The following is a 1,111,094-nucleotide window of genomic DNA, read 5'->3' as shown; positions in this document are numbered from 1 at the left end:
CTGCTTTCAAATGCAGAAGCTAAATTGTCTGTGCAAAAAGATGTTTGATTTTTATTATTTTTTTGCCATACTAGCTAGTTAGGATTGACCCATGAGCTCCCTCTCATAGTTACTGGCAAGCTCCATCACTCAGGATGCTAAACAAAGTTCTGGAAGTAGTGAGGTACATGCATAAATCACTATAGAAGCTGATCCATTTGTTATCTGTAATTTCTTTGGTCTACCACTAATAATTTTTTCAACAGAAAAGGAAAGAATTATTTAGAAGGAATACAGAGGTAGATTTTACTCTTAGTTGCATGTCTTCATCTTGTGAAAACTTTGAGCATTTTGTGATGGGTCCATGTGCAAAATCACCCACATAAGTCATTGTGCCTAGAGCCAGCAGTCCCTGTCTCGGGATTTCTCAGGATTTCTATTATGATTTTCTGTGATAAATGAGCACTAATCATCACTGTCTGGTTACATATGATTTTAGTTCTTCTAACTCCCACTGATTTAACTGGAAACTCTCGCTGGATTGGACTCTGAGTCATATCACTGGGATCTCTCATTTCAACACCAGTTTGGCCCTCTGAACACCTCAGTTTATCTGTTCTATGTTTGTGCCTAGAGATTCAGATTTATCTTTATTTTTGTGAGACTGAATTGAAGCGTACTTTCATTTGTATCCTTCAGTGAGGCATTAAGATGCTTTTCAAATATCATTTGACCTGTCCTTAAAGAACAAGAAATGGTCTTTAAGAAAAGCCTAATAGAACTGGTTGAGTTACATTCCCAGAATACCAAGTAAAGGTATGTAAAAACCTGTTATGTGCTTGTGGCTTCCTCATACACACAGCCCACTGTACTGATTCATGCTCAAGTGATTTTTATTTTTAAATCTCCCAGTGTTGTGATAGGGCTTATAAAACTGATATGAAATGTTGAACGCAGAGGAGAGTAATTCAGAGTTACTAAATGTTGAGTTTGATCTCTTCTGTTAGGTCACAGAGGAGTGGTGTGACAAGCCAAAAGTGAGCTAAAAGTGACATTTGTGTCCCACATTTTCTACTGTGCTAAATCTGCCCAGCCTCTCTTCCCCATTGGCTCCATTCCTGGTTTTCCAGTGGCTGAGTAACATGTGGAAAATCAGTTGTTGGAAATCACATGTTGCAGGTACAGCCCACTCGTTCCTGTCTTCCTTTCTGTGGTGCAACTTGTAAATGCTGGTAATTATTTGAGCTTATGAGCGCTGTATCTAGTGCAGTAACTGCTAAATATTGCTACTGTTAAATCCTGAAATAATACAACTGCACAGGTTAATTTTGTCTTAATTGCTCACGCTAATGGCAGGTTAGATGCAATCAAAGCCGCACTGCCTGGCAAATGCACTGTGCACACCACAAGAGAACCTGGTGGAGGGTTTTTTTTTCTTTAAATTGAATCTAGTCTCTCACAATTACATGTTTTTTTCTTCAGATGTACAATTAGATGTTATTACTCTAATTCTGTAACTGCACAATAATCAACCAAAAAATTACTTTGTGAAATAAAACAAAACCAGGAAATTGACTCTGCTAGAGGAACAAAAAAGAGAATGTCAAAGGTTTCAAGGCAAGCCCACAGAATGGCTGTGTGAGTGATTGACCTCTGCTGAGTGAATTGCTGTGTGCCTGTGCTGCAGGAGTGGAGCAGGGAAGCTGTTCCAGTCATGGAGTCATCAAAGAACTGTACATGTCCTGCCACTGCAGTGGACACTTTGTCGTACATTGATGATTTTTGTATGTTTTAAGGTAAAGTTTTTTAAAGTGGTCTTAGTAAGAAAAGTGACACTGAAGGGATAATCTTTAAAAAGTCCAAGAGAGAAGACCACTTTCAGCCTTGGTAGCTCATGTACAACTAAAGAACAATAGATCACATTTCTAAAATTCATGAAAGAAAACTTGTAAAATCTTTAATTTTATCAAGGATGAAGGCAAATAGTAGAAGGTGAAAGATGTGGACTCAATATTTCTGTCAAACACAGTCTGTTTTGATGAAGTAATTTACTTCTTAAATTAATAACTTGTACAAAGCTATTTAAAAATGGAAAGTATGATGAAAACACTTGCCATGAAACAGCATAGACCCATGGAAAGTAACATTTTTCTGGACTGTGCATAACACCGTTTTTCCAAGAAACTCTCATCCAGCTTGTCATTCTGGGAAGTGACTCCTTAAATCTGTCAGGCACTGACACTAGCAGCTTGATCCATCCTTTCTTTGCATGCCAGTTGATATGGATTTTTATTCTTTCTTTTTTTCTGTACCCTCTCTCATGCCTGTAAATTTATTTTCCAGAGGAGTATTTTCAGTATTTGGAGCTATAGAAAAATGTCAGAATAGCATAAGGGCTAAGAATGAAATTTGAAGCAAAAGTAGTGCTCAGGTTATCCTGATGTGATGTTTTGCCTTCCTTTTTCCAGTAATGGATTTGTCCAGATGCTCAGATGATGAGCAGCCACAGCCTCTGCTGAAACTGTGGTAACACCAAAATCAAGGCTTCACATGGGAGACCAGTTTGGCCTTGAGAAACTGAGCAAGACAAAGAGTAGCAGAGAGAAATGTTACTTGTCCTCTTTTACAGGTGAATGATACACAAGGAACTTAAAACTTCTATTTTTGTGAAAACTTGTACCATAGCTTTAGAAAAATTGTGGAGGAAGTCACTAACAGGAGACAGCAGTGAGTGAAAAATGGGGCATACTCTGATATGGGCTTAGCAGAGGGAGTGTTGCTAGAATAGCCAGAGAGTTTTATGGGAATAAAAACTTGATTTTCTAGACTAGACTCTTCAGGTATTTGCTGTTTCATCATTTGGGACAATCTACATAAGATGGGAAGCAGGACTGGAAATGTAAAGCGAACAGGGCTACTAGTGAAAGATGAGTAATGGAGACTGGATGATACTTGGGTGTTGATTCTGAGCTAATCTAACTTCATACTGTCATCACTAACCTTCCCAGAAAGATCAGACATATGTCCACAAAATTTGCTGATGAAGTTTTCTTGGAAATTTTAGAGTTCAATGTGCATGGAGAACTAGGTCATTTCTTAGTATGTGTGGCAGAGGAGACAGTAAAAAAAAAGTGCAAAATCTTTGGGGACTTGCAAAAGGCAGCAAGCACTTTTTTATTTAATGTAGGACAAACTAAACACCTGCAAAACAGAAAATTATGAAGATAAGTATAATGATGGCATAAAAAGCAGTGTTAAAGCAGTCATGAGTTAAGTCTAAATGATATGTAAATAAAGTTACCCAGCCAAGAAATTCAGTGGTCATCAAAGCAGACCTAGCCTCTCATCTGGAGAACAGCAGCAAGGAAACTCAAGCTGGGCAGCAGGCTCAGTGCCTGGTCCAGCTCTGTTGTACCTCAAGCTGGGAGCGCTGAACAGTGAAAATATTGATTGGTGCTACAGAGCCAAAGCACAGCTCTGCAGAGTCATGTGCTCCATCTGCTGGTGTATCCTCTGGTATCCCACTTGTACCACACCCAGGAGGTCTTTTCCAACGAGCACTCCTGGACCTCTCACATGTGGCAGGGGAGGGAATGGAATTGAAGGATCTTGGGATTTTTTTCGCAAAAATGCATTGTCAGAAAATGTTGCTTTGATTTTGGCAGTCTCCTTTAAAAAAATTGAATTTCGATGGACTTTGGGGGAAAATATGCAGACCTGTGATTATTTGCCTTTATCCTGCCTAAGCAGTGACCAGAATGCCGTGTAATCCCTTATGACAGTGGTGTATTTCAGGCATCCAAGATTAACAAAGGAGAACTCATGGCAACATGAAAAATTAATTTCTGTGATTCTGAGCTACCCGGCCAAGCAGTAATTCCTTTCCCTTGCTTTTTATCAAGGTTAAAAAAAGGAGTTCAGGAGTGTATAAACCACTTTTAAGTTGTATGGCTTCAGAATGCTCAGTCTCCAGGCTTGCTTTTGTCATAGAAATGCTCAGTTACCAGGCTTGATTTTATCATAGAATAAGCTGAGTTGGAAGGGTCATTAGGATTATCAAGTCCAACTGCTGGACCTTCACAGGACACCCCAAGCGTCACACCATGTACCTGAGAGCATTGCCCAAACACTTCTTGCTCTCTGTCAGGCGTGGTGCTGTGACCACTTCCCTGGGGAGCCTGTTCCAGTGTCCAACCACCCTCTGGGTGAAAAACCTTTTCCTGACATCTGACCTAAACCTCTCCTGAGCCAGCTACATGCTGTTTTCTTGAGTTCCATCCACAGGTCATGAGAGTGAAGAGATCTGTAGCTGCCCTTCCCCTTTTCTTTTGAGGATGCTGAAGACCACAATGAGGCCTCTGCTCAGTCTCCTCTTCTCTAGTCTGAACAGACCAAGTCACTGGTCTGGTCAAGGACCTCAGCCACTCCTCACCAGGCTTCCCCTACAAACCCTTCACCATCCTTGTGGCTCTCCTTTGGACACTCTCTAATAGCTTAATGTTTTTATGTTGTGGTACCCAAAACTGCACCCATGACTCCAGGAGAGTCTGCACCAGTCCAGAGAAGTGCAGGACCTTTACTCTGAAGCAATCCAAATGTCAGGGGGTTTTTATGTTTTCCTTTCCGTGAGAAATATCAATGTTTTATAGGGAGTTGCAAAAGAGGATGTCCTGCCACCATGGTCCAGAATATTTTGCAATTTCCCACAGAACAAAATTTCCAGCTTCTTGGCCACTCTGAACTCAGATATTTGGAGGCATTGATTGAACACAGCCCTGGAACTTCTGTGGCAGAAAAAGATCTCAACATCTCATTGAGAAAATATGACCTCCATCCTGAAACAGGATCAGTGATATCAGAGAACTAGTGTCCAACCTTTTTCTAGTCTATAATTCATGACCAAAAATTCTGGAAAACCTGCAGCCCTCCCTTGAGGTTTTTGTAATGGATGTTTCAGATTTTTTCTTACGTCCTTGGTAACCGCCACGATTACGGCCAACAAGTATTTTCCCCCTTTGTGTTTTCTACATCTTCAAAGATTCTAATCTTATTAACCCTTAATTGTCTTCTTATCTAGTCCTGCATTGCAGTAATTGCTCTCATGTTTCCTTAGAGGCCATGTTTTAAAATCTTCTGATTATTCTGTCCAAAACAAGACAGAGGAGCCCTCTGGAACCTTACCAGGTTTTACAAGAGTGGCAGGATCACTCTGTACATCTCTCAGCCACTACTGCTGTTTATCCATCACAGTGGGATGTTCACCTTCTTTTGTAACAGCAAGACATGATTGATTCTTACCAGGTTTGTGATTCTCCCTGGGCATTAGAGCTTCTTTGCCCAACTGCTCTAAGTGGCTTTTCCCCATTAGATATCTGTACATTTAATTAGTCTTTAGTAAGTGTTTCCACTAAAGAGAATTTTTTTTTTCAAAATATTTATTTAATCTGCCAAGAACAATTTGAATTGTCAGTCAGTCTGTCCTGCAGCACAATTGCAGCCTCTCCCAGCATGATGCAGTTTGCAGATTTAATAAGCTGGTATTTTTGTCCATCACCTAGGCTATTACTAAAACAATGGATAGGAAATAGAGTCATGGTGGAACCATATTAAAATGCTGCCTAAATCCATGTTGTCTCCTATCCTTCTTTCATTGATTTCCAGTTGGCTATAAATAGTTTTATTCTTCCCACCCCTTGTAATTATCTGAGATACAAGGGACTGCATGGGTTCCCCAGCTCCTCTTGCACCCTTTCAAATGACAAGTGCCAGCTCTGTCCCTTGAACAAGATGGGGGCAAGACCTGCTGCTGCACATCTGGGGGCATGTTGCAGCTTGGAGAATTTGTTCCTGAAGTGGTTGAACCTCAGGCTGGATGTGGATGGAGCTGAGGCTGGCAGGTGCAGGAAGACCTATTGGGGCCATGTGCCTGGCTGCTGACTCCATGGAAAGCAAGAACATGGAAAGGGGAAGATAAGGGAACACGGGAATCTTGCCTTGGTACAGAGTCACAATGTGGTTGGGACATACATCTGGATTTGGAGCCAGACATGTACTCTCATTTTACTCAGGAAAGTCAGAGTACTCAAAGAGAAGAGTGGCTAGGTGTGAGATTGTGAGAATGCATTTCACCCAGATCAGTCAGGCTGAAACAATGAAATACATTAAGCATTCTTCACCTTCTTGTTATCCTGTGCTATTTTGAAAATTAATCTTTTGTTGTCTGATTGTAGGTAGAGAGGAGAATAATATAGCCAAACAAGTGCAAAACAGTTTGACCTTTCCAGACACTTTTCTCTTTTTCAGTTCTTTTGTGGGTTTTATTTTCTGTGGGGGTTTTTTTGTTTCTTTGTTTTGGTTTTTTTAAATGTTTCCTTCATAAAGCATACCCTCCACATTTAGTTTGCTATGTTTCTTTAGAACTGGAGGACAAAGATGTTGCTCTGAACCCAGAGTGTTGAATCTGATGAGACAATCATGTAGGAGATAGGGCATTAAAAAATAAAAAGCTATTCCCCTTCCCAATTAAGAGCTCTTTCCTCATAATTACTATCTTAATGAAAGCACAACATGAGGCTCACAATACCTATGATTTCATTTTAATTACTATTGGAAGACAATTAAAGCAGTCATTTAAAAATGCAATTCTGCACACCATGGATGGGATTCATGCTGGAGCAGTTTGTGAAGAGCTGCAGCCCATGGGAAGGACTCAGGTTGGAGCAGGGAAGGACTCCTCTCCCTGAGCAGTGGCAGGAACAACCTGTGGTGAACTGACTGCAACCCCCATTCCCTGTCTCCCTGAGCCACTGTGGGGGATGAGGTAAATCCTGTGAAGGAGGGAGGAGTAGCAGAAGGTGTCTTAAGATTTGGTTTACTTCTCATTATGCTGCTCTGATTTTTATTAGTAATAAATTAAGTTAATTTCCCCAATGTGAGTCTCTTTCACCTGTGATGATAATTGATGAATGGTCTCTCCTGGTCCTTATCTCAACTCATGAACCTTTCACTGTTTTTTCTGTCCCCTGTCCAGCTGACAAGGGGAGTGATTGAGCAGCTCTGGTGGGTGCCTGGCATCCAGCCAGCATCATCCAGGACAGTTTAATAGGGAAAGCGAAAGCTGTACATACAAACAAAGCAAAACAAGGAATTAATTCACTGCTTCCCATGGGCAGGCAGCTGTTCAGCCATCCCAAGGAGAGCAGGGCCCCATCACATGCAATAGTGACTTAAAAAGACAAACATCATCACTCCAAATGTCTCCTGCTTCCTCCTTCTCCCCCTATGTTATAAACTGAGCATGATGTCCTAAGGTCCGCAATATGCCTTTGGTCAGTCAGGGTCACCTGTCCCAGCTGTGTCTCCTCCCAACCTCCCAAACTGCATTCCCAATTTCCCAGCCAGTGTGGCACTATGGAAAGCAGAAGAGGCCTTGGCTCTGTGCAAGCCCTGCTCAGCAACAACAAACACATCTCCATATTATCAACCAACTCCAAAACACAGCTCCACACAGGCCACTGTGATGAAAATTTCCTCAGCCAAACCCAGCACATAACCTCAAGTTAATAATTTTATGATTGACAAGATAGGTGGCTCAAGCAGCAAGTGTGTTGCTGTGATGGTAAAGAGAAGGCATTCACTTCATAGCATTCATACATCCCTAATGCTAATGTGTTGGCTGTGCACATGGAAAAGGAGATGAAAAAGATGAACATCAGCATTTGACCTTTCTGACCCTGTAGCCAAAGTTTATTCCATGCATTTGTCCATGAAAAAAATTTCTATCTCTTCCAGAAACTAATATGATTCATTTTGAGCATCAGGACAAGTAGTGCAAAAATAGAGAGCTCCAGCATAGCCACCCCACATGGCAATCAGGTGTCAGCAAGCGCTGTCAAAATGCACATTGGAAAATTGAGAAACAAAAGTTTTTTGTAAAAACCCATTATATTTCTTGCTTGTATTTTTGAGCTATTTTCTATTCTTAGCACTAATGTGAAGGCCCCTAAAGGATAGAACAGCCAGTCTTTAAGCTATTTTGTGAGCACTCTCCACGTGTTGGTGGGCAAAGCAAGGTGTCAGTGCTGAAAACCTGCCTGCAACCCATGGACAGGAGAAGTCAAATTGCTGAAGTCCAATCTACTGACCTGAGCAGTGTTGGTGGAGCAACGGGATGGTCCCAAAACCCACCCATGAAAGCACAGAGAGCAGGCTCCTCCTCTCCAGGCTTCAGCTGTGGTCCCTTCCATTTGCTGCCCATGCTCAGGCTGCCCCTGGCTCCCTGCACAGCCCTGCTCCAACCTGGCCACAGGAGCCACATTTGGGCCAAGCTGTGGACGTGGCGGGGATGGTGACACTGAAGGTGACACTGCTGCATCGCCTGCTTGCTCTCAGGACATTTTGAGACTCTTTCACATTGAAAAGCAAACCTTACTCTGCCAAAATGTTTTCATCTAGACCTAATAAAAGCAAATTAGACTCTTCCCCAGATCAGGAATTAATTTTGTCTGGTTGTGTGTCATGGGTAGAGTAAACAGTTTATACTTGGGCAAAGGCTGTGTTTAAGTATGGCTGGATCCTGTTTGGTTTACTGTGATTAACCTAAACAATTGAGAAATGTTGAAACAAGTTAATTTAAATTCTTTCTTCCATTTCCTACAGCTTTCATAAGGTGAGGTTCTTAAAGCAACTGTTCCAAAAATTATTTCAAGGCAAGAAAATTAATGTTAACATTCTTACATTAAAATGAAATTAGGGCAGTTCCCCCCCTCACCCTCCTTATTTAATAAGGCTTACATGTCCTTTCCAGATGTACACAAGCTAAACAACCTGCTGCTTAATGGGAGATCTCCTTATGCTCAAAACACAGGAGCATTCCACTATGGCATTCTAAGCATTACAAGACATACTTGGAATCATAGAATCACAGAATAAGCTGAGTTGGAAGGGACCCATGAGGTTCATCAAGTCCAGCTCCTGGCCCTGCACAGAACAGCCCCAAGAGTCACACCATGTGCCTGCGAGCATTGCCCAAACACTTCTTGAACTCTGTCAGGCTTGGTGCTGTGACCACGTCCCTGGGGAGCCTTTTCCAGTGCCCAACCACCCTGTGGGTGAAGAACTTTTTCCTGTTCTCCAATCCCCTGCAAGTTGCTTTTGCAGACTCTTCCTCAGTGTTGGGGCTGCAGTGTCAGTGATGTCAGGTCACAGAAACACTGCTCCTGCTGCTCACATGGAGATTAGATGAGCAAAAGGGGTGGTAGCCAAAGTACATGAGTGAGTCTGTGTAGAATTGTACAGGACTTACCAACTGGAAAATTGAAAGTCTTAGTATGAGATTTCTGTCCTGTCTAGATTTTTTTAGCTAATTAAAGGTATAGCCTATTTTCTTCTGCCTACAGAAGCACCAGATGGCTTATGGAAGCAAGTATTTTTGTTGAAGAGAATCAGTAGCTTGACTTTAATTTGATGAAAGGAGGAAACCTCATCTTTCCAGAAATGTCTGAATTCAACTATCAGCAGTTATTATTTTTAACTTGCTTGCTTGTCTTATTGATGGTCTGCTCCCGAATACGCTGTCTGCTAACCCATGTGCTGCAAATTGTAATTCTCCTTGGTGGCAGCAGTTTTGAGCAGATGGGCTTTGTATTTGCTCTCACTGGATCCTTTCCCTGACAGCCTTTATTTCAGTTTTGTTGGATCAAAGATGAAACACTGGTTTTTGTCATTCTAGGCATATAAAAAGCCTTGCTCTTTCAAAAAATAGTACTTTACTTTAAATGGTCCTCAAAAAGTCACATGAGAATGCTCTGAGAGACCCCAGAACAGGCCTTGTATTTCCATCTCAATCACTGAAGTAACAACCTCAGCACTTCTGCTTCTAGGGAAGCATTTCTTACATGCTGCCAAACAATGCATTCCAATTTAATATGGATATCTTTCCAATCCTTTCTTACTGAGTAGTTATAGCATAGACAGCCTTGATCAGTGAGTGCAGAGAACTCACATGCATGTATAAGGAAGTCAGATAAAGCCCAGCCTTAAGAGCTGAACATTTGCAGCCACAGAGAGATAGATGTTTATCTGAGGAGAAGTTTATACTGGCTTCAGTTTGAGAACTAGAAAGACAATTTTTACCTTCAAGCAAAATCAGGAATTAGATGCAATCAATAGATTCTGTAAAAAAAATTATAACCTTGAATGGTGTCCTGAAAGGTTGAATCATGAAGACCCTGGTATATTTTTAACAGAAAGGAATCACGTTTTGGAGCTCTTTGTGTGGCACAGGCTTTATTGAGGTGGGGAGGGGGGGAAGCTCCATTTCTGTAGCTCAGCATACAGCTCTGATAACAGGTCCTGCATCTCAAGCTGGTTCAGTTCATCCAAATACCAAAATACCAAAATAAAGCACTTGCCTGTGCCCCACACACTGCCAGCTGGTGGCTGAAGCACTCTGTAAAAACTGGGACGTTTCAGAGAGCCTTATGTTACACTGGCAGGTGGCTGAGCTGTAAAATAAAGAAATCCCTGCTCCAGCAGGGCTGGAAGTGTTGTAGGACCGTTTTCATTCTGGCTCAGCACCTGGGATTCATGTGGAGGGGGCTGAGAGTCGAGGGTGAGGTTGGGGGGCCTAATGCAAGTTGCTCATGTGTGTTACAAACTGATGGAAGCTTCACCCCAGGGGTACCAGGAGCAGAGCAGATTATGTGGTTGTCTGCTCCTTCAGAAAGAGAAGAAGACAACTATGGTCCAGGGAGCCTCATGCAACCATTCATGGGAGCAGAAAGACAGCAAACCTGGCGAGAAACCTGATCACCATGTCTGTGCAAGCCCGTTAGATGCACATGTGATGTGTGGTTCTCTTGGGCTTTGCTTCCTCTGCATCATTTCTGCCCTAAGAGAGCCAAGGGGCGCTGTGTTAAACAGGTGTGTGCAGTGGGCTTGCTTGCTCAGGTGCTGTTTCTGCAGGACAGACCCTGGTGGTCAGGGCAGCCTCTGCTGGGGTAAAGATGAGGCTGGGAGGAGGAAGGGCACAGCTCCAGACCGATCAGAAACAATGGTGAGGGGCCCTTTGGGAGGTCGTGCAGTATCCGCTGCAGGTCTATTTTCTGAAACACAGACACAGACGAGAATTTTTGTGAGAGGAAGACCAGCACCTGATCCAAAACTGGGGGGGAGAGGGAGGTCACTGTGCAGCCCTTGCTGGGCATCTGAAGGTGCTGGGGAAGAGGAGTGCTTGGCAGGGGCTGCTGGCAGCCTGGCTTGAGGCCATGGATGAAAGAACAAAGAGCAAGGTGAATTGCTTTTTGTTTCTTCCACAGAAAATCCTTGCTGCAGCAGAGGAGAAAGAGAACAAGTGTTTTCAGCTGTGAGTGCTCCCCCCTGTGACACAGGACAGGGCCAGCCTGGGAAGAAATGCCAGGGATCTTTGCTCTCCCTGGTTTCACATGGCAACGTCTTTGCGAGAGAGACATTTTAGCAGTGAGGGTTTAATCATGCCAAACTTGATCAGGTGACTGTCTAATCTTTTTAAGAGTTTAGCTACCTAAATGAAACTATCTGAAGAGATAGTTTTATCACCATTACAGCTGAGCAAATAATTCACAACAGATAATTTATGAGCTGCCTTTTGCCTTTGCCTCTTCATGAAGTGATTAGATGGTGCTCAAAGCATTCATTAGTCAAGAATTTTAAATCTATTTCCTGGGCTTGGTCCCGTCAGGACACTCACAATTTGGCTGTATTTCAACAAACCACCGTCTCCAGCTTTCTGCCATGAGCAACACCATTCAGCATCCAGAGGTCAAAAGTAGGTGAGAGCAGCCAGTAGGTCAAGGCATGGAGAGGAAATGGGGTCCAGACAACCAGGCTGGGGCACCGTGGATTCAGGCCAACTGAGTCTTGTGGGTTGTGCTGGGAAATGTAACCCAGCAGGACACAGGTGTCTGAAAGAAAAAAAAAATAACCAAGCACCAAAATCCTGCAATGAGGTGCATCATTTATGTTGCACCTAGGCTGAGACTCGAATTTTTGCCACCCCCCCCCCCCAGCAAGAGCCTTCTCAACACCCACATGGTGTGCACCAACTTGCAGGAGTGTTTGCCAAGTAATAAGCAGCATGAAGGCAGCCAAGCTGCATTCAGGAACAGGCAGACAGTCATCTTCTTTGTGGCCAGAGGGAAAAATTGCCACGGGCAGAATTTTATTAAAAACATAATGCCAAAAAAAAAAAAAAAAAAGGCAAGCAGTAGAGAAAGAAAGAAATAAGGATTGGGAAATAAATTAATCAATGTTCCTCTGGGAGCAAAGGAAGCCCTTGGGCCACAGTACAGCTGGCTTGACAAGAGGACAATATTGCAGGTGCTCTACATGTGGCCCAGTTTGTTTCCAGGCGCATTCGGAATAATGATGTCTTAATGCTTTTCTATTTCTTGTTTTTCTCCTCAGAAGCTGGGTCATTATTTTTTCCTTCTTTTATCATTTGTGTCTATTCCAGTAGCAATTTGGAGTATCCTAGAAGGGGGTGAAATCCCCACTGTGCTGGAAATTATGTGAACTGGTGACACAGGCAGGCTGCACTGGGAATCTTCCTTATCCAGTAGAGACCACTGCAAGGTTCAGCAGAAAAGCCAAGGACTGCTTTCTGCACTGCACAGCTGGAGCCTCCTTGCTGTGCACCCTGGCGATAAAATGCTGACCAACACGCTAATTAGGAGCTGCTCACAGTAGGATGTACAATACAATATTTAGGATAAGACAGATGGGCAATACCTTAACTGAAAAAAAAATATTATAAGTATACAGAGTACTTTATTTCAAGGATATCATGTACTTCAAGACTAAAAGATCTGTGGAATTTGCCTGCTACATTTTTAAAATGCATTTGCAACACTTGCTTGCTGTGTTATGCCAAAAGGACTCAGACTTTGAGCCAGCATAAACAGGATGTGGGGCCTGAAGGTCTTTGCCAATATGTGGCCAGTGGTGGGGACTGCTGAGGGGTGGGCACTGAGTGCACTGGCACACGCTAGGGCCAGCCACAGGAGTGCTGGGCTTGCCAAGGCTCAGCAGGGCACTGCTTGGAACCACAGAGGTGTGGGCAGTGAGCCCTTGCATCCTGTCAGGAAGCTGAGAGCTGTTCTTGTGCTTGGCAGAGGGCAGCTGGTTTGGAGGAAGAGCTGCTCACCTGTGGCTGTCGGCTTGGGGGGCACCTAGGCAGGGCCTCCTTCACAAAGCCCTCCTTTTGCCAGCTTCAGACTAGATGTGGCCACTGTCCTTTGTGCACCTGACACCGCCTGTGTGTGCTGCTCTGTTCAGAGCATGGGGTGCCCAGAGAGACTGAAATCACCGACATGCTGTGAAACCACTGACATGTTCAAAACTCAACAAGACCTTCAGCAACCTGATTAAAGTGCCTGTTTTGAACATGACCAGATGACATGAACCCTGGACAGATGACAAACAAGCACAGAATGAGATGCCCCTGCCGGCCTCAGTTATTCTGTGATTTTGCTTGACTCATGAATGAAGACGTGGATTCCTCTTTGAGGTATCCCCACTTGAAGGTTCAAAAGAAGATAGTGCAGCCAAGTGTGAGGGTCAGTGGAGGTTTTAGCATGAAAATACAATCTATAAAAAAAATGGTGATGTCTGGAGCATCTCAGATGCCGGTATCAGATGCTGGTGGAAGGCACCCTGTGCAAAGGCTTAGATTCAACCCAAGTAACATTCAAGACAATTTGAAGAGGGCAGAGGGAGGTATCTTGCTCTATTTTTTTTTTTTTTAAATCTGTATTCTGCATGCCTTCCATGGGAGGGGTATCACCTTAAAAAGGTGAAAGCTCTTGGTGGAGAGCAGAAGCTGTAAGGCACAAGCACATTAATCATGCACTTCTCAGTGACACAGATTTAGTGCGCTGTCTTCTGGCTCACCTGCATATCAGAACCAAAATGACTGAGGTCTAGCTATGGTTCTAACTATAGAACCATAGAATGCATTAGGCTGGAAAGACCTTTAAGATCACAGAGTCCAACTGCTAACCCAAAACTGCCCATTCCCTGACTAAACCATGTCTGTAAGAGTCACATCCATCTGAGACCTGAGCAAGGCAGAAGCAGGAAAGCACCAGCTGTAAGCCCTTTCTCCCTCCCTTCCTTTGAGACTAGGGAAGATATAACAGGGCAGGGGCTAAGGGGCCAGCAAGATTGCCCATCTGCTGGTGCTGCTCTGCTGAAGGGCAGGCTGGAGACTAGGGGAAGGAGTCATTAGCAAAGCACACTGCACAGACTGAGAGTGACATTCAGGCCCCTGGTGGGAAGAAATGGACTTGAATCAATTTAGGATAGGGTTCCTTTTAGGAAGAGCCCTCTCCCTATCCTGGATGATCCAGAGACGAACTTGAATTGGTGTTATTTTATTTGCTTCAATAAACATTTGATTTATACAAAACAAAACAAGACAAAAACCCCCTCAAAACAGTTTACAAAGCAAGTTAAGTGTTTGAAACTTTTGATATACAAGAGTATATATTGCTCACATTCCTATTTCATACATGATGTACATGGTGAAGTATTCCTTAAAAGAATAAAAATTTTCCTTTACATGTAGTGTTAAAAAACCCCATAAAAATGTCAGTACTGTCAGGAACTACTGCTTGCCATTTCTTGACCTTCTGTGTGGATGGAGGAAGAGAAATGGGCTGAGACTGAGTCATTACCACTGTAATGACTTTCTACCTGCCTGGATGCACTCCCCACCCACATCTCCTACCTCTGCCTATGGCCTTGTGAATTTACAACATTCCATCCCTAAAAAAATGCCATAGTATCCTCGAAGTTCCACTGTAGGTGTGGAGGTTTTGCCCCACTCTGTTTTAACACCTCTGAGCAGTTTGGTTAAAAAAAAAAAAAAAAAAAAGGCAGTTACAAAACCATTTCAAATAAAGTATTTGCCATCATAAATCTTAACTCCTATTTGAATAAGCATGATTCCTATTGACTTGCATGGCAACATTTTTGAGAGGAATATTGATATTTATCTGTCAAAGGTGTTTAATAAGCAACACCAGATTCATGTGTCCAGGATTGGTTTGTGCTGGTTGAATTTCTAAATTGCAAGGCCTGCTGACATGCCATGAGGAAGAGAAAAGTGGATAAATCACTGAAAAACACCTAAAGACAAAATTTTTAGCACTTCTTAAACACACTGCTGTCATGTATATAGGCTAAATGTGATGTCAACTGTCTCAAGCATTTTGGGGAACTGAAAGAATGCAAGCAAAGTCTGAAAGATCCTGTTGAAAAAGTCTTTCTTTGTTTTTGGTTTGTTTTTTTTTTTGGTTTTTTTTTTAATTCTGTGAATTGCTGACTTGCTGAGGCAGCCCTAAATGCAAGCAATGCTGAGGGCAGGACATGCCATTAACCTATTGCTATGGAGCTTTCCCTCACCTCCAAGGTCTTTTTGCAAAAATAAAGGCAACAGCTGCTGCCTCTTACTTTAGAAAGTGTGGAACAGTCACACTGTGGTTTGCCCAGCAATTAGACACGCTGTACAGGGAAAAGGGGAAAAAAAAAGTTTGTTCTCATAGCAACAAAATCAAGGTAAAAAACAGGGGGGAAATAATAGGACTGCCCACACTCAGAATGCTCAGCAAATATAAAACATCTGCTTTGATTGTTGCTGGCCCTGTCCTGTTCTGTATGGTTTGGGGGTGGGGACAGGAGGAGGGGAAAACTGATCCTGCTGATATTTTGCAACCTGTTTGCAAGCAGCACAAATTCAAAGCCATAAACATATAACATTAATGAACTCACAAAACACACATGTGGGAAGGACCAACCCTCCTCACATGCCTGTTCTGGAACACTTTGAGGACTTTGGGGTTAAGGTGAGAGGGAAAAGGCAATCCTGAATTTTCCACAATGTGCTGCAGACAGGACCATGCAAGTAACTGCAAAGTCAACTTTGCCTGTCTGCTGTGAGACTGCTCCTGCTCCTGTGAACAGCAGGATGACAGCCAGGTGGTCACAGCACATGCTTGGAAAGTCATCTTCTTATTGCATATTATTCCTATTTTTTGGCAGAACGCTTAGTGCAGAATTGCTGGTGTGGTGCTATACCAGTCCCCCCAGGCTCCTCCCCTAAGGGGCGGGATTTCTAATGTACTGGTAATTTCCTGGAAGCACTTTCTTTTAATAACTTTTCTTTTCCCAGGACATGGCTGTTTATAGATATATAGATACATATATATATATATACATACACACACATTTTTTATATATATATATGTATATATATATATATATAAAAATAGCAATTTCATAGTTATATACAGGCATTAATAAAGTGCATAATGTTATTGGCTGTTTTCAAATCCTTTTCCAGAGGAAGTGCTACCATATATAGCTCCTCCTACGACATGATGCTGGCCGCCAGTGCTAGGGTATGACTGCTACTCCCCCAGCTTGTAATTCCCAGAATACATCTCCCTGTCCAGAGCTGGAGCCCAAAGGGAGTAGTGACAGCCTCAGTCCTCCAGGAAGCAAGTCAAGGCACCGATCAAGACCTCTTCCTTTGCCAAGGTGAACACGTCTAGGAGCGACTTCCCTCCGTCCCGGAGCTCCCGGGCGTGCGCTACTTGGCGGTGGTCACGGAGCCGTCCTCGGGGATCTTCTCCTCGGAGCAGCTCCTCCCCGAGAGCCTGTCGTGGTGCCGGAGCTCGCTGAAGCGCTCGGCCACGCACTGCGCCGTCAGCCGCGCCTCGGGGTCGTGGTCCCAGCACTCGATGAGCGTCTCACACACCATCTGGATGCCCTGCACGGAGCACAGACACAGCGCCCGTGACGGGGCAGCCAGCAACGCCTCGCGCACAGAGCTGCTTCAGGGCCCTCAGAAATTTGGGGGTTATTTCATGTGTGTCCTGGGGGTTCTTTATGGGATCTGCTGCTTCTGTCATGGGGCATTGTTTTCTTTTTGTTTTTTTTTTGTTTTTTTTTTTTTAAGAAACCCTACTACAATATTTTCAGCGCTTTAGTTGGAACTGTCATTTCTGGGCATGTGGTCTGACCTAACAAGAACAGCGATGCTTCAGACTAGTGATATAGAATCAAGCAGGGTTTTTTTGTTTAATAAATATGATCAAAATTCTTGGATAATATGACCTCCTGCTCAACCCATGCATCTGCATGCTGAATTCTGCTTGGGTTTTTCAAACAGAATTCTGATTGCCAGCAATATTGGGCTGTACATCAGCTCTTTATGAATTCCTTGTAGACTACCTAAATCTATGTGCAAATATGGGCCACAGTCCCACAAACACTTAAGCACATCACTCACAGTTGTAACTGTTTAACCCTCATTTCAATTCCAATGCAAATGTTTTCAGGAGCAAAAAAACAGTTGCATCTTTGTAATGATTTTTATAAACATGAAGTATTTGCCACAGGAAACTGTGTTTTGTTTTATGACACTAAAAGCCCATTAAGTAGGATTTATCTTAAACTTATTTAAAAAAATAACATTTCACAACACTGCATTAATTGTATAATTTACCTAACTGGTGATGTTGACTGATGTCAATGCTAATAGCAGAATGTTACTGTCTGTATACAAATAACATTAGTTTTCTGCTGGCATTGAAATTACAAGCAGTAAATTAAATTAAATATTAAACATTAACTTGAAATCAATAGTGCAACAAATCTCATTAAGGGGGGTGTGGGGTAATTGTAATATGTAAATCTATTCCAGAATTTTATCATGATGAATAATGAGTTCATTACAAAAACACAACTGCAGAGGAAGGAAATTAATATGGAAGAGCCATTACAGTAAGAACAACTTCTATGGAGTTCAAAGCAGATCCTCAGCTGCTGCAAACTGTCACAGCACTGCGGAAACTGATGCATCACTGCATCTTAAACAGCACAATGTGAAACACTGAAGGGATTCAGGCAAAGGGAATCAAAACCACCTTCATTAAATGTCCTCTAAGCATGTTATCAGGCATCTCCTTCCTTAGACTCTTAGCTGAACCCTGTTGGGGCCAGCTGTGCCCATTCTGGTGACACAAGCACAAGTGCATGGCCTCCCAGTTGGTGGGGTTCTCTGTGCTGGGGCAGTTTGAGATGTGGGTTTTATATAGGGAAGAAACCTCTGAAGTCAAATGCAGGACACCTAGGTCCAAATCACTATCATTTTACTTGCTTTATAAACCCAAAGGTGATGAAATCCACAGTGTATCCTACAGCTCTATGCCAGTACCTCAAGCTGCAACTCTCTGCACGCTCAACCTTGCTGTCAAGGGCTTTTAGTGCTGGTAGTATCAGATACCCAGGTAGTATCAGATATCCAGGTTTCCCTCAAAATTCAACTTTCTTCCCTTGTTGAAAGCCCCTCCTCAATAGCCTACTCCTCACCGCTGAGTACGTAAGGAGCAAGTTCCTGCAGTCCAGGAAGGGGCTGCATTCTGCCATAGTCATCAGGCGGCAGGTGTTCCTGGCTGGAAAGATGATTGATTTTAGCCACTCACTTGGTCTTTTTTATGCAGCTGTCAGACTGATTTTAACTTCCTAAATGGAATTAAAAAGGGAGTGTTACATTGCTCCTGATGGAAATAGTAGATAGATGATATTCTTGGTTGCCTGGGCTTTTATAAAAGTTTGTGATACTTTCCTTTTGTCACTAAAGACCACTCAGCATATTTCATTGAGAAGTGGAATGACCAAGCCTCACTTCTCTAATATGATTCACATTTTATCTCTACTGATAAAACTACTGAGAGCAAAGGTGAAGAAATGCATGGTTTGGCTTGTTTCCATTCAGTTTCCTCTACTAAAAAATCTACCATTGCCTAGGAAGTGCAACCATGGTGCTCGTGAATGGAGGAAGCTGACAAAGTGCTTTGTGATATGCAAGGGAAATGGACTGCTAATGCACAACCTGAATAAAACCACGCTGGCTTGCTGAAGACTAATTTCCTATTTCATTAAACCTGTCAACAGTTGGGATACAACTATGGCTGGTTTCCATGGTAAAGTACTCAGATTTGCTTTTTCTGCTGAAGATCCTCTGTAGTAGGATGGTCTCCCTGGAAATGGGGTAAAACAAATTTGAAGAGTGCCCTTTTTGCAAAGCTACCAGTGGTGAATGGAGAAGGGCATCATGCTGCTTTAGGTGTTGAATAATGCTGAAACCAGCCTGACTCAAAGTTAAACACCTTGATAGTGAGGTGAAGATGTGGCAGATCTGGTGAACTACACAACAAAGGAACAAACAAGTGATACTATTAATAACTTATCTAAAACTGCTGAGCTGACTGAGCTGGCCTGGAGACATCTGACTGACAGTCAATTGCTTTATATTATGAAAGCCCAGTCCCACTTTTCAACAACAGCATCTTCTAACATAACTCCCTTGAGGAGTTATGTTAGAATACCTCAAGGTTACTCCTCGATGCTGAACAGAAGAGATTTGCCTAAGGTTGTTGGCATGGGTGGCTGACATCAATCTTAATTTAATAATTGTTTTTGCTGCCTTTAGTACAGTTGCTTTAATATGATTGCTTCAATATTGCTTCATAGTGCACACTATATGAGTAGTTACAGCTCCTACACTGTGTAGTACATAACTCTAAGACCTTTTTGTCTAGCTATTATCATAATAAATAATTTATACTTTTGTATCTGGTTTGGCACCTTAATCATATGGGACAAAGTTGTATAATGGTTCAATTGCACCTATATAATCCTTAAAATGTAAACTGTTGACAAAATCTGGGGCTAAGACTGAACCCAGCCACACCTCTAATTCTCTGAGAAGGAATTTAGAAAGCAAGGGGATCCTTTCTGTACCTCATGACTCAACAGAAGGGCTTCTCTAATAAATTTTGTCTGAAGCTCTCACTCTGCCTGCAACAGAGGCCCATGTGTGAAGTTGTTTTCTTTGCCCTTTCAGAGCCTACACACAGTGTGCTTTAAGGGCCTAACTATTCTGCGGCTCTCTGGATGATTTTTGGATCTCAGGCTTCCAATGTTTCTGTTTTGACTGCTTTTAGATTACACTGGTGTGCAGCAGGAATACCAGGGCATTGGGGCAGGCATGGTGCAGAGAACTGTGGTGCCTGAACCACGTCAGCACCAGTGCCGCTCTGTGATGGAGTCTCTCCATGTGTGACAGACCTCTCTATGCAAAGAGAGGCGCAGCCTCTTGGGCAGGGCACTGAGGTAAGGCTCAGGCTTCAGGCAGCAGCTAAATGTACAGTGCAGCTCCCACTGCCCACTGTGGTGCTCTTACCTGATGGTTAAGCCAGGAGCTGGGGATCTCGGGCCGCCCTCTGTCTCTCAGGACATTGTCCTTCATGCTTTCCACACAAGGGTGCTCTCGCACTTTGGAGCCGAAGGGGGGCTCATACTCTTTCACTTCTGGGAAAGAAGCAAACACAGGGAATTTAGCTGGGCTGTGCTGGTACCAAGAGTGGAGGGAGCTGGTTGTTCTCTGAGGAGTAGGAGCTACTGATTAGCTGCTCACTGCCACTGTTCTGCTTGACCAGCTCCAAACAAAGCAAAGGCAGTTGGCATTTTCAAAAATGTTTCAAATGTGTTTCTCACACACACTCCCTCCCTCCCCTTTTGTTTCCGAGCCAACAAAACAATTCTCATTTAAACTCTTTAGTACATAATAATATTAGCAACAGTCCAAGAAGCAGAGTAATCTATACTGGTTTGTGAGCCTTTCAATCTCTGCTGAGGTAAAACGCACAGAAGGTTTAAGGTGAGTTTTGCATGAGCCAAGCTTTTGAACAGTTGGTCACCCTTAGCTCTCCTGGAGTCCACACACACTTATCAGGTGAAATATAAACTGAAATATATCTAGGTCATGGTAGATGTGAATGTGGGGATTGCTAGGAAAGGGCAAAGATACAGTTAAGGAACAATGCTGGAAGCTGCCATACCGCCCTTGCTTACTCCTAAGCTGCATTCTTTTGTAGATAGTAGTAGTCTGCTCTTATTTTAGATTTCCTTCCCAAAATGGATCAGTTTTGGCCTGTGATACAGGGGAACAGCTTTCTGAAGGGGTTGCTGCCACTCTAGTTTTTGTTTGCATGTTGCATATTTTCTTTGCTTTTCTTTGGAGAGAGAAAGGAAGAGGCAGACATATGGGACCCTTGGAGAAAACTCAAGAAATCTCTGAGAGCGGAAATATTATAGTAGATGCTGACACAGTGTAGAAAATGCTGTGGTTTCTTTGGGAACAGATGGAGACTTTACTCACAGGCCTAATGACTTGCTGCTATCAGATAAAGATTTATGAAGTTGGCCTGTTCTGCTGCCTCTTATTTCTTTCTAGGAATTAATTGGGGGCAAGAAAAACTAAAGTATAATCTACAAAGCAGTCTGGAGAATGCATGTGAATGCCCAGATGATGTGTGAACAGAGACAAATGAGCGGAGAAACAAACCACTGCTGCATGATGCTACAACCAAATTCAACTGCAGTGCCCAGTGTTGCTCAGTCCTCTAAAGGGCTAAAAATTGCTGAGAATGCATGAATAGGGATTAAAGGCCCAGAAGAAATGGGAAGAACATCTAACACTTGGGTTTGTTTACTTTGGGAGAGAAAGGTAAGGATGGGGTTATATAATATGCTACTGAAAATAACTAAGGATCAAGATGACACAGGTCAGATCCTTCTGCCATGTCTCATGATAAAAACAAGGTAGTATTGAAGACAACTATCTTTGGATTTTTCTCCAAAGCCTTGAAGTCAGGCTGTAGACCTCACTTGCATGTGATGGCCATGAGACAAAGACTTTATCAGGCTGATGCTTAAAAAGAATGGCCAAGTTATAATAACAAACATTTTGGAAGGGATATTAAACCTCATGCTTCGAATGCTCAGCATTTAGAGATTCAGCTGCAAACAACTGTGTGCAGTGCAGCAGATCACCCATAGATGCCTCCTGCAGAGCCCTTCTTCCTTCTCCCTAGCCATCTGCTGCTTTGTACTTTCCACAAGATGCTCTGGAGAATGGCTATAGCCCAGAAACAAAACTTCCATCTTCTAAGACCCAAAGGCCAAAGTCTGCCTCACTCTCTTTCCTGTGCAAGAATGCAAACCAGTTTCATCCACATTAATCTGAGTCTGAGATGATTCAGCCAAAATATATTTGTAAGACTTTAGCCCTAGAAATGAATAGGGAAGTTGCCATGTTGCTAGTCAGACATGGGTTAGCATGCAGTGGATGCACAATGATTATACTGCACACACCTATATGTTCAAAGCTAACAAAAATATTAAAGTTCACCAGGAGAATTTAAATCACATGACCTAGATGGCCATTTCCTGCACCATCTCCATCAGTCATGGTTCAGTTGTGGCAGTGGTCATGGACACCAGCCAAGGTTCTGAGATCTTGCAGGGTGAGGAGTTAGAAGAGTCTCAATGGCCAACAGAGGGAAGCTGGTGCTGTGATGCTGACTTGTTGTTCCCTCTCACTAATTAAATCTCAAGGTTGCTCAAGTTAATGAGATGGTTCAAGCAGGAGAAGGGAAAACTCTTCCTGGCAATTGATAGGTTCATAATACATTTTTTCTGTTTGAGAAATTGTTTGTAAGTTATGACCATTCTTCTTCCAAATATAAAGATTGAATAAATTTTTCAGATTTGGATTTTCTGTTGTTGCTTTGTTTTTGTTTATGGTAAAGAAAGAAAAATTTAGGCCAGATGCCAATTCACTGTAATGACTTTCTACCAATACAGTCATACCTTCCCTCAGGTTGAAAAGCATGTGGCATCTCCTTGCTATTTATTATCATGCTTCTCTTTCCCTTGGAAAGTAAAAAAAAGCCCACTAAATCCTCATGCAGTAAGTCATCCTAATGCTGTGGAATCTCAAGTGTCAGACATGTTTTGCAGTAGTAGCCGGTGTTATTCATGGATCATGTTTATGTGCTGCAGTAGATGTAACAGATGTCAATTTGAGGTAGTTTAAGATGTTTGTCGCTAGATGCCTGTGTGTGGCCATATACAGAGGCTGATTCTATTTCTCATGCCTTATATGTTTCTTTTCATAGGTTTTAGACCAGCTGGGCACCAAAAATGACAACTGGATGAAGGACCATAAATATATCAGGAACCATGAACTACAGAACCTTTAGCATTCAAAAATGGCAGACTTCCTTCAACTTTAACCTCCAGCATTTAATCTTTATGGTTGAGAGCTGACTTGCACTACTAACTGCTGAACCTCTAGTTTCTTTTGACATTGGCCTAGCTATAGTTTTCAGAAAGGCAGGGATAGGATTTTTAGCCCCAGAGAAATTACTGAAAGTCTATTTGTTCTGTGTGATGAAAGCTTTGAAAATTTGGCTCACTTGTGATCTTTTTCTACTCTAAGCTTTTTGCAGTGAAATTTTCTTTGGGTCAGAAGAGCATACCACAAACCCTGTTGACACTCCCTTATGTGATCTATCTTACTGATTTCCATGGGACAACTTCTCATGTTGGATGATGTTTTATATGCAGGATCAAAGCAGGAGTGAGGTGAAAGGCCAGCAGAAGTCAACTGTAAGGCAGAGTCTGCAGCAGTGAGCTTGTGTTTGGGAACTTCTAGGTTCCTTTGAAATGCCCCTTTATTTAAAGCTTATGAGGGGGAAGAAGGGATAAATCAATTGATGGTGGAGCTGCTGTGACAGCTCATGCAAACACAGGTAGTGTGTGCAGATAGTATAGATGGTGTCTTTCTTCATGTTAGAGGAATTTGGGTATTGAATCTGCTAACTTGCACTAGTTGCACAAAGGGAAAATAATGCCCAAAACAGAGGCCCAAAAGCTGTTTCAGGACAAGTTTAAGATGCTGTCAAATGCTTACTTCATAAATTTCCCTAGGTTTCCCTGCTGAGGTAAGGATGCATTGGGATGAGTGAACTCATTGTGCACACATACCTCCTAAGTGACTTCACATCTGATGATCTAAGACACAGTCCCCCTTCTAAAGATTTGGGAGTGCATGAACCCTGCCACCAGGCTTAGGGGCTGCTCAGTGAATCCTGAGGGGGAAAAGTGGCAAACACATCAGTTCTCAGCACAGGGTGTGGTGCAGTGACCTTATCTACTGCCACATGGGCTTGTTGAAGGACAGTACTTGCTGCCTTACATGTAGCACTGTGGTGACACTGGGAGAATTTCCAGGACAGGAGTGCCTGTCATGGGGTGACACTGCACTGTGTGGATCTACCAAGCAGGGCTGTATGCCACTACAAGCCAGTGCAGGGCAGACATGTCCTGATTTGGCTCTGCCTCACAGAAGGAGAAATTTAAATCAGCCCCCAGCTGCAGCCACCTCAGGGCCCACTGTGCAGGCCCAGCCCTGCTGCACAGGCCATCTGACTGCTCCCTGCTGCCAGGAACGTCACCGCTCCACGTCAGTGTGATGGAAGCTGAGCATTTCATGAGGTACAGGATGCACAAATGTTTAGTTGCCAAAATGTGACTCTTGGCTGACTTTCCAAGTAAGCATAAGATTACTCCTGATTTTATTCACATGAAACACAGCTCGGGTAAAGCAAGGCTGCCATTTTAAACAAAGCTCTGCTACCACAATGAAGCCAGCCACCACTCCAGGAGTACAATACTGCTCGACCAACACTGCCATTTTATGAGGGCTTTCTTTTCTCCCTCTTCACCAAACCTGTGTATCCAAAAGTTCCCTTTCCCCTCCTTCTCCCCTGCCTCCCCCAATAGTCCCTCACCCATAGCAGTTGCAATTCAAACCAGATGGTTTTCTTTTCTTTCTAGGAGGCTGTCAGAGAAATTACACTTGTCTCAGTCACCAAAGCTGTGTCACTCTGAAAGCAAGTGGTTGAGATGAAAATTGTATTTCTTGCAACGTGCAGCATCTGGTGCACAGCTGTTGTGCTGAATGAAATACCAAGTTAACAGCAGTGTGGAACAGTTGAAGTTCTCCCCAAAGTAGTATTGCTGAGTTTCTAAATATGCCTCTTAAATTATACTCTGCTGAAAAATCAGTCAACCTCGATCTTTGCCTCTGTCTCCCTTTCCCTTGTGCCCCATTTCTTCTTCTCCATATTTAGCACAACAAAGTAACAACGAACAGCGTGGCCTTTCACAAAAGCCAATCCCCACCTGCTTATTTACTACAGCAGCTTTACAGTATGGGTTGTGCTGCTGGGTATTTTTGTTTAAATGTCTGCTGACTGAAGAGGCCTGGCATAGCGTGGAGGCTGTGTTTGACAAAGCGTCTCTAGTGAAAGGACCTGCCTGCATCACCTCCCACACTCACCGAACACCTGCACGCTGACAAATGAATCCCAAGAGCTCCCTTTGAAAAAGAAACAAGCCCCTGTACCCCTGTACCTCTGTGTGGCTGAATGGCAATTAGTCCCCCTTCCTTGCATGCTTCCCTCCCTAAATAAAGTTGTTAATGCTGTTGTCATGGCTAAGACTCCCCAGTCTGTGCCTCAAAACTGCCCTGAGCTGACACCACAGCCAAGCCTGCCCTGCAAAGACAGAGCCTAGATCTTTTAGGCTCCTTTGAAAAGGCTGTCTGCAATCAGGTCAGCCTACTCTGCCTCACATGCAAAGACATTTTTCTCATTGCCAAACAATCTAGGAGTAAAAGGGGGGTTTGCGTGAGCAGAGGCAGCTCCTCAGGAAGACTGTGAGGAGAGGAGGGAGTCTCACAAGTGACAGATGGAGAAGGAAAGCAGAGGGGGAGCTGCAGTCATGAATCACTGTAAGGGTATTTCACCAGCTGGCTGCAAAGATAACCAGACTGCTCGAAACAGGGGAAAATCTGAGAAGGAAATGAGAGTAACGGTGCACTGCTGTTGCAGCTCAGTGCCAGTGACAAGTTAAGGGATCTACATCCTGGGAGTTGTGTTTAACTGCTTTAGCCAGAGATGCTAAGAGCAAGTTGCAACCCCTACAGATCTGCCCTAGTGCTCCTGGGGTTTTGCTGGGGACCTCATCTCAGGAAAGATGACTGAAATAGGGAAATAAAATTCAAGAAATGTGTTTCTGGAGATGAGAATGACTGAGGGATGAAATGAATAAGGAAAACTAGGATGTGGGTGGGGGTTAAGCATCACTTGAAAGGGGATGCCGGGCCAGGAAAATATTTCCCTTTACTGAAATAACTTCAGCTCTTCTTCTCAAGGTCATTATGGGTCAATCTCTTCTAGCTAAACATGCTGGTGATTTTCCTTCCTTATGAAACTCCCTTTATATCCTCTTTTAGCAGTTGCCTTCTGAGAACAGCAGCAATAAGGTTTGCTTTTGCTGCAATCTTCATTTTGCCCTACTCAGCAAATCTGAACAGGAAGGGACTCAGGCATCATCAAAGATGAAAGACTCCACAGTGAACAGCTCATATTCATACTAAACAGGTGTGTTCCTAAATGCAAGAAACAGAGACAGATCATGAGACAGGGCACAGTTCCTTTATTTCAGGTTTTAAATCTCCTCTGCCACATTTACAAAAGTGCTAATGAAAGGCTGAGGTTGTGCCAATGCACTTAGAAAACAGGCATGACCATGATCCATTAAATATGGATAGGTTTGCCTTGTAATATGTCAGACTGAGGTTCAGTTCCTGAACCACCAAATGTTTTACCCTTAAAATGTTTGACTAGAAAAGAATTTGGTGTTCTTTTCATGCTTTTATGCTAGCACATTCAGCACACATACTCACTTTGTAGCTTTCCTGGCAGGGTGCAAACAGGGGCAAATCTGTTGCCCATAATACAGCCCACCCAGCAAGACCAAATGCTGGTCAGACAGAGCAGGAGACTGAGATGGAGGCAATTCCTCCCTCCTGCACATGGACACTGTGGTGCAGCCACACAGTCACTGTGCAGAGTGGCTTCAGAGACCTCCCTTGTGGTATCCCACAGATGCTGCTAGAGAAACAAGGAGCAGCTATGCACATCTTCCCCTGGGACATTGGTTTCCCTCCTGTACACTATGTTCCTCATAGCACAGTGCTCTAGCCTGCAAGACTGCCCTGTCTCTGCGTCTATGGCAGCCCTTCAAGGTGGAACTGTGCCAAGTCCAGTGAAAAGGGAGCCTCTGTGGTTTTGGAAGAAGGATAGCAAATCAAATCACAGTTGCATATCTACTATAATATCCACATTAGTGTTACCTTTTACAGCCCTGCTCCTTAGACTGCCTGTGTGAGCCTCAAATTCTGCAGCAATATTTTTTAGAATGACTCTTAGACAATTGCAGAAGAATTTGACATGCAACTTTGCCTTATTTTAGTTCCTGAAGAAAGGCAAAAATCTTCAAACATGGCAATATGTATTGTAGATATCCCAACAGCAACTTTTCTGATTTCCAGCACATACCAGTGTGGCACACTGAGAATTTTGGGTCAACTTTCGGTAAAACAGAAATTGAGAGTTTTGTTTCAGAAGAAATTATGAATATGAACAAGCATAGCAGCTTTTCATGGAGCTGTTCTGATAGTTCAAATAATTTTTATTTTGTTACTACACTTTATACCGCAAACATCCCTTGATTTCTCATATGGATAATCTCTTGCAAAATCACCAAGCATGATGTGCAGCAGCTGGTGACTTTGGGAAAACAGGAAACTTTCCATCCCACTATGATGCCTCTTATGGAAATTACCAATTAGCAAATGTGACACTTAACTGGCCCTTACTAGGTTTGAGAATTGACATTCCATGAAAGTAAACGGGAAGCAGTTATCACTTCTTCAGTTTAATATTTCAAATAGACTTATGTTTCAAATTATTTTGGATGAGATCAACCAGACTGAGTCAATCCATGGCTACCCAAGATGTCATAGGGAAACCAGACTTTAATAATCTTTAGAAGTGACCTACCTAACAGCAAACTTATCCTTACGCCAACTGAGGATCAGTTTACTCAGTGTGCTCAGTGCTTGGTGTTCAAGCCTGCTCATGCACATGTGCATCTCACACTACTGAAGGACTGTTAATTTACAGAATCCAGATACACCAGAAAACCTTAAGATTTTGGTGTAAACCTTAAACCTTAAGATTTTCTGGTGTGTCTGGATGCTGTTCATTTACCTACCCAGACAACCATGAGAGCATGTCTGTCTCAACATACTCTTAGAGAGAAGAAAACAGATGGCAGTTACCTCCGACAGCGTTACAGCGAGATGTCATTTCCCAGAGGACCAAAGCCATGGAGTACACATCTGTTTGTTTGAAGGACTCCATGTTCTCCAGGTTCATCCTGGACTCCAAAACCTCAGGGGCCATATATCTTGCTGTGCCAACCTACAGGAGAAGAGATTGGGGAGAGCTCATGAGCTGAAACTGCAATTCATGTTTTGGATTCCACTGTGATTTACTTAACTCCAGCTTTCACAGAAACAGTGCCATTTGACATGTATCCAAAAATTCAGACTATACTTGGCACAGGCCATATTTTCTGCTGCCAGGGGAATCTGGCATTGTCCTGACTACCAACTTACTTGCACCTCTCCTGGTGAGGAAAAAAAAGGCCTTTTTTAGTTCCTTAAGGAAATAATTTTGACACTGATAAATTTTCTCACTCTTTGGCCATTCACAGATAAACTCCAACCTTTGGGCCTGAAGCAATTGCTGCTGACCAAGTGTCTTTCAGATGAGCAAGAAACACATTGTATTATATTGCACAGCATATTACAGTGTTAGCTGTTTCTTTTCATGGCAGGCTTAAAAGGAGAGTAAATGCAGGCCTGGGAGAAGAAAGCAAACACACAAATACTGAATGCAGAACCACACATTTGAATCAAAACCAAAAATCTGCCCCTTTGAAAAAAACATTCTCATAAACTTTATTCATACTGAGCAATTTTCAGCAATGACTTTAGCAGCTTTGCTGAGATCTGGATTATGATTTTGCATTACAGAAGGTGAAGTTTAAAAGTCTGTTTTTATCACAAGAAAAGATTTAAGGAAGAATTCTTGGATCACTCAACAGTTGCTCTCAAATGACAAACTCTTCACAGGGTATAAATAACATATCCTCCTTGAAAAACTGCAAACAGAACTCTTTCATCAGGCAAAGACAGCTTCAAGTTGAAGACTGGTTAATGGCAGAGATGAACAAACATAAGTGGGTGATGCAGTAGGACATATGATTTAAACGAGCTGTTTACACCACAGCAATCACTCCAGAGCCCAGAGGCAAGCAGGGCTGCAAAAGATCCTTTCAGTTACTGGGTCTGCACCTGCAGACAGCCACATAGTAAATGTACAGTCTTGACAGAGCCCTATGATACTCTTTTTATAAGCTTCTGTAAACATGTCTCATCACCTCAGGCTCAGGGCAAATGGGAAGATGTTCCACAAAAGTGGAAAGTATCATAAGAAGAAGGAAAGATCAAGAACATGGCTTTGTCATAGGACCTTGCAACAGCAGACAATCTCTGTGTCAAAAATATCTGAATGGTTGTAAGATCAAAGCCTTTATAAACAGAGGACAGAAAAAAAAATTCAGTGTGAGCAGTCCCAAATTTAAGTTCCCTGCTACATTGACACTGATGAATTTAAGGCCAAGCATGTGAATAGCAGCTATACACTGAAGAAGAACTTGGGACAGTCATGTCTCAGCACCACCAAGGTCAGCACTGACTCCCTTACCTACATAAAATGTACATACGGAAACACTGGAGCAGAGGTTGCTGCTACCCACCATTAACTCTCTAGCACAGGATTTCTTCTCCAAGCACATCCCATCCAAAACTGGAAAAGGTTACCTGTGCACATGGGCAAACATCTGCAAACCTTGCAGATTTTAACAAGATTAACGATGCCTCACCACAGGTCCCTCACATTGCCACAAAGTTCTGTCCTGGTCTAGCATTTAACATGCTCTTTGCAGCAATTAAAAGCATTCTGCACTTTTGCAGGACAGTGGAGGATGAAGGCCTACAACTAAAATGCACAGAAGAAAGCGCAGACAAAAATTGACTTGAAGAATGCTATCAAGCCAATCTTATATCCATCCTGCTTAGAACTTATCATATATTCCATTCTGCTTATGTCCCTTTATCTGCGTCTAGATTATTAGGTCTTTTGGCCAAAGACACTTTTTCTGTATCTTGAAAACAAGTGACTCCTGAGCCTCAAAGGCATTTTTAGGTATCTGAACTCTGGAAATTCCAGGCTGATTGTCCCTCTAGAGTCTGGATATGCTTCTTCTTTGCAAATACCAGTCGGCTGTTAGTTCTTGATTTTCCAAAACTTCTAGAGAGGGACCATCTCACTTCATTTTTGTGATGTTTGAATCTTTTTTTACTGGAGATCTTACATTTCTTTCAAGCTGTTGAGAGATGTTTCATGCCCTGAGGTGCATCAGTCAGAAAGGCAGTATGTATTTCTCTTTAGCTCTTATGGGAAACCATCTATTACAAGGGTCATGATGCTGCTGAGGTACAGAACTGCTGTCCTTGCAGTCACCTACCACTTCTCTGAACACAGTGGGAAGAAGGTCCAGATTTATATGGTCACATTAAGTAATGTGTGCAAATATTAATCATCATGGATGACCAAACTCAAAAGAGTGCAAAGGTTCTGTAGGGTAGAAAGGTGGTTTCCAGCCTGGTATTGTAGTCAATAATGGCTATATCTGCATGATATGGAAGGTTTTTGGATAGATTGGAAAGAAGATGGCTTTGTAATCCCAACAATTTGCCTTCAATTTGGTGTCTAAGGACGACCAGTAAAACAGTTAAATACTTACACTCTTATTTATTTCATCGAAAGCTCAAGTTTTTATTGAATTAAAAATTGGGTCAGCTCCATTATACAAGTTATAAAATTGAATCTCCTTGTGGCAAGGGTTTGAGTCAAAGGGGAAATTCTAGAAATTATGCAGGAAGCAAATCTTGGTGCAAGACTTCTTTAATAAAAGCTACAGCATTGAAGCTGACATGTTGGGGAATTAAAGTGGGTTGCTCGTGTGTGCCCAAAAAGAACAAGGCAGAGTTGGGAACCAAATCAATTGACTCATACCCCTTGTCACAGAGAAGAACAACAGCTGGGTGACCTCGAAACAGATTCACTGAAGCTAAACAAAATAAAACAGTCAGCCTCAACATCAGAGCCCAAGGACACCAACTCCAAAACCATAACCTGATCTGGGCAGCCCTGTACTTTGTCATCAGTGCTGGTGTGGACTGTGGAAGTGGCAGTATCCTCCTACTTCCAAGTGACTCTGAGCAATGAAATCAGCTTGCAATAAGGGTCTGCTTTAAGCAAAGTGTCTGTGGGTGATGACTTTCAGAGTCCTTGTCTTGCTTCAAATGCGACCAGTCTTATGACTGACAATCTGGTATGAATGACTTCATTGAACTCTAAAAAGATGTGGCATGCTGGAGAGAAATTACATGTAACAGAGTAGTGTTTGTAGCATTTTAAATATGACTCCACTAATTAACATTCACTCCTGGCTCTGGTTAATAGATCTTCTAAAAATGAGAGCAGGACAGTTGCTTTTCAATAAGGAGACTTCCAAAGGCATATCCACATTTGATAAAGCACAGTAAAACTCCTGTGAACTCAACAGCATGCCACAGACTGAAGATTTGTCCCTGAAAACATTCTAAGCTAAAATATTAGTTCCATGCGAGGTAAAACTCAGTTTAAATTGACAAGATTTGAGTGACTCATGTATAAAAAGATAAATATAAAACCACACAAATATGTGTATAATTAAACTATTAGGAATTAAGTTAATAAATTATCTAAATTTATACTATGGGAGTTTTCATTAAAAGAGACAATATGTAGATGTAGGTAATCTCCAACACTTTCATAAACATCCCTGTCAAGTAGATGAGTATTATCCATACTCCTTAGTTGAAAAATCACAACAGGGCAATTATTTTTATTTGACATCCTTGTATTTGAATGTACCATTCATTAAAGAGGTCTTTTTTGAATTTTAAAATTGTATCAGTAATTACGTGCTTACAGTTTTGAGGATGGAAGACTGACTTCATGTACACTGGAGCAGACCAGGATTGGGCCAAGTCACACAGAAGTGTAATGCCATCAGGCATGAAAACTGGATCAAAACCTCACAACATGAAGCAGATCCTTATTGTATTTGTGTGTGTGCATTGCAGCAGCATCATGAAGAGTTGCTAACAAGCTCATACATGCTTGGTATAAGTGAGAGGATGGTTGCACACACACACATGCAGGTCTCCAACCATAACAAAACCTACATTGCACTCCTCTCGTTTAGAGGCTTTAATGTTTAGAGCCTCTTTGTTTATAAACACATTCACATTAATTTTAAATTATTTTAAGTCAAAGCTGCCATAGAAGCTTTTTCCATCTTTTCAGCCCAGGAACTGACAAACTGGTACATTACCTGCTCCCCTTTCAACCTTCTAACTTACCTGCCCACTGTTAGCCAAGTCATCCACAGAAAGGGAAGGGTCCAGCCTCAGGGATAACCCAAAGTCACAGAGGCAGCAGGTTAAATCATTTTTCACCAGGATGTTGGAACTCTTTAGGTCCCTGTGTACGATAGGTGTTTTGGGACGACCACAGGGTGTGTGATCACTGTGCAGATGGGCAATCCCTCGGGCCAAGGACCCGCCAAGTTTCCAGAGGTCCTCCCAGCTGATAATGTGCCGTGTGAGATACTCCTGCAAGTTTCCTTTAGCATGGAAGGCAGTGATCAACCAATACTGTTTGCCAAGGTCTGTCTTACGTTCCTCTGCTGTCAAGAACTGGAGTATGTTCTCGTGCTTGAGGTTTACATCTGAAAATATGTCTTTCTCAGTTTTCCAGGAAGCATATTCTTCATAGGAGAAAATCTTGACTGCCACAGTTTCATACTGCTCTGATGTGTTTTGCTTCAATTTGGCTTTATACACTTCAGCAAACCTTCCTTTGCCAACAACAACGTCCAACTCAATGGGCAGCAGCTCTGTGTTGTGGTTGATGTTGTTGGCACACGTGGAGCTGATGTCTGAGCGGTCGTCGTCTAACATAATGGCACAGCCATCACTGCAGTCCTTATGCTTCTTGGGCTTAACATTCTTCTCCCATGCCTTGCTGAGCTTCCTCTTCTTGTGAGTGCGGTAGGCATAAAAGATAACAATCACAGCAACAGAAATCACCAGTAACGGGACAAGACTTATGATTGTGACTTTGGAAATTTCATCTTTCTCCTCTGGCTTATGGGGGTCATCTGTAAAGAACAGAAGGAGGACATGCATGAAGTGATATCATAGTTTGATATGTACAGAAGGCTGTCAATAATTATAATTTTTATCCAGAATGCAATACATTATCTTCTCCCCTAATAGCAAATAAAAATTGTCACTGCTTTTTTGCTTCAAAATGTTGTTTTGTATGTAGGCCTCTGCTTACCACGACTTCCCTGTCTGCTTACTTTATAAAAAGCCAAAACTGAACAAGTAAGAACCGAATGTAATTTATTAGCTTTGTTCTTCTCTCAGGCTTTTAATACATAATGGATGAAATCTTCACTTTCCTGAATACAATAGCCAAGGTCTCCTGTACTTACTCTGTCAATGTATTCTTGTCAGAACTGCTCCTTTAACCACTAATTACTAGAACATATTCATTTTTTATAAGTAAACAGACAATGAAGCCTGTGAACTCCCACTTGCCCAGTTATAACTCCAGATCCAGTATATTTTAGTACGATCCCTGCAAAGCCATCTTCAGGAAGTCTGTTCACACATTATACAAAAATATTTAGGCACAAATATGTATGCTTCCATATAGACCCAAAAAACAGAACTCATTCTCATGCTTTGATGTATGTGAGTGTTGCTAGAACTAATTCAAACACCTGCATGTAAACAGGCTCAGAACAAACACCACCACCACCCTCCAGGTACTTCTATATGGATTTATGTATTGGAAAACTTCCTCTGTGGGTTCCTTGCTGGCTGTACACTGGTTTTCTGCTGTAAAGAAGATGTTCACTCCAAACTCCATTGCTGGTGCACTGCACACACCAACATATTCTTAGGTGGAACATACAGGGAATAGAAGAACAACAGGGACCTATTCTAGAATAGGGATGTGTTCTGGGAAGAGTACAGACTATTATCCTACAGGTAAGAGCTGCCCTGTCACCTCTAAAAACTACCTTCTAGTTAGTTCAGAATTTCTTAGGGAAGACAACCAGTTTAAAAGAGAACAGTTTTGTTCCAAGAAGAGATTAAAGGAGGGCCAGAGTTTATATCTGAAACTGATTTGATTGAACAAATGGAAATTTACTCTCAGTCTCTTTCTTCCTTTGAGTCACATAAAATGTACTGTATCATTTTTGCATGAGGGAGGGAAGAAGCCCTGGGAGCCTAACCTGAATGGGCTGAAACAAATGAAGCTGCAGCTGCAGTTAAGCAAGTGGCTTGTGGTGGCAGCATGATGCTCTGGTGGATGCTCACAGCCACATCATTGACTCAGGTTCTGTGCACCAGGCCAAATAAGTCAATATGAAAAGGAAAAGTTTAATAAGCTCTGAAGGGAAGCTGTCACTAACTACATTAGCCACAAGTCTCTGTTTCCCCTACTCTGTGCCTTTCAAAACAAAGGTGAGCAATGCTAAAATGGATAAGGGTAAAAAGTCGACAATTAGAACAAGCAGTACCTCTGACCCTCCAATTTCACTTGTAATCACTATTCCAATGTAAACTCAGCTGGCAATTAGCAGGAGCCACCAGCTGTTCAAAAGCAGGTGATAGGACATCTGAAAAGTATATTCTTTTTATTTGGAAAAAGGCATGCATCCTGAAACAGGATGTGCTTCCTCTCTTTAAAAGGTTCATCAACCAGATGCAAGCGAGTAATTAAATCCTAGCCTTTTAGAGGGTTTCAAGGAAGAAGAAGTGCCTTTCTAGCCTGTCATTCCCAGCCTAGCACAGGTCAATGACATGCACTAGCAGTACCTACAAAAATATATTTCCTTCATTTATGCAAAAGAACTTGAGGTAATCCCTCCTTCCAAACCTATGTATACCACAAATCCTTGTTTTCCAGTAGTTTCTCTTGACAACAAAATGTTAGTAAATTTTAAAATTATTACATTTTCAATCAAAACAATACCTAAAAATTCATCACAGAATAAAGCCAACTCTTCTGCTTTTAAACATATTGAAGAGGAGAAAAAAACTGCTGTGTTTGTATGGCTTTTACGGGAGGAATATATTTAGAAAGTCAAATGTCACTGTCAGTAAATAGATTTGCATGGCTTATTCCCTTGTGCATTCTTTGCTTCTAGAAAATCTGCTTTATTACGAACTTGGGAAACACCCTGGTGGAGGAGAACTGACTGCATTGTGGGATGGCTGTTTTGGAGTTTTGACTGCTAGCAGGTCACAACTACGTGACACAACTATGACCTGTAACAATCAGAGAAAGTAATTTTGTTGAATATTTGGGGTTCGGTTTTGCTGGTTTTGTGTTTTTGGTGCTTTTTCTTGACCACAGAAAAGCATGCTTAAGTCTGGACTCTGCCCTTGGAAATGAGTAACATGTCATCCATATCATAGGGTATACTCTTTCACAATGATGAAAATGTTTCTTTAGGGCATTTTAAGTAATTTTTCTTTGCCACAGAGCTGCAGCATGTAGACCAGATATCTGAAATACAAATATCTTTCAAAATGAGTGACAAAAGCCCTAAGATGTATTAGTTGTCTTTCAAGCAGTCAGAGGCAGCTGGGTGCATGTTCAGCTCTAACTGAGGAGAAACACACCCTGTTCCCTTACTGTTATGGACTGAGTGAGGATCTCCAATCATTCCTACAATGTCCTAGAGCAGGCTGTATTATTTTGCTCTACAGCTGAGAACTCTCCAGCAGAGTTCTCAGCTCCTTCAGCTCTTCCTCTTTTTGCACAAGAGAAAGCTCTGCTTGCTGTGCAGGGGAATTTCTGGGTAGAAGGGAAAAAACTGTCAATGTTGCAAATGTTACTTGAAAAAGAATGTAAAAAAAAGTTAATCAAAGCAGAAGCTGAGCAGTTTGGCCACTTCCCCCTGAGCACTGTATCATCCTGCAGCCCTGCTGCAAAGTGACACATCCGCTTTGGCATGCTCGCTTGGAGGAAGCAGAGAAGCAGGGGGTGAAAAGCGTACAGCTGCACAACCCCACCTAAAGCAGCAGGGACAAAGGCTTGCTAATTTTCAGTATTTAAGACACTAGGCAAATCCCACTCAATGTTTGGGAAGTGCAAGAATGAGCACACATCAGGGAGAACTGACTGTCAGGACTGACAAGGCTGAACTCTAAGCTTAGGAGGGGACCAAGCTGCCTGACAGGACAATTAAAGGGGATAGCAAGAGCAAAGAGCTGGTGGCACTGAGGTGTGTCCCAAGCAAGTAATTTCTGGAACTGCCTTTGATTTTGCCTGATGATATGAGCAGAATCAAATCACCCATTCCAGCACAAATTAAGGACAGGGAACTTCTCTGCAAAATCTGTGTACAAAATCAAGACAGGATCAAAATTCAGAGCATAGCTGTATGTTTGCATAGTGGCTCGCCCACATTTTATGGCTTGACTACAGGAATCTAAGAATAAATATGTTCACTTATAAATAAATACCTATGACTGAAACCTCGTAATTTAAAAAATGGGAGTGCAGTTTCCTCTTTCTGAGCATTGGAATGAGCAAAATCTGGCTGTACAGGCAGGCAAGGAAATGGTTAAATGAAACAGCCTTTCATGTTTTGCAAACGTGCTCCTAAATAACTTTCCCCACCCACAACTATTATTTGGGTGGATCAGTCCTTTCTTAAGCTTCAAAAGAGCCTATTAATATAGCATAACAATGGAGAAGTTGAGCTAAAAGAAAGCTTCCTGTATGTGGTTTAAACTAAGCACAAACCATCTGCATAACCCTTAACACTGCCTAAGCCTTGAGGGAATAGGGCTCAGGTGCCAAGGAAAATGGAAACACTGTACAGCCCCTGTTCAGTCAGGGAGCTTCAAAGCCCTAGAGCTTGCAAATTCTTTAGGCTGGTTTTCATGCCTTTGATACAACTTTAGTGTCAGTGAACTTTGGAAGGAATAAGTAAAACAATGGCAGTGAAATGAGGACACACTTGAATGGCAGGGCAGCAGAATGCCCAGCCAGTAGTGACAGAACTACTTCCTTGCTGTCTGCGGCTCCTGTGAGCTCTAAAGCTGCTGCCTATTCAACTGCTAGTCAAAGCCACAGAGCACAGAAAGAATATATTTGATATTAGCAGAACTCAAGTTAAATATATCGACACCAATGCATTGCAAGCTTGTGCAGTGTCTTAAAAAATCCCAGAAACACAAAGCCACAAAACATGGTCTCAGACACAGAACTGAGATCAAGTTATTTTGCAAGATCCCAAGACACAAAGCAGCCCTTTGAGCTGACTGGAGGAAAACTCCATTTTGTAGAAATTCTGAGGTTTCAAAGTTTGATTTGAATTCCACACTGGAATGAAAACCAACACTTTTTGAATGCTTTTGCCTGAACAGAATTTCTGTTCAAATGTTGCAGTTTGGCAAGAGAAGTATGTGAGTGCTGAATCCCCAGCAGTGAGTGGACTGGTATGGGTGGGGTGCAGCAGCTTCGAGTTCAAGACCTGCTCTGAATCAAGGGAGAGCTTTTTACAAAATGGGAGTTTGAAACTTGCACGTGTAGTGATTTCTGAGCAAGGCACTAGGCAACAAAATATGGAAAAGCCTGCCCATCTCTTTAGTACTGTCTGGATGAAAACTAGCTCCATAAAATGTTTCACTTTCAGTGAAATGAAATTTACTCTGAACAGCTGTTTGGAGTAATTTAGTTTACCTCTGTTGAAGAAATCTAAAGTGGAAATGAAATTCTGTAGCTCAGTGTTTCATGTACATTCCTGATTTTGGCTTTTTTAGAATTAAAATGGCATGAAAATCTTCAGCAAAACATTTTTTTGGTGGGAAATATTGATTTTTCAAAACAAAAACTCTGCTTCTGACACTTCTATACTTTCCCTGAAACCCCTATCTTGAGGACAAACGTGGCCTGAAAGTGGATCCAATTTTTAAAAACTTCTGCTAGTTTACAGGCATTGTTTTGGGGAGTTTGAAGATGGGGGGTGGGGAGCTTTTTTACTCAGGGTGGAGGGTGTTTCCTTAGGAAAATGGTTGATTCTGACACAAAATACTTGCTAATAATCAAATTCAAATGCCACACTCCAAATTAACCTGCATTTTTTTTTTATCATGATAGCTTCTTGGAAACATTTTAAATTTTCATACTTGCTGGAGATGATTTTTTTTTTCAATTTAATAGTTTTGCTGTGCAGGAAATCAGTTTCACCCCTCCTTCAGCTCTATGTGGAGCCAACTCATGGCAGAAGAGAGAGATTACTAGATTTTAAAAACAGAGTGGGCTCTATCTTACCATCCAGTGGAAAATAAACCCTGGCATTTCTTGCAGATTTTCCTGAAGGTAGAATTCCTTCAACAAGTTCCTGTATTTGACAGGATCTTTTTTTGGACTAGGTAATCCAAGTCTGTCAAAGGCCAGCAAGTTGTGCTTGAGCTGTATGTCTTCATCTTTTAGTCTGAAAAGGATATTACCAGGGTATCCAAAAGAGGATCTCTCTCCTGGAGAGGCACTACCTCCGGTAGTTGGCAGGTCTGCCTGGCCTGCTATAGAATCATGGAATTGTTTAGGTTGGAAAAGACCTCTAAGATCATCCAGTCCAACTGTAAACCCAGTACTGCCAAGTCTACCACTAAACCATGTCTCTAAGTGCCACATTAACAGATCTTTTAAATACCTCCAGGGATGCTCATTCAACCACTTCCCTGGAGAACCTGTTCCAGTGCTTAACAACACTTTTGGTGAAGAAATTTCCCCAGCTATCCAATCTAAACATCCTTTGTACAACTTGAGGCCATTTCCTCTTGTTCCATTGCTTCTTATTTGGGGGAAGGTGTTGACTCCCATCTTGCTACAACCTCCTTTCAAATGGTAGTTGAAAGCCAAAAAAGGTTCCCCCTTAACCTCCTGTTCTCTTGGCTAGATAACCTCAACTCCCTCAGACACTCTTCACAGGATTTGTGCTCGAGATCCTTTCCCAGCTTTGCTGCCCTTCTCTGGACATGCTCCAGCATCTCAATGTCCTTCTTGTAGTGAGGGGCCCACAGGATTTGATGTGCCCTCAGGAGTGCTGAGCTCAGGGGGATCATCAATGCACTGGTTGTGCTGGCTCCACTCTTTCTGAAACAGGCCAGGATGCCACAGGCCCTCTTGGCCCCCAGCTCTCACTGCTGGCTCGTGCTCAGCCACTGCTGACCAGCACCCCCAGGTCCTTTCCCTCCAGGCAGCTCTGCTGCCACTCCTCCTTCAGCCTGCAGCATTGCATGCAGTTGCTGTGACCCAAGCACAGGTTCCAGCACTTTGCGCCCTAAGGGTTTACTTAAAGGAATGGGAATTCATTCATCTGCTCTTTTGGGTATTTGACTGCCTAAATGTTGTGCCAGTCAACAAATGTCTGGCAAACCAGGCCTAGCTCTCTTAACGCATGTCACTGCCCAGTGCCACTACTTATCTCTTTTCCTGAAAGGTAGTAGTTTTGGCAGTTCCTGCAGTTTTGGCCTTGGCACACAACCACCTAGGGGGATCAGGACTCATGACTTCTCTTTAACACCCAGGGAAAATCCCCAGTTACATGACCCAGTTACATGTGTTACATGTTGGAAGAGTTATGCATATGCATCTGTCACCTGATGGGAATGGGTGCATCTTAGTCACAAGGGTGGGAGGGAGGCAACTTCATTGCCTCTGGGTGGCTTACTTCAGCAAAAAGGCTGGGCAGCAATGACCTAATGGATATCTCATCTATTGTAAGCAGGATTTCATTTTTCAACTGATTGCCAAGTATGCTATTCAGCACCCAGGAGGTCTAAGAAACTCTTAAGCTCTAAGACAGAACACATAGTTTGTTGCTGCTTTTATTCCCCCACGGCTGGCTAGAAAGCATTTCCTTGGTTTGCTGGCACAGCACCCATTTGCTTAAAATCTTCCACCCCACTAAAGCATTCCCTTCTTATCTCTTCCATTCTAATAGGTCCCTTCACTGTGTGTACATGGCATCTCTCACACACTTCAACATTTTAGCTGAGCTTTCCTACTCAGCAATATGAAAGCCAACATATTTTAACTTTACATGATGTGCCTGAGTTTCTGGGATACATGGCTCAGTTATAGAGCTTGGGTGTCTGCTGCTGTTTGCTGGTGGATTTCTGGAACAAATCAATCTCTCCAGTTTCAATATGTTTCAACAGATGCCACACATTAACCACTATTTTTATTCTCAGCCTGAGTTTCACCCCTCCAACCTTTCCCAAAATATTATGTTGCCAGTGTTAGTTACAGTTTGTTTCTGTCTGTAATTATTAAAGTCTCTTCCATGACAACCTGATAAAAGGTTGGCCACATTCCCATACTTATTAAGCTCTCAAGTGATGCAAATTGTAACAAATATGCCAACCAGACTGGAAGAGCTCTGCCTAGTTTGTTTTTACACAAATCTGTAACTGAGCATGGTTATTTTCCTAAGAAGCAAACAATATAAATAATACAGAGCAAACCAAAATTTTGGCTCCTTTAGCCTCTTTTCATTCTATTTCCTTTCTATCCTATTAAGTGAATCAGATGTTCAGCATTACACAGCCTCTCCTTTGGTTACACACAGCTGCAGGCACTGGGTGGGACTCCAGCGCCTGCAAATACCTAAGAGGAAACATAGAGAACAAAGCCAATATAGAAGCAGTGAGAGGCTCTGTGCAATGTTATGTAATGTTACTGACCTCTTTTATGGGGCAGCTGGAATACAGTTACCTTCTGAACATGTTAGTTGGATAACAAAAAGAGAGATTAATGAAAGCCTTTGTTAAAATTCACTTGGAAGCAGTCCAGCTGTAATCATCTCCCTTCTGATGTTCCTTGAGCACCGGACAACTCATCACACAAGTATTTATGGACTGGTGACTGTTTGCACACAGATCTTAAGTCTGAGATCCTCCTATGTTGTCAAGTAAAATCACTAACACTTTGACTCTAGTAAGGAGAGGAAGAGGAGAGAAAGAAAGGAAAAGACAGGATCAACATGTTAGAGACAAATGAGAGGTACAAAGTTAAGGACATTCTGAAACATTATCCATATTTCCTGCAGTCTGGGCACAGGACAAAGCATCACACAGGCATGCTTGTGGTGATTCAGGCAGCAGGGCAGCACCAGCTCTCCCAGGTAACAACTGTACACAGTGAGCAATCACAACACTTGGAGCACTGCAAATCCACAGGCTGTAATTTGTTCAGGCAAATGACTCAGCCACAATTGATTAATCAAATAGGCATGTTTCTTACACCCTCAATTAGCCAACTCTGTAAAACCAGGATCAATATGAAGTCAAAAAAGCCTGCTAAAAAGTAGCCCAACACTCTCCCTCCCTCGACACACTTCCCCAATTAACTTCATTATTCTCATAAATTCTTTCGACCTGTCAATCATCTCTGTCACTGAGGTTTTGGTATTTCAAGGCAACTGTCTGGATGGTTCAGAGTTGCTGCTTAAGGTTTCTCCCATATCTGGGTGTGGTAGGAATGCCCAAAATAATGACTTCATTTAGGTGAGCACTAAACACAGTCAACCAAAACAATCTCACAGACACCTTGGTTGCAAGCTTCATGGAGATATGCATAGCATGGCAAGAGACAGGTGAGGATAAAAAATTACCACCATGTCAGTTATTAGGATGAAACAACTATAAACAAAACAGAACTGTGTTGAAATCCTGGTTCCAACTTTTGAGTTCTCTGCACCGTTGCTTGGATTTGAACGTGATGCCCAGGATAACAACTGCATATATATTGGTAACAGTATTTAAAGGATTTGTTTTCTTGTTTTCAGTCTCCACTGCTGGTTTGCATATCAATAAATGACTGTGCCTAAATGAACTGCACAAGAGGAAGGAGTTCCATTGCACAGCAGGTAGGCAGGTCATGCACCAAGTAACATTCAGGAATTCCATCTTCCTGTCTACAATGAGTACCTGGTCATTTCTGCCCATGGAGAACAGGTTAGATGTGGGGCTGGAAAGGGCACTTGGTACTGCTTGGTCCCTTAGGGTAAACCAGGCTTAACTTCAGTCAAAGAACTTGGGATGGTTAACAAAGCCCAGCTTTGTTAGGCAGCTGTCATGCTCGCACTGGCTGATGGCTGGGAGGTGTGGTGAAGGGAAAGCAGAGGAACAAAGCTGCCCAATCACCACAGGAGAACTGGGACTGTGCAAACAACTGCAGACAGACCTGATTCATCCCAGCAGATCAAAGCAGAAGAAGGTAAAGCAAGATTGACAAGATCCGCCACACACAACCAGACATCAGGGTGCAAAAAGCCCTCATAGTCTGGTCCTGCTCTCATTTTTTCCACAACAGAAAGACCAGGCCTCTGTCTGCTACCTAGCCAGCTTCTAGCCACCCAAGGCCTTTTACCCCAATTCTGGCTAATCTTTTCCAGTGGTTTTGCTCCCTAGCTTTGCCTTCTGGTAACACTAACATTAGACTTTTGAATAAATAATAATTACAAAACACTGGCATTGAGATTTGCTGTGAGAAGCATTTTTCCATGGCAGGGGTGAAAGCTGCTTGCCAGTCACCCACAATTTTGTTTGGCAAAAAAAAGAGCGCGATTAAAAAATTAACACAAAGTAGTCAGATTTACAATGGTTACCTGTCTCCTGCATGTTATTTCTCCAAGAAGAACAGAACATTATTTGGAGTGATTTTGCACTCAGTATTTTCCACCAGCTGCCTGTGGCCTGGAGTGCCAGGGATCTGAATCAGGGTCAGCCCCCTGACACAGCAGAACTACAGGCATATTTAGGCATATGTTTGACCGTGTCTTGCTTATCCTGCGGACTGGCAATTTGAATGAAAATCCATTAAAAAAACAAGCATTTGATTTTCATGTATCTACTTAAAACATTTCTAAAGTCACTCTTGAGTGAGTCACAACACCTCCAATAACCAAAACCTTTAGATGCTTGTGTCTAAAAATGGAGTCAGGAGGCTTGCCCTTCACAGTCAAGATTCATGCAAGCCAGTAGTGCTATAAACCAATTCTTCCATAAGCAATAACAGCTCAGCTGTGAATCACTGGAATTCAGTGACTAACCTTTGGTGGATATTAGAACTTGTTGCCTTAACCAGGGTTTTCTTTCTTACCTCAGAAACAGCAGAAACAAACTAAACCTGGTCTGTCTTAAGTGCATACAGGAAGAAGAGGTAAAATACTAGTCATTTATAACAATTGCTTGAAAGGAAATGCTGTGATCAACAGGTGAAAAATTGTAATCTTTTTTATCTCTATTTCTGCTAATAAATTATTAAAATCAGCGTTTGATCAGGCTTTTTTAGAGTAGCTCTCATCTTGCTCTCCAAAACTAGAATGTGCAAAACCATTGCAAAAAAGTTCTTGTTCTGCTCTTTAAGAAATGTAGAGAAAAAAAACCCTGCAAGAACAATGTACAGAATAGATCTGGATGACAGTCATTCCAAAGGCAAAATTATTACAGGCTATTATCTAGTTGTCTGGAGGAGCCATGGACCAGCTGGCTGTGATGTTCTGCTCAAAGTTAAACACAGACAGGAAACCGCATGTCTGATACTGTAAAAATCGTTTGTCTTCCTGCCATGGCTAACCAGGCAAGCAACCCAAAGGGGCTGTTTTCATTTAAAAGAAACACTAATCCACAACAATAAAAAAGGAATGATAAAGCCTCAATTCTCCCCCCTCCTGACTGGAGTTAATGCCTGTGTTTATGAATGAACTGGAAATGTTACGGAGTGAAGTTTTACATTGCTTTAATTTTTATCTGTAGTTATTCACTTAATACATATGAATGCAGCACATGGTTTTCATGAGTCACCTGAAGTGCTCACAGCACATGACCTAGAAGGAAAGGCTCCACTGGAAGAGTGAAAGGAATTTGGTAAAAAGACCAGGTTTAAACTTCTACTACTCCTTGTGGGTTGATCTGGAAGAGTGAGTGAGCTGCAGAGTTCATAGGAATCAAGGCACTTGGTGCTGAATTTTAGAAAGGTTTTCATAACTGTACATGCACACCAAAGACACATATTTATCAGTGATTTCATTCAGCTACATAGCTCCAGGAAAAACAGCTATAACGTGGCTAACATACAATTTAGCCAAAATCCACAAGGGTGTGGTACATATTGTACAAAAACACTAGGCAGCTGACACAGAGTAAGATCTCTTCTCTGGGGACACATTCTCTTTAATAAAACTACGCAATCTGTCTACCTGGGTCTACCACTTGTGCTCATATCAATACCAGTATATGCTCCAAATCCTTTAAAGATCACCCAAGTAAGGGTTGGTCACACAACCATAGATGAGCAGTCAGGTTGTCTGGTTTCAAATCAAGCTTGATGAGGGGATGAGATGAGGAAGATGGGGATGAGGGCTGGCACCAGAAAGGGATAGCCTGGGCCAAGGGAAGCAAAAACATGCTAGCTTGCTCTTGGCTAATTTGGTGTGGTTTTGAGACCTAAACTAGTTGGCCTTCTTGGAGGTTAGGAAGTGAGAGCTACAATTGCTCACACAGTCATTCACCTCAGTGCAGTCCCACACCATATTTCCCAGGAGTGGAAACAGCATCCCAAGCCTTCGTTATCTGAGGTAACAAGGACCTAATTATATCCTTTTCTGAGGAATTTATGGGTGATGGGGATGGGTGTGGTGTGCCACACCCTTTCAGAAGTGTGAATACATGAATTCCTCCATAGGAGACCTCACCCTTCCCTGTGAGAAACCTGACTTTGTCTCAGTAAAATAATCACAGCAGGTAGCACAAAATAAAGCAAAAGGGGTGTATGCACCCACGCACATCTGTGTGTGCAGCAGTAGGTCCAGCAGCACTGCACACACCTGCACTGCCTTCACTGTGTCTGCAGTGGCCCCATCAGAGCTCAGAAGTGGAATGCGGATGGGTTATGCACTTGTGGTTTGGTCTGCACTCACATTTCCCTGGTTTACCTGAACTCACATACAGTGCCTTGTGCCATGTAGGCGTGGGGGAATATATTCCCCAGAGAAGGAGCCTAGCTTCTTCACACCCACCACAAGGGAGGTGCAGATGGTCAGTTACACCAGAGAAGCTGACTTAAAACTCACATCCTATCAGGTTATCAGTAACATCTCTATATGCAGATAACACACTCAGGCAATACAGCCTTTTAGAAGAGGTAGGACCTTAAAAATAGCATTTGCCTTTAGTTTGGATTTTATAATGTAATTAGCATGTGTTGCATTTTGGTGTGCCCACAGAACAACTGTAAACATCTTGCTTTCATCTTCCATCAGCTTTTAAGTGCAATATCTTGAGCTGAATATGAGACTTACTTCAAAATGAGGACAGCCTGGCAGGAAGAAGTACCCTCAGAACACAGAAAAGAAAGATTGAGATTTTTCAAGATTCAAGAAAGACTAAAATAGCACCCGCCATTAGAAGTTCTCCCCCACAAAATGCAATTCCAAAGGACATCAGTATAACACAGTTAATATTAACACAGTTAATATTACTTGCAAGGAATGTAGGAATGTCAGGTAAATTATTAAACCTACCTGATGTAAAAATGAGCAGATCATTGCATTCTTCACCTTTGCAGGAACACATGAACATCAATCCCCCATCATCCTTCTTTTCCCTCATTAAACACTGCTCTGAGTTAGAGTCATCCAAAATGTGACCATACAGTTTTTCCTGGGGGTCGTGGCATATTGTTTCTAATGTCACATTTTCATCATTCTGTCTCCTAAAAATGAAAAGGAGAAAACTGAAATCAAAAAGGAAATATTTTATAAAGGGAGCAGACAGGACCACACCTGGCCAAAATTTACCTCTTTTGAGAACATAAACAGGATTTAAAGAGCATCCTATGTTTTTCTTTGTCTTTGTTGAATGGGGCAAATTTGGCACCATCTGGGCTCCTCACAGCTGTACAATGGCACAGCTATTCCTGTATCATATTCCTGCTAAGCTCACAAGAGTGCCTCTGAAAATCTCACTTAGAATTATTCAAGCTAATGCTTGATGAACTGCTGTGAACTTCAGAACATACTTTTGGTTTTTGTGGTCACTAAGCAGACAGTAAAAATCTGTGGGAAATTATGAGAAAAACTGAATTATTTCCTCAAAATCAGAGAATTTCTAGTGAGTTGGTCTTTTCATTTTGCTTTTGAAGCCTACAATCAGCACAGTTTGTGCACCGACAGAGTTATATACCAAAAAACCCCCTCAACCAACTAAAAACAACCCAGCAAAATATCAATCATAAAAACTGATGCAAGTTAGAGTTGCCTCACAGTCAGGGAAATATTTACAGCTGATAATCTGGACCATATTCCTGTGTTTTGTCCTGGTCCACAGATTTAATTTCATTTACAAAAGACTTGTTGGCAAAAAAGCACTTTACAGTTCTCAACTTACTTGCCTGTTGGATAAATGGTAATGAAAAATCCAACATGTATCTTAAATTGTACAACAGATCCTTTTTACGGCAATAATAGACACTGATGACTTACTGAAGAATCACAGGAGAAATATGGAAAAGCACACTGGACTGATCCTGAACTGAAATCCCTACTTCCAATTATGCTGAACATCTCAATTCAATGGACACAACTAATCCCTCAGTACATTAATTAGTTATGTCCCTCTGTAAGTGGTTCTAATTATTTTACTAAATCAGCAGCAATGCTGCAAACACTCTGTTGTGTTCCTTTAGTCCAGTTATTAACTCATTAAGAGTGGTTCTGGCTTTCCTTGGTAGGACTGGATTCCCATTTATGAAAGGGCAAGGGATGCCCCAGTTTTTAGACTGGAACACAAGATTAAAGCAAATAAATAAAAAAAATATTTACAATTCGTTTTCATAAACTCTTGATTTCTTTGAACTAAGACAGGGGCTACAAAAAAAGCATCATGCCTACATCAAAGTCTCCACCGACACAGGATTTTTTTCCCATTAAGAGGAAATATTTCTACCTATACATGGCAATAAGCCTCTTGTGATAAACCTACATAATCTAGTTCCCTTGAAACCTGAGAGAGAATTGTCTTTGTTCAGCAACTGTCACTACAATCCTCTCTTGAGCCTCAAATCTGTTTCTACTCTTGAGTGCTGTGGGTGGAAACAACTTAATGGCTTGCGCAAAACCATGCCTCTTTTCCAATAACAGTGTAAGCTGGAACAGAACTGTTTTAGAAAAAAACAAGTCTCCAGAACATTTCATATCAGAATTGTTAACCTCAAGCAACTCTTGGTATGCTGTGCAGAGATATGAGCTGGAAGCAGGAGAGCAAAGCCTGGTGAGGGAGCAGGGACATTCTGAATATCAGAGCAATCAAGGAAAGTACTAAGCAGCGATCAATGAGGGTGTGCTCCTGTCCCCACCTGTATGAAGAAATAACTTACCATATAGCAACACAGACTTCACTACTCTTCTCACAGATAGAGGTGATGTTGCAGTTACTCCTGCACTGATGTTGGTTTGAGCAGGTTGTTGCTTTAATGTCACAAAACTTGCATAAGTTTGACATTTTCAGTCCACTCTCCTTATTTCTTTCTACAGGTGATGTAAATTCAGCTTAAGAAAAAAAAAAAAAAGGAAACTCAATAATGGTAGGTGATCAGATTGCCTTATTGCTTATTATGAAGATAAGGTTTTCATCAGCAGCAAACATTTCCTCTTACCTTAAATTAGAAAATCTTTGATCTTTCACAGCTACCAATTTTCTTTACAACAAGGTAAGTGCCACAATGTCAAGACCAGGTTAATCAAAGTGAATTTGAAAAGCGAAATGAATTTCTGTTGACTTCAGAGGGGGCAAAAGTTGCTCCGTAATTTGCAGAATTATGCATTTTCCAAAACCAGTTTGCACTGAAATAGCTCCTCTGCACTCATCCATTTGCATTACTCACAGGCAGTGTGTCTGTGCCCCATGTGTAACACTGCATCATGGTCTATGTGCCACAGTAACTGTGGGTTCCACACTGAGAATGCACATTAGCTGTGTGATATCATTATACCATGGATCAGCATGAATTTTGCAATTTTGTCTTTACTAACCTGAGGCATAACCTAGGTGTCATCCCTAATCTGATTACTGTTTACACAAAAATCACAGAGCTGGAACAGACTTTGAGCTTAAGGTAGATGGCCTGCCAGAGGATGTGGGTAAAACTCAAGCCAGAAATGCAATAGGGCATCTGTGCAGCTCATGTGATCTACTGCAGGAATCTAACTGGGCCAACTGCAGGGGACTTGAACTCAAACTAACTTGCAATGACAGCCTGTCTTGTAGATGCCTGCTTTGACCCAACAGCTACTTTTCTGCACCAAGAAATTGAAGAATTGCATGCTTACTGGTTCTGAGTCTCAGTACTTGCCATCTGCTTCAGTGTGGCAGCAGTAAGGAAAGATATTTTTGTGCCAGTGTTTGAACTTCAGGAAAGATACTTTTAGCTCAAAAACTATTTTGAAAAGACAATGTAACTACAAGGAACAGAAAACGCTGACACAAAATTCTTCCTAAAGCTAAAACGAACATGCAACTATCTGAAGCGGAGCAGACCATCAACAACAGTTTCAGTCTGACTCACTTTGCAATGTAATTGGAAAAGTAGGGTGAACCACTTTGAGGAGATACTGGACCTACATGCAGCACAGCCCTTCTCTTGTAGCCACCTGCGTGTTAAAACTGTTTTCATATTGCTTTCTGTAGCCAAATGTTGCTAGTCAACCCGTAATAGGCAACCAGGGATTTATAATTTCCCCCTCTCTCTACTCAATTAGCTGAGAAATCAATTTTTTCCTTCTAGAACTTCACTTTTTACTACCATTAGACTATTTTACTACAGGAAATAAATACACATGATTTTTCCAGGAGGAAATAAAAGAGCCTCCTGCTAACATTTTCAATTGAGTTCTGAACCATTGTGAAAGATGGAGAGGAAGGTTTTCTTACACATCTTTCTCATCACTAGCATGCTCTGCTACTGACCTAAGGTCTCTGATCTAACAGCCACTATACTCAGTGGCAAAACTTCCAATGGTTTTATGGCATAGAAGAGGATGCTGCACAGAGGGGCGGTTAGGATGAGCTCACTGGGTGTGGCATTGTGCTCCTCCCTGCTTTTGGCTCAAGCAAGAGCTAGCAGTGGTGGCTGTGAGGGCTGCACCTGGCTTAAAGCTGGACTCTGGGAAGACAGATAACAGCACAATAGCTGAGGGCCATAAAACTTACTCAGCAGCTGAGGTCTAGTTGAGCATGCGCCAAGCAAAATACAGCTGGCATGCAAATACTACTATAAGTCAATCATCTTACTCCATAAATAGGGAACAGCCCAGGGTCTGCTGAGCTCTCCTGCACAGCTGTGGGCTGCATGCCAGGATCTCCCCTTGAACAGGGATGCCTCTTGAGGTTGTGAGAATACTCATTGCACTAAATACTCAGTAAGTGAAAGGGGAATAAGCAAGCTGAAACTTTGAAATCTTAGCTAAGTGAGATAAAGGACTGCTTGTGCACATATAATCCTTTAGACCAAAGTTCCTAGCCTGGAACTAGGAACTTAGGTCTAAAGGATCCTAGGTCTGGATCCAGCCACACATGGAAACCACCTGAGAAAGGGGTTTAGAATGCGAGGGGGTCCTTTCTGAACCTCCTCACTCAACATGAGGGTGTCTCTGACAGTTTGTCCCACCTTGTCCTCTATGCAGTAAATAACCAAGTGTATGTTGCCATCAAAGCTTGTTATAGCGCTGTCATGTTTACTATCAAGCTTTGTCAAAATAAACATTGTTACTTTTCCAAGGGAGGTGTGCCACCCCATTTGCAACACTGGGAGCTCTTACATGGGTGAAGAATGCTGGCAGGATTTTATGGGCTGGCAGAATTTTAAGCCCCAGGTAAACATTTCTTGTTCTGTTGTGTTGCAACAACTCCCAGTAGCCATGTGGAGGAACAAAGCCTCATTGAAGCAGGTGTAGTAGGAACTCAGAAGGTCTTGAATGTAGTATTCCATGAAATACATGTCAACACAATCCTCTCTATAGCAAATGGTACATCTCTTCTGGATGGTATACATCTCTTCTTCCTTACCACATGCTGAAGAGAAACTAATAGCTGTCACAACTTATCTAGGTTGCAGTAAGGATTGAAACAACCTGATAGTGAGGGACTGTCCCTCTACCCAGAAAAAACCCCAATCCATAGCGCTAAAAGCCTGGAACGAAAATAGAAATAAATACTGAGGGAGAGGTGAAGTGACTCACCCAAATGTACACAGGAAACCTGTGGCAGGGGTGCTTGCAACTGAGCATGGGGGAAAGGCATCAGCTGCATCTATGCTGCTTTCAGCTCTGAGCTCACATGGCAGCTGTGGCACGATGGTTGCCTGTGCCATGAACATGACTCAGTCCCCTCCAGTGGCCACAGCACTGGAGCCAAGAGCCACATGAAGGTGGGTACTTAGGTAAACTGTTTCAAGCACATTATATTTGTTGAGAGAAAGGGTTTGGTGCCTACGCCATCCCTGGCTGTGCCAGGTTCTACCAAGGCTCACCTACTGGAACAAATGGATGAAAATAATTATGTTTGGACCTCTTCCAAGGAGGGATATCCAACCCAAACTACTTGATTGAAAAAAAAAAAAAAAGAAAGAAAAAAAAAGCCATCTGGAAAGCAGCAATCCCCTCTAAAGTCACAAACCTTAAGTTTCTAAGGTAGGCATTAGTTTAATCACTAGCAACAGTAGCAAAAGGTTGGCCAGTTAGGACCAGGTAATTTCTGATCAGGTTTAATTACTATCAAAAGCTAATGGGGTTTTGGGACTTCCAGAACTGATTACACTTGCATTTTCTCCCCAAAATTCTTCTAACAGAGGCTGACAGATCAGTGACTCTTTCATGCCTCTGGCAGTTCAAATTGTCCAGGTGGACAAATTTTATTCCACATTTGGTTTAAAATGAGACTGCAGTTTACTTTCCCTAAGACTGTCACAATGCTCTAGCAGATGTTGGTCTGTTTGTTATTACTCCTCGGCCTTGTCTCCTGTGATAACCCATCTAGTTCCAAGCTAAAGGCACATTTGATTTTTTCTATCTGATGCTGAAACCACACCCTGCAGATGGCCTGAGAGGAAATCTGGAGTTAGATAGGAACTTTGATGTCACTCTTTGATTACAGACTGCTACTAGACTCTGAGAACTCAGAAATCCTCAAAATATGAGTCTTCTTCCAAGTCACATGAACTCACACCTATCTTTAATCAATAAAGTCCTGCCTGGAGAATGACAAATTGGTAGGATTGTTCCCTAGGAAAGTGTATTCACTCATTCCCTGAGGGACTCATAAGCAAGGAGTGGTTCAGGACCAGCAGACTGCTTCTCTTCTTTTAGTCACTTAAATTCTCACCTCTAAAAATATTTGACTATCCTGCTGCACACCTCATACCACATGAGCCATCACAAGATTTTCTTCTGTTAAGAAAAACAAAGTCACTTGACTACTGTGGACAGAACCAACCTTTCATTTTGCAAGAAAAAAACTGGATGTAATGAAAAAGTTAACAGAGAAATCACATATTTGCAAAGGTGAATGAAGCCCTCCTAAAGTGTGTGCTTGTCTCCTAAAATTTGAATTTGCCACCCACTGTCTAATGTTAAATTTCTTATTTTGATTTCTACAGGAAGCCTAATTCTAGCTTTCCTTGCTTCTTTGTCCATGGAAAGGGCTCCAAATAAAAGACTGTGCTGTCTTGGCTATGAAACTTTCAGCCAACCAGTTCAGCAGAGATCAGCCACTGCGGTTACAATGTATGGAACATGCAAGCCAGCATGTGGACTGGACATTATGGAAGAGACATTAGAGCAGTCCCATTAGAAATATCCACTCCATGGATTCCGGTGGAGCCAGGCTTGCAGAATATCACTACTCTTCTGTGGTTCACATATTTATTTATGATTTCCTAGGACATCATAAACAGGACACCTCAGCCAAAGTCTATTGACTTTGCTTGAAGTGGTTTGCATCTGTTGTCTGTAGATATGTAACTTCTACTGAGGGCTAACGTCGTACTTTACTTTTCTCCTATTTTTAAAATCATTACAGAATTCTCACAAGCTAATAACATTAAATAAAGCCCAAACTAACATGCTGTCTTTTTGGAAATATCTACACTGGAAAACTTTTTATGTCTTCAGATGCATTTCAGAAACAGCAGCCAATTTCTCTTACTCCTATCTTGTAAAATCTTGTCACAGCACTTCTGTTCTCTCATCCAGTGTCTTTGGCACATAAGCAGCAGGCAAATCCCATCCCCCCCCCCCCCCAAAAAAATGCTGAGAGAGACATTGGGATGGGAAGTCAACTACTCAGCTGCTGTGAGATAATTCCATCTGATGGGAGAGACTTGAAGATTTCACTCCACTACATCATGGAAATCTGCCAGGAGGACAATGTCTACATCAGAGAGCTTTGAAGCAGATTGTTCTCATTCTCCCAAAGAGCACAGCTCCATGACATCATATATCTGTGTTTGGAAAGCACAGTAGCAGCTACGAAGAGCATCCAAACTGTACTGTCTTCTCATCCAACAGAAAGACATCAAGTTTTGCCAGGAACTGTACTAAACACAGCATGAATTCTGTTTTGACTACTATCCCCAGCACATGATCTACAGCCCTAGCGGAACTTTGACAGTTATGGAGACACTGCCAGCTTCATTAAATTTGCCTTACACAAATTGATGAATTAATTGCAGGAGTGAGAGAGAGTCAAGGAAAACGCATGATCTGAGTTTTGCTTTCAAGACCTGGACGCATATCCTGATGGGTACTCTTAAATATACTGATTGTGTCCAGTGTGGTAATACAAGGAAGTGAAGATGGAAACATAATCAATCCTAAAGATAAAAAAAATCATGAGTTACAAAATCACAAGACTTGTCAGACAGATCATGGAAATAAAGGAAGGGAAAAAACACAACCAAAAAAAACCCTGAAAAACAAACAAACAAACCCCAAGCAACCAAAAAACACAACTGCTGGGTTCTTCCTTACTTGCCATTGCTGTCTGTGCTCTTAAGAGTGCTTTTTGAGACATGTTTTGAAACTTTGGCCATGAGCAGGAGGGTTGGAATTACCGTCTAACTAGAAAAAAAGACACGATAAAATGAAAATCAATCATTGGGATCCAGGAGGTGGATCTTCAAGAAAAATAGCTGTATTCCTATTACTCATCACAAAATCACAGGAGCTGGCAACACTGCAGATCACCTAGTAACTCCCATCACAACAGGGAGGGTTTCATAAGGTTACTTCAGGGTAACCCTATGAAATATGTATTTTCAGTTTTTCAGTTGCAGCTACCATTTCTAAGCTTAATGTCCTCTGAGCTGAAATGGAGTGTCACTGGTACATACTCCTATTTTCACTATGTGAGTATGAGCTCACAGTGCTCACACTATCTTAGACACAGCTTCAGGTGCAGTCCTTTATCTCAACCATGAGCTACCCCAGCAGGATTACCATGGGTACAGGACTTTCATGCTTTTGTGACTGTTTCTATTAAGATTAACAACAATGATTATCAAGAGTGCTGAGACAGCCTCTGTAAAGCCAAACATGTGCTATCTTTTACGTACAACTAAAATATGTCAGAGGAAAACAGGTTCCATGAATGTTTAACTACCCCTGTGGCAGGACTCCAGGAAACCACATTCCTATGGATTGGTCTGCAGAATCTCTCAGCCTCGATCTTTATCATACACAGTCACAGATCACTGACTACCACAGAGCACAACAGCTGCCTTAGTCAGTACTTAAAGTTGTGCCCTTGAGTGTACTGATTGCACTTTTGCAAATTTCAGAGGCTCAGCAATGGATAAAAGCCAAAATAATGTCCTGTTTTAACACAGTACTTTGTGAACTACTTGGAGGAGATGCACCTCATGGCCTCCCCCTGTCATGTAAAGGCTTTTGACCACTGTATGAAAAAAAATGCAAGTCTCACCTATCACACCAAAGAATGATTTGGTGGGACCCACAGGTTTTTTGAGGTTTGTGTGACTGGCTCTTCAGCCATGACTGAGAAGTATGCTAGGAAACAAGAGAGCAGACTGGGTAAGCCATGTTGACCAGCTAGACCTAGGCAAGAGTAGTTTGGCCACCCCCAGCTGAAGGAAGGCCAAGGCAGAAGAAAGGAAAGACAGAAAACCACTGATGACATGCACTGAATTTGGGAAACCACCATTTCTCACCTACCAGCAGGCAAGGTATAGGGGAAGGTACATGCAGAGGGAGAAGACAAAAGGAAAAGGAGCAGGAGTTGGAAAATTTCATTTAACTTGCCTCTGCAGTAGAAGTGCCTGGCTTTTAACAGCAAGTGGAACTGGCAAAACTTTGCTGCAGGGATTGCTGCAGGCATTGACACAGACACAGAATCAAATCTGACAGGAGCTGGGGGAAGGGACACAACCAGAGAAAAAAAGAGAAGGAACAGCACACTGGAGATCCTAAAGATTAAGATAATTTTTGTATTTAAAGTATTAAAATACCACTATTTTTATCCACTATTTCCAAAATGAGTGATCTTTAGCAGTTTTAATCATGGGCTAGGCTCTTCTCTCTGGTACAGGGCACAGCAGTGCCTCAAACATGCCTAAGAACAGAGCTCGCTGTCGTGACTCTGACTGACAGCAGTGCAGGTGAGAGGAGACTCCAGCTCAGCACTTAAAATAGAAGTGTGAAAGCATTCTGAAAACATTATTGTGATGCCTCCAATAATGAGATAGATTTTCACCTGCAGATCCTTAACTTGCAGTGCATTTTCTGGCCACTATTTAGCACTCCATGGCTGGTGGAACAAAAGAATACTGTCTCCAAGCAAAGAGGCTGAAAAAAATCTAAATGATGGCTTCCCATAGGGCACTTAAATTGACATTTCATCTTCTCCTGACTGTAACCCACAGCCTCCCTAACAAAGCCCACAGGAATGGGGAACCATACGTGATATAACAGCAATTTCAATTTATTCAATTATGACTACAGGGTCTAGGTTTTTTCCTGCATAATGCATTGAGTTTGGAATTTACTGGAAGTTGTCTTCAGTGGTTAACCCCTCCTGGGACTTCAAATACACAATGGACATCGAACACAGCAATGTTTATCTGGTTCTCAAGATTAGCAAAACCAGCTTTCCTGCTTTGTTGGAATAAGCATGATTCATGGTTTAGAACTGACATTTGCATAACTAACTCTGACCTGTGCACTAAGAAGCATATTCTGCATCTAAACCTCCTTTTGTATTCTTCTCTGCTCAGTGAAAGCTGTCATTACTTCACTTGAAACAGAGCTGAAAGAGTATAAACACTTCAGCTTTGTACAAATATTATTTTTCCAACTTCTATGTTCTGAAAATAGACAGCAGTCATTCAAGCATAATATAGTTATTTCTGTGATATTTTTTCATGACAGATGAGGCTCTGTGGAAGACCCCCTAACATTTCGAACATACATAATTAGGAACAATTCTGACTTAGAAAAACACAAATATGCCTCTAGTCTCTGCTACAGAAGAACCTTGCCCATGCAAGGTTCCAAAAACCCATGCAATTGTACCTTCTATGCAGGTTGAATGGAGTTTCTGAACCCATTGCATCTCTTCCCTCAGTCAGTCAAGAAAGCCTGTTTATAGTAACCTGCTTCTCTCCACTCCTGTTCCCTCAGTAGTCACACCACTGCCTGCCTGCTTCAAACTATGATAGAGCTCTTAATTCTTCATAATAGCAATGGGGAAGGTGAATCATTTGTCCTGATGGAGGCACATATTGCCTCCGAAAGCTTAATTTATATTTCTTCCCCTTATGTCTCTTATGACAAAAGTAATGAGGAACATCCATCTTAAAGAGCCATTTACCCTGTTTTCAAGGATCTATTTATTAAACTTCCAGTTTCCAACAGGGAAATTCAGAAGCCCACCCAGTACAGGTGGAACAGAATTTATTTGCTAAAAATGTTATGGCTAAGCTATTTCTATTAGCCATGAAGTATTCCACAGAGACACACCCTGGCACCTCAGTTTATCTGCAAGGCCACTGAATGTGCTCAATTTCACATATGAACTGAAAGGCCCATAAGACCATAAAAGAAACTGATCGTATTCTTAAGGTAACAGTGCTGCTTATTGGGAGGCATCACCTTCTTACTTACAAGCAGTTCTAAATGCCTGTCTTGGGATATCTGCTTAAGGCAAAGGCAATCTTGTCTGCCTTTTTAGGTGCATCCTCACTGGACAGGCTACAGGTGGGAGGAAAGCAGAGAAGTTTTGAAGTCTATGTCTCAGATCAAGGGACTGCATCTTCTGCTAAACTTCTGGGCACTGGAACACATTAGGATCCACGGTACAGGCAAAGAGGCAAATTTCAAAAGTGCTAGGAGCTTCCTGCTGTATGGCATTGCCAAACCCTATCATCCTTCCCATGGGGAATTGCAGCTGTGGTTCTTCTGATGGACAGAATTGGTGGGCACATTGGTACAGTTTCTATTTTTCCCTTACAATGACAACTGCTGCAGAGAGCTGCTGTGCAGAGGGAGCCCTGCCCTCAACTTCCATAGACCATGCACCACCAAAGACACATAGAAATCAAATATAGTAACATACTTGCCTGGCCAAACACTCACAAATGACACTCCTACAGGACTTTACTCTTATTTAGTGTAAGGCCTCATCCTGCCTAACTTTCTGAATAGCTACAAGTAACTAAGCACTGGCCTGGCAGACACACACCATCACATGAGTTCATCGCAATTAATTAAAAGGGTGGAGGTTTTAAGGTTTTTATCAAATCCTGCTAAAGCTGGATCCTGTTAAGTTTCCTCAGTACAGGCTGTATTAGGAACAAGTCTAGTCAGACTCAAAATTGAGACTTACCACACATAAAGTAGTTGTGGTTTATTCAATTCCTTTAAAATCAGCTATAAGCTCAAGAGGTCTGAATTCTGTGTGTGAAAAAAGCTTTTGTGTAACTTGATTATCTATTTGCAGCATTTTCAGCAGTAATAAGGAAGGCTGGATAGATAGCAGAAAATAATCTCTTCCAAATGCAAAATGGAAATTATTTGAAGACTGTTCTCTACACTGGCAGCATACAGAAACTCAGGTGGCAAAAAGCCAAATCTTTCTGCTGAAACTACAATTAACTCTCTCTAGTTAACCCTTGCTACAGCTAAACTCCTGCCAAATGTATATCCTCTACTGTATTCAAAAGAGCACACTAAGATTAAAAAATAGAGGAAGCTGTGAAAATACTAACTAGAAGCTGCCATGGCTTGCCAAGAGTTAATACAGGTGGGCAGATATTTATTAATACTGTTTGTTCACTCAGAAGACTGGCAGGCACTTCCAAACCCTCTCTGGTCTCAGAGACCTACCTCCAGGAAAGGTTATGAGAATATGTTACTTTGGGGGAAGACTTCTGCTTGCTTTTTAAAGTAGTGAAAATGAAGCACAGACATAAAGACTGTGACAAATCACACAAAACAGGAAATTCAAAGCTACGTCTGACTCCCACAGGTTCCCTTTGATACAGCCAGGTTGCTCTGTGAATCAGAAAAAGTATCACTCCTGTATTTGCTATTTTATACTTTTAATTCTCATTTTTATTAGCTTTACTAGTATGCCCTAAAAACTACTGACACACACTTTCCTGACAGGTTTAGAAGCCAGAAATACATACCCATCTTCCCTTTTGAAAGGCTCCTGCCACATGCAGCTTTACAGAGCCCTCATCAGATCCCTCCTTTGGGGATGCCACTGCAAAGGCCTGCTCACACACACATCTGACATCTTCATTTTAATGTTCCTTTCTGATGTACAGAAACAGCATATTTTGAGAACAACAATTGTCTGCCTCATGGAGAAATCCTCAGACCATTTTTCAGAAAAATGACAAATTTGTTTCTAAAGCATTGTGAACACAACAGATCTTCCCTTTTTCCCTTTTTTTCCTGCCTCTCTAGTGAGGCTATATAGGAATATCTGCACAAAGAATTTTGAAAAAAACATCAGTCACATTCCCCTGCTCGTTATTTGTTCACACCCCTCATTGCACTTTCTCCTGCCTCCCAGAGGAATCAGACCGCACCTTACCACACCTCCCTCCCCCTCCAAAGGCCAGCCTGACCTAGAAGAGCTCTCCAGTCTAGACATCTATCTGACAGCACAAACACAATGAAGAATGTGGTATGAGGAGTGGCAACCCACAGCTGGGGAAAGGCAAAACTGCATATTTCAGCTGCAGCAGCAAGAGCAAAGTCTCTGTGGATCTATGGCTGGAGCTACTTCTGGGGAAAGGTCAGGCTGCCCAGCATGCCAGGGACATGGGGGACCTGCCTTCTGCTGCTGTCTCCAACCCACAGTCTGCTTTCAAATGTTACATACTCTGAGACAGATGTCACAGTCCTTCCAGGAGAGGAAACAGGGGCTCTGCACTTAGTCTTTTCTGCCAGGCATCAGCACTGCAAGGGCAGATGGGATTTGCTTAGGACTCATCAGCATGGCTTATGATGCTTTGGGGAGCATTCCAAGGACTGATGTTTCTTCCCAGACACATCTGCAGAAGCACCTCAGGCTTCATAGTTGTTTAAATCCACTGTAAAAGTGGATTCAAGGTTATTTGGATTTTGAAGTATAGAAAAAGGACTTTTGGTGTCTCATGTTAACATTGCACAGGAGACATTTGAGAAGACAGGTACTACTCTCTGTGACTGTTTCTTCAGCAGTACAGAGACCTACCAGATGCCTCCTCTTCACAGGATGCTGGAAGAGTCAGAACAGTCTTGTCTTTAGAATACAATTTTTTTAAGAGGAAGGATATTAAAGGGACAGAGAGTATGTGAAACACATATATCCTCTGTCTGACGTGAAGTATTTGATTTTGCTGCAGTTCTGAAATGTGAACACAAAAAATAAAATTCAACCAGTCTCACCCCAATTCTGCTTTGTTTCAGGGGAAAAGTGTGATGAATATTTACCTGAAACTACCACAAGTCTGGGAAAACACTCTGTAAACCCAGACAAAAGTTTTACCTTCTTTCTGAAACTTCTGCTGAATTGCAACTTGTATCTCTGATTTCAAATATCCTGCTTCTGACTACAATTCCTTTCTCTAAACTGGAATCAAGAGCCTGTAGACCAACGAACAAAACTTTAGTCAAACAAAGCCAAACCCAAATAATGGATTTGGGATTTAAGAAAAAAAAAGTAAATCAAAAGCAATCTTAAAATATAATACAGTAATTGGAATGGGTTGCATCTGTTCAAATATCAGTTTAAGCATCACATTTACAAGCAGGAAATACTGCAGCATTATGAAGCACAAGGGGCAGAAACAGCATGAGTAAGACATAAAAGGATTTTATGTCCAATGGCATGGTTTGGAGCAGGTAAATCGCAGGCCTGCCATGCAGTGTTCTAATCTCACCTAGGCAGAGATTTGAACAGAAGTTTCTCACTCTTTTCCATGCCCAGCTCCATAGTGAGCCTCCGCACTGGCATTCACAAGTGCACCTTTTGTGCCAGCTGTGAGTCAGGGGGTGCTTTGTGCCTCCAACCAGAACCCACATTCTTCAGGCATGATCTCAGCAACCTGGACAGCCAGGATTGGAGCTGACAGAGCAATCTGGCTTTGGCCACAGCTCCTGAGGCCACCTTAAACAAGGATGAGGTCTGCACGGCAAGAATCTCTATCTGCACAACAGAAAACTCTGTGTGTGCACTGGTTGCTGCTGAAACAAACCAGAATTTCTGTGGTGTTTTGTAACACTCCAGTAAGTGTGGGGAGAAGCTGTGTGCACACAAAGGCTCACAGCTGACCAATCAAAATAAGCATTTAAATGGATTAACCAGACAACTGTTCTTTCAAACTTCCAATTGTTACACAGCTACATAAATCAGAGGGATTTATAAATATTTGTTTTTCCAGATAAAAGGAGGATATTAGTGGGATTTTTTTAAGTGAATTCACTGCCACTATCTGTCCCTCCAGCCATCAATGAACAAACAAGAAAACAAAACAAAAACAAGGATGTTATGCATGCAAAAATTGTAGTAACAATTATAAAATTGTTACCTGGGGATTTTGGTTTAAGCTTAATATAAAAAGACAACTTATTAATGTAAGCAGCATAAAAGACCTGATTTTATTTAGGTTTTTGAAGACCTCTGATCTTGAGGAATATTTGAGAGATCTGGAATTTAAGTTAAGGCACAGCCCATGCCTAGAGGATACCATTATGGTACTAGTTTACAATATAATCTACCGATTATGATAAGACAGAATTCTATGCAATTTCTTTCTCTAGAACTGAATATAATCCATCATTGCTAGTCTATTTGAAAAACTGTTTCCAAATAAGAAGACTCATTTAACAAGTCCACATCCTTAGCACACACACAGAGGCTCCTCTGTCAGCTACTGATGGGCAAACATGTTTATGCGGAAGCTCTGTTCAGAGCTCCTTTTTACTGTGAGAAGCCATTTTCCTTCAGGAAAATGGTGCTTATGAACCATTCTGTCCCCACACAGCAAGTTCTGAATGACAGATTCAGGAAAACAGTATTAAAAAGAAATTACTCTCCTTCATAATCCATCAGCTCAGCTAAAATAGTAAATCAGAGAAAAGTTAGACACAAATGTAATCCCCTAGGAGTAGAATCACTTTGAATAGATTTGAAGAAAAATACACATCCTTCTCAAATTCAGCAGCTTGGATGGTTATATTTGTCTCTGTCAAGTTACATGCAAAGAAGCAGAATAATAGAATTCAATACCCTGGGGACGTGCTATCTTGATAGAGGCATCTAACTTCCACAACTATTAATGGGAATTACGTACTGAGTATTGAGAAAAGGGCATATGCATAAAAGTACACACTTCTAATGACATTCAACCTTAGGAAAACTTTCTTTTTCAGGCTTCTGTTGCAAAGACCCTACTGCTGTGGCACACTGTTAGTGAGTTACCAGATTTCTTGGTAAAGAACTATCTCTCTCAACAAAGCAGCATCTCCTTTGTCTGCCAGAGGTAAATTTGCTAACACATCTCCCAGGTGTTAGCTGCTCCTTTTCATGCATTTGCAAATTACTCCCCCCAATTACCTCTGAGTCTGTGAATCACTAGCTGGCAATACCACCCTGCTGAAATAATGGCACAAAATAAGGACTCCTTCATTTCTATCTGAGGTTGAAATTTTACTGGGCTTAAAGAAAAATAAAGGCCATGACTATAACCTGCCCATTCTGAAATAAATAAGTGTTTCACCCATAAATACCTCTCTTTAATTTTCACTGAAAGGTCCTTATCTTTGCCATAATTTCTAAATCACATGCAAAGAGAATTCATTCAGTATATCATAAAACTGAGTATTTTAAGGACACCTGAATCTATATGAGTGCATGGTCCACCCACATTAAAAAAAATTAACTGTGGACGCTAAAAGACCTTCATGTAGGAACACAACACTCCTCATTCCATACAACAACACATTACTCACTGCTTGCAGCACCCAGCCCCTACCAGGGCTTGCATTACAATGTAAGGGGAGGACATTCCCACATTAGGTGCTGCTCAGCAGGAAGGGACTTGCCAATCTAAAATGTTTAATCTACCTGCCTGAAGATATGTGAGGGACTGCAGGTCCTTACACTTCATTTATTATGAGGTAGAATATAATTGTAAATTTGAAATGTACACATCAAGTTGGATTTCCAGGGTTTTCCCCTCCCAGTTGCTTTATGTAATAGTTGTTTACTCTAAATCCACTATTTCAGTCCTCCAGCTATCTCTTCAGTAATTCTTAAGACCATAATCTTCCACCAGGACTCCAAGACAGCATATACACTTGCAAGCTTGTTTAAAAGAAACATTGCAAAGAAAAGACTAATTTAAGTCTCTAAGAAACAATTCCTTCCATTGAAGAGGAAGCTGGGAAGAGATAAGACAGAATCACAAGAGCAAGTGTGCCAAGCAGCAGCTCAGAACCTACCACTACCTCTCAATTTTCATCTGAATACATCAAACTTCATCCAGTTACTTCAATCATTTTTTTTCCTAACAACTAAGAACTGTGAAAAGCAAGATATAATGACACTTGATAAATTTTTAACCAGTGCAGTTCATTTCTGGCATTATGTTCCTCTGCTACTACATAATGTTCCTGCCACTGCAGGACAGAAGTTGTTTATTGTCACATATTTGAGTAAATTTAATAGGATAAGATCTTCACCAGATGCTGTGATTTTTGAGTGTTGCTATGTCAACTTATACTCATTGATGTTTAATATTTTAGAGCCATCAAATGTTTCTGGATATTGGTCATCATCATCCTTAATCTGGAGGGCACTTATTCAACTGTACAAATCAGTAGGAGTCTGCAGGATGTCTAAGGGCTTCTATGAAATGCCTTGATCTTTTTAATCAAATGCCAAGTGGATTAATAATTACATCATGAAAATACTATTTCAACAACTGTCATTGAGGAAGCTGTGCATAACATGGTCATAGCAGCCGAGCCACTCAGCATCCCTCAAACACCACGAGCCAGTTACATGCTTTGTTATGGTTTCTGGCAAAACTGCTCAGTGACATGGGCAGCTCATTCTCTAAACCTGTCACTTTGGCATTTCTCACAAACACTGCACTCATGTACAACACAGTTTGTTTTTAAAAGTGCTCTCATAAGGCAAAACTATTCCAAGCTTTCCCAACACAGTAATAGCTTAGACTATACCAGAGGAAAGTGTTCCATAGCAATAGAGACATTTTTTAAATTCCTTGGATGTAAAATTTTATAACTCATGCATATTTGAAATATCCTCATACAACATTAGTTAGCAGAGCAGTTTAACTGTTTTGTTACTCCTGGAGATGCTAGTCTTAACTCTGAGAGGGATGTGAGTGATACCAGCCTGGAGGTGGAAACCTGCTGCATCAAAGATTCAAAGGTTACAAGAGCCCTGTGACTCTACGGATGGTATTCCCAGTCTGGCCTTCTGAAAGTGAAGCCATTCCACCCAGCTAATTTTGCAAAGCCCTAACTTACCTGGGTATGTGTTTAACAAGCCAAACACTGTCTTAATTTAGAGATTCACATTGGAAAGTCTATCACATGCCTTGGCCATACTCTGATAATGAAAGTATCCTGTCTGCTAAAAATGCACCCCTTGTGTCTGGGGTGGTTTCATTCACCTACAGCTTCCATTTTTCAGAACAGATGCTTTTTCACCTTTCAAAATATCGTCCCCCATGGAGTCTAAAACATCAAGTTAGCACAGCTTAAAACCCTATTTTCCACCAACTAACTGTGGCAAACTTCCACTTGAGCTCTGCTACCTACAGCTAAGCATTCTGGCAGAGCAGATTCAGCTAGGCTGCACTACCTTAACTGTGCCTTAAGGCAAATTATCCCAGTTAGTGGTGTTTATGTTATTTATGGTAACTTAACAAGGCATGGCAAAGTGCCTGCATATCTGACCAATCTAACCAACCATATCTCATATCCAGCCAGAGAACAGCAGCTGTGGGTACTATTCCTAATTCTTTAGCCCTTCCTTTATCCAAAACCACAACAATCCATCATGTTGAAAAAGCAGGAAATTATTAACATTAAACTCTCACCTGAAAATGCAAAAGAGACAGCATGATTCCAAACAAACAGTACCTCCTCCTTCCTTACCCACTGCAGGCTAAGGACAATAGAGTAGAAATTGATGCCCTGGTAAAAGCAAACTACATCTCATTTCCAAAAGCACAGTGGAAACTTAAATCAAAATCCACTTTTTAAAGGGAAAAGTGATGATTGTATGGGCAGTCTAAGTACTCATGCCAAGCAACAGCTTGGAAAAGCAGGTATCAGTGCTTTCTATTTCTAGGCATGTGGTTATGATAGTGGTAAATGTGCCTTGTCATTAGCTTTCAAGAGTAAGATACTTTAAATAATTAGTGGTTTGCTTCTAGCATTTGCTACCCACCTTCACCCATGAGAAGGCCAGCAAGTTTCTGCCTTCAAATCACCAGTAGGTACACGCCTGATAATCACACTATGAGCCACCAGAAGAAAAAAGCCTGGTTTCGGAATGTGCAAATTGGTTGAACCATGAATAATATATATGTGGACAACTGAGGGAAAAGTTAGGCCCTCAGCTGTCAAACAGAAGAAAGTTACCAAAGCTTCCATGTGCCTCACCAAGCTCCTGGCACACAGCCTCTTAGCCAGAGAAAAATAGGGGAGGAAAAAAGTGCTAATATATTATTGAACTTGACAGGGTGTTTGAGACTGTTGAGAATTTCTGGATGCTCTAAAGGCTTTAATCCAGAATTTCTGTAGAGAAAGAACAGAGGTTATGACTCTCTTTGAACCTCAGTTTCCCGATAACAATAGGCAAGTGTTGAAACAATCTCTGTTCATTTCCCACAACTTCTAGAATTGTCTACAGAAACTGTAATTAACACATCATTGCATTACTTTTTCTCATATATTAAGCAACACAAGTTGAAACTGTGGAAATACTAATATAAATGACTGTACTGAAGTTTAATGGTGGCCTCAAAAATACAATGGATGAGATCATGGGAAGCTGGAAATCTGTGTTTGAGTCTCTAAAGACTAAGAGGCTTCTCATTTCCTAGTTCACTGCTTTAACCATAGGCTTAGATGCAAAAGTTGTTCTTAGCTGTAAGTCACCAACAAATCTTGTCTCCTTCTCCCATATGAAATAAGGAGCCTCTAATCCTTTTCAGTCTGTACAGGATGAATTTTCATGTCTAATACAGGTACTTTGAAATTGTTGAGGGTCAAGTGCATATTTTTTTAAATAACAGGATATGCCTGATTCTTCATTCTGAACCCCAGATGCTGAATATTGGTGATTTAGCTGGAATCACATTTTTATTTTCCTTCACAAACATTAAAATCAGGGGACATATATGTACAAGAATCCCTAGGCTGCTCCTGCACTAATAAATATTCATCATGCCAGTGTGGTGTCAGAGAAAAGTGAGAACAGCAAAGCCCCCAGCCAGCCAGACCTTAAGGCAAAAGTATAAAATGTGAGAAGTAAGGAATGTGCAAGCAAGAAGCTGATGGAGAAAGAAAAACAAAAAAAAGGAAACGCATTTTAGTTGTATTTTCTTCTCCAGAAGAGTTACTCTTCCTGCTGAATGTCTTCCTGTATCTATTATCCAGAGCAAAGAGAGAGTAGATATGGCTTTAGTTACAACCAGACAGTGTGGTGTTCCTGCTTACAAGCAAACTTGGGTTATGATAGCTCTGAAAGCCTCATGGCCTGGCACTGTACTTACCAGATGAGAATACTACAAATGCAATAAAAGGATCAGCTTCCCAGATTTTTGACTTAAGGCATTCCCTTGTGGTAAAGCTGGGTGAGGAAATGGAAGAATAGACTGAGGGGAAGAAGGGAAATTCAATAGCCCAGAAGCATGTATTGCTGACCTAGTTACTTTGTGAAGGCTTAAATAAAGAAGCTTACGAAGTCATGACTATTACATGGTCCCCTCTGATCTTTTCATGAGGATGAGAAATGGTTGTTTTCAGTATGGAAAGGAAAAAAGATTCTGTATGTAGAGTGTCTCTTTGTTGTGCTGTGAACTCCCTGGAGAGAATATCAGTCACCCTGCAGGGGCTGGAATAATGAATGAATCCATCAGGGAACAGGCTTTCTTCTCCTGTGACATGCTTTGGGGGACCACCCACACACATGTCAACCCTTTTTCTGCAAAGTGCTGCCTCTAAAGCTTTCCCCTGTCTCAGCCAGCAAGGATCCTTCATCCTAGAGCCTTTCATTGATGGAGTTTAGATACTCTCAGGCTGAGGAATGATGTGACCATGGGTCTCCCACTTTCAGGGCAAAAGCTCTAACCACTGTAGGAAAAGGAGGCAAGGCAACCGTGAAAATTGGTAATAGGAGCTGTGGCGAGGTAGAAGGTACACAGCAGGGCAGCTGGCCTACTGCCACAGCATGGTCACTGCAGAATCACAGATCCCCTTGTATGCCAGAGACAAATGAGAAGGGTAATTGCTGCATGCTGGTGGGCAGAACCGATCAAAGGGAATAAAAGATCAACCAGCACCTGCAAATGACAGCTCTTCTCCATTGGTTCCTGACTGCAGATTGTTCAAAATTTTTAAAAATCTCATTAAATGTTTCCCGTTAGTGAAACACAAAGATTTACCCCTTACTTCCTGCACCCTTTCTGTAAGTTTCTCAAGAAGAATGGAACACTCTGAAATCACTACCCAGTCACGTTAAAGGAAAGCTTAAGATAGCTACAGAGCTGAGAGCAGAGCACCCCAAGTGCAGCCTGAATTTGCACAGTGGATACTAACTACATAAAGAAGGAATATTTTAAGAGACTAGACAGGTGGAGGAAAAAAGCTGAGAAAGGAAAACGATGTAGTTACATCTATCCTACTTCCCCAAGCATGGACTTCAGTGGCTAGAAGTTATTCACATATACTGCTGGCTGCAGTACTTCAAGGTACACTGAGTCCTGATGTAACCATGACTTCACATTTGCTCCAGCCACAGAGCTCCCAAAGCATATGGAAGTTGGTCAGGACAGCCTGGTAATGCTAAAATCAGGAGGGAAGCCAAAATGGTAAGAAATTTAATCTTCCTTTGAGAACTAAGACCTGACTTAAATTGTTGCTGAAGAGGTGCTATCCAAACCACAGATGTACTACAACTTCATGTAACAAGTTTTCAGCAGTATCTAAGCTGCTAATTAGGCTCAGGATCAGACCAGATCAGTATCTCAAGACACACAAGAATCCTGGATAGCTGCTTCTGCTTTCTTCTCTGAAAATAACCAGAAGAGATAACCCATTACTAATCACCTGTGGTCTGCTTCAAAGTTCGGCCCCTTGTACAGCAACATTAAAGATGTGCTTATATTAGTTAGTGAGATGAAATCTACAAAATTGCCACATTATCATCCAAAAAGCCCCAGGCACCATCGAACCATGCCAACAGGTGATGTATAGGCATGATGAACTTAATCCCATTCTGAGCTGCAGAATCCATAGCAGGATTAAAACTGGAGGGAGATGGCTCACCTGCATCTCACATCTAAAATATTTAGATCCAGGAGAATTACAGGTCAACACTTGATAAATCTAACTGAAACCCCTTTTCTTGCTAAGTCAATAAACTGAGTACCAGCTCACTTATGATCCTTCTGGGTAAAATGTTAAACAAAATTAAAAACCACATCCACATTCTGAGAAGGCATTTGTTCTTTAGTCCTCATTTCACATTCTCCACTCTTCTTCCTTATTAACTACACCAGCACAAGAAGCTTATCAGTGATGAGGGAGCTTCAGTTTTCATACATCTTAGGAAATGCACACAAGTGTTTTTAAAGAAAAGTCCTGGTCATGATGAGAAATCATCATTCTTATATATTTATCTTTTTGGGACTACCTATCCCACATCAATTCATCTGCATCCTCCCAAATTCCCTTACCATGACTCTTCCTGGGCAAAAATCCTTAATGATACCTTACAAGAAGTTTGGAAGCATTCTCCTTCTGAAATCTCCCATTCTTAGTGTTCTGAGGACTTCAAAAAACTGCAGTCAAATTACTCTCTAGCTCCAAGAAAGAGAACCAGATCACTCTGGCTCCTGTAAGACTGATATCACAAAAGCCTGCTCGAGGGAATTACAGCCTCATAACATACAGTTGCCTATTATTTATTCTGTGGCCAGATTCTGCCAGCTGGTATAAATCAGGGCAGGTTCCTCGGCTTGAACAGAGGAAGCTGATTTATGCCAGCTGACAGCCTGGCTGCACGCGCTCCACTTGCACAATGCTAGTTTTTTAAGGGACCTGTTAAAGTGCCCCAGGCACGTAAGAACCACGCTCGGGTCTTTACTTGGAAAATGTTGCTCCGAGGAATAGAACTGTGAGACCTTCCTGCTGCTCTCTGGGTGTACTGTTCAGATTCACAGAAAAAAGTCTCAAAGCCCTGACAGAACCACCATGACCTTGGGAACAAATCTGCATTTTCTAATGTCCCCTGCATAGACCAGTTTTTTTAACTGAGCTTTAATGCTGCACTAAACAAAGCCCATGGGAATACCAATGCAATGTTTTGGAAGAACTGATCCACTGCAGAGAGGGTAAAATTGATCTTCCCAACTTGTGTTACTGGTAACTATAAACACACTTTAAAGAATGTAGTGTGACTTGCAAATCACTTGCTAAACATATAGCTTTGGCTGCTTTATAAATCTTTCTTTTTTACCTTAAAATCTCAGGTATCTACTTAAGAGAACAGGGAAACAGCTCATTTGAGAGTGTGGGCTGAAGTGCTTGGGTACAAACAGAAGGGAGTAGGAATAGAAGACAGCTTTCTAAATACCTCTGGTTTCAAATTGCCATTGGAAAGGCACAGTGTTAATCCCAGGTGTCACTGTAGGGATGTAACTGCTGGGTTGTCAACTGAAGCATGCTTTAAGTGTGAGGAAGCAGACTCCTCTATCTGCTCCTGAAATCTATTAATTTCAGTCCAATTTTTGCCAAAACACTGCTCTGGGTGAGCAGAGAATTGGAATCCTAGAGTCAGACTAACAGGACTGTTAACAATAAAAATTGTGGTTCCTTTGCATGACACAGATTTCTGAATACAGCTTGTTATTACGATATGAAACAAAGACTAGAGGACTCGAGCCATTCAGAGCCCTTCCATTCCCACCCAACAAGGAGCAAATGAACACAAGGCTACAGGTCAACCTGAAAAACGCTGTCAGGGGAATATTTTTCCTGCCACACAAAGTGCTTCAACATTTCATACATTCTCATACACACAACAGAGTGAAACCAAAATCATTGAAGGTGTTAGATATGGGGATGTCTATATATTCATGCCCAGTGAGAGTGACAGCGCTCCAATATCCTGGGGACAGTGGACAGGGGGAGCTGCAGTTTCAAACGTGCATTTTGTGAGTCAGGCCATGCACTTAATCCCACCTTTCTTCCATTGACCAGTGTTTAGTCTAATTATTGATTAATGATTATTTTTTTATATTTTTATTTTTATATCTTTCTATATCAGAAATTCCACTGTGGACTAGGGAAGAAACAAAAAAAAAAAAAAGGAAACGTTTCCTGATGAAAGTTTAATGGAAACTGGTACATTTCCACAAATTGTCTCAGTTTTGACAAATCAGCATTTTCCCATGAAAAACAGTGTCAAAAACTCTCAACCAGCTGTAATTCCAACCAGATTAACTCAAGGATGAATGCCAGCAGGAAGTTCTTGCTAAATACCAGTTGTTTGAGCAAGGGAAAACTATTTCTTCCTGAGACAATCTTCCCAGAGGTGAAAAGGCTTTAAAACCCATATGAAAAAAAGGACAGGTAGTTCCAGCTGTAACAACTACAATGGCATTCACAACAAAAGAAAGAGCAAGGAAATGGCATATTAAAAAAAATACGCATGAATATGGACAAATCAGCAACTAGTACTTCCCCTGACACTGCTAATGTTATCATTTCTTAAAATCTAGAACAGTTGCTAAAGCTTTGCAGCAATGCAAACAAGCTGACATTAGCCTATATGAACTGCTGGGCAGGACCCTTAAAACATGCTTCAATTTCAATTCTGCTAAAATCTCTAGAAGCAAATGGACACATATAAATGATGAACATGCTGTCACCAGAAAAAAATGGAATTAAGCAATTCCTGGTGAGATTTGTTAGTTCTAACTATTCCTCTGGATGAGATTCCATCAGTGGATGGCATTTGAAGCAATTTGCTCTCTTTACATATCTTACCCTAAACATCTGTAGACCACTAAAACCATGCTCTTTCAGGCAGCAGGATATAAAATGTTGTACTCAACAAGTGCCAGTGCTGCTGCTCTGTTGCTATGCCAGAGTGCAGACATAATATGAAAAACAACTGTTGAAGATTTAGCTGGGTCACTGAGAACCCAATTCTGCAGATGTTTAGTGCCAACCCATTGCTTACAGTGACATTTGCCCTGTCTGAGTGTGTACCCCCACTCCTTGCTGTAAAAGCAATCTATCCCCTGTAGTAAGAAGCTTCTCTGCTGATTCTTAATACAACACCTGCCAGTGAAATTAAACATCCAAAGGACTTTGGCTGTCAAAGCCAAGACATACTCTTTCTGATTTATTTTAGTCTATTTTGACCTTCCAGAACAAGAGTTCATAGAAAAGCACAAGTAGTTTTTCATCGCTTTTCATTTTATTCTTGAAACCATTTTATAAGGGTTTAAAAATCACTTCCCATTATCCTATGGGAAGGGAAAAAAACCCCCACAAAACAAAAAAACCTCTCTAATACCAACAAAATTTAAGGCTAAAGATCAATTAAGTAACCCAGCACTCACTCTCTTAGACTAGGATTCAGCCAACTTTCTTTTTCATATCAGGACAGGCTCTCCACTGCTTCCACTGGGAACCCCTTGTACTCTGCAACATCTTTAGAGACTGGTTGATACCTCAGTCAATTTTACTGAGTTTGCAATGCTCTGGCCATACAACATATCTAATGTTCCTGGGATGTGCCTACCTAGGTATTTCCCCTGAGTCAAAAGGCTCCTCTGTGGCAAAGGAAACGAGGCTGCTGTCTCCCACCTGCCTCAGGGCACCCATTCATTCCTCTGCTTGTCAGGTGCCAGAAGGGCTGTGGGAACCATGAGCAAATCAGGGCTGTAGCAAATCAGCTGTTCCCCCTGCTAATCCTGGGACCACAGAGGTGGCTGGAAGCTCTGCCTTTCACTGCGGGCTGGACTGTGGCCATGCCAGCCAGGGTGGAGATTGCAGGATCACTTTCATCAGGATCTGTCACAGCACGAGTGAGCATGTTTCATATCTAGCTGATATAAATGCACCCTGTTATGCAAGATCCAAGAGTACCAGATTGGGCACAACCTGTTGGTTTTGCTCATTTTGGCAGTACTGGAAGCAAGGCACAGCTCTTCTGAGGTCAGAGGAGTGGCAGTGAATGTTAGCAAAGTGCATGTAGCACACACATACATTACTGAGAAAAGAGTTCCTGTGCCACAAATGCAAAAACCCAAAAACTCAAAAAACCAATTATGTAACACTTTAAAAATATCTTGCAGAGGAAATACAAGCATCGGAAACTCCAACAACTGGTGCTACAGTGATATTTGGCTCTTTTTTTTTCCTCCCCTCAAAAGAGCAAATGCTTCCTAAAAGCCTTTGAAAAAAAACTTGCAAAAACCCCCACAAACCAAACCACGAGGAATTTTCCTTCTGGTAAGAGCCTGACACCATATTTCCTCCCATGTTCAGAGTGAACCTTGTCACAATGACAACTTTTATAAGGCCCCATTATAGGATGCTGCATCTTTTCAACTGTAACAATTCATCCCAGAAAGGAGTATTTCATTTTGAAGCAATGTTGTTTGACTAAATATAGGTCATATAATAGTAAGTGTTTATAAAATATGAGTGAAAAAATACTATGTATATGAAAAACTCTGAATTACTCCATTGCCCTTTTTTTTGAAATTACTTTTGAAACTGTTTCAGGAAACCTGCTGTAACTCTGTATAACTCTACTAAGGCTAATGGAACTATATTCATTTACAGCAGCTTAAGATCTGGCTCATAATTTTTTACTAGAAACCATTCTGATATGGAATTCACCACCTGAGTATTAGAGAAGCTTGTTAATGCCAATGAACTAAAAAAGCAAGTAAACAAAAGTGTTTTTCAAAGTCTTAGGTATAAAAGTCTCACAATTCAAGGATACCCCATAAACAGAAGAAAATGCAATATCATCTCTGATACATCCCTACTTCCCTCCTGAAATACCTGGAAAAATGCCAGTTTTAATGGGGGGCAGGAATGCATTTTAGACTCAATCCTGTCACAAACATGTTCCATCCCGTTACAAGATGTTTGCTCTCCTACTTCCCTTTTGCAAACATCTGAAGCTCTAAATTTGATTTTCATACTATAAAATTAACTAACTCTGATATGGCTTTCAAAAAAATAGACAATAATGGAAATAGAGTTTGGCTGAATGGAGATGTTAAGTTCCTGATGTTCAGAGATGAACAATTATTACATGGATGATTCCAAGGAACAAATTTCTGGTTATGATCACCCAAAGACAAACTACAAATTCACATTCACTTGAACACACTAACAACAATTTCTTACGTGGGCAAATGCTCTTTTGCACTGCTATTAATTGATAAAATGCTCAATAAATCATTCAAAATCATTCAAAAAAAGTTACACCTTGCCCCTTTACTCTATGCAAAAAAGTCAATTACTTCTGTGTAGTACAGGACATGAGAGTATCTTTTTCAAAGGAGAAAATTCCTGTTGAACCTGTTCATGAATTTGTGGGTTCTCCCAAAATCCTGACGAGAATGTGTCATTCTTGTCTAATATTTTGCTGTGAAGAATGTTAAAAGGGTTTAAATATTAGCTGGTGCTTTGTTAACTAGCCATCTGGTTAGTTACTAGGCATACCTGGGAACTGAGCTCTTCTGAGACTGATATATCTCCTCTTTTTTCAGCCTCACTATAGTGATGAATTATTACAAAATAAGTAGCTTTTTGTTTTCTTTTTTCTGTTTTGTTTTCCCCCAAGCATTTGGCAGCTCTAATTTTCATTCTGGTGCCAAAAAACTACCAACATCCAAACCTCACACTTCCTGCTCCACAGAACTGTTGCTTTCTGATCAACTCTTCTGTCATAATAGAATTCTAGGGCACAATAGAATCCGATGGTGGTTATCAAAACAGCTTTTGAAGCTATGGGATAGATTATCTGACAACAGGCCTACTCAGTTTTGGTTATTGTAGGCTGTAGATGAAGATGAGTATGAAAAATGCTGGAATTGTAACTAGTTTATGTTCTTTTTCCTCACTGGACCTATGACAAGAAAGATTAACAAACTCTTGAGCCATGCCTGCCTTTAAAAATTGACCCATAGTTTGAGACTGTCTATAACTGACTGAGTGGGAAAAAACAAAGTATAATAATAAATAACACAAGATTAACAAAAGCTGAGCTTCTCCATTTAAAGTTTTTTGTGATGGGAATCTGCAAAAGTTTGAGGCTGGGGGTCAAAATAAAGGCCATCACTAGTTGATTATGATTTATGATAATGAAAAATTATAGAGAAAATATATATAATATTAACAAGAAGCTACACACCTCAAATTTAATATAACTTTGAGTTGTGGGACACCATAGTCTCTTATTCTTACACTGTTCTTTTCTTCTGCCCTAAGTTTTCATGAGTAACTTTGCAGGTATGCAAAACCTGTTGACTTTGACAGGGCGGTTAATGAAGCATGAAGTTAGTCAAAACTGCACATAGCTAAAGGCAGTAGCTATTCAAGAGTTATCGACTTTATATTATTATGTTTCTGCCAAAATTTGGGATCAACTGCTGACCATGAATGGACCAGACAGGAGAATCAGAGGGCCCAGGGCAAAGTTTGTAGAAGCCCAGGTGTGCACACCTTACCTGAAGACTAACTCCAGATGTGCCATTACAAGACATCTTAGAAAGCTTCTTAATTCTTCACCAGTGTTTCAGATGCAGTTTGCTGCAATCTCTTGGTTCTCCTTTTAGGTTCACCACTTGTTCTGCAATGTGATTTAGGGCCTAACCTTGATTTTACAGATGTTAATTCACAGACGTGGGTAACTACTGGTAGGGGGACAGAGACTGAAGGCTGCTCAGGGCAGGAATCTTGTTTTTGCAGCAAAACTTTTAAGCTCATAGTATATTATAAATTATGATATGAAGAAGACTGCAAGTTGCATACCCTAAAAACCTATCTAAGGATGTCTTGGTAGAAGCAGGGTAAGGATTATAAAGTGTCACTTTTAAAGTGAGCCAAACAACGTGCACAGTCAGTGCCGGAGAAATGAACGTTTTGAAGTCCAACTGCTCACAGCCACGGCTGGACTTCGCTCTCACCAGAAACTCTCACGAAACCCAAGTGTTGGTAACCAAGTGCAGACCCGCGCAGCAGCGGGCTCTGTGGCCACGCACAGGCCCTCCTCTGAGAGCACCCAAGGCACTCCGGCCGTGTGGCCGGGGCTGTGCAGCACACACACACCCGGTGCCCGGCCGAGCGGCGGTGCAGCACACACACACCCGGTGCCCGGCCGAGCGGCGGTGCAGCACACACACACCCGGTGCCCGGCCGAGCGGCGGTGCAGCACACACACCCGGTGCCCGGCCGAGCGGCGGTGCAGCACACACACACTCGGTGCCCGGCCGAGCGGCGGGGCCGGCCCGGAGGGCGCTGCCAAGGCGCCGCGGCTCCCCCGGCCCGCGCCCCGGCCCGGCCCTGCACACGGGGCCGCACCAGGTGCGGGAGCCGCCGCATCAGCTGCGGGCAGGCCCTGCAGCCCTTCCCCCGGCCACTGCAGGCAGCCCCTACATGCCCTCTCCGGGCTCCTCCGGCCCGAGCAGACTCGGCTGATTTCCTGCCAAATCCGCTCCTTTCTCCCCGCTATTCCCTCCACGGACGGACCTCAGCTTTGGCCGCGAAACCCCGAGACTCCCAGTCCTTTCTTCCCCGCTTACTCTCCCGCAGAGCCATCAACAAACACGGTCACCCTCTCCCGAAATGTTTCCAGCCTCAAAACTTTCTTAGCAACCGTGTCCCCCGCCTCCCGCCGCGGACGCCTGTCCCTCGCTGCCTGCCCCCGTCCCCTCCCGCCCCGGCCCCGGCAGCTGTCAAGCGGCAGCGCGGGCCGGCGCGCACTTACCCCGGAGCAGAGCGGGGAGCGAGCTGCCCATGAGTGCCCAGAGGGAAAGGAGCAGCAGCAGCCGCCGCAGGCTCCTCGGCAGCCGGGGAGTCATCGCGGAGCCGGATCGGCGCGGCCGGCGAGCCGCGGGCGGGGCGCGGGGGCGGCGGGGAGGCCGCGGCGGCGGTGGCGGGGAGCGGGACTGCGCCGCTCCGCTGCTCGGGACCGCGGGTGACTCACTGAAACTTCACTTCGGCGCTGCAGGGGAAACAGGAAATCTTAAACTTCGCAAACAGCTGGGCAGGACTTTCTTACTCTTACAGTAGTTCCTTCTCCCCCTTCCCACAGTCACCCCCTCCCCTGCTCTCGCCCTTTTTCTTTCCTTTTTCTCTTTTTTTTTTTTTTCCTTTTAACATGAAACCTCACCCAGTTTGGTGTCAATCATCTGCCAGAGGCCAGCCCCTCTCAGGTCTGGCTCTCCCACCACGAGCGCGCCGGGGCCAGCCCCGACGTGCAGCCCGGATGGCTGCGCCTGCCTCCCTCCGAGGCGGGGACCGGGCCCGGGCACCCGCCCGGAGCTGCGCCGTGCCGTGCGGGGAGCCTCAAGGTCGACAGGAAACCGCCAGCTCGGAGGGCTACTGCTCCCTCCCTGCGATTTGAAAAGGACCCAGTGGAGTCATTTGGGACATAGGGACTTTGCAGAGCTCCTCCCCGCATCCGTACCCCTGACCTTAGCGATGCTGCTGCAGCAGCCTGTTTCCTCCTCTGCAGAAGCGGTATCGGAAAGAAGGACGTAGCCTGCAGATGAACTAAAGCAGGGAGCAGGGAAGGTTGAAGTCGGGCTAACAGCAGGAAATATTCACACAGACTAACTGGGCACTCAGCTTGCAGGTGTTAAAGCTAACTGGAACAACTTGCCACCTGCTGCTTGTTTTGCTCCCAGATAGGCTGGTTGTGCACAACTTTACCTCAAATGCTGTGCATGTGACACAAATGTCTCCATCCCTCTCCAAAGGAACTTCTACCAGAGATTTTGTCTTCTCTACAAGGGGAAGTTGCACCCAGGATTCAGAGAGTAGGAGCACACTGGTGATGCCAGCTTTTCATGGCCCTGTTAGAGATTGTAAGAATCATTCAGTTTTGAACCTGAATAAGGCTTGAGCTCTTTGCCAGTATAAATCCAGTTACTACATAGCCACCAGTTGTATTGAGACCCATTTTCAGCTCACAGTCTTCCTTCCTCTCTGATTTAAATGGCTGGGCATTGATTGACAGGTAAACTGATGCACATGGGGATAATTTGAGGACGATTGTTCCAACGCTGTTGATTTGCTTTTGTCTCAGTTACAACATTAGTTAGAGATACAGATCTGGGTATTTCAGAAGGAGGGCTAAGCCCTCAGGGCAATATATGTAATTCATGCTCTGAATGTCCCAGATCACCTCTGTTTGAATTTGGAAATGTTTGCATAAAGAATTTAATTGGCCTATAACAGACATTAAAAAAAATAATTGTGCTTTTATGTAAATTTAGTTTTAAACACTCCCTAAATGCATATTTTCACCATGAAGTCTCAGTTTACTGTACAAACTCTCATAAACCTCTCTCCAAGAGCATTTTCCTCTCTCTCACCCTCTTTTAATATAGTCAAGATTCACTCAAACATGTGGTGGTCACCACCCTCCAGAGGTAAGAAAAGTTGCAGACTCTCCTTTGAGCATAGACTGGAGTGTTCTTATCAGTTCCTGTGCACCAGCTCTGTGCTAGAAGGTGGCTGTGTTTGCAGTATCCACTTAAACAAAAGCATTTCTCAACTCCCACAAGTATATACTGTGTGCTGTACACTGCTCTCTCCTCAGAGCTGTCAAGTTGCAGGTGCCAAAGAGTTGCTGTTTGCTTAGAAAGTTGGCTGTGTGTGCTGAACTCTCCTATTAGTTTCTGGTGATTACCTTCCAAGATGAAAAAGAAGTTTAAAAGCAAACAAGTACAGATTTAATATTACTGTTCAAACCTGTCACAATCCAGGCGTGACTTGGCAAGCCTGACACTGTCTCACTCGCATCTCTCTCCCTCACATGAGTGCTGTGGCTCTTTTCCAATATAGGCATATTCTGCCCAGTCTCTCTCATCCAGGGTCTGGCAGTAAGTGATGGAGACTGGCAGGAGATGTTGCCTTTGAGAAGGACTGTACTCAGGTTTCCAATAGTCTCAAATCCTCGAGTGCAGCCACACATCCTTGCCCCTTCTCTCACATGAGGTGATACAGCACCTGTTACCCAGCAAGTGAGGAGTCTACTACAAGTAGACTTCAGGAATTTGATATTTTCATGTAAGAACTGCCTTTATTTTTACAGATCATCATGCAGTGAGGATTGTGCTACAGCTGAGCTTTGAGTGTTCAGAGAACCCCAGTGAGAGATGTTACTAGAATGTTTTTGTGTGGAAGGAAATCTTACCTGGATATCCTCAGGGGAAGGGTAGTGTATCTTTGTCACCAATAGCCTGTGTGGAAGTCAAAGTAAAGCCAACTTTGGGTCACAGATTAATCCCAGACAGGCTCATTAGTGAAAACACATATTTTGCCTTTTTGAGTACTACAAGCCTCCCTTTTAGGGCCCAAATGCAGTTTAATCAGGATTCCCTGGACAACCAAAATATATGAAACAAGACCAAGCTGGTAATTTCTTTCCATTTCCCTGTTCATAGCTCCCAGTTCCCTGTTTTCAGATAGCAGTTTCTTCTAAATTGAAACTGTGAGTATTTGACCTCAGCCTGACTGAGGTAGAGGAAGAGTCCTCTTCAAAAGTGGGAGATTAATGGTGTAAATAATAATCTCCAGCCTGACAGGGTAAGGGAAGACAGCTATTTTCAGTTCCTCATTGGAAAAGGCAAAATATCAAAGCACTGAATATTGTGTTTTCTTTCTAAGCCTTGGAAATATATACTGAGAACGCAAACAATTTAGTACCTCTTCTATCTCAGGGTCTCCTAGTGAAAACATGCCAACTGCTCCTTGCTGCAGGTTTTAAGTACAGCTTTTAAAACAGTCCATAAAACTACCGAGTATAAATGATCTCTCTTTGTTATTCTAACTATTTTCTAGCTTTCAGTATCTTATTTCTGTCAAGATCCCACATGAACTACAGCATTATCCTTGTAGAAAAACACTTTCAAGCTTCTACAAAACATTCATTGTTACAAAAACGCTGTTGTTTCACTGTACTTAACATACACTCAAAACCATTCTGCTCAGAGCCACAAGCTGCTGATGTCCACAATAAAGCAATTATTTCGATTAGTTTATTAACTCCAGTGTTGCTTTATGTAACAATTCCAGAACAAGATAGTTCCCAGATGCAGAATTAAGTAAGCCCTATACAGTTGCACTAACACAATATAATACTCATGCCTGTGTAGAGCTGATATATGTGGTGTGGGGTGAGACATCTCAACTTACTTTAGCTGCCTAAAATTTAGCCTTGGTCTGAAGTTCCAGGAGATGGCTGAGAGAATCTATCGCCTTTCTCACCATCTGATGGAGCAGTCCTGTTTGTTTCACTGTGATGGGATAGTCCCAGATCAGGTTCAAGAACCAAAGGATGGAGGACAAATGCTGGATGAACAGAACTGCCGTTTTGGTGGCAGCAGGCTATTAGGTCACCCACATTCCCTTGATCATCCAAGGAGAGAAAGGAATCTAGATATTTTAAAAACCTTCTAAACACAAAGAGCTGATGATAGGGAGCATAATTAGCCCAGACATCTACTTGGTAGGTATCTGATGTTAGATGACATAAATCCTAAAGGAAATGCTCTTTGAATTGTATACATCACATAAAGTAAGCTACATGATGCTTTACCCATTGGCAGTCATTGGAGTTAATGCCTGTGATTTTTGTTTGGAATGACAAGAGGCAACCAGGTACACAGTATGCTGATATTGCCTAACTGAAACGATTTATGAAGTAACTAGAAGAAGTAGCTTGGCCCAAGTAAAAACATTGATGACTCTGGACAAATTTTGTTATAACTACTTTCAAAACAAAAATAGCAAGTCTGCTTGAAAAACTGGCATGCCCCATTTTGATGTTTTCATAGTGATATAGATTGGCTTTTGTTTTGAAGGAGGCTATTAGTTTTGATTTTTTTTTTTTGTTCTCTCCATGTTACATATGAAAAAAGAACATGGGAACAATATCTGACACTGATTTCACTACAGTTAGGCAAGAAGTTTATTTTTCAGAGAAATTTTGGCATTTCAGTTCAAATCAAAGTCAAATTTTGTAAGCCTGTATTATTTGAAACTCAAAACCTCCATTCACTGCAGCACTCTGTTCACAAAACTGACATTTGCCTGCTAATTTTCAAATTGAGGGTATTTGGCATGGAGCATTAGCCTTTCAGCATCCTTGTAAAAAAGCTTTGCCTGTCTTGTGTATCATTGGCTGAAGAATACATTGTCCTCTTTGGAGCAGTGTGAAACTGTTGTGCTCTGTATCACCATTTGAATAATATTTCTCTTTTAATTTAGGTTATCATAGAACACAGAATTACAGCTACTGTTAAACGCTGTTCTCTCATTTTGTATAATCACTGGTTTCAACTTGTTATTGATAATTTGCACCATTATGAGAACACACACACCCTCCAGCAAGGACATTTACAAAAGGTTACATTCATTGGAAAATGTTTTTCAAAACTTATAAAAAATGTTTGGACTTAACACAGCATTTATGCTTATCTCATAGATATAATCAAATTAAAACATCTGTTGTGTGTAATCATCCATCAGAAAAAGGAAATCAGCTTGTTATCAACTCCTGCATACATCAGAGGCAACAACAATAATGTTATCTTCAAGATTTATCTTAGTAAAGCTTTCTGCACAAATCTTCTGAATGACACTTATCAAAATGAGGTTTTGAAATATTTGAATTAGCACTCTATTCTCAGAGAACTGCTGTTCATATGATCTCTGACTTTTAGCTAGAATGCAAATCAACCATTTCTAAGCTTCACCGAATTGGCTTGCTCTGTGTTTACTGTGGCTGTGTAAATACCCTGCAACAGTGAAAGCAGAACTATGTTGGTGTCAGAAGAGATATCTTTCTGCAGTGCTTCTGGCAGGAAACACCATTAATGTCACCACACAACCTTTAAACTAAAATTTCCATCTTATTTTTCCAAAAACAAAGGACATTTGTACACTTTATACTGTTTTCTTCAGCTCCTACAATGAGTATCTGAGCTGGAGGGAAACTTGCACATTTCCGTAAGTGTGTTGTATTTTTGTGTGGAATCTTCTACATGTAAAAAGAACTTGTAAAATTAGGTCTAGATGATGTGGCACTCTTAAAAGCCATGAAAACAAATTATTACAGATGTACTCTGCATATAATTTAATTTGCTCAAAAATATGGTTACCCATGGAACCTGTCTTCATTACCGCATAATTTGTAGTATTTACTATCATCAAAGCTTGTTTTTATAAGCTCTTCATTAAAAAGAATCTGAACATTGGATGCCAAGCCTCAGAAAATATCTGAAACTATCAAAGAACCTCAGTAGTAAAACACAGAGGCCCTTCTGTTTCATTTTTCCCACAGGAACAAAAGGGAGTTGTGTATCTATCATAAAATATATCCCTAAATCTAATCAGAAAGAATCTCAGTACTTCAACCACAAAGCCCCAGAACTGAGGAAAGCCTCCTCCCACCCCACCGAGCAGAAGATCATGTCTGTGTTGTTCAGGAATGCAGCACACTGATGATGTTAAAGTGGCTCATTTGACCGCGATCTTTAAACAAATTTATTTGCGATAGCACAGCTGTTCCTCTCAGGAAGGAAATGCACGCTTCCATAATTCTTATCTGCAAGGCAACTTTATGATCTGTGGTCACAGGAGGTGGCTACTGTGCTTTAGAGGTCAAAAGCAAGCAGTTCAGGAGGATCCAGAATGCCTTGGGAGTTGGATGTTGTTCCAACAGAGCTGACCCCATAACAAATAAGCTAACTGTGGCTTGCAAATAACTTAGCTAATAAAATTCACTTTTGCTATTTTCCTCATCTGTGACTAAGAGCTTCATGAAAGTTGCCTGCAAGCTCCATTTTCAGGCTGTTCACACAGTCTCCCACATCTTCCAACTGGTGTGACATCTCCCCAGTTGTATTATTATCTCCATACAATCCTACCAGCCTTGAATGTTGGGCAAGCATTTCCAGTCACATCTCAGGCCAGAGTGGCCAGGCTGCCACCAGTGCTTTCAACTCCTGGCTGTAGCAGTCTAACACTGAGCAGTGAAAATTACATCATGCTCACCTCAAACTCTCAGATGTGAAGGATACCTACTCTGTCTCCTAAGCTGGGACAAACATTGGGGCATTAAAGGCCTCTGCAAGGATGAGGCAAAGATTGTTAAACCACAGCTTCAGTGATACTCAACATTCCCTGCATCACTAGAACAACACAGGGGGTATTAGAGAAAGCTTTAATGTAATTTGCACCCATTTTGTTACCTTTTTCAATATTAAAGTGTTATAGATAATCCTTAACTGAGAATTAAATGCTTTGAAGTTAATAAAAGATTCATATTGACTCCACTGTCTATGGAGAAATAACACAGTATTTTCTGTCAATTTGGCAATTCTGGAGTTTCAATTTCCCAAATTCTATGCCCAGATATTGACTTCAGTGAGGGAACAAATGCACATTGCTGGCTCAAAGTCAGTTTTCCCTTCCATAAAAACATGTACCACATTTCTAGCTCAACTTAGCCCTGTCTGTAAGGATATTTCTGTCTTTGGAGAAAGCAGTTTGGTAATTCTTCTGCCTACTACAAATGGAGGTGCAATTGACAACGATGAAGGATGAGAGTGTTAGTGAATATTTGATGTCTCTTCACATGCTTTGAAGCATAGATAAGGAGACATCTTGTCCAGTGCTGCCATAGTTTGATCTCTGAATCATGCAGCACTTGGAGCCTTCCTGTCCTGAGGGACCTCTGCTAATCTTCTATCAAAACAATGCTCAGAAATTGAGGAGTTTGTAGGCTTTATGGTGAGTAAAACAAGACAGCCAGGCAGCAGAGTGGGATGTTGTGCAGAGAAGTGTAGTGATGCTCCTTAGGGAGAGAGAATATCCCGTTGAAGTCAGACTGAATTTTCTGAAGAGCTTTTGTAGTTCTTGCTATTTATTTGATGCATGCATGTTCTTGCCATAAATACTAGCCTGGTTTTTATCTCTACCTTTATTTGATGATTTCTGAAACATACTAATGTTTCAGAAATAAGAAAAGATGGAAAAATCAACTTCAATATTCTCCATCACAAATGAAAAATAATTTACAGCTGCCTGCATGACATTGCTCTTATATGATTTCAGTGTTTTTCCTTTAAAGGGCATGCTGTTCTGAATTGGCATGTCTTTCTTTTCTTCATTTTGTTGCCTATTTTTGCCTCCATTCTTTTGGTTCCTTTCTCCCATTTCTCCTATTCTCTATTAAATCTTTCCTTTGTTTCTTTAAGTTGATTTGTTCTGAGTGTTATAATCCATCCCCACTGATGTTTCCTTTGGGTGTTAATGACAGACAACTACGTAAAATTAAATGTTTTAACATCTTTGTTATTTCTACTATGTCTGTCAAACAATGCTAATGTTAGACTTACAAACTGCTTTTTCAAAACTGTCTTTGCACATTTATATTTCATCTAAAAACATGACTATTAGTTTCACAATTAGCAACTACCACACTCTCTTAATTAAACAGTGGTAAAACCTCTGGGTCCCACATAGTGTTTTTTAGTGAAACCCTGAATAAAGGGCACAGGGAAATGAGAGTGGCATAGCAGACTTCACAGCTCATTTACTTGCCCTCTTAACCACAATAAAGTGTCCCAGCCCAGGCTGGTCTCCATTTCATTACCACCCTCAAAAATTTCTAGCTATTTTCAGATGTGCTGATAAGCTGATATGTAATGTCCTGTAAAAACACCCTGTCACGAGGTCCCACCTTTTCTAGCAGTGCAGTCCTATATGTGCGTGTGGTGCTGGCACCTCAGCTGGGGTTGGTTTAGCAGAATGAGCTTGGCCTCCTGTACAGGACCCGTTTCCACTCCTGTCTGATCTACTTATGGATCCTAGTGGCATGTTGGGAAGTACAGTTCCTATTTTCATTGTAAAGAAGTGTCTAATTTGCAGTGATCGCACGAACTGCATTCTCTCACCTGGTCCTTCCAGTTGCTGAGTCCCCTCTCACAGTCTCCCTGCAGCTATTTCTAGCCCCTCTGAGTTCCGGCCAGCTGCCATTTCCTGCTCAGCCCACTCAGCACACTGCATGGTTTGCTAGGCAGCAGCCCCCAGGGCTGGCACGGTTTGACATTGTTGCTTTGGGTTGTTGTGCCCTTCAAAGAAATGCTGCGGTACACGCCTTTGTCTGCCCTGTGTGGGTCACACTCCATGGCTCTTGTCAAAGATATTACATGATATTTCCTGTAAAGTTTCTTAAACCCAATAAAGATTAAAGGAAAATGCTATCTGAAACACCTACTAGGTCACTGCCTAATTTCTTTCCTTACTTAGCTGCAGTGGGCAAGAGAATTTAAAGGGCAAACAGGATTTTTAGCACTTCAATGGTGTGATTTGCTGGTGTCAGAGTCATACAGTCAATAATGATTGACAAGACGGTTTTCATCTCTGAATTTCTACCCATAAAAATGTGGAGTAAGTGCTATCTTAGGCTCTTTAAGAACTTAGATATCTAGCTGTTGCTTATTGATTAGTTTTGATGTTGCTCATCCTCTTGGGTGTTGATGAGAACAATAAGAATCTGTTAAGGACCAAATTTTACACAGGCATTTCAGGTATTGCTCCTTTCCTTGCCCACACTAAGCCAGACATGGCTGTCAGCCCAACCATTTAGAACACAGGCTCCAAAAGTCTCCAGTCCCACAGAACATCCCCTGAAAGTCACAATCCCTTCCATGTGCCATGACAAATCGTGCCAGTTCGTATTGCATGATGCTTGGAGCATAGAGCCAAGCCCCATGGCCTTCCTGTTTTCTGCTCATTGGACACCTATATCAGGGCAAAGGAAGCCACACCTTTGAAGGCAGGCGGGTCATGGAGGTGATGAAGGGAGCAAGGTACCATTTTGATTCTTCTACATGGAAATGTAAACCTCCTTCAAACTGCTGGTGAAGCAAATGTAAATATGACTTAGCCTTCCACTGGAGGTAATCACTAGAAGAACCTGAGTAATTTCTTTTAATGACTAATTTTTGTAAAAAGCATTTTTTTCCTTTTTTTTTTTGGCATTGGAATAAACCATTCAAGGTGCAAATTATCACAACTGCACCATTCATGACCACAGTCTCTTCCTCTCTTCAGGGAGCCATAAAAGTTTTCTAAGACTCAGAGGAAACACACTAATTTTTATACATGAGGATATACACTGCTTCCAACAAAGTGCTCAAGGATGCTCAGCTGGAATGCAGGGAGAAAGAGGCTCCTGGGAAGAATGAGCACGTTTCTTTTCTCATGAGTGCACATTATGACCTAAAAAAATAATTGCTTTGCCTACAGCACTGAATGGGTTTTTAAACAAAGTATATTTATTCTTATTTCTGTTGTTTACTTTTGTGTATGGGACATGAGCAGACAAATTTGGGATAACACATAACTCTGTGGACATGGGTTTTTTTTCTGTGCAACACTCAAGTAATAACTACTACCCCACAGTGTGGATAGGATTTATCTATTAGGATTTATAGGGCAGAATTCACTTTGCAGGTGTAAAACACCATAAATGATATATGTACTTCATAACTCTAATGTGGTTTCTTCTACATTTTTCAGGTGCAAGCATCCACCTCTTTCCAGTGTTCATGTTGATGACTCTTAACAAGACATCTGTAGTATCAAAAGGGATCCATCTAAGGCTTGCTAACATCACCACTTACTACTTATAGCTGAGTACCAATTATAGACTAGCAACATGAGTTCCAGGTGTGAAAAGAGTGGTGACAAGTGAGAACTGCAGGCGTTGATAGAGTGTGCAAGTCAATATGTGATAAGCAGCCACCAGTGCGAACTTTGGTTTCAAAGACTAACACACATTTTGCAAAGGCAGCATTTGCAGCCCTTGACAGGAATTAGAGGTTGTTTTGCAGCACCCACAGAATAACCTTCTGCTGTTGCTCTACAAAGGGTGCACACCACTTTCAGCTTTTGCAAAACAGTTTATCATAGACACTTTTTTGTGGGCTCACCCCTGCTGTGCTGGTGCTCTTGTACACAGGCAGCTATGCTGTTCAGAGTATGCAGATGCTGGGGGCTTCCTGCCTACCTCTGCAGCAGGCAGCCATTTCTGGCCTTCATCTGCACCATTTTGTAAAGTCTGAATCTGGATCCAAACACAATTTTCTTCAGCATTCACAGGAGATCTTATCCTAGGTTTGGGCTTGCTCCTTTCAGATCAGAGACCAGCTGCAAAACTTGTATTCCAACCAAAACTTCCTCCAAGTTTTGGGGTCTGGGGTTGCAGCTCTGGTTTAGCTCCAATTCTACCTAATTTAGAAAACTCTATATGTATAAAATTTAAAGCCAGACATTTGTCCCACTGAAGTCAGCAGAGTCTTGCTTTCTTGGAACAGATTGAAAAAGGGCACTTAGGTCATATACATAAGACTAATACTAACTAGAATGTTTAAAATTTTTTCTGACAGGCCTAATATTTGGTTGGGAATCAGCCACCCTAGGTGTGTAGAATTCTCCATTTTGTGATCTCATTTTATTACATTACATGCATAGACACGTCTATTTAATATTAACTCAAGAAGCATGTCCAAAAGACAGTCCTTGTTTAGTTTGACCTTATACCTTGCAATCATTGCTTCTGGAGGGGTGGGCTGTTTCCTCTAAGGGATTTGGTGCAGAGATAGGATAACAGATTGGAGTGGACTATCAAGCCATTCTAATGAAATGATTGTTATATTCCTGCCATTGTATAAAACCCAGGTTGGAGCCGGGTAGGTGAGAGCTGATGGTGTGCTGAGTGGTTCAGAAACACTCCTCAGGGACACCCATGAGTTTTTAGAACAGTTTTTGCTCTTAGCTCTTTGTTGCAAAGGGTTTTGGCAAACATCTTGCCCTAGGAAAAAGAGTCTTTCTAAAGCGTATGTTATTAGTTATCTTTGTTTGTTTGTTTGTAACAAAATTAAAATTGAATGGGCTGTGCTCACTGAGCAGCACAGAAACAGCAGTTGGCTTGAAACGAAATGAGCTTGAGTTGAAAACCTTCATCTTCTGATATGTTGGGCAATTTTCTCGTAAAAGTGTGATAAAGTTTATTCGTATAAACAATTGCTTCTCCAGCAGTGTACAAAGAAACAGTAGCAGGGGGTGGTTGTGGTCACAGCTAAGCAGTCTCAGTGACCTTAGATTACTAACCTAGCACTGCATCACTCCTGGGCTCTTGTCAGCCTCTCAAACACACCAGCTCAGTCTCTGTGTGAAACTGCATTTTGCTGGATGAAGGAAATCTTCGTCTATCTGAATTTCATTGCAGCTGATAATGGCAGCTGTTTTTAAAGTGCTTAGAAAACCAGCAAGAGCAAAAAGACTCTGTCAGACATTAGAGGTCAGAACAGAGCCCTGGGAAAATCTACAGTTGCAGCAGCACCTGTCATGTCAAGCTACTATTCATGTAGGTTAGGCTGTGTAAGGAAGGAAAGAGGGATAAATTCCTGTGGTCACTTATGGTCCCATCTCAGTTCTGTTACTGCTCTTACTGTATGAGTATAGGCCAGAGATTTAAGATTTTCCGTAAAGTAATTTTAGGCAAAACAATCCACAGTGGAATTATTTTAAGTAGTTGTTGAAGAGACTGTTGAAGGGAAATGAAAGGAAAAAGTGACACCCCTTTTTAACTGGGTGGAAAGTGTCTTGGCATTGTACAGTATTTTGTGCGATTGCTGTGACAGCAAACCTACCTACAAGGGTTTTGAGGAGAGATTAAAGCAAGGAAAGCAATTTTTACTGAGGAGATTTATAAAACAATGCCTCACAAGTGACAAGAAGCAGCTCTTCAAGGCCTATCAGTTTACACATAGGTTGACAGAGTGAGCAAGTATTTTTGCAACAGTGCCACCTGGCCTTCCTTTGAAGGAGAAGAGTGCAGCACACATACCCCTTGTTCAGGTGGAGCACTGCACAAATGCCTTGTTTAAAGCTGACTGATATTTGTAATGGGGTTAATGTTCAAGACCAAACACTTTTGCAAAATAGTTAGCACAGGTGTCTGGGTCTACCTCTGAGCTGTGGCCAAGAATAAAATATAGGCAGTCAAATTCAAAGGTGTCCAATCTTCTTCCTTAAACAAATGATGACATTCTCAGAAGTTCTTGATTTGCAATCAGAACCAATTAGATTAAATCAGTGAGAGAGATATCTGTGGATTTATTTACCTTCATTAATGTCAAACAACACTGGACAATCAGGATTCAGTGTGAATCATCTGGAAAGGATGAAGGCATTAGTATTCCTTTTGCTCACCTAACAAGGTCCTGTTTTTAAGATTAAGGCAAAATTCTAAACCCTTCCCCAGGGGCTATAATTATATTACTGCTATTTACTCTGAGTGCTTTTCTAATTTCTAATGTAACTGTTCCGAAACTACTGAAGTCTTATTGGGGAGTAAGAACTCTTCCCATGCTGAGCTTAAAGAATTCATATTGCTCAGCTGATCAGGAATGTTGTTTTTCTTCAGTGTGAGCTATAACCATTAGATCCATGTATTCATTTTTTGTGACACCCCTGAGAAATGACTCCACTGTGTTACTGCCCCACAAAGGAGGGAAAAGAGGGAAGCAGCAAATATAGCACCTTTCCCTGATCTGAGGAAATTGCACAAGAAACATTCTTTATGATATCCCTAAGAGGATCTGTTGGGTAAACCAGCTTAGTTCCATATTCCCCAGGAATTCTCCTTATTCATGACAGTAGAAAGGACTAAGATTTGATGAAGTCTTTTCAGAAAATCTAAAGAAATACATGTTTTGTAAGCTTTGAAAGGGAATGACATTTCATTCCCTAAGCCAATTCTGTTAAAATATTTCAAAAATATTTATAATTTTCACAAGTGTTTATCTTGCTGTTTTTACTGCCACTCCTCTTCCCCTGGTACACCCCAGTTTGCCACTAAAACGATCAAATGAAGGGATAATTAGAAAAACACTAAATTTTAATTTCAGACTGTTCTGATGAATCTTCTCCAGGTATGAACAATAATAATAAAAATATAATCTCCAAAATAATGCCAATTTATCATTAAAGGAAATATGCAATCTATTTTTTAATTACCTTTTGGGTCTTAGCACTGGCAATAATTATGGCGACTGCCTCAGGTCCCTAAAGAAGGGTAGTGGTGGTAGAGAGTCTCCTGCGCTTAGTAAAATGCAACACTAAAATGAATTATTTGAGTTAAAACAATGCTGTTTCTCCATGGACACTGTTAGACAGATTTATTCCTGGTTTATGTTGCCAGAGATTAATTCAGCTGGGAAGAATAAGACTGAGATGTCTCCATTAATTATGCTTATCTAGAGAAAATACCAGAAAAAAAATCATATGTAATAAATGACCAGAAGCTTAAGGGAGATGCTTGTGAAATGGCATACATTCCTTTGAAACTTGGGAGGATGACTGATCATTGGAAAAAGAACCCTGGTCCAGATGATGGTGGATTCTGCATTTCTTGACGTCTTCAGATTGGGGAAATGTGTTGCAACTAAAGACAAGTTACTGGACTAAGTCAGAATTAGAGAAAACATGGGTCACACTAAGTTAACTAATCTTATTTTCTAACCATAAATTACAGCAATCTCCAAAAAAGTATGAAAATCATAGGAAAAGTGTGGGCAGCAGCTCTCTCTGTCTAGTTCCAGCTGCTTCCTCTCACTGGCTATGGGCTCAGGACAGAAAACCTCTAATCCATGGCAACTAGGAAAGTGAGATCCTTTAGCTTTTTTGTTTTGAACTAATCTGTCTTTCTCTTTGAGCTTCTTTGCTGTTTCTACCAGGCTCTTTTTATATGAATAAATTTGGATTTCTTGTAGAAGTTCCTTCATGTATGGCAGAAGGGAAGAGCCATGGCTTCAGCTTCATAGGGTCTACTGGGGACAAGCATCCCTGCCTTCAGTCTGACAGGAATGTGGAAATTTATGCCGAAGTGTTTGTGTGAATTTATTAACTGCACATCTAATGCCTTGTCTACACACTCTGGGGTGCCCATTTTCCCCAGCAGTGGTCACTATGAATGGGAAAATGGCTCTTCCCATGAGTGGCTCCCACCAGTAACATCTGTGTTACATGTTTCTGCCTGCCTGACTTCCTCCCCAGTTTTGCTAAAAGAATGGCAGTTTGGAATGATAATTTCTCCCTTTTTTTCCTGTTGTTGCATACAGGAGATCGAATGAACAATTCATTTCATTATAGAATCACAGAACATCCTGAGCTAGAAGGGGCCTTGAAAGATCATCTAGCCCAACTCGCTGAATGCACATAGGCAAAAGGCAGCCTCTATTCCCAGTCATACATAAATACATATTTTCTATCAGCCTTTTTTCTTTGGTTCAGTGAACTAGTTGCATTCATCAGATGTGCAGTTTAGGCTGCAAGATTGTCTCAAAGCACAGCAAGGATTTGTTTGGCCAATGTATGTCTCTCAGTCAGCAATGCATGCAGCCAGAATGGTGGTGGAAAAGGAAATTGGGAAAGAACTTTATAGACACACAACTGCTCTCTTGGTCATATGAACAACCAAGAGAACAACCCATGATTGGTGCAAATGAACTTTCAATCTTCTTCTCCACAGAAATGTGTGCTAGCCACAGATTTACAGCTGTCTTTCTGTCATGAATTCCAGTCAGGTCTGCTGCTCTGTTTAATTCAAAGCAGCAGCCTGTTTCCCAGCTGGTGCTTCACAACTTAGGATCAAGCACATCTCTGAGACCTGAGTCTGGTCCTTACAGCTAGGTAAAACATATGGTCATTGGCCTCTTAGCTCTGTAAGATGTTCTAGAATGAAAAAGGTTGCAGGCAAGCCAATTTGCCCATGAATTCTCCTTGTGACACGTATACTAACTCAAGGGTGATTTATATTTTGAAGACTGAAAGCATTTTTCCTATGCAATTTACTTACTCTTCCAAGCCTTTTGGTCTCAGTGCAGTAACAGTCTGTGTATCCTCACTTTCACCTAAACTTTCTGCGTCAACCTTTATTATTCTGCTTTTCCAAAGAAAGACAGGCATTTTGATGGAGTATTCCTTTCAGTTTAATTTACTTTTATTCACATACTTTACTATCATATGAAAACCACATTTTCTACAGTGGTTTAACCTGTATTCCCTGTATTTATTCACTTGTCAAAATAAACCTAAACATTAAACTGTTTCACTGTTCTAAAAGCAGTTTCTAAATAAAACCTCCTTCCACCCTCCTGTGTTTTCATTCTGAATGAAACTGTTGATTTACTTGACTAATTCCAACATTTTTCTTGTTGCTTAAGAAATACACTGTCTTAACAACCTCAAATTGAGTATGAAGCAGCAGAGAATTTCTCAGTATTTAAGCAGAAACAAATTCTGTTCCATGAGAATAAATCACATGAACTGGCTTTTGCACTCAGAAGGTCTCACTCATGAACTTTGGAATTCAAATTTTTTTAAACCCCAGAGTATTTGAAAAGCTTTATGGCCTCCCTTGAAATAAATGTAACTGAAAGAGCCTGAAGGTAAAAAAAAATGAGCTTCTAAGCCTAAAATCCTAAACAGAACAAGGCACTATCTGAATTTCTTTCACAGAACAATCAAAAGCAATAGTAAAGTCCTGGGTTACCTCTGCATATGGTCTGTGGGATCAATATTTACTAAGTTATGGGTGCTTTTGGGAGGTTGGTTTTCTTTTGTTTTTTGGGAGCAAAAGGAAGAGGGGATTATGGAATAAAAACAGCTGTTGAATTATGTCATAGGTGGTAATAAGCTCCTTTTCTCACCCACCCAATCACATAGGGAAAACACCAAAATTTCATCAAGATGATCAGAATCCAGAAGAGCATTCCACAGCAGCATTGGCAAGAGGTATCACAAAAACAAACTAGGTTGATTTTGCAAATAGTTCTCCCACATTTTTTTCCTGAACCCCGTGATCTAAAGCACATCAGAAGTACCCGGTTTACTCTGACATTTCTTCAATTCCTTTGAAAATTATGGCCCAGGCTGTAAACAGGTACTGAGAGAAAGCGGAAACCAGCTGAGGGACTTGAGTTCAGACATTCAGTGCTAAATCACCTTACACTATGGAAAAAGTCAGCAGTTACTTTCTGCATCTATTCACAGTTTTCTGACTCCACTTCTGCTACAAGAGCTCAGGATGGAGGTGACAACTGCATGAATCACTGGGATGACATGTCCATCGACAAGGAAATGACGGAGTTTCCTAGTGAGCTCAAAGTGAGAGAAAGTATTTCTGGGAATTCCTGCAAATTTGATCACCCCTTTTAATGAGGATTCAGCCATAACTTTGATGAATAAAGGCTATGCATCTTTGAGGAAAGTGGTGACAATGTTTTGGCGAGCTCTTCAAAGTGTTCTTCCATTCAGCCAGACACACTTCAGTCTTGCTTGGGTTCAGCCTGAGCTGACTGTGCTTCATCTACACACTTCCCTGTAAGCATTTTGAGTTGGTACAAGTGGTGGTGGTTGTATTGTTCAACAGGGGGTGTGCAGGAGGGCAAAGAAGACAATTTAATTTTGGGTAGACATGGTAACTGTGAGATAACTTATATTAAGGCAGAATTCACTTCTAGATATTTCACTAACACCTTAGCAGCATCAACAACCTCGCCAAGCACTTAGGAAAAGGTGCCAACCCCTGTCCCCTGGTAGGAGCTCCAGACTGGACTGAGTTGTGCTAATTGGGATCAACTGGCAGAGCCTCCTACTGGAGCCCTTCTGGACAAGGCCTTGTCACACAAGGTACATCAGAAGGCTCCCTTTACTTCAGCATAGCTGTACCTACCCTGTGTTGTCAGTAGGTTATAAACTGTACTGGCCAAGAGAGATTCCCCCCACACACTTCTGTCCCCTTATAAACATGCATGCAAATCACTGCATGCAAGTACAGACTTGCCATTCAGAAGGGCTGAACATCTCAAATAAATGATCGTAGTTTCAAAAACACTCACACAGGAACCAGAAAGAAGTTTTCTAAACTGAATAAACCAAAACCCACTCTGATGCAAATGAGAGCAATAGGAACCTTGGACAGTCTGTGACTGAGATGGCCCAAAGGATCTGAGCTCCAGGACCAGGAGCTCTGCACAGGGCTGCCAAGTCCTTCAGAATACATCCTTCATTGTTGCAGCCTCATACTTTGGTATAGAAAAATCACCAATAAATGCCTTTAGCTATTTTTAGATTATATCAATGACTCTGAGATTGCAAATCTGAACCTGCCATCTGCTCAGTGTTCCTGCTTTCTGAGTGCTTGTGTGCTCTTTTTTGGTTCTGTCTAACACACATTCTTGGCGCCATTGAAGTCAAGAAGAGTTTTTTGTTAAAGGTGACCATGGAGAAACTACCTACAGAAGTTGGTAAATGAATACCCATAGTGCAAAGATGCTTCATAATGAATCAAAGAAGAAAATCAATCTTTAAAAACAGCTAAAAATATGCTGCAATATATTGAGAGGAAGAAATACAGGTGAAATACGAATTCTGTTACATGAAATACATATATCAACATTTAAGAATGCTAAATAAATTGATCTTTTGCTTTAGCTGAAGAATTGTAAACTGAAAATAATGTTCCTTTTGCATGAGGAAAAAAATAGAATTTTTCAAGAAAATCTGTGCAAACACAAACTATTCCCAAAGGCAGAGAGTAAGTCACTAAAAAACTTGCTCTAAAAATCACTATGCTGATTACACTTGCTTACTATGTAATTTTCTCTTCCTGCAATTCATCCATAGTCTTCAAACTTGCAATCTCAGGATAATAATTTTCACAGTGGTTGCAAGCAGTATAGTGAGTGAGACTCAGATAAATGCTGGAAAAAGCAAGCTGTCTGTTCAGTTGTCTGGTGGGCTGAAAGTTAGTCAATTACTGCTGTGAACTTACAGTTTTGGAGGTTTCCTTTCAGCCCTTCTTTCACAGCAGAGCCTTGAATTACTGGATTCAAATGGATGTCAACAATTCATTCATTCTTAAAGCACAATTTAATACTTAAAGCTGAGACATCCAACCCCTAAGACCCCTAAAAATCTCTATTTTTTTTTTTTAATATGGATATATTTTCTTTAAAATATCAGATAATATAAATTGGAAACCAGAACTATACTGTATCAGTAATTTCTTTTACTTATTATTTAATACATATGTAGGCAAGAAAGAGAAAGAGGTTGGGAGGGACTGGGCAGATGATGGGGACTTTTAAACATCTGTTACATTTCCAGAATTCCATTCCTGGTAAGACTTTGAAATGTCACAGCTGCTGCCCTTTTGCTTGTATGATTATTTCTCCAGCTGTGTGGAAATGCTGCAAAACCATTTTGTGACCTGTCACAGAAAATATTTTGACTCAACAATCAATAACATAGAAGTTCCTACTAAATTGTATTAGCTAACTTGGTGTCAGAGTGAATTAAAAAAAATATTGTTGGTTCTTAATCATTGTATTTGGAGCTGATGTGTTTGGAATGTATTTTCCCAGAAAAGTTGCATTCCTTACTCTTTTAAGAGTTTACAACTTGGTTCTTCATATCTCCTCTACTCACTTAAGCCCAAGTTAAGGAAAGGGTTAAAAGGCAATTAAGGGAGAGACTTTATCCGCCACTGGAGACTGATTTTTGACTCTGAACTATGTGCAGGGATAAACCCCCTGCAAATCAGAAAGAATTTTTTTGCACAATAGACTTTAGAAGTGGCTATCCGAGAAAATGAAAATGGATGGGGGGAAAAGTTATCTAAGAGAGCTGTGAGGCTGGAAAAGTCTGGGAAAGCACTACAGGGAAGTTATTCCAATTGCTTTATAAATACTTCCCCTGATGGTTCTGAGTACTATTGCAAAATGTCTCAGTTATCAAACCCCGCAGAGACACAATTCTGCCATTTCTCAGACAGGGCTGACTGACTGCTGGCCACCTCACAAAGTGAGGAGATGCTCCACAATAGTAAGTGTCACTGAGCTGCCAAGTAAAGCCAGTGATCTGCAGGAGGGTGAGGGATAGAGGGAGGGAGGCTCACCAACCTCACAATAAAGAATTTTTCCCTGATATCTGATCTAAGTCTTTGTAGATACTCTCTCTCCAGCCTTTCTTGTGAGCTCCCTTCAGGTACTAAAAGATCTCAGTTAGGTTCCCCTGGAACTTTCTCTTCTCCAGGCTGAATAAACCCAATTCTCTCAGCCTTTCCTCACAGGAGAGGCGTTCCATCCCTCTGATTGTCTTGGTGGCCTCTTCTGGACTTGCTCCAACAGGTCCATGTTTTCCCTGTGGTGGGACCCTAGAGCTGGATGCAGGGTTCCAGGTGGGGTCTCACCAGAGTGAAGAAGAGGGGCAGAATCCCCTCCCTTGCCCTGCTGCCCACGCTGCTTTGGACACAGCCCAGGAGCCATTTGGGTTTCTGTGCTGTGAGTGCCCATGGCTGGGTCATGTCCTGTCACCCACCAGCATCCCGAGTCCTTCTCTCCAGGGCTGCTCTCCATCTGCTCATTCCCAGCCTGTACTGATACAAGGGATTGTCCACAGCCAAGTGATTTGTACCATCTTATGATACTGCTCCTTGAGATCACACTGTGACCTCTAAATGTTACTTCAGTCAGTCTTCAGGAGGGATCGAGGGAATCCTGTCACACATGCGAGTACAAGGACAATGTTACATACCTGGCCAAGTGTACATAGCTGGCTAACAACATTAAATACCTGTCAGTCTTCATTATCTTAACTTGCATCAAATTGTTGACTGTGTCTGAAAGCAAGAAAGGCTAAAATGGACACAGGGGTGAGGTTTTTTTGGTTGGTGGTTTTTCTTTTTTTTTTGAGAGGAAATAAGGCAAAACTACTGCTGGTAACAACTGCCCACAGATTTCCCAGCCTGTCATTACAAAGATATTGAGGAGGAGATTCAAAATTTGGCGAAAGAACTGAGTTTCAGATAGATGCTTTCCCACCTCACTGAAGAATGTCTTTGGGAAAAATCATTCAGCCCTATCAGCAAACTGATGTTATCTGGCTTTTTTTTTTCCCCATAAAAAAAGTGTTCCCAAAGGGCCAGTTCTTTAGACTTCTTCCAGTAATACTTGCACATGTAATAAAATCCCAGGATGACAAGATTCTAGACTGATTAGACACATTCTATGATTGTATTTCATTAATTTCTTAGAAAAACATTGCATTTTCTGTAATTTGTTTCATAATCTGACACATAAGGTCAAATATTTAGCCAAATTCGTGGAAGAATTATGTTTAGTGGGGTTTTAAAAGATTAGTGGATGGAAAAGGAAGCCACTGCCACCATTTTAAAGGCTCTATTTGTCTGAAGTATTGCTGAGCTTCACAGTTACTCTTCAGGCTCTGCATGGAGCAATGGTTTGGGAAAATAAAACAGTATCAGACTCTGGGCCCATGTTACACTTGTTCAGTCTTCCAGATTTTCACCCAAAACACCTGACTGAGCTACATTTTCACAGGAACTCATGTGGGTGACATAAAAGGGAGGGTTATCAGAGACTAGCAAGGGAAAATCATAATTTGGGAAATAAGGATTTAGTGCTACAAGTAGGATAAAATCCTGAATGCATTTCCTTCTCTCAAACCTCCTATGATAATATATAGTGATATAAATCAGGATGCAGATTCAAGTATGGGTGATAATTTGTCTGTCTTTCTTCAATATCCTGCTGGCAAATGTGGTTTATCAAGGGATAAACCTTGACATGACTGAGTGACTTCCCCATTTTCTAGAACTCTTTCAGTATTGGAAGTTGATACTGTGAAAAATGTTTCAAGAGGAGCAACAGCTGGAGCTTCCCAGGAAATAGATATGCCAGAGAGGAGACGTTTGATGAGCTGTCTTGTGCCTACACACTGTGCATTTGTCATAGAGAACAAGTTGCTGTGCTAGAGAAGAGCAAGAGGATTTAAGAGAGAACAATTCAGTTACCTAAACATAGTTGTGACAGCCTCAAATGACACAGGCCCTATAATAGATTTCAAGACAGACAACTGAAAGCCTCAGGGAATACCCTAAGCATTGGAAGGTCTCTGGACACGGATGTTTACATGAGCGATTCCCACCCTGAAAATCAAATGAAGCAGCAGAAGGGTTCTGGTGAGCAGAGAGACATCTGAGGTGGAAGGACAAGGCCTTGAGAAGACAGTCAGAGTATACCCACAACATTCTCTTCTAGAAAACCTATGGGATTAGACAGCTCATTATAGGAAAGACAAGATAAGACAGGAGAAGATGCAAAAGGAACTAAAAGAAGAACTAAATTAAGAACTTTCAGAATATGGTCAGTCTAACAAGGGGCAAAAACAGGCATTAGAGAAACATGTCCTGCAAAGGGGGTGTGAAGGGTGAGGAGCAAAGAGGGAGGTAGAACTAATTTGGAGGAACGTGTACAATCCACCAAGTTCAAAATACATGAAGTAATAACCCTGTTTCATGGAAGTAGTTTCCAGTACTTTTTCAGCAGTTTTCCTTTAAGAAGAACAATCACTAATTTCTGCAGCAATGTGGATGATGATCTTTTTAAACTTTGCCCAATTTTTCCATAAGACTTCAGAAACACTCAGTTTTTCTTTGTCACTTCCATACCACAGCTAGCATGTTCCCAGGCAATGAAATTAAAAATACATGAACCTGACAGTTTATAGGATAAAGGAAGAAACCACACAAGAGAGAAAAAATTACAAGGTTTTGATTTTTTTTCTCTAAACAATCCAGTGGGCAAAATTCTCTCAGGAGTTTTCTCTCTGAAGTAAGGACAATTACAATGCCGTAATTAAGACAGAAAGATTACTAGTTAACTCTAATTACATTTTGATTTCTATTGTTTTTTATGGTTCATTTTTTTTGAAAGCTATTACTCACTGGAATGAGCCTGAACAGCTGTGAGCCTTTCTTGGTGATATGGGTTAGGAAATACTATCATTTGAACTGATTAAGTGTGCACGTTCCACTTGTCTTTATCTCATTAAATTGTAATACACAATGCACTGTACACACTGGAAAATGCACAGATCACACGCACAGGAGACAATCACTTGAGAACTGGAGACACCAGGCTTTCCTGGAGGCCACCTGGGATTAATTCCCACATAGCACAGTACATATCAGTTTAATAGACCTCATAAAACTGGGATTAAAATTTCAGCTCTACGTTAAGGCACATGACTAATTTTCAGCTGTTTTGAAAAGGAAAGAGAGAGAGAGTGAAGGAAATTTTTTAAAAGAAAATGTGGGACACAATTTACATTACAAAACTCCCCTTACCTAGGTAATATAGTCTTTTGCCCAGTGGCAGCAGCCTATCTGAAAGGGTTGCATCAGTATGTAATTTTCTTCCCCTGAAACAGAGATTAAAACCTGTCTAGTAAAAGATCACCAGAAACATGTCCAGGACATGTTGCACCTCCAAGACAGAATGTTTTACTGATGGTTATTTCAATTCTTTACGAGACAATGGTTTCCACTGCAGTTTAAATTTAAACAGAAGCAGAGAGATGTTACCTTTTACAGATCTCTCTTTCTTCTATGATGTTGCTTCTACCTCTAGACAACACAGCATGACAGAATACCTGTGTGCCAACTTTGGGTTTCCTACCCTTCTTCTTACCCTCTGTTATGGACTACTGCAGCTCTTAGATCTATTCTTGGGAAATACAATGACTCAGAATAATGTGTGTTTCCTACCTGAATAACAAAAAGACAAACTCCTGTCACACTCCCTTATGGCACTTGATGCTTGATTTGCTGAAGTTATAGGGGCTAGTCAAATATTAACAATCTTCAGAGCCTTTGCAAATGCCAAGGCTATTTTGCCTAAGGTCAGAAATTATCAAAAACTTATTCTAAATGAAAAAAATACTTCAAAATCCCAGTTGAGTGCCACATATATATATGGATTTCAGGTTATTCTCCCGTGAACTGCGCTGAAAATCTCAAAGCCCCATTTAGAAGTGCCCTGCCTGCCTCTCTTAGCCTGGGTCAGTTGCCATGGCATCTGCACAACTCTAAAAAGAACCCAAAGCCAGTGTAAGCTACATCTGAGTCAGATCAGTGCCTGACCTAACAAAAATACTGTTGCCTAAAAATGTGCACTCCTAGTAGATTTTACCTGAAGCAGACTAGTTTAATTCAGACAATAATACTACTAAGGCAAGACAGTGCATGCAACAGTTATGAGCAATAAAATGACTAATTTTGCCACTGCACTTGTCAAAGAATTAAAAGGTGTAATAACACCAGGTGTCAGAGAAGATAAAATAATACACAATGCACAGACAAGCACCTAATACCCAAGGTTCAGGACTTGAGTGCTTTTTTTTTTTTTTTTTTGGTTATTTGGCATGGGTTAAAACTTCAGTTTTGTCCTCACCTAGATATTTCCAAAAATACACAGATGAGAAACATAGGTTGGCTAGGAAGGAAGGGGGTGACAGAGATTGTGCTCACACAAGTAGTGCTGATATGGCCCATTTACCTCCAGTGATGGAAGTGATGGAGAGATGTCTGCTCAGGAGAGGACCATGCTCAACTCCAAAGGGACATCTGGGTTAATTTTTCAGCATGTGTGGAATCTCATTCAATGCCCAGGCTTATTATAGATTTTGTGACGGAAGGAAAAACAGCATGAGAAACAGAGGCCAACAATTTTGTTTCTCAAGTCTCTGATCAGCCCCTGTCAAACTCCTTTTCCTGCCAATAAAAGCAAAAGAGTGTAGTGCTTGAGTGTGTAATAGTGGGAGTCAGAATTCATAAACATTTAGAGAAATCCCTCCTAAGATTCTAGTAAATACTAATGATTTTGAACATCACATTTCATGCAAAATACTGGATGATCTATTTTTAGCACAGTGAACTCTCTCTTCCTAAAGCAGTCACTATTAAAACCTTTTTGCAGCATGTGAAAGAGAAGGGAAGTTTTGCCTGGCAAATTTTAATTTTTTAATAATATCATGAAGGGAGGATTTTAGGCTTTTTTTTGCTCTGTGTGAACAAATGCCTGTTTCTTCAGTCATTCCTGACTGACAAAATAATAAAAAGTGTACCTGTTACATGTTTAAATGAGAGTAGTAGCGAGTGTCTTGGGTCATTTGCCCATGCTCCAGACTCCAGTTTTAAAAAGCAGGGACTGAGCACGTCCTGCTGCTAATTCTGCTTTCCTAACCATTTGAGTCTGGAGAGCTAGAGGTGAATGACTGCATCTGGTAAGAAACTTTCTTTTGCTCCCCAACCCATTGAAACCTCAGAAAATTCTCCTAGTCTTACATGCGGGGCTGAAGTGGGAAAAGTCTCAGACACAATCTAACTAATCCCTTTGCCCTAATCCAGGACAAAAACACACTCACTATGTGAACACTGCCCATTTGACTCTGCCATACCCAAGCCTCCTGCACGCCTGCTAATGGAAAAAGCACACGTGCAGATGCATGCAGGTTCCTTTGGAACATTCTGCCCACTGGAAGAGAAGAAATCTGCCTTTCACATGAAGTCATTTTGCCAGTGTTTTGAATAGTATTTTCCGCATGTTTTTTCTATGAGATCAGCAGTCATGCCCTACTGTTCCACATTATCAGCCTTTTTTTTTTCCACCCTGTGTTTTACATTAGCGAATCAGCCAGCTCTGAGATCATATTACGTAAGTTTCTTGTTTTCTTTTTTTTCAATTTCTGTGTTTCTCTAATTAATAGGAAGTGGCTCTCCATTAAGGCCCACAGATGACAAATGGCTTCCTTTCCTCATTTGCGCACAGCTCAGCTGCGAGCCCATTGTTCCCTGAGCTGCTCTTTCCCAGCGCTGCCAGCCCCAGGGCTGCTGTGCTTCAGAGTGAGAACCACTCCAGGAGCAGGACAACAATGTCATGGATACATTTGTCCCTCACCAGCCAAAGGCCCTTGTGACAAAATACAAACGTGCACACAATAAACTTTGACCTGTAATTTTAGCCTTTCCCTGAGGAGGATTCATCTCACTTGACATTGACCTACTGAAAGGCAGGTGTCTGAGCTATTAGGTTACTGATGCTTCCTCTGTGATCACTGGGGAGGAGTACCCAACCCATTTGAGGTGCATGAGGATTTTCAGGAGGTGCCTACTTGCCGCTGGCTACAGAGCATACTGAGGCAGCTACTAAATTAAACATCTACTTTCCAGATGACTGAAGTGATATGACATGAATTCTATTGTACATGGTTTCCTGCACCAGTTGAAGCCTGCTCCGAAGGAGAAATGTCTTCTTTATCCTTCAGTTTAAGACAGTACATTTTCTATTTTGAAGCTGTTGTATGACTTTTTTCTCTCTCTCTCATTAATGGAACTGGTAAATAATTTGCAACAAATCATGTACTTCAATGAAATGAAAATTTTGGAAATAAATAGTGAACACCTCCCAGTTTTCTTTCAATGCATATGCTTTTCAAAATTTAGTGACTGCATCTTTTATAGACAGTTGGGTAAGAATATTCAATAATTAAAATTCTAAGGTTGAGAGTTAGTCTGGTTTGTATTCATTCACAGAGTATTTCTCCTGTTCTGTGGCAGAATACAACTAGAGGTTATTTGCAATAACTAATTTGACTCTGCTTGGTACTGGTTTAAAAGCATGGCAGTGGTCTGTTACAGTGACTCAGTTGCATGGCATTCATTTTGAGCTGAGATGGAATTATTTAAGGTGCTGAAATATGATGGAAATTATCTTGTCTAAAAATTAGGCTTTATGAGTTGAAAATATATTTTCTGCAGATGAATCCTAATAAGCATTTAAAATTCATAGCTTCTAGGAATACTATTAGTGAATTTATTTGCTGCAATATTCCTGAAAAAATTATGTAGAACAGAATGATGTATTGGAAATACAGTCACTACTTTTGTTCAGCAAGTTAGAAGCTGAGCATTGGCACAGAGCTAACAACAGGTTAAAAAAATAAAAAGAAAATGTTGAATTGCTATTCTCATTATATTTCTGCTCAAATAAAATGTTGAAAATTGTTTGGTTGTCTCTGGTATAAAAGATATTATAAGGGAATGGTCATTTTAAATACAGCCATTCTCACTTGCATATTGAAATCTGAAGATAATCTCAGATTTCTATTTGGGAAACAGATCCTTGAGTTCTGACAGTTACTTTTAAAACAGGTCTGGAATAGTTGGAACTGGGTGGTGTCACAGAACAGAACACATACACAATAGCTGTTTAAAGTGAGATGTCATATTGACAAAGCTCAGCAGAAAACACCCTGTAAGAAAACAGCCTGTGCTACATCCATGGTCTTCTCTGGGTGTCTCCACTGAGAATCCTTCCCCAAGAGTCCTGGTAACATCACCCTTACAAAGAATCTGGAATCTCTTTTGCCTTCCTTGCCCTGTCCTCATGTCTTGCTAGAAGGTGAGTTGCCTTCCAACAGGCAATTCTAATGTGCTACTTCTTTCTTGTTCTTCTATATTTAAATTTTGTTATTCCATATTCCTCTCCTGCATGGGCTGGGATTTCCTAAATTGTCTTTGCAATGGAACAAACTAATCAGCCAGCTAACATTCTCTATCCCCTTTATTAATTGGTCACAAAATCCAAAGAGTAGAGCATTGGACACATTTCAATTATTGAGGTGAGTAAAGGAAATGGGATGTGTCAGAACTGATACTCTGGTCTCTGGCAGCTAAATGCTATGGCAGCACACACTGCTGAGAGTTACTAGATGGAGGATCTGTTCCACAGAGGTGTGCTGGTAAGCTGATTTAGCAGCTGTGCCTAGATACAGGTCCAAACAAACAAGGATCTGAAAGCTGGCTCCAAATCAACAGCCTGGTAACCATTCAGCTAGTCTTAAAACACATTTTGTTCCAAGGCTTTAAGTGCTTACTATTTTCTGCAGGAAAATCTCCACTGAATTACAGTTATGCACCTTTCACCCAACAGAGGAAAATATGTGATTTGTTTGCATTCTGAAAGGTTGATTTAATACAGAATCCTAGTTGGTAATTTGGCATTGGTACAGACAAACTCTCAAAAATGTCAGAAGTGACTGTTCAAAGAGGGTGACAGGCATTAGGATGCTTTGCAAAAAAAACCCCCACACTGATAACTCAGCACATTCTTCTGTGTTTCATTTGTCAGGTTCTCTAGAAGAAGCATTTTGCAACCACACTCACAGAAATTCCATTTGGTTGCAAGACCTTTGCCCACACTATGAAAGCTATGCCAGCATTGGAGTAAAACTACAGCCAGAACTGTAAGGGAAGTAAAACATCCAGGAACATTCCTCTTTCAAAAGCTACTGGTGAGAATGACGGGCAATGTCCCTTGAGTTTTAGAAAAGCTCTGAAAATTTCTGTTTCTGTTTCCAAAGCTCAATTTCCAAGAGCCTGTTTGACAGATGCAGATCTCTGAGATCACATAGATTTAAATATTTTCCTTTAAAAAGCGATAGGCATACTGCACATTCCCCAAGAGGAGCATTTCCTAGCTAAGAGTAACAATTATCAGCAAACACCAGAAATTAAAGGCAAGTTGTTTGAAAATATATGCCCAGTCACAATTGTTAGGGAACTAAAATTTCTTTATTCCTGTGAACAGTCTGACAATCAGACGCAACAGATCCAACTTCTTGTTGGAGAATCCAGGGATTTATAGGATTTATAAAGTAAATCTGAGGTTTTTAGGTCACTAGACTTCATCTGTCCTACTTTGGTAATGCCTAAAAAGTGTTATCATCACTGCAAGTGGTGTTGTGTTCACATTGGTGTCTGTGGTGGTTTATGCAACTTGAATGGACTAAGGTTTTTTGGGGTTTTTTTTGGTTTTTTTTTTTTTTTTTTGTTAGAAAATGGTGATGGTCTTGCTCCATTATCTGGAGAAGGTAGACAGCTCCAACATAAAAGAATGAAGTCAAAAAAGAAATATGATCATAGATCAGAATGGAAAAGCCCAATCATCAGGAGCATACATAATCTGTGTCAGGACACATGAATATTCTCTAGGCTTGAGTCTAGTATCCTTCACAACATTAGAAAAAGTCAAAACAAAAAGGAAAAAGAGCCTGGGAAAATGTATATCCTTACCATTGTAAGCCATGCACAACACCTGGAAATGCTTAGGATTCCAATAACATCTCAGAATATAGCTTTTTTTTTTTTTTCTACAAACCATACTAGTATTATTCATTCTATTTTTTATCTGAGCAACGTAGACTGGCAAGTAATATAAACATTTCTGGAAATAGTCACTCAAATTTTGCTTCATCCAGACTTAAAGCATTGGCATTTATTTTCTTGGATTACTCTCTTCCCTGGGGACAGAGCCAACGTCAGAGTAAATGTCACCCCCTGAGAATATTAAATTATTGATAACTAAGTTATTCTAAAAAACAAGATAAAAGGAAACTTAGCTATTCTCACTGTAATGCCTCAGTATTACTCTAGTATCAATGTGTACCACTGAGAAGTAGTTTTGTAAGTCAGACACCAAAACTAGGAATAGAATAGCTGATTCCCCTGGATCCATTGCACATTTTCTTTGTTTCATGGTGTGATTAATTAAAACAGTTATTACCCAAAGTAATGGAAAACTATTTATTAAGAACTTATTAGGGAGAAGATACTGCAGGCTCTCCCCTACAATATAGTATTAAACTATCTTGCTGGGCTGGGCTTCCTTGAAGTAATCCCTTGTGCTTTTTTTTGGACAGTTTTTATCATGAATTCTGCTGAAAATTTCCATTTGCTGCAATGCTCATCATGTCACAGTGCAATAAGAGCAGGGCTGCTCAGATCTACCGTGTCACCATGCAGTGTTTAGTTGTGTCCTCATGTTCTCCTGTTCATCCACCCTCTACCTCTGGACAAGGAGGTGTCTGGTGCCAGGCTGCCTCTGTTTGTGCTGTATTTGCACAGGGCCCGATCCCACAGAGTCCCTGTACCTAAGCTCTCTAACTTATATAAGATACAATATTTAAAAAAAAATCTCCATTTTACTTACACATAAAAGACAAAGAAAAATTATGGAAGTAGTCACATAGAAAATATCAATAAGAGGAGAGCTTTGAAGTTAGTTTTGAAGACAGGAGGAGTCACAACGCACTGGAGAAGCCAAGTCCCTAGAGAAGATCCTGCTGCTAGCTCAGGCCAAAGTGAATTTTGAGTGGGAAACAGGCTCAGTGAAACAGGAAGGTTGACAGTTGCAGAGGACAAAGAAAGGTCCTTGCTAGTCCACATATTTTGTAGCCAGGCCAGCTGGATTTGATGCAGACTGCTCCAAACCTGAAAACTTTGTGCCAGACAATTTCAATCGGGAAATGAGGATTTTTACAAAATGAAACAGAAAAAAAGTTACCACTCACTCTGCTTGTCCTCCTGCAGACTTTAGCACACAGTATTGTCATTTGCAGCTTACAGAGTACTGCAGGTTTCTGTCCCTGTGGCAGCTTGCAGAGTTAGGAATGAGAGAGGTGAAGGTGTTATTAGCTCACTGTACAGCCCTGTGGGGGTGAGTGAGCATGGGGAAGAGTGAGGGAGTGGGCACAGAGTCAGAATGGAGTGGTGTCACATGCCCAGCAACAGCTCAAGTGAAATTACTGGTAGTATGGATGCTGACACAGTTGCCTCAATGGTGGAAGGTTCTCAAGTGATGGGAATAGGTCACATCTGAAATTTTTCATTAGGCTGTCTACATATCCAGGAAAACACAGGTGTTTTGATTTGACCCAGATTTTTCTTTTTTTTTTTTTTTCCTTTACAACTAAGAACTAGAATTGGATTTTAGATTTAAGCCTTTACATTGGAAAACAGATTTGTACTATAGAGCTCACTCCATAGCCTGTATCAAGGCTGCATGAGTGCAGGTCATCTGTAGCTGCAGCTCTGGTATTAGACTACTAAGAACTTGCTTAACAACCAAACATGCTGTGGCCATGCCTTTGAACAGGGCTTATTTCAGTACATTAAAGGTTAAATTTCAAACCAGCATATCCTCAGTTAATGTTTCCTTTAGCCTTTGATGTCTGTTTACTCTTCCCCATACCTGTTTCTATTTTAGGTCAGAGGGCATTTGTACGTGGGTAAGAGTACACATATCTAAGAGACTATTTCTGCAGGGATATTATAGAGGGTAATTTTAGGTCCAGGACACATACTGAGAAGTGGACAGGCTGCCAGAAGGATTATAAAACCACTCGTGTGTTTTTCAAATCCAAAGGACAGGTTTCAATTAAGCAAAGCTAGGTTTGGCTGTAACAGAAATCAATGCCAGGTAGAAAAGGTTTCTCTGATCCACCCTTCCCATTTTGTGCTTTTGGCCAGCTGTGAGATGAACATTTGCTCTGAACTTGCACAAACCCTTGCAGCATGATGCTCTATGAAAAGCAGTTCCAAGGTGAAAGGTTTCCATATAGCTGGACAGACTAGATTGGTGCAAGAGGCATGTCAGAGGCTGGCCCATTGCCAGGAAGATAACCCACCAGTCGATATTCTGGAAGTCACTTGCATTAAACAGGCAGGAAGATGCTGAGTATTTTGCCATTGTATAGGTTCTGACTCAGTGCCAAAATAAGCTCCTGAAATGGATGCACGGCGCAGCATCTAAAACACTGCACTGTCCCAACTGTGGTAAAAGGAAAACACTTCTTTCCCTGTTGCTATGTACTTTGGCAGATCTCCCATCCAAAGAATTGTGCTCAAAGTACTCTGGAAACACCTGCCAGGAGACTACTTGGGAATGTTGTTTAAACAAGCCTACCTGCCAACTTTCCAGCACTGTTGACTTTGCAGTACCAAAAACGCGTCCTATTTTAAAACACGCTTGATGGATAACAGGAACTGGGCCATAAGGATGAAGCACAGAATGTGCTTAAAATCTGCTTGCAGTTTCTGAAGCTGCTCAAAGTATGTAGCTGTCTAATGTACAGACATTTCAATATGCAGCTGTATACATGGTTGGACTCCTGACAGAAACACGTACGTAATAATGGTATGTGTTGATGCTGTGTGAGGAGAGGAAGGATATGTTTTTCCTACACTAATTTACTCTAAAAGGGCTTCCATGTAATTGTTTTCTGATAAGATGTCTTTTTAAGTGTGTGTACAATATTTTTAGAGGAGCTATAAAAATTTTCAGGGCAAAGCTTTAGTGTACAGCGTTTGTTCTCAGGGGAGGTCATGCAGAGGCAGAGGTAAAGAGAGTAGCCTCTTGCCAGATTTGTCTACTGAAGGGAAGAGGAGATGCAGACAAGCAGAAAAAATGTCCTTTTCCACACACACACAGACTTAGCATGCACACAAACACACTGGCACAACCAGAGTTATCAGGTAGTGATGAAAATACAGTCTACTTCATTAACATTAGTCAGTGCAAGACATATTGACAGAACTTATAATGGAGGAAAACTAATTTCCTTCCGTCCCCACTATGCACACACTTCTATTTCCCCATACAGTGTGTTTATTTGCAGATGTAGGTAGCTCAGTGTCCATTTAGTTAAATTCTCTTTGGTCTCTTTTAGGATTTCAGAGATTTGTTCACGTCTTTGTTCTTGGCCCACTCCTAACAAGTTCTTGTGATGGAGAACTTGAATCCCATAGCAACTTCCTGTATGTGAAGGTCTTTGAGGTTCTTCCATGCCCCCTTTCACTACCTCTAGTAATATTCTTAGTCCATAAATTTAATCTCTTCAGGGAACTTCAGCAAACATGGCAAATGGCTCTGTAAAGCATCATCTTAGGCACAAGGAGGAGGCTCAGCCTCTCTGACTCAATCATCCACACTATGCATGTTCAGTCCTGCAAATCAGAGCTTTTGCTGATCCATGGACGTGTCAAAATACTTACATATAAAGTTGCAATTAACCCCCAAGAATATGCAGCAAATCAATGAATGCCCATCAACATGGCAAACAGCGAGTTCTTTCAAGCTCTCTCAAAAAATTTCCCACTGTTAACCCACAGCAGTGAGGACTACATCTGCCACTTAAAATGCAATATTTTGTGAACTTTAAAACTGTTCTAACCAGCTAAAATCAAGAAGCTGTCTGAAGTGCTCTTTATGTCCAGATAAAAAGAAATTGTCTGCTGTGCCAGCAGAAGTATATAACTCTATCCTGAAATATTTACAGCCTTACTGGGCTGCATCTTTCTCCGTCTGAAGCCAAAGAAGCATTTCCCAAAGGCTACTGACTTTGTAGGACTATTTATATCCAGCTTCTCTTGAATATCAATGGAAAGATTCTTGTTGACTTCAGTAGGAGCTGGACCAATGATCATATCACTGAAGTCATAATTTATTAGACAAAAGGCTCACAAAATTTAGCTGCAGCTACTCTGTCAGTAATCAGTGGATAAAAATTTTGCTGACCTTTCACCTGCAAAAGCACCTGTGCTGTCAGAACAGTCCCAGCTGTTATTCAACAGTTTAGAAAACATCCACAAATATTATTATCCAACTTTTCATCACATAAAGTGCTCTGGCTCTATCACTCCATCTTAACCTGTGGAAAAGGCAGAGGTATCCCTAATGACTAGGGCAGGCTGAGTACTGCACAACCAGCTCCATGGAAAACTCTGAAATGCACAACTCTGAGCTTGGCTTGAGGACACTTAGCATTTGTTTTTGCAAGCTTCCATCTCTCATATGCAGTTTGCTGTCAAGGAGAGAGTCTATATCCTAAGCCAGTAGCAGACACATGAAATGTAAAAACCTCCCATATCCCTAATCAACAACTGAAATCCACAGATGTGTGGCAGGGACAAGGAAAGCCAATGCACATGCTTCAGTTATCTTTTTTATTTTCTGTAGTGAGATTGACTTGGCTTTCTATGTATTTTCCCTTTTCCAGTATGCTGTGCTTCCCTTCACTGCCATTACAATCTGATAGCTCAGTACATCTTTGCCTACAGTGTTTTTTGTTTGTTTGTTTACTTTTCTACAGGAATGCTGCAGCATTTGCTTTGTTTCCCGGTTTCCCCTACATCAGAATTAATTTTCTTCTTTTCAAAAATATAGCAACCAAAACCAAAATTGTGTTTGTTAAAAATATTTTTAGGAGGAATAGTGCTCTAAGGTGTTTATTTTTAAAAGCCTTATGGTATTTAAAAATGTTGAGTGCACAGAAAATAAATGCAGCACTTTGATATTCCTGCAAGGTCCAGATCTCCGACTTCATGGGAGGAAATTTTGTTTTAGCTATTATGAGCTCTTTTATCCATTGTCTAATTCTTGCTTCCTGTATTTTAAGTACAGGAGACTGAAGAATTAAGCTGATTAAAATCAGAAAAATGTTATTTTAAAAAGCTAAACATAATTTCTGAGGTGAACTGTCCTATACATAGCATTCTTAAACATGAGAATTTTTCAGCACTCTGAAACTGAAACACTTTCTATTACAAGGTATTGTGCTTGCATACTCTGAAAGATGCTTGAGATACTTGGCTCAGTTTTATCTTCTATGTGTAATGAAGCCTATAAAGCAACATGATAACAGATACTAAATTACAGCAGCAGATATGAGTGAGAGGTGGAGGTTATATTCAGGGCTGTTTGTGATGTCATATTGTGTTTATCAAGAACTCAGTTATTATATTTCCAATATTAAATTTTGCTTTTAGAAATCTCTTTTCTGTGCCTGAACCAACAGACTGCCATGCATATGCAAGCCCTTTCCCTAAAACTGAGGGTCTTTTTTTCCCCAGAGAAACAATAATTTGCAAGCAGTTGCTGAATGCAGCTGTAATCTTGACAATTTATTCAGGAAAACTTTAATACTTCACATAGCAGCACACTGAATTTTTGGAGTGAAGTCTTGAAGATACAGGAGGCTTGAGGACTAGGGACTTCTAACCAAAAAGCCTCTCTAATCTTACCACTGGTTTGGGGAGATCAGATTAAGAACTATGAAAAATTCCTTCATTTTATTTTGGTGTTGAAGGTTTTGCTTCATCAGAAATCCTTTCATTTTCCTTCCGTCTTCTTTCTCTCTCTAATTTTAATAGTTGCGATGGAGCTACAAAGACTCAGTCATTTCATTCAAGCAGCAACTAGACCCTAGCTGCTTTCAGAATTGACTGTATTTGCCTTTAGCCACAAAACCTAGGCCTTAGATGCCGGTTGTGCTTGGCAACTTTTAAACCCTAGTAATAGGAAAAAAGATTCAGCTAGGAATTACAGAGCAAGTTGCTGGAACTTCACCAAAAATAGTGTCAGACGTTGTGTGCTGGGCAACTGTCACTGCAAGAGACTGTGGAGTTCTTTGTGGTAAATGGGTCAGAGAAGGGTTGCTAGTGAGAACTGATAACTCTGTGACAACTTGGTCAGCATGGCAAAAAGCAGAGAGTATGGAGAGTAGCATGAAGTGTTGCGGGTACACAGGAATTCCTAATCCCAAAATGAAAATTTGTTGGAGTTTCTCCAAGGTATGCTATTGTTCAGTGCCTAATGTTGACCCTACAACATTTGATTTTTGAAGGATGGGAAAAATCTGCACTGGATTTCATGTCTCCAAAACAAAGAAGTAAAGTGGTTATAAGAACCATCTACCTTAGTCTTGTGAAATCTGAGGACTTCTGAATATTATATGCAATTTTGGCTGGACAGCTTGAGCCAATTCCAGCTCCCTCAGTAGTAAAAAATAAAAAAGAGCAGCAGAAAAGAACCTGCTAGTGTATTCCCTAGAAATAACAATAATAAAAAAGTGGTATGCAATGATGTGGTGGTATGCAAAAAGGAATGGTATGGCCGTAGAAATACAGTGATAAACAGCAGGGAATGATATATACCAGCAAAAGCAATTTTCTTCTGCTCTATTACTAACCTCTTGTTTTTCTATTGAGGCCAAGAAGCAAGGGAACAGCATCAGGCCCAAATCAGAGCAGACACGTAAGAAGCCTTCTGGGACAAGAGCAATATCCCCAACCAGCCAGATCAGGTGGGAAGACCACACATATTAAGGGACCGGCTCTCCCTGCTCCTCCAGGTACTGTGCTTCTCCCCATCCCCTGCCTGTGCTCCTGGTTGTGATCATGGCAGGGCAGCTGTGGTGCCACTAAATGGCAGGAGAAAAGAGAGGAGAGGCAGAGAGGAGAGTAAACATGCACCAGTACCAGCAGCAGGGGATCTGTGGGTTCAAGACTCCCCAGGAAGCATCCAGATGGGGCTGCCCCATCTCTCTGACTGTGGCATGTAGCCCAGGTGACATTCTGGTGACTCTTTATTTGTCTGATAGTGTTAAAGCCTTCTGTTGGAGCCACAACACCTTGTTCTTCTATTGAAAAGTGCTAATGAGGTTATTTTCCAGCAACTAACTCCAACTGCATTGACAATCCCCTTTTAATTTATGGCCACTACTCTGCTTTCTTAAAGTTCATTTTATTTATTAACTCGCTGTTTTGTAGTGGTCTCTGTTTCATTTTGATACAAGTGCAGATGCAAAATGTAACAGTTTTATTAATTCACAGATTTTATATCTCTAACAGTTTTGCTATTCACTACACTCTGTCAGGCAATGTTATCACAGTTTAGTGGGCACAAGATACAGTCTAGAAACAATTCTGCCCTTTCTTTTTAATGAAGATACTAATAAATGTGGAAAATGTCTCAAGTTAATTGGTTCCTCTCAGAGGGACTGGAATGGGAAAAGGAAATGACAAGGGAAATAGGTATAAAAATAAACCATTCTTGTGCTCTAAATTTCCTGATCCCCTGGAGTTTTTCATAAGCTGAAGTAAAGGAAAGACCACACAGCTGGTGCATTTTTGCATTTGAGATGCATATGAATAAGAATATTTATGCTTTAAAATACGAACATAATTTTAAACCACCATTTTCTAATTGAAGCTGATATATGCTTCACGTGTTTCTTGGAGGCTTCATTTGGAAAAGACACAGGAACCTCAAAAAGTGTAGGATTTCATTAGGAAAAAAAAGCAGCACAGGCTGTTGTATGCATTGAGCTTGCCAAGCCTATGGGAAATCAGAGGAGCAGATAGGCCAGCCTCCTTCTTCCAAGCTCCATCTCTATGAATTAAACTCAGGAACATTTTCTGCCTGGGACAGAAGAAAGTCTTATGTGCCTAGGTAAAAAAGAACAGTATGTGCTTAGGCTAAGCCAATGGCCCAAACTCATTTTCCATAAACAAGGCTCTGCTAGGGAGACATAACTGTGTTTAATCCTGTCTGGATGACTTCATTTGCTAAGCACTCCAGAGCTTGCCATAGACCATGTGATTCACCCAGCTCCATTCACTCCAGAAAGTGGCTCTCTCTTTGACTCTGAAGCAGCAAAAAAAGGTCATTTGTCAGAGCAGCAGAATTAACACTGGGTCATGAATACCCTAAAAGGTTGTGTTGATTTTGCAATTGAAACTTCCACGAAGGTGTGTCTCTCCTTCAGGAAAAATCTTTCCAAACTGTTGTATTACATTGATTTTCATCCTTTTCCCATTGTTTTTAAATAATCTCAACCAAAAATGGATTCACAGCAATTCCAGCTACTGGAGAGCAGTAAGTGTTTCATCCTGAACATAAAATAACTCTATGTCTAGATTTTTTATCCATATTATATTTTAGGACATTATATAACTGCAAATAATTTTTAATTAACCTTTATGCATTTCTGGTTTTTTCTCCCCCACTGCATGGAAGAGCTTTCATTACCCACGAAAGGCGGGTTGGAACCAGATGTTCTCTAAAGTCCTTTCCAGCTCGACCAGAAAAAGCTGGATTTTGAGTCCGATTATGCCTTATGTCATAACTCTCTTTGAAGTAACTCAAGCACGCAGACAACTGAGGAGTAAGAGCTGCCTCAAAGACAGTGCAGGTTTTGGCCCTGAAGGTGAAGCTTTCAGATCTGCCAGTGAACGTGAAGTGCCACAAAGGTTTCTCAGGCTGAATTTCTCTCCACCATACCCTCGAGCTAGAAATGCAGGCCAGGGAGCAACAATCCCTGGAGTCTAATTAAAAGATTCTGGCTTGTAGTGTGGGAAATGCCTCCATGATGAATAGCACTTTGCTGCACTGAACAATCTGTTCTTAAAACATAAAATGGATGTGCTGATTGTAAAGTGGGGATCTGTTTTATTTGTATATAACTAAGGAGCATTTGCCTACATGATATGAATAGGGACCGGGCAAACTGCTAGAACTCTTCAAGAGTTGGCTGCAGCACTAATCAGTGGGCAGTGGCTATTAGTGTGGAAATCTGATCCAGAAATCTGATCTGGATCATAATAGATGTGGACCTGGGAAAAATCTCAAAGCCTGAACTTGTCGTATGTCTGCTGCAGCAAAGAGGGCCCAGATCAGGAGCAGAACAAGGCAGTTCAGAAATATCCATCATGGTGCTGCACCAAATACTGCTTTAGATGACTTGACTGCATTTTGTTAATATGTAATTCATTCATGTTCACAGTTTACATAAAGAGGCCTAAAGTATATTCCCTGTTATTCCTATGCCATTGTCAGATTCTTTTAACAGATCAGGACAACAAAATTGATGCCATGCCTGAATTGTGGAAGACCAGGGATCTCTTTCTAGTGGGAGATACTGAAACCTAGCCTGAAACAATGTTATTCTCACACTTGGACCACAAGCTCCTGGAACTGAAAAATATTTTCCAATTCAAATTTTGTCATAAATGACAAATTGTCCTTAGAAGTTTTAATTTTACCAAAAAGAAAAAAATGTGGTGGAAGATTCCAAACTACCTTGCAAGAACAGAACTGAGTGTGTGGATTTGGAGGACAAATTACACAGGAAAGGATGAGGATGGTGAGCAGATACAGGCATTGACTAGTAGAAATAATCTAACAGAAACAAGGCACAGCATGTAAAGTACTTTGCAAAATACCAAGACATGGTCAACTAGTGCTTAGTAAATGCTATAATGTATATTCATGTTGGATCTTCAGGGGGATGCAAGGCAATTTTTTTAAGAGGTGTGCTGTAGCTCACTCAAGAGTTTTTCCTGTTGCTCCTGTTGGCTTAGTATTAATATGACTTTCAGAACGGTTTTAAGCTTTTTGTGATCCTAAATATTGTAAGCTCTTTTGGCTTTTGTTTGTTTGTTTATTGCTGCTCAGTTGAACTGACCTAAATTCTGGGACAGTGTTTCTTGCAAAGAGATCAGTATCTCATTTCTCCTTTTGTGGACTTGGCTTTTATTCCTTTTGCTAATCTCACCGAGATTGCCTGCAAATCATTCCCATCAGGGCTGGTTTTCTCATTTTCTGCTTTTGTTTCTAGTGTTATTTTACTGGCTGTCTTCCTCTAAGGAACAATTCCTGCAGCCAGGCCAAAGAGCCTCTTCAAAAGGCACTTATTTAAATGCCTCTAAAATTGCAAGGAAGATGAAAAAATATCCAAACTTGAAGCTGATGTACTCAACACAGAAAGAGGCGAAGGGAATGAGAGATGGGGATACCTGAGGAACTAAGCAGCACCACCACAGGGTCCTACCCAGCCTCACAGCACACCAGCCCTGCTGCCTTTATGCAGGTTGGCAGGCAAGAAAATAATGCATTTGTTACTCAGCTGCCCCCTCCGTGTCACAATGGCTAACTCACTTTCCTTTTAGATTTTACAAAGCAGACATCAGTACCTTTAAACAGTATAAAGCACCACACTCCCTAGCACAGCAGAATTACATACATGTATGCATACACTACTTTTGATGACAAATGCTGTCACCAAAATTATCAAAAGAAGCTGCAGTTTGGAAAGAAAAGTATATTCCCTACTAAAATGTGAATTATGTACTAAATCTATCTCCTGTCGCATCATGATTCAGAAGAGTTCCACACCCACAGTGTCAAAGGCTGAGTGCATTCTGTGCAAAAAGATATTTTTTAATCAGGTTTTGCAGGGAAAAAAAAAAAACCCAATAAAATCTGTTTGCCTTTTTCACACCTCAAAAAATGAAATCTCTTAAAAAAAATTAATAACAGATGGAAAAATAAAAGACCAGATTTTTGAAGCTAATAAAAATAGTTATGATTCCCAGTTAACCCTGCTCTGCAGTAGCAAGAAATATCAGACTTGCCTGGGCTGTTTGAAACTCCCAACTAAAAATGGTACAAGCAAAATTTGGGCTACAGTCAGGTCATCATCACACAAAGGGTATTAGAGAGAGCAAAGAAAAATTTAATTTTTTAAATTCAGATGAAGTGTTAAAGCAATGTGCATGAGCCAATTCCACTCCTCACTGGATACTGAGACTCTCTGGTTATGAGAAACTCTTCTTCAGAACAACCTGATTGGAGCTGCTGGATTGGACCTTAAAGGATTTGCAAGAAAAAACTCTTAACAGTTTGTCCCACAGTTAGCACTTCCAAATATATTTTCCAAAACCTAAATTTTAAGAACTTTACCTGTTCTATAGATAGATACTTTTCCACCTATCCAGCTTCTCTTACTGTTTGAAGAAGAAAAAGAAAGCAAAAGTCACTCTTTGGGCTAATGACGTGTCTCAAGGATAAAGAGGGAAAGAGAAAGACCTATATCTTGATTAAAATTTATCTGTCACTGGGGTTGTTTCTGTGCAACTCTTGTGAGTCAACCATAAATCAGCCCAGTTAAAGTATCATGCTATACATATCATTCCTTTCTACTCCCATGACATTTTGACTTTAGAAAGAATAATGTCAGCCCCTGTTATCTAGGTTTGCTTGGTAATACCTCTTTTTTTTTTGGCCTGTGTGTCTCTCACTTTCCCAGTGAGTGTCTTGCTGATGGAAATTCTTGTACTTTTGCCTTTTCCCCTAATGTTTCCCGTAAATGTCTTCTTTTAATCATAGTTGGTGTTGCAAAATAAATGAGAAAATGACATACCATAAACACCACATTTCAGTTAAAATCATGTTTCTGAGAAGAGATGGACCATTCCAAATGAAAAGTGAAACTGTCCCAGTCCCACAGCTGGACTGGATATTGATGAGACACAGAGATTTTAGCAATTGCTGGGATGGGATGAGATGTGGGTCCTAGGCATTTTCCTAGAAAACCAGAATGGACAGCTTTGTGAGTCTGGACACACACATCCCCATCCCCCTTAACCTTTCCAATTTGCTTCATCTAAAACTAATCTGGACTGCCCACAGCATGGGGCTTTTATCAAAAGGACTGAGCAGAGACAGGGTGGGGATCCTGTTATGGCAGGGTGTGTTTCTCTGTAGTTGTAAAGACTCATCCCTCCATTGTATTTACAGGAAAAGAAAATCAATCTTATGAGCATGTCCTCATCTTAACCCAGTTTCTGTGCACACAGATAAGAATGAAATCCAGACTCCCCACCTCCCCTGGGCTTCATCTTATTGACTGTAAACCTCTAGATCTGCCGTGTACTCTAACGCTGAGGTATTACTTGTAAATTGGTAACAGAATTCTCAAGGATGTAAAATATTTATAAAACCATGGATAAATGTGGATAAAAGTATTATCTCAGATTTTAAAACAGTCAACTGAGTTAGGTAATAGTAGAATTTTTTTTTTTAGCTGATAGACACTATTGCATGACGATAAGTTAAAAAACAAATCAAATCCCTACAGTAAATTTTAGTCTAAATCTGAATAATCCTTATTAGGAACATGGAAAGCCATATCATCTTCAAAGCTTCTCCACTTGCTCAGCTCTGACACTGGGGTTATGCCAGATCTTTTTGTTCCAGAGCTTTTCTGGCTTCTAGATGCAGTGGAAGAGTCTTGAGAGCTTTGTGGCAGAGAGGAGCAAGCAAGGAGCATATCGTGAGACTGAGCTGCAAGAGTGTATTGAAACTGCAGTCCAGGTTCATTCTCTGATTGGATGCCTAATGAATAAACTGGATGTATAAGAGCTCTGGTGGAGTGAAGCATTTCCCCAGCCCAACATCCCCAATAAAATGTTTCAATTTTTTACTGCTAAAAAAAATAAAAATTAACACACTTATCCCAGTTTGTCAATGGGCTACACTTCCGAAGTGCCTTACTGCAGCTCCACCAGATTTCTTTCCCCTCAGGTGTCACCCCAGATGACCCAATGGCAGCAATCACATTCTCTGTGTCAGCCAGGGCAAGGAGGACCAGAGGACAGGGACCTCTGACAGTGACAGGATTTCCTGCTGTGCCCCCCCAGCAGGAGCTGGGCTGAAGGGTGGGCACACACCAAGCGACCCGTGCAGCTCAGCAGCCACACAAGCAGGCTGTGTCCCTGCAGAGTGCTGCTCAGATTTGAAAAGGCAGCTTGATTTCTGCACCTCATGTGGCTTGCCCCACTGGAAACCTGTCATGAGGCTACAAATTGCACAGCCTTATGAAGAAACAGAAGCCAGATAAATATGGAAAGACTAGAATGATTCTTACAAAGAATACCGTTCTCCTGGACTGTCATACAGCCATTGCAGCACAGGATTAACAGAACTCCTAGATGACAAATTTTCCTGTCTTTAGGCTTGTTATTTTTGGATACTAAAAATTATTTTAATAATAAAAAAAAAGGTTTTAGATGTTTTTATCTTATCCTTAATAGTCAATCCTTAAAAATTTATTAGAGATTTTTTTTAACAGTCAGGGAAACTAAAGAGAGTGATACAGAGTGATTTTTCTTAAAATGGTTGGAGAATTATGGGGACATATCTGATATGAAACATGTAATGGTATGGGTATCATCAAGGCTATGGAATAACACAGATAGAGATGACCATTTTGGACAGGGTATTTTGGGGAATAAAAAGTTGTATAATAATTTTTCTAGTAATTTTTAAAATTATGCCTTTTTCATATGGTCCCTCTTCTCCTTTTCCAAAATGAGTGATCTATATCAAAATATGCTTTCCCAATGCTTTTGTTGAAAAAGGGTTTTGCAATCACCCACAGAACAGTTCCAGTCAAGAACAGAGTTTCACTCTTACAGCTGGTACTGTGGTGTCATTTCCATAGTGAGTACACTTAGTGAGCACAGCCTTTAACAGCGTGGTTATGGCATATGGCAGACACAGTTTCACACTGCCTCATAAAGCAGCATTCCTTACCAGAACACTACTACCCAGAATATTAGAGATAAAGCAAGACAAGGGAGAAGCAATCAGGTAACTGCTGTAGAGACAGGGAACAAAGCTGGGAGGACTTTTCCCAGATGCACAGAGCAGATGGAGGACAGGCAACGTGCTTGGCAGAAAAAAAGTGGCTACATTTTTTAAAGTGTGGGAGGAAGCTTACGTGAAGGTACACAGCCAAAAGGGGAATGAGAAGATGGAGGAAGTTTCCCAAGGAACAAATGTGCCTGAAAGCTTTTAGCAGCACTGCCTGACTAGCAAACTCAGCAGCACACTGTTCAGTCCATCTCTAGTGCATCTAATAGCTCTAGTGTGTGCATTAGGGGCAGCCTGTGGAACTCAACCCCTTTTCTGCTCCGCCATTATGTTCGGTTAACAGATGGACATGTTTGCATAAAAAGATTAAAATGTTGAAAACATTGCAAGCATGCAGTATTTACTAGTAACTCTCAGCTTTCTATCTCCTACAGCCATTTTGCTTCCTCACATATAGATGTATTTACATAATTTCTAAAATGCCTATTATCAAGCTGACTCTTATGGTACCTCTGGAGTGGTTACTGTCTATTATGTAAACATAGCACTGCTCCAATTTATAACAGTCCTTTTATTTACCTCATAGAATGTGTAACTGTTCCAAGTGAGCCATTACGGACTGTCACCTAAAGTAAATTCATCTTCAGCTGCTTTTGCAAGCATAAGTTGTAACAACACTTAACATTTCAATAGTGCCATGCATGTTGGAAGATCTCAGTGCACCTTATAAACACTAATGAATGAATTCAGAAGTAAAAGCAGTCCTGTGGGGAAAAAATTAGAACTAACCCAATAATTCATCACCATGTCCCAGTTCAGGAAGAAGTCTAATCGTGGGCACTGACTTCAATGTGGCTGCTTATGTGTCAGAAGCTTCACACATGCCCAAGTTCCCAGGTGACTGCAAATCTGCAGGGTCCATGACATTCATTTTTCATCTCTTTCTGTTGGCAGAACACACTCAGCTTACAATCTTAACACAGGAGGTCTCTCTGCAAACCAGTCTTAATTCCGTAAGACATTTGGTTTGAATTTCATGCACACACATTCCCCCAGCCACACAGTGAGTTCATTCTTTTCAGGTTCCTTGTATTTTGTGCTAACTCTTCCCAGAAGAGTGCTCCACCCCATGGAACAGTGCTCTCAGAAGCGCTGGGGGGAGGCAGATGGGAAAGTGAAGCAGAGCTTTTGCCAGCTGGGCAGCAAGGACACAGCTCTGCAGCCAGGCATTTCTGCTTGCTGAGGCTTTAGAGCCTTCAAAGTTGTTAACAGAGAAAATAGCTGCAGGTGTCCAGACTAGAATGTTAAAAACCCACATGTGTCCAGTGCAGAACAGCGACATACTGGGGAATAGTAAAAAAACCTCACCTCCAGTTACTATTTTTCACTTTAAAGCCAAGATTTTGAATTACTAAGATATGCCATGACCAAATGATATTCCTCTGAAGTGCATTTTCTTATGACAGCTTATTTGGGAATAAGGGAAATGGAAATGAAATTTTATATTAACTTCATTATGAGCTTATATATATAAAAAAGTCCAATTATCCTCTAAATTGTACTCCATCCTGAAGCACTAAAAACAATGGAGCTACAGCAGCACAAACAAGAAGAAAATTCTGTCTTCTTATTTAAATTAGTAAAAAGTAAAAAAATGCTCAACAAAATACTAATTGCAATGCCTATGAAAAATAGTAATAAATAAATTTAAAAGAGCACTTAAGAGACATCATCACCTATGCATGATAGCATTTCTCCACAAGAGAAGGCATAGTGAAGTAAGTCAACCCTTTTCACTTTAAGAAATAGAAAAAGTATTTAAGTTCTAAAAATTAGTCAGGTTGCTACTGCTGAGTTATACTGGATCGTATTTTGTGTTGCAAATCTGTTTTTAAACTACACCAAAAGCATGCAAATATTCTCTGGAGCATATGCACTGCACAACCTACGTCTGATCAGGCATAAATTTTAAAACTGAAATTCCAGCAACAAAAGTGTTCTCAGAAGCAAATTCCTACACAAGTGGTGCATGGACATCAGATGATTTACTGGGCTCCCAAGGGTGCCACACCACTGAAGGTCTCTATGAACAACATTCCAGGTTCATATGCAGTTGTGCCTTGTTAGACAGTACCTGGGAGCCAGGTTGCACATACACCATGGATCGAGCAAACACTGTTTGGAGAATTGTCAGAAGTGCCTGAAACAGCCTTGCAACAGCTTGACATTCTGGGGCTGGCAAACCAATGGGGTAAAGCAATGCATGGCAGGAAAACAACTCACAGGAAGGTTACCTTTAACCTTCCCTCTACTTTATCATATTCTTTTCTATTATTTACTGCTGCCTATAGATTTTCATTCACCCTGCAATGATATGGGAGAATGCAATGTCTGGAAAATTGGTGGAAGTGACTCCCTTAAGATTAATGAACCTGGTTCTTGTCTGGCAGCTGGTTGACCTTGCTGCACCTCCATTTAAATCCAGGGAGTTAAGTCATCCATTAAATCAAAATAGTTTTGATCAACATTTGTGTAACTAATGAAAGCATCATTTCCATACCTTCTCTCAAGTAATACTTAATCTTCCATGGTGACTGAGCAAAGATTTCCCGAAAAGTAGGACTCTGTTTTTTAAAAGCTGAATTCTGGGTTCCATGAAGTTGATGATAAAATGCTCACTGCTTCTGATCTTTTCTTCTTGCTTTTCAAGGATATGTAAGTAATTCAGAATGGACAAGACAAGTGCACAGTCTTACAGTACTGAGCAACATTGATGCAACAGATGAATGATACACTCAAAAAATAGAGAACTTTGAATACCCCTTCTTCTGCAGATTTAATATAAGTCAGATCCTTCAATACTGTATGGATGTGGATTATATTAAAGAGTTTGAGAACAATCCCTAAGTAGTGAATTGAACACTATCATCCAAAAATGTAATACAAAAGTTAGTTAGAAATCACAAGATATGAAAGACTTGAGAAAAAAATGATGTTCATGCTCTCATAGCTCCTAATGATAAATGTCTTGCATGCAGATAGAAAATCTCTTGCCTTTTGCTTATGATGAGTTTTTCCACTCTATATAAGTGATACAGAAAAAGAGGACTTGAAATATTCCTAATTACAGGTAAATTCTGATGTGGAGCATATATCTCACTTCTTTATGTTCCTCTTATTGCTTTTCTGAGAGATACATGAAGTGCCAATTTGAAATTCAGTAGAGGTGGGTATATTCCAACACTCCCCAAAGATCAGAGGTTTGTATGCAGCTGGGCCTGTGTATTAGCAAACACAGTTATTTGAAACCTAAACATATGGGTCCTTTGTATTGTCTCATGGAGTACAGCAAAAGACATGAAAAAAGTTTGCATTTTATCTTTCAGCATGAAAGGTACTGAGGGACCAGGTGAAGGAGCCTCCCCCATCAGCACGGGTTATGGGGACGACCCTATTACAGCTCTTTTCTCAGCTCCCTCTGAAATGTCAGTCCTCTAAAATGGGAACAAAAGGCACAGGCAGAGGAGGGAGTGCTAAATCTGTATTTTCTTTCTCATGGCCCATTAACAAAACACACTTTAGAGAGGTCTCAATTTACAGTGGGAGCCAGTCAGACCTAAGAACACAAAAAATACAGGAAAATCAAAGAGTTTTTTTAAAAATCTCTCTCTTTCTTCAGTTTCTACACTAACTACAGTGACCAAAATCAAAGAACGCAGTTTATACTACTGCCAACAAAGATTCTGAAGTTAGAAATTCTGAAATTTTTTCTCTAGCCTTTTAGGAGCAATAGTTTAATCAGAATACTTCCAAGGGAGTCTTCCCCATTTGATTTTTTTTCTCTGTTCCTATAGTGATTATATAACAATAGATCAGTGAAAAGACTCAAGTGACATGAGATTTTCAGAGCCTTTTTTCCCCATCTTTAATTTTGGAAACTATCTTCACTCATTTCAGGAAGCAAAGGGGAAGTAAAGTTCAAATAAGAATGAGTTTCAAATGACCATCTTCCAGAAAACTGACCTCCTCTTACATGTGTTTCCATCACAGCGGAGAGATTTACAGAGTCTATTTTCCTTCCTCTTACAATTGTAAAACTTCACACTTAACACTCAGGCATCCCCATTTCATTCTTTCCCAAATGCCTTTCAGTCAACACGACAGCTTAACTGCTCCTTTCAGCCATGTAGTTTTGCAGCCTTGCTGCCCAGCACGATTCCCCTCTTCAGAAACAGATCATGTTTCTGGATGAGAAATTTCAAGGGCATGTCACACACACTCATGAACTGTCACTGTGCTTTCTACACCTACTTTGGACACCATGAGATTTGCCTCTTGAAAAAAAAAAAAAAATATATATATATACATACAGTTGGCTTTTGATATCCTCCTGAAAAGGCTATAGCTGGTTTTATTTCCACTGAAATCCAAGCATTTAAGTGAAGATCAGAATTAGAAGCATATTCACCACCTGTATTAGGTGACTGGCCTTTTGGAAGACCTTGAGCATCTCCACAGGCTGACCCCTTAAGTAGGTGCAATGTCTCAGAAAAGAAACTGCAACTTTTGGTTTGATTATCCATTTGAAAGAAATGTAATGGTGGTAATTAATTCCATGTGACTACCCACAGACTTGGAACTAATTTTATTTCTCTATTTTGTGGGATCAGAGTGCTTGAAATTTAGCAGGACTAGTGCTGAACATATCAGGGGATAGCATTTTTCTTCCTTTTCCATTGCTATATAATCACAGAGTATAAAATTGGTGTCTACTTACCAGAATTTGAATTTCTTATTCCTACAAGTCATGCTTTGTCAGTATAAGGTGCAATTGTTTGTAATGAACCACACAGACTTCAGCCTACTAGTCTTGCTCATTTAAGCACACTACTTACTTTTGGAACAAAGATATTTGCTTTATCAGTATACATTAAATCAATGTGCTTTGGATTTGTTGCCTGCAGTCTTGGCTTGAAAGCCTAGGTTGAGTTTCTATCAATTCCATTTCTTTCCACATCAAAGTCATTAGAGTGAAGAGAGGGACATGGGGTAACCACTGAATATGAGATTTGGCCCAAAACTCATAAATGGATCAAGCACTCCATCCAGCTGCAGAACATGTCTATATGACAGTTTTGGGTTTGCCTGCCTGGAGATGACTGTAAGAAGTGGCTGTCTAGCAAAGTCTGAAGCAAAGACCACAGTTTAATTACTTCCTATTTGTAGAAATGGCTTTAGGTGAATTAATTCTTAAAAGCCTCAGTGTAATTGTTGAGGTTACAGACTTTTCTAATGAAAAGAGAAATGCAAAGGTGGAGTAGAATAACCAATTTTTTAAAATTTGGTTTAAATTTTTTTTTCCCCCCAGAAAAAAACCAAACTGTTTCAGCTGTTTCAAAACCTCTAGATTAAGGTTTACCCAGAAATCGTTTTGGTGGGTTCTGAGGCTCCTGGAAAGGGGTTAAATACCTGTGGGATGGCAGAGTAGGCTCCACTCAAGTACTGAAATGAGTCAGTCCCCAGTTTTGAGAAAGGAAAGAGCCTTCTGATGGAATCCAGAAAACTTCACCTGTCTCCAACAAGTGTTGTAATTGTGTATTGACTGGAAACATTTTTGTGGAGTCCCACGGATAGGTGGCAATGAAATCCACTTGAAAGAGATCACACAGGAGCCCTACATGGGGGATCCCCACACGCTTTGAAGGGCTGCTGCCACCCAGCTCACTTTGCAGTCAGGCCACGCTGTGGTAATTGCTTTTGGGAACTTAAAGATGTCCCTCCAAGTGGATTGTTCTGCTCATTTCCACTGGTATTGAAAATGAAGTTTCTCTCATAACATTTTCTTTACAAAGTAGAACAATAAACGAGTGTTCGATTCGGCAAAATACAAGCTTCCTTGTGTCCCACTAGTTCCATCAGCATGGGGAGCGCTCTCTAGACTTTAATACAAATCCAAATTTCTCCAACCATGTTGCATTTACCACTTGGATTCCAAGGATTAAGCTCTCCAAACCTCCTTGGGTAACAATGATCTCCACTTTTCCTTCTTTATCAAAGTCACCACAGACATGGGATAGCATGGCCACAGAGTCTGGCTCTGCTTTAGAGCACATCTCCTACACCACCACTTCAGCTGTTCAAATTGTGGATTGCTGCAGCTCCAGGGGCCTTTTCAATATAAGGATGAATGCTTTACATTTTATTTCTGCTAAATGTAGAGAATTCTTTATAGATTGTACAACATTAACTGAAACTTTTTTTTTAATATATATATGATAAGAAGAGAAGCATCACCCTGTGGGGATCCTGCCAGCTGACTCGATATCTACTCTTTTCCTTTAGTGCTTCTGAGAAAAACATATCAATTAGTAGGAGGAGGGGATGGGGAAAAATCTAGGGTTCCATTTTGGGAAATTGGGCTCATCTCAGCTAGCTTTAGCTATCTTGAAGACAGGCAATCCAAGCCAACACAGGACTACTCATTCTCTCTTAAGAGAGTTGGGTTGAATGAGTCTCAGGAGCTGCCTGTCTCTGTTCCTCCATCTCCAGAGAGGACTATGATAATTCACATAGATTAAAGGGTGATATTTAGGATAGACAAGTTTAAGATATAATTAGTATGATCCTTGTGCTGAAGCCCACTCCTTGCATGAGAGAAAAAAAGAAGAGTAGATTCTGTTCAGTAAATTACAGGGTCTATTTTCTTTTAAATGCAGGATACAGTTTCAAGCATCTTTTTGTACCCACTGTTTCTAATCCATTGTTTAAATGATGAATTCTTCCTTCCTTGTGTGCCTAATAGATTTTACTCTTATTTACAAACTGAAAAGTCTCATGCTTGGTCCTGATATTTTGAGACTATGACATTATGATGCATGTGAATAAATACCTGAGGATCATCCTTCAGGCTGGAAGGAAAATGAAGCACTGCAGGGCTGAGGGAGTGTCCTAATGACTGAAAGAAGGCAAAAGAGAGGAAGACAATCTTAAAGATGCCAGCCAATAAATGTTGTTGTGACTCTGTTAAGTGATTATATTCACTCAAGAGTCAGATTTGTACAAGTACAAACCTAGGAAAAATGCCAAACAAAATTATTTCAGTTTGGGGAACAGTTTCTCATGCAGAACACAAAAAAATTTAAAGGACCCCTCCCCAGCTTTCAGTTTTCTGTTTCTCTGGCATCTTTACAAACAACATTACAATATGAAAATATGGTGTTTCTGTAGCCATGAGCAATACTATTTAGTTTGAGTCTGTCTGATGCTTTTCCTTCAGGCTAGAGGAAACATTTGCATGTGTGAAGACTTGTCTCTGTTTTCCAAGTGTTTCAGCTGGTCTAATGCACACAATAGCCTCTCCCTTCAAGTTTGTGGTTGCTTTCAAAAAGAGCATGCAGACCCCTCTGGTGTCAGAAGTTACTGTAAGAGGCCTGGATCAATGTTTCCCTGCAACAAAGGCCAAGCAAGGAACTGAATGGATGTTTCAGTTAAACAAGCAAAGAGTGAAGGGCAGTGCTGGGGAGCACAACAGCAAGCATGGAATGTGAAGAGGACTTTGGGAGTAACACCCAGCACCTGCAGCCTCACTAGCAGACAAATATTCAATGCTCTCAGAAATGACTCATACTAATTTGGGAGTGTAGAGGACAAGCTTTGACAGCACAGGCTAAGAGGTGTCTTTCATTCCATGGAGCCAAAAGGCTGTTCTTCAGCAAACAGCATACTCAATGTAATTTTAATCTCTCCATGAACATTTTTCTAGCTCGAGGAAGGAAAGAAATCTCTGGGTGATTGGCTAATCAATGTCCCCCCGCTAATAATTGCTTTTGAAGGGCTCTAGCATCACTCACTGACAAAGAGATTTGTTTAAAAAGCTCTAATTATTCCAAGACTTTTATAGAAGGAAAAGGTGACAATGGGATGCTGGGGAGGGGGCAGCAGGCACCACTTTCTGCAATTTCTGAGAGCAATGCCATTTCTTAATAGAAGCAACAATAGAAAAATCCCAATGAGAGAACAGAACAACACGTGGGTAAGGTTTGGCAGTACAGATGACTGCATCCAAAACTCACACCTCTTATGATTTGCAGGCAAGCCTACAAAGCCTGCATCCCTACACTCATTAGAGCTATAGCTTATGGTGAATGTGTCAAAGCATTAGCACTCTGCTGTTCCTGGATAAATAAAAAATGACATCACACAAAATGGACACTTCAGATTGCCTCCAGCTAGTTTGCCCAGCTTCTATTGCTCCTAAATCTGCAATACTGTGGCCTCTAGCATGGATATTCCTGAAGAGAACATATTAAGAGCTGGAATTTCTTCTCTGTAGGAAATTCTAGACTTCTTTTTTCCCTCTTTGGAACAAAAATACAGACATTTGTCAAGAGTTTCCTACGGAAGTGAGAAATTCCCAACTATTTTGTTTCAAAATAGCTAAAATGACACTGAAACTGGAGACTGTGACAGACTCTTGCTTAATGCCCAGCTCCTTGTGTAGCAACAGGGAGTCAAGGCCCCAAGACTCCACAAATGAGGCAGCAGATGAGGAATACAGGAATCAACATTCCAGCTCATTGGCTAAGATGCCCAGAGCAGGATCCTCACACAGAGCGGGATTTTAAGTTGGCTTATTTAAGTCCTGCTTTCTACATGAACCACCACCAAAAACTAGAAAACAATGTCTCAGCCTCTCTTTCTTCCAAACACGAAAGCAAGACTGTTCTGGGCAGAATGAAATGCTGTAGTTTAAGGATTTGTGGTGGGTTTTGGTCTTCTAAACATTTAATTTTAGGTCATCTTAAGAAACAAATGTATTGACTCTCTTTTCCACCCAAATTATCTGTAAGTTTCTTGTATAGAAATAAACAGCTATTTTTTTCTTTAGGATAAAAAAAGGCAGTTTATTTCTGGGAAATTTCAGCAGTGCCTGCATGAAAGCGCTGAGAGGGTTTCCCAGCACGATCTCTCAGCTGCTGCTCAACAGTGGGCCAAACTCCAAGTGGGACCTTAGGTTCCTTGGGCTTCTAGCCTCCAAATGCCTGTGAGAGATCCTGACAGCCATAAAAACCCAGAGAAGCCCTGTGGGGCTGAAGAAGTGACTTGCTGGGCTCTATAACCTCCTGCCAGGAAACAGCATGCAATGATGAAAACCTCCTTACAGTTCTCTGTCAGTTTGCTAAACTGACAGATCTCCACAAATCATTCCAGATGTGATGAGTCACCATTTTCTGAACAAGAAGAAGAAAAAAAAAAAAAAAAAAAAGGGGAAAAGGGTGGTTTGACTGGAGAATATCCAGCCCATTCAATTCTTGGGATGGCTAGAAGTTGTCTCGTGCTAGACACCTGTTCTTTGACCTACAAGAAAACACAGCCCTTGAGCTAAGGAGACCAGAGCAGCATGCTCCAGTCAGTGAGGCCTCCAAGCACACTTTCCACAAATGTCTCCTGTCAAGGAATACCAGTAGTTTCAAGGTAAAAGCACCTTCAGCACTGCCACAAAAGCGTGCTATTCCTTTCACTGCGTCTGCTAAAAATCTTTGCTCTCAAAAACAGCACCAAAGAGCCCAGGTGCTGAAAGACCAGTTTATACTGAGAATTCTTCCAAATGCAGTTGACTTTTCAGAATGACTGGGTTTTCTTTGTTTTAAACGTCCCTAAATTTGTCCCACAAGTGAATTTTAGCAGCAGGAGAAGCGTGTATCAGAGTCTTATTGTAACCTGGAAGAAAGTTAACAATCCCCTGACAATCAGGTATGTCCCAAAATGTGAGTTTGACTAGCCTAGCTACAAGTTCTCCACCCAGTTTTCTGCACTTGTTAGTGAGGTACCTACCCTCCTGTGGCTTGTTAAGTGCTGTGCCTACCTGCCCATTCAGTCCCCAATAATATGCTCGAGCGAGCGCGGCAGAGCCACGGCATCTTCAGAGACATGGAGCTCCTACCAGTGCCATCAAGGCTGGGCAGAGCCAGGCTATCAGTGCCTCCCACGAGGGAAAAAAGTGCACTTTTTATAGGATAACAGGAAGTCTGCAACATAAAAAACCTCTCTTAATGACTCCACTGTTGGTAAGGCTTAAGCAAAACCTCCTAACTTAGACTGAAGTCAAGGACCAAAGAAATTCATAGTAAAGTAAGTTTTCTTCTTTTGATGCTTACAGTACAGACAGGTTTTTTTTCTAATGGAGGAAATAAAGATGATGCCATTAGGAGATGTATTTCTTTTCCTAACTTCAGCAAACCAGTCTTGGTCATTTACCTGGTCATTTACCTGGTCATTGTTCCTTTGTTAGTACAAGGGTTGATGCAATTAGGAGTTTGCCAGTTTTGGATAGTTACAGACTTGGAGTCAGACTGGCTGTGATAGTCTGTGTGAGACTATGTGAAAACAGCTTGTGCAGGCAAGAACTGGGACATCTTTTGACAATTCTAACAAGAATTGTCTAACAAGTCTAACAAGATACCTAACAAGATACCTAACACCTCCCTACAGGGAGTGCTCCATCAGTCATTACCTTGGTGTAGCTTCCAGTGAATTTGAAGGAAACTTTGTAAAAACAATAGATGGCAGAATAAGTGCAGGATTTTGTGCAAAAAGCAAAATTGTCAACCATGTTGACTCTGGTTTTGGGAAACTAGAAAATCATAATAAAAATTAATGTTTTGAAATTTTATGAAAGATCATTGTCATGAAGTCCCCTCTATACTTTAGATGAAGTGATGGACATACTCATACCTTGCACAAAGGAGAGGTAGGGAAATGTGGAACTTCTTGCTTCAAGCAAAAAGAGGCCCAGATCATATATTGAAAATACTATTATTTTTTAAATAATTTTATCTAATTTGGAGAGCAGAATGTTTGAGTTGCTGAATGTTAAGAAAGAATAAAAACCATACCAAGATCCTTAAGTGAATCATTGACACACAGTGTAAAATCTGCAAGGGTTCAGCAGCAGTGTAAATTTGCATTTCCATAGTCATCCCTGCTGAGATGATCTCAGATGAAACAGTGGGATCCACATATGTAATTTAGTGCAGGAACTATTCAAGCCTGTTCTACTGAAATGTATAGTGTATTCAATTAGTTTTATACATCCTTATTTGCCAAATGCTGATGCTCCTTAAAAAAAAAAAAAGGTCTAACAAATTTAGCCTTATTCCTGTCAGGAAATTAGCATGAAATGACAACCAGCTTTTCAGAAGTGTTTCTTGACTATTTTGATGTGTTTAGCAGGATGATGCAGTGCAGCAGATGCTGTTAGGTCTAAATCCAAGAGAAAAAAATAACAAAACACGGACTCTGACCTTGTGCTGTTGTTTAAATCCTTCCTGGTTTAGCAGAATGTATAAATGTTGCTAACTCAAGGGCCAATAGTTATCCACTGCGTATCTAGTTCTTGCTTACACAAATCTCATTAATAATGACCAAGCATCTCTGAAATATTCATTTCACAACACACATGTCAGTGAAATATTCATTCTGACCCTGGGGAACTGAAGTGTGTAAGTTTTTCATTTTGTCATTTCCACCCACGGGTGGGTGCTTTGCCTTAGCCAAGGTGTCCAGAGTCACCCATGTAGTCACTGCTTTACCTATCCACACCCAGCATCACCCAGTCAATTCCACAATGCACACCCCTTACTGCAAATCCTGGCTCCACAGCTGTCCCACACACCTCCATTTTTCCTCTGTCAAAGGCATTTCTAGCCCATGGCTCACTGCATGCAAAGCATTTGCCTGTCCTGTGCTCAGTATGTCAGCTTCCTGCCTTGAACCTTAGGATAGATCACTATACAGTTAGTTGATAATTTCAATGCTGGTTTTAAACCCCACCTGATGAATCCACTCCACACCCCTGTAGGTGATCAATATCATAGTTGTGAACTCTCCCAGCTCATGGGATATAGCTTTAGGAATATTGGTGTAAATATCCTGTCTTTCCTCCAGGTCCCTTGTGGTCCCACTTTTGGGCTGAGACATCTTAAATACATTTTAAAGCTTCTCTAAGTGTGAGTCTCTGCATGCTGTTGCAGGAGGTCATGTCCCCATCTGTTGTTTTCTGGAATGGCAGTGGGTGACTCACCAGACTGGTTGGAGGACCAGTACCAGAAAACCCTCCTGCCCAGTGGAATGATCTTTGTTCAAATTCTACATAGCTGCTAATTTTATCCAGACAGAGACCTAGTTATCCCATTCCAGCTAAAATCTCAGGACTGGTCTAGCAAGCAGACAGTACGGTACAGTAAAGAAGGTGAGATGCTGAAACATTCAGGAGTCAGTCCCACTAATGAGCATAGTGAAATGATAGAAGATCAGTCAGGTGCTGCAAAGGATCCTGTGCAAGTCATTTAATGTGTTTTAGCTCATTCTTGAGTTAGCCTGGTTCCCCAGACTGAGTGGTCCCACCTTTCAAGGTGGCTCTCTCCAGCCAAGGTGTCTCATCAACCCAACTAGGCCTGGTAAGTCTGCCAGAGAGCACCAGAAAAAAGCTAAAATTTACTGCCTTTTGTTTGCATATGGCAATAAGGGATTTGCAGCAGGTGACCAGATATGGGTTCATGGCAAGCTGCTCATCAAATTCAAATTTCAGTCTTACCACTGGATTATCCTTTCACCCGGAGAAGGGGGCTTAAAGCTTTATCACGGTGTAGGTAGCAAATGGAACAAGTGCTTATCAACACACACAGAGCAAAGGTATAAAATATGAGCAGCATTGACATTTTAAGCCTTTCTGTGAAATGATCCATTACTAAATATATCTTTTCTTTTATATACCATATCAGAAAGAAGGATTATGATCAAAATGTCATTTTTAATTGTGTTTTCTACCCTTGACTTGGTAACATTTAGAGAAAACTCTGAATCCTTTTCCCTAAAAAGGAGAGTCTACTCTTCCTAGGTGTATTACATAAAATGAATTATTTACAGCTCCATGAGAGGGATTTCTTTTTAATTAGAAGTATAATTAGTGAATCCTTAGAGTCTGCTTTTACAAATTGTTAGTATTTTGTAAATTCTTAGAAAATTGATTTTTACATGATGATTTTAATGGTAGCCATGTAAACCTGAGCAAAAATGAGCTGTTTTGTAACAGAGACAGTAAGGTAGGGGGAAAGTCTATACAGACTTTGCCATTACTTCATTTACAATTTGCTGCATATGGTCCCACATGGAGTTCAGTACACAAATAAAAAGCTATTTAAGATGCTCCTTTAACCAATGCACATGTAAACCACAGAAGTCATGAACAGGAAGAGATGTATATGCTGTGTGGCAGACTGTGTGAACAGAAGGTGAATTCCAGAAAAACCTTTTAAAGGAAAATGTGTCACTTTCTGCCATTCAAGTATGTTAATTTTGACCCTAGAAAAGTCATACTTGATGTAACTTTATCAGATTTTTTTTTTTAAATTTTTATTTTAAGTAACCTGAAAGCCAGAATTCCTAAATGTGGCACCAGTGTTACTGTAACTGAACAGAATTAGACATTTAGAGTGGAATATTTTTATCTTCTGACGTAAGGACAAACTGCAACTGTTTCAAAGGTGCTGAAGCTTTCACATCTCCAATTAAGTGCAGCGGTGTAAAAGATTAAGAACTCGGAAAGTGAAGCAACTATCAGCTGCATTTGCATTGCTTATATGAGCAAGGGATTCTGCTATTTTCATCTGCATTTTGGGCTACTTAATGAAGAAAATTTTTAGAGCAGATTCTGGTTAGTTCTTCAACCTCCTTGAAGTTACAGCACAGCTGCTTGTACCACTGTGGTAACAGAACTGCTGACACAGAACAGCCTGGTAGCACTAGATTATATTTTAGGGGATAAATGGATGGAGGGGAGCTATGGTCATGACTGATACAACTAAATACATCTGAAGTTAGGAACTTTTGCAAATATCCTTCCCAATAATTTATAATGCGCAAAGCAATCAAATAATTTACTATAACATCAGGCCTGTGAGGGAATTGGCAATAAAGCTTTTTATGTTGAGACCTGTGGGATCTCAGCCTCTCAGAACTGGGGTGCAGGGTGAACAAGACCACCCCTGGGGGGCTCGGGAGTCCTGGAATGTTGCCAGAAATGTCTGGTGGCTGGACTTTGATCCCACATGGGAGATGACATCAGTATGAGGATAGGAGGATTTCACTGGGGTGAATGGTGAAGGGATAAGTTAATTGGAGTGTGAGATACAGGGTTTAAGATTTCTGTACAGGGGGGTCTAGAGAAGTAAGATGGAGGAATTGGGGCGTGCCCTTCTCCTTCTTCTTCTTCCTCTAGGCCTCCATCTTCTGTGGTGATGTTGGCACTTTGGGATTGGACCTTACTAAAGTGTACTGGTTAATAAGGGTGAAAGGTATTGGAGAAAAATGATAAATATTGTATACGTAACTCCAAGTATAAAGATAGACGACCGCCCCAGGAGCTCTCAGTGTGTGCCCATGGCTGACTGCTGAGCAGAACTCTGTTAGGCCCAGAGAAAATCTTTTAGATAAGCATTTAATAAACACCGAGACCGAGAAAAGATCTGAAGTCCCTTCTCGTCCTTTGGAGCGCGGGCGGCCCAAGGCCACCTCGGGCCTTCCCAGACCATCTAAACAGCCGAAAATCCGACAGAGACCTATGTGATTTTGTTGGGATTTGCTCAAAAGTCTGACTGAAAACATCTTTAAGGTTACTGGCACAGTTTTCCCTCCTTTGCCAATAGCATAAAGTCTGGGGCAAGGAAGCATTTTACATTTCAATTTTTAACTTTTTTCATGAAAAGGGAATACATTAAGACATCAGGGAGAAAGCAACTCATAAACCAGCATCTTTGAGGCAGAGCAGTGACTATGATTCCATTCCTGGAGGTATTCAAGGTCAGGCTGGGTGGAGATTTGAGCAACCTGATCTAGTGGGAGGTGTTCCTGCCTGTAGCAGGGAGCTTGGAGCTAGATGATCTCTAAAGTCCTTTCCAACTCAAACCATTCTAGGATTCCATATATCTGAAGCCAGCCATTTTGAGGCACACAACTATCTACCCCAAGCACAGAGCAGCTGTCTCTGTTTATCCGGTCCAAAATGTCTAAAAGTACAGCAAAGCAAGCATGGCCTGTGACAAAGAACCATAAGGGTAAAGGTTTGCAGGAAAGAGAGGAAGCAGCAAATAGACAAGGGTATGATAGTTTAGACGCCTAAAGCTTGAAGGTGTGACAAATTATGATTTTTTTATAATTTACCAGGTATGGACAGATGTTTGAAGCACCTTCGAGTCAGCAGTACTTCTGACATCAAATTTCAGAAGATAAGGAACCCAGAACCTCATCACATTAATTCTGATTTGAATGCAAACTTCCTTTATGTTAAATTTCTTTTCAAATCCAGACACTATTTTCCAGGTAGTGAAAATATAGCTAAGGTTATAATTTTTCTGAAATTTCCATATGGAGCTAACAGTCTAAACATGGCACAAAATAAACTAGCTTTTTTTTGTATCATCACTGTTATCACTGGCTTTGGAATTTGAAGAGATGGGCAACTATTTACAATTTTATGTGGTGTCAAATTCTATTAAGGAAATACTAATGCTTACTGCTTTGCACCTGCAAAAGGCTCTTTTGAAAAAAGACTCTTTTTTTAATGGGTCCTTTTACCAGACAAAATGTTCATTGCTAAAATTTTCATTTATGTGACTATAAAACCAGAGTCAGGATCCAATCCATAAATTCCTTTGAGGTAGGTAAATATTTCTTCAGTTACACAGAAAAAGTAATTAGTTGTTTAAGTTAGGTGATTTTCCCTTACAGGCATGTATTTGGAACTAGAGAATTCTTGTACTTTGTTTCATTCATTTCTCTACCACATTGTACTTCAAACCAGTATTCACTGAGGATTTACACTAGGTCACATGTGGACAATAAGAAAATTTGAGGGAGAAGTTTTTTATTTTCTTTCTTGATTCTTTTCTGTCTCAACTCATAAACTTGAGTGGTTTTTTTATAGCTGTCAACTAAGGATGTCCAAGCAAATGCTTGATGGCCATGAAAAAATGCAAATCAAGACTTTGACATCTATTGCAACTTAATTTTCTCAAATCACCTTGTCTTCAATGTCTCAATTTTCTTTAAGTATGTGTGCTGTTGCATTCTTTCTTCCCCTTCCCATCTCAGTCTGTTCCTGGACTTCCAGAAATTTTTGATTTTATATGACAAGTAGGGAAAAGAACACGCAGTCATCTCCATGCTTTTGTACTTGGACAACATCTCCTTCCACTTTCTCCTTGTCTGCTCCACAGAACTGACCAAGAACAACTTGCTTGGTTATGACTGACATGAACAGAGGCTGAACTCATGTTCAGCTTAATAATAATTGCAGACTGCTCTTTCCTCTAAGGTGTCTTTGTATTCTCCCTTCCTGAAACAAAAAAACAGCTTTGGGTGTCTGACCATTAACTTGTCTTTTCCACCTGAAAAATTTGTGTTCCAACATCCGCTTTTAAAGATATTTCTTTCCCTTGCTGGCCATCTCAGTCCACTTGGAAATAGAGGGATGTGGCAAATTTATCTCATTAAGTTATGCTTTGGATATGTTATAACTGAATAAAAGTTTCAATTTTTCAATGCTTACAAAGCCTTATCTCTGGCAGCTAGAGCCTATTTGAACATGTTAAGCACTTGGTTATTTCCACTGACAAGATCAATTTGGTACCAAATTAGAAACAATCTAACCTTCAGTAGTTTGAACAAAATGAGTGTTGAAGAGCTAGAGCTTGCATTTGCTGAACCCAAAGTGAAAATATTCTACACCCTGAATAACATTCCTGACCTCATTCATACTCGAAATACCATCAAATATTATGGGTCAGATTTTGAGCTTGTTCAACAATGTGAGAGAAGTTTACTAGCCTCTTAGAGAATTTTCCATATTGCAAGATTGATGCTTAAATCAAATGTGAAACCACAAGCCACTCCCTCAGAAGACTAGCACAGGAGTGAGTCCAAAGAAGCTGCAAAACTTCAAACATTTTGGGTGTCAGTGTTGTTTCTAAATTCTGAGTGAAAACCAGCAGAAATTACTGTCCCCAGGGGGCTGCTCTAACTTCCAGTGTTGGTAATATTATCAAGGACTTGGTGTGTTCCAAGCCTGAGTATCAAAAAAATGGAAAAGAAAAATCAAAAAGTTAATTTCTAATTAATCAGAAATATTTGCAAAAAGGGCTGGAGTGGAGGAATTGGAAAAAAAAAATCTGAATTTTTTGAGCATGGTTCTTTCTTTTAAAGTTTTCTTAAAACAATTTTTTCTAGATAATGAACTCTCCCTTCTTTCAGGAATATTCTGGACAAGAAATTCAAATATTTTTGTGCTCAAGTCAACATTTATAAAGAAGGGAATTTTGACTGTCTGTACATACAAGTATATCTCTGTTCCCAAGAAGTCAAGTCAGATAAGGATCTCACAGTGATTTTTTAGCCAATGCACATCCTGTATCTTTGAGCACAATCAAACAAGTACAATTCATTTTTTATCTATATGATTTGGTTGAATGTTTCTGGAGCAATGCTGTCAGAATGTGCCTGCATCCTCAACAGCCTGAGTTTTACCAAATATATAGTAAAAGTATGGCTATGACTGATGCAAATGGCACCACTGTTCTTGCTGAGGAATTTCTGAAAAGTTTTTTTTCTCATGCATTCTGACTTCACCCTGAAATATTCTTTAGGAAGGGGCCTCTTTCAGAGGTGCTGATAATCCTCAGTTCCTCTGAAAATAAGTGAGTGAGTGAGCTTTTTGCACATTGCTACAGTGTTCTAACATTTTGAATGCTGCTTCAAGCCATACCTATTTCAGCTGACTGTTTTCTGCCCTAATTTGGGATTTGGCCAGAGCACAACATTCACATCAGCCCTATCTTGACATCAACAGTTACTTACATTTCTTCATTATTCCACTTTTACCAGCTGGCCTATTATATTATATTATAGCATGTCACAAGGGATTGTCTCAATTACATGAGGTTATGCTACATCTGTGAGCATAATGTAAAACTGCGGTTGGGACAATGGTGTTTTCTCACAGCTCTGGCTAAGCAAAACGGCAGTTTTACAAGAATGGATGCTCAACAGTAAATTAGAAACCTAGAGATTCCCTGATTTATAAATTACTTTTACACAAATGAGTTATGTTACCACAAATGTATACCAAGCAAATATGCACTTAAACTGCTTGAGCAAGTCAAGGACTCTTTTATCTGTCTAGAGGTGTTCTGGAAGTTTAGGCTTAATGTTGGAAGTTGAAAAAGAAAATCCTTAAAAGCACTTCAAATATTCTATTGTGCAAACTGCAGTGAAAAAAGGTCTACTTCTAAATGAAAGCATCCTGATAGAGTGGGCAAAAAGGTTCTCAACCTCTGTATTGACTTAATTTCACTGGAAGGGCTGTCAAATTCTCTAGGCAGACAAATCCTGAGCCAGGATAAAATGACTGTGACAAAATATTTCCCTTAAACTATATAGGAGCATTTGAAAAAAAAAAAAAATACTTCAACAACAAAGCTGATTTAATCGATACCATCTGCAACAGGCATGTTCAAAAAAATCTCTACTTTCATTCTATTTTACAAATCATGAAGCTGTATTCACATTTTGTGAAGGGGTGGTTCGTGCAGTAATACTTTTATGGCCATAGACATTATGAAACAATATAAAATATTTGGTGAGAGAAGCAAACACCTGCATCTTCTATGAGTGTGGGCACAGAAGAAAATGGTATAACACATAGGAGCATACTGCAGCATTTAGTCTGCTACTATTCAACTACTGCTGTGAAGGGAGCTTTTGAGAAACTAAAACAATAATGTTATTATTGTCACTAAACAATACTGCTCAAAGAGTCAGTGCTATATATAAACTCCTAAGAATGTTTTCATCAAGCTGGGAAGCCAAGTCTTTGTGAGGCTGAAAAGAAATTTTAGTAAGTGAACAAGTGTCCATTCTGCACTGCATTCCCCAAGGGTTAGAAAAATAGCAGAAGGCTACATAGTTTATAGCATATCAGCATTTTTTTTTTCATATACAGAACTAGAATAATGAAAATATATCTTTGTTTTTTATGGATTTTCTTTAGCCTTCAGACTACTGAGCTATTCTTCAAATGCCTCTTGCTAACAAAGACTTAACATTTACCAGAGGATCAGGCAAATTCCTCAGGCATTAGAAGCATGGTTGATTAAAAAAGCCTGTATTTAGTAATTAAAACAGTGCAGCTAATCCACAACTTGAAATATTTTGGAAGCAGATCATGGGGTGAACAATGCAGCTGTCAAATAAAGAAGAGCTTTTCTCACAAGGGATCACTTCACAGTACAAGCATCTCCAGATCCCCTCGAGCTATAGTGCACTTCTGCATAGTTGAAGACTTTTAATATTTCTTAATAGCTGATATAAATCACAAAATTTCATAACAGTGCAAGATTTCCTAGGGTTGGTTTAACACTTACAGAGAGCAGCAATTTGCTGTCTTATCCAGCTAATGCTTACATGCAAGTGGTTTTGATTCCAACAATGTAATTAAGATGGGTTTAACATATTGCTGGTCATCCTTTTGTAAGAGCTTTGCCATTCCATATCCTGAGTGGCTTAAAACTTTAAATTATGAGATTAGTCATGACAGACACATCAGGAGTGGAAACCCCAAAGCGATATGAAACAAGCCTCAAGGAACCAAATGCAGTGAACTTAATAGTGGGAAGGGCCCCTTTCTTTTTCTTTTGTCTTTCTGATGGACACAGTCTGCTTTCCTCACATCTGTACTGCTTGATCAGAACAAGCAAGTCTCACAAAACATTTGTGGCAGCCTCAGTAAGAGCATCTGCTATTTTACAAGTCTTAACAAAGTCAAGGTATATTCTTACACCAATTTTCAGTCAAGAAAGTAATAATTGACTCTTATTCACAACATTTCCCCCCTGCTCAAATTTTTGTTACTTCAGTCAATAATATGCTAATCTCTCTTAGTTATGTTCCTCTCTAGCAAGCATGGAGGAAAAATGTCTTGTTTGCTGTGGAGGAAAATAACAAGGATACTTGTGTCAGGTATTTCAGAACCCATGACTGGGATCATGTTCACCAGTGAAACCACTTCACCTGTGACTACCATCAGCCATAGCTTTGCTCTCTCCACACTCATTCACAGCAGGCCAGATGTGCCACACTGGAGCTACTGAACCCTGAGGAGCAGCCACTACTCCAACATTCCCCCAGCAAGAGGGGAATCACAAGAGAGGGAATCCCTGGGTGGGACACTGATGTCTGAGGCAGGGAGGTGCTCATCAGCACCCTACAAAGCTACCAGCAGGTACTCCTTTGTCAGCTCTGCTCCTGAAGTTGCATCAGCCTTCACAGACCCACAGACACAAGAGGAAAAAGAGAAGAGAGTCCTACTGCTCACATGGAATTCAGTTCAAGAGATAACAAATGACTAGGAAGCATGTCTAGGTCTGGAATGATAACAAATTATTCAGTTGTGAATTGGAAAAAGGGTACAGAGCAATTTTTTTATAGGTTTCACTTTCAATGTCTTTAGGCATAAAGACTAAAGAAAGAAATATATGGGAGATTTCCTTTCTATTATCTCTGTCCTATGAATATTTATGTAACAAACTACAACTGACATGTAGTATCTGGTAGGAGCTCCCTATTTAAACTAATCCATGTAAATTACATGGGCTCTTCACAAAGGTCTCATTGCTGCTTACCTTTACCTCCTGCAGAAGCACCTCTACAGGTGTTCTCAAAGCACACAAGAATACAAATGCACATAATCAAATTGGATCACACTAAGAAGATTGTGTCTGCATTGATTGAAAGGCACTACTAAATCTGTTCAACATTCCTACAACCCTTCAAAAGACATGAACACTCTTTTGCTGAGAATTTTTCCCTGCATTCCCAGTTATCTTCTTGGTAAGCGAGGTTACAAAAACAAAAGAAATGTAAAATATAAAGCTGATAAAATAGAGAAATATAAGACAATGGATATTTCTAAAGGAATAAAACATATGAAACACCAAACTCTTAATTTCCATTAAATTTAACCTGGTGCTTTAAGAAAAAAAAAGGCTATTAAATTTTTCCTCAAGATTACTTTTAATCAATCCAAAGCCTTAATTCTGTTAAAGTACCAGAAGAGAAACACAAATTGCTTTGCAATATGTCTGTAGAAATATAAGCATGGGATATCCTAGTATCAGACAATGGAAAACCTTAATTGGTGTTTATAACTCCAGTAGAAGACCATAATTAATCTTGGATGTTACAGAACACACACTGAACATTTCTTTCCTCAGCATATTTGTGTGCATGCATATTTCTGTGCATTATTTTGATGATGTTAAATAAGAAATCTCTGTTTCAGAAAAAATGAAGTACAAATACATAGACACATTTGTGAGAAAATGACAAGAGGCTGGTGATTGTGGGACATCACAGTTTGTAGAGGTCCTCCCACAGCCAAACAAACTGCATCATGATGTACCTGCTTTCACACCACTAAGGAGACTACTGAGCCAAACTCTGATATCCATATTTCCTTTTCCTCAGAAGTACTGGAAACCTGTTGGCCTTTAAGTACTTTAGAGCTGCTGGCTGGCCAGGGTCAGAGGTTGGCTGGCTGTTCTTAACTACTTGACTCAGTACTCAGCTACCACACAGCCCTTTTATTCTCTGCCTTGTCTTTCCACTGTTTCAGAAGCTGGGACCAAATCCTTCAACTGGATGAAGTCGCAGCAAGCTTTGCTTTTGGGTCCAGTGGTGGCAGTATCCTGTGTGATTACACTGTGGGCTCCATCTGCCTTCAACTTACAACATGTCAACCCTTCTTTGCAGCTCTATAGAAAGTACTGTAATCTTTAAACAGATGCTTGTTGTAGATAAGCAGGGAATGGTATACACTGTGCTGATTCTAAATCAAAACATTGCTATCTCTGTGAGCTACTGAAAACACTTTGGTCTTCTTCATCAGCCAAGATCAGTGCAAGGGATTCTCTGCTGCTAGCCTGAAAAACTGCCAGCCATTTGTTTCATAGAGCCAAAATTACCTATGGTTCTCTTGTAACAGTATTTGCAATACACAAAGAGGAGGAATGGAAAAGCTGAGACTTCTCCAAACATCTCCACTGTTTACTCATTTTAATCCCTGAGAGCCATCAAACAAAGGAGGTTTTTTTTTTTATCTGATTCCCAACTTGCTTTGTTTTTAAATCAAAAAGGTGTAACTACTTCTTCACTCTGTTCAAATCCAATGACAACTTTCAATGCATTATTTTAATTAGGCTTCCACATTTGTTCATAATCTGTCCAGGTCACAAGGAGAATTAAAAACAAACACTGGCAATGTATTTCTTCATTACTTCTACAGACCGCTATATTTGACTCGTATTCAGAAGCAAAGCTAGCAGGATGCACATGACTGGAAAGGGCATCAGTGAAGTCTGACACAGGTTAAGCTTCTGCTCTGAACTCTGCAGTGCCTCTGTTACTTTGGGATTTGTACAAAAGATACAGGCTTAGTAACTCTCAAGCAACTCACAGGTACTGGAGCTGAAAAGCTCACCACTAAACTGCATGAAATATTTATGCAAGGATAACAGTTGTGTTTTCAACACACATAATGGATTCCTCACTCCTGTATCCTCCACAACACCATACATTAATGATGTCTCATCTACAGATTTCATAGTTATCAGTAATTTTATCCTAATTCTAAAATCCTCCCCCCCCACAATTCCCTTACATCCACAAGTCAAGTTTCAAAGCAAGGACTGAAATATAATTTCCCCTCAGCTTGTTTTTTTATAGAAAAGAGAATTTAATAATCATTACAATGTTTGTAAACTTCCAGGAATTCAAAGGCTTTTCTTAGATTTAGATTTTTTTTTTGCAGATTTTTCATCATTTGTGAGACAAAACCAAAACCCAACACATCCTCACATGGCAAAAACATGACAAAAAAGCAAGATCCATCATGATTCAATGGATATATTAGTCAGAGTTAAGCTCACACATCCAGAATTGATTAGTGATTTCCTAGCTATCCATCCTGATATTCCAATATTAACTCATCAGCAACTCAGGGACAGCCAAAGCCAAAAACAAAACCATACACACACTTTTATCGCTTCCCCAATTTTCTGTGCAAGTAAAGTACAATATCTTCAAAGTACAATATCACAATATCAAGTACTAAAGTACAATACCTACAATATCTTTACTGACTTAAAATATTTTAAAAACCCTTGATCTACAAGAGAGATAAAAAGGAGTTTGGGAAGACAGCTATCATCCATGGGAGCAAGCCAAATAAATTTGTGGACCCTAACTATGAAATTTTAAACTTTCAGGTGTTTGATGGCTTGTGAATTTAATCTTAACTCTGAGTTCCCTAGGCTTTAAAAAAACCCATGTATAAATACCTTTCTGCTAACTATAACATTCTTGCAGGGTGTTGTGCTGTAATTTACACGTTGTTCACACTGAAGCCAAATTGCTTTCACTTAAAAAGCACCTCTGCTAAGGCATAGATCATTTCTAGTACCTTTGCTTCAGCACTTTACTCTCCTTTTACGCACACAGAAGGCTTTAACACAAGGGTGACTGTCAATACCTTTAATCCCAGCGGTGGTACAGGCAGAGAAATGAGATTCTTCCTCCTTCTCCCCCAGGCAGCTCTGCAGGTTGGTGCTTCTGAAGTGCAGAGAGCTCATATCAGCTGCTGTGCATGATCTGTGGAGCAATTAGCAGAGGAGTTCACTGTACAGAGCTGCCCACTGGGATCTGTTACAGATCCATAGAACCATTATGGCTGGAAAAGACCTCAAAGATAGACGAGTCCAAGCATTACTTTTCACAACTCTTACAACAAACCCCTGAACACTGCAATCCAAACTCAGCTACTCTAGTGCCAAGTACTGCATGAAGTCCTGAAAATGCTACTAGAGCAGGAGACTGTGTTTCAGTCATGGACTAGGGGTCTGAGGTAAGACTAAAGGAAAATTAGTTTTCTTCTCTCCCCATTTCTCAGATGCTATTGATCTAAATAAAGAAGAGACTGAACACACAACTTCACTGGAAAGTGCATCCATAATTTTTTTTTAAATTTACACTGAGTCTGAACCAGCAAAGAGGTTGTATGACATTTTTTACATTTACCTATTTCTTTGGAAGATACCTGAATTTTTTTTCATAGTTTTTTTTCCAAGTCTGAAAAGTGGTGAAAGTTTGCATTTTCAAATAATATACAGGTGCAGCCTGCACAATAATTTCTGTGGTATTGACTGTGAAACAGTAACCACAACATTCAATTAAATAAAAAAGGTAATATTTTAAAATGTATTCAGCCTCACAATCACATTACAGCAAAACTGCACTGACTTTATCATTTGTCTGCGTGGTTTCTCATTTCCTACTGTGGTATTTCCTTTTGTGATGAAATAATACTGCTATTATTTTCTCACTGTAACCCAGAGATCCATTTTACATATAAACCATAGAAATAATTCTGGTTTTTATGTTCGCTTGTTAGTGAACATTCAGGATCACCAAGTTCACCCAAGTCATTCTCTACATTTCTGTTGTATTAAACACAAAGAAGTCTTTGTAAAGAACTAAGAAACATCTTTTTTATCAAAGAATCATAGATTATCTTGAGTTGGAAGGGACCTACAAGAATCATCAAAGTCCAGCTTCTGGCCCTGCACAGGACAGTCCCAAGTATGACTTTTTTCTTTTCTTGTGAATAATTAATTTATCAAAGAAAAATAGCAATGACACTACAGAAACTATTCTACTAGTCACAAAGATTGGCAAAATTGGATTTTGATCAAATCCTTACAGAAGCATCAAAAATAGTTAAAAGTTCCATTTAAAAGACTTAGTTAAAAATTAGAGAACAAAGCAAAGTAGAGGGACTAAAAAGGGACTAAAAAACATTAAAAACATTTACAGACCTACCCTATAAGCATGGGAAATACTAATATAAGAATACATCCTGAGGAAATGTCCATAAAAGGAAGTAGAAGTCAGAGTGTTATTTAAATACAATTGTTAAGTATAAAATAAATACCATTGTTAATGATCATATTTTTAAAAATAAATTGTATATTTTAAAATAAAAATATGTATCTTATAGCTCACAGCTCTAAGAAATATACAATGCAATTTGGTCTGCATTAATACAGTGGTATTTAGTTATTCATCCTGTAAAAATGGTTTCTATTTTTTATTATTAGGAAATACTAAGCAGCACTGTAGATAAAGGAGTTACAGGATTTTCATATTTTACTAAGCAAAGATTCATAAGACATAACACAGATTTGGAAACCCAGAGAGGAGAATTGGAACACAAGGTTAATAATTTTTAACTTTAGTGCTATCAGGAAGAAATAAAAATCTAATTTTCATGAGGCTACACGTTGTCTTTCAATTTTGAGATCTCATTCATCTTTTAATCTTCCCAATCTCGAAAAAAGAAGTATAGTAGCAGGAATAAAACAGAGCATTTTAAGCAGCAGGGGGTTTGAGAATCATACCTTTTCATTAGATTCAATTGCAATCAGAGTGCCTAAAATGAAGATTAGCCCTTAGCAGTCAATACACCATCTGTTCCTGGGATACTCAGGGTCTGATGGCCTGATCATCTATTTTATTGTGTATTAACTTACAAGGGCCACTAAGGGTTTCACATCTGCAGTTAGAAATGCTTCTAAAAATAATTACTTTTGTCCTTTCTACTTTCATGTTAGATGGCATAACAATGAAAAGAATGAAATGGAAAAGATACTTTCTAGGGCAGAAATCTATTGGGAGACAGTTGCATGTATTATGCCTCAGCAGGAAGCTGAATCAGTGAGGCTTCGTAGAACTCTCTGCTGCTGGAAAGAAACTGGTGCAGAGAAATCTGTTTGCATTTCAGCTCACTTTAAGAAGTGAGTACATATGTGAAAGTAGTCAGAAGGTGCACCTTTGTCCTTGTTTCCCTCCAAGACAGCAAATCCTTCTGGATGAATGTGCTGTGGGTTGGCTTGGACAGGGGCTGTCCTTCAGTCAAGAGAGGTCTCAGTGTCAGAGCAGAGCCAAGCAAAGCAGCCTAAATAACCAGCACACTGGGCTAAAACCTGGTCTTTTAGATGCTCTGTGTTGTTGAGATAAAATGCACAACAACAGGAAGAAGGAAATGGTGTCTAGAAATGCAGGGATACAGAATTGCCTCAGCACCTGTAAGCAGCCATCCCAGCCATCACTGTGCCAGTACTGCAAGTCATGAGGCCTACATGGTCACAGGGCCTACAGCTGCCCCTGGAAGCTGCTGGGGAAGGCAAAGCAGAGCTTCTCTCTCTCTGTGGCTGCTGCACACCAGGGTTAGCAAAGCTCAATGCCAAGAACTCAATCAACTTTCCCACAGTGTCATTATCTGCAGGCCAGCTTGGAGGTGCAGCTTGATGGAATGCACAGAGGGAGAACCTCTAACAAGAAGAAAGTTTGGCTGCAGACATGCTTGACTCTAGGCTAAAGGCCTTCTACCCTTTCCCCCAGTAGTGGCAGAAAAAAGCAGCAGGCATAATTTTTGCTAAAGAATCTGAATTAAGTTCACTAAATTTCACTTCCTTGCACTCACTAGGGTGACAAATGTCAGCAGCAATATTTTAAGAGAAGGCAGATAAAGCAAGAGTGTCAGATTACATAAAAGCAGTTAATATTTCCTTAGAAGCAGAAAGTTTCCTTCCTTCACACCAAATTACCTCAATGAGAATGAAAATTAAAGTAAATTAATTTTCCTTATTTTAAACAAACAAATAAATCCTCACTGACCTTTGAAATACAAAGCATAACAGGCAAAGGGGTGATTTAAGCACTACTAGTAATTAAAAATGAAATCAGAAGTTTTCCATAGGCAACCACAGGAAACCTACTATCCTGGCTTTATAATGGGCCTGGCTATATGAACAGGGATTTAATTGTTAGCAATTATTTTCACATGCTGCTCATTAATTCCAATTGTTCTTAAAGGCAAAGGATGCACTGTGTGAATAGCGGAGTTCAGAAGTATTTTTCAGGAGAAAGCACTGACTATCTGTGTTACCTCAACTGTGCAGATATGTGTTTTCTACGGGTGCTTCACATAGGAATCAACAGGTGAACAATGAAAGCACTTAGCTAACCCTAAGGCTCAAGTGTTTGGGTCAAGAATCAAGTTCTGTTTTCAAAGTTCACTCATAAAAGTCCTGAGCTGCAACTTCATAGAGCTGTTGGTGACTCACAAACCACTTCTTCTGACTGACTGACTCTGTGCAATATCAAAGCAGAGGTTCTAAGAGTCTCAAGAATAAATCAGCTAGCATTTCACTTCTGTGAAAGTTGTAGTGCCTTTTGCCTGTTTTCAGAACTCCAGGTTGTATAGATAAGCCTGGTTGATATGATTCTTCCTGATTTCTGTCCATGTCACATAGCAGAATAGCATTATTTCAACAAAGAATAATTTTTTAAAAGAAAGTAAAAGGTAGGCATTCTCTGAACTATTTTTAATTTTGACCACTGTTATAATTCTTTTTTCTCTACAAAAACCTAGAATCTGTAGAACCAGCCATGAAAATCCTACTTTGAGAAATCACATTTCCTCTAGCTTCCCCTCACATCCTGCAGAGTGACTTGAGGATATTTTCTGTGTAAATACAGAAATGCTAACACATGTGAGGATTTTTGTCCTTATTTCCAGAAAAGATTCTAACACGTCTCTCCACAGATAAGCAAATCAACTGAGGAAAAATATAGTGCAGACCCACAGATCCCAAGGTTGTAGAAAACCTCACATGACTTTGTAGCTAACTTTGGAGTTGATTTATAGGCTGTCACCAAATCAGTGGTCAGAAGCTGACACAAAATGTCTTCTGCAAGCTTTGAATCCTTATTCAGAAAGTCTTCTTCATTTATATTCTATTGAACCAAACAACCCAGGATTTCCTCTCCCTTTGTTGGATGGCTTCCTGTTCCTGCAGCTGCCTTCTGTGATGTCAAAACATGAGAGTTAAGTGCTGCCTGAGGATTATGTTGCCCAAGTCCACCAAAATAAATCAGATTTGAGCATTTAATCCTTTTAACATCTCTAAATATGTGGGTTTAAACAGCAAAGCCTTCTGTAATGAGACAACTCCTCCCCTTCATCAGACAACTTCATGACAAGTAAAGATTCAGTATGACTTGACTTGAATCTTACACATTGCAATATACTGAAAGTTTCCTGTTATCTTTTCTCCTTTACTGTAGCAGAAAAAACACTTTTCCTGCATCAAAGTCTTATGGGATCAGATCTCACTCTATGTATAATTACATATTATTCTTCCCTTCCCATCTGACCTAAATCAATTCTTCTGGTGGCAGAGTCTGTACTCTGTATTTGAATAAAGCATCAGTTGTATTGAATGTGCTGGAATTGGCAGATGGTTGGTCAGTCATTCAGTTTGATATTAATTGCTTCTTTGAGATCTCATCCAGAGAACTGAGGACAAAATGCATAGTGTCTTATTACATTAAGAAAAAAAAATCACATCTGAAATTCTTTGATGAAAGATTCGTCTGCCTGGCAGACAATGTACTTTCTCCTAAAGAGTCAAAAATGACTAAAAAATTCCATTATTTAAAGATTATCTCATTTCCTTCCAGTGAGTTAAAAAAAAAAAAAACCAGACATATTGTTTGGAAGAAAAAATGAATTTTCTCTCTTACTATTTGAACAACACTTTTTACTGATTAAGAGAGGGGGTTCTTTTGCAGGAAGGTAATGTAATTTTTTCATTATGAATAATTTTTAAATTTCTCACCACTCATTTATGCTCAGCTGTGTCCATGTGTTGCTTAATGGCTCATTTTGACTATAGTAGCAAGCAGGGGCAAGATCAGTTTAAAAAAAGATTATTTAGCACTTGATATTAAACACTGGAGGTTTGGAAGATGACCTAAGCAGCTGGGGTGAGGTCTGTGGGTCTGTGTTTCATGTATTATGGTGGGTGTACTGCTAGAGCCAAATAACTTTCTACTGGTATAGAAAGTATTCCCACAAACTCTCCAACATACTTGTAATTATATTCATGCTTCACATCAAATAAATTTCCCCTTCAATATATTAAATGTTTCTGGCACCTAAAAATCATTATGTATGATTTAATCTCAGATTCATTACTTCACAGATATGTAAAATGTATGTTGCATCATTTATTCATTGGCCATTAGAAATACATAAAATAGCTGTGAGCTGTTAAAAAATGTGGCACCCATTCTTCTGATACTTATGTATTACTATTTCCATCACAGCAATTACAGCAGGTGCCAAATGGCACCTATTTCTTTTTGATAAATGGTATCTTATGCAGTATTTAAGGAAGTACTGTGTCTGCTCACCCTAAACATTTTTAAAGAAGTGACAATCAGTTAAAACTGGAGGCTGCCTCTGCCACTGCAGCCCTGTACTCGCTAAGTGAGCTAAATGCCTTGTTTCAAAGATGAGTCTCTCTCACCTCAAAGGTCACAAAATTCTTATGCCATTTCTATGTTTCACTTTTGCACTTTTCCCTCAGTCCTTTCCTTGGTAATATTTTCTTTTTCAATAAGCATGGTTCATGCCCCAGTTTTGTCTTCCTCCTATCCTACTTTTGACATCGTGGTTGTATCTGGACCTTAAGCTCAGACACTGCAAATCATGAATGTTTTAACTTCTGCACCTATTTGCAAGCAACTTTGAAATACATCAGTAACACAGATAGTGTTTTTAATTTTCAGTAAAATCTTTCCCTGAGTCTGGAGGCTTGATCCTGAGCTAGCAAGCATCACATTAGCTCCACTGATTTAAATGACTGATATAAATCTACACAAACCTTTGTCTTCAAAAAAATCTCAAGACTTCTTGGGACCTCACGTGCTTTATATGGAAAGATGGATAAACGTGGGAGCAAGATTTTGGTCTCAAAGCTGAGCCTCCTTAGGTAAACAATCAAAATGGCTTAGTTGTATATGGCTGTATTTTGCTCTACAACTGGAAAAATATGCATTAAACTGGAATTATTGACATTGGCTAAGGCTATTCACTCAATATTTTATGATAGCAAAATAAATATGGTTTTTTCCACATGGAAAACCCCTGGAACAGGACTGAGAGCAGCTTGGGTACTGTGAGCTCACGTGGCTGCTTTGGGAGATGGACCAGTTGTGCTCAGAGCAAGGGAGGCCTCTTGGACCCTGTCTGGGTGCTGTGAGCTGGAGTTGCCCTGGTGGATATCAAAATTCAATGACAGCCCTCAAAACACCAGAACAAAGGCTGCAATATGAGCCATCTTTTCAGGTGGATTTTAAAAGTTCTCTGGGCTCAGCCATCATTATTATGCCTGTAGACAGAGAGTAAAAACTGAAGAACTTGTGCTGATAGCATCTTCAGAGGCAGTTTTGCCATGCTGTGTCGTGCCTCTCTCCCTAAGAGTTGCTGTACTTTTCCCACTCAAGTCTACAGATTACAGAGCTGTTCCTGTTTTGCTTCTGAAAATGGCTTCAGTGTCTCTATCCTGCTGCCTAAGTACACTGACTCATTCAAGCCAAAAGGAAAATGGCTTTGGGAATGGGAAACTTTATTACAATGGTCATGAATTAATTCCCAGTTCTGTACAATTGGTGGGGGCACACTGGAGGGATGCTCAAGAATGCTGCTCAGACATCAAGCAGCCACACCATGTATTCAAGAGGAGGAAAAACAAGGCGTGACCTCAGATGCTGTAAAGTTTTAGGTGGTGTGCTGAGTTTTACAGGGAGGTTAACTAGCCTGGGTTTAGTGCTGGGTTGATGCAGCTCTGCTGCTTCCATTTCTGAAGCTAGTGTCTGCTGCAGTTTAAGCTGTGTTATGTGTACAAAGCATGTTACTCAGGGCAGCCAGGTATCTCTTACACAGCTCTTTATCTCATGGAATGCAAACCCAGAGAGCTGCATTGAAGATGACAGGCACTCAAGTGGGAATAGTTGGACAAAATCACAAAATTCTCACTGGATCCATTAAAAAACAAAATACTCTCATATCAGGTAACCTGTTAATCATGTATGCAAGATGGAAAATGCCTATGGAAGGGTTAAGAGGAAGAATTCCTTACTTTCTCAAGTGCACTGTCCCATCCTTTTAGCAAAATCAAGCCAACAAATGAACAAGAACATATTGCCAGAGAGAGGAGCTGCAAAAAATATTCTAAACCAGAAGAAAACACATTTGGCCACAGCAGCAAAGAGTCAGTTGACACACTCAGCAGAATTTCTGAGCTTATGAATAAAGATGACAACTGAGAACCGAGCCAAAACTCAGAGTAAAAACTACATAGCAATATTCACACCTCTAACGAAGCCAGGGAATTTCTGGCTCTGCATCTTTTGTGCTTTAAATATGACATTTTTGGCATTTTGCCTCTTCGTGTGTGTGTGTTTTAGTAGTGTAAAGAGATCTTAACTTTAAAGAACCTCTTATTCTGCTTTTTTTCCCAATTCAATACCCTGCTAACAACCTCTGAAGTCAGGGCCACAAGATCATCAGAGAGTTGGGATCAAACTTTAAAAAAAATACAATTAGACCAGAGTGATTTTTTTTCTCCCCAAACAATGTCCTGCCACTCACATATTGTCCTTTTTGCCTTCAATTCACTTTTGGGCATGCTGACACTCCTCCACATTTGTTTCTGGAGGTATACTTTAGAGCTAAGCCATAAGTGAAGTCTAAGTCACTTCTCACCAGCCCCATAAATTTGTCAGATAGGAAAATGCCAAAATAATGTGTAAAATTACTCCATCAATTCCTGTTGCCTTACAAAATGTCTTGGCAGGCTAATTTTATTTTCTTCAGACCATCTTGCAACAAGTTTGCTGGAAACATCATGTTTTGACAGATTTACTGTCCAAGGGGTTTTTTTTGTGCAATACTTGCAACAATTTTAGCTTGTAATTAAGAACGGATGGAAAAAAGTTACATGCAAGGGTTTGTAAATAGTAACAAGGGGCCTTGCTCAGCCCTAGGTTTGAGAAGGAGAACAGAATTATTCTCATCAAGTTTGTAACCACCTGTAGGAGAAAGGCACGTGGGGGGATGCAGCTGATATGCTCAAGGACAGGGCTGCATTTAGAATGAGCCAGATGGGAGAAATGAACTGTCAGTAAACTTCATGAAATTCAGTCAGGACACCTGCCCTGCCATCTCTGGAACAGGCTAGCATCCAAGAGGAAACAGGCTGGGATGCCTGGCTGGGGAGCAGCTCTGTGGAGCAGGGACCGAGGTCCTGGGGCACACACACCTGGCTGAACCTGAGCCAGCAGGATCCTGGCAGGGATGAAGTGAAGGCTGAGTGCCCTGGGCTGTGCCAGCAGGAACACACCCAGCAAATGGGGGAAGCAGTCATTCCTTCTTGCTAGGCATTGGTTTGGCTGTCTCTGGAACACTGGGTTCATCTCTGGGCCACTGAGTACGTGAAGGTTTCAGTGAACTGGAGCTCAGCAGAGTCCCTGAGATGGCTGAGGCCGAAGCCTCTTGTGAGGAGAGGCTGTGGGAGTGGGGCTGGCTCAACCTGGAGGTGGGATGCCTTCAGGAACCTGCAGCCCTCAGGACCTGCAGAGGCTCAGGCTCTTTGCTGAGGTGAATAGTGGCAGAATAAGAAAGAGCAATCATAAATCAGAATGAAGCAATTTTTCTTGGATATAAGAAAAGTGAATTTCCATGAGGATAATTCAGCAGTAGAGAAGGAGCATATCCGGTAGGCCAAAGCCCTGAGCAACCTGCCAATACCTTGCTGGTTGCGATGTATTCTCTTTGTTGAGTCCTACTTCTTGTTCTATTGCCTCAGTTGCTCCAACTGCACATTAATTCCTCTGGAAGGAAGGTACCTGATGAAATGTGTTTAAAACAATTTGCAAGTAGCAAGGAAAAGAAAAGAAAGTTGGGGAAGGATGCATAAAAAACTATACCATAGTGCTGAGGCAGTAGAAAGTAATCACACAACCACATGTGCCAATACAGTTAATAACTGAAATATTTTGTACACTGTGATTAGATTAATTGATATCAGCTTTGATGAATGTTGGGAATTTCATCTTAAAAATAAATTCTCATGAGAGAATGTGCTTGCATGGTCTATATTCACCAGTGCTGATGATTTTGCTCATTTCCTTCAAAGGGCTTTCTTCCTTATAGACATTCCTCACACTGACAAGTGAAAAAAAATTTGACCCAAGTAGTTTTGTTCCATACTGACATCTAAACCATTGGTGTGGATTGGTTTGTAGTAATTTCTGCTTTAGGAAGAGATCATGAAGTTACAGATATAGGTACCTCCCTATCACCACAGGTCACTACAGACTATTACCCTGACACTTTTGGATCACCTAAAGAGTGATAAAAGAAAAGAGGGCACAGAAAGCATTTAGAAGCTTAGGAGATTGCACAGTGGTGACAGTGGAAACATAGAGATGTGTTAATGAAGAAGCTTTCGTATAATCAGTTTAATAATTTTTTCTTCTGTAATCCACATCTGAAAAATACCAATATAAATGAGTGATACTCTAAAAAATATTGGTCTGCCATAGTATCACAAAACAGTCCATTTCATCTACTGATTTTACAGACACTTTCCCTGTGAAAGTTTAAGGATGAACTGCTGAACAGCCTCTGCCAGCTTGTGAGGATTTTCTCTATGAGCTGAGGAAGGACAGCTTTGGGACTTCCCCACCTTGCAGCAGAGTGGGTGTGGGCTCCTGGCTTGCAGGGCGATGTGTGGTGTCCACGGTGTACGTGCTGGATGCAGGGCCAGCATGGCAGCACACACTGCTGATTTCCTGCCTGAGTCAGCCAGAGCTCTCCCCGGGGCTTTTCCTGCACTACAACTCCTCAGCAAGCTCAGACCTCAGAGCCACACATGGGTCCTATCAGATGCTATTCTTATCAGTTGTGTGGGCCAGGAGATACAGCAGCAACATGCAAATGGAAAACCCTTATTGTAGCTACCAATACTTTCCAAACTGTAGTATGAACCCCTAACATTCAAAAACATAAAGGACCAATTTTAGTGTGGGAATAACTCAGTTAATCTCTAGGAAATTATACTGTCCTACCCAGAGATAAATTTTCCTCTAACCATGAATGCAGTTAACATAAACAGCCAGAGAGAAACTGGGTAGATCATTGATTTTTTAAAATTATTTTACATGTAAGCTAACTTCACCTTCTGGATTTAATGAGTGTTGATTCAATTTTATGGACTGTTATTTCTTCAGTGGCACTGATTCACATAAAAATCTCATAAGGAAAAAGTTCTGGGATTCCAGCTGGTAAAAATTAGCTCTATCTTCATTCTCCACCTGATTTTCCCTTTGTTAGGATCATGTATTTTATTGTGGTTTAATCAAAAAAGTGAAATACAATCTGATAGTTATGATTTAAATAACAAAGAACTTGTGAGTTTAGATGTAATAAACAGGATTGTCTGTAAAAGCAGAGGTTTGTGGAAATTGATTTGCTATATTCACTAAGGCTGAGCATTCTAGTTCTTACAGTTATTTAGATTAACTTGAAAAATTCAAGCCTTGTTTTCCTATTTGGAGCTTCACCTTTTTTTGGTCTAAAACATACATACTAAGTGGCCTGGGCTATTGGCAACTCTTAGTTACTGGTCTCTGCAATCTCCAGACTCTCAGATACCAAAATATTTTTCTTCTCAATTATGCTGAAGTTAAGCAACATTCTGAAACACTTGTACTTTTCCAAGTGTTGACTGTAAGGCAGAGAACAATTGAAAGCCAGGAAGAAGGACATGAGTATTCACTCTCAGACAAGAACTCAGCCTCTCTAGTTACCCTTCCCACTGAAAAAGACCTCTAGAAGACAAGGCAGGGATGCTGAGCTATGAAGTTTGCAACACTAAGAGTCAGGAATGTGGAGTGGAAGCTAGAGACTGAACATGGTATTATTTAGGTAAGCAAACGCTTCTTAAACAAACTAAACCACCTATGTGTAGTATAAAATTTCCTTTGTAACATTTGTAGAATGCTTATGTCAAATGGAAATCCATAAAATATGAACTCCAGCACAGAACCACTGAAAGGAGCCCTGCCACTGCTTAGTCAAAGCAATGCTGATGTTTGAGAAACTAAACACTCTTTCCTTCCCAGAGTATTTCGGACGTTCTATTGTTTGCTGCAAACAAGGCAGAGCAATATAGCTCTACAGGATGCTGCTTGCAAATTGAAGAACCTACAAATTTTTTGTGCTTTCTTTTTGTTTCTAAAAGTATTCCTATAGATAAAGCACTTGATCCTGCCTCTATGCTGCACTATCCATGAGGCATATTTTGCAAAAAGCTTAACAGAGAAGTTTAGTTTCAATTGTGGCCAAGTAATTAAGAAAAATAATATTATTTTGGACAGAAATGAAAACAAAATAACAAAGCTGTGCATTCCTGAGGTTATTTTAGAATGCATTTGTTCCTGTCTGTCACTGCCTGTGGTAAGGCAACAGAACCTGTGATTTTGGACTAACTTGGTGCTGCAGTCACTTGTGTCAGTCACTTTGCTAAAGAGCAGAGGTGGATATTCAGATGTGGTGGTGATCAACACACAGCACAGAACCAGCTTATCCACAACCAGGTCCTCCTAATCTGTGCCCAAGCACTGTCAGAGTCAACAAAGTATTACATAAAGGTATCAGCAAGAAAGATCCAGTCTGTAAGTACCATTCAAAGTAAGTTATGACCAGAGGTCTGATACTTTAGAAAAAGGAGCTCTTTCAATAAACTATTCCTTTTCTCTGGAGTTAGGTTATACCAGTCCTGCCTTTGTTGGAGCTATAGAAGGAATATACAGTATTTTCTCAATGACTGCAAAGTATTTGCAATAAATAACAATTTTAAGCTTTCTCCAAACACATGCTTTCAAAAAGTTTTGGCCTGTCCTTTTTTTCCTGAAATACTCTGAAGTCCACCAGATTTTACATCTACATTGCATTGCTAATGGAAATGATGCCTTTCTTTTCTGTGATCCATCCATTTCCTTTCTCTGTGGGCTGGTGTGTGTGCACAGTCCATAAACATAAATAGATAAATATAACAATATATATATATATATATATATATATATATATATATAGCGAGAGAGAGAGAGAGAGAGAGATAAATAGAGATATATAAATAACTCCTATCCGCAGTTAGGGACATGAGTAGCATAAAAGTGATTTATGTAGCCTATTTGTTTCTTTGTTAGGGTTTGCTAAGGAACATGGTAGGGTATAAAAAAACCCCTGGATCAGGTTTCAGATTTCCTTTGAATACAAATGAAAGTTATTATTTGCACAGCATTGCTAAAAAGCTGAGTCATCTACTTCAAGGCAAAATTCTGGTGAGGAAGATTAATTAGTTTTCAGTGAACTCCCCCATACTTAGTGGTAGCTGTGTTCATTGCAGATGGAGTTCTGGACTGTACAATCATTACCATTGACATCACTGAAACTACTTAGAATCCATGAGCCGAAGACTGACTAAAGAATTAGACTGGTATTTATTCCCATTCTCAGGATGGGTCTGATCCTGGTTTAGGAGACTTCTCTGATTGACCTGGGAAAGAGTGGGACTGAGCTCCAAATTGACAGTGTGATTAATAACAACAGCATGGTGATGCTCCAGTACGTTTCATTAAAATGGATCTTGAATTTTTTGCTATGTAGTGCTCCTTGATTTGTTTGTGTCCTAGTACAGGTCTCCAGGTCATTTAGTAGCTGAAGAAACAAGCAGAAGCTAAAGGCCACCAGGTCTTCTGCTGGAATACAGCATTGAAACTCCACTGAAGGGCAATGGAGTTTCAGCAGTTCAGACCAGCTGAAGCTCTTCTGCTGAGCTGCTTCTCTTAAACTGGAAGGAAAGGCAGAGCCCATATACCACAGAGCAGGCTCAGAATGTTTGAGATGTTTTTTCTTTGTACCCAGGGAATGTGCAGGTACTAAGGGGAAAGTGTGAAAAGGGAAGAGAAGCCAATAGTCACATGAATGATTGTGCTAAAGAAAGAAAGAGCTGTGAAAAATTGAAGAATAATAAAATAACACGGGGCAGTTGGGGTGGGAGGAAACCCATGATGTTTGGTCCCTCAGTACAGTCAATTAATAGCTGAAAAATGTGAAACAGGATGCAAAAAAACCACGTGGCAAATACCAATGAGGCAACCAAGGCCATTTAGAGCACTTCCTATCAAAATTCAAACACATGCAAAAATAGAGCTGCAGAAACTCATTTCAGAGCACATGATTGTTCTTCACAAATTTTGGTTTACTCCTACTGGAAATTACCAAAGTGCTTTTTTTGCACAGAAGAAACTTGAAAGGTCTGTGACTGAGAATATTTTACTCAGCTTGAAAACACTCTGAAACCTGTTAGCTGAAGGGAAGGTGCAAGTCTCACATTGCTCCAAACCTCACTCGCCTCACAGAGTTCTACAGCTGTAAGTTATTTTCTCACAGAGGCCAGTGCCGCTTCAGTGGAGGGACCCAGAGACTGTCACTGCCGTCCACTCTTTGTCAGGATCTACATAACATCATCTGGGGGGGCTGCCCAGGATTATTGAGTGCCCTGCTTGCCCAGCTATCCTTTCATATTTTCATGCAGCTATGCTGCTTGGGAACCCTCCACAAATGCATTGGCGTGAGGGCGTACTCGGGTGTGTTTGTGTGTTTGCCAATATATTTGGCACAGACAGAATGCATCTGTCTCAAAGAAACTACAGGATATCTACTCTGACAGCATTCCAGTAATGACATTGAACTGAGGCAGACATATCTATGGAACAATCATGCATTTGTCTGGTCTTTTGAATCTGAAATGCTAACTTGAATTGGAAAGGGCAAGGCCCTTTCAGAGCACTCATGAAGCAGTTGGGAGTAGGAGATCTAGAAGACTTTTTTTTTCTATCTTGTTCTTTGGAGCCTAAATATGCAAGAACAGAGCACAGCCCTGAGGGAGGCTTTGCTCATGCCTAAGCCCCTGACCTCAAAATGGAAAACTTGGAGTCAGCTAAGTCTCCCTGACAACAAAGGGGAGGGGAAATGGAATTGGCATTCCACATTATTAATTTATTTGCATTACAATTTCATTCTCAAATGGGGAATAAACTGAATCAACAAAGAGTGGTAAAGAAGTGATCTCTTGTCTACCACAAAAATCATATACGAATGTATACATGTGTGTGTGTTTACATGTATATCTATATCTATATCTATATATGGAATGGAGAGACAAAGTCTGCCCACCCTTGGGGGCATGGCAAGCAGCATTGGGTGTGCCAGGGCAGGAAACAGCACTTATCTTATCCTGTGACGTTTTGGGGTCCTCTTTGAGCCAGGAAATGCCATCATGACCTGCAGCAGATAAGATAAAGAGCTCTAAAGAGGGCTGCAGAGTCTTTATGAGTAATCAGAGCCTTTATGTGAAATCAGTTCGAACAACTGCTTATATTCTGTGTATTCAGAGAAACTAATATTGATTTCCCTACTTGTTTCTTGCCAGTGACACCACTGACATTTTCTCAGACATCTGTCAAGACCTGAAATCCACCCTGTGTTTTGAAAAAAACCCAGCAGAAATGCTTGGCAACTTGAAGAATCTGTAACCAAAACAATCCCTCTCTGCCTTCTCTAGTTCAGATTCCCCACCTGGTAAAAGGAAGAGTTAAAGTGAAAGGAAATGGAGTATGACATCAGACCTGAGGCCAAGTCCTTAATTTGTTTTTTTGCTGAGGCCGAACTCAAGGAAGTCAACTGGATCCTTGCCTGAGTAAGTAATGAGCAGAAATTAAGGAAGGGCTTGAAGCCTGGGTCTTTGATGATTAGGTCAATGCCTTCCGTGTAATCCCAAGTGACCAAAAAGACACAGAGAAAAAAAAGAAAACTACCCCTTAGCACTTCCCATTGCCAGCTCAAGCAGGAGGACTTCGGTGCTCATAGAATTGAGATTCTACAACAGAGCTGTTAAAACCCCATGGAAATGAGAAAAAAAACTGGGGCTGGGCAGTTGCAGCCATGTGGCTGCAAAGTTAAAATAGAGCCATTTATAAATTTGACAGACTCCTCTCTTCAAAATCACTGTGAAGCACAAGGCTGTACACATATATCTCCTCTGAGCACGCCACAGGATTCCAAATCAGACTAGAGATACATTCTGCAAAGCAATTGTCCAAGGATGTAATCCAAATGCCTACATCACCTACATCAGTGAACTCAATGCCTGATTCATTAAGTCCAAGGACTGGGTTTGCAAAGCTTTCATTGAAACTATTGTACACTATGCAATTACAATAAAACAGATGACTGCTTTTACTTACAGGTATAGGACACGTACAAAGCAGATTGGTTCTACTAACATATAATATCATGCCAAAAGTTCTCTCAGAAAGAGAATGATAGTGTTCCAGAAAGTAACCAATACGTGACCCTGCTTGGTCTCCGTAGAACTGCGGACACCGTTTTTCTTGGATCTAAATGTTATGGCCAAATTTTGTATTGAGTCATTACTCAGTCTTATGGACTCCCATGGAATTGTACCAATCCAAATCAACCCCAGCTGTCCAACATCCTTCCCTTGACTCCTAGCCCTTTGCAGTTCTATTCTTCCCACCTCACAAAGCTTGCCTTGAGCTAATTCAGTGGCAGGAGTACAAATGCAATACTGCAGAACTGACCAGTTTTATGTATTCATAGCCATAGCAGCCAGAGAGAGTCAGTAATCCTGGAATCATCTGATTAGACAGTACACAAAGCTAAATTTAATTCCATTGTTTTGCTGCCTGCAGCAGTAGTAGGGAAAGGAAAGCTATTAGTAATCCCCTTCTGTATTGCTCTCACTGTAAATAAGTGAGATTACCCAAGGATGTAGATTTCATATTATAAAATGTTCTTATTGTGGTATAAATTATGGGTGTAAATTAGGGTGTAAAAGGTAATGAATATATAACCAAGAGTGCTCAGGGTGTAAGTTCTTCAAAGGGCTTGCTTGGAGACTCAGATCACAGCACCAGTGAGGATTTATACTTATACTGTTGATCTGAAGCAAACAAGATCATTCTAAACAGGAGATAACTTAAACAGATTAAATAAGCATTGTACAAATATGTATACAGTTCTGCTTCACCCCATTTCCTCCCATGCACATCACTTATTTGCATTTATTATATTACGGGTAGGAAAGAAATGTTCAGTTGCTTAGGATTAAGCTCACAAGGAACAGAAATTGCTGAGGTAAGTGCTCAGTGGTTTGGCTGGCTCCAGCACCAGGGAGGCAGCTGGAGGGATCCTCACTGCAGATTGTGTCAGGAGCTGTGTGTGCCGGGCACAGTGTGAAGGGGAATCTCAGGCTCGCACCCCCTGGTGCTGAGAGGCTCTGAGTGCTGAGTGTCTGTCACAGAGCTACTCTCACCTTGAGGAAAATGGGAGCCAAGTCCTCTGGGATGCCTTCACACACCACTGGCTGAGGTAAGCAAACAAATTCATAGGAGACAGCCCTGTCTGGGAACTCTGCCAGCAGGAGAAGGCAGAGAAGAGTCTGTCTCTGACATCTGTAACTAAAGATGGTGTTCCTGCAGTGCTCATAGAGGATGGCTGGCAACACCACAGAGATCTTCTAAGAGAAAGTAAGACTTCAGCTTTACGAGGTTTAAAAGAAGTGCTACTTACTATGCAACTCTTTGCATTTGAAAAAGAGAGCCCTCTGCAGATATTAATGCTTTCTTTTGCTCCTCTCACAAGCATTTGACGTATTTTTGCTCACATAAAACTTGCCCACCAATTCCTTTGTGCCATGCTTTTAGGAGATGTCATAATAAATAATTTTTTGACTTATACTTTGCCTCTACCTCATGTAGCACATACATGTTAAACATGTACCTGGAAGAGGACAAGCATCCAAAATGTATGACCTCCCTCGCTGGCTGTCTGACTAAATATGAGGTCTACACCACATACAGCCGACAGACAGAAAGGATTTGGGAACAGCAAAACCAGAGGGGCAAAGTAAAAGGTATCCATTTGGCTTGTTGTTTCTGGGTTGCCAGCAATGAAGTGCTGGTGTTCATACACTAATCCTTCATGTACCCAGTCATGTCATTGTTACCCAGCTTTCAAACCTGGGCCGTGCTGGGACTTGCTGCAGAAACCAGTGTCTCTTTACAGGAAAGCAGTGTGTGCATATGTCTGTGTACAGTGTAGGATTCTGCACTGAAGGACACAATGCTCCTGACACATTCAAGAACCCCACAAGCTGCAAGTAGTGCATTTTGCCTTAGCACAACTGCATTCAGCTGAGGACATATTCCAGGCTAGGTTAAAATAAGAAAAAGTATCTGCTATAAACACTTTGGGTTTCAAAGTTTGAAAGTCACTTTCTGAGATTACTCCCCCTGGCAGTATGCAGTTTAATGGCAGATAGATTTGCTGTTTTCACCTACATGTTCATTACCAAAGTCAGAAGAGCAAGCTGAAAAACATACTAAAATGAAAGCACAAGGGTATTTCTTACAAGAGAAGTGGTCTTAGGTAAAGGGAAGAGATGGATATTTCTCTGCTCAAGCCAGGAACACAGATACAGACGTCATTGTAAATGCAGATTCTGTTACCAGATTCATTATAAACTGGACATTTATTTTGTACAAGAGAACATAAATCTGAGAACCTCTCCAAGAGACAGCTCTGTAAAATCCAAATTTTAAGGGCAAACAGAAATAAAAGGTTGGAAATAGGATCTTCCATGTTCTGCTACATACCAAATGAGTTGTTTTTAATTACAGAATCTAAAGTGTTAAAATTACTGCATACTGGGTGGAATCTGGCAGCCTCACACAAAGAAAGCAAACAATAGACAAAATACAGTGAAATAGTGTGTTAAAAATCCTCCAAAATAGTCTGCTATTATAAGTCAATATTTTCTGAAGCTGTCAGATAAAAAATTTTAGGTATCTGCAGAGTCTGCCAGGATGGTATGGCAGATCTGTCCAACCATGAAACTCCTCAACTGGGGCTCAGCAGTTTGTCCAGCTGCAAAGCCCAGAGCAGGCTGAAGTAGACCAGGGATAAGGATCTGGCACACCCTGTCTTAACCCACTTGGCAGATCACAGATAAGGAAGCCACCATTTGTAAGCTACAGTAGCTGAGGTGCCAACTTCCGAAAATCCTTGGGTGGTACTGCAGGCTCTAAGAGATGCAGGCAGAAGTCAAAGTACACAGGGAAATACTGCAGTGGGATTGTGAGAGATTAACTGGGAAGTCTGAAGCCTTAGATTTTATCCCCAGACCATATAAAAGTCTCACCCAGGAGCAGAGCACAGCACAGTCTGAAGTTGCATTAAGAAACCAACCAACTAGACAAAAAATAAATCCCAGTTTATACTGAAAGTAGCAATTTTGTTTTAAAAAGCCTCCTTCAGCTATTTCACCCTTCCCTTTGGTTTCAAGTATTGTTCAAATCTTTAAAATTCTGCATCAGTTCTTTAATCTTATGGAACCAAATTTTTATTTTGCAAGGAAAGGGGAATGTAGGTTCAACAAAAAAGCAGAAATTCAGTGAAGAGCAAAAGTAGTTTAAGTATTTCAAAAGGACATGCCCCTTCCAAAAATTCAATTGAAAGTGTGGTGCAACTGATAAAGAAATCCTATAGTACTTTAACTTGGAAGCATTCAAACTGTTGAAAAATAACATTGCAAGGCTGAAGAAATAAATCAAAGTTCATTGGCCAAATTCTGCACTCAGAAAAGAACAGCTAAGATCAGAATCTCTCCCAATTGCTATCTGTTTTCCTATTTTATAATTAAATCTTGCAATCTTTCCTCAGACAAAATCATCCTCTGGGATTGCTGGCATTTTTTAGGACTTCAGAAACTTGGTAATCGGTGTTCTAAGGAGGAAAATCTTTAAAAGTATACAGCTGAACTGCAAAGAACTGTCCAGAAGTGGCACGACCTCATCCCCTAGCAACAGAAATCAATAACAACAAAGATAATATAATTACACCACAGAAAGGATCCAGAGGGCAGATTATGTCAAGTATTATGTTGTTAAGAAAGAATGACATGTGAAACAGACAGTTTTAAACACAGATGAAAATACAGAAAATGTGCAAGGTTGATAGAGAAAAGTGAAATACGAACACAGAATAAATTAGCCTGCAAACTCTTAAAAGGGAAAGAAAATTATTCCTGTTCCTGCTTTCACTGTTTTATTTATTCAGTACACAGAATCAGATTCCCAGGGGAGGAGAGAAAGGGCATTTTATTTCACAAGAAGCATAGTGGCACAGGGAAAATAGATGACCCTATGATGACAGCCTTGTTCTGGAGCTCTGAAGGCCCAGTTCATTTCCTGTTTTGGTACAGATGGTCCATACTACTCAGACAAATCATGGGCTTCCTGTTCCTCTGTCTCCCATTTGGAAAAGAGTGCCAAGTATTAGGATTCAGAGCTGAGATGGAACAGATACTGCTGTAGTCTGGGGATGACATGGAATTACCTGCAACAGAAGGATTCCTGTCTGCATTGGCATGGAACACACATTTGTCTCTTGAACAATGCACTTCACTTTTGCTGTTCAGGTTGCTCAGATGCCTAGAGGAGGCAGGGCAGTGCCTGGGCAGCCTCCACTCCTCTGAAATACTTGGAGCTCCAGCATCACCCGCCTGCCAGCACAGAGGGTATTTGGAAATGCGTTCCCTGGTACAGCTCCCTGCCAGTGCTTTCATACAGCTTTGAAACATAAAGTAACACGGGACAATCCCATTTCCAAGGACAATCCCATTTCAGGCAAAACTGACAGGTACCAATAAAAGCCCATATGCCTATTGCAGTAATGTCCTATCACTGATGCCTGATGCCCCTCCCACAGTTTTGGCTATTTCTTCCCTATATCACTGCCATGTGAACGTAGCTTTCTACTCAGAGTCCTAAGCAGGCTCTGGCTTGTTGTGACCCTGCCTTTTTCAGCCATGTCCAAGTCATTTGCTGAAATTAAACTACTTAAACCAACAGAAAACCCAACAACTGCAAAAGGAACATCAGAGGTTAATAGTGCCGTCATGATTTCTACATATTGATATCATACATACTTATTTCATGCATACTGATATGTGGACTAAGCTACAGCTTGGTGAACTCAGTTTCTAAGTACTCAGGGATCTCAAAGGCAGAAACAAGGTGAGATGTTTATGGTAACAAATTTTGTAGGGGGTGAAATGTGCACTAAGAGTGAGATTTTCACTTATTGCATTTTTGGCATAAGTGAAAGAACCTTCAGAATGACAAATATGTGCTCATGAACACTCTTAGCAGTACAGCCAATAATAATGAAAAAGCCCAAAGTAGAGAGACAGAGAGAGAAAGAGTACTAGAATGTGTGTGAGGTGTAACTTACATTATGGGTTTGTCTGTTAAAGAATCTTTATTTTACCTGTTCGTTGCCATCCTTGTGGTACCTGGTGTGGTCAATCTTTCTACCTCTGCATCAAATTCTAAATTGATGGGATTCATATGTCACACACAGAGGACACATAAGCAGGGTGGCACCAAAGCACAGAGATTACATATACAGTAATAAATGCAGCAGGGTCAGGAACAGTCCTGGACACTCTGTCTCAATCATCCATGCTGCTAACTTGACATGTTTCCAGGCACAGTTTTGGCCCAAGGCTGATAGCCCATCCTGAAAAAGTCCTGAGCCTGTTCAGAAGTTGACACTGGCCAGGGAAAATTCCCAATGGCAGTTTGGATGCAGACACCTGATTTGGAGAATCAGAGAATTTAATAATATGGACAGGTTCTTCCATGCTATTTGGTCTTAAAGCCAATCCTGGGGACATTTAATTGACTCATACGTACATTATCTGCTTGTTTGTGCCTTCTTACCATGAGAAACAAGTGCTACTATTCTAAAGTATTTCTAATTTTTTTTAATTAGAAAGGTTTGAAGTAATTATTAGAGACAATTGCTTCTTTCCTCCAATCTGTGCAGAGTCCTATGGCATTTTTTGAACCTTTACAGGCAAGACCCAAAACTGGGCACTTATCCAGGACTGCTTTGCTGTTATACCCATCTTTATATCTCTTTTATGAGTAGAAGTAGCTGATATCAGACCAATTATGGTCATTATTCCTGTCATAAGATGTAAAACTCAGCACAGATGGTATCTTATTCAACCTTAACATCATGCAAACAAAAGAACTATTTTAACACACTGTGTAAAATCAGGGGACTTTCCACACTCTTTCCCAGGAGTGCCTGAGAACTGATGATTTAGCTGCCTTGGCACCTACCCTAGACCCATCAGCCAAAGTAGACTATTTTTCCTTCAGAACAATATGTTTTGCAGATATTACTAAATCCTGTTTTTTATCCCCCAGCTTCATATGGAACTGTGTTAATCACAGCTCAGTGGATGGGAGAATCAGCACAGTGGATGCAGGTTTGTAAGCCTTTTTCACAGCCTGCACAGTCAGATTCCTCTAATACTGTCTGTGACAGTTCTCCCATCTGAGCTGCTGCTTAACTCATCTGCTTCTCCTTTGTATCACCCAGCTCACCTTTTCTAAATCCTAAAAAGTTTTATCGAGGACCAATCTAGTCACTGATACCCCATGTGACAAAAATGAGCCAGAGTTTTCAACCAGGACTCCCTGTAAAGTAATTTGAAGCAAGGACATTACCTGCATTTATTAGCAGTTTTTGAAGAGAGAAATACTTCTGAAGGTTGAGGTCAAAAAAATGAAGCTGAAATGATTTAATACTTTTTTGGTTTTTTTCTGTCTGGTAATCTTACAATCTGCAGGGACACAGATTATTTCTATAGTTCAATTTACTGGTGTGTATTCATGTGAAGTAAGAAGATTTTCCACATGAAGTAAGAATACTTTGATTTTTTTTCCCGGCAAGTACTGTGTTAAAAAAATTCTGATGTTATGTCAATTTAACAGAGAACAACATAAAAGTAAATTGTAAGCAGGTAGAAAACATAGTCAGTACTGAAAAAAATGCACAGATTGTGTCCCAGTAGTAAAGAATGTACATAGAGAATCCTGTTGTGGTGACAGGATTCATGATTATTCTGTTGTCTAAGATATTGCCATTCCTCAAGGACACTGCAGTTGGTTGTTAAATAGTACATGACATCATGGTGAAAAAGCTGATTGATCTATTTGGAGCTGTGGAGAAAAACATAAAATCTTTGCTACTTTACAATTCAAACTTATATTTAAGCAAAGTTTTAGCTCTTTGTCAATGCTAATGTCTCTGAGTATCTGAATGTCAGCTGCCAAAAATAACTGGTCTGATATCTTTGTTTATCTTTGTTTATCACTGTAAACAAAATAAATAAATTAATTTTTAGTCCACTCTTTTGAAAGGACTGCATTATTTAGACAAGCCATGTATTTTCTTGCCTCTAAAAGCTCCTGGTTTGACTCAGAACCATTTAAAAATGACACTGAACAATGCTGAGTATATGTTTATATAAATGAGCATATTATTAGCCTCAATCCAATCAATCTTGCATTTCAATTGCTACAGGAAATGGCACTGGCATGGATCAAATAACACACACAAATCATTACAGTTAAACAGAATGTAAGTTATTGAAAAAATTCTCCCTAATTGATGGAAACATTTGTCTACTTCCCTGCCCTCAGCTTCTTTCATATCTAGTACACAAGAAGGCATGTTGCTGCTATTCTTGGTTCTGAATTGCAGCAACATGTCCAGGATCACATACATTTATAAAGAAGTTAAGTAACCTATGATCTATCTGGATATGGTCAACAACACTTTTGTGATAATGTGTGAGGCAGAAGCACTATAGCTTTGAGAGGTACGACTGAAAAAATGCTAATAAATGTTCACTGATTTGGTGTACAGTAAAGAGTGAAAGGGTTCATGTCTTGAGTTGACTGGAGAAGTCTTTGAGAAGAACAAACCCCTGTCAAATTTAGCAATTATAATGTTAACTTCCAAGTATTTCCAGATTTGCTTAATAAAATCCCAGGTTTCATGTTTGTAGGTTTTTTCCCTTCCCCTCCAAGTTAAAAAAAAAAAAAAAAACCCATGGAACTATAAGAAGAATAAAATAATATAAAACTAAAAATTATACTAATTTATCCAGGAGTTTCTGAGGAATGAAGGTGACACACTGTTTCCCAAATTGTGTTATAAAAAAAGGCAACAAAACCAAACACCCTTGCAATTGTTCAGCACATCTTCCTGCTGTGAACGCATGACTGGATTCTCCTAAAATGTGGCTGGACAATTCTACAGGAGAAAGTTAAAAGATGTTTGTACACAAGCAGAGGAAGAGGGGAGAAACTACAAAAGAAGAATCACAAAGGGCTTAAAAGAAAAAATACCTTAGCCTGGTGTGGAAGATAAAAAGCGAAATCTTACTAGGAGACTGAAGTTAATAGAAATACGATCTTGGAAAAAAAAATACTGTAAGTTTATTTCGAATAAGGCCTTGATTGCTATAACTGATAATGCTGCAAGTGTTGCCAAGGGGTAATCTCTTCCTGAGTATGGGTCCTAAAGAATTCTCCAAGAGAGCATGGAGCCGTGAAGGAGAGCAGCCTGCCATGCCCTTCATTTCTGCTGCTCAATGCCCTGAAGAAAGCAAGAGTCAAATGGAAGTGTACCTAAATTTGCCCTCAGCAGCTGCTTCTAGCAGTCTGTTCCTATGCCTAAGGTAATGCAGAGGAGTGAAGGTATTGCTATGCAAAATGAAGTAATTCAAGAAGTGCATTAATTTCTAAACTAAACAGGAATAGGTTTGAAATATGTGTATATTTTGTTACAGCTGTTTCTTCCTCACCGGGAAACCAAATAGAAAAGGCTTGTCCATTTTTTATCCACTGACAGAATGGGCCTGTTGGAAGAACAGCTCTTCTTTGCCCCTTAAAATACAAAGGATGTGATTTTGTCTGCAAATGAATAGCAGAAATAACTGCTGAAGTTAGTGAAGCTCAACAGTAATGAAAATGAGAACCACATCCTAAATGTCAGCACAGTCCCTCCAGATTTTCTGTACTGCTTGGCACTTAGACAACACTTTTTATCTGAGGAACTCAAAAGGCCAGTTCTTAGTTCAATTTTGTAATACCCTTCTGAGGCTGGTAAAATGCCCAGCTAAGGGAACTTGAGTACAGAAAGGTTAAATAATTTACTGACAGTCATACACAGTCAGCAGCAGAAACCAAAGGCCCAAATGCCCAGACCTGTGCTGTAAATGTAACAAGCAATAAACAAATTCTGGTCATTGTCAGTAGATTTGTGTATCTGTTCTTTAATGGAATGCATTGACTATGCATCCTTTGGGGCTTAAATGCTCAGTAAATCAAACTGAGCTAAGGCTTGTTTTAAATAGATGTAGATTTCTAAAACAAATAGCAGCATTCACTCAGAGAAGTGGATCATAACTCATGGGTAGGCTGTTGTTTTGGAAAGAATAATCAGCAAAATGCAGGAAGAAGTTTTAGAGTGTTTTTCAGTAACAGTTATTACTCCTGCACCATACTACATTTAATAGCAAAGTCCCTGCTGAAACTGCAATACTGCAAATGCCTAAAATGGTTCTTTGTGGAGGATAGGAATTATTACATTTCGTTTCCATGCAAAGAAACTGATGTCCATTTGGAACAGGATGTCCTGTCTGAACAGGAAGAAGATTCAGCTAAAACCAATTTCAATTTTGAATACCTCAGGTAATGACAGTTGAAAGAAAATGGAACTAAAATGCTACTCCATTTAAGAATCTGTTATACAGTACTTTTCACAAAAACTTGATGTAAAATATGAACTTGTATTTCAGGACTTCTGGAATTCTAGACCAACATGCCACCCACAAGAAATCCTGTTTAGCATTTTTTTAATTAGTGAAAATCCAGCAATTATAGAAAAAAAACCAGCAATATCCATATGAATAGGTACGTCATGAATAATTTACAACTATGGAAAATCTTATTTTTTTCTTTTATAGCCAATATATATTACAGGAACATGCTTATTAAATTTCCAAGTGGCATGGAGCTAGGACAAATTGTGAGTTTTTTGGAGGACAGGATTAGGATCCAGTGATCCTGCCAGTCGGAAAAATTACCTAAAAATCATAGGATGTAAGTCTAAGAGGATATACAGTTAAGTAAGACTGATTAACTGCACAACTATATAATAGTCATAGGAAGAGTAGCTAATTAGATGGGGCTTCTTTAGGGTTTGGGGTTTTTAGTCCCTCAAAAACTGTGTTAACAGTGTCATGTTGTTTGGAAGAAAAATTATAAATATGAAACCAGGGGACATATGTAAAGCAATTTTCAAGACATAGGAAGCCATCCCTCAGTTTCTGTCAGCTGCTGATATAGGAGTGCTGAGTGAAGTGGTAGACCTGTGCCCAAATCTCAACTCAGGAGCCATGAAAAATAAGAGAGGGAAAAAGGAAAAGAGATTCTCAGAACACAACCTTAAAGGAAAGATTCAATAAATAGTGAAGGGGGGTGGGGTAGGGAAGAAGGCAGAGTTGATCATCTGTCAAACACAGAGAGGGCTACTAAAAAAGAAGGAAAATGCATTCCCCGTGCCTAATACAGCCTAAAGTTCCATAGGAAGGACTCAGGATGGGCATTGGGAGGAGCTTTCTAACAGCAGGAAAGGAAAACCCTGCAGTAAGTTGCAGGAAGCTCTACAATCTTCTCACCAGTTGTGAAATATGTAACTACCAGGAATGACACTGACACGAGATGTGTAGATGATTTCCCTGGGACTCTGATCCTGTTCTGCTAAGTTCCATTTCTTCAATATTTCAGAGAAATGTCAGCATTAATATCTTTTTCCTGATCAAGCATGCTTGATTTCATCACTTGATCTAAGCTTCCACTCAGACAAAGATGGAGAGGATCTAAGAGCACCAAATGGCTCTAACCATCAGAGCCCAGTCCACAAATCACTTCTCAATTAACATAGAGCCAGTAGGCAAATGGGAAATCTGAAGCAGACACTACTCTCAGAAGGGCTCTAAGTTTCAGTTGTTGCAATCAAAACCAGTAAGAATGAGTTTGAAGTTGATAAAATTTGACACTTAGTTTTGCTCAAAGCTAACTAGGGTGGCAAAGAGAAAATCATGGTCTGGAGCCATCTCATGCACAAAGAAGACCAAACATTGTAAGCTGTGTTGACTGAAACACTGAAATGCAGTTAAAGAGTGTTTTAACAGATAAATCATACCTGGCTTTGATCATGCATGTGATGTATCAGAAACATTTTGATTGGTGCACCCAAGCCTATACTGCTTCAAAATTATTTTTGCTTTTCTGTTTCTTGCAACTTTGCCTGAAAAATGTTTTACCCCAAAGTTTAAACTAAGTTGAGATATTTAAATAATCTTACAACTATTGTTCTCCCTCTTCATAGCTAAAAAATATATATATTTGCCGTGAAGAGATAGGCATATGGTAGTTGATCTTGACATTCATTATATAAAATTATAAAAGCTTACTGCAAATACATCCTCAACTGCCAAAATCGATCTTTTTTAAAAATAATCAAAGTGTATTTATTACTTCAGACTTGCTTTTTATTTTTGTAAGCCTTCACCCATACGGACCAGAGACAGAGTAACAGTGAGGGAAGATGAGGAGAGGAAGAGGGGGAGGAAGAGATCAGGGAAGAGTGAGAAGAGAGGAGAAGAGGGTGAAGAGCAATCCTAACCCCAGTACCTCATCTTTATTTTTAGGAGACTTTGTGTCACAGACCTAAGATGCATAAATAAATTCAAATCATGCTGAAAATTGCTGCTACTCTTACATTCAATGAGTTCATATAATTGCTAATAATGGGAGAATTTGGCCTCTGAGTTTCAGATGCTTATTTAAATTTTCTCTGATTAAAACACTTGAAACAAACCTCTCTCTTCATTAGACTTTATGACATTCAGCAACTTAAAGAACAAAATGTTTCCCCCTTCATTCTTCACAGATTTCCTGGGTAAATTACTGGATAAATGATATTTAATGTGGCCTAAGGGTTTCTAGAATTAAGAACCTTGTAGCTGCTTATAAGTAAAACACAGAGAAGCTTGGGTTTTGTGTGTATACTGAATGAACCAAGGCCAGAGCATATATGTCTTCCATTGTGCAAAACTGAATGTGTAGTTAAATTAAGAACAATAGGTATTCATAAATCAGCACAAGTGCCCATGAGAAACAAGTCTTCTAATTAAATAAGAGAATCTATGTTCCTTGTTCCGAGAATTGTTATTTGGTATTAGGTAGGATATATTGATAGTAGAGAGACTTTTTTTTGTGAGAAGAATTATTTGGTTTATTTATCAAAAACAGCTCCCTTCCTACACATTATTAAAGTTAATTTACACAACTGGTTTGGAGGGAAATACTATTTGTGATTTTTGAAAAGGAGCTATAAAATGCTCCTACAGAAAAATAAATCTTTGTTATCAGAATAAAACAAAACTAAAAGTAGTACTTGCGTGGAAATCATTATGATATTTCATTCTGTTTTGATTTTATAATAAAAAATAAAACCAAAGAAACCCAAACCCATCAAAAAAACCAAGACAGGCATTAGTATCCTTACTAAGGGAGAAAATTCTGCTGTGATATGAAAAAAAGAGTTGATTTATTTTCTTGACAATACTTCAGAATTTGAGTGGAAATAATTCAAAGTTCTAAATATTCCCTATTTGGTGAGCAAATGTGGCTTGAGGAATGGCTTTGTAATTTTCTGATCCTGATGCTTCCCAAGAACCTGTTTTTCCATCATCTCATTAAGAGAAGACAGAAAGCAGAGAACTAATATTTTCTAACTTTGGTCCTGCAACCCCAAATTTCATCCACCCATTATGATGCCTTACAGATTTCAAGTAGAAAGAAGAACCTGAGTAGGTTATACTTGGTAATATAGTCAAGAACATGTACATTTCAAATAATGGGGACATGAAATATCTCACTTTAACCTCCTCAAAAATAAGACATTCTAAACTTTCAGAAATTTGTCTTCAAATCAGCGGTTAAAAGAAAAAAAAGTTCAGCCTTTATATGAACAATTTTTATTAAGCCAGGTTAATAAATCCCATTCATCACAGACTAAGGGAAGTAACATGGCCATGTTTCCCGCACAAAGAGTAAGTACTTAGATCACCAGTTTAGGAATCAGATTCTGTTCTCACAGTTAATCTCAATTCCTTTTCAAGGCACAATAATCTCTTGTATAGACACACTTTTAGAGATTTGATCTGGCTTTGAAATTCCATCTTCAGTTTTACTCAAACTGCCCAGAGAATAGTTAATACATGTAAATTCCTTTATTTTCCTTTATGTCCCTTGATGCACAAGTTCAAAGCAGGGAAATCCCATCAATGCCTTACTTTGGACGAGGCTAAAACTCAACTTTGAGATTGTCCTCTACAGTATTTTCATATTAATGTACATTAACTACCAGGGCACTTTGCTTGCATAACCAAGAATGTGCACTGCACAACCTGAAATATACAGGGTATTTTGCACATTTGAAACTTTTATCTTCACAAGAGATGATTTGAGCCCAGAACTCATTGTGTCATGGTGATTTGAATATATTTCATCATGAGTAATGTTTCAAGGTATAAAGGCAACTATTGCTATAGATGTTTTTTAACAGATTCAATGGGTTTTGGGTTAGTATTTTTCCACCCAAAGAAAACCAAATTCTATGAAGACATTTTGGTCCTGTGAGTTATACTCCAAAATATGTAAATTTTTAATATTTTCCTCACTGAAAGAAAGAGTTACTACTTGAATATTCTGGTTTGAAAGTGAAAGAAAAAACAGGTTTTGAACATTCTGGGTTCAATATCTTCTCTTCTGCTGAAGCTTTACATGACATATTAGACATACTGCATCTCTGGTTCTGTATGTTAATAGTGTAGTAGCAGAAACTTAGAAATGAAGTATTGCACTAACTCTCTCTTATTTAACTTATTTAACTCTGGGTGAAATAGAAATATGATGTGATTTCAAAAGGAGACCCTTTTCTGCTGCCATCACAAGACATTGGTCTAAGACTCTTTTGAAAGTCTTACCCTAGGACTTTGGGTCATGAGTCTTACTGGAGTCCAGTTGGTGAAACAGTGGAGTGAAGGCTTTTAAAAGTATTATCCTGCTCCAGTCATGGCTCTCAGAGCTGAAAATTTGTGGCATCATTCTGTGGCAGCTTCTAGAAGATTCGGTAATTTTAGTCACTCAAAGCACAAAGTTGTGTTGTTACTGGCATTTTGACATGAGGTAGATTTTTCCCTCCAAGTTTGTTTAAAGTGACCACTGTAGAAAAATTACTACCTCTCCAAGTATTTACATAGATCTACCATCAAACTTGTGGGTCTATTCCGTGCAGATGAAGCAACTAAGAAAGTGTTTCTGACACTTTTTTATGCCCAGTTGGGTGATTTTGGTGACATATCAAAAAGACAGAACCCAGAGGCACAAGGAGATAAAAGCACACTATTTTAAGGCCCAGTTCTGTGGTGTTAGAAAATGTTTGTGAAGGCTGCTTGCCCAGGGCGTTGTGCTCCCCTTGAGCTTCCAGAACTCAGAACAGGAATAGACCACACAGCAGTGACCATCAAGAGCAGCTCTGCCTTTCAAAATCTTTGATTTCCAGCCCTATAGACTACGTTATTTTCGTGGCCATTGTAGGACTGTTTTTTTCTCTGCCTGCAGAATTTTCTACAGAGTAAATTCACAGGCCATGTGTGAGAATATATGAAACAATTCACATAGAAATTTGCCATAATTTCACAGAGGACACACATTGTCACTGCCATTGTACCCAATTCCAAACACAGGATGCTGATCCCCTGATAATGCAGCACCAATGAACAACATTTTATGAGGGAGAGGAAAGTAGTCTAAAGAAGCAGAATTTAACTGGAGAAGAACCCCACTGAACAACAAAAAATCCACCCAAGCAAGCATAGCAAAACTGAAGCCCATTACAAAGAAAAGATTAGGATGACATGACTATTTTTTCCCCCCATTGTTAAATGTAAACTAAATTAAAGGCAAAAAAGCCATGGAGGATGAGGGAGGGAAGTTGTGGATGATTGCTGCATTCTTTATTACGTCCCTTCTCCATCCTGGTGAGCTGGAACATCAGTGCAATTCTCATGCCAGCTTCCAAGTAAACAACACGCACTTCCTGGCTATCTCTAATCTGGGCAGCAATGTGTGTGAAAGGAGAGTGCTGAGTGATCTGTGGCTGTGACCAGGTATCCTGTTTTGACAAGGGTGTTTGTCCTTTACCCAACATGTTGCAGAAGTTATTCTTGACATTTTTATACTGTGTTCTATTGGAAAAGACCTAATTAGGTCTTTTGGGAATGATTTAATTTGGATTACTGGGAAGGTTAGAGGGCCAGAGGTAACGATTAAAAACAACAACAACAGAAAAGCTTCACTTACAAAATGTCTATTGCTTTCAACATTTTAATTACAGTTAATTCAAAGATATTCTCTTTCCTCTAATTAATATTTACACTATATATTATCTGTGGTTCAAAACCAAGTTTTAAATTTGATTCTAAAATGTTTTGAGGAGCTAAAGGAATTGTTTTTGTAGCTGGCTCACACTTCCATTCTATAAGTAATGCCGTTCACAAGTTATTTTCAGCAAAAGACTTCTATTTTGGAAAATGTCAGTTAGGCAAACCCCCTGGCCAATAGAATGTAATGGTTCTAGTGAAGCTCTGCTGGCAACAGCAGAAATCAGAAACAAATTTCAAGATAAACGAAGATTGGTGTAATTAATTATTTGGTACTTGGATGAGATGTCAATCAAGATCCATGTTTTAAAGACAGATATGCTGTCTCCTGAGTGAGTGGTCTATTTTGTGGGCTGAAGAGAACTCTGTAATTTTACCCAATGAGTCCTTAGATTCACCCAGATGAAAAGTGCCATCCACAAGAGAGGTTTAAAAGAGGCTGAACACTACTGATAAAACTTTGGCTGGGGTTTTTCTTCACAGTATCTAGTACAGGCTTATGTTTTGGGTTTGTGCGGAACAAACCAAAAGAGCTGGCAATCCAGAGATGTTTTTGTTATACCTGGGCTGGGTTCATGCTGAGGCAAGGCCTTTTCTGCTTTTTGTACTGCCACACTGACGAGGAGGCTGGGGGTGGATGGGAAACTGGGAGGAGACAAAGCTGGGACAGGTGACCCAGGCTGACCAAAGGGATATTCCAGACCTTAGGACATCATGATCAGTGCAGAAAATGGGGGGAAGAAGGGGGAAGTGTGGAACATTTGGAGTGATGTCGTTTGTCTACATGAGTAACTGTAATGGGGCCCTGTTCTCCTGGAGACGGCTGAACACCTCCCTGACCATGGGAAGCAGTGAATTAATTCCTTGTTTTTCTTTGCTTCCATGCACAGCTTTTGGTTTCCCTATTGAACTGCCTTTGTCTCATCCCAGAAGTTTCTAGTTCTACACCTCCAGTTCTCACTGCAATCTCATTGTAAGGGGAGAGATGGAGCAGCTGCATGGGGCTTGGGTGCTGGCTGGGGTTAAACCACAAGAGCCACACAGCTGACACAGAAAGTGTATGTGGCTGCTCCTCTCCCAACTCGTGTAGAGAAAATGCTTTAATGGGCAGTTCCCATATTCCACCTAGTTGCCAGAGCCATCTAGATACTGGCATTTTTCATGGGGAAAAATCCTCAAACCCTATGGTTTTATGGAGAAATACTCATAACATGGTACTTTTGTTTCCAAGTCAGCTTGAGTAAAATACTCCATAATATGGATGAGGAAAAGAAAATAATAAAATTTACATAATAAAAATTGTTTACATGCTAGTCCTTTGCACACTGAAGACTTGTATTTTTTCACCTCTATGATTCCTTTGCACTTTGGACCAATCCATAAGCTGATTTCATTGGAACCTGGTTCACTGAATAAGATGGATATAACCATCCCATTTGTGGGCCCAGTCCTAAACCAAAGAATGCTAAGGTAGGCTTGTCACTGACTTCCATAGGAGATCACTGCCCCTTCCATAGGAGGGGAATGGATACCCCCCCAAACCAAAAAACCTGTCATTTATGAAATTAAATAGCTTAATTAGACCTAACTCAGCTACAGATTTTACTCTGATAAGTAGTGCTGGCATCAAGTAAGGGAAAGGTGAGACCAAACAAAGGCAGGTTACTTGTGTTAGAGGATTTAGGCAAACTCTGAGCTGAGAGGACATTTAGGAAGGCGACAATTTATCTGCTGTGTCCAGCAGGCACAGAATTTGCCCTTTCTCTAACTAGCTTTCTCAATTTCCTACATTTGATGACAAGAAACATTAACTAAAAACGGCTCTCAGCTACAGAACCTGCTTAAAATGTTGAATATTCAGAAAAACTTAATACCTCAAAACAAATCCCCATGATGTTACCTTAAAGAAAAAAACAAGTTATATTTTCCTTTTTTTCTTTTGAAGATGAAGTTCATCTCTGAATATCTTGGAAATGTCCAACCAGGGAAGGAAAACTAGAGCCATACATTCTCCCTGAATTCATTCCAATTGCACAGGTGTGACCTTGGGATGACTTTGATCTGTAATTTTATCATTCTAGAGTTTTGCTGGATAACTCCCCCTGCATCCCAAATTGCACAAATCCAATCATATATGAATATTTTGGAAATGTTAAGAACCTACTGTTGAGTCCTACATTTATAACTTACTTTTTTTTTTTTTAGAATCAAATATTCATCATCAATTTTCTATCACTTCATTGTAATATTTGAATAAAGGCAATCCAGAGGCACAAATTCCCATTATATAAAAAACAGCAGGACATTTAATGGCATAATATGCAGTTAATATAGGGAATGACAGGGATGTTATATATTGTTGAGAACTCAGTGTCAATGAACTTAGAGCAGACCTCATTAAACAGCAATAATTTGCTTTTTCTTTTTAAGGCAAAATCCCAGTTCCACAAGACATTGTAATGGATTGTGATTCCAGAAGTCCTTCTGAGCACCATGCTCACATAAGGACCACTGGAGGGAACTAGTTAAAAGGATTTACTTTTAAATTATCTGGTATGAACTGAATATATTAGAAATAATGAATCATTACAAGCTGATGCCTTAGAATGCTAAATCCTCATTTTAGTTAAATATACTGGAGCTGCACAGGAATGATCTTGGAGGGTAATGAAAAGCAAAATAATGACAGATTAGCCAGTTCACTAACTTCTCTGATTAAAATCTTTCTCCATAATGAGCAAGCCAAATTAAATGGAGGCGTGAGGTAAAAATATAAAACATACTTTTTTTGTTGAAGTTTCAAGTACTTTAGCAAATTTTGTGGACAGATTTCAGATTCAAAGACCAGAAATGTAACTTGAGGTCTCTCCCTACATTTTTCCTGGAATATGATGCTGGGCCAGTGGTAAAGCCTAAATGAATTAGACAAGTAAGACTTATAACACAGAAATTCACAAACTGGGACTTGAAATCAAGACTTAGAGTTAATCCCATGGCTGAAGAAAATCAATACAGAGATGGATTTTAATCAGGTACAGTTTCCCCAAGACAACTTAGCAGTATTCTGGAAGCAGCAACTTCCAAACATAGAAATCAACAAGTCCAGCCTTGGTACTACCTTAGATTGATTTTTGTTTTAAATTTGTTGAACACATACTAATGTAACTAATTAGTTCATTTGGGAAGCATCATTAAGAATCCAGTTCCCACTAGAGAAAGACATGGTTTCCAAGGAAAAATAAAGTAACCCAAGAACTACTTGAAAAAGTCTGAGGCTCTAAGCTGTCATGTTCTCTTGCAGCTCATATGGTTTACCTTCCTGCACAATCCACCTTGTAAAATTTGTAAAACTAGTGACTCCAGTGCATTCTTTATTATTCCACAGTCTAAAACTAGCCATATTTTAATTTCATTTACTCTGCTGTCAGTCCAAATAAATTCGCTGGGTAGCATCCTGAGGCTTTTTAAGTCAAGGACAAATTGTCCATTTACATCACTGAGAAGAGTTCTCTCTAAATTTGGTGGAGTTACTCCAACTCATCTCTGTGCTATCAGCTCCATGTCTCATCTTTTATATCCTGGGGTTACAGCATAAATAAGGGAGCAATTAGAGATGCAAACCAAGTTTCAGTATCAGTGTTGGAAGTGGAATGTGTCACACTAGGAAAATAGAAATGTGAATCCCAAATTATTTAGGCAGAGCTGCCAAAGGGAATATCTAGCATTTCCCTAATGGAAAAAGTGACTGTTAGGTGGAAAGCATAATTGGAAAAGTACAGCAAAACTTGAAGCCATATGACTGATTTATATAGAGCATAGCTTAAAGTATGTTCCCCTGTTACTCCCTTTCTAAGGTCTTCAGAAAGAAAGTGTTGGTCACTTTCCCAGGGGTCTCTCAAATACCAACAGATGTGGGGAGAGCCTTATATAGATGCTCTGGTTTTGAAAATTGTTTTGCCACCATCTTTTGTTAAGCATGAAACTCTGGGAAAATTTCACACATTTCTAATTTCCTTTACTTGTTTGCATTGCACTCATTGTCTGTGGCTATTCTAAGACTCAGAGTCAATACTGAACAAGTTATTTTAGAAAGGGAACTCAAGAAACCCAAGACATCTTTTAGCAAAACTGAAAAGTCTGCCTATATCGAGTCTAGCCAAAAAGAATACTGGTTTTCAGCTTCTTAGGAGAGTTCCAGATTTCCATGAGTGGCAAAAAGGTAGCATCTCCAAAAATTTTAATGTCTGGGCAGATTTACAGTTGGACTCGATGATCTTTAAGGTCTATTCCAGCCTAAATGGTTCTGTGGTAGGTGAATCACTGGATGATGACTTTGACTGGCTGCATGCAGGCTGGAGTAAAATTTCTTCCAACCCTCAGCTTTGTGTGCTGTGCACAGGCAGTGTGGTTGTGTTTCTCTCTTATACCCTGCATTATGAGAGGTAGGAAGCCCCACTAGCTGACTCTCATATTTGATGTGGTCTGGAGCCCTCATTATGCTTAACTGCTATTACAGACCATTCTGGAACACACCTGAACCAAGAAACATGGACAGGAGTGGGTATTTCTCAGACAGTGCGCTCCAGATCCCCTCTTGCTCAGAACTGACCTCAAAGGCCACAATCTGATCTTGTTTTTCAGTTTGTTGAAGAAATCCCTAAACTCAAAGATGTTAGAAGGTTTATTTTCCTGCATTCTGGCAAACTAAAATAAATGAGAAACCTAAACCCTATTTCTAATAAAGAAAAAAAAAATTAGAGGTGAGTGAACCATGACTTTGACTGGGTCTTTTGGCATATAGGTATGTGACTGAAATAGCTCTGAAAGGGACTAGTAATTATTAGGTAAAAAAAAAAGAAGTAAATATGTCTTTTAACTTAAACCAAAGTATACATCACCTTCAAGAGCTTAATTAAATTTCTCAGCAGGAATTAGCTCAAAAAGAAAAAAAAATCTTCAATCAACTTAAGAAGGCTTCCATAATACAAAACTTTGTGCTATTAAAGGCATTTCAGAGAGGAAACACAGTATGAGCTTTACAGGCAGACTGACAAGAAACTAAAAATCCTCAGGTGAAGACATTACAAAACATAACTCTACTTCCTTCTCACAGCAGATAAATCTGACTCATCTTTTTAATTTAAAAAAATTAATGTCACTCCATCATTTTTAGCAAGGAAATCAGTGCCTTCCTGACACATTCTCAAAGATTTTACTTTCTACTAACTTCTCTTCACTTGTGTTTTCCTTTTCACATGAAGCTTGGTGCATCACAGGCTACAGTTATGTGCCCAGTCTGCACCCTCCACAGACAGCTTGGTCTGCACTTTTGTCATTTGCAAGATGGTTTGTGTGAAAACCATTCAAGTGCCCTCTGGTGACTGAAACTCGCAGTAAATTTACAGCTCAGTACAGCAAGCATGAGTATTTGATGGACCCAGTAATAGCAGTAAAGTGGATGTGGATGTGTTGTTGGCATTTCCCTGTTGGCATTGGAACATCTCGCAAACAACATGCCTGCAAGCCAGAGAACAGAAACCACCTAATGAAGGGAAGATGGATGCTATGATGAAAGGAAACCACATATGTTTATTAGTTTGTCAATCTTAGGTCTAAGACCCAAAAGAAATAAAAAATAATGATAATCTATAAACAGTTTATTGCATTATTCGTGAAGCAATTTCTGCTACTTTTATTACTGTATTTAACAAAATAATGGTAGAAAAGCAATGTACTAGTAATGGTAGGCAAAGTTTCCATTTTACCACAGGCTGGAAAATGGATTGTAAAATTTATGCTGTTTCAATTAACTCAGATTTTGAACACTGGGATGTAACTGAGTGACAGAATAACACCTTATTCCAGAAGTGCACTATTTATTTATCAATTTATCAATTCATCTAGAAGCTTAGCCTTTGGCAATGGAGAATCATATAATACCATACATGTAAATATTAAAGCCAAAATAGCTTGATAAAAGGAATTCAAATTCTAAGCAGTAAAGTATGAAGGAGAAAAGCATAAGATTTTAATTTCAACCATTTACGACAATAAAAAATGGCAAAAATACATGGAAATAAATTTATCATTTCTATTTTTAATAGTAAGTTAAATAAGGGCAGCAAGCCACATCACAGAGGCATTTTGGCTCACTAGAAGACATCCTGGTTGTGTGGGTAAGTATAATAAAAGTAATCTGGTTCAGAAATGAAGTACTTACTGAATATACAGTTCTTAGGAAAATAGCAAGAGATAGTCAACCTGCCCATGCCGTCATGGGCAAACTGTTTTTTCCTCTCATACCTAAAGGAGATCTACAATTCCTTTCCATGCTCACATTCAAAGCAAAAGGGGTATTGCACTGAATTAGCCAAGGAAACCACAGTTATTTATCGTTCTCTGGCAGTTCCTTTATACCAGGATAAGTTTGATTATGTTTAAAGATATGTTTAGACATTAAAGCCAGCTCAAATTCTGTGAAGCATGAAGAATGGAGAAAGTAATGAAAATTCAACAAAGGGCAGTTCTGGGGTTTTGTACTGGTAAGGTATTCCTCTGCATACGCTTGGAGGCCCTGGTATTATCACAAATTGAACACTTTGGATAAATGCATAGCAGTTTAGTCAGAGTATGCCACTCTGCAAATTCTTGTTGAAGTGGGATAGTCAGCAAATAATATGCAAGCCAGAATGATCACTTTTACAAGGTGTTTTGCACAATACCTCCTTTCTTCTTGTGGTTCAGTTTTCCTGAGTTATAGCAATAAATACTGATCCATGTGTGGGCTTCCTTGAAAGTTTTTTTTACTGTGTGCTTCAGTAAACCCAGAAAGCTCAGCAAAAAAACCCACTGGCAGACACAGCCCCATGCTTAAAACCAGAAACAAAAAGTTTCAGTGTGTGTTAGGAGAAAAGGATCTGTTAAAATCCACTACACAACATGACAACAAATCCTCTACAAGGGTGGCTGCTCTCCAGCTTATCACTACTGTTCTGAATTGCTGTTACTTCCCCTCCTTTTACCTCAAACTTTCTCAACCTGCAAACCATTCATCTTGTAACATTTTAATCCTTATTGTCTTTTTTGTTGTCTGCTCTATTTCTCCTTTTTCAGTGTCTCCCTTAAAACATTACCTGCAATATCCCTTAAAACATTACCTGCAATATTATTTTTTTGTATTCTCATTTTCCTTTTTTTGTCCTCCCCTCTCACAAAATGACAAAAATGTTATATTGCAGTTCTCATAGAATGAACGTTCCTGAAAATAAATCAAACCCAAATTTAAGGTTGAAGAATAAACCCTAAAACCATCCAAAATTTCCACTGGTGTTCAAAGGTCTCCACCTTTCTAAAAACTCCTGCAAGAGGGTTTTAATAGGGATGTTTATAGTTTTATTTATTGGAGCAGGCTTCTTTATTGTGGTTTTAGTTTTCAAGTTTGCCTTAGAGAAAATCTCTTAAATCATTTCTAGACCTCTTGAAGGTCTCAAAAACAATCTCTCTGCACTACCAATTTTCTTTTAGCAGCAGGACAAGTTTGCCTGCCAGCAAGCCAGTTCTTTGTCAGAATGAAGAGCTTCTCATCAGTAAATGGAACATCTTCAACACTGTATTTCACTCTCTGCAGTAATAACACAGCCCTACCAATGACTTGAAAATAATTAGCCAGCAGCAGCATTGATGTTTTCTTCATTGCCAGCACTGCTCTTCAAAGCAGTAATTCGTCTCTCTTCAGGAGCATCAAGCCCTTCAATTGAATAATGATGGACTTGAACAAATACCAACATCAGCAACAGAATTCCTACTGTGGAAACTTGTAATCCAGTTTTCTTGTGTAGTAATCTAGTGTTTTTAGAACTACCATCAAACCCTCCATGAGAGTGATATACTTGTGTGCAATTAAAGTGAAGTAGATGAGATCTAAGCTTCTGAGGGCAGTGTTTTCCTTTCAACACACATTTCAAATAAGTCTGCAATTCCCAAAATTCTCCCATGTCACTACCACGTTCACACATCCCAAACAAATTTGGTGAATGCAGTGACCAGTTTGCTTTTTCAGTCCTGAGACTACAGCTAGCAACACTGTCCCTTTTCTATCAGCATGTAAATCCTCCTACTGAGCCTCTCTGACCAAAATTTCAGTCTTTTGGACAATCTGTCTAATCCTGTACAGACACAAAGAAGTCCTGAAACACGTCTTGTGTCCCCAGTCCAGCACTTTGATTTACAGTCTCAGAAATGCACGAAAAAGAGCAGCTAGTTCAAATGCAGGCTCTAGAAACATTTAACCTTCATTCTCACCAATGTTTTTCCTTTCCCTGTGCACACACTACTTTTGCACATGGGAAAAGTAATGATGCTCTGTATTTGTACTCTACTGGGACTAAAAAAAGTGCTGTCCACATTCATCCAAGCCTGCAGCCATACTCCAACAATTTAGGAATGAGGTAACCCCCTTTGATTGAAGCAAGTCTGATTGATAGACAAATGGTAGTAAAAACAACCTCTGGAAGGGAACACATGGTCAGATTGCTCAGCTGGATGGGTGGCTTTGTCTGAGTAGCCATAAATTCAGGGAAGAAGCAGATGAGGGCTCTAGAGGCTTTGCACAAGCCTAAGAACACTAGCAGTTAGTCAGTGAAAAAACTGTTTAGGTGAACTATGAAAATGTAAGTTCTTCCTATGTTTGTCAATCCTATACCCCAAAGTAATTTTCTTTAATGGGTTAATCCAACTTCACTTTTTGTTTGGCAAAGGTTATCTTCTTTTTGTAGAGTTAATCCAAACCACCAGACAAAATGGCTGGGTACTTTTCTGACATCTTTTTTAAAAAAATCACTCGAGGTTGTGTGTTTATTTATGCAAGTGTGTTAGGAATATCAGCTGTGTAAATCAACAGTTGATTTCCCAATTAAACTGACTGGTAGCAGCAATTAAGGCAGCAATAGGTGGCCTGTAACAGTATAGTCAGGAGGCTATCTCCATTTTCAAATTGAATAGATTTGTGTATGCCTTCTTAGTAAATAAGCAAATTGTGGTTTCTTTTGCTTATTTGAAATAAAGAGGTTTATTTTCAAATCAAACCAAAATGTTTTGGTTTGATTTGAAAATAAACCTCTTTTTCCTCTGTGCCAAGAAGAATGTCCTTTGAAGCTAGAAGTGAAAACTCCAGACAGGGTCTGCACCATTTCTACTAATCAAAGAGCTCTTAACTGAGTACCAACACACATTCTTCTAAACAGGGCAGTTTCTCAGATCTATCTGGCTGGCTGCACAGCCCTCCTACCTCATTATTTGCATTACTAAAAGCTGCTTGTCCTCTCCATCCCTGCTGCTGAACAGCTCACTTCTATTGATGTCTAAGACATCTAATATCCTTTTCATTCCTCTTGAGATTCCACTTCATTCTTCTATCCCTGCTCCAGTTCCTCACTGTTCTTCTCTGATGATCTGACAACTCAGCAGAACTACCTAAAATTTGTCACATTTAAATACCTGTGTTTTCGGCAAAAAATTCCAAAAACCTGAATGTTCTGTCTACACGTCTACGTGGCCTTTTCCTCCCTTTCTGAACCCTTGATGTATTGCCTCAGTGCACATTATAGGGAAAAGAAATTATTAGGATGGTATTCATATAAATTCCATCCATCTTCAACACTTCCTATTCTACACTTTGCTCCCTGATAAGTAGAGTTGGTCAGAAGATTTTCCAAGGAGGCTTAATCACCAACAGGAATGCTGTCTGAGAAGATCTGTCCCAGTCATTTAATCCCTTGTTTCTCTGATACATTTCCAGAATAACAGTGCTTCTAGCAGCTCTGATTCATGCACAGCATTGTTTCAGTTCAAGGCAGCTACCGAGGCTCCCACACTCTGCTCACTCCTTTTTGGGCTGCTGAGTCAAAACAGAAACTTGTACACTGGTTTGCTTAAAAATGCTCTGTGGAGAACTGCTGCTGCCTCGGGAGTGAATTCCTGATCAACACTGCCATCCATTTAGGACTGGTAACTCTGTTAGCTGTTCCCAGGTATGTCCCCATGAAGAATACCTAGGTTAGAAATTCACTGTGCCACAGCATCTAAGTAGTTGGTCTTGTACTTTTGCAGTTTGCTTTCTACACTGGCCCTTATGGGCCTTATGAAAAGGAAAAGTCTGCACTCTAAGAAATGTTAACAGCAACTGTAAATCAGTTCTTCCTGCACTTTGTCTTTAATTTCTGTCCAAGCACTCAACTCCTGAAACGTAATTAAAACCTAAAAAAGATCTAAATGATTCCTAAATGTACTAAAAATGGAACATCTGCTTAATTTTCAAATAACTCAGAAGTTTAGGACTATTCACATTTGCTTCAAGCAAAACAAACAAACAAACAAAAAGCGCAAGCATCATAAAACTAGGAAAATATTATGAAAATGCCTCCAATCACCACAAGCTACACATTTTGATACCATTCATTCCACCCACAACTCAGCAAACCAATGTTAAATAAATAGAGAAATGGCAGATTCACTTGTGCTGAAGTAATTTGAGAGTTCTGAAGTAAGCAAAGAGAGTTGTGCAGGAAAGTGCATGGAACTACAAATTCACAAAATGCAAGTTGCCATTGCTTTTCTTGCAGTTTTGACTAATGAGGATGTAGGCAGGGGAGAGTCTGGGAAACATTACCAGAAAGAAAAAATAAGGCACTGCTAATATCTCAGGCTCCTCTTCCAAGTTTATTATTTTATGGGGAATTACATGGCTAACACTATTAATATTTGGCCTAAGTGAAAAAAGGCAGACAAATTACAGGCTAAGCCCAGCTGCACAGAACACATACCCCATCTTTCTCATGTGCTTGTTAAAGACAGCTTAAGCTTGAGTAAGCTGCTGTTTGTTCCCTTACATGCTCACCTTCTTCCATTAACGCTTTATACTAATTGCTGTTAAATTGAGGTTTTCCTTTTAAAAAATCTGAAGCAGGAACTAAGGTTTGGAAAATAAATTTGTGTCAGCTTAACTGCAGAACACATCATTCTTTGGCAGTAAAGCCATAAGATACCATTCTTTTATAGGACAAAAGAAGCAGGTTTAATACTTTTGTCTTTAACTAAGGCTTCCATTTAAAAATTTTTATCAAAATGATCTTGCTCATAAGTTCTTGTAACTTTTTTTACAGGCTTCAGAAAATACACATGGGTAATGAGAAATAATTGCCTGCCAACAGGCACTCTTGGATGAGAGTAAGGGGTTTTTTTAGGCCTCTAAAATTTGCACAACAGACACATGACTTTCATGTCTTTAAATATCTGTCCAATTCAAATCTTAGCAGCCTTGTAGTCTTTCTTATGTTATTTTAAATACTTTTTCAGTTTGTTTGCACTATATGACACTGTTTTGTTTTTCTGCTCAACTCTTCAGTTTTGCCAAAACTGGCATTTAATTGCACTGTATTATTATATAAGACCAATCAAGAATATGTTGAAACCTTACATGACAGCTACAGGTCAGTTTACATGACACTGGTGCAGATTAGGCACAATGTAGGGTTTTAGTCTATCATTCCTTACCTAAACAAAATTTGTGTTCAAGGAAGTGGAAACATTGCCAAAAGATTTACACTCATATTCTGCTTCAACTCTGTGCCTCAAATTCTATTCAGAGAAAACCACATTTTCACAGCATTGACAGTAGAAATTAGAGAAAGAACAAAGAGATCAGTGGAAAAGAGATTCATTAGCCTGAAAACATGGGAGTATTCAGGAAAAATTAGAGTATTTGAGAAGCACGAAGAATTAATCCCCCAGCACACTTCATAAATGTATTGGGAACACAGTGGGAAAATAAAGCAAAGCTGCAGTAAGATGTTAAGTCTGGAAAGCACTGGAGAATAGGAAAAACTAAACAGTTAATATCTTTACCATAAAGACAGCACAGTAGGCCATTTATATTATTCAATTCCAGATGGCTATTCTGTTTTTTTTTTCTTTTTGTAAAACAGGGTGAACAGAAAAAAGAGTAGTAAAATTTTATCACTTCAAAATGCCACAAACTATGTACTGCAGATATTCATTTTGCACAGACAAACCAAAACCAATCCTCTACTCAAAGAATAAGGCGATAATTTCTCAGATAAGGTGACTAGCTGCACTGCACCTGTGCTTTTCTGACTAACACTAAGGCAGACCCAGGAAAAACCTATTGAGCGGCTGCACTGATGAATGACTCACTGTGAACCCTGATGCTAATCAGGAAAATAAACAGGGAAGTTCTGTAAAATGCCCTGAAGTTGCAGTTAGTCAGAAGAAGGTGAAAACAAGATCTTGACAGCTCTTCCCTGGAATGGTGCTGAGGTTATCACAGGTGATGCATCAACAGCTCCTTAAGATAAGACTGCAGAGAAAGTGAATTAGCCAGGCTGACTTGCTACAGAAAATGACAAGCCATCAAGGAAAGGCACTGGAACTGCAGAGTGCTCTGCTGGATTTACATGTGCTAACCAGAACCAGCAGCTTAGTATGACTGCTGGCAACATGAAATTCCAACTATTTATCCTCTGGCACATATTTTTTAACAGTGATTCTAGAAAGTGAATTTGTTCCTCCAGAAGGTAGAGTGCTTTCTGTTACCATTAAAGAAAATTTCACAGGCAAATGAGCTGAAACTCAGTGGCATTTATGTCCTCAGGATATGCCTGTGGACAATTAGTACTGCTACTAGTTAAGATCTGAGAATAGACAGTCACTGTGTATCAAGTGTAAAACAGAGAAAAGATGGTCTCTTTCTAAAAACCTTTCAATTCAGACTGAAAAATTCGAAATGGAAGCTAGGTGTGATAGCAGCAGGGCATCCAAGAAAGCAGATGACAGACTGATGTATTGAAAGGATTTATGTCATATGTTCTGAGAGTCACATGTGAAATCATTTGGCAAAAGTTCTGCCTCTTATCTACCTGCTCTAAACAGATATATTGAGGATGGTAGATCAACTAAGGGATGTAGTAGCATGCAAGTAAAACATCTCATGCTTAGATGCCTGCTCCTTCCAAAATATCCACCAGGCTCCTGCTTGAGCACTGGGACCCTTGTAAGTGATGTACAGTCAGAATGGTAACCCCGGGCATCGAGATGCACATGGAGCTTTCTGGACAGAGTCAGCAAAAAACACCAGACCCAGGATCTGTCTGAAATCCTGAATCTCTTAGGAGCTTTAAGGCTTGAGCTAGAGTTTGGGCAGATGTCTGGATTTCCTCAGGATTAAATCTCCTGTGAGTAGGTGCTTATAAAGCTGTGTTTTTCTCAAGCAAGTGAGCAAGGTTCACTTTTGAAGATTCAGCTTCTGAAGTAAATAAATAGTATGAGCTGTCAGATTTTAAACAGATTTTATAGAAATTATAGAACTCAAAGAAAACTTCTGGGCTTCTAGAAAAGCACCTAGCCCAACAAAGTGTGGGAGAGAGAGGAATGCTTACTTCCCCCTTTCAGGGGTACCATGTCCCTGTGCAGGTTTTAATAATGATCCCAGGGCCAAGAGAGAAGCACAGGGCTTTGTTAAGCTGCTGCCCTGCCTCTCAAGTATGTTAAAACTGTAGGAAAAAGGCAGTCTTTGAAGAAGGGTCTGGAACTGCCCACAATCAGCCAAATCCCTTAGCCATGGATGCATAGGCTCACCCCCTCTTTGTGCAATTCAGTGACTGCTTTGCAGATACTCATGTTTCAAATTGATCTACAAGCACTATCATCCCTTCCCTTTCCTTTGGCAACAGCTTATAGATTGCTCTGCTACAGAAAATCCCCATGACCATAAAAAAATGCACCAGAAAAAAACTTCAAAGCAGGCATCAAAACCAACAAAGAGTAGCATTTTGCTGAACTGTTTCACAGCTGCTTTGTCCCTAGCCCTGATTAATGTTAATGGGACCTTCTGCAAATGCACAAAGGGGAACCAAGGCCACTGCTTTGTGCCTGGAATTGTAGGGTTCCCATTTCCTGCTGCAGGTTCTTTCCTGCACAGGAAATAGCCCAACTGTCTCAGTAGAAAGGTCTGAGTCAGTGCTGAGTCACTGGATGAGAGAGGCCACGGGCAGTTTTTGTTGTTTTCTTGTGGTGTCTTTTGAATATAAGCATAAATTTAGGACCAAAACAGTTTTAAAGATGGGACAGCCCACTATGCTTTTCACACAAGTATCTATGATGTTTGCACCCCTAAAGCAAACAGATACAATATCCTGCCGCCTGTTTAACGTTGCCCTAATAGCTAAAAATCTGCAAATCCTACTGGGGAAGTAACATTTCAACAGTGAATAGGAACAGCAGGAGAGGAAGGGTGAGCTCATGCTTCAGTATTGGTCAGAGGCTTGAAACACCTAGGTTTGAGTTCTGAAGTGAGAAGATCAAACTTCTTTTGCTTAGGTATACATACAAATGAGATGTTTCATGCCTAAACATTGATCATGTCAAAACCGTAGTCCTTAAATCCATGATCTCCACCAGGCCCATCTGCCTGGAAAGACTAATTCTCAGAAGACCCTCAAATACATAACACACTGCAGAGAACACCAATTTTAAAGCTGCCTGTGGAGAAAAACTAGAATTTTGTTTCTCTAGGTAATGATGACTATAAATTAGGCAAGACAATCTTCCAAGTTCCAGGTCTTGCTCCAAAGTCAGCACATACTTCATAGCTGGTTTATGTCAAATGCAAACCCTCTGCAAAGCAGTAACTTAAACCCAGTCCTTTCCTTTTCCCTCATAAGTATCCAAAAATTGTGCCGAGTATCACGTTTCCCCTCACTGGCCCAGTGAACGTGCAACATATTCCCCTTAAGTGGAACAGCTTCAGGAAAAAGAAAGCACCAGCCATATGGAGGTCTCACTAGTCAGCGGCCATATGGAATGCTCACTTTTGCAAGATGTCTTCACCAGTCAGGCGAAGACAAGAATCAGCTGCTGTCTCCTCTGTCCCAGATCAGTGTTCCAGCCACTGACATTGCCCTACTGCAACACATACCGAGCTGCACTTGAGAGGAAACATTGGCTCTCTCTTTATTGCCTGACAGGCTGCAGGCAAGCTGCCTTGAAAAGAAGATACTGTGGGCTGCAATTCCCAGGAGTGAGTCTTTTGTCTTTGTGGAGTTATTTGGATGGCGGGGGTAGGTTTTAAGTTGTAACACGGCAGTACATTGCATAGTCCTGTTAGACCAAGCAGGTGACTCTCTGTTGACCATTCTGGTTCCTAAATCTCTCAAGGCATCCAGTCTTTCCCAGGCAGTGTTTGTTGGGTGCTAGGAGGAACCGAAGCACCAGTTTGTAACTCTCAGCTTGAGTTGTGTTGGAGTCAATGAACACAATGGGCTGTGCTTTGCCCAAGGCTTGTGGCAAAACTGTGACTGCATTCATAGTTTGTGAAATCCTCAAGGGCATTTTCAGGACAAAGCACTATACAAAACTCAAAATACTGTTGGACTGATTTCCACACCAGAAAGGAAGCAAACTGTCTCCTACCAATGCCACTGGCAAAATTCCCTCTTGTCAGTGACAGCAGAAGGAGGTTCCAGATAGCCAGAAAGAGATAGTGAGGAATACCACCGAGCAGGATTGCATTTTTATTTATTATATCGTTTGTACTTTACATGGAAGCTCTTTCCTGTTTTATAGGCCCTGGTCTAGAGAGCTGAGGTTGTGCACTCACTGCCCTGAGCCAGGAATTGCCTCCATGTCTTGGAGGTGGTTTTTAGTTTGGTGCACCACCCTGCTGAATCCACTGGCACAGGCAGGCAAAGGGCAAACAACTGAAAACCTAGGAGGGGTAGGGAGTGAAACAGAAGATAGCTACACCGCATTTTGCAGCAACCAAATGCCAGCTTTTTTCAAAGTGGGGAAGATAGCTCATCTATCAGTCTCCTCTCTTTCTGACTTGTATGTCACACCCTTTTAAAAATTAGTTTCTCCTACTGCTTTTACACTGACCAAATTAGCAGTGGTTAGTAGGAGGCTCTGGACATCACCTTGCACACCAGAATATAAACCATGGTAACTTTTGTATATAAAGAATCTTCAGGGCTGTAATTTCAACAGTGGCCTGTGCATTGAACTAGAAATGGCTTGGGAAAGCTGCCTTACTATAAAAATAGATAATTCCTCTTTCCCCCCAGCAGTGGGATAGAAAATATAAGAAGCAACATTGCCAAGACAGAAATTTCCTTCTGAATCCCCTAAAATTCCTGTTTAGTCCCTGGCACAAATACTAGGTGCTATTAAAAAGCTGGAACGTACACGAAATTGGGAACTAAAGAAATGGCAGTGATGGTTTAATTCTGAATGTGTGAAATTCCTGAGAGATTCCTCAATGATATCCTCAAACATTAATGACTTCATCCATGAATGTAGATAATAAAAGTTACTGTAAACTACAAATATGCAGATATCTACAGTAAATTGTTCTTGTTCTATTGTACTATTCTATAAAATTACTTAAACTTTTCAGAAAAGCAGACAGATTTCAGCACTTCAGAGAAATAAGAAAGCCCTAAATAAAATTATCACAGAATGAAAATTCATGCTAATTCACTAATTTTAAAAGGGCACGCATCTAGCAAAGCATTAAAGCTGCTTATTAAAACAAACATGTATTTTTGACAAAATTCATTTTTCTAACCAGGCTGAATGTGGAGCTTAACTCCTTGATGCCAACAGAACCTAGGAGGCTCCAAGAAAAAATGTTGACATCAGCAGCAGGGCAGTGCAAAGCCAAAGGCTCAACTGTATTGAGTCACATTTTGTACTGATATGAGTTTTCACACAAATGAACTACAAAGCCCTGCAAAAATTTATAAAGTCCATGCTGACAGAGCAATAACAATTGAGGAGATGCTAGTCTAAAAAATAATCTACAGGAAAGAGAATCACAACAGATTTAAAAGAGGTCTGGGTGAGGTCTTGCCCATCTATCAGAAATTAGATGAAATATTTAGATTTTGTGTAGGCTCTCTAGTTCAGGATAATTTCCTAAATGCTTAATAGAAGACACTTCCCTGTTAACACACAGCAGTAGGTGTTTCTGCATAGGATTGATTGAGCTGTGTTTTCTAAAAGCTGAATGTATTCATTCTGCATTTGCCATCATACGTTGAGAATGAAATGATGGGGGCAGGAAGCAATTAAAAGTCAGAAGGATAAATTTTGTCTCCCTCCAGTCCAAAGTTTTAAACTATGAGATTCAAACTATGCTTTATTAGTTGGTTTGTTTTTTTTTTTAATCCTAGTACTTTTGAATTACAACATTTTATTCATGAATTCAGATATGCAGAAGAGTTCAAACACATGATTTGTAGGTGTTACTTATGAGAAGTCTGACCCTTCTCATGGCATTTTATTTATTTAGTCATTTTTTACTCCCACTATCATTTTATTGTTTAAAGATAAAGACAGTATTTCCCACTCACTCTTGTCTCCATTTGCTTGTCCCTTTAAGTTGCAGTTTTCTCTCTTAATAAGCTCTGAAACCATTTGTTGTTGAAGCAGTTTTGCCCACTCTGCAAAATGCAAGTTGTTGGTTTATTTTTTCCACCTAATTCACAAAATGCTTTGGGCATTATTAAGCGCCTACAGCTATAAATCACAAGTCCTGTAGCAAATTTACCTCAACGCTCTTACTTCATGCATCTCAGGACAGCCAGCACCATCTGCACTTTGTGCAGTATCTGTTGCTTTGAGAGGCAGCAGATTTGGATGCAATGGCCCAGAACTGTGAGGCCTGGCCAGAGAGGCAGCAAGGCAAAAGTGCCAAGGAGTTGTAGCACTGAATGTTTCCTTTCATAACCATTGACCATCACCATCTCCACTATTCAAAGCAGCTTCCTGAAGAGTCACTCAAAGTATCCCTCCAAGGTCTGACCAGCCCAGCCACCAATACTGTGCCATGCAAATAGACCACTTTGATACTCTGGGTTAAAAACAGCGGAATTCCTCTTGAGGAAAAAAGCATTAAGAAAGCCTTATTTCCAGAGTATCCCCATACCTTCTTTCCCCTTCCACCTTGAAGTGAGCTACAACAGTGGTCTTGGGGTTGCATTAGTATGTGATATTATCTGGGATTGTTTTCAAGGGCTCAATTAAAACATTTAACAGTTTTAAGTCAACAATCACAATAAGTGTGATGTGGAAGTATGGAATTTACCTGGAATTCAAGACTTTAAAAAATTTGGAGTCTGTTTCTGGGAAGCATATAGTTCCTTGTGAATTATCAGAAATCTTACATTTAAAGAGAGTTGAGATTTTTTTTCCCTGAAGCAGGTACTACAATTCCAATCATCACAGGTCACTGTGCCATCTGTGAACAATTAGCTTTCACCTTCTTTTAAAAACCTTGTCAACATGCTAAGCTAAGTCAGGCCTCAGTTTTTTCTGAGGTTTTGGTGCATGACCAAAGATATTTACAGTAAGATCAAGTTCAGCCCAAGCCTTCTCCTCCAAGTCGTTTATATCATGAGTTGCTGCTTCAAAATTTCCCCTTTCTGAATTCTGAATTCTGGTTTTCTGTCTCTGCTTCAGAAACCCCTTAAAACTCCATAAGACCAGTAACACTCTTTGGAGGGTACTGCTCTCTTTTTATGACCCATATAAAAGATTGTTCTTCTAGGGGCATGGATGCTTCAAAGCCTGAGTTATTTCTCTCCTTTTGTCCAGAACAGACTATCAACTTCTCCATCCTTGTATGTTACCAAATTTGTTATTCTCACCCTATTAGCAAGAATAGTAACCCTGGGGATCGGAGTGACATTGCCAATTTGAGTGGAAAAATTTAAAAAAAAGGAGAAGAAAAATATTTTACTTTTCTGTAGCAGTTGAACTGCATTGTAGACAAGAATGAAGATGGCTGCCAGTACATGGTCAATGCTGTCCAGGTTCTGTTTTATGTAGTGGAACAAAAACCCACCATATCCTTAGATAAAATGGGCCCCTTTTAAAAGTTTTTTAACTGTTTTTTCAGGGCAACAATTAATTTCTTACCATATTTTTAATTTTCAGAGTACTGATTATTGATTAAAGCAAAGACCAGCAGAGCTGGAAGTAACTATAGTCCATGCTTTTTACTTTTAATTCTGCAGTACATCATCTAAATGGAAGTCCTCAAAAGATAATAAAATTTATCCAATCTGAATGTAAGCATTTGAAAGACACGTTTTTGATTGACATCAAAAGTTCACACCCAAATATACATTTTCTAAAATTTTTCAGCTCCATGACCTCTGGGAGCACACCTTTGTAAGCACATATATCTTTTTAACCATCAACAGCACTATTAACAATAGCAGGATCAGTAGACACTGCTGCCAACTGGAAGCATTCTCCATAGAGGTGTTGGAATCCTGAATGGGATTAGAAAACCTCAAAATGGAGCTGATTTATACTTTTAGAGAACTGAGAGTTAACTGATGTTCACCCCTGTTCTTGCTGCTTTGTGGCAAAATTTTACCCTTTGTAGTCTTCATCACCATCGCTTAAGAGCAATGGTGAAACGTACAGAAACTGGCTGACACTATTGTACCACTGCTGCTGTGGTCTTTGCAATGACCCTGTTACTTCTAGAATGATCTCTCAAAGTCTCCAGAAGGTTTTCAAATAAGCTATTAGAAACACTTTTCTTTCACCCGTTAGTTATCCTTTCAGTACCTAAAGGAGACCTAAAAGAGAGCTGGAGAGGGACTTTTTACAATGGTCTGTAGTGACAGGACACATGGGAATGGCTTCAAATGGAAAAAGGGTAGGTTTAGACTAGATATTAGGAAGAAATTCCTTACTATGAAGGTGGAGAAACAATGGCACAGGTTGACCAGAAAAGCTGTGGTTCTCCCATTCTTGTAAGTGTTGAAGTCCAAGTTGGATGGGACTCTGAGCAACGTGGTCTAGTGGAAGTGGGGAGTTACAATTAAATGATCCCTGAAGTCCTTTCCAACCCAAGCCATTCAATAAATACCACCACTGTTTTTCATTCCTCTTCTAAACCCATACCATAATTCTATGACTAATGCCTACTTGGGATTTAACCTAAAGAGAATGGTGAATGATTCAGGCCTCATGAGTCAAAGACAGACAATGTCCACAGTCAAGGAGAAACAGTTACAAAAACTACAGTCGGTAGATGGTCTGCTTACAGTCCCACAAGCTTGTTTAATTCTAATACACATAAGATACCCCTTCGGCTGTTCACAGTAATTGTAAAAATAAAATCTATTCATTGTTCAGCTATAAAGACAGACAAAATCTCTCCTCAAGACAAATAAAGGCTAATTCTTATTGATTCAATAACACTCTAATTGATAGACTACAAACTCCCTCAGAAAAATACTGCTACTTCAACTGTGATGATGAAAGTCTCCCATAGCTGGGAGACTTCCAATGTTGGAAGTTTCACTTTTTAGAGCACCTTTCCAGATAAATTAGGGCGATTTTAGCCACAAAATGATGGCTAGAGGTGTCCTAGTATTATTTCTCGTAGCAGCACTCTTCTCAATCCCTCATTGTGTTGCATAGTCTCTATTTAATTTTGCTTACACTGCCAGCACAAACCACTCTTTGATTCTCCGAAACATCAGAAAAAAGATAAGCTGGGAGTGGGACCTTGTTAATAGGTAGTGAAACTAAACCCCACTGAAAAGATTTGACTGGCTGAAAGACATAGCAGACTGGTATTAAAAAGCCCCAAACAACCATCACTGCTTCTTTACACTCTTCCACCCTCAAGTATTCATAAAATGAATGAATGCGTTCAGTGAAAATTGGAAGGTATATTTCTTGCAAAACACTTACAGTTTCCCACACACACTTATGAATTGCCCCTTCAAACCCACATTCATTGTTCCAGCATCCTCTGCCTACGTTTCAAGTACTTGAACTCTCACTTCTCAACTTTTACACAGGACAGGTCCAGCTTGGTATGAAAATTATCTTCAAATTTCCTTACAGTTCATAATTTATATTTCTTCCAGTTGTCTCATGAAAAAGAGATTTTGAACAACATAAACAAAACTATTTAAATATTAAAAATATGTTAAAAAAACAGCCATTGATTAATTTATGCCAATTCCATCAAACTAGACTCACAAATTTCACAGACTGCTGAGTTTCTAACATGACTCTTTGATTAAAGAAGCTGACAAACTTCGCTCTGTTTATTAAATAAACTTTTTTTCCCCCCCTGATATTTATAATTCCTATAGTCTTATAATTTCTGTAACACCAGCTTATTTTTTCAAAGGTTTCATATTTAGGCTTAGGCAACAATCATGGTGAATACCACAATAATCTTGCCAATGTTTTTTTCTTGGCAATTCCCAGTGGGGAATTGGTATTTGGGTTTGCACAGCTCCCTTTTAATCTGGGCATGACATTTTTCAGTCTGCCTTTAGTGCTTCTTCAGAAACTTACATGCTGCATTTTCACTTAAGAATTTATAACAACTCCTGCCAAGACTAACTTCAGACACCACAATGGCAGGAGGCTGCTCTGCCAGTCAGCATCAGCACTAAGGGACGAGAAAGCTGAATTCATGGGCCGGGGGTTTGAAGAACTCTGAAGTGCTCCTTCACAAAAACTGGTATTTGGGACATTCAAAATAATAATAATAATAATGAGGCAAACAAACAAAACCATAGCTTGGCTATGAAATCAGGCTGCTCTGATGTCAGGGAAGGTGAAAGCAAGCAGGGCTTCTGAGCTTTTTCTATGTGCAGAGAGCTGCTTCACTCTGGGGCAGGCTGTTTGCACACCGAGTGCACACGTTGTGTTGGAAGCAGGACACAGCTGTGGGAGCATTTTGCCAGAAGTGGTGCTCACATTTGTCATGGGAACTGCTCCCCTGTGCTGCTGTCACTGAGAAAAGCTCTTGCACAAGTGAAGAACCCCTCCCCTGTCTCTTCCAAGGCCCCTGATAGCCAAGTGTACGTCTTCAGCAACGAGGTGGAAAGAGCTGAGCAATGTGCAGCCCGTGACCAGCACTGAGAAAGTAATTCTGCCACTTAAGAGCAGCCAAAATGTCAGAACAGTCAAATCTTTTGCAATATCTCATTGAAATGGTAAAAAGAGCCTTAAATCAACAAATTTTCCTGGCAGTTTTTATTCCTCTCATTCTTTTGTACTTTTTATTCTTACCATCACCAATGCTTTTACTAATTTCCTCCAGCATGAAGCAATTTTAAATAAGTTCACACTTTTGTTTGTTCACAAAAAGTGGGGGGCTTTTTTGCTGTATGTGTATGTAACTCATTTTAAAAAGCTGTGCAATGAGAATAAAGCTTTCAAATAAGCTCATGTGGAACATTACTCTACTGGAAGCATAATGTCACAGAAACAATTTCCAATTTTACTTTTTTTTGTATTTGCAGCAATTTTCCACATTTAGTTTTATCACCTATGTCTTACAGTACTGCCAATATCTGTAAAAGAATCCCCTATACCTGCAAACAAAAAAAAAAAACCCAAAACCCAAACCAAAGCAAAACACAGGCAGAATGTTTCTTTGGACTTCTATTTATTTCAATTTATTTTTGCCCATTCAACTAATAAACTATAGGTACGAGTAAATAAAATTTCAAGCTCAACTTTTGACATGGACCAAGAAAGCTATTTTATTACCAGAGTAAAAGTCTTGGACTAAATACATGAGTATTTTTATAATCTCATGTCAACTTTGGATTGTGCTAGAGGGAGATTTTTATTTTCTTGCTACTTTATGTTTGATTTTATAACACTTTCTCAAAGGAAGTCAGATTTTTTTTGTTTAGCTCTATATATACTTATTCAGACAAATCTTTTTGTTTAGCTTTGTACACTGGCTTAGCCATATGAGGAGGCCTATGGAGAGAGTGTAGAGGGTCTGATCTTCTGATTTCTTTGAAAGGAAGAGATGCATGAAATACCACAGTTCAAGATTTTTATCTGTGGTTAAATCCCACTTTCCCCCCCCTCAGGTAAAAATACATTTATACCCTTCATATTGTTATCTGCTGCAGACTCCTCATGATTTCTATCATAGAGAACATAAGACACAGCAGTTCAGATATTTTGCCTTGTAATCTCTCCAAAGGTACTTTTAGGTCCAGTTATGTAACAGTAATTGTTGCCTTGCAAGACAACTTCTTTGAAGAGTTGAGAAAAATTAATAACAATTTTCTTAAAACTGATGTTTTGTAAGGCTTTGGGAGTAATCAAATTTCCTTTGTAATCAAATAATAGCATTAAAAGAATCAAAGAAAACTATTTGGCAGTGTCTTGAAAATGGTCATTAGAGACAAGATAATCAGTCTTGTTTTGAACAGCTTGGTTGGATAACAAGCAAAATTTACAGTTCAGGAAGGGGAGGATTTTCTAAGTAGAGAGAAAGCCACACCAATGCATGCAACCACTAAAATTATAAAAAGGCTAAGTATTACGAGCAAACAGTGATCAATGAAATCTCTCAGATGACTGGAAGCCAAGTAGTATGAGAGAGCGAACAAAGAAATGAACTTTTACTGTATAAATTGAACACTTTGGGGGCATAGAGTTGACACACACAACTTTTTAAGAGGGATTTGATAACTGATCCACATGACATAAGGAAAACTTTGTAGACTTTTATGAAACTATTTTTAAAAAGCCAGTTATTACTCTTTCTTAATCAAAAAAACTAAAATTATCATCAGGTAAGCACAACTTTGTGGCTGTCCTGTGTGTGTGCAGAAGCCTACAATTCTTTGAACTACTTAAAGTCAATTCTTTCTGTCAAATGTTATCAAATATTCTTGGGCCTACTACAGAGTGGTTTTTTCCTCTATTGTTACTAAATGGGCAAATATTTCTCCACCACTCCTGTTTCTGTAGTATCAGTATAGAAGTAAGATGATGGTTAGCTGTGCATTGCAGCAATGATTTTGGCATCTCTGGTTTATGAGTCAGTTACATCTTCTGCGGAGGGGGACCAGACCATCTCTGTGGAAAGGGAACAGTTTTGCAGGTGAGATGTCATAGCTGCTGAGATGTGTGACTGTGTCTTAAAAAAGAAACTGATGTCCTCCCTCCGTGAGGTAAAGAAAAATTTGAACTTTCACATAGAATACCTACTAGCTAGGATAAAACATTAGAGCTAGCATGTAAAGTTATGCAATCTTATTTTATGTCACTCCTGAATAATAATTAGATTCAAAAGATAATATTCAGGCCCAATATTTCTTGGCTGGCTTCCCTCACTCCTTTCTCCTGTGTGTTTTTTAATGCAATAGATTAGCATGGAATAGACTCACATGGAATTCAAATAGGAGGAATTTAAAATAAAGTAACACTGTGGGCATAGCAATTACTTTGCTAATGGTTAATAATCTAATCGTGCTCCTTCCAAATAAAATTAAATAAGAGGATTTGGTGTACTCTTTGAATCACAGACAAATTTACAAATCTGTCCAGTAGGACAAAATAATGAAGGATGCAGAAGCCCAAAATCTCCAATTTATTTTAAAGGGGTCAAAATTGTCACTATGTTTCTTATGCTTGCTAAAAATGACAACAAAAAAGTGCTATTGTTATGAAAGGAAATGTTACAAATGCAACTGTACTTAGTGTAAAAAAAGCCATGCAGCTATTTAAATTTCCTCCCCACCATTTTGGCCCTACTGTTTATTGTGAACACAGTTAAAGTTCTCAGCAGTAGCAGACTCATCTAAATAGTAATAGATTCCCAGAAAGGAGCACTTCTCAACTCCATCTTCCTGTCAGAAAATCTGTGAGGAAGCCGGTGCTTTACTAATTAGCATATCATCTTTCTTTGTGCTGGTTGGCTAAACTGGGAAAAAGAATGTTTTAAGTTTGCCCTAAATGTCCTGAACTGGGAAAAATAGCACCATAAACTTACTGTCAGATATAATTCTGTACAGCCTGCTAGAAGGAATAGAGGGAAGAAAGAGAGTTTGGTCTCAGTGGAGAAATGCCAGAGATAAATCTGGCCAACTATTTTCACAACAATGTAAGGAAAAAATAGTCTCTCCAACCAGAAAAAAAGAAACTCCAAACCAAACATCAAATAACTTTTTCAATAGCTTTTAAGTTTCTAAGAAAAATGACTGTATTCCTGAAAGAGAGACCCCTGGTTTCTGCCAAATACCAACCAATAAAGAAATCTCTATTCATATCAGAAGATCAAAAGTTCTCAGAACAAAGCCATTTTATTTCCAATTTTGCCAAATATTAGCGTAAGTTTATTTTCCAGGGAAACCTATCTAAGGCAAAGTACTTTTCCTAGAAAAAAAAAAATTCTACTAACTTACATCAAACAACAAAGAAAAAATAACAAGCAAATTCCTGAACCTTGACTACCAGCTCATAAAACTCAGAGGAGGAGAAGAGTTTCCTCAAAACCAGAGAAAACTGTGGCAGACTTTCTAAAGTCTTTCTGCAGTGGGAGCTTGTGCGTTCAAGACATGTTTGTACAATATGGGAAAGAAGCAAGAATAAGCAAAAAAAAGTGGCTACTCTAGGAAAACTATTGTAGAAAATGTCTGTCTTCATAGTTCAGCAGGTGACCCTGTGCTTTAAGAAAGGCTGTGACAGAGAGGGAACTGCGACAGCACTGTGTCTTATGAGAAAATTTTGCATACCTGAGCATTCACTCTACCTGCTCCCCCTGCATACTAATTCCTTACAGTTTACAGTTCAGAACTGAAGAAACTTCAGAATCTCATCCCAGGATGTTTCAGTGCAGTGTGTAAACACAAGAGGTGTGTTTTAATTGGCAGACTCCAGTGACCTGTGCTCTGACAGTGCAGGATGCAGCTGAACGTGTCTCGAATACAGAGCAACAAGTTCAACACTCACATCATTGTGCAGAGACCACATGCCTAAACACAGAAATTTAAAATAGCTCTTGAGTGTTTTGAAACGAGGCAGAAGAAAATCTGCTCTTCACTTACATGAGTGAACTCAGTTAGCAGAGGATGCTTCCCATCCTTACTCCCATCCCAGGGAATCATCAAAAGTCATTCCAGTTTGAGACTCCCCAAGTGTCAGGAAGGGGTTCTGACCTGGAAGTTAGCTTTGGAGGTTTTTCAGGCTCTTAATTCTGTCTCCAATGCTGTGAATTAGTATTAGCAAATACCTGCTAGCCTACTGTTTGTTATGGAAGACAGAGGTTATTTTATTTTCCACGCTTCCTTTAACAAGAATGTATTCCACCACAATCCACCACTCCCACACCTTCAAGCAGCAGAGAATGGCAAGATTATAAAAATGCTTCTGAGAGTTTGTTTTCTATCACCATATCCATCTCCTGTGATTAATATCAGTCAGGATAATTTTCCTATGTGTACATTATTTTCTATACTAAAATAAAAACCAACACTACAAAGCACAGACTGTGCTGGCTAGGACTGCTCAAGATAAGAGTTATGAATCTATGCTCAAAAACCATACTCATGCTACTGAAAACTGTTTACCATTCAATATACATAATTTACCATTCTTTACAAATGGAAGCAAAGGAGGAATATATGATATATAAAGTACAGTGTTTACAGTGTTTACTGCTGCTTTTGAGATATAAATTTTCTTCATTTTTTGGTTTTATTTGGCAAATCTCAAGATGGCAGAAAAACTAACTGGAAAAGAAGAAATGTAGTTCTGTTTAAATTAAGATGGCAAAATACAAGCGATTTTTTAATGCAAAATATCAGAGTTTTACTGAGGTATTTATTTTTCAATTTTTGCATAAAAATATAAAGAAAATTTCTTTGACAAAAAAAATTGTAATTTTTTTTGTCAAAGAAACCAGACAATTTCAGAAGGAATAACAAACATGACCTAATAAAGTTATGTACATTAAAATACTTTTATTTTCTTTCTCAAATAATATTATGACTCTCAAAAACTTTGACTGAACAAGTCCATGAGCAACCTGAAGTTTGACCTTCTTTGAGCAAGGTTTTAAGCTCTCTGCCCTTCAGAGGTCACTTACAATCCACATGAGTCTCAATAACAAGGCTATTTATGTTTAATCCTCTATCTAAATTAATTGGTTAAAAATATCCAACCAGGTTCAGAGTAAGGTTGAAACATGTGCTTACTCCCAGTGTCAGTGCAACTGTAATAACCTCCATATGATTCTGTGTCTCATGCTGGGGTCACATCCTTGGTTTTTTTTCCTGCCTCACCTTCACATTTTAAATTAATATCTATTTAATTCAAATTGCTAGAGAGACTGGAAAGAAAAGCTTGATTTGTGAAATATTAATTATTTGTATCTTCTTAACTAAGGACTGAAAAATGATAAATGCAAGCATTTTGGTTCTTTCAACAATTTATCACTACCAGCTACATTAACAACCGCTATTAGTCATTAAATTTATAAGATTAATATTTATTTCCACATTCTGTATTGATTTATTGGGCTGAGACATAGCTTCAAAATCGTGAAGAAAAATAATCTAAGCTGTAGAAAATACTTGCATTCTCAAACTAGGAACACAAAGCTAATTAAGATCTGGTGACTAGCACATGTTTATGCTTTTACTGACATGCAGTGGATATATGCCAGCACAGCTAGTTTTGTTTTGCTGGGTTTTTTCCTTCACAAACACAGCTGTTTGCAATGAATCAATTCTTATAATTTCCCAATTGACCCATAATGAAAGAGAGCAGCCTGCTTTAAAGTACAGTTGTTAATATCCTTTCTCAATCCATGTTTGTGGGGCTACCTTTGTAGTGTGCTTTGTGAAGGTGAAACTGGAAATGCATGTGTGCAGAGACACGTGTGTGTGTATTCTTTCTACAAAGAAGAAATTCAGAATGGCATCAATGACAAATACATGAAAATTATATGAGAAACCATCTCTAAGAGTGAGGTCCTGCCTTGGTCACACAGAAGTCAAATCAATGGCATGATGAACAAATCATTATATCATGCTGCCCACAACATATTCTGGATATAAGTCAGATTCTATGAATTTAAAAGCTTTCTAAAAGTAGCATTCATTAATTATACTTCACAAAAGGTTTCAATTTGTATCCCAGTGAGGACAACCAGGTCCTGATATCCCAATGCCACCAGAATAGATAAGAGTGAGATTATTTTGTTGTTTGGAAGAAAAAGTGCTTGGATATTTCAAAATATTTCATGCTATTTGACATCATATCTATTTGGATCTTCCTTAGACCATGATAACTATCAGGAGAACTGAATATCTGAGTATACAAAAAGAGGCATACACAAGATTAGTCTCATTTCTACCTTTTCTCAGCTGGTTTAGTACAGACAGCTGATACATGATTAGCAGTTTTCAGCTTCAGGTCACTACTCTAACAGGTTTTTCTACCTAGAGAAGTGAAGCTACTTCTGCTGTATTTAACAGATAAAGCCAGAGATTCACCTCCTGATTAGATGAAGCAACAATAACAATACATTATTTTCTGAAGAATGTCAGTGCTTTTCCTGTGATTAAAATAAAGCTTTTCTAAAGTCATCTATAGGCAAAGGCCATTAGTACATGCCACAAACTCTAACAACTTAAACAGACACCTGAGTTAATGAAATAGATACACAGATGCTATTTTGTGTTTGAAGTACTAAGAAAGGAACATCAGCCAATGGTACATCAGCCAAAAGACTCATGTATGTGGTATGACCTTCATGGCCAAGCTAGAATACAAAGAAGTTGTTCAGCCTTTGCCTGAGCTTTTGATGATCATGGACAGACCATATTTCCTAAAGAACTTTCCCACAGCAGCTTATTTAAAAGAACATCATTAATTATTTTGCAGCAAGCTGTAATGTTGTTCCTTTGAAGCAGCCAGAATTCCTTTGAGAATCTCTCTTCTGACAAACTCTGGATAACTGTCAATCACTTGCCCTGGTGTTTAATGATATGGAGGCCAAAGAAAGAAAAACATACCTAGAAAAGAATTATGCAGGGAAAAACTATCAGGCCTAATCCATGCTGCAGGTCCAGAACACAATATGTAATCAATCTGTCTTACAGATAGTTAATAATGTTCTTGGGTCCATTCTACTGTGGTGGAAGCAAGGAAATTCACCTTTTAACTGAGCATCCAAAGACATCTTTTGGAAGTCTGAGTAAGAAAAGTTGATTATACCAAGAATTAAATGGAATACATTCTATGAGAAAAGTCATATATTTTTAACTGCCCAAATACTGGAAATTGATTGTTAGCATTAGAAGTGCTATAAAAAGAATGATACTGTGAGTGTCTAAAACATATTTGGCTAATAACCATTTTTTAATATATAACACATAAAATGTTTTTATTTAGCTCTGTGGTAATGTGTTTTCTATGAAAGAGCAATATACCTCAATAGAGAAGCAGTGCTTTATAAAGGAAAGAGTTCCTTGACTGCATCAGTTTTACTTCTATCTGCATGTTTTGGGACATAATACTGAAACAGAACCCTGCAAGAAAACCTACAAGCCTAGGCCCTACATTCCTATGACATGGCCTTAAAGGTGGCAAAAATATCCATGAGACTTCATACATGGAAACCAATCCATGCTGGGTTGTTGAAATTACTGTGTGGAAATCCTGTATAGGGTTTCCCAAGTGTAGGGTTTCCCAAGTAAATGAAGGTGGAAGATCCTTTATTTTGTACCACTTTAATAGATGGATTGGAACAGAAAGAAAAATGTAAGAGGCACAAAGAGGTCCCTTCTCTCCAAATAATTTTGACGAAATTCAGTGGTAAGAAATTACTTTAATTACTTCACATATTTTAAGTCAGAGCCGACATTTGCAACAGCCTATTAACAGGCAACCTGAGTTGTAACTCAGTAAAAATAGAAAAGAAAAAAGAAAATAGCTACTTTCCAATGTTTCTTCTCTGTCAGTGTAAGCCATGTGAGATATGAAAAATTTCTTTCTACAACTTCAGCTATTTTCCAGGGGATCAAGAAAATGAAAAGTAGCCTATAAGTAAAAAGTGATTTTTAGCAGGCAATAACATCTCATTATCTCAATGCTACAATAAGGTAAAGTGCAATGGGAAATAATCCTCCTTCATGTGAAAATGCAACCATGTACACTTCATGAAGACTTCATGTAGTCTTCAATCAAGGAGTTGGGGAAAGGCAGGTGGTGGGAGTCACAGTCATAAAACAGTTATACAAAACCATAGATATCAATAGATATTTGTTTACATTAGATTTGCTTTCTGATATTTCAACATGCATTAAAAGAAAGACTGGAGTTGGAGAGGGACAGTAAAGACAGATAGAAAATGATGAGTGAAACGTATCCTTTATCCCAAAGAAGAATTCTATATGAAAGGCATAACATATTCAGAAAAGCCATTATTTCATATCAACAGGGATGAATTAGCTGTGGATTATATGGTTGGTTTGGTCATTAGCTGCTGTATCTGCACTATTATAGATCTTTTTTCACAGTATGGGTTTCGTAAAAAAGTCATGAACGAAGGTAGCTGGAGTTTTATGATTTTGGAAGTAAAACAGTGAGACCTAAATTTCAAGGGGACCACCTTTCTATGAGCTTCTGGAAAAACAAACTCGGAACACTGACATGAACCAGAGAGAGCATAAACTGCTCATTTCAATCCTGCAAGAGTCCACTTAACTCTCCCTTCTGAACAGATAAATGAGTGACTGCAGGGATGATAAATTAGTTCAGCTCTCAGCAGTCACAGTGACAAAAGCAGTAGAATTCACATTTAGGATTATTTTATATAAGCAATATCATGGACATTTAAAGAGAATGAGTCTCTTTCATGATGATTTGATCTGCTTGGCACGCAGGGTGCCTTGAGAAGCCGCAGGCTGCTGCTGGCAGCTGTGCTCCCAGACACTCCTGCTGGACTCATGGTAGGTGCTGACAAAGAGTTTTGCTACCCACAAAGTTATACCACCTGCTATATGACAAACTAAGCCACCAAAAATACCTCATCTGTAACAATGATTTTTCCTGCCACTGGAGATACTGGATTTTCCCCTCGCCCTGGCTAAGGACACAAGGTCAGAATAACTTTCCTTTATGTCCACCCTTCTCTTCCTGTCTTCTCCACAAGCTAGTACAACTGTTGAAAGATAGAGAGCTGTGAAAACAGACTTCTATCTTCTCTGACCCTTTTAGAGGACTTGGTCTTGCTGTGAGCTTTCAATAGGCTTTTATATATGACCAATACTTACAAAGTAACTCCCTTACTTTTCTGACAGGAAGAGATGGATGCAAACACATTCTGAAAAATTGGATGCAGCTGAATCAGAATAAAACGTTTTAAGACCCAGCTTCACCTGCAGTATCCTGAGTCTGTGTTATCCCAATAATGATCTGAAGGCTTACTTTTCACATTTAGTGTTGGTGAGACATTTTATTGAGCTGGATATTACAATACTGACATACTAGACAAGGACAGAGTTGTGAAACATTCTCTTGCATTTATTTTACTGCAGTGGAGAAAAGAAGTAGCAGGCTTTTTTATAGAATTAATTCAAAGGTACTATGCTATGGATCACATGCAGTGAGACAAACCCACATATTAAAAGCTACAACTCTACTATAAAAGTATTTTTTCAAAGTCTAGTAATAATTCAAACCATATAACCAAATGTTACAGTCCATTTTGATCTAGTTCCATCACACATTCCTAAGCCATACTGTAAATCCCACCCAAAACAACTAAAACCACAAAACAAAAAGCTCAAAAAACCCCACCAAGAAATCTGAGGGGAATCACTTTGCAAGCTTTTTTATTTTGTCATAAAGTTAAGCTTTTGGAAAGCTTTCAAGACAATGCTAATTCTTGAATAAATGCCACTACAAACTGCAAATGTATAGGATAGGCAGACCAGTTTCTGGAGAGAGAACGAGCAAGCATCCAGCTGAACAAACCACACTGCCCCCTTGTCCCACTCATATCCTTTTTCTCCACACAAAAGCCAGAAAACAAATTTCATCTGGATAAAGTGAATGCTGACTGACTGCAGGTTGGTTTTGTTTTTTTAAATAAACTTGCCACCTTGACAAAGCCTGCTTATTTGCTCTATCTCTATCTGCAACCAAGACTGCTTTTCTGAAACACTTTCAAATTATCCTTACTGCCAGGATTACTGAATGTTTTACCTTTTAGGCTTGAATCTCCATGACCATGGCATTATTCAAATACTGCTGATACAATGGTCTCTGCATACAGCCGCCCCTGCTAACACATACCATAAGGATTTTTATTGTGACAGCTTGTGAAAAAAATTACATAATCAAAGGAAATGTGCTAACACCTTAAGTGTCCAGTATCGAGTACTTCATCACAGCACAACATCTACAGGAAATGCCTCTGACATCCACAAGTACTAAATGAATCCATTAGGATTAGTGGTGTTAAAATGAATACCAGATGCATTAACAAGGGACTGCATAAAACAAAATGCTGCACAAATGTTTGCATCCCAATCCCAGCTTTCAAATAACATCAGCATATTACCCTAAAATCATTACTTTGCTATTCTAGTTCCTTTCCTAGGGAGCTCTAATGATAGTTCTTGCCCTACAGTGAATTCATGTTGCATCTGGCACAGGAAATTTGGCATTTCAATTTACATAACTGTTTTCAATTGCACAAATTTGCTGTTCCCTAATTCTCAGTGTACTTTGAACAACAGTTTTCAGTGCTTGACTGAGAAAGAGAAAAACTGAGCCAAACAAGTTTCTTTCCCTCTCTTCCCTTCTGTCAGTAGGTTCTTGTGCTTTTTCAAACGAAGATAAAAGAAGGTTGAATGTCAGATTTCAAAGAAGACAATTTGTCCACCATTTTGCCTAGTTTAATTTGGATAGTTGGGGCTGACTGATAGAGACTGGATCATGTGTTACAAGGGAGAATTGCAGCCTGGGTGAAAATCCAGACAACAAAAACTATGACATTTCCCAAGAAATAGTGTTCTTGTTTATGTCAGATCAAAAGAGACAGAGATAAATTATAGTATTTCTGTGAGACCAAGAAAAATCAGTACAGATTTATCACTGACTGAGTTTGAGCTGAAGCTGTGGAAGGCAGATGTGCTTCTCTAGGGTATGTCCAGTTCCAAGGTACACATTGCTGCATGTTGAAGGAGTAGGCAATGAGTGAGCAGTGATAATGCACTACACACCATCCATATTAAATAGTAGTGTGGAATTTAGGAGAAGACAACAAAGGTGGACTAGAGAGGAGGAGATGTGACACATAAAAATAAATCAAATCAAGCTTTAAGGAGCTGCAGATCCTCTCACCTGATCTAGTGGTACCTGAAGCCCTCTGAGTGCTTGTAAATCAAGGGAAATACCATTATAGTGAGACCCAGGGTTTCAGCTCACACACTGAAGCTATTTACATTTATTGAGAGAGAAACAAAAAAGCTGATATGGTGAAATTGCAGAAAAGTACAGCTGTGGAAAAGAAGAGGCAGGCTAATCCCAGTTTTGTTGCCAGTGTCTGGGTTATTAGAAGCAGCAGTGATAACATTATCTCTTCCAGTTGTCTGACATCCCTAGTTTATGACCATGTTTCTCAATTTCCCAACATTGGCTGCTGAGATATATTCCATTTTTGTCATTACCTTGCCTGTGGCAAGGCACCTAGTGTTTGTAGAAGTGTATTCTTCACGTGGGATTCTGGTGTCTGAGACAAAAAGAAACAATTTGGCTTCTCAACAGGATGTGTCCTCAGTAAAGTAGGACAGCACCATCTTCATCCACTCAGAAGACTCTATTAATAGAAAAGAAAAAGCCACAGAGTGTGGTCTCTCCCAGCAGCTCCCGATGAGATATGCTGTTCTTCTTGCTGAGGCGAGAACACAGAATTGACAAGCAACAGAGCTCAAGGGAATAAAGTTTGCCAGAGCTACACTCTCTCTATGTGCAGCCATGTCCAGTGTCTCCTGGCCTTTTTGAGGATGGAAACAGCAGCCACAGGGTGGGCTGGGGACACAGAGACAGCAGGAATTTCCACACAGAGGAGAGAGGAGGAGCTGAGCTCAGTCAAACAAAACACAGTCCAAATTTCTAAGGTACGTCTAAGCCACAGAAAAGACAGGAACCACTGGTCTATGCAAATCCCTTCTGTCATCCTGAAACCTTCTTGGCAGCCTGGCCCTTCCTGTTCTTTCTGCTTTCATTAACTGCTGCCACCATTCCACCCACTACAGCTGTTTTGCCATCTCCTGTTGCCCACTCACTAGTTTGTCCCTGTCCCTTCCTTCTCCTGGCCTTTGCTGCTGCTTCACACTGCCCAGAAGGAAAACATGCCAATCACCTGCGCAACAGGTTTGGGGAAGGGATTAGAAGGGCAGATTTGACTTTTCAGCTGTTATGTGGCTGAGAGAGAGAGAAATTAGAGAGAAAGCCACAGACCAGTGATATGTAGGATAATTATAGCTTTTACAGATTTTACTACTTGTTTTTTCCCAGCTTGTTTACAAATTCACTACACAGAGTATTCCAATTCCATCCTAAAGGTCAGTCAAAGTAAACAGTTTTAAGAGCTCTTGAGATAATAATTTTGAAGAAAAAAAATATCTTGCTTTACTTAGGCACCCTGCAGAAGGTGGTAGAGTAAAAACACATAGAGATTTCTCAAGTTCCCAATAACTGAATGTAGAGAGTGCACTCTGGAATATGTACACAAATGCTTATGCGTGCAGTGTGGTGGACTTACTCTGCTCTTTTAAAATAGGTACATGTTCTAGTTTACATCAGAGAGGTCTGATGGCAAGAGCAAAATATTCCACCATGAAAGCAAAATACCACAAAGGATTGAAGCTGTATTAGTTGTTTTATCCCTGTAGTTAAAAACAAGAAAAATATATCTAAACCCCAGAGTCTGTGTTGAGTCTACTAATGTCACTGCCAATAAGAGTTAAAATTTCAGTTCCTATGTTTGTCTTTTTTGGATACATTTCAGACTACATTTGCAATATGTGGTCCGACAGGGAGGTCTAAGAGAGCTGCCAAATTCCTCTTCCCCCATACTTACAAAATGAATAATCACCTCTCCCTTAACCCTCCCAATTTTTTGATATTATGGAAGCAAAAATAAATTAAGGAATTATTAAAAAAAATTTGAATAGAATTGAATGGAATGGAATAGAAAAACTGAAGCAGTTGTCCAATGTTACCATTTTCAGAACCACTAACAAAAAATTGAAAGTTATGACCATTTAAAATGGCTGTGGCACTTTGAGGTGTGGTTCTATAGCTGAAAATAATTTCCAAAACCTTCTGTAACTCCAGTGAAGTCAATAGGATTTGAATGAGTTTGTTGCACTACATTTATAAAACATATGAACAATTACAGTACTGTCTACCATTCATAAGATTTTTTTACAACTCTAGCTTAAAGAAGCATGGGGCTTGTAAAATTGGAAAAATACGATTTACAAGATTTCATTTGTTTATGGATGCTTTAGCTTTTTGGGATTACGCATCTCCATGTCATTTCATATTCAGGAAATACAATTCTATACTTGACCAAATGGTGATTCAGAAATGGCACAGAGAGAATCCACTTTAAAATACTTAAAATCCCCCCAAAATGATAATTTCAAAGAGAGCTTGATGAAATAATCTGTGTTCATACTAACTTTTTTGTGTAGAAAGAGAGAAGATTAAGCAATCAATATTTTCCTAAGTTTAAAAGCCTGATATATGAATCAGTTACATAAATGTTGTCATAAAAGGCATAGTCTGCTTTTAGGAATGGATTTAAATGGCTCACATCAGCTTGAATGTAAGCTGTGCCAGGCACTCACAGGCAGAATTGTATGGGGAATGGTCCTCTTTTATTTTTATGCCTTGTGAACAACAGCTACAATCACACAAAAAAACCCCCTCCTTTGAGTCTTTACACATGTCTCATACTCAGATCTAAAAGCCGAATGTCAAAGAGAGTATATCACAAATCTCCACTGCATTGTTTATTGTGCTTTCTGTAGAAAACAGCTGCTAATAATTAATCCATTTTGGTGTTACCAAAGCTGTCATTTCTGCAGCTCTCAGAAGAGCAGCATTTACAGGATGCTTAAATAAGGTTTTTGTTTAGGATGAAGAAGAGGGTATAGTTTGAAGGGCACTAGACAAGTCCTAAGCCAGTGAAAGACTGTGCCCTAGACCAGAGCCTCAAGCAGACACTATCAAATATTGTTGGTTTCTGGATTTGTAATACTGAATAATTATGGCTTGAATTCTTCCAAATGGAAACAACAGCAAACACCTAATCTTGTTTTCAGAAGGTTTCTATACTGCCTAGCAAAACCATTGCATTGTGTACACTTCACTGGAGTCTCATTAAAAAAAAAAGTTGAAGAAACAGAAAGAAATTCCACACTGCTCTCTATGTTTATTCGCTTTTGTTCACATTGATTTCATCACTATAGTTATTATCACTTCTATGTCAGCATTGTCTTCTCCACCTCCCACCTCAGGTTACTGTAACAAAGTGTTGACTGACAGCTGGAGACTTCCAAAATTAACCCCAATAAGCTGAACAACTCCAAGAGCATGACTCTTGTAAAGATTTTCAGCAGGCACTCAGATTATCTTGGTGAAACAAAGGGCAACTTTTGACTAATCTTACCCAGAATGAAGCGCTTCAATGAAAGTAAAAAAATTATTTGTACTGAAGAAGAATAGAACTCTGAATATTTATTTAAGTTAATTCTGATTATAAACTACACTATTTTCAGGTGAATATTTTGTCAAAGGAACACTGAAATAGAAGATGTCATTCTAAACATGAGCTAAACAGCCGCCCACCTGGGGTACTGCTTGTTGTGACTGCTGTCGCTCATACCAGTACTGCCATTTTGGGAGGTATAATGCATGAGGAGACTGAAGACAGGTGAAGATCAGTTCATAAAAACCCGAAACAATCAACAACACAGCAATAAGAGGCAGAGGCTTGTGAGACTGCACACTGCAGAGATTCAAAGACTAAAACTAAACATGCAAAAGAAAGTAGCTGGTCAAGAGAGCCCATCAACATATTTGAGGAATTTCTGCCCTTGCATTCCATATGGGCAGTCAAAAATGCCCAATCTAAGATATAGATTTTATGTATATGACAATCTGAAGTTAAGGAGAGTTCCTTGAAGAACATGACTAAAGAAGGACCTGATGACCAATCCCACATTTCAATTTGGAGAGAACTGCATCAACAGAGATGATTACATCAGTAGTAGAGTATCAAATCTAACATATTTAACACTAGCAAATTTCATTAACTTTGTATATTAACCAGGCTAAATTGCTACAACTGTTCTTCCTGACATACTGCCAGTGGCTCAGCCCAGTGCTAGAACAAAAAGCAGCAAACAATGCAAAACTAAGTCCCAACAACTGCTTTGCAGAAGAAAGATGAAAAAATCTTTAGAAATTTTACTTCCCATAATCCCTCCCAATCCCAGTAGAGAATAAACCTCTTTTCCACACAAGGCTATATTCACATGCCAAAATAATTCAAAAGAAAAGTTTTGCACAATCCCTTCAATTGTAAAAATGACATAGCTGCCAGCAGATGAAAGAATTAAAGCAGAAAGAACAAATTACTAGCAGCAGACAGACAGTCATGGAGTAGCAGAACACACCCTCATGGTAAATAGGGCAGCTGTCCTAGTGCTAAACACTTTGGGCACAAGGATCTCTTGCTTTTTCAGTCTAGACCTGCTTCAGATTTCTCTTCCTCAGAAATTTTGAGTGCATGGAAAAAGAGATGCATTAGGGCAGCTCCATTAGCCATCAGATATCCAACAATCAAAGTGGTTTTCATCCACAAATCAAAGTGATTTTGGCTCAATGTCCTTAGATACCTTCTTGATTACAAAGAGGCCTTGACTTCTCAATCTGTGCTCTTTAAAGCTCCTTCTAGGGGCTCTTACTTGCCAACAAATAACAACAAGATCTGTTTATTAGCATTAACGTTAAAATTACCTCTTGGGTGATTTTATCCTGGACAAGGAGAAGCAATGATCCACTGTGGAGAACTGTCTTAAAATTTGCCTGTAGTTCTTATTAAATGCTACATTTTAAAAGATTATCTATGTTTTTCCCAACAGTAAACTTGTAAAAAAAATGTACTAAAGTAAAATTGCCTCATGCCTTGCACCTTGATACTTCTTTATTTATATTAATCCCCAAATGCTCCTCTTAACCGAAAATCCACAGAAACTCTTTCAGTGTTTTACATATTTCAGTTATTTTTTAAATGTTAAAAAGCTTCTTGCCATTTTCTAATTCTTTTTACCATAAACAGTCATGTTTAAATATTGAATACTCTTTTGAGATTTTTTTTTGCCACTTGTGTTTTCTATTCCAGCTTGTGAACAGTTTTGCAGATGGTATTCATTTTTAAGCTTAAGTGAGGTGATCTTTTATATTAATAGTGTTCACACTTATTCATAACTGGCTTTCTTTCAACGAAATAGAGTATCTGTGTGCTCTGTTCCACTAGTACATAATGTACAAGAATTTTTCTTTCTAAGAGTCAGGAATTCCAGCCAAACTAAGTCTCTATATAAACATTTGTCTGCACTGTTCTGTTGTTTATCCCACTCAAAGAGAGATGAGGTGCAACTGGTGAGAGGATGAAATTAGACCATTGCATATGAATTAATTTATCAAAACAGACAGGAGCGTTCAACAGACAACAGACAATCGTGTTCAAGTGAAAGATGATGTTGAAGTGAACATTTCCCCTACAGATTTTGAAAAACCTATCCATGGCAAATAGCTTAGACTACCAAATGACATAGGTGCTGCTGTTTTAAGCAAAACAGCAATTAAAAACTCAGAGAATCTATTGGTGAACACCAAGTCAGCCTTAGGAATTCAATTCTATCCAAATTCAGAACAAATCCAGAAAATAAACAACACGAAGTACAGGTGTGGTCAACCTTTAACCACAATACTCTGACTTAAATTCCTTAGACTTGGGATTTGTTTTTTTACCAATATGAAATACATGTGCTAGGGAATTCAATGCCTTAAATTATTTGACTTTCCTACAGTGCACCAACCACTAGATATGAGAACAGTAAGGAAAATGGCTTTTTGTTAATTTCTGTAAGCAGTCACACAACTCTTTGAAATCCAGAATTTTCTAAGTGTGATATCTCTGCATTAAACAGCTCACAGGCCAAGAAGATTGAGTGAGAAACACTTGTCTTGCCTGAGTAAGGTGTGCTCTGGAACCAATAGAGAAGATAAGAGTCTAAAGATACCTGATTTCTGTGGAGATCTGGATGTGACCTGGAAACTTTATGGAGTACAGAATCTTCAGTTGTACTTCATCATTACAGGGTTATTCAATGGGGCCCCTACTTTCCATGAATTTTCCCCATAAATACAGTGCAAAATGAGCTGAGCACTGAGTGCTTGAGTGTGAGCTGGAGAGGGACACTAAATGCACAAAGATATGATAAATATTTTAGGTTTCCACTTTTTCTGGGTTCAATCTCAGAATGTTAGTAAAGTCTGCATTCCTTGGGATGGTTACATCCCACAATTTATTTTCTTTTCTTTTTTTTTTTTTTTCCCCTGAGGTTTAGGTTTCAATTGTCAAAAAATTCTGCGCAGGTGGAAATGTAAAACCTCTCTGCAGATCTGAAATCCAACCAATTTTTTTCTAGAGCCATTTGTCCACTTAGCATTTATCCATTCTTAGAGGAGATATTTTTAAAACATCACTCTGCTTCACCTTGAAAATAGAAAGGCAGCAAGCCATACTGGAAGTCCCTGAGTGAAAGGTAAAATGTTAAATACATTATTAAGTACTATTATTCAATAGGAAAAATCAACATATCAAGAAGTACAGTGTACTGAATTCACCCATTAGTCTGAGTTACAGAAGCAATTGGAAAAGTAATCTCCTGGGGAAACCATTCCATTAACCTCACATAACATGGCACAACCTTTTTCAATTTTTAATCCCTAACTTTCAGGAAATGTGGCTCCATGATAGCAGTAAATGTTTGTGTCAGAGCTAAAACTAAACAAACCTCAGTGGAGCTGAATATGTTGCAATTTCCACTTCCTATTAGCCTGGCTGCTGAGGGGTATGTGCCTGCCTGCAGTACACAAGCCTGTTGCTATGGTTTAAATTAACTCTTTTTTTCCCCCTATATTTAACAGACTAGCAGCACGCCTATGGTTCCATGTTGTATTTGAAATAAAGTAGGGAATTTCCAACCCTTTCAGCTTTTTGCATCTCACACAAATTCTAAGTCAATTAAATTTGTTCATGCTCCTGAGCATCTGTGGGTTTTCTTATGTAGACTTGCTTATGTCACTGCGCTGTCATCAAAACATAATTACACAGCATCTGCACACATTGACCTTGTTTTGTCCTGTGGCTGCTCTAGGATATTACAAGCATGAAAATAAAGCTCCATTTGCTTGGTTGGTAGGTTACATCAACACAGACTCCTTTAGATATCTTTGAAATAGGTGAAATTGGTTCTAGGAAACATGGTGAAGTACGACACTGTGCCCCACTCATGCATCAGTTCAGTACTTTCAGAGATGGCAGAGAGTGCAAGGGCATGCTTTGTTAGCTTAAATTTTTTAGAAGAAGAAGCAGGAGCTTTTGCTTTGAATTTTTACTTTTCAAGGTCATACACTTCATGTCTTGTCTGATACTTGATATTTTCCATTTCATCTTCTTGACCACGGCTCTGCTATAGCCTGCCTCCTCCCAGAACCATGCTGAGAAGGGAACTGTCCAACTTGATTGCACCCAGGAGACAGGATGCAATTCATGATATTAGAAACATCACTGTTGATGTCAACAGAAAGTCAGTGCTAAGACAAAGCTGGCAGATGGAAGCCAGACAAATCCAAAATTGGAAATTACTACAGTTGGCTGCCAGTGTGAATTACTTTCAGGTGGTCAGGTTCATTCCTAATTAAGATGGCACCCTCAGCAAGCAATCCTAATGAGCCCTCAGCAAAGGCATAATGAGTCCTAATTCTCAGCTTGCATAGTTGCATTTCTCAGAGTGGGCTGGTTACTATGCAACAAGTGAGGCATAACAAAGATCTTGCTTTTGCTAAGTGAAGTGGGAGTCAGATGAGATTAAAAATTTGATTAGTTCATTTATGGGCCTGTTTTAAAATAGTCTTTGAGAATGAATAAAGGTAAAGTTCACAATTTATCCTATCATTATGCTGGGGAAGTTGTGTGGTTTACATGGAATTTATAACATTTGAAAAGACATAGAGGATGCACAAAGCTTCCTGTATGCCCTTGAGTGTTTTAATATCAGAACTCAAACTAGAAAAAAATGGACCCCCAGCACAGTTGTCTTGTAGTTAAATGAGGTTTATAATAAAGCTTTATTAGGGAATTTGGCAAAGTAGTATAACAGTCAGGTCTCTTGTAGGGATGTCTGGCTAAGGGGTCATAGGACTATCAAGAAGAAGATCTGGCCATTCCTGGCTGAGCCACAAAATTGTATCATTGACTTTAGGAAAGTTATTTTTCCTACTGCAAATAGAACCAACTAAGTAAAAGTACCTATGCAGCCTCATTTCTGTTTACTGTCTATAACACCAGAATAGATTCCATGTCTCATGGGCATTTGATGACAGCTGCTGTTCATGACATCCTAGAGCAAAGCAGCCTTCAAAGGTGCTGATTAACATGATATGGTTAATCACAGTCAATTCTAAGACTCAAGAGTTTGTCCATAAATTAACCCACTACTTTCAAAACAAAGAGCTATTTCAACTTCAAGTCCCATTTAAGAATCATAGATGCTACTGTATTTAAATAAAGAATTAAACTCTGTGGGTAAGAGTAGAATGGTTACCTTCTCTGAAAGTATAACAATAATTCACATAATGATAAACACACCTGATTTACCTTATCACATAACAAGTGCCTAAAGTAGCACCAAACAATTAGGGATTTAAGTGTGGTGTCCTCCAAAATCCTTGTTCATAGGGCCATAATGAATTTTAACAGGCATTCAGATTACTATTTACTCAAATTACTGGGAGTATTTGGATCATAGGTACAGTAAAACCTTAGAATGGTCTTCATGCTACAAAAAAAACTTCGTTACATTTCTTGCTGTGACTATAAGATTGCTGACATTGCACTGTGTCAAACATGTTGGGCTGGTTCTGGTTATCACTCATTAATATTTTCTTATAGGTACATAGTTTAAGCATTTGGGGAAACAACTCAGTTTGGTGAAAAATATGAAGTGCCAGGTATTCAGCTAATGTGAATCAAGGTTGAAGAAAATGAGTCTGGCCAGGCTGGCGTGTGTAAAGATACAGAACTCTGCATAATAGGGCATCATATTATCATATGTAGGCTGAAAAGAAATCTGATTGATTTACAAGAAAAGATTCCTCCTTTTCTTGTCTCACCCTTCCCCAGTGCCTCAAGAAGTTGCCAATGCAAGATATAAATGCCACAAAGAGTTTCTGGCTTTTACAGTACCCTGACCTCTCACAGATATGCTGAATTTCATAAATTGCTGGATGGCAATTTAGGAAACCATCAGGTAATATTTTGGCATAGACTGATCTGACTCAGCTGTTTCATCCTTCTCTCCCCCTACTCAACTGCACATGAATCTTCCTTGACATCCTTTTTCCTGGGTGCTAGACATTGCTAGATACTAGCACACACTCTTTCAGAAATTCACATCACTGTTAGACTTGGTTGGGAATTTTATGTGATTTTTTTTTTTTTTTTACTTGGGAAATATTGAGAAAAAACGAAACAAGTCATGGGAAAGTCAGTTTGTAATGAAAGATCAAGTTTAACCTATGTTATACAGTTGCAAAATTATCTTACTTTTTGACGGTTTCAAAAGCAGTTCATTTTCTTGGTGAAAATGACTCCTAGTTTTGAAATTAGTGTCTCTCTCACTTAAAGGGTTAGTAAAACCTGCAGGGGGAGGTTGGTGTGACAGGAGTGGGGTTAAGTGTTACACCACAGGAAAAAAACCTTCCTGTGATTATCAGAAAGACTTGTGACTGTGCCACATAGACATAGTTCTGCTTACAATAAAAGCATCAGATGGGAAAAATACTGCCAAAATGGTAAGAAAAGTTTTGTATGGACAGAGCACCAAGAACTCAGATTCTTGTGATACTCCAGCTAGAACTGGATGGTTTCTTAGAGGCATTTTATGCTATCCCAAAGATTAGACTAAGTGTGCTTGCCTAAGCCTGAGATTCGTTTCCCACCTGCTCTTAAGAGCTGTCAGTGGATGGCAGCTCTCCAGGGTCCCTAGTGATTCCCATCCAGTCTTCAGACATCTCCAACTCTACAAACACAGATTCTAACAGAACATTTCAGCTATGCCAGACCTTGACCTTAAAAATTAGCCTCAGAACTGCTAAGAAAGCCTGAAAATTCATTGCAGATGTCTTCTGAGCCTATACTCAAACTGCACAGTCTGGAGGGTTCTAGAGGCATAATAGCTGCTAGGACAGTACATTGTTTGAGGATAATTTCTAAAATTAACTAGTCCAAGTGTTTGTTTGGGTTTTTTGTTTTTGTTTTTTGTTTTGTTTTTTTTGCTGTTGCTAGGGGCAGCCTTCCTCCTGGTGAATGACACTAACAGAAAACTTTGGTGTGATAAGACAGCACAAGACCATATTTTCTGTTACAGCTACCTTTTGGTAAGTTCTCTTAACCAAGTTGTAAAGACTGCTTCTTGTACTGCTGTTTTTCCCTTGATGAAAGCCTCGGTTTGTGTTGTATTCGTATTGTTGTTATCATATTTCTAGAGTCCCATACCTTCTGGGTGGTTTTCTCACACACAACTCTTCATAGCAGTATTGCTCCTGCTTCTTCATCAGGGCTGCTCCAAGGCTCTCCCTGACCAGCCAACCCACCCCCTTTTATTCCAGTTATCTTCATTAGCCACAGCTGCTGCCCAATTAAGGACATCACAGCTGCAGCCCATTTAGAACAACTAGGATTAGGGCAAGGCCACTTATGCAGTACATATATTTTACTAGGACTCCTACTATATTTCCCCCTTTTTGTTTACTTACAGGAACAGGTTTTACATAGACATATTTACATATTCTACAATACATATCTTTCACTGTGACTCAAAGGCCACCTATATTTCCCCAGCACAATACATAAATTTCCCCATGACTCAAAGGCCATGTACAACACACACAGCTCCTGGCTGTCACAGCTCCTCGACTCAAAGTCCATATTTCCTCCACAACTCTCAGCTGTCCTATCTTCTATCACATCAGGGTCACCACTTGTTGTATTCATATTGTTGTTATCATATTTCTAGAGTCCCATACTTCTGGGTGGTTTTCTCACAAGCAGCTCTTCACAGCAGTGCTGCTCCTGCTTCTTTGCCAGGGCTCCTCCAAGGCTCTCCCCGACCAGCCAACCCACCCTCTTATATCCCAGTTATCTTCATTAGCTACAGCTGCCACCCAATTAAGAACATCACAGCTGCAGCCCATTTAGAACAACTAGGATTGGGGCAAGGCCACTTATACAATGCATACATTTTACCACGATTCCTACTATAGCGTTGCCTGCTCTTGGCGAAGATAGTTCTGCATTTTGCCTCTGCCTGTTACTATCTAAGCAATAGGGAAACCATCTAGCTGTGGATGCACAGCTAGAGAAGGATTGAAAGGATGGCTTGGGCACAGAGGCAGCACTACAGGAAAAGCCTTGTCCTCTGCCTCACCTAGACAGGATCACAAAAAGCAGAACTAAGGCTGTTCCTTCTGTCAAAGAATTTAGAATAAGTGATGTAGCAGCTACTGCAGGGAGTTAATATCCCACCCCAGCAGCAGCAACTGTCTCCTGTGAATCCATTACACTTTATCAACAGCTGGAAAAATAAACTTATTTTCCTATTTGTTTCTCCAGTTCATCTTATCACATGTCCTTGGCTATGACTGGAAAGTGTGCCTGTCATCTTTAGAACAATAAAATTTAGTTTTGCCTGTACCACTGAGCGTATCTGAGTAAGATCTGCTTTGGGAGTGAAGGGGAAGAAATGCCAGGGTGAATGCCAGGGTAAATAAACACCAGGGTAAATAAAATTAGCCAATTTCAGTTTTCTATAAATTTCAGACAAACCTAAAAACAACCTGCAATAACACCACTCTTCAAAAGCAAGTAAGTTTCTGACTCTGATCTCCTAAAATTAAAATTATGTAATTATTTAGAAATATCTATCTAAGGAAGCCATTTAGTTTTTATTGCTGGAGATGTGGATGAACTTTATCATGTAGGTTTCAAAAATTAATATGTTTCTCCATGGGTGTGCTTCTAATTCAAAGTAGACCTGAATTCCACTGAATGACTAAGGATGGTGAAGAAAACTCTCCAGTATTCTTGGAATTCCAAAAGTTTGTAATAGAGACATTTCATTAGCCTCCCCAAAACTGCTTTCTCCCAGCTGGGTGTTATAAAACCAACGTGGAACCCACATAATTGCAACCTCAATTATTCACACAGATTAACTACGCTGTTAAAAGGTTATTTACTGTTGGAATGATTTATTAACAGCTGATAATATATTTATTTATAAGTAGAGAGGGGAAAGCCATAGGAGGTTTCAGTTTCAGAAACTACACACTCAAACTTATCTTGGTTTTGCCACCTGAGACACCAAGCTACTCAGATAAAAACATGAGGAGTTCGACTGGTTCCAGGTTTTCTTTATTGACCTAGAAGTATTGCTTCCCTTTTAATTTTTGTTTTACCTTTAGAAACTATGACAAAACCTAAAATTTTAGTGATTGCCTCATGATAATGTGAGTTTAGAGGTTTCAAAGCATCAGTGTTGCAACAATATATATAATGAAGAACAGTGTGAAGTTTGGTAGTGTGTATGCCAAATGCTGTCATCAATATTTCATTAGTTCCAGATTAGGAAAAATCAAGCAGGAAATTGCTCCCATACATGATAGAAATATTAATTGCACACAGGATCTAGTGTCCCACTACAACTCTTCCATTTATATCAGGGTAATTGGGCCAAGTATTCACCCCATGAGGCTCAAGAAAATCAAAGCAGCTGTTAAAATTCTGTGCTGGGGATCATACCTCTCTTTCTCATATTTCCATGGAAGTGGTTGTTTAAGTGAAAATAAATGCAAGCTCAGAGAGCACACAGCATCCCTTAAACAGCACCATACATTGTCTAAAGCAAAATTAACAATCCAATCCCTCCTTAGCAGCAACATGGAGAGCAACAACCCTCTGTGTGTCCACATTGCTGACCCTGTGATAAGCACAGTTTAACTATGGGGAAGAGCAAAACAATCATCCAATGGTGTCCTTAGAGCAAAGCAGCCTGGGAGAGTGTATTATAACCAGAATAGGACAATTACCTTCTACTCCACATTTTGCTACAGGAAAACATTCAGGGATATTTACTTCCACATAATCATAAACAGTTTGAAAGTCAATTTATGCACCCACATATAAGAATCACCTTTTTGTATCACCAATCTAGCATGTACACCCTTGCAGCAGCTCTGACAGCAGTGGCATTTAAACTGTATCTTCTTCTCCAGATGAGCAAACTTTCAAAGGCTCAAAAGTTATTGTTGTAATCGGAGAGATCAAAGGCCTTGTAGCAGGTGTTTAAGCAGCTGTTCCTGTCCAATTTCTGCCCAAACAATTCACAGCTGGCTACAAAGAGACCTGCAGAAGTGGTGCAGAGAGCTACTCAAAGTTAGGGGAAGCCTTATTTTCTCTGACCTGGTTTGTTATGGAAGAAGTAGATTATTATTAGATTATATTTTCCATGTAATAGCAGGAGGAAGACCTTTTCTGTCAAACACCTGGCTAGCTAAGGACTTAGACTCAACAGCTGTGTTGAATACTTCTGAAAAGCATCTTTCTGTCTGCTCAAAATGCTACAAACACCTTGCAAGGAATGGAGCTAGGTGCAGAAGTAGGAAAGATGGAAAGGCCAAATCCCTTACGTGGTGTGGGACATCACAGCTCAGTTGTAATCAAAAGAGACTCACAGACAGCCTGATGTTAATGTAATGGGGTATTGATGTTATTGTAATGGGGCATTGTATTGTATGGTAATCGTAGCAATAAGCAAACATATGCTGAGTACCACAATTTTCCCACTGCTTGTTAATGCCTATTAAAAAATTGACAATGGTCCAGAAAACAGCATTACAGAATGGAAAATAAACCATACAATGAAAGAATGTATGTCCCTTTTCAGAGGAAAGGGACTTAGTGGTCTGTGGTTTATAATATACAGAAAAAATATTTCATTACAAAGATGCACAAAATACAGTGTGTGAAAATTGAAGCTAGACATTTTGTGTTGGAAAAAAACAATCAAATCCCTATTTAACAATGAGGTGACTTTTCCATTGTCTGTCTGACATCTTTAAATGAAGTAGAGAAGTGGTTTAAGTTACGTGCTCCTGCTGCTCCAGAAGGTTTGGGATGCAGTAAAACATTGGGCTGAACTGCCTTGGGATGTGCAAATGGAAGTACTGATCACTTTACATTTGGAAAACTGTTTATACTCCCATAAGAAAAGCAGGCAACTGGAGGACATGCACAGTGCACACCTGCTGCCACAACCATCCTCAGGAGACCAAAAAGAGTGTTCCCACTCACTGTGGCTGGAATGCCATCACATTGAGGTAACTGAGTGTCACCCCAATGCACACCAGACCCCATTGTGAATTCATACCAATGTGATAAACGTCAAAATTTGTGCTAAAGCTATAAACATCCCCAAATTTTCTATTTTGGAAACAATTTTAGTTGTTAAATATTTGCTCATATTTCCATATAAATAAAAAACAAGCAAAAAAACTGAGCTAACACAAAACCAGAGGTTTTCTCCTAACAGGATAGAATTTTCCTGAGAAAATTAGGTTCTGATCCAACATGTCTTTCCTATTTAAAAAGTTTCATTTTGCATAACCTTTGAAATATTTGTATTAAAAATTGAAATACTGATCTGAAAAGAAAAATTATTTCACTCCCGGCAATGCCAGCACCATTGAAAGTGCGAGGTAGAAATTTTCCAAAATGAAGTGTCATTGAAAACTTTGACAGAAGGTTCTGATTCAACAAAGTTGCTTTTTCCAAACAGAAGAGAAAAAAAGTGTCAGAAAAATGATTAACCCAGCTTTGAGACCTCTGGAGGCAAGTTGTGGTGTAAAGTCTGACTGCAACTGAGGAAATTAAATACAGTCTACACTCTTTAAAAGGCAACACTTTTAAAAGCGCATTTTTCCCCCCCTTTAACTTTTATTCAAGCACATTTAGCACACCTGCAAAGAGTCAGGGGGACTGTCCTGGCAGCTGACCTCCTTTCACTAGAGAACAGTTTGAAAGCAAGAAAAAGCAGAGTTTGCTTCCTTTTTCTTTCCTTTTCTTCTCTTTTCATTTTTCTCCACAAATTTCAAGCAATCCAACCCTCATCTGGGTAGACCATCTGCACTTATGAGAAGACAGCTCAGCGTCCATCCCCTTTCAAATTCTTGGTCTAATTCGAGACACACAGAGAATTTTTCATCTCCTTCCAATGTAGAATGTTAAGAGGGTACTGGAGTTCAGTAATTTTAAAGCAAACGAGAGGAGCTGGCAATAGAGTAATGGAACCAAGAGTGAAGATAAGCCTGCTGACCTGAGCAATCCTAAACTGAGAAATGACTGTAAGGGAGCTACCAAAATCCTGCCAGTGAATGCTACAGTCAAGGATAGGGATTCTATCCCAAACAACACGATTTCCTAACCATGGAAAATCATGTAACCACTTTTAGAATACTTAGTCTTTCAGGTTAAGGTAACTTCACGTGCTATAATGCACTGCTATTGTAAAATATCAGATACTAGCCTGAGGTTTGCATGAGTTAATGTAAAAGATTTATTTTTTGATTTCAGGGCACCCACACTGCAACTAAACAGCTGACTCTGGGCAAACAATTTCAGGGAATTTACTCTTTGTCAAAGTCTTTTAGTATGTCACTTTTTTAGTTCTTAAATAAGAAACTGTAACAAATATAAGGATAGCAAAGATATCTGCCTTATGCAATGTAGAAAATTTACTTCTGGATTTAATACATACATGCATGCATATGGGTAAACAGTAATATATATATTTTTTATTATTATTCATTACAATTGTTATTATAATATATATTATATATAATATAAATTATATATTATATATTATTATTATACATATATTATATATATATATATATTTTATATATATATATATATTTTCCTGGCAAATTTAGAAGAGCTCAGAGGGTTTTATAGTTTTATACATATACACCACAGACTGTTTGAGAGTTTTTTTGGTGCTCTGTAAACAAAGTAAACAACCAACATTGAATTGCTTTTTAAGCCAAAACCAAAGACAGAATTTTAATATTTAAAAAGCTAAAATACAAGCATTAAATAGGGCATGGAATACAAGCATGCTCTGATTTTACAGTGAAATAAAGGGGAACTTTAACCTCTGCTCCCACTCTTCTAGTTACCATTGCTATGTGTGTTGCATGAAGTTTGTGGCAAATAACTGTGTTTAAAGAAAGATTAAAAAAAAAATAACAAACAGAAAATAAGCACACTCCTGCACTGTTTTCTTCTTCCAGCTTCATCATTATAACCAGCCCTGCTTATAAAGTAGCACAGTTTCCTCCTTTTTAGACACAGAGACATATGACTGAAATAGGTCTATACTATTAACCATACTCTCATATTGAAGGTAAGACCAGAATGTTGAGTGTAAAAGCTGAACTCTCCATCTTCTTCCTTCAGTAGCCAGCGAAAATGAGTTTGACTCTTTCATTCTCTTTTTCCTCCAACTGTTTCACCATCTTATCCCATAAAAACTACCCAATAAATATTTCAAAACTTTCTCTCCCACCCTCTCCCTCAAATCAATTTACTTTGTGCATTAAATTAATTCTGCTGAACGGGCTTCACTGCTGAACAGTAATGTCAGGAGTAAACATGGCTAAGCTATGAGTACTGAAGCTGTTCAGCCTGTGGTTCTGATCTTGGCCAACAAGTAATTACACACCAGTACCATTTCCCATTGGACTGAAAAGAGCACAAATCCACATAGTTTTCTATCAGTTACATGTGCCCAAGCACCTTTAGCATCCTGGACCTTTAAATGCACGGCTGATCTGGTCAGGAAACTTGTGACAAATTAATAAAGCCCTGTGAGATACTTGGAGCAACAATCAATAGCTATGCCAATGACATCATTATTATTATGAACCCATTGCAGTTTGGCAGCGTTGTGCCCAGCAGAAGTAAGGGAGAAGAGAATTATCTGATATACAACTATATTATGACCTGAGGCATTACATGTGCTACCCAGCTGTCAAATTTTAGCAAGTGCTAGTTACCTGCAACTCACATTGAAGTCATCTCTTGTGACTTGGCTTAATTTGTAAGGAATGTGGAGCTTGCAGGGTTGAGCAATGAGAACAGGGTTGAATGAGACAAACAGCAAGATTAGAGCAGTGTGCAGAGAAATGAAAAGCCCAGTGCATCTGCAGAGACAGCTCTAACAACAATTTTTCTTCTACAAATCAAGCTTAGGGTTTGCTTTGTTACAGCTCCCAAGGAGTATGTATTACACAGCTACTATAGCAAGCCCTAGCTGCTACAAAGTCAAAAGGGATTTGGTTTTATTTTGGTTTATTTTTAACCAAGAATGATGATGATGATGATAGATTGATGATGCACAAAACTGATACATTAGGCACATCAAATCCAAAGATGAAATATTTTCAGATTCAAAGCTCAAACTTATAACTGGTCAGAAAGGCTCCTGGCAGTATCCAACTGTAGCATCAGAGATTTCCTCTGAAATCAAGCCTTGCTCACCCACTTCTCCCCTCCACAAGGCAGCTGCTATCAATATTAGGAAACATAGCTTCATAACAGTCTGTCTCATTCACATGAATTTCCCTACATGAAAGCAGATATCTGTGGCCAGGCATTTAGCTCTCAAGTGCAATTCCCCTGGGGGTTTATCCTAAGGGAATGAATCCCAACCAAATCAGCCTTGCTAACCTTTCCCACTAAGATAATGGGGTTCAACTGACTTCATTACTCAAAGAAAATAACAGGAGGAGGAAGGAAGGCAGAGCAATAGCTTAAGCTTCCCTAAAATTATTGCCAGTGTTCTCTGTGAGTAAATTATATAGATTCATCCTGACAAGGTCATCAAGCATGAGACTGAGGGGGAAAAGATGTGATGAGGTCAGTGATGCCTTGCCTCTTTCTGCAGAGATCTTGGTGCAGGAGAAGGCTTCACTGAATCCCTTGCTTCCACTCAAGCTAAAACAGGAGTGTGTGTTGGGTGCAGTCCTACAATCAATTCTTAACAACATTCATGTCCAGTATGACAAAGGGAATCCATCTCAACTGCTTGATATCCTCGTTCTTTACTTAATAAACAGGCCTTTTATTTGAACCCTCCCTTGCCTGTGTGTTCAGTTCTGAGTGTCAGGATTAAGCTGTTTTCACAGGATACCTCTAAGTGCCTAGAAAATCTCATCATTTTAACAGGTCTACATTACTGTTCTTGTCCTAAACTATGGCATCAGGTCACTTGCTAGAAGAAAATCCTCCCTAGGCATTTTTTTTTTGCCTTATACTCAATACTTCAAAGTCATCCAAAGTCAGCATCTGCTTCTTCTATAACTGCAGCAGTAAGAATGGGGGAAGAATTACAAACTTCCACTTTACTGCATCTGGATTTAAAATATCATGCACAATTATTAACTGCCTCCCCTGGAAATTTCCTTCCTTTATTTTGCTCAGGCAAGCAGGTTTTGGAAACTTGAGGTTGGGTAACCTCACCAGCATGAAATGGTCAGTGATTTATTAAGACAAGCTGTAGGTGCAGAAATGCTCACCAGGTGGCTAATAAACAGGCTTTGTGAAATAAAACTGAGGGGGAAAAAAATCAGTGGCCTTTTCTTGGGATAGTTTCAAACATTTTAAATATGCACTGGGGAAGGCGCACTTTTTTATATTATTATTTTTTCAAACAGTTTGACATGCTCTTTGAATGTTAAATAGACTTGGCATTTTCAAAGTCAGTACAATTCTGCAGTGAAGAAGGGGGAATATATTAATATACAAATAGTCTCCCTTCTGTTTGGAACAGCATTTAAATCTCATAGTGAAATGGTCTTTCATAATGAATTACTGGTATGATCCAAAAGCCTAAGAGGGCTTTGATCACACTTCAGTGTGCTTCCCAATCTGTGGTGACACAAGGTAACTGAGGCTGAGGAATGTTGCAGACAAAACTCTTGGAGAAGTTGAAAGATAAGCCTTCTTTTGTTTTTTGTTTGGTTTTTTTTCTTTGCTAAACTGTGGAACAAGAACATGTTCCAAACCACGAGATAGGAGTGAAGATAAGAAAATAAGCTCTGGGGTGATCAAAATAGATATTTCAACAATAAGAAAATAGTCTTTTCAAGCAAGTTATGTATCTTGCATATATAAAAAGGTTAGATAGGGTAGCCTTGATAGTTTGGCAAGACAAAGGTGGATCCCAATTGTTTAAATATTGATAGTCAAAAAAATTTTGTACAGTACTTAATTTTTTTTCTAGAATAATAAAACATGAAATCTTGTAAACCTCTTGTTTGTGGTTTTCATCAGCTTGAGGAGAAAAAGGGTCTTGAACTAAAAAGTACATTGATTATAGGAAATATAATTTTTTTTAATGTAATAAAGAGAACATACTGAAAAAAGACAAAAATAGGCATTGAAATCTGATGCAAACTTTGATTCCAGAAATTTAACTGATTACATACAATAAATTGTAATTCTATTACAATAAAGGAATAAGAGGATATGATTTTACAAGCATCACTTTTTCCTTTCTTTCACATTTCTTGTATTAGTAGTACCTTGCATTGCCACTGGATATTAGCTGGTAACCAGATTGGCACAGATCAGCCCTTGATGAGTCATTTGAGAATAGACAGCACCCTTTTTAGCTGGCATCCAGTTTTACAGCCCTCTCTTTGTCCATGGGCCAGAACCTTTGGCAGAATGTGACCTCGAGAGATCAGTTGTATAAATAACAGAGAGCGTGTATTCAGCCACGGAGTATTTCCATTACCAACCATCCGCCCATGTTTTATGTTCTTTCCTTAACACCACTGAGAGAAAATGTAAAGACTGCCCTGTGACCATCTCTATATTACACCTTAAATGAACTGCACAGAGGCATTTCCCACAGATTGGGACCCAATTGCAGCATTCCAAAGGAGTATATGCAGAAAGCATGGCTGGTTACAAAAGGAGAAAGATCTCTTACTGCATCTATGAATAGGCCACTGAATTTGCCAAGCTATGAAATAGCCAAGCTTTCCAAAAACTGAGACACTTGGGATCCATAGTCTTTCTATGCCACACATACATCAGCCCTCTCCAACATACTTTTATTCACTCTTGAGCAAAAAGATCCTGCTTTCCTTTTCCTGCCACTTGTACTAATTCAGAGAACTTCCTCAAACTGCATAATTACTTAATAAGAACAAAACCTGAGCTCAAAGATAAGCAAAATATTTGGTTTATTGTTTAGAGCTTCAGTCCAGAAGCACATGGTTGCAACTATCCAAATTCAAGTTAATACTTAAACATTTACTGAGGTCAGACCAATCTCAAGTACATTTAAAAAAAACTTAAAATGCCATCCTAAATGTAGGAGGAAGAACTTCAGGCAGGAAGAACTCCTGGTAAGAGCATCTCTCAAACTAGTGGGAGACCTCCACATTTCTGAGAGGATTTCCAGCTGTACTGGGATTAACCCACCTGCTGATCCTTTTGAGAAAAACTCTTGCTTTAAGTTGTGTTAAAACAATATTTTAAATTTTGCCCTCAGGTTCCTATCCTTGATGGCCATGTAAGTCACCATAAAGATATCACTTATGAAAGGAGACAGATTCACACATTTGCAGTAGAAACTGTTCTTCATCAAGGATTTGTAGAAATAATAGTGAATCTGTGGTACACCCAGGCTATAAATGCCAATGTAAAGAGTTTAATAATGTGGAATGCCTATAAGTAAAAGAACTCCTCACATCAGAATTGCCTTCCTTTTGGCCTCCACGATCAGCTGTCAAAGGAATAACATTTCCCACTGATGTGCCAAGCAATGATCCCATCCCCCATGCCAATTTCAAATAAGGAATATTATCAAGTAAATTGTCTAACTTTTCAAATGTATGATGCATGGTAAAACAGTGCTACCTTCTGCCCTTAACAGTAAAATTTCAAAGAAATGGGTTGTCATAGCTGACAAAATTTCTTTTGAGAAATGGCCTCCTTTCTACTGAGGAACCCAAATTACCGGTCCCAGTGGAGACCATAGCAGCACCCTGGAGATGCAAGATCATCAGGATAAATAACCAGACAGAAGGACACTCATCTTAATTTTCATGTAATGCTCTGTCATCTTCTGAAACTTGCTAGTCCTGAGAGACTTAGAGTACTAACCAGATAAACTATAAAATATGGCAAGAAATGATCTACAGTGACTTGTGCATCTTTCTCAATCCATAAATAACTTTATATTTTATTTCTGGCAGCATGACAAAGCAAGGAGGTAATGAGCCATTATGGAAAACCCATCTGTTGCTCATAAGGGGAAAGGCTTTGTGCTGGTAGATTTATAGAGGAAAATTTTCACTGCAAGTCCTGTTATTCTTAATGAGAATTGCCCATCTAATTGCCCATGCTGAAAGTGTACCCCATTATGTTCCTTCACTATTTAGATGGCTATCGTGTGCTCCAGCAACAAGGGAAAGTTATTATCAAAGGAAACCCCATTGTGAAGTGACAGTGACACTCAGGTGGTGGGGGAAAGGAACATAGAACAGGGGAGGCTGTACAAATGTACCAGTCAAAATTTCTGATACTATAGCAAAAACCACTAAAGAAATTGTTTTTGCATACACACAGAGAAGTGTAGTTCACTTGGTCTACTCGCAAGCTCATGTGTTTTTTAATTCTCTCATTAAGTTTCTTGACTTAACCTTCAGATTTCTGGTTAGAATTTTAACCAGGTATTATTTTACTTGAACATTCTCCCAACTGCTCTAGAGAGGGTGTTCTAGGCAAAAATATCCTGCCTACTCAGCAGGGTTTTCAGGCTTCTCCAGAGCACTGGAGACTGTCTCTGCGTCTTGAACATCCTTGAAGATCAGGAAAGATAAGGCCTTCATCATTCCTTTTGCCTATGATTTGTTTAGCTCAGGCACACACACTGGACCCCATCTAGCAGTTCTGCAGCAGAATGTGTAGCCCCTGCATCCCACAGCAAGTGCAGCAGGACAAAAGGCCAGGGGAGAAGCCACTTGGGCCAGAGGTTTCCCTTAGACCTTTGGCCTGTAAGCATTCCCAACCCTTCTTCCATGTCTGTCTGCCTAAACTTGCCAGTGCCACAGGACAAGACAGCAAGTGCTCAACCACAGGGGCTTGACCGCATCAACACCTGAAGAAGCAACTCCTCTTCCCAGCTCCAAGACTCAGCCTTGTAGCCACAGACACACAGCCTGTGGTTTCCTGCTCCCATTTCTTTGGTATGGGATCCAGGGCCTGAAGAAACAGTCAAGAAGCCTCATAGAATATTATGAATTCACCAACACCACAAACCATACAACACATGGAAAGAGAGCTTTAAGGAAGCAACAATTAACAGGTTTCTTCTAGTCCTAGCAACACAAAGTTACTGTTGGGCAAAATGACTTTACCCTTTCCATTTAGAGAACAGGAGCAGGCTCTGAAGCCAGCCTGAAGCAACAACATGTTAACTTAGCAATATCCAGATATGCAAAAGAATTCAGTATTAGGAGAATCTTCTCTGGCTGCAGACCCCCAAAAATGCCTCTACTCCAAACGAAGTCTGTGTCAAAAGCAGTGGGCCTTAAACAACAAGGAGCTCCTACTTTATCTTTCTCAAACATAGCTACAAAGTTAATCCACCACTTAAAGGAAGACAGAATCTTGCAACCATTGCCAAAGTTTTCTCCATTAATAAAGTAAAACTGATGAGTCCCCAGATATGTTCTGGATATTCTTCTGATGGCTTGATGACCAGGGAAAATTTTATCCTGCTGCAACTTCCCTGCATGCATACAATTGAAGTTACTTCTGAACTAAGCAAAGCAGATGTCTGAGCATCAAAAGCAACATGACAAATTATACAATGCTCATATTTGAAGAACTGGTATTCAACAGCCCTTCCTATTGGGAGGCCTCAAGTCCTGTACAAACATGCCTCTCCTTTGCATCAACTCAGTGAGGCTGAGATGACATTCCACATGTTATTTCTGAATCACTCACATCTGGAATACACAAATTAGATTGTGAAGAATCACAACAGAATCCGCAGAGTGTTGCTGAAATTGTAGGAGGAGTGTAAGTAATCAGAATAAAGTCAAGATTTTGGACAGATAACTATGACATGAAGTACCCTGTGGATCTTCAGTAGCTATCAGCAGCAATATTAGCTGTACTAATTTTCTCAACAGAAACAGTTAAAGAAAAAAAAATTTCTAAAATAATTACTTATTGATTTAGCACTACTTTTGGGGGGTAATTACAACATTATTTTTAAATATCCTCTGTCCAAGTACTCATTCAGACTACTCCTTTGGGGGCTGGTGTTTAGTACATCACGCTATGACCAGCTCCTTTTAGGGATCTTAGTTAAACAAGGAGCTTCTGGAATCACCACAAGAGGAGGACGGTGTTGCTTTAAGGATTCTCCAGTTGAAGAATCATACTCTTTTTCAGCCTGTGAAGACTAACACGAAATTTCATAAGACCACATGTGCCCGCTGCAGCTTTGTGAGACAGTTTTGATAGAAATGCTACAAGGAATGAAGAGACAGTTATTTTAGTTTTATGTCTCAGCCTGTATCTATGTACACATGCAAGCATGCACACGCCCTGAATTTATGGAAGCTGGATCTTGTCTCAGAGATCTTTTGTTGGGATATGTTTTAAAAATGAGGATGAGGGCTCAAGGAAAGTCAGGAGAGCATCAAGGGTAACTAAAGAAAAGGTGAACCATCAAAACCAACACATTAACATTTAACAGAAACCACCTTACAACACTAAAAGCAGAAAAGAATGATGCTGTGTCCCCATAGCACATGTATAATATAACTTTAAAGAATGAAATTCCTTGGGGAGAAAAGGAGAGGCATAAAAAGCCCAGGTTGGGCTGCAATGTCTAACATCTCCATGTCAGCAAGTTTCAAATAGCACCACGAGATCTGGCACACACTTTATATAACATCCTGCAGAACTACTGTGGACAGAGGAGTACACCTTTTCCTGAGGGCATAAAACGTGCCCTTGCTGCTTGGACAAAACAGGATGGGGAAAATGTATGTTTAGGTGACAATCTAGCTGCAGGGTAAGACCATGACTGCAAAGGGCAGTCCTTGCACTTCGGCTGGTCATGGTACAAAGCTCTGTAAAATTTCCCTTTCCTTCCTGAGTCTGTATATCTGTCCAATGTCTCCATGCTGCCTAGCTCTACAAAAGGCAACAGGAAGAGGCATTCTGCCTGGAAAATCCTGTATTTACAGATAGCACATCCAAAGCACATTCATTTCCCTACTCATTAATGCTTATGTGGCATCTAAATTTATGTGCTAGAACATCTATAGAGATCAGCAAGTTCTTTTGAAGAAATACAGTTATAGGAACATAAAAGGACAGATCACACTGCTTTAAGATTGTTTCTAGCATAGGCCACAATGCCCACAGCAGAACTCGCTGCTGCAGTTGTACCAGTGTAACTATACCAGCAACCCCCTTCAAATCAGACAAGACCTTATTTCACCAGCAGATGGCCTGAAATTGTTTTTCTCAGAAGACCTTTTCTCTTCTGCTGCCTGTCTCTGTGATGAGGTTCAACTGCTGTTTCCCTGGGGACAGTGGCGTGTACAGGGCTGTTTTCTGATCTCCACAGGCCTTGAAAGCAGCATGATCAAATGCATGGCTGAAGAGACCTGACAGGCGCACAGCTGAGTGCTGCAGCTCCACTGCCCCCTGACCTCCCAACTCATCTGTCTCTCTTGTCTCACAGCATACAGACAGGACAGAGCAGGGGATTAAAGCCACGCTACACGTTACTGAATTACACCGGAAGGAAGGCAGATATCAGCAGAGGACAGAGATAATGCTCCCAAGTAATAAAACAGACAACAAATTCTCTGAGTCCCTATTCTCTAATTGAAATGAAGCCTCCATTTCATTCTCCCCTGGATCTTCTCGGGTATTCTTGAGGTTTTAACAATTTTAAGCTCTTAAAGGCTAAAGAGTTTAGTTCTCCATAAAAAAAAGTAACAGCAGAACTGACATGATTATCTGTTTTATAAACATTATAAACAACCTTCTGAAACACTTTTTTTTTTCCCCTGAAGAGCTCCTTAGTGTAGATCTGAGCTGAAGAAAACTGTGAGCTAATGACATTTCTTTTTTATTTAAACTGACTTACTCAATACCACAAAAAACTATACTGTTTTAACTTAACCTACAGCAGAGCATCCATACAGGCCTATTATAACTGCAGAATGTTCAAACACTGTTTCCTTGGAAAGTTTTGGAAAGATACCATAGCTCTTTGGCTGCTTTAGAGAAGGGAAAAGATAATTGCACATACCTCACAAGGAAAATCATATGAAGTTAATACTAAGGGAGTTTAAAGCCTATGTCTAGGGGTTCCAGTGTTGTTCTGTATGTCATATTTCAGCTTCCATATCTGAAGGCTGTCCCTACAGAATTTAAGACTGCCCCGGATTTAAGACAGCTAGGCTATATTTGAATGCACAAGAGAAAAGATGAGGAAGTACCTTGACAGCGAATCTTAAAAACTTCCTGAAAAATCAGAAGAATTTACAAGACAAATTATTTCATTGATGTCTTTGAGTGCAGTGTACCTGCTCTTGATTGTACAGCTGTACCTGCACAGGCAGCTGAAGGACACACAAGACTTCCACACACACCCCAAAAGTTGTAATGCTCAAGTGTTTCATACTTTTTATACCTAGAGAAAATACACTCACATTTGGTAGGCCAGCTCATAAAATACATATCTCCTTTTATATTCACAGCAAAACCTTAAGCAGGTTGCACTTGTCTCTTCTCAAAAACTAAACAAAAACTGACAAATAGTGTATGTCTCCTTTGCAAAATGCATAAAAAATGGCCCATAATTTTATTTTCATTTTGTAGATGGCATGGGTGTGATCATAAACTGGCAGTATAACATGCATAGTGGCTTGTATAGTATGCAAAAAACCAGCATTCCTGGTGGAAATGTGTAAACATAATTTATTTATAAGTACTTTATCTCATTTAACTCAATGAAAATGAGGGAGAAAAGGGTATCTTTACATAACAAAATTTGAATTTATCTAAAATCTGTCTACACATTAGAAAATGCTTCATAATTGAGTATCATTTGATATCATAAAGCTCAGATTCATCAGGTCCATAGAAAAACAGATTCATAGGAAAAAAGCACAAAACAATTTGGACCCGCCTGCCGAAGTCTGGTTACAGCCCTGCACAGTTCAGCAAGGGTGGGTGCAGCCCTGGACTGGGCTCCTTTCCTATTCACAGACTCAGCTGAGCCTTCTGCAGGCCAGGACCAGGCAGCACACATTCTGCTGGTTAATATGTCATACCACTGTATTTACCAGCTTGAAAGAAACTTCTTCATTAGCGCTCTCTGCCTTTGATATCCTAAGATTTTAATTAAGCACTGTCACAACAGGGTGTGCATTAACAGAGCATTGGCACATGCCTTTGGAGCATTGTGAAGCACTGGACCAGAGACCAATTACCTTCTACCACCCAAGCAGTACAACAGCAGCCCATTAATGCACACCCTGGTGTGGCCTGTTTCAATTAAAGTGTGTTTGTGAAAGGACAGGCAGTGTTGGACCACTGAGAAAATCAGATGGTTTTAGGCTAGGATCCCACTGATTATTCAAACTTTTACAAATGTACACACTGAAATTCAGTAAACAGATTTCCCAGCTTACTTGGTTACACTGCATAGTAAGAAACAGGGCTATTAAGGGAACAGAATGTAATTTCCATCTGAACGTAGAGAAGGCAAGGAGGAAGCTGTGGTGTCAGCACTACTGCTCTCTCCATTCCCCCAAAGGAGGCTCAGTTTCAAGGCTCTGGCAGAGAAAACATTGAGGAGAAATAGGCTCTGCTCACTCCATGACAGGGTTTATCCATGGATAGAGTTCATCCAATTATGTAGCACAGTGCAATTCACTAGGAACTTAATATTCTCTTTGTGTCTTGGTTTGTGGTTTGTTGGGCTTTTTTGCATTTACTACAAAGCTAATTTTCTCCTTGCATAAAAATTTCATGCATGGTTTCAGTAAAAGACATAGGCACACTTGGCAAAATATATTTTAACTACACATCCCATGCACATCAGGCAAATTTTGCTTCCTCACAGCTTTTTGTTTCCCTTTTCTCTCTCCACTCCTTTTCCACCTATGTATTTATGTCAGACTCTTTAGGGTAAGCAGGAGCCCTTCTCAGATGCTCATACAGCCCCAAATATAATGCCTTACACTTTATTGGCTTTCAGCAACTTTAACAAAAGTCACAAATAAAAATAAAGCAGTGACTTGTGGCCAACTGGCAGACTATAATTGCATGTTACAGGAGGGGAGCATAAAGCTGTGGGTTTGATCACCACACTCTAATTCAAGTGCATACCACCAAAGGCCACAACAATACAAGTTGCAGAAAGCACAAAATTGGCAGCAAAAATTCTTCTGTATGAATCTCACTCAGTGTCCATAGAAATCAACTCGCCCTAGTAGGTTAGTATAAAACTGCACTGTAACCATTGCCAAAATACAGGACAGAATAAATCTGGCAGGAGCATCTAATCTGTAAGGAGCCATATCCTACCTCACTACCTACCAGGGTAGGCTGAGAGATGATGGACTAGATGATAGAATATGTGGTAACTGGAAGAACCAGAAAGAGAACTAGTTAAGCAGCAGAACTGTGTCATTACTGGTAAGCAACTAGGAATGAAGTTAAAGTCATGTTCTGGATGAGATTTTAAAATTAGTTCCCTGTAGGAAATTAAGATGGGTTCAACTAGCCAGAGCATTGAAACTGTTCAAAACTCCAAGTAGTCTTCTATTAAGGGGAAGCTGGCATTCATAGGAGGATGAAGTGGATCGCACAGAACTACTTTTCCTTCTTAATTTTCCTGTTTTTAAATGAGTCATAAGCCTGAGCATGTAATGAAGTGAAGTCATATACATCAGCTGCCTTCTCCCAAGTCTCACAGGTGAAGCCTGATACCTCTGCAGTACAGATAGTTAGTCACACAGGCAGCATTAGAGCCTCCAGAGATTTCAACTGCAGAACTGCATGCAGCAGTTGGACTTGCTTCTGTGTTTCAGGACATACCTGAGCCAAGTTTTAAATGAAAAACAAGCCATATGATGAAGATACATTGCAAAATGATGAGATATTGTTCCTCCTATTTTGTTTTCTTTCTTCAGGGTGTAGTCTAATAACTCTAAAAAGCAGATGTCATCTCATGTCAACTACTCTTCTTTCTCTCTTGCTGTAATAATGAAATTTGCCAGTTCTAATTTCAAAAATGCTATGTCTTCTAATCTTTAGTCACTATCTAAGTATTAGGAGAACAAAAGCTTTTGTTCTGCAGTTACCCAGTGAGCTGAATGCTGGGCCTATTCTCTATTTTGTGTTAACAAACTCCCAGTGCAGACAATAGGCTGCCAGAGTGATGGATATGGTTGAAATATTGACAATTAGATACTGACTTCTAAGCAAAATTGCAAACATCAAATGCATTTCCAGCACATTTGAACTGATGTCACTGTTTCTCCAGCTACCAATTCTTCTGGCCTCTTATCTGTTTTTATGGAAATTTATTCTGGGGTTGACAGAAAATCTCTCTCCCATCTTTGAAAGGAAAGATCAATCTTTGAATCTCAATCAAAAGGTAGTCAGACAAGATTGGTAAAGAAAAAAAAATTAAAGCAGTAAGATATATTTCTTCTATTTTTTTCCTCTACCATATTAAACAGGATGCCTTGCAGGACTTTCAGGGTAACTTAAGAATCAAGTTTATTCTTTCTCCTGTTTTCCAGAGGAGATGATCTTATCATTGGCAATTGCTCTTTAGATTAGTATCTTAAGAAATTATTAATCAATTAAAGTGTGTATATATATAAAAAGTATAAAGGCAATATATAAATACATTGAATACACATAAATATATAAAGAGATATAAAGCAGGTATCAACATAGATATGTATATCAAATATGTGTAATATTAGAAATTTTAAATGTCATTCTTAATTTAATTTCTTTTTAAGAAAGAACTCAAAACCAGCACATCCCAGATATGGCATATATCTTTTCTGATGAAATACTATAATTCAATTCATTCTAGGTTTTCTAGAAGCCCTGTACAGTGGTACCTACAGAAAAAACATTAGTGCAAGTCTGACTGAGACTAATATCTAGATAAAACAAGGTATAAAGCATTAAAATTTAACCCAGAATATTATATTGTTGATTTTAATATTGATGTTTTATATTTTTCTATTTTATTTATAATACATGGTTGCTATGGATAAGATGTAAAAGTGTACAATCCTTATCAAAGGTTAGTAATATCTTGCCTTTTTCTACCTTTGAAAGAAACTTTGAGTAAATTTTTTGGTCTCTCAACAGGTTTCTATTCAGAATTGCAGTAAACATATCTGATTGAATCCTGCATGTACATCTTGCCATGGAGATCCAGTTGAACATTTATGGATAACTACTTCATTCACAGTGTCCTGCCTGCTTTCTGCAAAGTTTTGCACAACTGTGAGATGTTACCAACAGGGATAGCAAGTAAAATAGAACTTATCTCCCAAAAGAGAACTAAGGGTGCTTTCCATAAGCACTCACTTATGTGCACCATATATGTGTGTGTATAAATATATGTATATTTAATTTGCATTGTTATATCACATTTAAAATATCGCAGTTATTTTTAGAGATGTCTAGACTCTTGAAGTGATTCCATTTATCATTTTTCCTAAAAGTTCCAAAATAAGACAAGAGAAATAAGGCATAAATTAATCTCCTAAATGAGCCTTTCCTAGGTTAACCCTTTATATTTCTCTTAACAAAAGTCAATTGCTAACATTCAAAATGAATGGTTGTTAGTCTTTGTTGAAAATAATCTTTTCTCAAAACTGTGAAATATAGAAGTTGAATTAGTTCTTCATGGTTCAAAGACTACCTGGTAGAAGTTAATATCACATAAAGTGATATAATGGCCTTCCCCGACAGAAAGGGGGCATAAGGACATTATTGGTGTAGGGGTACTACTTTACAGGCCTAGAGGAGAAAATTGTTCTTCCATAAGGAATATCTTTTCTCAGTTGCTAATAATTGATTTCTTGCTTTAAGCCACCAATTTATTGCTGCACTGCAACTGTAAAAGTTGAAGACATTATTCCAACAAATATGAAAAGTTTTTAGGTTCAAATATTGCCTATTGTAATAGTTTAAATAAAATATAAGGAAAAACAGAGTTCCTCTATTATTTTCTATGTATTTTGTTGACAACACTCTTATAGCTCATGAAAGATTTGTAGGTTTCATGAAAGATTTTATTTTGTCCTGTCACTTCACTTATTTTTTTGCACATCCTGCTAAGAAGGCAGGGAGCGCTAGATTTCCATGTGTGTTTTTAAACAGCAGCTCATGAGCCTGATCACTAGTTGGATTGATTTATGTTTTAATTTTATGGATGATATCACACAATTATCTCCAGATGGAATAATCGGGATGAAGCCCTGCCAAAGAACATTAGACACTAAAGAAGTCAGCCAATGCAATCCATTCAGTGCTGTAATTATTTTTGTTTTGGCTTCAGATATTTCTACAGAGGCACAAACTCACTCTAGTAGGGCCTTGTTCAGTATCTGCATAAGTCAATGGAAAGACTTTCACAGATGAAAGGAGGCTCTGGCTCAGCACTCCATAACCCTATATTCCCTCCACACATTTCCCTGGGTTATATCTCAGAGATTCCTTTGCTGTATTTCCTTTCTCTTGCCTTCCTCTCTTCTGGAGTCAGCTCTTGCCTTCCCACCTTGTGCCCACTGGTTGTTTTTTTGTTCCCTTCCCAGAAATCCGCAGCTGATATTCAGACTCATTTGTTTTGGTTTATTAAACATAGACAAATGAAATCAAAACTTGTTCAGCCTAGGTAAACCAGGAAAGTTTTATTTCCTATAGAAATCTATATATAGTTCTTATTTGTATGCATTTATTGGATGAGCAAGATTGATGACTTTGGATTTCTTGGTGTTGAACTCGACCAAATATTTCTTCCTAGATTAAATCAAGCAATCTAAGAGATAGACAAGTTTCTCTTTTTCGTTTTCTTCCTGGGAAAACAGACACTGTCTTGCTTAACAGGTCCCATTTTACTCAGCATCCAAAATTTCAACGCATACAATTAATTTTCTAGGAGTGAATTTTCAGAAGGACCTGCCTCAGCTAGCAGCACAGATCCCACTAGAAACACTCAAACTATATATAGAAACTTCAATAAAACTGAAAAATTGATTCTGAAATAAAAGTGTAGACTTAAGGCTGTGACTATTTTGGCTGTGCTTCCTACTGCAGAACCCAACCAAGCACCACAGGGGAACACAGCAGAACAAGGGAACATGGCCCTCTTAGGACACATCTGCATTGGTGAAAGCACTCCCAGAGAGATATCAGCTACCTCAGGAACTGGAAGCAGTTCATGACACCACTGCAGCTTGCTCAAAGACAAGGATAATTACTGTGTATTCAAAGTTCTACCAGTGTCTTCATGATGCTGTCAGGACACATGCCTTCCATCATGGATTCTTTCTATAGATCCACATAGAAGTAAATCACATTTCTACCAATAAGTCTGACCTGCCCATAGACCTGAATGAGTTACTTTGTCTTCATGATTCACTCATGCTACCTTAAGTATGTTTGTTTATTATCATGTGCTTGTGTCTGGCTGGATGAGGCACGACAATATATATGGTGTCATAATATGTAGAGTTCTACTTGCTTATGTTCCCAAGGCAATGAGTGAAGCTTTCAGGCTTAAGGGTCTGAGCCAAACTTTCTGAGTTACACAGCTTTCTGCAAGGTTTTGGATCAGCTGCATAGCTTGTGACTGACACTTGATAGTAGTTGAACAGTATGTTCTTTTTATTCCTAGAAATATAAACATACAAAGGTTTTAGTGTAGGGTATCATGTCCGGTTATTTCAACTAATTCCTGAGAATGCAAAGGGGAGTATTATTTGGTGGGTTTGTGTCACACCTGGGAATCTTTAACATCATTTTATTAACCTCCACTACAGACTTTCCCCTTAGCTTTTTCTGAGACATTCTTTATAGAATATCACTGACTTAGATATCATTAGGAAGTATTGGAAAAATAGAAAAAAATTGCCCTTTCTCTTTGCACTGGTTCAAAAATAATCAGATAGCTGTAATGACCATTTCCTTACAAAATTCCTAAGACTTTTGGTCAACAGCCATACAAAAGAAGGGTTACTTGCCTCTCATTTCATAGAAAAGAAATGTATATTTAAGTTTTTAGCCTTAACCTAAGAATCCAGGATATGAGTTTACAGTTTATGAGCTACTCCACAAAAAGTGCCCCTCTGTATGGTCTGTGGTGGCTTATCCTTTCACAGAGCAGCAGAAAGCTGTCTCAGAGGGTAGAACCCCTACAGCAGCCGTCACAGATCCGCTAATGCTGTGTGAATTCCCTGAGCTTGCACCAAAAAAGCAAGAGGTAATGCAGCCACGTGGTTATTTCTTCTACTTCATCCCACAACTCAGGTGATTTTTATCTTCCTAGAAGTACCTTGGCAGGATAAATCTCATTGAAAAAGCTACTGTGTCCTATTGTAGTGCATGCATGAAGCATGAGAAAAGTCAACAAAGCTGGGATCTGAAGCACGCAGACACCACAGGCTAAACTGCAATACCTTTCACCAGAAATCTAAGGCTGAGTTCAAAAGGTTCTTGCTGAATAAGGTGCTAGCTCCAGCCACAGTACAAGCAGGCATGCTGACAAGATGACAAGTGAACTTATTAGGCTGGCATTGAACCTGAGCAAATAAATCTTCTTGGAACCTCCAGAGTTGTACAGATGTTCAGGTGGCACTCAATAAGCCTGGCTGGCTCTGAACTGCCTCTGTGCAGCCCCATTCCTTGAGGGAAATAGGAACACAGCACTGAAGTCTTCCTGATGACTCCACAAAATGAGACTGAGTCTTTGGGGCTATTAGTTTGTGTTCTGAGACACAGTGTGGCTGAACTGCTCACAGACCCAGGCTGGCTGAGAAGGCAGCACAGCTGCCTCTCTCTGGCATTGGGCCGGAACTATTAAATATGGGCAGCCCAGTGCTGGCTGGGTAAGGGGAGAGCTCAAGTATTTCTGCTTCCATGGTATGATTAACCTCAAACTGGTTAAAGCATCCACAGACAACTGAGCGTTGATTACAAATAAGTTCAGAATCACACAGAAAGCATGTGGCAGAGCCCAGGGCTCATTCTGATCGACACCTCCTGCATCTCAATCCTGTGCCTAGGAACTAGTGTTCAGGACTGTTTCCCCTTACCAGAATGTTTTCAGTCATGTGCCAGTAAGTAAAAGGCAGCTTCTGTTAGTGCCTGAGCAAAATCATAACTAGCAGAAGACACCTACAGCAGTGCATAGGTTGTTAAACAAAAAGAGCACTGGAACAATAGTTTAAGAAAAAGGAAATAAAAAGAGCCAAATGACCATTCCCTATTCTTGATAAGTGAGTCACAGCCACTCTGACCCCTGTGTCCCCCTGTGGCAAACTGCTTATGTGAAAAATACAAATCATTTCTTACTGAGTGCCCTGTAGTCCCTACACGGCACCAAGACAAAATTACCAGTGAGTGGTTTTATTTCAGTCTCTGGATTCAGACTGACCAATGTGATTACTGACACTGCTGTAATCTATCACAGTTTGCAGCTTTAAGCTGAAGCTGGGTGTTGCCTGAGCACATTATGAGGATGCTTGAGGGGTAGATTCTGCTGGCTTTGCCTTGACAAATCATAAGAGAAAACACCACCAGACACGTGGCAGCTTTAGACACTCATCTTTCTGGGGAAAGCCTGTTGAATGTGCTCTTTGACACAGCTGTACCCATAGCTTGAAAGCTGTGGTACACTGAAAGCTGTGGTTGCCTAGAAAGCCAAGCTGTATGACCCAAAGCAGAGCTGGGATGGGAAGGAGTGCAGACTGGGCACTAATACTGACAATCCAGGATCCAGCATGAGTGCTGTCTGGGCTCCTTTTCTTGAAGCATGCACATTTACCTTGATGTTTACAAACTCAACTGTATAGTTTCAAAATAGATAGAATTACATTTAGAAGGTATTTCTGTATCCCAGGAGTGATGGTGGACAGAACATGTGAATATTGGCACTACTCAGTATACATTTCTTAGAAATAAAAATAAAATAGCCTTCAGTTGAAAAGCTTGCTAAAGTTAATTTCATTTCCATCCTAGCAGTGTCCTTAGTGCTAAGAGAACTGTCCTAGGAAGAGGCTATAAATATCTCTTTCTCCCTGTGCCCTCCCCAGTTACTAAAAGAAAACACATTTGATGGTGAGGAACATAACTTGAGAGAAAAAAAATAAATCAGAACTTCACAGAAAAAAGGAAATGCATCCACCATTGTATTGAGACAGATCTCCTTGTATTTGTTTGTCAAACACATTGAGTTTGTACAATACAACAGCTGAGAATGGGAGAAGTCACCTTTGCCTCCCCCTAATTATTATCAAAGATTGTGCAATGGGTTTGAAAAATTCCATTACTGGCTTGTGACTTCATTATTTGCAATAAAAAGAAACTGTGCTAATAGAGATAAGAAAGGTAAAGGAAATGGAAAAGCATTCTGCATGGATAGCAGGATAGAAATCAAAATTCAGCATACAACATACAACATCCCTCCTAACCTCTCAGTGAGGATCAGTGGCACTCTGCATTCACAGACTCCTGTTTCAGAGGAACACAGAAGAAAGAATGCAGAGGTAGTAGAAATAAGATTACAATAAACTCAGCTAGCCCCCTTTGATTCCCAGATGAAGGCAGAAAAAGCCACATTGATGCAATCTAAAAAATTTGATCTCCATCTTGCACTGCACTTGAGGGGGCATATTCATGAGCACTAATGAAATACAAAAAACCAGCAGCAGAAACAACTGTGGCAAAAAGGTATGGCAGACGTGTTTGGGAGGTGGCAGAGGGTATTGGTAATGCCTGAAACTGTAGGAACATGTCACTTTCCCTACTCTATGGAGTGACAAAGCCAACAACAGCTTGCAGATTATGCTAATTCATCAATACCAGGATGAATCTTTTGTCTTCTAACACATCCTCTGAAGATAATCTGAATCATGGCAAATAGTCACCAAAAACAAAAAAAAACCAAAAAAAAAAACCACAAAAAAACCTCCAAAAAACAAAAAAAACCAATTGCTTGTTCTTGAGATTGTGGCATTATCTTTATTATAAAAACATGCTCTTAAATTATACATAACTATTTAGAGATCCTAAAATTGTCCAGTTAAAATACGTCCTGCCATCTACATTTCCTTCTATGCTACAGTGACTGCCTTGTGGCTGGAATGGGGGGTGAGGGTTAAAAACTCACTAGAAAAAGTATATCTTGATTTTGACATAGAATTTCTATCAGCAGTCTATGAAACTAAGTAAGACTCCATTACAATACAGTGGGTGAAAAAAAAATAGCTTTGGCTTCCAAATGGGTTTTAAAGGATGCACTCTGGGCCTGACTCCACTCAATGCTTTCTTAATGACCAGAATGAGGTATGAGAGTATATGTTTATACTCTCATAATTCAGTAATGATAATAATTGGGACTGCAAAGGGGAGGGTTCATCACAGTGTTGAAAACTGAATATGGTTAAAATAACAAAAGTCAAAAACTTCAAAACAAATGTAAAGTACTACAAGCTGAAAGGACAGATCAAATATAAGACATGGGATAAAATATGTAAGCTGTTTTACTGCAAAAGAGAAGCTAGGGAACTGAAGTAAGTAATAAATAAATTTTGAAGCCAGAGCATGGCATCACTTTTCCTCAGTGTACTGTATTTAGTGCTGGTGAAATTTGCCTGGTGCACCTTTCAATTTAGGACATGAAAAATTGAAGAAGGGAAGAAAATATCAACAAGAATGGTGTGAGGGCTAACACACTCATCAATTAAGAAAAGCAGATTGATTTGATGAATTAGTCTTCTCTGAAAAGAAGAGAATGAGTAAAAGCAGAGTTGAAGATACACAGTGCAACACTTTTCCAGTATATATAAGGGAGAAAAATCAAAAGCTACTATAGGAAGCCTAAGAAAAATTCTGAGCTTCTGAGTGTAATCAAGAATTACAACTAGAAAATAACTAGAAAAAAGTAATTATTTAGAAATATTTTCTATTCGAATTAATTTTTTTTTAGGTTGCTCCAAGAGAGGCTGCTAGCTCATTAGTCCTCCATCACAGTAGGGGAAGTTCTCATCCACAGTCTCTGAAGTCCCTCCTACCCATACACTCCTAAAATTACACCTAAATTTATTCTTTATGACAACGAAGTTTTGGTACAGTGCTCATGTATAAATGTGCTCAGAGCTGAACAGCTCCACAATAACTCTCTTCTGTGCCTTTTAGACGTTTGTGCTAGGACTCCACAGGAGTTTAAGCAGACAAACACTTCTGTGCTTCAAATGATATGTTTACCAGAAACTGGGAATCTTGATCTAACTATAGTGTTTACAAAAATTGTGTTTCTGGTCTGCATTTCTGTTTTGCTTTTCTTGGTAGCAAGACATAAGGTACAGGATTACACTTTTGGCAGGTGGTGGGACTTCAGTGCTCTAATGAGTGCTTTGACCCTCTAGGGTAAACAACAGCAAAAGTCAAAAACTGGTTTAATAAAACGTATAGTTTAAGGAATCAATGCCTCATGTTAAAATGAAAAGAAGGTAGTGGAAGTCATTTAAAGAAAATTCCTACACATTAGAGTTACTCCTAAACAAATCTGCTACTGACATATCTGTGTGTCATGAAGCCCATTCACAAACCTGTCCGGACCTCTGAAGTGTTATTGGTCAATTCATTACTTGCTCTAATTCTAGGAAATCTCCCATTGAATACTGAAATGAAAGGTAATCAAAAGGAGTTTGAGAAAATGGTATTTGTGATGAAGTCTTGGACTTCATGGAAAATAAGCAATTCTTTGATGTGTAGTATGAACTGCTTACCAAAAATATGATCTCCTAGGAAATAATCTTCAACATGTAACTTTTGTGAAGCTCTGTTACAGATCCCCTTTTCACCTAGGACTAAACTAAATTTGCATAATCTGCACTGACTTTCTCCCTGTCACTCTGTCATAAATGGCAGTTTTTTGTCTAGTCAGTTAAAGGAATGAAGAATATCTTCTATCCATGGCCCTAAAAGTATGGCTGGGTATAGAAGGCAAAGGCAGGCCAAGATTTCTGGCATGGGGTTTTAAATTGATTTACTTCCCCTCCTTAAATCAAACAATTTCATCATGAATGCCAGTTTCAATATTGCAATAAAATAATTTATATGGCCCAAAGTAGATAAATATTTAAAAGAAAAAAAGCCCTAAGAATCTTGCAGAACAATATAAACTATTGTCAACTGCAGTATGGCAAGACCTGTGCAGCTGTCTGCTGGAAGGAGAAGATGTTTCATCTAAGAAATTATCTCTCCTTAAAGGTAAGCTTTACTCTCAGTGGAAATAGAGGCAAAATGTGAAAAAAATCACCACAGATATAATTTTACACCCGCCTGTTGGGAACATAAAGTCTGTCTAGCTCTGCCCTGGCACTGCCCCAGTTCCTGTAGCAGTACAAAATATACAGCTCTCTACTCTAGCTCACTCTGACGATGCACACAGAATAGGAAATGCTTACAGGGGTAATTTAGTTTATCTGGCCTGTGTAAGGCTCTCCTGACAATCCTGGACGCTGTGCCATGTCTTTGAAGAAATGAGAAGCATGCCTCTCTTTTTTTTTTTAATTGAAAATTATTTCAGAGCACAGACTTCCATTACCACGCCATTCCCCCGAGATTCTGCTGAATCCAGGTGATGACAGTATTGCCAGTATCAAAGTTTATTTCTCTGCAATCTTGCCTAACATTGCCCTGTTGGGAAAGAGTCCCCAAAAGGGCTTGAAAAAGGAGCTGGTCTAGGTAAAGAAAGCAAGCAGGCTTCAAAATCAGAATTCTGACTGCCTACTGCCAGCCGGTCTGAAACACTGCCCGATTGTCCAGGCTAGCCTGCAATCATGTGAGGATACAAAGCTACACTTGTAATCTAGACAAGCAAATTGGCTGCTGTTTCCTGCACAAAGATACAGATTTAACTGGAACACTCTCCACTGCAAACACAACTGAGGTAGAATCCCTTAGCAGTATCAACCAACAGCCTGGATTTTGTTCTTTCTTCTTTACAGGGACAAGTACCAAAAGACTAAACTGAAAATGAAGACTTGAAAATTGGACACATGCCTATTAATATTCGAAGTTCATCTGTTTGAACCTCATTTTAAAAGGGTGACCAATAATTAGGTCTTCTCTCTGCAGAACCTAGGATGTGATAGTCCCTGTTTTGGTCCCTAACTTAAAATGCTAGCCAAGGTTCTCCTCACCACATTCTCTGCAACCTAGGCAAATACAAACATGCCCTGCACTTAGCCATTCAAACATAATTTTCTTATCTCACCTTCCTGTTCATCTTATGGTCCATACCTTTTCTAATGCCCTCTCTGATTTTCTTACTTTATTCAATCTAATCTAAGTTGCTTCTCTTCCCTTTTTACATGGACCACAGCCTAACTTCAATGTACCTGTTATTCACAGTGGAAAAGCTGACTTTTACCTCACCATCCATGCTGGCCATCCTTGCCCTAATTTGCATTTACAACTGGCTATCTAAGATGCAACACTAAATAAATTGGTGTAGAAGTCACCTTCTAGCATCTATAAACATGAAATTTCATTCAGTATAAAAAAATCTCATACTACAGAGATGTAAATTATAGAAAAGAGGATTAGTCTAACACCCTAGAAATCTCCAGTAATCTTCTACTGACTTACTGGGCTTCATCTTACAGTTACTAAAGCTATAGGACTGAGCTTACTAACCTCAATAATATACTTAATAATTGTCAACCACTTCAGCTCCTCTCAGTTAACCTAAATGTCAGTGTGTCTATAGTCATTATCAGTGTGTCTATAATCAGTGTGTCTATAGTCATAATCAATGTAGCCCACAGACCTGACAACATGTTCCTGGAAAAGCAGTTTGCCATTTCATCACAGGTGTGGTCAAAACCCACACCTCTGAAAGCAATAGGCATCAGTTGTAGATTGTACTTCAGACTCAACTTTCATCTTCAGCATTAAAGACCATCATATTTTCTAATTATTTAAACTTTTGAAGGGTGAAAGCTTTTAGCTAAAATTCTTACTTTGTCACTGGGAAGAGTGGTGAAATGAATTGCAATTTTTCTTTATTTCTTTTAGAAGGAATACGCAGAAAATGTGGGCCCTTGGAATCTCTCCCTCTCCCCTATGTATATAAACATTTCTATCCTTACATATATATATTTGTCGCCACAATCTGAATCTGGATTTTTGCGAATGGAATGGGTCTGAATTGTTGTTTTGTGGAAGTTTTCTGGGAGATACAACAGAGAAGATTTAGTATGCTGTTATCAATCAAATTACACTTAATAGATATAAATATTCTTCTTTAGATAGTTATTTAAAATTTCTGCAGTTGCAGAGATCACAGACTACTAAGTTAACAGAAAACCTAATATTTAGTCGAAATCATTCCCACAAAATGCTTCTTTAACCTGTACTCAGAAACAAACTTTCCTTTGCCTGACTAGGTACTCACCAGCTGTTAAAGTCAGCATTCTCCTGAGTTGGAAAAGAAATCTCACAGAAAAGAAGAAATCTCACAGATCTCGCAAATCTCTCTAGGCGCACTTCTTGTCTCATCTATCACTGACAGGGAAAGCAAAGAAGACTCCTTCCTTCCTTTACACAGCACCCTTTTTTATTTTTGAAGGTCTCTACATTGTGTCCTCCCACTCATCTGATGGAAAACCTTCCCAGATCAAATTTCCCAGGTGTCCAATCGCTTTCTCAAGACTGATGACTTCTCCACAGCCCTTTGCAACTTGTGTTTGCCTCTGTAACATAGTAGCTGCTGTGGGGGCTTGACATGCATTCACCTGAGTCTGACAGGCATTTAGAGCCCTATTTGTCTTGTTTTGAAGTTTTTGGGACTCCTCACATTGCCTTCAACGGGGGCAGCGTCAGATCCCATTCACAGCAGCTCAAGCATTCAGCTTGATTACTACAGGTATTCTGAAAGATATGAGAAAGCCAAGGTTCTTTTCTGAAAAAGGATCACACACATTCTGTAATTCCCCTTAGAGCTGAGATAACCCGTGAGAACAAAGCAGTAATCCTGGCTCAGACACATTCTGGCTTTGCTCTTTGTGCTGCACTTCAATGTTCCTTTTCTCTCTGAGCTGTGTTTCAGCAGCGCTGCTGCCTCTCTATCAGCAAGGCTCAGACAAGTCAGCAACTCACAAATCAAACTGCTTGGAGATCTGATTTGCAGTTTGTCCAGCAGTATATATAAGAGTTCTTTAGCTGATAAAAACCTACTTTACACAATCCATGAAGTCAAAAAAATTACTTACTATCATTGTAGCCTTCTGATAAGGCTTAACATCTATCAGTACAGTATATTTAGGGTTGAAGATGAAAAATAGGAAAAGCTCAATCAACCTACTTTAAAGACTTTGTACTAATCAAAATATCAGTGTTTTTCTCCCTATTTCTTCATAAATATATGTGAAAGCCAGAAAGAAAACCAAAGATAAGATATGGACAGGATAGCAGAGGGAAAAAAAAGTGGAACAGAGCTAAAAGCTTTAACTTTGATAATGCACATGAAAATGAAACTCATCCCTTTACCTGCATACAAAGGTTAATTAAACAAACACCAAAATAACAAACAAACAAAAGCAGTAGCATGAAATCCTAAAATACCAAACTGAATGAAAAAAAAAATCATTTAGTAGTGACCATGAATGAACACTGAAGCTAAACAATTTTCAGATGCCATTTGGTAAGCTACATGAATGAACAATCTAGAATATCATCCTCATGGCTTTATATGGTTTTATACAAATCTGTAGTGGAAGAATTTAACAAACATAGAAAGCAGCAAATAACTGCAATAATCAAGGAAGCCAACAGAGTCTAATGAGACCCTTTTCTTAGCTTGAAAGGTGTTTATAAACACTTTCCCTGTTCATTTATTATGTACTTTCTATATGTATTTTTATGCCTCAATGTTGTTTTTCACCTGCAGCATTCATCACATACTGCATGCTGCAAAATAAGATACCCATACTGCACCTGAGACAGGAAAATTGTCTCATTTCAGCTGGAGTGACAGATGAAAATAGGTGAAAAGTCTTTAAATTACTTGGAAAAAGAGTTCTGACTTCACTGGTCAAGATCCTCCATCTGTGTATTCTCTTTTGAACCATTTTTATGCAGCTTTTTGCTACATGGGACAGGACAATTTGTTAGAAACTGGTTCTAGCCAATAGTGAGCACAGTCCAGGATCAAACTTAAATGTATTTTCATGACTCATGGTGGAATGTGCTGCAGTCCTGAATGCAGCTTAAGAGGACAATTGGCCAAAGTTATTTCCTGCAGAATTCAACACAAACTGCAATATTAGGTTTCTATAACTAAATAGGTATAAAAAATATGGGTTACAAGCATATAGAACATCTAAACCACTCCTTCCTCTGAAGCAGAATATGCTGGCAAGAAACTCATTCCTTAAGGTGGACAGCATGTCCAGGATAGGATCAGGATGGACAGGAAAGGAACAGATTTATCAGGTTTTCACACTGGCTTTGAATGAAGAAGAATTCTGTCAGTCCTCATGACAGAAACTGCTGCTGCCCAGAGATGTGTTCCAGGAATTTTAGTGTTAGAAACTGTCTTTAGTGGGAATATATGCTGCCTAAAAATGGGAATATGCTGTCAACACAGACATTTGAAATTCCTTCATAATTAGAAAAAGGGAGGTCTCCATAGTACAGAAAAAATAGTTTTAGTAGGATCAGGACAACAGGGCAGGTTGGGGGAATTATTAGCATATTTGCATGAAATTCAGCACATACTTAAAGGAAAGAATGCTGCAGTGATCCCTTTTGGCAAATACAAACCAAACCAATTATTATTCCTTCAAGATATCATTTGCAATAGGATGTAGTGCTACCACCTCCCTTCTAACCCATGTATTCATATTAAGACCCTGCTTTAAAAGACAAGAGAATGAGGGTCAATTTCCACCCATAGCAGCTTGGCGTAGGGCCTCAGTGAGAGACCTCTTCTGACTGAACTGTGCCAAAATGAATATCTTTCAAACTTCCAAAATGGATGTCTTTCAATACTCCCGGCTAAGAACTTAAACTTCACCTATGTGTTCAGGTGTGTTGGAACAATGGCTCCCAATGGCTCTAAAATGGGAGGTTGCCATCACAAGCTGTCTGTACACTGTTTTTCTTTCTATCCTAATGAAGATGTGACAGGTGATTTAGCTCTAAGAGAAGAGGCCCACTCTCTCTGTAAAATATTTTTGCAGTGGCAGCACAACTCCTTCCTCCAGTAACACAAGTATCAGAAGGAATGATGATCAAAATTCCAGTTCAGAAGACTATACAAGGCTGCCTGTGATATACTTGCTTTTACCTTTAAGAACTGATTTTACACCATATTTTCTTAAAATCTATTCTAGCAAGATTTCTGCTAGCCACTCTCCACTCTTCATTGCTATTCTACCTTCTGAAGTACTGTAGGAAAGAAGAGACCTTTCTGCTTCAAAATATCTATGGAATTTAGGTCAGAATAGCATAATACAACAAATGCTATTAAATTACAGAAGGCTTGCTTTCTCCACCTAGTGGCTAAAATACAAAGCTAATATCCTGTGCAATACTAGCACCCTAAGGAAAAAAGGCAAAATAAAAAATAAAATAATAGTACAAAGGATAAAAGATAAATCCACTGATTCACTAATACCTAGTGGGTTACTTGTATTGAAAAAACTGACAAATTTTTCCTCTTCCCTCATCCTCAATAACAGCAAATTTGCCTTTTCAGGCAAATCAAAGTACATGGGTTTTGCCCTCAATAAAAGCTGTTAGAATAAGGTCCCTAGAGGTTCAAAACACCTGTTTTTTCCACGGAAAAGGCATAGTGCAAACAGAGGAGACAGCTATTGTGACACTGAGAGCTGTCCAGATGCTGAGCAACGTGACAAGAAGAAATGCAAAGGAACTGTTTTTCTTACATTTGTGCTTCTAAGCTCACTGTGGGCAAGTTTTCCTGACTGCCATAAATAGAGCAGCCCAAAAAGGGAGGAAAACAGTTTTTTCTCTGATTACTTTAAAGTAGGACCCAAGCCTGGGCACCTCAAGGTAGACTTGTACATGCACTGTGGTTTCCCAGGGCTTTCTTCACAACCACAGGAGATGAGCAGGTGCCTGCCAAGAGTGAATCCTCTGGCCTCTCTCAGAGCTTGGCTCAGTGGGAGCTGCACTGGCTCCTGCAATGCTCATGTCTTTACAAGAGACCTGGGAAAACTAGCTCAGAATCAAACCATTTCTAATAGGAGGTGCTAAAGTAGAGTAGAAGATTGGTACCTAGCATAGTAGGATGGGAAATTTTAACAGTTACATGCTTTACTTTTCAACCTGAAGAGGCACTGGCCTCTCAGGCCTCTCTCTGAGTGATCAAGGCTCCCAGTGAGCACTTTGTTTTCAAGATCATACGTCCAGTCAGCATATTTTTCACTATTTCAAAATAGGATGGGGACAGAAGAAAGTTTTCTGTTCATAGTTACCTCCCTTATCAGCTAACCATGTAAGCTAACTGGCTCTAAGTTTCAGAAAATTAAGAAACAAGAAACAGAGGAAATGCTGAGCTACATTTTACCACTTTCTAAAGGCTCATTTCAGAGAATTCTGAGGTATTGCACAAATAATCAGGCTCAGCAACCACCACTGCTTATTGACATACTCAGATTTGTTCAGAGATGACAGACCCTTGCCTACTGTGTCATAATAGGCATAGTTCAGAAAAAAGCATCTCAATCATCTTTCTGGTAATGAGAAACAACAGAAAAACCTTCCTTCATTCTTGATGTCCAATACATCCAGGCCCATCCAAAAGTATGTTTGCACATGTTCCAAAAAGCTAAGGGATTCAATGTGATTGTGTCTACAAAGAAGAGAGCCAGACTAGAGTAAAATTCTCCAAGCAGAATGAACTTTGTAAAATAATTGCAATTAATAAACCCCTGGTTTTTGTTATGGAGAACATACAGGGTTGGTTTGAGTTAAATAATATTTTTGCTTGCCCTTTCATTTAAGCTCGTGCTTTCCTGATTAGACATTGATTTAAATCTGCATTTAAGTGTTTTTGCAGATCTTTTTACATCAATGACAGTCATAAACAGAACCATTTTGATTTCAGGATTTTCAACATCACAAGAAAATTACAAAAGTCAATGTGCAAAAAAATCCCTAAACCTGCAAAACCCCAGTAACAACTCCCTATATCCCCAACACATAAGGAGGAAAAGAGGCTTTATTTTTATGGTTTCTAATGCTACAGGAGGTGGTGGGAAATTTTTTTTTGTATTTGTTTGGGGATTGTCGTAACATTTACACTGAGAATATTCAGTTTATATATAACTATCTCCATCAATGACTCATCAGCATAAAAAGCTGGACTATACCATACTTAGGAAAATATTATCATTTATGTTATCTAAGATTAATCTGAAATAGTTGTTTAATAACTCTAAATGTCCTTTCAGAGTTACAATACCAGAGATTTCTCAGAGGAAGGGTTTCCTGAACAATATATTTTAAGAATTACTGACTTACTTTCACTCTTCTGTTCAAACAGTGCAAAGTATTGAACAGATACTTGCACAGCCATGAAACATTGCAAGTTTAAAGCAACTTAGGAAGAACTGACACCCAGCAGCTTAGCACATAATTTTAAATCAATAGACTTTTCTCTTTTTCTAATTATCATAATGTACACCACTATAGTAGTGTATGATATAGTAGTACACATTAGTAATATGATTTTTGTATTGTACATCTTCAAAAACAAATTCTTCAACCTACCTCTGATAGGTTGAAAAAAGCCCATGACTTCTACATCTTTCACTCTGCTTCTCTGAACAAGCTTATTACTTAGAGATATCTACTGCATGATTCATTCACCACCTTTTAGATTTCGTTTGGTATACTTTTCTGTGACAAATTGAAGGGAAAGCAGCATATTCTGCTTGTTTTCACAAACCAGTAGAGGGTCAGAACACCCTTTTCAGCCAAAATAGGATGTGGTATTATTTCAGCACTGCATTACTGACAGTATTTTTCTACAGTGTGGCAAGATTACTGTAACATGCTAACATGATAAAATTGCTAGTCACACTACTTTTCTCTCCTCAATCTATCTTAGCATCTCCCTTTTCAGTGAAGGATAACAGCAACCCAATGATGTATAATAGCTGACCTTGCTAAATCTCCTTTTCTATGCTGTGAAGACCCATGGTGGAAATCTTGAAGCAGCTCCTTTGTTAAATCCCTCACTAGCAGTCTCCAATTTAAGTTCTCTCTATCTGACCAAAGGGATAGAGACACAGATCAATAGTACTGAGAGATAGAATAGGATGTCTCTTTCAAGAAATTCACAGCCTTTCAGGAAGAATTTGCAATTGCATTTCAAACAGAGTCTAGAAATACCTGCGCACTGTGAGCTTTGTGAATTGTTTTAATGGCATTATCTGAGCACAAAATGGATTCTTTGACCTGTCACTCAGAAAACTTGTGCTTTGGAGGAAATCTACTTTGTTAAATGTTGAACTTCTGCCCCCAGAAGAAGACACCCCAAATATAAGCAAGGACATTCACACTTTCAGCTAAGAAATTACCCAAATATTTGGAATCTGGTACAGGTTGACAGAAGTCCCACAGACAGACTGAAAAAACTAGAGCTGTTTGCATTTCCCACTCAGACACAGGCTATTTTTAGACCATACTGGTTCACCAGCCAAGCAAGATTTGCTGCTATCCTAAAGGTGAGATGGAAGGGCAGTACAGCTCTTCACTGGCTCTGTAAAAATTATTGTTACTTTTGCAAGCATGAGAGTATTTTGCCTTTACTTTTTGAAGATGATTTTAATATTCTCTGAGTTAATTAAGGCAAAGGCATTTTGTTTCCTTTTGCTTTTCTGCAAGGACTGCTTCATATTGCTTAGATACACAAGTTACATGTTGCAGCCAGCAGTCAAGGGCAATCATGCATTTGTGTAACACATTTCCACTTGGAAAGACAATATGTTGGTGGTATAAATGACAGCTATTTGCACTGCTGGTCTTCAGACCTGGCAAAGGTCATTAATAGTCAGTATGTACCAGAAGATTTTTTGCCTGTGCTCTTCTATAGTGCTCAGGGGACTGAAATAATGAAGCTGTCAGTGAAATCTCTTTAAAAGGTAATTTCAGGCAAAAATACAAGCAGAAATGAGAAATAAGTAAAAAAAAAAAAAAAATCCCTGGTTACAGTTAGTGAATTACTTGGGTGGTAGGGGAGAAAAAAGGGGAGAAAATGCTCACCAGCACAAAGCCTGATTCCCGCTGGCTCTGCTCCTGCCCACTCTGTCCTAAGCTATTTCACTCTGCTGAAGCAATTTCACATTGTAGTGATTGGGACTTTCAGAGGCTGATTCCTCATCACCACACACCTTGTATTTCTGGTGCAGTGTAATTTCATTGTTCAATGTTTTACTTCAACTCTCTGCTTGAGCAGACAATTAAATACAGTACCACATTAAGCTTATACTCCACCACTTATTAGAAGGAAATTCATATGAGACATAGATTTCAAAGTAAGTTTCTGCAAATAAGGAGCAGTTTGCAAAAGTAGGAACTTCTAAAAAATTACTGTTTATACAAACCTGTTTTTTAAACCCCATAGTCTGTATTTCAGCTCCCTGAATCTCCAAGAGATTCTGATTTAGACTGGTACTTAGGGGTGGGGCCCCTAAGCTTCAGTTTGGATATAATCGAACTAAGCCATACTTTCATTTAGATATGGTCTTAAAACATCCATTTCAGACTGCCTAACTATACATATGACTTTATATTAGACACATTTTAAGTGTCTTAATGCAGTCCACGTAGATGACCTCCACCACACCACGTTTTTTGTTGCAACTGGGGTGGTTTGAATGAGTCATTTTTCACTTGTGGGAACTATTTATCCTTCAGCTCCCGCCTAGCACAAAGCCAGTTGTAATTTCCAGATAAATCTCAGGAGACAGACTGACAGCTGAAAGAAAGAGAGAAACCTGCAGCTATGCAGTGCACAGTACATGACTGGCTCTCATCTACACACCGCTCCTAAGCGTGGCTTAGAGTCATAATAGACACTGATCTGATGGAAGGCCTTGCTGTTTGTTTGTGGGTAGGTATTATTATTTGTTTTTTAATCATAAGCCCCACAGAGTTAGTGGGGTGTTGTAATCAACACTGTAACATGACTTTTTTAATTAGTATCTCTCATTTATCACACTTCACTCTGACTGATGCTGATGATTTCCAGCTTGTTTCAGTGTTCACACTTGTACAGCACTGAAGCATCTCTCAAGATTTGCTCTCATGACCTCTGAAACACTTCAAAGTTACTTCAAATCCCATTGTTGTCTCCTTCCTCCCCAAGCAGACACCTAATACCTAAAGTTTAAGTATGCACAGGTCATGCATAAGTATATTATGTGTGCCCACCAGTCCTGCTCAACAGGAATCCTTGGAGGGAGCAAAGGAGCATCTATTCAATACATACACTCAAGAATGTCCAGGACATGCTTCTCTGTCTTGCACTACAGACAGAATGTGTTACCTAAATTTAAAAGGATGTGCCAGGTTCATGGCAGGTTTTCCTTCTCTGGTGTAATTGCGTTGCTGAAACAAAGGCAGTAGCTGTAAGTTAAAATTTCAAAGGTGCAGAGTCCTGCTTCCTCCCTTAACCAGAGAGCAGAGCCACAACTGCTGGTTCCCCAACTGGTCCCCTGATGCTCCATCTTCCTACAATCCTGCTGCAGTATCAATATCAGTGAGCACAATATGAGCTTGGCCTCAGAGTTATGCCTTGTCCTCTGCCCTCAGCAGCTTTCTTATATCACCGTGTTGAAGGTCTCACTTTTTTACTGAGACACTACGAATACACCATGCACTCACATGAGCTGCTTCCTTACAATCTGCTGCAAGTAAATATTTTCAGTTTGAAAAAAAACCTCCAAAAAACAAACCTAATCCAACAACAACAATGCCAACCAACCCTTTCAAAGCAAAAACCTCCTCAAGCACAAAATACCAAAGAAAAAAAAAAACAAGATCCACATAACTAATCCACCACCCCATACCTCAAGCCACAAGGGTGAGTGAACATAAATAATACATGTGGTTTGGTGGGGGGATTTTTTTGGGGGGGTTTGTTTTAACTATGGAGATTTTTATATTTTCCTGTTGTTTTCTACCTGTTTGGTTCCTTTTTTTTTTTTAGAGGAACAAGGTATTCCTGTTGTTTAATTCGGTACAGCCCATAATTTCTGAACCTATTGGTTAACTTGGCCAAATCTGAGAGTGAGACAGATCTCAAAGTAACAATGTATTTTTTTTAATACATGTTTTTTCCATAAAAGGGGCAGAAGGGAAGTTCTAACAGGAGACAGATGAAGCACTGAAGGGCTGGTTAGCCTAGACAGGCTTGCCTTTTGGCACTCATCAACCAGGCAGCCAGTCAGGCCACATTTAGCTGTGACCCAGTTATGGTATGATGGACTTCCAGATTTGGAAGCCTTGACAGGGGATAGATTAGAGGTTTTACAATGAGAATAAGAGCACAATGGGGAAAACAAGAAGACACGCAACAGGAAACTCATAGGGAGGTAGGGAAGTGAAGAGGCAATATCTACATTTGTAGCAATTCAACTGCAACCAATTTATTTTTCTCAGTATTCCTGTTTGGAATTACAAAAGACAGCTTCATTTGTTCTTCCTGCTTTGCTCATTATTTCTGCAGGAAAGACTCCAATAAAAACAAGTACAACAGCAATGAATTAGGCTTTTTACAATTGCACTCACACAGACCCAAAATCCTTCTTCCACCTTCTCCCACACCCTCAGAAGTACACAATTGAAGAAGGGCTGAGAGAGCTAAAACCTGTTACTTCACACGGGTCTGTGGAAGTGTGATACCTGTGCAGTTGCTCTCAAATTCTGGCACAACACTCTGACATGCTTGCACTCATAAGAAGAATAAAAGATGGCTTAAAATTAATCTTAGTGGGAGAGATACTAGATTTCAGTTAAGAGGGCATATTTCTCAATATCTTCATCTTCCTTAATAGCTCCAAAGTAGGCAGGCAATTGTGATGCATCTATTTTGTATAAAACTGATTTTATTTTAAAATTACAGCCCTATAAAAATGCAGCAACCTCAAGATTCAAAAGCAGTCATATATCATAATTTCATCTTAGAATGCGTACCGACTGTGTTTTATCATGTGTTTTATTTCTAGGAAACACACCCTGGAAATAACACCACAATACAGTACACACATATTAAGTAAGCTCAGGGAATTATTTCTCCTCTGACATGGGTGTACAGCTTCCACTCACTTCACAGACTACACAAGGCAGGCCTGGACCTCTGTTTTCAGTGCAAATTCAAATGAAACATTGAAAGTCTACGAGCAGTGAAGCAGAGAGGAAATAAGGCTGCTCTGCCAGAAATAAAAGGATAGGCTATAATTTCACTGTATGTGCTTAGTTTTCAGTTCATTCATTAAGAGATAGTAAAATATAACCATGCAACCACTAGTTTAGGTAATTACAGGCCAAGAATCTCAGTGGATGATCTGGCACACTTCTGCTATTGTTAATGAAGCAACAGTGGTTGATACCAGCTGAACACATGGTTTCTGTTATCACGGAGAAATAACTGGCCTTGCCCCTGTACACTTATGGAAGGAGAAGGAATGTAGAATAAGGAGGCAGAGATCCTGAATGCCTTCTTTGCATCAGGCTTCACTGACAGGACCGGCCCTCAGGAGTCTCAGGCCTATGTCCAGGGAAAGCCAGAGGTGGAGGGAAGAGTTTCCCATGGTCAAGGAGGATAGGGTTAGAGATCATCTCATCAAACCTGGCATCTGCAGCTCCACGGAGCCTGAAAGGATGTGTCCACAAGCGCTGAGGGAGCTGGCAGACAAGAGTGTGCTCAGGAGCAACAAGCATGGGTTCACTGAGGATAAATCCTGCTTGCCAACCTGATTGCCTCCTACAATGGCAAAACTACCTGGATGAATGAGAGAAGAGCAGTCCATACTGTCTGCCTGGACTTCAGCAAGGCTTTTGGCTATGCCTCCCACAGCATCCTCATAGGCAAACACAGGAAGAGCAAAGGGTGAAGTGGACTGAGAACTGGCAGAATGACACATCCCAGAGGGTCATCATCTGTGGCACAGGGTTTAGCTGGAACCTGTCACCTGTTGGTGTCTCCAACAAGAAGCAAGCAGAAACTTGTTCCTTGTTGCAGGAAGTTCCACCTGCATGGGAGGAAGATCTTTATACTGTTCAGGTGACCATGCACTGGAACAGGCTGACCAGAGAGGGTGTGGAGCCTGGACATGTTCACTGGAAATACTCAAGATTTGTCTGGGCAAAATCCTGTGCCGTCTGGGCAAAATCCTGTGCCGTGTGCTCTAGGAAAACCCTGCATGAGTAGGGAGATTGGACCAGAACACCCATTGGTGGTTCCTTCCAACCTTGGTGTTTTGTGACTTGGTAATTAAATACAGAGTCTATTTATTATTATTTATTTATCATTAATTTCTTAATTAATTTGTTTTTTTCTGAGAAAGTTATATTTCAGGTTGTAACCTCTAGCTTCCTAGAGAAAATTCTTTAGAATAGGTTAAAAAAAAGCTTTCATTTGGTTTTATGGTTTTGGTTAAAAATGGGGTTCACCTTTCTGCCAGGTTTCTTAATGCATCAGGGATTCATTCATATGAAGAGTTGAAATACACTGCTTTAATATTTATTCAATACATACACTCAAGAATGCCCAGGACATGTCTCTCTGTCTTGCACAACAGACAGAATCTGTTACCTAAAATTAAAAGGATGTGCCAGATTTCGTTCTATGATTGGAGAAAATACCATGAAAGAAAAGGGCTAAATCACACCTTATTCTAGCTCCAGAAATGCTTCTCTCAGGTACAAAAAAAATGTAAATGCAAATTCAGTAATAATATATTTTATGGTTAATTAACCCACTATCTTCATTTTGACTTCACTTGAAATCAAATCCTGTGCTGCATACTCATTTGTTAACATGTTCACCTGCCAAAACAAGCTTTCTGGTCATTAAGTCCTCAGCCTCAAAACAACCTATGAATAAACTCTGAGAAAACAAAACAAAGCAAACAAAAAAACAACCAACCAAAATAACCGAAAAGGCAAAATCTGGTAGCATTCACTGTCGGTGTTGAATTACTTATCAAGGAAAAGAGTTTTATTTCCATAGGTTTGTTTGCTTTGGTAATTGATGTCTCTTCCTCTTGTGTTTTAAAGCTGTCTTTAAGAAAATGACAGCTTAAAAGCCCTCCTTATTCACAGCTTGAGGTTGAAATGGAATCAAGCCAGAGCTAGAATGGCTTCCCAAATTAGCAAGGGAACCTACTGTTGAAGTAGACTATTACTCTGCGTGTGTTTGTGCATACAGCCTTGTTTCTCTACCCACAACTGGGCTAGCTATCATTTACTCACCTCACAAAGCTGCCTCCTTCTTGTTCTTCTCAAAGAATTTAGTTAAAACAAAAGAAAAATCAACATAAAGTCTTTTGTGCTTGAAAGCACTTTTCAGTTCAAATGGCTGAGCAGCATCAAATCATTTAGGAAATAAAGAGTCTTGAAAGTGCTCAAGGCAAACACAGTGGGCTGCAGTTTCAAAGGGGCTGTGCAGAGGCTCTGAAGGGCTCATGTCTCATGAGTAGCTACACAGTGTAAGTGGTACACAAAAAGCCAGGGCTATAGTCCTACCAAAGAAATATGCAGTGCAAATTGTGTAGATCACCTGGCTTGCAGGTCTGCTGAAGAACCTCAATGCACGTGCAAAGATAAGGCTTTTTTTTGTTGAATTCAGCCTGTGCCATACGTTTTGAGGAGACCAACAGATGCAAGGCACTTTAGAAATGGGAAATCTAAGCCACATAAATGCACCAAAACATAAAAAGAAGACCCTCAAAGAGTTAACCACAAAGATGGAAGATGTCCTTCCTGATCTAAGTCTCCTACCCTTGCAAAGAAGAATCCTGAATTTTAATGGAGATTAACAGAAATTACCTAGCTATTGGGCTGGCTTGCTTACAGGTATTAGCACTCACAAAGCAGCCTAGCATGCTAAGATGATGGGCAATGATTTCCCAGATGTCTCTTGATCATTTTCCCCTTGATTTCAGTTTGCACTGAAATCCATACAAATCGCCAGTAAATGTGCTCCTTACAGAGACACTCCAGAGCTCAGGAGCAATGAAAAAGGGCAAGATGAACAGCAAAACCACTCCACAGCTTTTGGGAGATAAAGGGAAAATGTCACATGCAATCAGCTGTGTATGTCTATGGGCTGCAGTCAGAGCACTACTGCGCACTGCAACCCAAGAGCCCTGTGCTAACAAAGTTTAATTTAAAGGAACTAAAAGTAAGAATTTCATAAGTAAGTAAAGGGCACATGCAGAGCCTAAAACCACCAGCAAAATTGCAGCAACAGCAAAATGAGACCACATGTCAAGAAAACTGAAGAAACTGCTGACTATGATAATGAACTACCTTGGAAAAATCACAACCTTATTCCACCTTGCCAAGAGAGTTGGATCACACATTAGTCCTCAAAGCAACTTAATTATTACTCACAGTTCACTTTCTCAGCTGCGTTGCTGCACTCCTTGGACTCAAACAATAACCATGGGAGAGAGCATCATACAGTCAGCTCTGCTGGGTCAGCATCAAGGGCTAGGTAAAAGAAATCACACATGATTTCAACTGCCTGGTTGCTTTCCTCATCAGCTGCAAGCACTTCTATTTAGCTCTCTGAAAGAGCTAATTAGGAAAATATTTGAAAGGGGATTGTAGCCAGGTGTGGGCCAGTTCCTTCTTCCAAGTAACAAGTGATAGGATGAGGAAATGGCTTCAAGTTGCATCAAGAGAGTTTTAGATCAGATATTACAAAAATATTCTTTATTGAAAGACTAGTCAAGCATTGGAACAGGTTGCTAAAGGAAGTGGTTGAGTCACCGTCCCTGGAGGCATTTAGAAGGTCTGCAGATGTGGCTCTTGGGGACACAGTCTGAAGTGGGCTTGGCAGCGCTGCATTGATGGTTGGGGTCAATCTTGTAGGTCTTTCCAACGATTCCATGATTCCCTGGAAAAAGTGGATGCAGCTAGGGTTGACTCAATTTTCCTGGTTTAGGCACTCATCCCCAAAACCCAGGTGAAACTCAGTCTATCTCTATTATCTGCTTCCAGTGAGAGGTGGTCAGAAGGGACAGCATGGGATGGCTGCCCCTTTCTGCACGGTCCTGAAGGTAGAGGTGTGTGCCCTTCCTCATCTCCCTGCCCACAGCATAGCCTAGCTGGCAGGGCATTCAGGTGTTAGTTTTGGTAATAAATCCCAAAGCCAGGCATATGTTATTGTGCCTCTGGTATTTCACTGGACATTTTTTCATAATTTTTAAGTGGGTTTTTTTCAGAGGCTAACCTTTCTTCCTAACCACAGACCTTTCCTTTACTTAGATTATTGGAAATGACACTGTTTCAAAAGACACAGAGCAGACAGGGCCTTGGAGGTTTTTTCACCCTACATCAAAAGATAAGTTCCCAAATAGCTTCATAAAATCTCAGTTTTTAAAGCAGTTTCCTACTTGAGTTTGATTATCTCAGCAAAGAGTCTACCCTGGGATCAGAGATTAGTGGTTTGAGACAAAGGAGCTGTAGATGAATTCAGAAGCAGCAAGGGTAAAACCTGGTCCTGCCCAAGCTCACTAACCCTTGTGAGAAGACAATGGTATTTATGTTGTGAAAGGCCAAGGTTTCTGAAGAGATGATGGAAAAGAGATGTACCCATGGCCAGCCATGGCCACTCAGGGTGCTGGTCCCTCACACAGCTCATGGGCACCATGGGCTGCCTCTGCTGGCCCTTGCACTCAGACATGGACTCTTCAGTCACTCTGATGTGAAAAGGATGACTCATAACAGCATCAAGCTTTTCTTCCAGTCTCTCCAGACTCTCTGTCCCATGTTCTATTCAACATTCCCATGGCCTGCCCAACCACAGTCCATGCCTCACTGTGGGATTGATACAATTTGACTCTCAAAAATATTCTCCTGATGGGACTTAATGGAGTCAGAAAGATGAGTTGGCAAAGGGGTTTTCAACATTAATTTTAGTGGCCAGGAAAACCTGGTATTTATATTTTAAGATAGGAGAAAGTCTTAATGTTAATATGTTTTAATATTATGTAAAATGAAAATAAAAGAATTTTGTGGGAAAAAACTTCAGATTTGAAACACATTGAAAAAGGAAACTTCCTGTTTTTCTAGCTTTTTATTTCAGGTATTCTATCACGCAATAGAACCAATCTTCACTTAAAATATATGTGCCAGAGCGATGTATTACTGTTCTCAGGGGACCTATTTTCACAGCAGAGTGCTACCTGGCATGAGTGAGCCCACGTGGCATATTCTGTCAGCCTGAAAAAATCTGCTTTGTTTTGGGTGTTTCATCATTATACCAACAATTTTAATATTCATGGCTCTCTAGCCTTTGTTCCCTAAGCTAGGGCTCTCCCACCTTTCTTCTGTTTACCTCCTCCTCCTCTCTTCCAGTGCCTCCTTCCTTTTGTTCGTTTCTGTGTATGGCAGCCCTTGAATCGCACTCCTGTTGCCAGTTTGTCCTCGGCGGTGCTGAGTGGGGCCCTTGAGAAGGCAGCGTGTCTCCTTCCCAGGGAGCCAGTGCTTGTTTCACTCCCAGAGAGGAGCAGCCATCCAGCACAGCCGGGAAATTACGGAACGCAGCCTGGATGGGAGGCCGATGGGACAGAACATTTTTCTGGAGCTTTCTGGCTCCATTTAACCTCTCAATAAAAGTAGGTTAGAGCATCCTGATATTAAGGGCTATGTGAAAGGGAAAAATGAAAAAAAAAAAAAAAAGCATAGAGAGGGGAAGGAGGAGGAGAAAGGAGCCTTTGAATAGGAAAAATGTCCTTGCAGGTAATGCACATAGAATTCCTTCCTGATGCATAGTATAAAGGAGGGGATTATCATGCTTGGCTCAAGAGTTTCCAAGTGTGACTTTTTTATTTACCAGAGTCAGATCTGAGCTGTCACAAGTCTAACCACACTTACTTCTGCATCTGGGCTTGGTGGGGGAGAGACTGAAGAAGAGAGGGTAGAAAAAAATATTGTCACTTACAGTTCATACAGGCAAATCTAGAAAATAATCTGTGGTGTATTCTTAAAAAAATGTGTCTGAAGGTCCCAGATTCTTTGCAAACACAATCATTTATGCTTTCAAATAGATGCTGAAGTGCTGAGCAAAGACTTTTACTCTCATTTCTGTGCATGGGGGAACTGAGGAACCTTTCCCAAAAGGTATCATGAGACAACTCTGGACTGACCAGCCACAGCTGAAGGGGTGGGGACATTGCCATTAAAATGAAATGTAAAATTGCTTGTTAATAGAAAACACCCAGAGGACCATGAGGAGGCTACTTCTTTAACTTCATTGCAATTACTAATGTAGAGTCATAATGAGGGGGTAAAAATAGATCAGCAAGCCAAGGCAGTTTTTTACCCCTGAGTTATGATGGATAAAGATGTTTGAGTGAGGATTTTATAATACATTATTTCTGTTTTAATCAGGCACTATAAAGCAGCAACAGGGCTAATATACTTCGCAGCCACTTTGGATTATTAAATGCTCACAGGAGGCTAAAAGAACGCTTACAGTTGTTCATCAAATTAAGCAAAAATGTATAAATTAGGTGCCATCAAGGACACAAGCCAATGCATTTATGAGGAGTGAAGAAGGGGAAATAGAAGAGATTCAAAGGATGAGGCATTAAAATGTACTCTACAGTATGCTTTTAAGAAATGACATTCATGACTGAAGAAAACAATTAACAAGCATCTCAGTCTGTTTCTATCCATCGTGTGAAGCTAAGACCTATTTCTGCATGTCTCCAATGTCAACTATCCATCTTCCCTGGCCAGCTATCTATCTTCCCTGGTCATTGATTATTGCAGTATCTCCAAAGAGCATGATTTATTGTCTCCCACACATGTTGCAACTTATATAGCACGCCTGTCATGCGAGGCAAGCTCAGCCTGGAGCTTAACATCTGCAGCATGGATACAAAGCTCAGGGTCTCACACACAGAACCTGTTTTGCAGGATACCATGTGGAGCAAAGGCTCTGGTATGCTGTGAGATGAAATTGCAGCCTTCTGCATGCAGAGCAGCTTTCCTGTCTCATAAAAGCCTCATCCAGGTTTAATGATCCTCGTAATTTCAATACTCCTCCCTGTCTCTGGGCTGTCAGAGAGGGTACCTGAGTGGGGAATCTCAACTTGCTTTTTGGTGCTATGAGTTTGCTGGTCAGTCACTGCTCCTCTTTGCTGCTGGTTCCTGGGCACCCATCATAAATCAGTGATGCATTTTTTCCCCTGGTGGTTCCCATGCAAGTTCCCAATACATTCAGGATTGCTTAGGCTCCTAGCTAAGACTGGAGGCTAAGACAGGCTGAACATTCTTCTGCAGGAACAGGAGGCAGCAGATGCCAGCCCATTTCAGAAAGGGCTGCAAATTAATGTCTTAGAGGCACAGGGTGAGAAAAAGGCACTTTCACCTTTGTGACACCTAATCAGGAGGGAGGGAAGGAACAGCTGGATATGAACAGATGGAGGAAAAATGCAACAAACTTTTTTTCTTCCATAGGCACTAAAATGATATAGCTTCTGTTGTGTCTTTTACTGTTGTGATAGATTATGACAATTGCCACAAAGTAAAGATAACAGCACAAGTGAAGATAGCTCTTTAAAAGCATGGAGGGAAAGCCATCAGGATTATGAAAATGTCAGAAATTAAAAAAACTTGGAAATTAATCACAAACCAAAAACCTTTATGCATCTGATAAGCTCTTTGTAAACAATAACCATATATCTTTAGTCTACATTGCAGAATGAAACACCACCTTTTCAGCAAGCACTTTACACTAGCAATTAAATATAATTGTCCTCAAAATAATTACTATTATTTCTCATCTCTACAAAAGCAAGACCTCAGACATTTAAGTAGTCAGCTGAAAATCCCCATTGAAGACTTTTCAGATAAAAGGAGAGGTTTTGTTTCTAAAATAAACTGAAACAACTGAGGATTAATTAAGAAAAAAAAAAAAAAAGGGAATACTAATTAACAACCAAATTTGCCACCTGTGTTTTAAATACTAACCTGCTAGATAAGGAAAATTTTCTGAGTATTATTTTCCAGTTTCTTCTAAAACTGTTTTTCTGTGTCCATTATCAAATTCTGTTCATCTTTCCGATTTCTACAGTATTCTTACAGGGAACATGTTAGATGAAACTGCTGAAGAGTCAAACTAAGAAAAGGGAGGTAACCAGTTAAGATAGACAGCATTCCCTTCCCATTTCCTACAGAAACATTGGATAGGCAGCCCACATTGGATATGGAACAGTTGGATTGAAAAGATTTCACATTTGGATTCCATAAAATAATCCTTCTAAAACTGAACTGTATATGAGAATGACCATGCAGTAGGCCTTTCAGTTTAAAAGAAAGTGCCTGCTTTAAATTGTGCTAGAAAGTAAAATTCATAAAATGCACTACCTCTTTAATAACTTTTATTTTAAATAGTCTGGGGTGCCTGTACCCTGAAAGTGTCAAATACAGAGGCATTATTTCCAGCATGGTCTCAACGCATGGTGTTGGTTGGTGTTGCTCCTCCTTCTGCCTTGTGAGGTAGGATAAGAGGCAAGGAAAATGAGTTTTTTAGGTGTCTAGTACTCGTGTGTTTTCACCAGCAAATACATGTCTGCGGCTGCGCTCATGTGCACATCCACTTATACAAATATGTACACACACACACACACACACACACACACACACACACACAGACACACACGTATAGATCGCGGCTATGGCTCGCAGTCTGTGGTGCCATCTGGTGGAATGAAGTCAGCAGCGGCCCTACCGCCGGGAAAACAAACGTGCCAGTGGCCTTAAAACAAGGAAGGAAGGAAGGAATGAAACGCCAAAAGAAGGAAGGCCTGATCACATGATTAATGGAAGCTACAGCGCTCATCAAAACACAATCAGTTCCAGTGTGTCTCAACACCGAAAGCTTCTTACCTTGACTGTCTCAGACTGTCACACTCATTGATGTGGAGCAGCAATCATTGATGAGCATTTAAAACCACAAAAAGCTTGAATAGGTAATGGAAAAAGAGAAATACTCCCTCACATTTCTAGCTGTCTCCTCTCCCGATTCTGTCTGAGTTAGAAGGGTTGGAGTCCTGCAGACTTCATGGAACAGAAGGCATTTTCAATGTCTTCAACCTCTGCATCTCATAGAGAACATTTAACAGTGAGCAAATATTTACATGAATACAAGGTTTGGGGTTTTTTTCCCCTGATGCCCTGTCAACTTTACCTGGCATGAGTTGTCTCAATTTCTGTCAGTAGAGGCAATTCTTGGGAACAAATTACATGCCATAACTTCTAGACAATAAGAACAGTCATTTGTTTTAAGTACTTCTTGGAGTAATGCTTGCCATATAGTCAGAGAAAGGCAGTCATGTTTTATATGAAGGATCTGGGTTTGTTTTCTCAAAATTCCTTTTTTTTTGTTTTGTTTTGAACAAAAAAAAAAAAGGATTGGTTACTTTTTTAGAGAAATATATTATCTTCAAAGACAGCACTCACATCAGAACAGATCAAGGCCTGAGGGAGCTTGCCCAATATGAGTAAGGTCTAATTCTTCACTAGGTTATGCAAAATTTGGTAATTTGGGAATGTTCTTTTATACAGAGTTATGATATACTTCTAACTGTGTACTCACAATTACACTGAGGACTAGAGGTAGGCATAACATTGTCAAAGCTTCCATGGCAGAAATACATGCAGTAAAACCAATACTGTAGAAAAACAAAAAAGAGTTGAAGTGTTCATTGGTAAGGGTGGTGACATTACATCGTGTTCATATTCTTATAAAGTAGCTTTAAATAATAAAATTTAGCTGACAAATATCAGCTTTCCTTTTTTCAGATTAAGATCCTTAAATGAATCAGTGAATTAAAAAAATGATCAGGGTTGTTTCTTAAAAGGCTGGAAAGTTTGTCAAATGTACTGTGTCTCATAAAGAAAATACTCTGGAAAGCAGAGACTTTAGGTACATAGCTGAGCAACCACAAATGCATGTCTATATACCAACTCTAATCAGTTTCTGCAGCTGAGGCAAATGAGCCCCCTCCACTTCTTCCTTCAGTTTCTTTCCCCAGGCTCCCTTTTTCCTTTGCCCATTCAGTGGTTGTATGTCACTTCTCCACTTGGTTCTCAGGCTCTCTTAAGGCTCCGTTCACCTCTCTGACAGCCATCAAACCCTCTCAAAAAAGTAGATGGAAATGCAGTGGGGAAGAGAGGTGATATGACTAAATAAAAATCCCATCCCTGCTGAGATAGCATCCTAATCCATTGGCAGTCTTTCTCGATAAAGAAGGAGAAAAATCTTGGATAAGATTTCCGAACTTGAGTTGTGGTTGAACCATCTTTATAGCTGCCAAATTAAATATATTCCATGACCTTCAAAACTCAGCATTGTCAAAATGTGTTCTTAAAGCTCACTCAAAAAAGAAGAGTTAAAATGTATGACTCCTCTTTCAGCTGTTGCCTTATTTCTGCAATTCCTGCTTTTTGGTCTTATGTTCTTTTGTTTCTCACTGCTTATATTATGGTGACTGAATCACAGGCTGCTTCTTGTATCCAGTGAACTCAGCAGAATAATTTGTATTGACTTTTCTTGGTATAGAATTGGATTTACTGTCCATTGCTCTAATCTGCTAGATTACTTTTCTCCTGCTATTTCTTTCCTGTATGTAAATAAACAATTAATATAGAGAAGTTGTACTTATTGGCTAATGTGGTTGTTGGAAGATTGGAAACTAAACTAAAGAAATGGCTAGTTTTGGGAACAATTTTCACACAATTTTTTAAACAAAATATTTGTCCACAAGTTTTGATTGTGAGTTGTTTAAAAACAATCTTCCATTTACTACAGAAATGAAGCATTTCCTAATATCTATAAACCCCCTTCCTTCCTTCCTGTAGTTGAGATTTTTCCTCACCACCATCATTCAACAAATCCATTGGGAAAAAATTATATCTTTTTTTCTCACAGTTTTTCTAACAAAATTTCTTGGCTTCTGTGTGAGCTCGTAAATAATTACTGGGAAGGGGAAGGTTTCATTTGTAGAACAGTGCAACAAGTTCAGTGGTGAATGCCTGGAAGACCCTGTGATGTGCATTGTTACTATGATTAATGACTCTTATTATTGATGCAGAACCATAAATTTATACAGGGTCTGTCTAGAATAAGTAGGAGAGCAATGTGTTCTGCTATAAAGAGTTACACCAGGAAAACAGCTAAGATTCATAGAAAGCAAATCTTAACAGATAAACATAACCAAACTGTGAACATGATATGCTCCCTTTGTCATTCTTGGAATGTTTTCTTTTCTCTGAGATGGGAGGCAGACTGGGCTCTTAGTGGATATAAGAAAAGAAGAACACAAAAAAGAATTTGAATTTAATGAGGGATCTGATTCATTCCCTCATAAAACCTTGAAAAAGTTACTTGAAGACAATTTGTTTACAGACACACACCCAAACTGATGTCTGAGTGAAGAAACTGACGGTAAATGGGATGGTGCCACAATTTTGAGGAGCAGGAAAGAGACCCCCTTTTCAGCCCCAGTGATTTCTTCAAAATGCAGGTTCAAAATGGGCATTATCCCCTGTGGTCTCAAGGTGCTCTTTTCTCTGGGGTGCTGCTGCACATCCTCACTCAACAATAAACTCTCTGCGCAGGTAGTGACACAAAATTGTGTGGAAAGTAGGGGCTGATAGTGTCTGGTAATCTGAAAATTATTTAGGTAATCAACAGCCAAAAATTTACACCCTGGGATTTGGTGCTATCTGCCTTGTTTAGATATCCACCTCTGCCTTGGGCCAACACAGGGAAGCCAAAGTAATTTCACCTGAGGCCTCAAGAGCTATCAGAGAGATACAGCAAAAAAACCCATCAGGGAATTGTGGGTTCCATGTTAAAAGAAAGTATTCTCATGCTGCAGGTCAAGCTCACTTTCAGTGGTTTTTGGTCCTAAAATGGTAGGAATATCACTTATTTTTGTGCATAATAGAATGTATCTCTGAAGTGATTCTGATTTAAAGAAGAAATAATATGGAAACAGTAAGACCTAAGCACTTGTAAAAACCTCCAAAGTTTGTATTTGGATGTAGAGGTGAAATCTAGTATAATGAAAGAGCACAAAAATGGGAAACCAAGTGACATATGGATGTTGTATTGGCAACTTGTAGGGAAGGAATGGGTTCATATGTGTTTCAAAGTTGAGGAAAGAGGGCATAGACAGGATTGGTTTTTCCTCCTTACCTCAATGTCACAAGAATTCCTTACATAAACACATGCATCACAGTTCTGAAATCTCCTCTGTCTTTCTTGTTCTCATACTGTATTCAAAAGCACAATTTAGGCTCCTTCCATGCTTGATTCTTCTGCGCTGCTCTTGTTCTCTCCGTGGTCATATTCCATGAGGTTTCCCATTTCATGTCATGTTCAGCACAGGGGCTCCTTCAGCTGGCACCTCTCACACGCTGCCTCTGGCTTCATTTTTAGAACACCTCATAGGTATTTCCACTGCTTTTTCTGAGCTGTTATTACTGAAAATGTGTCTGGGCAGTATCAACTGACACTAAAATGATTTCCTCTTTAATGTCAATTGAAAAATGAGTTCCGTTTCTTGCCCCAAACGCTACTTTCATGTCAGTAATTTCACGAGGCCCCCGAGAGTTCCACTGGAGCAGCCAGCTGCCACGGTGGAATCGCGCCGTGTCGGACCAAGCCCCGCCAGCACGCACTCAGCTCTCACTGGCATTCTGCATTTAGAGTGCTCAGTACTTACAGGAACACCAAGTATTTTGAATAGATCTGCACTGGGTGGGAAGTGGGGACAGAAGCAGCAATGAATTCATTGCAAGAAAAGAAGGATTGAAGGCTTCTTAAGTAAAGCTACGGAAGAGGACTGAGAGGGGTTTTTTGTTGCTCATTATGGTTGAAAAGATTCCGCTGCTTAGGTCTTTCTCTGACCTCTGCACGGAGATAATTTTCCCTGTCTAGAGTCATGCACTTTCCTGCTTTTTATTCTCTACAGACTACATCTCTGCTCTGTCTGTGGCACCTAATGGCATCTGCAGCCACTAAAGGGAGGGTGGCAAAAGCCCAAGTTGGCACTGGCACGCAGTGGTGTGGATCAAATGGACAGGCACGTTTTGCTACCAAGTAGATTTTCTGCTGAAACTCTTGTAGGAAGAAAGAAACAGGTTGTCAGCTCTGTAGCTTGCTCTTTCATTTGAGATCTGAGGATGGGTTTTGGGTTAAAGAAGACTGAGTATAATGCACCATGTAATTTTATCATATAAAACTATCCCAGATCTGTTCATGCACAGGTACATACATTCATATCCACAGCACAACTTTCCTAAATGGCACTTCATAAAGGGGCAGAGGAAAGCACGACTTTGCAAAGGATGGAAAGCAGACATCTTTCTTGACTCTGGTCAGCACTTTAGCCTGCAAACAAAGTTATCACACAGATGTGAATCTTCTGCAACTCTTTTTGAAACAAGTCTGAAATACTCAGTGTCTCTTCCTGCACTTTTGATAAGGTCTGTTGGCAGGTGTAGCTGTGCTGATTAAATGTCTCTGTGTGCTGGGGTTGAGGGCAGGCAACAGGGCACTGAAAAAGCAAAGTGACTGGGGCCTTTTTTTTTTTGGTAAATAATTTATTTTGGATGATTGTAGATATCAGTACTGGAAAAAGTAATCCTGCTATAAAACTTTTCATCCTGTGTTTCTGAGCCCTTTTTACCAATAAAGTGAAAGCTTGCTTGTGTCACAGTGAGGAGGAGACAATTTTCTGAGCCAGATGCTGATGTCTTGCTATTTAACATTCAAGTGTCCTTGTTCCCTCACAGCCTGTGTGCACCTCAGCCATCCATGCTTCCCTTTAATCTGTGCACAGAATTAATCAGAATTATTTGTTAATTCACTCACCAGGGTAGCTCGTGGTCACATATTTAAACCTTTGTAGCAGCCTCCAAAGGAGAGGAAAAATAGGATAGAGACTTACTAGGAAGATTCTTTCCTATCTCTTCTCTTTGGGAAGTTTGTTTAGTTTTTCACATTTTTGTCCAATTATCTAGAACATCTAATACTCCTACACAACAGACAAATTGCTTCTCTCAGGTAAACAGTCCACACTACCACAGTGAGCTTTGATGCTCAAGTCTCTTACTTTTTAATTAGAATTCTTTCCAAGCTTAACAAAAATTATATGCTTTGGGAAAAAATAATTGAAGAATTCTCAGCAGAGAATCCAGTGTGGTTTAGCTTGTTGAAGCTATACTTTTTGAAGGCGTCTCTTCAGTGCTGTGTAGGCAAGTAATAGAATTCACTTCAGAAAGTTAAACTCTGCATGTCAGACAGGATGTGTCATAGGGAAGGGAGAGATAAATCAGCTTGAAGTGGATTGGGAGGAGCAGGAAGTTCTAATAAAACCAACTATAATTTAGCCAAAGAGCAGAGGTTGTTGCTGTTGCAACTCCCTGATCCCGGGTCTCCACAGCTGGAGGAAGTTTCTGACACTTTTTTTTTTTGTGGAGAGGAGACACGAAGGACTTGTTCTCAGGACTTCCTGTCAAGAAGAGCTGGCTGCAAGAGCTGAAACATGTTTCAGTAATAAACATAATTCACACAGGCAGGACTGGCAAATGGTCTATTAGCTGCAGTCCAGGGAAGGCCTTGATGTGAAAGAAAACCTTCATTGTCCAGGGGCCTCTCATGTCTCTCTGCAGGGGCAGAGTCTTTGATGCCTCGGGTTTTAGCTTTTACCTTTTTCGAATTCTGAACTGCTTTAGTGTGTAGTTTTGAGCTTCATATTAAGGGACAGTGAGCTCTCTTCACAGAGCAGCTAGACAAAACAATTCCTTCTCTAGCTTGGGACCAGGGACAAATGATCCAAATTTCAGGCCCAAGAGAATAAACCATGGCGGACTGAAGAGAGAAAAACAAGAAGGATGGGACTTCATAACCTAAAACTATGATTGGACAATTAAGTTCAATATGCAAATGGACCAGAACTTATAAAAGTGAGAGGTCTTGTGACCGGTCATCCATTTTGTGACCATTTTGGGTTCATCTTGGGTGTAGCCCTGGCTGGGCTCTTGTACTGCCCAAGGTGTATCCACTGAGGCCTTTTAATAAATACCTACTTTATTGTTTAACTTTGTCCAGCCTCTGTTCTAGGTCAGCCTTGACAAGGCATCATCCCCCCTAGAAGTACAGACACAGTTCCCAGCACGCTGTGAGCATGGAAAGGGTCATTTTCAAAGGGAAAGCAAGGAAAAAGTGTCATTTTCAGAAAACACTTCTGATGCAAGCCCTGTCCCCAGTGCAAAGGACAAAAGAAGGGCCAATTTTATGGCCAGCTCACTGTATAAGACATTAAAGTTATGTTCAGGTGAGGTGCTCTTCTACAAAGACAAACCAGTTCCCTTGTGTGGTAGAAACAGCCCTGCTGTGAGCATCCTGTCTCAGTCATTGCTACAGACAACTCTCATCACTACCCAGAGCACGCTCAAAGCTTTAGTACCTTGTAAAGGTCAGTCTGGCCGTCTTTTTGGATTGAAGAAATATTTCATCCTTGCCATACAGGTCTGCACAGGGGTGAATCATGCACCTTGAGATGATTTTGGTGGCCCTGAAACTACTGGGTAACTCTATGGTTTTAAGCAGTAGTAGATGTTTCTTATGAAAATTTTTTCTTCTGGAAAAAAAGAAAGAATTGGATATTCTCCAAAAATCAGCATCTGCAAACAGCTGTTTATATCCCAAAGCCCTCACAGCACAATCAGTATGTGAAAAGGATAACAGATTTTGGAAAGCAGTCCTTGAACTCTGTGTTATAGCCAGCTATTGCTGTGAAAAGTAATACACAAAATATCAAATCCCACTAAACTCAGGTGTGTCAGAGGGTTTAGCAGAAATCTGAATCACTGAATAGATTAGTGATAAGCCTAGCAGAACATGTCTTTTCTTCTGTGTTTACATGGCATCCAATGGAGACTGAGGCCACTGTGTGTTACTGCAATAAATATTTAAATATTTACTTTCATTTGGAAGCATGCATGGGACATAGTACTGAAGGGTCACAGCTGAGAAACAGGGGTGAAACATTGCAAAACTGATTTTTTTTTTTTTTTTTTTTTTTTTTTTTTTGTGGTAACTTTCTGTGCCTCTCAAAGACTCACCTTTAGAGCAAGAAAGCCAGGCTGTCAGACTGCTTGCTGAAAAAACTTGCAGCACAAATAGAGAAAGGAAGCACTGGGTCAGCTCTCCACTTCTCCTGATGGCTTACTCAGCTTGTTGTGCAATGGTTGTTCTTTTCTTCAACTAAGGATTGCTGGGTCTTTGTATCAGCTGAGGAGATGTGTCTACTTCCCTGCTTCTGCCTCGTCCTCTGTACTAAAGAGACTCAATGGTGGCAGTGCAACTTTGCATGTCACCAAGACTAGAAAAAAGCAAGATGATGTGTGGAAAGCTCAGAGGAGCCTGAACTCCACTAAAGAGTATTTCATACAAGATTAACACCAGGCAGAAGTTGCTCTACCTGAGGAAGAGACCATCCTAGTCAGGTGCCGTGTGATGTAGCACAACTGCTAATAAGGAGGAAATGATTTCTGAGTGAAAAATATGGAACTCAATCCCACAGGAATTATGCTCAAGGAGCTTACACAATTTTCAGTTGGTTGCGTGTCAATGGCTGAATTCCACAAAAGATAGAGAATGTACTGACTGGTAAAAAATGGTGAAATAAATCAAATAATAAGTGTAAATAAAGGTTTCTATCTTTTTCTCACACAGTTCTATTTTTCAGCAGCATTTCCATGCAGCAGAACCTAGGGCCTCACTATAAACATAAGCCCATTCAACTTTTAAAAATACCTGCATCATTTTAACTGCATCGACTTTCAGCTCCTCCATTTAAAGCAGTGCACATATCTAGTAGATTATTTAGCATTAATTTATGCTCCTTCAAGTAAGTTCAGTGAGGTACCTGTGCAAAGCATCTGCTAAAAGTGAGCACACTTTTGCTAGAGGTCTATACACAAATTTTGAAAAGGAAAGAAGTGGTTTGGTCACAGGACCTTGCCAAAAAGTGGATTTTTTTCAGGAACATTGTAACATTGGTAAACAAACCTCGATGACCCTGCATGTGTTTCCCCAAACTGACAGGCCCTGGGAGGGCTTCTGTGGAGGGGTGTGCTGTGTCCTGCCTGTCTCCCATCTGCGGAGATGGGAGTCATCCCACGCCTGCCCTGCATTCAGCAGTGGGCAGCTGCAGCCTCCTGGATGTGCTGGGCAGCACGTTCCCCTCCAGGCAGGCTTGTTATCTGCCTGGCAGAAATCCTCCCATTGCCTGCAGCCTCAGGAGCACTTCTGTTAGCCATTAATTAGCACCATGCTAATGCTGGTGCTGGCCTAAGTCAGCTGGAGACCTTTGCCCAGTGCATGGTGCTCTGCTGAAGATCAGATTGACACGAATGGGGAAAGGAGCTGAGGCACAGACAAAGGCCACAGCAAGTTTGCCAACAGTCAGATGGACACTTTGGTTTGAATCATGGCTTGCTCGGTGCTTTCAGTAACTTCTGCTGCAGTCCTGTTTGCTCCTGGCCCTTTGCTTATCATTATTGGCACTCTGAGACCTTGGTCTTAATGAGCAAACTCTGGTCATCCAAAATATTAAAATTTTTATAAACCTGCTAATTGTGGAGTTGTCCTAAAATTATGCTATACCAGCTATCAATTTGTTTTGTCTCTTCCCCTCTACTTGAATTCTCAAGGATTGACAATCAAAGGACATTGCTTTCTCCACATGGAAGTCATGGACATGCATTCCAGATGCAGACTACTGATAAAAACAGCTTTTGCCCTCTGGAACAAACACACTTCACATGTTACAAAGCCCTATTTATCCTTATTCTTTAATTCTAAGGCTAAGACAGATACAATGATATAATTTGCCAATTAACTTTTTTTTTTTTTGGACACTGACAGTGGGGCCAGGAGGATGGGAAGATAAAGCCTTCTTACCTGAACTTCTGTGGAAGCTCATGCAAACTCCCCTTAGAATTTGCATGAGCTCCATATGCACACAGAAATGGAGACAGACAATAAAATCAAACCCACAAATGCCACAGTTGTTAGCAATTTCATTTAGTAGAGCTTTCAGTGGAATGATCTTGGAAATGGAGCAGTCCTGGCAGTGACAAACCTGACCCCAGAACATCAGCTATAAACCACCTTTGCACCATCTGTGTTAGTGGAATACAGTGTCCCACTTTCTGCTGATCTCCCCAGCCTCCTCAGCCACAACTCAGAGTTCCAGGCAGGCTGCAGCTTCAGCCTCCTGCCTTCCTCCTTTTCTCATCATCATCATGACCACCACTAATGCACATTTCAGTACAGGTGCACTTGCAAAATCCCCTCTCACCTGCTTCCTCACCTTATTCCTCTAAGGATTTCTTTGTTCTTTCCTGATTAAGCGGAAGGGAATTAGAAGATCGCCAATGCGTATTTCATTGGGCAAAATAAAGAGAAAAGAAAGTGTGCAGGTGATCCCACAAAACATGTATAGGGCTGAAGGAGACAGGCACATTCCTGGTAGGTAAAAAGGAGCACTCAGTTATTCCCAACCTGTGAACAAAGCCACTTTGTTTAGTTGGGGAGGAGACCGGAGCTAGATCCCTCCACCCCATCCTCACTTTTCCCACAGAAGCTGCCTGGTGGGAAGAAGTGCCCTGGCAACAAGAGAGCTGCTGAGTGAAGCAGCCACAGGGAATGCACCAAATACCTTGTTCCCTGTGAGATATGGCTGAGGAGGCAGTTTACTTTCCACTTTCCTTTCAAAATGAAGTATGGCTCACTCTACCACTGCTTAGGCTGTACTTATTCCACAAATAAAGATTTTCTGTCTTCCATGTGGCAACTCTTGCCCTGAAGTCACTCTTTAAAATAAACCTCAGAAGCAGAGGCAATGCTCCTCTAGCAGGTGCACAGCTGAGAGCCTGGACAGCAGATCCCCACCAGCAGTGTACATTCAGTCCTGGTGGGAGAAGCACTTCCTCCTGGATTTCACCTCCTGGCACGGGGGTGGCTGTGCAGCAGAGCTGTCCTGTCTCTCTGATTCCTCCCTTCCATTTGGTGAAGGTGCAGAGGAGGCAGACTTTGCTGCAAAGCTTTCTGCTCCCTCTGTGCTCAGCCACAAGAGTCAGAGCCTTGGGAAGCCTCTCCAGAAAGGTGCCACAAGAACACAGAGTCACCCAGCTCTTTTCTTTCTTTATTTTTTTATTGAAAGCTTCATCAAAGAAAACAGAAGTTTAAACCTAACATCCACTGATCTACAGAAAGCCCCAGAAGTGGGAAAATGGCAGCTATTTAGGACTGTGTTACAAATGGAAAACATAAAAAAAAAAAATCATAGCAGTACAGATCTTTCAGAGACATTCTGAGACATCAGCACACAGATGCCCATATAAATAAGATTCATAGTTTAAATGTATCACAGAGGTTCTGTATTCTACATTTTGGCTGCAGTGAAGTCTGTAAGGGCTGTAAAGAACCTCTGACCCATTTTTGTGATGCATGTTTTCTTGATAGGAAGTTCATCTGCTTTCAAAGCTGCTTTGATTTTTCTTACAGATAGAATCTATTCATTCTCCTTTAAAAAGGAAAACAATTAAAAATTCCTAAATGAATTCTGTACACTTCCTGGTTTTACATAAAATTGTTTTGCCTCAAAAAGATAGTAGAATTTTCTTCTACTCTGAAATACATCATATTTAATAATACTTCAATTACATAAACATCATGTTCTCTTCTTTAGGCTGTATTTTTGGGCTTTTAAAAATATAACTGACTGTAAATTTCACCAAATTCATAAAATTATTATCCAAGAGAAAGACACTTAAAGGCAGAAAATTAATGTTGGGCAGGTACTCTTTTAAGGACAACAGATCCAGATCTTGGAAGGTGCTTACACCTTGCAGGCTTTGGACCTACAAGGAAAAATGGATTTGTGAACCTGTCAAGGGCTGACATTTTCCACTTCATTACACATTTTTATTAAGGTGAAAGAACTCAGCTGTCACTGTTGGGGAATTAACAGTTGAACTGAACAACTTCAATAAACACAAGAATTTTTTCTTATCATGGAAACCTGAACCAGTGCTGGGATTAATTTCTTTTACAGCTTTACTCTCATAATTTTTTTGTTCAATTTTAACAAAGAGCATGTTAATAAAGGGGAGAAGAAAGGGTCTCTTCTGCCTGCTTTGAGGCACAAAGGTGAATAAATCTCTGGGGTAAATACAGAGCTCTAGCCTATTTGGGTGACAGGAGCAAGATAGAAAAAGTTGGTGCTCTTTTTGAGAGGAAAATAACTCTCCTTACTCTGCATCTTTGCTGCTTGCTGAGATTCTAGAAATCTGCTCCACTGAAGGGGAGGAGAAGTCTGCTGCTCACTCAGCCCTCCTTCTGAGAACGTGTGCGTGCATGACTGTGGGTATGGGTATTAGAAATGAAAGGAGTCCTCGTTACTAGAGTCAATTGTCATTAAACAGAAAAGACCAATGCACCAAATGTCAGCAGTTTTGTTGTTTTCTGTTTATCATTTCCATCACACCGTGACTGTTTTCTTGGTTCATGTGGGCTACCGGGAAAGACCAGGAAAATCCCCTACCCTAGGGCACTTCTTTTATATCCAGACCAATTTCATGTTAAATAAAGTTTTGAAAGGAAATGTTGACCACGCGTGTATCAAACATTACTATCTTCAACTACCACATTTGGTCTCATCACTAAAAATGGATTGATTCATTACTTTAAGCACATTATCACTCTTTAGCATGACTCTTGCTACAGGTGGAGTTAAGTGAGTCTGCCTAAACCTGTTTTGCTCATGTCAACCTCAGCATTAAAATGAAGTGGCATGAGGAGCACCATCAAGCTTAAAACCATGAAGCATGGCAATTTTTTAAACACTTAGGATCAGTCTCAATCTTCAGTACCATAAACAACATAATATAGATCCAAATACTATGACATATTAAAAATAAACTTTATTACAATGCAGGCTTCCTCAAATTTGCTGAGTTTTGGTACACATACATACATAAATAATACCCTTCATTTGATTTTTACTGGAGTAAAAATCCATTCGAATGCCACAGTCCAATTGCCCGTTGAAAGTTTAAGCCCTCACTTCTCTAATGACCAGCCTTTATCTTCCAGGTTTGGGCATGCATCCATAGCAGAAGATGATACAATGTGATGCAATTGCTCTCAGATATGCCTCATTCTGCATTACGGTGGATTTCTTGACCAACACAACCAAGGCAGTCTCTTAGTAAACAGAACTACACAAGTAAGCACAGGCTAAGGACATTTCAAGAGTCTGTTTCACCAGAAGGCAAAAAGAGGACATTCACAACTCGAGGCCTGACTGTCACAGGTGAAAAGTGCTTACAAAACCAGCAGTAGAGCCAGATAGGAAGAAGAGTCCCTCTGCAATCTCAGCGGGAACAGTGAGATTTTTTCAGTGCCCTGATCTACACTCGGGTCAGCACCTGCAAATATAACACTCTCTTCAGTTCCACTGTGTCTTTTTTTTTTTTTTTTTCCCTCAATGATAAGTGACAAGTCCAGGTATTCAGAATTTTCTAGCCATAATTAATAGTTTTCTGACACCCCTTTTGTATTTCTCTTTTAAGGTAAAAAAAAATTACCAAACCTGAACATCCAGATTTGATTATTTATAAGAATTCAGGTGTGATGGAAAGTACGTACGCAGTTCAGTTTATGGATTTGATATTACTTCTAGACCTCTGGGCCAGGCACCATTGCCTTAGACGTCTAGAGTTGCTTCTGCAATCTTTCAGGAACTCTCCTGATATTTAAAGCTAATTTGGCAAGACAGACAAAGATATTGACTTTACAAATTCAGGTCTTAAAAAAAAAAAAAATGGAAACCAGAAACTAAACAGAGCATAACTATAAACCTTCAAAAAACCATATTAGCCAGAACAGACATAAAGAAAACCAGTTTAAGGTTTCAGAGGCCACCAAGTGACAACACCCATGCAGCAAGTGTGCTGCTATTTCACTGTTCACTTTTATCTCATTTTTAACTTTTAGAAACGAGTTACAACGTTCTGAGCATTTTGTAAGTTCCAAATAGCTTTTTTCTTACCTTATGATCTATGACTGTTTATAATCAAGGCTCACAGTGTTTACAATTCATAGATTTCAAGTACCAGTTCACTTTTTTTTTTTGGATCAGTAAAATGATGAATTATATTTAAGGGGTCCATTTTCTTTCCTCTTCTTCTTCCTCTACTTCTTTGCTTTGTTTCTTTTGATTTCAAACACTATTGAACATTATAGCATGGAAAAGAAAGGAAACAATTCTAATACAGAATGCACTTGAAACACTTTAAAGTGACAGGCACTGTGATATCATGTTGCCTGCCTAGCTTAATAAAAAACATTGAGATTGTTTAACTTTGCTGAAAAAAATAAGAAAAATGTTTCTGAATGTATAAATAAAGCAGCAGAGTTCTGAATAGAAACAAGAAGGTACCTCAGCATATTCATCAGCCACATGGTAGCTACCTTGTAGCCTCATTGTTGATAGTAAATGAGACTTTTTGTGTGTCACATTAGAACTAACACAGAAACAAATGTCTTTATTTCATATTTAACTGACTTGTGCCTGGGGTTATCTCCATTTGTACAAATAATTCAGAGAGAGACAGAAAGAGAGTATGTGTAGAAAGGAAGAAAATAAGGCTAGATTGATTTTTTTCCCTCATATGCCCTCTAAAGAAAGAGGGAACCTTTATCCAAGGACAAAATTCAAGTGCCCCTCTCAAAAAGCAACAAGTAATGAGACAGCACATGAAACAGAAAGAGAGGTTTGGGGTTTGTTTCTGAATTAAAAACATGTTGTGGATGATGGTGTTCTTTTACTTTGGCATCATCTGGTTTTCAGAAGCGTTGAACACCAACTACTACTTTGGAGGAAGCAGAAGTTTTATCACTTCTGAAAATCAGGCCCTCTTCCTATGGTGAAGAACCATGTGAACTCCCATTTCTCTCTTTTCTATGTTGCATACCTAGCAGCATTTACTTGGGAAACCCCCTCCCCCCTCCCATTATGTTAAAAAATACGATCTTGTTTTATCAATTTAAAAAAATAATTGTGTTCTTTTCCCCAGAAAAGTCAGGTTAGGGAAACACAGACCTCTTTTTAAGATTGGGCAGCTGAATCAGATTGATCCAAAACATATGTTTTCATTTTCCTTATTTTTAATGGATACCCTGTGTCTAATCCACCACAGTAAATGTGATGAGCCTTCCCCTCTCTTCTGGATGGAGGAAAGTTTAAAAATGTTTGGTTTAATATTTACACATAGATATGTGTGTATGTATGTATATATGGAAATGCTGCTTTACTTCTGCCTCCTTAAAGGAAAAAAATCATCTTTTGACTTCCTTCTCACCTTTTTCATTTATCTGTTTAGAAGAAGTAAGGGCCATAATAAAGATTTATATATGGAAAGTAACTGTTATTCCTAAAACAGGTTTTGGTGGATTAAATTTAATTTTTTTTTTTTTTTTTGCCTGATCATACTAATTAGTGATTGTCAGCCAACATATTAAGACAACAGAAATCATAGCAGAGAAGAACAATTTTTAACTTCCTGCCTGCATGACAATACGACATAATTTTCAAAATTTTTGCTTGTATGGGAAAGCTAAAATGAGAACAGATATCAAGTTTGCTTTCTCTTATATTTACCTGGCAACTCAAATGCAACACTGAGAAATAAATGCACAATTAAGGTGGCTATGCATGCTGGACGATGACAAAGACTGAGGTGAAGAAATGAATTGGTATGTTAGAATTCAGAAGGAAGACTGTTGTTTCAGTAGAAGTACCAAAGATCAGGTTATTAAAGAGAAAAACTCCCCAAAATTAAAGCCTGCCTGGACAGATTAGTTGGTAGCCCAATCCCCCTTGCTTTGGAATGTTCTCCAAAGCACATAATCAAAAACTTGGACAGCTTCTGATACCAACTATTCTGAAATTTCCACTACAAACATATGCAGTATGTAAAACACCAGTGGAAGATAGTTTAAACAAACAAGAAAGTAAGAACTGGTCCGGCCATGTAGGTCAAATAAAGATAAAAAAAAAAGAAAAAAACCCTCTATCTTCTGGACTGCGTTAGGGTGTCACTTCATCTTTGGTATAAAATAGGCCATCCATAGGCTGCATTTGTTCACAACTAGGAAAGACTACAGAAATTGTCAACAATTTCTTCTATCTATTGCTTTTTTTGCACTTTTTTTGACCATAAGCTCCTATCTACTTAAGTTTTTTTAATGCTCTTAAGCTAGGTTTTTGCAATGTGACAAGCAAAGCGGACTAAAAACTTCTTAAAGCTCATAAAAAAGACTGCAGATAAAAAGCACTAATGCTTTTGCTAGCGATCACGCTTCGTAAATAAAAAAATCTGCATTCTGCAAGAAAAAACCCCTGCATTCTCTATAATGCAGCAAGTTTTTTTCTCAATTCAATAACTTTACTGTAAAATGCTTTAGCCTTCTAGATTTTTTTTCTGTCAACACTTAAGACAAAGTTCATAAAAGTCCCAGCATTTTTCCAATCCTTTCAGTTGCCACAGTTCCTTTTATCATCAACTTTTCTTCAAAAGAAGAAAATCATTTTCTTTTAAACTGTACAGTTTATTTTTTGTTCACCCCAAAAACTCAGTCTATTAAACTTCTGCACCAGCACCGGTGTGAGCAGTTTCAATTCATTCTCGCGTTTTCTAACAAGACGTTGACAGCTTGCCTTGAGAGCCTTTGACGTCCTTAAAATTAAGGCAATTAAGATTCAAGATAAACCTTACCTAAACATTTCTTTTAAAAAAAACCAAAAAACAAAAAACCAAAAAATACTCTAGATTAAAACAAGAAGAAAAAGAAAATGAGAGAAAAAGAGTAGCTTAATTTTTGAGGAAGACAATTGGTTTTCATCGCAACTTGCTCCCTCTTGACATCATCAGTTTTTCTGCTTAAAAAAAAAAATCTAGCTACACCTCCAGATAAATTCTGAATTCAAATGTTCGTCCAGATGAAATGTCAACCCAGCATTTTTCCTCTGGGTTTTTCCTTTAGTTGAAAAAAAAATAGCAAAAATAAAATTGTCAGACTACATGACGGAACCATTTGCACAGCACATAAAAACACTGTTTTGTTTTCGTTGGGAAAGGTAGAAAAAAAAAAAGCATTCATTTGACGCCTGTGCAAACTGGAAGCCAACTTCTTGTTCAGTGAAGTTTCTCCATTCAAGGCAAAGATTTCAGACCGACATTCTTCAGTCCTGTTTATTGTCTGTAAAAACAATTGAATTAAAGTGGTCATTAAGTCAAAACAACTTTGAAATAGCCTCCTCTCCTTTTTTTCCACCCAATTCCCTTTAAAAGTTATCCAAGCTAAACTGACTTTGCAGCTGTTTAAATATGATACCACCACTAAGCTGAAAATAGTGGGGCAAAAATAGGGAACTCCTACTTTGGGGACATTAACACATCTTAAGCAGATGAATTTACTCTTTGAATGCTAGGCATTAATAGGCAGTCTAACTGCACCAAAATGAGATGAATACATGGCTTAACACTGTGTAAATCTTTCACAGGTAATTCAATAGGAGGGTGAATATTTTCATAATAATAAGTGCCACTATTTATTTTGGGTATTAATAATAAAATGAAAGATAAAATTACAATAAAAGAATACAACCAGTTTGCTAGAAAGAGCACATTTTCTGATGGCAAGAACAATTACACTGTGGAGCAGTCTGCTTAATGAGCCAGTTAAGGCTAACTTAACAGAAACCTTCAAAGCAATATTAATTAGAAATATATATTTTTTTATCATATAGTGCAATATCTTTCTTACTTTAGCACAGAGAATAAGGAAAATTATCAATCTTCTTTCTACAGAAGATTCCTCTCATTTTGTGTTTTTGATGTTTCATGTCACTTAAAGATATGTCACATCTAGCTTATTTGAAAAAGACTGTAGGAGATCTTTAAGAGAGACCCAGAACCTACATAAAAATTATATTCTGTGTCTAGGGCTATTTGTAAGGGTCAGCTGTTACTTTTCCCAGACTCTTTAAAGCTTACATGGAAAAAATCCTTTCCTGACCAAAGTTCAACACAAGAAAGTCCAGCACCTTTCCTTTTGCAAACATTAATGCATTTGCCTTGCCTAGTTTAAAATAAATTTTAAAATTAGGAGTTAAATTTGAAGAAAGTTGACGACCTAACATTTGCCACAGAACTTTTTGTCTGGGAGTGTAAATACAGAACTACAATTTTAAATATTAAATTTGCCAAAGGGCTTTTTCATTGCATTCATTAATATTTTGAAATTTAAGAACAGATTTATGTGGAATGCAACAATTAACTATTTTCTTCTGATTTTCTATGCATAATTTCTGGTAGTACTACTCAAGTTGGAAGCTCACCTCCTGAGATTTTACTGCCCCCATGGGTCGAGTGGCTGCCATAGGTGTGAAAGTCCAATATCACCAACACAGCACAAGCCCTGTAATCTAACCTGGCATTGAGTTTGCCTACAAAAGGCTCTAGAAAAACATATTTCTTTCCTCATTTAAAATCAGAGTATGTTGTCCAGCAGAGTTTTGCTTGGAGGTAAGAGAATATACTTTTTGGTTGCAAGGATATCCATTGATCTCCACTTCATAGTCTTCATGCTTTAATGCGCAAAATTAAATATTTACAAGGAAAAAGGGGAGTAGGGTCTAAAATAATTAAGGTGATTTCCTCATAAAGTAGATTCCTCTGCTCAGAATCAAGGGCTTTTTTTATCTACACAATATGTATCCAGGTTTTTGCCATGAATTTACCATTTCTGAACTCTGTGGGTGGGATCCTCAAGTACAGCATTCAGCATATTAAATAAAAGAACACGTATGCTGATTAGAAAGTGGAACTTAAATTCCAAGTTTCATGGTTTATTTTTACTTACAAAGAGAGTACAGAGTCCTTATACCACCCAGTTCATTCTTAGTACATTTTCTCTCCTTCGTTGCCTGCAATTTCATGATTGTTGCAAAGAAAATAAATGTAAGGAAATATACCATTATAACTTTTCTCCTGACTGATCAGCTCTTGAGAAATAATTTTATATAGTCTGCCTGTTCTTTTGCCTATATCTGCCAAAATCGTTATCCAGTCATGTTAATTACTTTCTTATATCTCACGCTGACAATCACCATTTTGTATCTGGCATTATGTTTGTTATTAATAAATGTGCCCTTTGAAAAGCAGAGTAATAAAATAATATTTTAATTATAAAACAAATTCACTTGGTTTTATATTAAGAGTTTCTGGAATATTTCATCAGAAGTTAATTTTTAAAGACAGAGATTGTGTGTATTTTCGTTTGTTTCTACAGCTTCCCACACTGCATTTCTGCCTGCAACTGGCAGTTATAAATAGAGGGCCAATTTCAGACTAAAAAAAATACTGAAATAAGCACAATAAAAAAAAAAATATGTGGTGGATCTGCCTGTCTGATTAAAAAAGAAAGAAAGTCCTCTGAATATAAATGCCAGTGCCATTACAAGTATATTCATCGCTGCAGAAAGGCTGTAGCTGACAAGGAAAGATGAGGGATCTCATTTTCAGGGAATTCACCACATGAACAAGAAACACAGCATCCATTTCAATAAAGAATTGCAATGTAGTTTTCTCCTGTGTTGGAAAAATGCCAGAATCTGCAGCTCACAGCCACGTTATGAGGGCTTCTAGACCTAAGTCCTTTTTCTTTGAGATGTAAGAGAAACATAACTGAGACACAAAACTCATCAGATCCAAGTGCTACAGAACACACTCATTAAAACAAGTCAACAGGATGGTACAGACACATATTTCTCTCTTTGCCTTTTATATGCTGTAAGTATTTTGCAATCATTTATTTATAGGTGCTAGAGAGACTGGCAGCTAGAAAGGATAAGCATGCATAGTCTGTGTCTCCAATTGGGTAGCTTGTGATTGATTGTTTTTGCAATATGTACATACAGATATAGGCATGACAATAAATAGTCTACTGTTTTATTGTGGTCAAAACCACATAAATCTGAAACCATTTGATACTCATATGGTAGAAAAACAAATGCATCTTTCACTTCCAGAGGTCAAAAATGAACTAAAGCAATTGACAAATTGTTATAATTCTAATCTTTTCTATACCAGCTCGTATCTGATGCCTCTGTAAGTACAGAGTCATGATGCATTGACTGACATATCTATCGTATTTCTTGTCTGGCTATTTCTCTACTTTCTTCCCCAAGTTAAAACATGTACAATTCTATTTTCAAAGTGATGCTGGTGTTCAATATACATGTATTAATGAAAGACTGGATTTGTGCTTCTTCCTAGAATCTGACCAGCATTTATCAGTCCCAGTGAGCATCCTGTCAATATGAAACCTTCCCTTTGTGAAGATTTTTATTGCAGCAAAGAGAAGTTCCGTTTGAAGAGATTATTCTGGAGATGAAGGGACTCTTTAGAAGTTCTAAATACAGCTGTCAGTTTATAAAGTTTGAACTTTCCAAGGTATTCTGTGGGAAGTAAACAAAGGGAGCAGAAGAATGGAGACAGATTGAACAGTGCTTCTACCCACCTCCTTCTTATCCCTCTTCTTCCATTTCCAGGTTCTGCCTACTCCGTATCTGCATGGCAGTTTTGCACAATCACAAATACCAACTTGGAGTAATTTATACTGCTTCATTAACTACACTTTCAGAAAGAAACCTTTACATGTGCCAATGTGCGCTGTGCCAATATTTTCACCACTGCAAAATTTAAGCCCTTTTTAACCTCTGATGCCAGATGCTGCTTTAGCCCAGCATGATGATTGTTAACACAGTTGTTGAGATAGTTCTGAGTCCAGAAAAGCAGCAGACAGTTAAAGAGCATATCACTGTGGGCAGGAGCTCAAGGACATTTTGCCAAATTGAGGACGTCAGCCAAAACCTTTTGCTAATTACAGTGCTATATATCCAGAATTCATCAGAACTTAACAAAGCTATTCAGAATTTATATTTCTGAAAGAGGGAATCAAATTTGGCCTGCTATAATCAAGAAGCAAACCCTTCTGACTCCAAAGCCTATGCCTACTTACTTAGACTGTTGGTAAGAATATGCAGGCGCATGTTCACTGGATGTTTCCACTGTCATCTGTTGCTGTTGACCACTGGCTTCCTGTGATGAAGATGCTACTGTCTGTGGAGAAGTATCAGCAACAACACCCTAGGGAATCAAATGAGAACATGAAAAACTTACTAATTTTGCTCATGGCAGTGAATTACGTACAAGAGCTCAGCACCAGCTCACCTGTCACACATTTCTCTAGAAATCGAGAGAGTTTGAGGTAGCAGAACCACATGCTAACACAACAAACTCCATTAGCTTTTAAAAAGCTAATTCAGCAACAAGACGATTTCTTGGCCTACCAGCAGAACTTTGCTCTCACAGGTTGTAGCAAAAAACACCCTCCTCAAGGGCAGTTCCCTGCCCATTCAAAGCTAGAGGCAAATCTTCTGATTTTGGTGGATTCTGGGTTTTACTTGGCTTTTTCACAATGTATACATACCTCTTCTAATTCTTGCTTACCTAGCCCAACCTCACAGTGAGTTCACATTTATTTTGTTTGATTTAAAATGCAATAAAGGCAGAATCTAGACCCACTGCTTTCCACTTTACTACACATCCAGAAGAATTTGAGTCGCCTTAGAAGAATGCCCTCTTCTACATACTGTCTCTATGCATGTTCCCTTCAAAAATAAATTTGCCTTACCCTAAAGACTTTTATCTGTTAAGTCAAAGCTCCAATGAAGTTTTGTTTTGTTTATATATTTGCAAAAAGTAGATAAGTAAACACATAAAAGATTATATTCATGAATGTAACATTATGCACAATTTCTTATCCTATTTAGACAGTCTGAACTTGGTTTAAGTTTTTTGTATGCTTTCAAAGCAAGATACATTTTCTTTCCTCTACTCTCATGCTTGGTGTGTTGGTCTCATGAATAGCAAGTATCTTCAGGGAACATGCTTTATTACTCTATTGCACACAACAGAGCCAGAAGAGGGAGCACAAAGCACTTGCTTTGTTTTTATTTGAGCCTCGTGTAAACAACAGGTAGTTTATTTTAAAGCATCTGTTAAATATCAGTTTCATTTTTCAGAAATTCTTTTTCTCTATTGCTTAGCAGACTGCCAGTATTATTTTTTTCTGTCTACTTCCTTGTCTTTATCCTTCTCCTTTTGTCCACCTCATCTTGAGATTGTAAGCTCTCTGGGGCAGAGACTGTATTTTTTGGTCTCTGCTTGTGGAGCATCCAGCATGGTAGGGTCCTGGTTCATGATGCTACATGAATACAGATAAACATTAACAATAATCATCATCACTGGATAAGAGCAAAACAGGCTATAGATTCAGATAACATTTTGATTATTATAGTAGATAATTATGACATTGAGTTACTTTAGAAGGCATGACTGCACTAGCAAGGGATAGGGAAGAGGGCTTGACAAGTAATTTAAATTAACCTTAATTCTCATTTGGACAGGTCAGCATGGTGTGCAGACAACCCCATGATATGAACCACTCTCTATCCCACCATCTCTTTTTAATTCAGATTTGTATCTGCCTGATTTAGACTTAAGAATGGCAATTGAAAAGAGGCACTCACAGTGCATTTGCAAGCAAATGAGGTTTAAGGCAAAATCATACCGAGGCAAAAAAGACTGAAACATAACCAGCTCAGTACAACAGAACAGCAGTAGCCTTTCCTGTGGGACCTTATCTGGGAATAATTGCAAAGAACCAGGAGGAAACAGGATAAACCCACTTGACTGCTGGTGAAGCCACGCCAGCAGTACCACTAACTCACATCCTCAAAGCACAGAGTAGTGATAGCACAAAATCCAAAGGTCACACAGATGAAGACAGAAGTACAGAGACCCTGGCACTCCTTGCCTTACCCCAGAGTAGGGCAGAAGTTGTTAATAAGAGAGGGTAGTGCCAAAGAGAAACACACAGGGAAGAGGATGCCAAGGCTCCCTCCTCTTGCTGTGCTCAGCTGCCCTTATGAAGCTTCACAGAAGTGGAGGCCAAGCTGACGCTCTCCCAGCAGCTTGTGGTCTACAGGGTTGAGTAAATACTTACTCATTAGACTGTCATCAGCATGACTCAGCCCCAAGGAGGGAGGGAGCGAATCCTTCCTCAAGGATGAAAAGCACTCAGTCAGTGCAGCATCCTCCACGTCTGTATATACAAGAGGAAGGTTTCCATTGCTCAATCACTTTTTCTGGTGGCTAAATATTTCAGCAATTACCTATGCTTGCTAAGGACCGCATCAAACCCTCTTGCAATCTTCTCTTCTTGAAATCTCTTTTGGTTTCGTGGTCTGCCTGCTGGGTTTGTTTTTCTGTCTCTTCCCATCTCCCTCCCAAGTACATGGGGAAAAAATAGTCATAATCACTGATGTTTTTATTCCATGTCCTGCTGTACAACAAAACAAATGCAAAACAAGAGCCCTTGCAAATAATTTAAAAAATAAAAAAAAGAGGGGTTAGAAAAAAGAAGGAAAAGGAAAGAAAGAAAACAAAAAGAGAAAGAGAAGTGCAGTCCTCATTTAATAAGCTGGAAGCTTCCAGCCACCACTCCATAAAGAACCTTTAGGCCCCTTTCAAACAACAGGTGCACAAAGACATAATAAGTAAGAGTTCTGTTCCCCCTTCACTCTGCTTTAATGGATGGAGATAAACTTACTTCAATAGGGACAGCTGTTGGAGGCACAGGAGTGTACTGGGGAATGTAGGTCCCTTGCATAGGTGCAGCAGCAGTCATATACTAGAACAAATCAAAAGCAAATGAACAGTAGAAAACCACAATTAAGATGCATAAAACCATGTTAGAAGAATGACATTCTTTCAATTTCCCATAGAGAGCTTTTAATAACACTGTAGCATATTATTTCTTTTAAGTAAGGACTTTGGGTACAACTTAACCAGCTATAAAAAATCATAATCTTGAACTTCAAACTCAGGTCATATCTAAATATAGGCAAGTAAACATCTCACTGACAAAAGCAGATTGTTCTCTAAAATTGATAGACTCCTATTTGCACTTACAAAAAAATCAGTGGAGACATGATAGCAGTATACATACATACATATATATCTATATATATCTATATATATCTATATATATCTATATCTCTCTCTCTCTCTATATATATATATCTTATCTAATGACATCTACAACATCTACAAAACATGATGCATGAAATTTGAGAGGTTTATTCCAATCTATATTTACCCCATCAACAGCAGAAGTTGGGTTTACAGGGATACAAAGCTGCAGATAGGTGCAATCCAAGACAGGAGAAATAAAGCAGGAGCAAGATCCATCTGGAGTTTCTCCTTTTGTACACAGGTACCTTAGCTAAATTCTTATAACTTATTCTTACTATCCAGGGATCTCTCTTATTTTGAAACTTGTGCAAATTATTATAGCAACAATTTGTATTAGCTTCTCTGAAAGACGGTCTCTCCCAAGTACTACAAGACAATCTTTTTTAAAATTCATGTATGCATGTGAATTTTGTCATTGCTATGGCACTGATTTCTTTATATACAGCACTTCGCAAAAACCTCTTGAACTGAATGCAGCAGTCATTGTTGAAATTTTCAAATAAAGTATTGATATTAAGTCCTTAGATCTATATGTACTTTTCTTTCTAAAATCCAGTCCTAACTACATATCTTCACTGACAAGAATCTCAGAATGTGCCCAATCCCCCAACTGACTGTATGACACTTCCACTATGTGTTATCTTCAAAGACACACCAAAGATCTGAATCAGACCACAATGTATTTGATGAATTTTAAAATGAGTTAAATATAGCTTTGCTTCCTGGCAGAGCTAGGAAGTGCCTGCAAGATTTTATTCCACTGTTTATAGTAAAATTTACATTTAAAGCACTCTCCCACCTCAATTCTAAACTAACTGGATGGTTTGATATGCCTGTCACAAACATGCATTGTGAAATTGCAAAGTGGGGTGAAGACTGCAGCAATGCTGAAGAAACGCCTAAGGGAATGACAACAGCATATGTAAGAATCTCACAGCTAAACTCTGAAATATTCCTTCAAGTAGAAGAAAATAAAAAGTATTTAAGTGAAATTGTTTTCTATTAAAAAAACTAAGTGAGGATCATATGTGACATAGAAGGCATGCTTGCAATATGAGCAGCATATGGTGTTGAGAACCACCACAGTATTTTTTCCCAAACTCACAGTGTTTTCCTGAACTTGAGCAAAGAGACATGAGTGCCCTCAGTGTCTGTATGCTTATATCAGGCCATGTCTTTCTGAAGCTCTTTTTCCTTGTTCTTCAGGAAGAGAACTGAATTCAATAGTGTTTTATACGAAGGTTAACCCCCCAAAAGCATTAGGCCAACTCTCCCTATTGTACTCAGTGCAGTTGGGCTGTTCTCCTGCCTTACAGATCAACAGCTAATGAGAGTGCTACAGTGGAGTGTTGCAGAGCTCCTTCTGCTCCATTCATCCTGTCTTGTAACATGCCCTTACATGTTGGGAAGACATCTGTTGTGTAGCATTGTTCTAAATGTGTCAATATTTAACATTAACCTACAGCACACATTCTTAGTGCTCTGCAAAGACCTGCAAGGGTTATAACATCCATGCAGTCTAACTTCACTTGTACAAATATATAGAGAGTTTATTTGAAAGTGTTAATTTAAATAATACAGTGGTATCATTCAACTTGAACTTCCTCTGTTGTCTTCCTTGAACCTGGCGGAAGAACAACATTCAGACTCCTATAAGATGCAGTTTTCTGCCATTCCCTTCCTTACACACAAACCCATCTGACTTAATATACAAACAATAAACTACTCAACTGCCTTTTAATTCAGATCACTCAATTTTTGCAAAATCCTTTGGCACTGTGTTCTGTATCACAGCAATGGAAACTGTCTAGGAATTACTGATGTCTTTGCTGTCTCTAAAAGCACTGCTCTCAGTAGGTGTGCAGTTTCTCACTCTATTATTTTTTATCTCTTGAGGCAGATCCTGATCTTACTTTTCAGCCTCCTTCATGTTGCTTCTTTCACAACCAGACAATCTCTAGGGAAAACTGTACTGTTAACTTGAGTGTCACTGGTGGCCCTGGCCAAAGCCTGCTTGCCCTGGTCTTTTCAGATACTCACACCTCCTGGTTTAATTTTTTTTTTTTGCAGAAGTTTTAACTGCATTCAGCCAAACAGCAATGATTTAAAGCACTGGAGACCAAAACTATGGAGTTACTTGCCAGACTCCCTGGAGAACTGTAGGAGAGTGACTACTGCCCTGTATATAACACTCTGCATGCCTAAATATCTGTACTAATAGTGGATCAGTTTTTCTGAAAAATCCTTAGAGTTCTATAATTAAAAAGAAAAATGTTGTTGGCCAAATTAGTTCCACCAATGGCATGAACAAAGCCGAAGTACTTGTGGCAAAGATTTTGGTCACAGGAAAATTTAGCCAAGGTTCAGTGCTACAGAATACTGGTGTTTTATAAATGGCCCTGGATCACACAGCAGCAGTGGTTTGTATCACTGGTACACACATGGTGCCCTTCAGTGGAATGTCCAAACATATTTAATGCCTTCCTTTTTACAAATGTAAATATACACTCAACATTTCAGGCAAGAATTATCGGGTCAGCAATTAAACATGTTATGGGGCTGGAACTGGTTCTCTGTCTCCAGGGTCTCACTGAAGGGTTCACTGAGGTTCTGTAAAAATCTTTACCAACATATAAAGGACAAGTATGACTTTGTTCTCAGAGATACATATTTGGTGTCTAGTATCTGAAGTCCCTTTACATGCAGCACAAGGGAGTCCCAGCTGAGACCACATGAATTTGGAGGTGTCTGCCCTGCTGGATCAGTTTCTACCATGGGAAGTAGTGCTGGGAAGCTGCTTTAGCTTAGTTTGTTTACGAACAGTGTACTGAAAAAGGAGACAGATTAATTTTTTTCATAACTGACACTGGCTCAAGCAAGTTTACATGTATTTCTTTCCTTTGTGAACTACATAATCCTAATTCTCTGATCTCACAGGATAAATAAAGATTACACAGTGCTAAGGCGCAATGTCAGTGTTGATATTTACAACAATGGGTTTGGATAATGCAAGAGTTGAATTCCTTGTCATGAATATTCATGGTTGGTTGTTTAGCAAAAGGCTTCCTGAACACTGCTGCTCAGCAGCTTCCATATTCAGCACACAATGAGCCCACTGGAATCTGTGTCTCTTCCTGGGTCCCCCAGACACTTTGTCTAGCTATTCTATTAAAAAAATGTGCTCTGAACCTGTTAAAGTAAGTGGAGTCCAGGCTAGGAGGTGGAAAAGGTATTCAGAAATTATTCTGAGATTTAAAGAAAAGCTAAATATTTTATATGTACTCAGTTTAAGACCACCCAGGATGAAAATTCTAGTCTAAGGATATCCTTGAGCTGAGGGACTCTGTTGTAATGCAGCTCAATTTGGATTACAGCTCCTGTAAATATACATACTCTGCACATGGCTTCCCATCTACCTCAAGAACATCATGTAACTTGGAAGTAGGCAGATGGCAAACACAGAAGACATCTATGTCAGAAGGCCACCACTGACATTTATTTTCTCTGTGAACCACACTCAGTACTTGGATAATTCTCTATCCACACATATGTGTGAGACAGAGACAGCATGACTCACATGCTCAGCTCAGCAGCACCCAGCACCCAGCACCCAGCACCCAGCTACATCCACTAAATATCAATATTATGAGCATTTAAATGAGAGAATCTGAAAAACCCAAATGCATCCTTTCATTGTCATGTGTTTCCATCAGGATTAAAGATTCTTGTGCTGTGATGTGATCAGTCATTCAACAAGCTATGTACAAGGCAGAGGAAACCACTGTTCACTCTTCCACAGCTGTACAGGCTTTGTGGGTCTAAAAGTAGAAGCTGCTCATTTCTGACAGTAAAATGAATAGTGACTCTACAGGCAGAGATGATGGATCTGGAGGTTATAAGGGAGCTTTTCTCAGCAGTCTGATCCTTTAAAAGCCAGTAATTTCTACTACAGAAAATGACTACATTGCTGGTGGCAACAGGCTCCTAATTTGCTTGTAAACTATTGTTTTCTTCATACAGCACAGAGAATGAATGTTCTCAGCACTGAAGATGTGCAGTATTGTAATATGATTCATGCTTTATGATGCCCAACTGCTTAATTCAGACTGCACTGATCAGGTACCAATTTAGTCTATATGCTACATTAAGAATTCTACTCATGTCTTTTCCGATGGGGTTTTTGTTTTTTACCACTTTGAAACAACTTAAATGTGTGGAAAAAATACGCAGCTAGAAAACAAGAGTGTTGATGGACACTTACACCTCTGTTCTTTCAGATACTGCCCTCTGTGACTAACAAAGAGTTAAATGCCAGGAGGTAACAAATGAGGAGGTGGGTTGAGGGGACAAAATGAGATCCCTCAAGAAGGATCATGTTTAATTAAGAGAGCAACATCACTTCTTCCAGATCTGCAAACAGCAGGGTGTCCCAGCCTGGCTCCAGCAAGGATCCTGTTAAGCCTGCAGCAAACACCAAACCCATAAAGGTGACAGGCACTGGGAAATAAAAAAACAGGAGGAAGACAGCTGTCTGTACCCAACAGAGTGAGGGAGCATGCTGCAGTAGGATAATAGGATTTGCCCATCAAAGGTGGAGCTGAGTCACCTGCAGAGAATTTGCAGGAGCTTACATTGAGACTGTGGCACAGGTAATGTCCATTTATTCATCTGCCCTAATAAGCTCTTAGCCTGCTTTTCTCAGGCCCAGGTTAACGCAGAGTCAGGCATCTGCCTAACAGCTGAGGTACATAGCAAACACCCCTTACACCAGCCATTAGTTACTGAATTTGAGTTGAGACACTGCCTGAAAGAGTGCCTCTTGCAAGACCAAACTATTTCATTTACATCACCAGAAGAGTTTGGCTGCACATTCTGTTTAAATTCTGAAGGCCATCATTAACAGAATGTATAAGAAACCACCCTAAAGTTCAGTTCTATTTATAGGCCTAGTTGCCTATAAAATAACACAGCTGTGATTAGACAGAGGCTGCTGCAGATGCATGAGCTCTCTTGGTCACTATGAGTACTGTGGGATTTTAGAGACTGACAACAGTTAATAATCTGATCAATGTTGAATAAATTTCCTGGCATAAAGAAAACAAAAAAAGAACTAACAAAATGAGATAGTAACAGATATGTTGCAGTAAATCTGGAGACCTCAAACAACACTTGGAATCAATAGACTTGCTAAGGACAAATGGCAATGAGCAAGGAAAAAATGTTTAAGAAGCCTTTTAGACATTCCATGTGCAAATGCTTTTTTCTGGTGTTTTGCTTTGTTTTATGCCAATGTATATCTGTTGCAAGAATCAAAGATCTCTTTCCTTCCATCATCAGCCTCGATGTTCCTGAGAAGACAGGGATCCTTTTCACTCACGGTGAAAGCCAAAATGCAGAAGCCTTGTACCAGACTATGCTGGTAAGCCCTTACACCAACCAACACAGCCTGCTAAAGGGAGATTAAACAGGATGTCTAACGTGAGCAAATGCTAAATCATGTATCTGAAATAAGCAAGGATTCCAGAATCTGGTCTTCAATGACTATTTGTGGCTTCCTATCACCACATGAGCTATAGTACAGTGATAATGACTTAGCTTTTCAGGATTCCCAGAATTAATGCCAGGGTTTGTTTCTGCCTTTTCTTTTTCTTTTTTTTTTTTTTTTTTTTAATCTTTTAAACCATCTGAGAAGTCTAGACACTGCATCACTAACAGAATTATGTGAAAACATTTGCATTGCTGGAAAACTGAAGGAAATTAGTCTGTTGGCTGAATTTATTTTTACCTTTTTTTTTAATAATTTTTTTTTAACCCCATGAAGGAAACGTGCCCTTCCACTTTCAAATCTCTTTCCCTGCAAAGAACAAAAACTGCGTCTCTCTTTGACCATTGTCAGGTGGTTATAACTTTAATGAAATATGGAATAAAACCACTGCTTTTTTCTCTCTGGTTCCACCTTCTCATTTGAAAATACTCTGTTCTCCAATAGAAAAGAACATTGTCTTGCTGTGCCCTCTTATCCCATAGTCTGGCATGGAGATACAGGAACTCAGGAAGAGAAAAGGACCATCTAGTTCATCAGTGCCAGTGGCAGTTCAATGAAACACAATATCCAGCTGCCACAGTTTTCATTTTAAACTTAAAATATCTTTTGCCACCCAGAAGCATTCTCATTTTCCAGCTCAATCCCGTACTTATTCAATGGCTGTTATTAATTTCACTTTCTCCCAATTAAAGAATGGGAGAATAAATGATACGAAGTTTTTGCATATATTACAATAATTTTGCTAATAATTATCAGCCAGGCCTAAAATATAATAATATAATTCCATTTTACCACACAATTACCATAGTGCTATCAAGAGCAGCTCTGTCATTCAACAGAATCCCATCGCTGGGCCACTGCACTCATTGTTCAGGCAGAGAATAGAAATCTTCACCGGATTTAACATTCCTTCCCTGCTGCTCAGTAATACAAATGTATTTAGGAATGCTGGCTATCAATTCCCTTTCAACCTTCCTAATGAGATGTTACCTAATTCTCTGAGCAAGTTAAATGAAGGCAGAGAGAATAATAACTTCAAGAACTATATTTGCAAGCTAATCTCCTTTTCTCTTCAGGAGTTCTAAACATCCTTCACAAATCCCTATCTGTGGAAATCAGAGTAATACAAAGGTATAGAAGAAAAAGTGCAGATGAGCTAACCCCCCTATAGCTAACAGGTCTTTTCTTCTGTCTGAAATTCAGTCCTGCTACTATAGCACAGTGATCAGGACTAATCAGATAAAGACTATTTAGGGTAAGTAAATATAAGAACAGTCAGATACCCACATACAGCTGTGCACCAGCTCTCACTAGCATGTACTTTGTAACAACTGTAGTGAATGCAAGCAGTATAAACAGATAAATAAAAAACCTGGCTCATTCACTTTAACCACTTTTTAGTCTATAGGCTGACACTAGAAAAGGACTCAGTAACTCTCAAACCACCTCCAGATATCTCATCAATATGTGAAAAAGGTGAAAACAGAGGAAAACTCATCAGGATGTGAAAATAAATTCTCAGTCTGATTGCATCTTTCATTAATTGGAAACTTCCTTTAGGAACTTGACCTGAGGGTGCCAAAGATCTTTGCAGTCCCTGTGGGTGTACCAAGGCCCATGATAGTTTCACTCTTCCTTGTGACATTGTAGGTGGGGACCCATGGAGACTGTACTGAAATGTAAACTGATCCCCCATGTATGACTGCATATATGAACAGCCCCAAGATGTGAAAAATGCTTTTTTGTATCATTTGAATAATGCCATATGTCTGATGGATGCATTTACAAGAGAGGAAGACTTCTGCGCTTAAAACAAAGAACAAGACTCTGGCAATTTGCTGTATTTTCGTAATTGTTCAGTTCTTACATGTTTCGCTTCAAGAGAGGTTTGTTTTTTTTAATACCCTCTATGTACCTGTCCTATGAATGCACATTATGAGCTCTCTGGGGCAAGTTTCTGAGCATGGGTTAGTGCCTGATTTATTACAGTCCTGTCTGCAGTGCCCCATATAAAATCAGGGTACAGTGACTGTATCATAATCATACTGCATCATTTTTGGTCAACCAGAGGTGGCAATCACTGAGATTCTATGTGAAATTCACACATTTATATTCTTCTTTCAGATCCTGTATACTGAAGAATAAAAGGGTGGTGCAGCAGAATTATAACTGTGGCTTCTGATACTTAAAAATTCCCTATGCACCCCTTTAGTTGGAAACTCTTAGACATTTCCATTTAACTGCAATTCTGCCAATTAGTCCCTGATGAATGGCTGCTAGTAAGATGAAGGAAAACTGATCTGTACATTTTCATATTTTCAACATAAGTAAAAAAAAAAAAAATGTGTTGGTGAATCTCTCAACATATAAGCACGCTGAGCTATTATTAATAACACATCCATTTATATGAAGAAATAATTGTTTTCTAGAGGTAAACATGTCTTCTAGATGCTATTAAATCTCCATGAATTTGAAGAGTCTAAAGAGAAGCAGACTGCTGTGTGCAAATGTGCTGTATGGTTAAAACAAAAGGAGAACTGCTTGGACTCTTTAAATAACAGTTGCTCATCAATCATCACATGCACTTTCCACTGCTCTTTCAGACCAGGGATAAAAGTGGACAGCTCATGGGCCAGCTGTCCAACAATGAAGCAGATGAAAGCCAGGACAATTAGCTGGAAGCTAAACCAAACCAAAAAGAACAGTAAAAACAGACAAAAGGGCACATGAATGTTAGTATTTCCAGTTTTCCTAGAAAGAGGAAGAATTTCAACATCTCCTCCATGAAAAGGCAGTCATGCCTGGCAGAGGAAAGGTAGTAAGATAATGGAATTATACCACCAGTGTACACCTTGGACATTGTTAAGAGCGGCTAAAGCATGAGATTCTTCAGTCCTTTATCTCTAAAAGATCCTTAGAATCCAAAATATTTGGTCAAGTATGAAAGATATCACTGTGGGAAGGGAGGGCAGGGACCATTTCAATACTTCACAAAAAACACTGCTGTTCACCAGGACCCTTCATGCAGAGATGGAGGAGAAGTTGTCAGTTCAGGGAGCCTGAAACACCTTGCAGACACCTGAAACACCACTTCCAGGGCAAGTCACCTTCTGGGGCTTACCCTGGAAGCCAGCAGTGGCATTAGGGATGCCTTGCAAGCTGCCCTTCCTGAATGGATGGTGAACATGCCAGTCCAGGCTTAGGCAGGGGGAGACACATTCCCTCTGGGAAATGATGGGCCCTATGCCTAAGGATACAAGGAAAATCATCCTGCTCATGGGTATGTGTGGATAAACATCCCCCAAATCATGCACTCAGGCCTTCCAGGCAGCCCAACACAGAGATGAGATGGTTGAGTAGGGAGTTTACAAGACCCAAGAGCCCTGCTTCATCTCAGCCCTCATATGAAGCTCTGGGATGCCCTTACCTCTTCCCACACATCTGGAAACTGGCAGTACCTCTTCAGTCTTCAAGCCAGTGCTCTGCTTTTTTTTCCAGGACAATCCCACCAAGTTGCCTCACCAAAGTAACATTCCTGGGGTTTTCTCACTTGGCTGCCAGATAATCTGGCACTCAGAAAGCAGACCTGTAAGCTGACCCAATAGGAAGTCTGGAAGCCTGCCCACAGCACAGGACATGCTGGGGCTGCTCTGGAACATGAAATCCTGGGAGTGTTTTGCAGCTGCTGCCTGAAAACTGACAGAAACCAAGATGGACATTTAAGCCAGTTGGCAGCTGCCAAGGTCTTGCAGACTAGATTTTGTGTTGGGAACAACATGAGGCATTGTTTCTGAAAATTAAATTCTGTTTGGAATTTCTGGCTCAAGGGAGAATCTTTCTGGTTTGTTCTGAGTTTTTAGAAGATGAATCAGAATGAAACCAAATTTCATAAGACTGATTTCCCACAAACTGGAAACCATGAGTGTTGCTTGGCCAACTCTTCATCTATCTGCAACTTCAGCAAAAGGATATACAAATAATATTTGTATTTGGATAGGGTGGGGGTACTAGAGAATACCAACCTTTAATGGCTGATGCCAACTTCAGTACACTTAAAGTGTTTTCAAGTGATGCAGTACAAAATATTGCTTCTCATTGGCAAATTGTTGTGTCAAAACCTTTAAATGTATTTACATGATCACTATTTTTGTTTACATGGCAGGGCTGTGGAAGGTGGCAATAGTGAGCATTTCTGGGGAAATCCTATTTTTCCACTTTCAACAAAATCTTGAAATTCTTGTGGAAGAAGGATCGCCTTAAAATTAAAGTCAATGCCCTAATGATAGCGTGACTGTGTAAGAATATTACAGTCTGCCCCTCGGTATGTTAACTATCAGCTGTGGGAGGAACTCTGAGACACAGAGTTGGATCATATCAGCAATAGGGCTACAAAAACAAAGGAGAAACCTTGACTTTTAGCAGAGTGGACTGAACTATACTGCTGTGTCATCAGCTTATGTACCATGTAATGATTTGCTAACAATGTTGAATTCCTAAACTTGCGTGATAAAAATTACACAGAATCTCTCCTAATTTGTCATTGTTTCATCCAAAAGATAAGGGGAAGAGGTAAAGAAGATACCAAAAATTTTTTAAAATATTGAAACAAACAATGAAACAGGTAAAACAACGAAAACCAGCAGAACAAAACAGAAAATGCAAGAAGGAAAAAAAAAATCCCAATACTTCAAAAAATAGCCATCCCTCCTTGCCATAAGCCCTCCTGTCTTATAATCTACTTAGTAATTCATCTCCTAGAGAGAGGTCCCTTTAGAATGCCTCCCATTTTTGACTCTTGAAGGTCTTTCATACTATTTCCCTATAGTATAGTATTTTTTCTTAACCTATTACATTTTTTTCTTAACCTATCACTATTACCTATTATTTTTCTAAACCTATACTGTTTTGTTGGGGAAGTGTGATCAACACAGCTGTTGATGATGAACCATAAGCAAAGTAGCCAAAATCACAAGCCTGATGCTTCAGCTTTAACTCTCACTTTGTACAGGTGAGCAACTTAACACATAGAAAACATGAGGTTTGTTTGAAAAATAAAAAAGTACAAGTACTCATTTTTCATAAGACGCTATTAAATAGAGCTTTATGAGTATGCTTAGTAGTTATTTTACCAGGAATAACGTGAGCAATGCTTGAAGGGGCCAGTAAAACAGATGTGTCTTAGTGCTGGCAGAATAGCAACATTCCAAGCCTGTTCTTTGGGTTCTTTCACTGCTAGCTTTCCAAAGGAGATAGAATCACCTCATATGCATTCAAATTATACACAATTATCATTTGGTATGGATTTGTCCTTTAATACCTTCTTACAGTTCTGGAAAATACAAGCACTGAAAGTTTTCAGTGCTGATGTATGAATTTTAATAATTTCTATGGCTAATAGAGACCTGGTCAAATATAAAGCAATTCCCATCACTGGAGAAAAAAAAAAAACTCTTAATCAGTCTTGTCCTTGCTCTCACTGTACTGATTGTAAATAGTTTTAGACAGGGCTAAAAAAAGTGTAGCAGCAGTCTCAGCTTGATAGACGAGTATGCTGAAATGGTTGCTCTGATACATTTTTTCAGTTAGCACATTCTGTGAAAAATGAGAAGCAAAGCTAAATAACAAAATCTTCACAATTTCCTCCCCTCTCTCTAATTCTGATAGAGATTATGAGGACAATAATCCAGGAAGGGAATCAAGATTAGGGAAAATATAAATACATGTTCAAACACCCATATTTCCTCCTTAACAATGCCCTTTCTATGACAGAGATGTCCAAACAGCACTTAAGGAGCAACAGCAAAATGCCTGACAGACAGGCATGATAAGTAATGGCTCAAAATGTTTGCAAGCCAGACAGAAAGGGTGACTTTTTCTTTCTTTTTTTTTTTTTTTCCCCTGAAAATCCTTTAAGGTAAACTCACTCCCTGTCTGCTGGCATGCAGCCATTTTCCTATAAATTCATATTACAGTGCTGTATTTCTAATGGATTGGGTATGGTGCTTTTCCATTTTGCTAATGAGAAAAGCTAAAGGCCATTACTTGTTCTGATTAAGATCCCAAGGGAAGAAATGTGATGTGTATATCACCAGGCCATACCTAAAGGAAGTATTTGGCATTTCCAATCAATCAGATGAAGGGTAGACAGAAAAAGTCTTATCCTGTGACGGCAGAGGAAGAAGATATAGGGGGAAAAGAAACCATAGAAAGTGTCTTTAAAAGGTGACTTACAGGAATCAGTTATAATGATATTAGCATGATCAATGACTAGGGCTACTATCTGGGAAGGATGTAATTACCAAAATGAAAACTTTCAAATGGGAAGCCTGATCAAGGGCAGAGGTACTGTCATATTTCTCAGGGCACTGTCAGCTCTCATCCAGGCAATGTATTACGGTGTCACTCACAAGCACTGCGAGGTTGTGCCTCCCTGGGGTGGGAGCAGACCTGGGAGTGAGGGATTGAGAAACTTTGCATCCAGCTCAGAAATGTGGCTAAGTCTGGCCCCAAAGGCAAATTCAAGATAAAGAAAGATAAGGCAGGGCAGAGGGGAAAATAGAAAATTCCCAGTCATGACTGGCTCTAAGGAAGGTTTTTCAGCAGTGCACATTTAAAAACCATTTCCAGAGAGAGAGAAAGGAAATGCTGTAGACTGATGAGCTACTTGTCATAAAGAAGAGGAAACAAAAAAATGTATTAAGAGATGCACTGCTCCATTTACAGAAGGATGGTCTGGAATATCCTCTAAGATGTTTCAATACGCAATTCCTACATGTTTAAACCCATTGTCATAGAATTTTTCAAATTTATATCTGAATGAAATACAAAGTTTAGAAACAGTTTTTCATCCCTTTTTCAGTGGCTGCATAGTAACAGCTTGAAAATGGTACAAGATAGATGCTCCAGATGGCAAATAAATGAATAGAGCTTGGAGATGGATGTTCTAAGAGAGAACAAGATTCCTTGACTGTGTCACAATGCACAGTCAGAGGTGTAGATATACTGTAAATAATATATTAATTTCACATAATAAATCACTGTGGAACATTAAAACTGACAAAAAATCTACCGCACTACATCGCCTCAAATGGAATTCCAGATTCATGGAACATTAATGCTGTCAATGACAGCAAAACTACAATAACTGATAAGGTCAGCAGGAGAGAGCGTCCTGTACTCTCCCAAATCTGTATTAGGGCAGATTTAGCTTTCCTCTATAGGACACCACTGATTCTTTACAGACACTTGGGAATGCTTCAGACACTGCCACTTGGAAATAGAAAGAAAGGCTGTAACACTTTCCCCTCCATGTGCTTTTAAAGAACATTTTCAACCCCTCTCTTCATCATGAGATCAGGAGGCAAAGGTAAGAGATGTTATTTCTCTTAAATATTATTGGTGACAAGGCATGGATGAAACAGTGCCAGAAAAAAAACTAAGAACCACAGCTGAGAAAGCCCATCTACATTTATCAAACTGAAATTCAATCATCTTCAGCTTTCCTTAAAGGCATGTATTTAAAATATTCCACACAGGCCCTAACAGGAGTTCTCAGTGAGCTCTTCTGATCCCTCTGCTCCAATCAAGCGAAAAGGAACAAATGCTGCACAAATGCACCCCAGCCTGTACAGGCAAGCATTTCTGGCCTCTTCTAAATGCCAGCCTAGTCAGGGAATTGTTCTTCTCAGGAGGATCTTGCAGAGTATCTATTTCTAGGCTAGGTTATCCATTCTGGTTCTTTGATGCACTTCTGGCTCTGGCACATGGACTGACTGGAAAGCTCAGACATCTTCATTCTGCACTGGCATGCACTGATCAGCATAATGTTCCCTTTCTCCTTTCCTTTTATACACAATATATGTGAAAAAAAAAAAAATATTAAGTGCTGTGCAAATATTTGTGCAAAGTCCTAACTGCACCACAGATTTCCTTGTCCAAGAATATGACAGAGATGACAAAGTGGCCATTTTTCTGTCAAATAAATTTATATCAACACTTTAAAGCCACAGGACTTTGCATGATTCACCTTACAAAGAAGGATCGCTGCTGACATACAAGTGTTACACCGAACTCACAGGCCACACTGCTGAAATACAAATTAGCAGCATTAACACTTAGAAAGTATAAAACTGGCTATTCCTGAAGCTGAATAAGGGCATTTGCAGATTCCTCACACTTAGTGACTGAAGTCAGGGACAACGAATTTAATCTTAAGATGGGAGGGTGTGTGTGGGAGATGGCTTGCCAGCCTGCCCAGCTGTAATCTCCCCTAACAGCCTGGAAGGAATGGTAATTGTGAACTGAAACAGCATCTGCTTAACTGTCATCCTTGCCTCAGGACTGGGACTTTTTTTATTTGTTGTGAAGATCATGAGAAACACTACATGGAGCATGAAGATGAAAACAGAGCAAGATTAAAAACATTAAATACAACCACCAAGACACAGCTGTCCATACTGCTAGTGAACTCAGGGAAATACAAATCCCAAAATTTGACATTCATGATATAATTTGATATGGGAATTTAGAACACTGAGTTAACTGCAAAATTCTATTTTAAAATATTTTTCATTATTATTAATATAGAGGACACATTATTACACACTATTCAGCAAGAAGCAATTAAGATTCACTGCTAGGCAGTAAAGCCAAATCTAACTTCAACTGGTAAAATCTTCTCTTTTCTTACTGAGAAGAATGGGCCAATTAGTTCAGCTGCCTTGACCAGAACAGCTTATGGCAGTCCATCACACTGAGATTTTGGGCTTTGCCTCAAATGTACAGCTGAGCATCCCTGGGTTTGGAACAGGAGCTGCTGTTCATACTCTAAGAAAGGCTACACTGTACAGAGGTAATTTACCTCAAAGGGAATTGAAGAACTTGCATTAATATGATTATTTATTCAAGTGATGCTATAAGGTTTAATTAGTATTTTTAAAACACCTTGATGATATAAAATGCTTTATAGGTGCTGCTGTTGCTATTTGTCAGTTGTTCTCTGCCTCAGGATGTCTCTGAAAAGAGTGTCCTGTTGTGTTTGGGAGGAAAAGCAAATGCTACAGATTTCCTCCTGTATAATTTGCACCTTAGGGGAAAAAAAAAGAAAAAGAAAAAGAAGAAATGTTTACCATAAATCTGCAGGTTGTGTGCAGATGGAGTTAAAATACTTCCATAGAAATGCCATGGCTTCATAAACTGAACTAACTGAACTGCCTAAAAAATAAGTGCTTCAAACTATCAGTAAGTACTGAAATTTCTTAGCTTACAATAGGATCAACTCTGCCTGCAAAGATCTCTGTATAACAATTATAGACAAGAGACATTAATACTTTACACTTCTGTGCCAAACTTGTAATTGCAATCAAATAATTAAGAGTCCTTGGAACACATATCCAATAGTGTATGCAATAAAGTAAAAATCTAATATCAAAAATAAGCTCAAGATGATGCCATGGTACTTAAGCCATATTTTTCTGTTTTGAAATGCAAAAAAATATAAGAATGCTCATGACATTTGTATGAAAACTAATGAAAGACAAAAGTGGATTTATAAGCCTTGAAATGTATTATTTTCTTTGCCTTCTGTTGCAGATTAATTACTGTAAATTGTTCCATCAATCATTTTCGGATTTCTAATTCTGTTACACTCAGTTTTAAACAAAGGATAAAGATTTCAGCAAGGTCAGTGGTCTTCTGCTCTCAATACTGTTAGGTGCAAATAAATTAAGGAAACCTACTTCTTCAACCAATGGCCACACACTGAGTGGAATTTTTTTGCTACTATTTCCTTATGTCCCCTAAGACATCAAGGAAATCTGAAATTGTTGCTACTTGCATTTTTTAGTTATGGATAAATTTCATGTAATACAATAATCTTATAGAGTGTGTGTAGGAAAATAATATCAATCAATCAAATTATGGCCATTTTGTGGGAACAGCCATTTATTTTCAGAAAACTAAAGGCTCTGAGGTAAGTCCATTGTCTTCAAAGGAAATCAATTGTACTAAAGCTAGTTAGGAGCATTTGTATGTTGAAAGAAAGTTAGCAAAATAGCTTTTGTTAAAAAGTTATCTTTGAACACTATAATTTTGAGCACTAATTTTGATTCTGTGGATAAACTAGGCAAGGTTATCTGTGGGAATATCATCATAGCCCAATTCACATCCCCTTGTTACTGTATTTTTGTCGCTCTGGTTTGCACTATCAAAAATAGCAATTGAGAAAAGAACAAGTACAACTCATTTTTCACTTAAATGCAGGTGATTCAGGTGGAAAAGGCTGGCAGCAGAGCAAAATTACAGTAAACAGGAGGAAGGGAGAAGTCAGGTGCCTGAGCAGTTGGAAAAAAAAATCACATTGGAAATCATAGCACCTTTGGTCTATTCTGCAAACACTGCACACAGCTGCGCTTCACAAGCCAGAGAACACAAACAGCATGAAGCTCTTGCATCAGTGAAATCAGTTTGTGTCATATAAATATTATATTGATTTAAGAGGAACCCCCGAGGGAAACACAGCAAAGGAAAACCGGGAGTTGAGGTTGGCAAATGCGCCATAATTTGGACACTTAGATACTAAAGTCTTAAGTTTTCTGTTGCTGTATAACGACTACTAATATTAAAAAGGCAAAATTAGAAGCATACAGGTGAGTATATCACATTCAAAAGTCATAAAATGTCACAAAGGATAGAGGAGTCCCTCATGGCACCAGAAAAGGATGTGCCTCTGGATACGAGCGCCCCCCGGACCCATCCCGATGAGGTGTTGCTCACCTCTGCCACACAGTAGAAATCTGCTGAGTTCAACAGTTCATCACCTTGCTAGAAAAACAATTCAATTCAGCAAACTCCCAAATTCACTCAACACAGCTGCTCTCAAACCCCTTGCTACAGCTCAATGAAAAGTGCTGACTGAGATGTTTCATAGTAAATATTAGGTATAGCAGAAATCTCCTCCCAAATTGAGTCTTTCAGGAGCAAGAGGATTCTACAGCCTCCGAGCTCTGACACAGAAACACCTATAACTCACAGATAATAAAATACCATCAGAGGGCATAGAGGTTATTGCCATCAGCAGCTCCCTATAGATTTGTAAATAATTTGAACCAAGCTTATCCTTTTCTGAGAACTTCAGGCTGAAATCATTGTACATACAGAATACCAGTGTCTTGCACAATGTATGAAGCGTGTACCTTTAGCTCCTTCATTTAACCTTGCTTCACAAATGAGCGAACCCTGAACAGGCAGCTCTTTCCAGAAGAAAATAAGAAAGATACCGCAAAAGCACTGGTAATTTGTCTTACAGGAAGTTTAAACCTTTGGGGTACCAGTTTGCCAACCATCTGATAAGCCATGCGGATTAACTGTGAAATGCACTGTGAGCTGAGATTCAGTGGGATATGATATAGGAAAAGGCAGTGAAATTCAATGGAATTTTATTTTTGTGAGCAGCTGTAGGCCCAGGACTTTGTCCAATACACAGGTTATGTTATCTCTTCCACTGTGATTAAAATATGTAAAATACTGAACATCTTTCAGATTAAATTCACTTTCAACTCCATTCTATGTGTTTTCAGTAACATGGCAACAGGTCACCTTCCAAAACACTGCAACACCGGCAATCTAGTGCTTCTGTGAAGTCCCAATACCTCTTGAATTAAAAAAATTCCCTTATGAAAGAATATGGGAAATATAATTCAAAGGTTGCTGCTCAGAGTAGAAACATTTTGCTTAACAAAATTTACCCATCTTATTGGAAAGAAAAAAAAATAATCTAAAGAGTTCAGTATACTTACTAATCACACAAAACATGTTGAAATTAATCAATCTTACCTCTTGGTTCCAAATGATTTTTAGTAAGACAATACTGTGAATGTTCAGTTTCAACATATGTTTACTCTTTGACTGTAAACCTCAGACATTGCAAATAAAATGTTATTTTGATGCACAGCTCTTTTTTGAATCTTGGTACATCATGCTCAGTAAACATTTTTGAAAGTTTTTATAATATCCTGAAGTCTCGGCACTTAAATGAGTGTTACTTGCTTTGAACTGAAATAACAATGTCTCTTTGTAATGAAAAACAAAGGTTGGAGATGAAAAAAGGCTATTAGCACTGCTCTGGATTTGTGTCAACACCTGAAAATTCCTCTTGTGGATTTTAAAGTCCAGTTGAGTTCTAGACGTCCCAAACATTGAACTTTCTATGCTTCATTCCAAACACTAGTCTAGCTCTCAATGTCTTCTGCAACATATTAAAGTTATGCTTTCCCTATTCTACCTTCATAACCTTTTGGTTAGCACCACTAAAATTTCTTTTCCTTTCCAGGGATACCCTTCATGCACCTAAGTTGTGTTGTAAACCACTTCTGTCTGTCACCTTCACACCCTTTTCTTTCAGCTAAAGTTTAGCTCTCCCTCTGAGAGAGTTGATACAGTTCAAGTGCTTCACCTTAGACCTAAAAGATATTGTGGGAAGGACTGCACCAGTTCTTAGGATAAACTAGCTGCTTTCCCATATAATTTATCCTGTTGTTCTTTTCTTCAAGGATTTCAAGACTTCTTGATGTGTTTGTGTGCACTTGCATATGAAGAGAAATGACCACAGATCTGCTTCCCAGCTCTTGGCAGAGAGGAGCTGTGGAAGCAGCATCTCTGGGAGACACTTGCTTTTCACATGGCCACAGTTTTGAAAAACACCCTTCACCTCTCTAAGATCCTCAAACTTGTCCTGTATTGCAGATCCCACACAGAGCTTGTCTTCACCTCTTATATTTGGATTTATTATTCTCTGGAAAGCATATTCCTCATTTCAGTCAGAATTACCCAAGCCTTGTTTAAACACAGGCAGGACAATAAAAAACAAGTTCCATTCTAATAAGGCAAAGAGTTCTCTTCTTGATTGAAAAATGGAACACATTTACAAAAGAGAATCATATCAAGAAAATAGAGATGACAGACCTGACATTCACAGTACTCTTATTTTCCACCTCTTATTGAGTTTGTCAGCTGTAGGTGTGGTGGGGATGTTTCAAACCTAGAATAACGTCCAGGATTTTTTTAAACTTATTATTTGTTCCTCTCTTCTACCTCCCTATCTGCTAAACAAAGAGATTCTTTCTCTCCCCAAAACTTGCCCTGTCATTTACAGCATCAGCACAATTTCACGAGAAAATGTGTGAACATTTTATTTTTCCTCTTGAAATTCCAAGTATTTAGGTAAATGACTTACTAGCAGTTAAAAAATGAGTTTGCAATCTTGGTTCATCTGTAGGAGAGATATCAACAAAAATTTCTGGGAGTATGACTACAGATGAGCCTTTTTGGGGGGGATATTCTGCAGACCACTAAATTTATGTCAGATACTACTAGTTTTGTGGCTTTTAGCTCCTATTCATTGCTCCAAAATAAAAAAGTTCATTTTATATACACAGCATGGCTATCACTAAACAAAAATACAACATGCTTGGAAGAGGTGGCTTTGAACTGCACTCTCATTCACCAGGTGGCACTTCTAGAAATCCCAAAAAGAACTGCAGCAGTCATATTTAAGGAAATATATGAGAAACAAGCCTCTAAATGTTCTAGTTTACAGTTATGTAAAGTCATCTGGAAATCAATTATATGAATGAGGTTAGTTTTATGATGAAAATGAAGTTATATTAGTTAGGGCTTTTCTGGCTGATACTTTTTGCTTTGCTGATCCATCACTGCTGCTTTGTGTTGATGTGTATTTCTATCACCACAATCAGGGAGTTGATTCCTTCCCTGAAAGGGAATCTGGGCTAATGTCACTTTGAGTCAGTAGCTGATACCTCAAAGAGAGGCAACAAAAGCTCTTTGTTCATTTGTGGAAGTGTTGTGTGAAGGTAAAATTTAACACAGAATAAAAGCTACTGACCTGCTGGGCTCAGATGAAGTGGTGCATGGGCCAAAAATGGAATTCCCTCCATCTATGTTTATTCACCTTTTACATTTTCCCTCCCTGCCTATGAGAGGTAGTGGCTTTGAAGATTGGAATACTCACCCATAATGGCAAACAGAAAGCCACTACTAACAAATGGCAGGAAGGTAGAGCTGAATTCTGAAGAGAAGGGGGAACACTACAGAGATATGATTTTATAAACTCTATTCATTCAAAAATACCATCTAGCCACAGCTATGATCATACATAGAGTGTGGAACCCCTGTTGAAACAGATGAGCAGAAAGAGTCTCATCTACACAAGAGCTGACTGCTGTTGACTGCTTAGAATCTGGTGCTTTTCACTGGGTGCTCCATTTTATCTCAAATTACACGAGGTAAATTGGAACTGCCTTTCAAGAGAATGTTTGGGAAAAAAAGGTGCAGGAGGAGTTAATTGTTTTTTATAAATCTCACAAGAATTTATGCTGATCTTCTCCCTTCTAACCAGAATCAATTGTCCTTAAATGGATGTCCTGCCCCAGACAGCTCCATGTTGTTAATCACCTACATTTGCCCTGGACTTTGGCTGAGTAAAAGTATAAGGAAGATCTTAGTTTCAGCCTGAACTAGGCTACTTCATTTGAAATGGGTTCAATCCTATGTTTTCCACACAAACAGTAACTGAAACTGTCAGTCAATAAATAAAACAAAAGAGCTCTAAGATTAACACCTGATAACGTGAAAGGCACAAGACTGCAAAGAAACTTTGCTCCTGTAGCTCTCCAAGGACCTTGTGACATACAATTAGAATAACAGAGAGTATTCTTGAACAAGAATCTGAACATGAGGGGAATGTGATGGTGTTTCAGCTCCATGTAGCTGTAGTATCTGCAAATAGAATGGGAGATTAAACAGGGGAAAAAAGCAACCCTATCTAACAAAGCAGTTATTCTGCTGAGGCCTTCAGGTGACATTTTAAACCACCAGTGACCATGGAGTATCCAAAGGAAATAAAAGATAAAAAACCTATAACAAGCTTGTTGTTCCATTGAAGGGTTCTGGAGATATCATCAAGCCTTGCTGGCAACAAAAAGAACTAACAAAGTGAAAGATAAGACTGATGTACCTGCATAACAAGCCTGCTATTCCACTGAGAAATTCTGGTGATACTATAAACCAGGAAAGCTGAGTTAAGGTAGTTTGCAGTTTCAACAGGATCCCACATTATGTCACTGCAATTCTTTCACCTAACTGCATTTCTAATACAGAGTATCTGGAACAATTAAACATTTTTTCTTGTTTGTTCTTGTTACTGTTTAAAAAGTGCAATGGATGGTTTATTTTGTAAGTTGCCTATCAAGTTTTTAAATTAGAAACTGAAAGTAGAGTGAACATCAAGTGTGAAGAAGAATTAAGGAGCCCAGTTGAACTACCAGCTTGAGTAAAAAACCTGGCTTCTACTCACTCTTCCATTGGCCTCAAAGGTTTAAAATGAAACAAGGCTACACTAAGGCAGTTCCAAAGGAGAGGGAAAAAAAGCTGGAGTTACCCCTCTGCCTATGAGGACTAACAAAGGCTGCCTCAAACTATTGAATGAAACTGGAACCCAAGCAGTGTCTGAAATGGATGCTAACACCAGGGAGGGGAGTGAAACCCCAACCAAGAAAGTGCAGAACAGTAAACTTCCTTCAGGAACGACAAGCAGAGGAAAAAGAATAAAGCAAATCTTCTTCCCACCAAAAAGGCAGATTATTGCTGCTGATGGCCAAACTTGGAAATGCCAAGGAGCAATAACTGAAAGCAGTGATCAAACTGCTCAGTTTTTACATTTCTAAAGGTTTTTGTATTATATCCACTCAGGCATCAATCACAATGCTATTAAACCACGAAAGAGATGTCAGATCAATGGCTGTATTGGAAACATTTTGAGTGATAGGCTGATGATGGAACAATTCCAGCCTCTATACATTATTAAACACATACTAATGCTGCTCTTTCAGTGTTGCCCTTACAGACACACACTCTATTCTCCCTCTACAGTACCTTTTTTAATAGCAGACCTAATTGTAGGTGAATATCACATAGGAAAAACAAGACTTACTATAATAAATAATAATAAACTAGGAAAAAAAAAATCAAGCCATAAAACTCTTGTCTATCTTCACATTATGCCTTCTGGCATTAAAATTTCATTTTAGTACAATTGTAGGAGCTGAGACTGGGTTGTCAGCCTTAATCAGAATATTCAGAGCTATTGCTTTCTTGCTGTAATCTTGACATAATTTAAGCTTGGGTTTTCTTTATGTATTTGCCCACAGCTAGCACACCCATGTAAATGCTTTTTGCTCTTTTTGAGTGAAGAGGTATCTATGAAAAATACATATAAATATGACAGAAATCACCCCTCTGGCAGATTGTCTGCTTAACTCCAGATTTCAAGCAGAATGGGGAAGTGATCAGAGCAGCACATGTGCCTCTCAATTCATCAGCAACAAAAACTGTATTTTCACCGGCAGAAATCAATTTGATTTTCATAAAGGCAAAAAAGAATTATGTTCTTGGTGGATAAAGCACAAAGCACAGTAACTGGGACATGCAAATGCTGTACCAGTTTCTCTCACAACACAGGAACATAGGGTTGAGATGCCATAAATGGCACACCTTCACCTCCTCTGTCCCTCCAGTGCCCTGTATCATCTTTTGGCATTGGAATCAAGCAAAGATGGATTTGCAGCTTTTCCAAGCATCTTGATAGCCTGCTTAGGCATCCTCCTGATTGGGGAGTGCTTGGTATAGCAGAGATGTCTAATTTTATGTGGACAATTCAATAATAGATAAGAATTGAGAATGTTAAAAATATAATTAAATGAAATTAAATAAGCATTTTTTGGGAACTTGGATAGAAAGAAAACTTGTTGCCCCTATTAATGGCAAATAGTTTCCTAAACAAAATTATTTGGGTTTTGGGGGGAAGGCTTTACCCAGCACAAGGGAAATGCAGCTGACCATGAGTGACTCTATAGGAAAACTGCTTTGTTTTGACTGCTGAATTGGAAGCTCCCAGATGGAAGTGAACACCCCAGCAGCTGGTGACCAAATAAAAAAGCAGATGGAGGCAGCTGCCCCCTGGATTCCCAAGGGCTTTAATGTGTGCTTCAGGGCTGAGAGATCAAAACTCAAATCCAGTTTTTGGAGTCAAGGCACAAAATGGCAGAGGCTGCTGTTACTCAGGTCACTTGCCTCACCACAGAGCTAAAGAGTGAAGGGAGATGGAATGGCTCCCTCTGTGAAGGGAGATGGAATGGCTCCAGCCTGGACAGAGTACTTCAATGTTTTAAGGAACATCAAAAGGCTGAGTAATTCCCATAAGATACGAAGATGCATAGACCTTTATGCTATTTCTCTAGCTCACTCAGTAGAGAATAGATTTTCTGTTGAAGCAATGTTTTAGGAACCCAGTGTTCATCCTGAATCAGGCAAGTGTGGAGGTGGTTTTGAAGTCAACTCTCACTTAAGTGACCACAGGGGTCTGTTTCGGCTGAAAAATGTTATGTTAATTAGCAAAATGCTTTGTCTAAGGAAATGAACATATGAAACCCTTCCAATAAAAACTGCTTTGCATACTGCAAGCTTTTAAATTAAATTGGGACAGAGTTACTGCCAAGAGTGAGTAGAATTATTTGACTAGAATTATTTGTGACTTTTTGTCTTGTTTTCCTAAAAAAATCTGGCTGGTTTCTTGAAAGGTAGCTGGTGGCTCTTTATCGCACTCTGTTGCACAGTTTTAAGGATAAAATTGAAAAATATATTCATAACAGAAATGTATCATTTATATCTTTTATCTCCCATAAAACCTAGTCCTGCTGAGGTACTCACAGTAGTATGACTTGGACTTGGCACAATTCTTCATGCTTTATGCTCTCAATGCTCCTCTCTCTGGACCAAAACTCAGAATTCCAAATAAATGAAGTAAAAATATCTCTAAATAAATCAAATTTCTAAATAGCTCATGTTCCCCATTTTTTTCTTTTTTTTTTTTTTCTATAACAGAATACATGCTGAAGAATGAATTTCACATCTGGATGGATACATCCAGCAAAACTGCTACTGGCAGCCCAAATTTTAATTTCTGATAGGAGGAATTCCCAACAGAAGAAACTCTCTATGACATCCATGATTATACTGCTTGCATGAGCATTTAAACTGAATGTGGTGCTGATGCTGTTTTTATCTAAGAGAAATCTTGTATGTGATAAAATAGGGTGTCATTTGAGATATTTAGAAAGCCTATGGATATTGTAGCACTCATCAATTTTTTACTCTTTCTTTAAGTTTTCTGCAAATGACTTAGGAGTTTTACAGATAGCAAACATAAACTTTTATGGTATACCTCTGAATGAATTTTAACAAATTATCACAGGGAAATACTGCGACCTTGAAAGATAAAACTGTGTAAAGAGCTTGGAAAAGAAAGGAAAGACTTTCATTTGGTTGCAGTACCATGAGTTCAGGATCTCATTGTCACCCACTAGATGACCCACTGCCTCTCAGAGTCCTTTGCCCGACTCCCCAGATGGATTTGTTACTGTAAGCACTGTAACAGTGGTCTCAAGCAAGAAGAGAACATTAACTGGGAATTTTCTAGTCTGCATTAAGATTGTGAGACAATGAGTGCAGAAGACACTGTCTGTTAAATGTTATGGAATTGAAAATGACAGGCAGAGGAAGAAATTCATAGGAGTTGCCCAACAGCATAATCAGAATTCATTTTCCATTTCCTTGCCTTAACTTTTAAACAAGCTTTGGAACCACAATAATTACACATGCAGAAATTCTCACTAGACCAAGTATTTCCTTCAATTTCATGAAGGGGAAAATGCTGAGATTAACTTTGCCATGCAATTCCTACTTCTTTTGATCATTGAATGCAACATTTAAAATGCCAGGAATAAACAATGAACCATCATATTTAAGTTTTGTCAGGAAAAAAATACAGAACTCTTAGATCTTAACTGAGATTTTTTAAAGAAGTGGGGAGAGACACTGGAGTTAGAATCAAATTCAACAGATAAGGACGAAGCAGCAGAAGATAAGAGATCAGGAAGAGAGCCAACAAAGTGAGTTAAATTACTTTGTACAGATGCAACTACATTAAATATCTTATTCAACTAAAAAAAAAAGTTGGGAAAATGTGTTCCTATAGATTAGTATCAAGTAGAACAGTGGTGAAAAAAAGGGTAAGTGCATAACAGAGCATGTTCTGTAATTACATGTTTCATGTAATTATTACATAAATGGCATGTGTGCTAAAGTAACAGAAGTGTAATATGTATGCCTGACTTTTGCAAAAATTTACTTTACATGCAATGTGCCCACATTCACATATCAAACCACCATTTATGGTCTGCAGTTGCTGTATTTTAGGAACTTTTCAGAGAGCTTAAAGAATTTTAATTAAGAATGGTTTTTTGCCTTTCTCCGACTCTGGGGGAGTTAACTGAGTATGACTGACACAGTTGAAAAAGAAAATTTGAAAACAGTTGTTGAAATAAGCATATTTAAATATGATATACTAGAAACACAGCTGGCCTTGACCAAAAATCCCATTTCTAAGTCTGGAACAAAATACATATGGTTGGCTGCTATGGTTTGAAGTGAGCAGTGGATCCTACCACAAAGGCAGAAGTCCTGATCCCAGTGGTATGAAACTTTCTCGACCGACAAGCAAACAATTTAAAAATAAATTGATAGAGCAGTACTTCCATAACTACATGAGAACTAGTACAGATAATTCTTTTTAAATATAGGTTTTGTTGGCCTACCATTTTACTACTCATGCTACTTTGTCATTTCTGTTCTGTAATAGCTAATGCTTACTGTATGATGATGAAGCCCTCATTTCACCACCAAAAGCACTGAAGAGAGTAGCCAATTACCTTAGGAAAATCAGTAAGCAAGAGATGCTGTGCAATAGAGAAAAAAAGAGCGACCTTACCGTTCCTGTTGTGCCCAAGGAAAGGTGGTTCATCTGTTGGGTCAGAGGGCCCATCATGCTTGCTGGCTGCATTGACATAGTGTGGTCCATTGTTGGTGTTATCACAGCACCCTGGAAACACACATTATTTACAGTTCAACCTCTCATATTCCAAAAAAAAAAAAATAAAGAAGGAAAAAAAGGCGTTCTTTAAATGAGTGAACCTGACTGAAAACTTGACATGAATCTTAAAAGACACTAATACATCTGTCAGAAAAAATGTGTTTTGCTCCTATTGACAACCAAGCTACACACATATATTATTTGTACTGCTAATGAGGCCATTTTATGTCAGCTCCAATTAAGTGTCATTTTTTACTTCATTGCTTCTGACAAACAAATGCATATGTTCTTTCTATGATGAATGCTACTGTACATTGCGAAATGCCTGTCATTTCCGTTTCTCCATATCCTATATAGAACAATCTTACAGACAGAACACATATGTCCCCAATTTTCTCTGCCTTCTAAAGCCTTCAGTCTCAGAGATCTTCAGCCTATTATGGTAATTATCTTGGATTTTTCCAGTCTCAATTAAGAACCCTTACTCATGGTATTTTATAGCTGGTTAAGTAAGACCAGCTATTGACAGTGAGTTTGGTAGTGACACCCATTTAAAACACATACACTGTGTTTAAAAGCATTTTTCTTCTCTGCATGAAAAACAAATACAATAATAACAAAGACCATGTGTACTAAAGCAAGACTCAGACTTTGACCAAAAAATGAAACAAAAGACATGCCAAAGGAGCTTGCGAGAGAGAGCTCCTTTGCCATTCATATTGCTTGGTTTTTGCTCTCCCACTCCCCACGGTCCCATGCTGGCAACATCATGACTTAGTGAAGTGTTGATTCTCTTCAGTTCTATGTTGCAAAATGCTATTTCCTGTGTTGGTCAGAGAAAGTCAGTCAGAAAGTGTGGTGTGCTCTTTTTCTTGCAGATAGTGACATAAGGCAGTATTTCCAGTCATTTCTTCATAAGAAATAATACTTTTACTCTGTATGCCTCTTTGTGTACACACATCACAAACTTGCACAATCACATCTGCTACAATATGTGAAAAATATAGATGAATATATCTGTTAAAAAAATTTGACTTTTTTCTCCCCTTTGAGAATACTGGAAAAATCCACCTATAAACAAACTTGTTTAACCAACTTGTGAAACAAACTTGTTTCAAAACTCATAGCATATCTGTTCTTACATGTTTATCTCACATTTACATAGAACTGTTTTGCCCAGGATCTCATTAGAAGCTAAGAATTTCAAATTTTCAGTTGCAAATAGAAATAAATAAAAATACAAAATTCTGGAGAAATATCAGTTCAATTTTGCCTCACTTTCCAGCAATATTTTTTCTATGCTCATCCTATCTGAGAAGTATAGAGTCTGCAGCCCCTGCATCTCATTCCTTGCATGAAGTGGGGTAAGAAGAAGGTAGGCTCATTTTGGTCAGTAATTTTTGCAATATCCTCAGCATATGAAATACATACACAGTTGTTTTATGTCACAGTGTGGATTTACATTGCATTGACAAGAGTCCCTAAAGAAATCTGACAAATTACAGAAGTTAGCCTCTGTGGAGTATCTGTCATGATTCCAAATAAATGCTTAGGAAACAAGCCGATCAAACCTGCAACACTTCCCACTTTTTGCCACTTTATTGGCTATTATTAATTTGCACTGGTTTACATTGATTAATTTATGGATTAACTCATTTAATGAACCACCACACAGTGAAGTCTTCCCTTCGGGTACAAGGGTCTAAAAGCAAGTCTGCAGGGCACACACTCATTCAGCCCATTAAGCAGTTCCTGCATAGCAGAATCAATGCAAGAGTCTGAAGAAGAGCCATGCACAACAAAAATAATCTTGTTTTGCCTTTGAAATCAGTGGCCTCAGACACCATGCAGCCAGATGAGGTTCTAGGGTTTGGGCTTCAACTGCACTTCTTGGTTATGATAGGACATTGTAAGCTCTGCTCAGCATTTTTACTCTATCAAACCATATGTGCTCAAAGTAAATCTGTCAACTGATAAACAGTTCTCAGTTCCCTCTACAAGCAGTGTTCTCCTTTGTCTCAAAGGTGGAGAATTGCCTCAGGCCTTTCCATGAAAGACAAGTTGGGCTCCCACTTGTGATGTCAAGGAAGGTGATTCTCCCTCTCTTCTCCATGTTCATGGTATCCCACCTTGAGAGATGCACCCAGCTCTGGGTGCCCCAGCATAAAGTGAATGTGGACCTGTTTGAGAGGGTCCAGAGGGGGGCCATGAGGATGATCAGAGGGCATCAAGGTATGTAAGCATCTGAAGGGAAGGTGTTAAGAGCACAGACCAGGCTCTTCTCAGTGTTGCCAAGCAATGAGGCAAGAGGCAACAGGCAGAGATTGATGCGAAGGAAGTTCCTGGGGAAGAGCTTCTTTACTGTGCTGGTGATCCTGCATTGGAACAGGCTGTCTAGAGAGGCTGTGGAGTCTCCCTCACTGGCCATACTCAAGAACCCTCTGGATGCAATCCTGTGTGAAGATGCTTACTGCAAAAATACAGCTGGAGGAACTTGCTGTGATTACATATGTGACAGACTGATAACTATTTCTGGGTTTAATTCAGGAACCTGGAAATAAAGAAGGGGCAGTGGTGAAGGAAGTCTTATGGTTTAGTGTAACAAATGTAACTGCCAGACATAGAATGGAAAAATATGAGAGCAAATGTCTTTCAGCAAATAAGTAAACACAACAGGTATTGCAAACAAACTATTAAAAATATATGGATGAGAGAGAAAATATATCAAGGACAAAAAAATTGCTCAGATACAGAAAACATCTAATTTTCAAATTGAAAATATATATATTCCTGTCCTTAAATATACATCATTTAATACACTAGAAAAAGAAGCTGGAAAAACAAATCAAATATTTGCAGCTTTCCTAAGACAGCTTAATATGTTTTAAGCTGACAGTTACCTAGAGCAGAGAATTACATGCATTTCCCAGATCATTAATTCACCAGTTCAGAATCTTCTTGTGATCACGTAGGAAAGAAATTATACTTAATTAAGGAAATATTGTCTGGTTGTTAGGGCGACCCTCAGTCTCCAGACCATAATGCATTTCATATTACATGCTGTCAAGTCCATTCATATTCAATTTATTTAGCTGTAGAAGACAAAAAAATGTCTTGCCTCAGATGTTGCCATCATATTAAAAGTAATTTGATTCTTTTCAGCCTATTATATGTAATTGCTGATAAACATCCAGTTGGCTACTGGCAAATGTTATATCAAACGTATTGTTTCGTCTTCATCTGTTTGGATGTCTCATTTTACTGAGGTTGTAAATATATAGAAAGGCATCTTAGCATTGCAAACTATTACTTAAAGCCCTTTTTAATGGCAAAAAACCTGTAGAAGAAATTATAATGAGATTTTTGCCACTGTCTTTGCCAAAAATGTAGTTGTCCTGTCAAGTATTTAGATCTGTCCTGTTGCCCTGTTGCCTCAGTAGGATGACATTTATTTAATTTTTTTTTTTAGTTCCCACAAGAAACTGATTATAATGACTTTTAAATTTGGCAAGATATTCTTAGCATATGATTTTTCATACAATTTTGTTGATGCTAGAGTGGCTTTAAAAGAAATTAACAGGGCAAATGGTAAGGAATAATGATACAGACAAGTATGGTTTTTGTAACATTTTGATAAACCTGAGATAAGCTGACATACACATTTGATTTCCTCTTCACTTTATTTGAAAGATCTTGCTGTTTTAGAATGCTTTAAGCTTTATGAACATATTTTTCCTATAAGAAAGTAAATGTATATATTTCAGAATATAGTCTATCACTTACAAAGAGAGAAGCTGGAATTTATGAACACTGCACATCCCCTCTATAGCAAAAAAACTCAAATTACAGGAAGGACACCAAATACAGTTTGGTGTATGAGGTAAAATATCTTTAAATATTTGTCAATATCAAAAGGCATCAGCAGAACAATTCCATGTTGGTGCAAAGACAAATGCCACCTTTTGTCTGTTGTAGGGTGGGAAAGTGACATCAGAAATAAAAAGTGTATTAGGAGGCTTTAGGAATGGAGAGTTCACTAGTTGAGAGATGCACTTAGGGGCCAGTGGGAGGATGGATTAGCTGGCCACAGATTTCTACAATAATGAACTGCATTAAAGGCTTCTATTTTATTTCAGTGTTCTAATACTGATACTGGACTTAAGGGGAAAGTACCAGCTGAATAAATATTTTTTAAAGCTTACAGTAAGCATCTGTTTATTTTAGAATTTACTTTTCCTTTATTTAGGAAAGTTTAAATAATTTAACCATACTCACAAATTCTGCTTTGTAAATACTGGTCAATGTAAAGCCAATAAACTTTACAGCAGAAAACTTACTTTTCAAATTTGTTTACAGATATCTTGTGCAGACATATAAGCACCAGGCCATTCCATCTGAAAATTTATTACCTTACTACCAAGTGAATGCCTTTATGTTATCGAGAACATGTTGTTCCTTGAGGTTTTATTAAATTGAGTGAAAGGATGACTTTCCTTGTACTTATCAGACAGACACATCTATCAAGAATTAATATGAAAAAAAATCAACATGCAAGCTTTTTTGCAGAGAAATACACTCTCTCTGCACACTGAACAAATGATGGCCATATTTGTATTGATTTACTATTCTGTCTAGTCTGACTTGTCTGATCTCCTTGGGCTGCCTCTCACAGGCAGCAGAAAAACCAGGTCCCCTTGTCAGAACTGAGTCTACTGAACTACTCCAAACTGGTTGGTAAGGGTCAAACTCCTGTGACTGTTGCAGGAAGAGTAAAGGTAGCTTTGAAATCCTCTCTGTCCTTGTCATCACCTCTGCTGGGAATATTTGTTGATATTTCAAAACAAAGCAAAACTTATTTTCCCTTTCTCAGTGAAAAGATAGCAGTTGCTGTGGCATTTGCCAGTTTATCAGAAGTTAAATCATGATTTGAGTATAGTGAAGAAGATCAGCAAAAATCAGCTAAAAATGTATATTCTGCAAATCTTAGGATTTCATTTCATTTCATTACATTGTTGATTTCAAAAGCTTGCTAAAAATGTGGTAAAGCGAGCAAGAAGCCCAAACAGTCCTCTAAGTTAAAGTAGCTTTAACTTTGGAATAGGCAAACCTGATACAGACCATCAATGCTGAGTCCTGCTTCTGCACTGAGTACTAAACCTGAGTTCACACTACCATGTGAACATACCCCCCCTATTCTGAATATTGGACATTAAATGAAAGTCTTATCTGACATCGCCTTCATAACTTAGTTGAACCTCCGAGGAGCAATGGGCACATTTGCTTTCCCTTTCTTTGTTTTTGCTCTATGTTTGGGAACTTCTTTCTTTGGCTGAAAGCATACATCATAGGTCCAAGAGAGTTACTGCCCAGAAATACCTGGTTTTAAAGGATTAAGAATCCAAATATAGAGTGGTAAATAAAGAACAAAGGTGACCCTTGTGTAGGCTTCACCTTTCTTACAACAATAGCCACGTTTTTTTTGATGGTTTCTTTCCCATTGCCTTGTATTTCCTGTCTCCTAGTCTGAAATACAGCTTTTGATAATGTACAGATACTAGCCTACATGTACAAATGCAGATTAAAAGGATGTAGAAATGGGAACATCAAGATATAAGGAGAAGACAACTGATGCAATAGGAAGAGTTTTATATTGGTAACTACGTGTACAAATAAAGCAATACCTGAAATGATATTGTATCAGTTAATAAATGTATTATACCAGGCAGTACCATATGTCAGTAGTTTATGCTTCTAACAGATCATAAAAAATCAGTAAATATCAGAGCATATCTCTGTCTGTTAATCTAAAAGGACCTAACAAAAACAAATAGCATTTACTCTGCACACAAAAAGCTGCCCATGTCACTCAGTGCCTAAGCTGACTTTTGCATGGTGACTTGTATCTTTCCACCCAAAGTAAGATCTAAAAAGAAAGTCTATTCAAGAAAGTGACAATATTACAAATATTTATGAATGGAAAATACATCTGAGTTCCAAGAGGGACTCTGAAGCACATTTTGTGAGCCCTGTGTTAGACCTTTGCCCTTACTGTCTGCCCATGCATGTTGGACCATAAACCCATGTGCTTCTCAATAGACTCAAAATCTGATGTTTTCATACCTTTCTTCAACTTTATTCAGTAAGAAATAAAATAAAATTACTGGTATTATATGCAGGAATAAATGTTAGTATTTTAGCTGGGATCTGCCATCAGGAAGGAGCCCACAGCAATTAGGAAATGACCTGTTGCAGTGGGGTATTCATTCCAACAATTTCTGGAGAAGGCAGAGAGGCCATAGGCAGCTCTTGATCTCTCATGTGACCTATTCTGGAAGGGAATGGGAAATCTCATTTGCTTTTTTCCCTACTCTTCAGCTTATGAGTATGCATTTGGCTGTATGATGGCTTTCTGTAGCCACTCCACATATCAGTGCTTTTGTTAAGTCAAGAACAGTCACCACAAACAAAGAATCCTCACAACTCAAAGAGGGTTTAGCATCCCTGGAAGACAAAAAAAGAAACACAAAGGTGGTAATTTGCCTGGGACATAACTACTGTAATGCACAGATCAAATATTCTCCTGCCCTTTCCACTATCAGATTTCACAAAAGAAAGATTTCAATCCATGTCAAAACAAGCAATTCCATTCTGTTTATATTTTTATATATATTCTGACGTGGATGAAATTCTTCCTTCCTTCACTGTCTCCCAGCAGCTGATGTGCCATCCTAGTAAATGGGAATCAGGAGTCTCTTTCCTGCAGACTAGTTTTTCTTAATATCAGAATGGAATTTCATCTATTAAAGTTAAATCCAAATAATACTTCCCTTCAAACAGCTCTGTTCTATTCCCTCCCTTCTTGCCTATAACCAGGTGTGAAAATTCACTTAATGGCTCATCCTAGGTGATAAATGGATATTATCAAACTGTACATTAAAATACAAGCCAGAACCAGTTTCTAGCTAACGTTTTCACTTCTTTGTCTTAGTGAGTTCAAATGAAACTTTCAAAAAGGATGTCATATTTGTATCCTCAATAGTTTGATTTTACATATACATATATACACACACAAAATTACACATGGGAAGACAAATTGTATTGCCAATTCTATTACACCCACTCAGGCCACAATGTTTTTTCAGTATGTGGATAGGTTTTTTTTAACATTTGAAACTCTCAGTGCAGGATTTATTATGGCAAATATAACTAAGAGTAACAGTGACTGGTTTTTAAACTTCCTGTTCACGAGGAACATTTAATGAGCAATAAGTACAAACTTCTGTTATAAGCTGAAAATGGTTACTAATTTTATTTTACTCAGGCAAACATGTTTCTAAAACAAGAAAAATGCTTGACAGAAAATTTTGCCTCCAGAGGCTTGTGCTTTTAAGTGGAGGTACAGAGAAGATTGGTGACATGAGAGCATGTAAGATGTTTAATGTAGTGGGGCCCTTCCTCTCCCTGGGCCTCCAGTTTTCCATGCAAGGTGAGGCAGTCCCTCCTGTCTGTGTGCTCCCCAAAGGCATGGCAACAGATGTGACCCAGTGTCTGACACACAGGGCTGCTGATCTCTGCTTTTCCGGCAAGATTCAGTGCATAGGGCATTTGCCAGGAAGAGAGAGTGCTTAACTGGGTTTGGGGAGAAAAGTCCAGTGACACTTCTGTGTGCACTTCTAGCCTTGACACTGCCACGGCCAGTGACAGGGCAGAAGCTGTGACAGTAACAGATGTGCTGTGTTTTGTCTCCTGCCCAAAACCTGGAGGGACTTGCACTGTGTAAGCTGTAATCTAACAGCTGAGCTGGATGAAAATATTCACTGATTAGAAGGACAAACACTGACACTGAGAGACATCAGAGATTATTAGGAACTGGCTATCAACAAGAGAAAAAAAAAACAAACCCAAAACCAAGCAGAAAAGTGGGCTGGTAATATAATTCTATTAAAGTCATATTAGAGGTAAGATGACAAAAATGACACTCTACACAGTGAAGAAAATGGTATGGCTGTGGGTGGTGTTAACTCCACAACACTAAAAGGACTTAACACAACCAGACTTAGACAGAAATATCTGAAACACCTTCAGCATTCAAAACAGTGAGGTGGTATCTCTGAATGAACTTCCAAGGAGACATACTGAGGCGCTAGGGTGGGAGACAGCAGAGTGCTCCTCTGTGAGATCCCAAGTACTTGAGAGGACAGTGGGAACAACAGTTAAGGAATGGCTCATATCAGGATGTTTCCCTGCAATTCTGAGATCAGAAAGGCTCTTGTAAACCAGAATTTATTAGTGCTGGACACTACAAATAAGGCAGCCTCACACAGTTGCTCCTGGACTTCAGATCAGCCCTTCCAATGTCAAGCCAAAGGGAACTCTACAACATCAGAGCTAATTCCTAGGTGAGGCTCAAATCTAGGCTGCACTCTCAAAGCCACATTGATGTAAGGGCTACCATGGAGTCCAGGTACACAGCTGCATGGGGTGGGTAGGAAGCCACCTTGAAATGCTGAGATTAATGTTGCTGTGTCATTCCTGAACTCAGCTACAAACACAATGTCCATCCTCCATGACGATGCACTATGGTGCACTGCCATCTACTGCCTATGTCTCAACTCCTTGTTGGCAGCTCCTGCACAAAGGAAGACTAAAGGTATGAAGAGTCTGAAAATTATGTCCTTTCCCTCCTCATACCATTTTTCAAATTTAAAAATTCTGGAAAGCTGATGAGGACCAGTAATTTGCACATAATCTTCACAGGAATCCTTCTTATCCTACCTATTAGGAAAGACAGGTAGGAGAAGATGCTATGAATGAAACTCTGGGTGAGTAAGGATGCTTTTCTAACGATGTGCTTCTGTTCAATAATAGATTTTAGACTTGAAGATGATAGACTGGGAAATCTTGTACTAAGCCACTGTTCATGTTTTGTATCAATTCAATTCTAGATCACAGTGATTCATACCTATCTTTAAAACTAAAAATGCACCTTATTAGAGAGGTCAAATACAGAAATCTGTCTCTCTGTCATGTTCTGTTAGATTCGTAACCTGTAATGTTAAACAAAGCCCTTTCCCACACAGTAATGGAAAGACAACCATTCTAGCCTGCCTTTCCTTTCACTTAAACCCCAAAATTTTCACAGCCTGTGTGTCCTGGTCCAGATCCCAAATGGCATTTCATTTTCTGGACTTGTAACTCCTTAGGGGAGGCTATGGATGGAATACACTCCATTCTGTATTGAGATTTATCCTTTGACAGGTTAAAACTATCTACTGGCACTGCCAGCTCTGTGACAGTCCTCAAATCCAAGACTGAGGCACGTATTTCCAAGAGTGCCTTCTTACCTTCTATTCCATCATTAAAAGTAACCCAAGACTATGCCTCACTCACGCCTTTACAAATTTTAAGCGTGATTTTTCTGACTTTAAAAACTCCAGACCAGTTCCTCCTTGGACTCTCTGCAAGCAAAATGTCACCAACACCTGGATTTTGCTGCTCCTGGACAATCCACCCTGCTCTGGATGAGACACCATTCCAGTTTGTACACTGTTTTGAACAACTGAGACTATTGGCACAATCTGGGCAAACTGTGGCTGCAGAAGTCCCAACCTAAAACTTCTCTCCCAGACGCATGAGACCTCAAGAGGCCAGTAAAGCTGATGGCAGCCAAGTACACCGAGCATGTCCTTCAAAGGTAACTACATCTAAATCCGGGAAGGTACAAATCGTATAGATAAAATCAAATTCAAGTCCTCAGCTATGTGTCACCAGTCAGAAAAAAATGGAGCCTAGACAGGGTAAACAGATTTTTTCAACTAAAAATTGGATATTTTAAGTTCTCCTTTACTTTAAGGTACTTCCAGTGAAACCAGTCTGTGTGTTAGAATAAACAATTAACATTTGTAAGTCTCCCTTCTACAAAAGATCTCAAAGTGTTTAAATACTGTGTGATATAAAGAGAACTCAGGAGCTGATCTATTATCAGGGTTCTGGGATGAGTCTGGATCTACATCTGACCTTTCCCGAGCCCATGAGTGTTCAGACTGGGGGGTACATCTTGGGTCGTCACCATTGCAGGACCAAAGAGAACAGGTGGTTCCATTTACACCCACTAGTCCAAATTGATCAAGAAAATGATACATTTTAACTCTTGATTCATGCTGAGCAGATTTGAAATAAATAAGAGAAAATGGCTTCTGAGTCTACTTTGCTCTACACTCCATTGTCTCTTAAAAGCAAATGAAAATATTGAGGAAAAGCAATTTAAAAGAAACCCATATGAGTAAATATTCACTCCAAAAATGGTTCAAATAGTCTAAGAAGGAGATATGAAAAGTTCAGAAAGATGCAGATTTTGGCTATTATTAAGACTAGAAAGAAGAGAAAGTAAGTGATCCAGCAAGGATTATTCTACTTTTTAAAAATATATCTTTACTGATTAAGAATGACTAAATTGATATATTTTCCCTTTTGTTTTCTGTCCGGATAAAGTCACTCTTGGGCAGAAATCTTCCTTATAAAGTTTCAGCCTAGAGCACATTTTTACAGCTGAGTTATTATCCTTAAAATAAGAGTTCATACTGGAAATGCTGGCAGCCCTCTTAACTATTGTACAGCAGTGAGCACAGCTGGAACATGTTAAATATGCTGAAAGTACATGGGGGGAACAGAGAGGCTCAGGGGCCTGGTAACAGAACAGAGAGTCTCACCAGGTTTGGTCATTGCTGGGACTGAAACTTTTATCAAGCGACAGTTGCTCAGTTCTGCTCAGGTATCAGCTACCCACAGAGAAACTCTCCACCACAGAGATACACCACTGTGACTGGGGATGTCCAACAGCCTTCCCAAGGGCTGGGAAAGGTAGGGAGCTGCATCTCCACAGGTTACTGATCGGGGAGAGGCCTGCATGGTCCTTGGCCAGCATGCTGTTCTGCCTACAGAGGGTGTTTGCCACTGGCCTATGGCTACTGGGTCTTCTCAGGGCACTCAGTTTTATCAGAAGGATGGTAACCACTAAAGACTGTTCCTTTTTCCAGATTAGTGAATGGACCACATCCATGCTATCACACTGCCAGTTTCAGAGGAATTGCCAAAGCAACATGGGCAAATGAAGTCAAAGTCTGCTGCTTCAGTTTTCTTTAAATAAATTTACCAGAGTAAATCAGGTAAGTTGCTCCAATTTACACTTATCTGTACATGCTGCAGTAATCTCTACAAAAAGATTTTACTTATTACAGCTTTTATTTTGTACACCACCATTTCCCACCACCCACTGTGTACTAGTCCATGGGAATGTACAGCAAGCAGTCAGATCCTGACATACCTCAAAGATGTTTTTACTTCTTTGCGACTTTGTGGTTTCCACACACTGTCTGATTTGCAGAAGTTTAGGCTGAAATAATTTTTTTTTTTTTGGGCAGCTTTCCTGAATTTCTTTCAGCTATTTTAGTATTGTAGAGGTGTTCAGTTTTCTCTGGAAAAAAATATGTTTATTTTCTCTGGCACCTAAAAATTAACTACCATTGTGGTCAACAGTAATTTCAGAGGTTCCACGAACGAGCCATGAAAGAGCAGTTCAAGTTTTTTTCAAAGTGATTTTCTAAATCCTACCTGAAGTAAATTCTCCAGGTTACAAGGCAGCTGATGGGAGCTGCCTACTACCAAATACTGCTCTGAAAATGCCTCAGACAACAGAGAGCACCTTGCTCTGGAGCCAGAGAGGAATGAGCTGGTGAGTCACTGTTGTGGTAAATGTACCAGAGTGAGTCTTTGACCCAAAGTGGATGGCCAGCCTTCCATGAAGCACTGATCAGACAGCTGAGTCTGCCATGAGTTCAGTAAGATGTCTTTCACATGATGGTAAGAAGATGCTTTGGAGGAACAAATCATAGAGGAAGCTAGAGAAAAGAAGGGCAGCTGGATAGTATATACACATATTGCTGAGATGAACAGTAAGTTATTTGGAAAAACAAAAAAAAAAACAACAAACAACTCTGAAGGAGAATAAAACATCCTATGAATCCAGGTCACATTTGGCACATGGTTGTGACCAAAAGAATAAAAAATTTGAGCTGTCAAAAGGAATGTTTCCACCATATTTCAAAATGACATATCATTTCAGAATTTATCTAAATTTGAAGGGAGAAAAAAAGCTTAAAATTAGTTCAACAACCCAGAAATGAAAACAGGGAGATTATAGATATTTGGTCTTTGTTCTTCTCACCCTTTCCTCACTCCCTAAGTTCTCTCTGGGAGTGGAGTCAAAACAACATTTTCACAACTTTTTCCATGTCACTACTCTCTCCGTCTGCACATTTTCACTTGAAGACAAGTTTTAGAGCTATTATTTGATTCTGCCCACAAAGCCAAATTTTATTATCCACAGAGTATTATATATGTAATAATCCTGTCAGTCATAGCCAGAGGCAAAGGGTAGCCTCAGAGGTAAAGGAAACAAGAAACATCCAAAGGAAGATAAATAGGAATGAGATGATAGGCAAATGGCCAATACTCCCATCTTTTGTTGAGAGCTTTGTGGATAGAAAAAAATAGTCCTCTAATTAATTCCAGAGTGACAGGGACTCGGGAGCCAGGTTCTGTGCACTGCATGCTTGTGAATCTTCATTATATGTGAAACCCCTTCCTCCAAAAACCAAACAAACTCTTGTTTTGTCTTTGACATCAAAAGATGCATAGTAACTAACAACAGATGTTCTGATAAACTCCAGTAGAGACCAACCTCTTGGCAGCCACATTTCTGTTCTGCAGTGACTTTTCCAGTCACACAGAAAATCCACTTGTGGGACTGAAAAATACATGAAATGGTTTTCTGGTAGTATTTCCTGTGGTATTTTCTGTTACTATCAAGGAACTGCAGCATCATGAAGAACCATCTTCTGGTGTTTCAGTTCAGGGTCACTGCAGATGATTATGGATTCAGGGAAGTAATGCAGAAGTGCACAGCTTGAAGAGGGAACTAGATGAGGCAAAAATTTTAGCAGAAGCTGATTGCAATTTCTGTGGTTCAAACTTCTGTAATCCAACAATCACAGTAACATACAGATCTTAGTGAATTCGAAAAATTTGGCTTGAAATCCTGAACCTTCTGAAATTAATTACAGTTTGTCATCAACTACCTGTATTTCACATTGTTTTAATCCTCTGAGACAGATGCCAAGCTGTACATCACTATGCAGGTATACAAAAGATTTTTATAGCACAGACAGATTTTCATTAATTAGTTATGTCTAGCAGGGATGATTCTGCTCTTGTTTTCAGATTCAGATTGCAATTCAGTGATTTTTGGGTTTTTTTTCAGTAATCCAATTGTAAATTTTGTGGCCCTATGCTTCCTGCAAACTTGTTTAACCAAGAAACAAAATTTTGTTTTCTGGCAAAACAGCCATCTTTTCAAGAAGCTGAAGTAATTAATAAAGATAAGGACAACCAGCCTTGGAACAGGAAAGAATCAAGTCTAATAAAAATTTCCAGTAAGAAACCATCTAATAAATACTTGTTATGCACACTGAGAAGGATCCTTAGGCTGAAATGTTGCCATAAATTATTCATATGGAAGTTTTGGACTGTAAACAAATTTATGAAGATAATGATCTCTTTGCAATTCATGAACAAAAGTGGAGGGAGGGGTCAATCCCAGAATAAACTGCGATGTATAAATCCACCAGCTGGAGGCATAAAGTACTGATGCAGAGATTCACTGCAGAAATTGTAAAATAATCCCTGTGTGTTTTCTCCTTCCAGAAAATCTGCTTTGAAGAGCAACTGCAGAGCCAAATAATTTAGTGTATCCTCATTTGCTGTTCTTGACCAGAGCAGTAATCACAAGTTAGAAATCAAAGTCTTTGGACTATAATGGGTGAATCAAATGAGAACTGTGCACAGCATTAGCCTGTGCCTGCTTAAAACTAGCAGCAAGCAAGCGTGAAACCTTCGTCAGTACAGACCGCAAGGGGTTGTTGCAACTTTGGGAAACACTGATGTTCATTTTTGTTTGATGTACCAAACAGCTTTTCCTCAATTGAGGATTCATACTGACTGACTAGGTGGTTTAATAAGCTGAATGAATTTCACAATGGCAAAGTTTACTTCCAGTACATTTATTTAATGGCTGAGGGAACTGATGAAAGGGAAATAAAAATCTGATGAGGAGGAAAAAAAAATTAGTCTAGAATCTAGACTCCCCCAGGACAATTTCTTGTGCTTTGTATCCTCTGTACTGACAGACAACATATTTGCTTTCTAGCTAATTATCAACAAGACTAAAATTTTACATCTTTGATGTGTATGAGATCAAAGAATATTAGGAAATAAAAGTAAGATTAACATAATTGTCTTGTACAGCTATAATAAATTATGACTACATATACAATCAGACACCCCGCTCCTCGGGAAGGCATAAACTAGAATCAATTGAACTATACAAGAACCTTGTTTAATTTTGTTTCCTCTGCAGTTTCTCACCTCTTTTGACACCCACCACTGGATCCCAGATGGAAAGCCACAAAAGAGGCCCCCATCCCAGCGACCTATCTGAAACTCATGAGATTCACAGAAGCTCCTGTTTCAGTTGTTGAGCCTTAAAAAAACAGCAGCCTTGTGCAGACATGGCAGGTCACCAGCAGGGGATGAACTAAAAGATTTCCAGGTCCAAAATCACATATCCCTACCACATGCTTGATCTAAAGGATTCATTTATATTTAGGTTTTTTACTTTTTTACTAGCATTGTCTACCTAGTGTGCTTACACAGACTGGGCATCCAAACCTCTTTGGGAGCATTTTGTAGTAGTGCAAACTTTTTCTATTATGTATCTAGGACACGATTCTCATCCATCAAATCCGTGTGACAGCACGCTCAATTTAGGAAAAAAGAAAAAAAAAAGAGGGGAAGCAATGCTTTGATGTATACCTGCATCTAATTCATCATTACCATGGCTTAAATAATGAACACATTATTTTACGAGTGTTACATTTTCTTTAAACTGTCCATGAGAACAATGCTGCCCTATAATAATTGATAAACACCTAGCTTTGATTGATTTCTCTTCAGTCTTAATACACACAGCATGTTTGTTTACTCCATAAATATCTTAGTATTCCTACTTCCTCATCCTCTCGACTATGAGAAAAAAAAAATCAAAGGCAGCCAAAAGCAACTGCCTTGTAAGAGTAAAATGGGGTGGGAATGTTTGGATGGCCCTGGCTCATTAAGGTGACGTGAAAGGTCTACTTCTGGCTAGGAGCTGTGAGTTATTCCTTCAAGCAAAAGCATTTTGAAGGTTTTATTTGTCATCAGGTGGCAGTGACAATGAAAAACGTCTATTGCACTTCAAGACAGCTGGTAATAAAGCGGCACGGAGAATGACTGACAGAATAACTATACCACTGTAGCTTCTAAGTTTTTACAGCCACTCAGCTGGAGTTATATCATTGCATTAAAAGTGGTTTAGGGTATAAAAAACATTTGATACAGAGGGGTTCTCTCCCTCCCCATCGCTGTATGAGGAATCAGTGCAACAAAATTTGGGTAAAACGGTCTTTTGCTTAATTTAATTAATTGTTTCTACTATGTAGTTTTGCTTTAGTTCACACAAGGGCAAGCCTAAAAATGTTTCTGACTTTCTGACAACTGCCTCATTCAGCACCCTTGCAAGCAGCTCCCAACAAATCCCAGTCTTCAAAGGCACATTGTTTTTGTTTGTTCTCATTGTAACAGATGTTTTGTATCATGTACTTCAATGAACTAATTCATCTGCAGAGGACCGCCTACTCTGGCTGGTGTGCATCCAGCTGTGGAAATAGCTCAAGTGTCATCTGTGACCACTTTCATTCCATTCTTCTGACCTCACAGGATCTCAGTGACCGCATCCAAACCCATTAAAAATAAACAGACCTGAGAACATCCTTTTAAAAATTTTCCAGCGGAGGAGTAATGCTACTCTAGGCAGGAAGCCTTTCTGGAAAGAATGTAACTGAAGCCGAAGGAAGATTCACTCAGCTCTGGAAATCTCCAAAACATGTTGCTTTTATCATATGAACTACCCAGTCAATATTAAGAGGCACAAGACCAATGTCAGGTGTGATTTTGATGGAGCTGAGAGCTTCTGACTAACTCAGTGCCATATCAATTAGCCTGAGCACCAGACAATCAATCACCACTTCTGCTCTAAATGTACTGAGCTCCCATTAGAAGCTGCAAATACCATGAGGCTACTTCATCTCAACACACTGAGCCCTTTTATATACTGTGGTTCTACTGTAATATATTTCTGAAGTAGAAACAAAATCAATCTGAATTGCTCTGGAGTGGAAGCATATCCCATTAACAGCTGTGCACCAAGATTAAAATGTATTAGTGGATAAAAAATAGTCTGCGTCTGTAAGAAGACAATTACTGCTTTCTTAAAAGTGACCAAATAAAACATCCAATAGCAATAAAGAACAGACTTTCTGAAAATGCTTTTAGAATCAGTTGGGATCACTTCATCACAAGTCAAAACATGCCTGGGATGGTGCAACCATTCCTTGATTAGCTTCCTTAGAAGCAGGAGCAACAAGTTGCTTTCTGAATTTCTTGAGAAGCTGACTGCAGTTTTCCACAGGAAATAAGTAGTTCCTGATAAGATGCTGATCATACACTTCAATACTGGGTCCACTGTATTTGCTAATTACTTTCAAACCACTTAGTCAAGTCACCCATTAAGAGGAAATTATTCAATTGCAGATCCACTGAACTGAGAAACTCGGTGACCAAAACTCCTTGTGGAGCTAGAATTATCCACCTTTGTAAGGGGGCTCACAATACGTCAAACCAAGTAGTTAATTTTGGTTTTGAGAAGCAACTATGGCTGTAGTTAATGAGACAGCTTGGAAGGATTTTTAATATTGTACAACACCAATTACTAGAATATTTCAGAAACATTTCAGAAGCCTTTGAAAACCTTCAGGAAAATTAGAACCTTATATCAATCATCAGAACCGATTCATCACTTTCAGGAAGTTGCATTCCCAAGCCCCGTATTCTGCAGAGAAAATTTTAAAACTTTCTGGCAACTGTCCTATATTTCAAAGATGGTAATTCATCTTCTCACTTCATCTCAGGTGTCTTTATTATAAACTTGCTATTTGGGTATATCTAGGGGTCAGCTGCTTTAAGGTCTAAGCAAATCATGCAGAAGGCATGAACAGCTGGCCGCAGCTCGTGACATTTTCTGTAGTTCCTAACTCAGAGGTAAACAAAATGGGCTCACTCACAGCAACACTAAAGAATTTCACAATAATTTTCACTCACTTCACAGTAACTCATTAAATGGAAATACCTAGGGTACAAATGGGTGCCTGACAGAAGACTCTTTTGGGATTTTAGTCTTTGTCACATATTCTAGCCTTCAGCTGATTTTGATGTTGCTTGGTTTGTTTGGCCTGGGCTTCCACTTTGGAGCATGTCAGAATGATAGATAGCATTCTTTGAAATAGAGAAAATACTTCTCAGAGGGAAACCACCGCATTTGAGTAAAACTATTGTCCTTCAGCACATATAACATACAAAAGTAGTGCCTGTGATGCTCTTATGACTTATACTGGATATTGGAATTGTTAGTGTCAAAGAGTTCTGTCCCTTGTATTTATCCACAAGAGTTTAACCAGCACAAAAGAGTTAACATAGCTTTTTATGCTGTGAGAAGCAGAACAAATATTGCATAATGCCTGGTTACATATTGTCCCAGCTTGGCCAAGCAGATGAAAGGAAACAGCAAAGCACAGTCTCATACTTCACTCGATACAACAGCACTCATGGCATGTTTCTACTTACTCCTTCACTTGTCTGTTGAACAAAATAATGAAAAGAAGCTCAGAGAGGATTCAAATACATTGCATATTGTGGAAGCAGGCAAATATCACCACAAACAGATCATTGCTAATGACCACAGCCCACACCCTCAGAGCCATGACCTGTATCACTGATTTTTATCTGGAAGACAGATTTGAATGGCATGTAAAACTCTAGGGAGAATAAAAAATGTACACATTTTGAATATTGCGAGGAAGTTCTCTTCAATGGTGGTACTTGAAACGTCCTAAGCTCTATTACAAGATGTTTATAATGAGTTCACCTGGCTTACACACATGTCCAATTTTTTCTTTTTTCCTGAATGGATGCAGTTACACACATTGGTATATTTCTATTATCCCAGTGAAAACATCCACGGTTACTACCCACTGAAGTGTGAAGTCCAGAATCTCAAAGACATGCACATCATCTCTGTGGGCCAAGTGAAATGTTTCTCAGGGTTGTAGCCAAACCTGAATGGTGCCATCCAAGGATAAATTATCTTGCTTTTCTATCCTGGACAGTGGAGGCAAAGCAAAGGAATGAGTCAAACTAGTATGGAGTTCCCAGGACCTACTCCAGGTCCATGCTTTTAACACTGGCATGGATTGAAGGCATGTTTGCTGTGTGAGTCCAAATCTGAGCTCTGAGCCATAACTCTTCTCTGGGCAGCAGCAGCAGTATCAGGACTCCCTTCCAAAGACCAGTTTCTCCCACCATTACCATGCTCTAACCAGCTGCCTAAAATTTGCTTTATAGTCATCTCCTGGTAGAACCAATAGCCCAAGGTGTTGAACGCCTGTGAAGACTTAGGTTGAAATGTTATAAAATTGGGTATCAAGCGAAAGCTGATGATGTGAATAGGGTGTTACTGTCTGCAGAAAGCAGCATGAAACCAGGGGAATTGCACAGGTCTTTCACTTCAAATTTTTCTTATTCCTGTGCTGTTCCTGAGGCAAGATGTGGCCTGTCACAGCTTTAGCTGTCACGATGAGTGTCTTTGCTTGCTGCACTTGGAGGGGAGTTAGCAAGGGAGCTAATACAGCTTAGCTATTTCCACAGACACAAATCAGTGAGATGGGGTTCTGCATCTGCTTGTCTATCAGAAACACTCAAACTGCTCCTGACAAATGTCCACCCCTTTCTCTCCCTAAAGAAAGAACTGTGACAAGCACCAGGAAACAATCATTGCATCAAACACTTCATCCTCATTTAAAATAAGTACATCTAGAGCAATCCTCCCCTTTCCACAAAAATGACGTGGCCTGCCAGCAGGAAGAAATGTCAGCGGTGGAATGCATACAACCATGCTTTTCCTGGAACACTGCTTGTCCTCCTGGACCACTGAACTCTGGGTTAGCCAGGAGCAGCTGTGGCAGTGCGGATGAACCAGATTTACAGTGGTGGGTCTCTTCCCCTACCTGCCTACGGAAAATACACTTCTAGCCACAGCCCTGTCAGATGTGGGACATCTGTGGATGTGACACCCACCCCCACCTTCCTGGCTAGAGGCAGGCAGTAGCCCAGTAATTTCCAAAGATGCAAAAAGGAGTTTTTTATTGATAGTGCTAAAGAGGAAGGCTACCAAGCTGGGAGCTGACACAGACTCATATCCTGTGTGGATTGGGCAAAGAGGGGGTGCATAATGATTTGCAGATTGCCGTACTGTAAAAGTACAAAGGCTGTTTGAAAGCAGGCTCTGTGCTGTGTGAATCATATGCAGCCCTCTTGTCCCACCACAGGGATCAGTAGCAGGGTGTCAATCCTGTGATCCTAAGCTTGAAGTTGAAGTAATCATCCAAGTTATCCCAGACTGAACCCCCCATGAGGACTCCACACTCTGTGAGTTTACAGCATTTTAGGAGGCAGAAGCAGACAACTGATAATGAGGAACCCAATTGTGTTCCTGCTTTGGGATGTGCATGTATGGTTTGCCATGCATAGAGAAAAGATAACTTCCACTCAATTGCTCACTCAGAAAAGCACAGTGGTGAAAGGCTACACCTGGGCTTTGGGGTGGATGTTACAGACAGGGTCCCTCCTCAGCAACAAGACCTGCAGTGACATTACAAAACATCCCAGGTAGCTTATGTAAAAGGCACAGATTGGGAAAGGCTGTCCAGCAGACATCCTTTAACAAGAGCCTGTAGTCAGTAACAAGAAATAAAAAATTGCATTTAAACCATAATAATAAGAAGTGAGATTTCAGCCCCTAATTTCCAATTTCTTGTTAACAATAGGTCATTTGATAAGAGAACCTACTCTGCTGGAAGTGCATCTCTTTGACAGGTAGTCCAAAGTTAGTGATTTCACTAAACAACAACTTGGCACTCCTTCAGAATTCTTCAGATTCTGTTGATCACTGTGTTACACAACTCATTCTTCATCAATCCACTATGAAACAGCCAAAGAATGTTCAGTGTCTATGCTATTACATTTCACTATTTGTTTTCTCAGTCATGTAAGAAAGAGGTTGAAACCGTTCTCTCAACAGCACTGCAGATACCACTGACTCACAAGAGGCTTCGTGGCAAACATTGCTGCATGCATGGACTTAATCCTAATGCACACCGCCTTGAGAGGAAAACAAGGCCACAAGGTTACAACCTGAAAACTGTAATTAAGCAATTACTCCACTTCAATGGGACTAAAATCAGTTTAGGAAAGATACACATGATTTGCCTCTGTACTGCAAAGTTTAGGTCAATATTATGTTCTTTCTAAGGACGTTTGAAATTAAAAGAAACCATTTTACCGGTGACAGTTAGAAATGAATGTCAAATACTGTTAGACCTGACAACATTCAATAGTTTCAACAATAAGCTACTACTTTGGTATCTTGGATGTTTTTAACTTCCAGGTTGTCAGACCACAGCCTACATTTATACACTGAGATAAAAAAATTAAATTGTTAGCACTGCCTCTGCAAAAATAATTTAAAAATAATTATGTTATTAAGATGCTTTAGCAGTTACAGTTGAGAAGGTGCGAACTAATCAGCCACTTACTCAGACCCTTCAACAAGTATATCAGAAATGAACACAGAAGGGAGGAAAAAAAGGGCAAGAAAATGCTACATTTGGAGGGCAGAAATAAAATTCACTAAAAGTCTACCTGAGACTTTGCAAATGATATTCAGACACATAAGAAAAGGTTTCTTACAAAGATAAGTGAAAACCAAGGAGAGAACCCAGAGGTTGGCTCCCCATGCAGGGCAGATAGGGGACACATTTCAGAATGAGCCCCAGCTGAATAAGGACACTCTCTCAATTTCCTACATGAACCAGCAGACAGCAGAGGCAGCACTCAGAGAATGAGTGTTAGGGCAGAAAAATGAATACAGACAAAGGAGATGAAAAACCCAGAGAAGTCACTGAACTCAAGGTGAATTGAGGAAGCAGGACTGGATCATCTCTATTGCAGAGCTGGAACATATGAGCACAAGTCCAGTGGCCAGGACTAAAGGATATTAATGAAGATAGAACATAGATAAATCAAAGATAGATCTAGCTAACCTCATTTTTTAAAATAAAATAACCTATTTTCTCAACAAAGGACATGCAGCAGATCTAAACTCTCTGAAGGTCAATAAAGTATTTCAGGCAGTGCTACAGCCAGAAATTACTAAACTTTGGGGATGATAAAGGATTAACTAAAGCAGAAATGATAACAGGTTGTGCTAAAAGACAAGCTATATTACTTCAGTGGGAGGGTCACTAACATCTCCCTCAGGATTGCTCTCATCCAATGTTTTTAATAATTTCCTTGAATAATATTTGGGGAAATTTCAAAGTTGTAAGGCACATTAAGTAAAGTGGCAAATTAGAATACCATACAAGAAGGACTGAACTAAACAGAGCAAGGCACAAATTCATCAAGTCAATCAGGCTAACATGTGGTTTCCTTTATCATGTAGTAGCATCTGCTGGAAATGTGGAAGAAGGAGAAAACCTGGGTATATCAGTGAATTTAGGATGACAGCATTACCAGTCATGAGCACAAGGGAAGAAAGATATTTTACAATGCAGCAAAGTCGTCCCAGAGAAGAGAAGGAAGTATTAAAGCTATTTGCACAAAAGACTTGAATCCTGTGAGCATTGGCTGCCCCAGAAAAATGAATTCAAAGTGGAATAGATCCAAAGAAGGGTCATTGTTGCAGCCAGAGGTATAAAATCCTTACATTACGGCAAATGAAGCAATGTTAACATAATTAGCCTAAAATTAAAACACAGGTGACATTTTTGTCTATAAATTAATGTGGTGAACATTGAGAAAGGACAACAGTTACTGAACACAGGAAGAAGGTTTGACCAAGAACAGATGGAGGCAAAATGAATTAGGAGTACCTTTAATTTGGAAATTAAAAACTGAGTGCTAAGCCTCAGAGCAAAGGTGTTTTGAAACAAACCTCCTGATAGGATTATCAAGAGGCATAAAATCAAAGTATTTAATCAGGTTTTGCAAGGGATTATGTAACATGCCACTGAGATTAGCTCAGTTGGTTAGAGCATGGTGTTAATAATGCCAAGGTTTTGGTTTCAATTCCTGTTTGGGCCATTCACTGAAGAGTTGGACTTGATGATCCTTGTGGGTCTCTTCCAACTCAGAATATTCTGTGACTCTCTATGGTTCCTGGATACAGGAATTTTGAATCTTATAAACCGGTCACTAAGTCCTTAGAGTACATTATTATAATTTTTTACACAAGTCCTGCACTAGAAAAAATCATGATGCAGTTGCAAGTAATACATAGATTAGCTAGTTTTCCCTACCTATGTAAATTGGTCCTTGAATACACTTGGCTGTAACATAATGGTAATTTATGGAAGTGCTGTTGTTCCAAGGATTAAGAAGGTGCCAGAGTCTCCTTCATCAGCTTATTGCTGCAGGCATGATTCTCTTCTAATTCTTGCTGTTTCACACCTATGCAATTCAATTTTCTTAAGTGAAGTTAACTCTTGATTTATACTGGTAAAAATTAGATCCAATATTTCCTTTTGTAGCTTTTTCAAAATGAACATGAAAACCTTGAACCCTAATAATATCACTGTGAGGATGTGTTTAGAGGCATCAGTCAATATAGGCCCTTGTTCCACCAGACTTTTCATAAACTTCTACTAAAAACTATTTAGCACTATGACAGTTTTATGATTCAAATAGATTGGGATTTGAAAAAAGAAAAATCTGAAACTGAGCCTAAGAGAAAGATGTTTTCTCCAAGGTCAAAAAGCTGATCAGTGGCAGATGAAAAAGTGTCTGTCACTAAGTGCTCTAAGCCTACATGTATTCTTTGAAGCCAGTGTGAGGAAAGGCAGGCTCAGGTAAAAAAAGGTACTACAGCAAGGAAAAATACAGCTATAAAATACATCTGTAGCTAAACAAGTATGCATGATTTCCATTTGGAATTTTCTTTCAAAACCAGTTGAAGCCTCTGGGACAAAACCTCAAATGAATACCATATTTAAAAAAAATAGTAAATTAATTAACCTTGAAGATTACACCTTGATTCATACATAATTTTCTTCCTATTCAATTGTTTCTAAAAGGACATCTTGTCAACAGCCTAAAACTTGACTTGATCCTTCACTAACAAGAATTCACCTTTACAGCTTTTACAGGTTGTGCCAGTCTTTATAAATCCTATTTTGGAGTTATCACAGTTAAGGTGCTGCCCTGGCATTACTCTACTTGTAAATCACAGGCTTTCCTCAAAAATCCTCTTCTGATTTTGCAGAAGCCCAGAACCTGTTTCCTTCTCCAAAGCTGCCCAATGCTTATTCTGTAAATGGAAATGCAGATTTCCTGCAGTTGTAGGGATGGAGTTTGAGAGGCAGAAAGGAGATCCAGGTCCCCTTCTACTGGTGAACAGTCCTCTGGTAACATCTTGTATTCTTAACTGCACTATGGAAATGAGAACCACATCTCCATCATGGGAAAGGCACCCAGAGATTATTCCCAGCCTTGCCACCAACTAGTGTGAAACCTCTGTGCTCTCAGACCACAGAGCACATTCAAAGCCCTTTGCTGTCTGTGGCAGATGAAAATTGTTGCCTTTCCCTTCCACCATCACAGAACTTGCATGTTTGGCAATTGCACCACATGACCACCTTTGTTACAAGCAGGCTGGGGTCCAGCTTACAACACACACATCGTCTGATTTGTTGTAAGCCAGCAGAGCAGAGCACTCTCTGTGGAAGGTGGGTAACATCAGCACCAACTGCAAGACAGCAGACAATGCTAGGCACAAAATAAGAGAAAGGTTCATGATGGAGGGTAAATTTGAGAGGACTGTAACACACACATGTCACACACCTCAGCCTGTTCACTGCACACATATCCAGAATGCATCATATGGGGCAAAATACCTGATGGTGAGCTAAATTCAGCACTCTGCTGAGCCTGTTACTCTCTGCAAACTGATTCATCTAATTCTTGGCCTATCATTAATAGCATACATTTACATGGTCCACCACTCTCTCCTGATCCTATCACAATCTGCCTACTTACTAATCCACCACCTGGTAAATAAGTAACTTGACCAGTGCTCACCAAATTAGGAACTTTTGCTCAAAATGGCAAACAAAACATATGAATCTTACAGATTTGTGCTCAGGATTTTCACATTGTGTAAATCTAAAACTTGATGAAAATGCAAATCTCCATGAAAACAGAGTTGTTACATATATTAATAGGAGATAAATTAAGTATTGCTGATATTCTTAGATGATGTACACAGACTGGGAAAAGTGAAAGCAGAATGCAGGCTTTGTACAAAATTAGGCATTGATTTTTTTAAAAATGCACTACATTCTTCCACAGAAGGTACTCTAATGTCTATTGATTAATAACTATCTTTTAAAAAAATAGTCCCCTTTGATAAAACTGCTTTTAAACAGCTGTTGTATTAAGGTTTTTCATGACAATGAAGGTTGACGGGTAAGGTTGCATCTTTTCTGTTAAAAAGAAATCAATATTCCATAACCTCAACCAGAATTTCCTGGCTTCAAGAAACTCTGGGGAACCTTTCAAATTTAGTGTCAGCTGCCTTCTTTTCCAAATATCTTTTTCACTTATGTTTATAGATTTATATGAACACAGACATTATGTTTTTTTCCACTAATGTAAATGTCTTTAAACAAACTGATAGTTTATACATTTAGTGTTCATGCTATCTGTAGAATATTTGAAAGAAAAGAAAATTTTACTAGAGCTCTGAAGTCTTTTTAGGATAAAACAGCACACCACAAGTTCCTCAAATGCAAGGGCTTGTCTACTGGAAACATTTGTGGTTCTCCTGTCCATGTTTTCTAAGTGAATCCATATGTGGTGTGTCTTGCTGCCATCACAAAAAAATGCTCCATTTCACTAGGGGGCTCTAACAGAGTGTCAAAAAATGTTGGCAATCAAACTTAAATGTATCTTTTTCTGGCATTCATATTAATTTCTATTACAGCAGAACAAAGGACTGGAGCAATACTTTGATATGATTCCAGAAGCATTGTATAATCGGACTTAAAAACTGCTACACTTGAGTAGGAGATGTAACTTGGCTGAATCTCTTACACCTGTTTTCTTTTAGAGGTCTAAGTTAGTTGAACTCAGACACTGCTTTTCTGTCCCGGGTACTCTCCCCAGAACAACAACACCTGGCACTAAAGGAGGTCAGCAAGCACATGCTCACCAGCCTCTGAAAAACCTGTTTAGGTAGCACTGAGACAACATCTGTGTACACTGGGTGCTGGGTGAGGGGGAGGCAGAACTGACCTCCTGTGAGCCTGCCTGCCCCAAAGGAACATTGCCAATTACTGCCTTGATTATCAGAGTTATAGAATTTGCAGTCCTCGATTTTCTGCCTCGGGAAACACCGGAATTAAAATTGCTCAGCAGAACTTTGTCATTGGTATTTGGTTAGTTATTTCAACCTCTAAACACTTTAGCCTTAAGAGTTCAAGTAAGTTCATGTTCAAAGGATCTCTTAAAAACACACAGCTAAAAGTTGAAAGACTTGCTAAAGATTCCAATTTCTAAGGATTATTTCCTGTTTACTTTTAATACCAGCTAGCTGAATTCTCACATTTCATCTTGGAGGCAGGACTCAACTGTCTGCAGAGGATATATTTTGTTTTCTTACACTCAACCAGGCAAACTCAAGATAGATTCCTGGCTCTGTTTACTAAAAAGGTAGAGCAATAAACGTGAGGTAGAGAAAGCTGTCTTGGGAGAGGGATGTGGATTGGAGCACAAGGAACTTCTTTGTTCCAGAGTGTAGGAATCAAAACACTGAAACTGCTGTGGTATTTTGGGTATTATCCAAAGCAGCAGAGTCACTAGTGAGAAAATGAAAACTGATCCATTCCAGTTGAACAATTTGTACCTTTTATGCTACTACACTCATGCACAACAATCAAGAGGCAAGAATCTGGAGCCCTTATTCAGCCTCACTTCTCACCAAGCTGGGGTTTTACACTGCTTATGAAAAAAGACATGTTTTTGTTGGTGCTTTTAAAGACAGACGGATTCCATTCAGCCATGGGCCATGGGAAGGATGACAGAAAAAAATAATAAGGGTGTTTGTTAAGACACTGACCTCTCTAGAAGGACTGTAAGGGCTTGAGAAACTTCCAGAACAGAGGTTCTCCCAAACATACTTTATCATTATAATTTATCTATATCTTTATAGTGGTACATTTTTCCATATGCTGCTCTGCTTACAGCCTTCCTGCTGGCACTGGCATACTCCTTCTCCAGCTATTATGTAGAAACTATTCCAGACTGACAAGAACATCTATCTGCGCATACCCAGTGATTGCACACACAGTTTTACTTGGAAATAAAAGAGGATAAGTGTAAAACCAGTGTGTACATTGAGAATTAAGGTAGCACATTTCTGTTGGTTCACTTAAAAAATTGCCTTTAAAGAAGAAGAATACATGTATTTTTTGTAATAAAGATTTGAATCAAAATGTTTTTTAAAAATGCCCCTATCAGTAAAAAATGAGACTGTCTACATGTGAATTGACGTGTAAACATGTTTTTCAAAGTATCCCCATAACTTTCAAACAGCCTTCAGGGACTACAGGAAACACACAGTAATATGGCAAATGTAATAAGCCTCAGAATAACTCTTATCCCATTTATGTTTTCATTCTGTCATCACTATCTGTCTATCCTTATCCTGAGGCAGTAATGAAAAATATGACTTTTGTTTCAAACACAGAAGAGTAAGCACTGTACTTTGAAAGATATAGTTAACTAAACTGAGCCTGGACTATCATCAGTGCATTAAATGTTTTGCCAATTTTAATCCAAACTCACACTGCTGTAACTCTTTTGGAGCTTGTCTTCCATTAAAACTGTGGAGACCAACCAGGGCCCGTGGCAAAGCAATGAAACTGCCAAATTTTAGGTATTCTTACTTTGACACAGTGAAAGCAAAATGGGAAAAAGTGGTGAAGGTTCAATTCACAAAAGATGCATATTTCAAAAGTGTCTGAATAACACATGAACCTCCAGGTAGATTTTCATCATGTCGACATGATTCAGGAATACTGCTTTCCAAAACCCTGAAGGTTGTGTAAGCATTAAGATGTGAGAAATTTTCATGCATGACCCTACTATGCCAGCAGAAGTTTATTTTCAATAATACTTATTGAGGGATAGCAATGCTACCTCAATCTATTTTATACTATTTTTCCATGGCTCTTGGAATAGGACCAGCAAAAAATCACTGATAACCAAAAATAAAACCCCTCTAAAAATTGTATCTGCAGTTGTTTATTAGCAACATTCTACAATATCAGTTCTATACCTGCAGTGTCCTTGACTGTTCATCTGTCTTTCTCCTTTTAGGACAAAAATGTTCTGATTATTGTTTTCTTACAAAATGTAACTTTGGTTGTTTTCTGTTTTTAAGGGTATCACAGAAGTAAGAAGACAAATAAGGCTAAGAAGGGAGACCAGTATACTCAAACATTTTGAGTTAATATATATGTCATTTTTGTTTGTTAGGGTCAGAGGTTTATCTGGTTGTAGTTTAAAAGCTACAGAGGAAGTGGAGATACAATCTTTTACTCTAGTGGGCTTTTTAATCCACCAAGTAAATGGATACAGAATGCACACATGCACGTATCAGCAAAATGTGGCAGAAATTTATATACAAAGGGAAATAAAGGACAAAAATGTCTGACAGGCCAAGCTACTGCAGGGGATATCTCTGAAGAAAGAGCTTTGTATTTGCTGCACAGGGAGGCAGGTGGGAAGGGAGATGAGATGGGCAGGCAGAGGAGGGACAGACAGACAGACAGACACAGGATGGTAGTGCTATGCAGCACAGCTCTTCCCTCCTGTCAGCAAGGCTGCCAGTCTGGGAGAACGCTGCCCTGCCTGTGCTCAGCACGCTGAGTGAAAAACCCCCTTTGTCTCCTCCACAGCATGGCTCTGCCCGTCTTTTTGTCAGGAGGGACACTACGTGCTGTTAAATTATACATAAATATCAAGCAGGACTTTCTGTTGGAAATGAAAAGCTAATCATCCAGTAACATGATTTAGTGGATACTTATAATCAAAACAAAGAATTAACCACCACTGTTTGAGCAATTCAAACTGTGCTTTCTGTATGAGTTCATCTCTACTGACAAAGAATAATAGAGGCTTAACAAAATGTTCTCCTTCCTGGGGCAAGGGGAATGTAACATTTTTCTGCAGTGGTGTCCAGGGGGACATCACATGCCACAATCAATCATCTCATGAAATATTATGAAGTAAAGTGGTGGCAATTTACATAGTAGCATGGAAAACTGGCTTATAAGAAGAAACAGAAAGCTAACCAAATTGGAAAGTTCCCAGTTTCATCAGCTCACAGGATTACCAAAACTCACACCCTTAATTCTGCCAACTTTATTGTAATCTTTTCTTTTTTTTTTTTTTTGGTTTTTTTTTGTTTTGTTTTTTTTTTTTTTTTGTTTTTTTTTGGTTTTTTTTGGCTATGGAGGTGCCTAGAATAGAGTCTATATATAGTTAGGCATGGAACAACAGAAACTTAAAAGGAACACAGATTCTTTATTTTCTTTCAAAACAGACCATTAATTCTGAAGTCTCCTGAATTCTCTGTGTGGCAATACTCTGACAAGTGTTCAGACATTTCTAATAAAGAATTCATCTCTGAATGAAACCTGGGGAATGGTAGTTCTGCCTTTTTGGTTTTTATGCTTCCTCAGTGCTAAATGCCTCATGTCCTCTTAAGAACATAATCTTTGGAAACATATGGGAAAAATCTGTCAGTGAAGAGTCTAGGATTGCTACAGAAAACACATGGAAGTAACCCACAACAGCAATGAGACTGGAACAGAAATGGTACACCACTTATCCACAGTCCCTCTGCTTTTCCAGCTAGAATCAGACTTCCATTTTTTGACATGAACCTCTGGTTCACAGTGAACACCAATTTAACTCAGCATTTTGAGGGTGCTACTCACTATAAAAGACAATTTTTTCTTCAAGTCCTTACTAAGGGGTAAATACATCTAATTGCTTCATAATAATACCTCTACTATCACTGCAAAAAAATGCTTTGCTCAATATTGTAAAATAAAACTCAAACACACAAATCACAAAATCTGGATTGGTAGAGTGCTTAGGTTTTTCTTTTACAAAGGGAGTCTTTCTGCAAGGATTGGAACTTCTCTGGCTTCCACAAGTTTCATAACTCATCAAATACACACATCTAAGACTTCTTGTGGTATGCTATTAAATCCAAATATTTGAATACAGGACTGTTGTTAACTGTGAATTTCAACACATTGCATCTCCCCACAAGGAATACAGCAACAGCTTTACTCCACTGAGATGGAAAGTTCTCCCAGAGTCTGCAGAGAGGGGCAGCAGCAGGAATTGGGTCCCCAGTCAGTCCCACACTATGCTCCCTGCCTTGTAAGAGAACTGAAGAACTTGCCTCCAAAGAACTGAGGGGTGTGGAAAGGGGGCTTCAAATTGGGATGAGAGACTAGAAAGATATGTAGATATATCCATTTTGCTGTACAGCTAACTCACCAGAAGTTACACCACTATGACAACAAAATATTTGAACAAAAATATAAATAACAAACACTCCTAAACTACAGACCCTCATTTTAATATTACTCCTCTTCTAAAAATCAATGTATTGATGATTATGTGGAGCATGCATTTAAATTTTGATTAATGGCACTGTCAAGTGGATCTATACCTGAAAAACTCAAAAAAGGTAGAAATGTAACTAAAGTGATCTGTCTATAGTGGAATTCAGTATAGTGTTTTCTCCTGATATACCACTAATATTTAGGTAAAGAGCACCAAAACTCTTCTGTGAGCTAAACAAAAATCAGCTGTACTAGTTCTAAAGAATGTTGATTAGAAACATAATGCAGCTTTAAGTAGTTGTAAATTGATAAATATGACAATTTCTTGGGGCAAAGGGAGAAAGAGTTGACTGGCCAAATTATGAAGCAGATTCAGATTTGGTAGAGACTCTCTAAGGCAGTTGTGCTTCACCCTGTTCCACCACGTTGAAATGCATTACTGAGGCACTGAGGGTCCTTGATCTAAAGCTGCACAGGACTTTTTTGATGGATAAGCATGTAAGGGAAAGGTCACGTGTTGATCCTGGCAATTCAAAGTACACAGATATGTGGTTATCTTGCAGTCCCTGAAGCACAGCTTCAGAGGCAACACTTCAGAACTTGTTACTCTCTTACAATCAGTGCAATTAGATAACACATCACCCATCCTCCCCCTTCCACTAAATCAAATTGTGCTCCTTAACGAAAGAGAATCTTTACGGCAGAGGGCTCTTGTCTCAGGGAGCAGCTGGCTGCTCTTACACGACCCAAGACTTCAGTGTGGCTGGAAAAGCAGAGCAAGGCTACAATGGAAGCACTTTTAGCCAGATAGAACCAAGTATCCACTTACTGTTGGTTGCATAACATATGGCGGATGAGGCATCCATGAAGTACTCTGGACCTGCACATCAAATACTTTTAATTAGCATAGAAAAGTTTAAAACCTAAAGATTTACTTAAAAATATTCTCTCTATTATAACTAAGGTGCTAATTTTGACAAAAGACTTAAGTCTTATAACTCAACACAAAATTAATTTATGCTTCGTAAAGTTATTGACAAAGGAAAAAGCTTTCAAATTTCATTTGATAATGTTTTCCACCAAAGTCAGAAGTCTGAGTGATTGCACCACTTCTATGAATCACAACATTTTATCTCGTAAAGTAGCCTTCAATATTCCATGTTGTCCTATTTTTTCACTTGCATTGTTTGCTTTCATCCATCAATATAATCATGAACATGTCATCCAACCGACAGTGCAGGAGACAGAATATGTTCAAAGTTTATTTTCAAAAGTATCTGTATGAACTTTTAAAGGTATAACATTTTTAGAAATCCCAGGATGACTTATTCTGCTCCCAGTAAAAACTGCAGATCTAATTCGGAATTTTTGAAAATTATTCTAATTGAAAGCTTTCATGGCAAAGCTGGCTTAAGAAGTCTGCCCCTCCAGGATCATTCTTAGCTTGAGCATCCTGGAGTCTGTTCCCACCAGAACTCCATATGAATCATCAAAGACTTTCTTTGTTGTTCTGTCTTATGACTGCCATGTGATATATTTCAAGGATATAACAATTTTACTAAGAATTAGACACATTATAGGGTGTTTGTATATATGTGTGGCATCTCTGAGCCACATCTACCTTTTGTGCTATGTGTAAATGTCCCACATACTATAGAATTTTGTATTTTAGGTTCCTTTTGCATCAGTCTGGACACCACAACACACAAGTACACAAAAGATGCAGCAGTGCTAGAGCCATCAGAGGACACCTCACTTGCTGTCCCAGAGATGGGTGTGCAGCACCTCAGACTGAGCATGACCAGGAATAACAAGGAGAAAGCTACAAGGTCCCACTTCTCCAGATGCCCTGTGATTTTGTTAATGAATAAAGTGTCAAGAATTAATTCTACAACAGTGTGCTCCAACATTTGTATATGTTTATCCAAGTCTATTTTTTGTTGAAAAGCAAGTTCAGCAAAACATATTGAGAACCAAAAACAGCACACTCACATGTGAACACACCTCTACTACAACATTTTCTGCTGAGAATCCCCATGAGCTAAAACACTCTAGAGCTGCCACAGCTTGCTGCTGTTCATTGCAAACTATCCAAGGAAAATGATACAAGTTAAAAAAAAAAAAAAAAAAAAAAAGTGGTTTTCGTGCAAATGCATGAAACCACAAACTGATGCAATGGTTCAAACCAGAATGGGAAAAGGGGAGCAACTGTGAACTGTGGAGCAGTGATGAAAGTAAGTGGCTGGGGTGCCTGGGGGCCTGAACTCAGTGGCCTGAATGGGAAGTAGAATGGCTCTTAAGTCAGCTTTGTTAACAAGAAAATTAGAAAATTGAGTATGAGCTGCACGCAATGCAGCGTGTATCTCTGGCACTGACTCTTCTTTGGTGCTGCCATTACTGAAATTTATTGAATTTACCTCATCAAAACAAATTTTGTTTGGCAAGTGCTACATAGCCATCTCAAATAAAATAACACAAAAGAGAATTACAAGAATCATTTATCTTTGAAGATCAAGTTTAAAGCAGAGTAACATCTCAGTACTACCTGTAAGCAGTACCGTACCAACTACAATCCCCTAGCCCCAACCAACCAACCCTAACATTAGGAACAGCCCACCATGCAGCTTTGAAAGTTTGGGTAGCTTATTTCAGGTATGACTCAGGGTTGGAAGAGCACTGATGGCACAGGAGAGAAATAACTAAAATTAGAAAATGTATAGTAAATGACCAGCTTCTGTGAAGTGATAAGTTCCCAGACAATGGCTAATAATAAAAATATCCAATCTGGTTTTGACTTCCATCTCAGAAAGCCAAAACAAGACAATATTTCCCAGTGGAAATCTGAGAGGGATATGCTGAAAAGAGAAACTCTGAACGACTTGGCATGTAGCAGGCTAAAGAACGATTTGAGGATACCTATCCTCAAGTAATTTGTTTTGTCAGGGATTATTGGACAAAAATGAGTACTTTTAAAGGATGTTGTTATTGGAAAAAATATAGCTGGGGTCAAAAGGTCAAAGTATAATGAAGTCAACATAAATTATGAAAAACAAACACTTAAAAAACTTTTGGCTAATGAAGGGGAGCCAAAATGAGGAAACAGTTCAATAAGAATGATAAGCTTCTGGTGTTGTCAATTGGAAATTAAGCAAAATGTTTTTTATCAGAGAAGCTGATTGAAATTAAGAACTACAGTGGCTTTCATTACTTCTGTAAATAATGCAGAAAACACTTAAAACTACCCAATGATACCTGAATATTCCTAGAGAGCCCTTTGTTTCAAGAGTGACTCAAGAGTGCAAGCACTCACAGTTTTCTCTGGTATACACTCTGCCTTCATCCACATCCAAAACATCATTAACTGGGAAACACAGTAGACAAGAGCATATCTGACGTACCTGATATGTAGAGACAGGGGAAGCAGCAATGAATGGCGTGATTGATGTCTGTGGAATCATGCGGTTTGTTGGAATACTGTACGGTGAGGAATAAAATCTGCAAACAAAGAACAAAGGCAAGAGGTTTTCAAACCTTTTGACTACTTAGGCTCTGACTAAATAATTCACTGCCTCCTGGCCAAAGAAAAAAAGAGTCTATCCAGGTAATTATGTCCATCTATTTCCAAAACCACAATAAAAAAAGATGTGATGGCTCCATTGAGCAGATCTTGAAAATGGAAAGGAGGAGGAATATTTACACAAAGCATATTTTTTTTCAGTTCAACTAGCACAAATATAGAACTTCACAATACAAGAAGCAATTATCTGAGATGCAAAGACAGCTGATTTTCCAGGGCGCTACCTAGTGAAAGGAAATTTTTTACACTATATCAAAGACAACATTACTGATTTCATTTTTACACAGGGTACTGTTTTCTTTTCATATCCTAGTGCTTCAGTGCTGAGAATAACACGTTCTATACACATGCCTGAATTATTTTATTAAGGGGTGGCTACAAAAACTCTTGCTGAAATTTTTGTATTCATCTATGCAGAGAGCAAAACCCCCTTTTTCTGATGAAATGTATCAGGAATTATGAGGCTAAATGCCCCAGGCAGCACTAAAAATCTCAGCACTAAAATCTTAGTCGGTTTTATTTCCACTGTTGCATGCTATGAACAGAACCTGCACCATTTCTTGCTTGATGGTAATAAATGTTATATTCTTTCTCCTTCCCCATGTGTTAATGCTTATTGATAAAATTATCACTTGGAAAATATCATCACTACTGCTGGATTGTGTTAGTACTTAATATGTGTATGCTTGTATAGATTTTTGCATTTGACCTTTTCGCAGTTTTAACTGTAAGCCAGAACAATAAAATTGCTTAAAAAAGAATGTTTGTGGTGTTACTGATGTCTAAATGCCTGTATTTTAGACTCTGAGAGAAACACTCACGTGCAGTGCTCTTTTGAACAATTTAAACCTCATGTAAGTTTTCTTTTCCCTTTCTCATAGAGGATGCACCAGTAAGTAACAGAAGATTCTGCACAGTGAAGCGAATTGCATTCCTTCTCTTTTTTTATTTTTTCCCCTCCCTACTCTGAGGCAATCAACAGTAGCTTTCCATGAGAGCTATGCAACAACAACAACAAAAAAAATCATTACTGGTGTTTAAACAAGTGCTCTATTTCCTGATCGCGCTGGCATCACAGATTTAGTACTAATCAGTCTAGTTCAGACTGGATGCATTCATTCTGGTTGCAGGCTCAAATAACTACTGACTTCAACCAATAGCCTTGGAAAAACAGGCTGCTCTCTTTGAACGCTGGGCGGAAACATTCAAAGTTAGGAGGGGAGAGGGACACAGAGAAGCAATCATTTGTTCTTTCTATTCCAAATCAGATTTTAAAATGCCAAAAGCAGCAGGTGGCATCTGAGTGATTTTTTGTTTAATAGAAATATAATGCTATTTTAGGACCATTTATCAGCCCTCACAATGCTCACACAGAGACTATTTTAAAATTGTGCCTTTGCCCAATTTTATATATATCCCATTATGAGAACTTAGAGGCAATTGTATCCCCACGCTTATACCAAATATTAGCTTCACACAACATCGAGGGAGAAGGGATTTTTATACCACTAGGCAGAGTCATCTCTGACACTAGCATGTTGCATATTATCTAACCCCTTTCACAGGGGTCTCCCTGATCAATGCTAACCAGAAATCACTTGGGCTATGCTCTTGCTAAGTGGGTCAACTGAGAAATTTTGTGTGCAGCAAATGAAAATACTCAATGGCAGACTGACAAAATTTAGTAGTCTATGGGTAAAATGTATATTGTATAGAAATATATATAAATCTTTTAAACTAAAAAAAATATAAAACCAAAAGTCTTTTGAGAAAACCACACATTTTTGTTTATTCTTTTCTCATTCTGTTCATAAACCTGGAATTGATGCTGGGTTCATACCCTTAAGCACGTATGAACCACTTGGACAAAGACAAGTACAGGGAAGAAACAACTTTCCATTTGGAAATAGTGCTGACTCTTTGGAATAAACTCTCCAATAAATCCCAGCAAATACTAACAAATTTACAGAAAATGTTTGCTAAGCCAAGAATTTGACAGACAGCTTGCCATTTCAGTTTCAGCTTAGAGATGCATTTATCTGAATAGTACACAAGCCTGTAGAATATATATACTACAATAATGTGGAAAATACAGCCCTTCCCACAGCCCTGCCAATACCATTTATCTATCACCATTTGGAATGCTCTCAAATAAGGATCAAATAAAACATACCACCATGACATTCAGCTGTATTGGGAAAATTCCTGCACAAGGGCATTAAGGAAGAGAAAGGAAGAAACTCTGATGCTGCAAATGACAATGCAGGAAAGTCCAGTTCATATATTTCAATTTTAATAATAATAATAATAAAAAATCAAGTGTTACAATCTCAGCCACTGCAACGGGCTGCAAAGAAATTTTGCAGTCAGGGATTTCTTACATCAAGAGACAAAGGCTTGTCTTCTTTCCTCAGGGCCATATGTGAAGAACAGTGGTGTGGTGAGGATGGAGGTGTCCTTGCTGGGGATGGACTCAAGAAGAGCCACCCTGAGGTATGGGATGCTCAACCTACCACACTGCTGGAGTCATTTGCTGCCAGGGCAGGGCTCATTGACAAAGAGGGCTCAACATGCCCTCACCCATGGGACACTGAGGCTTCTCTCTAAATTCCTCTACATACAAATGGGCTAAAATCCTCATATGTAACTGGCACAAGTGGAATGCTGGGGATCTAATAAGGGGATAAGGGGAACAAAAACACAAGAGTGGCCTGCTCTGGCACAAACCCTACAGCAAGACGAGATTTGCAGCTGAGGACCTTCCTATATTCAGTCTTAGGCTTTGCCTTCTTTTTTTTCTTTAGGCTTAGGGAGAGGTGAAATGAGGTGGAAGATGTATGTTATAAGTTAATTCAAGGGAATACAGGATTCTCAGTCATCAGAATATCTACATCAAAAAGAGGAGTGGAAAGAGATATGAATTATACTGGCTTTGATTTGTCTTAAATATATTAAAGTATGCCTCCAAGTTTCCTGGCATTAAAATGCACACAGTGTATCTAGTACAGTGCACTAGGCATTATGAGAGCTGTAGGCTTTGTGGTGTAGTTGACCTGTGAGCTCTAAGGAGAGCTTTCCAGAAGGCTCAGCTGCATTTTCTGCAGATGCAGTTTGCATCCTTATATTGATCTGAGCAGTTTTTTGTGGGTGCAAGAAAAATGTCCCTGCTCCTCAGCTGCAGTTGCAAAGCTAGGAGCACAAGCATGCAGGTGGCAAGGGCAAGGCAAAATGGACGTCACCCTTGTGTTAAAAATAGACTTTTCCAGCATGCCTAGATTCCATAAGCTAAGGGGAAACTCATCACTAGTAGGCAAAAAGATGCTCCTGGAAGTTCCTGAATGGGGGTTTATAAGGGGCTCAAAAGAACACATTTCTGAGCGATGTTAAAAAGGAGCAAATTTCCAGTACCTCAGCAGGCACACAGAGGCAGCACTTTAACAACAGTTTCTATTGCTTAACAGACAAAGCACATACTCCTCTGCTACACCAACCCTCCCTTTGCATTTGGGGACTGCATTATCTGCAGTGTCTGGTCACTATTTCCCTGCCAAAAAGTGGAAAAAAAAATCCATATGGTTCCCATTCTATTGGGGAACGTGCAAGCTTCCAGACAGAATCTGCACAAGAGCAAGATCCTATTTGCACTGCAATAAACACCATTTGCTCATGCCTCGTGCCTGCGGGCAGTACTGAAAAAGTTAGATTCATAAATAGCATCCTGGGGCTCACATAATGTAAGAGTATTACCAAGCATTATCAAGGCAGCAATTTTCCGTTGCAACAAGGCACACAGTCAGATGTTGGAGTTGGAAAAGACCTATCTGAATATTGAGCCCATTGGCCAGCAAATGCACAAAATTGTCGCCCAGATATGAGGCACTAAACTGATAAAGCACATTGCAATCTAGTCAAATGGCCAGGAGGACTCTAGCCTTAGGAACATTTTAAATGAGCTTCCTTACAGTGCAAGTACAAGAGCTCTATCCTGCTGCTTGTATGACTGCATAAAACTACTAAAGCAATGTTAATGCCACAAATTGAAAAATCAATAGCATATTACAACAGGCACACTGCTCCCCAAAATAAAACCCGAGTACCTTTATAAACACAATTCAGAAAAGGCTTATTATAAAAAAAAAAAAGGCCAAGTGGTTGCCAAGTGAAAAGATCTTATCTACTGAAGTGTGTGCTTACCATATCCTCAGTACCTCATACTGCAATGCTATGGTACACTATGGGCTGGATTCTCCACTCCATTATACTAGTTTTATGCTTATGTAACTCCACTGGATGCTTAAACAGAGCTACACGGGCATAAAAACAATATAATGAAATGGAGAATCGAGCTTTATAATGTAATAGACTCAGAAGAAAATCATCTATTTCTTAGCAGAGCAAAAAATCATAGTCATTTTTAGTGAGAGCCTTTCTCACACTCTGTTTTATTTCTGCTGTAGATTTTCAAGGCAAATATGCAGTTATATGGCAATAAAAGTGATAGTACGACACCATGAACAATAAGAACCTACCTTTTCATCTGGAAACAAGAGTCCAGATTCTTCCCTGAGGTTTGGTTATGGCCCAACTTAAAACCTAATATAATCCATGCCTTTTAAGGAACTGTGAATTTTAAATACCACCCCATGACACCTGCTGCAGAGACATGGTTGCCTAGTAGGCTTCCATCCTCCACATAATCCTGTGTGGATTTAGCAACTTAGATGCATCCAAATGCATCTATCAACCCTATAAAGAACTCTAGTAAACATCAGCATGTGCAGTTAATCTTTCTTTTCAATTTTTTTTGGTGATTTATAACTCTTCTGAATCATCACCTTGACTTGGTATCTTTACATTTCTCATCCTCAGACTCAGTTCAGTACGTTCTGCGCTGGTGACCCCAGCTGAATGCCACAAGAAAAAGACCTTTGTTTTACAGATCTTTGGGTGACATTGCTCCATGCAAACCTTGGTGGCTCGGCCCACATTACAGCCAAAGAAATCTGCAGCCTTCTAAGCACAGGGTGGGTGTGCCACACTGCCTTCCCATGAGGAAGATGCCCCTTTGCTGAGTTAACCTGTTACTTCACAGAGCTTAAAGAGCCTTAAAGTTTCTTTCTCCATGGCCACACACCGATGCCTGTGTCGTGTGTCAGCAAGCAACAGATCAAATGTACACATTTCACAAGCAAAGCATCAGGGTGCTCCCAGACTTTATTAAAATAAAACTCCTGAGCTAGATTTCCACTGTACTTGCAAGTAAAGAGGCTTATAGAGAAAAAGAGAAAAAACTTGAAACTACAGGATACGTAGAGATTACTGAGTGAAGGTCTGGGGAGATAAAAAAATCCTGTTGGACCAAAAGGGTCCTGGTGATCCTCATGATCCTGCACACAGTCAAGATCTCACCACAAGAGCATTTTGAATGATGGTTTAGTCCTGATAAAACTGAAAATATTTTGACACTTTACAAAAAAGACGTATGCCAAAGCAGTAATTAATTTTCCCTCTTAGAGAGATATCTGGTACTCTAATGTAATTTATTTCCTGCCTTAAAAATAAAAGAATGTTTAAAAAACGGCAGAACTGAAATTCTCCATTGGGTACAATTTCTTTACCCGTGATCAGTGACAGCATGTTCAAGCAATCAAATGACCAAACCACCTGAGCAGCCTGAATACCATAGCTGTTCTTTGATATAAATAATGTCTGATTCTGAGATAACTTTCATAACTTCAAAAGAATTCTTCTTGAATTAAAATCATATTAGTCTCAATGGGTCATTCAAACTACGGTTTCCAAAACACTCACACAACTGACATGCAGGAACTTATATGAAAAAACAAAAGCCAGTTAGTCCACATGCAACACTGATGTACTATGAACCAGTGATGTTTTTATTTATAGATTATAATGTTTTATATGCTGAAAAGTATGACAATAGAGAAGAATGACTCATGTGGAGGTCAGAACAGGAAAACAGAAGCAGAGAATTCTGAAATCACAATTACAAACAAGCTCTTTATTCTTCTGAGTTTGGCCTCTTCCTCCACAACATAGGAATATCACAAGTCCTACAAAATTACTCCTTATTAAAGGAAAATTAAGTAAAATAAACTATTACTATTGATTTTTTAAACTACTGGGAATGTTAGGGTTTTTTTCCTTCAACTAGCAGTACCCTGACAAATATTTAACAAATAAACCCATTCTTATCTATAGCAATAATTTCTCCCATTCAGCTGGAGAACACAGGTGAGAGTATGCGTGGAATTTGACAATCATGTCATGCATCTCTCTGATCAGAGAGTGACTGTCAAAGAGTTCAGGGATGAACTTCCTGCCTCTTTTCAAATTGTTGTTAACCTAGCTGAAAAGAGAGCTAAATAAAGAGAATATGTTTTTCTAGTTTATGAAATAATTGGAAAAGTAATCATGCAGGTAAATAACATGGTGATGTAATTTCACTGCTTGGTTTGAGAAAAAATTGCAATTCCTCGTGTCAACAAATGGTAGCTGAGAAGTAAAGAAGAGTGTTGCTCAGAATATTACCCTTAAATCCCATCTGCTTGCACACTAATTTAAGGCTTTCTCCCTATCTGGCATTTTTATTCAGACAATGACATGGAAGGAAGCCAGCCTGCAGAAAGAACCTCAGATGAAGTAACAGCTCTATTATTCAAAATACGTTGGAATCTTCAATGATTATTTTAACAAAAGCCAAGTCAGTAAAGGGAAACTTTACTGGTTTCCACTTCATGACAGAGAGAGATTAAAAAGACATCTACTAACATTTGCCAAATAGAGATGGAAACTATTAGAAAAAAAAAACAACTTCCCATTCAAATGGATATTACAAACAAGAAGGCATAAAAAGAAAAGGAAAACTAAAGAAGAACTTGACAATATAGCATTATATGTCTCAGAAAAAATATGACTGAGTGGATTTGCTTTTCAAAAAGTTTCACTGCAGAAAGAGAAAACAGAAGATGACATTCAAAATAATTTTAAAAAAGACATAAGAAAACATGCATTTCTTACCCATTCTGTATAGCAGCTGTTGGATCGTAAGTCAAAGCCATGCCAGCCTGCACATAGTTAGGGAAGAAAAACAGATTTTTACTATTACTGAAGGAAAAGGGGAAAAAGAAAAAAAAAAAAAAGACATGAAGCATATTCAAAGCCAATATGAATAAAAACTGTATGCAACTTAAATAGAACTCTAAATTCTCAAGGGAAGCTCAGATGGCCAAATGCAGCATGGACAGATTGGGTACCTCCCCAGCCTGAGAGATCACTGAGAAACAGATCTGTTCAGTCTGTTGGTTGCCATCTTTCCACAACATTTAGGGAAAATGGTGGGGGGGTTTTTGCACCAGTATCAATTAATAACTCCACTGAAATTAATGACTTTACAGCTGATTATTCACTATAACAAGACAGGCCCAATTCCTGCTGCTGCCTGTAGATGGGTGGTTGGGAAATATTCCAAAGCCAACTTCATCAGAGCTTCACAGGAAGGAGTCTCATCTTTCCTACAAAGGTCACACCCTGTATGACCCCTGCCTACAGTTTCTGTGAGGTGCAACTCGGAGTTAAGAGTTAATTCATTACCATGACACAAGAAACAAAAAATGGGCTGTGAAGCAGAAAAGCTTGAGCTTTCAAACAAAGCTTTTAAAATACTTAGAGGTCTGGACAGCAAAAGAATTTTTTAATGTGCTACACAGAGCTTTTCACCTGCCATTTGCCACCAGGCAGACCGTGACCGGTGCAAAAGGATTTGGCAGCGTCAAAACATTGTCCAGCTAACAACTGTCATCCCTGCCACCCTTAGCAGACATATCCACAGGTACCACAGGAAAGGCAGAGAGAGAGCAGGGCTGCAGACAGTATTAAGCACTCTACCTTATGCTTAACATAGCAGTCAAGGTCATGCAGGAAAGACCTTTTTTCCCCCCAGCATTTACTTAAAGACATGGAACTGACAATCTCTCCTCCCATATACTGCATTTGCTTTGACTTCTTGCCTTCCTTATTGATTTTTGTCTCTCTGTGAAATGTTTTCCAGCGTAAGACTACCAAGAGATGAGAAGTTGTCCTTTGTGCAGGGTAAGAAGCACAATGGAGAGAAACTCAATTGCTCAAGGTGCTGCTCTGTCCTTGTGGGAGCAGCTGAAAAACCACCACAGCACCCTCCCACCCCAAGACACTGTATTCCTCTTCATTTTTCATACATTTCCTATGCCTGTTGCCTGAGACAGGCAGCATTTTCTTCAAGGACAGATGCTTTACCAACCACGTGGCATGGTCTGTGCTCCTGCTGGGAGCTTCTCATGCCCCTAAAGCCATCTCCCAAAGCACTTCTGAATAATGGCACCTGCCCCCTTCCAGATGGCTGCACAGACAGGTCAGGAAAGCGCCGGGGCTTGGCTGGTTCCCAGGCAGGCAGGTGAGCAGCCAGGGTAAAGGCACTGGTGATGAGCAGGCAGAGGGTGGGCAGCACTCCTGGAAGAGCTGGGTTACCCCAGCAGCTGCAAACTGGTCTGAGAGGAGGTGGTCCAAATTTCCAGGGGCCAAAAATAATTTCTGATGTGAAAGATCAGGTTTCATGCTACTTTGTGCTGCCAAAAAAAGGCTTGTGTCCTTATTAAATTTGTATATTTCTCTCATCATTCTTTTAAGCAGATGCTAGGGCAAATGTTTTGCTTTATGAAAATGCCACTGTTTTAATAGAACATGTAGTCTCTCCCAAGCAAAGGATAATTCAGGAGACTAAGTCCAAGTACATGGGGCTATTTTTGAAGGGAGTATTGATTTAATACAAAGAGAAATAAAATGGCTATTTCTGCAAGTTTTAAATGTCAGAGAACTGAATTTAGGGAGACTCAAACCACTAATGATTTTGATGTAAAAAAAAATTAGCTTTGAAAATCATAATCCCTTACTTGGCTTTATATTCTTATGTCTTATGCATGCTCAGCACATTACACTGTTTAGTAAGGTTGCATTAATTACTAAAGGAAATGTAGAAATTTCCAAACAAAAGAGAAAAAAAAACTTTTTGACTGAAATACATTTTTGAGGAAACACATTGTCTTGGTTTCCTTTCTCTTTTCAACATGTATAAAATTTGTTATTGCTCTCTTTTTCTATTCCTGCACCAGTGAAGACAACTTAAATATTACGTACAAGCCCTAGAGGAACAGAAAAATTACCTCTAGCATTTTTTTAAAATACTTTTTAAAATAACTTAAGATGTTCCCTTTAAATTGAGGTGTTTACATTTTACCTCCCATCTCACTACTCAGACTAACAAAAAAACATTATAATTTCTTGGGAAAGGACAAATCCAAGTTTTCTAAATTAAGGAATTTCTTGATCTAGTTGTCCTTAGAGTTGCCGGATCAGGGCTCACTATATCCTGCAGCTTGCATTAGTGACGGGAGGAAAAAATACAACAAAGTATGTGGATCTAGGAGGAAAAGTGAAAATAAAATACTGGTCTTATTTTAGTGTCTTTGACATAAATAAGAATGAAGGTGCAGGAATGAAAACCTACAGCAGCTCTTTCACTTGCTGTCCATGTGAGACCTGCAAACATGTTTGTGCCATTTTTATTTACTTTTCTCATGGATATTTGAGCACATGGTCATGGCATGGACACTCAGCTCGCCCTCCAATCCCATCACACCCAGACCTGTGTGTGGGTCCATGCAGACAAACTGCACAAACTCAGTTCTCTATATTGGCATTAAGAACAGGGGACAGAGCTGTGATCCTGAAAAGTACAAAATATGATAGGCTAGACATTCCTCTCCTCTTTATCCACGTCCCATATCTCTCCTGTGTGGAGACAGATTCTGAGAATCTGTTCAAGTACTTCAGCAGTGACCACTATAAATATCACCATCACATTTACCAGTAAATGAAAAGCCTCTCATTGGACAAATAGGACACAGCGTGTGGCCATGTGTGCATATGGTAACCACCTACAGCTGGCCCAGTAACATTGCTAATATCCCCCGTTGCTGCATAGCCTTTAACTGCTGCTATTTCAAATAGCTGCTAACACAGGACTATTTACTTCTTTCTCATCAAGTTGTATAATTTCTCCCCACAAAATTATGCTGGCTGGGAGCCCAGGAGTGGCAACACTTGGCCTGGATCGGTCAAAGATTTATGGTCTGAAGCATCCTCATTCATTGGGAATAAAAACTGATGAGCAATAATAACTTACTGGAAAATTGTCTGAACTTTCCTCCATAGCAGACAAACAGAAATTCCAAAAATACCAAATGCAGAATATTAGAATTGGCCTCAGACTTCTGTGTGAGAGCTATATTCAATTCTATTAAAATCAGAATTTAATATAGCCATTCTAGTGCTAATACAGGCTGAACTACACCAAGCACTGGCTGATGCCCCTATAGCAGCTCTCTGCTGTGCTGAGATTGTTTTCTTCTGGGCCTTTTCACCCACTGGTTTGCTCATGTCTCAGCAGAAGGAGAGGGTCTTATTCTTTCTTCTCATAGTGACACTTAATGATAAAATGGCACCAGAATTAGTGGCACTGATGATGGAATGCTACTTAAGGAAAGTATTTGTCAGATAAATCTTCTATTAAGGAACAACTGAACCACATAATTTTCATGCCACTCAGCCAGATAATGGCCCTAGACTCAGCTACTGAATGAAAACACACTAATAGAAATAAAGGTCATTCTTAATGACTACTGGTCTGTTCAGAAAGTCAGGTGACAAAGAAATTAACTCAGCTTGTTAAAAATAGTGATTTAAAAAAAAAACATTACTTAAACCATATGAGTCTATTTATCTCTTATTTTTAACAAAATGTCTGAACTTAAAGGACATGTGAAAAGAATGAAAACTTTTGTTATTTTTTGCTGCAGTTTTCTAACTGTTGACATCAGTGAAAGAGATTCTAAGAACAAGAGATTCAGTCTGCACCTGTCTTTAAATTTAAGCTCTTTCATTCAATAGAGAGCAGGAAATATCAAAAAGCATCTGGAAAACAAGGGTTTCCCCAGGAAGTTTGAAGGCCTTTTGTTCAACACTTTACTGTGAAAATTTTTCCATAGGCAAAGACAAGCTGTTCTGTTTCTGATTTGATTTTTTTCCCCTCTTTTTATGACTTGAAAATAAGATATCTGATCTCCAATATCATGTGAAATGAAGTGGGTTTATTATTTCTCTACCCAATCCCTGTGATGTCTCACAAGAAAAACCTTAGCAGCGCAGTTTCTGTCTTCCAGCAAATATAAATACCTATAAATGACCAATTTCTTTTGTGCATCTTCAGTGCAGCCCAGCATCTTCTCTGTTGCTGGGAAGCTGCTTCCATGCACAACTTCACCATCATATCCCCATATCTACTCTCAGTGTACATGTCTTCCCAACACTGTGCAAAAATTCACCACAATATTGACCTGCAACAGATGTGCTACACTTCCTCCTCAGAGGTGAGACTTCCACATCCTCTCCTCAAACCTGCCCTGGTCAGCTTCTGCCTTGAGCTGGAGCACCTCTGCCAGGGCAGGCTGCTGCCATGCAGGATCTCGGGCTGTGCAGGAGGCCACAGGCCATTGGAAAAAATGGAGAGGCCTGGAAATTAAAAAGGGGTGAAATCCATGGATGTGGTGGGCTTTCCAAGCAGAAATCTCCATGGATTTGTCCTCCTTAAGGTGAGATTTGGAAAGGTAAGGTTGTACACTTGCACTTAAGGGATTTCAGTCGTGAACTGATGTGGGAGTGGACTAAAAGATAAGTCTGTCCTCTGAATCTCCACTGACTCAGAGCTTCCCCCTTTCCCACTGCAGGACTGCCATCCCAAGGCATGCTCTTGGCTACTGCAGTGGAATCAATTGAAATTTCAACACTCAGATTCCTGTTCTTGCTTCTTTTCCATCACTAACATCTGCCAGGCATCACAACACAAGGATCTCTTGTGCCCTGACAGAAGATACCCTTATTGAAATGCTTTGAAGAAAGAAGAGAGTAGGGAAAAGAAATCATCAACCCAGATGAGATTAATGCAAAATACTGATTTCATAAAATAAGTTCAGTCACCAGTGAAGTTAACTTGGCAGAATTCCTTTCTTTGATTATTTAAACAGTTCTGACAGAAATATTCAACGTTATTAGAAAGACTTCTGAATTTAATTGTGAATAACTGCCCACACCTTTCCTTTTTAGAGAAGGAGAAATCTAGAATATAAAAGTGACACCTCTTAGTCTAGATGCATATGAAAGGAATGGAGCATTTCCCAGTGATGTGTGCTCCTTAAGAAGCTGCAGATTCTGAGGGGAAAAGTGCTGTGGAAAGGAAAGTATACACTATTGTTGTCAAACTTGGGAAGTGATTCATGAACCTCAGAACATCAGAGACTGTGCTGACAAACACAATAACAAGTTCAGATACCCAAATGAATGACAAGAAACCCTTTTGTCCTACAGTACTGGAATGGAAGTCTGACATACACAACTTCTGTTCTTGGGATTGAGTCACCTTCCTCCCACTTCAACTCATCTTATTAGTTAAAATACAAGTGCCAAAGACTACAAAATAGAAAAGAAAAAAAAAAAAAAAACAAACCAAAAGAGAACATATATAATATAACACAATTATTCTGTTTCCACAGCCACTCAATACATTCCACCATGTCATCTTCAGGTCTATGAATGATCTGCTTTTGGGGGTCTGGTATCCCCATTCTGCCATGAGTGTGATCCAGTACCAGCTGTCTATTACACTCACATCTGCACACTCGATGTGTGTGCTGCAGTGAGTTGGGAAGAATTCTAGCGGTGGCTGGCAGCACTCCTGATATCTGTTGGGGATACAACAGAAAAAGGTATGTCCTTTCCCCATTTCCAACATTTGTTTATTCTGCCTAAGAAAACACTGTTATAGCAGCAGAATTTGCCGGAAAACCCAACTGCAGAAAAATCTCCAGGGCAATTGGCATGACATTTTTCACCAGAGAAGGAAATTCAAAGCTAAAATGAAAAAAAAGAAAACTGATCTCTAAGGACAGGTACATTGCTGATTCTATTTTAACCAAATCATGGCCCTTTTAAAATCCTGATTGCATTGACAGTGATTTCATGTAGGCAATTGGTTTAAAATATTTCCATGTACTTTTAAAATATTTCTATCTACTTTATAAGCTCAAAATCCAAACTGACCTTTGGTATTTGAGCACTGAGGCATCTTTTCAAAATGCTGCCCACAGCAACAGCATCTTGTGTCACTATTCTAGATCTTTTCACCTACTGGTCAGTTATCTTTTGCCCTTCTCTTCCTCCCTCTGGAGAAAGGGCTTCTTCTCAGGTTCAATGTCTCTCTCTGTTAAACTGAGTTTTTGTTGAAAATAAGCATGCAAAGTGCCAATGCTTAACTAACAGGCATATATATACATATATATATGCTAAATATATATAGTAAATGTCCTTGTGAGTGGTTTACATGTAAGGGTACTAGTGCTTATCTCAACAGAATTGGGAATTGATTCTCACAGCAAAGAAAAGTTGCTTGTCTAGGTATAAGAAAAGTTACTTGTCTAGACACTCAGGATTACAGAATACAACTAAATAGTACCTATCTCTTTGGAAGCATAAAAAAAAGAATCCATGCCTGAGTTATAAATAGGCCTGGAATAGAACTACTAATCATTTCTAAATGCATCTGCTGGTAAAGAAGAGACCATTGGCACCAGGATCAATTGCTTCAGCCCTTCACTGGCACTGACTTCACAAAAAATTTGGGAAGTGTCTTACCTATTGTATGTTTTTCTCTCTAAACTGCTGTTTGCACTAGGCAAAGTTGTAATGAACAGTGGATAAAAAGAGAAACTGTTACAAAAGCAACATTCCCAAACTACCAGGTCATTTTATATTTTAAAGAAAGAATTAAAAGCATGCTCAATTCTTTGGATATTCCATGAACTGAGCTTGAAGGAAAATAAAGTAGAAAAGACTAAGAAGGAAGAGAAGAAAGGGAAGGAAAGGAAGGTAACCTATTGGCTCTTTAGAAATAAAAAATGCAACTCAGATTATGGAAGCAAAAAAGCAATCAATGGAAGAATTATTAGTGACAATTATTGAATATCATTACAGACATCAGACCAAATTCAATGGCAATTATTGAATATCATTATAGACATCAGACCAAATTCAATGCATTAAATGCTGCATCTCACTGTTGTGATACACGCAACAACACTGTAAGGGTGGTACTCTCTTACAAGACAATGCAACTATTTAAATAGAACAAATTTTACAGAAACTTGCAAATGAAATATCAAAGAGTCCAAGATACTGTGACCATTAAAAAACCTTAATCATACTGGGCTGACCAGATGTAGAAAAGCTAAAATTTCTAGAAAACAGTAATAAATTTTAGGCAGAATTCTCCCTGTCTACCACGTAATTTTCAAAGAAACCTGCTCTTAAATAAATGTATCAAAAGACTTTATTTCTGAATAACCAAAACAAGGTTTCATTAAATCTGCAACAGAAGATTATGTTGCAAAATTTATGTTGCACTTTTTAATCCAATCTGATCTCAATTTGTGACTACAGTTGATTCCCTGGGTGCATTTTTGACTAAAACATTTTTGGAGATTTATGTCACCCACCTCTAGACTTGTCAATTACAATTTAAAGGTAGATTGAATCAAATATTTTACAGACAGAGTTTGAATATGATTATCCTCTATCACGATCTCAATATAATCTTGTCAGGTTAAGTTTCAAAACAGAGTGTTTAATTAAACCAGTGTGAGGAGAAGCTAGCCCAAAAAAGAAATGACCGAACTTTGTGCAGAAATTATGTCAGTTGCTGGGTCAGAATTTCACTGCAAATATTTCCAACACTTGCAGGTTTCACTGTACATTTATTGCACCTGTCTATTAGATGCCTAATTTGACAGCCTTATATAAAGCCATCACTAATATAACCTCTCAGCTCTGTAGTCCAAAACTGGTCAACCATCACAAACACTCAGTTAAATGTCTCAGTAAATCTGCTGAACATTTCCTGAGACTCCAAACAAGAGTGTAAGGGCAAGGACTAGAAAGCACTACTCAAGATCTGCCATTCTTCCCTGGTTACAATTGGCCAAATAACCGAGCACCAAACCCACCCCCACCCAGACCTCCCAAAAATCCCAAGAGATATTCAATGTATTCCTACATATTTGACTTTAAAAGGGCAGGCAATTCAACAGCCAATTATGTATGGTTATGAAGCAATCTACAAAGATGTAAGATAGGAATTTCTACTGCGTTCTGCAGCATGACCTGACAACTTCAAAAAAAAAACCAGGAGAAATTCTGTCTTATAAAATTCCATAGAAACTCTTCATAAAAGAGAGCAAAACCTCTGAGAACAGCATGATCAGAGACAGACCACTACAGCAAACCTGCTCCTCCCCACTAAATGTCCTGCCATTCCCTCCCTGCAGCAGAGTACTGGCAGAGCTCAAGTCTGAGGCCAGTGACAGAACTGTTGCCATCGTTTCTCTGGATCTTCCCTTCTGAGAAATAATCCTTGTGCACGCTCAGTGCTAAGGCTGGTTAAACCTCAGCTGTTTTAGAAATGCCCTTCACTAAAGTGTTCAAGAATGCAAAGGCTTATCTGAACAATAGCCAAAATACATCTTGGTCTAGATAATACAGGATTTGGCCACGGTGGGAACACTAAGGGAGTAATCTCTTGGATGCAGTTTCAATACTTTTCTTTGGGGAAGAAACCAAGAAAGTGCAGAGGTGAAGGGAATATCCAGATCCCATTTGTCATCAGAACTATGACACTTGTCCTAGATCAGTTGTTTTTCACTACTCACTGCCTGTTCTTTTAAAAAGAAATTAAAAGAAATAAAAACCTACAGAAATAACTGTAGGAGGGTTACTCAAGTGCTGCTACCGAAAGAACAACTGAATTCTAAAAACAACTGTTTTTAGAATAAAATTGTTAAAGGACAAAGAGTTTGAAAAACCTTATTGCATATGAAATTTAAGAGTAATTATACAGAAAGATTTTACATTGGAAATAAGAAAATAAAAAGTGGGGACGAAATTCAATGAGGGACCTTAAAAGACAACATGCATTCTTGTCTTTGATGGTCTGGGTAGTAAATGTCCAATGTGCAGCAAGGTATTAACCAGATGTTAGTAAACAGAGAAAATCTGAGAAAATCTAGCCTGAAATATTTCTGAGTTTGTGTCTTTACCATCTTTTCATGTTTGTACATTATACCATGACAACAGCTCTGTACTCGACTGTGATCAACAACAAGCAATGATGTCTTCCAGCACTGAAAATCAGTTTTTAAGTGTTGATACTACAAACACAGCCACACCCTGCCTCCAGGTCACCAGGATATCACTGTGCTTAATAGGCACCACTCCACCAGCAACAAATTAATTACACAAGATGCAATAAGCTGATGCCCTGAGGCCACAGGCATAAGGGTGACTTGCTGGCTTTAACTTTATATTCTCTTTTATTATTGATTTGAACTGAAGGAAGTATAAAACAGCGGAGATAATAGCTGTGATGGCATTCACTTTTTAAACAAGGATTTAGAGGTCTTTAAAATATGGATTGTTGAATTTATTGGTGTCTTCTATACATAAATCTTTGTTTTTCAAGCTATGTATAGGCTGACCTGAGTCCACTGCTTGAAGCACTTCTTGGGCACTTGTTCCTCAGTAGATCCCTGACATGACAAACCATATTGGCTCCTGAGAAAATAACTCAATTTTTTGAGACACACGGTGTAAAATGAGCCTTTGGAGACTTCTGCAATGTCCTCGTGTCTGCCACACTGGGATTTTCATCCCACAGAGCTAAAAAGGGACCCTTTGCTGTCAGAAGAGTGTAGAACAACCATGGGATAGTGGGAGAAATTTCTACACTTTCAAAAGGCCTTTCTGTTTGTTTTGCGAGCTCACCAATAGTGCTAGAGTATATATGTCATAACCTAACGGTCTGAAAAGTATCAGCTAGAAAAATCAAGTAGTGACAAAAAAGCAGAAATACTCTAGAAACATGTAACTAGAAACAGCAAACGATTTTCTTTTTTTTTTTTTTTTTTAGTTTGCCTTGTAAAATGGAAGTAAACATAGCAACACTCACCCTCCACCCAAAAAGAGACACCTTGCCCCCACTCCCCCTATAACTTATATTCTAGTGGAGCACAACTCAGACCAATACTTTTTTTCCTTGAAGGCTCAATCATAAACACAAAGAATAGTTACTTAGGACAGAAATACTTGCAAGTCCTTCAGCCTTCGTACCTAACACCTTGTATAAGCAGTCACTGTGAGCAAATCTACCATATTTGTATTTGTCCAAGCCTTTTCTTGGTAATAAAATTCAAAAACAGTAAAAAACCTCTTGAAGAATCAAAAAAATGCATTTCTTATTTCACCTTCATTTGGAGTCACTTCACACAGAAAAGAAACTCCAGTAACAGACTCCTTGCAGCAGGGCAGAGAGAAAGCATTAGATTATTTTAAAATGTTGTATACATGATGCAGCTGAGGCTACTGTAAATTGCTTTGTCTTGAACAGAATGAAGAGCTCAGCTCAGATAAGCTTTCAGAAAACTTTTACATGGACCCTACATCTGGATGCACATCTCTCTTTTGAAACAGCTCTCATATTCCCTAAGGATATTTTACCATCAGAAACTAGACAGAGGAAATAACATTGTTGAGTTGCTTCAGTGCAAATTGATTTGGTTTGTAAAAGGCACACCTTGGTTGCTGATGGCTCACCAGTAAGAGAATCCTCAGCTCAGGTCTGCCTGCAGAGCACTCACAGTGGGACCAGGCTGTGCACAGTTCCGCACCAAGCTCGGAAATTCTCCTTTCCTGTAACTTTACACTCTGCACATTATCATAAACCTCCATCTCCCCACTGCTTACATAGCTTTTTCTGTATGAAACGATTGCATTTTGTGTGCAATCTGATTTCTTCACAGTCTGAAAGGTAGACTTCCAGGTCTGTCGCTGACTTCTGCCAAACCCCAGGAAAATAATTGCTACGTGGCACTTACCTCTCCTTCTCTGGGCCACGGCCTTCCATTCTGTGTGTATTTGCTTTGATTCTGGCGCTTCTTTTGCCCTCCATCAGCAAATTTGCACAGCAAAGGCTCAGTGGGGGCTGTGAAGACAAGAAACCCAGTCTATATTAGCATCCCCCCCAAAGAAAGTGATTATACCAGCAACAGTAGTGCTTTGTAATACTGATCTTTTGAAGTAAAATCTTGCCTTCTGCAGATATTTTTTGCCTCTTTTAGCCTTGACTCCACTGGCAGCTGTTCTTATTAACTAAGCTTCAAAAAATATATACTGGCAGCCCTTAAAAGAATTTAGCAAATATTGTTGAAAAAATAATCAGCCTACGCAGAATGTTGAGTTGCTGTAGTGGAACAGTATAGTCAGGCATTAGTTCCAGCTAAGTTAGACACGTATTCATGACCAGCATTAGTGCAAGGATAAACACTGCTTTACTAAAGCAGATTTCTGTTTTTAATTGTAAAACCTTTGCAAGAACCTGCTTAAAGAATAAGTGTTCTCACTATTTTGGTGTTCCTCAACATCCAGTCCTTTAAAAATCTGACTAAACAGAATAAAATGGAGACTTTTGCCAAGCCCAGTCCAATCAGCTTCATTTTTCCTCTTAAGTCCTTCTTTTAAGCAAGTTGGCAGCTGAGAAAACCCTTTTCCTCTCCAAGTGAGATCTGGAGTGTGTGAATACAATAGTCAGGAGGGGCCAGAGTCACAGGAAGAAAGGATAATCAGAGCACTGCACACCCCAAAAGGCAGCCCATTATAAGGACCCCTAGAGAAGAAATTAACACACATCAAACGGGCACAGCAGGAAAGGAACTTGGTGTCTTGGGATCCCTTCCCATCTACCCAGCTTTTCACAGACTCCTAAAATATTTTTTTAGCCAAAACTTTAATTACTCTGCTGGTGGGAGCTTGTCTCTCTTGCTTAATGCTTAAAAGGAGGGCCAAATTCTACCCACTCACATACACTAGGTGTATGTTAGGGTTGTGCTTTGTTGCCTACATCAGCAGAAAAGTAAACCAATATTTGCCTGTTTGAAAGAAACCCAAAAATCATGTGTCACATCAGAGTCTCTTCAGGAATCTTTGAGTTCCCAGACATGATAAGTCTGTAATTAATTAACCAAGAGTTTTCATGGGAAAACTAAGAAATCTGTTTTTTTCCTTCCCATTTCCTGTTTCTGGGAGGCTAGAAATGTTGAAAGAACACAACTGCAGAGACATGAAGAAAATTTTTGGGTAGGGGGGCTAATCAAGTTGTTGACTTATTTATTTGTAATAAACATTATGATTTGGTTGAGGGACAAGTTCATGTGCTATTGAAACAAGTTAACCTCTACCAACCTCCCGATTATAACCAATTCAAAATGGGTCAGAAAGTATAAATTAAAGCTGTGATCACCTAAAAACTGCAACCAAGAAACAATGCACAGAGAGAATCTCATATCAAAACCACAATTTCACATTGGGACAGCATCACTTTGGCTACTTCTGAAGCTACAACAGCTTTGTTTTTTCATTACCATTTTATACAGGCTAGTAATTTTCAAGGTCACTAGAAACTGAACTGCAGGAAACAATCCATTATTGGCAGAAAGCTCGACTATGTGACCCCAGCGGTCCTTCCCCACCTCCAACTTGGATTACTGATTCAGATTTTTCTAGAAGCAATGCTCAGCCAACCACTTTAAATTTAAAATAATGAAGGTTTAAAAGCATCCAGGTGGCTATGGAGATTCTTTCTGCAGATGGAGAGACTTTACAGGGCTGATTGCCCTGTGCTTTCACTGGTTTTACGCCATGGCCTGATGCTGCATGATTTCAGAGTGGTTACTTAGATTTCACTTTGATGTGATGGTGAGGGAGGAGCAGGTGCTAAGCCAGCATTAGAGAAAGGCCTATTAAACATCACATCTTAAGCTTCAAAAGCTTTTTGTTTTAAGCACTGAACAACTACTAAGCAACATATGATACCGTCAGGAGGACCATGCAAAAATCATCTGCACAGTGGATATTTACACACGCCCCGATCATCTGCTAATGAACACATCTGGTATCAGCCCATGTACTGTGATGTGGTTTAACAAGCTAGGAAATCTACACATCCTCTCTCTCTATTTGGCCAACCACAAATAGGAAGCTGTTACCATTTCCAGAATTCCCCTCTCCAGCATTACCATCCAACAACCTCATATTTGTTAATTAGTGGCTTCCTAAGGTTGATTGAGATCGAACAGAGCTACCAAACAACTTTACTAACCCCATCTAGAAAAAAATATGAAAAAAATATTGCATAGACTTTTCAGGAGGTTGGAAAGAAGGTGGAAAAGGACAATGCTCTATACAGGCAAATTTCTGCATGGGAAATTATATTCCTCTAGGATAAACTGAGGCTAATTCTGTGGATAAAGTCAGTCTGTATTGACCACCTTTAAAAGAAGTAAAAACTTCAAAACAAAATGTTCTGACAAGAAGACAGAGACCATATAGGATGGTTTGGGTTGAGGATTTTCAGGGTTTTGTTGGTTTTTTTTCCCCCCTAAACACAGGGATGCAGCATCAAACAAGACAGAAGATTATCCTAAATCTGAAGCGGTGTAGGTCCTAATGGTGGTTTACTCCTGGAAACAATTATGGTAATATATATATATATATATATATATATATATATATATATGTATATAACCAAATTAAAATTTAATAATCTTTCTTTTTTCAGGACATAAAGTAGTATGTAACAGTCTTGGGAACTCAAAGATGTTGCCCTAAGTGCACAGAAGAACTCAAACCTTGGCTTACTTCAGCCCTTTAGAAATTCTTTGTAAGAAAGGTCCTCTAGGCTTTCTAACATCAGATACACACAGATACTAGTACCATCATTCTTACTGGTCAAATACAGAGCAACAGAAGATACTAGAAAGACAACATCCCATTCCACCATGTGAACATAATTTTTTTCTAGGTAGAATTCTTTTTTAATGGTTTCATTAAAATTCCAACATGTTTTAAAAATAATAAATTTACTTTAGCCAAGAAAAGGATCACAATTAGGTACCATGGTTATCAATTCATAAAACAAAATATTTAGCAACTAGACAAACAACATCAACATTAGATAAATAATATCCATGGGTTGCAGTAGAAGTGGTATATTTCACCCCAAATTCTTCAGAAGGGGAGGAAAGAAAAAAGGGAATATTTAAAACTTTTCAGCTTCTTTTCTTTTTCATTCCACGTAGACAGTCTTCAATTTATGGCCTGCATTTTTTCTTTTCTCTTTTTCCTCTGCATGAACACATGGACTGAAAATAAATGCCTGTCTCTCTGCCTCTTCTCTCACCTTTTGTACTTCTGACTTAATAGAAAATGTAATTTGGATATCTGTAGATGTTCACATTTTGAAGTGATAAGCAGATCTTTTTATATAGTTCTTGACATCCTTTAAGTTTTAAGCATATGTGGTATTTTGAAGCATATCTGGAAAATCTACTGTTGCTATTTTCCTGTTAAAAAAGTGAGAATTGATTCACTTGAAACAAATTTCAGGCTATTCCATCCTGATAAACTCTTCAAGATAGAAGGCACTGCTCTTTCATTGACTTCTACCTGACAGCAACAAACACAAATATCAAGAATAAATAACTGCTTTAACCTGAACAAGGTTCATTAAGCCATAACCCATTTTTCAAGGCAAAGATTTAAATGCTTGCTGCAGTTCCCATCCAAAGCCTTCTCTAGTTAATAAGATATAAATAGTCCTGAACTTGGCTTTCAGTCTTGAGAAGGAAGTGGGATCAAATTGATAGTGCTTCTAAACAGCATTTGCCAAGAAATTCAGGGCTGCCTTAGGAGAGGGCAGTAGCTGCTAGTGTTCAAATTCAGTTCCCATGGAAGTCAATGGCTAAAACCCTATCTCACTTCAGTCAGGCCCTGAATTTACTCAGAGAGTTCAGTGGAGGTGAAAGAGAGAGACTGGTTTTATGTCAATCAAGCCTGTCGATATTGTTGGAGTTCCCTGAGGAGATCAGCTTCTCATGCTCTGCTACTTTAGATGGACAGATTGTGCAGACAAACAGCACGGAACTGCCAAAAGGCTGTTAGCATCACCAAAAGCAACACTGCTACTTAAATAGCACAAAAACTTCTGAAGGAAGGAGAAGGGGTAACAGTGCCCCCTTCTCAAATCTGGCAGTCTCTAAGAAATGTTCCAGCTCAGGAAGGGAATTTCAATTAAATTGGAGAATTCAACAAAATAAAGCAAACTCCGAACTAATTCTGAATACATAATTTCCGTATTCTTTCATTCATCGGAAGGCAGATACACTCGAGCTCCTACATGTGCAAAAATGTATATATTCATGAGCATGTGCTTCATAAAGGAAGATGAAAGCTGTCATTTGCATTTGGTGAGACTTTTTCATTATTTCAGGTGCTCTGAAACTTCTACTGTCTTAAGAGTTACTGAGAAAAGCTTGTTCCCCACCGTCATTTAGCATCATCTGTCCAGCAATAGCAAGAATTACATATACAAAAAGCAGTAACAGGACATTTTTATGCATTTTAGTTGCTTTTACTGTGAATATTTTTGAAGATAGAGTATTTTTCAGCATGTGAGGAAGAGTTTAGTCTCTTCTCATTTTTTGCAACAATGAAAGTAACATTTTCAGTAAAAACAGCTATGTGCATTGTGAACATTCATGTAGGTCTTTAGCCAGCTGTATTTTGTAAATGTGAAGAAAAATAATTAAAAAGTCATTGGTATGACAATGAATGGTCAGTGCATAATTAATGATCTTTTTCAAAGAAGGTTTAATGAGAAAGTTGGATTAATTTCTTTTTCAGCCTTGGCAAATCCTCTTCCACAATAAAAAACTGTGCACAGTAATAATTGGGTTCACAATTAGATCAAGCAGTCATACCGACCAAGCTCTGATGACTATTTTAATTCCTAACTGCCTTCCAAATTTTAAGTAGTTTGGTAACATTCTCATGTGCAAATAACACAGAACATCTGATTGAAACACCCATGTAAGAACCAAACTCTTTGTCTGTTATAGATCAAACATTTGTAGTCTTTAGGAAAAACTTCACCTTATGGTAACATCAAATCCATTTTGTAAGGAGGCAGTATTTCACAGGGAGACATGAGAGACACAAAAGCTGTACAGCAAGGCAGGACAGAGCAAGTTTAAGTTTCGATATAATATCTGGGCTCAGATGGATGTACCCAGGAGGACTATGGTATTTATGGAGCCTGCAGAGTTTATTTACAAAATGAATGTTGCTGTTGTAAGCTTTGAAAATCTAGAAGTTTCAGGACGCCATCAATAGAGTCACTCTCTGCTCTAGTGAGTCTACTGGCTTCTAGGAAAGTCCTGCCACGCATTACTTTTTCATCTCAAAGTCATACAGAAACAAAACTTGAACTTCAAGGAAGATCATAAAACAAAACCATAGCTATTCTGCTCTTGGGAAATGAAGATGAGGAATTACAAAAGATGGTACGTGACAGAATAGGATGTGTAAGGACAAAGTGTTACCTGGGTAAGGAAAACCATAAATAATATGGCAAATAACCACTTCATTCTATCCTGCATGGAGCTGTTAAAGGACAGAGTAATAGATTTTGTCCCAGAAGTCCATGATACAAGATGTGATGGCACAGGAGAGACTCTTAATGTTTACAAGAGTTAGCTTTTAACAGAGGTTGAGCCATATACAGCATATATCATGGAGTCATAGAATATCCTGATTTGGAATCACAGAATATCACGATCCACTAAGATCATCAAATTCCATCTCCAGGCTGGTCCTGCATGGAACAGCCTCAAGAGTCACACCATGGACCTGAGAGTGTTCAAATGCTCCTTGAGCTCAGTCAAGCTTGGTACTGCTATCACTTCCCTGGGGAGCCTGCTGCAGTGCCCAAACATCTTTGGGGTGAAAAATCTTTTCCTGACACCCAGCCTAGACCTCCCCTGACACAACTTCAGGCCATTCCCTTGGTCTTGTCACTGGTCACCACAGAGGAGAGCTCAGTGACTGCCCCTCCACATTCCTTCATGGGGAAGTTGTGGACTGTGATGAGGTCTCCCCTCAGTGTCCTCCTCTCCAGGCTGAACAGACCAAGTGACCTCAGCCACTCCTCATCCAGCTTCCCCTCAAGGCCCTTCTCTATCTTTGCAGATTTACCAGTATTTTAGTTAAACTTAACTACATGATATTAATTGGATTTGTACAGATGATTATGAAAGCAAAACAATGAGTTAGTTATCACTGCATTTTAGTTTCTATAAAACTTCACTTTCACAACATAATTATAGAAATTCGGGGAACAGTTAATAGAAAAGGACACCAAAGTGAAAAAATATAGAGCAACATCTATTTGGGTAAACAAGAAAAAGGAACTGATCTACTTTTGATAAATTGTATCAGAGCTTAAGTAATTATCTCTTGTTCTCCTCTTTGTCTTAAGAAACGGGAAGCAATCCTTTCATCTTTTTGTATAATAATTGTGTCTAAAGAGCAAGAACATCTTAGAGAAGAAAAATAAATTTCAGAAAGAAATAATGTATCAAGCAGAAAGTTAGGACTCCTACCCTGTGAAACAGAAATTACTTAGAGCAGGTGGACCAGGTAACCATATGTGTGGAGAAACAACAGGCCAACATGGAAGCGTGGAGCAGATCTTGTTGCAATCAATCTCAACACTCAAGCAACTACATGGAAAACTTCTGCTTAGTCTTATTTTTGCTGAAATGTCCCTAAATATTTGTTAGAGCAGACCAGAAACCTTTCTATAAGAAACTACAACATTCATTTTACAGTCTGTTTGGTTTTTTTAAAACTATTTTCCTTTTTAAATTTTGAATGGAACAGCAAACTGGGAGTGCCTGATTCAGGCCTCTTAAAGTGCTCAACTCCAATCTGCTGATAAGGAGGAACTGTTGTAAAGGTTATAGAAACAGATGCTTCAATATGGTATGAAAAGTTAAATCAATCAAAATAGAAAAACTGAGATACAGTATTAAAATCTTGATGAAACGTTGTAATATGATGGTCTATTTTTATTTCACCAAACTCCATTTCTCATCCAACTCTAGTGCTGGTCTCTGTTGGAGAGAATGAATGCATGGTGAGCAAATACAGAATAGAATTTGGAATTTGATTACTTAATTTTATTAACTATTAAATCATTATACAATACTCAGCATTTTAACATTGGATTCTGCCTTTTTTTTTAACAAAAGGCTGAGCTCACAGAAATTAGGCATTCGCACTGATCCCAAAGCCTCTCTACTGAACCCAAATTTAAATTTGAGGTAAGCAAAAGCAACAGCAGACTCAGGCCCATGGGTTTTGCCACAGAAATCAGCTTCGTCAAACTTGATGATACGGCAAAGTTCTGCCCTATTAGAGGTCCCTAGCATAATGCTGAAAAATTCCAGCTGTGGCTCATCCTTTGTAACCAGTGCTGTGACAGCTTCTCACAATCTTTAACCACTGGATGAGAAGGAAGTGGAAGGAGTGATTTATTTTGCAGTATTAAAATTTCTCCAAGAGCCTTTCCAGCAAAACACTAGATCCTCTCACTGAATGACTGTGCAACCAAACCAACTAAACATGTGCATCAGTTTGCACAAATAATTTCACACACCTATGCTTAAACACAGGGTTTTTTTTCCTATGACTTTCAAACAGGATCTGTCACAAACTAAAATTTAGGGCACATGCTTTTAATGTGCCAATTCTAATTGCAAAACATGTAATTCAGCTGGGTAAATATCTCCTCCAAAAAACACTTTGATAGACTCCCTGGGATTTGTTCCTCACTGGAAAAGCCATGTACAAAAGGAGTGAGATGGTATCATGTTTTGAAAGGAGCATTTGTTACAAGTCATTGGAATCACTTCGCATATTATCTGTGAGATAGACAACAAATAAGTATTGAACTGTTAATTTATGTTAAATAAGAAAAGCCTCTGTCTCGCTCAGTCATCACTGTTAAAAGCTGAATGCTTAAGAAACCCACTCACCCTATCTGAAGAATTTTTGTGTGAAACTTGGGTGCTCTAACTTCCCTGGTTTCCTATCATGCCAGAGTAACTAAGCAAGACACTGAAGAAAGAAGAGTCTATGTTACTACTCTGGAAATGATGTAAATAATCAGTGGAATAAAGATTTATGGTAATACAATGGTCCCCTGTCAAGAGTTTCTTCCCATTGACAAGAGCTGACAGCTGAGAACATTTCTTCAAAACAAACCAAACAAAACAACGAAAATTATATTTCAATGTTTTTTATAGATTTTTGCAAATACTAATTATTCTCTGGGATTCTGACTTATATAGTTAAAAGGAAAAAAGAGGAAAAAAACTAGAAATTGCCTGTACCACTTTAATGCTATTGACTTACTGCATCAGATGCTCATTGGACTACAAGATGGGCAGGAGCTGAGTCCTCCAAATAAAATTTTTAAAATGCCAAATTAAAATAGATTCCTGTATTAAAAAATAATTTAAAAATATTTTTGTGTTTTTCACTGTAAATTTCTAGACCATACATGATTTGCCACACAGACACACACTTCTGCTGAGCGTGACAAAGAACTAACTGAGATCAGGCAAACAATGTCCAACCCAAAAACCCAGGATCCAGTGAAGTTGATAAGAACACTTTCACTGAAAGCAAGTATGACAGCAGTTACGCTGGAATATACTTAAAAACTTTGGTTTTGTGTGTTATTTGGTCTTTAAACTTAAAGCTGCAATCCCTTCACATTGGCAACATGCCAAGAGAGTGAAGACAATGGCTAACCTGTCATCAGAACCAGTTTTCAGGGGAAAAAAAAAGTTACACAGTGAGGTTCTGCTGTCTTACTGTGTTGCTCATCATCCCAGAGAAGAATTAAATCTGAAAATTCATACACTGAGGCAGTGAACTGGAGGAGAGGCCTGAGTTGTATCACATTTTTAAACCAGTAGCACCCTGATTTTCATGCATGTACTCCATACTGGTGCTCCTGAACCGACTGTGGTTGATGCATCAGCTGTGTGGGGCCCCAGGACTCCAATCTGCAGGCAGAAGCTCACTGAGGAAACCTGACCCTCTAAATGTGAATCCAAAACCACTCTTTAAATTCCCCTCTGAGGCTGCCCTGTGAGCTTTTAGGAAGATTGTACTTCATATACCTTTTTCTCTTCTCCCATCTCAAGAGTTACTTTAGTTGGATGAAAATGGAGATCTTGTATTTCTTACTGTTCAATTATTAAGGAATGGCAACAGAGGTGGCTTCATCTGAAAGGCTGAGCGATTTTTAAATGATCTAATGTACCATAATTTATAATGGAAAATCAGGTACAAATAGTGTGATATGCTTTCTAGTTCCTCTCTAATGGAAATAAAATGAATCCCTGGTAATGGGTGACCCTACTTGCTTCTGTGGTCACCCCTTTTACTTTTTCAGTGTTCTCTTTAGTAGTCTCAGGAGAAAAGAACAAATGCAAACCTTTTATCCAAAGCTGCTTTGCAAAACAATAGCTCTATGCTTCTGCTATAAAATCTATTTTTACTATTCTCAGAAACAAATATTATTGATCACAGAGACTTTGCTATTCCCACTGAGAAAAACTTACTTGCACTGACAGTCCAGAGATAAAATTATTAGAATTTATGCTGTACAAATAATTAATTCTGGTTCTGTTCATAAAAGGTTATTTCATGTAGCTGTTTAAGTGTTACTCTAATATCTAATGTGGAATCTATTTATTTTAAATTTAATTTTATTATGTTCTTTATTAGTTTTTACTTTGTATTTATTTAGATAAGCCAGAACATTACCATCATATATTCCTCTGTATGACACTGCTAGAACTAACACTAGAGAGACAAAAAAACCTCTTCAAACATGTTTTCAGTATAAACAAGGAAACCAGAACAAATGTCTCATGTCAATGAAATTATTTCTTTCCACCAGCATAATGACAATTCCTGCACATGCACATTTATTGTTTAATAATTGAAGTTGACTTTTGGGATTCCCTGCTTACACTCCAACACATGTATACTATTAATGTCCAGAGGAGCTTATACAACCCAGGGTTATACTACATGAGAAAAAAACCCCCTTCAGTTATGACCATTAGCTTATTTAATTCACATGTATGTGTTCTAATAATAATTTTTTTTCTTTTTCCCAGTTAGGGAAAGACACATTTGTTGTGTCTTTGTGAATCGCCACTCAAATTTTAAAAAGTGGCTACATGTGTGTGTATATATATATATATATATATTACTAACACTATTTGCAGCTATGCTACAGCCTGTTAAAAAGTAGCATTAGAAATTATATACAATCAATAAATATTTGGTTTGGGTAGAGATGCCCTGTGTGTTGTCAAAGTAGTAACATGACCTTCTTGACATCCGAGCTGAAAAATTCTATCTCTAAAAGCACTGATTACTGCAGATGCATGAAATATTCCAGTGTAAATGTAAAATAAAGTTAATTTTTAACTGGCTATCAATCTGTTAAAAAGTTTTAAAATATTCAGAAATATTCAGACCTTTTTTCTCAGACCTCCTAGTGAAAATCCTTTTATTTAAATCAGTTCTAATTAACACACATTCTAATAACAACTGCTGGGTGCAGCAGCAAAAATTCCAAGCACTGATAATCTAAAATATAGCTCAGCCATATCATTTTGCTATTAGTCTGAGAAAGAAGGAAAATCTGAAGGGAATCTTTTTTTTAATTTATTGCCCTTCTTTCATTTTATTTTTCTGCATTCACTGGAAGTCATATTATGTATGCCCTAAAATGAAGGAGTTTACTAGGAGCTAACAGATAGTATTACCATCTTTCTCACTTCAATGCAGGAATAATTTTAAAAAGTGAATTTGACCCTGACTGTGACAAAACCAGGGCTGAGTATAGGTTCCAAAGCAGGAAGCATTTAAAAAACAGTGACTGACTGATTCTTAAAGGCAGGAGTTCATTTTGCTGGGTAGAGAATAACCAAGTCACACTAAAAGCCTTGGACAGCATAATTTGTGCACCACAAAACCTCACTGTGTGCTCTCACCATCTTCTTCTGTAAATGAGCCCAAAGGGAGGAAGGGAATACTTTGGAAACAATACATAAGTAAGGATGCTGATACCTTTTACCTTTTTCTCCCCAGAAGAAGGGGCAAGAAGCAGCTCAGAACAAGCTCTGCAAACTATACAGCACCCATGGGACACATCAACACCCCTTGCAGCTCCAGCCTGATGTACTAACTGCTCCTCCTGGCAACTTCCAAGCCCTGAGTCTGAAAGACAGACTTTTTTTGGGTAGCAACTGTGCTGAATGGCTCCTGCCCCCCTCACCAAGTACCTGAAGGTAGGGAGCAGATGTGGCACAGGCATTTATGTGCTAGAAAAGGAAGATAAGACCTTGAAAAAAAAATTCGCATTAACTCCGAATTCCTTGAAGGGCAAGAAGGCAGAAAGGCCCTGTAGCACACGACCACCTGGAGCTCCTGTCAGGACATCAGGCTTTGCACCAGCTTGAAGTAAGCTCTGCCTTCAAGGCACAACTGTACCTGTGGTTTCCATGACAGAGAACTGCACAGTGGAGTCACTGGGAATTTTCCACTAAGTCACCTATTTATGATGACACTTTATCCAAGGAAAAGACAAAAAAAGTGAAATTATAATCTTCTCCCAAGACAATGGAAGACCTTACTCATACTTCTTAGCTCTTCTCAAAATGTGTTGATGATACCAACACTAAATCTTATGTGCTACAACATACGGAAAATTCGATCCCTTGCAGCTTAAAAAGCTTTTATTATCATCTGAGACAATATCCTAGAATATTAAACAGATAATACTAAAGCCTTCTGAAATTTTCAACTGCAGAGCTCTCAGTTGAGAGTAGACAAGGAAGCAAACTTACATATTAGAGACTGAGTGATAGACTAATCTTTAATGTTGTAATAGAGATTTTATGAAGGTCATACTAGATTCTAGTGTTTGCCATGCACCCAAAAATTACGAAAAGAGTAGGATTTCAACGCTAAGATTGGCAAAATAAAAAAAATCAGCCCTCTACCCCTTCAGTTAAAAATACTGGAATAATCAGAACATGAGAGAGCCAAGCACAAGGAAGAATACGTGAAAAGGAAAGAAAGGTATAGAAATATGCAAAGAAAAACACTTTAACAGAATGAATGGAAAAATTGGAAAAGGAGGGAAAGAAATGCTTCTGAATTGCCCTTGAAAATGTCCTAGCTTTACAGAAAAGCAAATGCAACTCATGTCCTCCATTTCTGAATGACAACAGGGGCCTTCACAAACACTTCACAGAGACTGCAGAAAAAGAAAATTCTAGCAGAAATGGCTGCTTAAATGTCACTGCCTATAGCAAACAGAATGACAGAAGTTTATAAAAGATGTAGTTTTACCTGAAAAGAGGAAAGGAACACCTATTCTACTGCATTGTGAGGCTGTGGATGGTCTCAGGGGCAATTGTTTGGCATCAAATCACTAAAGAAACTATGGGAGACTATTGAGTCTCCTCTATACAAAAATACCAAGGTTCTGTTATTAAAGTAAATTCAAAGCTTATCTCAAAATTCTAAAGATGAGCCAACACATGCCACAGAAAATAAAATTAGAGATAACTATGTGAAGAATGAAAAAGCAAGGACCTCTCTTCCAGATAAATTGCATTATGAGAAATACTAATAGTTGCCTGCACCAAAACACATTATTTTTTAACGTTTTGTCCCCATTTGAGTGGGATCCTTTGGTTTACAGGCACATGGATGCAGCCATGCTGGCATGATGAGTCTGTGTGCAACTCTGTTAAAAGCATGACTGTAACTCAACAGCAATATCAAAGTCTGGCAAAAGCCTTTTCCAGCTGATGTGAAACAGCAATTTTCTTCACAGCAAATTATTTCATGAATCAGCCAGCAGGGAGTGACAACATTCTGCTGCCAGTGACTAAGTGTATGACCTCTGGGTTGTAATTTCCACAATCTTAAGAAGAGTTCATTGCAAACATGAGCTTATTTTTCACGCTACTGTTAAGAGAGATGCTAATCTGGCTCTTGGTTTCCTTTCTTTCTTTTTCTTTTCTTTTTCTTTTTTCCTTTTTACCAGCTTTATTGCTTACAATGTAGTATTTCCCTGGAGACAGAAAACAAAGTCTAGAACAGGTTGCTAATAAAACTTAAAGACAACACAGGAAAGTAAGAATTAAAGGGCAACAACTTTTCTACTTCAAGGAATGTGGCAGGCCTAGCAGACACCTCATGGCTTTCTCCTGTCATGAAAAGGCAGGTGAGTACTGAACCTTGCAACCTGGTGAGAGACAAGCAAAGTGAAGTGAGAGGGAAAAAACCTTTTTGAGAATGCCTTCTAATACAGAACTAGAAACCGAGGAAAAATCCTAGTCCTGAGTATGGCAAGAAGATGAACAAGGAGTTTTAAATGAAGGGTGAGGTAAAGACTGAGTAATGAAAATATTAATATTACCTGAATTATCAAATGTCCTCCAAATACTTCAGCTAGGATCTGCACACAAAGAAAATTTCCAGCTAATGAACCACAACAGACTGATGTCAGTATTAATTCCACTGAATTACCACAATACTAGAATACTGTACAGCTCTATGTGACTCGGTTGTAACAATAAACCATGGCAGAAAGTGCTTTTATACCCTTAACAGAAGTGTTGAGGAGAGGAAAAATGGAACCCTAGATTTTATTTAGCATTGGGATTCTGTTTGATTGTTGATCTTAACAGGAGTGACAACCAACGGTTAAAATAGCTGCCATTAAGCCACATTTGTTATTTCAATTCAGTGCAGTTCTGCTCCTTGGGTTGTTACCAGTGGGGAGAACAAAGTCTCAGGCTCTAAAGCTCAGCTCTGAACTGAGAAGGATAAACTGATAACCAGTGACTCCTAAACTCTATGGCAAGGGTGGAAGCAGCTGTACTGAAAAGGCCAGCATGGACTTGGTGGTGGAGCAGGAGATGAAAAATGTAAGATTTCTGTGTCTCCACCTCTGTCTGAGGTGCCCTAAGAACTGGATTTCTGGGACATGTGCCATATTATTAACGTGGATCTGTCAAACTGTGAATTCAGAGGGACAGAATCATATGAGATCTCTGGAAACTTACTGGTTGGCTACATGGTATATGCATGGGATTTTTAACTGGCCTGGACAGAATGCAGTACCTAGATTGAAATACAAGCACATCTGACATGAGATGAAATCATGGTGACCCAGACCTCAGCACAGCCTGTTTGTAACAGACTGCTCTTGCTAGTGGATAAACAAAGATGAAAGTACATTTAGGCAAAGGCTTTTGCTTTAAGGGTGCTTTTGTGCCAAACCAGACTAAACACTGCAAGAAGACCTGCTTTATAGTACCAGAAGAAAAATCTATTTTTTTGAAATGGTCAACCTAGACCAAACTAGCTTACTTTTATTATCAGTTTTTACTGTGTTTACATAGTATATAAAGTGAGCACAGAATTAATCCAGGTTTAATCCTGTATCTCTTATTCCTTCTTTGTAATACCCTTGTAGGAGAGTCTTCTCATACAAAATGAACTATTAATATTTACATTATGCAACATGTTCTAGTGTTGCAGGATTAGGGTATGAGCATGCCTATGCAGTTCTCAAGCTATGTCAGGCCAGGCTCCTCCAAGGTAACTTCTGCTGCCACTTTTTGCATTCTAAATAGGGTGGGAGTTTTTACAGTGCTTATCACTGACTTTGTTTGCAAACACCTTACAAGCACTAATGATTTCATTTTCCCAGTAGGCAGTGAAGTATTTCCTTCGTTTCACAAAGGGATGAGATGCAGCACAGGGATAATGAGAGTTGTCCAGTGTCACACAGACACTGAGCACAGATCTCCTGACTTGCTGTGTAGTATTTATTCACAAGTTAACCCTTCTCAAACAGCTCTGCCTAGCTGCTCCATTTTCTCAGCCCCATTTCCCACTTCAAGCTATATCAGGAAAAATCTCATTCACCAATACAAGTTTGCAATGCTATCATCAACTCACTAAGTTCTTTATCAGAAGGCAGCCTGATCTACAATGCTCATTCAAACTGAGCTTGTAATAAGGACTGGATGCAATTACAGACACATACATATCTCTATATATGCTGTATATAACATATGTACACATACACACTTATATGATCTGGTATCTGTAGAAAGTTATCCAATACAGAACATGAGAACAGTAAATGTGCAGTTACCCAAAGTTTCAAACAAGCCTGTTTATTCACTGCAATATTTAGCTCTTCCAGGCTCACACTCATATCTATATCCCTAGAGGGCAATGTCACCTAGGAGGTTGTGCTCATGTCCCTGTCATCTTCATGTGAAGAAGTCAAAGATGATGCTATTGCAAAGACAGACAGAAGTAAGTCTGTGCTAAATAAAATTTGCTGTAATTAACTTGTCCCTGTTTATAATCAAGAAGTTTTGAAGCCTGATTTCAAGAATGGCAAAGTATAGTTGATTATCCGAAATTCACCTACCTTCACAAACCTCTGGGATTTTCCTACTCTATCCCAATGTCAAAAAATGTAAGGCACAAGTAAAGAGAAAATTCACTGGGGTCTTAGAGACCAGCACACAGAAAACCAAACCACTAGAGAAACTTGAAGGGGAAACAAAACATTCATTTCCTTCCCTGAATTTACTGTCTTGCTGCTTCTCAACTAACATACTTTCTGCAAAGCCAATTTTCCTGCTGGCAAGGCCTGTGTCTATCCCCAGGTCTCAATCCACGTTTACTCTCAACATTGTTCAACTTTCATTGTTCAGCTGTGCTGCCAACCCTGGTGGGCACCATTTCAATGCTCTCTTATTCATGTGTGAAACAAAACCCCTCACTTCAGCAACAATGTTCTACCTCTGAACAGAAAATGATGTTTGGGTGCGGAAGTTTTCCAGCAAACCTTCTGACAGTGCAACTGTCTTTTAAAATCAGAATAATGCCATATAATTGCTTTATTGATGGATTTAGCAGCCTGGATTTACCCTCTGAGATATAAAAAAAGAAGGCTTCTGCCTTTTGCTTCCTTTTGGTTTTAAATTATTGATAATTATTTCACAAATGTCTTCCCCTGACATTTGATTTGCTAGATAATACACAAACATACAGTTTCTAATGGGTTTTCTGGCCTTTTAACCTAATTTCTTTTTTCATTACTTTTCATTTTATTTCATATTCTGATATAAAATCTGTTTTCCAGAAGATTGTTGCATGATCTGAAGCTTCCTCACTTTAATAATATAAAGAATGATACTTTAAAACAAAGACAAAGCCAAGATAAATGACAGCAGAGAAGCAAAATCAACCCATATTTCAAACTTTTCTTTGTCATGGTGAACTCCTTCACATGCATTCTCTCCAAGAAGGTTCCAAAATGATGATGGCAATTAATAAAATTTTTGTGCATGTTAACCTTTAAAAAAAATCTGCTACATAAAAACATTAAGTGAAGACCATATGAGAGAGTTCAGCATAAGAACAGATGTTTTGCTGTTAAGCTACTAGCTAGCATTGTTACAGTATTGCAAAAATGTATGAGCTAATTATTGATTAGGGAGATCACAGAGATAATCATTATGAAAGGAAGATGATGTATTTTGCATTTTTATAACACAGAAGAGGAAACAACAGCTAAAACTTCAGGTATATATCTGAGTGTGCACAAACCAGTGAAAAATTCTCAGAGTTAAGGGAGGAGAAGTAGTGAGTAAGAATTCCAGCACACTCACTAATTGAAGTGGCAGTGACTAACAAAGTCCAGTAATTTATTTCCTATAACAGCATTTACAATCTTTGGAACAAAGCAGGTTGTGGTAGCAATTGTTCTGAGTGTATCTAAGGGATTCTACTAATTTACTCAAATTTTATCTGTATGAAGAATTACACTGGGTTTTTTTAGTTTTCCTCAGCCAATATAATTTGAAGTCAGCGGGACCGTGTGATTATTGGTCTTACAGCACTGCAGGTCCACCCACCACTCCATTCATAAATGCATGAAAATGCAGGTCATATTTCTAAAGAAAACTACTTAAAAGTTTAAAGGACAATAGTCTTTTGTGTCCTTTGCTGGAATCCTACATGACTAGGAAGGAGACATAAATTTTTTTTCCAGTGAAGATTCTCAATATGCCATCTGTATATCATCATTCTTTACAAAGACCCACTGAGATTTCCTAGCACTGCATTAAACAAATTAAATGCATTTTTGTATTGCTGTCCTATTCAAAAGATTGCTCCTCTGCACTAAGACTCAGAATAGAAGAAGCCTTCAGAAAGAGAAGTCTAAAGAGAACACATCCGATCTGCTATTTAACCTATTTTTCCCATTCTAAGGACTTTTTTTTTTTTTTCCAAGGTGTGGCTCTGGTTAGAAAGGATAACACAATAATGATCTCCAAGCAACAATACCTGTATTGTAAAATGGCAATTTATTCAGATGTCCTTTCCAGTGTAGCCAAAAGAAATAACCTGACATGCTAACGGACAGGTTTCTATTTAAACAAAAAAGAAAAAACAGAAGTCCTTAAGAAATAGCCTCTAAAAAACATGTTTTTGACTCTTCTCCTTGAATTCCACTGACAAAAGTAATAAGTGAGGTGACAGGAAACCTGATATTAATTCTGCAAGTTCTAACTAGATGTGCAGGAGATCTAAGCTCAAGGAATAGGGCTCGAATGCAGAGCAAATAGGCAATTATTCTGAGCAGGAGAATTCTGTGCCTGATGATGACTTGCCTGTCTCCATTCTCTGGGAGAATCTTCTATGTTGATGCCTATATTCAATCTTAATGCCTGATACTGAGTGATGGGAAGCTGTAGGGATTCTTTGGAGATTCACTGTTAATAGGTTTAACTCAGTTGCTGTGTCTGCTAGGATATTTCAAAAATACATAACCCATGCCATGTGATCAGAATAATTAACTAGAATCACAGAGCACACAACTTTAAAACTTTTACCATCTTCTGCTTTATCCTCTCATCTTCTTAAAATAACAAATGCTGGCAAAGGGGCATGGAGTGATTTCTCCTCCTTTGCATGCATTCATGGTGCACTCACATAGCTCCTGCCCCTGGATTCCTTCAGAACCTCCTGCCTGAGGTTCTAAAGGAATCCAGATTTCCAAAAACATTTATTTTCCACACGCTGGGATGGCTACAGTTCTTCTCTAGTGTCTGTATAGACCATTATACAGAATATATGCAAGTTATACCCAGAACCGGAATATTCCTGTCAGAAAGAAATCTTCAGGATTTGAGTGAAAATATTGTGAGAAAGAAAATCCTGCTGCAAATGTGCTTTTCAAACAGCTTAAAATTTATCTAGCTGCTTTTTTTCCAGTATTAATCTTCTGCTTCTTGGTCCTCCCTTTCCCAAATGCAACATCAGCTCTTTTTGTTAGCATACAACATGCAGGAGGTTTGTTTGTCTGCAAGGCTTCTCCATAAATAATGCAATTGTTATGGCTTCTGGCCTATCTGAACTCCAGCATTTGAAGTGGACAGCATTCATTTATATGAATGGACTTCCATGACATCAATCTCAATGAACCACCCGTAGCAACATTCTCAGTATTTGCCATTATTGCATTAAAGAAAATGAGGAAAATTACATAGGGCCAACCCCAAGGGAGGGTGCTTCAATTTACTGTGCCAGGTGTCTGACACATGATTCAGGCATAGTGACCCCTTCCTCTTAACCTACCTTCTTTTATTCTACAGTCTTCCCCATTCCTTCAAATCTAAGGAGTCATCCTGAATAAAATATATGTTCAGAGGTACAGCACTATCACATTATGTGAAGTGCTCCCACTCAGTCCATAGGAGAGAACCCCTGCTGAAAACAAACTTGCTGTAGTATCATTACAACGCAATCTTCATTTTCAATCCCATCAAAACATATGGCTAAAATTTTTTTTCTGAATGCTGGATATCATCAGATCTCATAAGAGTTAATGTGGCTTTCCTGATATCAACATGAACATGAGAACATTGGCCCCAGAAACTCCATAAGGTAAGGGTGACAAGCATGAAGCCAGCAAAATTTTAAAAAGGAAAAATTTTACAATTTAAGCTTTAAGATCAAATTGACAATGGGTTTTGTTTGTTTTTAATAGTCATGCCTAGTTAATTCCCTTCAATTAGTAGTTGTTGAAACTTTAGTTTGAATTAGAAAAAATGATATCACTAAGTAATTTAACAATGGTTATTACCACTTAAGACTTTCAGATGTGTAATTATGCAAATCCACCAAGCACCATTCTGACTATATTTTCATTACTTGGCAAAAATTGCTGATAGAGGAATGAATTTACATAATGTCATCTGCTATTTCATTTACAATTTGTATTTCAAAAATAAGGTGTGTGTAAGGCAACTTGTACAACAGTTCCACTGTTCCTCACCTCCAATTGTTGACATTTTAATTTTTTCCTACTTATTTAGTAAGGATGCAAACACAGGACTGAGAATAAGCAAGGAATTAAGAATATAGCTTAGGATATTTGCCAGTACTGGTCTCATTTCCAAAGTACATGCTCTCTGACTTATGAATACTTCATTTTAGATATAGCCAGAACATAAATGCAGATCTAGATACAATAAAACTTCCCATTTTTGGTGTGCCATGAAAATGTATATATTTTACAAAACAAAGCATAAAACAAAAAATTGAGATATTCATCTCAATGCTCTATTCTGACTCCCTCCTTCATTTCACCTGAGTTAAGTATTTGAAGATTCTGGGCTCTTCAACACTCTTCCACATGGCAAATTAACAAAATTATCCTTTATCCTTACAACCTTGTTCTACTGCATTTCATATCAGTTCTCACTGTGTATTCCTCTGATCAAATTCCTTACCAGTCCAGTTTTCTGTATTGCACTGAATGACTCCATACTTGGTCACACTGTATTTTCCATTACACTTCTTGACTACCTAATACTTGAGTATTACAACACTCAATGAGTCAAAAGTAAAAAAAAAAACTTGAGCAAAAATTTCTTCATGTTTCAATAACATCAATTACACTCACAGAATAATGCAAAGGAAAAACAAGGAAAAGAAGAAAACCACCCTAAAGGCCAAAATGGACCATTTAATTCCTATAAATCTATGAACATCCTGTCATCATCCTCACCATTATTATAGGCTTGAATTACCAGAACACAAGGTAGTTTATGGTATTAACTTGCCTACAAGGAACAAACAAAGCATTTAATGCTGAAGTACAAAACTAGAAACAGAGGCCACATAAGACAATATTTGACATTGCTCTTAATGCACAAATAATGTAACCGATCACTTTTCTGGTAATAGGTAGGGACTTTGGAAACAGAATTTTTAGAATGGATCACCAGGAGAAGAACTGTAACAGGGACTTTCAGATGCTCCTACATTCTAGATATATATATATATATATATATATATATATATAAGACAAACTAAAAGAAAAAGAAAAACAATGCACATTTTACAGGAGAAATAGATCAAGGAAAAGATGTTAAAACCCTAATGAAAGTTAGTTCAAACTCACTTTCAGGACCATTGAAATACATGAGGTTTCATTGCTTGATCCTTGAGGGAGGAAATTTTTGTGATTTTCATTCAAGAGAGAAATGCTACAAAATCCCATCACCTTGGACAGAAAAACAAATACTTTGGAATAAAATAAAATACTGTACTTTTTTCTTGTTCCAAGTTTTCTATTTGTTTTCAAATTTTCTGTCCTTGTTTTAAGTTCTCTTTGTTATTTCAATATAAAAGTTTTCTTCTCATTTTTAAAGGGGGAAAAAAATCAGCACTTCTTTTAGAGGCTGGCAACTCTTCCTGAGTTCTGCAACTTGTGCCCTTGTCTAGAGATATTAAACTTTGACTTCAACTTCTCCTGCTTTGAGTGACAAAATAAAAATTAGATCAATGTAGCTGGAGTTCAGAATTGTTGTTGTTGACACTTTCTTTGTGAATTCTTTCTCTTCCCATTTTCACCCAAGATAGTTTTTTTACTTATTTCCTTTTTTTTTTTTTAATCAAAACATTTCACTTTTATGTATCTGTGATACATTGGGCTGTACAGCTTTTGGATATGAAAACACTGAATCTGTGTTTTAACTTTTTAACTGACCATATGAAGTAAAAGTAGGTTATGAAACATTTTACAAAATGGTTTTTTCCATTCTTTTAGCACTTTGGGACTAACTTTAATTTTAAAGTTGAACAAAGAACTAATTGCTATTTCCCTCTGGAGACAACAAATGCAAAGTTAGTACACACATTCATTGCACATATTTAAATACATTTATACCAAAATTCAGAATGATTCAACAGTCAACTATTACTTGTGTCACCTCTGTATAAAAAGAATCACAGGAATAAGAAAAGACTCAGTAGGTGATTATTCAATTATCACTAAAAGTGGTGGTAGCAGTGTCTGCATACTGCCTTGGAAAACACCAATATAATATCCATGCCACACAGAGTACACTCTAAATTAGGGAGACAATATAATGAGAAATGCCTAGAACCTTTGAATAGCACATTTGCACATAAATGAATTGAAAATTACACATATCCCATATAAACACTTCCTGGTTTTCTTTTTTTAACTCCTTTAAATTGACATGTCTTATCACACTGCAGCATGACTGCTATGTTTGCAAAGATATTGACACCAAAAAAGTCCGTGTAGAGGTGTTTATTTCTGCTTGTAGCATGTGTTTAAGAGCAGCAAAAGAACAATGAGGCTAGATCCAAAATTCATTGAAGCCTATACATCCAATGTTATTATTAGAAACTGTTTAAGAACGAGGCTGATATCTACTAGTGTCCTTTCCATTTTAAGCCGAGCTGCTAAATACTGTTTTGGTTTTCTACTTAAATGATGAAAACTTGCATATGTTATAATAACCCTGACTATTCCTTTACTTCACCTTCTGTAAGAGGGGTAACCCTGCATGTATTGACTTGCCACTGGTAACTGGCACTACCTAGAGTACAGCATCTGAATCAACCACTACCACCACAGTGGCACACTGCAACTCAGTCCAGGGGTTTTGTGTTCACAGCACAAAGTAAAGAAAGTTTATTACAGATAAACTACCAACTTCCAGCCAAGTATGCTATGTTATCACATGTTTTATTATAACTTGTGATACCAGACTGCGCTCAATGTGCTGATCTGCAAACTGGCTTTCTGAGGGAGGAGATGGGGGAGTCTCATTTCTCCGCCAAAATGAACTGTAAGAGAGAGTCATTACATCCAAGTCCATAATAAAAGATTGTGCAGTGCCATCCACAGTCCATGTAATTTTTTATATTTTGCTGCATTCAGTATTTAGCTTTAACCTTGAGCAAGTTACTGTTCTCTCTTGCTGACAGGTTAAGACCTTTACAAATCTCTTTTTAAGAGACCTGGCAAAACCTGCACTGCTCTTCCTCTTGCTCACATTGAAGAGAAACACAGTTAAGCCTCCAGCCCAATACTTCCTGTAGACAGAATCAGAGCTCATTGTCTATGAAGTAGAATTCATGGGGGTGGCTTCTCAGGATGATTTCCCAAAGCATCACCTAGCACATCAGAGATGGTGGCTATCTGCTTCTGCAGCAGCCTGCCTGAATAAAACAAACTCAGCAGGTTTTACTGGGGACAACTGCTCTAATTTTCTCCTAGTAATGTCACATTTCATGTGAAGTTTATATACTCACTGGCTGGGCAAAAACCATGCTCAGGGTACGTATCCTCTCTCCTGAGGTTGGGAAATGCAGCACAAGGATCAGAGCATACACATAGCAAATGATGGAGCCACACCACAAATAAAGAAACAATTTGACATCAACCCTATGGTTTCTAAGCAAGATCTCCTCATGTTATTGAACTTTTCAGAAGGAATTGTTTCTCCTTAAAACAGATTGGGGCATTACAGATCTCTACATGTGAGCTGCCCCTCTTGAGATTCCTCTACAAGCAATTAGGAGATGAAAAAGCAGAGTTGGGACTTGGGATATATAGCCAATTTCAGAACAAAATGAAACATGAATTGAAAATGTCTATTTCCTTCTGTTAGATGTGAGAAGAGACCAAGTGATGTAGTGAGATGCAAGCTTCTATATCCAGCTTCCAGTGGGTAAATTTAGGCTCTTAAGCCTGAAGATTAGAATTCCTACTCATAGAAGTGCTTACCTAAATTGAGTGAGATCTGATCTTTTCTAATCTGACTAGCAATACTATAAAAACAACAATACACTTAATATACTGATCATGGTAAAAATATGCAGAAAGGATTTCAAAAAGGGACAGTTAAATCATAAAATTGGCTAAAAAAGTGGGCAACAGCTCTTTACATATGGAAGTTAGTGAGTCTAATTTAAAAAAAGGCAAAATTTCTTGGCTGCTTGTTGATGACATGGCAAAAGTTGAAGTCATTGATTTATATCAATGCAAAGGGTAACTTCTGCTGCAGTATTATGTCACTGCTCTACACTAAACAGAATTCCTTCTCCAAAGCCAAAAGGAAAATGAACTTGAACTTATACGTTAAATTCAAATGTGCATATGTGTTGGTGAGAGTATTTGTATCAGCTCTCTTTAATATCAACTGAAGCTGCCTATGCACAGGGACATTTTCTTCTTTGTTTGTGTTATGTTACTGTTAGATTAATTTATCCTTTAGCTTAACAGGTCTTATTTCTGACACAGTGATGCACAAATGTGAATGAGAGGTCAGGGAGAAGGATTCCTTTCAGCCTTCTTTCTTGTGCGAAAAAAAAAAAAAAAAGGAACCTAATTATGAAGAGTTGGATTAAGAATCCAGTCTCTTTCTCTTTTTGTCTTGTCTGTGAAAACTGTCCTCACCATATGCATGGGTGAAAGACAAAAATAATGACAGAAATTACCATCACCCCATTTCCTCTACCTACAGAAGACACTGTAGACACTACAGAGCACTCATATTTGATCCAAATCCTGGGCTCAGTTATTGTCTCCAGCTCCTTGTTTCACTTAGCTATTCACTTACTTACATATAACACCAGTCCAGCATAGCAGATGCTTTCATTAAGTATGCTGAGAAATGCTGGTCTGGCCTGGAATTCAGAAAGAAACTCAATTTAAAATCAAAATGAATTTAAATGTCTCTGGATATGACACTGCTGAGAGAAACATTACTGAATCTCTCAATTTATTCCACCAAGAACTTTCAGTTTAATATATATTAATGTATTTTTGGTAGGTCTGCAATGCAAGTTTGATTTGTTTCTGGTAGAAGTAATTTAAATTTTAATTCCAAATCTGTAGACATCTGAAGAATGCTTAGGTTCTCTTAATCATGGTAAAGCACCACATACAGGGATTAAAAGAAGCCAACAGCCTATAGAGAGTCTGTTTTGAGAAGTAGCCACTTGATACCAGTAAGGTGAGAGTAAAAAGGAAAACAAAATAAAATCCCTCTTAAAACTTCCAAATAGATTTTTAGAGCCAGGCTTGAATCTGGTGTTTAACCAACACAACTAATTACCTTCAGCATAAGAATTGAGAGAGGAAAAAAAGGGAAGCAACCTCTTTCAGGCAGCATCTGAAGCTGTGTCCAGTTCTGGGCTCCTCAGGACAAGAGACACATGGAGCTCCTGGAGCAAGTCCAGTGTGGGTAACAAAGGGACAGGAGCATCTCCCTCACAAGGAAAGGCTGAGGGAGCTGGGCCTGTTCAGCCTCCAGAGGAGATGGCTGAGAGGGGACCTCAATGTCTGCCAGTATCCAAAGGGAGGGTGCCAAGAGGATGGAGCCAGGTTCTTCTTGGTGGTGCCCAGCAAAAGGACAAGAGGCAACAGCCAGAGAGTGATGCACAGAAGCTCTGCTGGAATGTGAGGAAGAGCAGCTTTACTGTGCAGGTGACTATGCACTGGAACAGGTTGCCCTGAGACACTATGGAGTCTCCCTCACTGGAGATACTCAAGAACTCTCTGGACACAATCCTGTGCCATGTGCTCTGGGATGGCCCTGCTTGAGCAGGGAGGTTGGACCAGGTGACCCCACTGTGGTCCCTCCCAACCTGACCCATTCTGTGATTCTGTAAAAGCTGTCTTTACATTCACAAGCCTACTCTAACTCTTTGAATAAAGAAGATGCTGGAGAGGAAGCTGCAGCAAACATTCCAGCTGTGGTGGGCAAAGGTTGTGAGTCAAGAGCTCTGCTCCATGGAGGACAGGGGTTTTTTTCCTATTTTCACAAAATCTCAACTAGGAAGGACAACTGTGCCCATTGGGACTCTTCTGTCATGTAAGGGGTCTCTGGACTTCAGCTGTCAGAGGAGGCAATGGGAAAATTAATTGTGAGAGTGGAAGGAGATGCTTAACCCTTACAGCCCCCAGTAACAATCACCATATGCAGAGCACCCAGCCAAGGAGCACTCCTTGGGCAGAGGGATAAACTGGATTTTTTGAGGTTTGACTTGGGACACTTTTTTACAATGACGTTAGAGTAGTAGCCCACCTTCTCTGTCAACAAGGGAATGTCAGATCTATTTATGTTATCCTGGGTTTTCTTATCTTCATGCAACTGCCTTTCCCAACACTGGCCTTTCATGTCATGACAGTTTACAAATTTATGCACAACAGGCTGTTGTCAGTAAAAAAAAAGTGGAAGGTGGTCTATTTTTGTTTCTGCAATTTTTTTCCTGGAAAAGTTAAAAATTCTATTAAAATAACTTGGCTGTCTTCCATTTTCTTTACTAATCAGACTGACTAGCAAGTGACTTCTTGGTAGCTGAGAAATTCCTATCTTGCAGGCTTTACTAGTAACACCAATTAACACAGCAGGAAATATAAACATTTCTACCACAAAAGTGATTATTTCAAGGCAATTACACTCTGTTGGTCAGGGTGAATAACTCCCAATACCTGACCAAGTTTCTACTCTCCAGGACTGGGGGGAAAAAAAAAGAAAGAAGAATTGGAGAAAAGGTTTTTTGCCTTTCTCAAGAAAGAAAAGCTAAATTCTCAGTAAAAAAGAAAAATTCCCAAGCTGTATTTTTCAGAATGTGAAAATGTATGTGAGATGTAATGTCTATTAGCTTCTATTTAGCGTCTTACTCACACCAGGGAACTTTATAATAAGAAGCAGCTGAGGAGAAATCAATGTTGGCCTCCATGGATGTTCTGTATTCATAGGGATGGCTCCTCTGATTGATTCGTTGGCAACATGAGATAAAAACAATTTAAATTAAAAAAAAAAAAGTGCTTAATCAGAGCTAAAGCTTATTTGAGAGAAGAGTGAGACAGTAACACTAAAACAAGGAAAAGATTTTTCACAGTTCCTCTAACCTTGCTTTATTAAAATTTTCAGTGCATGGACAAGGACAATGGAAAGAGAATGGCTTCTTCCCTAAATTTGACCTGCTGAGATAAAATAATCAGGTCAAAACACTTGAGGCCTTGCACAGTATGAGAGGACACATTTGGCTGAAATAATAATAGAGAGCCATTCATTCTTTTCCAGTTTGCAAACTAGACAGCTGTATACTTATTTTAATTTTTCTTATGCCTTTCTGTGGCAAAGCTAATCCTCCAAAACTGCACAAAGCACTAGTGGGACAATGCAAGAGTATGCAGAAGATTGTGGGTCAATTCAGCACCTCACACTACCTTTGAAAAATAGTTCTACCTCAAAAAACTACTTCTCATAACTACTAAAACATTCATAGGATGCCCCTTTCCTCTTCCACACAAAATTCCAGACTGCACTATATACATGTATGCTTCATAGCCACAGGATACCCATTTTAGCAAATGTTTAAACAGGGAGCCTCCACCTGAAGGCATCGGGGTGGGGGGACCTGGAGCATTCACAGAGGTATTAGATGAATGAAGCTTGAAAATGGTGTGAAACATAAATTACACTGCACATACATTCAGCTCAGTGCCACTCTCCATATGAAAAGCTAACTACATGTTCTGGTAGAACTACATGTTCTGATGCATATTTTCATTCCAATCAGTATTGTGCATTTCTTATCTGCACCACAGGTCTCTGCTGCATATCCTGTAAGTGCCTAGTGCACAGGAATCCTGTTGAGATCAATGAAACTTCTATGCATAGAAGGGACAGGGAATGAGCAACAGAGATCCCCGAGGTAGATAAGCCTTTAAAATCAAGTTCATGGAAGGTGAATTTGCCCTGTGTGACTGGTAGCAGATTTATTTCAGGTTTTATACAATTCACAGAAAGCCAAAGATAGGTCTGGGGTTTTACCTGTCATTGCTTTTAAAGGAACACTGAATTCATTTTATTTGGAGGCAGATCATGCAGGTCTGTACACTGACCAACAAAGAGAAGTGACTATGACATCCAGCACAGACACAGAGAACAGATGCACTGAGGAGAAAAAAATTCCAAATTTAGAAAAAAAAATTCCAAATCAAGTGGGATTCTCAAACCTAATGTATAGCTGTGCACTTAGTCTGAAGTGCTTTGGGCAGAAAAGAATCAAGATATAACACTTAGGCTTAACAGCAGAGCACTTACTCTTGTCTTTTGTCTCCTGGTGGTGGTTAAGTGGCAGAACAGAGCTGGTTACAATGCAAAGTGCTTTCATCCATGCAGGATTATGCCCCTCTCTCTTCCTCACAATTTCCATTTTTGTGCTTTCCAGGTCACATATATTTTCCCAACACAAGACAGAATTATGGGGGAAACTGAGCTCTCATAGGGATTCATACCTTACCACAAATGGGCCCATCCTAGTATTTCATACAGACTTCCTGGGATCACAGCTGCTGTAAAACACAGCAAACTCTGAAGGACACCAAGATTTCAGGACAACAGCAGACAACACAACCACAACACAGAGCAGAAAGTTTGCTTAAAGATCATCTGTTTATGTGATTCATTTTGTCTTAAAGTTTTGCAGTTTGAAAAAAGTCTTTTTTTTTCATCTGAGTTAGTACATTCCAATGCAACATCACAGTCTGCAGCTCATCCCTTGTAACTCATCACTATAATCAAAATGTTAACATGAATGACCCAGAAAGCATGTAATCACTCAGCATTGACACAAAACTACCTCTGTCGGGCCACATTGGCTTACAAGGCACAAAAGAGCTGTTGGCTGTGAAGGACAGATATTTCAGCAAACACACTCTGCTAAACATCTACCTACAAAAGTTAAAGCTCTTCATCACACAGTTCTGATCATACAAGTGTTCTCTAAGTAAAAAAGTAATATGCTCTTGCATTTTAATCTCTGCAGCATGTTTTCATAAATTGTTAGTCCACTCCAATGCAGAGTACATCCACTCAGCTCAATATTTTTCCCTAATGTTATGATTTAGCATGTTCCTTACATTTTTTTTTTCCTTATTTTAATAAAGAAATCTTCTCCCTCCAGAATTCAGGAACCATTGTCTGTTCTGTGCATGGTGAAGTACACAAGCTGCCATCCACTACAGGGCCTCCTCTGTTACTAGTTCAACTTCATCATAGTGAAACCAGTCTGCAACTGTTCCAGCAGTCCACTAAATTCCAAGAGTAATCACATGCTACTGACAAACTGCTGAAACTTAGAACAAATGCCAACCAATCAGTGCAAATAAATGCATTGGTTTGTGCTACATTTCTATCCCATCCAGGTTAGTGGCAGAGAAGCCAGCATTTCATCATTTGTCCATAAAATGTGTGAAAAGTGGAAACCTGGAACCCGAGCACAGTATGGCAGGGGGCCTTTCCTTGTGTCAAACTCTGGAGTATTAGGAGATATTTCAAGAAACATTTCAAGACTCAAATCCTTTGTGCAGAAAAATGAATCATTGTATTCAGAGCAAAGGCTTTCCTCACTTAGGGATGCCCACCTCAGCTGATGCATGGCCATGAGCAGCTGTGGAGGATACAAAAGGGAGTTGTACCTCCCATAAACTCCCACCCTGCATGGAGAGTGAGGAGTCATTAGTCCTAAGAACACAAACACAGAACCATAGAACAGCCTGGGTTGGAAGGGACCTTAAAGGTCATCCAGATCCAGCTCCCCTGCCATGGCCAGGGGCACCTTTCAGTAGATCAGGCTGCTCAAAGCCCCATCCAACCTAAACCTTAAAAACTCAATGCTTCACCTGAGGATACCTCTGGTTATGACTGCTATGCAAACTTTGTTCACTTCCCGACTTTGGCAGCACAATTTATTTACATACAGATGATAAAAAATCAGCTCAAAAATGTAACAGAAAACAATAAATCATGTATTCAGATATACCTGTCTGCCACAAATGAAAACACACCAATAGAAATCAGTGAATATATATTCAGCAGAAATGCTCCAAAAACATAGGGCCCAACCATTTACACCAAAATCACCTCTCACTAATTCCAAGATCTATACTCTGTTTTGAGGGCAGTCAGTAAAGATTTAGGAGGATTACAAACATATGTTCTGGTCTCAAAATTAAGACCCAGGTATAGAAAGCAGGAGATCTAGGCTCTGTTTCTTCCTAGGCATCAGAGACTCACTGACTGCACAGGAAAAGCAAGAGTCCTTGGAAAGTGAAGTCAACTCATCTGAGCAGGATACTTTTAAGTAAAAAAGGTATCAAGAACTCCAAAAGATCATCTTACCGCCTCTTTACTGGGAAAACTGGGATGTTTTCCTCATATACAGGAATGGAATCAAGCTAAAATAAGAGGTATTTGGAAAACATTACTTTGAATACTGCTGACAGACACCAGATTTCTTAATCTGTTGATTAAGAATACTGCTTACAGAAGAAAGAAGATAGTATCCCTGTGCTGGCCCTAAATATGAACAACATTGTATCCTGAGGCATGATGAAAGAAAGGGGCAGGTGTAGTCATTCTTTCCCACTCTGTGGTGGCACCATCAACCAGTGAATCTATCACCAGTAATGGACAGATTTTCATAGTTTCACCCTGCAAAACCACTTAAATGAAGCTTAGCTTTTTAAAAAGTACCCTGTCCCTTCTAACATCCGTTTTGGCATTTAAGACTGAACACTTTAAGGATCTGAAACACTGGATGTTTTATCTTTAATGAGCATCAGAGAAGCTCAAACCATTAAAATCCACTCAGCATTGATCACCTAGAAGAAGAGAATATCCTTCAAAGTCATGTAAAATTTTCAACATAAAGCATTGACTTCTTTTGCACCAGCTTTGAAGATATCTAAAATGCAATTTCTTTACATTGTATCAACAAGATCATCATCAATTTAGTGAGAGAAGCATGTGTGCATTTTGTTTTACTCTCTTTACTAACCTTCCCCTCCAAACACATAACCAGGTCCAAAGGATGATTAAATAAGTAATGGGACGAAGCATAATGTGACATCTTACTGAAAGACAAGAGGGCAAGCAAAGTATTTAAACTTTTCTTCCAGCTTGTGACAGATAAAGCAAGCACCATTATGTAGCATAGGCTTCATGTTACTTTAAATATCCCATACAATTCCTATAAAGCTCTTGTGTAAAATTCTTCTCTGCATATATAGAAATGAATCATATCACATTATAGCTTGCTATGCATTCTTCCCAGAGCACACTATGTTTTAAATTGCAAAATCCATTTTTATTTTCTTTTTCATTTGTCACCTCACCGCTGGAAGGAAGGTTTCCTGGCGTGTATTCCATTGCATGCCTGACAATATCAAGTTTGCCTTCAATATATTAGTATAAAAATCGAGGATAAATGATTACATGAGGTCAATGAGCAAGTACAGGAGACAAGAAGCCTACATGATTCATCGTATCTTCTGCTACAAAACTCTGAGACTTTTTGATGAGAATACAGATACAATAAGCAAGCACATAGCAGAGAAATAACTCATTTTTTTAGTACTCTGATACTTTTCAGATAATTTGGATGAATTAACCTGATATGAATATGTGTTCTTTGTTATCTGTCTTCCCACAATACAGTAATGTGCTGCACAGTGTAAGCCTCTCAGTCCTTAATGTAACTCAGCTACTTGTAGATGAGGCACCGATAGATTTTCTCTCTGAGGCATTCTCCTTTTTAATTCTGAATTAGTACACCATCCCAATCAATGTATACATTCACAACATGCTTATGTAATAAACCTGAAAAACTGGTGCAAGCATCTTATAATCCTTTGTCATGCATGTGTTCTTGGAAAAGAAGAAAAGTAAAAAGAGTAACACGTAAAACGTGTATAAAGCAGAAGGGCTGAGCGTGCTCTGCAGGGCTGAAACACTTTTCAGAGGACTGAGGGAGAATCCCTAAATATTTAACGTTGCTACAAGCAGAGGGATTAACAGAGTAGAGCTCTTTGATCAATACTTGCAGCATCATGTATTATTTCCAGCGGGCATGAACAGCAAAATGCTATTTATTGACCAAAGTATGCTACACATCATTGAAGTTTAATAAAAGGGGACATGAAATTCTCTCTTGATCGGGAGTAAGCCCCTGACCTGACCATAGCCTAATCAACCATTTCTTGCAGTGCAGTAGCACTTGATAGTTCCCAGACTCATTTTTCTGGGAGCTTTCCACGGCATAGACAAATCCAGTCACTGACATCAAGAGATTAAAGTATTAGATAGTTTAAGATGAAATTAAATAAAGCTGGTGCAGCAGAACAAATAGAAGTATGAGTAGTGAGAGGGCAAAAAGCATAAAATCACTTGGGTTCATAGACTAATTAGGACTTTAATTAGGAGTTCAGAATAAGAAACATTTTTGGTTTAGTTTTCTAGCTTATAAAAATAGTAAGAAAGAGTTTTGGCAGCTTTTGTCCCACTTTCCTTGTATGCAGTGCTATGCAAGCCAAAATGGAACAGCAAAATGAACACAGCTGCCAGACAGGAGAGTTCTTGTTGGGGCAAACCAGAAATGTCCTGATCAGACCAATGCCCCATCTGCCACAGACAGTGCTCCATATCAAACACATATAAGGAGAATTCCAGGAAGCAAATTGTAAACATCTGTGAAACGAATGGATGGTAAGAAAACATTATTTGCTCTGTCATCCTGAGTCTCTTAAAATATATTGCAGGATTCTCACTCATTAATCTCAGTGAGATACATATGAAATTACCTAGCACTACTTGGGAAAAATCAACCTGCGAACTTAACTCCAGTCTTTTAAATTTCTTATGCTTCCAGTAGCTGAAATATCTTGAAACAAATGGCATGGTCCCCATCCCTAATACAAAACTCTGCTGCACATACAACTGCCAAGGAAAAGCACAACTGAGGAAATTTGCATCAGTCATTCCTAACACTTAGATCTTTTGAAGATAAATTATTGTAGTCCACTGTTCTCCCAGCCTGTTCTAAAATCTCCACCTTTTCTGTTCTGCAGCATGTACTGTTTGTTGTCTTTATGATAAAGCTTGGAGTAGATAATTGACCAGATAAAATCCCATCATAACAGAAGTGCATTAGCCCAAAGTCCAGGAACGTATACCCCTGTATACATAGGGGCAACCCAGACAACAGAGTCCACATGAAACTTTTTTCCTCTTGATGTTGAACACAGATGAATTAATGTCCCAAGAGTCAGCCCCTGAAAATTGTGGTTGCGTGCTACTAAAGAGTTCAAATGCTCACTCAGGTGCAAGGAGAGACTTTCCAGGAGCTCAGCTGCCTCCAGACCCATCACCTCGCAGGGCTGAGCTCATCTCCCTTTGTTCGTAACCTATATTTGACACTGCCGAATCTAAACCTGGGCTGCTTATTTGGAACTAGGTAATTGCGATAAAATGAAATAACTTTTCCTCAGAAGGGAACCCTCTCAATTTTCCCTTCACAGCTGCACCTTCTGTTACTCAATTTCAAGGAAACCAAAGTGACTGAATGCACCTGACCTAATCTTTTTAAAGGGCTCAAATATGGCTTTCAATCTCTCTTCCTCGCTGACTGACGCATCACATCCAGGAAGCAAAGAGATGCTTCCCTTGTAAACTCTGAATAAACTTTTCCAGTCAGTGTATTTTAACTCTTATTTCTAAGAAGGACAAAGGTTATTAAATAGACAATTGCTACTTCTGAATTTCATTTAGCATACACCTCTCATGAGGTTTCTAAGTGATACATGTCAAAAGCTTAATGTGAAAATCCAAAGAAACTTTCAACCGCTTACCTAAAATGTCATTTATTGCCAAATAATGGTTCTGGAAGCTAAATCCTTAAATGACCATTTTATACTTTCTTCTTTTCAAATATGGTCCTCCTTTCCCTGACAAAGCATTTTGAGTCCTCTTATGCAGTTATAAGCTTTTCTTAACGTTTTTCAAGTGTTATGATAACATTTTATGATTGCTTTTAACCATGACACATAATCCAAAACACCTATGAGGGATTTCAGGGAACAAATATCAGCAGCGACTGAAATAACAAATCACCAACTTCAAAAGGTTACCACCTCAAGCTACCAGACTGACTTGTTTGCTACACCTGGTTTAAAAGATACAATAACTCCACAATGCTAAATGAAATGAAATGAAATGAAATGAAATAGTGCGATGGGTGAAAATATTGACAACTAAATGATGAATGAAAAAGAAAGGATGAATAGAATAAAAATAAAAATCCTTTCCAGCACTCCAATGTGCCCACAAGAACTCCTTAGGACATCTGATGGGTATTCTCTTGGCTGATAGCAGGGCTGATGCAGAATTCATTGTATATATAAATTATATGAAGCGATGACAAGAGGACGAAGAGGAGCACATATGCACTTAAAGAGGAACAAAGACTTTAGGAGTAGAGTGAAAATGTCCTGTAGGAGATTTCTAAAGGCACTAAAGAGGCGAGTCAGAGAGACTCAGAGAGGCAAATGACAGTGTCTGCTGAGGTAGGTGGTTAAAGGCAGTTCATTGGCATACATTCAATTGACAAAAGACTAAGGGAGAGTCATGTTGATGAACCTCCTTGCCATGAAACTTTCCCACCTTTTTTCCTTTTTAAATATGAATTGTGTACATAAATGTGTGTAAGGAATTTTAATGAGATGTACACTTTAAATGTATTAAAATAAATTATGCAGAAAAGCAGTAGAAGAGCAACAGATGTACAGATCCAAGGGTGACATGCTTAGTTTCACTTGATGAATGTTTGTTTTGTTGCTTTGAAAAATTAATGTAATGAAATATTTAAAGTGAACAAGAAACTTTCAAATTAACTTGGGGGATGGATTGCTTCCTTACAAGGACAGGGTTTTATTAAGGAAAATATGCTGCTAGCATTTGAATCAGGACTCTATGAACAACCATTAAATAAACCAGATATTTTAGGAATGCCTTACAGACAGTATACTTTCAAACCATGGTATAACACCCCTTATGGACCATAAGACTAGAGAACAAAGTCTTCGCAGCAAACTTACAGGTGGTGTTTTCAATTTAAGAGGTGGTGACATGATAACCTTTAAAAACTTTCACAAGCTGATAGAAGATCAAGGCTGTCCACCGGTACAAAAAAATCTGGAACACTGCTTTTACCTATACCAAATAGTTACAGTAATAATTCTAAACACTTCATTAACATCTAATTGCCTTCTTTTCACATACTTTACCAAATGAGGGAATTAGAAAATGAGAACTCCCTCCATCCCGTATTTCTGTTATTACAGTGTTTGTTTTCTTGTCTAGAGTGGGATTTCCCAAAGTTTATGTTAAGCAGTGAAAATTTCAGTGGTTTTTAAATTTGAAAACCATGTTCAGGTATTTAAATTTAGGCATCTACACCAAAAGGACGTCCAAAAACCAGACAATGGGTTCTCTGCCTCAGCTCTACAGCTTTCATTGGCAACAGCTGAGAGGGGCTCACATATGTCTGCCTGATTCCTCAGTGCAGTCTGTACAGCACATAGAGAAGCAGCAAGTACCAAGCTTTTGATTTCTGAGTCCAAAGTCAAATTCCAGAATTTTAAATAAGAGTTGGGCTGTAATGCCCAATGGAAAGTGACTGTGAATGAAGCAACCAACTGGAATTGTTAATTTTGCCAACAGCACCTCAGGAAATTAGAAAACTTTTAGTTTTTTTCAAAAAGAAGGCATGTTGTTGAGAATATCCAGCCTCTCCTCCATAAGAAAATTGTTCTTGAGGCAAGTAAAGGAGAACAGAGAAGGTTATGATGACATAACTTGCAATGCCAAACCTTTGAAATGATAGCCTCATGAGAAATAACATGAATCAAAAGGATTCTTTGATTTTTCCTTTTTAAAATAAGACCCCAAAACCTCCTATTGCCCAGTACTATGCTCTTTACCATTTAGAATGGCTGGTAGCCAAGAAATGCAAACTAACCACGTATGAATGATACATGTCAAGGTTGTTCTGCAAAACAAAAGAACTTTTTGTGGCCTAATAATGCTCCTTGACTCTAATCCATCTGTCAAGAGATTGCTACCGATAACAGCACCAGCAGCAATGGAAAACCCTCTGTGTAAAAACATAAATTGCATGAGATGTGGAAATTGTATTAACAATTTAACCTCAAGCCTTATCTGTGTATCTAATAGACACCCTCCCTCTCTCCATGTATCTTGATCTCCTATATAGAGGATCAACATGTAGAACACATTTTCATGGTGGACTTTACCAAAATCTATTTTACTTTCATGAAAATTCAATTAAACAAGAAAGTGCAATTATCTGTTTACTGGCAAACAGGCAGTCCACATTAGTTCAGCTCTGCTCTGCTGAACTGTGTTCAACTGCTCAAAGCATTCACATGTTTCATTATGAGATTTCATCAGACACCCCTGGCTCCAACACAATGGCACAGAAAATGGAATGTACAATGCTTACTGCTCTCCACATTTTGGCTGCAGCTTAAAAGCTGACCATGAAACTAGTCAGCTTAAAAGCTGACTACAGAAACTGTTCACAAGTACAGCAAAGGTTAGGATAGCTTCATGCAGATACGGTTTGTATTTCCCACATCTTATCCAGGTTACTTCCCCTCTCTCCTTTTCTAGCATGGCAAATTGAAAATTAACTTTCATGGCTTTGCTTTTGCCTCACTTCAATCATGATGCCTAAGAAATCAACAGTGCATATGGTATTTTATATTCTATTAACCAAATGCAGCCTTACATAGCGGTGTAACTTCGCACCAGAGCACACAAAGCCACCCTGTCCCTGCATGGCTGAGCTGGCATCCACATGCTGATGGCACAAAATACATCTGACTGAATTGCCATTTAAAATTGAAACTCCTGATGGAGCCAGAAAAAGCTTTGATCCCGGGAAATGCTTCAAGTGAGCTGTCCCCCTTCCCGAAGCAGACAGATCTCAGATCTGAAATGTCACGCACAATTACCCTCGAGTCTTTGACTCTGAATTTGCAAATAACTCCGGGCATTATGCAGGCTCTCCTCTTCCCCCAACAACTTCAGGACTTGATTTTAGTGAAATTTAAAGAATTTTCTTTCAGAAGTAGTGGCTGAAATGAGACCTATGTCTTTGTAGAGGAAAAAAAAAACATTGCAACACTGATTCTTACAAAGAAGCAGAAGAATGCAAACTGTTAGGAAACAAATAGTAAGACTGCCTCAAGTCTTACTATTAACTGCAGACTGCAGGCCGTCTGAAGATTTCCAGGCTTCTTTTTTATTCTGTGTTTGGGACTTCTTTAATGAAGACAAAACGATCCTCTTTGTGATGGTGGAGCAAAAAACCATGGGCACTTGGAATCAGGTTTGTATTGTAGTTCAATATTGCATATTGCAGCATTACTGTCTATTGCTGTATCATGCTTGTGTTTTGATTTCCACATATTGCAACATGAATCTTACAAATCAAAATCCAATGTAACATTAAATGTTTTCAAAACCCTACATTTGGCATTAGAACATTGAACACTCCTGCTGCCTCAGACCCGTTGAAGAGATTTAACAGTTTGTTTGGCCACAGTTTGTAGGCCAGGACTGGCACTCACCAAGTTTTCTTAGTGCTACAAGGATGAGGAGCTTGGTGAGTTCTGTGCCAGCAAGAGGGTTCTGTGGTTCTATGTATACCTGAGATGGGAGCAGAAAATCATTGACCAAGAGCTCATCATCCTTGGGCTAGTAGATGGGCACAGGTGAGGAATGTCCTCATGAAGTTGGGTGAAGAATATACAGGCAAGCACAGTCTTGTTAAGAAAGCTAAACTGAACACAACACAAATGACACCCACAAGGTAAAGAGCCCTTTGCTTTAGACAAAGAGCATTATCAGTTGAGTAGATCACCTGTTTGTGTAAATGGAATTCCCTGACTCAATCCAAAGGGTGTAAATGTCTTTCTGAACCACGCAGCAAATGTCTACAAATTTCAGGCCCATGTAAAGTCTAAGATACAGGCAGCTAATAAGAGAAATTTGGGGAAAAAAAAAAAAGCAATAGGTTTGAGTTGGCTTTGAGCCACATGCTCCTCTGCATGGGAATGATTGGGAATGTTTGGCATCATGACAGTGCAGCATAAGACTGGCCTTGGGAATCATGCTTCTATTCTGATTCTGTTGTGTAAAACGATTGCTATATCATGCTTGTGTTGTAGTTTTAGTGTATTACTCTTCTAAATCACAACCCCACATAATGTCAAGTATCTTTAAACAAATCTCATGTGAACTCTTCTTATGTGAAAAGTCTGAAGGAACTAGATCAGAGAGTACTGGACTCTGACAAGCAGGGTCTCAGGAGGAAAACTTTTTTTTTGTGGGCTGTTAAAATGATACTACTTAGAATCTAGGGGTCAGAGATTCCAAATTTACCCCTTTTTATTTTTATACAGTGAAAAAAACCAATAATTATAATGAAGAATATATATAGAGTAGATAAGAATCTTTCCTCTGAACCAAGCAGTAAGAGCCATGGGAAAGCAGTGATGATGCCACAAAGTGCTTATTCCCCAGCATCCTCTTCCTGTGAACTCACAAGCCCAAAGACATTCTCTGAACTGCCATCTCACTGCACAGGAAAAGAAGCAAACTATTTAAAGGCAAATAAAGGTAAAAAATAAAAAAATTTGGAAAAAAAGGAAGGTGAAGTCCTTTAACCAGGAAATTAAATCCAGGATCTGGCAAAAGTCTTAAGCATGTTTCTAATTTTGGCAAACGAGGAGACTGAGCATCCTAAAGATGGTCTTTTTGTCTGGAATAGAGCTTTGTGATTTCCAAATAGGCAACAAGGAGTGAAAAAATTTCAATGCACGGCAAAAACTATGAAGCTAAAGACTGAATATTAAAAGAAAAATCTGTCCGGATGTCAAAGTCAAGGGGACTTTCTGAAAACTGGATGTTTCTAAGACTGACACAACTTTTAAAAGCTAGCACGGAAGAGAAGGAACTGTTTTAAGTTGATAGATGCTTTTGAGCTCTTAATACGAGAAAACAGGAAATACCTTAGGAATTGTTATTTTGGTTTTGGCAGATACTAGGGACAGACCTTTAAAGTGCCACAAGAGCAAAAGGATATCCTCTTGAAAGGAACACAAGGCCTTTGCTAAGAGCTAAGCTCAATTGCAGAAGCCTGTAAAAAGGAACTAAGACAAGTGAATGCTAACATTCATGGCTCAATTCTCTATCCAGCTCAGCTGAGATCTAATTCTAAAAGACAGGTATTTCAGCACAAAAGCATATGCCAACAAATTAAAAGCAGTATGCAGAATGAAGATGCAGGCAGCAGTTCTCTCAAAAATCAGAACACAATAGTAAAATATCAGGAAAATTAATTCCTTAAAATGGATTACCTAGGAAAACAGATTTATAATCACTAAAACCAAAATAAAATCCATCAAAACCATCAAAATGAACACAATCTGACTTTAAGAAGAGTTAATGAGCTTGAACTAAGACATAGGATTAAAAACCAGATTTCTTTTGAGCTCCATTAGTGAAAAAGTATACGAAAAAGCTATGCATTAATTATTATTCTTAGCACTCCAAACTTCCTGCATAATATCTTCTCTTGTTTGGTCTCACCTTTGCTGCCAAAGAATGGCCAAAGATTTTCTGTATTTTATTCTGTGAGCTAATTAATTTTTAAGATGGTAAAATATTAGAGACATTGAACAGAATGGAAATAGAGATGCATATTGAACAAACAAAAATGTCCAAAGCATTCTGAGTATAAAAAGAACAGAACTGTTTTTACTGTAAGTGAATGCCAATAGGCATCTAAAGATTTGGCGACTCAGAGGAGTTCTTGGCTTGCTCAACCAATTCAGACAAATTGATTTTGATCTATCCAAATTTTTTTAATTTTCATTTGTCTTTAAGAGAAAGATAAAAACCGTCATTCAAAATCTTGGCAGATGTTAGAGAATGAACTTTGCTCTTACCCAAATACTCTTTTAATCTATATACAGAAGGTTCAGACTCAGGAGACCACTGCTATTCAGATAAAAAAAATCAAGCATTTCTTTAAAATTTGAATAGGGGTTATTTAAGTATGTGCTAAGAAACCTTTCTCAATCAAGGTCATCAATGAGATTTCAGGGGGAAAATAAACTCCATATATATATTTATACATACACACAACCCTGAGAGAATCAGCTTTAATGGAAAAAGGAGCTTGCCAACAATTCTGGCATGACAGGTGGGAGCACAACTCAGATTTTCCTAGGCTGTTGGACTGTATCTTCATCTACAAAAAGCAACAATGCAAGGCATATTCAAGTCAGCATATTTCACATGCATCAGAACTTGAAAAGCCCAAGCAAAAGGGATATACCAACACAGGTAACTGTCACACAGATTTAGCTCCAATGACAAAAACTTGTTATCAAAAGAGGTTATCAGAAAACAGAAGGTTTCTGCTGTCTAACCTGTCACAGGCTAAAACATTAAGCAGTGCTGACTCTGCATTGAGAAAAGGACACAACAGACAGGCTGTATGTTAAAGTCATTGGTGCCCAGTCTGCCTACCAAGAGTGGAGGAATCTGTGCTGTGTCATCATCCAGCAAAACTCTTCCTTCAGGAGAGGATAAGTGACAAGATGCAGACAGGGTCTGATCTAGTGCTGCAGGCACAGCACATGGAGATGCAGGATTGTATTTACAAGAAGTTCTGTGCAGCTGAGGCTGCTCAAAACCCATGGAGGAAATTTTTGAAATGCTGGCATAAGAGAGATGGTGACAGCAAGGCAATGCTAGCTGCAGGGAAGACACACTGCACTAAGCCTGCTGGGAACAGGGAAGAGTGATGGACAACCTTTTGATTACTCGAGATATTCTCTGCAAGGTGCAAAGAAAGTGAGATGCAGGCAGCTGTTTCCCGTGTAGTTGCTTGCACAGGTTAAACCAGTTCTTACCAATAAATCTGCAGTTTAAGTAACACTAAAAAAAATTTAAAATGCAGATTAAAGCAAAGACCAAACATACTATATTCCTAACAGCTGAACTCCCTCACAGAAAGCATGATGTCTGGTTTCCAAAGGTCTCTGCTCATAGTTGTAGTAGGACTGACATCCCAATGAACTTAGCACTGTGTCTTCCCCTGCCTAATCTTCCCCTGCCACATCCCTCTTAGATGCTGCACACAAACCACCCCAGTCTGGAATCCATCAGCTGTGTTAGATAACAGAGTTACTTTGATTTCTTAACTAGTGTTTGTAAGTTCTGACAGCCACACTTGGTTTTATTAAGTGTACTTGTGCTGGCTAAAGCCTTTCCCGATACCTCCTTAGGGCACTATTACAGGTTTCAGATTGAGACTGGACTGCTTGGGAATCATTGTGTTCCCGGGAAATGGGCTAATTACAATGGCAATCTTGCACAGCACTTACCACTAGTCTCTGCCTATATTGCTTTCCCCCTGCGAAAGGTTAGAAGCATGAAAATAAATAGAATCTGTGTTTGTTATTGGAAGATATGCAGCAATCAGGCAAAAATGTTTTCATGATCACTGCGAGGTACAGGATCTGATGCATGAGAAGTGGTAATGAGATAACAAATTAGCCATTGATTCAGACACATCAGTGATGACTGAAAGCCATTATGTGGTAACTGCTCTTTTCTGGGGGTCTGTTTGAAGTATGTTGGTGGTCTCAATGTATTTCCTAGGAGAAGAACATCTGTTGAACAAAAAACACTATCAAAATCAATATAATTAGCATCTTTTTGAAACTCTTGAGTTAAAGGAAGGGTGGATCTTTTTCCTGACCCTGAGCTGATCTTTCTTGTGTGACAAATAGAAGCTTTCAGCTTCCAAGTTGTTTTTGCTGGATGAAGAAACAGTTTTATTTCCTAGGTCTGACAGTCTGGCTCTATCTATTAATTTTCATAAACTTGGTTACATTAATGTTGATTAATAGTCAATAGTTTCAATCAAGCCTAAAAGACTTCAATACCAAAGTATCCCTGAAAATTATTGGGACTGACATAGCTCTCACTCAAACTAATTCAAAAAATGCCCAAAATGTTAAATTAGTAACAGATATCAGAGGAGTAATATGCAACACACTTACAGAATAAACCTCCTTTATGTCACTACTCTGGCATTCAGAAAAACCTTCTGGAGTCAATGATCACACAAAATGATCAGAACAGCAGAATCTTGATTCAGACCACCCCTTACGTATATTCTTAGCAGTGCTGAATATTTTTTACTCTTCCAAAGCCAGCAAACAAGCAATGTCTTGGGAAAAAAAACCCTTTAAATTCAAGGCATACCCCAATCCCAATATCTTCCATATTTCCCACCTTCAACTACAATTTCCTATCTACAGCTCTTATTTTATTAGCACTGAAACTAAATCCCACTTTGGATGCAGCTCCTAATGCTGTATCAGTAACCTGGGTCATGTTATATACAAAAGGACTATTTGGTTGAATTACAGGCAGGCAAAACACATAAAAATTTAAAATTGCCTACCAAGCCATTAACCACACAAAAATTTGTATTTTTTAATAATTAATAATTTTTAATTATTATTTCCTCTTACATTGCATGCACTATGCTAAAGTAAAGATAACTCATATGGAAAATGAACTGCTTAACCTAAACTTGTATCCACCACACACCTTCAGGAATTAAAGCCTCCTAAGGCAAAGGTAAATTTCTTGGTGCTACTGCTCACATTCAAGAATGCTTTTAAAGAATCCAGCTCAGTTTCCCCTGCTTTCTATTAGAGCCACCCTTGAGGCTAGTCTGAAATAAGATAAATTAGAGATGAAAATAACCAATGACATCAACTCCTACATTAGTGAAATGCAGGTTCTTGCAATATATTTATTCCTGTGCTACCAAGCTTTTTTTGAAATTCCAAATGCTGAGGTTTTCATTACACTGTAATGTAAAATTCAGTTGATGAAGAATTTCTTTGTAGGACAGGTGCTCATTCATGTTGCTGTTACCATGGGTGAGGTTGGAAAGGGAAATCCAGACAAGAATACAGCTAGGAAGCTGCTGGGTCATATTTTCTTAATTTGAATGAATGTTTCATATTTAAATAGTAAAAGCTCTGAACTAAAAAGCTTCACATATGATCACAAAGTTACAGTATTTACTGAAAGTGAGATAGAGGGAGAAGGAGGGTAAGATGGGAGAGAGGGAAGAGTGAGGGAAAAAATGGAAAAAAGAAAATGAAGAGGGAAAGGGAAGGAAAAATAGGAAAAAAGGCTCAGAATCAGAAGAAGGCTCAGAATTCATTGTGCAATCAGTAACCTAATTGAGAAGGATGCTGACTATATTCAGTAATGTAATACTGTAACTGAAGAGACACCCATGACAACTGGGATATATACCTTTTTAGTTGTTTTGAGGGGATTTCTTTTGTCATTAAAATTTGCATTTTTTCAAATGTAAAAGTCCTAATTGAAGTAAGGATTGTTAAACTTGGTGTTTGACAGTTATTTTTCCTACCATATCTGTGCAATCTAAAAGTTAAATTACTCCTTTGCCCTTTTTCTCTCTATCTCTCTTTTTTTTTTTATTTTTCTTTTTTTTTTTTTTTGCTGAACAGCAGCAGTTCCAAAAATACTATATACAGAAAGATTATATACTGGGTGGTAGGGTAAAGGCTACATATAAAATGCTGCTTTAATGAGCTTTAACAAAAAGGACAAATGTAAAATCAGATATCCATCACCTTTCCCCTCCCTCTTGATGTTTCTTACATTGTAGAAGATAAATTGCAGACACATCATAGACACGGAGGCAGCCCAAGTAAAATGTAGGCTGCTTTGCCCTTCTTTCAAGTTCCTGTGATTGAACCTGGGAAAGACCTTTCTATGATCTTGTGATCAAATGCTGCCATTCAAAAAAGAAAGGCTCAGAGAAATGGCTAAGAAATGGGGCTTTTACAGCTCCTCAGGACTGCTGACCAGCACAATGACATCGTTGTTGGGACAAACAAATAAAAAATCAAATAGAATCTTAGCCTTCTGCTCTTCCAGTGCTTTCAAGGCTGGATTGCTTTTCTCTGTGTTTTGCAGCACCATTCAAGGAGAAGGGTGAAAGGAGACTTAAAGAGGCTCCTTGCATACTTATTTGAATACCTTGAGGTATTCAAAACATATGGGGAAGGGAGAGAGAAGGTTCTGGTATTCAAAACATATGGAAACTGCCATTGTGGTACCCCTGATCTTTGTCAGGATGAATCTCAAAGGGAAATATCTTCACTCGCTACTTTAGACACTTCATGTCACTTCATGCTTGGGGGAAAGGCCTGCAGAAGAGTCCTCAATGCTCCTCTGGTGCCAGGGACAGTTTTACTTTTGGAGGGAGGGAGGGAGGGACACAGTGTGGCAGAAAGACAAGACTACAAAGGGAGGACAGGCCCTGTGTAATTTTTCCCCTTATATGTGTCTTCCCCTTCCAGTGACACCCCCTTTCCCACTACCAAGAACTTCCTAAAGGCATGAGGGCCAAATTTTTTCCCAAAATGCTTAAGGACACACCAAACACCTTCAGGATGACTTCTGTTCGGACAAGTACTCAGAAGCTTGGATAAGAATCCTCTCTTTCCAGCTACCAAGTTTTTCACATGCTCTGCCAATGAAAATGTCTTTGCAGAAAACTCTCTATACCAGCCCTGATGGGACAAACCCAGCTGAAAGCCTCCATAAGACTGTCTGCCACCCAAGGGCACTTCAAGGCACCTCTCCTGGATGTTTGTTGAGTTACAGTGGTATTCCAAAACATGAAAATTCAATACTCCAATTTTATTGGGACACCTGAAAAGTCCATTCCCAGAGGCTTCCACTTCTGGTTGAAATACAGGTGCACAAAGGAGTGTGTCAAAAAATATCTATTTGCACATTGTTAAGCTTCAATAAAACTTTTTTTGTACAGCTTAATTGGAATTTACAGGGTAAAGGTAAAGAAGATTGAAGCTTCTGACATAAATTTCTCTACACTTTGAATTTAAAAGTGTTCAATGTGTAAGCAAGTGGAAAAGTGTGAGGGAGGGAGGAGGAAAGGAAGATTTCTTCTATGAAAGGCCTGAAAGAGAAATAATTTTCCTCAGTTAAAAAAAAACCCCATCAGATCATGCAAACCACTTGCTGGGTATTATTATTATTGAGCATAACACACTATGAGCTCAAGTGGTTAGTCTGTGCTCAGCCTTGCTCAAGTTGGCTTTTTAAATGACTTTTAAACTAGTTGGCTCAGGTGTGACAACACCATACTGCAGCAGTAAGGTCTGCAAAGCAGATGTACTCCATCATTTCAAGTGTCCTGAAGGGACTAATAAAGTAATGCAGGAGAGGAAGAAACAGGAGGAGTTGTGCCACTGCTGGCCACAGCTGATGCAAAAGCTGAATTGCTCCCTGAAATCTGAATCATGCACAAATAACTTTGCAATGTTTCACATTGTTTCATGCTCTGATTTGCATGTTTTTTATTTATTTGCTTTGTTTGTTTTAAATTGCCAGCCCTTTAGACCTAAACAATCTGAAATTCAAGCTGTGAATCTTTCTGGCTCATAAATTCTGCCTGCCATAACACCTGCGCAACTCGTCTGTCTTGTCTCGGATTTTACAGGCGCATCCGAGGAGCAGCACTGTCCCTGCACCAGAAACTTGTCGACACTTCTCCTGCTGATGTATGAGGCAAGACAGAATTCAGTGCACACACTCTCAGCTGTGCTGGGTATGCAGCAGTAGCATACAGAAGGGACTTCTTTATGCTTAAGCAAATATATCTACCATTTCCCATAAAGGGAATGGATTTTCTGAATTAGAAGATTTACATAGTCACTCTTAACAGCAAATAATGCCCATGTGTTAAAAGAAGAAAGAAAAGTATATGTTGAAATTAGTTTAGATAAACTGTGGCAGACTTCATTGTCACCAGATATTATGAATGAGAAAGGAACGCAGTTCTGCTTATGCTGCAGACTTTTAGAAATCTTAGGAAAGATATGACAGGTTCTACTGTGGCAGGAAGAAAAAAAAAGGAATAATCTTTTCTCATTTATATGCCATATTGTTCTCCAACTTTCATTCTTATAAACCATGTGGAAGATTTTAATCCAAACTGCAGTAATGCTATTTTATAGATCATGACCTGAATTACTGTGGTATCACAAACAAACTGATCTTATGCATTTCTTGTTACAAAGTAATACAAAAACCCCAACCCTGTAAAATACTTTCTCCCTAATTATACAGCTAGATTACAAAACTCAGCATTTGATCATATAGCTTTTTGAAACACAAAAAGATACCTTCTTTTCCTAGGAACTTACAGACCAGTACAAGATCAAATGAAACCCAACATAAATATAAAGCACTTCAGATCTTGACACTGTCCCCATCATCAACAACTTTATGTATTTCTGGAAAAGCAGGCTTTAGATGATGGTAACATTCTGTCTTCTCTCACACAGCTTTCCTCATGAGCTCAAATTACATGGTTTAGCACTGATACATAGACACATACTTAATATCTAAAATACAAATTGGCTCAGCCCTCATTCCTCCAGGACATTAGTGTGTACCAACTACTGGGGTTTACTGAGTAAATAAATATGTCCATATCCTCCTCCCCTCCCTAAGGGGATTCTTTTTTGAACTAAATGTAAATGACATAAAATTTTGGATAGGAATTTTTCTTTTTTTGCTTTTTAGAAAAATAACCCTTGACTTTAAAGAATCTAAAGTATATACAATCTTTAAGATCCAAGAGACCTAGGAAATTGGAAAGTATCTTTGCATCATGACATGGAAATATGTGATATGGATCCAGAAGCACCTACAGAAATGTTAGCACAGTAAGGACAACAGAAGGTTGCATAAACTTGATTGAAGAAATAAAAAAAAAAAAAACAACAAGGAAGCTAAAGAGAGAGAACTCCATCTTGTTCAGTGGCACAAAATGACACACTTCACATTTGAAATTCTTAAGAATGCCATGAAGCAAAACAAGTATCATCAGATTTTTAAGGCTGTCTTTAAAAGGAAGGGAACTTTGGAAGTCCAAGAAACACTTGATTTCAGGTGAAGTGAAAAGCTATTGGAAGTCTATTCCTGACACCTGGGATTAACAACAAATGATGTTTGACCAAGTAGTGGAAGGAGGGTAAGGCCAGGAGCCTGTGCTGGTGGTGTCTGACAGCTGTGAGTCTAAAAGGGAGGGCAAACATGGAGCAGTGATGAGGTTTTGGCAACATCATAGAAGCCTGCACGAGCCAAAAACCAAAGTCACTGACATCTAAACAGGGAACTGCTTTCTAAGTAAAAGGTTTTTTTATATTTTCCAATAACTCAGTACCCATTCTGCAGATTTTTTGTTAGGAAGTCCATCATTATGATCGTCATCTGCAAAGTCTATGTGATCTTAAACATCATGTGCTATCTGAAAAAATGAAACTATTTCCTCAGGGACCCTCTCTTCCGAGAGCTGTACACATCACCCAGGCACCTTTTAACACCCAACACAACCCCAGCAAAAGGTCCAGAGACCCATTCTGCACAGAACTGTTTGTCAGAGAGAGCTGAGCTTGGGACAGCAGCTGCACATTGCTGAGGGCATGGGAAGCACGTGGGGCCCAAAGCAGGACAGGCGTTACACAGTCCTCATTGTCACCACCAAGACTCAAACAGGAGTTTAAAATCTTTAACTGTTTGTCAAAGATAAAGACTTGCAAAGAAGATTAAACCAACAAAAGTTAAAAGAATATTCAGAGGGTTTGCGATGTAAAAGAAATTTCTGCTAACAATGAGCTGAGTTTGTGTATTTATGGAGCACAGAAAGTGAAAGATAACAGCAATTCCATAAAAAATGATAGCCAGAAATTGGAAATGGGAAAAATAAATAGAAAATTTGTTAAACTGTTACTTTTTATGAAGGTCTTTACAAGGATCATATTTTCTGATACAATGAGGAATAATTTATATAGTGCAGTCAGCAGATAACAAAGGAAGTATTTACAAACCTGAATTCTTAGAATTCAGTTAGACAAGATAAAAGATTCAGATAACATGAATATCATATACATGAAAAGAACTGAGAATACAAGTGAGAAAATCTGGAAAATAAAATTTTTGAGGATAACAATATGTAAAAGATAACCCTCTTTTTAAACTAGTTACACTGAGTATTACCAGTAGAAAATCTAGTAGAATCCTCTTTATTTTGAATTCTCTGTAGCATTCAACAAATGCTTTAAGATATCTACAAACCAATAGCTGGTTTATAGTTTTGGCTGCTGTCTTACCTAATTTAAAATGTCAAAAACATACATATATACAGACAGCTATGCAACTGCCCCAAGAAGAAATATTTGGAAGAGTTTGTCAGTGTTTTATCTATATAAATGAACAGAGAATTAAATAAAAAAAAGATTTTTAAAAAACACCAGGAGACAGGGTCTAAAAAGCCATCAAATAAAACACTTTAAGTTCATTCACTCAGAAAAACAATTTAGAGCATCACTAATGACAAACACGATAGTATTTGTTCATATACTAACAGAAAAACAGTGGAATATGTTGTTAATATCCAGTACACAGTTAACCCTCAACTGGAATATTGTTCCTTCATCACCATTTAAGGCACAATATCCTAGAAAACACGTTGCTCTCAAGAGAGTATTCCAAGTTCTAAGTCTACTTCTCTGAAGCAAAGGTTAACTATTTGAATTTACTCTCTGTGGTGCAAGAACCTGAGAGATGTCTTAACAGAAATATTTAAACTAAGTAGAGAGGCAGAAAATACCAACTGATTTTGGTGAAATGAGTCCATAAAAATGCAGTGCTTGGACCACTTTCAAAAATAAAAAAAAAAGAAGCATGCCCAGTAATGATTAAAGCAAGATATGAGATATTTGCAAATACATCTGTAGTGTTGCAGATAATTTCTTTCTATTTAAGAATTTTTACTCAAGTAAAAGTCAGCATAAAAATGATAGTCACTTGTTACTTGTGGGGTTCTTAATGTACACAAGGATCATAGTTCCCTCTTCTTTTTTTTTGTTAGATATATGTAATTAAATTAGCAATAAGATAAGGAGGATTCTTGACCATGTAATGTAGCATCCATGTGTCTCACTTTCTTTAAGTCTTCTCTGAGAAAGTAACTGGCCCAATGACCTCTGCAACGCAAAGAAAATTAAATCTAGGAAGTACTGTAACAACTAGAAAAGGTTGTGAGGGAGTATAATGGACATATCAGCAGAGGACAGTTACCACAATTGAGACATGTTCCTGTGAAATTCCAGAGAAAAGTAAGGAATGTTTACATTTTTGCAGTCATTCAGAAAGAGAAAATTAATTACTTAAAAACATCCAAGGATACTGAACAAAAACTGTGTAAATATCATTCCCTAAACTTGCCCATTGAAACTGAAGCCAACTTGTTACTGAGAGACGAATTAGGAAATTTTAATTTAATTCAGTGATTGCAAAATGTCATAAATGAGCAGGATTTGATATGAAGTCTCCTATTCATCATCAAAAACAGATGCAGTACAGAAAGACTGGGAGAGAGCTACCTGCATTATTAGTAGTGCTCTTCACAATTCGATGGAGATTTAGAGCAATACAGAATTCATTTGCTGACTTTCAGCATGGCCATACAGGGCCTATAGCATTAGTTTCACATGAGGCTGAATTCTCTATAGGATGAAAATACACCCACTGGGCTGTGCAGGTCTATTTATATCAGAGAAGCAATGCTAATAAAGGGAAAACAAAAAAACCCTCTCACAAATAAAACCCACTAAAATAATAATCACTCAAAGCTACTCAGAATATTTATGAAGTTGACATGAAATCTGCCAAGAATTGAGATTTTGCAGATTTCTGCAGATGACTGTGCTTTCTCAGTCTGAAAGAAATGCTAAGACATTAACTAATTATTTATGGAACAACCAATTATTTTGTACTGTAAATCTAAGACTGAACATCATGAAATGCTTATTAGTTGAACAAGCAAGAGAGTGGAGAAATTCCTTCTGGAGTGGAATGAAGCCAAGGAGATGAATGGAGAAGGCCCCTTAATGAGAATGATTCACTAACACAGACACAGTGATGCTCAATTTACCTAGGCACTGCACAACTGACCATCAAAATGTTTCAAGAGACAGAAAATAACCTTTACATTGTCACTGGGTTGAAGCAGAAGGGTCTGGAGGTACAAGTGCTCAGTTCAACAATTTTTAAGAAACACCAGTGATTGAAGTTAAAAAGCCAAGGAGGATGGATGTGTTTTTGCTTTCAGAAGGTACAAAGGACAGAGCCTCCAAGGTGTCCTGTGCGCCCTCCTTCCTTTCCAGTTGTAACACTGCTTTCCTGCTGCATTGTTGGCCTGGGCTAGCTTTGATGTGTGACTCTTGGCTAGGCTCAAACATCCAGGTACCCAGGACTTACTCTCTTGCAATTTTTTTCTGACTTACAAGAACAATAATAAAACCCCAAACCTGACAACAAGAAAAACCAAATTAAAAAAAATTTACCTGCGTTTACATCTCATTTGCCAAGAAAAAAAAAAAAAACCTAGTTGAAAAAGAGCTTTCTATTCAAAATTAATGTTTGAGATAACTCTTTGGGAATGTATAACTAAGTCAGGTAAGGTATAACTTTATTCTGGCATGAAAGCCAGAGCTATGGTGCCCAGTCTTTCTAATGGGCTGTTCAACATCATGTGAAAGCTACCTACTCCAGATCTTCCATCATGACTGGGTGACCAGACAAAACTACCCCTGCAGCATACGAGCATTTTATCCTCTAAATATGCTGATCTCACAAACATATGTCCCACAGAATGTATGGTGACACATCACCAGGATCACATCTCAGGGAACTCAGCAGGGGAAGACAGCAGGGATGGAGGAGAGCTGCCAAAATGATTTGTCTGGTCCATAATCCCATTGCCTCAGGCCAGTAGCACATGGCCAGCAGCCAGGTTGATTTCTTTCTTGATGGGCCTCATGCAACCTTCTATTAGCTGGTAAAGCTGAGCCAGAACATTAGAGCTTGGATGAGAGATGTGGACATAAATGCAAAAAACCCTTTCAGTTCACTGCCACACCTGAAAGAAATCCATTTGAAAATCCAAAATCAATGTAATTTAACCCTAAAAGTATTGATCCATTTTTGCTCTCATTAAGACCAGGCCTTTGAGCAGCAGAGTTAGTAACAGACAGTGTTGCATATTTCCACTAATGCTCTCTTTGTTTTTTAACTGATATCCATAAAGAGGTCACATAAATAAACTGAAGATGATTCTCCTTCCATGCCAATTACTGAGATGCTGGGAGAATCCTTTTCAGACAATAATTGTGATTTTCCAAGTACATTAGGAGACTTGATTTTCCTTCCTGCTTCATGCAAGACACTTCTGTCTTTGCTGAGAGGCTTAAGTACAGGTTCATAGCACAGATGTAGAAACTGAGTACAAGCCTTAACAGGAATCTACAACAAGAAGAAACTAGGAGTGAATAATTTTTTACACTGGATAAAATGTAAATGATCCCTTGAATCCATCCCACTGCTAATGTGATCATGTTTATGCCCTGGTTCCTTAAGAAGAGGAATGAATACAACAAATCTTTTAATTAAGGATTTAAAGAGTGACCTACTCTAATAACAAGGCACAAACAGCCTCTTTTATGTGGACCAAATACCCTGTGACAAGTTCTAAGTACCTGTGTTCAGAGATACAAAATCTGCCTCCCAAAACTCAAGGACAAAATGGGATCTTAGAGATACCTCCTGCATAGCTGAGTGAGTTCAGTTAATGGTTCAGTGATTTGTTTTCCCAAGCTGCATTATGCTATATCTGCATCTGAACAGCGCGCAGGTAAATTAAAACCTTTAATATAGTCACTTCCCAAATAATCCTTGCAACTAAATTCCATCTGACAACAACAATCATGAGAGAAACAGAGTAGACAATCTTTTCACACGGGCATCTTTTCTTCCTCAAGAAACTAAGAACTGATTCATGTCCTTGAAGAAAGCATCAAAAGTTACAGCCATTAAAATCCAATTTCAGTGTATCTCTTGAAATGAGATAATGAGAAGTAAATAATCAAGTAGTAAAATAAGCTGTCTTATCAAAATCCCTGTTTCGATGTACGACATTGTTCATGTTGAATACCCAGTACATTTCTGATTATTTAAAAATTAAAAAAAGAAAATTATTTTCGTTTTATAGCTGTCATTCTTTACCATGTAGCTTTCTGTCTCTAGCAGGCTCTCTAAGAATATTCTGCTTTAATACTGGATTTAATGATGTGTCCTCTCTGAGACAACTGGGAATGTGACCATGGAGCACACAGACTTACACTGACAAAGCCAGCCTTTACTGACTCCTTGCTATTCACACTCTTTCCATTGGGTGTTGCTATGATATTAAACAGATTACTGCTGGGACTCCAAGTGTGCATACAGAAAGGCAAGGCAAAGGTTAAAGTTCCCTGCCTATGCTGCTCAGCCCATTGTTCTACGCAGCCCAAGTTTGTTGTACTTGACAAAGTTGGTGGTGTAATTCACTAGCTAGTGCTGAGAAGAACAGACACTGACTACTTTTGAAAAAGCAGTCTTAATATGGAGTCTTGCAGCTTGTACTAAAAGCTTTATCTTCTTTCATGAAGGTGATCTGACTAAAATTTATATGTACATTGCAGCACTCAATTACTGTACACTGTAGCTGTGCAGATGGCTTTCTTTTAATTAGAGTATTCAGTACATCTTCTGCATAAAGAACCAGGCAATGAATAAGAAGAAATTTAATGAAAGTAACTAAAAAAGGAAATAGTTTAAAGGAAGCTAGGGGGAAAAAAAAGGCGGAGATAACTTAGGACACAATTCTTGCAAGCATTTCCTGCTCATTTAGTGCAGCCCTTCAGGAGAAATCCTTAAAAATTTGTGGCCTTAGAGAGGTCTTAGCAAGCAGTAAGTGTCGAGCAACTGATCACTAAACTTTGCACAGCTGATGAATGCATGGATGATAGCTAAAGATTTGAAAAGCAAAATAATAGCTGGAACTTGACTTTCAATGTGGCACAGACACACCAGTGAATGTGTTCTGAGGGTATTGTGAGAAAGTGTCAGAACTTCATTAAGTTATGGCAAGAAAAAATAACTTAATATTTGAAATATCCTCAGTATTAACAGCTACTGCTGTTAATACAGATACACATAGCAAGCAATACTAAGTGGTAACTGTGATGAATATACAGCTGCTACAATCTGAAATCCTGGATATTTAATAATCAATAAAGAATTGATAATCAAGCTTTTATATAAGTTATATTCCTAGTTTGTTAGAAAAACATTGGCATTTAGTTATGTGGCCGCTATACTAACTGGGGAAAACAACAAAAAAAAACCCAACCAACCAACCAAACAAAACCCAAAAAAAACCGTCAAGAAAACCACATTCAAAAGGAAAAAAACACAGCAAGACAACATGAATTTAATGTTCTTAAATTTGCTGCTGTCAGGCACAAATGCTTAAAACATACAAACCAGGGTAAGAAAAAGTTGCTATGGGTCATAAAAGATAGGATTCAGCCAGGGAGGTTATATGCCCTCTTAGCAGGGGCAGCAATTTAAGCCACTCTCAAGATAAATTCCAGTATTTCTGTATTCTAAACTCTTCAGTGAATTTTAAATTTCACAATGATGGCTAGACTTACCTGGTAGACCGGGTGGGGTTTTCAGATATTTGCCATTAAAATGTTGAATTACTACTTCACATTTTTCTGTAGACTCCATTCTGGAAAAGAGAAGAGAGTGCGATATGGGTAGAGGCAATATGTGTTACTAGACTGCTATAGGAGCACTCAGTCAGCAAAAAAAACCCAAAACGCGGGAGAAAAAAAGGATAAGCACAGATGCTGAGAGAAACCTTCAAAGCTGTTGTTGCTGATTTTTGCAGAGAAACTGGTTGAGCCCATTAGAGTGTGGCTCCTGAGGAGGACTTGTCACCCTCCCTGCCTGCAGCTGCGCTCCCAGCTGTGTTTGAGCACAGCCCTGTCAATGAACAGACCCCTTCTGGCTCCAGGGCATCACCCAGAACAAGGACATGCTTTATGCTCTCATGTGCTGCTTGGAAAAGCAATGGACACGTTTCTAGACTCCTACTGCTCCCAAAATAACTTCAAATGGCTTAAAGAAATGAATTGCAGGATTTGGAGAAGAACACGGAGGATTAAACAACAATTATTAAGGATTACAATGTTAAGAAAACAACCTGGAAAGACAGGCTTTATAGTAAAACCAAAGACAATGCATATATGACTATTACAACATAAAGCCAAGTTCTGGGTGAAGAAAGTAATTTATGTGCAACACCAGCTGAGGAAATGCCTAACTGTTCATCTTCTGTAAGTTCAGGATAACTTTCAGCATTGAGATATTAAAATATTAACAGTGAATTGGTAAATGTATTTTTGAACAATTGTAAAAATACAGAGTTACTAGTCAAACCTCAAACGATGGTTATACCACATCTGGAAACTCACTATTGCTTCAGATCTTCTAAATTAACTGCATACAAGCCCAGAAAAAGCATTAACTTTGCTACAGAGGGGGTTTAGAAACTTTGAAAAGAGGAAAGAGAGAAATGGAAAGCTGGTAATTTCCTAGAAAAGTTGTGTTTATAAACCATGTTCAATGCTCCTTCATTGCACCAGTATGTACCTCCAGGTATTCTCCACAAAATAACTCTGCTGACATATATATTGCTTACTTCTCACAAGTCTAGATCATTTTAAAATGAATTTATCCACTACTCTTTCTGTCACACAGTTTGGGGAAAGAGTGGTTCACATACAGCAGCAGTTTGTCTCCCAGGATACAATTCTTCTCGAGTCCGAAAAACCACACCACACCATACCACAAAGAAAACAAAAAAAAAGCCCTAAAAATCCTGCCTTTCCATTTAATTTTTTGAGGAAGTCAGTCTATTGTGCAATTGTTTCAGATGAAATTAAAACTTTCCCCTTCCAGGTGTATCACTGTGTATCATGTGGGCTGGGCCATTTCTACAAGCACAAAGACAGTGACTTAGATTGTTCGCTTTGGCTTCATTCAGGCTTAACTAAGCGAATGTCTGCGCTGAGCCTTTAGAGACTCTTGTCTCTGAAAGAATAAATGCAATAAAAGTCTGTTTTCTGTAGCTGCAGGCACTTGGTGTCAAACCATGTTATGTTGCACCACACAGCAGTGACAATTTCATTTTAATACATGGGGTACATTTTAACAAGCCAAAGCAATCCCTGCAAAGAATGCAATATATAAGCTGCCAAATGAAAGAGACTCAGCGCACTTCATGCGTTTTATGTGGGAAGAGAATAAAAGTGAAACCCACAGTGTTCTGGGATAAAAAGCCCATAATTCGAATAGCACTCTGAAAAAGAATGTGCACATTTTCCTCTCAAGTTTCACAATTAACGGCTCTCAAATGCCATTGCTGGCTATCTGTAATCTGGCACACGCTTCGCTTGAAACCGACACTGGCATTATCGACTCAGCCTGAAAAGGCAGCACAATAGACAAAGCCCTCTATACATGCTCCCCTCAGATGTGTTGCTGAGTAACAACTGCATCCATCCTTTGCCCGCCCCACCTGAGCCCGCGTGTGCTTTCTGCAATTCTGCCCATGGGGTGGCCTTTCCCCCCGGCCGGGCAGAGGCTGGCCAGGCAGCCACGCACTCATCAGGAGGGCGTCCACCCCAGGGCCACCAAAACATGAATTGCAATTGTCCACAACATCCCTCTGCTTAGAAAGGAACCTTTAAAAGTGAGTTCTTCAGGATGATTAGCTCATTGATTGACTGGGAAAAATTAGGGGTACAGAGCAACGAGATGTATCAGCAAAATTCTGATTCTTGCCTTAACAAGACCCTGGGTGTAGTTTAGTTAAAATTCTGACCAATATTAGCCATTTATGTGGCTTTTTATGTGTCAATGTCTATGGCAGGCACCTACACACGAGTTTAATCTATCCACACGCACAGATTCACACATTACTCCTCTTCTTGTTTTATCCATAAAGATGAGCTGTATCTGGGCAGAGATCCCAAAAATACACTTTCTTTAGGTCCACATTAATAAATTCCTCCTACTTTTCCTTCAGAAAGCTGCAGCACTCCTCTATTGTAGAATGTGCTTTGAATTATTCTTCTTATATGAGCTAGCAATGTTTCAAAATGTTGCTTGAGACTGGTATTTAATAAAAATATCACTAATGGAATCGTTATATGCTAAAAGGTTTTCAGTAAAAGAATGTCAGCTGAACACGGGAAAACTTGGGAAAAGAACACACTTAAATATATTTTTTAATTTAATACATTTTTTAATATTGGCATTCCTTTCATAATGATAGAACAAAAATATGACAAAATATAATATTCTGGATAAAAGATAAAGATCCTCGATGCTTCAAAACTTTCTACTGAAAGAGACAGATATTCAGTACTTGCTGGAAAGGAAAGGAAAACAACTTCACGTGATAATAGAAATTTGGTCTCATTAGATAATTTGTGAAGTGTCACTTTCAAATTCCTGTCAATTGTATATTTTTGGTGTTTATCCTAAGAGGATATAAAACAATAATTCCTCTTTAAATGAAATTTGGAGGTAATCATAATGCAACTAAATATTATTTTGAACCAGGAGTGCACCCCAGAAAAAAAATAATTATCAAAGTCATAGGTTTTTATAATTTTTAAAAGGTACAGATAATTATATAAACTCAGAAGAACTAATAAAACTATGATAATTTATTTTTACCTGTGTCTGTATATCTCCCAATTCTGGAAACTAAGTTGTAGGGATCCCAAATACAAAATAAGTAATGAGACTGTCCATATTCTGTCCAATTTGAAAAGAAGTAATTTTTTTTTACATCTGAAGAATGTTTTTATGATTCTTTCTAGCTATACTTTGTAAACTAAAGATAATTCAATATGAAAAGTAAAAGAAAAGAAAATCCAAACAAACTTAAACAGTGGATGCTTAAACAAATATCAAAACCAAATAATTTGATGTTCAGATCTTGCTATTAAATACTTATTATATTTATATTCTATTATTATATTATAGAAATAAAATTAAAATAATTTATTTTATAATATTAAAATTCTATTATATATCTCTCTACAGACAACAATGGCACCAAAGTAGTCATTATGTGTTGTTAGAACTAATAGGGAACATCTAACATGAAAATAAAATGAGAAGAGAAGAGAAGAGAAGAGAAGAGAAGAGAAGAGAAGAGAAGAGGAAATAAAAATTATTTTAACTGCCTACCTAAAGCTCTTATACATGCTTATTATAAAGATTGATGCAGTGTCAAGAAACAACTTAATACAATTTTTATATACGGAATACCATGGTAATTACATAATTATTACCTGAGAAATATTCAGTACCATGTAATTACCACTTAGTGGAAAAGTGTGGGTTTGGTTTACATATATCCTATAGTCACTTTGCTTAATAATAATAATATAAATGAGAATCAGGCCTATTTTTTTTAATATCCAAAATAAATATTTAAAGATTAAATTGTTACTCCCACGTTTATGTTATGATCAACACAATAATATTGTTTACATTTAGAAGAGGGGAATAATAAATCTTCAAGAATAATGTTTCCTTACTATTTAAGGCATTTTGCAAAGACGGAAGCAGGTAGGTAATAACAGTATTCTACAGTGAGGGGAGCCCAAAGAATGGAGACCATAGTAAGAATACATACCAGAGAACTGAATTTCTTTAGCACATCAAGAAGATGACTAGAGGGGCAGTCTGATAGCACATAAATACCTTTGTGGGGAGAATCAACCAGGGAGTAAGGACGTCTTTACTCTTCCTGAGAAAGTTGTAGCAAGAACCAGATAAATTCAAAAGAGAAATTAGGCAGAAACACTTAACTGCAAGGAAGATGATCCACTGGCAAACATTAGAAAGAAAATTGGTGGTCCTTTTTTTCTGGTTGATGTCTCCGAATAATTTCTGAAAGTCTTATTTTAGTAAGACATGAGCATTATCTCAATATTAGGTAACAGGTAGTATTTCAACTGCTAGGATATAAAAGATGTGAGGCAAAATTGTCTACAGGTCTCAAATACTCTAAAGAGTATCTCTAAACAAGATAGCTTTGATTAGCATGAGGTTTCCTGTGTTTTTCATCCTTCCATGGAAATACATTCACTAGTTTATAAATTTATTTTGCTAATTTAATTCCAGGCATTCTAAGACCCTGATGTGGCTGCAACCTGATTTCCTCCTTCCCTGTAACAGATTTAGGTATCTTATCTCCCCAACTTTTCAGTCAGTAAGAGATTGCTTCAAGATGTTGGTGCTTTTTGGTTTGGATCCATTTTATGTTGGAAAAAAGCTATTCCCTTTGCCACTCACAGCCTAAGAAGACATTTATTTTGACAAGTTCTCCTCATGGCTCACAAATTATATCTTTTCCCAACATGTCTTGCCTGTATATTCTTCAACTGTCTGCTTGAACAACAGGAGGTTGTTTACTGTCTCAGATAAATATAAAAAATCTACAGAAATCACTCTTTTCCTCTGGAGATGTGGTTCATTCTGTACCTTGCAGCATCACCCATTATGCCAAGGTGAGCTGCCTGAGCATCTCTGCACTACAGTATCTTTTTTTAGAGATAAAAAAACTCCAGAGACCCAAAACCTCTTTGGGTCTGCTCTCCATAGAGAAACCTGTTTGGGTCAGAAGAAATAATTTCATTACATATACATTATCCTGAAAACCTCTGAAAGATGCACAGTCTCCTTTAAGGAAAAAAAAACCAACAAAACCATAGAAATTAAAGGTTCATCTCTCTAGTTTTACTTCAGTGGAAACTGGAGCATAACCATTTCTACTGAAATCCATGCAGAGCTTCTATAAATAGAATAATGATCCTGTGATGGCTCAAAATCTCATTTCCTAGTTTTTGTTGCTCCCTCTTAGTTGCCGAGTTGAATATTGTTTCCAAAGACTAAATTTAAGACATGTAAAATGGGGACAAGTAGGAGATAAGTTTAGTAAAAAAGATAGAAAAAGCAAAGAAAAGCAACCCATTAGAAGCTTTCCCAGAATAATAAGGTAGGGAAAAGATGAGGATGAAGCCCAAACTCCCAAGAGCAGAGTGTTTAAATGCCTCACTACAGACCCTCAGCTAGGTCACAAAGGGATGGAAGCATCTCCCTGATGTGTACCTTTGCTCTGAGGTGACAGCTAATTGAGAATCTCTTGACTTTGGTCATTTTCTGGGAACAGCATCATAACATTTTTTTATGACCATTTGTGTTGTACACATTTTCTCGTGTTACTGGAGAAGAACAGCACGAGCACACAGCCATTTCCACCTAGACCTAGGCTGATTTATGCTACTGTCTTCACAGTCTCAGGTTAAGTATTATACTGGTGCCTGCCAGCAGTGCAATACTTGACTGTCTGACTGTCAGCATTTCCATCATAAATTCCTGTTTTCAGAAGCTTATGACTTCGTTGTAAAATGTCGCTTGTGGGAGGAATCTTGCAAGGTCGTTTTAAGTTACAAGACAGCAAACAAAATAAAAAAGTTAGTGGTTTCTAACTCTTTCTTTGCACTTTATCATTTAAAAAGACCTATAAAATGCTTGTTCTGCTGTTCAGCTGAGTGTGACAAACCTGTGTACGGTATTATTAACAATACTATCTCTTTAGGGAAGATACTTAAATAATACTTGAATGGTATTTTATTGTGGGGTTATAAAAAGCAATTTTTATTTCATTGATTCAGTGGTACCAGTAAAGTCCCTCTCCAAGGTATACACCAATATCTCCTTACTCCCTTTTCCAAAGTCCTAAAAGTTCTTCAATTAAACTCACAGTACCTCAGGCTTGGATTATGCAAATTACTCAGCCAAATTATCTAATGGCTCCCAATTTTCCAGCTTCCTCCCTCATCAACTTTCAGAGCTGCATATTCATTTTCATCTTATGGAGTCCCATTGATTTTTGTCTAGGGATCCGTATGTATGATCCATACGTCCTTCCCTGGAGTTTGCTTCTCCCTGCTTCTTCCTGAAAGTGCAGCTTCACGCCTGTCAATTTTCTTAGGGATGTATGAAGTCCACCAAAAATTTTTCAGGTGCCACAGCAGATGGAAATCTGAGGGTCTCAGAGATACAACCCTACCACCCTGCAGTGTTGCTCTGAGGCTTTTCCAGGGAGGCCTTTCAGTGGAAAAATATCACCACAGACATTTTTTACATATATCACACAAAGTCTTTGGAGCATGTTTAGGATTTCCAAATTAGTTTGGAAATCAGTTTAATATCTCAGTTTCACCTGAGATATTAAATTATAAAGCAATTTCCTGTGTAAGATGCAGGATATGACAGATCATTCTTCTGACTGAAAGTAGGAATGATCCTTATAATATCTAAGCCTGAACTACCATCCCAGATGATGGATTTATTCAAGCTAAATTATAGCACCTTTTCAACCACCTTCAATTAAACCCTTGAATAAGGAAGAACAAAGCAGTTTTTTTCCTCTTCACAAATACATCCCTAAACTGCCTGAATGTTCTTTATCCCCTGGTGCTGCTGACACTTCTGTCTCCAAAGTAGCAACATTGCTGATCCTCAGAAATCTCTCTCTCTAAATATTCCTCCTAGCAAACAGCACCACTGCTTTGCCTGCACTGTGATTTTGTCATTCCTTTATCTTCTGTCACCTTAACATCTGGAATTTATCCTCTGTGGGCCTGTGGAAATCCAAGTCTTCCAGCACATACAGTTGCTCTTTTTAAGTGGCAACACTTCTTTGGGATGAAGATAAATATTTCCCTCCATGCTCTCAATACCTTCTCCTATCCAGTAATTCCAGCCTCCCTCAAAGACCTTCTTACTATCTCTGATCTGCTTTTTACTCATACCATCAACATCACTACAAATGTTGTCTGCCAAACTCATAAAATATCAACTTTAAAATTATATCTTGAAATTTCAAATCCAGTTCCTGTGGATTTCTTTCCTTTTTTTTTTGTTTGTTTGCTTTTTGTTTGCTATTGTTTTGCTCTCTTTCATCTTGCTGATTATTTTTTTCTGGGTGAAGGACCATGTTTTTGTTCTAAGCTCTGAAGAATACACTTACACTTTTGAAATGAAAGATCAGCTGCGGAAATTATTAGACAACTCCCAGCAACAGGTATTTAAGAGAACCACCTACAAATTTAAGCATTGTGACAGCATTCTGTGCAATGGCACCACAGTGTCATTCCCTCTTTTAACAGGCAATCTTACAAAAGACTGAACTCAAAGCTTCACATCCAAAGAAGTGCCTCCTTTTTTCCAATATCCTACTTCTAGTAAGCATTTCTGTCCCCTCCTATTTCTCATTTCTCTCTCTGCTCTAGGATAGGCTGTGTTTAGTCTCAGCTTCTCCTTGCAGGTGTCAACAGAAACAGCCCTGCCAAAGACCACAGCAGTGTGAGCCCTGTGGAATGCCAGCTCCCAAGGAGAGTCTGAAGGCAGGTAAAATGGCCTGGAAATAAAAATCATGGGCCAGGGGTGAGGCAGAGGCAGATGTGTAGAGTTTATAGCATGGATTGGCTTTTATGAAGCCACAGTCGAAATCTAAAGTTTCCTTTCTCCGGCCCCTTGCTCATAACTCTCCTCCCAAAAATCTCCCCTGGGGTGTACCCAGGCATAGTTGGCTCAGGCTACAGTGAAATGCTCTGGAAAGATTCAGGAAAATCTGTTCAGTTGCTTTTGAAGGATGCAAAAGAGAGGAAATTGTTTCATGGCTTGACTTTCACTCAGAGTTAGTTTTGTACACACATACTCTAAGGGAGGCTGTTAATGTCACCAGACATAACTAAGATAATTTTGATCCAAGAACATTTGAAGTTCTCCAGGTTATAAATGATTGAGTAGCCACCTGCAGTACTATAAAACTGCTAGTCATACCCATTTAGAAGAAAAATCTGACAATAGCTGCCTACCTTCAGTCTTTACTTCTCACTGTTTTTGAATGAATACGCTTATTTTGAGATTGACTATTTCCATGATTGGGCAGACTCAGAAAATGACTTTTAATCATCATAAAATGTAATTAATAACTTTGAAACATCATATTTCAAAATTGCTGGATGCTGCATCATTTCAGCATATGCAAATTTAATTTTTTTCTCCGGTGCTTCTGTGGCTCTGTTTAGAGCTATGCTAAGCATCATGGTATATTCCACAGGCAGGCAAGATATACTGTGATAAAAGGTCCCAATCAGAATAGCCAGGATTCTCACCTGGGGTGCTGATTTGAACTTCTAAAATCTTATTTGGACTGGAAATCCAGCTTCCACCCCCTACCTATACTGCCTTGGTGCCCACGCCATAGGCACACTAGAATGAAGCCTTCATGACTACAAGCACAGCTAAACAAATTAACAACCTGTTTGCTCTGACATACAGGAAAAAGATACCAGGTAGCACTTCTTTACATACCATATAGCACTTCTTTACAAAAAGAAAGTCAGCTGGTTATGTAATTAAATATTGTATTGATAATTCTGCAAAGCCAGGAGTCAGCATTCAACTATGGTTCTAAATTCCTGGATTAACTTTAGCCTCACTCAAATCAGTGGGAGATCTCCTGCACTTTGATGGAGTGAAGGTTTTACCCCACTGTCATTGACATGGTGAATTACACAACCTACAAGTTAGATCATTAAAGATCCCTGAAATATGTTCCATAATTAAATACATTTTCAAAAAGTAAGTCAATTTTCAAAAAACGCGAGTTTATCCATGACTTAAACTAATCTATATTTAGTGAGCTAAAAAAAATCATGTCATAATTTGCAAGAATTCAGTGTGCCATCTTTCAGCATAAATGTTTTGCCTTTTCTCATTGAATTCAGACAATATTATCTAAACATTTTTTGTGCATAATGACCTTTCACATCAAGGGCTGAGGTAACACTACAATGTCACTTTTCTAGAAAGGTAATGTTTCATCACACAGTGCCTCATTTCACTCAGTGGTATTATGGTCCTAACAGAAGTGCCATGATATACCAAGATATGATGGATTTCAAAGAAATTTTATGGATGAAGAAAATCCCTTACAAAGCACAGTGTTATGAATATTCTGTAGAAACAATGATCTGGGATTCTTTTTTTCCCCTTTTCTTTTGAAGCAGAAGACCGATTTGCAACAGAATTGCAAATTTCTCTTCTTATTTGTTTTTTCAATACCTTTCTATATATAGCACTCTATTTCTTGGCTTTTGAAAAGAAAACTATTTGATTTGAGAATGTTTCAAGCTGAAGAGAATCTATGTAAATATTCCCTGAGAGTAAACATGAAGCCTTGTCTATCTGTACTAACAATGAAATACATGGTAATAATATGTTGCCCATTCTGTCTAAAATGTCTGACTATTCCATCAGGGCTTTTTCTATGCAAATATTTCTCCTTAAGCTCTTTTCATAACTGCAGTTCAAGGAAGCTTGAAGGAAGCTTCAAGGAAGACACGTTTCTTCAGTCACAGTTCCTACCCTTTGCTCTTCCAGCTGCTAAGTTTACTTTCTCCTGTTGCAAAAATATTGTCAAATATTTAAACAGTTTCATAGAATGGTTTGGGTTGGAAGGGACCCTAAAGACTGTCTCATCTCTCTCCAGATTTCTTACACGACCCCTTCAGGTACTGAACGGCTGCAATAAATTCAGTCCAGGATCTCCTAAGCACAGGCCTTGGTTTCTTTACCAAGTGTGTGCTTTTTGCTGTAGGACATTTATTATTACCCAAGCTTTATCCTGAATGGATAGCTTACTATTCCCAGCCATTTTTATTTACATCTACTAAAACTGAATTAACCAGTTTTTAGAGCAATGAAATGAACATCCTTCTACACTGGCATTTTCTGGTGGAAAGAATGGATACAACCTGATAAAGGTGCCACTCTGCATCTTGCATAGCTGTGAGATTTCAAAGCTACAGAACAGACAGCAACTGCAAAGGACCAAAGGCGAAAAAATGTGCATGAAAAGTAAGAGCAAAGGTTTCACCTGGCAAAGCCGACTCCTCTGCTGACTCCATTTGCATCTCTTAATATTCTGGTGGAAATGACATGTCCAAAGGGTTTCAGCATATTCTCCAGTTCCTGCTCATCCATGGACACGGGTAAATTTGAGATGTATAGATTTGTGGGATCTTGCTCTTGTTGCTGCGACAAAATAAGAGAAATATCCTCAGTTAGGCTTAACACAGTAGAATAGCTTATGACTTGTACAAGAAGGGCTGCTCAAAATAGGACTAAGCCAAGAATTCATAGCTGCATTAGAAGAAAAGCTGGGTAATCTTTTCATAAAGGCAACATATTTGCCAAATTTCTGCAAACTCTCATGCATGTGCTTAATTCTGTGCGTGATTGCTCTTATTGAACTCAGTGACACTACTCATTTATAGAAAATTACTCTCATGAACAAGTGTTCTTGGATTTGTGTCCTAATTTAGCAAAGAGATCGTGAAGAAAACGTGATTTCTCCAAATGTGCAAATGTTAACATAAATAAAGGGAAAAAAAACCCAACATATATTTTAAGCAGATGTGCTTTCCAGCCTGAACACTTCCCATTCAGCCTGTTCATCATGAAAAAGGTTGGTTGAAAACACAGAATACTTTTCATAGTATCTTCTCCTGTTCTTTCCCCATCTAAAATGCCTTCCTTAATAATAAGCAACAAGATCTAACTGGGCTGGGGGAGGAGGGGGGAGTTCTGCAGTTCAACCTGTGGTCCTGGGTGACACAGGTCACGTGCTTATTCTGAGACTAAATGAAAACATCTTATAAAACAAAGCCTGTAGCGTGAATAATTGAAAAAACAAATTTGAAAGCAGTTTCTTGTTCTATTTCAGCTCTTTAGGCTAAACTTTCCATTTTGGTAACCGCTCCAACTCCTATTCTTGCTCGCTGAACTCTTGCATGGAAACATGAAAGAGACATAGATGCCATATGTAAAATAACTGTATTGAAGTAATAAAAAACCCCTTGTCTACAGACAACCAGGTCTTGATTGCATTAAATCAATTTAGTTATGCCCTTGCAAATTTTCATGGCTCTGTCCATTTTTATTGATATAAGCTTTACATATTATCTGATCACCTGCCAGCACAAGCCTGACTAGGATCAGGCATTACTACATAATCACAGCTAATGTTAAATAACCAAAAATATAAGATGCAATCATTATATTGTGCAGTAATCCAGACAACACCTTCTCTGAGAAAGTTCTCTGAGACAGAGTTTTTAATTCTTTTTATTACACATTTTAATAGGCAGAATTAATTTGTACCTGTTCAACATTGAGTTGACAACAGCAATACCTTTTTTTGCTGAGTTGTCCTAAAATCAGATTAATAACCTTGCAGCAGCACTGCAACCTTGCACTGTTATGAAATTACACACAGTCCTGCAGCCATCTGCCCTGGTTTAACTAAACTAGTTTCAAATTTCACTCCATTAAAATCAGTGAGGATGTGCCTTGTCAAACACAATCATGCATTCTGTTTCAAGATGATGTATGAAGACAGGACAGAACCAAGATATCTGCTTCATCACTGCCTTTTACATTCAAGGCCTCAATATTGGAAATTGCTTCAAGCTGTGATTCACACACACCATCTTTGCAGTGGCAAGAATGACTAAGGCAAATCTAAGGTAGCTAAGTACCAGCATCAGAAGCTGAAGTTTTTAGCTTCTCTTACCTCAGGCTCTAGGGAAATTTTAACCCTTTTGGATAAGACAAAAAAACCTGTAAATAGAGACCCTAGAAGGTCCAAAATCAGGAGGCATGTAATACTGTTATGCTGTTTAATGTGGATTCTGTTCTCAGGGTTATGGATGTTTGTCTTTGGATGGACTGGCTAATGACCACTGCATTCTAGCTTTGCATATCCTGACTCACTACCTCACGAAACAACACATTACTGTGCATGATGAATTCTTTTGTTTTACAAAACAGAAATAAAAGACTAAAGCAGGCATGTTTTCAAGCTGCTCTCCATAAAAATATACCCAGTTATTACCATGTCTTTAAGTAAGGGGCAGAAGAGAGGAGAGGAGCACCATACACGTGAACACTAAACTTACTGCAAATTCAACTGAAGTGACAAACCTCAAATATAGAAAAACCTTATTTCCCTTTCCAGTTATCTTTCCCTGCAGTTATCTTCCTTGCTCTCACATCAATTTACATTTATACACATCCAAAAGCTAGTTCCTCTCCAGTAACCAAAAGATGCTAGTGAGGGGTCAGAACTGCTACAGTACCAACAATGGAAGGAAAATTATGCAAACAGTCCTGGTGGGAAGGTAGACAAGAAAAGAAAAGGAATATGAGCTTCAGATCACACTTTTAGCTTTGGGAACAGCAAGGAGACAAGAATGCAAATAATTTTCTTTCTCTGTCTCTTTTTTTCCTTTTCTTTACGCTTTCCCCCTTATCTGTATGCAAGCTATGTAAGTTTTATTGGTAGTTCCCCCCTTATCCACCCTCCACACCCCAAAACCATATAAAAAATGAAACATGTAGGAATTTGGAAGCATCTTCATTGTTACTAAGTACTTTATAAGGGTGAGCAATAGAGGCAGGTAAAGCAGAGGCATTCAAAAGCAAATTGAAGCAGAAAGTTTTGCAATTCCAATTGGCTCAGTTCTTCAGAAATAATTCCATTATTATGCAAACCTCTACCTATTGATTGGTTAAGGGCTTTCATTAATCCACCAATCAATGCTCAAGGACTAACATCTCTTGCTAATATTTAGAAAAAAATATGCTGATGAAATCCCTGTAGCCAAAGACCAGACTAATGTGGAAAAGTGGAGTTATGCATCAGTAACTTCACGACAGCCTCTCCTTTCACTGAAGCAACTCAGTCCCACAGCACATTAAAATGAGAACTCCTCCTTTGACTACTCGGTTTTCAAGCTGGGTCATACAAACAAAATAAATAAGAACCGTTGCCAATGTGTTTCAGTTCTGAACCAGGAACACATAAGCCTTTTAACTGTGCTAGAGATTAAATGTCGTTGTTTTAAATATCCATGGAAAGTTAGCTACACTCTGAGGATGAATGAAAAACTAGCAGACCATAGTCACTCTTTCACAGGGATTTGCCAAGTCTATCTTTTATCAATGTGATAAATAAATGCTGCAAACAGAGAGAGACAGATGAGGCCACTCATGCTACCTCTGCAATACAACAGTGTTTTCTAAGAAATGAAAAAATTCACATTATTTTTCCTTACTATACAAATATAGCATTTAGAGAAATACCCCTTTCCTTTAGAGAGAATTATCAGCCCACAGAAGCCATATATCACACAACCAACTGAAACAAGATGAAATGCCTCAGAGTAATGCAGCCAGGAGCTGAGGAGGCTTTACAGGGGTGATGTGGAACCCAGCTGCCCTGTCAGTGCACAGCCAGACCCCACTGCCACCTACCCTCATGAGTCCCTATTTCTCAGGCTTGGTCCCACTCCCAGCCTCTGGCACTGAGGCTCCTTGTGCTCTTTTTTTCAGTTGTGCAGAGATCTCTGATGTTCAGTGTGGAGGTCCAAACAAACATCTCTCATTTTGCCCAAGCCTTTCCATCCCAGATTCCCCAAGCTTCTGTGTGAGATATTCTCTTCCCTATCCCTGTGACACTGCTGAGCTTTTCACAGTCAAAGGTGAGTGTCCTGCTGTTCAAAATGTGCCTATTTGTTGACAAGATAAGCCTAACCAGAACCACAAGTCCAAGCACCCCATGAACTACTTGTCTTTCATAATCCTAACAGCTGACAGCTCAGTTTCTGCCTTCAGTGGAGGAACAGCTCCCGGGGTTGCAGGACTGATGGTGCTGTTAGTATCTGGATCAGGCTCCCTGTGGTTCATTCAATGCTCTCTAAGACTTTTCATTAGACTTTAAAATGCTACTTTCCATCTTGGGCCACTAAAATCTCATTTATTATTGTCTCCAGTCCCAAAATGCACTGACTGACCAGTCATCAGTGAGAGAGCTGAAACTCTTCTGTTTGATACTGAAGGTCACTTCAGAACTGCATCTTCATCCTGCGACCCCAATAGTCTGGGCAGGAACCAAAAGGGTGGGTGGCAGAAAGCCACACGCTCACCACAAACAACTCCAACAGCACTGTGACTTGGATGCCCCACAGCTGGAGACTGGGAGCCAGCGCTGTGGGGCCACCAGCCAAGCAGAGTCTGGGCTTTGCTAGGGAGTTCACAGAATCCTAGAATCACCAAGGTTGGAAGAGATCTCCATGATCAAGTCCAACCAGTAACCTAACACTGCCAGGTCTACCACTAAACCATGTCTCTAAGCACCACTTAAAAACTTCCAGGGACAGTGATTCTACCACCTCCCTGGGCAGCCTGTTCCAATCCTTGACTACTCTTGCAGTGAAGAAATTTACCCTTACGGACCACACAAGGGACACCATGCTGGCCCTGCACTGTGGGGGAGGGACGCACCTGTGGATGCAGCCTTCCCAAAGCACACCTGTCCCTTGGATCTAATCCCCCACGAGTGAGAAGGGCCTCCCAGGGGGACCAGGGCCAGCCACTGCAGGACCACTGTCCTGGAGGCTCACAGGAGCAGGGGTCTCTGCAGGCTCTCTGCAGTGTGGCAGCACATTTCCCCTGCCTTTCCCAGGCTCTATGCCAAACACAGATAAATAATGAGTACAACACCAGGCCAAGTTGCTGCTTCATGAAGAGAGTGGTGAAGCAACTGTGCAGCCTGCTATGTGTTCCGACTGCAGAAGAACCATGCTCAAGACATGCAAGCTTGCAGGTGCAGTCTCAAGGCAAGATCAAAAGCCTGCTCCTGGCTCTCCTCACAGATGTTCATTTTAGCCAAAATCTCCCATTTGACAGCCCAAGGATTTTCCACATACAGTTTGCACTTGCACTGCAGCCCCAACGAAGCAGGGATAAACTCATCCAGTCAGTCCCAACCCTAGAAAATCCTGGCACAGCCTCCCACCTTAGGCTAAGCTCATTCTGGGGCCCTGGTGTGTGCCAGTCTGTGTGGGTACACTGAGTGCCAGAGAATGAGCCAACAACAACAAGAAAAAAGAAATTAAGTCGATTTAAGCTCCTCTCCAGAGAAGTGCATGGCTTTTTGCAACTCCCTTTGCTCCCACTGCAGCCTGTTTCACCATCATTGTATGAGCATAATACCTCAGCTCCTCTGGCCCTTGTATTCCAACGGCTTTAGCTGCATGCATATTCTGGCTTGGGATGTGTATGATAGACACTCTCAAAGTGGTCAAAACCACACCTAGAAAGGCTTAAAATTGTGAAGATTTTTTTTTTTAATTATAATTTGAAAAAAAATCCAATCTTAAAATTGGAAGGTTTAAAATTGTGAATACTACAAACCAGCAGAAGGTCAAGCCCATGTTTTGGATTGGCTCAGACCTACTCCAGTGGTCAGCAGAGCAGGCATCCTGCTGCAAGGCTCTGGAGTTCAGCAGTCAGGAGCATTTGTACCGGGAAACAGCCAGAAATTTTGTTACTGCCTTTAAGCAAGAACTGGGCCAGTCACTCAGCTCCCAAGGCCTGTGCCAAGGAAGCAAAAGAAGTTTATAATGCAGACGGTTTGAAGTACACTACACCAACAGCATTTCAAACAAAAAAAAGAACAAAACCAAACCCAGCCTAGTGGGGCGTGTGCTACAACTCCAAGTTTGCTGTTTGCCTTGCTGGGCCCTCCCAGACACTTTTGAAAGGAAAGACAACGTTCAGATGGGATTTTCCCTCCCATCTTGAGATAATCTTTGGAAGCAACGCGTGAAAAGCTGAAAGAACAATTCCTTCTTGTGTGAGCTGAGGCTAAAGCTCCTTACGCAGTACATTTAGTAATGCATTCCTGAAAGACACGTGTAGGGAGGGGCAGACAGCTTTTGGCAATGTTATTTTTTTCCCAAAAGGAACTCAAAACTCTTCTAATCTGTGATCTCAGTAGGACTGGAAACTGAGTATGTTTGGTTTATCTGGAAACCTTATGTACCAATTCCTTTTACTGAACCTAATTTATTTCTCCTTAGAGCAGCTTGATCTAGGAAACCAAGCACTGATTATGAGTTCAAACGATTTCTTTTTCCATCTTCCAAACTTATTCTGGGTATTTAACTTTGCATGTGGATCAATATGAGATTCTGAACTCCTCCTTTAAAAGATGTAATCAATATTTATACTATTGATCAACAGTACTATCAATATATCAATATTTATTTATTTGCTTGTCTTTAATAAATTGAATCTTTGTTATCCTCATTTTGACGCAGGTCAATATTACAGCTCACCTTTAGAAAAACAGTTCTGTCTGTTTAGATGCAGGTTCAAAACACTCTTTAAGCAGTTTTTTCTTCAAATTAGTTCATCTCTGCCTTATGGCTACTGCCCAGATCTTCAGCCTATGCATTGAACTCCTTGTCTCCTTTAAAGATCTAGGTTGAACTTCTGTATCCCCTCAAGATAAAAATTGTCATGTTTTTTATAGAAAAAGCCGTTTATGTGGATCCATATAATTGAAACATGATAATCTATATGGAAACATTTATGTTGTATTTCACACGTTTTCCAGCGTTTGCTCTCCATTTTGAAAACTGCAGTTGTATGGCAGCATCAGTCTCATCTTCAGTTTATTAAATTATTTCTAAACTGGAGCCTTTATAGCCACTAAGCTTAAATTAAATTTAGAGGAAGCATGTAATATTTACCCTCAGAAGATTCACATTCAATAATTCTTCTTGTTTTATTTTTTATATTTTTAATATTCACATTTTTAGTACTGCAGATCATGAGAACTTTCAGGACATCTGAAACAGACATTAATTTAAAAGCTGATTTTATGCACATTTGGTTGGATTCACAGAACAAAATTCAGAATGAAAAGACTTTCCCCCCAGTTTTCTATTGTTACTCCATTTAGTCCAGCTGCTTTTTCATATTAATATAGCATATTTTTTCACATGTGCAAAAGATGCCTGGTTTCAGACAGAGTAAGGTATTGAATTTATAATCCTGGTGTTTAACTACCACTGGTAGTTAATCCTGGTGTTTAAATACCTAATGTCTTCAAGGAACATTTAGAGATGTTCTCTCTTCACTGACCTATTCAGGCAAGGCAGGATGCTCCTAACTTACTTAATCACTGCGAGATAGGATGAATATGGGCTAGTAATGTGAAAGTTAAAAGAAAGTCATCCCAAACTCCACCACCTCCTGGTATCAGAGAAGTGACAGCAGGAAATCCTTTTCCTCCTCAGTGAGGATGGGAAGGAAGGGTGTGGTGTAGGGGTTGGGAATGGGATCTTGCCTGTGTACCTGCATGTGGTGCCTTCCCAATCAATGAAGATACACTGATATGAATTAAGTGACAGTAGTCCTGCTTTCAAAGATTTTTTACATTACAGATTTGTTTTATAAAAAGAAAGAACAAACTAAAAAACTCTCATGAAACCTTTGCTATAGCAATGGTCCAGACAATGCAGCCTTCCAGATTTGCCAATGACATATTTTAAACCATCATTGCAGTGAGCAAAATGAATGAAGGGCAGCTGCCAGGGTTCCCTATGACTTTTTCCTTGCTTATTTGCTTTCTTTTGTGTGGGCACATTTTTAACAATATAGAAAGCTAAATCAATGGCCAGTTAACTATTGATCCCTGGCTAGTTTCACTCTCTTGTTGAGGACCACACCAAAAGGTTTACAATGCTGTACAGAAAGCCTAAACTTCACATGGATTTTATAAATGCACCATGTATTAATAATATAACAAATATAGTTGAAGTTGAACTGCTAAAAGTAATGCAGGTCTCCTTGTCAAGAATATTTCTGAAGTTCTTTTACAGAATCTTGAAATTGTTTAAGTTGGAAAAGACCTTTATGATCACTGAGTCCATCCCTTAACCCAGCACTGCCAAGTCTGTCCTTAAACCATGTCCCTACCTACACATGTACTTGTCTTTCAAATCCCTCCAGAGATGACAGCTCCACCACTTCCCTGGGCAGCTTGTTCCAATGTTTGACAATCCTAATGGTGAAAATTTTTTAACTAATACTCAATCTGAACCTCCCCTGGTGCAACTGACCTGGCTACAACCTCCTTGCAGGCAGTTGTGGAGAATGACAAGGTCTCAGCTGAGCCTCCCTTTCTCCAGGCTGAATAATCCCTGCTCCTTCAGATGATTTTCACAGGACTTGTGTTCCAGAACCTTCATCAGCTTCATGGCCATTCACTGAACCCACTTCAAGCCCTTGTCTTTCTTGCAGTGAGGGGCCCAAAACTGAACACAGGATTTGAGGCACGGCCTCACCAGTGCTGAGCACGGGGTGACAATCACTGCCCTGGTCCTGCTGGCCACATTATTGCTGATACAGGCCAGGATGCCATTGGCCTTCTTGGCCACCTGGGCACAGACTGGCTTATGTTCAGCTGGATGTCAACCAGCACCCCCAGGTCCTTTTTCACCATCCAGCTTTCCAGCCACTCCTCAACAAGCCTGCAGTGTTCAGTGGTCTTATTGTGACCCAAGTGCAGCACCAGGAACTTCGCCTTGTTGAATCTCACACAACTGGCCTTTTCCCATCATTCCAGCCTGTTCAGATCCCTCCGTAGAGCCTCCCTACCCTATTGCAGATCAACACTCCTGCCCCACTTAGTGTCATCTGCAAACTGACTGAGGGTGTAGTCGATCCCCTCATACAGATCATTGATAAAGAAATTGAACTGGCCTGGCCCCAACGCTGATCCCTGGGGAGCACCACTTGCGACCAGCTGCCAACTGGATGCAACTCCATCCACCACCTTGCCCTGGTCCTGGCCATCCAGACAGTTTTTATGGAGTGAAAATGCATCCAAACCATGAGCAGCCAGTTTCTGACAGAGGCTGTGGGAAACAGTGTCAAAGGCTTCAGTAGAGTCTAGGTAAACAGCATCCACAGTCTTTTCCTCGTCCACTAAGTGTGTCACTTTGTCATAAAGGAGACCAGGTTGGTCAACCAGGACCTGCCTTTCACAAACCCATCCTGACCGGGCCTGATGCCCTGGCTATCCTGGATGTGCTGTGTGATTGTGCTCAGGATGATCTGCTCCATAACCTTCCCTGGCACCAAGGTCAGGCTGACAGACCTGTTCCCCAGATATTCCTGTCCCTATAGATGGGTGTCACATTTGCTAACTTCCAGTCAACCACATCCTTTCTGCTGGGAAATGATTGAAAGTGGCTCAATGAGCACTATGTCAGCTCCCTCAGTATCCTCGGGTGGATCCCATCTGGCACCATGAATTTGTATAACAGAACACTAACTTATTTCCCCCGGGAATATATAGGCCTCATTCTGATCCCATTCCCATCTTTCAACTCACCTGAACAACTGCTGGTCTTACTATTAAGGACTGAGACAAAGAAGGCATTAAGTACATCATCCTTTTCCTTATTCTTTGCCACTGTTTCCCTCTACATCCAATAATACATGGAAATTTTCCTTAGCTCTCTTTTTATTGCTGATGATTTATAGAAGCAATTTTTATTTTCTTTCATGGCAGTAGTCAGATTACCTTCTAGTTTGGTTGTCAATCCCAACATGTTTTTTGGGAAGAAGCCCTACTTATTACACTCCCAGGTGCTTCTGGGGTTTCCAACACATCAATAACCCTTGTATTCTTGCTCCCGCATGGATGTCCATCCCCTATCTCCACTGAGACAGCAGATCTCACTAGCACACTATCCCTCACACATTGGCATGATGCCCCCAAGCTTATCTCTACTGAGCCTGGTTTCATCCCTTTTCCACTTTAAATTTTTTTGCATTAGACACTGTTGGAACCATGAGCTATCTCCTCAACCAAGACCATCTAAACATGGATGGTTTCACAGGGAAAATACTGAAGAACAGAGGACATTTGGTTATCCAAAGCAGCTTATTTTGTCTTAGATACCTTCAAAAGAATCTCTGTGTTGTTTGATGGTCTTCCAAAGGCTCCAATACACAAAGGTTTAACATCCTGAGATGTTAAATCTCACACACTGACATATCGACTTCACAGGAGTTGCTGTGTCTTTTTAGACTTAGTGCTGACTACATGTTTCATAAATTATCCTTCTTCTGTGCCCAGCCCTAACTGATGGTAACACTATGATGGTTCAAAATTTATTAAGTGTGGTGTTTCCAAAGAGTCACAGGAGATTTGGCCCCAGTATAATTATGCAACCACTATTTAGCAATAATTAGGTGGAATCCATTAAACGTTATAAATACAGCTAGAACTAAACCTGCAGCATCCATTTTCTGTATAAGCTTGATTGTCATTAAGTCATGTCAAAAGTCTGTTAACAAGGTGACTTTCTAAAAAGACACAGTGGTTCTGCACATGGACACAGAAAACACTCATAAGTGCTATTCTGAAGAAAAGCATTTTCCCAATGCTTTTGAAAAATATTTTTTTGTTATTCATATACATAAATTTAAGCACAACTGAACTTTATAATGACCCAAGAAAAGAACTTCTGCCGTTTGAAATCCTTTTCCTGGAGTCATGTAATCAGAAAAGATGTGACTTAGGTACTCAGCATTACTGGGCCATCACTGAAACACTCGTTGCAGTTACTCCTTAAACAAGGCATAGACTAAAGATTGCTCTACCAAATTTTGTCCAAAAATTGCAAACAAGCAAATTCCTAAATCCCAAACCTATGAAGAGCAAAACCAATGCCAAACCTATGAAGAGCAAAACCAAAAAAGTTTGTAGGAAATTGTTTGTCACAAATGCCTGTATTAGCTCCACAGTGGACTATTATTTATAACTAGTGTTTTAATTAAAACCATGAACTTTAAAAGAGTTGACAGTTTATATATGCCCAGGATTTCTTCTCTCTGTGCAAACTATCAGAGTGCTTTGTCTGCTGTGTAAGCTGGACTCAGCTTTCTTTTAATTAAGTTTGTTCATGGACAGCACAGCATTTGCTAAAGCTAAATATTGCTGGAACTGAATTGTTATTGGTCAGTCCAGCACAGAGCTGCTGCAGAACCTTCCATCATGCAATTCACCTGCCAGTGGTGATTTGATTTGCCTTTCGTCTTCTGTGGGAAATATGGGCCTGAGTCACTATGGTTGCTGCCTTCAGATTCTACAAGATACATGGTACCTCCCTTCACTTCCACAGAATACAGTTGTAACCAGAACTATCAAATACTGATGTAAACACCTCTTATTCGTACTTTTGCTATTACAAAGTGAAATTTTCAAAACACGTTATTTCTTAGTCTTCCTAGAAACAAATATCTAGCTTCCATCTTTCACAATACAGTGCAGCCAAAAAGGCAGATCAACTCAGAAAAATCATTGTCTCATTCTAACTTTGAGTATGTTCAGGTGTCTCCACATTCAATTTCACACTGTTTCAGTGACTGGTTTGCTGTTTCTATTGCTGTTAAGTAAGAATCAATTAATTACCTCAGATGATCTGATAACTGTTATAGCAATTTCTGAAAATGCTACACTAAACCCTACCTAGTAGCCTGAAATCAGAAATTCAGATTTCAGAACTTATAACCTCTGGAAGCAAAAGGCTTTTTTGCCAGATGAGCAGCAACCTAAGTTGAACACTTTATCTCTTTATTTTGATTTTTCATCAATATTATGCTGGTGAATGTCTGACAGTTTTCTATTGCCCACTGGACAAAATTGCCTCAAGTATGTTTGCTTCCTTTATGCTATACTGAGCTAATGACATGCTGATTGATGTATATTTTTCAGGATTCTCTTGCTGATATTTAGACAAGAATCAAGTCCTTTTCCCCCACAGAGAGTCAATGAATCTTGTAATTTAATTCTGCTAGTCACTTTCTCCCAGAACTGTGTTTTACATGATGCTGTCCAACAGAAAGGGTGAGTTTGTGATGTGCAACAAAGAGCAAAGAGGTTATGGAAGAGATTACTTGCTTTGAAGAGGAAACAGCATGAAATCAGACCACAGGATAAACTTTCTGCTATCAATAAGGGAGGAAAGAAAACGAATTTGACCTGAATTTCCATATGCACTAAATCAATAACATTAAATTAACAGCTTAATTTAAAGTGCTCTTAAAAAAACCCTCAGAAGTATGCACTGAAACATTTCATTTTAATTGATTCTTGTGATTATTATTTGTAATTTCGAAAAACATGATACAGCAAATAATAAGTATTTAGTAGCACTGCTTACTTCAGTTCTTCAAAAAATATCTGCAGTGCCAGTGACACTAATTAGCTGAAATGCTTTTTTGTATGTATGTAAAATTCTCAGTGAAAAAAAAAAAATCTGATTGCGATAATATATGAAAAAGAAATTCACAATTATTTTTGCTCTAATTAAAATCATACTTCCAAACACCTGACATAAACACCAAGCATTTCCAGACAAAACTCTTGTTATGTTGAGGCAATATAACTCTTCTAAGAATTCTACAGTTCTATTCCACTTAAGCTGAAATATCAAGAGTTACGATAACCAATACTCAGAAGCCAGATTTGTGCACACAGCAATGCAGATTCCAGAGTAAATAGTTCAAATTATTACAGAATTTCTAGATCTTGTTTTTCAGTCTACATTGGTCAAGATGGCAACTCTGAAGAGTGGTGAGTCCTGGAGCTGACCGGGCTGTTCCATGTCCTTACCTCAAAGCTTAAAGCAGAATGTCTGTGCTCTCATGAGAGTAACATTAGACCAAAAGGGTTGCAGATGACAGTGGAAACAAATGGTTTTCTCCCTAATCTGTCTCAGGATACAGTACCACTTGCTCAGTGCAGAGGTTAGAGTGCAGTGTCATTGCAGAGGACAAAACTGGGCTCCTCAAACCGCAGATAAAAAGTGTTTAGGTCAAGCTAAACAGGAGCATTGGCCCCTCCTGTGCAGCAGGTGTTAGAGCAGAGGTTGGATGCTCCTTCCTTGGCAAAGAAAGCAATGGGACTTCTTAAACAACAGGAGCATGGCAAAGGTGAGGGCTTTGCTGTCTGCTCTTCCAGAGGCTATAGGATGGCACAATGGAGCAGCAGAGCCACAAGTTACAAATGTGGTTGTGCACACATAACCTGTACTTGGCCACGGTGGCTTTAGGAGTTTCTGTCCATTATTTTCAGCAGCTGTTCTTTCCAAGGACAGAGTATTTGCCCTGTCATGGCCTGATCCTTCTCTAACTGAATGCCACAGAAAAATTCACTTTGGTTTAGTTGGCAGCATCAGGATCTGTGCTTGGAAAATATTTTCAGAACTGCATTCAGTTTAATAAATATGCAAATAGCTCGGTGAATACATTTCTTCTGATGATTATCATGCATTTACTGTTTTCTTTTAATATTTCATTTCAAAGCTGCCAGAAATATAAAGACAAAACAGATTTGCACACAGGGTTAAATTATTGTCAATGTTGCATCCACCTGTAGAGCAGTAGGAACTGGTGTTTCTCTTGAGAAACTTCTCTAGATTTGAGGCTAAGTCTGAGGAATCTAAGGAAACTCAGATTTCTTCATTTAAAATTCAAAGACTTAACATTTAACTGTCTACACTTGGACTGGAAAAAGACCATAGCTATTAACAATAGTAAATTATCAGCAGTGGGACAGCATTAAAAGCTTTAAGAGGACTTTTTGGGACAGTAAAAGGCTTTTTAATATTTGACCTACTGACCCAAAGGTGAATTCAAGCAGTGCACAGGTCCCATGTGATTGCCTGTGAGGAAAACGGAAGGCTTTCTTTTGTCATGTTTTGTGTTACTTCCTATAAACCATAAATGAAGTCAGAATTTTCTAGTCTGGGAATTCCTGTTGGGATAAAGGCTGGGATAAAGGTTGAGGCCTACTTAGCCTGAGTCCATGCAAACTGCTAGAGAATAGTTATTCATCTTGATGCACATGCCAGAAATAGAAACCTACTAGTCCTTGAGGATGCATCAATTTTCAGGGAGTCTGGATACTTTTAACTACTACAGAAACCCAAGGAAAAAAAAAATCTACATAGACACTGCTTAGGGAATCCAAAATCCATCGTAAAACATTGCCTTGACAGCTTTATTTTGAGAAATCTGTATTTAACACAGACAAAAATACCATTTCCATTTAAGTTCAGGCTCACTTCACAAAATACACACTGCAGAAATACTTCTACTATATCTAAATGCATCAGATATAAAAAGGCAACCAAGTCATGTTTCAAATGTGACAAGGGATGGTTATCACTCAGAAGCATGACAGATGCAACACTACCACATTTCCCCTATTTGTGGAATTTCCAAAGCTGAGTCAGCATGTCCCAGCAGAGGGTTAGCAAGAAGGCCTTGAAATAATCAGTTTCCACTCCCACAGATGAAAATGAGGAAATATTATAAGGGAGGAAAATGAAACTTTCCTTTATTTAAAGCATAACATACTAAAAATAGAACAAAAAAGCAGGGTTGAATTGCTGTGATTAACACTGCTGAATCCCATTGCATGACACAGTCCTGAACTGCTGAGCTGTTTGTGCTTTCCTCAGCACCCATCAGAGCAGCTCTTGCTCTATGTGATGAGATTGCCTTGGTAAATGAAGTTGAGATTGGCCAACATCAGGACAGAAACATGCAAGGGTTAATTATGAGGTTAACATCCTGCCTCTTTGCCAAATGGAGCAGGCATGGATGGTCCCATGGTGTCCAGGCTGGAGTCTCAGCACTGCTGGGACTGCCTGTCTGGATTTTTCCTGCCAGGGAAGTCCCCTGCTCCACAGCTGCAGTCAATGTCATGCCCATGCACAGCAATGACAGGAAACAAATTGATAACCCATGGTGGTCAATTATACACTGTTCAAACACATGAAATTTCACTAGAAGAGTGGTAAAGAAAGTAATCTTTCTATATCCCTTCACAATCCTTCAGAAATACCATGTACTTAGTCAATCATGGGCACAGATGTGTAGGGAAGTTAACTCACAAAAGAATCACATAGTGATCCTGATGCTGCAGATGAGCTAAGTGTCACATCTTACCTTCCCTGACACAGAAACCAAGTGCCACTGGGGAAAGGAGCATTATTTAAGGGCATATTATGCTTTGTGTAGGCAGAAAATAGGGATCTGAGTGGTTCTGTGCATTGCTAGAGGTTTGGGGAAAGTCAGGAGAGAGTAGTAAGCACTCCTATATATCTACTATACTGGGGGAGAAAGGAAGGATAGAAAGAGCAGTATGAGAAACAAGGTTCTCCTCTTGCCATGCAATGAAAATGGAGAAAAAAGGGGATTTTATTGTACTTTTCAATCTACAAAGAACACAGTGCAAGATGGTGGTGGGGAGAAGCAGTGAACCAAAAAGTAGTCTATGAACTCTCATACATCCAAAAAACCAAGGTAAGCACAAGTTCTTAATGAGTTTTCCTGCAAACCTTTCATTAGTTCCCTCCACATTTCATATCAGCTAGAAGAATCCTGTTTTCTCAGCAATAAACACTGACTCGAGTTTTCCAAGCCAATGAATGTTTCCAGTTGCATATTCACAGAGTAAAAACACAAAGTCAACAATTATCTGCAGAAGTAAGCAGAAAACCACTCTGAAATTAAAACAGGTATAGCAAGGTGGACAATGTGGCCAGTTCTATCCTGCTATCAAAGGTCAAGACAGAATTATAAAGCAGATTTTGTGGAGCCATGAAGGGCCATAACCTGGTCCTATTGTGGAGAGGAAAAAGAATTTCCCTCTGCTCAAGAAACTCATGTGAAAGGGCACATGTGCTGTTCTTGTGGCAGAAACAGAGTTTTGAGAAAGCCATTAAGCAAAAATATCTGGCAAACTACATGAAATAAGATTCAGCTGTCAGCAGGACAGATGCATCAGGACTGGGGTGGCTGGACAGGGGCTGTGCAGCACAGGGCTGTGCAGGGTGGGAAGGACAAGCTCAGAGGTGCTGCTGCATGAAGCTCATGCAGTTCATTGCCTTTATAACCCAGAGACCAGGAGGCAAACTGTACAAGGATGGCACAAGATGATACAAGAGAACAGCACAGAAGAGATTGCAAGATACTGCAAGTTGAATTCAAACAGAGCACTATACTTGAGCCTGAGTACGCATGACCAGTCCCTACAAGAAACAGAAATGGAAGAAGGAAATGGTCCAAGCCCTATAAGCCCATCCTTCCTTTTGTTTCCAGAAATCTGGACTTGGCTGGCTGTGACTTCACGTGTCAACGACTTGCTGTGCTGTACTAAAGTGGCCTGTGAGAAAATGCACTAGCATTCCAATATTCAGCTCTCTGAGATCCATGCATATCTGCTCTTATGTCTATAAAGTATTTCAGCTGTGGGTAAGGTGTGTATGCATGTGTGTGAGCCTGTATGTGTGTGTACATTCATGGGAATCATAGAATGGCCTGGGTTGGAAGGGATCTTAGAGGTCTTCTAGTTACAACCTCCCTGCCCATGGGCAGGGATGCCTTCCACTAGATCAGGTTCCTCAGAGCTCCATCCAGCCTGGCCTTGAACACTTCCAGGGATGGGGTATCAACTTCTCTGAGTAACCTGTTCCTGTGCCTTGCCACCCCATGGTGAAAAATTTCTTCCTAATACCTAATCTAAATCTACTCTCTCTCAAATGTAAGTAATTTCCTTTTGTCCTGTCACTGAATGCTCCTGTAAAAAGCCTCTCTCCATCAATAATGGAATAATGTGTTTGAGTACATAAGTATAGTGCTGTATCATATATATTACAACAAAATATACACATAAAAGTGCATTCCAGTTTACATATGCTTTCAGTTTTGAAGATCTGGCTAAACAGATGCCTATGTGTAAAAACATACAAAACTATATCCAGACTTCCAAAAAAAAGGATGCACATTTGCAATTATGCATTATATGTGTAAAAGACTGTGTATGAAAAGTAGGTATTCCCATGCATAGCCATTTAATGTGCTTAGCTGGTGGTCTGCTTGTGTATGATTAAATATATCTGCATGTAATCATATTTTACATTTACTTGTATATGTGTATAAACTGTTCATATAAAAAGTGATGGCTGCATCAATCCAACAAATGAAGGATGTTATTATTCTCTTTCTCACTTGTAAATCATAACCAGCTCTAAGTATTTCTGTAGTAATAAAACTGTAAGACAAGATGTATAGGCAGTCCATGAGTCCCAGACTGGAAAGGAATTACAGTTGGGCATTCTGGATGTAGTGGATGGCTGGGAATTAAAGACAAAGGAAAATCTTCTGCAGGGTATAGACAGAGTGGTGGGGTGTCCTCCTAGGATGCTGAAAGCTGGATCTGGTTCTTGTGCTGCTCCTTAAATTATCTGAGTCATCAGGACAAAGGGAATGGGTTCAAACTGAAAAAGGGTAGGTTTAGATTAGATACCAGGAAGAAATTCTTTACTGTGAGGGTGGTGAGGCACTGGAACAGGTTGCCCAGAGAAGTTCTGGATGCCCCATCCCTGGCAGTGCTCAAGGCCAGGTTGGGGCCGTGAGGGGGAGTTCCGAGCAACCCAGTCTAGTGGGAGGTGTTCCTGCACACAGGCAGGAGGGTTGGGACTAGATGATCTTTAAGGTCCCTTACAACCCCAACCATTCTATGATTCTATGACTTTATTCCAGATTCAGAATCCTTTTCTTTTTTAATAATGAAAAAGACACCATTAAAGAAGAGAACTTGAACTACTGAAGAATTTAGGCTTCTGGATTACCTCTCTCAGGTGCTGTATTCATAACTTGTTTTCAAAACAGTTTTAGTGGAAAGAAAAGCTGAAGGCTTAGAAGTGGAACATAAACTCTCAGCTCTCTAATGTTACACCACTAGAGCGAACAAGTAGAATGAGAGAGAGCCATTTTATCATGCAAATTAGGAATGCTTTATCTGAGGTGCACTTGTTATGCCAGTGCTTATCCTTGCTGAATATCATCAGTTGATGACATAAATAAATAAAAAACCCCAAAACCAAAAAACCAAAACAATTTTTGCTGAAGGTAAAATGAGTTGTTTCTAAAGGAGGCAAGACGGAAAAGATACCTGTGAAATTCCAGAGTTTGTTTGTGAGGTTCCTGTCATGACTGTAACAATTCCTGGTGGCACATGGTAAAACATACTGCTGTGGATGTGTGAGCTTTCTTTACTAGCTGAGTAAACACTTTAAACCTAAGGGAGCAAACCTGATATTATGCAGTCCTGAGAAATCCGTGTTCAGCTCAACTTTGTCAACAGATCAAGCTAATGTTACTGGTATTCAGTGCACCATTTAAAAAGGAAAAAAACCCCAAATCACAAAAACACCCCACATCTATGTGCTAAATATGAAATTGGTCACAAAACCCCAAATCTAGCAAAAAAACCCTTAAAAATGCTCAGGTTCTCCAAGAGAAAAATAAATATCCATTGAATCCCACTGAGTAATGTCTCAGTCTGATGTTGACTCAGTTGTGGACCTGCAGATTGGTGACTGCCACAGATGGATTGCACATCCAGCAGCCTCAGGATGGGATCTGACACTCAGAGGTTTCCCAGCCTTTCCACGCCAGGGAGCGGATGAGGCTGGCTCTGCTGGGAAAAGCATCAACAACCTCTGCAGCTTGTTTGTTTTTTATGGGAAATAGTTTTGAGTTACATTACCCTATTTTTAAAGATCGATAAACTTAACTTGCTAGGCTGCCTTTCACCAGTTCTTGAGATATTACATTGCTTCAAAAGATTCAAGCAATTCCTTGGAAAGTGAATAGCTAAGGAGTAGAGCTATTTGCATTTACCATGCTATTAATTTTAAGACCTTCAATGACAAAGTCAAGTATGAGAAAAAAAATATTTTGAGGTACTCAACCAAATCACAGGTTATGCAGTGAAACAAGAAGAAAAAACAAAATACACAACCAGCTTCTACCACTTGTGATACACCTAAAAAATTGTGCTGTACTGTCCCAGTGTTGCTAATCCCCATGTAAGTAACAAATTTCCCCACTTTTCAAATCTGCTAAACCTTCTGTCCTATATTCTATAAGCTCCAAAATTAACATGAAGAAAGAGAAATACTATTCAGAGACAAAGCCCACTTGAAACCAAGGCCCTGAGTACTCTGGGACAATTAAAGTGCAGCCTGGGTATATTAATCACAGTCTTCTGGCCCATTTCCAAATTGGGCAATTACAATCTGCCTACCTCAAATTCTCCCCAGAGTTTCAAATGCAAGAGTTATTTGTGATTTCCTTCCTATAAAAAGTGTTGTTTAGCGCAGCCAGTAAAGACTGGTTTCATTCAAGTGTTCGGTGAATAACCCACATTGACTATAGAAAATGTGTAAAAGCACTTTAGGATCCTTCAGGAAGAAGGACACTTATTGCATGGTCATTTTACAATGCTTTTATTATTCTAAGAGGAAGTACTCCTATCTAGATATTTCTTCACAGGCCTCTTAGTAACCAAGTAGTTCAGAGTTTAGACTTGTTTTTCTAAAAATTACATTATGGTAGATTATTTTTTTTGTTAATTGAAGATGATAGATTTGAAATGCAAGCACCGTATCACAAAGACAGTTTAGGAACACATACACAACTTCTACTTTGAAAACTATTCAGACAATTGCTGAGCCAAAATAGATTAATGATTTATTATGGGGCTCATTAATCAAAAATTGTGTGTGCATGTTTTTTAAAGGACCAATTCCACTGTTCAAGTCAATTAGGTCCTCTAAAGCTATTACATCGGGAAGGAGCCACAATATTACCAAGACTTCCTGCAATATTGTTGAGACTTCCCCAAGTGTATTTAGAGTATAAAATAAATGCTATTATTCAGGAGATACTGAATTGCTAAGCTTCTTAAATTTGTACAATTGGGAACTTGAAGTACATTAAAATGCTGAAACTCATTAAGAGTCCTTTTCACAGCTGCAAAATCGTTGGCATTCACAGCACCGTGCAGAACAATAAAACACTCCCCACACCTTTGAACAGGGCGACTTCCGTTCCTTCAGCTCCGCTTTAATGAATCACTGAGGCAGAACTGGTATCTAACCTCTCCGTCAACCTCTCCCATTGAAAGTAAGAAACAAAAGCCACAATAACACTAATATTCTGAACAGAAAAGAAAAATGTACAAGCATACTGTACTAACCCTCCCCCAGCACAAAACCCTCAGCTATCGCTGAGTCTGTATTAGAATGTAATTCAATTTTCTCCATCAAAAAGAAACAAACCATCTTCAGAGGCAGAAAACAATCCATGTTTTTCTCTCAAGTCACCCACCAAACCATGCCAAGTAGACTTTGTTTGTTTGGGTGTCACTTATCTGAACCCAAAGCTCAGGACTCAGCATTTGGGTGGGTGTTTTCACTAACACTAGCTGGAAAAGGTCACTCTGCATGCAAAAATGTCCTCCTGCCCTGATCACTGAAGGGCTGGATTTTGTGCCTCCAAAGCGGTACCAGAACAAACAGCCCAAGTCCTCAGGAAACTTGTGGTCACCCCATAAATATTTCTGACACATTCTCCAGCAGATGCACAGTGCTGGTCCTGATGACCAGAAGACATTTCTGAGATTCAACACAATTCCATCTTTCTCCAACTGCATCAAAGTAAACAGTGCCCAACCCTTCCCAGCCAGCCACTCTGTACACCAAGTGACTGCAAACAGCACTTAAAACCAATCCCTCCCTTTGGCCTGGGAATGGTATGTTCTGCCTTCTCCTCATCAGGAGGGTCACAACTGCACCTCTCATACCTACAGGTCTCACCAACACCAGGGCAAAGAAATCCAAGTCTTATCAACACTAGTGAGCACCAGTCTGATTTCTTCAGCTGAAGGATTTGTTTCAAAGTAAATTTCCATTGGGCCACCTACCGCGCTTCCTTTGGTGTTTGGAAAACAGAAGGGAAAAAAGTCAGTAACTAACCAAAAATTAAGTGAGAGTAACAACTATGGAAATAGTGACTATTCTAGACATTTCACAAGATTCATCATAATCTTGGTGCAGGACAAAACTGAAAGAAACAGTCTTGGGACTATTATTTAGGTCATTAAATTCTATGTGCAAACTCTGTTTATTTCAAACTATTCCCCAAAGCAACAAATGGATTGTCTCCCTGAGAGGGGGAAGTTTCTCCCTTTTATCCTCTAAACATTTTTGAAAGGAAAGTACAATGCCAAACTGGTGAAAAGATTATCTATTTCAGAAGTGGGTTTGAAAGATTCAACAAGAGATATTCACAAAAAAGATCACAGAATTAATTACAGAAGAAGAGGGGGTAGGGTTCTGCGTGGGAGTTCCAGTCTACATCAAACAGACTCAGAGAAAGCAACATTATGAGGGAAGATTACAGTATGACAAAAACAAGGCATGTGGTTAAAGCAAAAGATGCTTTGATAGTGTACAAGCTGAGATGGTTTTGTTACCGGAAACAAAAAAATTTAGCTTTGAAAGCTCAGCTAAAGAGTACTACCCCAGCCCTACAGTTCTTGACAAAGCACACCACCACTGGCACATGGCTCTGGCTCCATATGTTCAGCTGGGGATACCTAATGCATGCCAAGTGAGGAGAGCAAGAAAACTTGCCTGCTGACTGCCACAGGAACACACACAGGTGTATCCCCTGCCTACCCCCTCCAGGATCACGTTCCTCAACAGCTTCCCAGCCATGGAGACTTGGGACCAGGCACTGTGGGCAGGGCCACCAGCACTGTGGGCAAAGGAGGTGTCTGCCTCCATGCCAAATGCTGCAAGAGGCACAGCAGTGGCAAATCCCACCTTCTTCCTGAAAAAACCCAGTAAGAAAAGGGCTGTACCAGTTTCCTCTGGCCAGTTGTTCGGGGTCTGATTGATTTTGCATGGGGTCAATAAAAAGAAGGAAAGGAGACCTCTAAGCTTTTCAAGCTGATAGTCTTTTTTTTTTTTTTTCCCCATCTGAACAGGAAAACAGTATCCAGCAGAAAAAGAAGCTTTTTCAACAGTTTTTTATCCTTGAAGTGTTTTGGCTTTCCCTCCTGAATCCATCTTACACTTTCTATTGGATCATTTCATTACAACAAAAGGGAAAGGGCCACTGTGGAATCCATTCCCTTTGCTGAGTCAAACAGAACTCAAGCTTACACCTTGAAATCACACTGTAAAAGTTGTCCTATGCTGACAGCTCAGGGCTTTCCCTGTCCTATAATTTAGAGGAATTGAACTTTGCAATCTTGTATTTTGCAAACTAATAGGATGCCAACCTTCTATCACAGTCTTATCAACTACCTTAAAAATTTATTTAGCCAAAGCTTTTGTTCTCTTGGAAAATAACATAACTATGCTTGCATCCAAGCAGTACAATTATGCGTCTCTCCTTATGCAGTGTGACCAAGTACACCTTAAGAGCTATGTAATCTTATTAATTTCAGAGTATGGGCCAGTATTTTTACACAGTAAGTTCCCATCAGGAGAGAAGATCTTGGCCAGAATTATTTTAAAAACCACAAATCAAAACTTTCTATTCTGCATCTCAAATCATTGCACTTGAATAATACTGGGCATTTGGAGCTGAAAGCACATGGTTGCTAATAGTGACTGAACTGCTCACCAAGGCAGAAGTAAGAGCTCAAACATCTCCACGCCCATCATGGAGACTTGGATGTGCATTATGCACCTGGCTTTCTGTATCCTACTCCGGCTCTGGGAAAAAGACTTGCTTGATTTCAAACACAGTGCCTCCAAGCATGAAATATTTTCTATTTTTTCAAACCAACTTTTGAGAACAGTTTGAATTATTTGCTTTCTTCATTAATAATACTTTGACCCTCAACGTGGGAAGTTCTTTCCAGAAAAATAATCTGAATAGCTTCCAGGCATTGTCCAGATTGCATATTGTGGAAAGAAAAGCATTTACTAAAGTTTTAGGCTCTGAATGAAATACTAATATTTATCTGCAGTATTTAGAGTATCTAGCTTTGCAGTTGGGACTAGGTACCTCATCAAAGAAAGTTTCCCTCTGACCTATGTGAGAGACATTTAAGAGATGTTTTAGTTTGGGCTGTTGTCATAAGGGATCTCAACTGCAGTAATCCAAAACTGCCCTGCTTTAGCAAGAATCTGGTGCCAAGATTCACATCCAGGCAAAGCCTGTGTGAATTGCAGACCCCAGCCCAAGGACTATGTCTGATTTTAAAAGCTTTTTCTACACACTGCCTACGATTACCGGTTTAGAGAAGGAAATGAGAGGAACAAGCCATTCTAAATGACTAAATTTAACTTTGGTATCTAAGATGAGACCAAGAATTTTTGGTTAAGAGTTTGGGTTGTGTTTCCTTTCACTCCTAAGTGAGTTCCAGTTTGATTCCAGAAGCTGCCTGTGGCAGATGAAAATGGTGCCATCCTTTCAGGTCTATCCTCATACAGATCTCAGTACTCTCCCCTGCAATCCCCTGTGGTTTTGAGCATCTGGCCTTTCATTGCCAGGTAACATTAAGAGGATGAGTGTAAAGGCTCAGAGTGGGGCAAATGAGCAGCTCATTTTCCTCAGCAACACCTAATGTGCAAATATGGCCTAGAAAGACATGGAACATCAGAACCTGTATTTCTAAAACAAACAACGCTAAACAGAAATAAAATCCAAAAGCATCAAACCACAAAAAAAAAAAAAAAGAAATCCAACCAAAATCAAACCAACAATAAAAATCCTCACCAAAGAAGCAAAACCAAACAAACAAAAAAGGATTTATCTTTCAGCTGTTTCTAGTATATGAGTCAATGATGCCTTATTCTGCCAAGAATTTTGCTGATCTAACTGACACTAGTTAACTAGTTATTATAAAATCTCTAGCAGCTACAGAACCACAGAACCAAAATTAAGTTATCAGGGAATATCTTTCCTCGTCTTTTTCTCTAAATACGATATGCATAAGAAAATCTGGAGGTGAAAGACTTCCTGTATTTTTGATATAAAGTAGCTAAGCTTTCGTTCAACTTCAGTGAAGCAGTTTCTCAATTGCCCAAGTAACCAAAAATAAAAAAACAGAGACTAAATATTAATTTGGCCAAGCAGGCTCAACACAAATTATGCTGAATGGCAAGGGCTGTGCACAAGCAAAAGCACAATACTTGTTTGTAAATCCCAAGATCAAAGGCTAGAGAAACAATAAAAGAGTGCATATCAGTAAACTCATGAGGTAAAAATACCTAAACATAAGGAAGATTGTTAACCAGCATCAGCATATACCAAGTGTTCTTCTGAATTACTTTTGAAAATGCTATCCTCTGGCTTTAAGTTTGCATTTTGACTCTTCTACACTTGTGCCCACTTTATTAAAAAGAAATAATAATTTAATTTTTTTTTTCATTTTTTTAACATGTCAAACTTGTAGCTATACTAGGACTACTAAACTTTCATGTTCATATGGTTTTAAACAAATTCTTTAGTTTGCCAACACAAAGAGGACAAAAATTAGTTGAAATCTTATGGAAATGTGCTCAAAGCTGGGAACAGATTTGTGTACCTAGCAAGCTGAATAGAGTTCACAAGTTAAAAGTTAAGCATAGTTCAAATCCCCTGAGAACTGCTACCAGAGCACTTTCTTTCTGAAAATACCTAAATAGTTAATAGAGGAGTTAACAGTTAATGATGCTTAAAATGTGGACGTCAATTCATGAACTTTATGGGAATAATAAAATATAGCGATGGGCTTTTCTAATGGTTTCCACAGTTCAGCCATTCTCTCTTAAGGGGTAGGACCTCAGGCTTTATGGTAAGCATAAAAAGGCAGCATTTGCCATCTTGGTGAAGTTGCTGGCCTACCTAACCTGGAGATTACATCCCTTTACACCAGTTTTCCCATAACAATGCAAAACTAACAGCAGCTTTTACTAATATAACAGTGAAGCTTAGTCATATATATGGGAAAATAAAAAGAGAAGTCACTACTGCTTTATGCAGTACATAGAAAATAGCCTAAATCAAGATAGATTTCAGATATAAAGTTTTTTCACGACTTGTCTTTGTTTGCCATTAAAATGAAAGGCCAGGTTAGAAAATTGCAAGACTACATGATCCTGCCTGGACCTTCTAATGCCTGTCATGGCAGTGGCAATGGTTTAGGAAATCCACTGTCCCTGTCTTTGGAGACCCCAGAACAACACCACAGTTTTTGCCGCATGGAGAAACAACAACATATTTCCAGCAAAGCACATCTTTAAAGTTGACATCATCCTTCCAGAACATGTCAAATACAGCCACTAAAACTCCAACCTACATATGGTTTAGATTAAAACTAACAAACAAACAAACCAGCCCTTAAATTATGAGGCCTTCCAGGAGCAAGAAGCCAAAAGCACAGTAATTGCTTTATAGAGAGAGCACGGCAGGGACTGCCAGCAGAGCAGCACATCCGGCGCCACTCAGCAGAGAGTGCTCCCCGTTCCCAGTGAGCAGGATGGAGACACAGCCTCTCCCAAGGCAAAAGGGCTGCTGGGATGCTCTCATCCCTGCTGCACCCCGGCTGGCACATACCCCCCAAGGGCACCTGCACTGACAAAGGAGTGAAAAACCTAACACAAAGCACAGAAAATCCCTCCGCGTAGCCTATGCAACAGGTTTTGGACCTCTGCCTCGAGGAGAAAAGAGCTCCAGGATGGTTTGGTATTAATGACAAAAATGAAGAAATTACATTTGTGCTGCTTCCTACACTTAGTAAAGGAAATTATGCATTTCCCACAAAGCCTAATGCCAGCTCCACAGGGATTATATTACTATTTATTGTTTTGTTTGCTCAAATAAAACACCTGTTGAGGTCAGCTATTCAAAGAATTTTTAATATACAAGCCTTATGCTATGGAGAGTAAGAAATGTTTATAGAGGCACTCCTGGTAAGATTGTTGGCTTTTTTCCCCCCAGGTAGGTGCATAATGATTTAATAACAGAAACAGCATGCCCACAAACCTCTGAACCTCAGATTTAAATAAAAACTAATATATCTGAAATCTGGATATCAGTCTCCTTCAGCTTTCCCTGCTATGGAAGGAGGCGTAACCCTAGGATACGGCATCCTTCTTTTATAAAGTCCCATCTTGAAGTGTCAGGAGTCAAGGAATTAAAAACAAAAGCAGCATAAATCGCTGTCAATCATTAAAGTCTTTGATCTGCTTGTTTCTTCAGAAGGCATTATGCCTCCTAAATGGAGGGATCAATCACCCTGTGCCAGACCTGCTGCTAGGCACTCCTGCGCTGCGCCGCCAGCACGGAGGGCTGAACATCACAGCACATTCCAACTCCCCTTCCAGGCAAACCAAGGGGCAAAACCACACCAGCAGGGAAACAAAACAACACAACACAAACCCCTTTGTGCAGCTACACAACGTGACTGCCTTCCCTTTTGGCGTATTTTTTGGCTTTTCTGTTAAACAGCAGCTCACTTCGGTCTGCCTTTCCCAATACGTTCTCAGTGTGTGTTCCACCACCACCATGCCTCACTAGCAAACAGGATTATTGGGAATGTTTTGAAAATCAAGGAGAAAATGTTTATATTTTCGCTCATCCGTGGCCGTATGAAATTATATGTTGGCCTGCATTAGCTTGTCTCCTCCTCTCTTACAGTAAACAAACAAGCTGCATAAGTAAAGGGAGAAAAATTTATTCACCTCTTTCTCAAATGCCAAACCTCCCCAAACGCAGCGCATTTATCTCACATGGAAGACTGAGCAGTTAAAAGAAAAGGGAAAAAAAAAAAAAAATTAACTTTCTCATCTATGCACAGGGATACATATGCTGACTTAGCCATGGTTCAACCCAGACAGGCCCTGCTGTCCTGTGAGGATGGATCCTGCAAGAAGGCTCAACGGGAGTGCAACCTCAATGTCCTGTACCAATGCAGGAGATGCAATGAGCTCCAAACAAATTCAACAGGATTAGGCCCTTGATTAGCATCCTGGCTTCTGATAGAATTGCACAGATTTGGTGAAAAAGAGAGGATTTTAATAATAGCAAATGGTATCAATCAACTGCTGGCCAAGAGAGAGTATGGACAGAATACCTGTTTAAAATGGGTGTGCTTGGCCTGTGGCAAGAGTTAAATAGGTTTTCATCCCAACTCAAACATGTTTGTCACTTAAAGGTTTCTATTCCTCACATGTCTCCCAGGCCTTAATTCTGTTGCCCTCCCTCAGTTTGTGAACCCTTTTCCATAAACATTCCTTTTAATTTCAGATTATGGCAATCACGAGCACAATCTGGTCCTTATAAACAGGGAGTTGAAGAGAAAACAAACATCAAAGAGATAAAAGTAGTATTGTACTCTTAATTATCAAAGTATTTTATTTCTTTTAAAGGAACAGATTCACTGGTCTTTTCCAGCTGCCTTGCATCATCACAGCGATGCAAAGCATTGTAAATCCAGTTCAGGGGAATGGTTACAGTGAGTTAGCAGCTGCTTGATATCAGTGGAGCAGCATAAAGCAGCAAGCACTTCAGTCTAACCCCTAATCTTTCAAGGCACTTTACAAAACAAGAGAAAAAGTTTTTCTCTCCATCAGTGACTACTGCTTAACTGAGAGCACAGAGCAATCTAGTTAAGAGGAATAAAAGGTACTAGAGAAAATCTTTGAAAACAATTTTGAGGGAGAATTCGTACACTTTTCTCTCCTTTGACTAGCAAGAACATTTAGGTCTCCTCAGTGTAAATGGTGGGAGAAAACTGTTTGAAACAGCTCATTTTCAAACCTGATTTTAGACAGGTTGCAAGATAATGCTTCAACACAAGTTAGAAGGGCAGACTCACTGTTAGTCAGGGCTTGGAGAATGGAGATATCAATGCTCAGATTTAAGACAATAAAGACAGATAAGCACTTTGGGTGAATATGAAATAGAAAGAAAAATATCACTCTCAAACCTCTCCTGCTAACCTAATCCAAGGTAAGAGGAAGTGTGGTACCTTCCACAAGGTGACTGCAATGCTTTTCCCACTTGCTTTCAGTTTCATGTCTGTTCAAGGCTTCCTCTGTTCATGAGCTGCACTGCAGCCTGATTAGCTGAGCAATTAACTATGCCCTACATTGTTCTTTTTTCACCTGGCTATTGCTTCGTTTCTCAAGTGGATGGAGCAATTGCTTCTGTTTGGCTAAGCTCTTAACAATCACAACTACTAATTTGCCATATATTTTCAGGCAACCTGCAGTTAGGAGCAAGCATTTTTTCTTACCTGAATGCCATAGAGAATGGGGGAATAATGCCATGGGAATGGCATCCCCTGTCAACATGTGCTCCGCTCCACATATGCATGGACACGCACACACACTAATTTGCTTACTGTTGTCTTCTTTTACTTTGCCATGTTTGAAAAATGACTAGAAAAATAAAAGTAGATTTTATTCCCATCTCCTATCAGTAAACAGTGGCTGTTTTATCCAAGTTCCTAGGGAAATGAGGCAAACATAGGATTACAGAATATCCTGAGTTGGAAGGGACCCACAAGAACCATGAACCCGAGCTCCCGGTCCCAAACAGGACAACCCCAAAAAACCACACCACTTGTCTGAGAGCATTGTCCAAACACCTGAACTCTGGTAGACTTGGTGCCATGACCAAACATGCTGCTTGTGTTCATAATTTTTAACCTAATAGCTGCTAAACCCAAGAGAAAGATAAGGTTTTCAAAGACAAACTGTGGTTCTTCGTGTCTTTTGTCATAAAGGAAGATAAGAGATCAAGCAAGTCCCTCCAGCTGTAAGGAAAAAATGAAGTGTAAAGACTGTGTAAAAGGGAATGATGTGTTAAGAATGCTGTTGCAGATAACTGCAGCATCCTCTGTTGGCTCAACTCTGTGACAGGCCTGCACTGTGGGTGGCTGCATTGCAGGAACATTCAGGTGGCCTGAGTTGCCTCTGTATTTGCACCCCCATTGACCTGCACCCATGCAGCCAAATGCTTCACTTCATTTGCACACAGCATGTGAAACTGCTCCTCCTCACATCCCTCCCTCCCATGGACTGTGGCATGTCCTAGGTGGGGCTGGGAACTGCAGCCTGGCTGCTGCATCACTCCTGATGGACATCCCGGAGGCACTTGGCTGGCTTCCCCATTCAGAAAGTGGGAGGCTTGAGCACAGACAACACTGTATTCAAATGACAATTACTGGAGTGCTTTCTTGCAAGCCATTTCAACTCAATTACTTCAGTGAGCAGTAACATTTAATTTTACAGCCTGGGAGCACAGTGATTCTGTAATTTAAATGTTCCTGACAATTTCAATCATACTATGGTCTTCATGCAATTTGGTTCTTGACATTGAGTGGCAGAAACTGCAGAACTGATGCCACTTGCCACATAATCATGCTGTCACAACAACCTGGCAGCCTGGCAGCCATGCTACGAGGCCATGGGCACATCTATAGCTCACTAGCACTGACCAGCCAGATAAAAAGGACAACAGACGATGGGGAAGAAGGCAGAGTCCACACTAACAAACCTGCTGCTCCTTTGGGAAGCCAAGGGCACTAAAACCAGCAATTCACCCTCAATATCCTGTTTTCTGGATTCCTTGTAACACAGGAACACCACATAAAACCTCAGAGATTTCAGGTACAGTCTATCACACCAGTCTGCCAGTCTCATTTTCTACTATGGGCATTACACCTGTAATTTGCTGCAGGAACAAGCATCCTGCCTTCCCCTCCCTGAACTGCAAGCAGGGACTCAGTGTGGTGGGGGAAACTGGCAACTCACTAGGTGACAATATGGCTGTGCAGATCCCACCTGCTCTGCATGGCTGAAGCCTACATCTCAGAAAAATTAGGACCTGGTTTTTGGAGACAAGCAGAGAGGCTGTTACACATTCTTTAGAAATCACAGTGTATGTGCACATCTTCTTCCCAGGAAAAGCTAATAATTAAAAAAAAAAAAAAAGAAAAGAAAATACATGCCCATTTAGGTTTGAACACATAGAAAGAGCAAAGCTTTTAGACCTGTCTTTCTACAATTAAAAAAACAAAGAAAAGCAAAAAGGTCAATTTACTTTAAAATTTAATTATGAATACTAGTCACAAACATTTCTGATGACTACATGGTATCCAGTTTGGACTGTTTGGCCTCTTGGTTTACTACTATGGGCACCCTCACTTTCTGTTTTCATGCTTGAGAAAGGCAGGGATGGGTGGCAGACATGGACAGTAACCAGACATGGACTGTGACCAGACTTCACTTTCCTCCTTTACCAGTCAAAATGAAAAGGAAAGAGAAAACTACACTATGATGAAACAGGAGGCAGCTGAATGCAATACCAATAGCACCATTACCATTTTGCAAAGGCACTCTTTCATTCCTTTTTAGGCAGCTCTCCTTGCCACCTCACCAGCCTGAAGCCAGGCAAGGTGAAGGACAAGCAAAGGACATCTGTCTGACCGCCAAGCAAGGAAAAGTGCAGGGATGGCTCAGCACCAAGCACAATCCTCCTCCTTGCTTCTAAACTAGACATGGAGGAACATTTCCCAGTCTTCTGTGCTTTCCCTCCTTCCTCCACCCAGTTCTTTTCTCCCAGAGGACAAGAATTGTCATTAGGAAGGTCACTTTATAGCTGCTGCATTTCTCTCTGGCTGTATTTCAGCTGGAGCTGAAGTTAGCAGGCTGCTGGGTGTGAGGCAGAGCCCTGCAGACCAGCTTCTCTCCAAATCCCCAGCGCTATAATTAAAGTAATTGCTATGTCCAATGAAAGAGGTTTAATTTCACAGGGATTCAGGCAAAGCCAGAGTGTGTCTTCCCTTCCTGAGGGCTACATAACAAACTCCAGTGGCATGGAATTTTATTTTGTCATATTCAATTGCTATTAATTTTGAGGAAAACACCTGAAATGTTTCCACAAGTATAATGAAATATGTTAGGCTGTGGAAAAATGTGCTATCTGCAACTGAAAGTAATTTTTGAAAATGTATAAGAATGCATGACAGCAAGTGACTTCTTTCTCAGAAAAAAAAAAGTTTACTCCAAATGAATATGCTTCCCATGAAGCACAGTTTTACCTACAGGAAATTTTTGGTGCTAGGGCAAGTATTTAGCCTTGAAAGACAACCATTTTCTGAGTTATTGATGAAAAGATTAATAAAACAAATGAAACATTTCTTTTTTTTAAAAAAAGTATGCAGTATACAATATCAACATCCACACTAATTTTTCTACCCACGCCTTAGGAAACTATTCTCCTGTGTGAACTCCAACATTTTTACTCAGAATTTTTTTTTTGAGAGAAATCTATGCCTACAAGTATTGCACATATTTGGTAAACTCAACATCATACTCTATATGTTTTTTTACAAACAGTCAAAACGTCCACATGTAAATCCCAACACAACAAACGCTGGAATTACTGTTTCTCACAAATCACCGGGTGACACATTCATGGCTCAATGCTCTGGATTCGCTGTGCATTGCGACACAGCACAGCGTGCATGAGCAGTGACTTCAGCCACACTGCAGAACATCTGCACACTGTGGACATGGCCACAGAGCACCAGGCTGCCCCAGGGATCCCTAAGATAGTTGGCAGTGAAAGTGGAGTTGAATTGAGTTAAACAAAGATCTCATATACTGCTCAAATAAAAAGCCTTGAAAATCCCCCCCGACAATTCTGTTTGTAAAAGAAAGATATTAATGGAAAAAAGTGGGTGCTGATCCTTTTATGAAACTCCCCTCTGTACCTTGGTTATCAAGAGATGATCACTGCACAAGCAGGAGAACTGCTTGGGCAGGTACTTGTTTCCCAGGGAGGCACAGGAGCTGTCTGCAATGCACTCATTTCAGAAAAGAAAACTCAAAACATCTGGAGCTTTACTTTTCTTTCTTCCCAAAGTAAAAAATGAGCTAAATGCTTCAGAGCCCTGGGAGACTTGATGTGCAACTACACATAAAGCATCCACTCCCCTCTGTGTGAATTGGCTGCTTGATGCAGTTATGTGGAAACTGGGGGGCTGGGGGAGCTGTTGGGCAAAAAAGATGAGAGTACATTTTCCCTGAGGCTGCAGTTTCAGTCCAGCTCCAGAGTGCCAGAGTTGTTGCTGCCAGGAACCATTTCAGTTATTCCTGTGAAATGATGGATGGCCTCAACCCATTCCCTAATGAAGATTTCATCAGGAAGGCTGCCATTGCCATCAGCTTCTTTTTAAGGGCAGGCTTTAAAGGATAGGCTAAAGAAAAAAAAACCCAACCAAAAAAAACCAAACCAAAACACTCACTGCCCTGTGCAGCTCTCTTCTGAAAAGTGAGGTGCTAAATGGCAGCAAGAAAGTCTTTGAGAGATTGCTTTATTGTATTTATTTGCATCTCCTTTGCGTAAAGCAGAGAGGAAAGGGGGAGAAAAGGCCTCTCCTACAGGCTGAGACCTCAATGAACAGTAGTAAAAGATGGTGTGGAAGTAACCAAAATGTGCATGCCAATTCATGCTGTGAATTCAGGACATCAGCTAGTTGACAAGGAGTTTCTGTTAAATTCTATACCATCATAGTGGTCAAATTCATTGGATATTTCTGCTGCTGAATGTTCCACCAAAACCCCTCTCAGGTCCCTCTTACTTTCTTGAGTGTTTATCCATCACATATGTATAATACAGCCTAATGCAACACAATATTATTTTAGCTAAAGAGCAATTCTTACTTTAATAGTGTCTAAGCTTTCCTAAATAGTCCTTTAATAGTCCCTAAACTTTCCACAAAATCAACAGCTGAGTGAGAGTAGTGCCAGGCTGGTCCCACTATCCTCTGAGAAGCCACAGAAACTTCTTGAATTCGGAGCTTTAGCATTGTTGCTTTTAATGTACTACCAAGAAAGAAAATGCACCCTGCCTTAAATGTGCCCATTCTTACGTGGGCACAAACAGGTCATCCCACCAGCAGAAGACTAGGTGAAAAAATTATTTGTAACACTCCTCCAAAGATGAAGTTGAAAGATGAGCAACATCACAGGTGAGCAAGGTGTGATTTTAAGAGTGCTGAGACCTGGGAAGTTCAATGCACTCTTTACCCAGCTCCCACTGTTGTTGGCAGGGGGAAACAGTCCAAAAAATATTGACAGTCACTATTTCCACAGGTCAAAACCTAAGGAAACATTACTGCTTCACTTAAATTCCCACAGCTACTGCTTATAAAGAAGCATTGTTTCAACGGCAGTGATAATACTGGACTTTATAACGGTGGTGCCTGCATGAAAACCTCAGGGCACTGCATCTGAAAGTGCCCGATGCACCATGGATATTACATCAACAATCACAGCTTTGAGTTCAACATCAAAACTCGGGAGAAAACAAATTTTTTCTTTCTGTAAGCACACTCAACATGCAAACCATGACTTTGTGCCCATTTTGGAACATACTGATGGTCTACAGACTGTACTTGCTGGTATTAGCAGCCCTTCTTTGCACATTGGTGATACACTCTCTCCCTGCTTCCATCACTTGCCATGAGGTGAGCCAAACCCTACACTCAGCTGGATGTTTCAAGGTTAATGCAGACTAATTAGTTGAGTTTCTAAGGTCAGTTTTGTGCAGAAAATCCTGTTGGACCAGTGTCTATGAATGACATGAAAGACCAACTGTGAAAAGAGGTAGCTGTCCACAGACATTGACATCTTTCCACATAGCCTTTGTACTTATTAATAGGTTTCTTCTTCCTTAGTGCTTGCCTCACATCTGGAGCAAATGCAAGGATGCAGACTTTAGCATCACAAATAGGGGTGACTCTTTTAGGAATGTGTTAGCATAGTTTCCAACAATCATATTGTATGTCTTTGTTATTGCTCACTGTTTTCCTGTGTGGATAAGCTTTCCTTGTTAAAAAGTGTCCAGTAAAAGAAGTGCACAGAATAAGAACAATTGAAGATGTTGTCAAGTCTTACAGAAAATTGGTATTTCCCTGGCAATAATATTAGGATTTAAAAGTTTAAAGTCATTCAGGGATAAAAACAAATATTAGATCACTGAGATATTGGGTGTTTCTAGTTTCATTTTACAAAAGTGAGTTCCCCTCTTAACTATCAAAAAAATGTATTATTGTACCGTTTGGAGAAATATCCTGCTATACTTTCACAATGCTTCAGCCTGTTACTTCTGCTGAGAGCCACACTGCATTTGGCCAGGTTCAGCACAACTGCTTTTACCTTGTCTGGTCCAAAGCTGCAACTTCCACTTTAAAGTGAAAATAACATCACAGCAGAAAGATTACCCTCACCTTTTCAGACAATCAGTGATGTGTGCTTTAAGCTGTTCAAAACTTTCAAATATGAAAATAAATTTCAAGAAAGATGAACTAGAGGAGTATGCAGGTCAAAATATCCAAATTTCATCTTGTACAAGCTGGTATACTCAATACTTTTTTTTTTTTTTGTTACATTTATACACCTTATAAATGCAACTTCATAAGTAGCTGTCATATTCTGCCATTTCTGCTATCATATGTATAGAGAGAAATGTAGACATTATTTTCCCTTCTGGTAACTGGTATACTCTAAGGGATACTTGCACAAATTATACCTCTTTAAATATTTATGGTTGCTGTTCTTTTGTTTATTTGAATCCAAATTTTTACCTAAATGCTATTTTATTCTTACTTGTCAAATCCCTTTATCAATCAATAAACAGGAAACGTCTCTCTTTACTAGCTCCATAATATTATAAATGCAATGCAACTAAGCCCTAAAAAAAGAATAAGAAAAAACTGTAATAGATGGCAAACTGGGATTTCTTTGTAGCTCACTTGAGCGTTGTGAGGAGTGGGTCCAACCTCAGCAAGCACTGCTCAGTTTCAGCACGTTGTAAAGTTATCTCATGTTGGGACTAAGAGAGAAATTGAAGCTTCCATTCAATACAATAGGCCACAATAGAAATATATCCTGCCTGGTCCTCATTAAACTTGTAAAACATGACTGCAGGAGCGCAGTGCATAACACCCTCTAATAGCACCATTTAAATACCAGTCAATGCTGTACAAGAGGTAGAGAAACGTGACAGAAGTATTAAAGCTAAGTCAGCCCTGAAATGTCTGGAGTTTAAACGTCTCTCCAAATCTCCTTGGACTTGGAATCAAGAAGAGAAGTCTTGTGTGAACACAGAAATGTTTTTTCTCCAATACCTGTTTGCAGTCAGGCTTCAAATACCAAGAAAAAAAAGACTAGGAATATCAAGGAAAAAAATGTAATGTTGGAATAAAAACAACCGTATCTTTTCCTTTTCACCTCTCACCAGCTGAAATCATTCTTTCACCCCACAGAATACTTAATTCCAATGAAATTCTTCACTTCAAAGAATTCCTCCATTATCTTAAAAAGGAAATATGAAGCAAGCATTCTCCAGGGGAGAGTAAACACTAATCTAACTTGCTGCTGAATTTTAAGAGTGAGGGCTGGGGGACAAAGAATTCAGTAAACATTAAAAGCAGCTCCAAACAAAATGAAAACAAAATTAAAAAAAAAAAAAGGAAAGTATAAATGACAAATCAGGGACAGTGCAAATTGATTTTGAAAGGAAAAGCACTTTTCTCTTTACTGTTTTCAGCACTATGACAATTTTCTTTTAAATACACTTTATCTGTTATTTGTCTTAAAGCATGTTAAGCATGTATGTGTGAGCTGTTCCTCTAGCTAATTACTATTACAGCATTATAAACAGAAAGCTAAGTAATACTGAGAGGGTTTCGTTTCAGAGAGGCATGTCTAGTCAAACTTTCAAGCTTTGCAGGAAAGACTGTGCTTGCCTCCAACATTTTTAAGCTTGGAAGAATTCTCTCCTTTGAGGTTGAGATCTACTAAAATTTTAGTGCTGTTGACTTCATGGAATTTATTTAACTTCAAACTTCAATATCAATAAAAATTCAATGCAGTTATCTGCAAATAGCCTTATTGAACTTACCTAAAACTCTACTGATGGATGGGAAAATAATGTTCAACACAAATAAATGCATAAAACATTTCTAAGGGTCTGAAAGACTCCCATCTAAAAGTAATTGTTTCAGCAAGTCTTTTTCTACCTTTCTTGCTTAAGTGCTGCATGCAATAAAATTATTTCCAAAATGTTTCTTCATAAAGTAAGTGTTCAAGTGAATCAGTACGTGTAAACAAGCTCTACTGAGGATTCATGCTGCCAATTTAGGATAAACTATTTTGTGTATTCAACTCCATTTCTCTGGTAAAATTTCCCTAATGAAATGTAGTAAAACTCACAAACCATCAGATCAACACACACCAGCAAAATTAAACCCCTGAGAATATTCACTGCTTTATTTTTATTAGTACTTCTTTAAATATTCAAAATGTATGGGTCATAAAATTATGCTTAGGGCAACATTTTCTCATAAGTTCATTTGTGCATGTTTTAAAATAGATTTAAAAACTAAATAATTTTAATCTCAACCTTAATGCAGACACAACCAGCAGCAGTAGTGATGGGGGTAGATCTTGATAGCCCCTCCTCAGATTGTTAATTTTAGGTTGGTTTAGGGCAGGAAAAAGAATGTATTTAAAAGCCTGAAGCAGTTTATATAATGCTTCAAATTTCTAGAGCAGCCCCCACATTCCCTTCCTTACAAATACAAGATAAAATTACTTGGAATTTCCTTATATTATTACTGAATATATGACAAACAATAACACAGTCAAGAGTCAGACATGGTGACCTGTGATTATTTTTCATGGAAAGATCACAGGACAATATAAAATCTGAGCAGTCGACTAGAAAAATGGGCTTCCATGTGGTTTAGACACATACATCTCAGGCTACAATTTATCATGTTATTACCCTGGTCACAAAATGCAAAAGGAAAAGTTCATGTCTACTTTCTTGCAGACGTAGGGTATCACTGCAGCCCTATGCACAGGAAAGTAACAATGTCATTTGAATAGGAAGGGTATTTTTTGTGGTTGCTACTTTTTTATTTTATTTTGGGTTTTTTGGTTGTTGTTTTTGATTAGTTTTGTTTCGGTGTTTTGTGGGTTTGTTTGGTTGGTTTGGTTTGTTTTTTTAAAATGTTTTTTCCCTCTCAAGGAAGCCAAGACAGCTTGTGATATGACACAGATAACTAGATAATTTCAGGAGATAAAGGATGCATTATCTGCAGTAATTGGGAGAAGGGTGCCTTCGTGCTAAATCACAGAGGACAGCCTTGCAACTCCTCCCAAGTTTTTTGCTAGGTCTGAATGTAAAAACAAGGCTGAAAAAGAGGTAGAGGAAGGTGGGAGGTTGTGCAGGGAACCTGGCAGCACTGGGAAAAGAGAAGCTGCTAGCTGCTGCTAGCAGGATCAGCAGGGGATATGACACCTCAGATTTATCCTCAAGAGCCTGCAAGCATCAGGGACAATATTGAGCACAAGCCAGGCAGCTCCACAGAATGCACTCTGATTTGAACTGCACTCTGCCCAGCTTGTATTGCTGCAGGTCTGTGTGTTCCACCAGGAGAGTGGAAGTCACTCTGAACAGCCACCTCAAACACATAAAAAGGCTTCCTTTCCCTCTTTCCTCCTTTCTTTCCCCTTTCCTTTCCTTTCCTTTCCTTTCCTTTCCTTTTCCCTTTTCCCTTTTCCCTTTCTCTTCTCCCCCTGTCCGTCTCATCAATGTGTCTCCTAAAAACAGACATTAGTTTTCATTTTCTTTTACTTCTGCTTGAAGGCAGGAGCAGAAGCTTCCACAAACAGAAAGTTCCAATGCCAGTGACTTCTGTGTGCAGGCAGTACAACTGCCCAGTACTATCAGGAATTCTCTGTATGAAGAAGTCAGTGGTGAATATCTGTCTCCTGACTTCATAAAAACTATTGACACAGTGCAAACTGGCTGGAGACAGAAAACTGCCTGGCTGGAACCCTGGTGTTTAGGCAGCCACAGCTGGCAGCGTGGCCCAAGAATACTGGGAAGGCACAGCAGGTTGGGGGCTTGGTTCCAGCAGTTGCCACCAGGAGAAGTTTTGGAGCAAACCCCAGACTGCTCCTTTGCTCTTGAGTCAGATCTACGTGTTGAGTTTTATCCTTCCATGGTACAAAATTCTGCATCCGAGAAAAGGCTGCCTTGGCTATTACTCAGAACTGGCCTAAATGTAATTTCACAGAGAATGATTATTGAGAATAATCTGAAAGTATACAACTGGTCATCCCTACAGAGAAGATCACTTTTGTAAGGAAAAGGAATGAAATCAGATGCACATATCGTAGTACAGGATCTTTGAGAGAGACAAATTGACCCAAAATGCACATCTAATGTTGCTTTTCATTAGGAAAAAGCAGACATTTTTTTCAGACATTTCATGCCAGAAAATAAGGTACCTGGATAAGAATCCAAACTTTTGGATTCAGCATAGAAAACCCACTTTATTTGACTATGCAATGAAGCAAGAAGAAATTTTTGTCTAAGAGTTAAAAAAAAAAAAAAAACCAAACCAAACCAAACAACTTTCTTGGGGAATATAGTGAAATCACCAGACAGCAAGAAGAAATGACACTGGTAAGGTGCAGACCATTATTACATTTCTCTAGAAAGTTGTCAGTGCTCAAAAGTGACAGGACACAAACCTACAAGTGAACATTAACAATGACCACTCCAAAAACACCGTGTGATGTTATAAGTGGTTGAAAACCCTTTCTAATGAAATAAACCTTTCAAATGCACAGGGAAATATAACAGCCAAGAAATCACCTAAATGCTTTTCACAACAGATTCTCGGTAGAACATTATTTAAATATTAAGACTTATAATTGATGAAATTACTATTATAAAATATTATGTTAGCAATAATATTTCCCAAAACCTCTTCCTTGCATTATACTGCTCCTTATTCTATTTTCAGGCAGCCTCTCTAACATGAAATGCCAACATTGTACACATCAATGGCCTCGAGGGTATAATTAAAACTTGTTATTTACATTTATTTTTTAAAATAATTAACTGGGAGCATGTCTAATGAATGGTAATGGGGCTTAAATTGAGACACAATATGTCAACTACCTTGCCATTTGGAAGCGAACTCCCGTGCAGCTCCGTGTGATCGGGAGCACAGGGCTGGCACAGGGGCCCTGCGGATGGCACTGCCAGTATAAAGTCAATGGCACACACTGGCTGCCTCTTGGTTACTTTGAAGAACCTGATTTTCACAGACTTCTTCATTTTACACCCAGCATTGATGAGTTAAGGCACTGGCTTGGTTTTCATACACGTCAGACGTTAAGCAGAGGCTTATCCATACCCTAAGCTTAACCTGCTGCAGTCCTTTGTTACTATACTCTCTCTGTTTTCCACTACTCATAGGTATGTCCTCAGTTGACACAGTTTATAGGACATGGCATAAGCAGCTACTCATGCCAGAATAAGCTTCTGACTCAGAAAGAAGCTATGCATAAAGAAAATCCTCACACAGTGATGTACTTTCAAAACGCATGACTTCATTCTTCCCCAGTCAGGCTCTCAAAGGAAAACAGACCCAAACAAAACATTTACTGGAGTGAAATATGAAACCAGTGTCGGCTAGGTCACTTTCAAGAGTGAAAGGCAAATTGCAGATGTGTAATCAATGTAACAGTGCTTTTGTCCACTTACTACAGGTATAAATCCATTTTCCCAGCATCCTGAAAGATTTTGCCACCATGGTGCACTTGGGTCAAAAGCAAACAATTGACCTATAAAGGTGTACTCATTCAAACCTGATCACTGGTTTGCAGTGCTAGAACTAATCTTGTCCATGAGTTAAAAAAAAACATTAACTGTATTTGCAATGTTTTCTCTAATGTTTTCCCTAAAAGACTCTTGTAATCAGTTCAATTCATGTAAGACAAACTCCCTAGTTTTCATATATGGCTTCAAACGTATTTTCATAAAAGATTGGCAGCTGTTCATGTGTAATACACATGTTCCACAGGGTGAACAAAAAAAATCTCACTAGGAAAAAAGCCTGAAGGTATTTGTGTCAACAGTAAAATACCGACTACATGTCACACAATCATATGAATGAAGTTCCAGGTTGTAAATACAATAAGAAAAGTAGAAAAAACATGACATTTTTTAAACACATCATTCATATGCTGAAGAATATTTAGATGTGTGTTATCACCTTTTATCTTTTCCCCCTGTCTTTAACTTCCCCTAGGTCTGTCCAGTTGCCGGCTACTTTTTCCTTTCAAAATCCTTCTTGTTCTTCCTCCTCCAGGTAATTTTTTGGCCTATTGTTGTGGGCTGTACTGCTAATATTTGATGCCACCTAATTTAGGCAAGTCTTGCACACAGCAATACCAATGAGTTTGTAGTAAAGGCTGCAATACCTAACAAAGCTCATTTGACATCAGCATAACTACCTTAGCTCTGTGAGAATGAGTTTAAGAAAATGCAGGATGTGGATACAGAAACACAGGGATTTATTTATCTAGATCTGTTTTATAATGCGTGCTATATACAGGGATACAGTGGAAACCACCTTAAGTAATAGGCCAAAAATCCATTAATTCCTTACCTCAGCTAAAGCAAAACTGTGGCCCATAGAATTATCACTTCAGACTATAGCAAATCTACTCTTTTGGTCTAAGGATCTATTCATCTTTCTTTAGACATAAATGTGCATATACGTGCATCAGCTTAAGGTAAAAACAGAAGAGAAACAATGCTTCTGTTTCAACACTAAATATTTAAATTTTCAAAACAGCTAAAAATATGTGAATAATTGTACAAGTAAGGGCAGTTGCTCTAACTAGATAATGATTTCTTTGTATGATATACAAGAAGAAAGTGCATCACAATCACACATATACAGCTGGGCGCACTTCTACAGAGCAGGTAGGAAAACAGCAATCATAATGCATATGCTAAGAGAAAGTAGAAGGTGGTATTCTAGACAGAAAATGTACTCTACCTGTAATATCTGTCAGTGTGAATAATTTCTTGGCTGCTGGCTAGAATATATTCTGCAGTTCATTTTGTTTTATCACATTATTCACACTTTTTTCTGGAACAAGCCGTTCTCTTCTTATAAGACTACACTCTAGTGGAACAAATGAGCTCAAGCCTATGATTGATTCTCCAACATAGCTGAGATGCTATAGCTTTATTCACTTTTTTTTAAACAGCTTTATTCATTTACTACCTCCAGCATGACTCCAGAGTATCAGCAGCTCAGAGAAACAGTATTTTGAAAGGTTCTTTCCGTGCTCAAGGAGGTGGTGGTAGCTTTTTTTTCATAGTAAATTCCATGATAAGGAGAAGGAGAAGTGCCTGACACAGACAGGCTGTCTCTGCTCACCAGTTCAAAAAGTGCACTCCCAGAAATATTTTCTAAAAGCTTATCAGTCTAAACATTCCTCTTCAGCTCTGTTTCCCTGTTGAAATGCTGTGTGAGTCTCTTTGGATCAAGGCAGCAACTCCCTGTTTTATTTCCTGCTGAGGAACTGGCAAGGATGGGAAATCAACAGCAATCTGAGCAGGGTCCCTGGAGAAGCTAAAGCCATGCTGTAGCTGAGAAGTTTTGTACAATGCTCTTCTGTCACAGTATCACCAGAAAAAAAAACAAAAACAGAACCAAAATGAAGCAAATCCAAATTTCAATACTAAAAAACCCCAAAGCAAACAACCACAATTCTTTTTTCAAAGCTATATACACATTTTTTTACCTCTGTAATAACCAATTAAAATACACATATTTTGGAGGATACAAAATTCACACGGAAGTCACAATATTTTCTTGAAAGACTCTCACGTTAAGAGCAGAATTAAAAGGACTACCAACTACCATGGATTACACTTTCTCAGGACTTGCTTGCTTTGTTCAGTGAATTTTTTTTTCTGGGAAAAAAGAAAAAAGACCCTCTTTTCAAGATTTTCCTTGATGTCTTAGACGTGCAACACATCAGCTAAACAGCTCACACACAGTTACTTCTGCTCAGGAAATCCCGTGAAGAAGTATGGGACACATTTATTCATTCTCATTTTCAAATCCAGAGATTCAGAATAATCCTGGAAAAATAACTGCATTTCTTAAACATCCCAGTAAAGGATTGATTTCCAACAATACACCAGGAAGGAAAAAAAAAAAATTAATTGCTAGTTTTACAACTCAAAAAAAGATGTCAAAATATCAAAGGAAAACATGGGTTAACATACAATTTAAAAAGTACACATTTAGTCACAATCTAAAAGTGACCTAAGTCGTTTTTCTTTATGACCAAGGAAAGCACCTAAACTGAGTTGGGCCCCATCAGCTGGAAACAGTATGAACACACAGCCAGTTCTGCAGTGTGGATGTTAAGATCTGTGATAGGTGAAATTCAATGGCAAATAAAACTGGGTTTAGAATAAATTGTGAAAATAATGTTGCATGTGTGGAATGAGAATAGCCACTGATATCTCCTACTATAATGCTTTTGCTCATTCTTTTCAGAAGTATTTAGTTGCTGTTTTAAAGGCAAGAACTTTGGCAAAAACATGGTGTAGCCACCATGGTTTATAAAAATGTAAGTCTCCAAAAGGGAGACAAGAAGTAAAAACATGCATGAATTTAACTCGGATCTCATGAAACAAAATGACCTTTTAAAGTTCTGCTTAGAAGCAGCTGCATAATTTACTCTGCCACAATCTTTAGAATACTCAGAAGGCTGGATAAGGAACAAAATTCAAATATTTGGAACTCAACCACTGAATTTTGGACTCCTTCCTTTTCTAATGTCTTAACTTTGTTTATCAGAAACTCTTCTGCTGTGCAAATAAAATTATAACCACTTAACTGAGCAGCAAGAGATGCCTTAAATTAAAAATGCTCTGTGAAGAGAGCAACTGTGTAAAGTCATCATGCAAACCAAAAATGACTAAGAGCAGAAGCAAGCTAAGCAAGTCCATGAGCCCAAGGATCTCAAGAGGAGAAAGTTGTCATTTTCCAAAAGCTCTACCTCCCTCGTTTTCCAACATACAGGACAGGAGAAATGTGAAGGGAGCAGGACTTCCCAGGGATTGCAGGGGCAGGGAAACAGGGAAAGCCACAGCTGGTTCTTGTGTCTGCTCACAGAAAGGCTCCTCACCTTTAGAAATACCTTATTGTGTCCAACACTAACTCTTGCTGGGAGACACATAGGCTGCCTCTCTGCTATAAAGCTAATACTCACCAGGGGCTACAGCAGTAAAATAAAGAAGAAATAGTAAACATCATCTTTGTCTCTCTGACACACAGAGGGGTGGGAATCACTGATTGTACACCATTTCCTTTAAACTTGCAAACAAACACCAAAATCCTTCCTCCTGCAGTAGGGGAACAGCCTTACTGCACTGCACCCTGTGCCAGTGCTACACACTGCTCTGCCATTCTCTGCTATTACAGTCGGTATGATTCACCTCAGGTATGTGCTAAATGTGAAGCTTTTTTATTTCTTCTCATTTTAAAAATAATTAATGTAATTTTAGGCTTTGGAGAGGACCTGTAAACTCTTCCGGGCTACCTAGAAGCCATTCACCATTTGTGGTTTGCATGTTTTCCTCGTTTGGCTTCTTTAGACATCCTTGTCAGCAGTTTTGGAAGAAAGGGACTTCAGAGCTCCAGAATGACCCAGAACCCTTTCAGCCCATCCTGCCAGCTGCCTCAGGCTCTGCAAGGCAATGCAGCACTGCAGCACCAGTTCTGCCTGAGCAAGAGGCTGAGCCTTCAGCACTCGGCTGAATGTTTATTTCAAACACAACAAATGGGAAAGAAATGCACACTTGATCTCGGCCTCCTCCTCACAAGCAGGGGCTTCTTATCTCTCCTCCTACCTCTTCAGAGCTGTAATTTAGAGCACAGTTCTGGGCCTGTTATATGCTACTTGGAAGTTATCATTGCTCCAGCTATTCATGGCTCATAAAGTATTGTTCTCTCAATTGCACTGTATGGCTCTTTGTGTGGAAATGATGGATGAAATGGGATACATATTACTTAATGATTAGACTTCTGCAAAACATGTTCAAACAGATATGCCAGGCTTGATGATACCTTATTATCATCAATGAAACAGAGACAGCATAATGGTGCCATGTATGTATTTCTCAGCAGTAAATGCAAGGGAAATGTTTCTGTTTCAAACCCCGACAGCTCTTTAGTCTCAGTTATTTCAGTTCAGCTAAAGATGACATGCTAAAATGAGGGCATTTATTACTAAGTGGCATTAAGAAGGGGGATATTTAACCTACCATTGCTTACAGCAATGCATGGAGAAATCATCTAATGTGTGCTGGCAGTAATTTATGACATTGGAAAAAATGCTATCATCTTTTTTCCCCAGTCTGTGGTCTGGCTTTGCAAACTACAAGCCCTCAGGAGCAAGTTTGATATAATGCAGCTAATGAGAATAAGTGAGCATACTGCAATATTCTTAAAGGGTTACACTGCTGAGTCTTTGACTCTTTATACTTTTTAATTTCCTTGTACAAACAGCGCAGTGAAAAACAGCAAAATCCATTTGGCTGGTCTGTGCTACAAATTAAATCCTTGATTAAATTTTGGCAATTACTTCTCCGGGTCTTTTTCATTTAAACATTTTTAATTCATTTGAATAAGCTTCTTAATCATGATTCTGGCAATCCATTGTATAGCAAGACAAACTCTAATAAATACTATAATGCAGCAACAGACAAACAGAAAGATGGATGGATGCTGAAAAGGAAGGCATTTTTTTTTTCTCTTGGTAAGTGTTGCCTATATCCATCTTTCATGAAAGTTGTATTCCAGTCTTCTGTGATGTTGAAATTTATCTCATTATGTGTTGACATTTCCCTTTGTGATGTCAAAAGCTAATAAAGACTCCAGGTAGGGTTTCAAACCCTCTTAATAAGAGGGTGGAAGAAAGATTAAATCATCCTTAATGCACAAATCAATACTATAGTCAACCAAAGGGTACAAATTAAGAGGAAAATGTGAAGGGCTGTCACTCTTACAGCAGGAAAGATGCTCGATGGACATTTTCAGCAAAGTTGCTTTAATTTAGCTGCTTAGCCTTTACTGCACAGGATTGTATTACCTACTGAAAAAGTATCACAGAACCTGAGCTCTTCTCTGGAGGTTTTGGGCGGATTTTTTTCATCTGAGAAGACAGACATGAGACAGCAGGAGGTAAAGTACCTCCTTAGTCAGAGAGGAACTGTCTGAGCATGGAGAGCAGCACCGTGTCCTTTTCTGTGCAAAAACAGTGTGAGGAAAAGCAATGGCAACTTGATGAGCACAGAGTCAGGAGAGAACAGAAATTAAAAGAAGCCCTACAGGAAAAACAAAACTGAGTGGAAGTAACAAAATGTTAACCATTTATTGTTAATTATTGTAGTACTAGTTTACTGCTACAAAAATGTGTAGAAAATATTGATAAATATAGAAGTTCAAAATTCATACAGTGCTTATCAGCGACCCTATAAAAGAAAGAGTTAAAGTCTTACAGCAAGGCCAACTTGATGTCAGACAGGCAATATGCTAACATCTAACCCAGAGTATCCCTATTCCTGGAACCTCTGCAAACGCTTAATCTCACCAAACCAGAAAAGATAACCTCTGTGATCCTGGGAGGATAAACAAAGAGAATGCACATGCCCTGTTTTTTCTCCTTTCCTTTAAGCCAGAAGTCACCTGTAGATAGATATTGCTGCTTTTCCCCACTACATTCCAGAGGCCTGGCTTTATGCAGTTCATAAAGGAGAAGAATTTAAAAGCTGTACATTGATTTAGGTGCACTCAATTGCAATTTCACCATCACATTACATTGTGGGCTCAGTGGGAGGTAAAGGCACAAAGAAAACAGATAATAGAAGACCAAGAGAGAATACCTAGATTATATCAAGAATTAAAAGAGGGGAGACACTAACTCTGGGGAAGCTGTATTAATGTTGTAGCTGCCTCTTCCTGTCCCTAAAGGCAAGGGACCGGACTCTTGGGGATTTAAGCTGAAAGGGGAAAGCTCTGCACACACATTTGCTAGCATACATGGGTACAGAGTGGGTGAGCTCACGTGTTCAGTACAAACCAGCAGTGGATAAAGATGTAGTGCCCAAACAATAAGCCTGTCAATGCCATGTCATTATGCTTAGGCTCAGTTTCACCAATAGCACATTAAGCCTTTTTGAACTTTGAATATTGGGCCACACAATTTAGTGTACCAGTTCATAAAATTGGGGTATTCTTTTTAAAGTCTCTTCTCATGACAGAATTTTATTCTCTGGAGTGTTCTTACCAAACTTCTGTTATGAAGTTTGTTATGTTACTGAATAAAAACCTAGTGCCTGAAAAATACTACAGTGAAGAGGGGGAAAAAAAATCCCAAAAGAAGCCAAAGAGAGAAAAATCCTTACCAAGATAAAAACCTTCAATATATCACAACAAATCATATTAGAGCACAGGTGACAAACACTCCAAATCCATCACCAGGAAAGAAAAATAAACTATGATCTATTTATACAAGTATAGTGATATGAAAGGAACAAGAAAAGAATAATTCATGGGGAAATTACAAGATCTGAGCTCCTAATTTTGTAGATTATTGTCATTTTCTCTACAGATGTTGGCACAGAGAGACAACTTTAACTCTGAATTCTCTTCTTGCATAAATGAGGGACTATAAGCCTCCTGATACTAGATTCAATATAATATGAAAATTAAATTTGGCAGAAGTAAAAGTAAAATGTCATGTATAAATCTATTGAAAGGGTAAAACATAGAAGTCATATAATATCTTCAGGATCAGCATTCTATTAGCAAGTGGATGTTTGTCTGTAGAATGCCTTAATTTAGTAAAGGCTGCTACAAGATGCAAAGACTTTCTCACTGTGATTAGAAATAAAGGCCTGAATTATACGTGTGGATGCCCAGGGATTTCTCTAAATGAAGCATGGGAGTGTAAGGGAGACATGCAGCTCACTGCCCTTGATAAGGAACCATATGAAGCCAACAATACAAGAACTCAAATTCTGTTCTAAGCTGGGCTCTTCACAGGTGCCTATCATCTGCTGGTAAGACTTTTCTATTTTCTGCACCTTCAGAATATTACCTCAGTTTTGGTGTGAAGGATAAAACCCTCTGCTTTGAAAGCAATAAAAATATAGCTACTGCCTGATTAGTTGGTGCATCAATGCATTTTTATATCAATTATTATGAATTAGAAGCTTGGCCAAGGACTTCCATAACCAAAGGTCTGTCAAGGATGACACCACATCCAGAAAATTCCCTCTCTCAAGTAGCTATCCATCAAGAGGATAGCTCTTTTTTTTTATAATGATTTTAAAAAAAATTTTTAAATAAAATCTTTTTATGAGCTTCAACTCCAGCACATCACAGCCTGCCAAATTCATCTGCTTATAGCCCTAGGCAGAAACATCTTTTAATGCTCAGTTTCTACAAAGCCTGAGAAGGACAATTCCAAAGTCTGTGTTGTATCCACTCTTTCCCTTCCCTACTCTGCCCAGCTGGCACCTCCTGCCCAGCCCGAGGGGCACCTTCAGGACCTGGCACTGGCAGAGACACCTTTTGTTAATCAGAGTGGGGGGCAGGCTGCAGCCCAGAGCTCATCAGGACATTACCATGCAAGCCAGCATGTTACTCTTCCCTATTCAGTCCCTAAAGGAATCGTGTTTGACAGAAGTGAACAGCTGCTGTGTATTTAGAGATGTGAATGTATTGCATTATTTAATGAATGGTGTCATTTTAATATAATTATTACTAAAAGTCCAAACGTAAGCCTATTTTTATTTATGCTTAAAATTTTTTACCCACTAAGCATTTTCAACTCTGTTTGCAGCCAGAAGTGCTTTCACAAGGTTAGACCACCATAGTGCTTCCAATTCTGTTTGTGGATCCTTATTCAACCACTTTTTTTCAACAGGAATGATATCCTCCTTTCCAGATAGTACCAGGACTGTAGCTGCACTGCTTGAGCCAGCTCCCCTGCATGCCACTATATTGCTATCTCACATACACCATTTCTGGGTTCTTAACAAATAAAATCCATGCAAGGATTCCTGTTTCTCCTCATTATTTTGGTAAAACTATTTTATTACTCCAGTGCCTCCACCTACATGTTCACTCTTACTCAATATCATGACAGTAATACCTATGTCAAAAAAAGTCTTGAGCATGAATTATTCCTTCATGTGCTAAGAGAGTACCTCATGTGGAGCAAAGGATGAATTTCAACAAGGCACTTGGTGCTACCAATTTCTTAACACACAAGCAGCCTAAGAGGCACCAGTGCAGCTCAGCAGGTCTTGCTGTCAAGCCCACAGCACAGCTTGGCTCCCACCACGTACAAGGACACGACAAGGCAGTTTTGATCCCAGTGTTCACTTTTACCTTCAAAACAGCACCACTAATAAACTCACGGGGCTTTCAGAACAAGAGGGAATAAAAAGGGAACATGGGTTGTGACACTTTGCTTCCTTATTACTGGAATCCAGAGCGTGACTTGACTCTGCCTACCTACTGCTTAAAATTACAGCGAGGGAAAAGGATTTTAGAAGCATTGCTCTGCCTCAAGCAGCAGACAGATTCAAAATGACTGGCCACACAGCTCTGGTGATCACAGGCATTCACAGGCATCTCATTTTATGCACTTATGCAATAACCTCATTTCTGAAAGTCATCTGGAATCACTCTCTGGGGCTGGGACCCTGGGCCTGACACATGTTCTTTTTGGAAGGTGTTTCTGGTTTCCCAACTGTTGTTCTGCATTGCTCTAGGGCTTACAGACACTCTAGTGACGGCCACAGCCTCATGCCTTATTCACATACCTCTATATTGCTACATTACTGGGTGGATACTGAATTAGTCATCACCAAGGGTCACCGAAATATTCACCTATTACTTCATTTGCAGTAGATATTCGTGTGGATGCTAGCCAAGTTAATGCTGAATACGTTTTTCACTTGCAGCCTTAGACAGATTATGTCCTTCTTTTTTTCTAAAATACCTGTTGCTATCAGAAGGAAAAAATGTCTATGAATCTTTCCATATATGTCACACCCATCTGTATGAAATCAGTTAAAGACAGGAATGTTGCTACATTCCACACCACCTCTAAAAATGCTTAGGTAAAATGTGTGTACACCAAACTACCCCATGCTGCGTTTTTTAAAGATATTGTTTATCTAAAGTAGTCATACCAAATGGCCTCTAGGATAAAATTCAATTCAATCTTAAACAGCACAGTGAGAGTGATTACAGAAGGGTAGTGCTCTGTTTCTTTCTAAAGAAGTAGAGAACAGCGTGTGAAACTGTCAGAGGTCTAAAACAGATACACAGATTTAATAAAACTATAGAACTCACTGGCACAGGATGTTTTAGGTGACTATGCATCCACAAAGTGGTAAGTATGGAAAAAAGACCCCATCTGTGTGAAGCAACCCAGCCCAGGGATGTCAGGGTACACCCAAATATGTCTGTATTTGCATACTATGGCCCTGCATGCTGCAGAAGCAGGACACAAGCCCATTGAAAGCCTCTCTCAGCAGTGCACCCAGGCATGATGCTGTTTAATCTGTCCCTTATTACTAGTTTTCATTTGCAAATTGAAAGGGGGAGCTGTGGGCAGGAGGGATGTAGCTTGTTCCTCCCAAAGGGGTGCTTAAAATCCAACCCCTCCTCTGAGCAGCCATGAGTGCAAAAGGCAGCAAAAAAATCCTGACAGGCACTCTAATGAAAATGCAGCCTGTTGTAGTCCCTGTGATGGAGAAAAATTCAAAGAAAAGGAAGGAGCAGCCAGTGGGGTTCACAAGGGACTGCTCTGAGGGTTTAGAGAAAAAAAGCAGGCATACTGGAAATAGAGAGGATCCACACAAGACTACAGAGGATCAGTAAAGACTTGCAGGGAAAGTAACAGTAACAGAATAGCAAGGGGAGTTCACGCTAGCCAAAGGGATTAAGGGGAGTAAGAGAGGCTTTTGCAAATACTTCATGTCAGGCAAGGAAAAGATGGAAGAGGCTCACTAATAAATGAACGCCAGGACAAAGAAAAGACAGGGACTCTAAAATGAATAAATCGACTTTTAACAAGGGACATAAATAAGAGAAAGCCGGATAATAAAAGGAAAAGTGGATAATAAAGAGGCAGGTAAAGGGAAGCCTGAGTTGGGCGTTGCAGCACCGAGGCACAGGGAACACAGGGCAGCCTGTGCAACAGGCACTGCTCCCTCTGCATGGGGCAAAGGGGACAACATGGGCCAGCAAAGGCTCCCCAGTAGTGTTATAGGCACAGCATGTTCCTGCAGCTCTGCTGTGTCCCTCTGCCAGAAAGCAAAGAGGGAGTGAAACAGTTCTCCTCCTCCTCACCCACCTCAGAGACGGATGGGGAGCTTCTCCCAGGATCTTGGAGACATAATTGACTGCCCAAAGCTCAAAGGCATGTGAACTCAAAAGCTCATATTTTGGATCCAGAACCATGTTGTGAGGCCATTGGGCAGAGAATTTAGGGAGAATCTTCTGCCTGTCATGTAAATTCTGTCTCTCTTTGACGATACACTGGTCCCCATGCCCTGGTTTACAGATCAGACCTGCTTTGACATCCCTTATGGCACCTCCATCAAGAGTTTAAAATTTAACCTGCTGATCAAGTTTAGGCTTTTTCACAAAGAAGGAGAAAACCTCAGCGGATGGGGTAGCAAATTTCCACCAGAAGACCTGGCCTGTCCATGACACCCACGGAGGTGGGTGATATAAAAGGCCAGGAGCTCAGGTAAAGGCTTGCAGAACAAACCTAATGTCACTGCAGAACAAACCTAATGTCACTGCAGAACATCTATAATACAGGTAGCGATAGATCAAAATCACCCATCAGTTCTGAACTACCCTTCAAACCTGACCTTGAAAAATGCCTCCCTGGAAAGGAACAGACTTGCCTCAATCTTATATTTTTGGATTCCACTTATCAACAAGAATACTACCAATGTGATGGAAATGTATGGGCCACTTGATTGCTATGTGCCTTTTACCATTCTAAAACTAGACCAAAATGATGGCAATATAGTCAGATGCCAATGCCTTGAGAGCCACACAGCAATTTCTGAGAAACCTTGAGAAACTCTCTTTCACAGCTTAAGATAATTAATAATTTAAATATGTTTATGGAAGTTTTCCTGATAATCATCTTACCCAACAAAATATACATGTGTCAAATGTAACTCTGTATTTTTGGACTCTCCACCTTGGCTATATTAATATTTATACTGCAGCAAGTTCTTGAGTGCAAAACCAGACCCAAGCAGGGAATGAGGCTCCAATGCTGAGCCCCCTTACCCTCCCACAGACCCCATCTGTGAGAAAGTTTATACAGCTCTGAGAGCCCAGTGCTCCACAGAGAGCAGCTCCCATCAAACCTACTGCTGCTGACTCCAAAGCACCCAAAGGCTGCAAACCTGAGCCATGTGCTCCAGCTTTGCTTGCAGAGGGGGTGGGATGATGCCTGCCACCTTTGACCCCTCTCACACAGCCTCCCTCTCTCTGCATGGCCATTTCCTGCCTCTCCCTTGCCCCAGAAGAGAGCCTTGTAACACTTTAGGTCCTGCTCTGCAGGGAGACCCTGGAGATGCAGGAAGGAGGGCTGCTGAGCCCTGTGGGGAGGCATGGCTCACCCCTGCTCTCAGCAGGTATTGTCCCCCACACTCCAAGCCCACCTACTCCACTGCTGCACTAACAGCTTCCTCCTAATGGTCTTCGGCTCCACACCAGCACACAGAATAAAAAAATTTATGCTGCCAAATGGAGATGCATAGAACCAATGTACCAAACAGCAGAGATATTCAGCTTGTTCTCTGCCTATTCTTCTCTGAAATGCACCCAGTCTCATTAAATTGCTGATCAGAGATTATTAACTCTGAGTACTTCCTTCCATTTTGTCCAGTGGTCTCTAGGTTTTCCTATTACCTGCCAGAGGAGCCCACTAAATTTCTACAAGAGTTTTAGCCAGTTTAATAAATTAAAAAAGAAGCAAGAATGAATGGAGTCTTAGTACAATTTGTACCAAGTGGAAAGTAGTCAGAGCTACTATGTTGGAAAATAAGCAAACACAGCTATTTACACTGAATCTTTCTCCATATATCAGCCTCTAGACAAAAGCACCTGAAACCACTTCTGTTTCAGACAGGGCATACATTAAACTTACTTTGGACAAGGGTGGATAATTAAGCTCAGGATCTATTAAAATCTTGACATCTGATTTAAAGTACAGGAACACATGAAACAAATGTGTCAAAGACTCCAGAAATTTCCAGGCATTAGGATACAGGAGAAGCAAAATGCTGCAGTGCAATGACCCAAATTAATTATTCCACTGGAAACCCAGTAGCTGTTAACATTAAGCAGGGACACACCAAACTACATTAGAGAAATAAAAAGTTACTTCAAAAGGTATCCATTATTCTTTGCTAATACCCCTAACCTTTCCTCAGTTTTTTGATAAGCTAATGACATAAGCTGCTGGGGGAAAAAAACCCTGCCGTGAAGGAAGGATTGGGTAAAGCCAGAAATCACTTCCTATGCAGGAGGCAAAAAATCAAAACGTTTTTTAGATACAGGATAATTTATGCACTAACTTTGCTTTTCAGAATAAATTTGCTGCTGAGGCCCCAAGGATGCCTCTCACTGAAGCAGAATATTATCAAACAGGAATGAGTGCTTTGCTTTCTCAAAATCCCAAACAACTCAAAGAAGAAAACCTGAAGCTTATTTACAAGCATCACTTGTGCACTCTCAGCCGTGAGTAACAGATTTCCATTAACACTCTGAAAGAGTATTTGATTTTACAGACAAGCTACAGGCTATGCTTAACTTTGGATACAGCCAGTGACCGAGCTTCAGTGATTAATTTTTATGTGAATCACAATTATTATGAGAATGTCTGTGCTGTTTTCTTCATTTTCTGATTTTTCACTTTCATGTACTTATGTCAGAGACTTCAACAAAACAGATTTATAAACAGGGACTTGCATTATTACCCTTTACTCTTTCATCTTCTGAAATAATGTAGCATCTAGTGTAAACTTGAACAAAACCAATGAGATATACACAGTTTATCTGTTCACAATAAAATTACACAGAATAAAAATGACTTAAAGAATATTTCATCTTTCCTCATCTTTCATGCAAATTGAATTTTGCTACTGTGAGCTCTTTCTGTACACACAGGGGTGGAAAACCAACTAGTTTTTATGGCATAATGAACACTTAGCTGCAGAGAGAAGCATTCAATTGCATTTACATTTCGCAATTATTTAATGCCACCTATTAATATCCAGCTACTGTCTCCGGCAGTCCTACCTTGCAAGGTGGCTGAGCATGCAAAATGTGCTAAAAAGGAATTTCCTCCTCATTTCCATCTTTGTTCTACTAATCCATGGCTCCCATTGTCCCTGCACACCATTCCCACCAGGAAGGCAACTCGCATTAAGCACAGCCCCAGCACACCAAGCCTGCCGCCAGCACACTCTCAGCTCTGCTCCTCTTTTCTGCTCACATGTCACAGTGCCTTAGTCTTTCGGGGTTTTGTTTTCTGCAGTCACTACCCTATTGTTGCTTGGGAGGTTGAGCTCCTTGTCTACCTTGGAAAAAACCCCAACAACAGAGTTTTGAATGCCCCAGGCTGTGATTTTGTCTTATCTTTCCATCTATTGGGAAGATTCAAGTGCAACATTGAGACCAGTGGAGCCAAGTTTATACTGTGCCACTGATATTCCAAAGATAATTTTCTGAGAAGCAGGCATCTATCCAAACTGATCTCATGGCTAAATTTCAGTTTTCCTAGTTTGGATCCCTGCACACCTTACATCTGAGTACTGTTTTCCAACCTGCTGAAAGCACTGAGTGGTGCTGCTGTGCCATGAAAACTGTGTGGTGCACCTGTACAGAGACAGATGCACGTCACCCAGACAGAGACCCATGTCAAACCAGACACAAAGTGATCTGAGGTCTGAAGCATTAAAGGAAGTTTGCAATAAGTATATTTTCAGAGCTTTACCACATTATTGACCCTTTTCTTGCATCTAAGCAGCCTGCCCGCTTTTAGTTTCCTTACACGCCCTCCTTCACCAATTCTCAAGTTGACCAGCATCTCCCTCAGAAGCCCTCCTCTCCCCTCAAAATGAATACACATGAAGTCAGATCAGCTGATGATTAATCCCACTATGCCTCTAAAGGGTGAAAATATTGGCAATAGAAATCAATGGTCAATCAGGTAATGACCTCAGCAGGACTCTGATTACATGAGAGCTTACACAGAGAGCTGGCTACCATGTGAATCTGCTTTGGAGCCCCAGGGTATTACAGAGGCTGGCAGCCAGAGCACCAGACTGGCAGCAATTCTCTCAGCCACACGTGCAGACGGATTTTTAGGTATGCTGCAAATAAGTTCAAAAGGCAAGAAAAAAAGCCCAATTTTCTTCCTAGTGCTGTTTCATTGCTGGTGACTGGTAACACCTTTCAACTCTTCAATCTTTTCCTCTGCTCTATAAAGATTCTGCTAGCAGAATAGATCCCACTACAGGAATCCATGAAGACCAGTGGGCCAAACATATTTGACCCTTGTGGTGAAACTTCCCTTGGCTTCAGTGTGGGAGAAATTCATCCTCTAAGTTCCAATCAAAGAGCCTGAGGTTTACCTCTGAAAACTCATACAGGAATTTGGGTCAAAACGTGCAGAATTTCTACAAATCTGCTATAACCAGCTCAGAAAACACATTTATTTTACCTTGGGATATGAAAACAAAATTCCTGAGAAAAGTCTGCTGAAGACCAACTGCTATTCTCTCCAAATCTTAAGAAAGACTCTCAAATGTTTACACAGCATTCTTTTAGCTATAAATAACTATTCCAATTGCTATCTACTGCAGCTACATCTGGTTTAGACAAATATTTTAAAACCATTCTGCCCAGGTAGAAATTTATTTAGATACACAAGCCTGAAAAGGGAATTTAAAGTCCAACAACAATTGCAAACTTTTTGGAAGTGGATGGGAGAAATGCTGAGAAGAGACTACTTTGCAAAAGTTTTCTGACACTGTGCTTTGGATTGGGTGGGTCACCAGCCAGCCCAGGTGCAATTCTGAAGTGCTGCAGATGGGAAGATCATACAAAACATGTGAAACAATCTCACCACAAAGCTGAAGGGCTGAAGAAGTCAATGTGCCAGTGCAAGGACTCTGTACTGAGCCAGTTCTTCCTGAATGACATTGATTCATATCCATGGAAAGACAGTAAGGTTTCCAAGGATTTAAGGAAAATGCAAGATGTAGTTTGAGGTAGAAAGCTTTTGAGAGAGGTATGGCCACCAAGTCTCTGTACTTTTTTTTTTTTTTTTGGAGGGGGGGGGGCGGTTAGTGGAATTCTGCTCCTTTTGTTTCCAGTCCCAGACAAAACAAGGAAGGAAGAAAAGTTCTCAGAGATTCAAATCTGGCTTTTAAATAAATGTCCCACTGTCTTGTGAGAACCAATCTTTTGTGGAACAAGTGTCCCTCCCTCATATGGGGAGAGAAAAGGGAAGGTTTTAGATCTTGACCAATAAAATGAATCTATGAAATACTGACCAGAGCTGCTACTCCTCACAAAACTGGTGCACAAAGACATCATTTTGTGTTGCTGATATCTGACCAAAGGCAAAGAAGCTGAGCAATGTGCCTTCATGTCAGGAAAAATAATGCAATGCTTAGATTGTGCCAAGTGTGGAAGCCCACTGGGGCTGAAAGGGAGGAAATGCAAACAATAAGCCTTTAGTTTTGCACTCCACAGCGCTACTCTGAGGCTGAGCATCCCAGATATTTTCCAAGTGCTGCCTTCAAAGCCTTACAATATTCTTTCTGCATGACTGAAGCATAAAGTAAAATAAAATTAGTATTAAAATAAAATTGTAAATCATAGGCTACCCTTCTTTCTCTGAAACACTAGGCAATTTTCTTAAATCCACCAGAGGGGGTTTTGCCCAAGCATCTTAGACTCCAAATGTCATCTGTGCCGGAAGTTAAATTGTGAAATGCCCCCACAGATATTAAGAAAGCTTTGAAAACTGTTAGCCTGATATTCCCCTTCTAAAACTCAGTACCACTGAGGTGCTACTGATTAAAAAAAAAAACAACACCCAAAGGCTCCAAAAAGAACAAGACCCAAAACCACTGCTCTGCCACCATGTTTCTGAGCCTTCTTGCAAACCTAGCTTTGAAAAAATTAAACTCCTATTTTAACTTTTTTAATTAAGAAATGAACTAAAATGAACTAAAACTATTTTTAGATTTAACCTGCTAACCTCATAAGCAAACAACTAACTTGAGACAAAGTGTCTGAAACACACGTAGAAATTAATATTAAACTCTTAGTATAAAAATACCTCCTGTGGATTTCAATTTTGCTTTTAGACTCCTCTTGAGAAAATTATTTTAAACACAGGTGCAGATAAGAGCAGACTTAGATAAAAACTGGTTTTCAATAGTTTGGGGCTGGACTACAGACTAGTAATTCATTCCTCTGTGAAGCCACAACAGCAAAGACAGCCTGGACAGATGCTGAAAACATACATATGTACATTATAAATCTTACACAAGATTAGATACTGCTCTTAAGGGTGTTAAGAACCTAACAAAACACCCACAGCTCTCATGAACAGAGCCAAGAAAGACAACTAAAACTTGTAGTTTTGGACACCTTTTCTTCCCACGAGAGGCTGAATTGTCTGAGAAAGCTATTCAAAGCATACAATTAGCCTAAGACTTTCCAAAAAAGCACTCTGGGTTAGTTTTTTATGGAATTTCCATGTTTAGGAGTTAAGTATCCATCTGCTTTTAAAAATCTGCCTTCAAGCATAAGTGCATCTTTAGATATCTAAAATAAATTTTAAATTCTGGCCAATAGTGGCCCATTTTCTCCCATCCAGCCTCCATAAGGTAATCAGCCAACTCATCACTTTGAAAGCAAGAGCAATTAAATCCTTGTATTAGAACTGGGTCCCATTAGATCTCCTCCAGCAGAACATCTTCTTAAATGAGATCTGCAAGAAAAAGACATCTGCTGGAAGAACTGGGCTGTAAATTACAATTTGAATGCTGATGGCACTGAAAAAAGGAGAAAGAACTGAAGGCATTTAAATTCCTATACCTAGAGAGGTGTGCTTTTTAATTAGATGGGAGAGTTCACAAGGCTTGGATAAGAATATTTTTATGTGCTCTGCCTGAAAATACAGATCTCTCTCTTCAGTCCTAAGAAAACTGTCAGTTGGATGTGACTGTGTGCTATAACTCTGTTTATGGTATAGTCTAACACATTGCACTAATGTGTTCCAAGAGGTGCCTCCATAGGCAAAGCTAGCATCCATGCAAGTAATGAAAAAATTTGCCTGTGGAAGGCATGGCCTGCCTTGCCGTGCAGGGGGGCACAGGACCTGTGTGTGGGTACTGATCCATTGTGCCTGTTTCCAGGTAGCCCCGTGCTCTCTGAAGGCAGATAAATAGCTCCAAAATGAGAACAACCCCACTGCTCCACATATTAAATCAATTTGTCCTGTAGGAGGCTGTGCTAATGACAGCAGAAAAAAAATTTTAAAAGTCTCTCTCTTTTCCTAGTCTGACGTGGGATATAAATCTGTGGCAAAAGAAACATTTGTACTTGGTCCAAATAAGTTGTTACTGAGTGAGTTTGACAGATTGATAACACTTTCTTTGATGCAGTAATAAACATTTTCAAACAGAAATCAAGATTGCTCTTTTCTGTTTAAAACAAAGATCTGGAGAGGTCCAGTATATTCAGTTCAATATTCCAGGCATATATTGGATTAAAACCAGCTTGGTAATGAATATTTATACATTTTTTTGTCAAGGGCTATAACTAAAGAAGGCTGTGGAAGGACAGCTTTTACCCCCTTACCCTGCAGCTAGCACAGAGATGCCCAGTAATGAGCCAGCATGTGAAAACAGTGGCAGGAAGGCTAAAAGAGGCACAGCAAAGTCTTCCAGAGGTCCCCCAGCTACCAACCCAACACAAGGCTAAGTACATTCACTCACTGTCCTTTATAGGGCACAGGATTGATTTCAAGTGCTGGATAAGCAACATGGATGAGCTGGAGGAGAAACCAAGGTTAAGGAGATGGTTTGAGGGAGCATTACTATGCAAACTGGATCTCTCCCCATTTGGCAGGCCTCTGAACAGAGATGAAGAGAACCACTTGCCATAAATATATGTAGGGCTGCAGTGCACCAGCTCTCTTGTGATGAGCAATAAGGGATCAAAGCTGATCCCTGAGGCTGCCATGTGCAAGATGCCAAATAAGTCTCTTATGGACTTCCAAACCCATGACATTTCTTTCTTCCTTCCTTTTATTTTTCCCCCATAATTCAGAGATGCCCAAAGATCTCTGATATTTCAGCAATCTACTGGGGATTGCCAGATGAATAAATGGCTGAAAAGCCACAATAACAGCCCACACCCTCCCCTCTTGCCTGGATTCACTGAGTAATGCCAGGAGTTTCATACGCCCCAGGAGCTCAAAGAGCAGCACGGGCGACTGACTGTCTAGTAAAATAAGGGTGATTAAGTCAGATCAGAGTCATTGTTTGCCTTTATGACCCACGTCTAGTCTTTCATCACATTTACAACACTTAATCCTTAATAGGAAATGCTCCATTTATTTTGACCACTGATGTATTCAGGACAGTCTCAAGGGTCAACACAGTTTCCATCTTTCTTCTTCCCAAGCTACATTATAAGTACTGTCCCATGGGAAAATCAGGCTTCAGCTTATCACATCAGTTTCTTGCAATTTTCTGAAGAAGCTCATTGAGAGGAAAGTGAGGGAGAGCCAGGGCAAAACTCTTTCCCCCCAGAAGCATCTCTACCGAATGCATGTTACATGAGCTTTGGTTAAGTGATCACTGGAAGATTCCAGCAAAGCTTGGCTGACAGCATTTCCCCTAAAATACAGGACTGCAGGGTATTGTTCCTCCACCTTGAAAATGGTATTTACATAATTTGGCTAACTTGGGGTGATAATCACTGGGATTACTAATTGTGTTCATATTAAATCTTTAACATATTTGAGTAATTCACATTAGGATAATAATGAATGTAATACATTTAAGGAAAATAAATAGTTAGTTCTCCTTTATAAATAAGTTATTCTATTTATTATTCATAGAAGACCATGTATTTTTACATCATTGCATTCTTACTCTGGTTTGTTCATTTATAAAGTTTTGAAGTAATGGATATCATATCACTGAGAGATCCAGTTTCTTTAAACTTCCAACTTCTTTTACTGAGTTTTTGACCAGGATAAAATATTTTCCCTCACAAACACAATGTGACAGCTCTGCACTCCACATATTTGTCCTGCTTAAAATAATGGTAGACAACCAATGGAAACCTGACAAACTAAAATATGTAGGTTTATAAAGGAGGACTGCACAGATGGGTACATTTAGCAAAGTCATTTTCCACCAGCCTATGAGTATCGAATCTCTAAATTCTTAGGTCTATTCATTCACTCTTGGAAGGTTTAGAGGCCAATTCATTTTCTCAATCTCTCAACTTCATAAATTTTCATTATTTGCATTTTAATTCAAGCACGACCTTCATTCTAGATTCAGAATGAGTTAAGATAGGACAAGAACAAAAGAAAAAAAGCATTTTTATGGATGGTAGAAGTAGAGTGAAATGAAGAAAAGGATATAAGTTGATTACAGATTTGAAAACTTAGAAACATAGGGGGAGAAAGCTATTTATTAAAATTGGAAAAGAAGAAAGGAGAAAACCCCCAAATAAATGAAGCACTCCATTAAAATATCCATAAATTAAACAGGGTGGAAATGAATGTAATGCACTTTTAGAAGAATGAAAAATAATGTAAATATCAGAGGAAACCATAGGCAGGGGACAGCCTCAATATGAAAAGACATCAAAATGAAGAACATGGAACACAGAGGAAAGGTACCCTTAAAAGGTCATTCTTTCTATTCAATGCATAAGTTTGACTTTGCCACACATTTCCAACACTCACAGCATTTTCTGTGGTATGTGCTGACCTTTTAGGTTTGTCTACTGTAGTCTTTTCTTTTACTTCAATATTTTTTCTTTAAACATTTTGAATCAATGATTTAATGTCTTGTTAGGTAGAGCACTAGTAAAAATAAACCCCTACACACAGAACAAAAAAAAATCCCATGGAAAATAACCCCCCAGAACATTTCCAGCTTTTTCTCTGGACATGGGTGTAAGACCTCCTCCTCAGGGCTAACCTGAGAGCTTTACTGGGGTCTCTTCAGTGTTGTGTGGAAAAGCTGCCTGGTACAAACACTTTTATATGCAGCATCTCTTAGGACACTAAAAGCTTAAGGATTGATGTGGCAAAGTGTGAGCCTGTGACTGATGTGGCACCTGAGTATTATGCTGGGAGCAAAACGATGGGTTATAATGCCAAGCTCTGACATAATGGCCTCAACCAAGTGATTTAAGCTCTTCAGACCTCTTTCTCCTACTATGGTCTTATAAATACTACACAGACCACAAAGGCTTTTGTCTCTCAACATTGCCTGCTCACGCTGCTCCACTTTAGGGACACAGGCTGCCAAACAGTGGTCCAATGCTGGTGTTGAAGAAGAAGGGAAAATGAATTTTTTACACATAGCAATGGTATCAGTAGCATGATACCATTTTTCACATATCAGCAATGGTATTTGTGGTCTGGCAGTAGGATTAAGCAAGACTGACAAAACCTAAACTCAAATAAGGTTGAAATTCATGGTCTGGTTAAATACAAATGGTGTACTTCCAGTCCAGAGTATTTCATTTGATGGCATAAAGAGATTGAAAGAATAGCAGCAACATGGATAAAATCAGTCAGAAACCTGACCACAGTTTATTAACACAAAAAAAGTGAAGAGAAACAAACAAGGGGAAAATGGGATAAAAATTGAAGGCCCTATATATTACATGAAGATTTGAAATGATAACTCCGTCATCATTATCCAGACTTCAAAGTCCACAGTTATTTCCTTGTACAGAAAGGCAGACTGATAATTCCCTTATGTCAGTTAAGGTCTTTTCCCCCCTCACTCCTTACACAAAGCCCTTCTTGTCACTGGGAAATTCCTTAGACAGCAGCAGGCTCTCTTGCTAAGAATGAACAAGACACAAAGCTCAACTTCTGCAAAGCACTGCTCATTCAGCAGATATTAATTTGAATACTGAAATCAAAGTGTCTGCTGACAGCCCAACATCACTGGAGAAATGCAAGACCCATGATGTAAAGCTGTGAGAGGGCCTTCAGATTTGTGCATACCTATTGCCACTGCCCTGCCCAGCAGGAGTTGTTGAACTGCTGGTCTGAGTCTCAACATCTCAATCATTAATCACAATTTAAATAATTAATTAAAATGGACCTCAAAAGACAAGGAAGCCTTTCAGCTATCCTATGTCTTTTGGAGCAGAAGTTTGATGATGGTTTTTTTTCTGCTTAATAAAGTTGATTCCACAGGCCCCTATCTGCAGATTGAGGTAATTTCACTTAAAAAAATTCTTTTAAGAAAAAGGCCAAGCAAAGCATGTATCTCTTATTTAGCCACATAGGGAGTATTTAAAACATAAATCTCTAAACACATTAACAAGTCCTGCTTGTTTCAAGACACTGGTTTCATAGTCTCAAAAGTCAATCACATAAGTAAATTCTGCACATAGGCAGCACATCCAAGAGTACAAATTTAATTATTTGTACTTTTTTAAGGAATAATAATCAAAGAGGATGCCTGAAGAACTTCAGGAGAATCTCACTAATATTTCCAAAAGTTATGGCCAAGAAAAAAAACCAAAACTACTAGAAAAGGAGGATCTGAAGTTCCTGAATACAAAACAGTGTTTAGAAGAACTATACTTATATATGAAATACATTGCTGTTCCTTGCTACTTGATACAAAAAATGAAACTACATTGGGCATAGTAACAATTGCTTACATGACTCTACTGGACCCTGGTATGGAATGCAGCACCTTCAGTTCTTAGAAGTGTTCTGGAACTGCTTTTCCCACTAAGTCAAAATTAAAAAAAGGAGCCATGCTTTTGCAAAGCTGGCTCTTACAGACTTTTTCTGTCAAACTTTACAAATGCATTTTTGGAGATCAGCTCAGATATGGTACTCATTTGCAAGTGAAATGCTGAACTTGGCATGAAGTTTAGCTCAATTCTTTTCACAGGGTCACTTCTTCCCATTCTCCCTTCTGGTGCATAATGCCTCCTTGGTGAGTTCTGTTTAGTCACTAGGGTCTCACAGGAGACATTGGTATATCTTCTTAAGGAATTATTGTTATTTTTAATTGGAGCCATTTGCCCTTCTGAGAAATCCACAGCACTAATGGCAGCTCTTCTGTTTCTGACCTCCACCACCTCCCTGTCAAATTGGAATGGAAAACAACCAGCTCTTCCATTTAAATCAGCTCCTGCTGTCAGCGACAACACCCAGAGTTACACAAGTAAAGTTAAAGCTGAAAAAAATGCACAACCAATCTCTACTGCTGCTGCAGAAGCTGTCTTCACTCAGTTCAACTCCCTTAATCTGAGCAAGGTGAGAAAGATGAAAAGAATTTAGATATAGCAAAAATCAAATTGAACTGCAACATCTGGATCCAAAGTGTTATTCTTATGTGACTGCTGGAGGGAGAGACAAGGAGTGCCAGTATGGAGCAAAGATGCAATTTAAAGCACACTGAATAGGAAGACCACCAAATTTCAAATATTTTATTAATCAGTAGTTTTCTAGAGATAGGAGAAAACTCCATACCCATCTTTCCAGGCAGACTTGATGTTCTGGCCTGATGTAAGAGCAAGCAGTCTTTCAGGCAGGCCAGCTAATTTAGCACTCCTTCAATTAAGCAAAGGCTTAGAGAGGGGAACTGAATGGGATTTTTTTTTCTATTTTTAAATTATTCTATTTGAAATTTATTTCTGCTTTATGTAGGGGTAACGTTTTCATGTAAAAGGATGCTGTCCAGAGACAAAATTGCAGCCCCATTGCAGGGAGTTAACCAAGCCAAAAGGTACCTGATGATATCTAAACCTTCAGCGAGTTCAAGCCCTCTGCTTTCACGGGAAAACTTGAGAAGCAAGCATTTAAATATCATCTGGCTGCCCATAAGAGTTCTCTTTTAAATGCAAGTGTAGGAAAGGCCCACATTTAGAACATATCTTTCTTTTTCTCCTGAAGTAAGAGCAAGACATATCTTGCCCACTTACAAGAACAGTGGGCTGGACAGCAGAAATAAATATATGACAGCACGAGGTCTGCTGCCCTTGCAAAAAATGATGAAACATTCAGGGATCAGCATTTTTCGCCTCAACCACTTACAATCCAAAGTAGATATTTCAGGCTGGCAAGTTATACCTCTGAGGACAGAGTTATGAAATAATTTCTCCCCTGGCTTGACAATAAAATGGGGGGGAAGAAATGACAGGCAGGATAAATGTGCCTGTCACACAACTAGCAAATAGGAGAATCAAGCCTTAAGCACTGTTAAATAAAAAAAGAACAACAAAAGCAGAAAACCCAAACATCTGAACTTTTGCCACAAACTGAATTAATTTTTCTCCATGAAAAATCCCCCCCAACCCACCTTCTATACCACATATATGTCACGTTGTTTGACACCTGGCCTGAAGATAACTTGACAATTGTTGGCTAAGCACGAAGGTTTTGTTTGGTTTTGATTTGTTGTTATGTTCCTCAGTTTACCATAGGACATTAGAAAAAAGGAAAAAAAGGAAGGGGAATGATGATTTTTGACAATGTTATCAATGTCACCTTTAGGGTGACACCCCTTTTCCTACATCTTGGGACATCCAAAATTAGTAAGTATTTTTTATATTTAATGATGGATGGTGAACTGAGAAAGTATCAAAAGAAGCTATCTCAAAGAGTGAAAGCAAGTCTGAACAGAAATGCTTTATCATAATTCAGAAAAAACAACCTGACAACAAACAAAGACAATGACATGATGCCTCTCTTGTGTCTTCCATGGGCTACACTGGGCTAAGAGCTCATCCCTAAAAGCTCTGCATGTGCAGCTGCTAATGCATGGGAAATGTGATTAACTGACTTGAGAAAGGCCCAGAATTACTCCCATTCTGACTAGATTACTGGATAATTAGATTGGTGGCACTCTTCCCTTACTGGGCTGTCAGATTAAATCCTGCTGGTTTTCTTCAGATAACTGTCATGTTTCACAATAATAAACAGAGACTGACACCAAGTCTCTTCGTGTTCAAAGGAAGCAAATGCCTCCTCTACCCCCACACATCCAAACAGAAAAATGCTCAATGCACTTACTATTTCATTGAAAATGTCATTAAATTTGATTAAAACATACCTAGTTGATGAACCTGGTCAGAAACATTTAATTTGACTTGATAAATGGGAATCACAGGGCTTTGAATACTCATCTGGCAGATTACTTAATGGGGGGGCAAAATCAAATTATACTTTAATGGGGGATAAAGAAGGAACATTTCAAAGTTCTGCTTACAGAGAAACAAGTCTCTCATTCACATGCTCCTTATGGGGATTTGTTCAGTCCAAGAAAGGAGCCAGCAGGTATATTTGGATCTTCCACATCTGCTTAATGTGGGAAGTAAAAGTTTTTGTATTCCTCAAGTCCCATACTGGTACTGCACCACATGATGTTAAAACAATAATCAGTATATTTATGGTATTTGGCTCCTCTCTTCCTTCCATGAAGACCTTGACAGAGCTTGATATGAAGTCTGTGATTTTACCAGAACATAACGTTCAGTTACCAGTTCCCAAAATACACAAATTACCATTTTCAAACCCACACATTTGAATCTTATGAGGATCAATAAGTTTGATGTTTCTTCCTGAAGTAATCAGCAGGTTGGGAAAGCCTTGTAAAAGATAAGAACAGACACATGTCAAACCTGAGCCAGTATCTTAACTCAGCTGAAAACAGTGCTGAGCATCCCATCATCCTGAAGAGCACAGACTAACAGCCCTTGGAAAAAAGGGTTCCTAACACGGGGAGCTTTGCTGCCTCATTGTAACCCTACCCCAAAACCAAACCAACTCTCCCCACCGAGGCACCCATGAGCTATCACAGCATCACTGCAGTCTTGCTCCTGCAGATTTTGAGAAGGCTGCTATTTGGAACAAGGCATGAAGCTTGATATTCCAGTCTTTTCAATTCTTGTTTTAAATTACATAATAGTGTCTTATTTGAAGTATTGCCACTGCTAATTAATAAAGGCAAAGTTTTCTGTTCACCTGGTTGCACTGGTAAATTTATGCAATGTGATGAAAATTTTATCTTTTGAAGTTTGCACAAGAAAGAGAGTATCGAAGCCAAAGAAAAGGTGAAACATCTCTGATAAAGTACACCAGAATATCAAAAACATGAAAAGTGTAAATCTATACCTGCATTTCTTTTTTTTTCCTGCCTTCTAAAGGCTTTTGGGTTTATTTGTTTATTTTTAACTGAAAAAGTTGATTACACTTTTGTACAAGATTATCTGGAATGAAATGGGGAAGGGGCAGAATTATAAACAACAATGGCAATAAAGTAAGGGTAGATCAGCAACTAAAACAGTAAACTATAAATGTAAAGAGCACAAGCTAACATTAAAAAATATATCACTGTTATATGGCTTGCATTTACAACTCTAATATATGTTTATCATATTCAATATGAATAATAGTTCCAAGGACTCACAGCAAGAGTTAGAATAACAAAACTAATCACGTTAACTATATGGAGATACTTATCTAGAGAACCTTTTTTTTTTCCACCCACAGGTTCTGTTTTTTATAAAACTAGATTAGAATCATTTGTCTTTTTCACTTATGGCTGAAACAGAACCATCTTGTGGGGAAAATGAACTGGCTGATCTACAGTGCCCAGCAACATCAAATAGCAAGTTTGGATAAGAAGTGACCGACACTTTACCTAAGGAAAACAGAAAAGGGATTACAATGAGCTTCTTGAACTAGAATTTGATGAAAACATTCAAATTAACTCTTTCCACTCTCACAGACTGAGATGAACAGTAAAAATTGACAGATTGTCTCCATCAAAGTACAATAAAAAGGGAATGCTTAGATATTTGTATTAACAAACTCTATTTGTGAATACATGTGAAATTATTATCTTGAGAAATGAAATTAGCAACACAGTGCCTTGAAGAAATCTTGACATTTGCATATGTCTTCTGAATGCTATAAAAAACTAAGTTCCCACAGAAAACTGACATTCCCAACAATTAGGGCCTTTGTGTGCCTTACAGAGAACTGGTGTAAAACTTCAAAAGTCCATTGGCTTCAATGGAGCTAGGCTGATTTGTATCCATGATTTATCACATACCCTCACCCATTTTCAAACCCAAATTGGTGGCATTTCTTAAAAAACTATGCATAAGAAAATTGCTGATGAGTCAGAGCCTTGGGTGGATGATTTTGGGCTTCTGGGTATAAATGTGTTCTGATCAGTACTCAGGGGGCTGGAATTAAAATCAATACAGAAAGGGGTTTGGAGTAAATTTTTAATAAAGAATTCTTTGTCTGAGCAAGGGAAAGAAAAATGTCTTTGACTACTTGACAGAAGTAAAATGGCACTTGTTTAGGGTTGCTCGGGGACTTGGAACAGCAGAAAATGACCTGTGAGAGATGGATGAATATAAAGTTAATCCTGCCACAAGTACAAATACATTATTCACCTGTCTGTTCTGTTTATGAGATTGATAGATACATGTCCATGCAGTCATGCACTCATAAAACCTTGCCTAATATTTGGAATACTTTGCTTTTGCTTAATTTCACTCTAGCTCTTCATGCATTGAGGCTGCTTTGATAATGCAGGAAACCTTCCCATGCAGTTGTGAGAGAGGAACTCCATTTTCCTGGGTTTTCACCCTCAGGCTTGCTCAGGAGCAGGTGTGTTTATGCTCACTATGATGGAGGTCTTCCCTGGACACCTGTCCAGCATGAGCTGAACAGAAACCCCTGACACCCTTCACGGTGTCTAACAACTCTCAGATGTTAACACATCTTGGCTATTAAGGAGTGGGACTATGATTAAAGCCAGCATGGTAGGAGTAGGAGGGTTTTAATCACATTCTTACATGCACTGGGGAGGGAGTGCTCTCCATTTTGAAAGGCTATCATCCAGCCCTTTGTGAGAACTCAACACAGCAAACCAATAATGTGAATAGTATCCACCACTTCACATACTTTGGGTGGCCTTTCTTAACAAAAGGTTATTCATGCTGTTACATTATGAGAACCCCTAAAATCTCATTAGCAGCAATGAAGCAGATCCAGTGGCAGTAATAAACTCTAGTTTAAATTAGAAACAGCTACATTTTGCACATTCACATGTGTATACATGATCTGTTTGTTGATAACTCAAAATTACCAATTTATTAAAGTTTAAGTAACTTAGAGATGAAAAATAATAATCAGCAACCTCTGCATTTACAGTAATAAATCCTTTATTCATCCTACAGCTGAGCTGCTCCTCTGATCATTAAGGAAAAATTAATTAAAACACCTTTGCAGAAATTGCATCCCAGGGTGAAATGTGGTAGAGTCAAAGTAGGCTCACATTTACTTGCAGTGTGTGGTCCCTGCTGTGAAAAAACACACAACTTACAAGAGTCACTCACATTTTAAATATTTCCAGCTTGAATATTCACTGCAAAACATCATTGCTAAGTTTGTATTCAAAAGACACAGCATAGTAAGAGTTCTATTTAAACGCAAAAGGAATGCTTTTTGTTTTACAGCTGAACACTCCTCTCCCTCTATTCCACTGAGAAAAACACTACATACAGCAATTCAAATCAAGTCAAGTTTGCTTTCCTGTATGAAAATTCCTATTTCAACATCACGACTGCTATTAAGTTCAAAGGAAGCTGACAGTTCTGCAGTTATTAAGTTAAAAGATGGCCAACTTTCAGCTGGAATCATTGCAAATTAATTCTGCCTTACAAGGCCACATTAGGTCATTTCCTGAGCTGGTGGTAATAAATAGCCCTTTCCATAATGTAAGAACAAATGAGTGCAGTGAGGCTGTCCTGATGTGAGAACAGGAGGACCAGGCTAGGCTGGGCTCAGGGAAGTGCTGTAGGGCAGCCTGAGCCACCCACACTCAGACCCACCTCCAACTGGAACCTGAATCTTGCTGTACACTGAACTTGGGTGCATGTCCAAGCTAGAGTGTTGCAGTAGGTATGATCTCACAGTGCCTCTTTTACAGCCCCTTTGCTTTCTCATTTTACCTTTTGGGTTGTAACTTCACTTGCCAGCTACAGGGCAGAGAAGGCAGAGTGGAATTGAAGCGGGCTGAGATCAGCAGGTTTTGTCTTACAGGTTTGATCTCTATTTTGTCCTCAGCTTTGAGAGGCATTTATTTATTAATGGATGTATAGGAAGGAATAGATTTGGCAGGGACATGCTGTGTAAACAAGCATCAAACTACTGACATTTTCCCTTCGTGCCTTTGTGCTGAGTAATTTGCCACAGCCATGTGAAAGCACTAGTTAACAAAGCCTAAAACCCAGGGTTTTCTCTTCCTACTTAACTATTCATTAGCTTCATTTCTTAGAATGCAATGACCTCCAGGCAAAACATTTCCTCACGTGGGGAAAAAAAATCCTGCCTAAACCTTGCATGGCCTCAGATTTGTGTAACCCTATCTCTCTACAGATACAGAGATGCCACAACATCCAGGTACATGGCCACCCTCGAATACACACTATTATCCTGCATCTTTCATCACCTGCTGCCTTCCACGTGGATCTCTTCCACTCATGAGGCAAGGACTGCTCTTCTCTTGATTTGTAGAGTGATGGGCCCAATCCATGACAGCTCTAACACAAAGTCTCATGGTGTCCATGTAATGATCAGGATCAAATGACACAAACTAGTGAAGGGAGCTTTTCTGAAAAGGGCAACAAAACTTAGGGGAGTTTTGCCATTATCTTTAGTGAAGCTATCACTTAACCCAGAAAGTCCACAACTCATGTTGCAAGGTGAGTAGCAAGAAGTCTGCACTGGGCCTCTGGCACCTGCCTTTCATTTTGGGGGCACAGATTCCCCCTTTCTAGCATTTCTGATTTGTATCATTGAAACCTCCATGGCTGCATTCTACAATGGTTAAGTGAATTTCAGGGAGGAAGGCACAGATTAATTCTCATTATTGCTATTACTATTATTATCACTAAGTTAGTACAAAAAAAAAAAAAAAAGGAAAAGAAACCCAAAACCTCAGACTCCCTGGCCAACAAATGAGCTTAGGTTTAATTGTAAACAAAATGGGCCTGATGGTAGGCTTTTGCACAAGTCTTAGACAATCAAAGCTACTGATAAACAACAAATATCATTTTCCACGGGAATACATTGTTTTTTGCTTTGCACGAAACAATGAAACCTGAGAGCTGGGAGAGCAACAGGGTATCTCCATGGATTAAGTAGTGTATCTTACAGCACACAAAATATTAGTAGGAAAACCTACACTGAGATGGCCACAAGTCCATTGCTGGGCTTTGAGGGACTGAGGAGAATGCAGGTCAGGAAGAATAACTGGCGGATTATCCTGCCTTTTCCCAAATCAGAAAAGAACATTAAAGCGCTGCACACAATCTGACAGCACAAGGCCCCACAGGGACTCCAGGCTTCTCCAGCAGGATGTGAGAGCTCTGAGTTCAAGGCCCTACATCCCTGATACGTAGCAGGCTACAGCTTTAGTCTCTTGCCCTGCCCCAATGATTATTCAATTATTCATGCAATGTGAGAAAGGTCTGGGTGAGAGAGAATGAGAATGTCTTCTTTCAAGACAGCCAGTAGTGTGATGGAGGGGAAATCACCTGGCATGTAAGAGCCCCTCCTTAGAGCCGTACGAGATCCTCCCTAGAGCCCCTGCTGCAAATTAGACTGACTCAGGACTGAGGCCAACCACCAAAACCTAAGCGAGTTCCCTGAGCTCTGAATTATTAACTGTTCTGAAAAAGGAGATTCTTTCACCATTAAACTTCTGCAGCTCTTTTCTTTTTTCTTCTTTTGGGGGGTAAGGTCAAAAAAGATCTTGCCTTTGTCACCATCGTATTTATCTACTGTTGTAAGTGGCAAAGCAAAGTGAGGTTAAGTGGTCCACTGAGACTCATGATGAAAGGCACTACACAAAAATAAGAGATGTACAAGTATTTAAGTCAAGAAGGAAGAAGGTAGAAATATTGAAAACTGATAAACAACCTACATAAATTGAAGTTTCATTGCATTCAGAAAATTGCACTTGGAAGGACTTTAGGACTGCATCAAAGAATTAGAATCTTTGAGGTCTTGATAAATAGAATTTCTTCATGAAAAATAAAGTCACTTAACCTAGTTCAACCAAGAATACAGCAAATAGTCAGGTGACACCATAGATATTTACCATATGCAATCAGGATAATTTGTTCACACAACACACTGCAAAATAAATCAAGCAGGCTTATTATCTTCAGTTGAACTGAAGTCAGACATAATTGCTAACACAGCAGCACATGCTATTCATCATAACACTCCTATTTTTCACCTCAGAAAGTAGTCACTCATTGTCCTCTGTAACCATTTAGTCTTTTCCATTGCTTTGAGACCTTAGTACTCTCATCATATAAATTGCATTATGGCTACTACACAAATCCTTTGCAATCAAAATTTTCTGATAATGGAAAGAAACCCAGCAATATAACCAAGTGAACCTCATGGAGCTCAAAATCCCAGGAGAGCTGTGCAGTTCAGACAATTAGTTTCTGCTTACCGACAATGTTTTGCAGGCAAACACAAGACAATCAAAAACAAAACAAAACAAAAAAAATCCCCTCTTAAACAAGGAGAATGGATAAGAACTCTGAAAGGGGAGAATTGCAAAACACAGGAGGAAAACAAATCAGAAACAAAACGTAAGACTATCAAAGCTTGCCTGTGTTTCACCTCTGTAAGGTCTCTGCATGTACTTCTACCTATTAATGCATATCCACTGACATTTTGAAAACAACATGAAATAAAGCAGGTCTGTTTGGAATAGCATCTTTCATTATTTATTTACTATTAACCACCAACTGCTATGCAATGCATTTGCTGTGATTGGGAAAAAAATAATTTTTATTACAGTCTGAGTCACTTCCTATTTTCTTCCATTACCAAATAATAATTTAACACAGTAAACAAATATCCACTCATTAAAGATTTTTAGCAGACTAAAGCTTTGAGTCATTGTTCTGGCAAAATTTACTTCTCTGAAAGCTCTGTGAAGTGTTTTGTGATCAGTATTACACAGGTAATGAACACAGCACATGAAAATAAACAAAAAATGTTCCGTGTTTCAGCACACTGAAAATCCAGCCATGCAAAAGAGCTGTACATTCATTATGTCATGCTCATTTTACAAACCTCCTTTAGCAGCTCTCAGGATGGCAGTCACCAACCTCATCACTGGTTTAGCCCAAAAAAAACTCCGTGGATCTCATCGGAAAAAAAATCTGCTAATTGGTACACAGCTCTGGGAGGCAAAGCCTTGGGTCCATGATGGGCACAGAGACATGGGAGGAAAAGGCTGAGAACAGCATACATAATATGGGCAGTGACAACCATAAAATCAGAGTAAATGGTTGGAAATTACCTCCTGACTGCCTTGATTAAGCTTAACACAAGGCAGGGTTCAAACCAGCCATCTTCAGATACATGGTGGAGTGTGACCAGCTCTGTGGGACTGCATCTCATCTCCGGGGCAAGCACAAGTTCACAAAAGTGACTACTGAAAGTTCAGGGACCAAAGAAAGAATAGCATTTTAAAAGTTTTGTAGAATGGAGAGAGGAAGCAGGAAGCCATTTTTCAGGTGTTGTTCAAGACCATGCATGGCAGAGACTACAGAAAGTCTGAAGGAAGCTGGCCTTCTCCTAAAACATAAAGGTGAAGACATGCGCATGCACTTTTTGTTTAGATCTCTGCTTTCTCTGGTGTTTTTTGGTAGTCAGAGAATACTACCTGGATGTAAGCAAGGGGTTTGCCATTGATGGTGGTTACAGAGGTCAGGGAGCTGCACATTCTGAATTAAAACTAGACCTGCTGAGATAATCACCAACACGTGTTCCTACTCAGGGTATTGAAATAAAATATAGAAAACTTGCACAACCCCGTCCCAAGCCTTGTAGTAACCAGGATGCTGAAGGCTGGAAAGGACTCTAGGAAAAATCAGGAAGTGACAAAAGTCAACCTGTAGCACAGACTATTAAAATCCTGATTTTAAAATTAGGGAACAAATCCTCTTGTCCTAAATAACCTCTATCAACTTTCAAGTAGCAATAGTAAGATAGTGCCTATTTATCCATGAAACCAAAGCTTCAGCAATCTTTTAGTGAGAGGTAAGAACACAGGCCCACCCTGGGCAAGTTCAAGTCAGCATCCCATCCCAGGAGGATAGGCTGTGCAGCTACACAGTTAAAAATAGCTGGAGTTGCACCTAAAAATCCCTCAGGAATAGGGTGGGAAAGCCAGGAGGTCTCTGCAGCATCTTCCACATCCATGCACCTGTGCCCTTTACTGGCAAGCTCTCATAGGAGAGCTGCTGAAGATTTCTCAAATTTGCAGAAATAGCATTAGAAAAAGAAATTTCAACAAACAAATCAGACCAATAAGTCAGACACAATCCTATTTTTCCATGTGGTACCAGTGAAGGATTTTGCAGCTGCCATGAAGCAGAGCTGCTGGCCTATGGGCAGGTCCACAGGAGCCACATCTCCTGTGCAGTGATGTAGGAGAAGGAGATTCAGCTGTCCCAGTCCCAGGGGAAGCCAGAGACAAGAAGCCACAGCAACACCATGGACTTCATCAACAGCACCAGAGGGTAGGACCTGCACCCAGCATCCCTCCCATGACACCTCTGTCCCTCACCTCCCAACATGTTCTGTACAAAGAGGATTCCAGAGCTTCCCTCTGAGGGATCTACTGCAAATAAATAAGCTATTACTGTTAAGGCCAATAGGGATCTTCTTACAACTCTGATTTCTTTTAGGTTTCTTGCTGCAGGTTAAGACATCCAGAGGACTGAAAATGCACACAACACCAGCACTGTCCTGTATAGTGAAACCAGTGGCTCTGAGGACATTTGGAAGCTCTCAGGTTTTTCTTCATTAAGTATCTGGGACTTGCCACAAAACATCCAGAAATTCCTCAAAGCATCCAGAAATTTACCAAAGGGCACCCCTTCTCCCCTCCTTCAACTCTTCGCAAAATATTTATTTTTCCAAACCATAATCAACATTTATTCAGCAGGTATTTTAGCATCTGGCATTCAAAGAGGCTGCAGAGGAAGGAACAAGCTGAGAGAGATAAGGAGGTAGAGCAGAAATAACCGGAGTTGAGAGGGAGGACGTTCAGATTGGTTTTGCACATTTCAAAATATTTTACATTTAAAGATAGGACTGTGAAGCTCCAGATGACACAGAGCTCTACAGAGATATTCTCCTCTACAGTAATCTACAGCACTGATATAAAATATCAGGGGAAGAATAGATGTAACAGCCAAACATTATAAAACAAACAAATAGCCAGTCTTTTTTTTTTTTCTTTTCGTCCTCATTTTTAGATCCTGAAAATTCAAGAATTGCAAATCTTTTGTCAGGAGTGGCTCCAGAGACTTCTGAGCACAGTTTTTAACGCTTCCTTTTTATTCTATCATCTCTTTTCCACTTCTTCAGCCTCTTGTCTCTCCATTTAATTATAGAGGTGTCAATGAGGTTGATTAGAGCAAGGTTTTTAGGAGCCAGGGGATTGCCATTATAAAAGTCTAAGGAGAGACAGTTCTGATGAAAATCTTTTATAAATAGCTACAACTTGCAACTTAGTCTATTTAAGAAAAGAGGCCGGAGCAAAAGGGCATCTTAACTCAGGTCACGTCACTGCACTTCATGATCCAGCCTTTGAGTACCTGGAAATACCCATCTTTATAAAACTCCCCAAATGCTTAAAACCTAAGGTACAAAACCCTTAGAGCAATCCTCTGGTAAATGTGTACTAAATCCCCTGCATGCCTGAGTCCCCCAGCCTGCAATCCTCTTCAGTGTGAGCACTCAGTGCCTTAGCTCAGGCTGTACCACAATATGCTTTTTGAACTCTGGCTCCTCAGCACAGACTCTATTTGAAGAAACATGATAGCAGGCATTGCATTTTTTTTTCTCCATGCTTTTTCAGATAACTGTTATTCTTGACAGTACATGTTGCAATATTCTATACTGAGCAGAAATTTTGTTACAAAGGCTCAAGAGACTAAACTGGTAGCTGAAAAACACAGTCTGCACTGTTATGAACAGATAACAATATGGGCAAAAGACAGTCCAGTATATCTTTTGAACCTTATAAAGCAATCTACTTGCTCTATTAGGCTCTTTTTCCAATAATGGCTGTATGAAGCTATTTACAACATAAATTAAGACAATTACTAGCCTTGATTCCCACTTACCCAGTCTATAATTATTCCCATATCCTCATCTGCTCTCACTTATTTCCTTCACATTTTCCAAGAGGTACAAAGTACCTAGAATATAAACAGGCACAAAGCTCATCGAGGTTGCATCCACATTTGCATTTCAGTGTGACTCAGGCATGTATCTTTTATGCAAATTTCCTAATTATTCCCATTTGACATGTGCTGGTTTATATCACAGAGCCATTGTGGAGCACAGGGAACTCAGGTACTTTCAGATCAAATTTACCCAGAAGTTCAGTTCAGGACTCCACTCGATGTATTTCCACCACGAACAAGCCTGGTGCCTCCAGGGCCTGAGGAGAACTCGTGTGAGATAAAACCTCAGTTTTATTTCAGAGATGAAATGCACAGTGTGGATGCCAGCTCTGCAGCACTTTTTGCCTCCCCAGATCTGCTCCCTTTAGTCCAAACTGCTCCTTACAGTAGGCACAACCTGAATGCTGGACTTGGGCTACAGCTCTCAGCTTAGCTCAGCAAACTGCCCAGCTGGAAACCACAAACCCACTTTGCTCTCCGTTAAGTAGTATACCCCAATTATGCAGATCTAAAGATAAAACAAGTGAGTGAGGAGTTCAGAATCAGACATCATTTTGGTCCCCTTGTGTCACTCCAGCATTGTCCTCAGCAGCAATGCCCAAAAACATAACATACAGTAACACCTGTCAGTCTTCACTGACTCTAGTTAAGGACAGGAAGGTTGACTGCCCACTGCTGTCCCCAGGTCTGGACAGCAATGATGAATTCTTAGCAGCATCGATTTAAGAAAACACCTAAAATCTCCTTCATGATTTCTGTGGGAGTAATAGTGCTACTTCCATATAAATATTACTCAAGCATATATATATTCTTCTGGTAGTGTGAAACTGAAATTGTTAGTAATTTTTATATATGCATATATACACACACAAACATATATATATATATGGATATACATAGATATATGGAATGACCAAATTTGGTCTTAATAATGAGAACATAATTTTCACAATGAACACACCACGAAAAGTGTCAAAACATGTGGGGGAAAAAAAGAATATCCCACTTTGAAACTGAACTTACAGCAATTTAGCCTTAGTCTAAGATCTCTTTTCATGGTCGTGGTAAATGTGTATGCTGTCTAGGACAAGGAAAAACATATTCCCCAGATAAAAAGTAGATTTAGTATGTCCTGAAGAGGTTTGTGGCATATTTACTAGCACTTGAATTTTAAAAGTCAGCTTAAATTGGTAAGTTAAATAACATATCTAACTTTCTATAAAGATAATAAGAAAATACCTGTAAAGTTTACTCACATATTTGCTGTCTACAAGACAAAAAGCATCATCATATTCTCCTGGGGAAACACCTACTTTTTTTGACAGGACTTTTTCTTGTCAAGGACAGCACAAAGACAACATAATACATAGATCACAGAATGAAATTAAATACTTAGAAGAAACCTTAACCTATCAAATAATCATTCTGTCTGTATAAGAAGTGTCTTGTTTAAAAATGGCAGGAGTATATCTCCTCTAATTTGCCAGTTCAACACCATAATTATATTAATGTTGTGTGTTTCCTGGCAGGTTTACTATAAAGATTTGCAGGTATTCAAACATTCCATTCTGATGAATATGGATTTTTCTCCCCCAACTCCTCCATATCTTTATTTGCCTTCACAGAATGGAATGAAGGGTTTTCGAAAGTATATCCAAGAAAACATTTTTATTGTAGTAAATTACAGAAAAAAAATACTAGTAAAACACTGTTCCAGAAAAAAAAAAAAAATTAGGCTTTTTTTTTCCCTCTGGAAAGGCTGAGCAACAAAGCAGGTGCACTGGGGAAAAAACAAATCTGCTGGCTTTGCACAATGGAATGGAAAGTCCACTTTGTTTTATTACCATTTCAAGCTGCTTACAGACTTCAGTGTGGAATGAAAAAAAAAGATTTAACAAAATCCAGATTTTTCTTGCATATGGTTCAGGAAATTCCCTTGCTAAAGCAGAGCAGTAGAGGTTTTCTCTTGTTTCCCTTTTCTCTCCTCCCTTTTGAAAGGACTGTTGTGATCTTGAAAACGTAATCTGGGAAGAAACATCTGGTCTTCACTTTTTAATTACATTTCAGTCATCTCAAAGGCTTTCCTGGAGGTAGACCTACCTACAAGGGCTTACTGTCAAAACTATAGGAGTTACAGGGCTGCTGCATAAATGGATCAGCTGTAACGGTGGATTTGGGACCAGTCTAAATAAATAAGATCATACCACGTAAAACTTCAGAAGCAGGGACTGCGTACAAGCAGTTTGAGAGTTTTTGATGCTGACAGAAGCACGGCTTGGGGAAGGGCAGGGAAACCTTCAGGGAGAAGATAAGGCCAGGGACAGAAGAAGCATCCAAACTGAATGGTGGGAATAACCCAGCAGCCTGCCTCTGGCCACTGCCCAAACTTTTTAACATAGGTAGCTAGAGAGTGCCTTGTCAAGGTGAGAAGCAGTGCCCTCCCTCAGCACTGTCTCCAAATGAAGGTGGCAGGGAGGGCAGTGCCACAGCAGTGGCAGGGAGGGCAGTGCCACAGCAGTGGCAGGGAGGGTAGTGCCATGATGGTGGCAGGGAGGGCAGTGCCATAGCGGTGGCAGGGAGGGCAGTGCCACGGCGGTGGCAGGGAGGGCAGTGCCACGGCGGTGGCAGGGAGGGCAGTGCCACAGTGGTGGCAGGGAGGGCAGTGTCACAGCAGGGGCAGGGAGGGCAGTGCCACAGCAGTGGCAGGGAGGACAGTGTCACAGCGGTGGCAGGGAGGGCAGTGCCACGGCGGTGGCAGGGAGGACAGTGTCACAGTGGTGGCAGGGAGGGCAGTGTCACAGCAGTGGCAGGGAGGGCAGTGCCACGGCGGTGGCAGGGAGGGCAGTGCCACAGCAGTGGCAGGGAGGGCAGTGTCACAGCAGTGGCAGGGAGGGCAGTGTCACAGCAGTGGCAGGGAGGGCAGTGTCACAGCAGTGGCAGGGAGGGCAGTGCCACAGCAGTGGCAGGGAGGGCAGTGCCACAGCAGTGGCAGGGAGGACAGTGCCACAGCAGTGGCAGGGAGGACAGTGCCACGGCGGTGGCAGGGAGGGCAGTGCCATGATGGTGGCAGGGAGGGCAGTGCCATAGCGGTGGCAGGGAGGGCACTGCCATGGGCAGGGAGGGCAGTGCCATGATGGTGGCAGCGGGGCTGGTCACCAGGTGGACTGCAGCGGCTGGGACTCACTTCCTGAGCCTCCCCTAGCCCAGGTGCTGACACTCAGGAGACCACGTGGGGGGAGCAGGAGAGCTGCCAAGTCCAAGGTGTTACCCTGGACACTAAAATGCCTTGCTACAGCTCCGAAGCATGCAGTAATGGAGATAGGAGAGGATAAGGAATTCACAATTTGTTCAGGCTGCGATCCAGCCAAAACCACTTAAGCAGGTGTATTACCAGCAGAGCCACCAGCTCCATCACACACAGGAAGCAGACATCCAGTTTCCCAACAACAGGATCCACACCATCCTGAGGGAGTGGAAGGATCACTTTGAGAAGAGCCCTTTTTTCTACTATCCATTTCCAAATTTTATGTCAACCTGGCCACAGTATTCCCCAGAGTGCAATGGAAACATTGAACAACAACGGAGAAAAATGCTTCTCTCCCTCTTTCCTCTTATATTTATGCTACAGTGACAAGAACAGGGCTGCTCTGTGCTATGTTCTGCACAGATAGAAAGTAAGAATGTGTCCAAGAGCAACAAGTAGCAAAAAGAAAAAAGCTAGAGAGAGTACCAAGATGGTGAGAAGAAATGAGTCGACCAGTGTCACACAGCAAACCACCAGCAGAGGATGGAAGAGTATCCACACTGCCCTGAATTTGTTGCCTCTTAATCTTGAGGGTTGGTACTATCTATTGTGTCATCCATGCTCTGGCAGCCCAGAATGAAGGACCAAATTCTGAAGTAGCAGATGTAGATTTTTTTTTATAATCAGTACTACGTGCCATGCTTAGAGTACTTTGGGGACAACATATCCTGTGCCAAAGCCCTGAATCCTACCAAGTATTTTGCCATTTTAAATTATCTAATAAAAATGGTTAAATAGTTCACTCTCTTTTTAGAGCTCTGTGTGCGTATATATGCACACATATGTACATATTAAATCTAATATGCACTGACAAGACAAAGTAGTTTTCCCCTATTCTTTCCTTTCAATGAACCTAATGAGGCTCTGCAAGGCTGTTATGTCTCAAAGCACCATCAGTGACAGAGAGGTAAATAAATAAATGTGTCATCCAGACCCCCTTTTAAGATCTTTGCTCACAGTGTCCATTGCTGGTAAGGTCAACCTGACATAAACCAGTTCTCAGCAGGCATCTCCCCAGCTTTCAAATAACCACTGAACTTAAACTCTGCAGATGATAAAGCACCTTGTGTCAAAACCAGTGCCTTGTGACTTTGACCTTGCAGTTAAACCTCAAAGGTTTGTTCTGAAATGATGTCATACACAAATTATTTTTCTTCATTACTGTTTTTAAACTTCATAGTGGTGAATAGATTAACAGAAAACTGTGACAGGCTGGAAAAACACTTGGAGGTAACAAAGTGAGAGCAGAAACTATTCCTAAATTTTCATTAGCCTTCCTAACTACAGATAATTAGCAAGATGGAAATTGTTGATGCTATTTGAAGTAGCCTAAGTCATGACAAACAAAAAGGTCCCACTTTGATTAGCAAACAAACTCCCAGTAAGCTCAGTTGTTTGGTGTTCCCAGGTGGCAAGGATTGGGTTTGACTTTTCTTGTCCAGAATAGAAGTGTGCTGACCCTGAACTTGACTCAGCCACATTCAGGGCACAGAGTTTTCCCAGCTTTTACACCCTGTCTTGGCTGCTGTTAGTTTATACAGCCTTTCAGTTCGACACAAGACCTTTCCATCCTGAGCTAGCTCCACAGTCCATTTAAAAACCCATTTTGTAAGAAGGAACAGCTCTATTAAATAACACTCTCAATGTGATCCTGCCAATATTCATATTCAATTGCTTGACCTGTAGTGGCAAAAATATTTCACGAACCTACTGCTGCACATCCAGTAGACTTGCATTTGGCAGTGATGGATACTGCTGGCAGGCAGTGCTGTTGGCCTAGTCCAGCCACACAAGAAGGCCAGTTGGGGTGTGGATGTGGTTTCTTCACTACACTTATTAATTTCAGCAGCTTACATGATATGTGATATTAATGGATTAGAGGCAAAGTTAGCAAACACTTACTTACATTTTAAAACCACCAATCCTTAAATCTGGGATGAGAAAACACAGAAGGAATCCCAGCTCAGAGGGCAACTTGCTTTTAAAACCACTGCAGCTACAGAAAGGCTTATGTTTGGACAAGATTTATTTTTATGTACTTGGGGACTGACCAAGAGCAAAGCCCTGTCACACCCCTTCCAAACAGCTCATGGAGAAGTAGTCAAAAAAGCCAAATTGCTTCATTTCCTCTCCTGTTCCCCCTTCTGAAACCCTGCCACACACAGGTGATGCACTTGATAGAGAGATGCCAGGAAAGTTAGTTAGGCCCCCAAATTAGGTTAATACACATATTATCCATCTGACCAACCACCTAGTAAAAGAGAGGAACCCAAATAAACAAAAAATCACAAGAGAGGCCTGGAGCTGAGGTACCCTGAACATTTTGGGGAATAAACTATCCTGGACTACAGGGTCTTGTTCAGAGTGAAGAACTATTAAGAAAGATGAGGAAAGAACCCTGAATATTCTGGATATTTCAGAGGTGCAGGGTACTTGAAGCCAGGTTTTACAGCAGAGGAAGTTTGGTGTATCGGTTCTGTAATGCCCTTTGGATTTCCATGAAGGAATATCCTGTGACTAGAAATACAAGCATTCACAAAGGTGAGATTGAGATAAAAAGAAGCTAGCAGTGCTGTAGTTAGAGCAGCACCAGTGTCAGTGGCACATGCCTTTTTGTTACCATAACATGAAAACATACGTACAATACTTCTATCCTGTGCCAGCGAGCCTAAGCCCTGCAACCTTCTCTTGGGGTGGGAAAAACAGCCCAGAATTTCTGATCTGAATGTAGCCTGGACAGTCCTTGGGATGAACAGCAATGAGGGCTAGTTGTCTCCCTGCTGCAGAACATTTTGGAGGGGATGTTAAGCTCCAGCACAAATGAGGGCAGCGCCTCAGAGCTACTAAAGCTCCTTGCCATGACAAGATCCAGACACAGCGGCTCGTTTCCATGCTGCGCTTGTGGGCCTCCAATCCCTCTTCCAGCAATCAACAGTGGCCCAGATGGAAACACAGTTATAGGAATTTGTTTCATTAGCCTTCTGCACCAACATTACATTTTTCCTTCACACTCCTTTAATCTTTAAAAAAAGAGCTACTGATTTTAAAGATCTTGGCATCTCTTCCTTCTTGTGCACTAATCCATCCAGCACAAGACAAAGTGACCAGTACCTTTATATTTCTTTCCAAAAGAGTGTCTGGTTTCTAAAAGAAAAAGAAAATGAAAGATGTGATTCTTCCCTAAAGTCTCCATAGATATTTGTTTTCTCTGGATGACTGTTTTCCTACATTTCAGCAAATGGCCTGGCTGTGTGACCCTCCCCCTCAGCACCTGGGAAGCACATTGTCAACTCTGGAAGTGTTTATTCTCTGTAGATTAAACAGCATTTGCTGGACAGTGATCACAGAAAGTTGTAAAAACAGATGGACAATGATCTGTCCAGACTTTCAGAGCTCACCACGAAAAGGCTACTTACATAAAAACATTTTGCTGAAGGATCAAAGGATTTTCTTCCCCCCTCTCTATACTCAGTTATGAGGTCTTTTATATAAACATGGGAATGCAAAACGACCATCTTAAATAGTGCCTAAATTCTAACTTTTGAAACTAAGATACTAAATTAGGCTAATAGAATTACTGGATCAGTTTAAAAAACCCCACACAAAACCAAACCAATCCTATGCATGATCCTTTTCATGTTTCATCTGCATTTTGAAGCCTTTTTTCTTTTTTTTTTTCCAGATATACAATCATTCATCTTACAATCATGCTATTTTCAAAGGAAATAGCAAAACTATTTATTCTCACTACAGCCCCAGATCACACTGATTCAAAAGGTGACATCAGTGTGCCCTCTCATGCATCAACATAACCAAACAATGCACTGTTTAAAAGCATACAGGCTTTCATCTAGGAATAAGAAATAGCATTTTTCTAGGTGGTGAGTTCAGCCCTCAGCTGTACCTCTGACAAAGTCTTGAGGTCAGGCTAAATGAGAAGATGAACATGAATTCTTAAAGTAGCACTGCTACTCTAAGGTTATGATGTGATGAAAGGGGGGTGCAGGATGAGTAAGTAAAACACCTTGGCTCTAGTGCTTGCCATCCAGGAACTGAAAGCAAGGTCCAAGTTTTCATTTTCACAGTAAGGACTTAGAAAAACTAGAGCAGTTGCAGGGGAAAAAAACAAGAAGAATGATGAAAGGATCAAAGCATTTGCTTCACAGTGTGAGATGCAAGATGATCAATTTATTTAACTCATCAAAGAGATGGTTTAGAGGTGGCTTGGTCTCAGTCTATGAGTGTCCTTATGGGAAACAGAAATGTAATAGATGGGTTTCCAACCTAGGAAGAAATTACTGAGATCAAACAGCTAGAACCTGGCTTGTTCATATTATAAAATCAATTGCTACCTCTCTGCCACCAATCCTGACTGTATAACCATCTGGTCCTTCTTCATACACTTCGAACTGAAATTTAAACAGAAAACTAGCCAAAGAGCTGAACAGTATAAAACAGGAAAGAGAATTTACATGAACAAGAAAAACCCCAGGGATCTGAGCAGTATGCAAATACTGTTCTTCAAGCTCTGACTTCTCCTCCATTCCATGTTCATGTTTTTCTGCTTTTTATGTTTCTAATTATCTCATTTACTAACTGTTTGTTGGCAGAGAATTAACTTCTCTGACAACAAACACTGTCTTTGCATTTACCTTCATGCAATCAAGTTTCTATATTGCCTAAGAATTCAATATTAACAGTACCTTTCCTTTGTGTACTGGGAAGCTTGAGTTAATCCCTCGCCTGGAGAGCAGCAGCTTTCAAACTGCAGATAGAGCATGGCCATTTTAGTGGCCCTTGAGAGGTTATCAAGGGGACAGGATTATTAGCGTTTCTGCTCCTATACAAAACGTGGCCTCCCAAGCTTTTAGGCATTTTGTGATACTGTTTTGCAGTCCCCCTGGGGCATGCAACTTTGTACTCCCAGTTGGGAGGTTGGCAAAATCTGCTGTACAGGAATGTCACAGTGCTACTGCCCAGAAGGCAGAGGTACTTTTTGCTTTTTTTTGCTAAAGAAGAATTTTGTACAATGTTTTAAAAAGTCTGAGTAATACTATGAATTTGCACGTGCAACTTTCAGTACAATGTCCACTATTTTTAGAGAGTAATTGATGTTGTTTATTTTCTTCTGTGATGATAGTTAAGCATTGGAATTTGACAGACAGTTTAAAAATAAAACATAAGGAAACTCCCAGAATAGGTTTCAATCTAAACAAGGCAGAAAAATGTTGGGAAAGGGAAACACCCCGTGTCATGAGCACCATATTGCCTGGCATGCAAGGCACCAGTGTGATTGTTTGGAGCTGCATGCTTTCTTGGTCACATCCTCAATACCATTATGCTGTATCCAGAAACTTATAAGGAAGTGGGAAATATGCCAACCTTTATCAGAGGAGGCTGAATGGTTCAGTACTAAGAGCTGCTAGTGCAGTATAGCTGCATGCTGTACATATTTAATCCACAAGCACGGGACTGTGCAAGCTCTCCCAGACAAGCATTTTGCCTCGTGTGGGATTTTTTTTAATGCATTTAAAGCACTTGGTAAGAGTCGTAGTCTTGAGATACATACAAAGAAAAGTGTTTGCCATGCCAGTGTGTGAAATCACTGAGCTACAAGCTCTGTTAGAACACAGAACAGAAGAACACCCCGCACTTGACTTACCTAAAGAGCTCTTCACGAGCAGCTGAGTTGGACTCAGAGTTTGACTAAGAAAAGGCTAATTAAGAGCTTTCTCTTGTGAAAAGTTAGGAGGAAATGACAGAAGTACAAAAAGGGAAGACAGAGGGACATGAAAAGTCCAGCCCCCCACCTGCATGATCTTTGTAGGGCAGCAGGGTGTGGGGATCCCACAATCTCTCTGTACCTGCTCTGATCCCATGAGCAAGCAGCTTGCCCTCAGAACACAGTGAGAGCCTACTCCTTCCCTGCCTAGACAGTCACACTGGGAAAACTCAGACACTCCCCTGAAAGAATAAAATAGCAGACATAGGGAGAAATGAGAAGAATCCTCTCTCAAAAGGTCCCTCAGCTTTCACCCCATAACATAAACTGCACCTTGGTGATGCAACCATGCCCCTGAAAAAATAATAATTAGGTGAACATCATCAAGGAGGAGGAGCAGTTCAACTCTTTTCAGGGGAGGTGTTTATAGATCATCTCCTCTGGATATGGCAACTGTTGTTCCTCATGGTCCTTGTCCTGCCAGCCCCCAGTGTGAATGTCCCCTCTGGGGTGTGACACCAGGGCCCCTCCTCAACTGACACACATGTGCAAACACACTCACAAGAAACAAAACATGAGGCAAACAGGGGCAGTTATGTCATTTACTCATGAGCAAAAGGAAAGCCATTTAAACAATGGAAGCCAAGGATAAGTTAAGACTGTCTTCCACTTTTCTAATGATGTAAACAAAGTTAATTCTTCTTTTCCCTATCTTTGTCTTCCCTCCCTTCTCCCCTCCTGAATGGTATAGCACATTAATATGAGTTTCAAATGGAGTCCTTGCCCCTGACAATCAGCTCTTCTTGCTCCCTGCCTCAGGAAACACAAGATGTTTGGCTAACCCTCCTCTTTTAATTTATGGAAAAGAGCTACACTGCTGACTAGCAATTATAAGCAAGATTAATGATTTGCCAAGAGACCTCTTTGTACTTTCAACTACCTATACAAAAGCTGCTCTTTGTCTATAGAAAACAAATAGTGTTTTGAGAAAAAATATGACACAGCTACCAGACTGGAAATTTTTCCCTGAATAGTACAGGTTGAATATTTTAAGCCAGTGCTACTGTAAGGCCTGCTTTGCTTTGCACAGTGTCTGTTTGTATCAAGTATACCCTACCAGACAGAAACTCCTCTAGCTTACTCAAACCCTTACACAGCAATGTTTTAGACAGGGAAACCTCCATCAGAAAGCAGCAAGCACAGTGCAGACACACCATGTAGCCAGTTAGATTTTTTTTCAAAATACTGCTACTTCAGAAATACTTATTGGAACAATTAATTGCAAAATCAAGCAAAAAAAACTTTTTACATACCTTCTCTCTGTCACTGAGAATATTTTTTTTTTTAATTTGGCAATTTTTTCTAGGAGATGACAAAGGGATCATGGCTCACTATTAAAATGAATTAAAATGTCTTTGCCCCAAGTCTCTAGAAAGCACTAGTATTGTTTCTAGGCATCACTGTGTTTGCTATGAGGACTCCTAAATGTATATTCTCTGTGTTGAATTCTTCATCTTTGTGTAGCTTAAAATTTAAACAAATCATTTATGTATCTGTCCTGGGTTGAAGTCAACCCAGGACAATATCACTGCATGAAAAACAGACAAAGGCCTACAAAAATGCACCTAGCTATTATATTTTCTTAACGTGCCTTTCCTGCTGCCTGCCTTTTTGCTTAATTGCAGGAAAAAAATTATGTGCAATGCTGAGAAAAAGAAAAAATAGTTATTCAAAATAGAAACTGTAGTGCAGAAAACAAATTGATATTCAACAGATTGTACATAATATGCTCAATAGTGGTTACTATCTAATACAGCTCCAGCCTCCCATATACACATACATATACAGAGTATAGATATTTCCACGCTGCAATCTGGAAAAGAACTGATAGCTTGCAAATCCCACCAAAATTGGTGAGAATTGCTGGAAATTAATTGTATCCTGGAATTCTATGACTTGGAAGAATAAAGACTAGGTCAAAAGAAATAATTGCAGTTACTAACAAAAATATGAGTGATTTGTTAAAAAAACCCAAATGGTTTAACAGGGGGTCATGCTTACTGCCTACATCTATCTTTTGAGGGGGGAAATTATGACAAACAAGGAATCACTGTAGTGTTCTCCATGTGACTATTGAATAAATTTATGCATAATTTCATTTTGCTACTGATAGATTCAGATTACCAGGAAAATGGTGTATATACCAAACAGCTGCATCTTTTCCAATACAAACACTTTTCAAGAAGACAAACAGGTCTGACTCTTGTGCCTTCAAACATTGCTACCATATTCCATTTCCATTTCCATATGGAAAAATGTTCCAATAATTATGACGAGTGCTACTTTATGTTGGGTACTAAAAGCCCTGGATAAATGTGATTTTCTGATCATCTTTGTAAAAATAGATCTTTTCCTTTTCTGGTCATCTTTGTAAAAATAGATCTTTTCCTTTTACTTCAGGTAGTTAAATACAGGCCAACATATTTTCCCTCACCTGAGTTGTGGAGGAACCACAGTCAACCTAAACATATGTGAGGCTGTGACCATCTCCTGCTTACACAGAGTGACATCAAAGTCACCAGGCAAAACTACAATTCAAGCTAAGACAGTTTATTGGAAACCTCTGACTAAGCTCATTGCAAATGACCCTGTGCTCCAAGGGCAGTGTCAGTTCTTTTCCTCAGCAAGGAGGCTGTGTTTGTAGGGAAATTCTGTAGGGACTTCCCCAGGAACTCGTTCTGCCCATGTTCTGAGCAAAATGAAAATCAGAGAGATGACATTAGAGCTGACATCTGAGCCACAGACAGGAAAAAATGCCTGAGCAGTTAATATATTTATTTTTAAACATAGTTATGCTCACTTTCTGAACAAAAACTAATATGATCAATTACAATGCTAGAATTGCACCATATTTTAAAATATTTTTCTGAACTAAGGCCAGGTTGCATTTTCTCATAGAATTTGGTAAAAAGAGGGAAGGTATCTACATTAACACATTTGCTAAGGCTGTGCAGATGTGTTAATGTAAATTATTTGTAATTCAGTTGCTACCTATAATAAAGCACTTAAAAAGATGATGACACTAAAGAGAGCACATGCAAAATAATGCAAATGGAGGAAAAAAGGCCAAAAAATTGAAATGTAAACACAGCATTGCAAAAGCTGAGAAAATAGTCACAAGATACATGAATGGAGATTTAGGTTTATTAATCATTCACAATTCTATTTGCAAAATCCAATATTTTCTTATTTTTTCCCTTTCTCATCAACATTTCACCTGCATTTCAAGTAGAGGACTATGGAGGGAGGGAGTGATTGCTGCATTATCTGTTATATTCAAAGAAGAATAATTTGCCTTAAAATCTAAAATTTCAGAAATAAAGGGAAAGTACTGCTGGTTGAAAATGTTTGACTAAGGCAAGGCAACTCGTGATTATTTCTATGAGCCCCAGAGTGGATGACATGAACAACTCTAAAAAATGAAGGCAAGCAAACAAACTCTTTCACCATCAAATTAAATTACTTCAGTGAATGTGAACCTTCCTTCCAGAAATGCAAACCTTCAAAACTGCCTCCTACCTCAACAACAGGTACAGATTACCCAGCTATGGATGGCAAACACACTGTGTTGTATTAAAGTATGTTTTTTTAAATGCTGGACATAGCAACTAGGCATTAAAAAGGTATTGTGCCAGTGTCATTACAGCACACAGTCTGCAGGCTGATTAGTAGGACAGAGCATGGTCCCAACTATCCCTATTTCTGTTTTCTACAAAGGACAGTATTTATGAAAGAAAGCCATAGAGCATGCCACATATACCAACAATCAAGAGCTCATCTGCATTCCTGTTCCTCAGGATGGTAGATCATTTACATTCTAACACCTCCTGAAACGTTAATGTTTTTTCTATAATTGCTCCCCTTTTGATGATTGAAACACAAGGCAGTGCCACACACTGGAAAAGGGAATTTAAACAGGGAAGAAGAAATGCTACCAATGAAGAACAATAATGGAATAAATTCCACTTGTTGGAAAGCAAGGGGCATTTCTTTTCTGCATGAGTAAAGGCCAAATGTTTTAAGAGGCATCATCCTAAGCTTTACATCTAGCTTAGCACCAAGTTCCCCTTGATGTAAAACAATTTATACACAAAGACCAGTACTTCTCTGTGGTAAAAAACCACAGCTACTGCAGAGTTCCATTACCTATATCATCTCACATAATTTCTTTATGCGGGCAAACTTTTTGTGCATTACATACACAAGGAGGAGTCTTACCAGGAGTGCTATGAATTTACACAGCTTTTTATCTGTCATCTATGGACCTGACTATTCTCACTGCATGTAGGACTCAGTACCATTCATGCATTTGCAAATCCTTCTGCCCATAGAAAATAAAAAAGAAAAAATATTTTTCTTTGTTTCATACCAATTTTTGCAAAAAACCCTCCCTTTTTAGTTTCTATTCCCCACTCTCAATCCTTTCTAAATGTTCTTTTATTTTCACTTATGTATTTTACCAACCATCTTTAAAGGTGTTCAGAAAACCTCTAGGTAAGATGGGAACAGATCCAGTATGGAAGAAAAAAAATTGCATATCACCAATGGCAAAAAAAAATACGTGAAACCACGTGAAAATTGCAAAGAAGGATAACACTTTCTCTTTTCAAAGTTTTCCACAATCAGCTCTAACATGCCCCCCATAACTTCACAAACAACACAGATAAGGCAAAACCCTCATTATTAATTAGGCAAAATCTTTTAATTCCACAGCGTGCACCAAATGTCTACCTGACACCGAATAAATATATGGGAGGCTTTCCATTTACTTCAAAGGTTACTGGACTAAACTCTGTGTGGGCTCACTAATGAGCAACCTGACTTGCGCTCATGAGCCTGGCAAAGGATAGCTCCAAGAAAATGCAATCTCTACAGCTCATAATTGTTTAGATGCTGGAAAATGAAAATAATGAACTGGTAGAGACACAGCCCATGACACATTTGGATTTCATGTAGGCCACTAATCAAAATTTGTGGTGCACCATTGGAAGAATAAACTATTTAAAAAAAATAGAAAGAGAAAGAGAGCCTAAATTTGTTATCTAGGGTGGGTTGACAGCTCATTCATAACTTTGGCAGGAAAAGCCTGTCATCTATTTGGAGACATGCACGGAGACAGTGCAGAGAGAGGCATACTTAGGGGCATGTTTACACTGCAGTGCAGGAGGAACCCAGCCATGGTCTTAGAGAGTTCTCAAGAAACTAATTTATTTTGCTATGAAAATTAGATACAGACCTAGCAGGAATTATTTTCTCCAGAGCATCTTTAACCCTCACACACCCACCACCTAGTATCAATCTAAAGCTTCTTTAAAGCATCAGCTCTTGATAAGATTAGGTTGAATTACAAACATGAGATTGGTACTTTGATTTACTTTGTGCTAAAATACAGCCAGCACACAACATTGGTTTTTTACTGCTTTATGGAGTATACAATTACATGAAATACACATCAAACTCATCTAAATAGCTGGCCATTTAAGTGTCTGTTTGGAGCAGTTGCACACTTTGTCATCCTGTGTGATCTAAAGCACAGAGTCAAGTCTGGCTGCTGTTTGTAATTTAAGATAGGTAGCTCTGAACAACAGGGCCTTTTCCCCTCCTCCCTCTCAAGCAAGGGAAAGCTCTTAAAAGGTCAGGCACCAATGCAGTTTACTGAATAAAGCTCAAGTTTGAAGAATGTGCCTTCTAAAGTGATTTTACTACCTGGGATGTAATGAGTTTTACAGACTCGCTTTGTTAAATTGCCCTGACAATTTCCATTTCCACTTGCTTCAATCATATTAACAGAAGCTAAAGTTCACAAGTAGTAAAATATTTCAGTGTACTGAGTTGGGTCTCTAAAAAATAGATCACACACTTGACAAACATATAGGACATAGGGTTTGGCATTCCATTTCATGTTTGGCTTGGCATGTCTCGTTTAGGGCAGGACAAGATGCCCTATCACAATGTCTCATTACTCATGGAAATAAAACATGGTTACACCATGGGCTTGACAAATCCCATTTAGTATGTCAGAAGGACAGGACTGCCCCAGTGACTTGGAGTGGGAATGAAAAGGGAAATGTTGGAGATATTCCACTGAAAGGGAAATGTACTTAACATCATAAGTCATGAACATAAAGAACCTGGGCAAATAGGTAAGAAACCAGAAATCTCTCTCTGAAATGAGAAAAGAGACAGAAAAAGTGAAGACAGTGAGGATAAGTCTTGTTAACGAGGGGATAATTCTCTCATTAGAAGAGTACACACTACTCTGTCACTACCTTGTGTAATTGTCTTTGCCTTTTTAAATCACACAGTCCTTGGGGCATGAGATGGACCTTCCTCTGCCTTTGGTAAGTGTCCATTGCTCCCTGTAAGGTACCACAATCCAAACAAAAACGACCAACAAGTGATAGTTTCCCCTTTTCCAATGCTGAAAGAGTTCTGAAATCTTCTTAGATTTTGCAGAATATAGGAAAGAAAACTTCAGTGAATGATTATGCCGTGCAAAGGAGGAATTGAAATCTTGCATTAATTCAAAGCAAAAGTTTATAATGTGCAATACAAGAAGCTCACTCATGTATGCTGATTTACAAATTTTACTTCCCAAGTGTTTTTCTATATTATTACTCTTAAGTGTCATAGCTATGGCTACATGCAGCACTATAGCAAGATTTAAATTGATTTACTATGACTTCGATTTAAAACACAACTTGATACAACCAAGAGAAGAGGTGGGCCAAGAAATGCTTTTGCTAAGCTAACCCATGCTAAGTGACACATAGAACAAATGGAGCATATTGACATATCCAACAGCAATCTACAAACTCACTGAGTGGGGGAGTCAGACAAAAACCTTTAGGATGCTGGTTAATGAGCTACTGGAGGCTCTTCAGAGACCAAAATAAATAAAAAAGGAAAATTGATTTCTAAACAATTTTAAAACAAAAAATTTGGAACTATGCATTATCATCCAGCTATTCTCAGAAAAATTAATCATGCTGAAGCATTTTGAGATACAGTCAATACTAAACATAAAAACAAGAGGGGGTGGGAAAAAAACAGTAGTTAAATAAATGCTGTACTCATCACTCATTGCTCCTCCTGAGTCCCAGACTCCAGTAACTGGCCTGACAGCATGGTAACCAGATCTGATGTAAAAGATCTTTATTATATATACTTATCTGGCGGCACTGACTGAAGGTGGCAGACAGTATGCGAAGGGAAGATGAGCACATAATGGGAATATGGTTCCCCAAATCCCAGAAGGAATAAAAATCTGTAGCGATCAAGGTAAATCAAAGGCGAATGAAAAGAAACGTTCATCTCATTTAGATGCAAATATATCCGGATGCCACTGCACGCCACCTCTAAACAGTATCTCACAGACAGTATTACTTTCATTGTACCAACAAATGCCTGTCTCCGCTCTAATAATGTTCTCTTTGATGCACATGCTGTGGAAGAGTTGAGGCATATTTACATTCAATCAACAAAACTTCATCAGCACAGCGAGATGAACAGAGATCATATCCATAGCCCCCATCTGACCTTTCCATCGCTCCCTCCCTGAATGCACGCGTGAGGCAGGCAGGCGTGCACAGGCACACCAGCAGAAACCAGAGATAATGCCTGAAATCAACTCCTGCCCAAGGCATCCTGATAGTTTCTCCCACAGTAAGTATTTTATTCACTTCAAGCACTGGATTTTAATTTGTAACATCCACAGAGCTATGCACAGTGTTGGTGCTCAGGTAATGAGCATTTAACGAAATGAGAAGAAGGCAATAAATAAAAAAACCCTCACATTTCTTAAATAAGTGTATTACCTTTAACTGAAACCATATTTAGTAAATTGCTTATTTACTAACTCATAATATTAAGCCAGATTCATGACCTACTCATCACAGGCCTGTGCATATTGCAGGACTTTCATCCAAAACCAAGTTATTACGCATCAACCACTTTTCAGAATCCATCCACATGAATATTTTTCTCTGAAAATATATGTAACAATTTCAGGTCAGTTTATCTCTCACTAAAGGAAGGATAAATCAGCAATGCATTACTGACGTAACTTGTTTATGTGTCTTGACCTTGCAAGCTTTACACAGTTGGACCTTGATCCAATCTGTCATTCAGCATCTAGAAATAAAATCTTTACACATACAGTGAACAGCAGGAGTTAATAACACTTTTGATGCTACAGTTTCATCTTAACAAACACAGGACATAGCAAACCGCATTGGTGTAACAGGGCAAAATGTAATGGTATGTAATAATGGCACTGGATGGAAAGCTTCAGAAACAATGGCTTCTTTCTTACATTCTGCATAATGTAAAAAGCTATTGACTTCTAATTTTAAGAAAGCCCATAAATTGTGCCTTTTTACTTTGTTAAGACTGGTTTTGAAAATTCTAACCTGTCTTGAAAAAGCTAGAATAGTTGCCTTAATGTATACTGTTTATCCAAGTCAGTTGCAGTCCTCTTTTGGAAGGAGCTTTTGAATAAACTGCGGGAACCTCAGCTATGATTTAGGTCCCAACATGCCTCAGTTGCACCTCCTTTCAGCTCTTTAGATTTGTGAGGGAGGAGAGGGTTCATGGATTCAGCAGGTCAAAGTGCACATTACTGACTGTGGCTGATAAAGAGTGAGTTGCCCAGAAGGCCAGATGCTTAGATTTTGGTTTCAGCTTGATGGGCCAAGCTGACATCTGGGGAAAATTCTGTTATCTCAGCTTTGCCTTCAGGCTTCAAACTATCCACAGCAGGCACAGAGGACCCACACTGAGACACAGCACAGAGGACCCACACTGAGACACAAAAGTTTTGTGGAATCATTTAATATGGATATTTTCCTCTATTTGGGACTTGAGTTTGAAAGGCAAACCTGACCCCATTCCTAAATTCTTCCAGAATAAAATCTTGCACCACATCACTAAAGTTGAAAAACAAAGTTTGTTGCTTATTCTCAAAGAAACAAGTTATTGGTTGTTTTTGTTCTTACTAATATGTTAAGGGAGGGCAGTTACATTATTGTTGACCAAGAAGAACAAAATCAAATATTTGAGAGTTTTTTTTGCAAAATACATACTACCTTGAATAATTTTTTCTAAAAAAAAACTAAGAAAAAGTGTGAATGGAATTAAAATTAAAAGATCAACAAAGATCATTTGTTGAACAAAACCCTTCAATAGATTCAATTTCTGCTGCAAGATAAAATAAGAAGCAGAGAAAACACAGTGAAGTATTTAACATCGGTGGAATATTAGCTAGGGACCCAGACAGTCCAAATCTTGAAAAAATCCAGCAAATCTTTCTAACAAAAGACTTTATACTCATTATTGCCAGCTGAATATTCGTGTTAACTTTGCGTCCAAAATATAGGTCTATATTTTAAATCAACTAACTTCAGAACCACAAATGACTGCATCATGACTCTGAGCAATCTTGTTTTTAAACATGATTAGAAGTGGCAGTACAACAAGGCTGAGGGTCATCTGAGTCATCCAAACTTCCAGATTGGAGCTCCTACTCACAAAAATCAAGTTCCGCCTTGAAACAACCAAACGTGATTCCCTGAAAAATATCTGTACATGTATCTGTCATCTGGATATTTATATTGGGACAGCAAGATTTCAAAGTTGTCTAAAACAAAGATTAGAGACATATATCTCAAGAGTGCATCTCTCAAGAGTAGCAATTTGAACAGAGTAGATCATTCTCTTAGCAAACATTTTGTACATCTCAAGGTTTTCCTCTACATAATATTTATGTGGACAGTAATTCTGACCAAAAAGAAGGACCACAACACAACCAAAAGCATGAAAGGAGAACTAGAACTCATTTACTTCTTATAGCTCTCTAACTTACCCCTATATTTTTCACCATTCTATCTTCATGTTAAACCTTTTACCAGTAAAGTATCTGCATAGATAATAGAGTTTGTGGTGGTTGTTTGTTTTTTTTTTTTTTAAAGGCAATCTTGAAGGTAATAAAAACCTGCCAATATCATGGAACCTAATCCTCATTTCTTAAAATGTGAGATTTTATCATAACTGAAGCAAATATTCCCATGGGGCAAAAATTCCAGGATTTAATATGTTAGAAACCCATCTATTCCCTATTGCTAATTTCTCACATTCACTTTCCTTTGTGAAATGCAGCATTTCAAGTTTAGAAACACATAAATATAACTTACTTTCTATATCTCCTATTTGGCTTACTGTAGTTTTGGAAATACACACAGCTAGAAATTAAGCTCTGGGACACTTAGCCTCTCTTAGCACAACTCAAGATACTTGGGGCGTCAAATTTATGGTGTTAAACAGCCAACCAGTTGGTGCACTCACTAAAGACAAGCCAAAGAACAGACCTTTAGTTGTGAAGGCTTGCAAACGCTTCTGGCATAATTTTAAAACTCGTGTTTATAAAAAATAAAATCTGCATTTGAATCTAGAGATGGTAAGGCATTCAGAGATTTAACTGAGCAAATGAAATTTTACAATTGAACATGCAAAATAATGTAGTTATACATCTGCTAAAAATTAGAATCTCTAATGCAAACTCTACAGTGCCCATCAATTGACTAAAAGGCAATAAAATATACATATTACAGCACTGCTGACTCTCTGAAAATAGCATACAGCTCCACTCAACAAGATTTAAGAAAGATGGATTTTAAATAGAAAAGGTATAGAAAAACACTATCAGTCAGTGGAATAACACAAGAGCTACTGTGAATATCCCAGAAGAGAGACTTTGTCTGCCTGTTGCAACAGCACCACCCAGTTCAGATCCAAAACTGCAACAAGATTGTGATAAGTGTGTACGAATACCTTAAAAAGAATGTATTACATTCACAATAGCAAAATGAAGGATGCAAATGTGGTACCATTCTGCTTTCCCAATGCTTTGTGTGGATTGACTAGAGTAGAAAAACTAAAGTGAAAGGACTCCACTAACATGGGAACAAAGGGAGACATTAAAGAAGTAAAAACATTTGTCAAGTCAAATACCATATTAAAATATTAAAAACTTCTAAAATATTAAGTTAAAGACCAACACAATGGGTTATCAAAAAAACCCCCAACAAACAGGCAATAAATAGTATTTATAGCTATTATTCAATGCCTGATCTGATGTATGGATCACTAAGACCAGGTGACTGAGAGTGCTGTGGTTTGTGAGAGGTTTCCATCAATGATTCAAAGTGTTTCAGGTCTCAGCTGCTACAGTGATTCAAAGGACCTCTCAACAAAGAAATGGAGAAACCTTTAGCAAAACCCACAATAACAGATAAAGTACTAGATGATCCTCCCAGGAGGAAAGTGCCTAAGTTGCTACAATTTTTACACCACGTCCTTTAGATAAGTCTGCACCAGGCTTCCCAGATGTCTTAGGATCAAAGAGAACCAGCACAAGAGTCACTTAGAAGAGTGCAGAGAGACACCCCTGTAACCAATCTAATTGCTCACTGACATAAAATGTTGAGCTTCTTCAAGGTACCTCTGTAAGTCAATCTTGAAATTTCTTATATACTCAAGAGAAGTAAATAGCATGCAACAATGTAATCATGCAAGATGAAACTAGTTATTTGAAATTCAAGGAAAGCAAAGCAAAGTCTGCATCCAACATGCCTTTTTAACATAGAAAGCCCGAGTTCAAGCAGACTCAGAAGATTGATCATACAAAAGACAGCTATTATGTATTTCAGCTAATTAAATTTTATTCTGAAAGGGAAGCATTTCCATTACTCTAGGCTCAGCAGTCCCAGGAGAGAGGGCAGGACAGCGAGACCACTGCGACCCCATTACAGCCAGACTTCAACCTGCTTTGGATCAGTTCTGGCTCCTTTACCAAACCCACAACTTTACCATGTGCAATGTGCTGTGCAGTGGGGAGGCAGGCTGAAGTGAGTTAGGTCATGCTATTAGGAGTGGTGACCTTTCACTGATGAACAGTTTTTAAGCAAGGGAAAAGATTTTTTGGAAGCTAAGACTCTGCAAAAAGCCTCCCTTCACTCACTCCACATGCTGCTTTATGCTGCATCCCTATAATATAGCAACACAGACATATAAATGATAGTCCTGGCTTTCCATAACAAGCTATAATTGGAGTAGGTGACTAGGAAAATGTTTAGATAAATGGTGGGATCATAACCTTTTATGCAAAATGGACAAATAAGTTATGGAAATATCTGGGAAACCCTGAGGCTGTGTAGCTCTACTGCAAGCTATAGGCACAGTTAAAGCAGACAGTAAATCACTAAATCTCGTCTCAGAGTTTACAGTTTTGTTGTTGTTTTGGAGTTTTTTGCCAGGTTTTGCTGACAGATGGAAAAATACTGGCTGATTATGACCAAGATTTAATTTACCTCCAATTCCCTTCCTATTTCTACAGCACATGCCTAAAAAACCCACATACTATTTTATTTTCAGGGCTTAGAGCTATTACTAGCAAATAGTCATACTCCAACAGTACATATTATGAAAATACCACTGCAATACTTTTCGCTACTCATGAGAATCTCATTATAAAATTTTCTCATGAATATTTCTAAATTATCCTCTCTAAATGTGGGCATACATTGATATAAATATAGTTGCTTGCATACTTATCAACTAGGCATGCACAGAGTAAAACCCCGTATGTCCATACACAGAGAGACAGAACCGTGATACTGCACAGGAACAGCATCATCTATCACCCAAGTGGGGTAGTAAATTGCCAAAGATACCTTTGAAGATGGGGAAGCCTTTATTCAAGGTGTCTTCTCTTTCTTTACCTGTCTACCAACTGAATTTAAAGACCAAAAATGATTCAATTGCATGAAGTGACATCTGAGACACAGACTTCAGTTTCAACTACTAGAAAGGTATGTTCACTTATTCTGAGGAATTCAAAGCCAAGCTTTCTAGAACCAAGCCTTAATTATCTCAACTCCAAAGTTTTTTGCTAGAAACTAACATCTTTTTTCACTATCTGTTTTCCTTTTTGAATTGTGGTAAGAATATCAGGATAGAAGATGACTGACAAGTGGTAATCATTGAACACTTCCCACTTTGCTACTTACTGGCACCCAGATAAACAAAGCTATATCCATTTTAACAAGGCAAAAATATACCTCCAACCAAATACCATATTCATATTCTAATCATGTGTTCACACTGGGAAGGACAATTTTTCCATTACAAAAAATGCCTTTACAGCTGCTTTCATCAAAATTTTCATTGTTCTCTGTGGTTTTGGACAGCACAAAGTTGTGAGGAGCAGTAGAGGAAATAGCCATTGCACCTCCATTAAGGCAGTGTAAGGGGTGTCTTTGGTAGGTTTATATCTCCCAGATGTACTCAGTACATTCCTTTGGGAATCACAGAAAGACTCCATCTGTTCCTCCAGTGGAGGAGTTGGCAATTTAGAGCCCCTAGGTTCTTCCACATGTCCACCATTTTGAGCTATGATTAATAAGATGACTAACATTTTCTGCCACGAGCTCTGGAGAAAGAAGAATATGAATATAAATCTCTCCTAAATAAGGATTCATTGCACAGCATGACATCTGCTGCAGCCCTTTCCTGGGTTTAGAGATGAAGGCACGTGCTGCAGCATTGCTGGTCACATCATGCCCAAGCAGTGGGTGCAAGACAAAACGCACAGGGGTGCTTCAGTAGCCCCTGGCAAAGACAAAGTCCTCAAGCCTGCTGACAGAATGGGCCAGGTATTGATCCATTGGTGGCATCAGTTTCAGGTATTGTTCATCAACATGACGGATATTAATTTGATCTAACATTTAAGGAAAGCTGTGACCAAACAATTCCAGACTTTAAGGCAATTATTTATAATGCCTTATTTATACAGATATGGGGGGAGTTTGGTATATTTCCTTTTGACACACTGAACACATGTCCTTGTACTTGGGGTTATACTTCTCTTCACCTGCTGCTTTAAAGGAATAGCTCTGTTACATTTTTTTAACACTTCAATTATTTCTGGGGTACATTTTTCTTAAGCTGACAGTTCTTATTTTAAAAATTGATCTTCCTAGGCTTAATCATGTATGTGCATTTATCCTTGTGCAAAATGAGGACTGCCTTACAAAGTACCTGATACCAGCCAAATGTACTGTTCCTCTCTGTGTCCATTTTCCCATTTCCCAGGCTGCAGCCCTACACAGCATTAGCAATACTTGCCTCATGTCCAACATATTGATATAAAATGACCCTTTAAGCTTCCTGTCAGCTCTGCTCTCATATTACAAAGCCACTTTAACAGGCTTCACGTTCATTACTTAGCATCTGCTTCTAAGAACCACATCCTTATTGACGCACGCACATCCTGGCACATCTTTCTTAAAACTGAAAACAGAACAGGGATTAAAGGAAGTTATGACTGCATTTTATAAAATCATAAGTGCAGTGAAAAGGATTCATAGGGAACAAGAGCCTTCTGTCTCTCCTGATACAAGAATTAGCAAGCAATCAATGAAATCTACTTTGCAGGTCTCCTTTGCAGGAGCAAGCAAAGGAGATGGATCTTTGAAGAGCATGAAGTTAAACTGAAGAATTTCTTAAAGCTGGATGTTGTGCTGCCAAAATTTTAAATGCAAAACAGGCAGCATAAATTGTTTATTTGGGGATGGGGAGGCAGTTCTACAAATGACTATTCAATGCAAGCTGAAGAAATCCCAAACTGCAAATTGCTAGAGGCTAAGAGACTACTCTGGGGAAGTATCCTCAGATGCTTGTCTGGTTCTTGTACTCCTCTGTTGGCACATGCTATAGTGCATTATCTGAAAGAGAATCTGATATCAGAAGGAACTTTATTCTGGTCTGATATGGCCAGAATGGATTTTACAACCTTATATCTCTTACATTTATTTTGATCACATCAAAGCTAATTTATCATGACTACAAATAGAATTCAACTATTCATGTTATCATTATCTCCCTTCCTGAGCACAAATATGTAAAGGGAAAGGACTAAAAAATTCAGTGAGCTTCCATTATGACTCAGTGTGTTGCATATAACACGAGCACAGCCTAATTTCATATTTTTATACAAAGGAAAAATAGAGTTTTCTAATATAGTGGCAAAAATTATCATTCATTAGTGAACAAAACTGCATCTAAACTAAAATTTATTTAGATTACAGCCAGACTACTCAATCATGTCGGTTGAATGGGAGACAGTCATTAATAAAGAAATAACAAGCAGAGTATTCACTAATACAGTAACATTTAGATATTCAGAGGGGGATGCATAGCTGCACAGGGAATATCTATGCATATTACTGGTAGATTTGTGTTTACTGTTAGAGTGTGCACCTGTGCATTTCCAGGCTGATGAGCTGCTATACAGGCACTCACATCAACTCAGAAGAAATGCCACTGAAGTTTGCACACCTGCTTTCCAAATCAAACCAAATAATCTGAAAGTGGTCTGGTTTTCACACAAATTGCATTGCTTTTGAAGCTGTGTCTCAGTCCAGACTAAGCGGTACCCCAAAAAGCATGCACGTATCCTCCTGCTGGTGGTCACATGAATCATCATGTTAGATACAATGAATTTTTGTTTCTCACCTTACAAAAGCATTGTCCTCAGGCTGAACTACAGAAGAACATAATTAAATGATATGTCACTGAAAGAAAGGCTATGTCCATTTTCTACCACAGTAATATTTTTTAAAACCACAGTTTTTTGATCATTTCAGCATGTGCTGGCTTTTTCCTGGTGAGTAAAACTGTGCTTACTGAATTTAGAACATAGTTCTGCTCAGTCTGAGCTGCAGATTCCCAAGCTGCATAGTTGTGGTTGGATAACTCCTCTGTGGGGCGTTTGGAGTTTCCTGAGTATGGAGGCAAAAAAAGAATTAATCTGACTCCAGTGTTTAACTCATTTGCAGGACTCAGATTTCCTGTTCTGCAAACATAAAGGGTTTGCAAAGAGTGTGTAAGAGCTTCCAAGATGTATAGCTATGTGAGTGCTAAAGATAGGGAGCCCCATTCTTCTCCCCAGCTTAGATTGCCAAAGCTCTGTGGATTTCAGCTGTATTATTACCAATTCAAATGTGTTCCAAGTCAGAGGAAAGTCAAGAACAATATGTATTTATGAAAAAAGGCCAACTCTTGTTTGGCTGAAGTTCATAACCCGAAAAGAACCCAGTAATTCCACTATTCTTCAGCCTAGAAGTTGGCTACATTTTTCACTTTCAGCATCTGTTCTGTGGTGCAAGGCACTAATAGCATGGAGGTGGATATATTTACTGATTGTTTGTATTTAAATTTTCAAAGGCAGAGGAATGTTTTAATGTTAGATGAAGTTACAGTATGAAAAAAAAAATCGAGTAAATCTAGAAACTAAAGCAGCACTTGAAAAGGGAAGGAAAATACCACGGCCAGGTCTATCTGAGGTGATAGCTAGAGAACAAACATGATTGTGTGTGCTGTAAGATTTTCTAAGCTAACTTAGTGGTTAAGAAAGATGCTGAGCTACAGTTTTTGGGAACAAAGGAACATAGTACTGACCTAATTCCTCTCAACTGGCCAACAGTAAAGTACCATGCACTTTCAGAGAGTAGAATTATGTCAAGCTAAGCACATCTGAAAACCCCCAAAGAAATCATTGTTTATAAATTTGGCAGGTGTGGTTCAAACACTGTTGATGTGCATACCCTCCTTCATGCTGATCTACATGTTTTTAGGAGCTACACATGCAAATGTGAAAGGACTGCTGGATTTTAGTACCCCCAGGATAACTTAATGTTCTTTCAAGAATGGCTCAAGCTAATGCATTCTATATAGGCTTGTGAATGCAATCTAAAAGCAGGAAAAGGATTGTAAGATCATTTCAGACCAGCTACCATACAGTTCTCAGATACAAGCATAAAATTTACAAGGCTGGATAAGACTAGAAAGTCCTTCCATTAATGTCAGGTATCTTTGCTATCACCCCAATCTGTCACTGTTTGTGCAAAGACACTCAATCCTGATTGTCTAGAATGCTCTTAGGACACTGTCATCTGCTACTGTAGATTTTCTGAAATTTAAAGTTAGCCCTTTGCTAGAACATCTATGATTTGAATCCTGAATTTAGACAGTGTTTCATCTGGAGGAAAAAAAACTCCCACATACACACAAAAAAGCCCACAAAAAAAAAAAAAAAAAAAAAAGCCCCACTAAAAAACCCCCAAAAATTGACCAGGAAAACCTTCCAGGTATATCACCCTAAGAAATTTTGATATAAAATCTAATACCAACAACTAATTTAGCATCTTCCTAATGCTCTTGCTTTGTCAATTATTTTCCTTTAAGAAATGGAAAAATATCCTATATTTGCAAAACCTGCACTTAAAGGCCAGCTCCATCTGGGAAACTATGATTCCTTATCCCAAGAGTAAAAGATAATTTATGAAAACCAGAGGTAAGCAGGCAAGAGAGGATGAGGACAGCATGACTTTGATAAGCAGCAGTACATGAAACTTGGAACTTCCAGTTAGGGCTTCTGCAGGACACCTTTGGTATGGCTGACTTGGCAAAAGAAATCAAAGGAGAGAGAAACACCTGCATGTGTAATTTCCAAATCTAAACTGAACTACCTCTCATTTCTTTCCAGCTGTAGCCTTCCATTTTCATTGAACCCAGGAGTGTTATCAATTCAGCTCAGTATTGGTCAGCCAGTATGGGCTGTGTGAAAGCACAGGGAGAGAGGGTGCACATTTTTGGAAGATGAGAGGAGAGCTCACTGGAGAGTGCTCCACACACGTACAAGAGTTGTGCCAAACGTCTCTGACAAGTGTTGCAGCAGCAGCAGCAGCCCACGCCTGGCTGTGCAATTCATTCAGAAACCATGTGGAAGGTGGCCAGCACAGCCATGTTCTCAGCTTCTCTTACACTGCTGAGCATGGTGAGGCTTCCAGAGGCACCAGCTCCTGCCCCAGCAGCAAATGAAAACAGCGTTTAATAAATCACCAATACAAATATTAGATTGCATAGAACAGTTTGGTTTGGGGGATGGGATGTCTGATAATTAAAGCACAGGTGTAAAGCAAAGCCGGAAAGTTTCAATATTGAGCCCTAAAACTCCTAGAATCCCACTTTGGTTTCAAAAGGAAGGCTAGCTTCTCCTCCTGGCATCTTCCACAGTTGAAGCAGGAGTTGGTCCAGGCTGAACAGTGTACCCCCCCACTAGCTGGCAACCTAGCCCATGCTGGAGTTGATCTTGCAATCTTCCCCCTACACCTAGCTGGTGTCTCTTCGATCCTAGGAGCAATCAACTTCATTACAACAGTCAGTAGGACTGTTAACCAAAAATATTATCAAAAAACTCAATATCCTGAGGTTTTGTTAGCTACAATTTGCATACATTTCTATCATGAGTTAGGAAAGCAGTGTATCATGTGTACAGGCACTATTTCATATTTTGTATGGACAGCATTCTAATTATTTACATGAATTTTTAAATGGTAAAAACAAACAAAACTTTTCATTAAAATAGGTTAAAAAAATATTGGAAAGAAGGGTTTTCTTTAGAGTTTTTCCATTTTAAGGACCAGCCCTTTAGAGAATTAATGTCTGACAGAGAAATAAAAGGTAAGTAATTTAAAAATAAGAGAATAGGAAGCTGAAAAATAAGCAGACAGAAAGAACTTATTTGGTCAGCTGACTCATAGCAGAGCAATGCTTAAAACCTACACAAAAGTCTGGAAAATAAATAAAATTTTCTTCTGTGGGATTTCCTTTTCCTTGGTTCCTGGAGAAAATCTGTCCATTTAACTATACAGCAACCAGCACTCTGTTCCTCTTTAGCAGCTCTTGGGCTTGGCTCTGGTCTGTGGGAAATAGCTCCCTTTTATCTTTCACCTAGATGGTGACTACTCCCTGTATTTAAGCTTCTGCATGATGGAAAGATGAGAAAAATATCACACAAGAAGCAAAATCACTTACTGCAATTCCCTTGTGGAGGAAAACACATCAGAGCCTACTGGCACAGCCCTTTCTCAGAATCAGTTCCTGCAGTGTACTCTCTGGATGGCAATTACTGCAGCAGAGTAGTCCAGAAATGATTCCTTGGACTTAGATAACTGCCAGTGCTAATTAAATATTCCTTCAATATCCGCATTTTTCACGCAGGTCTTGAGGATGTCTAAATGCATTATATGTACAAAAGGAAAACCCAGAGAAGATACACAAGATCAAATACATTTTTAATCCTTATAAAAGCAGGATTGAAAACCCTTCCTTTGTGAATGCATTTGTTTTAACACTCTTGATGGGCTAATAAGTATTAAAGAAGCTATTAGATACTCTGCAAGAACCTGCCTTCACCTGAACTTTCACATTATGCAATCTTACAGCAGACTAGAACTGGAAATAAAAAATGGTAGAGAGGACCCCAAATGTCTGTGAAGGGATAAACTGATTGCACAGTTCAACTGCAGGCTGACACAAGCTCAGAAGCTCAAATTTATTTAGACAGCAGACTTCTATTGATTTTTCAGGTGATTTAGACTCCTTGGCATCATTAAAACTTACATATAAAGTAGATTAAGAAGCGTCTTCATGAATGTGCAATTCTGGGTGAAGGACTATTGCAAATCCCAAGAATAGATGTGTCTACAGATTTTATTAGAACACTGATGCATTTTTCATGTGTACTAGGCTTCTTTGCCTACTTGTCTGAGCCAACTCCCATATTACTAAGATTCTCCTTATTAGTTTTCCATATTCTGTCTATAATATTTTTCCAGGAAATGCAGGAAAGGAGCATCTGGAAAAAACCTAAACTGATATATAAATCATGCACATAAGCAATGGTTTTTTTTCTGTCACATTTCTGTAGTCCCTAGCATAAAGAAACAACCAAATCAATAATTCCTGTGAGATTACCCAGAGGCATATCAGTTGTGCCATTTTTAGTAGGAAGACAAATCCAAAAATCCACCTGGACTCTACGAGCCTGACCAAGCAGGCGCTACATATACACAAATGAATCTGCATGTCCAGAGGCACACAGGAAGCACACAGCAAAACAAGCCAGGCCAGCTAGGAAAACATCCCTCGGCAGCTGCATAGCCGAGGGATCAATAAATGAAATGCTTGATAAGCACTTTCGAAAAAGATGGACAAACCTAGATGGACAAAAGTCAGCAGAAGTGGTCAGAACTCCTGGTTCATGTACCTCTGAGAGAGAAATGCAAAAGAAGCCAGGTGAGAACACCTGAGTGCAAGAGCCTCACACAGCTCTCCTGTGGGTGGGAGCTTGTGTGGGTCCTCATCTGGGTTCTTGTCCCACCAAGTGGGCCACATGAGATCTCATCTCCTCAGCTGCCTCCACTACCTCTCTAGGTATATTACTGCTGTTCCTCTCCCTCAGCCGAATCCTCACCCGCCTGCTTCAAACCAGAGCAAATAAAGAAATTCAGACGTGTTTAACAGTTCAGGTTTTTTCCCTTTGTGGGTTTATGGGGTGTATTAGCCTCAACAGAACAAGTCTTCCAATACTGATGGGACTTGGAGCATCAATCCACCAGAGTTTAACCTTCTTCCAGAGGCAGCACTCTGAAACAAAATCAGCCAAAATGCTGTCCAAATTCTATAAAAATAGAGGGAAGCGGCTGTATTTTAGCATCGATAAAATGAGTATATTTTACTCAAGTATCCACAAGATACTTCTGCTAGCCAACACGGACAGGGGTTCAGTTCTGCTTTTTGTTTTTCAAAGAAGATTCCTGGATTTCTATGAGAAAAATTATATTGTGTTAAAACTGAGAAAGAACCACTCTTTCCGAGCAAGAGTTCTCTCCAGGAAAACATCACAGACAATACCGACACTTCAGCATATTTTCTCTCACTACTGAAGAAGGCCAGCTCATAGAAAGAGTTGGCCAATGCCTCTTTCACCTTTACTCAAAAGCATCCACAGCTGGACTGAGATTTTTTGACACCTGCTGAACACAGGTTACAGTCTGTCTCTTCTATGGCCTTTACACAGGGCAGTTTCACTGCTTTGCAATGCAGAGTAAAAGAGGACACGGATACTATGAAAGCATGGCACACAAAAGGTTTAGGGAATTTCTTCAGACTTAACTTTTCCTTTTTGGTTTGAGAGCCAGCATTCACCACTAATTAAAGCAGCTCTTGAAATAAAGCTGCTCTGGCTAAACTTCCAGAAATGCAGGTTAGATTATTATTCTGCCCCTTTCCTCAAACCTCTTTGAGCCCTCACTGTTAATTCCGACACTGGCAGGTAATGCTGTCTTTCAGTCCTGTTATGCAACTTGGCTTCCAACATATGCAAGAACTAACATGTTTCTCCAATGGATTTGCTTTCCCAGGCTCCTGCCTTCTCGGCAATGTGAGGTACTTTGTGTGGAGTCATCTCAATTTCCTTTGAAACCTCATTTTTCTAAATACTTAGATTTTTTTCAGAGATAAGAAAAGTCAGTTGTATATTTATCTTGAGCTATCAAACACACTAAAAGGAATCTATCTGAGATTCCAGGCACCATGGCTAAATAATAAAAATACAGTCAATCTTATGCAAACAAATCTGTACACACCAGCCGCCTCAAAATCTCACAGGGCAAAAAGCTGCTCCTGCCACAGGTTCCCCAAAAAACAAACCCACCAAGGGCTGGTACAGCTCTTCCCACTCTGAAAACATCAGACTTTGCTTTTAGTCCCTAAATATTGGACAATCCAAACCACAGTGTTTTAAGCCACCATCTTTTCTGGTGTTTCCATGAACATAAGTACTGCAATTGTTCATTGTTCTGAATCCTGACAAACCCAAGCATAGATTTATCTTTCAATCCTATCTTTAAATCTGTAATTTTAAATCCATAACTGTATAGTTTTATATGGATTTAGATTTTTTACAGATTTATATAGATTTACTCCTTTCTGGAAAGGGCTATTTGATATCAATCATTAGGACAAAAGATATCTCCTGTCTTTGGTTTCTTTTCCACAGCTTGACTAATGCATCAAATTGCCTATATTTTAACAAGGAGCTGCTGTATGTCTGAGAAATAAAATAGCACAATCCTTAGCAGAAGTTCACATTCTTCTGCTTGACATCTTTTACCCATTTGAAGCAAATATTTTTTATCACCATGTGTCAATAAAAACTAAGAACCAATAAAACAGCCTAGCTTGCATTGTGGGATGCTTTTAAAAAGAAATACATCATTGACATCCAGCTTCTTTCAGGCACAGTGAGTGTAATTCAGTAGAAGGCTAACCTCATTTACCAGCAATTACTTTTCTCCCTAAAATAAAATAATAATAAAAAACTCATAAGCCAAAACAAAACTATGTTTTTACTAAGACATCATTGAAAAACAAAGGTTTAAACAACCAACATTACTTTAAGTGGAAATCTTCAAATCTGATGGTTGTTTATCAGTTGATTTCCCTCTTTCTTTGTAGTTACCTGTTTGCTTTCACTGTTTTAGATTCTAGGACAGCATCATTTCTAGAGAGACTAAATCAGGCATTATTAAGTGCTTTTTGTGATTCTCAGGCAAGGCATTTTTAAAGTAGAAAGCAACAGCTATTTTTGCTGGCTGACACAGCCTAGAGCCCAAAGACAGATTATTCCACCTTCAGAAAGGCAACAGCTGGACCACACGATGGTCATGACTATAACACCTGTGTTACCATCAGCCCCTTTGCCTGGGGACAAGGGACAATTCCAAGACCAGAGTAACTGAGCTCACTGTTCTTGCTATGGCTCCTGCAGCCTCTGTGAGCAGATGCCAATCATCTCCAGACAGCCTTTAGCAACTTTTCTTTCAGCAACTTTCTACACTCTCATTTATGTCCTCAAAAAAAAAAAAAAAAAAAACCTCAACAAGCAGGAGAAGCCAAACCTAGGCATATCAACCAGACTTTCCTTATGCTCAGTCAATCACTCCTTTGTAGAAGCCCACCAGCCACATCAGAAAATAGTAACTTTCCAAAGAAAAGGAACCAAATGAAGACAACTTCATTTCTTCAAAGTGAAGAAAAGGCAACTCTTTAACCCAGTACTTAGCAAAAGGCATTTCCAATGCTCTTCCACTTCAGTGCTCTGTCTTACAGCCCTCTCCAAACAGGGGGACAGAGAGAGAATCAGAACAGAGCCCATTACACGAGACACAGCTCTCAAGAACACAGACAAACCATGAACAAGGCACTGGAGCCAAACGATGAAAGAATCTTTGGAATAAGCAATCCAAAACCTTAAGAAAAACAGCAGCAAAACAAACCTTTGTAAATGTAACCCAACAGCTGAAATAAACCTGCAATGACAGAGTTCTTCTTACCTTTGCCATCTGCGCCTGAACGCCATTTGCTTTGAGAGATGCTACTGCTTTCTGTGCTGCTGCAGGGCTGTCAAAATCTACAAAACCATAACCTGGAAAATAAACAGATAAATACAGCTTTTCAGTATTATCCATGTGTATGAGCACAGATAAAGATTTTATTTTCATAAAGGAAGAAAATCTTTCCATTCTCTCACACAGTCTCATAATCTTGCAGTAGCACTGCCACCACACCTCTATTTGTCACATCTTTTCTCCTGAACCTAGTGGGGTTTAAGGGGATGCAGTGACCTGAAGCTTCAAAGTACCAGAAGATGTGAAGCAGAGGGGGAGTGTGGGTAGGTATTTGTCTGTCCTAACAGATTAAAGGTGCCTGGCAGCAGGAGGGCACACATACTCAGTGCTCTGGAGTCCTGCCCCATCTCTTCCATAAGAGCAGGTAACATTATGGACCTTCCTGGGATACAAAGCTTGCAGAGGGTTTCACAAGAAAACCCTCCTTCTCCTGTCCTTTAAAGCCATACAAAGATTAAGCTTCAGAAGAGGAGGGCAACAAGTCTGTGTGGCAGGCTGGGGCCATGTGTGCAGGGGCAGGGACAGCAGCCTTCCAGCAGGTGGGACCAATTCAGGGAGAAATCCCAATGTGTGCTCTACAGGCAACTGCCAGATAGCCCTAGAAGACGGTGAGATAGCAAAGTCTCAGCTTTGGTTAAACCACATCCCTTTCATCTCCCTGCTGTCTCTGCTGGAACAAGGGACAGATCTCCGCCAGGAATTGCTTTGGGGTATCATCTGAACAACAGCTTAGAGGTTAGATCTTAGGGATTGGCAAGGCATAATCATCCGCTTTTAAGTGGCTTTCTTACTCCCAGTATTTGCATTAGTTTAGTATATTAATCAGACTGTCACTTCCTATCTTCTCTTCCTCCCTCTCCATTTTTTTCTTCCTTTAGCAAGCAACACTGGTATGCTCAAGCAAGCCCAGTGCTGTTATGCCCCAATGGATAGCAAAAACTCTGAAAGTATTTTTATTTTCCTAAAGACATAAAGCAGGGGTAAGAAGGCAAGGAATTGACTTTTCACAACTTTTAAAGCACTGAGCTCTCTCTGACCTTCAACAGCATTCAAATGTCTTGCTCATAAAGATTTCAACTGAATTAGGAAGATCCAAAAATCTCACCAAGCACCTATTTAGGCAGCTGCATATATTTCACAATCCATCCAGGGAAACCCCCTACATCTTATTAAGCAATTGCAGTGCAGGTAGGCATGTGCTGCTCAGACAAGCTGTGGCCAAGGGCCACATCTTTGGCTTCTCCCTGGAAAGCCATATGGATGAAACTGAACTGCCTGAAAGCTTTAATAATATTAGCACAAGCATATTTATAGCTTCTTTGCAGACATCTCCATTTACTAGGTCAATACACATCGTACAGGAGGCAATCACAGATATGATTTCCTACTGTATCCATTTGTATTTCTTTTCCCAGCCTTTCTTCCTACTCCTGGGAGACTTCATTGCCATCCTCTCTGCACCAAATCTAGGTTTAAGACTATGTGCTTCTTATCACCTTGCCCCCCAAATTACAAACATCTCTATTATTATTTTGGTATGCATACATTGCTCAATGTCCAGCCATGAAAGAATTGTGTGCACATGGATGTTTTTGTTTCTTGGCTTAAATCTCATCCACAAAGTTTTAAGAAAACTAAAAGAAATAAAAAAAAGAAATAAACAAAATTATTAAAGACACTGCTGACTTAAGGAGCACGAAAAACGCTATTCTGTAGCAAAGTCAAGATCTGAACCTTTCTTTTCTTTGCTCAGTTTTCTATTTTGGTTTGTTTGGTGGAAGGTTTCTTGTCGTGGGGAGGACTGGGGAGGTTTTTTTGATACGGCGTCACTACAGATTGAGGGACACTGCGATACAGACACTGACAGATTGAGGAACACTCAATTTGTTTGTGATAACAAATCTAATAAACACTAGAGTTTGATCAACTTGGGGATGTGAGGAGTGTTTGACCTTCTCTGATTCCCTCATTTGATTTTCCTTTTTTACTGCAAGCCATTTTTAAATCAGCTTGTCCTACATCGCATTTTCCTTTGCAGTGCTATGCAAGCTCTCTTCTCACTGCAGAGCAGCAGTAAAGGTGATGCTGCTTTGAACTACAAAACATGCTATAAGAGAGCAAGAGTCCTCCCTGGAAGCCCTTGCCCTCTGGAAGAGAAACTTCTGGGAGGAAGAAGGAGATACAATTAGATGCAACTTCCAGTTTCCTATATGAGAGATCCTGACAAGAAGCCAGAGCTGTCAAATGGGAAATCTGAAACATCTTGGGAAGTGATGAGATGGCTTGGATCAAACAATGAGAAAATTGCTTTTTGGGACAGTGAGGTGGTCTTCTCAGGAAACAAAATTGTTTTTTATTTCTCACCATTTCCATGCCCAACAATTAGGAGGTAAAAGTGCAAAAGTAATTTTAACATTGTCATTAAAAACAGATAATGAAGTTAGATTTTTATATTTAGCATCACTGTACAGTGCAGGTTTCATGCATGAAGGAATAGAAAAGAATTTCTTTTTAATCTGACTTTCTAGACAGCACAGTAATTATTCACAGCTATGTCAGTTTTGTTTATAAATAAAAACCAGAATGTGTAAGAATATTCCAGTGTTGTATCATAGATATCAGGTATATCTAGCATAATAAATCATTGAGGAGTAACATTAGTCCACAATATCTAAAACCATTAATATCTTCTAAGAATTTTTTCAATGGACACACAAGGCTCTATGACCATTTCAGAGACCCAGTGGAGTCTCGAGACAAAAAACTCCACATCTTTAGCTGCCCATTATGCATTCTAGTATTACTACTCCCAGTCTCACTGCAAAGCTGTTCTTTTTCCTTCCCTCAAACTCATTTCCATTCCAAGTATCTTTTTCTAGCCCTCCCCCCTCCTGACACATCTCTGCACCACACACAGAACATCAGGACAAAATCACTCCATGGCTGAAAACCCGTCCAAAGAACATCAATCTGCCGCAAGGGAAGCCAAGTTCCCAGGCTGTTTCAGCATTCAAGTATCCTTACAAGAACCCTGCAATGCTATATAACAGAAAACCAGGCATGATGCCTTCTCGTACAGTTCCCATTCTTCCACGTAGATGTTTATAGTCTATGTTAGTGACCTACACTAAAATATTTCATTTGTTTATAATCTCACTTCATTTTTTGTGTCTCAGGCACTAACTAATAGTGTTGGTTTTTCTGTTTGGGTTTCGGGATTTTGTGTGTTGGGTTTTCCAGTTTGTTTTTTTTTAATATATACTTGTCTGGGCGGATGAAGTTTAGCCCCTACAAAAGCTAAAACTGGGTCTTGGAACAACCTCTCCAGCGTTCTCCAAAGTGTAAAAGAAGCCCCATATTCCCTGTGCTGAGAGCCCTTCCCTCTTGGCCAGGCTGGGGCTGAAGTGGGTTTTGCTCCCTGCCAGCAGAACTGGGCTGCTGTGGCTGCCCCTGGCAGGTGCACCATGGCTGGGTTTGGCTGCTCCAGCATCTATCCCTGCTCTGTTCCCTGGTTCCTCCTGGGAAAACGTAGGAAAATGGGTTGAATCATCCCCTGGGATGAAATTCAGATCAGGGTCTGCCAATCAGGCACTGCTCTAAGAAAACACATTTTTTTTTCCTCCTCTAAAAACAAGTGCAAGCCCCACCAGACTGTCCCTCTGCTAGACTCAAATTCCACAGCTTTTTTTTTTCTTCTCTTTCCCCTGCATTTTTATTGTGTGTTCACTGCCTTGTAAACATTCTGGTCAATTGATTATACTTTTTTCCTCCCAGTTTTTATGCAGAACATAATGAAAAATGAACTCAGATTCTAAACCAGGACCTTCAGACTATGTTCACAAGAATCCATCACCACCACAGGAAAAACCAAAACCAAAACTATTTCCCCCTTTTCCTGAAGCATCTGACATTTTCTTTTAAGAACTCTAAACACAAATAAGGAAAGCTGTGTTGTCCCCTCCTGCTTTGAGAGATGAGAATTGAACTTATCACTAACATGAACCTCCTCACCACAAGTGTACTTAGACTGAGGGTGACTTTGATACTCCAGTGCTACAAGTCCTCCAGGACCCTGAGGTTTTTTTGTGGAATGACATATTACAAGTTCCTACCTGCAAGCAAACACACAAAGAAACCCAGGACAAGACTATCTAGAATAATTGTTAAACCATTCCTTTAAGAAATACAGTGCCTGTAATTTTGTACTGGCCTGGTGCCATTAGGGCTAAATAATTAAATTTTAAAAATAAAACTAGTATAAGGGTTTTTTTTACCTGTGGGGGAAAGAAAACAGCTAAGCATCAGCAAACTCAAGTTTATAGCTAGCTGCAATAAGTGCTACCCAAATACACTGGCAGACACTAAACATCTCCGTCTCCTATAACCTAAATGGCTGGGGGCCTCCCGGTCTCAGTTTCTCAGTTCCATAATTAAGCTTGGCAGCAGGTTCAAATGAATTAAAACTGAATGTCACTATTTCCTCAACAAATCCCTCATCGTTGTTTTTTCTTACTTGTCAGGAGAAGACCAGCAGCACAGCAATTAGTGGTAAGCAGTGCAGTGAAAAAGAACCAAGCATACACTAATTAGGTCACTCGCCAAACACGTTCATTTCATTGGCAGATTTAATCAATGTTTTCCTGAAATGTCTTAAATCTCCTATGCTAATTTAAAGTTTTGTTATTGTTGTTACTTTAAACACAGATGGGATGCCTGGAGATTTTCAATTGCTTTCCACAAATCCATTTCAAAATAACAACCCCTCATACAATATATCATCAAAATTTCGGCACAGGTTTTAGGAAATGGCCTCTAATTTGATGCCAACATTTTTGTGCCTGCAAATACCTACGGGTGAAATTTTGTGGATTTAAGTAATTACAGGTGTGTAGGGCTCTTAGACATCAAACTCTGAATTGCCCTGATGGATTGGGTACTTAGGGGCAATGCCAAATAATTTAAGGGCCCGCCTGCCACTTGAGGTTCCCGTAATTCTTGTGAAGTGCTGGACGGTGGCACAGAGCAAAGGTGATCTTCCCCTGGCACACATGGGCTTTGCACTTTACCTCCAGGGAGCTCCTTTGGTGTAGCGACAGGAATGAGAGCCTTGCTGCCTTTTTGGAGCATTGAGGCAGTCCCTCATTCACTGCAGCATTCGTTACTCACAGTGTGTGTCAACAGCAGTTTTGGGGTATCCTAGCAGCTTGGTCCCTCAGTCAGTGCTTACAGCCAGCACACCAAGGTGCTTTTTTGCATGGAGGATGCTCTGTTGACAGTCGTCATTGCTGTTGCTGTGGGAAAGGGAGCTGCCACGGCTGCTGAACCAATCTGCACCACACCAGGCTGCCCTGCACCACACCAGCCTGCCCTGCCCTCCTTCCTGCCCTGCTCCACAGCCTCAGGTCCCTGCAGAGGCTCCATCCTTCCTGCTGGCACTGCCCCCAGAACCAGCCCACCCACGGCCCCACAGCCACCAATGGGTTTGAAAGGGCAACATGCAGCCAAGCCACAGCTCAGCAGCCACCTGCTCACCCAGGGTCAAAATAAATTGAAAAAGAGGCCCAAGAGCAGGAGAAATGTGGTTTCCTAGAAGTGAGGAGTGGAGCTCGCTGGTACGCTGCTGAGCTGGAGCTGTGCAGACAGGAACCTCTGGCAGAGGGCTGAGAAAGGAGAAGCCATGACAAATGAGGGAAGATAAGTCAGGGATGGTGAGCTCTGAGCCTGACCCTGACACAAGGACAAACACCACATCTCACCTCTGACCAGGTGCTGCTTTGAATCACTTGAATTCAAGTCAACCTGTACTCTCTGTTTTCTGCCTCCCACACATCCACACAAGCAGAGGCAAGACATGGAGACCTGCCCCATCCAGCCAGGAGACTGGCATGGAGTCTGGGCACTAATTCAGCCAGTGTTCCTGGCTCACTAACCTTGAAAGCACCTAAATACATTGATGGGGAGCTCACACATCCCGAGGAGCTCTTCTGGTTCCACTGATGCCAACAAACTCACTTCATCAAAAGAGTTAATGGTTGGCTTCTGTAAGTGAATATCTTTGCTTCCTTCCTGACAGATGGAAAAGGCCAAATATCCCAGGCAGCCCCTACTCCTGCCAGGCTCTGTGTACTAGGGGCTGATGTGGGCGTTTAAGGGAAGTTGTGGCAAAGCAGGAACTCCAGCTCTGACATTTTCCCACATTGGAGAGCTTGACTTGGTCACATCAACTCCTTTTGGCAACATAAGACATGTAAATTTTGCATAATATTACATAATAGTGCAGAAACTTTTAAAAGATGAACACAGATTTGGTCATGTGTAATTACAATTCCATTATACCTAAACTTTTTTCCTAGGTCTGATGTATCAGAACATTTGGAACTATGCTTGCCACAAGCATACAAAGTTTTTTAATGTAAAAAAAGTTCCCAGTCCTTGTTTCTGACCATCTAGAATTCAATATATCAGATCTGAAATCCAGAACAGAGAAGACTGAATATATCACACAGGTTGGGTCTTCAAGGAGCATAAATATTTGGACAAAAAGGAGGATAAAGTAATTTCAAGAGAGTGCTTGCTTTTTTCATCAATTTCTGCTAACGTTACTTAGAGACTGGAAATTAAGAACCACCCCCAAAAGGAAATGTGATGAGGGAGAGGAATACCAGCCTAGAGAAGAGGCAGCACTCAAAATTGCTTGATGAATTAAGAAGCCATTAAATAGAATATATTTACCACAAATACCTTAATTTAACTTAATGATATCACTTCCACATAGCTATACATATATATGCATACATTTGAAGCCACAAGCATGAAGTTTTGACCCAAACACAAGTATAAGTACACATCTAAGCAAATAATATAATCAAAGATAATATAATTATCACAGATGTTTCTCCTTCACACTTAGAAGAAACCTCTAGGATTTCATAAAAGCCTAAGTTAATTTGAGTTTTCAAGTTCACTTTTGCCCAGCACTTATTTAGAGTGCCTCTTAAAAGGCAGTATTTGTTCTGACAATCAGTCTGTAAAAGAAGTGATTATCTAGTAATTTACTATGCAATTTTCAGACATTGTTTTATTCTCAGATAAAGAATCAAATAAAAGTTTTATAAGCCTTGGAAAATTAGAGTTAGCAAGCAGAGAGGTTGAATCACCCTTGAATACAAAATTACCAAAAACAGCTTTTTCTTTCATTGTTCAAATTGTGCTAAAATATTCCTACAGCTCCAAATGCTCAGAGTAATAGTAAAATAGTCTACATCATTACTATTTTTAAATCTCTACTTTATAAAAATCTTCTCAATGGCTAGAAAATGGTGAATCATCACCTTTAAATTAAAACAGCTAATATATAGTTAGAAAAATAATTGGAAGTGAAGACTCTTAAATACAAGAAAGAAAAGACAGTCCCTTCATTTCAGATCACTCCCCAGAGATGCACCTACATTGTTAAGTATGCATATATAGCTGATTTGTTTTGTTTGCTTTAGCTTGATATGGAAATACAGCACAAAACTGTCACTTTGATTATGTTTCTGCCGTGATTTCTTTTGCTTCTTGCATTATTTGAATCCCCTTTATAACAAGAGAACTGCAGAAAAGCAGCACTAACTAACAGAATTTTTAGAGATCTCTTTGCAAACACATTCTTAATTTGAACATTCAATTACTTTGAATTAAGCAGAGCGCATACGAATACAGGTTATTATTAATTGCACTGAGTAACTAATGATAATATTTTAATGCAAAACTGAAGTACGAAACTCATGATAATCTTTAAATGTATTTTAAACCGCTTCTAAATTATTTTTGTCAATCTCTGATAAGTAAAGGAAACGGTACAAAGACACCTACAAAATTTTGCTATGCAGGAAAGAAGTACTTATACAACAAGTAACTAACTATATGTATATGCATATTCATGTCTGTTTTTCTGGAACTTCATGCTTCCAAAATCTTAGTCTCTGAAGGAACAGAAGCAGATCTCAAAATGACAAAAACTCTTTGTGAAAGATGGTTACAATAATAACTGTGAGGGAGAGAGGCATAAGAAGTTATGAATTTAGCAAATACACCTATCAAGAAAACAGTATTGCACTTGAGTACCCTCTCAATTTCCACTGCATTCCTGGCAATTCAGAACCCCAAAGACTGGCAAACTGCAAACATAGCCATAAAAATCCAGATTTTGCAAATGGCAGGACACAATTTGTTTATCCCTAACAATATGACAAATGTTTGGGGCCTTAAAACCTACACGGGCGTGAATACTTATGGATAACCCTAACTGCAGCACATCACCAATAGAAAGAGAGAGACCTAAGACTTTGTGAGGACGTGTCAAAGAACAAAAATCTTGGTGAAAATAAACAGAGGGAAGTTGAGAACTGTTTCCTAGTATTTGCTAACAGCATGAACTTTGATTAATCACACAAAACCAATCATGGAAAATTCATTGCTCAAGTTACTAAATATGGACTGACTAAAGAAAAAATATTGTAAATCTCACAGTGTCAGAAGAACAAGACATAAACAGACTTTTCAGTCTTTAACTTTCAAAGTAAATTTCTCTGCAAGTCCCATTGATTCACAATCAAAATTCAAAATGAAGAGTAACTATTTTTAAATACAGGGATATCTTACATCTACAATTGCCACATAAACCTATGTATGATTCAACATTACAGTTATTTACCACCATACCATTTTTATCAATACATTAGTTGCATAATGTAATCATTAAGATTATTTTCACTAGACTTCTGTAGCATGAGACAGTCATTGTGGTTCTGCAGCTGAGCTAAATTTCACACTTGAAGCCGTGATTGAAGAAGGCAGAATGTTCTCCCAGCAAGAGGAGTGCTTAGTTACATATTTATATAAAAGGGAGGGAAGGATACAATAGCTGTTTCTTTCCTTGACTGGAGAAACACTCAGTGCCTCACAATATTTTGCAATACCCAGAACAAAATAACTTGAATTTGCAGTTTCAGATTTACATCACCTGCTTTGAGATCCAGAGTTACAGTATCAATTAATAGTTTCCCCAAAAAACTTGAAAGGAACACTTACACCCAAGACTGGAAAAAGGTTTGCTTTTTAAACCACTATTTTTCATATTCACTTTCCTCTGATTACAGTGACGTCCAGATGCCGAAGTTTCAAAATACCACAAGAAAGACTATTTTCTCGGTATTTCCAGACAGCAGGAAACACTGACACTCTCATGAGAAAGTCTGCTCTTCTGAGGTTTCATGCTCAGTTATGCAGACTCCAGAGCTTTACTTAGCTTGGATAATGTTTGGGTAAGATATGAAACCAAATCTCCTGAGATTTGTCCATCACTTATTTTAGACCTGAGCGACTTGAGTAAAAAACCTGGTGTAGAGAAATAGTTTAGGAAAAAATCATTCAGTCATTACTTCTGAAAGCTCCCAGTGCCTGTGTAAAACAACTGATTTTCTCTTCTAAATTTTGGACCTGAGTTTACCCAAAGCTAAGCAAGTTGTCCACCAGCTGTTCACCAAAAAGACACATAACCTAAGAAATTATGAGACTAATTCCAGCTCCTGAGGGCTAGTGAGAAACGGACATTAATATTGTCCTGCATCTCTCAGGGTTGGAATCTGGCATGGCATTCCAGCAGGAATTTATGGACCAACAGAACAGAATCTATGGGTGCTTTACTTCTAGTGCACCACACCCATGGAAGACAGCAATGAAATCCTGGGAGGAGGGAAATGAAATCTCTCAGCAGCCAACTCTACCAGCACTCATTTTAAACAGTGATACTATTCTAGGAGGCAAAGGAGGATGTTTTGTATCACCCAGGGATCTTTGTCAGAAATGAAATATTCCATTCTCTTTTTCCCAACACTGGATTGCTCAGCAACCTTAACATTAAGTAACTGCAAATCCTTGCAAGCAGGAAGAAACAATCTGACAAGAGAAGATGCACTTGGTGATCACACTGTGATTACTGTACTTTATTAAAAATAATTTTCTTTTCAGTATGTTTTGACAAGAAAATAGAAAGCATCTTGTGCAGGCTTCAGGAAATATTAAAATAACCCAAGGTGATGAACGTGCTATTATCCAGTCTGTTCCAGAGGGAGGATGCTCAAGTACTGAAATGGTTTTCATTTCAAATACACATTCATTTTCAAGACACCACACTTGAAAAATTGGACTGTATATTTGTCACACAGTAAGCAGTGATAAAGAGCACAGCAATTTATGTTCTTTATGCAAACCACTTGTAATTCAGAAAACAACTATAGTTTCTAAAAGGCAGCAAAATGATAACACTTTCCCAAGAAAGTGAAATGTTTTTTTCGTGCCAGTTGCCCAATTCTAGCATGCCAACCTTTGCTGTGATAAACATTTTGGATAAAATGCAAAGAGCTCCCATTCCAACCCATCAACACTCATGATTTCTTGGAGCTTTAGGCAGAGATGAGCAATACCTTCTGAATATTTCATATTTCTAAGAAAAGGATCATGATACCACCACCATCACCATCATGCTAAAATACTGCTGACCTTTGAGCAAGAGGTCAGTGTCCCTTCAAGAAATGACTGGTGGTAACAGCCACCATTCCACCTGTGCTATGGAGCAGCACAGCAGAGCTGGACAGTGAAGAGCAGGATAAGCAACAATACAAAGGTGAGAACAAAATCCATTTTGAAAACACAGTGTACATTTTTGCCCAATGATTTTGGACTTAGACAGTATTTCAGACAGTCAGAATGCAAGCATCCTTAAAGCTTTATAGTTATATTGCCCAGGGTGTTCTTTTTTCTTTTGTGGTTAAGTACCAGTTGTACCTTCTTTTTTCATGTATCTACCACATTTATCTGTAGCCTGAAGTTCCAAAATGCTATTATTATGGTAGCCAAAAATGGCTATTAGTTTTCCAGGCTGAGACAAAATGAAAAAAGAAAGGAAAAAAAAAAAAAAAGGAAAGAAAAAAAAGAAAGAAAGAAAAAAAAAGGAATGGAGAAGAGAAGAAATAACCATATCAGAAAATCTCTTTTCAAGATCTCTAATCCATTTTCTTCAAATCTGAGAAAGTTCTGCAATGCAGGTAAGTGGAAGACACAGATAAAGCGGGTAAAATACAGGCTTTTCATCAAATCTGAATTTTGAAGTAGTAGGCGTTTCCTATCACTAGAAATCCTGTATCTCTAATACATGAAAAATAATCAAGGGGATAATATAACATTTGAATCCAAAGCAAACACCTTCCTTCCTATCTTGAATTTAAGGTAGCTCTTCAGTGTCCACTTGCATGTAACATTCTCTGCTGGTACAGAACGTGGGGGTCCCACCACACCACAAAGGTCTGATGAAGGTGCTCACTGAAGCCCATGATGAAGCCACCTGGATGATGACTGTGAGGCATCAGGAGGTCAAGCCACCAGGAGGGCAATCTCCTGTGTGCAAATGCCAATATGTAGGAAGCCGCTTGCACACTGAAATTCATGGTTACAACCAACCTTCACAGAGCTTGTAGAGAAAAAAAGGCACAACTATGGGGTTGGAAGAGACATTCTGGGTCTTTCTGGAATGTGGATGATGAAAACTCAACATAAAATGACCACATGGGGTTACATCAGTGACTTACATAGTTCTTTTTCTATTTCCCTTTACTTACTGGAAGGATCCCACCTGATACATCTTTGTACCAGATATATTGCCCTCACAACTGTGGCCATTTATGGCTTGGGCACTTACAAAATCATCTGATACCTTCCCTAAAAATAATTTTCCAACTTTCCATTCAGGATTTCTTCTATTACTGGCTAAGTAAAGGGCTTTACTATTGGATTTTTTCTCTTTCTATCAAAATCCAGTCCTCAGGATCATCTAATTACCTCTCCATGTAATTGCCTTGTGTAACAAGCAGGTATTGAGGGACCTCTGGCAGCAATATCATTGAAGAGTAAATGAGAAATCTGATACATGCCTTAGAAAGAGGGTGTGGGTGGGCATTGCTGATGGTGGTAACTGCTGTGTTCCATCCTGAATTCAGATCATAAGAATATCAGCAAGGACTATGGTTCAGTAGCTTTTCCTAAATGCCCAGGCATCCTCTGAACATAAAGCTGATAAGTTTTGGGTCCCCAGAGTCCCTTAAGGATTTAACTAAGAAGCAAATTCATTGATATATATTGCCAGTGAAAGGCCAAATATACAATGGAAAACAACTTTCATCACATTAAGCCAGTTAGAGGTATGAATTTCAAAGCTTAAAAAAAAAAAGGTAAATGTGAGGAAGGTAGATATGCAAAAATATTCTTTTTAAAAATGAAAGCGAGGACAAGTCAGATATAATTGTATGCTGTTATTAATGAGGGATACTTTATTATTAAAATAATCCCCATTTTTATAAATTATACAGAGAATTACTGGGATGTCCAGGTCTGCAGTAGTTTGCAGAGAGTGGTTGTGCATCACTGTAGTACAATAAATAAACAAAAACGAAAAAGGAAGCAGCAAGGAGTTTACCTGGGATGCACAAACCCAGCAAAAATATTTTGCCTAGGAAGCCAAAATGCACAAAAAGAGAAAAAGACATTTGAAATGCCCAGCAGGATCCTCATATACCACATCAAAGAAATAAAGAAACAATAATCAAAAATTATTTTTTGGGCTTTCACAAAAGAGAGCGAAATCTGCCACAGTTTTGTGTGTGTGCTCTTGGTCAGTCCCTGAGCCTTCGCTTGCTGCAGCAGGCGAGACAGGGAATAGACACAGGCACTGCCGCGCATCCCTCGCGCAGACGCCAAACTCATGTTGGTGTTGTCAATGCAGAGATATGTAAATGTTTTGAGCCTGAATGTCTGCTTCCTGTCAACAGCAAGAATTAGCCAGACAAATATCCGGCAGGCACGGCTGTGCTTTCGTAAGAGTGTAAATGCTGTGCTACAAAATGTGCTGCTTGCTTCATTGCTGGCCTGTAGCTCTCAAAGCTGTTTCTGTGACCAAATGCAAAGGGAAGCACCTTCCCACACCACCACCAGACCCTGAAAGCAGTGAGGGGGGTCTGTGGAGGAAGATGATGAGGTAGTAGCTGGTTGAAAAAATGAACACAGAGTTACTCAAGTCCCGTGACCAAAAGGGTGCCCACAAAAGGAAACCCATCTCATTTCCATTACACAGAAATGGCAGCAACTTGCTACTCTACCTCTACACCTTCCTAGGCACCACTTTGTATTTCTGGGGTAGACCTGGACTCTTTCTTCCAGAGGTGACACAGGCAGATGGTGCATCAATCAGAAGATGGCATGTCCACATATTTCTGTATATAATGCAACCAAAAGATCCTGCACTGGCGATTTCTATTACATTGAGTGATATTGTGCTATATGACCCTGAGAGCAGGTTTATATTTCACTGCTTAAGGGCAAGAGTAGGGGGTAACATGGAGCTGAGGTGCAAATTCCTTCATGTGCCAGGCTTGGAACCTTTGCCAGAAATGGGGATTGCCATTTATTCTCATCTGTTCATGAGGTGGAAAATTCAGCCTCCCTAGTGCTCTCTCCTGCACTAGAAGACAATATGAGGTTCCAGCAACAGACAGGGAAAATATTTGGAAAGAGAAAACCTCCCTCATCTTCCAGAAATCATACCATTCTGTCATGTCATTTTATGACTTATTTTTTCTTTTTTCTTCCCAGATGGTTGGGACAAACATTACACATGAAGAAGAAGAGTAGCCTTTCCTTGCCTGTATCTAGAAACAAGCAGATGGAGCAGATGAAGGATCTCATGCAAAGCATGATGGCGTGACACAATGTGAGACAGACTACAGTATTAGACATTTCCCTCCCTAAGTCTACACTACATCTAATTAGGATGCCCATTTCACCTTCCTATCATGGATTTTATCACTTAGGAAGTCTGCATTTATTGCATCAAGGCATTGTTGTCCTGGATAATAAAACCTAAGATCTTTTAAAAAAAGAAATTTAAAAAAAAAGTCCAGCAAATTACATAATTCCAATCCTAATTCACATATGTGGCACAAGTGCACTGCACTTGTTTAATGAGCAACCAACAGACTCAAGCTTCTCTCAGGAAAGTCAACATTTTAGTGCACGCTAGGAAAATTAAGAAAAAGCCATCTTCCAACCCAAAAACAAACTCCACATTTAATAGCTTAAAATGAAGCCACTGAAGACCAAACATCTGGGCTTTTTGGATATTATCCCAGACGCTGTGTGTAGCACCAAAACTCTTCATCACAGTATCCTCTTAAGAATTTCACTAAGATCATTCCCCCAGTATATGTCGCTTCTCTGCAGAGCATCACAAAAAACATACACATTGGAATAAGATCTCTTTGCTATTTGTGTGGAGATCACACAGAACCACAGCATTTTAGATTTGTTTGGGTTCTCCAGGATTTCACAAAATACTAATCACCTCTCTGCAGCAGTAGCAACAGCAACCACCCATGTGGATCACAAAAGCCAGTTAGAGAGGGATTATCAGAAACACTGTAAAAAATCAGCAGTGCTTCTAGAATTTCCACTGGAGGCCAGTGGGATTATTTGTCCCTGAAATGCAACAGGCACATCCACAGTGCATCTCACCAGCATCCTTCAGAGACCTTCCCACCAGCACTGAACAAAGAACTATTGCCTACATGGCAAAGAGCAGTGCCTGAACAGCGTGGTCCTCACAGAATATTTAGGACTGTCTCTCATCAAGTATAAAAAGAACTAGCAGGGCACCACTGTGTCACTGGTTTCAGTACTAATTTGGACAGGCCTACTCAGTACAGCACTGCACTTTTGAAAACCCCAGTTCCTTAACAACTTGTTTTGAGATCTCCACTGGTCCCATCTTCCAGGCCATACCAGCTGTGCTAAGATGCAGCCTGGATTTACTGGGACTGCTGCAAAAAGTTCTGGACCTGGTTCTGTGCAGAAGGTCAGACTGATCGGTGGATACATTTAAGCTCTGCAAATTTCTGAGAAAGAGTGTGTGGAACATAGCCACTGGAAAGCAACTGAACCAGCACAACATTTCATAGGCCAGAGGCACACAGATTATAACTATAGCCAAACTACACAGTGTGAGAGAGCCACACAAAAGACAAAAGTATTGGATAAGGCTGAAACAGAATTAGCCTTAATAGACAGTGCCTCCCTAGAGCTTTTATGCTCACAGCCAAGCAAAACGGTTCTGCACAGGAAGACAAGAACTGCAGACTTCTGGCATGGGTCTTGAGACATAAACAGTGTGAGAGACTTGTTCCCATAGTAGAACAAAGAGGTGAAGCAGACCCCCTTGAAACAAACAATTCCTGGCCATCATACCATCCAAACAAGCACAAATAAAATTAAGTGTTTCATTTAAGCTTTCACTTTTTTTTTCCAAATATATAAAGTAGAAAATAATATTTTTAAAGTTGCTGGCTTTTTTATTTTATTGACCTTCCTCTACTTCCTCTAGCAAATCACTCACAACCACATTCTCCTTTTTTTTCTTTTTTTTTTAGAGATACATTGGTAGTAGAAAGCTCTGTTGTAGACTTTTTGTTTCTTTTTTTCCAGACAGCCCAGTCCATTTTTTCCAGTCCTGAGACAATCACTCCTGTTCTTCATTTTCCTCCTCTCCCTGTTCCTCTAAGGTGACTTTAAAAGAGAAAGAATCACAGAATAGGCTAGGAAGATGACTTGATTAATGACTTTTCCACTCCTGTAAGTAATTTCAAAGGAATCATTCTATCCAGGGATGACAACAGGGAAGATGTTTCCATAAACCCCAGTATGCTTCCTGCAAACACATAAGCATTCCAGTGCAGGCAAGGAGAGAGTGAAGATCTCATTCTCTAGCAACACAGTTCTTTTCCTTTTCTATTTGCTTTTTCTCACTGTACTTTCTGGTTTTCCCACACTTCCCATGTTTTTATCTTTCCTTTACTGTGTTTTATATATTTCTGTCCTTTTCTTCCATCATCTCCTCTTTCCTGGTGTTTTTCTAGCTTCTTCAGCTTCTGATTTCCTTTGTCTGCTAATTTCAGCAATTAAGATGGAAACAGTAGTTCTCAAAAAAAAAAAAAAAAGGAAAAGAAAAAACCCACCTCAGCTTTTTAAGTTGAAACAAGAAAACTGGACTTTGAAAAAAGGTGAAAAGTAAGGACAAAGGTCTGCTTTGAAATGATAGTGCAACAAAGGAAGCAATTAGGGAAAAAATAAAGTGAAAAATGAATCCAAGTTTTCTTTTCTTGCAGTTAACAAAAAAAGTTCTTGTCCAATATGTTTCTGTACTTACTGATTTTATCCATAATGAGGAGTAGACTTGCCAAAATATCATGAGAGTCTTACTAGTAATGAGACTTTTAGACAGAGAAAATGCCAGAGTTTCTAGATAAATCAGAAACAGAAAGTACTAAGTACTTAATGGAAAATTTCTCTCATGAAGGAGAGCAGCCCTGTATCTCAAACAAAACCAGGTCCACAAAATGCTGCACTTACATTTTTAATAGTCTGCCATGTTAATCAACTTTCTAAGACTCCGTCTAGCTGCCTCAGGAGGGGGTTTGTTATCCACACTCTGCAATAGGCAGGACAGTTTGGTCCTGGCTGAAAGGCAAAGGACAGAGAACAGAGAACCCAAAACCTTCTCTTGATGGATGCTGCAGCCTGAGGTTGCAGCACATTTCTAGTGCAGTTTGAGAAAGGCAGTATTCTGCTGCTGTCACAGGTTTTGGATGCCTGCTGCAGGGATTCTCTGCTGCAATTTGCTTCACAGACACTTGCTTCTGTCCTATAAACACACCTAGAAAACATTCAAGATGAACTTGGGGCCTTGGAAAGTTTCTGAACACACTTAATAGAACTATCTTTTTATCGACGATTACATGTATTAGAAGATTATTATTTTACTTCTCCAAGTATGGTTGAGAAGTAGACGAAAAACTTGTTCACCAAGGACAATTCAGAAGACAGCTCAGCTTGTGAACCTCAGTTTTGCCCAGCTTCAGGTAATGTTGACTAATATAGGAGACAGGAGCACCACATTATTTATGTGTCAGAGGAAATGGAGAGCAGCTCCTTTGTAGGGCACTTCAGAGCCCCAAAAGTAAACTCATTTTCTGAACCACCTCTGAAGGAGCTTCTCTGTGCAGAGTTATACAGATTCTAAGAAAACCAGTTTAAAACTGAGAGTTTTGTGTTTGTTTCTAAAACTGGACAGGGCAGACATTTCCCTCTGCGAGTGTCACTACTCAGCCTTTATCAAGCTTACAGCATGGGGTGGGATCTTGCCAGCTCATGGCATGTGCCAAAAGGAGAAGAAAGGAAGGGAAAGGAGGGTGAGACTCTCACGCTGGGATTGCACACAGAGGAAGGGATAGGGTAGCGAGGCACTCATGCAAGGCACTGCATAGGTGGATAAGGAAACCAAAAAAAAAAATCAGGGATACGTGCATGCTGGATTTTAGTTCTAATAAATAAAAACTAGGGCAATGCACCCATTTTTATCACAAGGCTTCACTAATGAGAACACTGCTAATGAGAACACAACATGGACAAAAGCTTCTCTCAAAGCTTTTTCATTCAACACCAAACACTTCCTAGTCAAAATCCAGAAAGACTTCCTAATAGGGATTAGCTCATTTTCATTGTGAGCCAGAGGCCTTTGGAACAGAAATACCAAGTGTTTGGTCAGGAAAAGTAATTTGGGCCAAATATTGTTCTCATTTTGTTGTGGTCTCCCTTTCCCGCCCCTCTCTGTTCTCTCCCAGTGATGATGAAGGGTATGACTGTCACCACTACTTCTTCCTGTTAGCACATAGCAAAGGCTCCAGCAAAAGGCTCTTGCTCAATTCCATTCATTGCAGCTGGGTCATGCAGACAAACCACAGCGAGCTGATACAATGAAAAGCAAGTTTTAGCTGGAAAGCAGGATTTTTTTTTTTTTTTTTTTGCCTCGAATTGTTCTGCTCACTTATATAATTTTAAAGCAATGTGCTACTATGTGTATTTTTAAGGAGCTGAATCAATTAAGCCAACAAATCCTTTCTTCTTGAATTCTTTTTTCCTTACAAAGTAAACAGAGCATACAAGCTACATAATATTATTATATGTATGCATAACTTCTACATAAAAATAAGAGGTCAACTTTGGTGTGATTTACTGGACTGACAGCATACCCCCACCAAGTATACAGCACCCTAATAAATCCTGAAGTGCTCCCTTAAATTTGCATAATATGTGTGCACTATCACTCAAATCCAAATGTGGATTGATACAGACATCTCAAGGAACAAACAACTCACTGCATAGGCACAGACTACAATAATAATCATTCTCAGATTATGGCTGATGCCCAAAAGATTAGCCAGCTAGTGGAGACAACTATCTACCACGCTGGCTCAATTTAATGAGCATTTCATTCGCCCTGAGTAAGATTCTCTTTGAAATAAAAATGAAAAAAGAAACAAACAAGACTATGGTGGGTTTTTGCTTAACTGAAAGTGGAAAAACACATTACAGACTTCAGGTACATCTGCTGAAGTTCATCATTACCATGGGAGATCAAAGCATTTTTCTTAATCTCTTCTTAACTAAAACAATTTAAGCCCATTTTCATTGTTACTTCCCCAGGCTGTACCTTTCAAGGACAGTTCCACTGTTTTTAATCTAAGATACAATAACCTGCTTCATACACAACACACATAAATTTCCAAATCTCCCCGTGCCAGGCAAGGGCAGTAAATTGAGAGAAGGACGAGGACAGTAACTTCAGCTGTGCAAAGCCTGTTTCCTAGCAGGGGATCAATAACAGCTGACTGCATTACAGGCAGAGAAAGCAGCAGCAGCTTTGCTCTTCTGCTGCTGGAGGTCACCACCACCCTCAGTGCAACTGAGCCTGATGAGGCCCATGCCCAGGGCAGAAAGGTGCAGAGGTCCCTGAAGGAGCTCCCAACAAGGCAGCCTGCTGGCTGGAAGCAACAGAGCTGCAGGACCCAGGGAAAATGGTCAGTGCAGACCCAGGTTAGCACAGCAATTGCCTCACAAACATCTTCACATCTTCCACAGCTTAAGTAGGACTGTTTTTACTTCTTTTGGCCTCACACATCACAGCTTTACTGGCTACCTCCATTTCCCTAACAAAAACAATAATTCTAAAAAAAATGTAAAGCACAAGTCTTATGAGGAGCAGCTGGGGAATTTGGGGTTGTTTAGCTTGGAGAATAGGGGGAGGCTCAGGGAAGATCTTATCACTCTCTACAACTAGCTGAAAGGAGGTTATAGGGAGGTGAATGTTGGTGTCTTAGCCCAAATAACAAGAGATAGAACAAGAGGAAATGGCCTCAAGTTGCACCAGGGGAAGTTTGGATTGGATATTAGGAAAATTTTCTTCACTGAAAGGGTTGTCAGGGATTGCAACAGGCGTCCAAGGGAAGTGGTTGAGTCTCCACTCCTGGAGGGATTTAAAAGATGTGTAGATGTGGCTTGGGGATACAGCTTAGTGATGGCCTTGAAAGTGCTGGGTTAATGGTTGGATCCAATGATCTTAAAGGTCTTTTCCAAACTAAATGATTCTATGGTTCTATCTCAGTTTCATCTTTGCAGGGGTTACTCTTTCCTCTCAGAAAGGAAGGATGAGTTGGTCCAGCTCACAGAGCTACAACTAAAAGGGTAACATGAAATACAGAGTTCTCATTTATTCTCCTAGATCACCAAAGGGGGAATGTTACTTTGCTTTATCTCCCTTTCTGTTTATCTGTTGAACTTGTCCTTCTTATAGTCATTACTACACCAAGGCTAAGGTCTGCAGACCTTCCTGTAACTTAACCTCTTGCTGCTTCAATTTCTTCTTCTGTAAAATGGGAGTAATACATCTATATTCACCTTTTGGCAACTAGATCTACTAATCCAATTAACCAGTTATCATGCATTTGTAAAGAACTCAAGCTCCTCAAAAGCAATGCATTACAGTAACACTAAGTTTTATTGTTATTGTTGTAAAAATAATCAAAATTCAGAGGGAAAGGGAAGATGCCAGCTGGCAAATTGAATATCCAGTCTCACTTATTGGCAGCAGGACCATTGCTGATTATGCAAACTTGTACTTCCAGTCTTCAACTGGTTAAGGAGCTGTTGTCAGCTTATTTCACACAAAGCTCCTTGTGGCTCAAAATACTGTCTGATCAGCTTCTTTTCATGGATCCAGGATTCCCAAAAGCAGAAGTCCTTAAGCACATGCTTAGTGTAAAAACAGCATTTAGGTGCTCTAGTTAATCAGACTCACAATAAAAAACCTCCTCGATGAAAGAAAATAAGAAGGTTTTTTTCCTCACAAATATACACACATATTAGAGTATCCATTGCCAAAATTTATCTTAATAAAACTCATCTCCAAACCTTGCCTTGCATTTGCATAGAGTATATGCATATATATGTATATATATATATATACACACACAAACATGTATAACACATATCATACATATTTCATTTAAATAAACCTTTTTTTGGGGGGCTTGGGTCTTGTGTGGCAGAAAGATTGTAAGACTCTGCTAGGCTTTCACTCACTCCTGTTTCAGATATCTGAATTACCCAGCTCTAAGGGATATATTCCAATTTAAAAGGTCCTTTCTGGCTGTCTAAGAAAAGTGGTGTGGTCAGGGACACAGGAAGATGGATGTGTGGCACAGAACACACCAAGGTAACAGTGTCTATACTAGCAAACATGGACTCTTGTTGAAAGCTGAAAAATAACAGAATCTGTGAGGATGTACTTTTGAAATAGAAGTTTGGAACATTTGGAGCATGGCTGCATCAGCAAAAAAGGTAAAAAAAGAGGTTATGAGAAGAATCAACAAATAGAATCTCCTCCTGGAGTAATTACTCTTCCTGGAATAAGCAATAGTTAATAATGAGAAGCAGACAACCACTGAAAAATTAAAATAAAAACACAATTTAGTCGAAGAGAGAAGATAGTTACCACACACAGTAAGCATCATTAATTAGGACTTCTAAAAGAAGATTTCTCATCTTGAAGGAACTTATTAGCAACTGATTGCTCCAAGGCAGGTTTCAAAACATGCGAAAACAACAATTATAGAATGTTACTAGCTAGAAGATGACTAAGATGATGAGATCAAAGATTAAATATTCAGGTTTTTTATTGGTACATTCCCACGAAAGAGAATGGGAAAATGGGAAACTTCAGCATAACAGAGATATCGACAACTGAGTAGAGAAAACTACAGGCAAGTCAGACACTGATAGCCATTGCCTACTCAGTAGAAAACCAAGGTGATCACCAGAGAGCAGATCACCAGTTTCCCCAAATCAGTGCCACCATATGTCCTGAAACCTATCCATGTATTAGACCATCTCACCAGGATATTAGAGAAACTAACATCATGTGCAATGTCATTCCTGATAGGTAAAACTGTAAATCCAGCTTGGAAAAAACTGATGCTCTCACTATTTTAGGAAAAGCAACAGCTAGCAGACAGCTGGAGGATCCAAGAGAAGATTTGATATCCCACTGGAGAAATCCAGGCTGACCAGAAGAGCAGGGCTCAGAGATCTCAGATCAGATCTCAGGAACTGACACACCTCAGTTCTGTCTATATGACAGCTGAAAGGCAATGCAGCAGCTACAGCTGCAAACAGCTCCAGGGAGGCTCATCTCAAAGCCTGCAGAGGTGGGGTACCAGCATGAGAAAGAAATCAAGTCAAAACAAATGTTAATTTCTCCAAAATATGGCCTCAAAGGAAAAGGCAGGAAAACACAGTGTGCAAATCAAAGGTGATCTAAATGAGTCTGATTATTGGTGACAGGGAAAATAGATGACCCATATTAGCATATTTAAGAGAAGAGCAGACTGGATTTCAGAATCCAGAAGATATTGTGTGCCTACCACATTTTCACCTTCAGAACAGTTACTGAGAAGCACATCAAGTGGCAAAACAAGCTCATTAACCTAATCAGTTTTTGATGGCATCTGACAGCCTCCATCACTGCTCACTTAAACACTAACAGAGGCATCTGAAGGTTGATCAGAAGCAAAACAGACCTTTGTTGTTGCAGACACAGGGGGCCATGGCTGGATTGTTCTTTCCACCAGAGAAGAATAGAATAAACAATTTGTTTTTCAGGTCTTGAAAGACAATGTGAAAAGAGTCCCCTTACACTTTGCCCTACCCCAGTAGTAGCTGCCTTCCAGCCCATCCCAACACCTTGTTGGTCACAGCACCAAAAAATGTAGGTTCCTAGGACTCTGCCATGGGTGGCATAGATATTGTGGCCAGCACTATTATCATCCAGTCTGTTGTTAAATTTGCTCACTTGTAGTATCTCTGCATCTTTATATGCCATGGATTCCTTTAAAAATAACGACAAGCCACAACATGAGCTATCAAAGTGAAACAATAAAGGCATGGGAGCAAAATATGTTGTTTGTCTTCTGCAGGACACTGCCACAGATTTTGACATGAGGAATTGACAAATGAATACTGTCTAAAATCAGTGTACCCTTTTAGCATGAGGCCAAAGTTTGGCATTCAGTGCCAAAATAGCAAAGTCACAGTTCAACTATCACATACATGCCTCAAAACTTCATACCCAGTAACAATACCACAAACAAGATGCTGCAAATGATAAGTTAACAAAAACACAGATCACAAATGAATTTCTAAAGCAGAAAACACAGCAGAATTCATATATACTGGCACTGGCAGGCACATTAAGAGGGATATTCACAAAGACCTATCAGCAAGGTGTTGAGCACTTACTCATTCAAACGAACTCAAAATCTGGCTGTCAAATCCAACACTTAAGACTGCAATATATGTCCTCTTCCCCTTAACAAATTAGCATAGAACAATACCCTTGAAAGATAGATTTATGGTAATAGTCTCTGTAATTTATCTTGAAAACAGGAAGAAAATACCTAATTCATTTGCTAAGAACAAAGTCTTACCATCAACCACCAGGCAGCTGGGGAACATATAAGGGTATCTCTCCTTAGGCATTTCTTTTCTTCAGGAAGGGATAATCTATGGGTCCTGATAGAGAAAATGTACTGAGACCAGGCCAGAGGTGCCCAAGAGTGAGTTATTATTTGAGATCACAGGATGTATTCCAGTTAAAGTACATCATCTACATACATTTATTGCCCTTACTCCATTATTTTCTGTACTCCACAGGATATATCACTGGACCTACAAGCCTTTCTGGGGCTTTCTTGCTATAAAAACAAACCCTAGGTTTCTACTGTTGGTAGTTCTTTGATCTGAGATTTCTCGGTGACTCATCTCAAAGTCAAACTCAAGAGTTTATTTTCCTAATAATTTTTGATTTGTTGGTAGTTTTCTTTTTCAATGTTTGGGTTTAGCAAAAGATGAGGCTTGAGGAACAGGAATAAACAAACCTGACTAAGCACATAATGCTACCTCTTTGAGTGCCATTTTAAAAGATGACAAAAATTATGATGCTGTGATAATCATTGATTATTTGCATTATATTGTAGAAGAAAGGCTTGCACTACCCTTGGGATGCACATTGCAAAGCCCTGTAGAGCAAAACAGGAGATATATTTCATGTCTCAATCAACTATGGATAAAATATGCATGACAATTTCAGCTTGGGAGGCCCAGAAAGATTATTTATTTTTCCTGTCTGGGAAAGAGTTATTTGTTTGTTTAATTGTACTGTGCCTTTTAATAAGGAATGTTAAGGAATCTTCTGTTGACAGGAAAAACAATACAGTCCAAACCATTTCAGCAAGAATGCCTATTATTCACTGGATAGCATTATGCATATGACATGCATTGTATTTGCTGCAAACAGGAAAAACATTTGCTGTTTTGCTCAGCTGAACAGAGAACAGCTTCTCACCCATGTTTTATCTATTTTTTTCCAAACACTAAATATTACATCACTGTGAAATAAATTAATTGACCTGTGCTGCGAATAAATAAATTAAAAAATTCAATATGCTGCTTTGAATTTGCAGCTCATTTCTGCAAGACGGTTTTGCAGCAGCTCTAACATATGAGTTAAGTAAGCCTTTCTGACAGGTGTAAAAGCCTTTCATACCGCTTGCAAGGTTATGCTAGCGAAATATGACAGAAAACATGGACTAGTCACAATATCATATGTTCCATATCAGCAAGTATCATAACAGAAAGGCTCACTACACCAAATAAAATGTACTATGTGGTAAAACAATGGGTGTGTAGAAATAATGACACCACAGAACAGGCAGGAGCTGGGGCTATAATTTGGCATGTTGCTTTGCCATAGGATTAACCCAAATGAGACTCATTATCTGGGAAAAATAAAATAATGAACTTATTCATCAGGACCATTACCCTATGCTTGGCTAAGGAGAGAGGAAGAAACCTTTATTTATTTGTTTGCTTTTTTAGAGCTGAAATTAACTCAAACAAGATTATGGCAGTTTTCATAGGTACTGCCTTTCTCTGCCACCCTGTTGCATGCACTTTCTCGAAGGGATTTTATTGATCCCTCTTCCCAGATGTTTCATATTTGAGGAAGCATCATAAATCACTGCTGGAGCAGGAGACATTGCTGGCTTTCCCCCATACAGTGCTCCAAATCTGAATTTGATTTTGTTTTGCCTGGTTAGTCGCTCACGCCCAGCCCTTGGCTCAAGTGCCCGTACTCGGCTCATCCCAGCGATACCCTGTGTACTGCACAAAGAACATTTTCATGGCCTTGGCCAAGGAATGCTTTTGGTTGCTATCAAAGCTGGGTGACTCTGCTGAGCCACTCCATTCAGAAGAACAACTAATGCTGGAAAGGAACTATTTTTCTATCATAAGACTGAACAGCTGATGAGCTAAACATCATCTAACTACTCAGTTGTGATTTTGGAAAGAGCTCTATCCTGGAAAAAAAAAGGAGCCTGTGTGGAACTGCAAGCTGGACTTCAATCAGGGTCTCTGTGCTACAAGGCCAATACTTCACTTGGTATGTGATCCAGAAACTTCTGCAGAAGGCTTATGTGAATTACACATTGCCTCATGTTGAGAGTCAGGCAGTTAAGACATACTGTTCTAAACATCCTTGTTCACATGAACTTCAACCACTATTTACTAGCGTTCAAGAGAAAAAAATAAATAAAAATGACATCAACACTGATCTAATGCTTCGATTTTTCACTAGGAGGACAGCTGTTTATACCAGTCTGCCTCACATCTGTGAAAGAGCAAAACTTATCAGACAGCTGAGGGATGTAGGGAGCAGTACTGAAAACCAGCTTTTAAACTCTCCAAACTTGAACTGACACCAAAAAAGTAGATTTTTTTACTGCCTTCCTTAAAAAAATGCCAAACAAACAAAACAACAAAACAAACCCACAACACCATAACCAGTCTTCAGAGAAAGAAATTCCAACTAGCTAGGTGTCAACAAACAAAGAACCAACCCAGCAGGATATATAAACTAGGGATTAATTGTTTTGCTCTGTGACCATCAACAAAGTCTATCCGCTAGCATCTATTTCTAGAACTTCCAAATTCAAATTACATCTAATGAGTTTACAGTACAATTTTTAAAGGGTCTCGCCTGAGTCATAAAGACTGAAGTAACCATTAAGGCCCATTTGTTAACAGCTATGATAACTACACTGTCATTACGCTCGCTGTAGGACATTGTGCTACACAAAGGACTAATGTTATTGCACCAGACTAGAAGCACTTTAAAGTCATCTTGTGCAACTAGTAAGACAGGCAAAACACATTTTCTGATCGTAAAATGCATTCTGGAAATTGCCAAAATTCATGCATTAGCATCAACTATAGGTGTAAAATATGACGTTATTTTACCATTTAAGTAGACTGCATTAACCTGCCACGTTTAGCTTTGAAATTTCATAACTAAGGTTATCTAAACACCACTGTTACGGTTATCTATGCATTTAGCTTTGATGACAGTTTTGTCCTCTTATGCCCTTTAAATTATTTTCATTTGAGGCAGCAAATTTGTCATCTCTTCTTTTTTTTAACAGTTTTAATGAACATGTTATTTGTATAAAACTGTTCACTAAGTCTAGACAATGACACAGAGTGCCAGCAGATATCTTAGCAAAAGTGATGAAAACTATGGATCTCTGCTTGAAGCTTGATGGGTAATCAGAGCTTATCTACTTGCAATTAAATTGTCACTACGCTAAAGATTGCAAATTGAAATCTACTGACCAGATTCTGGTCTTAATATATACCTGGAGAACAATGACGATATGAGATATTCTAATTTAGAGTGATGAAGCTAAAATTGGCTTCTGAGGGTTTGTGTCTTCTACCTCTAGAAACCAGGGCTTTTAGAAATGTACATCTAAGATATTGTTAGAAAAAGTAGCTTTATCTCAATCTTAAGGATACCTTTATGTTCCCACTTATTTATAGAAAATTTAAATGGAGAAATAGCTCCTCACAGAACCTTATGGCTATGTCCTGTCAGGCTAGAAGTCAGACAGGAGACTTTTGATGGCTCTTTTGTCTCAGAAAGGAGGTGTCTCTGACAGCATTGACACAAGGTACTGCAAAAGGACTGAATCAGTTTTGAGGGGACTGCTGGACAGATAACAACTGCTACCATACCTTCCCCCCAGGGACACATGCAGCACTCCTATAGGCTGTGTGAATGTTTCACTTCAACATTTCATCCAAGGTATTCTCAGAAAGCCTAATGACTTAAAACCAAAGAAAGCAGAGGTATTGCACAATATGCAGTGGTTTATAGAGACAGATCAATCACAACATGGCATTCTGCTTTGCACAGAAGGGTGTGAAAGACAACTTAGAATAAAATTTTTAAAAGCCAGTCTCTAGAAACCCCAGTTAATGATCCATTTATATACAGCTTTAACTATGATCTTGTGATGATTTTTCTAGATAACCAGGAAGAATTCACAGGCTTTTTATATAGAGCAAAAATAGAAAGAAAGAAAATCTTGGTCAAATCTGTAAGTTGAAGGTAGAATCTGCCTGTTGTAGTTGATATGCCAGAGAATTAATTATAATAACATTTGTTTATACGCTTCAGAATAAATAAGGCATCACAACAGGGAATGAGTCCTTGTCCTCTCTTCCTTACAAGTCACTTTATCATTATAATTTTCTGAAAGAATTATTTATAAAAGATTCTCTATAGATATTCATTTGGGGGCACACGCCTAAAGAGATAATCACTTAAATATACAAACATCTTAATTTAGAGTTAACATTTGGCAGCATGTTCCTCTTAATGTTCAGCTGGTAACCACCAAAATGTCTCAGTTTAGAGAGGGACTTTCATCTGAGGGAGAAGGATGGGAGGTGCATAACATCTAATGTCAGAGCAATGTTTTAATCCTCTCATCAGTCATAAACCTTATGTCTTACAGTGTTTATACTACTGACTGCAGCTATTTAATTTCTAAATCAAAGGCTGTTCCACATTTTACCATGATGTCTTCCTACATGCTCCTGCCGGCAAGGTTTTCAATTCTACTTCCCACATACAAGTCAATATCTTGACACACAGTTACAGCTGTGTGCTAGTGGTCAATTCATGTCCAAAAGTCGGGTGCTTACTTCCTCTGATTAAATTTAACTTCTAGGATTCTAGGCCAGACTAGTGAACTCCTCACTGCTCTGATTACTCCTAGTCTTACAGCTTAGTGGCCGTACAAACTATGCCAAACTGCTTCAGGCTTTTCTGTGACCAAGCACAGTCTGCAAGCAGTCCTGGACACAGGCGTGTTCACTCTCCTGGGCTACATAACCCAACACTCTGACTCTCCAAGCCATTAATGCTTTTCTGTGCAACTTGTTCCTAAGGCAGACACAAATAGTGCAGCTCAACAGCGAATGAGCTGGGGTGTTGCCAAAGAAATAGTTCTCCTCTGGAAAATGCCCCAATCTGTTCAAATTAACACAAAACAATGTCGTGGTTTCCATAGACCTTTCACCTCCACGTCATAATTTCTACTAAAAGTTGTGACAGAGCTAAGGGAGGCAGAGCAGCCTGAAGGTCAGGACACCCTCAGTGGGGGTGGAAGGGATCAGGCTGGGTGCTGATTCAGACCCAGAGCTCCAGCCTGAGCTTTTCACCCCTCAGCCAGCTGTCTGGATAGGGTGTTCCTTTCCATGGTTACTATTAACAGTGCCAAGCTAAGAACAGGACAAACACAGGTACAGAAAAAATACATTTTGCTAGACCAACAGATAGCTGGGAAACATACTTGTGCACATAAAATCTTTCCTTCCGATTCGAAAAACCTTCTGTTTCTTCCCCCAGTCTCTTTTCCCATGCCTCCATTTTTTTAAAATCTTGCGTTCATCCCAATCCAGAGTAGGTGAAGAAATCCTCAAAAAGACTTAACAGATGGGAACCCCTGTTTCATCCAAGAGTATTAATTCACAGCTGACTGCAGCTGACAGAAAAGTTGGATCTCGAAGGGGAAAAAACCTACTGAAACAGCACTCCAAAAGCACATAGGAAAGTACTAGGCAAAAAGCTTATTTCTAACTTGAAAAAAATCATGGAAGTGTTGTTCCAGTTGACACTGCCTGCTAATACAGTAACTGGCAATAAAAGTGATTATTTCAATTTAAAAAAATGTTGCAGAGATTTGGGGGTTAAGTCTAAGAGTCTTATCTTTGTGATGGCTATCTGTAACTACACCTACTTGTAAATAAAATATTTACAGACAATTACATTTATGCTTGGGGATGGGTCCACATTCTTGGCTTTTTCATGATAGCCAAGAAAATAGTCCTTTCATTAGTTCAAACTCTGTATTGACACATGGGCTTTGGCATCCAAACAGTAAAAAACACAACTCAGCTGAGCTGCACAGATGTTTTGAACTGGCCCAAAAGGCCAAGCAATGTGATCAACATCCTATCACCTAAAGTTGTCTCCCTGAGCACTCAAGTACACATCTGTACTTCATATTTCTTCTTTCACTGATGACATCCAATAAAAAACAACTAATTTAACACAATTGCCAGTGGATTTTTCAATATTTTACTTAAGTCAAAAAGAAAACAGATTGTTTTTAGAAAAACACAGCTATTTAATGTATCATTATTGCTGCTTGGACTTGGAAGCCAGGCAGCAGACAAGCAGCTTACAGAAGTCACTGAAAGTGGGGAATAAAAATGTATTTTGAAACACTATATTGATTTTTATTTCTTTTCTAAGGGCATGTGGAATTTTCCCTGGGTGTAATTCAGCTTGCCTTGTCAAGGAAGCGTTCTCTTAGTGTGTGCAAATTGAGTGTTTATCCTTTCAGCCACTTGGGAGCCGGTGGCTTTGTGCTCCTGGTGCCCCTGATGCCAGCAGCGTGAGCATGCTTTGCTCATCCATTTCCTACCAGCCTTTCAGTGCTGTGACACTGGGGCTGAGCTGAAGGCTGCCTCTTAGCTGCATGCACTTATGATATCATTGTGCTTCCTTTGTAGTCCTTCAAACAAGGACAAATGTCAAAGAAGCCCTCTAATGCTCAAACTCTGAACAGCCTCTCCACGTTCTCCGTTTGCAGCCATCACTGGTGCCCACTGGTCTTTTCCAGCAAACACATACATTGTCGTCTTTTGTCTCCTATTTCACATCCAATCCCCTCTTTTTTTCTTTTTTTTTTAACCTCTGTGTATTTCTAGGGCAATTTGGTCCTTTTTACTATATGCGATCCATTAGCTGCATAACTTCACAGACCAAAATGTGGGTTTCAAAAGGATTCTCAGGCACCTAAAGCCTTGGAAGCTGAGGGAAAAAAATGAATTAAAGGAGGCTAATTTGTCTGGTTTCCTATGCCAAAACCATAAAGATGACATGAAAATCAGAGACATAAATGCATGGATAGGTGGTCGGGCTCCAAAAATTGATGGTTCTTGAGTTCTAACATATGGGAGTGGGATAATTTTACACGTGTAATAAGCTCAGCTATTTATTAACATAAAAGCACTTTACAAAGGGGAAAAGTTTTTTTGGAACAAACACAAAGTAAAAAAGAACAAAAGAAAAAAAAATAAGAAATTTTAGTTTCCCATATTTAACAATGTTTGTTCCCATAAGTATAAAGCAATACTTCTCTTCCTTTATGATAATTTAAAGGGTATGCTATTAAGAGTACCACAATACCAGGAATGCATAGAAGGGAAAAATGCCAGCAATAAATTAAATGTACTGATAAATGATAGGAACAAATAATGGCATTCTACAATTAGAAATATGCCCAGATTTTTTTCCCCTTAATTTTCTAAAATGTTTAGTATTAGGTTTTTTGGGTTTTTTTTTTTTTTTTGCAATTTTTTTGGAAATGTTTAATTAGCCTCCCAATTTTCCCCTGTCCTTCAGCCATTGGAAGCAGCATGTTGACACTAAAAAATTATCTGCAAGTACTGAAATGTTTCAAATTGGAAAACAATGTGGAAGCTAGGTTGGTTGTGGGACATTGCCCTAGCCTTTCACCTCTGTTGAGCTGGGAAATGAAATCTGTCTTAGGTCATAAGTCAAATGGGCTTCGTGATATGAAGGAGTCCCTCAGGAACGCAGACACAGAAATGAGGAATGAGAGAGAGACACACACTAGGACTCATAACCTACTTCTGTATTGCTCTGAGCCAGCTTCCTATTAAAACCTCATACAAGCAAGCTCCTTCCTATCAAATTTAACCTGGATGTATCCTCAAAAATCACAGAAAAAGCTAAGCTTTCAATCTTCAAAATCACACATGCACAGATACACAAAAAGCTCTTCAACATTTTTTGGACCTAGATTGATCCTTATTCAGCACACTGAGCTCTTGGCATGGAAAATGCAGGCTTAATTCTTCCTACCCCTGCCTGTATAAACAGGCATTTGTGTCCCATGCCCTGTCGTGTTCAGTGAGGTGACTCACAGCAATGCCCAGCCACTGCTCTCGCAAGCCTGTGACACAAGGCTGCTCTCTGAAAATGGGGTTTGGATGTTCAGCCTCATCTTTCTTTATTTAATTCTGTAAACCTTTATCTTATGCTCTTGAATCACCCTTCAGGCCAGGTAGTTAAGGAATCTCCTATTTATATCAATCCCCTGTAGCTCAGGACAGCAGTAGAATGCTGGTGTGCCAGGAGGATTACCTGAGCAGAGAGGGTTTCACTGCAACACTTTTCCTACCTCCCTGCCACTAACACTAAAAAGGCAAGGCAAATCCTATAATGCTCTCAGGGAGTAGCAGTGACTTTCTGCAGTCCAGCTCAGACAGCTAAAAAGCTCTGGGGCACCAATGACTTTTTCAGGGCTCCCAGTTTGATCACTGCACTGCTGCAGCTACAGCTATATATTTATTCCTGTGATAAACAATGAAGTTTTTATATGTATTTATATGTGCACATAAGCATATATTGATACATGGATGTAGCAGAGGAAAAGAGCCAGACAATGAGACATTGCAGGTAATATGACAAACACATCCTACTACAGGCTTTGCATTAAAGGACATGTCCAAATACAGCTCTTTCCTCCAGCTCCTGAAGGCTGTGCTTAGGCTGGACGTACTGCAACAGAGCTGTAGCAACTGTATTAAAATTGTTTTCTGACAAGTAATAGCACATTTTCACGAGGCTTTACACATGGTCAGAGATTCAACACTGCCATTAAGGAGAACAGTCAGCCAGTAAATATCTTGCGCTGTTCTTCCCTAGCAGGAGTGTAATTACACCCCAGCATACCAAAGCTCTCTATCTCGTCCTTGTGACCTTTGTCCTTTAGCAAACCCACGAAGGGAAAAGCTGGTATTCCTGTCCAAGAGCATCACATACGAGTTTTAATCTGCTTCAAGATTTCACTGCCCTTAGAAACACTGAACTCTCTTCTGTGTGAACAACCTGACAAGGAGCCAGGCGAAGGGCCACTCGCCGGTCAACAGGAAGTAAGCTGGGACAAAAGGTCCAAGTTGAGGAACGCTTCTCTGGGCTCTCTGTCGATGTGCAGCCTCGCAGCCTGCACTTGGGGCAGAGCCAGCATAAAAATGTACTCTGGGTAACTGTGGGCTTTGATTAAAAAGCCACAATGCTTAATAACAAAACCTGACTGGAGAGAAAAGAGGACTGAAAAAGAAAGAGCTAAACTTATGAAAAATAGCTCGTGCCTTCAGGCTCATTTAAATTGTGTTTTATTGACTTTTTACTCGATTAAAGGATATTCTTATTGTCTCCTTAGATACTGTCCACTGCTTCATACTGCACATCAATAGATGATGAACCAATGCAAAAAGCTCAGGTAAAGCAATCCAGAGCCACTGTGTGAACTAGTTCATGTTTCTCTCAGCATCTTGGAAAAATGAGTTCTTGAACTATTCGGAAATCCCATTAAACCCACACATGGATAGAAAATAATGGCATTTCCAGAATGCCTGTTTGTGCACGGACACTATGAAATACTAAGTACGAGTAGAACTGATGAGATCCATGAGCTCTTCTGAGTTAACTATTGTGAGAAGGAGAAGCTTGCAGGCCGCTGAACATGGTGGCATTGCAAGTACCAGAAGATGTTTTTCACTGAAAAATCTCCAAAGTAGGACTCTGAGCAGAGATATGAAGGCTCTTTAGAGATCACATCAAGTGCTCAAAATCAAATCCCTTTTCTCACTTGAAATAGCCTTTTGTGTATACAAAGAACATGTGTCTTGTGTGGGAATATCTATGGTCCATAGCCATCCCTGCAATTTTACTGTATGCAGCTTTGGGGAGTCAAGTGGATGTCTCTTCTTCCTCTCCCCTCTCACCCTTTTTAAAAAAAGCTTATGAATTTCTTTTGCACATAAGGAAAAAATATCCTTAAAATGAGATTTAGCTCAAATATGACTTTCTAGAACAGGACTGTGTATTCCTCTCCAAGTAATTTTAACTGGATGACTAAAAATTTCATTTGAATTATTAAAAATAGAAAGATTCTATTTCCTTACTGCCAGAAAATTTCTGAGTGCTCTGAAGTCAGTTGGCTCAAAAAGTATCACTAATAAATAGAAAGAATAAAAATAATTCACAATTTTAAATTCAGCAATACAATTTCTAGTTTCAATTAGGAGACTTTTCTACTACATTTTAAGTTATGCTTATAAAGCCCTTCATATTTAAAATGTCGTTAATTATTTTTTCTTATAGTTCAGGACGAAACCAAAGTAGCAATACAGGAACAAGTTACTATCCATCATCTGTTTTGCTACCCCCTTTGCAAGTTCTCACTCCATAAAAAATGCAAAGCAGCTTGTTGCTCCTTTGCTGAAAGTAATCTCCCTGGTAAATAATGTGCTTTTACCCCAATGTCCTGAGCTGTGTGTGGACCTGAACAGTCCCTGAGGAGCATGCAAGAACTTGCTGCTTCACAGTAACCTGCACATATGAGTCTTCAATCACTCCCTCTCTCCTTCCTTTGTTGACTTCACCATATAAATGGCAAGAACAAAAAAAAGTGGTAAGAAGAGATTTTGTAACAAAAGTAATCTAATATGATGCTTAGGTCATACCAGGGACATACTTTTAACTAAGAAGGGGAATGACTGCCTGACAATAGCTTTGAAAAATATGTGCTGGAGTTAATAGTGCTGACAAAGTGACCAATGCCATCAGAGCACTGAAAAGCTAATTTTACCACAATGAAAGAACAGGAAGGTGGTGCTAACACCAACTACAATAATCTTTCCACTGTTTAGTTTGGAGGTTTGAGCCCTTTTCTGAAAGCCACATTTCATGACCTACTGGTAAAGTCCAGAGTAGAACAAAAAAATAATTACAAGGTTAGATAATATGAACTAAGAGGAAAGACTGAAAAACTCAGGGTCCAGTTGCTGGACAAGGCAGAGCAGAGACAGGATGACTGTAATCTGGTAAATTAACAGTTGCTGCAGTGTATAAAGGTAAAAATATGTTTCCTTGTTAATTTGAGACAGTAGCCTAAAACACAGCAAGGAAAACAGATAAGGGTCAAAAAAAACCTCCAAACTCTATGGGTAAGCATAGTATGCATTGCCTAGTAATATTTAGGAATCCCAATCATGGAACTTTCTGGAGACAGGATGTAAGAATAACTAGAAAACAGCTCAGCCTCCCTTAAGACCAGGTGGAGGTACTAGATAAATACTCCCCAGCCCTATCTTCTACAAGTATTATTTTTATCTAGCCTCATTTTAATCTCACTTGGAACTGCAGAATTTATGCTAATATTACAAGGAGTATGTCTCACAACAGGTTTATACTACCAAGCAGTCATTGATAATTTGAAGCCTGTAATAAATATGTTTTGTATCTAATGAAAAGTTATACATATTAAACTACCAACTGAAGAAAGATTGTATATTTCACTGTAGTATTTTTTCACTTCTAAGGATACCAACATTTTTCTCATGTTAACCTCTGTGAATTAAAAGATAGACTATGTATGATGTGGATATACAAATCTCAGTTTTAAAAAGGAAAAAAATTGCATAGGTATAAATTTTAGGCTATCCAGACAGTCAATTACTACACAGCTGGCATTTCTGTTGTTGTCTGCTACAATCTGTTTGAAATTACAACCACCTCTCACTGTAAAGCTTGCAGAAAACTTGACAATGGTTTCTGATACCTTTTTATATTTTCACTGCTGAGTAACAAAACCTGTGGAGGACACCTGCTTCTACCTTTTGGACATAATTTTCTGCAATCTTGACTGGTAGGAAATAATAAACCTCAAAACTTCATTATAGCGGTGGCCAGCTCTGTCATAGGGATTTTCCATAGTTGTCCCCTCCAGAATTCAGAGCTTCAGACTGATTTATTAGGAAAATCTGAAAGATATTCTGGAATACAGTATCTGAAACACAAGGAACACTGATTCGTTATTTCCTTCTTTTTTGCATTCTCTGTTGTTTTCCTCATTTGTTCGTGGGTTACACTGTCAGGCACATTGGAATTAACTAGAAGATATGACCCAGATGTAGGGCATTTGTAGTGGAAAAAGGCAATTTCAGAGTCTAGTGCTTAATAAAATTTTTGCATGATTTCCTACAGCTGTTATCCATGTGTTATTTCAGGATAGCTGAAACACTGCACTGTTAAATAACTGAAACAAACACTCAAAACATGCTGAAAATGCAAATCCACAAGTGACTTTAATGTGGGATGTAAGTCTAACAGAGTATTTGGGGCTAGTGCTGATAAATAACCACTATATTATCCTTGCCACCAGATTCTGGATCCCAAAACCAAAAACCTACTAAACATATGTACTTGCCATATGTAATTATGGCATCCTGATTTAGTCACTGGAGTCTCTTCTTTCACTGAGGTTTAATCCTGTTTATTTTTGACACAATGTGGGTTCTTATTGCACTCTAGAATCTAGAGACAAAATACTAAGTCTGTGGATTAAAGCAAAATAAAAATCCTTCCATATGGACTCCATGTCTGATGATTCTAAAGGCCACAAGTATGTTTAAGTTCTGAAGCTTTAAGAAAACAACTGACTTTCTCTTTAAATGCTAAAGAAAGCAGGAATTGGTTTGCCCTATGCTATGAACCAGGATGGGATCCTTCCTCATTTCCTACACCACCTTTGAACACAGAGCTTTTGGCCTGTCTGTCACACAATAGATATGTGAGTTCAACAAGTGTTAAGCTTACCCTAAAAAACAGACAAAAACAAACATCCATGTTTATGAATACACTGCTACTGCACTTGGGTGGCCATCTGCAAGAGAAGAGATGCTGGGACCAAAGTCTTCCCTGGTATATTTCCAGTGACCTCAAGGTTACATCAAGACCTACTTGCCCATTGCACTTACTGATACACATCAGGATTTTTAAATAAAAACATATCTTGGGTGAGAGAGTTCCAGAAACAGATGCACAAAGCCTTAGAAGAGTTTTATGCTCAGCATGGTGTAACTGAGTGATCCTGTCCAGCAAAACACCAGAAAAGCACATTAATCAAGAGCCAAAAGCCCACATTCTGGATTTTTTTGTTTATCTTAACATAATTTGTTTACATAAACTTTGCACAATATTTTTCAACCCACTGTTCCTTTGGTATTTACTTATCTTCCTAGAAAAAGCTTCCTGCCAAATAAATAATTAGAAAATAGATTTTCCCCTTCCTAATTATTAATTATTTCTGCTTGTAAGAGAAGATATTTAAAGAGACTTGATAGTCAAGAACAGCCTCCTATAACATGTTCATCAGTGGTCCCACAATTTCAGCCCTTTGCACTGTTTCAGATAAAAATAGGACATAAAATGATTAGAAAATATAAGGCTTTTACAAAGGCAGATGACTGAAAAGATCATTCCAGGTACAAAAAAAAGGCCCAACTCTAGGCTATGATTTAAGAAGGCCTTTTATGAAGGAAAGGAGATTTTGCAGAATTTCATTTCACAAGGGCAGATGTTAGAAAGACGGGAACCAGCTGCAGATACCTAGAAGGTGGCAGAGTATTTGTTTCAGGAGAGTAAGGGGTAGGGCCCAGATCAACAGAGAAACACTCTGGTATCTGAGAATGATCCTTCCATGCCCAGAACTCTGGCCATAATCCCAGGTAAATACTGACAAGTGTGCTGTCATGCTTCAGAGCAGAACACTGGATACCTGACCTTCAAATGCTCTACTGCTGCCGAGAAAATGTTTTTATAAAACTACTGGAAGTGCATGTATCAAATCTCCTTCTAATACCTCCATGAGAAGTAATTAATGATGGGAATGTATGGGTTTGCAGAGAACTAGTCACTTGCAGGACAAGTCACTATGGGTGTTCATGATGGAACTTGCTTTTCTTTTTTAAACACCTTAAATAACCGCTGAACAGACACCTTTGAAACAGGTTTCATTGTTTAAAAAGTGTTGGTCTATCAATATCAAAATAACACACCCTCAAAACCAGCTGTTTCACATTCTATTCATCAATCTTTTGGTTGCTTATGTCAAGCATTGACAGGTTTAATGTATTGAGAGACAGGAGCTTGTCCTTGGCGCTAGCAGGAGGGAGGAAATGACGGCTGAGCACCAGTTCACAGCACACATACTGAAAAGCCTACAAACCAAACTGGGGCCTTGAAAAAAACTCATCCTTCCATGCCCTGGGATCACCCCACACAGACACCACAGGAGGCACAGATGTGTGTGCATGTCACCCTGAGCAAGGACAAAAATAGCAATCCCTGAACTGTTTTCTGGATGCGCTTTGAGCGGTGCAACAGTAATGGACATAAACCTCAGGTAGATGTGGAATAGCCCATACATGCTGGGCAATTCCACATCTCCACTAGGCTTTAAAAAAAAAACCAAAAGAAGTTTGTTTATGCAAACACATATTCCAGAATGCTCTGCACTAACACAAATCAAATAGCCCCGGCAAATGTAGGCATACCCTAAGCAGCCAAATGGTGTGCCCAGTTTCAGTTTTGTGGGTAAAGCTGAACCATGGAAAGAAAGTACAGGTATCTTCAAAAAATACACGTGTCCTAAAAAGAGCAAGTGATAGAACCTGTTGCCTGATGAGACAGCTGGCAGAGGAGAGAGCTGGAGAAAACAGGAACAAATGTGGAGAGCTGTTGTTCTGAAATATTCCCATGATTTAAGGAAAGAAAAGCCATTGGTGATACTGAATTGAGATGTCTGCTTCCCAGTGACAGTTTTGTACATAGTGTTTGGGAAGCCATTTTATCACAGCTAGCACTGGAATTTTTTCCTGTGTCCCTGAAACAAATTGTTTGCCCTGGTAATCTGCTGATTAAAGGAAAAAAAATAGCACTGCAAGGCTGAGCTTGAGTTGGATCCTGTTTCCCCACAAAACTGGGAGCATCTCCAACAGTTCTCAGGACAATCCTTGCTTTCCTTGGGGGTCCTTCCCCCCAGCTGCTTCACAGCTTGCTATGAGAATTAGGGCAAGATTATTCTTATGTACACATACCCAAGATAATTTGTTTGGGAAAGAAAGGCATCAGCTTCAACCACAAAGACAGCAATCTTTCCTGTAAGTTTGTAACACCCTCTGGTACAGCAGAACATGTCAGTATTGCTTAAGAAATTCAAGACACTTATTTTATTCTATTTGTGGTATATGTTGTTATTAAATTCATGTTGAACACAAGACTATGTTTTAAATTTTACCAAAAACCTGGTCATATTCCCATCCTCACACTGGGCAGTATTTCCCAGATAGAAAGAAATGTCATGTTCATACCCTGGTCTTGTTCTACTTTAGCCCAGGAAATACAGCGACTACATTACTGGAGCTACTTGGGACTGCAGCATCTGTCTAATAAAACTAGTCTGAGGGAGCTGGGCCTGTTGAGTTTTGAGAGCAGATGACTGAGAGAGGATCTCACCAATGTATATAAATATCTAAAGGATATGTGCCAAGAGGGTGGAGCCAGGCTCTCCTCAGTGGTGCCAAGCAATAGGACAAGAGGTAATGAGCAGAATCTGATGCACAGGAAGTTCCACCTGAACATGAGGAAAAATTTCTCTACCATGCAAGTAAAGAACAGATTGTCCGGCGAGGTTGTGGAGTCTCCCTCACTGGAGATATTCAAGAACTGCCTGGACACAATCCTGAGCCATGTGCTCTGGGATGGCCCTGCTTGAGCAGGGAGGTTGGACAAGGTGACCCCACTGTGCTCCCAACCTGACCCATATACTGTTAGAGGGAAAAACATCTCGTAACAACCACTGACCTGCAAAATCTGCTCTACCACACACTTTCTTTAAAATTCTCTAAAAGGGTATTAACAGTACATCTCCCACATCCTGGGGTGCTGGGAGATCAAATGCATCCAAGACTGGGAGGCACTCAGATACTTCAGTGATGCAAGCTATGGAAGAATCCAAGACAGACAGATAATCCTCATTTATACCATATGGGGAAACACTGAAGCAGAGAGAAGTTAAGCAACCTGTCACTCAAAAAAAAACACGTGGAGAGTGCCGCAAGAGAATTTCATCCCCTTTCCCCAGTACTTCAGACATTTGGAACAAGCTTCAAGATGAAGAATATTACTGGGAATAACAGCACAGGAGACAAGTGACTAGCAGATTCATAACTACATAGCCCAGTGCATATGAAACACCCTCTCCTCCATCCCATCACTGGTATTAGCATATAGAGCACAAAATGACTGAATGCAGCATGGCTATAATCATTTTGATAGTGATTGCTTAAGTCAGTCAAGACAAGAGCTGGCTGTCACTTCTAATCCTTTTGTTTGAAAGGTGGCAGCACCAGCTCTGCCTCAATCCTTCTGCAGGATCTTACAGCTCTGAGCATCCAGGGCTTGCCATTACCAAACAAGTTTCATGGCAATGTTTTAACTAATGACACTGGAAGAATGACTCTTGATTTCCACTGGCATTACCTCTGCCTGGGTGGTTTAGAGAAAAGAGTTATCAGTTAAGGAGCAGTGATTTAGAAGCCATAAATGTGGGGACAGAGACGCCCATGGGATCTGTGTGTTAGCTTTGCTTGTAACAATAGATTAGAAAATCAGATTGAGAGTTACCAAAAAAAAAAAAAAAAAAAAGGCAAGAAACTAAAGATGGACTGATAAGAATTACTGCAAACTCTGCACTTTTGAAATATAGGTCTAATAAGAAGATATTAATGGTAAAGAGAGTTTATACTTCCCATGTGTTCATTCACAACAGTTACACACCTGCTGTATTTTCCATGTGCAGAACAGTCACATGTAGTGATTTAAACTACACATGAAATCAGCACTTTAAAGAATTATTGTTTTGCTAACAAATGTACACATGAAAATTTCATGTTTTTCAAAAGTGTTTACAAATCAGATAAATGTACTGCCATGTCTCTGAAAGAATAAGCACCAATATTTCACCAGATATTTTAGTACAAATTTTGTCAAGCTCAGACCTCCAGAAATGTCCAGTTTAAAACAATGTATCTTTTTAGAATGATTAGAGTTATAAAAAACATATAATTATAATATTAGCAAAGAATGTATAGCAATTTGCTACAGAAACACTACTTCAGAATTCAATTATACAATTACACAAGAAAGCAGATTACTTAAATATGACATTTTATGTCTGTCCTTAAGCTTTTCCAGGAACAACATCAACATTCCAGTTAATCATTTAAAAGGAAATACAAGTGTCTGTTTTTTATTTAGCTATCAAAAGCCTTTCATTGTGCAACACTGCATTCAGCAGTTCTCTCGATTCTCTCTAGAAATAAAACAAAATGCTGAGCTCATCAGGTTTAAACTTAAAACAGCAAAGTACCATGACACACCATGACATTGCTTTCTGATGGCAAATGCTGTTCGAATACTGTCCTCCCCCCAAGACTACAATGTGTCTCACACTAATCTAAACAGTACTTCCATAATCAATGACAACTGTGAAACTCACTGCATTCAGATAGTAATGGAGAAGGTCCACAAGGAGGTATGGCCACAATAAACTCATTATCAATTCAAGAGCATATGTGTGGGAACATATCTGCAACTGTTTATCCATCTCTACTGCTGTATTTTTGTTTTCATCAGTCACTGTAGCTGTAATTTGCATGAGGTGTACTGCTACATGTTTTTAGTGGATAAACTTGGAATTTTCATAGCACTTCTCGTAGTTTGCATGGCCAGAAATCATTGTTTCCCTCAACTGAGCAACATGAAAAAGGGGGAATCTCCTTTTTGAAACTCAGGTTTACTACACAGCATTTTAAAATGCAGACTTAATCTTTATCATTCAATAATTTTATTTCACTTGCCAGGACTCTCTGTTTTAGTTTTCTTAACTACACCAATTATTGCAGATTTTTTCTGGTCTAAATGGGTTTTACGAATTCTTTGCCTCCTGGAGCCAGTTGTAAGGAGTTTTGTGAGATGCATGCAAGATAGCAAAGAAAAGTCAGAAGGTTTCATCCTAGCTTTGCCAACACTTCCCCCTGAGACTGTAGATAAAAGACAACCTCACCCTCCCTCCATCAGTAGCTTCAGTTTCCTTGAAAGGATCTCAAAATAGACCACCTGTGAGGAGATCTTAAATTCATTAAACTCTTACACAGAATACAATTTCTCACTATAATGTAGTCCTATTGCTGATCCATTTAAACAGAAACACTGCAAAAACCACTTCACATGTCTATTAACTCTGAAGTGACCAGTAGCCCATTATTTGCGATAGTTCTCCAGTTTGAGCTTAGTCAATCTTCCTGTTACATCCATTAGGACTCTTTCATAATCTCTAAGGTAAAGACTTAAAATACCTGAATTCAGAGCATTCTTTCAGAGTATTCCTTATTCTTACTTCTCCTGCTTAGCATTTCTTAGCGGCCTACAGCAATTTTCCTCAGGCCAAGTACTATCACCAGTGCTTTTACACAGCTTGGCCTTTCTTCCTAATCAATCATAGAAATATGGTCTAGAGAGGGTCTCCTCATTGTCAGGCGACAGAAAAACAGATTATTTTTCTGTTTTTCATTCTACTAAAATATTAAGTCTTGGAGAACTTTCAGATGATAATTTACAGGACTTCTAGCATAAGAGCATAAGATGTTGGCCAATATTTCCTAACAGACACCATCTCTAATAAAGGATTTATTCTTTTCAGGGAAAGCTCATACTGTTCCTTCTTTTTGAAGTGGAGTGTACCATATTTGCCAAGTGACAAGGACATGCTCTTTCCAGCCTTTATTTGCTTATCAGTTGGGACATGGGCTTGGTTTTGTTTGGCTTTTTTTTTCCTACTTAGGTTTGGTTGGGTCTTTTTTTCTTATTTTTAAGGTGATTGGTAATATGTGATGGTACTGTGCTCCCTTTGAAACAGGAGAGCAGACTATTAAATGAAAAAATTATTCGAAGTGCCCTTTTTCACAGAATCATAAAGATTGAAAAAAATCCTCTGAGATCATCATTAGCCCAGCACCATAATATTCATCACTAGATCATGTCCCCAAGTGCCACATCCACTCAGTTTTTTTAACAACTCAAGAGATGGTGATTCAACCACTGCCCTGGGCAGCCTTTTCCAATACCTGAAAACTCTTTCAGTGAAAAATTTTTCTCCAAACATTCAATCTAAACCTCCTCTGTCACAACTTGAGGCAGTTTCTCTCATCATGTTGCTTGTTACTTGGGAGGAAACACTTGACTTCACCTTGCTACAACCTCCTTTCAGGTAGTTTTTGAGAGTTATAAAGCCTCCTCTGAGCCTCAAAAGCTCTCTGCTACAGCCAAAATCCTAATTTTTAGAGCCCAAAGCTTTGCTCCTCGCCTTAAAAGCCTCCTGTGAATGGACAAAGCCTCATTTCAGGGTAAAATCTCCTCACTTAACAGTTCAAAGCCTCATGTTCTTCATTTTTAATACCTCATTTGGCGCATTCAAAGACATATTATTAGGGTGTAAAGTCCTGTTTTTAAGGCCAAAAGATTAATTTGTAGGGTCCAAGCCTGTCTATTAATACCCATGGAAGAAAGAGAAGAAATGATGGTTTTGTCAAGGTTCAGATGACTAATGGCAGAATAAGCATTTGTTTCATTACTGAGTTGTTAAAGTTTACCTAAAACTGACATGGAATATCTAGGATGCAGATGATAATAGCAGGGGAAAAAAATGAGGGAGGGCAGATGTGATAGCTGTGTACAAATATAAGCTAGAATGTCATTAAAGAACAGAGAGTCTAATTACTTATTTACCCAACAAAGGGCAGAATAGTAAAGAAGGGGCCTCAAAATGTTAAGAAATCATTCTAGAAATAGCACTGATGGAAAAGGAGAGACATGCAAGCTGAGACTTTTGAAAGGTTCATGCCAGGACACCCACATATATATCAAATGGCAAAAATCATCAAATTATTAAAATCACCTATGCCCTAAATACTTCTTAAATAGGACTTCCTAAGGTACATCTAAGAACTGTCAAACTGGTTTGATTTCATATCAGATCATAAAAACTACAATCAATCTGCCTTTAAATAATAAAGAAAAAAAAAAGTCAACAAAAAAAAAAAAAAAAAACAAGAAAAAGCAAACAAAACTGATTTAAAGGCACTGATATATAAAATCCCAGTTTACAAGGTCACTCACATGCTTACCTGGGGTAATGCATCTTATTCTGATCAGTTTCATACCAGCAATTTGTAAACAAACCAGAGGGTTTATTCACTGATTAACAATAACATTGAATAGAGGTCAGCAGAAAGTTTTACAAGGAAGCGTTGCTGGAGCTCAAATATATCAGTTGAGCTGAGTAAATACAAGAAGAGAAGAGTGCATTTTAACATTGAACTAAAATATTGAAGGGTAAGAAGCAAAAACCAAAGAGGGAGATGAATTAATTAGTGTGGTGCCCAGAGGTAGGGGAGGAAGGATAATGAAGAGTAGTGGGATTAAATTAGGAAAAGCAAAATTTAGGCTGAGTATAGAGAAAAAAAACTTACTAATAATGAGTTTTATTATTTCGGGAATTAGTCTCTCAGGTGAAATGATGGAAACACCTGTCTAAGATTTAGGACTTTTAAATTTGGGTTGCACAAAGGTGTTAATGCATGAACCACAAAGTGTGCACAAAGACAGACACCCTTTGGGGAACAGAATAGTGCTGGTAGGGACAGAAGGAGAGGATGCAACCACATCCTGTTTCAGCTCCATGGCCACAGTGCAATTACCAACATCCTCTCCTAGAACTGCCCAAAACACAGCCTACACACACGTGGCACAAGCTCTGCATGGAAGCACTGCCCACGTGGAAAAGAGATGGGCATGGGCACAAGTAGGTGGTTGGCAGGAGCTGCTGGCCCAGTGTAGCTCCAGGCACAGTGGGGTAAGGACACACCAGCACACCTGGTCTTTGCTCCCAATTCCAGTATCAGCTCTATTTTCCACCCTTGCAGGCCTTCCTTGCTGTTACCTTGATGGTAGCAGCAAAAGACATCCATAACCAAAACTGTAGCACTTTGTTTCTGTACATCAGGTAATTTTGTTTGGCCATTAGTGAGCCCATGCCACAGCATTCAGAGGCCAGGCTTGGTGCTCCAGGCACAGCACTCTGCCTTTGAGCACTCTCTGGAGTCAATAGTGCAGTTCAGAGGAACAGCTGCTATTCCTCCTGCCTCTTCATTTAGTTCATGAAGGCCAAGCAAGCCAGCTAACACCATCACAAAACAAAATAAAACATCCCTTTCAGAAAGGGCTGCAAGACAAAAATGCCATACACTGCAGCTGGCAATCTGATGTCTTGTTTATAGCACTTTTCCTGCTATCTTAAGTGGAAAGCATCACCCAAAACTGTTCTAACATTTTTTTTCTGGGGTTTTCTTTGTCTACCTCACATAAAAGTAAAAAACAGCAAAACCCTGGCAGGCAATTCTGAGAGCACTGCCGGGACCACAACTGGATAAACAGTTTGTGCCTAATAACAGGCAGGCTGTTCACCCAAGTGAAAAAGAAGGGTTAAACACTGCAGCTTTATCAGGAAATTTGAGGCTTTACACTGGAAGCAATTTGTTCAATGGCTATTTTGACCATAGAACTTCCTAATCTCAGTTCCCATAAAGTTTGGCTTGGAGCCAGCCAGAATGGTTCGTTTCAGCTGCACAGATATCTTCCACAGAGGAAATAAAAGGATTTCAAACCCCGGAGTCATTTCCTTTGGTTCTCGGCTCATTCAGAAAAAATGTCCTTTCGGTCAGTGATATCTCCAACTTAATTCCTGCAGCATGACTTGAAAAAAAAAGAAGAAAAGTCTTTGTGGGAAACTTTTTCTGAAGGTCTGGAAGTGTGCCCTATAAGCTCTTTGCCAGTTGGTGTAAAATACCTTCTTTGCTCCCAGAAGTTTGCAAAGAAAAATGTCCTCTTCACTTCTACATTAACTCTGAGCTTTCCAGAAGTTTTTACTCATCTAGCAGTCCCCATTTAATAATTAAAGGAGTTATTCACACTCATACACACAAATATATGAGTTTACAGATCTGTGCATCAAAATAATCCACTAAATGTATTTTAATCACAGAGATTGATGCACGTGCATCTTCAGAGGTAGTAGCGCAAGCATAACAAACAAGCACTTATCAAGCGCAGCAATGTATTTCCCACAAGTATCATAGACTTTGAGACATTGTAAGCCTCGGTATCTCGCTTTTGAGAGTAGCTGACAAACATTTGAAGATTCAGCCCCAAATCTGAAAAGTGATCCAAATGGTCCAAATGGTCCAGTATCTATTTAAAACAAGCATGCAGGCCAGCCAACTTAAATACCAGGAGTATAATGTGCCCTCCAAGTGAGTGGGATACATACTCCTTGAGGCTGCCACCATCTTATGCAGGTAGTCAGGGCTTCACTGAAATAATGGAGATAAATTTTTTGTCACACAATCTAGTTGTAATGATCAAATTCATTCCAAGCGCGTCAGACCCGTGAATGCTACCTTTACATCATCGTGAAAGGGACAGGAAGATTTTCAAATATATCCTCAGGCCTGTGATATTTCTAAGAGTCCTATAAAACAAAATACTGAGGTGCAGGGCTCAGTATAAATGGCAGCATTTGTGGGTTCTGTAGTAGCGAGCTTACGCATCCTTTGTCCTAAAATGAACTTTGAAGCACCAGGATGCCTAGGAGCTGACACGTGTTTCATCAAGAAGATTGATTTTAGTGAAACTCAAAGCCTTCTTCAGTACTGTGCTTCAGCATGCATCTAATATTAAGCATACACATCCTGAGGTGGCCCCATCTTATGTTCAGAAAATTCAGAAAGCAGAGTAAATGACACATGCAAAATGGAAACATTAATGAGTTGAACCCTACTGTCAACTTCAAATGTCAGTGCCAATCTTGATAATTAAACTACTCTTTCTAGGAAAGTTTATCACCCGATTAAAATTACAGTTTTAGTTAGGATTTATTGATTGAGCCTCATATAACTTATACTTAAATGCTCAGAATTGTTTCTTCCTGCATTATAATGATTCAAGGCGTTATATGAGATACATTGAGACATCAACTCCTCATAAAATAGTTCAACACATATCCACTCATATTTACATGTATCTCCATATATATCATGAGGTCCTTGATAGCACTGCTCTGCAAAAGGAACTAAGGCCTTAGAACTGAAGGCTTTCTTTAGTCTGAGATGTTTTTTTACAATGTCTTCAACAGCACAGACTAGACCTTCAATCTGTGGATCTCTACCAGGGAGGAGATAATCTACAATATTAGATCTTATTTCTGTTTTCTGAAGGAACTGGGCCGGGGGGGGGGGGGTGGGATGTCTATTCAATTTATAAAATAAATTTTAAAAGTAAAATAAACAATGAAGCACAATTTTCTATATGCCAATCCAAATATTTCTGTATTGCAAAGTTCCCTCTATTTAAATCATTATTTACTAGGATAAAATAACAGTGCCAAGATACTGATGAAGTATATAGAAAGAAAGTCATAGTGGAGATTTACAGAACAGATAATTTTTCTAAGAATACAGTAGACCTAGACTGTAATTGTAACGGTACCTTTTTCCTTTTTCCCATTCTTTTCTAAAGCTGTATGTAAATTCAAACCAAATGTTGACTGGAAAATTTTTCCCCTTTACATTCCACTCTTCTTCTCCCTTTCAGGAATGCCAAACACAGGAGCTGAGTGTCAGTAAAGACTGTCCAAATTAAAACAAAATTTCTGGTTTCACTTAGTCCTATAGGCAATGTACTTCTACTCTTCCCTAAAACACAGTGGGAACATGAGGCTTTAAAACTGTAATCTGAAAATCTAATTTTCTTACAAGCCTTATTAATATGAAATGACTTGGTGACAGTCAAAACTTCCATTTAAATTAACAGAAGAACATTTCATAGCCAGTCCTCTGCTTTTCCCTCCCTTCCAAAGCACTGAAAGCTCACCTTGCTGGGCTTTTGAAGGTTAATTTGACAAAGTCCATTTTGGAGCTGGGTTTTTTTTCTTTAATGTGCAAACCTGCAGACATTTCCTAGGCCTCACACTGGCAAACACACACAGGCAATTTGCAAGGAGATGATTGTAACACAGCCACACTTCACTCCTCCAGCTCCTGCTCCCAAGCATTTCAGCCAACCATCACAGCTTCCCCCACACACTCCCATGCACCCCAATATAGCCAGTCTGGCTGGCTCAGGATGAGTGAGACAGTTGCCCTCTATTTTAACTTCTAAGAGCTGCCCTAGCAGCTGTCTTCCAGGTAAAGATTTGCTCAGAAGGGCTGTAGACAGTGTGGTGTCACAATCCCAAGAACCCTGAGCCAGCACCCAGCCACCATGGCCCCAAGGAGAGAGGTCCTACAGGGAATGTGTCTCCCAGCTCCCTCCCCACTGCTCCTGGGCAGGGGTGCAGCTACTGAGACTATTAAAGCAGTTGTATGGAAATATATCTCACAACATTTGCCTGACTCCAGACTCAGAATATTGGGGGAACTCTTTGAAATAATTGCATGCACTGGGGCAAGAATCCTGACCCCACTCTCAAGCAGGCTCATGACACAACTCCTGCTGTCATAAAAACTGAGTTTGCTCCACCCTCTGGACCAAAACTTGGCTGCTCTGGTGGTCAGAAGCCCTCACCCATATTTAATCATGGCCAGTTTACTCTCACTTATTCTTGCTGCCAGCATTGTGCACACATTTTTTTCCCTTGCCTAATACCAGACACTGATTTCTTCATAGACATTCCTATTTTGTTCTGGTTTTTTGAATGTTCTTTTAAATGCTATGTCTTCCATTCCTCACCGATCCTTCTCCTTACTCTTTCGAGTAAGAAGAGCCTCAGCATTTCCTAGAACAAACTGAGACCATGGGAGCGTGAGTTTGACTGCGTGGAAGAATAGGAACAAACTCTGGCTTTTGTCTTTAGGGCAGCAAGAGGAGGGGAAGGTCAATTAGATTACCTGGATAGAAAGAAGTGGTAAGAACAACCCTATCAAATAGTTGAGGAGAAGAAATTAAAGTAGGAATTAACCAATTTAATATGCCAATCATCATTTCCATGTTTTGCCCGTGGGAGAGCTGCACACAAGGGCAGCAGGTCCAGGTCTATTAGGGCAGCTGCCAGTTCAAGGCAGGACTCAGATGGTAAAGCAGGATTTAATCCAGTGCTGCATCTCTCCCACTGAGAGCTGCTGACATTGCATCTTCTTGCATTGAAAGTGTCCCTCTAGAACTTGGAGCTGATCAGAAGGAAGGAGCAGGTTAGAGTGATGACAATTTCTCTCTCCAGGCAAGCAGATGGGGGAATTGAGAAAAATTAGAAAATTGAGAAAACCATAAGGTGATCTAGATCTATCCCTTTTGCAAATAAAACACCAGGCCCAAGAAGATAAATGGACATACTGTAATGCAAGGCAACCATGGAGTCACTCAAATGCAGTGCTGACAACACAGCTGAAACATCAGGGGATCCCTAAGTGTCTTAAGCCTTAAGAAATAGGATGGGTAAACTTAACTACAGACTACAGTCAGAACACAGTCACAGAAAAATTGTGAAAACAAGGCAATGAGTGGATCATCTCAACACCAAGATCTAACAAAGACAGAGCAGGGGTGCTGGAGGGGTAGAAATGATCAAACAAAGCATGGCAGAGAGCAACACATAACCTGCAAGAGCTGAAATGCAGAACTATAGAGAAAAGCAGTAAGTGGAGTGCTCATAGAGGACTTTTATCATCCCTACACAGATTGGACAAAATGAGATGTAATGCAAATATCACATTTTTAGGTGCTGTTTCAGAGAGCAGCTGCTTAGGAAGCCCAGAACAGATGCAACTCTTAATTTTAAATGACCACAGAGAAGGTTATAGGACAAATTGACAAAAGTGAACACTAACAAATTGCAACAACAGATGGTATTCACCCTCCCAGTTTGAAAAGAGCTCCAGGACACAATAACTGACTACACACACTAAGAAGTGGTGTGCAGGTTTGTTTTTTTTTCCCTAAAACTGACTTTGTACCTGAGGACTGGGAGGTGGCACACATGGTCCCAACATTCTAAAAACACCCCAGGTAATATCCAGGTACATAAAGATCTGTAAACTTGATGTCATATCACCAGAAATTACGGAAACAGAGTAAAATCAATGGAAATAAAATATGTTGAAAGAGTTAACCTGACTTTTGTAGGTTTGTCTCACAGACCTATTGGAGTACTTTGAAAAGGTCAACAAGCCTGTGGATAAGGCTGATCTGGCTAATACAGTCTGCTCGGATCTACAAAAGACATTTGACAAGACCCTCACAAAAGACTTCTTAGGAAACTAAGCAGCCAGAGCTTAAGAGGGAAAGTTCTTGGGTAAACAATTGGTTAAGAGACAAAAACAGAGGGTAGAGGGCATGATCTTTCCTACAAGGGGGGAATAGCACCAGTGGACTTCCACAAGAAGCTTTGCCAGGGCCCTTACTGCAGATTTCATTTCTAAATGACGGGAAGAAGCTAAGCAGTGAGGTGACAAGATAATTTAGGAGACAAAACAGGAGATGCATCTGTGAAGAGCTGCAGAAGAACCTTATTAAATTAAGCAACTGGGTAATAAACCAGAAGAAGAAATTAAATGGAGATAAATGCAGTGATGCACATGGGAGAAAATTCTGGCTTTACATTATGACGCCCTTTGAAATGTCCATAAAAGTGTCAGCTTCCTATTTGCTCAGAAAGGCAAATTGAATTCCAGGAATTATTACAAAAGAAGCAGAAAGCAAGGCAAAGAACATTCAGCAGAAATATCTACATATATTTCCCTGTCAGCCGCTCCTTTCCCATAATTTTGGAACTGACTGACCCCATTCAAGTAAATTTGATAGTGGTAGCAATCTCAAACACTTTTAAGTTCCAAAACCTCAATCTCATTACTAGACACTGGTGAAAACACAGCAGAAGTTTATTAATCCCAGCAGTCTCAGAAGGATTTGTTGCACAGCATACACCCCACCTCCCTTTAAGTATAACAATCTTACCACTTCTGCAGTAAAAACCCAAGATAATAAAGCATGGCAGGCAGAATTGTGCAATTCTTTCTGATGTAAGAACTCAAATTCTCCCAACTTGATAAATATGTATGTGTCTCCAAAACTTGAAGCATATTTAATGTCTGTTCCATGAATTTCTTCTCTAATAACTGTCTATAATAGCAATAAAACTTGTTTCTATTTAAAAAGGAAATTACTAAAACAATGTCCAATAAATGGACAAAAAAATTAAACACTAAAATATTGAGCACAGATGTCTGGGGGTTTTTTTCCCCTTAGTTTTGGGGCTCTTTCTAAAGATACCTTCCATCGATAATGTGGAATTTACCCTGCAATTTACTGTGAGCTGAAGTGACTGACAAGAGCAACCAAGATACCTCAGGCAAACCAGGTCACTCAGACTTTTTCTTGCTGTTTTGTGATTAAAGGCTGACCACAAAACCCTTTAGTTCTGCAGAATGACATGCTTGGTTGGTTAAATATGCAGGCAATTAACACAGAGATAACATGCATTTAAATGGAGGTCCCATTGACCCCCATCTCCTGACTGCAACCTTTGCTCTGAAAGCAGACAGCTTAGCAAAAATATTCAATTAATAAAAAGCCATGAAGGGCAACAACTCCATTTCAATTAATTTAAAAATAAATAGTGTTTACTGCTCCATATTTAATAAGTTAATAAAAAACAACAGCAGAACTAATATCACAAGCAGCAAAGGAATGTGCCTGAAAGATCTTTATAAAGATAATATAAAAATATCCAACCCTTTTTCCCCTTTGTTTAGAATAAAACAGAACATTCTATACAATGAAATAAAGCAAGCCTGTTGTTTAATCCATTCGAGTCCCTTCTTTCTTGCCTCTGCCCACGTTCTATCCCATGTGTGATGCTACAACTTGCTGCAGTGACTCCCATCCCTCTCTCCAAACATTCCTTACTGTCTCCACCCTCTATTCTCATACCTCTACCTCTCTCCCAAACACCTTGTTGGCCAAAACTAGTACAAGCTCTGGTTCCACCATAGAGGAACAACTAGTGAATTACTGTAGTTACTGCAGGCGGACCAAAACTAAATCTATCCCACATTTCTTGTAGCAGGACAACTGAGTGTCGGTCCATTCTACATTAACAGGCCATTTTCTGAAAATATTTAACTTGGTTCTGGTTGAAAGTCCCAGCCCTCTTTGGCTTTAAACTGGACAATAAGTTGTAAACTTCTATGTGAATAAAAAATTGACAGTTTGGAGACTTTGAAACTGGAAACCAAACTAAGAAAAATTTAACCATTTGTAATTTTTTATTAAAACTTGTAGTTTGGGGGTCCAGAGAAGCCACGTATCACACCACTGCCATCTAATGGAAGAAAATATCAGCCAATTATTGGCCCTGGGGAAGACCCAGTCAGACAAAAACTATTTTATCAAGTAGGAGAGTCATTTCTAGCACCTCCTTTTCTCATCTATAAATTTAGCTCTTCTCAAAACATTCTGGGTTGAAAAAACGCACTAAATGTTATCCAAATGTATGATGATTCTCAGGAGAGCTGAAAGATTGGTTTGGTTAGGGCTTTTTTGGGTTTTGGGTTTGTTTTTTTTTATGGAGAATTCAGTAATTTAAAGAAATGCCATTTAACTGCATTCAAAATCCTAATACTACTTACAGTACCTAAATTGATTGTGGACTCTGCTCTTTTTCAAAGACCTGGGCTGCAAAGTCCATAGGACAAGGCTGCCTTTTAGTTATTTTTTTGTAGAGTACAATTGTTTTCTGTACTATTGATTAGCACCTAGAGCTTTAGTGCTCACATACCTGTATATGGCTACCATAGCCTAAATAGATGGAGCAATATCATTAATGCCTTTCCCAGAAGGGGTGTGGGTGGGTATTTCGATCAGCATTGAGGGAACTACATCTTTATTGCCAGCAGTTATGATTTTTCTCCAGTGTTGCACATCTATTCCTGCTCAAGCAATCCTGCACCATCTCCAGACAGGCAGCCCTGACTGACAGACACCCGGAAAGACAGATTAAATAAAAAGGATGGCCCAGCCTCTTAGTGTTTCACAGCTTCATACCCTCTACCAAGAAAGAGAACATCTACTTAATTCACTTGGGTAAGTGAACACAACTCTTTGACACAAAAGCAGGGGGTGTGCAGTAATAGGAAGAAGCAAGCAGTGACCTCTCTGCTGGCAAACCACAGAAATGAAGTCACGTTGTAATTCACAGATCTGATTCAGAATGGTTCCTGTTGAGTACCCACGCTCAATAAGAGCCTGTCAGTTGGATTCATTAGCAAATTGTCACTATATCAAGGCAGCATATGTTTTGCATATGCTGTATACTCAGAGAGCTCAACAGAGTAGGCTCTAGCAAAACTAAGGAGCTGAGCACTGGCCTCCTCCTGCCTCTGCCCCAGCTTTCTACAGGGCAGCTGCTGTGCTGAACGTCTTGAGACTTTTGAGAAAGTAACTTCTGAACAGAGAACCATCACTTTTGGAAGAGATGACTTGCCTTCAAGCAACCAGAGACTGAAAAGATTTACTGGTGTATAGGATGCTGTATCATGACATCAGGAAAAAAAAAAAATTAAGTAAAGTGATTCTTCAAGACATTTGAAAAAGTCAAGGCATTGTAAGGAAGCTTTCAGCAAAGCTGATTATGAGCTGCTGTTCAGATAAAAAAAAAAAAAATCTGTTCATTTCTGTGCTATGAAATAGATATTTCCAAGTCTGCTGAGACCACTAAGAGCCTACTAGCATTACCCAGTCCCAAAATGCACTTCAAGTGCATGCCAAGCTATTGGCAAAGTTTTATACAGACCAATGAATCAAAACATTAATCACTGTGTACAAATGGAAATTCTACTTTTTTATTTGTCTGGAAGGAAACAAAGTTAAACCAATTATTTGTCAGCGATATGGGCCTGCAGATTTTGGAAGCAGTAAATTAAGAATAATCACAGATTAGACATGTCACAGAATACTTGAGCATCTTGGGTCTCCCTACATAAAATATTTGCTAGGCCATGAGTTCATTTATGAAAAGATAATGACCCAGGAAATTTTTTCCTTAATTGCAAAGAAGCCATTTAAGAAAGTGTCTGGGGAACTAATTAGGAAGGAGTTTTCTCTGTAGAGGACCTGACTTTAAACTCACTAAACAACTTTTAGAGGTCTTGCTAGAGACAGAGCACTGTTTCGAGGCGGACAACAATGTTTGCTGAGGTGCATTTTGCAGGCATTGGCGTGGGGATGTCTCAGTGCTCACCATGGTGATGCCCTGCCCAGTGCTGGTATGCTCCAGCTATGATGACTTGTTGGGCACAACTCATTGAATCCTTTCCTATTTCACTTCAGCAGATGCGTGTGAAAAGCATTCAAAAATATACAGACAGGAGAATCTCTACCTCCAAGCTAAAATGAGATTTTGCAAAACACTTGTACATTTGCCAAGGCATAATAATGCCTGTTGGCCAACCCAACAGGTGCCAGGAAAATAGCTTTGGTATGATACCTGAACACCTATGAACACATAATGTGTAAATTAAAGGAGACAACTATGTAGTTATTTTTAATATATATATGCAGCTTTCCCACCCCCCCATATAGTTCCTGGTAACTTCTTAAAGTGGTCAGATTTACAGGGCATCATAGCTCTTGAGGCCAGAGATCAAACAAGCTTTTATTTGCTAAGCTAGGGTGTGAATTTAGACTTCATTTGTGAGAGAACAACCTTGTGGTTTTTTTACTGCCAATTCCTTTCACTTCATTTTGATGTATGCCTGTCATCATGGTGTCCAGATGCCTCCTTTAGGCATTTTTTTCTTGAGACTTGACTCTTAGTCTCATGTGGTTCCATAGTAATATCACTTTTTAATTTAAACAAAAGAAAATTATCTCAACCTTTACTTGTAAAAACCACAGGAGTGAAAGTAAAAAAAAACCCTGAAGTTTAAAAAAAAACATACAAAACAGACAAAAAAACCTTTAAATATTCACAAATTTTAAACAGCTAGCCTCATGTTGTTTAATGTATCTTATCAAAACATACAGCACTGCAAGTTTGCTTTTCTCCTTTCAAGTGTTTCAAAATGGGGACTCAGTGACACTGTTGAAGACTTTGTCCTTTTATCTCTGGAGATTTGGTTTTATCAGCTGGCTTGCTAGCCAAAAGTGGTACAACTCAGCATAGTTTGTGCACTCTGTTCAGGATACCCAGGAACAGAAGGAGCAGATGAGCTGGGGCTGCTGCAGGTCAGAGGTGAGAGCCACAGACAGAACTCACTGAACGCGTGCCCCACACTCGGACACTCGGCACTGTGAATCTTTCACAAGCCCCTCACTGTCAGAAATCCTGAATTAAAATATTCCATACTGATACACCCCTCATAACTTGAGAATTATTATGCCACTGATTACATAATGCTTCGGAGTGGATCAAAAAGAAAAGAAAAAGGGAACAGACAAAATTAATGTACAAAAAGCCAGCACATCTATTGCTATTCTGGCATCGAAAACAGGACTGATTTATTAGCTACACAAGTCTAGGGTTTCAAAATTAAATAAGTCTGTTTTACAAATTGTTTACTTTCTACAAGATCCATTTCCCCTTGAAGCACACTGTACATGCCCTCCTAGTGTGAACAGTTTACAGTCTGTGATCAGGCACAGACCTACTTGTCTGGATTTTTTTCCCTTTCAAAATGGCAATTCTGAGAATCGTAAATTACGCAGCACAGTTATTGTAATTTGAGCTTATTCCCAATAAATAAAATTTATTAACTAAATAGCTTTCTATGTAGCTTAGCTCTTTCCCACCAGCTTATTATTTTACATAGACTTGCTTCACATTCCTAGTCACAACCAAATTGTGCCATCTTAAAAATATGAATTTAAAAATATAAAGTAAAAATGCATAATTTCATATAATCACAAATAACCTTCACTCCTTATAGAATATGTCCAGAGAATACTTTGTAGAATTGGAAGCTTTGAAAGTATTTTATCTAACACACATACCAAGGTATATCTACTATACAAATATAAGCTTTGTTTATCAGAACACCAGAGCAGAAGCCTCCAGCTCATTAAGCTCCAATGCATTAGAGTATTTAGGGATGCTGGTGAGCTTAAGCATATGAGTAGCAACACTGACACAAGGCAGGACAGACTCCTTTTGGGAGATATGAAACATCACTTTATCATGCCATTCCAATTATCTCCAGCGCTTATAGTAAGCCTCCAGTTATTCCATTTTTGTTACACAAATAAACTCTCAAGTTATAAAATAGGTCATGGTAAATTTTACGTCCTGGTCTAAAAACAGCAAGGTAAGTGGAGAAATAAAATTGTATGTGATATATGGTGGGTTAACACAGATGACCTCATGGCAATTTTTTTTTTACCATAAACCTACCCCAATCCTAATGAGTGCATATCTGCATCCACAGTTTTAATATTTTAAACAGAAATAGATCATTGCTAACATTTCTCAACCAGGAAAATGTCATCATGAAATACTAAAATTATAAACAGAGTCACTGCAGTTCCCCTCATCACGTTAGGCACATTTCCCTCCTAAGACAAACACTGTTATTTAACATATCAAGTCACCCATGGTTTGTAAAAACATACATAAAATGAAGAATATACCACTGAAGTGTTTGTCTCCTACAAATTACAAATTTAATAGGTTTTATTTCTTAAAAAAAAAAAAGAAAAAAATCCCACAGGTGGAATTTCAGACTTCTAGTCATTCTCCTGTGCTCATCTTCTAAGGTACTAGCAAAATACTCAAAATCATGCAAGCCCCTGATTAAACCAGGAAGCAAATCTGCATGCATGCAATTACAGTGTCTGCAAGGGCAGACGCAGATGACAGTAATTCATACTCTAAGAAATGGGCTTGTGTATTTGGCAGATTAACTGTTCTGTATTCCATTGCTGTGAGGTATGGAAACTGTACTGTGAAACAACCATTACTCATTCCCTCAGCTCTGAGCACGTAGGTCCACCAAAGGCAAGCCAGGCTGAAGAGGGTGGGGGGAGAGGGCTGGAAAGAGAAGAGTCTACACATTTCAGATTAATGCTTCTCTTCAATGGCTCCTTTTATTTCATTTCCCCCACTTTTTAAATTAGCAAATACAGTAGGCCCAGAAGGGGAAATGTGCAAGTAAAGAGGGACAGAGGGGAGGGAAAGGGAAAAAGCAAAAGCAGCCAAAATTCTCCAACTTGTTCATTAGGGGTTTTGTGTTTGAACATCTGAATGAATCATGTGTCTGTTTTTCATTATTCTCCATATGTATTTGTTCTTTGCTTTGTTCAGAGATTTCTGGCCATGTTGTCATGACTGTGCTTATTTGGTTTTATATATTGTTCTATTACAGGGTGATGGTTACTTCTCCTCTGCCTCACTTAGCAGCTAAGCCACCAACAAAGAGCAATCTGAAAATGAGAGGTTGTGTGTCAAAAGGGGTCCTTAGCAAACTCCCTTGCAGCCTGTATGATTACTTTAGATCTGACTGCTTAATTCAGACCAGGGAGAAATCCTTAGATAACACTGCTTCTTATCATGACAGGAATGCTGTGGGTCTCTTTTTAACAATCTGAGAAATAATGGAGAATGACTTAAAGTACATCACTGAATGTCCTTTTCATTTCTCCAAAAGGAAAGCTAACACTTGTTGCTAAACAGTAACCTGTTTTAACAGATCTGCTGTTACATGGAGGTTTGAAATCATTTCTTTGTCAAATTAAATCTTTCTACTTTCAGCTTTACTCTATACCTTCATCACCACACAAATGACACTGCAATAAATTCTGAAATCACTAATCATGTGATAACTTTTATCATTGAATTTAATCCATCCTACTTCATTGGATACCCATCACAGGATGATGTGCTTATTTAACAAGATAATCTCTTACTTGGCAGAAAGTGAGCGAGACCCAAAAGACTGGGAAGGAGCAGACAAGTAGTGTGGTTTTTCTCCTTTTTTGATGTTTGAATACTGGGTTTTATTTGGGGTTTTTTTTGGGTTTGGGGGGAAAGGCGGATTGGGTTGTGGGGTGGGGGGGGGCAGTTGGTGGTTGTTGCTGTCTGTTGATTTTTGCTGGGTTTGTCTAGGGAATAGATGTTGACTCCAATGTTTTAGAGACAGTTTAAACTTCAAATTTCAGCAGATAGGAGAAAAAAGGTCCAGCTGAAAATGCTGTGAAGTAGGTGTCAAACTGATTAGCAGATCCAATTTAAAAAATAAGTTTTCAATGGCTCAGTATTGCACTACCTAGTGTACTGAGAGGGTTTCCTCAAAAGTCTCCCCCAGGTCTGTCATTATTCACTCTTTTCCACATTATCTTGTCCAGTGGATTAGAGAAACCATTTATTAATTGTGAAGAGGATACTAAAGATGTAAGTGCTGCAAGCACTCTGGAGGCTTAAGATTATACTCAAATCTTAGTAAATTAAGGAGACCACAGGAAAAAAATAGGATGAAATTCAATACAGACAAATGAAAAGTTCTAGCTCTAGGAGGGAATAATCAACAGCCCAGACCACAGTATGCAATAAGGAACACCTGGCTGGCAGCAGCACTGGAAGAGAGTAACAAAACCAGGGGCTGCACAGAATCTCTCAGCATAAACCAGCATAATTTCTCTCATGCAACACCCTGTGCCTCAGAGATGCATCTATATTTTAAATACAAATAAAATTATTTATATGTATACATCAATAAAGAGGAGAAACATGATCACAGAGAAGACAAATGAAACCCATCTATACTATAAAAAATGATCAAATTTAGGCCATCTAAAATCCTATGCCCAGCTCCAAGTTCTTCAGGTAAGGAATGAGCTAATTACAGAGACCAGCAAAGAGCAATATATTGAGAAATTTAAAACAAATTGCCCTAAAGGAAAAAGTTAAAGGACTAGTGTTTAGTCTAAGGAAAAGATAAGGCAGATGCAGATCAGTCTTCAAATATGTATGTTTGATGCAAAAAGGAAAGGAATAAACTGTTCTACGTGTCCACTGGGGATAAGAAAAGAAGCAATAGACTTAAATTACATCAAGAGAGATTTGGGTTAGACATTAGGAAATGCTTCATTATAGTGAGGAGAGGGAGCATTATCACAGATTGCCTGAGGAGCTCGAGGAATCTCCACCACTGGAGGCCTTTGAGTGAAGGTTACAGAAATACTCCTCAGCAGTGGGTTAGAGCTGATCCTGCCACAAGGCAGGCCCTGACCTCTTCAGGTCCCTTCCACTTCTGATTCCTGGGAAGGTTTTTGGCTTTTTTTGGCAGCCTTACTGAAGAGAAAGAAAATTGTACCCAGCATTTAAAGCAGTAAAACATCTATTATTTGTTTGCCATAAAGCATACTGTTAATAAATCCAATTATGTTTATGGTCTTTTAATGGCACTGCTTATGTCATAAAGATCCATCTTTGAAAACAGAAATAGATATCTCTGCCCTACAGTGTAATACAACAGTATGAAAGCAAACTAACAGAAAATACAAACTCATTGTTATATGGATCCTATTAAAATAATCTTAAAGCTAACTGTAACATAAAAAACACTAAACCCAGACATTTTTCTTTCTCAAAATTTTAGCATTCATATTCTCTACAATATTTTCACTTCACATTTTGCGCATTACAAACAGATCCACTCCTTTCCCTGTTTACCACTGGCAATGGGAGCAAAGGAAGTTCTGCTCGCAAGGGTATTCCTTTATAATGTCATCCCAAAAAAAGAAAAAACAACACCAAACCCCAAACACAATGAGGTGTTGTTCCTGGTGTGATATTCAAAGAAATACTGAGTGATGGTATCAGAATTCTGCCAGAAGAGAGTGCCCCAAGGAAATCAAACACACGTTCAGGCAAAAGCAAATGCACAGCAGTGCAAGCTTATGACAATGGCCCATGACCAACTGGGTTGGTAGAGTTTTCTGAACTGCAGCCTTCCAACTTGCTTTTCTCCTGAGTAGCTAATAAATGCTGTCTCTGGCAAGCAATAGGTAAGGTCACACAGTTCTACAAATCTCAAAAACATCTTTGGCACAGGTGGCAGGATTTTTCTCCCATCTCAATCTCCCCAGAATGCTTCTCTGCTGCTTCTCTTCACCCCATGTCCGGCCACTCACAAGACAGTCCTAAACTGCAATGCCTTTTCTTTTTACTAACACATACCAAAATGCTCTCCAGGATGTGTTTCTTTTCAGGAGAACCCACTCTAGCAGATCCTATTACTCCAAAAGCACTCTGTATGCCACTAGTGGGAAGCCACAGAATCATTTAAAGGCACAGTTTCTCCGCCACAGACTCAGTGACACTGCAGACTCATAAATGAGTAACAATTCTAGTCCTGAGATAGTGCTACACAGGTTAGTCAATATTTTCCTCAGCAAATATAGCTACACACACACACACAACATGCTATATTTCATTTGAAAATATTTTCATACATTAGCAAAAGAATTAGGAACATAAAACTGGAAGAGGAATTACTTCTATATCTCGGTATTGCAACTTGTATATCTAATTATGTCATAAAAAATATTTTCTTCTTCTATTAGCATATGCCAAGACTTCACAAAAATATAAAAATTAGACCAGGTTTTCCTTGGGAAACTTTTCCCAAAGGTTTCTCAGTTTTATATAGGAAATCAATTTGCATCACTGATGATATCATTCAAATCAGACAGCACTATGTGGTTAGAAGGCAATTTACTCTTCTGCCGAAGCAATTTGATACTTGTTCTGATTTGTGATTTTCATTTTGTTTGTTAATGAAAAAAATTAATGAGCAATGTTACTGGAAGCACAACTCAAAGCTTTGGCATTATTAAATATGTTTGTAATATACTGTGCATTATGTTGATTGCACAGTTGGAGCCAGAGCTTTGGCAGTCAAGCCACCAGTCAATCATTCAAACTGATAATGAACTCACAGGGTGGACACTTTGCACATACCTTTGCACTGATTTGTGTTTTTGTCAAGAATTGCCTTTGTGGATACAATTTTCCCATACCTACGGAGAAAAAAAAAATCAGAGGTACAAGTTACTACATTTCAGTAAAGTACGTAGTGATTTTTGCATGCAAATATAACACATAACCTAGGAAGAAGTCTAGAGCTCTTGAAAAATGTTCATCTGATATCCTGGAGAGATCCCTTATGCCACTAGCTCAAACACCTTTAGAGTTCCCCAAGAGCACTTGCCACAACCTGTCCATCTCTGTTCCATGCACTGCCAACGTAAATACCAATCATAGGAAGGAATTTAGGACACTAGTAAAGAGGCTTCTTTGAGTAAATTATTTTAAGTTTGTTTAGGTTAAATACAGATGGACCACATTTCTTCAGGATTAATGAAAATGCAGGAATTATGGTCACTTTTTATACACAGGAACCAACAGCTGTGCTCATGTGTGCATCCATGTCTATGTGTATACACTCTATCTAGTTTGGATAAACAGAACCTTTGAGGTTTGTGTGCAGCTCCCAGCTCTTGCCAAGATGAATGTTAACACTCATTTGAATTTATATCCCCTCCCATAGATAGCATGGCACTGCATTGCAATTTGATAGACTAAGCACAGTGAAGAGGGAATTTGGGCAGCTACAACTTGTTATATAAAGAAATTAGGCCATAAAATAGGTATCTGTGTTTACCTTCCAGAGGTTAAGACTAAAAATGCAGACTTAATAGTAAAACAAAATCCAGGTAAAAGATCACAGAAGATGACATTTATGGATGAGCATAAGACATCAGAAGAATAAGTAAAATAATTTTATTTCTCAAATCGCTGATACATTTTGGTCTTTGCTGAAGAGAACTTCCCTTAAAATGCCCTTTCCTACATTTTTTTAAATTGTATTACTGATACTCTGTTATATTGGGCTTTCATTTGGAGGGCTTTTCCATGAAACAAAAGTTTCTACATCCACAAAGGACATATTACTAAGAAAGATTTAAGAAAATTATGTCTTCTAATGGCAAAGCAACACCCATGGAAAATAACCAACATCAATTATAAACCATTGAAACGTATGGCAGATAAATGCTTATTTGGTTAATCTCCATTAACAGCAATATAAATTTGGTGTTAGTGACTTCTACTTGCAATCCAGAAACCAGAATGTGGAAAACCTTGCTGCTACTCCCTTCTCTGCCTCAGGATGAAATCCAAGTCTACCACTACACAGAAAAGAACCCAAGAATTCTAAGGGCAGCTAGAGCACTGTACCACATATTCAACAACACATTCTTCTTTGTCCTATGGGTCTGTAAACATCCGGAGAAAACCAGTCAAAAAACCCAAAAAACCCCAGGGAGATAAAGAGGGAACGGTACCATAACTCAGAGTATAAAAGAGACCCTTGGATTTCAGTCTGGAATCAAGAAAACACTTGAATACCTCATGAAGGGGAGTAGCACCTACAGGAAAGACTGGGAATGGCCTAACTAAACATACTCTTTGATACCAGGAAAATCTGAGACAAAGTTCTCCACTGAAGTTTCCATACTGCAAGTGACCTGTAGCCATTCAGCTTAAGATAAAGGGCACTGTCCCTGCATCACTCATGAAAGCAGAGTAAAGAAAGATGGAAAGTGAGACTTCCCATTTCACTGTCTTTCCTTTGCCTAAGAATACACAAAAGCATTTGTTTCTATTTGACTTTCGTTTGAGGAGGAAAAGCATTCTTTGCTTCATTTTGTTTCACTCTGAAACTAGTCAGGAGAAGGAGGAAAATCTGACTTAAGAGTATTAATAATTTGTGTAAACTAAGTCAAGCCCCAATTCAGATACCTTTTAGGAACCAAAAAAGTCAAACAAGCCTTTCCTTCCCTTCACCTCTGTCCCCCCTTTTTTTTGCTGACTCTGTAGACCAGAAGGACTTTGGGCTCTGGAGGCAGGTGCAATCCACTGTTCACTGCACTATGATGGGTAGGTAGTTGAGAATCTATTTTGCCATAGCTAGCTCCACTCTGACCAAATTTATAAGAAATTTAATGTCAACCATGAGATCACACGCTTTTCTAACCTCAGGTGTTTCAAGAATTGGGGCCTTAATACTCACTCATGTTCCACCTAATTTTATAATTCTTCATGGTAGTACCTGAAGTTGACTTTGGCCTCTAAGATATTAGAGCACGTCTTTAGAAGGCAAAGAAAAATTCAGTTCAGTGATTTATGGCTGTTCAGTGGGTCAACCTACCCAGCAGGAAATTTGGCCTTTGCAGTGCATCTTCATTTATTTGATTTACTTAGATTTAATATCAAGTATATGAAAAACATGCAAAAACACGCCTATCTTGTACAGTAATGCACCTCTGACAGATATATGGGAAAAGAATCCAACAAAAATCAGTGGCTAACCCACAGCAACCTCAAATAAAACACAACTCCTACCTAAACTTCCGCCAATAAAAACCAACACCCAGCCTCCATTTCAGTCCAGCCACCCCTAATGAATTGATATGTTGTTCCATCCAAGTCATGTGAGAGCAAGAACTTTACATTTCTTGCCAGCAGAGACAGGCATTTGTGGTTCCACTGCATTTATTACAAATTTCACAGAGTTATTTGCTGCATACTGCGATCCTGCAAACATTTCATTGCACTAGAGATTTTACTCACAGAATTCTGTTTTGGTCAGGAAATGCTTTCTCCCCACATTCAAAGTTATGTGCACACCTTCAGGTTTGCAAAAACAGACATCAGAGTGGTAAGAGGCACCACAATAACAAACACTGTTATAGGCAATTAGCCATATGTCGGCGATTTAATCCACTGCTATAGACCCTGAGTGTTACCACAAGAAAGTAATTGGAATTAATTTGGACACTGTTTTACTAAATATTTCAAGTAATTATTCTACAGTAATCAGAACATCAGTTCTGATGAAGAATGTTAGTTTGTGTGCTGCATGAAATGAGGAAGGTATTTTGTTCCTACAAATGCAGTCATATTTCTTTCTCTCGTGTGAAGTGTGGTACTAAGCTATAGCTCATCTCCAAAGTTGTTTGGCTTTCTGCTTGTTTTGTCTTTAATTGTAATTTGATTCACCCAGAAGTAAAAAAAAAAAATGTATTCAATGGGAATGTTCACAAAAATAAGGATAAAATACATCATAAGAGTTTACCCCTTGTTCTCTTATATTTAAATAGAAATTATTACGAAATTCACAAGCCTGCACACCTGTGTTCTACAAATTACCGATATCATTAATGTAAAGAAATAACAGGTATGGTCTCCTTTTTGTGAGAAAGTGTGGGCACTATTTTATTTTCTCTTGAGTACAGTTCATGGAAGTACTCTTTCAAAGATATTGAATCAAAAATTCTGGTAATAAAAGGATGACTGAATTGTATCCACCTCCATGCCTCAACCCTTCAAAACAATGGCTGTATCATTAATGATAGCCTACTGTATCACACTATCCAAGGAAATAGATATAATGAATCTGAGCTGGCTACCTCAAAGAATGTGTCTGTGGAGCATCTGAATTGAAATTGCTGTTCAAAAGGTTTCCAGGCACTCCTCCTGAAGTGTTATCTAAATGTACAGTAACCACTAACAAGATTGTTCAAGTGCTTTTAAAAGTCATTGCAATTATTTATATTCAATTATGCTTTTATTTCTTTTTTATGTAATAATTTTCCTGGAAAACCAGGTGGTCAGATTTTGAAAGAGCTTCAGGAGCAACTGCACAGACTACGACGTCACCACATTAATGAAGAGCCCATGCAGTGAAATAGTGACTTCGTTGTCTTTGGTGTTTCTCATAATATATGACTGCCCAGAAAATTATAAAGTTTAAAATCTGCAGGTTACAGAATAGAGAGCTAGATTGGGGAAATACTGCCACAGCCCACACTGATGCCCCAACAGAGAGATCACTACAAAATGTTATTGGACAGCTTCTAGGAGGGAAAATCTGGCATGAAATTAAAAGCAAAGCCACATTTGTGTACTGGAAGTCACATACCACCAGAATTCTGTGAGAGGATACCAGAGTAGCATCATCACATGTTGTCCCTGTTTTAACATCAGGGAGCTCCCCAGCTGCTGAAACAAATTCCTGTCTGGCCCAGCCCAGCCACTCTTACATTCCAAGAAAACATTCAGTTGGGGGTGGAAATACCTTCTTAGAAACATAACCAATTCTACTTTATCTTGTATATATCAGTGAAACTGTTGAAGTCATCTCACATACACTATTAAAATTACAAAAGTCACTTAAAAACTCTTCACTTACCAACAGCAGTAATTGACACCATGTCACACAAAAGGCAGGACAAAGGGAAGAGCTCTGCACAAAGAAACAATCTCCCTGTTCAGTCCTGGCTATAGAGCTATGTCAAAAATCTCTCTGGAGAGCCCCATCCCATTGCACCCCACGTTTCCAGACTACTCAGCAGACTCAGGAAAGATGCAAGCACTGCAAAATAAGCCCTTAATGTATGTACATCAAAGCAGATCACTTTAAGAGCTTTCAGGCAGGCGGTCGATCAGCACTTACACTGCAGACAAATCTCAGCCTGCTCATTTCCAGGAAGTTATTTGATAACTGCTGTTAAAATGGAGATAGTTCCTGAAGGAAACCATTCAGCTGTGAGTGATACCCCTTGTAAGATGCGTGAACCTTAACCACAGCCAGCCCCAAACAGAAGAGAATCTGCTGTCTCAAAGCACACAAAGAATTTGAGCCATTTCTCCTCCTGCCTGTGGGAAGCTAGGGTGCAGGGAAGGGAAGTGGACAGCTAGGGTTAGGGGACAAGTGACATTCAGCTAAGGACTAGCTCAAGGCAGAGGAGCCAGGTGCCACCCACCCCACTGCTGGCAGGCAACATGCCAAGGGAAGAAGCTGGCTGAGCAACAGCTGTGACCAGGAGTTGCTGCATCAAAAAAGGGATTTCCTAGGAGGCCAAGCTGGTGGGGGCCATGCAAACTTTTCAATTTTTCCATGTTATTTTGGGAAACAAAACCTCTGGGACAGGCACAGCATATTCCACCTTTCAAGCCAACCTTGAGGCTGGCCATAGCTAGTCCTGTAACACAAGATATCTGTAGGAGCAGATAGGATAAATCTCTCACCACTCACCCCACTCTGTGCTGCACTTGTGCTGCCATCCTCCTCTACAAGGCACTGGGTGCACAGGCATGTACAAAACACAACTTTTACCCAATTCCAACCACTGCTTGCATGCTTCAAAAAACAGGAAGCTTGGAATTGAAACTCAAGTTACCAGCATACAGAACTCTCCTTTGCTTAGTAAAAACCAATGGAGTTATTGAGTAATTTCTGAGTTCAGAGCTTAATAATTACATGCCCAGCATTTGAGTTCACTCAAGCCCTCAAGCATTGCTCCAAGCACAATCCACCCAACTGAAAACTGTCAGCGTTTCTGGGCATTTAGGTAATGTACACTTTTATCTTGGGAACTTTTGTACTGGGATGATTTGACTAGCAGTAATTGGATTTAGATAAGCAACTCTGAGGCTCTTTCATTCTTGTGAATTAATATCTAAATAGCATAACCAGGTTTATTTTGTTTAAAGCAGACTCTATTAGGCAATTCATGGGTTTTGGGAGAAAATAAAGCCCACATTATGAAGACCTAAAGTATGGAAAGAATTGCTGTTGAATTTCTTGGAGAGACATTTTTCCTATAATACACTGTGACATGAACTTACAATGTCCAAACACATACAAAGGGGAAATTTACTTAAAAAAAAAATAATATATTTGCATTATAATTTCTGGGTATTTCATGTACTACATGGCATTTTAAATGCTTACATTTTTTCCCCAAAATATAAGACATTCTGTCCCTTAAAGACTGAGTTGCTTTGTTGCCCTTTCTGTGCATATTATTTTTAATAAAAATTTAAAAAAAAAAAAAACCTGAAAATTCAACATAAAATTCTCATATTCACACAAAAATACAACAACAAAATACATGCCACTCACACCACCTCACACAGAACAGTGCATGGTTTGGGGAACAAACAAAAGGAGCTACTTGCAGGAAACTGATGGTGGACTGGACTGACAAGACCATGCTTCTGTAAGAATTTAACATTTAGAAGCTCTGTCTTCTCTAATTACTTTGGTCTGGCTGTCATGTTTACAAAAAATCATTCCTTCACTCAGTAAAATACAAGCTCTTCACACTGTCTCTCACAGTATCCCACTGGACAAAACGTCCCGCACACAGCTGGATAAACACATCTTGCAATGGGTGAGCAACTGGCTCATGGGTTGGGCACAAAGGGTCACAGTGAATGAGGGGACACATACTGGGGTTCCACTATATGGGACTGAAAAACCCCACTAGTGGGGTTCCACAGGGTTCCATCCTCAGCCCAGGGCTCAGAATCTTCATAAATGGCTTGGGCACAGGACTGGAAGGGATGCTAAGTTTGCAGAGAATACAGAAGTGGGAGGAGCTGCTGTTTCTCTCAAGGGCAGAGAGACCTTGACAAATCCCTGGACTGTGAATCACCAACAGTATGAAATCTAACAAGGGAAAATGACAAATTCTGTGCTTGGGACAGGGCAACTCTGGGTGTACAGACAGACTGGGGAAAGAGAGGCTGGAGAGCAGCACTGCAGAAAGGGACCTGGGGGTCCTGGTTGATGGCAAGTGGAATGAGAGTCACCAGTGCCCTGGCTGCCAGGAGGGCCAGCCCTGTCCTGGGGGCATCAGGCACAGCATCACCAGCCAGGCAAGGGAGGGGACTGTCCTGCTCTGCTCTGAGCTGGGGCAGCCTCACCTCGAGTCCTGCATGGACTTTTGGGAGCCACAATCTAAGAAAAGTATAAAGCTAACAGAGAGTATCCAAAGGAGGGTCTGTGAAGATGGTGAGGGGTCTGGAAAGGAAGCCATATGAGGAGCAGCTGAGGTCTCTTGGTCTGTTCAGCCTGGAGGAGATTGAGGGGAGACCTCATTGCAGCCTGCAACTTCCTCATGAGGAAGAGGAGGGGCAGGCACTGATCTCTTCCCTGTGGTGACCAGTGACAGGACCCAAGGGAATGGCCTGAAGTTGTGTCAGGGGTGGTTTAAATAAAGGTTCTTCACACGGAAGGTGATTTTGATGATCCTAGTGAGTCTCTCCCAATTCTGCACAGAATATTCTGTGAAGTCAGTAAACAATCTAGACTGACAACTTGCCCAAGAGTTTCAGGAATGTCACCAAAAAAGGGAGAGGGGCCTCTTAAATCTTTTGTTTGTACATCTAAACCAGCCCTGAGTCGTTAGCACCAAATTCTGAAAGGGCAGCTCAGCAATTTTGAAACTGAGACTTTCTATTTCTGATTCTACCAGCACAATGAGAAGCCTAGCTTTAAGCAGACAGTAATGAACATTATAGTATGTGGGAAGAGTGAATTTTCAAGAGAATGCAAGCTGATGAATCACTAAAACAACATATACATATTCAATAGTATCTTCTGGTACAGACATTTACTACTAAGGGTGTAGTGATTTCACACATACATGGGCCAATTAGGCACCATTGTCCCACATCCACTGAAAATATATTTTTTGGAACTAGGAGAGAGAAAAAGCTATGAAATCCATAAAATAGCTACATTATATAATATGTCTATAAACACTATTATTGCTTTAGACAAATGAAATCCAAGATCTTACCATTCTATTGAAGAATGGTTCCATGTTAAGAAGAAAGAACCTAAAAAGCTATTTTAGATTATGGATCCTGCAATTTACAGATCATATTCAGAAATTCCACTTTTCAGAAGATACAAGCACCATTTATGTCAAATCACAGGGCTCTAATAGAGCCCTGGAAGGCTGTGATAGGTCCTTTGGTGCTCTTTTATTGAAGAATAGGGAAAACTTAGAAGTTTTAGTGAAGTTTGCTTCTTGTAAAATTTCAACAACTTCAGAAAGATAATCCTGTAAATAAACAGGCATGTAAAGAAACACTTATAACTAAAAAATTCCTTTGCTGTTAAAATTCTAGCTTCCCTTTCCAAAAGACAATCTACTGCTATTAAAGCCCAGGAATGTGTCTTGCCTTCACCCTCATTAATTGAAAGGCTTGTCTCACATTAAAGTTAGAAATGTATTTACAAGACAACACATATTTACCAGGAAAGAGAAGGTCATACTTCATATTCAAACTAATCTGCATTTATATATCTATATATGAACCTTCACCTCTGGAAAAACAATTTCATACAAGAGTGTACAGGCTTGAAGGCTTATTGCAATTCTTTTAAGTATTTGGTAAATTAAACCAAGTAAAACAGAAACTGACGTAAATGAAATTTAAACAGACACAACATTTGTTGAAACAATAAGACCTTGAATTTTCAGACCTGCAAGATGTATATAATTTTAGTAGTTCACAGGTAGCTTTTCCTGTAACCTTTCCCTTTCTTTGCCAAAATCAGAATAAGAATTTTTTCAGCATATAAATTAAATTAAGTGGCTTAATCTAACACTTTCAGACATCAAAGATAGTTTTTTCATTGCCTTCAGTAGGTTCAACCTCAAATGCTATAGACAGAGTTTATAATAAGGCTATCACACCCTTGTCACCCTGGACAGAATAAAACCACTTAGTAATGTGGCACTCCCCACAATAGCCTGACATTTTACAGAGTTTTTCCCTAGCTTGTTGGAAATAAGACACTTGGCTATTAGCTGCAGTTTCTAGTCTAAATGCTGTTTATTCTTAATTAGTGCTATGCATTATATTCATATTAAATCTGTATATTTAAATATTGAAGCTATTTAAGACTATTTAAAAATTAATTACATTATTGTATTTCATATCAAAATTATTACATTTATGTTTTGACTTTGACAGAAAACTATGTTTTTCCCTCACAGTTCTGCCATGACAAATAACCACTGTTAATAATTAATTAGCAAAATATTCTACAGTTGCTAAATTAAGTATGGAAAACTAAATTCATGCACAAATTACTAACTATGATTTCATGTAGTACAGTTCAGTTCTTTTTCTGGGCCATCATTAAATCTTCAATTACTAATTATTCCACATTTTCAAGAATTCAGATGTCTTAAAAAATAAAATGCAACTTTTGTTTGCAGACACTTAGCAGTGCCTCTAAATTTTCTGTATGATAGCAGGCACTATTGGGAAGACAGTTTAGGGAACTGAAACCATTAAGAGAAAGAGATGTGGTTTACTGTAGCCTGTCACAAATGATAATGCCAGGCATACCCTAATTTTCAAAAGGCAGTGAATTTATTAAAAGTCTAAATCTTTTCTAGGATAAAGACATTGCTCATCAGCACTGGAAATAAAAAAATTAATCAGTTCTTCAAACTTAAAGAATTTCCTCTATCCAACAACTCAATTATTTTAGATATTTGTGGAAATACCTCCCCTCTCCCTAACGTATCATTCCAAAATGTAGAATTTGTTTGCTTTGTATGTTCTAGCATGCTGTGCTGTCTTGAATCCAATTTCTCATTCACAGTCTTGCTTACTTACGGAAGATTCATTGTTAAATTACAGTTGGTATGAAGCAGCATGCCAGCATACCATGATATTAATCTCTGAAGTGTTCAATCATTTAACAATAGCCTCATTATTCAAGGGAACTCTGAGAATTCAGTTTGCGAAGATTTTCTGACATTTCACTAAAACAATTTACTCTTAAAAGAATTCAATGACTGCAATACATTGTAATATATATATGTATATATACATGCCTCAATCAGATGGTTCCTCTCTAATAATAGACAAGAAAAAGAAGAGGAATTGAAAAGAAAAGGAATTACAGATAAAAGCAAGAACTCCAGCTACCACCAGGGACCATGAACTCAAACTGATAATTTAAAGCTAAAGCATTTTATAGGGTTCACACAGAGGCCACTTGAGTCAAATGTGTGAGTGAGACTTGAGTTCACACAGCTCCCATTTCATTATTTACAAGTAAGAAAAATCCAGGTACCTGGGTTGTCTTTAGAAATAATATCGTTTTGAGAGGAACTGTTTCTTCAGTATTTTACATTGCAAAATACATCATTTGGGAACTACATCATAGAAAAATATTCTTTTTCTTCAATATATTTAGTTTAATCCTTTTATTTCCAGAGCCGGAATGTCACAGTTGTATTCACTTTCCAAAGGCTGAACTTTGAAAAAAGTGGCACAGAGGCACGTATTTTTTTTCTGTCTGAAATTTTCAAGAAGAAACAGCAAGAGCTTGGATTTGGATTTTTACAATTATGCGGGCAAAAGTTCATACTGCTCACTCAGAACTGGGACAGAATACCTCTGGGTTTGAGTTCCTTTGAATTTTAATTCCATCTAGTATATTTATAAAAGCAAAGATTTTTTAGTCCATTTATTTGTACAACTCTAGCACAATGACAGGCTCAGGAGAGTGTGTGAAAGCAGATTTGATAAGCTATTTCTCCGTGATACTTTTGAATACTCATGCACATGTACAATTTCAGGCATGTTGAACTTAAACAGGATGAACGACATTTCTCAAGGTTAAATTATGTTTGTAGGCTCATAAATTATTGTGCTTCTTTGGTGTGGAAAGTCCTCCCTACAGCCTCGACATAGCAAACAGATGTACATGGGACATAAAAGTGCATGTTCCCAGTCAGCCAGGGCTTTGCTCTCCCCAGTGCCAGGCCTATAACCACCACAGTAATTAGCTTGAAGGAGACAAATCTGCTGTGGCTGGTAACTCACCACAACTCCCAGGTATTCAGCAAAACCTTCTCTTGAGTGATAGTTATGTCAACAATTAAATTCAAACTAGGTGAAGCTGCCCCACACACAATATAGATACACAATTATGAATAATGTAATAATATTTTTTATGTTTTCAAACCCACTAAAAACTTGCAAGTGAATGCAGCATTAAATGAAGTCACCTGCTTTGAAAACACATTTATGGGTTTAAAAAGATAATTCATTTAGAGTCTTTGTCTACTGTATAAATAATTATTTACTCTTTATTGTCCAAAGACAGATGGACATATTTAAATATATGAGCCTCACTATGTCAGATGGATAAATATCTTTGGAGGGGGAAAGCTTATTGAAAACTTCCCTTTGGATCAGACTCTTGCTTTCCAGAAATGTGGTACCCTTCTGCTGGCTCCAAGGACTGCCCTAATTTACACTGATAGAGCAATTGCCCTTGTCTTGAAGTGTTGAAGATCTACTTTGAGAAAACATCAAGGGGTGGGTTGTGCAGCTTAACTGGCACACCCTGTAGCACTCTGCTCATCAGTAAACACTTCTGAGCCTAAGAAAAACAAAATTTTAGTTAACTAAAATGTTGTGCACTGGGCACCTTGGCCCTGAGTCTTCTACAGAAGAAAAGCCAACATTGGCAATTGCTGTGCTCTGCTGTGGTTCAGTTTGTGCCCAAAAACACCAACAGGAACCAGGAAGGGATGAGACAAGCCATGGGATTCACCAAAGAAATAAACTCTTTATAGCCATAGAGTCTTCTGTCCTTAAAAGGACACATGGTTGGTCCTGCTAGGCAAAACCCTAGAAGGAAAGCAATAAAGAGATGCATTGTAGCCCATCCTTTCTGAAATATCCATAGGCAGATCTACAGAAAGGCACAAGAACTTAAATACTTTATATTTCTGCTGAAGATTTTTACCCCAGGAACATAAGACTCACTGCAAAAACACAGTGAGCCCATTTTGAAATCCGACCAGTAATGCTGAATTTGGAAGCAATTTAGCTTCAATTGCTTGGGAGCCCTCAAGAAAAGACTTTTGTATATTACTGGCTTCAGGCATCTTCAAATAAACTAATTAAATAAGATACAATCCTCAAACCATATAAAGATACACATGGAAAATCTGAGACCTCATTCTGAGTATTGGGCATACTTTGAGAGAGAGAGAACTGTGATTCACTGGGATAAATCCATGTCTTCCCAAAGCTCATCAAGGAGCTCACTGTCGATTGCTCTTTAATGCACAAGAAAAGGTTATGAAGTTAATTTTGATATTTAAAAAATTACAAATAAATAAATATGAGATATCCTTTTCTTTTTCTTATATATTTCAAGCCCCTGTTATAGACTCAGGCTGTATTTTCATGTTTCTCTTTAGAGTCATGAGGGAAAGAAACCTACATTTTTATAAGAATTGAAAGCTGAGTTTTCTACTTTATCACATGCCTAAGGAACTAAGGGTTTAAGAAACAAATACTGTGAACCTAGCAATAAAATTTTGAGTCATGGCAACACCAAGGGCTACGTCTTCATCAAATATTAGTGAACAACTTCAGCTAGGGTAAGAACACTGCTTGACAGTTGCATGGTTTGGGTCCCAGAAAACAATCCCAAGGAAAAAAAAATTATAGCAAGGAACAAATCCAGCTTGTGATCTATTCCCTACTTTATAAAAAGAGCTGGATTTAAAGACAGATCAAAACTGCAGTGCCGACACTCCTCACTTAATGCTATCTCACACATAAATAACAAGTCTATATCCTATACAGATAAATTATATTCCAGCATAGCTATTCTGCCAAATATAATCTCCCAAAGGTGCTGGGTTTGAAAATTAGTAACACAATGATCACCTTTAGCAGCAAGCTGTCTGCTTTTTGAACATCCCATCAGAAGCAGTGCAAGCACAAAACCTATGTAAAAGGGTCACAGTCATTCTTCATGGAGTCAAACACACATGCTACAAGAAACAGGCAAATATTCTGCAAATATTTACAACTGTGAATGACTAAATTAATATCCTGGACAGTCTTGAATGGCCAGCTTTCATCAACCTAGCACTTGCAGTATCCAACCATGTATTTATGCATTCCTGAAACATCTTATTCATCAACAGCATTTGCACTCTTTCCTCCCACTGACTCAGACTTTGGGAGTTTCTGACCCTTTCCATTACTGCTGTTCAAGAAAGGAAGTTCTCAAAAGACCAACATCTTGAGTAAGAAGGCAAGGCAAAAGAAAAGGTCTGCTCTAGCTACTCATTTCCCATATGCCTTTGCCCTTCTCTTTACTTGGGCTTGTTCCAGAGACCACAGAGATCAAGAGGAAAAACCTGTGGATTTGCCTTGTTTTGCAATTTCTGAGAGCCATTAAATGTTCCTCTACATGCAACATTCCATTTTTTAAGACAATTTCCTATGTTCAGACTTCAGTTTCTTTGTGTTTCCCACATTTTCAGGACAACAGTTTCTTTGTTCAAGCTTCCATGTTTATAGTATGTTATCTTATCTCTAGTTTAGCCTTTAATATTGAGCAGAGTCAGAAAAGAATCATCCTCTTGTTTGAGATGCAAAGGTTTATGTCTGCTTACATTTTTAAGATACACAAACATACTTTAAAAAGTCTAAGAAAATATACTCTTATTAATGCTGTTATCTGAACAATGATATTTAACCCCAGTTGCAGCTTAGTTCCCTTATCTCCCCTGTGAAATAGCTTTTGTTTCGCTAGGATGTTGTCATGGAAGTCTCATATCAGAGTCTGGAAAAACTTTCCCCAGCTCTGCAAAGGGTACAGCAAAGTTGAATTAGAAGGAAATTCACAGAAGTGAGTGTCAAGCAAACTGTTACAGCGGTGGGAGAGGGCGGGAGAATTTTCATAGCCTGGAGGCCACCCAAAGTTGAGAGAGACACTCAATGTCCCAGTGAAACTGATTCAGAGAAGAGACACAAAAGCATAAGAGTGGAGAATGGCAGAAAAATCCAGGCCCTAGTCTGAATTCCCAAACTGCACCTGCCCATGGTGAGGCACACAAGGACCTGCCCACACCACAGCCGTGCCAGTTTTGCAGGAGAGCACGGCTGTGTTCTCAGCTGGCTTTTACCCAGGTTTCACTGCAGGGCTCTAAAACCCAGAAGCATCTTCAATAGAGGCTCCTTCAGGAACTGCATGCTGTGAATGTGAAATGCACGGTACTGACTCAGTTCTGCATGCTTTTCCCTATCTAAAAGAAAGCACCTAAAAAGAGAAAAAAGAGTCATCATTTGTTTAAACCCCAGGCAGGGTTCTCACCAACCTCTCCATGTCCCACATCCCCAACCTTCTCCCAGAGGCTGATTTCTTGCCCACCTCTAAGATTAGTATGTGCAAGACTAGCTCAATTTTGACAGGGGAAGAAAAAAACACCTGGAACAGAAAGCCTTTTGAGTCTTCCCTTACTTTTGAAGCCTTTGTATTTTTTAATCCCTGCTCTACCAATTTTGTCCCCTATTCCCCTCCTCCCCTTCAGTGGAAATTTTCTACTCTTTACAAGCCTGTCTCTCTGCAGAAAATTGATTTCCCCTAGGATACAGCCATCCTACTGTTCTATGCATGGTCATTAATGACCATCCTGTTCACCACAGAGACAGACAGACACGGTGGCACTCCTCCCCTGCTCCTTAGCACAGAAAGCACACGGGGAAAAATTGTAACAGCCTCAGAGCTCAACCATACCAAGAGTTCATCGTCCCCAGAAAACACCATACAAAATCCCCAAATGAGCTATTACAAGAATAAAATGATTCTTGCTGGTTTCTGTCACTCTTTACTTCCACTGCATTAGATTGAATTTTTTTTAATCTCTCCCAGGTAACAACCATTATGTAGTTTCCTCTCTCCCAGGGGAGCTAGTTCCCTTCTTCCCCCACATGGAAACAAACTCTAATCAGATGTTACTTGGACTCATACAGGTTTTTACTTGGGGGCTGGCATCAGGCTATCCAAGGGCAGAATGCATTTCAGCACAGACTGCACAACCTGCCTGAAGATGTGAGAAAATACCTGGGTGCTGCACTTCTTGCCATTTCAGCTGCTTTGCAAGTAGTGTACCTGCTGGCTTCACCATCTTACATGTAAGGTGGAGATCTGCCATTTTACATCTGACTGCAGCAACATCCCATCCTTGGAGTGACAGGCAATTCTCCCCTTGACTCTTGGTGTCTCTGATGCCAATGGGTAGCACAAAATGACTGTACTCACAAAGCTGCTTAAGCCTTCTCTAGAAACATCTTGTGGATGGACTCTAAATTGACTCATCTCCTTCTTGACCCATGAGGTTCTTGTAAGAACTTCCTTTTGTCCCTGCTGCTACAGGGAGGTACAATGGAGGACTCAAAGTCACAAGCTACGTTACTAGTTTCAGCAGGACCAAATATAAGGAAAATTATTCATAAAGCTTAAAGATGGATATGGAGCTGGCTTTTGTGCTTTCTGTTTAATATTCAGCTTGGTTCCAATGAATTTACATTAAATAAAAAGGAGCAATGTCTTTAAATCAAAAGGCAAATTTTAAACAAAAGAAAACCTTTTTAGTGACTGTGATCAGAAAAAAACCCAGCTCTAAAAATTAGCTCTGAAACTGGAAGAGGGCCTTAGCTACTGAACTGTAACTTGATCTGAACAATGTCAACACAGTGAATGCCTGATGCAGCACCTCAGAAAAGCTGGGGTGGGGAAGTGCCCAGACCAAGATGTTCATATTTAAATCTCACATTGTCCAGCTACACTTTGTATATTGTGCCGCAATTTCTTTATATAACTCTCAATAATGCTGGCTGATGTTAACTAAGGAAATCCTCTGCATGCAAACAGGACAATCCACCCCACTGTAGGTCTCATAAAATCACACGCTCTCTGGAAATTTCCAAATGCCTCGACAAAATATGGGTGAGTTAAGGATAAAGTTTCAAGCCTGAACTCCATAATTTCCTGTCTTTTGCTGGTCTACACAGCCCTTTAATGCTACATTAATATCATTTCTGGAGGTGTGATTGAATTACTCACCACTCCTGATGCCAGCATTATGGATTTCTGTGTAACAGGAGAGCACACTTTACTGCTCATACTGTTACTAAATACCATTAAGCAGAGCAGCTGCAACCCTCCTGATAGCAGGACTGGAGGGCTACCTCGTTAGGAGGGGACAAGCACTTTACTGCTGGCACACAGCCTGAATCCCAAGAGCCCTCAGCACGTCCAATTTGCCCTGATGTCCCCACCAGGCAGCCTGCCACAGCATATCCCTCAGCCAGAAAAGGTCCCCAGGCCTGTAAGTCTGCTGAGATGCAGAGATCTCTCTCACATGCAGAGATCTCTCTCACAGGCTCAACATCCCGAGTACCACGTGATGCTGCCATGACTTGGCAGCTTGAAAAGATAGAGATGTATTTACTTGGAGACCTTTTCGCTCCAGGTGCAACAGAGGGCTGCTAAACTGTCCACTGAGATCATGCCTCACACACTGGTTGGCGACAGCTACTAACTAGTGGCACAGTGCTTTAAAAATCCCTTTCCCAAGTCTTTGTGGAGAGATTAAAACGCCATACATATGTGAATTGCAAAAACCCCACAGCAGCCTCCAAAGGGAGATTCAACACCAGTTTCTCATCAATACCCTTGCCCTGCTAACCAGCACCTCCTAAGCAAATATGAGCTGACTACTCTGCAGACACATCCCTCTTTAGAGGAGGATTGCATCAGAGAAGAGAGGGAGAGATGAGGAGCAATGGAAAAAAGAATTAGGGAGAATGAGGAGTTTACACATGGTTGGCTCACTACACACTGACAGACGAAATCATCCAAGCAGTTGCAATGAGCTGTAGTTACACTTCCTGCCTCTCTAATCCACCTCTTCCTCATCAAAAAAATGTCTCTCTGCTGCCTGTGCAGCTATACTTGAACAGAAGCAGTGGGATTGCTAGCAGCTCCTAGCAATGAAGTAACAGCAGCCCTATGTCCTCAATGGACTATGGGAACAGCATGGCAGGGACACAGGAGGGACAAGAAATGTGGTCCTGTTATTCAGAGCAATTCTTGTTTCTCTATAGGTAAGTTCAGTAAGAACCAACAAACAAACACAGGAATCTAATAAGAATTACCACTTGCAAATCCCATATTACAAAAAAGAGAGTTTTTTCTTACCACTCCATGAAAAAAGAGATAGAACAACTACAATTCTGGAAAGTGCTGATAGCATTTACCAGCTGTATCATTACAACCTGCCTCCCATGTCTGTAAGACCTGCTAACAGTTACGTCTGTAGTTCAAGTCTTATGTTAGGCAATGACTAAAATCACAGCATGAGTATAGTGCCCTGCCTTCATTTAAACCCCACCAAGGACTTGGTCACTTTCCATTTTTCCCACCATAGGCATCATTTTTTCTTTCCATCTAGAAGCACTTGCCTTGACTTTATTTTATTCTGAGCCAAGAGATTATTCTATATGAATCCTTCAGGTCCTTGAAATGGCTGTATGTTCATATGTGATAGGAATTATTTGTTATAAGGCACTTCATTTGTTCCTAGGTCACTTAATAAACTTTATATTGAAATACTTGTGTTAAATTGTTATCATTAAAAAAACTTCCTAGCCACACTCCATTTAATTGACTATTCTAAATTTGGTGTTGATTAAAGTAAAGCAGAGGAGACCCAATACATTAAAGATGAGTAGAAAAATTGTTAGGTATAGCCTAGATGCAAATTCCTTACTTTTAAAAGTAAAGCTCCAAGGGTGCTGCAGTTTTCTCATTCTATGGGGTTTTGTTGCTCACAGCCAAGGATGAACAGACACATGACTAAACATTAAAGGTAATCAAAATCTCAGAGGTTTAGAGATGAGCTTCTGCTTCTGACATAATGCCAGTACCAGTGTTCTGTGATCTCACAGAGTACATGTGGCACCTCCTGACACTCCTACTAAGACACTACAGCAGCTTTTGAGTATCATTTCTTCTGCTTAAAACCACAGATGTTCCAGTAACACATTTCATCCACTTAAGGACATATGCAAACATACATAAGCTAAATATAATAACAAATGTCCATAAACATGAAATAATTAGTTTTAAAAACATTTAAATGATGCCTGCACTCCTTGATGAAGTTATCTGAAGGCTGGAAAAAACTGTCTTAAAATCAGATACTTAAACTGCTCCATCTTTTTGGATTCTTAAAGAAAAACAATCTGAGATGTGACTGCATAAGTGCATCTGGGAGAAGATGGAGCAAGAAAATTCAGAGAGATCCTTAATCTCATTACATTGAGAAGAAACAGTGAAAAATTAAGACCAGAAACTTGATTTGCAAGTGGGTTAGAAATTCTGACCAGGGAACATGGTTAACAGGAACAAATTCTTAGTGACAGTGGTAGGCTTGCTGTTGTTTTCATATCTTCAGTTCCAGAGTGGGTGCTGTTCTGGAACACATTCTTTACATCAAAATAAATTTCTATGCTTATTCCAGGAACAAAGAAGGGAAATTTGAAGATCTTAATCAACCAGAAAATTATGGTAGACTGTCCCTTGGTCTCTTCTGGATCTTAAATTCTATGACTTTGTGAATAATTTTATCCCTTTTAATTATTAGTTCCCTACTATAAAAAAGCTTAAAAAGTTAATGTTCTTCTTGAATCAATGAATTACAGAAAATAATTGAAATTTTATAATTGGATTATAACCCCAGGAGAATGTGGAAATGCTCAACTGGGAAGCTGAAGTAAGGAAAGCATGTCTGTTTTCTTTTTTTTTATGTGATCACCAGGCAGTAATAGCCATAAATGCTTCCCTTATTACCTGCATCACACTGAAACAATAACATGCCTGTGATCCTGCAATAACTGCTATTTGAACAGACCGCTGTGCTTCCATGAAGCTTCCATGGACTTGGGGGTCTGTTGGCAGAAATCTTATTTCAGACTAGGTTCTATAATTCCACGTTGCTATCCCCTTCCTTGTTTTATCCAGGGTTGCCCCGAGAGTGTGACTAGATACCTTCCAAGAGAACCAGAATCTAGTTGTCTCCACATTCCCTAGAGCTCCTGATGGGGACACAGAAAATACATGCCCAAGACAAAGAAAACCTTTTTAGATCTCTGTCAGTTCAACATCTTTTAAAAATTAGGCTGAAAACATTCTGCTGTTCCTGTCTCTGTTTATAACGAGGCAAATAGAAAAACCTCTGACATAGTTGCAACAATTCTAAGAAATTCCTCCTCTGGTGAACATCTTTAAAACAAATTAAAGCCTTTGCAGTTTTAAACACAAATCTAGTAGTAACACTTGTCACACAAATAATTCTGGGAAGTTACCAAATACTTGGAATGGAGGACATTGCTTGCTACATAGCACAGAGCTCTTGTCGATGCTTGTTTGGAATGGTATGAGAAAGTCTAGCCGTTGAACACAATGACATTTTTGTTCTCGTGCTGATAATATTCAATAGCTTTGCCACCAAAGTTGGCCTGCCACTTCCCCTCACATAGAAATTGCAGGCATGCGCTAAGGTTTTTGCCATTAGCTGGAAGCAGTGCCCAGGTTATTCTTGGTTTGGGGAGGGGGGTTGTTAAGCATAGCTGGTATTGTTTTCCTTCAGCAAAGCTTTAGGACAATGTAGTTCTCAAACAGAACAGAACATTATCTGCGTCATACCTTCAAGGAAAAGGTTAAAGAAACATTTCTGCTACACAAATGTCAGAGTGTGAACAGCATGTCTCCATCTCCTCTCAAAAGCTGGTGGCTCCTAAGGAGTATAAACCACATGCCAGTCACAGAATTTCTGTCTCGACTCTCTGCGCATGCAAGACAGCAACTGGCTCTGCTCTCCCACTGCTGCCATCAGCTCTCAAAGGATATGAGATCAGAAAGACACACTGAACATGACACCATGGAATTTAGGAGAACAAACACCAAAAATGCAGACAAATCTAAAACACATGGATAAGCTTCAAAACAGAAGAAATAAAGATAACCAGAACTTGCACTTAAAAAAAAAAAAAAAAAAAAAAAAAAAACCAAAAAAACCCAAAAAACCCAAAACACTGCTATGACTTAAAGGACAGCAATGAAGCAACCTTTATCAAACCAACAGCATTTCAGCCAGCCCCCTCATTGGAAAACAGAAACCAAACATCAGAGTTTTACAACACACCTTAAGGGGCTAAAAAATTCAGACTGTCGAGAGATCCATGGCTATGAAAGCCCTTTCACAGAGAACATCCACATTACAAAAACAGACATGTCCCACATGGTGGAGAACCTGTCTGTCTGTCCTTTAGACAGTTTCTGGCCATGAGCACTTTTAGACTCAAATGGAGACATGAATAGCCTTATGAATGGATGGTGATGCCACAGCTGACTGGCTGCACAAAAAATATACTGGAGAAGTGGAGAAAGAAGGAGGACAAGGAAAGACTGGAAACATATTTCAGCACAGGTTAGAAGCAGCTCATTAACTGTGTTGCCCTCCTATCTCAACATCCCTCCTGCACAGTCAGCAGAACAAGTGACTGTTATGGTCATGCCCTTCACATTGCTACAGAAAACTCAATATTTCTGAGTTCTCTTTTTAGTTGTGGGGTGGTTTTTTGTTGGGTTGGTTTTTTTTTTTTTTTTTTTACTTTTTCTTTCTTTTTTATTCCACAAGGACTTTAATTAAAATTCATCAAAAGAAATATTTTCAGCAGCAGTGTCTGAAAATGCTCTCCTCCTCCCATATCTTCCATTAAATCAGGTTCATCCAACTTGAAAGGAGATGAGAAACTCTCACTGACACTCTGTCACACACCAGTGAAAAGACAGGCACATTCAAAACAGAGGAGAGTGCAGGTGCTCATTTATTACTTTACGCAGACTATTTTTCTGCCTTTCTTCCTGACAATGGGAACGTTCACATCCCAGATGGAGCTCTCTGTATGCTGTGGGCATTTGCTGACCTAAAGTTTTGTTTTCCCTGATGAAAGAGCAAGGTAAGAAGAGGATTTGTTCATTGCCTGCTGAGACAGCTTTAATGTTTGTTTCTAACAATGGAAGACATTTGGGGATTATTTCAATGGCAATGAGTGTACAAATAATTTTTCAGCTATATCAGGTAAAGGAGAAAAAATCTGTACACATCCATGTCCATATTTACACACTGCAAAAATATAATATTAATATAACTGACTGCAAAATTGCAAAACAACTGATTTTGGAAACTAAGATGTCATTCAAAGGAAATACAAGGTCACTGCCTTGCATCACTTCAGACCTAAAGAGTCCCACAATGTTTCTCACAGCACTGATAAGCATCATCACTGTAAAGATGTCTTCAGTGCAAGAATTAACAAAACATGTCCACAGTATTAGTTTTCTCTGCTTTTATGCCTACATTATGCACTGTTAGCATTCACCATTTGGCTCCTGATCAAAAGCATTTTCACTTAAAAAAATTACTCTTCCTTCCCCTTCCTGCCTCTCTCAATAAACTTTTAGGAAAAGTCCATGATATAAAGAACTTGAGAAGAATGCATATTTCTTCAATGTAATGCATCAGGGTGTTTTTCTCTGGTCTGCAAACACAAACATTTACAAATGAGAGGAATATGCTCATGTAGTTCCCTCCTTGCTTTCTTGCACATTAGTCCAGCAGGCTGCTTGGTCCAGCAGTGCACCATTCTTAGGACTGACTTTGCTTTCCTGATTTTACTTGGAATTACAAAGAAAATCCAGGGGAGGGGAAAGGGGGAGGTTTGGGGTTTTTTTTCTTTTTTTCCCCTTAGATGTGGGCATTTCTTTAGCCCCCATGAAGACTGATCTCTTCAGCAGATTTCATAGCCATTCCCAGCTCTCATATTACCAGGATATACTGAACCAAAATATCCACCAAGACTTTAAGCAGGAACTATTCCCTGTGATGCCACATGGCTCCTATATGAGCTAATCCCACTGAATGAGTGCTCTCACCTTCATGCCCTCTCAGTCTCTGCTATATCACAGAGCAATGGTGTCAGCTGATATTAATTACAGGAGAGACGGAGGTTGTGGTTCTGTTTGAATTAATATGGAAGACAGAGTGCACATTGCTTTAACATACAGAATGTTAGAGAATGTAGTAAATTCCTTTGCCGCTCCAAAGGTTACTTCTTAAAAATTGAGGAGCAGACACAGCCTAATGCTCTGTAAGTCTGTAAGTCTCAAATAGTTTGGGTTTTGTTTTCACAAGGGTCGGGATGAGAACATCAGTTTACACTGGGTACAAATTTGTCTGACTTCATTGTGGAACAGATTTACTGCCGAGATTCTTTTGGTATTTTGGTCCTGAGCTCACTATGGAAATTGTATTTTGGTTAGCCTTTATTTTATCTATAGTTCAGAGTATTTTCAATTCTTTTTATTTAACTTGTTAATGCGGTAAGAAAATGGAAAGAAAGAGAATTTACTTTCCCCACACCTTCACTCCATCAGTTTTCATATAATATAATAAATATAATAATAATAATATAATATAGTCTTGTTATTTAAACAAAATAAAAAGAAAAAAAATAGTCAGGAATGTATAACTCTGGCTGCCTTAACACATGGCAGGAATGACCATTATGAATTTGCTATAAGGCTTGGTCTAATGGAAATGTTGCATTTGTTGCAGCTATTAACAAGACAACCTATCCTGAAAGGCACCTTGAACCCCTCTGAAACCTCAATGAACTCAACCTTTTTCTGTGAGGGCAAAAGGAATTTCACAGTTCATTTCAAAAATAGTCTAGAATTTAAGTAAATTAATGTGTGAGTTTTCAATTGATAACCTCAGTCACATTAGCCTTGGGGCTAACCCTTCAGTAGAACGTAAACAGTGACAGCCTGAATATTTATTTAGGCATTCCACGAGACAAAACCAAGGACATTCAAAATTAACCGAGAGGCTAAAATCTCACACTTAATGAATTGTCAAGGAGTCAATCAGGATACCTTCAGACAAAAGAGAAATTTAAAAAAACCCAAAATCATTAAAATAACGAACCCCACTAACCCAAAAAAACCTACAAAACATTGAATAATCTGCTCAACAGTATCAATCTAGAAGTTATTTAAAGAAAGCAATACTCATGGAAATCATGCAGCAGGGATTTCCCATACCTGGAAAACCTCAGAGAATTCTGTCCTATCTTCCTCAAGAGTTAGTCTGAGCAGCATACAGACTTACCCTCTTTAGATATTTCTAGACAGACTTACTCTTTCTAGTTATTTCTATTATTGCTGTTGCTTTAATTAATTAAATAGGCCCTTTAATTTTACCCTGGAACACAAAGAACTCAAGTTGACTGAATCAAGATGGACAGAGGTCATCTTTTGAATACATGCCAATGTCTTAACTGTACAATGAGGAAGGCTTAGGTTTTAGCCAAATGCTGGAGCTTTAAGCCAACTTTTCAAAATTACTTGAGGGGAAAGAAGAGATATAAAACAACTCTTTTCCCAAATTTTCTTTCCCTTCTGCAAAGCTTATTTTATCTTTTAAAAAATTTTGGCCCTAAATCTTCTTCAGTGCAAAAATGTAAGAACAAACAGAAAAATTAAAATCTTGAGAAGCAGACTGATTTCTTTAAGTTAAATATATTTTTAAATAATAAACCTCAGATATTTAGTCTGTGTGTCAGATTTCTTTCAACTTATCTTCACCAGGATGCAGTTAGGAAGAACAGGATGAGTCTAGTATAATAATAAGGCACTAATTCATCTGTGTATGTTTTTAAGAAGATCTTAGAATTCTTCTGGGTGAAATATAAGGCAAGGCATGAAAATTAAAGTGGCAGATTATGACTATTTCAAAGATAATAATTTATATTTTGCTTATAAAATGACACACCCTGCGAATTTTCCTGTCTATAATGTTACATTTTAAGGCTGATTATCTTCCCTTTTGATGAAAAGTGTATTTTTACTGGACACATGTTCAATGCTAGATACACATACAATGGTGTATACCACTGCACCAACAGAGAGTATGTACCTCTGAGAAATAACTGAGAACTATGTGATACTTACTATTAACATTATGAAGTAAGTATTTAAGTTTTAGACTGATAAGTTCTAATATCAATGTAATCACAGATAAGTATAAAGCTTCTTTTTTTAAGAACCTCAGAAAAGCTTAGGAGAGGCCAAGGTCCATTTTTGGCAGTTCCTTTACTCAGTGTTTATGAAAATCCAGAAGATTATGCATACAAAAGAACAACAGATTCTTGCTTGCTTTAACACTTTTACTCTTTTTTGAAGTAACCTTTGAAAGAGTTATTGTATAGAGTCCCAAAAGATACAGTGCAACCTAACAGCTCCCTGCTGCAAAAGCGAATTTGATGAAATTCTGCTGGACACATGTTAAACCAACTATTGAGGATCAGAACCACACAAAAAGAAAAATCTTCCAGTAGCAATTTTTTTTTCATTTACTCAGCTACTGTACAGCCTATGATGACTTGTTTTTCTTTAGTTATATGAACAGTTTGACAGATTACTGTGACAAGGTTACTCTCAAATTGATAAAAGGTTTGATAGTGTCGGAACATTTGTCAGAAATGTCTCACATCACGTGTAATGGACTCTGCACTTCAAGCATCAATGATACTCCAGTCTGCTGTTTTCTGTTTAGTGTGCAATGCACACCAACAAAAACACACAGCAGAAAGACAGAAAAGAAGGCAGGATTCATCAAAACAGCCACATACTTTATCAAACAATTCTGATTAAAGGGGTTTCGCTTTTTAATGCGCCTCACAAAATGAAATTAAATTAAAAACTTTACACATGACTTGAAGGGTGGCCTCCATATGGGACTAAACCTGAAAATGGGATGAGTTCTGATAATGTACATGAACATTAGTGTTTACAGCATTTCCTGTACTTCTGACAGGGATATATTGTGGGTTTAGAACATTATTCTTCAGCCTGCCAATTGTGAGACATTAGAAATGATAGTTGTACTGCTAGCAGCCTTGTCCCATGCTAGAGCAGAGGAAATGGGTTCAGAAGGGCTCATTTTAGGCACTGGCAGCTAGCCTGTGGGAACCAGTGGGCTGGACATGAGCCAGCTTTGGTGAACACTTCCCTTAAATACAGCTCTTCAAAAATATTGTACTACAAAATAATAACATGGCTCATAGATTGGAATTAAGGTTTCTACTTCACATCTTGCCGCAAATGATGCTAATATTAGGCTATGCAGGAAGCCTAGGAGCCAGCACCTTCTGCTCATTTGTAAATACCTGTTCACATGAAGACTTTAATGCCTGGTGAAGCCCCAGCCATGTAAGCTACAAAAGAGCTCTACAGAGGACAACATTTCTGAGCAGAAAAATCCTTTTTGTTCATATAGCAGCAGACTGGCTTGGTTTCAGTGGGGTTTTTGGGGAGAAGGGTTGGGTTTGAGGGTTTTTTTTGGGAGTGGGGAGAGGTGAAGAGATAGGAGCTTTGGACCTTTATCTACTTCTACTGTGTAACCACCTGCAAAGGTAAAGAAAATATCTTGCAATGTATTACTTAAAATCTACATATTGCTGTCGTGAGCAAGAGTGTCTGGGATTGCTTAAAACATCACTGGCAAGAGTATGAGCAAAAGTCAGATTTAAGCATTTCTCAGATCACACTACAGCCTGAAGAGCAGTGGGGGGTAAGGCACCACCACAGTGGCCAGTACAAATTCTTGTATTTTCATATGTTTAAGTTTCCCTACATTGTCTTTCTCTTCTGCCTCAATCAATTCTTTTAATTTTCGGGAAAAAAGAGTCAGAAGAACTATCTGGTTTCTCCTCACTGACATTCAGCCAAAGGACAGAAAAATCAGCAAAATGAGTGTCAGCATTTTCCTAAAGAGCATCTGTTCACACAGGAACCTCCTGACAGCAAGACAAAGCCCTCTAATCTTGTATCAGATTAAGTTTAGTGGAGCACATTACAAAAGTTGCCACAGCGCTAAAAGGAAGCTCTGAGATACTGGATTTGCACTTCCCATACGCAGACAAGGGTTAGGGACACACTGCCTGAACTTCATGGTTCAAGCATCACTGCTCACACCACAGCCCCACACCACGACTGCAGCACTTAAGCCCCAAAGCTGTGAGACTCCTTTAGGAATAGTTAGTTCAGTCCTGATCAGCTGAAAGGATTTATGTGAACTGGAGAAGGGTCAGACTGCAAGAAGATGTATCGCAAAACAGCTTTTTGAAAGCAAACCAGCCTTTTGAACATCAGTAGACTACAGTCAGTTTATACCTACTGAGGATCTGGCCCTTGAACTGGGATTATCTGTGACTGTCACGTGTGGAAAGTGTCAGTGAATGTAGTTTGTACAAATGTTGGACAGGTACATTCACATTTCAGCTTGCATGAAATACAAAACATCACCAGCAGGCTATTCTCCTGTGAGCAGTGAGTCAGTTCTACCCACAGAAGCTTTAATGGCAGAAAGTCACAGGGAAGAGTTTCAAGCTCACTCAAGTTCAGGTATCACTTCAGTGAGGCTGCTAGCTCCAGTCCTGGCCACTCATGCCCTCATAAAGAGTACTCAGGGAAGTCTTTCAGGATTTTAAATCAAAATCAGGAAAGGCAGAACGTCAAAATTGTAGAAGCCCACTGAATTGCTACTCCTATTGCAAGCTTCAAAACAACAGTCATTTGGATTCAGGTCTGTAGATCAGTCCCAGACTGTTCCTTACTTTACCAGATTTCATTTATTGGTATCTCTTTGAAAGGCTGATTTTCGATTACAAAATACAGAGATGATCTTGTCTTTTGGAATAGATGACTCTATGGCAAAACCACTGCAGTTCTGCATCATAACAAGAGTGGACTTTTATTTTTCAAATTTCTCCTTGTGCTTATTCCAATGCAAAAAAAAAGTGTTATGCTAAGTTCCACCATGGTGATCTCTGGCTGGAATCTCAAATTGGATTATTCCCCTTCCACATGTCAACAATAATAATCAAGACTTTGGAATTCCAATCAGGTTGTCATTCCATATTGTCCACTACATTTAGTCAAGAGAAGAAGGGTAGAAGAGTGCAACGTTTTAGGAAGTAGTTCTTTTGATGATACATGAAGAGCAAAAAGCTCCTTTATGCCATCTCTTTGGTTTCAACAGAAATAAAACACAATAAAACCAATCTTTATCAGTACAGTCTGCAAATATGACTCTCAAGATAATCAGGGAGGTAGAAGGTGCCACTTTCTACAGCATCATTTTTCAGTGGCACTGCAGTTAATTAGATGTTAATTGCATGGCTACAAGGCCACCTTCAGTGGGTTTCATACTTCTCAGTCTTTGAGCCCAGCAATGTGACACAGCAATCATAAAATGTGATAAATGATTGAGGGAGGAACACCCATGTTGTGTTGTGCACTGGGTTGTGATTCACAGATCATTATAACTATAAAATCTGTCATTAGGGAGGTTTTCCTGCCATGCAAATTCTCCTTTTAACACAAGAAATCAACCACATTAGAGCAAACAAAAGTCAATGTGAAGGCCCTCAGCTCTCTTCCCCTAAACTCTTTACCTGAAGGTTTTTAGCAGGCATTAATTAGCCATTCAAACTAAAGGAAAAACAGTCAACCTTCAAGTACAGAAGGCTTCTGATGCCTTTTTAGGGGCCACACAAGTGTAAGCAGGAATGCCAGCTCTGACATCATCCTACAAAAGACACCGAGTATGGGAAGGGCACTTACGGCTGGCACAGCTTGATAAGGTCCTGGTCGGTGGTGCCGGGTGGAAGGCCTCGAATGTACAGGTTGGTTTTACTCAACTGCTCTCCGCTGCTGTTGTTGCTGCTGTTGTTGCTGCTGTTTGTGCTGGGGCTGGGAGGAGCCATGGGGTGGGGAGCTGGTGCATAGGACTGCTGCAAACAGAGCAAAACAGAAAGGCTGTTACTGGAAAAGGCAAAATAGCGCGGCAGAATCGTGTGCGTTACCTGGGTAAATGCAGAACTGTGCTATGCTTGTCCTGCCCGCCCTGACCACTTCCAGCTGCCCTCTCCTATGGCACCTGCACCCACTCCAAGCCAGCAATGCCTTGCTAATGCAAAACAGGACCAACCAACATTTTGGGTTCAGCCAGAGCTATGAAATGCAATACTTTTTAAATTGGAATTAAAGTAGCTAGATCACGAAACAAAGCTCTGAAATGACAGATACACAAGGAGTGACTAGCACTACAGAAAGAAATTAAACACAATCTGCTCTAAGAGTATGCTAAAACACAAATAAGAGTATCTAGCCAAAGGTGCAGAAGCTGGTGCCAGAAGCTGAGTTAGTCTTTTCTAAACATGAGGAGCGCCCAGTACACGCACAGTCAGGTGGCAGAGGGCTGGCTAGGCTGGGAGAGGAGGAAAATTCCAAAGCAGCCTGAAAACACTCTGTTGTTACGGATGTCTTTCGCAATAGAGAAACAGGGTTTGGAAAAGACGATCAGGCCAAGACCTTCTGCTCTCAAAATCATACCCACTTCTGAACAACCACAAACCACACACAGCAACTGGGAAATATTGCTTAAGAAGGGAGGCATTCTCACAGGGAAAAACAGTATTCTCCCCTAACTCACTGGTAAATACATGCTGTGAAAAAAGACACCCACATGCTAGAAAAATTACCTAAACATCTCTGTTCTGAGGCAACAACAGAGAATTTCAATTGCTGCAACCATCCCTGGCTCTCTGACCACTGGAGTATTTACTCACAGCACAGGGTGCTTGTCAGGAGAACAAAGGAGTGATTGGAAAGAGGAGACCATCCTGTCACCATTGTGACCTATGCAGAAAAGCTGAAATCTAGGGAAGAACTTGCAGGAGCTGGAGTATCCTGAGGACCAAGCTCCAGATGGGCAGCCAGGGGAACTGGAGTCAGAGCTCCTGGAATGCAACTGCCTGCTGAGAGGGAGAAAATGCCATTTCCACAACGCAACCAGCACACTCTGCTAGCTGTATGTCTAGTGACAACAGCAGGTAAATGTTGGACCAATGCTAAGTTAACCATGCTATGCTAATGGACTAATAAAAGCAAAACACCTGCAATTTTCATTACAGCAGCAATGACACTTTAGTGACTTCTAATATGCTTGTTCTACTTTTAGGCCTTGGACAGAGAAAATATTTAAGTCTGTGAGTAATTCTGATCACGCTAATCAACTGCCCCTTTAATGTCAGTGGCTCTACTTTAGTGCATATAATGATGCATACACTAAATCACAGTCTTGGTAGATGAATGTTTCTAAATTAGCAGCTCTAAACTGTTTCAAACAAGTCTCTTTGTTTAGTCCCTTATTTAGCAGGAAAAAAAGTTGGAGACTATAAGGGAGGCACCAATGACAGGTGATGATCAGATGTTTCAATGAAATGAAACACCACACTTGCACTGATGCCTTTCCTCCTGGTCTCCTCCTTCCATCTTCCCAGTTTCTCACATTTGAACCAGGAGAGAGGGAACATAGCTCCAAGTGTCAAGACATCAGAATTCCTCAGCAATCTCACCTGGTTGCAATGTGACTCAAGTAGGAGCCATTAAAAGAAAAAATACTGGTTTTTAGTGTGATCACCATGCTATCAAGTAATGACATTGACTCTCATCTCGAGTAAAAGAGAAAGGGCAATGAGCTCCCTTCCCCAAGTCTCTGCACAGATACTTTTGCTGACAATCAAAAGCACTTAATGCATACGGATCATATTTCTCTGCACACACATTTTATCACTGGGTAATCCCCACCCACTCAGGCTTCAATGTCATTCCCAGAAATAGAGAGCTGAAGCAGCAGCCTTGAGTACCAGCACAGGCTCCACCTCAACTGAGCTCCAACACCGGGGACACATCTTGGAAATCAGCTCTATGCCATGGCTGTGGCCCAGCTGGATAACACTACAGGCAACACTAACCTATATTAAATACGTAGGCACCTATTCAGATATATTATCAAATCCTATTTGAAAGCATATTTTAATCTCTGTGCACTGCATGGCCACGGAAGAAACAGGAATGACTGTGTATAACACATTGGTCTTTAATATATCAAAAGCTCAGGAAATATCCCATGGTAATCTTGCACATTTTGAGCATTGCTAAGGTTAAATAAAAAGACAACAGAAGTCGAGGTTACATTCTTTCTGCTTTGCCGTACACCTCCCAGATTACCATGCACACTGAATGCACGTAAATGACGTAAAGCAGTGAAATATCTTCCCATACGCCAATGAAGTGCTATGTACTTTAATAATTAATTGTTACTATTATATATGTCTTAGCAGGAGATAATGAGTAAATGTCCTATCCTCACACCAACCTAATAAGCAAGAAAAAAAAAAAGTGGAAATTTACCTTTGAAATACAAAAAGCAATTTTCATTCTATTATAAGATCTTTATCCTCACACAGAGGAAAACACTGGGGGCCTAATTCTAATTTAAGCTTAAAACATTTTATCCCTCTCAGCCAGCTGAAAGGGGATGTGGAAGCAAACACAAAATACATTTATACCAATTTTGAGGCCACAGCTATTAAAAAAAAAAAAAAGAATAAAGTCCTCAGTATACAAAGAATGAGGGCATATGACAGGCTGTTCCTCAAGTAAGAACTGCTCAGACAACAGGCACACATGGATACATGGGTTCCCAGCAGTATCCTCAGAGATGCTTTAAGGATGGGCAGAGAGGCATCCACACTGCACTTTAGGGGACTCTGATCTTCTCAGCCCAGCAAACACTGCTACACTCCAAACCCTCTTCACTAATAAATCTCAGCCACAGCAGCCCACAGTAATTTCCATGCATATCCAATACCCCAGAATACCATCTGCAGAAAGATTACAAAATTGCCTGTACTGAGGCTGATGACATCTTCTGGCTGGTTGCCAGACAAAAAGCCTCAGGTCAGAAGAAAGCTTCCCGTTCTTGTTTCCTGGGCTGCTGAGTGTATGACTGATGGCAGAAGTATGCACTGTGCCTCTAAATGAGCAAAGGATCTGGTTTGGTAATCTCCAAGTAATAACTGGAGTGAAAGAAATGACTGGCAACCTAATGATGATCCCAGATATTGACCACTAGGTACAGGATCCTGGATGACGCCAAAGTGGGCACTGTCTGGGGAACCACCTGCACACCTGGCAGCAGGAAATCTGTGCCTTGTTCTGATGTCAGACCCCTCATGGCTGGGGGAAAAGCACTTAACTTCTCTGCCTCAAGAGCCAGGAGGTGCACCACTGTCAAGACTGGTTCGAAACACCCTGACACCAGCTGCAGAAACCTGCAAAAGAGGTTTTGCCACAACAACCAAGTACAGGACCTACACCTCTAGAAAACAAAAAAAAAGGCAAAATCTAAATGCTTCACTTCAGGAGAGAGCTGGAATTCAGAGCTGGTTTTGCCATTAATTTTTCATATAACCAATGCAACCAACTCATTTTTCAATTCTCATGCTTCATTATTCAGTAAAGAGTGTGTGGGGAATGAACTGGTTTGTAGATCATTCCAAGCAGCTTATTAATTTAGCATGGATGGCTAATAGGATTTGTTTTCATCTTTGAAAAATGAATAAAATTTCTTCTTTTTCATTATTTAAAAGTGAAAAAATTAATGTGCTAATTCTTATCCATTCTCAGGAATGCACCCTTTTGCTTAAACCCTAAAGTTCAATTCTTTGAGACAGTGTCCCGTGAAACTACACACAACTAAGCATGAATAATGAGATACACCTTGGTCTTTCTAAGTAAATAACCCAGAAATGTTGAACCAGAAGCCCCTCACATATTAAATGAACCATGCTCCTCCTTCTAACATCCAACCTCCTTACACAAGAACAGTATTTATCTTTCCATGGCAACCAAGTACTCTTAGGTAGCTTTTCACTAGTTGCAAGCTTAGACTAAAGTATTTTCTTTCCAAAGCAAAACACTACTTAAAAAGACAAATTTCAAATATTTTTCACATACATTCATTTTTCCCATCCTTTTGGATGGGAATCACAGGCCCCAGATGCCAAGTTGTAGAGTCTGCTTTATTAGCAGCAGCTGGCTCCTTGGCAGGCTTCTGAGGCGGTCGGGCTTGTGGTTTTGGAGTGGCCTCACAGCCTAGGATGCAGCTGGACAGCTATGCTAATGGGCTGGCCAATTTGTTTGTAGTCACCTTTGGCTATCCCAGATTTGTACTCTTTTATCCACTTGAAAGGGAGGTCTTGGAAAGATTCCCTATTAACACCGATATGTTGACTTTTCCTATCATAGTCCATATTTTATATGAAAAAATGAGTACAACACACAGTCCTACATTAAAACATGTGTTATTTAAGCAATTGTGAACATACACTATCCATTTCACTCTGAATGGAGTGTTTTCCAGCTGCTAGATTCATCTAAGTGCCCAATTACAACACAATTCCCTTCTCTCCCAATTGAGAAAAATAAAATAAGACAAAGTAAATACAAATAAATTGTGCAAATACCACTTTACAGCTCACATTAGGAAAACACAGTTCTCTCTGTTCCCTACTGTACGAAGGAGTAATTTTCGTGTGCTGGAGAGTTCTTACTAGTCAATTATAGAGAAGATGAGAGGATGCCACCAACTTTTAGTCCGTTGATGTGATTTTGGAGCTGAGTGAACAGAAAATCTCCTATTAAGCAAAAGACGATCATCACAGTTGAAGAGAAAGCAGAGCAGTAAGGGAAATACAGGGGAAAAGAAACATAGGTCAAAGTAACAGCAGCTCTCCCGCCTTTGGTTTGCTTCCTCAGTGAGGAACAGCACCAGAAGTTAAAGCTGTATTTCCCATCCATAGAAAGGTAGAACAGAAAAGTGAATAAAAAATGAACATCTAAGCGGGCTGTACAGACACCTCATGCATTTTAGAAAGGCTGCAGCCAAGGGAATTCCAGCTATAATTTTCTTCCCAAGTCTGTGGGGTATTCAGTGCTCTTGCAGAATCCAGCCATGACTATTGCCTATCTCCTGTCTGGCCAATGAAGGCCTGGAAGACAGAGCTTCTTTTGGATTCTTCTCTACATTTATAAGAGAAAATAAACAGATGTAAAAGGGTCTGAGTTTTCTAAGCCCTCTGCACAGTAGAAAAGCTTCCTAGACTGTTTCTGTAGAAGCACCAGCTCACCTCTTGGCAGCATTTTCAATTTGTAAAGGAATGGCATGTGAAAACGTGAGTAAACTCAGAAGATGAACACTGACAATAAAGTTCAAAGTCTATTCCCTCACAGTTCTTTCAATCAAGAAAACCAGAACACACCTCAAGAGGATTTTGATTTCTCTGAATTCCTTCCAAGGCCTTTAAAAGTGATTTGCTGGATACAAGAAGCCCAGTGAGCAATAGCTGCCGGGTTATACTCTCTGTACCACAAAATCACTGCACTACTCCAAGCAAGTAATTTAAGTTCCTTACATCTCAGTTTACTAATCTGTAATGATTCTTCATTATACCTTCCTAAGGCATATATAATGCTCTGTGATTACTGGATGAAAGACATACTAGGATTGCAATATTACTTAAAGATGGGGAAAATGTTATTAAAGTCTAACCTAATAACTAAACCTAATTCTTTTGATGATAAAAATGATTTCTGCATACAATGATTTTGCTATTCTGTATCTAAACTGAATGAATGAAATAATTTAACATAATAAAATACCAATAAGATTCATTTTCTCATTAATAATATTTTTTCTAATTTAAAAACAAACTTAGAATTATGTGTTCACAGGACTATTGTGATTGTAAAATATGTACTGAACTCACTTTTTCCAAGTGATATCTTTATTACGGGAAAAAGGTGTAATTGTGTTTTGCTTACCCTTTCACTTCACACAGGGGAAAAAAAAAAGTCACTTGGGGAAAACAGAAATTAAGAAAAATCCCCAACTTAGTCCTCCAACAGACACAGTAGTCATTCAACAGTCAGATTGAAAGTGGGATTTGATGGATCAATAAAATACTTTGAGATCTCTGCTTCACTGACAAAGCTGTAGAAATCAGTAGGCTAAATACCCTTGAACCTAGCACAAAGCATTCAAGATCTATAGAATGAAAGCACGGGCAAAATTTGGCTCAATTTTCTCTATTCCTAAATAATTCTCTTCCAAGTCATGACTGTGCAGATTTTAGAATTTTGTAAATATTTTACAGCTAGACAATACAGAGAATATGAGGCATCCACAGGAAGAGGAAGTTCTTTATTGAACATTACCCACAAAGTAGGTCTTATTTTATAGTTTTCTGAATTAAAACCAACCAATAAAGCAAAGAAAAAGCTCCAGGAATTCACTGTTCTGACTGTCTTCAAGAGCACTGAGAGTTTAGCAGTCATTAGCCAGGGTGACATACACTAGAAGCCTGAAAATCTTCTCACTAATCACAGTATCTCCTATTTCCAATAAGACCGACTGAAATAGTCTGCACACCACCATCATCAACAGGAAATTTGAAAAGCTAATTGGTCAGGTGTAAAGTAGCTTATTTTGAAGTATGACAAAGTCGAAATAATAAAGTGGATTAGAGAGCATTTCATTTGGAGAGTCTGAAGATGATCTCACCTGAGGACGAATGGGCTCCAGCAAAAACCAGCCCAAGACAGGAGAATGGCACAGAAATCAGAAACATTGTTTTCAGATGCAGAATACCCTGGCCATCACTGCCTGCCTGGGTTTTGGACATTGAATACATGTAATAGATGCTGCAGAGCTGCCAGCTCCAGCTCTTCACCTTCTCCTGCCCACATATTGTTATACCACAGATGGAGCTACTCATCCCTCATAAGCAATTTTCTGCTTATCCACAGACTACCTGTAGTTTGGGTCTAAAACATGGTGACTTCTCTGAACTTGGGGCTTCTTATGTCCAGCCAGGAGGGCAAAATTGATTTCCTAGCATTAAAAAGCCAAAAATTAGCAATAAGAGCTGTGTCATCAAATAAATATTTTCCAGAGTGGAAAATAACCTTCACAGCCTTGTCTCCTCCCATTTATTTCGTGGCAGGAAGCTCCCATGACAGAATATTCCTGAGGCATTATTTATTTCCTCACAAGGGAGAAGAAGAATTCTTTCTATAGATAAAGTATTTTGGCACTTCGGCAAACTCGTAAACAATAGCCTATATCCTTTGACATAAATTACTGTTATTGCTTCATTATCCAATCCATTCATATTTTATTGATGCACTGAGACTAAATGTGAACAGACTTTGGATCTTGGAATTACTAAATCTGGGCAATCTGGACAATAAAACATTGCAATTCCTCTAATAAGAATATTTTAGAGCACAGATCAAACTTTGATGGCAATTACTGTTTGTGATGCAACAACTCCGTGGTTTAAAAAAAAAAAGGGAGGGGGGGAAATAAATTCAAGAAGTTATTGTTTGTGTTTACATTTCCACAAATCCAGTTTTGGGGCTTCAATGAGCTGTTAGTCCATTTGAAGGTTAAGAACAAAAATGCAGACCAAAAGGCTGATACTTCACTTTCCAAATGTTTGCAAGAACAAACACATATTTGGTTCTGAGAAACTAAATTTACTCTCTGGATATTTGTTTACATGTGGCAGCCTAAAAGCATCTTGGAAATGAGATGCAGCAGGCACATGCTGCACTGCATTGCTTTTCTGCACACAGTCCACACATACCCTGGCATCAACACTGCTGTGAGAACCTGGCTACAAAAAAAGCCCCCACATAAACCTGAATTTAGAGCACAGAACAAAACTAAATGTTGATATCATCTCTTTCCTCTCCAGTGGAGAATCTGGCGAGCAGAGATCAGAAGCAGATGTGTTTTCATTCTGCAGAAAAAAAGCCCAACCAAAAAGGTTTTTCAAGATCCAACCAAGCTTCCTAAGTTTATCTTTCTTATGGAAGAATAAAGCAGGAAATCTGCCACTGTTGACATAAGCACTGTTGGGATGGAGGATTCAGGGATGGCCGAGCTCCCCAGGAATGTTGCTCATCATCTCCCCATGCTACCACAATGATCTTTTCTGGATGTGCATGGGGAAGCTCTGCCCCCTCCACCCAGTATATATAAAGATGAGTTGTGCCTTCCGTCCTGTGGCCAAAAGAATCCACGGAACGCAGAGTTTGGGAAAGGCTTTTCCTTTCCACAGCAGCGTGGCATCATCACCACAGAATTTGAGGCATTTCACAATAGCCAGAGTTCATGTTTTCTTTGAGACCCTTGAGCTACAGTAACACACTGGTCCTAGGCAGGATGCCAGAGGATGCCCACAGAAGATATGAGCCGTCACAAACCTCACCACATTTTTGCTTCCAGTGCAAACTCATCCAGCATATTCATCACAGAAAATAGCTTTTAAAAAATTGCCCACACAAGTCATTATAGTTCATACATAATTCCTCACTTAGGAAGAAGAATACACAACCAACCTCGTGAGACCAGTGTAAGTAATGTCATTTATAGGAGAGCTAGAAAACCTTCCTAGGAGTAAGCTGATATAGTGGGGGTAAGAATTTAGGTCTAGGTTAAAATTAAGGTGTCAGCCGATGGACATAGCTGGCAAAGGTGGTGCCAGTCACCTTCATGCTTCTTACAGCCCTGAATACTGTACCAAAAAAAGGCTAAGGGAGACAGGGAAGCTGGGGTAGGGCTCACTGCAGGTGTGAAACCCCATGTTAAGAACCTCTCTGTCCCATTCCAGATACTCCTCTACATTCTTAAAACCAGTCCACTGTGTAAGAGAGAGAACTTCATAATGAAGTCACCATTACACATGACCTGACATACTGTTTGGGACCATGGAAAGACTGAAGGAATGGTACTCTACAAGCCTTTATTTGGTGGGGAGGTGAATTCCAGACCTTTTTCACCTTGAAATGCGCTTGAGCATGATATGACTGGCATCCCAGGAGAGCACAAAACATTATGAACCTGGCAAAGTGAGCACGATATGACAGGAACATTCTGGGATGTCAACTATGAGCTTTAAATTATTTGCTACAGAAGATGAATAAGATCTCTCAACTTTGTTACTGCAGATTCTGATACCATATCAAATCTCAATTTTCTTTAGATTTCATGTGGCAGACTTGGGAGGTAGTATGGGAAAAGCTGTTTAATTTTATTTGATTTAACAAGTATCTAATATAACTTACAATTAAAACATCTTCCAGACATCAATCAAATCCACTTGAGGCAAAATCTACTAAATAAACTGAATAATTAATGCAAAAATTAGAGAACTTCTTTATTCTATCTTTGGAATTTTCAGAATTAAATACAATTTATTGACAGACATTTTTTTCCCTTAAAACTCAGTTTTCTGTAGATTTTATTGATTTTGAGAATTAACTTAAGCATGCTGAGAGTGAGTACAAAACCCCAACTCTAGTGTCTTTTGGGATCTATGAAACAAAATATTGCCATACTTTTGTTTCCACTCATACTCTTACAAAGAAGTCATATGTACCTTAGGTTGAATTGGAGCCTGAGCACTAAACTCTCAAGATACACCCTATATTCAAGGGGTGAATATTTACACCCTATATTCACACCAAATGCAGACTGAGGCAAAGGTGCTAACTGATTAGCCTGCTCACAGGGGTATTTGGCCACCTGTCTGGGTAGATGCCACAGCAGTTAATGCCCAGCATGCTCTTTGTTGCCATGACTTGAGGTCCTGGAACCACAGGATTGCTGAATGATGGACATTTTGTAATACTCAGAGTCACTGAAAAATGTCAACTAAGTTTTTTGCAGCTAGTGAGATTCTGGCATGTTTTTCCTATACGGCAAATAAAAACTGCAAAGCTTTTTTTGAAAAGTGAAATTAATTCCAGAATGCCCATTCGGCTTCAAAAACAGTGAATCTGAATATAGATACTCCTGACCAGCTGCTCAGATGTGCAAAGGACCCATCACCTTTAAAACTGCTATCCAATATTATTCAGTAAGTCCTTTCCCATCTAATTCCTACTTTTTTCTTCAATGTTTCCCCTACCTCTGATTTTAAGCAGTTTTCAGAGCAGGGGGGAAGAAATTTAAAAGCTCTACATTTACTATGGGGCAACTTCCCACCCCTTTCCCATTTCTTCAACAACAGATTGTGCCACTGTGCTTGTCCAAAGTTTCAAATGTCATTTGACTCATGCACTCAGAAATGTTGACTCAATTAAAATATCCACACAAAACTAACTTTCAGCTAGCTAAAGGCAACCTGCTCGCTTTTTTCCGATGTGCTTAGGATGTCTCATAGTGCAGAAATTTTACTTCAACGCAACAACTTGCTTTTTCTCATTTCCCCAAAATCATCACTATTTTCTGCTAAATGTTGTGGCACAATGAGCCAAGTGTCTTGCTAACAGACACAGACTCAGCTGAAGATGGTCTGCCTAAACCATTTTGGGCTCTGTGCCATGTGCTTTTTCCATACCACGCGAAGTGACAATACGAAGATGCTGAACTCCTGTGCTCAGAGGTGAGGGGCTTTGCAATGTGGGGACGCAGCTGCTTTGTTACGCATCCGTGTAAAACCAACGCACCACTAATTGGGATCATGAGCTACTCCTGTTGCAAGCAATAGGAATTCAGAGTAACAGGGTACATATGTTAAATTCCTGAAACAAGTCACCATTTCTATTTACTGTTTTTCATCCAAATAATATATTTCCTGATAAACAAAAGCTTAAATTTCCTTCTGCACTGCAGCATTGCCTCCAATCTCTTCTGTTAGCTTTCTGGCTTTTTGACCTTTTAATATTCTTCATTCACGCATGATTTATTTTTTAAGTCGGCATTTCTTTCCTCTGGAAAGAATATGTATTTGAAGTAATTTCAAATGTTAAATCAGGATAAGCAAAGGAAGAAAGAAAATCTCCTTAATACATTTTCTTAATAAATATTGTACCATGCTTTAGAATAGAAGCTTGAAGAATTATGGGGTGTAATAATAAGGTTTATATTTCAAATCAGATACATATAAATAGTCTAAGTCTTAATACCACTTAATGCCTCTGTCATAGGCTCATATGCACAAAATGTTGTGGAAAAAAAAAAAGGTTCAAGTCTAAAATGAAAAATTATTTACATTAGAAAAACCAAACCAGAATGGGGAAGAGTGGCAACGACAATACTTTTAGCAAGTATTACAATTTTTGAATTAATAATGACACACAGTGTTACCAGCTGGAGCAGAAAGATAAATTCGTTAAGAATACCAGCTTGTCTACAGGAGTGTTGGCAGCAAAAGGGAAACGGAAGAAAAGATGTGCCACTGCTCAAAAGGACAGGGGACAAGTGACAAAGGACAGAAGAAAGTACTTGGTGCTTTCTTTGCCTCAGTCTCCACTGGCAAGGTCTGCTGCCAGTCCTCTTGGCTGTCTTCCCCTAGCAGTAGGGCCTGGGGCGAGAAGTGCTGCTGAGGAAGAGGAGCATTACGTTAGAAACTACTCCAGGAAGCCAGAGAGGGGTTACTGAACACAAACTGTAAGGGAGCCAGCCGGGGTCACCCAGAGGCTGCTCTCTCTTCTCTCTGAAAGGCCATAGCAACTCTTCAGAAGAGGGAGGATTGGGGGATAATCAGGCTGGCCACAATCTAGCCTAACTAAAGAGAAAAACCTCATAGGTGCTGTGTCAAAGCATGTGAGGGACTAGAGCATCCGCAGGGATGAGCAAGGAAAAGCTACACTTGGCCACCTGGCTCAACTTCTGTGCTGGGACAAGCAGCTCCACAGATCAGGGGATGTTGCTCACCTTGACTTTAGCAAGGCTTCCAATGTGGCACTGTAACAACAAGCTGGAGGACAGGAGGGACTGCACCCTCACCCAGCACTGCAAGTAACACCAAGGTGGGGGGAGTGGTTGGACAACTACAGATAAGAGCTGTCTGATAATATTATTGTATCCAATATCCAGTATTCTTATATCCAATGCTATAAGAAAGAACTACTCAGTACAAAACTCCTTCACCTCATGCATTATGTATGCTAAAAGCTCTCCAAGTTTACTTACAGAACAAATGACTACTAAGTGATTTGTGCAGGTACATCCTATAATCAAATTCTACTGCACAAAAAGGATTTACTAAAACTGAGACATCTGAACTTTATTCCTTTGCTATGCTTTGACCTCAAATTTAGTTCATTTGCTAAAGTCATTATTAAACAACAATGTTCCTCACAGATTTCAACAGCAGTAGTATTTACATTAATGCAATATCCCTGGATTAAAGGAATTAGAAATACTGAATATCCTATTCCTCAGCTTCTTTGAAGATCTACAGTGTAGACTAAGGAAAGACTCTCTAAGAAAAAGCAGCACTAATTTAAGGGCAGCCTGGTTCTCAATCATTTGAAATTAAATAAACTGAAAAGTCTTTAAAAATCTCTGAGACTAAAAGTTACACAATTAATGCCACTACCAGTTGCCATCAGATAATCAAAGTTCAGTGTGGGTAAGGTTTTAAATTACATGTATCCATAGTTATAACAAATTGGGGTTTTTTCTTTTTTTTTCTTTTTTTTTTTCTTTTTTTAATCATCTTAAAATGGTGAAAGGAATCTGACTCAGTCATATCAAGGCCTAGATCCTAATGGGCAGCATGGTTGATCCAGGCACAGAGTATCTAGGCTCCATGTCAGATACAAAGTGTCACACATAGTCGATCTAAAGGGCTAACTTCAATTTAAGCCTCAGGTTTGGGGAATTTGATCCAAGAAAACTTGAAAAACATCTGCAATGGGACACTGAAAGACAGCAGCAAAATACTGCAGATCTTCCAGGCGGGTCTGAGGACAGCTGCAGGATTGAGTCCTAGTTACAATGAACCAAACTATCCCTAAAAACAGCAAAGCCTGGGCTCTTGTGGAAAGCACAACATATCCAATCAAGTGTTTAAATGACCACATGCCAATGACTGCTCACACAGGATCCAAATTCAGGCTCATGAAGAATTCCAGCATTTCCCAAGTTCTGACTCTTTGGCTATAAAATCTTAACTTCCCCTGACAGAATTAGCAGAGCATGATAAAAGGAGCTGAGACTTAGTTTCTGTAAGAAACAACCCATTTGGGAAAACAAAAGACCTACCCAGCAAAAGGACTTACATTTGGGTGTTCCTAATAACAGGTGGGAACATCTTGGGAAATGGCATGAGAAATGCAAGCAGAGAGTAAATATCCCCAGAACGCTTTTCACTTTGCTACCAGATATTGTACACAGATCATCATCCTACATCTTCTGTGATTTGACCCATCAGACTTTAGTCCTCTAAAAACCTCCTAGTGGGAATCAGTTTTAGAATTAGATTTCATATTAAAGAAAAAACAATCTGTGTCTTAAATCTGCCACCAAAAAAGTGTAATTGATGCTGCTTGTCTGCACTCTTGTTTTACAGTGGGTTCTTTTTTCACCCTTCTTCCTTCCATTCAGAACATTTTATGTGAAACATTTTATCCCATGTCTTACATGGACAATCCTCAAAAACACGAGGAGGTGGCAGCCACACAGTCAGTGGGATTGCTATCACATCTTTTGCAAGTAAATAACTTGCATTGTTAACATGATGATGCATTTGACACAATACAGAGACAGGCTATTAAAAGTACTGGATGTTTTTAACACTTTTAAAAACAAATGTCTATATTTAGAAATACTTTTTCACAAGGATTTCTCTTAGAAGAAAATAACAGGGAATCCTAGACAAAAAATATATTGATACTCTTAATTCTGCTGGTGTTAAATATTTGTGTTATCCCTCATATGCCTAATATTTTTTTTGCAATGGCTTGCCACTAAATTTCCTTTTGTGAACCCTGGGCTATTGAGTTCTTGCCAGGCAAGAAGTCCTTCAAGGATAGAAACAACCTTTTATCAGGCTATTATATGTTTCACTGAGGTCCACTTACCATTACAATTCCCCCATCCTACCATACCCAACAGATGAAATGCTGCTGCAGAAAAAGAAATAGATACAGCATCGTGGCACCTCTGGCAGGGACCAGCCACAGCTTTTGGCTGCCAAACAGAGCCCAGGTTTCCATGTTCCCATCTCAGATCTTGAGACCTTACCCTGCTCCGAACACATCTGGAACAGCCCCTATAGCCAGCAAACCTTTGATGATCCACTGGTCTGACAAGGAGGACACAATTTAAAAGTTCCTTTGCAGGTTGTATAGTGAGGGTTTCTGAGCCACAAGTGGTCTCCTGACATCTTCTATCCTTTCTTTCCATTTCCCCTTCTAAACATAAAGATGCTGCATAAAGATGACTCAGAATATCTGGAAAGACAGGGTTTGTTCAGACTCTGATGGCAAAATGAGTGAGTATAGGTGAGAGTCAATCTGCAGAGTGATTCCTGCAATTCAGTACCAAAGCTCTGAAAAAATACAGCAATGGCTGTGAAGTTGCATAAATGCCTTCCCTGCATTTCTCAGTGCTCATATCTTATATTTATTCACCGAAGTAACAGCTCTTCTTTCCTCATTAATGCTTTTTACAGTCTGCAGTAACTCTTCTGCAGGAAGCTGTTGGTACATTCACACCAGTCAGGAAAGCAGGACTTTGCACTACTCCCCCCGTGGCCCCCTGTGAGGGATGCCATGGAGAACGATGGCACAGCACAGCCCGGTTTCCCTCAAAGCACTGCCACCCTCTCGGGGCCTGAACTGCCAGGTTTCTGCAGCCACAGTCTGCAGGGCTAAACTTAGCAAGCAGCACCTTCCCTTGCACCTCATCACATGATAGGAAACAAACAGAAATAGGGAAATACAATATGTTCCTAAAGGTGGAGTCGGAATACTTTCATCTCTTTAACAGTTTGGTAAAGGACACTTATACAAGCAGCTACTCATAATGTGTCATCTCTTACTTGCACTGTCATTTGCTTTCTGCATAGTGCTAAACACAGCCACCTCTAAATGTGCTCTTTCAGAACCATTTCTGGCCTGAATCAAACTACTTAATATCTATGTTACAGACAAATTGTTTTATTGGAGCACCACTATGTTACCAGATGCCTACTTATTCTTGCACCCTTCTACATGGATAAACACCAACCTTGCAGTGGATTCATCTCCTTGGCAGCTGTTGCACATTTCACCCTGGACCATCCCAAACTCCTCTGCAGGCCACATTCCCTCCCTCCTGCACTACTGAGGTGCAGCTAATTGAAGGCTGCATGACAGACTTGAAAGATAAAGGACCAGGTCATATTTATCTTTTTTCTCCTTTTTCCTAAACAGTGCCATGCAGGTCATAACAGCCGTGCAAAGAAGCTACAGTTCTTTTATTTCAAAACCTTGTCCAGAGGACTCACAAAAAATTAGGTGTATTGAAGTCGATTTGCAGATTCAAACGTAACATAGGGCAGAATTAAATCTTCTGAAGTTGCATCACAGTCTGCACACATAAAGAAAGTGTAGCCAATCTATTAACTCATTTAGGAGCTTTATATCTCCTGCATAAGGGAAGCATAAATAGTCCTTTGTATATATACAAAACCCAGACATATATCACAGTGTTACATAACATGACACAGCATACAACAGGAGGGCATAGAGCTAATATGATTCAACTTACACAGAGCTCTGACCACCTGTTTCTAAAGCTTATCATCACCTCAGCTCTAGCACAGCTCAGTCAACTGCCCCATGTACTCCTCTTCTTGTGCAGGGTGCCTGTGGCAGAGGAAAAGTGGCTTCTCCCTGAAGCAAGGTTCTGGCTTGGCCACAAATTCCCAAGGCAGCACCCAGGATGTGCTGGAGCCACAGCCATGTCAGCAGACCTGAGGTAGGGAGAGACTGAGATGTTTGAGGGGTTTTTTGTTTTAAATCCTCAGGGGTCTGACTGCTTCTGTTTTAGTATCTCTAATTACAAACACAGTTATTTTGGGCATAAAATGTTTTGAGCTTTTATAAAATTAGCTGCAGCATCTTCATTTTACTTGAAGATACCCTGGCAGAGGGCAGTTCCACAGACTAGCAGCCTACTTGCTAAAATAGCATTTATCAGCCACTCACTCGATCACAATCATATTTCTGTCAGTTTACACTTGAGTCCAAATTTAAAGACACCTTTCTAAAAAACAGAAATCTCAATTAGCAGTTCTCACTCAACATCCCAAGTTTGTGAACTGACCTTGATGTTTAATAAAATCATTTATGTCAACAAAAGGGAATTAAAAACAAACAAGCACAAAATCCCCTCCGCTGACACAATTGCTAAGGAGCAAACAAGGCCATCACCATCGATTCCTCTCAAGCCATTTATCAAACTATTGGAAAGAAAAAATAAGGTCCAGCTTCATTACAAACAGAATAATAAAGAAAAAAATGCTGAATATAGAGGAAGAAATACTCATAGACAATAGAAAAGTTAAAGAATATTTTTTTACTTAAAATATTTTATTTAAAGAATATTATTATTTTTTTTAATATATTTTTTTTTCAACAGTCCAAGCACCAGGTTTTTTTCACTGCACTTAAGAATTAGCAACAAAAGTACTAACAAAATTATGTGGCTGTTTCTGGTTATGTTTCATAGCTTCAAATTTCAATTGGTTCTTGAAATATTTCATTATTGAACAGAACTTTTTAAAATATACTTACAACATTAATTAATGACATCAGGACAGGACAAATCTGTTTATGAAGATGAAGGACTTTCATCTTCATAAGTAGTAGCTGGTCTTAAACAAACATCCAAATTAGCTTATTTTTGCTGCCTGTGTTCCCAGACTATCATTCATATTTACAGGTTTTTAAAGTGAGCTCAGCGGTTTTTTTTGAAGAACAAAAGAAAAATAAAGTCCTACCAAAAAGAAAAACCACCACCTAGGAAGAATTCTCAACACTTTGTCCACTATAAGCCTGCAATTTTTGTATTCTGCATCCACAGGCTTAAAAGTGCCTCAGCTGCATTTATTAGCTACGGGGCAGCATCAGGAGATCAGCTCCCTTTGCCATCCCATGTAGGCAGAGACTGACACCTCTCCCACAAGGTTATGGTCCAAGGGCTTGGCCATGCTCTTGTCATCACCAGGGAGAGACAATATTGACACTCAAGGACCACCACAGTCCCCAGGTTTCTTAGGCAGGGGGAGATGCTGGGCAGAAGAGCACAGAAGTCCCCCCAGGAAGAGGATGCAAACCCTCAGGATCTCAGGCAGCACCACTCAGCACAAGGCCACTGCCTTGCAGCAGCACTTGACCCTTCTTCATATTCATCACTCTGCTATGGAGCAGAAGCTCTCAGAAATGGATGTAGACAGTGCTGCTGGCACTTTGTATCAATTAATAAATTTTAAAATAAATAATACCGATTGTGCGACAAGGCTGGGAAGTGATTAGCAAGATGCCTCATAAATTAGTATCAACTTGCATATTTTGAATTTAAAGCAATCAAAGCTGTGAAAGGAGAGCCTTTTTTTAGGGAAGGTAAAATTGGCAGGATAGGAGGTCTCTTGACATCTAGTACCAATATTAACACTTGCACACTACGTGAGGTATAGGACAATTACCCTTTCTGAAGATCTGGAGTATTGGTTATATTAGCAGGTTAATTTTGTCAATTTTCTAAGCTCCCTTGCAGTGATCCACTGCTGGCCAGCCTCCCTCTGACAGTTTATCCAAATAACTGACACTATTGCTGTTATCATTAGAATAGCTTTTCTTCAGGCTGCCATTGTTTAGCAGCCATGGCCTGTGTATATGAAAAGAAAACCCATTAAAACTCATTTCGGAGATTTCTGTTAGCCCAGGAAATATTTAACAGCAGCAGTAGCTATGCAACAAGAAGGTTAAGCCAGTTAGTGTTTGTGACAATTGCACTTAGCCATTCTGTCCAATGGCAAGAACATCTTTGCATTTATCAAGGGAACAGATTTAGCAAGAAACTACACACAGCAAGAAATAAATGAGAGATGAGGGGAAAACTCGCATTATTGTGGCATCTGCTAGAGCTATTTTAGAGCGGTGTCCCCCTGTGCTGCTCCACTGATGGGCTTGTGAGTATCGACTAAAATTAAAATCTGTTTCTCAGACACTTGTAAATAGGCCACAAAAACTTAACACGTCACAGGTTTTGTTTTGCTTTTTATGCAGTCCCATAATTTTTTACATTCATTGAGAAAGCGTTTCAGCTTATGCTTTGCAATGGCCCTTGTGCCCTGGACCTGCTGAGAGAAAGTCTCTGCCCTTCCCTCCTCCTCTGCCAAAGAAGATATTCCTTATGGCACACTCTCATCCCTCTTGCACATAGGGCCAGTTGCAGCAAGAGTTTGCCCTAAGGAGTATTCATTTCTCAAACAGGACTTCAGTATTAAATCCAAAATTTTTGTGACGACAAAAAATTTTTGTGGGGTTCTTTGCTCGCAACAGCTTTGGGCATCCAATTTCTTAAAACGTGGGTAAAAATTCTGCTTCATCTTCTACTTTGCCTATGCACAGGAACCCCTTGCAAAAGGAAGGCCAAACACTTATGCCTTTTCACAACTCACCAATGTTTAATTGCATTTTGGCTCCCATTAGGATGTGGCAGTCTGACCAGACAGCCAGAAAAACATAAATGCAGAAATGGCTTTGAGCAAGATTGCAAGCCCTCTGCTCCCCTTGGCAAATCTGAGCTACTCACACAGGCACTGAAACAATTGGGGCAGTATGAAAATATGCTCAACTGTGAGAACAAAGGTTGTGTAAAGCCAGCCACAACTAACTTCTAGAAAAATGCATATACCATCACTCTTACCACAATATTTAATTATTTTTTTTAGTGGGAGTTACATGCAAGGTCTATGTTACCCCCAGAGACAAAAAAAGAAAAAAAGAAGCCTTGAGAGCCTAAGAGAGAGAACCAAAATGGCATGTCTAAAATCTAAACTAATATGCTAATCTAAAAACTTCCTTACAACGTGACTGGGTTTGGAACACAGAAAGCAGAATATGACATGATTTGAATAAGTTGCACTTGGCAATATGAAGGAGAACTACTGAATCACTGACTTCTATTTCTGGAAAGATGAAGTTTATACTGATTCTGGCTATACCAACACATTAACTCTTTGTGTCATCAGCGTCCACAAAGTGCTTTTCTTCTTCCTCAACAGGATAATAAAGGGAAATCCCATTCTTGTAGCTATACAAGTGTTTCCATGAAAACCACACTGCTTACTTTTAGGTGGAAAAAACTGTATCTGCATGATCAAAATGGTCATCAGCTTAGGTAGAGAAAATTTTTTGCATGCTGAAGAAAGAAAATGCCAAACTGAAGAACAGAACATCTGTTATAGAGAAGGCTATAATTATCTCATACATCTGAACACCACTGGGCATTGAAGTTACTCAAGCTATTTTGCCAGACACTCTGTGTTCAGGGCTCTTACTTGACACCAGCTGGAAATAATCAAGAGCTTGAGAGGCCTGTCTATATAGACCTTACACACTTCGAAGGGCACTACTTTTGATGTATGCTGAGTCTTCTTGCTCTAAGGGGATGAAAATCTGAAGTACTTTCTGCCACTGTCTCATATTACAAAACACTGTAACATTGCTAACTGTAGCACTCACAGGTTAACAACTCCTTGTGTACCCTCCATCGTGGTGTGCTTCACTGGTTAGGCATTTTAATGGAGTCCTCAGCAGAAGGAAAGCAAAAAACCAGCAAAATTGCCACTCTGCCACCTTACCAACACCCAGCAGAAAAAGCAAGTGGTTTCCCTCAACAGATGTACAGTAAGTGCCGTTGCAGGAGCTTTTCCCTGGGGATGCCAAGCAGAAAAGACTCGAGCCTGCTCCCAAACCGATGTGCAGGAGCTGGGCTGTTCTGTCTCTGCAGAGACAACTCCCAGTAGCAGGCTACACATTCAAATTCTCTCAATCAAACTATTTCATGGGTGCATTCTTTGGTATTTTGTCAGCTTATCATGCACTTCTGGTCCACTCACAGAGAACATATCAACTGCAGCTGAGCCCTAGCAAGACTTTTTAAAATATCCACCCCATGTGTTCCATCAGCAGATCACACAGGAAAATACAGAAAAGGATTATAAAGCTGTTCTTCTTTCAGGACAACAAATAGCTACTGTTCTATTTTTCCACAAGTAATATGCATAATTGTTCGCTTATGGCAAAGCAAGTGAAAAAAGGAGTAAAACACATCTTTCCCTCTTAATTCTCAGTCTGTGCCTGTGCTTTTCTGAAAAGGGGATCAAGGTACAAAAGGAATGATAAAAAGCACAAACAGCAAGAAGGAGAGCGTCCAACAATCTCCTTTGATTGTGGGAACACTAGAGGCTAAAAGAAACTCAGCTGCCTGGGTATCTCAAGGACAGATTCCCACGTGAGACTCCAGCCCGGCTGTGTCACAGACACTGACAGATGGGTTTCCCCAGCCTTGAACAACCTAATGGAGCTTTTAGCCAATTTGCATAGTGCCTGTCCCTGGGTGAAATGGGTACGTGTCAAGGACATTAAGCAGGCCAAGACAAAAGTGTAATAGCCTTGTATACAATATCACTTCTTACTGCTTGCTATTTTTAACCCCCAGGGGGAGGAAAGAAGAAAAGAAGAGAAAAAGAAGCTGAAAGCCAGTTGTGAGGCACCAAGTTCCTGCTTTGGGGAATGGGCTGAAGCAACAAGACACTTTTCTTGCAAAATGGAAAAACAAAAGCACTGTACAGACAATTACTAGCTATTTTCTTTTTTTAAAGCAAGGCTTTTTTGGGGTCTCCCAAAGCCTGTCTATATTGGTGATCTATTTTGATCCCAAACCCTCAAAGAAAGCATGTGAAGCTGATTCCTGCACCTGAAACAATCTAAAATATCCCCTCTAGAGCCCCATGCAGGTACAAGAGCCCGGCTGCTGCAGTTCTGTTCAAGAGCTAAACCTAAGGCTAAGTTTTCTCAGGCCTAAGTCCAGATCTTTCATTTCTCCTAGCACTACACATGGCTGCTTCCTAACAAACTAGGAAGAAGAATGAAAAAATTCAAATTGGACTCGTAACAAAAATTTATATCTTTATGTAAAATATAAGGTCACGCCCTGAAGGTGGCTGAATTACCTGCTGAGTTGCTGCAGCCCTCGTGCACTCCAGGGAAAAGCACATGTACTCCATACTTGCTCGGCAATCACCACAACCTCCTGGCCAGATTCTGCTCCCAGCCACATTAGAATAACTCAGCCACCAGACAATAAGCTGTGATTGAAAAGTGGGGCTGAGCTGCAACTTGTGCAAAAAGAACCCCTGCACAGAATCACTGAATTTTGTTGTCTTGCCTTCTTCTTCAGACTTGTTCCTTACAGCTTGTTCTAATGCACAATGGAGGGTCTGCCAGTGCTTAAACTAATTCTTTGCCATTTAGCAAAGATCAGATTAAAAATTAAGCACGCAAACAGAGGCTTCCCTGAGGAAAGATTCAGCTCTAGCAACTAAACTCTGCACATAGCATAAAACATACCACAGCAAGTGGCAAACAGTATTTTTGACAGAAACAAAACCCACACCAAAAAGGCTTAGGATTTAACCCAGTTGAGCCATAATACATCAACAATGAGTGAATACACCCCTGTGTGATGCTACGAAAAACTAGAGACCTTCAGCAAACAAGAGCTGTGTACAGATTTGAGATTTGTTTACGAACCTCCTGCTTGTGATGAGTGATTATCTATCTTGAGAACATAGAAGGGACCAAGAAGGTCGGTCCTGGTTTTGGGTGTATAGCTACCTCAGTGCTATTTTTGATTTTGTCATTAGCTGGCTGCGTGATTTTGACTAAGCTGTCACTAGGGACTCCCATTGCTTCTAAGTGAAATGGGAACACTGACTTTATTTTAGGCACTTCTGAGGTCATAGGATAGAAAAGCTCTATAAATGAACATTATTACTGTCAGCAATACTGTTCTACCATTTCCATAGTTATTCAAAACCAAAACCAACAGTAGTGCACAAAAGAGCTTTCTAACAGCTATCTGCAAATCTAGGTTATGACATAGGTCACCACTTTATGTGTTAAAAAGCTGCAGGATTTCCAGATGAGCATCTTCAGTCATCATAATATCTCGAGCCTGGTTCTCAAGTCCATTTAATTAGGGTGGATGGAGAGGGATAAAGCCCAGAGGGTGTTTCTGTTTGGGTAATGTGTTTGTTTAGCATTACAAAAAATGCTACGAGCTTAAGTGTAAATTATTTGAGCCTTTGGCACTATTCAATTATATATGCTAATTTTAGATGGAGTAGATTGTACTTGAAATAACAGGATTTCATGGAAGCAAAGCCTTCTGTGAGGAAATTGTGTTGATACTCTCTCAAATTTTCTCTCTTGCAGAGACCAACCCTTTCTCACTGCTGGACTTTTATTGTGAAGAGAGGATTCACTCTTGGTGTGACAAATAAGCATTGCAATTTAAGCTCCTCATTCAGTTCAATTACATAGGAGCATGCATGTATCTACCCAGTAGCTAATGATAGGGAGTTGTAAATACTGTCACATCACTTGATTTTAGGACTTTCAATTTTATTAAAATATGTTATCTACTGAAGCTGTAAATAATTTGATTTCTACAAATTAGGTGAAAATTTTGTGGTCATTTGAAATAAATAAGTTCAGTTTTTTTAACATGTTAACCAATACAATATAGCATTACATCCCTTTGTCTTTTCACCTTTTGTAGACAGAAACTGGATGACCAGCAGCAAAAAGGTCAGTATAACAGAACCAAAAATAGTAAGGCTAAGGCTTAGTCAAAGTAAGGCTAACAGTAGAGATAAACTGCTTTTTGCACCTGAGTTGGTTGCTCTGGAGTGGCAAGCATAAGACCCAGCAGCTCGTTCACAGTGAGCTGAATTAATTTAAGGTTGCATTATGTCAGGTAGACAGTTCCTTACACAATGTAAAAAATAATAGAATGTAAAAAATGAAATATGCAGAAACAATATGCAGTCCCACAATATCCAATGTCTAAAAATCTAGAGCCTATGTGGAAACCTGTCTTCCTAATGGAAACATCAGAATAACACTCAAAAATATCAGTATCATAAGGGACAATTAAACAAGGGAGATTTTTTGTTTCTTCTATACCTGTCCTGGAACTAGGAAAAATTAAAGTCATATCAGAAAAAAATTATTTGGAGCTCAATTTTGATGGCCTTTTCTTGGTTTCAGGTTGGGGGGGATGGGGTTGGGTAGCTTGGTCTTGGGGGGGTTTGTTCATTTTTAATTCAATTGCATTTAATCAGTAAGACAGATATCCATCAAATAATTTTGAAATAGCAGAGAATGTAAAATTGAAAGAAATATATCATTATTATTAACAGTACTTCCTTCACTAAAGAAGGTTGCAGACTTTTATATACACAGAAGCAATCTGAAATGCTGACCTCCTCTGGATCTTGGGTTCACACCTCAACCCAGCAAGGCAGATTCAAAATTTACAGCTTAGTGACAAGTCTGCCAATTCATCACCACTAAACCATCTTGAGCCCTCTTTGGAAGTGGCGCAGGTCAAAAGAGGAAACCACCAGCTGCTGAAGAAATCCCTTCTCAAATAAATTCATTCCACAAGTAGGCAGCCTGGCACTAGCTCTCTCACACACCTTCCCCCACCCTCCACCAAAATCTGTGCTGCAGTGGGGCCATACTCATCCTGACTTTTCCACTTATCTTCCAAAACCATAGGCATAAATTTTAAAGTGTTACCAAACTTTAGGATGAGTTAATAGAAAGAGTCAAGAAGAGAGTAAAACACAACCACATGAAGCTCCAGTGCTTCTGATGGTTGAGTTTCCTTTAAGACAAGAGTGGCTGTCCTTTCATTTTCCAGTCTGTAGAGACACAGTGGTTGGACATCTTAAGTTGAAGAGTAGATGAAAGAGAAAATTTACTTCTATCAATCTTTAAAGGAAACCACTAAATAATTTAACAGCTTATGCAAACACCCAAAGACAGATTTTTGTGGAACTATTGTTCTGGCAAAGAAAAATGAGGCAATTTAGGTTAGTTTGACTAGGAAATGCATATCCATATCTATACAGCTTCAGTATGCCCACCTGCAAAGCTATTTTATCAAATATACTCACAGTTCAGTTTAAGAGTGACGTACTCTACCTCAGTTTAAGTCTTTGTCCTAATTTACTTAAACCAAACTGTTATAAAGCCAACAGAATGTGGACTTAGGCTTATGCATACAGTCTTTAGCATCAGTTTAATTACATCAGTTTGAAATTACACCATACATTGGACTAGTGTCATTCTGCATAAGCTTAGCCCTTGCAGCATCAGACACCTAAACCCCCTTGAAATGCTGTGACAGTCTTGTGCTTAATTCCCAGAATTCCTTAGGAAATCCTAGCCTAAACTGTGAGCAGGAAGCAATCATACCAAAACTCTTCTGAGATTAAGCAGGCAGCTCCCATCTCCACCAGAGCTGTTTTCTTACCACTCTTTGCATAACAGAATACTGTAACCATATGCTTAATGTTTTGCAGAGGTGCAGGAGAGTTACTCAGGTGTTTATGGACAGGTTGTGCTCAATTCTTTGCTTGGACCTCAAAAATTAGTTTTGGTCACTTCTGAATCAGGTACAGTATCTCTGCTCCTCAAAATCTGCCATTGAAGAGCACTCAGGCTTTGGTGAGGATCCATGGGTTGGAGACCAGCCTGCTAGGTCATCTTCCCATCATCCAGTGCCCTCTAAAAATGCAGTGGGGAGGGCTGGAGTGCTGCCTGACCCATCTCCCCCCAGCAAACTGCCCCCAAGAGCTACAGAACAGCCTGACCAGAGAGACACTCTCAGATTTCCTCTCCATCACCGCAGTTACTCTAATGCAGATGCAAAGAAAAGAGAAAAAAAAAAGTGTCTGAAGGCTGTTAGCATGTAATTTTGCATACCTCATGGCTGCTATTTCAGAAACAGTTTTCAGATGAGTAATTTGGCGAGATTCACTGTTTGCAAACTGCATACTTGGTCTAAAGAGCACTTTCAGTGATGTCTGCAGCACCAATGTTCAGGCCACAGATCTCTGTTTACCCTGCTTTTCAGACCACCCAATCTGCCAGCTCCCTCACAGTGCTGATTATTACTTTGTCTTGTAAAACTTCCACTAATGGCTCTTCTGACACAACGACTTTTTTGGGTTTGGTTTTGGGGTTTTTTTTGGGAGGGTTTAGTTTTGTTTCTTTTTTCTTTTTTAGAAATAAAGAGGGGGAAAATAATAATGTTAAAAGAAGTAAAGCCTAAACTAGAAAAGTTCATGTCCTCTCATTCACCATCTAGGAGAGCTGTGAGGAGCAGTGCCATGCAAAAAGACAAGTTCTCTAACTGGCAGGTCTCCACCAGCCTTTACAATTAACAAGCTAGCTCATTGTCTGGGTTGTTATCTAAATTACAGTCTAGGCATTTTCTGCTAATATATTTTCTGACTTTTAAAACACTATACTGTACAGTACCTAGTACAAAGGCGTCTTTCTCTAATTCTTTTTAAATCTCTATTTTCCTGTTTTAAAAATTAATTACTGTAACCATAGCTCTAAGCAAAGAAAAGGAGAAGGGGGAAAAGGAAGAGAATGTACTTTTAGCAAGGAGGGAAGAGAGTTCAGGTGTTGGAGTTTTGTTTGAAGCAGAGGCAATAAAATCCCACTACTTTTAAAAAGACTTAAAATCTATTTTTGGTCCCATCACATTTGTTTTATCAGCATTCATCAACAGCAACAGGCAACTGACAGAAAGAACCAGATCAGTCCTTTCTTATGACTTATCTGAACCATTGAGGTTTTGTCTTTTTTTAATATCTAATTCCAGTATATATATATTAATATCTTCACTTTCTTGTCTTCTTTTTTTAAATAACTAATTACAGTAGAAAGAAAAGTACTATGAAACTTTTTTTAAGAAGGCGTCATATAGCAGGGGATACAAAATAATAAACATTAAGCGTCATCACAAAAATATATTCTGTTTGTTCCAGTTATAGCACATAAAAGATAAAATGCACAAAACTTGAGAAACATATACTAGGCATTTTACTAAAACTCATAAACAGGTGTCTTTGGATCAGTTCTCCCAAAAACAAGCACTTTTTCTGCTTTACTTAACTTTTGTTCCTTGAGATTCCCCTCCCAAGTCATCTTTTGTATGTGTAAATCTTGCACATATAGGCAGGTAAGCTTTTAAGCTTTTCAATCATTATTTTTTATTTCAAATACTGGAACTGCTTTTAAAATACATTAACAACAATTACACATATCCCATACTCTTCTTTTGGACAACACGAAAAAGGATTAGGGAAAAAAGGAACCTGCTTCATTAGTTGATTGTTTATTTTGCATTTGTGGAGCTTGTAAAAATAGCGTTTCACTCTAAGTTAAGGAAAACATAGTTTTCTTCCATTCCAGAAAACAGAAAAGCAGCAAGGCTTTTCTCACCATGTATGTCATCATAAGCAATATACCTTCTGTGACTGAAGGCAATGTAAAAGAAAAAAAGAGTTTGCCATAGCTTTTAATGGTGAAGTTATAGGACAGCCCATCAATTAAATCTATTAAAAAATCAGTAATAATTACAAACCATTGAAGAACTATAAATAAGATTTCCATAATATCTTTGATGTTTGCTTTTCCACACAGTTTTACTGGTGCCACTTGTCAAATCTGGATGACATTATTAAAATTGGGAAGCAACAAAAATAAAGCTTCTTTTTCTTCTTTTAAGAAAGATTACAGGTAAAGGAGAAATTTCTTAAAATTTACTTCACCCTTCTACTGAATGTTGGTCCTGACACACTAAATCATTACATTATGGGAAAACACAGTGAAGGCTGAAAACCTCCTTTAGAAGATATCTACCAGCAAGTTGGTGTTTACCAAGGAATTAATTTTCAATTAAAATCTGTATTACATGAAATTCTAGAGATTAATTCAGATGATTCAGAACCCGCCAGTAAAGAACATGGATTTGGTTTTGCTGAATGCTTTACATTTCTCATGGGATGGGGTGCTGTAACAATAATCTTCCCTCTATAGGTGCAGGCACACCTAATTTAACACGATTGTGGGTTGGGCTGCTTTCCTCAAGCAGACTTCACTGAGACATTTGTAATGTAAGGAAATTAAGAAAAACCCTCTCACTACTGAATGTATTCAGGTAGCTCCTTATTATTTTTGAAAATTGTTCCATCCTCACTTTTCCCAAGCAGTATTTATTGCTAAGCCACCTTACCATCCCCTCGCTTATGTTGCCCACAGCCAGACAGTATAGGTGCCTCACAGCAAAGCCTGAGCAGCAGCAGCAGGCTGAGCGTCAGCAGCAGGCTGTGAGGTATAAATTGCAGCAACTTTTGGTCTGCTCCATCTGGCACCTGGAACAAAACCAGTCCTCTGATGGAAAGCTGTCATTGGTGTCAAGCTAAATCTGACCCATCCTTTCAGCTCAATACCAGCAAAAGCACAGAGCCGCTTTAGGATCAATAACTTAAAAAGCTGTTTGCTCTGATTTGTAATCCAAACAAGAATGTGGGAGACAAAGAACTGGAGGATTGAGCCCAAAGTCATTACTTCTGATTTTATACTTCCAGAAATATGTCTTAGCTGTGCATTTTAACGATTAGCCTTTAAAATATCCACATTTTGAAGGTTAAACATATATAAATTGTAAACAGAGCACAGCATAGACTCAACATGGGGTTTTGAACATGAAGCATTAATATTTATTCAAAGTGCAAGGCTTTTATGCGAAAAAAATAGTACCTTTTCCTAGCAAAGGTTCTTTTCTCTGAGGAAAGCATCAAAATGCAGTGTGACAGATAAAAATCCAGCACATACCATGTCCATATTCATATATAAAAAGATATTTTCAACCTTTCAATTCAAAGACCAGCAATAAAAAAAAATCCCTCTCATATCCTTAGGATGCTAAATAATCATTTCATCCCTGTCTCAGTTATTGACTTACAAAGACATGACTTGCCTTTGCTCTGTAGTTTTTATACACAAACAAACTGAGGACAACTCATTGTTACGGAAGTCAGTGGGATTGTCAGCTTCTTTACCAAAAAAAAAAAAAAAAAGCAAGCTAGATGCAGCTGGCTCACAACTCTGGAAAAATATTGAAGATGACAGAAAGAGTATGATGTTTTGGCTCTTCTGCAGCCATTATGATATTGAGCAATATGCTGCAAAGAGCTATTGCAGTAAAGTGCTGCAAGACCACCTCCATGCTGAATAAAGGTCATGCAAGGACTCTGTTGAATACTCTGAGCTGTATTGCTATGTCTGCATCTTCCAAGTTATAATTTTTATGCATCTTTCCACTATGAATTTTGGACTCTTCACATACTGACAGAAATTCTGTGTAGGTGAATAAGATCTTCCAATTCCAAACATCACCAAAAAACTACATTATTTGTTTCATTTTTACCATCGAAATCTTATTAGCTGTTTGGCTCAGAATAGCTTGAAGAGCTTTTCATGATCCCTGCCACACAGTGGAGACACAGAGGTGTCATTCTTGCCCTGGAACAAGAGCAAACTGCTCTTTTTCAGGGAGTGTGCTGGTTATCAGTAGCATCTCTACCCACCTGTCCCCACCACAGCAGTTGGTGGTGGAGGCCAGATGTGTAGAAAGAGCCCTGTAAGGACAGATGTACAGAAAGAGCCCTGCCCATCTGACAGGTCCTGACAGCCACCCAGCACTTGCCTGGCCCAGTACCCAACACCCATCACTAGCCTGGGACACAAGGAGGTTTCCCTCTAATCTGTTTTATTTCCATTATGTTATCTCATGGTGCTTTACATATAAATATAATGTATACATTATATAGGTCATGCATATTTGTGCCTACATAATCTATACAATATATATACATACACATTGCAGGGAACATACATCAGCAAAAGGCCTCTTTTATTGGAGGGATTGCTTCAGTTAATCTAATAGCTGACACAGTAAAACAATTTTACAATTTGTACTCTCTCCCATATTTTATATTTTCAGAAGGGGAAAGGAGAGAAGAGACTGAAATTTCTCCCTCTAGTTACTCAGACCACGGAATCAATGTAATTCTGCTGTCTTCATTACATTATTTTTCCCCCAGAAACCATAATACTACAAAAAGATTAAATTAAATAATACTCTAAAAGAAAAAAAAATCAAGCAGTTCTTTAATTTCATTTCAATACCATCTTGTTCTTCCAACAGCCTCTCAGATGTGCAGGAAATGGTTTAATGATGTGCCTTTATTAAAGGGAAGTGCTGAGGTATCTCTGCAGGTTGCTCCCATCCCCCAAAAGTTTGCACAGCAACAACTCTGAGAATACATATCTGCCAGCAAAAAATGTCTTCATCAGAGCCTCCTTTTATCACAGAAGCTGCAACAAAAACAGCACTTAAAGGACATAATCATCTCTACTCACAGTACCTCCTGAACTGTGAACACAGTTTAAAAACTGCACGCCATGGAGCTCAGGCGTGTTATCTAATCCTTCAGAAACTCTATCCTACTGCAAACACAGGGAGCAGCAATGCCAGCCACACCATGTGCTTCCACTTACTGACCCACTCCCTTTCCACAGGCACACAGACACCATCCCTCACCAGCCTGCACAGAAATGCTAACACAGCTCTCATGGCCAAAACACTTGGGGCCTCACCTGGGAAGCAAATCCAGCCCTGCCTGTCACCCTCCCAAAGCCCCCAGATGTAACAAAAAGTGCAACTGTGCATTATATGTGCTGTTGTTTAGAGTTATATTCCCTCACCCTTGCCTGCACCCCTCCAGCACTACAGCTGACACACAGAATGAAAGGAGTGGGGTTTTTAGTGTAATATCTGGGGCTGCTGAGCTTACTCTGGCTGGTGGTGTGTTTGAAACACTGCTCACCTGAGCGAGTGTTGCAACACTCTGGCCACACTTATTTTGTTAGCAAAGCAGCCAAACAGCTCAGGTGACTTTGCAACTGCCTTGCAGGGCAGCACTGCAACAGTACAGGCTTTGACAGCCAGACCTGTCATAACAAGGAGGAAACATGTATTTTTTCTTTTTTTTTTTTTTAATCTTCATTTAGTCTGAACAAGGTAATTTGATCTAACTAGAAAGCCATTCTTTTATTTTCTTGTTAATAGTGCTGAAGACTCCTGGCAGCACATGTGAGCACAAGCCTCATTCAAAGTGGCCTTTGGAACAGCAAGAAATGCTTGGTACCTGTTTCAGAGCTTTGTGTGGCTGGGCAGGAGCAGCCCTCCACACATCATCCTTCCAGTGGCCACAATGGAGCCAGAGCCTCAGTCATCGCACCAACATTACCTAACTTGTAATGGAATACAGCTTCTCCACAACAAAAACAAACAGCAACTGGTAGTGAATAATTCTGGGCAAGACAAGAACTGAAGGTTTGTGGGCTTTACCCCGTGCCCCAAATCATACCAGATCAAACTGTGGCTGAATAAGCTCTTGCTTTTGTAAATCCTAGTGCTGTGAAAAGCTGATGGTTTTTCTGAAGGGTAAGCAGAGCTGGGTTTTTCCTGTCCCCATACTTTCAATACAACTTAGATGCAGTAGTTTCACTGAGGACCATATGACATTTTGTAAATGCTGTTACCCATTTCTGCCTCTGTTAGTCTCTGTCCCAACACACTACATCGCATTTGAAGTGCTGAACCGGAGAGCTTTAAGTTCTAGCTTGCACTGATTTTTAAAATCTGCCCACAAAGAGGAATCCTCCTCTACAGATCAATTTACATGACCATCATGGCACTAAGGTCACAGACACAGGAACAACCTTCTGCCATGCAGCTACCCTGTAGGACCTGAAGGAGCTCTTCCAGTGAAATCAGCTTTGCCATTGGAAACACACAGGACCTTGCTCTGGATGATCTGAGACTCAAAAATTAGATTTCAAAATCGCACATGGAACAGATAAACATCCAAAGGTTTATCATTTACCCCTTCTATTTCTTGGGCAACCCTTGTTTAAAAAAAAATTACATGCATCTTTGTTAAGGGTCAGCCATACTGTAGATGACAATTTAGGTCAAACAGCTTCATCCAGCTGCTCTCTAGCATCACAGATCGTGTACTCACCAAGCACAGCTTCAATACCAAATCCACACAACTACTCCAACCATCCCTATAAAGTTTACAAGATCTCAGAGACAAAAATGAACATCTATACAGGTATGAAAACTAGAGTAGAAGGCAATGTATCCCTGTGCCTAAATTATACATTGTAAGAGAATTCCTATATTGTGCCTGGATTAATTACTTGCTCCAGTACAAGACGATTTTTACAGGATTAGCATACATTGGTCTAACAAAGGGCTATGAAAATTTTTGCTCGCTTCAAGCCAAACATGATTTCTAAATAGCCCTGAAAGCCACACACAAAGCTAGACCTCAGCAGCACCCACACAGAGACGTAAGTCATGTTGCATTAGACCCTAGGAAGTGAAATTACAGCCCACATCCAACACACAGATTGTGTCCTAGCAGGCCAGATGTTGCATGCATGATTAACTACCAGCCTTCTAGGGGAAGGTGACAAGCATACTTGCACATGTCCTCTACTCAGACTGTCCCTGAAAACCTTTCTTTCTTTTATTTTCTGCCTTGTGAAGCAGAGTTTAGCTGCGTTTCACACAGATTTTAGGCGTTGTTTGATTCCCATTCTCATCACTGGTGGGTAGACTGATCCACAGAAAGGAAAGGCAGTCCCAGCTCACAGGAAGCAGCAGCTGCCCCACAAGTATCCCCTCTGGAGCTTTGCTGGGAACTATTCACTGCTGGGCACCCAACATGCACTCTTAGGATCAGTCAAAAATACATCATGACCGTAAGCACAACAACAGGGAAAAGACACCTATCCAAAGGCACTGCTGCATTCACTACCTACAGAAACACATCACAATTTATTCTCATGTAAGAGATGAGGATGGAAAGCCAAGGGAACAAAAAAGGGGAAGATTTTCCACCAAAAAAATGTGTTGGGGATCTGGACTATGAAACACACTGAGCAAGGAAGGAAGAGTGAATCTTCACCGGCCTTCACTCTTGAGGCACTTAAAAATGCAAAGATGCTAATTTGACATTTCAAGTGGGTTTTTTTTTATTATTTCTTCTTGTTTTATTCTTTTTGTGTAGAAAAAAAGTTTAGACAGCACATGTTTAAAAATGAAGCACGGAGCTCTTAAAAGGTTTCGATGACACAGGGTATTAGCAAGGACCTTACAAATGACACCTGGCTGAAAAGACTAACAAAAACCTTAGAGAAAACAAATTCACATTTTGTAAGACAGTCTGAAGACATTCTATCTGTATTTATCTTATTAGCATGAAGCAGCTGACACTACCATGAACACTGCAATGCAAAGGTATCCTGAATCTGTGCCATTCATAAGTGTTTCCATTGTACAGCTGAGGACTCAGTAGAGCATCAGGGGGAGGAGGAGATTTTTCTGCTTCCTAATTAGCTGTCAAGTGACACAGTTCTTTTTATTGTCTGCAACAGCATTTTGGGAAATGGTTCCTCAGTACATTACGTCACACAACCCATGCAAAGCTAAATGCACAGTTACTACCACGGGATGTGAAGGCGCTTTAGCTTTCACCCAGACTACTTATTCTGCTCTTGTTTGCCAGCTACCCTGAATCTCCTCCACATCTCACTCCTTGTTGGTATCTTCCCCACTTTACCCCCAGTAAAAATAACATTGATTTTTTTTTTGAACTCTTAATCTAGATTGGCAAAAGCATTTGTTCAACTGTTTGTCCAACAGTTCTCCACTGTCATTTAGCAGATGTTCCGCTGAATTTATTGAAATTTTAAAGTCTGCCACTAGCACAGGAAAAAAATTTTATCAACATATACTTCAAATGTTAGGCAGGACACCTAAGAAGCTACTAGATTCACATTAAATTTTGTTTCCTTGAGGGGAAAAAAATTTAAAACTGTGTTTCTGCTTCCCTCCAGACTTCAGGGTAATACCCATGTCTTTTTTGGTTACTTTACTTAGTTCTAAGCTATTGTTTGAAACTGATGCTTCAACTTCTTTAAAAAGCATTCAACCCATTCTGCTCACATTTGTGCCAATTTCTTGGACTAAATTTATCAAAACTTAGCCACACCAGTAGGTCGCTGAAAAATAAGCCTCTGTCTAGGAGCTTTCTACATTACCCAGTAAAGGAATATCTCAAACAAGACTGCAACTCAGAAACTCACCACTAGCTGAGCTGCATCGTGAACCCTTTCAGCTCCTCCCTTGCATTTTGTGATGATTTATACTTCTGGATGAGTTTTGATTATAGCTCAGCCAATGTTAGACAAAAAAGTAATTAACCAGAAGTGTATTCATTACAGGCACACGCCCATAAGCTGCAATATGAACATCAACTGTGATTCCCTAAGTGACGGAGTCCCTCAAGGCTCAATTATTTGCCACTTTTTGCTCCATTTCAGATGTTAGCAGCCATACTCTTCTAAATGGGTAATAACTACTGATAACCATTTACAAGCAGCAATTAAGAGTTTTAAACCAATACCAACGACTTCTCTCAAAACTGGGACCAAGCTTTACTTATTTTTTCCAATTTCCTAGATAATTATCTCAGTATTATCTATTTCCCACATATTTTACTGAATCACTATTTTTTACAACATACATCTAGATGTTTATTGAAAATCCCTGTCCTGTAACAATCAGTATCAATAACTGATATTGACAGTATTGATACAGATGAATTTTTCTCCATAGCATAGATCCAAGAATGGTGATTGACTTTGGATGAGACCATGTTAGCTCAGAATATCTGCTTATATCCAAGTACAGCAGACAAACCAGGCTGAATAAGTTCTCAGAGCCCCACCTTTTCTGAAACAAACTTCTACTCCTCCTCTATAATTGAGCTTAGCATGCCAACATAATTCTAGGAGATAGTGGAAGAAATCAGTATCACATAATGATCTATCATGGGTTAATTAACTGTCTCTTTCACATTCCTGTGACCACTCGTGCAGCTTCCCCGCTCCTACACTCAGCTATTAGCTGCACACACACCCATGTGAGACTGGAAACAACACAAAACACCCCAAAGGAAACAGGACCTGTCCCAGCACACTCAGAAACTGATTGGCCAAACCAGAGCCTGATAACACACTCTGGATGTTGACACAACATCCAAATGTCTGACAGCCTGCAAAAAGGAAAACTCAGAAAACTTCCAGCAGAGGTGTCTGAGCTGATCATGGCAGCGAGACTCTCATTTCACATCACAGCAAGAGCGAGCAGAAGCCACAGAGCTCTCAGCACCAGAGACCAGCTGAATTACCCTGAGTGATAAAATACAATGTCAGGAGTTTCAAAGTCTTTATCAACACACTTTTAAAATATTTCCTTTGTTATCTAGATTTTTTCCCTCTATCCTTTTACCCTGAAGAGCATGGCACTTTGCATTCTACTTAATTCATTAATTAATGATGGTTTGACTCTCATAATTTCTGTTAACCAGTTCTATATACCAAGTAGATATTTCCACGAATCCATGGAAAGATTGTAAAAAAAGTAGTGGATAGGTACTCCAAGGAGTAATTTAAAGACAGTGCAAACATTCCATGTGTTAAGAGTGAATAATGAACCCTGTTTACATTCCTTTTCTTTAGGATTCATTCTAGAAGGAAAACCCTACTCTTCAAACTTTTTAAACTGACTTTTTTTTTAAACCCTTTTGTACCACCTGCATCTCTCCTTCCCAAGGTTACACAGCTTGTGGCAAAGCATACATATGGAAGCAGAGTAAGAGCAGTCCTTTCACAATTATTATCCTGAAACCTAGTCAAGTGCCAGACCCAAGAAAAACTAAAATTAAATAATCTATACTTTTAATTGCATGTTCAACTCCCTTTTTTTCGTTGTTTTAAAATTGTTTTTTTTTTTCTTTTTAAAACAAGTCGTCTTTTTGAAAAGAACAAATAAAAAAAAGAAAAAAAGAAAAAAGCCCAAACAAAACAAAAGAACCCACAATATAAAACAATACAGAGCTTAGACACAGTGCCTGGTGGGTTCTTTGTTGGTTTTTTTTATCCCTACAGTACTTATATACTCTAGTCAGAGCAGGAGACAGAAAAATAGGAGAATATAATACATTCATCTTTCCTCAGAGTCACATGAAGATGTACTTGGATAAGGCTAAGGGAAAAAAGGAATAGAAGTGATGTCTTTTTTACAGTGCGAACTTTCAATCGCATACTACATTAAAATCAAATATCTAAATGTAGCATCTGTAGCAGTAAAACAAAAAAGCACAGATCCAGCTAAAAAGGTTGTTATTATTGCTGTGATCTCTGATGCTGAGCTTGTGCTGCCTGAAACAATGAAAATTAAGACTCATAAGCAGCAGCAGTCAGACCTCTCAAGCATGTTGATACCTCTCTCTCAGAGTGTCATCAGCTCCTGACAGCCAGATGCAGACAGGCAAGGTAAAACGGTTCAATCTGTGCATCCCTCTGGTCTGGCTGCAGTGCAATGGACGACTTCAAACAGCCCTCAGTAAACAGTCTTCTCATCACTCCAGCCTGGGCTGAATTTTAATCAGGGTCCTTTAAATGCCATTGAGCAAATCCATACACTATGGATTGCTTCTTGCATGCCTCCGGCCAACCACTATTTGGAGGGTCATTTATTATTTTTAGAAAACCAAAACAATCCAAAGTTACAGTACATATCACAGCACATCTCAAAGCAGAGTGTAGTTATTTCTGGACATTTCATATTGCATGTAAATGAAGCTTTTAATTATTCCTTTAATGTGACATAGTGGATGCATCCATCTGTTAGCCACAAGAGAAGAGGAGCTAGGTTTATCTCACGATACAACAGCAGTTAAGTTTTCAGGCCACTCAGATGTAAAACTTGGATTTAAAAATTCACATATTGTGCACTAAAGGCAAGCAAAACACAGAACTATGAGAAGAGCTCTCTACTGTAATAGCAGCAATAAAGAGTCTACAATTCAGAAGGGATGCTACATATGGTGAAAACACTAAGCCAGCCTGCTCCTACTCATAAACTACTGGTTTTTGTTTGTTTTTTTTTTTTTTTTGCAAACCTGTCCCAAGGAAGGTTAGGCTCTGTGCATCAATTATCAAACCAGAAGTACATCCCTAGCAGAACTACAAGCTCAGCAAAAACTCATTAGAAAGTGTGTGTGTGCGGGCGGGGGCGGGGGGAAATGTGGTCATTATTTGACTGCTCTGTTCTGCAAAGAACTGTATTAGGGAGGTGTAAACCAGCAGAGTGCTGACTGCTACAGTTCTTTCTATCTCCCATAGATAAGTCAATTAATCAAACTTTGCTTACTACCTGTCAAAAGCCTGTGCCTGTCCTCTTGCTGAAATACAGAAGGAATGCAGGGGCACTTCCTCTGCCTGCAGGTTCTCTCTTGCTTAAGGAGTGGTTCCAGTCATTTAGAGAAAACATTATTTCGTCCTGTTAAACAGCTTTAGGAAAATCTCTTCTCTGTCTTTCCTGCAAACAGAGCAGCTGACAAGCAGGGAGGGAAGACTTTTACCCAAAGAGAGGAGTGGCACTTAGCACAGCATCTGAGTGCAGCCCTTAAAACCACTGTAGTGCTGCTGACACCTTCCTCCTGTCCAGGGCTTGGTTTGGGCCAGGCACCAACATGGGCATCATCTCTTGGCCTCACAGCTGTCCATTTGAGTTTGAATTTCAGACTGGATGGGCAGTCTCAGGACTGGCAATCCACGTAGCTCTGCTGGCTCAGAGGAGCATAGCAAAGCAGGTCTTTCAAGAAATGTATGTCTGGGAAAAATACTTCCTTTGCCTTTATGTCAGGCCACCATGATACAATCAGGGCAGCAATGTGAGATGAGATGATGTTTCTCTTCTGCCATAACAATTACAGGCATTACTTCCATTATGGGAAACGTTTGAGAATATTCTTAATTGGAGACTCAATAAACATTCTTTAAGAAATGATGTCATGTCCTCTTGACAGGAACAGGGGAAAAAAAGGAGGAAGAATTTTCTCTTACACCTTGAAAGCCTGAGGAGCTGGATTTGTACACATCTGGAATTCAGACAATGTATAAGTGGTCTCTATAGTTCTTGGAAATTATCTTAAAAGAGGGATGTTTCCCTAGGAGTTTGTAGAAGAAAAATAGAATGCCACAGAGGCTGGTTTTCATCCAGATTTGAGGAAGATGTGAAAAAAGGCTACATATATAAATCCTAAAAGACTTATGTCAGGGAAAACAAATGCAGGATAAGGTCATTATTGGTGTTGCTCACCCAGGCCAAAATGAGTCCAGCAATCTGGGCAAACAGTCACCACATGATGAATTGAGAGTCCACCAAAGTAGATGGAAACACTACCACTTGTTACCATTTGTTCTGTCCAGTTCTGGCCTGTGATTGACTAGGATTTTCAGTACTTTTAAAGTAGCTATTTCTTTCACACTATTGCCTGATGAAATGCTAAAAATGATCAGTTGTTGAATACAGCCAATTCCCAGAATACAATCATTTTGGATTAGTTTCTGAACTAGGTTCAGACTAAGCATTTTTAGGTCTATTTTTATTTGTATTGAAATACATGCTTCAGTGTTTTTAGCTGTTTGAGCAGCAGTTGTTGCCACAGACTACTTTGTGGCAGCATGAACAAGAGTTGGATTCAATGTTATTATTTGGAAAGTATTTGAACCTTTTTTTTCCCCTCTAAAAACTGCCCTGCACATGCATTTGTTTCTAATGGTTTCTGCAGTTTCTATAAGAGGAAAAAAAATGCTCTTGATTAAGTTCCCCAACCCAAGCATAGTGAGAGACCACACTTATAATGCGAAAACATCATTCTGGCTATGGTTGAAGCCAATAAGACAAATTTAATTCCTGTTAAAAATGTATCCCTTCCTAATTTTTGTTTCTTAGACTTTCCGACTAAACTACTTTATTAGGCAATCACAGCCTAAGGTATCAACTAAGAACTAAAATTTCAATTAGAGAATCCAGCATCCTCCACAATCATAACCTCCAGACATTTAAAAAAAGCCCCACACAATCAACTAAGACTCTGGTGTTTCCACTCCCTAGCATTTAGGCAGCAGCTTTCAACTCACAACAATCCATTTCATTAATTGAATTCTCCAACTCTGAAAAAATTCGGAATTTTGCAAATAGAAGAAATTGCAACTTTTGCCTAAATACAAGTATCTTTTTTCTCTCTAGTGAAACTTACGAAGGAGTATTCCATATCAATTAATCAAGATAGACACCAAATTCTTAATTGGAAGATAAAGATTACAGCCCCCTTGCCAATCTGTCTCCAACTCTACTATTTTCCTCATGTATTTGTCTTCCTTGACACATACTGTGCTCCTCCCCCTTACTCACATGCATGGCATGGGTGAGTACTCTGCCATGCATTTAAGTAGTGCAAAATAGCTAAAGGTAAAATGTTCCAGGTCAAGTAGGCAATTCTAGTGGTTCAAGAGACAGTTTTTGACAGAACATGAAGTACACTCTTTGGTTCTGGCCCACTTCACTAACTGGCTGATAAGTACCTTGAAACATCCAAGCAAACACACTCATCAAATGAAGCAATTTAACACAAGCAAGACGCTTTGGAAACAAAAAATTGATTCTTCCAGAGTTGACTCTGCAGATTTGTACAGACACTATTCTTACAGACTGTTCCATGAAAGAATGTTTCCATTGGCCCCTTGACTTTTGCATTCTTAGAGTTATTCTTCTAAGCTATGTTGTTCCAGTTGCAAAACCTGATGAAGTTAATTTGTCATCCTGATTACACAATGTATTCAATGAGTCCATTTTACAATATAATATTGACTAAAATATTAATAGGAAGTGTTGACAGGAACCAATCCAAAATAGCAACATGCACTCTGTTATTAGCAGCGTAGTTTCTACCATTAAAGAGTCTAAAAAAGCTTAATTAGATTTTAGCAGTCCTAGAAGTCAAGAAAGGAAAAGAACCTTTCAAAGCAATAACATCTCAAGCTCTGCAGCACATTTCAGGGGCCAGCACAGCCCAGTGACTTGTTATGCTTGTGAAATATTGCAGAAGATCACCAATCCTTTCCAAAGTCCTGTTTCTTTAGCCCTTGAGTTGAAAATTAGAACATGGCATATAAGGAATTTTCACCTGAAGTTTAAAATGCCTGTATACATAGAAGTTTAATTTATTATTCTAATGACTTTCACAGCTTGAGATTCTCACTGGGAGACATGCCTGTATGCATTTAATAAGGCTGCAGAGATTGGGACTATTCCTGAAGGACTTTCCGAATCATTTCCAAAGCATCTTTTTATAGCTGGCAAAGTATAAATTATGTAAAAAGGCAATTAGATAGATACCATCAAATCTATTTGACTGTTAACCCCTCTTTGTTAGATTAATCTATAAACCTGAAAAGAATCCACTTTTAGCATTCCAAGACCATGCTCACATATTTAGATGTGAAGATGTAATCATTCAAATAACTGCAGCAGGGGGGCAAGGAAGGGAGGGAGGCAGGGAGGGAGGGAGAGGCAGGAAGTCTTCACGTTCTTCTCCTTTTCTCTTGAGACCTAAACAGCACGTTCATGACAAATATGCTGTCCTATTACTATGATGTTGGTAGCTCACAAACATAACTAATGAGCCCAGCACTAGATTTTTGGAAATCTGGCAGAGATCTGATACACAAATGCATTTAAAAAAAGATTGTTATATCTCCTTTCCTTACTGATGAAATCCTAGTTCTTTGGGGATGTGAGAATTGAGAAGAAACATTCCCACACTTCCCATAAATCTTCCAGTAGCAGAGAACGAAGAGAGCCAATGGCACAAAACAGAGTTCCAATTAAGCCACATAATTTTTTTCCCACAAGAACATCCCACAGGTAACAAAACATCAGGGTTGGTGCCACAGCTCTCTGCTCCTTTTCATAAAGGGCACTTCATTGCCTTCTTGGAATTCATGTATCATGGCACTGAATATTAAATACAAGTTTCACAGGGAGGGCAAGAACATGAAATTCTCAAGCATTTCTACCAGGGCCAAACTCTAAGTCAAAAATTTCTCTTCTCCTCATAAAGAAGTTGTAAAAAACACACGGTGTGTTTCTGCTATTTGAGGGAAAGATCCAAGGCCTGAAAATTGCCCATCTCCAGTGTCAGTGCCCTTGAAGCCGGACAAGATCATTCAGCCTCAAACACGAACTGCAGCCTGCCTGTAATCCAGACTCAGATCTGAACACCCTCTTCTTCAACCATCTCTAATTATGGGTAACCTTGATTTGCTTTTTAGCTGGATAAACAGACAGGCTGGCTCAAGCCTTTCTCACCCCATGGCAGAAGAGTGGATAATACATACATCAAAAGTGCTCTCTTCCCCTTCACCGCATGACTTCTGTTTTACGAGGCATGCCCAGAGGTAGAGATCATGTTAAACCATTTGACAAGAACATTCACTATTTCCTCCCCCCTCCCAGAAACTGACTGTGAGATTCTAGTTATAAAGACATTTTGTCAGTTCACTGCTGTAAGTGGCCACTTTTCATACGCGCCAGCTAAGCAGAAACTACCTGAGAGTTATGAATACTTATCAGATTGTGTGAAAGTCACAGGCATCACACTGCTGTCTGACTCTCAATAGCAGGGGACTTCTGGGTGTCATTTGGGAATGAAAAGATGCTGTCATTACTCCAAGAGGAGAAAGAGAGCCAAATGAGACTACTTGTGAAAGCAGCCCAATGATAGAACATTTTGATTAGAATAAATGACACCAAGAAATTGTCTGCTGGCAACCACACTTTTTCCTATTACAAGAAGATGATATAATAAAAGGGAATTTCTTTGCCAACTCTCATTCTACTGGGAGGTTTCTGAAACCTCAGATTTCATGAGACAACAGCCTCTAGAGATGAAGAAACAAAGGAAAGTATTTTCAGCTAGTGCTTTTCTGGGGAACAAAAAGAAAAATTTCCTTACTTATATACACATGCACTTCCCTTCCTACAATTGATCTTGTTTCTTTACAGGGTGAAAATCTTGCATTTCAAAAAAACTCAGACTATTAGGAACACTCTTCAGTAAAACTATGTTGTCTGGCCTGAAAGTCCATCAATAATAGTACCAATGGGTGATGCTCAGTCACAGCCAGCAGAATTGGCCTTCACAAGGAGCAGATAAGCACTGGATGGAGAGCATTTGAGAGCTGCTTGTACCCAACAGCATTAAAAACTGAAGCCCAGCCCAGTTCAGAGCTCTCTGCATGCACTGCCAGCCCTGCACCTCAGTCACTGACCCATCACAGGGCAGTGGGTCAGAGGCATCCGTGCTCAGCTCTTGGCCTCTCTGTCTCCAGCTCTTCTCTCTTCCCTCACCAGATATTTCTTCTATTCACATTTGAAGAAAAGAGGCATTGCTAGTACACAGCTGTACTTTGGGGGCTTTTAGTATGAAAACATAATTCATATCTTTCCTCCACCAGATCCTTTCCCTCTCAGTCACCAACTTGACATTCCACCCGGGAATAAAGCTCTTTTCCAGACACCTGAAACAGATGGAAGGATTCAAAAGAAGTTGTTCTGATGTGTGTGCCATAGTAAGTGCCTGATCCATGCAGCTAGAGAGCCAGCCCTTCTTGAATGAATTTATATTTAATTCTACAAAACTGAACCAATCTGGGAGAAGGGAAACATTGTTTTGGGTGTGGGAAACCCAGAAACCAGGGCTCACATACAACTCAGAAAGCAGCTGGAAACTGCACTGTGATCATGTTCTTTGCGTGGGACTATCCCAAGAAAAGGCCTCAGTGACTGCACTGGACACTCTTCCTCTCTCTCAACTGAAAACTCACCATACACCTCAGAAATGTTTACCTAGAGTCTTGCTGAAGTTGGTAGATACTTGAGCAATGAATAAGTCTGGAAGAAGTGGTATTCTGTAACTTCCTGCCCAGCTTTGCCTGCAAATCTCTCCAAGTGGTCAGTCACAGTGAAAATTGGTTTAAATGTTTACTGAGAGCCCCAGCAAGCCTGAAAACTGAACTGACCTTGGACTGAGCCACAGTTTGTAGAAAGCTAATCAGGTACCTGCAAGTCCAAATAAAAATAAGCACATAACACTTTCAGCTAGATCAGGGGAAAGGGAAGAAATCAATACTAAATACACTGCAAATTTTATTTTGTGTTTTAAAATATGAACAGAACCTATCCATGGTTAAAACTTAGATAATAGTTTCAGAGAAAGGAAGGTTTCAGCTCCTATATTAACTGAGAAATTTGATTTATAAAAATAGTAAGGTTTTTCTCCACATTTTTTCACTAAATCACTTGAAGCTGACATTGTTTAAATATTAAAACCCCAAACAAACCCAGAAGTGAGCAATGCACAGGATGTTCCAAGCAGAAAAAGATGAGCTGTTTTGATCTAAACACTCTTACCCTAAAGGACAAAGTATCATTAACTAAGATGGAAAATTTTAGATTTCTTTGGTTTGATGCAAATCAACACTTCAGCCAACTTTCCAATTAATTGTCAGACTTGAAAGCCCTTTATACATTACTTGTGGAGCTGGATGTATTTCCCACCTTGCTCTGGTCCCCCTGCTCTCTTTTGGGTCACTTCCTACATGGCATGAGATGAATGTCCCCAAAAAGTGGTAGCACTCAAGTACAAATGAGCTGCTGAAAAGCCAGTGGGTAATTATGGCAATCCTACATCTCTCTTACTTCTTGGAATTTAACTGCTCAAGTTTCTGGAGGGTAACTTGCAATGGGTGAGTGCCCAGGACAGAGTGCCCCAACCAGGAGGAACCTAAGTACCACACATCTAAAAATAAAAGTAGTTTTGTCAGGTCAACACTTCAGTGCTCTTGGGAAGTCATCCAGATGGAAATTGCAGTCTTCCCCCAAGAGCCACATCCAGTCTGAAATCAAGGTGCTCTAAGATCAAGTTACAGCTGAGATGTTTTTCATGTTTTAGACCAAGACCCCAATCTCCACATCAGCTCCTTTCTGCCACATCCCTGAGCTGTGGCAGCATGAAAGCCTTGCAGCTGACCTGCAGAAGATGCACCAAAGATGCCTGAACTGAGAACAGTTTTAAGGCTACTCTAAGTACCACACTTATCCCCAGCATTTATCCCATGGAAAGCTGCAATACTCTCACAACACCGCTCATGCAGTGACTACAGACCACTTACCCAGGTTCCAACCACGTGGTCGATGCTAAAAGCCTTTTCTGGAGCTCTGCACATGGGTAAACCTGACAGCAAATGTGTGACAGCTTTGCATGAGCACAGCCACCCTACACTCCAAGGAATAGGGGCTCCATCTCGCTGCTTTACGAAGCATCACACACATCCTTGGGACTAAGGAATGCGCACTAACAGCAAGAAGGACTTAAAATGAAGAAATAGTATTCATCCTACAGGTTTCTGATCACAGTGAGGCACTCTCCTAGGCACAGGGGCCTTTCAGAGAGAATTGACCTTTGGCAAGCACCATCATTTGCAAGCTAATGCTCTTAGTAGAAAATACCTATTTATACATTTGAGGATACACAAACAATGAAGTTCTGTGACCAAATCAGACCTCACAAAAGCTCATCTAAAAAAGTCACCTACTTGTAATTTAAAGGTTGAGTTTTGGTTGTTTTATTTTTAACTAATTCTCCCAAAGTTGTGCTAAATTCCAGATAGATAACACCACTTTTCAGTACCATTCTTTCATGCTTCTTTTAATGCATTTTATTAACACACACTACAAATAAATTCTATTGTAGAGTGAATGAAAGAGGGATTGTAGAGAGAATGAAAACATTTAGAGGCACAATGCAGATTTTAGGTCTCAGACCTCCCAATGTAAATGTGAAGAGAGCAAAAAAGATGAGAAAGAAATTGGAAGGAAAATCTTCCTTTTGAATTGAAAAGTTACTTTTGTTATGAAAAAGACTAAATCAAATAGTAAAAATTCTTGTGATTCAAACTATATTATATGAATGTGGCTCCACAACATAGTATGCTGCTACACTGTATAAATTAACTTTAGTTTTCTGGAGACAGTAAGTAGGGAGTGTTTTGTCTAGCTATATGGGCTCATGAACAGTGTAACAATTTCAAAGCATTCCCTTCACGCATAAAAACCCCTGCATAGTGTTAATATATCCTGACTAGATTAAAAGTCTTGCAAATGATTTTGCCTGAAAAGCCCTAGTATGCGATCTCCTTTAGGGAAATATCTTCAGCAGCAATTATTTTAATTGACAAGGAAGCCAAGAGAATAGCAGCGAAGAGACAGAGACAGAGTAGACCAGGAAAGGCTCTGTTTCCCCATTTGCTCTCACATCCTGGAGTCTATTTGCTATTAGTACTTGCAGCCTTCCCCACCCTAACTATTTATATTACTACCACTTCATGGATATGTTGAAACTTTAAATCATGGGAGACCATGTAAGAGTAAAACTTAATAGGTTATCAGCATCACAGCCTTGCCTCACACACCTTTTTTTTTTTCCTTTAAAAGCCCCACTTTCATCACTTGCTGTCCCCAAATAGCTGGTATGCTTTTGAACAGTTTTAGCACACCACAATTATTTCCCTCCACCCTCCAGGGAGGAAACAAAGGAGAGCAAATGTAACCTACTCGGTGTGATAACAACTGTGAAATCTTCTGCTTTCCGCTCCTCACTCCCCCCACAGTGCCCTCCAGAAGTAACCCGAGCCTACCATCCCATCAAATCAGTGACATTTTAAGGCCCCTGTGCAAGGGGGGAAGAAAAAAAAAAGTCATCTCAACCTTGGGAATCATGTGGAATCCACATAATTTACTATTTCCTGTGATTCATCAAACTTCCTTCTTCCCAAGAGTAATTGGTCACCACTTATTTATACACCACAGAGCGGCCTAACTCCAAAGGTCAGTCCAAGATTAAAAAAAAAAGGAGACCATTTATTCAAAAAATCTGGGTGGTTTGGGGTTGTTGGTTGTTTCTTGACTTTTTAAATTTTGGTTGGGGTTTGGGTTTTGGAAGTGGGGGGAGGTATTAAATGTGTAAAGAAAAAAACCTTACATGTCTCAAGCAGGCACTCAGGCTTCCAGAAAACACATTACCATTGCTAAAGCAGTATCACTGCCTAGATTTAGGATGCAGAATCTTTAGCAGAGAACTGCTTGTTTGTGTGGTAAATCAGGCCTCAGTTTCAAGCAGAATAACTAGGAAAAGTGGGAGCATGCCCCACAGCATGGCACACTCACTTTGGCAACTCCTTTGCCCGCTGCAAAAGAAAAGGATGTCACATATTTGATGCAGACCTGCCTTGATGCCCAGGCAGATGGGGTGAGCGCCGGTAACAAAAATACTTCTGCGGGAAGAGTGTGTGTGTGGCTTTGTGTTTACAAAGCAAACCATTTGGTTCCCCTACATTAAAAATGTTTAATCTTTACTATAATAAGAAATAAGGAAAAGCAATTATGAGTCTAGAAGCCCAGAGGAGAGAAATAAAGTAGCCCTTAAGCTCCACATTTCAGACAAAACTGTCATTCTAACATTAAACATCTATTTTAACATACATGCACTTTTAATAAACAAACACTAAGACACTATGTAATTGAATACTTTCTCTAGCTAAAACTTCTACCCAGTTTTCATGTTCTCTCTGCACCTCACAGCCCTGTAGACCCATCTACACAAATGAGTCAAGTAGTATGAAAAGAGATGCTTGAACAAGTTAATATCACATAAACTGCAAACTCCAGTTTGAGGGAGCAATTCATATTACTCATGTTAAAGACCTCAGTTATTAAATACTGAGATATAAGATGTCCAATCAAAAGGAAAGCTTACATATATATGCTTAAATGCACACATATTACAATACTCATGAAAATACCGCATGTGACATAGCTGACATTAAGAAAGGGACATTCTAATTCAGCCTGTTAAAAAAACTACAAAACACAACCCAGCTCTTCTTTTAGTGTATAACTGAAGCATATCAAGCATATTTATTTATTATATCAAGAAAACAGGAGAAACCTGCAGAAGTTAAGCCAATTGTTACAGAAAAGCCATGTATTTTCTAACCCTCTTACAGATTCCAAAGATCTCCTTTACGGGGAGCAAAGGAATTCCAAGCATCCTTGCAGGGCACTTTGCCCCAGGCATTAACTGAAATTCCCACCATGATCAAGACAGAGAAAGAGGAAAAGAAACCATGTATTTTTTAAAGTATATATGTATATATATTTTTACTTTAAAAAAAAAATATATATATATAAAGGTAAAATTACATACATATGCAAACAATATGTAACAATATGTTGTCAGTTGTATTTCAGATGAGGAAATAGATAGAATTAGTCATTTGGAATATTTATACTCCTAATTATGATGTTAAATATGATTCTCTGTGACAAAGTGGCACATGCAGAAATCCCAAGACATTTAGGAAAGAAATCACATGTTACTGCTTTTATTCATGTGTTTAGGTCAGGTTTTGTTTCACTTTTTTACCTTCATTTTTTCATTAGGAAACAACTGATGTCTGAAAAAACAGGGATCTGAGACAAAGCTTTCTCTCCTTCAGCTAAAACACTTCAAGATTTTTTTTTCCCCCCTTAAGCATTTCTATGTACCTGCCTAACACTGGTCAGATGTATGGTCAAGATCATAACCATTTTTTCAAATTAGTTCAAAGTAATTCTTCTACTCCAAATTAATCATTTTAATTATGCTGTCAACAGCTGCATCAGGGCTTCAAATCAAATCTGTTTTGTTAATGAGATCCTGTTGCCCTATGCTTTTTACCCAATACTCTTTTAAATTGCTAAACTACATGTTAGGATATTCCATTATGGGCAGGTCTTCATATAGACAATCAGTTTAAATAATTTAAAGAACACAATCCTGTGAATTTTGATATGCACATAGAAAAAAACCCAACCTCCTGAAAGTCTTGTCTCAGGAATTCAGGAATTTTTGTCCCTCATTCGAATTCTCATAAAACTAATAGGGGGAAAATCGGTTTAAATGGAAGTGTAGCAGAGAAGGAAGATAATAATCCTTTCCTTTTTGCTTTGTGATGAGCTGTGATCCTTCCTGTTTCTGTATTTGCTTCAGTGAAGCCTTCCTAAATTGGCAGAATTTTAATGCAACAAAAATATGAACTGGCAAGGTCGAGATTTTGCTTAGCTTTTTTCCTCCCCTCCCTGGTGTTCCTTTAAACCTTACAAAAGAGCCTGTAGACAGGACTGTCAGGTAAAATTCACAGAACAAAAGAATGCAAATTGCCACCTATTACCTCTCAGGCACATTTCAAATAACCAAAAGAAGTCTAGATAAATGATAAGATTCCAGTCAATAGCTCATTTCTGCTATAACCACACAGTTCTGAAAGGAAATGCGCTGCTGTTAAACCAGTAGTGATTACTGGACAAGAAAAATATAGTTACCTTTTAACCATGGCACAGTAGCATTTACAGATCAAAAACATGTTTTTAAACTCACAGACTGGCCACTCTCCACGTCTTCTCAGAATATTTCTCAAAGGCTAACATTTCTAACAGCACAGCACCTGAAAGTATGCATACCTTGCATTTTCTTTCCTGGCTACAGCTTCCATAAATCCCATCTGCCCCTCTCGGAGGCGGAATACCTATCCTTTAAAGAAAAGTATTAGCTTTTGTAAAGTCACACGCTTAAAGCTGCCACTGAAGCAAGGTGCTTATAAGCACTTTGTGTTGGCCTAACCCACACTCTTTTGAAAATACCACCCTCGGGCAACTAAATCCTTGGCCTAATTTTCAAAATTGCTGAAGATTCAGCAGTTTCTAATCATTGCACGGGAACTAATGGGGTGTTAGCAGTTTGAAAAACAGGCCACTTATTTGAGTCCCTTAGGACCAGAGCTTGGGATGCCTAATTTTACACAGCCATTTTTAAACAAAGCAGCCTTAAGCCAAAGGTTTTTGCCTAAACTTTGGTCCAGCAGCCTGCCCCTTACATTGAGGGGCTAAAAAAGGCTGGCACATTTGAATATGGAGAGGAGGATGGGCACTAATAAGAGCAAAGCTTACAAAAACTGCATGGGCAGTGGAAGAGGTGAATGCAGAGCTGCTACTCCACAGAACTGCTGCTGCATGGCAGGTGCCAGGGAAAAAAGAAACCAAGTAGAACCATCATGAATTAGCTGTGTGGAAATGAAAAATATGCATTCATCTTACAGGAAGACATAAATTAGGGCTAGACCACTATTGCTTAGGCTCTATGCTGGATCACAAGAAAGTTGTGTTACAAAAACGTTGCTACCCAAAGGTCTTAACTAAAATCCTAGCCCCAGTATACAATAAAGCATTCCTCAGTGTAATTCCTGCTGTTTGGCCATCAGTAACAACTGGAACCCTGTGATAGCACTCCTGACAGATCACGGTGCTGCTGTGCCCTGCCTGAGCTGCCACTGAACAGGTGAGCTCAGAGGGTCTCAAGGCACTGGAAAATTCCTCCATACCGAGCAAGGCATTTGCAGGCACACGAGAAACCCCACCTGGAGCTTCAAAAGCAGCTTCCAGTTGCCCTTGTACATTGTGTTGCTCTGTGTGTATTACAGCTGCTTCAGAACTGAAAATAACACGCACAGGAAAGGACAGCCTGACACTCAGAAAGCAGCTCTCTCATGAAAATATCAAGAATTTGGCATTTGCAAAGCAAGAGGTAGCTCATATTTGTCACCAAATTTCTGATGACTTATATAAATAGCTATATCTGATGCTTGAAAACGCTGATATGTAAAATAAGACAGTGCCTGAATGGTATTGGGCAATTAAAAGGGGGAAACAATTATACAAATTCTAGGAATTTCTACAACTTTTACACACATTTTCAATAACTATTCTCATTCATAGGACAAACAATGAAAACAATTATCAAGGCTGCATCTAAGTTTTTTAAATATCAGGAAGGCATTTTATAATGCACTGAATCTATTTAGCAGTTTGAGAACACCAGTATCATCAGCCAGCTAATAATGAAGTCAAAACATTACCCAGGCAAAATATAACACACAGACAGATTCTATCTCCTAAAAGTCTGAGCTGTATTGGAACATATTTTCTACATAAACATTACTGGTGTAATCCAACAGATTTATAAGATGTATTCTTAAAAGCTTATTATCAAACAAAACGTTTTATGAAGGATGGTATGTTGTGCTTTATAGCAAGGTTCTGAGGTAAACTTCCATTTAAATGCAAACTGTAAAATGGTCTAAGCATTATTTTGGCAACTTGATGTGTACGGAATTCATCCCTGCTCCAATTTCATCATATCTTTAATAAATTCTTGTAGACTGAAATTGTGCCTAGCAATTATTTAAGAAATATGACTCAAGAATCTAAATATAGTTTACAAACATTGCTAAAATATTTGCCAGCAAAATATTGAAGTCTTTTCACTTTTCCCATAATGTAGTTAATTTTTCTTTTGGGGATTTTTCAGTGAGGGAAAATAATTTTTCTCTTAATATCAGAGATACAAGCTCAAAGGACAGGTCCTGTCCTGGTTTAAATCAGGCAGCTCTGAGTAAATCTATTTTACTCAACTGACAATCTCCCTGAAAGAAAACAACTCTTGCTTTTTATGTCATCAAACCACTTTTCCCGCCATGAATTTCCATTGCAACTGTCTTTAATGGAAGATGAATTACAGCAACAGCTTACATACCCCTTCTATTTAAATTTTGACATATCAAGGTTTCACTAGCCTCTATTTCCTCCTTCTTTTCCCCTACAGTAATTGTCAGGATTGCTTTGTGCTTTGAAATATCCTTCACATGCAAATGCTGGAGTTAGCCAGGCTGGGCAGCTCTCCCCTCTCCACAACAGGGGGAAAAAAGCTACCTGCTATGATGAATCAGAAGACTTCCATGCTGTTTCTAATTTTACCATTTCATGTTCAAGTAATGCTGATCACAGACTTTTCTCTCCTAATTACTGTTTTGGATGAACTATATGATTTTTCGAGCTGGTGGAAGAACATCAAAAAAGTACAATAAGCAAACAGGGCTGCTGAGAACATAACACAGGCTAGCAAAGGAAAGGCAATAAATAAGAGATTGAAACAGGGAACTAAATGTATGTATCAATGAACAGTTTTTTCAGTGCAATGTAGTTTAAATAAATCAGGATTTGAACAAAAAAAGTTTGTCTTTGATGATGATGTAAGTCCTGTTAATATCATTTCACTCCCCCATAAATCACCTCTTCATGTCTTAGGAAGAATTAAATATCTGCCCACTGAAAAAAACCCTGAAATACTTGGCTATTTTACAAGGCTATAATAATAGGAAAAAAAATTTCTAGTTAAAATTTGGGTCTCAACAAGGAAATGTAGATAACAAAGATCTAGATACTTAAATGAAGGTGCTTCCCTTCCAGCTCTAGTAGTACCAGATAAAGAGGACTAATTCAAAAATTCATATTTCTAAGCAAAGAAATTAATAGAGCCAGTTTTGCAAATAGAGCAAATTTTATTAGTAATGAATTTTCACCTCAAAAACCTTTCTCCAAGTATCTCTGCATGCCACAATCTTTACGTAAATATAATAAAAAAAAACCCAACCAAACAAAAAAAACCACCCCAGAAACAAAACCAATATGTGCAAAACCCAAGCAGCCTCATACTACCACCTGGAAAGTAGCTTTTAGCTAAAAATTGGACCTGAGAAATCAGATCCTAAAAACCAATTCAGTTCATTCAAAAACAAAAAAGTTTCTGAAATTGGTTTCTGCCCAGTTATGCTTGTCATATCCTGAGCCTGCACATGTGCAGTTCACACTGTAGATTCCTGCACTTCATGCTCCCCATCACATGCACACCTCTGTGTACAGGTAAGAGTTTAATTGAATGAGTTTCAGTTACTGGCTTTGAACAAGGCAATTCTATTCCCATGGTGGAAACTTTTACTGAGACAGATTACTTCCCAATTATCAAGCACACTTTGCTTGCTGCTTTATCTCCACTGTTTGGGGCTCCCCTCACCTCCCAGTTTCCAGTTACTTTGACCTTAATGATTTTTTTTTGCTCGGATAATTTAACATTATGAAACTTTTGGATTTATGCCATGCAAGTCACAAATTATAAATTATATATATGTATTTATATACACATACATAAATGCAGAAATCTCTGCAGTACATACCTAGGTTATTCCATTTATTTATGGTATGCACTGTTAGAAGCAAGTCTTGTTACAACTATTAAATTACCAACAAGGAGGGTGAGTATGAATCCTATGGTCATATCTATCTTAATTTTCAGCAATCTTAAGCAAACTGTTCCTTATGTATTTAATACAGAAATTCCTATACAGACACTCACAAGCTTTTATTGTTATCTCTAGTCTATGTCCACTGTTATTTTGAGAATATTTTGATGTGTGTATACACATCAAAATGATGTTGGTTGACCTGTTTTGTTATCAGGAAAACTACTATTACCTAGGGTAACTTCCTCCAAAAACTGAAGAGCAGTGAAACACTTCTTACAGTTCAGCAGGTCTAATTAAAACAAGGATATGGCATTCAACTCCTCTTTAAGCATCAAGAACTGAAGACTTGCCTGCAAATTCTGCAAAATACTTTATATTTGCCTCATTCATTCACTAACATTTTAGGCTGACTCAAAAGCCAGACTACATAACCAAGCACTGTATGATCATCCATAAAGTTTAGGTGGTCTTTTTTGCCCTATTTCAATAAACCAAGTTTAAGGCAGAGAGGTGATCCAGATCAGAAAAGCTTTTTTTCTCTGCAATGTTTGGTTTAAGTTATTTCTAAGAGGCACTTAGTAACTGTGAACCCACATACACTGCAGTCCTAGTGTTTTACCTTGACCCTGACCAAAGGTGGGGTTTTTTTCCCCCCTACCTACTATCACTAGAAAGGATTTTCAAGAATTGCATCTCATCATGTCAGCTTCTCCTTGCAGAGCTGACCTCTTTGCAAGTCAGAGCCTGGAAGCATCAGGAGAAAAAAATGCAGAGCAGCTTCAGCAGAAGCCATTCATCACTTACAGAGGCCAAACAGACTCAAAATCACATTCACGTCAGTGATGCTGCAGTTACAATACAAAATCAAGTCCAGGAGTTCTATCCCTGTTTCCTGGCACTTTTTTCCCCAGTCATCCCTACTTAACTGTAAAAGTTGCACATTCCTGAAAGTGAAGCACACTTCTTTTGGGGGCTTTCCCAATATTTTGGTGTATTTCCCAGAGGAATTATTTGAGATACCCTTTTTTAATGAGACTAGATCAAGATACAGACAAATCACAAGGAAGCACTAAGCTACTGCAAAAACAGTCACAGAAGAGAAGGCAGGACCACTGGGTGAGCCCCTGGGCTCCTGTGCCACAGAGCCATGATCTGAAGAGCTGAAGCAGCTACTGCTGCCCCTTTTCCTGACAGCACTGGGGCTGGAAATGTAAGTCTGGATACCAGTCCTGCTGTCTATACAGAAAGGGTTCTTTAAACTCCACCCACATCTGTAGTATCATCACAACTCAGGTGCATTCCAACAGGCATTGCATCTGCTGAAAGCACATTTCTCAAAACCTGCAATCCTGGATTATTCTCTTGTCTTGTCTTTCCTTTATGAAAGCCCTAAATTTTGGGTGTCTCTGTTTTCAACACTGGACACAATGCAGCAGTACTCCAGGATCCAGGGAGCATTCAGGAGTCAGGCCACAGATTACACACCAGGAATTGGTATTTCCTGAGAGCACCTGACCCCTAGTTAGACCAAATAGTCTGAAATGTGCTATATAAGAGATAGGTATTATTACTATAATTTGTCTCTTCTGTGCCAGACAAAGCATTCTGAATTGCAGCTTTCCTTGTTTACATGAAAACAAGGAAATTAGCTTTCTATTTCCCTAGTGCTATACAAGGAATGCAAAAAGGATGCCCTAGAAGAAAGGCTTTCAGAGTTTGCCACAATAAAGATACTTTAGGGCAGGAACCTATAAAAACATGCTTGAAGTGGGAACTGCCACTCAAGGACATTCTGAATATTAAACATATTATTGTACCAATCCAACTATTAGTCTATTTACAAAATGCTATCTATATATTAGTACTCAAGCACACATGATTACATATTATTATAGTTGTTATAAATACTGATTATATTTAATGAAATATTTATATTTGTATAAGTTACATATACAATTATATTATATACAAAACCACATTTCCAATTCAATACCCACATATGCATAATGTGATGGTAATTATTTCCTTAAGAATTGAGGTGCTGGTTTATCAATATAATTCCTGCACTCCTGATGTCAGATACATAATATAAAGAAACAGAGAATATCTCAACTGGCTCTTTTTTGGTTGGTTTTATGGGGGTTTGTTGGTATTTTTAACATTGTTGGTATTTTTAACAAGTACACAGTAAGATAAAGGAAACACTGTATTTTAATTGTATTCAGTGATACTTTGTAGTTAATTGCACTTGTGTTTCCTCAAGCAGCTCAAACACTGCAAAGTCACAATCCTAATGAAGTAGGAAAATATTATCTTTTCAAATGTGAAGACAGAAATCAAGATGAAGTGACTTTTCCAAGGCCAGTGACAGACAGGAGAACAGAAAGAAGCAGAATCAGCCTTTCAAACATTTGATCTTTTACTAGAGAGAGGTCTCCTCCTCAGCTGAAACAGGTCTATTTTGGGGACAGTTACAAAAAATAGCTTCAGTTGAAAAATCAGGGGCTTTTTCTATTTGGCTTTCTGAGTTAGTTGGAATGGGTAAGTAATGGAGAGACTCATTAACTCCTGTGCTTTTCACCACTGCTTTCAAAGCAATCACGGAATTAGCTGAAAATTGTTCTCTGGCCTGTCCGTGTTTTCTATTGAACGATTCTCATGATAGAAGAGCCAAGATCTGTGACCTAAACTTGGCTCCAATAATGCAGAGAGCAGCCTCTCCTCTGTGGTGAACTGAGCCTTGAACAATTTCATTAAAAGGAATCATTGGAAAAGATGAAATCGATGCTGTCATAACACAATAGCCTAAATCATTAATACAGATCCTAATTTAAAGCAGGCAAAAATGTAAATTTTCCCTATCTTCTTTCACAGAAAGACATGTGCCAAACTATCATGGAAGGCATAAACTCACCTGCAATACCGATGGCCAAGTCCGACAATTATTAATTCCAACGACATAAAAAATAACGAAGGTGACAGCTCCATTTTGTAACATGGAGCTGGTCAGACCTAAGCACACAGCAGCAGTAGGTGATCTACCATGTGAATGAGATAGATGGATGTAATGAAATCAGCATGTTTGTCACCAAATGATCCTACTGCTGTCAAGTAATTCCAGTCCATGCACAAAGATCGCAAGCACAGGTCATGGTAAAGCATTCAATTCAATACCAAGAACCTTATCATATTATTTCACATGAAGAAAGATTGTATAGTCAAGCAGTCTGACAATTTTGCCTGTGAAGGACAATTTCTCCAAAACAAATGCCAACAGCTTATTAAGTTATCAATACATTGCTAAGCTATAGTGACTTAATGCCACCAGGCCGAAATACTTTCTGATTTTTAAAGGGCAGTGCTGGGAAGCTTGCAAATCACACATTCACATTTTAATGAAAGGTGCAATTACTGAACATTTACCTTGTATTTAATTGGAATGAAACACCAATAAGGTTCATTTAGCATCCCTCTAATATGTCAGCAACTTTTTTTAAAGGCGGTAGCAAACATTTGGTTTTGATTTATAGTTTTGCAGTTTTGCATTTGCCGGTTGCTATTAAATGACTGAATGACAAACAGTACAGTTTTGTCAATTCCAAAGCAAAGATAACTCTGCTGTGCTTCTTGCACAGAACTCGAATCAAAGACTAATTTAAAATCAGTATAATTTCCTCTAAAATAACAACAATGGTTAGGATTATCATATGCAATTATGACAAAGGAATGCCTCTGTTTTTCTGATCTAGCTGTCACTGTTTTGACTGCTTCCTAATGCTTCAAAATTACAAACAGCTGACATATCTTTTCTGAAATAAAAAAAAAAATAAAAATAACAAGGCAATAACACAAGAATACCTTTGCTGAAGACATCACATGCAACATAACTGATTCCACTTTGCCAGTCTGGTTTCAGCATAAGCTGTTCCTTACGCTACATACCTCAAACTCCCTTTCAGCTGGTGGCACAGTGACAAGCCAGACACAAGGTGTAATAATACATTTCCTTCTAGCTCCATAGCATTTTGCTGTTTCAAGCATACTTGGAGTCACAAACCCCAGATCTAGATCTAAGTTTCTATGAAGATCTGCTGATCAAGAAGCAATGCAATGATTCCAGTTTCCCTGGACCAACTTCTTCAGGGCTAAACTATAACAACCACTTGCAGCTTTTTTCCCAGAGACTAGAAAATGATGAGAGGAATAATGGAATATAAACAGAGGAAAAACCAACATATTGGAACATTAGAAGGCTTACCCAAGCAAAATTTACTTCCAGACTGGAGCTGAACCTACACCTGACACCCAAGTACTCATGTACTTATGTGTTATATAAGCTTGCCATGTGGCAGCTGGGATGCACAAATACTCATGGAAAGGACCATGGCAGGTTTGGACAAAGAGAGCTCAAACACCCACAAAAAACAACACCACCACACAGACACACACACAAAAAAAAAAAAAAAAAAAAATTCCAGTATGGGAGAAGTCCCATGAAAGCCAACAGAAAAATTTCCATACCTTTACCCTACACTACCAGCTACAGGTGCTGGTTGCCACTGACAAGATGACAAGACTCTTCTGGCCCAGGCTGCAATGATATCCTTTGGAAATAAAAGCCTTAATGCCTGGAGTAGGCACTTAAGCACAAAATCACTACAGAAAAATCTTACTTTCAATCGACTTATAGTTCAATGCTTGTGCACCTAAACAAGAAAACAACTTAAGAGAAACTTGTCCTTCTAATTCAATATTGAGCAGCAGCCTACCAAGTAGGAACATATATCTGTTACAGGAAAATTTAAATAGTTAACATCTTATGTGATAAATATCTAATATTTACTCAAGCTCATAATGAATGCTTGTCTAGGAGGAGGACATGAAACTGCACTACAAGTATGTCATTAGAATTTTTTGAAAAGGAAAATTTAATTAAATAATTGGCCAGCCAGCTTGCTAATGATTTCATGACCATGCTACGTAAACATTGTTTCCCTGATTTGCTTTAGATGTTTTCAAGCAGATATTGAAAGGACATTACATTTGCCAATGGTCTCTCTGCTCTAACTCATGGGAACTCATGACAAATATCTGCCACAGAGGGCTTAGAAATCAGAGGAAACTGTCAGACACGTTCAGAAGGTATCCTGCACAGGGCAAGGCTTTGAAATAAAGCATAACTGAGCATCTCACAGCATTCTGGTTATTGACTGCTCCTTACAGGTCATCCGTACACGGTCAAGACATTTAAACAGGAACGTCTTTGAAAAAAAATAACTGCAAGAGACAAAAAAGGACTATTCTGTGATAGGAGCTCCAGACTGCATCTCACGAGTTTTGAGTTCAAATTCAGGATTCTGCCAGGCTGACTGTGGGATTTGAGACATTTCACCTTCTTTGCCTGTCACTTCCAAAGGGGATTATTTGTATGGCTTACACTTCCGTGAGGCCTTCACCTACAAAAGGAGTGGAGTTTAGGAGCACATATATCCCTGAGCACATCCCACAATTAAAACCAGAAATCAGTAAGTTTTGAACAGATTGCAAATATTCTTGTGCTGCAAGGAAAGGAACAATCTGTGAGAGCATGTGTGTGGTAACACTGACCCCAGCTGCCCTCAGAAGTGGGTGCCAGGTCTCCATACACTTACGGAGGAATTAAAAGCTCTTCTGTCAAGTCACTCTCAGGCAAGTGCTAGACACCCTTCTGCCAAAGCACATGTCAAAGCTTCTTTGCACTCACACTGGCAGGTCAAACTTGTGTTTTACAATCAAGGCACACACACATACAAAAAATGAAAAATAAAGAAAAAGCTGGAATTACATTTTCTGATTGAACTGATGTAACAAAATGAAAGGGGAATGAAGCCTCAGAAGGAAACCCCAGCAAAACCATACTTAAATGTGTTTTTAATTTATAACAATGCTAGAATCCAGGACAGTTATGAACTTGGTTTGTTCTCAGTTCATGCAGACTCTTTTCTCCCCAGAGTAATTGCTCAGTATTTCTTGCCCTCCCAATTAGCATGGTCTCCCAGCCCTCACTGCAGATGAAGTTAATGTGAGGAATGGAAGTGCAGCTCTGCCCATCTTTCTGCAGGTTGTAATTTTGTTACATCAACCTAATACACACCTGTCTCTGGGCAAACTGCTCTGTGTCACAGACCATCTTGTAACCATCAGATGACAACTTTTCAGCACTGCTGATCTGAACTGCATTTGGGTAACGACAACATTGACAGTTCTTCTGATTTTCTCATATTTGATGTTTTATTTAAAACCCCAGCTGCTCCAAACAAATGATCCTCTAGGAATGTCAGCTTTCATTTCCCAAAGCATACTTTCAGCCCTCATGTTGTACATAAAAGCCTGAGAACAGGAACCAAATGTACCTTGATGTCTCAAAAATTCAAAGCAAAACGAAAAAACACAATGTGCACTTACATATCATCATTTTAGGGTATCAGACTCCTTTCCACTAAGATTAGGATTTTTTTTTCCTAAAATTCAATGTGACTAGCTAGAAAATGTACCTTGAATTTCAATGAAAAATTTGCTTACAGTAAGAACTGTTTAAAAGGCACAGGTGTACTAAACAAGTTTGAACAAAGAGTAGTTTGGGCTTTTTTCTTCTCTCTCTTCCCACCCTTTCCCCTGGTCTTGGTGGCTGCTCATTAATCCCAAGAGATGGAGGACTTCATATTGACTCTGGCTTACCATTTATGAGGTGTCTGAATACTTCAGTGTAAAGTGGATTTGTTTGGAGTTTTTACTTGAACCTGTACAGGGTCAGGGATGGACTGATTGGTTGGAAGGGATGTCCTGAGGATTTTAACAGAAATCTTTAAGGCAAGAAAATACTTAAAGTTATCAGAGAAAGAATGGAGGGCACCCCATTGCTTAGCCAAAACAAGGACCACAAGGAGTTAATTTCTGACTGACCTGCACTCTTTCCTCATATTTCACTCAAATGCAGAAGAATGAATTTATAATGCCAAGATTCAACTTTGCAAAAGGCCACTCTCCCAGGATTTTGCATTTAAAAAACTGGTTAATAATACACATTCACACATAAACCAATGCTATAATTGAAGATTCCTTAGAATAATGAAAGACTAAACAAATCCTAAATTTACAAGGCTCCGTGGTCCTATTTAAGGACATCCCTGAGTTACTGTAGAATTCCAAGCCCAACTCTCACACTCACTCCTAGGGAGGACCCAGCTAATCCTATGCAGCAGGGGGGTTTAGTAACTCTTCTGCAATTAGCCTGAGGCCTGAGATGAAGAAACAGCTCCCTCCACCTACCTCCATCCCATTTACTGTGGGCTGTAACATGCTCAGACTCCCTAAGGGTTAGAAAGCCCTCATCCTCCCAGAAGAGACCCCAGAGAGACAAGGAGAATTTCTAGCTGGGCTGGATGTGGGGGAAGGTCAGTCACCAGTTATTCGTGTGGCACTGGCTGAACACATCACCACCCTGGTGCTGACAGCTCCCATCCAGCTGCCATTTGATGCTGCAAGACCAGCAACCTGCACACAGATTGACTCTGCTTAAATCTTTGGTAACAGACCAGCCAGGAGGGAAAACATCCCCAAGAGAAACTGGAGATTCAGTTCATCATTCAGTATATTCACCATCATGGGATTTTAAGAAGAACAGCAGCTCAAAGAAGAGTTTGCCAGGAAAGAGAGAAATCACCATACACAAAGCGACTTCAACTCAGAAATACCAGTCAGGGACACTTTTGGCTTTGTTCTCCTCCCCTCTGCCCTGGTGCAGTCCCAGTAACACACCTAAATTCAAAGGAATTTTACAAGAGAGGATACAGTATGAAAAAGAAAAATCAAATCTGATGGGACATACATGATAAATGTGTAAAAGGAGCAATTATAAGAAAGTAACAGATATTGTGGCACTTCACATTTCCAATCAAAAGGTGTCAAAGGAAAAAAAAAGAAAGAAGAAAAAAGGCTTTAAGTCTCTCTACCTTTTGCATTACCCAGAACTGCAAAACAAATTTGAATTTGGAGGACTAAGGCTCCTATCCCTTCCAGTGAGTCACGACATGTACATTTTCCATGCCTATTTCACTGCAAATCTAAAGAGTTTCACAATTAGTATAACAGTGCTGATTTTGGTGCTGACTTTTCAAGACTCACAAATGAAAAAGCAACATGCCATACTGAATTAGTTTCTCATTCAAGTTCTATAATCCTGCAAACAGGATTTGCACACTCACTATCCATACACTATCTTGAAACTTTTCCCCAAAGTGATTACAGTGGCAAATTTAAGGCTCCTGTCCAATAAAACTGCTTTTATATTAAGGCTGAAAACAGAGTTCCCTGCATTTGTATAGTCTCACGTTTCAAAAACACCCTAGAATTTTTAAACTAATTTTTTTTTAGTTTGTTAGAAAAAACAAACTGAAAAAATATCCTATTCACAAGACATGCAAATTGACTGATATTTGGAAGAAGAGATGATTTTCTTTTCTGGAGTTATTAATATTTCAATCAACTGTGCTGTAGACCCATCACCAGTAGGATGTTTGCAACACCGATTAGACAAATTCAGCAATTACAAGAGACCACAAAAGCCTTCATTAATCCATGGTAAAATCTCATTATAACTTCAGTTATGTGATGCATAACCCCAAACACATGTGTCACAGCATTTCTGAACAGCACCAACCTGTGTTTTAAGGCAGCCCTCACAAAATGTTCTCAAAGCATCAATGCTTTGAGACATCATCACTGATGGTTAGAAATAAAAGTATCAGTGATGAAGTATCAGTGGAAGAGAAGAGTTAAAGAAAGAGCCCTATTGTAATGTAAGGAAAATCTTTCCCACTGTGGTATAGATACAAAAAGAATAATTTAAGGTAGTAAGAGGAGAAGCATTACAGGAGACAAAAGTACCACTCCACCCCACCAATTCTCATTGAGTATTCACTCCAAACAAAATCTCTCCAAAATAGGGCTAGAGAGGTGGAAGATGAGCAGTCATCTTTAAAATCTTTGACAATATTTCCCTTAAATTTTATTAAAAACACATGGCTATTTCTTTCATTCAGCAGCCAACTTTGAGTTAGTTTTTAAGTACTAGCTCCATTCTCTCTTTAGCTCCCCTTTACAAGGACAGCAGAACACTTCCTACAGGAGAATTAAAGCCAGATGCTGACAACTGGACCATGAACCAATATATTTCTTAAATTCTATATTTATACACCTCCAACTTCCTTGGTATCTGGCCAACTGTACCAAAACACCTGTTGCTCAGGGTATCACTTGTGATCAGGTACTGGCCAGTGGGAGGAGAAGCAGTCAGGCACCTCCAATTTTGAAAACCCAGATCTTCATTAAAGACAGTACATTACATGGAGTCAGCAATATACTTTTAAAATTGAGAAATGTTTTTACTGAGCCATTCCAAACCTAAGCATAGGATGGCAATGACATCCTTCTCTCTCACTTGCATTGAAAAAGGATGTATCAGCAAAAAGAACAAAGTACCCGGCATGAATACTCAGACTCCTTTGTTTTCAGACCACAACTTCTCTATCATCAGGAAAACACATGAAGGAAAAACAAGGTACCATTAAGGAAAGAACTTCCAAAATAGGTAAAAAGAACTCTATTAACATGCTTGGTAATCCTGCCCTTTGTTTAGATGAGCTTAGTCATGCCTAATATGGAGCTGGAAGCTTTTGCAGAAGCAAAGCTTCAAGGATGCAGCAGTGATGGAGAGAAACATTCCTGCCTTTCACAGGCCTGAAGGATCCTGCTTTGGGACAGAGTGTCTGGAATTGACACCAGCCCCCACAGCCACAGCAAAGGTGTAAACAGATTTGCTCTGAGTACCACCACTGGCACTCACAACTTCCCCTCCCCTGTTCTCTCTAATTAGGAGAAGCAGAACCCAACCCCCTCATGAGTGATTTTGCCAGAAGGTATCCCTGAACATTTTCCTCAGTCAAATACCGTGAATCATGTGAATAGAACAGGAATGGAAGAAACCTGACTCTATAGAAATGCCTTCAAATAGCCTACGGACTTGAGCTGAGATTTATGGGTCTGATCTAAATCCCTTTGAGGGCAGCGTAAAGACCGCAACAGGGTAAGGCAGGAATTCTGCTCCTGCTGTGAGAAAGCACAGAAGACATGCCATCCTCTGGTAATTATTTTATTTCTACAAGGAATTCTCAGGAAAGGAAAACCTGGCCCTAAAACATGAGAAACAATATATATTACTGAACATCAAAGCTTACTTCAGCAAATCAATAGGATTTTATCTCTTTTTTCCCCAATAAAAATAACACGACTCTCTGCCTAAATTACAAGCACTTTGATATTACATACAACTTTATTAATCAAATGAGTACGTTCACTAAGAAACTCTTGATCAAATCACACTGATAGGCAGTTAAGAATGATACTAACAATTGTCTAATAAAAGCCATGGAGTAAATCCCATTTGATATTTTCTTACAAACATATGTGAAATCATGTTATCTTATTTTGTATTCAATGTATTTGTGCATTTGTAATGCACTTCAGAAAAGTAAATTAAAGTTCTTCTTAGCTGTTATTCACTAGTTTCTACCTACCATTTGATATGTATACAACAAAGCCCAAACAGAATTGAAACGTGGTATGTGCAAGTTTACACTTCTACATTGCATTACTTCTCACACTTTTAGATATTTTCCCTCCCTCCAGAAACATATTTTTAAGGTTTTTTTCCTAGCAGCACTGACAAGTCCAAGCCAAAACCCTGCTCCCTGCACAACCTAAAGTCAGATGTTTCTGCTCCAAAAGGTTTACAAACTAAAACACTATGAATGCAAAACAAATGGATAGAACAATGTCTACTTGGATAAATTAACAGACTGACAGTGAAATGATTTTTCTTGCACATATACCTCATTTGTAGAGCTGCATCATTCATATGCCCTGAATTTAGAACCACTAACTTATCAAGTCCTTGGGGACAAGAAGGATAAAGATACAGAGATGTCTTAATTAAAAAAAAAAAATCTATTGCAATACTAAAAGTTATTTTTTTAATGAAGACTGGATTCTACTGACAGCTGTCTACATTGCAGTATTGAGGTTTTAGGGCCACTATAATTTTATTTCTTTTACTTTTTTAAACGCAGAATATGTAATACTGCATTAAGACTGATGCAACTAAACAGTTCTTACAGTGAACTGTAATTCTTCTTTATTATCTTTATTCAAATACTGCTTGCAAATTGTACTCTGGCTGCACAACTATTTATTTCAGGTTTGCTTTCAGAAAGCTAAATAGGAAAAACATTGTTTGCATCATAAAACCACTTTTTTTTTAGCTTTGCTCTACATTCTGAGGAAATGGATATAAAAGCAGAGATTTCACATGGAAGACATACAGATTTCCATGACTACATTTGTGTTTACTAATAGAAGATGATGCATGTAGAAAACTAAAAATTGAACATTTGTTTCTGGTTCCATTCTTTGCAATGAAGACCAGAACTTGCTGGGTCAACTTGTGTGGCATCCCACTCCACAGGCGGCTCTGCAGAAACTGCTGGGCTTCTATGTTTGGCTCAAATGCAATTTACCACCCAAACTGAGCACACAGGCCCTTAGCAAATGTCTGGATATTTGTAACCACTCTGCCTTTGCTCAAAAAGGAATCAAGACTTTTTCTAACTGTTGCACCCAGTTCTGCAGAGCAGTATGAAATTCCTGCCCAAACATCTCCTCTTGTGCAAGTCTGAATGATGCTCCCAGTGCCAGCATCACAACCCAGTACCAGCATCCCCATCAGCAATACCAAGCTGCTGAACCCTTGTCCCCACCTGTTCCTGATACCTGCACTGTGAAACATCTCCTAAGGAAGAAAGCATTTTGTTTAGAGCTCAGCAAATTACTGCTTTGCTTTTGCAAGGGTTGTAGTACTTGCAGAAATGCACACACAGCTGCATATTTTAGCAGTTTTAATATTCATGATATACTATGCTGGAATGAAAATCAGACCACCAATCTCTGTTGAGGTTCCAACATTAGTTGGACACCATACTCCTTTAGGATCCCATAGGGAAAAGAAAAAAACAGAAACCCCACAGTCCAGCCCTGTATCATTTCATAAGGATCACAGCCAATGGGTGAGGGGAAGGAAGAGAAAACTGTTCAGGAGATGGCTTGTGATATGAAGGCTTTCCTCACCAGCACAATGAGACGTTTGTAACAAGATGCCAGGTCAATGATGTCTCATCATTTTTAGCAAGCCTACAAACATTGCCTTCTGAGCCTCAAGCTTTTACTCTCGTGACAATTCTTACCCATCATAATGAGATTCAACCATGCTGGGGACAGCAACACAAGCTTCCTCACACTGCTCAGCTGTGCCTATTGATACAGATCTTTGCACCAAAGACAGGTTAAAGATTTCAGATCAGTTCAGGCTAAGCTAAAATTGGAATACTACCCTAGCATAGCAAGAAGCAGTTGTGCTTGTGCGCTACTCTGCTTACACAACAGCATCACGCACTTGAGAGGAAAACTGAGGTTCACACCGGGCACTTCTTCAGTATCAAGTATCTCAAATGCAACTAAACCTTGAAATAGTGCATTAAGCCCACTCTTCTCAGGCAGACACAATGCACCAAATACCTATCACTTCCTGAGCAGCAAAAGCAGACATTGAAAATAAACACTTTTGAATAAAGCAAAGCAGTCCATTATTACACTGGACCCCTTCAGAGAAACACTCATGCCAAAAATCACTTCTACACATAAGAAAGCCTCCAAATCAGAACTAGTGCATAGACTTGCTCACATATTGAGAAGCAACATGGATAAGAGGAAATCTGATACTTTATTTATAACTACATCTTGGTAATAAAGAGGTTAAAGGCACATCATAGACTGCAAACCCAGCTTTCGTTTCTACAAATGGATAACCTGACAAGCAATGCATATGTGTGTGCCTGTCTGTGCATGTGCAAATGAGTGAAATATTCAGCATCTTGTATGAAACCAGAATTAAAAGATGTTAATTATTTGCTTACTAAAAATTTAGACATGCTACTTTATCTCTTGGTCATTTCCTATACACAGAAATACACACTGGTTCCCAAGTACAAGCTAGAGAAAAAAGCTAATAAACAACTTCTGAAATTATTACAATCTATATTCTAAATATATGAACTGCAGAGCACGCTCTCAGTAACAGCAACCAAGTGACTTTCTGACTCTTTCCTCCCTGATCTGTTTATTTCTAGCAAAGTTGTGCTTGTGGATCATCTTGTTCAAAGAAAGGATTTTAAAGTAAATACAGACACATCTCTTCCCATCAATCATGATCCTAGGGATCAAAGATCCTTTGTAAAAAGAATTTCCACCTCTTCCTCCCAGATGCATTCCTTAGAATATAAATATAGAGAATGAGACAAGTTGTATAAATTTTTTTTTCTCAATACACACCAATGCATAGAACAGACCTGGGGACACACACTTTAAGGACTGGTGACAAAGAGGCACAATGGGTGAATTTCTATATCACTAACCCTGAGGCCACTTGGCCTGTGTCACTCCAGGAAAAGTGATTTCCCTGCCTTGAAATCCGAAAAGTTTCTCAAGACTACATTTTGAAGTTCAACAGAAGAAAGAAAATCTCTTACATTTACTTTGGAAAAACATGTGAATCAGTGGAGAAGACTACTGTTCTGATTTCAGAGTATAATACTAGGCTTCAAAAATTGTCTGATTAGAAACAGGGCCTCTAAACATGTCTATCTTGATGGAAAAAGTAGTAGAATGTTTATTTTTGCAGGTATTTGGCCTGGAGAGAAATATATGAAGCAGACTGAAGTTTCCAAATCATTTTCAATTACTCTGCTGGGCTAAGGAAGAACAGATCCTTCTTGCTTGGACAGCATTCTCCATAAAAACACAAGCCCTCCTGAAGGAATCCATTTAACATGGTCTTTAAACAATACATTTTGTCTAAGCCATTACTGTATGTCTACTTTTCTGCATCTGTGAGAGTAATAATGATTTCATTCAAGTATCCATTTCCTCATCTGGTCCCAGACTGCATTGCAGACCAGCTCTGCAAGCTCAGTATGCCACATCCAGGGATACATTATCCAGATAGGAACTTCAGCTCAAAACCAGTACCAATGGCACAATGCTGTTCTCCAGAGTCTGAAAGAAAAAATAGATTGAGAGACACAGCCCAGTTGCATGAATCATGCTGCGCCAAATGGAGATAGCTCAAGGTACAGGGCTTGTCTTTCAAGATGCAAAGTGGTCAACTACCAAACTGTCTTGGAGTGAAAATAAGGAAAAAGAGAAAGAAAGGGAGGAAAAATAGTTGCATAGGGGTAAATTCTTAATTCTATTGAATTTTTCCTCTATTAGGCAATGGTGAGAGATACAATAAGCTCTGTATCATGCAAGAGAGGTTTTTCAGTAAATCAGCATCAGTTTGAGTAAGTTAGCGGCTCACAGAAAAAGCATTGCTCCAAGATCTAGTGTATCACCAAGTTCAGCTGGATGGTTGTTTTTGCTTTTTCATTTTGGACATAAATAAGCACCTCTCCTCTCAGCATCTGAAATGAGGATTAAACTCACCACAGAGTCATATTCTGTATTCAGTCAAGACAGTAGAGAAAGAATAAAAGATGATGATCATCATAGCCAAGGCATCTTCTAATGTGAAACAGGGAAGAGATAACAGGAATTAATCGATATCCTTTTGATTCACAGAAGATCTTTTGTGGAAGAAGGGCTTTCCCAGAGGGTTCAAAAAGGATGTACTGTTTTGATTTAGCAGCAACAGCTCTATTTTTTTCATAGTGATTTTCATCTTCAGTTAACATTCATCTGAGCTGAAAGTCATTCTTGACAGCATTCATCCCCTTGTGTTTGTGGTTACAGCAAATCCAGGGTAATCCAGGAACTAAATTATCATGTATGCTTCCCTCTGCTCTGTCTCTGGACAGAACTCAGATCAGGTAGAAGAAAAATTCTCAGAAGTAAAAATGAATACGCTTCTACTTTACAGATAGGTCGGCCTTATCTGGGAAAGCATTTGAACAGCAGCAACCAAAGGCTGAAAACAAAGGCTGCCATTCATTTTCAAACTAAAGAGAGAATATGAAGATGCACCTAATTTTGGAATCTACCTAGATACCAGGTGTCAGATACACCAGACAGAGCTTTGCTCAATCTGAAGTTAGAGGAGGATGTCAAATGGGTTGCACTGTTCCAACCTCAGGAAGCTGAAATAGACAACTTCATTCATGTCTGCGCAAGTCCATTGATAACAACAAGAAAGCACATTTGCACTTCTGATTCTTGCTTATTTCCAGAGCACAGCCTTGCTGGACAAAAATATCATTATGATAAAATGTAGCTGGTATCCTCAAAATTAAGAGCTAGACAGCAAAGGCAGGGGGGCAAAAAAAAAGCTCAACTCCATAGAAGAGTTCTTACTTCTCACACACCTTCATACCTTCATTTACTTCCATGGAAAAGAGAATTTGTAGGCTCTTTCTCTCTAAGAATAATTTATGTTTTGCTCCAAAGCTCTCACTTTTCAGAACAGAAAACCTCATACTACATGCAGAACCTGCCATGCTCCATAGCAAAGAGATTAGGAAAGAGAGTAAAGAGGAGGGCAAGGACACTTGCTTTCATCTTTGACATAGCTCAGGTCTCCTTCCTAGAGATCTCTAAGAGCAAATGGGGCCACAAACTCCAAGAAGCAGCAGAACTAAGATAAGTCTCCTTATGAGACAAAACCTGTCCTGTGATATAACTGGAAATGAGACACAGACGGAGTACTGCTAGTCCAAAACTCAAGTGTCTCTAATAATAATTCAGAAGCACGAAGGCTGTTTTGAGCCAGACAGAAGCTCAGTACAGAGCATTCATGATTACTGCTGTCTAAAGTTCCCCCTTACCTAAACTGATCAGGCTGAAGCATCATTTTAGGCAGAGGACATTGACAGGATTCAGAAAGAAACACATGGCTCACAGAATGCTAATTATTCACTGTAAGTGAGCTTACAAAATAGGATATTAGATAATATATTTCAACCAACATTCTGTGGGTTTTATTCCCAAATAAGTGCTAGTACTACAGCACTAGCCATGTCAAGACAAATGCACACTAGCACTGTCTAGAAGCAGCAGCACTAATGAAGTAGATATCTTTGGGAAAAAAGTCACTGATGGTAGGAAACTTACTGAGTATTAAAAGAATAGCCTATATAAAACTAAATTGGTTCCCTATCTTATTTCTGTTGGGGGAAAAAAAGTCAAAAGCTGGATTCATTTTTCATTAGATCATTATTATGCTCTTCTGGATATTGTCTGCAGTGACTTTCATTCCAGGAAATAATATAAATCCAGTATTACAGCTGAACTCAGAAGTCACATGCACTTTAAAACTACAAGTTTAATTGGGTTCTGGGATCAAAAAGTTATATCCAGGTTGCATTTGCCATTCTTTCAGCCTCCAATTGTCCTTTCTAATTCAGAATTGCTAATAGAAACTTTTACAAGTCTGCAATAGTGAAAATTCTCACATGGAGATAATGGCCTGGATTGTGCCTGGCTCTGTGAAGGTGTGCAAGGGGGAAAAGATCTCAAAGAGCCTACAATACACAATATATTTTCTGCAGGACAAGCCAGGATTCACAGCCTTCCAATTTATGGAGCAGAGGCCAGTGCTAGACTCTCAAAAGCACTCGAGGAGGGTTCTGCCTGCAGCAATTGACTTGTCTTGCACAAGAAAAAAAGGACAGTCATGGTGCACCTTTTTAAAAGGGGCAATAACAGCCAGGCTTTTAGAGAACAGCTGCAAGTTTTCCTTCTGCTCAAGCCATAATGGTCTTCAGGTCTTTCAAACTGTACTAATCTCACCCCTACTTTAAAGAACCCTGAAAATTCTTTGAGTTCTGGCCAAACCAGAGATGCTCATGTAGGTTTTGAAGAGAAAGCAGATTAAAACTCAATACTTATTGTGTGCTGCTCCTGGAGAACAGCACTTCTCAGCTCTGATTGCACCCCACAGAGCTCAAAACCACATCCCTTTCTGCACCAGGAGGATGATAAGCTAAGCCTTGCTTCAGAGAGGCTAAGCCTAGCTCTCAGGGGGGATGCTGGAATGTGGTATTGGACTTGCAGGAGCTGGCTGACAGTAACAGTTTTAGAAGAAACACGTTAGAGTGACAGTAGCAAGTTTAAGCTCTGGGTCATATTAGTGACACTGTGGAGTGCTGATAAAATCATAATGCCAAACTGTAGCTAGAAGACCAATATTTAAGGTAATAAATGTTCTTTCTCTACTCTAGAATAGGCACTTAACTTTTATTCCCTCAGAAAAAAAAAATTGAGAAAAATATCTATCTTTGCTATCAGAAAGAGTCACCAGTCTTTCAAAAAGACCAGAAAATCAAATCACCAAGGGAGTTTGCTGGTGTTTGTTTTGAGAGTTTTATATTTGCAATTCAAATTATCTAACACAGTAAAATATTATTTTATATGTTGCATGTTATTTGCAAACATCATTCTAAAATAATTGCTGACATTAAATACAATCACTCAAGAAGGAAGGGAATGAACATAAAGTAACAAAAATTAAAAAGAAAAACAAACAAAAAGAAAGAAATCCTGCCACTAAGGTGTCCTAACATCAAGAAGTTACTCAGATGGAGCTTAAGGTTTTGCATCAATCTCAGCAAAAATGTGGGAAAAACTATCATTTACCTTGTTTATGGAACAATACCTCAATATTTTTGTTTTGTGTTAACATGTACTGATAATACGAGCTCAGAACAAATCCATCAGCTGCAGGGAGTGCCTATACTTTCAACATCCTTTACTAACAAAGAACGTTTTCCATTCTGCTGAGGAAGTGCACCCCTCTATAAACATGTGAATCAAAGGCCCTCTATTCTTTAACAAAACATGTCTCAAATTAAAGCATTAAATCTTTCCTTAATCAAAGGAGCAGCAGAGGTTGAATAGCAAAACGATTCTGGCTCAGATGTTCAGATTTATCATTATTATTATTATTATTACTAGAGTAGTGAGTAGCAACAAAAAACAGACTGAGAGCTCCTTTGGGCAAAGCACCAAGCAGAACATGGGGACCCCACTGGCACAAGGGGAAGCTGGTGACATAGGACACCGTGGGACACTACCTCATCTCACTTGACACATGTGCGCTCCTCAACTATGACAATGTCAAAGTTAGCGTCATCTATTTCAATGGCAATGATTCAGAATAGTTTAACCTGCTTTTATGTGCGGCCACAATGAAATTCTGCTGAGAGGCAGAACTTCCAGCACTGCAGAGCCAAGTCTTTGGAAGGCTTTGCCTCACTTGTGACTCTGCAAGCACAGCCTAAGAAAGTCCTCAGCTGACAGAGATGACAACTGAAATGGCAACACAGAAAAAGGGTGTGTGTCAGGAGGAGAGTTGAGCCAAACAGCTGAAATCTCTGGTCCTGAGCTGAACAGCACACTAATAGCACAGCTGAGAAGACAATGAGCTCCCTTACAGACTACCAACCCTATCAGGGAAGCTTTCAAACCTGCTCACCATGACCTTGGGAGCTTCTGTGACCAGTTCACAAACACCCTCTGAGGGCAGCATCCCCAGACTGGGTTACCAGAACAGCAGTCTGAACTAAACTCTTGTGCCTATGGTTACAATACTCTACTTACTATGTCAGTCCTTTTCCATCTAGCCCCAAATCTTGTCTAATCTACAATAACCAAAAGTACCTGGCAAAGGGAGAGGACAGGAGCACAGGAAACATACAAATAACTACCTTTGACCATACTCCCAGCCTTTAACAGTTTGTATGTTTTGCATTGCATGCACAGTCTTTTGGAAGCAATTCCTATTGCTTCCAAATTTCTATGCAATGAAATTATCAATTCTCATTTGGAACCCAGGTGAACTTTTAGCATGCCATTACTCTATGGCAAAATATGCTCTTTTTCTTGTAAACTGTGACCAAATCCCCTGTCCTGAGATTCAAATTCTGGTGCTCATGCAACTACCCAAGGCGATTCCTCACAATGGCTCCAAACAATTTCAAACATTTTACCCCCATTCACCCAGTCAAAAGTTATCCTTGTCTACAATCACCACATTACCCTATTTTTCAATTATCCCTGTCCTTCTTTTCCACAAAATATCCAGCCAGTACCATCAACAATGATGCCACAAGAGCAAAACCAGCAGGGAAGAAAATGCTCTTTGAAAATAGGATATTGCTCAGGGTGGGAAGCAGGCTGTCCCCCTCTACACCTGTTGTCACCCTGTACCAAGTCTCTGTTGGATAAGCAAATAGGCACCATCCCCACAACACAAGAGATGAGTGCTGGCATTGCACCTATATCATTTCAGGCAAGGAGATAAATTTATTCTACTTCTAAAGCTGAATCACTAATCTCATTTTTGATACCCATGTAGTATTGCCATCACAACACCAACAAAAACATGCAATTGTTATCCAGGCTACCAGTTTGTCTTACCATAACTTTGAAACAACTTCTGTGACCAGTACACATCAAACATTCCTATGAGGGCAGGATTCCCAGATCAGTTCATCAGAACAGCTGTCTACACTAAACTGTCGTGCCTATGGTTACAAGAATGTGCCATGGCTAATCTGGATCTGGGTGGGATTAACTCCCTACAGCTGCTGGTGCTGAGATTTCTGGCTCTGTTTAATTTGGCAAAGAACCACACAGGAAGCTGAAAGACTCAGTCACTACAGTGAAGCTTCTGACATTTTTGTGCCTGGACCCTGGAGAACCAAACACAACTCGAGCCAGAAGTCAGTAAACTATTCAATTTACACAAACAGGCATGTAAACTCAGGTTGCAGGTTTGTAACCAATTAAGTTGCCCAAAATGCAAGTTGTCTCTGCCCTCTCTACCTCCCTTGGCTGGGTATTTGTACTTCCTCTTGGAGGCTTGTTCTAGTGCTTGTTTGGCCATGTGCTCAGCTGGCTCTGAGAGCCCAAGGACAAAGGAGAGAGAAAAAAAAAGAAAAAAAAAAGAAAAAAAGTGACAGAAACAGAAACCAGAATGCCTCAGCTTTCAGACACATCTGCTCCCTAGCCTGATTCACCTGGTAGCCACACAAATGCAAATGTCTGCACCAGGGAAGGAGCAGCTTCCAGCAAGGACAGAATTACCTCCTACAACTAGAAGTGAATTTAATAACCATGAAACAGCAGTGTAGCAGGGCTGTGCTTGTCCTCTATGGAGCTCAGTGGTGTTGCAGCAAAGGGAGGGAACAGGTCTGCTTGTCTGCAGCACTGCATAGATCACAATCCTGCCATGGCTCTGGACAGCCACTTCTTAAGATTATTTAAGTATCTATAAACACTGCCTGTTCAAAATTAAACAAATTAGTTGGTCTGACAGTGCACATTTGCTAATTACTTCACCAACTCTTGGATAGTTTATCTAAGCCAGTAAGCCTGGCTCAGCTTTTGTAATAGAGAACACATTTTAGCAACAAAGTGCTGTACAGAGCCCAGCCTAATTTCACAAGAACTTCACAACCTGCCATCTTCATATCTGCTGAGCCAAAAAAGAACTACCCCTTGTTCTCAGCCCTTGGAGAAACACAAAGGTCTATGTAAACCTAGGGCAGAGTACTCAATTCTCCACAAGATGTGATTTTTCCCTGTTAACATTAAATAGGATTATCAGGGAGAGATTGGAGACTTTCACTGACCCTGGCTGTTCTGTGTTTGGGAAGCTTAGGTGGCTGGGAATGCCTACATGGTGTGCATCCACAGCTAATTAGTGGCCAAGACCCCTCCTGTGGAGTCCATCAAAGCCACCCCACCCCTAACAGGGCTGCTGCACAGAGATCTGAAGCTCTGCTTCCCTTCTAGAGGCAGGCAGGGATTCCCCTCACCATACAAGAGTGAAAAATCAAATCCAGGAATCAGACTCAGGTACCTCACTCACGAGATCGCTCAGGCTGGCAGAAACATCGATTTTAATCAAAATCAAATAAAAAGTGAGCCACTGAACCTTCAGAGAGATGCCACAAGCAAAGTATGTACAGCTTCACTTTAAAAGACAATAACAACAAAAATATCATAGCCTCATCTGTGCTAAAATACCTTTGACATTGGCCACATGAACCATCCCAGTAGTCTTATTCCCACTGGCATGTGGCTTCAAATTACATCCCTTTATACAGAAATGCCTAAGAGGATTTGCCTCAAGAGAGAGCTGTCATGACTGCATAAACCTTCACCCAAGGATTCTTCCCTATGGAAAAAAAACCCTTTAATTTGCAGCTAATGCTTTGCACTACTTTCTCCATTTGAGGCTGCAGAGAAAGAAGGCTGGATCTCTGCATCTCTGTGCAACCAGGACCAACTACACCTGCTCAGCCCTTCAGAGAGAAGGAATCTTGTCCTTTTTCTACTGATAAGGGTCAGTCCTCTGACCAGGCTCTTGGATCCAAGAGGTCAAGTCTATAGACTTATGCATTCTCAAACATTTAGTACATCTAGTATGCCTCCATTTATACCTTTGATTTCTCAGTGATTTCTTCACCAGGAAACGTAACAAAGGACTGTTTTGAGATACAGCCAAAAATAGATTTCCCCACACATCCCCTTAAAAACTTCCTTTATAAAAGTCATATATGATGCCTTCTATTAACAAAGGACTTTAGGAAACTAAAATCAGAAACAATCTGTATGATACTGCAAGTGAAGCCACTGAAGTATGTTTTGTGAAGCCACTGAAGTATGTTTTAGGAATAAAACAGAGGTTTAAGAGTCTTTAGATAACAAAGAAAGAGCCATTATGTCCACAGTTAAATATTGCACTCTACTTTTTTAGGACTGCCAAGCAGCATTTCTTTCCCCCCCTTCCCCCCTCCTTTTCATCTAAAGAATCCTTCTGTACATTAAATTTTTTTTAAAAAATTCTGCTTCCCATGTAGCCAATGGATTCCACTAAGCAAAAATAACAGAAAAAGTAGAAGAATAAAAGAACCTCAAAAAGATGTAGGCAACACAAACTCACCTTCCAAACTGGCCTTTTCATTTTAGTTAGGGAGTTTCATTCTTGTTATAGAAACAGGGACAATTATGTTCTCTAATCTTTAAGGAGGGTGGCTGAAAATCATTAGCAACACCTGCATCTGCAAATCATTTTGTAATGCTCTGAATGAAGGATGATAATAAATTGCACTGACATTCATGGAACATTTGCAATTTCATCATTCAAGAGAACACAGGGATTGTGGAGGAGAAGCACGATTGAAAATCTTATATGATAGGAAATAATATGGGTAGTTTGCATTTATATAGCTCCCACCACATGAGAATATTAAAAAAAAAAGATACCAACTGTATCTCTGAACATCTTTCATAAGATCCTATAGGCCTTCTTGCCAACTTTAGATCAGAAAAGGAAGACAAAACAGTGAGTTTTTCTTCAGTTCATACAGCAGGGTAAAAGGCCAAAGAAGAAATCAGTCAGGAATTCCTTGCTCTACCTACCCCATGGCTTCCTAAATGCTTAAGTGCTGACATCAGAAAAAGAAAAAATTCTCTAAAACATAATGAAGTGGCACAGAAACATTTATCAATGCTGCAATCTGGAATAGAGTTTAGCCTTTTAGCAATATACTCTGAACTGAGAGATGAAATAAGTTGCATAGCATGTAACTTATTCCTAAAGCAAATTCTACTGTAACTTAATTAACATACAAATACAATTTTTCTTCTATTCAATAATGGAAGGAAAAATCCATTCTATTCCCTAATGAAGTACAGTTAAAATTTCCTTCGTTTCAGCTCTCCAGGATGGAAATGTTACTAGTTCATTTCTTGACTTTTTCTTTTAACCTTGTTTGTTACAGGAATTTTGGGGAGTACAAACAGCCATAAATTGAGGAAACTTCCTAAAACCACTTGGACTTAATTGTTTTCAATACAGCAGGTTATATTTCAGCATTATTGTGCTGCCTAGTCCCCTTCTAATTTTCCCCTAGCCTGAGAACATGGTTAGCTGGGGAGCAAAGAGGAAACCAGGTGGCTTATGAATAATTAGCACTTTTTATAGCATTTCTTCACATGCATTTCTACTAGCACACTGTTCCAAATTTAATGGGATTCTGAATACTCTGAACATAAAGAGAAGTATTTACACAGAGCAGCATTGTCTGTCTTGGTTGATTTATTGTTTGTAGAAAGAACTCATTAGCTGTCAGGCCAGTTGTTGAAAAGACTATAATGCCAATGCACAAAGTTGACATAATGAAAATAAAGGAAAGAACCTGGGCCAAATTCAGAGGCAATCTGTAAGGTAATGTAATTTATACCCACTTATGCTCACTCAGATTCCCTTAGAACTTGTTCTACCCACTCTATTGGTGCATGAGGGAATCTAAATTGATGTAATTTATATATCAAAGAGTCAGAAATGCTGTAAGGCCCCTAAGTCTGGGGCACTTAAACTCATGCTTTCCTACGTATCGTTCTCTTCAATCATCTGTCCTGAACCCTCCCTCTCTTCACTGTCTCACCCTGTGATTTATGCCATCAACAACCCCTGAAATGCAATGGGACAAGTGAGAGGCAGAGTATAGGTAAATGAGCATGACTCAAAGGAAATCTAAATAGATGTAACACAGAAGTTAGGGAAGCCAGGTGTCTCTCACATGCACATCCACTCTTCCCAGTGCTTGGATTCAATTTGAGATTTGGCTCTGCATATCCTCCATTACCACTGGCAATTGAATTTGTTACTCAAATGATACAAGCAGTCACAGCTCATAGACCCTCAATTTAGGGTCAGGAGAAACATTACAAGGGTCTAGTTTGACCTTCTGCCCAACAGAAGCTAGAAATAAATACAACCCAGAAACCCCTGGACTGAAGACAGCAAAGATGAATGAGAAAGACCCAATGTCAGTTTAAAGACTTAAGGTGATAGGGGAATCTGCTACATCCCTCAGCAATACATCCCTCAGCAATGGTGGTAAACTACCATTGACGTTCAAAACATGCACTGGGTCATCTGCTGAATTTTATGGCTTCAGCTTTCAACCATTGGCTCTTTCTTTGTTCTACTGAATTTCTCTGTATATTTCTTATAGAGTATATATTCAATTGCCTCTCACCCTTCAGTTCACTGTCTCACATTTTCTACATCCGGACGCAAAAGAACATAAACTTTGTACTCAAAATAGTTTTACAATGAGTTGAGCTTGCAATGAAAAGTATTTATATATGTTATCCTGATAAAAGCTTTTTCATTTGGGAGAGGAAACGGGACAGCTGGAATCTGGTCACCACAGTCTCTTCCTTCAGTATCTGAGCACTCCAGGATATTATGAATTGCAGTATTTACTCTCTCTACTCTATCTCAACATACTGGGAAGAACAGAATGAGAGCCAGGGTTGCAAGAGCCTTGATTGTTAAACCACTGCTCTTCAGTTCCTTCCACAGCTCTCTGACTGACACTTATTCTGCTATCCCACTCTAAGTGAACACTCCATCCCACAAAAAAATTCTGATTTTATCACTATCTGCTAATATACAGAGATATGTGGTCAGCAGTAGCTCTAGTGGCAATGATATATGGTCATATTTTCTGGTTTCCTGCTGAACTACAAAATAGTGTGTAACAAAAAATCCTCCCATCTTAAGGGAAACCTTATTATAAATTACATTACAATATAAGGAGTTGCAGGAACACATGAGAAACACATAAAGGGGTGCTCTGGAGCGGCATTCTCGTTTTCTATTAACCCACAAATGGGATTGGCCAGAACAGGATGTTTTCACATTGTTTGCATTTTTGTTTCCAAGCCCTCCAAGAAGATTTCTCAGACAGTTCAATATATGCCACTGTGGGTTCTGATTTCAGAGGCTGGCACACTAGTCTGCTCTGCACAGGCATGGTTGATGCTACCTGTCCCACTCAGAGAAATGTTAAAGGTCTATGCTCTGACTAGCTCATGGAACTAGCTCATGACTTCATGGAACATTTGCAATTCCATCATTCAAGAGAACACAGGGATTGTGGAGGAGAAGCATGATTGAAAATCTTATATGATGGGAAATAATATGGGTAGTTTGCATTTATACAGCTCCCACCACCTGAGAATATTAAAAAAAAAATATACCAACTGTATCTCTGAACATGTTTCATAAGATTCCATAGGCCTTCTTGCCAACCTTAGATGGCTGAAGTGGATGAAGCACAGTGCAAAGCAGGTCAGTTTCTCTTCTGGTAAATAATCTAACTCTTGGATGGAAACTAACTGGCTCTCGGCAAAGTTAACATTGCTTTATTATCTGTCAGGATTCTCTGCTGCTCATTTGGAACATCTGCTCCCCAAGAGGGGGACAGACTTTGCACAGGAGCATCAAGCAGAGCCAGGAGGAAGCACATGGCTGCAGCGAACCGCCGAGAGCAGCCAGCATCAAACACCGGTTCAGCGCTTCCTATCAGCTAATGCCTTTCATCCTGTGGCCTCCCTCACCTCCAGCCTTGGCCTCTGTCTGCATTTGCACCTTCCCAGAATAAAATCCTTGCTTCCCCCACCCACTTGGTAACCATCATTCAGCTAGTTTGTCTGTGACTCATCCACTTCAAAACCCTGCTGACTCACAGGCCTCAAAAAGGAAACTTGCTCAAAGAACGTACTGAGACGTGGGTACGGCGTCCATGCCAGCGAGGAACTCATCCAAGCTGACCCAGGGTTTTTACTAGGGAAAGGGAAGGAAGATGCGTCTCATTTGTGAATCTTTAGAGTTTTAAAGCCTAATTAGCTTATAGATATTTATAACTAAAGTATACCTCAATGGCCTGATTTCCAAAAATATTATGTAGTAATAGTAGCTCCCACCAAACCTAATGGGCACTCGACTGTGAAAAATATGATAAGGCTACACAGCTTTTCAAACAAGAATATACAGGCTGACTTCTTGAACCCATGGGTAAAAACTGATTTAACTCATGTGATAACGCATGTTTGACACCTTTGAAGAGCATGTTAAGTTAAAATAGAAGCTGTAGAAAAAGGTAATAAAAGTATTTTAAAAAAGACATTTCAGATGGACCTGTCACAACTGAGTTGACTGTGCTCCTTCACCTTCACATGTTTAAAATTAGGTGTCATATGGGGGAGGGACAGCAGGCTCACCTTGATGGAAAAAACTAAAGAACCAGACAAAATTGCCTTTTTTTTCCACTTCACCATATAATTACTAACACACCTACACCTCTCTCACTAGGAACCCTCTCTAACCAAGGGTAAGGAATTCAGCAGCTTCCTCAGCCACATCTCTCACCATGAGGTAGGAATTCCTTGCACCTCCTTATAATACGAGCCACTGAGAAATGTCTGGTAGAGGTACTGTAAATCCATTTGATTTAACTTCTGAAGAAGAGAGCATGGTCTGGGTGAGGTCTCCTCTAATACTGCACACCTTCTAACAAAATGCTATCAGCATATTGAGGAAATGAAATTTCACACTGCAAGATTATCCTCCCTGCTCTCCTCATTTCTCCTGAACTCTATCAGAATTTCTCGTTCTCCAAAAACTGCCTACTCAATGCACAGCCTAGTTCAAATCCATGCCTTAATGATGAGTGGTTTACCTTCGATTTTCTCTAGCTATGAAATCACCACCAGTAATTTTTCAGTCAAAAGTTACCACAGACTTCCATCTTCACTAGGACACCTCTGGAAGCACTCATAAATGTTGGCATTAGGGCAGGTCTATATTGCTCTAGAAAAACAACAACTAACTAATGATGACAGGATCACTCATCTTCTGAATTAACCACAGGAGTCATTACTACAATTTGAGTTTCTTCAGAAATTTCTTACTATTCACATCCAAGGAAGACACCCACTATATAAACTAAATATAAACTAATCAAGGTGTTTCTCTGACAGACTAGAAAGAAAGAAAGAAAACAATGTTATTTTTATTTCTCTTTGAAATTGTTTGGGAAGAGCCAAGTACCTTGTTTAAACAGACTACATAGCTAGATAGACAGAGTAGCCACATAAGACTAATATTGAAATGGTTCAGAACTGAATATCTAAACCAGTAAGTAAATCCTCTCACTGTAATCTTTCTAGCTTTAAGAACTTAGTTCTATATACTAATTTAAATATTTACTCTAAGTAGAATAATTTTAAAAGCTAGAAGATTGCATCTAACAATTTACATTAGCTGATATAGATCTGGTATGCATCACCTGTAAAAGTGCAAATATTATTTGAATGTTTTTCAAACAATTTAAATAACATTGAACAACAAAGAAAATCTCTGTAACACTGGATGTTTGATAACTTATCCCTTATCTGCTTGATGTGACATTTAGGAAAACACATTTTTAAAAGTCAGTAATGTATTCTGAATGTAACACTGACACTTATTGTACCCATAACCTCAGTCAAATCATGAAAAGGATTTAAAAAAAAACCACTTAACATCTTCCAAAACAACAATCTAAAAAAATACTATTAGAATGTAAAATTACAAAATACAATTTTTTTTTAAAAAAAGATCCCACCTGGTGTATTTTCTCACCCCCTAAAGAAAGATGTGTCAAAGATTGCACAGTTCACTGGGGACTTCAAAGTTGCTATCAATCTCTACATGGAAAGCATTCAGATACCGCCGTGATGGGCAGCAGTATAAAACCCAAAGAGAGAGAGAGAAATAGATAAAATGCCCTCAGGAACAAGTTTCTTTCCAAGAAAGCTTACTAAACCAAGGCTTAAATTGAAACAGTATTATTTTTCTATGTAGAAGCAGTTTTTCATCTTTTAACTCTCTCTTGTTTGTAATACACTCACAAAATGAAATTTCTATCCTAAAGGCCAAATTCTGACAGTCCTTTTCCCACTGAATAATTCCTTATCCTGTATGCAGTGCTGCAGTTTCAGCAGAGTTGCTGACAAGGCAGTGTTCAGCTGGGAGCACACCTGGACCACAGGATGGGGCCCAAAGGGAAAACACCTCACAGGTTACCAGGCTCCCAACACCAGCACTCCATCTGTCCCAATAAATCACTTCTACCAACCTCAGTGGGAAGAAAATTAATACAATTAAATCAGGCATGGGGTTTTTTTCCCCTCTAGTTGTCTGCTTTGGATATTCCCACTGTAAATGCTGATTAAGCAACAGATACAGCAGCACTTGGCATCAACATGAAACAAAACCCCAGAATTTCAAAATATATGTCTAATTAAAAAAAATTCAATCATCAGCTGAGTGTTAAAACTACTACTTAAAACTACTTGAGTCTGTAAACTCAAGAAATACTCAGCACTGCAACCTACACCTGAACACAGGGGGCCCTGGTGAGGCTGGATGTTACATCCCAAGCTTTTTAGAAGACCTCCTTCTGCTTTTCATTGTGTGACTTTTGAGCCTTTTAGGTATATCTGGATTAGGCATTCAAGCTTTTCCCTGCAATCTAGATGGAGACTAGAACTGATACATAAACAAACACACATTTTGACAATTTGGATCCTTTTGAACTAAAGTACCTTAGGAAAAATAAATTCCTGCCAACTAGTATAACTGAAAGAGCTGGTAACAGACCAAAGCAGTGAGTATTTCTCAAAATGCATCTTTCATAAAAATAAACTTCACATAACTGCTAGAAAAGCTTCTGTTGCATTTTTTCTATCTAAGCAATCATTTTGTGGCAGTCCATGCATCCCAAACAGAACAACATTTTTAAAAATTAAAATGAAATAAGGGAAGAAATCACATCCTTCTTCATTATCCAATCTAAGTTGTGGAAGCTAAATAAACAGTAAAGTTATTTAAATCATTAACATCACACCACTAACAAAATGAAGAGTTACCTGCTAAGAGAGATACCTGCTTTTGGAAGTATGTTCTATTCATGGCTGTAAAAAAAGAATACAAACAAACAAAACTACCCCAAAAGACCCAAACTTCTTCCTTTTGTCTCTGAACACTCTTTTCTTCCCCTACAAAGAATACAGTAAGAGGTTTCCCTGTCAGTTTGCAAGGACTATTAAAAAAAAAAAAAGGTAACATTTAAGCCCTAAGGAGCTCTTGGTCTTCAAAAGTGCAAAGTACATACGATTCTAGTTGAAATTAAAAGGAGCTGCAAGTGACCAGCACTTCTGGCTCTGAGGCCTCAAGCTACTGTACAGAGCACTGTCCCTTTGAAATTTCAGCATTTACCAGCAGCCAGCTTGCTGAAGTGCAAGACACATGCACCCCTTTCCCCCACAGTATTTACTTTTCAAAAGCACAGAACAGTTGTGGGCAGCATGGCTCTCCTGCAGCATTACAGCCGTGGTGGAACAGGAAGCAAGCATGAAAACATACCAGCTCTAATCCTCACCGAGCACGAGCCGCCAGCCACCGCACACCAGGATATTTCCAGAGCTCTCATCTGCTGGGAATAGACTTCTTGTCTCACACTGACCTCAACTGCTTTGCTCTTTTGTCCAGTTCCATTATGTTCTCCATGAAGTCAGCCAGCAACATCAGCTCAGACCGTGCTTGTTCAGTGCCAGTTTACCGGCACAGGCAACTCCAGAAATCCACACCGTGGCTTCCTTCACTTTGCAACACCAAAATCTGCCAGACTATGCATGGGAGACTGGCCACCAAACAACAAAGAAGGAGAAATTAAAGCCCAGGTAAGCACAAAGGTAGTGCACAAATTAGAAAAGGAGGAATGATTCTGTGCAACTAGACCCCTAAGTATTAGGGAAGAAAATTATAAAGAAAATCAGCAATGCAAGAACTGGGAAGACAGAGTGGCTCATTCCCAAGGTAGTGTACAGTATATGGGTAAGCAGTAAACACTGCTTGCCATCTACCATCCAGGTCCTGGCACTGCTTTGCAGTGAAATCTACCAGGCATTTAACTTCCCTCCTTTGCTGCTCCTGCCCACCTTTGTCAGGCTGCCTTATTTACATTGCTTGTAAACTCTTGCAGGCAGGGACTGTCTCTTACCCTGGCTTTGTATGCAGCTCAGCACAACCTAACTGCACAGTCAGAAGCAGTCTGCAAACAGTAAAATACCATTTAAAAAAAGAAAAGGGAAAAAAAACAAGAAGAGGGGAAGAATATGACTGGCTTAGGTAATACAACAGCAATATCTATATATAACAAAAAAGTTTTGATGGTCAAATGGTAGAACAAACACTACAGCATACACATTAGAATTAGGTGAAAGAAAAAAATGAAAACCAGCAGAGCTCTTATAAGGCTAAGAAGAACATCAAAACAGGGGGAGGGGGGAAATCAAAACAAAGACATTGGTAAAGAAGTAGATTTGCTAAATCACAAATGATGGACAAATTGTAGAATAGAAATAAGGCTTCTGGCTTTCCTTACATTCATGTCATGGTAATGACACCCTTATGCCTCAGCTTTTTCAAGGTCTGTCCTTGTCACCTAAGCTTCAGATCACCTCTTTGACCCTCAGGCTGGTAAAAAAGAAGGCATGAACTTACCTGACAATCTGTCCTGAGAGCAAATGAGAATGTGGGAACGAGGAGGAGGGAAATAAAATCCACCTATCTCTACCTCAAAATAGCTGACTAGTGCAGAAAGGAAGTCACCCACTGAATGTTAAGAAATAATAAACAACTAATAATTTACTCCTGTGCTAAAAGACCAGGAGAGATGAAGCATAAACGCCTACTTCATCGGCTGTTGCTGGAGCATGGCAGTCCTACTTCATTCCTCAACACACATTGTAAAATCACAATCTACATCTGTGTGGCCATTGGCACAGTTCCTTGTTCAGTTTTAAAACACCAATAATCAACGCTTGTTTGTAGTGTTTTCACACATTTAAAACAAAACCCTTGGGACACAAGAAGTTATCAGCACCAAGAATATCATCATTTCTCTCCCATCCATGAAGTACCTTTGAGCTAAACAAGCTGTGATTTTTAAAAATGCAACTACTTCCAACAAAACAGAGAGGGAAGCAAATATGATACTGTTACAACAGTACAGCCAAGGTGAGAGGAATAAAAAGAGTAATGACAACAGAAAATCTAAAATAAGTCCTTGCAAGGCCACAACATCAGGCATGAAAAAACCAAAGCCAGTTGGCTGAGACAGTTCTGTATCTATCAACTACTACTTAGCTAACACCCACCCATAAATAACTTCTTTGCTAATGCCTTGGTGACTAGCAGGGTGCTGTAGATTTGAAATATTAACCTGAAGGACTCAAACACAGACCAATTTCCTTACACAATGTTGGTGGAATTGTGACAGTTGTTTTTCTATAACCTTTCCATCAGTGCCTGACAAAGCTGGCAAGGGCCAGTGGGACTTGCACTGTTTGAAAGTGCAAGTGCACATGCACTGTTTGAAAGTGTTTTTCTCTTCTCCTTGGAAGAATGAGGAAGTCCTTTCCATTCTTGTCCAGGTGTCTGCTAAGTTTTTGTCTCCTGGAAACTTCTGGGCGAAGCACTGTTCAAATTTCTAAAACACGGCAAGCAGGGCCTTGATCTGCCCCTCACAGCACTGCCCAAACACCACAAAGATCTTTTTCAGCCACCTTAGCAGGACTGCAGTCAACCTCCTTCCCCAACACAGGGGACACAACAGGGATTTCCTCTCCTCCAGAAAGTCCATCCTCTCACCCTGCTCCATTTGTCCACTTGCCTGCCAGAAGGAAGGCTCAAGAGGAAGGTGAAATGTTGAACCAGCAGGCAGGTTCAGCCACTTGCCTCAGGTAAGTGGTTTTGCAAAGTGCCCTGCAAATCCGTGAGTCACATTGGGTTTAGTGTCAAATGTCTTTGAGAACTCCATCAGCTAAAGCTGTGGGCACTCAGCACTTCCGGATGACTATAGATGAACATGTCCCTCCTAAAAATTCTTTCCCATTATTTTTTCTAGCTTTTTCTTCACTCTTAGACCACTCATGCACCATATTTTCTCATAAAGCAGTAACAGCATTCCCCACCTCCAGATTCTGCCCAAAGAGAGAAGGTGTGGATGCTACACAAGTCTATTCCCCAACTCTTGATAATCCAGTACAGGCTTCTGAGGTCATTATTTGCATGCAGCCATTGCATGAGCAAATAAGGTGTTTAAGGCACCTCTCAGAATGGGCTCTGAAGATTAGTTAATGTTTATACAGCCCACTGAAAATTGAAATGACTGCTACATGCTAAATATTACCATCACCAGGGATCCATTTAAGTCAAAGCAGGGCAGACAGTGAAGGAAACAAAACTTATTTTTTCTGTCCAGCACAATTACAGCCAGACTTATGCATGCTAAAAACACCCAATAACCCATCTAACACAGTAAATTAATGTTTATGCTATTAAGTTTAGACAATCTTAAGCTGAAAGCTTTTCAAACTAGAGGAAATTGCATGTTGCACAGGGACAACTGTATACAATTACAGTGATTTCATAAAATGGCAGAGATATAAAGCAGAAACTGAGTGGCCGGCAAGGCTTCTAAATCACACAGATAACAAGTATTTCCTGGTGGGCCAGGAGTCTGCATCTTTCTCACAGCTGTTCCTAGAGACAGGAATTATATCCATAATCTCAAAATTCAAGACAACTCAGTGCATTGCACACCTGTATCTGTGAGGCAATGGCAGTCACATCATTGATCAGCATATACTATTACTGTCATCATGGAGTCACCATACATCAGCCAGCTTTATTATTATCCCATCTTGCACCACCAGCTGACACTCACAGTAAAAGTAACATTAAGAAGGACATGGAAATATTTGGACCAACCCATGTGTTTCTTTAGGAGGCAAAAGCTCCAAAGAGACACAAAGAGCACAAACATGAAACGCAACGAGTGCGATGCTCCCCCAGGCAGAAAGTTCCCAGCTGCTTTGCTAAAGGCCACAGCAATATGTCTGCTTTGTGCTTGTTTTCATGAAGGATTGTTTAACAGTACACTTAGTGCAGCTCCACATTGACACAGTAAACGTCATCTTAATACAGCCTAGGTAAAGCTTTCAACTTACCAAGTCCTGCTGCACGCTTTGTCAAACATCTGAAGGACTGCAGTGCCTCTGACTTTTTTCTGATGTCTTGCAGGTACAGAGTGGTATTAAAGGTAGTTTTCATGAATGCAAAACCAGGCAGAGGCTTTTCTAAGAGCTATCAGTCCTATTTTTTACCTTATCCATTGTACTGTTCACAGCACATTTTTATCACCAGTCTCCCTTTCACTAAACAATTCCAGAAGTGTCATTTGCACACCAAACGAGTGTATATTGCACAGTTCAGTTACATGTGGCAGATTATCAGGTTGTGCATAGCAGCTAAGCAGAACATCGACAGCTGTGTAGACACATCTCAGCTGATACTAAAAGAAATCTTGTCGGCAGTTCTGATCTTAAAGTAAATACACTGAAAAACTTAGCTCCAATTAGGCTGAGGCTGATACGATTTTCTGGAATGAACACTAAATGAATGTGGCCGATAACACCATCTTTGCAAAATATCTTGTTTGGTTTGTCTTCACAGGATTACATTTTCAAGATAAAAATGACCTGACTTAAAAGCGATATGTCCCTGCTGTCTGTGTTCACAAAAATTTGAATTTTGTATTTTAAGCTGTGTGTTACGCCTCGTTAATATGAAATCGCCACCCTGCATCACTGACATATTAGCTGAGCTCCAAGTGACCTAATTCATTTTTAATATTTCATAGTTTGTTAAAAGCTGTAACAAGAGATCACTAACACGGCTCTGACACTCCCAGTCGTGAATCAAAAGATGTAGGGAAAAGGTCATGTACTTACTAACTGGCACCAAACCAAATTCATCACTACAAAATGAGAGAACAGAAATGAAGACTGCATTTCCCATTATGCTTCTCTCTTTGTAAGAGTATCCATCAACTTGCACGACTCCAAAAGCAGAATTTATTTACATGCATGTCCCCAATAAAAGGTCAGAGAGAAGTGAGAAAGAGAAGAAATAAGGATTGTGCCTTTGTCTAAGCAAGTAGTTCCTTCCCTTTAAAGCATACTCAGCAGCAACAGCCTTTGAAGACCAAAAGAAGAAACAATTCCCAACCACATAAAGAAACTAACAAGTCCCTTATATGGCTAAGAATTGCAATGCCATTTTTTTCCACAGAAAAATTAGAGCAAGAGGGGAAAATAGAGCAAACTTTTAACAGGCAGCTCTCTGAGCATCGGGGAATTCACACAGGCACATCATTCCAGCTTTAAGAACTGCCAAACACTTTCTTCTTTAAAGGGAAGGAGGACATTACACCAGGTGAGTCCCTGAAATCCAGATTTTAACTCTCCTGTTGTAACTATGGATACCTAGCTTTAAAAACCTTTTGCGATGTAGCGGTACACCAGGCTCCCTTATTTCATCCTCTGGTGAAAAGCCTCCATTTGAAGTTCCCTAATGTCCCTTCATCTCACAAGTCACCAATGCAGCACTGCAAGGTTTTGCCAGCTCTGGGACTGCACATCCAAACCAGGACTCTCTGCCCTATCCACTGCATCTTCGGTCTGCCTTTCACCCTCCCATAACCCTGGCACAAATGTGGCCAGATTCTCAACAGGGAAGGCAACCAGACTGCATCAGATGTTGTTCCAAATAACCAGAGTCTCTCACAGGCAAGACACACGAGCGAGACTTGATGGCAGATCCAGCTCTGCCGTCTCCCACCGGCAGGAGGAAAGGTCAGGCTCCTGCACAGCATCCAGGCTGAACTCTGAATGGCTCAGCCTGGCTGCTCTCTAAGTATAGCTGGGCAGAGGAAGGGCTGTCAAAGTGGGTGGGGAAGGGAGTGGAACAGAAGCCAAATGAGAAACCAGTTAAATCAACAATACCATGTTGGTCCACCAGTAAGACTTGCCCTCTCTACTATGCCACGTTCTCCAGCAGAGTATTTAAGCACAGCTTCAGGATTAAGTCTATGAATGCAAACTCACAGAATAAAAAAAAACCTGCTGGTTGATTTATACTTGGGGAGGGGGGAACACAAATCTGTTCAACAACTTATCTTCTTGAATGAATTTGAATCACACAGGAGTGACATCACTTCCACAACATGACAGCACATAAATCATCATCAACCACATGGTACTAACCATAAAACATGTGTCAGGAAGACACCAACAAGGAACAAAATATCAGAGTGCTTTACATTGTAAACATGCAATCTTATGTGTCTTCTGGCTTCTACTATGATCTATATATGTCAGGTGGTTTATTTTATTCATTTGCATCTGAATGAAGTCAATACAAATAACAGAGGAACCCTCATAGAAAATCTGTCCAAACAATTTCATCTGCATAAATATACCACAAATGAAGCACTTAAAAATGTAAATATTTACTTTTTAATAAACTATCACATTTGATACTGAAGTTAACTTTACAACAAATAAGCAATTTATTTTCACCATGGTTGCAAGCAAGCCCAAAAACAAACAAGACAAATAAGAAAGAAAGAAGGAAGGAAGGGGCAAAAAAAAAAAAAAAAGTCGTTCCATCCAAAAAAGCAGGAAAAATAATCTCAAATAATCTCTTTCTCTTATTTGACAATGTCAGACCTGAAGTTTTTCAGCTAATAAAAAACTTCCAGATTGGACTTTGCTATAAACAAACAAAATATAAAAAAACAGTATGAGGAATTCAACAGGAACTTCCAATCTGCAACTACAGATAGGACAAGCAACCTCTGCTTATATTCTCCATTTAGAAACACTGTATCTTCAGAAAAGACCAACACAGAAAACTGACTTGTTTCAAATTTCAAAGAGGCTACAGTATTTTTATCTTAAGAATTACACAACTAAAAGCAAAAACAGTTCTCTGATACTTTTTTGTGGATTAAGTGCACTTAGCCTCTTACTGAAATTGTTAATCTTCATTATAGGCACTGGGCTCCATGTGAGACATCTCCTATGGCAATTAGACTTCCCCTCTGTATAAATCGTATCTGAACTGGCAGAGAGAGAAACCGACAGAAAGACAAAGCATCTGGTTTATGCTCATTCTCTAAAATTATAAATCACGAGAAATAATGTTAAATAGAAATAATAGCCACAGCAAATACAAAATGATGTTAAGTATCAGATGAGCTATGTCCTCAGCCCCTTGCACAAAGTAGGATCATTTTGATTTACCGTTTTTATTTCTTTTGTGACTGTTGTTTGGTTGTTTGTTTTTTTTTTAAACCTGCATATTGTTCAGCTGTCCTGGTTTTGCCATGGTGATAGGTATGTGCTTTGTGGGCCTGATTCTGTCTTGCTGAAGACAACTGAATCTTTTTCATTGATTTTTCAAAGGTAGCAGAACAGATCTCTCTCACTATAACTTCTATTCAATAATATTATTGTTACTCCTCTACTTAAAATATTGGTACATCATTCTGCATCAGTAGACACCATCCTTGGGCTGATACCTGCTTGTTTAGACTAGCTCTCTTTGTAAAACTCTTTACTTCTAACCTTCCCTTTGTTACTCAGTCTTGCCCATATGAGTGGGAAAGCAATTGCAAACAGGAATACTCAGAGTATAGGCTCTGACAATATCTGAGTAAATCACTGTTCTCTGTCTCCCTTCTCTGCCCATCTGCAGTCTTTGGTATGGAACAACTATATCATAAAAGCTCTTATTCACACATGCTTTTGATATTACACTATTTAATCACATACAGCTGTAGCTGATGAGACTGTTACAAAACACAATTTTAATGCAGCACTAGAAGCAAATTCTTGAGCCATATTAACTATTTTCCTCTACATAAAATTTCTAGCACTAAAATTCTTTTCTTCAAGGAAAAAAATACAATTAGACTATTTGTGTTTTTAAAAAGTCTAGTCCTCTTCCTGGACAGTCCAGAATGTCATTGTTTGCAAGCAAACTCAGTCCCTGCCTGGAGTACAGATATTGGAAAATTTACTTCCCACCCCTAAATAAATAAATAAATAAATGAAAATTAAATTTAATTTGAAAACACTGCTTACAATTACATGCAAAGGGAATACTTTACAGACTACTCACAGCAAGACCTGAAATGAACTCAGACATCCTACTTGAAATGCAGCCTTTCTTATCTGTTTTTTAATTCATGGAAATTTAAGAACTGACAGTCTGATGATTTTTACCAAGATACTTGAATTAAAGTGCAAGCATACCATCATGCTTTCTTAGAAAGGACTTCATGCATTAAAAACCAAACCAGTTCATTTCTGAACCACTGCACTTTATTTTGAAAGGGCACCTTGTAAAAGGCATTCTAAATTATAACTATTAACACACTCGCCACAGCAAGATCTTTGTAGCCTCATCTGGCAAATACTTGCAGCTTCCATCTTTTATTACAGAAATAAAATATCTGGTTGCAAAATAAATAGTCATAGAATATCATAATATGTAAATGAAGTAGTAAAAATCTGAATGTTCTTTTTCCACAGGTTTGGTCTAGGGTTTTTTGTTTGTTGGTTTGTTTTTTTTCCTCTTTTTTATTTGGTGCTTTCCTTTGTGGGTATTTGTGAATTGGTTAGTTTTTAGTTTAAACAGACTTCCATTGCGGCAACATATGAAAGGAAGATCAATCAAGAAATTTAACACCATTTTAACAATACATATCATCGTGTCCCTTAAAACAACAAAAGTATTTTTATCCAGGAATGCAAGGACAAACGGAAAGCAAATGAGTTCATATATTCCTTCATTTTTCAGAGGAACACTTATCTTCCTTATTGTTTAAGCCAATTGGCAAATACTAGAGCTAGATATTAATATTACCATCAAAATCATAGCCAGGCTGAAATACTTTTAAATGGCATTTAAATGAATTTGTGTTCCTTTTGGGCAGCTCTCTGAGGCATTTAAAACATTCTGTGACATACTGAATCAAACGAGGCTAAGTGCGAACAAACTTCATTCCTAGAAATGCATTTCTCTATTTGCAAGTGTTTGCCTTTACTTTGGCATGATCACATGGGCTCCAGCTAGACTTTTGAGCTCTGGCAGCGATCCAAGCTGCAGATGGTTGGAAATGCAGCCTGAAATCAGTGTGTGGTTGATGAATTACTCCTTACACCTGACCCCTGCTTCACACCAGGCACCAAACACAATCTGAACACTACCAGCCAGAGAAGCCCTGTCAGGCATCTCCGTATCTGGAACGCTTTCTTCAAGGCCTTCTGTATGGCCAGATGGCCAAAAGTGGGGAATGCCGTAAACCCGCTAAACAGAAATGTGAGTGGCTAAAGAGCACAGGATTGGAAGGTAAGAGGGGAAGAGAGGCAAGAGCTTTGCACCAATTCCAAATGCACACTTTCTGAAAGAGCCTGATGGAGCAAGGAGGAAGGTATGTTCATGCCACACAACTGAAGGAAGTCCTCAATTCCCTCACACCAAAAGATGTCCTAAAAAATGTAAAAAAGGAGATATAACACACACCTAAGTGTGTGCCCATAAAATCACTATATCAAACTTAAACTCTTCTGAGACACCTGTTGGAACTCTCGAATTGTTTTTCACTCAGCTGGGGCATGGATCTGTTGTTTCAGGAACAGGCTCATTAAGCCCTCTTGCTTGCAGGTTAGTCTGCATCCCTTTCACAGCCACAGAGATGAGGTTTTATTCAGGCAGGTGTTGGGAAATCACACTTGTTCCTTTTGCTCATGTACATGCATGCATCAGGCATACAGAGTTGAAGAGGTACAGTGGGTACTGTAAACACTGCCTCTTGTTTTGGGGTGTTTCTGCCATCTGACTGGGTTACAGAGTCAACACTATGAGAGTTAAATTACCAGACCCAAACCATGACTAATAAGTAGGAAATATCTGGAGAATGCATGAAAGCAAACCGCACGGAAATAGCTGCTTAACTGGCATATTTCTACCCCGAGTGCAGGTAGAGAGATCGTAAACCAAACAATTCCTGTCGACAGGTAACTGTGGCACCTCCTCCTTTCTACCCAAGTGATTCAGGTTTTTTCACTAGACTGTTTGCAAAGAAAGCTGACCCCAGCAAGAGGTCTAATCATAAGCTGCAGACGACAAAGATAAAACACATCACCTACTAAATCAAGGAGACTCTTTCAAATATATTCAGAGTTAGTATTTTTCTCCCCTTTTTCTCATTACATGATATTTCATAGTGCTTATTTTTGTTTTCTTCTGTGCTAAATGGCAAAGAGAAAAGAATTTGCTTTGGCAAGCAAGAAACAAAAGAAAGAAATTCAGACCATAATGCAAGATTTGGCATCATTAACATTCTACATGACAATTTGCAACGTACTCCTCTAAACCAGTTGTTACACCATCAGCAAGGATGAAGCTAAGGAAATTCTCTTAACATCTCAAAATAAAATGAAAAAGTACCACAGATTCTCATCAGATATACATGACATGAGCTGAACCACTTCCCTGCAATATTTTTTGCAACTAAACGCAAGACTATGCTTCACTTACAGCAGTAACCAGAAACACTTACTCTGAAATAAACTCCACTCCTAGGACAATTGGACTCTTGCCACACTCTCAGCATCTGCCTAAAAAAGTTCCAAAACTGTACATTCAAACTGAAATTGTCAGACAGCGTCACACGAAAACAGAAATAATGTTATGTCGTGCCTCAAAGTCAGTGCTTGTCCTTAAGAGACATATTAAATTCCTTGCAATTGTCTCATAAGGACTGGCACCCTCCCCTTCTTCTCTTTTTTGGATGACAATGGCTTTTCCTAAACCTGAAATTAAAGTTTTAGCTTCAGTGGTGGCATTTGATAATGAAGGAGCACAAATAAATGGAACGAGTGCATGTTTTGTGCTCCACAAATGGCCACAAAACTCTAAAAAGTTAAAGCAATCAGACAAACATATGGAATCCATTTTTTCTATTTATAATCCCATTACCCACATAGCTATTCATTTACACCCTTTCTGCACAACAACGTGCTAGCCATGTTAGAAGACACACACACACAGAGTCTGTAGGCTGGAATCCTGCGCAGCTCCGAGCTCCCCCGTGAGAGGGACGTGATGTACAGTAATGCGGTACTTCTCAACGGAGAGCCAAGGCAACTTCACCAAACAAGCAAAGCAAAAGCAGCACTTCACCCAAACACGCTGGGGAACGTGAATTCCCAAACTCTGCCTGTTGAACACGCTGCCATTCTGAATTTCAGAAGCTGTACCATGCCATAAGAAAGCCTAAAATTTCCTACTTAATTACAAATGAATGTGCACCCCCCAGTCCCAGCATGCATGACTATGAGCATAAAAACACATTCCTTCTGTAGAGCCGAATCCTACCATGCTTGGTACAAAGAGCAGTTTTTGGAAAATAAGAAGCTGAAGTTCTCAGGCCGACTGGAATCATACAAAGGTTTATTTATATGTGTTGCTCCAATAGGGATGATAAAAGATACAGCTCTCCACCACAAGATTATTTGATTACCCAACTATTAGCTTTAGACATACAATGGATCTAACTGCTTTAAAACGTCCCAGAAGCTGATGGCTAGCTTAAAGGTAACAAAATCCAGATGCTGCCTGTCTGCACTACTTTAAAGTCTTATAGTCTATAGAAGAGAAATACTTGCATCTGTGCATACACACACAAATATATATATATATATATATACACACACACATATACACACGCACGTGTATGTGTGTTTATTAGAGTTTATGTATGCCCTTGACTGTGGACCAAGGAAAAGGAAAAAAACTAAAAGGCATATAAAATGTATCACCAATTTGAAATTTTACCTGTCCTTACTGTAATAGTGCAAGTGTGCCAAGACTGATGCACATGACTTTTCACAGGGTTGATAATTTGTTATACCGGCTATAAAAATGCATTTAAGTTGTTTTTTAAAGCAAGGGGTTAAAAAAAAAGTCATGGTACAGAAAAGCTATTTTTCTACTTTAAGCCCAAATATAAGGCTAATTTTCTCAAAAAAAGCTTATTTTACAAAGTCAAAAAAATGAAGAAAAAAGAAAGAAAAAGGACAACTGGCAAAATATAAGCTACGTGAGTAAAAGGGATGGAATGTCCAATATTTCTCCTCCAATACTCGAGGCTATTGTTCTTTCAAAAAAACACCATCAATTGTTTCATGTCCTTGGCTTGCCAGGTTTTGAGGAATAGCATCAGCCTGTGTCCCCCAATCCCCCAAACAGTTAAAGCTATAGGCAATATTGCAGTCAAGCTGGTGACGGGCTGCTGCTGCAACAGCAACGTTACACACTAAATGGTCACAAAGGTAAAATGCTATTTGGATTGACCTTGAAAGGAAGGGGTGGAGAAATGATAAATTTCACGCCAAAATACAAAATTTAAAAAAGGATGAATTTCGTACCGAAAAAATATCTGCACGAGGCAGTGAAGGAAACAGCAGAGCAAAGAAGTGAGAGGTAACCCTGCCATGAATTACAAGGCTGTAATCATACTGAGTGCTTCTGGTGTCATCACAACTCCAACCAGCCTGAATCACAGTTTTTACAATTAGTTAATTTATATAATGCAGTAGTCAGGCTATAAACGTTAACGGGAAAGTAATTTTTATTAACAAGGAATATAACTTATCCTTTCCCAACTGCAGCCAGATCAACATGCTTCAAACCAAAAGTCTGGAGAAGTCAGCCTCCCTTGTGGCACTTCACCACACACAGTTGCACACATCAGATGTCCCGTGTGTTAAATTTGCCACAGGAGCACAATGTGTATGTTTGCACGCAGTACCATATGCACGTGTGTGTGCCCTGCCTTGGCTTTTCCCTCCTAAAGGATGCTCGTTTATTTACTGAAACTGCTAATCTGTGGCTGTGAGGTCACACTTCACCTCGTGGAGTGTGTATTTTTTCCTTTTTCTTCCCTCTAAATACAGTGTCCTGACAGGGTTTGCAAACTTTCGGTTTAGGGCTTTCTTTTGTTACTGTCCTTTGGTCACAGGAAATCTTTTCAGAGAGCAGACTATTATACAATGGCTTTATAAAAATAAGGCTTTAATTAACTAACTCATGGCCAGGTAGCATAGACTTCACCCAGCCTCTCTAGGAGGGGCCGGCCTGCTTTCCAGTCTGCTGGCATTTTAAAAATTATTAAGAAAAGAAGAAAGAAAACGGAAGCGTCCGCGCTTGGATACTCTCTCCAAAAGTAGTAGCCTCTATTTCTAGACCTTTTTAAATGCAACAGAGTACAGCCATATCATCCTCAATATTTAATGAAATATTAAAACCAGTGCAATGCATTGAAACAAACTCCACCAGGTTTACAGACGGTTAGCTCCGAGCTCTCCTCCGAGCTCCACAGCATCTCCTCCTCAGCTGATTAAAAGTTTGAGTTGCCACAGACGGCTTTTCAAACAGCAAAATGCTTTTAAGCTGTGAAGAAACCGTAGAGATCCCTGGAAAATCCACCAAAAGTGTTTTATGTCCGATGCTGTCCAGAGCAATCTTTATCCCGTGCTATAACAAACACACTACCTGCCCGCTGTTACGATAGCGTTAACCGCACTGTTCTCCCCAAACAATAAAAGGAATTAGCCGACGCCAGCAGCCCTTGGGGAAAAAAAATAAATTAAAAGAAATAAAGAAATAAATGGGAGGGCAGACAGTAACCTTCCTGCCTCTCTCACGCCTGCTTTCTGCCTACCAGCTCTGCTCTGTGTGATACCAAACCCGAGAAAGAGACAGAAAAATCGCCAAAGAGAAGAGGCGAGCCCGCAATTCGCGCGGCTCCGCTCTCCATCCCCCGCCAGGCGCCGGCCCCGCCAGCCCTTACCTTGGTTTGGAGATAGTGGGGGTAGTAGTAGGTGTACTGAGGGTACATTGGCTGCTGGTCCAGGCGTTTGCCCATGTAGCTGGAGTCCTTCTGGCTGGTGCGGTGAACTCGTTGGCAGGGTGTAGTGCCCCAGGGCCTTTCTTCCTCTCACGCCGCTATTCCTGACAGCGCGGGCGACAGAGGAGGCTGCCGAGACTTCCTCGCCGTCTACCGCGCGCTACTTCCAGCGCAGCCAAAAACGCGCCCGCACGAACATATACGTGTGTGTCCGTGTGTGTGTGCGCGGAGGGGTGTGTGCGGCCGGGGGTGCGTGCGTGGGGGGAAGCCCCGTGCCCGGGTGCCCGCGGGGAGCAGCCCGCCTCCCCCGCTGGCAGCAGCGTGCCTCCGGCGGTGCCCGCTGCCCGGCTCGGGAGGGAAGCGTCCTGCGAGAGGAGCCGGGAAGACAGTGCAACTCCAAATCTCCGCAGAGCCGCTCGCTCTCTTGCTTGCTTGCTTGCTCGCTCGCTCGCTCTCCTCGTCCTCTCCTCGGCTCGCCCCGCTCTCGAGCCCTCCCCTCTCGCTTCCCCACCCACCCCCCTTCCAACCAAATAAAAAAAAAAAAAAAAGGAAAAAAAGAGAAAAAATAAAAAGAAAAGAAAAATAAAGAAAAAAAAAAGAAAATAAAAAAAAAGGGGGGGGAGGGAAGAGCCTTCCCCAGCCTAGTTGCCGCTGCCTCCTTCACGGAGTGACATGGTGTTCAGGGCTCGTCCTGTCTTTCATTCAAACCCCCTCCGCGCCGCGCCGCCGGTGGGAGGGACCTCGGCGCGCCGCTCCCCCGGGAGGTCGGCGCAGGCCGCGCGGCCGCCTCCGCGCCCCCGCCCGCTCCGCGCCCGCGCCGGACCGGCAGCTCCGGAAAGCGGCCCCGGGACCCGGGAAACGCCAACGCCGCGGGGCGGGGGACGGGGAGAGCAGCCCCGAAACGCGGCTTTATATTTATTGTTTTAATCCTTAATATATGTATATATATGTTTTAACAAACGAGAGGGGGAAGGTGACGAAGACGGGTCGCCGTCCTCCCCCTTCAGAAAACCACTCCGCACCGTCATCCGGCACTTCGCGGAGAGGCGACCCCGGGCCAGACATATTAAATACATACTTTGTTAAACCGCTTATATAAGACTTGGTTTATTTAAAGTTGGAACAAAATGGAGGAAGAGGGTAAAGAGGAAATTCGGCCGGCCTGACGTGCGGGTGCCTTCGCCCAGACGTGCGAAAATACCACGGTGCCACAAAAGTTACCCGCGGCTGCGTTTCCCCCGGCCCGGCTCCCCCGCATGCAGCTGCCGCAGCCCGGGCCCAGGTGAGGGCCAGGTGTGGCCCCCGCGTCCGGCCGAGAGCCCCACACCTGCCACGGATCCCAGGCGTGCCGGACCTGTGTCAGCACCGCCATCCCAAATATTTATCCGCCGAAAGACTCGAAGGAAGAGTCTGTTTTACAACAGGGCTATAAATCATCAGGGAAAAAAAAGTGCGTGAATAACAAAATGTTTCCTCTTGTACACAAATCCCAGCGTTTCTCTTTTTTTATAATAACTTATTTCTTTAACATGTCATCAGATTGCTAGGCCTTTCTACAGTGGTTTTGCCTATTTATAAATTTTGGGGGGAAAAAATGTGGGGCAGCAGTTTCTTTTTGTTTTTATTTAAATCATCCATAGTATGGCAGTGGGATTGTCAGCTGCTGCATTATCAACCAAATTGCTTTAAAAAAAAAAAAAAAAAGGAATTATAAAAAGAATGTCTTTAAAGGGACATTTCTCAAGGCTGGTAGAGCTAAAATTAGACTTGCCAGCTGTGTTTTGGTTTGTGGGCACGTGCTTGCACATGACAGGAACATGGAAATATCACGCTTTACTCTGGCAGTTTGCTGTTCTCATAAGCAGAGGGTTTTGTTATGGATTCCCATAACTGCCCCACAGCTAGTCCAAAAGGGCAGTGCGGGAAACCATACACAGGTTTATAATACTGCCTATGCACTGTGCTTTCATCACCAGGCACTCATAATCGTGGGTACTGAGGTACCAGCCCTCTGCCATACAGTGGGAACACCATGCCATGCTCACACACGTATTTGCCTCCTGTGGCAGGAGATAAACTTTAGGGAAACGAGTGCCCTGTTCCCAGAGCACTGTGCAGGCATTCGGCAGGTTCTTGCACACCTGGACGAGCCTGTGGAGCACTGCCATTGCCCCAGTTTCCAACAGACTCAGAGGGAGAGCCTGGTGGGGTAAAATATTGAGTACTTTCATTCCCTATCTTTAATATTATCATTCCAACCTGGCCAGGACCATGCAGTCCCTCTTCTGAGGATCCCTCTTTTTCATTCATCTTCTCTTCTGAGAAGTGAATTTAGAAAAATATAGAATGGGAGGAGAAGTCTGCAATCCCCGCCTCCCAGCCCCACGGTCTGTATCACTGCTCAGCTTTAAATACTCTGTCTCTCCTTGTATTGCATGATACTCTTGCTTACACTTTCTTCTTCCCCCCGCCCGGCTTTCCCTGAGGGTGAAATAGACTTTTTGAGGGTTGGGATCTCCAGAAGTTAATAGTGATTGCTTGACTGTATGTGATACTTTGAGCCGAGACAACTTTCAGATTGTTCTTTCAACTGCCAGAATTAAGTTGTTGTGCTTCTCTCCTCACCTTCTCAATTTTCCCTCAGGATATTAACGCAGTTTTTCTTGCTAAGCGGTTGGCTTGTAGACGTGGATGTAATCAGATTTGAGAGAAGAAAGAACCTATGTGTACAGGGTGAAATAAAAGATAAATACTAAAGGAAGTAGAAAACTCTGCATTCTGACCAAGAAAGCTACATGAACATGCAAGATTTTCCGTGGTCATTAATTTAAATCTGGGAAGGGCTGTTTTGTCTACATCATCTGACTACTGTGAGTATTTCAAATCATGCCATAAAATTTCAACCCAAGATTTACACACACTTCTTCCATCAGATGCACTGGCTAGTAGCTCAATCAGTTCTAGCAGCTGAGAAAAGGTGGGAAGCTACAGAAGTGGCAGTGTCATGTGAGTGGGGAACAGCTCCACCTTTCATCTGCTCTTTCTCAGCAAAAATCTTCAATATGCAGATGTTTTGGATTTCCCTTTTTACCTGTAATCCTGACCAGGTGCTGAGCAGCCTCTGCTGTTTGCCCTGAGTGCTCAGCATCTTGCATGATTGAGTCTTCAGAGATGCAAGACAGAGTGGAGGCAGCAGAAATAGGAATTCAATATAAAAGAGTGGGGGGCCAAGGGGAGAAGACAGGAGGCAATATACCATAGCAAAAATGCAAATGAACAGCCACAAAAGCAGATTTAGATAGCATACAGCCTCTGAACAAATGCTAGTGCTGGAAAATGGAAAATTTCCATTTGCAAAATACAGACATCAAAAAGATCATCTGTGACTTGGGAGCACACTGTTTAAATAGAATCCCCTTCATTTTCTGGCCTGTGCATTTGAATAACTGAATCCACTTGCAAACTGAAATAGCAGTTTGCCTACCGAGTGTTAAGTATAAATGTTCCTCAAAAGAAAAGACAAGCTGTTCGATCCCAGTGAGCAACAGTGAGCAACTTCACAACTTTTTTTTTCCTCCTATGGGAGGGCTCATTATGAAGCCCCAGCCAGTCCCAGCCTCGGGAGCCCAGGGAGTGAGCCAGATCCCAGAGCATCTGCAAAGGCACTGCTGCCACTGCTGTCACTGACCTGAGGGCAGATTCAAGAGCCAGGTGAGCAGTAAGGACCCCTTCAATGGAAAGTTTAGAAATTAAATTAGATAAATGGGAGCACATCATCTGCAAACTTGACAGCCAAGTGCATTCAAAGGCAAGCACCAAAGGATATTAACCCTGCAACAACCAAAGCTGTGGATAAGAAATCTGAAGTTAACCAACAGAAGGAAAAAAAAAAAAAAAAAGAAGAGACTCATTTTTCTGGCAGCCTGAAGTACAGAAAAATTACATATGTTTGGATGTATTTTTACCTGTCATAGAAAGCAGATTTCTTCATTCACAAAAACTGATTTAAAAGAAAAAAGCAGATACCTAGTAGAAAATTCAGGGGCTTTTATTTGATAAAATACAATTCTCCATACACTTTTTTTTTGTTTTAAATAAGCTTACCTATCCAAATAAAACCTTCTAAAGTCAGATATCAGAGTCAGGGAGCAATTCAAACATTTTCTAGCTCCTTGTTCTTGAAAAGCAGCCATGCGTATTCTAGAAGTTTTAACTGGCAAAATTATGTCAAAATTTTCTAAGTCAGGACTACAGAAATAGAGATACCACCACCTAAGGCAATCTAATAGGTTAAAAAAAAAAGAAGAACAATTATATTTGGCTTACAGTTTTTACCCTGTCTCTCTACTTTTATTCTCTTTATTTACTCATTAAAGCTATTACAAAGGAGACCATAGTGATACTTGACAGCTTGTTTACAATGGATTACGAGAAGAGCACTGACTTTATTTTTAGATCTGTCACCTCCTTCAGTCCAGCTACCTTAAAACTTCATTGATGAACACAGAACTTTACTATTTAATGGATCATTTATGGAGCTGATTTACCTAAGGAAAGCTAACCAAGTTTCTAAGAAAGGACACACCCTGGCGCACCCATCAGTAAAGCATGTGATAGCCACGGAGAAGGTGAAAAAGACACAGAAGATCAAAACACTTAGCTTAACAATGACAGCATTAAGTGTCTGGGATTGACAGAACCTCTCTGAGTTGGGGGACGCCACTGTTTTCAGGTGCTTTTCTTTCATAAGAGACCAAACACCACCCGAGATGGCTTTCCCCACACATCCCCTTTCCCTGCCTGCAAGAAAAAAACCATCAGGTTTGCTCTCCAACCTTCAGCTCTAACCATCACAACAGCACAAAGTCTAGAATTAGGCAGAGCTACAGATGGCCTTAAAGTAAATCTGAAAGAGTTAATGGATAAGATTTTGGACAACAGCAAGGAGTTGCCATCTATCATCATACTTCATTATTTTTCACTTTATCATCTTCTGTCTTTACATTATGGCTCAGGGATTTCCATTAGTATACTTTTACCTGAACACCCAGTCCTAAAGGAAATCTTTGGATAGCAGCAGAGTGAAAAATTTTAGATGAAAAGTGAACAACAATGAACATTCACTAAATTGTTTGTATTTTCCACCTGATATAATCCCTTAAAAGCACAAGCCAATGAAACTAGCAGTCAGTTGTACAGACAGACTGAAATTATGCACTAATGTCGTCTTTCTGCAGATGTTAATGGATATAACCAAAGTAAATAATACTTAGTCTTTGTCTACAGTCTGTTTCCTACACATCTCTGAACACCTTGCAAGAGTTAATTCATCCTGCAATGTGGAAGAGGATTAAGTAACACGACCAGTCAATGGCAATGCCCCAGTTGTGACAAAAAATGGAGGATTCCTGTCACCTCACAAACCCTCACTGTGTGGTAAAAGCCACAGCAAATAAGACCAATAGGGCAAAAGATTGGTACTTTCCGTTCTGGAAGGGATTCACGTGGACAGAAAGCAGTGCAACTTCAGTGAGGGCAATGTGAAGAAATGGGAGAGAGACATTGGCTGTAGCATATCAGAGGATCACACAGCAGTAGTTTAGGGATTTCATAAAATGCCAAGATTGTGCACAGGTTAGAAGACATGCCATTCAAAGGTGGCATATTCCATAGCAACTCCACATCACAAGTTAGTAAATACTGCATCTGGTCTTGAGTCTAAACTCTTAGGATAAAAAGGCAAACAAACCCCCCAAACACTAACAGGACTAGCCAAGGCCATTTCTCTCTTGCAGCATATTAACTTAATACTACCAGCATTAAATGTGGTATGGTTCCAGAGGGAGAAAATTCTTCACCTCCCACCTTCCTCCCTCCAAAGTCCTGCTTACTAGTCATTTTCCCCACCCCTTGTTTACTTAAAATTAGATTGTAATCAGGGAACATGAGGTTTTTTTTCTCTTCAGGAAGTTTATTTCTGAAGGTAATGGGGAGATGTAAATATGCTGCCTGTTTACTGAGGCTCATAAACATATACGAACACAGGCAATTAATTGTCACTGAAGGAGTTCCAGCAAACATTGAAAATCCTAGCTTTTTAGGGCATGTTTGAATAAATGTTCACCCATCATGTACTGAATTACTTAGTGAGATATTAATTTTGGGCTCCAGCTGAGGGTAATCACAGAACAAACTGGCATTATTCAAGTTACTCTGTGAAATTACAGCAAGGGTAAGCTTAAGAACAAAGGCCAGCAGGAGCTGAGCCTCTCGACTTGAAAGGAATTATCTTTTCCTCTAATTGAAGTGAGGACTGTTTTGTTTTGTTTTTTCTTTCCTTCCTCTTGCTAGATTTCCAACAACACTCTTTGGCAGCAGGTCTCCTTGCAACGGGATTTTGTGCTTAAAGCCCATGAGCAGGGGCTCATCTGCCTGGGAAAGTTTACTGATGTAATTGCACCAGCATCCTCAACAGCAGAATTATACCCACGTAATGCCTCATATGGGCATTTTTCCCTGGGAATAATTATGCTGGTAAATGCCCCTATTTACACAAACACAGACTTCTGGGTCCTGTTTTCCTGCTGGTGCTGATGAAACTGACCTATACCATGACCTTGGCCAAACCACTTCTCCTGCTCCCTCCTCTCTGTCTGTGTCTCACCAGTGTCAACTGGAACTCTTTCTGGTGAGAACAATCTCTGTGTTTTTACAGTGCCACAGGGGAACCTCAATTTTGGTTGGGCACCAAAACAACACAGCAGAAATCTGTAATAATGTATGCAAACAGTTTGTTGTTCTACCATCCAGACGGCTGCTATTAGAGAATTCACTGGCTGTGGCTTTTTTTTTTTTTTTTTTTTGCCTTTTTTTTTTTTTTTTCCATGAGAAAAAGTTAACAATAGGAAAGAATGGAGGGTCATTTCAGGCGACATTCCTTCGCTATCAAATATAATAGATTCCGCTTTCTCCATACTTATATCCTCCCCAGCACGCCAAGACACATTTCTTTTTGTCTCTTTCATATCTGGCAGGCTAATTTGCCCACTAAGTAACACTTTATCTAATGCTGGCTGTAAATAAGGTCTGAAGGAGCCTTTGCTAACAATTTCTGTTTCATCTCCTAATAGGCCCCCTTGTAAAACATGCTACAATTATGGCGCTACTCTTGCAATTTTGTCCAAAATTTCATTCAAAAGTATTTAAAAATAATCTTTCATTACAACTTCTGGAAATTTTATGGTTTTGATGAAATCTCAAAATATTACCTAATTTTCATTTAGTTTAGTTCAAATTTGAATTATTTTTAATTTTTCCATAAAAATTCTTCCTTGACTTAACTGCAATAAATATTTTCCTACTTAGTCCCCCTGAAAAAGGAAAAATCAAAGTCTAAAAAAAAGTCTCTAACATATTTTCAAAACTATCTTAAGCAAAAACTCTTTTATCCCTGCACATGCAGGAAAACATTATTTAGGAAATATACAAATGAAATACCCCTATTTAAATCAGTCTCTAGGGAAATGTGTTCATCAGTTGTTTGTTTTTAACTGAAATTCATGACTGGGAAAAGCAATCTGCACTTTAGCTTGCGCCAGTAAGCCCTACAGTAATTCTGAGTCTGTTCAATCCAAAGCATTTTATAAATAAAGAAAAATCACAGGTTGGGAGGAACTGTAATCTTCAGCCACAACAAAATGCTATTCTTTTCCTTCTCACCTAAACACAACCGGGAACTGAAGTGGAAAGCACATAAAAACACGTACCAGGACTGCTAGTGCCTTCTTATCAACATGCAAAGCTTCCCCGAAAGCATTACAAGAAACATTGTAAGTGTCCACTAAATATGGAATCAAAAGATTGTGTGCAACGATTCCCAACAGAGGGGGAATTTCTGCCTCTCAAATTCTGCCTCACCAAGATAGGGAGAGAATGCATAGCAAATGGTGAAGTACAGTACTGGGAGTTGGGTAAAAAGTTCCACGTGCAGGTAAACTGCAGACTTGAACCAATTCTCCGTTTTTCAAATCAGTTCACTCTTTTATAGGAATAATGGCATTTTTTTGTAATGGACAGCTTCCATTTACCACAGAACCAATGCAGCCTGCCGTGCAAAATGAAACCTTATGTCACACTAGATTACTGTCCATCATAACCAAAGAAAATGCATTGAACTGAATATATTTGGTTCAGGAAACCTGTATTTTGCCAGCTGCAGTATAGCTCATTGTCCACTAAACAGTACCAATCCCATTCTGAACAGAGCACATTGTAGAAATGTTTCACCTCCTAATCCTGCACTTGTACACTTGCCAGAGCAAAAAGGAGAGTAATACCTGACATCTAACAAAAACAGGGTTAGGACTGACACTTTGCTGTACCAGAAAAATTCTTTGGGTAAGAGATAATTTATTTCCTGCTAACAGACAAATGCTAATTATAGCTCAAATCTTCCCTCTTTTTCCTCTACAATTTCTTTTTTCTTTTGCTTCCTCCCCTCCTTTGTGCATCTTTTCTTCAGTCTTATTCATCAAATATTTTTTGCCTTCAAAAAATCCTATCAAATCTCTACATTCTCATTCATCTGAAAGTTATCTGGCTTGAGAATAATTTTCCTGCCTTCTTTTATGTATTCCAGCTGGAATTTTTAATAAAAGCACAAGGACTCAAGGCTACTGTATTTTTATTAGGAGATGGTGGAAACTTTATAGTGATTTCTATTCACATTCAGAAAATGTTCATCCCTATTGTTCTAGCCTATTTACCACTCCCAACATCCTATTCCCAAATAGTTTTCACTCTGTAATCCTTCATCTGCTTTGTTTCCTCTTTATTTCTGTCCCTGCCTAACTGCCTGTCTTGCCAGCACAAGCACTTTCTTTTTCTTGAATTCTCTCTCCATTATTTTTTTCTCTTGCCCCCATTCCTCAGCCACAGATGCTTTAGGCTCCACTTTCTTACTTATGTTGCAGTTCTTTGAATATAGAACAAAAATATTCACGGGGGGAAAAAGATACCGCTGTGCTATTCTTTTTAACTTGGAAATCCATCCTACTAGATGGAAAGAGAGAGCAATGTGCCATAAACATCTAAATTCATGTCAGCTGAGGTGCCTTGGCAGGGTTGTGGACAGAGTTAAAATAAAGTAGAAGGTGAGAATATTAAGTTCATTAACAGAGGAAGAATTGGGTCTCACAAACTGAGGATCCAATCAATCTCACCCCTTACTGACTTCTTTTCAATAAAGGGCTTTAAAGACATTTCTGGTACGTACAGATGAACACAGATTCCCTTCTCCTCACAACTGCAAGTTGTACACCCGTGACATTCACCATGCTTGTCTTTTCAGGATCGTATGGCAGCAAGACATATATCAGCTTAAAACCTTAAGAGCAATCTTTGCCAAAGAATTCTCACCTCATACAGCAGGGTAAGAATTACAAGCAGAAACCACTGAAAGTGAGTAGGAGTTAAATATTAATCTTTTGATGTAGTTTTTTAGATTAAATACTGACACAAATTCAGCTTCCAGAGAATTTGCATTTTGGTCATTTGGTACTTTCCCACCAAGCAAAGGTAGATGTTTAAGAGCTTGTAGGAGAAAAAAAACCCCAAACAATAACTTTATTTCATTTAATTGTATTTTTGCAATAAATATTTCTTTGTGCTAGTCAATTACTTGAATGTTTTATCAGAAGGGCCAGGAGTGTTCTGTCACTGCGGGGCCTTGACATTTCCCATGGTCTCAGACATTCATTGGAGTGAAACACTGGTTTGTCAGAACTCTAGCACTGCAGCCAAGTATTTCCATCCTGCAGATCACATGCTCCCTTCAAGCTCATGGTGAGAAATTTCAGTCAAACCATTTGTCCTTTTCCTGTTTCTCAAGAAAGATGCCATTTTTTTAACCTGTGTTGGAATAAGGTGGTGCCAAATAAAGGAAAAAGAGCCAAGCTCATCTTCTTCTCTTGGATAGTGGCTGGAAGGAACCAGAAGGAAGGCAAGGTTCCTTAGAACATGTGGCAGAGAGACCAGAAATTTGCCCAAATGGGTGACTCATTCTGCTAGGAATGTACCTGCTACCTTTTTTGTGAAAACTTTCCAGGTGTGGCCACGTGAGAAACTTGAAAAGGCACAGTCCCTGTATCCTCAGCATACATTTCCTTGAAGCCCCTATACCTGCTTCCCTCCCAGCTTGCACAGACCTCTGCAGACAGACAGGGAACGGCACCTTCCTCCCAGGAACAGGAGCTGCACAGAGCAGGAGGCTGGGATGATGGGCATAGCAGGAGATGCTGGCACATAACTCCAGCAGTACTGTGAGGTATTGCACTGTCTCTGCTGGGCCCTTGGGCTGCTGCCCATCACTCACTGAGATGAGGAGGTGTGGAGGAGGGAGCACAAAAGGAGACTGAGGAGTAAAAGAGGAATGTGCCTTGGTTACAGGGGGAGTGAAAACAGTACATCAAGGCACTAGTGTTATAAAAGGACCCCAGGGTGAGTAAGTATTATAGTCTGAGGAGGAAAAGAATGAAACAGGGATCTCAAAATACCTGTAGAAAATGGGACCTGAGGTTAAGGATCAACTAAAATTGAGAATGAAAAAGCAGTAGTGATGGCAACCAGGTAGACAAGATGATCCAAATTGATTAGGAGGGCTAGGCAGGACATGAGAGGAGCCAAAATGGGTGAGAACAGAAGGGCACAGAGACACACAACACAAAAACGAGGACAGCCCTTTTCCCTCTGCATCCTGACGGTAACTCCCAAATTCCTGACATTGACTACTCCTCCATTGTCAACAAAAATCATCCACACCCAGCTGCAAAGAGATCCAGCCCCTTCTAGCACTGGTCCACACAGACTATTAAAATCTAATGCTTCCAGACTCTCCATGTCTCTGTGATAAATAGAAAGATTTCAACCTTGCTGGCAATCCATTTGTCAATATGCCATGGGATGGCATTTTCAGGTTCCTTTATTTTTTAAAGCTAAAACCTTTTTCACACATAAATTAAATTAAAAGAACAAGTGGGAAAATTCCATATGATCCCACATTTAAGGTTAATGAGTAATGGCATAATTATAATGAACAATAAAATGATAACGAGTGTTCACAGAGAAGCCCATTATAACTGCATAGACAACCATTATTCTGTAATTTTATACCTTTTGAACACTTGACTTTGCAACCTAAATGTTTTTTTAACATTGTTTTTTGCCTGTGTAATGATATATAACAATCTCCAGACACCATCTGCAGTCTTCCTATTTGCTTGATACCTTTCAAACAAATTTTTATACTGAATATGAGAAGAGGCCAGTGATTATCTTACTGAGCAACAGCCAGGAGATAGTGGGGGGTGCATTTGGTTGTTGCCTCTCTGCACATTCATAATTCCTATCTCAACAGCTGGGACCATGTTACAAACTCTTGGGCTTGGGACCATGGGACCATGTTACAAATTCTCATCTTTTTAACGCTTCTGTTTTTACAGTTTTGTAAAAATTTTCTGATTCTACAGTTCGTTTCTCCCATTGTTTTAACAGGGGAAGTCAAATTAACAAGGTTTTGGGACACAATTAAATACTTTATTCAGTTAGGGTTGTGGCTGAGAGCAAGGCATCAACCATTTCCTTCACTCCTTTCCATCTGACACTGTACTGATTTACCTTAGTTTTATGTGCTGTCCTTCACTGCTGGACTCCTGTTTAGACACGGTACTAGGCACATTTTTTAATTGGAAAGAGGCATTGCATGCTTACAGACTATCATCATATTTCAAGTTTACTGCTAGGAAAAGCCAATATTAATAAGGGCTGGTTTGCATTTCTTCAGGCATTACATATTTTAGCTGCAAATGTCAGCTTTTAGCAAGCTCTTAGCTCTTCTTTCCAAAGTATTATAATTATAATAATAAATGCCCCATAGGACTGTCCCAAATCCTTGTCACTCAAGTAACTCTGGGTCACCTTAAAGCCACTGCAAGTCCCTGAACATCTGCATTATTCAGACTAGAATCCTAATGTGTACCGTATAGCAACCACTGATGCACTACCTGCATGCTTATATGCAGGTGGTTCTCTTGGCAGCTGAGATTTCTGTTTGCAATAAAAGAAAAAAAACCTGTTTGTAGTAAAGAGCAGACACTTTGGGGGGCCAGCTCAGTGAGCTGACTACCTGTGGAGCACAACATTCTCATTTCCAGCCGCATGACCCTGAAGCAGTCATTGCAGTCTGAGTGGAGAAGGGGAGTTAACACTAAATAGTATTAGATAAGAGTCAATCTCTAGTCAGCACTCTTCAAACAGCAAGAGAAACATGTCTTAGGTGTAAAGTGAGAGATCAAGTAGGAGGTAACAGTCATGAAGAATGATAGGGCAAATGAAAGACCCTCTCTGCATGCCTCTCTGAATTGCTCTTTTCTATTATTAAGTTCTTGGCTATAAGAGAAAGGTGATGGATCCCATGCTCTCACTGTCACAGCAAGTCATTCTCTTGTTCTTCAGCATCACAAAGAGCAGTATATGAACTTGACCAGATTTATGTATCAGTTTTATGCAGTAATTTAGTTGCTGCCTCCTTGCATATAGGAAACACAGTAACACCTAATTCAAGAACTAGTCATGTAACAGCACTAACCAGCAAGACAAAAAAAATTAAAAAACAATCAGGTGATGTTGTACAACTCCTACAAAGATTAATGAAAACAGATCCTCTAATTTCCAACATGGTGCATTGAAAAGGACCATCTCTAAACTGAAATGGTGGATGGCTCCCTATGTACAAACACTTACACACACATGTAACCCATGATCCAAGTAGGCTGGTAGATGACAGGATGCCATGGCACACTTGGTCCCACAGGATTGCCTGGAAGCAGTTGGACCTGATTCAGCAGAGCTCCCTCTTAAACATCACAATCATTTCCTGAACCAGCTACTAAAACCCCCTTGCAGCAGCAGACTTTGCAAGCTGCACATCCTGCCACTCAGTGCAGCTCCCCCAGGAGCCCTGCAGTGCCTGTGGCTCTGCTTGCATGTGGCTCTGGAATACCATCAGCGCTCAGTCCCCAACTCTGGCCTCCTCCTTAGAGCTGGTGGTTGTTGCACGTCTGCCAGCATGAATACCAGCAGCTTTTGGCCGGGGAAGAGGTGTCATACCAAGCCTGGGATTTCTGGAATATGATACTAGGATTTCTACATTAGCCTGATGGAGCCTCTGAATTTCCACCTTAGCCACTTTATATAATACAACAGAAAGTATATTAAAAGACAAGTTGCAAAGTGAACAGCTAAAATTCCTGGAGCACTGGAATTAAGGCTGCTTATTCCACCTTAACTACATCCTTGAGTCTCTTCATTAGAAAAAAATCTGCAGAATTGCATCTAACTCTAATGGGAGGCCCCTTGCCTTGTTCTCAGTGTTGAATGGGCACTGCTAGATGTACGACAAAATATTTCATATTTTATTTTCTCATCACTTTTTAATGCCATACCATATTTCCTGTACAGCACTCAAATTCTGCTCTGAAGACAGAATTATTAATGTTTGCATAGACTCTCAAGCAGGTTTTTTTTCACTGTAGTGACACTGTGCTTTGTAACACATGTAAATTTATCTTCCTAATGCCTCAGGAGATGGAGAACTATGTTCATCTCCAGTTAACAGGTAGGCAACACAGGCACATACAAAATTCACCAAAAAGTCAGTGCTGGATTTCAGTGCACATTTTAAGGAAGAGGCTACATTTTCAGAATTCTGTGTATCATATGGCACAGTTCTGCTCAAAGGTCAAGCTTCTGCCAGTTGTCAGCCACAAACAGAGTGACCAGTAGGGACAAAACCTTCCTGTTCTCCCCTATGGGATCAGCCCACCAAACTGCAGCAGTGAGCCTCATGTATATCCTGGCAGCAGAGAGACCTTGGCAGGCAGGTGCTGCTCCAAGCCCCAGACGTGCATGCTAATCTCAATCTTCTTGCTCAGTAAACTTAATCCTACTCTTACAGCAACTGAAAAGAAAGATGCCTAATGGGAAAGGATGGAAATCTTAACAATAAGTAGTTCCATCAATCCTTTTCTATATATAAAATTAATGATACTGAATTGTAAAATTATCAGAGAATGAAGCAATAATTTTATGAAATAGAGAGTTAAAATAGACTCCAAAGGATTAACATCCACAGTAGATTATCCCCTCCATACTAAATTGGGTAATGGATTTCTCTGAATAGGATATTTCTTTATAGCAGAAGCATGAGATATTCTTTCAAAAAAGATCTGTAATATCTTACTTTACATAGATTTTGTGTTTTCTTTTGCTACTTCCTTCAGTCATTTAGAAGTAGTGATCTTGACTGATGACACAAGTGCATATTTTTGTTGAGATATCTTAATAGAATGGGAAGCCAACATGATCTTTGGAAAGAAAGAGCAGAGGTCTTCACATGAAGATTTCTGGTCACTAATGGAGTACGGTAGGACACAAGTAGGCAAAAATAGCAGTGTGGTTAAGATACTGGACTAAACTTGGAAGCTATCTTCTGGTTCCTGGCTCTGCTGCAGACATCCTGTGTGTCCTTGGATAAATGCCTCTTGTGAGGCTAATTTCATTTATGTGCTCATGTACATAGTAATGAGCCTCATAAACACCCTATAAATATAATCACTTGAAATAATTTTTAAGGTACAATCTCTCATACTCAGTGAGGGATTTCATATTCTTCTGGGAAATGAAAAAGTGTTTTCTAGGCTGAAGGCATGAGACTGGTTTGGAGCCATCTCTATTTCAGTGGCATCTGTGTGCACATTTAGATTTGGCACATGCAGACGTTTATGATTAAAAAAAAAAAGTCTGTATTATTTGCACTATTTCTCATTTTCCCTCTCAGACTGGGATTGTTCCTATTTATAGGAACGCAGACTGTAGGAAGCAAGGAGAGACACATGTATAGATGATGATATCTTTGAAATATGTACTGGCTCCATGTCGTTTTTATACAAAATTCTTGGAAACATCCTGTAAAAATCTGTGTGCATGCACAACAGTTGTGATTATTCACATAGACTGCACTGTAAATCACAGATTCATTCGTACATCTGGAAGCTACACATCTCCCCACACACAATATGCAGAGCTGCACAATTCACAAGTAAATTTCTACAGGAAGGGTGGTCCTAGAGCAAAGGCAGACCTGCCAAATCTGCTAACCAGTGTGATATTTCACCATTTGTCATGCATTTACTGTTTCAGGGGGGGTTTTGGTGCTTTGGCAGCCTCTGTTAGAGACATCCAGAAATGCCAGCAGGTAAAAAAACTGCTGCTCACAGCAGGTTTGATTCAGGTGGGCAGGAAATGCAATGCACCATGGACCCCATGACTAGCCAGCAAACACAAACTGTGTAAAGGTTAGACCACCAGTGCTCCCAGTTTTGTTTGTGAATCCTTATTTAACCACTTCCTTTCCAACAACAATTATCTCCTTCAAGATGTAGCTTTACAGTTGTTGACCCTCTGTGGCTTAGACAAAACATAAGGTACCAGGGAAAAAACAAATTATGAAAGTAAAGATTTTAAGTCTATATCTATCATCTGCACCTACTGCCCATGACTTTGTAAAAATACAACTATCTGCTTTCCAAAGTAGACATTCCTTACTTGGGATGGGTCATCATAGAAACCTCTTTTTTCTTTTTATAAAAATTTAACATATCCAGTTAAAAAGCTATGCATATGCAGTCATTTCTCTATGGATCATTTATGGGCAAAACAGAGTCCAAGTCTGAAAATTCACCCCATCAGGAATACGTCTGCCATAAACCAAAGAGTTTAATATTATGGAAGTATAACAGAAGATACTCTTGATGATAAACCAGGAACTAGTGTTCATTATTAATTTGTAAAGTAACTACTGTTGCCCTTAAATCTCTATAGCATTCCTTGTATCATGTTACTGTTTTCAAATAACTAGAAATGCCAATACCTTAATGAATTAGATTACTACAAAATAGTCTAAGATTGTTAGAATAAAAAAAAAATTGCAATTCCTAATATAAAAGGGAGCAGGCAATAAGACAAAATCAAGGACACAAGCAAACGAGACCTGCTGTCTCCAAATAAAAAGCATCAAGGTGCAATGCAGCTAAAAAAACCTGTGACTGCAGGTTTTATAAGAGCTGATAATTCAAATGTGATCACTTACATATAATCTATAAAAGCAAGTGCATAACTACTGGGATAGCTTGAGAGTTACAGGGGGATGTTAATTTTTTTTTTTTTCCTGGATGGGAAATAGTGAATTCAAGTTCATTTAAGGGCAAAGGTATGTTTCTGGAGCTACTCCTGCTGTCTGATCTGTCAAAGAATTAACAGCCTTAGCAGTTAGGAACAGAAGCCTTACCAAGCAGGATGCTTTTCTAAGGGAAAGGAAAGAAGACATGGAATTAAGAACCAGGGCCTCTCAGGAATGGCCTGAGCTATTTGTTAAATGCCTCAGCACTGAGATGTCCCAGTAACAATAAGGCTGTGGCAAATCAAGAATCTTGACACTCCCAAGAACTTGTGAATTCTGGCAAATAAATTCTGTCTGGGGAGATGAAGTGAAGAAAGTGAGGATGTACTAATTGTCACATTGAGTATCATAACATTATGAATAACATTCATAATGCCATCGGATACTTTCCAAAAGAAGATTCCTGATACAGCAAAAAAATGCCCCTAATATTGGCTCATATTTTATTAAAGCTGAGGATACAGTGACAGCTCAACAGTAAACTGTATGTAACAATTACTCAATAACACGTTGTATAGAAGGCTTCAATAGTTTCTTGCTTGTATCCTTTGGGCTTTTTTTTTTTTTTCTCTTTTTTTCTTTTTTGTCATGGAATGACAAGGACATTGCTCATGTTCATTGAAATACCTCCAACTATACAAGCTGTGATCAGTAACACATCTACCAGCATCTCACACTGCCCTTATATTTCTATTTTCTATTTTTCAGGGAAATACATTCAAGACACATGCACAGAGTAAATCCAAAATGAGCCTTAAATAATCTTGTTCAGGGCAACAGAGAATAATGAATGTGTCTTCAATGAGGGGCATAATTACAACAAGCTGTCAAAGGAAACTTTAAGAAGGTTTGGGGGCAGGGGGAATTAAAAGCTATTTACCTCTATCAAAGCAGAATGAATAAGGGTAATGAGTAATAACCCTGAGAAAATGACAACAAAGGGGAACAGTCTCAGCACCATGAGTAGGAAATTAATCAAGTTCCTCTTTTGTTAACAGGTGTTACACAATAAATTCCCTGTGTTCCACCCTGAAAAAGCATCCTTAGTACCAGAAAATAAAAAGTTCTAAGAAGTAAACAAAAAAAATTGCTACCTTGTCCTTAAAATACATCACTGGCAAATATCTCAAAGCACCTTTTAGTTCAATAGAGTAAAAGAAATACCAAAACTCCATGTTTAATGGCATTTGGCTTTAAAATTACAGGGAAAATCCAGTGTCCTAAATTAACAAGTAGGCAATGGATGCATGACTGGGAGATTCATTTGGACAACACCAAATGATGTGCATGAAGCACAAGGTAACAGCTCACAAAGCCCCAGTGTGCCTACTGGAGATAGGCAAGCTTGGATATCTTGATTACATCTACCACACCTCAGTCCCTTAAGCCAGGGAATACTTAGTTCAAGTCAGAGCAGCACAATGCAGTTGTGTAAACAGAAGGCTGAAAATCAGGAAATCCTTAGTTCTAAAATGGGATCCAACTGTGCCCCTTTTTCCTGTCCACAAAAAAGTTAATGAAGCAGCCTAAGCAACCCGCCCTATCCTCCCCCCTGGACAGAAACAGGAGTGTGTAACTGCCAGTCTCAGTGAAGGGCTGGGAAAATTAACAGGGATGGATTGAATAAGTTCACATCTTTAAAATATTTTGAGGAAGCAAAAGGCTCCATAAGAATTAAATATTATTGAAATACTGAGCAGAAGTTCTTTTCAAGGGGAAATTACTACATTTCCTTTCCTTATGTATCGATTACTCATTAATGCAGCAAAACTGAGAAAGATCAGATTTGACAGTTCTCAAGGAATGGTTTTCACTCTTACATATGCTCTTGATTTGACACCACAAATAAAAATGTTATTCAGTAGACCCCAATTATCTTCTAAAACTACTCCTGAGGGCCACAATTTTAAGACTTTCTGTGCAAATTATCTTCTCTAATGTCCATTCCAGCTTATTCTTACATACTTACATGTACTTGAGAAATAGCATGCACAAAGATTGCTACTGCTGCTTCTTGTAAAAATATTTTAAAACAATTTTTTAGATACTTAATAATTTCAGAGATTTTGAAATATGCTTTACACCTTCAGATTTATCTTCTAGAAAATCTATTTATATTTATTGAAATAAATATAAAACCCCTGAAAAACAAAGGCTATTTCTAATTAAAAAGAAAAAAGAAAAAAAAAAAACAATCCCAACAGTATTAAATGTTCTGTATGCAAAACCTAATGTGAATGCCTAATAGCTCTGTGAATTGAATGCAAAGCTATGGAAAATGCAGATGAAGGTATTATATCAGATCATGGAACTGTAAGCTTAAAAAAGTTCAGAAAGCAGAAACACAAGAGGAGCATTGGTGAAGTCATTTTGCCCTTTATATCAAATGACATATTTACAAATTGCAGTACATAAAACTTTTAAGAAACTCAACCAACCCCCCCCCCCCAAAAAAAAAGAAAAGAAAAAAACCTCAGATAAACAAAAAACCCCAACCAGCTAACCAACCCAAAAATAAACTAATACCAAAACCAAACAACACAGCATCACCTTTTCTTCACTTTTTGCACTTTGGCAATTGATGTAGCTATGTTGAGGGATGTAGGTAGATGAATGGCAGTAGGTAATATGAATGAGGCTGAATAGGAGGGCAGCATTTGGAAAAGACCCTCTAGAAAGAAATGAGCCATGTAGAGGAAACATGACAACCCTTCTGCAGAATACAAGGCACTAAATTGCATTTGAGTTTTGCTCTTCTTTCAGAAGCTATTTGAAAATAAAAAATGTTTTTCGAGTAACCATAAATAATTTCTTTAAAAGGACAATGATCCTGTACAAGAAATCTCAGTGTCAAGGTCTAAAGAGAAAGAAAGGGTTCTAGAAAGTACAAAGCCCAATTCTCTTGCCAGCCAGGCACTTTTTGCCTCCATCTGTTTTAGAGAATCTCCCTCTAAAAACATTCACAGCTTTTTTATTATGCACTTTTGCTTCACAGTGAACAAATACAATTAAAAGCAATGGTATATAAATGTGATAGTCATGAGCCTTGGAAAAGCCAGTGAACCTTGCAGCATATCTAGCCCTTAAGTGAGATTTCACATGAACATATACAAGCTTTAGATCATGTATTAAATTGTTTTGCTCAGAATAGGACAGAAAAGCTGATCCAATCACACTAAATCCTGAAGAACCAATTTATGTCTGGAAGCACAGAAAAAGAAATCTCCTTTACCCAAACGACATGCTTCGAATGCATTCCAAACTTCCTGTGTGTCATTGGCCATGCTGAGCAGACAGGCCTATGATTTCTAATCTAATCAGCCTCAGAGTGACTGTGAAAGCAGCAGCTGTGTCTGAGCAATCGGAAAAATAGATACAGAACAAAGGGGAAGACCATCTCATCAGGGCTTCTCCCTCAAGTGCATAAACTCAGCTTCAGTGGAAAGTATAAATATTTCATTCACTATTTTGTTCTGTATTTCTCCTGGGATTTGTGCTCCAACTAGTTTCTTTTAAAGGTGCATTAATGTCTCCTTTTAACAGCATCCCTTCTAAACTTTTCCCCTTGCTTAATGGGCCTGAAGGGATTAAACCCTTAGCAGAAAAATGCATCTGTTGTACATAACATCACAGTATTAGACTATCATAATACCAACTCATTTATTCTCATTTTGTGAAAGTATACCTTCCCTTGAGAATGATGCTACAGGGTATATTTCCTTCCTGATGCTTCCTTTCATGTATTGTGTGATGTTAAGAAGAAACATTTGTATTCAGACATCAGAAGCCCAAGGCCCACTTTTTGCCTCCCATTTTGAGGCCACATTATGCCAGAAAAGTGTCTAGGCTGGTCAGAAAAGAGCTCCAGAAATTCTGCCTGTCTCAGTGAATATGCGCTGTACATTCTTTGTGCTTTTCACAGCTCTGGACAGGGACCAGACAGAACTGACTTAAATTTGCTTTTGATTTAGGTGACCTCCTTCCTGTGCATCAATTGGAGAAAGCTGAGCTTAACATGTCAGTGAGATCAGCTGGTCATATCAGTGGTCCAACTGCTCAAACACACACCATAATAGTCAACACCAGCCCAAACAGTGATGCCATTTGTCTGGCACTGGGCAAGGCTTTGTCTTTGCAGTTACAGCTTCCATAGTCCTTTGGCTTCACATTAGATAGGATTCCCTGCTAGTGCATCATAGTCTCCATCAAGACCAGGTCTCCAAAAGAGCCTTGAAATCAAGAAATTAGAGGGACTAAAGTTAAAAACTGGTAACCACTCTCAGTTACTTTGGTAACTTAGCTTTGGTAAACTTGGCAAAATTTATAGTTCACCTGAATGGAGAGATGTTACTTCATCTGTAAACTAACTTCACTTTAATCCAGATAAAAGAACTTGTGTATATTTTGTGCCAGGATGAAATGTAAGATGAACATTTCCCTACTAGGGCAAGAGAGAAAAGACTGTCTTAGGTAATATTTTCCAGGGGCAGTTTTGAAGAAACCATTTTTTGAACTGAACAGAGAAGAATGTTTAGTTCTCCTAGCTAACATGATAGTGATCAGGAAGAAATATAGAGCCAATGTTTAATGGTTCAAATGGAGATGCTGGCAAGGATCTGGCTTGGGAAGAGACAGATCTGCAGAGGTTTTGACTCAATCTATGTTGAACTGAAAACCCGAAGTGCTGGAAAGGGAAAAGGTACCAAATTTTCCTGTTTCTTCCTGCCAGCTTTTCTGCAGGATCCTATGCTCTTCCAGGTTTAAAGGCAGTCAACAGTCTTACCTTAACAGAAAATTAAGATGTCTGGTAAATAACAAAGGCAGAGGATAAAGGGGTCACTCATTCAGAAAGTAGATTATGCAGCCTGCAGTATGCTTGCAATGTGACAGACTTCCTCGAGTACACAAGTGTGTCAATCAATAGTTAGGATCTGTCTAAATGTGCAACAAGCTTCACCTTTTGAGAACTCACGTTATCCAAGAGGAGGGTTAATGAACATTAGCACAAAACAGAACCATGGTTGCAAAATCCTAAAATGACAGGGAGAGGAAAATAACACCAACTTGGAATCATTGCAGGCTTTGCTGCTGAATGATGCTGAGAAGGGCACAGTCTCTGTTGACTGAAACTAGACATGAATTCAAGCCATACAAATTCCAGCTCAATTTCAGACTTGCCATTATTTTTGCAACCCTGCACAAATCAGTAATCATCTTGACTGGACTGCCCTTGTTGCCTTCTTCTCAGTGCAAACAGTGGAATAGTCTGCTCTGCCTAATGCACAGAATTACCAAGGAAGAAAAGAGTGCTTCTTATCCTTTTTCATTACTTTCCTGTTTACTGTAAAGCTTCCCCTATTAGCCGGAAAATGTAAATGCATTTGACTTCCATATTGCAGCAATGAATGGTTGCATAATCTTTCAGTCTGGTCAGCCTTCCCAGTTGTCTTTCATCTTCCCTGCATAGCATCTGTTTTTCAAAGACAACAGATTCTCTGCTGTTGTCCTGGGACAACGCTGGGACATCTTCCCTGAGGAAGACATTTTGTTGCTGTTTTGCTTTGTGTAAATTAGCAGCAACATCTTCTGAGATTTTTGCTAAACCTTTGGGGCTGTTTTTCCTTTGCAAGGTGTCTGACTAAAGTGTCAGCTCTGTTTTCACACTGGACAGCCAACACATACTGTTTTGTTGGTGCTTTCATTATGCTGAACTATGTAAAAGCCAAGGCACAGTGTTAAAGGCAGAGCATCATAGAACTGTATTATTAGCCTCAGCCTCTGAAGCATTTTCATGTCTGTTTATCTCAGAATACAGATAGAATACCTTAGTCAGGGTGGTAACTGTTACTAGATTCTCTTTTCCATATCACTGTTACATGTGCTGCAACAATACAGAGCCCTATTGTGAGATTCTGTGAGATTTTGTGGTCTGTTTTACTTTACCCTCAGCTGATAGTTCTCATTTATTTCTTGACATCACAGTATAACTAATGTGGAAGCTCCTGAGACTAAGAACTTTACTAGGACGTAAAAATTGACTGGTTTTGGTTCTTCCTCCATTATGGAGAAATGTTCAATTAGAAATCCCCCAAAGACAGCAAATCTTTAACCTTTAGCATCTTGGCACTTTTAGAAAATTAACCCATTTTGAATTGGTTCTTGTTAAGCATTGAGGATCAAATTTGCTTATCAGTTTTAAAACTATTGGAGACATTATTCTCTCTCTCTCAAATTCCTTTTACATCTATAGAGCTATCCACACTTCTAATAAATCTGAGCTGGATCCAAGACTATATTGATCTTCAGACACTGGCTGTGTATATTAATCTCCACTATTTTTCTCAGAGTGTATTTCACTCATTGACAAGGTAATTGGACCACTGGGCAGGTATAATGCTACAACCACAACTGTTTCCACAAAAAGCCCCTTTCTGATTGCATTTTAAGTTACTTTTCCCCAAGTCTCTCTCATCGATAAATGTTGACATTTTTTGCATCAATGGAGGATTACTTCAATCATGTAGAAAAGGAATATATAAAATTACCAGGCCCTTGTAAAAACTGGCTGGAAAGGTTATAAAAGCAATAAGCACCTGAGTCAGGTAAAAGGTTTGAATATGTGTGTAATGAAGGAATATTTACATAAGTAATCTGGTCTATTCAAATCTGAAATAAGCACCAGTCTTCAGTTTACATTTTAACTTGTCAGACTGATCAAAACAGAAGATGTGCATGTGAACTAAAAATTAAGGAAAAATAAAAAACCTTCCATCAGGCAGTAATATGTAGTTCATCTTTCAAGTGAGGAAATAATGACTCTGCATGTGTGCCTTTCTGTGGAATGAAGGCCACAGCTTTTGTGAAACACAGGCAAAGGTAAGACTGGAAGTTAGATTTGTTTGCTTATCCCTTAAGATGGCATATAATAGCTATCTCAAGGATTTCTAACTGGAAACAAGGGCTGAAAACTCTCCAAAGATTTCCAGGTAACACAGAAGCTAAACTTGAAAAGACTACATCAATATTGGGTCAGTCCAACTAGCATCCCTCTCACTGCAGGCACAGTGTTGGCCAATTTCCTTCTCACCAAAAGCCAGAAATCACCAGGTGGTGATATATGCCATGCTTCAACAGGGAGATCTTTTCATTATGCTGCTGGGGTCAAGTTCTGAACTCAGATGTATTAGTACAGAGCCACTCTACCAAAACCAGAAGAGCTGTTCCAAATTATTGACTAAAAGAGAAATTCCAAAATCCACCCTGATATAAGGAGACCGTTATTTATTTTTTGCATGTGTACACAGCTATTTTTTGAGGCCAAGTATTTAAATTTAAGGAGACCTCAACATGCTTAGATCCCATAAAAGAGAGACCTGGCCTTCCTACATCCTATCAGATGTTCCATCAGATCCTTGCCTGATTTCCCAACTCATGATCATGGCTCTTCAAACGCTCTCCCTCCCAACCCACTTATAAGCACTGAGCTAGCAGGAGCTGGAGTCTGAAATGAAATCCTCCAAGCCTGCCTCATGCAAGGCAAGGTCAGATGCTGAGCAGCCAGATCTTGCTAAATTCCTGCTGGCTGCCTTGCACAGCAGAGGGAAAGTGCAAACCAGCTGATTGACAGTGACTGGCTCCTGCCTCATGCATAGATTGCTCCAATTTAAGGGCAATATATCTCTATTGTAGAAAGGTTTCCTTGGTAAAAGGATTCTCTTTAACTCTCAGTAATATGGCAGAATTGAGAACTTGTGTGTCGTTTTGATTTGTATTTCAAACCTTTAGCTTCCATTTTGGAGAAGCTGCATGATGTAAATCTCCATCTCCCCCTTCCACAGTTTAAGCCAATAAATTCACAGCAACCTGATCACCTATGAACCATAGTTTCCATCTTTCCTCCTGGGTAGCTGCTAAAGTAACCAATTCTTCTCAGAGGGAGTATTTCATGTTCCTCAACTACTCCCATTGCTCTTGTCCCTAAGAAATTTCAAACAGAAGGCATTGCTCCGAAATGGTAATTTAAATGGACCACCAAGAGTAATGCAGTTTTCATCTTTCCTGAAGACAGTAATTGATTTTATTTAATCACAAATTTCATGCAAGCTATATTTCTGTATAGTCAACCTTCTAACCACTCTCCAAACAATCTCTTTTCCAAAAAAATCCTGTATCTGCCATACCTAAGGATCATACCAAACTTTGAAGTGATTTAACAGCAGACAGCCACTAGCAAAAAAAAATCATTTGAAACTTCAGAGGCTATAGAAATTCATTGTTTCTTTTAGCTGATTATAAGCTTATAGCTAAGATTATACAAAACAAACTTTAATAATTGCTAAAAAGCAATGAGTATAAATTCAAGCTGTGTCTCACAGAAAAAAAATTAAACAGTCTATAAATTGTATCTCATAATAAAATGCAGTAGCTACACTGTGCTAAAAATAAATGATCCTGCTACTATTCTATTGAAATATTTTATTAAATCTCCTAAAGTGTGGGCTAGGGCTCTGGGATTCATCCCACCCAGCAAAGCTGGTTAGAGAGAGAGCAGAGATAGCTCAAAATTACATAGTTACTAGAAGAAATCTACATTTTACTTGCAAAAAAGAGCAAAACAGTTCTCTCTGGTGTGTGAAAACACATCATCTGCCCATTTTAACAGCAGTCAGACAACTGCAAGACATCAAAAATATCTAACTTCCAATTCAGGTTTAAACCCACCAGAAATATTTAATTGTTTTTTTTCTCAGCCAGCATAAATAAGCATTGCTAGAAGACAGTTTAATAGACCAGAAGCATGGGAAATGAGAAAAATCTTCAGGCTGTTAACAGTTACGAAATACTCTGATTTACATGTAACTGGGATGAGGAAGTCAGACACTGCCAAAGGCTGAAAACTCTTTCAGTGGAAATGTCACTCCACAGCTCCTGTTAACAGCCTGGCCTGAGCCTCTGGCCTGGCCTGAGCCTGTCCAGGTGCTCCTGGACATCCTCAGGCAGGGCCAAGAACTTCTCTGCACAGCTCCTGGATTGGGTCACTAGGGTTGAATGGACCTTGCTTGCCCCTGAGGCCTCAGGATATGCAGATTGTGAAAAGAGCTAATGGAGCACTAGCAGTCAGCATTTTGGAACTGATGGAAATACAGAACTTGACAGTGTCCAAGAAGGAAAGATTATTATCTGCCAAGGAGCAAAATTATGACAAGAATTTAAGGCCTGCTTTGCAAAAGTGATTTAACAAAAATTTGCCTCATGTAAAGTAACTATATTCTATAATTAATAGAAAAGTTGATTATTATCTATTTTATATATAATTCTAATTTTGAAATTTATGAAATATTTTCCCTACAATTTAAATTTTAAAAATAATTTTCCCTTACATGTCCACCAGCATGGACAGTTGTCCATCTCACAACATATTACATTGCCCCAGAAAGAAAGAGAAGGAAGATAACAGATATACTGGGAAATGTTTACTTAATGGGACAGAGCTCTTCATACTTTGACAACTCAGTCCGGGGTTCTGATGACATAATCAAAATTACACCTAATTCTTCGTTCAAAAACCAAGGACTTTGATGTATTTCAATTTTATTCAGAAAATAACAAGGCAATAAGCAGTTGTTCTGTTTTGTTTCTTTTTAAATCAAATTCTACTTTCTTTTTTGCTTCTTTTTTTAAAATAATGTCTTCTCAGATTTCATGCTATTTGTTAACACCTGTGAAGGTGGTCGTACATAACCCCAAGAGTTATTGATGACTCATGAAATACTTCTCTGGGAAAATACAGAAATATTTTCAGTTCAAGTGTTTGTTCAGATGAGAGGTTTCAAGTCAGTTGGCAGCACTTCAGTAAAACCTCAGAAAGCACTTGAGCCCTTCTACCATCTTAGCTACTCAACTCTTAACCCTTCAGCCCACGTGTATCTTGACTTCAGTTTCAGTGCAGCTAATGGGTATTACAGCCTTTAGTCCTTGGGGCAGTGTCTCTTCCACTTCAAACCCTACAGGGAAAAAAAGGCATCTGAACACGGCAAGGGAATAATGACATTTCCACCAGAAACAACAATAATCTCTCTTTTTAAGGATATCCTCACTCTCACATGCAACAATTAAATATACTTTCTTATTTTGCATCGGTAAGTCAACTCCTACTTGGAATTCTAGTCTTGGTCCCCACTAATTGTGTATTAAATTATCAAAAATAAATGTTTCTCAGACTGTCCCTCCCAGAAACTGCCTGAGGGAGGAGTTCTCCATAAAAACCACTGAGAAAAATAGGTTTCCCTATTTTTCCTTAGAATTGCGGTGATTCCTTCAGAAACAAAAAGAAAGCACATCAACTGCAAGTTCTTGGAGGCTGGGAGAGCAGCAGTGTCTGGATCTTCAAGTTTGCCTTGCTCCCTACCATGTCCTAAGACAACTGTATTGTCACTGGTAAGAAGAGACGACTGGGTAAGACAGATCTCACTTTTGCTCATTTTACACTCCTGTGTCACAAGTTGCCTATAACCTCAACAAACACCTCACATGGCTTCTTTGCATGGCTCCTCTGGTCCTGCCTGAGTGCTGCCTTTATTGCCAGCCCATCATCTCCTTGTGGGCTGCATCACCTCTTCTGCTCTTTTCTCCTTCAGCCTGGCAAGGGCACTGGCACCCCTGCTCTGAATTTATGAAAACAAACCACAACAGCAGCCTCAGGGTGATTTCTCACCAGATAAGCAGGCTATCTTTGAGGTAATATTTTGAGATACAGGCACAATCTCCTTTACAAACCTCAAACTTTTGGAGAGAACTGGGGAGTCCAAGCACAGTGAATGACAAAGTCACCACATCAGCAAATAAATTGTTCCTGTCCCTTCAGTGGCACAAACTTCCAATCCTGTCCAGATTACCCAAGCCAAATCCACTCCTTGAACTCTGCACTTTGAAGAAAATCATGGGGAAAAGCCTCAAAATGGAAAGAAAAGTCAGAAGCATAAACTGGCAGACCCATACCACTTGCATGAAAGTGAAGGGTAGATACAATGTTAATGTACATATTTGGGGAGTTATATTAGAGACCATTATTTTAAAAGATGGTTAAAATTGTTACTCTGTCATGGCATTATTAATGAACAGCAGGCAAAACTAAGAATTAATTTTTGAACTCCCCTTCACAAAACAAAAATTCTTCACTTTTTTTCCCCATGTCTATTAGAAATTCAGGAAGATTTTAGGATGGTAAACCACTACCAGAAATATTTAGAAATACCTTAAATTTCCCATGGCATCAAATTCTCAGGGCTATTCCCTTTACCTGCTTACTTAGATTTGAAACTACAATTGTGCTTGTGGGTGGCTTATGTATCTCTCTCAGTGTGCTGTTTATTTACAGCAAACACAGCTCAAATAGAAAGGGTATCTCCTTCTGTACCTTGAAATTAATCCTGATAGATGCTCATTATAAGTAGTCTAAAAACTAAAAAACAAAATAAAACAAAAAACCCCACCACCCTCCCAAATTCAGCATCTCCTTGTATGGCAGGATGTCCAAATATGCAGGGAAAGGTGTCTCTTCAACTGAAATGAACTGTCATATTAATGGAAAATGGAAATTTGCCATTTAAATCAGCAGCTGATTTCTGTATCATCTGAAATACTATAAATTGCATTTCTCATTATGAGGAAAAACAAAGTCACTTGGGAAATTAGTTTTATTTCTCACCTTCTTTGTGTTAAAAAATGTAAAAAGTCTGAAATGAAAAACAGGAATAATTGACAGACTATTTCCCCAGCAAAGGGTTATTATGGGAACACATAAAACTGGACAAGTATTCTAAATTCATCCTAGAGAAAAAAAAAAAAAAGAAATCTTTTTTGTTTTGTATTATGCAGGTATAAAATAAAAATCTTTTTCTCCTACAGACTACAGACTTGAAAAGACACTCTAAAATGTTCTGTTAAGATCTCACTTATCATCAGAGCTGAATTCAAATGAGTTTCAAACATACTGAACTATCACTTTGCAACATATTACTTACCCAGGATTACTTTAATTTTCATCCAGTGCTACTAAAAATTCAGCTCTCCTCCTCTGCCACATCATTGTGTACATAATGAACTTTATGATTTCTTACAGGCACAATCTATTGCTTTTGGTTTGACTTTCAGGAAGTTTTCCCCAAGTAATTTTTCAGCAAGTGAAGAAAGTCTAAATAAAAGAACTTTCCTGATGAGATTTGGCATCTTATTTTATTACAAGACAGGATACTTAGGTTTTTAAAAGATTAATGTTTTGAATACATCTTTTCAGAACATATGCTTAAGAAGCACTCACCCTCATGTCACCTCTAATATGTCCAACATCAGTCTTTTGGAATTAAAAAACAAACAAACAAAGAAATAAAACAAAAACCCCGCCTAACTCCTTTTAGTCATAGATCAAACTTGTGGAGGCTTCTACAGATCTACAGAAAAAATACTTCACTGACTAGGTCAGATTTAATTTGATTTTGGACTTTGTACTTTGACTTTCAAAGTGAGAGAACCAAGATGTTGGGAGAAAAAAACCCCAAATGCCACAAGGTGATCCACATGGGAAGTCACCCTCATCTCTACCTCAGGCAATTGTCTCTGTGCACATGGACTTAATGCTGTCTTGGAACTGACAAAACTTTCGAAACATCAGGAAGGGCAATGGCAGGTATTACTGCATCATTTTGATTAGGGGGTAAAATGCTACAGAAAAAAAATTGGGTGAGATCCTCTGGTCCATTTAGCAAGGTGGTAGGTAAGAATAAACATGAGTGCCAATGCCAGTAAAGCTCCCCATCTTGTTTCCTTCCACCCTAGTTCTCCTAAACTGTAAAGGAAATGTTCTCCCATTGAAACCCTGAGATTAACTACTAATACTTGTGTGATGCTACAGAATCCTTTTATTAACTAATCTGAAAAATATCATCAACAGAAGTGCAGGGGAACATTACATTTCCTGGGTCTAGAGCCTTGGGTTCTTTCAGCAGCCCGTGTTGCCTCAAAGAGGAAAAAAGCAATTTTCAAACAAAAGGAGTGGTGAACATGTATTTTCAGCAGCTATCAAAATAATTTCCAAAAATTACCAAAAATACCCACCAACAAACCCCAAAAACTGAAAAAGTAAGCAAAAGAAAACAGCAAAGCTATTTCCATGAGACAGAGCTAAGTGCTGAGAGAAGAGTTGAGGGATGAATTCCAGCTTTGTACAGCTCTGTAAGTGGGTGGTTGTATTAAATATACTTTATTCCAGCATTTTTAAGCATTCTGAATACTTCTAACAAAATAGTTCGAAATATGAACTATCCACAATTGACAGAACAAATGTAAGCAACAGCAACCGTACAAGCAATTATGTAAAATGTGTCTAGGGAATTTCCCTCCATCAACTAAGAAAACAACACTGAAGAAAACCATATGGGGATGGAGTATAGCATGAAAATATTTTAACTGTTACATCAATAGGAAAGCGTGAGGATTTTTCTTAGATGCCATTTCTTAGAGACTGCATTTTTCTTCTTTACCAGTTGCAGGAATACTGTGATTTTTACATTCATGGAATTTAAGGGCAGATACAGATGTGAAAGGTGAATTTTTCTAATCATATTGAGAATTATTCCAAACATTACTACTTGTCCAGTCTGGAAGTGATGCTGCAGAGTACTATCAGGGCAGCTGCTTAAAATGAATAGTGTGACTACCTCAATCCCATCCTGGAAAGTTAGTTTACTATCATGCAGTACTGCAGGAAAACTACTGTCATGTTACAGTTTTATATAGACTTTATTAAATAAAACACTACCAAGCTGAAGAATTTTTTCTACAAACTTTTAGATTTAGATTGACCTATAATAAAAGCAAATAATAGCAAATAATTTGTAGGACTTCATTTAGGGAGATCTGGAGTCCTTTTAGGATTTACCAAAATATTCAGTGATTTTAATGTCTACAGTAATTAATCTCAGGAAAGCTCTTTGTTGTTCTTGGGGTTTGGGGATTTCTTTGTCTCCTTGGGTTAATTTGTTTTTACTACTGCACATCACTCCCCCTTTCGATACACAAAATCCAATGCAAGCAAAGTGAGTAGCCAAAAATAAGTTCATTTGCAGGGGTACACACCCCATTTGCAGGTTCTGGTCATTGGATTTTTCATGCTTTGCTGAGAACTTCATTTGGGTTGGCAGATTCAGTGAGTCATATGGTGACAATTCTCATTTTCTGCAGCATCTGAAATGTCCACTCATGGCATCACTGACAGCTAAAATTAGATATTTGGCAAAGCAGTCTTAGGAACTAAGGGCTTGATCAAGTTGCCTAATTATAGCTGCCTGGTGCCATTTGAGATGCCCTGGAGTGCCCCCAGCAACCACAGAGACCTGGCAGGTACCACACAAAACCTACAGGAGACCTGTGCTCCTCCAGAGCAGGAGCTGTAGGCAAGGAAGGATAATCCCACATTTCAAAGGGCACAGGACCTTTTGTTTAGACTCATTTAGGAGCTGAACACTATGTGCTTGCCACTGGGATATTGAAGAGATCAATTCTCCTGTCTTAGCTTGTTCTTGCATCACATTCCATGTCTTTGCAGGCGGGTGCACGAACTCTCACTGTTGCTCTGTGCCTGCTCTCTGGCACAGAGCACAAGGAGTAAAAAATATGAAAATAGGTCAGAGCAAGCGTTAATTTTGGAGGGGTGAAAGGGTTGGTAGAGAACTTCTTCCAGGGAATCAAAGGGAGGACTTGCATACTTTCTCCACATTCATCTCATCCCTGTTTACTCAGAGGAAAAAAAGAGATCTGCTTAAGGAATTGTTCACGTTAGTTCCTATTGTGTCATGAGTTTTCCTTGGAGGCGTCCAAAGCAGAATCTCCAGTCTTGCTTAATTTGTGAAATTTGACATGATTTCAGACTGGGGTTGATAAGGTTTGTGTTTAGGGAGTCCTGATGGCATCTCTAAAGATTGTAATTCTTCATCCACCTCTCTTTTCTGACAAGATTGTATAAAAGTAGTATAAAAAATTGCTTTATTCTTCTTTTTCACATTAAGCAGAAAATGGCTTTCTTGAGATTATGCATTTGCACTGGACTCAAGAAAACAGACCCCTGCAGAGCATGAAATGACACTGGGGAATATATTTTCCTTGACATACTGGGCATTTTTCATCTGAGGCAGCTCTCCACCATTCCCTCCCCTTTTTATTTTTAACATAGTTATGCAGCACCTCATATAGCACTCATTCTTATATTCTCCTTAAAAAGAAAATGAGCTCCAACAGTACAGAGGGACAAATAATGCTTATCATAATAAAAATATTATGGTCTCGAGGAAGTAAGCACTATTTGGAAAATGGTATGAAAAATACAATGCTCATGTAGTTTCCCAGTGGCCAAAATTTCAAATTTACTCATGAAGGTGTAAAATATTTCCTAGAAACCTGCTGAAATTACATGAAATCTAATAGTTTGATGCCCAAGGCAGAGCTAATAAACCTTCCCTACTTCAGCCCAACAATTCAACTGCCTGAATAAACAACACTCAACAACTACCACAGCTCAAGTGTCTCCTGAATATTAGATCCTTTTCTCCAACCAAATAAATCTCATCCCGGCCAATATTGATTCTGACTGGCATATATTTCTGTTCAGATCAGCAATTTGCTTTTTTTTAATAAAATCTGAATCAATATACATTGGCCTTACACTTTTCTGATAGGGAAACTGGTTCTAAACCCCTCTGCCTTCTGCATTAACTCGATCGGTTCAGCTGCACAATGGATTGGTTAAGATGATTATTAGTGATATGGCTGAAGTTATTTGCTCACCATCATTATCAAATAGTGCATTCAGAGCATGAGCTAGAAATAGCATGCCTAAAGAGTGGCTAAATGGAACAAATGTTTAAAACTAGTGTGTAGTTAATGATATTCAAGGATATTCATTGACGTACTTCCCAGTCGGAAGCAGAGATAAAAAGCTTGCTGTTCAGTAAAGATAATTTAAGATATTTCAGGACCCAATGTAGGTTGGTGGTGGAATGAGAGCCACGCCAGGAGCTCCTGGCAGTTGGTGACTTCTGTGGGGTGAATTGTCACCACATGGCACAGCCCCACAGGCCTAAATGCCACCTTGTTCTTGCTTCCACAGAGAAGCTCAGAGGGTGTGGAGCCTCCTCACTGGAGATATTCCAGAACCACCTGGACACAATCCTGTGCCATGTGCTCTGGGATGGCCCTGCTTGAGCAGGGAGCTTGGACCAGGTGACCCCACTGTGGTCCCTCCCAACCTGACCCATTCTGTGAAGGCTGGAAAGCACTGTTACTAAGGCATGGGCTGAATGGATACACCCAGAGGCGTTTTCTTAGAGTTGGTCTGGTCTCATTTTAGTGTCTAAAAGTTTTGATGACTAAATGTTTGAACCATTATATTTCCTTTACAACTGTTAGTCATGTTTTTATGAAAACAAGGTCCAAGAAAATATCTTCAGCTTGACTGAAAAGCACATCACAAATTTATGTCATCTAAATGTTAAACTAAGGAAACCTTGTATTTTTTTCAATATTAGAAAATTATAAAGTATAGAAATATATTAATACTCTATTTAATAAATATAAAACATTTAGCAGTCCCAAATAGTTTAAAGTAATTCTAGATAGAAGAGATAAGATCTGGAGACTTTTAAAATATAGGTTAGTCTGTTAGGCAATATTTTGAACAAGTTTTAACAAATTACATTTGGATTAAGTAGATCATATATTAATTTATTTTTGTCTTATGCTTCAGCTGGGATCTTAAATCTGTCATAATGCTACAGAAAAGAAAAATATTTTAAGATGGATAGAGATGGGACAGTTTGGAGAGAAAATTAAAAGTTTATGAACTGATCTCATATTCCTATGAGAAAAAAATACACACTTCTTATTAAAACCCTGTGGCACCTTGATGCAACTATCACTTGAGTAGCATCTGGCAGCATCAGGTAGAGTTTCATGAAGACTCAGATCTTTTGGCTTCTAAAATAGTAACAAATAACCCAAACCAGTCTTTTTTTCTGAATCATCACAGCAGGATTAAACAATCTGTACAGGGAAGCAGATTTTTCAAGAATTTTTTTATGTATGACATTAGAGAAATGATGTGGCATCTAAATCACTAATATAAATCTGGTGAAAATGTCACTTTATTTGCTATGTGTGTTGTTTAAAAGTAAGCACACAAAGAATTTGACAATCTGAATCTTCTGTTTATCTGAGAAACTGTACACCTATTCCTTATACTTGGAGAGAGATTTCCTGTCAGCATTCATGAATTTCTCTCTTGACCCTGAGCAGCAAGAGATATATTGCAAAGGCAAATGTTTAAAGTTTATATCAATATACACGTGGGACAAAGGTAATTTACTCAGTGAAGGAAGAACCCCCTGCTACATTTAATCATGCTCAAGTACATGGGAAAGTGCCCTTATAGCTGTAGTTTCTCTCTGCCTTTTTAACCCAACTGTTGAGAAGCCCTTTTCTTCTCATGAAACACCTTAAACCCAAAGCTAATTAAACTAGTAAAACAGCACTAAACCTGGTGGGCAGACTTATCTCCAGTCACTACAGTTGGCAATTGGATTTTGGGTGAAGGTACAAGAAATCAATGTTATGTTCACCCCTTAATGAGAACATAAACACTTCCATATTAAAGGATTATTTTCTTAAAATCCCCACAGGTAGGCAGGGGATTCTTGCACCTGCGAAAAACAGAAACCTAGCCAAGAAAATAGTGGGAAGCAAAACAAAAAAATCTCTTTGTCTCATGTGGAAAAGGTATTTACCTTTCTCCCATGATCTCAAGAAAAGCTAGATGAGGACAGAAAATAACATTATGTACACATGTGGTCAAGCAACAAGGTCAGAGCAAAATTCAGAGCCATTTTGCCTCTTTAGAACCACCTGAACCTTGTTCAGTGTATTGATACAATAGATAATAAAGACACAAAGACAAAGAAGTCCATGTTGGCATCCAACACCTTCTACTTCTGATCATCAGTGAATACAAACTGGAATGTCTTGGTGGAGGACAGTGGGACTTCATCACCTCTGATCATGTGAGAGCTTGGCTGATTGTATTCTCCAGACAGAAACTGCAAGTGTATATTTTGGGCCTTTTAGAGAGGGAAAAGCCAAAGTGAAATACCTGTGGGAGACATTCTGCACAACAATAAAGACTGGAATCTGCATTATGAATGTCCAATAGCAAGGATTCGCACACTCAGCTGCAGATCTGCTGGTACCAACACCATCACTGAACATCCCTCTAGTTGGAGACTTCATAGAAGAAACCTTCCCTGCCTCATGAAATTTAGGAATTGTATAAAGCAAGAAAAAAGCTTCTCCTTACAGTGTGTAATTTGCACAGACTGACTCTCAATTTCTCCTCCAGTCCCCTGTTTGGCCCAGCAACTAATACTTTGTCATCACTAGCCTTGTTTACTTCTGCTTTTCAATTCCATTTTATTCACTGTCATTTAAAACAGAATGAACTATTTTTATTTTGTATGTAGTAAAATTAGATGGTTTTATTCTTCCAGACATATGACTCCTAAAAATGTATAGGGTTGGTTTAAAAAGCATTCATTGAGTGGGAATGACATTTCTGTTGGGTTTTAGGTTTTCAGTGAGCAACAGAGAAGAGGTACTGAGTTTTTTAGAATAAATTTAAATATGGAAAAGTCCTTAAGAATGTTATATCTAACAATGTAAGTTCACTTTCGCTCTTTTGCTGAAAGAGATTATTTTTTTCCCTCCTTCTTTATATTTGACATGTTGTTTACAGACAGTTTAGCTGTTTTCCCCAAAACATAATCTGACTGGCATTCTTCTTTCTGTGTGGGTTTATTCTTCCTTTTACAGAGGAAAAAGATCTTTACACTCCCCCTCTCCCCCCTTGCTTTTTTTTTGGCCTTAAAAAAGGAAAAATGTTTTCAACCATGCCAGTTACTCTATCTAGAGGGACCACGACCAACACAGATGCCCCTTATGAGGTTAACAAGACTAGAAAAAGGTGTTTATTCACATGGAACATCTTACAATAAAATATCAAAATTGGATGTAGTCATTCAAATAATTTAATTTGGTTTTAGTCAGTTAACAAGATTTCAGTGCTGGTTGCCCTTTAAAAAGCAGTTACTCATGAAGCCATACAACTTAGCCATCACAAAAGCACTAACATGCTTAGTTTCTTTTATTAATATTAGGTGGTTTTTTTTTTGTTTTCTGCTTCACTAACATTTCAAGGAAAACAAAGTGATTGCCATGTGGTACAGTCAGTTCTGCAATGGCAGCACAGCCTTTTATTCCCAGATTCTGAGATTTCTTTAGATTTATGCAGTAGCCTGTATTTTCTCTGAAGGGAATTATACATCTAAACATAAGCAGACACAGTTTTCATAGTCAGTTTGCCTATTGAATGATACTTGGCTGTAAGAACAACAAATTGACTGCTTGTCCTCCTTCTATTGCTCCTTTTACCTTAACCCCTCTGATAGAAAAAAAGAAAAGGGGGGGGGGGGGGGGGGAGGTACAGAGGGGGATGTGGAGGGGGACCAAAAAAAGCCATGGTAGAGAATCACAGAATTACTCCATTTTACATTTCAGAAGAGCAAGATGACCAAACTTCTGCTTCAGACACCCTCTATTGGAAAGCATCAAGTTTATGTCTCTGTTCCTGATGTAACTGAGCATGCAGGAGGAAGTGGGGAAGCATGAACATTTAACTGCCAGAAGAGACTGGTATCTATTCCATAGACCATTGTCTTGCATTCAAAGGGAGAAAAAGATCTGATGAATAAGTGCATCTGAATTATTTGAATATGAGGAGCAAAAAGGACTCTGTTCAAAATTACACAACATCCCTCCAGCATCACACCAGACCTCATAGATTTTTCTGGGAAGGTACAAGTGTCATAAACTTATCAGCAAGTAAAAATAGGGACTGAAATTAAAAGACTTTACTATGTACAAGCAGTAACCGGACTTATTTGCCCCACAAGTGGGATTTTTTTTTTTAAAATTTGAATTAAATAGCTTTAAAATAAATCTGTTCCTTTTGTGTAATTGTCATGCAACAAGTATAATGGGACAAGGCTGCTCTGCAGTTCTATGTGACCACAGCTAGAAACTCTTTACCCAATGCAGAATTTTGTTCTGTAAGCAGATCTCTTCTAGTTATTAAGTTATTAATTATATATTGAATATATTCACTGTGGGCTGAAACTTCTATGTAGCCTGAATATCTTAACTCAGAGGTAGACAGGTTTGCTCTTTTAGGAGAGGGTGAGAACTTTCACTCTTCAGAAATAGATTCTGAGCTACACTTCTGAAATCTTGGTCCCCATTTTCATCACAATGAAAGAAAAAAATATTAAATTATCTAAGTAACAATGGATCCACAATCACTGCTTTAAAATCTACATCCCAATGAACTAGTTGGAAAATGCTAACATATCCTTTTCTTCACATAGCAGTACCAAGAGATTTTTAAAAGACTGAAAAGGCAATTCTATCAAGCTTCAATATATAATTAATTCTTTTACTTTCCAACTCCCAAACAAAATATTAAGATAAACAGCTTGACTTGGTATCACTCATTGTTCATCCTATGCTCTCCTTTACAATGCTACAGCTTTCACAGCTCTGTTTGTCTTGCATAATGTACCGTATGTGGGGCAGTGAATTACATTCCTTTCTAAGAGACCATGCTGAAGTACTATTTCTTTCCCAGGACTCAGAGGTGAATAATTGCACCTGTCCTCCTTAAGCAGACAAAAGACATTAAGTAGCAGCCAAATGGAAAGAAAGATTTAAAAAGAAAATCACTTTATAGTTTGGCAGGAAAACAACTCAATCCAACCTTTCACCCAGCTGTATACAATATGAGGATTTCTACAAGTGCAGCTTCTAAAGAAAATGAAGTCTTCAAAGAGAGACTGCCCTAATAACAAAGAAAAAAATTGAGGTGCTTTCTAGAAGTTTAAAAGATCCTACTTTTGAAATAAATCATTGACAATACAAAAAGAAAAAAAAAGAAAGAAGAAAGCTCAATGACACATCTAAGTGTTTGTGGGCAAATGTTCTCATTTACAGGATACAAACAAAGTAGGATGGGGGAGCAAACAAAACCACATGGCTTTTCCAAGACCACACAGAGATGCAGGAGGAGAACCTAGCACAGAGCAGAAGTGAAGATGCTGGAACTTCCTGACAACCTTGACACTGTGTCACAGGTTCGCGGTATCATTTAGGTTGGGAAAGACCTTTAAGACAGAGTCCAACTGTAAAGAATTGGTGACCATGCTGAACATAAAGGCTGAGTTTTGCTCTCCCTGACTTGCAAGCAGCTGGCAGAGAGATCTGCAGCAGCTCTGTTTTCAGCAGAGCAAGCCATGCTGGCAAGCATCCAGGGACAGGTCACCAGGGCAGAAGGACAGAGCCTCAACAGAGTATTTGCCTTTGGTGCCAGGAAATTCCTAGCACCTGACCAAGCCAGAGGGCTAATGCTCAAAAAGATGAGAAAAAAGCATGAAAGGTGAAAATACTGAAGAGAATCTCTGCAAAGACCTTTGTGATATTTCCAGTCCCTTACGATCTTTTTCCTCTTGCATTGAAGCTGACTGTATACACAAGAAAGAACGGTATTTGTACATAAATGGAGAAATATTCTGCTCCTTGTGAAACCTAAAGGTTGTCAGTTTCTTCAGCAACAATCTAGGCAGTCCATCTTACAGCTAAAAAGTTAAATGCCATGGAAAACTACATTAAAACATTGACAGCCCCCAAATAAAATAAAAGCAGAAAAAAGGAAACAAAGGAGTGATGCCTTGAGGGGAGATGCCCTTGCAGAAAGCAAGTCTCTTTTCCCAAAGGCACAAATGCCCGTATTTGACATCCTTAATGAGAACCTGATACAGCTTAGAAGAGAGACACTGGTGGAAAGCAGAGAACATAACTAACCATACCTCCTTTCAGCTAGAACATTTGGGTTTCACTAAGACACCTCCATCACCTTATAGTGACAGGTTTTAGAACAAAAGCAAGCACTGCCTAGTTATATACTTGGAAAAAATACAGAAAAGAACCAGGTTTGACAGAAAAGGTACCAACTTGGAATGAAGGAAAACCAAAGCTTACTGCCATTCTTTTCCTCAAACAGCTTAGGGGAGGATCTCTTTCAGTGCCATTGCTTCCCTTCCTATTTTCTGTCCCATCTAGTTACATGCCTTGTGATAGGGACTTTCTTTTACAGTGTTTTTGATACAAATCTGAGGTCAATAGAGTCCTTATTAAGGAAAAAGTCAACACAGCACTGTGATGAATTGCTTCCTGGATTTCAGAAATAAAGCCTGTTATTTTGTGGATCTCTGTTTTTCCTCTCAAAAACTCCAACTCCCTCCTTCAAGAGTGATGCAGAAATACCTCCTACACAACACCTCCAGTCTCCTCAAAATTAAGTTCTCCCACAGAAACCTTAAAACTGGACAAAAGTAGATAAATTAATGAAAAACTTGCCCAAGACTGAAATACAGATCCCAATGTCTCTCAGGTGTTTCTTTTAGAGGAAACCCAGCTAATAAAAGCAAGATCAAGCATTTCAACAAAGGTGACAAAGATGAAAAGGGTGACATAGATGAAAATTTAGATTGCTTAAAAAATTAGGCATGCAAAGAACCCTAGGATTTTGATCTTTTTTAGATCATGTGCTATAACAGAGGGTTTAAATCACTGCTGGAACACATGTCAGAAATCAGCAAGGGACAAATGATCTTTGGCCAGCATTTTGGTTTACAGTAAAGCAACATTTGAAATTTATCAAGGGTAAAAAAACTGAAATGTCATCAAAAGAACATTTCAATTTTGACAAATCAATATTTCCCACCGACATGCATTTCTTCCATCTCCCTTTGTAAACAGAACTCCCTGTCAACAGTGCTGCTGAATAGCATCCCTGGTGTAAATAAATCCTCAAGGCAAGGTCTAAGGGCAAAAGAAAAGTTTCATCCCTTATGCCTTCACTGAATTGGGTGGGTTTATATTAAATCAATAACTCCAATTAAAATTAAGAGAGAAGAGTCCATCAGCAAAATGATTTGAAGCAGTATTTGCTCAGATTAGTCCAAAACTCTTCACCCTTGGAGGCTGCAATACAAGGAAGTTGCCTGAGCGTGTTAATTATTTAAAATGAAAGCAACACAGTTGCTGGCCTTTTGCGATAATCAATCTTTCAAAAAGTGTCAGGTGTCTCCAAAACATGTGACAGCTTGGCAGTTTGTAGCATCTACTGTCAAGCCCTAATACCAGGATTTTCTCTGGAGCCTGAAGGAACTCATCACCTTAACTAACAAATCCTAAAGACAACCTGTCTGGCTAACTGAAAATGAGATGGAGAAGCTAAATTAGAACCATGCATCTCCTATTTGCTAAATTAAAGCAGAAAACCAAAACAAACACTGGAAGCGTGTATATACATATATATAGACACACATTCATGAACACAGACAGAAATGCATATAGAGATATGTATAGGTAGATGTATATCTGTAGCTGTAAATTATAGACATTTACTAAGATCTGTATTTACTGCCTCCTACAAGCCTATTTTACAGTCTAAATTTAGGGAATTTTCTTTTCCTAAAAAAAAAAGAAAAGAAGAAAGAAAGAAAAAAAAAAAAGCAGCATCTGGTTTGGGCTTTTAAAGTCTATTAAAAATACCGTCTTTCTGTCTTCTTCCTCTTGAGTATGCAAGAATAAAAAATGTAGAATCAGCAATAAAATTCTTGCCTCCCATAGAGTCTGTTTAAAAACAAATCTTCCCATCTCCAAAGTGGCTGACTTTATTAGTATTTGGAGGTGATGAGAAACTTTCCAGCAGTAGTAATTTTACCAATAAATAAGTGCTGTGGATATATCTGTGTAAGTACTTCTGGTAATTTCGAAGACCTCAATTATATTTCCCATGAAGAAATCTTTCTTCTTCAAAATAAGGCACTAGTTATTTACAGGGGATTTTTTTCCTAATCCTGCTAGCATTAATTGTTGAAAAAAAAAATTGTCCTGTAGTTCTTGCATAAAATTTAACTTTTTCCTGTTAAATAACACACAGGAAACAACTCAATAAAACATCAATCTACAAAATTCTTATTCTGTTAAGATTAGGAGAAACAATGACAAAACACAATATGTGTGATATGTAAATGAGTAGAGGATGCCAGAAAAAATAACATTAAAACACCACTTACAAACAAAAATCCAGAATTCTGTAAAAAAACATTTCTGAACTCACTTACGTGGAAATTCTCCATTTCCCCAGACTTTCTGAACAATATTTGTTGTGAGTCAGTTGAAGGGTTTTGTGTTATCAAAACCCTTCAACTCTGCTCTCTTCAGCTCTCCCCACACTCTGAGAAGCACTGCCCTTTTGGAGCAGGGCATTCAACTTCAAATTGTAATTGCCATCCATCAAAAGTACTCCAGAACAGAAAAACTCATTTGGCCAACCTGAGCCACCCGTGGGTAGTGGCCTTTCACACACTCAGAGATCTGGTGGGCACCATCCACAGCACTGTCCCTTTGCAGGAGCCAAGCAGAGGCACAGGCAGCATTTAACACAATTATTACAGCATCATGTACACGTTTTTGAATAAAACTACTCTTTGAGGTAAAATACAGTTTAACTACTTTGGCTAGAGTTCTATATTGCTGGTGACTTTTCCCTGCAACCCTTCACTAAAGTTCCATTTCAAAGCTTAATACACAAAACGAATATGCTGGGTAACTCAAAGGCGGAATGTAAAACCCATTGGTGGATTTTGTGATTTTTTTTTTTTAAGGCCTGGCAAAGTTTTAATGGGCTGTCACACATGAATTATTATGAAAGCACCACAATGAACTGAGCTGATAAGCTGATCTGATCAGAATTAACTGCATGTGATTGCTGCTTTGAAAAGCTGGCCTAAAGAGGCAGCATTGAAAGCAATCTCACAAGTCACTGGTACCGCTTGCCTCAGCTATAAGTAAGCACAGATGGTGAGAAAAGTTAATTAAGAGACATATTTGTTTGGGGGTTTGAAATTTCCACCCTCTCTTCTCCAAAGAAGCCAAGCCACAGTGAAAATGTGTTTTACGTTAGCGGCCTAATAAGTTCATGTTTTTGAGGCTCTGTTCCTGTAGATGGAGGTAATAGATAAACAGAATAAATAATTTATGTCAGCAGTTAGCATATGGATTTGCAGCTGATTGCTAAGCTACTCATTGCACCTGATAGCTACAATATCTTGTCAATTAAAAATATTCCTTTCTCCACAATCCTTCATTACTTTTCTCCTAACTGGCACAGCTTCTCTCTTATAGCACAACTGTACCTAGCAATGGAGATGTCATCCTTTTGATTCTCACTTTAATGACTGCCTCTTCATTTTATACTCTCACTTGTTCTTGCAGGATTTCATGAGGAACATGTCAACAACTACATAAAATAGTTTCTGGTGATACACTTCTCTTTTAATTCTGGTTGGAGAACCCTTTCCTACTTCTTTCCAGCCAGTGCTTGATCTTTCCCCAGATTTATTAATGGAGGAAAGCTGGGGCTGTCACCAACTTTAGAAGATCAAAACACATTCTTTACACTTTATTTACTGTAAGACTGTGACCGAAGTGACATCTGGCAGATATTTTGCTCAATGGTCCTTCAGCAGTGTATAATTTCTGGAATCCATTTCCACTTTTTTTCATCTGTGGCCATTATAATGACAAGGGCCAATAGCACCAAAGAAATACTGGCTAGAGAATGGTAGGGAGCAATCTCACATGAAAGGCCTAGGAAGGTAAGAAAGGGTTAACACAAAGGACAGAGAAAGCCAAGACTTCAGAACTGCAAGTGTAATTGAGAGGTTCTTACAGAGACACTTCCAATTCATGCCTACTGTACTATTTATTTCCTTTCCCATCACTGCTGATTATAAGGATGTGCATGTGTAAAAACGAGTTTCTTCCTCTCTAATCAGACCAGCTCTACTCCACGAATCCACAATCCACTGTTCGTGACATTACAAAATGAATCAGGCAGGAGGCTCAAGTCAGATCAGAAAGTGACAGCTTTTGTTTAAACAGATATATCGGAAATTAGTGATGACAGGATTATACTGCATAAGCATTTCATTCTTTGCACTTTCTCTCTAAGGAGAGGTGCAACAGAATTACTCACTGGAAAGATCTTAGTATTAAAAAAAACCACAAACCAAACTTCATAGCTGATCTTTTCTACTTTTATTTCTAGAGAAATAAAGGTCTGTTTGGAATAGGACACTCATGCTATGTATTGCACGCTTCCTGAATTTAAAGAAAGGTGCTTCTTAAAACATTATCTTTGCATTATAATGTATGGTCATATCATATTTGGTATGATGTGTGAATTTGGTATGCACCAGTAAATTGCTTCTGTCAGTCTTATTTTGCTGTTAAAGAACCAACTTTGAGTGGAATATTTCACTTACAAAAATGTGTTCCCTAATTAAGTTTACATTTCAGAGAATAGGATCATATCAGAAAACTAGAGATTGATAACCAACTCCAGCCCTGCACTGAGAACCTTCCTACATCATTCTGCAAAGATTTTAGCCAAAAGCCTGGTCTGTGGGGTTTTTTAAATATATATATACATTTAAAACTAATAACTTAGCCATTATATACATGTATACATACAAATTGATAATTGTATCTCACGACCCCAGGTGGTTCCTAAACATTGTATTATCTAATCCCATAAAAATGGCAGGTTTTCTAATTTTGTAAATGTATACAAAATAAGTTGCTTAAGCAGTCAATCACAGAGAGCTCACTACAGATGTTAATCCAATTTGTGTGGTAATGATCAGAACAGTCAGTTTACATAAAGCATTACAGCCGTGCAATGCTGCAGTCCGGCAGTTCTGTCATCAGCAATGAGGCTTACCTACCTGGAACTGGAAATTTTTCCGATGGACTCTGCATAGTCATGCTGACAGTGAGTAAGCCCTTCCATTAGACTTGTCCACAGTGACAGCCTTGCTCCCTTTCTGCTTTTCTATCCAAGGATTGCCAGCAGAAACGTGTAAAAGGAGCTACAGCTCCTTCTACTGGGTCTTAAGGTTTCTAAGATTAAAGATTTGAGATCCTACTAGGACTTGCAGAATTGAGTGGAAGAATGCCAGTAGTGTCTCATAGCACTCTGCATCACATATTTTTTTAAATTCTGCTTTTCACATTCCAACTAACAGCATAATTTCAGAAGCAATCACGCATTTAAAGAAGCCATAGAAAGAAGTCTGGGGACAGACTGTTGGAATGGGGACTGCTAAGCAAACTGATTGTCTGATCCATCTATGACATCTCAGATGTAACAGCTTGTAAACATTATGTGTAGAGCTCCAAATAATAACTCTACAGATTTAACCAATCATGCTTTGAAGGCTGTCACTGATCCAGTGGAGCATGACCAAATCCTGTTAGAGTGCAGAATGGATTCTAGCTGAAAGTCTTACACACGCTGGGTTGGGTATCTAGATAAGGATTTCAAAGACATTGTGCATGCTACAGAGATGTATGCACATGGGGAAATTAATACACACAGCTAAATTCACCACCCCATGGGCATACAACAAAGGTTTCAAACCCTGCAGGGTAAAACACTCTGTAGCAGATCTGTCTGCGTCATCAGAGAGGATCACATGGCCAAATTCCTTCATAAGTAAGGACTGACTTTTACAAAGGTAAGCATGGCAGGTATCTGAGACTGCTACATGAATATCCAAGAAAGGCACAAAACACTCCCTTACAATTTCAGCTGGAATACTCCAAAGCTGATGAGATCTGTGTTTGTTTTCTCACTTTACAGATTAATTCCTTTAAAACAACAGTACAGTCTAAGTAGTTCATTTGTTAGAGTTAATTCAATGAACAAGATTTATGAAGATCTGTGAAATTCTATCATCCTTCCAGCAAAATGTGGAGAAAAGGAAATGAAGTGAGTCTTTAAGACTTTTGAAAAAGCATGGGTAGGAAGCCTGTGTAGATGTAAAAGTGCTCAACGGACGCTATCATTCAAAGGTTCCTATCTTGCCCAGCAGGGATAATCAGAATTACTTTGTCTATTTTTTATCTTCCTGTGTGAAGAAAGTTCAAGAGGAAAACATGACTAGGCGTCTTCTCCTATTCTGAGCAATACATGCTGTATTTTTCTGGCTGTAAGCCTCTGAGTGTGAATGCCAGAAGAATTTCAAGCTCCTAATATCAAAAATAATTTACTATGTAAGGACCATCTACCACATTATCATTTATATTAGTATACACAGATCCTGCGGGGTATCCTGCTTCCCAGTATAGCTAGAAATTAGCACCTTCTTGTTTGTTCAAAAACTGCATTGCACTGTTGACTGGGTTGATATGCAGTCTGTTTTTACCTTAGATAATTCAAGAGCTGAAAAATAACCCTGTTTAAACAAACTTCCTGTTCCTTTCTCTCCTAGGGTGGAAAGACTGTTTTTAATCAATGGTTGCAGCACTATGGAAGAGAGATGCCAAGGGTGCTCTCTGTTAAAACAAAATAAAAACCCCACCTTTGGCTCTGACATACTCAGGACCAGCCAGAGTCTCTTAACACTGCACTCTGTAAGATATTTTTTCTTTCATTTAGATAAAAAAAAAAAAAAAAAAATTAGAGAATTTTTTTTTTTTAATTCAGTTACATTTGGCCCAATTAAAATTAATCTTTTTTTGTCTCCTTCAGCTTTTTTCCAAACAGTAGAGAAATCCAAAGCTTTTCTCTTGGCACAAGACAAGATATTGTCTTCAGGGACTAATATCTTTAAGTACTGCAAGGGTAGATCCAACTCCCTGACATTTGTCTGCCTTGAACTTGCACAGTGCTTGTAAGTTTGTTAGCCTCCAAAGTGTCAAGGAGCTGCAATGATCTTTAGACATATTCCATGTGGGAGGTTTTGCAGAAACAGCTTCATACAGCTCTACAACCTACAACTTGTTCTGCTGAACCTGTGTCAGATGAGGGCAAATAAAATCCTCTGAAGTAAAGCAGGTATCCAGTTGAGCACATAATCCTGGAAGATTCACAAATAAAGGAGCTTGTCCATATCCAGCTTTTATTATTGTCATTTACCATAAAAAGGTTGGTTTGAGCCAAAATTAAAAAAATCCCCGTGAGGAATGGGAACCAGACTAAGTCTAACTTTATAATATACAATGAAACAGATATCCAACCAAATATTAAGGCTTTTTTTTTCTCCTGGAAACTTGAAATTCATTTGATGCTGCAGCTGAATTTCCTGGAATGCCTTGCCCAGGCCCTGCTTATGGACTTCCTTAGAGAACACAGAAGTAGGGAAGGTATGGAAAAAGCGTGTGATCACAGCGGCAGGCACTGCAATGGCAGCTAACCTGCTACAGCTTCTCACCACCAGCTTAAGAAACCTGTCCAATCTCTGCTGAGTAGCCCTGCAACAGCTCCTCAGATGAGCCAGAACCAAGAAATGTGCCAGGTTTTGCAAATGTTTGAACCCAGGGACACTGAGGGCAGGGCTAATCAACCAATCTGCACAAAGGTTAATGCAATTCTGCACATTCTAAAATCTCTGCTTTCCAGAAATCAGATAAATCAACTTCCAGACTGGTGTATTGTTTCCAGTGACTACACATTAAGATGCTCAATGAAAACAAATATCGTACAGATTGTATGTGTATAACCTATAAATATTGTACTACAATTCTAGTGGAGCTACCCTCAACTTTAGTCTGAACAAAAAAAAAAGGAACTGCAGAATTAGCTTGAAAAGACTGAAATTTCAATTCAAATTTTAAGCTCTCTTCCAGGAAGCACAGCATTCTTCTCATATGCTCTTTTGCTAAGCAGAGTCAAAGCTTGAGTCACAGAGGGGATAGTGTTTATTCTAGCTGATCAAAGTTAAGGAGCAGTTAATGATTTGAATACCCACAGTTTAAGATAAATTAAGCTGTCATGGGATTCTTTTTGAGCCATCATTCTAAACAAGGAAAATATCTGTGCCCTTGTGATGTCAAATACTTTTTATTTCTTCACAACAGTTTTTATCATTTTCAATGACACCATAATGGAAGTGAGCAAACAGAAGAGTCCATAGAGATGTTTAATTTATTCTGAGAACTCATCATCCCAGAAAAAAAAGTAAGATTTTACAAATTTATTCCTCTATTTTATTTCAATTACCATGTTAATGTTTGAGACAATTTCTAACCCAAACTTCTGGCCAGAAGTCTGCTGGCAGGTAAGATAGCAAATCTAAATCAAATCACAAAGATCTTGCAACAAGACTGCACAGCACAATTTCCATTCTGTACCAAAAGCTGCACTTTCCCATTTCCCTACTGGAATTCACTATAGGATGGCAAAACTTCATTACGTACACACGGCAGGAGGTTAACATGCTATGTCTTTTAAGAAGTTCTATAACCAAATGTCCAAAGCTAAGTTCAAATCCAAACATTAAAACAACAAAGTGTGGAGTGGGGAAGAAAGGAAGATTGCTTACACTAATGAGATTTTCCCCCATTAACTCTCTTGGGGTCTTTCAAAACCAGAAACTACATGAATGAAAGAGCTCTGCTATAAGCAGTCAACAATACCAATATGACAAAATTCACCATTAGCCTATAGTTGTGACCCTTTCATGACTGTCAAATTAAAACACACAAAAACACTGAGCCACCCTTCCACATTCTTTTTGGCCACCAGTTCACACAATTATAGAAGACCAGGAGTGTTTGCTTAGCAACAAGATTGCATGCTCACCACTGATCACATTAATGATAAAGTAGTGAGTCAAAACAAATCTAATGATGAGAAGAGATGCTCTTCTTCTCTGACTAATCCACACAATTCAAAATGTCTGAAATAGAAAGAATAATTGATTCATCTTACAGGCTCACCAGAAACAGAAATGAGGCCATCTGTAATACTGCTTTTCAGACTATGTTTCTGACACCAAAACCCAGGCAAACAACAGTAATTTCATGCAAGGAGAAAGAATGCTAAATGCACAAGAAAGTATATATTTTTACTGAGGCATAAAACTTTCACATTTGCTTATGTCTAAGACTCATTCTAATATTTTTTTTAGAGTTTGGATTAGTATATGTGAGCTGTTCTGTCTGGCATGGGACAAAAAGACTGCTGGAGAAGGGTGCTGAATCATCAGGCCCTGAGTGCCTCCACCTCCCAGGGAATCACAGAGCTCATTCAGGTAACTGCAGAAAAGGTTTTCATTACTTACAGCAGGATGTCCAGCACAGTAGGTGTAGCTAGCATGAGACTGGTAGTGCAAGCTTGCTCTTGGAAAGGTGTATGTATTCCAAGCAGGTTGGCTGCTATTCCACTGGGAGCTAAAGCCAGGGCTCATGGTCACTCTCGATTTACTGTTTTGGTACGTTCTCACTGTGGAGCTGGACTATCAAAAAAGAAAGAAATGCAACGTAAAAATAGCTTTTAGGGTAAAATACAAATAATGCAGCTATAAATCATCATTGTGCATACATATAATGCCACATGGTCTGGAACTAAGTTGAATGTTTCCTGTAAGGAGCTGGGAAAGGCAAAAAATGGATTCCATCAATGATATCAGTGAAAGAGCTATGTCACTGTAATGCCCAAAAGGAAGACTGATGACTGTTAGACTTCAGGCTGGGATATAAATCAAATGGACAATCAATAAGTGATAGAAGTAAGGGGATGTTCTGAAAATGTGTAGAAGGTACAGTCCCAAGATTAATTGTAGATACTTCCATATATTTTTATTATATTGACATTTATTGAACAACTGATCAGTTATGGCCATTTTACAGTAAATGGCAGTTTGGGGCCAATGTTAGATCTATTTCTTGAAGACTTGAAATCCATCTAGGGGCTAGCCAAAGCTGAGCCTTCACAAAGCTACATATCAAATGTGCAACCTTCTAAGCACACTATAAAATTTCATGATGTTCTAATTACTTAGGGAAAAAAAAAAAATCTTGAATTTTTTTAAAATTCAATTATTTAATCTGAAAGTAACCTGGAATACAGATATGTAAGTCACTTGCATTCTTTCTGTCTTTCTCTCATTTTATTTTAATTGCAGCTTTCTCCTTCTAGTCCTTGTTTTATGAAAAATATTCTTAATAAACATCTGCACTGTTAGGGGTGGTTTATTAGGCCAGCAAAAAAGAATCAATTTTCAAAAGAGTAGAAGATGCATAGGAGTGGATGCATTTTTAGCAGGTATTTAGGTTGGTCTTCAAAGACATGCAAATGTACTTTTTTTCCATATTCTGCTCTTTATTTGGGTTTTGCTTGCTTTCTTTTTATTGGCAAAGGTGTTCTAAATTTCCCATGCAAATTTACCCCAGCTAATTGTGGTTATTATAAAGCTAAGCCTATTCTTTTTAGAGCATTAAATTTACGGTGACCTTGTTTATACAGTGAAAGCTCGAGAAATATGAACACAAATAATATTTCTTAGAAATGCTTATAAACGTCCCTGTTAGCAAATTGATGCTATCAATTTCAAAAGCTATACTCAAGAATGACACTTCATTTATTTTTACTCTCCTTTCAAAGACAACTTTTATACATCATACGTGTAGCATTAACCAAATATCAATATGGACCACCATCAAACAAGGTGTTTCACATGATCCAAGACCATTCTTACCCTCAAGTGCTTACAAGATAAATGAGAAGGTCAGGGAAAGGATGAAAGAGCAGAGTCTGGTGTAGAAGCATGGAAAACAGCTTCATAAACATGACTTTCAATTTGATTTCAATGCTTCAGCTCAGTTTCATTGGGAGAGAATTAGAGAAATTGAAGCAAAAGAGGACAGAGAGAAGACATACAAAAAGGTTTCAAGGACACATTTCAAGGACACATAGCTGCAAAATCATATACTCTGTAGTCTTTCCAATTTTTAATACTGTATTTAGACCAGCTGCTTGCAGAAACTACAGGCCATGCTGGTATGGGCTGAACATGCCCTCTTCATTTAATTTAATTTTCAAAAGTTTAAGTACACAAAGTTTGCCTCAGTTATCAATTGCTGTATAAACTTTAAGTTCAAGAAAAGGCCAAACGACTTCCTGCATGTGTTTATTTCCTGTGCCGCCGATTAGGAAGCCTGAAAAGAGCAGTTTCCGCTCACCAGCTCTCAATATCTCGACAGATTCGCCTCCCGCCCCCACTCCTAAGAGAAGGATTCCTGCGGTGTGATTTCTAAAGATTTAACTTACGACTAGCTGAACACAAAGCATATGAATGAACACTAAAACCCACACTAAACTCTCATTAGTCACCGTGTGTGACAAGTGGTTACTTTGTTCTTACAAAAGGCTTTAGGAGAAAAAAATATCTGCCCCTACAGTTAAAGGGGCTTATTTGAAATAAAACTTCTTGTATGAATTTAAATCATGACAAATCAAAGGAAAGAGGCCATAGTTACAGCTAGGAAGAAAAAACAAAACCAAAAAAAAAAACAACTGAGGAGTTTTAATGTGGGGTTTTTCTTTTTATTTCTTCCCCCTTTTACCCTCTTTCCCCAAAGAGCAGAAACTGCATTTTCTTTCATTTGACATATTACTTATCTTTCAGATCACTCCTCAAAACAAGTCTTTCTTTCTGGGCCCTGGTACACTTGCTTCTACATAAGAGATGAAGGCTAGGTTTTGTTTCGGCCAGATCAAGTAGGTTTTTAGCCATAATGAACATTTGACTAATGTACATTTACATGTACCGTGTACATTTCTCCCCTTCATAAACATCAGATAGTTAAGTGTGGCTGCTTATTAACTCCTCTTGAGAAGTTGATCCCTCATTGAATATTCTGTGAACACTGAGCTATTTTATCCCAATAAGAACTTTGCGCCTTCCTATTTTTTCTGAGGGGTTTTCATTGTATGGACCAGTAGAAGGTATCTGTGGCTGATGGGATGTAAAAGTGCATTGTCAGTTGTGATATTTGTTAACTGATTATTTTCACAACAGCAGCGAACTCCACTACAGTAAGGAGAGATCTGCCCCTGGCACTACACAGATGTGCACTATCCCTGTTCACTTCTGAGAGAACTGGTCCAAAAATGAGCCTGTTTTTCACACAGACTCCCTGGGCTGCTGGACAGCCTTCTGCCTGGCTTTTGTTTGTGTGCTACACAAAATGTTCTCCCTGTTCTGTCCCCGTGCAGGAGGCACAGTTCAGCCCCAGTGCTAAATCCAGGCACAGAGCTGAGCCCCTCTGCCCTGTTTCTATTCCTCCACATGGGGTGCATTAGGAACAGTGAGGCTTTCAGAGCACCAAGGATGCAGAGGGTGTCCTTCCCATAAGATCTCCCAGGATGCAGAGGCACAAAATGAGACCCCACAGACCCCTCAGGGTGGCCAGGAGCCATGGGTGAAAGGTCCCTGAGAGGAGACCCTTCTGCTGTGAATAGCTCTGGTCAGGGACCACCAAGTCTGAAGCCATAAAAGCTGCTCTCTTGCTGCTGGATCCCCTCCAGAAAAAACCCAAAACACATAGCAAAACAAAGTCAAAGTCAGTGGAGACACAGGATAATTGGCTTTGAAATATTGAAGAAATACAGCTTGTCTGCCAGAAAATAGGGATCTCTGCACCACCAGCCACAAAGTCCCAGAACGGCCTGGTCCCCTCAGGTGGTCAGGGAGCTGGGATATGAGACCAGGGACTCCAAAAGTTGATGGTTTGATTTTCTCAGCTTTAAACAAAATGCTGCATACCTCTGCAGCCTTCTCAGCAGAGTGAAGAGGCAGCTCTGGGAAAGACACTGGACCAACTGGGAGAGCTGGAAGGGGACAATGGTGCCCGGGGCAGGTGCCCAGGTGCTGGCAGTGCAGGGCAGCCCCTGCCAGGTGAGGCTGGGGCCGTACCCTGCCATACTCAGCCATACTCAGCCATATTCTGCCATTCCCAGCTGGCTCCCAGCCACCCACACGCTTCAGGGCCCAGCTGGGCCCTGCAGCCAAGGCGGTGCTGCCTCTGGGAAAATGGATCTTGGAAAGAGCGAAATGCTGCCTGGGAGTGAGGGGAAAAAGTGAGAAACTGCCTGTGAGCACTGGGGGAGAGCAGGAGGAGGGTGAGGAGGCTCCCCTTGGCCCCTGGAGAGCCCACCTGGAGCAAGGGTGGGACAGGATCTGTGAAGAAAGCCAACCTGGAGGAGGTGGAGATGTCCTGAAGGAACTGTGGCCTACACTGGAGCAGAGGATGAGCAAGAGGAGCTGGAGAGGGAGACCACCCAACCTCCCAGTGCCAGCAGGGAAGCAGACTCAGGAACAGAAGAGTGAAACTGAGCCTGGGAAAAAGGCAGAGGGAAGAAGGCATGAGTATTGTAATAATTTCCCCTTCTTTCTCACTATGCCAACTTATTTTAACTGGTAGTTAAGTTATTTTTCCCATGTGGAGTCTGGTTTTACCTGTGAAGGTAATTGCTAAATGATCACCCTGTCTTTATCTTGACCCATGAGCTTTTCCACCTTATTTTCCACCCTGTTTGTGTTGAGGAGGGGGAGTAAAAGACCCTGTAGATGAGCATATGGTGGCCAGCAAAGGTAAACTCACCACAAACTGGCAAGTCTTGTTGCACGTGAGCTTTTACTCAGGATTTAGAAGTGTATCTCTTTCCCCTTAACTACTGATTCCATCAAGAAAAGGAATCACCCCTCTCCATAATCCTAACGTCTTATTTATAGCTCTTAGGTTGCCAATGGCAGACCACTTCTGCCACTTTCGGGACAACCCAGTCAACTTCTTTCAGAAAACTTCTGCAGAAAATTATCAGATCAAAACAAACAAAACCCACCACCAAACCCAAAACCAACCCAAAAAAAACCCACAAAAACTTTTGCCCTCCTTGTTATGTCTGGCCAGAAACAAGAAATATTATAAAGCAAGAGGAGAATTTTCTTTTCCTTGCACAAGCCAGTCCAGTCCCTTTATACCCCAAACGCCTAATGCAATGTAAAATTGAGAGCAGTAAAATTTAAATGTCTGAGCATAATTTAAAGTGTAACCTTTTTTCTTTTTCCTGTGCCTTAATTTCTCTGGTTTATAAGTATGGATAATCTTACTTTAAAACTTTTAGAGTAACCTTTCCCTTGTGTTTGTAAAAGATTTGAATAGTTTTGGACATAAGCATGAGTGAAGTGGAAAGTGTTATTAGTATTATTAGTAATTCTTGAGCTTAACTGTTTTCGGTTCTTAGTTCTTGTAATAGCTGATGTGTGAAGTCTAACAGTGGAAAAAATAGAACATAGTATTTATGGAACACTTTTTATCATCAAAGCACTGTGCACATTTTAAATGGTGGTAATATTTTTGACTGGTGCAACGTTTCCAAGTTTTAAAGAAGTTTATAGTGGATCTAAGATCTAGCAGCCTCTCCTTCCTATTCAAATGTGAATGAAGCTCATGGGTCAAGATAAATAATGTCCTTTGACTAGGACATTAAACAAATCTGATATTTCTGACACAGCCTTAGTTTTTGTGTCATCACACCCTTGCCCTCCACTCTTTTGCATTTCAGGGTCATCATGCAGTAAAGTAACAGGAAAACTATGTGCTAACTTCTGAATTTCTACACCACGTCAAATGCAAGATTTACTACATCTGTCAGACACCTTTCTGCCAAACATTACAAGATGCCATGATTATTATTGGCTTTGGCACTCCAAAAGAAGGGAGAGGCTCAAATGTTCTCCTCCACACTACCTCTTGACTAACATTGACTTTAGAAAAACAAAATCAAAACCAACAAACAAATGGGATTAAAGAGGTGTAAACATCTGAATTCAGCCTCCCATTTCCTCATTCTTTAAAAACAACTTTACAGAGCTATGATGTCATTTTCTTAGCCCACACAATTTGAGCTGTTTTCAGTCCCCTGGATTTTCATTATGGAATGGCTTGGCCTTCAGTTGCATCTTCTGGGTTTCTTTTTTCTTTTCTGAAAGGAATTGTGATTGAAAGGGTATCCACCCTCTTCCCATATCCCTTCAAGGGATCTGACATCCCCTATTTTGCATGCTAAAATGATATCAGAAGATTGGAAAAGCCAAGGAGAGAAACTGCCATTCTGGAGGTACTGCTTCCAGAAACTCTATATGCCTGTGGATGGATCAGGCCATGATGCAAAGCACAGTCCTGTGCTCTTAAAAGTTTGGATGCTTTACAAAATACTACTGTTCCCGTACTAGAAATCAAAGGTTTCCTATAACCTGTAAAAGAAAGAAATGAAAATAGCTTCCTTGGAACATTATTGCATGAGCTAAAATGTTGAGGGGTTTTTTTATGCTCAGAGAAAATATGAAACTGGCAAACCAAATCTGAAGTTAGTTCATCACAAAATCCCCCTGAGAGACCGTAAAGGTTTGGGAAACTGAAGAGCAAAGGTTTTTTTTCTTTTGGGGTTGTTATGAAAACTAAACGTGGAAGGTATTGCAGATTGGTTTTGGGGTTTTTGTTAATGGCAAAAAGAGGAATTTTGTGCTGCTACTTTTCCCAACATAATCATTCACCACAGCTTGCAAATTTTTTACTGTATAGGACCAGATTCCATCTGTTTCAGTAAGAAATGAGTTTTTAATATTTGGCCATTGAAGATTTCAAGTTTATCAAGTTTGTCTCATAACCTTTAAAAACAAAACTTTGTAGACATGACCAAGTTTGAGAGAAAAATTGTTTTTCCAGACATGGGATTGAAACTCAATATGCTCTACCTGGAAAAACAGGATCATCTGAGAGAAACAGCATTCCACTGAAACCACAGAGAAATGATGAGGCTGTATTTCATACCTCGGCATACATGTAAGACTGCAGCTCATCCAGTGGGTCCAAAAGCACTGAGCACTTGCCCCACATCATGCCAAAAGCCAGGATGTGCAGCCCATCTGCCCCCTCCCAGGAAGTGAGAGAGGAATGCTCTCCATGGGATTGCCTTGCTTGGCAGGCAGGATCCCTGCCAGCCAGGTGAAAGGGACCCAGGTCTGCACAGCTGGAATACTTTTAGCTGGGGCCCTGTACAAATGCTAACTTGGGAGACTTTTTAGGATAGGTCTCAAATAACTCAAGGAATGTAGCCCAGAAAAAGATTTTGCCATTCATTATTTTCCCCCAGAGTTATTATGCCTTGAAAACAAAATATATATGGCTTTCACACTTTCTGGTTAGAATTGCTGTCATTTCCAGTGACAACACTGTAATTCATGTTGTACTTTTAACTGTTGCTTGAATCCCAAGAGCATTTTTTTCCTGGGCAAAATATGAAACATTGCTCTTGTAGTTACAAGAGAGTGAGCAGAGGAGCTGAAAAAATGAAGGCCTTCACAGCTTGAGGAAGAGGCCATGAAGAGGCTGGTTTTCTGCCATCTTAGCATCCACACCAGGGGCAAAGAATTAGTAATAGGAGATAGGCCAGTGGTTATCCAGATTAAAGCCTTAAAACTTCTTGGCAACCTGTGTGGGACGCACCAAAAAGTTGTTGTTGTTACCTGATGACTCTCTAAGCAAGAGACCACTGGGTTTCAGTCAACTTCTGCACACACGCCCCTCTCCAAAAGCACTACCACCACCAGTTCTCAGCAGGCACAGTCAGTGCAAAGCCAAGAGTCTCAAGAAATGCTCCTCTACTTCAAGCTAATTTCTCCAGAATAAGAAAAGGAATTTTGCATGCATAAGAGACGCCTATAATGGTTTTGATACCCATGTAGTACCAAGCCATAGGGAATGGGGACATTCATGCTTCCGGACCACACATTTGTATGTCTTCCTTTCACAGAAAGGAAAATGAAAGGTGACTTTCCAAAACGTATGCATTTTATTTGTTTAACTTTGTTACCATCTTTGTAAAAAGTAAACTGGGATTAAAATGTTTTTCTGCTAGTTTCTTTTTGGTCTAGTTTAAACCTTTGATTTACTTTTAAACACAGTGAATATCTTGACTCCATGTAAGGCCATGTCAAAGTTTCTTCTGTTCCAAATATTATTTAGTCAATGTATTGTGATAAATTTAAATCATAACAACCTCAGAAGGACACTGACTATGACCTTGTAATGGTAGGTCATTAAGTAATTATTTTCTGAAAATAAATCACATTGGTATTTGTTAAATTTACTCCAGCCTTTTTTAAAACATCACAGTTGCAATTTAAAGCAGTGAAGCATTCTGTTAACCCAAGATGAGCATGAACTGAGTGTTTCCAGTAAACTCTGGTAAGATAGAACTGGCTAAGACTCTTTCACAGATGAACTGAATACTTTTGATTTCTAAAGAAGTCACCCACATAAACCACTCAAATGCATATACAGCCCATCTGTACAGAGTGAGTGGAGAAAACAATGTTCTTCCACCAGCAGCTGTTAAGCACATAAGTCACAGAGGCAAAAAATTTGCTCTAGAACAGAAAGTCTATTGGTGAACACTATTATTAAGGATATTTGTTGATAACATACAAAACGTATTGCTGACAGATCTCCAGAGTAATATTTTTACAATGTCTAAGAATCCCTGACTCATATGTGCCTGTTGCCACTCTTAAATGAATTTTCTGTGAAATACAGAGCAGTATTTGGGACTGCTATAGCATTCCCTTGGTAAACCACAGAACAAAACAGGGTGCTGTAAAAATTTAAAAAAAAAATTGTTATAAATGTATTTCCTTAGGATCACATTTCCAACTACACAGGGCTCTTCTATCAATTCTTCTGTAAGTCAACAAACCACTGATATCTACATCTTATTTTTCTGTGTTACACTAACTGCAACACAAGTTCAGGAGCTTTACAGATTAATGACTGATGTTAGCATTTACCTGTGTGCCAAGCTGGGACTTTTTACAGACAGCTAACATCTTTTGTGAAACTCATTATTTTTTGATAGTTTGGGGAGAAAAATAATTATTTTATTAACACTTGAATTGCTTCCCCTTTTACAGTACCCAAAGGTATTTTTCATTATGTTCTACAGTTCTACAAGATCTTAACATTTTTTTTTGATGTATCTGTTTACTTCATGTATATTGAATTACTCCATGAACAATAAATCAACCACTGTCTTGGATACAAAATGCATTTTCCTCACACTAGATCTGCAATACACAGCTTTTTTTAGACAACCCCAGGAGTAACAACTGGCTGACAATTTAAGCAAATCTGAAACATTAACCAGTGAATGTAATCTGGACTGAGGTACCAGGGAAGAGGGATGCTTATGAACAACTGAAAAATGTCTGTGGCACAAGATCACTTCTGCAATTCTACCAAATATAGTCAAATTTCTTTCCTTGGCTACAGTAGGGCAAGTGTTGATTCCAGCATCACATGCATATTACAAGCCTTCAGGTACAGAAAATGCTTACTTTACTGAATGAGTGCAGCTATGAAACTTATTTGGCCACTGGTAAGAATTCTATAAATCCTACAAAACTAACCAATGTACCATTCTCCTGCTAACTCCTGTGGATGGGCTTGCATGCTTTTGTAAACCTCACTGTGGGATTAGGACATTTATCAAAGCTATGATTTCCTTCCCATAATATTATATCTATTGTATACCAGGAGTTCTGCAGGTGCATGATTTATCCATCCTGTCATTAGCTACAATACCCTGCAAACAGTTTTTATTTTCTGCTGGAGAAACAAATACTCCTCCCATAAATTGTTTTACTGCTGATTGGTGAACAGGCTCCTGCTCCCTTGACAATAAAACAGCTTGGTTTCTCTGACCATGGAGTTATAATTTTCAGCACAACAATCTGAAGCTCAGCACCATTTCTTATGGAATTAAGGAATATAGGGAAAATTATGGCTCACTTTTCAATATCACGCCTGAGCTCTCATTATCTGTTAAGCACCAACACGTTTTATCACTTGAGGGACATTACAGACAACACAGCCCTAAAGATCCAACTAAGGGAACACAGGAGGATGAAGCAAAAGGAAGATAAATAGAACAGAGAAAATAATCTTTTTAAAATGAAATGAAAACCTAATAAGAATTTTGCTACTTGAATCTGAACTTGCCAAAGGTTTCTGTTGGGCTGAAAATACTCCATGAACATTATAAAAAACAAGGAGTAAACTGGATAGCCAGGAAATCCAGGAATCAAAAGCTATTTCTTGCTTAGTGAAATCATACTCAGACAGGCCTTTCACGCAAATTAATTATTCATAGAATCATATATATTGTAAATGACACATTTGAATGTGAAAAGGCTAATATCCTCTTTCTTTTCCAGTACTCAACTGATCCATTAGAAATATAATAGACAGTCTAACAATTCCATGACTTCAGTAGGACAGACAAAAAACAAAAGAGAAAGCAGAATGCACTACAAAGAGAAAAAGAAAATAAGAAGACATTCTCAAGACCATCTCTCAGGGTATTCCAAATCAATTTCAACTGCCTCAGATATCTGTTGAGTATCAAATACAGAACAGAGGAACATGCACACAGGGCTACTGAGTTGTCAAGAAAAGCTGCTTTTTCTTCCCTTAAGCTTTGGGCACTCATACTGGAGAAGAGAGAAATTATTAACTTATAAAAAAGGATGAGCAAATTATAACTGGGAAGTTGACTATAAACTGTATGATTTCAGGGTAGTGAGGACTTCCAGGATACATCAATATACAGTTACAGACTTTATTAAAAAATAAGTAAATCTCAATGAAAAATGACATTAAAATTCCCAAAATAAAAGACAATAGAAATGCTTAAAATAAAGTATACTACAGGATCAGAGCTTATAAGATTTGCTTATTTTTGCTTTAATTCCCCTGAAGGAAAAAAAAGGCAATGAAAGGCTATTAAAATCCAAATAACTCTGCAGATTATTGACAATCCTGTGGTCTAAACTAGTATGAAGGAGACACAGGCATCAACAAACAAACAAAAATACATTAAGTTAATGGAACACTTAGTGAATCTGAAGGAGCAGAGCAGCATGAGGTACACATGAGGCACTCATGCTGAACATCTGACCATGAAAAGCTGCTCTGGCTTTGGTCTGCACAGCATTCGGAACAATGGGACTACTCACAACCTCAAAGTAAACCATGAGTTTAGGCAAACAGATCCCTGACAAAGCTTTGTCAAAACTACTTCTTGAGTTAAACACAGTTCTCTCGTGCATCACTGTCTACTGCATGTAATGATAATATCAGTCAAATGCTTCTAAATATTAAATCACTTTTCCTATCAAGTATCAATCTGAATACATACAAGCAACCTCCCCATAATAGTCCTTTTCCTTCAAACTATAAGCCAAACTATAAGCCACTCCTATAAGCCTTCAAACTATAAGCCACACTTACCAGCTAAAGATACAAGGCTGACTTGCTTTTGGCCAAGCCACAAATGTTTCAGATTGGCATTTTATACTTTATGAATTGATAAACCAAAATAACAACAGCAAAATGCCGATTACTTACATTTTAGAAAGGTTACTGCAGTAAGAAAAACCCAGGCAGGTCTGAAAATAGCTTCAGTTGTCATGAAATTACACTGCTGAGAAAAAATAAGCCAAACACACTACACATTGAGGGGCTCTAAGTGGAAAGCAGAGATCTTTTGAATCCTGTTGGAGGGTGCTCAAATAAGAGAAGTCATTGAGCCTCAAGAGAGGAAATCCAGCTGAAGCTCCTCAGAGCCTGGCATGTGGAGCTGTACTTCTTCACTTATGAAACACTGACAGCTAGGGGAATAACTCAGTGCAACTCAGCCTCAGGGATTTTTTTTTCCCCTAGTGCCCAATGGGATGAGTAAGATTCAGATCCTTCCTATTGAACTTCAACATCATAAACTTGACAGGTAAACGGGGAGATGGAAACCTCTACTTTTGTGTTTCTCCCTGATGTAACCAGAGCCTCCTTTCATATGCCCAAATGTTTGTTAAAATGTTAAAATACAAATTTTAAAATATAAGTACAGCAATCGTGTCCAGGCTGCAAAAATCAGAACAGAAATTAACAGTGATTGAGCAGAAAGAGGAGATGACCAGAAACCACAGCAGAAGGCTCTGAGGATAAACAGACGCTGTCCTGACACATTGTTCCCAGTTGTTCTAAAACCTCTGCTTCTCAAGTCAAAGCCTTGCTAGAGTTGATAACTATATTTCCAAAGCCTGAAGATGAGTAGAATTTCTTACCCCTCTGTAAGGACACTGGTCTTAAAATGCTGAAGAATTAACAGAAAAATAATACCCTAGAAATTCCTTTAAAAGTCTCATTTTGAATCTTATATTTCTATGCCAGTAGATTACCTCTGCAGCTCTGTGCTTAGAATATACATTTCAGGAAAATTATCCATACAGTATATTTAGTCATATCTTTTGTATTCCAATATATACAGGTGCCATAACCTTATAGGAGAAACAGGAAAAAACAATAAAAGATTTGTACAGAAGCTTACAACACTAGTTACCCTATTCTACCAGAACAGTTCAGAACTTTTGAAGATTGTCAAGAGATATTTTTGGAGGCACATTATTTGTTCAGTTTAAAATAAATTTTAAAAGTTCCAATCACCTATAAGTAGTTTCATGATTATTTAAGCGCAACTTTCAATATCTAGTGAACTGTTACATAGATACTGAGAGGGTAAGTTAATGACTATAGATAGAAAAGAAAGGAATCTCACCTACTATATCTGGAATAAAAAGATGGTTTTTCACCTAAAGAGGAAAACTATTATTTGGAAGATCAAAAACCACCATTACCTCTGAATCAGGCTTCTTATGTGACTTAAACATTGCACAGCTCTTTCCCAGCCTCTGTAAAAGAATTTACTGCTTCCTCTTTTGCACCCTTTGGGAGAATGTGTGACATCTTTTGTCCATTGAAATTTTAACAGCAAAGTCCCAAATCAGTCACCAATCATCTAATCACTGAATCAGGTTTTTGGTCAATGTTCAGGTATATAATGAGTATGAAAGCTTGCATGATTGGGAACAGCCACAACAAAAGACACAGAAAGGACTCTAGTAATTCACATATATAATTAAGTGGAATAAATAACAACACAGACAGAACAACACAGAGGATGTTTCCAATTTTGTTTAAATCTGATGGCAGACTAATTTTTTAATGAAGCAAAAAGCGGGAACATGAATTAGGTGGTTTTAAGATAGCAAACAGCATAAAAGAGCAAAGATGAGGGAATTAAATTTGAGGAGCTGAATCATTATAATAGAGCCTTACTCCATTTCATTCAGCTAGGCATATTTACATGTATTCATCTATGTCTATATTACATAAGGGGAAAATGTTGAAATTAAAAACACCTTGTTACAACATTTTGAACATTCTTTTAAACTTATATATTTCAAGAGAAATATCTAGAAACATTTATTTAGGAGGAAAGGGTTAATATAATTTTTTTTAACTGTCTGCTGCTAAGATTTTATGTAACATTAATGCAGAAAGACACAGGAAAAAAATTACAGTCTACAGCTTAAATATGGAAGAAAATCCAAATATATTTATGTCCCTATCTCCTGTAATTTTAGAAATATCTGCTGTAGACTGTCATTATTCCCAAATTGTTTGCAGATACTGCTGCGCAATGAAATAGCCAAACTGTTCAAATATTTAATGGCATTGTCAACCTTTTAACAAAGTAAAAAAAAAATCAAGTGGATGCTGAATATGCTGAATAGATGCAAGTCAAACCATGATTTGAGGTTATCCAACATTTTTACAGGTCTCTTTTACTTAGGCCATGATACAGAAAAATGCATGTTTTCTATACTGACTTTCCTAATAAGAATTGTTAACTTACATGGATAGGTCAAATTGAAAGAACATACCTAAGAGGTTTTTTTGCTGCTGCCTAAAATTCTGATTTGAGTCAGAAACATTGTAATTCTTAAAAAACTCTCTAGAGAAAATATCAATTAATGCAAAACAATTTAATTAGTTGATGAAAAACCATTTTTAATTAAAAAAATATTTTAAGGAAGCAGAAAATTTTACTCTAAAAAAAGTACATATTTTCTTCTATCCTCAAATTCCAGAAAAAGTAAGCAGGAATATAGATGCTATAAAAACAATAGAATTCAGATTTAGTAAGACAAATTTTAAGAAGTTCTTTGCTTTCATGGATCACATCCAGCTGATCAAAGAAAGGCAAATTTGTTAGATGAAGCAGAAGATATAGTGTTTATCTGTCACTTTAACATCAGAGTCATGCATTTTGACAAGATTCTGATAACCATTCACTCTGCAAAAATTTGATAACTTTAGCAAGTGTCATTTAGGCCCTGGATGTCAGCTTTGTTCTGGATGCCAAGGTCCCTGTGTGGCAAGAACCCTTAAGAATATGCACACCTCCAAACACAGGAAGGAGTCTACAGGAGCTCAGAGGGTTTGTTACAACACTAAAATCATAGAAAAGATTTTCATTTGAAAGACTTAAATATCTAAGAGAATTGATCCTGTGCTGAAGATAAAAACTTTATTTCTCCGCAAGAACAAAAAGATGGAGGATTAGATAGGAAAGGGGGGACATCGTTGTTTACTTTAAAAGGATATAAATCTTCATGATGCAGGGTATACAGGAAAGCTAGAAAGATTAATACTCTCTGGGCAGGATATTCTACTCTTATTATGCACAGTATATCCTGCACCTTGTTCTGAAGCATTTAGCAATGGCTCATGGAACAAGAGATGTTTAATGGTCTGATACGGCCTTGCTGCATCGATCACTGTGATAAAGCAATCAAAACCAGAGAGTGCATATGGCCCCATTTGATCTTTACATGAGAATTCCACTATGCTAATCTCTAAAACATAGCATCAGATTATGCATTTCCCTCCCTTGTGCTTTTCTTTGCTTGAAAATAAATCAATCAATCAATACTGCTATGATGCAAAATTTCTGAACTTAAGGGAAGTCAATAGTGTTTGTAGGTTCTTGGCAGAATGCTACCTCTGTGGTAACAGGGTTGCAAATTGCAAGGAGCCCTATTGACCTTTTTCTTTTAATAAACTCATTTTTGGAAAAAACACACACATTCATTATGTCCCTTACTTCCTGGCGGAAATATTGGTGCAGCTAAGGTCTGGAAACAGAAGACTCAATAACAGGAACAAATAACTGAAATATTTCACTGTCTTGCTTCTTCCCTCAGTATTCTTCCTACTTCTATTTACTTTCTATTAAAGGGCTAATTTTTTCAAAAGGTCAGTCATCCACTGTACCTTTTTTAAAAAACCCACATTTTTGCATGAAGAAAAGATGACAGAACAGAAAGAATTAGTTGTGTAATCTGTATTTAAATACTTACATTTGACTAGAGAAGCACAAGAATTTGCAGACAAACTAAGTAAGCAACTAGCATCTAGATTTTCAATTATCACCAGCTTCAGAGTACTCCTGGGTATCCATTTCATTGTCCTTATGACTCTTCCATTCACCTCTTATTTCAACACACTTCTTGTGAAACTGTTTTCACTTCTTTCCCTTTAGATATTGCTAGCAGTTTAGAGTTAGGTAAATATATGTAGAATCCTCACCTGATAATTTGTATTCTCATCTGACTCTCAGGAAATAAACAACAATTTAAAGCACAAGACTAAATGGGCAATTAAAGAATTTGAGGTTTATAATGGCCAACAAAGCCTCAGCAGCCAAATGACTGACATGAAAAAAATCTACTATTAATTACTTCTGATAAGAAGCATGGCATCTCCACTGATTTTAAGAGTTGATATAAACTTTACTGGTCTTTACTTATCTTTTTTCTTCTTCTGGGTTTCACTGAGTTATGATGAGATTGATATCCATGAATTTATAACATTTTTAAGAGAGATAGTGAACTTTTTTTTTAACTCTTAAAAATTGAATGTAGAGGTTGAAGAGTAGTTTCTCTAAGGTAGACTTTGCATTTTAATAGATTATTGTTATTGATATTAAATATAAAGCAAAACAGTCATAAGCATGTCCCAGTTAGACTGACCACAGATGTTAGCTGGGAAATGAGAATTTATGCTGAAGTCCCAAGCTGAGCAGCAGCAACATAAAAAGAGTTTAAAAGAGAAATTTTCAAAGAGAAAGATACTGGCATGTTCTTGTAAGTACACTCTATTAGCATCTTATATGAGTTTAGTATTTTCCAAGCAAAAGATCTCTTACGGCAATTTGGCAAATGGAAACCCCCAGGGGTAGTCCTCTTTCTACTTGATAATTCACAACTTTCCCAATGAATGTGCAATCCAGGTTTTTCCCTCTTACCAGTACCATTTAAAGTCTATGAAGAGCAATGTGTTTGTTTTCAAGTATCCACAAAGAAAAAGGTGATAATCTGAAAAAAAAATCTGCAGAGGACTAAACATGGGAGAAATTTTGAAAATGGCAGAGAACCAGCTGGGAACACTTCCACACAGACTTGGTTATGCAAAAAGAGAAACACTAAATTTGCTTAATGATATCTACAAATAACATTGGGTAATTAGCAGACCTGCACAGTCACGGGATGCTCCACCTAATATTAACTATTCAACAGATAAAAAACACTGTAGGTCACTGTGAAAAACAGTAAGTTTCTTCTGTTGAATATTCCCTAAAAGCTAAACAAAGGTTAGACAGTATTTTCAACAAAACATGAGTTTCTTCCTTTTAATTAATGTTACCCCAAACTAGGGATAAACAGGAGAAGGTGATTAGAAGACCTTCTTTTTACTTTTTCTTACAAAGGGGCACAATGAAGCATCAGTCTGACACCAGCAGATGCTAAATCAATTTTTTTTCCTACTGTATCTAAGAGAGAAGGTTGTTTCTGGAGAACACAGTTCAGTTGCTAAATTAATATTCACACTGTATTTCCACATTTCTACCCCAGAATGAGAAAGGTCAGATCATGTGGAGACAGATCTGGGAGGTGGGGAGAGCCAACCCCTGAAAGAACAGTTAGGAGAGCTATAGGCATGTTGTGTAGTGCAGAAAGTGGAAAGATCACACAATGAAGCACTTTGACTTCTTGCCAGGTATACCCTGTGAAATGAATTTCAAAACGGAGTTTTAGATTACAGACGGCTTTTCCAAGCCATTGCTGGCAGGAGCACAAGTGTGGAAAAGCTGTGACACCAGCAATTAGGGATAGAAGAACCTGAGATATTAAGGGAAACTTGTCAAGCAGAACTTAAAATATCTAAATATTTCTCCTAAATATTTGCCAAAAGAAGAAATAGAAATGGCTTTGGCTCTGCTTGCCTATAAATTTGCACCTTCTGGATTTATTTTTTTTAAATATTCACAGATACTAGTTCAGAACTTCTATAAACATAATACTAATTCACGTCTAAAAGCATCAGGAACAGGGAGGCTAAAGATAGAATTCTTCTAAAACATAGCATGTGGTGTGCCAGCCACACAGTCCTATGAATTTCATGTTTGTCCTATCTGTCCAAGTAAAACACACTGTGAGCATCTAAGCAAAGCTCCTTGAATTCCTCGCTTAATGTTTGCAAGGAATCCAGTTGAAGGAGTATTTGCTGTAACAATTAAGTTGAAGAAAAGAAAGCATACACATTTAATGGGTGACAAAAAAGGCAATGTACTTAAGTCCTCTCTTAAATGACCCTTATTATTAACCATTCATGGGGGAAAAAATCCAAACTAGTGATTAACGTTTTAAACCCTCATGTAATGTCTGCACAAACGCTAGCAGTGCCATCAGAAATGGCCACTGCAATGAAGAGTCATATGACCTTTCTAGAAAACCCTGAAAATTTTAAAGAAAAGAGGCATTGAATAAATTATTTCCCAGTACTTAATAGAAAATTATTATTTTTTCATAAATTTGGATAATTCAATCTGAATTTATGAAAAATTTACAAAAAATTTACGATAATTCAATCCGAGTTTACAAAAAATTTCCTACTTTTTTTTAAAGTAGGGTGGACACAGTTCTATAGTCTCCAACACATAACACCAGGGACAAAAATTATTTGGTACCCTTTAACTCCCAACAGAAGATGCAGAAGGTGTTAAATGTAAATGCAAACAATTGGGCTGACTCCTGCTTCCACAGGGTAAATCAAAAATTGCCATTGGCACTGTTTCAGGCAGGATGTATTTCTAAAAATATCATCCTAATGTGCAGTATCCCTCTAATGTCCCCACCAAGCTGCTTGTCACTGTTCCCAACTCCTTAGTCAGGTCTTCTAGGATAAAAAAGTGGAAGAAAAGATGTCCAAACAATGCTCCAGACAACATGAGGTTAAAATCATATAGTTCCAGCTTGCTGCAGGAACTATTTCAGCTCTCAGCAAATCTCACAGCACAAAGACTTTGCCTTTTACTTCTCCTGCTGGGTCTAGCTAAGGATTGAGCCCCATAGCTGAATTTTGAGTATCCTTAAAGTTTGTGGATCACAAATTGTAACAGATGTCCCTGCTGTGCAGGGAGTTTTGTTTAAAGGTCCATCTGCCTGCAGACTGAAATCTGGGATTCTTTGTTTGCATCTTGCAAAACCAGATCTTTCAGGCCACTCACCATAAAAACACAGAGATTTTTCTGAGGGGTATGAAAGATCAATACATTGCATACGTTTGTTCCTCTACAAAGAGGAGTAGCTTGAGACCATCTCAGGGTTTGGGGGACACAGTCTGACCTGTGGTAATGTTGCCTCCAGAGAACTGGCTGCCTGCTGCAAGAAGGAAATGGATACAGGCACCTACAGCTTTTTTCTTTAAACCCCACCCAAGACTGAGTGCTGTACACGTCTGGGGAAGTGGAAAGGGAAGGAGTCACCTCAGCAGGGCTAGATGGAGAATTTGGGCCAAGGAGTGGAACACAGGGTCCAGAATATGGTCATTTAGAGGAGAAAGGCAAAGAGACTATAGTACTGGTATATTTAGCTAGAATATTCAAATGTTCCCAAAATCTGAGCAAAAGAAGATAGTAATGATGAAATTACATGAAATCACAATAGAAGAGAAGTGAGAGACTATGAAGGAATGAAAATCAGGACATGGGAAGAGAAAATAGCAGAAAGGGTACAAGTGAAAAGAGAAAGAAAAAGTATTTACTATGCAATTAGATTTCATGCGGAGATGCACTCAATTCCTTCCTCTGTCCAGCTTACAATACCACTTTTCAGAAGAAATTCTCCACACTCCCCTCAGCACATGAAGGGGGAGGCTTGGTGGGGGGAAGGGCTTCTTCATACTCCTCAGAATCCACTGCTCTTTACCAGGTTCTCCCATTCGATCAGTACATTTTGGGGTTTGGATGAGAAACTTGCAGGAGTGAATTTGAGCAGAGCCAACCCCCAGTCTAGGGGTTTTCTGAGCAGGCCTTCACCATACTCTTGGGAAAAGAGGCTCCAGTTTCCTTCCTTGCCTTTCTCAGCTTACTTTCAGCTCAGCAGTTCTAGGTTTCTTTACACAAGTAGCACCTCACCTGTCTGTACATTCTCCAATCACCGCCAGGTTCCAGTGGGCAGTTTTCCTCCTGTTCATCCACTAAGAGCATGAGGTTATCTCCTACTCATAATTTCTTTTTTTTTTTTCTCAGTTCACCTCTTTGGCAGCCAACTGGCAGGCCCACAAGCTTGAGAAACAACTGTACAGAAAGCCAAGAAATTGTTTCAGTTTTCCAAACAGTCTTAAGTGTTGTCTTTGCTTAGGTCAGATCTTCCTAAAGAAGTCTTTATTGGCCTTCCTTTGACTTCTCTACCTTGTGCATAACTTCTTTGCAACTGGCTTTCTGCCTCCTGGACCGAGTCCTGCACATACAATTGTGCCCAACACAGGGATGCCACTCTGTTTCTCCCCCCTGTCCAAGCTCAGAAATGACATATCTACAGATATGAAGCCTTGAACTGAATACACCAATTTCACAAAATTGACCAGAATTAGCGGGTTATGGCAATGTTCACCTACTTGAAACTAGTTGCAAGTCTTCTTGCTATTTTAAAATAGTGAATTTTGTCTCTACTTAACAGCGAAAGGAAGTCAAAGAGTGTATCTTCCAGCTATTTCAGAAAATATTTAGAAACAGGAAATATATTTTTTCAGATACTTACAGTAAATCTTTGCCATTGTTTTAGAATCTGGCATCCTGTTCACCAGTTTAGAGGTAATCTATTAGAGAACTCAGAAAACAAACACTACCACAGACCTATAAAGCTGAATAACGCTATTCATCAGCACAGGAATTTTTTTAAGCTACATTTATATATTGAAACATAAGAATGAATTATTTTTGTATTTACATCCTTATAAAGGCAGTAGGTACTGGTCATAATAAACACAGCTTTTTCTCCTATAAAAATATCACAGGTTCAATATTTTCTCCAAAAAAGTATTAATTTATTTTTATTAAATGCCTTTATATTTTGTCAGAAATCAGATGTCCATGTTCTTTTATTACTAGCACAATTAGAGAGATGGGTCAAGCCTTCTGTGTGATATTCCCCGTTTTTCATGTATCAGTGAAATGTTCTGTACCTCCTTTTTAGGTTTATTCTGTGACTTTGTCAGTTTTCTGCACTATCCTCTTGTTCACATTTGAAAGATCTGGAAGTTTTCTAAATTCTATTAAATTCAACCTTTTTTCATATTGCACAATTCAATCCTTACGTTTCACATTAGATTCTTGTGTATAGCAGTCACAATTTGTTACTTCTTACATGGCCCCATCCGTGTCAGACATTTATTTTTCTGCTTAAACATCTATTTAAACCATTTGCTTTTAACTCCTGTTGTTGGACCAACAAGATCTTTCACTGCCTACCTGTGACTGCACCTCCTAAACTGACAGTCAAATTGGGCTTGGAGAATTTTTAATGGGTATTCTGTCCTACTGATAGCTACAGAGAAGTTCATCCCTCCTTCCTAGGAAAGACTCCTCAGGCAGTGCAACATTTAATTGTTTCCATAGTCATTCCAGCGTGTTCAAGATCCAAAAAGTTGTCATACAGCTCCATTTCCCATTTAAAAGCATGCTGAAATAGGGTGAGATTTTCAAGTAAAGGATTTTTTTTCCCCAAAAAATAGAATATGCACACAAAAGCAGACAAAGAGAATGCATGCTGAAGATGGAAAAAGAATTTGCTCCACTCCACTAAAAGAAACCAATAAATGCTTTTACAACAACAGTGAAAAGCTAACTGGGGTCTGAACTTGCTCTCACTAATGTCAGTAACAGTTTGATTCAATGGGAGCAAAGTAAATCCCATTAGAGCCTTTCACAAAAAAATCCTAATAAAAGCAGACACTACAAAGTAAAGGCCCCATTCAGGCCTTGCTTATACCACAGCCATTGTAAAGCCACACCATCATATCTGGGGCTGGCATTCAGAGCTGGAGCTTTGCAGTCCTACACTTGCCACGTCACAGAAAGCCAAAAGGAGATGCTGCTCTGAAGTGAGAATTGCAAGTCTCCCCTGGCTGTGGATTTAATACATTATTGTTAGGTTTACATAAGATCTGGCTGGGTCCCAGTTGTGCATTCCTTGACACCCACACTGCCTGATTTATGCTGTCTTATTTGGCTGGTAACAGAATCAAATTGGTGACTGGTTTTGAATGAAGGCAATTAGGGTGCTTGATTGGTTTTGTAATTTGGAGAATACTACTCCAGAGCAGTCAATTGTGTAGAACTATCCAGGTCTTTAATCACTGGTTTCCCTGTGCAAAGAGCTGATACTTTACATCACCTGAAATTTATACCACCTATAATCAATTCCATTCTCCCCATTACCCCCCTTATTGCTTCCTCCTCTACCCTGCACCTGTCAAAAACATTGCATTTTACTGGAGAAAAAGTTAACTATAGTGTGGCCAATTACTTCAAAGGTATAACCAAATTGTATTTACAAGGTCAACCAAGTGTATGGGGGTAACTATATTTACAGAGCATCTGACAGTTGTTGTGACACAGTAGTCCAACACTTCCTGTTAGAAATCTATTGGGAAGAACTTGTTCAAATTTGAGTTAGGATAAACAAGACACTTCTCTCTGCAAATCCTAGAAAGCAACATCATCAGCATGAAAACAGTTTTGTATAAGTCTCTTGAGTTCCCCCAAAAGACTGGAAATTCTCTATTCAAAGAGTTTTCTTTCTGAATGGATAATAAAATAAGAAGATTCTCAGGTTTAACACACAAAAATTAAGCCAAGCAAAAGACAGGAAATCATACCTAATTTGTTGATGTATATTAACCATATATCTTTATGAAACACAGTTTCTTATTTAAATATACAGGCTTCACATATTCCAAAGCTGAGAAATAAAATTGCAATCAAGAGTTTCCTCAAGCAATTTTTTTTATTCTCAACAGTGGACGGCAATTGAAGTATACATTTACAAGATAAATAAGCAAAGAAAAACTCTGAAGAGCTACATGATATTCTAGGCTACATCTTCTGTTCCCTCACCACAATCTGCATTCCTAATATTTATTCAGAACAAGGCTGTGTTCTGCACAGTAGCTTTCAGATGACAAAGTCCCAAACCTTTGGGCCAACGCTCTGCTGAAAGTATCTGCCATTGATCACTCACCACCACAGAATTATTCCAAACAACTACTTGAAATAGTTCATGTTACGCAATGCCATAAGCAGAATTTCGCTGAATTTTACTTCTCAGCAAGGCTGCATAAGAAATAATATGTGCTTCACTGAAGGGTGCCACAAAACCCCTGGTTAGCTCAGAAGATGTGGCAACTTCAGGGCTTTCCATAATGTGCCCTAATTTTATACTCCTCATTCAAAGTCCTCACTATAGCTAAACCCTGAAGCCCCCTGCAAACTGACCACCAATAACAAATCACAGTTTAGAGAGCCAAAAGTTTTATTAGTTCTTAATTAAGTAACTAATTAAGTTTTATTAGTAGTTAATAACATGTAGGGTTATATATCTTTGTACAAATTCCCTGCACACACCCTTAATTTATTGTGTTCCTGAAAGTTCTGATTTTAATGAAATCTGCCAAATAGAAGTAAATTCTGGTTCCCATTCTCAAGTAAATAGCAAATCTTAGGGATTATGAGGCAGCAATGAAACTGTGTCAAAAGGTTTGTATAGCATGGAGTAGATGATGTTAGTTAGCTGCATTTAGTATTAGTCAGAGTAAGCAAATTCTATTGTAATTGAAATTATCCTATTCCTTGAAATAAAATATAGAGGAAAGAAGAAAAGCCTCAGATTACTGTTTTGTTTCATCACTTACAAGCAACAAGGAATAACTGAAAATTCATTATCATCCTTTGGTACTGTAAGCAGCTATGCTGTTGCTGTGCAATTTAAATACCCAATCATTCCATTACACCTCACCAGAACACTACTCATGGTAGGTTAAAGAAGAGTGATAAATTGGAACTTGACTGACTTTAGTGTAGCTGCTCACCTAATAACATTCACATGCAACACTACACACAGAAGCATTTATTTAGACAAAAATTTGCTTTATTACTGCAACCACTGTGAAATTACTAGCATATATTTGTAATAATCCCTAGGAGCATTCTAGGTAAACCCCCCAAAACTGGACAGGTGCTTTGATGGAGTTTCTCCTCCTAGGTGACCACATTCATTGGAGAAAGAGTGAGGGACCACAACTCTGCCAGCTCCCCAGATCCCTATTCACGTCTGCATGACGTTACTGGAAGTGCCTGGAGTCAGCATTTCAGATTAATTTATATCTTTAAAAAACTCCCAAAACTGATTTGAGCACTTTGTTGTGCTCATCATATTGACCCAAAAAAAGTGGTTCCAGTCCCAACCTAGGCTTCCTGGGGCCAGCAGCTATGGGCAGAAGGTGACACTTTTTTCAAGGACAAAGGCACACAAACAGGTAGAAGTCAGGGACCTGGTTGCAGTGTATCAGCCCTCTATGAGAAACTCTGAGTTATTTCTCCTCTTGAGTTCATGATGCAGGCCTGAAGGGACACACAGCATATTTGTGACAGAAGGTGCATGTCTACAACAACTTTGCTGCCTTCCTATAGATAGAGAGTAAACTTGAGAACTCAGATTCTCCGCTAGAAAAGGGAAATTAAAACATATACAACAAATACCGTCACAGGGTCAGGAATCCACATCTTCAGCCATCCACATCAGCAGTGAAGCAAAGGAAGGAACAGAACATTCCAATGACCCATCCCATTTTGCAGTGTTTCAGGTGATTTTAGAAACCAGGGAAGAACCAGGAGCTCTGGATGAAGGCAAATTGGTGACAGACTACAGGCCATGCCAGCAGCCTTACAGAGATAATGGAAGCAAGGCAGAACAGGATTATTTCCAAAACTGTCTCCAGACACAAGGAAATGAAGGAACAGCTCCAATTTGAAGGCCTCAATGATACCAGTCAGAAGCACAACCCAGGGCAAGCCAAAGAGCATTGAGCAACAGCCAGCAGGAAGGGGAAATTCTTCCTCATGATTAGTGGCACATTCCAGCAGTGTATCTGAAAGGGATGATGGCAGAAAAGCTTCACATCCCTCCCTCAGCAGCAGGGAGGCTGGCTCCAAATCAATCAGGAGATTAAGGGATCCCATCCTTTGGGAAGTACAAAGGAGGAAATAATATGCCAGCAGCCTCTTGTGCCAAAATCCTTTCTTACAAGCCTCTGTTTGGGGGTAATAGCAATTCAAATATTAGGAGTACAAAAGAATGCTGGAGAAGAGAACAGGAAGGTGAGAGAGGGTGCAAGTCCTCCTTCTAAAGCACTGGCCTGCCCTGAGACCACAGGCTGAGCTGCAGAACTCCAGGCTACTTAAGCTAAAATGTCTGAATAACATCTGGATATAGGTGTAATTATAGGAATAGTTCTTTTAAAGCACAAGACATTGTAACTCACAAAAGGGTAGCAGTTTCATCCTAGCACTGCCCACTTCTCATTGAAAAATCGGACCCCCAGGAGCTGGGAGATTCGAAAAGAGCAATGCAGCACGCTTGAAGCTGACTTTCGACCTCCCCTCTGGCCCTCCAGAACAAGGTGTAGAAGGAAGACAAAAGTGTTTCAGCCTGCAGTTATGCTTACAAACACTCTCCATGCCCCCTACTGCTCAAACCGAGTTTTACCTTCGGGCAAAAGAGCCATCATCCCACTTCTTAAAAATACAAAGAATTTTCTTGACTGTGCTGTTCCCTGCAATCCCTAAGAGCCGCATTTTTCTTCACAGAGCAGTGGGAAGCAGGGGGAGGAGGAGAAATACTGCTGCCAATTGATTCTAATAAGAGAACTTAAGATGACGGGGAAAAAAAGGAGAAAAAGCAGCAATTAAAAGTGCTATAGCTGGGCAAAGCACCAGATTTTTTAGCTATTTTCCCTAAATCCTAGCTCTCAGGCTCTGGGATTCTGCCTGAATATATAACAGCAATAGTGGGTTCATGTCATCAACTCTGACACCTTCATGAGAGATATTTCCCACTTCATCCCCAAAACGCCTCCTAACAAACAAGCTTTGTGCACTGCTGCTAGGTGCCAAAATGCCACAATGCTTCACAGGAGATGGTTAAACATTTCTTCTTGAAATGGGAGCATGAGGACCCTCCAGAGAGACGCTGGAGAAAGCTGACTTGCAAATGTTTAAGAACTCGTCAATGAACAACTGACTGACTCTGATTGATTTAATGAAAGTGCTCTGTACTGCTGAGAGGGTATTTACAAAAGCAGAGTTTAATCTAGTGAGACTGTGTTCCCACCAGAGCCAATGAACAGACATAGGCTTGCCCTGGGCAATGTAGAGAAGGAAGTCATGCTACAGACTGTCTTTGTTAAATGTTCCTCTGTTTCCCACCATGCACGGAATGCCCATGTGCTGACATAGACCATTTAATGTACCCTTTTAGGAAGCATTTATATGATAACCTCAAGAACAATTCACATAGAATTGTTTCAACTAATTAGAATAATGAATACACTAAAGAGCTTAACTGTAAAAGATTCTGATTCCTCCACCAGATAATGTAGAGCAAAGAGCAAACATGGAAGAAGTAACAGAAAACATGGTTAAAGGTGAGTTTTCTGAGCAGAAAACACCTGTAGCCCTCACAACTCAAACAGATTAATGGAGTTGCTGGTGTTGCAAAGGAAAAAAAAATTCTGAAGACTGAGCTTGAAAACTCTGGAAAAAACTGATCAAGAGCATTCACAAATAGGGCCAGATTTGCTTTGGATGTATCTTGCATCATGTAAGATGTGTTACTTTACACATAAGCACATAAATGTTAAGCTCATGTAAAAAAAAAATTAGTAATCCTAAGGGCTCCTACGACAATAAACCCCCTTGTTTCAGATTTTTTGATAGTCTATAGATTACTGCAATTCAAAATGAATGCATCAATATGCTGTTAGTAACATGCAAAGGGCACACACCCAGTATCAGATAGTTTTAGTAAAGTCTTCTGAAGGCTGCCAGAATATTGACCAACTCATACACTCCATTAGTACTTGAAATAAGAGAAATTGCCTAATTCCTTTTGAAAAACAATACAAATATACTTCAAAGAAAAAAAAAAACACAAGTCAGTCAATCATACAGGCTAATATCATTCTAGATAATCAAATACTGGCAGAAGTCTTGCAAACTCATTCCACTCTTACCACTACCACCAGGTCATTTGGGTTCACCTGGCTACATTCCACAGGCACACACAGTTACAAATATTTGTTGAGCACTACACATTATTCACCATTTAAAAAATTACTAATATAATCTTTATTTGCAATATATATAGATAAAATGGCCCAAAAGCATTCCACTTTTTTTTTTTTAATATAGGAAAAATTCAATTTTTGTCAAGGAAGTCCACAATTTTCCCTATGCCTTCCTCAATTGAAACAGCTCTTAATTAGAGAGCCTACCCCGCAAAAAACCATCGTAAAGCAAACATATCTCTGGTCACTTCAACTTTCATTCTACAAATTTGCCCTTTTTCAATAAGTACTTTTGACTCTTATGTATTTCAGAGCATCCCTATCCATGCTTATATAAAGAAAAATCCTTTCATACTAACATCTTTCTTTTAATTAAACGCAGCCTTCATTCACCACTTTAAAAAGCTCCACCCACCCTTGGACCTGATTTTCAGGTAAATGTGGCCAGTGGGAGTTCTTGTCCATAAACAGACAGATTTTCCATGCTGCATTTCCTGTCCAATAGCCTAAACAACATAACTAGTCTATCCCTGCTGCTTAAGCTTTTCCATTAAGACAGTCTGAATAAAAAGTGTAGGGGCATTCTCTGTAGGACTCCTCTCTAGCTTGTAATCACAGGTCTTCCTTCCTACCTGTGTGATCCAAAGCAGAATTCTTGCAGAGTCATAACTGGAACAGATCTTTTTTGCTTGCTCAAGTCCCAAGACCAAAAAAGAGCCATAACAACAAACTAGTAGCCAAGGCAGCAAGAAAATGCATGTACTTTGATTATTCATGACAGCTGCCTGATATCCCAATTATCTCCGCTGAAAGGGGGTTTCCCTGAATCATGGTTTACCAGGGGGGCTAAAATCTCTGGCCTCAGTATCCTTCTGCCAACTCTTCTCTGGCTGCATTATTTGGATGTTACCACTTCCAGTCTTCCACAGCTGCCATCAGGTTTGTCAGAAACAACCTGCCATGGAGAACAAAGGTCCATAATTCAGGAAGTAATGGGTAATGGAAACATTTAATGGAGTAGAGGAAATTTAATGGGCTAAAGCAATCTAATGGAGAAAGCTCATATCTTGGTGCCTATCTCTTTCACAGATGCTTGAAAGGCTTGCTACAAGTTAAACATTGCTCGAAATTCAAATCTAAAAATTTTCTGAAGGAAACTTTATGGGGCAAGATGGGTGCCTCTTTTGACTCTGAAGGGAAATATTTCTGGGAGCTCATCCACTTCATTCAATTCACCTTAACAGTGGAGATGCTCAAAAAAGTGCTAATTAGTCAACTCATTAGATAGTGTTTGGATTACAGAACCAACTCATATGTAAAGCTCAATCCTGGCTATTAATTCTACATTTCATTAGATCCCAAGCAGTTGTTGAAAGGAAACACTTGAGGGAAGCTCCTTGTAGGAGCTCCCTGCCATGGGATCATGTCTGGGTATGGGAGCCATCTGTGTGCACAGCGAGCTCACCTCAAACCCACAGACACTACCAAAGGCAACAGAGAGCTCTGCAGCCAGCAAGGTAGCCGAAATCCACACTCATTGATCAGCACTGAAATAAAATCTGTGTCAACTAAGGCTCTCATACAGAAATATCACAATAAATAAACCAGCAGATAACTTCACTGATTTCCAAACTACCAGATCAACACCTACGCTAACCATCTGGGCAAAATATATTTGGATCAGAGGGACAATGAGGAAAAGGTCATTGTTTTAACAAGTACCATCAGTATGCAAGAAGACAGACAAAACTAAGCATTCATTAACAGCAAGAGATGCCTCAGAGCACACTTTTTTCTTGGCAAACATTAAAATGCAGAATTCCTTGTTTCTTCTCTTTCCTTTATTGTGAATGCAACACAAATAATAATGAATATTTATTAGCCTAATTGCTTGAAGGTCTTTCCTCCTTCAGCCCTCTTACACACACATTTTTTTATTCCTTGTCCAGCTGAATTGATGCCATCAGTAATCAAATAAAGAAAACACAATGAGTATAAAAAAGGGAGAGAATTTTAAAAATAAAGAAGTCAAATAAAAAAATTGGTTGGAAGAAACAGCAAGAGGCACAGAATGAAAAATAAGTTTGGACTGCAGGAAACACGAAAAAAATTTTTCCACTTCTGATTTTCTCTCCTTTCTTGTTATTTCCTTGAGTCAAGCATTTTCACTAGATAATCCAGTTCACCTTGAAGTGTTTTTCAGGGCAACAGACCTCAAAAGCTTCTTTCACAGCAGAAAATTGAGCTAAAATGGACTTGCATTACTAGCATTACTAGTCCAGTTTCACTTATTACTTTTCATTTATTGTTTCATTTATTTACACCCAGACAAATTCTAAGGTCATATTTTAGAGATCATCACATAAGACCAGAGAGAAGAACAAGACCAGTGACTTTTCCTGATGCTTGCACTGACTCCTCCTGTGATTTCTAGACAGTGAGAGCTAGATTTCTAGACAGCTGGAACACTGTGTGAAAATATGTAAGGATCTCAGTGTGCATAGAGAAAACAAGTTGGCTTTAAAGCCCACTGATATCATTAAGGATTTTACTAGGGATTATGTTACTGCAGCAAATATTACTCAGTGTCTTTCCCTTCCTTATCAGCTCCCCTATCCTATGAACTCTAGCTGTGCAAGGAGCATCTGTAATCCTAAAGGGAAGGAATAAACACACAATGCATTGGCTCTGATCCTTCCTAAATTCAGATTTAGTGACCTTGCTAATGTTCCTGGGTTAGTTGCACTTCCTTCAAGGCCTGAGAAGCAAGAAAAGGCGAGACGGCCAAGGCTTGTTTTAGGCAAATGCAATCTTTGAAAAAGCATAACTCTTTTAATAGTTAATGTACACCATTAACTAAATCAGTAATAGCTCAGGGGACAAATTCTCATGAAAAAACTATTTACAAACCAGCTGAACCAAATTCCTGAAAACGGATTTTTTCAGGAACATGTTCACAAAGAAGAAAAAATACCTTCCTTATTGAAGCATTTATAATAAATTTTTTTTTCAATATATCTAATAAAAAGAACAATAATGTTATCATGAGAATCCTTGAAGTAAAAAACATGAAAAATTCTGCAGATGAGGGGAGGGAATAAAGTGTGTTGCAACCTATAAATCAGAAACTATTTTAACATTTTGCAATATGGTATTTTTATATTAATTTGCATTAAATAATGTGAATGAAGATGTAAACACTGATCATGTGGATTTATAATTTCTGTCAAAAAAAGTGTATAGTAATTAGCAATCTTGGTAAAAACTCTTGGTCACAGATGCTGAATTCAAAAGGTTTCTCCTATACACCTCTTCCTGCCAGATGCAACAACTGTCCTTTAAGTGCAGTGGCCTGCAGTTCACTTTGCATGATGAACACAACCATGAGACTTAGCACCAGAGATATCAATACCTGACAATGTGACCTACATTATCTTCCAATTATTACCACAGTAATTCATAAAAAATACATTAATTACCTGAAAAAGTGCCTTGCAACTCATGAGTGCAATATATTCTTACAAGTTTGACTTACAAAGATTTAAAAGTGCTTGGATAGCTCCATTCAATAGTAGAAGGATTTGGGGTTTGTTGTTTGGGTTTTTTAAGCTAGTTACTAGACGTAAGTGATGGGACCTTGTTATTGCTAGTTCATTTATGTGCACAACATACACCATTCTTTCAGGGAATTTAATGAACCATGCAGAAGGAGGAAAAGAAAATATCAAAGGAGTTAGTGACCCTTGCTCCAAAAGTAAATTGTAAAGCCTTCCTAGTATTTTTTCTGTACCATCTTTCTATATTTGCAATGTACCTATGCTAGAAGTCGAGCTGTTAGCACCAAAGAAAATTGATGTACAACTTGGGAAAGCTGATTGAGGTGTCAAATGTCCCCAGGTTTAGAGAATGATTTAATCAATACAAGAGGTATAGGGCATGCAGTTTGTATTGCTGTAACTTGTCTCCTTTGAAGCTTTGTTGTTTATTTACAGCAGATTGGAATGCTCCTCTGCATTTGAACTGACAACCAACCCACTGAAGTTCCCACGTTAAGGTCAGATGCCACTTGCAGAAGAACTTCAGAGAATTCCATCATCCTTCTCCTCCTTTTGCAGGAAATAGCTTCAACATGCTTTAAACAAAAAGAAAACTATTCATCATTCCAACCCAGAGATCTGGATCCAAAATACCTGAATTTAGAAGTCTGGATTCAGATTTTGCCAGTGTCTGGGATGTGTCATTCTTCATAGCAAGGAGGAATAAATTGGGCAATGATAACATCAACTATTTGCCTAATTTTAGTTTTCAAGTATTTAAGCCCCATTGTTGAATCAAAAAGGCAGCTGTTTTTCGTAGGACAATCTTTGTAATACCCCAGTAGCCAGCTTGTGCAAATAGCATATTTCCACTGACTTAGATAAATAGTTTTAAGTGAAAATAGATCATATCACTTTGCACAGCAGTTTTGATTTACTCAAGCTGAGAATTTGAATGTAAAGAGTAATTTGGAGGTTAGGTTACTTCATTTTTTAAACCTCTACTTATTTCCCTGCCATTATTTGTGGAACAACCTACCACTACTAAAAGATTGTATTTTCAACTTAATTTCTAGACTTTCCTTCCCTAGAATTGCCTATACTTACTGAAAATTTTGGAGGGATGTAAATGTTTCACTTTTAGTAATCATTTTATAAAAAGAAAAGAAAACCCTTCTTCAACATTGTACCTTGCCAGGAGACCAAATGTAACAATAGAACCAGATTGAAGGAAAAACTTTCATTATAAGCAGAAAACCACTCTGACATTATAATTAGTCAAATATAAACCTCCTAGAGCAATGACAGGACTCTTCAGGTAACAAAAACATTGCTTTAATTTATGTTAACAGGCTGTAAAATGCAGAGACATGCTGGAGAACGCAACAAGTTTGACTCTAATTTTCACTCTGACTGATACAACAATTTGGATAAGTGGGGCTGTTATCTCCCAACAGGAAAATCAGGCACTTTGCAACTAGAGGAAGAGTGTAGAAGTGGCTGCAGGACACAGTTGTGCTCCTCACACCTCAGTAGTCAGGATGATCCATGTTTAAAGAAAACAAAATGAAAAAAAAAAACAAAAAAAAAACCCAAAAACACAAACTCCAACCCCAAACCTATTTTTCTATCCAAAATCTGACAATTTATGTGAAATTGTTTCCCTTTTTATATGTCATTGAAAACCATGTAATGCTGAGAAGTGTCTGGTTTTGGGGAAGCCATAAAGGAATTGGTATCAGCAATACTTCACTTTTCAGAAGGGCTCAGATTATCAGAGTTATTAGAGTAAGAAATGCATAAAAAGTGAGGAACATGAGATTGCAAATTTACAATTTTTAATGAGCTCCACCATGGGAAAGTGGGTGGCTATTTCATGCCAAATCAGAATTCTGTCACCAGCAAACAGCAGTGCCTTGGGACCACCCTTTCCAAGTCCAGAGGCACAGGGGCCCCAGGGTGCAGGGGCTGAGCCATAGAAAGAGAGATGACATCCAGAGTGACAGGACTTCACAAATGTCACTTATTTAAGGATGCAAGCAGAAGGGGCCCTGTTATGCTCTGCAGCAACTGCATCTGAAATAGTGCTTGACTCTCAGGGCACCTCATCTCACAATAACCACATACAGGAAATTGAGAAGCTACAGGAGGAGGTACAAAAGAGATCAGAGGTGTGACATTGCTTCCACTTTGGGAAAGAGACAAAACCTGGAGAACAGGGCAATAAAGGTGTATTAAAGAAATCAAAATTAATTTGGACAAGTGGAGAGGAATACAAGGATGGGATGCCCAGAGAAGCTACTTTCAGTCTTAAAGGCAGCAGAAGAAAGAGCTTTCTCAGGAAAAGCCCTGCTAAGCTGTGCAGCTCACACCATCCAACAATTTGGTAGCCAGAAGTATGAACAGCTGCAAAATAGATCACAGAGGAAGGATCCAGTAATCGCTGTGAAGGTTAATAACCTAGATGCAACCTTGATCTCAGAGCCACTAAGCCATTTATTGCCAGGAAGTGGGCAAATAAGCAGCCCAGCAGGACTGCTCTAGACTGGTGCTTTTCATATTCAAGATGTATTCCAGTTTATACATGTAACAGCACTGTTCTTTTAAGGGAATTTTCACAAGAAACTCTACCTAGTTCTTTCCCAGGAAAAGTTCATCGAAAAAGGTTATGTTCCTATAAACACTTTAGTTTTGACAAAACTGGCTCTTTCCACTAGGGGAAAAAAAAAAAATAAAGAACAGCCAACCAGTTCTTAGACTCCATGTAACTGAGCCCAGTGGCAATTTTCTCCTGAGCTACTTCAAACCAGGAAGCATTCCAGTTAAACCATAGAAGATACTGCAGAGTTCATAAAAGAAGCTCCCCACTGAGTCACTGTGTGCATGGGAGCTATGTATAAGGTGAGCACTCAGTTCTGTCTCCTGCTGACCAAAACACATTGCATCTTGGGTTGGTAATTTTAAATAATGAGGTGAACATGCAGCTTGTACTGAAATAGATTTTTAGAAGAAGTTTAATCTAAATTACTTCAAAAACAAAGGTCGTCCTCTTTCCCTGCCTTAGTTTTCCCCACTGACACAGTGGCAAAACAAACACAAGAGAAAGAAAAGATACTGTGTAAGAATTTTCATTGTTTTACACAAAGTAGCTTAAGAACCATTTTTCAGTCCTGCTGTCATCCACAACAGCAGTTGACCTGCTTTATTAGAAACACAGGGAATTTGCCAAATTAAGGCAGAGGTTTCAAGAAATACTAATTTCACACACACATACACATATATATGTGTATATATATATATATAATGTCCTTAAACAGCTGGTGATATTCCAGTAAACAGCTCTACATATATTTAAATGTCTAGGCATAAAATTGAATATAGCTTTTCTTGAGCCACTAAGGAATAAAAACAATAATAAATTAATAACAGCTGCAATGAAAAAGTAAAGTTTTGGAAAGAAATCTTTACAAACAGAAAAGAAAACAGCAAAAAAATCTCCTTTAAAAAAATTACAGATGCCACAGGGTTAAAAAGTCTTGCTGTCTCCACTTGGAACAATTCTAAAATCAGAAAAGAAGGAATGAAGGAGGAAGAATGAGGAAAGTTCACTGGAGAGGACAAATCAAGCAATCACTCCTTTGGAGCACAGTTATTTTTGAAGTTACCTTACAGTTTTTCTTAATATTAAAGAATTCTTAAGATCAACATCTAAGATTTTAAAAGCTTTTAGATCTTATTTTTAACAGTGACTCATCACATCAATGAGCTGAAATACAGATCTATGTCTAAGATCAAAGAAGACACATCACAACCCAAAAACAATTTAAACTTACAGTTTGTCAGTGTACCACCTCCAAGATATGAGCAGATTTTTTTGCAAAACTATTAGGAGTTCCTCAGTGTGAGCCATAGTGAGATCAGCAAGAATGTGTCAAAGTTAAGGGAATATGCTCAACAGCATACCAAGTCCTCCTCATAATTTTTCTTTCCTTGCACATTATTCTCCTATTTTAATGTACTAAAAACAAGACCAGAAATTAATATTGATGGCAAAATAGCTTACCTTGATCTTGAAAATATTCCTGCTTTTATAAAACAGAAATGCCATAAAAATTAGACAAACTGCAGGAAGAGAAATATCCCATATTTTTCAGAGAAAAATGCTAATTTCCATTCCCAGTTGTGCTGAGGCAGTGCCAGCGATTGGCTCCATATGTTTCAGCAATTGGAGTCATATTAACATTCTTACAGTTCTTTTGCTTTCACATGCTTTGTCTTGGTTGCATTATGCAAACCCAGGAAATCCAGCATTTCTTAACACCCTCCCCTCCAAATAAAGACCAATTCAGTTTCTGACTACAGTGGTTTCTCTATCCAAATCCAAACAATGGTGATTTCTCCAGACAATGCAAGGAGGGAGAATGAAACCCATACCTGGCTTCCAAAATATATTCATTTTTGTAGGAAACTATGATCAAGTGCATAGCAACATGCAAAGATCACTTTTAAAGGAAAAGCATCCTGGCTTCTTGTTAAAGCAAAATGTCAATAGATTCTACTTGTATTTTGCCTTGGGGGGAAAAAAAAAGGCAAGCAGAAGTTTTCATCCTGAACTGGTGACAAACGAGCAGTAAAATGCTACTTGGGCTGAGACAAAGCAAACTTAATAACTGTAATTTTCATCAGCACTGGAATATGAGTGGTAGGATGGAAAACCCACATTCCAACGCATAACACTGGCAAATATATTTTTCCAAGACAACCTGTTTTTCTAATGATGCTGACTACAAAGTCATCCAAGTGCACCGTTGTCTTCAGACTAAGGTAGATCTGCTTAAGATGAGTAAAACTACCACAGCAGGAATTTTACATAAAGGGTTCACTAAAGTTTATGCTTCACCACAAAAAGTACAGGAGGATACTAACTGGGAGGGAGTTCAATAGTTCTCTCTCAAACAATATTACTAAAAGTCAGTGAGTCAAATCACAAATCTTTTGTCACAATAAAACTCCTACTGAAGTTAGTGTTGGGAGCAGGAAGGTAAGTAAGAGCAGAGTATCAAAGAGAGGAAATACTGCCTTCTCGGATTTTACTGTGTAGCTGCTTATAGGGTGGTAGATCATATCCCCACTCCTAAGTAAAAGATGAAACACCATCATAAAACAGGCTGGCATGAAACAAGTGCTTGTGGTCTTGCTGGTATGGGGTTTTACAATTTTAAAATCTGACAAAACCTAAATCTGATTCAGATTCCTATTAATTTAAAACAAAAATTCTTGTGTGACTTTCAACCATCAATTTCTCAAACCAAAGCTTTGAAGTGCCACCTAACCGGCAATAAAGGGGGCGTCTATGCTATGGAAACACAGGGGAATTTAGAAAATTCCTTTCAAGGACAGTGGAATTTTTAGGACTGTGCTCCATTTAGAAATACCAAGCATTTCCAAAGCAGTAAAGAGAAGAAAAGAAAATAAAAAAATCCTCTTGAACTGAAAGCAGAAACCTTCTCCTAGCCAAACCACAGATTATGGATAGTCTTTCTGACATGTATTTTATGGTATTTACAGAACTTAACTAATGAATCTTGCAAGACACTGGTGACTGAGATCTTGCTGCAGCAAAGCCTTTAAAACATCTACTTAAATATAAGTCAAGTGGAGGGAATGAGTTTTGAGCATGCATCAAAGATTACTCTGATTATAAAGTCATGAGGATATGTCAAAGGAACAAAGTAAAACAAAAGACACTAAAACTAATCAGATGATATTTATGAAACACACACTTTCAGGACTAAAGTAATTTCTTTATAAAACAAACCAGGGAATAGTCAAAAAAAGGGAAGAAAATCACACTAAAATCGCGAAGGAAAATAACTGACAACTAAATGCAGCTGTATCACTGAGAAAGAAACATAACAATTGCTCTTACGTTCAACAGATCTTCTTTCCCCCCCCACCTCCAAAATGGGCTGACAGAAACTGCAGACGTAAATTATAGTGCTACATTTGTCAAATGACATTGTGAAATCTTGAAAAACTATTCAAGTTCTTTTGGTTGTGAGCAGTGCCATTGCAGACTCTTCCTGACAAAACACATTGGGGTTAAAATCAAAATCAAGATTATGCAGAAGCATTAAAGAATGTTGGCGCACTGACTGACTACAGTAGAAAAAAAACATAAAATTCTCTGCAAACTGGACAATAAGTATTCCTCAGTGTCAGGTTCTTGTACTGAATCAGGAATGAAATCTCCACTACCTTTAATTTCTAAAATCTCAAATTCTGTCATTTACAACAGAGATTTGAGAGTTGTATGTAAATCCTTTTTAATGTAGAGTTTCTATCTATTTGAAACTTTTAAAAATACATTATGTACTAAATTTACACTAAGAAAATCAATAATTTAACTATGAAAGGGAATACTCACCTTCAACCAAGACACTTTGTAGTTTTAGAACATCTGAGGAACATGAGCCATAATTTGCCCAACCATCCTCATCCTCAGTGGAGAAACAAGGTTGGAGAAAGTTTGAACAAATTGTTAGGGAGCTGTATGACCTTGAGTTAGAACAGAATATAATCTTCAATCCCCCAAGGCCCTAAATCTAAGACTATGGTGCTTCCCAGTGCTTTTCTCTTCAACTCACACATTTGGCATGAAGACACAGAACCCACAGAACCTTTGGCCACTTAAATACAGGATGCAGTGGTATTACCATTTTTCTCAAGTCTTTGAAGAGCTTCGTTGAACCTCCTCATCTTTCACTCCTCATCTTTCACTTCCTGCTCTACACCATTATCTTCTCACCAGATCCCTCAATGACTTCAGAGATTTTGGAGAAGAATATGGTGTCACATGGTGCTATTTTAACCAAACACTTCTAGATCACTGAAGAAGGGAAACTTTTTTTCTTCCTTTTATTTGCTTGTTTGCCTGCCGGGAGGCTGCTGAGGACCCTTGATGGTACCAAGACAGTAAGGAAGGCCCTGAATTATAAAGAAGCAGAAAGTAGCAACATCTCCCATAGTGGCAGAAGCATCAGCAGCAGGAAAGCAGGAATGGATGCTGGATTAACAGGGTTTAGCAGAAAATTTCAGCAGCACTCACCAACTGGCTCCTGAAAGGAGTTTGAAGCAAGGTAGGGGTCAACCTCTTCTACCAGGCTACTAGTGACAAAGACAAGAGAATTATCTCAATCTGTTCCAGGGAAGGTTCAGGTTGGGCATCATGAAGAATTTTTTCATGAAAAGGTTGTCAAGCACTGTAACAGGCTGCCCAGGGAGATGGTAGAATCACCATCCCTAGAGGCGTTCAAGAAATGACTGGACACATAGTGCCATGGTCAGTCAAATGTTTGACTTCATGATTTTGGAGGTCTTTTCCTACCCAAATGATCCTGCAATTTTCCCAGGGAAAACATCCCAACAGGGTTTATCCACTTTTCTGCTGTGTCCAGTAAATATTTACAAGCTGAAGGACAAGGACAAGTGACCATTGTGCACAGGGATTCCCACACCAACCATAAAAAGGTGGCAAGTAGATTTTTCCACTTGATCACACCCACAGACATTACTTGGCAAAATAGATAATGAAGTAAAGCAACTGGGTGACAGTAAATAACTGCTAAGGTGAACTCAGAGTCCTTTTGTTTTGCAAACACAGTACTGTGTGCCATTAATTACGGGCAAGGAGAAGCAAGAGCACCTCCAAGGCAGATATCTGGAGAAGCAGAACATGACAGCGCCAGACCACTTCTCACTAGCAAAAGGATCATGCACAAGAGGGAGATACAAAATGCTCAGACATAATACTGCCTCAAACACTTAGTTCATCAATAAATTTGTCTCCCTAACATGAACACTGGATCAAATGCAAATATACTGAGAAACAGAAGGCTTTACTACTTTCAGCACAGGTGTAAAAAATGTTGATATATTTCTGAAACAAGCACAGGAACAATAAGCCCCTTTCTCTGTGTTTTTAAAAGACCAACTGTCCTGATTATGAAGGACAATAACATGAGGCTTAACTTTTGCAGGCTTTTTAATTTAATTTCTTATCACCCTTGTTGATAGCCGTATCCCTTTTGTTTATATTTTTAAATTAACAAATAATCACGCTGTTTCAGAAATCTGCAAGAAAGGGACTCCCACCCGGGGGTGGGAGACAGCTGTGTTTACAACAATGTTATTAGGACTTTTCTGTCAGAAACTAACAGATCTCTTCAAGACTCAGTGCTCTGGCAGTCTGGACACGCTACAGTGAGAACTGAGCCATGAAAGGCCAAGCCCAGAGACTTCATTAATCTGTTTGGGCACCGTAGAGACCTGCCAGAATAGAGCCACACTGCATTTCCATGGTACAGCTCCAAGGAAATGGCTCTTTTAGAAGAAAAATTATCACAGCAGGGGATCAGAGTGACAGCAGAAGACTCCCTTCTGTGTGAGCAACAGCTTTGAGAGTGGATCCAGGTTTTTGCTGTTGAATGAACCTGATTTCTCTAATGGGCAATATGGTGAATGGAGAGATTCCCCCTGCCACAACTCCCTTCTGTATAGCTCACCCCAAGCAGGTAATCTGGCCAGAGTTACCATGAAGAAGTCAATTCAAAAAACAAATGCTACATTTTGGTCTGCACACATAAATATTAATGATCTCTGACCTCTTAACGCCAATGTAAGAGGAGAATGTGATGTGGTTGTCAAGCTGATACAACACGCAGCTTCAATTTTCAGACTGGGGATGTTGAGTAAATGGTCAATTTCATACACTCCCACAGGAAATCAAATTACTCATTCAGAACACCTTATTTTTATACATATTTGCATTCAAAATCTGTTGTCACCTGTGTTCATGAGTTGCAAAATGAACGCTTCCACTTTCTCTGTTTTCTATTTATACATTAATTTTTTCCACACAGCAGAATGTATCTCTTCACTGCTTCCACAAAAATCTTGTCAACAACCCACAATTAATGATACCATGAATTATTTCACTGAGATGCAATAATACCAAATGCCTCAACAACATTTTAAATAAATGCTCTCTACTCAGCACAAGAGGGAAGAGTGAGTAAAGCCAGCATCTGCTAAACCACCAGAATTTTTACACCATCGCTATTGGAAATATTTACCCATTCTAATGAGATTTAGCAGAAAGCATCCCATGCAAAAAGAGGACAGCAGCTGGCAGAAAGGCTGTTTAAGTTCCCTGCAGGAGTTTGTGCATGCTCTCATTTGTCAGGGTCACTTCAAAGGCTTAGCTTCCTACCTTGTGGAAAAGAAGGCATACAAAAGGGACTGTGAAGGACCACTTCACTGTCTCTTTTCCTCATTTCACTAATAGCTACTATGAAGGGCACTGGGGATGAGGAGTGGAATTATGATAACCTGTTACATGCCCTCTCATCCAATGCCAGAGGCAGCACTTTCCAAGGCTCCACGCCCAGGCTGTGCAGAGGGTTACAGTTCAGGAACACACGCAATTCAAGCTCTGCCTTCTTTCCCACTTGACACTACAAGAACAAAGGACAAAAGGTGCCTTGAACAAAATGTTCTCAAAATCAACATTTTCAAACCAGCTATTTAATTTTATTGACTTTTCTGAATTGAACCTGAAGTTCAGTTCATGTTGGGGAGGAGGTAGGTGTAGCTGAGAATTCCAGCCCTAAATGCAAACTGGGAAATTAGTATTTTAAAGACATAGATTTCATATGAAACTAAAAGAAATTACTAATTTTGCTGTCCCCAGAGTTCCCTCATCTCCCACAAGCCCAAAAGAGGACATTGTTTTCCAGTTGAAATATCTCAGGATGCTAAAACTCACCTTCCAGGTCTATCACATTTCATACAGGCCATTTCAGAATGGGTTAACATTTCCAACATGCCTCTGTCTTGTCTAATTGAACTGAGTGGTTCCTGGAAGTCTCTCTTGAGGTTTGCATAGGGAGCTTGGAACAACAGAGTTGTGATTCCAGTTGACACTTCTTGTGAAGAAAGGGTAATGCAAAGCAATACATTTGCAAGAAGTCTACAAGGCCTTATTTAAAAAGAAATAAAAGTGTTTTAAACATCTAAAGTATCTACTTCTAGAGTATCTGGGGACTCAGTTACAGGTCACTTCCTAAAGTCACACCAAAAAAATGAACATCTGTTTTTGAGGACCCCAAGTGGCTCCTAAGCCCACTGTGACTCCCACTTAGGTAGCATTCATGTGCAATCTTCAAAATCCTTGAAGAATGTGTATAAGCATTTGCTTTTCTCATATTTAGAGAAGGAAAAGCACAGGACTCAACAGCGACTTTGCACAAGGACAAACAACCGGAACAGCCAAGGGAAGGACAGAACTCAGGTGCTTTATTCCTAATAAACTGCCTGACTCTCTAAATCATTTTTTATATTGCCATTTCCTAAGTACACTGTGGCACAGCAAACTCATTAATTTACCAACAACTGTTAGTAAACATTTTCCTGTAACATTTCCCCAGTTACCAGCTAATGTTTCATTTGAAAACTAAAGCTTTTATTGACAAAGCCATTTAAAATGTAAAATGAATCATGCAAACCTGCAAACAGGAGGGAAAAAGTAATCCATTGGATAATTATACAGGGACATTTCCAAACGTGAGAGGGAAGGGCTGAGGAGACCTGGCCTGGCAAGGCAAGCAGGAAAGGAGAGCTTTCACCTTTATCTGAAAGCAGCTGCTGTAACCCACCTAACCCCACTGGAATGCACATGCTGGGGCTGTGTTTCACCAGGGCTCTGGCATTGGGAACATGGCAGCTTTCCTGTGGGCAGGGAGCTAACTCACATTTCTGTTATGTTATCCTGAAAGAAGTTTCCATGGAGACTGGCATGAAAATGGCAAGAGACCAGTGAGATAGACATGGAAAGCACCAGAGACAGAGAGTCCAATGTCTCTCAACCTCCTCAGGCCAGGGGCTGGGCTTTCCATGCCCACAAAGTTCAGCTCCATCCTCCCACAGCAGCAGCCTACCAAGGAAGGTTTGATGGAGTAGGTAAATGCCAGTCATTAATAGTAATCTATCACAGCTCATGAACACCTGGTTAACATACATTAGATTGCTTCAGATGTATTTGTGTGCGCAAAGGTTGTTAAAAGCAATGTTAGAATGGCACAGTAAAGGTAGGTCTTTATTTCCCAGGACAAAGCACAGAATTCCAATGGCCTTCCAGGAGAGAGTCTTGTCTTGGGGTTTTATTGAAGCAAGGTAACACTGATCAAATACTGTCCTCTGATTCCCTACATGCAGGAATGATCTAACTTTAGAGGGAATTAAGGAAAAAACCCTCATTTTTTATAGAATAATAACAACTCAGTTGTTTCACATTTTTGGTTCCTATAGTGCACTTGGAGACATGCCACTGGGAGCATCAAGAGCTGCCCTTTCTCAGAGAAGGACCCAGGAATACTTTAACCAACCCAGAACATGCACAGGGTGGGGACAAGGGGGAAGGCAGGAGATTCCATTCCTACCTGGAGATACTGGGAGCCTGCAGAAGGATGGGTGAGTGCCCTGGCATCCAGAACACATTGAACCTGAGGGCTGAAATGTGTACTCCATCCTGTTCTATCTAGGCACTGCTCTTTAGAAAACATTTACATAAAATTCAAAGCTTAAGACTCTGCCCAGGCCAACAATAAAACCTGTGCAAAAATAGAATAAAAGAAGGCTCAGGATGAGAGAAACTTCCCCGTGCATGGTTTCTGGGGGCTTTTTTCTTTGTCTCTTGTCTTTTTTTTTTTTTTCCTAGATGAAGGCAGAGCTGATGAAGCACAGGCTCCCCACCACTGAGTTTAGCCAACAGCGCAACAGGATTCCAACACACATTTCTGCCTTTCAGAACCATTGTGAACTTTATGGACCATGTTCTTCCTCCATCCACAGGGCAAATACTCCAGGAGTGATTCACAAGCCCTGCCACTTGGTACCAAAACATGCTCCCCTGAGCTGGTTAATTTAAGATTGGAATTAGTCTCTTTGTGCTGACAACCTTTTTATGAAGGCAGCATAATCCCACAGAGCACTTACTGCAAGCATTTCAAATCCTGATGTTTTATAGTGTTACTTTTTACAACATGTGTGTATATTTGAAAGGTTTCTTTGATACATTCCTTTACCGCAGTACAAAGCATAAAATACAACCCACAGAGCCTCCAATTTATTGACATTGCTCCTTGCATTTGCATACATAATGGCAATGCCATCTAAATTGTTTTGAAGTACAATTTACAGCCTTAAATAAAATGTTGATGTTTTAAAATATATTTCTGATTTTACTTTTTGTACCACAGTGCAGAAAGGGCAGTTTAGTCTAGACAAAAAAGGTTGTTTAATCCAATAATCTCTCTATAAACCACTGAAACAATGCCATCTATTTCTGCATATGTGTGTCTGGAAAAACTAACAAAATTTCTGACATTTCTGGAGATACTAAAAAAGCCATAAGTGACACAAAAGTATTCTCCATAGAAAGTTCTGAGGTCAGACGAGGAAACCCAAGTATTTTAACAGACTGAATAGCTTAAGTTTGCATTTTATGACACTGAGTAACAATACATATCCAGCAGTTTTACATGTCTACCTTAATTCCTCTTAAAAGTCTCCTTAGCAGCATAATAAATGCTGTATGTCTGCTATGGCAGGGCTGGTCCTGAGAGTGCTGACAGAAATCCATCAGTCACAGCTCCTGAGAATGCACCTCTTCCATTTCAGGAACTAACTTCACATATGACTTCCTTAGACAGCAAAGCAGGAAGCAAGTCACAGGGTGGGAGATGCTGAAGGACACAGAAGCTGCTTCTACTCCTTTTGCCTCAAAACAGATTATGCTGAGACTGTAACATATGTTAAAACAAAACAATAAAAAAGTCTCACTTCTTATTCTCATCCTGTACCTTCAGTCTTCAACTCAATGCCCAACAAAAGCTGCAATTTCAACTGCTTGTCCAGTAAAGAAGACAAGATGGACAAGTCTTTCTCATGTAGCAAAGGCCATCATACAATCTGCAAGCAAGTCAAAGAAAGACCTGATAATTCATTATATCCAGCTTCCAAGGAGAAAAAAAATCCCAGGGAAAGTGGGGAGGGGGAAGGCAAATATCTCATATTTCAAGATAACAAAGAGTCCTTTCTATTCTGAGTAGTCCAAACCAAGACAAACTTTTCTAAACCAGAGAAAACCAAAAAGTGCAGTTAAAAGTGTATTTATGAACCTATGGAAAAAATGATATATATACATATATATATAACTAGGCCACTTATTTATTGTAAGAGCATTTTATATCTGATTTTCTGGAAAGGTGGGAAAAAAAAATTAAAATGGGGAGAAAGGCACACTCAGCCATGCTGTGAGTTCACCATGTGCTCCTTGAACACCCATACAACAGTGTTGCCTCCTTTAAAGTCACACTTAGTTGCAGATTTCTCTTGTGAAAAGATCAATGCTGATATTTTGGATATTCCTCTTTCCTGTCTTTTCAACAGACTTTTACTAATTAATAACTTCCTGTTACAAAAAAAAAAAAGAGAGGAAAGAAGAAAAAAATCCCTTGAAATCACAGATCCTTAAGATCTTAGAATTAACAGCAAGTGTGATAATTGATCACAAATTATCCTGAGAATTGACTGCTGACCTTTAGCTAGGCTCTCCACTACTGCCACTCTCCTTATGGTATTTTATAACCCCACTAAGCACCTGTCAAACATATTAGCAGGGCCTTAGTTCACTACTTTCAAGAGGGTCACAAATTTTGAAAGCTAGGGGTTATAATTGCTCACTTTTTCTGAGTATACACACACCAGTGCACATTTTAACACTATCCAGTCTGACATTCCTGTAGATGTTATTTGGGACCATTCAAGACTTCACTAGTGCAGCTCACACATTGTGTCTCTGATCTCTGAAAAAGTGTTTGGATGAGGAACATGTTGCAACTGCAACAGAATAATTATTATGCCCAAAGAATTCCTTCTACCTTCTTTTATTCACTCCCCAAATCTATTCCAGGAACTAGTCCTGTCCCTCTGACTCTCAAGCATCAATGCATATACCACTGTAGGCAGAATACAATGGCAATTTAAAAAAGTATCAGTATAGCAGAAATGCCTCTCCATGAGAAAAAAAAAAACAAAACAGGCAGACATAGTTTTCTTCACAAGAATTTACATATTAAAAGCTGTATTTATCAATATTTGATTTAAGCGTCTGTGCCTGCACATTTATTGAACAAAGCCAGATGGGTGCAGGCAGCTGCACATCTGTATTCATTAATAGAAAGGAAGAGAGACATTCACAGTCAGCCACAGCAACAAATAACAGAACGAAAAATGTTTGGCTGAATTGTAAGCATTTTACCTCTGTTCATCAACAAAAACTGAGTCTTCCTCAGGCCTACGTTCATCCTTAACTTTAAGGACCAAAGCACTTAAGTTAGGAGAGCTGCTGATGCAATCAGTGGAGAGAGATGCTTGCAAAGGTGCTACACCCCACTTAAGACATGATTAGGTTGACCTCTCTTCCTTGGCCACACATGGAAGCTACAGTTCCTCAGTCAGACAACAAATTTCAGCCTCCATATTTAACTGCCAAGAACAAATTTGAGTTTATAGAGAACTAAAATGATGAAATGCCTTTTATGGAGTGGGCTTACATTACCACAAATACAATTAAGTTTTCAAGAATGTTCTTAGTATAAAGGATTGAAGTAAAAACTTCTATTTGTCTTTCAAATTGAAAACTAAAATTCACTTTCTGACTCCTGTGACTGCACCACCTATTTGAGCATCACATGTGATGGAAAAATATATACAACCCAACTTCTCTTGCAATCTGTACTGATGGAACCGAGATAAAGTATCTTTTGCAGGAATTCATCAGTTCATAGGATGAGGCCAACTATTTGGGGCAGCCTATTTTTAGTTACCAGACAAATAACCTTCAGGCATGCAAAACAACCATCAGTCTGACAGCCACCATAAACAGGAAAGGGCAACTGCTCACAGCTGCAGCACCTAAAGACTCAGATCTAAAGCCCCACAGTTTCCAAGAAACACAGTTCTGAAATTTAAACTATCCATGAAACTCCTCCTAATTGCTAAGCATGCTGGCTATGCAAATTTTCAAATGAAAGATGTTTTCTTGCTTAAGTGGGAGCTGAGTCCTTCACAAAAATGAATGGTTTAATGGGTGCTGACCACCCATAAGCTTATGGTATTCTCTTAGGACTGTGGGCTGGGGAAGTCAAGTTCTCTAAATGTAAAAATGAACAAATTAAATATTAGGAGACAAGACTGACACAGAGAGTGCATGTTAGCTCTGATGGACCTTTCTCATGGGGAAGAAAAGGGAATGGAGAGGGAGCAACTAATCTGTTCTGCCAGCATAACGCAATTAAAAAATGAGCCTTGCATAAAACTGAAGGCATTTTGAGGAAAGGTCTTCTACATTTGGATCCTCCTTACAGTATTTGCACATGAAAATGAAAGATGATAATGTGGTGTCAGTATGGGACATAGAGATAACATAGGATCAGTGAGAGATAGGTCATCAGCCTTTGCACCCAAAAATACAACTTCTAGATAAATTACTATAGAGATTATAGAACCCGAACTATTCATGGTTTACTCTGAGTGAGAAGAAAACTCTATGCTTTTCAGTCTAGGTCATGGCCAGTGATAGCTCTGCTTCCAGAAGGAGACTCATACACAAAAAACGTAGCTGGACACTATGCTGTGTGCAACAGAACTTAAAATTAAACACTGACATAATCATGGAGTTTAGATCATAACAGCCTCCTGCCAGTCTACAATATTATGCTTAAATCTGCCAGTAGAACATGGAACAACATAAATATTGCATCAGTGCTTTGGAGTTTACAGTGTGTGTTTACAACTTTGCTTCACAAAGAATATACTGCATGTACTCTCCATTGGGAGCAAATATTAATTCAGCAAGTCACTGAAATGCTTTATGCAGAATAAAGGCAAATACCTTAATGACAGAAGGAAGGAGTTACTTCTGATAACAGGTTACAGAATAAAATCATCCAGGTCCCTACTTCTGTTGTTCTAGGAAGGATGCAGTGAAAATGGTGCTGCAGATCCAGCACTGGGCAGCAGGGACTGAGCATGCAGCACAGACGTGGGAATTGCTGTGCTTTGCATCCAAGAGCACTATCTCTGCAGAAAAGCCTTAGCTGCTTATCACAGTTGCTAATCACTGCTTCAAGGAAAACAACGTGACAGGAAATGCTTCGGTTTTGTTCCAAAATCCTCAATGCAAAAAAAAATATTTGTAAAACACCCTCTTTTTAATTATTTTTCTGTGTGTCAGAGATGAAACAAAGACAGAAGCCCTGCCGATACCCCACCCTGCATGACAGCACGCATCTATTTTGCAGGGAAGGTCACTTCCATGTGTACCATAAGTTATGCACAGAGTCATGACCTGCATCAGCTTCCCAGAGCCACCTGGGCAGGCTGCACACTGCAGCACTGGGCTGTGCAGCTCCTGCCTCCAGTAGCTCTGCTGGTCCCTCAGGGCTGCTCTGCCCACCGAGGGTTTGTGTGCCCTTGTGCATGCTCCACACTACTCCTTCCCTACACCCACTCTGCAGCAGCCTGCTGAAAGCTTCACCCAGCCCTCAGTTCTGAGCGAGCTTTAGCCAGGCTGTCCTGACACCTCCCCTCACACACACGCACACCTTGTCTCCCAAGGAGGAAATTAAGAGCCAGATGAGAGGTGCCTGGGGCGGCGTTTCTCCAGCAAGCGTACAGGAGCTGCATGTGAGGCTCTCCAGTGAACTGCCAAAGCTCCAGCTACAGTGAAAGTATTATGCTTGCAGCTCTTTGAAAGGATATGTTTTCATGTGGTGACCACACATGAAGTCCCTCATGGTCACACATGGCCACCAAGGCAGTACTCGGGGATGCCTTGTTTACCAGCATGATTTTATGGACTTTTACTGCCAGAAAATCGGCATAAGGAGTAGTGGAAGGGGACAGAGTGTTTACATCAAAGAAAAAAGATCTCTCAGCCTGCCAGGAGCAAAAGCCTTTCATGCCTTGGCCCTTCTATGTTTTTTGTTCATTTCCTCATGATTCCATTGGAACCCAACACCCACACACTCAGCAAGAGAGCATTTGCTTAGTAAGAAGAACCTGCTGGAAACCCCAAGAAATACAGCTTCACAACTGACCATCTTCCTCAAGTCTTTTCCTGAGGGAGGAGGTCTGGTCTTGATTTAGCTGAAGTCTTAGCTATGGTTCTACACGATGGTAAAGCCTGACAGGTACCAAAAAGGTGCCCTCGACTCTGTGCTACCAATCACAGCAGCTTCACTGATCATCTTCTGCATTATTTGCCCTTCAGTAGTAGCCAGCACAGTCTGGGGAAGAGCAGACATTTCAGTCTGTTTTCCTGTGCCTAAGACCTGCAATGAAAATCACCCAAGCTCACTTTTCAACCACTTTTCCAGGACAAGTGGCCACTGGGCACTGCTCCCGCTGAGCCTGAGTTGTCTCAGGCTGCAGCGTGCATGACCACAGCACTTAGAGGCAGCCACAAAGAGGAGGCACCTGGCAAATCTTCATCTCAGAAAACCAAGGCAAAGTAGGTCCAGCGACATCTTGTACTTACTGTACACTGAAAGCAAAAATCTGACCGACTGCCAGGCCTCAGATCAGAGAAGAGCCACAGCTCCTGATTTGGCTCGAAAGAGAAACTCTCATGCATTTTAATAATTCAACCCTCTACAGCATGCCATGGTAGATGAAATCATATATATTTCCTTTCCAGAGTGCTTTCAGTTGCTTATAAATTTGCCAGTGTTGCTTAGCCCAAAGCCAAGGGCTTGGTTCCTGCACGAGAGAGGCAGCCCTCAGCCTGGCTGCAGCACAAGGCTGTCCCTGTTCTGACACCTTCTCTCCTGCCCAGCCCAGGGCAGCAAGAAGGGGCAGGAGGCTGCAAAGGATCATTGCTCAGCCAAGGCACACCTCCCACTCAAAAAGTGACCTGAAGGGCAACCCCTTATCTCCCCTAGCTGTCAGAAGAGATGGGATCCCCCAAAAGGTGCTCCAGTGGTTCTTTGCAGATCTGACACCAGCAGACTGGCTGCTTTGACTGAAAGATTAAGACCTAAATACTGGGCTTGGCCAGAATTAATTTCCATTTTTAATTTCCTCAGTAGACCTTCCCCAGCTTTTCCTGCCGCAGCCAAAGAGAATTCTGTCTCTACTTCTTCAGTAGCTCCAGCTGCTCCAAAAGCTCTTTTACTCTTTGTCTCACCATTCAAAACTGCCTTGTGTTACACAGCCTATGAGTACATAGGTAATTAAAGAGATCAAAAAATGTAAAAATTTTAAATGGGAAATTCCAAAGAAGTCTTTGCTACCTTTGACTGCTAAAAAATTAGTCAAGTTTTCTTCTTGAGAGTAAATCACTTCAGAGCAATTAAAAGGTATATTTGGTTTTCAAACAACCATACAGATCTGCTTTGTGCAACACCCTGTGAACACCTGAGAGTTCACCTGTGACATTGATTTCAACTCTTTTCTCCCACATCTCCTGCACTAGAGGCAGTCAAATACCCCAATTTGAAGTTTTTACCTCCCAAATGATTTTGCCTGTAAGGCACAAAGAAACCACCATGCCATGAAAGACTCAGTCCCTCAAATATCTACAAATTTGAGTGGCACGACAAATCAGCCATCCTTGGATAAACAGAAGTTACTTTATGTGATGCTAGTTAGGGAAGCTGCCCTCATGGAACACTGCTGCTTTCCTGATCACCAACAGCTTCACACACGCCAGCTCAGCTCACCACAGCACAAACCACTGCTGAGCTACTGAGAGCCTCTGCTTCCAGGTTTTAAAAGCTCACAAACTGCTCATCTTCACAGGACAAAAAAATAATCCTAGGCTAAAATTCTCCCCTTAGGTGCAGAGGAAGGGCATGAAAAACAGACACCATGACAAAGCCCTTTGTATTATTAAAGGACTGAGCCCAACTCTCCTGCAAGCACAACTCCCACACTGAGCTCAGAATTCACAGATTCCAGGGTCAAGTTTTGATCCAATTTTTGTTACAGAAATTGCTTGGGGTGAGGCTCCCTTATCTGTGCTTTTGACAAATGTGATTCGCCATTAAACTAAACCAAGACCCATGTGCTGCTCTCTGCTTCAACAACTTTTTAAGTCATTGTCCCCCGGAAACAAGAAATGTGCACAGTGTGTGTTGTAATCAATATCACAGGAGAATTCTGCTCCCCTGTACACAAAACTTATCCAGTGTCATTTTAAAAAGAGACATTCAGCATACACAGGTAAATGGATAGATAACAGTAGATACAGATCTATAATCTCTATTTATGAACACAGGGAGCCCTGGATCCAGTTCCCTCCTTCATCTCAGGAAGAAACAGCTTGGCAAATGGTTGGCAGTAGGGCATTTTACAGTTTAAACAACACACACAATCCGCAAATGCAATTCCTACCTGAGAAAATCCCATACTGTGTGCTGACTGACATGTCTCCTGAGGCCATTTTAAAAGCTACTTGTGTCCTGTGGGTTTATTTTGCTGTAGAGTTGTTCTTTAATCTCCCAGTACCTATACATCAGGACCATGTCCCATCTGTCAGTTAGCTGATGGGCTGAGGCAGGGTGATGGAGAGCAGAAAGAGATGAGATTTCACTGCCTCTTGTCAGTCACAGGGAGGGGATGTGTGATTTTTCCCTGGTGGAACGTATAATGAAAGGTTGCCCACCACCACATACTTAAGGCAGACAGCAGGATGATGAGCTTCTCTGAATCTCAAACAATTTCAGCTCACATTCAGGACTGTGGACCTCAGTGCATGAATATATCCTGACTGCTAGAGATGTCACAGTCATCAACAAGACACACTTAGGAGTGAGCGGAAAAGCCATAAGTGAAGAAACAAGAATTTTGGAGTAATGGCCTGGTCTCTTCTCAAGCTATGTGAGACCACGTTTTCCTTTTTATTGTCCTTTCTCAGTGTGAACAAATAGGAGAGGCATTTATTTAAAAATAGTTCATTGCTGGTTAAACACACAGGATAATCTTTCGTTCCAAACTCCCGAAGTTTGACTGCAGATGTTCTCCCCTGCTACAATGAATCCTAAAGAGCCTGACAGTGCCAGGACCCTTAGAGCTTGCTTGGCTTATCATTACCTCTATAGATTACATTTATGGAAACAAAGCAGGGCAGTTTAAATGAACTGCTTTTCAAGGAGCAAGCACAAGCAGTGGTGCTGCATGCCATGAAAAGAAGCATTTTCAGTATCTTTTTTGCATGTGATGTGGCTTTGCCTCTTAGACCTAAGCAACCTGGTGTTTCCTACACTGCAGAAGTCTGCGTTCCCAGAGTCCACCAGCCAACATGTAGGATTTTGTGGTTGTACAGAAAGCTTGAGTAAAGCACATTTGGAAATGCAGTTCCCTAGCAGGAGCCCAGGGAAACATTTGAGCCCAATGCCTCAGAGCTACAGAGGCAGACAGAAGTGAACAGATGTAGCATTAAGTTGAACGCAAAGTTCTCGGCGCTGCAGTTACCAAAGTGAAAGGGAGGAATGTAAAAAGGTAAGGGATTTATTACAGCCACAATCCCATTCCCTCTATGCTCTGCTAATGCGCATAAGAATTTTCCAGTTTTCTTTTTAATGGATGCTGTTTCCATGGGCACAGAAGTAGTACTGGTCTGCACAAAGGCAGCTCCTCTGGCTGTCCACAAAAAGCAATGGATATTTTTATCCATTAGTATTATTTCACTAGTGTCTCCATACACAGCCACAGATCTTTCCCCAAAAACCCAACTGAAATGGCAGCATATTTATTCTGTCAGTAGTGCTAAATTCATAGAGACACATGGTCAGAAAACACCAATTTGTGCTTTATTTTTGCATGGCTGTGGGTGCTTCCTTTCTAAATGCACCCACATAGACCACAACATATGGCACACAACTTTTTCAAATATCACCCTGGGGGAGACACTGAGGGAGTTTACTGGTGATGTGGCTGTTGTAACATCTCCAGAAACCAAGATCAGTAACCTTGTCCATCTCATTGTGTAAGTTGATACATCTCATTGTGTAAGTTGGTACAATGATATGCACTGCTTTTTCAGAAGAAACATCTGTGCTGTTTTTATTTGCTGAGTGTATACAAGCAGCTTCACGTCATCATACGGGTGCACAGGCAATTAATCCTGGCATTTCCATTAGCTCGTGCAACACGAATGAGACCAGGCTGCTTCTGAGCTGTTACACCTACAGGTCATGACAAACTTAACCTATCAGTTCTTAAGCATACTTGCACTTTATTTTGACTCATCCTTTACCAGTGATGAAAGCATCCCAGCCTCACAGCTAATTCAAGTTTAAATTTATCCTCATTCACTTCCATATTTCCATGTAGACCAAGCCACGTCAATTCCTTTCCTTTGACAGGACTCCTTTCATAACTAAAGATCTCCAAACATTTAAATGCCCCATGAGAAAACATCCTTCCTTTCAAATGATGCCCACTTGAGATAGCAATCACCTCTACCTACTTTTTTTTAACATTCATGGTCTTTTCTTAAAAAGCATCATACTCCAGCAGCATGCAATTCCATGGGAAAAACCCCACTCTTTTCTTTTATTAAGTAAAAGCTAAAATTTTATCTATTCTAACTAGTGTGGTGCCTGCTTGCTGTGGCTGCCTTTTTCTGTGTTTTCACTGCCTGGGACAAGTTGCACACAGCTGCAGCATCACTGTTACTGTGCCTAGGCTAGCACAAGGTGAGGTAAATGGGAATTCCTGCTGCTCTGCAGGGCAGACCTGATCTAAGGCTATATTTAGAAAACAAATCAGAGTATTCAAAACCAGGTAGTGTTTTCTGTCAATATCAGTGTGAAGGCAGTTGATGTCATGGTCTCTTAATGTACATAAAGATAGCAAACTCTCCCATTTGGGATTCTGTAAACTATGCACTGTCTAAAATAACCTTTAAAGACACCAAGAGATATTTACTCTAAAGCAGGCTTATTGTCAGAGACATTCTTCAAATTTCTTATTGACTTCATTGCTTATAAATGATGTTAACTTTACTCTTTAAAGTGGGAAAACAAAGTACCCGCTACCATTTCTCTACATGCATGAACAGCAGACTTGCTGTAGTGCTTGCATAATAGATGGTGGGAGCTCTCTGCCTTTGATGTCATCTTAATGAACTCAGCATAATTGCCTTTTTGAAACAATGGCAAAGAGCACAGCAGTACTTAAATACAGCTCCACTAAAGCAAGGATGCTCTTGGTAGTGTGCCAAATTCCCATCTCCAGGTTCTTCATTACTTTGTCTCTCTCTTTTCAAAACACTCTTTTCTCCAAAATGCAAGGCCAGGATCTCAGCTGATATAGAATGATGCAGCCTTGTGTGATATTTACTAATTCATCAGTTCAGAAAAGAAGAGTCATAAGTGTATCCCAGCCTCCTCCATGCTCAGCTGTGGCAGCTCCAGCTCCCTGTGACACCCACCAGCCCTCTCTCTGCACCATTGCCTCGTGGGTTGGCTGGGTTTGGTATCAATCTCCTGGGATGGGAATGGAAATTCTGCAGCTCTCATAGCAACTTTCCAAAGCAAAATACTTTAATTAAATATAAAAAATTGATTAGCACAGCACTTGATCAATCTCTAGGTTTATCTGGTTCTGCCATTCAAGTTTTCAGTATTTTGCACTGTTACAGGTTACCAGCTCACAGCTGTGCTGCACACACCAATAAACTGAGTGCAAAAAATATTTTGGGGTAGCCACTTATTTTTGAATGCTCAGTAATCACTGTATTACAAAGTGAATGTGACAGGAAAGCTACAAAGAAATCATGCCTTTCTTGAAAGCCAAATTCATATTTGAAAACATCTCTCAACACAGCAGGGTATACTTGTCATCCTTAATTTAGCAGTGATGGGCTTGGCTGATTTAGCATTTAGCATTTGATGATTTAGCATTTGAATTTTCACTTTGTTAAGGAAAAAACAAAAAAACAACAACAACAAAAAGAAGGCCATATCTTTTAAACCTGGAAGCTGAAGTTAGATATTTAAATTTGAGACTCATTTAAATAAAAAAGCCCTAGAATATGCTGCTCTTTTTATGTTTTTGAAGAGATTTTGATGGCCTGGTAGTGAGAAAAAAATGTACAACAGATCACCCAGTGAAACCAGTAACTGGATATGTATGGATCTGAGCAGTACTGAAGAGCAGGGCTGGGAATAGTGAGTATCATCACGCTGTGACTTTTAATCCAGCTCTGACACTGCTTGCACCAACTAAAAGTCTTCTGAGGAAGCTAAAATAATCTGAGAATATGTCGTTACATGATCAGAAGTATTGTTTGTCTTTAGACTTCTCTCTAAATCACCTAAGACCTTTGCATGCTATATAAATAAATTACAACCAGTACTTTAGCTTCTTTCAGACACAGCCATTACAAGAATGTCACTGACATTTTAGTCAGGATATCCTATTTAGTTTGAAATATGATAGGAGCCTAATGAGGTTTCAACCACAGAAAGGCAAATGCTGAGAAGCCTGAATCCAAATATATCTAGGAAAATTAAAGGAAAATCCTATAAAAACTATATGGAGAGCAAGCTGATGGTACCTAATGCTGAGCATGCCCTCCCTATCTGGAGCTCCAAACAAAAAAAGCCATAGCAGGAGGACTGTAGCAGTGGAGAGTTTGCTCTGGCTGCAGTACATTTAGAGAAGCTCCAGGAAGGACACACTGACCTCAGCTGCCCAGTCCTTGGCTGCAGAGACAGGATCTCACGTGGCAGCCCAAGACAGTGCATCCTGCAGAGCATTGTCCCGCAGGCACCAGCCCATACAGTGCAGAGGCTGAGCTGGACAGCTGGCAGCACAGAGCCCCAGCTGGGGCTGCTCCAGCACACAGCCCCTGCCCCACCTGTGGAAGAAAGCACTCTCCTGCCTTCTCACTTGTCTGCACCTAGCACTTTCCAGGGTGCACAACCTCCATGACTTTCCACCATGGTGCTCTTTCATTTATTTGTGGGTTGCATAGTTCACCTAACAATCAGCCACTTTTTGTTTCTGCTTACGAAAGCTGAACGCAGAGGTCCTTCAAACCATTAAATATCCATCAGTAAAATAACAGTGTAGTTAGTGAAGGATTAACATATTCAAAATATGTATATGTTCTAAAGTTAATTAATTTCCAAGTACAAGCGCTCATATGACCACTGGTTAGAACAACCTAAAAGCATGCTTGAGCAGTATAAATCAAATTAAATTACAAACCAGTTCTGAAGCTGTATGTTTAAGTGCCCCCATCAACTTGTACAAAATTATAAAAACTAGGAATTAGGAACAAAACTCTGACTTGACATTCTTTTTCGTAATTTGAATTTAACTGGATTACACATGAATTACTAATTGCTGTTTCTAGTGACCCATGGTGATAATATGAGTTCTGTATTACAATGACCTGACATTTAATTAGTTTGTATGAGCAGATTATGCAAAGTTTTATCATGAAGTGATTTAAACTGATATTGCCCTTGGTAATGCAACACAGCAATAGTGAAGTCTTTGCGTTGGTACAAACATAAAATTTCAAAGAGAATCCATTAAAGAAAAAACCAATTGATTAAATGCAAAATGAAAACAAGCTCTGCAGAGTATTAGGTACTAAATTCTATTCAACCAAGCTTCAAACTTTGTAATCATCAACTTGAACTATGTAAAACAAGCATTAGTCACACTTCAACTACCGAAAAACTCAGTTTGTGTATTACTTGCAATTCAAAAAAATCCTGAGAGCTCCACTAGATATTTATATATGAGCTACAAAACCAGCTAATCTAGATATCATTTTGTGTGGGAAGGAAGCATTTGCCTGCCTGGTTCCCATATGGAGTAACACTCTAAAATGGGTAGCAGAATAAGACAACATGGACACCACTCTGCAGAAGAAAAAACAGAAATTACTCTATGACAAAGTATTTTCCCAACAAGCTGAGAATGTTTCTGAAGAGCTACTAGCAAGTTCAAACAACATAATCCAATTTTAAAAAAGGCACAGATGCCACTGAAGACCAGACTCCACTTAATTTACTTCTGCCCATCACTGGAACATCTAATATAAATCAATAACAAAAACATTGGCCCTTTCTAGCTTCATTTACTCCTTCAGGGCATGTTCTGATAGGAGCTGATTTTTTTTTTTTTGAGGTGCTAATTTTTTTTTTTAATTCTTAAAGATACTATTAAAGATTTATTAAGGGAAAAGGAAGTATTGATCTGAAGAAATCCTACTCCCATATTGAAAGAATTTTCCTCCTACTGAAGAAGAATTTACATAGATTACAGAGTTCCTACAGGCTTCATATTTATCTGATAACCTCTAAAATGTGTTTCTTTGCTGAACCATTAGATTGACACCATCTAAGTGCTGCTTGTGAAATTTTGGACTTCTCTACAAAGAAATGAGTCCAGGCTCTGGAGGAAATGCTTTCCTGTCTAGAACAGTATGAAGGAAGAAAGGGAGATCAAGTTTCAGGTTTATAGCCAACCATTAGGGACACCTAACAATGTTGCCAAATAATCAAGAGAACCATTGAGCAATAACCCAAGGCCTGTCATTGGAAAACAGATGCTGATATTTGTTATGGAAAAGTGTGTGATCAGATGACAGCTGTACATTTCATTTGCTGTTCATTTTTGTTGCTTCTGTGCCAGGAAGGACCATTTGATCCTGCAAGGCTCACACTGGCTCAAACATGAAGCTGTGTCAGGGAAGTTCTAGGCTGGATATGTAAAGGGTTTTTATCACAAAGGGTGGATGAGCACTGGAACCACCTCCCCAAGGAAGTGGTCACAGCACTAAGCCTGACAGAGTTCAAGAAGCATTCAGACAACACTCTCAGGCACATGATGTGATTCTTGGAGTGTCTTGTCCAGGGCCAGGACTCAATGGCCCTGATGGATCTATTCTACCTCAGCCTATTCTGTGGTTCTATGACAATCCTCTTGCATGGGCCAGTCTGACATAGCCTGAAACATTTGCAGAGTAAGTCTCTGAGGGATTATTTTTACTTTGCATTTCCATTTCTTGAGTACATGTGTGTGTATACCTTTCTAGTTTCAGATTCCCACCAGCATTCATACATGAGCATTCATCTTCAAAAATCATGATTCCTGACATCCTTATTGACTTTGTATCTGTCAGGGTCCATCAAGATACTCAGAAGACAGGAGAAGCTAGCATTAGCTGGATTTGAAAAGGACCTGAATAGTAGGTAGCTCCTCTAAACTACAGGAACCAATTGTCTGTAAATCCAGCACACAGCCTGCAGTTAGGAAGCATTTTCCAGAACAAAGTGTGGCACGCCCTGTCCTTGTCCCCTGTAAGTTATAACCCAGCTGCTCCCAGAACACTGTGCTGCAGGTCACCTTTGCCTTTGGTGCTGGCTCAGTGCAGAGCTGCTTGGTGGGAGCGCACCTGCGCAGCCTGGGCTGCAGGAGCACAGCTGTGCCTCACAGGATGGCCCATCTCCTCAGCAGCCCCCCAGAGACCACCTTGCATCCAGCAGGGCTTACAGTGCATGGCTTGAAGGACATGCCAGTCCCCTTTAAATACTTTCTCACTTTTCAGCAGTACAGCCACTCAGCCCCTTACTGGTGCTGTTAAAGGAGAGCCAGTCTTACAGGAATTAGTACTATTTTTCAGTTAGTCTGCCCTACAGCCCCCTGGAGAAGAGAAAACAAATAACCAAGAACCTGTGGGTCACAGATCGCTGCAGCCATGCAGTTTGCCATGCCCATCTGCCTGGTGCCAGAGGACTTGAACTTCTACCATGAAAAATGCAAAACCCAAAAAACTTACAAGAACTTGCACACTCGCTTACCTTTACAAGTCCAAGGGTACTTCACTCACATGTCCTCACTCCTCCAAAGATGTCTCTACTTCACTGAGTCAAGGCTGATAATTTCCAAAATCATCTCTTAGCAATGAGGTATCAGTTTCATCCATTTCTCATTAGATATATGCCCTTAAAATATATTGCTGGCTTTGAAAACTACACACAAAGTGTATGTCTCTAAATTGCTGGTAATATTTGAAATCTACCCTACAGCCTGAGCTTGAAAATTGCACACAGCTGAAGTCTACCTCTATTATTCATTGGCTTCAATGAGACTATTCATGCAAAAGGTCCAAGGCAGTTTTAGGGCTTTTGGTAATATGTGTGTAGATATATCTTTTTACTTTTAAAAATGAACAGGGATTTTGGAACAAGCATGAAGATCATAAAGTGGGTAAAGATTTTTTTAAACCACCACCAAAATGCAATCATGCTGGAAGAAGCTGACAAATTTCAGCAGCCCTTTTTCATTAAAGCGCATTACTTTAAACAAAAGCCCCCAAGGCAAGCTCTGTGAGAAGTTTGCCATGATGGGAATATACTCATGTGAAAGAAATATAGCACAATCTAGCACATTCATAGAAACATCACTTTTAAATATAAAGTCCATTATTCATTATTAAAAGAAATGGATACATATGTGAGAAAAACACCCATCTTGTGGCTACATGCCTGACAGCAGCTTATATTCTTTGCAGAGTATTTTACATCCACAATAAATGTGAAAGAGATGTATCTATCTAGCTTTTAGGATGTTTCTTCAGGTTTATCGCCACTGGGAAATAGCTGTGTCTGACTCAAGGAGAAAAGAAAGCTGCATTTATCGAGTGAGTTAAAGTGCCAGGAAATTCAAAGACATGGGAATGCTGGACAAGTTGAGACACAAATGGCAATGTCTGCTTTACACTGTAGGGCACATGGTAGCCCCTGATAACAGGGGGACGTTGTCAAGAGCCTGACAAAATAAACTTTATAAAATAAAGCGGTGTAAATCTTATTTCATTACAATCACAGCAGTTTATGATGCAAGGTATTGCCTCAGCATTTTGTGGGGTATTCTTTTGGTCTCCTGTTTGAAACTAGCTGAAAAGATAGATGGATATTAATAGCACTGATGCACAAGCAAGTTATCAGAGTGCATCTACTTTAATTGCTGTTGTATTTCTTAACCCTAGCAGGGCACACAAATACTAAAAACAGTCACTTGTGCCAGAGAATCCATATTTAACCAATACATCAGGTTAAGATTCTAATTTTTCTTCTGCAGGATATTCCCACTGTTAAAATTGACAAATGACAGATGCTCTGAAGTTTTCCACAGTGAAGACATTTTAAGGAATGTCATTAACACTTTCTAAGACCTTAGTGGTCCTGAAATTGCACAGATGGCATCTCCTCAAGCCCTGATGGTCCTCTCCAGCTGTGCAGTGAGACAGTGCTTGGAGACTGGTGGTAGCTTTTTGTTTTGGAAGTTTCTCAAAACATGCTGCCTTGAAGTGTGGCAATTTCAATATGCTGTGGCTTTTTTCCTTCCCTGCAACAGTAACAAGAAATACATACCTGGGGAATAGACAGAGAGTGGAAGGAGACAGAATTCACCATGAACTGTATGTTCCCATCTCAGCTGGAATAAAAAGTTAAATAGGAGCACTTTTTTGCTGCACCTGTCACAGTGATTGATTCAGCAGTCTTCAGAGTTGAACTGCTTGGTTGGATTCAGGGTTGGAATTTGGTTGAACTATTCAGAGACTCACTTGCACAAGGTTTACATATCTGAACACGTAGTGGAAGTGAAGTGCATATTGCCTTGCACACAGGACAGTACCAAAGGGCAAGAGTAAGCACCAGAACCTCCTGCCTCTGCAATTGCCATGCAGCACTAGGTTTTAGTCAGGGAATCTCTTAAAATTAGCAGCAGCTTTTGCTCATCTAGGAGCACCAGACTAGATTTGGCAGGTGATGCACAACAGGAGCAAGCTGGTTTCTCGGGGCACATGAGGCACCAGGTGACTCAAAAGGTAATTTTGAGCCATTGCAGAGAGCCAGAACCTGTTGGAGAGGGCAGCAAAGGTACCTTTGCTTGTACCTCTGCTTTGGTAACATGGATCAGGTTCAAGACATCCATCTACCCTGCCACCTTCCTCTGCTGCATTCAGGAAGTGCTTACTCAGCTTGTAAGGGTGGCCTGCACTGCATGGCTCTACAGTGGCCAGGTGCAATCAGCACCTCTGATATACAGACCATTGCCTTCTGCACCACAGGACCTTCTCTTTCAGAGTGCATGGCCTGAATGTGGGATGAGTTTTGGACATTCTCGTTTGGCATGGTTTTTCCCTGAGATGAGGACCAGTTGGAGGAGCAAGGCGCTGTCACTGATGTCTAAAGAAGTTCTAGCCCTCAAGGGTACAGTGGAGGGGGATGAGCAACAGGCTGCTGGAAAGCTGCATTGGGAGAGGGAGTTTCTGTCTTCTCCCTGGAAAGCAAGAAGTAATTTTGAACCACTTAACTATAACTTCTACATCACCTTTCTAGCACTCATAGTCCCTTCACCACTTTGCAGCTGTAGCACAAGTGAGAGCCTGGCTTTAGACTTTATAGTGATTTTGGTGGGCTGCCAGCACTTCTTGGAGCACACAAGGCAACAGAGTGAGGTGGCGTTTTTTAATATTTGATATTGCAGGACAAGGTGGATGTCATTCTATGGAAGAGGATTAAAAAAAATAATAAAAAGAGGCACTTCCTTAACCAAAGGGCATCCTTAATACTGCATATAACCACTCACTGCAAACAGGAAAAAGACAGAACCTTCTCAAAGGAAAGGCTGCAACCATGTTTTGTAATGGAAAGTTTTAAGCACTTTACAAGTAGGAACTGCTAGTGACTCCTCCACTAAACACAGAAGATAAATCAGTTAATCTGGAAAAAGTATAAAAACCCAACACAAAAGGGAAAAGTTTCCAAACTGGTCTATTTAAACTAAGAGCCATTGATTTCACACAGGCACTGCTCCTGATAGGAACTGGAAAACCAAGTTTGCTACTGTGATGTTGTTTTGCTCTTGTGATTTTTGAAGCAGTGTGAAGGGCAGAGAGACAGAGGCTGGGTTTTAATAGGAATTACATCTAAACTGTGCTCGCCACTGAAGATAGAATGTAATCACTTAGTACAACTAAGGACACTGGTGAAAAAATTCTAGATGTCAAAATGTTGCTGAAGTGACAGCTCTATCACCATGAGAACAAAACTGCAGGAACAAAGCTCTGCCATAGCAAGATCCTGACACATTAGTAACCTTGAAAAAACCTGTGACAAATGTGCTCAACCCCCTAAACCAAACCAGCAGTAGTTTGATACACGCTCCAAAAGTGAGGTAAATTTTGAAGTTTCAGTCACTTCTGTGTATTTACAAAGTGCAAAATCAAGGCAGAATATGTGTCATAGATTCACAAACCTAAGCATAAACCTGCCTGCTGTAACTACATTCCATTTCTCATCCTAGCTAGGCTGAAAAGAAGTTCTCCAGCCTAATTGAGGAGGAGAAGCCTATTATCCCAAAGCACTGAAAAACCAACACATTCCCTGTGGCCTGAATAAACTAGGTTCAAGAGGCTGCCAAATAGGGAGGCCAGCCAGTCTGCAGAAAATTTTTAGCTATCTGACAACTACATTGAAACTTGGGACTAGATATCAAGTACATGTTAAGCCAAGGTCCTGCTGCCCACAAGCATCTCCACAACAAAATTCAAGTGGATGGGTAGACAAATACATATTTGCATCCAGATAACCACATTCAGGAAATATTGATAAAATGTGTTTCATTTTTCCAAATACCTTCAGCACACTTTCAGATTAATCAAAGTAATTCAAATCCCAGAAAGATATTGAATGAAATTTAAATATTTGCAAGTAGCAATTAAGCAGACAATGAAAGTTATAAACAAACATACAAATGGCTCACACACATAACATATCCTACAAACAACTTATTCCATGGCATCATGGCTCTTATGAAGAATGAAAAAGCAGAAGCTGTATTAGGTCTTGATTTTAGTAACTATTCCAACACTTGTTCACCAATTTATCATAAACAAGACAATCAACCAAGGTATAGGTGAAACTACAGTTTGATTCATGACTATTTGAAAAATCATACAAGCATTGCTTCACTGCCAAACAGGAAAGCTGAATTAAGTGCAGGAACCTGTTTTCATTCTGTGAGTTTTCAGTATTTTCTTTAAAAATTTAGTATGATGACGGAGAAAACACCAGGCCTAAAGAGAGTATCAAAGTGAGAAAGTACAACAGATCCTTTAGAGGAAGAGATTTAGTGTCCAGGTAATCCTGAGACAGAGGGAAAAGTGTCTGAGCAAATGAGGATTCACTTCAGCAAGTGTAGAGGTGCAGACTAGAAATGTGATGACTGGATGTACATTTATAAATATAAATATATATATATATACACACATCTATGTATACACCCATCTATATACCTGTGCAGCTGACAAAAGCCACAAGAGAGGAAACCACTGGACAGGCAGTGGCTCTTCAGAACAGGATTTGCGAATCTTAATGGACTGTAAACTGCATGCAAGTCAAGAATATTTTGCTTTTGAGAGAAAGCAAATATCAAAGTGGGATGTGTAAAGGGGAGCACTGCTCCTAAGACAGCTGAAGCAAACCTTCTGCTTTGCTCAGAAGCAGTGAGGCTCCCACAGCTGGAGCACTGCGGCCAGATTTGGGCACCGTATCTTATACCAGAACAACGCAGGCCGACTTGAAGGATTTCAGATGAAAAGAATTATCACCAGAGGTCTCAAAGCCTATCCTTGGAGGGAAGTCTGGGAAAAGCAGAGTTGTTTAGTCTAAAAATAAAGATGTCTGAAGGGAGATGCGATAACGATCTTCAAACATAGAAAAGGACTGCTAGAAAGAGAAAGGAAATAAGCCCTTTTCCACATGGGCCAAGGTTTGTATATCTAGAAATAGGCTGAAAAGGCAGCAAGGGAGATTTAGGTTAGACTTCAGCAAGTGCTTTCTTCTAGTGGTAAGAATAGCTAAGTCCTGCTAGAGCTGGCCTACAGAGACCTTGGATCACCATTATTTAAGCCTTTCAGGAACAGCTATATGGACACTAGTTGGAAACATATTGGTTTTATCTGCAGTGTCATGGGGCAGGTGGATGGACTGACTGACCTCTACAACATTTTTTTGCTTTCACCTTCCACTGTAACTATGAAAAATAAGTGATCAGAGTATAAACATGTTTGTTTCTAGCAGAGCATCTCTCTCTTTGAAAATGTATGAGCAGTCACTAGACTGGGGCTTGGTGTCACCACAGCACCTCCTCTGAGTTTTGGTACACAGATAAAGGCAGTAGAGGGGAGTGCCTCAGAACTCACAGGCAGACCTGAGTATGGTTTCCAGCAATATTTGGCTTCTGTCCTGGAATAAAGAGGACACAAGCTCAATCTCTCTTCCTCCCCAGGGAGCAGGTGTTCAGTGTTTGCTCTCCACCATCCAGACCAGAAACAGAGACACAGCAACCACAGAAGGAGTGGGAGCTGGTCTCTATGCCACACTGCCCAAGAAACATTTTCATCCTCCAATTTTACTGCAGGAGATTTGAAGACAAGACTTTCTCTGTCAGTAAAGGTGCAGGCAGGAAGATTTGGTCCATTTAACACTAGATATTTATCCAGATGATTTTAAAAGCTCTGCATGGATTTCAGACCGATTTTTTTTTCTCTTGTGGGAGTGCAGTAAAACACCAGCTGCTGTTAATGTACCTTGGTGAATAATCACACTCAGCTAATCTTCAGCTATGAATGATTAAGCACTTCATACTGTATGTGAACATAAAGAGCCATTTTCTCACACTTAAAATATATTTGATTTGAGAACCCAGTGAGGTGAACCCACCCCACACCAGCATAAGGAAAAGCTGCAGAATTAGACAATTACTTTTTTGCATCCATGATCTTGTGTGACATACAAATTCTACAGGAAAGCCATGACACCCCTGCACAAACTGATACTCCGGCAACATTGTTCAAGAGCTGACTGCATTGCCTGCTTTTACCCCTGGGTTGCCACGCACAGATTACACTCTGCATCTTTCAGAAGAACATCTCTAGAAAATCTGAGTTTTTTAAAAGAGGAAACTGTCAAAATTTGGCAGGTCACAATTTTGTAAGGCTTACTCATTACTAGTATTTACTCCTGCAAACTATTTGCTGGAAGTCAGTTTGACAGAAAAAAAAATACTGTTCACTGATCTGACACAAAAATTGCCAAGTCACACTATCATTCCATGTGGAGACAATTGCTGTTGCTTTAGCACAGACTTGGGTTTGGGTTTTCAGCCTCAAGTCAACAAAAATCATGCTCTTACAAAGCTTTATTATGGAAAAGATTTTAAAATTCTCACAAAGCTAGAAAATTCAAATGCCCTCTAGAGAGCTCAGCTCTCTACCCCTTTATTTGCTCATTTCCTACATGAATATGTGTTGCTAAACAGGAGTGAGAATTGTGGGCTTGGCCACTAAAAATGTGCTTCCACCAAAAGTGGCTATGTATTGTTCTCCACTACAAAAAGGTGAGAAAGATGCTGTATTGTTTTAGTGCTGACAGGAATTTTGGAGGTCACATCATCCCCTGGAAAAGCCCTTGTAGTTATGCACAGTAGGTGGTCGTCCTTTCATGAGTGATTTTTGCTACCCTCCATCCCCAAGAAACTCCTTCGCATGACACACAGAGCACAGCTCTGAGAAGCATGGGCTGTCAGGAAAAAGCTGTTCTCATTCTGCACCAGCAAATGGAGGTCTGTACGTATGGTAATAACAATTTACTTTTTATAGAATAATAATAGGCTCGGGTAATTCCTGTGCCAACAGATCAGCGGCTACTGTTTCCACTCAGAGGTTATGAAAGATTCTGCCCTCACCCCTTTCCAATGGCCTCTTGTTCCAGAACAGCTGAGCGTTATTTTTAAGCCATAAAATTGTAGGAGAATGGCTGGGCAGCTATTATTAACAATCATACAGAATTCCGCATAATGTGTGTCTCAGTCCACTTTATATTCTACCACTTAGCACAGAAAGCACAGGCTGAAATAATTTACAGTCAAGTGACATTTTGCATGTATAAAAGATACATCTATTTGAACAAGGTGAGTTCAAATCTGTGGTCTCTGTTCAAAGAAAACTTAAATATAAGTCAATGAGAACAACGTCTGTGAAAACAGGGCCTGCCTGGCTGCTTTCAGAGCGTAAGATCAAGTTTATTCTTTCCAAAATTCCTTAGTGTGCAGGACTCAGGAATAGCTCTTTTATCTTCAGGTTCTCCATTCCCCTGATGATCCACCTGCAGTTATTACTCCAGCTGTCCTTTTCCTGAATATAATGAGATTTTTCTGCCTTTTTCTAGTTGATTCTTACCTGCTTTCTGTTCACTTCTACCTTTCCCTGACAATGATATCCTCCTCCCCCGTCCATCCTTTTTTTGTGACACAGGAATTGAGAGCGAGTAGGAGAGGAAATTGCCATGGTGGCTAAAGGGATAAACTGGCAAAGAGAAGAATTTAGGTCCTTTTGGGAGGAGATACAGCAACTCTTATTCAGATTTCCTGTAGATTTTTTCTTCCTTTTCAGATTTGTGAGAAGGAAGCCAAAATCGAATCTTTTCCTTCTTCCTTTCAGGTTCAACAGGAAATTAGCCGAACAGCTAAAGTGGCCACTCTGCAGCCCTTCCCCAGCAGGCCTTATGAATGTCTCCAATTGTTACAGTTTGTTAATTGCCACACAGAAGTTATCACATTAATGCAACTTTGATGCCAAGAATAGTTTAAACGAAGTTAAATGAGTAAAGCATGCCTAGTAGTTCCCATTGTTCAGCCCCATAGACAGGCAGTGAGTTGGATAATTGGGCATTCTGACACTTCCAACTCATTTGTTTCATTACACTGTGTTGCTTGCACTCAAATAAACATCTGCAAAAATTGTGAACAAACAGATCTAGGAATTCTTCATGAGGAAAAAGCTCCTGTATTCAGATTGATTATGCACTAAGAACTTGTAGGATTGGAGGGTTATTTTGTTTTAAGGATGAGGGCTTTTTCCTCCCCAAAGCATGTCATGCTAGAGCAACACAAGCCATTGAAGTCAAAGCCCTGAATATCAAACAATGGACATCATATTGAAAGCAGATTCCTCTAAGATCCTGAATTTATCCCAACATCACATCCCATTACTATTATGTAAGTGCCTTTCACTCTACCAGGGACACACAGCACTTTGCAAAGTCAGATTCCCACAGCCAGATTACTACAGCTCCTGGACTTCCACCACTCCCATGGGTGCCAGGAGATATCCTGCACTTAGAGACAGGCATTCAGCCCCTGCCAAATAAAATACTCTTCAATGGATATAACTTACTGCGAGTTTTTCCTAGCTTTTTACTGGCATCGCTCCCCTGACTTGCACAAATTTTCCCCAGCAGAGAACCACTCTGACAGCAGGAGTTACAGAATTGTCAGGCTGGGCACCACTCATTTTTGTGGCCCAGCGCGGGCTCTCTCGGTGCCTTCGTGCTGGAGCTACAGGACGTGCCAGAACACATCAAGTCCACTTGTACATCTAGTTGAGTAACCTGCCTCCAGCAGTACCTCCGTGCTTCAGGGGGAGACAAACCTTTTGTAGTGTGTATAATGAGAGGAGAATTTCCCCTCTCTAGCTATTCATACAGCAATTTGTGGAGAGCCTGATGGATGAGAATTGATTAGCAAGACTTGAAAGGTCAGAGGTACGCACAGGCCTCATCTGCAGTACAAAGGACAGTTTATCCTCCACATCACAGGAAGCATATAGTGAAATTTTCAGTGTTGTTGATATAATATGGGATCTATTGCAACAGCAGGTTGAATTCTAATGCAGCCTTTATCATTAAAAATCTCAACACAGCTATGTCATTCTTCTGAGCCCACATTCTCAGTCTTCCCCAGTTAGACAGCTTGTTTTATGAAGGCTACTGAATCTTGATTTATTTGCTAAAATAAATTCACAAAACTTCACCTTCCTGGGATTTGTCAATTATTTGGTTGACCAAGCCCCCTCCAAGTCCTAGCACTAGAGCAAGGTAATTTTATTTCTATGTAATCTAACTGAACTTTTCTCCGTTTGAGAAGTGCTATTTTCTAGAGATAAAAAGTTTATCTGCATAACTGTTCTCACCCTCTAAAATTCTGTTGAGAAGATCAAGCAGGCAGCATATTAAAAAGCGAAATAAAACTGCAGTGCAGCAGCTGACAAGACAAAAGCCCAAGACATGTCCAGTTTGGAAAGAAATAGTTCAGATGTTAACATTTCCACAGACAGGATTTTCTGTGCTTGAACTAGTTCTTTTTTAACCTTATGAGCTTGTGAATCTATAGTGGGTTGTGTATTTTCTTTGGTTAGTTGGTTTGGGGTTTTAACTCCAGCAAGATTCACAGCATTTGACATAAACACCATATAAGCAGATTTAAGGTTCTAACCTTGAAGGTTGTAAAGAATTATGTAAACTCGTGAACCTAAAGGTCTGAAATCCATATGGTAAAAAAAAGATTAGGAAAGTTGATGCTTTACAGTTTCTGGAGTTTTGAATCCACCTCATCTCTTGGGAGCTGGAAGTGTTTTCCTGAATGTGAACATGAGCAAAATACTGAGCAAGGAAATGAGGCAACAAGCAGACTAACAAGTTTTGGTTTTATACATCTGCAGATGCATGGCACAAGATTTTGGGATGACTGCAAAGAGCAGTGGAGGGAGCTGGTGGACAAAGTACTTGCTCATCTAGGACTGAAAATAATTCTTGCTTCCTGTGTCTCTTATATCATATACACACACATATATAGGCATGTGCACATGAACACATTCTATATAGGATGTACAGTCATTTTTTAGTATTACTCTAACATTTCAGAATCGGGATATTAAGCACCAGGTGTTCGAAAGATTTCCACAAAGTCATGCCAGCGCAATCAGTAGGATTATGCCAGCAATATTACATTTACAGAACCAGGCCCTAAGGTCATAAAAGTTGCTCTCTCTCATAGCAAATGATGAGCAGAATCCCTGGGAATACTGCAAAAGTGGTAGATAATTACATATTTTTACACTTTTATTTAATAATTTTTGTTAGTCATTTCATTCTTGCACCAACCCTGCCATACTTCATAACTCTTACAAATATTTCATTAACACACTGAAAATGATTTCGTTTCTCATCCTGCAGTGCCTGCATGAATCATCATTCCCACAAGAAGGGAAGGAACAGCTACAATAACCCAGGACAGTGCAGAACTCTTAGAAACCTCAATACATAATTCACACATGTTCCTATCCTTTTTTTTTCTATAGCTGTATCCTCTGTATTTCCCCCCTGGCCAGGAAAAGTCCATAACTGCAGACAATGAAGCCTCACAGCCTGGTAACAGGACACATTATTTATTTATATGCGGAAAGAAGATGCATATAATACGACTTTTTACTGCTTAATTCAAGTCTGTATAACAGAATTTTCTGATATCCCCTGTGCTCTAGGTTTAGTTAAATACACCAAATACTACCCTTGGTATGTCATTAGGGTAACTGAATTAGAAAATGGAGTTTCCTTAGGAGCCAGGATCATTACAATAGAGGCATCCCTTCATTTAAAGAGAAATCCATGGTTAATAGCATAACCTTGAAGAAGTCTAGAACACAGTATGATATTTTAATATAAACATAATTTGAAAAAAGGACAAGGAACCAGCCCCACTATGCTGTAACCATTTTTTCAACTCCGGACTCATTTTGTATTTTTCGAAAAGCCACTGTTCAAAGAGAGGAAACCAATTTAAGTTTTGTATGTGTACATAAAACAGACCAAGGTTAAAAAAAGAAAATCTTCACTCTATTCAATTGTTATTCTAAATAATTTCAGAAATATCTGGTAAATTTGCATTCTCCTCTGCTGCCCCCATCAGATTTTCATACATTCTTGAACCTCAGCTTTCTCATTGGTGGGAAGTTTTTCTCTGTCTGAATCTCACAGAGTGGTTGTAAATACAGAAAGTATTAGTGCTAGCTCCATCAATATTTTGAACTCAAAACGAATAAAAAGCACTTGAAATTATTTTGTTCCTGGTATCTGAATGAACTAAATTCAAAACTGACTAAATTGAAAAAGAGTTGTTAAAGTGATGTAAAGCTTGGGCTACCCTTTTTACCATGTCCCTACAAACCTCTTTTCCAAAGACCAAAATAACCTTCTCAAAACTGAAACATCTTAAAGCATCTTGCATCTAACACTCAAATAAAGCTCCTCAGTTAGATTTCTGAACTTCTAAATTGGCCAATATGTGTAAGCACACTGGAAAGAAAATAAACAAACTGAGGAGAAAAAAAAAAAGACCTGAAGAGAAGAAACATATGTGGGAAGGGTAGAAAAGCAGAGGGAAGAAGTGGGTGGGGTGGGAAGAATTCATAATAAATCACAGCCCTGCTCTACCAGCAAAGATCAGTAGATTTCAGCTGAAGAAACAGTCAATCTAAAAGTTGCCTATGACTGCAATGAGATTCTGAGCACCAGAAAGTTTAATAAAATTACAGAATTTGGCCAAAATCAGAATTTATTTCTTTTTTAAACACATTATATAGTTCTCATCAATGACAATAAAAGCTTTGCCAGTAAACCCAAATATGGGCTCAGACACTGCTATAATTAATTCTCAGTTCTTGGTACAGGGGCATGAAGAGCCTGCAGTGAGTAATCGAGTTTGGAGCGTGGCACAGCCACCCAGTGAGGCACTGAGCCTTTGGCCTGAGTTGTGGACTGTATTTCAACCCCAGCACATGGGTTAGAAGGCAAAAACATGGAGAGGAAGAGACACTTGCTGTCACCAAGCAGTATTATATTGTCACAAGAATTTCACACCACACACAGGCATGTACATACTGTTATAGACATGCATATATAAATATACACACATTATTCAACTAGAAACAGATTAGCATCAGCTAAATAAAAGTGAACATACAGATTTCAAAGAAAAAGAATCACACAAGGTAAAAAGTGCTTGCCTGCCTGTGGCATCAGTTGAAGAATAAATATGATAATAAAAAATCATCACGAAATGGCATATGGTACATTTTTGTACACATATTATTCACTCATTTTTTATTGTATTTGACTTGACACTGACAATATATCTTACTCATTAGGGGAGCTTATATTTCAGTCTCAGCTGTATGTTAAAAATCCCCCACTGTTATGTGGCAAGAATACATAAAAAACAAATAGGCAAAAGCATGCTCGCCTGGAAAGACTTAATATTTCTCAAAATGTTCAAAAATTATTCTTCCCATTAAAAATCCAAAGTCAAAGGGAGAAAATACAATTGTTACCCTTGATTTTTCCCTGGTGTTTCATTTATTACATCAAGAGTTCCTTGATTGGATTCAAATGCAAAGTTGCTCCCATGGCTTCAAAGTCAGAGTAAATTGAAAAATGCGCTTCAGCAACACTGACACTCAAATAATATCCCAGAATACTGTCTTAATGGCTTTACCCTTATTAAAAAAAAAAAAAAAAAAAAAAAAAAAAAAAACCTTTGGGGGTCCTTTTAAGTGAAATAACAGAATGATAATAAAAAGCAACAAAATGAACCATGTACTAAGGAAAATCTTGTCCCCTCTTTAAACCCTCTCTGGAAATAGTTGTGAGTTTTAAGTTTGCCTGTGACTCTGAAGAAGTCTCTCTGATCCACAGGCACCGACATCCTCACACAGACTCCAAACAAGCCTGCCACATGCTAAGGGGAAGGCTCTCATTGTGGGCAGTGCTTTGAGCAAACAGTTGGGTGTAAAACCAGACCAGAGCTGGGAAATCCCAGGAAGAGCCATGTCTCAGAGGGAGCATTTCAACACCAGATTCTCTCTCACAATTCTCAGCAATTCTCACCAGATTTCTCTCCAGCTATATCCATCTGTCTGCAGAAAAGCAGGCCAGAAAAGAGGTCCAGGAATTGCTGTCTGAGAAAAAGCTCCCAAAAAAGTTCTCAAAAATCATTTAAATGATCTAAAAATACTGTCAGTCTGTTATAGTATCTAATAGTACCAACTCTTTATTTTAAGTTCGGCTCCAGAGTTTTAGACAGCTGCCATTTCATGTCATTTCAATAAACCAGAAGATGCTAAATAATTTAGGGGAAATGAAGAAATAGCCCAAAAACTGCTGCCCTTTGTAAAAAATATCAGATCGTACCACCACTCTGATTCCAGTCTTTTGGGACTGCATATAAGTTGAAACCACATTAATTTCAATCCTTCCTTCCTCTTGGGAGAAAAACAATGCAAGGATGGAGCAATGGCACCTGTATTTGCAAAGCCAGTATTCCTTTCCCATGAGGTCACCTCTTGCCCTGCTCCCAGGTGAGCTTCCATCTGGAATGGCTTTCTTCAGAGGGAAGCCAAGGTTTGACATTTTCTCTCTGACTGGTGCAACTCAGGCAAAAGCAGTGTGCTTGTGAAAAGTAAATGGGGGGAAATGCTATACTGTCCTCAACCAGGAAAAATGCTAATCTGTCCTTCACCTGGAGCAGTGACATCCACCCAGTCAGCTGCAACGAGTATGTCATCCCCTTAATGACAGGGGATAAAACAGCCACAGACATACCAAACAGGGATTGTGTCACTGAAGGGAATCAGCAGGACAAACCCCTTCCAGGCCACATGAGGACATCAGGACAGTGCAGAGGCTCGTGGCTCATCCCTGTTGCTAACTCAGGAGCTGTCAGGTTGCCAGTCACACCGTGCCACATAGGGACAGATGCACAGGGTGCTGTAACAAGGTGTCCTGAACTATACCAGGAGTCCAGACAGGAGGTTTTCTAGGAAAAGCATGTGCTGCTCAGAAGAGAATCAGCCAAAATGGCCTATTTTACCAATATTCCTTGCTCAATAGGAAATTAGTACTCTCTGACTCTTTGTCTTTGTTTTAGAAAATATTTCTAATGTAAGGGCAAAGACATGAAGCGGGTAGAGTTAATCTACACCTAAGCCCTGAACTTAAACTGTAGTATTTCCATATCATACACAACCCTTGGAATGATGGCATTTTACAGAAGGTTTATCACAGCCTCACGTAAATCTCAGTCTCATTAAATGGGCTTTTCAGTTTTTATTCTTGCCCCTCCAGGATAACAGGCCCAGACTATTAAAACTGAGGTATTTCAACTTAACAATACTGTGAGACAGTGCTGCTCTTTAGTTTCCATCCAGAGAAATAATACTTTTGAAAGCAATACAGAATATTCTCCAGAAGGAGAATGCCGGGGTTAACAGACATCAGACTTAGGAGTGCATCCATTGTCACCCAGGTGGCCCAGCATAAAAGGATGCTGCAATCTCTGGCCACTGAGATGCATGAGGGGACTGCATCTCCAAGCCAGATATGACTTTCATTACACTTATGAATTATGCCTGACATTTATATTTGAATGCAATATTTTTCGTTTTAATAAAGAATCACTGGATCATCAGAATAATGGATAGCACTGGTGCAAATATAATGAAAATGCCAAGCTTTAAATAGCTTGTTTAATTATTAAAAATGTTACCGGAAAAAACTAACTTTGCATTGCTGTCAAGATCAAATGAACATGAATTTCAATCAAAAGAGAGGCTATTGTACAATATATTAAAACATGAGGTTCTGCCTACAGTAATTATTGTGCACAGCGCACAAAGGGGAAAAAAAGGCAACACTATCAATCACGGTCTGTCCACATTCAGTCAATATGAGCCCCTCCCCTGCTTTGTTGCACAGTTTTTTATTTGTTAGCCATATTATACAATACATGGGGCTTTCAAGAGCTTGGCATTGAATGTGCATTAAGGAAGGCTCTTGAGATCCTTCTTGAAAGTAATTCGATAGCTTCTCTTGCTTCAGAAAATTGCAATAAACTATACAGCATCTTCTTTTTCTTTATTTATTGTTTTTTATTGTAAAATCATCAGTCATCTGCTACTTATCACATTTTCCTTTCTATGTGATCATGCTACACAGAACACAACCTTCTCATATGTTCATCTGCATTACAGTGACAGTATAAGCGCCACTCATTCAGGCTGCTGAAGGACTTGATTCTGCATCCAAGAGAAACATCAGGACCAAGATTTTCATTTTGCAGCACTGTGCAGGTTTGCTGAATAAGTAGATGCTTTTAATTTTCATGCTAAGCAACTGCTGGGGATAATATGGAACACACTGTCTTGCAAGAATCCCACCACAGCATCTGTGCGTGCTAAAAAACTTCAACTGCATAAGCACATCAAGGCTGGTGGCTCCAGGATTTTTATCGGTTTTTTTAGAGAAGTGGGAAGTAACACTACACATGCAATTGAATGTCCTTCTTGTCCATCTTTCTGCTTCTACTTCCAAAAATATTGCTGGTAGGCAACTTCTATATCAATCAGAAAGTGTAGTATGTATCCTTGGCAGGACTCCACTGACACTTTAAAAATATTTCCACCACTACTTTTGAAATTCAAGTTCCTTCCCTCCCTCACGCCCATTTTTAAAATTTTCATCTTCATTGTTTTAAAATTGTTCTTGCCTTCTGACTTTTTCTAATTTTGCTCAAAGTTTTATTGTAGTATGGAAAAAGCTCTTGTGCTGTATTGCTCATTTGGATATCAATAAAGTACATTTTAAAAGGTAAGAGTCAACCTTCACAAAGTCATAGCTTTATGGTTACCCATGTATAATTTCTGAGCTATATATAATGCATACACTAAAACCATTAAAATGCTGATATATATAATTTCCTCCAACTGGCTGTAGCACATCCTGTTTCTGTACACCTCACCACATCTGTGGATATAGTAGTAAGTGACCCCCCTTCCAGGGTGAGCTTTCTCTTAGGGAAAGCACCTATGGAACCAGTTTATGCTAAAGCTGATGGGAATTTTGTCCTCAGGCTTCCTACCAAAATTAGAGCAGACATGAAAGCTCTAACACGTGTGTGTTGAAAGGGTAGGGCTTGCTGCCCATTTTACTGAACGTAGAGGTGTTTGTTTACTTACCCATGTCTGTGAAAATCTTTATATTCTGTAAGCTGAGATTCACAGGGGTGCATAAAATTAAACAACAGAAGCAAAATGTCCCCCTGCACACGCTTGAGGGTACGATCACAAATCCTGTAACCAGGGCTTTATCTCGAGAGGGCTATAAAGCTGTAATAAAAACCATTTTATTGCTACACTGTCCCATGATGGGGCTGCTGTTCTCTCATGAATATTGGAGATGTCCTGCACTTAGCCATAAATGCCCCCAGCATTACAAACCACTAAGCACTTGACTCATTCCAGCAAAACACTTTAAACCCACACACCCTGAAGTGTGTATCCAACCCTATGCAGACTATTTCCAAGTTCACTTCCACAGCAGAAGAACCCTGTATGGTTGTGTCCTATACACAATGTTATAGACAAAGGGAACCAAGGCAGGGTAAGGACATGGTCTTTATATCAGTCCAGTGGATAAAGCTTGTAAGCTGAAACCACAGCTGCTGATTGGCTGTATTTTTTCACCTAACTTATGGGACTGAGTTCATCTCTGACTTCAAATTATTTTCCTGGGAAAAGAAGGAACTATTCCTTCCTACCATACTGTCACCACGATACCTTATCAAGGTAGCCATGAAAGCTCCAGCCAAAATACATAAGACGGACTAAAGAACAAATGAAATGGATTTCATGAGAAGCTTGACATTGAAAGACTTGCATAAAAGCTGTAGTTTCTTTCCTGTTGTTCATACCCCATGGCCAACACCCAAAGCTGGAGAAAGCAGCACCTGGCAGAAGCAAGAGGCAGATTTCATAGCACAGCATCACATTTGAGCAGTAAAACCACTTCCACACTGCAACTGGCTTATCTGTGACTAGTGAGTGACTTAACAAGATCAGCCTTGTCAACTTTTCAAATACCAGCACTGTCCCTGCACCTGCTCAGTCCTGAGCATGGTTTTTCATCATTAATTAGTCACGTTAGGATGAACAGCAGAGGAGATACGGGAAAGTAACTGCAATGATGCTTCAGTTTTGTGCAAGTCAAGGGGAAAAAGCATGTGCAAGACAAGTTGGGAAAGTGCCAGGCAATAAATTAAAAATTACTGAAATAAATCCACCCCATCCCTCCACCCCACAGCTTTTGTGGACACAATTTCAAAGGATCAAACAAGTGTAAGTTCAACACAAACCCAGACAAGGCATCTACTGAAGCATCAGGCTCTCTCTGCTCTAGTTATAACCTCCATTAAAACTGTTCTGTGAATTTTTTTAAACATTAGTTTCAAGTTTCACAGATCTTAATGCAAACATTTTAACTGATAATAGCATGAGAAATTGTTTGAGCTAAGTCACATCTTGTAGCTACTTTAAGACTGCCTGTGTTGTCCCAAGGGAATTAGCTGAGAGGACAGGGACAAAACACTGAATCTAATAAGCATGTTGGGCTAAAAGCAGTAATTGGCTTCACTTGATATTCTGCAGACCTAGTTGCATTATGCTGTATTAACTTTTCATGGCTTCATGCGGTGTACATTTTTTGACATTGCTTTCCCCTTGTCCCCATGAGAGCAGTCTGTCTATTCGTTCATCTCTGTTTACATTCTTTCAATAAATTACATGGATAACTCTCTATTTTGCCAATTCTTCACTACTGGCATTTTTAGGTTTGCATTTACATGAGACATTCTAAGTTTATGAATTGAATTGGAGGCCATAAAGTTAAAACTAACAAGGCTATAAAAATGAATTTGCTTTAATACTGCAAACATGCTCACAGCAAAACATTAGTTGCAGCACGTTTTTCCTCATTTTCTCCTTCTCCCCTTCTCATACAGCACTTGCCTCAAGCCATGCAGGAGAAGGCACCTCACCCAAGCCCTTCATTAGCAGAATCTATCATAACATAGTATATAGAGGAGCATCTCCATTTATAAATTTAGTTCTAGGGCAATCCAAGGAGCCTATCCACAGCAGTATCACTGCAGTATCACAGTTTGGGAGTAAAGGAGTTCTCATTATGTGGAATACAACTGGAAACAAACTGAGCTTTTACTCAGGAATTTCCCAGTAACATCTCTACAGCTGGTCAGAAGAGAAAGAAACTTATATAAATATTTCCAGAGAACAAAAAAAATCAAGGTTCTGCAATCAGAAAAAGAAAGAGAAATATTTCCACAAGAAGAGCTGCTAACATCCATACCAAAACAAAGGAAATGAGAAATAAATGGGGCTTGCCAGTCTGCTCCATAATTTAATCTTTATGGCATCTCTCTGGAAGGTTGGGTGCCAGTCAGTAGCTCTATTTTCACATAAATGATGCAGACATCAGTTCAGCCTTTCAAAAACAAACAAACTTCTGCTCAAGAGCAAGTACTGTGCCAAACCACCCCACAACATCAGAAAGGTGAGGTGCTGCTGAGCTCCATTTGACTCACATTACCTACTGACACAGCCTGCACCACCACTGTGTGACACGGCCCAGGGAGGAGCAGGAGGCAAGGCAGTGGCTTTGCTTGCTCTTAAACCAGAAAACTTGTAGGCAAAGATGTCACTCTATGCCAGCTGAGAAAATTCAGGTGTTTGCAAACCCAGGGTTTTCAGGATTCTGGGCCAGTCACGGATATTTTTAACTGCAATGTGTGTATTTAAGGCTATACCATAGGAAGTATTTTGAAACAATGGGTTAAAAACTACTTAGAAACATTTTAGCTAGACATCAAAACCTTGATAAAATTCTAACATCATGCAAGAAACTAAATTCAAGATGACAAGAAATTTAGTGGGATTTAATCTTACATACAGGGAGGAAATTCTGTGAAAACAGTCCGACCAAAGAAATGAGAATCTAATGGCAGATCTGATGATCCGATCCTCAGAAAGACTGCCTAACAATTTCAGGTCATTGATATGAAACCAGTTCCTACCTTAAACAACCAAAGCTAATTTGAGTGTTTAATGTATGAGTTATTTATTACAATTAGAAACACTTGTCATAGTCCAGACAGAAGATTAAGATTATTTCCTTGACTTACATGGTACATTATCCTGATATTATCTAAACCCGCAGCTTAAAACCAAAAACGGCAAGGATAAAGATCACTCCCAAGAGCGCAACAACAACAAACCTGCTAGATTGAGTTGAAAGGAGTTTTTTAGCCAAAATAAAGATAATAGATTAGCTTTCTCCTGTGATTTGCATTTAATTTTTGCCTTGTTAATGAGTAAAACTTCCAGATTATACAAGATTTTCATAATACAACTTGGGAGAAAAGTCCAACTGTTTAAGGCAGGGAGCAAGAGCTATTAGAGCTGTTAATAAGCATTTTCCAAAATAACATTTCCATGACAAACAGCACTTCAGCAAACAAGATTTCATTCATGAAAAATAAACCAAAACATTCCTATAGAGCTGAACAACTTTGACCTTTCTAAAATGCAATTTGTAGCTTTCATGTTGTGTTATATGAAGTTAAAAAATAGACAATAGACGTGAAATGGTTTTTCCTAAAGAGAAAGAAAAACATATAGATCTTTCATAGAAGATTTTGAAGCTTTGTTGTTAGCCTGCTTAAAAAAGAATTTTTCATTTGTCCCAGAACTTTGTATCAACTGGAAGAACCCACCTCCTACAAGATTCCATGCTTTTTATAATCTCTCCTGCTTCTAGAAGGTACAGGTGTGTGCATGCATGATCCTCAGTGTCAGCATCAGAAACCACAGCTGGGCACTTGCCATTCATTTTTGAAAAGAAGCAAAGATTTTTTCCAAGCTGAACTGAAGAATGTATCTGCTTGCTCCTGGCCACATATGTTCATTTTGTTAACTTGTGAACATCAGCTCTGAAGCAGATTGAGAAAGACAATAAAACGCTGCTGAAGCTTGCAACCTTTGTGATATGTGTCCCTGAAAGTGGATTTGAAACGGAAAAACTCCTGGCACTTCAGGCAAATAAAAGTCTCATTATTTGACTCACAGGGAAGACAGTAATGTTGTGTTATCCCTAAAGCTGGCATGACAAGCGCGTCCCAGGCCTGAAGGGTCCATCCAGAAGAGCAGCTCTCCCTTGTAGGTCCCAGGCTGCTCCAGGAGACAGAGATGTGCAATTCTACAATGTAGCTCAGGCAGGGTCTGAAGGCCCCAGGCTGAGCTGAGACATTTGCCCTAAGCCACCTTGTGCAACCACAGCTAAACTGGATGAACACAAGTCTTACAAAACCCACATTTCACACACCTTTTTTTTTTTTTCAAATTTCTTCAAGTGGTCAAATTACCTAAACAAAATCCACAATTCTCACCCCCATCAGAAGGCACATTCCTTTTTGCCCACAAAATAACAGAACCTAATTGTAGAATGGGACACGATTACCCTTCAATGTCTTCTGTTATTGCAGGGCAGTGAAGAAATGTCATCAGAGATTTCCTCTGCATGTACTTCTAGGAAAAGGAAAAGGGGAAGAAGAACAGAATAGAACAATTCCTCTGGAAGGGTGCTACAATGATCCAGTCTGACTGCCTGACAGCTTTGGGGCCTACCACAACTTAAAGTATTGTACTAAGGGCATTGTCCAAATGCCTCTTAACTGCTGACTGGCATGGGGATCAATCACATCTCCAAGAACCATGTTCCAGGATCTGACCACCCTCTTGGTGAAAAAGTGTTTCCTCATGTTAAGTCCAAACCTCCCCTGACAGATGCAGCTTTCAGCCATTCCTGTACATCCTGGTATAGGATCCTAGGAAGAAGAGACCAGCCAACACTCCCTTCTCCATTTCTTCTCAGGATGCTGTAGAGAGCAGTGAAGTGGCTTCCTAACCCTTTTCCCTCCAAACTAGACACACCCAGTGTCCTAAACTACTCCTCAGAGGACATTCCTTCCAGCTCCTTCACCAGCATTGCTGCCCTTCTCTAGAGTTGTTCAAATATCTTAACAACCTTTTTAAATTGTGGGGCACAATTTATGGGATTATATTCCTTTACTGTGTTCCCTTGCAGTACAAGAACACAATTAGTGCAGTTCCTAAGCTAATTGTTTCAGAATGTGCTATGTCAGCGGTGCATAGCCCTTTGCAGAGAAGAAAGCACAGTCCTTAAACACAGTAGCTATCAGTTTGTTTTCAAGCATAATTCAACACATGGGCTTTAGCTCATAAATCCCATGCAATTTGAAATCCTTGCTACTTAGACTGTCTTTTTCCTGAAAGGTCTCTGGACAGGGGCCACTATGGTAAGCAAATTCATCTTTAGACTTATTCTGGCTGCTGGTCTATTAGACCTCTGTTTGGACACATTGAGCTTGCACCAAAATATTAAGGTTCTTTAACAGAACAGACAGTCTGGCAGCTTTCTGCACTCACTACAACTGTTTTGGAAACCAAAAATTATTACGTGTGTCAAAAGATTGCTTTTCATCTATTTTCTATTTCTTCTATTAATTTTATTAATTCTATTAATTTTCTATTTCTTCTATTAATTAAAAAGCTCTATCCAAATAACATTATACTGATAATATGATTATATTGATATAATATGATCTCAGGTTTCAGGTGGGCATATAGAAAACCTTCAGTCCTGCTTTGCAGTTATCTTCCAGGTGTGTAGAAAGTCTTAGAGAGAGGCAGTTGTCTTTTATTGTCAGGTGGACAGCTGGCCAGTCAAATCCTTATCCGCACCAATGTTACCAGCAACAAGCTTTTTAACTAGATGCTTGCAGAACTCAGCAAACCTTTATTCACACTGCTACAGAGTAAAGCATATCCCCATAGAGAGGAGCATCACTAACTGCATCACACTGATCCAGCAGCATTTCATCTCTTGTGACGTTTTCAGTACCTGGGCTGATCTGGCACTTTCTCCATAGAAACTTCCAAAAGGGAACCTCAGTTAATGCTAGCTGTGGCTATTTTCTTTCCTAGGAGGCAGGCACCTGTTTTGAAAGGGCTTAGACTGACAGCAGCAGCTTTCTTGTTCAGAGCCCATCACCACAGAGCATCCAGTGCTCAGCTGGTGGTGGATGGCTGGATGTGCTGGCCATGGCTGCACGGAGCTGTGGTCCCACCCGTGTGGAGATGGGTGAAAGCCTCACTAGGGCAACTTCCAGGCTCTACCATTCTTTCCTGGATGTCATCAACATATGAAACAGGGAACTGCATGGCCAGGTCTTTAAATGTAGATTGCAGGCAAGCATCGCTCAGGAAATTTAGATTTCCTTGTCCATATCAAAGTGTTGATTTCATGGCATCTCAACAAGGTAGCGCATATCTGTTGCTGCTCCTGATTAAACTGAGAAAAGCAATAGGCATAGAAGATCAAAACCTCAAACAAAAGATCTTCATCATGAACAAGGGAGGCCAAACCCAAAACCTCAAAATGTGGTTTATGTTAAAAAAAAAAAAAAGTTACTGTAAGTATTTTATTTGTCAGTGCATAAGAAGTTAGGACTGAGGTCACAGCCACACACTCCCTACAAGACCACACACTGCATTCAAGCTCTTGTACAAGCTGCCTTTGTTTAAAGGTAGAAGCTGTGCAAATGTAACTGAAAAAATATCTTTATAGCCTCGTTTTCCCATTACAGAAAAATTCACTAATTTCTTCATTGTCATTACTTTTAGCTCTCATGTATAATATCCTGCAGAACATTAGTCTCCATAGAGATTTGTCAGGCATTAATATTTGGGAGTAAAAGCAATATAATCTTGTTTACAGCTCTAACTACCACACTTCTTACTTATCCTGGCATGTTTCACTCACACAGATTGATGTTTCAAATTTTTTTTTTCTTAAGGTTTTCCTAACCCAGCCAAATTACACCAGCAAGAGTAGCTCAGCTAGATTCAGCATGTTCTGAAGATCCAGAAAGACACAAAGAAAGAGCCACATAAAAACCCAACTCTGATGCCTCCTGCTCTCCATAACAGGTTAGCCACATCTCAGGTTTAAGTACTTCCCTGCGTGAAACCAGTTTGTACCTCCAGTTCTTGGTGGCTGAACTGTGGCACCACACGAGCCCAAACACTCTCCCGGAATCAAGTAAGTTTCTTCAGACAGTGAAAAGCACAAGTTACTAAACCCCCTCAGCTACACTAAACACAGTCAAGCCAGAGTGGGATTTTTTGACCATCCACCAAAGTAGACGGCCAAAAACTTGCTGGGGCCAGGAGGAGGAGGAGGGGTAATTTCAAATCTTTGTGCCATTTCCATCCACAGCCCATTGCACATTTCTGCAAGGCTCTTCTGAGCTTCTTACAGCAGTTGGGACCTCTCCGTCATCCTTCTGATCCTTCAACACCCTTAGGGATTCTTGCTAAAGGACTACATCATCTGTAAAATAACCTAAATGCACAGATACTAAAGAGGAAAACATAAACAGTGTCCTTCATGCATCTGTTCTATGATGAATGTTTTGCACACACATGCTTACATAGCAACTACCACTTTCACCACCCAAGTGCATTAAAGCTACAGTGGAATGCTCTTCCCTGTGTGGCACAGGCAGGCAGCTCTTGAGTTATACTTTAGTATTCACATAGAAGAATATTAGTGCTGGGGTCTTGCTTTGTCCATCCTCTGCGTGGCAATATCAGTTTTGTAACGTTATTTGCTTGGCCTCCAAGTCTGCTGTCCATCAGAGATAGAATCCATGTGCTCCAGAGTCACACTGTGAATCAAACCAGCGCCTTGCAAGCAGGCAGGCTGAGCAGACTTGCCTCAGAGCAGCACTGCTGCTCTGAACAAACCCCTAACGTAGGTGCAACCTGGGATACCCTTTACATTCAAATGAGGTTGGAACAAATCTTTTTTGCCAAGCAGTTCTGACCTAAGACTAATATCAGAAGGAAATGCAACTTCCACTAGAAATGCTTCTAGGTCCAGTCTTATGAGCTTCCCAATTTACAAGTAACCTGTGTATCAAGCACCAAATTAGCATGCACTTGATGTCTGCTCTGCTCAGCAGAAAAAAAAAAGTGCTTTTGGCTGCAGGAGTGCAACTGAGCAGCATCCTATACTCTTTCAGCAGTGCAGCCTACCAAGGGGCACTCCTGTGCCAGGATCTCTGCTCCCTTCCTCCAGATGGCATAAGGACCAGCAGGACTCATTACTTGTTTTCCACATTTTGTTGTGTTCTCTTTGGAGCACTTCTAGTTTAGACTCCAAAGAAATCATCATAAAAAGATATTACATTTGCACATAATGCAATGCCTAGAATGAAATGCCAATTCTTAAGTTTTGTTAAGTTACTATGTGGTTGTTGACTATTACTGTAAAAAATTATGCTAATTATGCAAGCATAAAATCTCTCGGGTCTCTTTTCCTATTTTCACCACTCGGAATTCAAAAAGCAGACATAATTCCAATATCTTAAAAAAAGTGTGAGACTAGTTCAGAAAATAAATATTAATCAGATATTTTTCATTCCTCTCAGAATAATATCCTTCTCTTTAAAAACAAATAAAAATTCAATGTCCTAATAGTGAGAACTGAGCTCTTTTACTATACTTCTCATTAAACAGTTCTACTTCTAGACTTTGGCTTTATTGTCGCACAGAAAACCCAGCTGAATGAAGAGAGCACTGGTCCCTTTTCTTCCAGAGACTGCCAAAGAAGACACACAGCAATCCAATGCGCCAATTTCCATAGCACACATTCACTCATAGTGCGATTTTTCATTAAGAAGGCAGCCTAAATCCAACAGGATGGCCATTCTTTTACAAGAGGCTGCAGAGCACAAGGTAGGTGAAAGAGCAATTTGAGTATTTTCTTTCATGTCCAACTGTACCGAGAGCACAGATTTGATCAGCTGCCTGCTGACAGATGTATCGCTGTTTACAACTTGTCCTTGCTTGTGGGTTTCTCCTCTGATCTCTAACAGGATCCACTGGGGCTTGCCAAGCTTCAGCTGCTCAAGTCTCTTCTCACAGGAGCCTGTAATGCTCATCACAGGAAGCTGTGTAAAATTCAGCTACCAGAGCATCATATACTCACTAAAACCCAGAAGGGACCATAGCAGTCCTCAGATGACAGCGGGCAGATCTCAGTTTCAAGAAAAACAGCAGTCACACATTTAAAGGTGAAATACAACCCAGAAATAAACCCTCAGTGCTGGGAATAACTGGGAACGATTTACAGAGTCAAATACCTGCTTTTATCATTTTGTGTTTTCATAGGTTTCATACTGAGTTTCTCTCCTTTTATTTAGCAGCAGAAAATTTACAACAATAGACCATCATTATTTGTTATATGTCCTTAAAGGCTTTGTTTGATTTATGCAGTGAGCAAACCAAAACAAAAAAAAAAAATATAGCTGCTTCTGAATTTATGAGTTGGTGCTACAGACTGTCAATATTTTGAAGAAATGGTATTGCAGTGGCTAAGAAAGACAATCAACTCTTTCAATACTGAAAGTGCTATTTTTAAAAATTTTAGTGCTATTTCCACCAACTACTCAATGTCCTGCTGTAGTAAGACATTGCCATTGCTATACTGTACAACACCTTATGGGGTGCATGGGCAGCCAAAAAGACAGAGCCAAAATAACACAGTTATTGGGTAAGAAGCAAGCATCTTCCCATGAGAGAGGTAGATTTTCTAACCCAGAACAGACATGCTGAAATGCTGGAGACAGAACACCCTTGTACATATATTCAGAAGAGGATTAAGGCTTATAGGAAATTTCCCAGATAATGTTGCCACATAAAACTAGTGTTATCACCCATTGAGACAGAAAGCAGCTATGAGCAGCTGAATTATGCCTTCCTGATGAATATCATCTTTATTGCTCTCATGCCCTTAAGATCAAATTAGCTCATACTGGATAATTACCCATGTCCCAAAAATGTGCTCATCATCGAGAGTAAGCTCACATTTAGCCATCAGAACCTTAGCCAGGCTAATAGACCAGGCCATTGCAGGCAGGGATAGTTAGCAGCAAGTCTACTGCTAAGATAGCAAATGTTGATGCCTCTGAAGGAAGCTGCAAAAGGATGCTGGGGTTAAAGCTTTTATCATACTACTGTCACTAAATTTGCAATTTTAAAAACAAGTTGGACATCTGGAAAAATGAAGGCTTGGGGTAACATGAGGGGTAACCTCATGTAGCTGAAGGGGGCCTACAAAAAGATGTGAAGAGACTTTTGGCAAGGATGTGTAGTGATTGTAGGCAATGCAGAGCATCTTCAAACTGAAAAAGGGGATATTTAGATTAGATACCAGGAAAAAATTCTTTACTGTGAGGTAAAAAAACTGGAACAGGTTTAAGTACTTCCCTGTGTAGAACTAGTTTGTACCTCCAGTTCTTGATGGCTGAACTGGCGCACCACATGAACCTAAACACTCTCCCAGAAGCAAGTAAGCTTCTTCAGACAGTGAAAATTGAAAAGCACAAGTTAAACCCCCTCACCTACACTAAACACAGTCACCAGGTTAGCCAGAGAAGTTCTGGATGCCCCATCCCTGGCAGTGTTCAAGGTCAGGTTGGATGGGGCTCTGAGTAACCAGGTGGATGAAAAGTATCCCTGCCCACTGCAGATTGGACAAGAGGATTTTTAGGGTTCCTTCCAAGCCAGGCCATTGTATGATTCTTCAACACAGATTGTTCAAGAACGAGATTGCCATCACCTAACAAGGCATATTAGGAGCTTTCTATGAAAAATGGCAGCTTTCTGAATTATTTCACATCCAGTTCTTTAATATGCCTCTGATTTTTCTCTACTGTAATGAGCAAGAGGATTGATGTAAAGCATGACAGCCTAGATCTGTGGCAGGGTAAGGGCATTAACCAAGACAGTGCATGCTCTTGGTTAACAGTTGAGACGCTCCATCAGCGATTTAACCCTAACAGCAAGGAATATTTTGCAAAATGGCATGGATATATAAAAATTCACAAAAGCAGTTGTCAACTTCTAAACTCATAAGAAATTGGGTAAACTTGGAAATTCTTTCTGAGCTCATGTCTTTAAGTACAGTTTGCAGTGTGATGATGGCTATTGTAGAAGAACCTGACTGAATTATAAAGCACATCTTACTGTGTTACTGGCAAGATTACTATCAGGTTATTAAATTCACTCTTCTGTTGTTTGTACTTATCAATATACTAAATTTCAGTCTTCCTGAATTTGAAATGTGTATTTATTAACTTCTTTGGAGCAAAGAAATAACTCTTCCTGAATCTTAAAACAAAATATGTCAAGCTCCTAAATAAACCAAAGCATTTTCTAAAATATTCTACAGGAAAGACATATTTCATTTAGACCTTGATTTCATCACAAAAAGTCATAAGAATCACAGGAGAATTCAGGAGTACCACTCCACTCAGAGTCAGCTCAGGCAGAGTACAGCCCTACCTCTACATATTGCTCCTAGGCCTAATCATCCAATCAGATTTTATTTATGCATCTATTTAAACACCTGCCCCTAACATGGGCACACAACTATTGCAGGAGAACCCGTCAGAAGTGTTGCTAAAGACAAGGAAAATTATACCCTCCACTCCCCCACTGTCCACAGGCCTAGTCCTTTGACCACAAAAGATTGGTCAAATGCTTTACTTCTGGTAATTCCATGCTGTTTCCCCACTACTCTTTTTTCTTTTAATCTGTTCAGAAATGTGTCATTCAGCTGTAAAATAGATCTGAAAACATACAGCTTTCTTCCCTTTTATTCAACACTCACAATAGTAGGCCAATGGAGGAGGCCAGCAGGTGTTAAGAACAGAAGTCAGGCACTATTTAAGATATTCGTACTCCTCTGTTCTTTGCATAATAGTCCAAATTCAAAACACTTGTGCCAATTCATATTAAAACCTATCTTCAATAAAGAAAAAAAGGTAGAGCATTATATCTGTCTGTTCTGTGCACACATAAGGTATGGGTGGAGCCTGGCAAGTAGTTCACACTCAGGACCCCTAGAAATGCATAACTACAGAAAAATTCCACCTCTGACTGAGCTATCAAGGGAAGCCTCAGTTCTAGCATATGTTTAAGTGGGGTGTTCCAAATTACTACCAGTGATTTCAAGAATAAATCAAAGTCTTTCTGTTTGAAGTAATAAACATTCATAGCCTTTAAACCAACATATAATCATCGTTTTGTTAATGCTCCTTGAAGCCAATAATACCCAAAAAGTAAATACTTAAGAGCAACTGAGAGGCTTGGGAATAAATACTATTTTCTAAGTATCAGCATTTATGACTAATGCAGTTTATCATCATCCCAAAAGAACAGTGTAGGGCACTGTGACTGCTTGCTCCTTGATGCTACAGCTACCAACACAACCCCACTAACTTCAAGGTTACCATATGACAAATAACAAATTATGCGGCAAATATTGTCTTCCAAGTCAGCAAACTCTTAATTAGATCATATGGAAGAGTCATGATTTCAGTCCTCAAGTGAAACTGGTCTTCTTAAAAAAGCTAGACTGTTTAACTAGCGAGTGGTCTGCATATTCTTAGAAAGAGCAATAGTCAGTAAAGGGAGAAAAAAAATCCAACAACGACAAGGTTTTGTTCAGCAGGAACATATGTTGGGAAGAGCACTGATTTTAATGTTTGCCAGTAATATCCATCAAGCCTGTATGTTTGCTCAGCACCTTAAGGTTAAGTATATAAATAATTTCAAGATCAGGCTTTGATAGCTCAGCTACAGAGAGGTCAATATAACACATATGCACATATTGTTGGGATGTCTTGCTGACATCTCACTATAAAAACCAAAAAACTAACCAAGTTGTGCATCAGACATCAGAAAAAAAAAAAAAACCCAACAACAGAGCAGACACATCCACTCTTTCATGTATGCAGCATGAAACCTGGGGGAAAAAAGGAATAAAACTAAGACCTATGTTTACAATCACCAGAATCACATGCATTAAAATAATACAGATTCTGAACAGGGAAAACTGCAGTTTCCAGGAACTGTACTGTCAGAGGGTATTTTAAAAGGGACCGCAAAACATTCATAAAAATGAGTATTTCTCTCTCTTGTCTCTAATGCATGTTAAACATAAAATGGAAGGGGAAGCCAAGGCAGCTCCTATAGGCATGCTCAAAATCAGAAATCAAGATTTCTGAAAAAGCTGCAAACCTTCAACAAAAGAAAAAAAACTGATGCCACACAAAATCTGTCCTAGAGCAAACTGATGTATGCAGATATTTTCATCAGACTATTTCTGATCAGAAAAAAGAAAAAAAACCCCTTCAAATATTTTATATTGTTAAAGAGATTAATAGAAAGAACAATGAGAATAGCCCTATGCTTAGTCATATTAGGAGCTTGTCAGAACTTGCCAAAACGATTTGCACATTTCACCAGTACAGAAAGGTACCAGTAATTCCTGGAAACCCTGTGCAAGTACATCACTCACCATACATCCCTTCTCAGACATTCAGGTGAATCATGCTTCCAAAGGGACCACAATGACAAAATCATATCCAACTTTTAGCTTAGTTAAAAAAAAAAAATTAAAAAAATCCCTGCAAATCCAACTGAAAACCATATTTACCTGGAGAGAAATAAGACCAAGAGCTGCTTTTTCTCTCTAGGTACATCTTCACTTGCAACTAGAAAAAAGTTCTGCCCAGGTATTCCCCACAAGTACTTTGTCAGTACCCACGCTGAAGATATTTCTTCTTAAAAGAATCTCTTTCATTTTGTACTAGAACTTATTGGGAAAGGTAAAGAACTACAACAGTATTTTTTACAAACATCACCCATTATTACACAAGGAAGCCTGAAACTCAAGTGTCAGCTGGTATCTGCTATCAATGCTTATTGCCGTGGAACTTCTCTCCCTCCTCAAATGAGAAGTTTATTTGTGGGGCCTCCTATTTGAGTTCATGCAATTCCTCAAGTTGCACAAGCAGAAAAGAGTTGAATTTCTCATCATAAGGTATCTGCTCAGAGTTTCCTGGCAAGGGCACTTTTTTGGCTGATTCCTCCATGCTGCAGCTCAAACTACCATCAGATCATGAAGGCCCAAGAGATCAAAGGAAAAACAGTGTCACCTCGAAGAATCTCATGTTTCTTGATTGCTCCCCAGAGATGAGCTGCTGCATCCAGATGCCACCAAATGGCAGGAACACAGCTTAGAGGCAGTGCCCTGATGAAGCTGAGGCCCTACAAAGTTTATCTGAGCTCAGGTATCAGCTCTTGTTTTCTCCACCAAAGTCTCAGTCTCTGTTCAGGTCACAAAGGACTTTGCACAGTTTGTTCCTGGCGTGCTTCAGGCTCAGCTTATACCACGAGCATGACTTGCCAGAAGTGAGAAATGATGAAAGAGGAAGAGAGGAAGAGTCCTCAGGCCCTTTTGCAAGGTCACCAGTAGCAGGTGCCTAACAGGGAACCGAGACACAAGGAAGAAACACAAAACACAAGCTTTATAGGGATAAGAACCTTGGGCATGCTGAAAAATTATTAATGGGTAATTCCCAAAGAGGACAGCAAGCCAGGCAGGAGTTTTGATGCCTACTGCTGGGGGACTGTGGGAGAAGAAGGGGGAAAAAAAAAGAAGGAATAAATTTGGCTGTTAAGACAAATTCTTATGTAATTCTACTTGGATATAATAGACCTGATTAAAAAAAAAAATATCTCCAGAAAGACACAACTGCTGTCCCTTTTGCTCATCCTGTCTCATGGTTTAGACTGAGTAAGTGGGTTGCTGAGTGTCAGAATCTGAGGTTTCATTACAGCTTGTCTAAAGGAGCAAATGAGGGACTGGCAGGAGAAGACCAAAAAATGGTATCAAAACAATTTCTAATTTCTTGGCCTCCATTTTAAACTTAGTTTTCCTCTAGTGAGTAAAAGGAGAAGGTCCGAAAGAATTATACAGTGCCTCACTAGAGAATTCACCTTCTCCCATGAAGAGTGCAAGAAACAGGAATTTTCACAAAGCTTTAAAATATTGTTTTCCACAACGAGCACTAAAACTGGCACCACACTGTTTTAATCTCTTGCTCGAAGTCATGGTGGGACAGGTTACCTCCAAATGGTGAGTAGGAAATAGAAGGTGGCCATTATCCTTGGGATAATGATGCTTTAGCAGATGTTTATAGAGGTTTGCCTGAAATAATCCTGGAAGTAATGCTGCCAACCTTATTCAGTGCAAGATTTAAATGCCTGCTAGGAATTGCATTCTTCCCACAAGCAATGGAGGCAACCAGAGCATACATGTGAATTTGAGAAGGAACTCAACAGGAACACTAGGTTATTACATTGGAGACCACCTGGAGCTCCAATGCCATACAATGATGGCCTGGTTAAAAAGCAAAGACTTTGAGCTTTGCTTCCAGGAGTGGTAAGAGGGGGCTCTGAAGTGGGAATCTCTCAGACAAGCAAAAAGAGAAGACACAGAGCTGTACCTAGAGTCAAACAAAGGAAGCACAGCTGAATGATTTATACCACAGGCTGAAAGGAACTGATAAGAGAAAGGCACAGCCTATAATATCTGTAGGAGGAGGGTTCTATACATAGTGGCTAATAGCAGCATCTTCTGGCTTTCAGAGCTCCTGCAAAGCCATAGCACAATAAAAACACATCATGACAAACCCTTCAGGAAAGGGACAAGAGATACACAGTTGCAAAGACAGAAGAAAATACAGTAACTCTACCAATGCATGGAAAGTGTCAGCTATCAAGTTCAGACTGAACTCCAAGAAGCTGGGGAAGCAGACATGCAAATAATTCGCTCCGTAGAACTGGAAAAGTGTATAAAAGAGGGAAAAATATGATTTTGCATAAGACACAAGGTAAAAAAAGTTAAACAGAAAAGCAATATATAGGTGCAGTAGAGAAAAGCCACAACAAGGTTTATAAGAAAGACTTTGTGGACAGAATCAGAGCTAATAACTATGACAAGATTCTACCTATCCTTGTAAATAAAGGGAAAGCACACAGCAGTAAGATATCAGGCAGTCTCAAAAGATGAAATATTGTATGCATATGACAAAACTAAAAAGAATGAGAGCAGTTTTAAATGACAGACTAGTAGCAACACCAAGGACATATTTGTGTGTAGCAGGCACAAAATAGATAACACAACTAAATGGCACCAGAGACAGCACCAATATCAGAATTATATCTTCACTTCTTTGCTAGAAACAGACAGGGAGGTAAAACACAAGATAAAAGAAAATCAAAATGAATCTCTAAGAGTAAAGCTATGTCCAGACCATGTACTCATTGTCCATCCAAAGATCGTGTTGTTACCTGAAGAGGTGTGAGCATTACAACACAAATCTTTCCTGAAGAGATTAAGTAAACTCAAAGGTTATTTAGCTTTACAAGTTGTAAAAGTGTCTTTTGAAGTTTTCAACCCATACATTTTGCTGTAGTTATCAAGTAGTCAGAAAGAGTTGGGTCCCACTGAAATTGTACTTAAAATAAAAAAAAAAAATTTAAAAAATCTGAGTCCTGAAATTATTCAGTGAGGCAAAAGGGACCTTTCAACAAACAATTCCGAGGTTCCCAGTGTTCAGAGCTTTTTTCCATGTTCACTTCTGCTGAGGGAACAAACTATCACCTCAATGGGGAAAAAAAAAAATTTAAAAGTCTGACAAACAATTAAATTTACACCATACCATTGCAATAATATCCAAGAGTAGGATACCAACAGACAGAGAAGACTTTATAGTAAGGTACTATATAAGTAAGCTAGTACAACTACAAGTTAAAAAAATGATCAAGGGATATATCAGTGACTTCTGTAAGACAGTCTTGCTGCAGAAAAGCATATCATCTCAATAAGAACATAAGCTGTTAAACTAAACTTGTTTCAGACCACTTCAAGGTAACAGCTGGGGGTGGAGGAGAGGGAATTAAAAAGGAAAAATTTATATCAACTGCACCTGCATAATCAGACACTGCAGGAAAAAAAACTTCATACTCAAGCACATTCTAACTGTCAAGGTGTTTTGAAAAATACTTCAGCGTTACACACAGTGAGAGAAAACACTTTGGCTGTGTAATATAAAATTCTTTTTAGAAGTTTCTGAGAAGTATGTGGGAGTCACTCTGAAATAGAACCATTTCTCTGGAGGATCTAAGGATACAGTGCATTCCCCAGCAGAGCCATGACTGCTCCCAGCACAGAGCTGTGATGTGCATTAGGATATCCAGCTTCAGCAATAGGCTGCAGTTGTGCTGAAATGCACAGCAGATTTTCAAGAATAGTAGAAATCACCAATTTCACCAGGAAAAAAAAAAACAGCCCACAATAACATCATTATCACAGACTATTATCTAGACAACTGGGAACTAAAAAACCTGTCAGACATTACCTCAGTGACCACTGTAATTAAAGCAATGAACCATTTGCTCAGCCATGATACCTGAAAATGAGAAGTATCATTACAGTAAACCAGCCTCCCTTCTTTTTGTGTGATTTACCAGGAAACAGGAAGCCAGGCATGTCACACACCATTTCCATAACAGAGAAGTCAATCAAATAGCAAAACTCAATAGCAGTTAAAATTGTTATGTCTAGCCAAGAGGAAAAAAAAAAAAGAAAAAGAAAAAGTGTGGCGGGCCATTCTGAACTGAAGAAACTGATAAAACATTCAAGCAGCAGAAGTGAGTTTAAGGCAGCTCTGTGTGACATTAAGACATGCATTCTGCTACGTGACAATCACACACAGCGGTTTGAGCAGCACAAACAACCTCCTAAACACAGCAGAAGAAAGGTCAGTTACCAGAACGGTTAAGTGATTACTTGCATTAGCAGGACAACATAGATCTTACTGGTTGTAACAGGACATTAAACAGCTTACTTATATAAAACATTTATTTTATGCTCCTCACAGTGGTTCTGACACATCTTTTGCGGGAGAAGTGTTTACCAGTATGTCAGGCCTGTGGCAGAACAACACATACCACTGGTTATTTTTTTCCAGCAAGCACATTATAAAATCACAAGAAAGTGCAAAACAAAGGAAAGAACCTGGATGCTAAACTGCTTTCACTATCTCCCTTTTAACTTTTAATAATGAAAAAATAGAAATAACAATTATAAAAGCTACATTTAACTCCAAAATGTAAGAGGAAAGTAATTTTCGGTCAAAAAGTAGACCTAACTAAGTCTATTTTACTAGAACAGCATCATTAATTACAATCAAAAGCTTCCATAAGTTTAGAAATAAAATCAAAATTCCCCCTATTTAAAAGCAGGCATAGCTACTCCTTGAGATTCACAGTACCCAAGAAAGAATGTACATCTATTGATGCATTATTTACTCATCACCTTGTATACCGTCTCACTGGGTATTAATTAACACACGAACATGTCCAATGTATTTAATAACTAATTGGAGTGGAAGCTAGACGATGTGATCCCAAATTCAAGCCCTGGGCTGTGGAAAGACGCGTGCTCAATAGGCTATTGAAATATAAAGGCAGTGCTTGGAGCAGAGGAAGGTTACAAGCACCACATTAGCAGAGCTCCCTGCAGCAGAAGTGGGGGAGCACATGCCTGCCCTCAGCAATGAGCATTTGTGGGTGCATACAGGATGAGAGTGAAACAATAGGCTGCTCTTCAGAAATGCATCTCTGGTATCAAATGCCTTTTTCCTTCCTTTTCAGTTGTGAGCCACTAAGCCACAGTAGCATCGTGACTGCTTGTCTGATTGCTGCATGAGTATCAGAGAGCACCTTTGAAGTGTCATAATCTGTAATTTAAACCTGTAATACGTCTTAACACAATGGACTGCAATATCCCTTCACAGGCAGAAGAGGTGTTCCTTACACAAATGCTTTTTAAGTCAGGAAGAAATTTCTTTTTTAAGTGGATTTCAACACACAAACCAACCTACATTAACCAAGACAGCAGTCCAAGATACACAGCAGAGGATCTGTATTTACAATCAGTCAGATGAAGTCTGACACAGATGGTAACAGGTAGGACATCTGACATTACAGATGATACCATGTCCTTAAACAAATTCCATTATGCCCAGGTACGTATTGAGCTGCAGTAGTTTCAGATAACAGAGTGACCTTTCTTCCATATGTGCTTTGATACTTAAGTAAAGGAGGACAAATTAAGGACAAAATACAAGCTTTCACTTTGAATTTTGCCTCCCCTTCTCCATTTCTTTCATGTGCATTATCAGGTATAAAAAGCATCCACAGCAAACCACCACCAAGCTTTCAATAGTCTGTTCACCAGGATGCAAGTGGGATTTCATTCGCATTCAGCAGTGCTGTGAAAGGATCAGACTCAATTAAACCACTCATGCTTTTTAGAATTCTCTCTAGCTAACCTCTAAGAGAATTATCACAGTGCAATCAGACCAAAAAGGTAGTCCAGAAACACGAATATGCCATGCTGCGGTTCTGAATTACTGCAAGCAGCTGAGCAAGCAACTTATTAGCTGAACAGGAAACCAGGCATGCTTGAAAATACAATTACTGCAATGTTAATGTGTCACTGTCGCTGAGCTGGACTTTAGAGTTGCCTTCACAAAGGAAAGTGACCAAGAGTGATAAGTATGAAATGCAATGGGTGGGAAACTGTCATGTAACTGTTGCCGGGGGGAAGGGGGGCTATCTTTGCTTTAATTGCTGCTTATATGTTTTTATAACAGTTTTTTCCACCTTATCAAAGCACCAAGTAAAACCCTACTATGCACGAAATTCTTTGATGTTTTGGATTCTCCCCTGCAAAATTTCCCTCTCCCCAAGCTTCTGTATACATCAGCTATAGATACTCCAAAGCATAGTTTTAATAAACTGAGATACATATCAAGGACGTGGTTTACAAATATTTTAAGATTTAATGCTTCTGCCTCCTTGTGGCAGATGCTGGCATGAACCTCCCTCCAGAGCTAGTTCAGCTGCAAACACATTTGTCAGCTCTGAAACTCAAAGAAACGTTGGCTCTCCTATAAAATCATTAAAAAACAGAGTACAGTTAACATTTTAACTGAGTGAGAAGCCACAAGAAGTTTCAGGACAAAAGAAACAGGAAAAAAAACCGCTGGAAATTTGTGGTGTCCCCTCCTCTTCCCGAGTTAATGGCTATTCTGCACATCCCTGCAGGCATCAGCTCAGGGAAAAGCAAGGCTGGGCTGGGTCCTGAGACTCATCTAGAAGCCTTAGCAAGCTGAGGCAACAGGAGTCTTTGGCTTTGGTGTGGCAAGCATTAAGGTGCTTGAGACTTGGTCTGTGCAATGCTTACTTGTCTTTTTGGTAGACTGACACAAATACAATATGCCATGGTGATGGATTACTGCCCCACTGCAGCAGAAGCTGGAAAAGCTGACCTGCCCTACATGTGAAAAATATTCTCTATAACCAAGAACTGTGTTCACCTTTAGATCACAGTAATACACATTTAAGTAAAAACGGAACAGCTGTAACAATTCAGAGTAAATGTCCAGGTGGGTCCTGTACTCCTGCAGCCCTGAGATCAGCAACTGCTCCAGGAAAAGGTACAAAACAAGATTCAAGTATGGAGAGTGAGAAATTCTGTCTTCTGAGCCCTACTAAAGGGATGGCATTCAGAGCCAAGGGTTAGATATGCATCGCTATGTTGAACACACCTCAGTAGACTTATTTTCCTGAGGAGTTAATGAGCTTTTTTCCATTTGTTTTAGGCACATTCAGTGAAGAACTTCAGTCAGACTTTTAATGCTGGAACCCAAGCATGTTGCAGGATCCATGCCTCTTTTACCTAAGCCTTTGCCAATCCCTTGGTAGAGTTCAGGCAGATATTCCTCATGGCACTTCCAAATTACAGATGAGGTTTTAATCAGCACCCTTGTTGCTTGCAAGTTCAACATATATATATATATATATACATAAGTAAATGTATATATTTATAAAAAAAAATAAGACCCAAGCATCTCTTTGAGAAACTGGCATCACATTCCACAACTCTGAGTGACAAGGTATGAGCCAGAGCTGAAAGTTTGGTGCTTTCAGTTTGCAGCTCTTCAACAAGCCCCTTCAATAGTGATAGTTTTGTTGTATTCAGGGACCAAAACTGAGTAGTCCTTGAGAAAGATCACATCAAGGGCAATATGAGAGAAAGATTTAAATACTCAAAATTGATTCTGCAGATGCTTCTATAATTCTGTAATGGGGCAAAGTACACAAGGAGTTAAAAAATGCTGCAGACTGTGTCCCTAAATGAAAGCTTTCTCACTGAAAACAAAAAACAATCACTGCAACCTTAAACATGAAGAATTCATGAGCATGAAGCTGTTCTGGAACAAGAATACCACTTAATTGTGACATGAAAACACTCTAGTTCATGGACACTTCCCCCATCACTTAAGCACATGGACTTTTATCATTTTTTTTCCTTATACTTAAAGCAGATATATCAGCAGTTTTACAACCACTGTTATAGGGAGGATTTCATATTAATATTTGTACTGCAAAGACTACTACAACCACTATTGCTTAGTAACTATAAAACTTCTCATATATTACATCTGGGAAATAACATCCTAGAAGAAACAAGATTAAGGAGCAGTTAGAAAACTGGACTTGAAAAAAAAAAAGCTTAAGAAGTTTCTACTTCACAATGCAATTTAGTTAGTTAAATAACAGACTGAAATGAAAGCACACCAGACTACTGTCCTGAGATAAAAGACTTAGGCACGATGACTAGAACTGAAAACAAGTAGCCAAAGGGCACAGAAATCAGAACTTAATCCCACTTTCACTTAGTTTTCCTTAGTTACTTTTCAAAATAAGTGTAAACACAACATTCCTAGACAAAAATCAACACACAGAAAGTTACGTGAACATACAGATGACAGTAGCTCAAATAACATTTCCCAACCTGAAGCTTGTCAGTATGTAGTCATTTGATATGTGCACTGTGCTATTGCCCCAGAGAAGAGAGAACACAAGTGATGGAAGGTCAGGTGTAATATATTTATTTTACCAAACTGTGTATTGACTGTAGAATTCATACTTGCCTTTGGAGAAATGGAACCTCATGAGCACCTCCTGCAATGTCTTCCTCTGGACAACTCATGCTTTTGATTTTTATTATCAGATACCTGGAGTATACGTCACTCAGTAAGACAGACAAACTCCTCCTTCAGAAGTTCATAGTGGAGTATGGAGAGATGTGCTAAACTCTTTGAGGGAGATATTTTATTGTAGTTTTATTTTCCAAAGGAACCCAAACAGAGCTTGCTGGCCTACTGCATAGTGTCCTACTACAAGGACTACAATTCCACAATTTTCTCCTTGTATGGTCTATTTTCAGTTCAATACAGCTAGATTTCCACTGAGACCATAACATCATATGTTTATATATTCTGTCAAGTGTTCCCAAGACCTACTTCAATTGTTTTTCTAAGTGTAGGGCCTCTGCTGTAGGTCCTCAAATAAAATGCGTGCAATATTGATCAAAGTCCTGCTTGCACTCCATGCAAGATTCAATATATTCCTATTAGATGGGTACAAACAGAGCTTGATCTTTAGCAGGATAAGCAAGCTCTGTACTGCAGGACACAATAGAGCTCAGTTGTTCTAAGAGGCTTAGAATTTTGTCTAGTCTTTGGAGGTCCATCTAAAAGTCGCTGGGAGGATTAACAGCAATTTCCCCCCCTGCTTTTTATAGTCCAGCCACGGTTATGAAGGCACACAGCATGATTTTGCTTACCACTTCCACTGCCCATAAATGGAAACCACAGAAAGAAAGTTCATGTGCATTAAATCTAAGACTCATTAGCATACTCTGCCAGCTTGTCATCTCCCACCACAAGTTTTTGATGGTTACATTTGCAATCCTGAACAGTACTCTAGTTTTCCCTTCTGAATTTTGCAACAATCCAGTTGACATTCTCATTTTAACCTGCGCATGAAGAGGGATTCAAATCAATCTCATCCATCGAGGCACTGTCATTCATTCTTGGGAGTCCAGATGCTTTCCCCATTTGAGCACCATTCACAATAAAAGAAAAAGAAACCAACAAAACATCTCATTTTGCCAGAGTCACGTTTTCCTTATATTGTCGGTCGCAAATTTATGTTTTCATTGAAGCCTGTAGGATTTCTGCTTGGGCTACTTCAGCCTTTTCAATAACTTCTTAGTTGCTTTTGGTTTTGAAGTTTTAATTCAAGTTTCTACATCTATGCAAATTTTGCCCTGATACATTAATTGTCTTGAACATCCACTACATACAGCTGAAGCAAGAAATACAGTGGTTTTATGACAATATGTAAGTCATGTTTCTACAGAATCGTTCTTTCTATTTCTTTGCTTACATTATCCCTATTTCAATTCCCTTCTTAGAAAACCTGGATATTTCATTTAGAATGGAATTAAGGTCCTGGCCTCCCACATCAGTGGACTTTGAGGTATTACTGTAAGTTACTTGTAGGCCCTTGGTGTTTTTAAAAATGCCATCCCCCAAAATGTGTGAAACATTGGTGTTTTTAAAAATAATCCCAGTCAAAGCTAAAAGCCCACTTCACAGGCAGGGTAATGGTCACTCTACAGAAGGCTCTCAGACAGTGGCAGAACTACAGAGTAATAAATATATTCATCATGGATCTTGAAAACAGAATTTTTAGATAATTTTTTTCCATACTGAGCTATGAACAAGCATGAGTAATGCAAGCTTTGGTGACTTTGGGGAAGTTAACTAGCTTCTGTTAGGAAGATATCATGAAATTCTCAAAGAATTTCCTTCTAAGTCTAAAAGCTGATCATCAGAATGAAACAGGATCTCTAAACATGCTGGGAGAACCAGCACCCTAAACCTTACATTGATTTAAATCACCAATATAAAAGTCTCATTTTCTTTCTAGCACCATATTCTTGCTTTTTAGATAACTGCCACCAATGCTTAGCATTAACAACTAACTGAGTCACTGTTAATACTGAACGGGGGAAAAAAAGGCTTTCATTTCCTGATTACAGTTTGATTTCAAATATCAACACAGCTTGATGGAACAAAAATGGAGCACTCACACAATTAAGATCTTAACTCAGTAGGCAACTAATCTGTGCCTTGAAACATGACTAAAAAGCATCTTGATATAAGTGAATTTTATCAGTGTTCACTAACTATTTAAGCTTATGTAGAGCCATGTAGTAGACAGCAGAGCTCACAAGCTGTTGAAGCAAAACTTAATTACTGAGATCTCTAGTTAACAAAAGTTTCTTAGCCAAGTCCAGCTCCAAGATTAGACAAAGAGACCCTTTCTAGAGTCCACACTCAGAAAACCTCGGACAAAAAAGCTGACTTTGAAGACAGAGAGAATATCTGATTCTCTCACTTTGAGTTAAAATGAATTGTATCCTTTGAGGAACTGGTCCATATGTTCAAGAGGTATTTTCCATCCCCAGCTTTTATGATTCATACATAGATTGCAATTTCATTGCTACGGGGTAAATACATATTAAATTAGACTATATAAAGGAGCTGTAAAGTTGCCATGACAGTTGCAGCAAAACGCCTTGTCGTTTCTCATTACAAAGCATAACCTATCTTTATAACCAAATTAGCTTTTTCAGCTCTTCCCCCAAATGTAGCCTGCAGATTTATTTTTGTTGATCCACCAATTGCTTCTTTCAGATTTGCATGGCTAATTATCAAACAGAATGATCATCACTTAGATTATTAAAACAATCCATCAGCCAGCTTTGTTTTCCTTCGTGCAAAACACAGGAAAGGGGAAAGGCTCTTAAAGAAGTTTTGTCTGGACCTGGTTTAGAAAGGCAGAGAAGCAGTCCTATGCCACCAGCCCTGATTTGACCATCTTCCCTTGACATGCCTCCAGCCCCAGATCAGCCCCTGGACACAGCTCAATGCCAGGTGCTACTCCTCCAAAGGTAAACCCTCCTCCTCAGCTAATGTTTGCTCTGGAAAACCATCAGTCCCTTTGTTCGTGCAGCTGATGGTGGACCCAGCCATGTCTCTTAATTGCATTTCCTTTCCAGGTGTAAGGCTTCAGGAGCATGAAAGATGAAAGGCACAAAGAGCAAAGTCCATCTGTTACTTTTAAATACTAGAACAAGGGGGCAAAAGGCCCCTAAAAATAACTTAAACTCTTCTGCTACCACCTATCTTGCAATCTTTAAAAACATTGGAACACTGAAGAAATCAGGGGGTTACAGTAGCATGCGTGTAGGCTGCAATTATCATACTAATTATCATCTGCATCAAATTGATTGCATTAACCAGAAAGCAGAATTTAAAAAAAAAAAAAACCCTCTGAACTGTTCATTCCAAGAACAATTAAATTTAAAGTAAGAAGAAACATGACGAATTGCTGACAAGTGTTAAAACATCATCTGTTGGCATCTTTCTTTTAAGATGTCATAGCAAAGTCAAAACGAAGACAGAAGATATCAAATGACACATTTAATAGAACATGAGGCAAGATGTTTGCGTGTAACACGCTTTGTCAATCTTTGCTATTAGTCAACACATCAGGGATACTACAGATAACATAATGAAAAGACCCTATTGTAAGATTATGTGCAGCTTCAAATAATATTATCTGAAGTTTATATGACAAGATCTGAACCTTGGGAAGAGTCAAGAATAATGTTGCTATACACAGCAAGGAGACAGTTTCCTTAAAAGACTCACAGATTTAAAGAGTTCTGAATTCAATCAATCCACTATAGAATTTTGTTAGAATTCAGCTGTGTAGCTGTGTGAACAACAAAACTAATTAAGCCTGATAGTGAATGTACACACATCTTGCAGCTGATTGACTTTAACTGAATTATTCCTTGAGCTCTGGGGTAAGCTCATCCTTTAAACAGAAAATCTGCACAGGAGCAAAAGTTTAGCCTCATTCTTGAAAAAACACAGACACCAACAACTGAGTTTTTTGCCCCATGTTAGGAAATCCACAACATGGCAAATGTAATTGTGGACATCAAGATTGGAGGCAGACTGGGCTGCAGTGATCCCACATTGCTGGAGTTTGCAGTTCCAAGAGATATGGGTCAGGTAAAGAGTAAAGTTAGGCCCCTGAACTTCAGGAAGGCAAACTTCCAGCTCTTAAAAAAGATAATCAATAGGAATCCCTGGAAGACTGCCCTCAGGACACGGGAGTAAAACAGAGCTGGGAGACCTTTAAGGAAGTCTTCCATAGAGTCCTAGAGCTAGCAATCATCACAAGCAAGAAACTGGTCAAGGAAGACAAGAGACCCACATGGCTCTGTGGGGAACTGCTGGTCAAACTAAAGGGGAAGAAGCAAATGCACAGAGGAAACAAGGACAGGTAATCTGGGAGGAATACAGAGATGACATTCAGTTGTATAGGGATGGGGTGAGAAAGGCCAAGGTGAAGATGGAAGTGAACCTGTTAAGGGATACAAAGAATAACAAGGGCTTCTACAGGAATGTTAAACAGAGAAGGAAGGTCAAAGAAGGTGTATTCTCCCCAGTGAACAATACTGGAAAACTGGCAATAACAGATGAAGGGAAGCCTGAAGTACTAAACAACTTTTTGCCTCTGTCTTCAATGGCAACTCCTCTTCCTACACCTCTCAAGTGGATGGAGAGCACATTGGGGACCACATTCCCTCCTGCAAGTAAAGAATAGGTTCACCACCACCTGAGGAACCTGAACGTAAATAAGTCTATTGGGACCAATGAAATGCATCCCAGAGTCCTGAGGGAACTGGCTGATTGTAAAACCACTCTCTGTGATATTTGAAAAGTCATGGCAGTCAGGTAAAGTCCCAGGCGACTAGTAAAAGGGAAACATTGCACCCATCTATAAAAAGGGTAGAAAAGAGGAACTGGGACCCATATTAGCCTCACCTCTGTGCCTGGCAAGACCATGGAACAGATCCTCCTAGAAACTATGCTTACACACAGGGAGGACAAAGAGGTGATTGAGGACAGTCAGCACAGCTTCACCAAGGGCAAGTCCTTCCTGACTAACCTAGTGGCTTTCCATGACAGAGTGACTACATCAGTGGACAAGGGAAGGGACATAGATGTCATCTACGGTCCCCCATAACATCAGTCTCTCAAAATTGGATTGAGGTGGATTCAATGGCTGGACTGATAAGTGGATAAGGAATTGGTTGGACTCTTGCAGAAAGTAGTGGTCAGTGGCTCAGAGTTCTAAAGGGCATCAGCAACAAGTAGTGTCCTTTGGAAATCCATACTGAGACCAGTGTTATTTAATGTCTCCATTAATTACATAGAAAAAGGGCGCACCCCGAACAAACTTGCAGATGACACATCTGAAAGAGGAGATGCCATCCAGAGGGACCTGGACAAGCTCAAGAAATGGGCCCATGGGAATCTCACAGTTTAACAAGACAAATAACAAGGTGCTGCATCTGGGTCATTATCAACACAGACTGAGAACAAACAGATCAAGAGCAGCCCAGCTCAGGACTCAGAGATGCTGGTGGATGCACATTATTTGGCAATGTGCACTTCCAGCCAACATGCAGTTGGTCCAATCCAACCCTGGGATGCATCCAAAGCAGCGTGGCCAGCAGGGCAAGCGAGAGGATTCTGTCCCTCTTCTCCCATGTGGTGAAACCCCACCTGGAACACTGCATGCAGCTGTAGGCTCCCCAGCACAGAAAGGACAGCAATCTGTTGGAGCAGGTCCAGAGGAGGACTGCCACCACATTTAGAGAGATGGAGCACCTCTCCCATGAGGAAAGACTGAGAAAAATGGGATTTATCAGCCTGGAGAAGAGAAGGTTTTGAGTGACCTAATTGTGACCTTCCAGTATCGGAACAGAGCCTACAAAAAATGAGAGTTTTTGCAAGGGCATGTAGTGAGAGAACAAGGGGAAATGGGTTTAAAGAGAATAAGTTTAGATTAGCTATCAGGAAGAAATTCTTAATTGTGAGGGTGGTGTAGCACTGGAAGAGGTTGTCAAACGAAGTGGTGGAAGCCTCATCCCTGGAAGTGTTCAAGGCCAGGTTGGATGGGACTCTGAGCCACCTGGTCCAGTGAAAGGCGTTCCTGACCATAGCAGAGGTTTGGAACTAGATGATATTCAAGATTCTTTACAATCTAGGCCATTCTATGATTCTCCCCCATGAACTGCCCAATGGCTACTGAAGGGTGATCTCATGCTTTTCTTTGTCTCTGAAAGGTTCAGAAAACCTGCATCCTTCCTTTTCCTCACCAAATTCAGTCAAAGAGAGAGCAGTCAGCATTCACAAATAAAATACCAATAAACTTAACTTGCTAAGCCAAAGAGGCAAAAAAGACTTATGGGAGGAACATTCCTGGGATTTCTCAAATTGAGTCTGCAGTTTTGAAGTGAGGCTTCCAAATGAGGCTGGGAATCTTCCAGCAATGACACAATATGTGACACAGGGAGAATGTTGTCTTTATGGTTAAAAATTTTATGAAATGATAGCATTTGCAGTCTTTTTAAATCTTATTAAATTCTTCTTCTAGAAGAAAATAGTTTTGAGAGGCAACAAAAGTGCAGATGACAAATAGCTTTTGGAAACATTTTACATCTACAGAAGTCATTACAAATGCTGCTAGTTTTTTCCCTCATGCCCAGCACACACATTTCTCTACACAAACCTGAACCCACTGAGCAGACAGTTAGCACAACACATACATTTGGTGTTTGTCATCAAAAGTAATTACACAACAATTGAAAGGACTAAAAAGTTTGCTGGCCTACCAGACCAAAAAAAAAACAAACAAACAAACAAACAAAAAACCAAACCCAAACAAACTAAAAAAATCAGCTGTTTAGAAACATCATTTGGAAAAAAAGGGTTTTTCTCCCCTGCATACTGATTTTTAAGATCAGCCAAGCTATAGGTGGAATCTTCTGAACCCTTACTTGAAAGTGCAACATGATACACAATGGTATCTAACAGAGTAATGATAGCTTTCCCTTCCTGAGAAAGGAAACCTACTATTTCTTCCTCACACCTGTAGAAGAGAAATACACAGTACTGAGTCTTGGAAGAGTTCTCCTATGTTTTCATAACCATTACACCTAAAGTTTAACATTTATACAGTATAATTGGGAGAAATTTAACATAATTGGTTTACCAAGACTTTGGTATTGGGAACTAATGCCCAAATCCCACGCTTGGTGAGGAATATATATATCCAACCCATAGAGTAGACTATAGGTACCAGATGCACAGATTGCAGAATAGAGCCTGCATTTTATCATTTACAGTGACTAAAAAACATAAGCCCTTCTTTTAAATATAGGTTTGGGGTTCCTTCTAAAATTACCACCAGTCTTCATCCTGCTGTGTCAGTAGTTGGGTCAGACACAAAGTGTTTCTCCACAAGTACTTAAGTGAAAGCATGGGGTTGGATCTTATGAACACCATTGCTGCCCTCCAGGCTCAGGCTCTTACCCTGTTGGAGCTTAGGAATCAGCTTTATGTTCAGTTCAGGCAGCTGCCTGGTGATTATGCCCAGACAACAGGTAACATACTTGGAAGAGCAACCTTTGAATAACAGTGCACACATTTACATTTACTCATATTCTACCACTGTCCAATAAAAAAAAAAAACTGTTTCCTTTTTTAGTTCCCCTCATATTTCATTTACAAAAGCCTTAACTTTTCAAAGCTAAGTTTATGTTGTACTTTGGTTGGCAACAGACACGATTGCTCCTGAGTCTCATTTGGCTGAGTTATCTTCACACAATAAAAATAGCTTACACATCCTGGTGTACTGATGCATTTAGCTGAGCAGCCAACTCAGTGTGCCCTGCTCTCCTGTTACTTGCAAAGCAGTCACTGAGATCAACTCTGCCTTTGCCCATGACCTTGGTGAAGTTGGGGCTGCCAGTGCAAATTCCTGTGGCTTTATGAAACATATGCCAGGTTCCATCTTCCCTTACACACTCCTACAAAAAGCATCATGCCAGAAGCAGCAGCTCCCAGATTTCACCGAGGAATCATCAAACTTTGGAAAGCAGAAAGAACCTTTAACACCAGGTTTCCAGTAGAACCTAACGAGCAGCAGCAGAAAAAGATGGACAAGGGTATGAGAGGTGAGACACAAGGAAAAAAAAAAAAAAGAGAATGGCTAATTTTTTGTCTGCTACTAATAAAGACTGACCAAACACATGGGTCTATCTTTATCACTAGTTGACAAAATCCCACAAAGCTCTCATGAGCATAATATGGCTTATACATGGAATAAGAGCACACCTGGAGTGCTGATCACAGATATTCACATTTTCCAAACTTTCAGTGAACTTAGGGCAACACATGATGCATAAAATAATAATTATCCTTCTAAGTATTTAACTACTTAAATTTGCTCTTGCAAGGCACTGTTTCCACCTCAAATTCAAATTTAATGAGTGATCCAAGGTAAACCTAACAGAGGCTTGTTGAAATTCAGTGAGTACCTTTGACATGTCAAAAAATTCAGTTTCTATCAGTACATACTTGATTTTTCCATGTGCTTATCCAAATGTAACAAAGATCAAAATGCAATGCTGCAAAACTGATGACCTATGGTAAAGAGGAATGCCTAGCTCTGAAAAGATATATTATGGAAAGGAGGTATTTAGGGATTTCCACTCCATTTATTGCAAAGCTGGCAAATTTCCCTTATTAAGTCAAATTGAGCCCATTCAATTTTGCTACTTTTTTGGGGTAAACACCAAGTGCCAGGAAGAAGGAAGATATTTCTGTGGCTTGGGTTGTCTGGTTTGCCTTTGGAAAATTGCCAGACCTCATCTGACCCTTAAAAATAAGGTTTAACCCTAATAGCTGGACTAAGTCACAGTCATTTAGATGAGCACACTGCAGCTCAAACCTAGGTCGAGAGTGAAGGATTTCTGTTGCCACTTGACAGCTGTTCAGTGGCTTCAGTGGCTTCTTCAGTTGGTGTTCACAGTAAGTTTTCTAGCAGACAGGCACATAACCTAAAATTTACTGCCACAGTGTGCAGTGCTCAGCAGAAAAGCAAAGAGCTGAGTCATCAGGGAGACAGTGACTTTCTCAATACTGACTTTTTCCGAGTCAGACTTGAGGCACTGAAGGAAAACAAATAAGACTGAAAGCAGTTGAGTACATTACTATTTATTACTCTTTATTTAGTATTTAGAACTAGCTATCTTCCACCAGTTTAAAAGAAAACTCACTTCACAGGAATGGATCTTCTGAGCCATTGCTCCGATTACCTTGGTGTTCAGGCAGTCTGCCAGAACCCATCAAGGAAACTCGCTATTACCCATCTTCCTGCTCCAAGAAGCCATGAAATTCCACTTGGAGGTGTTTTAGGCTACAACAATCCCAACTGCTACCAGAAGCCATACCTAGTTGGCTTCCTAAAACTAAATAAATTCTCTACTCTCATGCTGCACAATTAATCACAAGGTTCATTTTGACCTTGTGTGCTGTGAAAAAGCCTACTGAACAGACACCTGTCTAATTATCTTCTTACCAACACATTACTGCTCCAACACATACACAGGAAGAATACAAGGGCAAAAACAAGGCAAGGGGGAAGCAGGGACACACACAACAGGGACAAAGAAAGAGAGAGAAATTATGTATACTGAAATCTCTGACCTGAAATTCAACAAACAGCTGCCACAGTGTAGCTGGAAAATCACCTTTCCCAGCTTCTGCCTTCCTGACTGGTATACTGATATTTCCATCATCCCCATCACAAAGCAGCAGTATTATAAACTATCATATGGAAAGATAAAATATTTTGGCTGTTTGAAATATAGACACTACACTGAATGTTTGTCAATATCCATTGCCTATCCAGATTCCTAGGAGAAACTGCTAACCACTTTGTACTAAAATATAGTACTTATCCCTGTGTTTAAAGAGCTTTAAGTTTTAAAGAGCCTTTCTTTATTGAAGAAAAAACCCCCATATTCTGGCCTTAAGGCACTGATGTCAAGTTCAGCAATGGACAAATCTCTGACTACCAGCAAGAAAGCAATGAGCTTGCTTTGCCTCTACCAGAAAGTCAGAGCAATAACTCTGTAACAAAGCAGCAGTGGAACCAGACAGAGGAACATTATGGAATCACAGCTGAGAGCCCTCCTGTCCTGTGGCCCGTTGGATATAGTTTCACTTTCTGTATTTTTTACTTCATTAGCTCATAAACTAATGCCTTGCTAATAGATATGAGGAGGAGAAAGATGCTGAAATGTTCTATATTATTTTTAATGGCATTTAATACACACCAATTATTCTGCAGGCTCATTTAGCACCTAATATTGAAGAGGCATTAGAATATTTCTAGAAAGTAATACAATCTAGGCATTTCTAAAGATAGTCTTGCTAACAACCTTTGTGCAAGAGACCTGGAATTTTGCCACTAAGATGCCAGCCAACAGTGGAGACCAAATGAATTGTCAGATTTCACCAGCTCCCTAGTGTGCTCATGAGCAAGAAAAGTCAGCCTAACACTATCTTCTACCTGCAGACAAGGTGGATGTATTTCTGAGATCTGAGTAGGTACTACTGACTTTTTGCCTCTCATTAACAGTTAGGACACAGCAAATTAGGAGGATCATTGTCCCATTATTCTTTCTTTTAGGACACTTTATCTATGGATTTTTTCAAGTCCTCGACCTTAAGCTGGCATCTGAAATATATGGTTTCTTCTTTTTTTTCCCCAAGGAAAAAAAGAGGGATTTTCTCTTAATTGTCTTCATTTTTACTAGCACACAGTTCTCAAGTCATTACCAGTAATGAGTGAATTAATGTTAAAACTGCTTTCAGAGATAACCAAGCTGCAAAGCTGAGTGCCTTGTGTCCCAGCCTGCCTGTGTACCTTTGATTCCTCATGTCAGACAGACTGTCCCACACAAGGATTTGCCATCACTACAAGAAGCTCTGCCTTGGATGCCATCCCACTCAGCAAAAGCAGCATCATGTTAGAAATAGCTATACCGTCATCCCTGATGAAGTGCCACTTCCCCAATCATTTTCATCAGTTCTAAGAGCCACTTGCACTTCAGGCAGCAGCCTTCAGAGTACCACAGAAGGACTAAGTTCAGAGCTTCTCACAAAATTGCTGCAGACTTCTCCACACATCAAGCAATGCTAGTAGCCCAGAAAACAGTGTATGCAATTTTGGTTCATTAGCATCTTTATCCCCTCCTTGATTCCATCCCTCAAGCTGGTTTAGTACATCTGAAGGCAGGAAGATCCCAAAGCTACATGGATGCCAGTTCAGAAGCTGAGATTTTGTTTGGCTTTCCTGCCCACTCCTTCAAATTCCTTAATTCAACTGATAAATTCCTCAAATCCAAAAAAATCAACCTTTTAGACTAATGGCTTCTTATTCTGACATTGAGAAAGAGGAATGCTTGAAGAAACCTAGCTTGAACCAGGTACTAAAGCCTCTTTCCCAGGGCAGTCAGAAGGAACCTCTAAATCAAGTTTCAAAGATGCCTCCCCTGCAACAAGACATTTTCTCAGGCTCAAGGGGCAGTGAAAAAAAAAAAGAAACCCAAACAACACTATTCTCTGAACAGCTTTATATAAAAAAAAAAACCTGAGCATACAAATTCCATGTGTCCATGAGAGCGGTAAGTTGATGGAAACTTATTAAAAACCTTCCCCAGATAGCATATTTGAGATAGATAAACATGGTCCAGTTTATCCAATACAAAATATAAGCATGTCTGGGTAGCACAAAGTGAAACAAGTCAGGAAATAAATGTGTTATTTTCTGTGACTCATTGACCTCACCCTTTCAAATCTCTCACCTAATGAACCTTCCAACTTCACATAGATAGAGGAAATGAAAAAAGAAAAACTTAGGGGAAAGAAGGAAGAAATCAATTTAACTTTTAACATTTCTTAGATGCACCAAAGGTCTCAGCTATGTAGTTCTACTAGGTTTGTGTGTGGATTCTTGTAAGATGCATGTGGAAAAGCCTTCACTGGGTTCACTGCATGAGACTAAAGAAAATGCAGACTATGAGTTTTGAACTTTAATCTTTTTCTTTCCTGGAAAGCTATCTTTAAAAAAAAAATTAAAAAAAAAAAAGTTTAAATAAACTATATATAGATGCTGGCAAGTTGCAAGACTGAATGCAAATCTCTTATCCAATACAAATATTTTGCCACTCAGCTCATAAGAGCGCACAGCAGTATTCCAGCCTCCCAAACAGAACCACAGCAAGCCTATACATCCTCACAGTTGGTACTGGCATTTATAATATCCATGAGGCAAGTTTATAAGCTTATTAACCCAAAACACAGAAGACAAAAGCTGACAATAAACAAGGAAGAAAAAGAAAAGAGTAGAGTAGAAATGACAGAGGAAAACAAGAGTCAAACGTAAAGGGTACAACACACGTGGAGGGAAACTACCACAAGCACTTTTTAATACATTAGAACAATTTTTTTTTCCTGCAGATGTTGGATAGTCTAGACATACTTTCAAGCAACATTCCTGGTAGTTGATCCCTCAACTCTGCTAGTGGTTTGACAGGGTTGTAACACTACAAACAATCTTTATTATGCACTTATGTTTCCCTCCCTCCTCAAAAAGGAAATCAAGTGTGCAGAGCATAAGGTGCATCTCATATGATTTGTTAGGATGATCTCCTCCTGACTTAGGAATTCATCTCCTATTAACAGACAACTGCAGACCCACACAGGAAGAGCGGAACAGTGCTCATATGTATTAGTTATGAACTTTTTTCTTGCTCACTGTCTAATGCCCTAGGATGGAGTAAGCAATAGCGACTGAAAAGAGTTAACCTTTTGTCTATGCATTCTTCACTTTTACCCTCAAAAGTAAAAATTAAGTGTTGAAAAAGTGAAAGACAGAACACTTGGAAAACTTTGCAAGCAAAAGAACCATATTTTTATATGAAGAGGAGGCAAAAACTCTCACAATACTTTGTGAAAACAGGACTATTAAAACTGGGAGGATAGTGAAAAAGGTATCATGGGCTGAAAAACAGCCCATGAAGCACCTAGCCACATTTTTTCCCATCCTAATCTGAACACAAATTAAGTTCATGGTTTCTTTTGCTTTAGTTTTTGAGGCCAAATCACAACTTAGTGGAAGTTTCCTCTCTTAAGTCTACAAACGTCCTTCAATAAGAAAATCTAGCATGTCAGATCAAGAGTTTGTTCACCATGATAATTTAAACTTTTCATGTCAAGGGGGAGTGGTGGTTTTGGTTTTTCTGGGTTACTTGGGTTTTTGTGTTTTTTTTTTTTAATGCGTATGTAGGAAGAGGTATGAAAAAACAAAAGTAGAGGCTGGAAGAAAGCAAAGCCAATGCAATCATTACTGAAAAGACACCTGAAGAGTTTTTGAAGACAAAGTTGCTTTAGTTGAAATACATTGTTCTTTAATAACAAAGGCAAATCATATCCTAGCGTATAGTCAAAAAAGTCTTTCAATTTTGGTAAGTAACAGAAACCCTGAATACCATTCAAATTCTTATAAAGAATCATTAACTAGAATATTGTTTCCTGGCTATCGCTTAAGAGTTTCTGGCTTCGGCAAGTTCTCCTGAAGTTTTGATCATTGCAGCCACTTCACAAAGAAACCCTAGGGCAGTGGGGGAGGAAGGCTAGCATATGAGAACAGACCTCATGCATTGCCAAAGGGCATCAAACACCCACACTTGTAGCTTAAATGACAGGATGCAAAGGGCAGGGGGATCCAGGCACAATAACCACCCCTGACAAACCAGAGAGGCACCGCTGCACTAGAGGAGGCACAGCTGTACAAGATCCTCCATGAGCAGCAGCTGCATCCAAGAGTTTGCCACAGGATATCCTGCAACAACCTCAGAGAGCAGTGTGACCCAGTTGGGCTGGTGCAGGTAGGTAACGCTCCCAGATCCCCTCACAAATTGACTTTAGAAGGATGCATGTGTCAACCTGAGCTGCATATCCTTTTTGACAAGGGCATATTACCTGATGGGGCTGTGAACTGGACCATCTGCTGTAGGAAGGAGCACCAGAAGTCTTGTTGGCTGTAGGTCTCTGCAAAATAAAAAAAGGACATGTCAAGTATTAACCCACACGTCTGTCGTACACACAGGCAACTTCACCAATCTCAACCATGTAAATAACTATAATAAAAAAAAAAATCCAAAACCCTAAGCAAGAGACCCAGAAACCACAAATATGAGACAGTTGCACTAAAATCACATAGATGGAAGCTTGATGAATTTGCAACCAATGCCCTTTTCAGCCTCGAACCTCAGGACCTCAATCTTCACTTCAATCTGTACTTTGTCCCCTAGACTGCATATTTAAATGCTAAACCCCAACCTAAACTCAGGGTACAAAGCACTACCCATCAGGCAGAGAATCCACTCAGATTAAGCAAACATGCTGTAAAGGAAGAGCAACTGACATCACCTCTCTGGGCTTGTGAAAAGCCTCCGACACTGTCCCACACCAGACCCTTGGCTGTAAATTGGAGAGACACAGATTTGACAGACAGATCAACCAGCAGATAAAGAACTGGCAACAAGGTCACACTCAGCTGGGGTCAATGGCTCACTGTTCAAGTGGAGAACAGGGACACATGGTGTTTCTTATGGGTTGGAAGATTGAAAGGAGGGCGTCAAAACAAAATACTTGTTCTTTCAGAATCACTTCACCTTACCTAAGTTTCATTTTTGAATATTTTTGGAATACGTAATGGATTATTTATATACCAACTTTCTTTTTAAGAAAAACAGCCTTTATGATTTATCTCTACATTTCTTTCACCCATTTCTCTATTTTTCTTCCCCCAAAGCCCTAAGAACAAAGGTCATACTTTCACATCCATTTCATGTGTGTCACATACAGACTTTACAATCAGACTGCCTTTGATACTGAAGAAGAATCAATGCATTATGGCATCTAATAGAACTACATCAATTATTTTGTTACACATTATCTCTGGTTTCAAAATTAATTTATATCATCAACTTCAACACCATCTACACCCAGTTTAAGCTGGTATAATAGAAGAGCTTCCAGTCCACTCCTTACTTATGTGAATGTGGTGCTTAAAAAAAAAAAAAAAAAAGAAAAACAACCAAACAAACCCACTGGATACCACAGCAAATAACCAAGTTTCTTGCAAGCATATCACTACTATACTGTGTAAGCTCATGTATTACAAAATCTGCATGACAACAAGGCTACTTATATCAGGAAGACCAGGTGGGTTTAAGTTTCTTTTGCATGAGATCTGAATTCAAACAGGCTTTCCAGACATAAGATACTAATTTATCAGTACATTATGTGACCAGCAGGATGCTAATAAGGGGGACAGATTCATATTTGAACCATATGGACATAAATTACTAAAAAAAAAAATGTAATTGTGACAACCATGTGAGATTTATACCACAACGTAGTACAGTCTTTGTAAGTATGAAAATAAATAGCTTATGGCTTTTAACACCCAAGGATATAGTACATTTCTATGCCAATTATAACCACCAGGGCTTATACATCATTACATATTCTAAAGCTGGCATGTCATTCTAACTAATGAAAAACAGCCACTGCTGGAATTGTATTTGTGTGTTAGTCTATCAAAAGGCAGTAATTTTACAAATTTAATTATTACCATTACTGTATAGTGTATTTATCTTCTCCTAGACACCCTTAAAAGGATGGGCATTTTTAATGAACAGATCCACCAAGTAACAGAATAACACTTTTTTTAATAGATATTTCAGAAAAGACAAAGTGCACACTATGCTGGTCTCAGCTTTGTGAAAAACTATCTCCATCTGCTTCAGAAGAATGACCAGCCAATCTCTGAACAACACGTTGAATAATGGGATAGCTGGGGTTTTTTCTAGAAGCACCTGGAAATCGTTTTCCAGCAAGATCCCTTCCCACCAGCACCACACACCTTTCTTAATTAATATATATGTAATGATGTCTGCCTTTAGTATCATCCAATAAAGCTGCATCTTCCTCCTGTCTAAACTCATAAATACCAGTCTGGGGTTTCATTACTCACTCCAATACCTTTAGTAGGTACATTTCCTACACAGCAATCACTCTCTTGAACTTTTCTGTCTCAGTTTCAAGGACATCCGAAAGATAAATATCCCACAGAGAAACAGTACTGCAATATTACAGAAAAACAGGCAAACCCTTTACAGGACAAACATCCAGCAAAGAAATACTTCCTAAGACAAGGACAGAAGATGATTTCTCTTTTTTTTAACGTTACAAAAAAGAAAATACTAGCACTTCAGAAGTACTTATTAGACGACTTTCATCTTCCAATATGATTAAGATGGTATTTTTAAAAAACTGCAAATAGTAGTATAAAATAGTTTTATTTTCCCTTCCCCCCACCCCCCTTCTCCATTCACAGACCAAGAAGCAGGCTCACTTGCATGTTGCAAGGCAACCAGATTGCCGGATCATACAGCAAAGGCTTGTACTGCTCACACACAGACTATTCAGAGTAGATTCTGAAATACCTGGAAAATACTTTCATCTAAGCTTCTGTCCCAGTTCTAAAGGGCAACAGGAAAAATTCTGAAGGCCAGATCACAAACCCTGCTCATCTCAATGGTTAAAATATTTAAAGCAAGTGAAAAAGCTATGCATGAGCAAACTGCAAATGCACACACCTCCACCCCTATTTTGCTGCAACCAGTAGAAATTAGACACCCACCTACCTCTAAGAATGTCTCTTGATATCTAACAGAATAGGCCATAAGCCAGACCATATTCACTGCTGGATAAGCAGCTTTTGCATGCAGCTTGCACCTCAAAGACCTCAAGGTGTTGCATTTTCCCAAGCTATTTTACCAGGGAGAACACAGGCTGCATTCAGCCCTTTAAACCATATCCCTTTCTTCAGTTAAAATCACCTCCCACATCACTCCTGCTTTTGAGAAAGGAGCACAAACACAGGATATTTAAGAATGCTCCCTCTGGCACAATTAGCACTTTAGCACAAGCCCTGGATATAAACTTCCTCCCTGGTCTTGCAGGGCTCCCTAACAGCATCACTGAAACAACCTAAACCAAACAGCCATCAACACCTCCAGAGCCCCTAGCAAGTCCCACTCTTAGCTACCTTTATTCCCATTCTGCTTCCCCAGCTGATCCCTGCTCCCTAAGCTGCCTCTCAGCCATACGCAGATACAAAAAGCTCCTCCCCAACTATTAAAAACTAATTAAGACTGACTGCCCTAATTACCTGCTGTCCAAGCTGTTCCTCATGTCCTGGCCCTTCCCTCATTCCCTCCACCTGTGAACAGAGGTCAAACTCACTGAGCTGCAGATGAGCACCTGTTGTTTTAAAAGACCACAACAAAGTTTTGCTGAAAATTTTAGAAAGGTCTAAGACTCACAGTAGACTGTACTTCCAAAGGCAGTAAAACTGGAAACTGGATGTGTGAGCTTTGTAACTGAGATGGAAGTTGTGGAAAAAATGGAGAGGGAAGCTGGTGGTCTGCACACTGCTGCCCAGGCAGCAGTCAGTGTGAGAAGAGAAAATCTGATGTAGATGCAGGTGCAATGCTTCAAGCACTTAGCCAAACCTGAGCCTGAATGAAACATCAGACTGCCTGCAAATCCTAGTGAGACCAAGAAAAAAAAGTACTTCTAACTCTCCTGAAGTGGCACAGATAAAAGAAGAGCAAATGATGCAGTATATGTGCAAAGATGTTTTTTTTATATGCAGTTCACAAGAAAACTGTTTTCTCAGAAGATTCCTACTACTGAACACAGTATATAACATAGCAAGAAACCAGGAAAATAAAAACTTTTAAAAGAATACATGGAAGTCAATACAATGGAGCATGGCTCAACAGGAGGGTTCAGAGAAATACATGTTACCATTTCATTCTTGAGGTAAGGCTGTACAAGCTCCTCCACGAGCTTATTGCATCCAGTGACTGCATGCAATACAAGCCAAGAGCATATACAGGCCCTAAATAGTTCCTCAGTCAGTCAAGGAGAGCTCCAAGATAAGGCCACACTTCAAATTTATGAAAAAAAAGCAGAGCCCAGAATGACAAATGTCATTACTCTGACAATATTTCTAAAAGCAAAAAAAGGAGTATATATTCTGATAACAAAGGCAACATTTATAACTTGTTCTACACCCAAATAAACTTATAAAGTCTTGTGATGAGCATGGCAATTCATCCCATTAGTCTGGAAAAGCATCCTGAGATGGGATGATTTACTGTCTGGAAGTACCTGTCTCTTTCCATCCACTCAGTGGAGAGAAAGGCTAAGCAGGCAGTTTAATTGAGACATCTAACTGGGGATGGCTAATGTTAGGTGAAATTAAATCTACCCACAGTCCCTGTTCTCCTTGCTACCAAGGGACCTAGGCAATTTGTCCTCTTCTACCTCTCAAAGGGTTATTATGGTAGCAAATTTGTTATGCAGTCGGGGTACTTGTGAATTGCCTTGTGAACTCCCACAAACTGGGTTACTCTTCAAAATGCAGCTCATTGGTAAAGACATGAAACACTGTCTTGACTTGCAGGACTTAGAAATTTTTGGCTGGGCAAGAAGAGGAGAAAATTATTTTCTTTATAAATAGAGAAAATAAAATATGAAAAGAAAGGGAATGTATACTAAATACTTAATACTTAGAGTACTACAGGTGTATGTGTAAGTAGATTTTCTTCAAAGAAAATCTACTTACACATACACCTGTAGTACTCTGAGAATACAATTACAGTTACATGAAACACCTGATCTACCACCAATTCCTGGGCTCTTTGGCTTTCTGGCCTAAAACCTTGATGGCATTCAGCTGGTCTCTAGTTCATCTGATTTACAAAAGATGCTGCTTCTTTAAAGAATGTAGAGTCCAGTTGTTTATGTATAGATGGATATGAAATTGAGGATATATTGTGCACTGTCCAATATCTAGAATTCTTTTTTCCTTGTATTTGCTATGGAATTTTCCTGATTTTCTCTTAAATTAAAAAAAAAAGTCATTTCCTGAACAAAGTTACAAAGATAGCTAACAACTCTGTAAGATGTGAGGGCACTGAAGTTCTTTCTCTGAAGTTTGTTTTCTTTTTTTTAATGGAGTTTTATATATCTGTGACTTTTACAAAGAGGAACCAGCAATGTTATGTTAAAAAGAAACAATATTCAGGGGTTGATTCTTGTGAGACACAGGCCTTTGGGCTAACTTGTTTTGCTTTTTTTTTTTTCACAGCAGGAATTTATGAAGAAAACACTGAAAAATAAAGTTTTAACTTCTCATACTATAAAGGGCTATAATATCCTTTATGACTGTCCAGGAAGGAATAATGAGCAAAGTCCTTTTGACATTAACCGCAGCAGACTGGAGCAGTGGGAGCTGGTTTTTGAAGTATTGAGTTTTATTTCTTTTCACTTGTTGAGCTTATCCCATCACAATGCAGTACAGAAAATTACACATTATTAATTCCTATATACATGGTAAATAGAAATGATGATAATTTATCTGATACTATCTGATCAAAAGTGGTGCTTAGAGGAATTACAGGGTCTGAAATTTGAACCAGTAATATCTCATGAAACAACACAGACTCCATGCCTACATATCAATCCATACCTGCCTCTGGCCTGGCACCAGACACCCTTAAGCCATGGTGATTCTCTGTGTGAGGTAAGACCTCACACACTTGATAATACTAAATCCTTTACAGCCTCTTCCTCACAAACATCATCTCAAGGGATCAGAGAAGTCAGCTCAGTGGAAAGGGTAGCTCTGTGCTTCCAATCTGGTGCCACACCTGGCTCCACAGGGAGGCAAACCCCAGTAAAGCCTGTTCATTACAAAAGTGCTGCTCACCCGTGAAACCATTTTCACTTCTGTGCAATAAATACACACAATTCCTTGCTCCCTTCAAAACCTCTGCCCATTTTTCAACAATACCAATACCATGCTGGAAATTCATAGCTAGTGCTCGGAACATAAGACTAGACAAATTCCAAGTACTTTAAATATCCGTGGTTTCTTCAAAACCATACAAGTTAAAAATCCTCCAAAATTTCCTGGAAAACTGCCTGCCTCCTAGTGATGCTAGCTCTACAAAATTGCAGAGTGATGGATTTTTTTTTTTTTGGTTAGAAAAAAGGAAGACAGAAGACAGGAAAAGGTTATATAATCAGATTAATAACAGGAATGTAATTTCATTACAGCCATGCAGCATTTTTTACCCTTCAACAGCAAACATTGCTGATCACAGGCTTAGGACACGAAGCAAAGCGCAGTGATGTTGACAGCAGTGGAAGGATGGTAGGTGAGGTGACAATATGGTCTTCTCCTCCATGCAAAGGGTGCATGATGCATCCCTTAGCTTACCTGGCAGCTGAGAGAATAGCATATGTCAGAGTGACATCACTGTTTTGCAGTGATGAGGTGATGCAGGGGAATCACCAAGTATGGTGCTCCATAAAAGTGCAAAATCAGGAAGAAAACATTAAGAAATCAGCCGATCTGGATAGAATGGCAGAACATAAAATGTACCAGAGTTGCAAGAGGTAAAGTTTGCAAGTAATGAAATGCATTTATAAGTTGTGTATGAAAAAGTGTGTAGTGGGAAAACAATCTTTCCTTAGCGCTGTTACACAATGTCATTAGGGATTACTTCCTCTAGCTTACAGAAATCAATGTTATGACAGGAAGAGACAGAGCAGGAGGGATATTGACTGAGCTGTCAACCATAGGAGTACATCTCTCTGAACCTGTGGGTTTGGGCTTTGATGAAGCAAATGCATTCCATAGACACTTTTATAGAAACTCAGGCACTCACTCAAAGTACTCCCATTTCATATCCACTGTCTGGTCACAACCATCAACATAGTGACTCATAATTTTTGAGGTGAAATTGCCAAAAGTAGTAGATGTCTATCACCCAACCCCATCCATGGATTCTTGACCTAATGATTTGACACGGGTTCTGAACCATGGTGCAGGGGTTGTCATGACACTGTGATTCCCTCTCTTTTTTCTCTTTGTCCACCCCTGTTTATTTATTTAATAAAGATATTAAAGAAGGAAACAAGGGAACCTTCTAGACAAAGCCAGAGATAAAAATATCATGTCTTCACAAACTCTCTTTACACTTAACAACCAGGAGCTTTGTGCTAAAAAAACCCCCCAGACTTTCCCTACATGACCTCTCATATCCTTCTTGATTGTTAAAAGTAATAATTAATGTATTTTAAGTTTCAAAGTATGTATTTCAATGGTAATGAAGTCCACAGGCCTTTTATACCTCACAAATCAAATAAGAACTGATATTAAAAATTGTGTATTAGAAATCCATCTCAAACCACACCTACATTAGAAGAACTGACTGGTCAAGCTCGAGCCAGCAATACTGTAACCACTAATTCCTTCTCCTTTCCTATTTGTATCAATCAAACAAAGTGCAGCATCCTTGAAATCATGAACAACCTGAACAACTGTTGCTGTTGGTGAGAAGCAATAACATATTTCTTAGGAACTTTATCTGGAAAGAAATCTGTGGAGATGCTATAGACATCATGATTTCTTGTGCAGTCAGCACTTTTTTCCAAAGCCAGAGAGAGTTTGAAGATAAGCTGCAAAGAGATTGAGGAACAACCTTCAAGTCTTCCAGATGGAGTTGACATAAAGTTGGCATTCTTGCCCCATAAAATGTACAATTAAGAAATTGTAAGAAAGTTGCAAGACATAGAAACATGCAATTAGGTAAGGAGGAGAAATCAGCTGGAAAAAAAGAAAAAAAGAAAAAAAAATGGAGATATTCAATTGTTTGACATCAAGAACTCCCCCAAGTGCTACAGAGAAGGTAGGGGAGCACAACACAGCCATATGAGAGAAAATTTAGTCATAAAGTGGCTTTCAAAGCAGCTGCCTTTGTGCAACTAAGTGTAGTATTATGCCAAGCAATGTTCTATTATCATCAATCAGTAACTTAAACAAGGAGTCAGTGAATGCCACAGTCCTGGATATCACCAGGACACCCACTCCTGTTGAAAGAATGCTCAAGGAGGTATGTGTTATCAGAAGAACTTGGAACATTTGACATCTTTTCTATCCTATAGACTCTCACCATTTTCCTGAGTAAATGAATGCCCCAGCATTTCATTTACTCAGGAAAATTGAGATGTAGGGGAAGTCACAGGAGATGTAGGGGAAGTCACAGCACCAAGCCTGACAGAGTTCAAGGAGTGTTTGGACAGTGTTCTCAGGCACATGGTGGGACTCTTGGGGATGGTTCTGTGCAGAGCCAGGAGCTGGACTTGATGATCCTGATGGGATCCTTCCAACTCAGGATATTCTGTGGTTTTATGATTCTATGACACAGACAGTCTTGGCTATGGTAGAGAGCAACATGGGATTAGTTTTGTGGGACCAAAAGACCCAGCTTTCTTCAGAAGCCTGCACAGGCCTGTAAAAATGGAATTAACAGGTCTGTGTTGATTTGAGATAAAGGAATAACACCAAGAATGTAAAATAAATTGATTGTAATGAGAGTTGCTCTATTTGAGCAGCTAATCTGAGAAAGATTATCTGTTCCATTTTAATAGCAGACAAGAAATATGAAAAGTGACCCAGAATCTTTGAGTAATATTGGATCTGAGGTATTAAAAGATAACAAAGTGACCACACTGAAAACTGGTACTGAGTAGGAAACCATCAGACATGCACTAGAGAGAGTATCAAAAAACATTGGAAGAACAAATGCAAATATAAAGACAATGGATGCTCTCATAAAGGCATGGGGGGACTTTTTCTTTTTTTATTAATGTTTACCAAAGAAAATAAGAATTCAGATTTATGCTTACATTGAAGATTATAATAAAGCCAGAACAGAGAATAGCCTTGATAAGACAATGCAAAAGACAAAAATGCAGAAATTAAAGTAAAATATGGCATACAGTAGATGTAATAATCAGAATATTTTACATGTGTTTCAGTACTGGGAGGCAAGGACATGAATCATGAAGGCTCAGTAAAATGCAAAGATAAAAATCTTTATTTGCAAACAATGCAATCATAGAAAGGTGGAGGAGGTACTATAATGATCTCTTTAATGGTGAGAGATAAAAGTGAAAAACAAATGGTTATTTTCCAGATAAAGGAGTAATTCCCAGAAGAATCAAATTTTTAAAGGCAATTAGACATTCAGGAAAAATGCTGGCAATTCCTACTAAATTATTAAGACTCGGATACAATAAGCTTAGTCAAATTTTTTACAACCTAATTTTGATAATATTTCCTAAGAGCAGAAAGAGAAAGTCACATTTCCAATTTCAAAACCAGGATGTATTGGAAACGTAGGAGTTGTTTTTATGTTTCTTCCCATTTCAACCTCAAAAATCCAGCTTTCATACCTTTTACAGACACATACTCTTTAAACACAGGAAACAGTGAGTGATGTTGAATATTGGTATCTGACAAAGAGTTCCTTTCCAAGATTAGTCACAAAAATGAAAACAAGCAATCACTTTTAGTTAGCTGTTGTCTCTAGGAAAAATGATGATATAAAGACAATGAAAGTGTAATTTCTTAGAGGATTTAGCAATCATCTAGTGGGTCCTTGGCCTGTAAGAAGAGCATCTGACATCTTGGAACATCATAGGACAAGTATGAGACTATTATGTAAGAAATTCGATGCTTTTCAAGTAGAGATACAATGAAATTTCTGCTGTTTCATAGCAATCCAATACTAAAATGGGAAGATGAAGAAGCCCCACACTTTTCAGATCAGTCCAGTCATTGGCTGGAAGGCACTGAAGCAATCTGCCTCAACTTCTGAATAAGTGACTGCTGTGGTAAAGACAAGGTCAGAAAAAATGGTAGGTTTAGATCAGTGAACGGGAATGATATTCAAGGATTGCAAAAACAGGTAAATAGTCTTGTAATGATAAGACTTTGAGCAAGCTTTCTGTCAGGCAATGAGGTTGCAATGAGTTTGGTAGCCTAAACAGCTGATGGCTTTAAATAATAGTAGAAGTTCATGGGAGGAATAAATTCAATTATTTGCTGCTTTGAACCTAATGACAAAAGGAAAAATTACTTTGGACAAAAGACCCTAAAAAGTCACCAAATTAAAAAAAGAGATCTCTTGACTAGATTGGCAGTGGTATTACCTAATCATCAGGTGAGAAAAGCTGAGAAATGGAAGGGGTGACATTGTAGTGCAGTTTGACTGCAGTCAGTGCAAGCACAGTATAACTGGCATGGGTGACAGCTGCTGTGGCTGGGATGTGGCACAGAGTTTGCTAGCTGCCAACCACCACAGCAAACTTACTGAGCTCCTGGGTACATGAAGTGATTTTGTTGTAGGTATTTCTAGAGAGACCTGCTTAACTGACTGTTCTGCACAGGACTCACACCACCACTCTTACTGCCCAAGCAATGTGTTGAACATGGTTTTTATAGGGATTCTAATCAAGCAGGTGAAACTCTTTTGCAAACAGGATGCTTGTTTATGTAAGTGCTGTGAAATCCTACACCTATTGTCTCCACCTACCTTCCTCTTCTACCAGCAGCAGCTGCCAGGTGCTCCCTGTTCCAAACCCCTGTGCTCGCTCCCTGTGTCCAGGAGCATTCCTTCTCCTATTGTGCAATCTAAACCCCAACACCACAGAAGGTGAGACAGGATTTCAAACCTGGCTGCCACTGCAAGAGGAGAGATGCAACACAGTGGAGAGAGCAGCAGTAACTGCAAAAATTTATCATCCCAGCTTCTTCAAATGCCCCTCCCTGCTCCGTGATCGAGGCACACCAGAGCAATAAATTCTTCTAAGAGCCCTTAAATCTATCACACTAATTGCTAAATGCAGAGTAGCCATTCATCTTTCCTGCTAACATGGCAATGCATGAATTTGATGTAAGATTTTTTTTTCTAATGTTTCCTTATCATTAAACTATAAAATAAAAGAAAATGTAACATCACTGTCTACTTTGAGGCTAATGCTTTTTTTGAAGCCTGGAGAGGAGTTCAGCATGAAAATCATGAAAGATTAGGAGGACTGTCAGCACAAAGGGACAGATATTTTCCTGTTCTGTTCACATGCAGTCTTAGCATTTAAAAATGCATGTGAATAACACTTATTTTTAGACTTCAGAAAGAATAAACGACATCCATATTTCCAGAAATTTCCTAATAACATTCTCCTAAAATTTCTTTTCAGAAATATCACAGAAAGTCTTCCTTCATTTAGCATTGAGAGTAAGTGAAATTGGAATGTATTTTACCAGAGGCGTCAAATATTTAAAATAATAATAGCCTTTGCAGTTGGTTGATAAATATACATGGAGAGAAACTTCAATGAAAACACAGGCACTAATAAGAGGCAAACTTCAGATTGCAAACTTGTCCTTTGTCAATTTGTTCAGCATACAGTAACCTTGTCAAATTAAGAAAATTCCAAGTGTATTAGGAAAGGCTGCCCTCTTCAGACAAACTTAATAAAAGGTACACAGAAGTTCTGAATGTCTTGAAGTTAAAATAAGAATGTGGTGAAATTAACTGTGCAGTGCAATATTAGCCTATTAACTTTATTCTGCTTAATAACAATTTGCTATCACATGAAGAAAAGCATTTTTTGTCATTAGCTACACATTAATGAGTGGTTTTTTAGACTCACAACAGACCCATTTATACTGTTTCTGTAAGGGTGCTATACATCAAGTCATATGCTGAAATATAGACACATAATTAATTAAGAAATTTATTGAGTCTGAATTTTCCCTATGTCATGTTTTGTGCTGTCATATGGAAGAATAACACATTTTGCAGCACTGAATTTCTGTCACAGGGAAATTTTCATTAAACATGATAAAATTTTCTTTTTTCCTCCAACAAAACTTGGGGTTTAGATAGGTTTTGATCTCCCTAATGATCTAAACTAGTGAGTGGAAAAAAGTCTTTTTCATCATGATTGGTGCTTTCTACTTGATGGCTATTTTTAATTTCATTCATGAACAACTAGAAAACAGCCTACTTAGACAAAAAGTAATTTTTTCTTTTTCCTTGCTATTCGTCATCTGAGTGTCTTCACAGGTGAAATTTTGGATTTTAATCTTGCATCACACCAGGTGGCAAAACACAAGACCACCAGGTATTTTCCTGGTGCATGTCATAGAATTTTCATAAGGAAGACCACCTGTATGAAGTAAGTAACTGTATTTGGGTTAATGACTGTAAATAACAGTTTCCAATTTACTGGGGAGGTGAGGTGGACATAAATATTTATTATTGGTGTTTTACTTTGAAAACTGAAAGCTGTATCATAGAATCTTGTGAGGAGACCTAGAAATACATATTATGCTCCACAAGACCAAATCTAATACTTATCTATCCACATTATTCAAGACCTTTACCAGGGCCTGGAACTGTACCAGACAAAACAGCCATGAACTCTCAATATAGCCCACTAAAGTTCTCCAGAACAGGGAGCAGGGAGCAGACACAATTCTACCAAAAGATGGTCCTGAGACAGAAAGATGCAAGGGATTTAGTTGCCAGTTTGATAGAAGTCTCTCCATTCATTAGAAAAGCTCTTTTTTCTAGCTTTTCAGTAAAGCCTCCAATGTCATGATGTCTCAGGAGAACACACCTAAATGGCCAATAAGTTTGTCACTGCAAGATTGCTCTTTTCCTTGCAAAACAACTTTTTTTTTTTTTTTTTTAATCTTGTCTCAAAGCATGGTAAGTCCAATTCATTCTATATTCTGATCAAAATTTTGAATCATGTTTCATTCCTCCTTCACCACATCATAAAGGCTTTCTGGACAACAGGTAATTTCATCTATCATGTCCCTTTGCACAGGCAGCCTCTTCAGTCTGTGAAACAGGCAGTATTTCTAAGTTCACTTTTAAAAAACACCCCATGCTGTTAACTTTAACCATGTGAAGAAGTCTCTCTGAAGACTTGTGGGCCTTTTTTTCCCCTTTGTTAAATAGGATTTGGTTTAAGATGTACTTTAAGTTAAGAATTACTTAAATGCTTTGCTGAACTGAGGCCTGAAATTGGACTTTAATTTCCTTAACAACTCTCAGTATACCATTACTAGAATAAATGCAGAAAAATCAGACTTTCTGAAAAAATGTGTCTCGAGGGTGCTAGTACAAGCAAATTACAGAGCAGTTAAATAATGCCAAACTATAAATCTCATATCTCCCAACACTTATCCATCTGTCTTACCACTATGCTAAGGAGTAGGTCTTTTTTAAAGACTGAGATGTTAGAGCTGGAAATGAATACTTGCCTTTTAGTCCCCTCCTATGCTATGGTATTCAGTTTCATGTATAATTGATGGGCTGAAATTTTAAGACAGACTGAGTAAATAAATTATGAGTATTCAAAATATCACCCTTTTGCCAGTAAACCCCTGTTATTCTTCACACTGACTCAGCCACCTCTCATGCTGCTATCTTTATTTATAGAAATAGTATTTTCTGTGATTTGGTAGTATACACTTACTAAAATTATTTCAATGGAAATTTTTTCAATGTCAAATATAACCACGATTTTTTAATAATCAAAACACAGTACAGCTTTGTTTGGGTATTTTTCCTTCATTCAATTGAGACACAGTGTAAAAGAAAGGCATATTAGTTGAATACCAGCATTTTTTATGCTATTGCTAGTTCTTGCACAATAGAATTCCTATGAACTGTGCTGTAATTCTTTCCTGCAGTGAAACACAGGGGTGTCCACATTGGCATTCTTGAATTTTCTTAGGCCATTAAATCATAAGGCTGCCTGTACTATGCGGAGAGATTGGGTTATGAATTTTCTGAAGTGACAGATCCCGTTATATAAGCCACTGGTGAGTCTGGGAATGCCATTCAACATTTTCAGCTTTGGAATTAATTTTATTCTACTTTTTCCCATGAGAAAAATGAAAATGTTCACAATTTTACTGGTAAGGAGAGCAGTTTCCATGACAAAATCACATCCCTGGGAAAACCCCAAGTATTCCTTCCAGCTGTGGGTATACAGAGGTACAATTCTGCCCTCACAGCTGTGCACCTGATGTGACTTCTTGGAAAACTCAAACAAGGATCCTAAAATTAAAAGGCTGCTGGACAAGATAGCTCCAGCATCTTTCTTGTAACAGGCAAGGCTAATGGACTTGAATAAAATTTAGGAAATTGTTTTTGCAGAAAGCATTATAAGCCTCCTCTATATAAAAATACTGGTCTCTTCACACATGCAAGTCTTTCCAGGTCCAGGCTAGTGTGAGGGCTTGTCAGGTAAGCCCACTGCCCTTCAATATTACGGAGGTGGCATCAAAAGTGAACTGTAACCTAACTGTCTGATACCACTTACAAAAGTTAATACCACATTCTTACACAATTTAGTTCACTCAGTAACAAGCTGTAATCACAGCTCACTGAGTCCTTCCAGGACTCATAAAGTAAACAACTGGAGCAGTAAGAACTCTTCTATGGACAGCAACTATCAGTAAAAAGAAATTGAACAGGTAAATGAACACATGCAGGTTTATTAACAGAGAAAGAACACAAGAGATGAACATTTGCAGTGAGATAGACATTCATTTTGAAAAATTAGAGGAAGCCAGTGAAAGTTCAGAGACAAGGCAAAGATTACTGATTTTCCTTAAATAAAAACAAGGAAGCAACCTAACTCTGTCCCAAATAACAGCTGACAAATTCACTCAATTTGGCCTGTGCCCCTTGTACACCTTGGAGCTGGGATTTTCAAATTTCAGTGGTAGATGAATGTGAAATACCCCTTCATTCCTTTAAAGAAGCCAGTCTGAAGCTGCAATGAGCCTGCAAATAGTGATTGGCATTTAAAGTGGCACTCTGAATAATAAAATGTCTTTGAGCTGGATTGTAATTTTCTGGAAGTGAAAGATATTCTTTACATTTACCTCACAGGAGACTAATTTTGGTCTTGTTCTGCTAAATGAGAGGTCACAAGGTATCAGCTCCAATGGATCTCTCCTAGGCTCTTCAGGTAATATTAAATTCTTGACCTTTCATTTGCAAGTTTTCTGGAGGCTGTAGTTTGTGGCTCCCTGCCCTGTTCCCTTCCAGCCTGAAGAGCAGTACCCGTGGTGAGCCAGGCTGCAGGAGGCTGCAGTGCCACCTTCCTGCTCCAAAGAGCTGCACCTCCTCCCAGGCACCCCTGAATAACCAGCTCTGAAGCCTGACTTTCTCACAACACTCCAAAATCCTGCTCCCCTCATCTGATAGGGATATGGGCCTGTGAGAGTTTTTGTGGTATCATCTGCACCTCTCCCAGCTGCTGAGACAAAGTTCATGGCAACCACTTACAGTGTTCAGCACAGTCCTCAGCCAAGTATTTAATCAGTAAATGTTGTACCAGGCTAGTTAAAAGCACACAGGAAGGATTTATTGTGACTTATTTACATGTATCAAACTGAAGCCTAGTAAAACCAAAATAACAAATGAAGAAACCCACAGCTAGGTAAAAATATCCGAATCCACAAGTGGGGAAGCGTTCAAACAGCAGTAAACTCTCATTCCTATCTGCTTCTGCGCAAGTAGTGTTAAGCAGAAATGCCTAATGGAAACAAACCTAACCTGGGCAGGCTCTTTCAGGAGAGCAAATAGACAGAGAAGTCTCTTGATGCCCATGTAAACGTCATTACCTCTCTTTGTACCTCCTGCAGCAGCCCACACAAGGACTGGTCAAACAGTTCACAGAAAAGGGCAAGCGCAGCTTCGGAGCTGCACGCTCCTCAGAGAAGAACAGCCTCCTGCTTTTCTACAGTAATCTTGAAATGTGCTCCATTTTCCATGCTTGACTATAGAAATCCTCTCTGGATTCCCTGAAAGAAAAATATTAAGCAGAACACCCAAAGTTTTTTAAAATAGTGTAGCACTTGAGTCTCTGCCTGCCACTCAGTGAAACATAGCAATTTAAAATTACTGAAGCTCTTAAATTAAGTGCTTAAATTTGAAGGTGATCACCACTCTGAACATGTGAATTGTACAGCTATCTGAACTATCAAAGCTCTTCAATTTACTCCAAGCAAGTCATTTTTGGAAGTGATAAGGGAGTCTGTGATTGCCCAGACTGTACTGATTTAAAGCTTCTGCTCAGTTTTCTACTCCTTTTTAAAAGTATTTGAGTAACTCTGCTAGCTTATAGAAAGACTGTGCTGAACACATTTGAGCAGTTTGGGGGAATGTGTGTGAATTTTTTTTGCTTGTAAGTAACCATTTTGGATCAGTACTTTCCTTCCGGAGTCATGTCAAAGCAAGTGGTTTTACCTAACTCTTCAACAGTTGTGTGGAGATAAAAATTGAACACCCATATCCATTTTCAAAGTCTTCAATTGACTAAATAGACAATGTACAATTTTCTGACTGCACTGAAAGTGTCATTGCTTTCTAGCTACAAATTGAAACCTATGATGCTCATCTCCAGGAAGCAATTATTAATATTTTTTTTTACAATACAATATATTTATTCTTGCAATTTTGGCACACAGTGCCTTTTGAAAATATTTTCTTAAATGAACTAGTAACAGCTAGTTACCCTCTGTAATATATTATTCAGTGATGAAATACTTCCATTCCATACACAAACCTCTTACAGCTGCGAGAACTGTAGAAACACAAGAGATTCTAAAACTCCTGCATTATTCTTTCCTGTACCATCCAAAGTAGCTTCAGGCCAGAACGAGGCCTTGACAGGTTTTTGGGTTTTTTTAATTTGGACTGCTTTCTACATATTCCCAGAATTGTTAAATATTGCACTATTTCCCATGCTGCATAAAGTTCAATTAGAAACATTCTTTCTGTGGGCCTTTTTCTTGTGCTCCTCCAACTGCCCCATGGCAGAGCTGTCACAGCTGATGCTCTGCTTTGATTCACAACTCCCAGCAAATATTTCCCATTTTCCTTGCTGAATAGCATTAATGATAAAGCACAATTATCTGAAAACTCTGATGAATTCTACTATTTGTTATAAATTAATTCCACTCAATGCCTCATATTTTTAAGGCACTCTATCTATCAGAAGTAACTTCTGAGCTGAAGATTTGTCAGTTAGCCTTCCACTTGTAGACCCTTGAAACTCAATTGCCTTTCAAGTGGAGGCACATTCTGGCTATTTGACAGCAGATCCTTTTATACATCTGTACTGACCCATAATCTATTGCAAAGGATGTGCATTAGCATTTGTAAGCTCTGCCTCCTAAGATAACATGTGAGCTGGGACCTGGGGGGTTCTTGATGCAATATCTGTTGGTTACTCACACCTGTTGGATAACCAGCTCATATTTACAATGCTAAGATGTCTTGAATGTGTGTGGGGATGTTGGGGCTTTTTTTGCCATTTCAAGGACTTCTGCAACCAGCAAAATCTGATTCCAGTGAGTTTCTGAGTCATATGGTGCTTGGGCTGTGTCCATCTACTTTTTCTTTTAATGGCCAGTCAAATGCCAGAGGTGAGATCATGCCACAATGCTTGACATTTATCTATTATCAAATCATTTGCTCAAGATTACACTGATTTAGCACCTCAATATTTTTACAGGTACACTGTGACATATCAAGATGTTTCAGAGTTATTTGTAAAGAGATCTGTCACGTGATTTCAGAAAACGTATTAAGGTTTTTTTGAAGCTGTTGGATGTTCTCTTGATGATTAAACCTTGTGTGAAAAATGAGTTGACTGGTTAATTTTCCATGTCAAAGTCCAGGCTGCAGCACTGCCATTTCTTTCATTTTGGTTCATATATCAATGTGGAAGAATTTGCCTGTCAACAGAAGTGTAACATGGTTGCTTACTTTGTTAATTGCTATCACTTTTTACATCTCTATTCTTTGATATTTTGGCTATAATGCTGCATTCCCCATTATTCTCTGGGATTTTTTCCTATTTCCTTGCTTTGCAGAAGAGTTCCATAATTTATCAGCCATCTTGTTCCCACAAGCATTTCCCTAGTGATATGAGCTTCATCTGAAGTTTTCTCAAGTTTCTGAATGTTTGTCATATTTTTTGTACTGTACATGTAAAGCAAGAGCAGTAATAGTAATTTCTGAGCAGTCAAAGTCTTAAAGCATTAATAGCTGAGCTGGTAGAATCCTTTACTGCAGCTTAACCAACAGTTTGGCCTTCTTGATTAAATTTTCCATGCTGTTCCCTTAATTTCTACTCAGGTTGCCTTGTACTACGCTGTCCTTAAAACTTTTTGCTTTCCCTTTTTTCAAAGGTATTTCTGAACAGTTAATATTTTTCTTGTCTTGTTTCTTTGCTGTTCCTCAGTTATGCACACTTCAGAGACACTTTTCTGAAAATCAGTAACAGCTGTCGCAGCATCTATGATATGGTCATTCAAAAAATACAATGGCGCATCAGGACTGACTTGTGCAGGGCCTGAGCCTCAACACACCTGGATTCCTTTCATTGGTACAACCTGAAATGTGGGGTTTGTGTCTTGAAAAGCCTTTTCCTTATGCTTTCTAAGATTGTAAAAAAAAAAAGACTTGGAAAAGAATTCCAAGGCAATTTTGGCCCCATTCTTTGGATTATGAGCTGGGATCAGGCCCTTCCAGTCTACCCCTGGCAGAGCTTCCTTTAACCACTTTTTTAAAAATCTTTAATAAGGAGCCCTGAATGAGTGTCCCAGCGCCACAATTGCTCACTGTTCCTTCCCATCATTCATATATGTTTTGGAAGATGAAGTTTCCCCTCAGGCCTCTTTTTGCTAAATTAGACAAATCAGTTCCTTTGCCCGATTTCCATAAGCAGGTTTTCTAATCCTCTTTTCCTGTTACTCTCCTCTGGGGTCTATCCAGGCTGTCTACTCTTAAGCCCATCTACCAAAAACCATATTTCAGCTGCCGTTACACCAGTTTCAGGAGGAGCAGAGCACATTTTCTGCCACTGAGAAAAAAAAAGTTTAAACATCTCACAGCTTCATTCTCATATTTTTGCATCATCATAATAAAAGAGTGTGCTTTTTTTATGAATTTGTTCTTACCAAAATAAAAAACTTCTAGCATCAACTCATCTACACCAGCTCACATCTTCAAGAGTTTTGACCCAAATTTCCTTTCAGTAGAAGTTAAAACAATCAAAGCAGTCCTCGGTGACTCTATTTGGATGACTCCTATGACTTGTAGATAGCCAGATTTAACAATGATTTCCACCCACTCTGAACTCTGACATTGGGCACTGATTATTATTTTTTTTCCTCATGTTGATCTAAAACACAGGGATGGTGTTTGCTGATAGCATTTCTCAATATATTTTGACTGCCTCAACTTTTGCTATTGCCATTATTGCAGAGATCCTGGCCTAGCAATGTTGTCAGTCGGAGCACGCTGATGAGTAACTCCACAGTCATAACTGGCTCTTAGCCTACGAGTGATGGTGCTGTTTCTGCATTAATGTGATGCTCACTGAATAGTAACTATCTTGCACCCTTGGATATATTGCAGATTTCCTCATTTTTAAAATGATTTTTGTCAGCGGTGATGCTCGCACGCTACAAGGATTTAGGGCTTGCATTTGTCCATTTCTTTCATTGCCACTATCAACTTTCATTATTGCAACTATAACTCCAAATATTCTAGAAATTCTCATACATACTTACCTTCAGTAAAGTCTGCTGTAGAGACCTGGCTTTCCCAACAATTCATGGAAAAATTGCCGAGTGCATTACCTTTCTTGTGTGACTATCTTAGCATGCTTTTGATGCTTGACTTTATTTTGCTAATGAGTATAAGTTATAGAACTATCAATCACCTGCCAGTCTAGCAAAACAGTGAAATTCATTTCATCTGGCCTCTTTGACCTGTTAGACTTAAGTGGTCATACCAGGAGTTAAAACTCCAGCCAGCAGAGATGATAGGATTATTGAAACACAGGCTCTTTCATTACCACAAGGGGTAGCCCTCAAAGACTGAAATCTCAGTGGTGGCACTTGCGAAGATTAACATTCCTGCCAGAAACCACTGCCCAGCTTATCAAAACACTTCTACCTAAAGGAAATGCCTGAATGCAAACTTAGGCAATGAAACTGAAGTAGCCCAGTTTGGGAAGGTGCTGAGTACTCACAGCTTTCAGCAATTTTATGGAATTAAATGAAAACAGTACGTGAAATAATAGACCTAAGAGAGACAAACACAGTGGCACATGGCTATAGTCTTCTCAAAACAGAAATAAATCTTTGTGTGAACTTCAATAAAAATTCTTAAAAGGTAAAGTGACTAATTGCTTCTTTTTATATAGCTTAATTGATAGTCTTAAGCCAGGAACAGATTTAAAATTTATCAAAGTTTCCTAAATAATTGTGACTTCATGGTGATAGAATCCTGAATAATGGACTGAATAATAGGTTAATCAATTGACTGATTCTTTCACTGAACAGAATATCAAATGAAAATATTCACCTATTATTTGTATGCATTTGTATTTAGAGGTAAGCGCATACAGATTTGACTTCCTGCCATACTGAAAAAGGATGGAGTATTGCAGCATGAAGTGTTCAGAGAGAATTTGTCAACCACACAACTGAACTGTGGGCAGGGGTGACTGTAACATTGCCTCATAGAACTCACAGCGCAGCACAGGCTGTGTTTGATGTGCCAAGGAAAAGGTACTGACACTTGTCCGGCCCATCCATCAACAGCAGTTCTTGGGGAAACTCCCTCTCTTTCTCTGCAGAAGATGCAGGGCCATGCAAGCAGGACACTGAATCTGGATGATACAGGTCATCAACCCAGGATGAACAGGGCACACACTGTCTGACACCAGACTGCAGATTTGGGGTGCAGAAGAGACAACAAATGCAGTAAAGAACCTCTGCCAAACAGAGGAGTCTTTACCTCTAAAAGACTGACACCACTGCCTCCCAGATAACTTCATACAATTAGGTTTTGACCGCACTCTTTGTGAAAGATTCAAGCCACCATATAGTATGCAAGAGCACAGTTAGGAGTTGTCTACAAAAGGAACAAAATGTGAAGGAAGACATGGAGATAGTCATGTTATAAATAAATCCATGAGTCTGCATTTAAAAAAAATAAATATTTTAAATGTAGGGCATCTTTGAGTCAGGTGCTAAGCAAAGAGGTTGACAGGCCAATGCTTTTTCTTTTACTCCTTTTGCTAGTTCTGGGTTACATTTTCAAGTGTCAAGTTACTTTTCAGAGCAGTACTGCATATATTTTTTTACCTAAGCAAAGCAATACAGATCTTCTGAAATAAAGGTGCATATTTATTTGACAGCACCCTGCATTACAATAACTAAATTAAAAGACATTTACCATTTTCTGTGCTGGCTTTCTATTATTTATCAAATGTTTCCATTTACATATATATTTAAAATTTTATATTATATAAATATAAATTCATAAGTGTACACATATATATGTATGGGGACATATGAGTGGGTATATTAATATATTATTATTATATTTATATTGTAAACATATAGATAATATGTATTAAAATCTATTATGTTTATAATAATATATTATGAATATATATTATACATTTAAACTTTAATATTTATATAAATATAAATACATAAGTGTACACATATGTATGGGTATACATGTGTGGGTATATAAATATATATATATTTAACTAAATATGAGCATCTTTGAAAATTCATTATCATTTCTCAGAACCATCCAACAAGGGCTTTATTGTTCAAAGCTGCTGTAAAGAGAGCTGCACCGAGGGAAGCCATTTGAACTGCACAACAATGAACTTTATTGATCCTGCATAAGTCATAAGCACAGTTACATTTTTCTGAGTGCCTTCTATGGGCACATTTTCCTAATGACAGTGTATGCGTGCCTATATATTAATGTTAAAGACAACACAACACCACTGTGCATCACAGCACTCAGCCAGCACATGGTCTAAAATTTCCAGTTTTGGAATCTCTGCAACATTTCTGCATTCTCACTGCCATTATATAAGTTTATTTGGAGGCAGCCCTGGACCCACACTAAAATACAGGACTGCAAAGATTTCCTGGCTTTTTATTTACACTTGATTGAATTGTTCCAGTTTTGGCTTTGACAACTACACCAGTATGCTGGCCCATTCACTCACACTAAGAAAAATAAAAGTGGCATGTGCATGGAAATGAAACAACTGCCCCCAAGTAAGTGTTCTCACAAATAATCTGGCAGGTTACTCAGTAAGTTAAGTAAGTTCCCATATTTGGACAAATTCTTTGTGTGTCCAGACTGTGAAGCACAGAAAGGAGAGCTCTTGCAGACTGGTACCATAAACATAGCCAATGTCAACAGGTTTTATTTTACAGCAAACATTAAAGAGGAGATTTTCAAAGAAACATAAGAAAATTATGAGCAATCAGGGATCCAACACCTTTAGGCTCCTCTGAACAGCAAAAGGTCAAACAAAACAACCAGTACACCAGCCCATACCAATTGCCACACTGTAATGCTCCCTGAGGCTTCAGTCCAAGAAATCAGGACCTTGTTTATGGAAACATAATAAAGGCACTTTTTTTGCTTTCCTGTAATAGACACTTTAGCACCTGGTAATTAAAGGGGAATACCTGAAAAATCTGCTATTGAATCTCACTAAGGCCATGCATTAGATGCCTATTTGCATTCCTGTGGCAAATTTGGTCACAAATTCACATACCAGGGCTTCTTTGACTCACTGGTACAAACCAGAGTGCACATCCCTAAATCCTTTGCTGCTTGGTGAGCACACCTGCAGAAACTTCCTTCCCCTTCTCACTTTGAGGAATCTAATTATCCAGCATGCATTTTTAATAGGCTCAAGTCACTTCTACTGTTTAAATGCTTGGACCCTAATACCTGCTACAATGCTGAGAACATTGAATGGGAATCCTGCCCTTAACATCCACAAGTGATTCACATATTTGCTTCCCTTGGCTCAGACTGTGCCCAGGCCCATCTGTTTGAAGGCACCGATCCTGCTTTGCTGATCCAATGCTCAGGCAGCGATGCCAAGGGACAGGAACAGTGAGCAGGTCATTGCTTGCTCACATGAGGCTACAAGAGCCCTTTCCATTGCTCCCAGCCCTGCAGTCACACCAGGTCACTTCTGCTGCCAGTGTCTCTGGAAAAGGCCTCACATCTGCCCACTCAGAGTGCAGGGCCATGGAAGTGGGACATGGTCCAAGGGAGCTTTGGCTACACATGGTGGCTGCTGTGGGTGAAGCCTGTCTTCGTGGGCTTGCCCAAGAGCCCATGCCCATAGCAGAAATCTGTAGCTCAGGAAACAAAAAAAGTGATTCTGCTATGGACAAATCTCCTTGCTTGAGGGATCAATACAGCAAAGGTGCCACAGGGACCCAGAGCTCCTCACACACACACTCAAGTACTAAAAAACTAATGAAAGACACAAGTCAGAAACAAAGGACTCTGAGTAATGAAATTATTAAAGAGAAAATACAGTTGAAAACTCCTGGAACACATTATAATTTAATATCTCATTATTTACTAGGCACATTGAACGTAACATGAATTTCCCTCTGCTCCACCAAGCCCACTTCATATTCCACAGAGCCTACACTTCTGTATCTCATCCAAGCTGAGATGAAATTGTCTTGTATATCAGACAAATGTACTAGAGAGTAGCCTACACTCTGGTAATGTACAAGCTGAATGTTCCCAACAGTCCAACTTTCACATCGTTTAGAGAATTTGCACTCACACATTTTCAATGCATAATGAGGGGTTTTAGCAGTTCATAATTATTAAGCAGTTATTTTACATGCCCTTGTGTGTGGTAAATAATACCATAGAGAAAAAAAGTAACCAAGGGTTTGTATAAATGATTCTGCATAAACCTACAAGCTGAGGTTTTAAATCTGCATTATCATGTTGGTTCAGATCTTTAGGCTTAGGTCTGAACAAACATGAACTTCAGGGACATTTGAAATTCAACTCTGTATCCTGACCTGGATTTTCTAAATGACCTTTGAAATTTGGAACTAAATCCAAGTGTCGCGGAGTCTCTATCTGGAAGCTTTTTGCTGATGGATTTTCATTCAGTCTAATGCAGGTGGCAAATTATGCTGAGAATAAGTCATTTTCAAGAGATCCAAGGTCTGGCATACAGACTACTGCTTCCAGCCGTTTTAAATGGAAAACAAAGGTTCTTCATTTACCTCTGAGGCTTCTGTCTGATTTATTTTGCTTCTCTGGTTTGCATTTATTTGATTGTTTGTGCCAGGTATAATGGAGAAAATGCAGGCATCGCTAGAAAATCTGCAATCTGCAGTCCCTCAGCCACATTGACCTCTTGCAGACACGTCTGAATCACAGCAGAAACGAGAGATGGCAACTCCCAGCTGGACAGGCCTTTGTAGCTTGCCCAGATGTCAGAAAATTAGTCTTCACTGGCCAAGATTGAGACAGCCATAACTTTTTATAAAGCAGTGAAGCACATACTTAACTTTACTCACATATTTTAATTTAGGAATGCGCTTAACTGCTTTGCTGAACATGGGCAGGCACAAACACTTGCCATGCCGTACGGGCAACGCACGGTCAGTCACTCTTATAGCAACAAAATATTCCCCCAAAATCCTGAAAATGGGAAATACAAGAAATCCTATTTATCAGATAACTACTCCAGTGTCGTAAAATCATAGCTTTGTAGCATGGTTTGAGTTTGAAGGGACCTTAAATATCACCTGGCTCAACCCTCCTGTCAGGGACACTGACCACTAGCCCAGGTTGTTCAAAGCCCTGTCCAACCTGACCTTGAACACTTCCATGGATGAGACATCCACAGATTCTCTGGGCAGCCTGTTTCAAGCCTCACCACCTTCACAGTAAAGAATTTCTTCCTAATATCTAATCTAAACCTACCCTTTTTCCGTTTAAAGCCATTTCCCCTCAGCCTATAAATGCATGCCCTTGTAAAAAGTCTCTCTCCAGGCCCCTTAAGGTACAGAAAGGTTCTCTAAGGTGTCTCCAAAGCTTCCTCTTCTCCAGGCTGGACAACCTCATCTCTATCCTCTTAGGAGAGATGCTCCAGCCCTCTGATCACCTTGGCAGGCCTCCTCTGACTTGCCTCAGCAGGTCCACATTCTTCTCATGCTGGGAGCCCCAGAGCTGGATGCAGTGCTCCAGGTGGGGTCTCAGGAGAGTGGAGTAGAGGGGCAGAATCCCCTCCCTTGCCCTCTTGGCCACACTGCTTTGGCCATTCTCTTCTGTCCATAGATGGGAATTAGGAAAATGTCCCTTCATCTGACTGCATCTGATACTGCAATCCAACAACCCCAAAAGTCTTCTGGCCCTTTCTGGGAAGGCAGACTTGTATTCAACTCATATTGGTAAGCCAGCAGATCTAACCCAAACAGAAACCAAAGAGAAACATCATCCCAGCAGTCCTCTTCTGAACTGTACTATAACTAAAATGAATATATAAACATAATTCTGAAAAACTGACTTGTATTTCATAAGTCTTGGTTATCTAGAGTCATGCACAACAAAAATTAATTTAAAAAGAAGTTATTTTTGAAATACACAGAAATTCAGAGGCAGAAGTCAGTCATATTTTCAGGCATCAATTAGTTCCTTTCTTGACGTGTTGAAGAAATTAAAGGAATATTAAAGTTACTACCTGCAGGAACTGATTGTCCCTTAAAACAACTTCAGTTTCATAAAAATGTAAAACCCAAAAGCTTCCATCCAGTTTGAGAAAAAAACATCCCAGTTCCAGGGACAGTAAGAAAGCTACTGAAGCAAGTCTTTTGTTTGTCTTTTGACCATTTCTGCATGCAGAACTGCCTGCAGTGCTGTCCAGCTCTGCCTCCCAAGTGCTTAGAAATAAGCAATCTACCTTTGACCATGCCTTAATCTACATTTTTCAGGACAAAAAATTCTTGGCTGCTATGCTGATCACCCAACTAGAATTTTTAAGTACCTTCCAAAAATCTCACATCAAAATAGTGCTTTGTCCCCTGCCCATTTTGCTGTATCACTTTTCATTCTCTTTTCTTAAAGGGAATTATGGACACATTTTATTTCTGCTGCACTGGCAGAATATTTATGTCTCTACAGATTCTTCAGCATAATTGTCTCTGCATTTTGTGTGAAAAGTTGTAATTTTTTAAATTGCATTGTTTTAATTCATATTTTAAATAGGAATTACACGTAGATAAAGAGAATTAAGTTCCTGCTGAGATGAAGACCACTGGAGTCAGGATTATCATATTGTTTTTTGACTAGTATTATGTGTGGTTGAAAGATGACCTGAACTTTCTTCCCTCATCATAAAAAAAAGAAACATGAATCAAAAGTCAGTCTTCCATTTTAATCAAATTGCCCTGATTATCTGGTATGGATCTAAAGAAAGAAGGTTTAAATACCTCCTACAATGGAAATATTTCTGAATTAATCTGACAGTACAAGCAAAAAAGATGTAACTGATAGAAGCAAATGAACTTAGATTATAGTGATCAGGGAACAACTGGGGAAAGGGCACAAAAATTGCAAGAATCAAGTTATTACTGTGGATTGTTTCTATATTAAAAAAATTAATTAATCTATACTCTTAAGGCTACTTAAAAGGAAGTAAGAAACAGAAGAACATAAATTTGTCTGTCTATAGAAGTACATTACTGGATCACAGTTTTTGCTCCATGAGAGCAAAATGAGAGTAGTTTCATATTAATGAAAAAAACTGATCTGATGATATAGTTTTCTTTCTGGAGAACCAAGGATAGTTTTCTGAATGGGGTTAACATAGCTGTTAACTAAGAGGCAAATCCAGAGTCAGACCTCCTGCTGAATGCTTAGGAAGGAAAATCAAAATCCTTCACCGAGAACAGCACTGCTATTTCTTGCTTTTCCTATCCGAGCTCTTGGGGATAATAAAGTTTGATACTGCCCAAAGAGCCTCTTACCTGGAGGCATTGCTGATAACTCTGTCATCTTCTCACCTGGACATAAGAGAGGAAAGATACTGGGGGAAAGGCATTGCGCTGTGCAGACAAACCCCAACTGCTGTGAAAGAGTTGAGGTTCACCTTGTGTCAAAACAGAGGTTTGCCGTTCATCTCTGGCCAACACAAAATTTGATAAACCACTATGACCCTATGAACACTCTTGAATCTTACTTTATCCAGTAAGAAGTAAAATATCTCAAGCATGCTGTCTAGAAAAAATTTAAGAAATTGTGATCCTTACCATAGAGTGCCAATGAAAAGAAATTTACATATCCAAAATTACAATTTGTGAAAGGTCAGACAAAATCTACCACATGCTGATAGATTAGTACCCTGACACACTTCAGAAACATTTTTCAACAGGAGAACTAGCAAACTACAAAATAAATTGTAATTTAATGTGTTGCAAGGACATGATTGTGATTGCCTTTAGCAAGTGGTTCTTCCTGTACCATTCATGCCTTAGTTTGTGAAATGTTTGTTAAAGGCAGAAACTAAAACGAAGCTGGATGCAGCTGTAACACTCTGGAAAACCCTTTTCTGTAAGAGGATCAAGTTAGGAGACTGTGGAAATTAAAGAGCTGTAATGTGAAACCTAATGTATAGTAACTGTCAAGTGAGGTAATGTAGAAACTGGAAAGCCTTGTCTTAGAGTTAATGCCTTAATCCCAACATACCACTTACACTGTGAGGAAAAAATGTAAGAAACTGAAAATCCATGAAACAAGGTTATGGAACAAAGACAATAAAATAAACATTGTCAGTGACAATGTGTTGAAATTGATTTGTTTTCATTCCTCTAACAGGTACTTAGTTTCTGATTTGCCAAAATCTCACAGCATCCTTTTATGTTCAAGTTATTCTGAGATCTCCTCCAGACACTAAATATTAATTATGAGTATCTATGACAACCATTGACACTAAAAATGGAATATTTATCCCATCCAATGCCTGAGCTCTGAGGTATTAACTCTCAAAGTTTGGGACAGCCAGAAAATAAAACTGTGATGCTAAAGGATGTGGTTATGTGGTGAATAGTGAAAAAATTTCCTTTTAACTAAACACAAAAAATGGTAGAGTTTCCTGATTATTAATGATAAGCTTGTGCTCAGGATCTAGCTAAATCAAAGCCAAGTGTTCTCAACGACAGAAACAACAAAAAATGATTGCATGATAATCACATGTGTTTTGATTATAAGCATCCTACAGGCTCCCACAGAACCTGCCAGTCCTTAGCCCAGGCCGAGCTCAATCTGTTGTCCCATGGCAAACCATGTCAGACCCAAATCCACCAACTTTCACAGTTTTGAGATTAAAAATGTGATGAGGGGGTGGGCAAACAGCCTGAGGACCACCATCTTGCCAGGGCCCTGTCTGTATCCATCCCCCTGAAGCAGACAAAGCAGCAGAGAGCACCTATAAGCTCCATCACATGTGTACCTACAGGGAACAGGGCTCAACACCTCTGCGCAGGACTCTCCAGCATGTCCCATCTGATCCTTTCACCACTTCTCAAGAGAATACAGAGGGATTTGGATGCCTTCCCCTTGGAGACAGCTTTGGTGGGAAAAAGGAGGAGAGGAATGGAAAACTCATTCTTGGATTTTCTACTTTTGTACACAGGTTTTAGAGGACTTTGTGGACCTTGTGAAAAGCAGTGGACGGAAAGACACAACACCACAGACAAGAAACGGGGAACACGTGTCAGACAGATATCATTAAGACTCAGAGGAGGAACACAATAAAGATCACTGCCATCAGCCATGTTGACACTTAAGTTTTCTGTTTAATGTTTAGTGCAAGAGTGTTGTTGATATACCAGACACAAGTCAACATACAAGAGATGAGCAAATTATTTGGCCTCAAGGATCACATCTGTGCTGCTAAAATAGCGAAGTCCCACAATAGTGGGACTAGCCCCATGTTTCCCACAGGATGCTTGAATTCCATCCCCAGGTTTTGAGGAGCAAGAGAGTTTAGCAGCATGCACACACATTGTGCCAGAGCCCTTTGCTTCAGGGATATCAAAGGATCTTTGGTGTAACTAAATGTAGAGACTTGGCTGCATAAAGGAGGAACTAAAACTCAAAGGGAGAGGCAGCCACAGTAAAAACCAATGGTAAAAAACTTAAATAGAGACAAGAACAGTAGTCATCCTCAGTATGAATATTAGCAGCAGAACAGTTCTGCACTGCCCTGGTTATTCCTTCCTCCATAGCAAGGAAGCATCCTGGCATGAGTGCTTGTAATGCAGGTGTCCCCATAGCCTGAAAAATGTGTCAGTACTGATGTTTTCACCACTACAAAACTGCAAGGAGTCAGAAAATGTTGCTGCTAGTGACAGTGGTGCCTGCTGCCACTGTAACTACATTACCCTGCAGAATAAGCCCTCCTCTAAGGGATGGTAGGAATGACAAATTAAAGTGTTAATTTGTTAAACTGAAATAGCACTGTCAAATTAGCCTGGCTGAAAGTTAAAAATAAATCCATTTGCTACTACACAGCCAAAAGAAGTATCAACTACAGAGCCAAAACAAGCATCGTACCCTTTGATAGTAAAATTCTGCGTGCACAGCAGTCTTACAAGTCCAAGGGAAAAAAAAAAAACAAACCAGGAAAACAGGTAGGCAGCTCAGAATATTTGGTTCATACAAATGCAGCAAGTCCGACAAGGACGCTGCCTCTGAAGAGGCTTCAGAGAGCGAGCATATGCATCTGCTGAACACCCCTGAGGTTCACCAAAGTGAATTGAACCCTCTCTTCTCTGACTGCTGCTCTGGTAGTATCAAAGGCTGATCACTTGTGACAAAACCAACAAGTACCAAGTAGTGAATTGCCTCCTTACAGATAAAGAAAAAACACACTGTTACAAATTTTTTTTGTGGATGGAGGCCAAGCTGCATCTGTTCCAAGCACCAGGGCCAAAATATCATCTACAATTAAAGCATTGCTGACAATGTTTTGAGGCTACATGAGACAGAGCAGATTACAGGTCATCCTGCAGCTTGGAGGTATATTGGCACTGTGATTGTAGTGGTAATAAACAATGTGTTTGTGTCAGTAAAGTAAGCAAATATGACTCAAAGCACACAGGCAACAGACAGGCTGAATAAGAATTCACTTTTCTAAACATAACCACAATTTAAAGTGCCAAGGCATGGTGGCCTACAGAGCCTCACTGCTGGACAGCTGTTGTGGAAACCTAACAGAACATAATTGAAATTAATGAGAGAAGAAGGCAACATTCACAAGCCTACCACAATAACTGTTTTGCAAAAGCTGAAATTCTTTTCTGTCACTGATATATTCAGGAGGACACTAGATAGAGTGAATTATGAGATTTGATTAAATACCACATCATAGGGGTCATTAAAAAGGGGGGTAGGTAAATGCAGGCACTGCAGAGGCCCTGCCATATTCTCACAACTGGAGAGTTGTGGAGATGGGGAAAAAATGCCAAACAAACAAGTACAACTGAAGCAGTCAGTACAGCCTTCACCATCTGGGAACTTACACCCCTTTGTCTGGGAATGATCACTAAGCCCATGCTAAAAGATCAATGAACTGCAAAAGATGTCTCAGTCTGCCTGGGAATCTGAAGAATGAGTGGAATCTGGTTTTGCTTTGATTTCAATTTACCCAGCCCACATTACAATTCTGCAACATACTGTCAACCCAAAAATATTTGTTCTATTGCCAGTGTCCTATCACTGCTGAAAGGGAAACAGTGATATTTTGATCATGATGGGTAAATGGCAAAAACACATGAAATAATGGGGGTGCAGTGGCAGTGGGAGAGAGGAATAGCTGGGGGGAGACTCATTCCCTAAATAACTCAGTAAGCCAATACTTTAATACTCATTGTGAAGCGTGATCATGCTGCTAATGAAGCAATAAATCCTCCCTTGCATTGGTGCTGGAGGGAGGGGGGTCAGAAGGTGGAGAGAGCTCCCTTTCCTTTCTCATTATAAGCAGCAATGCAAAATGCTTTAATAAAGCTCAGCAATGTCCTAGAAGGAATAATCAGCTAATGCTTCTCCTCACGAAGCCATGCTGCAAAATGGCACGTCTCCTTGGCTCTTGTGGCTCCCCTCCTGGGACTGCTGTGCTGAAGTCAGCACCAAGCCTGGCCCTGCCCTCCCCATCCTCCCCACCAGCCTTCATCCACTTTGGGACTTTGACAGCTGACTCCCAGACCTGGACCAGCCAATTTAAGCATCACTGAGTAACGCCTAATCCCCCTCCCCCTCCACATATACTCTAAAATGCCTTTATTTTAAATTGCAAAGGAGAGAAACGTTTTCTTTCCCAAAAAACTGAAACTGGCAAGGAAAAATGAGCAAAGCCTATCTCTAATTAACGCTAATCTGTCTGCCTTGTGTACGCACCAGTGAGGGAGCCACAGTGCGCTGCAGATCAGAAGATAAAAACACACTCAGGAGTTCAACTGCTTTAGAAGCACAACATCTGTTAGCCATGTTATTCTGCAGCTATCCAACAAGCAGAGCACTCTTCACAACACTTAATAGCTTATGCATTATGGATGCTGCCGTGGGTACAGAGGTACTTGGGCTCAGGCTTTCCTTCTGCGCAAGTCTCAAATTAAAAAACTACGGGCAAATCAGGGGAGGGTCTCTCCCCTCTCCTTCCTCGCATGGGAATTGAGAGTTCAGGGCCAAATTCTGCTACCAATTACACTAATATGGCTCCACTCAAAATCAGTTGGGTGTAACACAGAACAATATCTAACTGACTCCATCATTAATTCATTCAGTATGGGGAATTAGAATAAAATTGCAAAAAAATCTCTTTAGAAGAGAACATTTTAAGTCAGCTATTGTAATATCTTTGATTGATTTAGCCACTACATTATTATTACAAATTAATAAAGGAAGGGCGCACATTAATGGAGTTTATAGGTTTTTCAATTATTGTTTTCCTATTATTCTTCCTATTATTCAATTCACCAGCTTCTTCATATAGCTTATCTATAACACTAATGCATTATGGTGCTTCAGAATTTATGAAGGATATACAAAGCATATAAATCCTATTAACTAGCCCATCATACTTATAATTGATTCAATTAAAATGTTGTATGTGTCTACAGTATATAAATGGGAGGGAAAATAAAACTGAGACCAAGGGGTTAATAAATTCTTGATTATCTATATTTTTTTAAACTTCTCTGCCACAGTGGAGACAAGACACAGCATGAATCTGTTGCATTCTGTTCCTTAAACCCTATAGCCCAGCATGTAACATAAGGAGTATAAGGGACCCGAGAGCAACTTAAAATTATTTTTGTATTCATTTAAAGGCCAAAGGGACCATTTTGTCCTTCTAATATGACTCTAATATTCACAAGGCATGAGCCATAGTATTTCACTCAAGGATTCTTTCATAAAGCTAACGGTTTCTGGAAGAGTTGGGGTTTTTTCAAGTATCCAACCTTCATTTAGGTATTTCCATCTATTTCTTCCAATTTTGTAACATAGCCTTGCGGGTAAAAGTATACATTCTGGCAGGTTTTCACATCATATATGCATGCCCATGTTAGGTATCTAGCTTAGGAATGATTCAACAGATCAAAGTGAAGGGCTGGAGTTCCCTGCCTAGTCAATGAAAGGAGGCAGTCAGTCAGCTTCAGCACACTGAGTCAGAGACAGCTGAAGGAGCTAAAAGCAGACTAGGAGAATAAATACCTACACTGACTTCTGTTCTGAATTGCTCAAGATCCTCCTCCTACTGATAGCTGCTCCTTCCAACTATTGTCTTTGGCAATACACTTCATTTCCCAGACTGAATAGGGAGCTACTTTCTCTATAGCCATACATGCAATTCTGTAATAACTAAACCACATGGTATTTGCAATGTGACAGTAGGACAGATTTTCCAGAATACAGATCATTCAGAGAGGTCTTTCTCTCTTCTTTTTCTTTTTCTGCTATCTTTATTTCAGCGCCAACTCAAGACAGGGTTTAGGCAACAGAATCCTAAGTGTCACTGAATTGAATTTGTGCTACAAAGTCATTTAAGTGCTTTTGTAAATCACACCCTTGAACTCTGGATAAGACTGCAGCATTACCCTTGCCACAGAATCTGAGTGCAACATCAATGTGTTAATTCCTGTTTCTAAAGCACTTTGAAGATGCACATACTACTGCATTGCACCCTGCAGACTTTCACTGGTGCTAACATGGTACAACTCTGTTTTCTCCCTCCCTCCAGCCTGAGAATAACAAGACCAAAAAATGTGTTTTTCCTGTGCATTTGAGAAGACAAATTTTGATGTCCCAGCATGAATTATTCTGCACCACACAAAAATGCTAATTAAGCCTTTATTCTATAACCTGACAGATGTTTCTGATGCACTGTTCATCCATTTCCTACTGTACAAAAGCTAAAGTTTTAAACTTTTTGTATTATGACGCAATTAGCATTATTCATGAAGACAGCCATCAAAAGTCTGCTTGAAGTCCCATTCCTCAGAGAGAAGAATTTTGAAAGACAGGGCTGGAGATTGCCCTCCCTGTGCACTGGGTAGATACAAAGCATACACACACACATATGCAGGGAGTCCACAGGCCCCCATTCCTTCTCCCCACACATCCTCACTTGTCTTCCCTGCTAGGACCATCTCCTGTTGCACATAAATTCCAGCCCTGGTGGCTTACACTCACTGCTCAGGGCCAGCCCACGCAGCCTAGTGCTGTGCATACAGAGAAGCACTTCAAGCAAAAGAAATGGGCTTTTGTGACAGCAACATCATAGAGAACCAAAGCTGAACCAAAAATCTTGGTAGCTTACCACCCCATTCCTCTATGGCATGGAAGTTTGTCTCAGTGCCCTTCTGCCCCAGCAGTGGCCAATCAATACTGGCTCAACTTCCCTGAAGTGTCCCAGCAATTTCATCCCTGTTCCTTTTGTCTTACCTTCTACACATCCACACAATATCCTTCTGGTCTTTTGGGTTTTTTTTTTTTATTATTCCTTTTACCTCTCACTATTCCCTTTTCTCCTCTGTTCCCCTAAAAGAACACATAAATACTCCAACCTCCTCAGTCTCCTGCCCTTGTCACCAAATCAACATCTGAGAAAACACTTGTCCTTTTCTCTTTCTTGTTCTTTTCTCTCCAGTTACTCTGGAGTAACTGTCAGAAAAAGAAAGATTTCTTTAAAAATACAGATTCAGCAACTCCACTCTCCTAGTTGGAAGGAAGCTTGTCCCTGAGGTAGTGATTATACATATAAAGACAATAATAAGACTGGGGGCTGCAAAGCTGTGTAGCAAAGTTAGAAATCTTGAAGTCTGTCTTTACAATTCTCCAGAGGTTTAATCTATAGCAAAAAAAAAAATCTTATTTTACACGTGTAAGTGCTGTGAAAACAATGCATTTGCCTGTTCATCACAAATTACACAGAAATGCATCAGTAAGAGGATAAGCAGAAACAAATAGGTATATAAAATGTTTATGAAAGGGATGCACAGAAATGAACATCCCTAATAAAGAATCAACCCATTTTTTTCTATTTAAATTTTTTAAAAACTGTATTTTTTAACAATATACACCAGAGCTATTATCTGTTACTGTAAAGCTGAAGATGTAAGCTATGTGATCTGTGACCTAACAAAGCAAAGCTAAATAGTCACTCTACCATTGTTTTACATACTTCACAAAGTACATCAGCAAATAGGCAGGATAAAGATTTCTAAAAGCAGAATTTAATTGAGTCAAATTGGGTTATATCAAATTCCTTGCTGTACAGAAAAGACAGAGTTAGGTAAGTGAAACCTGGAAGTGTGGCACAGATAATTTAGCTATAAGTTTATCAAGAATCATGATGGAGTGTTAAACTGAGGATGAAGCCAAAAAAAAACCCCAAAGACATGAAGACTTCCTATGAGGATCTTCCAATCCTAAACCTGATGTCCCTTCCTTTTGCCAGGCTGAATCCAAACACCAGATTTATGTATGGAATCTTTCTTCATGTGAAGAAATACACACATGTAATGATTTAGGAATGGTGCTCTCCAGTTTAGTCTCCAAACCATTTGCTGCTTACTCCCTCTCCTCTCCCTCAGCAGGATGGACAGGAGAACTGGAGGCACAAAAGTTTGAGGATCACAGGTTGAGATAAGAACAATTTACTGGAAACAGCAGTGACATAAGACAAACAGTTGCAGCAAGAATACTAATGAAGAGGGTGAAATAAAGAGGCCAAATACCCAACCCCTTCCTCTGCCATGCTACAGTGACCCAGAAGAAGGCCCTTCCCCCATCCCCAGCAATGACAAGAGGTGATATTGAATAATCTCCAGGTCCCAGCCATGCCCCCTCCTTGTAAAAATCAACCCTGTCCTGGCTGGCACCAGGACAACCCTTCAAAGAGGCAATCCAAAATAATCCATACCCTTATCATACATCTAGAGCAAGCAACTGGGCAGCATTGTGAAAAAGGATGTGACACTAACACTGTCCTTCCTACGAACTCATGAGAAAGGTGAGAACCAGAGAGAGGTTTCCCTGCTGAGCTGGAGGGATGGCAGGGGAAACACTAAGGGTACCTTTCCTCTCTCATACAAACACAACTACTGTGTGCTTCAGGATTTGTAACAGTAGAGAATAAGAAAAGCAGGGATGAATTTTCACCTACAGCAGCCTCAATTTAAGTCTTTGTATATGCAGGGCACTGAGGTTTGAATGAACCCAGACTGGGACAGCAGGTGACTTTGTTTTTCCTACTGAAAAAAAAGTACTAAATTGCTCCTGATCATTATATATTTGTATGGAAAATAGCTCCTTTTCTCCCTCCAGTGAGTTAAAAAGATAATGGCCATTTCTGCCTCTGGGTGGACTAGATACAGGGAAGAATTTTCCCAGAGGTATAGTGGATGCCTCATCCCTGGAAACATTCAAGGTCAGGTTGGGCAGGACTCTGAGCAACCTGAAGTAGTTGAAGATGTCCCTGGTCATTGCAGGTGATTTGGATGAGTTGAGAAGTCCCTTCCAACCCAAACTATTCTGTCATTCTGTGAAGGACCTGGGTGTACCAGCCTGTGTCAGGGGGAAGTCAGCAAACCTACAGTGTGGGTACCAACAAGAGGTTTAGGAGCACATGGTTTAGGTATAAAGTAAAAGCCAAGGAGCTGCCTCTTACCTGAAGAAATGTGAGCCATATAATCCCAAGCAGAGGAGCTACCAGCATGCACTCCCACATCACCAAGTCACTCTGCTTCCCATCAAAGGACCTGCAGCAGCAGGCACGGCACCTGCACAGTCAGGGGGCTTTCCTTCACTGAATGTTTCCACTGTGTCAGTATGAAAATGTTTGGTCAGACAAAAGCAGCCCTGGCCACTTACACTAGAGAGAACAGCAGCATGGGGAGTTCTCAGGGACAAAATACTCTGTATGTAACTTCAGGCACCTTCAGGCTATGGCAGTGGCTTGAAGGCTCACTCCTTATTTCATTATTTGTGAGATATATGACACACAGTAGGATTAATCTATTCTATGGCTTGCTATCCACCATATTGACCTAGTCATTCTCAATCCTCTTTTTAGTCTATGGCTCTTTTTAGCTTAGGTACCTTTAGAACACAGTCAATTTAAATCGGTTTGGATATCTTACTTAAGAGGTGAAAGTCACATCCTCCTTCTTGACAGAAGAATGGATCTAGATGACCAGGAAGCAGCAGATATCTGCTGCATGCACACTGATGCACCATCAGAGGCTGCATCTGGTTTCTTTAATGTCACTGTGTCCTGTGGAGCTAGCCCTAAAGATCACAATGACTCCTTTAGTCCTTAAAATCTATTAATCTTCTAATTAGAGCTAATTAAAATGAAATGCATTTTTACTTTTTTTTTTAGACAACTTTCTCTTTCATCATTAAAACACTGACATTTTTTAAATGAGCTCCCCTAATAACAGGAGAACATTAATATACTTGATTAGTATTCTTTTCTAATAGTTAAGACCTTGGCTTGTCCAATTACACATTTTTATACCATTAGAAAACAAAGCGAGAAGCTACATGTAACAGCACACCCTGGTTAGCACAAAGAACCCAGTGTAAACAGAAAACAACTAATTAAGTGGTTCTTCTGGGTATCAGGGATGAGGGAAAATACTTCACTGTAGTTTGTGAATTGTGTTTGAAGTACACATAATAATTTTGTATTAAATATTTGGGATAAAGTTGAGTGATATAGAAGTGGGAGAACAACAAGAAGAAAGCAAGGGGGTGCATAAGTAGGACATGTCTCCTCTCAAGCTTCCATCTTTCTCTCTATAGCTCTTGTGAAAAGCTTACAGCAGCAGAAGACAACAGGAGATGTGTCATTTAAACAGAGGTAAGCCATTAATATATTGTTTAGAGTAATTGAAATGCATTGCACAGGATTAGTTGCCTGACAATCATCCCAATTAAGCAGGCGTGTCATTGATCAGCATAGCAATTAAGAGGATTCGAGGGTATCAGCAATTTATTCTTAGCAGTCTCAATACTAATTGCTTTCAAGCACAGAACCAGGTTCAACATTCTTTAAAAGAGAAATGAGAGAATCATTGGAAAATTTCTTGTTCTTTTCCCATGAACGAACTATGGGCTAAACTAGATTAGGAGAATTCTCAATACTGCAGAGTTCGAACACAGTAACAAATTATTCCATCATTATCTACTGCTAGCAACAGGAAATGACAAGATCAAATGGAGCAACACTTGGTGTTTATTTTAATCTCTGGATTTTGCTATATCCCTGTAAGTCAACAAACAATTCAAACTCCAAAGGCAGCAGAGCAGACAGACTGTGCTTTCCTGCAGGTTTTTTGAGAATGAAGAAATGCAGCCCTGCAAACCAAACTTTTGGCATCCATTTAAGTCCAGTTTCAAACTGGTGTGACTCCCCACACTAGCACTCCCCAGCTGGTGTCCTTGTGCTCAACCAACTTACACCTAGGTCTAGCCCCTGAGCAAATTGATTAGTTTGACACCAGCCTGTCTTTTACAAGTGTGTTGGGGTGTCTGGTGGTGTCTGCTGTGTCAGCCACACTCAGGAGACCCCCTGTGCAGGTGAGACTGAAAGAACAAGGCATTGTACCCCAGGTAGATCAGAGGCTCCCAGGAGCCAGGTTGCCATGAGAATGAGTAGGACAGAAAAAAATGGATAACTACACAGGCAGAGTGAGGCACTGCTGGGCCACAGGAACAGCAAGGAGTCAGGGTTGGTCATAACCTGAGCTTTGGCACAAATCAGAAACCAATAAACCTCATTAAAGTTCCAATGGAAACCTTGTGTGTGCTGCAGAATATTGTTCTATGTTCTCAGGCTTTTTTTTCTCCTTATTTTGTTAATATAGTTTTTATTCATGTGCATCAGTGAGGAAATAAATAACCAATACCTAAATTGGAATATTTACATTTTTGCTTTTCTTATTGTTTTCTTTCAACACCAAAACTACTGTGAACAGAGTGAAGAAATTAACATACATAACATCTCTAAAAGCACACTGATTATACTTGAATGCTTATGAACAGCAGCATCTATGAATATTATTTTGATGTATTAAAATCTTAGCCCAGGATTTCATCTTTCTGAAAACTCAAATGTTTGATACTATAGAAATAGATACCTGATTTTAAAATATTTATTATGCAGAAAGTATAATGTCCACTGTTAATCATCGAATACAATGATTACATCTATATAAATATGCTATTTTTCAAGCTACTCTTTACCTAAGATTCATTTTCCTTTAAGCAGATCATTTCCCTCACCAGGATCTGCAGCTCCTAAGGGGAGATAAAGCAAGGCAGACCAGCACACTGGAGACAGTGAGAGGAGGAGGGAACCTTCTTCTCAGTCTCTGGAAAATCACAGAATCATTACGTTTGGAACAGACCTCTGAGACCATCTAGTCCAACCTTTGATCAATCACCACCATGCCAAACAGACCATGGCACACAACCAGACCAAGTGCCACATCCAGTCTTTTCTTGAACAGCTCCAGGGGTGGTGGGTGTCTACCATGTCCCTGAGCACATCATGCCATTGTTTAACAAGCCTTCCCATCAAGAAATTCCTTCTGATGTCTACCTGAACCTCCCCTGGTACAACTTGAGGCTATGTCCTCTCATCCTGAAAATTCCAGATCTCTGTCCAGTTCATTTTAAAACTTCCAAGCTTTATGCAGAAAGTAGACTGCATTTCAGCCTGGAGAAGAGAATGCTCCAAGGGAGCACCTTCCAGTACCTACAGAAGGCATTAGAACACCTTCCAGTACCTACAGACGGCCTACAAGAGATCTGGAGAAGGACTTTTTACAAGGACATGTAGCAGTCAGACAAGCAGTGATGGCTTTAAATTGAGCATAAATTTAGACTGAAAAGCAATTGTTCATCATGAGGGTGAGACAATGAAAGAGAATGCCTAGCAGTGCACTGAAACCATGCCTAGAGAAGTTATGGATGCTCCATCCCTGGAAGTGTTCCAGATCAGGTTTGCTGGGGTTTTGAGCAACCTGATTTAGCTGGAGATGTCCCTGCCCACAGCAAAGGGGTTGAAATAAGATGATCTTTAAAGCACCTTCTTACCCAAATAATTATGTGATTCTGTGTTTTTTCTAGTGCAAACAGGCCACCAAACCCATATTCTAGCCTCATGTCCATAACAAGATGTAGACACCTCCTCTCTTTTCCTACCTGAATTTAACCACTCAGACCTCTAGACTAGGACATGGCTAATATCCTCATTTTAGAGGTGTGAGACTCAGAATGACTTACACAAATAGCCCAGACAGATCCCCAAATGGGATTTGGAATTTCAGAGAGCAAAGAGTCTATTGCCCTAGCACCTGAACATGCAAACCAGGAGTGTCTTTTAAGGAGCATCTCTTCTTTTTTAATGAGCCTGGGACTTGACACTCACAATTCTTCTTCAGGCCTTGTTTTGCAGTTTTGAACAAACAGTGATGTCTTTCCCTCCCTGTAAAAGTAATGTTGGCATCATTTTAAAAGGCTTTGATATCCTGGCCTGACAGATGCAGTTCCTATTTATCCATTAAATACTATTTGGCATATTGGACCCTTGCACCAAAAGACAAGAAGAACACCCTATTCACATGCTCCTAGCTCAAAGAGTGATAACTGCAATTAAATTGTACATTTCTTTTTGCAGAGGTCAGTGAGGCTGCTATGGGTAATGGGACAGAGAGTGGAAAACTAGCAATTAAAATAGCCTCAGTCTCTCCTAAGAAAAGATGCAAAAGCATGCAGTAGATAGACACACTATGCATGCAAACATCTGTTGTAAATGTATTTTTGGCAACTCAGCAGATAAACAAATGGGTCAGTGAGTTAGGAAAAATTGTTTCTTTTCAGGAGGGTAAAGCCTGCAACAGCCTGCATTTTAAGTAAATCAGACTCTTTCTACTTGCAACAGTGGAACTCTTGATTTGCACAGCCTCACGATTATGCATTTACTTAGAAAAAGGGAGTGCAGCCCTTGTCCCCAAACCAGCTTTTTCCTATTAATTTCACTATGCTTGCCCTATGTGTAATGGAGCCATTTGAAATCCTTCCATCTTGTTTGCAACTTGAATCATGTCTCTATTTTTAGCAGACTTGGAGCTACTCTATGACTTTACCAAATGGAAAATGTAATCATGTCTGTGTTATGTATAACAAAGTGTATGTTTGCCCTGAGCCAAATGAACTGCATCATCAGGATTTTGGATGGAGTCAGAATTTGGGGACAGTAACAACCCTAGGAAGTAGCCCTGACAGTAACTTTGCTTTCCTAACTTGCATTAGCTGGAGTTTTGTGACAGCTCCCCAGAGAAAGGCGCTGAGGCAGCACAGCAAGAAGACAGTGTCTCAAGAATGGAAGAAACCAAATTACTCAATTTGTCCGGATAGTGGAATGGGATTTGGTCTATTCAGTGGGAAAGGACACAGTAATCTTGGGGTAAAAAAACCCAAAACATTTCTTTAGGAAGAGCATGTATGCAACAAGCTTATAACTGACTCTCAGTTTAACTAGTGTTGGCAGAGATTCAAGGGTGTGAAACACTCCTCCCAAACTCCATGGGGGCTGATTTATGCCACTGGGCAGCCTTTTCACATAATGAGTTTCCCTCCCAGAGGGTCACATTTACTACTTCTGTCCTGCTCCAGAGGCAAATCACATCTAGCTTCCAGGCTCTGCATTTAACAGGAACAAGAACAGCAAAGCTGACAGAGAAACTGAAGAAACATATGGCAGCTCTGTGCATATGGAAAGGAGAGGTGTGACTGGGAGCATACTGCATGTTGTTGCTATTGGAGCCCCTCAGAAGACCTATATACATGCAGGAGAGAGCAGAAACCCTAAGCTGTTTGTTCATACGCTGGTTTTCAGAGATTCTTAAACTAGCACTTGCTAGATGTGTTATTCAAAGCATTCCGTATGAAGAAAAGCAGCCATTCTTTTTCAAATACTTAAAACTATTAAATATATTAATTATTGTGCCTTTGCTGATGACAATAGAGAGGCATACTGTGAAAATAACTTCATGCATCTAATCTCGTTTTCCTCTTACAGCAGTTTTGTCCCAGTGTAATGCCATTGATCCCACAGAAATTGCTACAGATTCACTGCAAGAGAATCCTGAGACAGAAGAACTATCCGGTGAATGTCACTGTCTTAAGACATGATATTTTAAAATGCTGTAATAAATGCCCACAGAAGCCACAAAATCTCTTGCAAAATGAATTCTGAATCATCCACATGTGGGACAATTGTTCCTCAGTAAAGTGGTCTTCCCTCAGTGGAGGAACTGTCAGCATACAATTATAGATCTCTGAAAATCATTAAATCTCCATGTTTACTGGAAATACATTAGTGAGAAAACAACATTCTATTTCTCCAAATGTCTTTTGAACATAATAGCTTTTTTTTTTTCTGAAAATGAAATTCCCAAATCTGCTAAGAAATTACCACAAAATGTCACAGTTCTGTAATTAATAATTCAAGTCTTTTCTCTACCCCAACCATAAAGAAATCAAAAATACAATTGAAATGTTGTTTGCCTGGCAATATGTATTCTACTTCACAGCAGCAGTTGTCAGAAAAGTACTTTTCGTGTTAAGAAAGACACTTTGGGCCTGGTTTATAAACAATTTTTTGCTGGTACAAATTACATAAATCAAGCTAACTACATGATTTACATCAATTGCATTATATCAAATTAACTGCTAAAATTGAGCAAAACCATTCTGTTCTCCTAAAAAAATTGCTAAATGAAGAAAAGCAATTCACATCAGGCAATTTGTAGGCATTTCCTAGTTGTTTGCAAAGTTATGCTCCCACTTTCAGAAAGGCTGCAAAAATATTTGGCATAACATCACTCCACCATACGGTAACTTTGTTCTGTATCAATTATAATCTTGCCTTAGCACTTTGCTCTTCAGCAATTCTCATGCTCTGCAATTTAATTTTGTCTCTGCTTCCACGTGGGGGAATAAAGGAACAGAAGGAGCGGGTTGAGCCATGGACTCTGCCATTTTCCCACTTTCTAAATAAAAAACAGTGCCAACAAGCACAGCTGTGGCAATGAAAGGACAGAATAAATTGTACAGGTAAAGGAGTACAACAAATGCTAGGAACCAGGGATCCATCAAAAACATGAGTGTCAAAACAACCTTCTGTAGAAAAGCAGATCAACTTTTAAAAAAAGTTATTCACATCTTCATGTGCTGTCTGGGTTTGGATGAGTATCTGATGCTATGATGTTGGCCCTCCATCTTGAACACTAGTCCAGTCACAGACAGACACATTGTAAAAAGCTGCCTGCAACTGAAAACCTCCTCTCTTTGGAGACTACATCAATTCACTTCTGAAGTTCCCAGCATAATTTTGTTGGATCTCACAAAGCACCATCACTAGGCAACCACGTTTTGGTGGGCTCCAACTTATTGCTTAAGACAAGTTTCTTTCTGTTCTATCCATCGTCTACCACTCCTTCCCTAGGGGTGTTGAAATCTGTCAACATTTCTTAAGACAGAGGCAAACAGTTTTATTTCTACATGACCCCGTGGCAGCATGGTATTGCTTTCCTTCACTGCCTCTAAATGTCTCAGCATCCATTTGCTTCGTATTGAAACCGAATTGGTAATTGCCTGGAGTCTTGTCTATTGAAATGGATTGAAATTCTAATCCATGACTGTACCAGACTTTTTTTTACAGTATTTGAGTTGCATTTTAAAGGCATCTAAAGCCTTTGATACTCGTTCCATGTACAACAGCAGCAATAAAAACTGTGTGGGAAAAGAACAAGTCCTTTAAAAGTTTGCAGCCAGTGGAGACGGCTGGAGCCCTGAGTCCCCCAGTGCCCTCCAGCTCCCTACCAGCACAAGCCCTGGGCCTGGAGCATGGGCCAGCTCTTCAGGGGAAGGTGTGCAAGCCAGAGAGGTGCAGAGATCACTCAGCCCCTTAGATCCTATAGGCTACAACCTGTGTGTAAGGGGGAAGCCACTGCTTCCTTTTTTAGGAAGTCTTCTCTGCTTCAGAGTCCATATAGTGCAAACAAGATCGGGAAAAGGGATATGTGCATGCCCTGCAAAGTGAAATGTGAGATGTTTCAAAGACAATCTCTCCTCAGTCTCCTTCTTTCCTCCTCTCTTTTTCTGACATTTTACTCTTAGCCACGTCTCCCCACTTTCTGACAATCTCTCACCATCAGAAAAATATGTTTTAGAAACATATTTCATTTCTCCAGTCCTACTGTCAGATTTGCTGAATCTGTCCTGACTTCTAGAGAGTTCCATGTGCTGTTGCTTCTTTTTAAGCTGCTTACATTTTACAGTTGGAATAAGACAATGGGAAATATTCTTTTATCATATATGATTAACCTGTGGCTAATTCAGATCTTTGAATTATGAAGTTTTCTGAAAGAGCTATGCCCCTATTTCACCCGCTCAATAAAAAAAATATTATACTTTGTACAACAGATTCTTATGGAAAAAGCTTTTCCTGCATGAAGGAATTTTCTCCATGTAGAAAGTTTATACCAGGCAGGAATGTTGCTGAATCTTGCCTTATGCTGGATGAGCTGTATTCCTGTTTTGAAAAGAGTATGCTTTTGGCAACTCAGCATTTACCTTACTACAAGGACAATATAAACCCCACAGAGGAAATCACTACCACTGGAATGCATCCAGAAAAAACTGAAATCCCACACCATTCAACTGAATGGAAGGTTAAAACCCTGATTGGTAAATGCTAAAGTATTCATCTTGCAGATTTTTGAGTTGTCTGCGAAAATTATTTAAAACAGCTATCAGAAGGTGTCTTTGTGAAAAACATTACATAATATTACATCAGTGCCAGCAAAGAGGTGCTGCTGCCAGTTTTACACTATTCTAAACAAATGTTGTCCATGCTTTGTGTGAGGTATTTCTTATATGCACAGAAATACCACACAAAAGCTCTAATCAATGACGTGGACTCCATGGTACCTGCCATTAAATGGATACAGGCACAAAATTACTTCTTTCCTACAGAATGCGATGAAGGCATCCAAAGCAGATTGACCCAAGGGAGACAGAAGTGTTTTAGAAATCTGGCTAAACTCAATTGCCATTCTTTCATTCTCTTTACTATGTCTGGGATGCTTAAATTCCTCAAGTTCAGAAATCATCTGATACACCTTTTTGTTTCACATAACTCATCTGGAGTTTGATGCACCTAATTATGTTCATATGATACTCCTACTTATGGCAATATTAGCTAAACTCTGGGTCTAGGAAAGTCTGAAAGCTATTCAGAGCAACATCACTCAAATCAAGCTATTCAGTATGAAACAGAGGTCATGTGGACAGCCATAATTCTTGAACAACATTTTGCAACTTTATCAAAACATTAGGAAACCAGGAACCATATCAAATTAAGAGGACAGATTGTTTTACAATACAAACTCCTGAATAGAAGGAATGAATTTTAAAAAAATTAGTTGTGGTTGTAAAGCGATCGTGGTATAATATTATTAACCTATGGGGCTAACATTTATGGTTACCATTACACCATAGGAAATAGTTTCGGTGCCAGAATACTTAAAATCAGCATTCAGATCTGCTCATCAGTAAATCTCAATCAAACAATCTCATTTGAATTAGGTGAGACTGAGCTGCCCACACATAATGTTTACAAAAGACTAATAAATGTTGAACTAGCAAAATAAAGGTCAGTTTTAGTTTTTAGTTTTCAAACTAGTTAACAGAGTGATCTTCCCTTCCTTCTCACCTTCTTTGAACAGTAGCTCAATGAATATTCCATTTGTTTAAGAAAACAGTGTTAGTAACCACAGATCAGAATCAGGCCCTAAATAGATAAAAACAAGTAGCATAACTAGTAGCTGGGAAGGAGGACTGACCGAAACTATTAAGAAATAAACCCCTATCACTTCTTGGAGCTCTAGGTCAATATGGAAGACTGTGTGTCTAAGCCATCAGAACTGCAAGTTTATTTTTGTTAGAGACGTGAGAAACCTCTTGTGCACAGTGACAACTCTAAATGTCCCTTCTTGCTCAACAAAAGAGATTACCTCAGGCAAGGTAAGAATCTTGCAATGAAAAATCCCAATATCCATCAGAATTTGTGTGCAGGACCCAGAGGTGATAGGCAGTCTGCAAGCACACAGGGTGGATCACTTCTGCCCAGAAGGGCTAATATGAAATGCATCACCAGCTTTTGGTTAGGAGCAATTGGAGCTGGTTTATTATTTTAGTCAGAAAAAAAGCCTGAAAAATCCTGTCTTGCTATGTGTTTCATCTTCCATTGCGGAAAACTAAAACAGCACCAGCAAATAAACCTTGTACCAATTCAATTTGGAAATCACAAGTTCAGCAAAAACAGAGACACAACAAATTATTGAAGTTACCAGGTTTGAAAAGACCTCTATAGGAAGACAAGGTGAACTAGAGGTGTAAATAAGATTTTAAAATTGAATGAGTTTTCTAAGAAAGCTTTAAAACAGACAACTTACAAGGTGAAGATATAACAGAGATTTAGAATGTCATTTAACCATGGGAATTCAAACCAGGGAACAAGGCTGCTCACCTCTGGGACAAATCCTCCAGCTCCCCAGGAAATCTGCTAGAGTGCAAGGAACTGATAACTATTGCAGCAGCAGGTGGACCAGGGCCCCACAGAAACCTTTCCCACAGCTGTGCTTACGATGATGCCAGAAGGCACTGAAGGCCTGTTCCATAAATCAACAGGGATGCAAAGGTACATGAGGAGCAGGACACACACAGGCTACCCAAAGCAGGCCCCAAGCAGGAAGGAGAAATGTGTAACAGAGGCTATGCATTATCCCTACAGCAAGTATGCTGGGATGATGAGGATGGCAAAGGCCTTGGCCATGTCCTCCTGATCCACAAACATGGCATAGGTAAAACAGGCCAACACCACAGACCCATCACTTCTTCCCTTCCTTCCCATCTAGAAATTGGCCCATGATATTTTGGTGGTAACATCAGTGAAAGTGACAGAGGTTATGAGAGGTTATTGAAAAACTTTGCAGACTTTCAGAGCTCCTTCCATAACTGCCCTAATTTGTGTCTCCACTGCAAACAGTGAGTCAACAAAGAACGATATAAAGAACTCAGATTTTGCAGTTGCTGAGCCTTCCCTTTTCTCCCTACTCATCTGTGTTGGCAGGTTGATTTTTTTCTTCAATCTGGGCTTAAAAATAAAAATAATAAAAAAAAGACATCAATTTATTTTTTCGAATACTAACAAAACCCAATGGGAGAATCAGGCAAGAAGAAAATTGCAGGCTTTTCAATCTCCTATTGTAGGGAAGTATGCTGGAAAGACATTCATAAAATGAAATGAATGTAAAGAGTACATCCAAGAGTGCAGATTAGTGAGGAACGCATGTGCTAGGATTTGCATAATTCCAGCTGGTTGGTGGAACATTTCATATTAACAATAATGCTAAAAATAACGTATTTTGAATATACTTGAATAGACTATGCTTAAGCACTGCTGTTTTCTTCACAGTCCATGGGTGCTTTACCACAATCAAAGGCAATGGCAGGGCAGGAAAATTCACCCTCGAGTGAGGTGGTTACAGACAGCACTGCAAACAGCTACAGCTATTGCAGTGAAAAACACCAACATATATAACCAAAATTCCTCCACCTACTCATCAGTAACCCTTTAGCACCTGCAAGAATCCAGACATTAAGTTCTTGGCCAAGTGAAGTTCAGACTTGTTCAATAGTGGGTCTGAATTAAGCATTGCAAGGAGGAGAGACTCCTAGAACTCCATTGTCTCAAAAACTCACACCTTTCAAGAGTCTTTACTTCAGTGCCTCTAAGCTTTGAACTGATAAAAAGATATTCTTTTATGTTTATAGGTTGTTCTCTCTAAGGCTTCTCTACCCCTGGCTCATAATTTTATTTTTTGTCTTTTGATTTGGTGGGTTTTTTAAAGCCCAGCTCCTTCAATGATATGTTTATGTAAGGATTTCATTTTTCCTTTAAAATAAAAATCCAGATGCTCTTAGCCTTCATTGTTGAAAAGAGGAGTTTTGAAAACATCTCCAAGCTGAAGATAAAAGATCAAAAACCAAAAGGCAAGTAAAAAGAGCGTGCATTTTTTTAAAGCCCCATTTTTTTTTCAGCCAACATCATGATGTTCTTGAAGTAAAACATGATTTATAAAGGTTGAAACTGGAGGGTAAAAATAAAAAATAAAGAAAATGTCTTCACCTGCAAGCATGAAAATACCTGCTTAACCATATATACCACTATGCCAAATAAATTAATGAAATTATACACATGCATAAGTGTAAACATGTATTAATATTCACAATATGTGATACAAAGTTTTATTTATTTTTGTTTCTATGTATTAAAAGTGAATATCAGCCTTGAGGATGTGATTGATCACGGCTCAGTCAACAGAGCATCCAAAACAAACCCTAAATCAAAAGTGTTGCATGTAGACATACAGTATGAAGATGAAAAAACAGCACATCAACCAAGCTCTGTAGCTACCAGATACACAAACTAATAAATAAAATGTGGCAGTTACCTGAGAATAGAAAGTACCACTTATGTAAGGCTAGAGTCTGGGAGGTGAGGTGACAAAAAGAGGGAATTCTTGAACTGACAATCTCCTGAAAGACGAAAGCAGCAGCCTCTATTTAACTCAGAAAGAGTCAGTTGGTAAGTCTGACTTAGGAATGAACAGTAGATATTTGATTGACTCATTCATACCTCAGCTTTAATTTTGCAGTATGTCAGTAGCTTGATTTTCAGTCCCGGAGCACCTACAGCTCCACTGAAGTAGTAGGAGATGTGAGAATTCAGCCTCTTTGAAAATTCAGCTAAAGGCACTTGGAGTTATGAACAAAACGCAGGCTCAGTTGCATGCCTATTACTGTACCATCATTATGACTGCTCACAAATTAGGCACAGAGTCTCACACATGGTCTTAGTCATATGGGGGACAGTTTCAAAGACGCATCGTGAGATGATATGAAACCAACTCCCTATAAAAGCACATACCTTTGAAAAGCTCACCCTGGGCTTTGAACAGTTTTTCACAATGGTTCTCTTCGAGGATTTGGTGGTAATAGAAATAATTCCTTATATATCACTGGATGAAACCTCAAGATTATTGAAAAAAGGCTTAGGTTTTGAGCAAGGGGAGGGAAACTTCGCACATTGCTCCTGGGAAATCTGTGATGCAACAAGAGGAACAATGTAGGGCAAAGATCATGCAATCGTGAAAAAAATATAGCTGCTACACTGCTACATAAGGGACATCTCATTTTAGTCCCCTAGTAAATCCCTTCTTTTTATACAGTGAATTCATGCCACAAGGGCAAAAAAATAAGCTACCTTCCAGTTAGAGCCATTCAGAAAATCAACACAGTTTTGAACTTGTTTGCTTTCAACCCATTAAAGTTTAGAATTAACATAACCTAGTTTATTGGTTTTTCATGCTCTTCAATATTTGTCTTTTTATACTAGACCCAAAACTAAACTTCAGAGGCCAAAACTGGGGCAGGGGAAAGGGAGGAAGGCAGGCCTCTTTCATTAATCTCAGACAAGGGTTTCAATCTCAGACTCACATAGGATTCACAGTATAACCACACAGTTAGCTTTTAAAATTACCCAAATGTATTCAAAATGTTTGCTTAGTTGAATGTGTTATGCTTTGATAGCATCGCTCCATGCCATAAGGGTATGGCAAGGAAATAAAATATGAATGATAGCACTAATAAATTATCATTGTAAACTACAACCACACCTTTACGTGATCTTCTGATCTTTACTGTGAAAAATGCATTTAGGCAACGGGTAAAAAAATGTTCCTTGGAGTATATAATCTTCTGAATGTTATGAAGGAATGGAAAAAGAGTGATTCAACAGATAAAGTATTGAAGTAATTTCATGTGCAGCTCTTATGAAGCCAACAGGAATTTTGTTGATATTTGGGAGATTTTACTCTATCCAGATACTGTTATGTACATTGTTATGATTTAGATTTTTTTCTCTGAAGACAATAAACTGCATGCAGCTAAGCACCTGGTTCTGAAAGAGGAGGATGAGCACAGGACAATAAGTCTTACAGCCCACACAGGATAACAAAGTGATGCCATCCAGAGTCTGGGCAATATATTGGCCTAAGTAACATTTATGACCTGCACCATAATCTGCCTATCAGCCACATTTGCAGTTTCATGAATCTCTCTTCCTCTATTCCTTGGCTAATGACAACTGTAGCCTCCTCCTTGGCTAATTATTGATAAGTATAGGTGAATTATTCAAATCAGTTTCAACTTGATTTACAATACACCTGATCTCTAAGACACAATTATGAAACAAGGAGTTGGATATCTGAATATTTTATCTCCAAATTAATTCCTTCCCATGGATGAATGCTTGATGCCATGGTAGATTTTGGTTACATAAAGAATGGAGGATTCCTGCCCTTAAGCCCTATAAAGCTTGATTTACCACCTAATCTCATACTTAAGGGGAGTAGAGCATAATAGTGATGGCCAACTTTTATCTAGGCAACTTAAAAAGGCAATTTGACATTCTGGAGACCAGATTTTCAATTTGAAAACAGAATATAACCTGAGCTAAAGGTATGTTGGAACATTATGAAAACATTATTTGTCCACAGAACATCTGCTAAGAGGAGGGAGGAAACATTTTGGAAGTCACCACTACTTGATCATCCATGGTCTAAGGGAAAAAAGTGAAGACCCATTGGAAGAGTACATGGCATTTGGAATAGTTTCATGGGCAACTGATGATGTTATGCATTAACTAGTCTTGAAAATGTTAGCTTTTCCTTGCTCCTTTCATTTTGCCAGTGTATGGTTTAAGCCTAAGCTTTTCAGGGAAGTCTTTTTTATTTTTTTCAGCTTAGTTACAGGAATAGTCAGAAGTTTTATGTTTTCCGAGTTGAATGCAAAGGACAGATGCTTATACATGCTAAGGGGCAGTTAATTTTCTCTTCGTGCTCATACCAAGACAGGAGTGAGGATAGCATTTTGCAGGCTTTGCACAAAGAAGAATACCAGGAGAAGAGTTGTAGTTATGCATTACAATTCAGTCACTGCAGCTGGATACAATCCATATGATTTGCTTACATCTTCACAAGATCTTCAAGGCATATCAGCTGCAATGCGTTATTCACAATGTCAAATATTCTAGACAGGCCAGAAATAAATCTGTCTATGAGCTATTACTAAGAAATCATCCATCAGCAACACAAAAGTAATCTCGGCTGTATTCTAGTCCAAAGACCAATTGAGAGGTTCTAGCACATTGGCTGAGATCAGTTGCTTCCTGAGCTTGGCTTTTTGCCATTTTTTCAGTCATCCCAGAAAGAAACAAGGAATTACGCAGTGTGCTAGCTTGCCAAACCAATGACATCAAAAAAACTATTAGTCCTGATTGGATTATTGTGTTTTCCAGGAAGGTGATAAATAAAAAAAAATATTTTACATTATGTATGTAGACACTCTTCATAATCTCAGGCATATCAACTATCTTTTCCTCATGTACATCCTCTCTCATAAATCCTCTACAAAGTGCTGATATGCATCAAATTCTGAACACTTGAAAGAGAGGGACATAGAAAAATAATCTAATTTGATACATTGCCATTGTGCCTGTATGGATGAAGAGCATAGGTATTGTCTTAAATGAGAATTTGTTTTCTGCAAACCTGATGATAAGAGAAGGCTTTAAAACCCACAAGCATTCATCCCTCTATCTGAAGAACTCCTAAGTGTAGGTCACTGATAAAACAGCTAGGTTTGAAGGAGGGAAAGGGAAAGATATGCTAAGTACTGATAACATTTTCAGTTTCTTCCTCCTCCCCAAATCATGTCTTCCTGAACACTCCAGACAAACAGAACATCCCTTACTTTTGTCCTAATTTCTGTCAACAGTGAACTTCAATACAGGCCTAAATCTGCTGCCACTGCAGTTGGTGAGAACACCTCTCTAGCAGGACTAATGTCAGCCACTGCTGCCAACACAGCCTTACAGCACAGATCAGCCTGCCCTTAAACCACTTTGAGCGGAACCCCAGCTCTGCCAAACACTTAGAGACAAACACAAAAGAGAAAGGAAAGCACAACTCTGGGTATTTTCTTCATCTTGGGATTTTTTTCAACAAAAGCAAAACAGTCAGCCCATGAAATCCCTCTAGAACAGGGTGTACTCAACTCATATGCTTCAGTCTCGACAGCAAACAGCCTGTGCTGCTGGGCTTAATTGCTGCCTGGCAGTTCCAACACACAAACTTCTCCAGCAGTTTTCAGATGCTTCAATAGCACAACTCCCTGGAAAGCCATCAGAATCCATTCCCTGTCCTGTATTTTTCCCACTTGTCCTGAAGACTTTTCTTTGCAGTTCATTCTGGGTCACATTTGTCAATCATCAAAAATGCTGCCTTGACTACAATTCCACCCAGACCATACTGTAGGAAAGTAATATCTTTGGGATAAGATTCATCTCACCTAACTCACTTTATTTCAGAGTTCAAGCATATATCTTTGGCTAGCCAGCTAATTCCCATCATAATCAGAATCTTCAGGCAGCTGAAGATTCATTTAATTCCAACACAGGCTTCTAAATTAAGTGCAATGAATTTACCTCTTTAACTCCTTGACTACAGAAGGAACCCAGATAATTAGCTCTGGCTATTTGCTTCCTTTTTTAGATCTGGTTTAGCAGTGGTTACATGATCTAGCTCTATGCAATAGTGTCAGATCCTGGTGGGAATTTGATTGGCATATATATTCTAAAAGATTTCAAATATCTTTTTAGTTGCTCTCTGTTTACCCAAAACACCATATGTTCGATAACTTCAAGCCAATCTCTAAGAAGTCTAGCTGAGGTGCTCAAATGTCTTAATCTGTTCCTCTTAGAAACTGGGAAAATGTATTTTATGTGATAATACAGGAGAGTCCGTTTTCTATATGACAATCAACAATACTTTCTTTCATGTTCCTTTTCAGACTTGCACAGGAAACAAGGGGCCTGTGTTGTTCAATATATGATATTTTCACTTTGATTTTTCATTGGGCTTTCAAATCTGCATGCAATTTTTGCTTTTAAACCAGCTGAACATACAAAAACAACTATAACTGATTTTGGCATTCAACAGAACAGAGTCTCATGTATTTGGGGTTTCTATTATCAGAACCCATTTTAGCTACTTTTTTTCTTTTTAGCATAATAAAATGATTATGCCAGAAACTACAGTGTCATGTTAAATCTTCCAGACATGAGAACAAATTAATGACTTAGTGGGTGAAACTCTGGAATGCTGACAACTGCAAGCTAGGCTCCTCTAATGCATTGGTAGCATGGTTAACAGCCTGCAACCAAAATGTCTCATAATCCTTATGTGAAACATCACTTTATGCCTTTAAACTTACACTTCTATTATACCATTAAATTCCTATTTTTTTCCTTGCTAAAGCTTACTTTATTTTCTTGGGCAAATTCTACACTAATACAAAATGTTAGCCTGGGGTTGTTTGGAGAAACAGGTGTATATAAAAATGAAATTTATATCAAACTTTGTGGGTTTTCACACAGGGTAAAATAGATTTATCTTGCATGTTGAGATGCTGGAAGGGAGAAGTACCTGAAAGAGTAATTAAGAATAAAATACAGTAAAAAGCAAAGCAACCCTTTTATCTTACACCCCATTTAACTTCCTGCTTTTCCTTCATCTTCCTCCCAGTCAGATCTTCTTTCATATAACTCATATATTAAGTACTTTCATGCTCTGTGTAAAAATAGTGTCAGGTTGTTCTAGTTTCTAGCAGGGCAATTACTGAGACACAGGTGTTGTGAAAAAATAGATAAAGGAAGCCTTCTTCCAGAGCCTTGTCACAGAGAAAGATAAACCAGATGTTGCTTCCCCTGCTCAGCCCCCCTCTATTATTGTTTTTTTGGCTTAGGAAATTCCCAGATCTAGGAAAGTATAACCAAGAGGTATCTCCATAAGCTCACTGAGACACCTGCTACTTGCTTGTGCTGGAGATACTACCTGGACTTACACATTGAGTCTGTTTCTGACATTTCTTACATTTACTAATTCCCACCTGATCAAACAGACCCACCAGCCCACAAGGCCAGGCAGCTCTGGGGCCATCCCTGCCATGAGACATACTCTAAACAAGTCCAAAGTCATTTTTCCTCTCTGCAGAAACCCATGCCAAGACCCTGTCATTTTGAAATCTCTACTATAACATTTCACGGCCATTCCAGAAGACACCACTGCTTGCAGAATGCAGTTATAAAATACTACCCCATAAACTCTGAAAACTATTCAGGGGACCATAAAGTCATCACATAAACTCTCACCAAAAACGAGGGCAGGGGGGACAAGTAATAGAAATTCAAACTTCTTGAAGGAAGGATAGTAAATATGTTTTTATTTTACAGTAATTAACACCACCTCCTTGTTACCTTCACATCTTTTAAGGTGTCACACTAAATGATGCTCTTCATAAAAAGCAACTTTTAGCCATTTCTAAAAGGCAGCAAAATTACTTCTGAGTAAGAAAGCTAAATTGTTTTTCTTAAAACAACATATCCAAAAAGCCTTACAGGTGTGTCCTGACAGAAATAACTACATCAAAAACCTAGAGCATTTACTTTGGATTTATTCTTATAGGGTAATATTCTATTATCACAAAAGCCAATGGAAATTTTGATATCCACTTCAATGGTGACAGAATTTCACTCACTGAGTTAAATGACATTTATTAGATTTTCATGTTAAATGCAGAGGAAAATCCTGTTCAGGATTCCTGCTAATCCAGACTCAGAGTTTCTACACAACTAAAGCAAGAAAGTTGGTAACCTCAGATCTCTTCTAAACTGTACAGAAATGACCCAATTTCCCACATTCTTTTGAATACTAAATCTTTGAAGCCTGAGATGAGGGAGGAACCGCTATGTTGCACTTTGAGTTTCACTCAGTATTCTGACTGCAGTCTTTGTGAGTCTGCAAGGATTTACATTCATTGTCTCTCCAGAGCCACTGGCAAAATGATTTGTAAAAATTCTCTCTTTCAACTACTATTAGGCGCTGTCTAATACAGGAACAAGGAATTCCTGGCCCAAGGGCCAGATACAATCTGCAACTTAATTTCAGGCAGTCTGCAGCCAAATGACTTTGTGTGTGTGTGTGTATATATTATTGGCTGAAAAACCAAAGTGCTTATTGACATATGACTTGCCAAAAGCCTCCAAGGGACCTAGAGGGTCCTTCTCAAGGAAAGGACCCCTACTCCAGGGCTAATAAACTGCAACTCAACATTACAGCTACCAACCAAGCAACACAGAAGCATAATATTGCAGATTATTCCAGAGTATGCAAATGCAGAATTCCAGTGTGACTGTCATGTAGGTTTGCCATCTGGTGCAAAGGGCACCAGAAGCAAGGCATTAGTGAGGTTACTCAGTGCTGGCAGCTTCAAATCAGTAAATGGCAAAGATGGAGAGGGAGGAGGAGAGAAGGAAGAAATTACTATACCTTGAGCTTCAGAGTTCAGAGAAGACTGCCAGGAAAACAAACACACAAAAAAGCATCTTTTTGCTTTCAAACATTTTTTGAGCATTTGAAACAGAAAGTAAGGAAGAGATAGCATAATTTCTGCAAGGTTCCTTTTTAAGCAACCTGTACTTTTATATCAAGCAACATTAAAAGAGAAGGCAATAGATTCAGACGGAAGAAAAGAGTTCAGAACTGAGGAAGTTGCTCACATCCTCCTGTTACTTGATCTGAACCATCTCATATCCATCTAGGTTATTGCTGTTTCCTCTGTCTGTCACAGATAAATGACTGCTCATGCAGTAAGAGCCACTGCTATGCAACAGCTGTGCTCTAATGGAGATTTTAAAGCTCCTTGGGTTGGCAAATGTGGGAAGGGAAGGGAAGAGAAGGGAAGGGAAGGGAAGGGAAGGGAAGGGAAGGATGGATGAGGTGGAGAGGCAAATGAGAGAGAGGCAAATGTAATGGGTTTACATTGTCACTCTTCATAAATCTTGATTATGTCTTCAACAAGATCTAGAAAAATCACAATTTCACTCCAGGACAGGGATGTTCATTACCCAGGTTCAAACTGTATGAAAAATTGCTGTGGGAGAATAATTCACAATTGATTTATGGCTAAATTGAGAGAAGTGGAACTGCCATGGCCAACCCACTGCCTTCAAAATATCTTCCAATCTTGCACCAACAAGAAAAAGCTTTGCAGGAAGCTGCTTCTATCATTTGTGTACCCAAATACAAGGCATTAGCCCAGCATATCCCATTAATCATTCCAGCCACCTAGAAATGAAAGCTGTAATAAAATGGAGAAAGGGAAAAAATTAATAATTTACTACTTGATCTTGAAATATACCATTCTAAAATAAACACTTCTCTCTTTATAAGCCTGAGAGAGTCCTTAACAATATTTATATTACAAAATCTAACCAATTTATTCTTGTTTCTTTAAGGAAACAAAAAAGATAAATCTGTCAGAGGGAAGACTCAGGCTTCAGAATATTTGTTCATCTTATTGTTAAAAAATACAAAATTTCTTAGGAGTTGTTCAAGGCAAGCTAAACAAAGGCATGGCTTTGTATAACAGATTGTTTTGGAGATCAGCTGTTAAATGTCTCCATATGCTTCAAATCAATACAAAGGGCACACGGATGTTTAGATTAATTTCTATGCTCCAAGAAGGGCAAAAATGTCTAAGGCCATGCATTCTATGCTCACCAGCAAGTTCATCATCAACAGACACATTACTTAGGAGCAGCATCATGCCTTCAGGAAAATTTAACCAGTACACTGCTGTGGCACAACAAAGGTGTTGACCCCAAGCAGCAGCAGAGTGAAAGGAAGTTAAAAAATGATGATTCTGCTTCAAGGAACAATCTCTCAAAGCAAAAGGCAACTTTCTGACACTGTGGAAGGAACTAGGACCTACTGTGAAAGAGCCATCTGGGTACAACCCTGAAAGAAGGAAGTCACGAAAGCCACTAGAAAAACAAATCACACCATGTTGTTATTGTTTACATCTATTAAGAGATCCCCTATCATGCTGCACTATAAATTCATTTGTGCCGGCGCACACCCAGACACACACATTTGTTTCATGTACACCTGAGCAAGTGGTTTTAGGCCACTGTTTTTTTCCAAAGCATGCCAACTAGACTAATAAGATACTACTACATGTTATAAAAGAGATTTGTAAAGTTGCACAGTAGCTGAATTACACAGTATCAGCACAAGCACTAGACATCTCTATCAAAGGCTTTTTTCTTTTTTTTAATGAGTAAAGTACACTGTATTATTAACTTCTCTTATAGAATGTAAACAGGATTTCAGAAGAGGAACTAATCACAAAAAATTCAAATAACAGTTTGAAAACTGGAGCATGAAGAAACTAAGTAACAAACCCTCTGACAAGGCACATTTGCTGGGAGTTACGCTTTTATAGGACTACAGCTGTCACCTATCCTTTACCCTCTTAAAATCTTAAAGTTGAGGTCATGACATTAAGACTGAACTGTTAATATCACCTCCCAAATTAGTCATAATTACTATCTTTTTGAACCACTGTGGGGTTTCATCCTGAACCCCTGTGGGCCTATGCTATGGGATGAGAAGAGACCAAGTTCCTGACCTCTTACCTCCACCATAAGCAGTATCCTCCATACTTGTATTATTTCTCCTCTTCTCCATCTGCTAAGGCTATATTTTTGGTCCTTCTTCTGGCAGGAGCTTTCTCAGGCTCTTGAATGCTCTTGCCACCCTTTTTCCAACCCCCCTATTTCAGTCACATCCTTTTTGAGCTCAGGAGGCCAAAACTGCACTGTGTTCTAGCTGAGACCACAGGCACAGCTTTTTACAAAAAACTGTACAATGTCCTCTCAGTTACTCAACTTCTTAGCAGTCTTCAATGATGTGCAATCTAATATCACAGTTGGGTTTTGGCTGCTGTAATTTGACCAAGTGTTCCCACTGATCTCTCACACTCATTTCTTCTGGATCTGTCAGGACTGACTGTTCACACTCGGTCGTTCGGTCGTTCTTTATCACCAATGATCTTCATCCAGCACTGTTCTGCCCACTTGGTGGAAAACTTTAGAATTAATACTTCTTGCTCCTCCTGAATAGACTGTGTAAGTATTTCCACACAGATTTTGCAACATGGTAGCTCCAGCTCTCTCTCAATAAATACATAAACAACAGAAATCTTACTTAATTTGCAGATGTCCAAAGCCCAGCTTTGGACACTTTCTACCCCAACACATTAGCCTAACCCTCTGCTTCTCCTCTCCTCTCTAGCTTTCAGTCTGATAATAGTATTTTGCCTGTTACTCCACAACATTGGAGATTTTGTAGGTTTTTAATGTCCAGAGCTCTGTCACTCAAGAGCATTTTGTTTCCAATTACTCATTACTTTTCTAATACATTCTCCATGCTAGATCACTGGAACATTGGCTCTTATGGCAAAAAAACCCCACCAAACAAAAAAAAAAAAAAAAAAAACCAAAAAACCAAAAACCAACCAAAAAAAAAAAAAAACCCCAACCCAAAAACAAAACCAAAAAAAAACAACAAAAAACCCTGGTTGACTACATCATGCCTCTCTGGTACTTTACTATTGTATTTTAAATGAGGATTTCAAGTTGATTGCCAAGTCCAGATGTAAAGTGTTACTTAAATATATCACTGAATTAACTAACTATGCCTGTAACTGATTCACAGCTGAAGCTCTGTTTCCAATAGAATTTATAGGAGACACAAGGCTCAAACCACTGTGAAACCCAGCCACAAATCAAAGTCCTCTTTGGCATATGGGACCAATTGGTCTAGCAGGAGTTTGCTGCTGGAGCACTCAGCAGCTCATGCTTGAATCCCAGCTCTCAGCCATTCCATTTCTTCTCACAGTGTTTTGTTATCTTCAGTATTGCACTGCTCTCCTTTGCAGATTTGCCAGGCAGCCATGCAGATTCACGGGTGTTACTGTACCACTTCTGGAAACCAGAGCGTGTCCAGCTATTCTAGAAGCCTGTCAAGGGCTCTTCTTGCCTCAAGGTCCTCCAGAATTTGAATTCTGAGCTCCAAAGACTCATCTGCCATGCAGGAATTCAAGCCTTTGATATGGGATGCAATTAAGCAATCCAGGAAGGACAGGAGGAATGAGTAGGACACAGTGTCTTCCATGATCTCTGCTGCACCAAGGAAGCAGTTCTGTCAAGGATATATTTTTACTCCTCCAAGAAAAGATCAACTGGATGCCGTGTGCCTTTGAGGATGAACACCAAGAAAGAACAAGCCAGAAGGATTCCACTAACTCAAGCAGCATTTTGGAGAAAGGAAACAAAGGAAAAAAGAAAACCTAGTGTGTATGATGTGGCCCAACTTCACTTTCATCATCTTAGATGGACAGACTACTGAAACCATAGCAGAGGCCAATCTGACAGCAGGGTTATTGCAGATGATATCCATAATAAAAATGCAATAAAATTACAAGGATGCACTGGTGTTATAACACTTCAGAAACTAAATTCCAGCACTGAAAAACTCAAAGGCATAGACATATTCTGAAATCTTCCAGACACCCCTCACAATGACAGCATTGCTTCCTCAGGGCTCAGTCCTTCACTGCCCAAAATTAGAGTCTGCCTTCTTTTCAGTTTCAGCCCTGCAAGACTAAACCTTGGCATGTTTGTTCCACGTAAGCATCCACAGGTCAGTGAAGAAACTGCAGCCACTCTCCCTTGGATCCCTGTCCCATGCTTGTTTGTTCAGGAGCCTGCAACATTATCAATGTCCCATTATTGAATCAAAAGCCACCACAGTGACTGAAATGCAGCCCAAAAGTGGGCACTTCTTTATTTGCCCCCAAGTCAACAGCACACAGGGCAAAAAGACAACAACAAAACCCCGTATGTGTGTGCTTCCCCTGCTCCATAACAGCTGCATTTCATCATGTCATCCACCCCAGGATCACTTTCTCTTGGCTGGGAATATAGCTCTGTTCCCAGCATGCTCCCTATTTGCCTGTCAGTTTAGTGCAGTGGGTGCTGAGTAACTCTCCTTCTTCCTTGCATCAGCATCTTTAAGGCTTTAATATTCTGTTTGATCTCTTTGAGGCTGAGGGAGGAGTAAGCAATTTTCTGTCTGGCTTATTAGCTAGGTAGGAAATACTCCCCAATAAACATATTCTATAGTATTGCCTTTAGACCTCTTATCCATGACATTGTTCTGCCCTTTTTTTGGTTTCTTATAAGACATTTCTGTTTAACTTTACGCATTCAGGCAAGTAGATATAATGCAAATAACCTGAGAGCCAACGTTATTTATAACTCTACTGCACATAACACCCTCATTCTCCCCACCACCCTTTCACTCTATAAAAATATACAAGAGTAAACAGGCACTCCAGAAAAAGAAACCCAGGCATCCAGTGTTAAAACTGAACAGAAAAGAGCTTAGCAGCAGCAAAATATAACCTCACCTTCTTTTGAATAATGCCTTGCTATTTAGTTTGGATTTAGTTTGGTTACAGGTGCCCTATGCTGCAAATACTATGCTGTGGTATCAGCTTTTCTCTACAATCTACAATTTCCACAAGTCTGGAGGATTATGTAAGTGGAGGCCAAAGAATCCATTTGGAGAATTGAAAAAGAGCAAGTATGTTTAAAAATTAGGACTTAAAAAAAATTGTACAAATCAGAATGAAAATGCTGAAGTATAGACAGAGGGAAGGGAAGGGAAGGGAAGGGAAGGGAAGGGAAGGGAAGGGAAGGGAAGGGAAGGGAAGGGAAGGGAAGGGGTCTAGCTGAACAACTTTAGAGAAACAGCTTTGCCAAACTTTCTGCCCAGATATTGTGAGCAGCGTTTCACATCAGTTGTCTGCAGTTTCTTTCAAGGTACAGATAAAGGGGTAAGTGTCACTTAAAACAGAAAAATCTATTACTCAAGCCTCCTGCTCATCACAGATGAGGCATATCCCTGGTTAACAACATAGGCTACACCTTTGTGGAGGCTTACAATGGCTTCAGAGCATTTGGCCAAAAGTCCCAACAAGCCTGCCATCAAGCTGAGAAGTGAAAGGGCACTCAAATGCTTAGTTTGTGTTGTCTCATGAAGAAAATCTTTAGAAGAATGTTACAGGGAAGCTTTTAGAGAAAATAAAAATATTTATTTCTTTCCTCTTCTGAGGATTTCTGAATTTACACTGACATTTGACTGAGCAGTTACTTAGCATGCTGTACACCACATTTCACTTACAAAAACAGCGGACACAGTAAAGTTCCCCTTTTCCCCAAAAGATGACAATAGTGTATATTTCTCATAGAGTGTTACAATTTTTCAAGGTTTCGGGTTTTCAAGGTTTTTTAAAGACTCAAACAAAGGAAAATATGTTTGAAAGGAAGGTTCTATGATGAGAAGGACACTGAAACTGGAGATACAAAAGTTGCTTCTATGATACATTAAATATCCTACCATGGTCAAACAGACACACACAATAACATTTATATGTGCAAAGGATCCACAACCATAGGTCTTCCACCACCTCTAAAGTTGCTTCAGCAGCAGATTTTGTAATCAGTCACAAGAACCTGTAAGACAAAAGAATAAGGAACAAGTGTTAACAGAGAGACACTCTTCCCATCCACAGCTTGTAGCTCATTAGAATTTGCAAGAATCTTTAAGATCAAGGGTGACTAATTCATCTCCTGGTCCTGTGCCATTCTGTGATCAGCAGATGAGTGATATCTGATTTATCTGTGTGTGATCTAGGTGTACAGCAGGGGCAGCAGGGCTGTATATGGAGACACCCAGCAGTACCCAAACCTATAAAAGATGGAGGAAGTGAAGCCTCCAGTCAGCAAGACCACCCTGCATTTGGTGCACAAAGTGGGTGTTTTTACCCACCACACAGCATTATGGTTTATGTCACTTGCGCTGCTAACAGCACGCTGGGGAAAGGTAAGACAGCAAACACGCATTTGTAATACACCACCCAGCTCATCAACAGGAACAGTAAAACCTTTAAAACAGACATAACAGCAAAAGCAATTAAGGAAACTCCTTCAGTTCAGAGCTACCTGGGGCGAGCACATGAACTGGCATACAAGCTGCCTGGAGGCCCTGGAGAGCAGTTGCTGAATTAGTGAGGATTGGAACAACTAATTGGTGATTGTTTATCAAATAATACACTAGCAATTCCACTGTACTCTAAGAGGGAGGCAAGAATAAAGTCATTTCAGGTGCCACCACTGTGAACTTAGCATTTTTCTAAGATACATAAGACACATTCTTTAATTCTTTTAAGTGTCCATATGCAGACTAGACAGAGGCTGGCAGGAGGCACATTTACAAGTGCATTTATTTCAAGTGTCTCTGCTAGTTCAAAGGACTCAAACAAAAAAACGTTGTCTAAAAAAAACACAGATGTGGTTAGGAGAAGAGAAGGAGGACAACTTATCACTTTTGAGGTGGGAGGAAGGGATGGCAAATATGGTACTAATTAATATAAAGCCTTCTCCTTCCTTGCTGCCCTGCTGTCCCCAAACACACAAAATGAAGAATCTACTCTGCTCTGCTCTCTCAATACTCTTGGCACGTACCTCCTTCTCTCTCCCCCTCGCACTCCCTCTCTCTCCATAAAGGGGCATGAAATGAGAAATTTTAGCAAGGTTTCTTTACAGAAGAGAGGCTTGGCTTCAAGCCCAGTATACATATGTAGGAGGAGGGAGTCTTCAAAGAGAGACTCCCTCAGCACTGCCCGAGAAAGCCGAACTTCTCATGGCCTGCCAGCGAGGTTTGCTGGGACGTGCTGGCTCAAGCCCCACCAGTCCCTCAGAGACAATAAATGCCCAAGGAGCTAAAAACATCTGCATGATGATGTCTTGAATTTTCCTTAGTTTGAACTTTAGGAAGAAATGACTGCATGTTGAGAGGAATGGCTTAAAAAAACCCCAAACCCAATCAAAAAACAATCCAAAAAAACTTGGGGTGTCACTGGATTTCCCTTTTATATAGCACATCCAGTTGTAAGAATGAGTCAACTTATATTAAGGATTATTTGTTGTCTTTAGCTTTGTGCAGTTGATTTCTTTTCAACAACTCCTTGTAGACTCTTGTAATGATGTGTTGGTATAGCTACACAAGCATAGACAATTTACACTTACAGAAAGGCCATTTGCAGGTATAGTTTAACAACATTTCCATGAAAATATTGAGTTGACCAAGAAAAAAAATCCTTTTTTCCCCTAGTCTAACTTCATACATTCTAGGGTTTTTGCTAGCATAGTAATGATGACAAAACTAGAATAAATCCCTACCTGACACAGCTATGGCAGCAAGACTAAAGCCCTCCTCTCAATTAGGTTGAAGTGCTTCACATTTCAGCAACATTTATGTTACCAGCTTTTCCCCTCACAGCACAGTGCATCCTCCCCAGTCACCTGGCTTTGCATTGCTTCCTGCCCATACTCTGGTAACCATGGATCTCCTAGACAACACTTACAGCATCAAGTATGCAATTGCAGGCTCACCTAGGGCCATTTAAAAGGAGTTTAATTTTGATTGTTTAAAAAATTTCCCTCCATCATGCAGACACACATTCTGCAATTTCTGATGAACTCTCATCCCCAGCTTACAGCCAATTCTGACCCAGTTCTTGGTATTGTGGTAGTAAATGCTCTACCACACCGCTGAAATGTATGTTTGCTTTAGCTGTGTCTCCATTCTTTTTTAAAATGCACAACATGAATCAAATGCATCTAGTTTCTTCAGCCATATTTTCACTTTGAACATATCAGGAGGTAAACAAAGCAGACAGCTCTTAACTTATTCTTTTTTCTGTAATTAAGTGTGAGTTTCTTACCATGACAAATGAAATCCAGAATGCTTCTGTGTAGATGCCTGAAAAAGAGAGAAAAGTGTTTAAAAGACAGTCTTTTGCTCAATGAAAGTCTAACTCCAAAAAAAAAAAAAGAAAGAAAAAAAGAATTATTGCCAGCATAATTCTACAGGTTGAGTTAAATAAATAAATACTTATCTGATTAATTGTTGCCTGGAATCCATTTGTGCTTGTATCTCTTGAGTTAGAGGCCATATTAAAAAAAGTGCACAGGAGATTTGAAATCTGAGGACAACCTACAGCTTGATTCTAAGAAGGCTCAATGCACCAGTACTTTCCCATGGCGTGGGTGAGACAGGTTTAGTCATCAGGTGTGACAGAGAGCAGTCTGTTGCAATCCAACATTACATGGAGAGCCAACTAGAAAGCAACGTTTTTAGCACATACACTGCACACATTACAATACCCTCAAAGAAAAGAAAATCAGGTGTTTCAGTACACAAGCTTTATTCGGGTCAGCTGCATTTCAGTCTCTCTGAAAAGCTACAGCAAGTGCCTGGATAGAAAGATGTTCACAATTTGGAGATTATTGCCAGGCATCAACATCACTGTTATTCACATGTGGGTGACACACTAAGGTACTATGTATACAGCTATTAAGACAAAAAAGACCCTTCAAAATCATTAAAATATCTTTGCAAATTAGGACTTCACCCTGAACCTGGTTTTGTCCATCTCAGGCTTCTCTTTTAAAAACTCCTTCTGCCTTTCTTTTCTGCAAGAACACTCACTGAAATCCTTCCAGAAAAGCTCAAATTGCTTTTTAAGGGCAGGAGCTTGTTTGTCATATATTTAAACAATACCCTGGCACGGGGTGGGTGTAATTACATGGGAAGAGACAGATATGATAGGCTCAGAGACTGAGGAAGTTGAGCATCCTATCACACTCACGACTTTCACTTTTTCCTCCTCAGGCAAATGCAAACAGCCTCAGTTCCTTCCCCAGTCCCACTGTCCCAGCCTCTGGGACTCCCCAGCTCCCAGCAATCTCTGGTGAGGTGATTCCCTGAATCAGAACTACATTTTTGTGTACAGTAGCCTTCGGGAGAGTTTTCTTTAAGGTGTATGTCCAAACACCCCTGTTAACATGGGAATTCTTGGCATCTATAATATCCCAGGGCAATTTCACAGCTACAGGAAGTCCTTTTTGCTAGTTTCAAAACTGTCACCTAACCATTCTCTTGAGGCTGCTTGGCTCCCATGGCATGTGAGAGTGAATGGGCATTTTCTATTTGCTTTCTCCATGCCACTTAAGAGTTCACAGATCTTTGTTTCTTCCTGCTCAGACAGATGCCCAAGCATTGTTTTCCATATGGGATTCACTCCACATTTTCATCAGTATTTCCTGTATCATCTCTACTTCTTCTGCATCCTTCCTAAAATGATGGAGCAAGGATGCAATATTGAAATGTGCCATGCATTTATGCTGTAGCATAAAAACTCCTGGTTTTGTTCACAATTTTTTTACCAATCAGTCCCAGTATTCAGGTTGGGTGTTTTTCTTTTTCTCATTCCTATTGCACATTCAGCAGGCATTTTTATAGAGTTATTATAAACCAAGCTTTCTTTGCAAACAGTAATTTACATTCCATCATGGTGTATTTCAATTTAGAATTGTTTCTTTTCCTCTGCACTATTCCATGTTCTGCCAGGTGGTCCTTTGGTCACTCTGTATGGCGAGGCTGTTCTGCAGACCCATAGCACATCCTCACCTCAGCTATCCTGTTTGATCTGGTATCATCAGGAGGCATTTTTGCCTCATTCTCCACCTCTTTCAGGACTATGCTGAGCAGCACCAGACTCAACAGCATGACCTCACTGGTCTTTCCATCCCTTCTCTAAAAGTTGGCCAGTTTCCCCTCATTTTTATTTCCTAAACTGAAATTATTATTAATCCACTTAAGGACTTTGCGCCTTAGCCCATTGAAAGTTTTTGAAGATGTATAAATAACAAACCAAACAAAACTTGGGAAATTAGTTTATGTGATTATAACAGAAGCACAAACATCCTGAAGCTCAAAAATCTTCTGTCCAACCCTTCTTTAAAGTAACCCTTACCCTTCACACACCAAGGTTTTAGCTTCTACTTGAAATAACAGCATACATTACACCCTGGAACAACTCCTCCCCAGCCACAGGAGTTGCCCCATCTGTGGGGAATGTGTCACATGCCTCAAAGAGAGCTTTTCTCACTGTGCTTTGAATCCCAGGGAGCTGCTAACAGGAGGGCCAGGTCCACACCCAGCTATGGGCTGCAAGTGCCCCATTGCTTCCAGGACCATTAAGCCAAGGTATGTAGTAGTAATACACCGGCTCTGGAGATTTTTTTCCCCATGTAGTCCATCTGGAAAGACATTTTTTCCTGTTCTTTTGTATTTTGGAAAAGCTGTAGCTCTTCTCCCCCACTCTCAGCCTTCTTGTGCACACGCATAGGTTGAACAATGATGCACGTTCCTTGCTCACACAAACTCTCTGGCTTTGAATGTCATTCAAAAAACACAATGCTACATATGGTTTCCCAGTGTTCAAGAGCAGTTCAGAAGTCCCAATTTAGACTCTGAGGCCCACCAAATAAAAAGGAATGTGATGCATATGTTCCCAGTTCTAGCTCAGCAAATATAGGCTAGAGGAAGAGAAAAACATCAAGCCTGGTAACTTAATATTATACTAGATGAATAAGTATAATTTTCTAAATAAAAATAATTGGCTCAAATATAATGCCAATAACCCTTCAGAGACTTGAGCTGGTGAGTACCATTGAGAATAATAAAAGAGGCAATTCTTACTGCATGCATACACTTTAAGAACAAAAACACAGTGGGAGAATTTTAATTCCAATGATTTGGATAAAGCTGGCTGTCCTGAATCAGCAAGCAAAGCACAACAGCTACAGTGAAGTAAAAAACCAAAAGAATTGTAACTTTTAGACAGCAATCCAACCTCAGCTAAGCACGACTTCAGGATTGCTAAGTCAACACACTGAGTGAATGCTGTGGTACAACATGTAGATTCTTTAGGAATAGGATCTTCACCACAGAAACTACAGGCCCCTGGCAAACATCAGATCTGAAGTGGCTGGTGTTCCTCACAGAGCAGTGCTGTGGATTGAAAGGTGTCTGCTCAGGCCCTGCATCTGCATGGCCCTTTCCTGCACCAGAAGCAGTACATAATTGCTCCTAAGCAATGAAAAGTTGAAAAAAAAAAACAACCTGATACTGGTATTACTCTGATTCTGCCTTCTCCAGCAGAGTTCTGCTCATTGCAGCCTTAAAGCACAGAAGCAGCTGGTACTTTCTCCTCAGAGAAGACTACTCCAGAGACTGGTCAACACTGCAATTAAAGGATGCACTTATTGATTACACAGACCCTCCAGATTTCCCCAAGGTAACCAGTGAAACCCCAGTCTACCTTTCTCAAGGATATAAACACTGTGGGAAGAAAGCAGTCAGCCCCTGCCATCCCGGCCACGATGCACCTCCTGCAGCACACGTTGCTTCCTTTAGACCCAGTGCAGCAGGGAGCAAGGAGTGGATTCAGCCCAGCTCATTCACCATTTAAAAATTAATGGCAAATGCAGCCTCTCTAGCTGCAGGTAAGGCACCCCAGAGACCTCTGAAAACTAATGTCAGCCCTCCAACTCCTGTTCCTATTACAGCACTAATCTTGAGGCTCATGCCCACACTGGCAAATGCTTAAAGCAGCCTGTTAACTCTACCAAAGGACTGGTTTTAACTCAGCTCACATACACAGAAAGGTAAATGCAACATGCCAATAAACACATTCTGCTATCAAAGAATGACTTAGAAGTATCAAATTTTTAATATCACATACTTATTTACTGATGCCTGCCCTAGCAGGCATATGTAACCTAATACTGTATTTTACTGATATTGCAGACGGTATAACCAATCTCCTAAACTCTCAACACTCTCAATGGATTAGTATGATGTGTGGAGCAGTTTTAGCTTACAAAGCACTACTTTAGTGTGTAGAGTTATTGATTTAACTTAGAAATTCTGCTATGTCGCGAATTTTTACTGATTTACCTTTACAGTAGTGTAAGAATATCTTTTCTCCCCCCAAAAAACTTTGACACACTTCCTTATCCAATACAAAATATTGCTCCTAGTAGGATTTCGGGACAGGCACTCAGTAATCAAAATTATGGATTTTTTGAAAAATTTTTTGTGCTGCAGGGCTCCTCCCACATTAGTCATGTCTCTTTCTTTTTAAATAAAGCTGGCATAACCCCTAAACTTTCCAGAAATTTCTCAAAGAAACACCTGCAGTTATATATCAGTGTACCCTCTCCCTTCTTCCAGCCTCAAGCTGGGCAGATGCTGATACAAAGGGAAAAATTCTCCCATCTGGAATACTTCCCAAAGGTACTGATACATTTTCCTTCTTCTCAGCTGCAGTAGTCACTCAATCCTCCAGCCTCCTCTCCTTTTGAATGCTGCAGGAATCTCCCATGTGCCAGCCCCAGTCCCAGCTCACAGTTCTAGCACATATGGAAAGCTGCAGCTGAATAGTGCATACAAATGACAGCAATAAAATAATGCAGTGGCATTGCTAAAAGCTTATTTGGAAAGCACATTTTAAAAACAAGACCAAACCTGAGAACCACTCAGGAATGTCAATGGTATTCTCCTCCAGGTTTTCTTCATCAGCAGCTGTCTCTGCAGCCATGTAACTCCAACTCCTACCTTCTGCCCTGCACCACACCTCTTTCATCACTGTATCACAATCATCTTTCTTTTCTTCTGTTAACTATTCTGTATTTAAATCCTCCTTTACTCTGCTATGTTAATCAATAACAGCCCCCACCACCTCTTTCATTCCTCTGCTAATCAATGTGATATTGAAAGTGCTTCAATTTTACCTTATGATGACTTCACAGGGCATAAACCACCACCAAAAAAGAAGTCTAGAGTCTAGCTCTATGAATATGCTTTCCCTCTTTTATTTTTTTTGCAGAGGTAGCTTTACATCAATAATTAAATATGCCAAAAGGCTCACCTAATCTGTATCTTGAAGTACCCCAGCTCACTACATTTTTGTACATTCAATGAATTACAGTCTTTAACTGTTTTCATCAAAACTCTCCATATCAGCCCATGCCCAGTAGCCAGTGACATGTGACTTTAGTAAGGCCTTAGACTTACAAAGAGTTGCTGCACATCTGTTGATTCACATCAACCAGCTACATGTGTTTTTCTATGCCTTATGGCAAATGCAGGATAACTTACAATTGCTTCACAAAAGTCTTGCCTCATAGAAAGAATGCCATATGGTTCTATGCCACTTCAACACCACAAGGAAATTGTCACAGAAAAGATTTACACATTAAAGCACTGCTTTAGTCTCAGATACTTTACCTTGATTTACAGTGTTTCCATACCTTCACACTTTAAGATAATGTTATCGTAGTATCTGGATGCTACCAAATTCTCCCTATGTTAAAAAATATATTTAAGTTTATATCTAAACTTCTGTTATGGTAAATAAAGCCCTGTGATTTCAGTAGGCATATAGATCATAGACAAATGGGTCTAGCAACCAAAATCTTCTCTCTCACACAATGATAAATTGTGCCATTCCAGCAGCTATTTAGACCTCACTGCCTGAACTCAGGCTGACCTGAAACATACCCATTCCTTCATTACCCCAAGCTTTGTGTCATGTGCAGCATCAAACAACTTATCTTCTTCCTTCTTACAGCACCTCCAGCAATAGCACTCTTTTCAAAGTTTAAAAAAAAAGAAAAAAGGCAAAAAAAGCAGACTATTTAAAATGAGCTGATGTTTATGAAGTTAAAACAAAACAGAAGAGCGCATCCGACTCTGCTCTGTATTTTTCAGCAGCAGAATATCCTGCGGTGGCCTCAGCCAGCTGGGCTCTGCGACCCTCGGATTGATCCCTTGAGTGTGTTCCCATTTTATCCAGCAATGAACACTCCAGCCCCAAAGCCAGCAAGAAGTTTGTCACTGACTTCAGCTGAGAACAGGAACTGGCTCAATCATAAGAAACCTTGAGCTAAATAAAGCGGCAAGAAAAGGCACAGGAGGGAGGTGGGGGGTGTCAGCTCAGAGAGCTGTGGGGCACAGCTCTGCTTGTTACCAAGGTTACCTGGTACTTCCCCACATAAAATTTCATTTTCAATCACCAATAAATCTGCAAAAGTTTGACCCCCTCAAATGGGAAACTGGGGTTGAAATGCATTAAATATGTGCTGCAGCCTGATTTGGGGGAGAGGAAAATGTTTTCAGACATAATATTGTAGGCAGTTTTGAGAGAGGTTACAGGGAAATGTGTGGATGTGGAAAGCTTTTTTCCAGTAAAGACTCGCCACTATGGCCCTGCCTTGGGTCTGACAATAACTATGTCACAGATCCAAAATTTCCTGATTGTGTCAGGTATGTGTCTAAACAAAAACCGGCCTGAATTTAAGCAGGTTACAAGTCCTCAAACAGGATGGAAAAAAACCCCACCAGTTAAAAAACAGTCAATAAAGATATATTCAATTTTTTAGCTGCTTTAGCTGATAAGCTGCTTAGGCAATTTCAGCCATTCCCTCAAGGCTCCCAAGCCAGTAGGTTTGCCCCAGGCTGGGGCTGAGCAGGACTTTCCCTGAAATTGCAATTCCAGTGTGCTGAATGCTGCTCTGTATAAAAGCATGGATACCCTCTTCCTCCACCAGTGTCTCCCCAGCCAACACCTCATTTGCTCCGGTGAACATGGAAGAGAAAGTTTTCAGAACCAAACATAGTAGGGACATAAGTGTCAGGCTTGCAACCTTTAGGGAGAAATAGAGGGGAAAAAAGTATGTAGGTAGGAAAAATTCTTTCCCTAAACCCTTAATGACTGGCCTGGAGAGGCTGAAATTACCATAGATGAGAAATGGGATCTGAAAGTCATGGAAACTGAGATAATTCATGAGTCTGACACTGAAATCTGTCAAAAAAAAACATAACAAAGAGGTGTGGAAATGTGGTGTGAGTCTCAGCTCTGATGATCTTGGATGCAGAAGAAATGCTGAGACTATGTCCAAGGGGAACCAACTAGCTGAAGAATCTTTGGAAAGGAGTCCAGGTCTGAGGTTCAGTGGGAGCAAACCAACATGGCAGAAAATACCAAAGTCCAAGCAGAGACGGACCATAGGAAGATCCTTGACCAGGGTAATTTTTGTGGCTGAGCCAAAAGCTAAGATTTCTGTCAAATCTCTATGAAGTGAATAATAAATGGGATTGGTGACGCTTCATGCCAGCCTGTGGGAAAGATGCTTGGTGGCCACCAGTTATTCCACAGTGGCCCTGCTTGATGTGGTGGACAGGAAGATTTCTGGTCTGTCCAACAACTCATAGAGGTTCACATTTCACACTCTACAACTAATTTGGGGTTTTCAAAAAGTGAGTTGGCAGGGAGCAAGTTCTTCTCCTGTGTCTCTCCTACTCCCTGGTCTGTTTATGTAGTTTTATTTTAAAAGGCTTGATTCTGTAACCTATAGCTGAATCCATTCCTGTGGTGCCTCAGCCTGTACTTATCTACACACCTCTATTTCTTGAAGCTCAATGAGAGTTAGGAAATTGTGTTTTGAAATGTGCACCTTGTCATTGCATAAAGACCTTATACTGTGGAGGAGATGAGGAAAGGGATGTTTTTCATTCTTGAGAAATAGTTATGGCCATATTGAAGAGTACAGCCTCCCTCCCCTCAAAGAGTGTTTTAATCTTAATATCATACAAGAGGATAACTTTTGTTATGGTAAAATCTGATCTGAGCAGCCTCATTGACTTAGGACAGCATTCCTTTCATGAATAAATACAGTATTCTTCTGGGATCTTTTCCTGAATTTACTTAAAACATGGTGATTTCAAGTTTTACGTGCCACTTTTTGTTGGCTACTCAGAGAAACTTTGCTAAATAAAATCTGCAAGCATCACTACAGATGGGAAAAACAGAGCCCCATGAGAGAATAGTACTTGCTCCAACTCCCTATGCAACCCAGGAGGTGATTTTAAAAAGAAGACGTAACTTCCTACCACACAAGCCTCCTCTGTGGCAACCCAAAAAAAAAACGTAGATCCAAAATTATTTAACTTGTGGTGACACTTGCCTTTCAGTAAAAAGGCTGAAAAATATCTTGATCAGTGCCATAGCTCATGAACTCACACAAAACTTTACAGTTCAAAGCACACAATAAATCTGGCATATGGCATGTCTCACCTGCCATTCTGAGAACTACCAGGTCATTTGTTTCCTGGAAGGATCACTTCATTCAGATCCTGGTGCTGTTTCTTTCCCAGTGCTACACTGCCTGTATGGCTGACAAAGGGCAGTTCTTGTTAAACTTGCAGCATCTCAGAAGTTTCATCACCTCCAGGGAACCTTCTTGCATTTCCATTACTACTCCTTCCCCCTTCAAATGATGCTTCTTGGTATTTGCTGTTCACCACAAATGCACTGCTTTCTGTGCAGAGGTTGGGCCAGCACAAGCCATTTAGCCTGGCAGTTTGAAGAAAAATGTTAGAATGCCTTTTACAGAAGAACAAACATTGACTCACACTAGGAAATGTCACTTTGCGATGCGCTGTTTTGCATGACCACCATGGTTGCACTGCCTCACTCTGATCAGCCACATTAATATTTGAATACTGGATGATAACAGCTGAAGATTAATTCCAGTAAGTTATTCATGCCTGGAGGTTCAGATTTCCAAGCAGAAGCATGTGGGCTAGACTATGGCATTTCAGCACATCCCCATGGAAAGTGCGGTGGGAAGTCACCCAGCCCCAAGAGGATCAGAGTAGCTTGTACCTTTGCAAAATAATCCCTCTTCCTGCTTCTCTGTATCCAGGACACCATCAAAGATGATATGCCAAGGGCCTTCTTGCTGCCAGCCAGCATTGCCAGACAGTATGCTTACAAAAGGTGTGGACATACTCAGCCTTGTATTCCCATTGGAGAAAGACACATCATTTATTTAGCCCGGGAAGCAAAAAAGGCCATTCTCAGACAAGCAAGACAATGTGTTTGTGTACTGATCAAGTCAGGACCTGTTTGGCCCTCAGCATATATTTCAGTTCCATACTCCTTACATAAGAGTCTTCAAGTGAGAGAGGCTTTGAGAACATGACAGTGTGAGAAGAGATCCTGTCAAAACATAAGTGTGAGGCCCTGTGCGGTGAAGAGCCTCTCAAGAATGCTTTCTGCCACAAGAACAAATCCTTTCCCTGGATTGCTCCTGACACACACAGAGCATGAAGCTGATGTCCAGAAGCATTACTGGAAAGCCAGGGCAGAGGGGTTCAGCCAGCCAGCACCTAACCCTGTGCAGGAGGAGATCCAAGGAGTGCCTGCATTCCACTGCTAGTTTGTGCCTAGGGTTTGAGGAATATAAACAGCAGTGAGGTTATTTGAGATATTATACATTTTTTCCTGAAGTCATCATAATACACACTTTTTCTTCAACCATGGCTCTTTTTAAAAAAGGGAGGAGAAACAGCTTCAGGTGGGCTCAGCAACCCCAGCTCAACCCCAGCAACATTTAAGGGAGTGCCTTCAGCATGCAAAATTCCACTAAAGACAGGAGTGGAAGATATTACTTGCTGATTCCCACCTTTGCAATGGAAGTTCAGAGCCAGCAAAAAGAAAGTCTCTAGTATAAAATTCAATAGTACCAAATCACTACACAGAAGCCACCAAGACATCAGGTCTTAAACACACGAATCCAGTTATTATTGCCTTCTTGAAACTCACTACATGACATCTCCATGTAGCAAGTAACAAAATATGAAAATTTTGGCTAAATATTAATTAAGAGATATGCAAAGGAGTACAAATTGAATTCTTCAGTATACTGAGCACTATTTTAACAAATGAACCCATGTTTATGCTAGGCAGAAGTTCAGACAGAAATCATCTTGAAATATGACTTTCAGCTCCCACATACGAACAAACGACAATAAAACAATTATTAAAAATAGCTGCAATTTCTCTACTGATTGGTACTGAGAATCAGAAAGGTTTTTAAAATAACCAACAAGAGTTTGAGAAGTTTTTTTGGGCTAAATACAAACAGTAAATAACATTGATCTTTTAGGCTTTTTGGGGGACAAAAAGTCCAAATTTAAAGTCCTCTCCTTCTCCCTCTTTCTATGACCTGGGCAGAAACAGGAGACATTTATAATGATGCGTAGTAAAGTCAATTTTTCCACTGCTTTGCAATCATGTACCTCCATAAAAGAGACAGAACACTGCCAGTGGAAAGACAGAGAATTTCTGGTGTGTACCTTTTATCCTGCTATTTTACAGCAGTATGGGCATAAAACAGGTTCACACAGCTCTCATGGATCATTACAAAAGTCCAGGTCAACAAAGATCGGGCTCCTTGTCTAAACTGTCAGCTGTGACCCTCATGCAGATACCCTGCCTCCAAAACACACAGCACTGCTCTGGCAAAGGACTGCTGGAAGTGACTGTGCTGCTGTCTGCTGCGATTGCACACACCACTCCAAAGGCTTCCACCCCTTCCACATCTATTAGCCAGCCTCTGAAGTTCAGTGCCACCAAGTATCCATATTGTAATGCTGCATGTTTTATGCAGCTACAAGTTTCTCTAGATCACCAGCACCTCGAGGAACTGAGAAAACAAACAAACAAACAGGGAAAAAAAAACCTAGCCAAAAAAGAAAAAGGGAAAAAATGCAAACAACAAACTGGGAAATCATCTTCACCTTAAGCAAACCATGTTAGAGGCTCTATTTTAAAAGCAGTAAGCTCAGGATTTCAGCCTGAGATACAGCGTTGAGACAAGGGGTTTACTCCAAATTCAACATAACTAGTATTTACCAGAGGAGGGAAAAGGTTCAGAATATAGAGCAGGTCAAGTAAAAGGATTGTGCAAAATTGAAAACACCTGCAAGGTGGGGCACATATGGTAGATGTGCTGACTATATAGGAGTAGACAGGAAGAAAAAGGGGCTTGCATTCAGGATGGAAAAGAGCTGTCTACTGCCATGAGCCAGCATCTGAAACTTGAAAAGCATTACAGCCATGTTCCCAAGCAAACACTTGTGTTGGGCTTAATCCTCACAGCTTCATAGGGATCAGCATGGGAACTTACTAAACAGAGGCCAGTGCTTTCCCATTTTATCTTAGTCCCAAAGACCAAAGGGCATGTTCAGGTGTGAGCAGGCATTTGCAGAAGTGTTGCTGCCACCCTGCTCAGCCTTCCTTCAGCCCAAATTCTAGCAGGGCACAGACACAAGCACTCTGAGCAGATTGTGAGTAAAATACTGGGGTGGGGGGAAAGGGGAGGTGGTAAAAAAACACCCCCCATGTATCTAAAGTACAAGGGATAAGATAATGAATTAACTTAGCTGGGGTTATTTTCCCTTCAAGTTTTGCATAAGAATCAATAAGAACTAAAAAGACAGGAAACATTCTGAAAGAACAGTTGAAAAGATATGGTTTTACAGCCTGTCATAGCATTTTTTTTCTTATAATAAAATTGATTTTAGTAAAATATTAAATATTAGCTGTAATAAGTTATTGAAAAAACAGTGTGTTAAACATTAGCAAAAAACTGTCTTAACAGTGTTGCTCCAGAGTCACACCCAAGAACCAGTTGGGAACTGGCTGTGACAACTCTGTTGCTTCCAAAGGGGCAGGAGCTGGGAAGACAGCAGTAACTCAACAGCAGTAGCTTTCAACATTACTCATTTTTTCCAAGCAACAATCTCAAGAAAATTAGCTCCATTCCTCCATACTGTTCCTCTCCCCCACTCCCCCAAATGCAGTCCTCCAGCAAGTTTAGGTTCTGATACTAGCTGTCCATAAGTCTTGTAATAGTCAATAAAAGCCTGAATTAATAAATAGATAATGAGATCTAAGTATTTTCATGATCTAGTCTGCCCTGGCTCTTGCTTCATTAATCCATGCACAAATGTCCCTCAAGCACAGGTGATTAACACTGCCAAAAGCCAGACATCCCACTTCTGTACTTGACAGCTGTCAAGTATCTGAGGATGCAGCACACCCTTTCACATTAACTGAAGCTCCTACTCATCAGCAGCCCAAAGGAGCAGTACTATTGGAAATGCCATTTGATTAGTCTGTGACTCAAGGAGAACAGCCTTATTTATTATTAAAGCAAAAATTCTCATTAAACTGTACTTTTCAGTAAACCTGGGACTAGCTAATCTCCACAAGTTTTTAGCTTCAGCAGCACACCAAATTCAGTGTTTCACAAAGCTAGTTGGAAAGGGTTGCAGAGCCTTTTTACCTCATTCTCATTTTAGCTAGTATAATGAAGATGGACATAGAAACATTTAGCAGAAAAGAAATCTAGGACTTTCCCCCTTCCTCAAATTCTTACAGAGCTTCACTTTGGGGGAAATTCAGCCTCCTTTCAGAGCTGCTCTTAGAGACTGTCTTAAAACAGGTAACAACATTGAAGATTTGGAAAGTGAAAGGTCACATAATGCAATTACTTCAGATAATCAGATCTGCAGAGTTACTGAGACATCAGCAATGTTTGTCACTGCCTCACAGGAGCTTAAAGCACATAAACAAAATCAATTCCAAGTCCAGAATCCCAAACAAATAAATCAGTTACCCAAACAGATGAGAAAGAGGGAAGCAGTTCTCCCCAAAGCCACTCAGATTTACATCAACAGAACAGAATAACCCACTGTTTCCAACCACTTTAGAATGTTAAAGGCAAAATATAAATTGACATCATAATGTCAATAAACACAACCAACATCCGTATCATAGTCTAAGCCTACCAACCACTGTCCAGTCTACCCCTTTGAATTTATTATTGAACAAGGAAACAAAATATGAAAATGTTTGTCTGTCTTTGAAATTAATTGGTGAGTCAGTATTCACCAAGTAAGTCAGGACAAGAACATTTCCATGCATGGTCCTTCTCCATGAGGTTCCAGCAAACTTTCTGCAGAAATCGGTTGAGTTGTGTCTGTACAAGAAAGAGTTCAGCCAGGTACTGTGAGAATTATAGTGCACAACACCTATTCTATTAGAAATAAATGATCTCATTTACATTTTAATTCTGTGGAACAAACCACTCTCAACAGGGCAGTTTGCTAGAGTTACTAAAGATGTACAGAAGTTGTAATTTTCATCATAAATGCACATTATGTTCTCTTCAGAGAAATGAAAGGACCAATAGGCATATTAGAGAAACTGCTTGTCTGGGAGGTGCCTCCAAATCTTCATGAACAGTCTCTTCCTATCTTGCAGTGTATTGTTGCACAGCTAAATATCACAAGAAGTCTCATTAGTTGAATGGAAATAAGTACAGAAAATATTGTACTTTTCATTGACCCTTTGGAATGAATAACACCATACAGATGAAAATCACATCCAAATATCTAAAGCTGTACATCATTTAACTCCACAAGCTCTAAATACATTCCAATAACTACAGAATGTACTGGTTCCTCTCTTTTATTTAGAGTTGCATTTGTTTGAATTATGTACTCCTTAAAATAAGAGCCTGCCATCCCTGTTGGACCAGAGGACAGAAAGACAAACTCTTGTGTAGGTGCTGCAGTACACCAAAATACCATTTCTAATTTTTTTATCTTTTAGCAAAGACTGCAATCAGGGCTGGGTCAAAGTCTGCTTAGAGGATGGGGACATTGGTTTTACTGCATGCCTTTTGTACTCACTGTGATCTTAATATTGCTCATGAGAAATTCAAGCAGTGTTTGGCAAATAACTATGGCTCAGTGAAACAGCCAACACCCACTCAAATATTAAAAGACCTTGAAATACACTCTTCACAAGTTATTTCTACAGTTGCAATCATATGTTTATGGGGTGTTAGTACTTACAACAAACAGAGACAAAGTCCTTATTTTAAGCTTTTAGGTAGGGAAGTAACATTAACCCAGCGCTTTCATTTCTGGGGAGACAGATGCAATCATGAAGTTGAAAGCTATTCTGAGAAAGATTTTTCTTCAGCACTTCTAACTGGGCTTGCATCACTTTATACAGAACACTCATGGGAGCCAAAATGAGAACCCTTCCATATCACTTTCACTGTCTTTCTGGCTTTAAGACTATGAGCATTATTGTTCTCATGACAGAAGAACTTCAGGATAACAGAACATCCCAGGAGAGCCTACAGCTCTTTAGTGAGCATTCCCAAAGTAGCGTGAGAGATGGTTTTGCACGACGTCAAGATCTGGGTCAATGCCAGACATAACCCAGACCAAGTCTCTGGGATATCCAGTGTTAGGATTTCAACAAGCACTGTTTCCTTCTTTCTTCTCTTCCCATCTTCTGGGTTTTTTTAGAAAACCTCAAGATCAAGCGGGGTTGCTTTGGGATGAGATCATCAGTTACCCACAAGTGATATCTGTAAAATGCTTTGTTCCAAGTTCCCAGAAAAGAAAAAAAAAAAAAAACAAAAAAAAACCCAAACAAACACAGAAAAGAAACCCCTCTCCCAAACTCCCTTTCCTGCTACCCCAAAAGAGGCAGAGGGCTAAAACAGCATTATCCACTGATATTTTCATTATATACTGAAACATATTCAGATCATTTTCAAGATGCTGTCAATGGTAAAAAATGGGATAGCTTGCATGATGAACTTCCCTTAGATTCCAAATTTTATGTGTAAACAGAGAGTATGAATTTAGCAGTTCTACCCACCTTATAAGCACATTACTGTCAAAGGAAATCCTCACCTCAAGTGAGCATTTTTTACATTTTTTTATAGACCCTGCCTGAGAACTGGGGCAGCTCAAGAAGGACACCTCTCAAGAGCACACAGATACTTGAGTTCCACACTGTTATCATGTCTAACCGCTCAGTGAAAGATGCCTTGCAGCAGAGAGAGAAGTCTGTACCCTACAGAGCAAGGAAAGAATCAAAATGATTTTGCTCATTCGCCACCCCCCCTCCCTTATCATCATGCAGGAGGAGGAGGGAGATCTATTGATACTGGGTGTAAAGACAGCTGCTCTTCTGATCCAGCGTGGCTTTTGTTAGCAGCAGCAGAGCTGGTGAAAGAGAACAAACGCTCTCCCATACATGCATTGTTAGGGCAGGAGACAAAAGAATACCTGTTTTGAATCACTGAGGACTATTACTGTAACAAAGTACAAGATAACATTTCGCCAGAGGATACAAGAGATTCTGAGAAGAGCAACAATGAAACCAGGCAACCCTTCTGTCATCTTATCAAAAACTGCTTGGGGTACTTACTGAACAGTGGGGGGGCAATAATAGCAAATGGAGAGCAAGCACAGTTAATCTTTGCACAAAGGCTTTTTGATAAGTAATAAAATAGAGTTAAGAGAGGCGTGCTGGCCTTTGCCAACTCACATTGCTTACAAGAAAAGATATAAGACAGGCCTAAACAATTTTAAAATAAACAAATCCATACACAACAGGGGAATGTTGCATGAATGAATTTTCTCATTCTCCTTTTCCAAGCAATTCAAGAAGCAATCAAAGCACTCCAAGGTTTGCTACGCTTTACATACTTTTTTTGACACATTGCTTTACAGAACCTTCACAACAGCCCACTATCAGTAGCTTTGGTGTCACTGTATGGTATGTAAATGGAATAGGCAGGTCTTTGACATAAAAATAATAATCTCTGGTAAAATTACAGTACTACAGTGTATCATAGCATCAGAACTATGGAAATATTAATACATGCATCTTTGACAATGCAATGTAAGATGTCACTTTGAACAGTTATTATGCTAATAATGGACACTTATTATAAAACAACATGAAAGAGGTAAGCTATGTGGGTGTAGAAAGAGATATTTAGTATTCAGAAAATGTATTTAAAAGGGAAAAAAAGCAAGTGCTTCATACAGCATCTAATCCCACATTAGGCAGATGAGGAGTTCCCTGGCAGATGGGTGTCAGGGTACCCTGGGACTTGGATGAAGCAGCACATTATCTCTCAAGGGAGCACACATGCCAATATAATTTACAGCATCCTTCGAGCTTGTTTTTGTTATGCAATGGGCCAAACTGGGACCAAAATAATGAAGGCAGGGGGAAAAGTGGCACTAGAGCTTTGAGGATTAACTAGAAAAACTGCTCATCAAGTCCAGCAGGGTTTCAAGAGAACATATTCTGCCCCATGCTCACTGACTTCAAAATAAAATAAAATACATTCCAATACTAAAGAAATAAAGAAACCACAATGAGGAAAATGTCTCATACCAAATTCCCTATACAAAGCAAGCAACAAGCCAGCACCATGACTGGTTGCATTCAAGCTACAAGAAACTGTCCATTTACATTAAAAAAATACTCAGACTATTAAATAGCGCATTTAAAGCCAAAAGAAATATTTACAAATAGTTTGTAATATAAGGAGGAATCCAAGGAAAGAGAGTCTCTGTTTGCCTGATGGCTAAAGAGTAAATTTGTCTAGTGTTTTTCTAGTTGGGAAAGGAGCAATTTATAGATATTCTACATTAATTCTCACCTGGGCTTTCTAACTCTGCACTAAGACCCTGTTTTCCACCTAATCTGAACTACAGAGTCACTCTGGGGGCAGAATCACCCATTTGGCACAGGGCTACTGCACTCTAAATTCAAACGTTAGCTGTGCTTTACAAAAACTTCTATACCACCAAAGCCAGCTGAAGCCATTCTCATCCTTACAAATACATCCCTCAGCCCTGAAACAAACACAAATGCCACATTTGTGAAGACAGAGCAGAAGACGCAACACTTCAGACAACAGCCATAAATAAAATTCTTACATGCACAAACATAATCCATTTCAAACAGGAATGTTGGTGCTTATGCTGCAGAGGTTGGAAATACCTGTCTTTCACCATTAAGCCTGGTGAGGATAATGCTTAGCTGCAATCTAAAGCTGGGTGATTGCAGCAGAACAACCAGAAGCTGTGTGATTTCTTACTGCAGCTCCCAGTCAGGCAGAGGGAAATGTGCCACGTAGCTCACATGCAGGTACAGGGAACCCCTTGTCTCAAACAAAATAACACAGGGAATTACTTGGATTTTGCTTACAGTTGCAAGGATTTCCTCATGCACATTTCTGTGTACAGATGCACGCCCAGGACAATTGCTCTGACCATGGACTAGATCACAGATCCTTCTTTTAATTACTTGGCAATTTCCTGGGCCAAGTTTATTCAACTGCCCAGCCATGCAGCATCTATCCTTCCCCCTCTTTCAGATTCCTACAACTTTTCCAGGTTATGTGCAGGCTCCCTGATAACTTTATGGCCTTTTACATAGTTTAATTACCTTCTGTGGTGGAGAGAAGGCAATGGCCACCTGCAAAAGCTATCAACAAGAACCTGGGAGTCTGAAAGCTAAAAGTTACTGCTTTACTAGCATGACAGCAATAGACAACTGTGACCAGCCACTGCTGTGTTCAAATCCCTGATACCTCCCAATCTACAACTTGTCCTTCCCCTACTTTTCATTCTGAACTTAATTACTGCCCAAAATATTATGAACAGGATTTGAACAGTAGTATTTCTCCAGTAGAAAGCACTACTGCTATCATCAATTAGACCTGGAGCAGGCTGGGAAGATGACAGGAACTCAAGGCATATAGAAGAAGGCATAGAGGAGAAAGCAGTAAGTTTTCCACTGTACACACCCTTTAGAGATACGCAGATGAGGGTGGGGGGAGAAAAAGAAAAGCCTTAGGCACATTCCTGCTAGCTCTCATGATTAAATTCCTACTTTTACAGTATTTAGCATTTTTTTCCCTAAACCTTCAGTTCTAATAATCAAGGTATTTTGTCATACTTGCAAATTTCCCTTTACAGAAAGGTGGCGGGCAGAGCATAAGAAAAGTCTTGAAAAGAAGATTCCTCCAGAAGCGAAAAAGCAAAAGCCATTCATAAATCATTCATCAGTCCTAAGCCATACTCATCACTGGGATCCTGTTTCATGACTTGAACTGCAATGTCTACCATAACCACTGAATTTCCTTTCCCGTCAGGTGAACATAACTCACTTTGCTCTGTGTGCTAGGAAGCTATGGAATTTTTCTTGGCATTTTAAGATAAACTGTCCCTTCAGGCTCTTACAGTCTCCTCTTCCCTTCTAATACCAAAGCCTCAATTAGACCATGATTGAAGAGGATGTACTTACAGATACCAGCAGAAGGTAAAGGCTGTCAGTTTTATTACAGGTCAGGAATGAGTTTCTCTCTGTATTCTAGACTTCAGAGTTTAATGGGGAAATAGAATTTACTAATAGGCAAGTCAGATTTTTTCAACAGGATTCAATCTTGATTATCAATTAAACAGGCATAAAAATATCTAACCACATGGCTTCTGCCAGTCAACAGAAGTCTTATGAGGAAGAGAACTTACACTCATTGACAGAAATACCTAACAGAAAACTAAAACAAATCCAACAGGAGATGCGCTTCACGTGATTCTTGGAACTCCTCTGCTAAAAAAACAGGAGTGAATCTGTGTACTGCAGAATATTGTTTAACAGAATTCTTCAGCTCCATTTTCTTTGTGAATTTGTTTATCATGCTTCAGAGTGCTGATCAGTTTTTAGGAAAATGTGATGCAAAATTATGAAGTACTGTGGCATAGAAGTCAGGCATTGAACTCCTCACTCCATTTGCACTGAGGCCCAGCTCCATTTATTCTCCTTTGCTTTTGACCAGTTTCCCTCTGCTTTCCTCACACTTCAGCTTCTGCACAGGTTCAAACAGCTACCTATTTTTTAATCACCAAAGAAAATATTGCTTTCTCCTGCACAGTTCTTCACGTGGTTTCCTTGCAAAGATGACACTATCCCATAGTGTTTCATGCACAATGTTCATTTTTGGATCAGTAACAAGCTGAAAGTCTGGTAATGCACACTCTCCTAATTTAGAAATGGAGCTTTATAACACTGAAATATTGCAAGAAGCTCCACTGCTTGCCCTTCCATTAATTTGTTACTTACTGTGTTGGATTCTCATCAGCAATTCTTAATTGAAGTACTCTGAGCCATGCCATCAAATATTCTCTATGGATCTAGCTGGCAATAATGGTTAATTTCTAAATTTTGGTACGTTAGTGATTATTTAGGTTGTGATTACTTCAGAGTAAATATATTCCTACATTTTGGAAAGCCCCAATAAAGAGTGAGCATTGCTACAAATAAATAATATACTGCAGTAAGTATTCTTATAATGGCAATGTATGATGCAAGGCCATTTTCCAAATGCTACAGAACTACTTGTGCTGCCAACAGAAGCAGCCAAATCCAAAACAAATCCATATGAGGAATTAATGTTGAACCAACCTCATCAGTGAGAAAAGCTTCTGCCACACAAACCTTTTTTCACCTTAGCATAATCTTCATAAAGTTAATGAAATGCAGCCTACCCCTGTTACAGCTGTAAAACCAAAGTAACTCCCATACAGGTGAGCTAGAACTGATGTAAAGGAGAGCCAGGACTAAGGATATTTTCCACCAGGGCAAAGAGTGACCCGCTAATGCTGTTAGTGATGTGACACCATTGCAAAGCAGCGTGTGTGTGGAGCAAACACTGCCTGGCACAGATTCCACACTGACCCAAAAATACAGTGTAGAGGCAGACCTGCCATACTGGAGCTGCATCACCACCCAAAAGTTCTCTACAGCCTCAAGCTTACAGCAGAACTGGCCCCGTTGGTTTGTCTGCAGGGTAAAACATTTCTCCACAGAAAGAAAAAACATATTTCTCCTCAGGTTTTAAAGAAGTAAGGATGTACAGTAGGCAAGTAGGCAAGTAGGATGTACAGACTTTAAGACCAGAAAGGGTGACTGGAACATCTAGTTTGACTTTCCTGAAACAAAAGCCAAAGGCCTTCAGACAAATATATGAATATACAATACAAACAAAACCACCAAGAGGAAGACTTGTATCACAACCTTTCCTAGTCACCACTTAGCTAATCTTTAGATTTTTAGTATCTTTAATCCTCCTTCATAAATCAGCACCTCTAGCTCCCAATTATTTTAGTAACAGGATCTCTGAGCCGTATCATGTATAGAAAATTAATGACCTTTAAAACAGAAAGTTTACTTACACAGACATTAATTGCTATTGTAGCACAGATGAATAGTTAAGCAGGCCCATGAAACATTTCGCTCAAGAACCTAATTCAAGAGAAGGAAATACTTTATGCAAATCCTTGGATGACAAAAGGTCAAACGCAATGAAGTTCCTATCAGAGAAAAAACCTGCTTAGGTCTATTTGCCAAGTACTGCAAACAGGTTAACCATACACATAATTAAGTTCTGAAACCCTTTATGATCATATGGCATCAACCTGATTGCAATTACGGTGCCTTGGGCAGAAGATGTCATTTTAAGTAGAGAATCACTACTCTGGACAGGTTTTATAAATGATTCTCATTGATTATCATTTCCAATTAAAGGAAATAAAAGCATTAAATGGCCACTTTGATATTGGACGTGACCTTTCACCTGAACTATTTCCCTAATGGATGAGGGTTAAATTTACTGTGACAGCATCTAACCACATTTGGTATGGCCTCAAATTTGATGGTACCAGTATCACAGCAGCAGGCTGAGTTGGTAAGACCATGACATGGAGAGTTTGTACCTGAAGTATGATTATTAGTATCCTAGGGAGTCAGAAAACCTAGGCATTTTCCAATCACCTACTTTACATTTCAGTAGCTAAAAGAATTACACACAGCTGTACTATGACCTACAACAGGATTTTCAAAGGAATACACATTTTTCTCTTTTACATTTTTTTTTCTGCTTAATGTACCTCAACTTTATTAATTTCAGCTCCAAAATGTTGGCGTTCCCAGTAACAACCAATAACCACAAGTAAGTAAATCACAGGTAACATCCCTCTCTCCAAACAAAGAAAATATTGTATTTCTAACATAGTACTGCCTCTTTCAGTTAGCACAGCCATGTGAAATTAAATATAAAAGCTCCAGTGAGTGATTTTTTTACTAATCCTGTGTAACACATTTTGCAAAAGTGTCAAAAAGAAATATAGTTCAGTTGCTGAATACAGAATGGAAATTGTTTACTTTACAATCCAAACTTCTCTATTTACATAAAAATAACTTCACTACAGCAGAAATTTCAGGCTACAACACAATATTAATGGAGTTCGATTGCATATTATTCTAAATGGGTTATTTTACAGTCATTGTAACATTAGATCTAAATGCAAGACATAGACTTATACTTGCAGTATATTTTAGTGTACAAACAATATTTCAAAAAGGAGCCATAGGTAAGCATCAGAAAAGAGCTTTTTTAAAACTACCACCCTCCTAAACCCTGTATTTGTATACAGGCACAAAACTCTATTTTAGTATTAACGTTACTTATCTCAGAATTACAACCTGATATTCCCATGAGAATGACTGACAAACACGTCCTGGTTGCAGAACGAGCCATGTATCACCTTTGCTTTAGTTCTTCACTGACATTTTTTTAGTGTTCCTTTTACTGGCACGGTTTTGTTTTATATTGGTGTTACTGTCGTGCTAGCTGTAACTGTACACTACACATGCCTCTCCACAGTCCATCTACGAAGAAAATGAATCATTACAGCTTTTACTTACAGGGCCTGACTTCTCAGTGCAGGCTGTAAGGTTTCCATCCTCTGTATCACTCAGCACAGGGGTGCTTCCATTAGATTGTGTTATTAGCCAGGAGTCCTCTGGAGAGCTCTGCTTCCACCGGAAAGTGCCATAAACATGAGCCGCAGTGAATGCCAGCTGGGAAGAGAAATGCACTGCTGTATCCCTTTAATGGGAGAAGTTGCTCCCCAGTGCAGCTGGCAAGCTGTTCTCAGGCTCCCCTTTGGAGCCAGCCAGAATACAGCAGTTCATGTTCACCAGGAATTACTTTCTATTTGCTTTCATCTTCCTTTAGATTGAAGCAGTATTTTAACAAATGGAATAAATTTTTTAAAGCTGCCTCTGCCATATGGCTGGGACAGTCTGCAGGCTTCTGCTTTGGGAGGGAGGTGATCCCCACCACTTCTCTGAGCCTGAGGGAACCTGGTATTGATATCAGCAGTAGCCATGAGCCTGAGAAACACGTCATTTACTCCAAGCAGCTGTCACCCCTCCCAGGGCCAGGGCTCCAGGAGGGCTGAGCTCCCTCCTGGCAGCCACACTGCCATGGACTGCGAAACCAGAGCTTTCACACCTTTGGTTCTGGTGCCACTCCAGAGCTTTCTGACCTTTTGAAATTTCTAGGCTTTTTCCTGAGGATCTAAGAGGTAAGCACCATTTACTGCTGGGACTTACACAGTTCTGAAAGTCTTGGCTCCACACCAAGTGCCAAAGTGCAAGGCCATCAGACTTTCCCACAAGAAATATCCTCACGTTACAGGCTCCTGTTTAGCTTGCCATTAATCCACATCTGGCCGTGAGAACCTGTCTCTGAGTTCCTGAAATAGGATCAAATCTGAAATTCTTCTAAGGAAATATTTTTGAAAAATTCTTTTAACATCAGCTCAGCTCCCCCATTGACACATCAACTCTCCACCCAGTCTACTGGATCTGTTGAAGCTGCATCCTCAGAGATCCACAAAGAGGGACTGCAAGAAATGGAGAGGAGGAAAAGAAAGTAGTAGGCAAAAAATTAATCTTGACTCTTGTCCAGTGCCTAACGCTCACTTACACTAATGAGGAAAAACAGAATAATAACAAAAAAAAAAAAAAAAACAAAAAAAAAAAATGAAACCAAGAAAAAAAAGAAGAAGGAGGGGAGGAAAACAGAGGGAACTTCTCAGACTTTGAGTACAACTGGGTCATTGTCACTAGGCTGTGATTCTGTAGAGTATATAGTTTGAGAGACAGAAGACGGCGCACAAAGCAGGCCACAATAATGAGCAATGGCAGATTTGCATGTCAGGTCTTTCCACCACAGTACAATTAGTCCACTGATACTGTAGGCATGACTAAGGATGGTGGGATATGAGGGTAAGTGATAAAGACAAAATGAATGATTAAATGGCCTCAGACCTAACTTGTGACCTCATTCTATCATAAACGGCAAAAAGTGAGAGAATTCTTGCGTGGATCAAAACCTGGCAGGGTTAGCTGAGCACATGAGACAAAAGAAATAGCACAGCACACTCATTCTTGGCTGCCACAATGCTCAGTCTGCACCAGAGACACAGAAGACTGAGGTAGCATCTGGGTCCCAGAACAACCTCACTACCAGGGGAGAGGATTAGGCTGCTTCCAGAGATAAAAAGCAGCAGCTGCTGATTAAGGAGAGCCAAGAGACAGCAGAGACACTCTCAGAGTCTGCTGCAGAGCAGTAGGCAACAAAAAGACTGGAATCCACGTGAACAACATGTCACTCTCCACATCTCTTATCCATGTAGCACACAGCTCACCAGGCTGATGGGGACCAATCCAGAAATGCTGGTTAACTTTGCACTGCAGTCTTTCCCATGGTCTCCACAAATCCAACTCAAAAGCCTGGTTCTAGGCTCTTCTGTTTGCTCAGCAAAATACAGTCCCCTTTAGGCTTTAGGAAGTGTGTTCAAGAGGTGCCAGGATATGTCCAAGAGACTCAACTCACCAGGATGTGGCAGCAGGTGAGAACAGGTAATCTTGATTTTCCTGCTCTGTCTGCATTGCTTCTCCGTGGCAATTCACAGGGGCCCTTCCATTAGACTGTGATATTAGCCAGGAGTCCTCTGGAGAGCTCTGTCATCCCAGTCATTTGATTAGCAGCTACAGCCATGAACAAACCACCTTGGCCTATGATGCACTCCCGTTCCCAAGAACCAAGCATTATGCAACACTGAAAGTTTTCCAAACCTGTCCTATGTCATACTCTGGAAACCAGACAAAGGTACTTGCTATTATCCACATGTGTGGGAGAGACAGTCACCTTTAGAGACAAATTTGTGGCATTTGCTCATTAGAAACAGTGAAATGCAGTGATTCAAATTCCTAATGAGACCACAAAAGAGTCTGCTGTGGCTTTTAGAAAATAAGCAGACATGATGAGATTTTGGAAGGAAATGGGCACAATTGTGGTAATCTGTACAGTAACAAGAAATTGCTACTGGAGATCTACCCAGACACAATACTGCAATTGCGAGATTGAACCAGCAGCTAAATATGGGGGGAAATTGACCTCATCAATAGCAGAGCTGCTTCAAACAAACAGGCATTTACCTTTTCCACAACTCTTTTTATTTTTTTAATCCCTACCATTGCAATTGGATAGAGTCATAGAATCATTTAGGTTGGAAAAGACATCTAAGATCATGGAGTCCAACAGTTAACACTGCCAAATTGACCCTTAAATCATGTCCCTAAGCCTACCCTGTTAAACTCTTGCCCTCAGAGTTATCCAGCGACTTCAGCTTCCATCAGCAATGAGTTCCTGGCATGGCAGAGCATTTCTTCTGACTTACTTTTGACTTTGTCACTTTTAACCTTCACACAATGCTCCTTGTTCTTCCCTGATGGTAGAAATAGCATTTCTTGCTCTGTAAAGCCTACACCTTCGTTGTCTGTAACCTTTTATCATCTCACTTCTGATTCATTTCCTCTCCAAGGTAAACAGCCCCAATCTCTTCAATCTTGTGCTATATGAAAGTTTTTCCTTGTCTGTTTAAAAACTGATTTATGTAAACAGTTAAAAACTTACTCTGTTAGCTTAGCTTGTATCTATAAATTAGCCATGCATATTAAATTTGTATTAGCTAGGTTTAACTGAATTAAGTGTATCCACACAGGATTTTTCATCAAATTCCTGAAGTCAGTTTAAAATGACACCTTTTGTTAAAGCAAAGCAAATGAAAGTGTAGTTAGGCCATAGCCAGTTTCTGATCCACAAATACTTCCAAGAAGAATTCAGACAGTTCTTCAGAAAGGGTATATTTCAGCAGACCCCTTAGAGAGTATTATCTCCATTATCCTGAAATCCATGAAGCCCCCACGCATAGCAGGGAGTAATTCTTCTGAAATATTTTCCATCAGCAACACAAGGATTTGTTACAGAATTAACTTAACATGTTTTACCTTGATAGCACCTCCATTTGTGGGAGATAGTTTATTGCCTAGGCAAGGTAAAGTGCTATTAAACCACAGATTTTAATTCAGCTGCAAGTAAGCTGCCCTATTGTACTCAGAACACAACAGCAATATAACAAAAACTGGTCTAAAAATTAATTCTGAAAATATCAAGTACAATCATTGTTAAGTTTAAACAAAGGATATTTGCTAGTTCATTTCAAGACTTAGTTGCACTCAAAACCCAATGAAAACTGGCTTTTACACATACAGGCACACAGAGACATTTGCCTATGGAATAGAAGTTTTAAATAATGGCTATTAAATGCATGGTATTTCTTAATGACAGCATTCATTGTTATCCTTGTAATAATACATTTGACAGAGGAAGAAAAGAGGAATTTATCGAAAAGCTGCCAATGGATTTTAATAAAAAATACTTCCCAATAGAAGGCAACAACATCCTTATCTACTAAGCCACAAGTGCTTGAGTATTTCTCAAGGAATTTAGAGGCAGTATTTTGCAATAGAAACTTAGAGAAAGTTACAAAGAAGCAAATAATTGTAAAAATCAAACATACAGGCCACTCAGTTGAAAGAAAGTAATTTCCCACATTAACATTCAGATCTATTATACATGCATACAAATTTCCATGCAAATCAGACTTCACTTATTGTGTATTTTGCCTTATTTAATGAAAAATGAAAAAGACAGAAGAACACCTAACCCCTTCCATTTTGCCTATTAAGTTGCTGCTGCCTGCAGGACCCTGGTGATGGCATTTCCACTGAGGCTAATCACAGAGAAGAAGTGTGCACATAAACAAGAGAAAACTCATGCTCAGGTTCGAGAGAGCAGCCACCCGGCCTGTCCGTCACGTTCACCTCTATTCACACAGCAATTGCTCTACTCTCTGGAAAGCTGACGAGACCCATCATGATCTCAGAACACTAGTTATCCCCTACTGAACCATTTTCAAAATTGGTAAATAATACAGCTAAGTATAAAAGGAGGGACTGTCAAACAATTCAGCTTCAGAGAACTCACTTTCACAGAATGTGGAAAATTGGCGAAAGCAGCTGAAATACACAGTCAGTCCTGGTCACTGCTACAGCTGCAGTCCTGGCAGAGATGGCCCTTTGTGTCCATGCCATGTGTGTGTCCCCTTGACACTTCCCTATAACCTTCATTCCTCTTTTCCCACAGGGAAATGTGCTGGCAGTCTCCTGCCCCCATCAGCTCCACACTAGCGGGACGTGCAGGCTGGATGGGCAGAGCTGCTGTGAGAAAGGCTTACAAAGAGCCCCATTTTGCTTCAAAATGCCTTCCTGCCAGCTCACTTCTCCTGCCTAACTCCACTATCTATAGCTTTCAAATGCTTCCCCTTCATAATCACACCTCCTACTATTCTGAAGACTATTTTCTGGGAACGCTGAACATATTTGTTGGCTCACTGGCCCCTAGCACACTGACTGCTCATTCAATAGCATTCACACAAGACTGGAAAAGACTTGTCATCCTCTTACTATCTGGCACTCTGTTAGTAGCTTACTACTGTTTCCCTCTGCAGTACAGGTCCAAATTGAATGTCAGACACAGGAAAATGCCAGCAAAAGCTCCGGTTCACAGTCAGGAACCAGCCACAGGATGCAGTCCAAAACTAGATACACATTGGCACATTACCATTATTAACACAAGGTTTGCCATGAGTAAAGCCCTTTGTCATTCTTCTTTTTGACAGTGAGGACAGGGAAAATTAGAGTTATTACAGTATTTCAAATATCTGCTGGGTGATAACATCCTATAGCGGTAGCATTAGTCAAAAACTCAGGCAGACACTAGGATAAACAGATTCTCCTGCCTCCATTGCCAGGACTTCTCAGAAGCAAATTCCCACAGAGATCACACAACCTACAGTGTAATTGTCTCCTGGTTGCCCAACTATTCAGAAAAGGAAGGAAGGGATTAGGCCTGTAAGTCTTCCTGCTCACCAGCCAGGCTGCCAAGCACATCCACCACCCAGCCTCATTCCTCCTGCTGCCTGGCTCTGTGACTGACTGACCTTCCCAGACTGTGCACAGCCACACCAAATGCACCCGGGGCATTCTGATGGTGCCTGAATTGTCAGCTAAAATAATCACCTGGCTGTCACTGGGAGCAACACAGGTAGGCAAAGGGGAGCAGCTCAATGCACATGCTTTCAGTCCTGGTAACATGGTAAACAGCTAACATATGGTAATTCTGAGGGGGTTGACACACTGCAGCAAATTATTAAAAAGCTGACACTCAGCTGAAAGAGCTGACACTTTAAAGTTACTCCCTAGCACAAAAGAGAAAAAATGAAAGTGAAACGTGACTGAACTGTTGTCTCGCATGCTCATATTTTGTTGACAAATTTATTTGTAGGTATGAATTCGGCCCTTTCTTAAGAGTGTCACCATCAGCTACTGATAAAAAAGCAGCCTGACTCTATTACAGATGTGTTACTCCTCAAACTGATGTTCCAGGAAGAGCAAGAGGACAAAGAATTCCACTTTTATAAATTTGTTGTGCAGGCTAAGGCTACACTATCAACTGCAATATTTGACATTGTTACACATCCCCTCTAGAAAAGACTAATTAGAATTTGAAATATTGTATTATAATGAAATACCTCTTTAAATATATCAGCCTTGGAAAATGCAAGTTAGCCAACAGTCTCCACTTCAAAACACATTTCCTTTTTAAGGTCCTTCAAAACACTGTTCAGTTATTATACTAACACTTTATATCAACTGCCTAATACCAAAAATAGATTCAGATTAGGTATCACATCCCCAGCACACTGGTGTTCCTTAGTTCTAAGACTGTTTTTGATAGAGTAGGGTATGCAATTTTATACTGTTGAAATATTACACTTAGTGCTACATGAACATGGAAGTGTACAGGTTTCATTGTAGCAGCACTGTTTAATTACATAAAGGAGGATGGCACTTCTCACTCAAAACCTCAGAATTCCAAGATCTGATCATGCAAGTATGTAAGACTGCAGTTTTATTTATAGTTGCAATCACTTAAGACAATTGTCAGGTAATTCATATTAACTTTTGGAGCTTAAATGTATCTGAAAACTCTCAGTAGATGCCATTTCATTTTAAAAACCATCAAAGCATTTTCCAGCACAGAATCATACAGAAATTACGTGGAAGATTTACAGCATTCTCCTGCTCCAAGGAAGGATAATTCCTAATCCCAAACAAAACCTCATCAAGGGACTTTCTAGAGAGTTTTGTGTGGAACATAGTAAGATTTGAACAATGCATGCTCAGTAAAATTGTAATTTTAGTAAATTTTAAATATTCAGATTTATTTCAAAAAGAGATCTGTCCATGTTCCTTCCTTTTTCTTATTTTCCAAATCTGGAAATTTCTCCCAAAATTATACTGCTCAAAACAATCCTCTTACAGCTCTGAAGAACAGAAGTGAGTTTCAATTTCCCATTGATACTATAGAATGTCATTCTCCTAAGTGTGTATATGTAAAAATTTTGTAATTTGTTAGAGCACTGACAATGCACAACTAACCCCATCTGAACCTGCTAATATACCTTCCTCTGGATTATTTTTTAACAGTCTGTACTTTTCCACTCTCTCATGCATAATTTCTACTCATAACAAGTTTTACTTGGTCATAAATCATTTTAAGTCAGTAAAATATAACATGCCTGTGAAAAACATGGTGAAATTCCTTTGTTAGTAGGACACAAAACTTGTCCTTAGCCTACATGAAGCCAAATATTAGATCTCAGCTTTAAAGATGCTGAAGCACTTTTCCAAACCCTGTGTTTTTTAAGTTTAATAATTTACTAGTCCTTTTGATCCTTACACTTCTGGGCTGATGCTGAAGTGCTGTCAGAGAGGTACAGTAACAGTCATGGCAAGGGTGTGGTCTCTGTTTTCTGTTGCAGAGTCTGCAGGAGCACTGCCAGCCATCCTGGCACTGGTTTGGAAGGAGATCAGAAGAGAGGACAGTAACAGACTACAGATGTGAGGTAAGACTTTGTCCCTCTCTGTGGCCAGCATTGCATTGGCATCCAGCACCAGCTGCACGAATGGAATACGGGAATAGTATTTTACCCATGGTGAATGTGCCTCCAGATACTACAGACCAAGCAGTGGCCAGCCATATAAGCAGGTCACATTCCCTCATTCTTGCCAGCTGAGGAAAAAGGATGAACTGCCTCATTCTTCTTTTCTGTAACTTAGCCTTTGAAATTTATCACTCGATCCCATTTATGCATTTTACATTGGTTTGGCTTTTAAATATGAGTTTTATTATTTTTGCCTCACTGATGTACGTATGCTTCTCCCCCATTATTTTATGCACCATGATAACATAACAAGGGTTGGCTTGAAGAAGAGCTCAACATTTTCTGCCTTTACTCTGCATAACACATACACTTCTGTTTGTGCACAGAGTGGCTTGATGCACACAGTGCATTTCTGTACTTTTCATTTGGTAGCTCACCTTTTCAATTCTCTGCAGTGATCTCCACACCACCTTTCAGAGGTCCTGACCCTGGCTACTGAACTTCTGTACTTCTCACAGTGCTCTGGGTAGCTGTGACAGTCTCTGTCACAGATGTACAACAAAACAGGACCACACTGCATACTGAGATTATTGATAACACAGAACTGTGTGTCAACACGTGTAACTGCTCTGACCTGAGTCTTAAAAATGGCAAAAGTCCTACCTATGACAGATTCATCTATCATTTTCCATTGTGTAGGTGAGAAACAAGTCATCTCTATCAGCAAATAAAAGAGTAATGCTGTTAACTATTGTGTCACTGTGTTTTCCTGCTCCTAGTTCTTATTATCACACAGTTCATAGTACAAAAGTACCTGTTATCTATGGGTTTCTGACTTTATTGTCTCTAGTCTCTTCCAGTCACTACCATCAGATGTGGATGTATGACTAAGAGGTGTCACGCTATGATCACAGGTAACATGCACAGTCATTTGTGAAATGCAGACTGACATTGATTGCAGAATGACACCTTTCCATGGACTTTGCTTGAATCCGCAGACAAACATGGGCAGTATGGAGAGCTCTGGATACCAGTAATAATGCCAGTCAATAGGATAGTGTGACCAAACTGATAACCTGCTGTGAGGAGCTAAGTCTGACTCTAAAACAGCAGCAATTAAGTACAAGTGTGGCTGCATCACCTGATTGGTTAGGAAGACCTCAGTGACTGTTTTGTGTGCAGCGGCATACAGAAGCATATGACTGCAAAACAACTGCCTGAAGAGAGAAAGTTGGTGAATCTTACCAACAGGCAGAACATGCAGAGCAGAGAGCAGATCAGGGAGCCCAGAGCTTTTTCCCTGCCCTGAGCAGTGTTTCCCAGCACACGATGATCCCAGTTTTGATGTTGATCTGGCTGATTATCTCATGCCAGTCGTGTCGTAAAGATTCCCTGAGACACACTGACCTTGATCACCTCTGATGCTCTAACCTCCACATGGCCTCTCTCTGAATGGATCCATCAATTATTTATCTTCTGCATAGGGCGTGTTCTCTTAACAAGTTCAAGAAGTGGCACCCTTGGATCCCACTTTAAGGTCAAACAAGGCTGTGTTCTGTGTAAGACCACAACAGCACATGACACCGCAGTAGCCACCTCCCTACTGTGGGAGGTAAAGTAAGTCTGACTCTTTGTTGCTGCCTTGCTCCTCTTGAAAATCGGCATGGCTTTCCTTCCCCCTAAGCTTGCTACTCCTTCCTTCTCCCTTTGGAAGGATATTCATGACCTCTTCGAAACTTTAATGTTCACTGTTTAAGCAAAAATTTCCCCAAGCGCACAGCAGGCACCCTTTAACTACATGCACTGAAGTGACTACAGAACATCTGTGGATGTCTGTCTTTGAGGGCATGCCAGCAACCTCACCATTTCCCTGCATCCATCTTAACAGCCATCTGATAATGGTGTGTCATTTCCTGTGCCACACCATGTGTGCAGGGATGTAGATGATAATGCAGATGCTGGCTGCTCTGCTTAAGGAAAAAGTCATTTTATCACTTGGAAATTTCAGCATGTCCCTGACATAGTAAAGTTGAAACATGTTTCCAGTTATAAATTAGTTCATATAGATGCACTCTATAAATGGACCAATCTTCCCGAAACCACTTACTAGATTGGGAAAAATTTAGTTTAAGAGCACATCTTATGATAGTGAGAGAAATAAGACAGGACAAAAAATGGGGATTATTTAAGTTCCGAGATCTTTGGGGAGATCCTTTTTAGCCTGTCATATCTCAAACCAAACTAACCTACATACTATTGTATCTATTTTCTTTGGCAATGGCTTGCTGTTGCCATTTATTAGATATGAAACAATAGGTGGGAGAAAGTAAGCCAATTAATTATTAAAAGTGGTTTTCACATACTTTGAAAGTCTGCATGTCCTCGAAGCACACTCAATAAAGTTAACAAGGCTAACCAGGGCACTGTACGTCTGTGAAGCCTCAGTTGGTGTTTTGTGAATGCTGTGGAATTCTGTTGTGTGCTTCCTTAACTCCACATGGACCCAGTGCACACTTCATAAAGCTCTTTTGCCTCAAAACACAAACATTACAAACCTCTCTCTGCTAGCCTTACTCAAAAGTTGCTGCTTTCGATTACTTTTCCAGCTACTCCCTCTCCACCCCTCCACGTCACTCCCTCTCGTTCGTAATTCACCTGAAGAGCAGAAGTTATTTACAACCTACCCCCACACATCATGCTCACCTGCCCATCTCTGAGGACTTGTAGTCACCCTTCCTGTGTCATGTCTGATTCACACCTCAAGGCAATAAACTACTCTTTTTGAATCCACAGAAAAGCACAATGCCTATTTATTTATACTATGTTGAATACAAAATTGCTACTAAATATAATAGCCATAAAAGTTATCTTTGCTAGATACTAGCCCTTTAACTCCCTTTCCACAAAGACCTTGAGTAGTTTGGGTCCAAAACCAGATTTTCTGCTATGGTCTCCTAAAAATCAGTACAGACTCAGTAATAACCTCAGTGAGAAAACCATCACTGGGCAATAGCAAAAAAGAGATGTCAGTGGTGCTTGAGGCACTTGTTGAAATCAATTAACACACCCTGCGCTGATGGAACAGGCATGGGTTCCACAGTATTTTCATTTAATTCTCCAATCAATTATAAGAATCTTTTGCAGAGGGTTTAGAACTAAAGGAGGGAATGTTACCTTTATGTTCCCTGCACTTCCTGATCACATTATCACTTTGAATAACCTGTGTCAAATAGCTTTTGGAAACAATAAACCCTGTAACCATAGGACAAGGTGTTCAATAGAATGAACTCCAAAGCCCAGGAACACTAAGTGCATTAACCAAGCTTTGTGGATTGAGTCTGTAATTTTGATTCACTCAACACTTGCTTTTCAGTCAAAGAAACTGTACCTATTCTGCTTCTGTAATAAGATTTGCCTTCTTATAATATATAACAAAAATAACAGCTGCATTTAAACACATGGCAGAAGCCATTAGGCACGGAAGAATTACTCTTTTTCTAGTAAATCATGGCTGTCTAACAAATTTTATACGTGACTGTCCTTGTCCATACTATGAGCCAAATGTTGTCTTGTTTTATCCCAGTTAAGATGCACTGGTTACTAGAGTTCCTGAAACAATTTATATTGCCCCTGTATCTCAGAATGCAATGTGGGGAACTGAAATAAAACAGAAAATTTTGTTATAGGCAGAGGAGAATTTCACAACCATGCAGAAAGGATGACAGTGAGGAAGCAAAGAAACTACTGTAGAATACTAACATCTGCATTGCCTTTCAGATCCATTTTTTTCCTTCTACACATTTAAACATCACACTAAAACCTGATCTGACCCCTACTTTTATGGAAATTATTATCAGTGGCCCTGTTGTTACTTTTCCCATTTGCAGCTGTAGTCCCATTCTCTTTACTATTTGGGTACTTTCAGAGACAAGGTGCTAAAAAACAATAACTCTACCGAGACTCTGCAACTTTTTATACCATTGCCGGACAATTACTACTGGCAGTGAGTCAGAGAAAAATCCACCTAGCACAAGGTGCTGGGAAATAACCCCAGTCACTGTATGAACAGCATGGCTACAGCCAGGCAGAGAACAACCAAATATGGAACCAAAGATAAACTGAACCACTTCACACATCAGTAACTATACATCTCTCTTAGCTTAGGCAATTAAGTAAACTGAAACCTCAGTCTAGTAAAAATTGCTGTGCTGTAAGGATTCAGCAGAACAGTAAGTTTTTATCACAGATAGAGATGGTCTAAAAACACTATGAGCATCTAGGAAAACACTGGGAATAGCATGCAACAACATGGGCATTGTTCATCTCTAGCTTCATTGATTATCCATTGTTTGAAGCCTCAGATTTGTTACAAGCTGGCACTCAGCTCTTGGCCAGGAACTCCTGTGAATACTGGGCTTTTGAGAACAAGCTCTACTTAAGTGGGAAGGATATGCCATGCACTGGCCAAGCTCTGAGCTGTCATATGCAGTCCTGAATAGGACTGCTTTCCAGTCTCAGCACATAGGCATGAGCACATACCACTACATCTGAGTCAAGGCAATGGCCCAACTGCTCAAGAGGAGATAACAAAGCCCTTTTCAGTGCTGCATCTTCGTCCAAGTAGGAATCCTCACAACCCTTCTGCAGCCAAGACAAAATTGCCTTTAACCAGAGAGTCAGTTCTGTGTCTTCTGCAGACAAAACTTGTGGTTGTGTTGCCGATGATCCAAGAGCATTGTTCAGCTCCCACCCATGATGTTCATTGTTTATGTCGCTGGATTTGTTATTCAATCAGCTACATATGCACTTAATTTCACTTTGTACTAACTCTAAGCAGTATCTACTTTTCATGAAATCTCTCTATTACAATGAATATGTTTACTACAGGAACCAGTCAGAGTGTGATCACCTTTTCAAGCTTCATCCACTTATTGATCAGTGGGATGAAAAATTTTAACAGTTATAAGACTGATAAACTTCACCAAAACATTTCTCATATGATTTATTTGAGAGGACAACTATTTTAAATAGCATATTCTTTTTTCAGAAATCTTTGTATTGGGTAAAATTTTAAAGAATCATTCACATGCACTATCATGTGTGTTGTTTTAGCACAGACACAGGCAAATCACAGGTGTGAATTCCTCATTCTCCAACTTTATGCTTTAACATAAAACACATATTCTCCACATTCCAGATTCTGGGATTCAGTTACTTATCTTCTCAGTAACTGGGAAAGTGCTGTGTTTTTTATTTAGTGTAAGAATAATGTTGTCCTACTGTTGACATCTACTTAAGGTAAGATTTTTTCCCATATCATAGAATCATGGAATCCTTAAGTGGTTTGTATTGGAAGGGATCTTAAAAACCATCTAGTTCCAAACCCCTTGCCATGGGTAGGGACACTTTCCACTATACTGGGTTGCTTAAAACCCCATCCAACTAGGCATGGGGCATCCACAACTTCTCTGGGCAACCTCTTCCAGGTACCTCACCACCCACACAGTTTATTCCTAATGCCTAATTAAGAATTATCTCTTCCAGTTTAAAAGCCTTCCCCTTGTCCTGTCATTCCATGCCCTTGTAAAGTCCCTCTCCAGTTCTCCTGTAAGTCCCCTTTACACACTGGAAGGCTGCTTAGGGTCTTCAGAGCTTTCTCTTCTCCAGGCTGAACAGCCCCAGCTCCCTCAGCCTGTCTCCACTGGAGAGGTGCTCCAGCCCACTGATCATCTTTGTGGCCTCTTCTGGACTCACTCCAGCAGCTCCATGTCCTCCTTATGCTGGGGTACCTGAGCTGGATGCAGTGCTCCAGGTGGGGTGCACAAGAGTGGAGCAGAGGGGGAGAATCGCTGCCCTTGACCCACATGCAGGTCACACGGTAAAAGGAATTGCCAAATTACAAGAAAAAAGTAAAAGAAAAATTTTGGTGATATGAAAATTGGGAGGTCTTGTTCCAAATATCTTATCTCCTTTTGGATTCTTTGATGTCTAATAGAACATGAGTTTGTTATTTTTGACTTCAGATACTAACAGTTTCTTTCTTTCTCTCTCTTCTTCGCATCTGCTTAATTTTGTAACAGAGGCACAATCCTAGGTTCATCTAAGGATTCATTCTCTCACCAGAAAAAAGAGTGAGGCAGATACATGAAATGCATCTAAATGCAGAAGTAGACCTGCCTGCAAAGCAAGGCTTTCAGTTCATAATGAATTTCCTCTTTTTTATTTTTTTTTTTTAATCTGAATTTTTTACTTAGTCTCCTCAAAGCAGATAGCTCTTAGGTCTTGCTCATCAAAACAGGTTAATGGCAGGGCTAATAGCTTTACTGCCCACATCAGCAATACAAAGAACTAAAACCTCCCTTCCAGAGGCACCTGCCAGGCACTCTGGCTTTGGGCAGCCATTCCAGGAACAGGTGTCCAGGAGTCTCCCCATACAGCCATGAGTTAGCCTGGCCCAAAGCTGTGATCTAGGAATGTGCAGGAAAAATACCTGAATATGAGGGACTCAGAATGTCCTGGGTCTGTGGCTTTGGGTCAAGCTAACCACTCAGGCAGCCACCAGGCTCTGGGAACCCTGGAAGAACAGGGTGCTGACTTTTTTTCAGACCACTTCATCAGGAAGAAACTGAACTATGCAGATCAACACCAATATCACAATGGTCCACAGCACAGATAGGAATAGCTTAAGAATAAAGATGCTTAAGAGTGGATTTGAAAAAGACAGAGTAGATGTTGCTGGGCTGGGGAATGATTTCTGAAATCTTCTTACCAATGATTTGGACAAAGACGTTATTCTCTGGCTCTGTCCTCACTTTAAGCATACACTTGAATTTTTGTCTGACATCAAAAGCTCAGAATAATAACAACCACAAGTATAGTTTTCTGCCCTGTGTGGTGAAGAATTTGTCCATCTATCCATACAATGGCCTGACCTTGACCATTCATGCCTGCATTACATCTTGGCAGAACCATAGCCCATGATACACTTGGCACAAAGCCTTTAGCAACTTAGAAACTCCAATTAATACAAGGTGGTGCATTTTACACTATTATCAGGAGAAGCTGCTACCATAAGCAACCAGTAGTGTTGTCTATTTCTGCTTTCTTCATCCCACACACCCTATACTGGTTCCTCATAGCCATTATTGTTTTCAGTTTCAGTTTTTGGTTCTTAATTTCTGATTGCTCAGTGGGATGGGTCCAGATTATCTGGCAAAAGAAAACTCAATCAAATCTCCAAGAAACATGGCAGTGGTTGACAACTCCTCTTCTGTTCGCAACGGAACTGCCTAAGGTAAGACAAGCACATCTGATTTGAGATTGGAGTGATCTACCCCCTGAAAGAATCCCCACCATCTGCTTCAAGCATAGACTGCATTTCTTGAGCCTTCTCTCTCTAAATGTAAACACACAGTAACATTTGGCTTTCCAAAGCAAACATAACTAAATATATAAGAGAAACTATTAAAAAAGAATTCCCCTGAAGTGTCTCCCACTATTCCTGACCTACTGCTTGTGGAGGATGAGTGAACAAGCACTGCTTAGTTGATAGCAGTATTCCTGTAAATATGCTAGCAGAAGGCTTTCAGAGACTGATGATCAGATCATGTGTACAGCAGAACAGAATTCCCAGGTTAATACCAAGTGCCTTTTGCCAAAGCACTCAGCTTTTCCCCTCTAGAAGCTCACACTTGAGTGCCATTATCACACAGCACTATCACAGGTGAGCATCCTGGGAAATAACATAAAAAAAGCCCACAAAACACCTCAGAACTCTTGCATTAAACACTGGTGAATTGGTTGTGAAGCCGAATACTATGTAGCCAGCCCACATAAGCTTGGTTTTGCTATAACCCCGGTGTGCTCACTTCCATATAAATACACGGAAAGTTCTTCGCTTTGGAGCCACTTCACAGATGGTTTTACATCTGGAATGTAGGTATAAAGTGAAAGCTCTGGATGTGCTTGCAGATCATTTGTGCTAAATGATTTGTGCATACCAGAGAGATGCAGAAGTCTTCCTCAGTATAAAACGTTACATTACCAAATCCATATCTCAGACCAACTTCTGGACAACTTGGGGGCTTTGGAAAATGAAAACACTGTAATAGATTGGCTGTAGCCAAGGGCTTGAAAGTCCTAATGCAAGGCTCAGGGTATCACCTCTGGGAAAACTCCACCCATCCTGAGCTGTGAGCTGTCATAAACCTCACCTACAGTCACCAGTTTGCAAAGGAACTGCAAAGCTGCCTTCTACTCCCAAAGTGCCCCGTACATTTGTCCTTGTAAAGATGCAATCATTCCAAGATAAGCTGGAAAGAATCCTTGGTACAATTTAGGGGCCTGGATCTGTTGGCACCGAGTCATGGAGTGGCAAGATGGTGTGACAAGCCACCCACACAACCTGTCACAGGCATCAGCTGCACCTCCAGCCAGGAATGAACAGCCAGGATTGCAGGTTGTTCTCTCCCCCAGTCACTCACTTTGCCATACTGGAGAATGTCAACATGCTTCTGTATATAGGATTAGACCTATATGCTTTTAACTAAAATAACAGAAAACATTGTAGGAGTGTTGAAAAATATTTTCTGATGTGTTTTGCTTTAAGACAAAAAAATAGTATCCATATAGAGTCAGCCTATTAGCTTTCTAAATCTTGCACTCTACTATTTGTGCTTCACTTTCTCTCACCCAAATGGCAACTAGGCTTTAAAGCACCAAGTACTGTATACTTAATAAATTATAAAGTCTAGCTTCATAATTTCTATTCTCATACATCAGTTAGAGATGGTCTCAACAGAAAGATATAAGAGAAGTAGCCTAGGTCTTCCTCCAACAAATCACTTAAGCACACACTTCAGCACATCAGCATCCCAGCTGAAGACAGTGGATATATTTCAAGTTACAAACATTTCAAAATTTTATTGAAGCTCAATGATAAATAAACTAATATCCAGCAGAGGAAAAACTTTTAGTATCCATATAAGTGAGACTACGGTAGTATCTTCTACTGAAATTCCATGGACTTAGGAAAATGCTTGCTTTGGTTAATTCAATGTTCCTTTTGGAGGCAGTGACAAAAATACTTTTATTAGAACATAAATTTGACCCAGTTCCTTTTAGATGGAACTTTTTTATGTCCACTGGAAATGGAGCTCAATGATTAAATATGAGATTTTTTTTATAATTGAAGCATGATCCCAAAAAGGAAATCTGACAGTGAAATCATGAGACATTGCAAGATCTTAATATTTAGGTAGTCATAATTATACATTGTCACGAATCCAGGTTCTAATGTCCTTTACAATTTCCATGTAGAGCGCTGACACTTCTAGCATGTATCAGTGTGCCTTGGAAGTTTGTATAAGGGCCAAGAGAACGGTGGTACAGTTATTTCAATCAATTTAGAAAGTTCTTAGATGATATTTCCAGAAATGCTTGAGTTCAGTGTTGTAGTTGACTTGGGGTTTTTTCACAATAGTGTTGGATTTTACTATCACTCTAAAGGTTTTTCCCCTTCTCATTATATTTCTGTTGCCAGTACTTTACCAGATATCTGAAATAGTTCTGCACTAATAAGAAGTACTGGTTGTCCTGGGACAGCATCCAGAAAAGATACATACATTTAGGGAGGTTTGAAATATCACAGCACATCCCAAAAATACAAGCTAGTCATTGCAACAACCTTGGCAATGGCAAACTTGGAAAAGCTAATAGTGGAATTAAAAAAGATGAATATATCACAGTACTTTAGCATGGCTATAGATAGAACAAAAAACCAAAAAAAGAGGTAGTACTTTTGTTTACATGTCCAGAAAATGCTGGCAGATACAGAATAAAAGAATGCAATCCTGAGTCGTCTAAACACATTAATTAGCCACACCACAGAGAATCCGGCCTTCTTTGGTGTTCATTCACCTTGAGTCACACCTTCTTTGCCTTCCTCATGTCCATGATTGGTAAAACATTAGACTGTGTGGTGCATCAGAAAGTAATTATTGATCATGGATTTCAGCTGATGGCAGGGTTTTAAAATTCTCGAGGCAGTGGCAAAACGAAGTCATGTAAATGGCAACCTTGGCTCTACATTTTAATTATTTTGAAATAAAATAATTTTAAGTTTAGTAAGTAGCACAGTGCAAGGAAAGGGATCCTAGAAACAAATCACACACACACAAATCATTCAGCTAGGTACAGTAACATGCAGTCACGACAGAATTAAATATTCATAAACTCAAAGGAGATGGAATTCTGTGCTCATCTATCACAATATGTAAACCACCAGTTACCATTTTAAAAATAAAGCCCTTGCATCCACCCTCTTAAGCTGTACGGGCCCTGCTTAAATGATCCAACGTCAATACCCTCTTTTAATTAAAACAATAGCACAGATTTTACCGAACAGTAACAAGCCCAGAAGTGTAGGAGGCAAATGCTGAAAACTCGGAGTCTACATTTAAAAATACAATTTTTAAAAAATACAACATGAGAAATCTTTCTCATGACAACTGGAGCTCTAGTCATGCAAATATGTGGTGTGACATAGTTGTTGCATTGATTTATTGCATTGCCCGCTTACATTCCTTCATTGTGTTACCGTTCTCTTACACATTTGTAACAAAACCAAACTATAGTAAAACTAGTTGAAGAAACACGGCTCAAATCCAGTAGATGCCAACATTTCTTTTTTACGTTACTCTAGGATTATAATCTGTTTGGGGGTATCTGTGCATTCAGACAATTACTCGGATTTCAATAAAATATAAACGGATGTGTTTTACAGTCTAGCACACAGGGATCACACCTTGCAACCATCACCGAATTACGATGAAACTTACAAATTTACCAGTCTCTGCCTGTCACAGACTACAGACACAGCAGAATTCATCGGCTTCAGTTTAGCAAACCCATGCCGAGAAAAATGAACGAAGACAGTGCCCACAGACAAAAGCACTGATCAATGCACTCCGCTGACATTATCTTAATGGCAACCTTTTTCCATCCCATCCTCCCTACTTTCCGATTCTCCCAGCAGCAGACACATCCGCACCAAAGGGTGCGATCTGACCCATTTCTCGCTCAACTCCGTCACCCGCAGGTTCTCACTCGGCAGCGAGCAGCCGTCCCCCGGTCCGCAATGACACAGCAGGGCTGGAGGGACACAGCGCCCGGGCTCCTTCCCCCCAAGTGACTCGCCCCTCGCCGCCGGCTGGGAGTCGAGGCGAGGCGCGGGGAGGGAACGGGAGCGGCGGCCCCGCCGGCCGCAGCCCCTCGAAGAGTGAGGTTAAACTTTGGCGGCGGCACCTGGGCCGCTCCCGCCGGGCGGGCGGGCGGGCAGAACAATGCCCGGCGCCCCGGGCCCGGCGGCGGCGGCCCCGCGCTCCCCGCCCCGCCACCCCCGTGTCCTCAGACAACCTCGGCCGCCGGCCCCCCGCCTCCCGCCGCCGCCGCCGCGCTGACAAAGGGCGGCGCGGGGCTGCCCGCGGCCGGGGCCGGCGGGGAGCGGAGCGGAGCGGAGCGGGAGCGGCCCCGCCCGCCCCACCGAGCGCGGCCCCGGGCAGCCGGCCCCTCCGGCGGGCGCGGCGCCGGCCGGCCGGCGGCGGAGCGGACCTACCTTTTTGTCCTCTTTCTCAGTGCCGTGCCTCCGCTCCGGGTGGCCGCTGTCGGCGGCGGGGGCCGGCTCCGCGGGCTGCCCATCGCGGTGGTGCGGGCGCTGGTGCGGGCAGCCGCCAGACCCCGCCGCCGGGGGGATGGGCTCCGGGCACGGAGAAACTCCCTTAACATCCATCTCCATCTTCCAGTTCACTGTATTGCGAGACAAAAGCAGGCAAACACTTTCCACCACCCCGCGTCTTTCTTCTGCTTTCCTTTCTCCCTCTTTTGTTTTTTCCTTCTTTCTTTCTTTCTTTCTCTCTTTTGTTTTTTCCTCCTTCCTCCCTTCCTTCCTTTTCCCCCCTCAGGAGGCCGTGACACGCATGGCTCTGGCCGCCGCTGCTGCACCGATCCGGCGGCTGCAATTCTCCCCTAGATCCTCCAGACTTTTGTATCCAGCGTGCGTGTGTAAGAGTGACTGTGTGTGTGTGTGCGTGTGCGTGTCCTTGGCACGGCGGCCTTCAATCGCCCCGAAACAGCAAACGCTAACTAAGCAGATCTCTCGCCACGAAGATCAACTCGCGGCCCCAGCCTAATTGTGGTGGTTATTTACTTTACGCTATCTGTGTCCCAGGCCCGGACAAGCCCTCCCGGCTGCAGCCCTTTGAACAAAGTTAACTGGAGGGAGCCGAGCCCGGGGAGGGGGTGGGGGCGAGGGGAAACCGCCGGGGTTTAACACGGGGGAAGTGACAATAACCCGGTAATGTCAAGTAAAAGTTAAACCTCCCCCTTCCTCCCCTCCCCCTCCCCTCTCCACAGCCCAGGCAAGCGCAATACAGCAAAGCAAAACAAGCGATTTCAGACCTGTGCAAGGTGCTGGTGGCGAGAAGAGAGGAGCATTTACCCGATTGTTGCTTTTATTTTATTTTCCCCTCGCCTCTCCCCCCAGCACCACCCGCTATTGCAAATGTGGGCTCCTTGATGTTAATCTCCTCTCAGCGGTCTCAGTCTATGCGTGTGACTGGAGCTCCCTCTCTCTCAGGCTGCCAGCGCCACGCAGCACTGCACAAGGAGAACTGAAGTAAGGAGAAAAACAAGAACAAATCCAGGCTGGAAATCTAAATCAGTGCTAGCCACCGGCTCTCCGATTTTATCAACACAGATAAAAGAAGAGAAAAGAAAAAGAAAAAAAAATCGCGTGTAAGCTGCTAAATCAGTTGTGACCGCAGTGCACTCTCGACTGTTTTATTCTTTGTGTTATCTTCCTTCTCAGACTGAAGTTAGACATGATAGGGAAAAAAATGCAATCTCATTAAGAGTGGTTTATACCAAAACAAGAATTTCTTATGGTGCCAGAGCCAAGCCAACTCTTCAGCTATTCCTCTTTTCATTTCAAAGAGATGAATGGTGAGCACAGACCTGATCGTTCTTAAATCAGGACACCATCAGGTGACCAGTCTGCACTTCTAAATATAACACCCCATTGTCCTGGGGAGCAGCTGCTCTGGAAGTTAACTGGAAACATCTCCTAAGAGCCTGCAGTGCAAAGATCTGATCTATACATCATCCAGCTGATGCATGTACTGACCTCTCCGACAGATACTGGGCCACATCCTCGGTAGCTCGTCTGTTTTACACCAAGAGAGAACCTCTTCCAGGATATTTTGGGAAGCAGGTGACTATCAGGTACTTTATGACACCCTTTTATTCCTGGCCTTGGGTTGGGTTATCCCCCAACAGTGTTGTTACTGTGGGAACCTGAACAGTTCTTATTGTTACAATATATTTAGACAAAGGGCAAGAGCTAACCTTGCACTAGAGAAAAAAAGTCTTTGTTGCACCGAAACTGAATTTTTAAAATACACATCTCTAAGATCTTTAATAAAAGATCCTTTTGTATTATTCTCAAAGCATGTCAAGTATTTACAGTCCCTGCTATTTTCTCAGATTGGTGAAAATGAGGAGCCTTTCTACTGAAATTACCAGCACAAATGTTTAAAATTGAAGTAAATAATTAGACAATCAAGCCATATATATTAACTTTTATAATCAAATACTTCAGACTACTTACAGTCATCCATTTGTAATCATTACAATAGACTTTATTGAAAAGCTACATTTTGGATAGAAAGCCTTATACCTTCTGGACACTCTTGCAGTTCTGGTCTCATAAGCAGAAAGAAGTACCAATTGCAGACAGGCACTTTGGAGGGGAGAGCTGCACAGCCACAATGGCTGCACAACGTGTACCAAGGTGGGCTTGACAGCAGAATTGCCCAGAACGAAGCAGTGAGCCCACACAGCTGATAAGCCATCCCACTGTCTGTCCACCTGCATAGTCACCCCTGCCTTCCTCAGAGAAGTCATGCAAGGAACAAACTTCTGTCCTCTAGAGCTTTTCAGTCAAAGTACTCCCAGTATCACAGGTTGGAAAATGGCAAAATAAAAGTGAAAATAAATACATTGTTCACTCAGGCACCACAGTGCACATTTTTAAAAACAACTGATAAATTACGTAGAAAACTTCTCGTGGTGGGTATTCCTAAATAATCCTGTTAGAAAATAACAGTTCCCAATCTACCATCTCAAGGGCTGTAAAGTAAAATTCAAAGCAAAACCAAGCCTAAAAATACAGAAAAACTTACCCAAATACAAATATTTGTCCATGTGCTCTGAAGATTACTGGAGCTGGACATTGGCAGAGAACCAAGGAAAACTAATTCCAAAGGTGGGGGCCCTGGACTCAGAAAGCTCTGCTCCTAATCCTAGAGAGTTTAACCCCCAAAACCGAAAGAAACTTCTGAAATAGTTCAAGTGAACATGATCATACATAAGAAGAAAAGGGCAGGCCCTAGACTATATAAAAGTCAGTACAAATTTTTGCCTTTGGCTGATTTCAAACTTCTCTTTCTTCCTCTTTTTTACCCCATCTTTCCTTTCTGTGCTGCAAGAGATTTACAACTCTATTGCAAAAATAAAATTATTAAAATCAATTCATCATCACAGTGTGCTCTCAGTTTCTCTGCACAAACCAGATTGCTGTTATTCAAAGGATTTCTAGAGAACTCTAAGTAGAATATCTTTTTTTAGGCTAAGGTAAAGTTCTGAATAATCATTGCAAATCTCAGTGAGAGAAATAAAGATCTCCAGGCCAAGTACAATTTGAGATAGAAACAGTAACTACAAATCTAGAAATGCTAACAGATTGGACAGGAAAACATGATCTGAACCAGCAGCCTGGGGAGATAGGAAGCATGACCTCCTTCCAGTGGTCCTTCTGAAGAATGGGACTACAGACCATGATAATGCAATGAGCCGCAAAACTGAGCAGTTCATCAGTACTGCCTAATGAAAAGGTTTTGGAACCTTCAGCTTACTTGGTACATACACTGAACTAAAACCACAGAATTGTATTTGGAGCTGAGGTGGAAGAATGGTGAACCAGAGCATTTTACCACACGGCAGAGGTCCTGCAAGAGCATGCACTTGAGAAGCAGAAAGCAGGAGCCTCACTAGAGGGCAAGCCAATCCACACCAAATGGGCTGAGCTCCTAAGGAAACAACATTGTGTTGAATGCTTCTCAGATGTCTTGACTGCAAAAAATTAGCATGGATCTTTCACTTATGTGCACTGTGGTAAAACAGCATATATTTTAGCTTCCATATAGAATAATAAAGTACATTACTGAATATGGACTGTCTATTACCATACACAACATATATTAAGGATTTCTGAGCCCAGAACTATTGTACATTTTTCAAGAGAAACAGCATTAAAATATTGCTGGTGAAATCAATACTATGACTCATTAACACACACTCCATGCTCTTGCATATTTTGCAGTTGTGAGTTGTACTGTAAAATGGGTGTGGGTGACTAAATAGACTACAGAGACACTGATGTTCTAAAATGCAAAAGGAAGACCTTTCATGACCAAGTAAATTCTTCGTAGCTCAAAAAATTAAACTCAGGGAGTGATGACAATATGAATTTAATTACAGACCAAGAATTGGAACAATTTAATGGAAAGGGTCAAAGACTTCTTCTAGAATCCAGTGTAATTTTTATCTTGTTATTCTTGGTTATGATCAAATGATAGTAAAACACACTGCGCAGCCAACATGGCAGGGAGATTCTATGTAGTCCTAATTAATAAGGGTAGAAATGGTGGGAAGACATGCACAAATTAAATGAGTTGCCTAAGATCATAAAGTAGCTCAGCAGCAGATTAAAAAGAACATTTATGCCCTTTCCAGAATCTCTTCTTTTGGTCATTTGTTTCACTTAGCAATTTGTCACCTCTTGTGAGTAGTTAGGATAACTGCTCAGAAACTAACCAAAACATTTATTGATATTTACTTACATAAGAATTAATCTTCAAAGATATTTTCAGGTCTTTCTCAAGCACATTTACATTTACATTAATGTGGATGAACTAAAGATGTTGCATGTAAAATATAAAAAAGTGGCTATTACAAGTTAGTGAGACTTACATAATCTTTATAAAAATGCAGCTTTTGGACCATTTTGCTTTCTGCTGCCTCACAAATCTGTTGGTTCAGGATTCATCTATCTGCTGCACTCAGCATTTGAATAATTTTGACCTTTTACCACCCTTAGACAATTCAAGTAAAAGGTTTCCTGTCGTCAACACAAGCTCCTTGGGGCCTCACTCAACAGTCTTATCTGTCAACTTGCATTCTAGGCAATTTCATTTCTCACTTAAGAGTTGCAAACAGAGTTGCTTTCTCATGAAGGCTGTGACTTTATCAATAATTCCCTCCATACTGTGTCTTCAAAGTGGCTAATACAAATATCCAATGGGTCATCTTCCCACTCATCGATCTCTGCTTCCACCCTCTTAGGCACTTTACTGCAGGTAAGTAAATATTTGGTAACCTGGGGACTTCTGTAATTTTTGAGATCTATCTATGCAGGTATTTTCTGTCTCAGAAAGTCTATAATTTTATGTGCTTAATAAATGCTATCCTAAAACAATTACATTGCACTGGCACATAAAAACATGCTCTGGATGTTCATAGAGGGTAAAGGTTGAATATAGTATATGAATTTCACCATTTTCTACATAGTCCACATGAAAATTGATACATTACAAGCTACATTTTCAAAAGCATCTTGTCTTCTAGCTTTCCACCCCAATTTTAATTCAGTTCTCCCCTGCATTCTAACATTTTTGCTCACAGATCCCAAAACCACAAAGAATGGCTGCACAACTCAAGCCTTGAATGATATTTTTGACACTTTTAAAGATTTATCTCTGTTCCTTTTTTGGAATAAAGAATCATGTAATCTACTGAACTCCTGCATCTCCTTTTCTGGAAAACCATCAAAATAGAATTGATAGGCTTAATGAGTTTTAAACATGAACATAGCTCCTTGTAGTTTAAATTCTACATGACTGACAAACAAAACTATTCTCTGGCCATATCCAGAGTTTCATCCTTCCTTGCCCAAGAAAATGAGAGAAATGGGCATGCATTCACTTTCCATAGCAGCATCATGATTTGAGCACACAAGTATCTGTTCTTTTTTGTGTGCAAGGTTTTATTCACCTCAAAATTGCTACATGAAGTTGAAAAAGAAGCAGCTATTTATGCTGACTTTTCTGAGAGTTGGCCTGGACTCATAGCTGGTCCGGACATCACTGGGTGGGATGAAAGGCCTAACCTGGGAGGCTCAAAGGGAAGAAATGAAGCTCTGAGGGAAGTGGATGGGCTGCAAACCACATTTGTTTCGCACACTGAAAACATCTGTATATCACTGGGTGATGCTGCAGTCTTCTTGGTTCCTGTAGTAGGCCTGGATCTGTGTCAAACTGAAAAGTTTTACACAGTTTTCAGTACCTGGGAAAGGAATATCTCCACTGAATTCACTTAAGTTAGAAATTGGCAGGAAAAGTAATTTGTCACTATAATAATTTTTAGAAACAAGCAAAAGGGAAATGTTTTAAAACAACAGAAAAAGAATTTATCTAGATAATTTCTTAATGGATGCTAGATCTTCATTGCTAGAGAAGAAACTTACAGAAGTAGACAAAGGCATGAGAATGTTCTACACGGGATAGAACATCTCCCGCGGCAGCCAAGGGTTGGTGTGCAAGAACAGAAGTTTGGAGTTACAGTAACAGGGAGAGATGGAGACAAGATAATGTGTGGGCTAAACCTTTCAGCATTTCTGCTTCACCAGCTGGTCTGAAAGCCACTCACAGTCCTGCTGTGTAAAGTGCAGAGGAGATTTGTGGAGGAACAAGTGCAGGTGTTAGGAGTTAGGTGTTCCTCTCTGATCTTCCATGCCATGGAGTGTTCCTATGTGCCTTTATATCTGATATTCCCAGTGGAATTGTAGGGAAATATCATCAGAACAGGAGCATGCCACGGGATAAGGAAGATGCCCAGAAAAATTATGTGTTTAGGTCCAGCAATCCCTTTTTTCTTAGGCTTTCTTTCCTTTTTTTCCTTTCCCAATCTCTTTTCATAGCTTCTGTCTCTTGTAGTAGGGTGAAGCATAAGGACTCAATGTGCTAATAGCATCTTATTTTTTTTTTCATAGCACACTGCATATATACATATGCAAATACAGTTTTGAGCTGGGATGATGGGTTTTGTTTAAAACTATCAAAATGAAGTCTGGAAGATTTTCTTGATGATGAAAATAGATGAGTAATCTGTTTGGTAGTATCTGTATAAACAATATGCACAAATCCCCTTTCTTAAAACATTTCTGCTTTTAATTTTTAAATTAATGCATACTGCTTAATTTGACTACTTATTTCAACTTCTGGTGGCTCACTGGTCCTGCTGAGATATGCCCCATTCTCTCCTTGTTCTTTCTGCAGATTGGAAATACATTCAAACTCATTAACCTTTGGAATAAAAAACCCAAAGTGTTACACATAAATGAGACTGAACACAATTCATCACATCTTCTAAAGGCTAAGAACTGATAACAAGTGTATATATTATCAATTACTATTCTTTCAAGTGCAGGGACTTGAGTACAGGATTTTCCAGTTTTGTCCACTTCACCTGCAACTGGCTGAATCCAGTGAGATAGAGAGTATGTATTTAAATAGTATAGTCTTCAGCACTTTAATATTTAGAAAAGAGTCTGACTTTGCTGTCTATGATAAATCTGTTTTGATGCCAGTTTTACAGCTACAAGGTGAAATATAGGACATAGTTCTGAAGGGGAAACACAAAATCCAGAACTTTCCCTTTGCAAAATAATTTTAAATTCCATAAATAGTTTCAATATAGCTATATTTTGTAGCTAGCAATGTCTCCTCAATTGTAGAAGTCATGTTTTCATTATTTCTGCTTTTTTTGGATGCTATAGAGAAAAAAACCCCACAGAGTAAAAGTTTGAAAGAAACCTTTGCTGAGTGGGATATCATATATCTTCAAAAAGCAACCTGAAAAATTTATTTTTAATTTTTCTACTCAGAATTGTAGAGTTTAAAATAGACATTAGAAGGAGTGAGTATTAATGAATACAATAGTGAAGCAAATTAATGAGGAAATGAGAAGACTAGAAGATGCAAAATACCTAGGAAATTGATGAAAATTAAAAACCCTGCAAACAGTTTCTGACTCTGAATGGCAAACTCAAGAGAGATGAAAGATGAATGCATCGGAAAGAACATCTTTTTGTTCCTTGAAAGAATAGGTTATTGTCTACTTGTACTTCTTGGATACCATCACTGGTAGTTCACTCACAAAATAACAATGGAAGACACATCCCTGCCCCAAAGGAATGTACAATCAAAAGACCCAATGGAAAAATGTCCAGTCATTGCAAAATTAATAGAATTAGATCCAAATTTAAGCAAATGTACTTAAACAGCAGTGCCTCCCAGCATATTAGAAATAGCTCAGCAAAAGACACCAGTCAGCCTAACCATTCACAGATAGATGTTTTGATGACAGATTAAAAATAAATACACATGGTAATGGATATAAAGAAAATAAACTGAAGTTGCAAGGAAATGTTTTGATTTAAAAGCTGAAGTTCTCAGGTCAAATATGCTGTCAACAGGGTATGACACTTAAGGTCTCAAAAAGCACTCAAAGCTAAACTTCAGCCCTGTGTATGCAAATCACTGGTGTGTGTGGTTGTTTATCACTGTCACTTGTACAAGAAAATGATAGAATTTACATCTGTAAAAGCCTGTTTGTGCTTAGTTTGTATTCAGTTAGCACATACAGCTGAGGTTTGTATGCATATCTGTATATTTTATCATTGGCTTGCAGAAAAAGCAGTGCTCAAATTGTACCTGAAAAATAGATGCCATATTTCAAAACTGTGGTTCTGAGTAGTGCTCAGAAAAAGCAAAAAGTCCCAATACAATGGTTCAGACAGAATCTAATCTATTTCCAGCAATGACACCAAAATAAGATAACACAGTTTACAATCAAACAAACAATGTGCCAGACATCATGCAGATGTTAACACTGTGTTTGTCTGTTTCCTTTCTTGTGCCCTTTAATTACAGTGAAGTAGTTCATAATTTTGACAGTTGTAGAGGTCACTTTACCTCAGAGAAGGTCCTAATGCTTTGCGACAAGTAGACGCAATTCATAACTCTAAGTACTCTTGTTTGATCCTTCCATGAAGACTCATGGCAGGTCTGTTCTTTACAGTGGTGCCAGTCGTGTAAACAGAGCCAAAATTCCTGGAACAGGAGAGGTGTGAGGCTGAATTAATCAGCTTACCTCTCTCTGTGCCATCTTTGGCATTGAGCTAGCCCCTTCACCAAATTCTGTATCAGCACAGTCCATGCTCTCCCCAGTGCACAGGAATCCATTGGCCTTTGTGTATTTGCCGTTAATATACATTATTTCTTTATTTATTAATGTTTCACAGGGTATTATAGTAAGATCTAGATAAAATTTATTTAGCGTAAGTGCTTAGATTCCAAAACACAAGGCCCAGCTGCCAAGGAGAGGAGTGGGACTATAAAGCTGTTCATTGTCCAGTTTAGTTCTTGCATTTGCCTCTAAGAGAAAATGTTAGCCCTCAAAAAATAAAACACATTCACTCATAGTCTGGGAGTTTATCTATACAGCTATTTATCTAATTTCATGGGAGCACCAGAAGAACTCACAGCTCCAGAAAATAGTTGAAGTCAGAATCCAACAGCAACCCAAGAGATTACGTTCTTATTTCTTCATCAGCAATTAATTTATTCTTGACTTCCAAAAAGTACTTTCCTTGGATCTACCTATATCTACTTCAATTGAAACTCATCCTCCAGATAAGATAAATGGTGTCCCTCCATAGCAGAATGCAGTATACTTAAAAATGGAATTCAAGTTCGAGAGCTAGAGGGTGTGTCTGTGAAGAGAAGGCCTATGTGAAATAGAGCTAGCAAATGTTTTCTGGTTTAATACTGGAAATCTGACTGGATGACAGTCAAAGTACTAAACAGCTTTTACTATAAACAATAGAGCTGTTTAATAACCTGTTTGGTCCTGGGAAAATCCCTATTTTCTTAGAACTAAGCCAGCAGCAAAATGCCTGTTGTTTCTTGGGGCATTTCCACACTGGTGTCTCACAATAAGAAAACAATTTTACAGGGAAAAAACTCTATTTTGAGTGCCTTCTCTGAAATCAATTTGCATTTCTATTACTTTCTAATAAAAACATTGCAGTTTACATACTTTGCTATATTCATACAGCTTTTATAAGCTTGTCAAGTTATCTATTTTGTTAGCCTTCTATTAAGTGCTCCGGAATAATTGTGTTTACTGTATTAGGCACTTCTGTCTTTTCTAAAGAAAATTAGATGAAAACTAGGAGTTGATATCTTATCTAAGACCAACAGGCCTACTACTCCACCCCCCTGACAGTGCCCAGTGTCAAATACACTTCAAAGGAAAATAAGTAGACAAAAATGCCAAATAAATATGCAGTAACTAGTGGGTACTAGACTTTCTTCTTAATTACCTCCACACTGTCATTAATTTATGCCCAAAATAACAAATTATATGTACAGTGTAAAAATATTTTTTTGCTGTAACTCCTGTAACTGTTTTTCTCTTTACCCATATAAAGGTCTAATACTCTAAGAATTTCAAAGCCATTTTAAAATTCCAAAATAAGGTACAGCAAAGCAAATGCAAATCAGCAGACATTACATTCTCAAACATGAGTAATGACTCAGCGTTGTTCAGATGTGCATTTTTATTTCTACAGCTGCATCTTGCAGTGCAGTGCTATCAGTCAGATTGAAGCTCTAAACAATCTGGTGATTTTACAGTTCTGTGACATCTAATAGCTCATTAACTTTTTTTCTACCTGTCACAACAACATAACAATCTATTTAAAGAGCTCTTATTTAAGATTTGCCTCCCACTAAAAAAACCTGTGTTCTGGCACATGATTCAGAGGGACGGGAAGATTAAATAGGTACAAGCAGATAATATTGCCTTTGGGCCATTCTTTCTGAAGAAACTAACTTCACAAATGCCATTTAGAGTGAGAACTTTCTTATTCTCCATTTAGGAAACAATATGGTTCAAGTATAACTGCAATTTACAAAAATAAAGAGGACAAGAAAATATTAGAAATAGTCTCTATGTTTCATTAGAACATCCACTGAAACCATCTTGTGCATTTGTGCATTTAAGCATATGAGTATGTACCTTTATATAAAGCACAAACATATATAAAGCATATATTTCCATATTATATGGATGCACTTACCCCCCCATATATGACATGAAATAGTGGGTGTATGGTAAACTAAAACACCCCTGCTTGTCATTTGCCATATTTCAGAATGAACTAGAAAAGCATTTACAAGCAAGAAATTCTAAGTTATTGGGGAAAAAAGAATTAAAATAAAATAAAATAAAATAAAATAAAACTGTCTTTATCAATGGAAATTGAAAAATTCTTTTCAAATGCAAAAGCCAATTGAAATCAGTCTCCAAGGGAGGAAAACAAAACCCAAAACAATCCAGAATAAAATCTTGATTGATGAAACAATTCTAAAATGTTGGGAAAAGGAATTAATCTGAATAGAAATTAGCTAATTGGTGTAGCTGATTATGGATAAGTGTTGAAAGAATAGCAAAAGATTAAGCAGAAAGCTAAAACTAAATTAAATGGATGCGGAAGACTGGCTGGAGAACAAGTTTATAATTCGAGAGTAGCAGAAAGAAGAGATATAAATTGAAAAGATGTAGGACTATATTGGCTGTACATGCTCTCAAGTGGAAATTCAGAAAATCTAGAAAGTTAAAATTACAGGTATTGATTTCACTAAAAAGATAAAAAGTTACTATTATGTTGGAAGATCTCATTTGGCCCATTCTGGGTAACAAGTTTAGTATGCATTACTTGTCATAGTACAAAGAATTCTTAATTGCTTGAGATGCAATTTCACAGCTCAAGTCTTCAAGTGAATCCATGATTGCTTATTTGGTGCTGGTGTATATTTTAAGAGTTGTGGGAAAAAAAATCTCTGGAGTAATTTCTTTTTCAAAAATAAAAACTTAAGTTTTTGGCATAGCAACCAAGTTATCTCTACTGGTAAAAATACAGCTCCTTGTTATCTCACTAATACTTGGCTAAATATGTTTTGTTTTCAGGAGGCAACTGAAAGAAATCTGATGTATGAGCAGCCTTTATGACTGATGGTGATGGTTTGATGAGTGGAATCCCTGTTTTTCTTCAGAAGGAATTTTACATCAATGAACTTTTTCTCTGCACTGAAAAATAGGGGTTTCAAAACATAACAGCTCAAAGGTGAGAGAAGTTTTTCAAAATTCTTGTGAAATACTTAATTCAGTACTTAATTCAGAGAAAACAGCTTTGTCATTCAGGTGCTCATTGGTAATCAAATTTTGGTTTTCCTTCTTATTGTTTAACATTTGTAATAACTGGGATGCACTCAACATTGTTTATTATCTTGAAAACTGTTCAGGTGCCTAATAGGCCTAACTTTTTTGAAAAAAATATCCACTGTAAATGCAAAAGATAATTAACCCATTAATTACAATTCAAGGCTAAAGGAAATGCAGCTACAGTATATCACTGATAATGACTTACATTTAAACTATCTTTAAAAAATTCTCACAGTGATATTTCAAGATTTTTGCATGGGCTGAGAAAAGCTGTACTTAATACAATATTCAAAGAGATTAAGGGGGATTCAGTTTTTATAGACATAAGATCATCTAAAGGGAAACCTTTTAGAAACTTTAATGGAAGGCTTCAGAAAAAGGTAAATATGATCCAGTTTCACAGGCCTCAGCCACCAGAGGATGATACAGCCTATTTGTAAACAAATGGTTATTTATTAGCTGTGGTATTTGAGAGATGATGATTGCTAGGGATTTATGAGTAAGTCATCTCATTTCCCTTAATCATGCCAATGACTCAATATTCCTAGCTAGAATGGAGTTTCAGTATGTTCCACCAATCTTGCAGTACACTTTATCACTTGCATATTTTGATTTTTTTTTTTTAACTCTAACCAAGAGTGATCGTAAGACATGATATCTGTGGGGAGCATTTACCATGACAAAGCACTGCATGCTTACAGAACTACAGTCAAAATACTCTTTTCTCTTTCATAAAAAGCTTCATTTTTAATTTAATGTAGAAGTAAATATCAGTGCTATTAAAAATGACAGCAGGGAAGAAATGGTAAATAGTAAGAAAAAAGAAAAATATAAAGGTTGCATAATAATCCAGTTAGTTCTACTGTACAAAGGCAAAGGAAACTCCTAAATGCTTAGTAGCACCATCAGTTTTTAAATAAAGGGCACCACATAGTGAGTGGGAATGGGTCAGTTCCTGTCTCCAGAGCTCTAGTAAATTGGGCAACATAGCTGAAATGACCAGAAAATAATTTACTGGATTTTTGTCCTTTGACCTTGCAAATTTCTCATCACTGAATTTTTTCAGGCAGATGTATTTTGAGCTTATAGATACACCCCTGTCTTTTAACTTCATAAGCTTAAATATGTCTCAGATACTTTCATTACTTGGATATGCCAATTTAGACTTTTCCTCCTCAGAGGCACGTGGCAACAGAAAGTACAATGTAGACTCTTGAAGGTATTCTAAGAATGATTGATTCATGTCAGGTTTCAGTAAAAAAACTTGCAACTATCAATTTTTGAGGAAACAGGTATATGTTATTCATGAAAGACCAAAGAACTACAGGACTATGTTTGGAAAGCTCGTGCACCTGCCTAGCTTCTAAAAGCAAAAATTCTAAACAGGTGTTACATGATATGTACACACACTCAACCAGTTTGTGTTGGTGGGTGCAGTACAGACCTCTGACATGTAACCTAGAAAAGTACTTGTGAAAAACTCTCCCTCTTCTGTGAATCAGCCACAAGAGGCAGGTGAGACATGCATTTCATCTGGCCTACAGAATTATTGCCTGGCTGGAGCAAAACACTAGTTCCAGGGGAAGACAAAGGTAATACCTATCTATCAATTTCTAAACAGAAATCCTCCAAGGGTGCTATTTCCTCTACATCCATATCACAGTTATAAATTCCTTGGTGGCCTTCCCAGTCAAGTAATTTCTTTCTGAGATCCTGACTGTTCCCACTCCTTTCTATTAATTTTGCATTTTAATTCCACTTTTTTTCTGCCTTCATTTCTTTTCCCTAATAATTTCAGTTACTCTCTTTTGCCCTGTCCTCCATCATTTTCCCCATCCTTGTAACACTCAGGCCCAGTTCCTAGTGCTCCACTTAGGCAGTTTTCTTTCTATTGCTGTGGCATCAGCAGGGGTTCTTTGACACTAAAAGAGAGATAATCTCCTGCTACAAACTCTATTTTCCAAACCACAATGCTTGTCAAAGAGAGGAGGAATTGCACAAAGCCTCACTTGGCCCCTTCAGTCCAAACAAGGAGCAGATCCAGTGAAGATGGAGCTTTGGAGAAGGTAACTGCCAAACCCTAGTGGCTAAAAACATGGAGGTTTTTTCCTTTTTCCTTTTTTTTCCATGAGGTTATAAATGCAAGCCAAATGTAGGCGTATTTTCACAGCATAACTCATGCCAAGCTTTAGGCCACTGCTCCAGAACATAAAGATAATACAGTTTTCTTGGTAATTGTAAACATTTCTCATAGGAGCAAAAATATTTTCCTGTGAAATCTATTGTGAGTCATGGACCTGCTTGCTTAAGCTTTCCAAGACAAGTAAAGTACTACATTCATTTCAGCCTGAGGCAGACACCTGCCATGGAAAGCTTCGAGTTGACTATTTAAAATTTAGCAAAATTGTATTTTATCTGAAGACACTTAATAATGGGAAAAGACAGTGTCTTAAATAAGGGGATTTCTTATGTGTTTATTTTAGATTTTAACTGTACCCGGCATTGTGGGGATTGAGTTACTTCCTCTCAGGGGGATGAGAGTAATTTTGCAGACAATCTTAAAAACAAAATTTAAATACAGCTGTCAGCTTTTTTCTTCAAGGGCATGGGAGATGCTTCAAAAAGGCTGAATTGTGAACTGAACAAAGCTTGTTTTAATAATTTTTGTGTATGCATTTGCAAGGCATCTGAAAAAATATCCATGTGATTTCATCAGATTCAGTGATACTGGGTGTGTTGCCCAGGATGAGATTAAGGAGATTGCCTTGGGTTTGCTCCACAGGGGACAGGTCAACTACCTTTATTGCATGCCATCAGCAATGTGCCACTGAGACATTTCCAAAAGATTAAATACTTCTCAGGATTAAGAGGCCTGGTTAAAACAGAAAATTTCCTTTTTTGTTTTTGCTACATGTAATGCCTATTAGGGGGCTATAAAGGGGATTATGGAATCATAAATCACCAACAGTATTGTTTGCTGAGGTATTTTTGTTCTTATTGCTTATACTTCTGAAAGTACAGGCATTTTCAAATTGTATATGCATGTATATTTTTATTAAAATAAGTGCAGAATAATATGTTGTTTAGCCTCCCTAGACAACTGCTGCATTTCTCAACTCACTGTGCCATTTAAACTTTGCTTTGTGGTTGAAGTGGCAGTTGGTATAATTATTAAAGAGAAGAGATTTTCAAGGATTCAAAGGATTGCTTATCAGCAAGTACTCTTTATATGCCTCCATAATACTTCTCTGTTCTGTAGTAGGGGTTTCTTGAAAACTCCCTCCACAACCAAGAAGAATGAAATTTAAGAACTATGCTAATAATGGTAAACTCTATTTCTTGTTAATTATTTCTCAGTCTTACATAGTCACTCTTTCAGTTTATATTATCTGACTGAATAATACAAGATTCACATATTTTGGAATTTACCCTTTTTGATCAAAATATTATTGAGTACAAGATGCAGAATCTTAGTCAATCAAATAATTACTAAAACAATTACCAAAGCCTCACATGAAATTTTCATATTTTTAGTATTAATTTTTTTTTGTTTTCTTTTGGAATCAGTTGTAACCTTCTGTCCTTGTGTTTGCTCAATACACAAATGAAGGCTGGCATGAGGTTCATAATTTCACAACATTACAGGTCAGTCTCAGAGGCTGCAGAACTATGGATGGAGGATCTTATTTTTGGCTGAAGTCTCACAGAGCTCCCACTTTATCTTTCCAACTATTTTGCTCCTGAATCTGACCCTGTCTTTAAAATGGGCATCATGCAGTGAAGCACAGAAGTTCAGATGGCATAGATCTATTTTGAAACTTTTGCTTCCAATACATCTCCTCTAGAACTTTAAGAAAATCAGATCAGATCAGGATACCATTGTGCTAGGAGCTGTACCAGAAAAAAAAAAAAAAAGAAAAAGAGAAGAGAAAGAACAATGACTCCTATTCCAAAGAACAAAAATAAAAAGGAAGACTGGGGGGGATTAATAATTCTGGTAGATTTTAATAGGCACTTAGGTATTAGAATAAATATTAGTAGGCATTGATGCTATAGGAAAATGAATTCTGACATTAGAGACCATGTTATATAATTTAAAACTTTTAAACTAGGTAAGAAATACCAAAGCAAGTGCCAATGGAAATAATCTGAGATCAGTAAGACAGTACTTTCCACTTTTGCCAGACTTAATCTCAAAGTAAATGAATTAGTTTTAGGTTTATCTTAGCCTATCTGCAGGAAGACTGACAAAAATAGATGCATCCATTTGCCATATTTGTACTAACACTGGCTCAGGTTAGGGCTCAGGGACAAAACAGGACCCTGTCCTGAGAAAACATTTCACTGCCACTGATTCCATGTTCATACTTAGTGTCCCAGCTACATTAGGATCTCTGCTTCTTTGCAGCTTATTGTTTAGAACAAGGAAAAGGTTTTTTCCCTAACAGCTGCCTAGCTGTCGACATTTTTCTGCTCTTTTAGAACTATTTTTCTTTATCATAGGACTGCACTGTATATATGCATCTTCTAAAAAATATTTATATGGCACTATTTTTTAAATTATTTCTTTTGTCTTGTGTCTCCTTTAAGCACTTTTTAAAATTCCCAATCTTTTGAAATATTTTCTCTCTTTAGGGCAGGAGCATTGAACTCTTCCTGATTGAACTCAAGAGTGGAAATCAACACGATGTATCACATATACTAAGTTTGGGATATTGAAATGTCAAGTGCAATTCTGAAGAAGATATGAAGGACACCCAGTGCCTAAGGAGACAGACTGAACCACCATTTCCTGAGATACCTGCAGCCAGAAAGGATGAATGTGATCATGGCATAAAATAAAGCTATTCAAACCTGGCAGCACCCTTGGAAGATGATAGCTGTGCAAACTTTTGGTGTTTGGCTCAACAAAGTGACAAGCAGCTGCAGAATAGTTTAGTGACAATAGCAATGGAGATTTCCAGTACATTCAGCTTGCTTTGGAATGCAGGATACAAATGCAAGGTGTTTTAAGAGTTAGCACAGTAACATCCTAACATTGTCTTTTCATTTACTGTTGTTCATGTTAAACTGCACAGTACTGTACACATGCCAGTTTCCATTTTATTGTACAGGATCTGTTTTATGAGGGAATGTTCATTAAGTTCTCTTCAGTTAGCTATCAGGCATGCTATACAGGCTTTGCCTCTGTTTTTGTGGAATGTGTGTTTAAAGCCCATTTCTTAAGGCCCATGGTTGTCCAAGCCCACTGTTTGGGTTATTTATTGTGTACTAGAAAACTGAACATAAAATAGATTTGGGGTGTGCTGCAGACTGCAAACTTAGATCATGTCCAAGCAAGTTGGAGCATACTCCTGACTGAATCACACATGGACAAGCATCAGCTGCCTTGCAGTGCCATAACATGGCCAATGACAAGTCAGCCATGTGACTCTTCAGAGGAGGGTCTCAGGTCTCAGTGTTGTGAAATACAAAGGCAGATGGATTTGTAGGCTGTGTGAGCTCCAGAAGCCTTTCTTAGCCTGTAGGGATTGCTACAAGACTCCTGTATTTGACCATGAAAAGCACTAAGACACATCAAGGGGCACAGTAGCCTTAGTGAGCTCCATGGTCCAGCCCCTAAGGTGCCATGCAGACATAATCATATTAATGATCATATGTCTAGTTCTTTTACCCTCTTCCACAAGCCAACCCTTCCAATATCAAAAAGTGTTTCAATTTGGACTCTTCCTTACAGAGAAAAGAAAGCTCTGAGATACTTAGAGCAAATAATTATAATAATTACTTGACAGCATTATTATTACAGTGTTCCACCTGCTCTCTCATTCTCCACCATTGCAACAGCAACTCATTTGTTCAGACTTGACTTGAGTGAAGCACTGCAGTTTCTTTCCAGCTCCTCCAGTGATGGAGAGAAACTGCAGTGCTATGCAGGACCTGAAGATGTGAGTGCAAAAAATATGCTTTGCAGCTCTTTGGTTGGCAGAATGCCCCTCCGTATGACCCAGCCTGAGGAGAACGACCTGAAACTATGGAAATGGGACACAGCCTTTCCCTCTGCCATGAACAGCTATACTGCACCTACCTCTGGCCTCAAGGATAGAGAGGGATTATAGTTCTTTTGCTTATAGTAATGTAGCTCACATCATCCATTAACTTTGTGCATGATAAAAATGCTTCATTGTGGTGATACATCCTCTCACAAAATTGGTGAGATAAACTTGAGAGAACAAGATGCACTGTTCTGAAAGATGATACAGTTTATTTACATGCTCTGCAGATCAGAGAGCTTGAGAAGGGAGTTTGTGTCCAAAATAAAATTGTTTGGGTTTATTCCATGTTCCAATTCACAATCATATACTATTTGCTCTTCAATTATTGTCCTCGTAGCTTCTTTATTTTTACATATTTCTAATGCTGAACTTTTTTAATATTATTTTTCTCTGTATCATTAACTTTGAATTTTCTAAGCAAACTTTCCTTGGTTTACTTATTTCTTTCCTGTATTTGCAATCTCCTTTTGGCTTTTATTTCTGTTTTCACTAATTTTGCGACACCTTCTAATTTTCTTGCTATCTTCTTAACACTCCTCTCTTTCAGATGACTAATAATACTGTTAAGTAAGACATTTTTAAGAGATTGTGCTGCTTCCTTTTTTGCATTCTCAAAGACTCTTTGCAGCATGAAACCTGATGAAATCTGTTTCCCTAAAGATTAATGTGAATAAATGGTAGGACACATTGTTTAGGGAGCATATTGTGTTCTGAGGAACTGGCACCTCTCTGGTCTTTCAACAAGAACCACTTCTACCTTACACTTGGAGAGTTCACAAACTCAAGTTTTGCCAAATTTAAGTAGAAGATTCACAGATTGTAGATGTAGCTAGAGATTTTTATAAATCCAGACAATTTTTTATAAATCCACTGTGCTGAAGAAACTGTCCTATCCAGCCACATCAATCTATTAACTCTAACTTTGGCTCCTTCCATGCATGCTAAAATCCTGCTCTGCATGCCATTCTTGTCCATGTACAGCCAGCTGAAACAAGATGATGTGCTGTTTATCTTCCTGCTAGGTAGCCAGAAATGGTACTGTGCCCATACTGCTCATAATATTTTGGCTGTCAATCATCTGCTACAAGTACCTGAATAGTGAAAAACTCAGAAATAACTCCTCTCCAATATCCATTACCAACAGTCTTTGGTCAAAATGTTCAGATGTAATCAACATACCAAGGAACCATGGAATTTTCTGTTATATCTTTCTCACCTCTACATTAATTTTGGTAAAACATAAAGCTATTTATTCAGTTATCTGTTTAAGGGTGAAATTTTACTGCTTTTTTAAGGCTTCTGTATGTCAGGAAACGCTAAGCCTAGTGTTTAAACTAATTAATCAGCTTTTTCTGACTGTATTCCTACTACACTTTGGAAAGAAACACAAAAGATCAATTTAATATATGTGAAATGCTATATTACTAAGCATATTTAATACAGTCATCATATATGCTTTTATTTTGATTTTTAAATCTTCAAGCTTCCTGTGAAATTCAGTTATATTTTTAAGTATTTTTCATAATAATGCAGACATGATTCTCCCAACTCAAAAGATTTTTGATATTTTTTCTTAGTGACTACCAGTTTGACTGTTGGTTCAGAAAAGTGAAATGGATCCCAGCATAGCTGTCTGGTGAAAATCAATATATAGCTTGTATCATATTTTTATTGCAGACTTTTTAGGGTACCTCTCATCATTGCATTTATCAGAAATGTCTCACCATTTGCATTTCTGTCTGAGCTAGCAACTACTAGAGTTCAAGTTTGAACTGAATATAGTTGACTTCACTACCTGTTCTACTACCTGAAGCTGTTAGACACAGCTTCAAAAATAATGTGAAGGAAGAATAAACAGGTATTGCCATCAAAACAGGGCATCTCCTACAGCCACTATTCCTGCCCTTGCTCTATTACCTCTCTTACATCACCAGATGTACTTATGTGACTACACAGTGAACAGGATAAACAAAGTAACCTGGACAATCTCTAACTCCTTGCTGGAGGGGGTATGGGATTATTTTGATCCAGATTGGTTTTCTGATCTAATTTACTAAATAGACAAATACTTCACTGCATCAAGGGACACTGAAAAAAAACAAAGCACCAAAGTCAGAAGGACTGGACTGCAGCAATGTCAATACAATGCTTTGAAGCTGTGATACTACAAAAGTGTGATTAAAATAAAATGGTGCCTATAATACATCAGTGGCCCTAGCTAACTGTGATGAAAAGGCAGTCATGAGAGATTTCCTGGAAAACACACATTTAGGCAGCATAATTATTGAAACAAGGTAAATTAGTAGCTAGTTTTAGTATAAAATATTTTTTCCTTAAGTGTTTTGTATTGCCTGATAAGAATTCCTCCCTAGTCTGTGAAGAAAATATTTATTAAAATGTTGCTTATTTTGGCTTGCTTACTTACTTTTAAACCTTCTCAGAATTTCAGCCTTACCTCTTGGCTGCTTTATTTTTCTACCAAATTTCTTCTGAGAGATTTTGTCAGAAATCCTTTTGAAAAATCACAATAAATTACTTCCTCAAGATGCCCTTTATACACTGCACTGTTGACTCAAAGAATTTAGCTGGTCAAGAATGTGTGATTTACACTTGTGGCAGCTAGGCCAGTTTGATCATATCAGCATATATTTATCCAAGCATTTCATTACATTCTCCTTAATTATACTGCATCCCTTCTTATAATACTGAAAAGAAGTTGCAAGCCTGTGATACCTGGAGTCATTCTTGAATCCTTTTAAAGATGAGAACAATACTAGACATTTTTAAAACATTGCAATTTTTTTGCCTTAAGTGATGTACAGATTTTAGAGCTTCACTTTCATATTTTATGTTTCTCTTTTGCTCTGAGTTCTTTTGTCTTTCAGTCATAAGCAACATGTAGCGAAGAAGAAGAAGTATTTTCAAAGATAAGTTATGTTTGCTTGAGGCCATAAAAATACTAAAAGATGACTGGCCTAAATGACATTATTTATTACTTAAAATATTTCTTAACATTAATATGTAATTATGTGACACTTTAAGAAACCTCAATAACAAGAGCTGTCAGAAATAAAATTGTTTTGAGAATAATTTCAGTAATATTTTCTTTATAAAAAGTCTCAAAAGGAATTAAATTATTACAAAAATTGCACAAAATAATTTTAAAGGTCTTTTCACTGAAAAATTAATGTGAGAGTGGTGACCATTTATTCCGTAAAATAGTGAAAGGAAGGCCTTTATATGTAAAATTAATATTTTATCTGTCTCTTTCTGCCTGTTTCCTAATTCCATTTTTATCCACTTTGTTCTGTTTCTCTTTTCCTTCCCTACTCCTTAGGGTGGGAGGAAAGAAGTTTGCTTTGATCTTTATTCTGTTTTGTAGGTTTTTCTTTTTTAAGTATAATTTTAGTTGTAGGACAGTGAAATGAGCATGCCTTGGATGTTCTCTACCATAACTAAAAGCTGTGTAGCAGCTAATAATCCTCTGGACAAACAAAATATTTTTGAAGTGAAAAAACTCTTAGAGACTACTTAGAGTTAAATTTTCTGGTACGAACTTAATGTTAACCAGAAGGGATTATATACGAGGATCAAAGCACAATTAAACCCCACTATTGTTTAATATTGGGGAAAAGGGGGTCAGGACTATACAGCTGAAATGCAGTTTCTAACCACTGAAAGATATGTGCAAATCAGTTCCAAACATATAAATATTCATCATTTTCCTATAATGCATTAAAAATTGATTTAAAATCAGAGGAGCTTGACTGGTTTTATTTTAGCAGCCATCTAAACAGTCATATTTCAGTTATCTGCAGGTTTTTAAAATCTAAACAAAAATATATCTATGTGGTAAAAGAATACTACTTCAGTTTTCATCCTTAAACAAGAAAATTCAACAAGCTTTTTAGAAATTGTGTCGCGTCTCAGAATTACCACTTAAAATAATTATTCTTTTTCAAACTATTCTGCTTTATGAAGAACCAGTGAATTTGTGAGAAAATGGGCAATCTGTGAGTAGAGTTCAGCAGGGCAGTAGTGAGAGTGTGGTGACACAAGTCACTAAGTGATTCTCCATGGCTGAATCCCAAGGTATGTTAAAAAGTAAGTGCACAAGACCTCGTTTTTAACATCCTGATCTAGGGAAAGATGTCTCTGCCCATGACTGCTGACTTGGATTCAGTGATATTTAGAGGTTACTGTTAACCCAAAGCAATCTATGGTTTTCTGAAAAAATAAACTTAATCAAGCAACATTCCTTAGATGCTGTCATTATTTCTGTACCATCGAAGCTTACAAAAAATTCTATGCAAAAAAAATAATATTTTGTGAAAAAAACATGCTGTCAAAAGTATCTCATGAAGAGCTACACTATTGTTCTGGACTGTGAAAAATTACTGTATTTTTAAGCCTGGCTCTATCTCATATGGCTGGATGGCTCTACAGTATTTCTCCTGGTACCAGATTCCAAAAAAGTCTTCAAAGGTGAGGTATCTCAGTTCTGAAGATGGTAGTAATAAAACAAAGTGAAAAAAGGTGGCTGCTTAGATAGTATGTGCTTCTGAAGAGAGCTGTGGTAGGAAGCAGTATTCTGTTCAGCCTGAAGAAGAGAAGGCTCAGGGGGATCTTACCAATGTATACAAATGACTGCAGGGACACTGCAAACAGGATAAAAGCTCTTCCCAGCAGTGACCAGTGACAGGACCAGAGCCAATGGGCACAAACTGAAATACCGGACTCTCCCCCTGAAAATCAGGAAACACATTTTCACCCTGGTGGTGACTGAGAACTGGCACAGGCTGCCCAGGAATGCTGTGGAGTCCACCCTTGGAGATATTTAAAAGCCACTGGAACTTGGTCCTGGGCAAACAGCTCTGGATGTCCTCAGCTAGAGCAGGATGGTTGGACCAGACAGCCTCGGGAGGTTGTTACAACCTCCACCATTTTGTGCTTCTGTGATAATCCTTTCATGATAGAGTAATTTTGCACCAGGAAAGGCAAAACAATGCAATAGTAAAAAAACCACAGAATTTTTGTCCAGATTTTCTGGCATTTCAAAGCTTTTGTAGATCTGATGCTGCAGAAGTACAGCAAGAATATGTTGAAATAAAATATTAATAACTGGAAGATTGAAAAATACAATTTCTACTGCATAGAAATATGAAAGGTAAGATCCTGTGATTGCAGTCACTAAACTACACTGAATCATTACATTTTTAATTTTCAAGAGGGTACCAGGAGTACAGTCCCTTCTGGTACTGCTGCTCCTCCTATTTTCTTTAAAAGCATTTGTGGGAAGAGGCCAATTTTCTAAACAAATTGTAGATAATTTATCCCTAATTTTTTGCACGTACATGATCACTTTTAAGAAATATGATCAAAGTCTGATATACTAATCTTTCAATAAGAAATTACAGTACAAATAATCTTGCCAGAATAATTTTTAAAAATAGAGAGTAAATAATCAGGAGGTAATGTTTTAAAGAATATAACACCACAGCAAAGTCATTCAAAAGACAAAGGTAATTTGATGAAAACTTTCTAATTGCTAGAAGGCTTTTGGGAATGCTGGAAGATACCAACTTTTTTTACAGGAGATAATGTAAGTCATAAATAACAGAGTTTGTATTTTATCCAATTTTGCTTTTAACATTTGGAAATAGTTTACTTATACTCAGAAATAATGAAGGAACAAGAAAATTTCTTCCTTACCAACATAGGATATGCTGTTACCATCAATTTAGTTTATTAGAAGTCAATCAACTACAAGTTTCCTCAGTCAAAACTCAGAATTTTAAGATAAATTCTGTCCCGACATCTGAGTAGGTAAAGCTTAAAATATGACTACTTCTAGACTTTAATTTCTGAGTTCCATCCCTTTGGATGATGTCTTGGATCAAATTCCTTCAGAACAATTGACTTCAACTATGTGGAAATATGTTTCATGCATTTAACTTAGTCAAACATGCTATTTAATATCTCAAAGGAGAACTTTTGGTTTTGCAAATTGTAGAAAAGATTTATAATAAATTGCAGTTGAAGAAATGCCTTAGGCCAATATGGCTGTCCTCAAAGCACACTGCACTAGCAGACAATGAACAAGTCTAAAGTTTCTCTTAAAGCAAAAGCTATGACCCTTTGCCTTGTAAATAATTTCAATCTGACCTCCCTCTACATGTAAACGCAAAACCACCCTGTGAAAAGAATCAAGAAAACTTTCAGATCATGCAGAATACTTAAATGCCGTATAGCCCTTTTCAGTTGCTTTTTAAAATAGATCTAGATTCTATTTTATGTAGATTTCTGTCTTATTGTAGAAAAAAAAAAAAGCACATGAATTCATGACCTCATTCTGGGGGATGGGGCAACAGAGAGGTACATTTCTATCCTTTTCACGTCAACTTTGACTCAAAATGAGGCTCTACAACACAGGTGAAGCAAAGAACTTCCAAACCACACCCAAGAGGCTCTAGAAGCAGTGTGCCTGAGGGTGCATTTCAATGCTAATAACATGTAGATTATATAAACATAGCCTTACTGTGTCTGACCTAGCGGGTCATGATGAGAAAATAAAGACAAGAAACAGATGAAAGCTGAGAGAGCTCAAGTATATCAAAAGCATTACTCTTAAAGGGCTTTCCTGTAATAAATAGCATAATGGGAACCAAACAGCCTGGCATAAGATAGAACAAACTCTGGGCTTTCCTGGGATAATGCTCCCAGGAGGGAACAGCAAAAGAAGCATATTCTCATGTCCAAAGACAATGCAGACCACTAATGTTTCAAGGGCTGTGAAAGGAACAGAGTGTAACAGAGTCTAAAAAGTTGTCCCAAGTGACAAGCCACATTTCTCTGAAAAAAAAAAAATTGAAAATTACCCAAAATATTTCTTTTTCAAATAAAAGAAAGTGCATGGAACAACAAACATTAACAAATGTTGAGTTATAATGCTGTCTTTTAAAATAGTCTGCAGTGCACTGAGACATCTTTATGAGGTATGGAAATTTTATTCTTCAAAATCAATTAGAAATAAATTGCATCAAAAAAGGCAGCTCTACAAATTCCCAACATTGAATAATAAATTTTGATGGCCATGAAAGAGTCGAAACAGGGATCTATTCTGGCATTATCTTTTCCAGCTCAAATGCTGTATTTTTGTTCAAATTCCAGGGTGTGCTACTTACTGTTAAGTTTGTAACTACCATTGAAACAGCAGCTCTGTGTAATCGAAAAAGTTTGCTGTGAGACTGTCATTCTCACTTGATTCTTACACTGTATTATTTCCTTAAACCACCAGATATAGTACATCCATGCAAGTTATCATCATTCTCTGCAGTTCTATAAATTAATTTCCTATTCACAAGACAGAACTTGTATTGAATCCAATTGAGACTTAGAAAGGCAGATCTCAGGTGCAATATTTTAGCACACAATGAGGCAGAAGGGAATAGCTCTGATTTTTTCCATAAAGGTCTGACCTTAGAAGCACACTGAAGACATCTATGAAGACTATGATGGCCCACTTGAAAGCTTGCAGAAAACAAACCACCAGCATTCCAATCTATGCATCCTACCTTGTCTGGGAAAGGCAGCAGAAATGTCAGTACCATGTGAAAAAGACTTTCCATATCTGACCTTTGTAATAAACTGGATGCAAAATGAGAAAGTAAAAAGTCTGTCTTAGAGAAGAATAAAGCCAGGATGATAGGATGCAGCCCTTTGAATTGCAACTCTCTGGATTTGATCCATGTCAGAGTGAGCAAATCAATCAATTCTCACTGATCAAGTGAATTACAATGAAATATAAATACTTAATTAGATATATGGCCAGAGTAGCAGGTCTGAATAATATGGTACATAGTAAAGGACTAAACTGGGCTAAGTGTTCTTTATTTTACAGATTTATCAAGCAATTTAATTCAGAATGAGTAGTACTGCACCCCTTAACAGATCTAGAATTTCTGTAGGCCAGCAGGGAGGGATTCAAATTTTAGTGTTCAAATTACAGAGTGCATCATAGGATGAATTAGCCACCATGTAAGAAATGCTTAAACATCTCAACAACATTATTTGCTTTCAGAAATTATTTTTACTAATTGAAAAGGAATTTTAAAATTTCATATTATAATCATGAATATACTTGCAAAATGCAATAATTACTCTAGTCATGTTACCAGCAAAAATAACTATAATTTACACATTTTTCCTTGTATTGCTCCTTTTTCTTTCTACATGACTCACAAGCTGTTTTAAAGCAACAGCTCTGCAACATGCCCGAGTTTCAGATATTTTATGCAATATGATTTCTATTATTTGATCATTTAAAATAGTATCTCAGAAGGGCCCTATTTGTAAGAGTTATTTACATACAGGTATACAGGTAATCATTACCTGTGAAGTGTTATTTTAACCATTTTAAAAGGGTTTCACATTAGCAAAGCATATAGAACTAAAACCAGCAGACAAAAAGATCAGGTCTCATTGATACTGAAGTGAGCAAGATTAACTCTGCTTTAGGTTAGGACATAATTTATCCCAGAGATTTTTCTTATTTAAAATAAGTGAATAATATTCAAATAATTGCATCTGAATATGAAATTATTGGATCAGTACTACAACTGATGATAGTAGAAATATTATTAAAACTGAATACTTAAGAAAAACTGTGTATGTTATTTATACACAGAAATCAAAATAGACATCTTCACCTTTTTGGGCAGAACACTCTAGAAAAATTGTTACAAAATGTTACCACAAGAGGGAATAAAGTTCCTGAGGCTGAACTCCTGAAAAGTGCTATGGATTTTTTTGATTGGTTGGTTTTTGGTCATCTGTCTCTCAGATACAAAATTAGGACAGCTTGGGAGTTAAAATTGGAGAAAAGAGGATTGTGGGACAAAGGACCATAAACAGCCATCTTCCATGTTTCCATACATGGGTATAAGGCATACATAATATGAGGGAAATAAACTATTTATATACCAGTATATATATATTAAAAAATTTGTTCGTTTCATGTTTACCACAAATACTTTTCCATTGTTTCTACTGAAAATAAGATCATTTGAAACTGGTCATACTTTCCATGGTTAATATGTTTCTTCACAACTAAAATTTACTTCTCTAGCCAAGGCTCAGAGTAGCATACAGGAAATTATTAAGTATTTTACTGCTTTCCAGCATGTTTACATGAACTAATTTTACAACATACCTGCAAAGATGGAAGAAGCCAAAGAATTATTGCTGTTAGCTATTTTTAATACAATGTAGTCAGCAGATAATTGTGTTTGCCTTAATGTTAACTAATGCCCCTCCTACTGTGTTTTAAAAGGAAGTGGATCAGCAGGAAACATTTAATTTACAGCAGCTTCTTGCTGTTTATGTGCAAATCAGCTACCAGAATAACAAATGGTTATTTTATGTATGATTTATTTCTTCCTTCTCAATAAAAATTCTTCTTTCAGAAGAAAACACACATACCAAGAAACAGTGAAAAATATTTTAAAAATACATGAAATGTCAAAAGTTCAATGCTCTTTTTACATATTGTAGTCCATTGCAGTCAGACTATTTTAGAGAATTAAGAATATTTGTGGAAATATTTGTGTCCCTCAAAGCTGTAGCTAAGGAACACAGTTGTACTCAACAATTCTATATCTTAAAAGTTACTGCTAAGAATGCTCAGCAAGAAATTTGAAAAGCAAAAATAGAAGATTTTTTAAATTTGGTTTTAATTATTTCAGGATGCTTGGTTTTGCTTTATTTTGGGGGAGCTGACTTAATTTTCTTCTTGTCTGATTGACAGTACATATCTTCATTAAGACCACCTATAAATGCACCTACACAAAATTCCATACAGAATTTTCCAGGACTTTTAATCAACCCACAGCTGTTGGGAAAGCCAAACAAGAAAACAGGGAAATAAAACAAATAGTTGCCATTTAATCTCTAGTATAATTTTAATATTACACTGAAGGGTTATTTCACTTAGTCATATTTTGTTACACTTTTAGGTACTGCAAAATGCTTCATAGCTTTATCTATCAAAACCACATACTCTAAAACTGGTTGGGAAGTCTAGAGTTTTTAAGGAATTTTTAGTGCAGTTGATAATGGAATTTGGTCAAATATCTGCTTTCATTTCCTGGGTTTTCCTGTTAACTATTTCCCTGGAAAGCACAGGGATATCCAGCAAAACCAGGACTGGCTAAAGAAAATTATGCAAGCAGTTCAGAAGGTTTACACAGAAACAGCTGGAACTCCACTTGGAATCAGTATGACAAAACAACCTGTGAATACTTACTCCTGTAAAATTGGGGGAAAGAGAGCCTCATACTGATACTGAAATTACTTCTGTGATTCTTGTTTATTTCAAAAATGCTTTTATAATTAACAGTATAGATGAGGTTCAGGTTTCCTAAGTTTCACTTCTTGGACTTCCTCGATAAAGAACAGAGAGAACAATATATCCAGACAAGGTAAGAGCAAAGCAAGTCCAGCTTCTCTTCCCTCAGGCCTGCTCCTCCTTTTCCATCCTAGTCTTTCCCAATGCTCTGCAGTTTATATGAAGATGAATTTGGCTGGGAACTGTAACATGGCTCCTTTAGCCTCATTTTTTCCCCAACAGATCTAGTTTTAAAACTTCTAAATTTCATAGCTCTTCCTGAGTGGAGTTTTTTCACACCACACAGTTTATAAAATAGTTAGCTAAATTAACTGATCATCTGAGATGCTGCACAGAGCAATGTGTGGCATAAGAACACCACAAAACCTAGTAGAACCTTTCTTTTGGATACTAATGACGCCTTTACTTATGTGTTGGTTCACCTGGTTTTAAACTAAACCTAGTCCAACAGAATTCTCAACTAAAAACGTGAGGCAAAGTAAATGATGTAATCTAGCCTTACACAATACTTAATAAAACAATAAGGTACACCAGTAGGATAGCAAACCATCCTGTGTTTCAGTGCCAAAATGAAAACTATTACTTATACTGAAACACTAAAGATGTGGCTGCTGAAAATTAGAGATTTACTTGCCTTTGTAATTTATATTATCTTGAAATTATTAGAAGTAAAATGTGATATGGCAATAACAAATGTCTTGGAAATTATTTTTTTCTTACACTATTTATAGTTACTGTATTTTTTATATATATATATATATATATATAAAATAGTATTTATATATATATATATAAAATAGTATTTATATATATATATACTTATTGTAACTATAGTAGTATCATTCCAATTGTAATCATTTGAGCATATTAAAAATAATAAAACCAAACAGATCAAATACTCTAAGAAGAAAATCTTTTGTAGGCAAAGTAATAAAGCTGGGAGAAAAAAAAAAACACCACAAGAAAAGCTGAGCCTGAAGTAAACAACTGACTTGACTGCTAAAACACTGCTATATCAGAAACAAACTATTTTCTCTTCACAGAGAAAGTATTAAGCATTTCACATGTGTTATATGACTTGTATATAAGTCATTTCTGATGAGACAGCCCTCAGAATTGAGGAATTCTGTGTGTCTTGCCTCCCCACAAGAACTGTTTCAACAGAACATTTTAGCACACTTTTCCTTTAAAAAGATTGTATAGTTTTGTGAAATGTCATTAAACACCCATAAGTCTCACAATTTCAAAAAGTGAAATATTATTTCCAGACATATCATTTCATGAAAGAGTTAGTGGCTGGAAATTGACTGTGGGAAAAGAATGATTTCACTATTTAGCAATAATTATAATACTTAGCTTCGTCTGCTAATGTTATTTAACAGGGAAATAATTCCACAATTTCACACTCTAGAAAAACAGCTTTTCTATTTTCAGGAACTCTGTTGCCTAAATAGCTCACAAACTACTCTAAGTAATGTAGACCCTTAAGGAATTAATTACTTTTACTGATAAATGAGACACTGAAGGCAAAAAGGGCCTGTCCTATGACCCAATAAGAATTGTATCTGCTGTTGTTTTCATTAATATAGCTTGGATCAGAAATTAAAACCTGGTAAAATCACAATGAAAATCTAACTAATTAGAAATAGCAGTAAATCACTTAATAAGGAGCAGATGTGATTTTGGGGATAAAAATGAAAATATTTCTTACTTAAGAATTAACTTCTTAATAAAATAACTTCATTTAATAAAATAATTTATTGTTTTATGTTTTATTTTTATATATTTATATTTATGTTTTATTTATATTTAACAGAATAATATACTTCTGAATAAAATAATTTTATATTTACTCTGAAGATCCTTGCAATTTTTAACTATTACCTTATCTGTGTCTTCTTTTTAAAAATTCTTTATTATAGGGATCCTGCAACCACAATGACCTTCTTCCTCTCAACAGTGTTGTGAAATATTTGGGTTATATACAAGGGGTTAGTTTTCTGTGCATTTCTACAGCATCCCATGCAGCAGGCTTTTTGATGCATTTAATACATTAATGAAAATTTACTATTATCTATTAAGATTCTCTAAATTAGCACATACTAAGGAAAATCAGGCAAATTTGTTGGGATAATTCCATTAATGATAGATAAGTAATCATTAAAAAATACTAACAGGTCACGCTCAGTCCAGAAGCACAAATCAACTAAACAATAAATGTGCTTACACTTAAAATCTAAAGCAACCCCTTGATTTGTCAGCCTGTGCATTGAAGTCAGCTTGAGGAGTTACTGCCCACATCAAATATTAAACATCTCTGCACAGCTAACATTCCTCCTCGTAAGAAACTTAATATAAGCCCTGCAAAAAAGAAAAACCTATGTTCTCTCTCTTTAACCTGTACCTACATAAATATGTGCAGTTCTCAGAAAGGATCTGTTTCAATAAAACTTAATTTTGTCCAATACGCTGTCTTATACATAAACCAGCCGTGTTTCCTTTCTTTTCTCAAGCTCTTCTCTCTCCTTCCCCAAATTTCATGTATTTCAGATACTATCCACCCTGTCAGAAGCATTTTTGGGCATTTGCAGACACACACAAGAGAAATTCAGTAGTCACCCATGCTTGTTTTTCAAATGCCTAGAAGGACAAGAAGTCCTGAAGTTTATACTCAGAAAATCTATCAAATGCTTTACTGTTCTCCAGGTCTGTTTGCTGCAAGCCTTCAGTCAATCCAATATTACTGGTTATAACAATAATTATTACTTTCCCTTCTTAGAGTACTAACAATTATATACTTAGAAGAGTCTGCTTTATATGTCATTATAATTTATCTGATTCTCTCAGTCTTAGAATATTGCTCTATTAAGTTCTATTGTGAGTGCAGCCAATCTGCAAACCTTTTACTTATCAGTAATACTGTATTCAACAACCACAGCTCTTGTGTTCACATGTAATTTAAGAAATAGCAATTTCAATATTTTCAACATGTAAGTTTAACTTAATTTTAAGGTTTTACTAATTTTATGCCTTTTTGATATTCGTTTTTCACAATATATTTGAACTCCTTGCAAGTTCAAGTGAACAAGGAGTATCATACTGTACTTTCCAGAATGTAAAGTCCTGTACTTGTTTAATAAGCAATTTTTATCAAATTATTCTGTGTGAAGAACAAGCATGTTTAATTAAGAGCAGCAGAAACTGCTACAGTAAATTCCAGGTTTGGATTGAGGCTTGTTCTAGTGCATTTTGCATTTTTTAACAAGAAGTTAAAGAAGGATGATACCAATTTGTTGATTATTTTTAAAACATCTGTACTGAGAATATACTTCAGATAAACTAATATGCTTTAGTGCTGGCTGCTGTACATTCCCCTAAACATTTTTCTATAGGGCAAAATGGTGCACTAAAAATCTGCTGAAGCAATATGCTACTATTTAGCAAGTTCAACATCTAAAAATTGAGTAGGTAGTGTTCCTGTAGCCTCTACTAGATCACTGTAAAACCCACCAATCTGGCATGATTTAACATGACACATAAAAGCTGCTGAGAATGGAACAGCAACAGTACTACAATTTAAGGTTATATAATGTACATTATACACAAAAACTCGCGTATCTTCAGCATTGAAACAGCTTTCTTTTTTCATAGCTATTTCCACTTCAACTCAAAACATGAAGCTTTCTAAATCCTCTGTTTAAAGACTAAAGTAATTCAGTATTCATCGCAGACATCTGCTCTAACAGACAAATCCAGATGAACTTTGTACTTTCACTTCAAATTTGCCCTTACAGAAAGAAATTATGTAATGGCATACTATTACATTTCACCTCATCATTTTTCAAACATCAAGTAAATGTTTCCTAAACCCTTTATATGTTCAAATAAATTATCATAAATATTCTGCACCAAAATGCTCCAGATAAAAAATTACAGGTATTAATTAAGTACCATAGTGCCCATTTGTACTTTCATTACTAAGAAGCCAAAGGCAGGCTTTTGCAGTTAGATTCTATACCTTATTTAATGCTCTTGAATCAGGTGTCTAGCAAAAAATTAGTATAATTGTTATTGAACACCTAAGAATATTGTATTCTCTTCATACAATTCTATAAAAACCTGTTGATTTCCTTTCCTTAGATCCTCACGATTCACTACAATTCATCAGTTTCAACATTCTTCTGGAAACTAGCAATATGTTTTTCTCAAAATAGTGCAGTAATTAAAAAAAAAATTATATCGAAAATGTATTAGATGACAGTTATTAATCCATCTGTCAAAGACTGCTTATCCATTTTTACTTTGATCATCTAGGTTAAGATTTCTCTTAAAGGTCACAGTTAATTCAGTCCTCTGAATTTTACCGTGTGTGCAATGTCAAGAAATGTTGCCACAGTAATCAGTAGTTCTGTGCTTGTAAAGTGAAAATGTTCCTAAACTAAAAGAAATTAACAAAAACGTCTATGTTTATCTCTCCATTCATGCTTTCTTTTCCTCAAGTCATGCTAACTTTTAAATTGCTAAAATTTAACAATTGAAATGTGAAATGACATTGGAAGAAAGAAGTGATATAATGAAATATTTTAAGATGCAAAATTTTTAAGCTAACTCATTTTCATTTCCTATTTCCTCTACCTGTTTAATAGAAGCCTCTTTCTTAATTATTTACTAATTAATGAAGTCTGGAGAGATATGGAGGGTTAAACACTTTTTTTCCTTTTTTCTACATTGAATAGTAAATGTAAAGCATAGAACTTAGACAATATTTTGTTAAAAAACCCCAGAGGTCCTCATGCCAGAGTCGCTTCAAGCATTGGCCCATCCACTCCTATGTTTTGTATAACTAATAAAATCAGTACCATTGCTATTCTCTATGTCTGCCCATCTTTCTTAATGAATTTTTGTCTCTTCCCATAAAACTTGGCTCAAAAAAACCCACAATACTTCTCTGTCTGCAATGGGTTTCCCACATACAATAGACGTTTAGCATTTTGCCTTTTTAAGTGGCTACCAATATTCAGCATATGGGGCTTTTTTATTCTTAGTTCTCAAAGCACAAAGAAAGAAATGCTTATTTGAAAATAGACTGCCTAGGACTTAATTCAAGCTGAAATAATCTTGACTAAATAACAAACTCTGTTGTATTATAAAAATAAGATAGTATTTCCAACACTTCATGGCTATAAAATGCCATCATTTACAGATTATCAAGGCAGGAGGGCAGGCAGATTTCATTTTGTAAGGTCTTTTCCTGGTAAGTATTTTAAATGAAGATAAGTGCATTGTACATAGCAAGCTGAGAGGAGAGGTTAATGTTATTCCAATTCTTTTGCATGTTTGAGGGACTTGTTTTATGTATCCGAATTTTTGAAAAGAAGCAGAAGAATATCAAGGCCAAAAGGGACTATAAGTACATTAGCACAACCACACTTCCTCTGCAGGCCAAAGAATCTCCTGCTATTACATCAAAACTAAATGTCTTTGTAAAGACTCCAAGTAATGACAATCTTAATCATGTGTTCCAAAGGTTAGTTACCCTCATTGTTAAGAGATATCCACATTTTTTATTAGTCTGGATTTGTCTACATTCAGTTTCAAGCTTCTGAACCTTATTACATTCTATACTGTTTAAGGCCATTAAATACTAGAAATCTCATTTTCATGCATCTATTTGTGGACCCTAATCAAATTACATCTGAATCCTCACTCAAACATATTGAACAGATTGAGCTTTCTAAGCCTCTCATCATAACCCACATAACAAGCAGCACACAAACATTCCTATAGCTATTTCTGAATATTTTTTCAATAATTTTTCTTTTTTTCAAATATAACAACCATTACTGAAAGTAATATTACAGGAAGTCTAATGTATTCCATTTGCCAATGTTTTCCTACTTCTCTATTCCCATACCTATTTTATGTCAGCAAACAGTATAGAAAAAAAGTGATCTACACACCTGAACACTTTACTCTGATCTCAGAGTACAAAATATCTAAAACAACTTCTGGAGAAAATAAACCATTAAATATATGAGGGTGAACAGAAAATGAAATAAAATGACATGACTAGCAAAGCAATCCTGCTAGAATGACTGGATATCTTCAGAAAAGGAGCAAATTTTATGAACAAATAAAAAGCAGAATAGTATTTGTCTAGATCTCTGTAACACTCTACACAAAAAGTTTTACATAAAATTTTGGTTATTGCTGCAATTGTAAGAAGTAAGGAACTGGCTGTGGAGGAGACGTCAACTCCTATGAGCCAGACCTCTGCCCTAGAGTGAAGTTAGTAGTAGAGTTCCTCAAAGATCATCTTTGAGAACAGTCTTATTTAATATTTTTAAAACTCCCTGGCATAAAAAGTAGGAGTGATGTCAATGCCTCCTAACCATGTGTCAATACAGAGAACTGAACTAAGACAAAGGAAAAACCGGGTGACTCAGGGACTGGAGTAATGGAAGTGTCATGACATTTAATAATACGAAGTATGAGGTTGGGGCACAGGCTCCGTGCTCAAGGCTTCTTAGCAGTGTATACTAAATTGGATTTTGATGCCCTCAAGGAGAGGATAAAATTACTTATTTTCTCAACAAGAACAGGCTTCAAAACTATATTTTGTGGTGATGACAGAGGAAGCAGGACAGGAACATCTTCCCTGAGAAGTTTGTGTTGCTAAGCTAAGCAACATCCCTTACCACCAATAGCAAACAGCCGTGGTCCCACCGCCTTCTTCACAGCCCTCTCTCTGTCTCGGGGCTGGAGCCATGCACCCTGTCTGAGGAGAAGAACCAAAAGCTATTGGCAGAGGCAGGAAAGTGAAATGTGAAAAGAACTTCAAAAAGTTCCAGCATCAGATAGCCAAGATCCCAATTTGCTCTGTGCTCACCTCTGTCAATGGCCAAATCCTCCTAGAACACTCCATTTTCTCCAGTCTGGAGAAATTAAGAGGAGGCAACAAAGGTCACAACGAAGTAAAGCTTCCCAGTCCCAATAATATGTGGCTATGTGACTTAAATCACCCAGCTCTGTCAGCAGCAGGGACTAGCTTAAACTCTTATATTCATCTTCCACTCCCCCATATTGAAATGAACCCTTTTCTGTTCTGTTATCTCCTCTAGCAATCAAGCAGATAGTATTGGGGAAAGGTGTGAGCAGGAGGGGACCAGTACACAGCCAGCATAGCAGCAGTCATGAAATTAATGCTCATGTGATCTTGGCACCCTGAGCTGCTAAGAGAGGATGAAATATGGGAGCAATTCTGTACCATGATGATTCTGCAGACACATCAGTCTGTCATCATACACAACTATTTGTGCCTAAATCTAGTTCTGTGACAGTTCCTCAGAAACTAATACACTGAAAACCTATTAGGGAAATGAAGATCATAACATATTAGTCAATCTCAGGACAACTGAGCCACCAATGTGATGCAGCCCTACAAGGCAAACATGACCTTAAATCAGAAATGATCCTTTCAGTAGAGTAAGAGAAGACTTTGTTATTTTACATTGCACTAATGAGTCCCCGTGTATACTGTTACCGAATTCTGGCAACTTATATTAAAGAAAAATGGATTCAAACCGGGACATGTGGAGAACTGTTACTAGGGTGATAAGAGAATGGAAATTTCCCTGTTTTGTAAGATCAAAGTTAAAGAAAGTGATGGCTCACTACCTTTTCTCCTTACCTCTAATTCCACATTTTGTTTTGGCTTCTACCTCAAATGCGCCATTCTACCAGCCCTAATGCTCCTGTACCTATGCTGTGAACTGAGTCAAGGGACTCATGATCGATAAAAACCTTTCAGTCATCAGTTTCCTGATGGGATTTCTTTTCTGAGTACGTAAGTATATGGTGGCACACAGAAAATAAGGCCTGAAGCTAAGAATAACAATGCAAATTTATGATGCAAGTGCAGATCACTGTTTGCTAATAAACACATGTTGAAAGGAAACACTGAGAAGAAACATAGATGTTTAAACATAGGGACAACACAAGCCTGGAAAAAATGGTTATACATCTACTAGAAACCACATTTCAGACTGGAAATCAGAAATTTTAGCTATCACAAAAGTACAGTTGTAATTCCAGTTACAGGGACAGAGACATAACCTCTTTTTTTTTACAGTACAGCTACTGTCTGCTAGCACTTTAGAAGTTCTTTTTCAATCCCATATGTAACAACTGTTCCATATTTTTGATAATAAGTATGCATTTAATTTAATTCATAAATTGAAGTGTAATTTTTTTTAAATTTATTTCCAGGAAGTCAGAGATTAGAAAATTAATAAATAAAAAAGTAGTACCACTTGTACATCTGGACAAAGTGTAACATCTGGAAATTCTACTAATAGTAGCAAGGTAAAGAAACTTCAGGAAGGGTGTAATTTCTCAGAAGTTCCAAAATTACTCCAACAGCTTGTTTCAAAGCTCCTATATGTGGTGTGAGACTTTCAGATCTTGTACATCCTCAGACCCATAGCCATATTGTGACCTGATATTTAACAGAATCTGGTACTTAGTATTTTGGGTTTTTTAAACATGTCCACCTGTCTATATGTCCAAAGCCATTATTTGGTTGCAAAAAGATGAAGTATGCAAAAAAATGTCTAGGTAGTTAAAATACTCTTTTTTTTTAATCACCAAAAAGCTCCAAAATATAGGTGATCTGTTTTCATGAATGTTAAGTGGGAGTTTAATCTTAGAGGGGGAAAAGAGGGAGGCATCTTCCAAAATTTTGGATGCCAGTTTTGAGCATGGTTAGAGCTCATGATTTTGCATGAGAGATTTGACATACTATGGAGTCTTGCAACACATCACCCTGCAGGAATTGGATTGTATTTAAACATACATGGTAACTCTTACTTTTCATACCAATGAGATGTACTGTGGCAGCTCCTTTGGGAGTCTCTGCTGGGAGCAATGAATGTGCTCGTCTTTGCTTGTTTGTTTTCACATTCTTTGCATTGAAAGAGTTACTTGGGGATTGAGTTTTCCGACAACTTGATAGAGAGTGGCTATTAGATACCAGAAATATGCCTTGATACAATTTTAAAGAAATTCTAAGACATTTAATTAAATTGATACATATTTCAAGGGTTAGCTGAATTACACTGTTCAACATAATCACACAAAACAAATATTTTACATGCCACTTTTTAAATAACATTCATATGTGACCACGTAAGTCTGAACTATGCCTAAACACATCAAAACTCCCTAAGAATTTTTCAGATTTTACACATGATCCTGCTTTCTTGCCCCTCAAAACATTCCCCCTTTGTGCCTCACAGTTTTGCACTGGCACATTTCAAATATCTACTTTTAAAATACAGAGTAATAGACAAAAAAGGGCATCAGAAAAAAAAGAAAAATAGGCAAAAAACAATACTATGAAAGAAATTCAAAACTCAAATATTATTTACAAATACAATTGTTTTTATGATACCTTAAAATACATTATTACAATCTTCTAGTTATGCTTTTAAAAAAATTAACTTTTTTCTGTTCTAAAGAACATCAGAATTGTTGTGATGGAGGGGTTCCAGTTGTTTTTTCAAAGTACTTTAAGAACTACAAATCTAAAATTGGTGGACATTAAAAAAAAACACAGGTAAGAGATGCAAAAACTATGAACCTAATACCTTGCTTATCATCTCTTTTATTCAGAATATTAGGGATTAATATTTTACGGCAAATTTTATATGACATATCATTCTTCCCTTGAGCACTACTACATTTTTGATCCTGTAGTACTGCCAAAAAACATTTCAAAACCAATACAGGCAGAAGACAAATACATCTGACAAGCAAAATAAATTATATTATATTGGTTATTCATAAGATATATGTACTCCTTACTTTTGTTATATTAATACAGGTGTTGTAATTGATTTATTATGTCACAATAAACCAGTATAATAAACCATCTCCTCACACTTTTCAAATTACTTCCATTTTAGATGCGTAGATCTGTGGTCTCTGTTATTATTTTTAATGAATAGCAAACATCATACCATTAATGAATAACATGTAATAAAAATACATTTGCATGTCTCATTCATTGCTAAAACATCAACTTACCCTCAAAGGGACACATTAAGTCTGTTTATTTTTTGGAAATTCCTGCTGTGTGGCAAACTACTGACAGGCACTTGTCATCACCGACAAGGTCAGTGGATTTGGAGCACTTGTCTTTTTGTAAAACAAAATGTATTAAGTTTGACAACACTTTTAAGCACTTTGCCACAGGTTATCCAGAGAACTATTGTGCAGTGCCAGGGATTTTTGTGGCCCCTCCCTATCTCATTACAAAATCTGGTAAAGATGCCAACATTTACAGGGCTCGTTTTTGTCAGGTTATAACATTGATGCCGTCCTGCAGCACACTGTGCACTCCTGGCTCCAACTGCTTTGCTGCAATAGCTCACCTCTGAGTGAGGCAGTGAAGGAGTTTCATGTGCAGTGCTATCTCTGTAGCCTTAGTCTGGAATTCCTTTCTTATTCCAATCAAAGCAGCCACTCCATCAGTGGCTACATTTGTACAACTTTTCCATTAAACATCAGTTTCATCAAAGAAACTGTTTCCTGCTGAGAATAGATCTTCTCCAGTACATTTGGAGCAGTAATTGTCCTAATGCTTTTTTCTTCAAATCTTCAGCAGTGTCTTCTATGCGTCTTTCAACTGTATTTACTGACAAGAGTGCATTTTAGATTGCTCCTATATTCTACCTGTGTTAGTTCAGCGACTTTTATTGTTGTGGGAATAACAATTGTTTCCTCAATGGCATGTGGTCTTTTGCTATTATCTATGAAACTTCTAGACTTTTATCATTAAGTTTTGCAAAGCGCTGGATTGAGCAGCATGACTGAAAACATCAATGAAAAATATTTGTGAAGGTCTGTCTGTCTTCATATTCTGAATGTGTAGCTTTCTAAACATCTGGCTAACCATAGTGGCTTCATACCACCTTTAGCTGATATCTCAAGACACAATACACATTTTGGTGAACTTCATTAACGGTGGTTATCCATTCATAGAATCATAGAGTCATAGAATCAAAGAATGATAGTTCCCACCCCCCTGCCATAGGCAGGGACAGTTTTACTAGATCAGGTAGCTCAGAGCTCCATTCAACCTGACCTTGAACTCTTCCCACGGATGACATATCCACCACTTCTCTGGGCAACTTGCTCCAGTGCTTTGCCATCCTCCCAGTGAAAAACTTTTTTCTAATATCTAATCTAAACCAACCTTGTTTCAGGTTTAAGCCATTCCCCTTAGTCCCCTTTGCCCCCTTTGTAAAAATCCCCTCTCCGTTATTCTTGTAGGTTCCCTTCAAGTACTGGAAGACCACAGTTATGTTGTCCCAAAACCTTCTCTTTTCCAGGCTGAACTAACTAAATTCTCTCAGCCTTTCCTCACAGGATACTTCAGTCTTGATAATTTTGAATGTGTTTGATCAACTTATTGTCAGATCCAATCAGATCACCATTGGTTTTGATGTTGTGTGGCTGACAAAGAGGTCACACTTGGAACAGAAGTGTCAGCTCTACCATTTTCTTGTTCCCTGATTGTGTTTAGAATCATCTTCAATGGCAATTTCTTTGCAGGACTCTTTTTAAGACACTTGTCCATTTTGTGAGGGTTAATGTAATAAAAACTAGTTAATACAATCTGTAAATTCAGTTAAGCAGGCACATGGAAATGGGAATTTAGACAATACACTGAAAACAAGTAAGTGATGGCCGCACTGTCAACCCCTCTGTGTTGTGGAGCACCCAGTGCTCCCTCAGGATACCTCATGTGCCATACCTGAGGTGACCATCTGACCAAATGAGGGCAGCACTTTTGTTTTGGGGTTTTCCCCTTTTTTAAAGACAGATTCCTTGGAGGAGCTATGTGTAAGTATAAGCAATGCAAACAGATGGAGAATAAACAACAGCAATAAAGATATCAGGTGGTGCCTGTTAATCTGGATTTCTACTGAAGGGAGAGGAATTCTCCCAGTAAGACCTAGTAAATCTGCATAATTTGAAGATAAATCTGCATAAGTTGAGTGATTGTGTGGGGGTACTGGGTTGTGTGTCTGATTGTCTGTGTATCAAACTCTGATAGGCCATCCAGGGGAGCTCTCAGTTATTTGTGATCAGTTGCAACTTCATTCTTGCAGCTTCCTTCTCTCACCTGCTTAATACCTGCTTCATTCTGCTTCCCAATCCTGAGCAGTCTGCCTGCCTGCTTCTTGAAATGAACTCTCACCTTGCCCTTCTATTTAGTATATATTTTGATTCTGTGGCATTTTCATTCCAAGTCTGATTCCTGAGTATGCTTTCACTTTTTTGCCATTTTTATTTTTCTTTTTTTTTTAAAGATGCTCTGTGCCACTCTTGATTTCTGATTCTTTGGCTCACCTTAACTTTTTTCCTGCCTTGATTCTAGTCTAACAGTGATTATTGAGCCCAGTTGCCTATCATAGTATCTACCTACAGTTGTTTGATATTGTGTGGAAGTTGACAGTACAAAGCAAAAAATGGAACTTTCACAACTATTAAGTGTGTTTAGAGCTGTTGCTTGAAAGCAGCATCAAAACAAGTTGAACACTGCAGTAATTCTCTATATATTTACTGAGATATGAAAACTCCCTGGGCATCTGTAGGAAATCCAGTATAGACCTCTCTCTTTCACTAAGAATATTGTTCAACTCTCTTAATGTGTCATTCAGGGAGCATCAGGCCTCTGACTAATGATAAGGTTTCATCAGGTAGAGTGACTTGTGTGCTATGGCATTACCTAAGATAAAATGTGGATTATTTTCCTGTAGTTTCTTAAATAATAAGTCGTTACTTATAAAAGCTAGTGATTCTGAATCTGAAAAAAAAATTAAGCATAAAAGAGAATATAATTTAATATTAACCTTTTTAGTAACTATTTCCAAATGTGATTCAAGTCTCAATACTAACATGTATTAGGACTAAAGTCTTCAATATTAGACATTACTTTAATAAAACAATAATAAAATCTACTTGTAACTGGTATACAAAAATAAGAGGCTTCTAGATTCAATATCTACTTTATGGCTTCTGTTCAAATCTCATGTCCTTTTGAGATTTCTGGTTTCACAGCTTTAAAGAAGCCTATCTGAAATCCTCTGTATTGGTAAAAGAGCACTGAACTGAAACTTAGTAACTTGATCAAAAAATCTACCATGAAGGATCAGATATTTTTGGGATCATGCTTTTCACTTTTTGACAAGAAAAGAGAGTGAATGCCTGTAAGTTTTTGGCTTCTAAGCTTAAGCAGATGTTCACATCTGACAACAGAGATCATCGTCAACATATTCATAGCACTCTTGGATTTTGCTGTACCCAGGTACCAGGACTTGCACCTGAAGATACCCAGCACTCCTCAAATGAAATGGAAACACCACTACAAAAACATGGACCCTTGTACTTTGTATTTTTTGGACAGTATTATAACTTGATGGTTCCTATTCACCATAATATTCACCTTGACTGGGACATGGTTCATTCATGCTGGACCAGGCACACAGCTGTTGGACACTAATGCAAGTTCCAATAAAGCCTTGTGAGAGTAGCAATATCATGATGGTTTGCTCTTGTCCAAGGTCTTTGCCCTCAGAATCCTGAAAAAATCTGCCTTCTGCTCCACACCACCCTTTAGGGTGGAGCTCCTCATGAACTACAGCTTGCCAGTGAACAGTGAGAAATAAATCAGCACCTTAAGAGAGTTTTGAAACTGGAGAGACTCAGTCAATGGGAGAACTAAATTCCTGAGCATATCTTATTGAAGGAAATTTACCATTAAGGGTTACTTCTGTATATTGTTGTTTGTGGAATTAGCATCCTCTGATTATAAGCTTACCAAATTTTTAACAAATCTCAGGCTCATTGAAATGAACATTTGAAAGTCAAAAGTTTGTCTTAAATCCTATTTCCAAGTATGATTATATCGTGAACTGGCATAACTGAAAATTCTTTTTTTGTCAGCTTGATTTCAATCTTTCTTTTCTTTTAGAGCAAGAACTCAAAAGGAAGGATGGGAATTCTTCCTTTAGTGGCATTGTTCTTGAAAACATTAATAAAAAATAACTTGAAAAAGTCCTCAGTTAACTCAGTTAGCTTTAACTGAGTTAAACCTCTTTGATGTTAATGTTACCTTGAGCAAAGTAAACTTTGCTGCAGAAGATGAAGGGGGCAGAAAATTTGTGGTGATAATTCTTAGGGAACCACCATTATTAACAAGGAAACTACATTCCTTCAAAGACCTCAGTAGATGTTAGGTAACAGCTATAACCTGCACAGAACATAAGGAGGTATAAGTTTTTCTCCAGTTAAGCACAGGAAAAGTGTTTAAAACAAAAGAGAAAGCATAGTATTTAAGCAGAATTTCTGATTAAGTGCTGGCTGAAGAAGAGACATTACCTCTCCCATGGCTACTCTGAATATTTTGATTTGTGCTTCTGCAGTTAAGGCAATAGTATGTAGAATTATTCAAAACCAGGACAGGAACTTCATTCAGACTTACCAGTGGAGATGCAGCAGATAGGTATGTACCTAATATTTGGATAACTCACCAAGTTTTTCAGGAAAATAGCCTAGAATGCTCTGTGAGAGCCCAACATGCCACCTTAATGAAAGTCAAACCGATACCTCCATTTTATAAGCACCCCATCCAGACAGAAAAATGTCAGTAGTAATTAATTTTTTTTGAAGTTTGATATTTTTAAAACATTGGGAGAATGAAATTATACACACAGGTTGATGCTAAATGAGCCTTCAGGATTTCAGAAGTTGAACTATTCACCCAAAACCCAGAAAAAACCTTCACTTTCAGAGCACAGGAATCAAATACAATTTCAAAGAAAAACCAAACCACCCAACCAACCAGACAAAAATACATGCAGAAAAGTACTGCCATTTTCCCCTCCAAATTAACTTGCACCAAAAAATAATCTTCCTATTTGATTTCTTTTTCTGAACATTGAAGTTATGTAACTGGGATAGATAATGTCATGGCTGAGGAAACATCCACAATGAGAGTGTAAAGTCTGTACCAGATGAGTTTTAGGATACAGTGCTGGGATGATGGTACTAGTATGGAGAAAATGAATCTATGCAATGCTGCTGAATCACTGCTTTGAAAAAACACTATTCTTCAAAGATCCTCCAGGTGATGGCAATACTGAATCACATCTTATCATAGAGAATGAATATAGATGTAAAGATTATTACTTCCACTCAAACTCCCTGAAGTCATCTGCAAGTATCTTGACAAAGAAATCAGGTTAATACAACCTTGAATTTCTGCAAGGCACTTAGTCCCTCACTATGGATTCTTAAGACAAGTAAGAATGCCATGGTTTATGGATCCTCAGATGACTAAGCCAATGACCAAAAAAATGAAAAAAAGAAGGGTAAAAGCATATTTGGACTGTTTTCTCAGTAATGACTTTTCACTAATGCAATCCAAAAATTGGCCCTTTTTTGTGCACATGCACATAAATTATCTGGAAAACTGAGTAAACACCAAGGGGAATCTCTAAGTATGCTTTAATATTGATCCTAACTTGTATCAGTTAGTATCAACTATAAAGAGGAAAGGCATGGGGATAAGGAACAAGAAAACAACACCAACAAAGCAACCAAAAAATAGCAAAAACCCTTACACACTTTTCTAGACCTGTCTGGGCAATAAAAAACCAGATGAAATACAGGTTAAATTAAAACTTAAAAGTGATGAATATGGGAAAAATAATTTACCTTTATAAAAATGACAAGCTGAAAAACTGACATTTAAACATGACCTTGAAGTTATGACAACTCTATCAAAACATTGGTTCAATGTTCAGGAGCAATCAAAAAAAGGAAATCGAGTATTTGTAATTACTAAGATGGAACAGAGGAACACATCACCATGCCACCACCTGATTTCACAAAACTCCCAAATCTCACAAGCTGCATGGTTTTTGGGTCCACGAGAACAAGACAGAACAAAAAAGAGAGCGGTAACAAGGAATCAAGGTAGGGGACACCTTTCAAGTACCGCAACATAAGGTAGAATCCTTTACCTTATAAAAGGGATGGCTGACAATATCATAAAATGGAGATATACTAAGTCTTGACTGGCATAGAGAAAGTGAAGAGATTTTTTATTATTTCCTATTTTGCTATGTTCTCACAAAAATACAGACAACAATGGGGGAAGCAGTTGCTTAAAGGAGAAAAGCATAACAGTACAGCTGTGAAGGAAGCCCAATGAATGCTTGCCACAGAACAGACAAAGTATTTTGACTACCGAGTTAGCAAATGGAGAGCAAATTATAAAGGCAGTTGCAGACAGAAATACTTGCCATCAGGAAATGAATACTTTTCCGAAGACAATACTGGGAGGGGGTGGTGTGTGATGCTCCTCGCGAACAGGGGCAGGGGAGGCGGTCGGTGGGGGGGAAGCCGAGCTCCGCACCCGCAGCTGGGCTGTGACATCTCGTGGTCACACGGTCTAAGTGCAGGCCAGGACACCGCGCTGCAGAGCACCATTTGTTTTGCCTTCGATATTAAAAGCAGAGACCCTGAAGACATGATCAGTGGTGGGGGGAAGGCAGAATAAAATCAGAAGAGTACACTACTTATAGGCTCTCTATATAGAAATGGGTATTCTTCTAAAATTTAAGTGAGGTTATTAGTGATCTATGAAAGAGAAAGTTGACTCAAATGCTGTTTTATCATTAAAACAGACATGCTTTCATTAGCACTGTTAAATGTGACTTCAATTATTGAGGAAAACAGACTAAATTTTAAGCCTAATCTGAATCCAAAAAATCACACACCACCTGAATAACACTCCCTCATCTGTGAATGGAATTGGACTTGGGTTTCATGACACACAAAGTGTGTGGTTCTAGCAGACACAAGGACATGAAGTCTTTAGGAAACAAAAGATATCATTCCTCAGAAACAAACGATATCTCTTTACATTAAATCCTACTTGGAATGCAACTTTCTCCTAACTTTTGTTTTGGCTCTGTGCAGCTTTGAAGAGCAATTCAGCTCATCATGGCTAAAGCAGGACTGAAATTTTATTTTGAGATCCTTACAACAAAAAGATATGTTGAAATTCTCACACCTCTAGTACAAGATTTTAAGTCTTACAGATACTTTCACTCACCTACTTTTAGGTTTGTGAAGAGATTGAATATTTAATTTTAAGCGCAAAGCATAATTACAGAACCACAGAATATGTTGAGTTGGAAGAGACACACAAGGATCATTGATTACAACTCCTGGCCCTGCACAAAACCATCCCTAAGAGTCACACCATGTGCCTGAGAGCATTGCCCAAACACTTCTTGAACTCTGTCAGTCTGCTGCTGTGATCACTTCCCTGGGGAGCCTGAACCAGTGCCCTATCAAAATCTGTGTTGAATTTCATTGCATAAAATATATTGGACAACATGGTCGCTAAGATACCTATTCAAGTGAAAATTTCTAATATTAAAAAAAAATTAAAATACTTATCAAAAAATTTTAATCAGAAAAAAAGTATCTCTTGAATAAAATAGCAATAAAGTAACAGAAGGTATTTTTGAAAATCCACACCATTTTATCTACTTACAGTCATTTAGATTTGTTGAATTTCTCCTATTTTATCTGCTTATATAACAATAACCACAAAAGAGTTCACTTCTTTAGAAAGTCCCATACAGTCTTCTTTAAGGGTTTTTTTCCCCTGAAATCTCAATTAGTATTTGGTTTAACAGTCTAGAATAAGCTTGTATATGACAAGAGCTCAGTTGTGTTGCAAATCATATTCATAAACTTTTTAAGCAAATTACACTTTTGGCAAGAATATAATATGAACAAAATAAAATGAGCATAAGTAATGCTACCTTGTTATTAAGTTGCGAGTATGCTTTTCCTAGACCAGAATTAAGTACATTCATGTGGAATACAACAAAGTGAGAATTAATGTCTCCCATTTCTATTTTTTTAAGTAATAAAAATGCAGTCTTCAGCAACATAACAAAGTGCATTCTGAACATTTCAGAAGGAAAAATCTAATTCTGAGCAACAGGATGAAGTCATGCAACAGAGTTACTGCTGTGAAAAGGATTGCAGTACTATGACCTTTCATAAAACTCTTAGTCAAGGCACAAGTAAGTTAAGAGGTAGGACAGAAGTACCCAAACAAGAGGCCAGAGAAACTAAAGATATCTGCACAATAAATAATGTGACTGTATACATACAGAAGGAGGGGGGCTGTGTTGCTCTGCTACCACTGTTTTGTCCCACACATGAAGTTGTACAACACACACATTTCCAGAGAGCATCTTAACTTACAAAGTCATTTATATTTGGTCTAGCATGAACTAAGCCATGATGTAATGATAAGGACCAGGCAGCCTTTTCTCCATATGGAAAGGAGATACTGCTGAAAGGTGGGAAAATGTCAATGCTGCTGCTGTCAGATCTGTACAGAAGAAATCATCATGATACATTGTGATTCACTGCGCATCTGTCTGATTAACTCTGCAATTGACAGAAACTCACAAAATTAAATCCAGCGCAAAACCATTCAGGACCAAGTTTCCACCCACTTCTATTTGTCAGGGAATAGTTCCTATCCATTAGGTCATATTTTGTCTACAGGTAGATCAAGCCCCTTCCTGAACAGCAAACTTAGTGTAATATCACAACCTAAGCAGCACTTGGAAATCTTGAAACTTGTGGCTGAGACCTGCTGGTAGGGTTCTACATGCCTTTGGCAAAGCTGGCATCAGACGTACTTGAGAAGGTAAACATCAGTCCCAAAGTGCTACCAGAATGAAAATATATATACTCCCTTATGTTCATTAAAACACAGCTCTCCTATTTGTGCCTGCTGCTGGAAGGTGCACCTCTTGCTCAGGTTTGAGGGGAGGACAGAAGGAGAGGGGTCAGAGTTCTGGAACCCTTACATAAAGCTGCTTCTCACACCCCACCCCTATTGGTCAGGAGCAGCCTCTCCAACAGGGAGATCAGATGTGTGTAATGATCAGAACAGATGGATGTGAAAATTGAAATAAAGTCCTGAAGCATGTTATCTTGTATTTCTCACAAGCAGATGGTTCTGAGGACTTCTGGAGGAATGCTCCACAGACCCTATGCATAGTACCCATTTGGAGCTAATTTTGCTGCCGTTCAGAGCTCTAGGTAATCACCTTTTCAGACAGGTATTAGTAAAAATTCTATGAAACAAGTCAAGAGGACTACTAATCTCAGGGGTAGTCTTGCTTGTCTAGCAGAGTGGCATGGCAAGCTTCCTCATAATCTTAGCTGTGAGTTGTGCTTCAGCCAAAGGCAAGAACACAGTAATTCCTTTAAGAATCTTTTCCTCTCTACAAGAATGGGCATATCATTATTGAGAAAAAGAATTGAAATATCTGAAAAAAATCAGAATGACTATATTAAGAAATACATGATCAGCTGGGTGAATTAAGCATAAGTTGTATCAGGTACATGACAAATTCTTCTGGTCCATCATAAAGGCCAAAGGTTCAGTTTTTCTCCAAGCACATAAAAAAATAATTTCAGCCAATCTAAGACAAACTGGAAACTATTTAAATTATCAACTCTGCTTAGGGGCCTATCTCTCTACACTCTACTCCTGTACGTTTAATAATCTGTTGGAGGCTCTAAAGATCAATGACAACATGCTATCTTTCCTAAAGAAACCACTCCAACACTTATCAGAGACATAAAAAGACACATGGCCTTTTGTGGTGGGTTGACCCTGGCTGACTTCCAGGTGCCCATCAAGCTGCTCTGTCATTCCCCTCCTCAGCTCGACAGGGGGAAAAAACATGACAAAAAGCTTGTGGTCAAGATAAGGACAAGGGAGGTCACTCAGCAATTACAGTCACAGGCAAAATAGAGTTGACTTAGGGAACTTAGTTTAATTCATTACAAGACAAATCAAAGTAATGAGAAATAAAATCAAACCTTAAAACACCTTCCCCCTACCCCTCTTTTCTTTCCAGGCTTAAATACTGTTTTTCCTTATCTCCTCCCGAGGAGTAGGGGAATGCAGAGTGAGGGTTATGGTCACTTCATCACACACTATTTCTGCCACTCCTTCTGCCTCAGGGAGAGGACTACTCACACTCTTTCCCTGCTCCAGTATGGGGTCCATTCCATATGAGACAGTCCTCCAAAAACCTTTCCAATATGAGTCCTTCCCACAGGTTGCAGTTCTTCACAAACTGCTCCATCATGAGTCCCTTCCATGGGGTGCAATCCCTCAGGCACAGGCTGCTCTAGCATGGGTCCCCTCTTGGGTAACAAGTCCTGCCAACAAACCTTCTCCAGCATGGACTCCTCTCTCCATGGGTCCATAGGTCCTGCTTCCTGTACAGGCTTCCAGAGGGTCACAGCCTCCTTTGGGAGCCCACCTGCTCGGCCATGGGGTCCTCCACAGGCTGCAGGTGGATCCCTGCTCCAACATGAACCTGGACTGCAGGGGCGCCACCATGGGCTGCACCACGGGCTGCAGGGGAATTTGTGATGGTGCCTGAACGCCTCCTGCCCCTCCTTCTCCCACGGCCCTGCTGTCTGTGCTCGCTTCTCTCATGTATTCTCATTACTCTCTCCTACCTTTTCACAGCAGTTTTTTCCCTTTCTTAAATCTGTTATCCCTTTTTAAATCTGTAATCCTAGAGGCACTAGCACCACCACTGACAGGCTCAGCCTTGGGCAGTGGCAGGTCCATCCTGGAGCCAGGCTGGCACTGGCACTGTTGGAATTGAGGGAAGCTTTCAGCAGCTTCTCACAGAAGCCAGCCCTAGAGCCTCTCCATTACCAAAACCCTGATACACAAACTCAATGTGCCATTTCAGATTTTTCCTCCCATAATGGAAGTCTGAACACTAAATAAAAACAATAAAAAAGGACATTCATATTTGGGATAGTAAACTTATACATAAATAAGAAAAGTTCATGGTAATATTACAGAATCTTTTTTAAAAAATGAACCAGGAGTCCCTTCTGCACAAAATATTACATCTCTCGGGACAATTTTTGTTTATTTAAAACCAATTTCTTTTTAGTTTCAACATTCAACATTCCAATTTATTAGTATGCATGTATGCACAGGTATATATTCACAGATAGAAAGTTGTGCTGTGCCTGAACATTCAAAACTGACAGCACTTCAACAATTTCTAACCCAAATAAGTGAATATTGAGGCTCCTGTATGAATACATTGGCATTCTGCTGTTTCTATCAGTATAAACCAAGCAAGCATTGGCTGTGGGTAACATAGCAACTATCTTGCAAGGCATTATTGATTTATTGAAAATTACGATCATCTGAAAAATGGTTCAAATGATATTAAACAAAAAAGATTGTGCTTTTGAGCTCTCTGTTTTGTATTCCTCTAAGTGGGAAGTAAGGAGTAACATCTTCCAGAAAAAACATGCTTGTCAGTGAGGAACAAGTGCTGATACACTGAACAGAAGGAAGAATAGATTATAGTTGATGACAGCACACAGAATATACTCTCTTAAAATATCCATAAGCTATATTACATTTAGAATTCCAAAAGAAATAAGACAGAGATTCCATATTTGATTTGTTCTGGCACAAATCTGGGTAAACTAGAGTGTAGGGCTACCCAACATAAAGTTATTAAAACAAAATTATATCCACAGTCTAATCTCTGGCAAGCACTCAAAAGCAGTCAAAGCAATAGTCATGAGATAGTTTTATTTTATGGTAAATATCTGACATTTTCATTAGTATACACTGGCAAGAAATGCACATTGATGTTCCAAACGCATATAAAAAGCAAAAATTAATTCACCCCCCCCCCCAAAAATGGCAAGTAATTTAGAAATCACTTTATATTTCATATCAGTTTTAAGCTCCTATGAAATTGCCAGCAAGTATGAGTAAAAATATATTTTGGTGAGAAAAATTGAAGGTTTTATATGTAAGTACTGCTAAGTCAGACGAAAAACCCACATAGCACAGCTCCTCGAGTAACAAAAGGAAATGCTGTGTAGGGAGAACACACATCCAGCCAGTTTCTCCCAGCACACTCCCACAGCACCTACAAGTGTTGGGCTAGGAATGCCAGAAACACACCCATGCCTACTTTTGTTTTTACTAAGTAATTACTTTGGTTGTGACAACAATTCCTTTCTGAACACACTTGTACTACCTGACTACACAATCTCCAGTAAATTCCAAGAGCTCAATGCCTACTGCATAAAGCAGCAATTCACTTGTCTCTTTTAAATTCACCTCCAACTACCTTAATTGAATGCCATCTAGTTTTAGTACTGCAAGAATTGGCCAGCAACAGTTCCACATTTCTTTTATCCAATTCCTTCATGATCATAGGAACTTCAGCCATATTTCTCTACCTTCTTTTTTGCCAAATTGAACCTACAGCTTTGGTTACACTACTGTATGCATGTGTACTTTCAGATAGAGTGTAACTTGCAATTTTTAATCTCTCTGTACTTTAATTTTACTTTTGAATGGAATTTTTTTAAGCTACTTCTAAGACATGGTTTTACTTTTCAACTTTTGACAGTCGGAAAATCTCAAAATTCCCAGAATAATTAGTGTATTATTCTTATGTCTGTTAATGCCTATATAATATGAAAAATCAGTTTCCAACTACCTTTAAGCACAGCTATACAGTAACTCATATATGAAAATATTCTATCAGTCATGTGTGCATAATGTGTTATTTTCCCAACCTTAAAGGAGTCTGGAATAACTGTTAATGTGTTTTGGTGCTACCCAAGCTCCAGAACAAAGAGTAACCAGGAATTCAGCATGATAACTATAACAAAGACAACTAAATTGTACACCATGCACTGTCTGTTACCTGGATTGGAGCAAAATTTGTCAGAGCACCCTAAAAAGCCACCAAAAGAAAAAAGGCCTTCGTAGGAAGTCTATTTGGGAGAAGTATCCGTATCTCTGCTGCCATCAATTGCTGCATGGAATGCATTAGGAGGAAGAAATAAAATCCTTATCTTTGAAAGCTCTCACAGGTGAACAATTATAATCCAAATTGACTTCATCTGAATTTTGTGATAAACCTCTGTACCAACAGAGAGCAAGTCCAATCTGATACATTTAAAAAAATTAGTTTTTCCATTTCGTTGCTATTCCTGAAGTAACAAGACACACTACCTGTTCATTTTTTACTTTATGCTTATTATAATTTAAAAGCACAGAAAGTAAAGATAAAAAGCTTCAGAGATCCTTCACTGATCAATTTTCCAATTGTGATTGTCTTTATAGACATTTAGAAATCCTTTTAATGAATTTGAAGGACCTGTCGATGCTAAAATCCAAAAGTACTATGACACGAACATCACAGTTGTGCAATTGTTCTCAACTGGGGATCATCCTGCCCCAAAATAAATAATGATTGTAAAACTTCAATTGGAAGAACTTCTACTGTAGTAACATGCAAGATGCATATTTTGTATTGTCTATGTTCTTAGGAACTTCTACTGGAGTAAATGTAAGATGTATGTTTTGTATTTTCTATGTTCTCAACTTCGTTATAAAAGCAAAATTCACAGAAGGACTCAGAAAGCTTTCCTGTTCCACAGCAAAGGGCCAGGCATTCTGTCAATGCTGCAGCTGGCAAGAAGAGGGAACCTTTGCTCCAGAAGAACTGCAGCTGTTTGGAATCAATGCCAACAGGCTTGGGAGCACAGGGCAGGGTATAGGAGTGTGTGAGACTCTGTACAAATCTGTGCTGTGGCACTGTGGGAGAGAGGTGAGGGCTGGGGGTGAGGCTCTCCAGAGAAATGGGCAGAGAACATTTGCCTGCTAGAGAGCATCAGACAGGGGTTTGCAAGAGCTCAGCATATTCATTTGAGGACAAGATTATGGTATGGTTTCCCAGAGAGTAAAACTAATAGAAAGCCCCAAGGAATAAAAAGCTCTGAAAAATGCAGGGGTAGGGTGGAGAGGTCAGGTCACATTTTGCTCTGCCGAAAAGATGAAATCGGTTTGCATGTTCCTCTTGTTTCTGTACACCTTAAGCCAAGCCTTAGAGCATCAGAAAAGTCAGCTTTGCTCAAAGGCAACTGGTATTAGAAGCTGGAAATCACAACAGAGACTTCTTAAAAACATTAGTCAGTAAAGTTAAATAGGTATCAATAGAGACAACATGAAGGACAATCTAATTGAAAAATACACTGGTGCTGAAAATTTGATACAAATCATCCTGCCCCCAGTAATGGAGCACAGATTCAGTAGTGATTGAAACAATATAAAGTGGTTTTCTACAACTAATTTTTATTTTTCAAACTGTTGAGAAAAAGAGCACGTCTAAAATATTTCTGCATATAATACAAAGTATGTGCATGCCCTGACAAAAAAGATGACCAAAAAATTAGGATTACAGCCCCTCTAATATTACCTTGGCTATGTGCATATTTCCCAGAACTGCTTCCTAGAGGAAGCTCCAGACAGATATGATTACTTCCACTCTTATGGGGCTCAGTCTCTTCAGGAAGATACTTGTCAAAAATCCAACACACTTAAAATATGGATAAGTATCCATACTGCAATACCAGGGCTGAGTTGTATGAACTTTCATCATCAGTCCCTGCTTTAAACACTTTCCATTTTCATTATGAACCCACACTTTATACAGATACATTTTTCTTTTTTTTCAGCCATAGGAAAATAAAGGCTTTGCAAATCCTTCATTACAAAGTGTCAAACTGTGTTTATTCTAAATTGTTCAAAAATCCCTGAGTTATAACAACTAATGCAACAGATTTTTTTCAAGGAAGATTTACTTACCAGTAAAGTTATTTTTAGTTCTTTTTATGATCTAAAAGTAACATCTTGTAACAAAAACATTTTATCTTTATACACCACGAGGATGCCAGGAAACTGTCAGTCAGTGCATATACAATGGATTACTCCAGCCACTGACTTCTCTATCACCTTGGGAAGAAGGTAAAAGGAAAAAACAGCAAGAAAGTGTTGTGGAGAAAAAGCAGGATTTTGTAAAATATATATGTCATTACAGTTCTTTGAGATCACTATTTCCCTATACCTATTACATCCAAATGTGTATCATATATTTAAAATGCATAATTAATTATATGAACATTAATGACATTTCAACAACAAAATCATTACATTGCCTCCTACTTTCACTCATTTTCTAGTTTACAAAACAAGGTCTGTTTTCTTTTATCCCAGAAGAATGACTATATTAAAAGATTTTTTCATTTTAGTTTTGTCAAATCAGAATATTGCACAAAGGGAGGAAGAGACTCTTGTTAAAGAATTAATTGCTTTGATAATGAAATGAAGTATGACAGCAACAACCTCTGCCTACATTACAAGGTCAGCACAATGATCAGAAAGCATAGCAGGCACAACTTGAACCCAAGACTGGTTTAAGTGGTTTAACTGCAGAATATAACATTGCTGGTACATGGATGCAAGAAAAAGAAATAAAAAAAGAATTAAAAATCAGCAATATATTTTGATATGTGGATGACATGCCTGGATGGCTGGTCCATACTCTTTTTCTGTCATATACATTCCAGATGATAAGGAAAGACTTTCATAAATGCATTCGCAAACAAGAGATCAGAAGAAAAAAAAAATAGGAAGAGCATAGGCCCAAGAACATGGAGCCCACCTTCAGTACAGCATGCCTATCTACAACTCTCCTTCTTCTCATGGGTCAAAAAAAATGGAAAAGCCCCCAGGAAAATGCTTTTCTGATAAGTACATTAGTCCATCCTGAGGTGTGATTATTCCTCCAAAATTAATGAAATTAATTCTCTTTCTTGGCCTCCTAGAACATGCTGCTGACCCATCAAGGAACAGACTGGACTGGGCTGGAACATCTCTCTGCATTTCTTTTCACATCAGACTTACCAGCTAATGGCTTTGAAACTGCAGTCTTGGAATTTGACTGGCTCATTGGTATTTAATTGGCAGAAAAAAGAGATGAAAAATTATGCCAAAGGACTTTCCTGTTCATTAAAGAGATATATACCTCTGTAGTAGGACAATGTTTTTGTTATCATCTGAAGGCCACAAAAGAGTCATTCTGTTTTCCTGAGCTGAAAAGTGACAGTTTGAACTCAACTAAGATATATAAAATATTGAAGCCGTGGAAAAGAGTTCCATTGGTTAGGGAAGACTAGAGAATACAAAGCATTTACAGTGTGTATCACTGAACTGGAGGCTTATTAAGCCAGTCTCTAATTAATGTAACTATCTCAGCAGAAAATTACTTGCTCATTCTTTTTATAGTACCAAATCATCTATTTATCACAGTACCCCTTAATAACTTCCATGAATAAGGAATACAAACATTTCCTTCCTACAGCCTACTTCCCATAAAACAACTCTTCCTCCCCTCCCCCCAAAAAAAGAAAAAAAAAAGAAAATCAAATAAACAAAACCACAAAATGAATCCTACAAATTCTTCTTGTTTCCTTTGCTCACTTAATGTGTTCCACTAAGATTTGCACAAGAAATCCATAAAGAAACAGCCAAACAGCAGGGAAGCCTGCATTTGAGCAAGTTCTGAAGACATTTAGCTAAAAAAAGTAGCAACATCTCCAATTCTAAATACTCATAACTGAGAGATGAGCAGTTTGGGATTAACACTGAAATAAAATTCAAAAGCTTAGTCAGGAAAGGGCAATGGAATTTTAACTGGTTTTATCGGATGGGTATGTGGAAGTTCAAGCTCGGTGTAACTAACAAGAACAAGTTCAGTGTGCTGAAGACCAGCTCCCTTTGCTCAGCTGAAATGCTTCCAGAGCACACTGACAGTCAGCAGAGCTCTGTGGCTCAGGCACCCTGATCACAGCTGCCAGGCAGTGACAAAACATTGAAACATTAGGTGCCAGCTGCTTCAGTGCCTTCTACAGGGCAAGGCACTGCCTATGGGCTGGGACACGGCAGTTTCTGCATTCAGATAATTTCATGCCTTCAGAGAGCTGCAAGTCCTGACCATGTCTCTACCTTGTATTTTGATTTTAACAGTGTGTTACTGGAAATGACAACAGCACTCATACAATGTAAAGGCTCTAAGAAAGGTTATGAATAAGATGACAGAAGATGCTAACAACCCTAAATCATCAACCTAAACAGTAATTAAAATCAAGGGTTATACAAAACAGTAAAAGCATTTCACAAGGAAAGAAACCATCCACTAGAATTCTGATTGTGGAATCAGACAAAAACCAATTTGCTACAGGAAGCTGTCTGAGGACACTAGAATATTCTGAGAAGAATATTCTTACCACTTTCTTCTGCTGTAATCCATGAAAGAAAGCATAGACAGACACAGCTTTAATTTAGGAGACATTTGACAGACAAATCAACCCAGAGCTAACTCATTTGATAATAAAAGTATTGTTTATTCAGCTTATGAATTGCATACTAGTGATAGTTTTATGTTTTCTTTATCATACTGAAATTATCTGAGTGTGCTTCATCTTGGCCCATTTGTGCCGTATCCTAGTTGCACTGCAGAATAAAACTAAATGCACACATGAAATAGATAAGAAAAAAGTACAAATAACTAAATGTCAACTAAAAAAAAGTAATGCTTAATAAACCTGATATCATATTAAGTCAGTAGCAAAACTCTGGTCATACTCCAAGCTTCCTCCCCTCATCCCTGATCCTTTTCCAATCAAAAACCTTTTTCTGTAAAAACTGTGAAAAAAGTTTATGGCAATAAATTGCCATATTTGGAATGGCAAGAGCTGTGCCTCAGAGTTTATGCATTTTTTAGCCAAGATTTTCTTTCAGAACAGAGCTTCCTATTAAAAAAAATGAGTGAAGTGACACCTCCAAATCATGATATTTACCACCAAATTAGTTCAGGACAGACCTCTTTCTGTTTCCTTTCTCTTTTCATTCGCACAAAAATAAACCTTCTGGCAACATCACACAATAGTCAAAATACAACTTCCAAGAGTTTTCTGGACATTTGTAAAATTGTACAAAGCTTCAAACAGACAGTTCCTTCATTTGAGGAACAGAACAAACCCAGTAGATATGTCTTAGGTACAAGGAAAGAAAAGTTAGTCAAGGTTACTGAATGCAATAAGAACCTAATATTTTGTTTTAAACTTCAAAGTAGAGAAAGGATAAAGTAAGATAATATTTGCTTAAGCACAAACAAGAGATGTTCGATTTTAATGCACAAAGCAATTTAGTATTTCAAAATCATAGGAATTTTGGTGACATCATTAGGAGACAGAAAGAGAAATTTAGCTCAGCTGAATTTAGTAAAAGGTTTGACACTGATTTTGTCAATCAAAAACCACCTCTACTCATTAAGTTATAGATGATGATGAAAGCGGAATGTTCAGTGTTTTATATTTTTAGCCTCCTTTAAGCACTATCTTTCTTATTAGGAACTTAATATTCATTTGCCAAAGCATCTTTTCTTTGCCAGGATTCACCATTTCAGCTAATTCACCAAGGCAGCACCATTAGGCTCAAGGAACATAAATATACGTAGACCTATTGTGATTTTTAAAAAATAATGTTCTTCAGATTTACTGAGAAGCCTGCTAACGGTTAGCTAAAAAAAGAAAAAGGAAAAAAGAAAAGAAAAAGGAAAAGGAAAAGCCCCAGCCACTAAGCTCCTATGGTCAACCACTTCTTCCTTCAACCTGTTAGGGCTCTGGATGAGGGGAATGAAGGGAGGTTTTTGCGAGGAGCCCTCAGGGCGGGGAGGGCTCGGGGACGGCCCCTTTCAGCCTGTCCGGCCGGGGCTGCTCTGCTTCCAGAGCTGCTCTGCTTCCAGAGCTGCCGCTTTCCGAGCGAACGGGAGCGGGCGCGGTACCTGCGGTGTCCCTGCAGCGCCCATCGCCTCACCGAAAGCCGCACCCGAGCATCCGCGAGCACCTGAAGCGAGCGGAGGACGCGGAACCGCCCTGTCCGCGGCCGGAGCCCTCGGGCCGCCCTGCTGAGGGGCGAACTGGGCACCACCGAGCGGCATCGCTGCCGCGCTCCCCGCGCCGCCGGACATGGAGCCCGGGGCCGAGCCGGAGCGGCCGCCGGGCACAGCCCGCTCTGAGGGGAAGGGGCGCAGCAGCGGCGCCCTCCGCCTGCCCGCGGCCGGGACAGCGGGGCTGGGCAGGGCCGCTGCGCCCCCCGCGCCTCCGACCCGCCCCGGGCCTCAGCCGCTGCCCCGCACCCTGCGGGCATTTCCGCCGCTGCTCAGGGGCTCGCTGAGCCCGCCAGGCAGCGCCCGTCCGGCGGTGGAGGCACGGAGCGATGTGAGGGAAAACGCTGAGGGAGCGCCGCGTGTGAGGGCACCGGAGCCGGGTAGCAGTGTCGGAGCTTGACAGCTTTTAAATTTGGAGCTTCATCTTCTTTGCTGGCAGCTGGGTAAGACAGTTCTTAGTCAGAAACTTGTCTTCATAAACTTTTCCAGCGCAGGACCCACTGGCGCCCAAGTCAGCAAGCCCTGCCTGGTGAAAACCAGCTTTACAGCTCTTTCTCAAATCCTTTTTAACTAAACCTTCAGAAATTATTCTGCAAGGCCATTTGCTATTGCAATAGGAATAATTTATATACTGTAAGGTTAAAAAAAAGTTCTTCCAGTGCAGTGTCCATAAAGAAGTTGGTTCACTGGAAGTGTCACCCACACCTGTCCCTCATACAAGACTGAGCCTATGTGGAAGATTTTAGTCATAGTTTCTTAGAGGACTGTAAATACCTCGGAATTAATCAAGGAAAATGTATCATTTTTGTTAAGAAAATAAAGGTGGGTTTTGCTTTTCTTCTCTTCTTAGTCTTCGCTTGCTCTTTGCTAGTCATAAAACTATCCAGTTATGCTTCTGCATTTGAATGATTAACAAAAATCTTAATAAAGTAACAAAGTAAAAACAAATCCTAAATAATTTCCCCCAGACAGACCTATCTTTTTTTTTTCTTTTTGTGTTATCAAAATGAGAGGAAAGCGAATGTATTTATAAGCATTTGTTGGGTGAAGGTATGGGTGCTAACATCTTTGATATAGGTTTAAATTCTCTACTAACTTTGGCACCAGGTTTGTTGCAGAGCTCAGACAGCTTGGCTCCTGGAACAAACAAGTGGGTCTGCACAAGCCTGAACTTCTGAACTGTGGGGTAAAACAGTCGGTTCAAGGGGGGAATATCTGGCAGGCGGTTCAGGAAGGATGTACCCTCCTAGTGCCTCAGCAGCAGAGAAATAAAGAGGGCAACATGCAGCTGGGAGTTCAGGATAAAAGGAGGCTGTGTCCTCTGAAACCCCGAGAGAGAAAACCCTGCGAGTGTTTGCCCCAGTTGGCTCTCTCCGTTTATTTGATTAAGTTGAAGGATTCCTCTATCTTCTTTTTGGACATAAACCTCTGGTGTTTGTGGACTTTCCTGACAAAATCCTTCCTTTCATAGCCTTCCTCAAGAGGCCCTGCAACAATAGCCAGGACAGAACAAGCACTAGCTGCCTGCTGTCACCAAAACCATGAAGATTTGCCTTCCGGTATGGCCTGCATCTGTCAGGATAGACAGCTAAAAATAATAGCACTCTAGTCATCTTACCTAGCATTGTTCCCATGACCTTGCACAGCACATGTTACTGAATGGACATTTTTATTCTTTTCATGTGTAATAAAGGGCTTGATTTGTTATAAATCCATAAACAAAGCACTTCAGAAATCACACTGTGTAGTGTTTTGCCTTGGTTTATTTGAGGGTTCTTTTCACATTTTTTCTACCTCTACAGCTAACTACTGTCCTTAACCAGATTGCTTGTTTGTGTTGGGGCAGACTTATTTAAAATGTTACTTATGCTTTACCAGTTGTCTAGAGAAATGCACAACTAGGATTTTAATTGCATACATTATTATTTGGTACTTCCAAATTTTTACTGTAATGCAGCTTTGTGTCCTACTTTGACTGATGCAGGATTGCAAAGAGTGCTGAGCTATTATCTTTGAGCAGGACAGGTTTTGTGATCTTTCTGTTGCTTCTGTACAATGTCAAGCACAGAAAGGGATCAGAAGAAAGCAACTATGACTTATTTTTGTATTTGCAAGGACTTGCACTGCATAAATAGATTTGTTTAGCACAGCCTTTGCATCTGTCAAAGTGAAATCTAATGTAATGTGGTTCACAGAATGCTGATTTTTATATCATGTTTGTTCTGTTCTAATTATATGCAATAAGAGTTTTGTATCATTCTAATTGTACTTATTTAAATCACACATAATAGAAGTAGTCAAGAGAATTCAACAGAGCACAGGGAGTAAGCTGTTCTAGGCACACACTTCTAATGCAGGGTTATTTAATCACCACAGAACCATCATGGTATGCTAAGGGGTTGGAATGGACCTTAAAGATCCTCTAGCCCCAACCCCTCCATGCCATGTGCAGGGACAATTCCCACTAGACCAGGCTGCTCAAGGCTTTATCCAACTTGTCTTTGAACCCTACCAGGCTTCACAATGTCATCTGGGGCCTCAACATTTCTGAATATTTTATCTTCTGTTTACCATTTTCTAGGTGAAAATCTGATGTGGTGTCATTTAATATTACTTATACCAAACAACTATATTTGATTGCTGATAGAATTATATTTTTTCATGATAGAATTTTTAACTTTTCTCTCTTGTAGCAAAACATATCCTCCCATAAATCTGAAAAACAAGCAATGGAATCAGTTAAGTCACCTTTCTGATGGGTCATGAAACTGGAATGTATTTGGTAGTGGAAAGTTACCAGTCTCAGTTAAAGACACACCTTTTGACCCCGGATGCTCTGGCACACATCCTTGTGGCCATCTGTTATCGTGAATTATTTGCTAAAGTCTGAAAAGAGCTGGGATTTGCTTTTGGTGGGGTTTTCTTCTTGTGTTTTAGAAGTCCAGTATTTTGGTTCTGCAGGCCTAATGCTTGTGCCTGGCAATGTGTTTCCTTTGTATGTGCTTAACATGTGCTGGGATTAGGATGTCAGGCTGAAGTACAGGGAAATGTCTTGCTAATTAGAAAATTCCTGGTAGCTTCCAAGCTCTAGGCTGGGCAGCTTACAAACATGTGTGGAAACATGATGGTGTCACAAGAAGAATCTGTCAATCTAATGGTATGTTTCATTATCTTTTTTTTATTCCATAGTTGTCCAACAGAACAATGCATGCCCCTATGAAGCTGAACTATCTATGTTTTTACACTCTCTAAATAGCTTTTAATCCATACCCTGTTCTAGTACTTTCTGTGCAAATGGGGTGATAATAAATTCATTTTTATCTCTTCAGAGATCAAAGCATGTTTCTTATAGAAAATCACATAGGAACCATTGTCCACCTAAAGATTCAACATTTCAAAGAAAAAACACAAACAAAACCAGACCCTCTACTACTGGAAAATTCTGACATTAGTTTTAATTTAACTGTCTGTAAGCTGGTTTTAAATGTGTAGCAACTGGTTTTACAATACCAGCCATTGTCTGGGACTATTTTTTGTTTAACTGTTCTGTAGATAGGATACATTTTAATGGGAAAAAGATTACAAATTAAACACATTATTAAAAATAAACGTGCTAATTATTCTGTGAATGCTGTCCACAAAAATAGTGGGCATATTTGATACCCTAAATCCTTATGTGCTTTTCTTCTGGATTTCATAATGGCACTATTTCAAACCAATGTTAAACTATGTAGTAAGACCTCTGTTCTGTAACCTTGTGACATGCAGACACATTTGTATCCATGTCACATGAATTGTTACAAAGAGGTGTTAACTTGGAAATAGTATTTTTTGCCCTTCAACTGAAGGCCGCTGCTCTTGGTAAGAAACATAGTGGAAAATAGCATTGTACTACTTTGGCTCATAAAATAAAAAGCAGTTTACATGTAACATAAACTTCTAGTAAAAATCTCAGTAATGGAAGTATGCTACAAACTTTTCAAAAATTTATTTTGAGGTCTGTGAGCATGATTAATGGAGAACTTGTGGTTTTAGTTTTTAAATTAGATTCTTGTCCAAATAACAATTCCCTACCCACAGCAGGGGTCCTGTTTCCATTTGGTCTTTAAGCATTTAAGGAGTACTCAATATTGCAACATTTTTCCATATATAGATCAATTTGGCACTACACTTCTCTTGCTCCAGCTGACTTTGTGGCACAGTTGCCAAAAGTCCTTTGGGACTTGGCTAAAGAACTCTCACAACATAAAAGCAAACTGCTTGTTTTTTTAGCAGCAAAGGAAACTCCTGTTAGTTTTAAATTAGTCTTGAAGAGCACAGCTGCTCTCCCCTGTAGATCTACATTAGACTTGTTGAATCAGCTTGCTTTTATTCCCTGTAACAGAGGTCCTGATCTGCAATTTAGATTTATTCTTGCTTCGTTTCGACTTTGGTGGAGGAACAAAAGCTGTGGTTTTGGCAGATGAGGTTACATGAGATGATCTTTCACCTTGCTGTAGCAACAGAGCATCCGGTGCCTTTCATCTCTCCCTTGTTGGGAGAAAAAGAAAATTGGAAGAGTACGAATGTAAAATGTTACACCATGTCTCTTCAGCTGTGTGCAGGTGTAACTTCTCAAGAAGCTGGAAAGAGTTTCAAGGATTGAATTGGATGGGCTCCTCTGCTAAGGAGTATTTGGAGCAAGCTGGGGGCAGCTCCCACTAAAAATCACTGATCTTTATTGCTTTGCTACAGCCTTATTTTGAATGATGGCAGGGAGTGCAGTGAGCCTCAGAAAAGGGAGAAAAGTGGGTTTTTAGTGGCTGCCTGCTTGTGGAGATGCCCAGTGGTGCTGGAAGAGTGAGCACCACCAGGGAGCACTGTATCCTTGCCAGACGAGAGTGGAGTTCTGTGCCCGTTTCTGGGTTCCTCGGTACAAGAAAGCCAAGGAGCGGCTGGAAAGGGTCAGTGAAGGCCCCTCAGGGGTCTCTTTTAAGGAGAGACTGTGGGAGCTGGGCCTGAGAGAGGATCTCATTAGTGCATATAAATAACTCAAATGTGCATATAAATAACTCAGATGTGGATGCCAAGAGGATGGTGCCAGAGACAGGACAGAGACCAATGGCCATAAACTAAAACACAGGACGTTTCACCTCGACATGGGGAAGAACTTCTCTACACTGAGGGGGCAGAGCACTGGAACTGGCTGACCAGGGAGGTCGGGGGAATCTCCCTGTCTGCAGGAATTCCAAACCCACCTGGACGCGTTAATGCAGCACTGTTCGTAGTGACCCTGCCTTGGCAGGGGGCTGGGCCTGGATAATCTCCAGAGATCCCTTCCATCTCTAACAATTCTGCGAGAGCGCTCCAGATGGGAGCGCCGACCCGCAGCAGCTCCCAGGCCGCTTGGGGCTGGCGGCAGTCCCACCCAGGGCCGGGCGGAGCCAGCCCTCTGGCCCTCGGCGGGGCGGGGCGGCGGCCCGCTTGCACGCCGGGATTTGCAGTCCGCCTTCCCTCCTTCCTGCCCGCTCGGCCGGCGGGGCCGCCTCTCTCCTTCCGGGAGCGCCGCTCGCCCGTTGGCGGGGACCGGGAGCGGCGTTTGTTGACTTCCTCGAAGGCGGCGGGGGCGGCGCCCAGCCCCGGGAATTCCCCGCGGTGGCGGAGGCCGAAACCGCGGCCGGGCCGGCGGGCTGGGGGCGATGGGTGCCCGAGGGGGCCCGAGCGGAGACCGCGAGGGGCGGCGCTGCCTCCCCGCCGAGCTGAGCGCCCGCCGCTGACCCGCCCGGCCGAGCGGGGCCCGGACAGGTTGGTCCCGGCGCGGGGGGAACGCGGGGCGGCCCCGGCCGGGGCTCCCCCGGGGTGCTGGGAAGCTTCGTGCCCCGTGGAAGAGGAGCGACTCTCCCTGGGAAAAGAGGCTGGTCTTTCGTTTCTCTCCTTAAAATAAGAGTCGTCCTCGTATAAGCCCAGAATTTTGAGGGTTGGAAGGGAGATCATCTAGTCCAGCCCCTCTGCCGAGGCAGGGTCACCTCGAGCGGGTTGCGGGTGACACAGGACTGTGTGCAGGTGGGTTTTGAATGACCCCAGAGAGGGGGACTCCACGCCCTCCCTGGTCAGCCTGTTCCAGTGCTCTGCCTCCTTCATATAAAGTTCTTCCTCATGTTGAAGTGGAACTTCGTGAGTTTCAGAAGGAGCAGCCTGTCGGTCTTGTGCCGTGTCCCTGCCCAGTCACACTTGGCCGGAATAAGGGGTCATCCCGTGGCGGGAGGGTGAGCAAGGCTTACAGGTACCGCCAGCAGGCTGGGCTTGGGCCTCGGGCAGGCTCTTAACCTGGCTACAAAGCTGCCTCTGATCGAGCTGAAAAACTGCGTGGGTTCTTGGAGCTGCAGTTTGTGCCTTGGTACAGAGCAGTCTGGCAAAGGAAATGAGCAAACTACGGGTGTGAAAACAGAAACATGATAGAATATTGGAGCTGACAGGAATACAGGTGCTGCAGGCCGTGTTAGTTTGGAAGAAGGAAGTGTAGATGAGCATTGAGGTGGTTGTGTATGCTAGTGGTGCTTTAAACTTATAAAAAATTGCCTCTTGCAATCCTACTGTTTCACCTGGTAGGGAAAATACCCTTATCTCCATAAATGAATTGGTCCCCTAGCAACTTAGAAGTGAGTGTCAGCTGTTCCAGTGAGTGCTTTTAGGAGTTTTGTGTTTCTTAAGGAATCCTTTCATTTCCCCACTGCCTTTCTCTGTATGTATGCAGTAAAATCAGTGTGCTGGAAACAGACTCTGGAAAAAGCGGAGTTAGGGGAGAATTATTGCCAGGACAGTGAAGTCTGCTCTGGACTCCAAAGGTCAGTTTCTCTTCTGAGACAGTTTTCTGGGACATGTTGTTATGGGCTATGGGAAACTTTCATTTCCGGGATAGTGATGTATGATCACATGCTTCTGCTGCAAATAATCCAAGTTATCTGTTCCAACATCTATTTTAGAGTTTTAGTAATTCTACTAAAATTACTGTAGAAACCAAAAGAAATCTAAAATTATGACTACTTTTTGTTTTTTGAATAATTGCTGTTTAATAACAGCACTTTTGTTATAGGTGTTTATCAGGTAATTGCCCTATAACTTAAGTAGATGATTATTGCCTCAAATTTTAAGCAGAATTTTTTCATCTAAACTCTCAGTAAAGTAAAAAGGCAGAAAACACCGGTTCACTGAACTCTAAATTAGACTATGTGAAGGGTTTAGCCACCTTCTCACTCCCAACACCCGTGTTTTTTGCTAAAATTTATAATTATTCAGAACCTTGTTTGCTGCATTTGTAGTTTAGAAAAGTGCGAGGTGACCATTACCCAAGTGCTAGCTAGGTTATGTTTTACAATGAAAATTAAATAGTAAAAAGTTTTTCAAAAGAGCGAAGAGGGTGAAGTGATATCTTTGTGCAGCAAAAATGGGAAATAAATGAGAGATAGTTTTAAGATTGCCTGAATTTCAACAAGTATTCTACTTTGGATTTCAGTATATCTTTTATATGTGACACTCAGAAGGTGGGGAAAGTGTGAAAATCATTGGTCAAATTTATGAACAAACTACTTAGTGTACTCAGGGCAGAGAAATAGAATAATTTCATCTCACAGCATTGGAAAATCATAGAGTTGCAAATGCAGTAAAATTTGTTTGTATTATTTCAGTAGATGCATTGAATTGGAGATTGTGCACTATAAAATGTTAAATGTGGGTTGCCTACTTAGGAAAGTGGAAACTCCCCTGTCACTGCACATGCTATTCATATGCTTTCTTTAGAACAGAATTTGAGGAAAAAAAGAGAACATGGAGAAGGAAACAGAATAAAATGCAATGTGGATTTACCTTTTGATATATGTTTTCATTCTTTCACAGGGATTTTCTAGACAGGGGAAGTCTGACAGTCCATCTTGAATAAAACAGTGATAATGAGATCCAGTTTGCTAAGATGGCAATGCTAGGATTAGCAAAGGGGTCAGGATAGGGACCAGCTTGGTAGGAGTCAGTGGGGAGTTCTGCTGAATTCCATACCTGTGTCCATTATCCATGGTTCACTTAGGACTCAGTCTTCTGTTTTTGCTAAATGTTTATACTATACGTGCATTAATTAACTAATTTACATGTTTATACAATTTTTCTATGTGGAATTCTTAGTGTATGAAACTGTAGATGCAACTAAAATTTGACAGGACCTTTGGGGAGAAGAAATTAAGCTTGAGAGGGTAAGTGAAGCATAAATGGCTTGAATATTCGAAGTCATCCACTTGGAAGCTGTTAAGTGCAACTTAGGTTCAAATTACCAGGTTTGTCTGAAATATTGCCATATAAATCTGAATATAGGATTTTAGAAGACAGCCCAAGTTGAAAAGGCCCTGGCAAGATCATCTGGTCCCCTTGTAAAAGGGAGCCTGAATCAGATTTGCTGGCATCCTGTTTTGGATGAAATTGTGTCTTGGAAACCTGCAGATGTTGTGTTAGTGAGTTGCAGGATGAGCAAGGGCCATTGGTGAGACTCACTTGCCTTCCAGTAGCTGTAACAGGTGAGGCACATTTCCACTTGAATTAAAAGTTAATACAATTACAAAAGAGTTATCACTGAACTTGTGAACTTATTGAATTGTAATTAATCTATTGAATTGAATAGGAAGAAACTTGTGATTAGGAGGTAGGACCTACTGTTTGGTTTACAAAGCAAGATATGAAAAAAAATCCAAAACAAATCCTCTAAACTTTTGGAAATAGTTATTCCTTATAAACCTTTTGAAATGGGAATAAATGAACAGCAAAAGAAGGGTTTCAATAACCTTTCAAGATACTTATATTTGGTGCTAGAGATATTTAACAGCCAAAAGCCATTTTGGTCCTACTTAGGTTTGTTTGACAGCACTGCTTTTAATTACTTTCAACATTAAATGTAATAGTTTAATAAACAGGATTACATGATGCTGAAAGGATAATATTTTATTGATTTCTACTTCTGGGTTTTTATTTCCCCCCTTTTCAGGTAGTTGTCAGGGAGAGTGATTATTGTGACAGCATCCACAGAAAGGCAGATTGAATACATTACATTGAGGATGCATAAGGTTTGCAAATTAGCAGTGGAGGCACTGGAGTCTGACACTGTTCAGAGAAAGTAAAATTTATCAAGCGCTTTTGTAATAAAATGGGCAGTTTATTGCTTTTCTGGTCCTTGTGAGAGTAGATTATTTATTGTAAAAACCTTGAGATTGAAAAAAATTGCCTGTTGTACCTGAGGAGATTTTACTTGGCTTTTGTAGCTTACCCAGATGTTCGGGATAGATGAGCTGCGGTGATGTGGTGTGTGAGCTCAGAGACAGAGAGTTTCCATTTCCTGAAGGCAATAAAATGAAAGTGCTCTGGAGCTGTGATGCAGCTCCCATGCTGACGTGTTTCTGAAGGAGCACCCAGTGCACTGGGCTGTGCCCCTGTGCTCACGGACTCGCTGGGAGGGCGCTGGGCCTGGGGACTTTGGCCATATGGAAGGATGAGCAGCGGCCAAAGCAGCAGATGTGGGTGTGAGCAGCTGCTGAGATGTGTGAGAATTTTTATTACTCTGAAATGGAGCAAGTATGTGTAAAAAGTGATGCCTTTCTCTGTAGAACAGTCTGTTCACAATTGGAATCAAAGAGAACCTAAGATTTCTGAAGGAGAGGTGCAAAGTGATGGATGCTTAAAGAGACTGGAAGTCTTGCTGCTTGTTTTAACATCTTGTGTCATATGCTCCAAGTACTGTGTGGAGTTTTTGATGCTGGCTGCAGGAATTCTGTATTATTCCTTGCTGTACTGAAGTGTCTTTTAAAGAAAGAAAAAAAAAAAACCAGTACAGCTTTTCTGAAATTAAGGTGAAGGTTGTAACATGCTCACTCAGGATCCCTTTGGTTCAAAGGCATTTCTTGAATTTAAAGGGTTTTTTTATGTTTACATGCATTTATGTATACCCTTCTCTGTAAGGCAAGATAAATCCGTACAAAAATTATGCTGTTGTTATCAACAGCTGGAAACTGTTCTTATTATCATTAGGAAGTCAAACCCTTCAAGTCTGGAAGGCAAACAGGAAAACAACCATCTTGAAATTATTTGCATTTGGTATTTGGAAATATTTTGAGAACTGTTTTATTCTCTTTCAAATCAACTGTTAGGCCAAAATGAGAATCTGCTTCATACTGGGAAAAATTTAATGATATCCTGCTTTTACTATCTCTCCTTCTGATCTGAGAATAAGATTAGCATTTCAAACTACAGAGCTCTGTTTGTGCAGTGGTCTGTTTGCTATTAGAGCCTCTGCATCCCATGTTCCTCATATGTAGAATGTGTTTTATATTTAACTGCCTCCCATGGTGTTAATGATTAGTGTTCTTAAAGCTCTTTAAAGAGAAAAGCTGTGTTTCTGCCAAGCATTAGGAAGATATGGGAAAACATTATTTTGCTCAAAATATTCAGTGTATTGAATCAAAGCTGTTCTATAACCTATGTTGAGCAACAGAAGTGGCTCCTGTTAGTTCTTCTGTTCTTCACATTGTGTGAAAGAAAACTTAGGTGGTGCCACCTCTTCAAACTCATTTGCTTACAAACAGGGAGCATAATTAGTCCTGCTAGAACTTAAAGCTGTTTCCTATCAACAGTGTATTCAGGTTGGGTTTTTTGTTTGTAGGCTTTTAAACATTAGTTAGTCAATACAAATAGTAGTACTGGTACTCCTTTAATGTATTTCGTTTTGGACATAAAGATTAAAGTCCTTTTAAGTAGGCTGTTTTAAGTGTGCAGATCATTCTAAAGTGTAAATGAAATATATTTATCACTGCAAAACGCTTAGCTACTGTGCTGAAGTAAAGGGAGTAAAAAGTATTAAGAAGACCTTTCTTGGGATGGGATGTGTGGTAAATGGGATTGTGAAGTTTGCCTTAAGGAGGCCGAGATGGACATGAGTTGTATTCAGAGACATTAACTTGTCGGTATATTACTTCAAATATTTTAGTGGGAAATCTTTCACCTGAACTGGTTACTGTAGGAGAGATTATCTCATGAATTGCAGCTCCAGAGAGGTCAATATTCACTCAGGTGTTTCAGAGTGTCAGCTCTGAGGCATTTTCAGCAGTACATACGAATGTGACTTTGAATTAGGAGAAGTCAAACAGATTAAAACAGGGCAGAAGGCTGTGGCAGGACTTGGTGAACCATCCTGAAAGACCTGGCATCCTTCTTCCAGATTTGAGGAGCTATAACCTGTGGAATAACCAAAACACTTATTTGATTGTTGCTGTCAGTTCATATTTTTAAGATGAGGTAATACAGTACTGGGGCATCTAAATTTTGATTCCTGTCCTCGGGTGAAATCAAAGACTTCAGCTGGAGTCGGGGATTTCTTACAGACATTTTTTTTTCTATACTGAGGGTTTTGTCTGTCTTGACAGCAAAAAAAGCTGGGTGAGCTGTGCATTTCACCATGGCCTTTTACAGTACTGCTGATCTTGAACTGTTTAATGCAGCTTGTCATCACTTAGTATGCAATACAGTTAGTCAAAAATGTGTATATTGGATTTTTGGGAACTGTTCTCTTCAGTGTAGAAATTTAGAAAAGCGTGCAAACAAAGTCCCTTTGAATTATATGGAATTAAATGCTTCTCTTCTAAATAATCTCCACTTCTGTCTTAGAGAGCAGCATCAGAAAACCAGAGTTGAATAATCCTATAAACTAAATGAGATCTTTCAAGTAAAAAAATGTTAGAGTAACTAGTCTTCCTAACAGGTGCAGGTTAGGTGTGTACTTGTGTTTATAAAATAGTATTTGTGTATACTGAGTCTTATTTGGAAAGTGTTTCTCTCTTGGAGGCTCTTAAAGGCACTTCTGGTTAACAAAATGCAGAATAAATATGGTCCTGTTTTCCCATATTGCCATCTCCTGGTAGCACTGATGTGTGCAAGAAATAGGGAATATCTGATACTCAGGTTTAGGAGCTCTAGGAAAGCATGGGGACAAAGATCTGTGTTATGTACAAGGTCAGAAATCTGCTGCTTTCTTTGAGAGATAATGATAAGCTGTGACACTTCTTTAACAACATTTGAGTCAAGTGTTCTGAGAAAAGGAGATGTGTTGCCTTGAGAGGGCAGGCTCTTGGGAATTTGATGGGATGGGTGACAAGACTTGCAGAGCCTTTGGTGAAATGGGGGAGGATAAGCTGGTATGTTATGCTCATCTTGGAAGACAAAATGAGCAATTCCTTCAGTCAGCTAATGCAGTTTGAATGATGTGGTGCTTTTGGTCAAGGTCACCTTGTGCATGGAGTGATACTGTGCTTACAATGAAAAGGAAGCAAACCTTTCTTGCAGGGTTCTTTCTACTTAAATATCACAGAATGTTCAAGGCAGAGCAACAGGCAAGGGAAGCTTAGGCTACTTTATTTGTCAGAATGCATCAAACAACGTACAAGGCATCTATTCACCTCCTGAATATAACCATTAAAAGGAGTTCAGCTTTGGTTTGTAGTATTCTTGTCTTTTTTTCACTGTTGAAAAACTCCACTGCTGTCTTATTTAGTAGAAATCAGCTGTCACAGTTTTTTATCATGTTGTCTAACTGGCTTGGAGCAAATTGAGACAAATGTGATAACAGCACTATTGTTCAGCAGTAGCTGTACTACAGCTCTTCATAATGCTGCACTCTGAAAGCTTTCCAGCATGGTGAGAGAAATTTGACCATACAGACAAGCTCCAGGCCTTTACTTCTTGTAATCTGTAAACAAATGGAAGTCCAGTATCTATAAGCAAATGGAAGTTTAGTTTGAATTCAAAGAGCAAATACACAGTAGAAGCAGCAATTGTGACTGTGGTTTTTTTTCACTAATGCCTGCCTTTTCTGCAAAGTTCTGCTGATCAAGTCAGTTTTCTGTTGAAATAAGTTTTTCCTGCAGTACAAAAAGCTGTCTTCATTATGCTCAGTTCTTTCATTCCAGCATTTCTGTTGGTTCATTAGCTAATCATCAGGAACCTAAGGATTTGTTGAAGGGGAAAAAATAAAAGTCTGGTTTTTGTAGAAGTCACATCACTAGTTTGTTTCAAGGGCAGTGGTATTATCTGGCACTTAGTATCATTTCTTAGTACTGCATATGAATACAAGTAATCTTGATGTTCATAACTAAATGAGATGTGTCTGGTTTTGGTTAGTTGTTTTTGCATTTTGGAGGTTGGCTTGTTTTTAAATAAACGCCAAAACTTGTTCCAGATAACTTGAAACTCTTAAGGAAAATGCTTTTGGGGGTTTTCCATTGAGAGCTGTTGCTCAAGAAAATGTATAGAATTTCTTTAAGATGGTATTTTCTTTTGAATGTTTTGCTGTGCCTGAATTACTGTAATTGTTCAGAAGGAGGTTTTCTACTGTGACCAGGCAAAGAATAGCTACTCATGCAGTCTCTTTAAGGACTAACACAAGTGTAATTTAAGATTATTTAAGATTATTTTAATGTTTTGGAAAAATATAAGTATTTGCATTCAAAAATAAAGAGGCTTTGGCACTTGTGCTCAGGAACCACAGGAGTTGGTTGATTTGTTGGAGCTGTACTCTTACTGCTCAGTGCTGGCTTGCAAAAGCTCTGATATAATATTCCTTTGGAGTTCAGATAGTTGGTACCAGCCAAATTCTACATTGGTGTTAAGTCTTAATAAAAATGAATTTGAGGGTTCATACATCTGATAGGTACTCAAAATATTTATATCAAGTAACAGTGAAATGTGTCTTTTCTAAGCAGTGTATTTTCAAGGTGACATGGATTTCAAGATTTTTCTGCAACATTAAGATACTTCCTGATTATTCAGTCTTGTCTTGTCATACTTAGACAGAAACACCCTGCAGTATTATTTTGGAAGGTTTTCAGACTCTCTGATGAATTTGTCTTTGTGAAAACTTAGCACTTCTATCTGTCTTTTTAACAGCTGTCATGGAGGAGTTGGTAGAGGATGACATCTGTATTTTGAACCATGAAAAAGCAGACAATGCTCACAAGAGAGACAGCGATATTCCTGTTCCATCCTATAGTGGAGATGAGTCTGTTGCCTCACACTTTGCACTTGTCACTGCATATGAAGATATCAAGAAACGACTGAAAGAGACAGAGAAGGAGAACTCCTTCTTAAAAAAAAAAGTGAGAATTTTAGAAGAGAAGGTAAGAAAATAGTTGATATACCAGTTTCTTTTTTGCTCCTGGCTGGATGGCAGAGGGTTAAGGATTTGAAATATATACTTGAAATAATTTCCATGTTAAAAAGTTTTTATAAATTGTTTTATTTATTTAAGTGAAATGCATTTTGTTCCTCTGGTAGTGTAGTTGTGTCATACTGGCATTTTTGATTCTCACTGGGCACATACATGATGCAATGCAAAGACAGTGGCTGATTCAGATAGATGTCTAGTTGCATAGAATTTGTCACTGTAGTTTGGGTGCCACTTCATGGTGTTTATTAGCTTGGGCCCATGTGGCACAGTATTGTTGAACAGTGAGGTGCAAAGCTTGTAAATTATCAGAATCCAGGAATTGTGTGTCAAAAGACCCTTAAGCATACCAAAATGATAAGGAAGAATTGGTTGGTAAGAATATCCAGCTAGGTCCAGCCTCAAGTGTGAAATGCAAAGTTGCAATGCCTAACATAGATGTTGGCTGGCTGGTTTTTGATGCAGTAATTCTGAAATATAAATGAATATTGGAATTTGTTTTATAGGCAGTTTCTCACGGCCATAAACTAGTGAAGTTCATTAAAGCTAAAAATTGACCAGGGCAGGTTTTTCTCTCCAAGTAAGGAATGCCGTGATGAAATGTATATCCATTGTTCAGCATTGAGTGTCTTTCTACTGCAGAAGTTCTTGACTTTGATAGGTTGCTTTCTTATAAAAGATGTAAAGATAGATCCTGGTGTTAGAGCTGAGACATTATTTAGGACTTTCTCCTAACTATGCTACTGACTCTTGAAAGCTTTCCAAGTGTGTATTATTTTGTGGCATTGGAATGAAGCACTTGAGTCACACTTGGCACAGCTTTGAGACACTTATTTGGGAATTCTTGGTGAAGACAGGATTGACTTTTTCTCAAAAAGGAAAACCATCTCAAGACTGTCTTTATGTAAAGTTTAAGGGGATGTTGGGAATAGGAATAGAGCTTTAGACCTGAACCATGCTGAGTGTAACATCTTTTATGTTGTTACTCAGAATCGCAATAAACAGGATTTGACCTTGACAGTTCCTTTTGTCTTGTGTGTTTTGGTTTGGCCTGGTTTAGCTTAATTCTCTTGAAGATGCTACTTTGTTTTCTGTGGAGAAAACTTTTTAGTATGTGAATACCACTAAAATGTTTCATGAGGGAGGCCAAGGCTGTTAGTGACTTTCAGTCTTTGTCAATAGCTAATATACCTGTATGCTTAAAAAATATATGGGGAGTTACCCCTTTGGAGTCTGTCATTTCAGTGTGCATGGAAACTTCCAGAAAGCTTATTAAGGCTTGTGTTCTATGTGAGTGGCTTTATTAGGGGGAGAAAATATAAAAGACAAAACTTAAAAGGAATCATACAGATAAACAAAAAAAGCAAAGGGCAGAAGCTTCCTGTCTTCCTGTTTTCCCATACTTTCTTTCAAGCAAACACTTTACAGAGGAGATATTTAAGGTAGATATGTGAGTGTCAGTGCTTTGTTTTAGTAATTTCTTTTGTGTGACTCCTAATTTTTAAGAAAATATATGAAAATCTGTTGTGAATATCTACAAGAGGTACACATAAAGGAAGTATGCAGGATAAAAAGAATGAAAAGGAGAATGCAATACTTAATTAAAACAAGAACTTTTAATATGAATGGATATAATTTGATGTAAGACTTCTTTCTGTCTTATTAAAAACACTGAATATATTTTGACTCTGTTCCCCTTTTTCTAGCAATCCAGTGGGTAGTGGTTTTTCTGCCTTGCTTGTCTTTTGCCATAGCAGGCAGTAAGATGGTGGTAATCTCAAAGTTAACAGATATTTCTAAAATTATTCTGCTTTGGCTTTTTGTACATAAATAGGCGGGAAAAAAATCTTTATTTACATTATGAGGCATTTAAGTAATTATGTTTGGCTTCCTTTGAACTTTCTGTTTGTTGTGCATTTATATGCTTAAAACTCCTTTTTCAAAAAGCAGTTTACATTTTTTTGGAGCCTGGAAAAAATATGATTAATGTCCCGTTCCTCGGCTGTTCTAATGGCCTGGAAAGGCTCAGGATGGCCTCGGGGCAGCCTGCGCTCCAAAGGACGAAAGGAGTGTTCAGGTTTTTCGGTCTTCAGTGCTGTTTATTAATTCTTATCTACAATATTTTCTCCCGGCCCGACAGAGGTCCGCACAGCACATCAGCCATGAGCACACTGAGAGCCCTCGAGGCGGTCACTTATCTTTATACCCAAAACTACGTATAAGATATTTACCTTTTCTCCCCAATACCTTTCACCCTTATTGACAAGTGCACATTCAGTAAGAACCAATCTCAAAGTGCCACCATCACCACCGAAGATGGATGACAAGAAGAAGAAGAAGGACAGGACACGCCCTAATTCCTCCATCTTGTCCCCTTAGAACCCCCCTGTACTGAGATTCTAAAACCTGTTTTCACTCTATAATAATCTATCCCTTCACCATTTATTCCCGTGTGATCCTCCCATCCTCATACAGGTGTTGCTTCCTGTGTAGGATCAAAGTCCAACCACCAGACACTTCTGGCCACGTTCCAGGACCTCCGAGCCCCCCAAGGGTGGTCTCGGTGACTCTGCACATCAGGAATGTTGTGCTGAGTTCCCACAGATTAAGGGATTATCAGTGGGAGTAATGATAATTTATGAATGGTTTTTAAGTACTCATAGGAGTGAACTCATAGCAGTGTACTGGAAAGTGTCCCTGTCCATGGCAGGGGGGTTGGACTAGGTGAGCTTTTAAATGTCCTCTTCCAATTCAAACTACTCTATGATTCTATAAATTAGTGAGCATTAAGTATTGTTAGGGATTTCAGAATCTGTAGACAGCCTTTGCTGCACTTTTGTAAAAAACATGGCCTGTATCAGTGTACTTGACTAATTTGTTATCTAAACTGAAAAAAAAGGAAAAGCTGTTAGATTAATATGGCAAGCTTAAAATTTTGCAGTTCCCAGCATAACACAGAAAACTTCTCCCTTGTTCTGTTCCCTGTGTGTTGACCATTCAGGTGCTGGGCTCCCGGGCGGAAGAGGAATGCAGCTCGGTTGGGCGGGAACAAGTCAATAAGGCCTACCAAGCCTACCGGGAGGCCTGCATCGACCGCGACCATCTGAAAAGCAAACTGGAAAAAATGGTGTGCCTTTTTAAGTAATGGCTTCAGGGCTTGCTTTATCAGCACTGCATAGTTAGTACCTGCTTACTCTAGAATGAGCTTTATATTCTTAAGATCTGTGGTGTTGGTTTTATCACCCTTTTAAAGTACATGACAATATTTTCTGTAGAAATAACGATTTAATGTATGTCAGTTTTATTACTGGGCTAGAATAACGCTTAAAATAAAAATCAAAGTAATATTTTTTGTTGTTGTATTTGTTCTAAATTATTGAATTGTCTGACATGATAGAAGAATGCCTCACAAATTATTTTGGGTTGGGGTTTTTCTCTCCTCTGAAAATAGGCAAAAGAAAGTGCGGAATCCTTGAAAAACTTGAACGAACAGTTGCAATCTAAAGAAGTAGAGCTGTTACAACTAAGAACTGAAGTGGAAACTCAGCAAGGTATGCATTTGGTTACTTCATCTTAAGGTATGTTGAGGAGCTGTAGTGGTTATATTGTGATCTCGGGGCATGAAGAGGCTTAACCCTATACAGGGGCAAGGCAAGAGAGGCATGAACAGCACTGAGGTACTTTGTCTTCATTCTCATGAATGGTGAAATGTATATTCTGAGGCTGCTGTGTTCTCCCACCCTAGGTGACTGACAAATTTGAGAAATGGGCACCACCTAACAGTTTATAGGCTGGGTCATGTGCATCTTTGGACCCCAGCACCTTTTCCTGAGAGAAGGGCAGAGGTCTGTTCAAGTATGAAGATCATTCAGTCAATCCCACTTCCCCTGGCACCTGTAGAGGGTCCAGCATATTGGTTTGTCTTGCTGTTGGATGCAAAAAATACAAGAGGATGTTGTATAGCAACAGCTGCAGTTGCCAACAGTTACTTAGCTGGCTGGAAATGAGGGAAAGTAGAAAGATGGTGGTTGTAGAGAGCCTGGTGAAAAGAGGAAGGAGAAAATAACTCTGTATCCTGGCAATTCCAAAATCCCAAATCCAGTGTCTCTTACTGCAGTTGTAAAGAGTGCTCTGTATGTGATAGATGCATAAAACAAAACATCATGGAATGAAAAAAACCTTGATTAATTTAGTTACAAAAAGATGCCATCTGTATAACGTTAGAGTATGGACTGACTTCAGAGTATGTACAAATGCAGTCATTTGAAAGGCACTTTTGAGTATGGCAGTGCTTGAATTTCATTACTCTCCAAGAGGACCTTAAACATGTATGTAATGCACTAGTTCAATTGCACAAATGTTTAAATCTAGAAAAACGAATTGCAGGTAGTGCTAGTATCACTGTTGAGGATGTCATGGTTTCAGAAGGTAAGAATTGCAGGGTTTGTAAGGAGAGCTCTGAAAATGTGATGATTTCCTTGTTTGTAATTCAGTTTTACTCATAAGTGGACTCTGGGTACCTTACTTTTAAAAAAAAAGATTCAGTGTAACTTAAGGCTGTTTAAACTATTAATTCTGGAAATAAGTGTACCACGCAGTTGAAAACTTGTGGCGTTTCTTCCTGTCACATTCCTTCTTTTCTTGCTGTCTCACTATTGCCCTGGTACTGATCTGATGGTGGCATCAGCTTAGGTTGCTTCTTACCACGTGAATTGCTTCAGTCTAACAAAATTTGTGTAACTTTTATGCTTTCCCCTTTTGTTTGGATTGTATCTTTTGTTGTTCTGTGTGGAACTTCTTGATGTTAAACTTGGGGAAAACATAATGGTAAGTGATGTAATAATACAAATCTGAGGGCAAAAAGAGTCATGTTTTCAAAGCATGTGAGAAGTATGCAAGTTGGCATATATGATGTGTATTTGCCATAAATGGATTTTTTTATTTCCAGTGCCTTTTTGTGCTAGTACTTCGTTTTTCTCTGTGTCAAATGTCCAGTGCATTCCTAGAAAGTAGGGCTCCATGCTTTAAACCCAGAATATAGACCAATAATGCCAACAGCATTACCAGTGTTATAATTCCCTGTTGCCATGGACTCCAGTTTCTCCAGAATATAATGTTTTTGTAAGGCATGGGCTGATTGAAGAATATCTTGCATATTGAATTATGTTCTTTGGACTGAGATTGGAATCTAATTGTCTTGTTTGTCTCCTTCACAGTGATAAAAAGTCTGAATTGTACTCCGGCTAACTGGGAATTAGAGAAGCTGAGCAGTGACCTGAAAGTGCATAGTCTGGAACAAGATCTAGAAAAACTCAAGGAAGAGTGCAACAGTCTCAGGAAGGAGTTGCAAAATTCCAAGCAGAAGGTACTTTAATTTTAAGGAATTTTTGTATTAATGCTTAGTTTTAAATTCCAAGGTCAATCAAAATCAAGGATTAACAAAAAGAGGAAGTCTATATGAGTGAAATATTAACATCTTGGTAAAATTAATCTTTAAATATTTTCATAGACTGTCATTCTTCTTGGAAATAGGGACAGGCTTCTCAGGGAGGTGTTCATGACATTAGGCCTGTCCAAATTTAAAAAGTGTCTGGATAACACTCTTAATTAGGAAGTTTAGCTTTAGGTAGTACTGCAGTGAGCAGGGAATTGAACTTAATCCTTACAGGTCACTTCTAACTCCAGATATGCTATGATTCTATACAGGTGAGATTTCCCAGCCATTGCCCATATAACAACAGAAAATAAAGCTTTATGATTTTTTATAAGTAGCCACTGAAGTTCTGTGTAACCTGGGCTGCTAAGAAAGTTTAGGCAAAAGCTGGCCTCTATTATTTTCTTTTTTTCTTTTTAAAGCAACGGGATGCTAATGTTTAAAGATGTCATGAACTTTGTTTAAGGAGGTATGGCACTTTTCTTCAGGGTGGTTGCATGAAGCTTGTCAGGAAAGTTCCTCTTTTGGCACTCTTCCCTGCCATTTCTGGGACAAATATTTGTTCTGAGGGACACATTTTGTAACCTAGGCATTGTTAGGATCTCAAAAAGAAAATTAAGATAACAGTAACAAAAAGCACTTAGTCATTGTCTAGTGCATTCTTTCTTCTTTCCATCTTGCCTTTGATAAAGGTACAGTGCCAGTCTCTAGGAGTCTGCAGTCACACTGAAGTCACACAGTGAATGTAAAACATTTAAATGTGATTGTTTGAGGAGGCAGACTGTTTTACATTCCTTATGGTCATTAATAATGATGATTATATAATCTGGAATCACACAGCATTTGCATGAGTCTGCAGTTTTTCCACTAGGTGGGGATAAAGTGTGTGAGCTGTTCTGTTAACTTCCCTTACTGTTGGTTGTTTCACTTGGGTCTGGAGCTGTTTCAGGTGCCTTCAATAACTTGTAAATCTGAAGGCTTGCTGTAACCTGTGTGAAGTTCTGGTGTCTTCGGGTAACTCTAGAACAGAGTAACAGCTGCATAAATAATTGCAGATTGTATTGTGAGAGTGAATGATGTCAGAGAGAACAGACTAAAATAGCATTTGTAAGGAATACTGCATGTGACACTGTTTAAATAATGTTTATGCCAGCAGCTTTTGCTGCACAGAGCAAATACAGGGAACAGCTTTTTGTTTTGTTTTGGGGGGTTTTGTTACATTGGTTTTTGGGGCGGGTTTGTTGCTTTTTTGCTTGTCTTTAATACAATTTCTTCTTGATCCTGGTAACTGCTTAATACAGGAAATAAAGGGCATGTTTTCAAATATGGGGTAATACAGTGCAACTTTTTTATGCTATGAATTTAAACCTTTGGGAGATGGTGATAAAGCTCAGGAGGGGAAAATCTGTCAGGTGAAATACAGTCAAGTGTGATCAATGGACAATGGCAAATCAGCATTCTTTCAGCTCAGCTGGTATTTTCATTATTACTTATTTTCAGTTCATTAGCTAATGAATGTAATAAGTAATAATGAAAATGAAAACAGAAAAACATGTTTTCAAATGTTTTCTACCTTAGGCAAGTGTACTTCCTATTCTTTGTATTTTAAGATATTCTTCCTCAAGTTTAACATTGTAGTTGATGCAGTGTGTACATTAACAAGTTGCTTGAAATATGGGCAGCCTGTCTTAAAGCCACTGTAAAAGGATCAAATCCATAACAGCTTTGGCTAAAGGGGATGATAGGAAGGGAACATGGAAAGAAGGGATATGAAAGGGAGGGAGCTCACCAGTGAGGGTCTAATAGAAGCACAGCTAACAAAGTGAGCCCAGTGTTTGATTTGTTAAACAATTCTGGTAAATTCAGTGTGGCTGCCTATATGTGCAATTTTAAAGTAGTCTTTCAGACTGAAGAGATAAATTATTTTGTTATGTTATTTATAAAAAATTAACATAAATTATTTTCTGTTATGTTATAAAGTTATAAAAGTAACTTGTGCAAGTAAATCTATACTGAAACAGCTTCCTTTAAGTTAAAGATCTTTTATATACCGTGACAGAGAAAGAAGAAAAAAAAAGACTGTTTAAAAAGCAGAAATTGAGAAAGACTTTTCATGTCCATTTAAGAAAGTAATCAATCTCTAATTCTGAGAGTTCAGCTGTTTTAAGAAAGAAGAGTATGGAGGTGGCTGAGCAATGCCTTCATATAAGTAGGTAGTTTAAGCATTTCTTAGTGGAAATTCTTAGTAGAATTGAAATCCACTTTTGAAACCCACTGCAGCTAACACAAATGAAGACTACTTGTGAATTTCAGTATTAGGCAAATTGGAGTTTCACTGCTGTTGTTTGAGAGAGAAGATCTGAAACCATGTTCATTCATTCTCTGTTTTCCTTTCACTCTGTTATGCAGGACCAGGCTCAAGAGGAAAATCCATTACATGGAGACCACCTTCAAAGGCAAGACATCCAGAGGTATGAAATACTTCATTTTCAGTTTACAGAGGGACAGTTGTTGGAACAAGTAAATTATTCTTGCTGACTCTTTAGGTGTGTTATTTCAAGTTTCATAATTTCACTGAAAGTCTAAGTATAGTTATTTAGCAAGATCATTGTACATTTTTTTCCTTTGTTATGTTTGTATGAATATTTAGGTAGTTATGCCTTTGGTGCACTTAGAGCATTTTCCACCAGAGGGAAGAGCAGCCCTTCACAATGCCAGGCTTTAGTGCAGTGGGCCTTGCTGCTTCCTTGGGTGTTGAAGAGACTTTTCAGCCATTGAAAGAGAACATACAGACACTTCCCATCATCTGTTCTCTGGTGCAGTGAGGCTAACAATGCACACACTACACACAAATCACACTTTGTCCTTTCATCTTGACTGGATACTTATTCCTGTGGTTCCTCCTGGAGCTTTGCTGTCAGCCTCACACACCTGATAAAAGATGTTCTCTCAACACACAGCAGCTATCTCTTTGATCACTGCTCTGATTAAACTGATCATTTGATCAAATAATTACTAATCAGAGCAGATATATTCCATCAAGTGGTGCTCAGGTGGCAGCCATCTAAAATAGCATATGGACTATATAGTGTTTATTGTAATATAAATACTAAACGTGTAATAAATATGTAAGCCCATCCAAAAATCTGTGGAGAAAACACTCGAAAAACTTCCTATGAGAAACATTTGTTGTAGCAAGCAATCCTGCTTTTTATAGGAAATGGAGGCATTTGCCTCTAGTTAACTTTCTGGAAACTAGTTACTTCATATTTGTGAGCAGCCTGCAAATCTGACTTTAAATTCTCAGTGTGCAAATCTAATTTTCTGTACATTTAAACAGGCTGTCATAGTGAAGGTTCATATCACATGTTAGAAGGCAGGGAATTCCAGGCATGGGGAATCCTTGGTTTTCAATTACAAATTCCTTGAAAATTAGGCTTTGCAATGGGATTCTAGGCCAGTATCCACAAAAACAATTAAAATCAGTTGCATGTGATTTAAGTGGAATTCTGGTACCTGCAGCCCTTTGCAAGATGCTTGTAAAACTGCTAAATGCATTTTAAAAAATTAATTCAAGCACTTTGCTCCTGGTTGGTGGCAGATATTTGAGCTGTCCCTGTATTTGCCACTTCTGTGTTAAATATTGGACAGTTCTGGTTTGACATAACTAAAGTTTTTGATCTTATTTTTTAGACCAAAACATGAGAATTAAGGAAGTGTGGCTGCCACATCAGTTTTAAAATTAAGTTGTCAGCTCTTAAGAGTTGAAAGAGTCAAAAGAAGTCTGCAGTAAAAAGGCCACAGGTTTAGCTGAACTTCTTGAAATATCAGTTCTGAAAATTTCAACTTCCTATTAGTCAGAACTGCTGACACTTAACACATTATTTATTAAAATAACACCTTCCTATGTTCTTTAACAGAACTTTTTGCATCTGAACTTTTGTATTCGGGGGAAGTATTTCTGTGGATAGAAGTTCTATTTCTATGTTTTAAGGGAACTCTCACATTGTTGACTTGCATAATAGCCACTTCTCAGAGTGATTTTCAACACATTTGTGCTTGGTATTTCATGCAGGAAATATCAAGCATTAATTGATCTTATATTGCTATTTTTGAAGGATAGTGTTACATACTGTTACAAAGCTTATTAATTCTTACTCATCTCAGTAGCTTGGGATATTGAGCTGTTTTGAAATAAATGCCTTTAGTGAACGTAGTGAGGAAGAAAATGTTCTGGAAACTCTCGTCCATTATATTTGTCTTCAATAAATGTGTTTTGGTAGGATGTTAATCATTAAAAAAGTATTAAATCATTGCATTCATGTTTAAGTTGAAGTAACGACATCCTTATGTCTTTGAACACTAAGTTAATTATTAATCAACATAAATATGATATTCAGTGAGCCTTTGCTAGAAATTTTACCAAGAAACATATGGTAATGCTGACTTTTTTTTCTCCCTCTTAATCTTCTTACCAGTTATTAACCTGAAACATCAGTGTTGGAACAGTGCTGGTGTTGCTAAATATGTTTCTCCTATTATACTGTCTTAGAGAATGAATTGGAACACTATTTTTTACACTGTCTGGTCAGGCAGTGTATTAACACAAATTGGAGGCCTTGAATATGAAAGAGTATGATTTATATTTTAGATTGGACTCTGTGTGTATGCTCAGTTTGGGTCTCAGGTATTTAGTCTGAATTCAGTGTAGCAGTGTGCATGGTATAAGACCCAAATACTGGTTCTTGATTATTTGAAATAAAAATAAATCAGTATTACTAGGCTCATAATATGTGTTGGGGTATGTGGTCATTTACTGAAAGGTATTCAGAGTTAACACTCTGCCTTTTTTATAACCTGGTATCACTTTAAATAAAGTATTCCTTTGAGATGACTAATTTTATTGGAAGATGGTTAGTTTCAGATACTGAAATGAAAAGTAAGCTTCATGTTTCTTTCCTTTGGAGAGTTGAAATTATTATTATTACCTAGTATGTCAATATATAATGCATTGTATATTGCAATAGGCAAGAATCAAATTATATACAAAGGTCCATCCATTTAAGGTAATTCTCAGTACTGTTCAGTCCAGTTACAGTTAGGGTACTCCAGCATTGCAGAACAATTTACTAACAGTCAACACTTGATAGGCATGTTAATAGGCTGCTTTGGAGGCAGCAATATTTAACTTGTAATAAATTTTTGTTTTGAAAGTTTGCAACAAACCTATTGGGACCTGAAGAGAGAAATGTCCAATTTGCGTGTAGTGACTGACAAGCAAGCTGAGGTCCTGCGAAAACTGAAAAGGAACCCACCAGGAGCCAAGAAAGGCAAGTCAGTGTTGGCAGTAACAGACCTTACAAATACAAACCATTGATGCAAGCTGTAGCATTTTAAAAATAAACCAGCTATCATATCTTATCAGAATCTCATCAATTGAAGTTGATAAGCTAGACTGTATTATGGTTCCAGCTTCCCCATTTTCTGCTTTTGCTTCTGTCTCATACTGGTCAACTTCACACATAAAGGTGTTGCTGATGTGTTTTTTCTTCAGTACTGTATTCTGTTCCCCTTGTGGCTTTTTTCTCAGTCAAGTGTTGCTTATGTGCACAAGGCTGAGGTGTTAAGTTTACTCGTATTTGACCTTTTACCACAACTACTTCATATTAGGAGGGAAAAAATCTTTTTGCAAATGCAGTCTTATTTTCCCAGTGCAGAATATATGAAGTATTAAATTTGCAACATTTTAAAATCAGACTTTAAAAGAATGAAATTCCTTATTGTTCCCTATTTCTTTGTATTTTATTCAGAAAAGTTGTCTTTTCTAACAAAATGCTACACAGTGTGACATTTTCTGAATGTCAGAATACTGGGGAAACAAAGCTGCCTTAAATAATTTCAAGGGTTAAATATTTTTCAGATAAAGTATTTAAATTTTCCATGAGTACTTCATCAGACAGTTCTTCTACTCCATACATATGTTTCTCTGAAGCCAAATGCTAGACTGTCAGGCAAACAAACTGTCTTAAAGAGTTAATTTCCTTTGTTTTCTGCTCACTTCAATTGTGATCTTTACTGTGCTCAGAATACTGGTGGAAGACAGTGAACTTGGTTACAATGTACTGGTGACAGTCTCTGATGTCCCTGTCCATTACCAGATCAAGACATTTTGTTTCTAAACAGCTCAGTGAGGTAATGACAGGATTCACCTCCCGAGCAGTCCCTGCCTTTGTGGTCAGCAGTGACTAATGATCACTTTGTCTCTGGTACTTGGCTGATACAAACTGTCAACACATTTTGTACACTTGGCCATATTGTTACCAGGTGAGTCTGTGTTCCTACAAATCTAAAACATGTTTGTCAAATAACTGTAGCAGAGAAACTGGGAAGTGAATGAGTCTAAATAATCTTAGATCTGTCAAGGTTTGATGTGATCACATACAGTCTTTATGTCCTTACTTTTAATTTGCAGTTACCTGTCTTGCCACTACACAACTACTTACTTTTCTCTTCTCCTTGGTGAGGAGACTCATTTTCTGCAGTTCTTATGCAGTTGTTCATCCACAGCCACAGAAGGCATTCTGGACTGATCAGGAAACAGTGGACTTCTGCCTTTTCATCTGTAGACTTTTTTCAGTAATTTTTCAGAAGTATGTGAGAGTGGACAGGTCTGATCTTGGTCATCAGCCACACTTATGAGTGCAATACAGATATATCTTTGCTTGTATTTATAGACAAATCTTGGCTTATGCAAAATATGCGTACAATTGACTGAAGCCTTCCACTTCCTATACCTCTAGTACTGACTTTTGGCATTTACAGAGCAGCTGCCATTGTCAGAGGTGCATTAATTCTGCAGAACACGTGTTCATTACTTCATGTGGGACACGAACAATATCAGTTAACTTGTGAATTCTACTTAGAATGTAGAGAGGCATTTCATGTATGTTATGTATGGAGGAATTTTCAACAAATGAGTGTGCTTGTGGGTTTATTTTTTTCTTGGTTTTTTTTTGTTGGTTTTTTTGTGTGTTTTTAGTTAGTTTTTGGGGTTTTTTGGGGGTTTTTTTTGGTACATTTTCAATCTATTTTAGTGGATTCAATTTTTCTTGAACTTCTAAAGTTCTGTAGGCCTCTAATTGCTTTTTACCCCTGCCAGCACAAAAATGCCAAATCCAGTGCCTTGCATGTTTTTCAGACATGATGCCCATGGTATTGGAAGGTGGTTTGGGCTGACATCCACAAATTTTAATTTATTGTGACAAACAGGAGTTGTATTCTTTGACCAAGATACCAGCTTCTTTTTCTGTCCCTTAAGAACAAAGGTTAAAAATTACAATTCATGCTCAAGATTAACAGCTGCTCTAGAAAACTCTATGCAAGATGTGAGTTTTAACTCAGGAGGCATTAATCTACTCTGATTACATGTTTATGTAGATTATCACTACAAAACAAAATTACCTGCTTGTATTTGGCCATATGTTCAGATTGTGAAGTGTTCAGATTCAAGTATGTTGAAGGTACAGCTCTTCCATTTCAGATAGATCCTGTTCTGTTTCAAAATCCCCCCCCTGCCTAACAGTTTAAAACTCCTCTGGAATGTCACATAGCTGAACATTGCAGTCTGTCACTTTACTTTTGAAAGTCGGACAAGAGAACCTGTGAACACCACGTATTTCCCTCTTACTGCTTCATAGGCAGTGAGAGTTTGGGTTCTGGATGGCACAAGAATACTACTTGTTGAAGAATCAGTAGAATAGGGAGCAGCATTCAGTCTTCTGCATCTGGATGATTTCTCCAGCATGTGAAAATGGTCTCTGTTTCAGCATTCATTTCAATCTGGTCAGAAAGATCCATCAGTTTATGTGTTGAAATAGGAGTTGGGAGATATCCTTGGAGTTGGGTGTGTTTTAGACATAATGATTTCAGGATTTTGGGTTCATCTCGAGACTGGTGAGGGTAGTATGTTGTTTTTAGATTTCAAGTAGTTACTGAATATGGTCTTGTGGCTTGAAGAAACTGTGTTTAACATCCCTGCTAGACTGTAGTACATTTGGGGTACATGAAAAATGCATTAGATAATGTAATTTTAAAATCTTTTTTTATCTTCTTCCTTCAGCTGCCTGTACTGCACCAGTGCAATGTGTTGACTTGAACATTTCAAAGGTGAATCTGACATCTGGGGTAGTGTATAAAAACCTGTCACAAAACGACAAAGCCCTCGGCAATGCTGTGTCTCCCCCTCTGCTGAGAGATGCCCGTGTCCCATCAGAAAGGGTGACCCTACAAGCTTGGACAGACGAGAGACCAATTCCAGCTGACAGCAAAATGTTTCAGGAACACCATTCCTATGGAAAGAGCTCTCTGGAAGATAATTCCTGGGTATTCCCAAGTCCTCCAAAGCCCAATGAGAATATGTTTTGGGAAATGAAAAATAATCCAACTTTGTTAAACTGTCCAGCAGATTACCTGGATCAGTGTAATCAAAACTGTCTGCACAAGAGTTAAACAATTTTTAGAATGAACTGAGGCATTTTTGGAGTGATTCTGAATAGGCACCTTAATGCTCAAACTTTTAAGGAGAGAAAACAAATTGCTTGAAATGTTCTTTCTTTATTTTTAATTCTAGTTCCAAATCAGAAAGCCGAGTCTTCCTCTGCTGTAAATCAGGAGTGAGTTCCTTGATGTTAAAGCTGTGCTGGTGTAATGTAAATACAAAGAAGTCTAGTATGGGGCCTAGATAGTCTTGTACTGCAAATGACATACATTTGCTAAAGGTTACAATGAAAAGTGAGTTTGTGGAATAAAATGAAATAATCCAGTTCTGTATTTGTTTGCTATTTGTATGTTATCAAGAAAATACTTGGCATCCAGTGTTAGAACTTGAACCAGCTCTGAGCTTATATTTTGACAGTGTTCTTTTTCAGAATAAGGGTAATATGAAGAATTGGATTCTCTTCCTTCCTCCTTTCAATTAGCTTTGATTCCTCTGGTTTGTAAATGCATTTTTCTGTAGTATTTAACTAAGAAAGGTGAGTTTGGTTTGTTTTTTGTTCCAACCTTGATTTATATGAGACAGTGGCAGGAGAAGAACCACCCTTAGGCTATGCTGTTTGATTGCCCCATTTAGGGCTTGCTTGTGAAAGGTGAAGGACCGTAAGTAAAGCTGCTGCTGCCCACTGTGAATCCTGGAGGTTCAGCTTGTTTCCCTCAGTTCCTGCTGAAGGAAGCTGCTGCAACTGCAGTGCTGCTGCCACAGACCCAGCGTGCTCACAGTGCAGTTTTCCATATTGTGCCTCCTTTGCACAGCACCACAACTGACTCTTCATTCCTGTGGTAGTGAAGGCTACTAATTTTTCTTTTGTTAAAGAAACAAAGCCTTAAGTTAATCAGACTTGGTGTTGTTGCATTGTTGATATACAAAAATAAGTATTTTTGTGGTGTCTTTAGTATGCCACTAAGAACCAGAGCTACTGGAATTCCAGCTACCTGCTTTATAGATTATGGGTGTCTAAGCACTACTTTTTCATTATTTTTTTCCTCTTAAGGCCATGAACTGTTTCTAGACAAGTATAATTTATGTTTTTGGGGTTTTTTTGTAAACTTCTCTGCTTCATATCTGGCTTAATACAACAGGGTTAAGTGAAATGTCTTGACTGCTCAAAAAGTTGAAGAAAAATGCATTGTATTTTAGATCCATGATACCTAACTTGTAATGGGCAGGAAGATATTTAATACTGAATACGCTATTTACAAATGCGTGGGTGGGTGAAGTATTCAGCTTCACAGATCCAGCTTAACATCAAAGTAATAAAAATTAATTTCACAGCTGTTTAGTAGCTAATTATCTTAAGATGGCTTGCAAATACATGGGGAAGCTCTGGCAGTAGCACAGCCATAGTAATGATGGGCTGTAGGAGCGTTAGGAGGGTGCTACGTGACCTGTGTGGTTCCAGACACCCTCCCCTGCACAGTAAGTACTTCACACAGAGCCCATCTTTCACTTTGTCTGTCAAAGGCAAAAACAATGCCTTCCAGAGACCTTCTGTAGTACAAACAGCATACATAAACAATGTTTTCCATTCACCAGATATTGTTTTTATCTTTCTATTATCTTGCTCACGTATACTGGCTTGTCTGTGATTAATGGAAATGGTGTCAGATGCTGGAATTTATTCTGACCAATGAACACAGCTGACTCAGGGGAGTACAATCTCTTGGAAAGTAATAGAACAAAATCCAATATGCATAAAACAAATCCAAGTCACTAGGCTTTAGCTGATAGAACCAACTACCTATGTAATAACAAAGAAAACATTTCTCATGTGGCTGCATAAGCTATATGGTACCTAGTTCTAATGTAGTTTACTTTTGGGGTCCCCCAGCTCAGTATTACAGAGGTTTTTTATTAAGGAATGTAATATTCAACAGGCATTAATATGATTTGTGCAATGAAGGAATTCTACTGTGTAAGATATTAAATAAATTTATTTTTGTTTGAAATTGGTTTCACTAACAAATCTCCTTTCCGTATTGGGCACAAGTTTTTTTGCTGAAGTTTTAATTCCTTTATTGTGTATAAATGTTTTTCCAAAACCAATTAGATTTGAGGCTCATTGCTTTGACTCAAGGAAAAAAATCAGCCATCTGCTGTAGCCTGCTTCAGCATCTTCTGTGAGAAGTATCCTTCTGGATGTTGAAATCTGAAGGATTTATTTACCTTTGATTACTTGTTTCAAAAGGTTCCCAGTCAGCCTGTCCTGTCCTGTATGAAATTAAGACTTTCTGTGCAGAGCCTGAGAATTTCCAGGTTTTGCCTTTGACCCTTGCTTTTATATTCTGTGCTCCTTCCCAGGCAATGTTTGATGAGAGGAATTTCAGGAGTGCTGCTGCTAACTAGGGAGAAGAGGGACTGATGCCAGAGAGTTTGCTGCAGGCAGCATTTCCAATCCAATCACTCACTGCCATGTCCAGGCTGTAACATTTGAAGAGGAAGTCCCCAGCCCTGGAGTCACTTGGGAGCTCACTGGCTTGTGAAGCATCTGTTGGGTCTGAAGCTTACAATCAGATTTTGACTGAAGATGGAAAAGTCATTTAGATCCACGCCACTAGTGGCTTACAGTGCTTTTTCCATTTTCAGAAGTGAAATCTTTTCATCAGTGACAGCAAATTACATGGAGAAGTAGCTGTAATAACAGGGTTCTGGTGTTAGTGTGCCTGTGTTACATAAAACTGTAAACCTGCATATAGTAAGGACCAAAGTTCTCATATAATTATGTTAAAAGACCTCAAGAAAATTTTAACTTGAATGCAAACTTTGAACATTTTAAAACCTCCACCAAATTGACAATTTTTAATTTAAGAAAGCAATAACTCCATTTAACAGAAATGAAAGCCAGCTTTTGGGGCAGGAGGAGGTTGTTGCTTTGCACATTTAAATGATCCCATGGCAACCTGATGATTATGTATTTGGGTATTTGGTGAGCTGGGTGAACCTTTTAATAACTTACATGTAAACTTGCACTGTTTGGTTAATTTTAAGTATTTTAAAATCTGATTGTTGTAAGTTTCCCTGCCAGTTTATTGGTGTACAGCTGATGTGAACTATCCATATTGAAGAAAGCAAACCCCCAAATTAGCTGTGATGCATTGTCCAATTTTTACAGCTGAAAAAAGACAAGGGCAGCACATGACATATGGTGGAGTTACAGTAAAACAATACCCATTCCAACTAATGAAACACAGGCCCATGTGAGTATCACATGAACTATACTGGTGGGATAAAGCAGATTGAATTTTCTTCCAACACCAGCTTGCAGCAGACTTTGCCACTCCTGTGCTGAGACAACTGCAGCTTTAATGACGCTGTGGGCTGGTAAAGGAAGAGTGAAGAGCTCTGGCACCTGCCTGACACCTCTGTTGTTTTCTGATCTCAGACAGGCCCTGTGAAGGACAGTGGTCGCAGAGGTGTAAGGTATTTCCCTGATTCTCTGAGTGTAAAAAAGGGCAGGAGTTTGAGGTTTATCTTTTTTTTTTAGATTTTATTATTTTTGAGGGGTTTTTTCAGGCTTTTGACCCTTTCTTTAGGGAGAGTGGTGTTACTACCTGCAATTGTATGAACATAGAGCAGTCGATGAGAGCATTTTATTTTTTTATGACCAGCAGTAAAGGTAAACACTAATTTTACCTGAGTTGCAGTTGGACCATTAAAAAAACCCACCCTGTGTGGTAACTGTCCAGCAAAATTAATTTAATTGTATTTTAAGATGGAAAAGAGCAAGTCAAGCATTAAGATACAGTAATCAAAGTGGTAAGATGATTATGTTTGAGTATGGCTGTTTGATCTAGGGGGAAACATGCAAGAAACACCCAGGTGCTTACTGAACCAATTTTTAACTAGGTGGAACACTACATTTGCACTACAGTGCAAATGTATTTGACCATTTCTTAATCAGCAGAGTGAACAGGACAGAGGAATTTCCTACAGGAATTACCTGAGGAGGAGTAGGGCTGTGCTAAATGTGGAGCAGAATGGGTTTCTGGCTTGCACGTTAATTTCTGGGTGCTGTCTCAAACTGCAGTGGCTGTTCCACTGCCCTTTAAAAAACCTGTGCATTACAAATTGCCCCTCAGATTCCCTCTGAGTTTGGGTTTTAGTGTCTGAAGGCAAACTTCTAAATAAGTACATGACACCTTCTCCTTCTTTCCTCTCATATCTTCCATTTGTAGGGGGCTCCCCTTAGGAGGTTGAAGAGACCTTTAATACAGCCTCCAGTGAAAAATGGGGGTGTCTTGGGTGCCTGCCAAGTGCTCTGAAGAGGACAGATCACACCCTGTGCTGTGTTTTCTTACACTGATTAGAATCCAGGGCTGCCTCCAGTTAACCTGAGTAGGAAGGAGAGTTTATGGCTGAGACAAAACCAAAACCAAAAGTAATTCAGTGGTATGAGTTTGTCATGTCATGGTACTCGTTCTTTCATTTAAACTTTAAATAAAAGATGTAAATGCAATTCAAGTACAGGATATGCACAAGATACTAAGAAAATGAAAGGTGTGAAACCAAGAATTCAAAGCTAGGGAACATGACATGAAGTAAGGCCTGAGGTGTATTATAGAGGAAGCTGATGCATGATCCAAGGGTCAATTCCTGCTGGCTTTCCAGAGGTTGAAAATAGAGCAGATTTTCATAGTGGGACAGAAGAACAGTCACTGTCATCAAAAACACATCTATTTTAAATTTCCTCCTTTTAAAAATACATACAGCAAAACAACTTATTAGGAATATTTTGGTTTTCCAAAATGCTTGAGATAAGAAGCTGAGAACAGGTGTAGGACACTGTTCCACATAAGCTGCTTCAAGGTGGCTACTTTTAGAGCTGAGTGCCATTTAAGTTTGCTTAACCAGGCAGAATGCTACACATCTTTTCAGTTTGTCCCTCACAAGTCCAGTCCTGCACCCAATCTACTGCAGCAACATTATTAATGATTCTTCCAGTAACAGGCACAGAATAAAGGGCAATGACTGACCTGCAGAATTAAGTCCTTCATATACATGTGTCAGAGTTGCCTCCCTGAATAGAGGAACCCTGTTTGTGGTGAAGCAATATTAAAATAAACAAGTAAAATGCTGCCTCTTCTAATGGATCAGTAGCAAATCCTATTCCTTACTCAGAAAATTAGTTTTTTTTCTTTAATCAGGGCATTAACGTTACCAAGTTTAAGTGCAGCCTTTCCTTGCTTTTAAACAATTTCATTTTATTTCAGAATGTTTGGATGATACTCCAAGATAGTTTCTAAAACTTTCTATTAGGATCACCAAGTGAAGCCATAAGTGAAGTCATTTAAGCAATTACAATTAATTTTTTAATAATTTAATTAATTAACTACACTTAAGCAGCTTCAAGTATCAGTACACAAAAGAATGTATGCTCTTTTTAAATTAGGGACCTGCTTAGTTCCTGCAAAGTGATCTGTGATCTGCATCTTCTATGCCTGGTTTAGTTGTTTACTCACCTCTACCTGGATAATTTTGCAAGTGTGGTCACTCACTCACTCCTGAAGCATGGCAGCTCATTCCCTGTTCTCAAGGAAGGTCTGGATGAGATTACTGTCTCCCCTAGAGCTGAAATGGTCAGTCTGGGCCATGCACAAGCACAAGGCATCCATCCATCCCTTCTGACAGTGTAGGCTTGAAAGTGAGTCACAGTGTAGACTTAAAAATGAGTTACAGTGCAGGCACAAGTACTGCCAGGCTCTCATTCATCTGACAACATCTTGATGACAAGGGTAATTCACATTGAGTAGTTCTTCTGCATTTGCCACCCTTCTCTTCTAGTAAGGGCATCTCCATACAGTCAGCTTCAGGTCATGACTAACAGACCACCTTCAGTGTACACCCAATCTGTGACCAGTTAATACAACTTAAATTATTCACCCTTATGTTTTTATGTAGCCTGGCTCATGCAGCTAGATATAGGCTTTAAATTCCAAATGGACATGCTGGATTTATAAACTCCACAAACACTGGTACACTGGTAACAAAATCTCAAGTCCAGATAGGGGAGCACACCTTTGCCACCTCTCTTGCAAACTGTGACAGCATGCTCTAGATCCTTAATTATGAGAAGTTTTAAAGTTGACTCTTAATTTCAGACATTATTTTATTCTCCATTAATCTCATTTTGTGTATTTCAGTTAAACTCCACAGAGAGTGGTACAGACAATTTAAGTCTGTTTAAATCAAGTGAAATCTAAATTGCATGTAAAAAAAGTTCATTTTAAGTTTTAATCACATATTCTGAGTAAACTTCTGTCTTTTTTTCTTAATTCCAGTTGCTCTGTATTCTTCTCTTTGCTTCAAATATTCTGCTTTGCATTCTTCATAGAATGATGGATCAGAATAGCTACAAGGCAGAAAACACACATTGTTTTTCATCTTGGAATACTGAACAGATATTGCACGAGTACTACTCATAACTGATCTTCCTTCCACACCCCAAGAAAACTTGTCTGCCTTTAACAGTAAAATAACTCTCCTTTTCAAGCCTCTGTAGTGAAGCCATCAAGAGGAGAGAAAAAAAAAGGGAAACACATTTGGTATTTAAGATCAGCTGAAGAATTCACTTGCAGTTCTCTTCCTCAGCACAGGAACCTGCTGGAGATGACTTATTTTTTTAATGCATCCAAGTAACTACTGGGAATAGGTTCAAGTGTATGTCTTTCACAGTAGATATAATGGTCCTTGATCATTATATTAAATTCCTTTCTCTCGTAATTTTTTGAAGTATAACTATTCAACACTATAAACCTTTTTTTGTCAGAAGCATTTTGTTTAATCTTATTTTTTTTCAAAAGGTGAAGGAACAGACAAGTAAAACCGAGTAACTCCAGCAAGTTCTGACTGCAGTTAGGCCTAAATTTTTGCCTGGCTGCAGATGTTTTTTTCATCAGTTCTTAAATACTTGAGAATAACTGTCACTAGTTCAAAGGCATTTATTTTTAATGTCAATCACTGGTTTAAGAGAGCAGGACACAGCAAAAATCAAACCAATCTCCTTTTTCCCCCAGTCAAACTAAAAAACTTCACAGCCCTCACCCTGGGAAATTCAAGAATCTAACACTTCAGCCTAATGGCACTGGGGGTAAATTAGGACTTCCAAAAAAGATGTTTCAATCCACCATGGCATTGAGTTGACCTCTCATAGATAACAATTTCCCATTGCTCCTGCAACTGCTGTTCACAACAGCAGGACACTTTCAAGACAGACTAAATCTTAAAAAACAGAAGCAAAATGAAAACCAACTTTTACTGTCTTACTAACAGACTACGAAGAAGCTTCACTGTGTACCCCTATTCCCACATCTGTGATGTACCAGAGCAAATAAAGGGCTGCAGGTCCTCTGGGCTGAAATCTGTCCCCAGGTGAATCAAGAAGAGAGGCTCTGTAGCCATAGATTCATATGGTAAATAAAATCTTGTCAGTTAGGGCCCTGACCAGCACGGCTTTAATAAAGCAAAGATACCATTTTCAGAAAATACATCCAAGTCCCTAAGCCTGCAGAGCCCTTTTCAGAATAGTTCACATTTCTAGATTAGTACAGGCCATGCACAAAAACCCAGCAAAAACTCAGGAGGGACTTACTAGCCAACCAGACAGTCCTTCAGTGCTGCGTTCTCCTGCCGACACTTCACCACCATCAGAACACCAGTTTCTTGACAGCATTTAGTAAATGCTGGGGGAAATAAACACCACAAACCAAATTGAAGTTAGAAAAATGACAATAGGTGAAAAAACTCTTTGTGTAGGAAGTAGCAGACCAGATCTGATTTATTATTAATACAACCATAGTTGGCCCAGATTCTCATACTGTTTGCAAGGTCTTTGTCACTTGTTTAGCGACAACACTTTAACTGGGATTCTCCCCTCATCATGTAGCACATTCACACACATATTGCTGTTGCTAATACCATTTCTGGAGTTATTCTTGCAGCAAATCCATGATGCTTGTGCCTGCTTTTCACATGCTCTACTCAGGGCTGCCACTTAGATCTCTGGCATTTAAGAACAATGAAGTTGCTCAATGAAGTGAAAGTACCTGGTCTGTTTTAAGGACCTTAAGACTTAAAAAAAGTCAGTGAGATACTAAAACAGAACAGCAAAGTCATGGGTAAGGACATGGGATTTATCTGTGAGTAACTAAAATTATGCCTCATTGTTACCAGCACTCTGTACAAATGTTTCATTGAATAATAACCCCAGATAAGAACTGGCTGTTATTTCTATCAGGAGATTTCAAGCTGTTCTAAGAGGTAATCAGCTACATTTAGCAGATGGAAAAGAGAGAAAGAGAGAAAAAAAGAATGCCATGTGTCCATGATCAACAGGAGCCAGATCAAGAACAAAGGTCACCCCTACCACATCCCCTTCTGGAATTCCATCCATTTCTCCTCCTCCTAGGTCCTCCTGGTAGTGATTTAATATCCAGCAAATTTAGGGTATACAAAAATTATTTTCCTGCACAATTTACAGCTAATCTAGTAACATCAACATGTAATGGTACTACATCACACAACAGCTAAATCATGTTACCTATGCTCAGTGTATAGGTACATCAAGACTTAAATAAACAAGAAAGAAGAGATTTGTGTCTATAAAGGCAGCACTCCTGTCCTTTGCTCATAGCAGATGCCTGCTGAAATGGGCATTAAGCAATTGTGGATCTCAGTGGAACAAAATCCACCCTTTAGGATCCTGAACACTACTGGCAAGATTGTGAGAAAGTGATCCAACAGCTGCAAGCAATCCCTAGGTGAGATTAATCTGCTTGTCCACAGCTATTATTAATTAGGCTTTCACTATAATAATTGACAAGACAAAGTAGTGTTTGCTGAAAGAGTTGATGACAGATTTCAGTGTCCTTATACTGTGAAACTTTACAAAGAACTGACTTCTTTCCTACTTCAAACATATTCTTTATTGATGAACACTTAAAAACCTTCTCCAACACAGCACCCAGCATTACACACTGGCAACTCCACCACACCCTACAGAAAATCAGATGATAGTGTGCAGAAAATGGGTTCAAGTTAACCAGTTATTACCAGCTGGGAAGACACTGTAGCCTGTGCTCAAAGGTATTTATTAGTAACCACACCCAGTTTCTAATGTGGTTTAGACTTAAAGTCACCCAAATGCACAAGCACAGCTTTTAAGAAACATCTGGACAGCTGAAGTTTACTAAGCAGCTGAAGCTCAGAACAAGGCAAATATTTTATTAGGTAACCAGAATATTTCTTTGGTTTTCAAGGATGCATCTGTCATTTATTCCATTCTTTCCTGGACTATTTATATTGACTATCCCTACATCAGCATCTCAGAAAAATCATACCTATTAGTACATTTCTAAAAATGACCTTTGTTTTTTTGTGGGAAAAACATCCAAAGCTTTTGGTCTAATTTGATTTATACTCTCTACAGGCACTTCTTTAAGTGCTATGCTGAGGTTTTGGGTTGGGTTTTTTTTTGTAGTAGTAATCATTTCTTCTGGAAGCTGTGAAGTAAAAAACCACTGAAGACAATGGGAGGTCCCTCTCACTTGTTAACTCACCAGTCTTGATTGGTTAAAGGCGTGATGTCCCAGTGAACAAAAAAAGCCTGAACTGCAATTGCCAGCATTCCCTGGCTGCAGAAGGCCCTGCCTGTGGTACATGGCCAGGCACTGTTGCAAAGTGATAAAACTGCTTCCAGCTGTTCAGCTTTAACATTACTGATGCTTAACAACAGAGAGGAAGAAAGAAGGTTAAAGCATATTAGGCATCCTTATATGAGCACACAAAACTCGATTATCCATCTCTTCTGTTTGGCAGTCATGTAAGGAATGCAAGACAGGTTTAGTTATGGACACATACCAGAAACCTTCAGGAGTCTGGAGAATTATTTTTGTTTTTAATTGTGCTTTGTCTTGCTCACAGAGGGGCAAGTACCACTCTCTTCACTCTCCTAACCAGTGACAGGACTCAAGGAAATGGCATGAAGCTGGGTCAGGGCTAATTTAGGTTTGCTGCCAGGAAAAGATATCCACCCAGAGGGTGGCTGGGCACAGGAACAGGCTCCCCAAGGAAATGGTCACAGCACCAAACCTGTCTGAGTTCAGGAAGCATTTCAACAATGCTCTCAGGCACATGGTGTGATGGGGGTGCTCTGCATAGGGTCAAGAGTTGGACTTGATGATCCTGACGGGTCCCTTCCAACTCAGCTTATTCCATGATCCTGTGAGTCTTCCATGAAATGAAATGTGTCAGTGCTGAGCAGCACACACAGTGTTTAAACTGCTCATTTGCAGAATAACATCAGAAACAGTGCTCAATAGTTGCAGGTATCTCAAACCAAGAATTTACCTCCATGTCTGACAAGCCTCAGTCGTTCCTCGCTCAGGCAGTATCTGCATTATTGACCACACTTTCAGGATGCATAGCAAGACACAGCAAAAGGAGCAGATACACAGCATCTAGTTACAAACCTATTGTAATTTAACACTTTAGCAGCTATGAGGGGTAATCAGAACATTAAAGAATCCAAACAAACCTTCTGCCTGATACACTGCACATTATAGAAAGAACAGAATTGATCTTTTCATAATCTTGTGTATGGTACTATGTTTATGATTTCAGGAAAGCTTTCCATGACTTCAGAAGTTCATGGGCTGATACATTTTCTTTCTTCCTGCAAGCAGCAAGCTACCAAAACAAAACCTCAAGCAGCAGCAAAACAAGAAGTAAATTTGAGCAAGTCTGTAAATTCCTTGCAAACTGTAACACAAAGGAAAGTCATTTTTCAACCAATAAAGGTCATTCCCAATATTTCCAGATACAGGGCAAATAAACTGAGGAACAAGGCAAATAAACTGAGGAACAGAGCTCAACGCCACAGAAGTGAAAATGCCTTGTAAGAAAGGGGGAAAAGGCTTGCCCTCCATCAAATCCACCCTTTGCCAAGGCTTTTCTAGGACAGCTACATATGTCCATCACTGAATGCTCTGTGCACAGACAAGGACAGATCCACTACTGCGTCAGCAAGCTGCAGGTGCTCACCAGTTACCACGGAAACTGGCTACAGACCCCCTTTCACCTGCAGCAGTCATGGTTCATGACATCAGATCTGACATAGGTCACCCCACAGGCTCCTCTCTGTGCCACAGGCTCTGTCTAAGGGCATGCACACAGAGCAAAGACCTCTTCTCGAGGCTACAGCTCAGAGAGACTGCACTGAACAGCTCAGCCCTGATTTGAGGCTGGATTTCTTCTTTTTCTCTCATGAAGAAAGCTTCGCATTTCTGTTTCAAGGCAAATCCAAAGTAAGTTTTGGTTGCAGTTCAGAGAATTTTAAGTCTCATTACGTTCTGGCCATTACAGCCATATAGAGAGATTTTAACTGCTAAAGCAAGCCTGCAATTTAGTACCTTTTCTAAATCAACCAAGTACATAAGGCCAAAATGTATCTTTGCCAAGACAGAGTTCTGCTGTCAACTGAACAAGAGCTGAACAGCCATGTCTGAATACAGAGCAATTCAGTTCTGCCAGTTCTCACCTGCTCACTATGGCATGCTGGCATGTGCCAGGGATCTGCCTATGATGGAAGAGCACGTTTTCAGGGAGAGACAGGAGGGCTTTTTGGCTGAGGCCAGAGATGAGCGAGTCCTTCCAAGGACTGACCCTTCAGCAGGGAGCATCTCCAGCCCTGAGCAGCTCAGAGAAGCTGCTGAGTTTGGTCCTGTGGCACTGCCCTGGATCCAAGAGCCGGATCTCACTGGGTCTTCCTGTCCCAACTTACCCACTTGAGAAAGCACGACACAAAGAACTAGGAGAAATTATATCCTGACATATGTCAAAGCAAAAAAGGAGCTTTTTAAAGCCTTCTTAATTTATCTAAAAAGCTGGAGAGACATGCATTTTTTAAATAAAAATCCCATTCCAAGTCTTTCTGTAATTCCTTTCAGATACAGAATTATACAAATTATGTTGGAGGCATGAAAAATTAGTTTTGAGTGCCTGACAGTATATTTGATGGTTGATTAAAAACTTCTTTAAGTTACAGAGCACTCTTTTTATTAAGGTTTCTTTGATAATTAGCTAGGTTGGCACAGTAAAGAAAACTTTGTTTACAAAGATCTTTACAGTCCGCACTAATCCGTGCTGAAAAAAACAGCATCTAAGAAGAATGTTTTTCTTTAGTATTTCTAATTGCTTTTTCCCCAACTCTGTTTTATGACTTTATGACAAGATAATATGAGAAGCAGATGGAAAGTGAAGTGAAGCTGGCTAACAGTTCACTTATCACAGAGTAAAGATTGGACAAATTATTTCCCTGTCTATTCAAGCAGTCGGTCAGGCATATGCAATACACACTAAAGTATTTGAAAAGATCAGATACATTAACAGAAACCTACAACAAAGTTGGTGGGGGTCCATCAACAGATGTCCTGGGATATACAAGTCCTAATTTAAAAAAAGGAGATAAAAAGCCTGGGTCCTGTCCATTTTAACTTTAGAACATATTGATAGGTTCAATAAATATTTGCTCTCTATGACAAAAATATAAAACTTGTAGGATTTTGAGTCAAAGGGACAAACCAACATCTGGCGTAAGACACAGGCACAGCTCTGCAGAATAAAGATGATGATTTTCTTCAACGCCATTAAACCAGACAAGGTTAAATTTAACACTGTTAATCTCAGTGTCTGCAGGACTACAAACAGTGGACAACAAAAACAAGGCCACATATTTATGATGAAAGTGTTCTTTATGTACCCTACAACACCATCCCTCACCCAAACAGAATTCAGCTGGTTTCTTTACTGTGCTGCATTCAAAATGAAATAGTGGAATAGGTGTGTTGGACTGCTGAAGTTTCAGTTATGTGTACATAAAGGAAAGACTTCATGAAAAAAACCCCATGCTACGTCCTGCCACAAGCTTAGAAACAAACTGAAAGTTCTGGGGTTTTTGCAATTTAATAAAGAAGAACAACCAGCATCAGATGGTATTTGTAGCAGATTTCTGAAGGATTTTTTTCTCTTTACTTAAAATATTTTAAAATATTAAGATAGTTAATTATTTCTTCCTCCAAACATCAAAGTCTTCCCATGTGCAAAGTAAGAGAAGAATAAAAAGAGGGACTTATATCCAGACAAGCAGCAGCATGGAAACCATGTTGATATAACAGCAAGGAATCATCCTCATTATCTTCAGCGTTTGAACTGTTTGTAGCATGAAGGCTATTTCTGAAAGTTCATTTTTTGCAGATTCAGATTATAAAAATACTTGGCACCTTCGTATTGCCTCATATTGTGAAGTGTTGTACATTTCATATCATGTTGGAAGCACAGTTTTATCAATTATAATTGCGCATCTATTTTGCAGATGTGCTTGTACACAAAATAAATGAAATATTCCCCATTATCAAGATAAATTGATCCTCTCAGGTCTGGCTCTCGTTTATTTAAAGACTTTACAATTTTACTACTTAAGAAAAAGTCCTACAGAGGTGTTATCTCACCATTTATATTTTCTCAACACTTATGATACTGCTATCACACTCTTAAAATAAGAAAAAAAACAAACCAGCTTGCATCATGATCCAGACCAGACTTATTCTGGGGTAGGTTTTTTCCCTCTACACAAAAAAAAAAAAAAAAAAAAAGAAAAAAAAAAAAGAAAAAAATAGTTTTGTCTTTTTGTCTGGTGTTTGGGTCATTCCTTGGGTCATTCCTTTCCCCACTGAGTGGGGAAAGATGCCCAAATAATAATGGGGATTTGGGGGTGATGGTAGAAGGAGGAGGAAATAGCTCCCTTTAAAATCTAAACAAAGGCAAAATTTTAAAACCTATGTTTGCAAAATGTGTATAAAAACATTAAATGATCCAAAACATTACCAGCAACATTTTTAAGGGTAGTTAATATGCTTTTAAATTTTGTATTCAATTATGATTCATTAGCTTGTTACTCTGAAGATGACTCAGTATGCACAGAACAGATTACTGGTGCATTTCATGAGCCAGAGGAAGTAGCAGCATGAACATGGAGAGATTGTTTCACATTGTAGAGTATGAGCTATTTGATATTTCCAACACAGTACAAAAGAAAGCTTCTCTGTAGATTGCTCATGGTTCAGTTAACATCACTGAATATCTAATACCTCCAACTCAATTAATTCTCACCTGATTAAGATCAGTCTGATATTCAAACTAAATCATCTCTCCAGTCAAGTAGAAATCAATATTTCTGATTTTACTTTTAAATTACAACAACAAATAAAATACATGCATCGTCGGTATGCTAGGAGTAGCTTTCCTATTCTAGCCTTCTATGGCATGCATATCACAGCTGATTAAAGAATTATTCTAATTTGAGCAACAACATATATAAGGCAGATTAATTTGAATAGAAGGAGATAGCATGAATTAATTAAATGCATCTTATATAGGGCAAAGAGAAAATTGACATAAAATAACCTTGATTCTTTCAAGTGAACCTCTGTTATCAGATCAAATACTTTGTCTCTGCAAATATTCATTTGCTATAACATAAAAATCATATACTTTCCATTTTCCTGCTCATCACCAGCCCCCCAAAATCTGCTCCATTTCAGCTTTTTTAGCTGCAGGCATCTATCCTAGGAGAGATGATCAATACACACTAGCACACAATACAGGACTGCGGAGCAGAGAATCCCAGGAATTCAAGAATTTTAAGGAAGGGATATTCATCCTCCTGGCCAACCTTTACCACGGCACTCTCAGCTTTAAATTAAAGTACAGAGTGCAAACAGAGGATCCCCCAGCAGACCACAGCATTTCTGGCACTCCAAAATAAAACGCAGAAACCTCCCTCATCCCGTGACTGAGGTGAAGATACAGCAGGAGAGAAACATCAGGAAGGCAAACAATACACTGTGATCTGCAGAGGGAGAATGTTTCAAAAAAAAACCTAGAAACTGCTTGCCTAAACACAATGCCTTGGGTTAAAGAAAGCATCTTACCAATATCATAGAAATAAATCTGAAGACTGCTTTAGGGGACATTGAGAGACGAGAAAATAACATACTGGATCAAAGGGCCTATTTGTCCTGTACATCATCTTTCACAGAAGGCTGTAATAGCTGCTTTAAAGAAATGTGTCAGAAAGGCTACATTATGGAAAAGCATCTTCTCAAATGAAGTTTCCTCCTAATCCCTATCAACTGTAAGTTTGGCTTATATCTTGAAGCATAAAGTTCTCACATGCCCTTCAAAACCCTTAGGGTGCCTTACATGGTGAGTCTAAATGGACAAGCTTCCAAACCAAGAGGATGAAAGAGGGGAAAAACTTCCTGAAACCAGAAAGGCATATACTAGCTTGGATTCCTTGAAGATCTCTCTGCCCTGGCCCACTCAAGCCCTGCTAAACTCCCAACTATTGCAATTGTAGTTACTTGTTTCATACCATGCGTGCTTTTTTCATTAGCAGGTTTTCAAAATCCTGCTGCAAAAATTAATTGGCCTCAAAGTATCTCTCAGCTGGATACAGAAACAGGCCAGAGCAGTAGGGAGCAATGGCACTGTACCCAGATCAAAAATGTTTGAGAGTTTGTTGGGGTTTTTTTCAGTAAATCCAGTTACTTGCTTTGTAAACTCCACCTACCTACTCAGGAACAAGAGTCTACAAAGTTTTCATGTCCTACATCCATTGATATTACAAGGATCTAGGTTTGGTCAACTGCTTACAATGGGCTTTTAAAATGAATATAGGAAATCTATGGCCTATTTAAACATTCTGTTTCAAAAATTATTAATATATATATATAGGATTTTTTTTCAAAACCACAATACCACAGCAGTTCTGAAAACGGATGTAAGGCACATAGGGATCCTCCAACATCAGTTAATTCAAGTCAGAAGTCATTGCTCAGCTGCTGATCTTTTTCTTACAGAAATATTAGCAGGGTTTGTCTTGTTTGCAAAGCCAACAATCATTAAAGACAGAATTTGTGGGGGAGAAAAAGAGGATCTTAAGAAACTACCATCAAGGAATGACAAGCACATTCATGGAAGCCATGAACCATGAAGACACAGCCCCATTCCCATGTGATGCAAAGGCTTGTGCTAGGGGAGTCTCTCTCACCAGACTCACTACATTTGTCCTTCAGTTCAACATTTGCTACCATTCAGACTGAGAATTGTGGATGTTTCTAAGAGGCATAACCAGAAACCTCAAGCAACAGCAGAGAAGCCCTTCTGTTGTCCCAAATAACTCACACATCCACAGTGGATCATTGGATCTTTTCTTTCCAATTTTACAATAAGCACCAAGAAACAGAGAATGGCACTGAAAAGCAATGTTTAAGAAAGAGAATAATTGTTTTAAGAAAAACACATTAAACAAGCTGAGGAACACAGCCAAACACAGCAATTCAAGCCAACCCAATCAGTTCAACTAACAAAACCCAGACAAATACCTAAAAGTATTAACAAAAATATGCCAGATTAAAGTAATTAAGCATTAAAAAAAAAAAAAAGAGTTCTGAAAATAACATACACATGCAATCTCAAGATACTTTAAGGAGCATTTAGTTCTGCCATTAGGACAAGGGCAGGTCAGCTCTGCTCATTCTATGTCCTGCATGTATGAGATCTGACCAAAATGTCTTCTTGGAGACAAGAGTTGGAAAGACTAAAATTGGTATTCAGTTTCATATGAATACTGAAACTTGACTAGGAAAAGTGTTTCCCTAAGAGTCAGAGAGTCAGAAAAGAACATATACCTTAAAATGTCAGGCAGTGCTTTCCTGACTATTGCTAAATGATGAAATACTGTGAAAGACAGAATTCATTAGCAATATATGTTTAGTCACTAGAATTTCAACAGAACTTGGACTGTAACAGCAAAAGGAGCTTTGGCAGAGATGATAAAGAGAAATGTCTGCTTGTTAGTTTTGGTGCCATAAACCTGATCTGATCTTCCTTCCTGGATGCACAGACTTGTCAGCATTTTCTGTATACATGAGTATACACACCTACCTACATATGTGTGTGCACACATTTTGCCCCAAACACACAGGAATCCAGTACACTGTCATATTTTTAAGTAAATTCCAGCAACCTAGCTCTGTAAGAGCTAGAAGACAAGTCCTCCTGCTTCTGACTAAGCATGACAGGCAGAGCACAGCAGTACACAGGAGGGTTATGTCCTCAGAAGACAGAGAAGAAATAGCAAGGGCATAACTATTATGTATCAAGCTTTACAGCAAGTACTTTGTCAGTTAAGGCAGATTTAAGTGCTCAAAGGTGACAATCTGCTGGGCTGTGCAGGCAGATTTTTCCAGAGAAGCAGACCTCCTTTTCTTCCTAGTGCAATTACAAAAATTGACCCTTTTAAGCAAAGCAAGCACATCGCTGTGAAGCATTTTATTTGGGTAAATCATGATTTGTGCACTAAAGAAACCTGCTTGAGGAATGTTCCTGTCAAGCACAAGCATCACCTTCTCTAAAAGGCTTCAGGTAATGCAAGCCCAGCAAGCACAGCCACCTGGTTAAACTGCACTGGTTTCAAACAACTGCCTTGATCTAATTTTCCTGCCACCCTGCAGTAAGTATCCCTGACATCAAGCGTTACCATACCAGGCGCTGGAAGAGGCAGAACTGGAACAAATGCAAGTTCCCCCATGGCTACTGTCTGTCACTGCCTGCTTTTATACAAACAAGAGCATCCAGCTTGAGCTGCACAGAGCAGCCTCGCCCCTGCCCGTGCTCCCGCCTCCTTCGGGAGCTGCCGAGCCACTCAGGGACAGCTGAGAAGTTCGGATAAGAGGATTTAAAGCAACAACACCCCTCCCTCTGTCCCACAGCGACTGACTCTTCAGCTGAACTCTACAGGCAAAATAGATCTATTTCTCAAAAACAGAGCTTCAGGGAGTGGAAGAAGTAACAGTAATGCCCTTCTACCACACGGTGGGGCATTTATATCACTCCTGAGGAGGCGTCTGCCCAGCTATTCCACCATGACACCAGCCCTCAGTTACACCGTGCTGTGCCAGGGACTCTTCCTTTCCCCCTGCCCCTGTTCAGTTTAATGAACTTCCAAAACTACCTATTTAACTCAGAGCTCCAATACTGAAGGTTGGTGGTAGCAGTAATAGTAGTTCTCACTCTCCTGCATGAAACAAATTATCTTCTAAAAAAAAAACCTGAAACTGGTTCCAGGGTTCCAGCTGGAGGGTGAGATGGGGCTCACAGAATACGGTCAAAATCTCAGGTCTTTTGAGTCTATAGAATGCGCCCAATATATGGAATATAAAATATTTATATACAGTTATTAAAAGAGGAAGTTACTTTCCCTCACAGATCACAGTTCATCCCCAACCACTGTTCCAACATCTCCAAAACGGTTATCATGTACTTACCCTACTTTCCAGTAAACGTCTTTTTTTCCCAAGTTTTTCCATTGGCTGGTGTGGAGGCAGGAATTCTTCACCATGGAAGAATTCCTGCTAATTGAGGTACTACTCAGTGCTAGTAAGGATGACAAAACCAAAGTGCAAATTTTCCAGGAAAAAAAAAAAAGTCTGTTGTGTCCATATTCTGAAGTGAACAGTGAAGAGTAACTCAACTCCTGCAATTATGGCCACTGTGTGATAAAGTATGTAAACTTCCTTTTTCAAATAAAATTGCATCATTTACTATGGAGGCATTTAGAATTTCAGACTACCCTACTCATTTCATGATTTTGAAGAAATTACTTTAAACCACGAGGCAGGAAAGCACACTATCAAAACTCAGCAATATCTGGAAACTTGGTAGTAACCATAACATTTACCTTTCATCTTATGTAAAATGTTTTAAATAAAGGACTGCAATAAGCAGGTACATTTCATCAGAATAAAAGTTGTAATTTTGAAGACAATAAAATAAAATACTGGTAGAGAGGGAATTTACAAACAAGTCTTGGATAAATCTACAAAGCAAAACAAAATGCACCAAAAACTAGGTATGAAAACCCCTCAAAAGAGAGAAACTGTTTTGCACTGTAAAGCTTAATAGGCAAATGGCATAAAAATCTGTGTGAGAACATTGACTTTACTAGCACAAATCCAGGTGCACTTTGGTACACTGAAACCTCGGGGACACAGCTCTACCTTCTCAAAGCTGACTACACTGTGCTCCTCAAGCTGTATGCAGAGGGATTCAAGTTTGGCAGGAGGGAGTTGTTTAGGTGCATCTATTCTGCCTGCTCCAATTATCTTGTTTCTGATGCAAAAATATCTTAGAGCATCAACATACAAATACAGCATAACATACAGTGTTATGAAAGAAACAGCAAAAACAATCACATAGATGCGGTTTCCATTTTTAGAAAAACAACCCAACTTATGAATTTATTTAGCAATTAAGCATGTTAACAGTGCATCTGCTACAAAATCATTGGCAAAGGAGATACTGAAAGTTAAGACAATGGGACACATATATGTAGCTCCAGTTTAGAAGCCATTTGTCACTTCTTCCTATGGCATGAGGATACTTCCAATGAAATATCACACGCCTATCCAAGCAAAACTACTGGTTTTGTCAATTGCTTTCTAAAGGAGGAGACTAAGATTATTCCTAACACATTCAATCACAGACCAATATCCAGGGCTCAACCTGCTGTAAGACCAGAACTGACAGAAGACCCCTGTGCATCACTCAGTGGCAGCTGAGGACACAAGAATCTGAAGCAGCATTCAGCAGCTGAGACATGAGCAGAAACTGACTGAGGGTCCTGGTTCTGTCACTACAACCCCCTGTGACTTTTTGTCTTCTGTTTATTTAGGACTGAAAGTAAGGACCTTTCCTGGTTGGGACTTCAGTGCTATGACTGGTTGACTGTGAATGCATTCTCCACCGGTACAACGAGATTAAAAAGAACCTAATGTGGCTAAAAATCTTTCCTCCATTTTCTCGGTTTTGAACTAAATGAGTTTTACTCACTGAATGCAGATGTACACATGCCTCTATCACCACAGATTTGTCAGCATGTAAGTTTTTTCCAAAGACTTGTCTCACCTTTATTCTGAAAGAAGAAAAAAACACCCAAAAGCTAGCATATGCTGTATTAATGTAAAACCCCTAGAGGGCAACTAAGCTTCAATTTCAACCTGCATAAATATTCAGCTCCTTAACTAGTTTACAGATTATGTAAACTATTTCCTTCAACCTTGTTTTTTTCCCCTCGTTTAAAAGAAATGAATCCTTTTCATTCTCAAATCACATTATTGCTGCCTATTTAGTGTAAGTTAATCACCACTGCCCAACCAGAGACCGAGTCCTCAACCCAACAAAGCTCAAATGTGCGCAAAAGAGAACAATAAAGAAAACACATGCAAAGGCTCCATTTAAACAAAGACAGAAAACAAGCATATGAAAGTCTGAAATCACTGTCTTTGCATTAAAGACCTTTAACAATAAGTCTTGTTTATTATTCAGCTTAGTATTAATTTATTGCATGGCATCTGTTTTCTTGTACAGCAGTCTGCTTGCAAGTCTCAAATTTATAAATCGAAGTTTACACTGTTAAGATTATTTGCCTGTTTTCCCCTACATACTAAGATTTCAGCCTTATATATTTGATTTAATTTAGATTTTGGTCTTTAGCTAAAGTCCAGAACTTTAGCTGGACTAAAGTGAAAGAAAAAAAAAAAAGGAAAGTGATTGGAGCCTCAAAAGTAAAAAGCCTATATTCAATTACAAATGCTCTTCCCAAATTTTAAATTGGTAACCAGTGTCCAGCTGAGCCTTGTTTGCCATGAACCAGCAGGCAGCAACTGCCCTTCCCCTACTCTGATCAGATCTTGTTGGGAGCTGAAAGACACTTACTATCCTGCCAGTCCACACCTGCACAGAACCTGCAGACACATTGATGCTTAATGTTAGAGAAGCCACTAACAAACCAATGGGATTCCCAAGATACGGAAGCAACCAGACAGACAGGGAAAAAATAGCTCAAAGAAATCCTTAGGAAATGCTTGCAAAGTCCAAGAGTTTCTACAAGGCTTTTGCAGAAGATCAAATACCCAAACAAAAATTGATAGCACTGCCATCCTTGCTTTATGCATACCAATGCAATGTCCCACACGCTGAACAGAGACTAAGAATGACTACCACTTTATCTCCTTTTAGTCACCCAAAATTTCCATGTCCCACCCAAAGCTGATTCTGAAAGTACCCTCCTGTCCTTGTTGCCTTGAGCCTTGACAAGGCAGGGGTAAGGGAATGGGGAAGAGGTAGAGAGGACTACAACTGGGATGAGATGTCTCCCATCCTACATGACTTAACCAAAAATCAAAGGAGGAGTTAGAGGAGCTGACATAAGTCTCCAAGAGTATTCCACTTATAAGGGTCTCCTCTCTGAACACTGCAGAACACAGTGAAGTAAATTCTATCCCCCTTGAGCTTTGAAAGACTGCAGAAGGGAGAAGAGGAAGGCCAGACTCTGTTTCTTACTCAGATTCATCCCCTCCGATTGCCTGAAATATAACAAGCTTTAGGAATTCATTCTGACTTTTTTGTCACAAGTTCAGTCAAGGCTTAGAGACCTGACGACTTGACAACTATTAGTACAAAAAATGCCCAAGTAAAATATTTTTGTACAATCAGTTCAGGTCTGGACACACAAAAGTTTGTAAGTACCAGATCTCTTTATAACACAGCAGAACCCTGATATCAGTGTATCAACCTTACAATCAAACTGAAGATGGTGATTATATTACATTAGAAACAAGGAGATTCCACCTGCTTCGCACAAAAGAATTACAGTCACTGTTACAATTTACTGCTTATGTGAAACGGATCTGGCTGAACCTGATACCACAACCCAAACATTGTTACCTTTAAGTACTTTTAACACATTTCCCAGAGGCAATTATTTCTCCTCTTTATTAGAGTGGCTGAACTACTTCCAGTCAAGTCAAGTCATTGCAACTCAAACATTAGGACCACAGAGATCTGTAACATCAGGTCTGGAACAAACAGCACTGCACTGAAACCACTGCAGAAAAGAAAATCATGAGACCAGAACTGTTCATCTGGTGGGAGAAGGTAGCCAAAGCAAAAGTCCACAATTCTGTTAAATATCTTCCTTCTACAGAAGTGCAAATACTATTTTTTGGGGTTGTAATTTACTAAGTACTCTCTGCCCAACAATGAATGTTGCTAAATGGTTTGTGCACAGTCAGTAAGTAGTATTTGCATGAATTCGACAGCAGAGTGAAGAGGGCAGATTCCCCCAACAGTATTTTGGGTTAAAACTGCTGAAGTTTTATAGTTACTCAACAGATGGAGCATATCAAAATGAACATACACCTGTCTTGCTGAAGCAAGAGTATCTTTTCCACACCATTCTCACTCTCCACAAAGCTGTCTGGAATATATAAAATAAAATATAAAAAATCATCACACATACATACATGAATATGCTTTTTAATTTCCATAAGTTTTCAAAAGTACAGGGACACCTCTATTACAAGGAAAAAGCTGAAGAACCATTAATACTACTACTCAACTGTAATGAAGCATTGTTACACACAGCTAATATAAAATATTTTAAACATAGGGCTTTTGATGTAAGTCATTGAAGATGCCAGAGAAGCTGTGAGCTCTTCTAGCACCCATTAAAGATTAGTTAATTACAAATTAAATCTTAAGTTATATAACCCCAAACAGTATTACCATGCTTTTCTATTCCTCTTTTCCATATTCTATGGAAAGCAAAGGTAAATTGCTGTTCATTAACTAGATACATGCTGAAGCCTACATTTAATGTAAAAAAACCCAAACCACTCAGAAAAGAAGCAAAACGACACATGCAAAGAAGCACAAGGAGGAAATCAGGACAGATCAGAAATGACAAAGATTATTTACACCGGAGAAAAAGAAAGAGTTCTTTTCACCATTGGCCTCATGAATCATTTTGACTGGGCTGTCAGAGTCACTGTAGAAAATTATCATCCCAAAGGCAGGAAAAAAAGTAATGAGCAACAAAGTTTGAAGTTGCAGACTGTGGTCACTCTTGTTCACTGGATATAATTTTCTTCAAGCTGAAAGCACACGTTCTCCCTCTGAATTTAAATGCAATTTTTAACATCTCACAGTATTAAAGATTTTTGGTGTCTTTGTTTAAAGTACTTAATCCTCCTGAAAACAAGTCTGGAATATCAGGGTTCAACACCTTCCCTAAGCCATTTCGGGGACTCTGACAGAAATAGTTGTCCAGGATGGTTACTGAGTAAGTATTTTCTTTTTCTTTTTTCCTTTTGGCTGGTTAACATAAATCAGATCATCCTCTTTCTTCCATTTGAAATCCTCCTTTTATTCAGATCACTGCCAGCAATCTGTCCAATATATGAGAACCCAAATTGCTTGATACGCAAAGAAAAATTAGTTCAGACATTAAATAAAAAAAAAAAAACAAAAAAAAACCCCAAAAAACTTAGAAAGCAAAAAGCATTTTTCAATTGTGAAATAGAACTAAGCACTGAAACAGGCCATAGTAGCTTAAACATTAACGAGATTACAGGACAAACACAGGCACACTAGGTATGGCCCCAACAGAAGATGATGGCCCAAAATGCCTTCCCAAAATCCTTTGCAGACCTGCAACCCTTTCATGCTTGATAAATGTGCCTCCAAGGGCATCAGGTTTGGTAAGCATTTTACAGAAATGAAGTTCATGCTTTTGAAGCATAGTTAGACCAGTCTAGATGGCATCAAGAAGTCCTACTTTCAACTCTCTCTGTCTTTCCACATTATACATTTTCTGTACATTTCCCACATATTAAACAATAGCATTCAGAAGGTCTTTTTGCAAAGATTAGCTGTGTCTCCCTAAAATAACTTTTTAAAAGTCTGACAGTCTACAGCCATAGGTGAGATCACATCTCAAACCACAATTCTGCAGTGCTTTATTTTCACCAATTTCATAGGCATCCGATTGTAGCAAAGAGCAAGGGACATTTCTGTCACCAGGAAACAAAGCAAGATCTGTCTCAAGCCTGGCATGCAAATGTAACAATATATTTTTGATTTTGTCCTTCAAAAAGGACTACTTAAACATCCCTGAAATGCTGTTATCTGAAAGCTTGAAGGGCATCATTTAGTGTATATTGAAGAGGAGAGAAAAGAAGAATAACTGGACTCTCCTTGGGAGATTCCAGATCACAGCCAGAAGGAACGAAAACTAAAAAGTGAACAACATTATGGGTGATAAAAGTAATACAAGGAAATCCAGAACATGAATATCAGAAGCCCCCCAAAAAGGGCAGTAGTGACTTAAAGAAATCTTTGTTTATACTCATTTTAGGAAAAAGGTAAGAAGGCAGATCTCTTAATACCATAACTGAAGTCCCAAATTCCCTACAACCATTTCAACTCCTTCCCAATACAATGAATAAATACTAAGAGAAGAATCTGTTCACTCCATCCAAGGGATATTTTCATGCACAGGTGTTCTACATTTTCTTCAAAATTCCTCCTTTCTTACTCACTATCCCATCAGCATGACTACCTTCCCTCCTTTCCATGATTCCTTTCAAACCCTTTACTAGTATTCCACTCAAATCTAGGATAGAGCAATTAAACTGCTTTTCTTGTTCCCTGATCATAAATTTAAAGCCTCATCCATACCTCTAAAGCTCTGTACAGCTCAAGCAGTCTTTGATCATCCCTTTTCCTATCCTCTGACCAGCTCTGCAGCTCTTAATTCCTCATCCAAAACACCTCCTGCCTTCTGTTACATGATTACACTTCCTGTAGAGGCATCCATCCTGATTTGGGGCAGCAAATGTTTCAGGTGCTCTTTTCTGCAGGACTGTTACGAATAAAATTCAGAGGGATGACAATACAACACAATGTTTTATGACCTTTCAATACTGTAGCCTTTAAGTAAAACACTCTCCAGAGCACAAATCCCCCTACTCTTTTTCTACGCAGCACCACAGAGACAACTGCTGGAAAGCATTTACAAAAGCAACAAAACTACATTTAGGGGTGGGAAAGAGGGGGATTATTTTTTGTTGTTGTTATTAAAAGGACCTGAAAAATAATGTACAAGAACATAGTTTTATTCAGCAACAGACAACATTGTCTCTAGCATTAAAAAAACCCACTTGTGCATTGTCAATGTTGTTACCACAGGACCCATTAGCTACTACATCAAAGAATAAGTACTAGAGGGACAACTCCCTCAGTTTGAGCTAAGCAATCTTTAGAACTACTGCTCTACATGTAAGAAGAACCTTAAAATGTTTCCATCCCAAAACAGGATAAAAATTTGAGATTTCACTGTTTTAAGAAAACAATGAAGAACACTTAGACCAAAAAAGCATGAAGAACACTTGGAACATCACCTCTTGTTTAAAGTGTGTGTAGTTGCTAAACTATGTTTCAACTTTGTGTTCACTTATTGCCTGATAAGACCTGTGATTCCTGTCCTTTTTTTTTTTTTTGACTGGTTCTGCTGAGTTATAACATTCTACACAAAATATGTACAACAGGTAAAGGCTCCAACATACAGGAGATCAAAACTACAACTCTCATAATTCATTGTCTCATTAAATCAAAGTATATTAAGTAAAATCACAACTCCTATTCTGATTTCAATTTAGTATTAATTCCCATTGAGCTTCATTTCAATTTCTGAGGTTTGGATAAGCAATTTTCTTTGGCAAATACACTTACCAACTCCATGTGTTTTCTAAAGAATGGACAGAAGCTTTCCCCTATCACCTTATGCCAAATACAAGGTCAATATATTGTTTTTAGGCTGCATGAATGCTCACTAGTTATTGTATTTCTGAATTCACAGAAGCAACACTTTGATCAAACTAAGTTTTATTTTCCACTGCTGAACCTAATAGTACCTATACAACACACTCTGACTTCTACAGTTGAAAAATAACCTATTTTCTGTGTGAAACTAACCCAAGGGTAATATTAATAATTCATATACAACATAAATATTTATACACAGGCAATGAGAATATAGCATGACCTCTTAGAAGTATTAAGATTTATTTACACTAACTGCTAACTGTCTAACTGTTGAATGCAGTACCTAAGAGGGATATAGCAAAATTTCAGAGCAACAACTTCATACACTGTTAAGGACAGGCAGCTAAAACAAGAGATACTGTGAGTCACAAGAACTGCCACTGCTCTGTCCACTCACGCCACACTAACGCCTCACTGTAACACTCTAACACTGCACCCAGAGTTTATTGCCACCACCAGAATGGATGCAAAAAACCCCTCACAGAATCCCAGGTTTGTGCTCCCTTGCTGGTAGTAAGAGTGACTGACACAGAAGAATTACAATGTTTCAAGTGGAAAAGAAAACTCTGAGATCAGCAAACACTGTGTATAACACCTGAGAAAAGGCATTAGTCAGGGGCTGGAACTCACCCTTTTGTTGGGAGAAGAACTTGACCATGTCTCCTCCACTCCTCCCCTCACATGGTTCCCTAAAGACTGATCTAAATACCATGAAATACCCCACGATCATTAGATACAGGTAAGGTTGCATTTCTTTATTTTTACAGTTTGTACCAATCTTACCTCACCAGGACCCTAAGACACAAAACCAGCTATTCAATCTAACACTATAGAGTGTACTAGTGGAGAACTGGAAATAATTAGAGCACATAAAAGGCATATCCATCAATGTTAGCATCATTCCTGAAAAAACAAGTTTGGAGAAATTATGACAGAGAAGAGACTTTTAAACTTTTCTCATCAGTGGGCACAGAATTTCCAGGTACAGAAGTCAAATGAAGACAGCAACAATGTTTCAGCTTCAATGGGGAATTTGTCAGGGAGTAGTAATATGACCAAAGGGTAGGAACAACTGATTATTTGGATGCTTAATTTCAAGTTCAACGCTTTCAACAATCCAAATTAAACAAGAGGACAAAAGCAGTTAGTTTTTTTCTTTCCTTATATGCAATTAAGGAAAGAAAAAATCCATTCTGCAGATGTTAAAACAATCTGGAAGAATAGTTTTCCTCCTAAAACTGGATTACCAGCTGAACACCATAACACAATAATTGTATTTCACCATAAGAGCTGCAGAAGAAGCAAACCTCTATTAAACTTTCAGCAGTTAGCTTGGTGAGTGCTCTTGTCATGGATATTACTGCCATGTACTACAATAATCCAAAACCACACAGGCATCTTCTTTTTACACCAGCATTTATTAAGAACATGCCGTTAATCTGGGCTATCTTAATATATTTATGTTGGACAGAGAAATCAATTTGAAATTCAGGATCTTAGCTGGAAACCAATAAAATCTGTAACTTGAGAAAAGCAAACTGAAAGACTGCACAAAACACAGATAACCTTTTGAGGTTCTCATCTATGAGCTCAGAACTACCAATATCACTTTAATATCTATACATAAAAATCTCTACCAGGTAAGAGAATCAAAATCAGAACAGGGCTTGTACGATATGGCAACCTGGCTGAAATTGATATTCATTAAAGTACTCTTTGCATGAATAGGAGCATTTGGACTCTGTGGTCTTTATCAGAGCCCCAGCTGGTAATGGTTGAAGGTTAATGCCTTACCCCATTCTGTTCAATTTTCTGTCCTAATTAGTCCTCTAAATCTATAGCTGTGAGCACCAAGTGTCTGTGCTCAAAAGAAACTAATTAATGCTAGCAAATTAGATCAAGTCCAAAGATCCAACAGCCAAACTCTTAAATGCTCCTTGTTAATAGGAAGTGTAGCTGTCAATAACTGCTGTTGGTGGCTATAATGAGGCCTCTTTCTTTCACTGAAAGTGATTTCATTTCTCTTTGTCCCTGTAAAAGCTGTTCCTTTCCCTAATAAATAAAAAAATAAAAAATAAAAAACCCACACAACTAAGTTGTAGTGGTAAAGCTAGCAGCAGTCTGACCCATTTCTTGTCATCAGCTGGGTTGAAATGACATGGACAGGGGGAAGAACAAAAATAATCAAACCAGGCAAGTTCTCTCCATGAACATTTTCTTCAAAGTGCTCAAAACTAGTTAGAACACTGAAATTTCTATCATCAAGCAAGACAATATGCCTTCATAATTCTTTTCTATAAATTAGCTTAGGGTAGTTCATGCTGTTATCATTCACTCAAGGAAACAAACAAACACACACAAATCTAGAATCTCATGTCTTTAAATTCTAATTTACATATAGCTTTTCTCTCTGCCCAGTTTGATGGAGCAAAGCTCAATATACCATAATCCCTCTAGAGATTGTATTAATTCACATAGTTAAATGTGATGAGAGTAAATTTTCATTGGAAATACATAGCACTGAATAATTTTTCCAAAATAAAAGCTATTGTGTGCAAATAAGAGCATCGTATAAAAATTCAGCATCTTACTCTCAAGGAATGCAAGCCAGAAAAAAGCTCATAGCAATTTACTATTAGTACTAAATATAACTGCAAACTACCAAAACATCTAAAATAATTTAAATAACTGACTACTGCACAACATGTAAAACATAATGTAATATTAATAGTTTCATATAAGGTCATGTGGTCACACAATATGACTATAATACACTTCAATATTCAGATAATAAATATAGCAACAGAGGACAAAAGCTTTCCTCCATTCTCCACCTGCAATTTTGTTGCTGAATTGAAACTATGTTCTCAAATTACACTAACCTTCCTCTCACAAAAAATGGAGTTGCAGAGAATAATGCAGCTTTTTTTTTTTCATCCTCCTAAGAGAAGGCTATTGTGGTCATAAAAAATCTGTGATTCTTCCACTGTAACTCTTAGGCTTTCCACCAAACTCTGAATAATATGGATGTAAGCACATGTAAGCAATTTCTGATCACAGCAGCTCAATTTAAAAAAAGGTACCAGCAGCTGTCATGTTAACTCATTGATTTTTATCAGTCACTTGATCTTTTTGCTTTGGTCAATTAGAAGATCACTGTGTTCCCACATATTCCTAGGAGATGTGAACTTGAAAAAAATTGTAAGGACTGTATTTTCACAATGATGCAAAGTGGATGAGCAAAGCTCAGCTGTAAATGGTGATTTCAGTTTTAATTTGCTATAAGACAACATTCATGAAAATTTTTAAGTAGAGCTGTCATGTAATTTCCCTCTACTATCAGTGTTAGCATTTTCTGATGTCAGAACTGTAGGTACCAACAGGTTAATCCTCCCTCAGCATTCAACAAGGGTTGGCAACAATTAACAGAACTCAGTCTGCAATACCAGGGAATATAAGAAACATCAAGCAAAATTTGCTAAGGATTTCACACGTTTCATTATCTGCATTTCTGATAGGAAACTATATATAAAAAGAATGGGGGTTTTTAAGAAGCAGTATCTAAAGGTGTGCTTGGGCATTTAAATGTACAGCACCACATGTAGTTCAATCAGAAATTTCTTTGCATTTCTGGACCTTGCTATGTCAGGTGTAAGGGTCATGGTCTAGAGCAGGTGGCCCCCAGGGGGACAGAGATAATGTCAGTGACAGGACTGTTGAGTAACTGCACATTATCAAAACTCCTGATGACACTGGTCATGCTCAACTGTAGAGAAGCCTGCAGTAGTGTTGCATCCCATCATCTTCACTAAGTATCAACACGAGCCCTGAGGAGGAGAGGGCTAATGGGAAATCTGGAGAATGGGAGGAGGATGGTTGCTTGGAAATGTCCTTTTCCAGCCACACTTTCCAAACCATTTTTAAAGCCCTGCCAAGTATTATGAGATTTTTTCAGCAATGTAACTCCAGTTGCTTTAATTACACGGCTCCTCCAGGCAACAGAACCAACACAACAGTGTTCTCCAGTGAAGGTCCTCAACTCAGTACAAGGAGAAATATCTTCCTTGTGTCTCCCTTGTAAAAATTTTTAAATAGATCAATAATTTTTTTTAAAGGACAGAACAACCTTGATCATCTTGATCAAACGGATGTCTCCCAGAATATGCTTAAAATAAGAAATGGCTACCTCTATTTCACCATCTTTCTAATGGCAGAACCAGGCTGAACTATCTGTCCCTGCAGTGACCCTGAAAATACTGTAAGTCTATTTCATATTGAATCCTTCAATCATACAAAGGAGTCTCAGTTACAGAAGATGTTTGCAGGTCCTCTTCATGACCCTAAGAGCCCAAATCCAGATGATGTGACAGTAACAGACAACAAAATTCAGAGGAAAGACGTTCAGAACTTAAACCCCTTGTCACTGGAGCAGGTTGCTCTTCTCCCAGGAAAAAAAAAGTTGCAACGTTTTGGAAGGTAGGCAGAAATGCTTTACAATACAACCAGTACATGAAACATCTACAATAAATATAATACAGAATTAATTTCATGAATGACTCTGTGACCCAGTAATTTCTTTTTGGGATCTCAATTCAACACTTCTTCAGAGTCTAAACTTTCAACATCTCAAAGTCAGTCAGTCGTTTCTATTTTCCAAGCCAAGTAATCCAAAATTAAATCAAATTAAGCTGACAGCTCAAGTTTCTGTATTTCTGTTACTAAAAAAAAACCTATCAAATTCAGTTTCAGAATCTGTAACTTTGAACAGCAGAGTAAGTGCTCTCAAAAAATTAGACAAACTCTTTAGAAATGATTAAGAAACAACTACAGCTTTTGCAAATTTTTCCATAACTGTCCCAAGTTTTAGAGCATGGAGCTGTCCCGAGTTTTAGGGCATGGACTCATGGAAAGCAAAGCACAGCTTGGTGAAACTACAGAACTTCTGATGTGCTAAAGGTCACCATTCTGATGAAAAACGCCAACTCCATGTTCCTGAAATTTGCTATGAATTTGCCTTGAAGAAGCTTACTCATATTTAGATTTTATAACTAGAAATTAAAGCAAAACAGGAAAACAGCTCGCTTAAGAAATTATTTCATAAAAGCAGTAAGTGAGGCAAAGGCTAACAAATGATCCTTTTAGTTACTTAGGTTTGAAATGCAAGGACATGCTGATACAGAAATTTATAATTTAATATTGTTTCAGGCAGACTCATGCTATAGTTTGTAAAGATACAGTGAAACATTCCTTTATGACAATGTTTTTGGGGTTTTTTGTTTGCTGGTTTTTTGACACTTTTGCCCACAATTTCACATACACACATACAATGCATGGATATGAACACAATAAAGCATATTTACATAACGGTCACAGAAAACTGACTAGTATTTCCCAGAAAGCATGTTAACAGAATTACTACCCATGTTGACAAAACTACTAATATATCCATTTTCACTGAAAAAAGTGCTTGAAAATCCTAAATCACACAAAAATCTTTCTGAAACTGAGAGCTACAAAATTCTTAAGAAACACGCAGAACACACAAGAACTTATACTGGAACAATCTGAAAAAAAAATTGTAAGCAAATTTAAATAATCTAAGTAAAATGGTATATGACCAGAGTGGACATACTTTCCATGGTTATTTTTTCCCTAAGCCATTTTGGTAGGCTGACAACCACACACAGCAATGAGCCAGCCTTTTAACTGTGTGCTAGGATCACTTCTTAAGTTAACAAGAGCCTTTTATTTTTTATTTATTTCTGTAACCCTTGGGGTTTCTTTTCCCTAGACAGCTCTGGAACACGTGCTGGACAGGCTGTCATTACTTGCATTATTAGCTCTGATAAGCACACAGCTCTAGGTGGTATAGCTGCAGGCTAAGGTACCGGGCTGGCTACAGATGGACCCTGTGCTCATGCAGAGCACTATTGAATGTACAGGGGCTCCCCATAGGGACACATGTGAACCCAGCCTGATCAAGCCAATTGTAAGGGCCCATACTTGTGGAATAGCCTCATTTCCTACACTACTGATGCATTTATCACAATTTCCTAAAGACAAAAAGAAACAGAGGTCTACTAATAGGAGTTTCTCAAACATGAACTTAACATAAAGCAGAAAAATCCTACATTGAGAGCAAGTTAAATGAGTAACTCTGCCCTCAGTGTAAACAACTCCATTTCATGCATGTGTGTACACTCCACAGCACACAAACTAAGTCACAAGAGCTTTGATTACTTAATTACACAGCTTATGTTCATAGCTTATAATTGTTTACAGCATAAAAAGCATAGCCTCTTTACTCTGATTAACACCTATCCCTGTGTACTAACAAGACAAATTTATTCCAGGAATAATCTCACAATGGATTTATGAGATGGTAAATCTACTGATCACAAAACTGTTTAAGCTTCATCTCCCATGGTTTGGTCTCTCCCCTCCACCCAGATGAAAAGGTGTACAACAAAATAACTGAAGCTCTGCTACCACCTTTTTATTTTAATAGAGGTATTAATGTGGGGTTTTGCTCACCTATTTGACGAAAAAAATTGTTTCAGAAATACTCAGTTTCTACTTCTAACTTTCACACAATTTGATCAAAGTTGGTGACAGGTGACAGAAGAATTATGGGGAGATGGATGCATCCACAAACCTTATTTTCCTAAAGATACAAAACTAAACTCTACACAGGAGAAAGAAGGAAGAAATTACAATTTTGCTTAACAGAAAAACCATAACATTTGGCTTTAAAATTTATGTAGGAAAAAAGATGGAGAAGCTGCGAGGTAATGGTTCACAGCTCACAGCTCAAGAACCTCCAATATTGGCTGCTGCCACAGAAAATGATGCTGAAACCAAACTCCTCATGTTGCACAAAGTTCAGAGGAGAAAAATACATTCACACTGTGCCTTTGGTTAACCTCAAACAATATTATACAAATAGCAAGCTCTCAAAATACTTTTAACCAACATCTTTCAAACCATCCACGCCACTGTAATTGCTTTTCATCTTCATTTTTTTTCCCCAACAGGTATAGAATTCAAAGTAAAAATGATTCAACTATTGTTGAATATAACTGAACAATATATAATATAATATAATTGAACAATATAACTATTGTTCAAATTTAAAAAAAAGGTCTGTTAAGTCCTTCTGGCAGCACTAGAAGGCACCTATTACATGATGCCACTTTTCTTTGACAGATATTATGGTAACACTAGTTTTTAAAATTTTTTGGAGAACCTCTGAAAGCAGATGCTTAAAAATACACTGGTCCACTTTACCTAGACTTGACTCTAGTCATAGAGTGCCCTAGTGATAAAACTCCAGAAACTTCCTTTGAAGTTTCTTAAATAATAGCAAAACACAAAAAGCCACATGCCACTAGGGAAATAACTGTTCTTCCTGTCATGGTAAAACTTGCTGAAATAATTCAGGGAAAACAATATGGCAACAAACTAAAATGCACTCCTTTGTCACTAAATACTGTTGGAAGATGCACAGAAGACACTGCTAAAGATTTGAAGAAACAAGTGTTAAAACAAGTTACATAGTGTGGGAGGTTTGCTATACAGTTGAGTTTGAACGTAGAGAAGTTTTTAACTTCTCACACTTTGTGGTATTTGCATTTCAACAACAAAATGCACAAAAATATACTTTTTTTTGTGAGCCACTAAAGGAAAGATGCACTACAGAAGATCTATTCTCAACAGGAAGTAGCATCTTGAATAAAAAACAATGTATTATGGAAAAGCTGTGCAAATGTAGCTACTGATGGAGTGGCTGCTTTGACTGGAATAAGAAGGGAATTCCGGACTAAGGCTACAGAGATAGCACTGCACATGAAACTCCTTCACTGCCTCACTCAGAGGTGAGCTATTGCAGCAAAGCAGTTGGAGCCAGGAGTGCACAGTGTGCTGCAGGACGGCATCAATGTTATAACCTGACAAAAATGAGCCTTCAAACAGTGGCATCTTTACCAGATTTTGTAATGAGATGGGGACGGGCCACAAAAATCCCTGGCAGCACAGACAGGTTTGCTCTCTGGATAATTTGTGGCAAAGTGCTTCAAAGAGTTGTCTTTTGTAAAAAAAAATGTGTCAGGTTTGACAAGTGCTCCAAATCCACTGACCTTTTCAGTGATGACAAGTGGCTGTGAGCAGTTTGCTACCTAGCAGGAATTTCCAAAACCTAAGCACTCAATGTGTCCCTTTAAGGTGAAGGTGTCATTTTAATAATGACTAAGAAAGTAAATCCTTTGCAAAAGAAACTTGCATTTTGAAAACAGGTATTTGGATATGTTCACCTAATTATGTAATTTTTGGTTTGGTTTTGTAGGTGAACAAAACATGTGTCACCTACAAAAACCTCCTATATCTGTGCACTTTAAAAGGATATCAACCTTTCTACCTGTTAAAAACCTTTCTAACCTGTTAAAAATCTTCCCAAGGAGAGTTTTAGGGGGTTGAAAACACTGACATGCATTAGTTTGGAAGAAAAACTGATTGACATCGGGGGAGAAGATAATTTATTAGCCTAATTTCAAGAAAACCATTTGCAAAACTTGTGGATAGGACTGAAAAATGAGTATAGGTAAGTAAAATTACCTCTGTAATTTTACACCTCTGTAAGGTATCTTTTCTGGGCACCTATCAAGATCAAGTATTGAAATACACTGGATTGAGAACCAGGTATTCAAATTCCTATATCACAGTGTTAAAGATTTTAAAAACTATGATGCATCTTCAGTCATATAGATCTCAATAAAAAGTACTGTTATTAGCAGTAATCTTTTTAGATTGATAAATATTTAAAATATTTTAAAGTACTGTTTATTTCACCTTTATCTCATCCTTTTTAAACTTCTATTTTTATGTTTTATAATGTATATAACATACAGTACAGTGATACATTTACATAATTTATAAATGAATATACCCATATTGGGAATGTGCAGTCAGAAAATTTTTACTGCTGGAGTGCATGAACAAAAGAAGTTTAAAGAGCTCAGATCTGGATGATCGAATGCAAATGCTCTCTACTGAAAGCCGACACTTGTACAGAATAATTCAGTGGCTTTTCATCCATTCTTACATCCCTCTCATAGCAGCATTCTTGGTTTACCTGTGTGTAAGCAGCCCTCAGCAGAGGGGGTGACACCACTTTAAGGAGTTATTGAAGAGTTATTAATTTAAAGAGTCCAGTGCTCTTCACAAGAAAATGAAAGAGGCAGTGCACTGCATCACTCTATTTCAACATCTGTCTAGTAACATGTGTGTGTTTATGTGCATGGATCATTTCAATGCTGGGGCAAGGAAAGGATGCAGTAAGTTGGGAATATTTAAACAAATTTGTTATAATGAGAGAAGCCTTAACTGAAGGTTTGCATGAGGCAGGCGAATTTATTTAAGTATTGAATATTCATACAGAAACACAATAACTCTTGTGCTGCTCTGTCATCACCAAACTGAGAAGTGAAAAAATTTTGTATTAATCATACTAAATTCGACAGCCCCTGAGAGTAAAAAATTTTGGAAAATAGTCCAAAATTTTTTACCAAGCAGCCAAAGCCAACACAGCAGATTTATATGCTTCAATACTGGTTTCACAGTGAGCTGATAAAGATGGAGATCACACATATTAATTCTCTGACTACATGATTTCAAAAACAAGGATTATATTCAGGGCACAAAAGTGAGTACATCTGATCTCCTAATGAATATTTGACTCTTACCTTGCACCTTATCTGAACACAGCTCCTTGGCTCGATCCCTCATTATTTGTGGAATCAAAACATCTTTTTCTACATGTCTCAGCTTAGAATTTTCTGCAAGAGTGAAAAAAAAGATAATTTTGAAAAAAAAATTGTTATCCATACATCAGAAAGAGTCAATCTAAAGAAATAACACAACATTGTTTATGTAACATACAGGAGTATACTAAAACCGTCACAAACAGCAGCAGAAAATACCATGAAAAGACTATATAGACCAAAAGGATGGAAAGTCCAAAATTTGCTCAGATACAAATATGAGCATTATCCTGAATATTTCTACTCTGTTTAATATGCACTGTGAACCAAAAATAAAGGAGCAAATTCTGGCAGCACATTTGTATTTCTGCCTTATTGAATAAAAAATCTGTATACAGACAGCACAGCAATTAAATACTTTTATTTCTTTTTATTATACTAATATTTTTTTATGGCCATGATCTGTATGCACTCTTTCATTCACTAACACAAAGCTGAGAAAAACAGCACACACTAGAGCACAAGCTAGAATTTGTATGGCTATGTGGAAGACTCTGGTTCTTCAGAAGAAAATGAAGTCTCTTCAGGGGAGGATCTAGGAGCTTTTTCATTCAGAAATCCAACTCAAAAAGAGAAGTGCTGCTGCCTGATTTCTATACTTAGAAGTAAAGTTGTAGTTCGCTCTCAGCTGTCTCCAGAATTCTCTTGAGTACAGCTAGTGATTTAGAATAAACAACGCAGGCCATTAAAAAAAACAATACTGCTTTTCCAAATCCACTTTCTTCAAAACAAAGGGATGAGAATTCATCAAAAATAGTTTTTTATTTCTCAGTTTCTGAGTTTAAAACCCTTTAGAAGACACTGTATAGTCCAATGCACTTATACCAAATACATGGTTTTCATCTTGAAACACACTTTTTATTCATCTTTTGAAGCTGATAACACATTTCAGAAGAGCATCACTTGGGATGCTCACACTATGGAAATTCTACTGTCAGAGTTATTTTTGGTGACAATCATTTCAATATAAAATTACTCATTAAAAAGGAGATGAAATTAAGAAAAAGTGAAAGTGCAATGTATTGAAACTAAGGAAAGAAGCAGGTTTTAAGTTACCATCAGCTTTCAAACACTATTTTTCAGAGCATTTTTTGTTACCTCTCTACAAAAAACAACGAAACCAACATCTGTCGTTCTTAAGTCATCATCTTTTAAAGTTTACTAATGCTAAGACATTACATTGTGAGACTACACAGTACTGTATGTGATATTACTAGTGGAATCTAGCAACAACAGAGGATTACAACGAGCAATATACACTAAAGACATTTCTCCTCAAAAATATCCTTCTTAGCATTTCCACATCAGGAAAAAACCCCTTTATTCTGTACATACAACAGAAACACTAAAAGCAAATAGCTCAGACTTAGATTTGCTTCCATGCACGGATTTTCATATTAAAATACTACAAATGTCAGATTTCTACAAATATATTATTTTACAGATACAATGTTACAAATATCCTTCATGTTAACTTTCTGCAGAGCATCAGTGTACCAAACACTTGGTACAGTACATAGGCTAGAGACAAGACAAAGCTGTCAGAAAACTTCCAAGCACATTTTGCAAACAGGGCAAATCAGTTCAGTGGAATGACATGGCAGGAACTGGCACCACCACACTACGTGCCCCCACTCACTCCAGTCAAAGCAAGCTGGCACTGCAGCCTTCCTGCCCTCTCCCCATCCCTATGATCTCTTTTCCCTCTGCCCACACAGTCAGGCTCAGCAGCCCTTTGGTGAATGAAAGGGGAAGTTAATTTCCTTTAAATTAATTTCCTGTTAGGTTATTTTTCAACTAGGTGAATTCCCTGATCCTGTTCACTGTATAATTCCAAAGCCATCCATAAGAGGGAATTCAGTGAGATGAGGACAAGAAGAAAGACTGAAGTATCATGAGTACTACTGGCTCAGATTACAGCCTTAATTTCTGCTTCCCACACTTTTTCTAAACCCAACTTGGCTATCCAGGTGCTTGGAGTACACAAATACAAATGCAGATAGAGTGAATTAAGTGGGTTGCCTGCTGTCACCAAAAGGGAAGTTTTACCAGTGCCACATTGCCCTCACTCACCCGCATCACATCATCATTTTTAAGCACCTAACCTCGCAGTGAGTGAGCAAGTCAAAACAGAAAACTAACTCAAATACATGTAAAAAGGTGCTTCTCAGCTGATTCACACTTTGGAGTAATTAAATCCACTTATCCGCTTCCCATAATTAGCATCATAGAATATCCTGAGGTGGAAGGGACCCACAAGAATCACCAAGTCCAACCCTTGGCTCTGCACAGGTTTAACTTTTATACCACAGCATAGATGGAAATGTAGCAGAGAGGAGAGAAGTCTTCAGGGCCTGGGAGGAGCAGCTGGGTTTCCCCTGCTGGCAAAGCTGGCCAGAAGCATCCACGATTTTCACAATGCCAAAGCACAGGCCTCCAGTGCAAGGACCAGCTATCCCTCTACTGACAGAGAGGAGAAGTGGGTAGGAATGCAACTAAAGGAAACGGGACACAGGGCCAGCTGGGGAAAAACAAACAAGCAAGCAAGCAAAGAAAAAGAAAAGTAAAAAGAGAAGACTTCCCTGATAGCCCAGAACAGTCCAAAAAGATTGTTGGGTTTTCTCTTAGGTGAAACACCCAATCTTCTGTTTGATTATTCAAAAGAAAGAGGCGTAAGACTGATAGCAAGGAGAGGCTCTACTGGCGTTCACACCAGCACAACCAGAACCATGACAGAACTGTGCTCCAGGCAAATTCCTTCTTTTTAGTCCCATGTTGTCAAGTCTACAAATGCTGAAAATGCAGGAAGGAGAGGGCACATCAGGACACTGGGCAGCATCCAGTAGGCAGAATGAGAAGAGAGCTACAGGAGTAATTCAAAAGTAATTATACAACAGTATAAAGGAAACTACAGTAAACATTATTTATAAACTCATCTACAGCTTTTAGAAGAATCTCTGTTATGAAGTATCAGTTTCAATGGGTTTTTTTAATTTTAAAAAATGTTTGTATTTACAGGATTTTGCTTTTGTATTTTTAATTAGAAAATATATAGTACTTAACAGCGCACGGTAAAAATGATGGTGTTAAACCTAAGTTAAACCTACAGACTAAGTGACTATATGAAAAGTCCAAAGAACTTTCATTATCTTATACTGTCTAAGTTTCAGGCTCTGGGTACAACTACCTCTCCAAATAACCAAAATGCAGATGTTCAGTTTAACAGGACTGTACTTACTTGTGAGTTTCTACTTGGACATCTTAAATATTCTTCCTCGATTCTCAACTATCCATTGCTTTACAATTACAGTGATTTTCCTTCAACAATCTTAAAACACTTTACTGAAGTCAGTATCCCTAGGATTTACACAAAATATTTAAGAAAAATAAGGTGCAAATATTAAAAATAGCAGATACCAGATAAAGCAAATGTGTTCACAAGCAAAGTACCTGCACTTCTGATACTGATGAACAAGCACCTGCAAGATCACCATCAATTCAAGCTATTCATCTCTGCAGTAACATATATGGCAACAACTTTCACAGGAAAAAAAAAACCAAAAAACTCAGAAGCAAGACTTCATAAAAAAATAGGACACAACCATGATGTAAAACCATCAACTTCTTTTGCCTTTTTTCAACTATATTACAGTTTCCAGAATAAGAGCTTTTTCCCCCTTTTTAAAGTTCACTATTCTGCACTAAGAAAGCTACTTCTTACTCTAATACCAGACACCTGTGAACTAGTCCCTACAGAATCTGCATTTCAACAGTCTTACTCCTGCTTTATATCATCATGAAAATATTATTCCCAGACAAGCAAGAAATGTATTTTCCTACAGTTTGCCTTCTGCATTTGAAAGTTGATACTTTTGGTATCACTCACATCCTCCACACACTTTTCCTGGTCTTCTGGGGAGGCTGTTTGAGGAGATCACGGCCTTTGGCCACAAAGTGAACCACCACATCACCCCAGACAAATGCTAGCAGCAGCTTTTTCTTCTTCCTCTGCCAGCCCAAACCTGGGCATTTTTGTTAGATCAATTGAATACTCTGACAGTTTACCCTTACCTTACCTTCTGATGAAACTTCCAAGCACTATCAAACATTACAAGGGACAGATGGATGAACACAGCTAATCAAGTAAAGGTTACAAAACAAAGACTAAATACTACTAATGCTAAAAATAAGTATTTTGTAAAAATATACACAAAAGTTAGCCAGAATTAAAACCAAAGGCAGGCTTCCAGCTAAGTTACTAGCTCCTAGAAAATGTAAATCTACAAACAAGGAATCTGTGTGATAGAACTATTGAATGTTTCCTAAAGACTGATCAGCAGATTCCAGAATGCTCCTCTTGGGGACAAAGAACAGAAGAGAAAATAAAGAACAGTTAAAGAAGTTACAACTTTGCCTAAAAAGAAAAGACAAGGAGAGAAAGCTACAGAAAAGGGAATACCTTTGTGAAAGAGAAATTGTTTTCCATAAAACCTCAGCCCAGTGTAAAGAATTAAAGAGAGATATTACTTAACTAGGAGATATCCCTATTCACTAAATCACTAAGAAACATTTATGAAATCTGTGGGGTTTGGCAAATCTAAGTGTTCATGGTTCTCATTGAATACAATATGTAGGGGTCAAGATTACAGTTGCAGTAATAGCCTTCTGTAGTTGATCAAAACCCTCAGCTGCAAAAGCTCTTTATTGCCATGGAAGGCCAAGGACCACAGCTGGTCATTTTAATAGTTTCGGTATTTTTCTAAAAATGACCAAACCCCAAGAAACTAATATACATAAAGAAGAACAAGAACATCCCAACCACTAGAACACACCAAATTCACTCTGTATGGAAGCTGGCAAAACAGATGACAAATACTTTGCTGACTTTCTAGTCTCTGACCAAAGGACCCAGGATGGCCTTGAGAACACCTCAAGCACGGTGTAGAGCTGTGCTGCAGGCAGCAGACCTTTAAAGGGGAGAGGAGAATGAAATACAAAGCTGCATTACAGTCCTAACAACAAAAGGGCCTCTAGCAGCTTCTCATATTAATTAGAACACTATTACAAGAAGAGGATACCAAGACAAAAGCTTTCTTAGAAGAGTGTCCTGCGAGAAGTCATGTAATCTCCCCACTCCATTCAACACAGCTAGTAACTGATTTGCTCACCCTTTACTCATCCTGCTGGTAGTTAACAGCTCTGCTCTCACCTCTTTCACGACTTCAGGTAGCAGGGACACAGATTACTCAGAAAAGGTGAAATCTGCTCTACCCAGCTACTTAAAGAACCTCACACTTTCTCCATCCAAAGGGAACTGAGTCAAGCAATTCCAGTAACAGTCTTTGAAATGTGCATTTCTAGTTATACGACCTATAATTTGGATTTTCTTGATTTTTTTATTTAGCCATGTTCAAAAAGTGTTCAAAACTAATACTTTAAATACTATTGCTTTTTCATTAAGAATCACAGTATGTATGAAGAACAGAGAAAGTTTTAGTAACTTTACATCATTTTAATTAGCAATTTTACTACCTCATGCTTTTCTTGGAATTCCAGTTCGATTAACTTTTAAGCATCAGGTATGTTCCTTACTAGAAAAAATGCTTTAGAAAGTTCAGTCAAGGTTCACAAATCCAAGTTAAAATACAACACAATATAAATTTGAAAAGCAATCACTTTCATTATTTTGGGAGATTGAGAAATGTGGAACCATAAATGGGATTTTCTTTTTTATTACATCCTAATAGTTTTTCCTACCAGTTGCCATCAAAGGTGAACAGTAGTGAGTAGACAGATTTCTAAGATGCTCTTCTTTTTTAAGCTAAAAAATAAAACTCAAAAAAAGTATCAATAAGAACTTCAGTACTAGAAATAGCAGTTACTAAAGTGAAAAGGGAAGAAAACCAAGGAGATGCAGAATTACCATTCTTTAACCTACATCACATTTAAAGAAAATCTCCACTACAAAGAAGCTGTTTTCCTGGAAGGGAAGGTCTTGTTTTAATCTGTGACAAGTCTACTAAAACTTGAATTTAACAGCCATTCTGTCATTTCTTCCACATGCAGATCTATAGTTTGCTCAATACTTGAGATGGTTTGGAGAATGAATAACAAGTTTATAACAAAGTTGCAAAATTGCATTACTTTAGAGGATTCACTTATTCTTCATGTCACTCGGTAAAAATTGTTTCTGTGAGGTAAATACTCCATTTCTTTACAAAGTTTTGCTTTAGAACACTTGCCTATGAGATAATTATAAAAATACACTGGAAAAGTAAAACACTCCTTTCATCAGACTATTGGTTCTAGACATTATATTTTTTTTTACAAAAAATAATCAGATCTAGTTTAGTGCACCTATAGCAGTGTTTTGAGTAAGCAAATATGATTAGAGCTTAGTACTCCTCTAGGAAAAGAACACATTCAACTCAAAATTTTTATCTCCATTATTCTGCCTAGCTTATTCCCCTTGTATTAAATAAAAATTACCATTCTTAGGTTAATTCATGTGAATCATTTATGCCTATGTGCATCATAAAAACTTCTCCAACAAGTCTCTATAATTGAATCTGACTGCATCAACTACTCAAAACCTCTGTTTGAAAACACCAAGTCACACATGGGAACAAATTCATTTAGAGATAGACCCATTAAAGTCATGGGAGAGAAAAACAACTTATCTTTCTAAAATCTTAGGGTCTTTTCCTACAATTGTATTTGATGTATCAATTAATCCTTTAAGTATCCAATCCTGTAGCCTTTGGGAGGGCTTCTGTGCCTTTACCGACAAGGAATTCAAGGGGTCAAAGCTACAGAATCATTTCAGCATCCTGCTTTGTAAACCTGAGCCCTAAAAAAACCCTACAGAATCCTGTTAAAGATTAAGAATTTTATCAAAGACATCCAGTGTGAACTGATGGATGATGGACCAGGACCAAAGAAACACCTTTATACATATGTGAAATGCTACAGAGTTTGGTAATTTCATTTGCACATCAGTGTTTGCATACAAACTAGAGCCTTAAGCAGCGAGCTTCTACAGAGGTTTTAAAATACAGAAGGACAATATGAAATGACAGAAGTGTTATAATCCAAGTGAAACTAGATCTGTGATACTCTGAAACCCTAATTTAAAGGCAAAAGAAACTTATCAATGCAGCTTTTCTACGCAGTATCCTTTTTTATTCTTCTTTAAATGTATATGAATAAATTTAATTGTATTTTAAAAGTTTCAGATTTTGAGATCTTTTTAATACTGACAACATTTTAAATTAAGATGGAGTACAGGGATGACAACACCAGGGAAAATTTCCAAAGCTTTAACTTCTCACCATTCTATCATCACCTCAAAGTCAATTTTCACCTTTTTCACTGGCTGAATTTGTTATCTTACATTTTGCTTTTGGGCTCATGTTCCTGCAATATGGCAGTACTGGATTACGAGAATGCTGTTTGCTAAAAGTGAACAATGGCTGTATTACAGCAAGTCTGTAATGCCTAGAAAGAAAAGGAAAAGCAGACCTGAAAAAGCACACTTTCTTGTTAATTACATGCAGATTGCAAATGCTCATACATCTAGTGAGTAATAACTAAAGCCAAGCCAACACAAGGAGATATTTTTATACTGCTGATCACACAGCAAATCCAGTTACAGGGCCTGAAAATTAATTACAGATTAGGACTTAATATTTACTACTGGAAATAATGCAGCTTCATTAACACATAGCCTGTACCATTGTTCAAGTATGACAGACTTGCCAGTTAGGAAAACTTAAGTTGTGAGCTACCTATAAAGGGAACACCTCAGCCCACCTCAAATCCCATCTGGAAATAGGTAAGAATTCCAGCAAAATGCAGAAAACACAGCTAGGGCTGTGGGCTGACCAAGGATTAAAGTAGCAGAGCCAGCCCTAATTCCACTATTGTAAAGCTTCACTTGGTAACTGACACAAAATCCTCAACACAACTTTCTGTCACTTAAACAAAACACCATGCAGCAGGATTTCAGCAACCAAATACACATTCCAGGGGGTTTTCTGAGATGCTAAAATATACTAACAGCACAGACACAATTCAAATCCTACATATAGGATAGGGTGGCACACTTTTTAAAAAGTCAAGCCCACACATTTGAGCAGCTCTTGTGTGAAATCAGTCCCAAGTGTAAAATCCCTATTTTTTCTATGCCCTTTCTAACTAACAGTGAATGGTGTCCAAGAACTTATTGCTCACTTCCACTTGGAGTAAGAAACAGAGAAAGGTCCTAAAAACCCACAAACTATCTGAATTGTATAAACCAAACAGATCACATAAAATAGAGCTAAGCAGTGACATAAGGAACTGTGCAAGAACTTGCAGCAGAAACAAGAGATGAGTAAGAGGTAAATCCAATATAGAAAGAACAAAGCACTCAATATGGACAAGGAAGGGATGCAGGAAAATCTAACAAACAACAAATCCCCCAGTTATCACAAGAGGAGACATTAACCACCTAAGATTTGCCACCATGCTCAATACTATTAATCAGCTGCTCCAGCACTACATAATTTTCAGAAGCATGTGACAAGATGGAATGAAAAACAATGCAAATCACAAATAAAAGTTTCATTATAGAAACAAATCTGCCCAAACTCCTTGAGAGTTTGAATATTTAGCTCTTCAGCCACTCCTTTCAAGATAAAATTTACACCTTTCATTCCAAATAAAGAACATCACACACAAATGAAGAGCAAGGCTTATGAATAATAGGACCGAATAACATTCTTCCTGCAATTTAAAAAAAAATTATTTAACTGGAAGTAAGGATTAAGAGACAATTGAAAAACAATGCCTACCTTTGACTTTTGTACCTCTGTAGTAAATGAACAATCAGTACATACAACATAAATGAATGAACATCTTGGAAACTAACATCAGGGATATGATTAAAACATACCAGTGTTCTCAAGTTTCAGAGCATGAGGTGACAAGGCTAAAAACGTGTCAGTTACATTAACACAAGGATTGCAGATGTTATTCTGGTAACTTATGTTATTAGTCACAAAACTTATCTAAAAGAAGTTTAATTAAAGTTGAAAAAGAAGAGCTGAAAAACAACTTTTCCTTTTACTTCTACATTTTTCCCTTTAAATTCAACAGTGCTTTATCCCTCATTATTTTATCCTTTCTGTCTTTTGAAGCTATAATTTAATTCTTAGCTATAATTCTTTTCAGTGTATTCTTCTGGCTCTAGTCTTACTGCCCTTGCCAATTTGAAATAAGTCACATCCTTTCTGCAAGCCAAATTGTTTCTGTCCACTGATAAAACCATTTTATTTAGCAACCTACACTTCCACCTGACATGAAGAAATAGACATGTTAAGTAGCTTAGGAAAAATATCAAAACAGTCTTCAGACCCTCTGTTTTTAAGCCCTATGTCAAGAATAGGTACCAAAATCTCAGCTATCGTCAGCTATCGTCCATGACACCACTTTATGCATCTGTGAATGTTCAAGTAGGGATCCAAACATCACCACCTGAAAATGACAGCTATAACCAAGTGCACAGTAAAAATAAAATGAACTTTCTCATAACCCATGGCCTCTACCACTAAAAACTGCACCCTACATAGCTTTGGAAGTGTTGCATACAAAAATCAAATTCAGTGCTGGACTACAGCACATCGATTTTGGAGAAGGACAAAACAAAATGGTGTAACATTTTCCTAAACTGGGAGAAGCTGTTGACTCCCTCAAAGGCAGAGAGGCCCTCTAGGAAGACCTATACAAATTAAGGGCTGAACAATCACCAACCATGTGAAGTTTAACACAGCTTAGCACCTGGGACGGAGCAATTCCAGATGTACAGACAGACTGGGGGAAAAGCATCTGGAGAGCAGCACTGCAGAAAGGGACCTGGAGGTGGAATGAGAGTCAGCAGTGCCCTGGCAGTGGAGGGCCAGCCCTGTCCTGGGGACATCAGGGACAGCATCACCAGCCAGGCAAGGGAGGGGATTGTCCTGCTCTGCTCTGCACTGAGGCAGCCTCACCTCGAGTCCTGTGTGTTTTGGGCTCCACAATACAAAAAGAATATAAAACTTTAGGAGAGCTATAAAGCTGGTGAGGGGCCTAGAGGAGAGGAATGGCCTAGAGGCACTCAAGGAGCAGCTGAGGTCACTTGTTTGTTCAGCCTGGAGACTGAAGGGAGACCTCACTGCAGAGTACAGCTTTCTCACAAGGGGAAAAGCAGAAGCTTTAAGCTGAGTTACAGGAGGTTTTTTAAGCTGGATATTAGGAAAAGATTTTTCACCCAGATGGTGGCTGGGCACTTGAACAGGCTCTCCAAGGAAGTTCTCATGAGAGAACACCAAGCATGAGAGAGTTCAAGAAGCGTTTGGACAACACACTCAAGCACATGGTCTGATTCTTTGGGAAGTCTTGGGGAAGTCAGGGCCAGAAATTGGACTTGAGGATCCTTGTGGGTCTATTCCAACTCAGGATAATCTGTGATTTTATGAACATAAAATCTTGTGAACATGTTTACAGCCAATTTATTTATTGGAAATAATTACCTAATGACACAACCACAGTTTCTTCCCAAACTATGGCTATCAAAAAACTCCTCCCATACAAATCACAACATAATTCACAGGTTCTACAACCTGAGTTTCAAGAGAACTCCTTGATATTCACTCCCTACTGCCTTTCAAAGCCATGAGAATACTTGTGTCTTTTGTGACCATAAAATGAATTATCAGTCATGGTAACAATTTACAGAACTGTGATCCTCCCTCTTTTTCTCATATTTGAGCCAAGAAGGAGTTAACAACGATGACATTAAAACCTGCCACACCAGGGTATTTGGGTTAACACCTTGCTAACATGAACAGGGCAGCTCACACCTCTTGCAGCAATTGTTCCAGTTCCTCTACTACCTCACTTAGACATCTCCACGTTTAGTTCATTCTGAGGTTTTCAACAGAACTGTATAAGCCAGAAACTGATGGGGAGCGGGGGAGGGCAGCAAAAGATAGTGGATAACAAGGTAGCAGATTTAGAGAGGTGTTAGTAAGCAATGTCACTGCTCAGATGAATCTCAGTATTGGTGCCACACAGCAGGTACACCCTTAGCAGCTAACATAGAACCACAGTATAGTTTCGGAGGAACAGATAATGTCATTACATACATAAATATGGAAGCAGAATGCCAGTGACTTCAGTGTTTGGCGCCATGCCTTTTGTTCTGCACTGAAATCACAACAGGTTGAATTGCTGGGATTGGCTCAGTTGGTTACAGCATGCTGCTAACAACACCAAGGTTGTGGGTCTGATCCCATTATGGACCATTTACTAGAGAGTCAAACTCAATGATCCTTGCGGGTTCCTTACAGCTCAGCCTATTCTGTGAATCTGTGAATTAACTAATGTAATAACTAGGCTTTTTCCACAGGACAACTGGGAAGTGAAATTACACTGTAGATGAACATCCACCACTTGAAATAACATGCTAAGATTTATAATGTTTTCTTGAATGAGTAAGAGATCAATGCGTAGAGGATACCATCAATAAACCCAGAACTTGACTACTCTATGAACGCCTTGTTTGCAAGGCCTGGAGACCCAGGCCTTGGGTCTGGTCTCCAGGCCTTTTCCAGGTTTCCATCAGAAACTGAGGTTTAGGTTTCCATGAGAAACTGAGAGCCTGGCCTCGGCCAGCATCCTTCGGCTTTTGGAGAAGCAGCCACAGGCGGCAGGGACCGAGGCACACAGCCAGGACCACTGCAGGTCACCAGCACCTACGGGAGACTCAACACCTTGCATTAGCTGAAGGGAATGGCCTTTTAACACACCAAGCCGAAGGCGCCTGACTCGGGAACTGCGGGCACAGCGAGTGAACACTGCATGGGTATAAAGGCCACGGGCTTACATTCACTCCTGAGGACACGTGTCTATAGCCATCCGGACAAGACGTCGGCAGCACGAAGCCGAGGACAGCATAATCTTGGTGCTTTGCCTTTACGTTGGTTACACAGCCAGAGAGGCTACAGCAGGCACCCGCGGGACGCCCCGGAGCTGCCTTCGCCCCGCGTCCCGCCGCTGGAGGTCACGGCGGCGGCGGCAGAGCGGCAAGGAAGGAAGCAGGGAGGCGGCGCCGGGAGCCCGCTGAGGGCACCAGGAACGTCCCAGCCCGCCGGGAACACCGCGGAGGCCGGGCCGGAGCCCCCCTGGGTGGCCCTTCGCAGCACCCACCCGCGGTGCGCCGCAGCCCACGCCACCGCCCTCTCCGCTGGGTGTGAAGGGCCAGCGGAAAGCGACGGGGGTTTCCCACAGGAAGCCTGGCGAGGCGAGCGGCGGTCGGGGAGAGGAGGGCGGGGGTGAAGTGGGTATGTCTGGGGGGCGCTCCGCCGCCCCGCCGTCCTCCCTTCTTCCCTCCCTCTTTCCCGCCCGCCCGTCGGCCGCCCCTACCTGCGGCGCCGGGGGCAGGCTCCATCTGCGGCCCCACGCAGCGGCGGCAGCTGCGCACAGCGTGCCCGCGCTTCCCCGGCCCTGCGGCGCAGGCGCGGCACGGCCCGGCCCGGCCGCTCCTGCCGCTCCTCCCCGCGCCGGGCGGGGACCGGGGGCGGGAGCGCTGAGGGCGGAGGTGCCGGCGTGTGGGCGTGTGGGCACGGGGGCGGCCCTGCGGCTCCGTAACTGGGCCGCTGCCGCGACTGAGCCGCCACCGCTGTGATTTCCTGACCGTGGGTGGGCTCATACTCCGTGAGTCACCGAGGGATCAGAAAATCACAGAATGGTCAGGTTGAAACGGGGCCGCAGTGGGTCATCTTGTCCAACCTACCTGCGCAAACAGGGTCGTCCTGGAGGATTGCGTCCCCATCGTTCTGGAGTATCTGTGGTGAGGGACACTCCACACCGTCTCTGGGCAGCCGTTCCGGTGCGTGGTCACCCGCACAGTAAAAAAAAATCTTCCTCAT

General features: G+C 39.2%; 4 protein-coding genes across 7 annotated transcripts; 1 reads left to right on the top strand and 3 right to left on the bottom strand.

Annotated features, from left to right (window-relative positions):
* Positions 1 to 16,293: 16,293 nt before the first annotated feature.
* TGFBR2 (transforming growth factor beta receptor 2) lies at positions 16,294 to 75,043 on the bottom strand. 3 transcript variants are annotated; one of them, XM_054273822.1, is made up of 7 exons: positions 74,921 to 75,043; positions 47,505 to 47,676; positions 45,652 to 45,842; positions 32,387 to 33,186; positions 28,127 to 28,268; positions 20,270 to 20,397; positions 16,294 to 16,789 (listed from the first exon to the last, which is right to left on the bottom strand). In XM_054273822.1, the coding sequence occupies exons 1-7, from the start codon at positions 75,012 to 75,014 to the stop codon at positions 16,610 to 16,612; spliced, it is 1,707 nt and encodes a 568-aa protein (XP_054129797.1). In that variant the 5' UTR covers positions 75,015 to 75,043; the 3' UTR covers positions 16,294 to 16,609. The 3 variants fall into 3 exon arrangements, with proteins under 3 accessions (XP_054129797.1, XP_054129798.1, XP_054129799.1); XM_054273823.1 differs by lacking the exon at positions 74,921 to 75,043 and adding an exon at positions 74,683 to 74,744; XM_054273824.1 differs by lacking the exon at positions 74,921 to 75,043 and adding an exon at positions 73,662 to 73,744.
* A 198,956-nt stretch (positions 75,044 to 273,999) lies between these two features.
* Positions 274,000 to 977,628, bottom strand: RBMS3 (RNA binding motif single stranded interacting protein 3). Of its 2 annotated transcripts, XM_054273879.1 has the most exons (16): positions 977,041 to 977,628; positions 872,885 to 872,953; positions 764,105 to 764,278; positions 622,065 to 622,234; positions 594,566 to 594,624; positions 534,543 to 534,634; positions 427,706 to 427,863; positions 417,315 to 417,394; positions 364,183 to 364,289; positions 353,135 to 353,181; positions 345,915 to 346,011; positions 343,346 to 343,396; positions 312,449 to 312,559; positions 286,579 to 286,659; positions 283,924 to 284,051; positions 274,000 to 280,098 (listed from the first exon to the last, which is right to left on the bottom strand). In XM_054273879.1, the coding sequence occupies exons 1-16, from the start codon at positions 977,218 to 977,220 to the stop codon at positions 280,092 to 280,094; spliced, it is 1,611 nt and encodes a 536-aa protein (XP_054129854.1). In that variant the 5' UTR covers positions 977,221 to 977,628; the 3' UTR covers positions 274,000 to 280,091. The 2 variants fall into 2 exon arrangements, with proteins under 2 accessions (XP_054129854.1, XP_054129855.1); XM_054273880.1 differs by lacking the exons at positions 274,000 to 280,098; positions 764,105 to 764,278; positions 872,885 to 872,953; positions 977,041 to 977,628 and adding an exon at positions 716,408 to 716,626 and having other exon boundaries at positions 283,920 to 284,051.
* Positions 977,629 to 1,040,017: 62,389 nt separating this feature from the next.
* On the top strand, positions 1,040,018 to 1,064,496 carry AZI2 (5-azacytidine induced 2). The gene is made up of 8 exons (XM_054274076.1): positions 1,040,018 to 1,040,122; positions 1,048,283 to 1,048,512; positions 1,051,561 to 1,051,686; positions 1,052,011 to 1,052,110; positions 1,053,776 to 1,053,924; positions 1,056,403 to 1,056,464; positions 1,059,208 to 1,059,323; positions 1,062,113 to 1,064,496. The coding sequence occupies exons 2-8, from the start codon at positions 1,048,288 to 1,048,290 to the stop codon at positions 1,062,499 to 1,062,501; spliced, it is 1,167 nt and encodes a 388-aa protein (XP_054130051.1). The 5' UTR covers positions 1,040,018 to 1,040,122; positions 1,048,283 to 1,048,287; the 3' UTR covers positions 1,062,502 to 1,064,496.
* A 4,139-nt stretch (positions 1,064,497 to 1,068,635) lies between these two features.
* Positions 1,068,636 to 1,110,680, bottom strand: CMC1 (C-X9-C motif containing 1). The gene is made up of 4 exons (XM_054274261.1): positions 1,110,589 to 1,110,680; positions 1,098,067 to 1,098,159; positions 1,070,136 to 1,070,226; positions 1,068,636 to 1,068,896 (listed from the first exon to the last, which is right to left on the bottom strand). Exons 1-4 carry the CDS (start codon positions 1,110,611 to 1,110,613, stop codon positions 1,068,782 to 1,068,784), a joined length of 324 nt encoding a protein of 107 aa, XP_054130236.1. The 5' UTR covers positions 1,110,614 to 1,110,680; the 3' UTR covers positions 1,068,636 to 1,068,781.
* Between the last annotated feature and the right edge of the window lie 414 nt (positions 1,110,681 to 1,111,094).

The sequence above is a fragment of the Melozone crissalis genome, unplaced genomic scaffold (genome assembly GCF_028551555.1).
Source record: "Melozone crissalis strain CALT ecotype California unplaced genomic scaffold, PUWL_Pcris_2 ptg000016l_1, whole genome shotgun sequence".
Taxonomy (NCBI): Eukaryota; Metazoa; Chordata; class Aves; order Passeriformes; family Passerellidae; genus Melozone; species Melozone crissalis.
The sequence above is the reverse complement of the archived record's forward strand: the minus strand, read 5'-3'. Positions and strand labels throughout refer to the sequence as shown.

What these genes read in the sequence shown, in the direction of transcription:
- TGFBR2 (XM_054273822.1), bottom strand. Translation starts at nt 75,014, where the DNA reads ATGACTCCCCGGCTGCCGAGGAGCCTGCGGCGGCTGCTGCTGCTCCTT. An exon ending in GAAGTCTGTGTTGCTATATG is followed by an intron (nt 45,843 to 47,504) that starts GTAAGTTATTTC and finishes TTTCATTTTTAG; the next exon opens with GAGACAGAATGATGAAAATG. An exon ending in GCTCCTGGCTTAACCATCAG is followed by an intron (nt 16,790 to 20,269) that starts GTAAGAGCACCA and finishes TGCTCCGTGCAG; the next exon opens with GGCATCCAGATGGTGTGTGA.
- CMC1 (XM_054274261.1), bottom strand. Translation starts at nt 1,110,613, where the DNA reads ATGGAGCCTGCCCCCGGCGCCGCAG. An exon ending in GTGTTCAGATAAGGTGCAAG is followed by an intron (nt 1,070,227 to 1,098,066) that starts GTAAGAGTCAAA and finishes TATTTCCCCCAG; the next exon opens with CATTTACTAAATGCTGTCAA. An exon ending in AAGGACTGTCTGGTTGGCTA is followed by an intron (nt 1,068,897 to 1,070,135) that starts GTAAGTCCCTCC and finishes TCTGCCTTGTAG; the next exon opens with CTATTCTGATCCATCATTCT.
- RBMS3 (XM_054273879.1), bottom strand. Translation starts at nt 977,220, where the DNA reads ATGGAGATGGATGTTAAGGGAGTTTCTCCGTGCCCGGAGCCCATCCCC. An exon ending in AGAGGAGTCGGCTTTGCCAG is followed by an intron (nt 417,395 to 427,705) that starts GTGAAACCTTTG and finishes TCTCTTTTCCAG; the next exon opens with AATGGAGTCTACAGAAAAAT. An exon ending in CGTGGCCCAGAGAAGGAGAG is followed by an intron (nt 353,182 to 364,182) that starts GTAAGTGCCACG and finishes AACTATGTGCAG; the next exon opens with GCTGGCATGGCTTTGACTTA.
- AZI2 (XM_054274076.1), top strand. Translation starts at nt 1,048,288, where the DNA reads ATGGAGGAGTTGGTAGAGGATGACATCTGTATTTTGAACCATGAAAAA. An exon ending in AAAGCAAACTGGAAAAAATG is followed by an intron (nt 1,051,687 to 1,052,010) that starts GTGTGCCTTTTT and finishes CTCTGAAAATAG; the next exon opens with GCAAAAGAAAGTGCGGAATC. An exon ending in CCCACCAGGAGCCAAGAAAG is followed by an intron (nt 1,059,324 to 1,062,112) that starts GCAAGTCAGTGT and finishes TTCTTCCTTCAG; the next exon opens with CTGCCTGTACTGCACCAGTG.